General features: G+C 37.3%; 1 protein-coding gene, 1 long non-coding RNA gene and 2 pseudogenes across 5 annotated transcripts; 1 reads left to right on the forward strand and 3 right to left on the reverse strand.

The window, feature by feature from the left end:
* Positions 1 to 60,027: 60,027 nt before the first annotated feature.
* Positions 60,028 to 61,119, reverse strand: LOC100346090 (procathepsin L-like; annotated as a pseudogene).
* Positions 61,120 to 99,967: 38,848 nt separating this feature from the next.
* On the forward strand, positions 99,968 to 908,987 carry LRRTM4 (leucine rich repeat transmembrane neuronal 4). 2 transcript variants are annotated; one of them, XM_008254190.4, is made up of 4 exons: positions 99,968 to 100,269; positions 100,530 to 100,684; positions 102,494 to 104,040; positions 907,740 to 908,987. In XM_008254190.4, the coding sequence occupies exons 2-4, from the start codon at positions 100,681 to 100,683 to the stop codon at positions 907,959 to 907,961; spliced, it is 1,773 nt and encodes a 590-aa protein (XP_008252412.1). In that variant the 5' UTR covers positions 99,968 to 100,269; positions 100,530 to 100,680; the 3' UTR covers positions 907,962 to 908,987. The 2 variants fall into 2 exon arrangements, with proteins under 2 accessions (XP_008252412.1, XP_008252411.1); XM_008254189.4 differs by having other exon boundaries at positions 99,968 to 100,684.
* LOC103347647 (uncharacterized) lies at positions 325,845 to 368,549 on the reverse strand. 3 transcript variants are annotated; one of them, XR_011386911.1, is made up of 5 exons: positions 368,346 to 368,549; positions 362,560 to 362,684; positions 361,865 to 362,033; positions 358,636 to 358,784; positions 325,845 to 326,038 (listed from the first exon to the last, which is right to left on the reverse strand). It is a non-coding gene; the product is annotated as an uncharacterized lncRNA (long non-coding RNA). The 3 variants fall into 3 exon arrangements; XR_007918212.2 differs by lacking the exon at positions 361,865 to 362,033 and having other exon boundaries at positions 368,346 to 368,492; XR_011386910.1 differs by lacking the exons at positions 325,845 to 326,038; positions 361,865 to 362,033 and adding an exon at positions 334,467 to 337,887 and having other exon boundaries at positions 368,346 to 368,492.
* A 104,144-nt stretch (positions 908,988 to 1,013,131) lies between the features above and the next one.
* LOC127490488 (U2 spliceosomal RNA) lies at positions 1,013,132 to 1,013,302 on the reverse strand (annotated as a pseudogene).
* Positions 1,013,303 to 1,153,433: the final 140,131 nt, after the last annotated feature.

The following is a 1,153,433-nucleotide window of genomic DNA, read 5'->3' on the forward strand; positions in this document are numbered from 1 at the left end:
TTCTCTATCCCATATACATCTGTTGTAATGCAATAGGAAGAAATTTTACCCATGGATAATTCTGTGACAAATTGTAGTAACACTATTTATAGGAATGAATTTAAAAGGAGCTATATTATGTATTTATCCTGAAATTATCTGTCTTAAGAGGATAGAAGTTTCTCTTGAGAGATAGTAATTAAAACCTTTTCTTTCCTATTGAAAAAAACCTTATTAAATCTTTCAAAACAAGACTGTGACAGGGTGTAATTCATATGGGTTGCAAAAGAAAAAATAAGTTTCTAAGTGTGATACCAAAGTCTCTTTTACTGTGTAAATTGCAACATTCTGTGGCTAATCTTTTTGAAAAGCAACTTCAGAACACTTCTCAATTGTAACTATGCCTTTATTTTTCTGTACCTTTGCAGAAGCGTAATCTTTGGGTTTTTTTGGTGTTTCATCTTTGCAAGGACTGATCAAACATGACGTAATTCTTAGCTGTCAGTGGAGAATGTGGAGAAGGTTGATGAACAGTACTGTCTAATTGAGAATCAATATTTTCTACCCTGAAAAAAATCAGAGCTTCCTCAGAAATTCACTCCTCAGTTGGCTTACATTATAGGTAACATTAAATGCTGTATTTTCTACACATATAAAATAATAATCTAGGATTAACTCTTTGTGCTCCTGTCGTTGTCTAAATGGAAAATATTAATTCTTAGAACTCAACTTACTGCTGACTTGTGAAGCACATACTTCCTTACGGATACAAAGACAATATTAGTCTAGTTATGCCATGTTCATACACGATTTAGGGTTTCTGGTTAAAATCTGAAGTTCCCAAATTTATCCTAACATCTGAAATGAGGGGTTAGGAGACAGTGACATTAAAAGATTTGTAGTTTAAAAATATGTGATTTTAAAATTTACTGAAGAAGCGATATGCTATCTTTTCAAATGATGAAATTATTTTCATGTCTACATAGTGATGTCAGATTATGAAACATTATCCATTGTTCATTTTAGTTGTTTTTTAAAGGTTACTATTAAAAAATTGATAAAATGATGAGAATCTTGTTGATGGTTGACAGTGACAGAAAAATCATTGTGTGCTGACAAATGATGGCTCTAGTCATGCCTTGGTGAAACTCTTGTTACATACAACCTTCATTTATTATAACTAGAAAGTCAGACCAAATGACTCCTCAGTCATAGCTTTTGACAAAGTTATATTTAAAAACTTATTTATTTGAAAGTTACACAGAGAGAAAAGGAGAAGTAGAGAGAGGGAAAGGTGTTCCATCTGCTGGTTCACTTCCCAATTGGCCACAACGGCCAGAGCTGAGTCAATCTGAAGCCAGGAGCCAGGAGCTTCCTCTGGGTCTCCCATGTGCATACAGGGGCCCAAGGACTTGGGCCATCTTCTAGTACTTTCCCAGGCTATAGCAGAGAGCTGGATAAGAAGTGGAGCAGCTGGAACTCAAATCAGTGCCCATATGGGATGCCAGCACTGGAGGTGATAGCTTTACCTGCTTTGCCACAGCACTGGCCCCAACAAAGTTATCTAACAAGCCCAATGTTGGAATATGGTAGATGTACCTGCTGCATTTGACAATAGAGCACATCATAGAAGAATTAGCCAACGGGAGAGAAATACATTTCTGTAAAGTTTCATTGCATGTATATGTGAGCTATAATCAAACCTGTGTAAAAATCCACTAACTTAACTCTTCATAGTTTTTGAAGAAGCAGTTGATTTTTTAAGAATCTAGGAACAGACTTCTGTATGAATCTCTCATGAAATATTCTTTTTTGAAAAAAGATTTATTTATTTATTTGAAAGTCAGAGTTACACAGAGAGAGAAGGAGAGGCAGAGAGAGAGAGAGAGAGAGGTCTTCCATTCGCTAGTTCACTCCCCAGTTGGTTGCAACCGCCAGAGCTGTGCCGATCCTAAGTCAGGAGCCAGGAGCTTCTTCCAGGTCTCCCACATGGGTGCAGGGTCTCAATGACTTGGGCCATCTTCTACTGCTTTCCCAGGCCATAGCAGAGAGCTGGATCTGAAGTGGAGCAGCTGGGACTCGAACTGGCACCCATATGGGATGCCGGTACTGCAGGCGGCGGCTTTACCTGCTACGTCACAGCGCCAGCACCAATATTCTTGACAATATAGTAGGTGCAAGCAAGAAGCCAAGGATTGGATTATGTATTTGCATATTTTATTTTGTCAAATTTTGCATTGTCTTCTCATCTAAGTGTATACTCTCAGATGGACTCAACTAGAAAGAAAGAAAAGCCTTGTAATCCATAAGCTATACTTTGGAAATTTACATTCATTAAATAAAAGTTCAAAAAAAAAACAGAAAAAAAAGAAAGAAAAGCCAAGAAGCAGAGCCCTTTAAATAGTAAAGATAATTCAATTCAAAATTATGTAATATGTTTTACCTTTACTTCTTTTTTAACATGAAACTTACCTGAAATGAATCAGTGATATGCCTTCTAAGTTTTAACAGAAAATTTACTGCTAACGTATCTTTAATCCTGGCCTTAGAATACTTGTGATTGTTAAACCCATACTCTGAACCCCCAATGCTTGAACCACCAGGAAACAGACTACAAAACCCATGTAAACTTGTTATGTGGAGCTTTTATAGCAGTACCCAACTTCTAATTCACATTTTAAAATAATCAAAAACTGGAATGCTTAGAAAAAATATATTTATAACTATATTCACACATATACACATAACAAGTAAATTTCAGAGAATATGAGAAATGGTTTTGTAACCATGACTATCATATTGGAAAAATATTTAATTTATGTTTTTTCAAACACAAAAATAAATCCCAGGTAAATAAAGAATCTCAATAGACAATTAAAGGGATGTACATTCCGTAAGTTAGGTGTAAGTTAATGGGATGCCTGCATCCCATATCATAATGCCACTTTCAGTCCCAGCTTTGTCACTTCTGATCCAGCTTCCTGTTACTGTGCCAGAAAGGTAGTGTGTCGCTCCCCCTCTTCGTGGAGGAACGACACAGGACCCTGAGCTGTTCTTTTGTCTGCTCGGCCCTCCCCGGGTTTGCTGCTGGTTCTTCCCGGGTTGGCTACCGACCCTTCCACCTCCGTGGAAGGGCGGTTCCCCCTGCCACATTCCCCACTTCCGCAGGGGAGCGGCACACCGCCGGCCGGCTTTCTCGGGGGCTGCACGGGTTCCCTTAGATGTTCCCCATAGATGTTCCTGGTGCATGTTGTCTCTCTCCTCCTTTATAGTCCTCTTCCACCAATCCCAACTCTGCTACCCACATGCTGAGTACGCTGCTCTCCTCCAATCAGGAGCAGATCCTACAGTTTATTGGTTGAACTGGAGGCAGCTGTGTAGAAGCTGTTTACTCCTCTCCCAGCGCCATATTGTGGGAGAGCAGATGTATAGAATAAGTCTTAATTCCAGTAACAGTCTAGTCCGAGTTGCTCCCCACAATTACCCCTTTTTTTATTTTTTGGCATTGATATGCGCCTGTCTTCGGTGCCCCGCGGCACACACTCTGCTCTGCTTGCTGGAGTTGCCCACAGGTGCTTACAAGCCCTACCAATCAGGCAAACCGAATCCGGGTCCTCTCTTCGCCATGTTGTGAGGAGGTTTTTAGGCGCTGATGCGTGCCTGTGTTCGGTGCCCTGCAGCGCATGCTCTGCTCTGCTAGAACTGCCTGCAGGTGCTTACAAGCCCTACCAATCAGGCAAACCGAATCCAAGCCCTCTCATTGCCGTATTGTGGGGAGACTTATTGGTGTTGATAACGTGCCTGTCTTCGGTGACCTGCAGCGGGTAAGCTGCTAGCCGCCAGTAGGTGCTTATCGTCTTACTAATCAGGCAGACCGAATCCAAGCTCTCTCATTGCTGTGTTGTGGGGAGGCCTTATTTTTCTCTATTTCTCTACCTCCGGACATTCCTATCTCTCCTATTTTATTTCTATCTGCCAGCATTCCTATTTCTCTCATTTTACTTCTAAACTTCTGTTTCTCTTATCCCCACCGCTTCCCGGCGCCTGCCCCGAGGCTGCTTCTCGGCGCCTCACCCCGCGGCGGCTTCCCGGCTCTGCGCGGCTTCCCGGCTTCACGCGCTCCGCGGTCTCCGCGCCCTTTGCACCCGCACCACGGCCTTTGCGCCAGCCCCGCACTTCCTATCTATTCGTGCCCCGTGTGCTCTCTCTGTGTGCAGCGGCTTCCGCGAATCACACAGCCTAGCTCACGTTTCCGCCACCGGTTTTCAGTCTAAGTTCCCCGGGCTAACCTGGCGAATTCAACCTAGCTCACGCCTCTGCTTCCGTTTGGCTTCCCGTCTTTTGCTCCCCGGGCTAATCTGACGGATTCCAACCTAGCTTACGCGTCTCCGCCTCTGGTTTTAGCTTTTCACCTTTTGTTCTCCAGGCTGACTTGATGAATCCCAAGCTAGCTTACGTCTCCGCCTCAGCCTGCCCCCGCAGCTTCATTTTCCCTAACATTTTCTCTACCCGGTATGTTTCCTAACTTTTCTTCCAACAATATTCCCCTCTCATTTCTCCTGGCTTCTCCCCACAGTCCGTATCCGAGTCTAAGTTTCTTCTAGGTTTCACTTTCGCTTTCAATCTCCTAGCTTCCCTGCCATAGTCCGCATCCGAGTCTATGTTTCCTCCAGCTTTCACTTTCGCTTTCAATTCTAACTTCTTCCGGCACTTCTTCCGTCCGGCTTTTCCCTAGGCTCTTCCCTAGTCTCTCTCTCCGGTATTTTCCCACTTCTTCCCGCTTCTTCCCTCCTAGGTTTCCTATCCGAGTCACGGCACCATTATGTCGCTCCCCCTCTTCACGGAGGAATGACACAGGACCCTGCGCTGTTCTTTTGTCTGCTCGGCCCTCCCCGGGTTTGCTGCTGGTTCTTCCCGGGTTGGCTACCGACCCTTCCACCTCCGTGGAAGGGCGGTTCCCCCTGCCACTTTCCCCACTTCCACGGGGGAGCGGCACACCGCCGGCCGGCTCTCTCGGGGGCTGCTCAGATGTTATTCGGATAGATGTTGCTGGTGCATGTTGTCTCTCTCTTCCTTTATAGTCCTCTTCCACCAATCCCAACTCTGCTACCCACACGCCGAGTACGCTGCTCTCCTCCAATCAGGAGCAGGATCAGCTCCTGCAGGTCATCACTCAAGTTGGTGAGAGGCAGCTGCATAGAAGTTGTTACTCCCTTCTCAGCGCCATATTGTGGGAGAGCAGATGCATAGAATAAGTCTTAATTCCAGTAACAGTCTAGTCCGAGTTGCTCCCCACAGTAGTGAATGATGGCACAAGAACAACCTGGATGAGTTCCCTGTTCTTGGACTGGCCTGTCCCAACTTGGCTATTGTGGGCATTTGGGGAATGAACCAACAGTTGGAAGATATTCTCTCTCCCTCTTGCTCTCTCTTTCTCATTCTAGCTTTCAAATAAATAAAACATAATTTTAAACATATAAAAGTAAACAACACAGATATTAATGCATATTACATGTCTATAGACAAATACATTTGAAGATAAGGGTATAAATAAAGAACAATATTTTGTCCTTGATAAGCAAGAAGACACACTGTCAATAATCCATTAAAAATGACTGATGGATTTGATTGTATGAATAGTAAATCAATTTTCATATGACAGGGGCAATAGGGATATTCTGAAAACATGAAAACGATTGGAAGGATTTATTTTCAGTAGTTTAGGACACAATTATATAAATTTATAGAAGCAATTAAGGGAATCTGGTGTACTAAAAATAACTAAATAAAAGTAACAAGAGCCACAAAGTGTCATTAACCATGGACATGAGAGACTTAATATAAGAAGAAATTCAAATGGCTCACAACCAAATAAACACATTAAAATGTGTTCAGTATCTCATATTATCTCTGAAATTCAAGATAAAACGCTTGTGAAATATTATTTAGATAAACCAAATTACAAAAACGTGATCCTTGGCAAGGTTTTGGGGAAATGCTCATTGTACATATTCGTACTCGTCTGAAGTTGAAACTGGCAAGCTTTTTTGGATGCATTGACTATCAAATAAAAAATGCATAAAACTTGACCCACCAGTTACATTTCCTCTATTTATCAGAAATACTGGCACCAGAATACAAAATTATATGTTCAATTACATCCACTGCAACATTTTATGTATTTGGAACAGAGAAATGTCAATTATTAGAAAAAAGTGAGGGAAGTATCCTGTACTTAAAAGAAAAATGAGAGGTCAATTTTTCATACAGGAAAAGATTCCCAACACATAATTGTATTTATGTAAAATCAAAATCCAGAAAAAATAAGTGTTTAGTGTACAGAGAAATATCCGGAAAAATAATGGGATCTGAGGAGTGCTTGAAGAGCTTGTGGGGCAGTTGTGTTTTGGAATGTATAAATGTTGGTACTATTTAATAATAACTATAATAGTAACATTTGAAATTATTAAAACACTCTTCCTTTAGTGGGTTGTGCTACTCTCGTTGAGTATGATAATTTATTTTAAGGCTTAATTTGCTCTGACAGGGGTAATAACATATATTTATTTAATAGATCTCTATAAATAACTATAAAACAATAATGCCAAATATAATCTATTTAGCTACTTGAACCAAAGTCTAAAACTCTTCATGTTCATAACAATAAGACAGCTTGGTATGTATGTATATTGTTGTACTGGAATTTTTTAAGCTAGCATTTCTTAAATTGGCAGAAATTACAGATTCTTTTCCATGAGTAGCAGTCCATCTTAAGAATCACACAGATAAGTTCTACAGAATAACATGGAACACAAAATCTGTGTTGAAGAGAAAAGTTCATTATTGGAATAAGGCAACAGTATGTAACATTCTGCTCCTATCTCAACATGAATTATAAATATGCTTATCAGTAAATATTTAGCCTCTTTAGCTATCAAATTTGAGGATAGACTCTGCAATACCTGTATTGTATTCAAGCTGTTCATATTTGTTCAGTTTAAAATTTCATTTATGTGATCAAATAAAGGCAGGAAGACAGAGAGCAAGAGACATATAGAGATCTCTCGTCTACTGGTTCACTTCCCAAGTGTCTCCAAGAGCTGAAGCTGAGCCAACTCGAAGCCAGGAGTCTGGAGCTCAATCCAGGTGTCCCATTTGGGTGGCAATGTTGCAAGTCCCTGGGCTGTCACCTGTGCCTCTCAGGTTGCACATTAGCAAGAAGCTGGACTGGGAAATGGAATGGGCTCTCAAATGTAGGCACTTGAATTTGCGATGCAGACATCCCAAGGGGTGACTTAATCGCTATACCAAAGGCCTGCCTCTGTTCAATTTTATTTTTCCAAGCCCAATTACAAAATCTAAGAGCCTCCTCAAAGTCATAGTCCCATATATTTTTGTGTAATAAAAACAGAAAAGAAAAAATCAAAGAATATTAATAAGATTGGAAAGACTGAGTCAAGGACTAGTCATATTTATTTATTCTTTACCTTTGATTCTTTCTCTTTGTTAATTATGTTGTAAAACCATGTTTTTGTCGTGTTGTTTGAATAAGCTGAACCCATTTACATTTCATTATTTAGTATATTCTCTGCCAATTTTTGATAGATGTCCATAATCTGTGGATTATTTTCTTTCACTTCTATGATAAGATTTTATGTATTTTTTATTTAAACTGTCATTGCATACTGAATTACTAAGCATCTTATTGTACTATGAAGGATACATAACTTTTTATCATTTAATCTGATTATATGGTAATCACATTAATAGGTTTTTTAAAAATACTAAAACTGTTTCTGAACTAATCAAATTTGTTTCTGATGCATTCTGTTTTTTGTACTTTGCTAAATTCAGAACGCTAACATATTATTTATGATTTCTACAGCTTTACTTAAAATTTGCTCTTTTGACTTCATTGCAGTGAGTTGGGAAGTTTCCTTTTTTATTATCAGAAATGCTAAATAAGCTTAGAGCTATCTGTTCTTGTGTGTTTGCTCCAAATCTTGTATACAGACTTTAATTTTGTGAACTTTCTACATTTTGCAAGCTTAACTCAGTGATATTTTAGCCTTTCTTTTCTACCATATACATTGAAGACTATTAAATTCCCTATAATATTTTGTAGGCAAATTATTTTTATCATCAGTACTTTCTTTTGATCTACATTCCATCTTGTAAATTACTTCATAATCTGCCTAGTAGTAGCAATATAAGACACATGTATTAAATTCTTAATATTGATCATCGTATGTTAAATTCTAGATTTATCTTGTTTTTTTTTTATCTTAATTGACACATTCACTTTACATATTCATGTGTTACAATGGGATATTTCCAGACATGTATACAACACAGAAGAATCATGTCAGGGTAATTGTCATATATTTGACCTCAAACATTTGTTTTTCCTTTGTGGTAAGAACATTCAAAATCCTCCCTTTCAGGTATTTTGAAATATTGTATAAATTATTGTTAACTCTTGTCACCCTGTTGTGCTACAGAACACTTGAATTTTTTACAAAGATGTTTCCCTAAGTAACTGTAATCCGTTTTCTAATAACTGACCACTGTAGCTTCCCTTCCTTCAATCCTTCTCATCTTCTGGTAAACCCTGTTCTACTATCTGCTTCAAAGAAATAAACTTCTTTGTCTTCCCTATCTGAGTAAGAACATGTAGCATGTTTCATTCTGTGCCTGGATTACTTCATTTAACACAGGGGCTTCCAGGTTCATACCACAATTTCAGGACTTCATTTTTAGTGGTTGAAAGTATTCCACCATGTATATGACAGAATATACTATATTTTCTTTTTTTTTTTTTTTTTTATGTGTGTGTGTGTGTGTGTGTGTATTTAAAAGAGAGGAGGATAGGACCAATGCTGTGGTATTGTAAGTTAAGGCTCTGCCTTGGGCTCAGGCATCCCATATGGACAATGGTTCTAGACGTGGCTGTTCCATTTAGCATTCAGCTTCACTTGGAAGGCAATGGAAAATAGCCCAAGTGCTTGGAACCCTGCATCCAAACTGGAAGAAGCTCCTGGCTTCTGGCTCCTGGCTCCTAGCTTTGGTCTGGCTCAGCTGCAGCCGTTGCAGCCATCTGGGGAGTGAACCAGCAGATGGAAGACCTCCCTCTCTCTTTCTCCTTCTCTCTGTCTATAACTCTGCCTCTCAAATAAATAAATATAAACCTTCCAAAAGAAAAGTAAAAAAGGGTAAATCCCATCTACTAGTTAACTCCCCAAAATGCCTGCAATTATAAAACTGGGCCATGCTGAAACTAGGAACTGCGAACTCAATCCAAGTCTCCAAATTAGGGAGCAGGGAGCCGGCTAAACAAGCTCCTGCTGCCTCCCTAGGTAAATATTAGCAAGAAATTGGAATTGGGAGCAGAGATGGAACCTCCCAGACACTCCAGTATGGGATATGGTATATGGGCATTTTAACCACTAAACTGAGTACTTGCCCCAACACATTTTCTTAATCCATTCATCCATTCATGGACACATGTTTTTAATCAGCTAGACCTATTTTCTGGTTTACTTTTTTTAATTTTTTTTTCATTTTTTTGTATTTTTTTAAACTTTTATTTAATGAATATAAATTTCAAAAGTACAGCTTATGGATTACAATGGCTTCCCCCCCATAACTTCCCTCCCACCCACATCCCTCCCCTTTCCCGATAGCTCTCCCCTTCCATTCACATCAAGATTCATTTTCAATTTTCTTTATATACAGAAGATCAGTTTAGTATATATTAAGTAAAGATTTCAACAGTTTGCACCCACATAGAAACACAAATGGAAAAATACTGTTTGAGTACTAGTTATAGCATGAAATCACAATGTATAGCACATTAAAGACAGAGATCCTATATGAGGAGTAAGTGCACAGTGACTCCTGTTGTTGACTTAACAAATTGACACTCTTGCTTATGGCATCAGTAATCACCCTAGGCTCCTATCATGAGTTGCCAAGGCTATGGAAGCCTTTTGAGTTCACTGACTCTGATCATATTTAGACAAGGTCATAGTCAAAGTGGAAGTTCTCTCCTGCCTTCAGAGAAAGGTGCCTCCTTCTTTGAAGACCTGTTCTTTCCACTGGGATCTCACTCGCAGAGATCTTTCATTTAGGTCATTTTTTTTTTCCAGAGTGTCTTGGCTTCCTTCCCATGCCTGAAATACTCTCATGGGCTTTCAGCCGGATCCGAATGCCTTAGGGGCTGATTCTGAGGCCAGAGTGCTGTTTAGGACATTTGCACTTCTATGAGTCTGCTGTGTATCCAGCTTCCCATGTTGGATCGTTCTCTCCCTTTTTGATTCTATAGGTTAGTGTTTTCAGGCACTAGTCTCGTTTATGTGATCCCTTTGACTCTTAGTCCTATCAGTGTGATCAGTTGTGAACAGAAATTGATCACTTGGACTAGTGAGATGGTATTGGTACATGCCACCTTGATGGGATTGAATTGGAATCCCCTGCTGTGTTTCTAACTCTACCGTTTGGGGCAAGTCAGCTTGAGCATTTCCCAAATTGTACATCTCTTCCCTCTCTTATTCCCACTCTTATATTTAACAGGGCTCATTTTTCCAGTTAAGTATCAACACTTAAGAATAACTGTGTATTAATTACAGAATTCAACCAGTAGTATTAAGTAGAACAAACAAACAAAAAATACTAGGAGGGATAAAGTATTAAGTTGTTCATCAACAGTCAGGGCAAGGGCTGATCAAGTCACCGTATCTCATAGTGTCCATTTCACTTCAACAGGTTTCCTTTTTGGTGTTCAGTCAGTTGTCACCGATCAGGGAGAACATATGATATTGGTCCCTTTGGGACTGGCTATTTCACTCAGCATGATGTTTTCCAGATTTCTCCATTTTTTGCAAATGACTGGATTTCATTGTTTCTTACTGCTGTATAGTATTCTGTAGAGTACATATCTCATAATTTCTTTATCCAGTCTACTGTTGATGGGCATTTAGGTTGATTCCAGGTCTTAGCTATTGTGTATTGAGATGCAATAAACATTAAGGTGCAGACAGCTTTTGTGTTTGCCAATTTAGTTTCCTTTGGGTAAATTCCAAGGAGTGGGATGGCTGGGTTGAATGGTAGGGTTATATTCAGGTTTCTAAGAAATCTCCAGACTGACTTCCATAGTGGCTTGACCACTTTGCATTCCCACCAACAGTGGATTAATGTCCCTTTTTCCCCACATCCTCGCCAGCATCTGTTGTTAGTAAATTTCTGAATGTGAGACATTCTAACCGGGGTGTGGTGAAACCTCATTGTGGTTTTGATTTGCATTTGCCTGATTGCTAGTGAACTTGAACGTTTTTTCATGTCTCTGTTGGCCATTTGGATTTCCTCTTTTGAAAAATGTCCATTGAGGTCCTTGGCCCATCTCTGAAGTGGGTTGTTTGTTTTGTTTTTGTGGAGTTTCTTGATCTCTTTGTAGATTCTGGTTATTAATCCTTTATCTGTAGCATAGTTTGCAAATATTTTTTCCCATTCTGTTGGTTGTCTCTTCACTTTCCTAACTGTTTCTTTTGCAGTACAGAAACTTCTCAGTTTGATGCAATCCCAATAGTTAATTTTGGCTTTGACTGCCTGCACCTCCAGGGTCTTTTCCAGGAAGTCTTTGCCGGTCCCAATATCTTGCAGGGTTTCTCCAATATTCTCTAATAATTTGATGGTGTTGGGTCATAGATTTAGGTCTTTAATCCACGTTGAGTGGAGTTTTGTGTAAGGTGTAAGGTAGGGGTCTTGCTTCTTGCTACTGCACATGGAAATCCAGTTTTCCCAGCACCATTTATTGAATAGACTGTCCTTACTCCAGTAATTGGTTTTAGATCCTTGATCAAATATAAGTTGGCTGTAGATGTTTGGGTTGATTTCTGGTGTTTCAATTCTGTTCCATTGGTCTATCCATCTGTTTCTGTACCAGTACCATGCTGTTTTGATTACAACTGCGCTGTAGTATGTCCTGAAACCTGGTATTGTGATGCCTCCAGCTTTGTTTTTGTTGTACAAATTGCTTTAGCTATTCGAGGTCTCCTGTGTCTCCATATGAATTTCAGCATCATTTTTTCTAGATCCGAGAGGAATGTCTTTGGTATCTTGATTGGAATTGCATTGAATCTATAAATTGCTTTTGGAAGAATGGACATTTTGATGTTATTGATTCTTCCAATACATAAGCATGGAGGATTTTTCCATTTTTTGATATCTTCTTCTATTTCTTTCTTTAAGATTTTGTAATTCTCATAGTAGAGATCTTTAACATCCTTGGTTAAGTTTATTCCAAGGTATTTGATTGTTTTTGTAGCTATTGTGAATGGGATTGATCTTAGCAGTTCTTTCTCAGCCGTGGCACTGCCTGTGTATACAAAGGCTGTTGATTTTTGTGCATTGATTTTATATCATGCCGCTTTGCCAAACTCTTCTATGAGTTCCAATAGTCTCTTAGTAGAGTTCTTTGGGTCCCCTAAATAAAGAATCATATCATCTGCAAAGAGGGATAATTTGACTTCCCTTCCCAATTTGTATCCCTTTAATTTCTTTTTCTTGCCTGATGGCTCTGGCTAAGACTTCCAGAACTATGTTGAACAGCAGTGGTGAGAGTGGGCATCCCTGTGTGGTATTCTGGTTTACTTTTTATGAGACTTCATTGGAAGTTCTTGAATATGAAAGCAATATTATCTGGCTTTATATTTTAAAGGAATTTCCCTGGCTGTTATGTAAATTGAAATAAAAAACTAACATTTACTTGGTTTTTACCAAGGGATAAAGTCAAAACTTCAAAGCGCCAAATGAATTATTGAATTTTCACAGTAACTTGAAGTGATAGATATTGTTGGCCCCATGTTACGTAGGCAAAAATAGGTATGCAACAGTTGAGTGATTGCCCAAGATAAACACTGAAGAAGTCATATTTTGGTAATAGAAAAGCATGGAAGTGTGACATCAGTCAGGAGGCTGAGATCAGCTTCCAGGTTATCAGATGACTGTGGGTTGCACAAAAGTAGTTAAAATTATATGTGATCAGTTTTTGAATATAATCTGAATATACAGCAAATGTAATGAAAAATTATATGTTGAGTATAATAGAAGTATATAATGTTTTTGTTAAAGATTTATTTATTTGAAAGAGAGGGAGAGACAGAGAGAGACAGACACACATACACACAGAGAGAGAGAGAGAGAGAGAGAGAGAGAGGGAAAGAGAGAATCTTCCATCCCAAATGGCTTCACTCCCCAAATGGCTGCAATGGCCAGAGCTGTGCTGCTCTGAAGCCAGGAGCCAGGAGCTTCTTTTGGGTCTCCCATAAGGCTGCAGGGGCCCAAGCACTTGGGCTATCCTCTACCCTCTACTGCATTCCCATGTGTATTAGCAGAGAGTTGGATCAGAAGTGGAGCTGCCAGTGCTTGAATCAGCACATACATGGGGTACTGACACTGCAGGCAGTGGTTTAGCCCACTATGCCACAATGCCTGCCACTATAATATTTTTTAAAAGATTTATTTATTTGAGAGTCAGAGACAGAGATAGAGACATACAGAGAAAGGTGTCTTCCTTCTGCTGATTCATTGTCCAAATAGCTGCAGTGGCCAGGGCTGTGCCAATCTGAAGCTAGGAGCCAGGAACTTCAACCGGTCTCCCACATGGGTGGCAGGAGTTCAAGCACTTGGACCATCTTCTGCTGCTTTTCCCAGGTCACTAGCAGAGAACTGGATCAGAATTGAAGCAGCTGCCCATATGAAATTAATAGCATCACAAGTAGCAGTTGTACCCACTATGCCACAATCCCAGCCTCGTAAAATATTTTAAATGATGATTCCATGTCTCTGCAAATTGACAACTTAATGGATTCTAGTACCAGTTTCAAAAATAGAAGCCTCAGGAAGGAAAAGTTTTTTGCTGAAGTGAAGGATGTGGGAATCAAAAATTATGTTTTGAACCTGTTAAATTTACAAATCATGCATCTAAATAGGAATCATTAAGCTGTAATGAGCATTTAGGCTAGCAGTTAGATGCCTGAATTTCACAGCATGTGGGTTTATTACCTGGCTCCAGCTTCTGATTCCAGCTCCTGCTAAGGCAGACTTTGGGAAGCAGTGGTAATGACACAAGTAATTGGGTTCTTGGTACCCAAGTAGGAGATCTGGACTGGGTTCCCAGCTCCTGACTTTTCACCTGGCCTGGCTTTGGCAACTGTGGGAATCTGAGGAATGAACCAGCAGATGGAAGCTCTCTGTCTCTTACTGCTCTCAAATAAATATATTAATATTAAAAGTTTAAAAAAATTATTAAAAAGAATCATGAAGTAGGCAGTTTGAGTAGATAAACTGAATATAGAGAAAAGACTCTCATACCATTGTAAAGGCCTCTGAAAGTCTGACTCAATGCTAATGTTAAAATCATTGTAATTTACGTTTTTTCGAAGTAATAGCATATCTTTTTGTTTGTTTGCTTCCAAACAAAGAACAAAATTTGAGGAATTTTTGTGTATTCTATGTCATGCAGTAGAAGTCACATAACAAGAAATCCTGAGATAGAATGTGGAATGCAGTTTCTCTGGTAAAGTATGTACAGTTCAACATTTTGAGCTTCATGGAAAAAGAAATTAGTATATGCTTTACTAAACCCCTTCTTTTTCAATTCTTATAAATAATTCCCCAAAACGTTTAATAAATTTTCCCTTATCTTATATGAATAGTATATTTGAGGCATTGTACATCCCTTGATTATTCTTTATATTTTACCACTACTGTGTGTTGAGATAAAATCATTTTAAGTGCATTTATACATTTATTCGTTAGAAAACACATTTCAGTGTGAAAGTAGCTCAACTCCATTATGCTAGCTTAAGAGAAATATTTATAAAAATAATTTATGAAATTAACAAGGGACACTATATTTCAGAGAGGGTGTAGAATTAGATATTACTGCACAGGATGTAATGCACATCAGGAATGGCAATAAGCAAGATGACCTCCAAGGACCTTTGCTGTAACTGGATGTTCAGTGAATGGAGACTGTTTCTTGGGTATCTCACTTTCTGTCACCTTGTTGAAAGCTCTTCCTCTCTGCACTCATTACCTGAGAGGACAGCTTTGGATTTCTGTTTAGAAACTGCTGGGGTTTGGATGTCAACAGCTAGGTGTCAGCAGTGATAGTTATTTTCTGAGGCTTCAGAAGCCAGATGCTGTAACCTGGAGATGGCGACGATTTCTTAGTTGATGGGGTTCTCTAGCTAACCTTGTGCCCACTCCAGCTCTCTGGTATGACAGGCCTGAAGCTTCTGTCCTGCACTCAGGTTTAGTCCCATATTGCAGCTTCCCTACAACCGACAAAAAGACACTGAAGATGTACTCATCTAACGGGTTATAATTAACACAGTTGAAACCTTCCATTATCTCTCAAAGGCCTTGTTTTGTGAGGGGCATCTATAGCCCAGTTGGTCAAGTCTTGTCCATGTCGCTCAGATACATGATGCTAACTGAATTCCTCTAGTGTGTCTTGGTTAGATTTTCCTTGATGATTTTGGAGAAGGCCAGTTTCATGATGATACGCAAAGGCTCTTCCTCCACCCCATGTCCAGGGTTTTATAAGTGGTTGATGATACCTGGAAGGGCATTATATATTTATTTGCCCTTGTGAAAAGCTCATTGAAGAAAATGTTAGCCAGGGCCACAATCGGAAGCTCAGTGTCAGTCAGCAGATGCCATTTTGGCGATCTGCTAACCTGCACCCTCATGTTTGCCATGTGCTTTGGAGTCAGCTGGGTCATCAATAGACCTGCCTTTTCCCACCTCCTCAGCTGAGTTCTGGAGGCCAGCCTGTAGATGATATGTCTAAGCATCTGTCAGCTTGGGAAGATAGATGGTCAGGCATCTATCAGTTTGGGAAAACAGATAGCCAGTTTCCTGGGGACAACCATATCAAATCATTTTGAATAAAGTGAAAAAAAAAAAATGAGTGGCTGGCACTGTGATGCAGTGTAAGCCCTGCCTCAGTTACCTCTCAGAGCCTGAGGTTCCAGTTACTCTACACCCAATTCAGCCCACTGCTAATGTGCCTGGGAAAACAGCAGTGGATACTCCAATTATCTATGCTTCTGCCACCACATAGGAGACATAGGTGGAGTTCTGGGCTCCTGGCTTTGACCTGGATATTCCCCAGCTGTTGAAGCCATTTGGGGAGTGAACCAGCAGATGAAAGATCTATTCTCCTCTCTCCTCTCCTCTCTTCTCCTCTCCCTCCCCTCACCTTCCATCCCCTCCTTTCCCCTCCCCTTCCCCCCCCCCCATTCGGCCTTACAGACACTAATTTTGTAAAAAATGAGCAAGTGAAAGAAATATCATTTGACATTTTTTATATGTTGGTAGCTTTTCAAATGTAAATTTTACTCTGGCAAGGGAAATTTAGTTTCTCATTTTTTTTTTAATTTTGAAGGATTAAGATAACTCAAGATCTCTGAGTTCCCAAAGATATCATCACTGTTCCTTTTGTTAAAGGTCTGTGATTTCTCTGATAATATCCCAACTTTCACAAGAAAAACACATAGTAAGAATGTGTATTGAACTATTGTATATCCCTGATTCCGTGAAACCAGTTGCTGACTTTAATAATTAGTAAAATTCTCGATGCAGGTTTCAGCACTAAGACTTTTTTTTTTCTGCTCACAGTGTTTGCATTTTATTTCATGCCTTGCAGCAAGAATTCATTTGTGCTTGTCATCCTCTCACTTTGAGTGTTGCTATGAGCGATCTCCACTGGTGTAATAGGAAGGATAATGATCAAGTTTCCTAGCAAAGGCCAAAATAGCAATGGCTGAACAAGATAGGATTTTAATATTCTCTCACAGTGAAGTCCAAATATAAGTAGCCCCGGGCTGTTATAAATGTTTCTCTGCATTGCTCTGACTTCCTAAATTCTTGGATTCATTTTGAGACCTAAAATTTTTGCTTTTGGGCCAACATTATGACATAGTGGGTAAAGCCACTGCCTGCAACGCCCGCTGAAATTCGAGTCCCAACTGTTCTGCTTCTGGTCCAGCTTTCTGCTAAAGTGCCTGGGAAAGGAGCAGAGTAGTGCTCCAGTCTTTGGCCTCTGCCCCAATGTGGGAACCCTCGAAGAAGCTCCTGATTCTTGGCTTGTCCAGGCAGTGGAAAAGTTAGAAGAGGAAGTGAAGACCATGCCTCATTGCTTAATAACCCAGAATATTGACAGATACTTTTGCAGACATCCCATTGGCTAGACTTCAGGTACATTGCCATAAGTAGTTTCAGATAGGCGGGCATAGCTAGTCTTTGGCTGGTGACCATGTAACCAGAAAAGTCATGTGGCTCTCTATCTAAAAGAACAAAAGAAAAATAGATAAAGGAGAATAAAAAGTAGTCTTTAATACAATTGGGGCTGGCTCCGTGGCTCACTAGGCTAATCCTCTGCCTGTGGCGCCGGCATACCGGATTCTAGTCCTGGTCGGGGCGCCGGATTCTGTCCCGGTTGCCCCTCTTCCAGGCCAGCTCTCTGCTGTGGCCCGGGAGTGCAGTGGAGGATGGCCCAAGTGCTTGGGCCCTGCACCCCATGGGAGACCAGGAGAAGCACCTGGCTCCTGGCTTCGGAGCAGCGCCCCAGCTGTGGCGGCCATTGGAGGGTGAACCAACGGCAAAGGAAGACCTTTCTCTCTCTCTCTCTCTCTCTCTCTCTCTCACTGTCCACTCTGCCTGTCAAAAAAAAAAAAAAAATTGGGTATTGTTTATCTTTAATTGATGAAACACTCTATTGACCCATTATTCCTATGATTCATTCTCGGTGAGTATAACAGTAATTATCTAAATATCTGGTTCCCCAAAACATCTTATATAGTGCTATCCACCCTGAATATATGTGAGGTCACTTTAAAAGGATACTTCATTTTGGTGAAAAATTTTTGAAATCTCTGCCTAGTTTTTTTTTTTTTTTTTTTCTCACAATATGTGTTCCCTTTAACTTTTTAAAGACACCTAATATAAATGATTTAAATTTTTTTACAACATAAGCTCATATTTTTTAAAAACTATATATTCTGTTTGTTTGAAAGAGTTGGAGAGGGTGGGAGAGACAGAGAGAGCAGTCTTCCCTCCACTGGTTCACTCCGCAAATGGATGGAGTGGAAGGGATGGGCCAGGCCAGAGTCAGGAGCTCCGTCCCAGTTTCTCACATGGTTTCAGAGGCCTAAGAGTTGGGCTGTCTACCTCTTTTGTCCCACAGGCATTAGCAGTGAGCTGGATCAGGAGTGGAGCAGTCAAGACACAAAGTGGTATCCATATGGGATGCCGATGGTGCAGGCAGTGGCTTTACTCACTGTGCCACAACATACTTTAATTCAATTTTTCAAGAAATCATTGAAATACCCTCATATATACAAATCTTGCTGTGTTTCATCTTATAAATATTTTTAAAAACAAAATTTGAAAAGTAGAGAGTGATGGAGAGGGAGGGATGGAGAGAGAGAGGGAGAAACAGAGAGAGACCAAAAGATCTATCTGCTGATTCAGTCCCCAAATGGTTGCTACAGTTGAGACTTGGCCAGGTCGAAGCTAGGAACAAGGAAATCTATCTTGGTCTACCACATAGGAAGCAAGTGCCTAAGCATTTAGGCCATCTTCTGCTGTCTTCCCAGGCATTTTAGCAGGGAGCAGATTGGAAATGATACAACAAGCACTGGAACTGGCACTCTAATATTGGATGCTGATGTCACATAACATGCTACAACATAACACTGGCCCCTAATCTCATTACTTTGTAATAATTAATTACAGATTATCTCACATTTTCACCTGGAATCTTTTGCTTACATCTTTGTTTCTTTATCAAATAGATGTCTTTATTACTAACAAAAACTAATTTATTAGCTGGAGGAAAATAAATGATACTATTGAAGATATTCAGTGTTTCACAGTATAAAAAGAATAATAAGTAACAATTACAAGAGATGTCTTCTCTCTAGCTATGATGATGTCAGTCATTCTTCTCTTTCTGTTTATTCAAATACTTGGATTGACCAGAGGGCATGAGTCACAGATTGTCCAATCATTATTTTATCTGCTAAACTCTTGACTAAGTATTTTATTCTCCTTGAACTTTAGTTTTGTGTATTTAGTATTAGAATTTGGCTTTCTTTTAAGTTCCTGTATATGCTTACATTGAATAATTCCTATGATGTCAGTTATATTTTTAGGACCTAAAAATACTGGTTTCCACATCTAATAAATTAGTAAGTATTATAGAAGTATTCACTTAGTTTCTGATTATTACATTTGTTTCTTTTATATCCTTTGTAGTTTATGTACAAAATTCTAAATTTATTGAGATCAATTAGTAAGTTTTTTACCTTCTAAGAAGCTTATATCAGTTAATCATTTATTTAGCATTCCATAAGTACTCCTCCACTGATAGTCGCATCAAAGTATTTCAATTGCCACAGTTTTACAAATCCCTCTGATTTAAAGGATAAGATAAATAAACATCCACAAAGCTATAGCACTTCATATATCAACCATGGTTGGTTTGTCAAAGCTATGTGAAGTTTGACAGTGAGAAATTTTCTAAGTCTTTATTGAATGAAAAAAAAGTTGTCTCTAATAATTAAGGGACAAGTGAGGGATGGCACTTAACAAAAGACTGGGCATCTTTTACAGTCACTTGAAATATGAAGTGTGCAGGCCACTTGATTAAGTGCAGATTCTGTTTCTTAAGGTCAGTAGTGGTACCTAGATTGTGCATTGTTAACAAATGTCAAGTGAGGTGGATTTTGTTGGTCCACAAACTGCAATTTGAGTCTGAATGTGATAAATGCTTCCTGATCAGTTAGACCATTTCTCATTGTGGACTTGTCCTGGGAAGCCCACACTGTTGGGATGGTGGGGTGATGGCATTCTTTGATAAGAAACACTGGAGACAGTTTCAGTGAACATGTTCGTTCATTAGAAGTTAGGCACAAGCTTTTATAGGGCAGGAAAAGGGGTGTAGCTAGCTCAGAGTAGCAAAACTAATTCTATAGGCTAAGGCTGATATTGGTGCCACTATGCTTCCCCAATCAGCTTGAAGGTCATGTAGCCCACATAGCCTTCTAGCTGATCTTATGGGCCTGGGCCACACCTGGGAGCTGTTTACCTAGTTGACAATTACAAGGCCCCTCAACAAGAAGCAGGGTGGGAGAAATGTGCCTTGAGCCCCTGCTGCCTGCCAGCAGTCAGGTCATGGGGGGAGGAGGGCTCAGTGTGCTGAGTCCCCAACCAGGATTTTTTCCCCCAGGGGACATGGTGTGCCGTGTCCTCCTGACCTCCTGCATAGGCTAGGCAGGCAGCCTTCCAGCCAGGCACAGGATCACCCCACATCTCATGAAGAAATATTTTTGACTTGTATAAATGAAGACTCATGCTTGCATGTATGCATCGATGCAACAAATATTTATAGACTCTTCACTTTATACCAATTTCCTAAGTGTAGAAATAGAACCATTAATTATATTTCAAGTCTCTATTCTCATGAGTCATGTGTTCGAATAGAATGTTTTACATTGTGCGTGCAAACACACACACTTTTAGATAAGCAGTAGGAAGAACGTAAAGTGGGAAAGGAGTAAAATAGCAGAAGTAAAAAAAAAATAAGCAAATAAATAAATATCTAAATCAAAAGTACCTTTCACTGGGAATATTTATTGTAATTCCTCCTATCACATTACAAACTAAGATAGCCAGTTGTTCTTAAGCAAAAAAAATAAAATAAAATAAAAACAAGCTTACTTTTTTTGCCTTAGCAAATACATGGGATTCATTGAATAGAGATAATAATAAGTTCCATGAGTTTTTCAGACCATTTAGGGCTAATCGTGCTGTCTGACATAGGTCATACCAAGACAGCATGGATTCCAGAACTTTGCATGTATAGTCAAGTGGGTAAGCTACCTTAAAAAAGTTAGTTGTCTGATGTGTTGCCTAGACCTCAGCACAACAGAGAAAACCTTAAATAGGTGGGTCATATCTCTTCCCAACCATTACAATGAAAACACAGTAAGACTCTCACTTGCATAGCTAAATATCCCAAATGAGAGAACTTCTGGAAAAATCAAAAAGCTAAGAAGAAAGAATCTAATGTTGTGTCCCGGACTGCCCAGATAGAAAGAACCAGCAAGACTCACCAAAATGCAAAGAACAAAGGGACTTTATTTATAGGTCCAGCATGCTGGGGCCTGGTTCCCTGTGCAACACAGTGCTGGGAGACCAAGACCCCCTTCTCTTTGTTCCCGGGGTTTTTATAGTTCTGGGGGCAAACAAGTATTACATCTGCATTCCTTCTTTTCATATATGGCCATACATCGAGTCTGCCCACCTCATTGGTTGCTCTCACCTGACCCTGCTGGGCCAACGACTTCCCAGTGTCAGGTTTCATCTTCTCCCAACAGGTCTGTCTTGGGCCTAGCTTGTTCCTTTGTCTTGTGAGAAGCCTGTTACGGGGTGGCTCTGGCCTCTCACAAAAAGACACCTGGAACTTTAGGTATTTCCCTGCTATCTGCTAATTGGCTGTTACTAGGAAGCTTATTGCAAGGGGAGTCTATTTATTTACTTATTTATTTTTTAGGAGCTTTTAGCTCAGGGTTCCGGACCCGGTCAGGCCTGAGTTACAAGATGGAGGCCTAGTCTAAAATAGCTGCACCTTGATCCAGGCTCAGGTTCTTCAGTAAATCAGAAAAACTTCAAGACTGACGTCAACTAAGGGGACTAATACACCAGTCCTGAACAAAAAGAACTCCTGATAGGATTCATATAGGAGCTGAAATAAAACTGATTAAACTAGAAATATATTTTTAGATTAATCTAAGGGAGTTTGTTGCCGAATAGGCTCGGATTCTAATAAGAATGATGGAGAATGACAAAAAAGATGATTATGTTTGGCATCTTTGTAGTGTGGATAAATTAATGGTCACAATACAAGCAGCAGATTGGTTCCTTTGACCTTTACCTTCCAGGGCTCCTTTGGTCAGATTTTGGACAGAACTTTTGTGACATTTCACCCCATTAGACACTGGTGCTGCGCAAGGGTGACCATACAAACACATCATATTTTGCTTTTAGAAAAGGCAAAATCTTACTGATTTCATTGCATAAAAAGAAATTAATTCCAGAGACTAAGAGACTCACAATTATTGCAAATGATTTCTCTAAGAGACAGCAGTCCCTTCTGTGATCAACACCTGCACTGATTTAGAAAACCTCACATCTTACATGGCGACTGACAGCAACATAAACAATATTTTTTACCCATTTGGCAGCCTTAGAAATAAAAGTAGCATTTTAGCCTGATATCTCTCTCTCTACATTTCCTCCCTATTCACAGTTGCAACAAGAACAATTATGGCTGAGTCTTGTCATAAATAATCTTGATTTAAAAGGACTACTCATATTGTCTTTTGTCCCAGAACAAAGTGAGAATACTTCCCTACAATGACTCTAGTGTTCAAACTAGGAACTAAAAATTTTTTTTAAAACTAAAGAAGTCAATTGTCCAACTGATAATAATGGTTCAGTTTTATTTGCACTGCATACTCCTTCAACTCAAGGTCTAATTTCCCCTCCCACTTTCCCTCACAATCTGCCCTCCCTCCCTCCTTCTCCCTCCCCCTTCTGTTCCTCTCCCTCCCCCTTCCCCCCTCCTTCCCCCCTCCTTCCTCCCTCCTCCTTCTTTCCTTCCTTCCTTCCTTCCTTCCTTCCTTCCTTCCTTCCTTCCTTATTTCCTTCCATCTACTATGCACTGCTTGTTTGGAAAAGCAATAATTATTTTAAACTATGGGTACAAATGAATTAATGAATATATTAGTATATTTTAGAGAACTATATAAATAAACACTTTTGGGAAAAAGGACCCCCCCCAACACACACAGTCTCTCTCTCTCTCTCTCTCTTCTCTTATTTCTGTATTTTTTCTTTTTCTGAAAAACAAAACAAAATAAAACAAAAACAAAAATCTTTAAAAGCTCTATATTCTCTGCATTATTTATTTGGCTGAGTGGAATGACATATAAAAGTCTGCTTGGCATAGACGGTTAAGTAAGGTTGGTCAAGGCTAATCGCTACTCATAATAAAGTAGAATTATTTAAAGGTTAAAAAATATCAAGATATGCATTCTCTTATTGATATGAAATAGCTTATTTTCTTTACTTGAAGGAAAAAGCATCAGTCCTTAGGGATTAAAGAAAATGTTAAACTCACAAAATTCAGATACATGTTTTTTCTGAAGTTTAAATAATATAATTATCAATTATAATAGCAATCATAAAATTATCTACATTTTATATACTGTTGTACTTTATAAAAACTTTCCCTATGTTTTGGTATAATTTTGTTCTCATAAATATCCTTGTGAAGGAGGGTGGGAAGTTATTAATTTTCTCTCTTATTCTCAGAGGCAGCCCCAAATCCTGGCTGAGTAGATTAAATATGCATAACTTCATTTTTCATTCCCTGACTGATTCCAGAGTCAATATCTTAATATTGCTAAAAGAAGTTGCCTTCCTTAAACTTAGAATTCTGCAATACAGAGAGAATATTTATAAGATAATAAGTAAAGCATTTTTATGAAGAAGAGTCTAGGTATTATGAAAACCATGTATTTCATAGTTATTATATAACTTTAATTATTGGAGAAGAAATGTTTCACCCAGGTATTCAAGAATTTTTTTCTGTAATATAGTGATATACACTTTTATTAAAATATGTTTCTTTGAAAATAAATTTTTTTGTATTCTAAAATTTACTCCTGCCCATGAGATAAGATTCTGAGTTTCTTGGAGACTCAGGAAGACTTTGGCTTACAAATGAGAAATCTGTAAAGAGCACACCAAGGCAAGGCATCACAGATTGTGATTTCTTGTGCAACAAGACCCAGGAGGAAGTCAGAGCAACTAGGAGGGATCATATATTTTACAAACATACTTAAGTTCACAATACAGAGAATTGATTACTTCCCTAAAAGTCTAGTTAAATAATGTCAAATTAAACCAAGGAAAATGAAGATGATGATCTTATAAGAATCAACAAATGTGGATCTTCTTTCAAGGAATGAGTTTCTAAAGAAAAAGAAAATGCCAAGTAGAGATCTCCATACATCAGTAACTGTGCATACATCTTACCATCTAGGACTATCATTAAATAATTCTGTCAGCTCAGAAAAAGCCATTTTGGGGGAGGTGAATCTTTTAGTTTTGTTCTATGAAAATGCCATAAATTTATATTAGGTATATCTATACATATATCCACAACTAAACCTATATCATTTCATCTATATATTTAGTAAAGTGATATTGAATGGAAATACTATGTGAGCCACAAATGCATGGCATATGCACAATTTAGGCCAGTGCTGCAGCTCACTTGGCTAATCCTCTGCCTGTGGCGCTGGCACCCCAGGTTCTAGTCCCGGTTAGGGTGCCGGATTCTGTCCCTGTTGCTCTCTTCCAGGCCAGCTCTCTGCTGTGGCCCAGGAGTGCAGTGGAGGATGGCCCAGGTGTTTGGGCCCTGCACCTGCATGGGAGACCAGGAGGAAGCACCTGGCTCCTGGCTTCGGATTGGCACAGCGCGCTGACCGCAGTGCTCTGACCGTAGCGGTCATTTGAGGGGTGATCCAACAGAAAAAGGAAGACCTTTCTCTCTGTCTCTCTCTCACTAACTCTGCCTGTCAAAAAAAAAAAAAAAAAGGCATATGCACAATTTAAATTTTTGAATAATCACATTAATCTTCTGAAATGAAATGTTTAGGAAAACTATTTAATGTATTTCATTTTCCTACAAATGTCTACTAATTTCTCAATAGGTAATAAACTCAAGTTGTTAACAAAGAAAATATTGTGTTAGTCATTCTTCAAAATCAACTAACAGATTTTAAAATAACTACTTATTTTTCTTCCCATAATAGTAGTGAAGTCACTCTTATGGACAGAGATAAGTCAATTTAAGTGCAAAACTCTATGGGCAGTTGCTTGTCCAGGTTTATTTTATTTAATTCAAATGCGTAAAGTAGAAGGTGATATATTCAAATATCATAAAAATTCGATGAGGGGATAGGAAAAGATAAGTATCATAATGACTAAATTATTTAAAATGATCTATTTCACTTTCCAGAGGAAGATATTCAAATAATTTATAGGAGCTTTAGGTGCAAAGTGAGATCAACTCATAAAAGAGGTTCAGAAATTCATCAGGGAGAAAGAATGAAATAGAAAAAAGACCACCAAGACAAAAAAAGCATGCTAATGAAGGATGATGAGACAGGGAAGATTTTCTGTAAACTAAAATGTTCAATGTTTTTGTTGTTATAGTGATTTTTCAATTTTTTGTTGTTACAGTGATTTTTCAAAATTTACTTTTGCTTGTATATATTTTTCAAAGACTGTGCTCTGTATACAATAGTTGTATCAAACAGAAAATTTTAAAATGAAATAAAATAAAAAGAAAAATTAAATAAACGTGGAAGGAGTTGGAAACAGTTACAAAAATATTACCAAATAATGAGGCTCTGTAGTTAATGATTTAACTTACTGCTTTATGCAAACTTTAAGAAAATATATTATTCCAAAACTGGACAAACTCTACAACCTAATGCATGTTTTTAATCAAAATTATGCTAATCAAAAAGGATAACTAGAATAAAAATATAATAAAAATACATATTATAAATCAATGTGTAAGATAGTACTAGTAAAAAGAATTGAACGAGTGTTTCAAAAATATTACTTAAATAGACTAAGTTAAATCTTACGAATGGAATAAAAGATTGTCTTAATATGGAAAAACCTAGGGGCTGGCATTGTGGGGTAGAAGATTAAGCTGCCGCCTGTTGGATTGGTAACCCTTATAGATTCTGACTTGAGTCCTGGCTGCTCCACTTCTGATCCAGTTCCCTGCTAATGTGCTTGAAGAAAAAAAGGATGCAGAGAAGGATGGCCCAAGTGCTTGGCATCCTACACCCAGCTGGAAGAACTGGAAGAAGCTCCTGGTTCTTGGTGTTGACCTGGCCCAATCAGTAACTCTGCCTTTCAAATAAATAAAACAAATCTTTAAAAAATATGAAAAAAATCTAGGTTGGTTACTATAGATTCACAAAACATCATAAAACAAACAAAAATAAATAGCATTATTTTGTTTCATAAAAATTTCTAACTTGTTATTATGATTTTTTTCATGTTATGTATATGCATCTATTCAAGGGAACTTCAAAAAGGTAGTGTAAAATGGAATTTAAGGATAAGTTTATTCTGGCATAAAAATTTTAAAAACCGTGTATGCCTTTTTTCAGTATGCATTTGTGCAAACTTTTTGAAGACCCTGCTGTGTGTGTGTACCATATAAATATCCTAGAAAGCTTGATTTTGTAATTTTCAGTATTAATTATATTTTTCTGTTATTACATGGATTAGACATTTTGGAATAGATTCTGCAGTAACATACAGTATTTGTAACAGAAGTATAATTTATAATACTTTATTGCTATTTTCATTTCTATCATTTAGAATTATTTATTTGTTTGAGAGACAGAGGTGGGAGGCACAGAGCACTCTCTGATATTTACTCTCCAAATGACAGATGGTCAGAGTTAGGCCAGGCCTGAAGCTGGGAGTTTGGAATGCATTCCATATTGCATGGGTGGCAGAAACAAAATTTCCTACATCTGTGCTTCCTCCCAGGGTCTACATTGTCAGGAAGGTAGAGTCAGAAACTGCAGCTGGGAAGCAAATCCAGGCACTCCTTAGGGGACACAGATGTCTTTTTTTTTTTTTTTTTTTTTTTTTAACCAGGCAGAGTTAAACAGTAAGAGAGACAGAGAGAAAGGTCTTCCTTCCGTTGGTTCAACCCCAAATGGCTGCTACAGCCTGTCGTTCCCCCTCTTCATGGAGGAACGACACAGGACCCTACGCTGTTCTTTCGTCTGCTCGGCCCTCCCCGGGTTTGCTGCTGGTTCCCCGGGTTGGCTGCCGATCCCTTCCACCTCCGTGGAAGGGCTGCTCCCCCTGCCACATTCCCCACTTCCGCAGGGGAGCGGCACACCGCCGGCCGGCTCTCTCGGGGCTGCTCAGATGTTATCCGGATATTCCCTTTAGATGTTCCCGGTGCATGTTGTCTCTCTCCTCCTTTATAGTTCTCTTCCACCAATCCCAACTCTGCTACCCACACGCCAAGTACGCTGCTCTCCTCCAATCAGGAGCAGGATCAGCTCCTGCAGGTCATCACTCAAGTTGGTGAGAGGCAGCTGTGTAGAAGTTGTTTACTCCCTTCTCAGCGCCATATTGTGGGAGAGCAGATGCATAGAATAAGTCTTAATTCCAGTAACTTAGTCTAGTCTGAGTTGCTCCCCACAACAGCCGGCGCGCTGCACCGATCCGAAGCCAGGAGGTAGGTGCTTCCTCCTGGTCTCACGTGCAGGTGCAGGGCCCAAGCACCTGGGCCATCCTCCACTGCCCTCCCGGGCCACAGCAGAAGGCAGGCCTGGAAGAGGAGCAACAGGGACAGAATCTGGGGCCCCAACCGGGACTAGAACCTGGGGTGCCAGTGCCGCAGGCGGAGGATTAGCCTAGTAAGCCGTGGCGCCAGCCCACAGATGTCTTATCCAGAATCTTAACTGCAAGGCTAAATATCAACCCCTTTCACTATTTTTTAAATAGATGTCATAATAAAGAAATATTTATATGTCACTTTTTCATAAAAATATTTGTAGGTATGTGTTTATTTCATCAATAATTATTTTGTGATTTGAGTTTTTTTAATTTTTTCTTGTTTTTTTTACATTGATTTAATGACTTGTATTTATAGATTTCTCAACAATTACAGGAGCATCTACAAAGATAGTATTTTAAAAATCCACTATTTCTTAGCTATATTCTTCTTACATGAACTGTATTATTCTCAGTCTACAGGCTGCTACTTTCATTAAGTATTGTTAATTTTATTATAACATTTAGTGTCTTTGCTATGATACCGTTATAGTCTGATGGATTTTACTTTTGAAACTTTGAATTTTGTCTTTATGTCTTGGCTCATGGGGACATCCTGTGCTTACTTAACTCCGCCTCTCTGAATCCTTAACTGCCCATCCTTTCTACCTGAGGAACTGGAGCCCTGGCCTTCTCTGGAGGTTAAAACACATGGAGTCAACCCAAGGACATATTTATCACTCCAACAATGCCATTACTAGATGTTTCCTTTCTGTAGACAAATCTTTATAGTACTATAACTGTAGCTGTTATCTTTTAGCTATGTTCACATTTTTTTTACTAAAAACTCACAGATAATACTGTACCTATGTAACACTACTAATATATGTTTATGTTTATGGGCCAACCTTTATCCTGTCTGAATTTTTTTTACTTTCCTTATTCTGTGGGCAATACATTTCAAGACCCCAAGTGGATGCCTGAAACCATGGACTGTATGGAATCCCATATACTCGTATACTGCATTTTTTTTCTTATATCTGCATCCCTATGATAAAGTTTAATTTGAAAATTAGATACAGTGGGGGCTGGCATTGTGGTGCAGCAGCTTAGGCTGCCACCTGCAATGCTAGCATCCCATACGAGCGCACATTTGGGATTTGGCGGCTCCATTGCCAATCCTGCTCCCTGCTAATGTGCCTGGGAGGCAGTAGGTGATGGCTCAAGTGCTTAGACCCATGCCACACATAGGGAGTTCCAGTTTCCTGCTTTCAGCCTGGCCTAGCCCTGACCTTTGCAGGCATTTGGGGAGTGAACCAGAGGACAGAAGATTCTCTCACTCTCCTCCCACCCGCATAACTCTGCTTTCAAATACATAAAATTATCTTTAAAAAAATTAGACACATTAAGAGGTTAATAACTTAATAACAAAATAGGAACAGTTATAAAGTATACTATACTAAGCTATATGAATGCAGTGTCTTAAAATATTTTATTTAATTATGTTGACAGTGCCTTTATAAGATGAGGAAATGAGGTGAATGATGCAGGCATTTGTAGTAGTGTTAGTTGAGCACAAGTAGTGTCATACCAGAACTGTTGATCTGATAAACAAGAAGGTTATTAAAGGATTAATGAGCAGCAAAGATATGTCCAGCAAGGAAATGCTGGACAAAACTATGATTCAGGTCTGAAGTGGAATGTGGCTGGGTAGGGAGAGATGTTAACCCACTCAGAATGGCATGTTACTTACAACTTATGAATTATTTATTTCTGGAATTTTCCATTTAATATTATCAGATTGTGGCTGACCATGCATAACTGAAACTGTTGAAAGTCCTCCCACTGCAGATGTGGGAGGACTACTGCCATACTAATTGTGAAAGTGAAAATGCCTTCCAAATAGCTTGATGTATTCACTAGTTTAATAACCGTAAAAGCACATGTTAGCTAATTATAGAACAAACAAACACTAAATGTGTGCCTTTGACAAAGGTCAGAAATTATTAGAGGAAAACTCTGAAGCTACAATAGAATGAAAGAAATGAGAAAAATTTCCAACAAGTCCATCTGTTTTACCCTATTGTCCTCAATTTATAACACACACACACACACACACACACACACATATACTCATATATGTAGTGATATGTATGTGCCACAATCACACAGGTTTTCTCACTATAAATGATTTAATCCTCTGTTGCTGAAATGATTGGGGGAAGCCCACAGACACAATGATTAAATTCAATTTTATTTTATGATGGGAACCACAATTTCACCTTTAATGATTCAAAGTAGCCACATTTTGAGTCCTTGGTAACCTCATACTTTCATTGTTTATTCATCTCTTACCACTGGTTACCCTTTTTCTTTTTCTTTTTATTTATTTATTTATTTTTTTGACAGGCAGAGTGGACAGTGAGAGAGAGACAGAGAGAAAGGTCTTCCTTTGCCGTTGGTTCACCCTTCAATGGCCGCCGCGGCAGGCGCACTGCGTTGATCCGATGGCAGGAGCCAGGTACTTCTCCTGGTCTCCCATGGGGTGCAGGGCCCAAGCACTTGGGCCATCCTCCACTGCACTCCCGGGCCACAGCAGAGAGCTGGCCTGGAAGAGGGGCAACCGGGACAGAATCCGGCACCCCGACCGGGACTAGAACCCAGTGTGCCGACGCCTCAAGGCGGAGGATTAACCTAGTGAGCCACAGCGCCGGCCCACCCTTTTTCTTTATTCTTCAAACACAGTTCCTTTTTTTATTCATTATCATTCTTTGTCATTGAATGCCTGTTTGCTTCATTTGTTTTTTTTTTGTTTGTTTGTTTGTTTGTTTTTTTGTTTGTTTTTGACAGGCAGAGTGGACAGTGAGAGAGAGAGACAGAGAGAAAGGTCTTCCTTTGCCGGTGGTTCACCCTCCAATGGCAGCCACGCTGCGCCTATCCAAAGGCAGGAGCCAGGTGCTTATCCTGGTCTCCCATGGGGTGCAGGGCCCAAGCACTTGGGCCATCCTCCACTGCACTCCCTGGCCACAGCAGAGAGCTGGCCTGGAAGAGGGGCAACTGGGGCAGAATCCAGCGCCCCGACTGGGACTAGAACCCGGTATGCCGGCTCAGCAAGGTGGAGGATTAGCCTAGTGAGCCACAGCGCCAGCCCTGTTTGCTTCATTTGTAACATTATTGAAGCCAGAGGAAGGGTCCCCCATTAGCTCATCTTGCCATATGGTCCAAGCCCCTATTATCTGTACCATGGATTCATACAAAGGTCTTCCTTACTGTCAACTGCTCTGACTTGTCCTCTATAGTTGATGAACAGATTACTGGTGAGACATAATTGACTTTAAGTATATCTACTTGTGTATTAGGGAACTAAGCTAGTTACTGTATCAAAGCACATTTAATAGGAAGTATAGCTTACCAGGCGGTTCAGCTCTACAGTTTGCAGCTACTGGATTTGACAGAAGGATCCAAGAAGGGTTGTAGTCAATACAAACAGAAAAAAAAAATAGATGTCCCTAGGGTAAGATGTAAGAAACAAGCATGCACACAGACTGTCCCTTTAAGACTTTTGTCCTTGGGAGTGAGTCTCATTTGGACTTCATCGTCTCAGTGAGGTTTTGGCAGTTTATAATCAATGGTCCTAGAACTGTAAAAGTTCCAGATGTGTCCAGGCTCCTAATATTTTGACACTTGAGTGTGTGCCAAACTTGTATCTCTTTTCCAAAGCTATCCAGCATCCATAAATCAAAACCCTAAATTAAATACATGCTGTGCAGCAGATATAGAAAATGTGATCCCTAGTTTTATGTACCCAAATTACCAAGCAGACTGGAAAACACAGGTATTCTTCTGGAATAAGAAATTGGCTACATTGTAGAAGAAAATGTACTTTATTATAATTGACTTTAAGAAAACAGACTGTTGTTCCTTAAGCTAGTAGCTCATCCTAATTATATATACACATATAATTATATATATTTTTATATAAAATATTTTATATATATTATTATTTTTCCTACAAAAGCTTTTGAGCTAACTGGTACTAATTTTTTGGCTTTAAATTATACGAAAGTAGTATACAGACTGCCATGAATTCCAAACATGATTAATATTGCCTTCAAAAAATTACATCAGTGTAATTCAACACGTGGTATATTTAAATAAACTCTCAAGATCCAAATAACTTTTTTATTTGAGCAACCAGCTATGGCATTATAAAGGTAAGGCAGGCTTAAAAAAATAATAACAATTCTTTTTTAGCCACTGTTCATGACAGAACAGCAAGGAAATAGAGGCATTGATCATGCTTTAATTGGTTGGCACATTTCCTCTTTGATCACCATTTCTCAAGGTGATGAAAATGCCCTTTCATTTCTGCTGATCTGTCAATATACTTTTTGAATGTTGCAAATTGCTCAAAGGAATTTGACATCTAAGAAGATGATGAAAAATTGTCTTTCATCTAGCTGTAATGTTCTTACAGTTCTGAAGTATTGAGCATTAAGATGTGTATTTAATACCTAAGCCTGGAGCCTGACTCACAGTCACCTCTGACTCTTGAGTACTCTGAGCAGGAAGACCATGAAAATACTTGTCATCACTTGTTTCTCTTGTTTTGGTTGTTTTGCTTCCTTACTCGCCTTCTCCCCAATCTCTCTCTCTGCCCCTCCCTCCCTCCCTCTCCCTCTCCCTCTCCCTCTCCCTCTCCCTCTCCCTCTCCCTCTCTCTCTCTCTCTTTCACACACACACACACACACACATCTCTCCACATATAAAAATACTTATGTATATAAATACATTTTTTTTTCACTTACCACCACTACTCAAGGTTTAAGTGACCCTCACACTTTAGAAATTTCCCCACATACACTCTATCGGGAAGAACCCTGTGAAATCTACCTTTGCTGTCTGATTGCTAAGGGAGCTCCTCTTGACTCTTTATTCTGTGTCTTTTGTACCTCTTTCTAGGGCTGATCCTGAAGTCTGAGACTTGCCTCTTTATATTTATGTGGTGGTTGCATGCTCCATCCAAATATAATTTTCCTGTTCATCTTAATTTTGGAAATAGCTTCTTTTTTATATTAGCATAGAAAGGAAAATAGAGACCAGATTGTGGAAGACCTTGACTGGCATTGCAATGTCATTAGCAGAGTTCACTGAAGCTTTTGTGATTAGGGCAGAAAAATTTTGAAAGTGATATTCCCTAAAATTGGATTTGATAGAACTATACAAGGGATTAAAGATAGTGCCAAAATGACAGAGCATGGTTAGGAGGTAGTAAGATGTGTAAGTGTGCTTCATAGGCAAGTGGTACTAGGAAAGTATTAGGAATTTCTCTCCTTCTTTTTGAAAAAAATAGGATGCGTACTGAATATCCCAAAACTAGTGTGCATCAGAAAACAAAACTGCATTCTTGATTTCCAGGTAGTTATTGGATTTCCCTCTAGTTTGATTTGTCTTGACATATAACTCTATATTTGTATGCATTTAAAGACTTTTTGAGAAATGTTTCCAAAAATTCAATTTGTATATAGTACCTGAATTTTCTGTCTTTTCAGTCTTATGAGCATGAATATATATTTTGATAAACACTATATGTAAATATTTTCTGTCTACCCCTTTGAAATATTTTATGAAGCTCAAATAATTATAAAATGATTTCTGTGGAAGACTTTTTACCTATGCTGCTTACTTTGCTATGAAATATGTATCTGCTGCACCTTTGGAATGTTTAAAAATGACTACAGATCAAAGGAAGCAATAAATTTGGTGTCAGAGTGTGCATATGAAACATGACCAATTCTCTGTTCTGCATCCTTGCTTGAAATGGTAAGAAGGGAAAAAAATGAAAATGGAGAGAAAGGCCAATATTTTATTTTCTCTACAGCAAATAAATTCTTATAATTCAGAAATTTTAAATTCCTGAAGAAGTGTAAATGTACTTGTTTTATATATTATCATTATATATTTAGAATCATAATAACAATACAGATCAGTTATATATTTTTGCAAAACATTAGAGTTGTATGATTGTGGCTTTCTATGTTGGAGAACTATTTGTAATGAAATGTAATATTCCAAAATAGGGATGGGATGAGAAAGAAGCTGAGAAGTCATTCATAGAAACACCTAATTTTGTAAAAGAAAAAATAATAATAAAATGCGTTACTTATCTCATGTTGCTCGGGCTTGTCAAAACTGAGACAGGATAATAACTGTCTCCCAACTCAGTATATCCAAATATTATTCATGTATCTAAGCTCTCTATTTAAGTTATTTTATTACATGACAACTATATTTATATAAAAAGATTTCACATATTTCATATTTACAGTTTTAAGCACATAATGATTATTTCCTTCCCTCATCCTTCCTTTTTTCTTTTAATTAATGCAATAACATACTTGCAATTTATAATCATAGCTTAACCCTACAAAAAGTAAGGAATTTAACCAGTAGAAATTAGAAACAGCACCACTCTGCAGGAGTATAGATAAGGGTTATAAATAATAGTAAAATATCAAGATATCAATTTTACTTGCATGCATTACATTTTTGTACTCTATATTTGCTACCAAAAATCAGAAAAAAAAAAACAAAAAACATGTATTTTGGGTCTGGCTTATTTCATTAAGCATAATGGTCTCCAGTTAAATCCACTTTGTTGCAAAAGACAGGATTTCATTCTCTTTTAAGGACTGAGTAGTGTTCCATCCCATATGAATACCACGCATTTTGTTTATCCAGTCATCAATTTGTGGACATCTAGGTTGATTCCATACCTTAGTTATTGTGAATTGTTTATTGTAATTAACATGGTGGTACTGATACTTCTTTGATAGGCTGATTTCATTTCCTTTGGGTAAATTTCCAGGAGTGGAATGGCAGGGCCATATAGTATATCTATTTTCAGATTCCTGAGGAATTTCCATACTCTCTTCTTCTTAAAAAAAGTTAAAAAGATTTATTTATTTATTTGAAAGGCAGAGTTACAGAGAGGCAGAGACAGAGAGAGAAAGAGGTCTTCCATCCACTGGTTCACTCCTTTGATTGCTACAACAGCTGGAGCTGTGCTGATCTGAAGCGAGGAGCCAGGAACCTCTTCCAGGTCTCCTATGTGGGTTCAGGGGCCCAGTAACTTTGGCCATCTTCTGCTGCTTTCCTAGGCCCTAGTAGAGAGCTGTATCAGAAGTGGAGCAGCAGGGAATCGAATCAGCACCCACATGAGATGCTGGCACCTCAGGTGGCAGCTTTAGCCAATATGCCACAGTGGCAGCCCCCATACTGTCTTCTATAATGGTTGTACTAGTATGCATTCCTATCAACAGTGAATTAGGGTGCCTTTTCCTGCACATCTTTACGAGCATTTGTTATTTCTTTTGTTTTTGTATAATAACCATTCTAACTGGGGTGAGGTAAAGCTTTATTGTGGTTTTTATTTGCACTTTTCTGATAGCTAGTGATCCTGAAAATGTTTTCATTTGTCAGTCATTGTATTTCCTCCTTTGAAAAATGCCTGTTCATGTTCTTTGCACATTTCTTGACTTTTTGTTGTTGTTGGGTTTCTTGAGCTCATTGTATAATTTGGATATTAATCATTTATCAGATGTATAGTTTGCAAATAGTTTCTCCCATTCTGTTGGTTGCTTCTTCACTTTGTTGAGTATTTTCTTTGCTATACAGAAGTTTCATAGCTTGATGTAATTCCATTAGTGTATTTTTTTCTTTTATTTGTTTCTAGGAATTTTTTTATTTCTCTTTTGATTTCTCCTATGATCATTTTTCATTCAGGAACATGTTATTCAGTCTTCATGTATTTGCATATTTTCTAGAGTTTCTTATGTTGTTAATTTCCAGTTTTATTCCATTGAGGTCAGAAAAAGTACATAGTAGGATTTCAAGATTTTTGAATTTGTGAACACTTGTTTTATGACCTATCCTAATACCAAAATAAATGAAACATTTTAAAATATGTTAGATGTGCTTTTTTTCACATGTCTTTGATTATGTTGAGATATGTTGCTTCTATACCTGGTTTAATCATGAAAGCAGATTGAATTCTGTCAAATGTTTTCTTCGCATATTCAGATGAGCATGTTTCTCTCTCATTGTTTTAATGTGGCATATATCATTAATTGATTTGCACATATTGAGTGATCCTTGCATTCCAAGGATAAATCACAGTTGATCATGGAGTATAATTTATTTAATGTTCTGTTGAATTCAGTTTTCTAGTGCTCTATTAAGAGTTCTACATTTGTGTTCAATAGGGGATATTGGTCTGTAGTGTTTTTTTTTTTATATTTGGTTTTATATCAGGGTGACACTGGTCTCAAAAATCAATTTGTAAAGTGTGCCTTCTTAGTTTATATTTTGGGGAAGCTTATAAAATTTATTTAGTTCTCCTTTGAAGATTTCATAGAATTAACCTCTGTGGTCATCTGATTTGGGGATTTTCTTTGGAGATTTTTGATTATGGCTTGAAACTTCTTATTTGTTACTGGTGTGTTCAGGCTATTCGTTTCTTCTTGATTTGCTTTTGCTCAGTTGTATATTTCTAGGAATTTATCCTTTGCTCCTGTATTTTCATTTTTTTGGAATTTAGCTCTTTATGGTAATACCTTATTAGTCACTGAAATAATAAATTCATTAAAATCACAGAATACAAAATCCACAAAAATTGTTGGCATTTCTGTTCACTACCAATGAATTTTCTAAAATTTGAATGAAAAAACTCCAATTTACAATAGCACAAAAAGAATGAAATACTTAGGAATGAACTTATCCAAGGAATATAAGCATTTGTGCACTCAAAACTAAAAAATGTAGAAAATTAAATTAGAAATTAAAGAAGATACACATATATGGAAAAGCATTCAGTGTTCATGAATTGAAAGAATTATTACTGTTAAAGCATTGCTGCTCTTCAAAGTGATCTACAGATTCAACATAATATTCATTAAAATCCCTAAGACAGTATTTACAGAAGTAGAAAAAGACAGTTCTGAAATTCATATGGAAAAACAAAATATCCTGAGGAGCCAAAGGAATATTAAGCCAGAAGCACAAAGTTGCACATCATTCTCTCTTAAATCAAAATATCTTAGAAAGGAATAAAAGCAATATGGTACCGGTATAAAAACATATGTTTAAACCAATGGGCAAGAATGGGGAGCCCTGAAATACATACATCTGACCTTCTGAAGGGATTAAAAACCCACATATGTGACCCTGGAACAAGGATTACACAAATCCATGAACATACTATGGGGAAAGGATAGTGTGTTCAATATTGTGCTAACATTGACATGCAGAAGAATGAAATATGATCCTTATAGTGTACCATATGCAAAAAAATCATTTGAAAGTGGATTTAAAACTTAAATGTGAGACTCAATACTGTGAATCTATTAGAAGGAAACCTAGAAAGAAACCTTGACATCGATTTTGGCAGCAATGGTTGGTGGGATTTCATCAAACTAAAAAACCACTACACAGCAAAGGAAAGAAGCAGACCAAGAAAGCAATCTATAGAGTAATAGAAAATATTTGAAAAACTTATTTCTAATATGCAATAATAACCACAAATTATCTGTAATAAAAATATTGCAAGTAATCCTATCAAAAGTTTATGGCTAGACATTACTCAAAAAGATGACATAAAAATGTTCAACAGGCACCTGAAAAAGTGCTTAATATTACCCATCAAGAGCAGACATTGTACTACAGGGTTAACAATTGGCTTAGGACACCCACATCTCAGGTCATAGAGACTGGGTTTGGGTTCTAGCTCTGCTTCCAACCCAGCTTCCTGCTAATATGTCCTGGGATAATAGATAATGGCTCAAATCCTCAGGTCCCTGCCACCCACATTAAAGACCCAAATGCAGTTTTAGACTCTTGGCTTTGGCTTAGCTGAGTCCTAGCTGTAGCAGGTTTTTGGGCCATTTAGGGAGTGAAGCCTCTCTCTTGCTCTCACTCTCTCTTTTTTTTACCATAAAAATAAATAAATAGGGGGCTGACACTATGGCATAGCTGGTAAAGTCACCACCTGTGGTACCAGCATCCTTATTGGGCTTCTGTACTCATGTGAGAGAACCAGAAGAAGCTCCTGGCTCCTGGCTTTGGACTGGCCCAGCTCCAGCCATTGTGACCAGTTGTGAGTGAACCAGCAGATGAAAGATCTCTCTTTCCCTCTCTCCCTCCCTCCCTCTCCCTCTCTCTCTCTCTCTGTAACTCTGCCTTTCAAATAAATAAAATAATCTAAAACATTTTAATAAAAATAAACTTTACCAATGTCATTTTCTGTCTCAGACCATCAGGGAAATGCAAATCATAATGATATGATATCACCTCACTCCTGTTAGAATGGTTGTTATCAAAATGACAAAACCAACAGCAAAAACCCACAAGAATTAACAGGGGTGTAGAGAAAAAGGGATCGTGTTATACTGCTGGTGGAAATGTAAACTGCCTTACCAATTATAGACAGCAGTATTTATGAGAGCACTTTATGTTTATAGAAATGCATATTATGAAAAAACTCTTCTGGATTTCAAAAATTTTTGCACCAAAATTAAACTTATCTTTTAACTACATTTTCATAAATTTTCTTAGTACTTTCACATATATACGAATGTACTCATTATGGATATGTATGTCTGTCTACCTTCTTTCTATAACCTTAATCTACTTTTAAATTGTGCCTCACGAAAAGCGGAAAAAAACTTGAAAGTGTTCACATCACTCTTAAAATCCATCTTCCTGGTCAGGGCAGGTGTTTGACCTAGCAGTTAAGATGCCCATTCCTCCTATCAGAGTTCCTAGATTTGGTACCCAGCTTGGGCTCCTGGCTGCAGCTTTCTGCCATTGTAGCCCACAGGTAGCAGTAGGTGATGGTTCTAGTAGTTGGGCAATGGTTCAAGTAGTTAAGTCTCTGCCACTCATGTGGGTGAAATGGATTGGGTTTCCAGCTCCCAACATTGGCATAGTTGCATGCTGGCTATTATTGGCATTAGGGAGTGAACCAGAGAATGGGATGTTTTTTCTCTACTTCTCAAATAACTTTTTTAAAAAAATCCACCATCCTTGTCATACCATACAAGTTCATGTGTAATGTGGATTTATCCCTCTGTCGATATGATATTTACTAATTAGTGTGAAGATCAATTCATTTAATGGATATTGACAAATTTTTTGAAATATCCATTTATGTAACTTTTTATTTGTCCATTAATGAAAGGCTTGTCTTGCTCTGGATTTCTGCTGAGGACAAAGTGTTAGTATATGCACACATAAGTAAATCATCTAAAATCTTATCTGGGAAGTGGAAAACCCATAGAAACATGGAATAATGATGGCCAATCTATATTTTCTAAGAGAGGAAGCACTTGAAAATGACATGTTTATTAACAATTTAATGATGTGGTCTAAGTGAATTCCATTAACACCTAAAAATCTCTGATAGGGAACATCTGATTATCAACAGCACTATTTTATCATTTTAAATCTTGATTCTACTTTAGTCCCAGAGACAATGTGACTACGTGGGGTTCATCCACTCATTTTCACAGAGAAGGGAGAGTGTAATGGAATTACTTCAATATACAATATATTTTATGGAATTGAACTGTTTAAAAGTAATAATTAGTGGTATTTTTCATAAGGTTAGCCTGTATATGAAAACTTAAGTACAACTTTAGCATCAACGTGCATAAATATAAGGAATACACAGTGAATTCTATGTGAATTTTATGTCACTCAAAAATACTATAAAGACAAAAACTTGGAATATTTAATTAGTTTAATTTTTAAAACAGTCATCCCAAATTTCAGTCTAAGGTAATTTCTTATACTTTCTTAATTTATATATCTTTGGTAAACTGAAATTTTCTGTGTGTCAGTAAAAATGCTTGAAATGCCAATTAGCAACAAATCTATTCATAGGCAATCTATGCACTGAAAATAGTACATTGCCTTTGGTCAATTTTTTTCTAAATTTGAAGTTGTATGGAACTATTTCATTATGAGTTAATCTTAATAAGCCAAAATGTGTTTTCAAAGTTTAACATATGATTGGGCTTTGAAAATGAAAGCAGTTTTTATAATGTTACTCTATAAAATATAATTATGTTGTACTATGGACTGCTCTCATATCCCCTGGAAAGCTAAGTAACAGAAAATAGTTATGTTCACTCAAATATCTTTATGGTATCATAAAAAGAAAATTCACTTGAGTTCATCAATGACTATATTATCAAAATAGCATTGCTTTGGAGTTCTACTCTTGTATGCACATAGTCAGTTAACCCTATAGTCCTACTTACTCTTAATGACCAACTTTATTATTAGTGATTCTTTCCTTGATGGCATTTTGCATGTTTAATTATTACTCACAAATTTGTAAATAACAAGAATAAGACACAAAGTATGTGATAAGAAATATGATACCTGGAAACTAAGTAGATTAAAAGGTCAAATAATGATGATGATGACAACAAAGATGAGTCAATGTAAATAGAATAGTAATACCGATGTGCAAGTTTACTAAAGAGATTTTGTTTAAAATTCAGGCATGGTGGAAGTTAATACTATCATACTTACATGCTTATCCCACTCAGAAGGAAAAAAATAAAAGAAGCTTGAATGAAATTTGGCTCTGCAAACCATTATTGGCATGGTTACCAATTATTTTAAAGATGAAGTCACCCTGTGGTGAGATTTAGAAAATTTCAGTGAAGTTAGCAATTTTAAAAGATAAACATTTTCTAAAATAGGCACCTATCATTAGAATTCAACACTATCCCATACCTATAATATATCTTTTTTTTTTTTTTTTGACACGTAGAGTTAGTGAGAGAGGGAGAGACAGACAGAAAGATCTTCCTTTTTCCGTTGGTTCACCCCCCAAGTGGCCGCTATGGCCGATGCGCTGCACTGATCCAAAGCCAGGAGCCAGGTGCTTCCTCCTGGTCTCCCATGTGGGTGCAGGGCCCAAGGACCTGGGCCATCCTCCACTGCCCTCCCGGGCCAGAGTAGACTGGAAGAGGAAGCAACCAGAACAGAACCAGTGCCCCAACCGGAACTAGAACCCAGGGTGCCAGCGCTGCAACCGGAGGATTAGCCTAGTGAGCCACGGTGCCAGCCAGTCTATAATATATCTTTGATGTGTTTCTATTATCTGACAGTTTAAAATGTATCAATTCCTTTTACAGAATAGGAATTATGGCTTAGAAAAGAAGCTTGAAACAAATCACTCTGGCTTTAAGAATGGAACCTTATAGTGTAATCTAGCACTTGTGATTCTAATACACTACAGTTTACACTACATTTACACTACACAGTTTAATTCTGTAAATTCATTCTACTTAAAATATTTGATCACTCTTTTGTGGTGAGTTCTGATTTTATTCAGTTTTGAGTATTGCTGTCTCCCAGTATTTGTCTTCTTTTATTAGTGATAATGGTAATCTCCATCCCATGGCTTATTTTAGTAAATCATCTAAAATTTATCATGTATATTTCTATGACTTATTAAATTTGTGTTTGTTAGAAAGACACTGAAAACATACAAGATGAATTTTGGATTTTGGTTCTATATCTAAAGAACTTGTAAGTTGCTACTCTCCTACTTCCTATGTGAAAAAAAAAATGTTCAAAGTAAAAATCAACCTCACAGTATAGATTAATCAGAGAATTGAGGTCACAAGGAAAAATGCCATACTGAAATTCATGGATATGTGAATGAAGAGAATCAGAGTTGACAGGGAACAGAAGTTACAGGTGCAGCCTGTTAGGAATATTTAATGTGCAGTTTTGGGTGGGTGTTGAGGTATTCTGTGTTGGGTTGCCTGCCTCTGCTTCTGATCTGTCTTCCTGCTAATATGCACCCTGGAAAGCAGCAGATTATGGCAGAAGTACCTGAGTCACTGCTGTGCACATGAGAGACCCAATAGAATTCCTGCATCCTGCCTTTGGCCTGGCCCAGCCACAGCTCTCACAAGAATTTGGAAAGTGAACCATAAAATGAAAGATCTGTTTTTGTGTCTCTGTCTGTGTATTGGGGAGATGCAAGTGGAATTCCTGGCTCCTGGTTTTATATTGGCTCAGCCCCAGTTGGTAAAGGCATTTGAAGAGTGAACCAGTGGATAAAAGTTTGCTCTGCTTAAAATTCCAGATTGGTGGAGTAGTCTTCTCCCTAGTCCAGGAGAAGATAGTTTAAAAAAAGTAGAGAGAGTACAGTCTCAGAGAAGAGTTAGGGAGAAAACAGCAGAGGAAACTCCATACAAATTAGAAGGCCACGATGAACATATGTGGAGGGCGTGGAAGTACACAACTCAGGACTCTAGCATCTGAGAGCCTGTGAATCAGTGTTGTAAAGTGAGACCGGACCGCAGCAGCCCAGGTCATTTGCACTAATGATGCAGGAAGAGCCTAAAGCAAACCCGGCTTGGAGCCACATAGGGAATAGTGTACCAGTCAAAGTAGAAGAGGGGAAAAAAAAGGAGGGACACATTTCTCTCTCTCCTATCACTTTACAATGGCATCCAGTAACAAACTGATAGGGCAGGCACCATTTGGTCATATATAACAGCTGTACCAGCTCTTGTCTGTGCCTGGCAACCAGCTGAGTAGAGGAGACTCCTGATTCTGGTGGGGAGAACCAACAGGGGCTGGGAGCTTATGACTGTGACAGGTTTGTGCGCTGGGACTGCAAATAAAACTGAGGGTATGTAGGAGGACTCATGGTGTGGCTGGGGCTTTGGGCAGCACTGTGGGAGACTCCACACACTCAAGGCTTCCTGGTTTCCTGGTGAGGGACATTGCTGGGGATCCTGAACTTACACTGAGGATTGCACAGATCCTTCGTGCGTACCTTGGGGCAGAATGGATGAATACCCGCTGGGGCTAGTGCTCAGGCATTGGTCTCCTTTGAGGAGAGGAGCTCAACTGAGCAGAGTAAACTTCCCTTCTTATTAAAAAAAAAAATTTACTACGCCAACTCTGGGTGTGTCGCCTTAGACACCCCCTTCACCCTGGAGAACAGAACAGAGCTCCCTGACCACACCCACTGGAAGCTTCTAGATATTCACTGAAAGCAGACACTCCATTTATTTATAGAGGCATAGTACAAAGGAACAAAGGCAATTCAGTCAAGAAAGTCAAGCATTTTCATTGGGCAACTGAATATGTACAAGGAAAGCATAAAATACATGTAGAAATACCTATAACAAAAATTAAATGTATGAGATCTAAATGTGAAACAAAAAAAACTAAATTCTCTGAAAATAGTAATAGAAAATCTAGATGACATTGTTTTGCAACACATTTTAGAAACAATAAGATCTGACTCAATGAATGAATAACCTGTTATGTAGAAATTAATTGAAATTAAAAATTTCTATTCTGTGAAAGACCATTTAGAGAATGAAAATATCTGTCACATACTAGTAGAAAATGTTTGCAGAAGAGGCGACTGGGGCAGTGAGTGAAGTGATGACTTGAGACGATCACATCCCACATCAGAGTATTTGAGTTCAAGGCCCAGCTCCACTGTCCAATCCAGCTTCCTGCTGATACACACCATGAGAGCAGAAGATGATGATTCAGGTAACTGGGTCATGCCACCCATGTTGGAGACCCATATTGAGCTCCAGGCTCCTGATGCAGACTGGCCTAACCCTGACTGTTGTGGGCATTTGGAGGTTGAACCAGTAGATGAGATCTCTCTCTCTCTCCCCTTTTCTTTCTCTCTCCCTCCCTCCATCTATACCCTCTCTCTTTCTTTCTTTCCTCCTCTTGCTGACTTTCAAATATGTAAAATAATTTTATAAAATTTCTTTATTTATTTAAAGCCAGAGTTAAAGAGTAGGGGGGTGGGAGAGCTTCCATCTGCTTATTGCAGGGACTGTGCAAGGCCTAAGCCAGGAGCCAGGAACTGCATCTGGGTCTCTACATGGGTGCATTGGACTAAGGACTTGAGCCATCCTACACTGCCATCCTTGGAACATTAGCAGTGAGCTAGACTGGAAGTGGAGAAGCTATGACTTGAACTTGTACCTGTATGTGATGCCAGCATCACAGACAGAATGCAAATTTGTGTAGTAATTTACAAGACAGTTTGGCAGTTTCTTGGAAAGCTAAACATATATTTACTCACAAAGCCAGCAGTCACGTTCCAATGATATTTAACACTGATAAGTTAAAACTTACACAAAACCTATACAAAGATTATTATATCAGCTTTATTTGTAATAGCCAAAAGTCGGAAGCAAATAATATATCTTTGAATAGATGCATAAGGAAATCTAGACACCCAGGTAATCAAATATTAAGCAATGGTAAAAATAAATGTGCTATGAAGCCACTAAGAGACAGAAAAATCTGAAATTCAATTGATAAATTAAAAATCACATCTGAAAAAGACTACATACCATTTAATTACAACAATATGACATTCCACAAAAGGAAAAATTCTATGTATATCCAAATTATCAATGGTTGTCAGATCTTTGAAGTGATGGAGGAAGGGACGAATATATGGACCGTTTGATATTGTTGGGGTGATGTAATCACTGTTATAAAAATGTGGATTCATGATATTGTCAAACCTTATAAAAACATACAACACAAGAGTGAAATTTGAATTTCAGACATCAGATAAAAATTATATAACAATATTGGTTCAATAACTATAAAAACATGCTGCACTAACACAAGATGTTAATACGGGGAAATGTGTGTTGGGATATGTGGTAGAGGAGAAATATATGAACTCTTAGTACTTTCTACACATTTTTTTCTGTAAGTATACAACTATTCTAAAAATATATTTAATAAAATTAAAAAGATGTATATTAGAAGCAAATCCAAGGGGTTTAAAATGAAACAGGACTCTCAAAAACACATAAGGTTCTAAGGAAAAGTCCCTCTGCCTTTGGTGTTGTGTTTTCTTTCTGTTTTACTTCTTAACTTACTTCATCTTTGTGTTGAAGCTGTTTAGAAGATACTAGTAGGTATAATTATAAGTATACATAAAGATAAGAGCACAGTACATTTTCCAATATTAAAGACGTCTTTGGCTTTCTTGCCATTCTCTATGAGGTCACTACTATTGAGCTAATTCTAACAGAAATATTGTTTATAACAAGAGATCTTCAAAATTTTCATGGAAAATACATACTGTGAAAAAATATACCTGGATTTCAAAACTTCTTAGCAACAAAATGAACTCATGCTGAATTGTTCCTACATATTTGACTAGGATCTAGTTTTAGGCACTGAGAACTATAAGACACCAATTTGAAAGGAGCCCCTTTAAAGGCAACATCAATTTGTTAAAATTTGAAGAAGTAATATTAAATTAAATGAATTAAATGATGAATTTTGATTGGAAGAATGGTAAAATCTTTATGCTTTATTAAAAATTTATGGAAACAGTGCTCAAAGAAATTAGTAGCCTGCAAGTACGTAACTTGCTTTAAGAAAATGAAGTGCTTTATGACAAACTGTCTACATCAGTTTGTGAGAAAAATATGTTTATGCCCTTGAGAACTGACAACAGCAGAAAGAACAGCAACACCATGGACATCTCAATTGGTTTAGCTTACACGATTCTGACCATAAAATTAAAGTTGAACGAACTTTCTGTTGAGTGGATGCCAGAAGCTTTGCACCCAAATCACCTGCAGAGAAAAGAGGTGCTTCAAGTGGAAATTTTAAAGAAGTGGGATCAAAATCTGAAAGCATCTGTTTAAAGGATTAGAACAAAGATGAAACTTGCTTTTTCAGTACAATCCTGAAGACACAGCACAGTCAAAGTAATGGCTACCAAGAGGTGAAAGTTGTGCAGTTAATGCAAAAGCAAACCCATCAGATTAAAAGCACTTGGCAGCAGCTTTGGAGTACTCAAGAGGTGAAGCTTGCTGACTTTCAGGAGGGCCACAGGACAACAACATATGCTCATTATGAGAATGTTTGTTGAAAGGTAGCCAAAGCTTTAGCAGAAATATGCCTGGAGAAACTTCCCTAGAAAGGTCTCCCCTGTGAAAATGTTCATGCTGATTCCTCACTTCAAAAAAGGGAAATCTTGTGAGCGTTTTGGTGGGAAATCATTAGTCATTCACTTGAAAGTTCTGAATTGGCTCCTTCTGGCTAATTTTTTTTCTAATCTTAAAGACTTTTTGTTTTGTTTTGTTTTGTTTTTGTTTTTGTTTTTTTCTTTTTTTTTTTTTTTTTTTTTTGACAGGCAGAGTGGACAGTGAGAGAGAGAGACAGAGAGAAAGGTCTTCCTTTGCCGTTGGTTCACCCTCCAATGGCCGCCACTGCCGGCACGCTGCGGCCGGCGCACCGCGCTGATCCGATGGCAGGAGCCAGGAGCCAGGTGCTTTTCCTGGTCTCCCATGGGGTGCAGGGCCCAAGCACTTGGGCCATCCTCCACTGCACTCCCTGGCCACAGCAGAGGGCTGGCCTGGAAGAGGGGCATCCGGGACAGAATCTGGCGCCCCGACCGGGACTAGAACCCGGTGTGCCGGCACCACTATGCGGAGGATTAGCCTAGTGAGCCACGGCGCCGGCCACTTAAAGACTCTTAAGATACATTTTTCTTAAGTTAATAATGTGCCCCCCCCAAAAAAAAAAACCCTGAATTGCTGCTGTTAAATTCCCAAGATCCTCATTTATGTAGGGATTGATTAAGTGGCTGAATCATTTGCTTACACAAGTGTCTTAGATTTTATAAAGCTTATTTTGAGAAAGAGTTTTATTTTTGTTTTTGTATTTTAATTTCTTTTTTTATGAAATTTATTAAATCTCTATTACTTTGCCATTTTAGTCAGTAGAGGTAGGTATTTTAAAAAGAAAAATGTTTCAGATGACCATTTTTCTACACTTTCTTTATAACAACCACATTTTTGAAAATAACTTGTAGAGGTACACACTAGAAAATATTTACATTCTTTTAGATAATGTTTGCTGGCAAAATAATGTACTGCATCTTAATATGAAAATTTTCAATAAGCCTGTTATGTTATCATGTAAACCAAGCCGTAGTGTAAGCTTTCCTTTTGTGGATTCTAAATATGCAAAATATAACACTATATATTTTCTCCTTAGTATCTAATAATCTGTCAGTTAAGGGTATGAACATTTCATTCAAATCAATAGTTCTCAGGAAATTTGCATATATTGTGGACAATTTTATTTCCCTTGCAGAGGAAGCACTATTAAATACATTTATTCTCTTTGTAAAAGACACAATATAATAATATTTTGTAACATAGGAGTTAAAATACACCACACAGTAAGCAATGATTCCATCTAGATGTACTTATTGAAATAATGAAAACTGCTAAGTTGGTACCTATTACTTGGAAAAAATGTTGGGATGTATTTTCCCCTCCCTCCTTAATTTGGCTGATGATATTGGAAATGAATGCTACCAACCAAACACCCTGCCGTCCTCAGAATGACATACTAATTGTTATGTGCCTCTTTATGTTTCCTGCTATTATAAGTATTAATTCTTCTACTGGTAAATGGCCTTTTCATTCCTATTGGATTTTGGACCCTGATTAGTAACTATACCCTTTTGCTAAACTCTGTTTTTTTGTAAAGTCCACATATGCTTTCCTGAATATATAATTTATCACTATGATATATTATTAATTTTTAGTCCCACACTAACCATCCAATTCCTCTGTTATGTTCGTAACTTAAATTATCATAGGGAAAGTGTGGCTAGCCATAACTGGGAGGAAGCATTATTGGCAAAATTATGCTGGAAATGGTATGCTTCATGGGAGCATGTTTGAATGCATCTTATAGTCACTGTAATTGAATTTTACTGCCTGCAGTTTACTGCCTATATTTAAATTATGTAGGTCCATTACCCCCAAAAGTATTTCCAACTTTAGCTGTAGCATATCCTTATTAAAACTCATAATTGTGTGCTCATTACACTATGTTCGTGAATGTTTATTATTGTAGTCAGTGTAATGTCTGGGTCTGTTTCATGTGACATCCTATTTGCTGTTGGCAAGACCACATATCACTCAGTTTAAAGTATTTATTTCCTGTTGCACATTTCCTGCTATGGTAATGTTTTAATCTTGCATGTGAATACTTTAATTACATACTGATTTTGGATGTCTTCTTATGTAAATTTTCTATGCAAATTCTTGGTTTTGAAATGGGGAAAATCAACCTATATGGATTAATTTTGATGTCTCTTAAAAATCACTCAAATAAAGAAACAAAAAGAGAACTATATCTTGAGACTATAAATCATACTTTCAAAGAAACAAACCTGCAGGTTGAAAGAAATTCAAAATTCAAAATTATGTTAGAAATTAGTGTTTCAAAGTAAGTTGACTTTTAAGACAAATAATGCCCTATTACCCTACAAGAAAACTTTGCTGAGTTTCTTAACATCTCTAATGTTAGTGGTTGCTTTTGATGCTTCAGGATATATATGAATTTGTAAATGATTACCAGGCAGATTTGGAAAAGTCTCTATACGTATGCTGCTAATTGGAAAACCTGGGTCATTTAAATATATGAAGGTGTGACTTCTGTCTCTACAGCTAAAATGAAAAGAGTTGCAGCCAAACTGTACTGTTCCTACCTACGTGCTCTAGGTCAATCACACAATTATCCTAGACCTCATTGTCTCTGAGATCTAAAATGAAGAAAATAATAGACTTATGCTGTCAGATGCTGGTGATGCTCTATTCAGAATTGTTTGAGTGCATTTACCAGTCTTGGTCTGCGCCCATTCACTGCAGCTGGAGTGCTTGGATACTTCCCCAAAGGAGAAGCGGTGACCGTTTGAGGCTATGCAACACTGAGGCTATGCAACTATGGGCTTCATACTTGGTCTCCCCTTTCAAACTGCCTGCTTTGGGCCACAATTATGAGACAGAAACTAAACCCTATTCCTTCGACCCAAAGCAGAATTACCTTTGAAGCAGTTTGACTCCAAGAATTCCCTTTGTGATAAGGTTCAGCTAGGCCAGACCTCTCCTGAGCTCACATTATTTTCATAAGTACAACCCCTTTCATCATCTATCCTGCTTTTCTTGTGCTTCTGCTGGTTACTCAGACGGAACTGTTTCAATGAGGAACATACCTGTAAGTCTTCTTCTCGCACCTCATCTGGCGAAGTCAATTTAACTTAGTTGTATATTGTTTAGTTATTATGAAAATTGAGATAATTTAGGTAAAACACTGAAAATCACATTGTAAACACAAAATAAATGATAATATTTCAATTATTGATACTGTTTAAAGAAAAATAAATCACATATGATTACAAGGTTAGTTTAATCTGACCTATAGACAGTTGAGTAACTCAATGAATTATTAATGATCATTTATATTAAATAGACAATTTCAAATATTTGTTACTTTTCTTTTTTCAAAGATTTGTTACTTTTTTTGAGGTTAGAGTAAACTGGTGCAAGTAACAACAATGACAAGGATGACTGCAATAGCAACAAAAAGTAGATAATTAAAAACAGTGTTTAAGAAACCTAGGAAATAATTTTTGTTAAGAATGCATAGTGAGGCCTGCGCCGCGGCTCAATAGGCTAATCCTCCGCCTGCGGAGCTGGCACACTAGGTTCTAGTCCCGGTCGGAGCGCCAGATTCTGTTCCAGTCGCTCCTCTTCCAGTCCAGCTCTCCGCTGTGGCCCGGGATTGCAGTGGAGAATGGCCCAAATGCTTGGGCCCTGCACCCGCATGGGGGACCAGGAGAAGCACCAGGCTCCTGCCTTCAGATCAGCGTCATGCGCTGGCTGCAGCGTGCCAGCTGCAGCGGCCATTGGAGGGTGAACCAACGGCAAAGGAAGACCTTTCTCTCTGTCTCTCTCTCTCTCTCACTGTCCACTCTGCCTGTCAAAAAAAAATATTAAAAAAAAAAAAAGAATGCATAGTGAGTGGATGCTTGCATGGATTAGCATATAACACATGCTGTCCCACATTAGTTCTACCACCATAAAAAGTCTGGAAAAAATTAAAGTTATCTCTTCATATCTTTTAATATACGATGGAGAAAAAAAATGACTTGAAAGTACAAGTTGACAGTTATCTATGTCTATGTTTTTACACTATGATGAACTAAATAGGGAGAAGTGGGAGATGACTAGTTAGTAACCTAATGCATTGAGACAAACTCATCTAGAGAAGTTTCAAGCATTATTAATAGAATGTTATCCTTCAGAATATCTTTAACATTTTATCGACATGCAGTAAGATTTAATGCCAAAACCGAATCAATGTGTTCCATGGTTTGTGAAAGCCTGAAATTAGTTTGCTTTTGCACTGCCAAATTTCCTAATTTAAAAAAGGATTTTATTTTGCTCATTTAAATAGCAAAGTCATACTCTCAGTGTGAAAATAATTAACTATTATTAAATCAATATTTATTCACGCAAGTAATTTCATGTTGTGCTATTTTATTTTTAAAGGTAAAACTTGAGGAAATTAAGTTGATTTTTTATTTCATAAAAACAATAATTGATGAAATACAAGTTTTTAAATTATGCTTTCATAACTAGTCATTTTCTAAAAGCAGTCATTACATACAAAATAGAGTGGATAATCATCACATATTTCATGACAGTGATAAAAATAACAAGTGTTTTTTTTCTTTGTTTTTTTTTTGTTGTTGTTGTTTTGTTTTTTTGACAGGCAGAGTGGACAGTGAGAGAGAGAGAGACAGAGAGAAAGGTCTTCCTTTGCCGTTGGTTCACCCTCCAATGGCCGCCGCGGACAGCGCACCGCGCTGATTCGATGGCAGGAGCCAGGGACTTATCCTGGTCTCCCATGGGGTGCAGGGCCCAAGGACTTGGGCCATCTTCCACTACTACACTCCCTGGCCACAGCAGAGAGCTGGCCTGGAAGAGGGGCAACCGGGACAGAATCCAGCGCCCCAACCGGGACTAGAACCCAGTGTGCCAGTGCTGCAAGGCTAAGGATTAGCCCTGTGAGCCATGGCGCCAGCCACAAGTGTCTTTTATGTTGGATTTTCTTCTAGCAGTTTCATATGCATAGAGAAGTTATGTATCAGTTTATTGCAAATACAGGATTTCATCAAACTTTGTTTTAAATTTTTGTCAAATATATTGGTAAGGATTATATACTACTATAATTTTAATGATTTGTGACTATTTTCAAATGTATTATATGTGAATGAAGTTGAATGTATTTTCATTTGATTAGTGTTGATAGCCATTGCTTATATTCTTGCTTAATTATAGTGTTTTTCCTTTTATTTGTTGAGCGTTTTATTCAGTGGAGCCTTAAATATTTGACTATGATATAAATATGAATAACATAAACATCCTTCTAAATCATTACGTATGTGATTATTACCTATGATATTAATCAAATGTTTAACCTGTATTACATTGTATAAATTCCTGGATTTTTAAAATATTTCATAAATTGTAGGGAATCTAATTTCTTGTAATTATAAACACCCTGGAAAGCAGATAGTCATATAAACATCTTTTTACTTATTCAAAATTACTTCCTTAGCATAAATTACTCGACAGTTTTCAACACTATGTATTATTCCAGTTATTTTTAATTAATTCAATAATTAATTTGAAATGCAAAATGGTATAAAGATAAGTAGAGACAAAGACAGAAAGGGAGAGAGAGAGAGAGGGAGAGAGAGAGAGAGAGAGATCTTCCATCTACTGATTCACTTCCCAAATGACTGCAAAAGCCATGTCTGGCAGACGAAAGCCAGGAGACAACTCGATCCTGGTCTTCCAGATGGGTGACAAGAGCCCAAGTACTGGACTATGTTGGAAGTGGCACAGCCAGGACTTGAACTGGCACTCTGATAAGAGATGCTAGAATTGCAAATGGTACATTAACCCTCTGTGCCACAACACTAGTACCCCTTTTAGCTGTTTTTTATTATTATTTTGTTTAAGGAAATGACTGGGAATATGATGATTGTTCCCCCCAACTCCCTCCATACTCCCACCTTTCTACCTACTCCCTCTTCCTTTCCCATTCTTATTTTCCACAGACACCAATTTTGAGTGAATTTTTATATTCATCAGATTAACCCTACACTAAGTAGAGAGTTCACTGATTAGTATGAAAAAAAAAAAAAAGAACAAAAGAACAAAACCAAACAAACAAACAAGAAAAACATTGTTCCTTGACAGTCAAGGCAAGGGCTGCTCAAAATCTTTGCATCTCAAAATGTCAGTTTCATTCTTAGAGACTACATTTTAAGTACTCTGTTAGTTACCATAGATCAGAGACCACATGGTATTTGTCTTTTTGTGACTGGCTTATTTCAAAGTATAATGGTTTCCAGTTACATCCATTCTACTGCAAATGACAGGATTCCTTTTTTTTTACTGCTGTGTAGTATTCCATTGTGTATTTATAACATAATTTATTTATCCAGTTTTTAGTTCATGGACATCTGGATTGATTCCATATCTCAGCTATTGTAAATTGACCCTTGTAAACTGTTTTGACCAAGTCTATTTTACTTCTCACTCTTGTTTATTCTTTAGCCATCAGAAAATTTGCAGGCAAATTTCTGATTTTGGGTAAACATAAATATGTTTTGGTTTATTAACATATTCATTTATCATGTTCACATTTTACACTTCTTTTTTTTTCAAAGATTTTATTTATTTATTTGAGAGGTAGAGTTACAGACAGTGAGAGGAAGAGACAGAGAGAAAGGTCTTCCTTCCGTTGATTCACTCCCCAAATGGCTGCAACAGCCGGAGCTGTGCCAATCCAAAGCCAGGAGCCAGGTGCTTCTTCCTGGTCTCCCATGTGGTGCAGGGACCCAAGCACTTGGGCCATCTTCTACTGCTTTCCCAGGCCACAGCAAACAGCTGGATTGGAAGAGGAGCAGCTGGGACTAGAACCGGCGCCCATATGGTTTGCTGGTGCCGCAGACAGATGATTAACCTACTGCACTATGGCACCAGCCCCCACATTTACACTTCTATAGAAAATTTCTTAATTTTATTATTAATGAATAAGATCTTTTTATTTTTATATAAGCTCCAGCTTTGTTTTTTTGATTTTGTTTCAGTTTGATGGTATTCCTAGCCCTTTTAAAAGTATTAAACATTCAAGCCCAACATTCAATATTTTATTACATTTTTTCTATGATATCTCGTTTTTTAAAAAAATTATTTATTGGGGCTGGCGCTGTGGCATAGTAGGTTAATCGTCCATCTGCAGTGGCAGTATCTCACATGGGTGCTCGTTCTAGTCCCAGCTACTCCCTTTCCAATCCAGCTCTCTGTTATGGCCTGGGAAAGCAGTAGAAGATGGCCCAACTGCTTGGGTCCCTGCACCCACATGGGAGACCTGGAAGAAGCTCCTGGCTCCTGGCTTCAAATTGGCCTAGCTCCAGCAGTTGCAGTCATTTGGGGGGTGAACCAGCGGATGAAAGACCTTTCTCTCTGTCTCTCCCTCTCACGGTCGGTCTGTAACTCCACCTCTCAAATAAATCTTTAAAAAAATTTATTTATTTGAAAGGCAGTTATGGACCAAGAGAGGGAGAGTCAGAGAGAGAGAGATATCTTCCATCTGCTGATTCACTTCCCAAATAACCTCAATGGCCAGAGCTGGGGCAATCCAAAGCCAGGAGCATCTTCTGGGTCTCCCATGTGAATACAGGGCCCCAAGCACTTGGACTATTATTCACTGCTTTCCCAGGCCATTAGCGGAGAGCTGGATCGGAAATAGCTGGGACTTGAACCAGCACCCGTATGGGATGCCAGTTCAGCAGGCAGAGGCTTAACCTACTACACCACAGTGTCAGCCCCTTTTTATTGACATTTCTATGAAATGTTTACAAGACTTACTGTCTGCCAATGGCTTTAAGTCAGATTTGACAAGGACGAGAACTAGCCATGTTGGAGCAGAGGCTGCCTTTGGACTGACCAAGTTCTCAATGCTCAGACTTGTATTGTAGCTAGAGGGGATGGGGACTTACTCATCAAAAATCACCTTTACTCATGTTAGTAATATTTTTTCTGGTACTTTTTTTTTTTTTAATTTTTTGACAGGCAGAGTTAGTGAGAGAGAGAGACAGAAAGAGAGAAAGGTCTTCCTTTTTCCATTGGCTCACCCCCCAAATGGCCACTATGGCCAGCACACTGCGGTGTGCCGATCCAAAGCCAGGAACCAGGTGCTTCTCCTGGTCTCCCATGCGGGTGCAGGGCCCAAGCACTTGGGCCATCCTCCACTGTCTTCCTGGGCCACAGCAGAGAGCTGGCCTGGAAGAGGAGCAACCGGGACAGAATCCAGTGCCCCAACTGGGACTAGAACCCGGGGTGCCGGTGAGCCACTGCGCCGGACTCTGATACTTTCTTCATGTTAATGTATTAGTACAAAGACAACAGATTCAATGTAGTTCACAATTCTAAGAAAAATTGTAGATACAACTCTAAGAATATAATGATATTCCTTTCCCTTCTCTCCCTCCCTCCCCCTTTCTGTTATAGTTTTTGAAATAACATATTTTAAGTAACATTTTAGTAGTATTTTTAAGTTTCAATAAAATACCCAGATTCATTATTTAGTAGAATGAAAGTTGAGACCAGAGCAATTGGAAATAGCAGCTGTGGGATACCTGCAGGGAGTATTCTGGGTAAGACAGCCATGAGGCATTTCTTGTGCTCTCTCTGTGACATTTTTCAGGGATGTCATTTCCCAGTGTTATAGATAACACTGAACCGTATTTAGGTCCCCTTATGGCACTGTAACTTTTGTATGCAGACCATCATTTGTCTGTGATTAACTGCTATTTGTGTAATACATTATTTTTTTAAAAATATTTTTGAGTTGTAACCTTTTAAAGTTGGATGACAAAAGCTTAGAGTCCTGTGTTTTCATTTTGACATACTTGTATTTGTAGTCACAGTGTTTGGCCTGATTATGCTACCTAGTCTTTCCTTTTTATTCTTCTTCTTCTTGTTTTTTTTTTTTTTTTTTTTTTTTGAATGTCAAAACTATTTTCATAGAAAGAATCCAGGTGAACTACCACATATAGTTAAAAGAATATTTGAAGTAAACTTCAATTTCGGGAATTATTATATTTATGGAGATGTTTAATAATAATAATACCAAGAGATTCCACATCTAATTTTACCCATTATTAACATTATACATTAATGGTTTACTTTTTAATATAGGACCAGTATTGTTATGTGATAAGTAACTAAAGTCCATAAATTTTCAGATTCCATTGTTTTTCACCTGTTCTTTTTCTGTTCCAGGATCTCATCCAGGTCACATTACAATCAGCAGTTGTGTCTCCTAAAGACCATTTAACTTAAGTTTCTCAGACTCTTCTTGTTTTTATGAACCTGACAGTTTTGAGGAGTACTGGCCAGGCATTTGGTAGAATGTCCCTTAATTTAGATTTACCTGATGCTTTTCTCATGATTAGAGGGGTTATGTGTTCTGGGACAGAAAGCAACAGAGGTAAAGTAGCATTATCATTACATATAACCAAAGGTATATACTATAAATCTGCGTAACTACTGCTACCCTAACCTTTTTCATCTGATTGTAATTAGTGTTTATGAGAAATTTTTCTTGTAAAACGTTTTCCCCCTTTCCATCCCGTATTTTGATAAATAAGTAAGACCACCTTTGAGGATGGGATATCTATAAAAAGTATTTGGAATTTTCTGCATGGAAAATAGGTTTGCTTCTAACACATTTATTTGCTTATGCAATTATTTGGTCTATCAGTGTAAGTTCATAGATGTTTATCTTGTGCTTTGGGTTATAACCCGATAGTTATTTTGCTCAAGTTGGTTCAGCTTTGGTTGTTAGGAACTCTTTTAGTTGATTCCTGAATCACTTATTCACATATCCTCATCATGTTTTTGTTGCAGTTGTTTGTATTTTGGTTGTTTCCTGAATTTCTAGCACTACAAGACACTCAGAATTCACCAGTATATTCTTCATTGCAACCCTTAGAATTAGGTATTTTTCCTAGGAGTTTGTGTTCTATTTTATTGAAGAATAATATCAAAAACCAAATCTGTATTTCAGATTTCCTGTTACTTTTAGGGTGTTATTATATGTCCACCTGGATGACAAAGCATTGAAAAATATGTGTGTATAGTAATTTTATAAAAATGCTTATTTACTTTATCCATAATATGGGCATTCCAAAATATTTATGGGGAAATGGTATTAAAAGATCGATTTATTTTTGTGAAAAAATCTTTGAAGTCCATACAAATGAGGCATCTTAAAAATGTTCATGGAAATGCATACTATGAAAACTCTATGCATTGTGTTAAAAAATTTTGCAACAACAAATTCCATATACATGTACAGTTATTTCAAAACTGTTAACCTGTAGCTCTGTGGAATCAGTAAAAAACTTTCAGTAACTAACTTACAGTGCTTCTGGACAGTTCTTTTGCCCCCTCGTCTTTTTTTTTTTTTTTTTTTTCTTTTTTGCCAGGCAGTTAGACAGTGAGAGAAAGACAGAGTTATAGACAGTGAGAGAGAGACAGAGAGAAAGGTCTTCCTTCCATTAGTTCACTCCCCTAATGGCCGCTACAGCCAGAGCTGTGCTGATCTAAAGCCAGGAGCCAGGTGCTTCCTCCTGGTCTCCCATGCGGGTGCAGGGGCCCAAGGACTTGGGCCATCCTCCACTGCACTCCCGGGGCCACAGCAGAGAGCTGGACTGGAAGAGGAGCAACTGGGACTAGAACCCCCGGGGTGCAGCGCCACAGGCAAAGGATTAGCCAAGTGAACCACAGCGTTGGCCTGCCCCCCAATCTTATAGTCTCTTCTTTTCAAAGTTACTTAAGGTTAATGCCTTTTCTTCTACTGCCTTCAATGAGAAGGTTTCATACAATTATAATAGTATGACAGACTTTTGTTCTGAATTCCATCCTGGCATCCCATGACATCACGCATGATTTTTTTTACAAATTTACTGTTTCTGATATTAAGTTCTATGTGTTTTTAACATTGAAAATATATCAAACCATTATAGTATTATATAGAATAGTTTCATGATCACTCATTTTATTGAAGATATCTATAAAAGATAGAATTTCATTTATTTTATAGCTGAATAATATTTCATTGTATATATGTGCCACATTTTCTTTATTCATTCAACTGGTGATGGATGTCTTGGTTGAGTCCATATTTTGGCTAATTTGAGCAGTGCTGCTATGAACATGATGGTTTCCTTTGACTATTATCTGTAGCCTTTGCATGTTTTCCTGCTGGACTATGGTCTTTTTACTTTCTATTTGTTGAACTCTATTTAAAGAAGCCAATAAACCTTTCACTATAATGTAAATAAAAATGTGTTATCATAAAAAAGTAGTAAATGAAGTATTTTAAAAGGATACTTAGAGAAAATAAAAGAAAAAATAAATAAGAGAACAGAATATCAAAGCTGTTTCAGACAGACTTCCTAATAAAATGAGATGTTTTGAGAGAATACATGACTGCATGACCATAAACATCCCATGTGGTTAACCTATCCAGGCTTTTCTCCAAATCCTTGGCAACTTCTGACTTGCTTCTCATCTCTATAGTTTTGCCTTTTTCAGAATGTTGTTTAAATTCATCATAAATTGCATAGCCTTTACAGACCACTATCTACTTTTCATTCTTCCTTAAATCATTTTATCTTCACTTATGACTTGCAATGTTTATGTTTTGCTTTTGGTCTAAATTACACTATTTGAGAAAAATTGCCCTATTTAGCTGTTAGTTACCTTTATATTTTTCAAAAACTCATTTTAATCTCATATATACAAATAATTTTTAAAATTAATTAAGAATTTTTAGTAAAATGTATTTTAAGGCAACATAAAATAAAATGAAATGAAATTTACCCATCAGAAAATATAAAACAAAGCCGGCGCCGTGGCTCAATAGGCTAATCCTCCACCTTGCAGCGCCGGCACACCGGGTTCTAGTCCCGGTTGGGGTGCCGGATTCTGTCCCGGTTGCCCCTCTTCCAGGCCAGCTCTCTGCTATGGCCAGGGAGTGCAGTGGAGGATGGCCCAGGTGCTTGGGCCCTGCACCCCATGGGAGACCAGGAAAAGCACCTGGCTCCTGGCTCCTGCCATCGGATCAGCGCGGTGCGCCGGCTGCAGCGGCGGCCATTGGAGGGTGAACCAACAGCAAAGGAAGACCTTTCTCTCTATGTCTCTCTCTCACTGTCCACTCTGCCTGTCAAAAAAAAAAAAAAAGAAAAAAAAAGAAAATATAAAACAATTAGCCCTTTTTACCTTAAATATTTTATCTTCTTCATTTTCCTGTCTCTGCTGGTAAATATTTAACTGTATTTATAATTTTATAAATATTTTACAGATGACATTAGTAATACTAATTATTAATTTCTAGTATGTTAATTATATATGCACATTCACTTTTTACAGTATGCATACACTCTCATTTAAATCTTTTAACAACCACATAAAAATTGTAAATATTTATGAGATCAGATGTTTCAGTGCATATATACATCATGTAAAGTCCCATCAAGGGACTGGCGTTGTGGTGTGGAGAGTAAAGCCATCACCTGTGATGCCGGGGTCCCATGTAGGTGCTGGTTTAAGTCCCGGCTACTCTACTTCCAACCCAGCTCCCTGTTAATATGCCTGGGAAAGCAATGTAAGATAGTCCAAGTGTTTAGGCCCCTTCTCCCGCATGGGAGAACTGGAAGAAGCTCCTCTCTCCTAGTTTCAGTCTGGCCCAGCATTGGCCATTGCAATCATTTGGGAAGTAAACCAGTGGATGAAAGATCTCTGCCTCTCTCTCTCTCTCTGTTAATTCTGTCTTTCAGATAAATAAAGTAAATCTTTAAATAATAATAATAGTTTTTCTATACTTGCTTAATTTAAGATAATAACCTCCAGTCCCATTTCTGTTGCTGCAAATGTCCAAATTTCATCCTTTCTATGAATGAGTAGTATTCCATTATGTTTTATCCATTCATCAAAGGATTAACATTGAGGTTGTTTCCATTTCTTGGATATTATGTGTGAATAGTGCTAAAATGGGTGTGCAGATATCTTTTTTTTTAAGGCATTATTTATTTATTTAAAAGAGTTACACAGAGAGAAGAAGAGGCAGAAAGAGAGAGAGGTCTTCCATCCTCTGGTTCACTCCCCAAGTGGCTGCAATGGCCAGAGCTTTGCCGATCTGAAGCCAGGAGCCAAGAGCTTCTTCCAGGTCTCCCATGTGGCTACAGGGGCCCAAGGATCTGGGTCGTCTTCTACTGCTTTCCCAGGCCATAGCAGAGAGCTGGATTGGAAAGGGAGCAGCCAGGTCTTGAATCAGCACCCATACGGGATGCCAGCACTGCAGGCAGTGGCTTTACCCACTACACCATGGCACGAGTCCCTGTAGTTATCTTTTAAACACATGGATTTCATTTCCTATTTCCAGTAGTGAGATTCATGGATCATAATATAATTCTATTTTTAGTTTTTGAGGAACCCCTATGCTGTTTTCCACAAAGGTTATACTAATTTTCATTCCCACCAACAGTATGCAAAAATATCCTTTTCCCCACACCCTCAGCAATGTTTGTTATCTTTAGAGGTGACATCAGATTGTGGTTTTGATTTGCACTTAGTGATAATGAGTATTTTTCATGTACCTTAGCATTTTGTATATCTCCTTTTGAGAAATGGCTGCTCAGATCTACTTTATATTTTATAATAAGATTATTTGAGTAGTTTGAATTCCTTGTATATACTTGTTATTAATCTCCTGTCAGGTTTATAGGTTGCAGATATTTTCTCCTGTTCTGTAGAGTGTCCCTTCATTCTTCTGATTGTTTTGCTTTGCAGAAAACTTTTAATTTGATGAAATCCCATTTGTCTGTTATGCTTTTGTTTATTATATTTTAAGTGCTTGATTTGTTATCTATAATATTCTGTAAATTCCAATGCCCTGATGCATTTTCCCTCTGTTTTGTTCTAGTAGTTTCAAAGTGTCAAGCATTACATTTATATCTTTAATCCATTTTCAGTTAATTTGAACATAGGGTCTAGCTTCATTCTTATCCATTTAGATACGTAATTTTTCACAGCAGCATTTATTGAAAAGACTTTTGTTAACTAATGCATGTTCTGGACATCTTGGTCAAATATAATTTGGCTCTGAGTGCCTACATTTACTTCTAGTATCTCAAGTTTGTTTCATTACTCTATAAATTGGTTTTTATGCAAAACCATGCTGATTTAATAACTATAGTTTTGTGATATGTTTTAAAAATCAAGCAGCGTAAAGCCTCTTATTTTGTTCTTTTTGTTCAAGATTGCTTTGGCAAATTGGGGTCTTTTTAATTACATACATATCTTGGTTGTTTTTATTTTTATTATCATAAAGCTGTTTATAACAGTAATCAAAGTAGTGATAACATTTTGCCCTTGTAAAAATGTCACGGAATTCAAATCACAACTTGGATCCTCAGCGATTCAAGTGTTTTACCTTGCAGAGTAAGGCCTTGTCAGTTTTAACATAAAAATCCCCTCCCCCCCGATATATGTCCTCAAGTCTTCCATATTGCCATCTGTCAGCTTATACCGTGGGATAGCTGGCTGCTGTGGTAATCGCACAGTGGCTGTCCTTGACTCTGATGATCTTTATGTAGCCATCGTTTCCCCATTCTGGACCTCAGCTGTTCTTAGCAAAGCATTATTAGTGATGTGGGGAGTAGCCACAGAAGTGATGTTGGCCATAGCCTGGATCATAATAAATGCCTAACTTAGAGAACTGGATGAACGCATGGCCTGCATCAGTAGCAGCGAAGATAGGCCCCACAGTGGGCACAGCCTTCACGAGGGCTTTCTCCTGCCCAGGGATGTCAACAAAGCCAGTGTCGTTAGCTGCAGAACGCTCAGGCTTGTACTTACAGGTCTCATCCATTGCTTCCTCTGAGTCTGGGCCTCCATTGTCCTTAACATAATAAAAAACATCATCCTTGAGGCCGCCATTGCAGCCCTGACTGCCTTGAGGCCCAGAGCAGTCTACAGGTTCTACTCACTCAGTGAGTCGCGTTTGCCAGTTTTTTTGGAACATTTGTCCTTCATGGGAACCAGTTGCACTAAAACCCCAAAAAGAACCACACTGGGGGCCGGCGCTGTGGCGTAGTGTGCTAAGCTTCCGCCTGCAGTGCCAGCAGTCCTGGCTGTTCCACTTCTGATCTAGCTCTCTCCTGTGGCCTGGGAAAGCGGTAGAAGATGGCCCAGGTCCTTGGGGCCCCACACCCGTGTGGGAGACCTGCACACTGACCCTGATTCTTCACAGAAGCCACATAGCCTTTCTCTCTCTGTTCCACAGATTATGGGACCTGATAAAACAGGGGTTCATGAAATATTTTCCCCTGTTTGTGTTTCTGGTTATGAAAGCCATTCATCTCTCCCTGAATTCTCCATTGTTCATGTCGCCATGAGCACTCATCCCCAGTGGGAAGCAGTGTTTCCTCTGCTCCTTTCCCGATGGTGCAGATCAGCCATTTTCATCTTCTTCTCCCACACGGCTCTCCTCTGTCCTTCTTCAATGAAGCCACTTAGTCTCCTGGTACCACTGGGCATCTAAGTGTTGACTGAATTTTGGGATAGCTGAAGCTTTTCCCCAGCAGAAGGCAGCCAGGAGAAATGAAGGATTCATGCTTCACAAACTCAGCAAGGCTGCCATCGCACAGGCTTACTCCTCGCACCCTCAGCTTTTTGGAGGCTGCTGAGGTCCACAGTTCTTAGTTGTGATTTTTCTAGTTTTGTGAAAAATGCCATTGGTGTATTGATAGAGAATTATACAATACGTTAACATTCTCCTGTGCAGTAGAAACTCAGAACTTCTTAGACTAATTTACTATCAGTTACTCTAATGACCTATGAATTCTTACTCTAACTCACCTATAATAGGAAACAGACTTTCCCACATTTTCATGCCCCTTTCCCTCTCCAACCTCTAATAATCACAATTATACTCTTACCTTCTATGAGCTTACCTTTTTAAATGTTCCATATATGAATAAGATCATGCAATATTTGTCTTTCTATGCTTGGCTCATTTCAGTTAACATAATGACCTCCAGCTCTACCCATGTTATTGCAAACGACAACATTTTATCCTTTGTATGGCTAGGTAGTATAAAACAACTAGAATAACTATTCTGACATTTTCACTGAATATTTTAAAATTTGCAATTTTATACAGTTGGCTTCTGACACCCTACTTTGTATGATAGGTGAGCTTCTGGTTTCCTGGAAGTGTTGATGATTGTCTTGAAAGTTTAGAACTTATGTACAACATTGTGTATGCATTGAAATATTAGTTATATAATCTGACTTCATTATGGTTTTCATTCCAAAAATTCTGAGTGGTCTATTCATTTTCTGCTTGTTGTTCCAGACATCCTAAGCATTTCTGGCTGTCCTTCTAGACATTCTTTAATTTCTTTTTATTTACTCTGAGGCAATCAGTGATACAAACTGCAACAAGTCTATCCCACCAAAGTACAGGGCTCTACCTGATTCTAGGGAGAGTAGTCAGCAGGCTGTTTGTGGGCCTTACCAGATGCCTTGTCTCACAGCAGGCTTGAATCTGAGCTCCAAGACAAGATTCTAAGTTCCCTCTCCTCTTCTGCTCTTCAGTTGCTAAAGTCTTGCTCGGCAATATTCCAGAAGCTGGTAACTAGAATATCACAGAAGTGTTGCCTGTTCTGGGTCCCAATACTCAATCCATAGTTACAGGCCTGTAGTTACTGACCTGAGGCCAGTCTAACTCTGAATGCATCACAGTGGGCCCGGCACTAAGATTCGTGTCTAAGGGATGAACTTAATTCCCTCTCCCTTCCTGAAACAGGATGTATCAATCTCCATGCTTAGCTACTTGGAACCGAAGCAGAGGTGATACAGGCAACTCTTTCTCTTTCTTTCTTCAATGCCTCTTTTCTTACTACTACATGAATACCAGGCGTTGTGGTCTCTCGCATGGCTTCCATAGCTCTGATGAAGGTTATTTTGTGCATACATTGCTGTTCAAATTGATGTATCAGTGGCAAGATGATCACCAGATGGTCTTACTCAGCCACCATATTGCTCTACCTTATGTGTATACTCTTAAACATGTTAACTTGGTGTTCTTTTGATAGCCATTCAAAACAGTACCTATGAAACATTTTTAAAGTATTTTCCAATCATGTCTGTCTGTTTTCAGTCAAAAGTTTTGCAAAATTATTTTCTGTACCTTTCATTGATTTGTTTTTCATTTGTTGATGATTTCACCATTTGTGATTTTAAAAGACCATGAAATCATTCTCCAGGGAGTATCTGTGAAAAGAAACCAAATATCTAAGATTCATATCTTCCCTCCAGCAACCATTATGCTACCAACATGCAGACCAATTGCTTCTACTTCAGATATCAAATGTTAGAGTTTCCATGTTCAAGTCCCTTTTCATGAGAAACAAGAATGACATTGTCACTGTCCTACAGTAAAATAGATTGGTCAGGCATTCTGTAGTTTCACTTAACAAAAAGAATTCTGAAACTATGTGAGATGTGAAGCATATTTTATCCTTGTTTGTAGCATGGAAACATGGTTTCCTATTATTGAATTCCTTCACTGATGTCTATGAAAATTTAGGAGACTTGGACTATGAACTTACAGTTTCTGAAAACTAAAGAAAATCTTATTTTTGTAAAGATTTATTTTATTTATTTGAAAGGCAGAGTTACAGAGAGAGGTAGTGACAGAGAGAGAGGTCTTCCATCCACTGGCCCACTCCCCAGATGGCTGCAATGGCCGGAGCTGTGCTGATCTGAAGCCAGGAGCCAAGAGCTTCTTCCAGGTCTCCCACATGGGTGCAAGAGCCCAAGAACTTGGGCCATCTTCCACTGCTTTCCCAGGCCAAAGCAGAGAGCTGGACTGGAAGAGGCGCAACCGGGACTAGAACCGACGACCTAAAGGGATGCTGGTGCTTCAGGCCAGGGCTTTAACCCACTGTGCCACAGCGCTGGCCACATCAAATCTTAATTTTCTCTTCCCTAGGAGATTTGCACAAGAATTTATCTCATTTTCAATCAGTTGAAATGATTCTGAAATATTTGTTGAAGAATAGAAGGCTGATGATAAATATTTTTATGATTTACTAGGAGCATCACAAACAAAATATAATTTAAGTATATATCTTCTATTTCCACATCTTCCCATCCACATGAACAAATATGGAATATGTAACAAAGCTTAATATTTTACCTGATATAGTTAGTGCATGATATTTTTAGAATGAATGCTTGTTTGGGGTTATTTTGCCTTTTAAATATAACATTGATCTGAGCATAATATATTTTTTTAATTTGCTTATGACCTAAATAATGGAGTAAATTATGAAATACAGAAGGATTTAAGAGATAAGAATGTAAAGATTAAAACAACTCCTCTGGGAGAAAAAGGATATGACACTGCTATAATGTTTAATAATGTTGCATGATCATTTTTAGCATTGCCACTTGAGGCTAAGAGACATTTGCATCACTAATATTTTACAAATATGTTTCTTTAAGGGGTAATATTCCCCAATCTCAAAACAGATACTAGTGTAAGAATTCACTAAGAAGCACTAATTGGACTCTTGAGTATAAAAATTCCATCTGTTTTTAAAGGACATTTGTGTTAGCAGGAGAATATTTCTACTATAAAAATGTATTAAATCTGAGAGTTATATATAGCAAAGTCCTAAATAACCATTAATTAATTACTGAGAATTCTTTCTGAACTGATATTTCTAAAATTCCTGCCTAATATAGAACTCATGTTTCAAAAATGGTAATCCTGAAATGTACATTTTAATGTACTGTAAAAATAAAATCATTAAAACACTTTAGCAGAATTTTAAATATAATGTGAATATTCAAGCAAAAATATACCAAATTTGTTGGACATTATGCATATCAAAACTATTTTACAAAGAGAATTAATTAATTTTGTTGGATACTTTATAAATTTCTTAATTTTTTTGAATACTTTATAGATAATTTTATTTTTTCAAACACATTCACACATGTTTTATGATTAACGGACTAGTTGTTGAATGCCATTTCTAAACACTGTGTAAAAGCTTCTACTGGCTTCCTTTGTGTTCTCTACTGACTTTGTTTTACTGTGGCAACTTTTGGCAAAAAAGTGACAATGAAGTAAAAATTATATACTGACAAACACACTTTAACATATTTTTATTACCAAATAAATAATCATACCAAAGAAAACACATAACAATTCCACACTGACATTGTATTAACATTTCTCATAAATCTTTCGTTTGCAAGTTCTGCTTGGCTTTCCATATTTTGAAAATTCCAATCAAGTTAGAGATGTTCTAAGAACTTCAATAAGTAAAACATCAATTCCACTTTCATCATCAGCAAAGCTTCAATCAACAGGAAGGCCAGATTGGTTCTCAAAATCCATTTTATTTCTATATCATTTTGCAAATGAAGTACAGCAAATGAAATTTCCAAATGAAACCCACTCTAAGGGCTCACCTCCAACCCCTAATCTCACATTTAACAGCAACGAGCAATAAATAAAGGAAGAAGGATAACTGTAGCAGTACAAAAGAGGTAGAGGAAAGTGCTTATAAAGTTTTAAAAATTGAACCCCTATTCCCTTGGAAGCTCTCCTGGAAATCTGGTCAGGTTCATGAGTACATCAATCTCCATGGATTAGATGATGTTAAGACTCCTAAGGGAGGACAATGAAAGGTAATGTGGTTACACTGTGATTTGGGTGTGGTTTGTTCAACAAAGCTTCATGTACTGGAAGCTTGGTCCCAGTGTGGCAGTGTCGAGGCCCTGGCATCTTTCAGAGGTGGGGCCTAGTGGAAGGTAATTAGGTCATGGAGCCGCCATGCTCATTGATGGAATGACCCTTCTTGCAGGAGTTGATCGAGTCTGGTAAGTGGATTGGTACCCATAAAAGTCAGCTGTTAGAAAAGGCATGAACATTGTCCCTCCATGATCTCTTGCTTGCTGGCTGGCACGTTGACCTCATCTGCATGTGGCCAGCTGTTTGCCTTTCCAATTTGCTGTCATAGTTTGATGCAGTCTTGACCTCTCTCTCAGGGATGCCAGTGGCATGCCATTTGGGGCTTTCCAGTTGCTAGACCCTAAGCCAAATAAAGCCTCTTTACATATAAAGTACCTAGCCTCAGGTATTTTGTTACAGCAACACAACAGACTATATGTTAGAACAGGAGATTAGAACCCTGAGCTACCAAATAAGAAGAGCCAGACTGTCATGCTGAGAGGAAGCTGAACTATGTGGAAAACCACATGTAGCTCTAGTCAGTTGCCATAGCATTTAGCCATCCAGTTCCAAGTGACAGACATGAGAGTGAACAGGCTTTGAGTCATTTCCCTATGGTGAGCTCCCAGCTGAGATCCAGACACTGGAGATCAGAGAAAAGCCACCCCTGTTGACTCCTGTCCCAGAATCAGTGAGACAACACATCTGGTACAGTGAACTGCTACAATTTGGTTAGCATGTTACAAAGCAGTAGTAGCCTTAGCAAATCCCATCTGCCTAAGGAACACACCAAGGAATTTCTTCAAAATATACTGCAGGCTGCTCGAGGGGAGGGCAAGTGATACAAGGAATCCCATGAAACTTCTTCTAGGACAAATTACAGGCACGCCTCAAAAGGAACATTCCTGACAGTGCCTCCACTGGAGAAGGAGACAGAAGTTACAAAGGCAGGCAAGCTGTAGGACAGTGTGCGTAAGATGGTTGGGCTGGAGTGTAAGAAAAGCACATTATAGTCTTCCTAGCTGCTTCTGAATGCGTGTTCAGTGTCAGCACAGAGGAAAACACTATATACAGTTTTTGTTGTTCTGCCCTCCCAGTGACATGCCTACCCCTATGCAAGCCTATAATAAGTAGAAGTATACCTATTTTGGGAAACAAGTATGTATACCAACTCACTGCACAATTCTGAATATCTAGGAAGTAAGAACATATGAGCCTGTTGCTAAGGGGTCATAGTCCTTGTGTGACCCTCTCAACAAAGATCTGCAAAGAGCATTGAGCAGAGGATTGGCATGATTTATTTACATTTTTAAAATATCTTCTTTACTCTTCAGTGTAGGATATATTGGAAAATTACGGAGGTTTCTTTCAATAGTTCCAGTGAATAATGACAGTGCCTTAGATGAGGGAGGTCACAGGGGACAGAGCCTCACTTTATTTTGAAAGCACACTATGGAATCTGATGAATTGGGCCTGTGATGGAGGTAGTTGAGGATTACACTTATATTTTTATTTTTCATTTATTTTACTATTTATCAGGCTGAACTTTACATTTCTCTGTGTGTGTGTGTGTGTGTACTCACCATTCTGTCTGCATTTCTCTTATGGGGCATTTATCTTTTATTATGATGTCTTTAACTTAATTATAACCATTATATATTTTCTCAAGGAAAGTAAGCCTTCTACTATACAATTTGATTAGCATATAGATTTACTATAATATATTTTGAAAATATTTTCACATATTGTCATTCCTTTTTAATTTGGTTTATTGTGTTAGTAGATTACCATTATAGAATTTAACATGTCCATTTGCAAATATTTAGCTTTACAAAGTGCACCACTCTAGGGGCAAGCATTTGGCCTACTAGTTAAGATACTGGATGAGGTGCCTACATCTCATATTGAAGTGCCTGAGTTCCAATTCCAGCTACTCTTTTCAGTCTTTCTGCTAATGCACACGGTGATAGGCAGCAAGGGATGACGTGTTCAAGGATCCCTGACACCCATTTGGGAGAACAGTTGAGTTCCTAGTCCCAGCTTCATGCTATCTCAGCCCTAGCAGTTGAAGCATTTGGGTACTGAATCCGTGGAAGGCAGCCCTCTCTCTGCCACTCCAATGAAATTGTCTTTATAAAAACAAAAAAAAATACAACTCTCTAAAAATATTTCTATGTCTCTGAAGCTGAAAAAAACACTCTCAAATATATATCTATTGAAATAATTATATTCTCCACCTCCCTAAATCTTAGTACATATCTAAGCAGACATTTATGCCCTCAGGGAACAATTAATAACTCAGATCATAGGCTTAACTCAAAGCAAATTTGATTTCTGGTTTCCCAAGAAATGTTTGTGCTATGGAAAGATCATATCAATTTCTCAGAAGCATATACCCCATACATTTTTGTTTTTTGCTTGTTTAACCTCCAAATGACAGGCCTCTTTGATTAACAATTACTTCATTCTCCAGATCTCTAAATGGATAAAGGAAAATGCAATAAGTCTAAATGAACCTTCTACATTTTATCTTGTTTTGAAAGATATGGATAAGAAACAACTTGAGGTTTCAGCAAAGCCTTTACAAACCCCAGAGCAGAAGCCAACAACATTTTTCATCCATACTGAGGGGCAAAACAATTTTCTGCATTCATTTGCTCATGTCTGAATGTTTTCCTGTTTCTTCCTAGAGTGAGTTCTGACTCAGTGACTGGCTCATGACACCGTGAATAATTGAGTCATGTACTGGTACATTTTGAAGTGCGAGTTATATAAATATTTGATTATGCAAAACCATACTAATTAATTATTGGTAAATGTCATTTGGTTATTTCAAAACATATAATTAATTAACAGATCATAAAGATAACAGAAAGTAGCAGCTGTGTGGAATATGATTTATGTCATAGCATAACCGCAAGGAGAAAAACTTGGATAAAGTCATGTTTCAATTTATTTGTGGAGCTAATGTATATGTGTACAGATCTAGAAATATACTTGCTAAAAAACAGAAAGGAGGGGGTGGGCATTGTCGTACAGTGAATTCAGCTACCACTTGAGATGTAGGAGTGCCAGATGAAGTCACAGTTACAGGTGCCCCTGATCCAGCGTCCTGGGAAGCAGAGGATGTTGCCCCAAATATTTGAGCTCCTGTCACCCACATGGGAGACTTGTATGGAGTTAATAGCCTTTGGCTTCAGGCTGACCCAGCCCTGGCTGTTGTGGGCTTCTGGGTAGTAGACCAGCTGTTGTTGGTATTTGAGTAGTATGCCAGCAGAGTGAAGACAGAAGATAGTTCTCCCTTTCTCTTCTGCCTCTGTGTGTGTGTGTGTGTGTGTGTGTATACCCCTCTGTTACTCTGTCTTTTCAAATATATAAATCTTTTAAAAAAAGAAACAAAAATTATAAGTTAACTAGAACTTACTCTTTGAAGAAAAGACAGAGAAGACAATGTTTAGGAAAGTTCAGTTTTTGTATTTTATGATTTCTATATTCTTTAAATCTGTGGGTGTAGAAGATTTTTTACAAAAAAAATTTCCATACAGAAATGGCATATTTGAGTTGCATATTTGTTTGAGTGTGTGTGTGTGACAATGACGGTAGTCAGCTGCTTTATTTGCAGTTCCATTTTCAGTGCAGCATTGTACATAAAGTAACTGCCAATATTTTTCATCACAAATGCCTGCCTAACTCAGGGACCTCATCTGGACATCTAGGTGAACCAAATACACTGTTACTTTGTTCAGACTTTCTATTAATTGTGGTTGTGATTGTGGATGGACTTGTTTTAAGGCAATGAGCCATGGCAGAGCACAGTCCCCTGGACTCCCCTGGACAGGGAGGCTGTCAAATCCACAGCAGCTTTAGCAGAGTCATGTTGATTTCAAGAGCATGAGCTATTATCTGTTCAAGTTAACAGCTTGTTCATTTAGTAGGAAGAAGAAACCGTAGCATACATATTTTTAGTTATTCCATCAAAAAGGAACTAAAGAAAGAACAAAAGTTTACATTCCATTCCTCTGGTAGAAATGCATAGATTCTGTGTCTTTTTTTGTAATAATATTTCTATGCAATTTAAACAGTAATAAATTGAGATAAGAAAATTTCTACTAGGCTCATCTCTCTTGAGACTCTGTTTTCTGTAATCCACCTTAGATATAATTATATATCTTTATTACTACAAAATGGATATGCATATAAAATTGGTGTGATTTTTTTCCTAAAAGCCCCTAATTTCTACAGAGTGCCATTAAATGCTAGATGTAGGTTCTATATTCTATAATATTGGTTGAAACAATATAGTTAACCTTAGAACATACGGGCTAAAAATGCTATAATTTGGATATTTGTTTTGTTGTCTCCCAAAGACCCATTTGTTAGAGGCTTGCTCTTCAAAATCTTTTATTAATGGTGAATGGATTAAATTAAATTTAACATCCTTTCATCATAAAAATCTTAAGAAAAAATTGGGTGAAGAAGGAACATACCTCAACGTAATCAAAGTAATATATGACCAACCTTCAGCCAGCATCATATTGAATGGGGAAAACCTAGAAGCGTTTGGTTCCAAGCTCTGGCACACAACCATGTCCAGTCTCACCATTACTATTTGAATCTTGAAGTTGTGGCCACATTCATCAGGCAAGAAAAAATAAATCAAAAGGATACAAATTAGAAAGGAGGAAGTCAAATTATTCCTGTTTACAGATAGCATGATCCTATATATAGCAACACTAGAAGACTCCACTAAGAGACTATTGGAACTAATAAGAGGGTTTGTCAAAGTTGCAGGATACAATGTCAACATGCAAAAATCCATAGCATTTGTATATACAAAAAATGACATGGCTGAGAATGAACTTATAAGATCAGTCTCATTCAAAGTAGCTACCAAAAACATTTTAACACCTTGAGATAAATTTAACTAAGGACCTAAAAGATCTCTACAATTAAAACTATAAAACATTTAGGAAAGAAATAAAAGAGGCAAAAAATGGAAAAAAATCTTCCATATTTGTGGATTGTTGAATTAATATCATCAAAATGTTCCTAATGCACTAAGCACTTTATAGATCCAATATGATCCCAATCAAAACACCAAGGATATTCTTCTCAGGTCTAGAAAAATAATCCTAAAGTTCATAGGAAAACACATGAGACGCTGAATAGTTAAAGTAATCTTAAACAATAAAAGCAAAGCTAAAAGATCACGATACCAGATTTCAAGACATATTACAGGGTAACTATAATCAAAACAGCCTGGTGCTGGCACAGAAAAAGACATTGGAAAAGAACCATTGGAACCAATACAGACCCCAAAAATTAATCTACACATCTACAACCAACTTATATTTGGCAAGTTGACTAAAACAACTCTCTGGAGAAAGGACAGACTCTTTAACAAATGATGTTGGAGAAAATTATCTCTCTGCATACAGAAGTATGAAACAAGACCCATTCTTTATACCCTATACAAAATTAAACTCACAATGGATCAAGGATCCAAACCTAAGACCAGAAACCACCAAATTATTAGAAGAAAACATTGGGGAAACTCTGCAAGGCATTGGCATTGACAAAGACTTCTTGGAAAAGATCCCAGAAGCACAGGCAGTGAAAGAAAAATTGACAAATGAAGTTACCTCTAGGTAAGAGCTAGTACAACAAAGAAAACACTCAACAAAGTGAAGAGAAAACCTATAGAATGTGAGAAAATATTTTGCAAACTTCACATTTGATAAAGGATTAATATCCAGAATATGTAAGGAACTCAGGAAAACCAACAACAACCAAACAATCCAGTTACGAAAGGATCAAAGGACGTGAACAGGATAAAGGACAAAGCAAAGAATAAAATAAAAATGGCTAACAGACACATTAAAAAATGCTCAGGATCACTAGCCATCAGGGAAATGCAAATAAAAACCATAATGAGGTTTTACCTCAGCCAATTAGAATTCTAATCCGAAAATCAAAAAATAACAATGTAATGTTGAGGGTATGGAGGAAAAGATACCCTAATATACTGTTAGTAGGACCCTAACATACTTGGTGAGAATGCAAACTAGTACAACCATTATGGAAGGCAATGTGGAGATTCCTTAGAAATATGTAAATAGATATGCTATATGACAAGCCATCCCACTTCTAGAATATACCCAAAGGAAATGAAATCAGCATAAGAAAGAATAATCTGTACCCACCTGTTTATAACAGCTAAATTCACAATAGCTAAGATATAGACTCAATCTAGATATCCATCAACTGATGACTGGATAAAAAATGAGATATATATATATTATATAAATAAAATGCTATACATATACACATATATGTATATATATATACACACACCTTAATATGCCATTAAAAGAATGAAATCTTGAGGTCATTTTATACACACTCACACACACACACACACACTCATACTCAGCCATTAAAAGAATGAAAGCTTGAGGCTGACACTGGCATAGTGGGTAAAGCTGCTGCCTGCAGTTCTGGCATCCCATATGGGTGCCAGTTGAAGTCCCAGCTGCTCCACTTCTGATCCAGCTCCCTGCTAATGTGCCTGAGAAAGCAGCAGAGAATGGCCCAAGTACTTGGGTTCCTCCACCCACATGGAAGACCTGGAAAAAGTTCCTGGCTCCTGGCTTCAGCTCGGCTCACCTCCGGCCATTGTGGCCAACTGGGGAGTGAACCAGCAGAAGGAAGATCTCTTTCTCTGCCTCTGCCTCTCTGTAACTCTGACTTTCAAATAAATAAATAAATCTAAAAAAAAAAATGAAATCCTGTGTTTAGCAACAAATGGATGCAACTGGAGACTATTTATACTTAATGAAATAAGCCAGTTAGAGAAAGACAAATATCACATTTTCTCTGATTTGTGATCGCTGACATATAGAGTACAAAAATAAAAAAGAACAAAACCCTGAATATATATGTGTGAAATTGAAATCTTCTGATTTGATTATTGTTTATAGCCTTTGTCTATATTACTGTGTAACAGTGATCTTCCTACTTTTTACTTGTTGAACACTATACTTAATGGAACATTAAGCCAGTGATTATAAAGTAAATTGAAAGTATGTTTTCACAAAAATTACAAGAGAAAAAAGAATGAAAGAAAGGAAGAGAGAAGGGAGGAAAGTCTGATTATGTATCTATTAAGTACATAAAATCTGTTATCTTTATATTGTTACACAATATTAATGTTTGGTGGATATGGATGAAGTTTTATTCCAACTGTTTTCTGGGGTGGCCTTTGAAAACTTATTAGTTTGAATTAAGTTGCTGTTGTGAAAATGATCAAATCATTGTGTCTTTATAAGGGGATACCACGGAGACATTGAACAAATATGCTCATTGTCTCTGCTTCCTGGTTCATCATTGACCCTCCATCTGCTCAAATTATCATCCACTATCTTCATTAGATGCCAGACCAATGGTGTCACCCAATACTGGGCTGTGAACCTCCAAAACTGTAAGCCAAAATAAACCTTCTTCCCTCACAAATGGCTTTTCTCCTGTATTTGTTATAGTGATGAAAATTGGACTAGTGCAAGTATTTAAGCAATTAACTCCTACTTTAGACAGATACTGCTGCTATGAACATCTTCGACTTTTTGAAGCTTATTTCATTAGGGTTTTCACAAGAAAAGCTACTAAATGAAAGAATTCATAGGGTTATTGACAAGTTTTGTGAACTTGATTTTTAAAAACTTATGTTAATTTATGTATCCCAACAGAATTATTCTAAACATTCACTAGCATCTACTGTGTTTTAGTAGTTATTAAATGTACTATTTTCTCTTATTTTACTTATATTTATTTTATCATGTCAGAATTTCTAATTGCATTTCCCACCTGAGAAATACCTCCTCATATCCATTGCTAATATACTTACTGGAATAGTGATATTATATAAACTGAAAGAAAAGCTATGTGCAATTTAATTCTTGGTATCTCCAGGTCAAAAGCTATTCTCATATTTCATCATAATTCTGAGAGTCTAAGCAATATTTGTTTGTGTGCGCACATGTGTGTGCTTTAAAAATATAAACATTTTTAAATTTTTAAAAAAACATGAACATTTGCCTCTATTTTCTAAAGATAATATTAAACATCAGACTGAGTTTGTTGTGTAAATTAAATAATAAAATGTATTAAACTTAGTTAAAGCCAAGTCCTGCACAGAAAAGACATTGAATAAAGTTTAGTTGTCATTGTTGATAATATCATTATTTCAAGAGTTACTTAGAAGGAGATGCACTATCAAAGCACAGTTCTGTCAATTTTAAAAATAAATCAAAATAAATATGTTAGAGAAGTAGGTGATATAAATTCAATAGTAGAGACATATTTTGTCCTATCCAGGTATGAAATTCTGGGAGTTATTATTTAGATTCTTTTTCAAGGAACATTTGGGAAAATAATAAATTATAGATACAGTTAAAACATTGCTCTCAAATCAACATTTAAGATCTAGTTATATCATGAAGTATATGTTATTATACTTGGGAACCAAAGTATTATAAACTATCTATAGTCTTTATCTTCTTCTAAGCTATCATTGGGCAAAGTTTAAAAAGTATAGTTTTTCTGTGTCAGTGGTTTAGATAATATTCTGGACTATACTAGAATGAACTCGATTCCTACATTTTGAAGAACTGTATTGACCATTCCAATGACCTGATCACTTCTCAAAGGCCCTATCTTTTAACAATATAAACACAGGAATTTTGGAGGGACTCATGCATTCCAACCAGAGTCATAATGAGCCAACCTTATTCTGTGTATATAAATATATATTTTTTCTGTATTCTAAAAGATTATTCTATTTCTATGAAATGTTGTTAGCACTCTTGTCAAAAGTCTTTTAGCTACATATGTGGGAATTTTGTCCTGGATTTTTATTTATTTATTTTTTTTAATTTTTTTTTGACAGGCAGAGTGGGCAGTGAGAGAGAGAGACAGAGAGAAAGGTCTTCCTTTTTCTGTTGGTTCACCCTCCAATGGCCGGCATGGCTGGCACACTGCTGCCGGTGCGCTGCAGCCAGGGCACCGCGCTGATCCGAAGGCAGGAGCCAGGTGTTTCTCCTGGTCTCCCATGGGGTACAGGGCCCAAGCACTTGGGCCATCCTCCACTGCACTCCCTGGCCACAGCAGAGAGCTGGACTGGAGAGGGGCAACCGGGACAGAATCCGGCGCCCCGACCGGGACTAGAACCCAGTGTGCCGGCGCCGCAAGGCGGAGGATTAGCCTATTGAGCCACGGTGCTGGCGGATTTTTATTGTATTTAATTGGTCTTTATGTTTACATGGAAAAAAAATTCATAGGTCTGGGTAGCAAAATTTCTTAGCAATTATGAATAAAAATTCCAGAACCAGAGTCTATGTATCTTTCTTGCCCTAGTCCAACTAGTTCTTTGTAATAAAAATAAAATTGCTGGGTCAAATTCATGTTAGTACAATTTTTTTCAGTTATTCTCCAATAATTATACTATTACAATGTAAAAGCTTTTATTTTCTAAATTTTTAGTATCCCTGGATACAAACTATGAAGCTTTTTAATCTGTGTTCTTTACCTTTTGTCTATTAGTGTGTATATATATATATTTACATCAATTTTATTATTTTATAATTTAAACAAACATATTAATATTATTAGGATAATTTAGTATTTTGTAGTTAAAATTATATTAATTTATTTTATAATTAGGGACATAGACTGTATACCTGCCTAATGTGTTCTTTTAAAATATATAAATGAATATTAAAGTCAAGGAAAAAAATCACATAATCATCATTGAATAAAAGTCTTGTCATTGGCCGGCAATGCGTCTCACTAGGCCAATCTTCCACCTGCAGCGCCAGCACACCGGGTTCTAGTCCCAGTCGGGTCGTCAGATTCTGTCCCAATTGCTTCTCTTCCAGTCCAGCTCTCTGCTGTGGCCAGGGAGTGCAGTGGAGGATGGCCCAAGTGCTTGGGCCCTGCACCCCATGGGAGACCAGGAGAAACACCTGGCTCCTGCTTCGGATCAGCACAGCGCACCGGCTGCAACGTGCCAGCCGTAGTGGCCACTTTGGGGAGTGAACCAACGGCAAAAGGAAGACCTTTCTCCCTGTGTCTCTCTCACTGTCTAACTCTGCCTGTCAAAAAAAAATTAGTAAAATCTTATCTATAAAAGACAAAAAGATTGGTTGTGATATGGTGTAACTAGTAAAAGTTTAGGTGAGCTGGAATTCTTATATCCCCTCAGAGTAATGCTGTCTCTTTAACTATTGGTTTGATATGCCCACATTCCCAGGATGCACCTGTCACATCCCAGACCAGGGTGCCTGCCCAGGCCCCACCCTGACTAAATATCCAGTTGTGGTACTTCCCCCTTGTAAGAAGAGGTTGAAGGTGGAAAAGGGCTGTCCTTCCACTGCAGACCACTCTAGTTTTCTCTTTCTGCCTTGGCCCTGTCTCACACTGACCCCTCTCACTTTCAGAGGGACCTCTCCCCCACTCTCTCAGAAATAACATTTTTGAGGTTTTTTTTTTCCCCCTCTCTCATTTATGGGTAACTCTTTGTCTCAGTAATGTGAAGTGGGCCACATTCACCCATGAAGGTGTTTAATCCTTTATTGTTAAATGAATTTTTCATATTTGCACACAATACTAGCCTCTACTAAATGTCTTCACCTCTGTAGGATAAAATAACCTGGATTAGAAATTAAATTATTCATTGCTCACATCAATGGGACTCAAATTTCTCTTCAGGCAGGAAGGCAATAAAAGATGGGTGCAAAATTTGAGCTTTAGAGATTGTGACATTGAAAAAAGGAAAGTCCTTTTGCAAGGGCCGTAGAAAGAGACCCTCTAACATCCAAACACTGTTTAGCATGCCAGCCATAGAGCCTTCTTGAAAATATTACATGAAGCCAGCACCGCTGCTCACTAGGCTAATCCTCCGCCTTGTGGCACCGACACACCGGGTTCTAGTCCCGGTCGGGGTGCCAGATTCTGTCCCCGTTGCCCCTCTTCCAGGCCAGCTCTCTGCTGTGGCCAGGGAGTGCAGTGGAGGATGGCCCAAGTGCTTGCGCCCTGCACCCCATGGGAGACCAGGAGAAGTACTTGGCTCCTGCCATCAGATCAGCGCGGTGCACTGGCTACAGCACGCTGGCCACGGTGGCCATTGGAGGGTGAACCAACGGCAGAGGAAGACCTTTCTCTCTGTCTCTCTCTCTCTCACTGTCCACTCTGCCTGTCCAAAAAAAAAAAAAAAAAAAAGAAAGAAAGGAAGAAAATATTACATGTAACTATGAAGTTAAATAGCATGTAGAATACCTTGGTGATTTAAACAAAGAGGAGCAAAGTGGGCAATGGAGCTAGTAAAGCATGGTGTTATGTAATTGCAAATCGGAGTGCAGAAAAAAATTAAGACTGGACTAAGTGTAGTAATTTGAACATGAAGTAGTTCAGATTATCATTATTAATAGTTAGAAATATATAGAGTTTACATAGGTTACTTCATGCTTTCCACTGGCAGGCTTACAAAAGAATATAGAACTTCTAAATAATTTGAGCCCAAGTGAATAAGCTTTGAAATGTGTATATGAAATATAAAAATGGGTACACATGGAAAACATAAAGGAGATAGTCAAATAGGGACAGTTGTTTCTCTTCTCCATCTCAAATCCTAGGGAATATTGTATAATGTAAGGTCTATATGAAGCCTCTATACAGCGCCTTGAATGCAGATGTTCAATATTATCAGGTCCTAGTCTCCTACTTTCCCTCCCTTAGCATGAAGTTTCTTTTCCTATGCTTTTACTAAAATTACCTCACTGAATTGAGGGAGTGCTGCAAATGACCCAACAAAATCCCTTATCACTGGACTCATGAGGTCATTCATTTCCCCTATAGATAACATTTTAATATTTGGTCTTTTTTTTTTTTTTTTTTTTTTTTTTTTTTTGGACAGGCAGAGTGGACAGTGAGAGAGAGACAGGGAGAAAGGTCTTCCTTTTTCCATTGGTTCACCCCCAAAATGGCTGCTGTGGCCGACGCACCGCGCTGATCCGAAGCCAGGAGCCAGGTGCTTCTCCGGGTCTCCCATGCGGGTGCAGGGCCCAAGGACTTGGGCCATCCTCCACTGCCTTCCCGGGCCACAACAGAGAGCTGGACAGGAAGAGGAGCGACTGGGACAGAATCCGGCGCCCGACCAGAACTAGAACCTGATGTGCTGGCGCTGCAGGCAGATGATTAGCCTATTGAGCCGCAGTGCCGGCCTAATATTTAGTTTTATTGGTGGAGAATTTCTTTTCAATGAATCCCAATTCCTGACCACTGGGGGAGCCTGAGAACTAGAATTGCTATTGGGTCCCTTCCTCCCTCCCTTCCTTTCTCCCTCCTCTCTCCATCCCTCCCTTCCTTCCTTTCAAGATTTATTTATTTGAAAGTCAAAGTTACAAAGAAAGAGTTAAAGACAGAGATCTTCCATCTGCTGGTTCACTCTCCAGATGGCTGTAATAGCCAGAACTTTGCCAGAATGGAGCTGGGAGCTTATTCCAGGTTTCCCACGTGGGTGGCAGAAGCCCAATCACTTGGGTCATCTTTGGCTGCTTTTCCCAGGCCATTAGCAGGAAGCTGGATCAATAGTGGAGCTGCTGAGACATGAACCAGCACCCATATGGGATGCTGGTGATCTGAGGAGTCAGATGGGTTAAGAGGTAGTCAGGGTGGTCCCAATGGAATTTGGGCCACCTTTCCCCCTTAGAATCTCCAGATTTACCATGAGAATAGCAAGGCAGCTCTTCCTGATATCACAGCTTATTGTGAAAACAAGTTACCTATCCCACCCTTCTGGATGGTCTTTTGTTTTATTGTGAGCAGGCCAGACAGGATGGAGAATTGTAAATCAGGTCCTTTGGGTTTTGTCCCTGCCTGGTAACTGAATGCCAATCTGATTGTCAAGGTTTTTTTTTGTAGAAATTGTACTTGAAAACCCAAAGGCTACCGTGCCTGTTGGGTTGTTTCCTCTCTTGGAAGCCCCTTCCATGCCGCTCTGGCCAGAGGTCTTTGACTCTAATAAATTGTTTTAAATCTCTCTGTCTGCTTGGAAATTGTTCTTCTATGTGAGACAAAGAACCGAGGTAACAATAATTTGTCTGCTGCCATTTTCCCGTAACAGCATCACAGGTGAAGGCTTTACCTGCTATGCCACACTGCTGATTTCTTGCTTTGAGCTTTGCAATTAATATGTCTTTCCTCCCACTATGCCAGTGTTATTGCTGGGCATTTAAAATGTCACTGTTTGTCTATGGCCATACCACCCTGAACGCACCTGGTCTCGTCTAAAGTGTCACTGCCATTCTTGACAGCTAGAATAAAGAAAAAATGAACAACTCTGTAGAGAGGCTTGTATATATATATAAGTGTAAAATACTATAAAATGTATAAAGTATTTATGTAGCCTTATGTATTATATATTAAATTTCAAAATTCCTATAGCAACTTTTCTAAAGTTAAAAGTGGACATTTTTATCATAATTTCATAAAGCTATGAAGTGATAATAAAAAAGAATATAATAAATATCTTAGAGCAGAATAAAAGCTCACAAATAATGCTTTCTCAATTAAACTAAATTGAAATTAAAACTAAACCTGTGTTTAATTTTATAAAAATAGAGTATTTTAACACTAAATGTTGTAAATATTTTTACCTTAAATTTTTATTATCCTAAAAATGGAAAAAGTGTTTGCTGCAGAACATAGAAATAAAGCCATTAATAATACTTTACCCAATAAGTCGTTTAATAAATAAAGGCATGTTTATTTGAAAAGGCCAATGAGATCCTTTGCTCTATTATTTTGTTAGTAAAAATCATATTAAAATCATACGGTTTTTGTTCATTCAAATTTTGTATCTGAGGGACTTTCTTTGTTTCTTCTTTCCTCCTTTCTTGATTTTTCCCTTTTTGTTACTTTTTTTTTTTTTAAATTTTAATATGTTAGCTTCCCCAGATACTGAACACCTCAAGTAGTGGCCATATGTTCTAGCAGTGTTCCCAAATTAATTAATCTGTCTTGGCCATATCTTGCCATTCCCTGATTGGCTCTACTTTTTCCAAAACTTGATTATAGACCTTGCCCTAATTTTTAACAGTGACAGCAGAAACTAATCTCTACATTATATAAAATCTATTGATGGTTTATGAACAATAGAAGAGAATTTGAGCCAGACTTCCATGGCCTCTATCTTGTCTGTATTCCCAGGAGATCTTATTATATGGAGACCAGCCCATCGCAGCAATTGAAACTGATTTCCAGCATTACCAGTTGCACATTCTATAATTCCAGCCACCTATTGACTAGAATCCTTTCCTTTCTATCCCAGTATCTGAAGCAGATGTTGATTATGTTGGAATGCTGGCTACCTTTTACCAGGGACCCAACCCTACCAGTTCTTATCCAATTGCTCACTAAATCTGAAGTAATGTAAGAGAGCTACCAGCAAAATGATTTGAGTCCTAGGAAGATAGTTTTTTTTTTTTAATTTTTTTTTATTTTTTGACAGGCAGAGTGCCCCGGCCCGCGGGGTAATCAACTAGGACATGAGGAGGGCAGACCTGAATGGAGAGACAAACCAGACACGAGAAGGGAGACCAAGACAGTACTCTGATCAAGGTCTCAACTTTATTGGAGAAGGAGGTGGCTTATATAGTATAAGGCAAGAATTGTACAGTCGAGGGTAAGCAGGAGTCATCCCACAACATAGATCAAAGGAATAATTTCACAGGAATCAGTATCAATTTGACAAAGGGAGTTACAGCGAGGTCTTACAGCTACCAGATGTGCTTATCAAGGTACAAGAAAGAGCACTGAAGCCAGAAGGCCAAGCGCTAACCATATCAGTGAGTTGTACAAATGGAATTTTCTAGTGAATCCTCCTTACAGGAACACAGCTGAAGGTTAGTCTAAACAAAGTCCAAACAGGGAAACCAGCACAGTGGCTCCCAACAGCAGAGTGGACAGTGAGAGAGAGAGAGACAGAGAGAAATGTCTTCCTTTTTGCCGTTGGTTCACCCTCCAATGGCCGCCGCGGTCGGCGCACCGTGCTGATCCAATGGCAGGAGCCAGGTACTTCTCCTGGTCTCCCATGGGGTGCAGGGCCCAAGCACTTGGGCCATCCTCCACTGCACTCCCTGGCCACAGCAGAGAGCTGGCCTGGAAGAGGGGCAACCGGGACAGAATCCGGCGCCCCGACCGGGACTAGAACCCGGTGTGTCCGCGCCACAAGGCGGAGGATTAGCCTAGTGAGCTGCGGAGGAAGATAGTTTGCCTTGTCTCAGACTCTTTCTCCTGACCATTTCTCTGCTAGTGTGAAACAAAAAAATGTGTTTCTCCCTCTCTGGGCTGTGGCTCAGATCTCCTTTGATTAATCAGGTTTTTTTTTTTTTTGTTTTTGTTTTTTTTTTTTTTTTTTTTTTTTGACAGGCAGAGTGGACATTGAGAGAGAGACAGAGAGAAAGGTCTTCCTTTTTGCTGTTGGTTCACCCTCCAATGGCTGCCGCGGCTGGCGCGCTGCGCTGATCCGAAGGCAGGAGCCAGGTGCTTCTCCTGATCAGTTTGACACAGATCTTCCAGAAGTAAAGAATAATTTTCAAAAGAGGTTTAGGCTAAGTCTCAAAATGGTGAAAAAAAGTACATAACTTAAGAGCCAAAGAATAGCCTTAAATTTAAGAATGAAATGCCTGATAGAGGATGGGTGTTTGACACAGTTGTTGTATCCTATTCAAGTGCCTGCAATTGAGCCCCAGCTCTGCTCTCAACTTCATCATCCTGCTAATGCACACCCTGGAAGGGAGCAAGTGGTGGCTCAAGTACTTCAGTTCCTGCCACTCGTGTGGGAAACCTGGATTGAGTTCACAGCTCCTGGACTCAATGTGACCCACCTCCAGCTGTTACAGGCATTTGGAGAGTAAATTTGTGGATGGAAGATTTCTGTCTGTCATTCTGTCTGCCTCTCTACCTTCAAATAAAATGAAATTAAGTAAGTATTTTGAAAAATAGAATAAAGAAATGCTTGATACAACCACAACAAGAGCCCTTTGTCTAAAACACAGGACACAAACACGAGCTTTCCATTTTTCAAGAGACATCTGGTCTTTAACTGGTTCTTTTACATAAAAGCTAGAACAGAGATTTCCAGTACTTAAAAGCTACTGAGAATTAAAAAAAAAAAAAAAAAAGACAAAAGAAAATTTTAGCAAACAACATTTCTCTCTAGAAATCTAACCCATGTTACATGCTTATTATTTCTGTACCTGCCAATCTCACTTTGAATATGTCTGTCTATAAAGGTAGAATTAGATTTTCTCATAGTGAATGAACGATGCAATAAGGCAGTTATCTGTGTCTCACAGACAGAAAACAAACTGACAGCATGTGGATATTTTGTCTGTGAAACCCCTTGAATGGCTTGCTGTGGTTGTGATACTCTATTGTTTTTCAAAACAGTTTTAATTATAGAAATCTAAGGCATCAACTAAAGAACACCATGAAGCTTGTAAGAGGGCTTGTGATACATTACAGACATGTTTAGTAAATCATGTCTTGATTTACAAATTGACATATCTTGGCTTCCAGGAGTGTCAGAAGTTTCATTTTCTACTCCAAAGCCTACATGAGCACATGTTAATGAAGTAATTGAATATTGCATATCTCATGTGTTTCCTTCTTAATAATATTATGAATAAGGACAAGTGACTTCTGTCTATTGAATTGTACTGAGGCTGACACAAATTACAGAGTTTAAATTTATTAAGAATTGCCAAGTTTGAATTATTTTTATGGCACTCTAGACAGAATTAACTAACTCTAGTCTGATATTTAATATAAATGATAATTTCTACCATTTAAGAAAAGAATGGAGCTTGTGCTGGAGTAGGCAGATCTTCCTATATCATTTTAAGAATAATTTTAATTAAATATTGTATCAATAAAACAATGTTCTTCACTTCTTTTTCATAATTATTGTGTTTTTTGAGTCTCAAGTAATGAATGACTCATTAGACTACATGTTCATTGAGAGAGCCCAATAATGTCTCTTTTATTTAAATACCTTTTCCCTCAATTAGCCTTCAATTTAAAATTATTGGTAATTGGAGAATGCCACTGTTTGTAAGATGATTTGAGAAACAACTCATTCCAAAAATGTCAGTCATTTTCAGAAACAAAATTACACCAGCATTCCATATTAAAAATATTATGTTAGACTTTCAGAGTCTAATAATTTTTAAAGATTTATTTTATTTACTTATTTATTTTTTTATTTGGAGGTCAGGGTTAACAGAGAGAGGAGAGGTAGAGAGAGAGAGGTCTTCCATCCGCTGGTTCACTCCCCAATTGGCTGCAACAGCTGGAGCTGCGCTGATCTGAAGCCAGGAGCCAGGAGCTTCTTCTGGGTCTCCCATGCAGGTGCAGGGGCCCAAGGATTTGGGCCATCATTTACTGCTTTCCCAGGCATAGCAGAGAGCTGGATTGGAAGTAGAGTAGCTGGGACTAGAACTGGTGCCCATATGGGATGCTGGCGCTTCAGGCCAGGGCATTAACTTGCTGCACCACAACGTTCCTCCAGAGTCTAATATTTTAGAACCCAAAGAAATTGTCAGGAATAACAATGTTTTCAAGCATTATAATTTGGAAACTTGGGTGATTTTAATTGTATATAAGTAAATAATTTTCATCTTGAAGTTTGTTGACTTTTAAAAATGTATACCTTGTTAATTCACCTTGGAAGATTTTTATGTACTAAAACACACTGACTCCTAATGCTTCAACTTGGTTTAGGCTGTTGTTCCCTGTGCCTCAAGATTTTTCTGGAAAAAAATTTCTGTGTTTAGATCCTGCCCTTAATTTGTGTTTTCTGAATTTCCTTAGCTGCCTTGTTTCACCTAAGAAAGGGAGAGAAGAGGGTGTATTTAATTCCAGGGGACATTTAGTAACATTTGCTGAATTCTGCCTTTTCATAACTTGGGTTGTGAACTATAAATGGTATCTAATGAGTAGAGACCAGTGATGATCTTTAATATCCCAGAATGCACAGAACAGCTCTTACAAATAGAATTATCCAGTCCAAAACAGAGGCAATGTGGAGAAACTCTGAACTAAAGTGTTAGTTACTACATGAGAACCACAAATGTTGAACCCAACATTTCCTTAGAAAGCATCCCTAGCACCTTTGACATAGTTAGTGATGGCTCTTGAAGAAATATTGTTTCAGTGTTGCATTTAGTTAAGTCACTTAACAGATCAATCAATCACAAGTCCCAAATCAATAATAAAGTAAGCTTCATTACCTCCAACATATTCTATACGGAACGTGCAAGTGAAAATGATGCCTTGTGGTGGTATTAGAGGTAAAAAAGGAGTACTGAAAATAGACAACTTTGTTACATGATGAAAACATTGAACATACTGTTTCTTTATTACTCAAGAATGTTTTTACTCTGGAATTAACCTATGAGGTTTACAGATCTGTTATGCCCACTAAGACCAGCCATACATGGTATTATGATAACAAATGTTGCTGAGTTCAGCAATCTTACAATAAATGCTGTTTCTGAAAATAATAATTAATGATTTGGGTTACTTACATAATATCTGCCTTTTGTAGAGTTCTATAATATGCATCTCTATTTCAAGTAGTATATATATTTATAGTCATATAATCATGGGTCTCAAGGCTCAAAAATTAATAATGGATAAAACTTAAAGCTCAGGTATATCTTCTATATTGTGATTAGTTCAGTGAAAATATGACCTAAAATAATAATGGAAGAACTGAATTGTTATGCAAACCCGGAAGACTTGTATTATGAGAATTCAGCTGACATTTCTGTTGACAGACAAATAGTTTCCAGCCTTATAAATTTGTCCTCTGCCAAAAGTCGCAGGAATCACAAGAGTAATTCACCACATTCATTTTCTACTCTTCTAATATCTAATTTATCTTACCCTGGGTCATGAATTATAAGTTTTAAGTATGATATTAATCTCTTTTAAAATATACTCTTTTTTTACTTTTAGAAAGACAGGTAATTCCTGGAAAATTGGGAAAACAATGTGAGTGTGTGTGTACAAACACACACACACACACATATATATATATATATTGTGTATATACATATATATACACAAACACACACACACATATATGTATATATATATATGTATTCTTGTTTCTAAATCTAATCTAATACCATGCTAAGCAAATAGTAGATATTCAGTAAATCTTTGTTCATGGAGTAACTTATGCTTCCCTTTCCTGTACAACTTATCATCATTGATTTAATTTGTGAAACAGTGTGACTGGAGAATTGTAGAACTTGAAGCCCAAAAGAGAAGTTCCTCTTAAGTCTTCTAATTTTACATTTAGGTCAATTGCTTGGATAAAAACCCATCAATCTTCCTTCAGTCTGTCTTCCATCCTTCAGTTAAGTGTATGAATGACACAATCCTTCCTGCTACATAGAAATAAGGTCAGCCTTTGGAATAAGTTCAGCATTTTCTATTGTCTCTCTGCAAAAGAACAAACTGGTAGCCTGCACAAACTCATTGTCCATTGATGGGGTACCAGATGTGACCATTCCCACACTTGCTTCATAGTAAGTTCACTGCCTAACTTAGCTCAGCAGACTGTTATTGTTTGTTCAACTTTAATATGAAAGTCAAACCTGGGCAACTGTTCACCTTCCAACACTAGTGGAGTCTTACATCTCAGCTAGTGTTCTCCCACACTGTCAGGAGCAACTGGTCTACAGCAGCCTGCATTACTCCAGCTTAGAGGCTAAGGGTATGGGTTTTTGAGTCCAACTGTCTGGCTTATAATACTAGCATCATCCCATATTATCTGCATAATCTTGAGAAATTTCCATGAAACCATCCTCAGTTTCCTCATCCATACAATGAAAATTGTACCTATCTTACATGTTTGGGAAAGGGGGAAAAGACTTTTTAGTTTAGTAACTGCCATAAATAGGGATTAAATAGAAGCTGGTTGTTTTTCTTATGCTGAGTGCTATCAATTCTGATTCCATAGCCTATCATAGGCAGATAAAAGGCTGTTCTACAGCTTTCCTTTGCAGCTGAACTTCTGCTGAGTCTTAGGAGTAGCATACCAAATTGAATCCAACAAAACATCTTTGGAGTTGTAGCTTCTGTGTTGAGATATGGAGCATACAACTCCCCAGCCAATTGTTCTCTGAAACAAGCTGTCATCTCTCTATTGCTTACAAATGTTTTGCTTTCCCTCCAGTTGGGGAACATCATCTCCTGAGATAAAGTATCTCTGTTTTATTTAGCTTATAGAATGTTCCAGGTCCACATTCTATACATTTTTAATTATTTGAGGGCAGAGACAAAGAGCCACATCTGCTGGTTCACTCCCCAAATGTCCGTATCCACTGGGATTGGTCAAGGATGAAACCTAGAACCAGGAACCAAAGTACTAGAACCATTACTACTGCCTCCCAGAGTCTATATGAACAGGAAGCAAAAATGAGGAGTTAGAATGAGTAATCAAACCCTGTGATGTCGGTCTCTTAACCACTAGGCCAAATGTCTGCCCCAAATCAGCAGATCTAAATCCTTTAATCCCCTATGGAAACCTATTCACTTTGTTAAAACATATTATATTTTATAAGACTTTGGATATAATACAGATGTGAAAAGTGAGGCCTTGAATTGTTAAATAACTGCATAGATGTCATCCCTGTAACTAGTAGCTAGAGAGCTTTAAGATCCTTAGACTCATCGTGGCCGACCCTTTCAGTTTCTTCTATTAATTCTTAGTGATATCAAGGTTCTTTGGAGGTTTCTAATCATAACAATGGCTATTTGAAAAGTTAGATTTAAAAATATTTTGAATGCCATGAAGATATATTTTCATGGGCAAGAATTTATAGTAAGTAAAAAGTTGCGAAAGATCATAAGATGTGGGGCCGGCACTGTGGTGCAGTGGGTTAACGCCCTGGCCTGAAGCGCCAGCATTCCATATGGGCGCTGGTTCTAGTCCTGCTCCTCTTCCAATCCAGCTCTCTGCTATGGTCTGGGAAAGCAGTGGAAGATGGCCCAAGTCCTTGGGCCCCTGCACCCATGTGGGAGACCTGTAAGAAGCTCCTGGCTCCTGGCTTCGGATTGGCGCAGCTCTGGCTGTTGAGGCCATCTGGGGAGTGAACCAGCAGATGGAAGACCTCTCTCTTTATCTCTACCTCTCTCTGTAACTGTCTTTCAAATAAATAAAATACATCTTAAAAAAAGAACATAAGGTGTATTTCACAAGTGTATTGTGTGTTTATGTATGCATGTGCACATTTGTATATGAGAAATCATTGTTTTGAATGCAGATGTATTTTCTGGTGTGGTGTATTTCAGGGTAATGTCTAGATAGCTTTCATTTGCTTTCTAATTATGTGTTAATCTTTAAGCACAGAAGGTATAGGAATTGCAGAGATAAGCATTCATGTTCATGTTGCCACGTTATTTATACATCTGCACAATGGAATAAAATCTACTCGGTGATGCGGAAGCATGTTCATTTTGCTCATTTGCTGTTGTTCGGATAACCTTCATGCTGTGTGCTTTAAATGACAGTGATTCAGGGTCATTTGGGGACCTCATAGCCTAAGTGTACATACATCTCACTTCCTTGAATAAAGGTAATGCAATACCAGTTCCAAAGTGGCTGCAAACGTACAAAATCAACTTTTAAGTCGTTTACTTTTTATTTTGTTTTGTTTTTCCAGTTGCTCTCTCTATAATTACAAATAGAGTTTACATTTGGGATATAAAGTTGTTTTTTTCTAACTAAAAGGTTTTCTTTCTAAAAAATGAAAAACAAATTTGTGGAGTAAAACATTGACATAAAATGCTCTATGGTTTGGGCAATGGGCAGTTTGATGTCCTATTTAATTTACAAAAATGAAATTTTCTGAACCCCTTTTGATATTTTATGTCATGCATGAGACGGATGGGGAGATTTTTAGTGGATGGCGGGTTGAATTTTATCAAGGTTTATAAGGATGAGAACAAGTAGTGGAATTATCAAGTAGTCCCTTGAATTTTCTTCATATTTATATTACATAGTATTTGTGTGCCATACTATATGATTAGAGACTATTAGCATCTGAAGCAACCTGATGCCCTTCTCTAGAGACAAGGAGGAAACTAGTTAGTAAAACTTTGATGGGATTAAGGCCATTTTGCTGGTTATGGATGCTGGATCATCTCAACTCACTCTTGGAGATAATGCCAATGCAATAAGACATGTTTGACTTCAGGACTTAGTAGATTTAGTAATGTCCCAACATTGAGCCAACTAAAGAAATATATACAGCCTACTTTTCTCTTGCAACTAAAATCAGTAGCAAACAATAAACAAACAGATAGTCTCCGTTGAATAATACATCTACCAGGTGGGGAAAAACTGAATATGCATTAAGTAAATAATTCAGTAAATAAATACATGAATAAATCTATCAACCTGGATATTGATATGAAGATGCATTTATGTATATATGTATATGTGTATATTTGTACATATATATATTTGTGTGCATATACATATCAAAAAGTTTGTGGAAAGTGCCTTTTATCTTTCTGTTTCATTTTCCTACTTTTTTTGTAATACTCTCATATATGTAATAGTTCATAATCTTAGAAATTATATATTAGCCAATTTTTACAAATAAGTAACTTATTTGTAAAGAGGAAAGCTTACCTTACTTTTTTTTTACTATCAGTCTTCATAGGGATAGATATCTTTGATTGATAGCTAACTGTACATTCTCAGCAATTTTTTGTGAGATGGAAAAGTAATGGTTAATCAGGCATTAGAATGCAAACCTATTTAGTGTTTGCCACAATGTTCATTTTTTTGGGGGGTGGGGTATCATGCTGTTTTGCTTTTGTTTGCAAAAAATGTACCATTGTGGCAGAGAGGAAAATAATAATGAGGGGCAGATGTTGTGCACAGCAGATAAAACTGCCACTAGGGATATCCGCATTCCACATTGGAATATCTGGGGTTGAGTCCCACATCTTCCCATGCAGCTTCTTTCTAATGTACTCTGGACGGACAACAGATGATGACTCAAGTACTTGGGTTCCCGCCACCTATCTGAGAGACTGGGATGGAGTTCCTGGGTCCTGGCTTCAGGCTATTGTGGGCATTTGAATAGTGAACTAGGAAATGGGAGTACTCGTTCTCTCTGTTTCTTCCTCTCTCTCAGTCTGTCACTTTGCCTTTGTAATAAGCAAACTTTAAAAATATTAATAGTTGTGTTATTTGAGGCTTCATTGGCTGGTTGATGAAGAATATGTGACTGGACTATTTCATAAAATAAAACTGTTTTCACAGAGAACATGCACAAATAGACACTGTCGTGTGATGGCAATGTATTTAGTGATTAATTATAAAGCTTTTGTTTATGGAAGATATTATAAAACAAACTATGCAGAAAGTCAGAACCTATCAACAACAGCAATTCAACTATCACCAGTATATACTTTCTAGATCTATAGGATAATATACATAAAATAATAAACTCTTGTACTAGCTTCTGTAATGTATTTTTTGCTAGATATATAAGCGTGAATCTTACTGGCAATACTATAGTAGCACAAGCATTCTTACAGATCTTTACATATTGTCTGTCATTGTTTCATTAGCCCTCAAATATCTCTGCTATATAATTTGTGAAACCATCCTTACCTAATAGAAGATAAACATGCAAAATAAAGTGCAAGATTTATCACCCTGGTTCAAGCACAAAAATGAAATTAAAACATAAAGTACCTGTTCTAAGTAATCACATTCCTTTCATGGACATCTAATTGGATACATATATGTAATAAGAGAAGATATTTAACCTCATTTCTAGATCATTTTAAACATTTATTTATTTATTTGAAATGCAGAGTTACAGAGAAGGAGACACACACACACACACACACACACACACAGAGGAAGCGAGAGGGAGAGAGAATCTTCCACCTACTGGTTCACTCCCCAGATGGCCATAATCGGCCAGGGCTGGGCCACACTGAAGTCAGGTCCAGGAGCCTCCTCCAGGTATCTCATGTGGGTGGCAGGGGCCCAAGCAGTTAGGCCATCTTCAGCTGCTCTCCCAGGCCATTAACAGGGAGCTGGATTGGAAGTGGAGCAGCTGGGACTTGAACCAGAACCCATATGTATTGCTGACATTGCAAGCAGTGGGTTAATCCACTGTACCACAATGCTGGCCTCTCAGATCTTTCTGTAATTAAGTCAGAACCTGGATTTATCATGATACTTGAAATTAATTTGTCATAATTTAGGGTGAAAGACACATTATTCTGTGTACCACTTTCAGTCCTTCTGTGTTTTATGTGTTGTGGGAAGACAGTTATATGTAGAAAAATTATCAAGTTATAGATTCTTGATGAATAATATTCTTCATACTCTATTAGTATTAGTATTAATATTTACATGGGTGTATCCTTAAATTAATACTATTTTGCTTTCCATTTTTTGCCTTTGCCCTAAAAATTATTTTTGTGTTTTATTGGGTAAATTATTTCATGGATTCAAATATTATATTCAAATAGAATAGTCTTCCATTTTTTTGAAAGTTAATTTTGTGTCATTTCTTTCTATACTGGTAAAATCATGTGTTTGAATATTATATTCTTTTAAAACAACACAGAATATAATAGCTATATATTGCTGTGTGTGTGATGACATGATTATTCCAATTTGTATTTTCATGATAAATATAGGTATAATGAACATAAAAGCACGTGCAATATCATTTAAAGTACAATAGCTAATGCAGTTAGTGCTAATGTTTGGATGTGGCTTGTATTCCCAATGTTCATGTGTTGGAAACTTGGTCCTCAGTGTGGAGATGCAGAGAAGTGGCGGGCCCTTTAGCAGGTGAGACCTTTAAAAATGGGAACTTTAAAAGGCTGGGTCTTTAAAGTGGGGGGTTCCAAAATTGACCTTTCCCCCTACTCTTGCTTCCTCTCCCTCTCCCATGTACTGCCACCACTATGATGCCCTCTGCCATGAGCTAAGCTGACACCAGTGCCATACTTTTGAACCCCTAAAACTATGAGCTAAATAAATGCCTTCACTTTATTAAATTGCTCATAGTTACAATATAAAATTGTTACAGTAACCAAAAATGGACCAAGACAGGGAAGGTTTCAATTTTTATTTATTTTCTTAGTCATTGATTATTTCCACATATGTTACATGCATATTTTGGTTTATCTTTCCGATTTTTTAAAATTTAATTAATTTATTTGAAAGGAGGAATGAGAGAGGGAGATTCCATCTACTTTTTCGTTCACCAAATGTCCACAGAATCTGAGGTTAGGCCAAGTAAATGCCAGGAGCCAGGAGCTCCCTGCAGGCTGCTACATCGGTGGCAGGAACCCAAGTATTTGGGTTATCAGTCTTTGCTCCCATGAATGTTAGTAGACATCTGGATCAGCGGCAGAGGGATCACTCAGTCCTAGGCGCCTTGATATGGAATTCAGAGGACCCAAGTTTCAAGTTAACCTGCTACACCACGTTGCCCGCCTCCCTGTCTAAACCTTTTAAAGGATGAATTTGTTATCTATTTATTTATTTGGAAAGCAGAGTGACACACAGAGAGACGTTTTCCATCTGATGGTTCTAATCCCAAGTGCCAGGCTAGGCAGAAATCAAGAGCCAAGAATTCCCTCCAGGATTTCCATGTGGGTGTTACGGAGTCAAGGAGTTGAGCTGCTATCTGCTGCCTCCCAGGTACATTATCAGAAACCTGGATAGGAAATGCTAAGTAGCTGGAAATCAAACCGGGATGTGGGCATCCCAAAGCAGCAATATGACTGCCTACACACCAAAACTCACACTCTTTCTGAATTATTAGTAGTTTATTATACCTTTCTCTATTGAGACTGGACTTATCAATTTATAAACATTCTTAAATAACAAATAGAAGCAAGGACTTGATCTACTTATTTCGTTTTCTAAGGAGCCTAGGATGATTACTGATGTCATAAACAAGAGTGTCAATTTGTTAAGTCAACAACAGGAGTCACTGTGCACTTACTCCCCATGTAGGATCTCTGTCCTTAATGTGCTGTACAATGTGAATTAATGCTATAACTAATACTCAAACAGTACTTTACACTTTGTGTTTCTGTGTGGGTGCAAACTGTTGAAATCTTTACTTAATATATACTAAATTGATCTTCTGTATATAAAGATAATTGAAAATGAATCCTGATGTGAATGGAATGGGAGAGGGAGCGGGAGATGGGAGGGTTGCAGGTGGGAGGGAAGTTATGGGGGGAAAAGCCACTGTAATCTATAAGCTGTACTTTGGAAATTTATATTTATATAAAAAAGTTAAAAAATGAAAAAATAAAAAAAAATTTTCACAGAACCAAAATTGTACATTTTTATGTATAATTTGTCAGCCCTGTTTTATGAATTTTATATCATTTTTATATCAACAACAGACACTAAAGACAAACAAATAATTATAAATGCCTGAACTGAAGGTTCTCTTTTGGTAATGGAATTTCCAATGGATATTGCCAGTGTTGTCTAAAATAGACACAGTTACTCTTGTAGTACAATCAAAATGATGCCATTATACACACATTTAATTCTTTTCACAACTCTGATATGCTTGGTGAGATTTTGAAAAACAACTAAGTTTACCTTAACTTCAGCTTTGATGTCTGTGTATTTATGCCAATATTTATAGAATATAACCTGAGAAGTCAAAAAATACACTAATAATAGTCACTATATTATTTAACTAAGTTGAATGAAGTATAAAAACATCGATGTGAATGTTGCTTCATGGAGAGTATTTTCAGTTCAGTAAAATGTATTACTTTCTTGCATCATGGTGAAAAGAGCAGGAGAGGCAGAGAGAGAGAGGTCTTCCATCCGATGGTTCACTCCCCAATGGGCCGCAATGCCTGGAGCTGCACCAATCCGAAGCCAGGAGCCAGGGGCTTCTTCCAGGTCTCCCAAGTGGGTGCAGGGGCCCAAGGACCTGGGCCATCTTCTACTGCTTTCCCAGGCCATAGCAAAGAGCTGGATCAGAAGTGGAGCAGCTGGGACTCAAACCGGCACCCATAGGGGATGCTGGCACCGCAGGCGCAGCTTTACCTGCTACGACACAGTGCTGACCCCTGCAAATTATATATTAATTTTTGGTTTTGTTCATTTATTTTCCAATTTCCACCCACCATTGAAAATTGTAGAAATATTTTTCTGAAATTGTAGAATATTTTTATATATACCTTATCGTTAACTACTCAGTAATACCTTAGCATAGATAATCACTATTATTATTTTAGTGGTTAAGAAAATGAGAAACAATCTCCCTTTTGATGCATATATTTCAATATAATTGTGATATGATTATGTTAATAATATTAACATTATCTTAATATACACACTGAGATATTTTTTTTTTATTTGTTTGAAAAGTAGAGGGGCTGGTGCTGTGGCATAGCTGGTAGAGCCACTGCCTGCAGTGCCAGCATACCATATGGACGCTGGTTTGGGTCCCCACTGTTCCACTTCTGATCCATCTCTCTGCTATGGCTTGGGAAAGCAATGGAGGATGGCCTAGGTCCTTGGGCCCCAGCACCCACATGGGCCCAACACCCACAGAACATGGGAGCTGCAGGAAGCTCCTGGCTCCTGGCTTCAGATCGGCGCAGCGCAGCTCTGGCCGTTGTGGCCAGTTTGGGGGTGAACCAGTGGTTGGAAGAACTCTCTCTCTCTCTGCCTCTCCTTCTCTCTATGTATAACTCTTGACTTTCAAAGGAAGGAAGGAAGGAAGGGAGGGAGGGGGACAGAGATAGAGGAAGGGAAAGAAAAGAAAGAAGAGAGGCGAGGTGAGAGGGAGGTAGAGAGCTTTCGTCTGTTGGTTCACTCTCCAAAAGGCCAGAACAGCCACATGTGGGCCAGATAAAATCCAGGAGCCAGGAGCTCCATCCTGTTCTCCCATAGGGGTGGCAGAAGTCCAAGTGCGTGGACTATCTTTTGCTGCTCTCTCAAGTATATTAGCAGGAAACTGAGTCCTACGCAGAGCAACCATGTTTCAAACAGCACACTGATACAGGTTGCAGACATAGTGGGCTACAGCTTAATAAGCCTCTGCTCCACAGTACTGACTCCCTGGAACAAAGTTCTAATAATGGGTATTAAGATTCCTAAATAAAGCTGAACACATAGAATAATATTTTAGTTTTCTATAATTTTTTTAAAAAAGTGTTTGACAGGTAGAGTTATAGACAGTGAGAGAGAAAGACAGAGAGAAAGGTCTTCCTTCCGTTGGTTCACTCTCAAAATGGCCACTATGGCCGGTGCTGCACTGATCTGAAGCCAGGAGCCAGGTGCTTCCTCCTGGTCTCCCATGCGGGTGCAGGGCCCAAGCACCTGAGCCATCCTCCACTGCACTCCTGGACCACAGCAGAGAGCTGGACTGGAAGAGGAGCAACCGGGACTAGAACCCTGTGCTCATATGGGATGCCGGTGCCGCAGGCGGAGGATTAACCAAGTGAGCCATGGTGCAGGCCCCGGTTTTCTAAAAATTTAAAAAAAATATTGATGCAATTAAAATGTGTCTTGAAAGTAAATTATCTTTAGGTGTGTATGGGATGAGTTTCAGTGTGCATATGTATGGATGTGTGTGTGTGGCAGGGATGGCGACCGCATGTACCACCCATTAGTACTTTGATTGTTTAAATAGTCAGGGGTTTGGGGAGTATTTGGTCATTCAGGATGGGAGATTTTTAAATATTGAAACTAGAGAAAGCATGCATAACATGAAGAACTTATGCCAGAGAAGTGCAGGAACAAAAGAAGCACACTGGGAGATTGTTGTGTTGGTTTTTACTCTGGTTATTTCTATTTGTATAAACACTTGGTTGGTGTACATAAATTTTTGCCTCCAACATCCACCTTTAAACCTTATCCAATTTGTACTGCTAACACAAGTAATCCCTGCAATCTCACAGCAGAGTAGGCCTCTCAAGTCCTGTGTTCTAGCCAGAGGAAGAGGACAGAGACTGTCATCAGAGCCATGGTGGCCTGGACATAAAACACATCCATTCTGCCCTGTTAGTGAGACTGCGTTCCATGGTCCTCACTGGGACACAAGGCAGCCAGTTTTATACTTCAGAATGGGTGCACACATTATGTTGTAGCAGTTGTACCCATTCCACTCCAAGGAAAGAATCTGTGATCTGTATATAAAGCTCTCAAAGAGTTTCATGCCTTAGAACACAGAAAATTATTCAGCGAAGAGAACAAAAAGGAGCTCCATTAGAACCACTACCACAATGAGATGTTCCAGATATCAGTGTACAAAACAGAAAAATCTCCCACAGTACTATGGAAATGGCTTTATAACTTTAAATAAGAAATATAGCTATGTCTCAGTGGCCTGGATATCAAAAGATTGTTTTATAAAGAAGGAATCCTGAGCATGAAAGTAGCAGAACTGGACAGTAGTCTTATGTTGCTCATATGTGATAAATATTTTAGTTATTTTTCCCCCTAAATTCCACTGAGTCTATGGTAGAAATGAAATGGATTCCTCAAACCAGGCCATCACTGGAAATTATTTGTTAAGACTAGTTTACTCTTGGAACAATGAATTCCTAGACCTTAGATATGATGCTGTGCTCATAAATGCTCTACAATTGCCTCTCCTAGTGTAATCCCAGCATGCCTGTTACTTGATTTTTTTTTTCTTTTATGTTAGTAAGGCAAGAATGAAAGAACATAAATGGATGCTGAAACTTTGTCAATGCCATGAGTGACTTCTTTGCCAAAACAAAAGATACTTTTCTAATACTAGAATACTTATCAGTTTTTTTGCTATTTGCATTTAAATGGCTATAGACAGCACTCATTTAAGTTAATTTGTGTTATTGATATTTTCTCCATCACTTCCTAAAGTCTAGACACACAGCAAAACAATAAATGACACCTCAGTTTTTAAACTTTGCAAGTATGCAGGATGTAAATACCATCATTGGCAATTTCAAGTTCCAAGGTGAGATCACGGAATGCTCTTTGAGGTAACAAAGATCCTGTTATCTCCTTAGCTCATGAAGTCTCAGTTCACCATATTAGCCGACACCTCAAATTTTATGTTAGCAAGTTTTCCCCAGTCCTCAGGCAGGACCAGTTGTAGGTGTGCTATATGCTACCTGGTTAAATAGAGCAGTTCAAGTCCTGGCTACAGGGCTTCCAATCCAGCTTCCTGCTAACACTTGAGAAGCCAGCAGAATATGTCCCAAGCACTTGGGGCCTTTCCATCATGTGGGAGACCAAGTTGGAGTATGTGGTTCCTGGTTTCAGCCTGACCCAGATCTGGCTGGGCCATTTGTGCAGTGAACCAGAGGATGAAAGATTTCTCTGTCTCTCCCTCTCCCTCTCCATCTTCCTTTCTCTCTCCCCCCTCCCTTCCTCCCTCTCTTCCTCTCTCCTTCCCTCCCTCCCTCCCTCTCTCCTTCCCTCCCTCCCTCCTTCTCTCCCTCCCTCCTTTCCTTCCTCCCTCTCTCCCTTTCTGCCCTCTGCCTTTGAAATAAATAAATAAAATAAATATTTTTAAAAAAAAAATAGAGCTTATTTCAACCTTGCTTACCTCCTTCCACACTTTCTTTTTTTAAAGGCTTCATTTATTCATTTGAAAGGTAGAGTTACAGAAAGGCAGAATGGGAGAGAGAGGTCTTCTATCTGCTGGTTCACTCTCCAAATGGCTGCAATGGCCGGAGCTGTGCTGATCTGAAGCCAGGAACTTCCGGATCTCCCATGTGGGTGCAGGGGCCCAAGGACTTGGGCCATCTTTTACTTCTGCGTTCCCAGGCCATAGCAGAGAGCGGGATTGGAAGTGGAGCAGCTGGGACTTGAACCAGCACACATATGGGATGCCAGCATTGTAGGTGGCAGCTTTACCTGCTGCGCCACAGTGCTGGCCCCCTTTCACACTTTCTAACTGGTATTTCTCACCTATCCATGAAATGTCCTGGTTGATGTTTCTACTGTAAAAGGGATTGGTGATTTCTGAGCCTATGAAATATTGAAAGATAGTTCTCTTTCTCATGGATGTGTTGTTACATCCTCAGAATCCCTACAATCAATAATGGACAAAGATGGCACTTTTTCCCCAGTGTTTATTTGGTGCCTTTCCCAGTTGATTGGTTTCTCTTTGTTTTTTGTTTATTTGCTTGTTTTGGTGATGGTCTCACACAGATCCTTCTGTTGCGGATCTCATCAGGATTTAAAGTGGCTCCAAGCTACTCCCTCCCACTTAGTCCTGCTCCCTCCCCTGAAAGCATATGTGCATATTTTTTTCCAGACACACTCTGAAAGTGAAAGCCAATTCCAGTGCAACCATAGCTCTCCATTACTCTGAAAATCCAAAATCTTTTCCTCAGGATTTTCCCAATAGGAATCAGACACCAATTCTAGTGCTGGGCTCACTGGTGGAAATGTACACCAAGCTCTTTAAAAAAAATATAGAAGTCCTTTACCTAGCAGTTAAGCTGAGGGACAGACATACTCACTACTTTGGCTTGTGTATTTGAAGGTCAGGACAGTTTTTCCAAACAAATCTTCCATACAGCATCCTCTCAGATCTCTTGACTCTGTACCTCCACAGTATGTTCAAGGGATCTGTAACTGACTTTTAGTCATATTCTTTGTAAATACTACATGTAATTCACTAGCTACTTTGAAGTGCAGCTACTTTAATAAAAGCTAGAATTTTTGCCAGTTATCATACTATAAATACGGGTAACATCCTGAGATTCTTTTTTCCCAATCTATGTCATAAACTGGCCTTGGTTTCAAACAAAAGGAAAACTTACATACAGGCACATATGCAGATAGATAGATATAATTTGTATTGATGTACAACTCCAAAGCCTAAGTTTACTCACACAGAGCCAAGTTAGTCAATCACTGACATTGGAGTAGCCAAAGAAAAGTCGGCATTTATTTTGTAAAGCTTGGAACTAGAAGTGTGGGTATCTATCCTTTAGTTCCCAGACTCCGTGAGGGGTTAATGATAAGGAATTCTACATCCTGAAGTGGGGTTTGAGAAGCACATGAGCAGCTCTTGTATGGATCTCTGGTTTGCAGTACTTGGGGTCCTCCTTTGGCCAGCAATAGGATAGCTATTGTGCTATTTTAGGAGTCTTGGTGATGGTATAATGGACTCCCACCAGTTTGGGGGCTAAGTGGCTGTTATTTTATTTGCTCAGAGTTCCAATAAAGAGAAAACCTTAGGACAGGGTCTTATGTCGACATGTTAACATAGATAGAGGAAATAAAATAACTCATGGATCTTGTAATCTGATACCCTGTGAGGCTGGCTGGATCCAATGAACCACTCTTTGGTTCACTGAGTCTTCAATAGAGAGCTGATCTGCGATCACCAAAGAAGGGTAAAGAAGCTTTAAGCTGAGAGAGGGAAATTGAGAGCCTGTGGGAGACCTGACCTGACAGCATCTAGGATCCACATCAAAGGCAGTGTGTAGGGGCTCAGCTTTTGTGAGACATATTCATTATATTTAAAAATTAGATGGGGCTGGTGCTGTGGCTCAGTGGGTTAACAGCCTGGCCTGAAGCGCCGGCATCCCATATGGGACCTGGTTTGAGGCCCGGCTGCTCCACTTCCTAACCAGCTCTCTGCTCTGGCCTGGGAAAGCAGTAGAAGATGGCCCAAGTCCTTGGGCCCCTGTACTCACGTGGAAGACCTGGGAGAAACTCTTGGCTCCTGGCTTTGGATCGGCACAGCTCTGGCTGTTCTGGCCAGCTGGGGAGTGAATCATTGGATGGAAGACCTCTCTCTCTCTCTCTCTCTCTCTCTCTCCCTGGCTCTCTCTCTCTGTAACTCTGACTTTCAAATAAATAAATAAATCTTTAAAAAAATAAAAATTAGAAAACACAAATAGACAAAAGTCCTAACAATGAAATCAAATGCATCCCAAGCCCATCTTCCAGGAAAATTTGTTCTAAGTATTTTTACCACTACACAAATAAAACTATGCACAGGGAGAGAGTCTTTCCTCATCTTCTAGTAGCTGCCGAGTTCTCTGTCCCCACCCTCCTTACTGTACACAAGGTGGTCACATTGTCCTGTCAGCAAAAAAAATATTATTTTCTTTTTAATGATAGCATATGTAGTATTTCATGCATGTAGTGATTTTTCCTTAACCACGTCTCGTTGAATATTTAGGTGGGGTTTATGTTTCCATGTAAACTATACTACTATTAACACATTATATGTGTAACATTAATATTGATTTATTTCCTTTCAGTAACCGTAATAATATTGCCTCTGAGTATACATTTGCATTTTAACAGGTATTAAGCCTTAAGCCAAAGGAACACATTTCTAAAATAGAAATTCAGGTATCAGTTAATGGGAAGGAATATATTTGGGAAAGATTTTATCCCTTTCTGTTTCTCAAGAAATCTTAGTAATTAGACTACGCCTGCGACTGCCTACTCATAAATCTGAGTCAACTTATATGTGTTATTCATATGATAAGCCCCCTTTAATTATTAATATTTTGGCAAACACTCTAAAACCAAGGAATATTTCTAAAATATTCATTTGTAATGATCCACAGCAATTCTAGTTACTTATGTAAAATTCATTTAAACTTCCTGTATCTGCTAAATTAGGTTAGGATTCTTACCTAGTAGTCTCTCTCTGCAGTACATTAGTTCATTCTCCTGGATCATTCCCAAAATTCTTATCTACCCAACTGTTATGAAATAAGCTAGTGAAAATGAGGAACAAAATAAAAATGATGCATTATATTATTTTTCCAATGATCTTTACAAGTTTAAGGAAATTGTATAGATTTTTCTCAAACTTATTCATCTCAGGTGTTTCATTTCTTCATCCCTCCTGATTTTGAAGATATTCTACGAATTTTAAAGAAACACCAGGATGATGTAGAATATGAGTGCTTTGGTTTTTTCAGGTGATTTGCATAGGAAAGAATGTGCAATATCCATGCAGATGAGTTAAGGAAAGTGACTGCACTAAGGATGTCCAGCTGGAAGTCTAATACAGTATAGATGATAACCACTTTCAGACCAAAACCAAAAACTTTCAGAAAGTAATGTTCCAGGCTGTTAAGCAAAATGCACAAAACTTCAGAATATATTTTATTGTGGAAGGTTGAAAATGTAAAGGTTAAAGTTAAAAACTTTAAATGTAATTACCTAGCAATAAAACAGATCTAATTGCATTTTTCACTTGATAAGAATGCTTCCTTGTATGCTTAGTTTTAAAATATCAATGAATGAAACAAGCAGTATCAAAAATAAATACAACTCAAATTTTTTGTCATCGGAAAAAAAAAAAAAGATGATAAATCCCCTGAGACATGGACAGCAAAAATACTAAATAAAAATGAAAGAATAACTTGTAAAAACTATTAATTTCAGAACATATGGAGGAGAAGTGTTTTACTTAATATTTGCAACCACTAAAAGGAACCCTTGGGCATAAACCTTTCATAATTTCTATTAGTGAAGAGAAAAAAAAGTGATCCTGTGCCTTTAATTTCCCTTTCTGAGCAAGGGAAGGCTGCACACCACTGACAAGCTCACTTGTTCCCGTCTTTAATGTGCAATCTGTTTTCTCCAGCGGAGGGCACTCAGTGTATCACAAACTCAAGCATTAGCACCAACAAGCTCTGAGCATCATCAGTCTCTGGAAAGCCTTCTGAATTAGACAAGGGCTGCCTCTCAGCACAGCTACAAAACACTTTAAACCTGACCAGCTAAATGGATAAACCTAGCCTGCATAGCTTTTAAACTGGGGTCTCACACAGCACAGGAGGCCTACTTGCTTCAAGAACTGAAAATCCAGAGGATGAATTGCTTTATCTGGGAATGGCAAAAGCCAGCACAATAAGGAATGCCAGGTATTCTGAAGATTTTCTTTTTTTCCTCTCTTTTTACAGAGAAGTTGGTTACCTCCGAGATGGGCTGTAGCTCTTTCGCACAGATTGCCAATTACTGCTGATGGGTCTCTGGTGAATTACACAATGGTCCTCAGAGCCTAGAGGCCCTCCCCCCTCCCCCAACAGCTTCCTTTTTCCTGCCCTCCTCATCCCACCCCGTGCTGAATTTTTTTTTTTAATCTATATGTATGTATATTTTTTGCCTGTCCTCTCCGGGGAAGTTTGTATGGGGCTGCTAGCTCACATGCGGGATCAGAATGGTGTGAATGACAGCCAGCCGCACTGTGTCATGAAGGTGGTGGTGGTGTCGGCACGAGAGACCAAATAAGAAGAAAGCGGAGAGAGGGGGGAGACGTTTTTGGATGACAAAGGATGGGTAAGTGAACTTTTGTTGTTTTCTTCTTAGCAAAGCCGATCCTCTTACCTTCCTATGCTCAGTTTGGCATTCGCTGATGAAAGACGGGGAAACAGGCAAAAAGCAGCAGCCTTCTGAGTTTGCCAGTTGACTCACTATAGTTGCTATTATATTTTTAGATCATTTTCCTTTTCGCAGTGTTTTTTTTTTTTTTTGAATGCATAAATGCATAACGTGGACTTAAACAGACTCTAGAGAAATAGCTTCAAGACTGTCTCTACCGTCTGCGCATCCACAGCTTGGAAATCGAACACGAGATAAATACTGTGTTTGCTTCTATTTCTTGATAATATTAGCCACGCTTGTATTTCTGGTTGCTGTCAGGAAGATTGTTAACACTTTACTGCGTGTATGTAGGGGTGGGGTCCCTACTTTATCAGAGGTTGCACCAGGGCTTGTTTTATCTTTGAAGCTGTATCCTGAACACAGCTTCCAAATTTCCAGCAGTCATTTGCCAGTCTTATTTTTTCAAGTGTGACTGGCTCCCCCCCCCCCCCCCTTCTCCTGTCTGGGAGAGCAGGAATGTATTTCAATGAGTCTGTAGCTGGCAAGAGGACAGAGAGCAAAATCAGGTTTTAAATTAATTTTTTTATATAAAAACCTTCACTGAGAAGAAGGAAGGTTTTTAGATTAAGGGTTTGGCTGATTGCCTCTTTGGTTAAAAATATGAATGTTTAAGAAACAAGGAACTGCAGTACACCAGAGGATTTTTTTTTCTTCACTGTTAAGAAATAATAAATCTACTGTTGACAGAGAAAAGAAGTCCCTTACCATGCAATGACTTGGAAATGCAGCATAAGTGCCAATAGATTGCAACTTTGCAGGCTTTCTGAAGTTAATGGAGGGAGGGGAGAAGAAAAAAGTCGGGGAGAGATTTGAGCATGTTGGGATGGTGAGGAGGAGGAGAGTCGTCTGCTGTGGGTTTCCTTGTTTATCCTTCACATTTGAAAATGTGATTAAATGAAAACATAAGTGCAGTTTAATGCTACATAAGATTTTTTTGTATTTTATGCAAATATGTAATAAGAATTTGTCAGTCTTCACTTTGGAGTGTTCTGTTTTGAGTATTTAGGTCCCCCAGCCCATGTATCACCGGGCAGGGAGCCACAGTACACAGTAATATATGCTTATTAACAAACTGAGAGTACTTGCTGTTAACCGTCATTATCCTGTGCTTCATTGGCTTCCCATACTAGTCCCAATGCTTTTTTTTTTTTTTTCCAAAGCTCATATTCTGCTACCCCATTATGTAATAAGTCTACAGTTTCAGGCAGGGCAAACTTGGGTTACCTTGACAGCTTCCTGAAGCTCCTTTGCCAAATCGCAGCCTGTTTGCTCAACTAGGAAAGATGGACAAGTACTGGGTTCATTAAGCCATATTTCTGCCCTTACCAGAAGATACCCTCTCTTGGTATGGTTGTTGCCATTCAGTGACTAGCCAAATATTATTGTTATTAACATGTCAGCATTCAGTGACAAGACAAGCTCTGTGCTTTTCAATATTGAAGTACATGGGAACTCCTGAAACTCAGAAACGCTGTTCTTAGTTCTCTGGCACTGTGATGATTTGCCGATCAAGGAAGAAAGACTGAGACATTAACAGCTAATATGCAACATAGAAGAAAATAATGTCTTCAATGTTAAATACCTTGTCCTTAAATCAACTCTCCCATTACTGTCCCAGATGAAATGCCTCAGATATTGGTAAGCTAGTGGTGATTTATTTTAATAGCTTCACAATGTGCATCTGTCTTTTCTTTAATATTGTAGGTTTCCATTTAATTACGCAGCTGAAAGGCATGAGTGTGGTGCTGGTGCTACTTTCCACGCTGCTGCTTGTTATGCTCACAGGGGCTCAGAGAGCTTGCCCAAAGAACTGCAGATGTGATGGCAAAATTGTGTACTGTGAGTCTCATGCTTTCGCAGATATCCCTGAGAACATTTCTGGAGGGTCCCAAGGCTTATCACTAAGGTTCAACAGCATTCAAAAGCTCAAATCCAATCAGTTTGCTGGCCTTAACCAGCTTATATGGCTTTATCTTGACCATAATTACATTAGCTCTGTGGACGAAGATGCATTTCAAGGGATCCGTAGACTAAAAGAATTAATTCTAAGCTCCAACAAAATTACCTATCTGCACAATAAAACATTTCACCCAGTTCCCAATCTCCGCAATCTGGACCTCTCCTACAATAAGCTTCAGACATTGCAATCTGAACAGTTTAAAGGCCTTCGGAAACTCATCATTTTGCACTTGAGATCTAACTCTCTAAAGACTGTGCCGATAAGAGTTTTTCAGGACTGTCGGAATCTTGATTTTCTGGATTTGGGTTACAACCGTCTTCGAAGCTTGTCCCGAAATGCATTTGCTGGCCTCTTGAAGTTGAAGGAGCTCCACTTGGAACACAACCAGTTTTCCAAGATCAACTTTGCTCATTTTCCACGTCTCTTCAACCTCCGCTCAATTTACTTACAGTGGAACAGGATTCGCTCCATTAGCCAAGGCTTGACATGGACATGGAGTTCCTTACACAACCTGGATTTATCAGGGAATGATATCCAAGGGATTGAGCCAGGCACATTTAAATGCCTCCCCAATTTGCAAAAATTGAATTTGGATTCCAACAAGCTCACCAACATCTCACAGGAAACTGTCAATGCATGGATATCATTAATATCTATTACCCTGTCTGGAAATATGTGGGAATGCAGTCGGAGCATTTGTCCTCTGTTTTATTGGCTTAAGAATTTCAAAGGAAATAAGGAAAGCACCATGATATGTGCAGGACCTAAGCACATCCAAGGCGAAAAGGTTAGCGATGCAGTGGAAACATACAATATCTGTTCTGAAGTCCAGGTGGTTAACACAGAAAGATCACACCTGCTCCCCCAAACTCCCCAGAAACCTCTGATTATCCCTAAACCTACAATCTTCAGACCTGATGCCACCCAACCTGCCCTTGAAACACCAAGCCCTTCCCCAGGGTTCCAGCTTCCTGGCACAGAGCAAGAGTATGAGCATGTTTCATTTCACAAAATTATTGCAGGGAGCGTGGCTCTCTTTCTCTCGGTGGCCATGATCCTCTTGGTAATCTATGTGTCTTGGAAACGCTACCCAGCCAGCATGAAACAACTCCAGCAACACTCTCTTATGAAGAGGCGGCGGAAAAAGGCCAGAGAGTCTGAAAGACAAATGAATTCCCCTTTACAGGAGTATTATGTGGACTACAAGCCTACAAACTCTGAGACCATGGATATATCGGTTAATGGATCTGGGCCCTGCACATATACCATCTCTGGCTCCAGGGAGTGTGAGGTATGAACCATGATCCTCCTAAAAGCATTTCTACTTCGGGGAAGGAGAGGTAAATGTTTGAAGCTCTAGAGGTGTCTCTAATCACTAGAAAGATTAATGACCCTTTTGCTTTTGGGTGTTGCTCAGTGTGAAAGGTTACTTAATTAAATTACAACCACCAGGAAATTGACTGCATTTTTTTTTTAATGGTTGAAACTTGAAGGAAGTTCATTCAAGGATGAGATTAAATTGGAATAAAGCACTATGTTAAAACACCTGTTTTTTTTTTTTTTTTTAACGGTTTGTATACAGGGGTTGGACTTAAGAACACACATCTACACAAACAAAACTCTTTTCATTCTGAAATTTATGTATGGTTCTTGGTGTTTGAGCGTTGTAATGGAGTGAAAAAGGAGGGGCCAGCTTAATTTAAAAAAGCAAAGTGAGTTTACCAAAATTCCAGGAGGTAATGAAGATTTAAACCAAAGAGCAATTTACCCAAGGTTGATTTTGCTGTAAATTTTGAGTTTTAATTAAAGCATGCAACCGGGATCTGACAGCCATGTTACTTGCCATTTAGTTATCTTACCAGCATAGAGAATGTCAGAGGCCAACTGTGTAATTGTATCAGGATTTTAAGGCTTACTTCCTTCTTTGTTTTTTCTCTTTCCTTCTTTATCTACCACCCCCGAGCATCACAACCATTTTTTTTTAAATTACTGGGCTATAGGTCACTTTTCAAAGGTTTTTTTTGTTGTTGTTGTTGTTTTTTTTTTTTTTTTTTTTTTAAAGTACTGGTTATTTGTGTGTAATCAGAATGAAACAAATTCCATGTTTTGATTTTGTCCATAGTAACCAATATCAGGTCTTGATGCTGTGGATGATTTAGCAGTAACAAAATGACAGGGGCAACAGTGAGTGTTTGTTAGTGTTGCTGTCATCTCCAAAAGAAATGATATGTATTCTTGTTATACTGATCCAAAATTAAGTGATACAAATATTTATAAATAAAAGAAGGAGCAAGGTTTGAGTCCTGGGTATTCTCCCTTTCTGTAATAGCCTCAAATGAAGCTATGGATTTTATGTCATACTATTTTTGCTTACATAAAAAGTAGTTTGGATACTGTTTCTGATTATTTAATTTTAAAGATCAGTTTTAGGAACGGGTTCATGTGTGGAAAAATAGACACTAATTTTCCCAACTTGTTGATTAGTAGTACTGAATGTAAATTTACTGTTTTCTTGGTAAAGGTTATCAGAGTGTACAAAGTCTTTGACTGCCAAGGCCTTGTTACTGGAATAAAGTAGTGAAGAGAGGCTGAGTTCCGCCATATGCTGTTTTAGCGTCTGATTTTAGGTGACTTCTTTGTCAAAAGAATGTTTTAATGATTATTTAAAGACTTTGCCCTTTTGATTCTAGTTATAACAGTTGGAAAATATAATTTGCTCTTTGATAAAATATACTCTATTTTTCCCATAGTCCTAAATGTACATGCTAATTAAAATGTTTTCGGACAATGCACTAAATTTGAAATAATATCCAACTCAGTAAAGTTTGGACTATGGAACTGTTCTTCATGAAGTTAATTTTCTCATTTTTGTGTATCACTGAATTAGGAGAGTAATCCCAGTTAACAAAGTCCTAAAAGAAATTTGTATAAGCAATTGCCCTTAAAAATCAAAGAGAATAAAATATTTTCTATGTAAGTCTAACAAGGCTTGATGTTTTTCTTGCAGGCCCACAACTACATGATATTCATGAATATTAGTAACAAGTTCATCCTACTTTATTCTGGGTTCTCCTTGTATTTTGTGATCCTTTTAAAGGCTGGTAATGTAAAAACACAAGGAAAATCCACTTCCATTTTATAATTTTCTCTTGCCTCGTGTAATAGGATGGTGATTTTATATGTAAGAGTCACCAAGAAGAGTGATTTTAAATAATGAGGACTTGAGAAAAGGGGATACATATGTTTTCTAGAGACCTTAAATTCCACGAATTATTTCCTTGAAAACCTGAGGATTTATGAAAAAATAAATTTTGTTTTATTTGATAAAACATGCTTTTTTAAAAACACATTCTAATACTGTGTTATATCAAGTGGTGTTTAAGGTCATGAAGTTGCAGTAGTATTATTGTGGAGGAATATGTTGTTAGCGCATTACACAAGGGAAAAGTCAATGAATACTCTAATGATGCTGTTTAGTCAAAATGACAACCCTGCTGAAGATCAAACTCTCCATGCCCTAACAAGATAAAATTGGTAGGCTGTATATTTAAGACTATTACCTCAGTTTGGGACGGTAAGCAATGCAAAAACAGCTATATTAAATGAATATTAGCTTATTCTGAAACAAAACAAACATTGCAACTAGCCTCAACCTTTCTGATAGAATATTGGTGTGTAAAAGTTTTACATGGACATAAAACATGGGGAAAAACAAATTCTTAAAAATTGCTATTAGGGAAAACTTAATTTCCCCTTTTTTCTCACCTACAGTAAAATGCCTCCTGTTGAGAAATCATCTCTTATAGAAACTTCTCTATAAAATGAATACAAGAGAGGGCAATATTTGCCTAAGTTGATGATTTTATAAGTATGTTGCAAGTAAAAGTGTGCTGAATTTTCACCTGTTCTTGTGTCGTAAATCTCGTGTATTGATAGAGAACCATTTATATGATAAAGTTTTGTGAAGCACTTTTTAATAAACACCAAATTCTATCCAATAAAGCCATGTATATTTAAGTAAAATACTTAGCATTGAATGCTAATTTTCTGATAGTGCCTTGATGGGGAAAAATTGCTTTAAATTAAGTCTACTTTCTACCTATATTAAAATTCAGTTAGCATGAACTAAATATAGTAAAAATATATTCACCTTGTTTATTTTCTGAGGAAAATAAAAATATTGATTCCTCATTAAAATGGTATCTATGAGCAACCTTAAAAGTATAGCATGCAATTTTCTATTTATATAATTTTGGTTCTATACTTTGCAAGTTTTAATTTTGAAAAGTCCATGTGCACATAACCATACTAATAAAGTGAAGGAGAATATTATAATAACTTAGGCAGTAAAATTTCTCATATCTATAAAAGAAGAATAGATTAGATAGTTATGAATAATTAATATGTATGGCACAAGAGATACATACATCTCAATCATCACACGTGGCAAGTAGATAAGTGTGCTTCATTGAACTAAATCATTTAGTTTGTCCTCAAAATGTACTCAGAGAAGAGAACTTTGCCTAAAAGTTGGTGGTGTATTATTGAAAGTAGAGAAAATGGCAAATATTTTTTAAATGATGTGAAATTATGCATAATTTTATCTCATTGAAGATATTACAGAAATTATTAAATTATTTTGTATACCAGATTTTTCCTTAGAGATGGTAAAAACACATTTTGATAGCTGATTCTACTAGGATTGTTTCATTAACTGAAAATAACAATACCCTTTATATAATTAGCAAATGTAAATATAGGAAAAGAAGAACTTTCTAGATTATCTTTTACATGAAAAAGAATGAAAGAAACTGGTGAAACTTTAAAGTGAATGAAAGCATTCTCTCAAGAGATTCTCTATCCAAAATGTTTTTAAAAGTTAAATAATTGGAATATAAAGTTTAATGATCCCATAAGGCTAACATTGCTGCCATAAGGAAAATGGTAGTGTGGATGGTAATATAGGTATGTATTTTCTAATTATTTGATATTTTGGTTACACTGTTAAAATCAAATTTCAAACAACATATTGGTTGTCAGTTTGGGCTTAAGTTATTTCTTTCACTGCTATGCAGTGGGTGATATAGACCATTTCAAACAATTTCTGTTCGTAATTATTAAAGAAATTAAGTTGAAAAACTATTTAAAATATACCAGTAACTTCTTTTGATACTTTACAAAGTGACAGTTTGCAGTGTACTAAATGGATTTCCAAGGATTGGAATAATATATGTTCAAAGATAATGCTATGTAAAATAGGCTTAGTGTCATTGAGTTTAATGAACTTTTTACCAGCATAGAGCTATAGAAAAATAAAACTCATTGAGGTGATCTTTACTGTGTCAAGGCAAAATGTGGTAATTGAGACTATATTTTGTATATTCAAAAAGTTTGTATTTGTGCTTTTTTATCTAAGTTTCTATGTAAATGTGTTTATATATGCATATACATGGCTGGTGAGAGAAGAATATAATATCTTCCCATCACAATTAATGTCCATTTTGAGCATTTGAAGTATTAATTGAAAAAAGCTTATGTTAAATTGCCAAGATTTGCTAGTCAGGAATATACTTTTTAAAGTGAATATTTTATCATCTTTAAAAATTGTGTCTCTCATCTATCTAGTCTCAAGTTCTATTGTTAAAAAACAATTTGAAGTAGTCAACTCAGTATGTAATCTACATACTGCCATTTGGGGTATGACATTTGGCTACTCACTTCATTTCTCTGTGATCCCTCAAATAAGTGTATTCAAATAAGTACTCAACTAGCACAAGCCAATAGCAATCCAGACTAGTAAACTTTGCAAAATCTCTATATTCATTCTCAGGCGTGAAAAAGCAAGATGAGATCATAAGAAAAAACTGAGCTATGTATTCATGTGTCAATGAGTAAAAAACTTCTTGAGTTATTAAAATTGAGATGCCCATGTGAACAGCCATGCAACTTCTCTGTCTTTTAGGGGAAAATGCATAGCAAGCCCACACAAATGTGTCTGCACACACACACATACCTTTTACATTCTGCCAAATAACTTATTATTTTGAAAGCAATTGAAAGTGTAACTGCTTTTTAAAAAATCAATGGCCTGAATTTGATCCAATTAAAATCTATTTGAGAATAGCATTTTTATTTGAGTTTGCAAATGCTAGTGATAAAGAGTGACAGCTGCCAAAAAAGATCTGAAATGGCTAATTTGGGAACAATTTTTAAACTGACTATATATGGTTCAATTCTTTTTCTAGAATTAGGATATTAGCATCTCATGGATGAGGTTTGAAAACTGTTGCTTGCTAATACCTCAAGCTGTAGAGTTTGCCTATAGTCTTAGAAATGTATAGTTTTTTCACACATCTCAATAATCTTCATGTGCCAGAATTTTTCTTCTTGATGCTTTTCTGTGTTCAATAAAATCTGGTCATCTCTAGTTTTCAGAAATTGCATTTATAGACAGTTCTATGCTTTAGAAGTTGCTAAGTAATATTATCATTGGGGACCTGGTGACTCATCTGAATTTCATGTCTCTAGAGTTTGAAGATTCAGTAAATCAAAATGAAACAGTGGCAACCTGTATATCACTAGACACTGGGACTTTTGAAAAATTAGTATGTCTTTTGATCACTGGAAAGCATGAAGTGATGTTGAATATATTTTAAAAATTAAAATTGCTTTTTATAGTACCAGAAGAACCATTATTCATTGAGTCAGTTTAATAAAATCTCAATATTCTTAAAAGGAAAGAGAAGTTATGGGGCTATTTTTCTTATGCACTCCATAAGCCATTAAAATTTTAGCTGTAAGTTAAGAATGGTGAGAAGAAGCACAGGGTTTCCTACGTATCCAAATCATTGCCTTTGTATAAACATCTGCTTGAAACTGCTAGAGATGTGCAAAGGCTATATATTAAAATTCTTGCTACATATTTTAAAAATAATGTTTTCACTGTCAAGAGAAATTAAGGCTTAAACAAATAAAATCCTGGGAAATTAATGCTTTAAAAGTTAGATGTTTGACCTCAAGTCAAATCTATGTTATGGTATTTGTAAAATAATTATTGGGATGTACATTAAGAAAATGTTGAATAAAGAAAAATCTCATTCAAAAATAATGAAGAAGCATAAATGAAGTAAAACATTGAACACAAACTGATGCCTAAATATCAAATAAATACATAACTACAAAAGAATAGGTTTTGTAGTATTACTCTTTGTATATGTTAATGAAATATCTTGATATTTGAACTTTAAGTGACATTTTTAAACATAATACTTTTTAAAACACTGAAAGAATGCATTTAAGGAGTGATATATATATGATAAATATTTTTAAAATATTAAAAAATGTATACTGAATACAGATAGCCATCTATCTTAGTTTTAAAAAAACTCATTTCTGTACTACCTTGTCCACTTTATCTGTATCATCTGAAAAGTAAAATTTTGGGGAATATGCTCAAAAGAGTTTAAAGTCATAAGAATAATAAGAATAATTTTTGTTTCCTTTTATTGCCTCAATTGGGGAGGATTCTTTTCATGGTCTTGGGATTTTCATACAAGCATGTCTCATAAGGTTGCCTCTCTCTCTCTCTCTCTCTCTGTACCTGTCTCTGTCTCTGTCTCTGTCTCTTCTCTCCTACTTAATTTTCAAACCTCAGAGATGGGGGAGAGATATGATTTTTAAGTCTAGCAAGAAGGGTCATCATTTCGCTTTTTAGTCTCTTTTTAAAAACACGATTCTTCAAGTAGAACAAAGTTAAGTGTGATAAATATTTTAATCACAAGTTTTAAGAGGAAATTCTAAAGAAAGCATAGCTATAACTTCAAAATTTCTGATACAAATTTTTAATGCTCATTTCTTTTCCTAATACTTCAGTGGTTGGTATCTTCTGAATTTGAAAACTGAAATGTTTGTTATTTAAAGGTATACTTAAGTATAAAAGTATAAGTCAGATAAACTAATATGAGTATAGATAGGGTACTTAAGAGAATTCTTTTTTTTTTTTTTTTTTTTTTTTTTTTTTTTTGACAGGCAGAGTGGACAGTGAGAGAGAGACAGAGAGAAAGGTCTTCCTTTTGCCATTGGTTCACCCTCCAATGGCTGCCGTGGCAGGTGCTGATCCAAAGGCAGGAGCCAGGTGCTTCTCCTGGTCTCCCATGGGGTGCAGGGCCCAAGCGCTTGGGCCATCCTCCACTGCACTCCCTGGCCACAGCAGAGAGCTGGCCTGGAAGAGGGGCAACTGGGATAGAATCTGGCGCCCCGACTGGGACTAGAACCCGGTGTGCTGGCGCCGCAAGGCGGAGGATTAGCCTAGTGAGCCGCGGTGCCGGCCTGAGAATTCATTTTTTTAGGGACATAAATGAGCAAACTGAATACTTCAAAATAGGAACATAGAGAACCATGAATTAGTTCTATTTGGGGAAATTTTTAAGCTTAAAATTATAAGAAACTAATTTTGAAAAAGCAAATGATACTAAACGAAAAATGCCTGAGAATGTTTAATTTTTAAAAGGCTACCTATTGCATATTCACTGTGTATTTTCACTTTAGACGTGTAACGGTTATTGTTTAGCTGCCACCTTTTAAAATGTCATCAGATGATTCACTGAATTTACACTGATGTTAGAAAGCCAAGCAGGACCAGTCTCTGTGTAAAAATTCTATACTTTGTTTTGCAATTTCAAGTACTTCTTTCTTGTTACAGTTACTGAAACATGGCTTCCTTCATTTGCTCCTGCAAGTATACTTATTAGAGGTATTGAGATCTACTAAACATTGGTTTCTCCTTTCTGTTAACTGACTTGTAATAAATATTACACCTTCGTTTCATTACAAATATCATGATGCATTTCATTAAGTACCTTAATAGTCAAAGTTTTAAGTTAACACTTGACTGTTGATCATTTTTAACAACACTTGAAAAAGAAACAAAGGGGAGTATAGATTAATTATGCTTGAGTCATTTTTAGTATGGTCACTATAGAGGAAAATTTGATATTTACTTCTGTGTTTATAGCTCTGTAAAAGTAATAGCAGAAAGGTCAGCCATGAAGTACTTTAGGTTGATGATCAAACCACAGCATGGACCAATATTGCATTGGTCCAGTGGTTAGATCAAGAGGTGAAAAAGAGGTCTCAGATTTGATATTGACTCACTTTACTTTTCTAATACTGGACAAGTAAATATATATATGACCTTTCTGTGATGTAATTTTTCTATCTATTGAACTGCGATAACAACCTTTGAAGTAACTGTGGGAATGATTAATGAGCTACTCGTCAAAAATCACTATGAACTCCTCTATGAAACACTTCAGTATAAAAATAAATGATTATTAATTATAAGCCCTAAAATGCCCACTAAAATGTAAAATGCAATGTGTTTGTATTATTTTCATTGTTGTTATTAGTTTTGATGATGCTTATAATACCCCATGATGCACAAACAAGTACTGTGGTTTTATTTTTACTAATGTAAATAATAAACCCGACCTTTCAGTACCTTGTCTTAGCTGTAATTAGATTGGGTACCAGCCTTGGTAGTAGATAATAATACCCCACGAGTTGCCAACTGTTTCTTTGGTTGAACATCTTACTCATTGTTCAAAGAAGGTAGAATTCATAATGCTTTTGTTGTTACTAATTCTAAAGAATAAATTCAATTTAGAAGCAATTTATAAATTTCTGTTCTAATTAAGTATTGCCTTTCAGTTTGTTTTCTCAACAAGTGGAAGCTGTGCTAAGTCCCCAAATATCTATGCATTATAAAAAGGAACTTCAAAAAATAAAATAAAAAGAGGAACTTCAACATTAATTAGAGTATTCCTTATGAATTAAGAAGTCAATAACTAACTTGAAGAATTAGTATTTCTCTAGCATACACACACACACACACACACACACACTCCTGCAGCTCTTAACAACAGGGATATTTTCTCAGAAATGCATCATTAGGTGATTCTAACTTTGTATAAACATCACGGGTGTACTTACACAAACTAGAAAGCCCTGACGTCAGCACATGATCAAATCATACAGGACCACCGTCATATGTGCTGTCCATTGTGGACTGACATGTTCTGAGGGCCTGGCTAGCTCACATTTCGTGATTTGGTCATGTAAGTATTTATATTGGTTGAATATGCTCTCAGTTCTTATATTTACAGAAGCATGTGTTGCAGCATTCTTATTTTTGTCTCCTTCACTGTAATTTATTTTTAAACAGAGAGATATTTCTTTTTAGTTTCTGCATGAAATGTTTGTATGGTACCATTGTGTGCTATGAAATTAAGAAGGTACCACCAATACAAGACCTTAACAAACAATCCTACAGACCAAAAACAAAGACACAAGAACAGTGTTATCCTTACGAGAGAAAGCCAGTGATTTTCTTTGTGATTAGAAAAGCAGAATTATCCTACTATGGGAAATTCTGCTAGTCACTGAGTATGTCTATAACAATTTTGTATTCTGGCACTGGGGGAACAACTACAGAATGTGTGCAGAGATACATTGGACCTACTGTGAGCTAAAGCTCCATTCATCACCTGACCTTCATGAACCCTTACTCTGGAGATCACAGTGATGTTTTGGACCTGTAGGAATTCGTGCTCCTTTAGAGTTAATGGCCAGGATTCCCCCCAGTGGATCTTGCTACCTCATATCCTGCACCTCATGGTCACCTTAGCAAATAACTGTAGATCCCTTTGCAGAAGCTTGGAGAGAGATTAATGGCATAATTTTTTTTTTTTTTTTTTTTTTTTTTTTTTTTTTTTTTTTTTTTTGGTAAAGAAATGGGATTCCTTCATTAAGGGAATCTGGTTTCCCTTTCATTCACTAGGTCTGTAAACTGGCTTAAATGTGAGAATTAATTGTACAGCTATGACTCTTACTTTCAGTGATTTAAGGTAGACTTCTGTTAGCTTGACCTAGAACTCTTCTGACGCGAACATGTAAGAATTTAGTAGACTGCCTTGGACTTCTTTTCTAGGGATGCTGGTCAACTAGTTTTTATGGGTCAGGCTATGATTATTGTTTGATTTTGCTGTCATTATGGTGAATATCCCAGCCTGTCTTTGGTGATTAAGAGCTGACAGTAGGCCCATGCCACTCTGTAATTTTTGCCCGCACATGTAGAGGTCCCATTCCAGTCGTATCTGTTCCCACTATGACTCCTGAAGCACAACTAAGAGTGACCACAGCATTGCTGTTAGCCCTCACATTACTTATTTCTACCACTTTCCCTTCTCTATATTGGGACTTGGCCTGTAGTACTCTACCAAGAAATTCTTTTCCTTTTTTTATTTTTTTTTAAATTACTTAGCTCACAATCTTGAAACTTGAAACATAAGGGAATGTAAAGGTTAAATATAATTTTAACCTTTTGCAATTCACAATCTTTTTTGACATTCTGTCAATTCATAATTTGTCTTGTCTTAAATGACTGAAGGACAAGAGGTTTTTTTTTTTAATAAATATTCCAACATGTTGCCTTTCAATTTGGGTCTAACAAATTCCTTGACAATGTTTATGTGATTTATCACCAGAATATGAAAACTGAAAAAGATCTTTGAGCTAGAAAGAAGATAGCATCCATTCTCTTTCTCATCGCAAGTTTTTAATGAAAATTTATTGAATATTAATTACAAAAGCAAATATACTATTTTACTATGCAATATTGTCTGGCCATTTCTATTCTACTTATACTAAATAATTAGATGCAGACCATTCTGAAATATAAGTATAATTTTATATATTAACTTGATAGACTTATTTTCCATTATTTTCTAATTATAAAATAAATGAATGTCTTTTAAAAATGTTGAAAACCATAAATTATTTATAGAAATAAATAAAAGTAATCAAAAAAATCCCAATATGCAGTGATAATACTTTAGAAATCCATGTATATCTACTTCTATAATATGCACAGATATGGGGTTACCACTGTGGGTATTATACAAAATTACTTTGGTTTTATAAACTGTATACTGTTAATTTAAAGGTCACATATTCTGATAAATATGACCACTTTTAAAATATATATTTTTGCAGTTACATATTTAAGATGTGTCATATTTTATATTTCTTCCTTTTTGGTTGGAATTTATGATACCCAATTTCCCTGTCATAAATACTTTCTAATGACTTCCTCATGTAGATACCGTGGGAAAGAATATGTCCAAATAGAATGAAACATTAATATTAATTCATAAGATCAAATCTTTTGAAGATACATGCATTTTTAAATTGCTTTTTGCATTGTATAAGAGTTCCCAGTTTTCCACAGAAACACCAACATTATTTATTAAATTTTCTTCAACAATTTGACAGATATATTTTAGTTTAATTGTGATATCTTAGGCTTTAGGATACCTTTTTAAAAATATTTTGTGTACCTAAGTTCTTGTGTTTTTTTTTTTTGTTTTTTTTTTTTTTTTTTTTTTTAATTTTTGACAGGCAGAGTGGACAGTGAGAGAGAGAGACAGAGAGAGAAAGGTCTTCCTTTGCCGTTGGTTCACCCTCCAATGGCTGCTGCTGCAGCCGGCGCACCGCGCTGATCCGATGGCAGGAGCCAGGATCCAGGTGCTTTTCCTGGTCTCCCATGGGGTGCAGGGCCCAAGCACCTGGGCCATCCTCCACTGCACTCCCTGGCCATAGCAGAGAGCTGGCCTGGAAGAGGGGCAACCGGTACAGAATCCGGCGCCCCGACCGGGACTAGAACCCGGTGTGCCGGCGCCGCAAGGTGGAGGATTAGCCTATTGAGCCACGGCGCCGGCTCCTAAGTTCTTGTTTTGAAATATGGAGCATTGAAGTCAACAATAACAGTTTTCATTATGTTTGCTTTTTGTTTTAAGAAGACTTCTGCATAGAGCAAATGATGATTATTTGCTCTATGCTTTTATTTTTGAATTTAATTCTTTAAAATCTATAACATATTTCAGTATATCATACAAAATAGAAAATTAACTTGCCTTTCCTTACTAATTAACATTTTCCAACACGGTTTGCCTAATAAAAGTGTAAACTTTTCCTATAGACAGATGATATTTATACTATGTTCTGCCTTATGATTCATTCTCTCTTCTTGTCTCAGAATTATATTCTAAAATACAGTTATAGTTTTATGTTGTATTATAATTTTTGTAAATAAGTGTTCTTATTCCAACCACTAAATTCCACATGTAGTTTTGAAAATTCTCTTGGTTTTTTATCACTTTCTATTTAAAAAAAAAGATTGACTCTCTCTTTCTCCTTGGACAGATTCTTACGATATTTTGACTAGGATTCTGTGAATCTATTAATCAACTTGGAAATAACTTAAATCTCTACCATTATCAAATTGAACTATTACAGTGTCATAAGAAGACATGCTACAGCATTTGTTTCTCCTTTCTTATGTCCTTAATAATGATAAGTTGATTTGCTTTAACTTCAAATGCTAATATATATTGTATATGCAAATATAGTTACCAATAATCTGATTATACTTGTTAATTATAGTAGATTAATTCCTTTGAAATTTGTAGATAATAGAACACAAAAACTTGCATCTTTTTGGTAATAGTGACATTTTATTTGCTTATATTTTCATCTTATAATGACTAACCTAGAATAATACTAAGTAATTATGATTTGGAGCAGCTATTTTTTCTAACTTTAATGAGACTACAAACTGTATTTTTGTTGATATTATCTTTGTATTAGTTCATTTATTCAACAAAAATATATTATGAACCTGTGTTATGATATGGTGACACTGGACTCAGTGCTATTTTTATCACAGTGGTTAAATGACTTTGTTTCAGCAAAATATTATTTATCACAGTTATAAAAAGAGTCTCAGGATGTTATGAAAATGTATACTAAATTTTACTTAGTGAAAAAATTTCCGGCAGTTCTCTCTTTGTTTTTTTAAATATTTATTTTCTGTATTTGAAAGGCAGAGTTACAGAAAGGCAGAGAGAGAGAGAGAGGGAGAGAGAGAGAGAAAAAGGCTTTCCATGCACTGGTTCACTCCTCAAATGGCCCCAATGGCTGGATCTGGGCTCATCCAAAGCAGGAGCCAGGAGCTTCTTCTGGGTCTCCCATGTGGGTGCGGGGCCCAAGGACTTGAACAATCTTCTGCTGCTTTCCCAGGCCATAGCAGAGAGCTGGATCAGGAGTGGAGCAGGATGCCTGCTTGCAGGTGGCAGCTTTACCTGCTACGCCCCAGCGCCGGCCCCAAGCAGTTTTCTTTTTATGAAGCATATCTCTTCTCCCTATTCTTAGATTTTTGATTTTATGAATTATATATTTTTACTTCCTAACATTAAATATAAATTGCAATTTTAGAGTTCAGTAATTCTTCAACAGTATTTCACAAATCAGTTCTCATTTAGTTTGTTTTTATTTCATTCAGAATTTAAAGTCTCTTAAAAGGCCTAAATATTATACTCTATCTATTGAGTTAAATTTAATAACTATATTTATTGATCTGAAATAAATAGTGTGGAAATTATTTTTACTTGAAATGGGTAAAATATCTATCAAAATTGCATTTATAGAGAGAGGTAGAAACAGAGAAATAGGGGTCTTCCTTCTGCTGCTTCACTCCTCAACTGGCCGCAGCGGCCAGAGCTGAACTGATCGGAAGCCAGGAGCCAGGAGCTTCCTCTGGGTCTCCTTTGTGGGTGCAGGGGCCCAAGGACCTGGGCCATCCTCCACTGATTTTCCAGGCCATTAGCAGGGAGCAGTGTAGCAGCAGGGCCTTGAACCAGCACCCCTATGGGATACTGGTGCTGCAGGTCATGGCTTTAACCCACTGAGCCATAGTGCCAGCCCCTGATCATTTGTTCTTGTTTGTAATTGCTAATTACTTTCAGATTTATATTTTAAAATGATTTGGACAGAACTTCCTAAAAATTAAACTGAATTATATCAATAACTATTTCCCAACGCCTAGCACTAACCACACTTCAAAGAATCCTTCTACCAATACTTTCTTCCATTTACATAGTTTATCTGATTATCTATTACTTTTCTCTATCTCGTATAGTCAGATTATTTCTTTGATATGGATCAGGGGTCAGCAATCTATTCCTAGAAAGAACCAGAGAATAAATTTACTAGATGTGGGTAATATTGATGCCTCTCAATACTTGGCCAGTGTTACACAAAAGCAGTCACAGAAAATACATACAGAACAGATATACCTGTGTCCCAATAAAACATTATTCCCCAAAACAGGCAATAGGATGGATTTTCTTCATGTCTTGGTTTGTTTACCCTAGTCTATACCATGTTAATTGGGTTTTAGACATAATTGAGTCTTACCCCTCAAAGAAATTTTTCCTAACTTGGAGTCCTTCTCTACTACTGCTCTGTGACATTCTTTCCAAAAGATTCTACCCCAATCTAATTTTGCCCCACAGTCATTCAGTTTATCAACCCGCTATGTCGTCAGAGGCTATCAAGCCTTCAAAACAGCTCTTGGTATGCTTGCCACTATTGTCATTATCACTTAATTTGATAACTGATTTTTGTATTCTTTGTTTTACTTTGATATACCAATAAATTTCAACACTTGACCTTGTCTTTCTCTTCCTTCAAATGTTCTTCTACCTGGGCTTTTATGCTTTTATAAATGGGACCATTTCAGCATAGTGCTTTTGTATTCTTCTGCCTAAGTATTGTTTTCCTTATGACTTCATCTCTACCCTCTTATATCACTCTCTCTCTCTTTCTCCCTCTCCCTCTCTCCCTTTCTCATTAACATATAAAATAACTACCTTTTATTTGCTAAAGATAAACGAATTGTTTCTCTATTGCTTGACTTCTCTGAGTTCTTCACATGTCTAACAATTTCTTGTTTGCATTGAATTTTGGATATCTAAGAGGACTCTTAAGCCCATTTCCAGAGACAGACCTTGATCTTTCTTTTCAAACATGTTTTCCTTCCCATGCACCATGGCTTGTGAATGAAGCAATCGTTTTGACAAGTCAGATTTATGGGAATTATCCCTGATCCCATGTTTGCCCCTGCACTCCATCATGAAATCCTGTTGATTTTGCCTCCTGAGTATCTCTCACATCCATCCATTTCTCTCCATCTTAACTAGTGCCGCCTCTGTGTCCTATTAATTTCAGTGACTCAGCTCTTCCATTGAATGTACTCTGTATAATACAGACAAGGTGTGTCTTTTATGACAAATGCTAATTATGTTACCCTTTTTCCTTAATTTAAAGTAATTTAATGGAGTTCTATTATGGAATAAGAGGCAGAAACTATAACATAACTTCTGGATACCCTAAATAACCTGGTTAGGCCTTCACAAATCCTTATCTCACACTATCCTTTCCCTCAGATCTCTATCCAAGGTGGACTCTTCACCCTACTCTTGCCTCCTTTTTGGTCCTGTTTTATTTTTAATCTCTGGAAAACATCTTTGTAGAAGCCCATTCTAAGATGTTCCTCAGCTCCACAGTGCTCAGAATCCATAACTGATCACTATCAAATATCCTATATGCAATACACACAGGTTGAGATTATTCCTTCTTTTTAGTAATGATTTAATTACTACTTGCATTCAAGCTATCCAAGGGAAGACAACATGACTGTTTCTACTGGGCTTCTACCTTAATATGTATATAATATGACCTTAATATTTACTATAAGAATAAACGATTACATTTCCAAATTTTGTCTCCTCTCTTTAGTTTCTGCCTTTGCAAAATAATTTGTTTCTTCTTTGAAAATTTCTTCGTAAAATGTATCTCAACGTTGATAAATTTATTTCTTTGTCAAATGTTCAAAGCTATAGATTAAATTTAGGGTATAGATTTTGGTGTGGTCATTTTTAAATATAATTAAAATTCATGGACTGTTAATATAATTAAAATCCATGGACTTTTAAAATGAATAAACCATTTTATTATGCAAGTTTATGTTCAAAGTGAGAAAAATACAAATAAGCATAAATAAGATAAATACATTTATATAACTTTTATTACCATTTCCTATATATGTATATATATATGTATTTTTACTTACTATGATTTTAGCACATTTATATACAATACACATTCATTTACACATAATTTTAGTTAGTAGACAACATTACTGTACATGAATTTCATTTTTGGGTGCTTGTTTTAACATTAGTGGAATAAACAACAAAAAACCTGTTGCATTTATATCTTCCCCAATATTCTTAATTATTTGTAATTTATAGTGATATATAAATTTGTCTTCTCATTTCAGTGTTTCAGTGAAAACTTTTATATTGGCAATAATCTGTTTCAATTAAGGAAATATGGTATTTTGTTGTTCATTTAATATTTGCCACTTTTGTTACTAATAGTACATACAATTTCTTATGTTTGTTTAGCATTTGTACATTTTAATTCCCATATCTTCTATTATTTCTTTGCTTATAATTCTTTGCCTGTTTATGATTTTATTAACTATTATAGTTTTAAAGTAGTTTATTAACCCTTCAACTTCTGCAAACATTACAGACTTTTTCTTCAAGCATCTACTTAGCTGTTTTTTTTATTTTAGGTGGGTTTTTGATTGTATAGTTGGAAAATAATTTCTGTGTATTTAAATTGTTCAAACTTTATTTTATTGTTTCTGCCTTTATTGTATGATGCTCAGTTCTTTCTAGAAAATAACAAATAAATATTCACTTTTATTTTCTTCTAATAGTTTCATGGTTTCTTTGTTTTGGTGGTTATTTTGCATGCAAATCATTAATTCAGCTTAACAATGTTTTGTCAAACATTATACTTAATTCCACAAATTCATTTGTCATTTAATCACAGCTATGAAATTTTGTATTTTTTAACTTATAAAATATTATTGATTACTTATATATACATACATATATACATACTAATAGCTTATGCATATCTATGTGTTATGTATGGATTATGTCTTCATATGTATGTTTCCACATATATAAAAATATACTTGTATATGAAAACACAAGCTCTTCTGTTAAACTTTTTATTTTGCTGTTTCTTTTACCACACAATTTAATAGGTTAAATGATGTTTCACTATTCTTACTTAAAAATGCTTTAGGAATTACTTTCTTCAAGGTTCTATATTTAATTATGAAATTATGTAAATCATTCTATGTAGCTTGTTTACATACAATTATATGTGTGTATGTGTGTGTGTTTTCCCATTATCTTCTCTCTATTGCTCTTTACCCTCTCCAGAAACACATTCTAGAAATAAATCATTATGAACACTTTGGTCTGTATTCTTACGTATATTTTCTGTGCATATGTAAATAAATAAATTTTTTCATTATATATAATATACTAGCTATACTGATCTAAATCTTGTTTGTGTACTTTTGGATTTGTTTGTATAACATATCTTGGACATTTTCCCATGACAGTAAATAAAGACCTACCACTTTGTTTTACTTATTAAATGATTCTCGCCTGGTGGATAAGGGAGATGCTTGAGGATAATGAGATGAACATTAGAATTGTGTTAGTACTCTATTATAATAATTTTAATATTTTTATTGCAATTTTCTTATTTTAAAAAAATCTGGAGTGAATATCTTTTAAATTCACATCTTTCATGTTGAGAAGTGATAAACTCCATATTGATTTTTATATATGAATAAAGTATACAGTAAAATAGCACATGTTATATATAAGAGAAAATTTGCTTTTAATTGTCTTACAAATGAGTTTGTGGTTTTCATTCCTAATATGAATATAATGAGTTTTTGCAGTATTTTGTTTTTTGCTATTGCCTAGAGCAGATATTTTTGTGTTTGTATGGTTATATTTCTCATGTAACTATTACAATCAGAAAAAATGGTATACAAATATTAACACCAATTGTGCTTTTTTTCTGGTTTATTTTTCTTGATTTAATAAACAATACATTATTTTATGTATTTTCTTCTGATACTCCCATTGTTAAAGTTATCACTCTTCATTTTATTTTATTGATTAGACTTCTGAAATAATACTGATTTAATGAGGAATCATTGAGGGTACTCAGCAACTTTCCCCTCTCACTCCCATGATTGTTGTGAGGATGAAAAGCATTACTCTGGATGATTTTAACCAAGATCATTGAATAATCACAGCGATGGGGGATGCTGTATGATTGATAACAAGATTGTTCTACAGGAAACAGTTGCAGTATGGTGACAGAGCAACAATATCCACATGAGAGATTTCCTACCCTGTGGATATAGATTTAATAAGCTGCTCTGTACTATAAGGATAGATTTTTTTTCCCCATCTTTAGTATCTTTTATTGGATCTTCCCTAGCTGTCATATCCTGGAAAGGCAAGAACATGAAAGCCAAAATAAGCATGTGGATTTGAGACAAAAATTTAGGAAAGTGCCCAGTCTAAATTTGACAATGAATTTCTTTTAATCAAGCCTAGTCAAACTCAGGCTTTCAAAGAGAAGAGAGGTAAGTAGCATAGCTGGTACATGAAGCAGCAGGTACATATGGAATATTAATTAGTGGGAACTCTGTGAATCTATATTTTGCATATTGTCTACAAACGCATTCAAAATTTTAACTTTGCATTTGAAAAATAAGTTTGGTTGAAAGCTTTTTTAGGTTCATGTAGTTAGAGCAACAGACTCTTGACTATGAAGTATTGAATGCATTCTTTGTGATTCCAAGTGATGAATAAACTAGGATTAGGAAACACAAACTTGGCAGTACTAGGAAGCTAATGAAGCTAACTTTGAATACATTTGTCTCTTAGCATTCCAAAGACAAGATTAACATTGATGTACATGAACAGGCTCAGGTAAGTGTGTAGAGACCTGGGATGAAAAACAACTTTCCCACTGGAACTTATAAATGTTCAGTCTGTAAGTCTTAAAATGCTATGCTCTACTTTCCTTGACACATTGCCCTATAAAAATTAAAACTCTGGAGCTAAGCCGTTGTCTAGTAAAGCAGTTCTCAACTTCTACCCTATTGTTATGTATGAAAGGATATCCTTACTGAGTGGTGTAGGAAATATGCCTGCTTTCTATCAACAGAGTCCAGCATCAATCTCAGCCTTTCAATAGGGACAAGAAGTAATGTCTCCAAATACTGCCAAATGGCCCCTGTAGGGAAGTGATGGGTATAGAAGCATTAATGTAGTACATGGAATCTGGCCTTGGTGAAACCAAGAGTACATTTTTGTAGCCATGGAAAATTTCCCTACACATCCTCAAACTTCGAGAGTTGGATATCAAATGAGGAAGAAAAGTGTGAGCTATGCAGAGCTTGGTAGGTATCACCAAAGGAAACTCAGGATCACTGCAAATTGAGAGGATTTCTGTGTGCAGGCATTTAACAAAATGATACCAGGATTTTGTTACTGACTTGGATGATATGCTGTGCTGATCAAGGATGAAGAACTGACAAAGTCTTACAATAAAGAAATAATAGTACTGTTTCAGGAAAGAATTAGAAGAAAAAATGAGTAGTTTTATTGCCACCATGGCAGTATCGTTGGCCTGGAGAAAATTGATTGAGTAGAGACAGTGTTGATGGAAATAAATACATGGCAGGGCAAACACATCTGCCTGCAGAGTTTCTGAGCTACTGGTTTGGGAAACACTAATAGTACCAACCTGGGCTAAGAATATTTAATGCTGATTTAGCCATCAGTGAGTTTGGGCTATGACTTCACTTATTTTCCTATGATATGCATAGAAAAGGGGAGAGTGCCCACATTCAGTTTAGCGTTGGAAAGCCTGAAAAGGGAAAGGCAAAAGGGAAACTCAAAAGCAAATAAATGATTTTGAACACACCAAGTGAGAATGTACAGGAGGAAAGTAGCCTCAGGAAAAAATTTGGAATCCAGCAGAGACACTTCTGTAATTTTCTCCTCTCTCTAAGAAGACAGTTTTTCAGATGACATGCTCTATTGGAGGAAGCAATTTTCACGGATGGTGAATTTTCCCCTATTATATGGGAGAGATATGGTTAAACTCTTGATGAAAGATTTCTTCCAATTGAGTTTGAGGCTCACAGGTAATGAAATCCGAACAAATCTGAACAAATGCCATAGACTGAAATGGAGAGGCTAAAATTAAAAAGAAAATAATATTTTTTCTTCTCTATCTAGAAGTACTTTGAAGGACCTGAGCTCAAACGCGAGCCAAGCCATATTTAGCTCTGAGATCATGGACAGACAGTGTAACCTGTGTCAACCTGTTTTCTTACTTATAAAATATTCTTTGTACCTATAATAGAGTTGTATGTAAACATCATATAGTAAAGGACATAACATAGCCTCTGACTGCTATTATTGTCATTATTATTCCTGTAAAACCCTATCCCAGATATCACAAATACTTGATGATGCCTATTATTGTTAACACAATTTTGTCCTAGAATAAGATATGTGGCATAATGTTAGAATATGTATTTAAATGAGATAAATAACATAAAAATGCAAGTATATCATGAAAAATATGCTTTGTATATGTTTGTACAAGTGTATATAAATGTTTATACACATTTATGTATACAGTATAAGGTATGTGTATGTGTGAATGTAGATGTAGGACTGAGCTAAAGATAACTGGCTTCTGGAATTCTTGAAGGTAGAGAAAAATGCAACATGAGGGAGATGTGAAAAAAAATCTAACTTAAAGCTCAGAAAAAAATCAAAACCACAACCAGTATTTATAGGGACATTCATAGCAGTATGTGTCTATATAAGAAAAGAACAGAAGTCCCAAATCAAAACCAAGATAAGCAGAACATAATTGATGGAGATCAAATTTGAAATCATTCAAAGAAAAAGCTGAACAACAGAGAAAATTAATAAAACTAAAAGCTGATTCTTCAAGAAAGCAATACAATTAATAAAACTATTCAGATTGATTTGCAGAAGTTAAGGTGACTACTCAACTGACCAAACTCAAGAATGAAACGTAAGATCACTACAGATTCTAAGTGCATAATATCACCATAGGGGAATGTTATAAACATCTTTTTGCTATTAATTTTTTTAAAAGATTTTTTTTTATTTGAAAGTCAGTTATACAGAGAGAGGAGAGGCAGTGAGAGATCTTCCATCCAATGGTTCACTCTCCAACTGGCTACAATGGCCAGAACTGTGCCGATCCGAAGCCAGGAGCCAGGAGCTTCTTCTGTGTCTCCCACGTGGGTGCAGGGGCCCAAGGGCTTGGACCATCTCCTGCTGCTTTCCCAGGCCATAGCAGAGAGCTGGATTGGAAGTGGAGCTGCCAAGTCTCGAACTGGCGTCCATATGGGGCGTTAACCCACTGTGCCACAGCGCAGACCCCACCAATTAATTTTTTGAAAGACACAAATTACCCAACTTAAGAAGAAATATGTAAAAGAAGTACTTTTCAACTCATTAAATAAGACCCTCACTATAGCGAAAAAAAAAAAAAAGCCTATTAAATCACAAAAAAAAACCAGAAAAATCACCTAAAAATGTGCAAAATTTCTGTATACATCTTTGGAAATTATTCTTCAAAAAGTAGAATCATAAAGACATAGGATTTATTTCAAGAAGGTAAGGTTTATATCACATTCAAAAATCATTCACTGTAACGTATATAATTATGTTAGTAAATGCATATAATCCATTTGAAAGTCTTTTACATACATTTATTTTTTTTTTATTTTATTTTTTTGACAGGCAGAGTGGACAGTGAGAGGGAGAGACAGAGAAAAAGGTCTTCCTTTTCCGTTGGTTCACCCCCCAATGGCCGGTCTGGTGGTGCACTGCGGCTAGCGCACCATACTGATCTGAAGCCAGGAGCCAGGTGCTTCTCCTGGTCTCCCATGAGGGTGCAGGGCCCAAGGACCTGGGCCATCCTCCACTGCCCTCCCGGGCCACAGCAGAGAGCTGGACTGGAAGAGGGGCAACTGGGACAGAATCCGGCGCCCTGACCGGGACTAGAACCTGAGCTGCCGGTGCCACAGGTGGAGGATTAGCCTTTTGAGCTGCAGCGACAGCCTATTACATACATTTCTAACAAAAGCTCAGGAAACCAGGAATTGAAGGAAACTTCTTCAACCTGATTAAAAATATCTGTGAGAAAATTACTAACATCTTACATAATTTGGGCAAATGAATAGTTTCACCCTAAATTCAAGGATAAGACAAAAATGTTTGTTCCATCCACTCTATTTAACATTACAGAGAAGTCTTAGCCAGTGGAGTAAGCCAAATAAAAGAAAAAAAATACATGGGAGAGAGAGATGTAAAACTCCTTTTATTTGCATATATGAACACCAAGTGTAGAAAATGCAATCTCTTCAGATGGCTACAACACTTTCAATCAAAACTCCCTAGTAATGTGCCTGGGAAAGCAGCAGAAGCTGCCCCACGTACTTGACCCCCTTCACCCATGCGGGAGGCCTGGATGGAATTCCAAGCCCTTGGACTGACCCAGTACTGGCCATTATAGTGTTTTGGGGAGTGAACCAGCAATACATCTCTCTGTTTCTCCTTCTCTCTGTGTAACTCTGCGTTTCAAATAAATAAGTAAATCTTGTAACAGAGAGAAACAGGGAGGGAGGAAAGGAAGGAAAGAGCTAGCACCTGGTTTTGTGGCATAGCAGGTAAAGTCAAACCTGCGATGCCTGCATCGCATATGGATGCGGGTTTGAGTCCTGGTTGTTCCACTTCTAATCCAGCTCCTTGCTAATGGCCTGGGAAAAGCAATTCAAAAAAGCCCAAGTGCTTGGATACCTGAAGTCACCTACGAACTCCTTGCTCATGGCTTCAGCCTGGCTAGCCCTAGCCTTTGTGGACATTTGGAGAGTGAACTAGTAGATGAAAGATCTCTATCTGTCTTCCTTTTTCATCCTCACTCTGTGTAACTCTGGTTTCAAATAAATAAATAAATAAATCTTTAAAACATAAAAATTATTGAAATGTAGTCTCTAAAACAATTGAAATGTAGTCTCTGAAGCAAATTAGCACATTTTTAGGGTAAAAGATTATTACACAAAGTCGATTATGTTTATATATTAACCATAAAAATAGGTAAAACAGTCATTTATAACATCAAAATATGAAATACTTAGGGATGAATGGGATAAAATTACCTGATACCTGTTCTCTAAAAATAGCAAAATATTTTTGAGCTAAGTAGACATAAATAATGGGTAAGGTGGATTGGATGACTTAGCGTTTTTAAGATGTCAGTTCTCCCCAGGTTGATTTATATTTCAACATAATCACAAACAAAATCCCAGTAAGCTTTATATGGGTGGAAATTGATACATTTTAAATATTAAAAATTATACTGAAATGCAAAAAACCTAGAATAAGCCAAATAAATTTTTTAAAGAAAGCATAAAGTAGATTATCCAATACTACCTTTCTTTTTAAGACTCACAATCACCACTTAATACAAAATAAAATTGGCATTAAAATAAATAAATACATCAATGAAGCCAACCAGAGAGTCCAGAAATAAACCCACACATAAATAGACAATTGGGCTTTGACAAAGATGCGAAGGCAATTCAGCAATAAATGATGATTGATATCCTTATACTCTTCATACCTTACAACAAAGTGATTCCATAAATAACAGATGTACCTGTAAAACACCCTTAATGGCATAATTAAGGAAATGAAGATATAAGCAACAAACTGACAGAAAAAGGTAAAATGTAAATTGTGGCTCCTACCAAGATTTGGCAGTGCTCTACAAAATCTAAAACTTTCATACATTGCTAATAGGAATGCCAAATGTAAAATAATTTTAAAAAGCCATTTGGCAGTTGCTTAAAAAGTTAAGAATGGGGATCAGTGCCATGGCTCACTTGGTTAATCCTCTGCCTGCAGCGCCAGCATCTCATATGGGTGCCAAATTCTAGTCCTGGTTGCTCCTCTTACAGTCTAGTTCTCTGCTGTGGCCCGGGAAGGCAGTGGAGGATGGCCCAAGTGCTTGGGCCCCTGCACCCGCAGGGGAGACCAGGAGAAGTACCTGGCTCCTGGCTTTGGACTGATGCAGCACGTCAGCCATAGTGGCCATTTGGGGAGTGAACCAATGGAAGGAAGACCTTTCTCTCTCTCTCTCACTGTCTAACTCTGTCAAAAAAAAAAAAAAAAAAAAAAAAAAAAAAAAAAAAAGAATGAACCAAGAATGAAACCTAGCCATTTTGTGTCTAGGTATTTAACCAAGAGATATGAATGCATATATCCATTCAAAGACTTGTACATGGAAGAACATAAAAACTTTGTAATGCTCACCAAACAGAAACAAACCAAATGTCCACCAGCAGATTAATGGATAAACAAATCAATGTTGCTTAGTAATAAAAAGGAACCCACTATAGATACCATAAGATACATGAATCTCATAATATTTATGCTGAGTGAAAGGAGCCGAATTAAAAATGCATTCTATATGATTCTATACTTTTTTTGTATAAAATACCAAATACAGCCAGATCTGCAGTGATTGACCAGTTGTTTCCTGGGGAAGGTGGAGACCGGTGATAGGAGGACTGAAAAGAACCCAAGGAAAGACAGAAGGTGGAGAATGCATTCATGCTCCTCATTGTGCTGATGTTTCAATATCCATCTCAGAGCCTATCATACCATACACTTTAAATATGTACAGCATATCTTGTGTCAATTATGCCTGCATGAAGCTGTTAAAAAAATGCAGTGATTCTGAAAGTAGAATCTCCGTTGGCTGAACCATGGCAAATAAACAAAGTGGAAAAACTAGTGCACTGACCTGTGGATTTTTCTGGGTAAGACCATAGAGTGGTAAGTAGAGCAGTGTTTGGAGAGGCAGCCTCACTTTTAATCTGGTGCTGCAGTTTTTTTTTTTTTTTTCCTGTGTGTCTTCCTGATGCTCCATAAGTCACAGCCTGTGGAATGCCTAGAAGTGTCAGGAGGCTGGGACACTGTGAACCCAGGAGCCACGAACATAGTTCATCACCCACCATCGACATCTGTGGAAAATAACCAGTGACAGCCATGAGCAAGTCCAAGAATGATTTGGCAGCAGAAAGCTAGAATTTATATGACTTCGGGGGAGGGAGGAAATGGTAAAAACAAGTATGAAGCTTTGATAGGCATTTCTGCCTCTGCATTTGTTAACTTATTTTTCCTGTTTTAGATTTCTATCTTTATACTCAAAAGCTTGGCAAGTCTACTGAAACCTATCATGTACAGTATCAGCAGTTGATTTTAGCTATAAATTATTTAACATAATAAGGAATTACTCTATTTTCCAAAGTTTATGATTAGCTTATAAAACTACTAATAAAAGCCTATCAAATAGATATGTCATACTTATGGAGATGATTTATTTTAGGTCATTAATAAAGTAGAGTTATTTTATGAGCTTTCTTAAATTTTAACAATTATTACTTTACTACAAAAATTCTAGTTTATAGATTTTAGAATTTCTATTTCATGGAATATCATGGTAATATATAGCTGAAGTAAATTGGCTATAAAATATTAAGTATGTTCTATCAATATCTGTAAAGAAAGTTAATGCTTTTTTCTTTGCCTTTTCATCACCTGATTTAAACAATTTTTAATATGTTGTGTTTTCCTTAATTTTCTGTGTTTTGCTATAGTTTAAAATATATAAAAATAAAAATGTACGTTAATGGTGTCATTCTATAATTTTTAGTTTTTATAAATTTTAGTGTAAGATATGTTTCTTTACTCATTTTCGTTTAACATCTATGATATTGGATTTGTCTAAATAGTTCTTTTCTTCATTAAATAAAGCTGGAAATTTTTATCTTTTACCAATCAATTTTAAGAATCTCAACTTTGCAACATGATATAAAGAGAAATTTTAAATTTTAAAGTAAAATAAAGAGAAGGTCTTCCTATTTACAGGTTTATAAATAAATTTTTTCTGTGGTGTTAATTTCTTAAAAGCTTAATATCACAATATGTATATATCCTCTTCTTTCTTGATTTTGCTCTCCAGATGTTTGCATATATTTATCAATGTTCAGAAATTGCTCTAAGAAATATTTTTATTACCATATTTCTATTTTTCATTTTTAAAAGTTTATTTATAGAGAAGGAATAGATTTTACATATTTCATATGTACAGTTTTAAGAACATAATAATAGTTCCCAGGCTTCCCGACTCACACTCTACCCTCCCTCTTCCTTCCTTTCTTATTTTAATTTTTATAATGACATGCTTTCAATTTATTTTATAATCATAAATTTATTTTATAGTCATAAAATCATAAAAATTCAACAATACTAAGTAGAAAAACCACTATTTTACAGGAGTATAAAGTGCTGTAAACAATTACTTTGTTTCCTGATTTCTTATTATTGATTCTTTTATTGCTAGATCTTTCAATTTATATCTTTCCATAAGTTTATTTTATAGCATTATAAAGCTAAGGATGAATTTCGGTTTTTAAAATTTCATTTCATGATGCAAAAAGAAGGTATTTAAGGCCATGACATTATTTCAGAGTATAGTTTTGGCTATATTCCATGAATTCTCAGTAGGACCTTTCTGATCATTCATAATTTCTAAATAGATTTCATTTGCTGATTTGTTTTCCATTTTGGCCTTAGTTTTTTTTAAGCAGAACATGATGAGTTTCTGTGTATGTATGTATTTATTTGTACAACTTTTTAAAACAATTTTAATTTATCATCTAATTACATTAATTAAATTTTACTTTGTGAGATGAGATTTTCCTGTGTTGACCATAGCATAAATGTTTTTAAGTCATATGGGATTTGATTATGAATATGTGTTGTTCATTTCTATGGTACAACTTTCAATAGATTAACCTTCATAATAATATGATTTACACTATGTAACACCTTGCTTGCTGACTTTGGCCTACTGATCATTCAGAACTGAGAGCAGTGTGTTGATTTCATTAATCCCTTATATCTTGAATTTTTTAAAAAAGATTTATTTACTATTTGAGAGGCAGAATTACAGACAGAGAAAGAGAGAGATCTTCCATCAGCTGGTTCAATCCCGAAATGGCAGCAATGGCTGGAGCTGTGCAGATCCAAAGCTAGGAGCCAGGGGCCTCTTCTGGGTCTCCCACGTAAGTGCAGGGCTCAAGGACTTGGGCCATCTTCTGCTTTCCCAGGCCATAGCACAGAGGTGGATTGGAAGAGGAGCAGCTGGACACAAACTGACACCCTTAGGGGATACCAGTGTTGTAGGCGGGATCTGAATCTATGCCACAGCCAGTCCCTTATACCTTGATCATTATGTTGTAGTGATTCCTTATCTTGATCATTTTTAGTGTGAATGGGTTTGTCTATGTGCATTGTTACTATGTTAGCTCATACAGAGCATTTCAGGAATTTTCCTAATGCCTAAGAACGTATGTTGCTAGAAGAATATATTGATTTTGTAGAGAAAAATGCTATTTGCCAAACTCAATAAAATTTTAATTTTGTGAACCTCACATTTAAAAAGTATCAAAATATTTTCCTAACATACTTTCTAATATTATGAATATTATTTAAATGTGAATTTTCTTTTGCAGTTTGAGAGGTTTCTTAAAAAATAGATTTCTCTGTAAACAGATTTTTATTTTAAGAACTATTAGAAATTGTTCTTACATAGAACCAATTTATTTTCATGTTGTATAATTTAATTGCATACTTTCTATCTTTATTATTTCTTTTGATCTCCTTCATTTTATATGTTTGCACATCAGCTGTGTAACCTTTGTCTCATCTTAATCTTTCAGAAGGTACATGCCTGGCTTTATCTTCTTCAAAAAGCTGTCTTTGTCAATTTTCCCTTTGTTCCTCTATTTCTATGAGTGAAAAGTGCAAACAATTTTATTCCTGCTACCTGAGCAAGGATTTTTAACATTACTTTATTCCTCCTCTTGTCTACTAAAATATTTTGTAGCTAACTAAAATATTATATTTGCACATAAGTTTCATATTCTTTTAAAGGGTAGTTTTCTTTTCTCTATTATTTATGGATTAATGAACAGTGTTTTTTTTTTTTTTTAATCCAGAAACCTTTTATTTAAGATATAGAAACTTCATGTATTTCATAAATACAACTTTAGCAACATGGTGGTTCTGTAAGACTTTTAGGTTACCCCATCATATCATTACATCATAGCATTCTTGTTTTGCTGGGTGATGTGCAATTTTCTGTGACATTGTTCTTGTAGTTAGCCAGAACGTGCCAAACTGTGGGGAATGGTTTTGTTTGGAATGTGATGTGCCACATGTTTTAATCTCAGGGTCATTTCTGACTTCCATCTGATTATTTCTCTGTTTTACTTCCTTTTTTGTCCACTTAATTATCATCTTTGTCAATATTTGGCTCTTTCTTCATGTTGCTCTTTATCTATTAGGTATCTTTCAGTCTTTCCTTCCTTTTTATCTTTGCTACTTCCTTATTCAGGCAGTTATTTTCCAGTTGTTCTTGTCAGTCACTTAAGTTTCCAACATTATGCGTTTCTCCTTAATGAAGTTTGTGTTTCAATTTGGACATTTTAAAATTATTGCTTTTTATAGTTAAGACGTAAAAATTATGTGTTTTATGTTGTATATATAACCTCATAACTTAACATCTGCAATTTTAGCGATTTCCTTTCCTTCTTTTTGTTTAGACAGAGATAAGAGAGAAAGAGAGATAGAGGCCAAGAGAGAGCTTCCATCTGCTGCTTCACACCCGCAGCTCCACTCCACTAAATGCCCATAGACTGGGACTGAGCTGGGCCAAAGCTGGGAGCCAGGAATTAAATCCATGTCCCTGGGTGTTTGGCCTAGTGGTTCAGATGCCATTTGGGACCCCCTGCTCCTGTATCAGAGTCCTGGCCCTGCTCCAGGTTGAGTACTGTGTGATTCTTACACAGCTATACAATGTCTTCCTGAATCCCTTCTTTATTTTCTCTATATGTCTCCGTCTCTGTTTCTCCCTGTCTCTTTGTCTTTCTCTGATTCTGTTGTATTTTCTTATCCTGTCGATTTTATAGGCCAATTTACTTTCCCAGTTTTGATATTCTGTCCTTTTTGATAAGTATCAGATTCAGTTTTACCTTATCCTTTTAAAGAAAAATGAGTCTATTTGTGAACTCTTACACTTATCCTTTTCAACATGTTTAATAAGTTTGCTTTTCTTTCCTTTCTTCTATAATAGTTGCTTATCAGACTTAAATTTAGTTCTCCCTCAAACTGAGGAAAATTGGCTCATATACGGTGCTTGCAAAGACACAGGGCTGCACTGACTATTTTATCTGGAAGTGAGGTTCTGGAATTACCTTCTCAGATCTGCAGCACCTCTAAGAAGTTGATTGAGATGATCACAGGCTCGGTTCAGACTTCTAACAGGTTGTTAACCATTGGTCCTTTACTCTAATGAGAAAATCAGCTTCCTCGATCTAGACTGCCTGGTTTTCTTTATCTTTGCAGCAAAATTGAATAGGAAAAGGACAATTTCTAGCATATACTGCTATCCCCATTCTTGTAGTGACAAGAATGTTTCCTGAACTGCTACCCACACTCTTGTGACAAAAATGTTCCCTAAGAATTTCTCTTCTGGAGAATATACCTCCCAAAATACACTGTTAATCTCCTTGTGCGTGTGTGTGTATGTGTGTATATATATATATATATATATATTCCCTTATTGGAGGAGTTTGACTATAAGACATTGTATTTCTTTTCTTTTCTCTATTTTTTTTACATTTTGCATTTCTTTTATTCCACATTTTTGAAAAAAAAAAACTTACTCAAATATTTGTTGTAATGCCAGTGTCCCCTTTCTTTCATAACTGTATTTTGTTTTTGTTTTTCAACTTTCAATTTTCTTCAAATCTTACTGGCTAGACTCAGTCCTTACATAATTATTTAAAGGACAATACAGGCATAAGTGATGTAACTTGCCAATGTTCCACATATAGTATGTCTATCCCCTTCATATTTGTAAATTAGAAAGGCTGAGCCCAATGTTATTTTTAGACACATATTGCTCTAGTTCTGATATTTTATGTTACAGATAGGCAACACGTTTGTGAATCATTAGTGACAGAGCGTGCTGGTTAATTTCTGTTTTGTGCAATCCCAGAGTCTCTCAGAACAACAATGGCGAGTAAAGGAGGGATTAAATTTCGCTTGGCAATTATCAGCCTGTGTAAGTCTATCTAAGTCTGGATCTATTGTCTGATGTTTTGGAAGAGTCTTCCAATATCTGTACAAAGATGATGTCCCTGTCCTAGTTTTCAATCCTATTTTAAATTTTATCATTTTTATCTGTCTGTGTTTTGAAAATGGGTTGGGAGAATATATATCAGAGTCTTCTAGCCATATGTTACTTTATATTTACCCCAAAAAGCCCATGCATATAATTTTATAGCTACAAATGTTGTAGTCAATTGTCAGTAGCTTCCTTGACCAAACCTGCACATTTTTTGAAGTAAATTGAACAGATCCAATATAATACCTATGACATCTTTTACAATGTAGTGTCTTTATATAGTAACTGAATAATTTCAACCACATTTTGCAATACATTAATATATCTTCAATTCAAGCTAGACAACATTTTCTCTAGGAAGAGCCTGATTACCTCCAATGTACAAATTATATCTCCTGTCACACACTAAATCTTCTTTAAATATCAAGGATGCGAAGAGTACATGAAGTAGTTAGAACTTACAAATCTGGGAATATACTTATTTGGACCACCTACCTACAATTCTGGCAGGTTGTGAGAGGATACTATTGATTTCTTTGAACTACTAAGTTATTTAGGCATGTTCAAATACTGACTGGGATAATTATTTCTCAGACACTATGGTCCATGTTTTTGAAATAAAGAAAATTTTTAAAGAGATATGTTATTTTAAATGCTGAATATGTTTTCTTCAGCATTATATTAAAAATGAACTAGTCTACTTATGTGAATAAGCTACTCTTGGTTATTTGCCCTGCTTCTTTGTGCAACCAAAAGTAAGCGTATGCATCAGAAATAATTGCTCATATATTTTAAATATCAGAAGACAATTCTATAGATCTCAGTAAAAGCAGACTTCTAAGATAGACCAATAAATGGTAGGTAAATTGCAGTTCTTTGTAAATGAAAACCTGAAGGACTACCTGTGGATATAACTTGGGTACTATCTGCTATGAAAGGGCTATTTTTTCACAGGTTCAGACAGATTATAGTCATCTGGACGAGAGGCAATTGGAAGATATCAGAAGTAAACGTCGTAGAGTAGTATCAAAAAATCAAAACGTAAAGAGAAACAGTTTGTCCATCAATGTATGTATTACCAATCCAAATATCTGGAAGATGAAATAATAGATTTGAGTCATGGTTATTTTACTTTGTAAGGTCACACATTGAAAGAGATTATTAAAATCTCTTGTGTGATAACAAATAATTCACTGACTCAGCTCAAGAACCTTTCTGATACTGGATTCAAACTTTGCAAAGATTTTTAAATGAGTCACAAGATGAGAAGATGTAAATTACTTTTATTAATTTCTTCAAATGATTTGACTACAGTATTAGAAATTAGTTCATATTTGTACTTACTATTAAAGAATTGGTTGTTATACTGCTTGATAGATCTGAAGCATATCACTTTAAAATTCTATTTCAGTTTCACTGTGGGGCTGTTTCCATTTAATTTTTTAACTTTTTGTGGTTAACTGGTATGTAATGGAGTAAAATGTGACCCTTCTTGTGTGCTATAAATTGTCAGTACAATTAGAAATGTTTACCTCTTTAATTTTGCATTCTTTCTATATGTTGTGTTATCTCATAAAATCCTTTTTCCACTGAGATGAGAGGAGAGGATTTCTAATAAAGATCTGTATTTTTAGATCCTTATCATTAAAATAAAAAATGGGTAACCATCATTCAGATGAAAGAACTAATGACATCTCTGTACATCAGTTCATTTATTCATTTCAGTGCACGTCCTTAAAACTAAACATAGTCACAACCCATATGTAAGAATTGCTGAACACAATATTTCTTACACTCTTTAATGTATTTATTAAATTTATTATAATCATTGAATTTGTTATATGTATAATCATAAGTGGTGTGTCTTGTGTCTAAGAAATTTTTAAAAACTCTTAATTAATGACATAGTAATTCCTTCTTCATAAGAAACATGCCATTGTACTACATCCATTCCTGTAATACATAATTCATGATTCTGCCATCTCTTTTCTTAACATGGATGTAAAATAACTGCATTACAATTCTTATATAAAGTCTTACATGAAAGAATGAGTGAAGGCAGGAAGGCAGTTACTTCACTAATCCATATCCCCACCACCGCCACCTTTTTATGAGAAGGGAGAGAAAGGAGATCATACTCAAGTTTTAAATTTATTTCTAAATCCATTAGTTAATACATTGCTGAATTCCATTACAGCAGCTGTCATCTCTACTTACTTCTGATGAAACTACTTTATTGTGTTGGATGGAAATGGATATTGCAATCAATGTGAAGCAGTAGCTAATTAAAATATTCCTGATGGATTAATTATAGAAGATCCCTGAGTATTTATTAAGTGCATCCTTGCAAGACATGATAGAGATTAATTTAAAAAAATACATTCCTTCTTTAAGGGAGTATCTGGCAGAAGCTGGCAGTCTTCCTTTTTCTTTAAGTGTTTTCTGTCTGTTATCTTCAAGAACAAATCTTACGTCACACCCTGACTAGAAAAACCCATTGGCTCCTTTGCTTTTCCTGTAACATCAAAACTGTTAAACTCTTTAGAATCTGATTTCTAGGTTAAAATCTCAATGATTCTTTTTATATATTTTTTTCAAGAACTCATTGGTTCATAACTATGCAGTTATATATTTTATTTACTCACTGGGTCTTTGTTAATAGTTTTCTCTCTATGTAGATTGCACTGTGTCCTATTTTATCTATTGGAAAATCACCAGTATGTAAGATCCAGTTTAAATTGTATCCTCAGTTCTCTAAGTGACTTGGTGCCCTTGTATGCTTTCCCAGGGTTTGCTTACTGTCTCTCCCTCAGTCATATTATTTGTGTATTATCCACTTAAAATATATTTGTTTTTATAGAATAGTCTCCATTTGTGGACTAAAGCTACTTAGAATAAAAACCTATACTGTACTTATCTATTAAATGTAGGGATCTAATAAATATCTGACACATAGAGCACTGTCAAAAATAAATTTTAGAACTAGAATTTGAAGAACACATTAAATGTTGCAGAGCGCTCCATAAAAAGAAGCTATTATGAAACTTCTTATAATTCTACATGAGATCCTGATGAGTTGAGCATTTTTTTAACCTTAAATTTTAGTCTTTCTGCAACGATTCAACACCTAGATATTCCTTGGTACTATTTATTGGCAACCATGCTATTATCTTCTATTTGAGCACGGGTAAACTTGGGTTACAGTAATTAAATTCAGTGATTAAAAGATTGCTCTTTCTTAGCTGCTAAAAACAAAAGGAATGTGAGTTTATCAGCACAAAAGGAAAAAACAAAGCCTGGGGTGGCAGAACAACTTGTTTTAACTTTTAATCATTTGTACTTAACCAAATAAAATAATTTTAAAATTAGATTTGTATTTTCTAGTATCAAAAATCATTTTGTGGATGTTTAAAATATATGCTTCTATTTAACACACTAGCAAATATAAATGTAAACAGATCTTACTATGACTGCTTCTGCTTTGGCTTTGGGCCATGCCCTTCATCTTAACAAAAAGATCCTTGAAAGATAAATTATAAAAAGTGTAGCCATTCTTTCAAATACAAACAACTTACCTTGGAAAATAATGAGAATAAGCCCATGATCCAATAGAGTACAATCCACCATAAAAGAAGTGTAGTGGAAGACTGTATAATATGTCACGCATACACATTTTCATTGTCCATTCATCTGTCAATGGACTGTATCTACACAATAGAATATTATTTAGCCACAAAACAAATTAATTCCTATCACTTGGAACACAGTGGATGGAACTGGAAGACATACTTAGTGGAATAAACCCGTCACAGAAAGACAAATAGCACATGCTTTCTTTCATATGTGTAAGCTAAAGAAAAAGTTGATCTGAAGGTAGAATAGTGGTTCTTTGAGCCTGGGATGGATGAGGAGGGTATTTAAGAGAGAGGCTGAATAGTGAGTAACAAATCAGTGGTAGAAGGAGTGAGTTTTGGGTTTCACAGCAGTGAAGTGACTGTTGTTCACAATAACTAACACATTACATATTTTATGAATGAAAGGAGAGTGGAGCTTAGAAACTCCAAACAAAGAAAAGATAAGGAAATGGAAATGCTAATTATACTGCTTTGGTCAGTTCCCAGTATATATGTACTCTACAAAATTATGCAATTATTAAATTTTAATTAAAATTTTCATTTTTTATTATAAAAGGAATAAATTTCATGTATTTCATATATACAGTTTTAAGAGCATAACAATGCTTTTCACCCTGCCCTCCCTCCTTCACTCTCTTCCACCCCTCATCCTTATTTTTCTTTTAATTTTACAATGACATACTTTAAATGTTCTCTTTACCACAAATTTTCAAAAGCAAAAAAAAAAAAATGGAGGGAGGTATTAGAACAACCAAATAACAACTCTCTGAACAGAAACATGCATATTGGGCTATAAAATAATGTACAAGTTAAGTACCCAAGAAATAACCTGTTTCTGCTTTAAGTTTCTGGTTGCTCAATGGCCAAAAATCCTGACTTGGTGTCTTCAGCATCCCACACTGCCTGCCTATGGACGACACTATGAATTTCTTAGCCTGTGTTGTCTAGACTTCGTTTTGGTTAGAGTCACACTAGTTAAATAAATGCAACTCAACTACTCTGTGCTATGCTGTGGTCTGATGGCCATATATCAACACATGTGGATTCTGATCTGACACAACCTCTCTGACTGAGATAACAGTGACTAAAAGCAAAACACTTATTTAGAAGTGCTGAAATAGTTTCCATATAAGATTGTTAGAATCTCTGACATAGAATAGGTGATCAATAAATTTGTTGTTATTATTATTATTATTATTATTATAGGTACCATCTTCACCACCCTCAGAATGAGGGTTAGTAACTTTATTAGGTAGTAGGAGTTTATTTTTTCACATAAATCCCTCAACATGTTCTCAATCCACACACACTAGCATTTCAATTCACACTGAGTCATTTTGTTCTGCATCTGCCTAGGACTTCCTCTGAAATGGGAAAATCTATTCAAACACCTCTCTCCAGAACTTTCACACCTTTTTTCTAAACTTACCTGTCTTCCTAATAAATAATAATTTTTAAAAATCCTATGCAGTCTTCTAGGTTTTCTAAAGTGAAGAACTCAATTAACATGCATAAATTGTTAGAAGATACATATGCACTCTTGCAAAACGTCATGACATTTAATGCAATAACATGAGATAATAGACTACATAGAAAATATTTTGGGGATATAATCAAATTTTATATTTGAGTTAATGCTAATTACTTTGCATATAAAATGATACATGTTATAAATAAAATGAATTAGTAAATGTTTAAAATAGATCATTATAAAAAATTTTTTTTAACTTTTATTTAATGAATATCAATTTCCAAAGTACGATTTATGGATTACAATGGCTTCCCCCCCATACCGTCCCTCCCACCCACAACCCTCCCCTTTCCCACTCCCTCTCCCCTTCCATTCACATCAAGATTCATTTTCGGTTATCTTAATATACAGAAGATCAGCTTAGTATACATTAAGTAAGGATTTCAACAGTTTGCTCCCACACAGAAACATAAAGTGAAAAATAATAGATGATTTTTTTAGATCATTATAAAAATTAAGAGTAGGAATGTGAGAGGGAGGAGTAAAAATGTTTGAAGCGTGGGTGGGAGGGATGGTAGGGTTGGAATTATCACTATGTTCCTAAATGTGTGTATATGTAATACATAAACCTTGTGTAACTTAATAAAAAAGAAAAAACAAAAACCAGCTTTTGGTAATAATTACCAAATATATTTTTACAAAAATTTTCGGCAGAGACAATAATTTTCCATGTTGTCATATATATAAAACAGTACCAGTTTTTAAATTATGTAATGATTTTTAACTTCTTCTAAATTTATTCCGTAATTTTTCTCTTCTTGTTTGAATTAAGACTTTTCTGGCATTTGTGAAAAGTTTTGTTTCTAATGCATCCCGTTGAATAGAAAGTTAACCACAGTTCCTAATGTGTGTGTGTGCAAAATATTTATCTGTATTTCAGTTTTAAAATGTATTTATGGTAATGTATCTATTTTTTTTTCTTTCCCTGCCTTCTCTTTCATTTCCTGAAGTCTCAAAAATATCAGAGAGGGAATTCAAATTAGAAGCCAATGCCTTGAAGGAAATCAAATGATATGTTAAAGTTCCTCTTATTCTCTAACAATTGGAATAATGATTAGTCAAATCGTATTGTAAAAAAGCACTGGCAACTTCAAATTGATGATAATCATCTGTGATCGTCCATAAAATGCTTCTGCCACTCATTTTCTTGCTCTTTAAAATGTCACCAAGTCAAGCTCAAGAAAAGTTTAACCATCCATTGACCTAAAACATAGCATTTGGTTTCAAATTTTAAGACACCTTTTATTATCATCCTACAGCTGATTAGAAACCAGAGTTGGACATGAGTTTTAGTTTGCTAAAATGCAATAGAACTTTAAAGCCGTCTGTGCCTGCTGAGAGAAATCCGTGCATCTCATGCTTAGCATCAAAATAACTAGAAAGAAACAAGAAAAGCAGTAAAACAACATCTACCCTCTTATATTAGTTGGTAGTCATATGAAATAGTTAATCCAACTAAATTTCGTTCATCATGGGGACCATCACACTTTTTTGGAAAAGAGATTTCCTCTTTTATGTATCCATAGGAAGAAGCTAACAACAGATGCCTGAGACCACATGTGTCCAAAACGCATCTTATAGTCTTTTTTTCTCAAAGTTTTATTTATTTGTTTTAAAGAATTACAGAGAGAGAAGGGGAGACAGAGAGAGTGAGATCTCTTCCATACACTGGTTCACTCCCCAAATGGCAGCAGCCAGGACTGTACCAGGCTGATGCCAGAAGCCAGGAGTTCTTCTGAATCTCCCACATGGGTGCAAGAGCCCAGGGATTTTGAGCTATCTTTCTGCTGCTTTCCCAAGCACATTAGCAGGGAGCTGGATCAGAAGTGGAGCAGCCTGAACTCTAACCAGCACTCATATGGGATGCTGGTGCTGCAGTCTGAAGCTTAACCCACTGCACCAGCCCCAAGAATCTTACAGTCTAAAATAAGCAGCAAACATAGAAAGAGAATCAAGAAGAGGCTCCTATCCAAGAAAAGACCAGAGATGATGGCTTCCTTGCTCTTGATGTGTTTTTCCAGCTTTGTCTAGAACCTAGAGAACTTCATTTCACATTATTCTGATTTTATGAAGCCTTTATATTGGGGTTCCTAGGTGAAGGCAGAATCTACCTGCCCTAATGTACTCTCAACCATGTGCAAAAGGAGGTGGGAACTAACGGAGGAGTGCCTTGCTAGGAGGCTGCAGAATGTTCATGTTTAAGAAAGTTTTTAGTTCCAGATTGCTGCATTTAAAATCTCAGCTCCACTGTATCCCAGATATATGAGTCGAGGCATGCTATTTTTCTTCTCTGGACCTGAATTTTCTCCCCTGTAAAATGGAGATAATAATAGACCCTGCCTCACAGAGTTGTAGTGAGACTTCAAAAATCTAACACATATTACAGTTCAGAACAGGACTAGCAAAGTGTTCAGTAAGGTTAGGTAGTACTCATGTTGCTTTTTTTCTTTCTGATGGGGAATGGATGAATACTCATAGAGGAAGTGTTGAGAAGCTCTAAGTGGAGTTGGAAGAGGGATAGAAAATGCTGTTTCCATCTGTCAAATCAGAAGTCTTGTGTCAATGCATGGGTCTCATGCATATAGATATAGGGTCCAACTGTGAAGAAAAAGGGGAAAAAATCTGTACAAGAACTACTACAACCTCTCTCTCTCTCTCTCTCTCTCTCTCTCTCTCTCTCTCTCTCTCTCTCACACACACACACACACACACACACACAGAAATCAGCCACATATAGCAAGTTTGCTTTATGTGCCAGAGTGTTGAACAGAGATGCTGAATGACTCACAAGGGTTATGGGTTATTCTTTTTGTAAATTGTAAGCTTTTATGCCTGTACTTTCTTTTTACCCCCTGCTGTGGGCAGTGCTTAATTTGCCTGCTTTATTATTAGAGGCAATATAGAGTAGGCAGAAAGGGATCTATCTAGGAACTGAAATGATACATTAATTGATCTGCTTGAGCCTGCTTGCTTTTACAATGGTGACTTGAACAAGTGTCTGGTGAGCGGCTCAGCATTATACCTGGCTGAGGTGGTTGCTAATGCCCATGGCTGGCTCTCTGCTGCATTACTAACCTATTAAAATAGAAGGAATACACTATTCTGTTGGGAAAATGGGACATGAATTAGCACAGAGCATCTCGTGGCAAGAGTGAACACCTCTGAATCAGCCTAAAATAATCTCCTGCCAGGCAATAGTATTAGAGATACTTGCCAGGGTTCTGCCTCTCTTCTTTTATGTGGTTTCCTACAATTGATAATCTTTTTAAGGTAGCAATCTGCTAACATCAACTTTACTGATTAGACAGCATTTGCTGAGGTTGGTATTTGGAGGCAATGAAGTTTAACAAGAAGAACCTGGGCTCAGTCAGGTGCCTTCTCTCCCTTACTCCAAGTCTCAATGCTGCCATTGCTGGGTGAGCACTGTCTGTAGCTCTGTGGAGCCCACTCTCTCCCCAGGGAGGGCGATGGGATTACCATGACATGCCAAGGGCTGGGGGTAAGGGTAAAATAAGATCCTCATTGGGAAAACCTAGAATCCTACATAAACCGTTATTTGAAATATACTTGTTTTTCCCCCTAGACATTTAGCCTCTTCCTATTTCTGAGCTACTCTAATATCAGTGGTTTGCAGCCTTTGTGAGAAGATGAAGTGTGCAGCCATTCTGAAGAGGTCTGAGGAGCCATGCACATGAGAGAGAATGAGGGCAGTAAATGACATGAAGGATTGGCAGGATTCCTCCCCTAACCCTGAGACCCACTGTGACTCAGGATGACTCGCAGGGCAGTAATGCCCTGTGTACTTCCACAGGTCACATTGCTTTCCCACTCAAAGTCACCTGTCTGCTAGTTATCTTTGTTTAGGAGTCTGGAGAGATTAGCATCCTGCTAAGTTGCACACTGTCTAGCAAACCCAGAGGACTTGCTTTTTGAAACCTCCGGAGTTTTTACAAAGTGGACTGCATATTTGATCTTTTTTTTTTTTTTGGTCAGATATACTTTGTTAACAGAAAAATATTCATTTCTGGAAGATCTGTTTTCCTATACAGTTTCATGATGGGTGTTACAGAGCTCATTAAGAGACTTTCACATTTACTTACAAAAAATCACATACTGACATTCATGAAAAGGTCAACAAAGAAACTAAATTATTTAAGAGTTCGAAAGGTTCTTATGTAGGAATAAATTCTGAATTACATGAAGATCCTTCACCACAGAGGTTGGGTGGACGTAGTATGTTTTATTTTTTAAAAATTAACATGGTAAACTTATATGTGGCAGTTGTAGCAGACACCACCTGTCTTCACATTTGAGACCACTTACTTACAGGTCAGTACAAGCAAGTTCCTCTGAAATGACACGAGCAAATAGAAGTTTATTTTACCTGGTTGAATATCCTGAGAGTCCCAGTTGTTTTTCCAGAAAGTTCTTAGTGTTTGTGTTTGGGAGAATACCTCTTCATCAACAGGCACTGTTAGAAACTGGGGCCATTTCTCAGTACTGAACTATATGTTTGCAAAAGCTAAGTTTCTCTCCTACAGGAATCTAGGAAGAAAAAAAAGAATGAAATATTTAAAGCACTAAGTTTTTGTAGGACTATGTAACTTATATATATATATATATATATATATAGTTTTTGTAGGACTATGTAACTTTATATATATATATACATATATATATATAGTTTTCTAAAAATCTCTGAAAACTAACAATTCAAAGAAGAGATTGTGGAGTAAGGAGCAGCTGTGATTTATGACATTCCACCCTGAAAATTATGAAACAGGGTCTGGGTCTTAAATATAATTTATTTAGACACAAATTTGCAGCTTAAAATAACATTGTATATTAAATACATTTTTTATTACCAGTAAAATGAGTTTCCTTGAGTAGAGTTTGAAATGATGTGTTCCCATTACCTCCATATGAATCCTTATCAATTTTTTAAATTAACTATTTGGTCTTATTTATTTGAAAGGCAGATCAATAGAGACAGAGAGACAGAGATAGAGAGAAACCGAATGTTCCACTCATTGGTTCATTCCCCAAATGCTAGTAACAGCTGGGCCTAGGCTGAACATAGCAGCCAGGAAATAAATCCAGGTCTCCCATGTGGGTTGGAAGGACCCAAGTACGGAGCCATCACCTACCCACTCCCAGACTGTGCATTAGCAGGAAGCTGGACTCAGCACGGAGCCAGTGCTCAAGCCCAGGCACTTCAGTAAAGCTTGTAGGATGTGAGTGTCCTGTGTGGTGACTTAACTTTTGTACCAAATTCCTCCCTTTCCTCATAAATTTTAAGATTATGCAAGTTAGAAAAGAATATTGAGAAGAGGAAAAATTCTGAGGAAGCAGCGAGTGGGTTTTGAGTATACAAATCTAGTTATGATTTGATTAATCTTACAATTTACAGTCTATGCAAATTGAAGAAGATATTGAACATCCTTGAGCCTGACTCCCTCATTCATAAATATAATTAACAAAACCTGCACCATGCGGTTGTTGAATGGGAACAAAATGTTAAATATATTTCAAGTATTATATGGAAATGATAGATACGTACCTAAAATAACTTGATTTTTAAAAAAGATAAGGGAATACAAATAGAATAAGTCCATTTTTATATATGGAAAAATTTAAAACAAAAGTTCCACTTTATAGAATGGAGCCATTACCTTGATAAATCTGGTTTTAGAAGTTCCTTCAGTAAGAATGCAAGTACTTCTTATTCAGAAATCCATTGCTTTTGCCATGGAAGTGCAGCCATTAGATCCCTCAGATTTCCAGTGCATCTCACAGAGTATTTTTATTTTCCATGACAGTTCTTGATTTTTTCGAAATGATTTCTTTGAGCCCTCAGTAGGTCTTCAACCTGAAGTGTCCACGGTGCTAGTGATGGGTGTCCTGTGGTCCTCACTCAATCTTTCTTTCTACCATTCTTACCCTCTCGCTCCTGCTGACGCCCCCCTTTTTCTCCAGAGGAGGACATCAGAAGGCCCAGGGAGCTGCCCTACCCCTGCAAAGCTTAGCCTTATTCTCTTTTTTCACATTTATGGGACAAAACCTACTCACTCTACAAACACATACCTCTTCACAGTTCATTCTTCTACATATCCTTGTAGATATTTCTGCCTGTTTTGAAAATAGCATTTTTGTAGTGGAATCAATAATGTACTCCCGAGGAAAACAAAAGCAAATCATCCATAACTTCATTTCTTAAGGAAAACTATCATTCACTTATTTTTCTCCTAAGATATCCTTCAGTAAATTATTAATTTAGAATATTAATTTGCAAATAAATATTCAGCTACTGTAAATAATGTCACTGACTCTATCATGACAATCATTATATGTCTTGAAATTTACTATTGCAACATTATTTGCATTATATACCATTGTAAAGATTTCCAAAATAAAGATGGCTTTGATTATAGCTTTAACCATAACTCCTGCTTTCTACTCTCCTCATTGTGTTCTAAGAATTTATTAGTGATGATTTTATATTTTCTTTCTGATGTAAGAGTTAGTAAAGAGAATACTTATTTTGAAATTTCTAGTATTTTTTACTAAAATTAACTTACAGTTTTTGTCGCATTATAATTAGGTAATACTGGTTTGAACTTCTTCTATGTTGTTCATTTAAATATTACTGATGTTTATAAATGTACTATGAGTACATAAGAAAAGTAAAAGTGTGCTCTTTATAGTATGTATGTCAATACATAGCTCTAAAATGAAGCCTGCCCATTATATCACTCAGTTTCTTAATCATCTTATCTATGGATTTTTCGAGTTTGGTATGTCAACAGCTGAGGAAAGATTTATTCAGATTTTCCCTCCACTGGATGAAAAATCATTGAGAAATTAAAAACTTAGATGAGAGATGATAAATTTATGAGTCTCACACATTTTCATCAAGGATTACTTCTCAGTGAGAAATGGAATATTAGCTCAATGGAACTAATTATCTGTTTAAGAAAACAAGGTAATGTATTCACATGATAAAACAATAATCGTTTCCTGAATAAATGGACATGTGGATATAAGTGAGATGATTAAGGAAGTGGAAAAAATAAATGTAAATGTTTGTAGAGTATAATTGGGAGAAGGGTATGAGGATGACACTAAAGGTCCAACAGCCAAGAAGGGGATCTTTTTTTTTTTTTTTTTGCATTTAGTGTCCATTAATGAGTTTAGATGCTTCATAAGTTTTTTTTACATCTATAACTAAAATTTTCCAAGTACCTTTATCCCCTAATAAAAGGCTCTGTTCCTTGTGTTAGATTTTCCAATGTGTATGTGTTAGAAAAGGTCAGTTTGATCAATAGAAGAGTATAAAACTTTTTTTATTTATATTTTTAATTATTTGGAAAGCATAGAGACAGAGAGGGGACACAGAAAGTCACAGAGAGATCTTCCACCCACTGATTCACTCCTAAATGTCCACAAAAAATGGAATTCAGCCAGATTTAGGCCAGGAACAGAGCCCAGAACTTAATTCAGATGCCCCATGTAGGTGGCAGGGGCCCAGGTGTTCAGGCCATCGTCTGCTGACTCCCAGGGTGTGCATTATCAGGAACCTAGGGTCAGAAGCCAGGCTGAGACTTGAACGCTGGCCTCTGACATGGGGTGTTGGCCTCCTAAGCTGTCTCAAGAACTGTGCGAGACTCCCACTCCAAAAGCTAATTTTTCTTTGCATAATGAAACCATAAGCAAAATTATATGGAAGGAGATGTGATTTAGAATACTATGTAGTAAAACAATGTTATTTTATTTAATATTAAATGTTGGCCTACCCACAAATCAACCAATGATAAAACCTCATATACTTAAATAAAAATGGGCAATGAATATGAAGAAGTAACTTCAAAAAAAGAAGTATAAATTGGTAATGTATTAGGCATGCCAAAATTCACAAAATATGAAAGGCACACAAATTATGCACTAAAATACACTAAAATTAATTATCTTATATTTCTGCCAAATTAGAAGACAATTTAAAGTATATTAAATTCTGTTGCTAAGAACATGGGAAAATTGCTATGTTCATAATATATTAATGAGAGAACAGGTCATCCTTTTTAAGAGATAATTTAGAAATATAACACACTTTAAAATATGCATATTAATTAATCTGTTTGGCTCTATACATATATCTGTAAAACTGGCCTAAAGGAATATTTGATATTCATTTTACCTAATCTGTAGAAAATTTTGAAGATTGGGAAAATTATATGAAATTAATGTATGTTCTTTAAATCAGATATATCCAGTTAAAATAAATGATATATGTGTAACATGTAACTTAGCCATTGTTTGTAAAACATAGTAATGCAATATCCAGCAATACTATAAAGGTAATGGAGGCTATACAAATTTGAAGCTTCCTTTTTCCCAAATAGAAAAAAAATGTGAAAATGTGCACCCAAATTTAAGCTAAATTGATTGCTTATGATTAAATTGAGTTGTAAAACCAACACCATCTGTACTTCTTTGTACGTTGAATTGGATCAGCTTCCTCTGTAGAACACATGTGGTATAGTCATATCAAGAAAGAAAAATTTACACACCTTTTACATACTTTTCCCTCTTGATCACAAACTTTCCTTGATATCTATCTGTGTGTTTTCCAAAGATTCAATTATCTCTAATATATTGACTTCACTGCTACCTCTGTTTATCTTGCCTTGCAAAGTGAGATCTGGATTTCGGATATCATTTGATGAGCACAGGTCTGTTTAAGCATACTGTGATGCTGCCTGACAGCCAACAACCAAGTTGTGAACACTTTAAATACATGGAGCATCTTCAAAAAAATCATGGAAAATTCACATGATGAAAAAACTGTACATGAATTTCAATTGTCTTGCCCCCAAATAACCTTATGTTTTATTTTTACTTTTTCACTATTTGAAGTCTCATAATACTTATATTACAAAGATAGGGTTGATTATTTGAAGTTTTCATATGTCATTAATTTATAAGGAGTGCAAGGTGAAGGAATTTTTTATTTCACATAAAAACAATTGAATCAAAATAACTATTGTATATTTGCTGAAAGCAGCTAATTTTGATTCTTATTCATAAACGTATTGGATTTAAAGCAGTCAAATATGTATTGATTATAACAAAAAGAAGAAAACTGTCGCTCCCCCTCTTCGTGGAGGAATGACACAGGACCCTGCGCTGTTCTTTTATCTGCTTGGCCCTCCCCGGGTTTGCTGCTGGTTCTTCCCGGGTTGGCTGCCATCCTTCCACCTCCGTGGAAGGGCGGTGCCCCCGGCCACTTTCCCCAATTCCGCGGGGGAGCGGCACATCGCCGGCCGGCTCTCTCGGGGGCTGCTCAGATGTTATTCGGATGTTCCCCTTAGATGTTCCTGGTGCATGTTGTCTCTCTCCTCCTTTATAGTCCTCTTCCACCAATCCCAACTCTGCTACCCACACGCCGAGTACGCTGCTCTCCTCCAATCAGGAGCAGGATCAGCTCCTGCAGGTTATTGGTTGAACTGGAGGCACCTGTGTAGAAGTTGTTTACTCCTCTCCCAGCTCCATATTGTGGGAGAGCAGATGCATAGAATAAGTCTTAATTCCAGTAACTTAATCTAGTCTGAGTTGCTCCCCACAAAAACTAACTGGTAATGAGAGATTTATTATTTTCTTTGAAACCAGAATTCTTTTTTTAAAAGATTTATTTATTCATTTATTTTTGAAAGGACAATTGCAGACAGAGAGGCAGCAACAGAGAGATCGTCCATCCCATGGTTCAGCTCTCTAAATGGCTACAACATTTGTGGCTGGGTCTGGCTGAAGCCAGGATCCAGGAGTTTCATTCTGCTCTCCCACTTGGGTGCAGCGACCCAAGTACTTGGACCATCCTCCACTGCTTTCCCAGGGGCATTATCAGGGAGTTGGATCTCAAATGAGGTGGCGGCTTTACCTGTTAAGCTACAATGCCAGCCCCAAAACCAGAATTCTTGTAATATTTATTTAATTTTGATCATTTTGTAAATATTTACCTAGTTTTGACATTTTTTTCCTAAACCAAATCAAACTAAAATATTAACTCTATTCCAGCCTTCCTCTTGACATTGCTGTACCCACCTTTATTGACAAGATTCCACTGAAATAGGATTCTATGGTTCTTTTATGAAAAATAAATCATTTAAGACTAGACAGCTTGGCTCAGTCAGAAAGCCATATGAATGTTCAAGTCAATAAAGCCAAGAATTGGTCTGACAATTAAAAAAAAATTGCTAACATGAGTATGAATAGCTAAAACCACAAATACCTCCAATATATTTAATATCTCATTTCTCTCCACTTCTGCAGTGCCCCTGGTCTTCTGCTTGCTCTGTTGTGTTCTCTCCCTTTCCCTTTGCATCCCCTGGTGTCTCCTTTCCTTTGTGTTAGACTATTCCTCTACACATGTTAATTTTTAGAGTGATTTTATTTTTACTTTTTTCTCTGAAAAAGGAAAAAGAATACATGGGCACTTGGAATCCCGTGGTTTATTTTTTTGTGTGCCACTTACCCAGACGTAAAAGCAGCGAAAGAAACCTATTTTTGTTTCAGTGCAATAACCAATAAAGAATGATAACAAGGATGAACAAAGCTTACGTTCACTCGACACATTCTGAGCAAGGGAAGTGACAAAGAACACTTTCTAAATTTCCAGAGCTAATTGAGTAAAGGATTATTTGTAAGAAAGACATACATGCAGACTTGGCTTGGCTGTGGCAGAACTTACAATTCCACCTGCAAAGAAAGTAGAGAAACTGCACAATACAAGGAATTCCTGCTTTCATTTCTTTATTAGTGTCACATACACTGGTGCCAATAAAGCTGTCAGGCAGATGTTTTGGCTTAAATACCCCTGGCAGTAACTTTATTGAAAATCAACACAAATCATGGTCAACTATCAGTTCTTACTCCCCAAAGAAACAATTAAGTCAAAGTGACAGCTCAGAAGGCCTCAGGAGGCGAAAACCACAGCTCAGGGTTTGTGAGTGGAAGGTGTTCTGTGTCACAGTTGTCAAGCTGCAGTCAGGTCAATGGTCCTTTATTTGATTGTACTTGTACCTCAGTCCCACTCATTTCTAGAAAAAAAAAAGGGGCTAATAGAGCTATCAGGTGAGCACTGTGCATAAAATCAATTCCATTAGCCTCAAGGAAAAGCAAAACTCTGATGTCTGAGCGATGTTTATTTGTGTGTTTGTCTTTGATTTTTCCATAATGTCTTATTATAATAATAAGCTTATTTATCCTAAAATCACATTTATCAATTCCTTCATAAATATTTGTCTCATATATAAAATGAATGATTAATGTTGCATAATGATTATTATTGCACTATTTTTGTTTTTTTAAATTTTTGTTTGAGAGGCAGATGGACAGAAAGAATGAGAAAGAAAGACAGAGCTCAATTCCCTAGGGCCACACTCCCAAGAGCACAAAAGGAGCTGTGAACTTAGCCCAGGTCTCCTATATGGGCAGTAGAAATTTAATTACTTGGCCATCACCACTGTATTCCAGGATCTGCTTTAGTAGGAAGCCGGGAACAGGAGCCAGAGCCAAGAATCAAAGCAGGTATTATGATGTGGGATATGGGCATCCTAATTGGCATCTTAACTACTAAGCTAAATACTGACCCCGGAGTTAGTCACTATTTCAATATGTTTTAACATTTAGCCATTTGCTTTTATATTCATTATCTTCTTTTGTTCCTTTGACAATCCAGGAAAGTAGGTAGGGAGGATATACAAAGGGGCTTCAAAAAGTTTGTGAGTAATGGATTAAAATATAAGCTTATTTTGATGCAAAAATATTTTGATATAAAATTATCTGAAATTCTTGCATAGGTTTTCATAATACATATTTTCCATCAATTTTTAAATATTCCTCATTCTTATAATAATGTCCTACAAAATGGAGAAAAAGGTATTCTGGTATAGGAATAAATTTTTGACTCTATATCTTTAATTTGCCACCTACTCTAGTCTAATTTCAGGTTTTGATTTATCTCTACATTTATCTATTTGCATATTAACAGAAATAATAACTTTTCAAATCACAAATAGTTGAATAACAAGTTATATGGGCTTATCTTTAACCAAAAGATGATAAATGCAGCTTGGAATTAAATATTCTGAAAATGACTTAATTCATCCATTCTTTCTTTATTTCATTCCCCAGCCATAGAATCTACCTGTTTCACCTTGAGCAGCACTGAAGTGGCTTGATACACAAACACACTGCTTGCATTCACGTCTTAGCACTGACAGTTATCATTCTATGACCTTAGGGAAGTGTTATCTCTCTGTTATGTTTCTTTATTTGTAGAATGTATACAATTCCCCTATAACAGTCAACTCTAGAGAATATTAAATGCTGTTAGAATGTATTATCAATACTGAGCATCTACAAACTTCCAGGCTCAAGTTTAAGCATAGTGAAGAAAATGGACAGAGGTCTGATTTTGCAGAATCTTTTACATTCTGGCAAAAACTATAACAAATAAAAAATATGAGCAGACGTGGGGGTTTCGTAGAGTTGTTAACACACCACGTGGTATCTGGCAGCCTGTATTCGAGTACCTGGAGCTGAGTCCTGATTCTGCTTCAAATTCTAGCTTCTTCCTGATGATCACACTGGAAAGCAGCAGGTGACTTGATGGCTCAAGTGCTTGGATCCTTGACACTTGTGTGAGATCTGTATCCAGTTCCTGGTCCCTGGACTTTGACTTAGACCATGCATGGTTGTTGTGGGCGTTTAGAAAGTGAACCAGCAAATGGAAATTTCTCTCTCTTCCCTCCCTGTCTCTGTCTCTCTGTCTCTCTGTCTCTCTGTCTCTCTCTCTCTCTCTCGCTCACCACACACACACACACACACACACTCCCCTGCCCTTCAGATAAAAATTTAAAAATTAGTAATTTTTAAAAATACAGTTGAATCACAGTATTTGCATAGCTATGTTGTATAAAGTCACTGTAATCATTGAATTAGCACATACTGAACCACTGTCACAACATTTTTATCAATCTATCAGTATGTAAGTGTACTTTGTTTTATGTGTGTTTCTGTTTTAAAACATCTTATTTAATATGTTCTGTTGATTCACTAACACTGAACTTACAGCCAATAACAGTAGAACAAATGCCTTAATGAAACTCCTCTATCACACATTTTCTATGTAAGGCACAGCACAGCTTTCATGCGTCATGTTTGAGGGCCATTTTACACTGAAAAGTTGCCAACAAAAAACACACAAGAAACAAATGTGGTTCAAGCTATACCTTGAAACAGAAATTTGTTTATAACTAGAATAATAGAAATATAAAGGCAGAGAGTCACGTTCCCAAGCTCATCTGGGAATGTGCCCTCTGCACAACACATTTTTCTCGGCTTTATGTATGCCCATGAATGATTTTGAAAGCACCATGAGTATTATTTTGGGGATACGATCACATTTTAGTGAGTAGGTAAATTTGTGAATATAGAAGTTACAAATAATCAGGACAGATTTTATATGTGTGTGTCTCTAAAACATACCAAGTAGTAAAAAGCATTGTTAAGAAATATAAATTACAGTAAATGAGCTAGAAATCGCTGTTGCTGGTGAAGATGAGTGTGTGGTATGTATTTAAAATATTCAGCAGAGATCTCCATGATAAACTGGTATTTGAACAAAGACCTCAAGGAAGTTAGGGAGGGTGCCAAGTGGATATCTCTAAGAAATGACTTCCAGGCAAAGAACAGCAAGGACAAATGACTTGAGGCAGTATCATGATGGACTTGTTTGAGGATCAGTAAAGAGGGCAGCAGGCTAAAGAGGAGTGAAGAAAAGGATGTGTATGAGATGAAAGGAGACATGGAGACATGTCATGCGAGGCATTAGAGAGGGTAATGGCAAATCAGTGAAGGTGGTGGGGCTTGAGAAGATGATGGCATAATCTGTCACACTGAAGGTGGAAAAGAGATGGGAAGATACTCAGAACTGAAGTATCCATTTTTTTTTAAAGATTTATTTTATTTATTTGAAAGACAGAGTTACAGAGAGAGGAAGAGACACAGAGAGAGGTCTTCCATCCGGTGGTTCACTCCCCAGATAGCTGCAATGGCCAGAGCTGTGCTGATCTGAAGCCAGGAGCCAGGAGCTTCCTCCAGGTCTCCCATGCAGGTGCAGTGGCCCAGGTCCTTGGGCCATCTTCCATTGCTATCCCAAGCCATAACAGAGAGCTGGATCTATAGAGAAGCAGTGGGGACTAGAACCGGCGCCCATATGGGATGCTGGTGCTTCAAGCCAGGGCTTTAACCCATTTCGCCACAGCACCAGCCCCCCAAAGTATCCATTTTGGATGTTACTACAATTCCAGAACATATTAAATACATTAGCTGAAAGGTGATGTTGGTTTAGTCTGGATTGTCAAGGCTTGTTAGAATTTGGATATATTTGTGTTACAATTTGGATATATTTGAAAAATAGAGTTGACATGTAGGGATTGTTTTTATTTTATTTATTTATTTATTTTTGACAGGCAGAGTGGACAGTGAGAGAGAGACATAGAGAAAGGTCTTCCTTTTGCCGTTGGTTCACCCTCCAATGGCAGGAGCCAGGTACTTATCCTGGTCTCCCATGAGGTGCAGGGCCCAAGGACTTGGGCCATCCTCCACTGCACTCCCGGGCCACAGCAGAGAGCTGGCTTGGAAGAGGGGCAACCGGGACAGAATCCAGCACCCCGACCGGGACTAGAACCCGGTGTGCCGGCGCCACAAGGCGGAGGATTAGCCTATTGAGCCACGGCGCCAGCAAAACACTATGTTGAGTGAAATAAGCCAATCCCAAAGGGACAAATACCACTTGTTCTCCTTGATAGGTGACAACTAACTGAGCACCAAAAAGGAAACCTGTTAAAGTGAAATGAACACTATGAGAAACGGTGACTTGATCAGCCCTCACCCTGACTGTTGATGAGCAGCTTAATATGTTATCCCTCTTAGTATTTTTTTTTTGTTTGTTCTACTTAATACTTTTGGTTGAATACTGTAATCAATACACAATTCCTCTTAAGTGCTGAAACTTAATTGAAAAGTGATCGCTGTTAAATATAAGAGTGGGAATAAGAGAGGGAAGAGATGTGCAATTCGGGACATGCTCAAGCTGACTTGCCCCAAACAGTAGAGTTAGAAACATACCAGGGGATTCTAATTCAATCCCATCGAGGTGGCATGTACCAATGCCATCTCACTAGTCCAAGTGATCAATTTCTGTTCACAATTGATCATAATGATAGGACTAAGAACCAAAGGGATCACATAAACAAGAATAGTGTCTGCAAATACTAGCTGATAGAATCAAAAAGGGAGAGAATGATCCAACATGGGAAGTGAGATACACAGCAGACCCATAGAATGGCAGATGTCCTAAACAGCACTCTGGCCTCATAATCAGCCCTTAAGGCATGTGGATCCAGCTGAAATGCCCATGAGAGCATTTCAGGCATGGAAAGCCAAGACACTCTGGGGAAAAAAAAAAAAAAAAAAAAAAAAAAAAAAAAAAAAAAAAAAAAAAAAAAAAAAAAAAACTAAATGAAAGATCTCCGCGAGTGAGATCCCAGTGGAAAGAATGGGTCATCAAAGAAGGAGGTACCTTTCTCTGAAGGGAGGAGAGAACTTCCACTTTGACCATGGCCTTGTCTAAAAATGATCAGAGTCAGTGAACTCAGGGGGCTTCCATAGCCTTGGCAGCTCATGACAAGAGCCTAGGGTGATTACTGAGGCCATAAACAAGAGTGTCAATTTGTTAAGTCAACAACAGGAGTCACTGTGCACTTACTCCTCATGTAGGATCTTTGTCCTTAGTATGCTGTACATTGAGATTTAATGCTATAACTAGTACTCAAACAATATTTTTCACTTTATGTTTCTGTGTGGGAGCAAACTGTTGAAATCTTTACTTAATGTATGCTAAACTGATCTTCTGTATATAAAGAGAATCGAAAATGAATCTTGATATGAATGGAAGGGGAGAGGGAGTGGAAAAGGGGAGGGTTGCGGGTTGGAGGGACGTTATGGGGGGAAAGCCATTGTAATCAATATTCTGTACTTTGGAAATTGATATTCATTAAATAAAAGTTAAAAAAAAACAACAAAAAAAAAAACAAAACAAAAAAGAATCTTCACAATATTCAAGGCCATCTAGGTTTTCTCCTGCATAATTGTTTTTAATAAAAAGAATACTTAAATATTAAAAAAAAAAGAAAAATAGAGTTGATAGGATTTGCCAGTGGTGCATAATGTGTATGTTTATAGGAGACTATGGTAACTCCATGATGACTCTGAGCAAGTGGAGAATGGAAATGCTTTCAACAAGGCAGTGTCAGAGTGTGTGCTGCGAGGGGACTGTACTGTTTGAAGAATAATGTGGAAAATAGGAACAATCATGACTCTTGTTTTGTGTATGCTAGCTTTATCTGAATATGTGAAATACAGGTGGAAATGTCACTTCCCTAGCAGTCACGTGTATTTGGAGTTCAGGAGAAAGGTCTGGGCTAGACAAATATACCAGGAGTCAACAGTACGGGGCAAGGGGAGAACTCAAGGGGACTGTCAAGCAGAGAACAACAAGAGACTAAAGAGATTCTAAGAATGAACCTGGCATGCTAAATCACTAGATTTTTGTGGCTTTAATAAGTGTTTATATCTACTTTCTTGGTACTAATCGACTCACACAAAATTTTCTAAGGTCTTTGAAACAATTGGCATGGTTCTCTTGAATGCTAGAACATATAATCAAATGGAGGGATGAAGTTGCCCATTGAAAAAAGTATCAGGTTCTATTTTAAAGATAGTAGAATATAATTTTGTGTTCTGTAGCTTCCAAAGCAAAATAGTAAGACAAAGGTATCATTAAAACATCAGATGAAATGTTAATGCTGATCAGAGTCCACTCTACAGTGCTGGGCTACCAGTAAGCGCAGGACATACTTATGCCCTAAACCTACTTACACCACCTGATGCAGCAGCCCTTGAGTCTATGGAATGCGTACTAAACTGCTTCACCCTTCCGCTCAGTGTAGTCTCACTGGGTAGCAAACCAAATGCCTTTTTGTAAGTTAGTATTTTAGTTTTTCTAAAAATACATTCTTATGTCTTCCTTTTCAAAAGTATTTCAGGCTTTCAAACACTTGCTTTGTGTTATTTGGTCTCTGTTTTATGTAATTTTCAACATATTTGGCATCAACTTGGTGTGCCTTCCAAAATTCTCACGTCCATCCATCTGCTTGTCCATATGCCAACAACCAGGATATATGGTTCTTAATCCTTAGTTCTTGTGGGGAAAATTGGATTACTTGCAATGAAATATTCTACCTTGTTCTATGAAATGTGGTCATCAACATCATACACAGCTTACTTGCCTAATAATGTGCATTTTTAGAATATTTTTGCCTATAGCCTAACCATGTGCCTCTACTTTTCTGTAGGAGTTCTAGATCAGTCCTAAGAAACTATGTTTTATAGAACTAATACAAATCCTGAGAGGTGTTCCCTTCCTACCCTATGCAACCTAGGCATGATTTTCAAGGCAGTTTATGATCTTAAGTTTCCAGTAACATAGACTTATTGTTATTAACTTCTGTTTTATAAATAAAGAAACCTTTGTTTCAATCAAGTATAACATTAACTTAATCAATACCTAAAAATGGAGATACTCGTACCTGTCTTACCAACCCTAAGTACTTGAGTAAAAATGCTGTGAAGAATGTAATGTGCTATAGAAGAGAAGGTTCCTCTTGAATATGTATGAATTATAATAGTGAATATATTTATAGCAATATATATTCATATATATGTCTTAAATATCTGTGCTCCACATGTATAAAAATGTTAATCATCTTCCTTTTCCAGAGTGAGATTGATATCTTTAGTTTGCCACAAATCATCATCTCAGTTTCTTAAAATCTTTTTTATATATTCATCAAAATTAGGGCCTTTATTGTGGAATCAGATGGAAATGAAATAAAGTCTTTGGCTTACTCATTTGCATAATTGCAAAATTTTGATTTATGTGTTAACCTGGCACTAATTCCCATCTACTTCTTGGCAGTGTCTTTACTGTTAGCAGCAAGCTTATTTTTTCAGTACATTAGCTCTCTATTACTAAATTTCAGTTTGAATTCTTTGTAGGATTTTTTTTCCTGCCCCCTGACACATTCCCTCTTTCTCCATCAAATAGGCTTCTGTTTTAGTAGTTTATTAGTGGCCTTCTGTGAAATAAAGACGCTTCTGTGTGGGCTGCGGTTTGCCTACTACCCCTGCTTTCAGAGGCAAACCCTTGTTGATTTCTTTGCCTAGGCATATTCTGCAGGTTTTAGAGATCTTCATTTTAGCATAACTACTTTCCCCAAATGTAGGTGCTTAGGTAGTGCTCAAGGTAACCTCTTTCTCTCCTGTGTTGCCATACTCACTCTCCTTTGCCCTTCCTTAATAAAGCATCTTTCCTTAAAAAAAAACAGCTGAAGTTGGGCGTTAAGGTACAAGTCTCCATACTCCCTAACTGAGGCACCATCTGCATCAATTGGGCATGATTTGGCCATTTCTGAAGAAAATGCTCCATTAGGTTTCATGTTAAGCCGAATATGGCAAAAACAGGTGACACATATAGGTATTTCTATGGCACCACCATCTCAGGATGGGCCCTTGTGTGGATATTTCCTTTTTTGGAGTGACAGAATAGAGCTCTTTTTGCTGCTTACATAAGACAAATGAAAAAGGCTCCATTGGGAACTTAGGGGTACAGCCTATGTGGAGGTATGTATCATAGTATTAGAATTCTGGAAGAGAAGAGGAAGAGAGACAGGATAGCATGACGAAGCCTTCTTGACTCCTCCAACCACGGTTAATCTTCCTAGGTTTCCATAATGGTACCTAGGATTGCCCCTGAGGCCTCCACACCAAGGCCTGTACTGTACTCATTCTGCATGGCAGTTGCTCTTGGACTTGTCGGTCTCTCCATTAGACTCTGAACACAGTGAGAACTCAGTTCCCGGATATTTCAGCATTTGAAGATTTTCAGTATTTGAAGAATAAATAAATGCTGCTTCAAAAACACCTCAAACCTACCTCAATTTTATAGCACATGGTACCACCATGATCAGTTTGTCCAGCTGTGGATTTCTTGTGCACAATAAGTGCATTCATCTTTGTGTTCTTAATAAATGTTGATTCCAGAGTGGATGTTTGGCTCAGCACTTAGAATGTGCTTGAGATGCCTGTATCCCATGTCACAGTTCTTTTTTTTTTTTTTTTTTTTTTTGACAGGCAGAGTGGACAGTGAGAGAGAGAGACAGAGAGAAAGGTCTTCCTTTTGCCGTTGGTTCACCCTCCAATGGCTGCCGTGGCCGGCGCGCCGCACTGCGCCGATCCAAAGGCAGGAGCCAGGTGCCTCTCCTGGTCTCCCATGGGGTGCAGGGCCCAAGCACTTGGGCCATCCTCCACTGCACTCCCTGGCCACAGCAGAGAGCTGGCCTGGAAGAGGGGCAACCAGGACAGAATCCAGCACCCTGACCAGGACTAGAACCTGGTGTGCCAGTGCTGCAAGGCAGAGGATTAGCCTATTAAGCCACGGCGCCGGCCCATAGTTCTTGATTTAAGTCCCAGCTACTCAACTTCCAAACCAGTCTCCTGCTAATGTACACCCTGGAAGGCAGCAGGTGATACATCAAATGCTTGGGTCCTGTCACCCCACATGGGGGCCCTGGAATGAGTTCTGGGTTATTGACTTCAGCCTTATACAACCTTGACTGTTACAGGCATTTGGGGCGTAAACCAAGAAATGCAAGATCACTTTATCTCTGTCTCTATCATCTCATTCTCTGTCTCTGTCTATGTCTCTCTCATCTCTATCTCTGTGTGCCTTTGAAAAAAAAAAGAAAAATTTAAAATAATAATGATTGTTAGTTTATACACTTCCTGAGAACATGCCCTTGTGTTGCACTCACAGTGGAAATTAAATATTTGTCACATGGAGACACAAATGGATGAATGAAAAACAATTTCAGTGGTAGTAAATTAGGAGGCAACTTCAAAAAAATTTGTGAGAAAGTAGAATTAAAAGATAGGATCATTTTAATGTGAAAAGTTTGAAACCTATGCATAATACATATTTTACATGAACTTACTGAAGAATCCTTCAAATGGATAATTACTGTAATTTTGATGAGCAAGTGGTTCCCTGCTTTTCTCTAATCCTTTGTCCTTCATTCTTGGAAAAAGAATCCAAAGAAAAGTATAAAACAAATACTGTATTCCTGTAACTGAAAGGCTATTCCATGATGATTGTTCATACTATCATAGACATTTTGAAGAAAGAAAAAGAAAAATCTACTGCAATAAAAGAAAGCACAACAATAAATAAACTGAAATCCATGTGGCACGATTTTTTACATTCCTTGGTTGACATAGAGAACTGTATGAGTATAAAAGTGCCTCTGATTACAGCTCAAGAGTAAATAGTTGTGGGGTGGGGGAGAAGACAAATCAATAAATAACCTCTGACATTTATTCAAAATATTTTTCAGGTTGACATCCATTGATTTTGTAGCACAAAAAATGTGTTTCTTTTCTAAAGGTCTTGTCATTTTCCCTACCATCTAAACTTAAGGTCACTTTGTCACTTTTTTTTTCTTAAAAATGTATGATTTTCAGAATATAATGTCATTTTAAATTGTGTATAAAACCACAGTTACATTATTTATACACTGCAGGTCTACCGACTGCTCAGCCTAACCGACAGATTACTGTGCTGGTCCTAATTTCTTTGAAATGTAACATTCTTAGAACATGTTGAAAAGTTTCACCTCTCTATCTTGGTGATTAAGAATGCAGGTATAGGGGCCGGCGTTGTGACACCATGGGTTAAGGACTCTTCTTGGCATGCCTGTATCCTGTATCAAGGAGTGCTGGATTCAGGTACTGACACCTCCGCTTCCAATCCAGCTTCCTGCTAATGCACCTGAGATGCAGTGGATGGTGACTCAGTTACTTGATTCCTGGCCACCCACATTAATGACCCAGATGGAGCTCTTGGCTCCTGGCTTCAGCCTAGCCCAGCCTCTGCTGTGACAGGCATTTGAGAATTTGAGAGATAAATCAGCATATGAAAGATCCCCACCCCCCTTCTCTCAAGTAGATGAAAATAGATAAACTTTAAATAAAGAATGCAAATGTAAAAGACTACACTGGCAAATGTGTAAATGGCCATCTGAAGTACAGTTTCGTCCAAGCATCCAGACAGGGATGGGACAAAGACTGCATAGCTGGACTCATTCTGATAGTCTCTGGTGGCTAAGAATCCAGAGCGTGGGCAGCACGCCTTTTGTCCTAGCCGATTCTCACTAGAGAGCCTTGTCATGGCTGAAGCAATCCATGGAGAGGGCCGAGTATTTTTGCCACACGTCGGAGTGTTAATTCCAAACTGAGGATACATGAGTAAAGAAAGAAGCTTAACATACCGATCACCATGATTGGTGAAAAATTTAGGACTTAGAACTGTCAATGAGATACATATTTTCAACCACATAAGCTTGAATCATCCCTAAACAAAAAACCAGAGCACCAGCAACACAAAAGAAAAACAGCTCTGTATTACAGAAAAATCTCAGCTGTAAAAACTGATGTTTAATTTCAGTACCAATAATAAATTAGCAAAAGAAAGCAATGGTTGTGATAGTTTGGAAGCTTTTATCATAGCACCAGATATTTTATTGGGCACAAATTCTACCAGATACAAAGGATTCGAAAAGGAACTTTGTTGTGATACTGTGTTATATACCTAAATTGTTGATTTTTGACAAAGAAAAGCAGTGATTATGAGGCATAGCATTATCATTTAAATATTAATACAAATCATAAAATGAAGAGATGTTTCAAAAATGAACTAGTAGGTGGACGCAGTTGTTTATTAAGTAACTCAAGAGACTTGCATTGGCAACCTTCACTTCCTTGCATAATGCATCTCTCCCAGACCATTAACCTCACCTTTGAGGTTATAAAATTTGAAATACTTAAACTTACTGACAGATATTCTCATTATTTTATTTTTCTTGCTCAGTGGTAACCAAGACCAATTTATCTCAGGCTCCCGTTAAGTAATTAATTTGAGGTCTTTTAAAAAAATCAGAATTCTGCAGAAGCAGGTTCTTTTCACTTCCATCCAATTAAATTCACAAGCTTTTCCTGTCCCCATATTCCCCTTTTTGATAAGCTTTGTTCAGAATTGAAACTCTGGAGAGCTGATCTGAATTTAATTCTATTGTTTCTAAGAAATGTATCCCATAGTTAAAGCCTTGTTGTTTTTCTCTAAAACAAAGATATTCTCCTTATAATAAAAAAGTCATGGTTGCTTAGGGCCAGAGTTAGACAAGTTTTATATTGTATGAATGGATTATCATCGCTAAGCACAGTAGAAGTGCAAAGGAAAAACAGTCCACATTGCATTTGAGAAGCCTGCTGTTTTTATCATTACCTTAGTTGCCAGCTGCCTGCATGTATTGCTCTATAATACTGGTCTAATCAGTGCAGAGACCAGGAACACAATATCCGTAAAAAGCAGAGAAATTTTGCTTAACACAATAAATTCAAACAGAAACCATAATTCTAGAACTGTTGTATTCTGAAAAAAATTTCTTCATCAAAGCGCTGGTGGGCAAAATCTGTGGTAGCAACACATGTGTTTCACATTTGCAATTATTGGGCTGAGCCAGGTTTGAGGAGATGGGAGAATTTTAAATGTCTCTCTATATAAAATTTAAGGAATTCCCCCATGTGATAGTTTGAATATATTTTCATTCCCCAACTCATCTAGATATGTAAACCTCAATGTCATGAGTTTGTGGTGCTAGGAGGGTGGAGGCATGATCTAATTTGGTGTCTAAGAAGTAGGCCTAGTTGGAGGTCTTTAGGTAGTGAGGGGTGTTCCCTCGGATGGTAGTTCTCCTGAGAGGGCATGCTCCATGTGTCCTTGCTTGCTGGCTCACTAGGTGATCCCCCCTTGGCATGCATTGTGCCATCCACCATCCATCACCTCATCAGATGGCAGAACAAGGGCTCGCCTGATCTTCAAATGTGAACCTCCAAAACTATGAGAAAAATTACCTTTTTTCTATGGAAAATCAAATCACCTATGTCAGGTATTTAATTGTAGTGAGGAAAACCTGAATCATGCACCATGGCCCTCACCAGTATTGCCAGTCGCTCTCACACTGCTGACCAGTATCTCTTAGGGATTGAAGAATGTCTCCAGATATTTGCTTTGAAAATGCAGATGATCTTGGGAAATGAATACAATAGCTTACCTTCTACTGTGATTGCATTCACTTTGCTTCTTCACAGGAAAAGTAAACTATCAGTGGGGAAAAATGGTGTTACCTGAAGTTCCAACATATAATTGATTCTAATTTCACATTATCTTTGAAGAAATATATTATGTTCGATTTATGAAAGAATGAACTTTTAGTTCACACAGTTAAGCAAACAGCTAAAGTAAAGATTTCCTTCATGCATAAATCAAATGTTGTTGAATACCTACTATTTCTCTAGACACTATTTTAAAAGACACTCATATATACTATATATTATATGGACACTATGCATCAGTCCCAAACCATATGAAGATTATATGTTACTGGTGGCAAACTATATGACTGATAGTGCAGATGCTGTGAAAAATTAAATATTTTAACTTCTGAGGCTAAAACAATGGTGGATTCTATAATTTTTATTTCTCATGTTTCTTGTCAACTATAGGGTGATTCGAATTGATTTGACCCTAAAATAATGTCTTCATATATTGTCTCTATATGCCATTTGTTTATTTGGATAGCATATACTTAAAGAGCTATTTTTCAAATATTAGACAAAATTATTATTGCCTAACAAGCTACACATGGTTAACTTATTAAGCAATGGTGATTTTTATTGCCAACTCACAGATTCTGGTTGAGGATAATATAAATTTTAGTAAGTGTTTGAGATGATTCTGATGTGAGTGGTCCCCTGGCCACACTTTGATAAGCAATCCTCCTAGGGAGTGGAAGATTAACACCAATTATGCACCTTGATATCAGATTCCCACGGGGTGGGGGGTGGGGCAGACTGGGACTGAAGAACAAAGGGACTAAGACCAATCCTATCTGAGAGCTGTTTGCTCAATACTTGTTATTCTAGAATCCTTGAAATATATATAGCCCACAATGAGGTGATCTGAACATGCAGAAAATACAGTGAATATTGAAGAAGACTTAGTTTAAAATATGTTGGATATAATGACTTAAATCATGCATATTGAATTAACTATTTTTTATATACTTTAATATGGCTGCAAAAAACAGTATTATATATGTCTCATATTATCTTTCTACTGGACTGAACTGTCTTAAACCTAATATGAGCCCTTATTTATTTAAAAATTTATAGAAAATTATTTCACTGCTATCCTGAACTAGTTTCCCAGGGTCATGTTACTGTGGCACAAATGGTGTTTTTGATATGTCATAGGTCTTACTCCATGTGTTAGCTACACTGGACCATGTGCTTTCTTTACTTGCTAGATTCTATCCCAGCCTACATCCAGGTCATTTGGATTGTCTATCTTTCCAAACTAGAATTCATCTCAATTATTCAATAATCCAACTATACTATCAAACTTAGTTCCAATCCTATAATCTCTAAGCAGCATTTCTTATTTATGTTTGACATTTATTGTGCAATTGTTGATTCATCTCTATTGATTTAATCAAAAAATATTGGCCACTATATATTCATAACTATGAAGCTGTTGTAGAATGAATGGTGCCATGGTAATATTTATCGTTGTGTACTGTACTGGGAACAGCCATGTAGTACCCAAAGGAAGTGCACAATCACTAGCTATGTTAATATAATAAAACAGATCATTAGAGATGGTGCTTCAGGGCAACTATGATAAAATATGTACATTCACTTCATTACTCATTATTCCACTTGTGAATAAAAACTGGAGGTTTAACTCAGATGAGTGTAATTAGGTCTGTGGATGAGAAAAGCACAATCTTAGCATCATTTTCAAAACTGCAAAATGTATAATGATCTACTATTTATATAAAACATGGTCATTATTCTCTGGTAGGTTTTCCTAGAGAATAATTACAATTGTACATATGCACTAAGAAACTGTAGACATTTTCCATACTGCTATGCTGCCATATGAATATCTGTAAGCTATTGTACATTTAGTAATTATGAACATGTGGGATATTTTGATTTATTAAAGAGAATATTCATACTCAAGCATAATATTTGATATTTACAGTGTACAAGTTATTCATGAAAATTCCTTGACATAGACCAGGAGTTTGCTTTATTTATTTACTAGGATACAATCAAGCAATTATTAATCCAATGATAATCAAAAGAATTTTCTCCAGCCCTTAGTCATCTCTTTTTTTTTTAAAGATGTATTTATTTATTTGAAAGTCAGAGTTACACAGAGAGAGAAGAAGAAGCAGACAGAGAGAGAGGTTTTCCATCCACTGGTTCACTCCCCAACTGGCCACATTGGCCAGAGCTGCATTAATCTGAAGCCAGGAACCCAGTGCTTCTTCCAGGTCTCCCACACAGGTGAAGGTGCAGGGGCCCAAGGACTTGGGCCATCTTCTTATGCTTTCCCAGGCCATAGCAGAGAGCTGCATGGGAAGTGGAGCAGCCAGGACTCCAACCAGTGCCCACATGGGATGGTGGTACTGCAGGCGACAACTTTACCCACTACATCACAGCGCCGGCTCCTAGTCATCTCTTTGAGACTTTCATAATCTGCCCAGATTCTTCTCTATCATTATAGGTTGCCATTGCCCCCTAACCCTAAAACACACACACACACACACACTCACACACACACACACACACTAAACCTTCTACAATAATCTCTTAAAACAAGGAGAGTAATCCTGGTCTCAAAATCTTAAATACCATGTGTGCATTGATTTCTGCACAGGTAAGCGATTTGTGTTGTTAGTTTTCCTTATGCTGATTGCTAATTAGGGCGGATGTAAGACCTATTTTGTTTCCACTTAAAAGACTTCACTTGTGAGTATTTCATCATCTGTGAATCCAGCAACAGCATGAATATCAAAGAGAGAGAGCTGTTGGTATATCTTCCTGCCACCTGTTTTTATATTTAATTTTTTCCTGGTGAGCCAGTCATGAATTTCCATATGCTAGAACATTTCATTGTAAGGTTTCCTTATTGTAAGACAGGTTTGTTAACTCCTTGATGGTGGTGATGAATCAGGATTGGATCAGAAAGTGTAAGGAAGAGGTGAGCTCTAAATAATCTGTTCCACTGAGTTTATTCAAATCTCTATCAGCACGTAAAGCTAATTGTCAATAATTCCTACATGAAGGAAGACGTTCCAAATGTCTGGGCTGCTTGTCTTTTGTTTACACAATAATTCCTTTCGCAGATGGGGTTTTATTGTGATGATGACCTCCCTGTAAGGTATTTGCTGTAATGCTGGGGATACAATAGTGAGTGCTTCAGAGCCCACATTATGGCTGTCGTAATATTGTGAGGAAGATAGCAAACAAGCTGACTTCAGGGCAGTGAAGGCTTTGGTCAGATTTTTTTCAAGGGGAGATTATGAGAACAGAGCATATAGAGCATTTAAAGTAGACTTTGCAATGAAAGTGTCCATTGTGTTGCTGGGTTAAATGAGTAGATAACTAAGGGAAAACACACTGTATTCTCCAGTTTTCTCTCAAGGGAGAGTAAATTCAAGGTGCTATTTTATTTAAAAGCTTAAAAATTATGTTCTGACTAATGTTAATTACTATGTTTGGAAAGATGAAAATAGCCAACAAGTTACTGCTTAAAGAAAGCAGGCAAAAAACATAACAAAACAAAACAAAAAAACACTGGGGAAAAGACCAGCAGTTCAAGCAGACATTGAAGACAACTGATGGAAAACTCAGTTTGTTGTTCAGTATAACTCACTACTCCCAGGGTGGGAGACCAAGTCATCCACAGAGCAGGCTATGCCAATGAGAGTTTGTAGTGTTCTCAGGCCTTCTGAAGGAATTGGATGAACTGTGAGGACATTGCTGGGTCTGCAGCAGCAGAATCGTATACATGCGATTCTTTTTCCAAACTCTGATATTTGGTGGTGAGTATGTGACCTAGCTTTAAGAAGCAACTATCCTATATTAGAGTGCCTGGATTTGAGTCCTGGCTCCACTCCCAGTTCTAGCTTCTTGTTAACGCAGCCTCTGAGATGTGGTAGATCATGGCTAACATACTTTGGTGCCTGCCACTCACATGGTAGACCTGAATTTAGTTCCTAGTTCCTGGCTTAGTGTGGCCAGTCCCAGCCGTTTTAGGCATTTGAGGAGTGAAGCAGTGGATGGGAGCTCTCTCTGTTTCTCTGTCTCTCAAGTAAAATAAATTTAATTTTTAAAAATAAAGTTCTCTATCTTTATTTCAAAAAAATCTTAAAAATATTCCTCATTAGATAAGTGGCATTTCTGGGGATTATGGTACCTTTTTGTACTGTACTTATTTTTTCAGTCCACATGGTAATCTATGGTAATGGATAGAGTGTTTTGATACTAGCTTCAGAAGCTGCTAATCCCTGCTGTGGCAGGAAGGTGTGTGCATCCACTTACAGGTCTGAGGAGATATTTAGCTCACACTAAGTGAGCAAAATTAGAGAAATCCAAATACTGGGGCTCCTGGCTAGTACTAAGTCTGAATAAATTTCTTAGTGTTTAAGGATATGTAAATTATCAAAAAATGAAATCCAGGGTGGTACTGGATATTTCTAGGTGATTTATAATCTGTTCTAGTATGTATTCATGTTTTGTGAAATTTTAAATATATATATATATATATATATATATAGACAGAGAGAGAGAAACAGAGAGGTCAGAGATATCAAAAGACTTCAAAACCAATGTATTCTACTCTGTTAGACATATAAATGAATTTACATAGATTCATGTTAAAATTTTTTGAAGCACACCAAAAAGTTAAGTAAACATTGTTCCATCTAAGTGAAAAATTTTTTTCTCTAGTACTTCATTTTAACTTTCAGTTTCCCTAAAAAATTTAATACAAAGATAACAGATTTCATGTATTTCATAGATACAATTCTAAGATAACCATGCTTTCCTTCCCCCAATCCCTTTCATTTCTTTCTTTTTTTTTCTTTAACTTTTGCAGTAACAGTTTTACTTTACTTTATCATCACAGGTTTATTGTACCACTAAAAAAAATGCTCAACAAGTGAAAACGTAGAAAAACCTCTGTTCCACAGGAATATACAAAGGCAGTGAACAATAATGAAATCATAAGACATCAATTTCATTCTTACTTTTTTTTGTATTCTATATTAACTACCACATATCAGAGAAAACATATTTCTCTTTTTTGGAACTGGCTTATTTCACCAAGCATAATGGTTTAAAATGTAATCTACATTCCATTTGTAATCATCATAAAAATTTACATTTAAAAAATGTCAGGCTTGGGGCAAGGGGCAGGGGTTGGTGTTCCCAATGCCATACCAGGTGACTAAAATTCAACTGCTTTATTGAAAGCTATTGCCCTGACAAGGCTAACGTCAAGGGTCTGCATTCTTGGAGACACTTACAGGCATCCTTGACTTTTGCTTTATAACTTGGGCAGAGATCCAGTTATTGTGAAAAATGCTAAGTATATTCTCTGACTGCCAGATCAAATATTTAAAATATTTTTATCTTTCCAAGCAGCACATAGCTAAAACAGTGACTGCATCATTTCACAAAGAAAATTCTTTCATGATCAATTAACTTATTACATGTGAATAATTATTTTAGTCAATTAACCTTATAAATCAGTATTTTAAATTCATTCTTTATGGTTGTCAGGACTTATTAAAATGACCTCAAGAAATAAACTCCTGAGGAGACATTTTGTCTAGCCTGGACCAAATAGACATGTAAAAGAGATTTGTCATCATCACCTTAAGTAATACAACGACTTCTCTCTTGTTGGTAACAGAAAGCTTAGAGTAGTTAAGTAACTTCGCTAATGTTCTACACCAAATAAGTTCGCAAATTTAACTTTGTCTTAGTCTAGTAGTCTATGCTACTTCCACTACTCATAACTAAATATGATTAAAAATACACATTAAAACAAAGAAGAAATTGCCTGTACTTAAGGGCAGCAACTTAGGTTAATTTGAATATGTGGGAGATATTCATGCATCAGTATGTTATGTATACTAAGTGTATACAAAATGTGTGTTTGTCAGCAGTGATCCAGATGAGGTATTCAATTCCCCATATGTTTTCTTATATTCCTCTGGGTATCCATAGAGAATACAGATGTACAATTCCTTCAATTAGTTCACTGAAGTGGAAAGAGAAATGTAGCAATTTGAAGATTATCATTTTTCATCATGATCTTAAGATAGATTGGGACTTGATGAAATGGTCATTGTAATGAGACGAATTATGTGTCTAAGCATAATGCAAGGCAGAAGCCCATTGCTAACAGGCAAGATTAACTCATAACCATTCAGGTTTCCATCAGTATAAATGATTATTCAAAAGCCTCATGAGTTTTTTTTTTCTTTCTGCTAAAACCAATTTATACACTAAAAATACGAAGTTTGGGGGACAGGCATTTGGCTTAGTGGTTAAGATACTCACTGGACACTCACATCTCATATTGAAGTACTTCACTGAAGTCCTGACAATGGCTCCCAATTCCAGCTTCCTGCTAATGAAGGCCCCAGGAGAAGCAGGTGTTAGCCCAGGTACTTCAGTTTCTGTCACCATATGGGAGACCTTGGTTGATTCCCAGCTCCTGGTTTCAACCTGCCCCAATGGCACACATTTCAGTTACTTGGGAGTGAACTGGTGGTTGGGAACTCTTTCTCTCTCTCTCTTTAAAATAATGGGGAAAAAAAGACATGAAGTTTTCAAAGTGAGTTTTGGAAAAAAGAATTCACTCATTTGTCCTCTGTTTTACAGATATGTGTTTCACAGGAGTGTAATTTGAGCTTGACATTAAATATTTAATATGAACTGTTGATGTAAGTGTCCTGGATTCCACTACATGGTGATCAAGAAGGGGACAATATTTTATATTACTCTGTGGTGGGAACTCTGCAGGTGGATAATCCCAAAGGCCATTCTTTAATTAAAAAATATAAATTTGTATTTTACCAAGAAGGGCTTTTAAAATGAGTTTTATGTGAGGACACACATTCTTATCTGCTGAATATGCATATGTGTGTATAATCTTCACATTAGTAAGTTGAGTTATATACATAATAATCCTCAAATTAATATGTTGGTCATCTTATCTTTGTAATCCAAAGGGCCTGAAAGTATATTTCACTTACGTAATGTCAGAAGTGATCTAAAATTTAGTAGCAGAGGAACAAAGTTTAACCAAAATGTTTGAATACCTCTCCCAGGAATAAGGGGAAGACGAAGTCAATTTTTTGAAGAAATTAATAATGGCCCCACATGGTATTTTAAGGAATGGATTTTTATTATTTTATTGTTATTTATTGTTATTTTACACAAGAAGTGAATATCTGAACTTTTTGGACAAATGTAAATAATAGATTTTTAATTTATTCTAGAATTCCTAATGTAAGAATGTCTACCATAATTTCTTTATCCAGTCTTCAGTTGCTGTCATCTGGACATCTGGGTTGATTGCACATCTTAGCTGTTGTGAATTGAACTGCAATAAACATGGGGTACAGATAACTCTTTCATATGCTGATTTCTTTTTGATTGGATAAATTCCCAGGAGTGGGATGCCTGGGTAAGAATTTCTATATAGTGTTCTGAGGTTTTAGAAAGCTCACATAGAACACAACATAGTATCAAAGGCAGCAGTCCTGGCAGTTGTAGGTATCTGGAGTGAATCATCTGATTGAAGATCTGTATCTCTCCTGTTCTCTCTCACCCTCTCTTTCTATCCCTCTATCCCTCTGTCACTGTATCTTTCAAATAAACACAGAGATAAAACTTTTTTCAAAAGCAAAGCAGGCAAACAACCAAGGAGCTGGCATTCTGAATGCATGGCTTTGCAACCTTTAATAATCAATCCAATGCTTATTGAAGATAGCAATCAGAGCTTTCATATTTAAACTTTTTGCCCCATTTGAAAATTTCCACTTAAATGATGAAAATAATATGCAAAAAGTGAAAATATCTGATACTATTGAAGTTCAGGATGCCACTCAATATAGAAAATATTGAAAGATTTCTGGGGCCCTTGCTGTGGCGCAGCGGGTTAACGCCCTGGCTGAAGCGCCGGCATCCCGTATGGGCTCCAGTTCTGGTCCTGGCTGCCCCTCTTCCAATCCAGCTCTCTGCTGTGGCCTGGGAAAGCAGTAGAAGATGGTCCAAGGCCTTGGGCCCCTGCACCCACATGGGAGACCTGGAGGAAGCTCCTGGCTCCTGGCTTTGGATTGGCACAGTTCCGGCCATTGCAGCCAAATGGGGAGTGAACCAGCGGATGGAAGACCTCTTTCTCTCCCTCTCTCTCTCTCTCTCTCTCTCTCTCTTTCTCTGTCTCTCCTTCTCTCTCTGTGTAATTCTGCCTTTCAAATAAATAAATAAATCGATAGAAATGAACAATATAAACGTACAGTCAACCACCCAGTGAGCCTCTGCCTTGAAGGGAAAACCTCCCCTATATAAGGGAGAGGGGCTTCTTTATAGATTCCCACTGACTTTCTTTGATCTACAGCAGCAGAAACCAAAGCAAAAGACAGACTTTGGGCAATTGTTCAGAAGCACAAATTGATCTCATTATTCCCACCAGGTTTTTTTTTTTTTAAGATTTATTTATTTATTTGAAAGTCAGAATTACACAGAGGGAGAAGGAGAGACAGAGAGAGAGAGAGAGAGAGAGAGTTCTTCCAACCGACGGTTCACTCTCCAGTTGGCTGCAATGTGCCAATCTGAAGCCAGGAGCCAGGAGCTGCTTCCAGGTCTCCCACATGGGTGCAGGGGCCCAAGCACTTGGGCCATCTTCCACTGCTTTCCCAGGCCACAGCAGAGAGCTGGATGGGAAGTGGAGCAGCCACGACTCCAGCTGGCACCCGTATGGTATGCCGGCACTTCAGGTGGCTGCTCCACCGGCTACGCCACAGCACGGGCCCCTTCCCACCAGTTTTATACCAAACACTATAATCATTTCCATGGGACAGCCCTGCCTTGGTGCTGCCTCCCAGGTTACAGCGGCATGTGTGGCACTTTAAATGAAGCTGGGCCGTGCTACAGCTGGCTCTCACAGGAGGAACTGATGCCAGCTTTAAAGGGTGCCACTGACCCAGCTAATGCCTGCTGCTCTGAGAAAAACAAAAAGGAGCAGCTTGGCAGAAAGGTGAAGCACTCTATCTCTGCTCTTTCTGGCTGTGGCTCCTTTGCTGCTCCACCCTGGCAAGTGAAATAGAGCAACTCTAAAACATGTCCTTTGTTCTTTTGTCTGGTCCTGAATTATGTGAACAGAGATCAGCATAATCTCTGTTAGATGTCATCTAAAATCCAAAAGCTGGAAAAGAATTACTGACCGCCGCTCCTTAGTAAGGGTAGAAAAGTATTGGACATATGCAAGAACTGAATTTTAAAAAGAGTTAATCTAAGGATTCAAACCAGTGTTGCCTGTGAGACAATTTGGCATTTCTCTCACCTGGTTAATTTTCTCTGTCATCCAACCCAGTTGAGTGCTCTGCTTCTAGCCTGAAGCAGGCTGAAGCATTTTTTTCATGCTGGAGCCCCAGTTAGCTTTCTGAAGTAGAACTGTGGCAGGAAACAGGGGGATCCAAGAAGGCACTTATGAGTTGAGGCACGATGATTAGAAAGTGCTGGTAATACTTGGGAAGATTTTTCTAGACAGAGAAACCAAAAAACTCAAGGCTTTCATTTAGGATTAAAGAGGCATGATGGAGAGACAAGAATAGATAGATTGGCTTTACTGTACTGACGGAAAAGGAGAAAATGCAGGATGAGACTAAGGAATTAAAAAGTGGACATTAGGAAGAACACATTAGATCTTGTAGTACATAATATAGCATCAGGAACTTTTTAAGGTTTTGGAGTGCTTTTAAGTAGAAGAGATATATTATGTGGCTTACATTTTAAAGCATTATTCTTCCTTCTATATGGAAAATGAACAAAGCGGGGAGAGTTAGTGTAGAAGCTGTTGCTATAATCCAGCTGAGAAGTGATTGATTGTATTAGTTTTAGCTAGAGAGATGGATTATGTGCTGCTACATCACAGAATTTGGGGGAATTTCTCAATGTGTGAGTCCAGAGATGAAAGTGGTAAGAGAAAGATAGAAATCAAAAATGGTTTTTAGCCTAGCCAATTCACATTTTTTGAGATATGGAAATCTGAGGGAGAAATAGATTTTATGGTGAGAGTTGGAAATAATATGTACTAATAGGGCCTTTTTAAAGTTTAAGATATCATTAAAATTTCAGGAGACTGATCATGATTGGAGGTGTAGTTTAAAAATAATTAATATGTAAATAATAGTTAATGAATATACTGGGACAAAATAAATCACTAAGGGAAGATGACTGAAGAATGCTTCTCAAAGAACACCAAGAAGGGAAATAAAGAAGAAAATAAAGAGCAGGGTTGGGAGATGAGAAAAACTTAGAGATGGTACTATACATGGTTAGAGAGGCAAATATATCAACAGGAGGCTGTGCAGAGTGCAGAATAAGATACTGGCTCTGAAAATGAAGGTCATTAGTAGCCTTATAAGAACTCCTGAAAGAGTGAATGGAAGGAAGTTTTACTAAAGATGGCTGAAAGGAGGCGGAGGGCATAGGTAGGATTGAGGAGAGAGATTGAGATAAACAAGATTAAATTTGAAATAAAGTACATTAAATCATGTTTGTAGGTAGATGGGAATAATCCAAGAGAAAGAGATTACCAATGTTGGAGAAAAAGGGCTTAATTTGGGGGGTAAAGTAAATGGACAGACTAGATTGCAAAGGCACAGGCTGACTTGATGTATGAACATAGTTTGAGAATGCATATTACTCATGGGAAGAAACGGATATGCATATTTGTTAACAGGAAAAGTAAAGATTCTTATTTTAGTCATTTTTGTGTGAAGTCTGAGGAAACAGTAGTAGTTCAGAATATGATTCGGGGGAAAAGTATTAAAGTTTTCAGAGAAGTTTCAGGTTGACATATTAAAAGTAAATAGAATATGGTAAAATTTTCTGGATTAACAGAGTGCCTGTTTGACATTTATAACAACCATCTAAATGAATTCATTCAGTAGAGATTTGTGATTTTTCTGTAATAATTTTCACCTGAGATAGAGGTAAGAGAAATGGGTTAAAAGAAGGGAAGCGCAGAGACAGATTTGGAAAGAGGAGGGAGAAAAGGGATATGAAGCTGAAAGGGAGAGTGAGACGAGTACTCACGTTAAGCTACAGATGTGTGGTATACGGGAACAAGTCTCTTAAAGAAGGCTGCTATGAAAACAACATCACTCTGGGCCAGTCAGATTTCAGATACAGGAAGCAAGTGAACGTGGATGAAAGGGGTTGAATATACAAGAAAAGACACTGATGGCTGACATTGGGTCCTATCCACTCTTATTTTAATTTAGAAATAGCATTACATTTTCTTTTAAAAATTAATGTAAAAATCACAGACATATGTACACTCATGGTATCCTTTTGAAGATATAATACCATAGTTGCTATGGTCTCTCTAACCAAGATTGCACAGAATTTCAGATCATTTGTGAGAAAGAACATGGGAGAGATAATTAAAAAATCGTTCATTCAACAAATGTTTATGTGTCCAGTAGTAATCTATATACTGGCAATATATTACTGAGCAAGACAAACTTTCTTCCTGACTTTATCAGTAAATAATCTAGCTGTCCTAAACACCCTCAATTTAAATGCCTAGAAAGATGTAAAAGCCAAAACAAAACCTTTCCTCTCTGTGTCATTTACTGAATGGGATTCACAGTACTCTGAACAGTTAACAGTTAGCTGCTCATCATTAAACAAAAATTTAGTGTGAATTTCTGCTGTAACAAGCAGGATTTTATGCTTAACCAGGGCCTATTGAGTATGTTTCAGTGTTTCTAGTTTGTGCTAATGTTCTAATGGTGCAATTAATTAACTATTAGGAGAAGACATTTGACCTAGCTGTTAAATGCCAGTTGGGACGTTCAGTCCCGTATTGGAGTGTCTGGATTTCAGCCCCGGCTCTGCTCCCAATTTCAGCTTCCTGCTAATGCATACCATGTGTAGCAGCACATGATGGCTCAAGTGGTTGGGTTCCTGACACCCACACTGGAAATCTGGGTTGAGATCCTGGCTCCTAGGTTAAGCCTGGTCCACCCCTAGGAAATAGGTGCATTTAGTCAACCAGCACATGGGAGGTCTGTCTGTCTGCCCTTTTCTCTCTCACTCTTATTCTCAAATAAATAAAGAACACTAAACAACTCTCAAAATGTATCTTATTTTTATTCTATAAAAACTGATTAGAATACTCTAAGAATTGTGGTAGGGGCTGGTATTGTAGCTTAGTGGTTTATGCCACCACTGGTGATGCTGGTATCCAATATGGGCACCAGTTTGGGTCCTGGCCACTCTGCCTTGGATCCAGCTCCCTGCTAGTTTACCTAGGAAAGCAGTTGGGAGATGACTCACCCCTGTCTCTCCCTCACTGACTCAAATAAATAAATAAACTTTTTTTCTTTTAAAGAAGATTGTGGTAAAACAACATCACAGGAAACTGTTGCTGTTCAGAATAAGGCTTGAAGTGTGACAGCTCTAAATCACTGGGTGAAAGCAGCAGAAAAGCCGACTCCGCTCGTGGATTCTCTGAGCAGTGTGTACTGCATCCTGTTCCTTTTAAAGAAGTAAAACATGGACCTCCACCAAACATACATGAAACTACATTTATATGCTTTATTTTATGAGTTCTTTTTTAATATACTGTATAGAATAATTAACCAATTATTTGTAAATAAATAGCCACAGTCTCCTATTATAATCACATATATATTTACAAATATAATAGAGGGTTTTGGAAAAGTGTTAGGTGTTATGAGAGGAGATAACAGAGAATCTGTTGGGTGAGATAGTCAACTGAGTGCAAATCAGAAAGGTAAGCAGATGTTAACTAGGAGAATCAGAGAGAAGATTGATCTGGAGGACAGAAGTACTGAGAAAATGCTCATCAGCAGTCAGGGTGAGGGCTGATCAAGTCACCGTTTCTCATAGTGTTCATTTCACTTTAACAGGTTTCCTTTTTGGTGCTCAGTTAGTTGTCACCTATCAAGAAGAACAAGTGAGAAAATGTCATCAATATGACAAAAGGGAATAAAAAACAGCAGGAAACTAAAGGAATACAAAAAGCAAACAATATTATGCAAGTTTAATGAAAGGCTATTAAAATAAATGAGTTGGGGTGGGCCTTGTAATTTATTAGGTAGAGCCACTGCAAGGAATGCCTTCATCAAATGCCTGAGAGCCAGTTTGAGCCTTGGCTGCTATGCTTCTGATAACAACTCTGCTAATACACTGAGAAGCATCAGATTATAACTCAAATACTTGAGTTCCTGACACCCATGTGGGAGGCTTAGGCAGAATTTCTGGATCTTGGCTTCAGCTTGGCCTACTACTCTTGTCTGTTCAGCCATTTGAAGAGGGAACCAGCAAATAGAAGAGATCTCTCTCTCTCTCTCTCTGTTTTTCTCTCTGTCACTTCCTCTCTGTCACTCTGCCTTTTCAAATTAATAAATTTTTAAAAGATAAATATGAATTTGAATGGATTAAATAATATATGGGGAAGTAATTCAACAATAGAGATTTTACAAAAGATACATCTAAAATAAAATACCTCAGAAATATCAAAATAAAGGGATAATATAATTGATAAGCTAAATAAATTCAAAAGATAGTACAACTTTCAATGGGCATATTAATACCAAGTAAAGTAAAAATCAAGGTTAAAAGCAATTATTAAATAGTCTTGATCATTATTTTGTAAGGATAAAATGTGTAATTTACAACTGACAGGCGACAACTTTTTAAGGTATTGCCTTAGATTTGTGTTTGGCAGGCTGGCATTGTGACACAAAAGATTGAATTGCCACTTGTGACACTGGTATCACATAATGGAACACCAGTTTGTGTCTCAGCTACTCTGCTTCTGATCCAGCTCCCTACTAATGCACCTGGGAAGGCAAAAAATGGCCCAGGCACTTGGGCTCCTACTGCTCATGTGGGAAATGTGTATGGAGTTTATGGATCTCTGCTTCAGTTTGGCCCAGCCCCAGCCATTGCAACCTTTTGGGGACTGAACCAGTGATGGGAAATAGTTCACTCTCTCACTCTCTCTCCCTCTCTTCTCTACTCCCCCCCATAACTACCTTTCAAATAAATAAAAATGAATATTTTAAAAAATCAAATTTGGCAAAGAAAATAAAAATTGAAGAAGAAATTGATAAAACCAAATTATAGTGGGATGTAGTAATTAATACGTTGTTTACCTTTGGCATATAAAAGGTCATGAAAGCACAAACAGGAATAAAACAACGTAACTTTGGATTAGTGTTTCTATTTAAAACCTCTTACTTTACAGTAGGAAGTTTTTTACAACTATACTTGGAATATATGAATAAAAGATCATATATGAAATCACATGGAAATTATCAACAGAGTCAGTTGAGGCATTAAGAAACAGTTGGTCTTTTGAAGACCTACTGAATAAAGACTTAGAAAGTGAAAATGTAAGGCTTAGCATTTCCAGTGACTGATGGTATACTGAATATGACTTACCTGAAATGTAAAGCTGCCATTGTATATAGTGTTAACTCATGCCCACCGTGTATTTTCTGCTTTGGAGTATAACTCTCTAGTAAGAGCAGTTATATAATTTACAGGACCCTCTGCAAAATGACAGTGTCGGTCTATTGGTAAAAGAAAAAGACTAAGAATTTCAAGACATGACAGTAGAACATTAAACCAAGTGTGGGATAATTCTAAGGTTGGGGTACATTGCACATCTGTTCTCTCTTTATAGCAAGCTCCTCTTCCTTCTAACGTGGTCCATTAAAATTATTTTACTGTATGACATTTTACATATATGTATGTGTAGAAATTGTCATTATAGTGAGCCCATGACACACACATTTGCAAAACCTTCTATCTTTTCTTATATCTCTTAGAATAAATTCCAAAGTCCTTATGCAGTAATGAGACCTCCTTTTTCCTGGATTTCAGTCTTTACCTTTAATCCTCAAACCCAAAATGTAGACAAATCCTGTTGGTTTCACCACCAAAAAATCCTGAATTATTTGTCAACATTTTCATAACTCCACTGCTGTTATTTTATTCTGTGCTACATAGAATATGTACATGTGACCTATTAAGTAGTCTCATGTTATCTGTTTCCATCACTATAAGCCATTCTCCATGTAATGGTAAAGGTAACTTTTAAAATGGTAAATCAGAGCATAAGTTTCCTTTGATTCAAACCTTTTGTGAATTTTTGCTACATCTAATGTGAAATCAGATCTCTAGTGGTTTACAAAAGGAACCCATGGGTCTCCTCAATCCTCCAGCATTGAGGCTCCTACATCCTCTTTCTTCCTATAGTAATCGATGAAGTTTATCAGAAACATCTTAAATTTTACCTGTAAACACCCCCAAAATCTTTGATGACTCTAGGTTTCTGAACTTTCACAAAATGCTTCGCCTGAAGGGATTTTTTATAGCTCGTGGATTAACTCCTTCCTATCGTATCCGTCTCAGTTCTCCTATCACATACACGGACTTCCTAGTGGAACTAGTCTCTGCCCTCTTGCCTTCTGTGTCATTACCCCAGTGTTATATTCTAAGTAATTATCACCAGCTGGATACCTTGTGTTTTTTTATTTAGGTGGTTATTTGTCCTGTTTCCACCTATTACAAAGCAATATCTAGAGAGAAGAGTATCTTATTGTAACATCTATGCTTGGTATAGTACATGGGATTTAGAATTCTGAGTAGAAGGTGTGGAGATTCATTCTCCACCTCCTGTCAAAACATTAGGAACTAACAATAAAAGCGTGAGCAAGCACACAAGCGTTTTCTTCACATCCCAAATGAAAGACAAGAATACATCTGATTTTGTATTCCAATCCTCATCTCTAATCAAGTTCACTGAACCTCCATGTTTCATCTTCCAGCTCATCAGGAAGAATAGCACTGATGCTCAGATTGCATCTAAAAGTCAATCAACAGATACTTATTGATTGCCTCTTATAGGCATTGAACAGAATTAGTTGATTTAGGAAATTAAAAATATACCTAACATGCAAAATATCAATCACTTAATAGAGGAGACTGGATGCTATCTAAGAGTGCAGTGCATGGGATACATTCAAGCAGCTAAAAAAACTGGTAAGAGAAATCGGGATTGGAGTAGCCAGGAATAATTCCAGGAGAAACTAATCCTCAGATAAGGCATTAAAAGATGAACACAGTAGACTGAGTTTGAAAGGTAAGAATTGCAAATGTGGATATGATCATCTCCAAAAGAATTTTATGGGAGAGTGTGCAAATTGTTTTGGTTATTGTAGAAGTTTGGTTATAGAAACAATGCAAAAGCCTGTAGACAATTATGTTTAGTTTGGTTGTGGGGAATCTTGAATGCTAAGTACATTTAAAAATTACAGTGCAGGCAGTGAAGATTCAGTCATTTTGTCAGGGGAATAATATTGGGGAAAATGATATGCTAGGATTTAATCTGCGGAAATTTATAGAACAGATTGGACTGATAGAAACTTGGAGCTGGGACTAAAAATTAGAATATTATAATTGTCTTGATGTAAGGTGCTAAGTGCTACAGAAAGTAAGTGTATGATAAAATTTGAACTGGGGAGATAAAAATAGCACAAGTCTGATGAATATTTTTAAATATTTCTAGATATTAATGTTTTTCCTTACTTTCTTCATTTAGTAGTCATTTTGTCCCCTAATGTCTTAGCCATTTTCAGTTAATTTTGTTTGTTGACATCTCTTTTGCAATAAAATGGAATTTAAAGTACTGAAAATAAAAAATATAACGAACAGAAAATAGCAAGCCTCAAGTAGGTAAACAGATACAGCTTCCTTTGGAAGAATAAGATTCTTGGGAATTGTTTCAACTTTCTGCAATCTTAAGATGAGGCTGGACGAGAATAATGGATGAAGACTCCTATTAAGACTGGATTTCTGCTTCCATAGATAGATAGGTTGCATTTTCCTTTGAGTTTCTAACAGTCTGTTCCAATGACAGTGCTGATTATGGGCACGTAGGTGAAGAACAAATACACTTATCAATCATCTTTATTCAGCTTTATTACCAGCCACTAGTTAGTTAAAAACAAAATCAAAACTAAAACTGTTTCTTTCCTATGTTGTTGGTCTAAACTGAAAATTAGACTTATAATTGAGACTAATAGACTTAAATTGGGAAAAGTAATTAATGGTTAATAACAATATCACATGATCGTTTTCGATATGTGCACTGTAACTTTGTGCCTAACAGGATATGTATATGGTTTTACATTATTAAACTCTGAAACTATTGATTAATATCTCTCTAAAACAAGTATGAAGCCACTAAGTTGTCTCAGGTGTCATTAAAAAATATCAAAAAATGTAATAATGTTTTCAATACATAAAGAATAGATTTTTCATGAAAAAATATGAGATAATAATAGCAAGCATTTATCCAGTAAATATGTATTCAGTACCCACTATATGCTAGGTAGAACTATGAGCTGGAAATATAACACTGCACAAGTCAGATACAATTCCTAATCTCTGCAAATTATATGGCATTATTAGAATAGACCTAATAGTGCTTCAGCACTGAACATACTGTATCAGTCAAAGCTTATTGCCAAAAGCTGGAGGAATAGACTCTGGCTGGTTTAAGGAAGAGTGAAATGCATTAACAGTAGAGCTGGAGAGACAGGATCTGAGGTGACGTTGCCAGTAGTCATATCCAAATTCATGCCAAAAGAGTTGATCCAATGAAGCAACATTGTGGTCACACTGGGCACCTGAAGCTTCCATTGGCAGTGCTGGCCCCACCTCAGAGCACGCTGGACCATAAGATAACTGCTTCTGGGAACTGGGTGTAGTTGCTGCCAGTAGCTCCCTCTTTCCACAATGAATTCTCTATAGTTCCTGCTGTTTTATATCACTGGCTTCTGGTTCAAGGTCTGTGGAGAGTGCATCTAATTGGCAGAGACTAGGTTAAAAGATTGTACTGTAGTAATACGAAAGTCTGGGAAATGAGCCTAGAATCTGGGGATTCTCTAAATAGAGGAAGATGTTTCATAATTCTGAATTATAAGAAAAAAATGGTAAATGTCCACTCCCCATAAATTTTTAAGAAGACTTTTTATTATTCTGATATAATTATTAAAAATATGAAAGAAATGACATACAATTTTGAATTAATCAGCCAAACAGTTTTGAAATCAATCCTATCATTCTAAAGCTAGTGCCAATGACCCTATTCTACAAAACTTTTCTTGATTCTTTATTGTAAAATATAAGATTAAAAATTATATTAGGGGCCGGTGCTGTGGCGCAGCAGGTTAAAGCCCTGGCCTGAAACGATGGCATCACATATGGGCACCGATTCTAGTCCCGGCTGCTCCTCTTCCAATCCGGCTCTCTGCTATGGCCTGGGAAAACAGTAGAAGATGTCCCAAGTCCTTGGGACCATGCACCCACGTGGGAGACCTGGAAGAAGCTCCTGGCTCCTGGCTTTCGATAGGAGCAGCTCCGGCTGTTGCAGCCATCTGGATAGTGAACCATCGGATGGAAGACCTCTCTCTCTGTCTCTACCTCTCTCTGTAACTCTGTCTTTCAAATAAATAAATAAATCTTAAAAATTATATTAAACACTAATTAATGTAGGTTGAAATAAATAATCAGATTATATAAGGTTTTAGAACCTGCATTAACCTAAAATGTATAGCCAATGACAGAAAAGGGATATATAGATGTGGATAATACTTTAAGCATTTAGACTCAGCTTACTGCTATTTCTTATCTCAGAACTCATGAGGACTATCACACAGACACATAAGAAATTATAAAAAAAATTAACACATTGTAAAATTATTTCTAGTTTACCTGTTTAAGATCACAAAATTTCAATCTAATATCATTTGAAAATCTATTAAATTAAATCTTAAAATCTATTAAATTAGCTTACACCTCTCACTTTCTGTAGATATCATGTAAGGATCATTGTTTATTGATAACAATAAAATTTGAAAAAAAAATGCACCTAAGAAGATATTACAGTAGAGATCAAGAGATTAATGATCATACAAATATTTATAGTAGTATTGTTCACAATAGCCAAAATTGAAAATGGTGCAAATATCCATTTATAAGAGTAAAATATAGATTTTTGTGTTATACATTAGACCACTATACAACAGTGAAAACAGATTAAACTAGATCTACATACAATGACATAAAAGTATCTCCAGAATTTAATATTAATTGAAAGGATCAAGTCACAAAAATGTATCTACAGCATGATTAAACTTATATTCACTTTAAAATCCAGAAAAACCTGATCATCTGTTGTTTTGTGATATATTCATAATGGTGATATTAAAAGCTAAAATAAAGGGAAATATTTATAGAAAATTAAAAGCAGTGTAGATGTTGGAAGCAGTGGTATGATTAACAGAGAGCTAGATCAGAAGTGGAGCAGCTGGGACTCAAACCAGCACCCACATGGGATGTAGGCACTGCAGGCTGTGGCTTTACCCATTGCACCATAGCACCAGCCCCTTGCTTCATAATTTTAAACATTTTGCTTTGTCACTTGATCAGTTTTTCCTTCAATTGATCAGAGGGTCTATACTTAAAAATACGAGCTCTATATGCTCAATAGACATGTTTTATTTGTTCAGTTACAGTCTTTTAATATACTTTGAGTTAGTTGTTAATCTTTGGAAATTGGAAGGAGCTAGCATTGTGGTACAGCAGGTTAAATTGCCACTTGCAATGTCAGCATCCCACATAGGCACCTGTTCACATCCCAGCTGCTTTACTTCTGATCCAGCTCCTTGCTAATGTGCCTGGGAAAGCAGCAGAGGATGGCTCAAGTCCTTGGCTCCCTGAACCCAGGTGGGAGACCTGGAAGAAGCTCATGGTTCCTGGCTTTAGCCTGGCCCTGCTCCAGCTGTTTTGGCCACTTTGGGAATGAACCAGCAGATGGAAGATCCTTTCTCTCTCTCTCTCTCTCTCTCTCTCTCTCTCCCTCTTTCTCAACTCTGCCTTTCAAATTGATAAATAAATCTTTAAAAAAAAGAAAAAAGGAAAAGGAAGGAAAGAGAAATTGGAGGGTTTCACTATCAGGATATCCAGTACCTGATGTACCTGGTGTGTTCTTTCAACCTGATATACGTACTTCCCAAGCCTGAAGTCACCAGGCACACGTGTTCCCATGCAGCCTTCATATTCGTCATATCACCCATTCACCAAAATATTCTCAACTCTAAATTTAGACTACTTACGGTTATATTTCCTATCCCCAACCCAAAGCACTATTTTTGCTTTGTGTCTTGCCATCATTATTGCACATAGCTATACATCCTTATTCCCTGTCATATTTTCTTTTTTAGTGTCTCATTCTAATCATAGAGGCTTTTGTTAAAAAAGTCACTCTTCAGGGCTGACATTGTGGTGTAGTGGCTTAAGTAACCACCTGCCATTCCAGCATCCCATATGGGCATCAGTTTAAGTCCCAGCTGCTCCATCTGATCCAGCTCCCTGCTAATGATCTGGGAAAGCAGCAGAGGATGGCCTAAGTCCTTGGGCCCCTACAACCGTGTGGGAAACCGAGATGGAGTTCCAGGTTCCTGGTTTTGGCCTGTCCCAGCCTTGACCATTCAGCCATTTGGGAAGTGAACCAATGGAGAAGGTTCTCTCTCTCTCTCTCTCTCTCTCTCTGCCTCCTCACCTCTCTTACATGCAATTTTTGTCCTGGCTCATAAGACAGGGTGAGAGAGAGAGTTCTTTCTGTCTGTCTGAATCACATTGACCTTTGCCTTTTCTTAGTTAATTCTCACTGAATTTCCACCATGCAGTCCTTCTGTCTGTGTGAAGATTTCCCTGATTTCAACTACAGACTTAATGTCCCCCTACTTTCTGCTGCTTTAGTTTTGGGTGCAGCCTTCTGCACCATTTTTTAAAAATTTGTATTTGTTTATTTTATTTGAAAGGAAGAGAGAGAAAGAGAGAGAGAGAGAGAATCACCAATCTACTGGTTCACTCCCAAATGCCTGCAATAGTAAGGGCCAGGCGGGAGCCATCAAACTGATGTTGGTTTCAGGGACCTGACTATTTGAGTCATCGCCTGATACCTCCCAGGGTGTGGATTATCAGGAAGCTAGAATGAGGAATGGAGCTGAGACTCAAACCAAAAATCTCTGAGATAACACTTCTATATAGTACATTACCCACAGTACCAAATGTTCACCCCTTCTGCACTGTTCTAATTACATAGATTATTGTCGTGTTTGTTTATTAATCTAACTACTTAAGCATATTGTTCCCGTTACTGAAATATTCATTTGCAGAAACTATTTTCTCACCATCTCCCCAGTCTTTAGCTAAATTAGAGACAACTGTTTCTTTTCTTTTCTTTTCTTTCTTTCTTTTTTTTTTTTTTTTTTTACAAGTAGAGTTATAGACAGTGAGAGAGAGAGACAGAGAGAAAGATCTTCCTTCCATTGGTTCACTCCCCAAATGGCTGCTATGACCTGAGCTACACCGATCTGCAGCCAGGAGTCAGGAGCCAGGTGCTTCCTCCTGGTCTCCCATGTGGGTGCACTTGGGCCATCCTCCACTGCCTTCCTGGGCCACAGCAGAGAGCTGGACTGGAAGAGGAGCAACTGGGACTAGAACCGGCACCCATATGGGATGCCAGCACCACAGGCAGAGGATTAACCAAGTGAGCCATGGCACCAGCCCTGAGACAACTGTTTCTTAAATTATTACCCTACCAAGAGGAATTTGTAAGCCAAATACATTGAAATCACTAGACATTTAGCCTCAGTGCCAAACCTAGTTGACAAAAATCTCTGGAAGAAGGACTCTTAATTCCTCAGATTTTATACAAGTGTATCAGGTAACAATTATACCTATTGAAGTTGAAGAGTCACTATCCTGAATGAGTATGTGTTGAATGAATGTGTCTGTTACCACTTACTTAGACATATAATTTGAATTACTTAATTCTACGTTAAATTTAGTTTTTTGTTATATATTTTCCATTTGCTTTGTCACACACCTGTTTTCTTAAAAATCACAATTCTTGTCAACACAAATATTGTCCTTAAAGATGAACAATTCAGGGGGCCAACCTTGTGGTGTAGCAGGCTAAGCCACTGCCTGCAGGGCCGGCATCCCATGTGAGTGCTGATTCAAGTCCTAGCTGCTCTACTTCCAATCCAGTTCCCTGCTAATGACCTCAGAAACAGCAGAGTATGACTGAAGTGCTTTGAGCCTTGCACCCATGTCTGTGACATGGAAGATACTCCTGACTCCTGGCTTCCATCTGACCTAGTCCTGGCTGTTGTGACCATATGAAGAGTGAACCTGGAGATAGGTGATTCTCTCTCTCTCCCTCCTTTCCCCTCCCTCCCTCCCTCCCTCCATCTCTCTCTCTCTCTCTCTCTCTCTCTTAACTCTGCTTTTCAAATAAATAAATAAATAAATAAATAAATAAATTTTTTTTTATAAATCTACAATTTTCAGAATTCAGTAAAGTAGAGGGACAGATCCCTTCTGGAGAGGAAGACTGTAATTGAAAACCTAATGTTGACAGATTAAAGAATTTTAATCTTTGCTTCATGCAAAGCACTAAAGAATGAATCTAACTAGTTATAAGACTTCCTTGACTAAGGCTCCTTCAGTTGATTCTAAGTTATTGATTGCTAAGAAAGTATTGCATGTATGATTAATATTGTACAGGGCCTCATTAAAACTGTTTTGAATCATCGTGAGTATTTTAGCTGCAAAGGCATGTGACCTTGTGTTAATAAACCCCTTGGTATCACCCTATCAGATTTATTTCCTTGAAATTCCTAAGAAAATTATAAGTGAAATGAAGCTAATTTTTATCAATGGACACATTTCAACTTTCTTCTACTCATTCTTCTATCTCCCCAAAAGTGTATCAAATAATTTTTATGATGTCATGTTATAATTTTATAATTGAAACACAAGGTATCTTGTAATGGAAAAAAAGGGGGGGGGAGTGGAATTTGACATAATAAGGATTTATTTACTTCTAATAAGTAAGGTTGTGATTTTAATCCCGATAGTGCTGATTGCATCCAGGCACAAAGCAATGAATGATCTGTGTCCCTGTTTCCATCCTTGGGGCTAGTAATGGAGCTATTACACAATAAAGAAAGAAAAAATGAATGACAAAAGCTCTTGGCAAGCCTTTGTTAAGATGAAGAGTTCTGGAAAAGGCCAAGTCAAAACAGTCTATATAAGCAGTCTACATAGACTTTTGAGCTTTGCGTAGATACTCTTAATGCAGTCCTTCTTGTCTAAATTTAAGGATTCCTGTGGTCAGTTATACTGGAGATTTGAGGATGGCCATGACTCAAGGTCCTCTTTTTAGCAACATGCAATTGGGAAGAGGAAGAAGTAACCATTTCCTGAGGGGATGACTTGGTCTTGTCAAGTTAACATCTACATTTGTCTATCATGCAGATCTGGGGAAGTCATCCCATTTTGAAGAAAGGAGGTGGGAGGAAGCAGAATGAGGGCAACACAGGAAACAGGCATTGTTCTCTTGTGTCTTGTATTTTAAGGGACTGATAGTAATCATGTTCCAATCAGTATCTAATTTTAGATTGTCTGATCAGCATTTTATCCCTTATGGAGGAGTGCAGAAAGGGGTACGCCGAAGCACGCATAGGATAGAAAACAGCGCATGTGACAGGTGCCACAGCTCACTAGGCTAATCCTCTGCCTGCGGCCCCAGCACCACGGGTTCTAGTCCCGGTTGGGGCACCGGATTCTGTCCTGGTTGCTCCTCTTCCAGTCCAGCTCTCTGCTGTGGCCCAGGAGTGCAGTGGAGGATGGCCCAAGTGCTTGGGCCCTGCACCCACATGGGAGACCAGGAGAAGCACCTGGCTCCTGGCTTCGGATTGGCGCAGTACGTCAGCTGTGGCAGCCATTTGGGGGGGGGTGAGCCAATGGAAAAAGGAACACCTTTCTCTCTGTCTCTTTCTCTGTCACTGTCTAACTCTGCCCTCTGCCTGTCAAAAAAAAAAAAAAGAAAGAAAGAAAAAGAAAAAGAAAAAAAAAGAAAGAAAGAAAGAAAAGAAAAGAAAAAGAAAACAGCGCATGTAACTTTGCCTAATCCTGTGTGCTCTGCTGCTGCTTTTTTTTTTTTTTTTTTTTTTTTTTTTTTTTTTGACAGGCAGAGTTAGACAGTGCCGCTATGGCCGGCACACTGCGCCAATCCGAAGCCAGGAGCCAGGTGCCTCCTCCTGGTCTCCTATGCGGGTGCAGGGCCCAAGCACTTGGGCCATCCTCCACTGCTCCACTGCCCTCCCAGGTCACAGCAGAGAGCTGGACTGGAAGAGGAGCAACTGGGACAGAATCCAGCACCCTGACCAGGACTAGAACCCGGGGTGCTGGCACCGCAGGCGGAGGATCAGCCAAGTGAGACGTGGCGCCAGCCCTCTGCTTCTTCTTAATCTTCTCATTTTCTTTTTCTCTGTACCTTTTGTACTTAGTGGTTAGGGCCACAGAGAAAAGAAATGAGGCTCCTTCTTCATTTTTTATGAAAGAGATTAAAAGCTATAAGGGGAGTTTGGCTTTCTTCTATGTGGGACCATTATTTAAATAGTTAACAGTTTCTTTATGATCTGCTGAAACCTCTGAGAAATTAAGACCTATTTCTCCAAATCCTCTGCATCAAAAATTGCATTTTTTATCTCAGATCATGCACAGTTACAACTCTCTTGTACTTCTCTCCAAAGCTGATACAGTGAACCCAAGTGGTAATATGATTTAAATGACAATCAAGGGACCAAAGCTGTGGCATGGAAGGTGAAGCTTCCACCTGCAGTGCTGGTGTCCCATGTGGGTGCCGGTTCAAGTCCCAGCTGCTCCACTTCCTATCCAGCTCTCTGCTATGGCGTGGGAGGGCAATGGAGAATGACCCAAATCCTAGGGCCCGTGCACCTGCATGGGGGACCCAGGGGAAGCTCCTGGCTCCTGGCTTTGGATCAGCACAGCTCCAGACTTTGCCAGCCATTTCTCTCTCTCTCCCCTTCTCTCCTTCTCTCTCTCTCTCTCTCTCTCTCTCTCTCTCTCTGCCTCTCTGTGATTCTGCCTTTCAAATAAACGCATAAATCTTTACAAAAAAAAAAAAAAAAAAAGAAAATCAACCATGCCTTGCATTTGAGCAATATGGAGTCCTACAACATGCAGTAATCAAATGAGGATGTTGAAATCCACATGAGAACATTCGTTTTCCTCTGTCTTATATAGTATTCCTAAGAAATAAAAACCCTCTGTTGTGATCATGAAACTTTCAGCATTACTCCACATTAATATATCTCAGAATGGCAGTTTAGCAAATGGTAAGGTCTTCTTTACTTCTACTCTTTTCTCTTGTAAAATAATAATACTTTACTGAGGATAGAGTGACTTAATACATGTAAGATGTTCAAATAGTACCAGGAATACACTATGTGATGGTCTGTTGCCCCTTACTCTACACCGTCACATTAGCAAATAGTACACTTCTTCCACTCTTTATGAGACTAAAAAGAGAAAAAGAATAAAAGGGGAATGGGTCCAGTATTGGAAGAGAGAGGAAGCTGTCCACCCTCCACAGCTGTGATATCATTGATTGTGAGCCCCATGATTTTCTATTGTTAATACAAAGGGAGTACAATTAGTAATAACACATCCAGCTGGTCACATTTACTTTGTTATGTGTGGAGATATATATATATGCAAAATTTTTTTTTCTAATTTTAGGATGGGAACAATGGACCTTAAGAAAGAAGGCAATGAGAATAAGAATCACACATGTGGAATCTTCAAAAAGTTCATAGAAAATGCATATTATACAAAAAGCTACACATAAATTCAAAATAGTTTACACCAATGTCCCGTCCCGTGGGACGTCAACTAGGGCCGAGCACCTAGAAGGAGAAATGAAAGGGACAGGAGACACAAAGGTGGCAGCAAGACAAAGGTCCTGATCAAGCTGCAATTTTTATTTTTCAACCACACACTTATATATAATAAAGGCAGGGTGTCGGGTGGGGGAAGGAGGGTTGTTTAGGAGGGCAGGACGTTGGGTGGGGGAAGGAGGGGGAGCTTATCTTGTAGCTCCAATGCTTGTGGGTAGTAGGGGAAAGGTTACAAGGTCTTAAGGCACAAGTTCACACAAGGTTGCGTTATCAGTACTATCTGGCCTGGGCTGTCTAGTCCTGCCTCAGTAGTTTTCCACTAAGAGGCCACATGCTGCGTGGTCCCCGACACACCAAAATAGATTTCTTATTTTAAAAGCTTTTAAAATATTTTTTTAAAATTTGATCAACATGTAATATTTGAACTTTTTTTTGGGGGGGTATAGTGCATATTTCAACACATGAATATAGTATAAACTGATCAAACAAGGCAATTAGTATTTCCATTTCCTTATCTTTGCTTTATGCTTCTTTCTATCATCTCCTTACTTGCAGTTCTTTACACGGTATTGTTATTGTGAAATACAGTCACCCTGCTGTGGGGTGGAATACTAGAACCTGCTACTACTGTCTAGGTGATTTGATACCTGTTGTTATCCAATTTCCCTCTACTCTTCCTACCTTTCCAGCCTGTAAGAATCAACTAATTAGTAACCTACCTCTGATTTAAGAGCAACTTAATTATTTTTTAGCTTTCATATATGAGAGAAAACATGTGCTATTTGTCTTTCTGAACCTGGCTTATTTCACGTAACATGATGACCTCCAGTTCCATCCATTTGGCTGCAAATGACAGATGACTTAGTAATATCCCATTATGTGATAGATGAATGGATAAAGAAAATGTGAGATCTATCTATATCTATATGAATATTATTCAGCCACAAACACCTTTTAATTCCATTTTTCCACAGACTTTCTGAAGTTTTCTTACCTGTGGACTTCTCAGCTCTTTTCCCATTGGATATCACTGAATAGTGCTACTTCTCAAAATTCAGCCTCTAAAGATGAACAGAAATACTTGAACAAGTATTTCAAGTATTTTGTTTCTTGGTAACACAATTTGAATGATACAGATTCAGAACTGTAAATTATTTATCCCTCAGATTTTAATTACTTTTGCTAGAGGCAAAATAATTGCTGAATGTTGAGGCTAGGGAAGGTTCTATGTGCATTAGGTGTAACAGTTTCATCACTTCTGTAAAGTGCTGACCTCTTCTAGAAGCCAGATATGCCATGGCCTTGCCAATCATCTCATGCTCTGTGGTTGAACCATAGCAGTGGACAGGATATCGGAACTTGCTGAGCAGTAAATATCAGATCAGCTGATTCATAGGCAAAACCTTACGGACAGTGACAAAGGAACTAATGCTACCTTTTGTGAAGTATGACACCTGTCCTGTTTCCCATCTCCTTAGCAGTGGACAAGAAATCAATTATGGAATGATTAGAGAAAAGGAACATTTTCAAATTTTTTTCTCTCTTTTACACCTTTCCCCTGCTTTCCTTTATGGTTCATTCACCCAACTACTCTGGGCTTTAAGGAAATAGCACTTTCTGTGCTTCTTACATAAAAATGGAATGTTTAAGAAACAAGTTGTACTAACACAATGCTAAAAATCCCTTTTCAATATTCATTACTAAGACCTTTGTGTGGAAACAGTGTCAATCCAATAGCACTAGCATGTTTGCCAACATCATTAAACTACTGTTGAGGTCTGTTATAACGTGGCATATGTGTTCCTAAAATCCATTGCACTGCGCATAATTGTGCAATAAAATACACATGGCTTGTGGGGAAAGAGAGTTAAAGGCATAACGCTCAAAAATTGTGTGAATGATAGAATAGAAAAAAAAAAGGAATTTAATAAAAAATGTAGCGTAGTGTTATGTAAGCTAAATGGCTGAGAAATATAGAAATAATTCAATAATTATGGCACTTAACCTTGTGGAAGTGGACACTGAAATGGTTGGAACTTATAAGTTATTATAAAAACACAGAAGAAGGATTGCTGGAATTGCACACAAGGTTTGGATGGTTGTGGCTAATGGCATATGGTGAATTCAAATAACTATTAGACATTTGAGGTGTGAATGCTTCTCACCAGGCTCCATTCAACTGGTGCAGTTATTGCACTCCTCTAGAGTTCTTGTAGGTGCGACTGTGTACAAGCAAGTGTATTTACATGCATAAATACGGATTTAAATATATTATGTCCCTATATATGTATTTATTTGCCATATATATAAATTTGATATGAACTAATTAGTATTTTCAAAAAAATTGTTATGGTAGAACTGACTATATTTTGAGTTTTTGAAGTATTAGAGAATCTCTTGAAAGACGTGAAGCTTTTTCCATAGCATCCACATATCCATGCATACATTCATGTCTATCGTATATACAATAGAGTCCCTTATGATTTCCCTCTGGGCGACGTGCGTACAAGCTTCTGCATCAGTAGATTTTGTACTCCGTGCACTTATATTTCATACAAGTAAGATTCATATTTTGGAAACTATCAGTAACTTATTTGATTCATCAAAGAGGCTTCAAGGTCATTCTTAAATATATTTGCATAATTTGGAGAACCTTTATGAAATCTCAAAGCTCGAGTTATTGATTACATTACTTTCACATATTAGTAGAGAGGAATAGTACAGCTCACCTAATGTTAAAGAGACTTCCAGTATTCTTCAGGAAGAACAACTGTGGTTTTGTGGTCGTGATAGGGGATGGAGAACAGGCATAAATATTACAGTATCAGTATTTAAAATACCGTCTTCTTATGGTTAAAGTCCAAACTCTGACTCTTGTTGGCATCAGTAAAATCAAAGGGGAAAAACAGTGTGACTCGTGTTAAAACTTAATGAACCAAAAAAACAAAACAAAACAAAAAAATTATGAATGTACGTTGGAACTAGACCAAATTATTTCCACAAAAGGCTAATTATCATGAACCAGAAATGGTATTTTTAGTCCTAATAAAAAACTAGCTTTTTAAAATTTTACTCCTGTGTTTATTTGTTTTAAAATTAGAGTGGTAGACCCGCACTGGGAAGAGGCTAGGGCGGGGGAGAGAAAGAGAGAGAAAATACGTTCTTCCATCTACCGGTCTACTCCTATAATATCCACAACAGGCAGGGCCAGGAGCCAGGAACTCCATCTGAGTCTCCTGCTTGCATGGTAAGAACCCAAGTACTTGGGCCAGCATCTGCTACTTCCCAGGTATATTTCCAGGGAGTAGGATCACAGGTAGAGGTGGGACTTAATTCTAGTCTTTCCAGTATGGGATGCAGGGGTCCCAATGTTGGATTTAGCTCATGGTACCACAATGCCCTCCCACCTAATTTTTTAAATATATTTTAAATATTCAGTATCAGATTGAATATAAGTCACATCTTATTGTTCACCATGATCACCTAATACAGTCATCACTCTAGATAAACATGAGGCAGTGTTTCTCAAACCAGAGATGACCCTAGGGGATATTTGGCAATTTATGGAGGCACTGAGGGCAGGAATGTGCAGATGAAATCTGATGGAAGAGACCAGGACTACTGCTTAACAGCCTGCAATGCGCAGGATAGTTCCCTTCTGTAAATGGATGACCTGTATGACCCAGAATATCAGCAATGTCAAGGTTGAGAAAACCTGCTATAGAGGAAACATAGCATTTTATTTCTTTAGATAATCAGATTGACCATCACATGTTGAGCAAAACCTTTGGTAAAGCATTAGTCTACCCTGCCCATGACCAATATATGAAAGCACTTACATTATTTGACGGGTCTTCAATAAATCCAAGGAAAATATATATTTGGAAAAACTATGCATCAATATAAAAGTTTCTTTACACCAAAATAAACTTACCTTTTGATTCCATTTTCCATGCATTGTTTGAAATATCCACATACAGGAGTCCATAAACTTGTTCTGAAGTAACTTAGGCTGTGCTCTGGCTTTTTTGGCTTTCTGATTACATCTCATTTGTCAATGTATTAATAGCACCACTAATATCAGCAAGTAGCCTTCTCTGACTGTTTACCAGGTGCCAGACAGGATTTGAGTATTTTGAAGGTGTGCCTCATTTAATTCTTACAACAAATCCTTGCGATAGATGCTATTTTTTTTATCATTGATTTGCTAATGAAGAAACTGAAGGTCAAAGACTGATGTTACATAGCTTGGCATCTTTGAACTGGAAAGTGGAGAGTAGAGATGATTTACTTATGACATTTTTGTAAATCTTGACATTAAGGGACCCCACATTTACTGTAACTGTACCAAATGGCATTTTGTTGGAGGATGTGGAATTACGCATTGACAGCCCAGGCGTGTTCGAGTTCCTGCTGTGCTTCACTGATGCTAAGGAAAACGTTAAATTCTGCTCTGCTGCACTTCCATCCCCATGTTACATAGACAGTGAGAAACTATTTGAAGAGTAAACATAAAACAGAGTTAAAAGGGTGAAGAAATTAAATGACTGGGAAAAGGAATAAAGCAATAATGAAATATATTGGACAGTTGATGTATAAGTGATAGAACAGAGTCATGCCAGATTTGAGAATTAAAAAGGAAAATCCCAGAGGCAGAGCAAATGATGAAAAAAAGATACCTACTAGATATGAAACCTTCTTCTAAGTGGGTTACAAATATTAACTCACATAATCTCCACAATAATCCTGTGAGGTAACTGTATTTAATACCCCCATTTTAAAAAATGAGGAACCAGAAACAAAGAGGTTAAATAGCTTGTTCAGTTCATACAGACAGCAAGAAACCCAGATAACAGTGGAACCTGGACAGAGATGTTGGTATGAATGTCTTAGCCATACTCAATTGCCTTATAGAAGATGCTTAAGATCCCAAATGAGGGGAAAAAAATCCAGACAAGGCAAGTTAGTACCTGGAATGGCTGGACAATGTTTCTCAGCATAAATCAGTAAGAAATGGATCTTTCCTTATTTGCCAGTCAGTCATCTATGGTGTATGTGTCTGTAAGAGACAGAAACTGGGCAGGATATATGTACTATATTTCAATGACTAAAAAACTCATTTAAAATAAGGTAATAGAGGGAAATGGCATGAAGATATTTGATACTAATATTCTTATATTTTCCAGCATTGAAAGCTTAAGGTTGAAATGACACATTAAAGAATTTTGTTTCATTATCTGTGAATTTAACAAACACTACTACTTTGAATTTCATTACTAACTTTAGGTGAAATTCATTACTAACTTTAGGTGAAATCCATATTAAAAGTCTTTTACATTTAACAATTTTACTTTTATAAATTGAGGTTTCCCGGATTGCAACAATGTTTGATTATTGTGTGAAGTGAAATAATAGATACAAAAAGACCCATGTGCAAAAAGAACCACATGACACAACCCTATCATATCTCATTCTGTCTGCTCTCATCACATTAATACTCAATTTTTTCAATGTGGAGTGTGTCCTTCCACATCATTCTTAATTAAAAATAAAGTCATAAAGGAAGTATCTATGGTCTGAGTGATTATATCACTAATATAAAAGGTTAAACTTCAGAACCCATGAGTTTTTATAGGAAATGTAAGTGTTTGTTATATAAAATATAAATATTTACTTATTTAGTTGAAAGTGAGAGTTATAGCGAGAGAGGGAGAGACAGAGCAAGAGAGAGAGAGGAGAGAGAGAGATCTTTTATCTGCTGGTTCACGCCGCAAATGACCACAACAACCATGGCTGGGCCAGGCCAAAGCCAGGAGTTTCGTGGGGGCTCTCTTTCATGGGGGCAGGGACCTAAGCACTTGGGCCATCCTCCACTGCTTTTCCAGGTGATTAGTAGGGAGCTGTATTGGAAGTGGCGCAGCTGGGACCCAAACCGGTGCCCATATGGGCTGCTGACATTGTAAGCAGATGCTTAACCCGCTAGGCCACAACACTGGCCCCAGGGTTACTTTTTTAGGTAAATGGTATGAAAATGTTGGGATGATGTGACTTGCTATATGTATACCCACATGATACATATCTCTTATAGATGGATGATATATTAATTATCTATCCATGAGAACCTTGCTATGACATAAATATCAGTGCAGTTCTATGTATATCAATAAGAAATAATTCTTTTTTTATTTTTATTTTTTAACTTTTATTTAATGAATATAAATTTCCAAAGTACAGCTTATGGATTACAATGGCTCCCCCCCCCATAACTTCCCTCCCACCCGCAACCCTCCCCTTTCCCGCTCCCTCTCCCCTTCCATTCACATCAAGATTCATTTTCAATTCTCTTTATATACAGAAGATCAGTTTAGCATATATTAAGTAAAGATTTCAACAGTTTGCACCCACATAGAAACACAAAGTGAAAAATACTGTTTGAGTACTAGTTATAGCATTAAATCACAATGTACAGCACATTAAGGACAGAGATCCTACATGAGGAGTAAGTGCACAGTGACTCCTGTTGTTGACTTAACAAATTGACACTCTTGTTTATGGCATCAGTAATTATGATATTCCTAAACATTCCTAAATTTTGCTATGCAAACTTCCTTTCAAAGTTTTGCAATTAGCTCTTATTTACTTGTATGAATGCCCTCCTCAGGCATTTATCTCCTCAGTTAGTTATAATTCCTGTAAGCAAAGTCATATGGGGTGACAAAGATATTAGTATGTTGTTTTCCCTGTGTTTTTCTTCATGCTTCTCTGTTTCCATGTACTTGTTACTGTTTTTATTTTTTCTTAGGATTCAACCTAAGAGTTTTCTTCTGGTTGTGTAGCTGCCTGTCATGGTTATAGCTATGAATCAGCTTGATAAAAACATTTAATTTAGAAATAAATCCATCAAAAATTTCATATCAAATGTCTATATTAGAAAAACTATTATATTTTTCAAAAGTACTATGATACCCTGCTGTAGTTGTGAAAAATGTGTACATTATATAACATTTTTTCCATGTAATTCAGAATGTTTCAGATGTTGTAGGTTTTGTCATTCCAGAATGTCATTTACCTGATGATAGTAGTAATTATAATAGCAATAAATACTATATACTGAGTTTCAGACATCTGACAAAGGCAGTAAAGCTTAGTAAAGATTAAATCAAGTATATGTTGCCTCTGGGATTAGAATTTCATTTATAATATCCATTATTATAAAAAATGTGTGCTATCTACCTACCCATCTGTACTTTCACAGTATCCTGAAATAAGATGTTTGTGTACTAACACATAGTGTTATAGTCTCTGTGGTACCATTGATTTTTGCCTGAACAACTACTAAAAAGACATAAGTGATGAATCTGCATCCAGTCTGACCTCCTTCAATCCCTGTTACCCACGGCAGCAAAAGATATCTCTTATAAGCTCAAATTTGATCAGCTCATTTTCCTGCTTCCCTGTTGAAATCTTTTCTAGAATTAAAAAAAAAAATCAGAAAAGCCTACAAACCTTGGCAGATTCAGCTCCTACCTACTTTTCCAGTCCTGTGTTACACAATTTTCCATTTTTCTTGCCCTACATGAACCACACACCTTTCTTTGAGGCCTTTTTATTAGCCATACTCTCTCATAACACAGGGTTTTGAGCATGCTATTTTTGTTCATAATTAATATTAACAAAACTACGTAACATACACTAAGTGAGCTCTTGTTATGTTTGAGGCATCTGTCAAAGTACTATCATTTAATCCTCACAGTGGCCACAAGAATAACCCATAAATGTTTAGAATGATCTCCATATGCTTCTCGGTTATGGCTCTGGTCATTGTCATCGCTTCAGGAATGTCTCCCAGCAAATGCAGATCTCATAGCAGTGTTTGTTCCCACATCGCACTGATTGCCAAGCACCCTGAGCTAGGAAACTGCCTTTTGATGCTCACCATTGAATTCTTAGTTTCTAATAGAATCTAGAGCATAGATAGCATTTATAAATATTTGCTTTATTAATAATATACATTAGATATGTGGGATTTGAAGAAGTTTAACATATGTTAAAACTTCTTCAGGCCGGCACCGTGGCTCACTAGGCTAATCCTCCGCCTTGCGGCGCTGGCATACCGGGTTCTAGTCCCGGTCGGGGTGCCGGATTCTGTCCCGGTTGCCCCTCTTCCAGTCCAGCTCTCTGCTGTGGCCCAGGAAGGCAGTGGAGGATGGCCCAAGTGCTTGAGCCCTGCACCCACATGGGAGACCAGGAGAAGCACCTGGCTCCTGGCTTCGGATCAGCGTGATGTGCCGGCCACGGTGGCCATTGGAGGGTGAACCAACGGCAAAAGGAAAACCTTTCTCTCTGTCTATCTCTCTCTCACTGTCCACTCTGCCTGTCAAAAATTTTAAAAAATATATAAATAAATAAATAAAGCTTCTTCATGTCTTCAGTCAATGATGGTAAGAGAAGGACTTGAAGCACACACCACTTTGAGGGAAATCATCTAAGTACCCAGGATACAATCACCACACTTCTTGGTCATACTTGTTTACATCAGTCATAATTCTCATTTTTGAAAGGAAGAGCATTCTGATTTGTGGTATATGGAATTTCTTCTGACTTTCATACAAATACATTGAAAATCCTACTACATTTTAGGAAATAGGAATTGTCATCAATTGTGGCTCACCGTGATTTATACAATCATTAGGAAGAAAATGCCGGGGCTGGAACTGTGGTATAGCAATTAAAGCCGCCGCCTCCAGTGCCAGCAACCCATATGGGTGCTGGTTCTAGTACTGATCCAGCTCTCTGCTGTGGCCTGGGAGGGCACTGCAAGATGGCCCAAGTGCTTGGGCTCCTGCACCCACGTTGGGGACCCAGAAGAAGATCCTGGCACCTGGCTTCAGATTGGCTCAGCTCCAGCCGTTGCAGCCATTTGGAGAGTGAACCATCAGATGGAAGACCTCTCTCTCTCTGTCTCTCTGTCTCTCTGTCTGTCTCTCTGCCTCTGCTTCTCTGTAACTTTGCCTTTCAAATAATAAATAAATAAATCTTTAAAAAAGAATGAAAAAGCCTGCCAATGATAATTTGTTATGATTTCTTGTCAGGGACAGTATTGTAGATTTCACTAATGAAATAATATTTTGACATCTTTATTCAATGATATGCACTGACAAAAAGAAAACTTAAGTGAAATAAATTGGCCAAGGTGCTTTTTTTTTTAAAAGATTTATTTTATTTATTTGAAAGACAGAGCTACAGAGAGGTAGAGACAGAGAGAGAGGTCTTCCGTCCACTGGTTCACTCCCTACATGGCCGCAATGGCCGGAGCTGCACCAATCCCAAGCCAGGAGCTTCTTCTGGGTCTCCCATGTGGGTGCAGAGGCCCAAGGACTTGGGCCATCTTCCACTGCTTTCCCAGGCCATAGCAGAGAGCTGGATCAGAAGTGGAGCAGCCAGGACTAGAACCGTCTCCCATATGGGATGCCGGCGCTTCAGGCCAGGACTTTAACTTGCTGCGCCACAGCGCTGTCCCCCAAGGTGCTTCTAAGACCTATGCTTATTTAGCACGCTACTAAAAGTATATGAATTCAACCCAGAGCTCTAGCCATGACCAGGTCTTTCTGAATTGTATTGTTCTTCATTTCATTGTGAACACTTGCGCAGAATTTCCGAAGAGCATATCCACTTTGTTAGCAGACACAGCATTGACTTGGAATGTAGCTAAATAATCAGTCTCCAAAGGGAGATGCTTAAAAGAAAGCTTTATTTACATATGACAAGTATAGGGGGAGATGTAATTCCCTCAAGAGACTGCTCCCTGAGAAACAGTTTGCTAGGACTTTGACAGCAAGATTTAGGAGAGTGTCCAGGATGTAGAAAAGGAAGTGTGGGATGACCCTTTCTATTTGTGATACACATCTCTATACATTGTGTACTCAAGCTTCTCACTCTGGTTTCTTGATGTTTTCCTGATTTGTGGTAATCTGGTTTTCTGAGTAGAGTAAGATACGCTTTCTTGAAACATCTTCTGAAATACTGGCTTTCTCCTGGTTTTCCAGTGCCCGGATTTTACCTAAATCATAAACTCTCGGTTACACCTTCACAGCTGTCTCAGGTTTGTTTGCTTATATTTTTGTATTGCCTTGTTTTGTTTTTCCAAGCCGATGACTTCCATTCTTCAAGTTTTCGTGCTGACACTGCTTTTAACAGAAAATCCAGCAGATTTCTAACAAAACTCAAGGCTCATGCTCCTATCTTATATGGTTATTAAATGGCTTACTGAGTTAAACAATGTGAAATTAATATTATGGAGGTATGCCACCAGAAGTAACAAATTTATACTTGATAAATAAGACTTATCTATTAAGGTTCATGACAACTACAAGATATGGAAAAATGTGCCTTTGAAGTTTGTGGAAATTAAGTATTTAGTGATTCTACATATGAACCATGTGTCTAGTACTATGAAAAACACTTCAAATACTGGGGTGGGTATTTGGCTTGTGGTTAAGACCCTGGTTAGAATGCCTGCATCACATGTCGGAGTGTCTGGGTTCTAGCCCCAGCTCTGCTTCCAGCAGCTCCCTGATAATACACACCTTAGTAGGCAGCAGGTGAAGGGTTGAATACTTGGGCTGTTTCCACCTGGCTGGGAAATCTAGATTGAGTTTCTGGTTCCAGACTTAAGCCTACCCCACCCTCAGCCATTATGGACATTTGGGAAGTGAATGAATGGATGGAAACTGTCTTTCTCTTCCTGTCTCTTGATTATCTAAATAAATAAATAAATGTTAAAACATATATTCAAATATTTGTTCTTCTAGTCATTGTCACAACTCAGGTCAGGTAAACAGATGTGGTGCCAGAAGCATGGAGAGAGTGACTTGCTGTAAATGCGGTGACAAATAAGTCCTCTTCCATAATCGTAAACAGCGCAAGTACGAACTAGATGATTATACACGATAAATGATGTAATAACTAAAAGGGCTTACCACATACTCAGAAAACAGTAAATGCCCAATAAGTATTAACAATTTTATATCATTCATTTGTTCAGAATGTATTTTTCAGCATCTGCATGAGACCAGTTATTAGGCTTTGGGTACAAACCATTAAAGATGTAAATTTTTTCAATAAAGAGTTCTTGCTTTCCTGAGCATTCATTCATTATAGTGAATTGTTAGGAGTTGTAATTTTTTAAAAAAAATATTTATTTATTTGAAAGAGTTATGCAGAGAAACAGTGGCAGAGAGAGAGAGAAAGAGAGTCTTCTATTCGCCTGTTCACTTCCCAATTGGCCACAATGGATGGAGTTGAGCTAATCTGAAACAAGGAGCCAGGAGCTTCTTTCAGGTCTCCCACATGGGTGCAGGGGCCCAAGGACTTGAACCATCTTCCACTGCTTTCCCAGGCCACAGCAGAGAGTTGGATTGGAAGTGGAGCAGCCAGGACTCAAACCGGCTCCCATATGGGATGCCGGCACTGCAAGCTACGCCACAGTGCTGGCCCCAAGAGTTCTACTATTTAAACTTAAGTATTTTTTTTCAGCTATTGCACAAGATCTTTTTCAATTCCAGGTGAAATAGAGATGTTTAGACATTAAACTGAGTTTTCACAAATTTATTAATGTATATAAATTTATTAAAAAGGTAAGTTATTTACAAAGATTATTTGGCTGCCTTAGTTTGTGAAAATGATTTTTATAAGAGTAAACAAAGCAGTTCCAACATGTATAACTGCATTATAACAAGATTTTTTTCATTGAACTTGGGTGAGCATCACTTAATTTATATGTATGAATGGAATAATCTAGACTGTTGCATTAAATTATTACTCTCATTTTTGCAAAATCAGATGTATATTGCTGAACAGTTAGGACATCTAAATTTTCCTAGGGTATATTTATCTGAAGATAATCTAGGAGCATAGATAAATATTTTGCAAATAATATTATAATAAGCAGTAATATAATGATATCTAATATAAGACATTATAGCAATTAAAATAAGTTGTATTGGCATTTCCTGTGTAAGAATAATATTAGTATCAGGTAATTATAACACTGAATTGGTACTGATTTACAGCTTAAAGACGAAGTTGCTAAAAATTCATTTATTTAACATTAAACATTCTGGGAGGGTAATATCCAAAAGTAATTATTTATACTGCAAACATTTAGGTTTTTACTAGACACTGCTTTAGAAATTTTTTTCTGGTTTTTGTCCCCAGTGGATTATACTTTCATGTGGTGTTACCTCTCCCACATGATTTTTAATACACTCGACTATTTGTAGAATATCCAATTGTATTTATCTTTTCTTCGTCAATGCTCCTTTGGTTTAATTATTCTACTGTGAAATAACATTTTATTATTCAATAGGGAATATCACCCTTAATATTTTTATGTACAGTATAATCCTTAAAGCCATTGTCTCTGGGCTGTGCCAGTTTGGTCTGTTTTGTTCCGGCTATGACATTTAAAAGAATACTCTACTTTTTCCTATTTCACTTGCTTCATCTGTAAAATAACAATAGTGATACTATCTTATATTGTTTTGTTCTGAGTATTAAGTGAAATTGTAAATGTAAAATAATACTCACTGGCTTTTAGATAGTGTACACGATAGTATTATCATCTATAATTATGATTATTTTGGATGTTTTGAAAAAGTCAGTATCTTTGTTAACATAGCAACACTGTGAGGTTCCTATTGTAATCTTGACTGGACTCTGCTATTGCTTTGCGTTTAGAGATTAATTTAGGAAAAAGAGAAGTCTTGTTTTCTCATTCAATAAGTTTATTTTATAGATTCTTCCTCAAAGATGGTTATTTTCTCTTAGCTTCTGAATTGAGTGAATATTACAATTTTCTTTGTTGTAAAAGAGAAGAGTATTTCAAAGACATGAATATGTACACATTTAACTTTATTTAGCCAAATATGGGTTTATTTCATAACATGAAAATATGATAGAAGAAAGAAAAGTGGAGGAAAGGAAAAAGAGAGGACGAAAAAGACAAACATGAGGGTTTAACCTTATAAATTATTTGAAATGGGACTTCTAGGAATGTTATGTGGGTAATTTTCTCATTTAGTTTTACAATACCCAGAGTATGCTCCTGATATTACTTCCCTCTCATAGGTGCATAATCTTAAGCTTAAAAGGGATAATTTCTGGCCCGCTAATCCTCCGCCTGCGGCGCTGACACCTCGGGTTCTAGTCCCGGTTGGGGCGCCGGATTCTGTCCCGGTTGCCCATCTTCCAGGCCAGCTCTCTGCTGTGGCCAGGGAGTGCAGTGGAGGATGGCCCAAGTGCTTGGGCCCTGCACCCCGTGGGAGACCAGGAGGAAGTACCGGGCTCCTGGATTTGGACTGGCGCAGCACCGGCCGTAGTGGCTATGAGGGGAGTGAACCAACGGAAGGAAGACCTTTCTCTCTGTCTCTCTCTCACTGTCTATAACTCTCTTTCTCACTGTCTAACTCTCACTGTCTCTCTCTCACTGTCTAACTCTGCCTGGCAAAAAAAAAAAAAAAAAAAAAAAAAAAAAAAAAAAAAAAAAAAAAAAAAAGGATAATTTCCTCAACCTCTCACCACTTCAGCCTGAATCTGACTGTGAATTTAACACTGCTCTGTCTTGGCTCCTTACTTTTCAAAGAGCCTACAACTGCAATATTGAGTTATTTTTCTCTTAAGTACCTTATAGGAATATTTTATTGTCTAATTGACATCCTAGCTTGGCATACGTTTGGTGTTAAGTTCTGGTTTTGCTGAGGCGTCCCCATACAGCAGGGTTTACCGTTTTATATTTTTCACAAGGTTTTGAGGTTGCATCCAGGAGACTTTCTTTGGTAAGGTGTTCCATGCTTCCTCTAATAAAGTAGTGGTATCTGCTTACCACATTCAGTTTGTTATACATTTGCTTACTCCTATGCTATTAACTATCTTATTTTCTGAAAATATTTTTTTAATTTGTTTTTCTATCATTATCAAAGGTGAAAAAGTAACTTTTAAGTACCAATTTGAGACACCTTGTTATTTCCACCCACCCTACAACATAAGCATTTTTTTAACTTTTATTTAATGAATATAAATTTCCAAAGTACGATTTATGGATTACAATGGCTTCCCCCACATACCGTCCCTCCCACCTACTACCCTCCCCTTTCCCACTCCCTCTCCCCTTCCATTCACATCAAGATTCATTTTCGATTATCTGAATATACAGAAGATCAGCTTAGTATACATTAAGTAAGGATTTCAACAGTTTGCTCTCACACAGAAACATAAAGTGAAAAATAATAGATGATTTTTTTTAAATGATGATGAAATCAGATCAGACCTATTGTCATGTTTAATCCCAGTGAGAGTCAAGTTGGGAGTTGATAATTTCTTTTTTTTTTTTTCTTTTTTTTTTTTTTTTTTTTACAGAGGATCAGTTTAGTATACATTAAGTAAAGTTATTCTTAAGTGTTAAAAATTAACTGAAATGTGATCCCTGTTAAACATAAGAGTGGGAATAAGAGAGGGAAGAGATGTATAATTTGGGACATGCTCAAGCTGATTTGCCCCAAATGGTAGAGTTAAAAACATACCAGGGGATTCCAATTCAATCCCATCAAGGTGGCATGTAACATAAGCATTTTTAAAACATAAAAATAAATTTACCACTTTATTAATTTTTATATTCAGTCTATGTCAAGATTACTTTTGACATTTTTATTCAGTGCTGTAATCTGATTTATCACTCTAGTGAAATACACAGTATTCACTTCCTAGCTTGACAAGAGTTTTTAGATACATTATGTGTGTGTGTGTATGTGTGTGTGTACTTTGCTGTTGAGAGACAGATCCAGAGAGCCTCCAAACCCTTGTTCACTTCTCAAATGCCTGCAATGCCAGACTGGGACTGGGACAGGTGGAACCCACAAGCCAGGAATACAATCCATCTCTTTGTGTGTGGCAGATACCAAATTACTTTAGCCATCTCCACTCCCTTAATGGCTAGGCCAAAGATTGTGTGTGTGTGTGTGTTTTATACAGATATAAAAATATATGTTTTTGTGTGTGTTTTATATATATATGTATATATAAAATATATTTATTTAAACTTTGTAAATAACATTTCATGGGTCCTGAAACAAGACATAATCAATACAATTCTGTGTGAAAACTGTCTTTCTAATTTTAGAAGATTTAATACAGAAGCTATTATATAATAATGATGATATCACTTATAAGAGTTTACATCTTTGGGTTCAGTGCTGTGGTGCAGTAGGCTGAGCCTCCGCCTGCAACTGAGCACCCTATATGGGTGCCAGTTCAAGTTCTGGCTGCTCTCTGCTATGGCCTGGGAAAGCAATAGAAGATGGCCCCGTGCTTGGGCACCTACACCCACGTGGGAAACCTGGAAGAAACTTCTGGCTCCTGGCTTCAGATTGGCACAGTTCTGGCCATTATGGACATTTGGTGGGAACCAGTGGATTGAAGACCTTTCTATCTCTTACTCTATCTGTAACTCTACCTCTCAAATAAATAAATAAATAATTTTTTTTAAAAAAAGAGTTTAAATCTCCAGATAAACTTGGCAATAAGCTTGCTGTACCATAAATAAAAAAATTGTGTGTGCTTACAGTGTATGATGTTAATTGTTTAAAACTATTTAATATATTTATCCATTTGTCTTTCTTTCCCTTATGGATGAAATTAAGGAAAATGGTATACTGCATGCTCAGTAAATATGTGCTTGTGTATTTTATTACTTTTTCAGGGTATTAATATATCCAAAAGTTGACTGATATAATATTACATTGCCCATAATAACAAAATTGTAAATAGATTTCATTAAATATTCTGACCTCCTGTTTTCTATCAAACATAACTCAATTAATTTTGAGGAGGTACTGTTCATGTTCTTTCAATCACTTTGATAACTTTTACAAGAGAAATGTTGGTGTTTTACATTTATCTAGTGAGTTAAATGTCCCTGCTAGAAGTATACTTTTTCTGATTCAATGGGTTTTCATTCTTTAAATGTAAAGGTTATGCCCCAATTTCCTCAAAGCAACTTGGCTGTTTTTTAATATATCTCATTTCAGTTATATGGTGTAATAGCTCTAACACCATGGCTTAAAAAGTCAGTGGGGTTGAGATAATGCAATTACCTTGCTTTCCTGCATGAGTCAACAAATAGAGTTCATTAGAGGCTTGAATCTTCTCTAATATGAAGTTGTTGTGAAATGCAAAGCCCATTTAAAAGTTTTCATGCTTGCCTGCTCAATATGGAATATTTTATAAGCTCAACTTTTCATGTTTAAAAATGCCATTGATATTTCTAATTTCTTTAAACTAAACATCTTGTTTGATCAAAAATTCCTAAAAATCATCATTTTTAGCCAACTGAAAATGTAACAGGCCATTATTATTAAAAGGTCATGTTAATTAAAAGGGATACTTCTAGTAAACTTCTTATAACCTGTGTCCTTTCTAATCAGATTACTGTCAAAACAGATGCCATAATTTTATTTCTCATCCTGCAAACCAGACACATAAGTAGTTGCTACAGATCAATTACTAATGTTAATATCTAAGTCTACATATGTTGTGTGGATGCTTATCTCATGAAAAAAATAGTCTTTGGATATGTAGCTAGAATAGAGTGTAAATTACAATAAACCTATACACTTTATTACTTTAAAAAGTATGGTGAAGAATTGACAGAATGATTTAACTGTACAAATAATATACTAGCTTCATTGTTAAATATGTTACACGCAGAAAACAGTTAAGCTTTACTTACTTAGAATTTTGGGATTAATAGAAAATGAAGTTTTTGGTAATATTGAGAGCATAATATCTTTACTTCCTTTTCTCTTTTTTTCTGTATTTCATCATCTACACCTTCATCCATTTGAACCATCTAAAGATTTCAACAATTTTAATTTCTTTTTATTGGCTGATTTTTTTGTTTTCATATCATTTTTGGAAGTCATGGGTTCTATAATGAATTTATATCTCTTCTGTTGGTTCTAAATTTATGTTCTCCAAACGTCAAGCTATGACTTGTAATTTGTCCTCATTTCTCTGACATAAAATCAATTATATTATGTATACAACAGCAAAAGAAATAGTACATATGTAATTGAACCTGAGTGATTATCTAACTAATTTGGCATTGATCTTCAAAGTCATAGAATTTCCCCTTTTTACAATCCTAGCCATCATTTGATTGTCATTACTAATGATGTCAGGGTAAATGTCAGTGTCAGTATTGTAACACCAGCTCTTTGCAACACATTAAGCTTTATTCAATAGCAGATAGTCTATAATTTTAGTTTCTACTATAGTCATTTTTTCTCAAGATAGTTATAAAAATACATAGCATATTTTCATAGCAAGATAGTTCAATAATTTTAGTACCATTTTAATATATTTTCTTATAACTTTTTTTGTTTTAAATTATTGTCTCTCCTCATCATATATATTTCCACATAAATAGAAAATCAAAACTATCTGGACATAGATGCTCATATGGAAGATTTTCTGTGTATGAGGAAAATAGACATCTCTTTGTTTGATTATTCCTTAAACCCTTTGTCTATATTACTGCTGAACTATGGTCTTTTTACTTGTTTATTTGTTGAACTTTTTATTCAGTGGAGCATTAAAGCTTTGACTATAATATAAATAAAAAAACACATTATCTCAGAAATTAGAAAAGGACAAAGAAAAACACTGAGTTAAGGCACTGTAATCTCTCTGATTGTATCATTGATCCTTGATTTCTCTATCTGTGGTTATGATCTAGGTGGTTTTCATCTCCTGGATTGTTGTGTTTATTGTTTGACTCTGTCATCACAATGATATAAAGTGGCTATTATGATCTTTATTTGATACATGATAGATTACACACAGATAGGGTAATTCATCTAAGAAGTTTAAGCTGAGCAATAAAGCAGTTCAGTTAAGGTATATCAAAGAAAAACAAGCATATATCCAATCAGAAACACATCTCTCTTTTTAGAATTTTATTTATTCATTTGAGGCAGAGTTACAGACAGAGAGAGGTAGAGACAGAGAGAAGGTCTTCCATCCACTGGTTCACTCCCCAAATGCTCACAACAGCCAGAGCTGGCCCATCCGAAGCCAGGAGCCAGGAACTTCTTCGCGGTCTCCCACATGGGTTCAGGGGCCCAAGCATTCAGGCCATCTTCCATTGCTTTACCAGGCCTTAAGCAGAGAGCTGGAAAGGAAAAGGAGCAACCAGGACTCGAACCAGCATCCATATGGGATGCCAGTGCTAGAGGTGGAGACCCAGCCTACCATGCCACAGTGCTGGACCACCCCCTCTTTTTTGTTTAGATTTTTATTTATTCATTTGATGCAGAGTTACAAATATAGGGAAAGACAAAAAGAGGAAACACATCTTAACATACATTTGCTTTCCATAAACTGTATGTATACCTTTAGTACTTGCAGTCACTTGGATTCAAGTCGTCCATATCAAGATCATAAGAAATCTCTAAGCTACACTTAGGAAAGCTGGTGAAAAGAAAGTCATTTGATTGGTCGCTTAACCACATTCAATGTTATCTAGTGGGGCATTTGGCACTGTCTTGAGACATGTTTGTTGTCACATGTGGGAGTATGGACACTAGTGGCATCTAGTGGGCAGAGCCCAGGGCTGCTGCTATACCTCCCGGAATTCGCAGGTCATTCTATCAGAACAAAAAAAATTGTTCGACTCAGATTTTCAATAGTAACAAGACTGAGAACCCCTCAAAATGAAAGGCTAGGTCAGCAAGGATAGTAGGTGGACACCAAACCTTCAATATAGCTTCAATTCTTATACTCACCTACCATATCCCTGTTACCCTTCTGATCATCAATATATGATATAGTGTTTTGGGGTAGCAGTATTGATCCTAGTTCTACCACCTCACGGCTTCTAACTTTGGCCAAGTCACTATGTTTCTTACTTTTAGAATAAGATTGGTATAATAACAATTGCTTAATTATTATGGTTTTTTAAGGTAAAAAATGTAAACAAGTTACTGAATACCCAACTTGGAAAGTAAGCGCTCAGTAAATTATAGCAATTCTGTTAATTCCATGTGTCAATATTGATGAAAATGTATCAATTTTAAATTTTTTGTTTTACCAATTAATTTATGTTACCATTCCTTTTTAGCATCGTGGTGAAACAAAATTAGCTATTTTTTGGTAAATCAATCAGTTCATTAATTTTTAATATAACAAGAGTTGTTATGTTCTTTTCTGTCTAAAGATGAATGTAAGTTTCTGGCTGAAATAAAACTCTATAACGTAGCTGGGTTCTTGGTCATAATTTTGCCATTTTGGTTTCTTTAATAGCTTATTTCTCTGCTTCCCATTTAAGATAGCTATAGAAAACTGGCATTGGAAAAGCATTATTTTCTCGACTTGTTTTCTAATAAAGTCTGTACACACCTCTTTCTGTCTTTGACATTCTGACCCTGACATCTCTCTGTACCTCTCTGTTGTCCAGAAGGATTTTTTTTTTATGTTATTCTATACCACTTTGTGTCTGTTGCAAACTCAGGAGGGCCATCTCACATCTCAACACACAGACACTTATGTCTACTTCATTGCTGCAGCAACATATTCAAAAACATGGTAGGTCCAGCATCCTGATGGCCATACAGGACTGGAAAACCAGGCTCAAACATCCTGTCCTCTTGGTTTTGAGACTAACCTAGGGTTTCTGTTCTTTTTCTTCTCACAAATCTCAGATGGGGTGCAAATGCAGAGTACAAAGTCATTCCTCAGGGATCTGTTCCAAAGTTGACGCATTTCTTTTGCTCTTCTCTCTCATGATCCCATTTCTTAGTTCAGAAGTGGTAGAGAGTTTGTCTACTAACTCTGTAGCATCCCAGTGCCTGCAGAGTTTCATTCCTCCCCTGTTGTTTGTGTTATGATTTCAGCTTTTGAAAACTCAAAAATCCCCCTTTTTGTTGTGTAATATCTGGTGTGGCTTCCTTTAATTGATATCAATATGCCTGAAGGTCTCATGGGAATAAAGAATTAAAAATTTATAGGTTAAACCTATCAAAAATATTATATAGCAAGTATATAGTCTCCATTTACTCTACACTATACTTCATAATAAACATGCTTTATAGGTACAGTGTCTGATTTTTAGAAATATAGGCATTCTTGGATTTGTTAACATATTGTGCAAGATTGAGAAGGCAGATAGGCTTCCTTTTAACTCAGCAATCTATTTTGATTGTAGTGATGTTACTGATTCCTTTTATCTTTACCGGTTTTATGTCTTTAAAATTTAATACTATAGCATCCCAGAAAATCCTGTCTTCCTCATACTGAACGCAGAACTTTCTGTTCATCTATTCTTTCCTATTCTCCTAAGTGGGCAGTTCTACTGAGTACTTCTGCAGTGAAGCAGTTTTCAAATAATTGAATGCCTTTCTAGGTATTACAGGAAGAAGACTCAGGGGTTACAAGATCATGGGTAGATTTAAGAAATTTAATTTCAAGATCCACATGCACTAAAAGTAATTTTTCTAGAACTGACCTGAGAACTGTCTAAAGGAAGCAGATTTTCTTTGCCCATCTTATCTTTCATAATTTCCCATCTCCAATTTTATGGAAGACACAATTCTCGCTCAGCTACTGTCTTTTTCATGGCAAGAAATGTAAAAGCCTCCAGGGAGCAAAGCCTAGAGACAATAGGATGAAGCTTTGCTTTTGAAGAATATTTCCAAGAGCAAAGCAAAGAAAATGTCAGTAGAAATTGTTGACGGGGGGAACTGAAGCCTTTTACATACCTCTCTTCTGTAGCTAGATTGAAATTGATTTCTATCTCTTCTAAAACTTCTTATTCACAATTATCTTAGGGTATGTGTGTATGCAAGTCTGTGTGTCTGTCTATACACAAACATACCTATATATGCATTTATCTCTTTGTACATATATCTTAATCTCTCTATCTCTGTCCCAATGATGTATGTTATGTGTTGATTTTCATTTGAAAAAAATCTTTGTTTTCTGAGAGAAAGAAGTGTCATTTGGATGAATGAATTGACAATGAGGGCTGGCTTTTGTCAATGCTGATATTTTCAAACTTCAGTGAGAGAGAACTAGTCCTCTAAAGTTTAACAAAACATTTAAAATACACAGTTACCTCAAAATTGCATTTCCACAATTATTTGAAATAATTGTATATGATATTATGCTATCACTGTTTGTATCCTCCGTAATTCATATATTAAAATCTAATAATTTGATAGTGTTAAGAGTTGGGAAAATCTGGGGAAACCGAGTTTACCTGACGCTACCTATGACATCTGCTGCATTAGCTGTGCCCAGCAAAGACATAGGGATGAAGTTTTCTGGAGCTATTGGGACCCAAACCTCTCTCTTCCAATAGGTAGGGTATAGACTCCAACAAGATTATTTTCAAGCCTTAAGATTTAATTTTGTTTTTGCTGTTATGTTTCTGACTTATCTGGGAGCAGTCAACACATTCTTCCTTCTTAAAGCTCCCATTAGAAATAGGAATATCTATTCTATGCCTGTCCTGTTACTGTATTCTGGAATCCCATAGGGTGTTTGCTTTTATAGTTTCCCAGCTGGACAGCAATGCTCCTTAGAATGAATTATGCCTTGAGTTTTCTCCATATCTGATGTAGATGCCATTTAAATAAAACCTTGAATTTTAAACCTTTGAGTTGATGTTGGAACTAGTTAAGACTTTGAGAAGTATTATTTGGGATGATTGTATTTTATATAATAAAAGAGTCAATTTTGAGTGTCAAGGACAGAATTCTATGGTTTGAATATTTGTGTTATTCCAAATTTATATTTTGGATTAGTTCATTTATATAAAAGACCGTAGGCAGTTTATTTGCCGCTTCTGCCATGTACAGTCTCATAGAAGGTGTGATCTTTTTTTTTTTTTTTTTATTTTTTTGACAGGCAGAGTGGACAGTGAGAGAGAGAGACAGAGAGAAAGGTCTTCCTTTGCCGTTGGTTCACCCTCCAATGGCCGCCGCGGCTGGTGCGCTGCGGCTGGTGCACCGCGCTGATCTGATGGCAGGAGCCAGGTGCTTCTCCTGATCTCCCATGGGGTGCAGGGCCCAAGGACTTGGGCCATCCTCCACTGCACTCTCTGGTCACAGCAGAGAGCTGGCCTGGAAGAGGGGCAACCGGGACAGAATCCGGCGCCCCGACCGGGACTAGAACCTGGTGTGCCAGCGCCGCTAGGCGGAGGATTAGTCTAGTGAGCCGTGGCGCCGGCTGAAGGTGTGATCTTTAAAGCAGAACGGGAACCCTCAGCAGGCATGGACTCTTCTGGCACTTGATTTTGAACTTCCTAGATTTCAGAATGATGAGTAAAATTAAATTGCCCAGTGTATTAGTGTTCTCCAGGAAGATAGAATTAAGAGAATGGATGTATAGATAGATAGATAGATAGATAGATAGATAGATAGATAATAGATCGATAGAGAGGAAGGCATTTTTAGAGGAATTAGTTCACACAATTATGAGAACTCTGATGTCACACAATAGGCTTTCTGCATGCAAGAGAACCAAGGAAACTGATGGTGTAACTCTAAGCCTAAGGCCAAAAGCCTGACAGCCAAGATCAGAGAACTGGGAAAAGTCCTGGAGTTCAGCGCATGAGAGGAACGGTGTTCCAGATCCAGAAGATAAATAGTAAAATCACTTTTCCTCTGCCTTTTTTTTTTTTTTTCCTATCTGGGCTCTCTGCCATTTGGAAGGTGCGTTGCAGGGAAGGAGGGTGGGAGAAGGAACTAACACACTGTTGCTCCCCCTCTTCATGGAGGAACGACACTGAACCCTGCCTAGGCTTCATATCCGAGTCACGGCACCATGATGTCGCTCCCCCTCTTCATGGAGGAACGACACAGGACCCTGCGCTGTTCTTTCTTCTGCTCGGCCCTCCCCGGGTTTGCTGCTGGTTCTTCCCGGGTTGGCTGCTGTCCCATCCACCTCCGTGGGAGGGCGGTTCCCCCTGCCACTTTTCCCCAGTTCCGGGGGGGAGCGGCACACCACCGGCCAGCTCTCTCGGGGGCTGCACAGGTGTTCCTTCAGATAGATGTTCCCCTTAGATGTTCCTCGTGCATGCCGTCTCTCTCCTCTTTTATAGTCCTCCTCTGCCAATCCCAACTCGGCTGCCCACACGCCGAGTACACTGCTCTCCTCCAATCAGGAGCAGGATCAGCTCCTGGAGGTCATCACTCAAGTTGGCAAGAGGCAGCTGCGTAGAAGCTGTTTTCTCCTCTCCCAGCGCCATATTGTGGGAGAGCAGATGCATAGAATAAGTCTTAATTCCAGTAACTTAGTCCAGTCCGGGTTGCTCCCCACAGCCAGTGCCACAGGCGGAGGATTAACCTACTGTGCCACCACGCTGGCCCCAGGTCATATACTCTTTTTTTTTTATTTTTAAAGATTTATTTATTTATTTGAAAGTCAGAGTTACACAGAGAGAGGAGAAGCAGAGAGAGAGAGAGAGGTCTTCCATACGATGGTTCACTCCCCAACTGGCTACAACGGCTGGAATTGCACCAATCCGAAGCCAGGAGCTTCTTCCGGGTCTCCCATGTGGGTGCAGGGACCCAAGGACTTGGGCCATCCCCTTATTGCTTTCCCAGGCCACAGCAGAGAGCTGGATCAGAAGTGAAGCAGCCAGGTCTCGAAACAGCGCCCATATGGGATGCCGGCACCCCAGGCTAGGGCGTTAATCTGCTGCGCTACAGTGCCGGCCCCGTCATATACACTTACGGGACTACCAATATATATGTAGTCCATCATGGACTGAAATGTCATAGAGCACATGATATATATTGTAATATACAATAGTCGCTATAGTAATATAGTATAGTCACCTTGTTATATAAGTTTTTTTTTTTTTTAACTTACTTCAGCAATCTAACTGAAATTTTGTATTCCATGACCAATGTCACCCTACACTATTCCTATTATCTCAGTTTCTGGTAAGCATCTCATTCCACTCTCTGCTTCTGTGAATTCAACTTTTAGTGAAATCGTGTGATATTTGTCGTTTTGTGCCTGGATTATTGCCCTTAACACATGTTTTCCATATTCAACTATGTTGTCTAAAGTTACAGGAGTTCCTTCTTGTTTAGGACTAACTAGAATTATTTTGTGTATTCACACAATATTTCCTTTATCTCTCCATCACTGGACACTCGCCTTGATTCTGTGTCTTGGCTAAAGTGAATGATGCCGTTAGGAACACGGAAGTATCTCTTCCACATACTGATTTAATTTCCTTTGGATATGCAGTAGTGGGATTGCTCTTTGAATGAAAGAGCATATTGTATTTCTTAGATCATTATACTGGAGCATAAATAGTACCTCAGAATCCATCATTCCATATCTAGAGATGTTCTTTAAATGTGTTACTTCACACTTGCCCACATGGGATCTCAGTTGCCATTTGTCTTAACCCACACGGCTTCATGAGTCCTTCCAGCACTTTACTCCCACTGACTCAGCATCCCTTCGCTTAGAAAAGCTTGGGTAATTTACTGTGTGCTCCCACTTTTAGGTTATTTATAAAAATCTTTAAATAAAATTACTGTCAAACCTAGGGAATGACATTGTTACAGTTTCCCACCCAGGAGAGAATTAATTTAGCTCTGTTCTTTTTCTCCTAATTTGTTAAGCAACATACTATGTGCTTAAAGAATACCAGAGAGTTGGGGCATATTGATAAATTCTAAGACATTGAAGGGATTTTACTTAATTGTAAGGCAATTAAACTTTACTTGCTTTTTTTTTTTAAACAGTCTTAATAATGAAACTTTGCTTAAGAGCATGCATTAGTTATATCTACCATTTACTATTCTGATTGCCCTTACCTGTGTGTTCCAATAACAATACTTGGGCAAAATTTTCTTCTCAGTTTTAAACATTTTTCCAATCAATATTGAAATTATTTGGAAACTATACCTGAAATTTCTTAGAATTATTCCTAAGAACATGAAAAGGCAATATTTTATTGTGGGCTGAGTCTTCTTATAGCAATTATGCCATCACAAAGTGAAATGATAAAAATAAGGACATTCACTATAGTTTAACAAAAATTTGCACTTAATTGAAAGACCTATACTTATGTCCTACTTTGTACATATGTTAGTATATTCTTCCTTTGCTGATTGACATGGTTATTGAATGATGAGCACAGGATTTGTAACTATATTATAGTAAATAGATGAGAAAGTTGTCAAATTTATTCCAGTATTGCCCATTGTTTAAAGTGCTATAGAATGTATCAACAGGGAAAGACATTCATCTACTCAGTTGAACCTTGATTAAGATATAAGTCTCCAAAAAATATGATGTTCTTCCATATTTTATTTCCATGACAATCTGACAGCCAAATCATACATTTTAAAATGAAAATATATGTTAAAATAATGAGATCACTATTTAACTACATTTCATGGAATATTCATCTTCAGAATAAAGATTAACCATCTCATACTACTCTAAGAAATTTAGCTCTGAACAGTGAGTGAAGAATTGTCTGTTTCAGATCATTGTTGCAGGGATGCAAATGTCAACTTCTTTACACATATCGTAAAGAAACAAATTTAAAACTCTTTTCACATTAGCAAGGATGTTCCCAACGGGAAAGTACTTTCTTTAACTTGCTAAATACATTGGTTAAAAAATATCTATGTGCATGGAGATAGAAATAATGTAGGGAAACATGACTTGAAAAAAAAATACCCAGCAAATTTCTCCCAGGTACTAAAGTTATTCCAAGTATGTTATTGGTTGCCAGGAATAAGTAAAACTAGACAAGATCCATGATCATATGGAACTTAATAATATGGAGCATAGGTATTCATAAATACGCTTTTAAGGAAATAGGCATTATTTATCACTTTAAAATGAAAAAAGGAGAGAGATAAGTGGATAAATGACTAACCATGAAGGAACTTAACCATCTAGAATGGAGATAAATTTACTTTGATGTAAAATTTTGGTGCAAAATTATTGAAATTTTTACATAGTGTTTGCATGGTATGCATTTTCCATGAACTTTTAAAAAAAAATATTTGTTTGAGGTACTGGCGTTGTGGGGTAGCATGTTGGGCTTTTGCCTGTTATGCCGGCATCCCATATGGTTGTCAATTCATATCCCAACAGCTCCATTTCCTATGCAGCTCTGCCAATGGACCTGGGAAAACAGCAGAGGATGGCCCAAGGCCTTCGGTCCCTGCGCCCGTGGAGGAACCCTGGAGGAAGCTTCTTGCTCTTGGCTTTGGCTCAGCCCAGCACCTGCTGTTGTGCTGTTGTGGCTGTTTGGAGAGTGAACCAGGGGGTGGAAGATTTCTACGTGTATGTCTCTCCCTCTCTCCCTCTGTCACCTGTTTTTGAAATAAAAAGGATTTATTTCAAAGGCAGGTGTCAGAATGAAGGGCAAACACAGAGGGTCAGAGGGTGTAGGGGATGGGGAGGGCAGAACAAGAGAGAGAAAAAAATAGAAATAAATATATATATATGTGTGTGTGTATGTGTATATATATATATAGAGAGAGAGAGAGAGAGAGAGAGAGAGAGAGAGTTCTTTCATCTGTTGTTCACTCCCCAGATGCCTGCAGCCACCAGATCTGGGCTAGGCTGAAACAGGAGTCAGGAACATATTTGTGGCAGATAAACAAGTCTGCAGGCCATCCTCTGCCTCCCAAGTGAATAAGAAGGAATGCTGGGTCAGAAGCAGAGGCAGAACCAAATCCCAGGCCCTCTGATTTAGGATGTGGGCATCCTAACTGGAGGCTTAACTCACAACATCACAATGCCTGCCCCTCTACAAACTCTCACAAATATGAAACTTTTTTAAAAAATCAAAATAAACTTCTTTTTAATTCCATTTTCCGTGGAAATTTGTGTGTGTTCTTGTACATACAAGTAGGTATATTTCTGTATATGTATATACAGAGAAAAGATCTGAGAATTAGCCAAAAGTAATAAAAAGAGAATTCAAAGGAAGGCCCTGAGGTTATAGGGAATCTGATTAACAGAAAGAACTAATTGAATATAGAAATGAAAGATAGATCGGGGTAATTCAAGGTTGCTGGAAGAAAATCCATGAGCGTTTTACTCAAGAAATACTGTTGTCAGATCAATGTGATAGAAATATAGCTCCAGCTGAATGTGGAGAATGGACTGTATGTAAACCAGTGGAATGCATGTGGTTAGAAGATTTAGGACTTAACTCTCCTGCATATTTAAGTCTCTACTATAGATGTTAAGGTGTTTCCATTACAAGATGTATAGTGTTTCTATTACAAGAGAAGATAAGATTTGAGAGTAGATATGGATGTAGACAATGCAGGCATCTTACACATCCAAGAGAAATTGTCAAGAAGTCAGTGGGTATGAATGTATCTAGTTAAGAATAAATTTGTTGTATATCTACTTATAGATACCAAATGGTCTGTATGTTATTACCTAGGGAAATAGCATAGACATAAGACAGACTTTTGGACTGACCTTTGAGGAATTACAATCTTTAGAGAAGTAAGATCAAAAGAGGCAGAGAATGGATAGTTTCAAGTAAGAGGAGAAACACAAAAAAGAAATGACAAAGAATTCAAGAGAAAATATAAATCTAGGTCAACAGAATTAAATACTGCCTAGATCAGATAATGGAATAACTGGAAAATACCTGATGAATTTAGAAAAATGACATCAATCAGTGACTATGATGAAAAATATGAAAGGAGAGTGACAGAGTGGTATGTTGTACTGTGTTAAGCCACCAGTAGGGACATTCTTATCCCATAATGTATTGCCTGGTTTGGGTCCAGGCTTCTCTACTTCTGATCTAGCTTCCCACTAATGAGTCTGGGAAGTAGCAGGTTATAGCCCAAGTATTTAGTTTAATGCTACCCACATGGGAGACCTTGAGTTTGCTCCTGAGTTTGGCCTGATTCAGCCCTGGCTGTTGCTGGCATTTGTGGAGGTAATCAAAAGATGGAAGATCTCTCTGTTGCCCTGCTATTCAAGTAAAGATATCAGAAAGAGAGAGATAGAAGGAGGAAGAGTGATGGACTAAGCCAAGGACTAGACTGAGAATTGTATAGTCAAAAAATGAAAAGGTGAATATAGAGTTCTTACAGTAAGTTTGTCTACGAACTTGTAGAATCTCTAACTCAGTTCCTGTTTTTTACATATTGTGTTACTTTGAACAAACATAAGAAAAAGTCAGGAAATAGAAATAAAAATCTTTGAATATTATTAAATACTGAATTTCTCACTGTGTGAGTACAGTTTTATTTAGCACAGGTTTTTTTGTAATTGGAATAGGTTTTTAATAGATACCATGCTTAATCATCCTCAAGAATCTGCCACTGTGATTCAAATATGCCTCATATTCCACTTAAAATACCAAGCATCTAAAATAAAAAGAATATGTTAGTCCACCTCCTGGAGCTTTCAGATGTTTTCATAAAAACAAGTAACATTATTAATGGACTCATCGACACTTGCCACTGCTGTCTATAGGCATCCCCGAGTCTTTGCCAAATATACGGTGACATCTACCAGGAGTGTAGACTGAAATTTCCTCATGCTTAAAGCATATATGCATGATACTTATATATATTGTGATATAACTTTGGCTGAATAATCTTTAGAAATTCATATCAATAAGGATAGAAATATAACAATCATCATGGAGGTGTTACTTGATGGAGTTGGTGCTAAATAATTATTTCAGCCATCAGAAAGTTGCTTGTGAAGACATCGTATTGTGAAATATGTATTCTTTTGGGATAAGAAATTGGTGTGTCTAAAATTAAAATATCCCGTAAGAGAATGATGAATTATCTCATGACTATTTTTTCTTCTTTAGTGCTAAAATGTTCATCTGATCTGTTCCAAAGCTGATGTCAGCTCACTGTGGAATAAAACCTATTATGAAGACTTTGAAGGCCAGCAAGTAGGAGAAAAATGTCCAAATCTAAAGGAATCTGAATGGAGAACTCTTGGGGGATAACATTATTTCCAAGATTTCTTTTTTCTCAAATTAATTTTCCACTGATTGTTTATGAACGCCCACAAAAATAAACTGATGAATTCTTGCTATGTCTCAGCCATCTTCCAAGTTGGTGTGATTGCTAAGGGTTCAAATATTATGTAAAACCAGGCTCCTTAGCTTCAGATTTTAGGTTCTCAAACCATTCAATCACTGCAATATCTGCTACCTCCAAAATTATTGATATAAATGGCTTAAAAATACACTGATAGCTATTCAGTAAATGAAAAAATGCATGAATAGATATCTAGACAAACTATGGTCAAATTAATAGAGATACAAAGCAGATTTAACTGTATTCACATCAGAATAAATGTAAATTGAAAACAAAATAGCATCATATTTGTAATTTTTATACAGATTCTTAGTATTTTTGCCAGAGATTGGTTATCATTTGTCACTTTGATATTCTTTTTTTATTTTAAATTCTATTTGTTTATTTAGGAGACAGAGAATGGTGAGAAGGGGAGAGGGAGGGAGAGACCTAGAGTCCCAGAAAGCACCTGTCTGTTGTCACACCCCGAATAACCAAGGTTGGGCAAGGCTGAGAGCTGGGAACTCATTTCAGTCCTCCATGTGAATAATGGGAATAATTACTTAAACATCACTGTTGCCTCCCAGGATTTGCATTAGCAGGAAGTTGGAATCAGGAATTGGAGTTTAGAATCAAACCCAAGCACTCCAATGTGGGACACAAGCATCCCAAGTGTTGTCTTAACTGCTGAGTTAAGCATTCACTACATCACTTTGGCATTGTTGAAACAAGGCCCAGGTACTGTGAGCTGACTCATTCAACATCCATTCCCAACTACCGTATCTCTTTTATGGAAGTTAGAAAAGGAAACTCCACGTTTCCCCCACATAATTTCTTTATAGACGTGACCTTGCTATACATATCCAACCAATGAGAATTCAATAAAAGTCTCAAAAGAGTTACTTACCTCTCTACATAAAAAGAAATAGCTTTGAAAAAACATTTTTCCCTTGTACCCTAGTACAGTCTGGTCCCTGGAGATGGTGCTTCAGCAATCAATTGTGACCATAATAAAGCATTAATGATGGCAGAATTTCAAAATAGAAGAGATCTGTAATTGATGATATCATGATGCCACTGAACTATTCCTGAACTTTTTATTATGTGAGACAAATGAAACACTTCTTGTTGAGATAATTGTTATAGGATAAATATGCAATTATTTGTAGTCAAATGTCTTCTTAATCTCTGCAAAGGTCGATTTTTCTTTATATCTCAATAATCCATAGAATGATGAAATCTTCTATTCAATTATTTAAATTCTGGAAATTATTCCAAAGAAATTGATGTATACAAGACCTATGGATGCTAAAATGAATGAAATTAGATTAGAAATTATAAGTAAAAAGTATTTATTTCAACTCTTTATAATGTTGAAAAGTATAAAAAATTTAAAAAGTACATAGAGAATGAAAAGTAAATTAAACAACTATTTATTTAATGGACCATTATCTAACAATAAAATGACTTGAAAATGAGTAATGCTAAAAGAAAACTTATTATAATATCAAACAAGAGCCAAAATTAACATTTAATATCATATATAGTATGATTAGAATGCTATAATCAAAGCAACTATAATGCTGAAGTTTGTGTCAGATGATATTCATTATGGAATATTTTGCTGCTATATCATCATCTGTTTTTTTCTTAATATGACAGTAGTAATGAATAACCCACATAGTAACCCTCTAAAATGTATTACACAAAATTTCTAAAACATTCAAAAGTACAGAGAATGGTAGGAAAGGAGCCAGCATTGTGGCACAGCAGGTTAAGTTGCTGCCTGTGATGCCAATAGCCCATATATGTGCTGGATGGAATCCCAGCTGCTGTTACCCAGCTCCTTGTTAATGTGCCTGGAAAAACAGCACACAATGGCCCAAGTACTTGGGTCCCTTCTACCCATGTGGAAGACCCAGATGGAGTTCCTAGATCCCAGCTTTGGCCTGGCCCAGCCTCAGAAATTATGGCAATTTGGGGAGTGAACCAGTAGATAGAAGTTTCTCTCTATCTCTCTCTCTCCTTCTTTCCCCTATTCCTCTCCTTCTCCCACTCCCCAAAACGCTTTGCCTTTCAAATAAATAAATAAACCAAACAGGAAAGAATACTATAATGAATTAATATATCCACATTGTTTCATCTGTATTCTTAGACATTATTCTTTTTCCATTGTATATTATTTTCAGGCAACCACCAATTTTATATCATTTTCTGTAACTATTTCAGTTGCATCTTATAAAGACACATATGTAAAAATGTATGTATCCTTGTAAATTAATGATTGTAAATGTAATTTATATAACAGTATTTCTGTTGATGCTCATGTTTCCTTATTTTTGTTTTATGGAAGCCTCCAGTTGGTCCCTGAATTCATTGGCTACATCTAGGGCCTCTTTTTTCAGCCAAACAAATTCTTTTAAGGTAGTTTTGTATATTTTTTACCTAGACCTGAAATCCACTCTTTCTCCAAGGAGCCCTGTTTCTTTGTGTAGGAATTAGAATTCAGGAGTACAATCTGGGTGCTTGAGGTGCTCCTTAGTTTTTATACCTTCTCAGTGAACAAAGCTAGGAATTATGCGTGTATATTTATAGGTTCATACTTTCAATTCAACTTCAAGACTACAGGAATTTTACTTAATCACTTACTACGCAGTGGAGTAGATCTTTGCAGTTATCACTGCCAACTTTAATGTCTAGTGATAGCCACGTAGTAACTCATTTGCTTTATACCTGCATAGGCAGTATTTAAAGTTGCTGGTAAATATCTACCTCCTGGTATCGCTCCCCCTCTTCGCGGAGGAACGACACAGGACCCTGCGCTGTTCTTTTGTCTGCTCGGCCCTTCCCGGGTTTGCTGCTGGTTCTTCCCGGGTTGGCTACCGACCCTTCCACCTCCGTGGAAGGGCGGTTCTCCCTGCCACTTTCCCCACTTCCGCGGGGGAGCGGCACACTGCCGGCCGGCTCTCTCGGGGGCTGCACAGGTGTTCCTTCAGATAGATGTTCCTGGTGCATGTTGTCTCTCTCCTCCTTTATAGTCCTCTTCACCAATCCCAACTCTGCTACCCACACGCCGAGTACGCTGCTCTCCTCCAATCAGGAGCAGGTCCTACAGTTTATTGGTTGAACTGGAGGCAGCTGTGTAGAAGCTGTTTCCTCCTCTCCCAGCGCCATATTGTGGGAGAGCAGATGCATAGAATAAGTCTTAATTCCAGTAACTTAGTCTAGTCCGAGTTGCTCCCAGTTGCTCCCCACACCTGGTACTCAAGTCCTGCTATAATCCCATCTTCTTGAGTGTGGACCTGGACCCAGTGACTTATTTCTAATGAATAGAACTTAGTAAAAATTAGAGTACCTCAATTCATCTTTAAGAAATGAGTGTGACTCATGTCTTGTTGGCTTTATCTAGTTCTTCCTTGGGTTTTCTGTGAGTGGATCCAGGTGCTATGTTACAAGTTGCTTTATGGGGAGACCCACATGGTTGGGAACTGGGGAAGATCTCTAACCAATTGCCAGAGAGAGAGAGACACATGCCCTCAGACCAACAGCTATAAAAAATTTCATCTTCTCAATGACCGTGTGAGCGAGCTAGGGTGCAGACCCATTCACTAGTGGTCCTTGAGTTCATTCTAGTGATTGAAACCCCAGCTGACACCTTCATTGCAGCCTTTTGGGAAACCTGAAGTACAGGCACCTAATTAGGCTGCACCTCATCTTTAAAAACTGTTAAGAACAGAAATGCTTTTTATCCACCAACAATATACATATTCAGATATATTTAAAATCGGTAAGTGTTTCTGCTCATTTATTTTTGTCCATAATGTATAAATTACCATAGATGGATGGATATATTTTTGTGTTTTAAATTCAATTTAATTTCTATCTCTGTGATTATGCCACTAGCTCAATACTGAACCAAATTGTTTTCTTCCCATTTTTAGTAAGTTTTGCTTTAATAAATAACATTAAATTGACAGTATTTACATATTTCTAACATCAAGTATACAAACAAGAAATAATCACAAAATTCTATTTTTCCAGCTCTGTTCCCTCCATATTATTGTTTATCTTTCCTCTGTGGGTAATATAATCAAATTTTAATTAAAAATGTAATCTAATTTATGTAATTTTGGCCCTATTAACAATGTAACATAAAATGTAATATACCTGGCTCTTCTCCTTGCTTTTACTCGCATAGATTAGAATTTTCCAATTTTGACACTGATGACATGTTAATGCTAATACTTTGTTTTGAGGGGCTGTCCCATGTTCATGGTATTTAGCAGCATCACTCATCTTTACCCAGTAGATACCACTACTTGCCAAATAGTTGTGACTTCTTCTGTGTGCATTATCTGGTCTCCAAACATTGACAGAGGTCTTCTGGGGAGTAATACTAACCCATTCCAGAACAACTGTCTTAGATATGAAATATTTTTTTTCTGATTCCTTGGTCAGTCACCTGTGATGGTCATTTTAATCTTTTCCATGGTTTTCCTATTATACATAGTGCTGCATTGAGTATTCTTGTGCCTTTTCATATTTCTGCCCGTGTATAATTTGGATTGCCTCCTAATAGAAGTATTGTTACATCAAAAATGCACCTATAATTTTGTAAGATATTAACATATTCTACCATCATCTAATTAGGGTTGAACCATTTTGCTTTGCTAATAGCAATATATGAAAATAGTTCCTCATAGCTTCACCCACAAAGTATTTTGTCAAAACTTAGGATTATTGCCATTCTGATAGGTGAGAAAGGTATTTCTGTGTCATTCTACTTGTTCTCTTCAAATTATGAACAAGGTTCGACAAAATTTTCATATACTTAATACTCATTTTCATTTTTTTTCCTGTGAACTATCTCATCCTATCTACCCCCCAGTTATTGCCAGTTGGTTTATTCTCTTTTCTTGTAGATCTTTATGTATTAGTTTACTGTTCATCTTTGGTACAAGTTGAAAATATTTTACAATTATCCATTTATCCTTTTACTTGTTTTCCATGTAAACATTTTTACACTCTTCCATTTTAGAAGTGAATCAAGAATTTCCTTGGAGTCAGCATCCTGGCATAGCTGGTTAAGCTGCCGGCTGCAGCTCTGACATCCCATGTGGGCATTGGTTCCAGTCCCAGTTGCTCCACTTACAATCAGCTAATGTCAGTTCATGTGGGAAAGCAGAGGAAGATGGCCCAAGTGCTTGGGCTCCTGCCAGTCATAACGGAGACATGGATGAAGCTCCTGGCTCCTGACTTTGTTCTGATCCAGCCCAGGCTATTGCAGCCATTTTGGGAGTGAACCATTAGATGGAAGATCTCTCTGTGAATCTCCCTCTCTCTCTAACTTTACCTTTCAAGTAAAATGAATAAATCTTAAAAAAAAAAAATAAGAACATCCTCTATTGTATCTGGATTCTGAAGCATGGTTAGTAAAATCTCCTATACACAAAATAGGAGGAATTCAGCTGTGGTTTTCAATAGTAGTTTCTGGATCATTTTGAATTTATTCTAATATACAATAGGAGGCTCAATTTTAATTTTATCTTTGAAAAATATTTTTAATTTTATGTGAAAAGCAGAGTTATACTGAGAGAAAGAGTGACAGAGAGTGAAAGAGAAATCTTCCGTGAACTGGTTCACTCCCCAAATGGTCAAAATGGCCAGAATGGCCTGTGCCAGGCTGAAGCCAGGAGCCTGAAATTCCATCCAGGTCTCTCTTGTCAATGTCAGAGGCCCAAGGACTTGGGCCATCTCTGCTGCTTTCCCAGATGCATTTGCAGAGAACTGGATCAGAAGCAGAGCAGCTGGGACTTGAACGCAGTGCAGATATGGGATGCTAGTGTCAACCCACTGCACCATGACTCCATTCCCAGTTTTTTTTTTTTTTTTTTTTTTTCCAGTCTAACTATCTGGGTATCCTAATAGTACTATTGTAAGAGTTTATCTCTGCATCACTCATTTAAGAAATTACCTAAATCGTGTAGTGTGTTTCCAAATGTATTGGGTCTATCTGGAATTTTAATTTATTAATCAACTTTATTGAGTTATAATTCAAATGCTACAAAATTTTCGTGTTAGGAGTATAATTAAACATTGGCAAATTTACAGAATGTGTAACCTTCACCAAAATTCAACTTTAAAACACTTCCATCATCCTTAAAATCTCTTGTTCCCATTTGTCAGTAGTCTTCATTCCCATCTCCATGGAATCTACCTTCTCTCTTTCCGAATTTTCCCCTTTTGAAAATTTTATATAAGCAGACTCATATAGCATTTGGTGATTTGTGTTTGGATTCTTTAACTTAAACGCAGTGGGTTTTTTAGGTTCATATATTTTGATGCTTGTACCAATATTTCATTCATTTTTATTGCCAGATAACATTCCATACAAATATGCCACAATTTCTATCTATTTATATGTTTGTGGATATTTGAGTTAGTTCCAGTTTTTTATTACAGTGAGTAGTGTTGCTATTAATATTCACAAACTGGTCTTGGTGAGGACAAATGCTATATATATATATATATATATTTTATATATATATATATCCAGGAGTGGAATTACTGAATGGTACAATTTATGTTTAAATTTTTAGGAAATTCCAACTGTTTTCCATTTTCAAATTGATTTGTATGTGTGACCACACTAACTGAATTATAGGCAAAACATCTTTTATTGTCTGCAAGTCTAGGCCTCAATTATATAAGGAAATTGTTAATTATTTTTGCTCCTTTTCTTTCAATTTTTAATCTGAGAAATGGTTAATTTGTTTAAGTTTGTACTGAATCTATGATATTGGAAGGCAGACATTGTTTTGGTATTGTTTTTGCTTTCAAGCATGAGGTATATCTTTCCATTTGTTTTAATTTACTAACATGTTTTTCAAGAGCACGGCTTCTTTTGTAAAACCTGTCTGATGTCTTTTACTTTGTTAACTATTGTGAATGTAAATTTCTCTTCATTATATCTTGTAACAGGTTTTCGTTTTTTTGTGAAGACTATTGACTTTTTGGTGTTGATTTTGTAATATCCTATTCTCAATTATCTTCTTGTTTATAGCAGATTTTCAGATTTTAATATCATCCAAAATATATGAATTTTTATCTTTCTCTCCAATTCTTAATCCCATTATTTTCTTTTCCAACTGGTTTGAATAGGACTTCCAATAAAATATTTCCCCTCATAGTGAAAATAGTGGGCATCTTTGTTTTATTTGCAAGGTTGTCATAAAAGCATCCATAATTATCTGTTGACAAAGACGTAGTTTTGGACTGAAGCATTCATAAATGTTTACTTTATGGATAAAATTCTACAGAACCAGGTGGACCTAGATACTGGTTTGGCTTGGTACTTTGTTAACATATTTTTTTCTTTTATAGTAAGTGGTCTTTTTGAATTTTTGTATTTATTGAAGATAATGTTAAGTTCTATTTTTCTAGCAATTTGTCTCTGGAGATTATGCTACTTATCTAAATTTTCGAAGAATTTCTTTTCTAAAAATTCTAGTTGATTTAGTAGTTGTACTATGCTGGTCATTGCCCTACTCATTTGTCCATCTGATCTCTTTTCCCCTGATCAACACTTCACCATTTTCCTTCCTTGGTTAGCATGGCAATTGTTTGTGAGTATTGTTATTATTTCAAATGCACTATTCTTTATCAGTTTTCCTTTTTTGCCTTATTTTCTCATTTCACTGCAATGTATTTACAAATAAGACACTGAATGTACAAAATAGGCAAAACTGAATAATTATAGTAATGATGAATCTGTAAGAGAAACCAGTAGGATCATTTAGTTGGGAATTCAAATTAAAAGAGCTTCAGGTTTTGGCTGTGCTCAGAGCAGATTTTTGTAAGGAAACAGGATGATACTTAGTCATATGTGTTGCTTATAACTAAAATTAATCAGCTTTCATTTTCTTTAAATATCAGTTTCATAGGATAAATTCAAGTGTGAAGATCTTAAAAGTCTTTTGAACCTCATTAATTGTACTTAAATTTATATGTCCTTTAGAAAAACAAACAAGCAAACAAAAAGCACAAGGAACACCAAGAGTTCTGTTATTTTCTTTTAATCTGCTAAAAATTGAAAGTGAATGTACTATTGCATGGTTTAGAAATCTTTAAATCCTAGAGATTATCTTTAGAGAGCCCAAGCACCAAGTCCACGTTAAGAGCCAAGCTCCTGGTTCTGGCTATTGACAATGAGTAGGAGGGAACTTGTGAGCAATTTCATTGAAAATCTCACTGTGAAACCCATCATGCATAACTTAGCCAGGAAGAGGAAGCTGCTGAGTGACGCCACCTTTTTAAATTTTTTTTAAATTTTATTTAAGGTTTACAAGTTTCATGTCTTTAATATAATCAGATGTAGAAACATGGTGATACTTCCCACCATACCCTTCCACCCATGCTCCAACCCTTCTTCCTCCTCCCTCTCCTATTTCCCCTCCTAATTTTTACAAAGATCTATTTTCACTTTACTTTATATTCATATAAATACACTAAGTAATAAATTCAACAAATAGTGTGAAGAAAAAACACTGTTCCTCAACAATAGAGATAAGGACTGTAAACAAACAATGAATCTTAAACTGTTTCATTCCAATACATTACATCTTATGTACTCTATTAGTTACCCCAGATCAAGGAAAACATGATACCTGTCTTTTTGACACTGGTTTATTTCATTAAGTATAATGAAACCATTTTGTTGCAAACCACAAGATTTCATTTTTTTTTTAATTTTACAGCTGAGTAGTACTCCATAGTGTATATATACCATAATGTCTTTATCCAGTCATCAGTTGATGGACATTTTAGGTTGATTTCATATCTTAGCTATTGTGAATTGAGCTGCTATAAATATGTGGGTAGAGATAACTCTTTCATATGCTGATTTCTTTTCATTTGAGTAAATTCCCAGGAGTGGGATGGAAGGATCATATGGTAGGTCTATATTCAGATTTCTGAGGTATCTCCATACTGTCTTCCACAGTGGCTGCACCAGTTTACATTCCCACTAACAGCAGATAGGGATACCATTTTCCCCACATCCTTGCCAGCATTTGTTGTTTGTTGATTTCTGTATGAAAGCCATCCTAATTGGGGTAAGATGAAAACTCACGTGGTTTTGATTTGCATTTACCTGATGGCTAGTGATCCTGAGCATTTTTTCATGTGTCTGTTGCCCATTTGAATTTCCTCTTTTGAAAAATGCCTGTTCAAGTCCTTTGTTGATTTCTTCACTGGGTTGTTTGCTTTGTTGTTGTTGGGTTTCTTGATCTCTTTATATATTTTGTGTATTAATCCTTTATCAGTTGCATAGTTGACAAATATTTTCTCCCATTCTGTAGGTTGCCTCTTCACTTTGCTGTGTTTCTTTTGCAGTGCAGAGCTTCTCAGCTTGAACTAATTCCATTTGTCAAGTTTGGCTTCGGTTGCCTGTGCCATCTTGTTTTACCATTGTTGAATTAGGTCTTTACTAAAGGCAACAGGGAATCCTCATCTTCACACTCAGGTATCTAAATATATGAAGTAACAATTTAAAGTAATGATTTTAAAGATAAAGCAAAATGATTTTAAAGACTAAGCAAACTCACTGCTGGTAAACACTTCTGGAAACCATGAGATAGGAGGCAGAAACGCCAGGAATACAAACATGAGCAGAGCGAACCAGGAGAGGGAAATTTTCCACATGAACAGCCACCAACTTCCCTCAAACCACCCTGTGTCCTTCTTCCACCGTTCAGTTATGTTGAAGGTTATGTTGTGAATGTTGTCCTGCACCAAATTTGCTGGCTTGAGTCCGTTGTAAAATTCCTGTGTACTATGGTCCCATAATTTGATACCACCGTCATTCAACTAAACCAGGGTTTTTCAGTCTCAGTACGACTGCCATTTTGTTCCAGATAATTCTTTGTTGTGGGTCTTGTGTAATGTATGATGCTTCGTGGCATCCCTAGCCCCTACCCACTATGTGCTGGTGACGCTTTCTTCCCATTGAGGTAATGTCTAAGACATTAGCAAATGTAGCAATGTGGGTACCGTATAAGCCTTCAGCATTACAGGTTTCTTGACTGCATTCCTTCTGCTTACTTCTCATTCTTTTTCTTTGTGTTCCTGAAACATATGGAAGGAAGATACTTAAGCAAGTGTGATTCATCCCAGTTTTGTTTTTTTTCAAATTCCCTTTGAAAGTCTTCTCTAGTTTTCATTTTGAAGTCCAGCAAAACTTTATTTTTTTAATGACTCTACCACATATTTGGGGAAAATAAAGATTCATAAATTGATATCAAATTTTCAATGAAATATAACACATGCTAAAATAAGGGGTTTTCTGTTGATTGGGCATTAAGAGTTCTTAGCCATTAATTCCCTTAACCAGGTCCAAGAGTTCTGGGATTAACTTTAAGCTCAACTGTTTGTGATCAGAGCGTAGACAGTAACACAAAGCAAATAAGCAAGGCCACAGATAGGGAAGTCAAGAAAAAATTATTCATGTATTTATGCACAAACAAATATTTTTTATTTACCACATACTGGTGCTCCTCATCTTATGATGGAGTTATATCTAATAAATCCACCCAAAACTGAAAATAATCAGCCAGCTCATTTCACAGATTTTAAAAATATTAGGAATACTATGTCTAATAGTGCTGCTGTTCCTATTCCAAAGAATCACTTTGGAAAACTCCACAAGTCCACATGACTTATGTCCTAAGAAATATACTAAAAATTTAGTTGAGTCTTTGGGTGTCTGACACACAGAAGCTGTTATTGGATCTGGGTACATCTTAATGCCTAAAGGTTTTCATACTGAAAGTCCACACCGTTTCCTCCAGATGTCATCAAATTAACTTGACTGTCTTCTCCATTTTATTTGAAACTTCTATAATTTGAACAGTAAAGTAGTATATTGTCCTTGCTTCTTAAGCTTTCATTCTTCTTTTATTATGTTAAAAATCATTTAGTGCTTATTTTAGGTCTCTCTACCATAACAAAATACTGCAGATTGGGTGGCTTAAATGACAGATTTATTCAAGACCAGAATGACAGCACAGTCAGGTTCCAACTGGGTTTGTTTTCTGTTGGCAGATCTCCCTCTAACTTGCTGATAATCACCCTACAGCTATGTCTTCATGGTGGAAAGCAAGGAGAGAAGAAAGCAAGAGGAGGGAAAGAGAAAGGGAGAGAGAGGGAGAGAGAGAAAGAGAGAGAGTGAGAAAAAGAGCATTCACGTGTACTCTGGGAGGCAGCACAGATGGCTTTAGTAGTTCTACCCTTGTCACCCACATGGGAGACCTGGATTGAGTCCTGGGCTCTGGGCTTCTGCCAGCCTACTTTGACTGTTGCAGGCTTTGGAGAGAAAACCAGCTAATGAAAGATCTCTCTCTCTCTATCTCTCAAATAAATATGAATAATCAATTAAAATAGATTAAAATTAGAACCCATTATCCGTCAAGTCAAACCAACAGGACATAGCAGAATACACAAAAAATCCTCCTGTACGTGTTTTGCTCTACAAAAGCCAGGACCTCCAATCCCTGTTTGTTTTAGTCTTTTCTTCTCTTCCTCTGTTCCAGGGATTGGTGTTCATCTCAATTTTTCTTTAATATATCTTATGTTCTTGTTTATTCTCTTAACATAGGAAAGGTTAACAATTTAATAAATGTTCATTTAGCAATAATCTTCTATCTTGGTGTTTATGAAATTGTGTACTAGGTATAATTGAATAAATAATGGAATTGAAAGAGAGTTCTTGACCTTTATGAATTTAATATATAGTTAGAAGTTCAGGAATGATTAAATAAACAGAGATAATTAAAGTAAGCCTGGGATAACCTCCTTGCTGACTTTGATAAAAAGTTCTGTGGAAATACAAAGCACTGGTGCCTAGAATGAATTTAAACTTTATGAAGAGATTTATTGGAGATATTTTGAAATAGTTTTATAAGAAATCTTGGATGTGAGTAGGTGGAAATTGTTTCCTAGCTTATGTCAAAAATAAGGAAATCTGAGAATAAATGGAGATGCACGGATGATTAAAGAACTTTTATGTAAGCTATGTGTAGAGATAGCTTAGTAGGTATGCTTTTAAAAAAAACTAGATTTGCTTTAGCATATATGTGTATAAAATATGTTATTCTAATTAATAGGCAGTTTGCCCTGGCTTAGATATTTCAAACTGGTAAGCTGGTTTCATAAGTGCTAAACAATCTGGTTTTCATGATAATTATTAGACTTATACAATATGATTAGCTGTGTTATGGAAAAATAGTGTGTCAATGTGTTTTATTTTGTCAATTGTCAGATCAAATGGTTCAAGACTCCTTTTTTTAAAAGAAATCCAGTTTCCTTTGCATTATTTATTGAAGAGATTGGCTTTTCTCAAGGGAATTGTTATGGCAACTTTTTTTTTAAGATTTATTTTATTTTTATTTGAAAGTCAGAGTTACAGAGAGAGAGGAGAGGCAGAGAGAGAGAGGTCTTCCATCCGATGGTTCACTCTCCAATTAGCTGCAAGGGCCAGAGCTGCGCTAATCGGAAGTCAGGAGCCTGTAGCTTCTTCTGGGTCTCCCATGCGGGTGTAGGGGTCCAAGGGCTCAGACCATCTTCTGCTTTCCCAGGCCATAGCAGAGAGCTGGATTCTAAATGGAGCAGCCAGGTCTCGAATCGGTGGCCATATGGGATGCCAGCATTCAGGCCAGGGCATTAACCTGCTGCACCACAGTGCCAGCCCCGGTTCAAGGCTCCTAATAAGAACTCCATACCTCATTCTTTGCTGCAGCCTCAGGTAACATCAGAATCAGTTTTGGGGAAAAAGGATTACCCTGACAATGTAATGTTGTATCTTTCTAGGAAATATTCTAAAACAAAGAAAGGATGCAAAGGACATGGTTTGGAGAGCATCGGCTAAGACATTTAGTTACTTTCTGATGGGACCTATTTTGGTCAAATATACATGGATGGCTGGTGCCTTCCTCTGATGAACCATGAATAGGAAAGTACAAATTGAAGCCAAAGATTGCTTTCTCACGAGCCCACTTGCTTCTGACAGAAAATCTTAAGAGTTCCCAAAATTTCCAGTCCCAATAAAATGATGAGATCATATTACAGTGGGTAAACCACAGAAATGCAATTTCCAAAACAGGTTCTGGAAGTGTTTCTGTCTGAGGTATGGACTACTTACTTGATGATTTCACCTAACGTTAAATGATATGGATTTGCACAGCGTGTTTGTGGAATGATGAGTAAAGGGGCTCTGAACATAAATACCCAAATTTCCAATTACATGATTTTAAAGAGTTTTATAATTTGCTTCACCTTAAAATATAAATTGAAAGATAAAATAGTATGAATCTATCATATACAATACATTTTACTTGCTCAACATAGCTAATTAACTTCCACACATAGTTATTATTTTTGTGGTTAGAGCACTTAACATCCACTCTTTTTTTTAGAAAACTTTTATTTAATAAATATAAATTTCGAAAGTACAACTTTTGGATTATAGTGGTTTTCCCCCCCAGAACCTCCCTCCCACCCACAACCATCCCATCTCCTACTCCCTTTCCCATCCCATTCTTTATTAAGATTCATTTGTAATTATATTTATTTATTTATTTATTTTTAAATTTATTTGACAGGTAGAGTTATAGACAGTGAGAGAGAGAGAGAGAGAGAGAGAGAGAGACAGAGAGAGAGAATGGTCTTTCTTCCATTGGTTCACTCCCCAAATGACTGCTATGGCCGGTGCTGCGCCAATCCAAAGCAGGAGCCAGGTGCTTCCTCCTGGTCTCCCATGTGGGTGCAGGGCCCAAGCACTTGGGCCATCCTGCACTGCCCTCCCGGGCCACAGCAGAGAGCTGGACTGGAAGAGGAGCAACGGGGACTAGAACCAGCGTTCATATGGGATGCCGGTGCTGCAGGCGGAGGATTAACCAAGTGAGCCACAGCACTGGCCCCATGTAATTATCTTTATATACAGAAGATCAACTTAGTATATACTAAGTAAAGATTTCAACAGATTGCACCCACACAGACACTCAAGTATAAAGTACTGTTTGAGTACTAATTTTACCGTTAATTCACATAGTACAACACATTAAGGGCAGAGGTCCTACATGGGGAGTAAGTGCACAGTGACTCCTGTTGTTGATTTAACAATTGATACTCTTATTTATGACGTCAGTAACCACCCGAGGCTCTTGTCATGCACTGCCAAGGCTATGGAAGCCTCTTGAATTCACAAACACCGACTTTATTTAGACAAGGCCATAATCAAAGTGGTAGTTCTCTCCTCCCTTTGGAGAAAGATACCACCTTCTTTGAAGGCCCATTCTTTCCACTGGGATCTCACTCACAGAGATCTTTCATTTAGGTGTTGTTTTTTTTTTTTTTTTTTTTTTTTGCCACAGTGTCTTGGCTTTCCATGCCTGAGAAACTCTCATGGGCTTTTTAGCAAGATCCAAATGCCTTAAGGGCTATTCTGAGGCCAGAGTGCTGTTTAGGACATCTGCCATTCTATGAGTCTGCTGTGTATCCTGCTCCCCACGTTGGGTCATTCTCTCCTTTTTAATTCTATCAGTGAGTATTAGCAGACACTGGCCTTATTTATGTGATCCCTTTGACACTTAATCCTATCTTTATGATCAATTATGAACTTAAACTGATCACTTTAACTAGTAAGATGGCATTGGTACCTGCCAACCTAATGGAATTTGGAGTCCCATGGCACATTTCTAGCTCTACCATTAGGGGTAAGTCTGAGTGAGCGTGTGCTGAACTGTACATCTCCTCCCTCTTTTTTTCTCACTATTATTTTTAACACGGATCAGTTTTCAATTGGATTTAAACACCTAAGAATAATTCTGTGTTAAGTAAAGAGTTCAACCAATGGTATTAAGTAGAAAAAGAAAATACTAAAAAGAATAAAATAGCTGTTCCTCAACAATCAGGACAAGGGCTGATTAAATCATTGCTTCTAGTGTCTGTTTCACTTTTACAGATTTCCCTTTAGATGCTCAGTTAGTTGTCACAGATCAGGGAGAACATATGGTATTTGTCCCTTTGGGACTAGCTTATTTCACTCATTATGATGTTTTCCAGATTCTTCCATTTTGTTGCAAATGACCAGATTTCATTATTTCTTACCACCGTGTAGTATTCTATAGAGCACATAACCCATAATTTCTCTATCCAGTCTTCTGTTGATGGGCATTTAGGTTGATTCTATGTCTTGGCTATTGTAAATTGAGCTGCAATAAACATTGAGGTGCAGATAACTCTTTTATTTGCCAATTTAATTTCTCTTGGATAAATTCCAAGGAGTGGGGTGGCTGGGTTGTGTAGTCAGGCTATATTCATGTTTCTGAGGAATCTCAAAACTGTCTTCCATGGTGGCTTTATCAATTTGCATTCCCACCAACAGTGGATTATTGTGCTTTTTCCCACATCCTTGCCAGCATCTGTTGTTAGTTGATTTACAAAACGTTAAAGAAAGAAATAGATGAGGATACCAAAAAACGGAAAAATCTTCCATGTTCATGGATTGCAATAATCAAAACATCACTCTTTCAGCATTTTCAAAGAATATAATATATTACTATATAACTCCAAAGGAAATTAAACCAGTATGTTGAAGAAAGATCTGCTCTTCCATGTTTGTTGCAGCATTATTCACAATAACCATGATATGGAATCAACCTAAATATCCATCAACAAAAGACTGGATAAAGACAATATAATATAAATATACAATGGAATAGTATTAACCATAAAATGACAATTGAAGAAATTGTTTTGCAAAGTTTATTTTACAGTTAAACAACAGAGTATAGTTCATGCATTCTTATGTCTAAGGTAAAAAATTTACTAAGTTAAAATGATTCTTAGAAAATCAAGATAGTATAAAATCTATTAGAAAATATTTTTGAGTCTATCTTTGAAGTGACATAAACTGTTTAGGTTGTTTGTGGAGTTTTATTTTGTACATTTAATGTAATTTATTCAAACGTGAGAAAATGTATCTAATGTGATTGCCCTGCTTTCTTTTCTTTTTGTAAAGATTTATTTATTTATTTGAAAGGTGGGATGGCAGGAAGTCAGAGAAACAATGAGAGAGACAGAAAGAGATCTCCTATTGCTGATTTACTCCCCGAATGGCCATGTCAGCTGGGGCTGAGCCATGCTGAAGCCAGGAGCCAGGAACTGTGCCCATGACTCCCACATGGAAGCTAGAAACTCAAGTACTTGAGCCATCCTTTGCTGCTTCCCACACACATTAGCAGGTAGCTGGATTGGAAGTGGAATAGCCAGGACTTGAACTGGCACTCTGGACATCCTAAGCAGTGGTCTAACCCACTGTGCCACAGTTCCCACCTCTGACCTGATTTCTTGAAAGTTCAATGTCCTATGACAAAGATAATATAAACATAATAGTATAGTGTGTACTGCCTCAGTTAAATATGCAAGATATTAACATAGTGTTTAAATAAATACATATTTCTTGATTTTTAAAAGTTATAAAAAATTCTTATACAAATAGTATAATTCAATTGATGTATTAGGTATGTAAAGGGAAGAAATAGATGTGGCAGTAGACAGTTTTGTCATTTTTTGATCTACCTTAGCACCTACAGCTATATTTAGCACAGTGGAGGTACTCAAAAATATTAGTTTAATCAATGAATGAATGGTTGAAAGAACAACTGCCTTATATATGTGTTTGTGTTATTTAATAATTAAGGCAGGAGATAAGATAGCCAATGAACTCATATTTGAAAAAGCCTTTGAGGTACTTTGGGTCACAAAAAATGAAATCTTAATGGTTTAACAGACACATTAAAATATATCAATGAACAAATCCAAAGTATTAAATAAAAACCTTTACAAAAGCCGGCGCGGTGGCTCACTAGGCTAATCCTCCGCCTTGCGGCGCCTGCACACCGGGTTCTAGTCCCTGTCGGGGGGCTGGATTCTGTCCTGGTTGCCCCTCTTCCAGGCCAGCTCTCTGCTGTGGCCAGGGAGTGCAGTGGAGGATGGCCCAAATGCTTGGGCCCTGCACCCCATGGGAGACCAGGATAAGTACCTTGCTCCTGCATTGGATCAGCGCGGTGCTCGGGCCACAGCGCACCGGCTGCGGCGGCCATTGGAGGGTGAACAAATGGCAAAAAAAAAAAAAAAAGGAAGACCTTTCTCTCTGTCTCTCTCTCACACTGTCCACTCTGCCTGTTTAAAAAAAAAAAAAAAAAAAAAAAAAAAACCTTTACAAATAGATGTTTCATATATATGATATATAATTATATGATTTCTGTAAAAAATTCAAATAGATTTAATGATTTATGTGTCTATAAGTAACCAAAGATTATTCATGAGTAAACACCGAAAAATGTGGTAACATCAGATTTTGCTCATTTATAGGCCTCTCATGAGCCTACAAAAATGCCTCATGGAATAGATTATTTTTTAGTTCACAGCTATCATTAGTTTTTAGTCCTGATTTGAAAGTCCACATTATTTGGATAAAATAATAAAGGAAATATTATTCTGTACTGTAATAAAATAGGTTGATAAGCTCTACAACCAAACAAAAGGAAAAGTAGAATGGTTTTATTTTTAAAAAAGAGAGATATGACATGGACTTAGAAAATAATCATATATGTGCAATTTGGGACATGCTCAAGCTGACTTACCTCAAATGGTAGAGTTAGAAACATACCAGGGGATTCCAATTCAATCCCATCAAGGCGACATGTACCAATGTCATCTCACTAGTCCCAGTGATCAATTTCTGTTCACAGTTGATCAAAATGATAGGACTAAGAGTCAAACGGAGCACATAAACAAGACTAGTGTCTTCAAATACTAACTGTTAGAATAAAAAAGGGAGAGAACGATCCAACAGGGGAAGCGAGATACACAGCAAACTCATAGAATGGCAGATGTCCTAAACAGCACTCTGGCCTCAGAATCTGCCCTTAAGGCATTCAGCTCTATCTAGCTGAGAAGCCCATGAGAGTATTTCAGGCATGGAAAGCCAAGACACTCTGGCAAAAAAAAAAAAAAAAAAAAAAAAAAAAAAAAAAAAAAAGACTTAAATGAAAGATCTCTGTGAGTGAGATCCCAGTGGAAAGAACAGGTCATCAAAGAAGGAGGTACCTTTCTCTGAAGGGAGGAGAGAACTTCCACTCTGACTATGACCTTGTCTAAATATGATCAGAGTTGGTGAACTGAAAAGGCTTCCATAGCCTTGGCAACTCATGACAAGAGCCTAGGGTGATTACTGATGCCATAAACAAGAGTGTCAATTTGTTAAGTCAACAACAGGAGTCACTGTGCACTTACTCCTCATGTAAGATCTCTGTCCTTAATGTGCTGTACATTGTGATTTAATGCTATAACTAGTACTCAAACAGTATTGTTCACTTTGTGTTTCTATGTGGGTGCAAACTGTTGAAATCTTTACTTAATATATGCTAAACTGATCTTCTGTATAAAAAAAAGAAAATAATCATATAGTCTCATATTACTTCTTGATTATAAACTACACTTTTGGGAAACATTTACCAATTATATGGGTTTCCTACAGAAATTTAAATCATAATTAACTAATTAAAAGAAATCAGTCATGTTTGTATCTGATTAGTTAACTACAGGCTACAAACATCTAGGGAGTCTGTATTAGGTACCAAGTACTGTGCTAAGGTTTGTGATTCAGAACATCTTTTTGCTCTCATACAGGCAAGGTCATTAGGGAGCACACAAATAAATAGATGATCACAACACAAAACATGAGGATAAGCAAGGTGCTATGAAAAAGTTTAAGTAGTAACCCTAAAAAGGATTCCACATTAAACTTCTGAAAAAAGAGGTAGTAACAATGAAACTATATATATATATATATATGATTTTATTTATTTATTCAAAAGTCAGAGAGATGCACAGAGAGAAGAGAGGCAGAGAGAGAGAGGTCTTCCATCTGATGGTTCACTCTCCAATTGGCTGCAACAGCTGGAGCTGTGCCCATCCAAATCCAGGAGCCAAGAGCTTCTTCCTGTTCTCCCATTTGGGTGCAGGGGCCCAAGGACTTGAGCTATCATCTACTGCTTTCCCAGGCCATATCAGAGAGCTGGATTGGAAGAGGAGCAGCCGGGACTAGAACTGGTGCCCATATAGGATGCTGGCGCTTCAGGCCAGGGCGTTAACTCGCTGCGCCACAGCGCCAGCCCCAAAGTTTTATGTTTAAAAGGAATTAAACAAGCAAATAGCTGGGGAGATGGACTGTTCCATGGAGACAGAACAGTATGTGGGAAAGTTCCTTAGGGAGTCACAGAAACATGGTATTTTATAGAAAGACTAATTATAGTTCAAAAGTGCTGACACATAGAACTTAAGAAGGCCATATAGATACATTTCAAATTAAAAAATCTTCATGGCAGCAAAACTGAGAAAGAATGAATTTAGAGAATTAATATGCTCTTATACCTTGAAGAGCATGAAACAACTTTTAACTGGCAGATAAAGAGTGTAGACTTTAACATCATAAAGGTGAATGAGTGTTACCATGAAGAAATAAATTTCCCTACATAATGTCTATTCCTTGTATTTAATTCATTCTTCGATTATTAAAAGTGCACGCAGCAGTCTGGTTTTCCTATAACCATTCCCTCAGAAAGGAAATGTAGCAGTCCATTTTCCTTTGCTATAATAAAATACCTAAGGCTGAATAATGTATAAAGAAATGACGTTTACTTAGTTCATGATTTTGGAGGATGAATGTCCAAAATTGGGCAATGCTATTTGTTTGGTCTCTGATGAGATCCTCAGCAGATGACATGTGTAACATGAAAGAGTATGTGTGAGAGGGAGCTTTCATGTGGTGAAAAGGGAAGCAGGAGATTCAAGGAGTCAGGCTTGCTGTTTCATAAAAACTCATGCTCAAATTCCCATGAGAACTACCTTAATCCCTTCCAAGGGCAGCACCATGATGACCTAATCAACAGCTACTAAGGGACTACCTCTTAAAAATTCTATACTACCTCTTAATATTGGCAATCTGAGAATCAAGCTTCCAACATAAGAATTTTTAGGGAACACACTCAAACCATATCCAAACCCTGGCAGGAAATGTACATTGAATATTTGAGTGCATTGGATAAAACTGTCCTTTTTAGAGATTTTTCAGTGAACTTGATTTGCAATGCACTAGAGTACAGAGTAGTGCAATTTAAAATCATAATCAATATTAACTCCTTGCTAAATCACTAGCATAAAATCTTTCTAAAGCCTGTTTGGGAATAATTGAATTTCATGAGGGTATTAAAGACTATCTTGTGTATCTTGTATATGTGAAAACGCAAAAGCAAACAAACAAAATCTTCTGGAAATTGTCGAAGTCCATGTTTGATTTTATTCTGATACTTGATTTTCCAACCAGGTAGCTTGGGTATCAGAAAGGGATACTTGTTGCTATATGTGAGTGAAGAGGAAAAGGATTTAGAGGGTACACAGGGAGAACAGGAATGTTTGCTCATAGATCAGATAGACACAATAAGCAAAAGATTCTTGTATAAACTTCTCACTACAACCTTGGTGCTCCTCAATAGTCTTTGTTTAACTGAGAAGTATGGCTCAGAACAATCCCTTATCACCACGAGCAGTTGTGGCAATTGTACTGGTACCTGATTATACTCAAAACCTTGTCTTTCTAGAACTCAAATCTCTAAGTCCTATTGCTGATGGGGACTATGGTTGCCAAAGAATTAGAAAGACAATTAAAACAAGAGGCAAGAATATGGTTTTTGCATCCTTGTTTTCTCAGCCCTTAATATAGTGCCTAGAATTTAGGAAGCTTTCAACGTTTGTTTGTTGAGGGACTTTGTAGTTCAGCAGGTTAAGCCACAGCCTGTGATGCCAACATCTCCTATGAGCACCGGTTCAAGTCTTGGGTGCTCCACTTCTGATCCAGATCCCTGCTAATGTGCCTCCTGGGGAATAAACTGCTCTCTTATCCTCTCTCTCCCTGTGAACCTCTGCCTTTCAAATAAATAAATTGTGAATTTTTAAAAAATGCTTTTCGAATGGAAGGAAGATAGGAAAGGAGAAAAAAAAATATATGAAAAAGAGAAAGAAACCTGACACAGCATGTGAATTTAAGGGCATTTTACTTCCAAGTAGCAGCATAATCTCCTAACCCTCAAGCAATATGTCAGTTAGAAGCATTGCAAATATTTCTCCAATTTCATGGTATAATGAAACAGATTTGCAGTAAACTCTGGTTAAAGGAAAGTTCCATTGATGTTTGTTGAGCAAATTGCTTACTGAGTTAAGGTTAAGGACCCCAGCTATCCACATAGTCCTGGATGCCTCTGAAGTGATTAACTTAATCCTGCATGCAACTACACAGAAAAAGTATCAGTGTTTGCCTGGTGCTTTCTACTTGTAAAACTTGTGTCCATGTGTATACACACAGTTTTATTACATGAGATGATGGTGTGCATTTTTGTTGCTGTGGGGAGAGGCTAGAGGAAACCTGTAGTGGTCGTTTGTGTTTTGCTTCTCAAAATCAGTTCTCTTATCTGCTAGAGACAGTTTCCTATATTTTCTTAGAGAAATCACTGTTCTGATTCTCATATTTAGGTAGAGTCTTCTCCAGCACCTACTGTGTTGACTTAAGTCAGTTGGAAAATCTATCTCACAAGTAATAGTGACCATTTCAGAACAGGGCAGACAGTGCCTTGAAAACAAAGAGCATCAAAGGTAGCATCTTTGGGGGCTTCTGAAAAGGAAAACTGTTCATTGTCTTTGAAATTCTTAGTGTGAATTTAAGAGGCTTGAGTTGCCATAGCCAGTTGGCTCAATGAATGGGGAATGTGATGACAAAATCAACACTCAGAGGAAAAGCTGTGAGACATGGATCTCAGTGACCTAGTTTAAGCCTTAGATGCTTTTCAGCCTTCTTCAACATTTTATTTAGAGTCTCAATAGAACAGAATAGATGTATGTGGGGCCATCACTAGGTAAAGTTGCCACCTGCAGTGCCGGCATCACATTTGGGCGCCGATTCGAGTCCCAACTGCTACGCTTTCGATCCAGCTCTCTGCTGTGGGCTGGGAAAGCAGTAGAAGATGGCCCAAGTCCTTGGGCCCTTGCAGCCATCTGGGAACCCCAGAAGAAGGTCCAGGCTCCTGGCTTCGGATCTGCACAGCTCCGGCCCTTGTGGGCAGTTTGGGAGTGAACCTGTGGATGGAAGACCTTTCTCTCTCTCTCTCTCTCTGCTTCTCCTTCTCTCTCTGTATAACTCTTTCAAATAAATAAATAAATCTTAAAAAAAAAAGAAATGATGTATGTTAAAACACTTACTAAGTAGTAAATTGGTCACCAACCATAAGGGAGTATTATTATAAATACCTTAGGGATATAAGATAAGGATTAGCCTTTCCTTCTCATTAATGATGAATATGAGGTATAAAAACAGTAGAAAGTTAAAGATTCTATATAAATCTATGTCAGTCACTCAATCCTCATTATTCTTTATATATGTCAAATGAACATGTATCACTCTTAAAATAGAATAATTTTTAAAATTGTATTCCACTAGTGATAGTAATTTCTGATGAACTTGTACACACTTCTCTTAATACTCTTGTGACTAAAATTATACTTAAGGGTTTTGATTGCACTGACATGACCTTGTGTTTCAGTGTTGACATATCTTTAGTTACAGAAAGACATGATTTGAAGCAGCCAATTTCCTTTTTTACAACAAGTAATTCACATTTAGGCTGTGTGAAACACACTTGGGATTAGCACATCAAGAAGGCATTATCCCAAGATTAAACACTAGTAGCTGCTTGCAAAATGCTTGCTAACATGGAATATTTGCTAGGTGGCTGAACAGATGCAATTGAGGTATGCTTTAGAATTTTAGGGAACCCTTAGGAGTGGAACACGTTAAGAGAGGATACTTTTTTTCCCCTGTCTGCCAGTCTTTGTTCAGAGATAAATTTATTTTGTTCAAGTGACATCTTGATAGAATATTGACTATACTGCAAACTAAAATGGCGTCTTCATATTCTCTACCTATTAATAGTATCCTTGTCCATTCCACTCACCTGTCTCTCATTCTTTAGCCTGAGGAGGCATTTATGTTGGAGGTACACAGAAATCTGTATAAATAATACCAAGCCGAACTAAGTCTCTGGAATATGGAGACAAGTGGTTAGTCAGACAACTCAAGTAAAGACCAGAGTTGTGCTTACGGGAGGACTAGGGCCAAGACAAGGAAGCTCAATCCAAAAATAAAATGAGAAATGTAGGAGGACAGCATGGCCTCAGAACCTAACGCTCAGTTTCTGTTATCACTAGTTCATAGGTTCTTTAAGGATAAGAACTGGGTTTAATTAACCTGGGCTTTCAAAGTGAAGAAAACTACATAGTAACAATACTTCTGAATGTTAGTCACAGGAACACCCTGATGTGGTGGTGTAGAGTAAGAGTTACAGCGGAAACCCAAGGTTTTGAGATCAACTGCTTTGACAGCCTGTCTTGAAGCAAGGTAAAATAAAAAGTGACTTCAATCTATCCCTCTTTCCCCATGTCTCACTGATATGCTGTCCTAAGCCTAGCACAGTTTAGGAAAACAAAGAAGGCTCATGCTATACAATAGGCTACTAGGGGGCTCCTAAAATGAGGTAGGGGCCTGAACACTCCATGCAACACTTCCTGAATGTTCCATTCATAGGTAATCTACTTCTCTACATGCTATTTGCAATCTTTTATAATATTTAGCATTTTGGGGGCCAGCACTGTGGCATAGTGGGTTAAACCACCACTTGCAGTACTGGCATCCCTTATGGGAGCTGGTTCAAGACCTGGCTGTTCCACTTTCAATCCAGCTCCCTGCTGTGGCCTGGGAAAGCAGTGGAAGATGGCCCAAGTCCTTGGGGCCCTGCACCCATGTGGGAGACCCGGAAGAAGCTCCTGGCTCCTGGCTTCAGATCAGCGCAGCTCTGGCCGTTGCGGCCAACTGGGGAGTGGACAGCGGATGGAAGACCTCTCTCTCTCTCTCTGCCTCTCCTTCTCTTTCTGTGTAACTCTGACTTTCAAATAAATAAATATTAATCTTTAAAAAAATAATATTTGGCATTTCATACCCTATATTCTTAATGCTCAAGAGTTATTGTTGCTCCTATAATCTCCTTGAAAATAAGATTCATATCTAGTCTGTCTGCTATATTTATATTACCTGAACATGTGTAAATTCTGTGTAGTAAGTTTCCAAGAAAAGTTTATGAACAGGATGAGCCCAAGGTAATTAACATGCTTGTGTTTTATGGCAATGGCATAACAGCACAATCACCTGGAGAAATGTTGAGAACTACACAGACCTGTCCTGTCCATCAGAGATTCTGGTGTATTTGGTCCATGCTAGAGCTTAAGACATGATTTTAACACCCTCTCCTCCAGATGATTCTGATTTACAATCCTGGTTAAGAATCACTACTTCAGTAAGTAGAAAAGAAAATAATGTTGATTTCCAATACACATATCCCTAGGATAAACTTCAGTCCGAACAGCTTTCTTTAGCATCCTGGCTCCTCAGTCGGTCTTCCTCTCCTCTTTAAAAGCACCCCATCCTCCATGTACTTTCCCATAGGACCCATCTCACTTAATTAGCTGTCTGCCAGATTGGAAAGCGATCCCTGATCAGTGTTAGCTGATGTTTCCTATGGTGTTACATCCTGTAAAGCGGTTTCAATTTAATAGGGAAATGTGAAGGCCAAAATCTTTGGGGCTTAAGATATCTAATAGGGATTTCAAGCACCAGCGTGGAAGCTCTCTCAGGGAAGGGGGGGGGGGGGAGGTCTTTAAAGTAGGACTTAGAAATCGCATTAGAACTGACTCTCTATTAATGTGCCTGGCCCAATTTTCCAAAATATCAAACCCCAATTATATCCGACATGCACAACTTTCTGCTGATTATACTGCTGTTGAATTGTAGAATCTTGAAAGTTGAAAATGGTTATTTGTGGATTTAAAAATATTTATTTAAAATATAAAATATATTTGCTTATGGTTTTCTTCGAGATAGGTATAGATATGGATATAGATGCTAATATAGGTGTATATAAAGAAAATTTATTCTTCCAGAATCTTAAGAAATCATAACCTCTGTAATAAGCATGCTTTGTTTAGGAACCATGACAAGCTTTGCTAGTTGGGGGATGTTTTCTCCTTTTCCGCTCATGAAAGTAACTGGGAAAAGAAGGGCCAGAGATGCTACCAGTGAGGAGCTGCAACCACAGATTACAAAGCCCTCCTTTCCTCTACTCTGGGCTGCATTTGCATTGAGCCTTAAGCTTTTTCAGTCAACTGCAATATCAAATCAGAGAAAATTAACTAAAATTAGGACTGTTCTGCTTAAAAAACATTTTGGTGGGTGAATGTCATGGTGTCTTTTCTAAAACGATAAAGACTGAAGAAATCATATTTTTATCAAAAGGAACTTTGACTTTTTTTAAGATTTTATTTATTTATTTGAGAGGTTAAAAAAAAAAAAACCTAAATCACTAAAATAGGTAAATTTTAGTAGCAGGTATAAGAATAAAATGCAGTTCTGTGGGGTTAGGAAGCCTCATGAAGGGATATCACAGGCATGGTGGGTCCATACCATTAAACATTAAATACAAACCGAAAAAATACCTACCAGGAGTATAGGATTTGGGGAAATTAGTAGAAATATCAGTTGTGAAAATTACAAGGGAGAAAAGATTTGAGACAGCAATTGCAGTTCCTTATAATGGTTAATATATTTTTGAATGGTTGTCAAGAGATTACTATAAGTATGACTAGAGTTTTTTTGTAGTAAATTTTGTTGTATGGGATACCTATGGACAGTGAAGGGTTATGTTAGTGATAAAGATGGATGAATGTGCATCTCAGTTTTTGGGACAAGAGCAACTACAATCTCCTTGTTTTAGAAAAGTCTCTAAGGAAGTCTTACTGTAGTCCTCCTGTTGTCTGTTAGATCTCTGTAGTTGTCCATTCTATATTATCTACTTTTAAATCCTTTGGTCTACACTTAATCATTTCCTCCCCTCCCTCACCCATGGTAGTAACCACTGTTTTATTCTCTGTATTTTATCTTTTTAATTTTTAAAAATTTAATACCTAAGTATAATCATGCAGTGTTTTTCTTTGTGCCTAGCTTATTTAACTGAACACGTTCTCACATTATGTCAAATGGCAGAATCTCCCTTCTTAAGGTGGAATAATATTTTGCTATAAGTACATCACATTTTCTTCATTGATACATTCCTGGATGAGCACTTAGATTGTAAGCAAATCATGTCTGTATACAGTCTTTGATTTGTGAAGTTCCTTCTGAAACTTAAGGGCAAGGGGTTAGGAGTATAGACTCAATTAAGAAATGACTAGGCATGTGTGACTTATTTTTCTCTGTTGCCTGTGTGTTTGATAATTCATCTGAGGTCCACCCAAGTGAAGAAGTTGTTGCACAGTGCTTGGGATGCCTGTATCCCATATAGGAGAGCTTGAAGTCAAGACCTTCCTCCACCTCCGCTTCTGACCTAGCTCGCTACTAAGGCACCTGGGAGGAAGCAGACACTGGCACAAGCACTTGAGTACATGCTATTCACATGAGAAACTGGCTCCTGGTTTGCCTATTTCATTTGGGTTAAATATCTCACTCCATCTCTCTACTCTTTCAAATAAACTTAAAAATAAATAAAATTTAAACATAAATTCAGACTAAAGAAAATAATGTTTGACCACATAAAAAAAAAAAAAAAGGGCTGTGGCAAGAAAGTTACTAACTTTTTAAAGATTTATTTATTTGAAGGGCAGAATTAGAGATAGGGAGATGGAAGGGGCGGGAGGGGAGAGAGACAGAGACAGCTAATCTTCCATTTGCCAATTGACTGCCCAAACAGCTGCAACAGCCAGGGCTTGGCTAGGCAGAAGCCAGGTCTCCCCCGTGAGTGGCAGGAGCTCAAGTACTTGTGGCATCTTACCCTGCTTCCCCAGTAACGTTAACAGAGAGCTTGATCAGAAGTAGAGCTGCGGGCACTCAATCGGCGCTCACAGGGGATGCTAATGCTTCAGGTGTCTTAACCTGCAATTTAAAGGAAGATGGAGATACCACAATAGCCTTGAGAGTGGTGGGTGGAACTACTGGTAGTCCTCAAATGCATGTATTTGATATTTGCCATGAGTCCTGCTGTCTAGGTTTATCAGTGATCTAAACTGCTCAAACAGAAACCTAATAAACCCCAAATGAAATGAAACATGCACTTAAAAGGTGATACCCTTTTGTCTAAAGCTTCATCCTCTGAAGTATTTGTCCGTCTGAAATGAACACTAAGTCATCTAAAGATTTTCATGCAGTAATTTCCTCTCATGTACATGTGAATGTTTCAGGATACATTCTGAACATAATATGAAAGTCAATTTACTTGGTCTGTGTAAGTGTTGTTTGCTCCCAGCCAAGTATCCTTGCCTCTGTCTCAAGTTGTTCTCGAGCAAGGCCACAGAGGATCAGCATATATGCATAAATCCCTCTGTCCTGCAGAATACCACGAAGCAAACAGATCAATTCTCTGTGAGGTTTTCTTCATGGGATTTACTTTTAATTATGAGTGAGCTCAATAATCTAAGCCTAACGAATAAATCCTTCCTCCACAATTAGAAATTATCTATTTAAGAGATTGGCGTTATCGACCAACTTTACAGTATTTAACTTTGTGGGACATGCATCAGCAGTGTGCTGCAAGAGAATTTATTTCTCCTTGGACACTGGGCATATATTTCCCAAGTATTTTCCACTAGAATGGAAAGATAGTTTTTGGTAGTCTTATACTCTTAAGACACAAAATTACTGTGGTCTACTTTTTCCTTGTTTGTGAATTTAGAATCATTTTCTATTGAATTTTATAGAAACAGAAAAAGACTCACATTGATGGATCATGTACAAACTCTGCATACACTGTGCAAAGCAGTCAGATGACCATCAGTGATCATGGTAATATGTTATTTTAATATAATTTATACTAACCTGAATTATACTACAGAGATAATTTATGTCAATCTGTTACAGACCTATTGCGTAGAACTAGTTGCTTAGTTTCTTAGTTGAGTAGTAGTCTCATTTTGATTTCTTAGTTAAACTCTAGTCTCTAGTTTCCAGATATATATTTTTTTCTTACCTTCCTGGTTTATTCTCTGCCCCTTTAATCCCTACTGGAACAAGAAGTGCCCTATGGCAAATATCATCCTGTTAAGGCATGAGGGATGTTATTGGTTTCCACAGACTTCTTATTAGTTATTTCTTTACCCAAGATCTACTGGTGATGTACCTAGTGCTAGGCTTTGTTAAAGGGACAAAAAGGACACAGATCTCCTTGAGGGAAGCAGATGTGAATACATAACCATGTTAGAATTGTTATGAAAATTATGAAAACCAAAGCCTTAGTAGACTGAAAAGAGTATAAGGAAACTGCCTCTGTCCTGAGTACAGTAGCACAGGGATGATCCAAGGGATGTGTTACAAAAAGACTTGAGGGTAGATAAGGATGCTGGACAGGAAGCACTGATCTTTGATTCAAGGCCACTTCCTAATTATAGCTGCCAACACCTGCTTTGTATCACCAGTAGCTTTGTTGCTAGAATAATTACAGATAATTGGAAAAGCTTTTCTGGAAAGACACATCTTTGGACCAACCTACAAGCAAAAATAGTTATTAACCAGGTGAAGTGTGAAAACTGGGGATAGAAGGATGTGGCATTTAGAAAGAGAAATGGTATAAAAGAAGAAAGCTGCATGTCTGTGTTCTAAGCTCAATTAAACCTATGTTCAAAGTCCAAGATAACACATTCAGGGAGGTGCATGGTGTTCCATGGGACAGAAAACAGATTTTAAATGTTAGGATGGTAAGAGACAGTCCAGAAGTTCATGGATATCGATAGTCCGTCACGTTCAGTGATTACCTCCATCCTCACTGAAGTTTTGGTTGGTGAGAAAATAATAGTCATGCAGAGCTTTGTGTAATTCCCAAAAGGACAGCCAAGTCAAAATTAGCATTTTGCCCATAAATCAAAGTAAATAGTATTAATTTGGATGCAATTAGAGTGAGACTGATAAGTGGAAGCTTTCAACTCAAACATCTGTGGAAGCTGAGTTTTTAACATTAGACTTTTTAAATTACATTATAAGAGTAATTTAAATCATGGCTTACGCCTGCTATTTTGTAAAGCTGATTGCAGTGTTTAATAAGTTTATAAATTTACCTTAAAAAGTGACATCACATTTACCAATAATGTAAAATCCAATGATGTCTTTTGAGGGTGGAGTGGCTCATAAAAAAACATTAGAAACATTGTATGTAAGATGCCTAATAATTCCTATTGCTTAGCTAAACATCATTCTTTTTAACTTTGACTCCATGCAGTTACCTATTTAGAAGTTCCCTGTGGCCATTTTAATTGCTTTCCCACCAGTCCTGTGAGATAGGCGGGATAACACAATGTGTTGAGTTAACTGAATCTATTTATGGCTTAACTGTGTTCTTCATAGAAATTGGGGTTTATGCTGGTATTTAAAGAAAAACTTGGATCCCGTCAATCCACTTGGCATTACACTAAGCTGAGGTTATCGAAGGCCAAATGCTAACTGTGATGTTACCATGTACATAACCAGCATCTCTTCTAAGGCCTGCTTCTGCTACTTTGTTGGCTTAAAGGGAAATAATTTTCTTGCTCTTAAAACATTTAAATGAGTCATTTTCTGAAATGTAGTGCCTAATACAGAAAAGCCCGATGTTAAAAAAATAAAAGATGACAATATTACTGCAGTAAAATGCTGAGACATGAAATTCAATAAAATCTTTGCCTCTATTAAGTTGCAGCCAATTGAAGAGAGATGATGGAGGAATGAGAGACGGTGACAACTGAAGGGTGTGCATTTTCCCTAGCACATAATTAGAACAATTTCAAATTTGATTTTCATTTCTATAAATTAGTTGTGTGACCATATTGTAAAGTGGAGTGATGTGCTAAATCAGAACAGAATACTACTGTGCATCCTTTATAAAATAGATACTGATAGAAGGACTATTCTCAAATATTAAACATTAAGCCAGTATAGAAATAGTATTATCTTATCTGGGCAAGGAAACCTAGGACTGCAGTATAGCTGTGTTGTGTGTCAAATGGATCCTTAAAGATTGTAATAATCAACTGCATTGTGCTATATTTAACTATAAGACAATATAGAAACTGAAAGATTACCACATTTTTGTTCATCTAAGTAAAAAAAAATTATCTAAATTTTCTTTACTGTTTGTCACTTAGAGAAAAAAATAGTTGTATTTAGTATTGACCATTACAGAATTATGTCAAGGTTAAGATTAAACAGTTTTGATATGATAGTAGCAAAATGTGACACATACATCTGAAAGCAGCTAGAGAACAAAGTTTGAAAGGAGGAAGTATCCTAATCTACCCTCATTATCTGAGACCTGTCAAGTCACAGCCCCACTACTAAGAAGCTACAAATCATAATGCTTATTTATTGAAGCAGAGGGTGATGAAATGATGAATTGTTGAATATATTTTTAAAGAGTGCTGTATTTGAAAGGCAGAGGTGGGGGAGAGAGGGTGAGGAGGAGATCTGCCTCCACTCCCCAAATGGCCAAAACAACAAAGTCTTAGCCAGGCTGAAGCCAGGGACCAGGCACGCAATCCAGGTCCCTTATGTGGGTGGCAAGGGTCCAAGTACTTAGATCATCTTCCACTGCTTTCCCAGGCATGTTAGTCGGGAGCTGGACTGGAAGTGGAGCAGCCAATACTTGAATAAGTGTTCGTATGTGGTGCCAGCGTTAACAGGCAAGCAGTTTAATCCTCTGTGCCACAATGCTGGTCCTATGATGAACTCTTTAAAATATATACATATTTTATTTTCTATAAAATTCTCTATAAAGTATTATCTAGAAATATAAAAGTATTCTCAATTTCCATTATTTCTCATTTCTCATTAATTATTCAGTCCGTCATTACATAACCACTAAGAACCTACTATACTACAAGTATCTCACTATACTAAGTCCTGAAAATATAACTGGAACAACACATAGATCCTAACCTCAGGAAAGCTGTAGTCCTATGGAAAAGACAGTAGATAGCCATTATTATAAAGTCTGAGATGATACTTAAAGAGCTGAAATCAGTTCAGTAGTAGTAGCGGGATGAAGCCAAAACTACAGACCAAGATTGCTTTTTTTTTTTTTTTTTAAGAGGTGGCAAATCAAGGAGGGCTGGTATTACAACATCAGGATAGAAAGGCAGACTGATGATTGAGGTTTTAACCTAATTATTAGGGACTTTGAACCTTGCCTGAGGTGAACAAGAAGTCATTGTTAGGTTTTCAACACAAAAATGGCATGATCAACGTTGTACTTCAGAAGGATCTCCGTGGTTCAGTGTGGGGAATGGCTTAAAGGGATGAAGCATGAAAAGACCTAGAGGAATCTAAGAAAATGTTGGTCACAATTAAAGTAATATCCAATGGGAAATAGAGAAGTATGCATACATTTTAAGACTTCTTTTTCTTATCACCATAATCCAGAGCCCTCAAATGGCATATATTCAGTAAACACACACACACACACACACAAAGAGTAAAAGAATTTTTGAGAGTTTTAGCTTGGGGGTCTAAATTGAAAATTAAAAGTTGCCTAAGGGTGAAAAAAAATTGCATCCTAATTAAGGAACTGGGGCTGGGGAAACCACATGAGATGAGATAGTCCTTTTCCTGATGGAAATATGGCTTTAGAATAAGATTAAAGCAAGTGTAAGGAACGAATCGACACAGATGGCCAAGAGAACAGTAACCAGACCATTGTCCAGAATGGATTAATGAAGAAACTCAGAACACTCTGAGCACAGAAGTATCTGTGAGTAAGTATATTTACTAGATTCTCATGTGCAACCCCAGGGTATCCAGGTCAAGTTAGAGCAGTAATTAGTTGGACGGCGGGTTTAGATAAGGAAATAACTTATCAGTACTGTCTGGCAGAGGCTTTTACTGAGATGCTCAATATTTTTATTTGAATATTGACATTAAAATAGTACTTCAAAAATGTGTACTATAATTCCATGTTTAAAACCAATGTTAAAACAATATATGCAATGCTGAAGCTGTGGTTAAGGATTATAAAGAAAAAAATGAGTTTTTCAAACGTGACAAAAGAATGGAATCCACTAGAGGTTGTCAGCCTGTGAGCATTTGGTTATGTCCTAGTAATAACCCAAATTGCTGAATTCCCAGTTAAGTCTTAAGAGATGCAAGAGTTAGAGTTTTGTAACTAGAGAGAGCAGTCACTTCGGGCTACAAAAACGTAATTTAATGACAAAGTCACAAACCAGAAAGATGATTGTGTTGGAGCACAGAAATGACATGATCTGATGCACTTTTTTTAGGGGGGGGGATATATTCTTGGCTAAGCTATAGTATTTTGAAACTATAGAGAAACAGGGCAAGAAAAGAAGCAGAGATTATTAGAGGTGAATGTTTTGGGATTGAACAGAAGCAATGGTATAAAGAAGGTAGGAGGTTTCTTGAGCTATAAACCAACTGTACACACTGATAGATGAGCTGTGGAATGAAAGAAAAACGTCAGTGACAATTCTGAGTGAATTGTGGGGCCAATTACTCATTTGTAGTCATTACAGCAAATTATAGAGGCATTTACTTAGCTGCAGATGATAGAACAAAAAACCAAAAAGTTAGAAAAAGGAGGAGTAGCATTTGGATGGAGTAGCCACAAAAGATTATGGTGTCATGTCACCAAGTAAGTATTTCAAGTGGGCACGCACTTTCCTTCAAGCGATGCCGCTGTGTGCATAATAAACCATATGGCATTGTCAAATATTTTGAGCAGGATGGGATCTATATGGTCAGATACTGCGAGCTGAGGAAAAGATGAAGATTTGGGCACAGGTACATGATTGGCAATTTCTTAAGAACCTAACTATGAAACTGTGATGTGAACTGGATTCAAGAGAATAGGAGACAAGAGGCAGTGCTTACAAGTTGTTCTAGAACAATTTGCTAACAAAAGGAATGGAGCATGGGAAAGTTGATGTAAAGTTGCAGAGAAAGCATGCCTCTCACCCCCTGCTACACATTTTAGTAAGGTTTCAATATTGTAGCACACTCTGTTCTGTGAACTATTGAATAGTGAAGAAAATGGTGAAAGGAAAAGATTAAAAAAATGGCTGACTTCATTTCTTGAGTTGTGTTTTTTTTTTTCCCCAAGAGATAGCTTTCTGTTCTAGCTTGGGGTTATTATCAGAGGGGCAGTTCCTATACTGAAAAAGAAATGAGTCATTCATGAAGAAGTGGATTTATACAAGATGTCAGGAGAGAAGATTACCTACTCTTTTTGGATTGATTGTATTTATTGTTACACAAAAGTGACAAAAATACTTTAACCCCAGATCACATAAAAATGAGAGTGAGAGAAGATAAGCAGATGAAAGAGAACTGCTGCTTGAAAGGATTTCTCAGGAATGAGTTTATTTAAGGGCAACCTGATTTCAAGAAGCTGTTCAGAGAAGGACATTTGGGAAGTCTGTTATTGAGAACAGGTATGGCAATCCAGCAGGTCTGGGAGAAGCGTCCAAAACAAAGCTGTGTTGGATTAGTGCCTTAGTGCAAACCATAGTATTCCCATGGGACCGGGTGGTGTCATAGGTGGTGATATAGGGATATTAAGGAACAGTGACAGTCCGACCAGCAAGACGAAGTTCTGTTGTCTTCGTCCAATCTCTTGATAAGATCTGGGCATGCGATCAGGCATGATGTAAGACTCATGACCTTTTTATATCCTCCCTTGGGTAGAACCCAGTATCGGAGGGCCACTTATGAACATAGGCTATATCAAGCTACATAACTTTTCATTTAATTGTGTAACTAGGATTTAATAGATCTAAAAGCATGTGATTGGCATCGGTATATTTGGGTATTGATAAGGATATAGAAGAATTAGAAGTTTAAAAATAGGTCATAATGAAATGGAAGGTGCTGGCCGGTGCCATGGCTCAGTATGTTAATCCTCCGCCTGTGGCACTGGCACACTGGGTTCTAGTCCTGGCCGGGGCACCGGATTCTGTCCCAGTTGCCCCTCTTCCAGGCCAGCTCTCTGCTGTGGCCAGGGAGTGCAGTGGAGGAGGGCCCAAGTGCTTGGGCCCTGCACCCATGGAAGACCAGGAGAAGCACTTGGCTCCTGGCTTCGTATTAGCACGATGCGCCGGCCACGGCGGCCACTTGGGGGTGAACCAACGGCAAAAGGAAGACCTTTCTCTCTGTCTCTCTCTCTCACTGTCCACTCTGCCTGTCAAAAAAATAATAAAGATAAATAAAAATTTAAAAAAATGGAAGGTGCTTCTGTGTGATGCCAACAGCATTTAGGCTCCCTTGAAGGCTGGATGGGTAATATGACACACAAAATTTGATGCATTCATGATTTTGGCCTTAAACCTCATAACTTTTGATATCTGTAAGTACCTCCTTAAGTCTGTGTGTATCATATGGAGTTTAATGAAATTCATGACGCTGAGGTATAAACTATAATGCTAGCTTGGTGATTCCCAGTAGGAGCCATCACCACTAAGCAGATCTCCTTGATAGTCTCCCTCCAGACAAGGGTGTAAAAAGCCAATTTATACTGAAGGTGTCAGTGTAAAAAACTTACTGATAAGACTAAATAATTGTATATTTGGTGCAGCATGTAGGAAGATGACAGGTGTGCCTCAAATTAAAAAATCATAGAATCAGGATATAAGAATGGGGATAATAGCTATGAGCTTAAATATGTAGTGGCATAAGCATGAGATCAGCTGTCATTAAAAAGAAGAGATAGAGGTGACAAATGAGATTCTTAGGCCGGGGTACCTCCCAGCTCTGCACAGCTCCACAGAGGTTCTTGCACATGTGTCATTTGTATTCTTAACTCTGCAAACTACTGTACCCCTCTAATCTAAGGGGTTAACTTGACATTTTTAATGATAAATAACTTGATCAGGTTATAATCACATCCTGCTGGCCTATGAGGCATGAAGTCTCTTTAAAGTGCCTCATACCTTTCATGATTCGTCTCCTGCTGTCTATTTAATTAGCAGAAATCGGTTGTAGAGGTCTTTCTGTGACTCCCACTTCAACTTAGGTTTAGCACATCACAATAAGGAGTGACTGAAAATAGAACTAATGGCCAGGAAATACAAAAATGGAAGACTTGAGTTCTAGTCTTATTTTATAACTTAACCTAAGATAGGAGTTATTACAGCATTTGGTGCTTAATAACTATGGAAATAAAATTTACTGACAGCCTGACATACTTGGGGATTTGTTTGTATACAAGGCCTTGTTGATTAATACGAACCAAGAAGACCATTAATACAAAAAATTAAGGAATATACAATCCTGTTTAAATTGCATTTATCATTTTAAGCTTTGTGTATATACTACACACTTGACACTTAGTAAATATTTATCATAAAGAGAACAGATTCCATGTATCTCATAGGTACAATTCTAAGAAGATAACCAGAAGTAGATGAATTTGTCAGTCCCTCTGTCAATCTTAATATCTTGATATATTTTAAGCCAAAGGTCAGAGGTTTCAAACTTGGGTGAAGTAAAGTAACCCAATAAGAAGACAGTAAGAAGCAATATACTGTCTTCAATGTATAAATAGGTTTGTCTCAAGAAACATATATTCAGACATTGATTTCAATTGACCTTGCTGTTCAACACTCCAGCAGTAACAATGCTGCTTAATCACTTTACAGTGTTGTTGAGGAAAACAACTGTAGAGCAGGTTGCCTGGTCTCACTAATAAACAGCCTTCTTCCTGTCAATTATGTTGCTGAAACATAAACCTTTGACCCTGTTCCTCAGATCATCATGATCTAGTATGCACTGTTTGTCTTTCTCAGGGGAAAAAAAACCCCTGTAATCAATTTTGAGCTTGAAGGAGTTTTGAGATTGTTTGTCATCACCTAGGAAAGGTTGTATCCACATATCACACAAACACACACACATGCACACACACACAGACACACAAATAGATGTATCCTGTGTACTAGATGCATACGTACTACATATAGATATATCCTGTGTACTAGATCCAGAAAGAAAGTCAGAACACATAGGTTTATCTACAGCCTATCAACTCTATTTTTCCTGTCATGAATCTTTGTTTTTGACCCTATGTCCCTTCTTCACTCGCTTCCTGCCTCCATCTCTCTCTCTTCTCTTTGTCTCCCTTCCAGTTCTTCTCCCTTTTTTGTCTTTGCCTCTTCATTCATTTTTCTCCAGCCTCTTGAAAGATTTTGGATACATTTTCTTTTGTATGTATTGGAAAGATATGTTCAGAATTTCATACATGATACTATAGGCTTATTATCCTTGCAATCTCTCCTAAGTACTTCATCCACTACCAACTGGAAATGAGGATAGAGAGCAACAACTATGGTCATTTGCATCCTACAAATAACACTAGAGACCCGTGCACTGAAGCTGAGAACCAATGGCATGGGGCCTTGGTATGCTGCTGTATCTAGAATATTTCAAGAAGTCACTATAGTTGAAGAAGATCTCTCGATTTAGTCTAATGACTGAGTAGTTTAGGGATCTTTGAATACTAGCAATCTGTTACGTAGTAGGTTGAGAGGAATGCTGATAGAATAGAATATTCAAGGACAGAAAAACGGTATTTCATAGACTAAATATAAAGCAACCATCTGAAAATGAAATGATATATCTAAATACCTTAGTATATAGTAGTGACTGTTTTCTTACTTACATTGACTTAAAAATACTTAAAACTTAACATATCTATATAAATGATGTAGTTTATGTGCATATATATTTGTACTCAGAAAAGAATTAATGTATTTAACATTTGTGTCCACATGCAGAAAAAGGAATATATTATATGATAATAAAACCCCAGGAATTGGTTTTAACTTATGATTTAATACTCAAAATCAACCTATCAAGTAAAAATAAGCCTATTTGACAGAAGAGAATGTTGAGATACGTTTAAATAATTTGTTCCAGATTTTGGTCAATCAGTGACAAGATTCAAATTGGTCAGTTTGAAGTACAGAAAGTTGTTAATCAGCCCAAAAATAGACACAGGTGCATTACAGGGTATTTCTATTGTTCAAAATACATTCTACAGACACTTCTGTCGTTATTTGTCATAAAACCACTATAATTCACTGCTAAATTTCCCCTGAAACCTCCAATGTTTTCCCATCTTTGTTTTACAGAAAAGTAAGAGGTTAAAATATCTACACAGGATTTAGTTCAGATTACCATATCTATTGTAGTTATAGCCAAGAAGAATGGAATTTTACTACTTCAAAGTACTGTATGCTGTGATCATGCCAATTGCCTTCTTCTTTTTTTTTTTTTTTTTAAAGATTTACTTATTTATGTGAAAGTCAGAGTTAAACAGAGAGGAGAGGCAGAGAGAAAGAAAAAAAAAGACAGAGACAGAGGTCTTCCATCTGCTGGTTCACTCCCCAATGGCCGGAGCTGTGCCTATCTGAAGCCAGGAGCCAGGAGCTTCTTCTGGGTCTCCCAAGTGGGTGCAGGGGCCCAAGGACTTGGGCCATCTTCCACTGCCTTCCCAGGCCACAGCAGAGAGCTGGATAGGAAGTGGAGCAGCCAGGTCTGGAACCAACGCCCATATGGGATGCCAGGACAATAACTCACTGTGTCACAACGCCAGCCCCCACCAAGTGCCTTTTGGTAGATATTACAAACTATGCTTTTATTTTCCCATGTATCTACTGGGCTTTAAAAAATGCTTGATTCTGGAAATGAAAGTAACTGCTTGTTGGGCAACAACTATTTTGGCAGTTATTGCTATGTATTGCATCTTTTTAAGAAACAGTATTTTAAAAATTGAATTTAAACAACATAATCTATTGTCTTTGTAACTTCATCCAAAATTGTGTTTACCACAACAGTAATCCAATGAAGGACATTTCTTTGCCTGTTAGTATATCAGTGATATTCAAAGGACATCTGAAAATAGGACATTGATATTCTTTTTTTTGACAGGCAGAGTTAGACAGTGAGAGAGACAGAAAGGTCTTCTTTTTTCCGTTAGTTCACCCCGCAAGTGGCCGCTGCAGCTGGTGCATTGCAGCCAGCATGCTGCACCAATCCAAAGCCAGGAGCCAGGTGCTTCCTCCTGGTCTCCCACGCCGGTGCAGGGCCCAAACACCTGGGCCATCTTCCACTGCACTCCCGGGTCACAGCAGAGAGCTGGACTAGAAGAGGGGCAACCGGGACAGAATCCGGCGCTCCAACTGGGACTAAAACCCAGTGTGCCGGCGCCACAGGCAGAGGATTAGCCCGAGCTGCGGTGCCAGCCCAAGGACATTGATATTCTTACCATTAACAAATAGGCCTTAATATTTCATGTTTACCTTTTAAGGAGCAATGTTTTTAAATCTCTATCCAATGACATCTCTGCCCCACCAAGTGGTATTCTACCTTGCATCGAGTTCACACTGTACCCTCAGAATTGTGAGCACATAGTTATTAAAAGGCTAGTTTTACTGAGTTTGGTCCCAACCTTCTAGTCATTTGACCATAATTCTTAAGACTTTGAGCAATATTTGGCTTTTATTCAAAGAAGTTACCATCATGTGGTTTCTGTTTGAAAATCCCGACACAGGAATAATTTCATCTAAATCGCAAGCAAAAGGGAAGAGGACCAATTTTTTTTTTAAATCTGTACTTTTTCCTCATAACTTCATTACAACTGTGTTTTCACTATTGTATGCCATGATTGTTTTACCAAAACTTCACTTGTACGCACACAGAATCTGTTTTCCAACAGTCCTATGGGAACTCAAATTTTTTGTTTGGTTAAGTCAGTGATCTCGCAATCTGCGTAAGGATTGCCATGGGCAATTCCTGTAGGAGTAATTTGAGGTTGACTGTTTCTTCGTTATTCAGATCTGTCCATGTGAGTTCTGCCATGTGAAGGGGCTTTGTCCATCCTCCGTGATTGTGATGACAGGGAGAGTGTTGTCACCACAGTGGGGGACACCCTGACGAAGCACAAAACGGAAGGCAGCTTAGTGTGGACACATTACTCTCTCGTTTTTGAACCAACTAGTTCAGCACGGAGGAAAGTTTGCTAATTTAATATGGCCAAGGGGATTCTTGGAAGAAAAGTTGAGTCCTTGTTCTTCAGTTCCTGCCTTGGTAAATCCAGCAATGTTGGTGGAGCTCTTTGATATTTTAATTAGTAGCACCTTTTGTCTTTGAGGAAGTATATGGTTGGTGTTGAACATGGTTCCATTTCATCGCATTTAAACTCTGTTAAACCCTTTAAAGTTTGAAAATGTGGATGTCTCCCCTGTTTGCAGTAATAAAGCAAATCTTGTCAACCTCTGTGTTCTGTTCATTTTGGTCAGTGTTGAGTGTGTAGAGAAGAGTTTGGTTAGTATTCAAAACAATTACCATTCTCTAAATGCCCTCCATGTAACAAGCTTTTGATCTTTGTCATTCTTAGATGAGCCAGTTATATCACTATATTAGGAATTGATAAATTATGCTTCACTGGACAGCATAGGGTTGTATAATCAGAAGGCAGGATAATAAATTTCAACTATATTCTATCTTCATCTTAAATCACTTATTCTTCACATCTGTGGTTGAAGATGGTGGTGGTTGATTTTAAAAAAATGGTGTGTTGGGAAATATGTCAGTAAAAGATGAAGGGTCTGGGGGAAAGTTTCTTAAATGACTGGATTTAGTGTGTTTCAATGGCGAAACTTCCCAGACTGAAGAGTCAAATAAGTGAAATTTACTTTTTTGTTATTCATTTAACAGTGTTTAACAAGTATTCACAGTATGCAAAGCCATGTGTAAGCTCTGTGGGAGATATAAAGATGAATTAAATAGTTTCTACCTATAAAAACCTAAGGGGAGAGAAAAATATGCATAAACATCTAGACTACAGCTGGAAAAATGATGAATGCCTTCAGGGGAGCACAAACAAAGTCTATTGAATTCTGCTGTAGATAACTTTCTTGCTGAGAGTAAATGTAGAATACATATGGCATAGATGAATGTATGTGAATATACACATACGTGTTTGGCATGTTCTGTTGTATATGTTAATCTTTAAAATCATTTTGACTTAGTAAAGAAAACAGACTTAATCATGTTGTATGGATACTATTTAAGTGATTCAAAACATCTTTTAATGTTCAAAGATAGGTTTCAGTAAAGATTATCAATTGTGAGACAGTCAGATGAAATAAAAATGATCAAAACTATCATATCATAGCACCATGTCCATTTATATCTAATTATGTAGAGTGGCAAAAAGTTGTGAGGAAAATAGAACCATTTAAACAAAATGATCTAGGAACAGCTGATGTAATACTGAACAAATATTAGTAAATGCTAAAGCTTCAAAATGCTTTGAGTGTGTTCAGTATCTGAAAACAAGGACTTTATACAATGATTTAAAGCATGAAAACTTCAGAAATAATACTAACCAGCTAGTCTGGTCTTTGAGCATTCAGAATAAGTAAAATTTTATTATGGCAAGGGAAACAAACTAAATATGAAGTAACAGAGCAACTTAAAATTAGCAACCTATAAAATTGGGCAAATTGACAAAAGGAACTTGAAGTTTTACATGAAGTGATGTTTTCAAAGAGATGGGTATGATTGCTTAGCAAAAATGATGAGTTCAAGTGCTGACTGGTTTGGAGTCACGTAATGTGTTTTTAGGTGAATACTTGACCCTTTTTAAGTCACCCTTACTAAGTGATATCTTAGGGCACAGATAGTATCAATAACTATTTTGCTAATTGCTTTAAAATTAGATTAAAAATTTAAAAAAATTTTAATTTTCAATACAAAATTTTAATTTTCAATACAAAATTCAAAAATTAAGTTCAAGAATAACATCGGGGGTTGGTGCTGTGTGTGGCACAGAGGGTTAAGCCTTTGTTGGCAGTTGTGGCCTCCCATATGAGTGCTAGTTCAAGTCCCGGCTGCCCCACTTCAAATCCAGCTCCCTGCTAATGCATCTGGGAAGGCAACATAGCATGTTTCAAGATCTTGCACCCCTGTACCCATAAGGGACATCTGGAATAAGCTTCTGGCTTTGGCCTGTCCCACCCTGGGCCATTGGGGCCATCTGGGGAGTGAACCAGTGGATGGAAGATGTCTCTCCTCCTTCTCCACCTTCTGTTCTTCCTCGGTCTATAACTCAGCCTTTGAAATAAAGTAAAATTTTTTTTGTTTTTTTGACAGGCAGAGTTGGACAGTGAGAGAGACAGAGAAAGGTCTTCCTTTTGCCATTGGTTCACCCCCCCTAGTGGCCACTAGGGCTGGTGCTGCACTGATGCGAGGCAGGAGCCAGATGCTTCTCCTGGTCTCCCATGCGGTGCAGGGCCCAAGCACCTGGGCCATCCTCCACTGCACTCCCTGGCCACAGCAGAGAGCTGGCCTGGAAGAGGGGCAACAAGGACAGAATCCAGTGCCCCGACTGGAACTAGAACGTGGGGTGCCAGCGCCGCAGGCGGAGGATTAGCCTAGTGAGCCGTGACGCCGACCCAAATAAAGTAAAATCTTAAACAACATTATTTATCTTAGACATTAGTTATCAGTAGTTGCTTTTCGTCATAGTCCCACAACAAGGGAGGACGGGAGAAATTCTGATATAGGAAATGGATGCTTCCTGATTTCCGTGCTTGAAATCTGAATAGAGGTCAGGAGTGTTATAATCTAGAATAACAGAATAAGTAACTTGGATTTGTAATTTGAATTTCTTTTTACAGTAATTTATTTTCCTATAGATTTTCTAGTCCTAAATCAACTTCTCCTTGTTGTTGAATTAAGACTGTGAATTGACCGGGTTCTAGTCCCGGTCGGGGCGCCGGATTCTGTCCTGGTTGCCCCTCTTCCAGGCCAGCTCTCTGCTGTGGCCAGGGAGTGCAGTGGAGGATGGCCCAGGTGCTTGGGCCCTGCACCCCATGGGAGACCAGGAGAAGCATCTGGCTCCTGCCTTCGGATCAATGCGGTGCGCCAGCCACGGCAGCCATTGGAGGGTGAACCAATGGCAAAAGGAAGACTTTTCTCTCTCTCTCTCACTGTCCACTCTGCCTGTCAAAAAAAAAAAAAAAAAAAAAAAAAAAAAAAGACTGTGAATTGTACTGAATGAAACATGAGCATATATCTGCATTAAAAGATAAATGGATTCTAGAATGTTGGAAAAATGAAGGTATTATATCCAGTCCTTGTTAGAATTATGATTACCTAAGAAACAGTTATATTAAAATTTCAGGGGCCGGTGCTGTGGTACAGTGGGTTAATGCCCAAGTCCTTGGGACCCTACACCCGCACAGGAGACCTGGAAGAAGATCCTGGCTCCTGGCTCCTGGCTCCGGATCAGTGCAGTTCCAGCAGTTGCGGCCAGTTGGGGGTTGAACCATCAGATGGAAGATCTCTCTCTCGCTCTGCCTCTTCTCTCTCTGTGTAACTCTGTCTTGCAAATAAATAAATAAATCTTTAAAAATAAAATTTCAAATAAAGAAGGAAAAATTTTAAGTGTAATTATGTTCTAAATTTTGTATAGGACATGTTTGTATTAACAAATCCCTGCTTTTATAAATCTTAAATTTGGGCATTTTGCATTTTTATTTGGTAAGTCTAGCAATTCTGACAAGTAAGAAGTTCACTAATCTCTAGTGTGCCAAAGCAAAAAAGAAACAACAACAGGTTCTGTCCATCTAACTCTCAACTCCCTGCTGCCTCCTAATCCTTTAGATCTTAATTCTGACCCTAATACAGTCTTTGCAACAGATGACTGCCTCTGGCCTTACTCTCTCCCTCTTGCAATCTGTTCTCTAGGCTGAAGTAAAGAGATGATTCTAGAACTCAAGTTTGATCACACTGACTTGACTACTAAAAAATGCTCAAAGGTCCCCAGAGCCTGCTGGGTAGCACAGAAGTTCCTGGGTAAATAATGTAAAGTCCTAGGTGGTTTAGGTCTGCCTTCCTTTCCACTTTATCTGTTTTTAAATTACATTCCTTCTATAACGAGCCCTATCCTGAGCTGATTCCTATGCCTGGAAAGATCTCAAACTTTGCCAACATCCTCCCTTGGCAAATTCCTGCTCATCAATTTGACCTTGGTGACTTTTGTGTTACCTTCAGGATATGAATTTTAGTGCTTTATAGCAATTACCAAATAGTACTGTGACTGCATTTTTTTTTTTATTAACTAGTTTGGTTCTCCTCTTCAAACACTTTATGCCCTGGCAGGGAAGAGACTACCTTGTTTAACGTTCATACACATTGTTTGACATATCTTTTGAAAGTGTTGAATGAGGGAGTAGATCTTTAGTTTAATAATAAATTAGGCAGAAAGTAACAAAATCAGACCCGTTTTCATAAGCTAGAACAAATACTTTAAGTTCATGATTTTGTTTTTTATCCTTATATAATCTTCCTGGCTTATTTTGATCATAAATTGTAAGTATTGTGATCTGTATCAATGTTAACATATTATTTTAATAGAGTAGCTCTGTATACCATTTACACATATATCGATTGTTTGGACATCCCTGATGAGTGACACAATTATTAATGGAAAAGTGATAAATTGTATGTAATTACAGTGTAAAATATGATATTTTGATACACTCATATGTTGTGAAGTAGCCAAATCAAATTATTTAACACATGAACAACCTCATTTACTTATTTTGTGGTAAGAACATTTAGAGATTACTCTGAGCAATTTTCAAATACACTGTGTCTTGTTACTAGAGTCACTATGATATACAATAGCTCTCTTGAACTTACTACTTTTTTAAATTAGACACCTTTTGAGTTTTACTAACTTGATGGATTTGATATATACAGATTCAGGAACATAGTGATTCTTCCCACCTTACCCTCCATCCCACCCTCACTCCCATCCATCATCTTCCTCCTTCTCCTATTCGCAGTCTTAGTTTTCACTAATATCTCTTTGCAAATAACTTTATACATGTAAGACTAACCCTACATTAAGTAAAGATGAACTTGTATCTGAAGTTTTATATCCTTTTATATTTTCCTGAATCCTCCATCCCCAGCCTTTGGTAACCACCATTTTGTTCTCTTTGAAGGTATTCTACTTTTTTTTCATTTCATTTATGAATGAAAATACTTTTCTGTAACTGGCTTAATTCACTTAACCTAATATCCTGGAGATTGTTCCAAGATGTCCAAAATGACAGGGTTTCTTTTGTAAAGATGGTATTTTGTTGTTGGTGCTAATTATGTGTGTGTCTGCATAGTCACATTCATTTGTTGAGCACTAAGGTTGATTCCATGTCTTGGCTGTAGTGAATAGTGCTACAATGTCTATGGGTTTCAAGTAACATAGTTCTTTACGTTTAGGTAAATGACTCCAGTCATTGATACAAAATGCTGTATAGAATAATAAAGTCTAAAAATCTCAGTTTTAGCATCAGTGAACAAACTCATATGAAATGTGAGGAATTTTACTTCTATACAAAGTCTTTTAAATTTGATAGGACAATTTTTTAATTAGTAATTGTGGGGAGCAATCCGGACTAGACTGAGTTACTGGAATTAAGACTTATTCTATGCATCTGCTCTCCCACAATATGGCGCTGGGAGAGAAGTAAACAGCTTCTGCACAGCTGCCTCCAGTTCAACCAATAAACTGTAGGACTTGCTCCTGATTGGAGGAGAGCAGCGTACTCGGCGTGTGGGCAGCCGAGTTGGGATTGGCAGAGGAGGACTATAAAGGAGTAGAGAGACAACATGCACCAGGAACATCTAAGGGGAACATCTAAGGGGAACACCTGTGCAGCCCCCGAGAGAGCCGGCCGGCGGTGTGCCGCTCCCCTGCGGAAGTGGGGAATGTGGCCAGGGGGAACTGCCCTTCCACGGAGGTGGAAGGGATAGTAGCCAACCCGGGAAGAACCAGCAGCAAACCCGGGGAGGGCCAAGCAGACGAAAGAACAGCGCAGGGTCCTGTGTCGTTCCTCCACGAAGAGGGGGAGCGACATAATGGTGCCGTGACTCGGATATGAAGCCTAGGCAGGGTCCTGTGTCGTTCCTCCACGAAGAGGGGGAGCGACAGTAATGTTTAAACAATGTTCAAAAAGTAAAGAAAGCATCCTTCCCTGTTTACCTGTTCCATAGATAAGGTTCAGAATTCCCACATGTCCTTCCAAAGCAAATATAAGTGAAAATATGCAAGTACGGTATACATTTTCATTATTTCTATGGGTTATTCTTCAGATAATATAGGATATAAAATTATAAGGTTGTTACCTGACCTACTCAAGCAGATTTCATAGGAATACTTATTTTTCTTAGTTTCACTGTTTCCATCAGTAATCAAGTAATTAAATATTCATTAATAAAATGATAATGTCCTAATTACAAATTTTAAGTGGGTCATGTTCCACGCAGATAATGCTCTTTTCCATTGCCTCAAGTTTTTAAAAAACTAGGTAGCTCAATGAAGATTGTGCATTTTCTTTCTTCAGATGTTCTTCTCTGTTGTAATATTGAACTTTTTAATTGTCAGTCACTGTATTCATTCTCAGTGCTCAAAAGGATTAAAGAGGTCAGTTATTTGGTGCAGGGGTTAAGCTTCCACTTGGAATCACCATCATTCCATATTGATTTCCCTAGGTCTGAGTCTTGGTTCTTAGAACTACTTGGTAGTGCACACTCTGGTTGGCAGCAAATCCTAGCTGAGGTTCTGGGTTCCTGCCATCCTCATGATAATCCTATATTGAGGTCCTGGCTCCTGGAATCCGGGTTAGCTCAGCCCTGGCTTGCTACAGGTATTACAGTGGATAAGTGATAGGGCTCTTACTGTTTGTCTCTTCCTTTCAAAAATATTTTTAAATTAATATAATTGTTCAGAGGGTATATGAAATTTTACATACATCAAAAAATCTAGGCCAGCGCCGCGGCTCACTAGGCTAATCCTCTGCTTTGCAGCGCCGGCACACCGGGTTCTAGTCCCGGTCGGGGCGCCGGATTCTGTCCCAGTTGCCCCTCTTCCAGGCCAGCTCTTTGCTGTGGCCTGGGAGTGCAGTGGAGGATGGCCCAAGTGCTTGGGCCCTGCACCCCATGGGAGACCAGGAGAAGCACCTGGCTCCTGCCTTCAGATCGGTGCAGTGCGCCAGCCGCAGTGCGCTGGCCGCGGTGGCCATTGGAGGGTGAACCAAAGGAAAAATGAAGACCTTTTTCTCTGTCTCTCTCTCTCACTGTCCACTCTGCCTGTCCAAAAAAAAAAAAAATCTAATAGCTTCTGGAAGTAGGTGTTGTGGTACAGTGAGTTAGGCTGCTACTAGGGACACCCACATCCCATAATAATGCCAGTTCATGTCCTGGTCACTGTGTTTCCAGTCCAGCTTGCTGCTAACCCTGGGAAGCAGTGGATAACATTCAAGTGTTTGGGCTTCATCACCCATATCAGAGACCTGGATGGAGCTCTGGGTTTTTGGCTTCAGTTCGGCTATTGTGGGCATTTGGGAAGGAAAACAATGGATGGAAGATTTTCTCTATTTCAAGTAAATGAAAACACATAATTTATTTTTAACTTTTGAAAACATTTTTCTCCTAAAATATTCAATATTATAATTCTTAATTATATTGAATTAAAATCAAGTCATTTACATAAAATGTAGCTGTGAATATTTTAATTTATAGCATATTTTGATAATAAAACTATTAACTTTAGCTTTCTCAAATATAAAGAACATTCTGGCTGGTAATGAGAAGCCAGATCAAGTCTCATACATTTTGCCTATATCTCCATTAGACACATTTACCAATGATAGGAATTATTTTGTAGCATAAATGCTTTTTACCTGCTATGTGCAGCTTTTAGAAATTAAGTTTTACTATTTATGGATTTGCCTAAGTCTATCCAGTGCCCAATTCCCTAGTGCCTGAAGCATTGCCCATCTTCTAATGGGCTACAGTACAGTTTTTTTTGTTTTTCAATTTTCAGATAGAGTTGCATCTATTTTTTAAAACTAATGGAGAGGAGTGAGTCTTGGGTCTAGCAGCTGAGATGTAGGTAGTTAGGGTCTCCCCTATCCTGTATCTGAGTGCTTAGGTTTGAGTATTGGCCCCATTCCTGATTCCAGCTTCTTGGAAAAGTATACCCTGGGATGTGGCAGGTGATAACTCTGGTAGTTGGTCCCTGACACCATGTAGGAGACCCCGATTGAGATTTTGTTTTCTGGCTTTGGACTAGCTCCATCTTGGCTGTTGCTTGTCCTTGGGAATTAAACCAATGCATGGGAGCTTGCTAGCATGCATCCTCCTCTTTCTCTGCTTCTCAAATACATAATTTAGTTTTTTTTTTTAATTCTTTGAAAAACAGAAGATTGAGAAATGTATCCTTGGAATCTGAATAGTCTTAATAAAAATTAGATATTTAGGATTAAACATTATCATAGGTTGAATCAGAATGCTAGATTCTGAGTGACCTGTGGTAATGTGCCCTTTCATACTTATTGTGCATGTGTTTTTGATTTGACAAGGATCTCTCTGAAGCCATGGTCTCAGGATAGGGACCTATGTTGCCCGGGCTGAAGGTAGCACTGACATTAATCAGATTTTCTGCCTACCCTGCAGCCGATTCTTATAAATTTTCCCTGTTGGATAAAGAAAATGTAGCATAGTGTCTGGTACGTATTAGCAGCTTGAGAAATGAAAAGAAAGAAAAGGAATCATGTATGAGAACATACATATACAGATAAAGGTACAGATAAATTTTAGTAAAAACATTTAAAAGCACATTCACTCAAATGAATGGCTTGGAAAATACTAGAGGACTTAGAGAAAATAAGTTCAAAATTTCAGATGTTATGAACTACAAACATGTACTATTTCATAAATAGAACTGTTTCACATTTGCTGTGAGTAACTTCATCTATAATTCAAACTTGATCTTTTATATCCTAGGTGAGGAATAATATTTGTAAATAAAAATGCTTACAGTATAGCTAACAGAAGATGAGAAGAAAAAAATTTCATGAACCCACTAAAGGGAAGGAAAGAGACCATGAACGAAATGAGAAACTCGGATTTATTTTTCCCAAATCAATGGATCTGTGACTGCAGACTCTTTGGTATTGCTGTCACAGTTCTGAATGTCTGATGCAGGAAAATAATATGCTGGCCTTGTAGTTATGAGATCTATGTTGCACCAACTTCATTGTGTGACCTTGGAGGATGACCGATCTCTCGGGAGTGGGAGTAGATGATATTTATGGTCCAATCCAGCTTTGACATTCTGTATCTAATCCTTTGTGTGAAGAATAATTCTGTTCATTTCTTTATATACAGGACTTAAATAACCTACGCTTTCAGGAATCTTTGCCTTTTGTTTTTGTTCTTGTTTTTAAGATTGAAGTTAGTAATCTGACAGTTCCTTTCTTGAAGATAGTCCTGTCCCTCATTCTTCCATTTCACTGTCAGGTAAATCAATTTTCCAAGCAGCAACAACAAAGATCTCCACCTAGTCAGTAGCGTAAAGTTTTCCCTGAAAGAGTAATTTGAGCAGAAAGAAAACAGGAAACTGTTCTAATCCCTGGTCATGTGAAAATATAAAATACAGAACAAGTGTGAATATCCTATGCTATACTCTTTTTTATTAAAAACGAAGTGAAATCTAATAGTTTGAGGATATGTTAATAGGATGATCTCTTCAAAGAACATGATGATGTAACCTGCTTAAATATCAGTCATAATTTCCAACTGATTACAATTTTCCTCATTTTTTTTTCTGTGGTTCTTACAAGATAGATGATTTCTCTTCAGGTAAGGTGGTCCTTGGCAACAACTGTGAGTGGGCAAAGATGGAAGCCAGCTGGCAAGCTTACAAATTACCCTGCCTAACATTTGGAGGCCCAGGAACACTCTGCACACCAGGGAGCTTGAATTTGCACGTTAACTTAGGCTCTCTTTGCCCACTCCCAAGCCCAAAGGTGATGCAGAGTAGGCCAGTTTGATGTGCAAGTAGTGTGCTTGTGTGATGAGTGAGACTCCTTGAGCTTAGGAACCCCGGTATTTTAAAAAGGATGCCTAGCAACCATATTTAACCTTTGCCCCACAGAGAGAGAGAGAGAGAGAGAGAGAGAGAGATCTTGGGCGGCAAACAAGCCTGCTCTTTGGTAAGAAGACAGACAAGAATAGAGATCTACAAAAGATTGTCCCCTACAGTCCTCAAACACAGGCATAAAACAAAAAATTTAGGAAATTCGCCTTGATAGAAAACCAGCACAGTTATAAATCGAAGTGTTCTTTCTTGGAGAAAAGGCAGAGAGTCAACAGAATGGAACCATACCCAACTTAGAGAAATGGCGATCATTTCCCAGGCGTTGTTATGTACTTTAATTCTTGAAGCATCTCCAGGAGGAATATTACACTATGGTGAATTGGATAGGTAAATAGAGATGTTTATGTAAGGGTTATTACCTACCTCTTGGTAGTAAGACTATTGCATAGTAGCACTGGAATTTAAATCAAGTATAACACACTGAAAAATTTGTACAAGTTCTTAAAATTGAAGGAATGTAATGTGCAACTTGTGAACACAACATCTATTTTATTCACTTAGTAGATAGACTGGATTTTGGTAATGAATTTAAGAAGTAATGTTTGTTATATAAATCAGCTAGTATAAGATCAAATGAAATGAAGAATGTATGAAATCAGTGACTTTTCCAATACTACTTTGGTCTTTTTTTAAAAGACTTAAAAACAGTTACCTTGGGGGCAATTTTATAAATTATGCTCATTACCATTTCTTTTTTTTTTAAGAATTATTTTATTTATTTGAAAGACAGAGAGGCCTTCCATTCCACTGGTTCACTCACCAAATGACTGCAATAGCCGGAGCTGTGCCGATCCAAAGCCAGGAGCCAGAAGCTTCTTCTGGGTCTCCCACATGAGTGCAGGGGCCCAAGCACTTGGGCCATCTTTCACTGCTTTCCCAGGCCATTAGCAGAGAGCTGGATCAGAAGAGGAGCAGCCGGGACTACAACTGGTGCCCATATGGGATGCTGATGCTGCAGGCTGGGGCTTTAACCCACAGTGCTATAGCGCCGGCCTCTACCATATCTTAAAATACTTTTTTAGGAGTAATCTGTTAATCCTACATATCAGATCTCTTAAAATTATACCATGTGATATAAGTGAATTTCAGATCTTTAGTTAGTAAAGGAAAAAAAAAAGGAAAGCAAAACATTAAGAGATGAATATAATCAAGGGGTGGGCATTGTGATGCAGCAGTTGAAGCCACTGCTTGGGGTACTTGCATCCCACATTGGAGTACCCGGGTTCAAGTCCTCACTCTGCTCCCAAGTTCAGCTTCTTGCTAATACAATTCCTGGGAGGCAGCAAATGAAGACTCCCTACCACCCAGGTGGGAGACCTGGATGGAGTTCCTTACCCCTGCTTTCAGCCTGCTCAGCCTTGGCCCCTGGGGACATTTGGAAAGTACAACAGTAAATGAAAGATAAATCTTGCTTTTCTCACCCTCCTTTCAAAATAAAAATTAATTTTGAAAAAGTAGTATAGTTGATTTATTAACTTCATGTATCAGTATTACTAATGGAATGAAAAAGTTTAAGCTTCATCTATTTCCAAAGGATGTTTAAAAGTAACTTTTTACTATTTTGAGAATATCAGAAATCTTGCTTCTTCAAAGTGTTTTGTTAGAAAACAACTTAATTATTTATTTGAAGGTCAATGTAAAAGAGAAGAGGGGGAGGTAGAAATCTCCCATCTACTGGTTCACTCCCCAGATGGCTGCAACAGCAGGGCCTGAGTCACGCCAAAGCCAGGACCCTGGAGCTTCTACCAGGCCTGCCACTTGGGCCCTCTTCTGTTCTCCCAAGTACAATAGCAGGGAGATGGATTTGAAATGGAACACTCAGATCTCAAACCTGCAACTTTATGTGTTGCCAGCGTCACAGGCAGTGGCTTAACATAAGTCGCCACAATGCCAGTCACAGAAAACTCCTACTTAAAAATCTCATCAGAGCCATGGCGCAATTTCCCAAGCAGTAAGTGAGCAGGTTAATGGAGGAGCAGAGAGTGAGACTACACAAACATTTTCAAAGTTGACAGTCTGTAAGAGGATTTGTTCTTGAGAGTGAATCGGCTGGAGAAATCTCTTTGGAACCACAGTAAACACAATTCTATTCTCTTGCCTATTGTTAATGTAGTTGTTAGTTGACTTAATTTTGGCTAAGCCCAAAGGATACAACTTGAGAAATGTACAGTTAGAATTATTAATGAATTTTTAAAAAATAAAATGGATCATTAGAGTACAATTGACTACATATCCTTTTTGAAACCTTCTATTTTCCATTATCTTTTGATCTGTTTCTCAGGCTCAAGTTTTAGTCCACAGAGGTCCTGCTGTGACTGTTACTTCTCAGTGCAATACCCAACAATGCTAATTTTCTGCCCAACAGTATTGTATTCTTCCCTTCATGTTTGTTTCCTTTTTATATTCTTTTTTTACTTGCTACAGTACTTAAAGAATTAAAAGAAATCCTGTTCAATGGGGGAGATTATTGGTTCTTGGCAAATGCCAACTACATGTGTATTATCATTTGCATAGTTCTATATGGCATATTTGCATAACATGAGAAATTTATATTTAGCAGGGAAGAATTTTAGTTTATAGCAAGATAAGTCCACTATATTAACTAAAAAATTGAGCTTGATCCATCTTAATTTACTTTTTTTACAAATTGTGGCATCAGCACTGGTCTGTGCAGTTTCTTAGAAACATTTTTGCAAATTCCTATGTTCACTAACTCCTTTGGCCCTTTTATTTTTAATCACAAGGAGATAAAGACAGATACTATTGAACTCGGGTCCCATCTTTCTTCATACCTTTCCTTAAACACTTCAGTCTTGAATGGTCTTCTGGGTTTCACCTTCTAAATTCTTTTTCTTGGCTATTTATTGGAATCTTAGAATATATTGTCTCCTAGTAAAATAAAATACCAAGAGAGTAGTCAAAAGTGGTTAGCATTTTGGAGGAAATTTGTATGTGTTAGAACTAGTCCATTGCCGGCACCGTGGCTCACTAGGCTAATCCTCCGCTTGCGAGGCCGGCACCCTGGGTTCTAGTCCCGGTTGGGGCACTGGATTCTGTCCTGGTTGCTTCTCTTCCAGTCCAGCTCTCTGCTGTGTCCCGGGAGTGCAGTGGAGGATGGCCCAGGTCCCTGGGCCCTGCACCCACATGGGAGACCAGGAGAAAGCACCTGGCTCCTGGCTTCAGATCAGCGCAGCGCGCTGGCTGTAGTGGCCATTTGGGGAGTGAACCAACGGCAAAGGAAGACCTTTCTCTCTGTCTCTCTCACTGACTAATTCTGCCTATCAAAAAAAAAAAAAAAGTCCAAAAGATACATTTTCTTATTTTTGTGTTCTAAATGATTTAAATTCTCTAAGGAAGAAGTTAGGCTGAGGATTTGAATAGTGAAATAATTTGGATAATAATACATAACTAATCAGAGTTGGAATTGAGATTCGAAGCTAGTTTCTCCAAATCAAGATTTCACGTTCTAATCTAAAACAGGAAAGCATATGTTGTATTTCTAGTGATCTTTTCCTTTAAATCTTCCTTAACTCCCAAAAAATAGTACAAGTTCTCTGAGTGAAAGGTTTCTGCCTCCCTTATAGAATCAAATTTCTTATGCACTCTGTTTTTAATGAGCATAAAGACATTAATTTAGTGAATTGACACACTGGTTGTTTGATATAATACTACTATTAACACTTGCATTTAAGCAACATTTACCCTCACTTACTCCAGTGTGTCTCTGTCATTTGTATCTGGCTCTGTGTAAACTAAGCGCTGAAATAGTAGAGCTTAGTGTAGTGCCTCTCACACTGAAGCTTGCATCAGAACTCTCTGGAGGTCTGACCAAAACAAAGGATGCTCAGGCTCGGCTCCTAGGTTTTCTGATTAAGTTGATCTGAGGGCTCTGAGAAGCATTTGGTAATGGTAGTAGAATCAGAACTATTGAGCTGAACTCTGAACTCTGATCACTTGTAGGTTGTGTGACCTTGAAATTAGCGTCCCTGGGTCTCAGTTTTTTCATCCATATAAAGGAGGCATCAGAAATTCTGGGTATACAACATAATATATCACATATAATTCCTTAGAAAAGTGCCTGATGCATATTCAATAAGAACTCAATTATTGACCATATATAGTTTATTAACTATAAATAGTAAAATTGTCTTTTGTGAGACAGCACATAAAACAAAGAATTGAAAAAAGAGACTCAGCTGTGATTTTTCAGAATACTAGGTTAGAAATGCATCAAGGATAAATAAAAGGTACGAGAAAGAACTTGAACAAAAATCATTAGGATATTCAGATCTAAAAGAACTAAACAAGGACAGAGATCCCTACAGGGAAAAGTATCTTTAAGAAGGAGAAAACAGGATAATTTAATAGGACAGCAGAATCTAAGAAATTTTTCGTAAATACAGTTTGTCATCTGAAATGTATAAAAATCAAGGTGAATCTTTGTAATAATTTATAACTACTATGTGAATGATGACATACATATTTTTCTCAACCACTTCATTTAAAAAACATGAATTTTGTTTTATTCTCAAGCCTTAATTTGAAGTGCAAAAACATCAAATATTCTCATTCTGTGTCTGGATGCCAATTAAAGTTAGATATTGGAGGAAGTTTGAAATTTACTTCTTGGATGGAGAATGCCAGCATATTTTCTGAGCAATAGGGTTTAACTAGTCAATCTGTTAAACCACAAAGGTAATCAAATAATAGGATAATAAAGATCTGAAAAATACAGTTTTTCTATGCTTAGTACTTGAACAGTTGGCCCATTTTCAGAATAGAACCCTTGTATTCTTACATTTTAGATAATTAAAAACCAAAAATATGTACATATTTCTATGAGTTTTAACAAGGTCAGTTTAATCTAAAATCTGAACAGAAACACAGCAGTGGCAGGATTTCTGTCCTAATAGAGATAAAAGGTCACTCAGTGGCCACTGCTAGGAGAACAGCTTCATGGTAGTTGTCACTTAGCTCATAAAACAGACAACAGGAAAATAAGAACAGGTTAATATTTCAAATGTTAGATGAAGGGTGAATAATTTTACTATGGTAGTCTTTGGGTATCCATTCAGAATCGTGCTATAGATTTGTGACCACTTTAAGGTTCTGGGCATCTCTGAGTGCCGCTTCCACACAATTGCTACAGGTGCACTGATGAGTCAGTGTCAGGTACCTTTCCCTTTTCCTCCAGTCTGGCTATTTTATGTGGAAAAGTACAGGCTTCTGTGGAGACACTGCACAGTTAAAGTCTAATTACGGAGGTAAGTTCCAAGCCACTGCTTGGGACTCCCACATCCGATTTCAGAGTGCCAGTTTGAGTTCCATAAACTCTACTTGGCAAAAGTGGCCCAAATATGTCATCATGCCTTCTCACAGACATATTGTATTCACTTCTTTTATTGTGTTTTAGCCATCTATTGGTTTTAGTCAATTAACTTTGACTATTTGATGTTAACATATCATTTTGTAAGCAATTATTTCATTTGACATATCGCATTTCACCTGAAGTTTCTAGAAAACTACTGCAATAGCTATATAGAAATTTAATCATCTGAATCTAAAATAACTTTTGAGCATGCTATTTTCTTTTTTTAAAAAAATGATATTTATTTATTTGACAGAGTTACAGAGACAGAGAAAGTTCTTCCTTCCGTTGGTTCACTCCCTAAATGGCCACAACGGCCGGAGCTGTTCCGATCTGAAGCCAGGAGTTTCTTCCTGGTCTCCCATGCGGGTGCAGGGGCCCAAGCACTTGGGCCATCTTCTACTGCTTTCCCAGGCTACAGCAGAGAGCTGGATTGGAAGAAGAGCAACCGGGAATAGAACCGGCGCCCTTATGGGATGCTGGCCCCTCAGGTGGAGGATTAACCTAGTGTGCCACGGCACCGGCCCCGAGCATACTATTTTCTTAAATTTTATTTGAGAGGTAGTTACAGACAGAAGGTGAGACAGACAGAAAGGTCTTCAATCCAACAATTTTCTCCCCAATTGGCTGCAATGTTGGGAGATGGGCCAATCCAAAGCCAGAAGCTTCTTCCAGGTCTCTCAGGCGGGTGCAGTGGCCTAAGCACTTAGGCCATTTTCTACTGCTTTCCTAGGGCATAAGCAGAGAACCACATTAGAAGGAGAATAGCCAGGACACAAACTGGCATCCATAAAGGATGCTGGCACTACAGATGGAGGCTTAACCTACTACACCACCCTGCTGGCCCTGAGCATTGCTATTTAAAGTTGAAGTTTCTTCTTTAATAAAATTTTGAATATTATTTTACACAGTCTTCTGAACAGAATGATCATCATGAAAAATCCTTAGAAGTTGAATTCTGGGATCAAGTAATAAGCATATTTTGGGCTTTCACCATATGTTGCCAAATTGTCCTCGAGATGTACTGTATTTCATGAACTGTGTGCATTAAATTTTTAAAATTAACCTTAGCAACATTTGCTAGTTTTTAATGCCAAACATATAATAAGAATCTTTGAAAATTTAATATGGATGAGGCAGGCACCATGGTGTAGCAGGTAAAGCCGCCACCTGCGTTGCCGGCCTCCAATGTGGGCACCAGTTTGAATCCCAGCTATGCAATTTCCAATCCAACTTACTTTATAGTCACACGCTTAACCCTCCACTAAAATAATTCAAGTAGAAAGAAGACTACTGTTCCTCAAGCTTACAGACAAGGGCTGTAAACAATAATCAGATTTCAAAGGCAAACTTAGAGACAAAGACAGGACAAAGAGATCTTCCATCCTCTGGTTGACTCTCTTAAAGGGCCTCAACAGCCAGGGCTGGGCCAGGTTGAAGCCAGGAACTTGGAATTCCATCTGAGTGTTTGACATGGTGCAGGGTCCAAGTTTTGGGCTGGGCTCCTCTGCTTTCTCTAGTGCATTAGCAGGAAGTTAGACTTAAGTGGAGCAGTAGGATTCAACCTGCTCCTCATAGGGGTGCCAGAGTTGCAAGCAGCGGTTTAACCAACTTCTCAATAATCCCAGCCCCATTATATATACTTAAGTACTGAAAATAATATCTATAGAATGAATTTAAAGTATAATTTAAAGTTTACAGCTTTAAATAGAAGATAGAAAATCAGTTAATTTAACAGACACAGTGGGGAATACACTGAAGTCGAGAAAGAAAATGATGAAAGTAAATTGGAAAATTACTTGGAATATAGAGAAAAGCAAATTCCTTAAAATCCATTGAAGAATAACCTAGGAATATTAAGATCACAAAGTGGGGAAAAGATTGAAAGTTCAAAACTTAATACTTAATGGAAAAATGTAATATAATTACAGGTATATGTTTTAAAGGGATTTTTGTGAAGCTATAAACCAATGCTTGAAAGCTTGGATAACTCTTCGAGAAAAGACTAAATTACCAACGTATTTTTAAAAGTCAAATTTCTTAAAGATTTTTTTATTTAAAAGACAGAGTTACAGAGAGGCAGAGAGATCTTCCATCCGCTGGTTCACTCCCCAAATGTCACCAAGGCTGGAGCTGAGCCGATCCAAAGCCAGGAGCCTGGAGCTGCTTCCGGGTCTCCCATGTGGGTGCAGGGGCCCAAGGACTTGGGCCATCTTCCACTGCTTTTTCAGACTATAGCAGAGAGCTAGATCTGAAGTGGAGCTACCGGGACTTGAACTAGCACCCATTTGGGATGCAGGCGGCAGCTTAACCAACTACACTACAGCGCAAGCCCCAGAAACATTTTTAAGACTTCAGATTATTTTTAATTGACAAATATTAAAACCAAGTAATTATGGAATACCAAGTAGTATTCCGAAAGGTGTAGAATGTGTCAGCGGGGGGGCCTTGCTATGATGTAGCAGGTAAAACTGCCACCTGCAGTGCTGGCATCCCATTTAGGCATCAGTTCGAGTCCCGCTTGCTTCACTTCCAATCTGGCTCTCTGCTATGGCCTGGGAAAGTACTAGAAGATGACCCAAGTTCTTGGGCCCCTGCACCTGCGTGGGAGACCCGGAAGAAGCTCCTGGTTTCAGAGCAGCACTGCTTTCCCCTTGCGGCTGTCTGGGTAGTGAACCAGCAGATGGAAGACCTCTCTGTCCATCTGCTTCTCACTCTGTCTCTATGAAACTGAGACTTTCAAATAAGCCTTAGAAAAAAAGTGTCATGATATGATCAGATAAATTAACTTATCAGTCTCTTCAAATGTTTAGCATTTATTTGTGTTAGTGATATTCAGAATCTTTTTTATACAGTTTATGTAGAAAAAAATTAACTATAGTCAATCTACTATGGTGTGGAAAACAAGAACATCTTTATCTTATCTAACTATATTTTTTACTGATAAGCAATTTTTTTACCTTTGTAATTTATTTCTGTAATGGGAACAGAATTCATGTATTTCATACATACAGTTTTAAGGACATAATGATACTTGCCAACCACACTCCTCCTTCCTTTCTTATTTTTCTCTTAATTTTTGTAATGACATACTTACTTCTTAGTTGATTTCCCAGGGTTGGGCTGTTTTTTAATTTATTTGAGTGCCAGAGTTAGAGTGAGAGGCAGAGAAGTCTTCAATCCGCTGGTTCACTCCTCAAATGGCCACAATGGCCAGGGCTGGGCCAGGCTAGTCAGGAGCTTCATCTGGGTCTCCCATGTGGGTGCAGAGGCCCAAATACTAGGGCCATATTCTTCTGCTTTCCCAGGCACATTAGCAGAGAGCTGGATCAGAAGTGGAGCAGCTGGTACTCCAACCACCAATACGGGATGCAAGCCTTGCAGATGACGGCTTAACCTGATAAACTGCTGCATTGGCCTCAGTACTGTACTTGATAACCATAGGCTTAATCATTCACTAAATAAAGAATTCAATAAGTAATAAATAGGCTACTATTCCTTAGTATATAGATAAGGGTGAGAAACAATCAAATTTCAAGATGCCAATTTCATTCATAGATTGCGTTTTTTTACACTATAAAATAACACAAATAAAAGATAACATTTGTCTTTTTTGGGCTTCCCTATTTCACTAAGCATAGTGGTCTCCAATTATATTCTTTTTTATGGTGAGTAGTATTCCTTCGTGTGTGTGTGTGTGTGTGTGATCATTTTCTTGATATGGTCATCAGTTGATGGACATCTGAGTTTACTCCATTTCTTAGCTATTACGAATTTAGCAGCTATAAATGTGAGGGTACAGATACCTCTTCTGTTTGCTGATTTCATTTCCTTTGTGTAAATTCTGAGTGGGATGGCTGGGCGATACAGTAGGTTAATTTTGATTTCTGAGGTATCTTCGTACTGTCTTGAATAGTAGTTGCACTAGTTTACATTCCCACCAACAGTGGATTAGGATAACCTATGTCTTCCTGTGCCATCCTCCCCCATACCCTTCCCAGCCTTTGATAACTGTTTCACTCTCCACTTCTCAAAATTGATTTTACTACCTTCCACTTATGAATGAGAATACACCCTATTGTCTTTCTGTATCTGACTTCCTTCATATAACACAATGCCTTCCAGCTACATTGTTGAAAACAAGATTTCATTAAAAGTTGTACATTTTTTTTTTCAAATTCCCTCTCTTTTATTTTCTCTTTTTTTTTAACTTTTATTTAATGCATATAATTTTCCAAAGTACGACTTATGGATTACAATGGCTTCCCCCCCATACCGTCCCTCCCACCCACTACCCTCCCCTTTCCCACTCCCTCTCCCCTTCCATTCACATCATGATTCATTTTCGATTATCTTAATATACAGAAGATCAGCTTAGTATACATTAAGTATGGATTTCAACAGTTTGCTCCCACACAGAAACATAAAGTGAAAAATAATAGATGATTTTTTTAAATGATGATGAAATCAGAGCAGACCTATTGTCATGTTTAATCCCAGTGAGAGTCAAGTTGGGAATTGATAATTTCTTTTTTTTTTTTTTCTTTTTTTTTTTTTTTTTACAGAGGATCAGTTTAGTATGCATTAAGTAAGGATTTCAACAGTTTGCACCCCCATAGAAACACAAAGTGAAATATATTGTTTGAGTACTCGTTATAGCATTAAATCTCAATGCACAGCACATTAAGGACAGAGATCCTACATGAGGAGTAAGTGCTGTACATTTTTGATGATATAAATTAGTTTTTTAAAAGGTTGATTTTCCACTATGAAAATAGGACATCAAATGGAAAAAGGAATTAAAATGTTTATTTTGATGCAAAAACATTTTAAATTCTTAGTTTATTCATTGTACATGTTTTCCATAAGAATTTGAAAACCTTTTGTAAATGTGAAAAGACAAATAACAATATTAGCACATTCTGTAGAGGAATGGAAAAGTAATACCATCTTGCCAAGCAGATAAGGATGTGTTAGTATTAGAAAATCTATACATATAGTATAGCAGATAAACTAAAGAGATTTTAAAACCAGTGATATCCAGAGGAAAACATTTGATGATAATCAGTACCCCACTTGATTCATTTCCTAGCAGTTTGTAAATAGATCATTTATACTTTAACCTGACAGGAAGTATTGTGAAATGATTGTGGAAAATGTCACATGTAACAAAAAGCATTAGAATATTCATTTGAAGTTTCAGGCAGAAAAAGCCACATTTTACCAGTGTCCTAGAGATCCTCTCCAAAACAATAAGAGTAAAAGTAAAATAAGAAATTAAAAGAAATAAAAATGTGAAATACAATGATATCCATATACCCCATTTAATATTACTTTCAGAATAATACTTCATGTTATATTTTAGAATTAAGGCTGATAGCCTTAAGACCAATACACAGAAGTCAATAGTGATCTTGGGTACTACAAATAAAAAGTAAGAAAATATGTGGCAGGAGTTTGGTATAGCTGCTGCGATTCTGCTCCAAATGCTCACGTCCACCCTTGGAGAGCCTGGGTTCTGTTCCCAGCTTTTCTCCCTATTCCAGCCTCCTGTAAATGTGCATCATAGGAAGCAGTTATGGCTAAATTAATTGGGTTTCTGTCACGTAAGAGAAAACTGAACTGTATTGAGTTTCTGTCTCTTTGGTCTGATGCAGCCATGGTCATTGTTGGCATTTGGGGAGGAATTCAGATTAGAGATCCTTCTGTCTGCCTCTTGAATAATAATATAATAATAATATAACAAATTAGAAAATGCCACCTTAAAAAATGGCTGCCCATTCCTAGACCTTAATTTTTTAAGAAAGCTTTTATTTAATGAATACAGATTTCATAGGTACAGCTTTAGGAATATGGTTCTTTCCCCCATTCCCACCCTGCCACCACCAGTCTCATCCGACTTCCTACTCCCTCTCCCATCCCGTTCTTAAGATTCATTAACTTTATATATAGAAGACCTTGATTTTTTTTAAAGCTATGCTTCAAGAAACAATCGAAGTTGCTTGAAGAAATGATTGATTCTAGGTCTAAATGAAGAAATGAATAAGATTAATTTGGAATATCCTCTTAGTCCAGGATGTAAGACAGTGCTCAAAACAAAAAAACCATGCAGACACCTCATTGGTACATAGGAACCCACAAAAAGCACTTTCTGTGTCCAAAAATAGAGTAATTTCAACAATCTCAAATAATATATTACATCACAATTCTATGACAGGTAAAATAACTGTGTACTTGGTTATTCAGTAATTGATTACATATGTAATTATATGGAGGAAGAAACAAATTTCTCATGGAAGAATTATAAATATTTATTGTGGCTATTCCCTCCAAGTAAACAGAGCTTGCTATCTGGTGCCTTGATTATGGAAGTGTTGAGTGGCTTGCTTTGGAACACAAGTGAAGTGAAGAGATAGCTTTACCATGTGGAGACTTCACAAACATCACCTCAACAGTGTGACTGAGGTTCATAGCATCAGAGACAGACTTGATGAACAAGGTGATTGACAGTTAACTCATGATGTCAGCCCTTTATCTTATAGCCTTCTCCCCGTAAAATCCAAACCTCACTCTAAACATGAGAAAAGTGTAAGATGGAGGGACATCCCAAAAAAATCACTGGCCAATTCTCAATTGTCATGAAAATTTCAGAAAATGTCACAGACAAAAGGAGATAGGACTAAATGTGGTAGATGAGTTGGGTAATGGCAATCGGAACAACACAAGGGCCTTAATGGGAAACGAGTGAAATCAGAGTTGAGTTAATAGCAGTGTAGTAACAGTTGACTTTTTATTTGTAGCAGATATAACAGTTACTTGTTAAATTTATTTGGTGAAGCTTTAAGACTTTTTACTGTAATGTAAATATATAAGATGTTTTCTCAAAAACTAAAGAAAGGGAGAGGGAAGGACTGTGGGAGGAGGGAGGGAGGGAGGAAGGGAATATCATATTAGAATTAGGTTAGAATCAAACTTTCGAGTCTGTAAAAAAATTAAAAACTAAGTTTAAAAAATTGTTACTGGTAGTAGAAACTTGGTGAGAGTTAAACCAGAAACCTGTACTATCTTTGCAAATTTTTAGAAATGTAACATTATTTTGATACAACAACCATTATTAAGTAATTTGGTGACCGGCAAATTTCTTAGGGACAAGAGAACCTCAAGATATTTAAGAATAAATCTAAAGATAGCTTTAATACAGGAAATTCTTGAAGTACATAAAAACCTTAAGTAATAGGGGCATTGTGTTTTTGTTTTTGTTTTTAGATTTTATTTATTTGAGAGGTAGAGTTGCAGAGGGAGAGACAGAGAGAAAGGTCTTCCGTCTGCTGGCTCACTACCCAAATGGCCATAAGGGCCAGAGCTGCACAAATCCAAAACCAGGAGCCTCTTCCAGATCTCCCACATGGGTGCAGGGGACCAATCGCTTTGGCCATCTTCTGCTTTCCCGAGCACACCAGAGAGCTGGATCAGAAGAGCAGTTGAGATTAGAACCAGTGCCCATACAGAATGCCAGCACCACAGGCAGGGGGTTAACCTACTGTGCCACAATGCTGGCCCTGGCATTGATTGCTTTGATAGATGAAACTTTTATGATATTAATTCTTTTCAACTTCCAATATTATAAAACTTTCAAATTAATCTGAGAAGGGTAAGAAAGCCATAATCCCCGGGACAAAATCAGCCCATGACCTGTTTTGTACCGTCCGATGAGCTAACAAATTTTCTGTCATCATTTGTTAATTTGGTTTTATTTTGGATTTTTAAAGGATGGGGAGGATAGAATGGAAGAGAAGGTAGGAGGAAGAAGAGTAAAGGGAGTAGGGGAGCCATGAGAGAAGGGGGAAATGAGGGAGTGAAAGAAGAGTATAAAAGAGGGTTCACAGTGTTAAATACTATCCGACCTTTTACAAAAATTTCTGTAGTAAATGTCCAATTTGTGTAGAGCACACATTGTCAGTTTTTCTCGGGAATTGCTTTAAATTTTTGTTCCATTCACAAATGATCCTGAAAGTAATGGTCCTATTTCCCCAATTTACAGAGAAAGAAACCCAAGTACAGGGTCACATAGCTCCTTGCCGGAGGTCACAGAAGTAGTATAGTGGAGCATACATTCCAATTCAGACTGTCTTCCTCTGTGTTCATCCCACTACAACTCTGATGGGAACGATCACATGAACTGGAGCATAGTGATCCTATCTGAGGCTGGCGGAAGGACGAAGGCTTGGAGACTGGAGATGAGGCTATAACTGTGACATACTTTTGTTTCCTGATCTATTGTGTCCATTCTTTCAGAGAAAGATGAAAGCAACTGTAGTAAAAGTATTAAGTTCTGTTTGCTAAGACCAACAACAACGATTGATGAAAACATACCTACTACCATGATTTCATTCATATGAGTCATCTAACATAGTTTAGTACATTGGAGGAGAGTAGAATGGTGATAATTAGAGGTATGGAGAATGGAAAGTGGGGATTTAGTACTTAATGAATATAAATAACTTCTGGATATCTGTCATGCTGTGTTGGGCTTATTGTTAACAGGACTGTATTGGGTACATAAAATCGTAAGATAAATCTATGGAAAAGAGATTACTCTAAAACTTAAATAGAGCTGCTATATAATCCAGCAACAACACTTCTACATCCGAAGGAATTGAAATTGGGATCTCAAGGATAGGTCTGCATGCCCATGCTGGTTGTAGCACTATTCATAATAGTGAAGATGAAGAAATAACTTAAATGCCCATAGATGGCTTAATTGATGGAGAAAATCCATGTATAGATGCAATAGAATATTAGTCAACCTTGAAAAGGAAGAAATGATGCCATTTGCAATATGTGTCAACCTGGAAGATACTATGCTCTGTGAAATAAGCCAGTCAGAAGGACAAGTACCAAAGTTCCCCTTACATGAATTATCTAAAATAGCCAAACATAGACACAGATTAAAACCTTGGTCATCAGAAGCTAGGGAGACAGGTAAATGGGAAATTGCTATTCAGTGGGTATAAAGCTTCAGTCATGCAACATGATTCAGTTCCACTATATGTGCCCTTAAAATGTTTGTCAGGTAGGTGTATATCTCATGTTAAGTGTTTGTATTACAAAGCATATAAAATGAGTGCAAAGAAACTTTTGGAGGTGATGTTTGTTATTCTAGTAATGGTTTCATGGTACATGCAAATATTTAAACTTAGCAAGTTGTGTAAGTATTTTAGTAGATCAAAAGTACTTTAATGAAAATGTTAATCAAAAGAGATTTCAGGTTGTTTACTTACCACAATTTAAAAAATAGATTTAATTTAATACAGTCCTGAAGTTGGAAAAAAACAGTGTGTGTTTGTACCGCTTGCAGGCTCTTTGAGGGTGAAGGAATGAGTAGAGTATAGGATGGATGACTCCTGAACACATGGTATCTACTTGGGAGGCAGACGTTGTGGTAGAGTGGGTTAAGTCACTGCTTAGGACACCCCCCGTCCCGTAGTGAAGTGTTAGATTTAATACCCGGCCAACTCACTTCCAATTGAGCTTCCTGTAAATGCAGTCCTGGGAGGGAACAGGTGATGTTCCAAGTAATTGAGACCCAGCCCGCACAGAGGAGATTTGGTTGAAGTTCTGGACTGCTGCTTAACCTTGGCTGGCTCTCTGCTTCTTTCTCTGTCTCACCAACTGCCTTTCAAGCAAATAAAAATTAATAAAACTGGAAAACACTCATGAACTGAGATTCAGAAGAAAGCTAGGAGTCTTAGATTGGATTAGACAAATTTAGGAAACTGGAAGATTAGTATTTTCTGATAATCTCTTTAAGATATTCATACAGAAATGTAAATTAATAGTAGAAACAAAGAAAATTATTCCCTCTAGCTGACAAAAAGACTCCAAAGTTGGTTTTTTGTTTGGTTGGTTGGTTGGTTGGTTTTGGGTTTTTTGTGTCATTGTTGTTCTTGTTTTTACTTGAAAATGATTTTTGGATCTTAGAAGTTAACAGCAAGATGATCAAGTAGGGTTACAACCACAGAGTGTTTGAGTACCACACTAGCAAAGTAGTTGTGAAAGCCAGATGGTCTTTAGGAAAAATTTTGAAGGCAGTTAAAACTGACATTAAGGTTTCATTGTTAACTTAAACAGCCATTGATAAAGTTACTGTGTTGTGATCATTCTAGCCTGGGTTGTGGTTTGACTTATATACAAATAAAAGGTCTTACTGTAAACTCTAGAATTATATTCTTATAGTTAACCTCACATCCATTTCTGAAATGACAGTACAGTCTATGCAAAGATACTGATCTCAAATTTCAACAAATGTTTCTGAGAAGAAAATGGGTGCTTGTGAAAACTCTATCTAATATGGAAATAATGGGGAAATGTTGGCACAGTATCGTATTGCAATATCCTTATTTAACATCTTTCTAAACCACAGATGGGAAGTCCACTGCCTAATTATATTGCATTCTCTGCAAGCCAGTTTCTACCTTCGATATATTTCCATTTCCTTTGAAATTCTTTTTTAGCATCTTGCTCTCACATTTCATTTTAGCTCATTCACTTTTAATTTGTTTCTTCTTTCCTGCAGCTATTTCCTCTTGCCTTCACTCTTGGTTATGCCACCCTTCATGAAATTTTATATTTTCACTCACTGTTGGAAACTGAATATGCACATTGTGGACATAAGTTTGCCCTCTAGCTTCAGATTGGAGCTGGTAGAAAAGTAAATATCAAAACCTGCCTATCCAGTTTCTCAGTTCTATTAAAGCTTAAACTCGAACTCATTTGATTCCATAACTGAGCACATTGATCTCCATTTTCCACTAAATGGTCATATGATAGATAATGTCAACTAAAAGGCATAGAAAAAACCAAGTGTAACCTTTTCATGGTGCAGTCATCTGGGAAGGTTTCACTCTTGCCCTTAGATTTTCCTGGTTCTATGTTAACAGGCGTATACCTTGGTAAGAGGTACCCCAACTTCTGCTGCTCCTCTATTCCCATTTGACTTCCTGGTTAAGTGGTTTGTATGAGTTGTATATTTCAAAATAATTTTAAAATGAATGTAATGTGGGAAAATCTAAGATCAATTATTTGTATATAGAAGTAATATCAAATTCCTCTTTCATTCTCTTTATTAATATAAAGAATTTTCACTGGGGGCAAATAAGTACAGGATCCTAGAAACTCTGTAGTAGTTTTACAACCTCTTTTGAATCTGATTTTTCTAAAAAGTAAAATAAAACAAGAGAGAGGAAGTGTGAGGAAGTATGCCATATATCTCAAAATGCTGTGCCAGTTTTGTAGGACAGCTGCCTCATCTTAAATTTTGTTCTGCCCTTGGACTTGTAATTCAACATGCAGACAGCAATTTTAAATTCTTTTCTAGTATTTTCCTTACTGAGTTTTATTTCAGGATAATTCAGTTTTCTATCAAGTAATAACCAATTTTTTTTACTTCTGTTACTATCTTTTTGTGTAGTTATTATCAAAGGTAGTGGAATTTCTTTGAAGATTCTCTTTATTTGACTGTTCATTTTTAAATTTTTATTTTTGTATTTTTTGATTAGGGTTTTAATTGTTATTGGATATTATTTGTTTATCTTTTAGGACTGGGAAAGTTTGCCTTAGAGTTTATTAGCAGATGTCCTTTTAAACCAAAAGTGTCCTAAATCTGGTTGATATTCCATTTGACCCTTTTTAGTAAGCCTTTTTTCCCCCAGAAATCATTAAGTTTGTTTCTGTGTGCAAGTAAATTGTGTTTGACCAGCTGTTCTATTGCACTCATTTCCAGAAGAATTGAATTTGCTTCTGAACTCTGAACTTGGAATAGCTAAACCTGGCAAAACGTCTTTTCTCATCTCTACCCCGAAAGACCAAGCATACATAGTTATTTAATATAATGTGAGTTTTGAATGTTAGCTCGTAATGAGCTGGAGGCTTGCAGCATCTATAGTAGTATATTTTCCATTTTCCATGAACTTCTATTTGTGTGTCTGATAGAGTAAGGAAGTCACTGTTAATGCTGAAATATTATTTGCAGTTTATTCTTCTTTGTTGGATCAATATAAATGTATGTGGAGATTTGTACCAGTCCTCAATGCCTGGTAACCTTTCAGAAGTTTATAATGAAACGACAATGTATGATTTATGATTTAAAATTAAGGGCTTTTAAAAATCACAATTATCCTTGAAATGTGCTGTGAGAATATAATGTGGGAAAATCTAAGATCAATTACTTGTATATAGAAGTAATATCAAATTCCTCTTTCATTCTCTTTATTAATATAAAGAATTTTCATTGGGGGCAAATAAATACAGGATCTTGGAAACTCTGTAGTAGTTTTACAACCTCTTTTGAATCTGATTTTTCTAAAAAGTAAAAGGAAACAAGAGAGGAAGTGTGAGGAAGTATGCCATTGTTAAGAATGCAATATGATTATTTTAGTCTGATAATATGCTCTCTACCTAGCACAACGTCTGACATATGGGGAATATTCATCAGCTTTTTGAGAAACTAGTAAAAACATACATAATGAGAGGCAACCTATTGCAAGGGCATTTGGACATACCTGTGTGTCTTGCAGTTCAGTCTCACATTATCTGTTCTAGGACGTTTATACAACAAAGTGCTTTGGTAGATCCAGAGAAACTCTTTGAGGATGCACTTGTTTTTAGCAGAATACCAATGGCTTCCTTATACACAATATTGGGCAGTTTTCTAAGCAGGCTATTAATTTTCTAAACTTGACTGGATCCTTGGCTGTAACATAAGCCCACTGTGTTCAGGGTATCTGTCTGGGCCATTTGTATCACCTATTTGAGACCTGAAGGACGTGGGGAATCAGTGCAAACTTTGGAGATAGTACTTCTCTTGTGCCATGAGTAATAGTCTTTTGTCTCCTCCCACAAGTTGTGTCTCCTATACTATAAAAACTGTGGCAGCCTAGGTTGTTTGCCTTCAAGTAGGGTGAATTCTCATTGTCTTTAAGATTCTTGACACTGCCACTCAGCGTGAAGCACTTTATGACTTTGCGAATGGTGAGGGAGAACACAGAAGGTCATGAGAATTTGAGAAGTAGGAGGAGTAAAGGAAAAGCTGTAGATTTATAAGAGAGAAGTGTGATGCACTCAGGTCCTGGAGCAGAGTTGAGATGAGGGACTCTAAGACCTAAGAGGAAAATGTGGCTTAGAGAAAAGTAAAGGCACTTCATCCAGTGTTAGGGAAGAAGGAGAAAGGAAGGCTGTACCAGCAAAGATTTCCATATAAAGAGATTGAAATTTGAGGGAAATCAAGCCTGGTGGCCATAATTTCCTGGGCAGCTGTGCTATCTGCTGAGAGAGGATGGGGTGGGAATTGAGTACAGAGAAAAGCTGAGAAAGAGGGACGGTTCTGAAGTTACCAGAAAGGAAATGTGAGAACTAGCTGATATAAACAGATAATGGAATTGGAAGTTGCTGCTAAGATATTTCAACTGGAAAAATAAAAATCTGTAGAGGGGCCAGGACTGTGGTGCGGTGGGTTAAAGCCCTGGCCTGAAGCACCAGCATCCCATATGAGTGCCTGTTCTAGTCCTGGCTGCTTCTCTTTCAATCCCACTCTCTGCTATGGCCTGGAAAAGCAGTAGAGGATGGCCCAGATCCCTGGGACCCTGCACCCACGTGGGAGACCCAGAAGAAGCTCCTGTCTCCTGGCTTCGCATTGGCCCAGCTCCGGCCATTGTGACCATTTGGAGAGTGAACCAGCAGGTGGAAGACCTCTCTCTCTCTCTCTGTCTCTACCTCTCTGGAATTCTGTCTTGCAAATAAAAATAATAAAATCTGTATAGTTTTTCATATACATGGGGTTACATGCAGGTCTCTGGTAGAATTTAAGTTTCTCTGAAGTAGGACAGAAAGGTAAGTCTAGAAATTTATTTTACTGATAAGATTAATATTTATTACTGAATATCTTGGGATGGAACTCTAATAAGTTATCAGCCTATCCTTCTTCATAGCTAATTGTATATTCACATGTGTAGTTTAATATTGAAATTTTGGATAAGTGGTAACATCCTCTTAATGGAGGACTCACCCTTTGATTCTCAAGTAGAAGTTGAGATCGACACACACGTTTTAACACTTTTCTTCTGTTTGATGTGGTCCTCCCTCATCCAACTAACCATATGACAGAGGAAATGCACTGTTTGGGATCACGTTTTAACGAGGGGCTTTGGGCATGAAAATAGTGCTAATTTGTATGGATGCTTCCGTTCCATTGATTGTTGAAGTCTAGCCAGACCATGTCACCTAGGAGCTATGAGTGATGGAAAACTTCAATGAAGTACTTAGCAAATGCATGTCAGAGAAATTCTTAATAATAATAAATCCTCTGAAAAGACAAGAGCACTTAGGTCTGATGGTGACAGTTTAAGTTTACAGAAATAAAGCCAGTGTTCTCTGCTCCATTTTCAGGGTCTGAATAGTTTTAATCATACTGTGTGGCAGATAGCTACATCAATCCATCTTGTCATATCTAAATTCTGCCATCTTCAGTTAGTCAACCACAGATGTATTTCTAAACTTCAGAAACAAATTTTAACTTCTTTTTCATTTTTGTCAACAACAATAGAAACATTCTTATTTAAAGTTGAGAAATAAATTAAAAACTGATAAATGCAACAAGGCTTTTTCCCCTAAATAAGAAGCATAAAGAGTACTGTCAAATGAATCTTGTGCAAAGTTGATGTTTTCGGATAGTGCTGTTGGGGGCAATTGTTACTATGCTTACTCTGAAAGTTAGCTGGTTATATTCATATATTCTTGCGTTAGGATTTATCCTCATTTTCTGACCCTCTCTGCTTTTCTTCAAGTCAAAGTCAGTGTTTTTCTGAGTTAGGATTAGCTTTAGTGGAGTACATCTCTCTGGAAATGCCATATTGTAAGTAACTGAGTATAATTTCACCCATCATCTCTTTCTTTGGGTTCCTGAGCTCCGTTCTCACTGTGGTGGCCAGAAAAGTTGGAGCTTGCCTGCTTACCTAGACTTGCCTGGTATTCCTCTAAATTAGGCATGTAACTCTACCACACTTTACTTAAAGCTACAGGAAAAGAATATAGATTATCAACAGTGGATTATGATTATAGTTAAACAAGAGCCATGCCTTAGTCCTTTACCTTCCTCTACTAGCTGAAGGTTGCCCTATCAATAGTGTAGAAAAATGGAATTATTATATTTTCAAGTCACAACATCTTTTTCAATTTGAGCCTGTGCTGTACCACTTTTATTGAACTCATTAACCTACCATTTCCTCATCTGTCAGTAAGAAAATTAAAATATGCCACATGGTTTATGATTAGGAGTAAATAAAAGTGACTGAATATAGCTTTGTATTTGAAGATTTAGGGGTAACTGAAAGTACATCTAGTACTAGGGAAGAGAAAGGACTCAGAACAAAACTGGATGTGAGTGCTACCATGGGTTTTATTCCACCATTCATTACTGAGTTACGGTACTGAGCTTTCTTCATCTCTTCAATCAGTTTGTCTGGCTCCCCAGATCACATTGCAGAAGTTGTAGTTGAGTCCTCTGAAAAGTAAATGACCTTCCTTTCTTCCAGTCTGAATTTCTTCTGGGTAAAATGGGATTCTAGAGCCTGGGTGCCTGCACACATCTGTTCCTGGGTGAGGGAGGATGGATAGTCCTGAAGTGCCATAAAACAGAAAGCTAGTTCTTCTAAACAACTGAAAACATGTGGTTAGAGACAAATCTAAGATTGAGGCAAAAAGAAACTTTCTTCACCATACAATTTATGTATTAAAACACAAATTAAGAATAGCACCTTCCAACAAACCATTATATGATGATGGAAAAGACTACCTAAAATGCAGCTACTGCAAACAAAATTAACATTTTATTTACACTTAAATAGTTGTATGTGGCTATTGAGTAGGATGGTGCAACTGTAGCATCTTGGAGTCAATGAATCAAAGTTGTTTGTGTGAGGTAATCCAGGATGGTTTAATTGGTGTGGAAATGAATGAATGGCTCTCTACCAAACCATACCTTGAAAGTCACAGAACATAGTGACCTGTCATCTGTTATCATTCAGAAATGGAAATAATTCACCTGAAAGGTGGTGGGTTTTTTTTTTTTTTTTTTTTTTTTTACAATTTTCCTTGTTCTTTAGATAACTTAAACAGTGCCCGCGCCGCGACTCACTAGGCTAATCCTCCGCCTTGCGGCGCTGGCACACCAGGTTCTAGTCCCGGTCGTGGTGCCGGATTCTGTCCCGGTTGCCCCTCTTCCAGGCCAGCTCTCTGCTGTGGCCAGGGAGTGCAGTGGAGGATGGCCCAAGTACTTGGGCCCTGCACCCCATGGGAGACCAGGATAAGTACCTGGCTCCTGCCTTCGCTAGGCGCACCGGCCGCGGTGGCCATTGGAGGGTGAACCAACAAAGGAAGACCTTTCTCTCTGTCTCTCACACTGTCCACTCTGCCTGTCAAAAAAAAAAAAAAAAAAAAAAAGAAAGAAAGAAAACAGAAGTACCTGGGGGTGGTATAGCATTGCTCAGGAAGAACAGTCTTAGTTGAGGGCTCTACTAAAAGATGCAAGAAGAATTGAGAGAACTGAAGTAAAACATTAAAGAGAAAATTGTTATCAATCATCTTACTTCACAGTCTCACCTGATGCCCTATACAGAAGTCGAGTAAATGAGTTACTCAGTTCCAAATGGAATACTATTTTAGGTGGCAAATGAGATGGTTTCTCAAAATAATTCTCTTATATTCTTCCTTGTTCTAGTAGCTAGGGTTGCAATCATGAGCAAAAATAAATACCCTTCTTTATTTTTGCATTTATTTTCCTGTAGGTGATAGGAAAAAGATCAAATAATAATTCTTTCCCTATTGGGAGCAGGGACTAATATTGATTTAGTTAGGAGGACAGGAGGGGATCTTAAGGATGTAACTCTTTACATGAGAATTAAAATGGGTACACTATATAAATGAGAAAGGGAAGCAATATATTCACAGTCCAGTGGTGATGGTGAACACAGATCATGTTAGATACTGACAACTGTCTGGTGTACATAGAATAAAGAGTACCGTGGCAAATATGAGGAGAGGTAGTACAACGCTAAGAAGTTGATCTTTATGTAAGTGACTAGGAATTGCAAAGAAAAGGAGAAATAAGGGGGACAGTTAGTGATGAACTAGATTTGAGATTGCTTAATAGTTTGAGGACAGAAGGACAAGGGTGGGACTGGGACCATTTAAGTGATTAATACAGTATCTGAGACAGAGAAAATGGTATTTTCTTCTAGGATATAGATGGAAATTGACACATGGAATGATAATTGGTAACTGAAATTCTTGGTAATAGAGATAGTACTGGATGCTGTAGATGAGTGTGAGATAAAGAACATTGATGGCTTTTCTGTCTTGCTATCCTTCTGTATAAGGGACACTAGAAATAGGATTTGGGAGACAAGGGGATTATGGCTTTTTTTTTTATTAGCATGGTCTTTGAGACATTCAAGTAAATTGTCAGGTAGTTAATATAATTGTGTGAAATTTGAGGAGTGGTAACTCAACATAAATTTATGATCCTTTTAATTTTATAAAAACAAACAAAGCTTAAGGTAGTAAGGAGAAAACCAGAAAAGAATACAAAGAAAAGGAGATCACCTAGGAACAAACCTTGACATATTTGAATAGTTAATGATTGAGTAGAGGGAATTTGGCTGTGAAGACAGAGCAGGAATAACTACAGAAATACACAAGGACAGAGAGGTGTCTTTAGAGCCAAGGAAGAGAAAATAGTCAACTGGGATGAATCCAGCTGGAAAACTGAGCACCGTGAAATGATCATTAGACTTCAGAATCCTGGTGGAAGTCTCTGTGGAGGGTAGTAGAAGCAGCCAGACTGGATTAAATGACTATGAGGGTGAGGTATAGCAACAGAGGCAGAAATTACCATTGATGGATTTTTTTTTTCCTTTTTTTGGAGGTGGGGACCCAAACACTTGGGTTTTCCCAGGCCATTAACAGAGATATCAGAAGTGGGGCAGCCGGGACACAAACTTGGCACGTACATGGGATGCCAGCATTTCAGGCAGTGGCCATACTTGCTAACACAACACTGACAGAATAAATAAATCTTTTTAAAAAAATCACTGCTTTGGACATTGATATCCCAGAATTTATGGTACTTTTAACAAAGTTGACTGTAAAGAGGAGATTCTTTATGTTTGTTCTTGTTTGTACACTGAACTGAACTTTTATGGAAATGCATCAATCAAGGTGGCACATTTAATTTATATATCACAGTTCCATAATCATTGTTCTATCAACAAGTAAGGGTTTATTAGGTTTTTTAAAAAGTGCATTACATAGAGAAAAAAGTTAAAAAAATTCAAAATCTCAATGCTCTAATATTTTTACTTTCTGCTTTTATAAGTATAGAATTACTTCAAATTTATAATTAAACTACTCTAAAAATGCAATTCTGCTTTAAACTTTAACTATTTTTTAAGATTTTATTTATTTGAGAGGTAGAGTTACAGACAGTGAGAGGGAGAGACAAAAAGGTCTTCCTTCCATCGGTTCAGTCCCCAAATGCGTCAATGGCTGGAGCTGCACAGATCCAAAGCTAAGAGCCAGGAGCTTCTTCACAGTCTCCCACTCGGGTGCATGGACCCAAGCACTTGGGCCATCTTCCACTGCTTTCCCAGGCCACAGCAGAGAGCTGGCTAGGAAGAGGAGCAGCGGGGACTAGAACCGATGTCCATATGGGATGCTGTCACCACAGGGGGAGGATTAAACTACAGTGCCATGGTGCTGGTCCCTAAACTTTAATTTTTTATGCCAAAAATTTTACCTTACCATAATAAAAATCTCTTAAATAGTTTGGCAGCATAGCATTCCATAAAATTAATTACACCGTAATATAAAAAAAGTTATGAAATCACAAACTGCATGTGTAAAACACAAGTATTTTCATGTATTTGTAGCAATATTTGTATTAATATGGAATAATGAACAAACTTAAGCAAAATCTTATCTTCCCTACCGTTTATATGGAGGTCTTACAAGTTATTTTAGAGATATACTAAAATTTAATTAGCTTTTTTTTTAAACAAAAGCAAACTCTGTGCCAAGACAAACACAGGTTTGTCTTGCTATACAGGTTGCTAGATTACTGAATGACTCTAGTTTATTAATAATTTTTCATGTAATAAGAGATGTGAGTGTTTTACAGAACTGGAAACAGGCTTGGTGTAATGTAATTAAGCTTTATATTCTGGAGAAGGGGCTGAATGCTGTTTGCTGTTTTAGGAATGTAACTAAGGCATTCCTTATTGACTAGCATTTTTCTGAGGACATCAGTTTGTGGTAAATATGTTCTGGATAAATTTTATTCTTAAAGCTTTTTGATAATGTGTGAGTTGAGCGTGTGGAAAGAGAAGATGATATCTTCATGTGTTTAGTTCTCACATCTATCTCATTCATGTTTAACTTGCACCTTGAAAGTAGAAAATTATAGTAAAGAGAGGTTTGGGCCCTGAAACAGTAGTCGGAATCCATGAAAGTGAAATCCTTCTCAAAGCAAGGATCAATGTTGGTTTTAAAAGTTTGATTTAAATAAATGTTGTTTGTTTATCTGCTAAGAGGTAGGATTATGTGATTATTGGGGATTTGTTCTACTCTGGTTGAATCTAAAAGCAGTATTTTTCTTAGAGAAATTTCTACAACAATGATAATAATGGAAGCAATAGTGGTGGTTTTGGTTATGATAATAATTCTGTGATCTTTAGGCTCATTTTACATGCCTGCCTTCATGTTAAGACAGGTATTTATTGGAATGGATTTAGTTGACTGCTGTCTTCCTTTGGAGCTTACAGGCTGCTTAGAGACTATTGACTCATGGTGAGGCAAATTGCCAGGAGATAGAGGATAGAGCAAAAGGAGGGAGTGGAAGGGCAGGTTGGGAATTATAGGAGAGACAACAGGTATTCAGCTGATGGTATAAATTCGGGGAGAGCTGTATCTGATTTTCATTATGGTTGCTAGGCTGTTAGAGAGTTGTCATTTTAAAATATGTCCAAGGAAAGGTTTAGCTTGTGAGTGTGAAGTCCTCTGCTGGTAACACATTTTTTCTTGTTTGGACTTGAATCCACAATTTCCTATAATTCTCTAAGTCTTTAAAATTGATTCAATTCTGTAGCCTTCTTCAAAACAGCTCCTCTAAACAGCAGTTAGTCTGAAGACACGATTTATAGAGGAATTTTAAACAAATGTGCGCCCAGAAGCAGAAGGTAAACACTCTGATGCTCAGACGCTACCCATCTTGGTATGCCGTGGCAAGTGTGCTGATGTTGAGTGTAAGTGTTCATACAAACACAGAGGGATAAACAAGATTTTTTTTTGGCTAGCCATTCCTAGCATTTTCTGCTTCTAAATATATGCTTGAAGAAAGAGCTTTACCAACTAAATATTCCCTTTTGGGAACCATATTTATGTGTGCTGAGAAGGAACACACGCATTTCATTTGTCTTGAGTAATTTTGTAGCCGTGGTAAATGTGTCAGTCATATGTGGAATTAGGTATCACTTGTAACTGAAGCTTTCCATTTAGGAAAAGTTATTTCAGTTTGTAATGTTAAAGAGTGTTTACAGTTTTCATTCAAAGAATTATATGTTGGCCTAAAATTCCAAAACCTTCTCAACAAAGGAGACCAATACATATATGCATATATAAATCAATGTTCAGTAAGAGCTATGATCTACATATAAAGAATGGAATTATTTATAGTAAATGCATCTTCTTTTCAAGGAACTGATGTTAATGAGACAGCGTTTTGAAGAGCACATTCATTAGTAATTTACTATTTATGTCACAATTGTGAGTCAGAATAGAATTTTGCTTTGGATGCAAAGCTCAGGAAACCATATCAGATGGCAGGCAGGACACAGAATATGTGGAATTATGCCCGGCCCTGTTTCTTAAGGACTTGGGGGAAATTACCACCCTTAGTCCTGTTCTAAGAGGTGACAGTAATAATACTTTGCTCTGAGAGATGCCTTCTCATTGCTGTCATCAAGGACAAGGCTGGAGTTGGTCAGTTCAGGGCTATACACTCTGTTCTTAGGAGCACCTGTTTTTTCCTTCTGCTTTCTTAACTTTACAGTTTCATTATTCGTCGTCTTGCATCCTGCTTTTTGTTTTAAACATTCGGTTCCTAGGCAGTAAATGTTTGCATAGCCAATGACAACTAAGTAATATTAAACATGGGAACATGGTAAGGTTTTTTGCTGTGAGTCATGTGAAAATTTACTATAGGTTGTAATTATGGAAGTAGTATCAATTCTTAATATTGATTAGGAACATGATTCTAATAATTTACTGTTAGACTTCACTTATTACTGACATCAGACAAACTATTGAACTTCTTAGTTTCTGAACTTTGTTGTTTGTAAGTGCCTATGAAGATTCTAAAAATAAAATCTAGCAAATTTTGTAATCATTTAAACCTTTTTTGTTTTTAAATTAAGAAATGGGCTAATCCTGTCTCTGAGACTGCTTCAGTTATTTACAGAGTGATTATTCTAGTTCTCGTAATCTTGTTGGCTGGTTTTGTCCTAAGAAATCTGTACGTATTCAAGGGAAGAATCATTTATTTGGTATTTTGAGCAAATATTAAACAAAGGAGCAGTCACAGTCTTCTGTCCTATGGCCTTGAGTGGAGAACAGAGCCAGTGAGATCATGCTGATCCCCTGTCATATTTCACTGGCCCATCTCATGGGCTTATCAGAGAAAATGGGTGAGTTGAGGAATTGAGCCATTTGCCATTATTATAGCTCATGGGGCAGGAGGAGGAATAGGGTCAGTTTTGAGGTGACATCTGAATAGATGTGACTAATACAACCACAACATCAAGCTGTTATTAAAGCTCTTGTCTTTCAGACAAGCTAGTTTTTACCTCAAAGATTACAACTTTTGGACTGATCTGATTAGCTTATGATTTCCCAGTCAGAAATATGTGGATCTAAGATCTATTTGTGACCATCTGAGGCATACAGACCACTCTAAGATATACGAGGCTCTTCTTTGGTCCAGAAAATACTGAGTGCATGTGAAGAACAGAGACAGCAGACTCTGGAGCCAATCTTCCCAGCTAGGCCCCTCTGAGCAAGTTAGCTCACCTTTCTCATCAGTTATGTCACCTAGAAAATGTCAAGGCCCGGAGAATGGAAAAGGGATGGAAAATAGTAAAAAACTGAAACATTGCATGTGTGAGTGTAACAATCCTAAAAGGACACCTAGACTTGGATATGTCACCAATCTTGAGTTCACAAAACTGTTGCCAGTTAGTGTTTGTCTTTTGTATTTAGCCTAGGAACAGTTTGAGGGTATGTTGACATAGTCTACTGAGAAGTTAAATGGCATGTATTCTAGACAGTTCTTTCAAGTAGCTTAGCTGTGAAGAGTATGTATAATTAGCAAAGGATATAGAAGTGAGGAAACATTTTCTTTAAGGATGAGATGACAGTGAGCTTGATTTGCCTAAGGGTATAAGCCAGAAGTGAAAAAGAATGACAATGGAGAGAATGAAGATGATAGAAATAGCACAGTGTTTGAGAAAGCAATAGGAAAGGGAATCTGGAGCAAGGGGTAGATTGTAGTTTGGAGAAGAAATTCCTGAAATTCCTTCCACTAAAATGGGAGAGAAGGAAGAGAACACAGAATTTGATTGGCTGATGGTCAAGGGGGCAGTTTAAGTAGTTCTATCCAACTGCCTTTTTTTGTTTTTCAATGAAGGAGGAAATATATTTGCTAAGAGGAGTAGTGGATGAGCCATAGGGGATTTGAGCAAAGAAACCAATATTTAGAAGACTACCTGAAGGAGCTGATAAAGAACTAACTGGGGACATGTTGATGAGGATCTGAAAAATTGAGGATTCAGGTTTTCTATAAAGCCTATAACAAGATGCTAAGATTTTTCTTATATATTCAGTTAGCCATTCAAGACCAGAAACAAAGAAGCTAAAATGGATTAATTCATTCAAGCTTGAGACAAAAGATGAGTAAATAATCAATAAAATTAAACGGTGTAGTGGGGAACTATGAAAATGGTAGCACATGTGATGGATTCTGAGGGAAATATTAGAGGGAAATGAAGATTAGGGAAAATATTAGTGTATGGAAACTTGAGTGTAATTTAAAAATGAAAGCAGGAAATGAAAGATTATCCTGGAGGAGTCAATGGCTCCTGATGATACAAATGAACCTTCTCTATTTAGAAATCAATTTCAACAAATAATCAGTTAGGTTCCAGTGCTTTGGAATATTGAAATAAGTCTAGAACTAGGACCTGCAGTTCTTCTCTGCTACTCTCTCATCAGGGAACATTAAAAAGTTACATAATTTTTCTGGGTAATTTTATTTTTTCAGTTAGAAGTAAAAATTCAGCTCAAATCAGGTGAATAATTGAGAATCAGAGTTTACAGAGAAAGTTAATATATGTTACGATGAATGCAGGCAGTGGTTTCACCCACTAATCCACAGTGCTGGCCCCAGCAAGGTTTTTTATTTAACAGATAAGAGGTTTAATAAAGTAAATCATGGCTTTTTGACCACAAATTTATGCGATTTTTTATTAAGCTTCCAAGTTTGCTATGATGACCCCTTATCTCTTATATGCCTTTGTCTTAACACTTAAAACAGCTCCAGGCATAGAGTGAACAATCATACTTGGTTTGGCAAATTAGTAAAATTCCTATTTGTATGCATAAGTCTTGGGATGATTTGAAGCAGATATTTAGCCTAACTAGATGTTTCCATTTAATTAGCATTCAGGAGAACCAGAAATATTGAAGGATTTTCCTAAGCAATGATTAAAATACAAAGTAGAGTTGAATATGTGGCCATGAGCCTCCATTTTTTATAGAATATTCCAGCTGTGCTAATTTACAGTGTGTTGTGGGAAATAGGAAAAGGTCACTATCATCTTTACTTGTTTTGCAACACTATAATGGCACTTTCTTGTAAAATGTTCTTCTTATTTTAGCTTTGATTTTGTTTTTTCTTCTTCAAAGACTTTCAAAATTAGCCTTCACTTTCATTATCTAGGCAAAATAAAATCAATTTAAATGTTTTGAAGTTAGAAAAAAGAATGTGAATGTCATGCCTACACGGAATAAAATATCCCAGGCAAGACATAATTTTATCTGATTATAGTTCATAACCACGAAACAAGAGAATATAAACTACAGCATCTAGATGGTTTGTTTTAAGTTACTCTCAAGATGCTGTTGTAAACCTCTTCAAATTGGAAAGAGGAAGCGCATAGTGAATCACTTAGTGTTTCATAATTATGATGGCTGAATGACATTGTATGCTTTCAAAAAATTCAAATGCATTAATTTGACCTTCACAGCAATGATAATACTTAGAATATTTCACCTTTTTATTTTGCAAGTAGAGAAACTTAAGCACAAAAGTTGAATGACCGATAAATCTGAAATCCCATAATCAGCCCTGGTTTTGGCCTGGATTTCAGGTTTTTGGCTTCATAATTACTTCAAGTGGGCATTTGCACTGAGCCTTGTCTGTTGTTTGTGATCACTATACACGTTTATGTGGCTCTGTGTGCTAACATGACTTCTCAAGTACAAACCACACGCAAATTGTCTTACTGATTCCTCTGATAGGCATTTCTCAAAACAAATTGTCCCTTGTCCTAGTTCTAACCAACTAACTTGAAGCCTGCTTTTGACATTTACATGATTTTGACAATGCTGCGGTTGATAGAAATGAATTTCTTCCATTGTCTGAGATTTGCATTGTCAGAGTGACCCAATACTCTTCATAAATTCTTCCATCTTTGTATTTTGTTATTATTTTCCTGAGTTCTCCATGACTTTTACTGAAATTTCACTATCAAACCATCACAGTGATAGGGACTTGAAAACACAAACCTGAAACATTTCTGGAATCTCCAAAGGTCTAATTCTCTTAATAGTTTTGTTACATTTCTTGTTGATTTGTTCTGTTTTTTGTTTGGACTATCATGAAAACTAGTATCAACTCTTTTTAAAATGTTGCTATATCATGTTACTCGTTTGGATAAAGTCTTTAATACTTCAACTAATCCATGATCTAACTCAAGATACTTTATTCTGATATCAAAGATAATTTATAATTTATTTTCAATACAAATTGCAAGAAAAATAAACACAAATGAATTGCACTGCACCAGAACCAATTACGCTACCTTTTCCTCCATAGGCATTTGTCTTCCAGACTGTCTTCTCCTTTCTTGGTGGGTATGATGCATTTATAAAAAAGTGTATCCCTTTTGGTTGAGAACTTTGATATGCTAAAGTAGAACTCCCTCCCTTTTTTTGTCCTTTTTCTCACTATGTGTGACAGGATTATTACAGCAATTCCCTAGAAGTGATCAGCAATACTGATATTTGGCAAGAATGAATCATTTTTTGATAGGGAATTACTTAATCAACATGGATGCTGTACTCTGAGGATCCGGTACCAAGAGACTCTCTGTTACTGTATATGGTGTAGGGTAGGGGGATAATTGCATATATATATATATATATATATTTTTTTTCAGGCAGAGTGGACAGTGAGAGAGAGAGACAGAGAGAAAGGTCTTCCTTTTCTGTTGGTTCACCCCCCACTGGCCGCTGCGGCCGGCGTGCTATGGCCAGTGCACCATGCTGATCCGAAGCCAGGAGCCAGGTGCTTCTCCTGGTCTCCCATGTGGGTGCAGGGTCCAAGGACTTGGGCCATCCTCCACTGCACTCCCGGGCCACAGCAGAGAGCTGGCCTGGAAGAGGAGCAACCGGGACAGAATCCGGTGCCCCGACAGAGACTAGAACCCCGGGGTGCCAGCGCCGCAGGCAGAGGATTAGCCTATTGAGCCACGGCACCGGCCTGCATATTTTTCTAGTTAGCTAAAATAGATTTATCAAGAACATTAATGATGCTAAACTGATCTTCTGTATATAAAGAGAATCGAAAATGAATCTTGATGTGAATGGAAGGGGAGAGGGAGTGAGAAAGGGTAGGGTTGCGGGTGGGAGGGACGTTATGGGGGGGAAGCCATTGTAATCTATAAGCTGTACTTTGGAAATTTATATTCATTAAATAAAAGTTAAAAAAACATTAATGAACATATATTCTATTACTTATAGACTGAATTATACATAACTATTTGCATACCATTCTCAACATTTCTCATTGTCAATGATTTCATAATATGAGAAACTTTTATGGTATTCTTATTCTAGTCCATTCATGTATTATATTTTTACAAGCCATTCAATGATTTGATGGCAACAATTTAATGTTTTCCAATGCATGCTACAGCATGTATACTTTTTACACATGTATTCTTAACAACTTGAAAGGTTTATCTTAGCCCCTCACAACAATGGAAAACATTAAAAACATCAAGAAAACTCTTAAGATTTTATATTAACTTTATAGTAAATTTTGTAAAAGATAGCCTTCTTATCAGGAGCCTAGGGTCACCCTGCATTTCTTTGAATTTTATTTATGCTCTTCAAAAACATGTAGACAAATCTATCGTCATTTCTTCTGGACTATTCTTAGAAAATGGCTTATGAATGAGTTTTCTAAGTTTCTTGTGTAGTTTGGTGCAAGATAAATTTTTAACTTCCATCTACTTTTCCTTATAAGTATCATATGAACACAGATGAGCTAGGGTTATATTTTTTTTTATATTTTTACCTTCTATGCAGCCATCATGCAAAAATCAATCATTAACTTTAATGACTTTTCACTAATCTCTAATATCATCACTGGGAACATTATTATCTCTACTTTCCTGATGTTATTTCATTTGCTTATTGCATTCACTAGATCCTCCAAAACATTGTTGATTTAAAGAGTAGAGCTACCCATCATCTGTGTCTACCTCGTATTTTACTAGAAATGCTTTTAATGGTTTGACATTTATAATCATATTTGCTGTGAGCTTTAATAGTCTGTTTTTTTCTATAACCTTTTTATTATAAGGGACTGTTAAACTTTTTCAAATGCTTTTCATTTAATTTTTTCATTAATTTATAGATGTAAGATTGTATTTGCAGGTTTTTAATATCTAACCACCTCTACATTCACTTAATAAATTCTATGTGGATATATCTATTTTTTGTATTAGTATCTTCTATTTATATATTTTTATATCTATAAATATGTAGTTTTATCTGTTTGTTTTAAAAAAGGTCCATTAAAAACATTTTTATATTATACATAAGGAAAGCAAAGAATATAAATTGTTATAACCATATGAGCAAATGCAACTTCCAATGTAAATTTTAAGTCCTTCCAGATATTTTTTATAATATATACACATGTATAAATATTTATATACATACATGCTTCCACTGTTTTTAGAACTCATATTCCTGTGTACACTGTATAGTGCTGCATTATGAAAACATTTGAAACACTCCCTTTTTTGTTATCTTATGATAGTATTGTTAAGCTTAATTATCAAGTCAGATATACACTTATATTAAAACTTTAAGTAGACTGTGCCTGTTTTTCATTACATAGGTAGTAAAAGAGATCACCTATTTGAATATCTTTAGAAGTAATAGACACTTATGTGTGTGTATGTATTTTTATTTGTTTGAATTTTTTGAAGTTCGATCACTCCTACATTGCACAAATATTTATTGAAAACCTAATAGGTAATAAGATGTATTTAACCATCACCAACCATCTTAATGTGTTGAAATGAGTATATATGTAGATGCAGCTAATAAATACAATTTAATATATGTAGATATAGGCAGATATACAGATTTTATTTGATCATTTAATTTTTTAATACTATAGACAAGTTATACTCAGAATAAAGTCTGCAAACAAATGCAGATTCATGAACACCACAGAAACTGAAGTTGACATAAAATTTTTGAATGTTTAATTTATCAGTATAATTTTGTGGCTGCTTGATTTATATATTAAAACTGAAGTTTAATTTCAATGTTGCTGCTTTTACTATTTAATAGAATACCTATTATGTATTATATATTTACATTTCATTAAGTTAATATTAGTAACTCAGAAATTAAAAACTTCATTTCTGCATGTTGGTCTGTACTTAGGATTATTTCCTGTTTTTTCTTTTTTTTAAATTTTATTTGAGAGGTATAGTTATAGATAGAGGAAGAGACCCAGAGAGGTCTTCCACCCACTAGTTCACTTCCCAAATGGCCAAAATGGTCAGAGCTGACACAATCTGAAGCCAGGAGCTTCTTCAGTTTCCCACATGGATGCAAGGGCCCATGCACTTGGGACATCTACTGCTCTCCCAGGCCTTTAGCAAAGTTGAATCTGAAGAGGAATAGCTGGGACATGAATCGGCACCCATATGGGATGCCAGTGCCACAGGCGGAGGCATAGCCTACCACACCAGTCCTGATACCTTTTTTAAGAAACAAAGCTCTTCAAAGCTTTCGAAAAGCTCTAGCACTGCAGATTTCTGATGAAAGCATATGTGAATGTCTGATTTTCCATGTCCTTGTTAACCCTGTGAGCACATAGAAATACCCCCTCAGCACACATATGTTTATATGCACTTGTACATGTGTACTGATGTAATTTTTTGGACCGACGAACATTTTATTATTCAACTTGTTTATTTAACTGTGAGATGAAACACTTCTCGTATCAAGATTTTGTAATTCAGTTCACCTTAACGTGGATTTATAGCTTTTGTAACGTGGACATTGTTTTTAAAAAGCTCAATAGGCAGGAGACCTTCACAAGTTATAGTATAGATAAGCACTGTAAAATGTCCTCCCAAATATAATCTGCCTTGCGTTTGTCTGTTTTCTGATAAATCCAAGAAAAGATTTCACCTGTTCTTTGTTACCATTTCCAGAAAGTCATATAAAGGAAAATTACATTATGGAAATATCTGACAATAGCTTATTTTACTCACCATAATAACTTTCAGATTTATAATGTTATGTACACCTATGGTATATCCTGTCTCTTTTGGGAGGGTGTATAATGAATAGTATTCCATTGTTAGAAGTGCCATCATTCATTCAGTTGATAAAAGGACATTTGGATTAATTTTTCTAATTATAATGCAACTGCTATAGACATCAGGTAAATATTTTGTGTGAATACAAAATTTTTTCAAAGAGAATGAGTAATAACACAAATCTATATGGTAAATGTACATTTTTAACTTTAATAGAGATTGCCAAGCTGTTTCCAGAAAAGCTCTTATCATTTTTCATTTGTATCAACAATGCATGGAAATTACAAATGCTGCACATTTTTGCCAGCAATTGATATTATAAGGATATTGCTGTAGCTTTAAACTGGTAGTTCTATGGTGGTAACTTAATAGGCTTTTTATTTTCATTATGGCAAAAGGGATCAGATATATTTTAATGTGCTTATTGGCCATCCGTATGCCTTTTTGAGCTATCTGTTCAAATCTTATACCCTGTGTTTTTCTATTGAGTTATTTCTTACTGTTGATTGTTCAGAGTTCTTTAATAAACTGAAAATATTTTTTTCAAAGTATATGGTTTATGATTTCAAATATTTCCCAGACTTTGACTTGTCTCTTTTTTTCTTTACCCACTGCATACTTCAGAGCATACATTTTTAACTTTGAGAAGACCAACTTACAACTTAACATACGTATGTTTAACCTCCATTTTTCTTAATTGTAATTGCATAATTTTTATTTAATAGTCTTCATATATTTGCATTAGCTTTGCCATTTTATTTTTCATTTCTTGGTCCTTTTTGTTCCCTTATTTCTACATGTTTATATTAATTTAATTTTGATTGTGTTACATATCAATTTGAATAACTGTATTAGTTTCTTGACTTCATACTTCAGTGATATTAGGATATATCTTGTCAAGGACTTCTGTGGGTTAACCTATTTTGATTTCTTCTCTGTTTCTTTGTAAATTTATTTGTTTCACTAACTTTTGAAATTTTTCAGCACTTATTCATTTACCTGTAGTTTCATGTACCATACTCTTGTTTGATTACTACCATAACAGAAGTATTAACCTTTTGTTAGTATATCCTAAGTCCCTAATGTTTGATGGTCATTTTTTTCCAATCTTTTTTCTCTCTACTGCTGAGATTGGATAATATCTACTGATAACATCTTCTCACAAGTTAACTAAATTTTTCTTGTGTAATGCTTACTCTTTTATGAAGTCCATTAAATTATTTCCAGTTCTAAAATGCCATTTAGTTATCTTTGTATCTTTTGTCTATTGAAAATTGCTGTGTCTCTGAATTTCGAGAGTATTCGTTCTTACTTGGCAGATTATGGTTATAATGACTGTTTATAATCTTCATAAGGAAAATGCAACATCTGTGACATCTCAGAATTCATTAACATCTATTGTCTTTCTTATGACATATGTTTTGTCTTTTTTGTATGTAACTTTATCACTGGGTATTTTGGATATTAAGAGTAACGCGTTATGGGACCCTAGGTCTTATGTACATTTTATGGAAAATAGTCTTGTCTTTTCTTGTTTTAGAAAGCTTGGGTGATTACCACTCAGTGGAGTGGCCAGACTGGTATAGATTTTTAAATGGACTTTTATTCTTTATCCATAAGCCATTTTATCTTTCTATTTTTTCACTGCAATAACGAAATACTCTGAAGACCTTTTATATCAACAGTTCTCACTTCTTGGAATGCTATTCTAGCAATCCTGATTACCTAGTTGCTTCACTAGTTTTGGATAGTTGCTTAAATATTCTCCTGTATAGTCACATCACAATCTTTTTTATATATTTACTTAGCACAAAATACAAAATTTATATCTTGTCTATTATTTGTCTTGATGAAGACAAACATTTATTTTTTACAGTAATTGGCACATAGTAGGTTCTCATTAAACACTATTTTTTATTTTTTTAGATGTATTTATTTGAAAGAGTTACACAGAGAAAGGAGAGGCAGAGAGAGAGAGAGAGGATTTCCATCCGCTGGTTCACTCCCCAGTTGGCCACAACAGCCAGAGCTGCGCTGATCCGAAGCCAGGAGCCAGGAGCTTCTTCTGGGTCTCCCATGCAGGTGAAGGGGCCCAAGGATTTGGGCCATCTTCTACTGCTTTTCCAGGCCACAGCAGAGAGCTGGATTGGAAGTGGAGCAGCTGGGTCTTGAACCGGCAACCGTATGGGATGCTGGTGCTTTAGGCCAGGGCATTAACCCACTGTGCCACAGCGCCGGCCCCATCTCATTAAACAATATTAACAGAGTTAACAGATCTACTAAATATAACTAAGGAGTCTTTAATGTTTGCACATTGGACTATATGACAGTCATATTTTCAACTTTATTTGTGGACTTATTTTTGTCCCTTTATAAATTTTATTTAGATTTCAGTATAGGATACACAAGTACTATTAACCAAATATGACAAAAACTAGGAAATTTAAAAAAAATGTGGAATAAAATTTATTTTGTGACTAGTTTGAAAGCAACAAATCTGTATGAGTTGACATACATTAGAGATTGAGGGTTTGGGAAACTCTAACTTTTTAATTCAGAAATACAATATTAAAAAATTACCTACGAAAATCCTGCTACAATGTATATTAGACAACTTGAGAGTTCTTTATTTCCTACAGAAAAGGTAATAATTGTATGTGTGGATTTGAAGATATATTTGTTTGAAAATCAACGTGACAGGGCTGGCGCCACGGCTCAATAGGCTAATCCTCCACCTTGTGGCGCCAGCACACCGGGTTCTAGTCCCGGTCGGGGCGCCAGATTCTGTCCCGGTTGCTCCTCTTCCAGTCCAGCTTTCCGCTGTGGCCCGGGAGTGCAGTGGAGGATGGCCCAAGTACTTGGGCCCTGCACCCGCATGGGAGACCAGGAGAGGCACCTGGCTCCTGGCTTCGGATCAGCACGATGCGCCGGCCGCAGCGTGCCAGCCACGGCGGCCATTGGAGGGTGAACCAACGGCAAAAGGAAGACCTTTCTCTCTGTCTCTCTCTCTCTCTCACTGTCCACTCTGCCTGTCCAAAAAAAAAAAAAAAAAAAAAAGAAAGAAAATCAACGTGACAGAAGGAGAAATGGATAACTTCCATCCATTAGCTCATATCCCAACTGTAGTGCAATAGCTGGCACTGGGCCAGGCCAAAGCCAAGATCCAGAAACTACATGTGGGTCTCCAGTGTAAACAGCAGGGACCCAATAACTGAAGCCTTCATTAACTGCTTTCTTATGAGCAATAGCAGGAAAATAGACTGAAAGCAAAATGAAGACAATGTTTGTACCCCACTGTACGCATTACCTATCCCTATATTTTTTTATACTCCATTGAATGCAAGTGGCAGAAACTCAATGAGCTTGCTGAGAAAAGAGGATATATTGACTCTAGTTACTTCAAGTGACAGGGACAACTCATTGCAGAGATGGTCAGACACAGGGCTTAAATTTAGCCCTCCTATCTTCAACTCTTGTATTTGCTTGTCTCTTAATGTCACCTTCAAACTTTATAAATGAGCTTTTGTCTTTTCCAGGGCCATTTTATCACAATCCTCATTTAGGAACTAATGATTTTTTTTCCCTATAAAGTTTGGAGTCCTGAGAAAGGTGCTAATAGTTAAGTTTGCATCATTTCTCTCTTGTCAGGATTCTAATTATAGCTAGTGGTATAAGCTCCATGTTTGAATCTGCCTAGGAAAAAGCCTGCTCCCCAATATCCATGGACACCTTTGTAGTAGACAACTGCTTTTTTACTATTAGCAGAGAGAATAGGGCTTCGGGGGTTGGGAAAAATCAAAAAAGAAAGAGGACTAACACCACTTAGCACCAGTTTTTATTGACTATGTGATTTTTTGTAAATGTTTCAATATTTAATTTTGTATAAATCATATTTGTTAAAACAGCTTACACAGCAAAGTAAAGAATTTTATTTCTGTATTTCCAGTGAAGAGTCTGAGGCCTAGATTTAAGTAATGTGTTTAATATTCAAGTCAGTAAAGAACAAATAGAAAGTTCAAGTTCCGTCAGATCCACAGCTGCTGCTCTTTACGCTGTATTAGTGTGTCTCAACTTTGACACTGTTAATATTAGGAATGGCGTAATACTTTGTGAGGGCTGTGTTGTACACTGGAGGATTTTCAGCAGTATTCCTGGCATCTACCCAACCATAATGAATATAACAACCCCAGACCTGCACAGTTGTGACAACAGAAAATATCTGCATACATTGCCAAATGTTCTCTATGGGAAAATCACCCTGGTTAAATTCCACCACATCACACTATTTGTTCCCAACATCTGTTATTTGAATAGCCATCCTTTGTGAAGTTTTTATGAAAGGAATATTCTATCGACAAACAGGTTTACAAGGCTCTCTTTTTATAATACTACAATGTCATATAAACTGTGCGGATATAGTACTGAGGTATTACAAAATTGTTAATAGATCAATCAGTTAAATAAAATTGGGATACATTTCACTACTTAATTTAAATGTTTTATTAGTTATGAGCCATTCATTAACTAGTACAGAACTTTTTTATTTTTTTTTATTTTATTTTATTTTTTTATTTTTTGACAGGCAGAGTGGACAGTGAGAGAGAGAGACAGAGAGAAAGGTCTTCCTTTGCCGTTGGTTCACCCTCCAATGGCCGCCGCGGCCAGCGCGCTGATCCGATGGCAGGTGCCAGGAGCCAGGTGCTTTTCCTGGTCTCCCATGGGGTGCAGGGCCCAAGCACCTGGGCCATCCTCCACTGCACTCCCTGGCCACAGCAGAGAGCTGGCCTGGAAGAGGGGCAGCTGGGACAGAATCCGGTGCCCCGACCGGGACTAGAACCCGGTGTGTCGGCGCCGCTAGGCGGAGGATTAGCCTAGTGAGCCGCGGCGCCGGCCAGAACTTTTTTATATTATGATGCTTTATCCATCTCAATCCCAATGTCTATGCATATTCTGTTAAACTTTTTACAGTCTTTTACAGATCATAATTCTCTATAAAGACATGTTAAAACTAAAATCCATTGTATCCTTTTGTCTTTTCAAATACTTTCTATCTACCCATTAATATGCTTCCTCTTTACTCTGATGTTTTCCTATGAAACGATCACTGTCCAGTGTAAATTCATTAGACTTCCCCCAAATGAGTCATTTTTCTTGGGAGAAATTAGCACTTATCCCAAATTGTCAGATGACATTCATTTTTCATTTCTCCTGCTGATACTTGTGGAATTGTGCTTGTCCTTGTGAGGCACATATTCCAATGGGGGAAAGTTAGTACATAGATATCAATGAAAAGTGATAATGTTCTAGAGGAAATACAGACTGCCCTATAGCAGTTGAAATAATTTAGAGCACAGCAAAATTAGGCTTGTATAAGGCAGTGATATTTAAGCCTAAACCTCAGAGTTAGCAGAATCTACCAGGAAAATAAAAACTTGAGATAGAGAGGTAGGGCATCTGTGGCAGAAGGGGAATTAACAAAGTCCCAATGGTCAAAGAGAGCATGGGTCATTCATGTAAATGGGACAACAAAACCCTGGAGAGGATTCAATCATAGACTGGTACCGGAGAACTACCAAGTAGAGATGGGGATATATTTTCTCCACCTGGGTTTGTTCAGCTAGACATTAGGGAATCATCCCAGTCTTGTCTGTTCCTGTGGCTAGCAGAGTGCTTGATTCTTGGTAGTTATTAAAGAAGTATTTTTGAGTAAATGGACCTTTACATTCTAGATACTGCGTGGAATAATGAAATACATCCACTATACATCACTGTGTCCATGGAGGATTTCATTTCACTGGTAGACTATCTGAAATTGGAATTGCAAAATGCTTTATATCAGGGTTTCACACTACTTGAATTTTCTGACTCAGAGGTATTTTATGAGGTTGTGTGATATGCACTGTTAAATTTCTCTCTGTACTCTCAGCAACCTTTTTTTTTTTTTAAATCTTTTACTTTGAAATGTAGATCACGCTCCCTGAGCAGGTCCATATTTTTATGCTATTAAGTAACCTGTAGTGTTAAATACCTGAAAGGAATATTGGAATCATGAGTTAGGCCCAATGAAAATCAGTTTTGATGTGCAAAAAAATGATAAATCACAACAATACCAACACAATGGCAACATAGATTATTTTATTTCCAGATTTGTTTGGACCCCTGCCTCATAATTCCATCCCTACCAGTTCTTCCTCAGTCTTCCTTCTCTGCCTGTGACAACAAAACTTTTAAAAAGACCAAGGATCCATGTGCTTGTATGAGCTTGATTGTGGTTAGTTTTCTGTTATTTTGGCTTCTGAATATTTGATTATGAATACCCAACCTTTTTTAAAATGTGTAAGGTAGCATATTAAATCCATTAGATGGACTAAGTCAGGTGCTGTTAATAGAAGTCTAACAGTAGATTGTGTTACCACAATTTTTTCGTTAGACATACCAACTTCGGAAAGTTGTTTTCCTCAAGATCTGTGCAGTCATACTGGGGATTTTTGCCCATCACTCCTAAGCCATGTTTGCAGCCATTCCTCTATGCTACCACTTTCAGTGATGCATTTTTTAAAGCTGTGTATTTGAAATGCAGATTTCAATAAAGCCAAATAGATGCATATATTATTTAACAAAAATCAACTTGGATCCATGCGATTTTATTTTGAAAACTACACTAATAACATTCTACCAATTTCTTTTTAATTTTTTTTTTTAATTTGAAAGCCAGAAACAGAGGTATATATCCCATCTGCTAGTTTATTTCCTGAAACCCTGCAATAGCCAGAGCAGGGTGAAGTCCAAGCCAGCACTGGAAATTCAATCCATGTCTCCAGTGTGTGGCTGGGGCCCCACTACTTGAGTCATCACTTGCTGCCACTTACAGAGCACTGTATTAGGAAGCTGGAATCCAGAGCAGAGTTAATACTTGAACCTGGACACATAATGTGGGATATAGGCATCCAAACTGGCAATTTAACTGCTGCAGCAAACATCTGCTCCAATTATTCTTTTCTTGGAAATCTTCGAGGGACTGGAGTTGTGGTGTAGTGGGAGGGACTGCCACCTGTGGTGCCAGCATTCCATACCAAAGTACCTGTTCCAGAACCTGCTGCTCCCTTTCTGATCTGGCTTCGTGATAATGTTCCTGTGGAAGGCAGCCGACGATGGCCCAAGCAGCTGGGGCTCCTGCACCCATGTGGCAAGCCTGAAAGAAGTTCTTGTCTCCTGGTTTCAGCCTGGGCCATTGTGGCCATTTTTGGGAGTGAAACAGAGAATGGAACATCTCTCTCCCTTTCTATCTCTCCCCCCACCCCACTTCTTTGCTCTCTAACTCTACCTTTTAAATAAATCTTTTTTTTTTTAAAAAAAGTCTTTGAAAATATAGTATATAGCAACTGTTTTTGTGTGTGGCATCTGTTTCATATTAGCATTTTTTCAAATCTACGTACACTGTTGCATGTTAAGATAGCCCGTATCTAAGTGTTTGCCCACCTCTTTTGTCACAATCCTGTTGTGCAGTGTGGTACTTAGGAAAGGGAGTGATGTGAATTGGAGAGTTAAGCCAGGCTTTCCATAATACCTTCTCTGCCTAGGAGAGTGAGCCTCCTCTGCTTTTGTTACATTCTCCAGATCTCTGATACCGTGGAGATAATGATATTCTTCTCTTGATTTCTTATTCATCTTACATCAGAGAGGGATGTCCATGTGATCCAGTAGGAGGTCTTAAGGACCAAGAATCTAAAAGTCAGTAATCAGCTACTTTGTGCTTCAAGAGCCTTGTCTTCTTCATCTCTAATTGAGGGCACTAAAACATACACAATGTATAATGTTTAGTTACTCAATTAACATATACTTAGTAAAACCAGGTATATTCCAAATACTAATTTGAACCCTATAGGAAAACTTGTTTTGACCAGGTTACTCTTACAGAATTCTATGGGGAAGACAGATACTAAACATTTATATAAGTATATAACAAACTTATCAAGTAACCATATTTCTGATAAAGCAGAAAAAAATACAGTGATAGGGAGGCAGGAAAGAATTTTCTTAGTTAATTTAGTTTCTTTGTTAATTTAAGTCTCTTCAAATTTATTCAGAGTGTGAGTCTGGGAAGAGGGAAATTGACCAATTTCTTGGAATGATGAGATAGGTGTGGCAGAGAACGATGGGGTGAGCACTGGCTGTGAGGAAGCTCCAGTTCATGCAGGCATATGCACAGGGCTCCCTGATGCTTGTAAATCATTGTGGTTCTTAGAAAATGTCTACCTAGACATGTGATTGATTGGGTTCTTGTACACTGGGGGCATAATAAACATTTGGAATGCTAAATTATTTTACAGAGCCATTTCAAGGTATTATCTTAATAGTTAAATGTTAACTACTCCTTAAGTGGCTACACCTTAAAGGAAATGGATGTGTAAAACCTTGAAGTTAAATATGATTCCATACTTTGCATTAAGGGAATGAGTGCCTCCAAATATTAGAGATTTCAGTTATGACTACATAGATAAATACGTCGAATCCTACTGTGACCTGGGTGTGAAAGTAACATACCAGTAAGCGAAAACTTAGCCCAGTAAAGTAAGTTTAACTTAACATAGAGTTGGTAGACGTGCTAGGCTTGGGTCTAGTTATAAGCAGACATACATCAGTACAGATCTTGGTTGCATCACTATACAAGAATTAGTACCTTAAGTGGCCAAAATGCTGATGGATGAGAAAAAGGGAAAAAAGTTATGTCCTAAGTTTTCCTTAAAATCATTAAATTTTTGAGAAAATAATTATTTTACTTCTGATATACTTTTCAGAAAATCTGAATAAATTATTAAATATTAAATACTTCAAAGAAATTGCAGGAAAGACTATAGTTTTGATTTAAAAAATTCAAATATAGTATAAGTATGATTGTCTTCATAGAATATGGTGAAAGAATCTTTAATTTGCTTCCCTTCTCTTTTTCTCTCCTTCCACTTGTCCCTCTCTTTATTCTTTAGTTTGTGTTTGTTTTTTTGTTTTTTATCTTTCAAGACCATTTCATGGAAGGCTCAGTGAGCCTAGATCAGGAGTTAGCAGGCCCAGACCTCACTGCCTGCTTCTTTAAGTGGAACTTGGTTAGAACCTGGCCACTCCCACTCATTTATCCACTGGGTCCAGCTTCCATTGTGCTGCAGCAACAGTGCTGAGTGGCAGTGACAGAGCCCATGGTCCACAAAGTCTACAGGATTTGTTATCTGCCCCTTTACAGAAGAAGTTTGCTGACCTCTGTCCTAGACTGCAACTTGTCAAGTGCAAGGACTAATAGACATGACAGAGTAACAAAGGTACTTTGCAAATAGCTCCAAAATAACTTTGCTCTGAAAAATCCTGACTGAGTTAGAGATGACAAATTCAATTTTTAAGATATGCCAAGGGGAGCAATATGGATCAGTTCACTGTATCTTTTTATTCTAAGTCGGAGCCTCTTTGTGGCAGTGGAATGTAAAGGGCATTACTGTACAGGGAACATTATGCTAAGGGTTTATTTGTAGCACCTTGTTCAACCTCAAAAAAATCACACAAGGAATGTATTATTTTATTCCTATTGGAGGGTAAGAAAACTGAAACTTACAGCATTTGAGAACAAATAACCAGTAATTTTCAAAATTTGTACAATTTTCCAATCCTGCCACAGACCTCAAAGTCCAGAGCTTGGCCAGGAGCTTGGAACTCAATCTAGGTCTTCCACATACATGGGAGGGATCGAAGTACTTGAGCCATCATCACCTGCTTCCTCCGAGAGTATTCACTAAGAGGAAACTGGAGGGGAAAGAGAGTGGCTGGGACTCAAACCAGACACTTAGATGTGGGGTTCAGGTATCTCCAGCAGCAACATAACCACTGTGCCAATTGATCCCACAACAATGTGCAGTTTTAAATAGTACAATGTATGTGACTCTCCTGAGCTGGTGCATTCTAAGCAAATGCTCAAAGATGAGTATATGCTGTAGGAACATGTGAAGTGTGTGTCCTTCAGGCAGTGTGAAAAGCCAGTGCAAAGTTGCTGAGGCAACAATGTATGTGAGAAGATGAGCCATGAAGCACCCCTACCTCACTGAAGCTAACTGAACAATGGGCAGGGTAGGTAGAGTAGAGATTACAGAACCAGTATAGGACACAGATTGTTCAGTGTGACTTTTATGCTGTAGTACGAAATGATTTGGGTGTTTTAATGAAATATTTTGAGTAGTTAGAACCTTGAGAAATATAAACAAAAGTCCTAGTTCCATGCTGGATAAACTGTTAGCTTATTATTTTTTAAGTTTTTTTTTTTTTTTTTTTTATTTGAAAGGCAGAATTTCAGAGAGGCAGAGAGAGAATCCTCTATCTGCTGGTTCACTCCCCAGTTGGCCAGAACAGCCAGAGCTGGGCTGATCTGAAGCCAGGAGCCAAGAGCTTCCTCCTGGTCTCCCATGTGGGTGCAGGGGCCCAAAGACTTGGGTCATCTTCCACTGCTTTCCTAGGCCATAGCAGAGAGCTGGATTGTATGTGGAGCAGCCAGGACTCAACCAGTGCCCATATGGGATGCAAGCCTTGCAGGTAGAGGCTTCATCCACTATGCCTCAGCATCAGCCCCAAACTGTTAGATGATACCTTGCATTGTTATAGAAGCTAACAGTCAAATTAATGTCAACCATTAGCAAAAGGTAATTTAGTACCAGAACCTTTTAAAATGTAGATTCATTAAAATGGGAAACCAAAAGAAATAAGTGGGGGGAATAAAAAGACCTACTTAGACCATATGAAAGGAGAATAAGATTATTCAAACAAATATTTACTGGTGTGGGTGGTGCCGTGCAGTGTGTTAAATGGCATCTTGGTACACCCAAGTCCTACATGAGTGCCTGAGAATGGAGTCCTTCTGCTTCCTCTGTTTCTGATCCAGCATTTTATGTGCACAGTGGAAGGCAGCAGATGTTGATTCAAGTACGTGCATCACTGCTTCCCATATGGAAGCCCAGATGGAGTTCCTGGTTCCTGTCTTTGGCCTGGTACAGTCCCAGATGTTGGCATTTGGGGAGTGAACCAGAAAACGGGAGGTTCTCTCTCTCTCTCTCTCTCTCTCTCTCTCTCTTTTTCCCTCTTTTTCTCCTTAAAATAAAAATCAACAGATAAACTTTTATAAAAGAAACATTGAGTAAATATTACATCCTAGGCATACTACTGAAAATATTAAAGCATACAGTTTTTGTTTCTATGTTGAAGATGAGGCAACTGGACAATACATTCTTAGTCCACAAATCAAACAAACAAAAACTAGCCTGTACATTGATACCTATGGTAGGAATCGGGGAACTAAAAGATGAAGACTGTTAAGTTTCTCTAAAACAAAGTTCATCTCTAAGTAGAGTAACATAATACAAGAAAGATGGAAAGAAATCAGGTAGAATAAAGATAAATATACAAAAGGAAAATATAACTCTAATATATCCAACCAAATCTTGGGACTCCCAAAAGTTAGTGTGAAAAGCTATATTTGTTAAAAGCTAAAACAAGACAATTGTATCATATAGGTGTGAGATACAATATTATATAATTACTAGTAACTATTATACTATGGAAATGAGTAAATTCTGTGTTAAAAATACATTACGAATCTAGGAGTGAAGGGGCTAAGATCAAGTGTAAAATTACTAAAGAAAGGTATCTGGAGCTATAATCTGATCTACCTGAGTTTGACCTCTAAGGAAAAATGTGATTAGCAAAGTTTGCTTGAAGGCTATTTAAAGGTAGTGGCCGGCGCCGCGGCTCACTAGGCTAATCCTCCGCATCGCGGCGCCAGCACACCGGGTTCTAGTCCCGGTTGGGGCGCCGGATTCTGTCCCGGTTGCCCCTCTTCCAGGCCAGCTCTCTGCTGTGGCCAGGGAGTGCAGTGGAGGATGGCCCAGGTGCTTGGGCCCTGCACCCCATGGGAGACCAGGAAAAGCACCTGCCTCCTGGCTCCTGCCATCAGATCAGCGCGGTGCGCCGGCCGCAGCGCGCTGGCCACGGCGGCCATTGGAGGGTGAACCAACGGCAAAGGAAGACCTTTCTCTCTGTCTCTCTCTCTCTCACTGTCCACTCTGCCTGTCAAAAAATAAAAAAAAAAAAAAAGTTTGTTTGAAGGCTATTTAAAGGTAGAAGTCCAGTGGCATTTGATAGATGGCTTGACTAAGAAAAATGAATGCTTATGACCAATTCTTATGCCTCACTATCTACACATACACTGGTTTGCTAGATCACTTTTACACTACAGAAAAACAGAAAAATCTAATTGATAATTATGAATTGAGGCATTCTACAGTGTTGACGAATAGTTGGAGGCTACAGTGTGTACCAGTTATACCATTCCTGGCTCCTCTCTTCCCCTGACTCATCAGAAGTTCTGAACCATCAAACCAACTGCCCTTTGTGAAATGGCATATTTATTTAGTTTACTTATGAGTCAAAACTCCACCTGTCAAGTCCTAATGGAAGAACTAATGCAAAAAAAATGATTTGTTTGTTTTGTTTCTTACCAGATTGCATTTTGAAGAAATTTACCTTGTGCTTTGCAAGAACTCAATCCAGGAATTTAGACACTTGGCAGTATAAAGCAGAATTTACTAGAAACTATGAAAGTTCTTCCTAACAAACACAATCACATTTGTATTATTCATGACAATATCTGTCACAACATCACTTTGTTTTGATACTTAAATTAATCATAATTAAAATATAAAATTTTCTTTCTGGTAGATAAGTTTGCCAATATGAATCTGGTGTTCAGTTGAGTTTTCGTAAAAACAATTGTGTGTATATCCACTTGTTTATTAAGGGAATGATTCTACCTCTTTATGTTTTTGGCAGGATGAACAAGAATTAGATTATTAAATAATAGTTCGAAAAATGAAAGATTTTCCCAGTGATGATTGCTATCAAGATATCTGAGAACACAAATAACTGTAAAATAAAATCAAAGGGTTTCAGATACCATTTCCCAAATCTTTTCTCAAACATCAGGACTTTGTTCAGGTACAGGTTAACATAGTAGATTTTTCAACATTGTATGTAATCAAATAATTTACAGAGGAGACACTGATTTGATTGTGTAGCCTCTCTATTTTCAATTAGATATGTACAGAACCTAGGTATCCTGTATCTCCCAAGTACAGCCTCCAAGAGAATGGATGGCAGGACTGCTACCGAAGCATTTACTACAATTTTCTTTTTTTTTTTTTTTTTTTTTTTCTGACAGGCAGAGTTAGACAGAGATACAGAGTGAAAGGTCTTCCTTTTCCATTGGTTCACCCCCAAAATGGCCACCACAGCCGGCCCGCTGCGCTGATCCAAAGCCAGGAGCCAGCTGTTTCTTCCTGGTCTCCCATGGGGTGCAAGGCTCAAGCACTTGGGCCATCCTCCACTGCACTCCCGGGCCACAGCAGAGAGCTGGCCTGAAAGAGGAGCAACTGGGACAGAATCCGGTGCCCCAGCTGGGACTAGAACCCGGAGTGCCAGCGCCGCAGGTGGAGGATTAGCCTAGTGAGCCATGGTGCCGGCCTGCAATTTTCAATTAAAGTGTCTTTGCCTCTCCAAATCAGAGTATGCCTGAAACATCATTGTTCCTCATTTCATTCCCTTAATAATAGTTCTTGCCACAAAGGGCAAGTAAACTAAATGAGCATGCCTGGGATTGATAAGTAATCCTGTAAGATTGTTTCATTTCTGTCTTATTTTTCCTGGACAATAATTGATAAACCTATATCGTGGAAAGAATACATGTTTGAACCAAGAGAGAATAACCCTAAAATGATGAAAAAAAAATCAGAAAGAGAAATAGGGACAAAAAAAAGTAAAAAGAAGCAAGTTAAGGCTTGATTGACACTTGAGTTCGAATCTTGAAGTTTTATTTTCTTTGCATCCCTAGATCCATTCATGAGTTTTACATTTTCTTTCAAATTATTAAAAAATGTATTTTTAAAAACATTATTAACACTTATACAGTGAAGGTCTTAATGAGTACATATATAGAAATTTTAAATTCAGTTACATTATATAATTTCTATGCAAAAATTGCCATCTTGATACTTTGACAACTTAATCATTCCCTTTTCCCATAACATAAAAAAAAATTGGAAATTCTGGGGTCTGAAATTACTTCCACCATTGAGAAGATTGAAATACATGCAACCTTCTACATCTTGTTTATGCAAAAACAGTGGTAGAAAGTGGAAAACAAAGCATAGAAGACCTCATGCACCATTCAATTACATAAAGGTAGCAAGTGTTAAATGCTGACATCTTTCCACGTATGATCATACACAGGTACACATGCATGTAAAATAGAAATAAGATTATAAATGCAACCTTAAATATTATGTCACATGGCTGTAACTTCCTTAAATCACTAAGATTATTTGTAAACATAGTTTTGATGGTAGCTTATCAGCTTATTTTCTTTTTTTTTTTTTTTTTTTTTTGACAAGCAGAGTGGACAGTGAAAGAGAGACAGAGAGTCTCCCATGGGGTGCAGGGCCCAAGTACTTGGGCCATCCTCCACTGCACTCCCTGGCCACAGCAGAGAGCTGGCCTGGAAGAGGGGCAACCGGGACAGAATCCGGCGCCCCGACCGGGACTAGAACCTGGTGTGCTGGCGCCGCAAGGCGGAGGATTAGCCTAGTGAGCCGCGGCGCCGGCCAGCTTTCTTAAAATTATTCATGTTATTTATTGGAAAGTAGAGACAAAGAGATCAAGAGAGATTTCATATCTGCTGATTTATTATCCAAATACTGAAATGCTAAAGAGTGGCAAACCAAAGCGTGGATCCCAGAACTCCATCCAAATCTCCCAGGTGGGTGGCAGGGACTCAAATACTTGACCATCATCTGCTGCCTCCTAGCATCTGCATTAGCAGGAAACTGGAGTGGAGAGCAGAGCCAGGTCTCAAACCCAAACTCTGACAAGGGATGTAGGCATTTCAAGTGATGCAAAATGCCTGCCCCCCCTTTTTTTTTCATTTAGGGTAGGATAAAAATCACAGAAGGGTCTTTTCTCTGCTTACTCTATAAACTATAACAAGTGACATTTTAAATATCACTATTTTGAGGATAATCACTATTGAATAAAGCATTATTAATTGGATACAAGTCAGCTCCTTCTGTGGGTAGTTAGCGAGTCATTTAAACCATGTAGGCACATTACAAGTAACCAAGAGTAGTGAAGCAAACAAATAACATGACTCCCTAACTCGAGCTGAATGCCTAGAATGTACTGAATAAGTGGTCTCCCCACCTACAGTCCTGCCCCTCCACATCACCCCCTCCGAGTGACATTTATCTACTAAGTGGCATTTCTAAAATAAAATTCTGAGCCAGTCCTTTCATCACCCACAGTCCCAACCAAATCAAGTTTACTGTTGGAAAGGAAAGAGCTGGTATGAAGTCAGCATGCCTGCCTTCTCCTCCAGTCTCCCCATCCAGTCAAGGCCAAGTCTGCTCCTTTCTTCTGCTTTCTGCCTGTTCTTTGCTAAGATTCAAAAAGATTAAAAAGGATTATTCAGCTCATTTTATAAGCAGAGAATTTCTATGTTTACTGGCCCTGTAACACCTTCACCTTGGCCAGTTTCACCTTGGGAAAGTTGTACATATCACTCAAGTGCCACACCCTCTAGGAATTTTTCCTTCATGTGGTTTTCTACTTGTCACACATAGTCCCATCAGAGGTAAATACCCCCTCTCTTTCCTTCCCTGTACTGCTGTGCACCCTGCTATCAGTGCCTTCATAGCTCATGTGCCATGAGCTCACTAACTTGAACTTCTTCAGGTGAGGGGGCAAAAGTATTCCTACTAAAAGTCTCAGTGCAAACAGAACTCGGGGAGACACGCTGGCTTTTTTTGTCCTTAGCATTTCAGTGTTAAACATACTTTAGCTTTTGTATCCATTTATTTATTGCCTGTCACTGCTTTTGGAATGTTCCCAGTGTGTTCATTACCACCTTTCCTCCTCTATAAGAATTGTTAGCTTAGTACAGATGAAACACTAAATACGAAGGGACTTCAAAAAAGTTCATGGAAACATGGAATTAGACAATGTTTACTGTGATTCAATAATTGTTGAAAATCCATGCATGTCTGTTTAAAAGTTTGTACTTTCCATGATCTTTCTGAGGAATCCTCTTAACTGCTGAGTAAAAATCAGCGTTTGCTTAAAAAGTCAGAGGAGAGGAGGTGGCATTGTAATGTAACAGGTAAAGCCACTGCCGGTGATACCTGCATACCATATGGGCACATTTGTGTCCTGGCTGCTCCACTTCCAATCTAATTCTCTTCTGATGGCCTGGGAAGAGCAGCAAAAGATGGCTAGAATGCTTGGGGACCTGCCACCCTTGTAAGAGACCCAGATAAAGCTCTTAGCTCCTGGCTTCAGCCTGACCCAGCCCTGGCAGTGGTGGCCATCTGAGGAGTGAACCAGCAGATTGAACGTTGTCTGTCTGTCCCTCTAATCTAACCCTGACTTAAAAGATAAAGGTAAAATTTTACACGAACAGTTTCTAGGTGACGTGAATGACATCAATAAGTTATACATAGCTGACTGCATTTAACTTGTCACTGGAAGAACTACCATGGATTTTTCTGTGATGATGTGGTTAGTCTTACCTTGGGATGAGCTATCCCCAGCAGAAGACTGATGATACTATCAGTCGACAGCCAGAATTCATGAAGTCCTGAGTATTTCTGACATTGTACAAGTGAGACGCTCTGTTCAGAAACACGACAAAGGAGGAAACTGTCAGCGGACAAGTCGAGCTGCCCACGCCCCACCTCCTGGTCCCTGGGGTCAATCCCCAGCTATTTCCTTTGACATTACCTTCCTGTTGATCTTTGTCGCCAGAGGCAGCAAGTAATAGCTCAAATAATTGGGTCCCTACCAGCCATCTGGACAATCTGGAAAAGATTCTGGTTCCTGGCTTTGACTCAGGGAGAGCCCCAGCCATTGCAGGCATTTGGGAAGTGAACCAGTAGATGAGAACATTCTCTCTCTCTCTGTTTGTGTGTCCATCTATAATCTTCTTAAAAATCAGCCTAAAAATTAAAGCAGCCCAGATTGCAGATGAAGGTTCTCAGGTAGCTGTTGGGTTTTTCAGCTTGTCAGTCAACTCACTTAGCTCTCCGAGATCTCTGTTCCAGGGTGCTCTATACCCAGAGCTTGTATAGTACCTTTCTGGATATCAGGGCTGAGGTGTAGAAGCCACTCGTCAGCCTGTTTCAATTTATGTGCCTACAGTGCAGCCCGAAATCCCTAAACAGGAATAAATCACCTACCGAATTATGTGAAGAGTCCTGTGTAACTTCTCCCAACGACAGCACTTGTAAACCATAGATCATGGCTCACTGCACTCTCCCCGAGGGCTCCACATTTTGCTCATGAATGTATAATATATTTGGGAAGTTAGAGTTTTAGTAACTGTCATTGTGAAGCTCCAATCCTCATATTGAAACTGGCCTGAAAATGCTCTAATGAAATGGTTGTGATCAATGAGAGAGAGGGAATGAGAAGAGTAATGAAAATGAAGGAAAGAGAGGAGAAATGAAAGAAGACATCTGCCCCTCTTCTACAGCAAATTTTCCTTTTTCATTCACACAGTTGTAAAAAAAAAAAAAAAAAAAAAAAAGTGACCCCAAGCAGCAAGCATCAAGATACTCCATGGAAAACTCAGCAGACTCCCTGTCAGCAGTCACATCCAAAGTGGCCAGGTTGCTATGACTGCCAGCACAGGGATTTTATGGGGCTGGGATTTGCAGAGGGCTATTATTCAGTTAGACCTAATAGCAACAACCTTCACCTATACCTTTGAGCTCACTTGGACTTTAAATTTAACTTAATCTCAGGTTATATCAAGCAGGCTACAGAGTTAATGGGTAAAACCTATTTGCTAGAATTATAACTTTTATTACCAAAAATAAGAGGTCGCCCAGGGTTTAGCACAGTATGTAATAAGAAATGCAATGCCATGTCTCTCAACACATGTATTTTGATAAAAGGCAGATTCCAGTTAAAACCTGTGAAATGGTAAATCTACCAAGTAGCTTTTTTTACTTATATGTTTTTCCCTCTTATCCTTTTTTCTCTTCTCTCTGACATGCTGACCCTCATTTTTTAAACCTGCCTCTTTTCCTGTCCTTTTCTTCTCTTTATTCTTTGCCTCCTTTCTCAGATTTTTGTTTCTTTCATTCTGTTTTTACTAATTTACATTTATTTTTTCCTTACAGTTTTCCTTGCACACACAAGCCCTTGCTGTCAATTTTGAGGGGCATAAGCCTGTGAATATTACAGGGCTCCCTGTCTCCCCCCAGAAACTCTACCTAGAGATGGTGGTCTGCTTATAATCAAGTAGGGGAAAAAGAGAAGACAAATAATGAATCTCAGGCTCAAATGCTGAAATCGTAAACAAGGGTAATGAAATCAGACATGAGCCCCTAAAATCTACACTGAAATGTGGCCCCTTAAATTTCCCAGAAGTGCTACCTGGAGTGCCACATATGCTACCAGAATTTGGGGTGCCATACGATTTCACCACAAGCTTATTAATAAGTCCCCAATATTAATAAGCCCGAGAGGGTTCTTGCCTAATATTTAGAGAAAAATTCTAAATACTGGCACAGATAAACGAGGCAGCCTGGTACGTTTTAGGCTTTTATTTCATGCGAGAGGGATCTAGGAAAGTGAAAGCTTTAGTTCAGGTTGGAGAGAAGGAAAAGTCTGGAAACTGGAGTAGCGTCCATACCGCTAGAGAGCAGGCCAGAGCCACGTGCAGCAAGCACCTTGAGCTGCTATCCACCGCTTATCACCGGCAGCAAAACAGAGGCAGAGTGCGTTCTGCGCCCCTCCCTGCCTTTTTATATATTTCCCACAGGGGAGTGGCTTGTGGCCAGGCGGGCGCTCAGGTAAGGTCAGGTAGAGCCTGACGTCACATGGGGGCTTGGTGGAGGTATCAGGTGGGGCATGAAGTCACACTGGGGCGTGGTCTTCCAGCTCACAAATCTAATCAATTTTAGCCTGTATGCTTGCCTACTTCAGTAAGGCGTCTCTCAACTCCTCTTCCTTTTGTCCCTATTTGCTCAACTTAAAACCTTTTGTTGTATTCTTCCTTTTGCCTATAGAGAATTTAAATTACTTCTTGAAATAAAAAATGTACTGTGACCAAGAAGCAATTTTACATAACAGTTTTTGCAATACATAGCCAAATAGCTCTTTATTGTTATTGGTATGTTACTAATTACCTTAGGAAAAAAAGAACTTTCCGACTACCTAAGTGGTGAGGAATATTGGGAGGCTGTAAGAGCTGAGTCTCAAAATTAGTATAAACAGGATTTGTAATACATTTCAATTTACTGAATATTTTTTCTTTTTAATCATTTTATAGCTTTCTATATATTATACAGTATGGTTAGGCCCACAAAGTGTTGGAATTTGTGCAGTGTTATCCTTTATTTCCATAGTAGTATACCTAAAGAACTTAATATAAATACCATTGAAGTAGGCAAGAACCCTCTCGGGCTTATTACACACATAGGCTCAATTTCTGACTTCCTACCTAACAATAATACAAAGAATTAAAAGCAATTGGCATCACTTCAGAAAGACTGTCCTTACCCACACAAAATGGTTAAGTTTCCCAAACCTCAACATATAAGGGTCTATAGAGAGAATTCTGTTAACAAAATGCTTGCTAGCCATTTCAAATACCTGATTAGGGTCTTAACTCTTTCTTCAATTTTTATGTTGAATTTATTTTTTGTTTTAAATATTTTTCTTGAAAGGTACAGTTACTGATGGGGGTGGGAAGTGGGGAGGTGAGTGGGAGGAAGAGAGATCTTTAATCTGCTGGTCTCCCTAGATGACCCTAACAGATTGGAACTACACCAGAAGGAAGCCAGGAGCTTCATCCAAGTCCCTCTTGAGGGTGGCAGGGGCTCAAGTACTTGGGCCACCTTCTGTTACTTTCCCAGGAACCTCAGTAGGGAGCTGAAGTAGAGCAGCCAGGGCTCAAACTGCACCCATATGGGATGCCAGTGTTGCAGGCGGTAGCTCAACCTGCTACCCAACTCCAGCCCTGCTGTATTTACTTTATAATAGCTATACAATCTAATTTTACTTCCATTTCTTAAGTCCAAAACCTTTTATAGCCAAGTAATAACTTGACATCTCTATTGGGTTTGTTCTTAGCAGTCTTAAACCCAGTATGTCCCAAGCGAACTCAAATCTATTGCTATACTTCTAGTGCAAGCAAAAGCTGTTATGGCAAACAAAATTGAGAATCATTCTGAAAATGTACAGTGCCAACTCTATTTTTTTTTCTATTTTGGGTTCCTTGGAAGCAGAGACTGATAAAGGGATTATGATATACAAGAAATTCCATGTAAATAGAGAGAGTCCTTGGGAGCTTGTCAGCTCTTGATGAGTTGGGATTGTGGCTGTGAGGAATGAAGAGGGGTGTGTTACCTCCAAGAAGCATGTCCTATTTCTCTTCAGAAGGGATAAGTTGTGACCCTAGCAGCCAACCTAAAAACTGGTGAGTTTAGAAAAAAGTGTGCAGATAGGAGATCATGGCATTTATTCTACCAACTATATTTAGTTTATCACCAGGTTTTCTGAATTCATATTCTCAAATAGATACTGATTCAGCGACTTGATCATTATACCATCATCTTTGTTCAAGGATATATTTTTGTTTTACAAGATAAATGGAATATCCTAATTGTAGTTCACAAAATCATTTGCCTATGCAATTTATTCTCTTCAAAAGTCTGAGACTTAAAAAAAAAAAAAAAACCATATCATTGCCATACTTAAGACTCTTGTACTGAATCCCCAAATCTATAAAATGTCCTACAAAATGCAAGATGAGCTGGTTTGTGTCAACCTCTCCATCCGCTTTGCTAATTAAACATCCCAATCATCACTCTATTTTAGCTACAAGGGAGGTAGAAGTCCCTGAGAGCTGAAAGTTGCTTCATGCCTCAAGGCTGATGTCTCTCTCCTAAATACTTTTCTTCGAATAAAGCTGGGCATCTTCAGAGGCTCCTCCCTTGTGGGACCTGAGTCTCCATTTATGTGTTCTCACTGTATTCTAAGCATTTGTTCCACTTTTGTAAAAAATATATTTGTGTGTTTATGAGCTTAACTTTTTAATAGACTATTTCCTCCAAAAGCCCACAAGCCTGTTAAGCCTCAAGAAGGTAAAAGCCTTATCTGCTTTATATTTGCTACTCTCTCCCTTCTCAAACTCCTTATCCACTTGCTAAGCTCTCAATAAATATTGGTTGAGGAAAAAAATCAATAACATCAAATACATTTGGGATTAGGAGAGAAAACGAGAAATACTGCAGCCATTCTAATCTGAGCTCTGTGAAAACCCCATGTTTCCATGTTTGTTCAGGCCTGTTTATAGGATTTTTCAGGAATACCATCACTGCCTATTCTGCTTGTTAGAAAACCCAATATAAAACTTAATAAATGAAGCCTAAGTAATTATAAAAAGACATAATAATCACTGTGTGATCACTATTAAATAGGAAATTTTCTAAGATGTATTTTCTTATTATTAGCTCCCATAGTTAACATATAACCTAGGGATTATTTTCTCAAATCTAAGATTTAGAAAATTGAGATCCAATGAATTTAAGTATTTGCCCACGACCACACAACCAATAATGGTGATGCCAGTATTGAAGTCCGCGTTCTCATCAAGGATGTCCATAGTGGAAGGTGAAAGAGTAAGGTCTTATAATCAACTCTAATATCTTTGGATGTGTACTTTTGAGTATATCACATAACCTCTTCAAACTGTTGTCTTCTCAGTGAAATGGAGGTATTGAAGGCATCCACTACCCGGAGCAGCATTTAGCACAATGTTTTTCAATTAGGAAATACCCAAGTAACTACAACTTCTGCCATTGTGATTATGTATGCAATTCCAAGCAGCCAAAAGCGAACTTAAACTAGAATGAGAAATTAGAAGTGGCTTACTCTTGAAAATAACAAGTCCAAATGTCAGATAGACATTGGGTAAGGGTTAGAACCTTGGCAATGTTCCCTAGTATTGAAGGTTTTTCCAGCTCTGTTATTCAGTAGTAATACCTTAATTAAAGGTTACATCAAATCATGAACTCATGATGAAAGCAAACCATGAAGTGTTGCTACCCTTCTCATAGCAGAATTTTTGTGCCTCAAGAACTGAAAATATCCTGGGGAAAGAACATTCTGGAATTGAAAGTGTTTGGAATAACTTTGAGAACCAATCACAAAGGGCTCAAGATTGCCATGAGACAATCAGAAAGGTCAATTAATTGGGCTAGAATAAATAGAGGCACAGAGCTTGGTGTGTGATGATTAGACCTCTCCCACAAATCCAGTGCTACCAACTTTCACATCTATGGCATAGAGGATATATGATACCTTCTACCCACTCAAACTTCTGGATACTATCTTGAGACAATGGATGTTGGATGAACAATAATGAATTTTGACTTAAAGTTATTATAGTGATTTGGATAATATAGATATTCATGTAACAGAGATATCAGAAGCTGACATTTCTATTTACACAACTGGTTTTATATAACTATAAGGGAGGGACCAAAAAGAGGGAATTGGACAGTCCCAATATTTTAAATCTCTGTTCCAGATATTTTCTGGTAATGTACACTAAAATCATATGGATTTCAAAAATTATGTGTGAACTCTAGATATTTCACTTTTAAAAATGAACTTTGGCATGTGTTTAATGAAGACTGTGTGCTGATGTTGGGATTTATGAAGGCAAGTGTCTGACAGAGCTGTTTGCCCATGAAGCCATGCAAGTACTTAGGTTTATCATCGCCTACAGAGTTTGTATGTGTTTCTCCTTCTACTGGATTCAGAAATGTTCCCACATTTGGGACAGGATTGAATGAATTGTTAAATTGCTTAATCACTTAGTGACAGCAGAATTGTTTATAGTTTAGATATGATATGAAATCACATTCTAATTTACTGAGAGTTTATCCTCAAAGAGGAACCACATGTAGAATAAATATTTAATGTCAATTATTATCCTTAAAGAATGGTAATGTAGCATAGTAATGTGTAGGAGAGATTATCTTCATAGAGAAAATTATAATCATCTATCTGTACAACACTGCAACCTTTTGAAAAACATACTGATAGAATTGAGAGACTTATTCATAAAGTTGAAAATCAATGCTTTTGGAAACAAATGGATTGATTCCAAGTGCCATCTTTACTGTTTCCACCTGTGAGACTTGACTTTACCTTGATTACCCTTGAAATTCAATTTCTCCATTGTAACGGGGGATAAATTAATTTTTAAAAAGAAAGAAGCCTTTTACCCTCCTACCGCGTGGAATTTCATATCTTAAATTTCAATTTGAAATAATCTACATCAATCCCCTCAAGAGGATGTAGAAAATGAGTTCTACCGAATTTACAACAAAGCTATATAATGACAGAGGATTTCTTCTTTGTTTATAATCTATTAGGTCAAATACTTAAACTAAATGTTTTTTAGACATTCTAGAATTAATACCTTGCCATATTTTTGGGGTCCTAAAAAAAAACTTCTAAATTTATTCATTGCATGATTTTGTCTTAAAAATAAAAAGCATCACTTCTCCCTTGCTAATGTTAAATTCACACATCAAATTTTGGCATGGATAAAAATATCTATCTAATGAATATTAAATGAGGACATTTTCCCCCGGTTCAGTATTATCTTTCCTTAAATCATAGTGATTATTTTATTTTTGCTTTCTTCATTCAACCAACACTTATTTAGGACCTACTGTGTGCTGCATTCTAGCAACAAAGCAAATTGAGCAGCTCTTCATTTTGGATGTTGTAAAATCCTCTGGTGGGGCTGCTGTATACTTCCTGAACTAACAGTTGCCTTCTGGCTATAGAAGAGGGATTTGGATCAGAAAATACCCTCATTCATATACCTATGGTTTCCACTAAAAGGCAAACTGAAATAATTGATTTTCATTATACGCACATACTGATAGTCTAAAACATTTTACCAATAAAGTCCCTCTCCTGTTTCTCTGGACTTGTAACTTCAATATGCAGAGAGGAATCTGTGCAGACATACAAGAAAGAAATGTCTTTCTATTCTTTTATCAGAGTCTGAAGACAGAAGACTGAAATGCATCCATTTCTGGTAACCAGCAGGTGGTGCTTTTAGTAATAGTTATAAGAGTTTACTGGGATATTTTTCTATTGAGCTTTTTTTTTAATAAAACAGCCAAAAATTAGGGTAATATCTTGCCATGACGTGAAGGAAGATCTGTATTTTTTCTTGTTACTAAACATGTATTTACAAAGTGCAGTACAGCTTTTCTAATATCCCTATCAGGTTTCAGTCAAAGGGTGAGAGAGATGAAATACCAAAGAAGCTGAAGTCTATCTAAGTAGTAAAGCCTGATAATTTGTTGAAATGGCACTTGCTTATTCAGTTAGACCAATTTAATTGCTGGATGAAACTATTATAGACTATTATAGATGTATTTGTATTATTTTAACTCATACTGGTTTAACACAATTTCTTTGTTTATATAATTTAAATTTATAAACTAGACATTTTAAACAGTTCATAGAGGAAAATTATAAAATTAAGATTTCTGATCTCTTAAAACAACAAATATGCTAGCAATTACTTTTTTTAAAAAAGGTACATATATTTATTTGAAGGTCAGAGTTAGAGAGAGAAGGAGAGGCAGAGAGAGGGAGAGGTCTTCCGTATGCTGGTTCACTCCCCATTTGGCCGCAAGGCTCGGAGCTGCACCAATCCGAAGCCAGGTCTCCAGGTCTCCCACGCAGGTGTAGGGGCCCAAGGACTTGGGCCATCTTCCACTGTTTTCTCAGGCCATAGCAAGGAGCTGGATAGGAAGCAGAGCAGTCAGGACTCCAACAGTACCCACATGGAATGCTGGCATTGCAGGCAGCGGCTTAACCCAGTATGCCACAGCGCTGGCCCCAGCAATTACTCTTACCTTATTTTACTCTTTTTGGGAGGTCTAGCCTTCATTTTGTCTTATGTCAAAATTAATTGTATTGTGATCTTCTGGTTGGCCACCTAAATTCTTTTTAGAAACTGATTTTAAATAAATAGGTAAATAGTACTACAATAAGTGTAGTTTCAAATATGTTCAAAGAGATCAGAGAGGGGAATTGTTTTATTTTGCAGGAAAAACTGTTGAGGTCACATTTAAGATTACCACAATATGTTTGTTAAAAGTTTTAAACTTTGGCTGAAAATTTGCATTCATGCCAAATGTCTACCAGGTATGACTTCCCTTGTGGGAAATTAAGAGTATTGGTGAGACAACTCTTCAATTCGCTTTTAGCAGATAAAACATAAGGAACTGCAGTTACTTAGTCATTTTTTGGTTTATCTATTAGTCCCTTGTTAAAGTGCCATCAAGCCTTTCTTTCATTTTTGATTTAACTATGTATATATTTGGTAGATCTGATACCAACAAGGGAAAGACAGAGAAAAGGCAAGCAGGTGAACAATGTCGGGGATATTCAGAACATAGTAAAGCAGGACAAGGGACAATGCATGGAAAGCCTGCAGCTACTAGGACAATTTCTGCTCAAAGAACAAAACACGTGGGAAATTTCATGATTACCTTTTTCTTTTCACTCTTCATTGAAAAGCTAATGAGAAAGGAATTTGTTTCTAATCAGCTAATGCTGAAGAAAATATCCTATGATGGTTTTCATAAAAAAATGAAGTATCTAAAACTAGAGTTTGAATGCTGGATTTATTTGTCTTTTAGCTAGCATTGTGAAAGATTACATTGTTTTTCCACTGAAGAGGCAGAGGGAAAGAAAAAAAATAGCAACACAAACAAACAAAAAAATCTTCCGTCTACTGGTGAACTTGCTCAGTGCCTGCAATAGCCAGATCCAGGCCTGGCTAAAGACAGGAGCCCAGCACCCTGAGTCTGAGCCTGCTTTGTGAGTGGCAGGGATAACACTCTTCAACTCTAATCTGCTCCCTTCCAAAATTAACATTAACAGGAAGTTGGATGGGAAGCGAAGGAGCCAGGCTGGAAACCAGGCAATCTGATCAGAGCCGCAGGCAGCCCAAGCTGCAATGTAACTGCTGTGCCAAACAGCCACTTCTGTATCCCAGCTTTAACACTGCACTTGAAATTGCAACTCTGGGGGCAGATGACACATGTTTACGGACAAACAGATCATTAGTGTAACCAAAATCTGAGTAGTATAATTCATTCAGAAGGTGGGTGTTCTTAGTGTTAAAAGTGAATTGTGGATTGTGTTAAAAAGTGCTGTACTTGTGTGGCTTAAACTCACCCATGAAGGCTTTTAGAACTCTGCACCAGAAAATCTGTTGTGTTTATGAAAATGTCAAATTGCCTAATTAAGCAAGTATAGGAGAAGGGAACAGACAAATTGAAAGGGCTCAAATTGTCTGGTCTGTGAACCACTCAGTCATAATCTCAATCCAAGGATTCACTCAGCTTGAAAGGGTAGGGCAAGGAATACCTGAGTAGAATCAAGCAGCAGGGTTTAGCTAAGTGATTAATTTTTACTGGCACTTGGGTCTAGCCTATAGCAACTCATGTGAGTATCCCAATCTAGCTATTATAATTAACTGTGATCCCTGTGTCACTTCTTAAAGATATAAGTTCTACAGGTGGAGAAAATATTTTTTACAATAATCCCTGGCCATTCCACCTAAGTGAAATGAAATGTACCCTACGCTTAATCAGACTTTCAATAGTGAAAGTGAAAATAAAATTTCCGATATTAACAGCATTTAATCTAACAGCTATTTTTCATACAGGGATCTTCAAAAACTTCATGGAAAAATAAACTTATTTTTACAAGCTTTTTGAAGTACCGTCATATTTCATTTGAGACTTGGAGAAATGGTTTTGAAAATAAATTCTTTAATTCCTTATGGAACCATGCAAGACATCTCTACAAAAAAAGCTGACTGTTAAAATACAAAATTATGAATTGAATTCTTAAAATTTCTATATACTAACACTAAAACACCACTCATTAATGTCCCCATTACTTGAAATTCGCAAGGTTTTTACCAAACTGAACTGTATTATGTCGTATTAGTGTTGTTCTTCCCCCAAAGTCTCAAATACCAGCATGGAGATTTTTCTTAAGTTGCAATTCTGGTTGTTTGGCTTTTATCTATTTGTATATATACAAGTATCCTCACCTTCAGCCCAATAGGAAAGTGCTGGAAACAGCTGGACATTTGAAATTTGAAGAGTTAACTTCCCAAAACAGGCCTGCTGTTTTGTAGTAATCATCTTTGATCAGGTATTAGAGACATTAATAGGAGCTCTTTAGTGCTAATATTTTGGGATAGTCATTTGCTAATATTCTCCTCTTTGAGACTCCCAAAGAAATAATCTACTCTAAACATCAAGAACATAATAAACTGGAAAAACATCATGTAAATCCACAGTGGGAGATAATCAGTGATTCAATATCACTTTTAGATTGTTCTCACAAAAACCCCTTAACTTCAATATAGTCTTGGGGAAATATCAGATAAACACAAATTGAAGGATATTGTTCAAAACTGACGAATATTCATTAAATATATCAAAATCAAAGAAAAGCTGAGAAATTTTGATAGAGAGGCCAAGGAGTTATGACAACTAGCTGAAAATACAGGATGCTGGGCTGGATTTATGGAGACTAAAAAGTTTATTAATTGTAAAACTGGCAAAAATATCTAAGTTAGCTAATGTATCAATATAATTTATTAGTCCTATCATTGTTGTAAGATTTTTAAGCTGTTAATTAATGTGTGAGGGAACTGTACTAATTTTAAAGTTTTAAGTCTAGAATTATTTCAAATTTAAAACTTGAAAGGTGTTTTTAAAAATGCAAGACATTGGCCGGCGCCGCGGCTCACTAGGTTAATCCTCCGCCTAGCGGCGCCGGCACACCAGGTTCTAGTCCCGGTCAGGGCGCCGGATTCTGTCCCGGTTGCCCCTCTTCCAGGCCAGCTCTCTGCTGTGGCCAGGGAGTGCAGTGGAGGATGGCCCAAGTGCTTGGGCCCTGCACCCCATGGGAGACCAGGATAAGTACCTGGCTCCTGCCATCAGATTGGTGCGGTGCGCCAGCCGCAGCACACCAGTCATGGTGGCCATTGGAGGGTGAACCAATGGCAAAGGAAGACCTTTCTCTCTGTCTCTCTCTCTCACTGTCCACTCTGCCTGTCAAAAAATAAAAATTAAAAAAATTTAAAAATGCAAGACATTCAGATGTTTATGAAAGTCAACTGATTTTTACCTTAGCTTTCAAGTGTTTATTCTTACAAATTGTATATTATCTAGCTTCAAATGAGAGTTTATTTGTGAAAACAGAAATGTTACCTTGTAAGAAATTAGCCGCTCCAGAATTAAAATTATCACTTTTGAATGAAAAAAAAAAACCATACTTGGCACACAAATGAATTACTATTGCCATTTCCTTTGCCAAAATTAGATAAACTATTCTATTTCAAGTCACAGTGATATTAGGTAGGGAGATTATTAGATTTGCGCTCTGTCTCTTGAAAAACTGGTTATATTTTCCAGGTGTCATCTTAATTGTCAGCCAGCACCTAATGTGGTCTGCAGCAGTTGTGTGGAAGCTTTCAGCCTGAACTAGCCTCTCATGCTGCTTTTAAGTCCATAAATGCTTCTTTGGAGCTTCCTGTGTGTCTCCACATGAGTCAAATCTAACAATTTAAAAATAGGCCACTTATGTCACCGGATTTACCATACAAGCATGTTTTAAATAAAATAAGTGTTAGGGATTTAAAGGAAAATGTTGGCCTAAAGAGTAAATAATAATAGAATAGTTTGTTTTCTCAGCACATGAAATTTTCTATGTGAGTCTTTGTTAAAATCAACAGTCTATGGTGAGCTCATGTTATTTTGATAGTGCTTAGATGTGTGGCACTTTGGTTTTTTATCATTAGGCAATATGCAGTCCAAGGTAGATGACATCTTTGTGGGGAAGAGAATTGCTAACTTTTTTTAAATAAATATTTATTATTTGAAAGGCAGAGTCACAGAGAGGTTGAGACAGAAAGAGGTCTTCCATCTGCTGGAACACTTGCCAAATGGCTGCAACATCCAGGGCTGGGCCAGGCTGAAGCCAGGAGCTTCTTCCAGCTTTCCCATGTGTGCACAGGGGCCCAAGCACTGGGCCATCCTCTGCTGCTTTCCCAGGTGCCATTAGCAGGGAGCTGGATCAGAAGTGGAGCTGCCCAGATTCGAACAGGCACCCATATGGGATGCCAGTGCTGCAGGCTGGAGCTTTAATCTGGTGCACCACAATGCCAGTCCCAAGAATTGCATATTAAAAGCCAAACAGATCCAGACTCCAACCAGCCCCCATCTCAGCAGTGTACATACTGTAATTTACCTATTCAGTAAGAATAACATCAAATAGTATCATATGATTTAAGGAATGCTGCTTGACATCAAATGAAGCCATGCATAGGGTAAAATAACATCTGTTTAGGATGTAAGATATTTTCAATATATTTTATTTTTGGAAGACTATTAAGTTGATTATGAGATAACAAAGTACTACACACTTATAAGAGCTTTAGTGAAAGTTGATAGGAATAGAGTCAGAAAAGTGAAAAGAAAGCCATTAAAAGTGCCTAGACAAAGCACAGAAAATATAGAAATGCTTAGTTCTTGTTAGAGAAATAACAGCCTACAAGAAAATCAAACCTTGTTTTTTAACTAGAGATGGGATACCAAAGATGATTACATTGATCATTTTCACATTTTGTTTTTTATTAGTTAACAAGTGACAGGAAACTGCAAAGATAACACCATTACAACTTTTTAATATTCTTCACAGACCCCTAACTGGCTACCTTTCTAAAGTACATATGGATGATATCACAAATTATTTTTACTTTTTTACTCATTAAGTTTATATAATTGTCGTCAACCATAAACAACGTCATTCTAAATGTTTATGTAATGTATTCTTTTGTATAGTTCTACAGTGATTTGTTATGTTACATGATTTGGTTTCGTAATTGTTCTGTGTAAGTAATAAAGCTGAGAAAAACATCAGTGTTGATTAATATTTACAATGTTGAAATATTTTTTTGCTCTAAAAGTGGAATTACTAGGAAGGTATAATTCAAAGATTTTTATATTTTCTAACAATATGCCCTCTGGAAAGGCAGTAGCAATTTATTGTTCTACCCATGGTAAATGAGAATATTTGCTTTGTTAAATATTCAACAACTCTGAAGAAACTTAGAAAAAAAACTTTGCGCTTTTATTATTGGAAACATACTTCATGGTTGTTTCAACTTGAAAAATAACTGTGGGGTGAGCATTTGATCTAGCAGCTAAAACACTGGTTAGAATACCTGTGTCCAACATCAATATGGAGTTTCATCCCAGGCCTGAGCACCTGACTCCTGCTTCCTGTTACTGGAGACCCTGGGCAGTGACTGATGACTCAGTTGAGTCCTTGCCAATGTAGGCATTTGAGGAGTGAACCAGTAGATGGGAGTGTGCTCTTGCTCTGCTTCTCAAGTACATTCAATTTTTTTTTTTTAAATTGCAATTGACATAGGATAGTTTTTTATATCTTACTGGGCAGTTTTTTTCTTGTAACTGCCCTCTGTGATGACAAAATTAGGAAATGATCTTGCAGAATAACTTGTAACTAGTAAACCTGTCAAGTGTAGCTCATATAATAATTGTAAAAGAGATTAAAAAGTGGTAAAGTTTAGAAAAATAGCACAAATAGGTGTATAAAACATATAAAAGCCTGTACTCTAAGCTCTGAACCTTGCTGATCTCTTTTGATGGGATCAATACTCTAATCCTAAGTGTTTCATACTTAAATAAGATTATATGATTTTCATGTAATAAATTTTATACAAATATTTAGTGTGGAAAAATTGTTCAGCCTGTGTTCATTGAACATTATGGGGCAGAGTAAAATTATACAAAATAAATGTTTCTAGAGTATGAGGGCTGTAACAATCGATACTCTATTACAACTTATATTTGAAGATACAATAAAACTAATTTAAAACTTAGATGTTTTGAATATCACACAGGAGCTTGATATAACTTAGATAGGAAAATTTGTCTCCCTAGGGCTGGCAATACAATGTGGTGGGTTAACAGCCGCTCAGAATGCCTGTATCCCAGATTGGAATGCAGACCCAAGTCCTAGCTACTCCACTTCCAATATAGTTTCTTGCTAATGCTTCCTGGGAGAAGGCAGGTCAGTCAAAGGATGAAAGATTTCTCTCCCCCTCTCCTTATTTAGTAGATGAAAATAAACATAAAATAAAATCATCTGAAATCCGGAAACTTTCTGAAAATAATCTCTGTAGCCAAAGAGCCGATTATAATGTGTACTACAAACATTTTGATAACAGGAAGGCAACTTTGGCTCAAAATAAGGCATAGCAATTGCATTACAGTGTTTGTCTTTTTGCTCTAAACTTCTTTTTTTCAAATGAAAATTTGTCTACTTTAAACTTTTATAGTAATAAAATGACAACATTTTGTTCGAAGGAGACAGTAATAATGCTTCTAAATGCTTTGATTCTTGGGTGGAGGCTGGTTTTCTAAGGAACTTGAATGACACTGGATAGCCTTTACAGAATCATTGACATTCAGAGGTATTTTCACATCTGAAGAAATGTCTGGCAGCTTTAGAGTCATGTATTTGTTGGTACTGGGGTAGGAGTGAGGAAGTAGTTGGGAGTGAGAATGCTTCACAGATGACCAATGGGGAAACGAGGTATATAACAAGAATTCAAAGAAAATCAGTGAGTTTGGGGCAGAAGAGCATCAGGGAGGATGCTCCAGGATGCCAGAAGGAAGGAAATTGGTAGGGAGCTGCATCGTGGCACCAGTTCTAAAGAGACGATTCTGTCACTTGAGGTTAGATTTGCTTCAAACATTCTTGAAGTATGCCACTATGAACCAAATTTTCTAGTGATGGGTGGAAATAGCCTAAAGAGGGAATGTCAACTTTTTTGGCATTTATTTACTCTGTTTATTAGCACACACTGTTCTCAGAGTTTCATTTCATTCCTAGAACTCTGATCAAAGAAATATTGGTACTAATATCTCACTTGACCTTATTTGTATGACTCCAAATTCTTCTAAATATCATCTCAACATTGATGATTCTGAAAAGGCCATATCAAATATCTATCTTGGCTAGAGTTACTTTAGTTTGTATTTGGTTGTTTTAATTTTTTTTCAAGTTAGGTTAGGCTTAATAGATGCTGGGTTTCCATTTAATTAGATATAATTTTAGGGAAGACATAATGTTTAATCCACAATTTGAAAATGGAAGTGTTTATGTTTTTAAATACCACATAGCAATTATGCATAGATCAATTAATTGAAGTATAAGTTTTAAAAAGCAGTAAGAAATAAAGGATATTTACACATTAAACAACACAAAATGAGGAATATTTTGGTCTTCCAATTTTAGATTTTAAGTTGGGGTTTGAATTAGATAATTGAAGCTGTGCCTAGTTATCTAAAATTATCTGGTAATGTCAGTAAAATAAAATTGCATTTGCATAATTATGTTGACACCTTGTTGTTATAACTGTAAGAATGAATAACAGCATTTTTCATTGATTGGAAACAATCAGAATCCAGAGAAGGTTGAAATAAATCATGAATAAGCAGGTCAGTGGTGCATAATTAGGAAGATTTAAGTGATGCCTAATTAATACTGAAGAATTACATATTTTACAGGATAGAAAATACTGTTAGATGAGAGAGATTGACATAAATGACAGGGATTGAAGGCGAGTTGCTTTTAAAGAATCGCCACATGTTGCCTTTCTTTGTGTCCCAGGTTGGGTTGTCGAGTGTGGGTGGAGTTTGTTGGAACTCATTTACTCTCCAAAATTGAATGATGAAAAAAAGAAGTAATACACTTTGCCTTTTCATCATTATTGCAATAATAAAAGAAAAGACGACAGAGTCCTGCATGTATTATCTCATATTCATTCTGAATAGCCTTCGTAAAAGTAAAATTTACCCATATTTGTCAGTATTTTGTTAGATTTTGATGTCATTTCATTTATTTTTTATTTATTTTATTTATTTATTTTTTTTGACAGGCAGAGTTAGACAGTGAGAGAGAGAGAGAGAGAGACAGAGAGAAAGGTCTTCCTTTTTCCATTGGTTCACTCCCCAAATGGCCGGTACAGCCAGAGCTGTGCCAATCCGAAGCCAGGAGCCAGGTGCTTCCTCCTGGTCTCCCATGTGGGTGCAGGGCCCAAGCACTTGGGCCATCCTCCACTGCACTCCTGGTCCACAGCAGAGAGCTGGATTGGAAGAGGAACAACCAGGACAGAATCTGGCGCCCCAACTGGGACTAGAACCCCGGGGTGCTGGCACCGCAGGCAGAGGATTAGCCTAGTGAGCTGAGGTGCCGGCCTCGATGTTGTTTTCTAACAAAACTGGAGTTCTCAATGGTCTTGAGACTTTTGGATTTTCTTTTCTCTTTTTCTTTTTTTAATCTGTGTTAGAACTGTGCCTTAAGCTTGAAAACATTTTTTTCTTCCCTTCTTGAGTTCACCTTTATTGTTGCTCATTCTCTCTGGTAACTTTACATTAGTGTCCACTTACGGCTTTTCAAATCAGATGGTCCTAGCACTGTTTATTTAAACAATGCATATATCCTTTTGTATAGGCAATCTACTATGCTAAACACTTTACAACTATTAACCCATTTGATTGCCAATACAACCTTATGAGGAAGAAAGGCAGCTGTCTAATCATCCACACTTTACTGATGTACAAACAGTACTTCAAACTTGCCTAATTTCTCAGAGCCAGCAAACAGGATTCAGTTTCAAGTGTCCAGGCTTGAAGAATCAAGCTGGGGCCGGCTCTGTGGTTCATTTGGTTAATCATCCGCCTGTGGTGCCGGCATCCCATATGGGCACCAGGTTCTATTCTCAGTTGCTCCTCTTCAGTCCAGCTCTCTGCTGTGGACCAGGAGTGCAGTCAGGATGGCCCAAGTGCTTGGGCCCTGCACCCACATGGGAGACCAGGAGGAAGCACCTGGCTCCTGGCTTCAGATTGGCACAGCTCTGGCTGTACCGGCCATTTGGGGAGTGAACCAATAGAAGGAAGAATGGAAGGAAGACCTCTTTCTCACTCTCTCTCACTGTCTATAACTCTACCTGTCACATAAAAAAAGAATTAAGCCCTTCTCCCAGATACTGTTGGTGCCCTTTGTTAAGCAATTCCTCTTGAGCCATAGATTTCACCCAAATGCTTCTTGGAAACGGGATACACAACAGACTCATAGAATGGCAGATGTGCTAAACAGCACTCTGGCCTCAGAATCAGCCCCTAAGGCATTCGGATATGGCTGAAGAGCCCAGGAAAGTATTTCAGGCATGGAAAGCCAAGACATTCTGGCAAAAAAAAAAAAAAAAAAAAGATGACAACCTAAATGATGAAAGATCTCTGCGAGTGAGATCCCATTGGACAGAACGGGCCATCAAAGAAGGAGGTACCTTTCTCTGAAGGGAGGAGAGAACTTCCACTTTGACTATGACCTTGTCTAAATAAGATCGAAGTTGGTGAACTCAAAAGGCTTCCATAGCCTTGGCAACTCATGACTAGAGCCTAGGGAGATTACCGACACCATAAACAAGAGTGTCAAATTGTTAAGTCAGCAACAGGAGTCACTGTGTACTTACTCCTCATGTAGGATCTCTGTCCTTAATGTGTTGTTCAATGTGAATTAATGCTGTAACTAGTACTGAAACAGTATTTTACACTTTATGTTCTGTGTGGGTGCAAACTGATGAAATCTTTACTTAGTATATATTAAATCGATCTTCTGGGCACTCTGTTTGGAATGCCAGCATCCCATTCCAGAATGTTAACAGCTGTGACAAATGCCCGCCCTTCTCAGACTTGTACATTAATCAAATTCCTAATTTGTACCCTAATCCAATGTAAGAATGTTTTAAAGGTAATTTTGAGCTCACCAGTTCAGTTGACTTTTTTTATGCAAGAAAATCTGGTACTCTCATTTTGAGGCTATTCCGTAGTAATACTTGCTGATTTACACTTGCCAACTAAAAGCAAACTTCCCAGTCCAAGGCTTAACTTCATACTAAATTACAACGTAGGAATTATGAGATTTAAATCTTTCAAATGCATTTTCACATCCCTATTCTGAGTTTATTTTAGATCAAATGAAAGTTTAAGAGCAATACAGACTATATACAGAGGCACACACATTCTCTATATATATAAATACAATTTTTTTCTGTTTTGTCATAATTATTTCACTGTTGCCATGAACATTATTATTAGAAAGGAACTAATCCAGGTGGTATTGTATAGTTATGCAATTTGGTTTTTCTTGTCTGATTTCCTTTCCTAAAGCAGCTGCTGGCTTTCAGATTGAGAGCCCTGTGCTGCCACATCAGACAATAGTTTGGTGACAGATGTTCCATGTTCGATTGAGGGAGCACAGATGAAAATAACAGTCTATCCATGCTTGTGAGACCATGGTTGAAAATGAGCAGTTGTCTGCTTCCCAGACAACTGCTATCAAGCTTAGGGAACCTTGAAATAATTTGCAACCTGCCCCGCACTAGAGTGAGGCCCACAGAGTCCTTGAGGCTGGTCAATGCCGCTGATAACACTAGAAGGGTCCATTCTGCTCTTCTGAAAACTTTTCACACAGAACCAGTGATAAAAACTCCCTCAATGATTTTGCTCTAAAATTTTCTATTTTTAAGTTTCTTATTACATATTTCTTTTACCAATAAAGATATAATAAAATGAAGTTGCTCCTTATCCTAATGTAGCTTGCCATTGTTAACATCATGGTGTTTATCCTTCCTAACATCCATACACGTAAACACATGAACACACTTAGTTGTAAACATAAGAACTTAGCATACCCGCATAGTGTTGTGATTTCCTTTTTCATTTTGAACTGTCTATATTTTGTGAAATAGTTGTCTATCTTACCTGAGGTTAGAAAACTTTATTGTAAAGAACAAGATAGCAAATATTTTAGCAATTTCTGTTTAGTGTTCTCTGTCGTGACTAGTTCACTTTGCCATTCTATCATAAAAGTGGCCATAGACAACAGTTAAATAAATGAGTGTAACTGTGTTCCAATAAAACTTTATTTACAAAAGCATAAAGTGTGCCAGGATTGGCCTGAGGGTTATGGTTGACCATCCTGACCCACACTGTTATTTTAATAGTCACATAAGCGTCCATGCTATGGATATAGCCTGGTGTATTTAAGACTTTGGCTCCCCTGAGATATTCCTTGTGCGTTCAGCCTTTTGTTAATTTAAAAATTGCTGGCCTGCCAAGGATTCCACTGCAGGCATTTTGCTCAGTGCAGTGGCCTTGCATCCCCTGGGGGCTGGCTTTCCTCCTGTTAACAACTCTTCCAGCCTGACAGGATTTGCAGGCATTTCCCTTCCCTGCCAGAAGGCCCCAATGGGGCTTAGATTACCTCCAGTAATTGTCTCAAATGCACACCATTGTATCAGAGAGGTTAATTACCAGACATCCTTTGAAATGTGTGCTATTTTATTGTGGCCGTATCTGTACCTCATTTTGCAGACATTCTGTAAAATTTTCAGCATTTGGATAGTTCTTCTACATAGCTTGGTAGATGATGTTTATTTCTCGTGTTCCGGCATTTTCTGAATCTTGAGAATGGAAGAGTGAGACATTTGTCACTCTGTCCTTCCTGGAAGAATTGTCCATTTGATTTCTTCAGTGCATGTTATTAATTTAATGTTACTTAAGAGTGCATTATTTAAACTATGCCCCAGCTTCTGTCATTCTACATTGGAAATGGTTGGGAGAGAATTATCATAAAGCAGTTTTATTTCTGCTTTCTCATTTCTAACAAATTATTCTTGTTTTGGATGAGGTTAATGGATAGGATTTTTTGGGCTCCATTAGCCTTTCTTTTATTTACATTTCTGTTTGCTTTTCAATTAATGTTACCTTTGCCAGAGATTGTGGATTTAAAAATTATATTCTCTTCCATGCCTGAAATACTCCCATGAGCTTTTCAGCCAGCTCTGAATGCCTTTAGGGCTGATTCTGAGGCCAGAGTGCTATTTAGGACATCTGCCATTCTATGAGTCTGCTGAGTATCTCACTTCCCATGTTGGATCACTCTCCCCTTTATTTACTCCATCAGTTAGCGTTAGCAGGTACTAGACTTGTCTATGTGCTCCCTTTGACTCCCAGTCCCTTCACCATGACCAACTGTGAACTGAAACTGATCACCTGGAACAGTGAGATGGCATTGGTATATGCCACCTCGATGGGATTGAATTGGAATCCCCTGGTATGCTTCCAACTCCACCACTTGGGGCAAGTCAGCCTGAGCATGTCCCAAATTATACATCTCTTCCCTCTCCCATTCCCACCACCATGTTCAACAGGGATCACATTTCAGTTAATTTTCAACACTTAAGAATAACTGTGCATCAATTACAGATCTAAACCAGGCATGGAAAGCCAAGACACTCTGGCAAAAGATCTCTGCGAGTGAGATCCCAGTGGAAAGAACAGGCCATCAAAGAAGGAGGTACCTTTCTCTGAAGGGAGGAGAGAACCTCCACTTTGACTATGACCTTGTCTAAACAAGATAAGAGTTGGAGAACTCAGAGGGCTTCCATAGCCTTGGAAACTCATGACTGGAGCATAGGGAGATTACTGATGCTATAGACAGGAGTGTCAATTGGTAAAGTCAACAACAGGAGTCACTGTGCACTTACTCCTCATGTAGGATCTCTGTCCTTAATGTGCTGTACATTGAGATTTAATGCTATAACGAGTACTCAAACAATATATTTCACTTTGTGTTTCTATGGGGGTGCAAACTGTTGAAATCCTTACTTAATGCATACTAAACTGATCCTCTGTAAAAAAAAAAAAAAAAAAAGAAAGAAATTATCAATTCCCAACTTGACTCTCACTGGGATTAAACATGACAATAGGTCTGCTCTGATTTCATCATCATTTAAAAAAATCATCTATTATTTTTCACTTTATGTTTCTGTGTGGGAGTAAACTGTTGAAATCCATACTTAATGTATACTAAGCTGATCTTCTGTATATTAAGATAATCGAAAATGAATCTTGATGTGAATGGAAGGGGAGAGGGAGTGGGAAAGGGGAGGGTTGTGGGTGGGAGGGACGGTATGGGGGGAAAGCCATTGTAATCCATAAGTCGTACTTTGGAAATTTATATGCATTAAATAAAAGTTTAAAAAAAAAAAAAAAGAGTGTCTTATAAAAAAAAAATTATATTCTCTTGTGATTTTGAGTTTATGGTTAGTATTTTTGTTCCTGTTTTCAGTTGTATTGTAAAAGCCATGGTTTCTGTATTCTACAGAGATCTGTGGATTACTTAACCACCCCCATTCCCCACCCTGTACTCAGAGAAAGAATAATTTGATACAGACTGCTATAGATACACACACGTAAATGAGTAGTTTGGCCTAAAAAAAAGAATAGATTTCTCTTTTTATCAAAGTACGTCAATACAAATGCATTGCTACCATGATGACTGCCAGGAAGTTGGGTGATGAGAAAGATGGGGAAATGTAATGACATTAAATTCCTCACTTACACGGTATGGAGTAAGAAACATCATCTCAAGATGACAGACCAGTAGGTAGATATTTATGTATGTTATTTAAAATGATAAAGGAAAAAAATTACATGCCCATGAGACTCATAAGAAGAAAGGAAATAAGAACTAAAGCTAGCAAATTAAAAGGCTAGTCCTTTGATACAATTTGAGGTTACAAATCAAGAAGTTGAGATGTTGATCTATTTATGCTTATAATGTTCCCAATGTTATTTTCAAGATGGATTTGGAATACTTTTCTGAATATTGGCACTTAAAAAGTGAGATACTAGTATGATTCACTTTTTATGTTAATCTTGAGTATTTACATGTTTTAACATGAATTTGAATTGTATTTTATTAATCTACGCCAAATATTGCATTATCATGACTCAACTTTTTAATTCTTATGCAGATGAAAGTAAAATGCCAAAATGGTGTGTGTATGTATATATATGTGATAGAAATAACATGTAAAAGTGTGTATATGCTCATGAATACATATATTAAACATTGAAATACTAAATTTAAAAAGTAAGCATAAGATATCACATGTCACATAGAGAAAAAAATCTAATGTTAATGAGTATATGAACTCTGGAAGTCTGCAATATTGGAATGAAAATTATAAGACAACTAACTGAGGAGCAAAATAGTTATTCATATTTTAGAGAATATTTCAAATTTTTCTCTAATCCATTTATATTTTATTCAAGCACATTTTAGTTCCCACACATGGACAACAAACATAGAAAAGCAAAGTGTAGTTATTTTGGAAAAATATAAAAACATTTAGTATTTAATGTTTTAAATAGATTGAAAACATTAGAGATTTCATCTTAGCAATTTCAATTTATTGTTTAAATTTATTTTTTTCTACCTTGTTACTCTATGACCTGGATGAAGAAAAGAAAAAAAATCTTTATTTCAAAACCAGTGTCCCTATATTGAACCATGCTCAAAATATAATTGTTTCTCATATTCTAACTTAGAAAGGTATCAGCATCTCGGAAAATTGCATTGACTTTATCACTAATTGGTCTCAGGTTAACTGCTGAGGGGAACAGAGATGCTAAGGATTTATCAGCTGCAAAAGCTGAATATCCATTTGAATACTAGTGTGACTCATTTGCATAACATTTTGGTATATGTCAGCTCCCAATGCCTCAGGTGTGGTTTAATGGAAACTATCAAGTTTAAGGTTTTACAGTACAGGGCTGATCAGCAATATCCCAAATCCATGGTAAACTGCAGTAGAGCTGTTGCAAGGAGCTTTCATACCAAGCTGATATGAGCCATCACCCCTTTACCCTGTCAGGTTGCATTGTTCAATGACTTGTCAGACACTGTAGGATGTAAAGGGCACAGAATCTGATTTCTGTTGTTCATACATTAAAAAGCAATACATAGTAAATTTCTTTAAAAAAATCACACCTTTGTCTTGAAATCCTACTTGAAATAGTTTACAGTTTATGTAATCAGTAAATTGCAGAATTGATTATAATGTTAAAAAATGAAATATGTAGAATCGATACACAAATTGTAGTACATCAATATGTTGATGAATAAGTAGTCATTAACAAAAGGCATAAATACAATCACAGCACATGGTTAAATTTTACTAAAATATACATTTTGAATAATGTGGTGAAGCATAATGTTAAATTGCTGCTTCTCTGGTTTTTAAAAACAGTATGTAGAATTGGTAATAGTGAATTCATAAGTAAGATTTTAGAAGTTTAAGATGTATAATTGTTTTATTATAAAAGCATGAAATAGATAATTCTGGTTATGCTATTTTTATAGGTATCACTTTGTACATTTCTTCAAAACAGGCAACATCCTCCTTTTTTGTTTAAAGTTTCATATCAAAAATATATCATGCCAACTTTCAGTAGCATAACAAAGCAATGATTTTAAAGGCTCAGCAGTAACACATGGATATGCAATGAAAATTTTAAAGCATGCATTGACTTTTAGGGCTATGCCTGTTGCATGCTAAACACTTGAAATTGCTAGTGTCTAAAGCATTTTATTCAGCATATCATGTACAAATTTTGGAACTATTTTCAGGTACCAGTTTTAATAAATGAAAAGTAAGATTGAGAAGCAAGTTTACTACAAAAATACTTTGTTGTATAATCAATTATTTTAGCTAGGATTTCTGGTGAAGCTTTACCACTGAAATGTGCAAAATTAGAAAATGGCTGTGTGATTGGTATGTGAACATTTTGAAAATTTAAGTAATTCAAGAATACTTGATAAAATACTCAAGAATCTCAAAATAGCTTGCACTTTAGTTTTTATGTAGTATATAAGATCTCCATTGGTATCTATGAAAATGTAAGCAATTTGACAATTCTTGTATAGGTCAACAAACTAGGCAATTAATGTTAGGATATTCAATTAACTTTAGATCTAGAAAACTATAATTAAATAATCTCAAGTAATTAAGTTTTATGTGTATTTTTTTTTAACCTTTTAGCTTGTATAGACCAACATTCTCAAAGATTGATAGCCATTGAACAGGTTTCCTTTTCATATCTACAACATGATATTCTTTGAAGAATTAATCTATAGTCAATGAATGAAAGGATTGGCTATTCTGGAATCATTACTAGAGATTTTTCATTTTTAGTATATTATCAAGAGATCTTGAATGACATAGTTGTTACACATTGATAATTTTGTTAAAACAATCTTGGAAAAATTATCACTGTAAGACTAAGTTTACTTACACAAAGATATTTCCAAAAGTTGGTCAAAATTGAAATTGAAAGGTAAGTTGAGATGTGGATGTTGAGCTAGATGATTGAGGACAGTTGAGATTCCTGTGTCTCATGCCTGAGTATTTGTGGTCAATACCCAGTTCTGCCTCTTTGCTTCGGCTTCCTAATAATGCAGACCATGGGAGACAGCAAGTGGTGGCTCTAGTATGTAGTTTACTGCTGTCTATGTCAAGACCAGCACTGGATTTCCAATTTCACCTGGCCCAGCCAGCCATTGTAATTGGAAGGGAACCAGTATATGGGAGCACTGTCTCTTGTTTTTGCTTTTTCTCTGCCCAACTCCCCTCTGCTTTTCAAAAAAAATAATTTTTTAAAAAGTTTATTATGTACAAAAATTTTAAAAATTATGCATAATTTTTTCCATATCTGTATTTCCAATACTTTTCTAAAGACCCAGCCTATGTGAAATAGATACAATGCCATTTTCACATGATTATTTTAGAGAGTAAATAAGATAATGTAGAGAAAGCAAAGCACTGAGCCTAATGTCTACTAATGGCACAGCACAACTCAATTATTAGTTATCATGTTATTCTGGCATTAGTTCTGATAGCATTTGGAATAAACAAGAAAGGCAAGACCTAATCCCTTCTAGATTTTCTTTTTGTCTTTACTTAACGCTAAAGTTTTTTTTTTTTTTTTTTTTTTTTTTTGCAGGTAAACCATTTGACATTTTTTTCCATTGGTTTTTATTCATTGCCTGTATAAAAATAGTTCCATTAAGGTAGCCTAAATGAAGGATGAATTTCCACTAAACTCTCTATATCTTCCTTATGGATTCTGAAACCTCACATTTACTTCTCATAAGAGCTCTCCCACTGACTCATTCAGTACAGCTTTGTTGAGTATATGCCCCATGTTCACCCCTGTCAGGAAGTGTTGAGGATAGAGTGGTGTGATTCTTGAGATACTAACCTGTGTTTGGTAAAATATGGCCTAACAATTAGACACTACTACGGTCCTACCACTCACAGTATCACTTTTGCTCTAATTAATCACTTTTACTTCTTAACTATCAAAATATAGAATACTTCTTGTTGAAATATGAATTGTAACCATCTTCTCTGCTAAAATCTGCTGGCTCAGTCAAATCTACTTTCAAATACATAGAAATGAATCTGACAATTACATTTTATTCTGGAGAAGAAGAGACAGGATTTTTAAGCAGATGACTGAAATTTGAATTTTTATATTTTAGAATTTCTCTGGGAACATTACACTTGCAGAGGGAGTGAGACAGATATAATCAAAAGCATTGCAGTCATGGGGCCTGGGGACCTAGGATAATTATGGTACCCTACTCTAAACCTGGAGGATTCAGTGTAGTTTGCCAAGTCATTTCCCTTTTTCACCTCCCACCCTAGTGCCATGCAAAAAAAGATTTTCATCCAAAGGCTAGTTTCAATTACCCTGGTAAGATCTTTGCAAAAGGGGTCTTGGCCCCTCCCATCACTAGCATCTCTGGGATAGTGTTTCACCCAGTCTCATTCTAGAATCTCAGGAAACGTTATCTTGATGTAGATATTTGACTCAAAATCTCTGCAGAATGCATCCTAAGCATGTTTGGTTGAGTGAGTAGCTCCCCCTACTTTTGGTAATACAAATGCCCTCGGCTTATGGAAGGAATTCCCATGGCATATTGCAAATGAGAGTAAAATTAAGTCACTATTTGTTGAAAACACCTCCCCTCTCCAGTAAAATAAGAAATCTCATTGATTTGTTTTACTTGATCTCACAGCAGTGCTGCTGGGCATATTCTGACATCAGATCCTATGATTTTTTTTTCATTTTATCTGCTAACCTAGAGGAACTCTTGGGTCCTGGTATTAATATTTGTGAAAGGTGTGTTAAAAAATAGCATCTGAAATATCAGGTTCAATGATTAAGAAGAAACATTTAGCATAACAAAACTGTTAATATTTAAAAATAATAGATTTCCCTACTATTTCTGAAATAAAAAGAGTTTGAAATAATGGCATGGATGCCACATTGAATCAAGATTGAACAGTGTCATCACTGAATTCTTTACTTTGTATTAGTGGTCTATCTTGTTACTTTAAATTTGGAACTCATTCTGGGGTACTTTAGATAGAAAGTTTACTGCCCTCATGTGAGTTTGCAGCAATGACTAGAAAAGTATGTCTTCATTTGTATCTATACCTCTATGGCTTCTCTCATACATGGAAAATGAGCCCATTTTTGCTTAGCTCTTATTTTTACCTATATGACATGAAAACTATGTCTCAAATAGTTTTTGAGTGATTTTACTTTTCTCATTCTTTGAGAGACTTTCATGACTTTCAAATTTTAAGGTGTTGCTAGGCAATATCTTAGTTTTATATCTTAAAATTTTTATCTTCATAGTATTGTTAAGTTGTGGTTAAAGATTATAGAGATATGATATATGACATATATCATGTGTTTGAAATCTTTCTATGGCCCAAGAATAACAAAGTTTAATATGAAAAGAGTGGAATACTATTCATTTGCAGTTCTATTAGCAAAAATTCTGCCTAATAATTCAAGCATAGGGAGAAACATAATTACATGAGTGGATTGCCAGCTGCCTTCTGCATTCCTCTTGTGTCTCATGGGGCAGAATAAAAGTGATTGCAATTATAGCTCAAATCTCAGAGGAATATTAATGTGATAGTTTCGGCAATAGCTTTTTTTATTTTTTATCAAGTTGTGTTAATGAAAAAGAATGACGATAGTAATTTGTGCAATATTAAATTTTGTTAGTAGTAATTACTACTTACTATAGTCTTTGTGACATAGTGACATAAAATAAAAACTTTCTAGGACACATACAATACCAAGCAAAAATCTTATGAAATGCAATTCTTTATTAAATATTTTCTGATAATATCTTATGTTGGTAGTGCCCACTCCTATTCTTTTTGGCAATAATTTACTTGATTATCTCTATTGTTAAATTTTTCACATTTAATTACTTTATTATACAAACCAAAACTTAGAAATTTTCAGGATTCATGTCTATAAAATTTGAAAGCATAAAAATGATTCATTTTCTTGTAAACATTTTTAAATATGTAAAGTTGAACAGAAAAGCAAACAAAATCTTCAGGAAGCATCTGTTTCAGAGTATGTTGAGAATGTATAATATATATTTTTCTGTGATACAATTATGTTAGTGCCATTAGTCCTAGGAAACAAGTCCAAGTAGCTTTAAATCATATATGTTAAAGCTTTGATCAATTTTAAAAAATTAAAAGTGTGTCTACTTATTTAAAGTGATTTGTCCATTATAATTTACATTTCATTATAATTTACAGAATCTTTAGCTTAGTATATATTGTTATTAGTAACTGTGGAAGGAATAGAAAATATAGGATACCATATGAGGCAAGTCGCTTTTTTAATCAAATAGATGAAGATAATTGACCAGCAGGAAGTTAACAAATGAACATGCATATTTAATGTGTGCTTCCAATCTTTTTCTAAGTAGGAAGTAATCAATACATAATATGCATGAGCGTTGCGTATATCTGATTTACTACAGTAGTAATTATTTATTGAGAACTTTCTATTTAATAAGCATTTTATAATTTATTCTTCTCCACAAACCTATGTGCTACTTACTGTAAATTCTATATTACAAATGAAGAATTGAGTTGCTTATTAAGCAGTTAGCACCAAATTGTCCATCTAGTTTTCAGTAGAATTCAATCACTATCACAGATAATGCTGAATCCTCTTATTTGTCTTCTATTTTTTAGAATTCTGACAAAAGTTTAAAATATTTTACTTTTACCTAAATGCTAACATCAAAAAATTAGTACAAGTTTTCCATCTGTAATAACAGTTCTGATTAAAGATAGTGACCTATGAATAGTCAGTCACTTCTGCAAATTAGATAGAAACTAACCCCACGTTTTCTGGAAGGTGTCACTTTCATGTACTCAGACTATATGGGCTTCAAATAAACTTTTAAAAATCATCATTATCTCACATCATGTCCTCACACCCAGTGACAGTGTGCTGTTAGGTTTCCATATATCTGTCAACATGTTTTCTTTGTAAGATTAAAAGTATTTCTTTTCAATAAGTTGTAATGGGTAAACTCCTCTAGATTTCTTTCCTGCTTTTTAGCATCTCAGTGTTGTTCCAGTGGATAATGCAATGATTTTACTTGACAGGCTTTTATTTTTCCTGTATTCCATTTTGGAGATAGTTGGCTGAAAGGAACAAATAGGCTGTCACCATGGAGAGGTGAAACAATCCTCCCAGTTCTTAGAGTAGAAGCTGAATTTTGAAGTGCATTGTTTAGTTCAGGAATCTTCTCTGAATTGCTTTAAAGTTAATTTCCCTTCACCACTCATGTGGTAATAAAGAAAATGTAAATAAGACCTGTTAAGATTTCTATGTATTTACAGTCAAGTATCACTTAACGATGGGGACACATTCTGAGAAATATGCTGTTGGGAGGATTTGACAGTGAACAGACATCATAAAGTTTGCTTCCATAGTCTCAAATGGTGGCTGTCAATCACTCAACATGTCCTCTTGATAGAATCTAGAGATGTGGCAACACCAGATGTAGGAAGCACTGCTGATATAACATGACATCCTGTTTTGTGCTATTTTTTTAATGCGTATCTTCTAAAATAATTATAAAAAGTATAGATAGTAAATAAATAAAGCAATTAACATAGTCATTATTTATAGTATGAAGCATTCTTTGCACTATACTACAAAGTTGGATGTGCAACAAACTTTTATAACGCTACCAGCACAATAGTTTTCACCAGTATCATTACAAACATGTGAGTAACAAATGTGCTATGATCTTTGGAAGACTATAATGTAATAGGAATTTTTCACTCTGTTATTTTCTTCTGGGAACGTGGTGCTACATAGAAACTGTCATTGACCAAAATGTCATCATGTGGCCCATGGCTGTATATCTTGACAGGTGGGGAGAACGGTTGTACATTCATATTTAGATTTAGGAACATAGTGATACTTTGCACCTTACCCGCCCTCCAGCCCATGCTCCCGCCCTGCCTCCTCTTCCTTCCTCCTCTATCTCCTATTCCCACTCTTAATTTTTACAAAGATCTATTTTTATTTTACTTTACACTCATAAGATTAACCCTGCACTAAGTACAGAGTTGAGCAAATAGTATGAAGAAAAAATAGTGTTCAGTAACAGTAGAGACAAGGGCTGTAAAAAATTGAGTCTTAAAATGTCCATTTGACTCCAATGCATTATATTTTAAGTACTCTATTAGTTACCTCAGAGCAGCGAAAATATATGGTATTTTTTTTTTTTTGGTACTGGCTTATTTCACTAAGTATAATGGTTTCCAGTTGCATCCATTTTGTTCAATCATTCAGTGGTATTCCATAGTGTATATATATCCTAATTTCTTTATCCAGTCTTCAGTTGACAGACATCTGGGTTGATTCCATATCTTAGCTGTTGTGAATTGTGGTGCAATGATCTTGGTGGTATAGATAACTCTTTCAGATGATGATTTCTTTTCGTTGGGTAAATTTCCAGGAGGGGTGGCTGGGTCATATGGTAGGTCTATTTTCAGCTTTCTGTGGTATCTCTGTATTGTCTGTAAGGATGGCTCCATCAGTTTACCTTCACACCGCATTGGACTGGGCTACCTTTCTCCCCACATCCTCACCAGCATTTATTGTTGGTTGATATGTGTACAAGAGCCATTCTAACTGGGGTGAGGTGAAACCTCATGGTGGTTTTGATTGGCATTTCCCTGATAGCTAGTGATCCTGAGCATTTTTCCATGTGTCTGTTGGCCATTTGCATTTCTTCTTTTGAAAAATGCCTGTTTAAGTCCTTCACCCATTTCTTAACTGGATTGCTTATTGTTGTTGAGTTTCTTGAGCTCCTTATAGATTCTGGATATTAATCTTTTATCGGTTTCATAGGTTGCATAATATTTTTCTTAACAAAAGAAATCTATTGCAAACAATGACCGTGAAGCCTGTCATATTTAAAATATATTTGTTGTATTTATGCTTTTAGTTTACACCTTGGCCAGATGGAAAAGTAAAATGACTTTATAGAGTATTCTATGTTTTATATATATGAACAATTGTATACTTCATCTCTATTCATCTTATCAATCACTGCAGGTGTTTTCTACAGCCTTTCCTTTTTCTTTTTTGTTTACTCAAATGTTTTGTTTTACTTACTTGAAAGGCAGATTGACAGAAGGAGAGACAGAACAAGATTCTTCCATCCCCTGGTTCACTCCCCAAATGGCTATGACAGCCAGGCCAAAGCCAAATGCTCCACATCTGGGTCTCATATATGGGTGGCAGGGGCCCAAGTACTTGGGCCAGTTTCCACTACTTTTCCAGGTGTTTTATCAGGGAGCTGGTTAGAGGTGGAACAGCCAGAACTCAGACCACCATGGCAATATGGGATATTGAAGGTATAAGTAGCAGCTTAACCCAGTGTAACTCATGTACCACAATGCCAGTCCCTCTTACAGATCTTAATAAATAATGTTTATTAGATTAGAGTTATGTTAGTAGTAAGGCATGATCATAATTTAAGGTGTCAGCAAAATTCAGATCTGTATTAAAATACGGATTGCAAAAGTATTGTTTCTATTCAAGTTATTTGTCACTTATAAAGACAAAAGCAGGATGTTTCTTGAAGTAAGCAAACTTTATTGTTCAGTTAGAAATTTCATGAGATTAAATTGAGGATAGGATTGGAAAATTGTATTTCAGTTATAATTTAGGTTTTTCAGATATTGCAGTAGTTTTCAACTTTTGTGTCATAATGCCTCAAGAATTTTCAGACAACCTGTCTCCTTGAGTTCCATCACAGAAGAGAGTTCTGGAAATTAAAGTATTTTTTTAAGATGTCACATTAATACATTTTTTTTAAATTTTTTGACAGGCAGAGTGGACAGTGAGAGAGAGAGACAGAGAGAAAGGTCTTCTTTTGCCGTTGGTTCACCCTCCAATGGCCACCGCGGCCAGCGCACCACGCTGATCCGATGGCAGGAGCCAGGTACTTATCCTGGTCTCCCATGGGGTGCAGGGCCCAAGGACTTGGGTCATCCTCCACTGCACTCCCGGGCCACAGCAGAGAGCTGGCCTGGAAGAGGGGCAACCGGGACAGAATCCGGCACCCCAACCGGGACTAGAACCCCGTGTGCCGGCGCCGCAAGGCAGAGGATTAGCCTAGTGAGCCGCAGCGCCGGCCACATTAATACATTTTTATAGAACTACTTTTTGTTTATCTTAGATTGTACTGATAATGGATCCACACAGAACAGTAGGTGATACCGCTCTCACTGACTGATTAATCTGCTTGTCTTGATCTTGAGTTAATGAAAGGCAGAATTTATTTTTTTGTGTGTTTCTTAGAGACCACTTGTGCGCACATATTTAATTCTCAAAAGTATTATGTGTAATAAGAAATGTGAACCATTCAGATGCTCTTAGGAGTGATGCATGATTTTTAGAGATTTATTTATTTGAAAAGGTAGAGTTACAGAGGGATAGGGAGAGAGACAGAGATCTGGTATCCTCTGGTTCACTCCCCAGATGACTGCAATATCTAGAGGTGAATGTTCTGTTGCTAGGAGCATCTTCCTAGTCTCCCACATGGGTGCAGGGGCCCAAACACTTGGGCCATGCTCTGCTGCTTTCCCAGGCACATTAGCAGGGAGCTAGATTGGAAGTGGAGCAGCTGGGATTCAAACTGGCACCCACATGGGATGCCAGGGCTTTAATCTACAATGCCACAGCACAGCCCCAAAGATTTTATTTATCTAAAAGGCAGAGTTACAGAGAGGCAGACAGAGAGAGAGAAAGAGTTCTTCCATCCACTGGTTTACTCCCCAAATGGCTACAATGACTAGAGCTGAGCCGATCCAAAGCTGGGGGCCAGGAGCTTCTTTCAGGTCTCCCACATGAGTGCAGGGGCCCAAGGCCATAGCAGGGAGCTGGACTCAAACCAGTCCCTATCTATCTGGGATGCCAATGTATCCCAGATAAAGCCGCCTCCTAATGCACAACACTCACCTTGATGAAAGATTTTTAAAGCAAATTTATTTTATTTTATTTTAAAGATTTATTTTATTTATTTGAAAGACGGAGTTACAGAGAGAGGTAGAGACAGAGAGGTCTTCCATCCACTGGTTCACTCCCTAGATGGCTGCGACGGCTGGAGCTGAGCTGATCCGAAGCCAGGAGCCAGGAGCTTCTTCCAGGTCTCCCAAGTGGGTGCAGGGGCCCAAGGACTTGGGCCATCTTTTACTGCTTTCCCAGGCCATGGCAGAGAGCTGGGTCAGAAGAGGAGCAGCCAGGACTAGAACCGGCACCCATATGGGATGCCGGCGCTTCAGGCCTGGGCTTTAACCTGCTGTGCCACCGTGCCAGCCCCACAAATTCATTTTAAATAAACCTTGACAGTGTTACCTTGTGTCAGTCCTTAGGTAACATAATAACAGGAAATCACCAGTATAGATCACTTAGAACCTCAATTGATGAAATAAGGGCAGAAGGAATGCCTAAGTGGAAAACTCCTTTCATTACAGAATTAATGATGAATTTTAAAGTTTTACTAGCTTAGCTCATTGATGAAAGCAAAAATTCAAGAATCTCTAGTACAATTGCCTTTAGGGATAGCCAGCAAGACTGGCAAGCAGGCTGGGTAGTAGTAGAACTCCAAGGTATAAAATAGACCAAAGAACAACCCAGATTTGACTCAGTCTCTGGACCCCAAGGTTTAGAAAGGAGAAAGAAAATGGTGCCTTATTCATGCATGAGGAGCATCCCTTCTAAAATCCATCTGTAATTTTCTGTTTGTCCTCATTCTCATTTTATAAATAATATTTCTAAATAGGAGGCAACAGTCTCAGGTGCAAAGTAAAATTGATCATTTTTGAATAATTAGGATGGACTCTGTAAGTCAAATAATGTCTCATTAAATTTCAGTGAACCTTTTACACACCTACATAGGTCAAACAGCCTTTGCTTTTATTGTAATGTTAATCTCAGAAAACAGGGAAGTTTTTAGATTGGGAAAGGTAGAAAAGGGGCTTCTACAGCCCCCTTGTGGCACCTAAAATGGCAGAAGAAAACTTCCCAATCTATGCAAAAGAAAAGACATAGATTTTTAAAACCACACAAAATCAAAAGAAATAAAAATCAATAGTGGGATTTGGTAATTCCAGGAACCTGGAGGACTCTCCAAGCATTTCCTAAGGGAACAGTGATGAGGGCAGATCCTGGGAGTCCACTCCTGTGCTCAGCCCTTGACTCAATTTGTGAAGCAGAATCAGAATGAGGGTAACAGAGGCTTAGTCTTCCTCACTCTTTGCATCTTGACTTAGAGCTTAAAACAGTCAGGGAGGGGTCTGCACTGGGGCGTAGTGGTTAAAGCCACAAAGCAGTAGAAGACAGCCTAGTCCTTGGGCCTCTGCAACCCAGAAGAAGCTCCTGGCTCCTAACTTTGGATCTGCTCAGCTCTGGCTATCTCTACCCTCTGTGGGGTGAATCAGTGGATGGAAGACCTCTGTCTCTCTGTCTGTCTCTCTATAACTCTGCCTTTTAAATGAATAAACAAATCTGAAAAAAAGAAGCATATAGGTGACTTTGACTCTTGCTTAGTATATAGTCATTGATTGATAGTTGATAAAGAAATATCATAAATACCAGGGGAAATGCTCTAACATATTTCATAACAACAAAAGTGATGATGTTGTTAATGAATAGATATGGAAAAAGAAAAACTTGAATGTTATCCCTCCCTAAAATAGAAATCAATTACATAAAAATCATTTCAGTTCATGCATATTTGAGAAATGCAAGTTGAAAATGATGTACTATGTTGCTTTCCCCTAAAAAGATATAATGTATGAAAAAAAATTCTAATCATCACTACTGCAGAAAATATCAGGGCAATTTCTCTTTTTAAATGATTGGTTTATTTATTTCAAAGGCAAAGTTACAGAGAGAGAGAGAGAGAGAGAGAGAGAGAGGTCTTGATTCCTCTGGTTCACTCCCCAAGTGACCACAATGGCTAGAGTTGAGCCAGGCCAAAGCCAGGAACCACGGGCTTCTTCTAGGTCTCCCACATGGGTACAGAGGTACAAGCAGCTGGGCTGTCTTCTGCACCTTCCCAGGTGCATTAGTGGGAAGGTTGGCAGGAAGTAGAGCAGCCCAGCACCCCTATGGGATGCCAGCACTGCCAGCAGCAGCTTAACCACAACTTTGGCCCTGGGAAAATTCTCTTAAATTTTCACGTTATTTCCAAAAATTTCTATGTACTTTGAGGTTGGAATTTCTTCAAGTATAAAGTGTAAGAAATAGTCATACTCCACGATATAATATACCCACATTGAACAATATAATTTAAGAAATGATTAAGCATCCAAACCAAGATTTAACTACAAAGAAATTTGCTGCAGAATTCGTAAAAAAAGAAGAGCATTGGGAATAAATGCTTTCAAAAAGTTAAATGGTGAAATAAAATGATTATAATGGGCTTAATTTTGCCCCCTCCAAAATTTCATGTGTTCTACTCTTAACTACCAATAAACTCAGAATGTGGCTATCTGGGGAAAGGGTCTTGAAAGGAACAATTAAGTGAAAGTTGAGGTACTTAGAATGGGCCCTGGTACAATATGTCGGATGCTCTTACAAGAAGGGGCCATTTAGGTGGAAGTAACAGATACAAAGGGAAGACCCTGTGAGTGTTGATGTGTAAAGGAGAGGCCATTCATACACAAGCCAAGGAGAGATACCTGGACCACTTCCTCACTTCTCAGCCTTGAGAAGGAAGCAATCCTGATGACAAATGAATTTTGTGTTTCTTGTTCACCAGAACTGTGAGAAGTGCATTTGTGTTGTTTAAACCACTAGTTTACGATACTGCTAGCAATTTAATACTCAAAGTATACACTCAGATCTCATAATTCGTCATTATTCTTGGAGGAGGAATTTGCCTGGATCTCCTACTGTGGGTCTAACTGTGCTGATCCATAGTTATGAACTCTTAACTCTTCAACTAATGTGGGGTTTTGATTTTTGAGAAGAAAAAGTATTAAAAGGAGAAACTTTTCTGGTTTAAAAAAAAGTCAATATACCGCAGAATAATTAGTAAGAAGAAAACTACTTCTGTATGTAATGTATGACAGAAGAGAACAGTACATATGTTCCCAAAGCAATATGCTTATTTTAAATACTTAAAAATTATCAAATTTTAATTTCCAGGAAGTTTATTGCATTTATAACAGATGACAGCAGTATATTCACTCTAGATAGAAATACTATTATTTTTTTTCAATAAAGATGTATTTATTTGAGTGGCAGAGTTACAGAGAGGGAGAGACAGAAGAAAGGTCTTCCATCTACTGATTCATTCCCCAGATGGCTACAATGGCTTGAACTGGGCCATTCCAAAGCCGGGAGCCAGGAGCTTTTTCCTAAGAGATCTCCCTGGTGGATGCAGAGGTCCAAGCACTTGGCCATCTTCCATTGCTTTCCTAGGCCATTAGCTGGGAGCTGGAGAAAAAGTGGAGTAGTTGGAACTCAAACCAGCATACATATGGGATGCCAATGCCACAGGCAGAGGCTTAACCTACTATGCCACAGTGCTGGCCCCATAAACTAAGTTATTTATTTTTTAATTTTTTTTAATTTTTTTAAACTTTTATTTAATGAATATAAATTTCCAAAGTACGGCTTATGGATTACAATGGCTTCCCCCCCATATCGTCTCTCCCACCCGCATCCCTCCCCTTTAAGAGAATTTTCCCAGGGCCAAAGTTGTGGTTAAGCTGCTGCTGGCAGTGCTGGCATCCCATAGGGGTGCTGGGCTGCTCTACTTCCTACCAACCTTCCAGTAGTCTCTTAGTGGAGTCTTTTGGACCCCCTGAATATAGATTCATGTCATCTGTAAATAGTGATAGTTCAGTTTTCTCTTTACCAATATGTATCCTTTTGATTTCTTTTTCTTGCCTGGTGGCTCTAGCTAAAGCTTCCAGGACTTTATTGAACAGCAATGGTGAGAGTGGGCATCCTTGTCTGGTTCTGGATCTTAGTGGGAATGCTTCCAACTTTTCCCCATTCAATAAGATGCTTTCTGTGTGTGGGTTTGTCATGGATTGCTTTGTCTTGAGTAATGTTCCTTCTATACTCAATTTGCTTAAGATTTTCATAATGGAAATATGTTGTATTTTATCAAATGCTTTCTCTGCATCTATTGAGATAATCATATGATTTTGTTCAATTTGTTGATGTGATAATTTTGGTGATAACATTGATTTTGTGAATGTTGAACCATCCCTGCATAACAGGGATAAATCCCCTTGGTATGGGTGAATGATTTTTCTGATGTGTTGTTGGATTCTATTAGCTAGTATTTTGTGGAAGATTTTTGCATCTGTGTTCATCAGGGATATTGGTCCATAGTTCTCTTTCTCTGTTGCATCTTTTTCAGGTATAGGTATTAAGGTGATGCAGGCTTCATAAAAGGAGTTAGGCAGGGTTCCTTCCCTTTGAATTGCTTTGAATAGCCTGAAAAGAATTGGAATTAGTTCTTCTTTAAATGTCTGGTAGAAATCAGCAGTGAAGTGGTCTGATCATGGACTTTTTTTGAGAGGAGAGTTTTTATTACTGATTCAAACTTCTGTCTTGGTTATTGGTCTGTTGAGGTTTTCTGTATCTTCCTGACTCAATTTTGGTAGATGCATGTTTCTAGAAATCTATCCCTTTTTTCTAGGTTTCCTAATTTGTTGGTGTACCACTCTTTGTATTAATTTCTGATTTTTTTTATTTCTGTGGTGTCATTACATTTCCTTTTTCATCTCTGGTTTTATTGATTTGGGTCTTTTCCTTCTTTTTTGTTAGTTTTGCCAATGTTTTGTCAATTTTGTTTATTTTTAAAAAAACAGCTCTTCAATTCACTGATCTATTTTTTGTATTTATTTTTTGTATTTTTTGGGGTGGGGGAGGTTTCAATTTTGCCTATTCTCTTAATTATTTCTTTCCTCTTACTAATTTTGGGTTTGGTTTGTTGTCTTACTAGTTTCTTGAGATGCATTGATAGCTCACTTATTTGGTACCTTTGCAGCTACTTCATGAAGGTACTGATTGCCATAAACTTGCCTCTTAGCACTGCTTTTGCTATATCCCATAAGTTTTGATGTGATGTGTTGTCATTTTCATTTGCTTCTAGAAAATATTTATTTCTCTTTTGGTTTCTTCTATGACTCACTGTTCATTAAAGAGCATGTTGTTCAGTCTCCATGTGTTTACATATGTTCTAGAGATTCTTTAGTTGCTGATTTCCAGCTTCATTCCATTGTGGTCAAAGAAGATACATGGCATGATTTCAATATTTTTTTTTTGAATTTGTGAAGAATTGCTTTGTGGCCTACCATATAGTCTATCTTAGAGAAAGTTCCATACACTGGTGAGGAGAATATGCATTCTTCCACCATGGGGTGAAGGGTTCTGTAGATATCCATTAGGTCCATTTGGTCTATAATTAGTGTCGATTAATTCTGCTTTTTCCTTGCTGATTGTGTGGTTGATCTGTCCATTGTTAATAATGGGATATTAAAGTCCCCTGTTACTATTGTATTGGAGTCTACATAACCCTTTAGGTCTGTTAACAGTTCTTCTAAATAGCCAGGAGCCCTGTGGTTGGGTGCATATACATTTATTACAGTCACATCTTCCTGTTGAATTGATCCTTTGATCATTACATAGTGCCTTTCTTTGTCTCTTTTAACAGTTCTTGTGTTAGTCTATTTTGTCTGATATTAGGATAGCTGCACCAGCTCTTTTTTGGTTTCTGATAACATGGAATATCTTTTTCTATCCTTTTGCTTTCAGTCTACGTTTATCTTTGTTGGTGAGATATGTATCTTGTAAGCAGCAGATAGATGGGTCTTATTCCTTAATCTGTTCTGGCAGTCTGTATCTTTTAACTGGAAAGTTGAAGCTATTTACCTTCAAGGTGACTATTGGTAAGTAACGACTTGGCCCTGTCATTTCCCCCTCGATACTCCTATTCACTTTGGATTTCTTTTGTGCTTCTATTGGGGGGTTTTCTGCCATCTCATGGTGGTGGCTTCTTTCTGCGTTTCTGTGTATGGCACACCACTAACCTTCTTATGTAAGACTGGACAAGTGGTGACAAATTTTTTCAATTTCTGTTGTTACCAAAGGTCTTTATTTCACCTTCATTCATGAATGTGAGCTTTGTGGGGTACAGTATTGTGGGTTGACAATATTTTTCTTTTAAGACTTGGGCTACATCTCATCATTCCCTTCTAGCCTGTGGGGTTTCTGATAAGAAGTCAGCTGTGAGTCTAATTGGAAATCCTCTGAAAGAAATCTGGGATTTCTCTTATGCACAATTTAGAATATTTTCTTTGTTTTACTGTGGAAAGTTTGACTACAATGTGGCATGGTGAAGATCTTTTCTGGTCATGTCTGTTAGAGGTTCTGTGGGCTTCCTCTACTTGGATGGCCCTTTATTTCTCCATGCTAGGGAAATTTTCTGTAATTATTTCACTGAATAGGTTTTCTAGTTCATTCTCTGTTTCTGCACCCTCAGGAACTCCACAGACCCTTACGTTGGGTCATTTGATAGTATCCCATAGATCTCCAAAACTGTTTTTAAGTTTCTATTTTCTTTTGTTTTTCTGATTGTAAGATTTCCAAAGATTTGTCTTCTAGTTCAGATATTCTTTCTTTTTCCTCACCAAGTCCGCTATTAAGACTTTCCACTGCATTTTTATATTGAATTCTTCATTTCTAATATTTCATTTTGACTTCTCTTTAAAATGTCAATTTAATGAGAAATAGTTTCATGTCATGTATGGTTTTCATTGGTTCATAAACTTGGTTCTCATTCGTTTTGAGTAATCCTATGAATAATTTTTTGAATTCCCTTTCTGGCATTTCAATATTGATATTAGAATATCAATATCCATCTTCATGTTCTAATATTTAAATGCTCTTGTCCTTTGTATGGGTCATCATGTCTTCCTTATTCTTGTTTCTTAATTTTCTGGTTTTATTTTTAGGCGTCTTTGGAGTTGTTCTTGTCTTTATCTTTCTTCTGATGGCTTTTATCTTAAGGCATTTATGCTGTCCTGTAGTAGAATGTCTGCTTTTTCAGTGAGTACCAAGAGGTGTGGTGGGTGTGGCCTGGGAGTTCTAGTCGGTGGTCTAGGGTGAGACGAGTTTCCAGGGTAACACCCAGGTTGGATGTAGTAGAGCTCACAACACAGCTACACGCTACCCTTTCTCATGTAACTTCAGTATCTCAGGTCTGAGTATTGACTCTCAGAGTCACTGGGTCCAGAGGTGTCTTTCTACCTTGCCAGTCTGTCGGTCAAGAGAGAGACAGAGCTGCCTCAGTGTTTTGACATTAGGAGACTGAGCCACCTCCCAGCCTGGCTCAAAGACTCTGGGGACCATGGACTTGTTCCCTCCGCAAGAATCTCTGGTTCACAAATGCACCCTAGAGCCACTGGCTGAACATTGCTGCCTGTTCACCACTGCCACCAGCACTGTAAAACAGGTGTTCCTTCTCAGTCAACGGCCATGCGTGGACCAAGAGGCTTCTGGAGCAGCTGCTGCTCTATTCCAAATGGAGCCTGCCCTAAATGCTGGTATTACTGCAAATAAACAAAGTTGTCTATGGAAAGAAGATGATTTTGATTCACCTGGAATCATTTTATGTTTATAAATTTTACGTAACTTGTAAATGCATTTTTTAATGTATTTCATATTATAATTTTAAACATTACAGAATTGCTATACACATGGATTAAATCAAATCATCATACATGCTGCATGTTGGAATTTTTTGTTTTAAAATAGACATTGGAAGCACATAAATCCTATGTGCTTTACCCATTGCAACTGAGCTCAATTCTTTTCCAGTGTCATTTCCAGTTCCCTGTTGCCATAGTTGCTGCTAAGAAAGTGCATTTTTCTAAAAGATTTATAAATAATGATTGCAATGTTTTTACCTCTTTGTGGTGAAATACAATATCCAATGCCTCTGAGAGGAATATAAATCCACGCACCAGGCAGCCATTCAGGTCACACTTGAGTCTTGTTACAAGTAGGGCAAGAAAAGTGTCTCAGTGGTATCCATTAATGTGTACTCTCCTGCCCACTGAAAAGATAAATCCCATGTAGTTAGGTTCTGAAGACATATACAAGACTGTATTTAAGCTTTGTATCTGCTTTTTTTTTTTTTTTTTGACAGGCAGAGTGGACAGTGAGAGAGAGACAGACAGAGAAAGGTCTTCCTTTTGCCGTTGGTTCACCCTCCAATGGCCGCCACGGCTGGCACGCTGCGGCCGGTGCATTGCGCTGATCCGAAGCCAGGAGCCAGGTGCTTCTCCTGGTCTCCCATGTGGGTGCAGGGCCCAAGCACTTGGGCCATCCTCCACTGCACTCCCTGGCCACAGCAGAGAGCTGGCCTGGAAGAGGGGCAACAGGACAGAATCCGGCGCCCCGACCGGGACTAGAACCCGGTGTGCCGGCGCCGCAAGGTGGAGGATTAGCCTATTGAGCCACGGCGCCGGCCTGTATCTGCTTTTGTTACTCAAGTATCTTGTCAAACATGAAGAGGTTATTACTTACTAACTTTTTTTTTCTGATAGTGCTTACTTTGATAATTCTAAATATTAAATTAAAATGTTTATATGGACATGTCTTACCACATGCATGCATCCTTACTAACTTTGAAAATTAGGTAAATTCTGATTGACTAGGAAACAAATCAAGTACATATAGTCAATATACTGTCTGATGCAATATTAAAAATTTTCTCTTGACAATACAATATACTTAAAATAGTGCTGAACCAAAAGTCGTCTTCTCTTCTGGATTATATTTCTAATGCTGCTGATGTGTTTTAGAAAAGTAGTCTAATGAACTGGAATTTATATTTTACTATTATAAGTGAAAAGATAACAGATTTCAACTGAAATTTATTGAATAGAAAATTAAGGTTCACAAGGCTAAAATAAAATGCCCACACAGTATAGGCTTGTTTATTTTTCCTTTCATGATTTTTAGATATTTTGATATATTTTTTCTCATTTCAAATTCTGAAGCAAACACAAGCTCTAATTTTTGTATCAGAATGCTGTCATATTACCTTTAAATGTCTGATCCTTAACTGGCAGTGTTTAAGTTAATACCATTGACAGTAAATAAGACACACCCATGTGAATACAAAAAATGTTCTAATTCTATGACTAAACTTTAAGCTGTGCTTTTGAATTATAAATGTATAAAGATGTGCAGAATTTTAGAAATAAGCTGTTTAATACTAAGATCTTTGTTGACTTTCTAGTTCTTTTCACAGTGTTTCTTTGGCAATACTTTCTTTTGCTTATTTCTCAGAAAAGTCGACCAAACACAATTAAATTTTATCACAGTTTTTCTTAACTCAGATACACTTACTGGAGAGGTACAATAAAATTTATTTTCATTAACACTATAGTTTATTCTAATCTCTCACTTGGGTAGTAAAGTCACCATTTTCCTGGTATTAAGGAGAGCTGTGACACCTGTTAACTATCACCCGCCCACTGGAGAACAGGATATTGAATGGGAACTGCCCCTACCTTGCTCTAGAATCGAGAGTTGTATGTGGGGTTGAGAGTAGACACATGGCCCAATTAGTAAGATCCTCATGCCTGAAGTGTTTCTACAGTGAGATTGAAAATTATCTGAGCTAGAAGATCACAGGGAACTCAAGGGACACAAACTTGCCAGGGAGCAGATACTGCACGGAAGAACATTACTTCCGAGAATTCCAAGTGATTTAGTGTGGCTGAAGCATTAAAGAAAACACATGAAACTCTAGGGAAAAACATAGGCCAGAATTATCCAAAGCGCCATACTGTTAAAGGACTTAGTGCTGATCATGGAGCTTGAACTACAAAATCAATGAGGCATCATTGAATTCAGCCATCTGAGGACAGCTCTTGGGTGGATGTTCCCTCTCTTGAATAAATAGAATATGATGACCTTAGAAGGCTGTCACCTAAAACTTGCATCTGCTACGTGATATTAGGGTCTATATTAGTGTGAACTGAGCTTTTAAAACTCCTCTGGTGTGGCCAATCACATAGTTTAAGGATCCACATTCTCTATGTCCAGTGTTGTGGCACAACACTATATTAATACAATGTGTTAAGCTGCCACCTGTGATGCTGGCTTCCCCTATGGGCACGGGTTTGTGTTTGGCTGTTCCACTTCTGATCCAGCTCCCTGTTCATGCACCTGGGAAAGCAATGGAGGGTGGCCCAGGTGCTTAGGCCTCTGTACCCACGTGGGAGATCCAGAAGAAGCTCCTGGCTTCAGCCTGGCCTAGCCTGGATGTTGTGGCATTTGGAGGGTGAACCAGGAGATGGAAGGTTCTCTCTTCTCTTCTTCTCCGCTCCTCTCCTCTCCTCTCCTCTCCTCTCCTCTCCTCTCCTCTCCTCTCCTCTCCTCTCTGTGCTCCTCTTCTCCCCTCCCTCCCTCCCTCTCTCTGTGTCTACCCCCTCCCCCTCCATAGACCTGCCTTTCAAATAAACTAATATACTTTAAAAAAGACACTTTCTAGTCTTGTATATTTTCATATTCATGTTTTTGTCCACAAAATATTTGATCATAATATGTGATAAAGAAAACCAACAGTTAAAGTAAAATCCTATGTAATATTACAATGAGACAATATTTTCTCCCAAATATTTTCTATAATTAAGAGATAAGTTAACCTGCAAAGAGGGGCCAAGAGAAAGAACAAATACTATTTTGAGAAATAATGGGTGGTCTTCAGAGATTTTAAAACAAAACTCATATAAACTTTAAATAGAAAATTCTGCCATCTCACATACCTTGGAGTCAGAGATAGAACTGTTTGGGAATAAGCCTAGAATTCAAATTATCAAGTACCTCAGCAACTTGCGCTCCAAGCAACAATTCTTGAAAACACAAACACATCTTCTTATGTTGTTATTGGCATGAGATAAAAGAACAGATTTCCTTTGTCAGCTGTGCACGGTGAAGCCCGTGGTTAATATTAATGTTAATCAGGGTTATGATAGCTCCTGGGATTATAGTAATTGTGTAGCATATAGGGAACCCATGGATGCTTCCATTCAAGTGTAAACATGTAGTTAAAGAAGGGTACAATCACTTAACAAACTGTTTCCTCTATTCAAAGATTTAGAAATATTAGTAATTCATTACCTTTCAAATTTTAAATTGTTTTGTAATAGTGCCTAAATTACAACATGCTATTATGCTGTCAGTACTGTAGAACAGCAAGTAAAGCCACTTCGTGCAATGCTGACATCCCATATGGGCAATGGTTCACGTCCCAGTTGTTCCTCTTCTGATCTAGCTCCCTGTTAATGGCCTGGGAAAAGCAGAGGAAGTTACTGCAAGTACTTGGAACCCTGTTCACATGTGGGAGAAACCTAATAAGATTCTGGCTTTACCCTGACTCAGCCCTAGTCATTGTGGCCATCTGTGGTGTGAACCAGCAGATAGAAGATGTCTCTCTCTCTCTCTCTCCTGTAACTCTGATTTTCAAATAAGCAAACACATCTTAAAAAACAATACCTGCTATTGTGGTAAGGAAAAAGTGATAAAGGACTGAATTAAGACAGGAAGGAAAAAAATATATATATATCCAGGACAATACCTATCTCTAAATCGATAGATCATACATATCTCTATATATAGCTATCTAACTGAGCTATCACTCTGCAAACTGCATTTATATATTGATGATTTCAAGGAAGGTCCAGCTTATGTGTATAGTATTTTTAATACAAAGATAGAACTATATAGTTTTAATCTGCTTTAAAAATACACTGTTTTATAATGTTTGTTAGCAAATAACTTCATTTTCCAAATATTTTAAATGCGACATTACTTACCATTATGTAGACGAACAGCATATTAATCATCCCATTCGCTTTGCTTGCTCTGTGTATAAAATAAAAGTAATGAGGTAATAGCCTTGTGTGACTATTTTCATGCGTCCATTACCAGGAGACTTCCCCTGAGGAAACATTGAGGGTTAAACATGACACAAGAGCACTTCTAGCTGTAAAGAAATCTGGGAAATCGAGACACACAATAATTGTGATTAAATCTGTTCTTTTATTTATATGTTGAAATTTGCCTTTTTTTCTACTTCACACTCTGCTTCTGATTCACAGTAAACAGGCTCTGTATCATCTATTTGATACATCGTTTGTGTGTGTGTGTGTGTGTGTGTGTGTGTGTTTTCCTTTAAAATCAACCTGTAGGGTCATAATTGCTTTTTTTTTTTTTTGATTTTTTTTTTTATTTGAAAGTCATAGTTACACAGATGGGGACAGGGAGATGGAGACAGAGAGGTCTTCCATCTGCTAGTTCACTCCCCAATTGGCCGCAATAGCCAGAGCTGCACCCATCTGGAGCCAGGAGCCTCCTCTGGGTCTCCCATGCAGGTGCAAGGGCCCAAGGACTTGGGCCATCTTCTGCTTTCCCAGGCCCTAGCAGAGAGCTGGATCAGAAGTGGCGCAGACGGGTCTTGAACCAGCACCCATATGGGATGCCAGCACTGCAGGCAGCAGCTTTAACTGCTATACCACAGCACCGGCCCCTGGTGATGGCTTCTTTAATGATTTCCCAAATAGGGGAGGCTACTGACTTATTTGAAAGGCAGAGTTACAGAGACAGTTTCTGCTGGTTCACTTCCCAAATGGAAGCAATGGCTGGCACTGGGCCAGGCTGAAGCCAGGAGCTGCTTCCAGGTCTCCCACATAGGTGCAGGGTCCCAAGAACTTGGGCTATCCTCTGCTTTTTTCCCAGGCACATGAGCAGGAAGTTGGATCAGAAGCGGAGCAGATGGGACTTAAACCTGTGCCCATATGGGATGCTGGCATCCCAGGCAGCATTTAACTCACTGTATCACAACACTGGTCCCAGGTCAGATTATTTTGATTGCTGTCTGTGTCTAATTGTAAGGCCAATGTTCTTGTAGCTTGCTTTTTGTTATTCTGTGAAGAATAGTCAGGCAACAGATTTATCTAATGTTTGGATGTTTCTCCTTTTTAGGTCTACTTGATTTTAGTTACACATAAACAAATACATATAGATATGTATATATTTTATATATGTATATGTCTATAATATATATCTATGGGTACTAAAAAAGATTGTGAAAATGGAATTAAAAGATAAGTTGATTTTAGTTTAAAAATTTGAAACCTATACGCTTTGCACAGTGCATATTTTCGTGGACTTTTTGAAGGTAACTTGTATGTATAGTTTGCATTTGTTTGCACCAAAATAAATTTCTTTTAACTCCATTTTCCACAAACTTTTTAAAGTACCCTTGTGTATTTTTAATAATACAATACATATTTAAAATTTCATTAAAGTAGTTGACTTAGATAAGAGATTCCAATTTGTAGCAGATTTTCACTGTAATTTCCTATAGTTCTAGAATAGCATCACTGTCTTCCATACACTGCTTGGTTCTCTATATTCTGAAACAACATAATGTGATTCAAGCAAAAAAAAAAGGAGCTATAGTTCCCTTCTTGAATTTTCATCATATTTTGTCTTCTTATCTACCCAGTGATTTTTACAGAGTTACCTATACAGGAACTCTGAACCCCATAACCCACGTTTACTCAGTAAATGGACCAGTGGAGACTTGCAGGATTATAACCTCAAACACAGTGTAATCCTTAATTTTCTCTGTTTACTCTCCTTATTTGTACAATGACGAAAAATAAGGAAGGAAGGAAGGAAGGAAGGAAGGAAGGAAGGAAGGAAGGAAGGAAGGAAGGAAAGGATGAATGAATGTTGCAGAAGAAAGATAGTTACTTGGGAATATTTCCTTTTGCTACTTAATGTCTAAGAAATCTCAACTAAGTTGAAGACTTCTGTTAAGATGCCAGTTTCAAATAAAATATGCTCCTCTCTTAACTTCTGTGGCTTGTCTTAAATATCATTGTGTAGTTTATACAATGAATTTCTTCTTTGTAGGACTTTTGTTTTAAGAATTATTATTATTATTATTGTTATTGTTATTATCTGGAGGCAGAGTTGCAGACAGAGGGAGAGGTCTTCCATCTGCTCGTTCATTCCCTAAATGTCTGCAATGGCAGGAACTGGGCCAGGCTGAAGTAAGGAGCTTCCTTTGGGTCTCCCATGTGGATACAGGGGCCCAAGCACCTAAGCCATCCTCCTTCGCTTTCCCAGGACATTAGCAAGGTGCTGGGTAGGAAGTGGAGCTTCTGGGACTCTAACCAGCACCCATAGATGTCAGTGTTGAAAGCAGAGGTTAACTTGCTAAGCCACAGCACCGGCCCCTGTAAAACTTCTTACTCTCTTTGTTGTTGATAGTTACTTAACTGAAGGAAAAACTCTAAACTGAGAAAGAAAAATCCTTTGCATTGATAATACTAAAATAGCGCTTCCTTGGGTCAAATGTTAGCATTTATTATGTTTTATTTAACTAGATTAATTTTATGATATTGTTAAGATTTAAATATTTTAATTAGAAAGCATGATTATTACCAATTATAAATTTTAATCATCTATTTTAAAAATCAAAACCATAGAAATGACTTAGAGTAATTTATTAGTGTAAGCTTTGACTATCTTGTGTTTTTGTTTGACAACATGTTTTCATCTTTAATAAATTATTCACTGAAGTAAGTAAAAAGAATAAAATCTTAACTCCTCCAAAATGGGAGATTTTTAATCTAAATACTACATTTTAGCTTAAATATCTATGAAAGTTAAATTGGACCATTAGCATTTTTTTCAATTCTGAAAATAACAGGAATTGCACAAGTTTGCCATAAACAAAATTATAATTCTCCCCAAGTTTACAAGATTATAATTGTTGCTCCCCCTCTTCGCAGAGGAACAACACAGGACCCTGCGCTGTTCTTTCGTCTGCTCGGCCCTCCCCGGGTTTGCTGCTGGTCCTTCCCCGGGTTGGCTGCCGATCCTTCCACCTCCGTGGAAGGGCGGTTCCCCCTGCCACTTTCCCCACTTCCGCGGGGGAGCGGCACACCGCCGGCTGGCTCTCTCGGGGGCTGCTCGGATGTTATCCGGATGTTCCCTTTAGATGTTCCTGGTGCATGTTGTCTCTCTCCTACTTTATAGTCCTCTTCCGCCAATCCCAACTCTGCTACCCACATGCCAAGTACGCTGCTCTCCTCTAATCGGGAGCAGGATCAGCTCCTGCAGGTTACTGGTCGAACTGGAGGCAGCTGTGTAAAAGTTGTTTACTCCTCTCCCAGCTCCATATTGTGGGAGAGCAGATGCATAGAATAAGTCTTAATTCCAGTAACTTAGTCTAGTCCGAGTTGCTCCCCACAATAATCTTTCTGTGGGCCATCTTTTCATGTGTTTTATAGTGCCATGAAATATGAAGTTAGTTATTAGTTATTTGTGTTTATTATTTATGGTTAAGAAAATATCGGTCTGCTAGTGTAAGCATTTTTTATTAATTTCTAAAAAAAAAAAAGATTTATTTCTTTTGAAAATCAGAATTAGAGCAACTGAGAGAGAGGTCTTCTACTGGTTTACTCTCCTGATGGACACAATGGCCAGGGTTGGGTCAAGCCGAAATGAGGAGCCAGGTGCTTTATCCATGCATCCCGTGTGAGTGGCAGGGTCCCAAATATTTGGGCCATCCTCTGCTACTTTTTCCAGGCCATTAATAGGAAGCTGGATTGGAAGTGGAATAGCCAGGGCACAAACTGGCTCCAGTATGGGATGCCAGAGTTAGAGGTCATGGCTTAACCCACTGTGCCACAATGCCTGACCCTTTATATTAATTTTTAAGCCTAGCACCTTATTAATCTTAACAAATATGATCTGTCCTGTTATACATTGTGGAGATACTGGGAGAATTAATTGGCACAATTTAGAAGGCATAGAATCTCTGAAAATATGTGTTAATTGTTCTGTTTTATAATGTCAGTATCTATTTTAGTATTTATATTTCTTATAGATTTCGTGAGTATTTGCTTACAATGCCTCATACTACAATGATTTTCATTATTTCTATTGGCTGCATAGAATTTTTCTTTCTTATTAGGGGTTGGATTCAATGTACATAGATTTAATTATACTCAGCGATTATTTAAAGTTAACACTAAGACATTTTGCTGCAAGTTGCAGATATTCCTGTTGCTTTTGAAAAAGAATGGGATTCATATTTCTTTGTACTACAAGAAAATGCAGAAAAGTATACGCCACCAAACACAATAGAAAAAAGTTTCCCAGCCCAGTTTTGCAAATTTCAGAGGTTGTTATCATTTGACCTTTAGTTAAATACTCTGAACCTCCAGGAATAAAGGCTCTGTGGTAGCATTAAGTATTATTGTTATTATCTTCATCATCTAAATGGAATCTTTAAACTACTTAAGATTCACCTCTCGCTGTTGGACACCTTCTTTAATACCTTGGTAATTGTAAAGAGAGCTTTGATGAGTGTATTAAGGTTTCCCCAGCTTCTGAGTGAATAGCCTGTATAGCAGCAGATAAGCAGACTTCAAGACTGTTGAGATTATCAACATCGTTTACTTTGATTTCTTCATTTTCGAATTAGTGATTCACCTCTTCCTCACTATTGTGAAAGCATGCATGTATGCACAGTGGTAAGGCAAGAGACACACAAAAGGGCACAGGAAATATAAATTGCATTCTTAATTCCATTCTTAACTTCTACTAAGATCTTCAGAAAATTATTTAATCACCTGCAGAATAGAGAGACAGCATCATAGACATCTGCTTTAGAAATACTGGAATTCATGGATGTATTCATTGCTTAGTATGTATTTTCTTTGTATGAGAGACATTTAATAAGAGTAAATGTGTTATATGCTGAATTGAGTTTTAAATTTGTATTTTTTAAAACCTCTTTCAGTGTTTAAGGGGCAACATTAGACATTTTACATAAAAATGTCATTACTCCTAAGTTTAAACAAAACTTTGACCTCTAGCTTTAACCAGTATTAACAGAATACTACTTACTCATTGTCAGAGAAAATATACTATAAGAATTATGACTGATGTTCAATGATACAGTACAACCATGATCATAGTTGTACTTCATTCCAGTTTTGTCCCAAGGAAAGGCTAGAGCTGAAAGGGTTGTCTTTAACTCGCTAATGAGAATAAGCTACACTTGTTGGACCAAGAAAGGAAAAACATAACAAAAGCGAAAGAACTGACACAGCCTATGTGGTCAAGATTTCCCTTCACTCACTGTCTGGAGTTGACCCGTTTTGTGACTTTTGTATGCTTCTCTTAATATATTTACCTAAATTAGTACTTCTAATTTCACTATTTTCAAATACCTGCAAACACTTGAAAAGCTAAATGTATTTGAATGTAATAGAGGGGAACTTGAAAAAATTCATGCAAGAATGGAATTAAAAGTTTTTTTGGGAGAAAAAAAATCTTGAAATCCATGCATAGTTTCTTCATAATATACTTTTTCCAAGAAATTTTTGAAGGCTGCTTGTATATTTCATTTCTGCTATGCTCATCTTTTTCTACTAAAAATTTACAGTTGGGGACAGTTGCAAAGTGACAGTCCCATTAACTAAAGCACAAATCAGATCAGACCTTTAATATACCATCAGAGCTGAAACATACAAGAAGTTGATATATGAAAGTTGCTGTTAATTTTTAAACCTACCTTCATCATTTATTTAAGAACTAAGACGTGTAGGCTCACTGTTCTTTGGCATGTTTTAGAGATAATGAGCAAGAGAGGACAGTGGTCTAGTGTTTCCTGAATGGTTGTTGAGGGAATTTCCAGTTAAGAAAAAATTGGGGAAATTATAAATGCTGAAAATTCCATTAGAAACATCACAATGCAGTTATGATGTGGAATTCTGGAACCCAAAGAGTACCTTTCGTTAGACTGTGGACTTCTGGGAGATATCCACAGTATACCTTATGAAGCACTGAGCGTAGGATTCAGTTATGAAGTAACACAGATAATGGAGAGGCATTGGGCAAACATTAGCCACATGAGATTGACATTGATTTCAGACTGGATTCTTGGACCAATTTTGAATGAGCTAATTAGTGAATATCTAAAAGAAGGAACAAAAACCATCAAGCTTCCATATGGGTTCTCAAAGACTAAGTCATGTCAGACCGACTCAATTTTCTTTTTAATGAGGTTAGTAGTTTAGTGGATCAAGGAATTTTAGAGACACTGCAGACAGAGTCTGGATTTCAGCCAGGCATTTGACAAGTCTTCTGATGTTTGCATCATTGACAAGATAATTAAAGTCAACTAGATTTAGGAGCAATTTTGACTTGAGGAAAACTTTATGGTAATGTGAAAATAATTTTAAGATATTAATTTTTTTAAACTTTTATTTAGTAAATATAAATTTCCAAAGTACAGCTTATGGATTACAATGGCTCCCCCCCCCTTAACTTCCCTCCCACCCCCAACCCTCCCATCTCCTGCTCCCTCTTCCATTCCATTCACATCAAGATTCGTTTTCAATTATCTTTATATACAGAAGATCAATTTAGTATATATTAAGTAAAGATTTCATCAGTTTGCACCCACACAGAACATAAAGTGTAAAATACTGTTTCAGTAGTAGTTATAGCATTAATTCACATTGGACAGCACATTAAGGACAGAGATCCTACATGAGGACTAAGTACACAGTGACTCCTGTTGTTGACTTAACAATTTGACACTCTTGTTTATAGCATCAGTAATCTCCCTAGGCTCTAGTCATGAGTTGCCAAGGCTATGGAAGCCTTTTGAGTTCAACGACTTTGATCTTATTTAGACAAGGTCATAGTCAAAAGTGGACATTCTCTCCTCTCTTCAGAGAAGGGTACCTTCTTTGATGGCCCATTCTTTCTACTGGGATCTCACTTGCAGAGATCTTTCATTTAGGTGTTTTTTTTTTTGTTGTTGTTTTGTTTTTTGTTTTTTTTTTTTTTTTCCAGAGTGGCTTTCGTTGCCTAAAATACTCTCCTGGGCTCTTCAGCCAGATCCACATGCCTTAAGGGCTGATTCTGAGGCCAGAGTGCTGTTTAGGACATCTGCCATTCTATGGGTCTGCTGTGTATCTCACTTCACATGTTGGATTGTTCTCTCCCTTTTTTAGTCTATCAGTTAGTATTAGCAGACACTAGTCTTGTTTATGTGATCCTTTTGACTCTTAGACCCATCAGTATGATCAATTGTGAACAGAAATTCATCACTTTGACTATTGCAATGGCATTGGTACATGCAACCTTGATGGGATTGTATTGGAATCCTCTGGCACATTTCTAAGTCCACCATTTGGGGCAAGTCAGCTTGAGCAAGTCCCAAATTATACACCTCCTCCCTCTCTTATCCCCCCTCTTATATTTAACAGAGATCACTTTTCACTTAAATTTAAACACCTAAGAATAATTGAGTGTTAAATTTTAATAACTCCTATTGTGTAAGCCAGTGCTATGTGCTTTACATGTACATTCTAACATTTAAACTTTACAGATTATGATCTGTAAAATAGACACATTATTCAAATCAGAAAACCAAGGCAAAGAGAGGTTGAGTACCATATATAAGGTCATGCATATGGTAACTGTCAAAACTATAATTTTTTTTTTTTGACAGGCAGAGTTAGAGAGAAAGAGAGAAAGGTCTTCCTTTTTCTGTTGGTTCACCCCCCAAATGGCTGCTATGGCTGGCGCTGCACCAATCCGAAGCCAGGAGCCAGGTGCTTCCTCCTGGTCTCCCATGCGGATGCAGGGGCCCAAGCACTTAGGCCATCCTCCACTGCCTTCCCAGGCCACAGCAGAGAGCTGTACTGGAAGAGGAGCAACCGGGACAGAACCGGCACCCTGACCGGGACTAGAACCCGGGGTGCCGGCGCCACAGGTGGAGGATTAGCCTAGTGAGCCTCAGCACCGGCCCAAAACCATAATTTGAAGCTAGTAAGCTTGACTCTGAAATCACACCCTAAACCACTGTGTGACATACCACTTGACTTTATCTGGACATTCAGGAATTTTAACTAATTATAGCAATGAAGATATAAAGGACACATTAATGCTGGCATAAACAGTAACATTATGATTAGTCTTCTTAATTACTTTTTTATAACTACTATAATAAAGGACCACAAATGTACTGGCTTAACACAACACAAATTTACTATCATACAGTTCTGTAGGCTTGAAGTCCGACACAGATCTCTCAGGGCTAAACTCAAGATGTGAGGAAGTCAAAATTCCTTTTGAAGGCTCCAGGAGAAAATTGTATTGCTTTGCCAAACTCTAGAGCCTGCCCCACCCCTTGGCTGATGGCCCCATTCCATCACCAAAGCCAGTAACACTGTATTCCTCTGTGTCTGTCTTTCATAATCACGTATTCCCCTGGCTGCTTCTGTTCTCATTTTCCACATTGGTGATTACTGTGTTGAGTTCATCCGAGTAATCTAGGATAGTCTCTCTGTTTGAAGTAATCTGATTAACAACACAATTCCATGTGCAAACTTCATTCTCCTGTACTTTGCAACCCAGCATACTTACTGGTTCTGGGGATTAGGATGTGGAAATACTTGAGTGTGGAACATTTTTCTGTCTACTGTAATCGTAATTCATTATCTGTAACAGCAAGGGTGAAATTCTAAAGTATGTAGTATTTTATCCTCCAATAACCTCTGTAAACTGTGAAGTAGGATATTGTAAGAGAAGTAACTATATCTTCCACACATTCATGGTGCTTTCTTTTCAGTTATATTAGGATAAATGTTCCTTCCGCCCCCTCTTGTTGTATCCTAGTATTTAAAGTTTTGGCTATTAATTTTTCTGGACAATTTTTCTGGACAATGAAAATCGTATGTCCAATGTGTTAAACATGTGGAGAACTGTTGAAATTTTAAACTCCTTCCAGCTGCCACATACAATATTACATGTAAAAACATGTTTTTAACATATAATTGGGTTTAAAGTCATTTGTATGGAAATTTAATATTTTTTCTAAGTATTTTTAACACATTTAAGGTCTTTTGGCCATTACATGAACTGTGAAAAAAGGAAGGAATCACGGACAAACTGAAACTGTCTACTTTGACTACAGTCACTTTGATTAAAGGTGAACAGAGCTGAAGAGGTGCTAGATAGGAAGAGAACCTGGCTTTGAACCTTGGGCTTGTAATTACACGGTTGGTGCTCTTTTCACTATGCCATGTGACCTTTCCAACCAAAATGCCAAATCTTTCCAACATGGTAATTAGCTTTCAGTGTGACTTGGAGGAGGTCTTGTAGAAGAGAGCTAGAGAAATGAATCCCAAGTGAAATACTCCAGTTAACCCTAACAGTAAATTTGAATTATTTTTCTTATGCATTTAATCAGGGTTGGAATGAATTTGAAAAGAATAGCTATAGTTTTCTCATCTTTGGTGTATAAGACAGAGCTACTTTAAAAGTACTCAGTGACATTTTAGAGTAAATATGACAAGGAAATGTAAATGTAATTACACAAGTCATATATGGTGTGAGTCATTTGTAAAGTTCACTACGAATGAGCTAGACTGCACAAAATCCATTTGTCACTTAAGAAAATGAGATCATCTGCTTTTACATATGAGGGGAGAAATTTAGCAGTGCAGTAAGCTTCGTTGGAGTCAGAAAATGTCCCAATTACCATTCTCCAGTGGCTTAGACTCAAATAATGTAACAGTGAGGATATTAGCCAGTCACTTCTTTTCCGGTGATTGCTGGTCGAGAAAGAAAATGGAAAATCTAAAGGATATAAATATAATCTTAATATTTGGGGTGTTTAAGTTGTAATTGATGGATATCTTTGCTATTTAACTGTGTTGTTAATTTATGTCCATGTAGTATATATATTTACAATGTGTAAGTTCTTTTCTATGAGATAATATATATTTAACAAGTAATTATTATCAATGTGATGAAATTGGCGGGTTCAGAAAAAGTTTAAACTGAAACTGCATTAAAAGTATTCTTCATTGCTATTCAGAGGTACTCAGCACTGGAAATAGTAAAATTTTATTAACTCTTTTCCATTGCTGATAACTATCTGTAATTGGTTTTGAATATACTATTTTCAAAAAGTCAAAATATAGAGCAAGGAGGCATGTTCCATATTATAGAAAATTGTTTCACAAAGCACACACTGGATTGTTCTTTCTGCTCTGACATGTACTCTTTAGTTGTAAGTCACTGGCCTTGCCTAGTACTTTTTAAAAATGAAAATACAAGAGAAAATACTGATATAGGAAATAAAACCATTATCTTAAGGACAAAGTAAAATAAAGCAAACTCAGATACTCACCAAGACCGTGCCCTCTTTTCCTACACTGTAATTTTGGCCTCTTCCTGCCCTGCTTATTCTTGTTTGGGGTTGTTAATTTCCCCTTGGTTCCCCCCACAGCCATCTTACCCTTTATCAGAGAGAACTCTTCTATCTCCTGAATGCTGGAAGACAAGGGTCCTTTCAGTTCCTATGTCTGCTCTTGTTTCTAGGGTTTTTTTCCCCTCCATAAATCACTTCAGCAGCTAGGATTAGAGATAAACGTGTCTCCAGGGGAAAACAAATGTAAAATTTGCAGTTCTATGTTATAGCCACAGGTATTTCCTATGCCTAGATTCCTTCCTTCTTTCCTTCCATTCTTCTTCCTCCTCCTCTTGCTCGTGCTTTCCTTCCTTGCCTTCAGGAATCTATTTATTTCTAGCATATCCCCTTGAGACAGCCAAAACAATAGCTGCTGATTTTTAATGGTTAGAATTCTAGTGTAATGATAGCGATAGAGAAGAATATGATTCTCTTTAGTTTAACGGACAATCCTGAGAGTGGTAGTTGAAGACAGATTGAGTACAGTTGTTTCCTCTTTGTTTTCCCCTGTTCAATGACTTAACGTGTTTTCGATTTAACCCTCCATTTTTGAAAATCAGGTCTTTCCTGAAGCCTTAACTGAAATGGAAATGCCATTTAAGTGTGACAAACTCAAGTGAAACCTCATTATAAAAGGGAAACACATACATATTTCCCCCCTCCTCAGGGAAAATCACTAAGAACATTTCTTTAACACTATATCTTTATATTATTTATCTCTGATTTGATAACACATTTACCTGTAGGGTCCTGGAACTTTCTAATGCCTGCATTTAAGAGCAGTGTACAAACCAGTCCAGTACTTTACCAAGACTGAACACAGGCCAGTATCGATGAGGTGCATTATAGGAAGGAATGCATTAAAAATGTCAGAGGCCTATCTCCTCCTACAGACCTGTGGCAACTAGGCAAGAAATATAGTAGCTTTATTTATGTATTTGAGAGGCAGAGTTACAGACCAAGGGGGAGACGCAGAGGTCTTCCATCTACTAGTTAACTTCCCAGATGGCCACAGTGGCAGGAGCTTGGCTGATCTGAACCCAGGAGCTTTGTCTTGGTCTCACAAGTGGATGTGTTACCGGAGAAGGCAGGGTTCTTGTCTTCACGCAGAAAGAATTCAGGCATGAGATAGAGAGTAAGTGGAAAGCAAAATAGCAAGGTTTATTAGGGTAGGGACATCCCTAAGAACAGATGGGCACTTCTCCAAACCTGAGAGAAAGTGCCTGGTTTACATTTAGGCCAGAGTTTTTAAGGTGATGGTCTTGTTTTCCCGCCTCTTCTCCTGGAACAAAAGACTTTTTGAATGTAAATACTAAAAATTCCTTTCTGAGTTTTCCCCCAGAAGTTATCAGACAGGAGGAAGCCTTGCTGGCATTGCCCTGGTTAGAGGAAGGGTAGGCAGGACCCCCTAGAAGATCAGGATGGGAGGGGCAGGAAGTTTGAAGTTCAGATACTGGGCTGCACCTGGAAGGTTATCAGGGTGACTTTGAGATGCAGATGCTGGACCTAATGTCAGTTCCTTAGGCCTTTGTCTCACACACACATAAGCTCATTTCTGACTTCCTACCCAACAGTGCCCAAGCACTTGAGCCATCTTCCACTGCCTTCCCAGGCCAGCAGCAGAGAGCTGGATCAGAAATGGAGCAGCCAGGACACAAACCACCACCCATTTGGGATATCAGCACCTAGTTTCTATTTATATAGCTAGGTCTTTTCAGTTGATTTGCATGCTCCTAATTTTATTTTGGGGGTCTTTTGGCACAATAAAATAGCATACAGAATAATTGTCTGAGTATCAGTTAAATGTTTAAATTACATTTAATAATGAGAATATATTGATTGTTTCAGGTAATGTGTTCTATTAAATGTAATTCAACACATTTATTTTACACCAGTTATACAAGAAGCTGATCAAACCTTCAGAGGTTGGGAAGAGTCCAATCATTATTCAGTACCAACCCTTTCTTAGAAGATTTTATGATCTAGCTTAGAAAACTATACAGAAATCCCCACAGGAACAAATAAGGAAGTGAATTAATGTAGGCAGGTATTAAATGTGTGACACAGGAATACTGTGTAAGTTTAAATGAAAGATGATATTCATTCAGACCTGCCAATGCACAAGTCACGGATTTCAGTAGTCCATGGCACACATTCTAATATTTTCCCTTCCTTTAAAAACAAATTTTGACACTTGGATGGCATGTGGTTTCTATCAGCTAGGATTCTAAGGTTTTGCACGATAATGGTCAACCTTGTGGGCTTAGTGACCTACAGAGTATCTGACACATTCAGTAACACTCACGGGTAAGAGTGCAGAACCTGAGGACATGAGGGATCGCAAATCCTTGTTAATCTGTTTCTCTTTCCAGTTAGACACTCTGTAAAGCTATCTGGATTTTCATTTTAGGAAAAAAGTACCTAATGAAGGTCATTATTCCCTTTTCTATTGTTTCTTTATCTCCATTTTAACAATTAGACTTGAGGGCCTTAGTAGATGCTGTGACTATGCCATGGTATTGAAAGCCCAGAACTATTATATTAGAGTAGTATAACCCCCAAATCGGAGTCAATTAATGAAATAAAACAGCACAATATCAATTTTTTTAAAAGTCAAAACCTTTAGAGACATCCTAATTTGACTTTATTAATAGCACTTCAAAATTACTGAGTACACAATTTTAATATTTTAATACACTGGGGAAAAAGGCATAGCATATAAAATATCCCCAACACCAAACTGGAAAACTTTTTGTTTATTCTTAAAAAAAATTACCCATAACAAATAATGTATTGTGGAGCCAGCACTGTGGCCTAGCAGGTTAAGCTGCCGCCTGCAGTGCTATCATCCCATATGGGCACCCATTCAAGTCCCGGCTGCTCCACTTCTGATCCAGCTCCCTGCTAATGTGCCTGGGAAAGCAGTGAAAGATGGCCCAAGTGCTTGGACCCCTGTACCCACTTGGGAGACCTGGAAGAAGCTCCTGGCTTCTGGCTTTGGCCTGGCTCAGCCCCAGTCGTTGCAGCCTTTTGAGGAGTGAAGCAGTGGATGGAAAATAACTGTCTCTGTCTCTCCCTCTCTAACTCTGCCTTTCAAATAAATAGATCTTTAAACGTGAGCGCATTTATCATCTAAACAGCACAACCTTTATTGCACCTGTGGTCTCACTGTGTTCTCTGCAGTTTGAGATATTTTTCTACAGGATTAAAAGGCTGCATTTGACATACGAAGTGAACATTGAAGCCTTGGGTTCCATCTCATTTAAATGATAGTTAACTGTTTTAGATTAAGTTTCGTGTCTTAATAAATTAAATAAAAATAAATAAAATAGAAAACTCTACTGCATGGTTGCTGAGAAGCTGTGATTGTGTGTTGTGTGTGTGTGTGTGTGTGTTCACATGTGAGACGGAGGAACAGAAGGAGCCAAAGATAAAAAGAGAAGCAGGGCTTTGAAAATAAAAATTTGACATTATTTCCCCAGCGTGAACATAAATGCGTGCAGAGTAATCAAATCAACAAATCTCAAGCATTGTTAGCTTCTATTTTTAGAAGAGATTCCAAAATCATTTTGTGACGTCCATTTCCAGAGAAGTTTATTGTTACTCAAGTAAGCAAGAAAGACACATTGCATTGACCAGTAAGAAAAAAGAATGCTGATTACAGAACACGAGGATACATAACTACTGCACACTTTATAAAATTAATCAATACATGCTAAGTACATGACTAAGAATCTCATAAATTGTCTCTAAATGCTTTCAGATGCGAGAGGCAAAACGAAAATTACGAATACTTTTAAAATTTCTACTCCTGCTTTAATACATTTGTGTGCAAAGAGGAAGTATCAAATGTTAAGAGAACATTGTGCATTTATGTTTATCCCCTTTAAAGATTGAAAAACCTGAAATCTGATTCTCAAAAATGAGTCCCTGGTTTTTTAGAGAACTTTTCATTACAAAAACAAAAATGCCTGAGGCATCTTATTTCACAAGGACAAAAGGTTCATTTGCTTGACGTTTGTGGAGGTTCGAGCCTAGGGTCAGAGAGTCCCATTGCTTGGACATCTGTTGATGACTGTGAATGGCCATGATGGAGCCTTCAGTTAGAAGGATCATATAGTCAGCCAGGAAAGAGAGCAGAGATCTCCAGCCCACCAGAGAGTTTGATATCCAATGCTTTTGCAAAAAATTTCTCTTGAATTATGTCCCCCTGATGACCTAAGGACCTCCAACTAGATTCACCTCCTAAATAATATAATTGGATTAAATTTCTACCCTCTTAGTATAATTAATGTATGACCTTGCGGTTTAAATTTCTGAGTGTGTTTGGGAGCCAAATTATATTCAAACGATAGCACCTGGGTTATTTTTCCAGAAGTATTGCTTTTTTGGCTTTTACCGTTAGCTTATATTCTTCCTTGCGCTAATTCTGTATCAAAATAAGAATAGCGTTTTAGTGATTAAAGTTTTTGCCATAGTGATTATAAAATTATACTAATGATAATACCAGGGAAAGGTCTGTTTTTCTCAGAATGCTTACTCTGTGAAAGAATCTAAACTATTGAAAATAAAACAGATGCTCTGAAAATTACTGAGCTTGCATTTAATTTATGCAGTTTTTCCATTAATAGCATTATCTATTTAACACATCCATTACGTATCTTCAGTGTTAATTTAGACAGAAAAAAATGTAGCAACTTCAAAAGGAAATCTTCCATTAAATTAAGGATATTGACTTTAATGGATGTCCCAAATAGACATGGAAATTAACAGGATGTAAAAACAAGTTGATTAAAAGTGGTCCCATTATAATTTGTTATGCCACATAGAATGAAAATATTAAGACAGAATTCACTAAAAATGTCCTGCCATCGAAAGCTCCTTGTACTGTAAAATACTTGACTTTAAAAACCGTCAAATCATAAAGTCATATGTAAAAATGACTTTCCACAGTTCTGAATGATTTTATGTTGTGAAAAGGAAACTACCTTAATGTTTAGAAATCTCCTTTGTTTTGATGTTAGGAGTTAGAAATGGTGATCAATACCCTTGTTTAAAGATCCCATTTCATGAAATTTCTGTACCTTCTCCAGCATGGTTAATTGTTCCCTCTTCCTTTGCCCCTTTTCTCCTCCTCTCGTGTCCCAACCCTACCCCCACACCTTCATAAATAATTGCTTTTATGTTAATTATGTTACTTACAATTTATTTTTCATGATTCAATCTATAACATCTATTTTCTAAGACATCCCTATGAAAGTGCCAATATGCCTGAGTCATCACTAACAGGTCAATGAAAATCACAGGTGGCCAATATTACCCATCATAACCCACAAAATTATCATCTGATCTTTATACTATGTCATGCACTGATAAATGCATGGAGAAAATAAGAAATTCCTAGAGGAAATGAAAACTACACATATTGAGAAGAGGGGAGGATGGATGGGTGGTTTCAAAAAGGACTTGGAACTTGAGGCATGCTGAAGGTAAACTAAGAGTTAATCAGGCAGAAAACCAAAAAAGGGGATTGGATATTTGGACAATGAACACAGCAGGTATAATGATTTGATGGTGTTACATAACATGATATATTCAAAGAAATTTAAATAATATTTTTATGTTTGAATTATTCTGTGGTGTAAGTATGAATGGGCATGGAGGGTAGAGGCATATTTTGGTGGGGCAACAGGGATGAACCAATAGTCAGTTGCTGAATCACAGAATACCCTCAATCCTATTCTAAGAGATTGGGCCATTAACCAGCAGTGAATGGTAGCTGAAAATAGACAGATGGATAAATGGCATCATCAGATTGATGTTTTAGAAACTTCAGTCTGAGTGGCAGTCTGGCACATGATGTAGAGTTGGCACAGCTTAAGTCAGGAAGGCCTAGACTCTTGGTGGTTAATGAGCATGAACTAAGAAAGGGTGAATGGAGATAGCATTGAGAGGTAAATGGTCAAATGACAAGGAGAAAGAACAGTGATAGAGGTCAGGAAATGAAGACTCACGAGCGGCAGGTTTATGAAAGAGACGTTTTCCTTTAGAAAATGTCCTAATAGATAATAATTCCAGAGTTTCTTTTATAACCTACATTTATTATGGCACCAAATTACAATTATCTTTTTCACAGAAAAAAGCATTTGGAGAAGAACCAAGCAAGGGTGATCTTATTTTGACACCAGTCATCATGCAGAGACCTTGATCTAAATAATCTCCTTTTAGTGGGTGTAAAGAGAGGGCCAAAAGATGTGAATTCACAACCTCCCTTGGCAAACTAGGAGCAAGACCTATCACCTTTTCACCATTTGTTCTCTCAATTAAGCCCTAACTTTTCCATTTTCTAGGTCACTTTTCTAAGCTGGCCCTTCCTTTGTTAAAACGAGTGACCCAAATATAGAACTTAAGTAGAAGTTTCTCCTTCTCCCAGAGCCCATGCAGAGGGATGCAGATGTAAAAGCACTGTCTTAGCAGTCAATCCAGACATTTTTTTTTGCCACAGTTTAGGTCTTAAGTCAGCATCTTTTTTTTTTTTAATTTTTTTTGACAGTCAGAGTGGACAGTGAGAGAGAGAGACAGAGAGAAAGGTCTTCCTTTGCCATTGGTTCACCCTCCAATGGCCGCCGCGGCCGGCGCGCTGTGGCCGGCGCACCGCACTTATCCGATGGCAGGAGCCAGGAGCCAGGTGCTTCTCCTGGTCTCCCATGGGGTGCAGGGCCCAAGCACCTGGGCCATCCTCCACTGCACTCCCTGGCCACAGCAGAGAGCTGGCCTGGAAGAGGGGCAACCGGGACAGAATCCGGCGCCCCGACCGGGACTAGAACCCGGTGTGCCGGCACCGCTAGGCGGAGGATTAGCCTAGTGAGCCGCAGCGCCGGCCCAGTCAGCATCTTCCTACTTTAGCGTGTGCCAATGGCCAGATGACCTCAACTTAGGTGTCCCAGCAATGACATGAAAGAAATATATAGCTACGTCTGTGCTGAAAGTATGATCTTTCATAAAGCACTCTTGCTGCCTAGTTACCAGGCAACATACTTCAGAGGTCCTGGAGTTTTTAGTTCAAGCTCTTCCAGTCAATCAGAGATCCCCAAGGATAAAATATTTACCTGTTCATTCTTTTTATTTGATTTTTATTGAACATTATAAGGTATTTAAATAAAAATGTGCATCACAATAATAGATTAAACCTTGCTGTGCACTGAAAAAAGTTAAAGACAAAAGTCCTTACTTACAAGTGAGCTCTTTGTAATCGTTTTCTGAATATCTAAGATGTCCTTTTCTTTGACAAAATTTATTAGTGATTATCATTAATTGATGTATTTGAATTTCCTCTTTGTTTGTAGGTGGCACTGGCTTAGAATATTTAGCATACTTTAATTCTGTAAGTTTTATATAGCAACACATAATCTGCTATCTTAAATACGTGAATGCTGTCATTAGTATTACAGTGTACTAATTGCCTTCCTTTATCATGCTACCATTTTACCTCTATGTTTAACAGTCACAGTGACCTAGTAATATTTAATAAGTATCTTTCATATGCCAGCTTTACGGATAAATGGAGTTAATCTAACCTGGCAGGACCCTCCTATTTTGTGATGTCTTGTTAAACACATAGGCATTTGATCAAATAATCACACAAATAGGTAATCATTTATTGTAGTAGTTTGTTTGAAAGAAAATGCAAAAAATGACAATTGGTGACAAGAAAATTTAAATTAGGCTGAGGAGAAGACAGAGGAGCAAGAAGAATTGTCTGAAAGAAATAAAATTTGAGCTGAGGTTTAGAAAATAATTTAAAATAAAAAGCACAGAAAGAGACACTGTGTACAAAGGTTGACTGGATCTCAAGCTCTTGAGCGTCTCAGATAACAATCATCTGGAAAAACACTGTAGTCCTCATCCCAGAGGTTATGGTTCAGAAGGCACGGGTGGATACAAGAATTTGCATCAGTTACACTTAACACAAGTCCCTGTGTGATTGCTGCTGTTGCTGGTACAGGGTACGCACTTTGAGAACCCCAGGATTAGTGCAATTGAAGAAAGATCCTGTGGCTAGACTATTGTAACCATGAGAACAAGAAATACAGGAGACAGAAATGTAGGGAGGAGATGGATTACTTAAACCTTCATGTGATTTTTTTTTTCCATCATAGTTTTAGGAGCAATTGGCATGACTTGGGTATATTTTAAGAATTGTGATGTTACCACATTTGCCTTGAGAAAGATCACTTGGTGTTTATATTGTGCAGAATGGATTGGAGAAGAAGCAAAGGCACAAAAAGGAAGAGCCATTATGAAACTTCCAGGGGGAGTAATAGTGGCAATACCAATACAGAGAAAAATGGAATACTCAGAAAAAAGTATCAGTTTTATTGATAATTTATATGCAAGTAGATGGAGACAGAAGGGACAGAATGAGTGAGAATTGTACCTTCTGCAACCTACTATACCATCGAGGGAAGAAGCTCCTTGGAAAGGGACCAGGCTATAGAGGGAGATAATAAAAAGGGAACTTTGATGTGAATTCAGAATATTAAAATAACTTTTATTTAATGGAAATATCATGTGGGCATTTGGATATATTTGGAGCTGGAATTTAGTTGAGAAGTATGTGCCCCAAATACAAATTTAAAAGTCATTGACCTATTGATGTTTGAAGTTACAATCATAGGTGTGGATAAAACCATCTAAGGATGAAGTACAGAATGAGAACATGAAAGGACTTGGTACTGAGTTGATGGAAGAAAAACTAGACATCAAAGTGAACTGCTAAAGGAAGCTCAGGTGTTAGAAATAAAAATTCTGTTAAGAGGACTAGCAGTTTTCATATAGGCCATTTTTTAGCATTGTGTTCCTCTCCTGAAAATGCTGAAGATTCTTTATTTAACCTCAGTGCTCTGTTTTACCAGTACATATGCAAACTGAAATAACTTCTTTGTATTTTTGTGAATTCTCATTTTTCTAATGGTGTGATCAAACTAGAACATTTCTGAGCTTTTAAGGAGAATTATTCATAAAAATTTTGGATAAGACTAACTAAGACAAACTGGAATACAATGGTACTATGGTTTCAATGTTTTCGTCCTCTCCAAAATTCATGTTGAGACTTAATTTCAGATGCAGTAACGTTGGGAATTAGGGCCTACTGGGAGATGTTTAGGTCATTAATATTGTAAGTTGGCCTTGGGTAGTGAGTTTCCTCTCTCTGCTGTTCCTCTGTCTTGTGAGGAAAAGCTTTCCTCCCCTTTGGCACCATCTTGGAAGGGGAAACCGAGCCCTTTCCAGACACTAATTATGTTCATGCCTGCATCTTCCCAGCCCAAAGAACCATGAACAATAAACTTCTATCGCTCATAAGTTACCCAATTTGTGGCATCCCATTACAGCGTACAAAACAGGCTGAAACCAATGGCTACTCGAAATTAGTCATACATAGGATTTCTGTATTAATCTTTAAAATATTCTAAGGCATTTTTTTTCCTTTTTTATTTTTTTGACAGGCAGAGTGGACAGTGAGAGAGAGAGACAGAGAGAAAGGTCTTCCTTTGCCGTTGGTTCACCCTCCAATGGCCGCCGCGGCCGGCGCGCTGCGGCCGGCGCACCGCGCTGATCCGATGGCAGGAGCCAGGAGCCAGGTGCTTTTCCTGGTCTCCCATGGGGTGCAGGGCCCAAGCACCTGGGCCATCCTCCACTGCACTCCCTGGCCACAGCAGAGGGCTGGCCTGGAAGAGGGGCAACCGGGACAGAATCCGGCGCCCCGACCGGGACTAGAACCCGGTGTGCCGGCGCCGCTAGGCGGAGGATTAGCCTAGTGAGCCGCGGCGCCGGCTTCTAAGGCATTTTAATATTTGTTGATTGCCTTTCTGCTTTCGGAGAGATTTCTGCAGTTGACTGAAGCATAGAGAAGTGTACCGGAGGATTTGTATCGGAAGCATTGGTTTTTGTATTGGAAGCATTGGGAGCATTGGTTTCCTGGTGACTGCACTCTACAGAGGACAAGAAGAAAGGAGGCCTCGTGGACCAGTTGTCCATACTTAAGTGTGTTTGCTTGTCTGCTTGCTTGTTCTGAATCCTATAGGTTATATTTAGCACTTGTCCAGTTGGTACCCAAGTTTCAGGAAGCAAATTGGGGTAAGAGGAAAGGTCTCTGAATTTAGCGTGTCTTACCACATGTCAGCCTGAAACTTGATCTTTGTACACTGCTGTGCCTGAAATCCTTAATGTCTGGAGCCCCAGAGTGTCTCTTTATCTGCAGAATTGTCCAACTGACTCCTGCAGAAAGAAGAATAAATATTTCTGTGGTATTTTAATATCTACCTTCTATTATCAATCCTGCTCTACTCTGTCAGGAGACTGGTGGAACAAACTATTTTCTCATCAGAATCTGCTCTGTAGACCCTTAGAGGGCAATTCCTTCCTTCACTATTGTTAGATCATTAATAACTCCTTTATAGTCTTTCTTTAAAAAATGGTTAAAATAGTTTCATTCTGATTACTGCTCTTTTTTTTCTTCTTAAAATCATTGTGGCTTAATACTTCTCATTTACTTTATCATTTTTGCTGTTTTAGAAATGAGAGGATATACACCCATGTGCTTCTTCCCACTATCTGATTATCTCACTTTATCTTTGCCTTTCAATTTTGCATAAGTAGATTTTTTTTTAAGATTTACTTATTTGAAAGGCAGAGTTAGCGAGAGGGAGAGTGCGAGACAGAGAGGAAGAGGGAGAGAGAGAAACAGAGAGAGGTCTCCCACTCACTGCTTTACTTCCCAAATGGCTGTACCGGCCTGGTTCTGGGCCAGGCTAAAGACAGGAGACAGGAGTTTCTTCCACGACTCCCACCTGGGTGCAAGTGACCAAGTACTTAGGCCATTCTCTGCTGCTTTCCCAGGCATTTTGGCAGGGAACTGGATCAGAAGTGGAGCAGCTGGGGCTTGAACTGGCACCTACATGGGATGCTGGCCCCACAGGCGGCAGCTTTACTCTGCCACAGCACCAGCCTCATGTGGATGAGGTTTTATATGCAGAAATTATATCTATTTCAGAAACCAAGACATCTCAGTATTCCCTTCAGGTGTCCATATTTACTGTCATAATTTAAATGGTCTTCCCTTAGTTCTAGATCAAAGATTTAGATCAAATTATTTGTGTGAAGACTTACAGTAATTTTAGGGATTTCAGGACATAGAACCTCTGTCATAACTCCTTAACTCTGCGATTATAGTACAGAAGTATCCACAGACAGTATAAATGAGCGGACATGGCTGTGTTCCAAATAAATTGCCATTTACAATATCAGGTGGTTGGGGCCGGTGCCGTGGCACAGTAGGTTAATCCTCCACCCATGGCGCTAGCATTCCATATGGGCGCCAGTTCTAGTCCTGGCTGTGCCTCTACCAATCCAGCTCTCTGCTATGGCCTGGGAAAGCAGTAGAAGATTAACCAAGTGCTTGGCTCCCTGCACCAGCATGGGAGACCAGGAAAAAGCACCTGGCTTCTGGCTTCAGATCGGCACAGCTCTGGTAGCTGTGGCCATTTGGGGAGTGAACCAGCAGACAGAAGACCTTTCTCTCTGTCTCTCCCTCTTACTGTCTGTAACTCTAGCTCTGAAATAAATAAATAAAATCCTAAAAAAAAAAAACCCAATATAGGTTGTTGACTGGATTCGGCCTGTAGGTCAATGTTTCCCACCTTCTGTTTTAGACAATAAAAATATTAACTTAGATTTTACACAAGTAACATTGTTTTCATTTTTACATAATCTTATTCCACCTGAGATTTAGCTTAAAATTTATAAATAAGTACAGATATTACTGTCATTTTTGTTCTTAAAGTATTTAGCCTGCTGTTCTAATAAAATATATTTTTCATCCATTACTTTACTTTTTTATAATTAGCATTTTTTTAAAGGTTTACTTATTTTATTTGAGAGGTAGAGTTACAAACAGAGAGAGGGAGAGACAGAGAGAGGTCTTCCATCCTCTGGTTCACTCCTCAAATGGCCACAATGGCTGGAGCTGATCAGTTCCAAAGCCAAGAGCCAGGAGCTTCTTCTGGGTCTCCCATTAGGGTGCAGGGGCCCAAGCACTTAGGCCATCTTCCACTGCTCTCCCAGGATAACAGAGAGCTGGATGGGAAGAGGAGCAGCCAGGGCAGGAACCGGCACCTGTATAGGATGCCAGTGCAGCATGTGGCAGCTTAGCCTGCTGTACCACAGTGCTGAATCCCCTATAATTAACTTTTTTTTAAAAAGATTGATTTATCTATTTGCAAGACAGGGTAATAGAGAGTGAGAGACAGAAAGAGATCTTTGATCTTCTGGTTTACTGCCCTAATGCTTGTAATGGCCAGGGCTGGGACAGGCCAAAATCAGCGATGAAGAGCTTCTTCCTGGTGGCAGGGGACCAAGCACTTGGGCTACTTTCCATGGCTGTCCCATGGATAGTAGCAGGAAGCTGGATTGAAAGTGGAGCAGCTGGAACACAAACCAGCACCCATGTGGGATGCCAGTGTTGGACTTGGGGGCCTTATCTGCTATGTCACAATGTCAGCCTCTATCCATTACTTTCTAGTTAACACGTGATTTTAATCTTATTCTATATGTAGGACTTTGAATCCTGAGTTTGAAAGGTCATTTCTCCAAGTTTCACAGGTATTGAATCAAATGAAATTACCTATAAAACTAAGTAGCATATTTGTTTGAACTCATCACTACTACTACAGTTAACTGTACTATTTCCTTATCAAACATGAAGGTAATTTAATTATACATAAATATACTGAAAGTAGAGGGAAAATCTGCTTTTATATCGTTGTTTTTTATCCTTTATTAGGGTGGCCTCCCCTTTTGTAAGGATATTATAGTGAAGTGACTTTCCTTTGGGTTTTAAGCTTGTTGCAACTTGTAAAAGCCTTTCACTGTGACTTCTTTTGGTGAATGGCTTGTTATAATTTTGAAGATCCTGTTGTTTTACCATCTTTGAAAGCAAATAAAAATGACACTTCTAAACACTTGCTAAAACAAACGATTTATTCTGAAGAGTTCAGTGAACAGCATTTTAAATGAGAATCATAATGGGCTTTTTAATTAAATGAATATAGTCATTTCATAGAGGCAATTCTCATTAGTAGAGCAGTATCAAGATGACCGTTTCATTCTAATTGTGCTGTGTGTTTATGTAAGGAACCTCATTTTAGGGTTGGTTTGCACAGATTGATTTCTAATCATGTCATGACATCTAATTCATATTTGAAAGGTAAATATTAGTGAGTTCCCAGAGACAGATAGTCTTAATAAAAACTAAACCTTTTTTTTGTAGTAATTTGTTGTTGATTTTGACAGTGTGAAATATTTCTATTAATTTTTGAGTTGTCTTGGATTTCTCTGTTTCTTCCCTAAGATTTATTTATTTATTTATTTGAAAAAGATAGAAGAGGGTGAGGCAGAGGGAGGAAGAGGGAAGGAGAAGAGGAAGGGGCAGTAAAAGCCGGGGGAGAGAGAAATCTTCATCCACTGGTTCACTCTCCCAACGGCTACAACAGCTGGGGCTGGGCTGTGCCAAAGCCAGGTCTCCCAGAAAGGTACAGCATTCCAAGGATTTGGGCCATCCTCTGCTGCTTTCACAGGCATATTAGGCAGGAGCTGGATCAGAAGTGGAGCAGCTGGGGCTCTAACCAGTGCCCATATAGGATGCCTGTACCACAGGCAGCAATTTTAAAGACTACACTACAGCAATGGACCCATCTCCCCCGCCGCCCCCTTTTTTAAAAAAAATTATTTATTTGAGAGGTATAGTTACAACAATGAGAGGAAGAGACAGAGAGAAAGGTCTTTGGTCCATTGGTTCACTCTCCAAATGGCCACAATGATTGGAGCAAGGTGCTTCTTCCAGGTCTTCTATGCAGGTGCTGGGGCCCAAGCATTTGGGCCATCTTCTTCTGCTTTCCCAGGTCATGGCAGAGAGCTGGATTGGAAGAGGAGCAGCCAGGACTAGAGCTGGTGCCCGTATGGGATGCCAGCGTTACAGGTGGAGCATTAACCTACTGTGCCACGATGCCGGCCTCCCCACCCCACATCTCTCCCTTCTTTTATGGACTGAGTGTGTCTTTCTAAAATTGCTGTGTTGAAGCCCAACCCCTATGGTTGCTGTTTTTAGAGCTGGGGTTTCAAGGAGTTAGTTAAGGTTAACTGCAGTTACAAAGGTAGGGCCTTTATGCAGTAAGATTAGTATCTGTATAAGAAGAGACATCAGAGAGCCCCTATCCTGCCGCACACGTCCCTCTCTGTGTATACACACACAGCCGAGGAAAGGTTACGTGAGGATACAGGGAGAAAATAACTCTTTGAGAGAGAAAAGATAGTCTATACTCAAACAGATCCTCATCTTGGACTTCCAGTGTGTAGAACTGAGATAAAATTAATTTCTGTTGTTTAAGCTACTCACTTTGGTATCTTATTATGGAAGCTTGAGCTGAGAAATAAACTTTCCTGTGTACAATTCCAAAATAGCAATATTCTAAGTAACTGTGAGAAATACATAATTGTTGAATAAAATTTCATGAGGCAAACTTAAAAAACTGAGTCTTAACTGAGTTTTCTTTAGCAAGTCAGAACCTTTGGTAACCCTCAAGTATTGGAGCATTGTACAAGTAAAGAATGTGACTCCATTTTGAATTGTTGGACTCTGAGTCCAGTTATGACAGAATGTGTGGAAGTAGCTTCCTTCTCTAGGGCATGCTATGCAAAGGGGTAAAGAGTAGCTTTACCTAGGGGGAAACTTAAGCACTACCTCAGCCAAGGATTGGATGCATTGTTAAATCATTTAAATAGTATGTAGCTTTAGACCAGGAGAAATCCACACAGAACAAAAGCAAAACTCTGTTTTCTCCTAGTGAAGTCTCAATACTTAATTAATATTTCATTTCTGACCTGGAGGTGTGGATTTTCCCCCCCCACACTAACCAATTATCTGACATGAGCTGGTGGTCTTATAATTCAAGTCAATTCTGAAATTGTATATCTGGAGAGAGTGTCAGATCCCACAGGTTAAGCCTTGATTCTGCAAGATTGCCACCCACTACAGATGTGAATTGAAATTACCAGGCCTCCAGGTCAGCCACAGCTTCTGTTGGCTATGGCTACAATTCAGAGGTTCCTGTGTGTTCCTTCTTTCCTTCTTGAGTTTCATCATTTGTTGGACTGGCTCAAACTCAAGGACACAGTGTTACTTATTCAATTGCTGGTTTATCGCAAATGATGTAACTTAGGAACAGCAGACTGAAGAGGTGCCGAGGACAGGGTGGCAAGAAGGAATGTGGAGCGTCCATGGTGTCTCCACATGTGCCACCCTCCACGTGTTCAGCACCCAGAAGCTCTCCAAATCCTGTGTGTCCTGGCTTCTGTGGAAGCTTCATTACCTAGGCATGATGGATCAGACCATTGGCATTTAGAGATTAACTCAAATTTTAGCCCCTCCCCCTTTCCTGCATATTTAGGGATGGGACCAAAAATTCCAGCCCTCAATTTACCTATCATGTATGGTTGCTTCCTCTGGCAACCAACTCCTAATCTTTGGGGGCTTTCTGAATGTTATCATGTTAACAAAAAGTCATGTGTACTAGGCTAATCCTCCGCCTTGCGGTGCCGGCACACCGGGTTCTAGTCCTGGTCGGGGCGCCAGATTCTGTCCCGGTTGCCCCTCTTCCAGGCCAGCTCTCTGCTGTGGCCAGGGAGTGCAGTGGAGGATGGCCCAAGTACCTGGGCCCTGCACCCCATGGGAGACCAGGAGAAGCACCTGGCTCCTGCCGTCGGATCCGCGCGGTGCACCGGCCGCGGCAGCCATTGGAGGGTGAACCAACGGCAAAAGGAAGACCTTTCTCTCTGTCTCTCTCTCTCACTGTCCACTCTGCCTGTCGAAAAAAAAAAAAAAAAAGTCACGTGTGGCCAAAAAATGCTTGATAATAATGACAAAATAGTCTGCTTTGATTGATATGACAATTATCACCTAGCAAATTCTTAGAGCTTTACGGAATAGGAAACACACACACACACACACACACACACACACTATTATAAATCACAGTATTGCAGTACATTTGATATGAAATATTATTCCTGAACTAAACTTGTAGCTGCAATCTAACTGTGAGATTAACACCAAACAAATCCAAACTGAAAGACAATTTATGAAGCCATGACCAGTACTGCTCAGAACTGTAAAAGTCAATAAAAACAAGGAAAGGAAAGGGGGCTGGTGTTGTGGCTCAGCAGGTTAAGCCACTGCCTAGAATGGCTGCATCCCTTATCTGAGCATTTGTTGGAGTCCTGACTGCTCTGCTTCCCGTCCAACTCCCTGCCCATGTATCTGGGAATGCACCAAAAATGGTCCAAGTGCTGGGGCCCCTGCCTAGCCTGTGGGGACCAAGATGAAGTTGATGGCTCCTGGCTTTGGCCTGGCCCAGCCTAGTCATTGTGTCCATTTGGGGAGGGAACCAGTGGATGACAAATTTCTCTCTGCCTTTCAAATAAGAAAATCTTAGAAAACAAAAACAAGGAAAGTCTAAAAAACTGTCCCTAATAGTCTAAGGAGACTCAAAAATGATATATTCTGGTTGGATCCTGGAACACAAAAAAAGACATGAGGTAAAAAATGAATAAAAATGTAAATAGAATCTGGACTTTAATTAATGGTAATATATAGTCATTTATTAGTTAAAACAAATGTAATACACTAATATAAGGTGTTAATCATAAGAGGAACTTGAATAAAGATCATATAGGGACGCTACTGTAGTTTATTTAAAAAATGTATATATAAGGAATATCATTAGATTGGTACTATGATTGTTTTTCCACAGAGTCAATAAAACCCAAAGAACAAATTAGAAAACCCCCTCTCTCCATGATCAGCATTCTAATGCTGTAAGGTATCTTCATTTTCAGTGTCATAAATTCACATAACATTCCCAATTGCATTTTGATTACATTTGGTAAATCTCTGCTTTCATAAGGAAATTGTCCTCTTGCCTTCAAAATAGGATAATTATGATTCTAACAATCTATTCCAAGATGTAAATTCCCAGTTGCTTTTGAAAGTACTGTTTTGACATGAATTTATTGCATGTGTCTATGAGAAGAGTTGAATTAGTTTGTGCACTCTGTTGCTTTTTTGCCTTAACATCAAAAACTAAATGATGCCAAGTCATCTGTTTCATGATATTGTGGTAGTTAATGACTATTAGAAAAACATATTGGTAAATTGTGGCAGGAATAATTTGTAAACTAAATAATGTCACCCACTTGTGTAGTTGCTGTTATAAATTAGAACCAATAATTGATAACAATACACACACACACACACACACACACACAGTTTGTTGGTTTTGTAATTTCTTTATAGGTGAAGGTGAAGTAGCAGGAAGCCTGGAAGCAACTTCCTTAGATATGTTCGTTCAGTTTGTGTTTTCTATCTCTTCAACCTATTCTAAGAAATGTTGGATGTGTTTATTCTTTACCTATATAACCTGTGCCCTGAACCACACTTGTAAAGTGAAATATCATGTAATTTCAAGAAATACTACCTTTTTAAAAAATCTACAACTTTCCATAATCTCCTTGAATAGAATTATTTCTATTAATGCCCAAAGGAACTCTATGATCTATAGGTTTCTTCTTTTATTTCACATCTTAGACCTCCTGACACTAACCTTTTTTGCTTCAAAACTCCATCTAGACTGCCCTCTCGTTTCTTCTGTGTCTCTCACCATTCACAGTAATCAATGGAAGAAGTAGGACTTTTTTTTGATCTCTGAGGCTCTTGACATGACTGTTTTATTGAACCTCTTTGTTCATCAAATATGTAGGTGTTACACTTGGAAGCAGTGAAAAAGAAGCTGATTATATCATTGTTATAAAAATTGTTTCCTCTCAGCCTGAACAATGGCACGTCCTTGGGATTGAATCAGATTTACTGTCCTAACTCACTGCTCTCCATTCCTGGGCCTTCACCCTGGCCACTCTTACGTATGTATGTCCTTAGGAATGACCTCCTTCAGAAAGGATACTTTCACTTTGAACCCTGTCTTCTTACCAATTGCCTATAATCCCCTTATTTCCTCAATGGCAATATCTTACTCTATTAAGCTAGATCCTCATACGTCTACTTCCTTGTTGGATTTCCATGGCAATAAATGTATGCTGATTATTAATGCTTCACCAATGGGATAGTACATAGTTCTGGAAACACAAGCAGCCTTTAAAAAGTTGCTGTTCATATATTCATAATTCAACAATCATGATTATGACAGCTAATGTGTATAGAGAATATGCTACATGTCAGGCACTCAGTATATTATTGTATGCCTTTTAACACCACTCATAATTCATATAAGGGTTGTATTATCGTCTCTGCTTTATAAGTATTAGAGAGATGTTTTTGAAAAGTTAAAAAATTATCTCAATGTCACACAACCAATAAATAGAAGTAGGATTCATATTTAAGTTTTTTGATTCCTAAGTCGATATCCTTGACACTTAGCATATTCTGTCCATTGTATTAGTACTTCAGATTACCCTAAAGTATTGGAATTTTTTGTTTTTGGACTTTCTGATTAGTGCTAAATATATGCTAATTTCTGGACAGTAATGTATAGATTAAGTTATAGTAATTTTATTATATGTTTTGATCTTGCAAAAGCTCAGATTCCTTGCTGCTCCAAAGTGACCCCAAACATGCTCTTGTATGCTTTGACAATTGTTTCATTTTGTTTTTGTTATAAATTATGCCTTGTAGTTTTTGAAAATATTACTGATCCTATACTAGGTTCACCTTATCAGAATTTAATCTGATTGCAATAAAAGTCCCGTTAACATTTTTTTCATGTTATATACATTATATAAAATGAGGACATGTGGTCATTTATTTGCCTTATTTTCAAGTTTTTGATAATTTTCCTTATACAATGTAAAACTTTAACAATAACACAACAGGTTTGAATTTACTATCTCCACACCTTGTTACTAATTTTTTAAATTATTTGTTTTTTTAATTTTAAACAATTATATTTAGTAAATATAATTTTCAAAAGATCAATTTAGTATATATTAAGTAAAGATTTCATCAGTTTGCACCCACACAAAAACACAAAGTGTAAAATACTGTTTCTGTACTAGTTATAGCATTATTTCACATTGGACAACACATTAAGGACAGAGAGCCCACATGAGGACTAAGTACACAGTGACTCCTGTTGTTAACTTAACAATTTGACACTCTTGTTTATGGCATCAGTAATCTCCCTAGGCTCTAGTCATGAGTTTCCAAGGCTATGGAAGCCTTTGGAGTTTGCTGACTTCAATCTTATTCCGACAGGGTCATAGTCAAAGTGGAAGTGCTCTCCTCCCTTCAGAGAAAGGTACCTCCTTCTTTGATGGCCCCATTCTTTCCACTGGGATCTCACTCGCAGAGATCTTTCATTTAGGTCTTCTTCTTTTTTTTTTTTTTTTTTTTTTTTTTTTTTTTTTTTTTTTTTTTTTTTTTTTTTTTGCCAGAGTGTCTTGACTTTCCATGCCTAAAATACTCTCATGGGCTCTTCAGCTATATCTGAATGCTTTAAGGGCTGATTCTGAGGCCAGAGTGCTATTTAGGACATCTGCCATTTTATGAGTCTGCTGTGTATCCTGCTTCCCATGATGGATCGTTCTCTCCCTTTTTGATTCTATCGCTTAGTATTAGCAGACATTAGTCTTGTTTATGTGATCCCTTTGACTCTTAGACCTATCAGTGTGATCAATTGTGAACTGAAATTGATCACTTGGACTAGTAAGATGGCATTAGTACATGCAACCTTGATGGGATTGTATTGGAATCCCCTGGCACGGTTGTTTGTTGTTAACCCTTTGAGATAATAAATTCACAGGAAATTCTCAAGAAAATTTAGAGAATTTCCAAGTAAAATTTTCCAATTTCCCCTGAATTGAATATTAAATAATGATAGAGGCCAGTGTTGTGGCATAATGGATTAAACTTCTACCTGTAATGCCAGCATCCCATAAGGGCGCTGGTTTGAATCACAGCTACTCCACTCCTTTTGATCTGGCTCACTGCTGATGTTCATGGAAAGCAGAAGGAGATGCCCCAAGTCCTTGGTCCCCTGCACCCATGTGGGAGACCAAGATGAGCTCCTGGCTTTGGCCTGGTCCAGCCTTAGATGTTAAAGCAATTTGGGGAGTGAACCAGCAGTTGGAAGCACTTTCGCGTGCGTGCTCTCTCTCTCTCTCTCCCCCCCTTCTCTTTTTCTTTCTCTGTAACTCTGCATTTCAAATAAATAAATATTTAAAGAAATTAAATTGCTATAACAAAAATACTAATATTAATATAAAATATAGTAATAATTTTGTCATTTTTCTGCATGAATATATTGATACAAATCACCATTGCAACACCCAGTTGATACATGGAACTACATCACCACAAATATCCTCATTGTACTATTGACTTGTTCTCTGGTAATGCATTTTAGCTTTTAAAAAACATTAGCAAGCTATTTTCTATAGTGACTTTTCCATATTACATTTCCATCAGCAGTGTATGAGAAGATGAAATTCTTCACATCCTCTCCAGTATTTGGTAATAATCACTGTTTTTATTTTTAGTCATTCTAATAGATGTTTAGAAATACCTCAATATAGCTTTAATTTCATTCCCCTAATGAGTACTGATACTGAACATCTTTTCACATTTATTTACCATTCATGTATCCTGTTCAGTAAAATTCTCTTCATGATCTTGTCCATTTTGTAATTGTATTTTTCTCCTGTTTTTATGAAATAGTTGCAAATTTTTAACTCCTTTATGATCCAATGCTTTGCAAATATTTTCTCCCACTCTAACTTTGTACTCTCTTGACAAGGATCTTCACAGTGCAAAAACTTAAAATACTGATGCAGTCCAACCTACTATTTCCCCCCTTACATATCGCCTTATTTGTGTCATGGCTAAGAACACCTTCCCAAGGCCAAGATCTCAAAATTTCTCTATATTTTGCAAATCTTTTTGTGATTTTAAATTTTATATTTAAATGTATGGCTCATTTCGAGTTAAGTCTCACATATGTTGTAAGGCTTAGTTTGAGATTCATCCCTCCCCCCCCCCCCCTTACTGGTCTCAAATTTCTGCAGCACAGTTTATGGAAAAAACTATTTTTTTCTCTGCTAAATTAGTTTTTTTTTTTTTTTTTTTTTTGACAGGCAGAGTGGACAGTGAGAGAGAGAGACAGAGAGAGAAAGGTCTTCCTTTGCCGTTGGTTCACCCTCCAATGGCCGCCGCTGCAGCCGGCGCACCGCGCTGATCCTGGCAGGAGCCAGGAGCCAGGTGCTTTTCCTGGTCTCCCATGGGGTGCAGGGCCCAAGCACCTGGGCCATCCTCCACTGCACTCCCTGGCCATAGCAGAGAGCTGGCCTGGAAGAGGGGCAACCGGGACAGAATCCGGCGCCCCAACCGGGACTAGAACCCGGTGTGCCGGCGCCGCAAGGTGGAGGATTAGCCTATTGAGCCACGGCGCCGGCTTCTGCTAAATTAGTTTTTACTATTTTTTTTTAAAGTCTGTTTGCTGTGTTCTTTGGGTCTATTTCTGCATTTTTCTTTATTTTCTATTGATATATGTGTACTGATTACTCTAGGTTTATGATAAGACTTAAGATCAGGTAGGCTGACAATTCTTCCCATGTTACTGTATTTTAAGAAATTTTTCAGATTTCTACTTCCTTAGCTTTTTCATAAATATTTATTTTATGGAAATCTTCCATATGTCTTTTAGAATATTCTTATCTATACTTATATAATATCTTGCTAGGGTTTTAACAGAAATCACATTAAAGTGTATATTGACAGGGAGAATTTGTTGCATCTTCTCATCCATGAACATATTTTATCTTTACATTTACTTGATACTTATTTCATCAGCATTTTATACTTTTCAGGATACAAGTGTTCTTCATATTTTATTATACATATGATGAAGTATTTCCTTTTATTGAGTAGTTGTAATTGATATTGTATTTTTAATTTTTTTTTGACAGGTAGAGTGGACAGTGAGAGAGAGAGAGACAGAGAGAAAGGTCTTCCTTTGCCGTTGGTTCGCCCTCCAATGGCCGCCGCGGCCAGCGCGCTGCAGTCGGCACACCGCGCTGATCCGATGGCAGGAGCCAGGTACTTCTCCTGGTCTCCCATGGGGTGCAGGGCCCAAGCACTTGGGCCATCCTCCACTGCACTCCCGGGCCACAGCAGAGAGCTGTCCTGGAAGAGGGGCAACCAGGGCAGAATCCGGTGCCCCGACTGGGACTAGAACCCAGTGTGCCGGTGCCACAGGTGGAGGATTAGCCTAGTGAGTTGCGGCACCGGCCTAATTTGGTTTTTACATGTCCATTGCCAGCATATTGAAATGCAATTAAGTATATCTTAGGATTTGTGACAAAATGAACTCACTAATTCTAAGAAGTTTGTGATGGATTTTTCTACATAAATATTCAGTGCATCTGCAAACAGGATTTCTTCCTTTCTGATCTGTTTGCTTTTTTGTCTTTAATTCCTATTGCCATTTTGCATTGGCTACAACTTCCAATTCTTTGTTGAATTGCAATAGTGAGAGTGAATAGCTTTGCCTTATTTCCAATCTTAGGGAAAAGCATATTTTTCTTCATTGTCATGTTAGCTCTAGAATTTTTGTAAATTTTAAAAATTATTATCAGATTGAAAAATTTGCCATGTTATCCTCATTTTATAAATTTTTTCCTTTTTTTTTTTTTAAAGATTTGTTTGTTTATTTCTAAGTAGAGTTTCAGAGAGGGGAACAGAGAGATTTTCCATCTAGTGGTTCACTCCCCAGATGGCAGAAACAGCTAGGGCAGGGTCAGGGTAAGGCCAGGTGCTTCTTCCAGTTCTCCCATGTATGTGTCAGGGACCCAAACACCTGGGCCATCTTCTGCTTTTTCCAGGCCGTTAGTAGGGATCTGTATCAAAAGTGGAGCAGCAGGGATATGAACCAGCTGTGCCTCTATGTACTTTTTCTTTCATGAATGGTTATTGAAATTTGCCAAAGATTTCTGCATCAATTGATGTTATGAAAATTTTCTTCCTTAGTGTATTACTATGGTAAGTTCTTTCCTTCCTCTCCCCTCTCCCGTCTCCCTTCTCTCCTCTTTTCTCTCTTCTATCTCCCCCACTCTCTCCCACTCTTTATCTCTTTCCCTTTCTCTTTTTTGAACATTGGAGGGAGAGGGAAACAGAGTGCTCCCTTCTGCTGATGCACTTCTCCAAACATTCACAATGGCCCAGGCTGGACTGAGGTGGAGACAGAAGATCAGAACACAATCCTGGTCTCCCGCATGGGTGGTAGGAAATTATGTACTTGAGCTGTTATCTACTACCTTCCAGGGTCTGCCATAGCAGGAGTGGAATCAGAAGTTGGAGCCAGATTTTGAACCTGGGCACTCCAATATGGGACTTGAGAGTCTTAAGTGGCATAATAATCCCTGGGCCAAATAATCACCATTAAGTTATATTTCTTGATTTTGAAATACTGATGTAAAAAAAAATACTGATATAATCTCACATCACTGGCATACATCTCAGTCAGATTCTATCCATATTTTTAAATATCACTGAATTGTATTTGCTAATATTTTTAAGGGATTTTTGAATCAGTTTTTTTTTATAGTGTTCAGTTTTCTTTACTTCATTTCTGTCCCTGTCTCCCTCCTTCCCCTCTCCTCTGTTCTTTTTCCCTGCTTCCCTTGTTTGTCTATTTTTTATTCATACAATCTTTGACCACTGAATTTCATAACATATTATCTATAAAAAAAGTTAGGAGTCTTCCTTTTCTGTTGAGCTGTTTACCATAGCTATTTCTTATTGACTGGTTAGTATCAACATGTCAACATGTGCTTTCAAGAACTGGTCTACCTGGTCTGGTGCTGTTCCCTCAGCCAGTGGCATGGGCATCCTACATGGGTGCCCATTTGAGTCCCCTCTGCTCCTCTTCTGATCCAGCTCTCTGCTTATAGCCTTGAAAAATGGTCCAAGTGCTTGGGCCCCTGCACCAGCATGGGAGACCCGGAAGAAGCTCCTGTCTTCGGATCGGTCCATCTCTGGCCATTGCTGCCATTGGGGGAGGGAGTGAACATGTGGATGGAAGATTCTTTCTCTCTGTCTCTTCCTCTTTATTATTTTTCCTCCCAAATGAATAAAATATTTTGATGAATTAAAAAGAAATAATCTATTTCACTTATGTTTTCTAATTTTCTTGACTTCTTTGTTTCATTCTTTTGTCACTTGGATATCTGCAGAGATTATAGACTTCCAGCTTTATTTATGACATTGCTATCTACTTTTTCTTTGCTGATAAGCTACAGTTTCATCAATTTTATTGAATTATCAAAGATCTAAATTTTGTTAAATTGAATTCTGTTTACCTTTTCATTTTAGGGATTTTTGCTTATTTAAAAACTATTTTTTTCTTTTTGTCTGCATGCTGTGGGTTTATTTTTCCATTCTTGAGTTTCTTAATAAGAGAGTTTAGATTACTGTTGTGGGGATTTTTTGATAGCCTTTTAGTGCTATAAATTTCAGTCTCATCACTGTTATTTACTATCTATATATCTTGATATTTGGAAATTTGACCTTCATGAAATTTAATGTTTTATTTCTCTGTTTCCATTGATATTCTTCTGAAGCCATGGATTACTTAGAAATGTAGTATTCAGTTTCCAAGTATTTGAAGATTTTCCATTTTGTACTGTATTATTGATTTCTTCTCTGGTGCTGTTATGGTTATAGAATACCCTCTGTGTTCAATTTGTTTCAGTATTTTGAAGTTTGTTTCCTTTGTCTAGAATTTTGTCAATTTTTCTATATATTGTTGAACACATAAAGTAATCTTTAATTGCTATTGTTGGGTGGAGTTTCCTGTAAGTGTAAATAGATCGCATTGTTTGAAGATGGCATTCAATATTTTATACACTTGTTGATTCTGTGTCTTATAGTTTCTCATTATTTAAGAGACAAACATGGACATGTTGATTATAATTGTTAATTAGCCTTTTTCTCTTTATACTCTATCAGTTTTTGTTTCACATAATCTGTAGCGCTCTTGTTTGTTGAATACATATTTAGGATTACTGTCATCTTTGTGGATTAATCCATTTATTTTGATGTAGAGAACTTCTCTGTCCCTGGAAATTTTCTTTGCCAAGAAATTTACTTTGTCTGACATATTAATAGAGATACCCCCCTGCTTACAATAAAATTAACACCAAATAAACCCAAATAAATAAAGAATATCATAAAAACAAAATACATTGAGTGGCCGCTGCTGTGGCATTGTAGGATAAACCTCCGACTGCAGCCCTGGCATCCCATATGGATGTCAGTTTGTGTCCTGGTTTTCCACTTCTGATCCAGCTCTCTGCAATGGCCTGAGAAAGCAGTAGAAGAAGGTCCAGGTGCTTGGACCCCTGTACCCATGTGGGAGACCTGGAAGAAGCCACTGGCTTCAGGTAGGCGTAGCTCCAGCTGTTGCGGCCATTTGAGGAGTGAACCATAGGCTAGAAGACCTTTCTCTCCGTCTCCCCTCTCTGTAACTCTACCTATCAAATAAATAAATAAATAAATAAATAAATCTTAGATTAGATGTGTTAAATTCTTTTTTAAGTAGCTTACCTTAGCAACAGCAAACTGAATATTGTTGGTCATTTATGCTTACTGTTGCATGGCTGATGGTGAGCTGGGGCTGGTTGCAGGTTCTGAGCACCATCAGAGCATTGTATCATGCATGTATTGCTAGCTCAGGAAGAGATAAAGGCTCAGAATTTGATATGCAGTTCTTATAAATTATATCATATTTGCACTGTCATGACCATATGTTGAACCATGCTAAGTCAGAGGCCATTTATATATTCACTGCTACCTTCTATTGGTTATTTGCACATTCTTTATATATATATCTTCTATTTTTGACCTATATATATATAAAATCATATTTAAGGTGAGTTTCTTAGACATTGTATAATTACATCATGTCTATTAATTCTCCTTCTTTACTATTTTAACTGTTGTAGTTAGATAATTTACATTTACTATACTTATTAACATATCAGGACTTAATGACTCTTTTATCCTTTCTGGTTTTCATATATCTGTTTTCTTTTACTTTTCTTTCTGTAGTTTATTTAAACATTTTTTATAATTTAATTTTACTTATACTATTTTAAGGTAGATTTCTTTTTATGAAATAAAGTATTTGCTCAAAGTACAACTGCGTTAAGTAGACTGAATTCATCAAGAGCCTACTGGTGTAAAAATTCAAGAGAGCAGTGGAAATTTTTTCTCCGTATATCCCTTTATCCCCTCATTATAGTATAGTTGTTTTATTTATTTTAGTGACATATTTATTTGAAAGAGAAAGAGAGAAAGATCTTTTAACTGCTGGTTCACTCTCCAGATGGCTCCAGTGGGCAGGCCTGGGCCAGGCTAAAGTAAGGAGCCAGGAACTCCGCCAGGTCTCCCACGTGGGTGTCAAGGGCCCAAGTACTTTCACAAGCACTTTAGCAGGGAGCTGGATTGGAAGTGGGGCAGCCAGGACTCAGCCAGCACCTGTATGGGATGGCAGCATCACAGGTGGTGGCTTAATGCATTCTGCTATGATGTTGGCCCATTAGAATTGTTTTAAATACATTCTATATGTTCACTGAGAACCACCTCAGATATTGGTATTTTTTTTTGCTTCACCCATCAGGCATAATACTGAAAACACAAAAGAAGAAAAGTCTATTATCTTTACTCATATTTTTGCTTCTATTGTTCTTTCTCCCTAAAGTTCCAAGATTCCTTTTTTAAAAATATTTCTTTTGTGAGAAATTTCCAAAGCCAATTTTTTTCCAAGATAAATTCTGGTAACATTTGTCTTTCCTTTGGTTTATGTTTTTCTTTGGTTTTATTTCCATATATCTGAATATGGCTTGATGTCCTTGTTATTCCTGGAGGAGATTTTTGCTGAATAAAATTCTAGGATGACAGTGCTTTCATTTTAGCATTTAAAAAATGTTATGCAAATTTTCTTTTTGCCTTCATGGCTTCTGATGAGAAATCCACTGTCATTATAATTTTTTCCCTCTATGGGTAAGATAACATTCTCTGCCTACACTCAAGGTTTTGCTTTTCCTCAGTTTTCAGAAGTTTATTATTGTATGCCTAGGTAAGATTTTGTTGTTGTTGTATCTTGTGGATTTTCTTTTCTTGAATGTGTAAGTTTTTGCCTTGCCAATTTGGGGAAATTTTCAAGCTTTATTTATTTTAATTTTTCATCCCTGCCTTTTTTTAATTTTCATAGAACTCTGATGTCATGAATGATTGGTCATTTATAATGTCACAGAAGTCTCTGAAATTGCTTTCTTTTTTTTAAGCTGTTTTCTTTTTGGTGTTCAGAGTGCATAATTCTGTTTACTCTTTTCATGGCTGTTTTTATGTATTCTATGTTTTTTACTGAACTTTTCTGTTAATTTGTATTAAGTGTGTTCATAATTGTGCATAGAAGCAATTTTATTATGAAAGAAAGAGATCTCTCATCTCCCCATATGCCTGCAATAGCCATGGTTGGGCCAGGCTAAAGGAAGGAGCCAGGAATTCAATCCAGGTCTCCTATGTACGTGAGGGGACCCAGCCACTTGAACTAGAGCCTGGTGGCTCTCAGGGTGTCCATAGTAGGAAGCCGTAATCAGGAGCAGAGCCAGCACTTGTACTCAGGTACTCCAAAATGGGATGCAGTCTTCCCAAGCAGTGTCTTCATTGCTAGGCCAAATGTCCATTCTGACCATATAAAATTCCTTTTAGATAATTGTAATATATGTATTATCTCAATGTTGGCGTCTATTGCCTTGTCTCATTCAAGTTGAAATTTCTTTGGTCTTAGTATGTCAAAATATTGTGCAAATTAACTCCTGGATAACATGAGCACTGAGTATGGTATTTATTTAGGTAATGTTTTAGTTGGCCTTTTCTAGTACTGCTACAGCAGGGATAGTTCTTACTGCCATGTTATAGTTGAAGTCTAGATTCCCTACTTGAGACTCTAGTTATGCTCTATTGAGAGCTGGGGTTAGGGGAGGTAGTTCTCCTTACTTCTGGGTGGTGTTACAGTCTTGACTCTCTATTCCATACCTTATGGTACCACCTCGGCTGAGTATAGAGAGGTGATGAGATATCTCTCATTATTCTCTAGGGATAGGAGTACAGGATTCTCCTTCTTTGCTGTAGCTGAGAGAGAAACCTAGTCACCCTCGTTAAGGATGAAAGCCCTGGTTGACAGTTCAGGCTCCTCTGACCCAGTCATAGGGTAGGGCTTGGGAAGCTCTGTACAGCCGATAGAGCATAGAAGTCTTTGTTACATAATGGACATTTGCTGACAATGGTATGTATGGAGCCTACAGCTGTTCTGTGGTGTTTGGATGGAGTCAAAAGGTTATTTTCTTTAAGTTTCCTATCTTGGGAGGCTGATTTCTTTCTGGTTATTTTACTGGAGAGGAGCAGGCTTTTGTTAAGGTTCGGGTTTTTTTTTTTTTTTTTTTTTTTTTTTATTGTTGTTTGTTTTGTTTGTGTCCCCTGGTGTTTCGAGGCTGCTGATTTTTCCAGCACTAACTCTGGAACATAGGAAACAAGAGGAGAATCCAGAGAGCTCGCCACTGTGCCATTCCTTGAATGCTAACATCCCTTGCCAATCTTCCTTCTTCCCTTCAGCAGTTTAAATTATAATTAGCAAGAAGAATAAATTACTTAAATTGAATTTTTCTAGAAATAGAGGTCTTTGTTTTTAATGCTATTTGTTGCCAGTGCTGATTGGGTTAATCTTAGTTATCTGGAGCACTTTCTTGAGATTTTTTAAAAAGGTTAAACAGAATTTTGAGATTCTTGGATTTCTGCCAATATGCTTCTGGTGTTAATATTCACATATGCACTTTGAAAGATTAAAACAAACAAATGTATCCATTTACATACATACACATACATATACAGAAATGTTTATACATTTTTATGTATTCATACACTCCTTACCTCCATTTGCCTTGAAGCACTTGTCCTATAGTTCACTTAATTTACTGAAAAAAAAAATACCATTAACAAAAAATTTTTTCATTGTGTATTGAGTACCTAATCTTTTCTCTATCAATACCTAGAAATTTTACTTCATCCTTAAAAATTAAGACTTCCTATAGATACAAACTCAGTGTTGAAGCTTTGTCTACATTTATATTGCTTGGGGTGGGGATTAAGTAATTTTGCACTCCATACTCAAGTGTTCTTCAGCTCAGAAAAAGTCTTCTTACTACTTCTCGTTAATTTTATCTTGTACTCTATTCTGATCTAGAGCACTAGCTGTGTTTCAGGATACTATTCGTGACATAATTCATACTCTCTTTGCCTTTTTCTTAAGTATTCTGTGAGAGATTTCTTAAGGCTGACATCTAATTTACTCATGTGGGTCACTACAACATCCAATATTCTGTACACTCCTTCCTTTGCAGTTTTTATATCAGCTACCGTATTTTTCATCTGTGATGACAAACTTGTTCACCGAATAGCTGACACAAGAATTCCTCTCAGAGAGAAAACACCATTTTTCTGTAAAACAATATTTTGCTTGTGGATGAGAAGTTAAGAGAATGCTCAGAAAACAGGATGTCGGCTGAGGGGCAACTTGTGAGAGGAGGAAGAGGTGAGGAGAATTGGGGACGTCGTGGAAGGCTCTGAGACTCTCATCATGAGTCCACATGCCCTAAGTGGACTTCCTGTATATTTTCATTACAAGCATATTTGGCTAATCAGCTTCATTAATTTTGTTTCTTGGCATCTTTGAAAATGGGAGTACCATCATATTTTATGTTAACAATATACTAAGGCCAGGAAATAATGTCAAAGGAGGAGGAGTGGGGCAGGGAGAATGCCATCACCATGGCATTAGCACAGCTATTTGGGAAACCTTGTACAGAGCTGTGACTTCAGTGGGAATACAACTGGGCACAAAAAGGCTTCAGGGGAAGTTTACATAAATTGAAAAGTGAGAAAAGAAACATCAGAGAGGGAAGACCATGTGAACACTTACTGGCAAGGAGAGCACCTACAAACCAACAGAAACTTTAGAAGAGACGTCCTGCTAATATCTTGATCTTGGAGTTCTCACATCCATAAATATGAGAAAATGAATGTCTTTTGTCTAAGCTGCATCCTCCCTCTCCCTTCAAAAGCCAAGGATTCCCCATCTAAGATGTACACAACCTTTTTTTATTGGCCATGCACTGCCCTCCCCATGGTTGTCTGTCTTTCAGGTTTATCCTTTCTCTCTCAGTGTGCTGATGCTTCGCCGGAATTTTTTGAAAGATACTTGCAGAGTGAGTTTGTTTTGGTTTTAATCATTTAGACTCAAATAAGGTAGGAGGGAAAACATTTCTATTGACTCTGATTTACTTTTCTAGTTCAGAGATCCTAGAATCAGAGGGGATTTAGGATTGTGTCTGACAATTATGGAGTCAAAGTAATAAGCATGGTGTGGGTCATTTGCCTCCACAATGGTTGTTTTGGTTAGGGCACTGCATCCATTCTGCCAGAGACCCAGTTAATCTTGTTAGAAAAACAAAACATCAAGTTCTGTGCTGAGCAGATCCATCTGAACCAAGTATAGGTAGGGCACTATAGGAATGCCAATGTGTATTCTTACACTGTGTCATTTCAGGTATTAGGTATCCTTTTTGAAGGTTTTGATTGGACTGACATTTACGCTCCTCCCCAAAGAACTTCACTATGATTGTTCTCAGATATTAGGGAACAAAATGTACAAGAATCTGCTATCCTTATTTCAAACTATGCTGTTTTCTTAAGTTTGAGTGAGTTTGTTGACTTTTCTTCAAATCCAGCTTTTGGCCAAATCCTCAACATCCTTTCATACTGTTACATATCTGCAAGTTTGCAGTAATCTTTAAAATTTTATAGTACAGTAACATAATCATGCCTCTGAACCCCCATTCCACTAGGCTGGGGCAGAAAATTCAATCTAAGGAATCGTCAACCTCAATGATTGCCCACCCAAATATCATCACTTTTAGAGACAAGTACCTCAAGTCTTATTGAAGACATGACAGTGAGAAATATGACAATAAATAACATGTAGATGAAGTCCACAATCACATGCAAGTGTTAGTAGGGAAATACAAGGACATTGCTGCTAGATAGTTCTGAGTCAAAGACTGTCTACATTAGATATATGGGCTTGAACATAAAATAACCTCGCCTTGCCACTTTAGTATTTTCTTTCCCTCTGTATGATGTAAAATTCAAATACTTGATCTCAAAAAAATGTTGTGAGAATTAAATGAATAAAAAAACCCTGAGGTTTGTTAGAGGGGTGCCTTTCCCACACTTGGTTGGTATTACTCCCCTACTAAGGTCTTGCTTCCTTCCTAGGCTGTGTTCTGAGGACATAGGTTATGTAGCCTCTTTTTAGACTCAGCCACTCTCCCATCCAGTGACTTAATACTCAGTCTTCCTCCATCTCCTTGGAACTCTTACGAATCCTCTTTGCTAAGCTTAAAATTTCACAAAAGACAGGAAATACAAATAGTTCTATTTTTTTTCTGCTTATTCAAAAGCTGTGCCAAGGAAACCGAAAACCAAGCTACTTTGTGGAAACAAGAAAGAGTAAATATATAAGGACAATATGCAAATATTACCATGTTTTATACAGTTTATGCTTTTGATCATTTCACTAGGAATATTGGATAGGAAGAAAAATTAAATCAATGTGTTTAAGCCTTTAGATTTCTGAAAACCTTTGACTTTAAAAATTTATTGTAACTGTAGTGCTATAGGACTTAGGACTTCTTCAGAATTAAAGACAAACTATTTTTATTAGGTATAGATTAAGGTAATATTAAAATCATAATATAGAGCTGAAAAGGGAGCTTGTTCCTTTTGATTGCCACCTCCATGAAAATAGAGAAACATGCAACCCACTCACATGAAACAAAACTCTAATCAAGCTTTGACCTTGGCTCTACTAAGTCACTATTAAAGATATATTATTAAACTATTTGAGTTTTGATTAATGTTCACAAGATTAGGGTTACATAAAGTACCACCTTTTATCTTCAGGTTTTCAATATTATATGGTATCATTCATAGATTTTTTTTATAAAATATGACTGGTGACATAGAAATGAATGATTTTTATTACAGTTGGATAGGGCTCTATAATAATAATTATTTGGTTTTGTAATTTTACTTTGCAACTATATAAATATTTAGTGATTTTGTGTCTGTAGTTTAATTTCCAAATAAATATATATTAATGTACATACAATTATTTTTTGTACCTACTTACCTACTTAAATGTCATATATATATATGAAAACACTTAACAAAATGAATTTGTGGATATATACGTTCCTTTATATATGTTTATATAATATATAATATGTAAAAGTTTCCATAATTTTTGTTTTAAGGCTTTTTAAAAATTTAATTGAGAGTCAGAGCTCCCATTCACTGCTTCACTTTGAAAATGGCCATGATGGAGGACTCAGAATGGGCAAGGCTGAAGCCAGGAGCTGGGAACTCAATTCAGACCTTGCACACAGATGGTAGGAACCCGATTACTTGAGCCATCCCCACAGTCTCCTAGGGTCTGCATCAGCTGATAGCTAACCAGAAGCTGGAGCTCAGAATTGGACCCAGGCACTCAAAAGTGGCACATGGGCATTTTTACCAGTGTTGTAACTGTTAGGCCAAATATTCACACTGTATTTTAAAAAAGATTTTGTTTTTCTTCTAAGTTGAGTAGAAGATACAGAAATTTCCCATATACTCTCTGCCCCCATATATTCATTGCCACCTTCATCTTTAACATCTCTCATCTTATTGGCGTATTTATTACAGTTCATGAACCTACAATAACATATCATTACCATTCAAAAGGTCAGTTCTGTTAGAGTTCACTCCTGGTTTTGTATATTCTATGGATTTGGACAAATTTATGAGAGCATGCATCCACCATCGTAGTATCATAAATGTTGGTTTCACTGCACTAAACATCCTCTGTATTCTACTTGTTTATCCCTAACCCTCCCCCAGCTCTGGTATCTGCTGATCATTTCATTGTCTATATAGCTTTGCCTATCCCAGAATGTCTCACAGTTGGAATCATATTGAATGTAACTTTTTCAAACTGGCTTCTTCAACTTAGCAATATACATTTAAGCTTCTTCCAGTCTTTTCATGACTTGATATTTCTTTTGTTTAAAGATTTATTTATTTATTTGAAAGTCAGAGAAGGAGAGGCAGAGAGAGAGAGGGCGCTTCCATCTGCTGGTTCACTCCCCAACTGGCTGCAACAGCTGCAGCTGTGCTGACCCCAAGTCAGGAGCCAGGAGCCTCTTCTGGGTCTCCCACGTGGGGCCAGGGGCCCAAGCACTTGGGCCATCTCCTACTGCTTTCCCAGGTCATAGCAGAAAGCTGTAGCGGAAGTGGAGTAGCCGGGACTTGAACTGGCACCAATATGGGATGCTGGCACCTCAGGCGGCGGCTTTTACCCACTGTGCCACAGCGCCAGCTCCCTCTTTTCTGTCTTGAATAATATTCCATTTTATGGAGGTACCATAATTTATTTATCTGTTCACCTACTGAAGGATGTTTTAATTGCTTCCAAGTTTTGTCAGTTATGAATAAACTTACTACAATTAGAATTGTTTAGGCTTCTCTGGGGACACCAGTTTTCAACTATTTGGATAAATACTGATGAGCACAATTGCTTGGTTATAAGGTAAGAATATACTTACTTTTATAGGAAATAAACAGTCTTCCCAAGTGGCTGTACTATTGAGCATTCCAAGCAGCAATAAATGAGAGTTTTTCTTGCCCTCATTCCTCACCAGTATCTAGTCTTACCAGTTTTCTGCATTTTGGTCATTATAACAGGTATTCCGTGATATCTCACTGAATTTTTAAATTTACATTTCTCTGATAACAGAAGATGTGGCCCTATTTTTCACTTTTAATTTTATATCTGCATATACATTTTGGTGATGTGTCTATCAAGATGTTTGGCTTATTATTTTTCTTATTGTTTAGATCTGAGAATTCTTTATGTATTTTGGATGACAGCCCATTATCGGATAAGCCTTTTGAAAATATTTTCTTCTACTACTTGGTTCTCTTGTCATTCTGTTGACACTGTCTTTGGCATAGTAAAAACTGAACAAACTTCAGCTTTTTTTTTTTTTTTTTTTTTTTTTTTTTTTTTTTTTTGATGGGCAGAGTGGATAGTGAGAGAGAGAGACAGAGAGAAAGGTCTTCCTTTGCCATTGGTTCACCCTCCAATGGCCGCCGCGGCCGGTGTACTGCGGCCAGCGCACCGCGCTGATCTGATGGCAGGAGCCAGGTGCTTCTCCTGGTCTCCCATGGGGTGCAGGGCCCAAGCACTTGGGCTATCCTCCACTGCCTTCCCTGGCCACAGCAGAGAGCTGTCCTGGAAGAGGGGCAACCGGGACAGAATCCGGCGCCCTGACCGGGACTAGAACCTGGTGTGCCGGCGCCGCAAGGCGGAGGATTAGCCTAGTGAGCCGCGGTGCTGGCCCAAACTTCAGCTTAATAATAATGTCTATCATGGATCATGACTGTGGTATTGTTTCTAAAAAGTCATTGCCAAACTTGAGGTCATCTAAATGCTCTCCTATACAGTCATTAAAAGGTTTGTAGTTTGTATTAGGAGTTACATGGATGATAAATTTTTAGCCCTTACTTGTAAAGTTTTAAGGTCTGTCCTTTTTTCTCTGTCTTTATCTCTCTTTCTTTCCTTCCCTTCCTCCTTCCTTCCTTCCCTCCTTCTTTTCTCTTTTGAATATGGATATCTGTAGTCCTAACACCATTTGTTGAAAATATTTGCTGTCCATTGTATTATCTCTGCTCCTTTGTAAGCGTTGATGTATGTGCACATACTTGGGGGCTGTCTGCTCTGTTCTTTTGCAGGCACCCTGTTCTTAGGACTGCAGCTTTAGAGTAAGACTTGAAATCGGGGAGTGTCAGTCTTGCAGCTTGGTTTTCCTTCAGTGCCTGTTGGCTCACCCAGGTCTCGCTGCTCCAAATAAACTTGAGCATCTATTTATGGGTATTCAAAACTAGCTCTTAGAGGTTTTGACTGGGATTCTTGAATCTATAGATCCACTAAGGAAGAATGGGCATCTTGACAATAGGCTTCTATCCATAAACAAAGAATATATTTAGGTAGCACTCATTTCTTTCATCAGCATTTTATAATTTTTCTCATATCCTTACATATATTGTTATATTTATATCTAAGTATCTCATTATTTTGGGATATACTGACTGTATTCACGTATTTTTCAAACACACACACACATATATATACATAATTATCTGTGCCCATATTATATTTTGAAAAGTATGTATATATGTAGATTTGTGTATATTGTTTCTAGTGTCCTAGAAATACCAATTTCAAAAGAAAATCTCTCTAAACTTAATATACCAACAGTATATTAATATATTTATAAACAGCATATAGTGAATATAAACATGACCATATTATTACAATGACCAGTAGGTTTTCTTAAAGACTACATGTAAAGGTATAATTAAATATACTAACATTAATTTTTATATGCAAAAAATTTTTATCACACATGTGAGCCAAATGCTTTCTTCTTTAATATTCTCCACATACACATCTGATTTTGACATTATTGTATTACTCAAATCTTCTATCCAACTATTTAGTCACAAAATGTTGGCAGAGTAAGAAAAGCACTGAGAAATACGTGAACAACTAAGTTATTAAAAATAGCAATCCATTTAGAGTTTCGTAGTGGTTGATAACTTTTAGGCACAATATCTTCCAAAGAGCAATGAATTTGGCAAAGTAATTCTGTCTTGAGTGCTATGTGTGAAGAACAAGTAAATCTATTATTCCCAAAGTATCTAACAGACAACATCACTACAAAGCAAAAAACAGAAGGGAAGCATTTTCATTTGTCTAAAAAAAAATTAGAAATGTTCCAATAATTTATATGCTGGTGTTGTATTTTGATCTTTAAATCCACCTACATCAAATTTTAAGTGAATAGAATTGCAGATAGATAATGTGCAAAAATATTGAATATTTTTATAACTTCTTAAGAAGTTATATTTTATTTTTATTTCAGTTACTATTTCATTGGTTTAAAATAGTGTGTTGTCAAATGTCATTATATTTTTACAATAAAACGTAACTTACTTTTGTACTTCTGTTAAACAGAATGCTATGTAACACCAATCAATTTAATTGAAAGAAAGCCACAGCCTTAAAGAAGATGCATATTTATTTAGAAGCTAAAGTAAAAATTGCCATGATCACAGTAATGCAATAGAAGTTTAAAATTCTAAAAAAACAGTAATTTATGAAAATAGGTATAAAAACCATAATTTGCAAATACCTTTACATAAACTGTCATATTTGCCTCTGAGAATAGTTCTATAAATTTATCCAGAGGTTCTGTATTTTGATTGGTAAAAGTAAAACAATGGAAACTATCAGTGATGATAATGGTTTATCCATACATATTTAAAAAAGAGCTTTTAGATTTATTGCCACATTTAGTCATCATATCTATATGCAAGGAAGGCAGGAAATTTAAACTTTATTTTCAAGGCAAGAATGTCAGAAGATAAAAGAAACTTTATACATAGAACTGTTCATGAGGTTGGAAATGCTATATATTTATGGTGTCTAGTTCAGTGGTTACTAAATAACATCACTATCAGTCGCTTAAAATAAGCTTAAAGGAACTAAATATTTAAATTTAATTTAAATGTTAACATTTACATGTGCCAGTTTTGAACAGTACAGGTTGACAATGTTAATCATTTATACAATAATGCATTTATTTACTTTTGTGTTTATTTTGGAAAAACACTGCCAGAATTATACCCATGCCTTCTGAGTCCCTCCGTTTTATCCATCACACTGGGGGATGGCCAGTAAATTCTCAGGGGGAAGCAGAAATTAGAATGCACATTCAGGAGATGTCCTCTAATTGCTTAGCAATTAGGTTGTAGTACGTAAACTGTTGATCAGCCAGTGAATCAAGTGAAATAAATCATTCTGGCATTTGTAGATGCTTACATCTTGATTGACAGACACTTCAAACCAAAGGAAGTTTTATCTACTTATCAGTGAGGCTGGCTTGTCAAACTGTGATTGAGGAAAAAGAAAAAGGAGAAGATAAATAATTCAGATCGGGATTTGTAGAGCATTTAGTGGCATTTAAGATGAATGAAACTGACTGATCAGGTTATGTGGTTGACCAATGTGGTTCCAGGCGATTAGGAAGGACTGGATATTCCAGGAATGTTATTCATGCAAGTTGAAATGTTGTCTTGAAGTCCTAGTGTTCATGGAGAAAGAATATCCATCTGAAATTTTGTCTCATGTAATGATTAATAAAGCTGCTTACGTTTTTGCCATTCTTTCTCTTTCCACAGCTTCAAAACTTCCCCCAAAAAGTAATCTCCATTTTCATAAGCTAAATTAACTCATTATCTCTTAAAAAAATAGAGTACTTCATGTTGCAAGTAAGAGCTATCGCAGACGTGTTTAAAATAAATCCTCCCTTTTGGTTTTCCTCAGGAAAATTATTCTGAATTTCAGTAAATGCTAACTTCAGGAACACATGGAATTGTTCTTGTAAGGAATCTTTTCTGTCTTTGTCTTCCTTGTGTTGGGAGATTATTGTGTAACTCTGAACTCTCATAATCCTTTAATACCTTTTTTTTTTCTATCTCAGTAGCATTTGTCATGTATTATCTGTGTTCCTATAACAGAACATCTCAAAATTAGTGTTGTGTAAGACCATAATCTCAAATTTAGGTGGGTTTGACTATGTTCTCTGGATATCAGGGTCTCTCATAAGACTTCAGTCAGGATGTTGGACCGTCATGATATCAGGGCTATTCTGAGCAAGGATCCACTTTGATAGATACTGAGGTTGATCTTAGCAGGATATTTTCTTCACAGGTTTTGGAAAGAAGGCCTTAATTCTTGGTTGACTGCTGGTCAGAGACTTCTCTCAATCTTTTGGCCTGTAAATAATTAAAAACTTGTAAGCTAACTGCTCCACAAGCAAAAGGTATATAGACCACTGTTTTGTGGAGGTATACATAAGGATCACAGACAGCAATCAAATCACAGGATGTCAATTTAGCTTTGTATATGTTAAGTTTTTTTTTCTCCTTGTACTCTATATATCAGCTACAGCCAATTAGAGGAAATGTCTGATACTTGTCATTTTGGGTCTAGCTTATTTCAGTAACCATAATGGTCTCCAATTGCATCCATTTTGTTGCAAAAGACAGAATTTTGTTCTTTCTATGACTGGGTAATACTCCATCATATATGTGTACCACATTTTCTTTACTCATCAGTTGGACATCTGGATTAATTCTATCCATATCTTAACTATTATGAATTGAGCTACTATAGATATGGGACAACTCTTTCATATGCTGGTCTCTCTTTAGGTTTATTCCCAGGAGTGAGATGGCTGGATCTTACTGTAGATCTATTTACAGATTTCTGAGGAATCCTCAGACTATCTTCCACAATTGCTATATTGGTTTATGGTGTATTAGGGTGCCTTTTCCCCCATATCCTTGGCAGCATTTATTGTTTTTGAAATTTTGGATGATATCCATTCTAACCAGGGCACAGTGAAACCTCATTGTGGTTTTTATTTGCATTTCCCTGATGGCTACTGATCCTGAGCATTTTTTCATGTGTCTGTTTAATAAATAAAATTATTATTTGGTAAAATAGACATAAAATTTGCCCTTTAGCCATTGATAAGTGTAGAGTACATTACATTCAACCTTCAGAAAGTCATTAAAGTTTTGGTGAATTATTACTTGTTGGTGTACTGTGTCTTTTCCCTCTCAGGCTCTGCAATAAGTTAGCCAGTACTTGAGAGCCACCTCCATTGAGCGGGATGGGAAAGTTCTTAGATTTTAGGCCATGTTCTAGCCCTGTGTCTTTAGCAATCTGGACTGGAAAAGGTATAATTTTTATAATTTGTTTGATTTTTTGTTTGGTTATGAGTTTATAATTTTTTATGGAGTTCTGTTACTTTGTGGAAGCAGAATTCTATCATGTGCACTAGACAACACAACCATCACAGTTACAGTTTTTGGATGTATTTAATGCATAATTAAAACTGGGAACCTCAGCATGACCCCTAATGCTGTAGTTTTCAACCATGAGTACTAAAAAAATGACTAGGGATCATTTTTTTTTTTTAATTTGAAACATCAAAATAACTAGTATGTTTGTTAACATCTTGTTTTGCATGCAATAACATATTTATTCCTTTGTTGCATTTTTTGAAATGTTGGCGTGTGATTCTGACATTTTACAAATTACATTTGAAATGTAACTCAACATCATTATATTAAAAATGTACTGAGTTTGGAAAAAAAATGATATCAAAATCAAAACCTCTGGAGATCCTTGACTGGCCTGAGTAGAGCCTGAGGCATGGGAATTAAAAAAAAAAATCTACACAAGTGATTTTCATTTGCAGTTAAGGTTGAGAGTCATTGCTCTAATCATCCTAAATGGTCCTATAAATTTGGACAAGTGTGCAAAGTAACATACTTCCGTGTATGAACCATATTTTTAAATATGTCATATTTGCAAATGTTATTTTAACATATTACTTCTTACAATGAAACAAACCAAGGCCATATTCTTTACACTTATAGATACGCATTCTACCAGAGGCCACATTTGTACTGTAGTCACAGATTATTTGAAATCATTACAGTGATCTGGTTTTGTGAGCTGAAGAGAGATGTATCTTTTCCAAGAAGTTAAATCAATCCCCTGCGGCTTTCTTATTTTCATGGGTTTGCAAGCTATCAATTGAGGCTCCTTTGAATGGTCCGTACAGAATATTAGAAATAAAGGGAATGACTGAAACAAGAACATATATTTCCTTTGTGTGGTCTGGTTTTACATGAGCTAATTTGAAAGATATAATCCTTACCTTGTCACATACACCATATAAACCTGACTCATACTTGCTACTTAGAAACACAGTCTGAAGTAATACAAATAGTTGCTAGCCAGGTTTCATGAAAAATAACTATTTTGTAAAATTTTGATTGTTAAAATATACTTCAAAAATTTTCATTCATTCGTTCATTTTTCTAAATACAGAGTGACCGAGAAAGAGTGAGACAGATATTTCATTTGCTGGCTTACTCTCCAAGTTCCTGTACTATATGGGGTTGGCCCAGACCAAAGCCAGGAGCCAGAAACTCCACCTGGGTCTTCAACATGGGTGGCAGAGAACCAAGTACTTGGGACATCTTCTGCTACTTTGGGATCAGAAGCAGAGCAGCCAGGATTCCAACTGGCACCTGATATGGGAAGCCTGCATTGCTAGTAATAGCTTAACCAGAGTACCGCACCATTGACCCCCAAATACACTTTAAATGGGATGCTTTTAAGTATTAAACAATTGAATCACATATGAATTAATCAGCAGAATAATTGATATTTTGCGATTTGAGATATGGAAAACTTGAAATGCAGAATTTCAAGTGTAGAAAATCAAAGAACCAAACAAAAGATAACAAGGTAAACAAAAGAAAATAATAAATAACCATAGTTAGAAGTGTAATTCAATTATTTCCTGGAATTTGTATTTTTAAAGTATAATCAAGAGAGATCATATCTGGATTTTAAAGAGTTAATTATAATGTTAGGACTTTTATATCCCAGATGGGTACAGGGAAGCTCTTTGAGGCCTGGCTCTGGATTGTTTCAATAAGCAGCTATTTCAAAAACCAGTCTCCCAGTTGATACTATGCCAAGGAAGATTAAAGAAGGGGCCAAATGTAGAGCAAATTGATATATTTTAACCTTTTAAAAACATGTTTAGCAAGTCCCAAGCTTTCAAATACTTCAAAAACAATATGATTTTTCCACAAAAGACTCAGCTTTAAGATACGAGTTTGTCAGGGCTGGCCTTGCGTTGTAGCATGTTAAGCCACTTCCTGTAACACTGGCGTCCCATGACGATGCGGGTTCGTGTTCTGGCTGCTCCATTTCTGATCCAACTCCCTGCTAATGGCCTAGAAAAAACAGCAGGAGATGTTCAGTGTTTGGGGCCCTGCCACTCATGTGGAATATCTGGTTGGAGCTCCTGGAGCCTGGCTCAGTTTTGGCCCTTGCTGCAATTTGGAAAGTAAACCAGCAGATGGGAGCTCGCTCGCTCTCTCTGACTTTGTCTCTCTCTCTCTCTTCATGTATATATGTTGCCCTCTATTTGTGTAACTCTTTCAAGGAAAAAAAATAATCTTAAAAATATGTAAATTTGGCCGGCACCGCGGCTCAGTAGGCTAATCCTCTGCCTTTGGTGCTGGCACCCCGGGTTCTAGTCCCGGTTGCTCCTTTTCCTGTCCAGCTCTCTGCTGTGGCTCGGGAGTGCAGTGGAGGATGGCCCAAGTGCTTGGGTCCCTGCACCCATGTGGGAGACCAGGAGGAAGCACCTGGCTCCTGGCTTCGGATCGCTGCAGCACGCTGGCTGTAGCGGCCATTTTGGGGGTGAACCAACAGCAAAAGGAAGACCTTTCTCTCTGTCTCTCTCTCTCACTAACTCTGCCTGTCAAAAAGAAAATACACACACACACACACACACACACACATATATATATATATTCAAACTAATGCTCTGATGGCAGGCAGCAGCTTAACCTGCTGTGCTACAGTGCCAGCCTATTATTTCATTATTTTACACATGGATATCCAGTTTTGCCAGAATCATTTATTTAAAAGACTGTGCCTTCTCTGATGATGTTCTTAGTACCTTTGTCAAAAATTAGTTGTTGGTAGGTAAGTAGATTAATTTCTGGACTCTATTGTGTTTATCTATTGGTTTTTTATAGCAATGCCATACTGTTTTAATTACTCTATCTTTATGGTATGCTTTGAAATCAAGTATGGTGATACCTCCAGGATGACTTTATTGTTTAAAATTACTTTGTCAGTTCTGGATCTTTTGTAATTCCATATGAATTTCAGAATTTTTTTCTAATTCTGTAAATAATATCATTGGTATTTTGATAGAGACTACATTGGATCTGCATATTGCTTTAGGTAGTTTGGGCATTGTTCTAATCCATGAACAAGGAATAGATTTCCATTTTTGTGTCCTCAAAGATTATTTCATCAGTGCTTTTTAATTTTCATTGTTGATGTATTTTATTCGTTGGTTTAGTTTATTCTGAAACATTCAATTTATTGTAGCTTGTGCGAATTGGATGTTTTTCTTGATATCCTTTTCAGCAAGGTAATGATTGGTATATAGAATTGCAACCTTTTTTCTATATTGATTTTTGTAAACTGCAGCTTTACTGAATTGGTTTATCAATTGTAAGAGCTTTTTGATGGAATATTTAGGTTTTCCCATGTGCTAAAAAATCATGTCATTTTATTATTTTTTTTTTAGATTTTTTATTTATTTATTTGACAGGTAGAGTTACAGACACAGAGAGAGAGAAAGGTCTTCCTTCCATGGGTTCACTTCCCAGATGGCCACTATAGCTGGCACTGCACTGATCTGAAGCCACGAGCCAGGCACTTCCTCCTGGTCTCCCATGCTGGTGCTAGGGCCCAAGCACTTGGGCCATCCTCCACTACCCTCCCAGGCCACAGCAGAGAGCTGGACTGGAAGAGGAGCAACCGGGACTAGAACCCGGTGCCCATATGGGATGCCAGCGCTGCAGGCTGAGGATTAGCCAAGTGAGCCATGGCGCTGCGCCCAAATCATGTCATTTTATTTTATTTTTTTTAATCTTTTATTTAATGAATATAAATTTCCAAAGTACGACTCATGGGTTACAATGGCTTCCCCCCCAATACCGTCCCTCCCACCCACAACCCTCCCCTTTCCCACTCCCTCTCCCCTTCCATTCACATCAAGATTCATTTTCGATTATCTTAATATACAGAAGATCAGCTTAGTATACCTTAAGTAAGGATTTCAACAGTTTGCTCCCACACAGAAACATAAAGTGAAAAATAATAGATGATTTTTTTTAAATGATGATGAAATCAGATCAGACCTATTGTCATGTTTAATCCCAGTGAGAGTCAAGTTGGGAATTGATAATTTCTTTTTTTTTTTTTTTTTTTTTACAGATCAGTTTAGTGTACATTAAGTAAAGATTTCAATCGTTTGCACCCCCATAGAAACACGAAGTGAAATATACTGTTTGAGTACTCGTTATAGCATTAAGCCTCAGTGTACAGCACATTAAGGACAACAACTCCTGTTGTTGACTTTACAAATTGACACTCCTGTTTATGGCATCAATAATCTCCCTATGCTCCAGTCATGAGTTTCCAAGGCTATGGAAGCCCCTTGAGTTCTCCGACTCTTATCTTGTTTAGACAAGGTCATAGTCAAAGTGGAGGTTCTCTCCTCCCTTCAGAGAAAGGTACCTCCTTCTTTGAAGACCTGTGCTTTCCACTGGGATCTCACTCACAGAGATCTTTTTGCCAGAGTGTCTTGGCTTTCCATGCCTGAAATACTCTCATGGGCTTTTCAGCCAGATCCGAGTGCCTTTAGGGCTGATTCTGAGGCCAGAGTGCTATTTAGGACATCCGCCATTCTATGAGTCTGCTGAGTATCTCACTTCCCATGTTGTATCACTCTCCCCTTTATTTATTCTATCGGTTAGTGTTAGCAGATACTAGACTTGTTTATGTGCTCCCTTTGACTCTTAGTCCTTTCATTATGCAAATCATGTCATTTTAAACATGAATATTATGAATCCCTCCTTTCCAATTTCATTGCCTTTACTTTCTTTCTCTTTCCTAATTGTTCTTGTTAATACTTTGGATTTGGTATGATATTGGCTGTATATTTGTCATATATAGCATTTACAATTTGTAGCAATGCAGATATTGACTTCTCCAGGCTCCAGGGGAAATTCAGGTTGTTCTGAGACTAATAGAATGATCATAGTCCCAGATCTGCAGGATGTATTGGCTATTTTAGCTAAGTCACACAGAGCAAATACAGGTTATTTTGGGGATGTTGTACTGGCAGCCACCAGCCTGATACAGAGGAATGTAGCTAGATCTCTCTAGGTCCCACTGATGAGTAGGAGTTACCCTAAGAATTGTAGCCCCAACAACCACAGTCTCAGAGCTGTAGGACACAGAGGGGACTGTCCCCAGTCCCACAGTGTATGAAAGGGTGATGCCAGGACTTGTGCTCCGGCCATCCAGCACTATGTGCTAAGAGATACAGAAGGAGGCTGGCACTGTGGCTCACTAGGCTAATCCTCTGCCTGTGGCACCGGCACCCCGGGTTCTAGTCCTGGTCGGGGCGCCAGTTCTGTCCCAGTTACTCCTCTTCCAGTCTAGCTCTCTGCTCTGGCCCCGGAGTGCAGTGGAGGATGGCCCAAGTGCTTGGGCCCTGCACCCGCATGGGAGACCAGGAGGAAGCACCTGGCTCCTGGCTTCAGATTGGTGCAGTGCACCAGCCGTGCTGGCCATTTAGGGGGTGAACCAACGGAAGAAAGACCTTTCTCTCTGTCTCTCTCTTTCTCACTGTCTAACTCTGCCTGTCAAAAAAAAAAAAAAAAAAGATATACAGAAGGAGGCTGCCTCAGGTCTGGTCATCTGGTCCTGCGTATTAGCTGCTGCTGCCACTTCAGGGCCCCAAGAAGTAGAGGAGGGACTTTCCTGGAATGCACAGAGTGAATAAGCATGGCTCCAGGGCTTGAGCCCAGCAATCCCTCAGCTTAAAGGTGCAGAGGGGCCTAGTGTCTGCCCTGTGATGCTCCCTAGCCCTGGGAGGGGGTGGGTAGCTGGAGCTTCCTGTTGGCCACAGGGCTGCCTGCTGTCCCCTGATACGGAATGCAGGTTAAATGTAGCTGTACTGGAGCAACTTGGGTTTGCATTTTTGAGAGTGGGGTGGAGGAAAGCAGTTGCTCTGATCAAAATCAGCCTTTTAGACTAAATTTAAAATCCAATAAGGACTGTGCAGTTCTGCTGTAGTTGGGGCTGTGGGTTGCAGGTTTTTTTTTTTTTTTTTTTTTTTTTTGACAGGCAGAGTGGACAGTGAGAGAGAGAGACAGAGAGAAAGGTCTTCCTTTTGCCGTTGGTTCACCCTCCAATGGCCGCCGCGGCCGGCGCGCTGCAGCCGGCGCACCGCGCTGATCCGATGGCAGGAGCCAGGAGCCAGGTGCTTTTCCTGGTCTCCCATGGGGTGCAGGGCCCAAGCACCTGGGCCATCCTCCACCGCACTCCCTGGCCACAGCAGAGGGCTGGCCTGGAAGAGGGGCAACCGGGACAGAATCCGGCGCCCTCACCGGGACTAGAACCCGGTGTGCCGGCGCCGCAAGGCGGAGGATTAGCCTAGTGAGCCGTGGCGCCGGCCGGTTGCAGGGTTTTCTGTTCACTTTTTCCCGTTGTGATGGGGTCCCCAGGGCTAGGGTGTTAGGAGAGGAGCTGCGATCTTTGTTGCCAACTCCCCGAGTCTGCGTGCTGCTTGGAGTTGCATCACTGCTTTGCGGACGTTTTCACTTTGTGTCCTGGAAATTTATCCTTCCTTTGTTGTGTGTGCTTCTCTGTGGAAGTGATGAGGATAGGACCTCTCTATTCAGCCATCATGGATCCTCTTCATTTGGACCTATATTTTTGATACCAATGTTAACTTGAAAGACAAAGAGTTTGTATTCTTAAAATATAATATATGAATGTATTGGAAAGGGGGAGAAAGAGAGAGAGATCTTTATCCACCTGTTCACTCCCAAATGCCTGCAGTAGCCTGGGCTTGGCCAGATTGAAGCCAGGAATTCCATCCAGGTCTCCCTGTGAGTGGAAAAAAGTACACAGGCCACCATTCCTGCTTCTCAGGTCCACTAGAAACATCAGAAAGAGTGCCCAGGACTCAAACCAGCACTCATATGGTATGTGGCCTACCAAGTGTGGTTTAGTTACCTGTACCACAATGCCAGTTTCCATTCTCTGGTTAACAGGCATACACAACAATGCATTGCTAGAACTTTCTTGAAAATTACATGAAAAGGAATAATTTGATTAAAAGAAAAAGTAAACTCGTGAAAGCAGTTTCAATCCTACGAAAATCAGTTGAATTAAATATTTAGAATGATAGCTTTGTAAACATAAAAGAATCAGAAAATTGATCACTACACCAAACAAGTTTTCATTATTAGCTTACTATAGAAAAAAAAAACTCCAGCATATCTGACATTGAGTCATGTGCTTGTGTAATGATGCAAATTATCAACGTATTATTTGAGTGTTCATAGGTTTATTTCAATGCCTTCAATTTAATGTCTTCCTGTCTTTCACACTTGAGTGTAAGTGCCAGAGGTGCACCTAGAATGGTTCCAGCAACACAGTATTGTCAGTATTCATTCACTATTCACTAATGAGTTTCTCCTCAGTAAAATAAGTTGGAAAACTTTTTTTCCTAAAAACTGCTAAATAATGAATGTTTTAAGCTTTATGAGCCATCTGAGATCTCTAAATATTCTTATAAAAGCATTCTTAATTTAAATCGGGCCATGATCCAGAATTAGCATGCAGTGTAGAGTTTTCAGAACCATGCTGTTTACCATAGATGGGTCTTAATTTGATTTCTGAGACTCCTTTACTTTTCTGAGTTCTATTTCAGGAATACATCAGAATTGCCCTTAGCAGATTAATAGATCAGATTGACACACTGCGTATCAGACATGTATCAGGTGTGTGTGTGTGTGTGTCTGTGTTCTCATGAGCCCATTTATATGCATTCAACTGCTTAAGTTAAAAAGCAATGGCCCTACTTGGGGTTGCAAAATGCAATTTTAATATTAGGTTAAGAAAAACCCAGCAATTTAAGTATAAGCATATTCTATTCATTCTATTCAATATTTGGAACTATTCTAAATATTTACTGTTTACTAAAATTCCACATTTAACTGGAAACATCATAATTTATTGCTAAATCTGACAGCTATGTCTGCACTAAGGAGAACTCTTAAGGTGATAGCTATATTTTTTTTAAAATTAAAGCATAAAGCAACTAAGCCTTGCCCTTCTGTGACTACATCGTTCTTGCTGTTCATTGTCTGTGTTGTCCTAATTATAACAATAATCAAAGATTGATTATGTACCAAGAAGTAGGTTATGTGCTTTGTCTCCATTTTCTGCACTTAATATTCATAATACTCTCAGTTATGTAGAGGAAGAAACTAAGAAGGAAACAGGTAAAAATAAAACATTAATAGAAGTTTAGGGAACATGTCAAATGTCTTATAATTGTCAAGTGATGGGATTTTTCTTCTGTCTTTTTTTCTATTCCAATTAGATCAACATTCAATCCAATCGCCAGTGACAGACTACAGCTTTATTTTACAGCCCTTTGCCTTTCTAGGAATAATTTCTCCCTTTGGAACATTCCTACGTTGTTATCTCTTTTTCTCTGTTATCTCTTTTTCTCTAATTTACATGGTATTTTTTTAGCACAATGGTGCCATATTTAAATGTGTATGGTAAATGCCCAGCTGTATTTAGCACAGTCTCAAATGGATTGAAAAGTATATTTGGTGAATAATTGATTAGTGTTGAATAATTAATAATAGATTAATAAATAACGATGTTGTTTAGCATATGTCTTGAATGAATGCAAAGGGTGTGATTCTTTTATATTAAAATCTTCTGTTTTGAAACTAAAATTCACAGCAAGGTACTGAAAAACTCCAAAGGGAGTACCTTTTATGTTCTGACAAATGGAGGCCTAGGTACTGAAAAATCAGAGGAATGACAGGAGTAAGAGAGCCCCGCTCCCCTGTAATGTATATATTTTTGGAAAGACAAACAATAAACAATGACAGGTGTAACATTTCCAGCGGTGATAAATGTACTGAAGAAATGTAAAGTGAAATAAGTAGATAAAAAGTTATTGTGGGGACTGTGATGTTTTATATGAGAAATTTTTAAAATGGCAACTCAGATGAAGTGACTTGTGAGCAGAGATTTTAAGATAATAAAAAAGCGAGTCTTGCACGAAGAAACCAGCATTTCAGGCAGAAAGAACATCAAGTGCAAAAACACTGAACAGCATGTACTTGGGGTATTCCAGGGAGAGAGATTACACTAATGGCACATAGGCAGCAAGCCGGCATCAATCCTGTAGTCAAAACTTAGTCTGCAGCTGATGTTTTGCAGACTGTCACTGAGAAGGGTGAAAGTGAAAGCACAGATGACAGCTAGAAAACTAGGTCCAGGCAGAGGATCATGCAGTAGACTAGGGAGAAGACGCAGGTGGGAGAAGGGGCTGGGTTCTCGATATTTTTCAGAAGAATCATCAACATTATTTGTTGATGGCTTGAATGTGGATTATTAGAGAAACAGAGATGTGAAGAATGATGTTAAGGGACAGGTGTTTAGCTTAGCGGTGGAGACAGAGTAAGACATCAACATCCTCTCTTTATTAAAGATTTATTTATTTATTTGAAAGGTGGAGTTAGAGGCAGAGGCAAAGAGAGGCACAGAGAGAGAGGGGTCTTCCATCCACTGGTTTACTCCTCAAATGGCTGCAATGGGTGGAGCTGGGGTTATCTTAAGCCAGAAGCCAGGAGCTTCTTCCAGATCTCCCAAGTAGGTGCAAGGGCCCAAGGACTTGGGCCATCTTCCAGTGCTTTCCCAGGCCACAGCAGAGAGTTGGATTAGAAGTGGAGCAGCCAGAACTCAACTGGTGCCCATATGGGATGCCAGTACTGCAGGTGGCGGCTATACCCACTATGCCACAGTGCCAGCCCCCAACATCCTGTTATGGAGTACCTGGATTTGACACCATTCTCTGATTCTGATTTCAGCTTCCTGCTTATGCAGAGCCCAGGAAACAAGAATGGTGGCTCCAGTAATCTGGTTCCTACCAATCAGGTGGGAGGCCCGGATTTAATTCCCAGTTCCCAGCTTGGTCCCTTCCCATCCAGGACATTGTGAGCCTTTGGGGAGTAAACTGTTAGAAGTATTCTCATTCAGCCTCTCTCTTCTCTGCCTCCCTCCCCACCTCTCTCACTCTCCCTCTCTGCCTCCCTCTCAAATAAATGAAATAAAAACTAAGGAAAAAAAAAAAAGAATGAAAGGTACATGTTGTGGCACAGTGGCCAAACCCACTGCTTAGAACATCTACATCCCCTCTCAGAGTGCCTAGGATCAAGTCCTGCCTTTGCTTCCAATCCAGTTTCTGCTGATGTATACCAGGCAAGGCAGCATAGGATAGCTCAAGTGATTGAGTCCCTGTCACCCACATGGGAGACCTGGATGGAGTTCAGGGCTCTTGGTTTAGGCCTTGCATATGTCTGCTTTTGTGGACATTTGGCAAGTAAACCAGCAGATGTGGACTCATTCTCATTCTCTCTCTCTCTCTCTTTGTCTTAGAAATACATAAGTAGGCAAACATTAAAGAAGAAAATATAGTCATGATAACATGATAATTTGATCTATCTACACACACACACACACAAAAGATTGATGTTCAGCAAAATGTGGTTGCCGTTTAATGATGTTGGAAAGAATGAGGAGAAAGCAAGGTTAACGCTGAACAAATTTGGACTAATTAAACTTGAAGCACTAATTAGTGATCTAAGTAAAGATTTTATTATAGATCAAGGAAGATTAGAACTCATTTGCTTAAGACTCTCACAGCATTGAAAAGTTGTTGGCATAAAGTGTGATTTAGAGAAGCGATTGAGGCAAGAAATACAAAGTTGTTACTCATTGATTACAGGTGGTATTTCAAGTCATGAAAAGGGCGAGGTTATTTGTGGAGTAATTACAAAGAAAACCAAACACTAGGACATCCTAATTTTGAATAATTTATGAAAGCAAGTACAATTGAACACAGGAGAACAAGAAGGAATGTCTAGTAACATTGAAGAAGCAACAAGATTGTGGTATTCCTGAAAAGCATTCAGAAACAAATTCAGAGGATGGAGAAGGCATGATCAGTGCTACCAGATGCTGCATCTAAGATGAATACAATACATTAGAAAAATGATCACTAGATTTGGAAAGAGAGATAGCTCCTCAGTTTAGCCAGATAATTGGTCATTTTCATTATAAAGATGAAGGGGTCGTATAATCAAAGAGCATGTCTATTTAGTTCATTGGGACATGAGAGAAATAACATAGGTAGACCACTTACTGTACACTTAATGTACAATGACCAGGAATGTAGTAGCGGTGTATACACAGTCTGACTCCTGGCTTTGGGGACTTGATTCTGCTTTAAGGAAGTATTAGCACTTCTCCTGATGTGAAAAAGGACAGGACAGAAACAGGAATACATTTTGACTGAATCTTGGCTGCAGCTCAGTCCTGCTAACTCAGCATTAATGGTTGGGAGCAGCACAGCCTTTTCCCTGGGGTGGTCAGTGGGCTGGAGTCCAAGCCTGGAGCTTGTTGCTGTGTAATGTAGAAAGCTGGCAGCGAGATCCAGCGTGTGCATTAGGATATATGGTTGAGAAAGCATCAGACCCTCATCTGGCATGATCAGGTGGGTCAAATGTCATCTTTGGCGAGGTTTTGAATCAAATCCTCTCTTCACTGGGCTTTACTCAGATTCCATGGAGCTTTGCAGAAGGCTTACTCCTTTAGTGAGTAAACAGAGTTAGCTTTTCTCTCTCAAGATGGGGGAAAAACAGAAGGGCGGGAAGTGGAATTAAAGAGTATATATCACATTCATCAATGTAGATATGAAATTATGTGCAAATAAAGTTTTCTGCAAAGATCATGGGTTTGCATAGCACATGCTGTTATTGGAATCTTAGATCTGTGATGGAATGTGAACAGAAAATTGCATCTCTTTGATGTTCAATTTGTTCAGATTTTCTTTGTCCAAGCTTGTATTGTACTCTAGGAATTTATAATTGTTTATTTCAAAAGTAAGTTTATATAACATTTTAAAATGTCTTTATGCCTTCTATATTTCATTTTTTACTGAAAAGTCCTGGGTGATGCATTTTTGATAAATTAATTACTATTAAGATATTAAGACAAAACTAGCCTTATGATAATTTCATTTGGTTAGAAAGTAATAATGTAGTCATACACATAGGACAAATACTGTAAAGTACAACCATGTTTTAAAGAGTAGAAATATTATTTTTAAAGCAAACTTTATAAAATAATACTTTCAAAAAAGCAATAGCTATTGGGTTACATAAATCTCAAATCTGTGAAAATTAGATACCAGACCACACTAGATGATCTCTATTTAAAATATTGTAAAACAAGAGGAAATCAGATTAGAAAGAAACCAACTTGAATAAACCATGCTGTTTACCAGGCCATGTTAGATTAATTTAATTAACTAATCTGGGTCATATTCATAATTAAATTGATCTAGCCTTTTATTGTGTAGTTCTGCCTTTGTGATATTGAAATGAAACAAGAATTCCTTCATTATTTACTAAAACCATAATTACTTTCCCCTATTCTTTTGTATTCCTTTGCATCCTCATGATTTCCCTCATGTTCAGTGATACTTTGGCCTCTTAGAGTCATTTTTATAAAGATTACATTGACTAATTTATTAAATCATGTTTTGAAACTTTGAAACTATGCTCATTAGTTATAAATTTATTTCATTCTGCAAAATCTATTGGCAGTAGTATTAAATATTGAGTGTGAATGTGGCAACTTAGAAATTCATAAAAGTGTACTTTTCTTTCCCTCTGTTTCTTGGAGACTGTACATTAAATTCTTAAGTCAGAATGTTGCTGAAACTGAAAGAATTTTGTTTATGGGTAGCCAAAGCAATGGAGGCATTGCTTTCTTGTAATGGAATGATGGATGATTTTGAGGACTGGAAAACTAGAAGGCTGTGCTATTAATCCAGTCTCAGGTTATGCCTACATAAGGCTGGGAATAACAGTTAATGGAGAACAAATTTTACTAACTTTCTACCCAATAGAGTGCAGACAACAATTGAAAATACACCCTAGAGTACAGGAGAAAGGTAATGAGTGTTGAGTAGGAGGATATAGTTTAGATCTTATGGGCATAGAGTTTGTACCCTGTCTAAAACCTATCATCTTAGCCGAGGCTTGTGCTGATACTCGTTATCTATAGAGAATGTCTACTAAAATGGTGTTCCTATTTACACATTCAAAGTATGTCAAAACAGAGGTTTATAGAGTTTATGTTTCACTTGAGAAGGAGAACTTACACCTAAAAGTAAGGATTTCACTTAAGTTTAACAAATAATTTTAATTTAACTTTTAGGCAAGATTATATCATTTTTACAGAGAACTATTAAGTACAAAAATATTTTAGGTACAGTATATTATTTCTTCTGTAATAGATACATCAGTAGAAAATATTAGCAGGAAAACAAACACTAAAGATAACTTTATTCCTTTAAATTGGATATATGAAACATAAATTATACATTTCTACACTTTGATAGCAAAGACACTGAATTATGATTAAAATGATTTTAAAAGGGGGAAGGTGTTTGGCCTAACAATTAGGATGCCCACTTCCCAAAACAGAGTGCATGGGCTGGGTACACCCTTGGACTCCTGGTGCCAGCTTCCTGCTAATTCAGACCCTGGGAGGCAGCGATGTTGGCTCCAGTCACTGGGTTTCTACCATCTGCATGTAAGACCTACATTGAGTTCCTGGTGCCTAGCCTTGGCCCTAGCTGAGGGCCGTTGTAACATATTGGCAATGAACCAGCAGATGAGAGGTTGATTCTCTTTCCTCTCTCCTTTCTCCCTGCTTCTCAAATAATAAATAAAAAAATTTAAAAAGAATATAAACTTTGACCATTTTAGACTTTTTTTTTTTTTTTGCTTTTGCTTTTTGGCTTTGCTTTTGCTTTGTGTTCTTATCTCTCATCTGGGCTGCTCATTTCACTCGGGAAGGAAGTGGATGGAAAGATATTTCTCTCACAGACACAAGTTAAAGGGTTTGAGTTATTTTAGATAAAGTGTTAAATAGAATAACTGCAGTTTAAAAATTTTGTGATTTTGAGGTTTATCTAAAATATCTGGAATAAGCATTTTTCATTAGAAAATATTAAAGAAAATTATAAAAGTTTTACTTTATAAATTGTGTAATTTTTTCCAAAACATGTATACAATTTTTACATTTTAATGTTTACTCCCATACAGTAGGAATGGATTATTTACAGCTATAAATGCTACTTACTATTTATTTCCAAACATACTTATCTGATGTCATCTCCATAGAAAATAAGAATATCTTGTTTTTCTCTTTATGGTGTTATATTTGAATGTGCTAATTTAAACCAGAAGCAAAGACAAAATAGCTAGGCAACCAACATTGCTTTTTATGTACATTTTAATTTTTTTCTGGAGATAAATTTAAGTTATTCAACAGCATGGATATATTATATGTTCCATCTGTATTCACTATAGCATATATAGGCCTGGGCAAACAGTAATTACTTATTTACACGCACCATATAATTAAAATGTGTACAAGTATTATTAACTCAGTAAATATTAATGGAGAATTGTGAGACTAACACAATATATTTACTGTAGATGGATTCCAGTATTTACCACAGAAGTACTCAGTACATATTTTTAAAAGAGAACTACAGAGAGGAGAAAGGCAGATAGAGAGAGAGAGAGAGAGAGAGAGAGAGAGAGAGAGAAAATGAGAGACATCTTCCATCTGCTAGTTCACTCTTCAGATGGCTACAACAGCTGGGAATGGGCCAGGCTGAAGCCAGGAGTCGAACTCCATCCAAGTCTCCCATGTGCAAGGCAGGGTCCCAAGTACTTGGGCCATCATTCTCTGCTTTCCCAGGTGCATTAACAGAGAGCTGGATAGGAAGAAGAGCAGCAAGGACTCAAATCAGCACTCCTATTGGATGCTGGTATCTCCAGTAGCAGCTTAACCCACTGCACCATAATGCCAGTCCTTCAGTAAATATTTTTTGAGGAACCGAAATAAGGAGAAATGAGTTAATATGTGTATACACTGGTGCTGGCTACACTGTGGGCACTTTAGTAGCGTTAGTTATTACTGTCATCAATGAGACTTTCCTAAAGTTGCACCCCTACCAAATGGCGAAAGTGCAGCTTGAATCCTGAAATTATTTTCTGCCAAACTTCATTTTCCATCAAGCCCTGACTTTGAGAAAAATTAATGGCAAGGAGGTATTTACAGTGTTAAAGATCTTCTCAATACTTTTATTATATTTAGTCTTAGTGTAGCGAGGAGAAATAACAATAGTCTCTTCTCAGAAATTCTAAGTGTTGCGCACCAGGGCCCTGGATATGTGTTTGCTGCATGTACCCACTTGATAATCCTGTTCCTATTTTTCTTCTATGTGCTTCCTGACTATTAAGGGTAAGTTCCAGGAATTCAGACTTCTAGAGAACTAATGTATTTTGTTCGAGTGACTTAGGAGGCTCTGTTCTTTGGTCAGTATCCCAGATGGTGACCATTACAACACACTTTGATAGCAAAGTAGACACAAAAAGAACCGGATGTGCGAAGTCTGCTCCCCATGGTTCTCCAGTTGCTCTTTCCATGGTATCAGGTCTCCCAAACCAGATAAATTTAAGAATTAAGTGATGAAATGCTTCTCCATTCAAAGAATCCAGCGAAGTGGCAAGTCAAAGGAATTAGCAATAAAAGGGTAAATTTAATCTAAAAGAAATACTCTAAAGGATGTCTCTCTCCTGTCTTGTGATATCTCAGTAGGGAGGAATCAATTGTCACCACACTTACTTATTTTTCAAGAAGGAATTCAGTAGTAAAAATCTGACTTTTAATGTTACTCATGGGAATCTTAATTCTCTGCTATTTTGTGGTATTCTGGAAATGCCTAGATGTACCGTGATGGTACATTTTGTTTACATTTTCATCTTCATCACTGTATTTGGAGCCCCTGAAATATGGTACCCACTGTTTTTTTAAGAAAACTTTTATTTAATACATATAAATTTTGAAAGTACAACTTTTGGATTATAGCAGTTTTTTTCCCCATAACCACCCTCCCACCCACAAACCATCCCATCTCCTACTCCCTCTCCCATCCCATTCTTCATTGAGATTCATTTGTAATTATCTTTATATACAGAAGACCAACTTAGTATATACTAAGTAAAGATTTCAACAGACTGCAGCCACACAGACACACAAAGTATAAGTTTGAAGACTACTTTTACTGTTAATTCACATAGTACAACATATTAAGGACAGAGATCCCACATGGGGAGTAAGTGCACAGTGACACCTGTTGTTGATTTAACAATTGACACTCTTATTTATTACTTCAGTAATCACCTGAGGCTCTTGTCATGCACTGCCAAAGCTATGGAAGCCTCTTGAGTTCACAAACTTGACCTTATTTAGACAAGGTCCTAATCAAAGTGGAAGTTCTCTCCTCCCTTCACAGGAAGGTACCTCCTCCTTTAATGACCCGTTCTTTCCACTGGGATCTCACTCACAGAGATCTTGGATTTAGGTCATTTTTCTTGCCACAGTGTCTTGGCTTTCCATGCCTGGGAAACTCTTATGAGCTTCTTAGCCAGATCTGAATGCTTTAAGGGCTGATTATGAGGCCAGAGTGCTGTTTAGGGTGTTTGTTATTCTATGAGGTCGTTGTCTCCTTTTTAATTCTATCAATTATTATTAGCAGACACTGGTCTTATTTATGTGATCCCTTTGACAATTAATCATATCTTTATTATCAATCATGAAAAATTCATCACTTTAGTGAGATGGCATTGGTACCCACTGTTTTTTAATTTCAGTATTAGCAGTGATGTGCTAATAAGCACTTACTCAATGAAAGCATCAGATTTTTTTTTTTTTTTTTTTTTTTTTGACAGGCAGAGTGGACAGTGAGAGAGAGAGACAGAGAGAGAAAGGTCTTCCTTTGCCACTGGTTCACCCTCCAATGGCCGCCGCTGCAGCCGGCGCACCGCGCTGATCCTGGCAGGAGCCAGGAGCCAGGTGCTTTTCCTGGTCTCCCATGGGGTGCAGGGCCCAAGCACCTGGGCCATCCTCCACTGCACTCCCTGGCCATAGCAGAGAGCTGGCCTGGAAGAGGGGCAACCGGGACAGAATCCGGCGCCCCAACCGGGACTAGAACCCGGTGTGCCGGCGCCGCAAGGTGGAGGATTAGCCTATTGAGCCACGGCGCCGGCTAGCATCAGATTTTTTTAGACAAACAACTGAAAGCTTCATCTTATCCAGGCTTACTGTAATTTTGATCATGTGTAGCTTGACATGCAACATTAAATACATAAGAGGCTGTAACTAAGGGAAATATTTGATATTCCCAAAAAGAAAGGATCATAGATCTCATAGTTTCAAGTATTTTGGGAATAGTGTCCAAGTCATTTTGAATTTGGAAACAGTTTACCCTTCATTAAATATTGGATAGGCCTTAAAACCATTTTCAATACAGGGCCAATAAAACATAAATAAAGTGAAAATTATAACACACAGTCAAGATAAAAGGCATTAAAAGAGGTTTCAGTTGTTTTTAAAAAAAGTTTTTATTTGAAATTCACATGTGCAGGTTGGGTGGGGAGACAGAGATCTTAAATCGGTTCATTCCCTGGCTGAAGCCAGCAGCTTCTTATGGGTCTCCCACATAGATAATGGGAGCCCAAACACTTGGGCCATCTTCCACTGCTTTTTCCAGGCCATTACCAGGGAACCAGATCAGAAGCGGGGCAGCTGAGACACAAACTGGCACTCAGGTCGGATGCCAGCTTTGCAGTTGGTAAATTTACCCACTACACCATGATGCTGGGCCCAGGAAATGTGATTTCTGAGAATAGCAATAGCCAGCTATTTTTTCTCCATGCTTGTTGTTTTTTCTTTGTAGAAATCTCACTTGGAAGATAAAAGATCTAAAATATAAAATATCTAAAATAACTTGGAACAATTTTTTTTTAGGAAAAATAGTGCTCAGTTTTATTGAATGATTATTGGAACCTTTTCATTGCTAGGTGATGTACAATGAGTATAGTACTCAACAAAGAAGACAAAATATTTTAATAAAATGGCACTTGGGAATCAACATTTATAAGAGACGTTCGTTTCATGCTCTCAGTAGCTATCAATGGTAAAGCAGATTTTTATACCAAAATAAGATTGGTGAAGAATATGCTAAAAGATGTAATTTTTAGTTACTGCAGATGAAAAACAAGATTTTTCTTTAAATTAGTATACATATACTCAAATCATCTCAATTCAGAGCTGGTGGAACATGAAATACAGTAGCAGAGAAGCAAATGGATTGGAACCCAACATGCCCTTTGAACCAACTTCTAGCTATAGCTTAAGTATAAAGTAATCTGAGCTCAATTCTAGAAAAGAAATTTATATTATTTATGTTTTCTTCTAATTAGATGCTTAATATATGAATATGAAGTCCATTTCATGGTATAGCCCAATTATTTTCCAATTAATACAGTTATATTGATTTCTTAGATGCACAATAGGTAGGCATCATCAAATGTTCATATAAATCTTCAAAAGGTTCACTTCAACATTCTGGTGCCAGGATTAAGTTGGGTAGGAAAACAAGTCTCTTGGAAGAGTAAAATGATTGGAAACAATAATTGTATATCAAAGTCACCTGAAGCATTTTTAAGAAGCAGGAGAAATCAATTCTTGGGCACCAGTCCAAGCAATCTTTGAAATTCCAATTCATTAGCATTGGATATGATGTCATATTTTTTTCAGAAGCCTGTCCAAGTGATCCAGATGCACATCTAAATTTGAAAACCTCTAAAATATGCATTCTTTTGCTCATGTCACATGATACCCTTTCAAATGGAAAATACAAATTTAGCGGACTCAGTTTAAGGATGCTGAAGTGAACAAGCTATTTTCAAGGGAGAAATTTTAAGTAAATACCATGGTATACAAATAAATCATATTTCTTGAAAGTAATTGCATTATTAGTTTTTCTAAGAAATATTTTATTTCTTGCCCTTGAGTTAATCTGTGTACAAAAATTATAAGCTCTTATTTATTTTAGAATATCTGGAATTCCTTGCAACCAGGTTGATTTGTGTTTTCTATTTTGTATTCTGTCAATGTTGCCAAGTTTGTTTGTTTATTTATGAAGATTTATTCATTTGAGAGGGTAAAAGAGAAGTAGTGACAAAGTGAGAGAGAGAGGAAGAGGGAGAGAGAGAGAGAGAGAAAATCTTCAATCCTCTTGTTTCATGCCCAAATGGCCGAAACAGCCAGAACCGAGCCAGGCAGAAGCCAGGAGCTTCTTCTGCATCTCTGACATGGATGCAGGGGTTCAAGCACTTGGGCCATTCTCTGCTTTGTCCCCATGCACGTTATCAGGGATCTGGGTCTGAAGTGGGACAGCCGGGACTAAAACTGGCACCTCTATGGGACATTGGCTCTGCAGGCTGTTGCTTTAACCCACTGTGCCACAAGACCAGCCCCGTATCAAGCATATTTAAAATCATTGTTTGTCCAGGAAGATTTCCAGTACCCTTTTGATATCCAAGAGATGCTTTAAAAATCATGATTTCTAGTTTATCCAAATCCTAGTTGTAACATTATGGGAGAGATTTTCAAAACATCATAGTCGTCAGCTTTTTACATGGAAGAGTTTCTCTTCTGTATTCATACGTTGGCCCTAACAATCAATACACAGCACAGAAAGGAATAGGAACAGGGGTCAGATGATGTAATGGGGAAGAACTCTTAAAGCTGACACAGAATTTTTCATGGCTTCCATTAGCAATAATAATTCTAAAGAACAATAATATTTATAAATGTATACCCAATATTTTAAGCTGTTCCCTAATGAAGATTATAAATCTTAAAATTTCTGCGGCTTTCCTATAACTGACGTTGTTCAACAGTATTAATTGAAATCAATCATTCCAAAGAAATCAGATGGACTATGCTTCAATTAAGCTTTAAAACAGAGGTAAGTGTGGATGTTTAGCTAGTTCTGAAGGAGTAAACGGTAAAACGAAGAAAATGGTAAAAGGAAGACCTTTCTCTCTGTCTCTCTCTCACTGTCCACTCTGCCTGTCAAAAAATAATAAAAAATTAGAGTAAAGCTTTGGATCATTTTTGCCGCAAGTTTGATAAAATCAATTTGTGTTTAATAAAAGATACCAAGAATAAAGGGAAAAATAGGTCTTCCCATATTAGGGGAAATGTATTAGGCTACCTGCTAATTACTTCATAATATATTCTTAAAGGCAAGTGATGTGACTGGGCATGTGAGTGTTTGGTTGTACCCCATAACTTTGAAATGTATTTTGAACAGGCTCTTATTGTCATTAATGAAGCATCTAAAAGACCTTTCTACTCTGTTAAGGCCATAGGGTTTTTTTTATTTACCTCTCAGATTTTACTTTTTAAACATTTTTATTTATGTAAAAGGAACAAAGTTAATGTGTTTCATATATATAGTTTAAAGAGCATAATAATACTTCCCACCCTACTCTCTCTCTCTCATTCTCTCTCATCTTCCCTCCTCCTTATTTTTCTTTGTTTTTACAATGACATACTTTAATTGACTTTATTTTTTTTAAAAATTATTTATTTGAAAGAGCTACAGAGAGTCAGAGGCAGAGAGAGAGAGAGAGAGAGAGAGAGAGAGAAAGAAAGAGAGACAGAGAGAGAGGTCTTGTGTTCTGGTTCACTCCCCAAATGGCTGCAATGGCAGGAGCTGGGCTGATCTGAAGTCAGGAGCTAGGAGTTTCTTCCCGGTCTCCCAGAAGGATTCAGGGACCCAAATTCTTGGGCCGTCCTCTACTGCTTTCCCAGGCCATAGCAGAGAGTTGGATAGGAAGTAGAGCAATTGGGACTTTAATTGGTGCCCTTGTGGGATGCGGGCACTGCAGGCAGCCACTTTAAGGCCAGGCCACAGTGCCAGCCCCTCAGTTAAATTTATAATCTCAGGTTTAACCCACCACTCAATAAAGAATTCAACAAGTAGTAAGTAGAAAAACCACTGTTTGTCAAGAGTGTATACAGGAACTCTAAGCAATTATCTATGGGTTTTAAGAGTGACTTGCCTTTCCCTGCCCTCATTTCCTTCAAACCTTCTACTACCACTTTTCCTTTCTTTCTTATGAAGTTTTCATGCTTAAAATGTGTTTTTGGTCATCATATAACTAACTGTAGTTGAAACTTGGAGATTCTTAAATTGCTAAATGAAAGAAGTGTATTCTTAATGGCTTATGTTAATAAATCACTAGCCATCCAAGATTACTAAATATGCCACATCAGGAAAATATGGGTAGTTTTTATCACCTTAATAAAAGCAGACATTTGTAAAGTTACATTCAGCATAATATAGTCAACAACATTATATTGGAACACTGATTTTATTTAATCCAAAGAAAGCACCTCTAGCTTATTAAAGAAAAGATAATTATGATACTTCCTAGAAAACTATATCACTTTAAAATAAAGATGAGAGATTGTCTCCTTGGAATCCCAAACACTAGAGCATCTGTTTAATTCAAGGAAGGATTATACTGATAAGAATTATGAATAAATCTTTTTTTCAGAAAGAAGAGTTAACAGATGGCTAGAGGTGATTGTCCCTATTAGCAATCCAGTGATGGTAAAATGAATTCAATTAAAGTTAATAACTTTACCACTCCTTTTTCATATTATACTTAGACAATTGCAGGGTGGGCATTTGATGCAGCAGTTAAATTCCTGCTTGCGATCCCCAACTCCCCTGTTAGAGTACCCAGTTTGAGTTCTCCTTACTCTCTAGCCAGTCAAGTTCCCTGCTAATGGGTACTCTCAGAATCAGCATATGATGGGTCAAGTTCTTGGGTTCTTGCCAATCGTGTAGGAGATCCAGATGGAGTTCTAGCCTCTTGGCTTTGGCCTGTTCCAGCTCTGTGTGGGCATTAGGGGAGTGATCTAGTTCTCTATCTCTTAATCCTCTCCCTCCCTCTCTGTCTCTATCACTTTCTGCCCTTCAAATGAAATGGATATCAATAAAAAGAAGTTAAAGTATAAGCATTACATGTAATGTAAATAACTATGAACTCAATATGTTAAATTTTGTTAGTAAAATTGAAAATGTCAAGATAATTTACCATATTGGAGCTGATTTAAGGAGGCCTCAGTTAAGTTCTGCCACTATACAGCTCAATTGTCATTGAGCTGAAAACACAAATGGATAAAGTAGCAATGGCCTCATTTATTTGGAACCTGTTGTGCATCTAGTGTGGACTGATGCACATGTCTGGACATTACATACAGTGTATTATTTAACAACACTAACAATTCAATAAAATACTGATTATTTCCATTGTAAAAATGAATAAAATGTATGACCTAACCAAAAACTAATAATAAGTAATAGACATACCAAGGATGTGAAGATATGTTTCCTTTGTTCTCAAACTACAGGTTCATCCTACACAAAAGTCTCAGGTAAATGCAAAAGTTAATTTCTTCTTCTTTTTTTTTTTAACAAAAAGGTTTATATTTGTTGAAGAGCATACTGAAAGAGTGAGGAGGGGATAGTCTATTGCTGGTTCACTCCCCGAATGCTCTCAACAGCCAGGACTAGGCCAGGTCAAAGCTGGGAGACAGGAATTCCATGCAGTCTCCCATGACATACAGCATCATCCATGGCCTTCCAGACCAGGTGGGAGGAAGCTGGATGGGAAGAAGAGTAGCCAAGACTCAAACTGGCACTTGATAGGGGATGCAGGTGTCCTAACTGGAAGTTGAACCTTCTGTGTCCCAACACCCATACTTACTCTTCATTGCTGGAATAAAGTCATTTTTGCTTAGATCCATATGTAAACTCAATAGGCACTTGATCACCCCATAGGAGTCTGGGTTCCTACCCTTCAGTCTCCTCTAGGACTCGGGATGCAGTCTTTTACTGCAGGAGCTGAATGGCTGGTTGGCATTTAGGTCACACATGTATTCGCTATCTCTTCCTCATCTGCCCTTCTACTGGGATAGGAGCAGTGAAGCCCTCTTCTTTCTGCACAAACTCAATTACACCTTCCTCAGGACTCCAAGTCTCTATAGCATTTCTGAATTGAAGGAAGCTGGCAGGAAAGATAGCTCAACTTAATCCTTTAGTTCCACATAAGTTTCTCAGTCCTGAGGCTGGACTCACTTAGAAAGGATGATTCATGAGGTATGCATGGGTCTTTCTTGTCTTTTGCTATTAGACCCGCTTTCAGATTCTTACACAATATACTGATAGCAGTTAATGTTACTGAAAGTGTACTGCCAGATACATATTGATGTGATATACAAATATATATATATATATATATATATATAAATTTGTTCTTAATGACAACTCTATAATGGGACATGGTCACCATGCCATTTTATATATGAAGCAGCCAGGACAAATAGAGGTGTCATGATATGTGGATGAGTTTCTTGGGATCAAAATTACCTACTTGTGTCTTTTATTTTTTTGGTAACATTTTCAGGTGTTAACTGATGTCTGTGAAATTGCTTTGCCACTAATTGAGAGCAATTAATTTTGATTAGAAGGTCAATTTGTGACCTTGACACAAAATTTTGACAGATAAAAATCTTCAGAGTATATATTCTGTATTAATTAAATTCAGTAAAGCTCATTATGTGATGAGTAGATACAAAGAGATAAAACTTTATACAGAGTGACAGCTCCTTATTAAAATACCTATTTTCTCTTTAGAGAGACTAAATTTACGGTACAAACATACTTTTTGACTGAGAAAGAAATTGTATAAACAGGTGTAGTGGAAGGAAAATATACCTGATACAATACGATCTCAGAGATTTTGTATTAAAACATGCTGTATAGTGATGAGCAAATAATTTCAAATAAAATAATAGATTGGAGCACTCAAACAAATGTGTAATTTGGCCAGTTATTTGATATAAAGAAGTTTGCTTAACTATCTATACCTGTGTTTTTCTTGTCTGTAAAAGAAGAGTAAACATATTACATGACTCAACTATGAAGATGACATAAAGATAATGTAAATTATTAAATAGTTATTTAATAATAGTTCCAAAATTCCATAGTGGATTATAATTCACAGAAATTCTGTCTAAATATGTTGCTGTCATCACAATAACTATTAGTATTTTTAAGGAGTATTTTCTTTCTAAAGATTCTAAACCTACAAATGTTATTTTGTCATCTCAATGATTTATAGTGTATATTTTCATGTACACATAAGTCATCTCTTATCTACCTATACATTTTATCTCTATGTGTGATAAGAAAACATAAGGTGTATTTCATGAACTCTGATAACCATGATATGTATATATATACATATATATGTGTTTATGCATGTGTATATATAATATATATCATAGCTCAAATGCAGTTAGGACTAACATATTACGCATTTTTTCCATGCACAAAGAGCATATAGGTAACTTGTAGAAAAATTATTCATGTAGAATTAATGAACATGACAGTACACACCAAAATTTTAATTGCATGACTATACTGAGAAATTCAGCTATTTACAAAAACCAAAGTTTATACATGATACATGTACTATAAGATAAAGGTTGATAAAGGAATTTGACATATTTTGAGAACAGTTCCTTAGCAAGTTTTAGTGTGTGGCTAGGTGGATGGAGTTCTTCTGATGGTTTCATTGGCATTATATTGAACATGGTTAATCAATGCATTTATATAGCCATATTTTACCAATAATGGTAGTAATAACATTAGAATGATCATGGTGGTGATAATAATTGAAACTATGAGGAACTAAACACCTTCATATATTACCTAATGTTGATAAAGTCAACATTACATTACATTTTTGTTAAAATGTATTGTTTTCAGTATCAAGTTGTGAGTCGGTTGGAGATTGGGTCAGTTATTTGCTCATTTGATCTCTGTTCATTTCTCTTGCTCCATTTCCTCACCCAGTGGCTTCCTGTTAATATCAACTCATTAAAATGTTATCCCTCTTAGTATTTTTTTGATTGTTCTACTTAATACTTTTGGTTGAATACTGTAATCGATACACAATTATTCTTAAGTGCTGAAACTTAACTGAAAAGTGATCACTGTTAAATATAAGAGTGGGAATAAGAGAGGGAAGAGATGTGCAATTCAGGACATGCTAAAGATGACTTACCTCAAACGGTAGAGTTAGAAACATACCAGGGGATTCCAATTCAATCCCATCAAGGTGGCAAGTACCAATGCCATCTCACTAGTCCAGGTGATCAATTTCTGTTCACAATTGATCATAATGATAGGACTAAGAACCAAAGGGATCACATAAACAAGAATAGTGTCTGCAAATACTAGTTGATAGAATAAAAAAGGGAGAGAACGATCCAACATGGGAAGTGAGATACACAGCAGACCCATAGAATGGCAGATGTCCTAATAGCACTCTGGCCTCAGAATCAGCCCTTAAGGCATGCGGATCTGGCTGAAATGCCCATGAGAGTATTTCAGGCATGGAAAGCCAAGACACTCTGGGGGGAAAAAAAAAAAAAAAAAAAAAAAAACCTAAATGAAAGATCTCTGTGAGTGAGATCCCAGTGGAAAGAACGGGTCATCAAAGAAGGAGGTACCTTTCTCTGAAGGGAGGAGAGAACTTCCACTTTGACCATGGCCTTGTCTAAAAATGATCAGAGTCAGTGAACTCAGGGGGCTTCCATAGCCTTGGCAGCTCACGACAAGAGCCTAGGGTGATTACTGATGCCATAAACAAGAGTGTCAATTTGTTAAGTCAACAACAGGAGTCACTGTGCACTTACTCCTCATGTAGGATCTTTGTCCTTAGTGTGCTGTACATTGAGATCTAATGCTATAACTAGTACTCAAACAGTATTTTTCACTTTGTGTTTCTGTGTGGGAGCAAACTGTTGAAATCTTTACTTAATGTATGCAAAACTGATCTTCTGTATATAAAGAGAATCAAAAATGAATCTTGATGTGAATGGAAGGGGAGAGGGAGTGGGAAAAGGGAGCGTTGCGGGTGGAAGGGACGTTATGGGGGGGAAGCCATCGTAATCTATAAGCTGTGCTTTGGAAATTTATATTCATTAAATAAAAGTTAAAAAATAAATAAATAAATAAATATGATCAGAGTCAGTGAACTCAAAAGGCTTCCATAGCCTTGGCAACTCATGACAAGAGCCCAGGGTGATTACTGATGCCATAAACAAGAGTGTCCACTTGTTAAGTCAACAACAGGAGTCACTGTGCACTTACTCCTCATGTAGGATCTTTGTCCTTAGTGTGCTGTACTTCAAAGACATTGATAAGCACAACAATAAAGGGGGGAAATGGCATATAGGATTAAGACTCAATTTGATGAGTTTTTTTTTTTTTTTTTTTTTTACCGTAAACCAGCTTTGTGATCTTGGATACAGTAAAAGACAAGTAAATATTATAGGGGAAAGAAAGTGTTTCACTTGACTCGATATATGTGATTACGACACGGAAACACACAAGGGACACAAAATGATAATGTGTGCTTTACCAGAGGGGGGAATTTACATAAAACTTTCCCTTGTGTTTCTTAAACTATTTTTAATGTTGCTTTATGACTTTTTCTCAGAACGTTAATTTATTTTAAAATATTCCGTTCCTCCCATATGTTAGCTCCTAAAGGAAAGCTTTATGAGGGGAAGGGAATGGAAATATAGGGAGAGGAAAAACTGGAAGCACAAGTTACAAAAGCTGCAGAAAGGGTTTTGTGTTACTGTGAGATAAGAAGCAGAGATGCTATTTCCAACTATATATTTTTTTCTTTTTTTAAAAAAGGCCACACGAGGCCCAGAAGTGATAAGAGACAAGCAAGCTATTTTGCTCTTGGTTTCTCCTTCAAATGTCCAGTCCATTCATTAGCATGCCAGAAATCAGCAGAAACTTTAGTGATTCTTTTGTAAGGAAAATAGATCTCCGTATATTTACAATACGTTTCCATAGTGTCTGACACATCCCCGTGAAGTGTATCATGCTCAGAGAAACAAGGCAGGTTTCTGTATGCTTGTATTCTGGACTGAGAACAGACATTTTTGAACCCAGGAGTCAAAGAGTTACTCTCTCCAGAAGCAAAAACTGCAGAATGTGAAGTAGATTTAATAGGGCTTTCCTTTTGTGGTCCTGCTGAGTTACTATTATCCAAAACACACAAAAGCTGTTCTCACCTTGTTCACAGCTTCTCCTAATGGCTTTTGCCCATAAAAGTATTTTCAATGTGTGATTATTGAGGTCAGAGCATTGTTTCAATGTAATTGTTTTTTTGTTGCCTTTTACTTTTTTTTTCTTTTCTTTCTTTTTTTTTTTTTTTAAGAAAATCGCTTAAGAAAATTACAGTTTGGTAGAACCCTTACTTTCTTCTGGCTAAATTACTGTATCCAAGTAAGTAGTCAGATTGACAACATATTTGAGTGTTCCAACAAGTGAACTTTAATTAAATTACATTATGGTTGGTAATACCTAGCTCTGCAACACCATCTATGAATTAAAGGACATTGACCCCACCATTGCAGGAGGAGAACAATTGCTGTTCTGGTGCTTTGGCAGCTGCCCAGTATTAAACTGGTTCTTTTCTGTTGTTGTTCGATGCAAACACGTGCCTTTTCTCTGAGTGTCAGCCAGGTGTTAACTGAATGTATGTATATTAAAATCACCTCAGAAGCTTCTTCCAAACACTCATGCTCAGCCTTCACTTCCTGGGACTTCTGATTTAGTTTTTAAGCATACGACCCCCTGACAGTTGTATACATTAACGTAGAGCTTGGTCGACATTTCTGCTGTATAGAACACACAGACACATCAAAATAAGGAAAAGGCCGGCGCCGCGGCTCACTAGGCTAATCCTCCGCCTTGCGGCGCCGGCACACCGGGTTCTAGTCCCGGTTGGGGCGCCGGATTCTGTCCCGGTTGCCCCTCTTCCAGGCCAGCCCTCTGCTGTGGCCAGGGAGTGCAGTGGAGGATGGCCCAGGTGCTTGGGCCCTGCACCCCATGGGAGACCAGGAAAAGCACCTGGCTTCTGACTCCTGCCATCAGATCAGCGTGGTGCGCCAGCCGCAGCGCGCCGGCCACAGCGGCCATTGGAGGGTGAACCAACGGCAAAGGAAGACCTTTCTCTCTGCCTCTCTCTCTCACTGTCCACTCTGCCTGTCAAAAAAATAAAAAAATAAAAATAAGGAAAATGTTCTCTCCTGAAAAAGTGTATAATTTTGGTAATCAGAAAGGCACTTGAACTTTTTTTTTTTTTTTTTTTTTTTTTTTGACAGGCAGAGTGGACAGTGAGAGACAGAGAGACAGAGAGACAGGTCTTCCTTTTTGCCGTTGGTTCACCCTCCAATGGCTGCCGCGGCCGACGCACTGCGGCTGGCGCACCGAGCTGATCCGATGGCAGGAGCCAGGTGCTTCTCCTGGTCTCCCATGGGGTGCAGGGACCAAGCACCTGGGCCATCCTCCACTGCACTCCCTGGCCACAGCAGAGGGCTGGCCTGGAAGAGGGGCAACCGGGACAGAATCCGGCGCCCCAACCGGGACTAGAACCCGGTGTGCCGGCGCCGCAAGGCGGAGGATTAGCCTAGTGAGCCGCAGCGCCGGCGCCACTTGAACTTTTAAGTGTTTGGAATGGAGGGAGCCATGTGAGCAGAAAGAGCTGCTGATAGGGAAGTTTGGGTGTTACAGACGGGAGAGAAGGTGGGAAAAGCTGAGTAGAGGTTACATACGGTGTGCAATTTCACCCAGAGAAATCAATGTTTGTAAGTAATACTGAGTCACGGAATCACTGACATGTGTAAAACATGTTGTTTTTTATGATTCTATTTTATTGAATGGTGTGGTGCAATTAGCTAACTTGGTTAATTTATCTCTCCAAATAGAATCATTTTGGTAAATAATATAAATGTAACTACTTTCTCATCTCACATCAAAACTTCTAGGCCATTGATCTTAGTGTTTGGTTTTTTTTTTTTTTTTTTTTTTTTGTAACAAGCTGTTAACCTGTTTACAGCTGTACTTTATATTCTCAAACTGTCTCCCACTTGCATCATGGCAAATCCCAAGAAGTCAGCCTGCCCAAATCTAACTCAGGTCCCTCTTACTTCCATATTGGCAGTCACAAGCAGGCAGCCTCCCCAGATCTCCTAATTAAGGTTCCAGTCCTTCACAGAAAACCTAACCTCTACCTTCTGAGATTATCAGGGCCCCTTTGACTCCTTCGTATGCAGCTGACCAACATTCGCATCTATAATCTTTTATCTTTTTTTATTCATTTTTTTCCTTTTTTTTTTTTTTTTAAGACAGAGATGTAGAGACTGAGAGAGGTCTTCAATCCACTGGTTCATCCCCAAATGGCCACAATGGCAGGAGCTTGGCTGCTCCTAAGCCAGAAACCAGAAGTTTCTTTGGGGTCTCCCACATGGGTATAGTGGCCCAAGGACTTGAGCCATTTCCACTGTTTTCTCAGGCACATTAGCGGGGATCTGGTTTGGAATTGGAGCAGCTGAGACTCGAACTGGTGCCCATATGGGATACTGGCTCTGTAGGCTGGGGCTTTAGCCCACTGTGCCACAGTGCCAGCCCCATCCATTTATAATCTTTCCTTCTTTCTGGCTCAGTGGAAGTACATTCCTACTACAGCCTTCCCATGTGTTCGCCATCCCCATCCCTGCCTGCCCCTCAGGTATGAAAGAATGCCTTCTTCATATAATTGTCTATTCAAAGCCCTGATGAATCTTCATTTTATGAGGAGAGGCTTCCCGTGTGTTACGTTCCGTACTTTATTTCGGAGAGCAGGAGGAGTATGGGGCTAAAGTCTTCACAGCACTTATTTCCTTTATATAAGGCATAGTGGTGATTTGCTTGCTTGTTTTCTCATGACGTTCTATATCCCTTAAAAGAAATTGTCTCCTTATTCAGCTTTCACTCTCCAGTACCAGTAAACAGAGCATACAAAAGCACTTCTAACCAAAAAATATGATTTATTTTGAAGCAAGTGATAGAACATATAAAATAAAGCTTATTATAAATTGAAAATAGTAAGGAAAATCTAGAGACATGCAAAAAACTTCACATCCTCCAGAATTGTCAATGATTGTTATAGGCATTTAAAGGTAATAGCATAATGAGACATCAAGGAGACCTATTTGTGAAGCTGTGAATGAATTTAGAACAAATGGCCAAATGCTGTGAGCTCAACACTGCAGTGGACAATAAGTCATAGCCAGGTTGAGACTCGGCATCAATTATAACCTCACTCTGATGACATGCTACAAGGAGAACGGAAGGTAATGGATTAAGTGTGTCCCAGTCGTTTTCTGGTGAGAAAACAAAAAATGAAATCAGGAAAACATATATTTTTAAAATTTCTTCAATCTGAATGTCAATTAATTGCAAACAAAGAGACAAATGACACATTGTGTGTGGAGTATTTCAGTCTCTGAAGGGACACCACGGGGAATTATCCATGGATAACCTTGCTGCGGCTGTGAAATGATTTGAGTGGTGGTGCTACTTAAGCTGGCATTATTACAGGAGACTTTTCAATAGTTTGGTCATTTTGGGTCCCAGTTTAAATTAGCTGTCTTTGGTATGAAATGTGACCCACACTGCCTTAATTAAGGTTGTTTTTATTGATCTGTCAACAAAATCATTTGGGAGACATTGGCGAATAGAGAACAATTAGACTTAAATGCTCGGCCAGAAGGATTTTGAAGTCATTATGTAGTATTGAAAAAAGAGACAAAAGTCTCTAGCAACATCATTATTAATGATGTCTGAAATTTTTATATAATGTACTCACTCAGCATTCATAAAAGAATGGGTACAATCTCCACATAATAGCTCTGATGGTTTTAATAACCTAAATCTGCTAGGAAAAAAAAAAAAAAAAAAACATGTGTTTCCCCTGGAATCTGAATAATACTTAGATTGCCATTGTTCTCTCAACCTAAAAGATTTGGAGCCTTGTTGTCTCTGACCTTACCTCACTCCACTGTGGATCTTTCTGTTGATGATCTAACCTCCTGTGCTCCCCTGGTCCTTTGCGCAGGCCACACGCAGTCCGTTTTGGAAGCCTGTGTTTAGAGTCCTTTTGCATGGAAATTGTATACCCCCAAGATCTTTATAGTGCTGACTTCTCAAAGTTAATATTTGAAATACAAACTCAATTCCTCTGGGAAGCCATCCATGATAATCTAATGTAAAGGGGCCCTATTCCTTACCTCCTAGTCCTTTTTATCCCATTACTCGATATTTTCTTCCATGCCACTTTTCAATATTTGATATTATAATTTTCTGGTTTCATGTTGGTTGTCCTACTTTGTCTATAATCACATGAAAACAAAGAACTATACTTCTTCACTATAGCAACTTCTAAATCTAGGATAAGATATACTCAAACAGCTTCTTGGTTAACTAACTAAGTGTTGTTATGAATTACATGCATGTGTTGTCTTATTCCAGGATTAGAAAATGTGTATAACCTTCAATTGATAAGTATTCAATCTTTTTTTTAACTTTTATTTAATGAATATAAATTTCCAAAGTACAGAATATGGATTACAATGGCTTCCCCCCCCATAACGTCCCTTCCACCCACAACCCTCCCCTTTCAAACTCCATTTCCCCTTCCATTCACATCATGATTCATTTTCGATTCTCTTTATATACAGAAGATCAGTTTAGCATACATTAAGTCAAGATTTCAACAGTTTGCTCCCACACAGAAACATAAAGTGAAAAATACTGTTTGAGTACTAGTTATAGCATTAGATCTCAACGTACAGCACACTAAGGACAAAGATCCTACATGAGGAGTAAGTGCACAGTGACTCCTGTTGTTGACTTAACAAATTGACACTCTTGTTTATGGCCTCAGTAATCACCCTAGGCTCTTGTCATGAGCTGCCAAGGCTATGGAAGCCCCCTGAGTTCACTGTATCTGATAATTTTTAGACAAGGCCATGGTCAAAGTGGAAGTTGAGAGAACTTTCTCCCTTCAGAGAAAGGTACCTCCTTCTTTGATGACCTGTTCTTTCCACTGGGATCTCACTCGCGGAGATCTTTCATTTAGGTTTTTTTTTTTTTTTTCCCAGAGTGTCTTGGCTTTCCATGCCTGAGAGTATTCAATCTTTTGATTTAAAAATATGAGGAGTTAAAAATCTCTCAAATTCTTTTTGGAGAGGCCAGCACTGTGGCACAGCAGGTTAAGCCACCTGCATGCCATATCAGAGTGCCATTTCCAGTCCTGGCTACCGCACTTGCATTCCAGCTCCCTGCTAATGTGCCTGGGAAGGGAGCGGAATATGCCCCCAAGTTCCCAGGCACCCGAAGTGGGAGACTCAGATGGGGTTCCGGGTTCCTAGTTTCAGCCTGGCTAGGCCTGCCCATTGCTGCCATTTGGGGAATGAACCAGCAGATGGAAGTTTGATTCATTCATATTCTGTGTGTGTGTGTGTGTGTGTGTGTGTGTGTCTGTCTGTCTGTCTGTCTGTCTTACTCTCATCACTCTGCTTTACAAATAAACAAAACCTCAAAAAAATAGAAAAATTCTTCTGGAATTCTGTAATGTCAACTGACTAATTCCTTTACTTCAGAATACTTCCACATTAAACCATAGTTGAAAAATCATCACACCAGTTCTAGATGCTGCTGCTTTTTAATATGATGAGTGTGCTTAGAGTCCTGATATCCAGGTTAAAGTTGGTAGATAGTAAACCAAAATAATTGATGCTAGGCCAACTTACTCAGCAAGTATTTACTGAACACAGCCTCTTTTCTTAGTGCTGTGCTTGGAGTAGGGCATGAATTGAAGTGGTCCAAACCTTCATTGAGTTTTACAGTTTATTGAGATATAGAACAAACAATAAAACAGCTACTCAAAATGGGTTATAAAAATTGCTGTGACAAGACTATCAGAATATCATATGAGCACACAGAAGTGGAGCACTTGACCGAATTTAGCAAATTATGGAAGACTTGCCAGAGACTGTGGCACCAAACCTGACATGAGACAGACAAATAGCAGTTTGTCAGGAGAAGCTACACAGCCACATGACCCACTCCCCCAGCTAGAACCATTTCTAGAACCCAGTCCTCAAAATACTTCATTCTATTTTAGGTAGTGTTGAAACATTGGTTTCCTTCCAAACAAAGTCCATCATGTTACTGCCATCGCCATCATCAACATCATCATCATGCTTGTCGCCCTGGTCTTCATCGTCATCAGCATCATTCAGTAAAGAATTATTCCTGAACACTTTACGTCGTTTAAGTAATTTCCATAGCAACCATAGCTGTAGGTAGTAAAGTTACATTTGGGCATGAGGAACTGAAGCTCACAACTCATCTAGATTTTAAGCACCATGTGTTTCTGTAATCTGATATCTGCGTTAAACTCACTTTGTTAAGGAATTGATTCCTTTGGATTATAACATAGGTCAAATCTCAGTGTAGACAAAAGATGACCCATGCTGCATGGTTTAGTGCCCAGGTCTCCAGGCCTGACCTTGACCTTGTGATTTCCTGGTCACTTCAGATAATGGTACCAGACACTTAGGTTATAACTTTAGTGTATATCTAGGGTTGCTATAGCGACTTATTCTGTGACCTAGAAAGAGAGAAAATGTATTCCTACCTCAGGCTTCTAGACTAAAGATCAGAACTGACTTGAGTTTTAAGTCTCTTATAGATATCTGGGTAGAACAGCATGTTTCTTTAAGTTAATCTTATAATCGAACCGTTGAGCATAAATTTTCTGGTCAGAGGTGTGTTCACTTGACTTGGCTATACCAAAATATGCATCAAATATGAGGAATATCCACTGCTTCTTCACCTACCTTCTGTGCTTGGCTGTCTTCTGTACATTACCCACAGCTTAAAGGCTTTGTCATTAGGTAAAACCAGCAGTTGTGCTTTTTGAGCCCACACACTGTAGCAACATCGTTTGTGTAGCACACGATTATTACACCTGTCTGGTTTAGCTTAGTTTTTAGTCTCTACAAGCTCTTCATCTTCACAGCCACAAGGGTTCTTGGAGCCCTATATGTGAGCAAGATTCACTACCAGATAGCCACCCCAATTTTGAGGTAATGGATGGTAAACAAGCCTGCTGTTTACTAGGGCTGTTTCAACATATATGCGCTGCCTTTCCAATCATGACCATGTGACCTAGTTCTTGAGGCCCTTTCCTTTGATTCCTTGCTGTTGCTTGTCCACCTCCAGGAGCACTGAGTTGTGTAACTTAGACTTGTTCTGACCCCTGGTTGTTGCTGATAAGTATCCTGTCCATTACACTTCTGGCAATAAAAGTCAGATTTTGTCTTGTCAGTCTATGGGAAACTGATTTGCAATTTCATAAAACAATACTGAAAGTTTTTACTCCGTATTGTCAGATCACTTCTAAATCAGGGAAAACTAAATATTTTGCTATTAACGGTTAGGAGAAGCCTGTTGCTTTTTCTCCTCACCTGTAAGAACATGTCCTTACTTGAATCCCCTTATTGAATTTTGCTGAAGTTCTCAAACTGAGATTATTATAGAGACCAGGTAAGTAATTAAATGTGTGAAGCCAGTCAGGTAAGGGATGTGTGATTTGAGGATACCTCCAAGAGGCCACAACAATTCCTTTAGAGCTCACTCTGGTCATGTTCTCATATATTTTACTTCTGATCTGTAAGTTGACTTTTGGGGCCAGCATTGTGGTATAAAGGATTAAGCCACCACTTGAGATGCTGGTATCAAAGTGCTTGTTTGAGTCCTAGCTGCTCTGCTTCCGGTTTAGCTCTCTGCTAATGCTTGGGGAAGACAGTGGAAGATGGCCCAAAGACTTGGTTCCTTGTCACTCACATGGGTGACCTTATGAAGTTCCAGGCTCCTGGCTTTGGCCTGACTCAACCTTGGTCACTGAGGCCATTTGGCAAGTTAATTAGCAGTTGGAAGATCTTAATCCTTGCCTGACTCTCCCTCTGTATCACTCTGCCTTTCAAATAAATAAATAAATAAGTAAATCACTTTTTTTAAAAAGTTGAAAATTTGCTTTTCATGTGAACTCCAAATTTGACAAATAGGCAAATTAAAAAATTTTAAAATAAATACAGAGAAAACAGAATAGAAGATGATACAAATGAAATAAAATGGGATTTCACTCAGCTTTCTGAGAGTGTCCTGAGACAATCAGCTTACATCAAAGGCTGGCATAATTCCAGTAATTTCTGTCTGGGATGCCACAGTAAACTACAAGGTCTCAGCTAATTTCTCTTTTGTTAACATCACCTTGATATGTAGATCTAATGCCAGCATTTGTCATCCCTTCTTAGGCTCTGTCTTCTAGATAAAATAATGATCTGAATTCCACTGTACAATGATAATCTATTTTGGCTGACCGTTTCTGGAGAAATCATTGAAAGTTGTAGACATTTATGGATATATACGTTGAAGTATGTAATATTAGACTTGTAGTGGTATTTGTACTACAACTACTAATAATAGTAATTGGTGGTAATATCACCTATCAGTTTTCAGACTTGGAAATGTCAGGGCCAAATAATCCAGATTGACGTGTCTGGGTTTTTTTTTTCCGATTTCAGCTAATCTGATTAAGTTCTTCACTTCACTTTCCATGTAAAGAAAGTGTAACATCAGCAGAAGTGGTGATTTTAAAGCACACCTGGGGGAAAATGAAACATTCAGGATTCCCAGAGAGAATTGGTAAGTTTACATAAGTCACTCTCTCCAATATCTGGGGCCACTTCTATTTCCAGCACCCTTTTAATATTACTGACAACAATCCCAGTTGAACTGAATAATTTACCCTCTTACCTGACAGCAGCTGTCATTATAAAAATTGCCAAGCCAATTCAGAAAGCTTCTACACAATGGGGGGACTTAAACTTTTAACAACCTTCAAGAAATCCTAGACTCATCACCACCTCTTGTCAGCTTATACATGAGCTCATCTTTTGGTTGCAAAAAGTTGGCAGATTACTAGATTATATGTGACAGATCTGAAATAGCATCGATGACAGCCTTCCCTCCTAGGATCTTTGAAAAGACGCATAATGAAAAATCATATGTAGAAATTTGATATGTACTTTACAAATCGAAGGAGATTAGGTTCATGGCTGAGTATTTATTATCTGTTTCATTTGTCTGTAATAAGAGTCCTAACTAGCTCTGATTTTATGCTATTATAAGGATATTTTTCAGGAATGCTATGGAGAGTTGCTACCTCTGGTGCACATTGAATTTTGCTCTTTTGCCCCATTACGTTTATTTCACCAGGGAAATTAAAAGGACACTAACCTTATCTTCTGAGAATATTGCTTTCTGCTTGAAAAACTGCCTTGTTCTCTGCTTTCTGTTTTTGGAGTTTGATTATTTTAGTATATGGTTTATATAAATACATTAATGATGGATAATACATTTCTCTGTCACACATGAAAAATTTTTGTCAACCCAACTATTGTTTACAAGTGATATTGACTCATTTTCCCAAAAATTACCTCAATTAATCACAAACAGAATATTTAATTTCCATAGCTCAACATCAGAAACCAGAGCTAACATATGGACTTCAACTAATTCTCGAGAAAAACAAGGAAATTTAACAGTTGGTTCCTCTTGGGCAGTGCTATGACAGATGACTCCCATTTTGGTTTCTGAGGTTGTAAAATATACTTTGCAGATCCCGCTTAGTATCTGTATAGTTAACTCCTAAAATCTATGTTATCATCTACCCTGTTACAATTCTGTCTGAAGAATCTAGTTCTCTCTCTCTCTCTCTCTCTCTCTTTGGTAAGATCTATTTTATTCATTTTGAAAGGCAGAGATGAAGAGAAACAGAAGTCACAAACAGCGCCTTAACCCTCTGTGCCGCAAGCCAGATCCACCCTCTCTTTGTTTTCATTATCTATTTGTTGTTCATATTTTGAATGCTTCCTCCTTTTTTCTTTTACAATGCCTTGATGCAAAGCTATGACAGTATGGAGGATTATCCTCCTGATATCATTGTTTTGATGAAAGACAAAGTGTTGCATATTTACATCTTGATGTAGTTATTTACACGTGCCTTGGCTGACTTAGAAGGGGTTTTGCTTTAAGTTTTACATTGTTTGCACACAGAAAATTTTGGCCAGTTGTGGGGGGGAGCAGTTCTGGTAAGTGGAGTTTTTAAAACCCCAAACTCATATTTTATAAGAGATAAGTCATAAATAACTTAGGATTCTATCTAGTTCTCCTTTACCAATTTAATGAGGTAAAGGAGAACAGTCATCGTTTTAAATTATGACAGTTTTTCTGGGAACAGGTGACAGAACAAATCATTTCAAACTCTCGTTCTAAGAATCCACTGAGGACTATAACTTCTGACCTTTGTAGCAGTGAGCAGCAGCTTAAAAAAAAAGTGAGGATTATAGTTGACTGAACATTTTTACCCTAACCATGAAGATTCTTACTAACACTTACTCTATGAAGTATTCTTTTGAGAACACGGATGTATCCATCACAGAGAGTTTTGAGTATGAATATTTGTATCTTTTGTGAACAGTTTAGAATTACTTTATCCAGATCTCAGTTGTGGAAAGATTGGTATTTCAAAAATGTATGCAGGTGTCTGGGTTCTCCTGAAAGTTTGTGGGAAAAATCAAATTAACAGACAAGTTTATTTTGGTGTAAAACATTTTTGAAATCTGTGTATATTTTATCATAACACAATTTTCTCTAAACTTTTTGAAGATTGCTCATATGCTTGGATTTTAAAAATTTTGCACCACAATAAACTCATTTTTAATTTCATTTTCATTGAATTTTTTGAGGACACCTTATGTATATGCATAAGAATTGTGCATTTGGCCAGCATCCTTGCTCACTGGCTAATCCTCGGCCTGCGCGCCAGCATCCTGGATTCTAGTCCCGACTAGGGCACTGGATACTAGTCCTGGTTGCTCCTTTTCCAGTACAGCTCTCTGCTGTGGCCTGGGAGGGCAGTGGAGGATGGCTCAAGTTTAGGTCCCTGCATCCGCATGAGAGACTGGGAGGAAGTACCCGGCTTCTGGCTTCAGATCGGCCAAATAGCTGCAAAGCCCAGAGCTGGGCCAGGCCAAAGCCAGGAGCCAGGAGCTTTGTCCAGGCCTCCCACATGAGTGCAAGAGCCCAAGAACTTGGGCCATCCTCCACTGCTTTTGCAAGCACCTAAGCAGGGAGACAGATTGGAAGTCGAGGCCTGGAACCTGCATCCATGTGGGATGCCGGTGTCTCGGGTGGCGGCTTTACCAGCCACGCCACAAAACCAGTTCTAGAAACACTGTTCTTAGAAGTATTCATATGATGCTATCATTATTAGAAAAGGTTTTAGAAATTTGCTCAGGGGCTGGCTTTGTGGCACAGTGGATTAAGCCACCACCAGAAACAACAGCATTCCATATTGGAGCGCTGATTTGAGCCCAGCTGCTTTACTTCCAGTCCAGCTCTCTGCTTATGTGCTTGGGAAGGTAGTAGAAGATGGCTCAAGCACTTGACCTCTGCCACCCCACATTGGAGACCACGATGGAGTTCTTGGCTTCTGACCTCAGCCAGCCAAATCCTGAACATTGTTGAACCAGTAGAAGGAAGCTCTTGTCTCTGTTTCTCCCTCTCTCTTTCACTGTGCCTCTGAAGTGAATAAATATTTTTAAATAAATTTGGTTAAATTTGTTTTATCTAGTGTTTCTCACATGTGTTTGATCTTGAAAGTATTCTTCTGTATATAACTGCTTCTTAAAGATACTGAAGTGCTGGTAAAAAAAAAAAGCAATTTTTTTTTACCTTTTATTTAACGAATATAAATTTCCAAAGTACGACTTATGGATTACAATGGCTTCCCCCCATACCGTCCCTCCCACCCACAACCCTCCCCTTTCCCACTCCCTCTCCCCTTCCATTCACATCAAGATTCATTTTCGATTATCTTAATATACAGAAGATCAGCTTAGTATACATTAAGTAAGGATTTCAACAGTTTGCTCCCACACAGAAACATAAAGTGAAAAATAATAGATGATTTTTTTTTAAATGATGATGAAATCAGATCAGACCTATTGTCATGTTTAATCCCAGTGAGAGTCAAGTTGGGAGTTGATAATTTTTTTTTTTTTTTTTTTTTTTACAGAAGATCAGTTTAGTATGCATTAAGTAAAGATTTCAACAGTTTGCACCCCCATAGAAACACAAAGTGATATATATTGCTTGAGTATTCGTTATAGCATTAAATCTCAATGCACAGCACATTAAGGACAGAGATCCTACATGAGGAGTAAGTGCACAGTGACTCCTGTTGTTGACTTTACAAATTGACACTCCTGTCTATGGCATCAGTAATCTCCCTATGCTCCAGTCATGAGTTTCCAAGGCTATGGAAGCCCTCTGAGTTCTCCGATTCTTATCTTGTTTAGACAAGGTCATAGTCAAAGTGGAGGTTCTCTCCTCCCTTCAGAGAAAGGTACCTCCTTCTTTGAAGACCTGTTCTTTCCACTGGGATTTCACTCACAGAGATCTATTGCCAGAGTGTCTTGGCTTTCCATGCCTGAAATACTCTCATGGGCTTTTCAGCCAGATCCGAATGCCTTTATGGCTGATTCTGAGGCCAGAGTGCTATTTAGGACATCTGCCATTCTATGAGTCTGCTGAGTATCTCACTTCCCATGTTGGATCACTCTCCCCTTTATTTATTCTATCGGTTAGTGTTAACAGGTACTAGACTTGTTTATGTGCTCCCTTTGACTCTTAGTCCTTTCATTATGATCAATAGTGAACTGAAATTGATCACTTGGAATAGTGAGATGGCATTGGTACATGCCACCTTGATGGGATTGAATTGGAATCCCCTGCTATGTTTCTAACTCTACCATTTGGGGCAAGTCAGCTTGAGCATGTCCCAAATTATACATCTCTTCCCTCTCTTATTCCCACTCATGTTTAACAGGGATCACCTTTCAGTTAATTTTCAACACTTAAGAATAACTGTGTATTAATTACAGAATTAAACCAGTCATATTAAGTACAGACAAAAAAACTACTAAGAGGGATAATGTATTAAGTTGTTCATTAACAGTCAGGGCTATGCTGATCAAGTCACCATTTCTCATAGTGTCCATTTCACTTCAACAGGTTTCCTTTTTGGTGTTCAGTCAGTTGTCACCGATCAGGGAGAACATATGGTATTTGTCCCTTTGGGACTGGCTTATTTCACTCAGCATGATGTGTTCCAGATTCCTCCATTTTGTTGCAAATGACTGGATTTCGTTGTTTCTTACTGCGGTATAGTATTCTAAAGAGTACATATTCCATAATTTCTTTATCCAGTCTACCGTTGATGGGCATTTAGGTTGGTTCCAGATCTTGGCTATTGTGAATTGAGCTGCAATAAACATTAGGGTGCAGACCTCTTTTTTGTTTGCCAATTTAAATTCCTTTGGGTAAATTCCAAGGAGTGGGATGGCTGGGTCGAACGGTAGGGTTATCTTCAGGTTTCTGAGGAATCTCCAGACTGACTTCCATAGTGGCTTGACCAGTTTGCATTCCCACCAACAGTGGGTTAGTGTCCCTTTTTCCCCACATCCTCGCCAGCATCTGTTGTTGGTAGATTTCTGCATGTGAGCCATTCTAACCGGGGTGAGGTGAAACCTCATTGTGGTTTTGATTTGCATTTCCCTGATTGCTAATGACCTTGAACATTTTTTCATGTGTCTGTTAGCCATTTGGATTTCCTCTTTTGAAAAATGTCTATTGAGGTCCTTGGCCCATCTCTTAAGTGGGTTGTTGGTTTTGTTTTTGTGGAGTTTCTTGATCTCTTTGTAGATTCTGGTTATTAACCCTTTATCTGTTGCATAGTTTGCAAATATTTTTTCCCATTCTGTCGGTTGCCCCTTCACTGTCCTGACTGTTTCTTTTGCAGTACAGAAACTTCTCAATTTGATGCAATCCCAATAGTTGATTTTGGCTTTGACTGCCTGTGCCTCCTGGGTCTTTTCCAGAAATTCTTTGCCTGTGCCAATATCTTGAACGGTTTCTCCAATGTTCTCTAGTAACTTGATGGTGTCAGGTCGTAGATTTAGGTCTTTAATCCATGTTGAGTGGATTTTTGTGTAAGGTGTAAGGTAGGGGTCTTGCTTCATGCTTCTGCACGTGGAAATCCAGTTTTCCCAGCACCATTTATTGAATAGACTGTCCTTGTTCCAGGAATTAGTTTTAGATCCTTGATTAAATATAAGTTGGCTGTAGATGTTTGGGTTGATTTCTGGTGTTTCAATTCTGTTCCATTGGTCTATCCATCTGTTTCTGTACCAGTACCATGCTGTTTTGATTACAACTGCCCTGTAGTATGTCCTGAAATCTGGCATTGTGATGCCTCCGGCTTTGTTTTTGTTGTACAAGATTGCTTTAGCTATTCGAGGTCTCTTGTGCCTCCATATAAATTTCAGCACCATTTTTCCCAGATCTGAGAAGAAGGTCTTCGGTATCTTGATTGGTATTGTATTGAATTTATAAATTGCTTTTGGGAGAATGGACATTTTGATGATGTTGATTCTTCCAATCCATGAGCATGGAAGATTTTTCCATTTTTTGGTATCCTCTTCTATTTCTTTCTTTAAGGTTTTGTAATTTTCATCGTAGAGATCTTGAACGTCCTTGGTTAAGTTTATTCCAAGGTATTTGATGGTTTTTGTAGCTATTGTGAATGGGATTGATCTTAGAAGTTCTTCCTCAGCCATAGCATTGTCTGTGTATACAAAGGCTGTTGATTTTTGTGCATTGATTTTATACCCTGCTACTTTGCCAAACTCTTCTATGAGTTCCAATAGTCTCTTAGTAGAGTTCTTTGGGTCCCCTAAATATAGAATCATGTCATCTGCAAAGAGGGATAGTTTGAGTTCTTCCTTCCAATTTGTATCCCTTTAATTTCTTTTTCTTGCCTAATAGCTCTGGCTAGAACCTCCAGAACTATATTGAATAGCAGTGGTGAGAGTGGGCATCCCTGTCTGGCACCAGATCTCAGTGGAAATGCTTCCAACTTTTCCCCATTCAATAGGATGTTGGCTGTGGGTTTTTCATAGATTGCTTTGATTGTATTGAGGAATGTTCCTTCCAAACCCAGTTTGCTTAGAGTTTTCATCATGAACGGGTGTTGTATTTTATCAAATGCTTTCTCGGCATCTATTGAGATAATCATATGGTTTTTCTTCTGCAGTCTGTTAATGTGGTGTATCACATTGATTGTCTTTTTTTAAAAGTTTTAAAAACTTTTTAGGAAATTGAGTATTTGATTGGCTCTTTTAGAAATACTTTTGATTTCTAACTTTGCCTTGGTTATAATATGTGACACTTCCACTTATTTTGGACATGGCATTCCTAAAACTAACTTACGTTTATTAATAATTAATTGTTGGGGTTAACATTCTTTATTGAACTTTATTCTATAATTGTTGGTCATCTTTGAAGTATAGTAATATTACAGCACTTTGAAAGGTGTAAGTGAAATTTTTATTACCTTTCAGTTATTATATATGAGTAGCAAATATGAACATTCTTATATCTAAAAATTTTCAATTTGTAACACATTTTTAAAGTTTTATTTCCACTTTATTCAAAAGGCAAAGAGCACAAGTTAGAGTGACAGTTAAAGAGAAAAAGAGAGAGAGAGAACTTCTATTTGCTGGTTTACTCCCCAAATGCCCATGAGAGCCAGAGTTGGACCAGTCTGAAGCCAAGAGCTTGAAATTCTGTCCAGTTCTCCCCCAAGTACTTGAGCCATCTGCTGCCTTCCAGGATGCATATTAGCAGGAAAGCTGGGTCAGAAGTAGAGGAGCCAGGACTGAACCAGCCTCTCTGACAGCCTCTTAACCATTGTGCCAAAGGCACATCCATACAAATTGGTAACTTGAAACCATTCCCCTAACCTGATTCATAAACTCCTGAAATGGAAATGCAATCTGGGATTATTTGACCTGAATGTTTCTTCTTCTTCTTTCTCCTTCTCTTCCACTTCCTCCTTTTTTATGGGAGAGCAGTACAAAGCAAAATACAAAAAATGGCTAATGCAAAATGACAACTTTAGTAAAGGCAAAGTCCACCAATCAGGAGTCATCGCAGCATAGTAGTTAAGAATGCAGGCTCTGGAGCCAGACTGTCTGGGGTCAAGTCCTGATTCTTCTACTTATTAGCCATTCACTCTTAGGCAAATTCCTTACTCTTGGATTTTTAATTTGCTCATGTGTATGATGAGCATAAAAAACAGAACCAGCTTTGAAGGGTGGCTGTTTGGGGTCAAGTGAGTTAAAATATGTTAACTTTATTAACTGGTGCATAGCAAGAGATAGGAACATTTTTTGCTATCATTATTGTTGTCACTAAATATTGAAACCTGGGGCTGGTGCTGTGGTACAGCTGGTTAGGCTGCCTTCCTAAATCCTATATGGGCACTGGTTCAAATCCCAGCTGCTGCTCTTCCAGTCCAGCTTCCTGCTAATGTACCTGGAAAAGCAGCAGAGGATGATCCCAGTACTTGAGTCCCTGTTACCCATGTGGGAGACCCAGATGGCGTTCCAGGCTTCAGACGTCAGTCTGGCCTAGGCTAGGCCATTGCAGCCTTTTGGGGAATGACCTAGTGGATGGAAAAACCTCTCCCAGTCTCTGTCTTTTCCATCCCCAACCCCAATTCAGCTTTTCAAATAATAAAATAAATCTTATAAAGAAGATTCAACCCACTCCAATTCTGCTTTTCAAGTAATAAAATAAATCTTATAAAGAAGATTCAACCTTCTGATTTCTAACTTAGTGTTGTCAGAAGATTATTTAAAATTTCTATAGGAAATATTTAATAATACTTAATAAGTTCTATCAGAAGAACACAAAGATTTGTGATTGAGACTTCAAATTGCCAAAGCAGAGCTATGGATATCAAGAGCACAAAGCTGAAAAGATCAGTAACCATGTGGCAGCTTGTTAAGAACAAAAGGACTAACAGGGTATCTGGGGTCCTTGAGATACAGCATTTACAGTCTGGGGAAGGTAGTGACTACAGATAAATCAAAATGATGTTTGTAGGAAATGTAATGAGCTTTAAAAATATAGTAGTCAAGATGGTTAGAGATTATTCTGTGTCTATGAGTAGGCAAGGAAGACACTGATTTTTCCCTGGAGTTGAAGAGTGAAGGCCCTGCAGCAGCTTAGGAAGTGCCAATGATTGGAAGGAAGTAAACTCTTTTTTATACCTATACAATTCTGTAAGACAGAGTCTTGTTTATAAATTCTATGCCAGATACATCCAAGTTTTCTTTTTAATGCTCTCTAAACTTTCATCCTCCAATCCCTAAATATAAATTGTACACAGTTTCCTTGCATCACACAAAGTCTTAATTTTAACAATCTTTCTGCTGATAATTAAAGGACTAGAATCACTCAGCCTGCTTGACCATGGTACATGAGAAATGACAGAGGAAAATATATTTATGATTTCTGAACCAACAGCATTGCCTAATGTGAGTTTTTAGAGCTACTTTCTGTACCAGGTCTTTCTTCCTCTGAACTCAGTTAGAAAAGATGAAACTTCTAATCTGTCTGGGTGACGGGGGGCTTGTGAGGTGGGGGAGATCTGTTCTGGCCAGAGACTGGAGACGGGAATGGCCAATGTGACGTGTCATGCCCAGGCCAGAGCATTGCATAGTTTCTGCAGAATCTTCCAGAGGCCTCTGCTACTGGGAGAGTGAACAGGAGGTTGCCAAGATGAAACCTCATTTTCCCTGCATCTCCAGGAACACACAGTGAGCAAAACTACCCTCAATGTACTTACCATGTTAGGAAGAAAGAAAAGTTTATTGTTTGAACTACTGAAGTTTTGAGAATTTTAAACTATCTATAGCATGACCTGGCATGCCCTGATACCCATATCTGTCAAGTATAAACATGTTTCTGTGTAGGTAGATTTCATTTTTTTAGTAACATTGAAAAAGCTTAATATAGAATTTGAAAAAGATGTTTTTTGGTGGATATGATGCATGACAAAATGAAATCTGTGCATTTAGAAAGCATCAATTTTTTAATAAATGAATGAAAAATAATTAACCTAATGTAATTCTGTCATTCTCTATCATGATTTATTAGGTACTGGGTGAGTAGTGTAGGGTATGGCACAATGGGATAACTGAAGTTCACTTAAAATGAGTTAATTTTCCAGAGTCTCATAGACAGTTGCAAAATCATTAAAAAAAAATAAAAAGCCTCATTGAAATTTAGACCTGAGTGCTGCCTCCAACTCATCTATATTTTCAGTATGTAATTTTTGTGTAAAGATGAGCAGAATATATTTTAGGAATATAATAGATTGGCTTCAATTATTTCAATTTTCAACTTCTAAAAATTTTCACCTTTTTAAAAAATATTTTATTTATTTGAGTGATAGAGTTACAGACAGTGAGAAGGAAAGACAGAGAGAAATGTCTTCCTTCTGCTGGTTTACTCTATAATGCCTGCAACGGCCAGAGCTATGCTGACCTGAAGCCAGAAACCAAGAGCTTTTTCCGGATCTCCTATGCAGGTGCAGGGGCCCCAGTACTTGGGCCATCTTCTATTGCTTTTCCATCACATAGCAGAGAGCTGGATTTGAAGATGAGCAGCTGGGATTCGAAGCAGCACCCACATGGGATGCCTGCACCACAGGCGGAGGATTAACCTGCGACGCCACAGTGCCAGACCCCAGATAATAACTTAAAATAATAATATTCATGTATTTGAGGTTCTGGCCCTGTGGCATTGAGGGTTAAAGTGCTGGCCTGCAGCTCCAGCATCCCGTATGGTGCCAGTTCAAGTCCCAGCTGCTGCACTTCCCATCCAGCTCTCTGCTATGGCCTGGGAAAGCAGTAGAGGGTGACCCAAGTCCTTGGTCCCCAGAACTGTGTGGGAGACCTGGAAGAGGTTCCTGGCTTCGGATCATGTAATCTCTGGCCATTGCGATCATTTGGGGAATGAACCAGAGGAATGGAAGACCTCTCTCTGGCTCTTCCTCGCTCTGGAACTCTGTCTTTGAAATAAATAAAATAAATCTTTAAAATAAATCATGTATTTGATAGAAAGTCATAAGACAGGTATTTTTTTCTTTCAACAAGTAATTGGTAAAATCAGTACTCTGAAATACTGGTGGATGCTGTTCCTGTTTCAAACTATATTTACGTATTATATATGAAAAAAACAATAACTCTATTTTTTACTGTATGCTACAGATTACAAAGTTTAATTAAATTTATTAATACAGTTAATATGAGGTTCACGTTCTGTTTCCCTCCTGTCCTCAATATTTTCAAAAGCAATTTCCTAGAAGCCACTTATTTCAAGATGCTATAATTTGTTCCCATTAATAGGGAAGTAATATAGGGGTTTTCATTCAAATTAAGTTAAAGGCAAAAATGTCTACTAGTTCTATTACTAGTCAGCATTGTAAAAGAGATGTAAATTTAGGATCTTCCAATTTAAAATAGAAAAGTATTGAAATCAAGAGTGGAAAAAATGTCAAATTTCTAAAAGATTGACTTTCTGGCACTCATAAAAGCAATAAGAATAGACCAAGAAAGAGTAGGATGAAAACAAAATTCTAGTAGATACTTAAAGTATAAAAAAGAAACCCACAGGGCAGGAGATTTTCCTTACATCATCCTAGCATTTCAACCATCTATTTCTAAAATATTTTTATCACACTGTTAATTGTTCTTCATATTAAAAGCCATATGCATATTTTTACTTTTATGTTTAGTTTCATTGATCTTAGGTTCAATTTATTTAAAGTTGTTAAATATTAGTTTGTCTTTTATTTACATCTGTGTCCTGGTTGGTACACTGTGGCATTCAGTGTTTTTATAGTGTCTTTTAACTTTATAAGAGTTCCATTTACAAAATTTAACTAATCCAGCTAGCTATTTGAGAAAGGGAGAGAGGGACAGAGAGGCAGAGAGCAGTGTCTCACCCGGTGGTTCATCCCCCAAGTGCCACAGCCTGGGCAAAACCCGAGAGCCAGGAATGCAATCCAGGTTTCTCACTATGGACAGCAGGAACCCATTAGTTCAGCTAACACTGCTGCCTCCTAGAGGTAGCCTTAGCAGAAATCGGCATCAGAAGGTGGATTTGAGAATCAGACACTCCGTACTGGAAACTATGCATCTCCACCACTAGCCTAAAAACCCACTCCATTCGGATTTCCATTTAGTTCCAACCAAATTTATCTTCTAAACAAATAAGCGACTTATACTATGTCAGTAAATAGTGCGCATCTTCATCCTCTGAGTAGTGCATCTGGGCTTTCAGAGGAGCAGGGCTGCATCTGCCTGTAAAGGCACGTGTTCTCAGCCAGGGGGGCTCTGTGCTGATGACCTCATCTAGGACAAGTCAGACCCCACCTCCATGTCCTACCTCTGGATTAAGTTTCTGCCCACCTAATGTTCACTAAGGGGATTAAATATCAACACATAGACACCAAGTGAACACATTCAACACACATCCTAACCAAAGCATGGTACTAAATTATTTTTTTGAAGTTTTATTTATTTCAAGTGCAGTGTAACAGGGAAGGGGGAGAGAGACAGAAGTTGATAGAGGGAGGAAGCAAGATGGATGAGAGAGAATCTTCTATTTGCTGCTTCGCTCTCCAAATACATGCAAGAGTCAAGACTGGGCCAATCTGAAGCAAAGAGCCAGGAGCTACAAATGGGTCTGGTGTCTAGGTGGCAGGAACCCAATTAGTGAGTCACCATTTGCTCCCTTCCAGGTATGTTAGCAGGAAGCTGGATCAGAAGTAGAGATGGGACTGGGTCCCAGGAACTTTGGGCTTCCCACGCAGCAGCACAATCTGCTTGCCACAACACCTGCCCCACATTAGATTATTAACATCTGTATTTCAGGATTTATTTACAGTAGTCCTCTCTTACTTTTGGTTTTGCTTTCTATGGTTTCAGTTAGCCAAGGTCAACTATGGTACAAAATATTAAATGAAAATTCCAGAAATAAACAATTCATGTTTTAAATTGTATACAGTTATGTATATGTATGTATACAGTGTGATGACATCTTATGCCATCCTGCCCCTTCCATCCAAGGTGTGAATTACCCTTTGTTTAGTGTATTCAAGCCATATATACTTACCCTTCTGAGTCATTTGATAGCCACCTTAATTATCTGATTGTTTGCCATGATATCACAGTGCTCGTGTTCAAGTAGCTGTTATGTGGTAGCTTAATGCGACATCTGAACATTTATATCATTCACCTCGATTCATTCATCACATAGGAATTGTATCATATCACCATAAGAAATGTGAGTATACTGTATTTTGAGAGAGAAAAGGTACATTCATATAATTTTATAGTGTATTATTTGATTCATTTTTGTTAATGTCATACCATCCCTAATAACTAAATTCAAAATTTGCTGATATATATATATATATATATATATTATATATGGAGTTACTATTTGTTGTTTAAGGCATCTACTGAGGGCCTTGGAACTTATCCCATGAGGATAAGTGGTGACTACTATAATTAGGAATTTGACTTCACTGGTTTCATGACTGTATATATACCCACAGATAAATAGCACCTTAGTTTACAGACAAATATTTAGCATTCTGTATATTTATAGTTTCACTGCATACAGATATAGTTAAGTAAAATACAGTTAGCAGATATATACATTTTGAATAAATGAATAATTTTAGTTTTAGATGTAGTTCTCTATAGTAGGTAATAAGTTTTCCTACTTGTTGTTAAAGTTCATTAAATATATTCATAGTGGCCCTATTTATTCAAGATATAAATGCTTAGCTTTTTAAATTCTTTATAAATCATTTCTCCAGAAACAAACCTGTTGTATATTTCAGTGGAACAGTGCCAAATAAAATATCTATGAATATTAATAATGTTAATTTATTAAGTATTTTCAAGTTGTAAATCAGTTCTAATATATTTCAAAGACATGCTATTATAGCAAAAACAAATAAAAAAATTTAATTCTTCCCACCCAATAAACTACTTAAATAATTCAAAAATATAGATTAGTACACAGAATATATATGAAAGCAAAATATTATTGGATTTACTATTCTGAAGCCTGTTTTATAATTCATGATATATTAGGGAATCTTTTGCATCGAAGACCATCTAGTATTTTAATAGCTTCAGCCTATCTTATGTAACGAAAATACTAAGAGTCTTGCAATATTTTGACTTTACAGCTCCATTGGAATCTGCATTCTCATCTTTGCCTTTACTGAATGTGGATCCAGCTCGTACTCTGAGGGAGGTTCTTTAGCCTGTAACTGAAAGAGCTCTCAAACAGGAGTGCTTTGGGTTGCCTGTAGTCAAGCGTCATCACAACCTTCCTACGCTCCCTCTTCTGCAGGTGTGGAAGGCAGCATTCATGCATGTGTACACGCGACCCAGCAGTCCAGTCCCAGAGGAGTAAGGGTGACAGTTTGCTCAAGAGAAGTCATTGTGTAAGCTTCATAAAGCTGAAGAGAAATATAAGTTTTTTTTTTTTTTTTTTTTTTTTTTTCCCTAGAGGCAGTTGTAGACAGGAGACAGGAGATTATCAGTCACTGATTTTCTGCTGATGTTGGAGTACTTGGTGGAAGCTTCCATGTGAACACTAAGCACATGGCACTTCTGCTTGCTGGGGAGGGGGGTTTACTGCTGGCTTCCCTGACTCTATGGCCTGACTTGTTCAGACGTGTTCTTAATTCCTACCTTAAGTTCTTCACACCTGTAACACAATGAACAATTTGTTTTCTCAAATCCTGGCTGATGTGCCAACTAAAAGTGGGCTAGATCAAACGATCTTGGCTTTTGCACCTGAGATTTCTGCAGATGGGTGTGTTCCAGAGGTAATTATGTCAGGTGCCCAGGAGTTTCATTAAAGACCCAGTTTTCAGTATTTCTTTCCCAGCCATACTCACTAAACAGTCAGTCCTTCTTAGTTACATGTTCTACATCCTCAGATTCAATAATTGCAGGTTGAAAATATGTTCCCTACATAATAAAATATAACAACTGTTTACATAACATTTGCATTTGAACCTAAAGAAGGTTTAATGTGTACTGTGCCGTTTTTCATAAGGGACTTGAGAACCAATCTCCCTTGCACACGGAGGGGTGACTGTGCTGGCATATCTTCTTACTGAGTCTCTATTCCTCCAACTATTCTAAGACCTTGGCCAAAAAGTCTCTGTCACACAATCATCACTAAGCCCAGGGAAATAGTTCTCTATGTTTGTCAATTGCATTGTCAAAACAAAAGTCACCATAGCTAAAAGATGTACCCATGGTGCCACTGTCCATCTCAGACTTGTGAACCTGCAAACACATTTAAGAGAGAAAAGAAAAATGGATTAACCAATTAAATCCTCTCTTTTAGCATGAGCTGCACAGATTCAGGCATACTCATCTTGCACAAGGGCCAAGTTTCCATGTTCTTGTTTCTCTGAATGTTCCTGATACACATCCGGGTCTGGTGTTGGAATACTCACGGCAACAGTCGCACTTGGTGACTGAAAGCTGTTCTGTGATACTAAACAAAAACAAAAACAAACCATAAATCTGTATTTGTGTTAGTAGAAATAAGACAAGTAAAGCATGATGCTAATTTTTATATTGAAAATTGTGGATCATTAAATACAAGGATTGTGAACTACTTTCACAAAAATGCTTAACATTTTAATTATTTACAAAAATAAATTTTTGTAAAGATTTATTTATTTATTTGAAAGGCAGAGTTACAGAGAGACAGAGGGAGATAGAGAGAGGTCTTCTATCTGCTGGTTCACTCCCCAGATGGCAATGGCTGGAGCTGTGCCGATCCGAAACCAGGAGCCTGGAGCTGCTTCTGGGTCTCCCACGCGGGTGCAGGGGCCCAAGGACTTGGGCCATCTTCCACTGCTTTTTCAGGCCATAGCGGAGAGCTGGATTGGAAGAGGAGCACTCAGGACTCGAACGGCGCCCACATGGGATGCTTGCACTGCAGATGGCAGCTTTACCTGCCACGCCACAGAAGCAACTCCTGCAAAAATAAATTTAATGTTAGCTTTATTTAACTATTTGAATAGGGTCAGAGACAAGGAAAAATGCACAAGCCAGAATTTTGAATGAAAAATAGGTGCTTTTTTTTTTTCTTAAAAAAAATGGTAGGTTGTTGTTTACGCTAGTGTTCTTGTGTTAATCAGTGATCTTTGGGAAAAAATCTATTATAAATGATGCTTTCTAAATCTTCCCAAAGATGAAATATCTTTTAAGCACACATTAAATTTGACCTTAAAACCACACTTGGACACAATGAGAACACCATCTAAATTCTGTAAAAACAATTTGATTTAATATAGATAAGATACAAGATGTACTAGAAGCAAGTTGTAGTTTTTGGCAGAAAATCAAATTAATTTTGAGCCTGTGCTATCTGCAGTTATTTGGAGTGGGTTACAAAAAAAAATCTTAACAGATTTTGTTTGGCTATTTTACTTCAGAAAATGTCAAAATTATTTTTAAATTTTTTTGCAGAAAAAATGATTGTTCTAAAATTGAAAAGAAGAGTGATTTAGTCAACTGGATAACAAGTTGCTATTTTCAAGTTTCTCCCAGCCTCTTACTCTCCCTCCCTTCCTTCTGTAATATACCTCACTGAAATATATTCTTTAAAAGTGAATTAAAAAGTACATTGGTATTGTTTCATGAGAAAGTGTAAATTAGCAATTATGGCAATATTTGATGAAAGTCAAAAATAACCCAGAACAAAATTTGTCTAACTCAACATTGTGGCACATAAAATACATTCATGGCAAAATCTTGATTTGAACAGAGGTAGTGATTTTGCTGAGATGTGTACAAAAATCTTAAACACATGAAAAAAGAAACAACATTTTAATGTGCTTTTATATTACTAGTTTTGTACACATCTTATCCCATGAACATCCAGAATGTATAGTGTTAATGAAATTGAATGGTCAATGATATTTTGCCAGTTTTCAGTTATATGAAATTAGAGATACACCATATCTTAGCACCCATTAGACGTCATTTAAGCTCCCAAAATTGTGGTTGTGCTTTGAGGTGGTAGGGATTTAGAAAAAGTTGATTACTGATACTAATAAAAAAAGTCCTTTCTCAGAATTTTCTCACCAGATTGTTCACATTACAATTTATTCATGCTTTTTGTTTCTTCCGGTGTCAACTAAAACAACTTGAATTTTATCAAGAAAACTTCACATTTCATACATGTTTTCATATCTAGCATATCCAAATATTTCTTCCTATGATTTCCTTAATATTTAATTTTTAATATTCATTGAAACTGGTGATTCTTGTCCTAGTAAAGATAGTGAAAAAATCATATTTCAGTAGTATACTATGCTTATTTTTAATTGTCTCATTTTTGTTTTACACCTTCTGCCATAGATTGTTTTTAAAGCATTTGAGAGGTGAATGATCATTTTATTTTTAATTATAATAAATAATAAACTTATCATACAACTGTTCTTCAGATTATAGCTTTAATAGCATTTTGTAATATTCTGTATGTTCTATTCTATTTGCTCTTGCTTTATTATTAGCCTGATTTTAGATTTCCCTATTGAATGAAAAGTTATTTTGGAGAGTTTTTAAAAAAATAATTCTGAGACTCAATTAATTTTAATCATGAGTTTAAATTGGTATTGTTCATTTCTATTTTAGTTAATGATTTTCAAAGAATATGTACTATGTGCACATTTCAAAAATAATCTTGTCTAAACGCATTTTGAAGGAAATGCCATAGTTTCCACTTGCCAATAGAAAGTATGTTATAATTCCATTAACTAAACTTTATTAAATTAAATACCACACATAGCGTAAACAGAATTCGGCCTAGAAAGCATTCAATGAGTAGTACCTGTTCACAAGCTAGATTAGGTATGTATACCTACTATATGCTGCTATAGTACCTTACAGTTCCTCTGCATAGCATTTATTAGACCAAATGGAGATTTTATACATGTATATATGTAATATATATTCTGTATATATAATTATATATTATATAATTTCCCATAACATCAGTGAATTTAGAGAACATATTTATTGTGCATATGTTTATAAATTTTGTACTTTGATTATGTGTTGTGGGTGCATGTGTGGTATATGTTTATAGCACTTATCACAGTGTCTAGCACATGTCAGGCAACCGTGTTTTAAGGAAGGAATGAATATAAATCTGTAAACATTTTGGATTGACAGATAGATGAATTGCTGTAATTCTTATTTGATGAGGCACGACCCTGTTCAGAGAAATAAGAATATTAGAAGTGGTCTTCATCTCTTTTAGACATAAGTTGATAAGTAAAGATTCTAAGTAAGATTCTAAGAATATAATTTTTTTTTTATTTGACAGACAGAGTTAGACAGTGAGAGAGAGAGAGAGAGAGAGAGAGAGAGAGAGAGAGAAAGGTCTTCCTTCCGTTGGTTCACTCCCCAAATGGCCGCTACGGCTGGAGCTACGCCAATCCGAAGCCAGGAGCCAGGTGCTTCCTCCTGGTCTCCCATGGGGAAAAGGGCCCAAGCACTTGGGCCATCCTCCAGTGCCTTCCCAGGCCACAGCAGAGAGCTGGACTGGAAGAGGAGCAGCTGGGACTAGAACCTGGCGCCCATCTGGGATGCCGGCACTGCAAGCAGAGGATTAACCAAGTGAGCCGTGGCGCCGGCCCCTAACAATATAATCTTATTAAATAATTGACACAAGCTAGACTTCAGAGAGAGAAAATAGAACTATTGCTAGCAAGAGTTAGTTAAGGGTCCAAGGAGCAGGCAGAGATTTAAATGATGTTTCAGGTGTGATTAGCATTCAGTAGACAGAAATGAAGTGAATCATAGTTCTAATTTCATATAAAGGGTCTCATTTATCTGTTTCTGTGAAGCTAAGTTTAGTTGCTTCCATTGTTACAAATATATACGCTTAATTTAAAAAAAAGTCTGGACTATTGCCTTTTGTGTTGCTGTAACAAATTCTAGGCTTATAGGTGAGTGGTGTAAACAACATGTATTTGGCACAATTCCGGAGGCTAGAAGTCAGAGCACGTCAGCAGCATGATCGGGTTGTGGTCGAGTCCTCTTCTGGATTGCTGACCACCAGCTTGTGTCCTCGTGAGGCAGAAAGCCCACTAGAGAGCTCTCTCGGGGGGGTCCCTTTTATGAAGACACCAGTCCCGTTCATGAGGACTCTGACATGATTTTATTCACCCTCAAAGGCCCTATTCCTGCACCATCACACTGAAGGTCGGGATTGCACAAATTTTCAGGAGACAGAGTTAGTCTATTGCAAGGCTTTTAAGAAAATCTGAATTCAAAAGACTCAAAAGTGGTTTCATTTAGAACTGATGGAGATACAATTCTGTTTACTTTTTTTAAAACAGCCTTTTACAAACATCGTCTGTTATTCACAGCCTTTTGGTTTGAATATTTAGAGGGAGATATCCAAAAGTCATTTATTGAAATTGTTTAGCTCATTACAATATCGAAATAGTTTGGTAGATTTTACTCGTGATCACTGGAAATGCTTTAGTCCATCTACGTAAAAAAATAGTTTTATTTAAAATACATTCAGTATGTAGGCAGATTTTAACTGTCAGAACAGCTTCAAATTGATCTGGGTTTGAATTTGTCATCTTCCGCTTTGTTAGCTGTCTAAAGTTTGATTCCTTGTCCATAAAATGAAGTTACTAAGATAGAGCAATGAAATAGGCGGGGAGATTGACGTACAGAAGATAGTAGAGCTGATAGGAAAAGTAGGTGAATTCATGACATGATTTATTTTCAATGAAAAAAAAATTCTCCTTTTAAAATGTGTTTTTTAACTATTTATTTAAGACAAATAGACGAAGAAATGGCTTCCATCAATGCCCAGATGTGGCTACTTCAATGCCCAGATACCTGCGAAGGCCCTGGGCCAGGCCTGGAATTCAAACCAGGTCTCCTATGTGGGTGACAGGGACCCAATTACTTGATGCATCAGTACCACCTTCCAGGGTCTGCAGTAGCAGAAAGCAACAATCAGGAGAGTAACTGGGTATCCAACCTAGGATACAGTATGGGATACAAGTGTGTTAAGTATCGAGCTAAAGTTTGACCCCTTAAGACATATTCGAGCGATGAACGTGACAGAATTAGCTGATGGGTTGCAGTGGGAGATGGTAGACAGTACTGTGCTTTAGGCTTTCACGGTTAAATAGAAGTTTCAAAATCATAGCCAAGGGGAGACCTGGGGTACATTTATTGCCAAGTGATTAGCAACAACATAATTTATCATTGTTTCCCTCCTGCTAGGTATAGGCAGTCCCAGAGACAGGAATGACAGGTGGATGAAATTCCAGAGTCTTTTGATCATGTTTAGGATGTGAGTGAAGCATTGAAAGGGAGAAGCCAAATACTGAAATATTCAGATCTAGTGCCCAGAATAATAGACTGCACCTGGAATATACATTTAAAAAGTATAATGTAGAAGGAAAAAATAAAGGAATCTTTAAAAAAGTGATCAAATATGTAGGGGGAAACCCAGAGACAGATTGTGGTAATGAAACTGAAAGTAGGACTTCCTGGGTCATTTGAAATGAGTGCAGAGATAGGGAAGTAGCCAGAGGAACCTTTGAACAGCGGGGGAGTTGGATGGTCATGGTTTGTTATGTATTCTATTTCACATAGCTGGGAAATGCCATTGAAACAGTCCTTAGAGACTGAAGGTGTGAGAGGAAGAACGAGAGTGAGAGAGTGAGTTTGTGTGTTTGAGTGAGTGAGTGAGTTCCTATCCTCTGGTTCACTCCCCAAATACTTCAGCCAGGGTTAGAATAGACCAAAGCCAGAAACATGGAACTGAATCCAGGTCTCCAATGTGGGTGGCAGGGATCCAACCTTTTGACTCATCAGCTGCTGCCTCCCAAGGTGTGAGAAGCAGGAATCTAGAGCAGATCAGGAATTCAACCTGGGTATTTGTGTATGGGATACAGACATCTCAAGCAGTGTCTTAGTGCTGCAGAGACTTGGACTTCTGATAGATGAAAACATGCTCCTTCTTTTATAATTAAAAGGAAATCAACACTGTTGCTGCAAATGGGATTAGATATTTAGAGAATAAACAATGTATTCCAAGTCATCGAGCTAAAAGTTACTTTTTCTTTAAGATTTAATTTAAACAAAAACAACGAATTATCTAAAAGAAATAGCCAACATATCTTAGTAGAGCTTTTACATAGGGGGCTCTGAAAAGTTGATTCCAATGGAAATGATTTGCAGAAGGATTGTCCTCATGAGAAGAACCTAGGATTCACAGAGAAGAAAGGAGAAGCCAGGCAAAGATGGGGTCTAACTGAAGCTGGAAGTTCATTTTGTGCTCACAAGGAACCCTGGGGCATCAGTAGCTCCAGAGTGGTACCCCCTGAAGGAAAGGGACTGGGCTCTTAGAATCTGTGAATAATTCAGTTATTGGCTACAGCCACCCTTTCTCTCATGTCTGAGTATTTAGGTCTGTAGTTTAGGAAAAGGTATACATCTGAGTATTTCAGCCACCATGTATGACTGTATCTACAATAAATGGGACCTAGGGAAATAAATGCACTCTACTTCAGTGGGTAATGAAAGGACCTTGTCCTGTGCCGTTGGAAGAATTAACATGCAGCCCTGGTTCTGCTCTTAACCAAGGCAGCAGTGATTTTTTTACATCAAAAGCAATGCTTTTTTTTTTTAAGATCATATCCTATGTTATGATGTTGTGTTGTGGCTTTTCTGGTTTTGATATCAGAGTTAACAATAATATGGGAAAACCAAGCTTCTTTCAATTCATAGTGTAATAGTACTAATTGCTCAATATAAATCTGTCTCTAAAACTTGGAGAAATCATATAACTGACACCCAAATACAATAAAAGCACCACTTGGATGGTAAATTAGTTACTTCATACCGACTCATTATCATGCAAGAGAATTACTTCTTTGCTATATGAGTACTATGGCATTTTAATCAGATTTAACTTTGTCATTGCATCTACAATCTTATATTTTTAATGCAGTGGTTTCTTTGTGAATATTGGCAGGTTCATTAATTTTCTTTAATTTGGCAAACACTGGTTAAATACTGTTCTTTTTTTAAGTGCTTATATATTTATTTGAAAGGAAGCAAGGAAAAGGCAGTAGGAGAGAAAGAGAGTGATCCCATCTGGTGGTTCACTCTTCAAATTCCTCCTATGACCAGGGCTGAACCAGGCCCACCAGGAGTTGGATACTCAATCCAGGTGTGTGCTAACTGGATATCAGGGTCCCAGCTACTTGAATTGTTATCTGCTGCCTCCCATGGTTTACATTAGAAAAATTTGGAATAAAGTGGAGCCAGGACCCCAACTCAGGTGCCTCATTTAGGATGCAGGCATCTCAAGCAGAGTTAATTGTTGAAACATGCATTCACCCCTAAGTGCTTATTCTGTTTATGGTAATGAACTAAACAAAGTAGTAAGGCTTGAATCATACTACCCAGGAACACAGAGTTGTGCACGTGGCTTAGATATTTAATAACGGATTTCAATCCATGGGAATCCCTGATGAGTAGCACATAAGAGGTACTCACTGTATTTGGTAATGAAAAACTAAGCAACTCCTGAGGAAGTTGAAGAGCCTCATGGAGAAGGAAACCTCTTGTAACATTAGAACTGATAAATAACATGGAAGAACAGAGTGGATGTAGATATCTCAGGGCCACAGAACTGAATGCTCAAAGAGCAAGTCAGGGAATCTTACATTCCAGGGAATTAATTTGACTAGTGTTCAAGGGAATGAAAATGAGTGTGGTATAGAAGATTATAAATTGTGTATTAGCTTCATTCTGCCACTTTTTATCCTTATGGAATGAAACACTTTACATGTTTTTTTTTCTAATAGATTTTCATTTACAAAACTGATAATCATAATTTATTGATCTATTATATAATATATCTACATAATATATCTATTTATGTGATACCTGTTATCTATTGATGATTTTGCACCAACACTGCACGGAATGTTTCACAAATATAATCTCATGTAATTCTCATGTCTGGCTCAGAGAGTCAAGCCTCTTTTTCCAGAGTGGTCAGCTGAACTTAGATTCAGTCACTTGCCTATGACTGTTAAATAACTGAACATGAGTTGAAACTAGGTATATTTGACTTTAGTTTCTATGGACCTAATCATGTCATTACATATGGACCTAATTATGGCATGTGACTTGCTGACATCTACCTAATCTTGACAGAGAAACAATCTCATTATGTCATGCAAAGCGAGTTTCTTAAGTTTGACTTCTCTACCTCTACAATTTCGACCCCCATAGTTACTCCAAATATCTGCACACACCGTTCTCGCTTTCTCATCTTGGTCACTTTACTTCCTTAGTTCTTGGCTGTGAAGGTAAAAGCAAAATGTAAATTGTACTCTTGAGTGTGTGTGTGTGTGTGTGTGAGAGAGAGAGAGATAAATAACAGCCCGTGTAGCCAATCATTACCACATCCAGTAGGGTGAAAAATGCTTGAACTTGATGGTTAGAAATGAAAATATGACCTTTATCACTGTTGCACCTGTTTTGAAAATGACTTAAGATGCCTTGTCCAGTAGGCATGCTAATGTTAGATCCCTTGGGTAGTATTAGAGAACTACTGATTTTCCTCCCAGGAGCAGGCCCTTTACCAGAAGACAGACAACAGACCGGAACATGTAGCTTCTTGAGGATGCTGTAGCTGAGATGAGCATGTTTAACGCCTACTCTAAAGATCATTAGATAAGCACATACTTTCTCTTCACATTGGAAAGAGTGAGTTGCAGGGGGCATAGCTGTCGGTAAGGGCAAGAGTATTATTTTGGTCCATAGTTTGTATCCCTAGCTGTAGGATGCATTATGGAACCCCACAAGGAAGAGTTTCTTTAAATATGCTGGTTTGTGATATAGGCATTAGCAGTTACTTCACATGAAAAAGAATAGGAAGAATAAAATTTCTCCCAAATCAATGCTATTTTATTTCCCGAAGATAATGACCTATAAGATGTAAAAATTCAGAATGTCTAATTTTCAACTTTGTCAGTATGGAAGTGAATATTTTAATACTTCTGCTGATGGAAAGAACAATTTCCACTTTTATGCAGTTGGTACAAATTGAACATTTATGGAGAAATCCGTATCTCCTTATTGTGGTTTTGTTTACGGCAGGGAGGTGGAAAGATGGCCCAGAACCACTCCAAAGATAAACTGCTCAGTGAAACTCCCGTGGGAAATGTTTTATTCTTATTGTTGACATTCCCTAGAATACCAGTGACATTTGGGGAGCAAGACAAGAGCAATAATTTCACTTGGGTTTCATTTTTAAAATCAAGCGTTCAAAGATATTCTCATCAGTCTATCATTTTTGTATGGAAAAACTCATCAGTTTTCAATTATCTGTCTCTGTGGGTGTTTTGTGAGAGGTAAGGAAATGGTTTCAATCTCCATGCTGCATGGAGAGACCCAGGGCAGGCAGGATTAGCTTCTCTCTGGCTGCATTTTTTTCATTTTACCAAAGGAGATAATAATTCATGTTTTGGAAAAGCATTTTGAATATTAAATAATGTACATGAAGCTTCTTAAGATTGTGTATGAGACAGAAACAGATATGGGGGGAGAGGAAAAGAGGTGTGAGTAAGATGAATTTGAACCAGGTGAATGTCTAAAGAACTCAGAGTTCTGCATCCTACCTGGTTTTCTAGCTCTGAGGGAAATCAGAGTACTTTTTTCAACCAAGTGAAGAATGAGGTACAATATATTAAAATCCAAGGAAAATAATGAACTATTTTAGCATTAATGTAGTTTTAATATTTCATTAGACTGCAGTTATGGAAATGAGTAATTGATTATTTTGGTATGTTATTCATTTTAATATATTTTCATCAAAATTTTTAATAAAATATTTTGTAATGGATGAAAAATTTTAAAATAGATGAACAAAATGGAGAAATGGAAAATAACAGTGATTACACTATACTTGGAATGATTCAAAATTTTTTTCCATTGTATCTTCTGTGACTTCAAAATATACTATTATTGGTATATTAATTTTGCCTTCCAATATTTTTTTTAACCTTGTTTGAAAATACTTTTATTTGGTTAGTCAGGTGTCTGTCTGCCTTTTCTTGATTGAATAATAGCTCAGTTATATAGGATCTTAGGTGTTACAGTGTTTCTGTCTCTCTCTCTCTCTCTCTCCCTCCCTATTCCTCTCTCCCCTCCTCTCTCTTTGTGATAGTCAACTTTTATTATGTTGTTAATTTACCCTTAAATTTCTATTTAATAAGAATATTTCATTAAAAATGACCATATGTTGAATTTTATCAGATTTTTTTGGCAGCACATTATTCCAGATGACATGTTCTGTCACATAAATCTTTTAAAGAGATGGATTTTTATTACCACATTTCCTAATATTGAATCACTTTCAGAATTTTGAAGTTAAAGTTTTTTTTTCTTTTTTCTTTTGCATCTCCTCTGGTGATTTCTAATTTATACATTATAAAATTATTTAATTAATTGTTATGTTTTAGTAAAAAAAAAAGCCAAATCAATTTATTCTACTGAAATCATGAGTAAAATTAGATAATTGGCTCTTCCTATATAAAATTAAAACTTGCATCATTTATGTTGCCCGTTAAGCTTTCTCCCTTTTGAATATCACATAATTTAGACTTTACTAGTGAGAAACCATGCATGATCATGGGTGTTAAACAGAATGTCTGTTGTCCAGGGCATTTCTATGGACTTTAGACATTAAATATGCATGTAACTGGAATTGTTATTCAGAGGCCTTACATACATACCACATGTTGCCACAATTTGATATAAAACTGAAGAAATTATAAGATGTGTGATTCTTCTTGTTTGCTTGAGTGAATTGATGGTTGTTGTCTCTTTAAGTACTGGTACTACACGTTCATTGCTGAGATTTTACATTGTGTGATGCAATAAAGTGCATCCATGCTGTTGTTTTCCAGAACTTTATCAGATATGTTTTTTCTTTTTCTATGTGTACTTTGAAATAGTCTTGTTAAATCTTCCCCACCCAACAAGTCTAGTTCATCTCGTTTGATGCCATTAAACTTACTATTTGACATAAGGAGAAAGAACATAGTACTTTTTTTTTTTTTTTTTTAAACTGGCGCTCAATTTTTAAAAATACAGCCTGGAAGTGCATCTTTCTTATTGTTTTTTTTTTTTTTTTTTTATAGAAAGCTTCACTTTTGTACCTGCAAACATCTATTCCTTTTGCATTGTATCGCCAGTTAGTTGTTTTCTGACTGGCACTACAGCCTTTCCTCTGAATTCATTTCCAGCCATGATCACCTCTCCCGCCAGCCATTCGGGGGAGTGCAAGTCCTTGGCACTGGAATGAGAATGTTTTGTGCAGCTTCTGATAACTGGGCTACTTCTTGATATAAGATTTGTACAACTCTTCTCCAGTCCCCCTTTTCCGTGCGTTTCCTCATCAGACATCAGATTGGTATTCTAAACTAGGATCCTCAGTGGGTCTATGGGACAGCCTTCCCATTAGACTCATGCGTGCTTTTAAGAATTTAATATGCAATGTAGTTTATGGATAATCCTCAAACATCTGTCTGGTTTACATTATCCTTTCTAGAATCAATTTTCTCTCATTACTATATTTCTTTGGTAAAGTCATTAGATCCATAGGCTAAAACTTGTTTCCAGTCCTTATTCCTGTTCATTTATTCTAAATGTTTTAAACAAATTAGAGATCTTTGCTATAGTCAAACAGGGTAGAGTTTATACCATATATTTTTAGTATACTAAAATGTTGCATAATTCATAATTCAGTGTTTGTGACTCATACCTGATTCTGAGAGTATACACACAATGTCTGAAGAGATGAGAACAGGCTGTTCCATAACCTTCTGGGTTCACTTTTCTTTTGCAAATGGTTTTATAATATTCATTTGATAGAGAATTTTTGATAAATAGATATATCATCAATTCATAGCATTATGTCATAGATGAAACACTCAAGATTGTCTTCCACATAAAAGAGGAAGTGAAATTGGCATGCTTTTTTTATATTTTAACGTCATGATATTAAAAATAATTTTTGTGACTTTTCAGAAACTGGAGAAGGAAGTCATAATGAAAGTTATAGTTTATTAAAGTATTTTATCATGAATTTCTCAAGTCTGAGACAGCAATAACTAAGTCTTCATTTTATTATTGGGGACTGAAATAAAGAGAAACTTTATACACTACATAAATAGGTCTCAGAAGTAATTAGTGGGAGAATACCTATTTAACCCTTGGTCATTAGACTCCAGAACTATATTGCTATATTCTTTACATTATTAACAACTTTAATGTAACCATTGCTTCTGTATATACAATATAATGATAGGAGAGAGGGAGGGAGAGAGATGGAGGTAGGTAGAGTTGAGTAGAGGTAGGGATAGGAGGAGGAGGAAGGGAGAGGGATATTTAGACTGGCTTATGGTTTCTTCTGCCAGGTAATAGTCTACTTTGTTGCCATGACTGGGGCTCAGAGTCTAGCAGGCCTGTTTTTGCTCTTTGGTGCAGTCAAAACTGGTAGTCCTGTTGTTTGCAAGAGACAGCCCTGCAAATTTGTAGCCCTGCAAATTTCTTAGCATATTCTCCTTTACGTATTTATTGCCTCTGATGGGTTTTCTGGGGGCAACTTAATTTTAATATCCAAGACAAGAGCTAATTTTTATAATAAATAAGTTGTATTGTCTTTTTCCATGTATTTTTTAATATTGTTAATTCAACTCTTGAATAAACTCTTTTAAAAGCTATTTAATTATGTTATAACTTATATGCAACACATTTAGATATCTCTCATCAGCTATTCTGTTTGTTGGTGAATATTTACTTTTGTTCTCCTAAAGATCAGAGAAACCAGTGGCTTAAAAGAATTAGTTGTCTTTGTCTATAGTCAGAATGTTTTTCAATTTCAACTGCATTGAGAACTGCATCCTGGATGTAAGGTGATGCTGCTGATAAGAAATCAGTCTTGTCTTAGTAATAAAATGAGTTGGCTCTTATTCTCATTTTTTTCTCCTCCAGCTGAAGCCCGAATCATCCTCATTAGGACAGTTTTATGGTCTAATTTTTTAATAGAGTAAAACCTGACATAAATCAATGGAAAATCGAACATTCAACCCCTAAACCTTAAGTGACTTTACTCTCAACTTAACCACATAGTCTTCTTGAAATACTGATGAATGACAAGTAATTACTTACTCACTGTAATACTTGTCAATCAACTCAACAAACAATTACTAAACCTTGCATAATATTATTCAGCAAAACCCCAAGCAACACACAAGGGGGGATAGTTAAATATTGCAAAGACCACTGACTCGGGACATCTGCAAGTGCATTTATTTATTCTGACTTTGTCCATTGACTTCTTAAACTTACTTTAGGTACAATGCCAAATTAGATTTTCTAAAATAGAGTGATCCTAGCTGCTACTGCTGTATTTCAGGACAGCAGCTTACTGATGTGTTAATTCTGCTTGAGTTCTGGGTTTGGCATTCAAAGATTGAGGTTTTTCTTCTTTCCCACTTGCTCACAGCATCATCTGTACCTTTGCCATGGCACTTTTGTGCCTTCATTATTATATGTACTATTTTCATCACTGAATTGTAAAGATATTTCGAATTATGGAAAGATGCTCTTAAAATAATTTTAAGATTTATTTATTTGTTTGAAAGGCAGAGTTACAGGCTGGCGCCGTGGATCACTTGGCTAATCCTCCGCCTGTGGCGCCGGCACCCCGGGTTCTAGTCCTGGTTGGGGTGCGGGATTCTGTCCCGGTTGCTCCTCTTCCAGTCCAGCTCTCTGCTGTGGCCTGGGAAGGCAGTGGAGGATGACCCAAGTGCTTGGGCCCTGCACCCACGTGGGAGACCAGGAGGAAGCACCTGGCTTCTGGCTTCGGATTGGTACAGTGCGTCAGCTGTAGCAGCAATTTGGGGGGTGAACGAACAGAAGGAAAACCTTTCTCTCTGTCTCTTTTCCTCACTAACTCTGCCTGTCAAAAAAAAAAAAAAGTTACAGAGAGGCAGAGGTAGAGAAGCAGAGGTAGAAAGAGGGGTCTTCCATTCACTCATTGACTCCCCAAATGTCCACAATGGCCAGAGCTGAGCTGAACCAAAGCCAGGAGCCAGGAGTTTCCTGCAGGTCTCCCACAGGGGTGCAGCGGCCAAGCACTTGGGCCATCGTCCACTATTTTCGCAGGCCATAGCAGAGAGCTGGTTAGGAAGTGGAGCAGCCAGGTTTCTAACTGCTGTCCACGTGGGAGGTCGGAACTGCGGTTGATGGCCCCTCTTAAAAATAATTTTTAAAATATATATTGTGGGTCAGTGCCGTGGCTCACTTGGTTAATCCTCTGCCTGAACTGCCGGCATCCCATATAGGTGCCAGGTTCTAGTCCCAGTTGCTCCTCTTCCAGTCCAGCTCTCTGCTGTAGCCTCGGAGGGCAGTGAAGTATGGCCCAGGTACTTGGGCCCCTGCACCCACATGGGAGACCAGGAGGAAGCATCTGGCTCCTGGCTTCGGACTGGCTTAGCTCCGGCTGTAGCAGCCATTTGGGGTGTGGACCAGCAGAAGGAAGACCTTTCTCTCTCTCACTAACTGTCAAATAAAAAAATAAGATAAAACAATAAAATAAAAATTAATATAAAATATATGTTGTAAGAACTGAAATGTACTTGTTTGAAAAAATAAATCAATAAGTATAAACATGTATATGATATGGACATTGACATTAATAAACTATTTAAAGAGATGGGAAAATTTATACTATGATGAATTGTTTTAGGAAAAATTTTATAATATTAATTATATGTTTTAAAAATTGTAACTTTTGGTCCAAAATTTCTTCTATATTTTGATATTAATGAAATAATACTTCACTGAAAGTTTAGGTGAAAGGCTTCTAATGCCAAAATTTGTTCCAAATAATAAAACTAGGAGCAATTGATGTTCATTATTAAGATTCATTAATAATACCATTTTATAGCTACATGAGGAAAGACAGTGTAGTCATTAAATGAATATATGAAATAGTGAAGCCAGAAAAATGGAACTCTAGGATATATGCACAGCACAATTTCAAATATACACATATCATTCACCAAAATGATGCAAATGGTTATCTGAGCGGAATGATTTTATATAATTTTATTTTCTCCTACTTGAAATTTCTATATTTTATAACATGATTGACCTCTTTCTATAAGAAAATGTTCATTTATTATAAATAACGTTAAGATATAATAGTGAATAGCTGACATCTTTTGTGAGCTTTTGGCATGTATTAGATGCTCTTCTAAGTATTAACTTTGCGGCATTATCTATTCATATGTAATAACCTATCAGGATGAATGAAGTTGTCATTTACATAGCTATATACCAGCATATATGAACATATGAAGAATGAATCATTCTCCTTTGGGCCCTTCACTGTATGAAAAGTTTCTCAAAAGCAATTTTGTTGTTTATAATGGACAATAAATCTCGTGAGTTTAGAGAAGTCTGACTGGAAGGGAACAGAAAAGAAGATGCCAGGGAAAGACCTGGAAAGAGCACTGGAACCAATCATCTTCAAACATGGGGAGGAGGTGAAGCTATGAGGTAGGAGCTTTAGTATCAACTGAAAAGAATAAAAATATTTTAGAAATTGCTCAATCTTAATGTCACCAGAGGCCCAGAGGCTAATTTGAAAATGTAACCCCTAATCATGAAAGTACTACAGTCATTCATAGTGATAAGAATTCATTCTGGCTTATTTCAGTAAGCAAGTGATTTCCAGTTGGCCATCATTTTGTTGTGAAAGACAGGAATTCATTCTTTTTTATGAATGAGTAGTATCCCACAGTCTGAATGTGTGTACATGTATATGTACACATACATACTACATTTTCTTTATCCAGTCATCAGTCATGAAATAAGCCAGTCCTCAAAAGACAAGTATCATATTTTGTTTGATACATAGTAGTTCATACAGAATAAAAAAAAAATGTACAGCAATGAAACATATCTTGAGATTGCGTTGTTGTTTTTAGCACTTGTTTATACTCCTGTGGAACTGTGACCTACTTTTTTTTACCTTGTTGAACATTATGCCTAGTGGTGCACAAAGCCTGTATTACAGAGTGGTCTGAAATTAGGTTTTTGCAAAAATGAACAAAAGGAAAGCAGGAAGTAGGGAGATTGAGGGAGGGACAAAAGAGAGGGATGTGTGGGTACCTTCTTAGAATTTTATCTATGGAATCTATTTATTAATAAAAATTTAAAAACAGAAAGTATTCTGAATTGGCAGGTTTGAGATCCCCACTTCCTGGGAAATAAGTGGAGCGCAGAACCCAAATATTTTTGTTATGAGAACTTCTGTACCTTAAGAAATTTTAAAAGATTGGAGAAAACTTTGAAAATAGAAGGCACTTAGGGACAGAACATGGTGGGAAGATGAAAAAACAGTTGGCTCAACAAATCCATGGAGTCACTTCTCACATTTTGCATAAAGAGAGTGCTTTTGCTTTTCTGGTATGGCTCTAAGAAACAGTTCTTAGAACGTGAATTAAATTATTTGTTACTGGCTATGCGTCATTAATCTAATGCTGATGACCATGGCTAAAGGATGGTTGGTGTAGTGGAATGCCTGAAATATCATAAAACCAATGGATGAAATCGTTCTCCAAAATCCCTCGATGCATAGCATAGCACAGCATAGTATATAAAGGATTCTTACTGTTATCACTTTAATCCTGACAGTTCAACTACAGGTGATCTAAACTGTTCGCCATTCCATCAATATTCTGCTTTCGGAATATTGATTTGATCACTGACATCCTTTCCAGAGAAATTTTCAGGAAGAGAAAGATTGAAACCACACCTAGACGAATTTGTTTTCCTGTGGTTATTGACAACAATAAGAATCATTTTTATCTTGTTAAGTCACTAATTTGTACCAATTTGCACAGGATTATTTGAGTTTTAGTACTGATAGTCATGTACCATTCTCAGGCAAAGGGAAACACTGGTTACTCAAATTGTATGACCTATATAAGAATGTTATCCTTAGTGGTAGAGGACGAATGCGAGGAAACATTGATAAACTGAATAGTGGTCTCCCAACTATGGAAATGTTAACCTAATAGTTGACTTTAACATCTGGGAAAATTTTAAAAATTTTAAAAGAGGAAGAAAGCAGTATGTAACCACAACAGAGTACTCAGTGGAAGAACAATGAAGTAGATTTTTGGTTTTGTGTAATAAAAACCATTGAAATCACCCATCCAATCACTACGTCTAAGCTTCAGGGGTAGGGTAGATAAATTTCTACTACTAAAGTAAAATTCCCAAGCAGAATGAAATATATGTCGAGAGATTTATAGAAGATCTGAAATTGTAAGTCACATTCTAAGTTTCTCCTCTTATACTGTATGTTGCTATGAGAATGTCAAGAAGAGGAAAGAAAAAGGTAGCCTCTCTCCCTTCAAATATGAACTGACTATAATCTTGAGATGACATTTTGCTCATCTTTTAATTCATTCAGCAGTATTAATTTGGAATCTTTCTGATCCAGCAAAAGGAAATGAAATTAAACAAAAATTCAATTTTATATTCTGCAAGATTGAGATTCTATTGATGCTTGAGTTTATTATTATTTATTTCCATGGCAAACTATTCATTTTGGCTGATGAAGATTGAATCTTCCTTAATACAGTGTCATTCTTTATTGAGTAACATGCCCATCATTGGCAGCAGTAGGCATCATAGGCATCATGCAATGCCTTTATTTATGGAAATATTTAGGACATCTAACAGGAAACACCATATTTGTTCTTTTTAACTCAATATATTGGTATTTTCAGACTTTCTTCCTATTTTTTGGAAATAAAGTGATTGGCCTCTTTTAAGCTGTCTTTCCTTGCTGTCATTCCTTCCAAGTACTTGAGAAACTTTGACCAAAATTTGTAATGACATTTCTGCATTTAAAGCCTTTGTGCCTTTAGAATACTACCTTCTTTTTTAAATAGGTTCAACTAGAATAAAGCATGTTCTCTTACACCTTACCATCCCCTGTACTTTATTCTGCCTTCTATTCCTTTAACTAAAAGTGTGTTGAAAGATAAGTAAAAAGAAAGGAAAAGTAAAAAAAAATGTGTTGTGTGTTTGGATTCCTCCTTTTTTTCAAAGCCTACAGTCTTTGTTTCTATTCTGTTATTCTTTCAGTAAATAACATACCTGGTATTCTCATGATAAATTGTGTTCAAGATTCTTCATTCCCAAATATATGAAATCATGGTAATATTCCTCCTCCTTTTCATACATGTTGTATGCTGGAAAGGGAGGCAGATAAATAGCAGGGAGATCTAAATAGATGAAATAGTGGAAAACATGACTCATGAATGATGGAAGGGTGTCAGAAGATATCTCCATACTTCCATACACTTAAGAATATTATTTTATTAAAACCAACAGCATCACTGTTTTTTTTTAAAGAAACATTCTCATGACTTGTCAAACCTTTATATGTTGCATAAAGAAAAAGTGTGCAGAACCAGTTGGTGGAATATATTCTTGAGAGCTTATTTGGAGGTTCTAGCAGCTACCCATAGACCCTTGACCAAAGACTGGTCCCCCTCTAGTGGGGAAGGTCGTCCTCTTCCACTGAGGGTGCAGCTTTGGGAGGGACGCACCTGGAGTGGTGACAGAGAAAGGGGACACCTGCCTAGCCAGCCAGATCAGCCCAATCAACCCTGGCGATCAATGAGCAGACAGATGTCACAGCCAGGTCACCCTCACATCCTGTGAAATATATTCTAACTATACATCAAGTATACCCATACTTCCTCTTGACTCTTCGCAACTAACTTTTATTCATTTGCTGTTGGCTATTTTTAATTCCTTTACTATGTTAAGTGGTTTAATCTTTGTTAAACTGTTCAAATTTGTCCTTGAGGTTTTAAGATATTTGTAACAAAAGTCTTTCATATTCAGAGCTTTTAGAAGAGACTAATAAAAAGTTGAATGATGCTCAGTTCATGTTTATAGGATTTGTATTGAAGCAAAAATATTTTAACACATAACTTCAGCTCCACCTATTTTAATGAAATACAATGGTAATGACTCTGGTTCTATTTAGTAATTATGAGGAGAGGAAAATTAGGGAAAACATGGAAAGTGAAGAGCTGGGGAGAAGAAAAAACTAACCATTTTATAACCCTTCATGATGCAAAACAATAGCTTAAAATTAAAGAAATGTACTAAAATGCAAATAAGATTGTTATAAAGTGTGTTGGGAGGACACATTTGATGTACTTCATATTTTACCTTTATTATCATCACCTATAACATTGTAATCCCTGTCACTGGTTGCAGTAGTGAAAATAAGTAGTATTCACTAGGCCTGCGCTGCGGCTCATTAGGCTAATCCTCCGCCTTGCGGCGCCGGCACACCAGGTTCTAGTCCCGGTTGGGGCGCCGGATTCTGTCCCGGTCGCCCCTCTTCCAGGCCAGCTCTCTGCTGTGGTCAGGGAGTGCAGTGGAGGATGGCCCAAGTGCTTGGTCCCTGCACCCCATGGGAGACCAGGAGAAGCACCTGGCTCCTGCCATCGGATCAGCTCGGTGCACCAGCCGCAGTGTGTCGGCCGCGGCAGCCATTGGAGGGTGAACCAACGGCAAAAAGGAAGACCTTTCTCTCTGTCTCTCTGTCTCTCACTGTCCACTCTGCCTGTCAAAAAAAAAAAAAAAAAAAAAAGTGGTATTCACTGATAGTGATTGCCTTCTACAGTTGGGAATGTGGAAAGATTTGACTCCCCATCCCTTAGAGTTAGGCACGGCCAGGAAACTTGATCTGACCAATGAACTATGAAAAAAGTGCCTTGCTATAATATTTATAAACCATTGCTCAATTGTCCATTTTCTCTTCTCTTTCCTATCTTTACTCTCAAGATTGTAGATAAGATAGCTTCCCCTAGCCTGGTTATGAAAGTAAGGAAAACAGGGCAGAAAATCATTGACTTATGTGTAAACACATCATTTTGAAGTTGGCTATGGAACCATAATCCTTCCTATTCTCACTGATTCTTCACATGGTGATCCTGATTGAACTAGAATAGAAATGATATCACAAATATTATTTTCACAGAAATCTCATCTTACAGTTAGGACCAGGTGTTTTTTTTTTTGTTTTGTTTTTTGTTTTTTTTTTTTTTTTTTTTTTTTTTTGGAGACAGTGAGCTTCTTTTGGTTGTGTGGTACATGATTACATGTAATTAGATAAAAGTAATATTACTTGTATGTTTTAATTTAGGCATTTAACTAACAGGATGTATACTGGTATCAAGTAAGTGTAGTAATACAATGTGCTATATTATCTATTTCCAGTATTTCATTAGTACTACACCATCCTGTAATCACTTTTGGAAAACCTAGAACTGATTTTTTTTAATACTACCCTTATATGTGTGAATCCATCATAGTGAAGCATGTACCCATAAAATTTGGAAAATTTAAGAAAAGGAAATTCTCTAGAAGCATTCGTAGTAATCTCCCTGGAGAGACATCAAGATTTTGGTAACTTGGCAGTTGATATTGATACTGTGGCACTTTGCGAGACCCCTAAATTTCATTTGCTACCAAAGAACATTGAAAATTCCCTCATTTATAGGCAGGGGTTTTATACCCTCCCCTTAGAGTGTTTGTGCAGATCAGTGATTCACTGTTTTTAAAGTTTGCTGCCTGGGATATCTAGTGTAGCACTTGTTTTCCTTATGTAGCCCTAATTATAAAAAGACCAATGCCTTTTCCTTTTTCTTCTTAAGATATTCTTAAGAATTTGTAAAAAAAAAAATACAGCTAAATAGAAATGTTAACAATTTCCTCCAAGGCCGGCGCCGCGGCTCACTAGGCTAATCCTCCACCTTGCAGCGCTGGCACACAGGGTTCTAGTCCCGGTCAGGGCGCCGGATTCTGTCCCGGTTGCCCCTCTTCCAGGCCAGCTCTCTGCTGTGGCCAGGGAGTGCAGTGGAGATGGCCCAAGTGCTTGGTCCCTGCACCCCATGGGAGACCAGGAGAAGTACCTGGCTCCTGGCATCGGATCAGCGTGGTGCGCCGGCTGCAGCACGCCAGCTACAGCGGCCATTGGAGGGTGAACCAACGGCAAAGGAAGACCTTTCTCTCTGTCTCTCTCTCACTGTCCACTCTGCCTGTCATAAAAAAAAAAAATTTCCTCCAGCAAAATTTAAGAAATGTTTGCTTATTCTTCTCTCTCTCTCTCTCTCTCTATATATATATATAAATAAAAATAGATAGAAAAATATATTTTGAAAATTGACTAAAGTGGGAAATGAATGATTACACTAAACATTCCTGTTTGAAAATATTTTAAAAACCTGTATACAATGACACATTAATAAGAGGTCTTCAAAAGGTCCATGGAAAATGTGTATTAAAAAAAGACTGTATGAATCTCAACAAATTTTGCATGAAAATGAATTTATCTTTTGCATAAATTTTAGAAGTACCTTGCATATACATATACATGCCTATATAAAATCTATTTCATATTTGAAAAATTCTTAAAAATACAAAGGAAATGCTCAGACTTATAAACATGATTTCAAGGAGGAAACTAACTTGTTATATTTATTGGCTTTTCAAAGGAGATCAAACCTTGGCTTGTGCAATCTGGAAGGTAATCTTTTGTCTTGTGTGAGCCACAATGGAAAGCAACTGGATTTATTAAGTTAACTTTATTTGTCCTAGAATTATGTGTATGAATATGACCATAGCATATATATTAGGTCTTAAAAACATTCCTTAAAATAGTATTAAAATATTAAAACACTATCACCAGAAACTCAGTGACGTTTAATATAATTTTATAAGACGTAAAATAAGCCATTTTGTACATCCATACAGTTCTGGGAATTTAATCATGTCAATACAATGGTATTTAATTTATTAGCTGAAGAAAAATGGGTGGGCGCCCATTTAAAAATATTAACATTAGGAAAGAAAAAATCGGAGGGAGCCAAATCAAGTCTGTAAGTTGGATGTTTATTTCCCATGGAAACTCACAAAGTTTCCTGTTTTCGATGATAGGAATGAGAATTATTGTGATAAATGACTCTGATTAAGCTTTCCTGGGTATTTTTTCTGCAAAAGCTTTGAGTAGCTTTCTTTCTTTGTAAACTTATTTATGTGTTAGAATTATATAGAGAGACAGATACAGAGTGAGACAGAGAAAGAGAGGAACGCAAGAGAGAAGTGTGGTCCATCTGATAGTCCTCAAATAACCATTCTACCAGCTGAGGTTGTGCCAGGCTGAAGCCAGGAGCCTGGACCTCCATCCAGGTCTTCAATGTGGGTGGCAGTGTTCCAAGTACTTGGACTATTTTCTGCCAATTTCCCAGTCATTTTATCAAGAGCTAGGACCAGAACTCATCTGGAATGTACCACTGTGCCACAGTACTGGCCCCAAAGTTTAGGCTAACTTTCTCAAATCACTGTTGTAGTAAACAGATGTTACTATTTTTGGCCCCTAAGGAAAATCAACTGCAAAATATTGTTGCCATGTTGTTTTCTCATGACTGATTTCCTTTTGCTTTGAATGGATCACTTTTGCCTCTTGGTAGCCATTGCTTTGATAGTGTTTTATTTTCCAGATAATACCGGTAAAGCCATATTTCATCTTTTGTTACAGTTTTTTCAAAGAAATGTTTCAGTATCTCAATACTATTGTTTAAAAATATCCATGGAAATTTCTGCTCTTGCCTTGAGTTGAACTAGGCACAACAATTTTGAATCTATCAAACAAAAGATGTGTTCCACTTTGATTTTTCAGTCATAATTGTTTAAAATGGATGGATTGAGATCTGTGGTATTGAATGCTGTGTCTATCATTAATCATCAGTTCCCTTCAGTTACTGTATGAGCAATATTAACTACTTCCTCACAAATTGGTGTGGATGCTGTGCTGTTGTGGACTTCATCTTCAACATCATCTCACTCTATGTTAAAATAAGTTAATCATTTGCAAACTGCTGATTTCTTTGTGGCTTTGTCCTGATAAACTTTCTGTAAAGCATCGATGATTATACCATTCTTCCAAGCTTCACCATCAATTTAATATTTGTTTGTGCATCTATTTAACAGAATTTATGCTACTCTGATAAGGATCCTTTCATATCTTTCTTCATGCCTCAAAATAGGTCCTATTCAAACATGATGCAACAAGTTAGAAAGAGCTTATTTTGGTGCAAAGTGCTTTTGAAATCCATGCATACCTTTTCATAATAGACATTTTTCATGAAGTTTTTGAAGATATCCCTCTCCTCTGTGTGTGTGTGAGCGTATCTTAGTTACGACTTTGGATGGCAGAGAAAAGCAAACAAGGAGGATTTTGTCATCACTTCTGAATATAGACTGATAAGACTTAGTTTAGAAACTGAATTCACGCTACCTGCTTGGTTCAAAAACCACTTATAAAGACTAACGTTTAAAGTTGCCAGATACCTGCCAAAGAAAACTAAAATCCTCTTTGGAGGAATGCTTCTGTATTAGTTTTCTCTCACTGCAGAAGACAAATTACTATAAACTTAGGCTTAAAAGAATTTAAATTTCTTATCTTGGGTCTGTGTAGGTGAAAATTCTGACACGTCTCACTGAACTATAATGGAGGCATCACCAGTGTCATGCTACTTTCTGGGCACCCTAGGAGAGGATTTGTTTCCTGTTGGTTTTGATTGTTGGCAGAATCCAGTTTCTTGTGGTTGTAGGACCTAGATCTGCATTTCCTTGCAGACATTAAGATGCAGTTTGTTCCCAGTTTCTAGAGGTGACTGCATTCTGTCACTGATAGCCACTTTCCTACATCTTTGAAGCGAGCAATGGCAGGTGGTTCTACACTCAGCCCTCTGATCACTTCTTCCATTTTTAAGGACTCATATGATTAGATTAGCCTCATCCAATTTATCCAGATAATTCTTAAATCTAGGCCCTTACCGTTAAGCACAACAATGAGTCCCCTTTGTCATATAAGGAAAGGGTGGACATAGCAGTTTCCAAGAATTAAGGCATTTGTATATTTAGAGTGCAATAATTCAACTGACCACAGCTCCAATGTATAGTGCAAACCTCCAGGAATTCTCACAGATGAGGTTAGTAAGTAATTCAAGCTTGAAAACCAAGTAACAAATAAGCCTCTTTGAGTAACAGTAGTAACACAAACAACAAAATAAGACTACAAAAAGGTAAAACAAAATGAAAAATCTTTAAGTTGTTGAAAGAAATAGGTTTAAGAGGACATGGACACTAATACAGAGGAATTAATGTTATAAAATGCTATAAAAGTAATCCACTGAATTGTCATATGAACAAAATAGACTTTCTAAAAATTAAAAAAACAAAATAGAAATGTGAAAAAAAAGATATGTAGAACAAAAGATATATTTGAAAAGAAAATTAGCAAATAGAAAAATATAGATAAGGAATTACCAATAATACAGCTAAATAAAAATGTTTTTAAAAATATGAGATATCAAGATATGTGGAAAACAGACAGGAAATGATGTAAAATACACATATTTTGAGGTCCAGAGGAAAATTAACCTTAATGAAGAATGGGGTGGGAGAGGGAGTAGGATGTGGGATTGGAGTACGGGTGAGAGGGCGGGTATGGGGGAAAGAACCACTATATACTTAAAGTTGTACCTATGAAATTTGTATTCATTAAATAAAAGCTTTAAAAAAAGATCAGCCAGAGGAAAAATGAAATTACCTAAAAAGAGACAAAATTTTCATGGTAGCTGAATTCTAGATAGCTCATCAAAGTTTGTAGATAGGAATTAACCTTAAAATACTGAGAATTTTAACCATTAGGATTGGATATTTGGTGAGATAACAGTTAACTAAATAAAAAATAAGGGAAAAAAGCCTCGTAATTTTATGCCTATAGATCCCCTGTATGTTACTGCTCAACTTTCTACTGCAGAAGAAATCTGCTAATACAAGAAAATTTGTGTTGCAAAAATGAATACATAGTTCATACATAAAAATAATGTTACCTTTAACATGTTAATGAAAAATTATATAAAGTATTTAGTGGTTAAAATATAAACTATGTTGTGGGGAAGTAGATAAACTTGTTACAGATCAAAAGCATTTTGAGATACTCAAATTTTGCAGATGGCAGGTGATAATTTATCTTGTATATATTTAGTTAATTATAAAATTAAATATGCATGTTAAGGTTATAGCTGTTATAAAATAGAAACATCGTGTATAATTTCATGCTTAATAGGGGTGAAAGCTATGGTATGAGTAAAAACATAACTTCATTCAAGCCAAAAGAAGAGGAACAATAAAAGTCACAAAATAAGAAAGAAATTTACCCAAATGTAATTAAAATTTCAATGATACTTGCCTTGAAAGGAAACATTATCTGACTGTGAAAGATATATTCCAGCTATTTTTGATTTCCAATGCATATATATGGCATAAGTCAACACAAAGTTTATAAGAAAGAACAAAGTAAGCTATGCTGTGAAATACATAAAATGATCTGTGGTCATTATTAAGTATAATATAAAACAATGCTTCAAGTTTAACTAGATATATTCAAAATATAAAGATAAAATTTTCATTTCACCAAAAATGTCATTTCAAATAATTGTGCACCTTACAACACAGTTTATAAATGTATGACAAAATTTTATACATCAGTGAGAAACTGAGAAATCCACTCTCCTGGTGTGAACTAGATACATAAATCAATTTTTTTATTTTTATTTTAAATTGATATGTAAACATTATGCATTTTATGGAATACGATGTGACTTTTAAATTTTTTTTTATTTTTTTAATTTATTTTTTATTTAGTAAATATAAATTTCCAAAGTACAGTTAATGGATTACAGTGGCTCCCTCCCCCCATAATTTCCCTCCCACTCACACCCCTCCCATCTCCTGCTCCCTATCCCATTCCATTCACATCAAGATTCATTTTCAATTATCTTTATATACAGAAGATCGAAACGATGTGACGTTTTGATAGAGCTATGCATTGTGCAGTTTTCAGATCTAGTCAGGTGTTAATTTCTTTGTAGTGAAAACTTTAGCCTTTTTTTAAATTTTTTAACATAGATGTTGAGAACAATGGGGTTATTAGATTTGGGGAAGACTAAGTGGGAGGAGAGATGTGGAAAGGTTGCTGTAGTTACCTAGGAGAAATAAATTCTGGTGGTGTATTGCACAGTAGGACAGCTATAAATAATGCACAGTATATTTCTGTTTTTAACCTTTTTTTTTTTTTGAGAGCCAGCAAAAAGGGAGGCGGGCGAGATTGAGATTGAAGTCTCCCTTCCACAGGCTCACTTCCCAAATACCTGCTACAGCTTGGGCTGGGTCAGGCTGAAGCAGTGAGCCCAAACCTCCATCCATGTCTCCCATGTGTGTGATAGGGACACAACGAGTTAAGCTGTCATTTGCTGCCTCCTAGGCTGCTTATCAGCAAGAGGTTGTGAACAGGAATGGGGCTTGGACTCCAACACAGGATTCAGATATGGGATGTGGACATCGTGACTTCATGTCCTATGCCCCTTCCCCAACACCAGTAAAAATTTAACAGTTTTTAAGTCCTTTTAATTTATAAGTTGTGCTTTTATCTTTTTCTTCCCCTAGTCATTTATTTGTTGAAGAACAGATTTCCAGTCTGGATCTGTTCCTTGTTCCTGTGTGTCTCACAAATAGCCTGCTGGACCTAGAGCCTTGATCTGATTCAGAATCAGTTATTTTGTGAAGGCCCTAAATGGTGGGATATTTTCATTAAGAACATAAGCATAAAGAAATCTCTTAATGAAGGGAATAGAGTAAGTAGATAAAAATGCAATGGTAAGATGAAGAATTTTGTATTATAGACTTAGATTTGTCAGATATACAATATTTCTACATAAATATATCAAATTAAGTATCAGTATCCAAAAGATAACTACACACGGGGCTGTTCTGTGGCATACTGTATAAGGTTGCTGCCTGCAGCTACACCCATGTGGCAGGCCTGAATGGAGCTGTTGGGTTCTGTCTGGCCTAGTCCTGGCCATTGTTGACATTTGGGGAGCAGACCAACGGATGACCTCTCTCTCTCTCTCTCTGTCTCTCTCTAATTCTCTCTAACTCTGCCTTTCAAATAAGTAAGGTAAACCTTTAAAAAAAAAAGGTAACTACACTCATACATTTAAGAAAGTTTATCTTTTAAAAATTTTTCAAATGTCATATGCAGTGATAAAACTGAAGCATTAATTTTAAAGTCAAGAACAAGAAAAGCCACTCCTTGGAATTTACCCAAAGGAAATTAAATTGGTAAACAAAAAAGTGGTCTGCACCTTAATGTTTATTGCAGCTCAATTCACAATAGCTAAGACCTGGAATTAACCTAAATGCCCATCAACAGTAGACTGGATAAAGAAATTATGGGATATGTACTCTATAGAATACTATACAGCAGTAAAAAAATTATGAAATCTGGTCATTTGCAACAAAATGGAGGAATCTGGAAAACAGAATGCTGAGTGAAATAAGCCAGTCCCAAAGGGACAAATATTATATGTTCTCCCTGATCAGTGACAACTAACTGAGCACCAAAAAGGAAACCTGTTGAAGTGAAATGGACACTATGAGAAACAGTGACTTGATCCGCCCTTGCCCTGACTATTCATGAACAACTTAATATTTTATCCCTTTTAGTATTTTTTTTTGTTTTTTTTCTACTTAATACTATTGGTTGAATTCTGTAATTAATTCACAATTATTCTTAAGTGTTGAAGCTTAACTGAAAAGTGATCCCTGTTAAATATAAGAGTGGGCATAAGAGAGGGAAGAGATCTACAATTTGGGACATGCTCAAGCTGACTTGCCCCAAACGGTAGAGTTAGAAACATACAAGGGGATTCCAATTCAATCCCATTAGATGGCATGTACCAATGCCATCTCACTAGTCCAAGTAGTCCAAGTGATCAATTTCTGTTCACAATTGATCATACTGATGGGTCTAAGAGTCAAAGGGATCACATAAACAAGACTAGTGTCTGCTAATACTAACTGATAGAATCAAAAAGGGAGAGAACGATCCATCATGGGAGGCGGGATACACAGCAGACTCAGAATGGCAGATGTCCTAAACAGCACTCTGCCCTCAGAATCAGCCCTTAAGGCATGCGGATCCAGCTGAAAAGCCCATGAGAGTATTTCAGGCATGGAAAGCCAAGACACTCTGCCAAAAAAACAAAAAAACAAACAAAAAAACAAGCCCTAAATGAAAGATCTCTGTGAGTGAGATCCCAGTGGAAAGAACAGGCCATCCAAGAAGGAGGTACCTTTCTCTGAAGGGAGGAGAGAACTTCCACTTTGACTATGACCTTGTCTAAATATGATCAGAGTCAGCGAACTCAGAAGGCTTCCATAGCCTAGGCAACTCATGACAAGAGCCTAGGGTGATTACTGATGCCATAAACAAAAGTGTCAATTTGTTAAGTCAACAACAGGAGTACTGTGTACTTACTCCTCATGTAGGATCTCTATCCTTAATGTGTTCTACGTTGTGATTTAATTCTATAACTAGTACTCAAACAGTATTTTTCACTTTGTGTTTCTATGTGGGTGCAAACTGTTGAAATCTTTACTTACTATATATTAAATTGATCTGTATATAAAAAGAATTGAAAATGAATTTTGATGTGAATGGAAGGGGAGAGGGAGTGAGAGAAGGGAGGGTTGCAGGTGGTAGGGAAGTTATTGGGGGGAAAAATCATTGTAATTCATAAGCTGTATTTTGGAAATTTATATTCATTACATAAAGGTTAAAAAAAAGAAAAGCACACAGTCATGATTTGTGTATAGTATCAGATGTTTGTTTTTAGTTTTAAGAATTATACTATTTGCATTTTTATGGCATTTTTTTCTATTGATTTTAAACTAGTATTACCTTTTCACAGTCCTCAACATCTTATTGATATGACTTCTCCCATAATTATTGTCTGCCTTCTCTTTATATCTTCCTCAAATATTTCCAGACAACATATTCCCAACCCCATATGTAATACTGAATAAGACAAAACCTTGGCTGTTTGAGGTGTATGGTCATTTTTCTTTTAATCATTAAACATAGTGTTGTATATATGTTACTAGGTATTCTAATGTTAAGTAATCTCTTTGTATCATTTTAGATAATTGGTTATCTTTCTAAAATGTTTAATTTTGTTTAAAACTACAAAATAACTGAACAAAGGGTATGATAAAATATTTGAAAAATTAAAAAAAAGAAACATTAAAGATTCCTATGCCCTCTAGTCACTTTGAGAGAAGAAAATTGTGTATAATAAGTTGAAACCCTCATCGTATACCTCTCCAATTCCTAGCATAAAACTTCACCATGAAAATGATGTTGAAATGCATTTGTTGGCATTGATAATCCATATGCACTTCTAAACTATGTATGACATCACTTAGGATATGTATAGTCATATATTATTTGCATCGTTCTGGATCTCTTCTCTATTTGTTTTTTAATTCAGTGCCCTTTTAACACTTAAAATACTGATTAATTTTTTCTTTTGTGCAAATTATATTGTTTGCATATGCTATAATTCATTAAAACTGTTCTTGGGATGAATTTTAGTTTAAAAGATTATATTTTTTCATCTTATTTCTAGAAATTTTCTTTTTCAAATCTGTCGACTTTTTTTCTTTTTACTCCAGTGCTGCTATCCTTCTTTGTTACTCCATTCAGTATCTCATACATCATAAAGACCATCATAGTCTTTGTTCTATTATTTCATAATGATGTTCCTCCTTGCTAACCCTGCTGTTTGACAATTTTTTGCATTATTCATAAATCATAATTCTTTTGACCTAGTGTTCATTGCTAATAAATAGACTTGTGGGAGTTCTTTATGCACTAAGAAGGAACTTTGGTATTCTCTTTGTTTAGTAATTAAGCTTCCAGTACCTATTTTTTTTCTAGTTCTCTCTCCAAACATAGTTAACCCTCCAAAACTTCATGTTTCACTCAAGGGGCTGAGTTCCAAATGTATAAACACCTACCATGATGACAGTATCTATAAAGCTTATGCCCCACTTCAGTATTCCCTTTGAGTGCTTTCTAAATTTCTGGCATGTAGGAGAGTCTTTGTTTTTAATCCCCAGATTTTATATGTATATTTGAATATATAAATATCAAAATATATGTGTGTATTGATACATGTTTTATGTGTAAATTTAAATCTATATTATCCACATGTTTTATATACATATATTTTATTTGCATACTTAAATTATTCAAATGTGAACATTTGAATTTATACAGTTGTAATGTTCATATATAGTCGCAATTTCTATTTGTTCATAGCAGAATTTGGAATACTTTCAATCATTTTGATTTTTCACAATCTCTGTGTTATCTAAGACTTTTAAAAATAGCTTATCATTTGTTTAATTCTCTCCCTAATGATTTTTCACATTACATTGAAAAAAATGAAAAAGGGAATATTTGCATTATTTTTAGTCATTTCAGTATAATTAGGTAAAATAAAATTTATTTAAACCTAGTGAATATTGTAGACAATATCCAGTGAGGTATTGTACTATCGAAACTAACAATTTTCTATGGCCGGCATGCTGTGCCTATCCGAAGCCAGGAGCCAGGTGATTCTTCCTGGTCTCCCACGTGGGTGCAGGGCCCAAGCACCTGGGCCATCCTCCACTGCCTTCCCAGCCCACAGCAGAGAGCTGGACTGGAAGAGGAGCAACTGGGACAGAATCCAGTGCCCCAACCAGGACTAGAACCTGGAGTGCCAGCGCCACCGGCAGAGGATTAGCCTGGTGAACCATGGCGCCGGTCCATTTTTTCAATATATTAAGCAATATGACTATTTCATAAAAGGTATAATATAGCATTTTAAAAGGAACTTATATGGAATAGTTTTATTGCCTTTAACCCTTACTATTTAAAATAGGATTGCACTATCCATAGTATTCTACAGTCATGAAACCTTTTATCTTTTTAAACTTAGCAAGTAATTAAGAATTGCCTTCCATGTTATTTGATATGACATTACATGATCATTGTTAGCAGATGTCTGGGAGTATCCATTATGTGGATTATTACTAAAATAGGAGTGAATACTGTGATATCCAATACAAATCCTATATTCTTTCATTCTCAAAGCAGCCCTCTGATGAAGAAACCATCATTATTTCTCCTTTAAATGGACAGAGGCCAGCTATTAGAGTGGTTAAGTTATTTGCACAAGAAACCATTACTAGAAAGTCTCAGATACATAAAATGAAGCAAGCTATGTGACAGCACATCCTGACTGTTGTTCCCCTGTGTGGAGTCCCATCAACATTCAAAGAGCTTATCTCCTATTCTTTAATATTTTTATTTTCATAATTTGTATTTTATTTTTATTACAAACAATTGTGTGCTAAATGTCCTTAAATACAAATCATCTTTGGAAATGTAGCTGCCATCTCAGTATAAAGTGTAGGAGTGGGCATGTTGGATTAAATAACTAATTTATTGCAATCGTTCATTTTAGCACATTATCATCCATAAGGATTTTTGTATATAAACATTCATGTCAGTATGTAAAGCCATCACCAGTTATGATTAGCCATTTTCTTCATTGCCAGTCTTTAATTCTGATGTCAAAACCCACAAACCATTAGACAAAACATTTTGATTTTAATTACTTGATTATTGGTGATATTTATCAGTTTTTAGTTACATTTTATAAAAATGTAATTTTTATTGAGAAATCAAGCACACAGAAAGTTGGCTAGGGAAATAAAACTCTTTAATAATTTGCCTCTAAATGAACTACAAAGAATATTTAGTGGACGCCTATAGTTACTAGACATAAAAGCTAGAAAAAGAGGAAACTACATGATTTTGCCAATGCTAGAATTTTCAGTGTGCCAGGACTAAAGCCTGAGTCTGCAAAGTAAATCTAGGCCCCTTTGCACCGTTCCATGTCTTTTCTTCCTTGAGTCACTGAAAATCCTTCTCAGATTTCTAGTCCCTACAATTTGTAATTGAAAAATATTGGAACAATAATAATTTATCCTGTCTTCCTGTGAAATAATTTTGAAAGTTCTAAGATATATCTTAAACATGATGTCTTATAACATATTTGGTGTAATGAAATAAATTAGATGTCAACTATGGACCACTATAAGCTTTTAATAATTAAATGTTTTCTTTGTCACCCGGGACGAAAAATGTACTCTTTAAATCAAGAGGATAATTATTTTTCCTGACAAGACTTCACAGTACTTGATTGAGATTTTTCAGATGCATATATATGAGTTGACAGTTTGCATTTATTATGTTTTCCTAAAGGAAAAAAATCTAAAAGTGTTCCTCAGTTTTAGTATTAATCAGAACAGAGAGCATTAACCCTAAAAATGCACTTTTGCTTAAAGAAATGTTCTACCTGGAGAATGATACAATAAAAATATGAAATTAAAACCTAGTTTTTTTTTTTTTTTTTTTTTTTTTTTTTTGGACAGGCAGAGTTAGAGAGAGAGAGAGAAAGGTCTTCCTTTTCCATTGGTTCACCCCTCAGTGGCTGCTGCAGCTGGCGCGCTGCAGCCAGCGCACTGCACTGATCCGAAGGCAGGAGCCAGGTGCTTCTCCTGGTCTCCCATGCAGGTGCAGGGCCCAAGCACTTGGGCCATCCTCCACTGCACTCCCGGGCCACAGCAGAGAGCTGGACAGGAAGAGGAGCAACCGGCACAGAATCCGGTGCCCCAACCGGGACTAGAACCTGGGGTGCCGGCGCCGCAGGCGGAGGATTAGCCTAGTGAGCCGCGGCACCGACCAAAACCTAGTTTTTAAAATAAGACCTGGGAGTCTTTGAGACATAATAAAGGAATTCTGCATCCCTTTTCAGTTATAGTAATAACTGAATTATATGGTTTTATAAAAGAAAATTACTCACTTTATCCTCACATTAAATTTACATGTGTTAGTATTTCTTAGATTTTTATACTTGGGAGCTGTGCAAAGTACTTAGGGAGCTAACATCAGTAAACATTCTCTATATCTAGGATTCCCAGGATGCAAGACAAACTGTCCCAGAAGTGCTAGGCAGGGAGGCACGCTCCCATAGGACTTCAGACGTCACAATAGCCACACATTGAGCTTGTGACCGGCACAGCACTAGCCTGGGTCCACTTCAGTACCTCTTTGCCCAGAAGGCTCAGCTTAAATCCTAACATGGAAGCTTTTCTGTAAGCATGAAAGTGCCTCATGAATCCCCTTGGTACAGATGGGAATGCTGAAAAACTCCTACAGTAAACATCAATAACTAAGAGTGCAAGTTGGATAGAACAAAACATAACAATTCAGTGATTACTCAACTCTTGTATCTGCGTCCCATGTTTTAGCTCTTTAAATTTACACAGAAGTTTCTTGAAGTAAGGGTACTTCAGAAAATGCATGGTCAAATGGAACTCTAAGATAGGCTTATTTTGGTATAAAATCATTTGGAGTCCCATGCAGGTTTTTTTTTCATAATACGCATTTTCATGAGCTTTTTTGAAGACTCTTCAAGTGCACGGATTTCATTTTTTCCTCATAATTACTATATTGACTTTGTGCGTGGATATGCTAAGACAAACTTGAAGAAAGGTGTCAAGCTTCCAGGTCCACCATTTGGTACCTGGTGGCGCTATAACTCCAGAGCAAGAGCCCTTAATGCCCTGGTCACTGCCTCTGGTGGCTAACTGGTCCCACACACAGGAGGAAACCAGTTAGACTCCCTTCTAGGCCCAAATTAGACACCTTTTGTGAATTCCTTTTGCAATTCCCAGAAGAGATAGGGAGGAAAAGGATGGCATAAAGCCAAACTGTAAAATAGGAAATTTAACTTGAGCTATATCTTCTTTATACTTTTGTTGTTGGTTAAAATTTCCATCTGTTTTGCCTATGTGCTTATCCCCTTGAGATACTCAATTTAGGAAAATCACATTAAAATAAGTGTATTACTGCTATAAGTTTCTTATACTTTTAAAAATTAAGGTGTGTGTATGCACTAATGAAAATGAACATAAGAAAGTTGGGAGTAATAGAGAAGACTTTAAAATGGTATTTGATGAATATTCATCAACAAAGAGAATGGCTTTCCTGTTCCCTAAATTTACAATGTTTAAGTATATACAGATTTGATTTTCCTTAAGGAAATCTTTTAAAAAGATACCATTTATTTACTTGAAAGGTAGATTCACAGAGGGAAAGGGAAAGACACACACACACACACACACACACACACAGAGTGAGGGAGTGTTAGTTCTTCTATCCAGTGGTTCACTCCCTAAGTGGCCATAACAGCCAGGGCTGGGCTATTTGAAATTCATTAGCCTGGAACTCCATCAGTGTCTCCCACATGGACAGCAGGGGCCACAACACTGGAACCATATTCTTCTGCTTTCCCAGGTGCGTTAGCAGGGAGCTGAATCAGAAGAGGAGCAGTTGGGACCTGAACTGGCACTCATATGGGATGCCAGTGTTACAGGTGGCAGCCTAACCCACTGCACCACAACGCTGGTGCCTTTTAAGTGAAATTTTTATAAGTACATGAATTCGACAGTTGTCCACGTATAAGTGACTTATTAGATTTAGCATAATGTCTTCAGGGTTCATTTTTTTTTTTTATTTGACAGAGTTAGACATTGAGAGAGAGAGACAGAGAGAAAGGTCTTCCTTCTGTTGGTTCACCCCCCAAATGGCTGCTATAGCTGGTGCTGTGCCTATCAAAGCCAGGAGCCAGGTGCTTCCTCCTGGTCTCCCATGCGGGTGCAGGGCCCAAGCACTTGGGCCATCCTCCACTGCCTTTCTGGGCCACAGCAGAGAGCTGGACTGGAAGAGGAGCAACTGGGACTAGAACCCAGCGCCCATATGGGATGCCGGCACTGCAAGCAGAGGATTAACCAAGTGAGCCACGGCACCGGCCCCCAGGGTTCATTCTTGCTGTCACAAATAAAAGAATTTGTCTCTTTTAAGGCTGAAAAATATTCCAAAAATAACATGTTTACCACATTTCCTTTGTATATATATCTACTGATGGACACTTGGGTTGTTTCCATGTCTTGACCACTGTGAATAGTGCTGTTTTGAACAGGGGAAGGCAGATGTCTCTTTGAGATACTAATTTCAATTCTTTTGGATATATAGTCAGAAATGAGATTGCTGGATAATACTACATAATACCATTTCCATTATAGTCAAATTCATAACAATAGAAAACATAATCATGGTTGTCAGGGACTGTGAGGGTGGGATTAATAAGCAGCTATTGCTCAATGGGTATAGTATATGAAGTTTCAATAATTCTAGATGAATAAATTCTTGATCTGTGTATTATAGTCTTAAAAATATACAGTATTGTGAACATCAAAATTTAAGAGAGTAGATCTTTTAAGTAGCCTTATACACACACTCACATACACACACAAAGGATGCACAAGGACACTCCGAGAGGTATTGGGTAGGCCTATTATGTAAATTAAAATAGTATCATGGGTATTTGTTATGTCCAAACTCATCAACTATGAGTCTGTACAGTTCTTTGTACTTAAATTAATTTCAACAAAGTTGTTTTTGAAAAGAACGTGGATGTGTTCAATTTGCTGAATAACTGCCAGGTGAGACAGGGAGACCCCTAACGTAAATGATAGAGGAAAACTCCAACAACTGAGATTATGACAATGGGCAGGAGATAGCAATGACTATCTGTGGTGGTGCTAGGGAAAAATACAATACTGTGTTTTAATGTTAAGATACTGTTTTGGGGCTGGCGCCACGGCTCACTAGGCTAATCCTCCACCTTGCGGCGCCGGCACACCGGGTTCTAGTTCCGGTTGGGGCGCCGGATTCTGTCCCGGTTGCTCCTCTTCCAGGCCAGCTCTCTGCTGTGGCCAGGGAGTGCAGTGGAGGATGGCCCAAGTCCTTGGGCCCTGCACCCCATAGGAGACCAGGACAATTACCTGGCTCCTGCCATCGGATCAGCGTGGTGCGCTGGCCGCAGTGCGCCGGCCGCGGCGGCCATTGGAGGGTGAACCAACGGCAAAGGAAGACCTTTCTCTCTGTCTCTCTCTCTCACTGTCCACTCTGCCTGTCAAAAAAAAAAAAAAAAGATGCTGTTTTGGGGCCAACACTGTGGCATAGTGGGTGAGGCTGCTACCTACAGTACAAGCATCCCATATGGGCTCTGGTTGGAGACCCAGCTGCTCTACTTCCGATAGCTCTCTACTATGGCCTGGGGAAGCAGTATGGGCCCCTGCACCCATGTGGGAGACTCAGAAGCTCCTGGCTTCAGATCAGCCAAGCCCCAGACGTTGTGACCATTTGGGTGGAAAACCAATGGATGGAAGACCTCTCTCTCTCCCTTTCTCTCTCTTTATCTCTGTCTCTGCCCCTCTGTAACTCCACCTTTAAAATAAATACTTGAATCCACAAAATACTGTTATAATTTATTTAATAATACAAATATGTGATATACGATGTGAAGAGGAAAACATTACCTAAACATCTGCATCCCTGCACCACTGAGGTTGCTCTGGTAGTAGGCTGCCATTATGGTTCGTTTCTTGCATTTGCTTCCTCAATTATATATGGAAATACATATGTATATATGTTTATATTAAATATATTTACACATGTAACCCATGTGCATTTTATAAATGTATGTGTGGTGGTTATGTAAGTACAAAGAATGCTACTTGGATGACAAGCATAAGTCACTAACAATGAGATATGGAAGGAGTGGGGTGGGGAGGGGCTTCTGGATCATTTGTACAAAATCTGCCAGTCAGTTTTTGCTTTTTTGTGGTTGAACTCTCACTTTGAAGCAGGCCCCAGGATTGCAGATGCAGTATTTCCTTAGGAGGATTTTGAAATCTTCATTTTGTCTGAAAATGATTCTATTTTATAAAAGAGGAAAAAAGAAAGAAAAGTGGATAAAAGAGAAAAAGACTAAAACAGTAGAATTCAAGGTTGCCTGGTGACACAGTGATAGCCTGGGATTTTTGTGGCCTATTTTGAAGGATAGAGAAAAATACTAAAATGAAAGGAGAATTCCATCTGTTTCTAATTCTAAGCCCATGTCCCTGTTTCCTAGCCTCAGGAACTCCTATCAGATAATTTTCTCCCAGTTTTTCACAAGGTTTCTCTAACAACTGTCCACTCCATTGTTTCAGGGACATATTTTGCATCAAAGTTGCTCTCTTTTGTTTTTTACAAATAGATGACATGTAAGAGGCAACTTGGGAAATTATTAATATACAAATTAATGAAATAAATACAAATTTTCAGGTTTGCTTAGAGGAATATTCCCAGAGGACCGTATTTATTGTCTGCGTAAAGTCAATAACGTGTGTCAGTGAGGCTATGTGGACTCCTGGGCATATGTGAGGAAAGAACTCCATCAATACAGGAAGAAGAGTGAGGCAGAAAATGATTGGGGTGGCCGCCCGGGAGTCCAAGTTCAGTGAGCTGTGAGATGCTGGCAGGTACGCATTCAGTGCTCACCAATGAGGCATGCAGCCCCTAATGAATGTGTGTCTCCACCAAGGCACATTCAGAGGTTCTCACACGCATCTCCTGCACACGGAGAATTTTCCCTCAGCAGTGGAAAGTCTCCTAGACAAGCCTCAGCTGTCAGAAACCAGTCTCCTTAATGAAAACTCACACAGGTTTCTTAGGCACGCTGACAACATGATTTCCACATTTTACACAGATCTGATACATTTAGTGCGTACTTCTTCAGTATCCACAATAGGGGAGAACTATTTCTTGACTTGAAGAGACCTTGTAAGCTTCTGGCTCCTCCTCTTTAACAGACTACGGAGCCTGTGAAATCAATGAAAGCTCTAGATGAATGACGTCCAATGGAAATACAACAGGACAACCAAATGTGAAGCAGGTAGAAAATTGTAACATTTATAAGAGCCACAATGGACACATTTTTTAAAAAGTAAAATAAAATTTAAGATTGTATTTAGCTGAATAGATCTGAACTACTATATTTATGCATGGATTCAGAAAAAGGTTATTAATGATATATTTTCTTTTTAAATAAATGATAGGATTTTTTACCATCCTCAGAATGACAATATTATAGGGATAGAGAACAAGTTAGTGGTTGCCAGCAATGAGAGATGGTCAGAGACAAAGGGACAGAGAGGACTACAAACCGGTAGTAATGAGTGAGGACTTAGTGGTGTAGATATTATTCATACTAAATATTCAGAGCCCACGTGTGTTTTATTTGCTTACAGGCCATCTCATGTTAGAAGGTGTAGAGTTCACACATGCTCACTAGCCATGCATAGCTCATGGCCGCAGTGTTGAGTGAAAGCTGCTCTTCCTTCCTGCTTTAAAGAAACAGAAGTACAAACATGGATCTGCATAAAATTCCAGGAGTCCTTGGACCAAATGAAGCTTTCCTATTTACATAGTTCATTGTCCTTTTTAAAATATATTTATGCCAATAATTGAAGAACTATCTTTAAGGGGTATAGAATAAAAATCTTGGCAAGTATAGGAGCCCATATAAAAACTACAGGCAGACAATATTAGAATTTCCTACTATTCTATACTTCCTAACTTTTATTTCCTTATTGGATCAAGAATACAGGCAACCTTTGATAGGCATTCATTAGAAGCTTATAAATTGCTAAAGCTACTAAAGAAAAACTTCCTACACTACCAACTATAGGTGTTCTTTGATCACTATTATCGTTTTCTGATTCCAAACCAATCCTTCCCTTCTTTTTTTTTATTTCTATCTTCCTGTGTTTACTTAACTCCTGTTACAGTAGATGTAACAAATTAAGATTTGATTTCATTTACACATTTCAAATGCAACATAATTAATTGATAAAAACAAATAATGGCAGTGGGAGGAATTGTGTTTTGTGCTATGCCAACTAGCTATGTCTTTAATCCTTAGGAGAAAAAAAAAAGGATGGTGAGACGAAAGAGGTTAAATTCTTCATGTTATTATAATAGCAGGGTAAACAAAAGTCCCTAACTTGATTGAATTCTCACATTAGTTATCTCATTTATTTCTTCATTCATTTCCCACCAGCATTCAAGATGTGCCAAACGATTTTAATTTTGTAAGACATCCAAGCCAACCTAGATTGCATTTTTCAGACTGATACCAACAGCAACCCTAGGAACAGGTGATGCCACACGTGCATAAGGAGCAAGGTAGAGGTAAAGATGGATGCTATAAGGTAGTTGCTTATCAAGGGAGGAGGGTCAAGAGTTGGATGTTGTAATGTGTGAGCCGTGTTGTAGAAGTGGACCACAGAAATCACTGAATGCAAAGGGTGTCAGCCTATATAAATTTGAGGAAGTTCCTCCACTCTAAGAAGATTTGCAACTCAAATTTGGTTCCATTATTAATAATAAATTGGGCAATTTTTACATCTCTCAGAGATACATGAAATAGGCTTTATTTGAATATTTGTGAGCCTTCAATATTTAAAAAATTTAAAAGTTTAAAACTTACTGTTCACGTTAAGAAGATTAGTCTTTCCATTTTATTTACGTATTTGGCATAATCTTTAGTGTTTGAATCCTTACAAATCACCCCAATTAAAATCAATGTTTTTTTTTTGAAAATTTATAGTTTTGGGTTTCTCAGCTTATAATTCTGATGTTTTAAATTAAATGCAAGAGAGAGAGAGTTTTAACAGAAGCTGTCAATACTGTGCACTAACTTTTTTTAAATAACGTTGGCAGCAGTGTGACAGACAACATAGATAGAATTTGAAAGGAAAAAAAAAACCATAATAAAAAGAACTTCAGCACCCAGTTGGAAACTACAGAAGCCAGAAGAGAAAACTTTGTGCGACTGAGAATGCAAACCTGTTACCAGTATCTTGGTAACAGGATGGAAATATTATGGCATAATGGACGTGACAGGTCTTTTCTAATCACATGAAAACCAACCCCTTGGAGCCCACAAAGAAACACTGAGCCATTAATTCTGCTCTGCTCCCTTGCACACTAACAGTTCCTGTCCTAATTAAATGTGCTCTTGGAACATATGTTTTATTGTCTGAGCTGTGTCATTAGATTTGATATACTCAAGACTCCCGTCACCTAGGGATGGGAAATCCCTCTTGGAGACATGGAGCTGCTTCAGTGTCTGTCTGCAGCAAAGCGTACTTGGAATAAACAGCAGGTCTAAATAGAGCAGCCAGCAACATGAAAACCTCTTCTGAACTTTGTGTGGATACAGTTAATGGACAAAAAAATTTGTTTAGGAAAAAATTTATCTTAAATCCACTCATGATGACATTTGTCAGTATTTTTACTTTTATTCTGGGGAAGTTGTATAGTTTTAAAACTGAAAATGTTACTAATTTTTATGAAATCTGAAATTGCCAGTTACCATGATGACCACTTTCATTATTTATTTATTTTTGACAGGCAGAGTGGACAGTGAGAGAGAGAGACAGAGAGAAAGGTCTTCCTTTTTTTGCTGTTGGTTCACCCTCCAACGGCCGCCGCAGCCGGCGGTGAGCTACAGCTGGCGCATTGCGCTGATCCGAAGCCAGGAGCCAGGTTCTTCTCCTGGTCTCCCATACGGGGTGCAGGGCCCAAGGACTTGGGCCATCCCCCACTGCACTCCCGGGGCCATAGCAGAGAGCTGGACTGGAAGAGGGGCAACTGGGACAGAATCCGGAGCCCCGACCGGGACTAGAATCTGGTGTGTCAGCGCCGCAAGGCGGAGGATTAGCCTAGTGAGCCGCGGCGCCGGCCCCACTTTCATTATTAAATTAATTTGAACTGGTTTGTGAGAGAAATTGGCTGTACGTTCTTTTTCTGTGTCAGTAAGCTATTGCTCAAGTAGTTTTGGATAAGAAGGGAAAGAATGGAGGAAAGAGAAGAGATCCTTAATTCTTTATACTTCTGAATACGTTGTTTAACAGGGTAAGTGAAATTACTTAAGGACGGTTTTACTATTTAGAGCTCTGAATGCTTTCAAAACTTTCTAAAATAGAATATGTCCATTTTAGGGTAAAATAGCAAAATATTAGTGAAATAAATGTTTTATTTTATGCAGTCTCTAGGTTTTACCTTTTAGAAAAGTCCCACTTTTAAAGAAAAAATGAAATATGGCAACATTGGAAAATATATTTTAGTAGTTAGCTGTGTTACAACATTGTAGAGTGTTTTCTTGTTAATTTTCAAACAGCCTCAGTTGAAACAAGGCTGTTTGTTGCACATAGTTCCTTATACTGAAATTCAGTTCAGTTTAACTTCTCAGCTCTATACATAAAACACGATAAAGCCAGAAACATATTTTTTTTCTTTAGAGATTTATTCATTTATTTGAAAGTCAGAATTAGAGAAAGAGGGACCCAGAGACAGAGACAGAAAATGAATGAATGAATGAATGAATGAGAGAGAGAGAGAGAGAGAGAGAGAGAGGTCTTCCATCCGCTGGCTCACTCCCCAGTTGGCTGCATAGACTGGAGCTGTACTGATCTGCAGCCAGGAGCCAGGAGCTTCTTTTGGGTCTCCCACTTGGGTGCAGGGGCCCAAGGACGTGGTTCCTCTACTGTTTTCCCAGGCCATAGCAGAGAGCTTGATCAGAAGTGGAGCAGCCGGGATTTGAACCCGTGCCCATATGTTTGCTGGCACTGAAGACAACAGCTTATGCCACTCTGCCAAAAAGCCAGCCCCTAAATTTTTAATAGTTACACATTTTCAAACAGCTGGAAAATGGTAGATTGAAGGTAACAACTTGAATGAACTGTAGCAGTGATGGAGTTTGAGAAACTTTAATTTTTTAACTTTTATTTAGTAATTATAAATTTCCAAAGTACAGTTTATAGATTACAATGGCTCCCCCCCATAATTTCCCTCCCACTAGCACCCCTCCCATCTCCCACTCCCTCTCCCATTCCATTCACATCAAGGTTCATTTTCAAATATCTTTATATACAGAAGATCGATTTAGTATATCTAAAGTAAAGATTTAATCAGTTTGCACCCACACAGAAACAAAGTGTAAAATACTGTTTCAGTACTAGTTATAGCATTATTTCACATTGAACAACACACTAATGACAGATCCCACATGAGAAATAGGTACACAGTGACTCCTGTTGTTGACTTAACAAATTGACACTCTTGTTTATGGCGTCAGTAATCTCCCTAGGCTCTAGTCATGAGCTGCCAAGGCTATGGAAGCCTTTCGAGTTTGCCGACTTCGATCTTATTCCAACAGGGTCAGAGTCAAAGTGGAAGTTCTCTCCTCCCTTCAGAGAAAGGTACCTCCTTCTTTGATGGCCCTGTTTTTTCCACTGGGATCTTACTTGCAAAGATCTTTCATTTAGGTCTTTTTTGTTTTTTTCCAGAGTGTCTTGGCTTTAATTTTTAATTTTCTTGACAGAAGATATATATCTGAAACTCAATACTAAGAATGTATAAAAAGATGTTCTTGGGCTATTATTACTTCCTCTCACCCAAGTACACATGCAAATTTTATGAAAAAACTGCAATGACATCTAAAATTTCAATGCCTTCAAATGTTCTTTTTATCTCTCACTGTTTTTGTCACAAAATTAACACATATATACAGGAGAAAACTTATAAAATATAGATGAGAGGAAGAATAAAAGACAGGTTTTTGTGTGCTCTAAGATTATTTTCTGACTTCTTACCATGACTATTACTCAAGTAGCTCTACTCTTTACATTTGAGTTTTCCATTACGTGATATGGCATCTCTTCTAGATTTGACTCTCTAGTCCGTTAGCTTCATCCCTTCCTGGATATGTTGGTTTTTTTCCATGCTGAATTTAATACATTTGAATTTCCTTTTCAATTCCATAAATTGGCTGTCTATGTGTTCTATTTACTTGCCTGTTATATGCATTATTTTACCAGATATGTCCAACTGTATTTACATATATAAGTATATTTCCTTTTATTTTTTTAAGATTAACTTATTTATTTGAAAGTCAGAGTTACATAAACAGAGGAGAAGCAGAGAGAGAGAGGGAGAGGGGGAGAGAGAGAGAGAGAGAGAGAGGTCTTCCATCGAATGGTTCACTCCCCAGTTGGCCACAATGGACGGAACTTCAGCGATCTGCAGCCAGGAGCCAGGAGCCAGGAGCCAGGAGCTTCTTCCAGGCCTCCCATGGAGGTGCAAGGGCCCAAGGAGTTGGGCCATTTTCTACTGTTATCCCAGGCCATACCAGAGAGCTGGATTGGAAGTGGAGCAGCTGGGACTCGAACAGGCATCCATATGGGATGCTGGTGCTTCAGGCCAGGGTGGGGCCCAAAGTACGTTTCTAACATCATCACCCTTTCACTTTTGTAAATCCAATGACTTCTTTTTTTAATTTTTATTATTATTTATTTATTTGACAGGTAGATTTACAGACAGTGTGAGAGAGAGACAGACAGAAAGGTCTTTCTTCCGTTGGTTCACTCCCCAAATGGCTGCCACAGCCGGCGATGTGCCGATCTGAAGCCAGGAGCCAGGTGCCTCTTCCTGGTCTCCAACACGTGTGCAGGGGCCCAAGCACTTGGGCCATCCTTCACTGCTTTCCCAGGTCACAGCAGAGAGCTGGACTGGAAGAAGAGCAACCTGGACTAGAACTTGGCACCCATGTGGGCTGTGGGTGCTGCAGGTGGAGGATTAATCTAGTGCGCCATGGTGCCGGCCCCTCCAATGACTTCTTAAATGTCCTTAAAAGCCACAATTGTCTGCTAATCCAGCAATTCCTTTGTATTATAATATATTTGTTTTATTTTCCAGATATATCCCCTTCTTTACAGTTTCTGATCAAAGAGAAAAGATAGTACGTCTTTGATCATCTTTGTGTATGATAATCTGTAGACTATCGTACAGTTGGGACTCAGAGGAATTCTTATTTGGGAGTCTCTTTTCATATTTCATATTTGGATAGAAATGGAAAGAAAGATTTAGCTCTTCTGAAGTCTTATTTTTCTAGTGCTGAAATCCTTGGCCACTCTCTAAAGAGTTGATTAGAAGTAGATGGAGACAACTGTGACAGATATCTTAATCTGTGGATTGGTACATTTTTCTTCCATGTAATTCATAGTTGATTCTGTTTCTTACTGTGAACAATATGTTCTCATAAGACATTTCAGTTCTGTCCACATTTACTATGGTGACTTTGTCACGCCCTGAGTTGATGTGGGGAACCCTGTGGTGTGCTGTTCAAGTTTCCCATCAAGGATGGATATGCATCCCTTTGTTGTGGGGAGTATGGTCAGCAAGCAGGCTTCAGGTGTCAGCTCCTTCAAGAACTCCCTGACTCTATAACAAAGTGATTGTGTCCCAGGTCACAGCTTGCCAAAGATTTGCATTTGGTGACAGATGTGGAGTCACGGATGCCCGGTCATCTTAGCTTTCCTAGGGACTACTCCTAGCTCGAGAGCTTCCCTCTGAGATGCCAAATCCATAACCAGGCCCTCTCTCTGTTCAATCAGCTGTCTTTTCCATTATTTCTGCAGATGTTTTCCTTATGAGGCATTTCCCAATAAATATTCTAAGAATCAAATTCTGTGTCTGAATGTGCTTCCAGGCAACTCTGCCCTGTGATAAGAAGTAAGGTGGAATGACCACAGGGGTTATCATGAGTGTGTACTCATTATTGTAGTAAATGTACAGAAATTACAAGAAATATCTAGATCTGGCCCCAGATGATTGCCCCAAGTCCCCCTTTCAATTCCACCCCTTGCCTCCATGCTACTAGCTAGCATTGGATGTTCCTTATGATTTTGCTCCTTTGTTTTATTTGTGGGCATTTAGTGCATATAATGTGAATTATGAATTAAATGGCTTTAACCTAAATCCTGTTTGTTGTTAGGTATATCTCGGAGAAATTTTGAAATTCTTCTGACTTGGGATTATAGAGTGTTCCTACACGCTCATATTTTATTGCTTTCCTTCTGTTTTTTTTTTTTTTTTCCTTTTGTGCCATTGATTAGTTTTTGCTGAAAATTTGGAGAGAGGGAAATCAATAAACTAGAACACAGACCATGCTCTTGAGGGTATTTTCTTTATATTAAAATAGTGTCTCTCACTGTGACAAATAAAATGAAAAGGAGCACTGAAATTCATTAAAACAAAAATAATGAACCACAGTGTTTTGTTTTTACATACACTAATGATATTTAGAAGTCAAAATTTAATTTTTATCTTAGCAATCACCTTAATTATAAAGGTTTACTAGTTCAAATAAGAGAACTGGTACCATTTTTTTTTCTTTGTGGGATAACTTTTTTTTTAACTTTTATTTAATGAATATAAATTTCCAAAGTACAGCTTATGGATTACAATGGCTTTCTCCCCCATAACATCCCTCCCACCCACAACCCTCCCCTTTCCCACTCCCTCTCCCTTTCCATTCACATCAAGATTCATTTTCGATTCTCTTTATATACAGAAGATCAGTTTAGCATACATTAAGTAAAGATTTCAACAGTTTGCTCCCACACAGAAACATAAAGTGAAAAATACTGTTTGAGTACTAGTTATAGCATTAAATCACAATGTACAGCACACTAAGGACAAAGATACTACATGAGGAGTAAGTGCACAGTGACTCCTGTTGTTGACTTAACAAATTGACACTCTTGTTTATGGCATCAGTAATCAACCTAGGCTCTTGTCGTGAGCTGCCAAGGCTATGGAAGCCTTTTGAGTTCACCAACTCTTACCTTATTTAGACAAGGCCATGGTCAAAGTGGAAGTTCTCTCCTCCCTTCAGAGAAAGGTACCTCCTTCTTTGATGACCCATTCTTTCCACTGGGATCTCACCCGCGGAGATCTTTCATTTGGGTCATTTTTTTTTTTCTTCCCCAGAGTGTCTTGGCTTTCCATGCCTGAAATACTCTCATGGGCTTTTCAGCTGGATCTGCATGCCTTAAGGGCTGATTCTGAGGCCAGAGTGCTGTTTAGGACATCTGCCATTCTATGGGTCTGCTGTGTATCTCACTTCCCATGTTGGATTGTTCTCTCCCTTTTTGATTCTATCAGCTAGTATTTGCAGACACTATTCTTGTTTATGTGATCCCTTTGGTTCTTAGTCCTATCATTATGATCAATTGTGAACAGAAATTGATCACTGGGACTAGTGAGATGGCGTTGGTAGATAACTTATTTTCAACCTACATTATAATCAAAGATTTAATGTTTCACTGAATAAACAGTTCAGCAAAAAGCAAAATGACCATAGTTCAGTAGGAACAGGCAAGGGCCATATTACAACAATTTAATGAAGAGATGTCAACTTTTCTAATTGATACTTCTTTACTCAAAATAGTTGCGATTGTTAGTCAAAGCCAATATTTGAAAATCACCCAATCTGGATTTGCATCCTGAATCTTTCACATCCCTGCCTCAATATTTTCATTTCTACATTGGAAGTAAATGTAGTCTCCTAGAATTATTATGTACTATGATATCATTTGTACAGAGCTTTTAACTCAAACTGTTACATATAAGCATTTCATGATACCATGTGTTGCTCTTCTGTTTTTGGGGGAGGTATCAATAGTGATGTTGATTTTGTGTGACCACAAGGAACTCAAATACAGAGAGAATGCAGTGCTTTGATGTCGCATGATTTTCTGAACTGACGACTTAGGTTCATACATGGATTGTCATATAAACAGTGACCTTGGGGTATGTTTTAAATATCACTGTTTCAGTTTTATTTTCAGTAAGTGCAAGCCAGAAAACAAACAACTGCGTATATTACAGTGTTCAGAGACCACCCAATATGAGATTTAGATTAAAGGATATATGAGGGTGCTACCAGAGAAAATTGTGAAAGTACGGAGTTGAAAGATAAGTGTATTTGAGTATGAAAATGTTTTTAAGTCCATGAATACTTTTTTTACAATAGGCACTTCCTATGAATGTTTTGAAGACTCCTCATATATGAAGCTGTCTTGAAAAAAATGTTAGTTTTACAAATGTACAAGACAGCATCACTATCATTCTCTTTCCAGTATCTTTTCCAGAAATTTGTAAAAAATTCTCCCATGTAATTCAGGGGTGAAAGCTGGAATTGTTACTATACTAATACTGATTTTTCTGGTTTATCTCTTGAGGATAAACATGTAAACTGTCATAATAACTAACCTTCATATTCAATTATTAATCTGCTTAGAATGCTAAATTTAAAATACACTTTATATACATCTAATAGCACTATCAATTTGTTATTTTTTAAGATGTATTATTTTATTTGAAAGGCAGATTTACAGTGATAGAGGAGAGACAGAGAGATCTTCGATCTACTGGTTCACTCCCCAAATAGCTACAAAGACCTGGCTGGGCCAAGCTGAAGCCAGGAGCTTCTTCCTGGCCTCCCATGTGGGTGCAGAGGCCTAAGGACTTGAGCCATCCTCTGCTGCTTTCCAATACACATTAGCAGGGAGCTGGATCAGAAGTGGAGCATCCATAACACCAACCAATGTCCACATGGGATGCCTGCACTTCAGGCCATGGCTTAACCCTCTGTGCCACAGCACTGACCCCTATAAAATTGTTCTTAATTAATGAAAGAGAGTGAGAAGGAAATACGGTGTGTGTGTGCATAACAAAAGGGGAATGGCTGACTAGCTTTCAATCTAGTATAGTCCTTGTACTAAACATTCCAGGAAACCATGGACACAAGAATTCAGTCACAGGGTGCAATGTAAAGGATTTTCAGCCTGAGACAATAATCTGCTAAAAAAAAATTGTGGGAAACAAAGTACAAAACAATTTGAGGTTGTTAATGTTCTGAAACATTTTTTAAGGGTATTAACTTCAGATGCCTGGGTCACTGAGGAAGGCATCTAGAAACTATTTCCCAGAAATGTCAAGCCTGTGGCTAAACTATAAAACCTATAGTCCTTAGGCTAAGGAACACTTATTACGTCTGCTCTGTCTACACCTCAGTCTGTGGGAAATTGAAGATTTTTCAGTCCTTTCCAACATTGGCTGCAGCACAGCTAATGGACATGAATTCTAGAGATGAATATAATAATATAATGATTGCAAAAGGACAGTAGGAATTAAGATAAGAAGCTCAAGTGCCGAAGCCCTGGGCTTGTATTCTCTCCATGTACATGCTTGCTATGTCATTTCTGTGAGTTTCAAGTTTCCTCAACTGTTGTTTGGTCATGCTTGTGTCCTTAGAGCTGTTGTGCAGTGAAATAAATTGTTAGGGAAATTACGTGTGTGTATCTCTGTATGTATGGGCATCAAAATAAAAATTTGAAAGCTTTCTTCTTAGACCTAACGTATAGCTTATAGCTTGAGATAACAAAGTTAAAGCTTTCGGGTGGATGTGTAGCATCCCACATCTGAGTGCTGGGCTTTGTGTCCCACCTCCACTTCCCATCCAGTTTCCTGCTAATGTGCACCCTTGGAGGCAGCAGGTGATGACACAAGAACTTGGGTTCCGGCCACCAACACGGGAGACTTGGATGAGTTACAGGCTCTTGGCTTCCTTGCATTGATCTTGGCCCAGCTATGGTGGATGTATGGGAGTGAAGCAACAGATGGAAAATCTCTGTCACTCTACCTTTCAAAGAAACAACTAAAAATTAGTATTTAAAATTTTAAAAATATTTTCTCTGGATACTTTTTCTGGGTATCAACATTTAGTAATAGTTTGACAATGGCTTATAAATTGATGTACTGAACATGACAAATTATTTGTAAGTCTATATAAGGAGAAGAAAAAAAATTATTTACCTTTTATCATGTTATTTCATTTTACATTAAATTGCTATACTTCTCCTTATCATTCTTAACTTTGGTTACTTTCAAAGGACTAGCTTCCTAATGATTTTAAATAAATATTTAAAAAGAAATTCAAGAATATTCACAACAGTAGACTTTCACATAATCACTAGCTTATTGATAATTTTCAGAAGTTGTCAATAGGTTTCTGTTTCATGCCACATTTATCAGAGGTTTATGAAATAAAATGATGAGTATTTTGAATGAGTCATTGTAATAAGCAAACACACTGTTTATTTTCTGGATCAAGTTCTGTGACACATATTTGTGTGTGTATGTGTGTGTGTGAGTGAGATCAGCATTGCCACTGAACATATTGATGTCTAATGTAAACCATGCCAGGGATTTTGTGATCCCAGAAGACCTTAAGTAACTCTCATTAGAATGTAAAGAGTATTTGTCCTCATTAGGCTGTAAAACTTCACTGATGTCTGCGTACACGGGCTATAATGAGAACAGAAGTGAGCGGCATGTGCCATTAAACACAATGAAAGCCCCTCAAAGGAGGAAGGCCCCATCTCTCTGAGAAGAGACACATGGGCCTAGCTCACACAGCGAAAGCTCTGGGCTTATTTAACATCATTAGGCTATGGGGAGTGATGTAAGTCCTCATGGGGGCCAGTGCCTTCTGGGTAATTGATTTTTTGGAGTTGTGGGACTTCTGATCCACTCTTCAGTTTTCAGAATTTGGGTGTTTTTAGCAGTCTGTTTGTAATGAAGAAAGAGATGCATCAAGGCTGTCACGTAGAATGAGTGTTCTCAATATTTACCTGAGTTACTGCTGAGCTGGCCTGTCTCTGTTGTAGATTTTTGATTAGCTGCCAACACTAGCTTAGCTCCATTTCTAAACACAAAACATTCTACAAAGACATAACTTAAACTCAAGTGCTTAATATGACTATTGGCTATGCTCAATAATTTGAAGTAGATTTTCTGTGAAGCCACTACATTGACTTCAGGACCGTTTGAGTTCTGACAGATGTTTCCAAGGCAGTAGATGATTTGAGACAAATAAATGTCAGGTAGTAAGTTGTGACTTAACGTCTCTTCAATACTGCATTTTTTATCCTTCTTTCTCCTCCTCTTCCTTATCAACTTTTTCCACCTTTATCCTTCCCTTTCTCCTTTTTCTTAGAATTCTGCTTCTGGATCTGTTCTGATCTGAGTATGCTCCAAAATTCAAGTGATAAAACTTAATCCTAGGGATAGGCATTGGGCCTGGTGGTTAAGATGCCTCCTCCAGATGTGCTCATCCTGTATTAGATGACTTGAGTTCAAGGCCTGGCTTTTTTCCTGACTCCATCTTCCTGCTAATGTGCAGCACAGAGGTAGCAGTGACAGTTCAAGTGGTTGGCTCCCTGTAACTGGCCTGGAATACTTGGACTGGTTTTCTATCCCCTGGCTTTGGCTTGATTCAGTTCCAGCCATTGCAGGCATTTGGAGAGTGAAACAATAGATAGGAGATATCTCACTGTCACTCTCACTCTTGCTCTCTGTCTCTCACTCTTTTTCTCTGTACCTTTCAAACATAAATGAAAAAAAATAAATAAAACATTAAAGCGGCTCTTTAAAAAGAAAATCAAAATGCTTGATGCAATAGTACTCATTCAATAGGTCCTTTAGGAGGTCCCTGTCGTGAATGTAGTGTCCACATGAAAGGAACTGAAGCGTTAATATAATAGGCTGTGTGCAGTATACCAGCCCCTTTGCTCTTCTGCGTTTCCACTCTTTCAGATTCAGCATTTGTTTAGTCCCAAGGATGCAGCATTGAAATTACCATCTTGGAAGCAGAGACACTGAACCTGACATGCCTTGATCCCAGACTTCCCAACCTCTAAAACTCTAACATTCGCATTTATGTTCTTCATAAAATGCATAGTCTGTCATGTGTTGTTAAAGAAACACCAACAGATTCAGAAAATGTCCTTCAGGAATGTTTCCTCACAAGTAATTATCAATCGGGTACATTTGCAGAGAATCATTAAATCATTCATATATATAAATATATGTATATGGAGAATGTTATAGGTGTTTTGATAAGAATACATTGGATCTGTAGATCACTTTGGATAGGACAAAATTAGCTATGGTAAATAAAATGATACTGGAATAAAAACAGACATACAGGACAGGGAAGACAGAATGAAGTACATAGAAATAAATCCACGTAGTTATAGCCAACTGATTTTTGACAAGGGCACTAAGAATATACATAGTGAAAAGGAGAGTCTTTTCAATAAATGGTGCCGAATTTTCTTGCAGAAAATGAAACCTGAACTCTATCTCTCACCATGTACAAAATCAATTCAAAGTTTATCTAAGACTTAGGTGTGAGACCCCAAATTATGAAAACGATTAAAAAACTTTGGGGAAGCATGTCAGAGCGTTGATAATGGCAATAATAAAAAAAAGTCAAAGACAAATTTTATCAAAAATCTTTTGGATAGCAAAGAAAGAAGCAGGATGCAGGCAAATATTTTCAAACTCTTCATCTGACAAGGGATTAATAACCAGAGTAGTTGACGAAGTCAACAGAAAACCAAATGACACAAAGCAAAAGAAAAAAAATGAAAACAATCCAATTAAAATGGGCAAATGATCGGAACAGAAATTTCATATAAGAATGAAGAACTGGTCATACAAAAGGACAATAGATATATAGAAAATGTTCAACATCACTAATCATCAGGGAAATGAAAATTAAAACCACAATGAGCTACTGTCTCACCCTAATAAGAATAGCTGCTGTAGAATAGGCCAAAAGTAACATGGTGGTGATGAGGCGGGGAAAGGGGAACCCTCAGAGTATTGGTTGGAATGTCAGGTATCCCAGCCATTATGGAAAACAGTATAGAATTTCCTGTAAACAGAAGAACTGCCGAAAATAAAACTGTTCTATAATTCAGACAGCTTGTTACTAGGAAATCAATACACTGAAGAGATATCATTGTCCCTTGTTTACTATAGCATAATTCACAATAGTGAAGATATGAAACATCCCAAGTGTCCATTAATGGATAAAGGAAATGTGGTTTATATACACCATAGATTATTATGCAGCCACAAAAAAGGGAATAAAATCCTGTCCTATTTGGCAACATAGATGAACCTGGAATACATTATGTTAACTGACATAAGAGAGGCACAGAAAGATGTATGACATCTGTCCTTGCTCAAACATATGTGGAAGATTTAAAAACTTGTTCTCACAGCAGCAGAGAGAAGAATTGGGCTTACCATAGGCTGAGGAGAGTAAAGGAGAGTAGAGAAATGTTGGTTATTAAATAGCAGAAATAAGATATAGTGTCCCGTAGCACAGGTGGGTGACTATAGTTAATAGTACCTTATTGTTTACTGCAAAATAGCTAGAAGAAAAGATCTTGGATCTTCTCAACACTAAAAAAAACCTGACACATATTTGAGCTGATGGTTATGTGTATTACCCTGATATGATGATTACTTCAAGTATATATGTTTCAAAATATCACACTGTACCCCACAAATATATTCAAGTATTTGTGTGAAATAAATTAAAATTAAAATTAAATTAATTGTATGGGGGGACTTTTTAAACTTTTATTTAGTAAATATAAATTTCCAAAGTACAGTTTATGGATTACAATGGCTTTTTCCCCCCATAACTTCCCTCTCACATGCAACCCTCCCATCTCCCACTCCCTCTCGCATTCCATTTACATCAAGATTCATTTTCAATTATCTTTATATACAGAAGATCAATTTAGTATATATTAAGTAAAGATTTCATCAGTTTGTACCCACACAGAACATAAAGTGTAAAATACTGTTTGAGTACTAGTTATAGTATTAATTCAAATTGAACAACACATTAAGGACAGAGATCTTACATGGGGAGTAAGTGCACAGTGACTCCTGTTGTTGATTTAACAAACTGACACTCTTGTTTAAGGCATCAGTAATCTCCTTAGGCTCTAGTCATGAGTTGCCAAGACTTCGATTTTATTTCAACAAGGTCATAGTCAAAGTGGAAGTTCTCTCCTCCCTTCAGAGAAAGGTATCTCCTTCTTGGATGACCTGTTCTTTCTACTGGGATCTCACTCACAGAGATCTTTCATTTAGGTTTTTTTTTTTTTTTTTTTTTCTTTTTTGGCCAGAGTGTCTTGGCTTTCCATGCCTAAAATACTCTCCTGGGCTCTTCAGCCAGATCCGAATGCCTTAAGGGCTGATTCTGAGGCCAGAGTGCTGTTTAGGACATCTGCCATTCTATGACTCTGCTGTGTATCCTGCTACCCATGTTGGATTGTTCTCTCCCTTTTTTATTCTATCAGTTAGTATTAGCAGACACTAGTCTTGTTTATGTGATCCCTTTGACTCTTAGACCTATCATTATGATCAATTGTGAACTGAAATTGATCACTTGGACTAGTGAGACCATTTGGGGTAAGGCAGCCATTGGGGGACTTTTAAATTCTACCTTTGAAATATTGATTATATATTCTTATCCAGCATCCTGAACCATCAACATTCCCTCTCGAGTGTGAAGGCAGACTAGACTGATCTTAGACAAAATTAACTAATAGAAATAATGGTACAATTTGTGTTCAGCTCTTCCTGAGTCTCCTATACAACATTGCATTCATTTAAAACCGATTATGTTCTGGGAATGTGTAACTTATTATGGACCACAATTTCAGTTCAGTGAAGATCCCAAACACATATATTTCTATTCCTGAGAAAAAAGACCAGCTAACTCCAACAATACTGGTTTATGCACTTCAACATATCAGATTACAATAGCCATTTAATCAGTGATGGAAACCCTAGGTGGTTAGGAGCTTGAGCATTTTGAAAAGCAACCTTCATAGTCGCAGCTTTCTGAATCAGAGTCTTCATTAGTGCGTTGGGAGTAACACGACGATCCACCCTGTAGGTTGCTGTGATGAATGAATGCCTATGAATCATTTCCTTGGAACTTTGCTGAGCAAATATTCATGTTCAGGAATCCCTGTTTTCATGGTAGATATGAAGATAAAAATAATAAAAAGGATAAACAAATATCAATACTTATGTATATTATAGCATGTATATAGTGCTTGGTATCCAAAATAACTATGACTATTTATACTCAGTATATTTCCTTAACATTTTCTTCATTGTACAAATAATGATCAAAGAGAAAATAAAATTCTCTGTCATTGTGTTAAGCAATTCACATAATGATAGGGAAGACTGATAATGTGTTACTATCCTTGAGGAAACAACATTGAAGTCTGGAAAATCTGAACACTACAATAATGTCCATGAGTTAACACGGCTGAATTTACATGAAGGAATATATTCAATTATACTTATGGTGTGTGTGTGTGTGTGTGTGTGTGTGAAACTCAACAAGTGTTTCCTTCTAACTTCCCTAGCAATAAATCCATTACAAATCAAAGAGACACATTAAAAACAGTTATGACAAATAACTCAAGTTCTTGGCCCAAAACCACCCTTCAGACATCTGTTTTTTTCTACAGTCTTTGGATAATAAGATAGATTAAGTCTAGAATGCCACAAAACTGAAGGCTGCAATGGGAAATATTTTCAGACATAGTGTAAAAGTTACTCAAAAGAAAAATCTCTTCGATGTGGCACTTTTCGTTATATCCCACACACACAAGCCCCCCTCACCCGGCCTCCAAATAGGAAGAAGAAAATGTCCCTCTTCCTCACCTTCCTCACAATCCCAATCCTTTCTGTATTCCTAAGGTTATCTCATTACTGGTAGAGGGGCGGATTGATAATGAGCAAGACATGGACAGAGAAGCAGATACTGTTTTAAACAATTTTATAGCGAACATACAAGCTGATTCTGCAACAGAGAAAGTGGAAAGGTTTCTGAACTTGTTTCTGGAAGAAACACAAGTGAAGACTTGTGAAGCAAGGCATCTGAGCCCTGCTTCTAATTTCTGTCATTCTCGTTTGTTAGCTGAAGGCAGATATTTTAGCCAAATTACCACATATTTGCTTAAATCTGCACATTTACTTATGCAGATAATATACGGCACTGGTGAAAAAATGAGGCATGTTTGTGGAGATTTTGGTCAACTCCTTTTTCTGCAGACAAGGTGAAAAGTAGTCAAAGAACTTGGAAAAAGAATGTAAAGCAAGACATGCAATAATGAACAAGCATCTCCAAAATGTTGTTTTATTAATGCCGTTTCAGAGGAAGACTATAGGATCGGGCTATCTGTCATACCTGTGACTGCTTAGATTGTTGCAGTTTGAAATCTAACCTTAACATTTTAGAAAGTTTGAAATCACTGGTGATCATTCTGTGTTGCTAATATTTGCATCCTTAGACAATGTCGTATCCCAGAGGAGAAACCTAGGTGTCTCACCTAATAGCAGACAGTGGGAATATGTGGAAGACTTTGACAGTTTGCACTTCCCTTTACTTAACACTGTGTTTGAGAAAAATTGCTTTCTCACTACCAAGGCACAACTGTAGGACTTTATTGAAGCAACACAATTGAAGAAGCAATTCAGTTAGGCTAAGTAGGTTTTGAGAACAACACCCTCCCCTCACACTATTTTTTTTTTTTTTACTTGGAAAACAGACAGAGATCTTCCATCTCTTAGTTCACTCCTCAAATGCCTGTCACAACTAGTTCTGGGTTAGGCCTAAGCCAGGAGACTGGAATTCACTCTATGTCTCTCACATCTGTGACAGAATACCAATTACTTGAAACTAACACCTGCTGTCACCAAGGATGCACATTAGTAGGAAACTGGAATTGGAAGTGGGGCCAGGACTCAAAACCAGGGATTCTGCTATGAGCCGTGGATGTGCCAAGCAGTGTATTAAACACTGTACCAACCACCTACCCCAAGTCTGATGCTTTTAACCAAAGGTAGTGAAAGCTGAAGAGAACAACAACAGAAAGGAATAAATTTTATCTTAAGGAGAGCAACAGAGGGCTCATTCACTCCTTGAGAGTGGCTTTGTTTTCCATATTTTTGTACATATTCACTGTCCCACGCATGATTGATTGACCTCTCCCTAGCATTGGCTGGTTAATCCTTTAAGACCCAGCCTTCTGTAAGTACTGTTTGTGAGGGGATATTGAAGTATCCACCTCGCAGAAGTGCTTCACGTCAGGACTCAGTATTATGTCTTATTTATCATGTGAGGCCCCTGGAAAATCAAGATTGGTCAGTTCTGTGGACTTTGGGAAGGCAGGCACTGCTTTTTCAGATTGAAATATCACTGTTAGGGCACAGCTATGGAGCTAGGGCTCTGGAAACATGGTTTTGGAAAGAGAAGGCCAGGAAAACAAGGAGACTCAGAGACAGAAATGGATACATACACAGATGAGTACTAGAGAGGGCACCTTTAAACAAGGATTCAGGTGAAAATCAAACAAGAGTGAGCATATATATAAGAGAGGGAAGAGATGTACAATTCGGGACATGCTCAAGATGACTTAACTCAAACAGTAGATTTAGAAACATACCAGGGGATTCGAATTCAATTCCATCGAGGTGGCATTTACCAATGCCATCTCACTAGTCCCAGTGATCAATTTCTGTTCACAATTGATCGTAATGATAGGACTAAAAACCAAAGGGATCACATAAACAGGAATAGTGTCTGCAAATACTAGCTGATAGAATCAAAAAGGGAGAGAATGATCCAACATGGGAAGTGAGATACACAGCAGACCCATAGAATGGCAGATGTCCTAAACAGCATTCTGGCCTCAGAATCAGCCCTTAAGGCATGCGGATCCAGCTGAAATGCCCATGAGAGTATTTCAGGCATGGAAAGCCAAGACACTCTGGGGAAGAAAAAAAAAATGACCTAAATGAAAGATCTCCGCGGGTGAGATTCCAGTGGAAAGAACGGGTCATCAAAGAAGGAGGTACCTTTCTCTGAAGGGAGGAGAGAACTTCCACTTTGACCATGGCCTTGTCTAAATATGATCAGAATCGGTGAACTCAGGGGGCTTCCATAGCCTTGGCAGCTCATGACAAGAGCCTAGGGTGATTACTAATGCCATAAACAAGAGTGTCAATTTGTTAAGTCAACAACAGGAGTCACTGTGCACTTACTCCTTATGTAGGATCTCTGTCCTTAGTGTGCTGTACATTGTGAGTTAATGCTATAACTAGTACTCAAACAGTATTTTTCACTTTATGTTTCTGTGTGGGAGCAAACTGTTGAAATCTTTACTTAATGTATGCTAAACTGATCTTCTGTATATAAAGAGAATCGAAAATGAATCTTGATGTGAATGGAAGGGGAGAGGGAGTGGATAAGGGGAGGGTTGTGGGTTGGAGGGACGTTATGGGGCGGAAGCCATTGTAATCAATATTCTGTACTTTGGAAATTTATATTCATTAAATAAAAGTTAAAAAAATCTGCATTCTAGGAGAGGAAAAGGATATGTAAGATATGAATAAAAAGGTATAGGGGTTATGCTAGACTTTTTTTTTTAGCAGGAGCAAGATACAAATGAGGAAATGATTGACCAGTGATGCTTGATTAGTTGAATCTTGATTCATCAATAGTTAGGTGTTGCTTAGTAATGATAGAATGGAGAAAGAATTATATTTTGAAAGACCTAAAAAAAAAAAAGAAAATGAATCTTGATGCAAACGGAATGGGAGAGGGAGCAGGAGTTGGGAGGGTTGCAGATGGGAGGGAAGTTATGGGAGGGAAAAAGCCATTGTAATCCATAAGCTGTACTTTGGAAATTTATATTTAGTAAATAAAAGTTAAAAAAAGAGTATAAAAATTTAGTACAATATACAAGAATAGAAATTCCAGCAGAATTTTTCTTATTAAAATGAACACTGAAATCTTTCTTATGACTCCAGTGGGGGACTACCGGGTGGGGAAGATTAAATATGATTTTACCAGATGGAGCTTCTTGGAGTGCTTACTCTATGGAGGTAGCCTTGCTTATTGTGTCTAAGTCTGTCACAAATAAAGAGCCCAGGTACCAAAATGAAAGATATTTAATATTAAATTTGAAGGCACAATTCTTTTTTTTGTTTAAGATTTATTTATTGTGAAAGTCAACTATAGAAATAGAAGTACAGAGAGAGAGAGCGATTTTCCATCCACTGGTTTACTCCCTAAAAGGCCCCAATGACCAGGACTGGGCCAGGCCAAAGCCAGGAGCTTCATGTGGTTCCAAACACTTGGATCATTCTCAGCTGCTTTTCAGGCCATTAGCAGGTAGCTGGATTAGAAATGGAGCATTGTATGCTATGTGCAAGAGAATCTGTAACACAGCCTTATAATTAGGTATTACAAAGTAAAAAAGTGGAAAAAAACTGTAGCTGGATTGAGATCAGCCTTCTACAACATTGCCGGAGATTGAGCAGCCAGGGAAGACCAATGTCTGTGTCCTGAAAAAGAGGGAAATAAAATGAAAATTTCTGGGATATGACTAAGAAACTGTGGCAGTAAGTTTTTCAGTATATTTATAAGCTAATAAAAGGCTAAAGATGGGAAAGGGTGATAAATGTATTTATAGATAATGATCAAAAACAAATTCCAAGACCTTTTGAAAATCCTTGGCTTTGCATAATAGAGTTCTCAGCTTCCCTGAGAGAAGAAAAAAGGATGGGTAAATATCCTTGAACCCAAAGGACGGGCGGTAAAAAGCAGTGATGCAAACAACTTACAGGGATTAAGTGCCTGATTTCCTTTCACATCCTGACACCTTCAACTGCTTTGTTCTTCCATTTCTAGGTGTTACTCACTCAGCTCCCTCAGGACGCCATTAAAGGCTCCAAACCTTTCCAGGAATGACCTGACAAAACCTCTGTGTCATTTCACATTTCTCTCTAAATTCCACATTTCACTTGTAGGATGAGAGAAATCTATATAAAGTGAGTTTAGAGAATTGATTTCCCATGAAAAAAATCTATCCATCTTACTTAAAAAGCCTCTCTTGTAATGGAATCACCATTTTACTTACCTTTGGGATACTGGATGCAGAGCGTTTTTCCTATCGTTGACCAGGGAGAAATATACTACACTTTAGGCAAGGAAAAGATACAATAAATATTATAGAAACCCCAGAAACCTCCCAACCTTTCCATGACTCTCTATTTTATACTTCCCCATCCAAAGATGTATTCCCTGTTCAACTTGTCAAAATTAATGATCTTTAATTATGATATTTGTATCTTTATCCAGTTTTTAGTTTATCTCTAAGAATAATGGTAATGGACTCTTTATTAGCGTTGCCAGATTAGCAATAACAATAATCATCATAAGTTTTCAGCAGAAAAGCATAGCATTCTTTAGAGGGGAAACAGTTGAGATGGATAAACAACTAAGAATTTTACAGATTTATTTAGGACTATTGCTTAGTTATCTTAGTATTTTACCACAGAGAAATTATTCATTTCATTTTTACCCAATATAAACACAATGCATATAGGAATATGACCCTTGAACATACATGTAACACAAATTTACAAATGTGCAAACATGTGCAGAAACAAAGTTGTGCAATATAGAATGCCTTGAGTCACTGGGATTGGAGTACTGCAATGCAAGTGAAATTTCTATTATGCCCAATAATCTTTCAGATTATATAAACAAGCATTGATGACTTACATTTTCTAATGTGGAAGTTAAAATTTTTCATGTCTTTACATGCATGTCACAAACACACAAATCAGGTGCATACAAGAGTGTATTTTTATTGGTTGTGTAGTCAAATAATTCTATATCAAAGAATTAGCATTCTGGGAAGCATGTTAAAAATGGTAAACGTATTAGCACACAGCAGAGCAGCCCTGGCTTATGTCTGAATAACTCTACCCTAATGACAAAGAATGTTTCAGTTGAGTTGGGTCTTTGAATGGGAATTAAAATCCTAAAAGCCATTGCCTGCACAGACATAGGCCCTGGTGGGGACTTCATCTGATGAACATTTTTCTAAAATAGCTTTTTCACCATGTATGATTCAAAATTACAGAAATTAGAGAAGAGCATTTACAGAGTCATTAAACATGATCTTAAGAACAAAGACAGATGTTTCACAGAGGACATCCAAAATGTGCTTCCTCTTGTGAAGACACAGCATGTGATACACTAAAACAGCCAGAACCCCAACAGATAAGCGTGGCTAAACATTTCTCAGGAACATTTTACTAGGGTCTCTCCATGATGGCAGTGTCAGTCATTTTGGACTCCCTTAGAACGGCAATTTATTTTTATGAGTTTTATGGAACTCTGGTTAGAAAATTAGAAAAACGAACAGCTGACATGCTGTTGCTGCTTATTCAAAACATGTCCTGTTCAACTAGGGCAGAATGCTGTGGAAAGCTACACATTTGTTTGCTACTTCCTCTTCCATGAGGACACATCTACAAACATGTGGGACAATTGACATGCTTTTGAAAACTCAGCAGAATGTTTTGTATTGACCTGAAAGAGATGGATGTTATGAACTACACCACAGCAAGAAACACTACAGTCAGCAAAATGTCTTGCTGCCATGTTCTATTGTCTGGAAACCATGCTACATAAATCTGGGATGATGGCTTAGAAGTGTGTAAAACTGAATAAAAAATATTAGCATTCCCTTTAGGGAATTGGAAACATGGGAAATGACTGTAGTATGGCCAATTTAATCAAAAGTTGACAAGGAGTTACAGAGGTTAAATGGATCATCCTGTTTTATGACTTCAATATAAAAGAGACGTCCACCCTACCGTGTTCAAAGTTTTAATCTAGCACAAAAATTTACTCATTGATAGTATTTTTTAAATCTTCTGAACAAATGCTGAATAGTGACAAAATGAGTGATCAATTTTATCTTGAGGTAGGAAGATTTAAAGTACTACTCTTTTAATGTCACAGCCTGGAGAGAATCAAGCCATTCTCATTCTGGATTGACATTGAACTAAATGCATTCAGTTTGATTTCTATTCTTGTTGCTGTGTATAGGCCTCAGGCCAATTATACATCCCTTCATTTGTTCCTATGTTTGTCCTTGTCTTGATGTTTTGACTTTTTTCATCTTGGTAAAAAAAAAAAAAAAAGATTTATTTATTTACCTGAAAGGCAGAGTTACTGGGGGTACAGGGAGAGAGAGAGAGAGATATCAATCATGTAAATCGTGTATCCACTGGTTTACTCCCCAAATGCTTACAATGGCTGGGCCTGGATCAGGCCAAATCCAGAAGCAAGAAGCTTCATCCTGATCTCCTGAGCATGTGTCAAGAATCAGGCACTTGGACCATCTTCTGTTGCTTTCCCAGGCACGTTAGCAGGGAGCTGAATCAAAAGTAGAGCAGCTGGAACAGACACTAGCACTAGCACTAGCACTAGCACTAGCACTAGCACTAGCACTTACTTGGGATGCCAGCATCACAGGTGGTAACTTAACCTGCTGCACCACGATGCTGGCCACCAGGCTCTTTTCATGTTTTGCTCTAGTTACTCCGTATATCAGAATGTGATGTACACTCGCCCTTAAATTCTCTCTCTCTCTTTTTTAAAGATTTATTTTATTTATTTGAAAGAGCTACAGAGAGAGGTAAAAACAGAGAGAGAGAGGTCTTCCATAGGCTGATTCACTCCCCCGATGGCCGCCACAGCCGGAGCTGTGCTGATCCAAAGCCAGGAGCCAGGAACTCCTTCCAGGTCTCCCATGTGGGTGCAGGGGTCCAAGGACTTGAGCCATCCTCTACTGCTTTCCTAGGCCATAGCAGAGAGCTGGATCAGAAGAGGAGCAGCCGGGTCTTGAACCGGAGTCCATATGGGATGCCAGCGCTTCAGCCCATGGCTTTAACCACTGCACCACCGCACCGGCCCCTGAGCTCTGACTCTTAAGGCTTCATTTTCTTCCATGTGAGAAATCTCTGAAGCTGTATCCAGAAGATTGAGTCAGTCTCCACTTCATAAGAAAATAGGCACCCCTGATCCTCAGCCTCTAACACTCTGCATGAGTTTGTGGTGGAAACATTTCCTTCCCTCATCAACTTCTGGGTATCCCTTTTCTTCACTGTTATACTGCTTGCAATGCAATATGAAGTATAGTATTTTCCTATTTCCTCTCTAACTCCTGGAAGACTTCTTTAGTTAAGTACTACTTAATGTAAGAGCGGAGGGGGTAGTGGATTGGAGGCTCATGTTAATGAAATTATGACTTTTGGGATTAATTGGAATACTGGTGTGCTTGCCATGCAGATTACCTTTAGTGCCACGCAACATGCATTAGTATAACAAACACTAACCCCTATGTGAAGACAACATAAAAGACCCTATTTTTTTGTTAAGAAGGCAATGATTTCTAAAACTATTCCCTTAGATGCAAAAAAAGATTAAATTGGAAATTTCTACAGTAGAAAAGAACAAAATTTCTTATCCAAACGTGACATCAAACATTTTTTCCCTTTATTCATCTTTGTTGAATATGATATTTAAGGCCATGGATGATTTATGGGAATCATGAACCTATATTATGGTGAATACTTAACTGTGCACACATGTTTCTTAATGTCACTCTTATTTGCAAAGGCATAGTCCCACAAAAATGCACAAAAATTAATGAACATGAGGAAAGTATTGCAGCACTGCCATTAAGTTCCCTATGTAGTTCTGTTGGGGTTTCTTTATATTTATTTGAGGGGTTAAGCCAGAAACCAGGAAACCCTATTTAGTTAGATGTAGTTCAGCAGGGAAGTTAATTTACTTTAGTGTGAAGATACTAAAACATGCTGAACAACAAGTTAAAAGACTGAATCATTAATTACATGTTTCCCTACTTTGACCCATTTGCTCTCAAGATTCATTCATACTGTGCAATTTAATTTGGATATCAGTATTATTAAAGAACATTTAATACTTGAATTGATTCTAATCCATTTTTCATTGAATAGATAGGGAAGAATTGCAGTTAGTTCTTCTTTAAATGTCTGGTAGAATTCAGCAGTCCTGGGATTTTCTTTGTTAGGAGGGTTTTCTGTGTCTTCATGACTCCATTTTAGTAGTTTGTATGTGTCTAGGAATCTATCCATTTCTGCTAGTGTTCCCAATTTGTTGGCATACAGCTATTTGTAGTAATTCCTGATGATTCTTTTTATTTCTGTAGTATCTGTTGTTGCAGTTCCTTTTTAATGTCTTTATTGATTTCAATCTTCTCTATTTATTTATGTTTTGGATAGTTGGGCCAATAGTGTATCAGTTTTGTTTAGTTTTTTCAAAAAAAGCTCTTCATTTTATTTAGCTTTTATATTGCTTATTAATTTCAATTTTGTTTATTTCCTCTCTGATTTTAAGTATTTCTTTAATTCTAATAATTGGTGTTTGGTTTGCTGTTTTTCTAAGTCTGAGATGGATTGATAGCTCATTTATATAGTGCCTTTCCAATTTCTTCATGTAGGCACCAATTGTTCTAAGCTTCCTTCTTAATACTGCTTTGCTGTATCCCATGAAGGTTGATGTGATGTACTGTCATCTTTATTCATTTCCAGAAATTGTTTTGATTTCTGCCAAGACCCATTGTTGATTCAGGAACATGTTGTTCAGTCTCCATATGTTTGCATATGATCTATAGGTTGTAGAGTTGTTGATTTCCAGCTTCATCCTGTTGTGATCATAGAAGATACATGGTATGATTTCAGTTTTTTTTTTTTTTTTAATTTGTTGAGACTTGCTTTATGGCCTAGCATGGTCTAGCCTAGAGAAAGTTCCATGCACTGATAACAACAATGTGTATTCTACAACTGTGGGGTAAAAAGTTATGTATGTGTTAAGATCCATTTGTTCCATAGTGTTGATTAGCTCTGTTGTTTCTTTGTTGATTTTCTGTGCCATTGATCTGTCCATTGATGCAAGTGGAGTATTGAAGTCCCTCATTACTGTATTGAATTTTATGTATTGTATTGAAATCTATGTCTCTCTTTACCCATTAACATTTCTTTTAAATATCCAGGTGCTCTGTAATTGGTTGCATATATGTTTATTATAGTCATATCTTCCTGTTGAATTGATTTCCTGAGAATTTCATAGTGCCTTTCTTCATCTCTTTTAACAGTTTTTGTGTTAAAGTCTACTTTGTCTGATATTAGGATGGCAATGTCTGCCCTTTTTTGCTTTCTGTTAGCATAGAATACCTTTTTCTATCCTTTCAATTTTAGTCTGAACCTATCTTTGTTGGTGAAATGTGTTTATTGTAGATGGTGGATAGGTCTTACTTTTAAATCCATTCAGGGGCCAGTGCCGTGGCTCAATAGGCTAATCCTCAGCCTGTGGAGCCAGGTTCTAGTCCCAGTCGAGGCATCATATTCTGTCCCAGTTGCTCCTCTTCCAGTCCAGCTCTCTGCTGTGGCCCGGGAGTGCTGTGGAGGATGGCCCAAGTCCTTGGGCCCTGCACCCACATGGGAGACCAGGAGAAGTACCTGGCTCCTAGCTTCAGATCAGCGCAGTGCACTGGCCACAGCGGCCATTGGTGGGTGAACCAACGGAAAAGGAAGCCCTTTCTCTCTGTCACTCTCTCTCACTGTCCACTCTGCCTGTCAAAAAAAAAAAAAAAATTCATTCAGCCACTCTGTATCTTTTAACTGAAGAATGAGGCCATTTACAGTCTAGGTGACTATTGATAAGTAAATGCTTGGCCCTGCCTTTTCCCGTAAATATTCGTATTGTTTGATTTGAATTTCCTTTGTACCTTCACTGGTAAATGTTCTGCCCTCACCTTCTTTCATAGTGATGACCATGTTTTTGTGTTTCTGTGTATAGCATATCCTTAAGCATCTTTAGTAAGGCTGGACTAGTGGTGACAAATTCTTTCAATTTCTGTTTTTTATGAAAGGTCCTTTTTCATCATCATTCATAAATGAGAGCTTTGCAGGGTATAGAATTCTGGGTTGACAGATTTGTTTTCTCTTTTTTTTATTTTTATTTAACAGGTAGAGTTATAGACAGTGAGAGAGAAAGAGACAGAGAGAAAGGTCTTTCTTCCATTGGTTCACTCCACAAATGGCTGATACGGCCAGCACTGTGCCGATCCAAAGCCAGGAGCCAGGTGTTTCTTTTTGGTCTCTTATTCGGGTGCAGGGGCCCAAGTACCTAGGCCATCCTCCACTCTCCTCCCAGGCCACAGCAAAGAGCTGGACTGGAAGAGGAGCAGCCAGGACTAGAACCTGGTGCACATATAGGATGCTAGCACTGCTGGCAGAAGATTAACCAAGTGAGCCACAGCTCTGGCCCCCTTTTTTTTTCTCTGAAGACTTATAATATGTCTCACCATTTTTTTCTAGTCTGTAGGGCTTCTAATGAGAAGTCAGCTGTGAATCTAATTGGAGACTCTCTGAAGCTAATCTGGCATTTCTCTTGTGCACATTTTACAATCTTTTCATTATGTTTTACTGTGGAGAGTTTGACTACAATGTGTTGTGGCGAAGATCTTCTCCAATCATGTCTATTAGGAGTTGTGTGTGCTTCTTGTATTTGGGTGTCTCTCTTCAAATTAGGAAAGCTTTCTCTAGTTAATTCATTAAAAAAGGGCTTCTAATCCATTCTCTCTTTCCATACCTCTGGAACTTTTTTTTTTTTTTTTAACAGGCAGAGTTAGACAGTGAGAGAGAAAGACAGAGAGAAAGGTCTTCCTTCTGTTGGTTCACCTCCAAAATGGCCGCGATGGCTGGCACGCTGTGCCAATCCGAAGCCAGGAGCCAGGTGCTTCCTCCTGGTCTCCCATGCAGGTGCAGGGCCCAAGGACTTGGGCCATCCTCCATTGCCTTTCCAGGCCACAGCAGAGAGCTGGACTGGAAGAGGAGCAACTGGGACAGAATCTGGTAACCCAACTGGGACTAGAACCCCGGGTGCCAGCTCCACAGGCGGATTAGCCAATTGAACCGCAGCACCGGCCCACACCTTCTGGAACTCTTAAGACCTGTATATTGGGTTATTTGATAGTATACTTAATTTTCTACACTGTTTTTAAATTTTCCAAATTCTCCTTCTCCTTCTTCTCTCTTTTTTCTTCTTTCTTCTTTTTGTCTGACTGAAAAATTTCCCGTGATTTATCTTCTAGCTCGGGTATTCTTTCTTCTTCCTCACAAAGATTGCTGTTATGCTTTTCACCACATTTTTTATTTGATCTGTTGAATACTTTATTTCTAATATTCCTTTTTGAGTTCTCTTTAAAATCTCAGTTTCATTGGAAAAATTTTCATGCATGTCATGTATGATTTTCATTAGTTCATGGATTTGCTTTTGATTGCTTTAATGATTAATTTTTTTTGAATTCCATTTCCAGCATTTCCTCAATGTCTTCATCTTCATATTCTAATGATGAAATTTTATTATGTTCCTTTGGGGGGTGTTTTGATTATTTTTTGTTGAATTTTTGCTTTTATATTTAGGCATGTGTGAAGTTAATTGTTTTTTTCTTCTGATGGCTTTTTTTTGACCTATGCCTTTGTGGCTTAGTGGAATGTCTACACTCACTGAATACCAAGAGGTGTGCGGTGGGTTTGGCCAGGGAGCTCTGTTCAGTGCTCCAGGGAGGCCAGTGTCTAGGTTAACATCCAAGTTGGGCATGGTAGATCACTGATCGTTTGTTCACAGAGTGGGGAATGGTCAACTCTGTTGGTGTAATCACCCCCTCACCTCCTCTCCTCCAAGCTGAGCAATGCCTAAGTGTTATCCCCCACTGTGTTCAACACTCATCCACACCACTGTAAGAACTGCACAAATGATCTGAGCAGTCCTCACTATGAGCATTGTTCCAACTGCAATGACCCATCCAAGGCATCCAAGAGCTCCAAACTCTACCCAGTGAGTGCCCAGAGACCCAGCTACTCCCTGCTCTCTCTCCTGTGTAACCACTGAGTCCCTACAGTCTGAGCACACAGGCTCCCACAGTCGCTGGGTGCAGAGGTTTTGTTCTGCCCTGCCAGCCTATCTAGTCAATAGAGAGGCAGATGCTCCCTGAGCCAGCTCTGCTAAGCATCTTGATCTGGGAGCCTGTAAGCACCTCATCATCCTTCATGGTTGCCCAGCCACCTCCCAGCCAGGCTCAAAGTCAATGGGGACTGTGGATTTTTCCCTCTGCTAGAACCTCTGGATCACATGAATACACAAGAGACACTGGCTGAATTTTGCTCTCGCTCTCCTCTGCCACTGCCAAGAGTACTGCTGTGGTTTTTTTTTTTTTTTTTTTTTTTTTTTTTTTTTTTTTTTTGACAGGCAGAGTGGACAGTGAGAGAGAGAGACAGAGAGAAAGGTCTTCCTTTGCCATTGGTTCACCCTCCAATGGCCGCCGCGGCCAGCGCACCGTGCTGATCCCATGGCAGGAGCCAGGTATTTATCCTGGTCTCCCATGGGGTGCAGGGCCCAAGTACTTGGGCCATCCTCCACTGCCTTCCCGGGCCACAGCAGAGAGCTGGCCTGGAAGAGGGGCAACTGGGACAGAATCCGGCGCCCCGACCGGGACTAGAACCCTGTGTGCCGGCGCTGCAAGGCGGAGGATTAACCTAGTGAGCCGCGGCGCAGGCAAGAGTACTGCTGAGAAGATGATGTCCTGTCGGCCAGTTGCTGTGTGCACGCACAAAGGTTTCTGCAGCTTCTTCACAAACCCAAAATGGCACCCGCCCTTTCTCTGCCAGGCAGTAGATGCTGTTGTGGGGAAGTTGGGGCAAGATAAACATACCCACTGTAGTTCCACTGGGTCCACGGGTAACTGCTAGCAACCACTAGCTTCCAGGGCCCCAGTTTGGACTCAAGCCACGCTTTCCGCCTCTGGCTGTATCACCTTGGGTGGCTGCAGTACCATCTCACCTCCATCTCTAAGCCACAGCCCACTCCAGTTCTCGGCTACTGCAGATGTTTATTGTGTCTGTGTTTGTGCTGCACGTCTGCAGCCTCCACACATGTCCATGATGTTAGTCTTCCTCTTGTAGGATTTCTAGTGCAGTTGTCTCTCCAATTCTCCCTTCAGACTGCACTTCCTATTTTTTTTTTTAACTATTTACCTAGCCTAGTGCAGTATGTCATTTGCTAATCTGCCATCTTGGACTCTTCATTTTTCTTTGTTCTTAAAACATTGAGCCGTGCCAGTAATTTTTTTTATACAGTTCTCATCATTTTCAGACTATAGGAGTAGATTATGTAAAACACAACATGCCTTAAATAATAACCTTGAAAAATTAGAGGTACTTGGCACAATAAAGTTGTTAATTTCCAGCTTCATTCCGTTGTTGTCAGAAAATATACATGGTATCATTTCAACTTTTTTAAATGTGTTGAGACTTCTATTATGGCCTAGCGTATGGTCTAACCTAGAGAAAGTTTCATACACTGATGGAAAGAATGTGTATTCTTCAACTGTAGGATGAATGTTCTGTAGATATCAGTCAGGTCCATTTGGTCCATAGTATAGATAAGCTCTGTTTGTTGATTTCCTGTCTCGTTGAGCTGTCCACTGATGCAGGTGAGGTGTTCAAGTCCCACATTATTCACATTATTGTGTTAGAGTCTGTGTCTCCATTTAGATCCATTAACATTTGTTTTAAAAAGCCAGGCACCCTGTCATTGGTTGCATATTTATTTTAATCCCTTAGTCATCACATAGTGGCCTTCTTTATCTCTTTTTCACAGTTTTTGTGTTAAAGTCCATTTTATCTGATATTAGTGTGGGTGCATCTACTCATTTTTTCTTTCCATTAGTATGGAGTATGTTTTTCTATCCTTTCACTTTCACTTCGCATGTGTGTGTTAGTGATGTGTGTTTCTTGTAGGCAAAAAATAGACAGGTCTTGTTTTTTTAATCCATGCAGCCAGTATGCATCGTTTAATTGAAGAATTTAGACCATTACATTCAGGGTTATTATTGGTAGCTAGTGATTTGGTCCTACTATTTTCCCATAAATATTCCTATTGTTTTCTTTGGATTTCCATTTTAGTTTCACTAGTAGATTTTCTACCATTACATTCTTTCACGATTACTTTCTTTCTCTGTTTCACTGTATTTCACAGCCGTAAGAATCATCTGTAAGGTTGGACAAGTGGTGACAAATTCTTTGAATTTGTTGTTTTGGAAAGTCTTTATTTCACCTCCATTTATAACTGAGAGCTTTAATTATATTGATGGTAAGTGTTTACATCTGAAGATTGCACTTTGTGTTGGAAGTTCCTAACAGTGATCTGAAGTACTGGCACCTTGTCATCTTCTCCAAAAGACTGAAATCTTAAGTATAACTACACTTCATTTTAGAAAACAATAGAAAAGTGGCTGGCTGATATTGTCTACCAGGGGAAATTGCACTAAAATTAATTTTTAAATTAAATAAAATGTAGTTATACTGCATCCCTTTTTGTACAACAACATTTTTGCTGTTTTCTGTGGAAGGCTGTTTGCACCAAAACTTCATATCGTCTTCTGAAATATTTCCGTTTTATGCCATAAAATCCGTCTATACTTGTAAATAATTTTTGTCCACAGTATAAATTCAAACTTCCCAGAGTTTTGCAGACCAGACATCTTAATTTAAAAACTTAGATATGTATTTTAAAATGTGAATCATAAATAATGTGGAGTGGGTAGCTGTCTTACCTAGTGGTTACAACTCAAATTACGATGCAGCAACTAACACTGGAATAACTGAGTGATATCAGGGTCTAGTGTCTGACTCCCACTTAAAGCTGTTGCAGAACCTGAGAAACAGCTGTCATGGCTCAAGTGATTGGACTCTTTTTCACTAACATGTGAGACATGAATTGTGTTCCTGGCCCCATGCAGGTTTAGCTGTTGCAACAAGAGTTGGGAGTGCCCTTTGTGTTTGTCTTTCTGTATTCATCTGCTCTCTACCTCTCAAATAAAATATAATAAAAGTGTATTTTTCCTTAACATTTTGCTTTTGCCTTCAATTGAGGAGCCACAGCACCATTTATCCTTAGTCTGGGAAGACCTAATTTAGCATGCAGTATTCTTGTCTAAGTGCAGCTTAGTTTCATTTAAAAACATGTTCCTATTCCTGCTATTTTTACAATGATGAAGAGATAGTGATAAAATCATTAGATAGTTTAGTCTTTAAAATTCATTTATTTATTTTCATGTAAAACAATCTATATAGCTGTCAGAAACTTTAAATAAAATAGTGAGTTCCTGATTTGCTTTTCACATTTGTCCTTTTTTAAAGAAAGGTATTTTTTATATAGACATGAAAGTTTGACACTAAAACTGTCTCTTGTCTCTCTTGTCATTATCTTCTAAACAGTACATCTGCATATGTGTGTGTGCACGCGCACATGCACACATCTTGTGCTGCTTTTTGTGAGATTTGCTTTAAAACCCTTCTAAATACTTGAGATGCTTTGCCGAAAAACTGTAGACTGCTGTCAGAAAGCCAAATTAAATTATATGTTCTCAGATTGTCAGAGAACAAGAAATGTTGATAGAATAAAATTTTCCTTCACTGACACAAATACCATGCATCAGTGAAGTGAATTCAATATTTGGCTCTATTAGAGATGCCAAAGATATTCTTTGAATGTGTGGATTTTATTTTCCTACCAAGATAAATATTGTCCCTTATTCAAGAGCATATATTTAAGGTGCTCTCAAGGCATTTCTTAGTGGACTTTAAGCAAGTGAGCTTACAAAAGAGGTACTTCAATTTTGTTTTGAAAATAAAGCACCAAAAGCAAGAAATTACTGACCTAGAAAATTAGTGAAGTATTTGAAAACCTTATGTACCTCCTTTCTGTATCCTTTCAAATGACCCATTTTCATATACCCCTTTATATTATTGTACTAATATTGAGAAAAGGTTGTGTCTTAAGTAGTTTCAAGACTTTGTTAGAAATTTCTTTCTTTATACTTTGAAAATGATAGCTTTTGAAATTGTCACCACTATTCCTCATCTCAAGTCCTAGATTAAATTTAATTATACTATGTTACCTGCTAGCCGATAGTCCATGGGACAGTTTCCCAAATATCTTGTTGCATCATTTGAGAAACGTGTAGAATAATGTGGATGAACTATTTTCTTCTGATTGTGTATCTACATGGTACCCTCACATATTCCAACCCTCTTGCAACTATCCAAAACCATAAGCAGAAGTTGTATAAAATTGTCCAGACTGAAACATTCAAAAACCATGATTCAGTCTTCTAACACCTCTCTTTGTTTTAGCAGATGATTGTGGAGGTGTGTGATGGTGTGTTCATAAAATGGCAATTAAGTGGATCAGTGCATTATCATATGAAAGCTATTCTACAGAACTACCCAACTAATAAAAAAATTTCCACAAGGAAAAAGTAGACGTTTATTAAAGCATTGAGATTTGGGGGATGGAATGGGTTATATGCTATCTTAGCATAAATATAGGTTATCCTTACTAATTTTAAGTAGATACTATATCTTCAGATACAGTAAGACTTTCTTAGACCAATTAACTAAGAGATCCAAAGAGTAGAAAAGAAGATAAGTTACTCAGAGCAATGATATTTAAAATTCTAAAATATTAAAGTCAAGCTTCAAAAGAAAATTCTGGTATAGAAATAGACTTTAATCATTGGCTACCTCCTTTTGTTTTTCTTTTTTTAGAAGGCTTTTATTTAATGAATACAAATTTCATATGTACAGCTTTTAGGAATATAGTGGTTCTTCTGCACATTCCCACCCTCCCACCTCCTACTCCTATCCCACATCCTACTCCCTCTCCCATCCTATTCTTCATGAAAGTCATTTTTAATTGACTTTATATACAGAAGACCAACTCTATACAAAGTAAAGATTTCAATAATTGACACAGACACACAAAGTATAAAGTACAGTTTGAAGACAAGTTTTACCATTCATTTAATTTTTAAAATTTTTTTAAAAATTTTTTTATTTTTATTTTTTTTGACAGGCAGAGTGGACAGTGAGAGAGAGAGACAGAGAGAAAGGTCTTCCTTTGCCGTTGGTTCACCCTCCAATGGCTGCTGCGGCCGGCGTGCTGCAGCCAGCGCACTGCGCTGATCCGATGGCAGGAGCCAGGTATTTATCCTGGTCTCCTATGGGGTGCAGGGCCCAAGCACTTGGGCCATCCTCCACTGCACTCCCTGGCCACAGCAGAGAGCTGGCTTGGAAGAGGGGAAACTGGGACAGAATCCAGCGCCCCGACCAGGACTAGAACCCTGTGTGCCAGCGCCACAAGGCAGAGGATTAGCATAGTGAGCCGCGGCGCCGGCCCCATTAATTTTCATAATACAACTCATTAAGGGTAGAGGTCCTACATGGGGAGCAGGTGCACAGTGACTCCTGTTGTTGATTTAACAATTATTTTTAAAGAATTATTTTATTTATTTGAAAGAGTTACAGAGAGAGGTAGAGACAGAGAGAGAGGTCTTCCATCTGTTGGTTCACTTCCCAGATGGCTGCCATGGCTGGAGCTGTGCCAATCCAAAGCCAGGAGCCAGGAGCTTCTTCTGGGTCTCCCACGTGGGTACAGGGACCCCAGGACTTGAGCCATCTTCTACTGCTTTCCCAGGCCATGGCAGAAAGCTGGATCAGAAGAGGAGTAGCTGAGACTGGAACTGGCACCCATATGGGATGCCAGCACTTCAGGCCAGGGCTTTTTTTTTTTTTTTTTTTTTTTTTGACAGGCAGAGTGGACAGTGAGAGAGACAGAGAGAAAGGTCTTCCTTTTCCCTTGGTTCACCCCACAATGGCTGCTGTGGCCGGCATACTGCGCTGATCTGAATCCAGGAGGCAGGTGCTTCTCCTGGTCTCCCATGTGGGTGCAGGGCCCAAGGACCTGGACCATCCTTCACTGCCCTCCTGGTCCACAGCAGAGAGCTGGACAGGAAGAGGAGCAACCCAATTGGGCACCCCAATTGGGACTAGAACCTGGGGTGCCAAGGCTGCAGACAAAGAATTAGCCTAGTAGGCCGTGGAGCTAACCAACACTCCTATTTTTGACGTCAGTTGACCACCTGAGGCTCTTGACATGAGCTGCCAAGGCTATCGAAGCCTTTGAGTCCACAAACTCCATAATTATTTAGACATGGCCATATGCAAAGGGAAATTCTTTCCTCCCTTCAGAGAAAAATACACCCTTCTTTGATAGCCCCTTGTTTCCATTAGGGTCTCACTCACAGAGATCCTTCATGCAGAACATTTTTTGCCACTGTGTCTTGGCTTTTTGTGCCTGAAATGCTCTCATAGGTTTTTCAGTCAGATCTGAATGCCTTAAGGACTGATTCTGAGGTCAGAGTGCTGTTTAGGGGGTTTGTCATTCTATGAGTCTGCTGTGTGGACTGCTTCCCATGTTGGAACTTTCTTTCCTTTTTAATTCTATCTATTGTTATTACCAGACATTTGGTCTTATTTATGTGATCCCTTTGACACTGAATCCTATCTATATGGTCAAGTCCACACTTAATATGATCACGTTATCACATAAAATGAGATTATTAGAAGCACTGATGGGATTAGTAGTCCCATGGCAAGTTTTTAGCTTTACTCTTAGGGGTAATTCCATGGGAATATGTACTGAATTGTACAGCTCCTCCCTCTCTCATTCCCACTATTATTTTTAACTGGGATCTATTTTCAATTGATTTAATTCACCTATGAGTGTATGTATCCTATGTTAAGTAAAGGGCTAAACCAATGGTATTAAGTAGAAAAAAAATGAATGAATGAAATGCTAAACTGTTCCTCAACAGTCAAGACAAGAGGTGTTTAAATAATTGCGTCTCATAGTGTCAGTTTCATTTCTACAGGTTACTATATAGATGTTCTGTTAATTATCACAGATCATGGAGAACATATGGTATTTGTCCCTTTAGGACTGGCTTATTTCACTAAGTATGATGTCTTCCAGATTCATTTTTGTTGCAAATGACCAGATTTCATTTTTTTTTCTTTAACCATTGTGTAGTATTCCATAGTAGTACATATCCCATAGTTTGTTTATCCAGTCTTCCGTTGACAGACATTTATTGATTGCATTTCTTAGCTACTGTGAGTTGAGCTGCAATAAACATGAAAGTGCAGATGACTCTTTTATTTCACTATTTCATTTCCTTTGGGTAAATTCCAAGGAGTAGGATGGCTGGGTCATATGATAGGATTATATTCAACTTTCTGAAGTATCTCCAGACTTTCTTCATAGTGGTTTTACCAGTTTGCATTTCTACCAACAGTGTATTAGGGGACCTTTTTCTCCACATCCTCACCAGCATTTGTTGTTTCTTGATTTCTGTATGAAAGCCATTCTAACTAGGGTGAGGTGAAACCTGATACTGGTTTTGATTTGCATCTCCCTAATGGCTAATGATCCTGAACATCTTTTCATGTGTCTGTAGGCCATTTGGATTTTATCTTTCTTTTTAAAGAATTTTTTTGAGATTTATTTATTTGAAAGTCAGAGTTACACAGAGAGAGGAGAGGCAGAGAGAGAGGTCTTCCATCTGATGGTTCACTCCCCAAATGGCCGCAGTGGCTGGAGCTGCGCCAATCCGAAGCCAGGAACCAGGAGATTCGTCCGGGTCTCCCATGTGGATACAGGGGCCCAAGGACTTGGGCCATCTTCTGCTGCTTTCCCAGGCCATAGCAGAGAGCTGGATTGGAAGTGGAACAGCTGGGACTAGAATGGGCACCCATATGGGATGCCGGCACTTGAGGCCAGGGCATTAACCCACTGCACCACAGCACCAGCCCCTGGATTTTATCTTTTGAGAAATGTCTATTAAAATCCTTTACCTACTTCTTGACTAGGTAGTTTGCTTTGTTGTTCTTGAGTTTTTTGATTACTTTACATATTCTGGTTATTAATCCTTTATCACTTGCATGGCTTGCAAATAATTTCTCCCATTCTGTCGGTTGCCTCTTTACTTTCCTGTTTGTTTTGCTCTACAGAAGCTTCTCAATTTGATGTAATTGCACTTTTTATTCTTGGTTTTTATTGCCTTTGCCTCTTTTCCAGGAAGTCTTAGCCTATGCTGATGTCTTGTGGGGTTTCCCCAATGCTCTCTAGTAATTTGATGGTGTTGTACATAGATTTAGGTCTTTAATCCATTTTGAATGAATTTTTCTGTGAGGTAGGGGTCCTGCTTCATACTTCTGCATGTAGAAAGTTTTCCTAGCAGCATTTGTTGAAGAGACTCTCCTTGCTCTAGGGAATGCTTTTAGCTCCTTGGTCGAATATAAGTTGGTTGTAGATGCTTGGATTGATTTCTGGTGTTTTTATTCTGTTCCATTGGTCTAGCTATTTTTGTACCAGTACTAGCCTGTTTTGATTATAACTGCCTTGTAGTATGTCTTTAAATCTGGTATTGTGATGCCTCTGGCTTTGTTTTTGTTGTATAAGATTGCTTTAGCTATCTGAGGTCTCTTGTGTTTCTAAATGAATTTCAGCATCACTTTTTTCTAGATCTGAGAAGAATGTCTTTGGTTTTGATTGGTATTAAATTTAATCTGTAAATTATTTTTTGGAAGAATGGACACTTTGATATTTATTCTTCCGATCCATTAACATGGAAATTTTTTTCCATTTTTTTGTGTCTTCTTCTATTCCTTTCTTTAAGTTTTGTAATTCTCATCGTAGAGATCTTTGACCTCCTTGGTTAAATTTATTCCAAGGTATTTAAATGTTTTTGTAGCTATTGTGAATTGATTGATTTTAGAAGTCCTTTCTCAGCCATGGCATTGTCTGTATATATAATGGCTGTTTTTTTGGTGTGTGTTGATTTTATATCCTGCTGTTTTACCAAACTCTTATATGAGTTCCAGTAGTCTCTTAATGACGTCTTTTGTGTCCCCCATATCATCTGCAAATAAGGATAGTTTGACTTCATCCTTACTGATTTGAATCCCTTTGATTTATTTTTCTTGCCTGATGGCTCTGGCTAAAACTTCAAGGACTATATTGAACAGTAGTGGCTACCTCCTTTTCTAATACTCCCTAAAATATAACCTTGTCAGTAAGTACATTTTTATGATATAAGCTCCAAGCAGCAGACTATCTATTAGTTGTTTATCTACAGCATCTGTTTCAGTGCTTGGGATAGAGTAGACATAATAGTTATTTAATATCTATGCCTATGAGGAAGTCCTGGGACAGTGGTTGTGTTGAATTTTTATTTTAATTGCTGTTAGATACCCACACTCAACCAAGATCACTCATATCTGAAGAAGAAATTTCTGTTTCCACAATGTTTTGTCAGGAGACTTACACACTGGGAGAACACTGCATTTTCTTAGAGAAACATTAATACACTTTTCAATTTCATGACCCCCAAAACTTCCTCAAGCAGTGTTTATGGATGACAGTGTTTGAAGAAGTATAAAAGAGAAAGAAGAAAAGTTGCACTTAAACAGGGATTAGAAATAAGAGTGGTATTTAGAGTAGAGGTGCAATGGTTGATGATGGTGGCAAACAGACAAGTTATTTCAAAAAATACAGTATATGTATAACTGGATTAGTGGGAATTAGAAAGAGAGAATTCCTCATATATTTTAAAAGACAATTTGATCCTTAAAAATCAGTTGGAATGGTGTGTTCGGCACTATATCTAAGATGCCATTTGGGCTGCCTGCGTCCTGTATTTGGAGTGCCTGGGTTCAAGTCCAGCTGTCTGCTAATATATATACTGAGAGTCAGCAGACACTGGCTCAGGTAGTTGGGTCACTGTCACTCTTCCACATAGAAGAATGAGTTCTGGGCTCTTGGCTTTGGCCTGGCTCAGCCCAGCCCGAGCCATTTTGTGTGTTTTAGGAATGAACCAGAGCCTGGAAGATCTCTCTCTGCTTTTGTCTATTTGTCTCTCTCCTTATCTATTTGCCTTTTAAGTAAAATGAAAATAAACACATAAAATAGAATCCAGCATAAAAAATTTTAAATACAGGTTGAGTCCCTCTAATCTGTAATGTCTGGGAAAGGAGTGTTTCAGATTTTAGCATATTTGCCTATCAATAATGCGTCATTATGCGAATGAGACTTTTGTATAAATACAAATATCATTTATGTTCCATATATGCTTTGTACATGGATGGAAGCTGATTGTAATTTTGAACAATATTTTAAATTTTGGGTATGAAACAAAGTTTCATGATGTGCAACTTTCTGCTTGTGCTTTTAGTTGATGCTCAGAACATTTCACATCCTGGAAGAGTAGAGATTTGCAGATTAGGGATGCTCAACCTGTAATATTAATCATGTTAGATAGCACTAACTAGGTGACAAGTACCATGCTAAGTGAGCTTTACAGAGAGCAATCATAAGCCTTACTTTCTTAGGGCTTTTTAATGTGTCTATCCAGCATACTCATTAATAGCTCCTTTTTTTAAAATGTCCTAATTGGGAGAAACACATAGAAGACCTACTGGATTTATAAGATTTTCTCATTTGACCTTCAAAGTCCTCCAATCCATTATTATTTCTTGTTTGTAATGTGCAAAACTAAGACTTATAAAAATTATGTCAAAAATTTGTTAAACATCAAGGAGATAGAAATGCTAGTCGTTTGACTTAATCATCACTATGTAGTACATGTATTGAATTATCACATTGTACCCCATAAATATATACAATTAAAATGTTAATAAATTTTTAACAAAGGAAATGAAAAATAGGGCAGCTTGCTTCTCTCTCTCAAATGATTAATAAATAAAAAATCAGGTAATATAACTCCATAATGCATGTTCTTAACTAATGTTACTTATTTCTGTTTTCCAGGGATAAATCTCTTGCATTTAGAGATTAACATTCATTTATCTTGATGGACTAAATTGTCCTAGATTTCTAAATCATATTTATCAAAAACTGAAGAGCCTTGGAAATAGTTTTATATAACCTCAGTGATGTTGCATGCTTTATCTATCATTGGAAGATCTTGAGCAGTAATAATAAGCAAGTGTGACTGAAAGAGACTGTGTGTCTGTGCCAACTCCCAACACACAGGAAATAATTAAAAGGAGTAGATTGGTGGCTGATCAGCTGCAGTGATGTTACTAATGAGTATGTAATTTTTCTTCATGAAGAAAGTTTGAGGGGTTTTAGTCTTGTCTAGATATTACATCAATATTCACACTCAGTGTTCCTAAGTCAAAACTGTAATGATTTGAAGTAAAGCACTCACTTTACTTTTTTAAGAGAATTGCTTGTGTGTGTGTATTTATTTGAGCAGTAGTGTGACAATGAGATAGAGAGAGACAGAGGAAGAAATCCTCCATACTCGGATTCTCTTCCCAACTGCCCTCAACAGCTCCAGATAGGTCAGGCCAGAGTGAGGAACTGGGTTGCCTGGGTGAGTGGCAGAGACTCAAGCAGCCAAGCCATCATTGCTGCCTCCCAGGCACATCAGGAGGAAGCTGGACTGAAAGCAGGGGTGCTACTCAATCCCAGATGTTCTAACATGGGATGCAAGGGTCCAAAACCATGACCTAACCTACTGAGCCACAGTGCCCACCTCGGTACTTTATTCTTAAGGAATATTTCATCAGGATTTTTGTTTCAATCAAGGTAATATGAAAGGTGCCCTATTCCCAGTGGCGATACCTTTTTAATGTCTACCAACTTCTAGCAGTGACATTTCATAAAAACTCTGAAGCATAGTTGACTGTTTTTCCCATGGTAAGAAAATAAATGGGTAGCAACAGTAAATTTAATAGTTGGCTAAAAATAACCTTCAAGCTTTTATGAGTAGCCCTCTTTGAACTGCAATAATTATATAATACAATAATTACACATTTAGTAAATCTTAGGGTTTTTTTATATTTCTCTACATGAGTGTTTCAATACTAAATTTAAATTCTTTGTATTTCTGTTATTAGAGATATGAAATGATAAATTCAGTGTTCTAGTTTGACTATATTATATTAGATTTTTTGATCTTTATATACTCTGTCCTGCATTATTTAAGGAATGACATCTTCTACGCTGTGTAAGAAGTCATAGCTTCTGAGTCTCACTGTTATTCTTTGGACTTTGATTTGCCTTTTTGCAAGGTGCTTTGGTAGGATTATTTGGGTCATTTGAGTCCTCAAACCCATGCCCTTTTCATTTCTATGCATTTGAAGCTACCTTAGGAAAAGCTTATTTTATCCCTTATCTTTAAGAATCTCTGTGTTCAAACCTTTCATACATGATTCTTGAGTACTGCACTTAGAAATCAATAAAATGTTTTGTGTAACATTGAACACCTATTTCAGAATGAATAACAGCAGCACAATAAAAAGGGAAAATACTTTTATCTTCAAGAATGACTTTTCAGTTTAATGTCCATGCCTAGAATTGTATTAATATAGAGTCATTTTACATAAATGAAGTAATTAGATACAATTTAGTTTTGGACACTTTATATTCCACTTGCAGTCTCAGTAGAAACTGTTACCTTAATTTCTTTGCTAGTTATTCAAGAAAATAAATAGCCACTTATAAGTTCTGCTTGAAAGAAGGGCCAGCTCCATGGCTCACTTGGCTAATCTTCTGCCTGTGGCACCGACATCCCATCTGGGCACTGGGTTCTAGTCCTGGTTGCTCCTCTTCCAGGCCAGCTCTCTGCTGTGGACCAGGAGGGCAGTGGAGGATGGCCCAAGTGCTTGGGCCCTGCACCCACATGGGAGACCAGGAGGAAGCACCTGGCTCCTGGCTTCAGCTCAGGAAGATAGGATTTTAGATATTTTCACTATAAATAAATGTTAAATTCTTCAAACAGTAAATATGTGTAATCTGACTGGATATTACACAGTGTATACATGTAATGAAACATCACATAGTATACAATAAATATGCACTATTTTTAACTGATAAATTTTTAAATAATTCACGAGATAATTTTCTTTTGGGAAAACTATATATCCATAGAAAAATTATTTTAAAAACATGATCAAGAATTGCTAACCCAAGAAACATGCATATTTTTAAAACTTTAATATGTAATAACCAATTTTATTTTTACCAATTTAAACTTCCATTAAAAATCCTTAGTAATGGATTCAGTTTTTTTAAAGATTTATTTTATTTATTTGAAAGACAGAGTTACAGAGAGATGTAGAGACAGAGAGAGAGGTATTCCATCCATTGGTTCACTCCACAGATGGCTGCAACGGCTGGAACTGCGCCGATCTGGAGCCAGGAGCCTCCTCCAGGTCTCCCACGTGGGTGCAGGGGCCCAAGAATTTGGGCCATCTTCTACTGCTTTCCCAGGCCATAGCAGAGAGCTGGACTGGAAGAAGAGCAGCCAGGACTAGAACCGGTGTCCATATGGGATGCTGGAGTTTCAGGCCAGGGCTTTAACCTGCTGCACCACAGCGCCAGCCCCAGTGGATTCAGTTTGGGTCTCCCTAAATCATATAGAAGTTAATTGAGCCAAATTCTGTTAAAGATTATATTTTTATCTGTTGGAATTTTTAAAAATTTATTTTTATTGTTTTTATACAATAGTGTATATGGGCATAAATCTTAGATTACTGGCAATTTTTTCACCTTTCTTTGAAGAATTAGTCCATTTGTCTTTTCTTTATAGTTGAATAGTTTTCCTCACTGGTCATTGTCTAGATGTTGTAGTGATTCTCTCCATTGTGATTAATTATGATGTTTATCTTCTTTTTCCTGCTTATGTCTTATGATATCTGGATCTAAGGATTCATGCCTTTCATTGATGATTAACAATGTGAAGTTGTGTCTGTTCACATGTGTCTTTTTTTCTCCTTGAAATATAAGTAGGTATGCATTTAATTCCCCCCATTAAAAAAAATCTGATTAGATGTTTGTGCTATGAATAATGGCTTCATACTTATTTCTTATTCAATAATTCTGCATTTCTTTAAGGTATATATATTTAATTCGCTATTTTTCATTTCTAAGGTTATACATTTTCCAGATTGTCCTAGTTGTTTTTTGTCTCCCATATTTTGAGTCTTCTTTCCTGTCTTTAAAAATTATATTGTTTTAGTTAATGCTATATTCCTGATAATCTACCTGAAGTTTTCTTTGCTGAAATTCTACTCTGCTGTTTATTGACCCTACTGAGAAATACATATTATATAATTATATACTATATATTAATATATTATCATTATCCATATTATATACACAATTAGAAGGCATTGAACCTTCTGGTAAATGTTTGAACTGCTTTCTAAGTTTTCATTTGATATTGCTATTGTTAGTAAGTGATCTGGGACTGGCACCCCCATTTCTCTATTCTAAGTCCAACTTGTTCTCTCATTTCTCTATTCTCTTCAAGGTAGGAAACTAATTCTATTCTGAAGGACTCTCCAAGGCGCACAATTTGATTTTTAGATCTTATAAAAGGATGGCTAACATTTCCTGTAATAGCATGGCCAAAATGAAAGCTTAAATTGTAATTTCACAGCTGGATCTACTTTGTCATCAGCGAAATAAACAGTAAATAGGGAAAACCTCCCTTTCAGACCAAACAAAGGGAAATAAAGTTTTAAAGTAAGGACATAGCTTTCCTGACAGGCATTATCTGCCTCAACATAAACCACTATTAGAACATGCCTGTACACCAGCGCCACAGCTCACTAGGTTAATCCTCCACCTGCGGCGCCAGCACACCGGGTTCTAGTCCCAGTCGGGGTGCCAGATTCTGTCCCGGTTGCCCCTCTTCCAGGCCAGCCCTCTGCTGTGGCCCGGGAGTGCAGTGGAGGATGGCCCAAGTGCTTGGGCCCTGCACCCGCATGGGAGAACAGGAGAAGCACCTGGCTCCTGGCTTCAGATCAGCGCGATGCACCGGCCGCAGCGTGCTGGGCACGGCGGCCATTGGAGGGTGAACCAACGGCAAAGGAAGACTTTTCTCTCTGTCTCTCTCTCACTGTCCACTCTGCCTGTGGAAAAAAAAAAAAATGCCTGTGACTATAGACTTCTAGTTTAGACCACCAAAGATTAAAGATGGGACTTGAACACCCCCTTGACTTGCATCCTCTGGTCTGCTTTAACAAAACCCAGGAGGAAAAGAAAGCTAGGCATCAGGAGAAACGTAAAGATAGGTGGCAGGCCTATTAAATGTAGCTCTGTACAGTGATCTGCCATCAAGGAGACCCACCAGGCCAGTCTACTACAATGGCTTTCAATGTGGTAAGCCTGGGCTTCAGCAGAAGTCAGCTGTGAAGAGCCCTGGCAGCTCTGCCACCCAAGAGTTGGATCACTGGAAATGGACCTGCCCTGGAGTTGAAGGACTTCAGGTCAGAGCCACGGATCTTATTGGCTCTAAGCTGAAAAGCCCCTCACTCAGCCCAGCTTCCAAAGTGACCACCGCAGCTGGGGGGACGGCCAAGCCGGGTCAGCAACATTGCAGGCAGAACTGCAAATTTCCTGTTAGAGATGTCACCTGCCTTTACCTAGCCAGCTCTCCTCCCTGGCCAGCTAGGTAATGGAAGTCAACAGGGTGTCTTCCCCAAGGAGGTTCACACCTCCCTTGGGATGTACCCCATGTGAAGAGATAGATAGGTCTGGGCCTAAGAGGCCTAAAGGCCTAAAGCCCACCAGATTATTTTCAAGCCCCTTCTGTCAGTTTCTATTTGTCTCTCAATCAGAGAACTTATTCATGGCTTAGCACCTTTCTTGGGTCCTCTAATAATGACACTGTCTTTTGTTCTAGATCCTGCCTGGCCCATTTGGGTCTCATTCCTTTGTAATCATAACCTCTACTCTAATATCAATGGCTCTACTCCCAACCTGTGTACTGATGGTCCTCTCCCCTACTTAATGTTATATGATTGTTCAGAATTTCTCTACAGACAAACCCCACTAACTGCAAAAGTTGAATGGCCTTACTTCTGGTCTTGGCTGGGATCAGCTTTAAACCACATCCATGAAACAATCCTCACAAGGGTCCAGAGCCCCCCCCCCCCCATTTCCTCTCCTGTATGAAATCCTCTCATTACCTGGTTAATGACACTCTTAGGATCATTGATTGCTATTCTCACCCTGACTTGTATACTACAGTGTCTAAGTGCTTACAGCAGGTGATAATGGAATGAACCAAGGCCCTCAGCAACCAGGTGGTCAACCAAATTCTGCTACAGGTATATATTAGGCTCCCCAACCAGGAGACAGCTGCTTGAGACATCACCCCATGCCCGCGAAGAGTACCTCATTGTCCCCAGTCAGCAGGAAGTATCCGGAGAGACTCATTGTCGCCCCCTTTCCTATCATCAAATGGTTGGGATGGTAGCTTTGGCATCCGCAAGGAGGTAAGGCCTATACTTCCAGGAATGGAGAGTCCCTACCTGTACTTCCGGGGACGAAAAGTCCTTGTCAAGGTCCCCACGGGTGCCTAAAGGTCAACCAATGAGGATCAGACCTGCCTCAACCTTTAACCCCCATGCCCTGTATCTATAAAAGGAGCCCTCCCAATCTCTGATGCATGACTTCCCTAGCCCCCACTCTGTTGGGACCAGGGAACTGGCATGGGAGCAGAATCCCAATAAAAACTTGTGAATTAAATTGATTTGTCTGCCTGGGAAGATTTATTACATGCTAGACACCTTGCAGAGCCAGACACCTTGCAACAATGTATTATGTATCTTTAGAAACATTTCTTTTTACTTATGACTATTTAAATATTCATAAAACACAGTCCTTGTCAATATTCTAATACAACCATGAGTTGTAGGATCGTTTCTTATAAAATTGTGTATTTTTATAATAATCCAAACTTAAGTAGCTTCTTTGGCTTCTCTTTATCCTTTTCCTTCTTTCCTTCTCCTCCTCCTCCATCTCCTGCTTCTTGCTCTCTTTCTCTCCCCTCTTCCTCTTCCTCTGTTGCTCCACCTCATCTGTCTCTTCCTCTTCCTCTACCTCCTCCCCCTACTTCTCCTTCTCCTTCACTAATCTACATACATATGGATTATCTATTGGTTCTTCAGACTACCAGAAATAACCTATTTTGCTGATCATTATAATGAGCCATTGCTTCAATTTTGCAACTCCTGTTCTTTTCCTTTACTTATGATTTAATAAGGATTGCTTTGGATATTTTCATTCATCTAATTTATTTAGATGTGATTACTGGTTATTTTTTGCTGAGTTTACTATGCAATAAATTCAGTTCTCTCTTATTTTTGAAATGTAAGTACTTTTATAGTCTTGAACATTTTTCTGAGAAAAACATATGTAATATTTAATATGTCATTTCACCCTATTATTTCCTATATAATTTGTAACTGAAGATTATTTTGATTCTTGAGCCAGGAGCTATTAAGAATAGCCTTAAATCTCTAGGTACTTTTTCATGTCTTTTTTATGTCCAGCATGGTTCTGGAATATAGGCTATTGCTTTTATAAACTTGTGAGCATATTGAGGTTTTATTTTAACCAAGAATAGAAAAAAAAAAGTGTGTATGAATACTTGAAAAATATATTTGCCTTTCTTAAGTAGATAAAAGACTATCTCACATAGTGAATATATTTATATATAAAGATATATATTTAGCACCTACATATAGTTGAACCAAGCAAATTACTGTAATATGTAAAAGCACTGTAGTTTTATTGTTTTTTTTTTCTTCTTGTGCCAAGACAGAGGGAGAGTTATTAAATGTGGTTATCTTTATAAAGATGTTACCTATTTCTCCTCATATTTCTAAAAGCCTTTTTAATTTGGATTCTACACAGTTACACATGCTATAATTCATCACAGACATATTATCCTTGTGGGATTCTTTTAATTAACTTAAAGCTATTTTTCATTTGTGTAAAATCTTGCTGTGAATGCTACATTGTCTTCTACAAATATTGCCATTTCATCTTTATTTCTTTGGCATTTCTATGATACAGCTTTGGCCATGATTTTATTTTTACGTTCTGTAGTTAATTTTCTTTGGGATGTGTTTATTGTAAAATTCATATAGATGGATATCTATGATTCATCTAGAGGGCTTTTCCCTTTAAAAATGGCTAGAATATTTGAATAGAAATATACAGTTAGAGTAAAAACACAGGATAGGTCTTTTGTGTGGCATCGGTGAACAGATTGATGGGGAGCAGGAAGCCTACACATAGTTCTGGGGGGAGAGAATGTTCACCTGGACCAGTGAGGAGGATGGGGGGAGATGGAAAGTAGATGCAGGCAAGGGGAGTTGCTGAGTTCTGGGTAGGCTACTTGAGTCATCACCTCCTGCCTCCCATGGTGGACACTGTCAGGAGCTGGAACCAGAAGTGCAGCGGAGACCGGAACATGGGCACTTTGATGTGGGACATGGGCATCACAAACCACTCCACAGAAGATCCACCCTGTGTTTTTAAACTGGACAGCCTTTCCTTTTGAACCTTTTCTTCCAGCGTTAAAGTAGTGCCTTTGGATAACTGCAAATATGAACACATGAAGGTACTTCAAAAACTTCATAGAAATAGGAAATAAAACATGAAATATGATAAAATAAATAAAGATAAAATATTAAATTTAAAGATAAATTTTGTGTAAAAATTAAAATCCACTTATAGTTTTCTTCATAATACTCACTTTTCATGACCTTTTGAAGTATTACTGGGTGCGCACATGTATGTATAAAACCTTCCTGAATCATGGTGAGAGTGCTAATTAAAAACACTTTATAATTTTAGCTTTTCACGTTGTAAATCCGTTTAAGAGGATATTGGCTGAGTGCAAATGGGTTTCCTTTTTCTGACTGCTAAGTCTGTTCACATGCCCAGTGAACAAGTGTGTTCTTCATGCGGATGGACTGCTGTTTTTACACTGTGAGGGATTCTCTTGGAGCTTGGGTTGAGTTGTTTAAATCTTTTATGACGAAAGAAATGGAAAAGGTTTAGATCCACTTTGTCAATTTGAATCTTCAATTGCCTGTGCAATCTCTGTCATATCAGTTATATCTCTGGGGGCCAAAATGTTTCCTTTCTTTTCTTTGGTAACTGAAAACACACATACACGTTCTCCTTCTCCAAATGCCCTAGTGTCTCTTGTTGTCAGCTTCCTATGGCTGTGCCCTCCACTTCTGATATACATAAAGCCTGCAATTAAATGATGCTTCTTTTTCTTTGTGTGAGTCCTTATACCTGACTTAACATTTGAAATTACTTTCAGGGTTAAACTTTGTTGAATTGAAAAGGCACCGTATCTGCACTTGGAGCTAGTGTCTACCATTCTGGCTATTTCTTTCTAATAGAGGTTCACACATTAAATATTCTTGGCTTTTCTGTCAGTTAATCTCCCTCATGTTTATTTGATAAAAAGTCAGCTACAGGTGACACATAAATGAGTAAGTCCAAGAGTGTTTTCTCAGAAAATGTTATTGACAAAACAGTCACCAAAATGATTTGTCCCACCAGTTCCCTCTTAGAGACCTCAATTTGAGATACTACTGGAATTCCATGGGAACATATTTCCTATGCATGCAGAATTTCCCAAGTCTGCCTAAGAACCCCAGAGTTTCTTATTCTTGTTCATTCTTCCATGAGGCTATTTTGTGCATTAAAATCTTGCAGAAAACTTTGTTTGTTCAAGGCTAACAGTATTTGACATGTATCCCCATACAAGGATTATATTCCATTGATCATTTGAAAAAATAATTTCATTAATAAGAGTTAAATATATGCTAATGTCCTCATCTTAGAATAAGTCTCACTCAAGTCTAGCCAGAGAAAAGATTAAATATTTCTAACAAAGGAAACCCAACCAATCCCAACTTGGATGTTGGAAGTTAGAAAAGGCAAAAATCAAAAACAAAACAAAAAAACAAAACTTATGTAGTCCCTTAGAGATTCATTGCTGTAAGAAATAGCACTTATCCCTAGGACTGGTAAAAGTCGGAATAGATGGAATTAGGTAAATTTAGGAGCTGAAAGGTGGATGTCCATTGGTATAATGTTTTGATGTGGTGGTAGGGTACAGGGGATCAATAAATAAGAGACTTTGGGCTTCTGAGCAAAGAGAAAGTTGTAACTGGTACCTGAAACCACAAGGAGTGCATAAACCAGTGGTTTGAAGCCTGCAGTGCAACTGGTACTCGAACTTCCTAGAACGCATAACAAACCTGGATACGGAAGGAAGCTGCAGGCTGGAGCTGGTTTTTATCTGCTGTTGTAATAATAGAGAGCAACTGGAAAGCAGAAGGAGATGCTCTGCTTGTGTGACGATCTTCACTTGGTTCCTGCTGTTAGAATAATGAAACAGAAGGCTATGATAAATGCAGTTTGCAGAGTCACTTGAAAAGAAAGCTGAAAAATAAAAGCAGCCTTTGGACTGTAAGACAATAGGAAAATAATGAGAAAAATCTGAATTTAGATATCTCTATCTTAAAATTTTAATATGCTATGGTGTTCAAGGGTGTAGTGTAGGCATAGGAAAAGCATCATGGTGAGAAATACTGCTTATCAGAGTTTGTAAAAATCTATAAAGTTAACCATCACACTAACATCATTATTCAGTTTTGAATGTACTTGCTTAATCTACACACTTCCTTTGTCTGTGTCTTGTTTTAGATAACCTGAAGTTTCATAAAAAGAGAGCATTTGAATTGAAAAGATGACATTGTTGGAATCTGTATCTATACATACGTATACACACGTTTGTATGTATGTACACGTGTGTGTGTATATATATATCTGTTTAGAATGCTTTATTTGCCATTTAGATTGTCTTCCACTTATTCATTTAAATATTGTCTAATCTTTTCTGTAACATTAACCTCAATATGAAAAGAATCCAAAATGCTATTTTTAACTTGGAATGACATAATAAATGTTTCTAAATTATAAGATTAAACAAAAGAATCAGGATTAATTTAGTAGGCGCTTAAAGCAATTCTCAAATTTCCCAAAAAAATTCAGTGATAGTATTTTTGAAAACTAAATGATATTATTTCATTGAACAAAATCAAAAAAAAACCTTATATCTCCAAATTTAAAATCCAAATTTTCCTTTCCCTGATTACTAGCCACAGTTCATCAATGGTGCTATTTTCCATTATGCTTTGTGAAATGTTTGCAATATTAGTTGCTGGGACTTGGGAGATGTCCAACATATAGTCTAGTTTTTGGAGAAGTGTATCAAGGTATTATGAATGCTTTCATATGAAGTGCTTAAGGTTATAAAATCAATTTTCAGCCCAAATTGACTTAAATATTGAAAAAGTGATGAACACTCTTTCTGTGATCACAGTCAACACTATTAATGCTAATGTGTCAAAATAGTGGGATGGCACTGACAAGAAGGTTAAGGTGTAAATGATGCAGAAAATTGACAACATTTTAGTCAAAGCACCAAGAGGACACAGAAAGATTAGAAAATCAATCAATAGCTTAGGTAAAGAAAATAATAATTTGTAGAACATAATAATTCAGTTATTAAAATTATGTTATTTATAAACTAGCATGTTATGGACTGCAGGGAGTTATACCTTGCACAGTTGTGGTCTACATTCATAAGAACACATAAGTGACTGAATAATGTCTTATTTAATTTAAAAATTATGTTCAAATTGGTTTTAAAGTTATATTTATTATATTCATTTCATTTGAAAGGCAGAAAGCATGCGCACACACACACAGAGACCTTTCATCTACTGGTTCACTACCCAAATGCCTGCATGAGCTGCTGCTGGGCCAGGCTAAAGCCAGGAGCCTGGTACTCAGTCCAGGTCTCCCAGGCAAGTGGCAGGAACCCAAAAATTTAAACCATCACTACTGACTCCTAATTGCACATTAGTAGAAAGCTAATAAGAAGTGGAGGCAGGGCTGGATTCCAGGCACTCTGATATGGGATTCAGTCATCCCAAGCTGCAGCTTAACTCACTGTGCCCGACCCCAGCCCTTACTGTTAAATCTAAGTTGATTTTATTATACTGAAATACTTTGAACATTGGCATCCAGATTCAGTGGCCCTCAGTACTCATCATAGTCAACTCTAACAACTTTATCTCTGTGTCGACTTCTTGAGTTATCATTTATATGTTAGTCTAATTATCCTCCCTGTTGCATACGACTTATTATGCAGTATTTCTCAGATAGAAAAATGGAGAAGTAAGAACATTAATGTGCCCAATATCTGTCTAATAAAATAAGCCATTATAAACTCTTTTGGGAGTCTAATGGGTACACCTCCCAAGTGCATCCCATTCTCTCTTCTTGGGATAACAAATTAATGTTAATTTTGGAATTTAATTTTAATTCTTACTTTGCTTTTCATATATTAATCATAAGGATATACATTTCTTAAATATATCAATATTTTATATGCATGTATAAATAAAGATATATATAAATAAATAGAATATATATAATTTATATTACAATATATCTGAGGTTCATTCACTTTAACATGCATAATTAATTTATAATATTATATAATATGGAATCATCAAAACATATTACAATTTATTTTTCTATTCTATAGAGGTCCAGTAGTTTATATATGAGAAATAATTCTATTATGAATTTATTTTGCTAAGAAAACTAATAAGCTATATACATCCTTCTATCAGTCTATTTGAATGAAAGTTTCCCTAGATTACACCTAGGAGTTTACATGTTTACTAGAAAATGACAAATTGTTCCCTAATGTGTTTTTAATCAAATTAAGTTACCACCAGAATGTGTATGTTTGCTTTGTTCCACCTACCTGCCATTTTTTGACATGCTGTGTATTTACCAATGTGAAACATCGTCTCTGTAGGTTTTAAAGTTTATTTCCCTGTTTATTCATAAATTTTAATAATTTTCCTTTTTGGAAGACCTTTCTCTTTGTCTCTCTCTCTCTCTCTCACTGTCCACTCTGCCTGTCAAAAAAAGAATAATTTTCCTTTTTAAAATAGACTTATAATTTTGATTTTCTCTTTATACATTCCCCTTTTATACTCCTGGATCATATCCTATTGATTTGTCTTTATTTTATAATTTGTAAGTACTCTTGGCATATTCTTTTTTTTTTTTTTAAGATTGTTTTATTGTTTTAAGAGGCACAGTTACAGACAGAGATGGACAGATAGAGAGAAAGGTCTTCTTCCATCTGATAGTTCACTCCCTAACTGGCTGTAACAGCCAGAGTTGGAGTGATCCAAAGCTAGAAACCAGGAGCTTCTTGAGGGTCTCCCTTGTGGATACCAGGGCCCAAGTGCTTGGGCCATCTTCTGCTTTCCCAGGCCATTAGCAGAGAGCTCAGTTGGAAGAGGAGCAGCCAGGTCGCAAACCAGCGTCCACGTGGGATGCCAGCCCCACAGGTGGAGGCTTAGTCTATTGCACCACAGCACCAGCCCTACTCTTGGCATATTTGGAAAACTAATCTTTTCTGGGTAATATGAAGGTCTGTTAAAAAGTCATGGAAAATGCATTAGGGAAAACTAACACCTGAATATTAGAATGTTTTCAAGTAAAATAAGCATATACTTTAATTCTGTTTCTAGGAAATTTATGAAATTCCTTCCTATATGTTACATCTATTGTATTTTAAAAATAATTTGCATTATAAATTATTAAAATTATTTGAGTCAAATAAATGTATAACCTTAACATGATCATTTTACCAATAATTTTTTATTTATAGCTTCATTATTAATGTCTTAAGTTTTCTCACCAACAAGAGGTATGAATATGATCTTATGTTTAGTTACAGTCATATTAAAGTTTGACTTTTTACATGTAAATATTGAAACTGCAAATAAAAATTTCATCTCTAGCAGCAAGCAAAAATCTGTTATATTTTCCCATGTAATAGGCTTTTCTCAGGCATCTGTTCTCAGTGGTCCATCTTGTCCCAAGAGATCTTTAGTGTTATCTGTGTTACATGTTAACTGCTGTAACTCTGTATTATTCATTTTTTTCTGAACCCTTGATTGTCTTCTTTGGTCTGTTAATGTATCCCTGTATCAAGACGACATCTATGTTGTCCATGCTGACATAATGGTATCTGTTAGGGTAAATTCTTCCAAGCTGTTTTTTAAATTTCAATGAGTTAATTGTGGCCCTTTATTCCACATATTTTTAAGGATAATTTATTTATTTGAAAGACCAAGTTACAGGGAGAGAGGGAGTGATCGAGAGAGGAACATCTTCCATTCACTGGTTTACTCCAAGTGGCCACCATGGCCAGGGCTGGGCCAGGCCCAAGCCAGGTGCCAGAGTCTGCATCTCTGTCTCCCACATGAGTGCAGGGTCTCAATCACTTGGGCCATCTTCTGCTGCTTTCCCAGGCCATCAGCATGGAGCTGAATTCAAAGTAGGGCAGGGGGTCGGCGTTGTGGCATAGTGGGTAAAGCTGCCGCCTTTAGCGCCAACATCCCAAAGGGGCACCAGTTGGAGTCCTGGTTGCTCCACTTCCAATCCAGCTCTCTGCTGCAGGGAAAGCAGAAGATGGCCAAAGTCCTCAGGCTCCTGCACCTCCATGGGAGACCTGGAATAATCTTCTGGTTCCTGGCTTCAGATCAGTGCAGCTCCAGCCATTGTGGCCATTTTGGGAGTGAACCAGAGGATGGAAGACTTCTCTCTCTCTTTTGCTGCCTCTTCCTCTTTGTAGCTCTGCCTTTCAAATAAATAAATGAAATATTAAAAAAAGAAAGAAAGAAAGTGGGAAGCCAGGGCTGAACCCAGCACCAGTATGGGATGCCAGCAATGTCAATGTCTTAGGAGATGACTTTACCCACTGTGCCACAATGATGGTGCCTATTCCATATACATTTTATAATCAAGTTCTAAGTCTTGAATTAAGTTTATATCTGGGATTTAACATTGGAATTCCTATGCATATTTGAGTGAGACTAATAAGGTTTCTTTTTATGTGAAAGTGTTTGTATTCTAAGAATCTTCAATTTTATTGTCAAAATGTAATTCATAAGTTTCCCCAATTAAGTTTTGAAATCTCTATTGGGTCTGTAATTTTACAATCTTTTATTCTTACATTTTTATTTGTTTCTTATTTTTGAATCATGTGTACTATCTCTAGGGCTTGTAGATTTTAATAATCTTTTCAAACAATAACTTTTGTCTTTAATGATTCTCTCTAGTGTGTCTTGTTTTCTACTGCTTTTATTACTGTTCCTATTTTTATTATTTTCTTTTACATTTTTTGTGTCTCACCATTCTTTTTAATTGCTTAACATAAATAATGGGGTAATTACTTTTCACACATTGTCTTTCCCCCAAAGAATGAACATCAGAATTTGAACATTTAATCACAGTACAACATTAACGTAATGAATTTTTGTTTTGTTTGTATTATATTTTAATTTATTTTCTTATTTCCAGTATAAGTTCTCCTTTTGTAAATTTAACAAGTGCATTGTTACTATTCTAATGGTTTTATATATCCCTTTGTTATTGAGTTACACTTATTACAGCAACTCTCGAGATCTTTTACTGAAAACTGTTACTGGCAAATGCTTTCTGTTTAAGTCGTTATTTTCTCCTACTAACCATATGATAGATGGACATACTTAAATTCTAGGTTGAGGTCTGGGGATTTCACCTAGCAGTTAAGACACCAGTTAGGATGCTCGTGTCCTGTATTGGAGTATCCGGGTAATATGCCCTGGTCTGGTCCAGCTCCTACTCCAGCTCTCCACTGGTGCAGACCAGAAGGGATATCTCAAGTGTTTAGGTTTCTGACACTGGTGCAGGAGACCTGGCTTTTATTCTGCCTTGGCAGATATTTAAGAGAGAACCAATAGGTGTAAGCACTTGCTCTCTACCTCCAATAAATGAATAGATTTTTTAAAATTGTGGGTTAAATTTTTTTCAACAGCTGAAATGAGTTTTTCCATAACTTTGTCATTCTACTATGAGTGTTGCTAAATTTAGAAATATGTCACCAGGCTAATTAATATATCCTGTACCTCATAAACTTATGTGTGTGATGAGAACATGAACACACTATTTTCTCAACTATGGAATACATTAGTAGTAACTATGGTCATAATGTAGTCCGACAGGTCATTAAAACATGTTTGTTTCTCCAGTCTGAGACTTTGTATCCTTTGATCAACATCTTTTTTTCCCTTGCCATTCTTCCCTCTCTCTCTGACCCTGGTAACCACCCTTCTTCTGTCTGTCTCTGTAAGATGAACAGAAGTCTGTTCTCAAACACTGAATTGTGATAGTAACTCACTGTACTGGGTCTTAACAGTTTAGTACTATGTGGAATTTAAATTGTTATATTTTACCTCGATCGTAATATCTTAGAAACAAACAAACCTGAAAATGCTATCAGCAATAGAAGAGCAACATTGAAGAGGCAAGAAAGCGTGTTGCTGCAAAGCACAGACTTGGAGGCAGACAGGCTGAGTGGTCTCCTGGCTCCATCACTTCTATGATGTCAGGGTGATTTACCATCTTCCTTGACTTGATTTGCTCATCAATGAAATGGACATTTAAACAGCAGTGTCTGCTTATTGGATCTGTGCTGTGATTAATGAATTAGTAGAGAAATTTATAGAACAGAGGATAGAACATGAAAATGCTGTGTAAATATTTCTAATTATTATTGGTGCTTTTTCCATCCTACCTTCAGTGCAGTTCTGAAACACAGAACCAATATGAGCAAGGCAGTGCTTCACTTTTTTTTCTTTTGATTTACTGATTGATTGATTGATTGATTTGCAAGGCAGAGTTACAGAAAGACAGATTTTCCACCCATTGGTTCACTCTCCAAATGTCCACAATGGCCAGGACTAGGCAAAGCCGGAGCCAGGAGCCAGGAGCTTCTGGGTCTCCCACGTGGGTGCAGGGTGCAGTGGCCCAAGCATTTGGGCCATCCTCTGCTGCTTTCCCAGGCACATTAGTTGAAAGCTGGGTTGGAAATGGAACTGTCAGAACTTGAATTGGGAACCATAGGGGATACCAGCATTGCAGGTGGTGGTTTAAGCAGCTACACCACAATGCCTCCCCTGTCCCTGTTTTTTTCTTTAATTTTATTAAAGTTATGCAAGTATCATATATTTTATATGTTTATAGACTTAGGAACATAGTGATAGTTCCCACCCTGCGCGCCCTCTTACTCACACTCCAATTCTTTTTTTTTTTTTTTAAACAAAGACTTATTTTATTTATTTGAAAGGCAGAGTTACAGAGAGAGGTAGAGACAGAGAGAGAGAAAGAGGTCTTCTGTCTTCTGGTTCACTCCCCAGATGGCTACAATGGCTAGAACTGCACTGATCCGAAGCCAGGAGCCAGGAGCTTCCTCCAGGTCTCCCACGTGGGTACAGGGGCCCAAGCACTTGGGACATCTTCTACTGCTTTCCCAGGCCATAGCAGAGAGCTGGATTGGAAGAGGAGCAGCTGGGACTAGAACCGGTGCCCATATGGGATGCTGGCACTTCAGGCCAGGGAGTTAACCCACTGTGCCACAGCGCTGGTCCCCCAATTCTTCATTTAACCTAAATTTAACTAACATACTTTCTCCCCTTCTCAAAATTTGACATTTTATAACAATAGTATAAAGTTGTCTATGCCTTTGGCTCCTCATTATCTTTGTAAGTCTGGTAATGATAGAAATATTCATACAAACAGGACATCCTTAAAAGACTTAGGAACTGAGAACATTTAGAAACATTTAGTCCCATATATTTTACATGAGCTAATCAGTTTATGATAAGAAGCCATATTCAAGTCAGTATAAAAGTACAGGGTATCACTCTAGAAGCAGAAAATAACTTGATCTGCTTAGTTGAACCTATTTTTCTTTGCTAAAAATTGAAGGAATTTGTCAGGCAGAAAATTGTGTTTCATGTAGCATTTGCTGAAAGTGAGCAAATGACATATTGACAATGTTTCTATCTACAGTACAAAACCATACCACTATCCCTTTTTAAGACATAAATCTTTCACAGACAATAAAATAGTACCTAATTCTTTTAAATAATTTTAAATTAAGTTAACCTATATTTTCCTTGAGGAAACAGTGTTAGACTGAAAAGCAACCAAAATAAATAAATAATATCCTGAAAACAAACAAAAAAGATCCTAAGGGTTTCTTAATCTATTAGGACACACACCTGTAGGGATGTGTACTATGAAAGCATTTTCATATGTCCCTAGGAAAGTTTTATGTGATTGTCTAAATACATAAGCACATGTTTATATACTGTGCATTTTAAAGAAAAATAGTCCTATGAAATATTTTTCCTTCATAAGTTAAAGTACATGTAAAATTCTCAAACGTGGTCCTTACAACACATAACACATTTTTTCCCAGTCATAGGAAAAAAGTTTGCACTGAAATTATCCTACTAAAATCGGACCAACTTTATTTGCTATGTCAGTATTCGTTGTTACATTGCAAGCATTATAAAATTTTTTATAGGAAAGATAAGTTTGAATCATACAATAGATAATTTTAGATTTAAAATTAATTATGTATATGTATAAAATTATAACTATTATTAAATATTAAACTCTACCCTGCATTAATTATCCAGCATTTGTGATAGCACTCATACTTAGGAGAGTATACAGCTACAATTTTACGTATACATCTTGTGATGTATATTATGTTTTTATTACTTAATATATGTCCTCAATTATGCTCATCTCTTATGCATAGTTCTGACATTATTTTTCATGACAATACAATGATCAAGTCGGCTGATGCTTACAAAATTTAAATAATTTGAAAATGCAGCATATCTAAGAAATGGCAGACCAAAGTCAAACCTCAGAGGCCATGTTGTTAGCTAGTTTAGATAAGGATTTGTCAATTTGATATTTTCAAAGAATCTGTTTTTTGCTTCATTGAGTTTTTTGGTAGTTTTTATTTTCTGTTTCATTAATTTTTGCTCTGAATTTCATTATTTCTTTCCTTGAACTAACTTTGAGTTTGATTTGTCCTTATTGGTGGTATGACAGGTTTTATACTTGAAACCTCTCTGGTTTTCTGATGTAAACACTGACTGCCATAAACTCACCACAAAGATATACAATATACAATAAAATATAAACAATACAATAAAGGATAGTAGTCCGATGGATAAAACACCCATGAAGTTAAAAAATAAGCTAGATGACTAAATAGAAATAATCAAAAGGTAAATATGGAAATACTATGATATGATTGCTTCTAGCTATAAGAGAAAAAACAGATATTAAATACCTTAAATAACACAGTGATTCTTTTCCCTCATTAAATTCTGTTGGCTGTTATAAGAACTCTGTTCACAAACTCTTCAGGATCTGGGATGATTTCAGTTCACCATGTCTCAATCTTGGGTATAGCCTTCATCTCCACAGTTCAGAATGGTTACTAGCAGAATAGTCGTCTCCTCCCATTGCAAGGTTTAGAATGCAGTACTGGTTAAAAGTGGGCAAAAGAAAAAGGCAATTTTCATTTAAGCAGTGTTCATTGGAAGTTTCTCTACATACTCTTATGATAGTATGTTATTGATGAGAATCACATGGCATTTTTTAAAAAAATATTTTCAGTTAAAAATTGAGGAATTCTATTAGTGTTTTAAAAAGAGTAGGTAAAATTGTTTATCAGGGTAGGTAAAATGGGTATTAGTCTTTTTTTTTTTTTTTACTAAATGTTCATGAGAAAGTAGAAAAAGACAGGAATACATGTTATTTTACTGTTTAAAATCTGACAGGTCTAGCCTTCCCATGACATGCAGCTAGTTTTGTCTTGTTTCTGGCCAGGGTATTGGATTACACTGTTGAAACTCATAGTGAAATGTGCCAGCAAGCGTTTCAAACCCCGTGGGATCTGGATTTCAAGAAGTGAAACTCTAACAGACTGCCTGGAGCCCACCTCAAAACCTCTGCTTGATGAGATTCTTGGTCTCATATGTTGGCTAATCAGTATCAGAGGAGCTGAACCATATCTCTGTTACGTTTTGTGAACTTTTGTGTTCCAATGGATTTCCCACTAGGCTGGCTTTCATTCTGTGTAAAATCAGAGGACTTGGAATTTTCCAAGTTTTGTTATAGAGAAGAAAATGAACAAATGTGGATATATCCAAAAGATATGTCTACAAGTATAGTATTTTTAAAGTAATCAGAGAGTCTATTGACATACTTAAAATGATAAATTTAAACAAATAATACTCTAAACTATCAGCATATTACTAAGATTTTTGTTCTCCTTCTTAGGACATATAAGCAGCTTGGAGTTACTCAAAATATAAAATGCATAACAAATTACTCACCTAAAACAACGGTTCACTACCCAAATGCCTGCAACAGTCAGGATTAGGTCAGACCATAGCCCAGAGCTCCATTAGAGTCTCCCTCATGGGTGACAGGAACCCAGAAATTCGGGTCATCATCCTCTGTCTCTCAGGCACATTAGCAGTAAGTGTGGAGTAGCCAGGACTGGAACCATGCACTATGTTATGGATTACGATTGCACCATATGATGTCTTAACGCACTAGACCGCAACACCCTCTGCTGTGTTTCTCCTTGAAGAGCAAATTCACGATATATCATAAGAAGTAATAGAGTTCTTATAAGGAAAGGAAAACATGTTCAAAACAGAAATGTATTTTTGTCTCTGACTTTAACGTCAGAACCACAGAAGTAGGTGTAATTTAATTTATCTATTTCATATTGATTTATTTTGAAACAAGGAGAGACTTGCAAGTATGTGCAAACATACATATTCACACCCTGATTTATTTTTCCTAGTTCTTAGTTTATGAAGCAAACAACAATGTTCTTCACTGACCTATATATTAACACAAATGCACTCTTCTGAATAGAATACTTAAGTAAAATTGTTATGAAGCAAAGCTAAATTATATAGTTATCTTCAACAGTAGAAGCTGCAGTTCACTGTAAACCCTGAGGTTTAAATGTATTAGAAATTAATAATTGTTTCTGAGATGTAACCCATGAAAAGGAGGGGAAAAAAGTAAGATAACTTCCTCAAATTTGGGCTCTCTGGATCCCTCTTAGCTGGCAGCACAACATTAATCACACCATATATGTCTACAAAATTATAGTAGAAAGAGATTTTAAATCAATGTAAGCAGCTGGGAAAAACAGAATGGCTACAGTTCTGTATAAGAATCAAAAAGGGCATGTCAATACTGATGGATAAAGATAGGAGGAAATTTGGAAAGAAATACAGATGGAGAAAGACTTTCAAGAGAATTGGTATTGTTCTGAGTTAGACTCATCTTCTTGAAAGTTGGAAAGGAGTAAGTAAGCCTAAGAAAATATAAAACAAAGATAAAATGTTGTAACTGAGCTGGTTACCTTTAAATCTTTCAGATAGTATGCTTGGTCTGTGATACTCTAATCTGATATTATGATAGAATTTCTGTAAAAGTTTTCATTTATTTCATTAGTTATTAACATGGACTAAATGTCTTTGTAAATTCTCAAGTGCATTATGTGGCCTTCCCTATTGGAGTATTGCTTCAGGTATGAGTATATGTGACTGGAGTGGTAAGGTATTTAGCTGACTCAGGAATTGCCCTTGGGAAGAAGTTTCAACAGTTTTTCAGTGTATAGCACTATCAGAAAATTAAGTCTAGAAAAATTTTTAAAACCTACCCAGATTGTATTTCCAAACCGATCAACTGCTACTGAAATGTTGATTTGAGAAAAATTGTGCAGAATCCCAAACTTGAAAATATATCTGCCATTTATGGGGAAGAAATTCACTTCTCTATCATAAACTTTTGAAAATGATGAAAGCCTGAATTCTTGTACTGTGAGTGACAGGTGGACATATTTAATTCCATGTGAACACATACACACACAGACACACACGTTAATTTCTTGCATACTCATTTACATACATTAACTGCTGTTAGATACCAATGTAATGCTAGTGACACAACAGGTAACACATCAAAAACTTCATGGGACTTGTCTTTAATGGAAGGCACAGATAGAAAGTAAATAATCAAAAGACAAATTACAGACTATGACCAAGATAACAAATGCAGTGAAAATAGAAGGGGTAGAGTAGGATGAGGAAGGTCAGTTATAAAAGCAAGGTGGGAGTAATTGAAAAGTTTCATTTAAAGCAACAAAGGACTTGGGGGACTAACAAACCTAAATGGGATGTGAGCAATTATTAAAAAGTAGAAATTCGAATAGGGAGAAAGGCAAACACAAACGCTCTGAGGCTAGAAAATACTCCCTGTAAAAGCCAAGACACTCTGGCAAAAGATCTCTGCGAGTGAGATCCCAGTGGAAAGAACAGGTCTTCAAAGAAGGAGGTACCTTTCTCTGAAGGGAGGAGAGAACCTCCACTTTGACTATGACCTTGTCTAAACAAGATAAGAATCGGAGAACTCAGAGGGCTTCCATAGCCTTGGAAACTCATGACTGGAGCATAGGGAGACTACTGATGCCATAGACAGGAGTGTCAATTGGTAAAATTAACAACAGGAGTCACTGTGCACTTACTCCTCATGTAGGATCTCTGTCCTTAATGTGCTGTGTATTGAGATTTAATGCTATAACGAGTACTCAAACAGTATATTTCACTTTGTGTTTCTATGGGGGTGCAAACTGTTGAAATCTTTACTTAATGTATACTAAACTGATCCTCTGTAAAAAAAAAAAAAAAAAGAAAGAAAGAAAAAAAGAAATTATCAACTCCCAACTTGACTCTCACTGGGATTAAACATGACAATAGGTCTGATCTGATTTCATCATCATTTAAAAAAATCATCTATTATTTTTCACTTTATGTTTCTGTGTGGGAGCAAACTGTTGAAATCCTTACTTAATGTATACTAAGCTGATCTTCTGTATATTAAGATAATTGAAAATGAATCTTGATGTGAATGGAAGGGGAGAGGGAGTGGGAAAGGGGAGGGTAGTGGGTGGGAGGGCCGGTATGTGGGGGAAGCCATTGTAATCCATAAATCGTACTTTGGAAATTTATATTCATTAAATAAAAGTTAAAAAAAAAAAAACTTCACTGGAAAATAGAAAAAAAAAAAAGAAAGATAATATCCCCTGTAGTTCAAGAACCTGGCAGAGGCAGTGTGGTTGAAAAGAGACAGAAGGAAAGGACTACTAGAGTTAACAGTGGATTGATCACACAGAGCTTTTCTGGCATTATAAGGGCATTGAGGACAAGAGTAGGGCTCAAGCAACCCAGGACATTAGCCGTGTTGGTAGTAAAATGTTTGAGTCTTAAGTTCTGTAACATAAAACGAGGATAGACCTAACATGATTTTTGAACTGGGTGTGAGAGAAAGAAGTCAAAGATGACCTCAAATTTTTAGTTAAACTGTGGGCAAACAAGGTTTCCATCCACTGACATGGAGTAGATGCTGGAAGAGTCAGGTTGTTGGTAGAGCAGTCGTCAGGAGTTTAACTTTGCAAGTTCAAATTTCAGAGGTCTGGTACACTTCTAAGTGATCAGGAACTAAGTGCATCAGGAACACAGTAAGTATATTTCTGGTGTTCCATACTGACCTGAGGACATGCACGATGGAGTTGTGACCTTAAAGAAGAGGCATAAGCCAGAGACGGCACGTGCACATTTGAGTGCAGATAGAAAGGTGATCACGGGCAGAACCTGAATACAATACACAACTAACAGGAGGCTGGGGCAAAGGGGAAAACTGGACAAAGGGGATTGAAAATAATTCACCAGTTATGGTTGGTGAGCAGCCAGATGTAGAAAGAATTCTAGAAGCCAAAGGCAAGCAGAATTTCAATGAGAAGGGAGTGTACAACATTTTCCGAGGCTGCTAATCAGTCAAGTAAGAAAAGTGCAAAGTGAATACTGAAGGCAGCAATATAGGCTCATTAAAGACCTTGATGAGAGCAATTTTTAAGTCCTTAAGGGGGACCGATTTTGATGGGAGTAAGTGTAGAAAGAATGAGAATGAAAGAACAAGAAGCAATGAATATAAATCTCTTTTGACGAACTTTATTGGAAAAGAAAACAAAGAAACATAATTATTTAAAAAGATTTACTTATTTATGTGCCAGCACTTTGGTGTAGCAGGTAAAGCCACCACCTCCAGTGCCAGCATCCCATATGGGTGCCAGTGTGAATCCCAGCTGCTCCACTTCTGATCCAACTCTCCGTTATGGCCTAGGATAGCAGTAGAAGATGGCCTAAGTCCTTGGGCCCCTGCACCCGTATGGCAGACTGGGAAGAAGCACCGGACTCCTGGCTTCAGATCCGCATTCCATTATGTGAAATGTTTGTGACTGTACCAAAAAATTAAAAACACATAAAAATCAGGAAGAAGAAAGTTTAAGAATGGGAATTAAAATCGTTATTAATCTACTATTCAGTAAATCGTACTTCAATAGCTTTTCTTTTTAATTACTGCTTTGTTAATCTAGAAAGGACAGATTTCACTTCATAGGTATGATTCCAAGAATTCAATGATCCTTCCCTTCTTTCATTCTCCTTACATTATTTCCTGTTTTTCCTTCTAATTTTCTGTGATAACATACATTTACTTGGTAATTACAGGCTCAATGGACTTCTAAACAAAGAGATCTACAAGTAAAAAGAAGAAAGATCACTGTTCCACAGAAATGTAGACAAGGATTATAAAAAATCATATCACAAGATGTCAGTTTCACTGATATACAATAACGTTTTTTTTTGTATTCTATATATTAGCTACTACAAATCAGAGAAAACATTTGTTTTTAGGGAAGGCTTATTTCACTAAACATAATGGTCTCTAATTACATCAATTTGTTGCAAAAGATAGAATTTCATTCTTTTTAATGGGTAAGTAATATTCCATCATGTGTATATATCACATTTTCTTTATCCAGTCATCAGTAGATGGGCATCTCGGTTGATTCCATGTATTAGCTATTGTGAATTTTGCTGCTATGAACTTGGGGGAACAGATACTCTTTCAAATGCTGATTTCACTTCCTTTGGGCGTATTCCCAGGGGTGAGAATGCTGGATCATACGGTAGATCTATTTTCAGATTTCTGAGGAATCTCTACTCTGTGTTCCATAATGATTCTACTCGTTTACATTCCCATCAGCAGTGAATTAGGATACTTTCCCCCCACATTCTTGCCAGTGTTTGTTGTTATTTGATATTTGGATGGTATTCATTCTAACTAGAACATAACCTTATTCTGTTTTTGATTTGCATTTCCCTGATGGCTTGTGATCCTGAGCATTTTTCCATGTGTCTGTTGGCCATTTATTTCATACCTTGATGAAATACGTTTATCTGTTTATGTCCTTTGCCCAATTCTTAACTGAAATTTTTGTTTCATTGATGTTGAATTTCTTGTGTTCCTTATATAATTCTTTATGAGATGCATAGTTTGCAAAAATTTTATCTTATTCTGTTGGTTGCCTCGTTGAGTATTTGCTTTGCTGGGCAGAAGCTTCTTAGCTTTCATAATTTCATTTGTATATTTTTGCATTTATTGCCCTGTGATTCTGGGATTTTACCCAGGGAAGCTTTGTCTATGCCAATGTCTTGCAGCATTCCCCCTATGTTTTCTTCTATTGATTTGATGGTTTTGGGTCTTAGGTTTAGATCCTTTATCCATTGTGAATTGATTTTTGTATAGGGTACAAAGTAGCAGTCTTTATACTTCTGCATGTGGAGGTTCATTTTTCTCAACACCGTTTGTTGAAGAGATTATCTTTTCTGCAGGGAATTTTTAGCTTTTTGTCAATGACTAGTTGGTTGTAGATGTGTTGATTAACTTTTGGGGTACCTATTCTGTTCTGTTGGTCCATGTGTCTATTTTTATACCAGTACAAGGCTGTTTGGATTATACCAGCTCTGTAATAATAAGCAAGTTTCATGAAACAGCAAAACAGGAATTAGAATACATTTTCTATAAAGGTACACAAAGTAAATATTCTAGGCTTGCGGGTCCTATGGTGCACATCCTATCAGCTAACTTTGCAGTTCTATAGTGAAAGCAGACACAGACCATTTGAAGATCAACAGGCAAAGCTCTATTTCAATAACAGTGTCTTTACAAAAAATAAGCATTGGTTTCTGTGTGGGTCAAAGGCCACAGTTAGCCAGTCCTTCTGCCAGATTGTCATGACATTTGCATTTCACCCTTTAGTTTTAGTCTCATAAAATGTTGAAATGTTTGACATTAATAAAGTCCAAATATACTACAGAAGACACGTGTTTTCTCTGTTAATCTGTTCTCTGTATTACAATATGCTTGCTATGGTCTACATATTTAAGCTCCCTGCCCCCATTGCCCATGTTGAAATCCTAACCCCTATTAGGAAGGTGTTAGAGATGGGGACTTCGAGAAGGTTGTCCCCAGGAATGGTGTTGGTGCTCTTATCAAATAGGCCAGTGTGAACTCTTTGACCCTTCACCATGTGAGGATACAATCAGAAGGCACTGTCTGTGATCCAGGAAGATGACTCCCAGCAGACACTGAGACACCGTATTGATCTTCAACATCCCAAATTCTAGAACTGTGAGAAATTTCTGTTGTTTATATGCTAGTCATTCTTTTTTTTTTCTGACATGCAGAGTTAGAGAGAGAGAGAAAGAGAGAGAGAACAGTCTTCCTTCCATTGGTTCAACCCCCAAATGGCTGCTACAGCCGGCACACTGAACTGATCCGAAGCCAGGAGCCAGGTGCTTCCTCCTGGTCTCCCATGCGGGTGCAGGGCCCAAGCACTTGGGCCATCCTCCACTGCCTTCCTGGGCCACAGCAGAGAGCTGGACCAGAAGAGGAGCAACTGGGACAAAATCTGGTGCCCCGACTGGGACTAGAACCCGTGGCGCCGGTGCTGCAGGTGGAGGATTAACCTAGTGGGCCGCAGTGCCAGCCTATCTGCTAGTGATTCTATGGCGTGTTAGACTATGAATTTAAAAGTATCTCTTTAATGAGAAGACAGTGGTAATAGAATTCTGTATTTCTTTGTCACAGTATTTTGCTAATTTGTCACTATACTGTATAAGATAATCAGATTTTTGTATATATCCCTGAAGATAAGAATTTTCCCAAAAATAATGGTAGCTGTTTTACCCTGGATCATGATACCTCATCCATACAAAACATTTCTGGATTTCTAGGTTAATAAAGTATTGATTAGAAAAATGTATAGTTTACAAGAAAGGAAGAACAAGAGAAGCTCAGGCAGCTTTGGGGGTGTGTGTGTGTGTGTGTGTGTGTGTGTGGTGGTTGTTTTGCTTTGTTCTTTGTTTTGCTGCTAGTTTGTCTGTCATTTACAGGACTACAATGTAGGACACCAGAATGAATATATGCACCCAGCAGCTCAAATGATTATGGAAAAAAATGAAATTAAAAAAAAAAACTTGTGTATTCTGTGAACTTGATAAAGCCACTCATGTTTGAACATGTGTGTGTGTGTGTGTGTGTGTGTGCATTCCAGGAAAATTCAAAATGTTCATAGAAAATGGAATTAAAGCATAGGTTTATTTGGGTATAAATTTCTTTTTGGAATTCATGCAGTTTTTTTAATATAAGGTGAACAAATTTCATGTATTTCATATATGCAGCTTTAAGAATAGAATGATACTTCCACCCTACCCTGCCTTCATCCCTTACTCCCACCCTTTTCTTATATCTATTAGTTGTTAGAATGATATACTTTCAATTTACTTTAGAATATGCACTTCCCATGAATTTTTTATATTTGAAAGGCAGAGTTAGAGACATACGGAGAGACAGAGACAAAAGATTTTCCATCAGCTGGTTCACTCCCCAGATGTCCACAATGACCAGAGCTGGGCCAGTGTTCATTCAGGTCACCAGCATGGGTGCAGGGGTACAAGCAGATGGGCTGTCCTCTGCTGCTTTCCCAGGTGCATTAACAGGGAGCTGGATCCGAAGTGGAACAGCCGTAACTTGAACATGTGCCCATAAGGGATGCAGGTTCAGCAAGTGACAGCTTTACCAATTACGCCACAGTGCTGGCCCCTCCCATGAACTTTTCAAAGACATACATTATACATGATTTTCAAAATGTTGGCACCAAAATAAGCCTATCTTGTTTATTCTATTTTCCATGAACTGTTTGAAGTATACTTCAATTTCAATAAGAAATGTCTCTATTATTAATTTGAAGAAACTGTATATGAAAAGAAAATGATAATGGCGGATAGTAATGTACGAACAGTTCAACATTGCCATTCTAATTGGATTACTTTGTGGCAGAGAGAGAGATGACAGGTATTTTTTTTAAGATTTATTTTTTTCGCCAGATTCTGTCCTGGTTGCTCCTCTTCCAGTCCGGCTCTTTGCTGTGGCCTGGTAGTGCAGTGGAGGATGGCCCAGGTCCTTGAGCCCTGCACCCACATGGGAGACCAGGAGAAAGCACCTGGCTTCTGGCTTCAGATCAGCGCAGGGCACTGGCTGCAACGTGCTAGCCATAGCGGCCACTTTGTCGGGGGGAACCAACGGTAAAAGGAAGACCTTTCTCTCTGTCTCTCTGTCTTTCTCTCTCTCTCACTATCTAATTCTGCCTGTCAAAAAATATTTATTTTTTTGAAAGAGTTACAGAAAGACAAGGAGGGACACACACACACACACACACACACAGAGAGAGAGAGAATCTTCCATCTGCTGGTTCACCCCTTAGTTGGCTACATGGCTGGAGCTGGGCCGGGCTGAAGCCAGGAGCCAGGAGCCAGGAGCTTCTTCCAGGTCTCCCACATGAGTAGCAGGGGCCTAAGCACCAGGCCTATCTTCTACTGCTTTCCTCAGCGCATTAGCAGGGAGTTGAATCATAAGTGGAACACTCAGGACACAAAACAGCACCCATATGAGATATCAGCATTGTAGGCATTTTTCCCACTACACTTTTAAAACTTTTAATGTCACATACAACATACTGTAACATAAAATACATATGCATAAGTTAAAAACTGACATGTTACCACATCCAATTTCTTCATTCCTGCGAAAACACAAAACTTCTGGTTTCAAAGGAAAACCTACCACCTTTAGCTAAACCCTAATATCCTTCTTAGGTGAAGAGGAGTCTGGCTCTGTGTCAGACTCACCTGTCTACCTGCTAAGGTCATGACTTTTGGGGTACAACTTAAAAAAATTACCTGAATTATGACTACACAGAAATTAAAATTTTCTATTTAGTGATAGCCCAACTGTCACTAAAAACCCTGAATTTCAGGAAATAAGTATGGCTCAAATTTCAAACAGATAATCGTAATGATCATGTAGGTCAACCACCACTGCAGAACCATCGCTGCTCAAGTTGATTTAGTCGTCCACCAGTTCTGTCCAAGGTGACAGAATTTTAAAAGAAATCTCCATTGGGTTATGACAATTTTGCTTATTGCCTCAAAAAATTAACAATATTACGAAGAAATCACTGCTTGTAGACAGTCAAAACAATAGCTCAGCTATTTCAGAGAAGAAATGAGGCGAGGGGGAAAATGCTGTCTTAAGGAAGGAGAATTGGATACCAGTATTTATATTTATGAATCTGGGCTAGTTTTCCTAATATAGAAGCCCATGCAGCTTTTGTTTTCTCAAAGGCTACCTTTCAAATAAACTGGCATTCATTAATAATTTGGACAATGAGACAATTATCTCAATATCACAGATCACCTTAAGACAAAAGAATATGGGGGACATAAAAATCATGTTCATTTGTGTGACTTTTATAATTTCTGCTAACATAACGTTTTAGGATCATTTAGATACACATTCAATGCCATCACCCATGGTTCATATTCAATGTAGCAAAAAGAATTAATCTTATTCCCCAAAACATCACAAAAAGATATCCATGCTCTTATGTTAAGTAAATAAGCAACAATGTGCAGTGTATCTGTATTATTATCATGGCATTTTTTACTGTAATACAGTTTTTATGCACTGCTTGTTTTATTCTTCAGCTGTATTTCAAGCATTAGGAGAGTGACAGGGACTGAAACTGTTAGCCCATTTTTCAACTTGTGAACTGAATTACATTGCATTAGGATTCATTTGGTGAAATACTTTTTAAAGTATTTAAAATATGCAAATTCATTGCAGCCTGTGCATAGTATGTATCACTACAAATTGGAGTAGTTAACTCCTCAGGTTAAACCACAGCATTGAAAGAATTTTCTATCTTCCAAGCACAGTGCAAGTTCTGCTAAGTATTGTAACTCAGTGACAAGCCATTTATGTTAGATGTGCTTCTAATTAATGTTTTCCCTAGCTACAGCATCTTTCTCTTGGAAGGATGGCTCTGAGAGAATGAAAATGCCTTTTTGCTTTATGTAAATGTCACAAGCCTCACCGATCAACTTAGTAGTAGAAAAAAACTACTGAAATAAATGGCAACAGTTTTAGCAATGAGTCTGCGTTATACTTTAGAATGGCCCTACAAGAAGCTAGCTTATCTCCTTAACCCACTCCATTTAAAAGAAAATTAAATATGATTTAAATTTCAGTTCTTAGTAGCATATTGAGTTACTATTTCCATGTATGATAGAATAATGTAGAATTTATGTTTATGATATTGATATGATATGTTTATGATATCTTAGGTTGTATTTGGTGTTGTTGTCAACCTGGCTATGGTCTCTTAATTGCTGTGAAGTGTTTCACATACTTCTGTGAGATGTAAACCCAAGGATCTATTTAATGTGATGACATTTAAAACAATTTAATTCCTCATTTCCTTACTAAGACAAATATACTGGCAAAGGATCCCAGCTTATTTATCATTAACAGTAGCTTAAACTATTTTTTAAAGACTTATTTTATTTATTTGAAAAAGAGAGAAAGATCTTCTGTCTGTTGGTTCACTCCCACATGGCCACAATGGCCGAGGCTAGGCCAGGCCAAAGCCAGGAGCCAGGAGCTTCTTCCAGATTTCCCACATGGGTGCAAGGGCCCAAGTCCTTGGGTCATCTTCCACGACTATCCTAGGCACATCAGCAGGGAGCTAGATAGGAAGTAGAGGAGCTGCAACACAAACCGGTGCTCATACAGGATGCTAACACTGCAGGCAGAGGCTTAGCCTTTAAGCCACAGCGCCAGCCCCAACTTAAACAATTTAAGGAAATAACAATAAAATATTTTGCCCCATTTAAAATCAAAACTATTCCTTTTCATTCAGTTTCTGGATAATTTTGGAAGAATAATTGTCTATACTCTGTTAATCTGTTTCAGCTTCAAAATACCATGTATTAGCAAAGGCATCTCATTTACTATCTACTTTCCACATGTAGAAAAATATATATAAATATTAATAAAGTAGAATTTAAAAAAATCTTATTTTAGTATTGTGATGCAGATCTTCTTCCCATGACAGCTTCCTGTTTAATTTGGCAACTTACTAGGTGTCAGTATCTGATATAGACAACATTGTCACTGAAATACTTACTAAAATATAGGAAACAAATTCTCAAAAATAAAAATTTAAATCAGACTTTGTATTTGGTTTTACTTTAAATTATATCTTAGTGGAACTTACTTGATTAACCCAGGTTCTGGCCCACCTTTGCATTGCCAATGAGCATTATAGAAAAATCTATTCTAAGTTTTGTTCACTGCTTAGTTTAGAAAGCCCAAATCTGCAACAATTGATCTGCTGTCATTTTGAGGTTTAGAGCCAATCTCTAAAATAGCTCTCTTCCCCTCTGTTCCAAATCAGTACTTTTCTTTCTACTTTCCAGTTGATGACTGTAATTCATAGTGATAAAATATATTCAGCTAGGTATGTATGCTTGTATGTGTATAAAACTGGGTAGAACAAATTCAGAAATGTGAAAACTTGAAATTCAGTCACCAGAAATAGAATACCACAGGCCTAATAACAGAAACCATCTAGGAGTGCTGAATATTTAGCCTCGAGTTTCTACAATCCCAAGTACCAGGGGAAATAGAAGATGCCATCTCATTACTACTAATGTTCAAATGATATAGGAACTTCAACTCTGGGAAGTGTTTGGGGAATTAAAAACAAAAATGCACGCTGCACCTGCAAATTTGAAGATGCTGATCAGCCAAGTCCAAGGAGACAGATTGTATGAGCACATGCAACCTCATGCCCACACTGTTAGCAAAGGTGAGTAGGATTAGATCATCTATGTTTGAGGACAAGAATAAAGGTTGAGATAAGACAACAGAATAAAATTAAAGGGGGAATAGATGAAGAGGAACTAGGGGGCAGTTAAAAATGTCTATTAAACATTTCAAATTGTACAGAAGAATGTGAAAAAATAACACTGTGCAAAACTGAATCACTAATATGAAGACCCTCGTAAAGGTTTTCACAACACAGAAGGAAAATGCAGATGTGCATTGTTCACTTCATTGTTAACAATGTTAAGATAATCATAAGAAAAATAACATGTTGCTAAATTAGAATACACTTGTTAAAATATGAATAGTAAAATCATACATACTGGGTAAAGTGTCCTCACCTGAAACAAGAGTATACAAGTCAAAATCATTCCCCAAATTTCTAAACAAACACAAATCTTTCCCTGAGGTTACATATTTAGCCGTCATAAATTAAATTTTGTTATTACTTACTTGAAAGGTAGAGAGAGAGACAGATTTCCCATCAGCTATTCACTCCTCTAAATGCCTACAACAGCTGGGCTGGGCCAATCTGAAGTCAGGAGCCAAGAACTCAATCTGGGTCATCCATGGGGGTGGCAGGGACTCAAGTACTTGAGCCATCATCTGCTGCCTTGCACAGTATTCATTATCAAGAATCGAATTGTAATGAGGGCCAGGACTGAAACATAGACCTATACGACGGGTTTGTGCATCCTAAGCAACATTGACATCCTTAGTGATACACTAGACATCCACTCAGGCCATGGTGCATTTCTAATTATTGTAAAAGTATTTACATACTGATACTCAAATACAGAAAGGCACCATGTTTTTTAAAAAGGATTTATTTCACTTAGTTGAAAAGCAGAGTTAGAGAGAGAGAGGTCTTCTGTTTGCGGGCTCAGTCCCCCAGTGGTGGTAATGGCTGAAGCTAGGCAATTCCGAATCCAGGAGCCCGGGGTCTCCCAAGCAGGTGCAGGGGGCCAACCATTTGTTTTTGACCAGTCTACTTTTGCTTTCAATGGACCAGTTCCATGTCTTGGTAGCATTACATTTAGTGTGCTTGACTTCATACTGGTACTTTTTTTTTTTTTTGAAGCTTTATGAAGTGAATTGATGCTTCATATCCTTTTAACAATTATTCAAATAACTGCTTTAGGGTCTTGATTCTGGTTATTTAAAATTCCCAGTGAAAACTCAGCCCTCTGCAGCTTTTCTGAGGACAACAGTTGTGCTTCCATTGGTAGAAAGTTTGCTCCATTTTAATGTTCTTAGATTTGTGTAAACTGGGTCACTTGAGATGTCTATAGTGATGACTACTATTCTAATAATTTTCAGTTCCTCTCGATTAAGGCTTGAGCAAATCAATGTTTTCCTCACAAACTAATGTGGATGATCTGCCACTATGGGTTTTTCAGTATCCTCTCATCCTTTCTTAAAACACTTTCTCTCTCCCACCAACCACTCACTTCTTTGTGGCGCTGTATCCATAAGCACTTCATGTACTAGCAATCATCTCACCTTTCGTCTGTCCAGACCTGACTCTCAGTTTGATGTTTGTTCCTGCTTCAATTTTAGCAGAATTCGTGTTACTCTGTTAGGTGTCTCTTCTCTGAGATCTTATCCTTCTTAGTGCTTCAAACTCAGTTCTGTTCAGTCATGTTAAACAAGGTAATCAGTTTATTTTGATGTCTACAATTTTTGAAATTCATGTATAGTTTCTTTTCATAATAAATATTTCTATAAATTTTTGAAAATCTTTTGTATGACATACATTGATAGACAAATTTTCAAGGAAAGGGCCATTAAAATGATGTTGTAACACTTTACACACTAAATGAGTATAATTCCCTATTTCAAGTAAAATGATCAATAATAAATCTATATCATTGAATAATATGGAGCAAAATTTTATACTGGCTTTACGAATTGGATGGTTTTAATTTCTGGCCTGTTTTCCCTAGTTATTTTTACAATAACTCTGTATGCCACATGCAATAATTGAATTAGAAAATAATAGTTCCTAATCACATAAAATATGGATAATATTCTGTTAAAGTTGTGTGAATATATAAGCCTTAGTGTAATGGAAACTCCTCTTAAGAGCCATCAAAATTTCACTGTTTGAGTGCTGTTCAAACAATAGCATGCAAATAAACCATTTAGAGATCTTTTTCAAATACATATTCTGCTTCTACTGATTTGGGATGTAGGTTGATATTCTTCATGTCTAATAAGCTCCGTGACATCAAAGATGCTACTCATGAGCATCACACTTCAGAAAGTCAGGACTTGGTATACTTATGGATAGCTGTTCTGTTTTTCTGTTTCTTCATGCTTTTTTGCATTATCAAAATTTTCAGCAATAGTAAATTATATTTACTATATTTTATACAGTAAGTCCATATTTAACTTTACTATAAATTTATTAGAAATTATAAAAGAAACAAATGGAATGTATGTAGCTTACTTTCTGGCTATCTCCTCTGTGATCTTAGGCTAATCAGCCAAACTGTTTCTGTCTTAACAAATCATCATCTTCCAAAACCCTGTATGGTGATCAGACACTGTAAGTGGATAACTGATAAAATAATACAAGCATTGGAGAGTGTGGAAGGAGTTGTTAAGTTGGGCTTGGGATTCCAGTGGTGATATTTTAGAATCTTCATTTATCATATGTTCTCAATCTTTGGATTCATCTATTTTGAAATAAATTTATTGGTTTAGGCCATCAAGTTTTTTCTCCCATAATAAAAATGCTTGTTTTAAGAACTCGTGGAGTAGTTTCTAACTATGCAACATGAGTTATGTATTCAGTTAAAGACCACACAGAACAGAATAACCTATAATTTTAAAATGTAGTCAGCATGGTAATTTGTCGATATTTTTCTCCATCTTTATGCTGTTGACAGGAGCCATTAGTTCTCAAATTGGTGTTTTAAAATTGGAGACATGGAATGCAAAAGTTTGAATATTTAATAACATCCTTACAACCCTGAGTTTTCCAGAGAGATTTTGTTTTAATGTATATATAAATATGTTTTAATAATGCATATTTCCCTGTTAGTCAAAAACAAGTGAGATTTTTTGAGGACTAAGGAGAGCAGAAAAATAATAACATAGTTTAGTGATAGAAACTAAAGTAAGAGAGCCCTAGAAAATAAAACAAACAAAAAAATCTATAATTCCCATACTTTGTAGCCCCAATTTTTATCCTAACGCTACCTGGGCTATAGTGTAGGTAGCACAAAGATTGGACACTGATGTCCTTAACTATTTTACAAATATAGGATTTTGAGCTGTGTTTAAAAACTTACATTTAGGCTGGTGCCGCGGCTCAATAGGCTAATCCTCCACCTAGTGGCGCCAACACACCGGGTTCTAGTCCCGGTCGCAGCGCCGGATTCTGTCCCAGTTGCCCCCCTTCCAGGCCAGCTCTCTGCTATGGCCCGGGAGTGCAGTGGAGGATGGCCCAAGTGCTTGAGCCCTGCACCCCATGGGAGACCAGGAGAAGCACCTGGCTCCTGGCTTCGGATCAGCGCGGTGCACCGGCCGGCCGCAGCACGCCGGCCGTGGCGGCCATTGGAGGGTAAACCAACGGCAAAAAGGAAGACCTTTCTTTCTGTCTCTCTCTCACTGTCCACTTTGCCTGTCAAAAAAATAAATAAATAAAATTAAAAAAAACCCTTACATTTAGCAAGTACTGCATGATATTCTTGAACTTTGCTATTTGTAAATTCTATAGCATGTCTCATCATGGATGAGAAAGCCTTCTTTAGTTTATTGTAATTAAACCCAGTAAAATAGTCTGGATTTGCTTTTACATGTGGATACTTTTCGTATTGCTAGTATCTCAGAATATTAACAGAGTCCTTTTCAGGCTTACCTCATGTTAGAGGAATGAAATTCTGCTTCTCTTGCCACTGCAGGTTACAGTTAAATTGATTATATAGTGTTAGTGTTCCCTGTTGAGGGGAGAATTCATGAGATACATTCTAGATTTACAACTATAATATTGAAGGTTTGGGCATAATAGTTAAATGAGCATTTGAAACACCAGATAGGTGCCATTAAGTATTCATGAATTTCCAATTTTCATTTAATTTTATTTGAATAATGCATATTAGATCTCTAGGAAAGTATGTTACATAAATAAATGACAATTTAAGTTTGGATGATTTTTGTGATTGGAACATTCTCTGCACCCACACAAAAATCAAAATTGTGAAGTAATAATTGTGAAGATCCTTAAGTTGACAGAATTTTATATATCATTGTTAGCTTATTTTTTCCCTTTGCAGTATGGATCTCAAAGCTTTTTGTGAAATAATCTTCATGTTCTTATGTTTGCTTATGTGCACTACTGACTCTGGGGTAAAAAAGAGTCACAAGATATTAGGAATATACGAAAAAATCTTAGTTTCTAAAGGAATATAACCACTGAATTTTAATTTTTTCTCAAATAATCTTCTTTCAACTGATATCTGTATTTTTTATTATGTACAAAAATTAGAAATATAATATTCCTATTTTAGTGATAAATAATAGTATTCATTTTGCTTTGCTGCATATTAGAAAGATTGAATATTTTAGTATGTAAGCTAGACATTAATATTTTGATATTAAAGTATTCTATATGGAGTAGCATCAGCGAACATAAAAGAATAAGGACCCCTGAAAATTTGTTCCTCCATAAAGTCAACTCAAAAACTTGTAAAAGTTGTCAGAAGCAACTTTTTAAATAACTGTGGAAACTAACTCAAGGCTAATAGCAAACAGTTTCTGTTTAAGAGAACTAAGTCTTGGTATGAAACATGAGTTTTGTGGCAATTTATTTTATCTTGTCCTACTCCCATTCCCTGTTCTCAAGATTACTATCATTGATAAAATTAAAATAGCCTCTTCCAGGTAAGGAAGGAGTAGACAACAGTGGAAAGTATTTCAAAGCCTTATTCCAAAGACTGGTCATTACCTGTTTACCAGTTTAGGGATAACCTGAAGTCTGCTCAAAACTCTTTTTATTTGACCCAAAAGGAACTTGCCAGGCCTAAAAGCTTCTTGCAGGGTGGTAACTTCTGATAAACACTACAGGAAAGTGTTTTATACTTCATAGCTGCCCGAGGCAGTAGACAGAACAGACAAGCCAGAAGTCACTCAACAGACAGCTAGAATAAGTAGTAACAAAAATAAGTTATGTTGTATTAATAATAAGAATACAGACACATAGCCAAAGTCTCCAAATGCCTTAAGCAAAATCTTAGAATTGATGTAAAAAGCAAACAACTAAACAATAATTGTTGAAGACTTCATTATCTTGCTTTCCACCACTAAAAGAACGTCTTGATTGACAAGAAATAGACAATTTGACAATCACTGTAAGCCTAATAGAACTAACAAATGTCTCTAAATCACTCAGCTCCAACAGCAAGAGAATATACATTGTTCTCCAGTGGAAATAACATTCTCTCTGACACGCCTTATTTTAGGCCATGAGACAAGTTTCAATAAATTTGAAAAGACTGAAACTATATGAAGTATGTTCCCTGACTACAATGGCATGACTTACAAATCAATAACATAAGGGACTTTGGAAATTCATGGAATACTAAGTAACAAATGGATTAAAGAAGAAATTAGAAGGAAAATTAGAAAATACTCTGAAGTGAATGAAAATTTAAAAAACACAAGATGCAATAAAAGTATCTTTCCTGTCAAGTTTATAAATAATAAGTGCCTAGTTTTCAAAAGAAGGAAAATGTAATCAGTATCATAACCTTCTACCTAACGAAACTGGAAAAAAGAATAACACATGAAACCCAAATAAATAGGAAATAAATATTACTGAAACACACACAGGCACAAATAGAAAGAGAATATGAATTCAACAAAACCCCAAAATTGGGGTCTTGAAAAATGCAACAGAAACGTATATACCTTTACCTACACCACTGACTGATAAGCTAGAGATGAGATATTGGGATGGATTACTCACTAATATGATTAATTAGAACAGGCAAATACCAAGTTAAAAAAATAAAATAAGGAATGCAATGACGTCTTGAATATCAACATTTTAGGGAACCTAGTGGAAACAGACATTTCTTTTGATAGATACGAACTGCCAAAACTACCCCATAAGTAAGACAAAATCTGAATAGATCTGTAACATGTAAGGAGATTAAGTTTCTAATTAGAAGACTTCACACAATTGGAAGTCCAGAGCCAGATGGCTTCACTGGAGAATTCTACCAACTATTTAGATAAGAATATCACTTTACCTCTCAAACCCTTCCAAATTAAAAAGAAAAAGAAAAAAAAACTAGAGTAGGAAGTACATTCTAACTCATCTTATGAGGGTAGTGTAGCCCAATAAAGACTTGATTCCTCAAAAAAAATAAAAAAATAAAAAATACAAGCAAATATCCTTAGTGACTAAAATGCTATCAGAAAAATATAAGCAAACTAATACTGCAGCATATAAAAAGAATCATAAACCATATTCAAGCAGAATTTATCCTAAGTATGTTCAATATATAAATCAGTATAATATCCTTTGTTAAAATAATACGGAAAAGGGATGGATGTTTGGTGTGCGGGTTAACATGCTGCTTGGGAGGCCTACATCCCTTATCAGCGTGCTTGAATTTAAATCTTGGTTCCATTCCTGATCCCAGCTGTATGCTAACGTGCACCATAGGAGGAAGCAGGTGATACCTCAAGTATCTGGGTCTCTGCCACCCAAGTGGGAGACCTGGAATGAGTTCCCGGCTCTAGGTTTTGGTTTGGTCCTGCCCTGCTGTTCTCTGTGTCTCTCTGTCTTCACCTCTTCGTTCTCTCCCTCTCCCCCTCCCCCTCCCTCTCCCCTTCCTTCCCTCTATTACTCAGTCTTTACAATAAATACATTTTTCCTTTTTTAAAATTGCATTTAAGGATTATAACTTCATGCAATTAATATATGCAGATTTGGGAACATGATGATTCTTCCTCTTCACTTCCCTCTCAACCTATACTCCCATCCTTCTTCCTCCTCCCTCTTCTTTTCCCATTCTTATTTTTTACAGATAGTAATTTTTTAAAAAAAAATAATAGTAGATGCTTTAAAACTCCAGTTGGTTGTATCAAGATTTGAGCCCATTTCTCCCACCCCTGCACCCTGCCCATTGTTTGCATTGGGGCTCTTCATTTTGGTTCAAGACCAGTGGTTCTAAATAGAAGTTGTTCTTGGTTTTCTTAACATCATGTTTGTATTCTCTAAGAATAACTTCCTCTATTTGCAATACCCAATGAGGCCCTCAGCCAGTTTGAGCATCCCCTGACTCTCTTGAATTTCATCTTTGGGAAATTATTCTTGTTTCAGAATTTGTTTCTTCTAAATTTTAAAAGCGATTTATATATCCTCTCTTGTTTATTTCTTTCAGCCATTTCACTAGGAATTAGGAAAAAAATGATGTTAAGTTGAGGTTTTCTCCTGGCAGACATTCTCTTTGCTTATTTTGTAATATTGTACTGTAGTAGTCAGTGTAAAGCAACCAGAGTGAGACATATTTCCAGTGCTCTCAACTGAGAATATTCAAAGTTCCAATTACAAAGGGATATCAGACCCAACCACCACCACCAACTGCTGCCAACATGTTGTATGTGAATAAATTTGGAGTTTGCTACTCTCCTTGGGAGAGCTCAGGCAAGGCTAATAGGTTTGTGATAAGACTGTGCTGAAATTCACTCATTCTCACCCTGTCAGCCAAGCATTTGAACTGGACACAACATGCAGAGTATTATCAGGGAGCATTCCATGAATATATGCATAGTAATTCTTTGAGATTTAATACAGGTACCACATATGTTTGAATTCATTTCTCATAAAGACAATCTTCCATAGTTTCATCTCTTTAATATTTCACATATTACCTTAATAGATAGAAATGTGCATTTATATGTGTATATTCTGTGTGTATTCTGCATAGCCAGCATTTCTATAACAGGGAAGGTTTTCAATCTCTTCAAGTTGGCATTTGGTCTTAGATGCTCCAATAAAAGGAAACTGTTGTCTTAATATCCCTTCTATTAATATACTTCCACTGGGCCTCAATGACTCTTGGCCACAGTTTGAACTTCCACAATTAATCAGGTGAGTGAACTTGAACTTCATAGCACGATTCTATGACCAGAGGTGACTGTACTCACAAAGAGGATGCCCATTGGTCTTCTGAATTTATGGGGTTAACTGTGTGTCAGTGCTATTCTAAATCATTTTCCTGCTTTATAAATTTACTACAACAGACCTAGAAGGTCTAGGACTACCATTAAGTCAGTTTTATAGATTGGTAAACTGAGACATAAAAACTTATTTAACATAATGAAGGTCATAAAGCAGTAATTGGTAAAAACAGAAATTGGAAAAAACAACCTGGCTCAGCATCTGAGCTCTTAACCCGAATGCTGTTCCATGTCTCACCCGGGAAAGTTCTTGCTGTTTACACTATTAATACAAGAGAGAAAGCTACAGTATACAAGTTTTCTTCTGCTTTAATGCTTTAAGAAGCTGTATTTTTCTTTTCAGAAATTTTGGGGTAAAGCTTGTAGAGTTCATTAGACTATATAGGAAGGATCTAATAGAAATTTATTTTATACTAAACATGCAACTGTTAAACACTAACCATGTGCTTATGGCTGCTGCATTTCACATTAACACCTTATTTAATGTGCAATACATAGGACAGACAGCCACATTCTCCTCTTTCCCAAAATAAAAATAGAGGCTCGAAATTTAAGTCAATCATGAAACTGATTGACAAGTAAATTGCAAATAAATTCCATTCTGTTACCTAATGGGAGGAAAATCAAATGTTAAGATTAAAGAGCTTTTGTCTTGGACCAGACATTCACTGAGTTTTGGCTCAATGTTTTGTTTCTATGTTGCATCTCCCTAATACTGAATAAGTTTTGCTGAATCACAGCTGCAGGCTTCTCCCAACATTATGTGAAACTTCATTTCATATAATCCAGAACGTTATCCTCTCATATTGTGTTGTTACAAATGTGATTTAGAGTAGCATATGTTACTATTTAGTCATTCATTAAACAAAAGATCATGTATCTAATATAATCTGTGAGGAAGTTTAGTTGCTGAAAATAGTATGATCCAATAAAAGGGTCAACAAAGAACATATATTAATTTTGCATTGTATTTTAAATATATTTGTATAATGAAATATTACGAGTTCTCTGAAGGCAAGGGCTATTTCTTTTATCTCTGCAACTTCTGGATCTATCAAAGAGAGTTATTATAAAGATGGTGGGAGAGTGCATGATGTAAGTTTCTGGCAGATCTGGGTGGAAGGCCACTTCTGCCCTGTAAACAGATGTAGGCATTTAGCTAAACTCCTTATCTGAGAACAGTAGTAAAAAAAAAAAAAAAAAAAAAAAAAAAAAAAAAAAAAAAAAACAGTAGTAGTACTTGAAAAGATATTGATGAGAATTAAATGATATAATGCTTTTGAAATACCCACTGTTAATTTTTAACACATGATAATTGTTCAGTAAAACATTAACGATATTAATTTTTTATAAGTGCTAAATTGACATATAATGAATGAATCACAGTAAAGTGTAGTATGTACTCTGGGGGGATTTAAAACATTTTTAGAGAATTAAAGGATAAGATTATTTAGTACAAAAATAACTTTAAAATCCATGCGTTGTTTTAACATAGTATGTTTTCCATGAACTTTTTAAGTCCTCTCACATGAACAACCAACATCAACTACAAAGTTTTATCAGATCACTGATTTGTTTAGTTAGTTAGTAAGACTCAAGTCGGTGGACTCCTGAACATGGATGACAACTTAGGTCAGTTTCCCCAATGGAGATTAAATTTCTCATTCAGAAAAGAGCAGGGAGAGCGGAAAGTCAAAAATGCAGACAAAACCAGACAATATTCAAAAGAGCCCCCTCTGTATGACAAGAACTTTTCCCCAAAAGTTCTGGATAATTTTACAGGCCTAAGTTCCTTAGAGAGTTTAAAGAAAGTATTAAGCAAATCTAAGTTGTTCTTCATGTTGTGAGAGAAAGATTCTGATTGGTAGACTTCTGAAATGAACAGGGTAGTGAAAGCTTGCCTGAAGATAAGTTGGGTCCCTGTAAGATATGCCCATACCTCGCTGGCCTGAGGAACGTAGCTGATAACTGTGCAGTAGAATTATTTTTGACAGGCACCTTTCAAAGCAGTCGTTTTTTTGTCTTCTAAATTTGCCAGAAACTCTGATTGAGTAAGAAAATGTCAAATTTAAAATCTACTTTTAAAGTAAGTCATTGAGATACCATATCTTAGCTTCCTCTGCAGCTCTCAGAGGTTTATCTCTACTCTATAGACTTCCATAAATGAGGTAATTATCAGGTTGCCTACTGAAGACCTATTTAAATGATACATAATCATGCTGTTACAATACATCATTTTATGTTATCACTTTCTTAGCTTATGCAATATTACCTAGGGTTGGAATACTTACTGGTTAAAATTAGAATGCCCCAAACTGAGTCAGTTTTGAGTTGAAAACATTAACTTTTTCCACTAACATACTTTTGAACTACCTTGGCATGGATACATGGCAGAAAAAAAAGAATAATTAATAAAATTGATCTTGCTTTTTAAAAGTCATGATGAAAGTGTTCTGCGTGCAAGTGTACACACACACACACACACACACACACACAAATTAATGTTTCCTTCTGTTTTCACTTTGGGATCTATTTTGCCAAGAAGATTTTGTCTCTCCCTGAAAAAATGTAATTTAGGCCATTGGGAATCTTTATTTTAGTGACATGTGCGAAGTTTCCAAGAACAGGAAATTGGGGGATAGCACAGAGAGAAGGGATTAAACTTTGTTTTTGGAAATTCAGAATTTTTTGTTCATTATAATAAGTCATTTGACAGTATGGATAAAGTTTTTAATAAAGTATTTCAGAACATTTTTCAGTTTTGAAGAAAGTGAAACTTTCTATTTGATTATTTAATTAATGATGTCCACTTTGAAATTACTGAAATCTGAGATTTATAAAATGCATTTATTTTGTTTTGAGCTTCAAGGGCATTTGCCTTTTATGTATAATAGCATATTTTAAAGATAACTGGAAAAGAATAATTTAGAAAATATAACATGCCTATATTCTATTGCTACTGCAGAAGAATGATCTGTTTTCCTGTCTCACATATTTTCTTCTCGGGAAAGTAATTGTGTATATCACTTGTAGACTTAGAGACACATGATCTGATAGGCCTATGGTTAGCAATTACTAAATACTAAGGAGACAGCGCTTAACTATTCTAAAGAGAGTTATCAGAATGGATGTAAAACTAATCTTCAGAGATCTTACGACACAAAATCTGAACACGATGACCAGTAGGTTACACTACCATAAAAAGGTAAAGGGAGTTAAATATGGAAGAAAAATATCATAAGCCGCTGTGAGTTCTACAATTTACCCTTATACTAAGGCCCACCTCTGCTTTTCTGTATGTGCTCCTCAGAATGTCGTATCCTATGCCAACATCACAGAATGCTGAATAATGATTAAGCTTCAGAAATTCAAAAGCCACCTGCTCCAGCTGCATTGAGTGGAGGCAAGAATTAGACACACTGAAGGATCTGAGAATAGGTTGTAGAGTGTGTGTTTATCTGTGGGTGTGGGTGTAAGAGAGAGAGAGAGAGAGAATGAATATGAATGAATATACCTAAGTTAACCATCTGAGTCCTGCCTCTTGTCTTGGGTTTCAAAGTATCAGCATAATGACTTTGCATATTGGGTAGGCAGAAGTAGTAGGTCACTTTCCAAATAAAAGGTTGTTGAGTTGGAAAACTTGCAATAATTACCAGATCAGATTATGCATCAGCTTAAACACTGATTAAATTTGCCATTAACTTTAAAGTGATTGCATTAAATTGCAAGTGTTAGTTACTCTCCTGAAATCTTGTTCTACCATTTTTCTGCAGAGGCAGAAATTCTACAGGTATGTAGAGTTCTGTGATTTTAAATGGATTGCTTGCTTATCTGCTTTTCTTCCAGCCATATGCTCTTTGGTTAATTTAGTTTAGAAATGAAAAGAAACTGTAAATACTGATATTTCCATTTTGTTTAGTTCTTGATGTTATTGTCCATTGGTAGAGGGAATTATCAGTTTGGAGGTATGCCCAATAATGTAAGTGTCCAGAAATTCATGCAGGGAAAGAAAAAAATGAGTCTTTCCCAAGGATTAAGTAAGCCAAATCTGGCAAATGAGTCAGATGTGTTGCTCATCCCTCTCACCTCTGCATGCCCCCTCATACACTTGTCACTGGCATAATCTGGAACACCAGTTATTTTCATAGTAATATGTTTTGTGAGATCACTTGTGCTTTATACATTTTTAAAGAGCCTGCATAAAATATTTTGTTTAATTGGCCTGCTGACAGTGATGATCTAGTAGGTACTGTGTTGATAATTTTGAGATTCAACTCAGGTTCAATTTATTCATCAGGCAATGCTGACAATACAGTAACTAGTTTATGTCTTTCTCAACAAGAGAGAGAGAGTTCAGTTAACTCATGATTGTTCACATTAATGAATCATAGTTTATAGAAGTTAATGGGGATGAGTTGTGTGGTAGATAATTCAATACAGTAGATAATGAAAAAATATACATGACAGTTGGTTTGATTTCTATTAATTTGAAAATTATCAGTGCTGAAAACAAAGTAATGTTACTCATGCCCTTTTGGCCTCTGTACTGAACTCTGTGCCTGGAGAGATTTGAATGCTTGTTGTAAGCCATCAGATGGATGTGATAGACCCATCCAAAGCAGAATTGAACTGTTTCAAGCTCTTCCATCACCACATTGAGAAGCAACTAATGCATTGGCTATCATTACCTCAGCAGGTTTATTATTTTGATTTGTGAAAAAAGAATGTTTGTTTAACCTGACAGAGAGAGAGAGATATTGATTACGCATCACTGGTTCACTCCTCAAAGGCATTCAGAAGCCAGTTCGGGGCCAGGCTAAAGCAAGGATCAAAGAACTCAGTCCAGGACTTCCGATGGGAACAGGGACTCTACTACCTGAGTACTTACCTGTTGCCTCCTAGAGTATGTATTAGCAGGATGCTGGAATCGGGATTAGAGCCAAGACTTAAACCCAGCACTATGTTTGGAATACTGGTGACTTAACTGCTGGGCCATGTGTCCCTCCTTCACTTTGATTTTGAGTGCAATTTCTTTCTGATTCTCATGGTCTAGGGTAAATGAATGTACTGTTGATGGCAATCTTTTTTTTAAAGATTTATTTATTTATTTGAAAGTCAAAGTTACACAGAGAGAAGAGAGGCAGAGGGGGGAGAGAGAAGGAGAGAGAGGGAGAGAGGGAGAAAGGGAGAGTAGGAGAGAGAGGTCTTCCATCCGCTGGTTCACTCCCCGATTGGCTGCATTGGCTGGAGCTGTGCCGATCCAAAGCCAGGAGCCCGGAGCTGCTATCGAGTCTCCATGTGGGTGCAGGGGCCCAAGGACTTGGGCCATCTTCTGCTGCTTTCCCAGGCCATAACAGAGAGCTGAATTAGAAGAGGAGCAGCAGGGTCTCAAACTGGCACCCATGTGGGATGCTGGCGCTTCAGGCCAGGGTGTTAACCTGCTGCACCACAGTGTCAGCCCCTATGGCAATCTTAAAAGTTAAAATTTGTTATTAACATTAATAGTATTAATAATTATTAACTTTTAATTTGGTAAAGCATAATTATGATAATTAAAATTGCTACCACAATTTATAATCTAAAGGGTGTTCGATTATCTAATTTGATCTTCTCTGTGACATTGTGAAACAAGAAATACAACTAATATGTACTTGTATTATAAATTTAAAGAAATCAGTGTTGAAAAATATCTAATGGCTTGTCCAAAGTAATTTACAACACAATTTGAGCAAATATTTTTTACTTCAAGTGACATGCATTTTAAAATACATTGCTAAAGTATTATATGTTATATTAATTTATAAATTATGGTATTTTTATTTAATAGTTTAATTTAAAATTACAGTTGCACACATAGAATAAATGTATATGAAATGTGATTGAATCATAATCAAACAATTATGGGCCAGGCATTGTACTAAATATATTTCTACCACCTATCATACCAGCCCTAAAAACATCTATATTAAGCAAATATTATGTTATTGTCATTTTCAAAACAAAAACACTTAATGTTAAAATAAATTGTACTTATCCATGGTAAGAGCTCTTAAGTTAGTCATTTTAAAACATAAACACATTCCTAATCTGTAGCTATTTAGTATAACACTGTGTTTAACATATATAGATATCTCTTGTCTTGATATTTTATTGGCTTAATACTCAAAAATATTTGAATCATCTTTAATACAAATGAGGAAATATGGAGCTAAATTTTCTTAGGTTAATTTTTTAAAGGTTTATTTTTATTTGAAAGGCTACAGAGAAAGTGGGAGAGACAGAGAGAGAGAGAGATCTTAAATCTACTGGTTCATTCCTCAGAAGGTTGCAACAGTCAAGACTGAGCCAGGAAAAAGCCAGGAGCCAGGAGCTTCTTCACGGTCTCCCACATGGGTTCAGGGGCCGAAGCACTTGGGCCATTTTCTGCTGCTTTCCCAGACCATTAGTATGTAGCTAGATCAGAAGTATTTGATCAGCAGCTTGGACAAGAACCAGCACTATATGGTGTGCTGGTGTCACAGACACTAGCTTTACCTGCTGTACCACAACATTGGTCACAGTTAATATATTTTTTTTTAAAATTTCAAAACATATGAGTGCTTTTTCCATGGAAAAATGGGATTAAAAGTATGAATTTATTTTTTGCAAAATAAATTTGGAAGCAAAAATGCTTTTATAGTGGAAAATACACATGACATAAAATTTATGCATGGATTTTAGAAACCTTTTGAATTGAAACAAATTTGTACTTTTAACTTCATTTTTCCTCAAACTTTCAAACCTTTATTTTTAAAAAGATTTTTTTTTTTTATTTAAGAGGTACAATTACAAAGAGTAGAGAGGGAGAGGCAGAAAGGTTGTCCATCTGCTGGTTTAATCCCCAGTGGCCACAATGGCCACAGCCCGGTTGATCTGAAGTCAGGATACTGGAGTTTCTTCCAGGTCTCCAACATGGGTACAGGGGCCCAAGATCTTGGGCCATCTTCTACCACTTTCCCAGGCCATAGCAGAGAGCTGGATTGGAAGCGGAGCATCTGGGAGAGGAATTGTTGCCTTTATGGGATGCCTGCGCCTATGCCTACTATGCCTACTATGCCACAGTACCAGCTCCTCCACAAACTTTTTAAAGTACCCTTATGTTTTCCTTAATCATTGTTCCCAAAGATGTCAATCCATTTTCCCCAGACCATTTCATCTTAGAGCTTCCCACTTCATATTTAATTCTAAGAACATCTCTATCTTATAGAATGATTGGGTATTTATAAAAATATGATAATACTGTCTCTCCTTTCAAAATAATATGGGAAAATAAAATGTCTTCAGTAATTTTCCAGAAAGAACTATTATTTGTATTTAGTCATATACCTCTATAGGCTTTTTAAATAAGCACATATATTGTGAAAAAATTAAGGAATAAAAAATTGTATAATTGGTCCAACAGAACTGGAATCCAGGCAAAATGACTCCATGTATTCCCTATGAGTAAATAGATTGCAATTGTCCATCTGAGAAAAATACTCAGCTCTATGAGACACACCAACAGATGGCCATAGTGTGCCTCTGCTACTAACTGCTACTCTACCCTTCCTGTAAAAGCAAAACAAAAAACATTTAATTCTAAAGATGCCTGTTTGGCAACCAATTTGCCGTATCAAGTCTGGGTTCTTGGAAGGAATTAAAGATAGGATTCAGGATATATTAGACTGCAATAGAACAGAAAAAATACCCTTATTATAAATAGTGGTTTTAAAGTGTGGGTAGAATACCTATTGTTTTGTCTTTCACTGTTCCCCAAAATGGTTATGTAAAGATTATTGAGCAAACATTAGCTGTCCTTTATGATAGCCTGAATATTGCCACTGTACATGGGTTAATTACTTGATAATTAGTATGCCCATAAAATTAGAGTGTTCTCCAGGTTTAAGGAATCCCATGTAACACATTTGAAAAGGAAACAAGATTATTGAGTCCCTTGCCAATGAGTTGATTCTAAACAAATTATGCTGGTTGGGCATTTAAAATGTTTTCCAAATGATGTTCGAGGAGGAACTGGCACCTCCATTGCAGACTGTGCTGATTTCAGGCCAAAACATAAGTCATTATGTTTAGTTTCTTGCCATTTCCTTGTAATATCTAAGTACTGAGGCTACCCAAGTGGAAAAAAGTAGGAGAAAAAAAGATTTCAGAATATTTAGGCAACTATATTAAGGAATTATCTACTGTGACAAGGAAGTAGTTTATTACTCAGAAACAAATAGTTTTTCAAATCTGAAGACATAAGTCAAGAAACTAAAAAATAGAGACAAACATGATATATTTATTTTAAAGTACATTTCTTTAGGATGATACTCTGATTTCCTTGATTCACATATGCTAAATAGCAATGTACAAAAGACTAGACTTAGCTGCAGATTCTGAAAACCATTGCCAAGTTTATCAGATGAAGGAGGCAGACTGTAACAAAGTAGAGTGGGAGAAGAATTTTTTTTGAAATTACAACTTTTTCATTGACCAAAGGAATGAAAAAATTTATAAAAGCTGCTTATAAAATATTGTTTCAAACACAACATCAAAATAGTCTCACATTTAAATGTATTATAGGTATGTGCATATATATATATGCATCAAGCATATAAATCAAGTAATATAAGTCAAATAATAAAAGCTATAACTTACTGTGTTAAGATTTCAAAGGAACTATTTGATATTACTAGCAATAAACTGGTACCAGATACTTAAATTGATAATTATCTAAATAAATATGATTATTTTGGTCATATATCTATACAAAATTCTAAATTTGATATTTTACAGTAATTATTATCAGAGTGTTTTAATTACTTAAAGTTTATTTCTATATGTTCTGGTTTTGATCAAGAAAACTAAGTATACTAATTCCTCTTGAGAGAACAAAAGAATACATAGAATAGATGAAAGCAGGGCATAGAAACTACTAAGGGAGGAGGGAAGTAGGATAGAAAGAAGGAAAAACAAATGAGAGAAAGAAAAAGAGAGGAGACAGACTTGGGTCTACAGTGGATGGACACTAAGAGTCACATGATGTTGGCATGTTGCTCCTTGTCTTCCTCTGTGAAGAGCTGACCCATACAGACTTTGCATTATGGGCAATGGCTGTTAAGGACAGTAAGTGACCACACTTCAGACCTAGCATGTTTTTTTTTTCCTGTCTCATCTGACCACTTCACCCAAAAGCACTGTGCATATGATCAAATACAGGCAATGGAAAAAAAAATGTCCACTAACAAATGACTTCTGATTTGTGACCTGCAAAATGCCATCAAATATGAACAGGTTCTAGCAGATTATTTTCCTTTGAGAATTTCTGTTCCATCAAAAAAATCTGATGGAGCTGAAGAATTAAAAGATGAGAAATTATAAAAAAAATCATATAGTAACTAATATACAGAGTACAAAAAATGTGATGAATGTGAGCAAAATTGACATTTTCAGATTTGATGGGTTTATATTCCTGTCTATACACTTGAGTATTAGTGGCTTTTCTGCTTACTGCTTTTTGAATCCTTTATTTGGTTGAAAGTTAAGCTTGTTTTTCTAAAAAAAAAATTGAAAGCATGTCATTGTAAAAATTAAAAGAAAAATAAGGAGGAGGGTGGCTGGGAGGGCAAGGTGGGAAGTATCATTATGCTCTTAAAACTATATATGAAATACCAAAATTGTTTCCTTTAATATAAATTTTTAAAAAGTAAAATATTTCAGTAAGTCGATTTTGGCATCAGAGTTCTGTAAAAGCATCTAAACTATCCACAAAAATGGATGGAGGATCAGAAACCTGCAGAAACCACCTGGTGGCAGGAGAATGGGAGCCGCCACAAAAAAAAATAGGTTTAAGTCACATTCATGTGTAAGAATTCTTGTGAAACCTGTCATTTCCCCTGGCTAGATTCCACGAATCCCAGGGCTGTTTTCAGAAAAGTCACCTCTTCACTACTGTTTTTAACAGTAGTTTTTAAAAACTACTGTTTTTAATGTAGGTTCTAGTTATTTATTTGTTTGCTTAGTTTTTCTTGTGCTGTTGCACAATAGAAGCTTACCGGGGGCCTTTTAAAAATGATTTATTTTATTATTTGAAAAGCAGAGAGGCAGATAGCAAGATACAGCTTCCATCTTCTGGTTCACTCCCCAATTCCTGCAGCAGCTGATGCTGGACCAGGTCAACCCAGAAGTCTAGAAGTAATTCTGGGCCTCCTATTTGTGTGACAGGTACTCAAGTCTTTAATCCTTCACCCTGCCTCTCAGGGTGTGGTTAGGAGGAACCTGGAATCAGAATCTGGAGGATGACTCAAAACAAGGCACTCTGCTGTGGATGCAGGTGCCCAGGAACTTCTTAATTGCCATGTCAAATGCCTGCCTGTCCTCCGGGAGGAGTTTTAACAAATTTCCGAGAGATTCATATTGAACATATCTGGTGTGTGCAAATGACACTGTTATTATGTTTCAAAGCTCCCCCTTTGTTTGTCAAGATTAGTCATGACTTAGAACCACTGGACTAGATCGGTTGGTTCTCAATTTCTAGAAATCAGAGCCAGACTAAAATTCCAGTTATAAATAGTAAGGAAAGGTAGAATTAACCTGTGCTGCACTATGATTTAACAACTAAATTGTATGTTGCTATACTGTGAGCTAGTTATTCCTCTAATTAATGGTCTTCTTGTGGCTAATGAGAATTCAATTAATTTGTTTAGCTTTTTTGCTGTTTCAAGACATTTCCACACACATCGTCACAATTGCTTTCCAAGACATGTATTTATTATACTGTTAGCTTAGTCTTTTCCACAGATTTTTACATATTCATGTATTTCATAATAACTTATCACTGTTAGATTTTACAGGATTTTCAAAACTTTATTTTATCGTATATCTTTATGGAAAGCATAAATGAGTGGTAATCTTTCTGAAACGGCCTTTCTGAATACAATGTTTTGGGGGTGTATCCTTTTTGAATCGAATCTTTCTGCATACAGCCTTCTAATTAGGGTTCAGCAAATTTTGCATCAGCAGTTAGTAAGTTTTTTCTATGAAAAGCTAGACAGTACATATTTTAGGCTTAGTAGATCATACAGTCTCTCTTGTAATTACTCTGTCTTTGCAGTATGGAAGTAGTCACATACAACATACAAAAATGTGGACTTGAGTATGAGTATGCAGCCAAAACTTGTTTACTTACCAGACGAGGTGGCACTTCTGATTTGGTACATGGGCTATAATTTAAAACTATATGAACTACAGTTTGGCTATATAAGCAATGCTTATGTTACAATCAGCATTTTTCAAAAGCTTGCAAGTGTTGTACCTTTTCTTTACCTATTTAATGTATTTAGGGAAATTTGTAACACACAGTTTTTTCCCCCAAATAATCTGCTTTATTTTTTTGTTTGCTTTTGCTGGAAGGAGAGAATATGGTAGTTTTATTTATTTTCGTCTCTTTATCATTAGGATTCAAAAGCTTAGGGATATATGTAGATATATATTTCTTTACTCACTATACAACATATGTGAAATCTTAAATATTTCTCCACTGAGTGACTTTTAAAAATCTTTTTACTGCATTCTTATTTATCTATAATTTTTATGATAGTCTTTTCATATTTTTAATCCCTGCTTTTAATCTGTTTCGTCACTTTATCCTTCTCTATTGATTCTGAGTTCGGTTTAAGTGATTTGTTCTGTTTCTTGTGATAGTGAAGCTACTCCCCTGTAGCCTTGTTGATATTTTCAATTTATATTAGACTTATTCTTATAGTTGCCCTTGATCTCAGATTCTGATCATTTCATTTTCAGTTCTCTGGTTCTTGTATGGAGGTATTATAGTTTTGAATCCAGTGCCAAAGTTTATTTCACAGAAGGGCATCTCCTCAAATCACTGATTATCTTCTCTTTAAACTACCTTATCTTTTCATATACCACATGGTTATTCTCAGGTTGGTTTTGTGTGTAACACGGAATTGAATGTGTGCGGTGAGAAAAGGGAGCCAGGATAATTTCCATGAGCAGTCAGGCAGGTTCTTTAAGTGTAAAAGACCCAGTCACAAGAAGAGCAAGTCCGATGCAGTGTCTCTGAGTTCGTGCAGCCAGCAGTCCTGGGGAAAGGAGAGGGAGAAAGCAGAACAGGAGGCAGCTGTGGCAGGGGAAGCTTCTCTGTGCTGGGCAGTGCCTTTTCCACGTTTGTAGCCGAGTCAGGGTCCTCATCGTGTGCTAGCCCTCTTCCTTTGCTGGGAGCCAGCTCTCACAGCATGCCTGCTCCTGGCCTGGCCTTGGCAACAGACCAAGATCAATGCAGCTGTTCAGTCCCTGTTCTGTGGGAAGCAGGCGATCTGGTTGCAAATAAATTGTTTGTGGAAAAAAAAGTTGCAAATGAATAAGTCAAAAACAAACTTGTTGAAATGATAAATTGGTCAAAAATGAATTTTTCCAGTCAGCGGTTTTGCAATTTTTCCAGCCACTGATGCCTGCTTTACTTTTAAAAACAGCAATTACTCAAACTAAAGAAATAGCAGTAGTATCATCTCTACTTTTAAAAACAGTGGTCAGCCAGTGGCAACCTCTACTTGTACAAGCCATGAGTACCCATACAAAGCATATAGCTCTCTAGGTATAAATGGGTACACTAAGACAAAGGTTTCAATAATGCCATAAAAATGGGACTCCAACATTACTGAGAGATAATCTACCTTAGGGATATTTTCTTGAATAATAGCTACTTTAGCTATTTAACTATTTAACTATGTTTACTCCATTTATCCTACATCGGTTTTTAATTCTTTAATTAACCAAAAAGCCTTGATAAAGTCTGTCTAATAAAATGTCAAGTGAAGCAGTAGATGCCTACTGTTTTTCTTTGTAAATATTTGTTTTCATTTATTGGGGAAACAGAGTTACAGAGGGAGAGAGAGAGACAGATATTCTATCTCCTGATACACTCCCCAAATGGCCTTAACATCTGGGGCTGGGCTAGGCCGAACCCAGGAGCCTGGAACTCCATCGAGACCATCGAGACCATCCAGACCATCCATGTTGTTCAGCTCTCCTGAGCACATTAGCATGTATGTAACTGGATTTGAAATGAAGCAGTCTGGACTCAAACAAGTGCTCACCTGGGGTGTCAGCATTGCCGGTGGCAGGTTAATATGCCACAACAATGCCAGCCCCTCTACTATTTTTTAGTTATAAGAAATACTCACCCAGTTTCTCCCTCATTGATCATACTACCCGAAACTTTCTACCACTGCTACTAGCAAAGCAGGAGTAGATGCCTCTAGAAAGCATTTTAAAATCATCAGCTGACATATTCACATCCTGTTCCTTTGTAATTTTGAACAATGCACAATATTTTTTTCAATAAGTTTGATTTTGAAGAGTTCACTTGGTACCATTCCTTGTGGATTTTAAGCACTTGTCCATTTAGGTGGGAACTTGGATGGTCGATACAGGCATCGCTCTCAAAGCCTACCATGCCCATGGGCTGCCCTCCATTCGACATATGGAAACATCTTCCTGAGTAGGTAATGTCCAATCTAAATGCTAGGCAAATTCGTATTCCATTTTTGGCATACTAACTCAGTGTGGAACTCTGAACATTCACGTGCAGTACCTGCCACTGAAGAATTTTCTAAAAATTCTCCAAGTACATTTCTAACTCACATCAATACAGGCTGATTGAACTTCTCCAGTTGGTTTATTTGATTTTCATTGGCTATTGTTTTAGTATCCTACCTATATTTAGCAAACAGCTTAAATGGAAAAGTCAAATATAAATTTATTTTAGCCCACAATTTTAAATTAGTTTTCCTTTATGCTTTTTTTTTCCATTTCATATTGTGACCTAATTGTGTACCCAATGTTCCCCTTACATTTGGCAATGGTGCTCATTAATTCTATTACCTTAGCAGGATAAAAGGGAAATTTTGAAATGGCTAGCAGCTACAGATCAATACCCTAACTCAATAGAGATAATTATTGAAATCACTGGAAGACCAGCAAGCTGTCAGCTGTAAACAATCATTTTATGCCTGGAATAAATCTGCAGAAGACACGCAGCAAATTGTAGACGTGTTATTTCACAATAGAGCATCTTATTCCGATGGTCGTCTTTGTGTTATTCATTTCCACAGATCTGTTATTATTGTTTCCTGATGATATATATATTGATTTTTAGATACTTGTGCTCACTAAGCTTCTTATTGAACCTCTGTATTTTTTCTCTACCCAGCAGTGTTGCTTTGTTGTCTATGAAACTATTACATTGTTTATTTACTTCATTTTTAAAAAAATCTGAGCATCTTATTTGTGCATACTGCATTTGCAGCAGTCAAAAAATGTAAGCAAAATCATTGGCATACATTTAAGAATGTAAATAAATACCCCTGTAAATAGCAAATTTGCTGTATCTGAATTCTGCCTTTGTGAGAAATTTACATTTTGTCTGCTAGTTATGATTTCTTTGAAACCAGTAAGGTGTGGTTATCGTCAAGGACTTAGTTCTTCATCTCTCAAATCCCACACAGCTTTCTATTTCTTTTTAAATTATGTTAGTAAGATACCCTTTCTGTTGATAGTTTTTTGTTTGTTTAGTTTTTTTGTTTGTTTGTCTTTAACCTTCTATCCTGGGATTCTTAGCTTCTTTTCAAAAATTATTGAATTGGGCCCAAAATCTTATTATATTCGTGAACTCAGATGGAAAGCTATTCCATTGTATATGCCCTGAAGAAAATCAATGAGGTTAAGCTTTACATCAAGCACATTTTTCACTTGTGTTTTGAATTTCTATGTCAGCATCCTTGGTATTATAAGAAAATAATTGAATGGAAAATTAATAGGAGCTTTCACAAGGGTATTCACACATACACACACATACACAATTCTCTGTTATGGAGAAGTAAAAGTAATGTTTATAAAATGTTAGGATCTACACAATAGATTTTATTCTAATATAGCATTATAATAAAACATGATGTGATAAGGCTTCTTTCTTCAGATCAGTACAAATGCATGAGACAAAAGACAGGAGAAATCTCTGTTACCTATTAAAAGGGTAATATGCTCATATTTGGAAATATGAGTATCTCTTTTGTGAAAAGAGAAGTATAACCTTATTTCTACTTACATTTTTTCCCAGTTTGTGGATTATGGTTATTTTTTTCTGATGTTTTTACAGTCAAAAGATTTAAAAAAAAAACTCCAAACACAACCTACCTCCCACTTAGAAATAAAATACATTTCATAGTGTGAATATAGGAAAGAGCATTATGGCTCACTCTGTTTAGCCACAGCTTTAGATACCTTCATCTGCTATTCCATTTCCAATCCAGCTTCCTGTAATGCACCTGGGAAGGCAGCAGATGCTAGCTTAAGTCCTTTGGTCCCTGCCAACCCTAGGGGAGAATCCTGGGATCCTGTCTTTTTCCTGCCTACGTCCTGACTTCTGTGGGGCGTGTGAGGAGTGACCCATTAAATGGAAGACCTCTCTGCCTTTCAAATAAATCATTTTTAAAAACAAAGATAAATCACTGCAACATAATTACAGGATAAACGGCAATGAAATCATTTAAGACCTAAGAAGCAAATGCTTTTCTTAAAGTGATAGTGTGCTAGAGGAACAAGGATGGTTAATTTCCATGTCTGTGTCCACTGTCTAGGAAACCATTTAATGCTTTAGTGTGCTATTTCACAAGGTGAGATGAAGAGTGAAAAAAAAAAAAAGAAAAATTCTTTATCCAGGTGCTCAGATGGTAAATTTTATAATCAATTTAGTCTTTATGTAAATAGTTTTTGCTAACAGATGACAGCCTTATACAAAAACTGGTTTTATAGATATCTAGGGACCTTTAAAAGTTTGGTGCATTATCTATTCCAGAAAAAAAGTGTGAAAAGTAATATCAAGGCATGGCATTACATGTATCAATTTTAGGAGCAGACTCGCACACATGGCTAGTGATCCACTGGGGGAACTCATTTATTTTAGTTTCAACCACTTATTCCTAGGCATTAAGATGATGGATTTATTCTGGTGCTAGAAGCTTTGTTTTGAAAGTCAAACTTCTGTGGTCCAGAGAAGAGCCTTTAATTCATTTAAACAAGAGAACTTCTGCTTTCAGAAGAATATCATGCAAACAAGAAGAGTTCCTTGCTCTTATGCAACCTTTTATTTAGACATCCTCTCTCTCTGATTATATTTTTCTCATTTCATAGCAGTAGTTTTTCAATTTATAATAACAAATATTCCTAGCCCAGTGTTTCCCAAATCCCACATCACTGATGTTTTGTAACAGATACATCTTTGTTGTAAAGAGCTGTCTTACGGGGCTGGTGCTGTGTGGTAGCTGGTTAAGCTGCCGCCCACAGCACTGGCATCCCACATGGCACCAGTTGCATCCCCAGCTGTTCCACTTCAGACCCAGCTCCATGCTAATGTGCCTGGGAAAGCAGCGGAAGATGGTCAGATACTTCAGCCTTTTGGGATACTGGAAGAAGCTCCTGGCTTCGGCTAGCCCAGCTCCAGCCATTGCAGCCATTTGGGGACATGTGGGGAGTCAATCAGTGAAGATCTTTCTCTCTCTCTCTGTCTCCCCCCTCTTTCTCTGTAATTTTGCCTATCAAATAAAATAAATAAATCTTAACAACAACAACAAAAGGCTGACTTGTGTACTATAGGATGTTTGGCAGGACCCCTGAGTTTTACCAAGTAGATGATGATATCATCCACCCCCAGTGCTGAAAGTCAGAACTGTCCATAGCTGAGGACCATGGCTCTTGGGTTTAGTTTTTTTTTTCTTTTTTCTTTTCTTTTTCTTTTTTTTTTTTTTTTGCAAGGCAGGCATTAGAGTGGGGCTAGGGGACAGGGGTCTGATTGTCCTGTACCTACTGTAATAAAGTTAACTACCCATTAGTTTGACTCATTTGAAAATATAAGACATTAAAATGATTATTTAGAGGTGGGTGATTGTTATCAATATGTTTAGAATAAGAATGATAATTGTTACTTAGTGGGTCCTTACTCTAGTAAACATGTCTCTAAGCAGTTAAATAGCATTTACTTATCTAATATACTCAAGAAACCTATGAAAGAAGGGGAAATGTTCAGTCTAACAAAACACATCCACAGACGAGCACAGTTATTTGATCTTAATTTTGAACTCTGCTTCAGATGGTGTCAGGGGCAGGTGTTGGAGTAAAGTGGGTTAAGTTACCTCCTGTGATGCCAGCATCCCATACGGGCACTGGCTCAAGTCCTGGCTACTTCACTTCCAATCCAGCTTCCTGCTGATGCACCTGGGATAGCAGTGGAAAATGGCCCAAGTACTTGTGTCCCTGCCACCAATGTGGCGGATCTTGATAAAGCTCCTGGTTCCTGTCTTCTGCCTGGCTCATACTTGGCCACTGTAGCCATTTGAGGAGTAATCCCGCAGGTGGAAGATCTTTGTAGGTTTCTTCCTCTCCCTGTAAGTCTGCCTTTAAGAAAAATAAATGAATCTTTGAAAAATATATAAACATAAAACAAATGATAAATGTCTAAGTCAAGACATATTGTAGTGTACATTCTTTATCATGGACAAATATGAAGAATTCTTACACTTATTCAATTACTAAACTTTTGGTTTTTTAAGAGATTTATTGGTCATCTTGAGAAGCAGCTGTCTGCTTAGTAGTTATTCTCTATTAACATTTCAAGAATAATTGTGCTTAGTTGGAGAATATTCCTTCTATTTTAGAGGAAAGAATTTGAGAGTTAAAAAGAGTTGCTGGAGGAGGCATGTACCAATGCCATTTCACTTGTTAAAGTGATAAGTTTAAGTACCTAATTGATCCAAAAGATAGGGTAAGTGTTGAAGAGATTTCACAAATAAGACCAGTGTTTGCAAATAATGAAGAATATAATTAAAAGGGAGAGAATGACCCTGCGGGGGGAAGTGAGGCACGCAGCAGTCTCATAGAATGGCAAAGGCCCTAAACAGCACTCCGGCTTGGGGCATTCAGATCTGGCTAAAAGGCCCATGAGAATCTCACAGGCATGGAAAGCCAAGACACTGTGGCAAAAACAACCTGAATGAAAGATCTCGGTGAACAGACCCCAGCAGAAAGAACAGGCCGTCAAAGAAGGAGGCACCTTTCTCTGAAGGGAGGAAGGAACCTCCACTGTGATATGGCCTTGACTAAACAAATTCAGAGTTGGTGAACTCAAGGGGCTTCCATAGCCTCATGACAAGAGCCTCAGGTGATTACTGATGTCATAAATAAGAGTGTCAATTGTTAAATCAACAACGGGAGTCACTGTGCACATGCTCCCCATGTAGGATCTCTGTCCTTAATGTGTTTTACTATGAGAGTTAACGATAACACTACTAGTTGAACAGTACTCTATATCTTGTGTGGGTGCAGTCTGTTGAAATCTTTGCTTAGTATATACTAAGTTGATCTTCTGTATATAAAGTTAATTGAAAATGAAACCTTATGAAGAATGGGATAGGAGAGGGAGTGGGAAATGGGAGGGCTACGGGAGGGAGGGAGGTTGAGGGGGGAAGCCACAACAATGCAAAAGTTGCACTTTATAAATTCACATTTATTAAATAAAAAAAGAGTTGCTGGGCTTACTAAGTGTATTATATTGCTCATCAGAAAATCTCTTGAGAAACATATTGAGACTTTAGATAACCAATATCTACATGTATTTTTTTGCATCATTTTAACACAAGCAAACAATGTTACACTTATGTCATGAAAATTTATTAAGAGATGTCCTTAAAAAAGATCTTCAAATGAAAATGTAAAGAAAAGGGTTTTTCTTTTTTTGACAGGCAGAGTGGACAGCGAGAGAGAGAGAGAGACAGAGAGAAAGGTCTTCCTTTTCTGTTGGTTCTTTTTATTTTTTTTTATTTTTTTTTTATTTTGTTTTTTTTTGACAGGCAGAGTGGACAGTGTGAGAGAGAGACAGAGAGAGAAAGGTCTTCCTTTTGCCGTTGGTTCACCCTCCAATGGCCGCCGCTGCAGCCGGCGCACCGCGCTGATCCGATGGCAGGAGCCAGGATCCAGGTGCTTTTCCTGGTCTCCCATGGGGTGCAGGGCCCAAGCACCTGGGCCATCCTCCACTGCACTCCCTGGCCATAGCAGAGAGCTGGCCTGGAAGAGGGGCAACCGGGACAGAATCCGGCGCCCCAACCGGGACTAGAACCCGGTGTGCCGGCGCCGCAAGGTGGAGGATTAGCCTATTGAGCCACGGCGCCGGCCACTGTTGGTTCTTTTTAAATCAATATAATTTATTAGACATATCCTTCAGAGTGTGATTTTAATCATATACATATGTGTATATTTATATGTACACATATATAGAGAGGGAAATAATTTAGTTGAACTTTCAGTGTTTAGAAGAATGTATTAGAAAATTTTAACACAAATCTACCTGTTGTGTTTTTTTAAATTCAACCTTATTTCCTATTTATAAAAATTAATGTGTGATGGCTGCCATGTTTTCTTTCATATAAAATAGCTCATGGTAAAACATTATTACAACACCCGAATTCATGTATGGTGTTTACTCTCTAGACTTAACAAGTCTATCTGAATGTCAATATACAGACCCATATGTGAACACATATCTACAGTATTGTGCATAAGAGGAATACAGGTTGCTTTATTTTCCCCATTAGCACAATATTTTCCATTGCCAATGCATGGTATTGTTTTCAATTTATTTTTATGACAGATCAGAATACAGATACAGAATGAGAGAATCAAGAGATGTATTTTCTATGAAAATATCTTTGCATCTAGCTATAAAAATAATCACATTATTTAATAAAAACATAAATAGATCACTTTGAAAAAGTTAACTCTTAACATAACTGCTATTGCTTAGGGAAACAACAAGGATTATTGTGTATTTTACTGTCCCTGTGCATATATGGAAGTAACTTCAAGGCTATCTAATCATTCAGTGGTTCTCAATTTGTGATATTTTGCCCCCTAAGAAACATTTAGCAAAATCTGAAATGGTTATTTGATGTCATGGCTATAGAAGGGGTGCAATTGGCATCTAGTCGGTAGAAGCAAGAGATGCTAATAAACACACTATCATGTGCAGTGTAGAGAATCCAAGTCCAAAATGTCAATAACGTCAAGACCAATAAAACCAAATAGGTCATCACTTGAATATGATTGTTCTGTTGTGTACTATAAGTTGAAATGTGTCCTTCCAAATTCATACATAGAAGTACTGATCCCCAGTACCTGAAAATATGAATTAACTTGGAAATAGCATTATTGCAGATATAATTAATTAAGATAAGGGTGAATGACAGAGAGAGAAAGGTTCCCTTGTCCAGTATGACTGGTGTCCTTAGGAAAAGGACAGATTTGGACACAAACACATGAGGACATCATGTAAAGATGAAGTCAGGAATCTGAATGATGCATCTACAATCCAAGGACACTGAAGACTACCAGTAAACTACAAGAAGTAAGGGAAGTGGTGGGTCAGATTGTCCCTCTCAGTTCTTAGAAGGAACCAACCATGCTGACACCTGGCTCTCAGACTTGTATCCTCCCAGTCTGTAGGGCAGGGAGCAGCTCTTGGTACAGCCGTTCAATTTGTTATAGTAATCCTAGAAAACTAATAGTGTTTGTAACATTTTTGCTGATGCTTACATTACTTAAGGATTCTGCTCAGGAACAGCTTTTGGAAAATACTAAAACAATAAGCCTTGCCTTGAAATGGCTGACAAAGGTTCATGTCACCTACCAATTGACTCACCTAACTTAAATCAATGTTACGTTTGAAGCTGAAGCAGAGACAACTGATGATTTTGCTCAAGGTGTGCCGAAATGCAGCAGGGGTGCCAAGAAACAAGACTTTCTTCCTGTAAAGTTTTATCACTGACTGAAATGTAACACGTTTCTGAACCACTAAATAGATTTTAACTCCCAAACTGTGACAAAATGTTTCTTAATCTTGGTTGTTTACTCCCCTATAAGAGCAATATATCCTGGGGCCGGCGCCGTGGCTCACTTGGTTAATCATCCGCCTGCGGCACCAGCATCCCATATGGGCACTGGATTCTAGTCCCGGTTGTTCCTCTTCCAGTCCAGCTCTCTGCTGTGGCCCACGAGGGCAGTGGACAATGGCCCAAGTGCTTGGTCCCTGCACCCACATGGGAGACCGGGAAGAAGCACCTGGCTCCGGGCTTTGGATAGGTGCAGCACTGGCTGGCCATAGTGGCCATTTGAGGAGTGAACCAATGGAAGGAAGATATTTCTCTCTCTCTCTCTCTCTCTCTCTCTCTCTCTCTAACACTACCTGTTAAATAAAAAAAAAAAAAGAACAATATATCCTACTGCAGATCAAGTTAGCAATCAAAACAGTTCCATTTCTAAATATCGGGCTTCTGTTTCCCTTTCATGCATCCTGTCATGGTAACCTAATTTGATTTGATAACAACTACATTTTCAATACTTCTAACTTTTTTAAGTCACCCTTTTTTTTCCTGCATGATGTAAATCTGAGTATATATGTATGTGTGTGTGTGTGTGTGTGTGTGTGTACAGAGATAAAATATATGTATGACTGTACTGTGAGGTAGACTTTCTTCTTCTTCCTTTATACACTGCTTTGCCGCCCCCAAAAGTATTTTATTTGAGGGGAGGGAAAGAGAGAGACCAAGGGATCTCCCATTCACTGGTTCACTCATCAAATGCCCCAATACTCAGGGCTAGAGCAGGCTGAAATGGGGAACCAGGTCTCCCATGTGGATGGTGGTGACACAAGTACTACCATCACCACTACCTTCAGAGTGCACTTGGACAGGAAGCTAGACTCACGAGTAGAGGCAGATACTGAAGCCATCCACCCTGATGTGGGGTATAGGCATCCCAAGTGGCATCATTGCATCTGCGCAAAAGGCTCCCCCTCCACCTACCCCCTTTTCTTCAATCTTACTCCTTCAACTATTTTTCAAACAGGGAATGAGGCAACTACTTGTGGGAATAAAATGGCTTACTTGACAATGCAACATCAAGAGTGCATGTGTCTGAACATGATTATCTCCCTGCTGAGCCATATCTACTCCAGTTATTTGCATAAGGCTCCTCCAGGGATATGATCAGTGAGGCTTCCAAGGCACCGTGGCAGTTGAGTATCAAATTACTTTTGAGAGTTCTGTTCAGTGGAGTGATGGAACATATTGACTGGCACAAAAGTTCCACTTACCCTAAGATTTCTGACTATTTTCCCAAGCTATAAAAAAACTATCTTCCCATTGCATATCTTATACATTGGTTGCCCCTGTTTTTTGAGAATTGCTCCCACAGATGCAGTGAGACTCTTAGAACAGACTAGTGAAAAGGAAGTTAATCTTACTGGAAGGAAAAAGCATACCTTTTGGAATGACGTATCCTTTCTTCAGATGGCTTCTAGGCCCGACTCTATTGCCATGCACAGCTAGTTGGACCATCTATGAGATGCTTGTGCCTAAACAGTTGAACTACAGTCAAGTCAAGATGCTAAACTTAGATTTTGTTACAGGTAATATGAAAGAGCGGAGGAACAAGTTAACTGATACCAAAAGCAAACCCAGAATGTGGGACATTCTAGAAGAAACTAATTTGTCTCCTATGAAAGTCAATAGCATGAGAGGAAATAGAAAAAGACCATTATATATATTATGACTTAAGATATATATCCACAATGGCAGGATTAGATCTTTCTGTGAAACAAGTGTAAAAATTATTTCTGAAGCTACCAGAGAAACTTGATTATGAACTGGATACTAGAAGATAGCAAAAATACTGCTATTTTTAAAAAGATTTATTTATTTTTTGAAAGTCAGAGTTACACAGAGAGAAGGAGAGGCAGAGAGAGAGAGTGAGGTCATCCATCCGCTGGTTCACTCTCCAGATGGCCACAACGGCCAGAGCTGTGCCGATCGGGAGCCAGGAGCCAGGAGCTTCCTCCAGGTCTCCCATGTGAATGCAGGTCCTTGGGCCATCTTGTACTGCTATCCCAGGCCACAGCAGAGAGCTGGGTCAGAAGTAGAGCATCTGGGACTCAAACCAGCGCCCATATGGGATGTCAGCACTGCAGGCAGTGGCTTTACCTGCTAAGCCACAGCACCAGCCCCGCTAATTTTGTTTAAGATCTAAAACATGACAATGTTTTTTAAGAGGGCGAATGTAAATGTAACTCATAGGTGAAATGACATCACACCTGGAATTAGTTTTATAATATTTCAGAAAAGAAAAGTGACAGATTAACTCAATGTGGCAGAGATCCTGATAATTGTTTTAACTGAGTGATGACCATATGGATGTTCATTGTGAGATTTTTCTCTACGTTTTGATGAAGTTTCAAAACTTTTGTAACATACATTTTAAAAAGTGAGAATACCAAAATAACATTCATATATTTCTGGACTCAATTCTATATATATGTATACATTATATATATATATATATGTGTATATATATATATATATACACATACATACACTAGCTATCTTCTAAGTTAATATTTCTGACCACTTTTCATAGTATTTTAAAGAATATTAGCTTTTTGTAAATAACAATTATTTTAACAGATTATGGTAATCATACTATTTTCATTACCCAGATAAATCACTTCCCTCACCTGCACAGAAGTTATAAAGTTAATTGAGAAAATTGAATGAAATTAAAATATAAGTTTATTTTGCTGCTAAAATATTTTGAAATCCATACATAGTTTCCATAAAACATGTCTTCAATGAACATTTTGAATGCACAGATTCATGTATATTTGTGTGTAGATACGTATATATGTGTGTGATATCTGCATGTGTATAGCCAAAAAATTCATCATGAAATGCACATCAAATAAATTCAGTTTCACTCCACACAAATCCTCCTACACACACACCTTTGACTATGATCTGTATTTGTTTAGAAAAATGTGTTACTATATGAAACATTTTGAATGTAAACTGTAAGAGCTGTATGAATTTCTTCTTTTAAGATAGCTCCCTTTTCAAAGAGAATAGGATCAAGGTTAGTATTCTTGAGCTTTCAGTACAAAGTGCTGTTTGGAATGTTTGATGAAATTGGCAGAGTTCTGAGTAAACATTCTAAGTATCATATTTTATGAATAATCTTCAGTTGAATTTTTTTATTTAAGCATTGTATGTTTCTTTCAATAAGTTAATATATCCTTTATACATTTTATGTACTTTAAATTCAAATGGATTATGTCCTTTAAAATGTATTCCCATAGTGAGAAGACTGAACAAGAATATCCTAATGCCTATAGCGGTCATTGAAATACCTACAGGATCATCTTTAGAAGATCTAATGCACTTGGGATTTTTGACTTAATCTTTTATCTGTGAATAAGTTGAGGAAGTCAACAAATGGAAATAAAGGAGAAGCAGAGGAAATCTTTGCTGTGGAAGCATCGTGCATCTTTAAATAATCTACAGGCCTTCCCTTGTTGGGATGCATGTGAATCTCCTTCACAGGACATAGGCAGAAAGCTGCTTCTTCCTGTTGATTAGCTGCAGAAAATTGACTGTTTTGCTATTTTAATAGCAAATAAATTTTAATTGACTTCTTTTTTATCTGACTTATAGAGCTTAACATCCATTTGTCATTATTCCAGTAGAAATCTTTCATCAGTTTAAGAAGAAGAATGTTTGCAAGAGGAATTCTGCCAGATTATAGGATCATTAGGCTGATGCTAATTCATCATTTTTCATAACATTGGGCTGTAATCTGTGCATTAAGTGATAATATTCTAGTTATGAATAAATGTTCTCATGCTATACCTTTGGATAAGACAGAACTTGCTTAAATCTTTGTCTTCTCCCATGCAATGTCACTACTGTTGATTATGATTTGAATTTGATATCTATAGACTACATCAATTGAACATAGTGACATTCATTTAAGCGTTATAAAAATCCTTGTGCAATCATTACAGGAAGATCCTTTGGAGAATTAGATATTTTCAAAAGTATTGCTGCTTTATTTATATTTATTTACTTATTTATTTGAAAGGCAGAGTGAGAGAGAGAGAGAGAGAGAGAGAGAGACAGCGAGACTGTCCATCTACTGGTTCACTCCCCAGATGCCCACAGCAGCAAGAGTAGACGGGGCTTAAGTCAGGAGCCAAGAACTCCATATGCATCTCCCAAGAGAGTGACAGGAAACCAACTATTTGGACCATCATCTGTTGCATCCCTCACACATTAATGGTATACTGAAATGGAAGTGCAAATTAGCCAAACTGAACTGGCACTCCAATATGGAATGCAGGAATCCCCAAATGGCAGCTTAATCCCCTGTGCTACAACACCTACCTGTTATGCTGTAAGCTGTTTTACAATTGGCAAATAACACGTGATGAGATGCTGATTCCTGAATCCTCAATTTCTGTCCTCCTATAGCCAACGTTTCTTACAGGTGGTGGGGCAAATTGAAACCCCTGGAAGAAAAGTTGTAACTTGGAACATTTACCCCAAACCTGAATGCTTAGACTAACCTGTGATCTATAATCAAAATTGACTAGGTGGCCTCATTTTCTCTCAGAGCCGTATCTACTCACAGGACAGTAACAGTAAAAGATAAGTACAAATGACAAAGCAGCAGGGAATGGAAAGAGTTGGCCAAATAAAACCACAGAGCAGTGTGTTTAGACCGGTATTAAGTCTCAAGAGACCCCATGTTTTAAGAGGAGAAATGCAGCCCAAAGGAGACAGCTTTCACCTGCTACTCCCCATCCAGTGCATCCCAATAAAACCCTTAGCTTGACACAGGAAAAGCCTCATTCTTGACCACCATGGCTCCTCCTTGGTAATTGTAAGTTTATTAATACCTTGTGAGTAATTTAAATTGTACCATGTTCACATAGTTTACACATCATTAAGGGGTCTATCAAATCAGATTTGATTTTGTAAAAATATTTCAATTAATGAAGAGGCCTTGAATTTGTTCCTGTAAAATAAAAAAAGACTTTATGTTTTATTTTAGAGTAATATACACATAAATTCAAGTTTTTTAATTGTTATTTTATTTATTTATTTTTTTTTGACAGGCAGAGTTAGACAGTGAGAGAGACAGAGACAGAGAGAAAGGTATTCCTTCCATTGGTTCACCCCCCAGGTGGCTGCTATGGCCAGCGCACTGCGCCGATCCAAAGCCAGGAGCCAGGTGCTTCCTTCTGGTCTCCCATGGGGGTGCAGGGCCCAAGCACTTGGGCCATCCTCCACTGCCCTCCCGGGTCACAGCAGAGAGCTGGCCTGGAAGAGGAGCAACCGGGACAGAATCCGGCGCCCCAACTGGGACTAGAACCTGGGGTGCTGGTGCCGCAGGCAGAGGATTAGTCAAGTGATCTGTGGCGCCAGCCAAATAAAATCAAGTTTTGTTATAATTTGGTTGAGTACTTAATGTTAGTTATTAATTAATTATAATTTTTATATACAAAGTTAAATTTCATGATAGCATATTTTCATTTATTGTTATTGTGATGCAATTAGACATGCATAAAAAGGTAAAAAATAAAATTTCTGTATATACTTTATCTTTATTCTTAGAATATTAACATGTTGTCATAAACATTGTTTTTTCTGTTTTCCAAATTACTTGTAAGTTAGATACATAATGTGCTCTTACACCTAAATATGTTAGTGAGTATTTCCAAAAAAGAGGGTAATTCTTGTATATCCATAGTATAACTATCAAAATTTAACAATTAAGAATAGTAGAATAAATACTATTATCTGAACTACTGACACTCAAAATTTGCCCATTGTCTTATTAATGTTCCAATAGCAAATAAGAAAAATTCAAACCAACTTAGATCACAGATTATATTCAGTTGTTTTTTCTCTTGAGTCTTTTGTTTTAAAAAATTTAGAAAAATATCTTGAGTCACATTATATGTGTAGATAAATAAGGTAAACTCATATAGTTATCTTCTCTGGGACTACAACAATAGTAAAACACAGGATTGGTTCCCAGATTTCTGTTATTTAGATTTCCTAATTCAATCTCAGTCCAAAATACTGTATCGCCTCTTGTGCTAATATGTTGGAAAATATATATGATTTTGTATTTAATTTCTTAAATTGTTATGTGGGACTCCATGGTATTTCACTCTAGTGAGAAACCATTTACTAGCACTTCTAAGCATGAGTATTAAATCACAAGCTTGATGGTTTTTTTTTTTTTTTTCCTCCTCCCTTTATGAATTTACTGAAGCTTAGTTGAAATGTATCAATTTGACAATCTGTTTCAGCTTCCTAGGATGCAACCTTATTCAAGCTTCATTTAGAGTTTCAGTAGATTAAACAAGACCTGTTTATTTTTAGTTATTACATGTGTAGCATTTGTCAAGATCTCTGCAAGCACTTAGCAAATGAAGAACTGTAATCTGTAAACATCACAATTGCATGTGAGGTGCAGAACATAAGGGAGGTTCAGCACATCTCTCTTGAAATATATTTATGTATATATAACTAACGTTTTATTTATTTGAATGGGGGAGAGAAAGAGAGAAAGGGAGAGAAAGAGAAAATGAATATGGATGAGAATGAGAATCTTCCATCTGCTGGTTCACTCCACAAATGGCTGCAACTGCCAGGGCTGCTCCAGGCTAAAGCTAGAATAGACAAGCTCCACTCAGATCTCCCACATGGGCGGCAGGGGCCCAGGTACTTGGGCCATCCTCTGATGCCTTCCTAGGCACATTAGCAGGGAGCTGTATTAGAAGTAGAACAATTAGAACTTGAACTTTTGCTTGGATTTTGGATGCTGATATGATATGCAGCAAACTCTGGCCCTGAGAAATAATAGTGTGATTAATATTTTACTAAATAAAAAAAGAAAAGCCTCTATGATTTATATGATTTTATGAATTTGGAAGACATTAAAACCTAAGTTGGTTAGAATCATGATTTTTCTTTACTCATACCCACAAAAATCAAGATATGTATCAATCTAACATGATTTATTCAAGAAGACACAACAAAAGGCCATATATACTTTGTAACAAAGATAATTTATTGTAATTTGAAGTAGCTAACAGCTAAAAATATTCTGAAATTTTGATTTATGTGATTTGTTAAGCAAATTACTAAATTGACTTTTATTCTGTGTGCAATATCATTTTATTAAAATAATTTAAAGATAATCTTTGCTTTAGGGAGTTAAATGTATTTTCTAATTATTTTTTATTTTTTAATATTTAGGAAAAATGAATCAAAAATATTTTTTAGAATTTACTAATATGAAAAATGGAATAGTCTAATATAAGAATCTAATCTATATATGTAAATAAACACAAAATTGGGTGATTAAATATTAAATTATTAGCATTTGAAGTGGTATCAAAAGTGGACTTTTCAATTTGGTTTGAAATGTTTTATTTAAAATTTTATTGTTAGCTGACTTTAAAATAGTATGTCTTTAAGGAGTATCCTATGACGGTATTTTATCTGTACACTTTGTATGATATCTAATCAGGCTAAATTTATCTAGATCCTCAAACTTATGCATTTCTCCATGGTGAAAACATTCAAAATTCTTTTTACTTATTTGTAGGCAATATATACTACATTATCATTATCTGTTGTCCCCCTACTAATAGAACCCAAGTACTTCTTAAACCTATCTATCTATAACTTAAAACCCATTAATTAAACTTTTCTCATCTTTCACTCCTCTCTGTATACTCCAGCCTCTGATAACCTCCGTTATACTATTAACTTTTGTGCTATCTGCTGTTTTTACTTTACAGATAAAATTGAGCTCATACAGTACATCTCTTTTGTGCTTGGATTATTTCACTTAGCATAATGACCTCCAGTTCCATCCGTATGGTTGTAAATGATCCACATTTCATCACTTTTGATGGTTGAATAGTATTCTCTAATATACAGTATTATATTTTCCTTATCCTTTCATCCATGGATGGGTTGTTTCCATTTTGTGGCTATTGCAAATACTGTTTCAAAGAATATGGGGGTACAGATGTCTTCAACAGTTTGCAAGAAAAATCAAATATATCCACAATAGTGAATTTGCTGAATCATGTGGTAGTTCAAATATTAACGTGTGAGATACTTCCGTAATATTTTCCACAGTGGCTGTACTAATGTAAATTTTTATCAAATGTGTGCAGTCGTTCCCCATTCTTTGCATCCTTGCTAGTACTTGATACCTTTTGACTTTTTGATAATAGACAATCTAACTGAAGTGAGGTGTTAGCTCATTGTAGTTTTGATTTGCATTTCCCTGATGATTACTGGAGCTGTGCACCTTTACATGTACCTGTTAACCATTTATATGCCTTCCTTTTTAAAAAAAAGTCTATGTAAATATACTGCTCGTTTTTAATCTATTTTGATTTTTGTTGTTGCTATTGAATTGCATCAGTTTCTCATATATTCTGGTTATTAACCCCTTGTCAGATGTACAGCTTTCAAAAATTTTCTTGCATTCAGCACATTGTCTCTTCATCCCATTCATCGTTTACTTTTTCATGTAGAAGTTCTCAAAATTTGATGAAATTTTATTTGTCTGTTTGCTTTGGCTTTCTTTTTGAAGTCTGATTCAGAAAATTTTTGCACTTTCCAATTTCCCAGTCCACTCCTCTGTTTTCTTCTAGTGGTCGAAAGTTTCAAGTCTTACACTTCATTCTTTAATCAGTCCATTTTGAGTTGATTTTTGGACATGATGAGAGATAGTGGAGAGGTGCAACATATTTCCAGATATCCAGTTCTCCAATACGATTTATTGAAACGCTGCCCTTTTACCAGTGAGTACTCTTGGTGTCTTTGTCAAAGATCAGTTAGCTATAGATGACAGGGATTATATTTCAATCTTTAGTCCATTCAGTTTGCCTAGGTGTCCACTTTGTCCCCAGTGCCATGCTGTATTAATTTCAACAGCTCTGGGATAAATTATAAATTTGATAAGGTGAAGACTTCTGCTTTGTTCTTTTTGCTTAAGAGTGTTTTAGGTATTCAGAATCTTTAAGGTTTCATAAAAATTTTTGTAGTTTTTTTTCTAGCTTTATGAAAATTGTCATAGATATTTTGATAGAGGCTGTAGTATCTCTCTGTATTGCTTTAGGTTATATGAAGAGTTTAATTATATATATTCATCCAATCCATAAACAATCCATAAACATGGGATGCCTTTCCATTTCTTTATGTTCATAATTTTAAACTAGAATGACTTTCTGACAGTAGAAATAGATAGAAGAGTGGGATTATTTTTTAGGGAGCTAAACATACTTTGACCTCAAAATTATTTATGACTGTTAGTTCTAATTTTAGTCTTCAAAAATTGAAATGTTTCTAGAATAGAAGTATTATGACAACAGAATACAAATTTATATGTGCATCACTAATAATGATATATCTGACACTTAAGTTAAAAAAAATACAAAAAACTGAGTTTGATTGAAGAAAGTATCCCTGAGCATAAGTTGTATTATCATTTGACTTTTCTTCATTCAAAATAAATGTAACAAAAAAGAGTTCGAACAATATTTTGGATACATTTCACTGTATATTCCCTGGCTCAAATTTCAAGCATGTATAAAAGAAAAAACATAGCCACCCTTAGTTCCCACCCTCAGAAGCCACTGTGCAATCCTCTTATTTTATGATGACAGTTCTGTGAAATACTAATTGTGTCATATGTTGTCTTTACCATCTTATAAATTAATTACTTCTTTTGTTCTGAGCAAGGAAAGATGTTGATTATTTTTCATTGATTGCAGTCACTGTTATATTAAAAATAGAAAGCTTTGTTTTTTTCTATGACTTGATTTTTAGGAGTCTGTTGACCTCCAACAGACTTCTAGCATTACAAATGTTTTCTTGCTTATTTTACAGATATTTAAAATTTCAACTATATATTAGGAGGAATACACATGTCTAAGATAGTCCTAACTTAATTATTCTGATTTGAGAATCAGATGCACAAAGGAATAAAATACATTGTGAAGTGGTTTTATGTATATATACATGTATATATATGTATATGTATATATATTATATGTTATATAAAGCCCATAGAGATTTTACTGTGAGTAATAAACAGAGAAACTCCAAATATTCCCCTATTACCACTGTTTTTGCATAATAACATCAGTCAGCAAGAGAATTCTTAATTAATCTTATTTTGAGGATCATTTCTGGCTTTGTAAAAGATAGGAGGAATCAAAAACTTGGGAAACTGTTATGCTAACAGCTCAGTTCTATCGGTGGCATAAATCTTATAAACATCACACAGGTGCTGGTAGGTGTATTGTAAAAAATTAAATGGAAGGCAGCTCAGAATTTGCATCTATTCAGATTTTAGTTTAGCATGTGTGACATATATATATTTTAATAAGAATTCATAATCTAAACAATGCTTTATAATTTTTCTCAAATGAAAATTTAGTCATTAAACTATACATGGTAACTTAGGATAAAAGGCAAAACAAGAGCAGGTGCAATTTTAAAACTGCAGTTCACTTAACATGCCTAAGGTCAAGTGAATTCTAATAGAGAAGCTATGCCTGGCTGTGCATAACAAATAATAATCTATTAGGCAAATTTCAACTGCAAAATTTTTAATGCAATATGGTGATTAAACCATGGTCTTCATTTACATCTTTTAAAACATTTGTGAAAAAAAATAACTGAAAACCACAGTAATGATGTTGAATGGGACCTTTCGTTTCTTCTGCTTCAAAGCCGTTAAAGAGTTTCCATGGACTATAATAGATGTTAATCAGTAAATGTTTAAGAAGAAAACATAAGTAGTCCAGAAAAGAAATAGATAGGTACTTCATTGGGAGGAAATCCTGTTTATTGTAATTATGTGGATACATTGATGACAATGAGGCTCTGTTGAACTTCAATGAATAATAGAAGCCTATGTATCTTCAGAATTTTGCTAGCCACTGGCTTCCTCCAGGCATATATTATTTTTGGGTCCTCCATAGAGTGGGCTTTATGAATGTGTACTTCCTACAAAATGAATTCATATAAAGCCAGTTGTGAAATTAATATTGAGAGAGCACTTGTAATTTATAATAACTCTATTAAATACTAAAATAAAATTCAATGGTAGATGGTCCAAACTGAAAGCAAATAGAATATGTCTATTGGGGGAGGATATAAGAAATACCCAAAGTGAATGTTTAAAACACATTGAAAATATTCCTTCTTATGATTTGAGTCTTTGTTTTTTAAGTGGATATGTGTACATGCTGTTTCTTGAGGTACAATGTGCTAAACAGTTGTGAGTTTTTTCTTTATCTATCAATAAAAGAGCAACAAGGTAATTGCATGGACATTGACTTTTCTTCATATTTTCAAGTATTGCTTCAAGTACTGAGACATAACATGATCTTTGTAATGCTTGAGATTGTATGAAGACAGGATTAAAATGGTTGAAGGGGAAAATTGTGGTTTGAAGATATTTTGGAGGACAAACGGCTTGCAAACGCAATACTCATGAAAAGTTAGGAGGCCACATTGTTTGGTGCAATAAGAGCTTTATGATTTGTTGAAGTAGGAGTAACAGTTATTGAATTTGATGAAAATGTTGTTGGAAAATCAGCTTCTAAGCAGCCCATACCCCGATTTCTTTTTAAGTGAAGAAAATATGAAATTTCTTAAAAAAAGTTCATGGGAAAATAGAATTAAGAGATAATGTTCATATTCCAGGAACCTTTGTGAAGATACTTCTCATGTGCATTTTTTAATACCATTGCTTTCCTATTAGATTACAGCTTAGCATTAGAATCTCTTACCTTTCTTAGGGACAATATTTTTTGTGAGAACGAAATGGTGAAATTCATTTGCACAGTTCCCTATCATTTTGGAGTCTCATAGGACAATGCCACCCAATTGCTAAGAGGATTGCTACAGTACTAATCATTTGAGTAGCCTCTAATATCTTCAGGATTAAAGAAGGCCCAGCCACTTCTAGAAATGAGTGCATACATGCCCACCACACACACACACACACACACACACACACACTTAGGTTAATAAGGAACTTCTGTGTCTTTCTTAACAGAATATTCATTTAAGAAATCATTGGTTTGGCATGAAAAGGATGTAGATAAAACACTATGACCTCAACCTTCTCTCCTTCTTTTGGCATTACTGAGTCAATGGAAAAAGACACTTCTTTCCCCCATATCCAACAATATCAAGGTTATTCACTAAGAATCAAATTTACCAAATCCTAAAGACCTATTCTTGAAAAGTCTGAGGGCTTAGACTACAAAGATGTCACATCAGTTTTTCATAAAACATACAATATTTTTAAGAAGTAAGACATTTTCTTTGAAAAAGCAATGCAAATTAGGGTAATCCCAAGAAATAAATAAATCATAAGTACTTTAGGAACCTATGATTTGAAAGGAATCCACATTAGCTGGATTGGTCTGAAATGGATCTGCTGAGAATGAGATGTATGATCAGGATACATAAAGTAGGGTATCTAAGAGACTTGCTTTTATTTTCTGGAAAAATTAATATTCCAAAGATAGAAAAACAACCTGAAAAATGGAACATATACTTTAGTAGTTGATATTGTGAAATCTCTATTTAGATAAGTGAATAAAGCCAGAAATCCTACATCCATTGAAATGAAGTTTATTTTCCAATTATTTTACTTGTCTATCTTCTCCTATATCCCCAATGTTCTCTTCAATATTTTATTTCTTGTTTTTCATGCCAATATAAATGCTTTCCTCTAATATTTCTACTCTGTCATCTATATTCTTTCTTTAGCTGGTGATCCTTTGCTACTAGTACATATAAATAAGCTATTAATTTGTATTCTTTGCCTCTTATATGGTAACATCTATATCACTATGGGACTAGTATGTCTTAATTAATTAAAGGTCCAAATTTATTCTTGGAGAAGTTAAGACACCAGTTTAACACTCTAGAGGGATACAGTTGAAGTCTGGAATCTGAAAGCCATTAGGATGTTCCTCAGAGTTTAATCAAAACTAATTCTAAGGGGACAGAGTTTGAGCAGTAACATGTCATTATTGATTGAATTTGCTTTACTGCTAACAGTAGCTTACATAATCTTACAGATAAAATGTATTTCACAGGAAAGAACACTGGGTCATCAATAAAGAAAGCCCGAATTTAACCTTTTTTTTTTTTTCTGCTACACTAGATAGTAACTATCTCTCTTATGAAAAGAAATTACTATCTGAACAATTTAATTAAGAAAAAAATTCCCAAGAATTAAATAAATTTACAAGTATTTGAACCTCCCTAGAAATATTACTTTTAAAAAATCTTATATTTGCAATCTTTAATCATTCAAATTTAGCTTCCAAGAATAGAGACCACTCTGTCTAAAGACAAAAATTGCTTTTAGCATAAGCAAACTATGTTGATAATAATGCTCTCCCTGTTTCACAGAACTTGGTCTTCCAAAGCCATCAATAATCTCTAAGTAGCTAAAACCAATTGACATTTTTCTGTCCTCATAATTCCCTAAGTAGACTTCAACATAGCTGACATCTCTCTCCTTCTTAAAACACTCTGCTCTCATTGATTTCAGGAAACCACAATATCCTTTATTTCCTATTCTGCCCTGGAAATCGAATTTTTTTCTTTTGCTGCTACTTCTATTATTAATGGACCTCTATAGTTTCAGGAAAGATGTATTCTCTTGATTTTAATTTGGTTTTTATATTTCCTGCTATAATTCTTTGCTCAATCTAATTTTGAAATTTCAGATAATATATTAACATCAGTTATACCTTGATAATATGCTTTGTCACTAAATGACTAGAAATCACATATTGATTCACATAATTCATATTTTCAAAAAACTGTGTACCAAGTATAGGGTATCATTTTTGGAATCAAATGGTAGGGGAAACATATCATATTTTGGCTTGAATGTGACATAAAATAGATACATTAGATCTCTTTCCAAGAGTGTGAATCTCCATTGATTGATGCAGTGCAGGTGTAAACCTGATAAGTGTTTGCCATCTAAATGAAACCTGAATGTCCTAACAGCTTTAATGTTCTATGAAAAGACTCCATCAATGTTTTATATGTTATCCCAACTTTTGATTAACTACATTTTAAAAAGTAGGCACTTTCCATCAAATGGAGTTGCATTTGTTTCTAAATGGTACTTCAAAAAATAGTTAAATCATAATACATATAAAAATACTCTGATAAAATATTAATGCTATTCTTGTTTTATCAAAATGTAAACATACCTTATATTGCACATACATATTAACTTATTCATCATGGTTACTGTTATTGATATACATATATATACATTTATCCATATATAATGCAAAAGACACAAGGGATGAATTAAAATTTAGAAAATTTCACTAAATATATACATATAACCTGAATATTTTTCTATAATGATCACATTTATCTTTTGCTCTAAAATATTTGAGCTATATTTTATACATTTTCATAAAGAACTTTTATTACCTAAAGATGAATCAAGACATTGCTTCAAATCAGTCAGCTTTTTTATAAAAATTATTGTTATTTTAGTTTTTATACTTTTATTTAGGCAGAGAGACAAAGAAAGAAAGGCAGACAGAAGGAAACCTTCCATTCAGTAATTCACTCTCCAAAGCCAATAACAGCTAGAGCCAGATAAGACCAAAGTCTGGATCCCAGGATTTCATCTGGATCTTTTACCTGAGCAGTGTGTACTCAAGCCATAGGCCATAATCAGCTGCTTCCTAGGATCCATATTAGCAGGGTGTTGGATCAGAGCTGGGTCCCAAACCAGGTCCTCTCAAATGGGAGGTGGGAACTCTAAGCAGTGACTTTAACCAGGATGTCAAAAAACTGCCCCCTAAATGATATTTTCTACCCTAAATACCCTAAATGGTATTTTCTATGCCATATTGAGGTATATAATTTAAATTTGTTCTATTTAGTTTCTGTGGGCATTATTTTTCATTTTTCTTATAATTTAGAATGCATAATTATAGTGTTTAATAAACTATTACATTTATTTTTAAATTTTTAATTAAAAATTAAACATGTTTCTTTCATTAATAACAAAGTGATCCAGTTTGTGTTTGTGTTACCTCCATGAATATTAGAGATCATTTTAAACAATCCTACATTTTCAGTAAAAAGTGAAATTGTCTAATATTTATATTGCCTCTTATAGACTCAATATTCTTTTGGATGTTTTAGTATGTTTCTGGGACTTAAGAGATCATCAGAGACTGGTGTCATGGTATAGCATGGAAAACCACCGCCTGTGTTGCTGGCATCCAATATGGGTACCAGTTGGTGTTCAAGCTGGTCGGCTGCAGATCCAGCTTCCTGCTGATGGCCTGGGAAAATCAGCAGAAGATGTCCCAAGTCAATGGGACACTGCTACCCACATGGGTGACCTGATGAAATTCCTGGATCCTGGCTCCGACTTGGCCCAGCCCTGGCCATTGTGGCCATCTGGAGAATGAACAAACAAATGAAAGATTCTCTCTCTCTTTCTCTCTCTCTCTCTCAGTCTCTCTCCCTTACTCTCCCTTCTCCTTCTTCCCTCCTCTCTGTAGCTATTTCAAATAAATAAATAAATCTTAACAGAAAAAAAGAGGGCATCAAATGGGATGGAGTTAGCTGAACACTAAGATAATACGATATATGTGTGTTTATATACACATTCACGTGTGAGAGTACTTCAACAAATTAATAGAAATGGAATTAAAAAAATTTGGTTTGGGGCAAGCAATTTTAAATCTATGCATATGAAGGGATTTCAAAAAGTTCATGAAAGAATGTGTTATGAAAAACTTCATATGGACTTTGCAAAGTATTTTGCACTAAAATATATTAATTCCATTTTTCATAAACACTTTAAATGACATTGTGGCCGGCGCCACGGCTCACTAGGCTAATCCTCCACCTTGCGGCGCTGGCACACCAGGTTCTAGTCCCAGTTGGGGCTCCGGATTCTGTCCCTGTTGCCCCTCTTCCAGGCCAGCTCTCTGCTGTGGCCCGGGAGTGCAGTGGAGGATGGCCCAAGTGCTTGGGCCCTGCACCCCATGGAAGACCAGGATAAGTACCTGGCTCCTGCCATCGGATCGGCGCGATGCGCTGGTTGCAGCGCGCCGGCCACGACGGCCATTGGAGGGTGAACCAACAGCAAAGGAAGACCTTTCTCTCTGTCTCTCTCTCTCACTGTCCACTCTGCCTGTCAAAAATAAATACATAAATAAATAAATAAATAAATAAATAAATAACATTGTATATGTAGAAATATTTGTAGAAATTTCTCAAATAGAGATTTTTTCCCCTGGCTTCTTATTCCTTGCTTCTTTACTACGACTATATTGTTTGGGCCTTATAAATGTTTGATATGCCTGGCATATTTCATGGTTCATTTTACCAAATCAAAGAACTTGAATACTCTCAAACATAATTATGAGAAACTCTTAGGTAATTTTGAACACTTGATTGGACCACTTCCATACCAAGCAAATAATTAAAAAGGAAAATGACAGCTACCAGAACCATAAAAAACTTACCTCTCCTTCATGATAACTTACAGAATATGACATGAAATCTTAGTGATCATCACTTTTGTAAGCAGTATGGATAATCTGTTCTTTCTACATATAGAACAAGTTGATGTAAGATTATATCAAGAAGTAGATGGCAAAGCAAGTGAGAGACAGAATAAAAATGCAGCTGTCACAAACAAGATGATACATATTTTCTAGTGACATAGAAAAGGACCAGCACATACGGAATCACCATGTCATAAAGCAGATAATCATTGCACGTAAAATCAAAATACCAATTCAGTTAACAGATCTCTTCTATAATATGTTGACAATACTCTTTTGAATAAAGATTTTTGCTAGAGCTAAATACTTGGTATTTCTGGAATTTATACTTTTTCATCCCATGGTTCACTGTTTGTTATTTAAATCATGTATTTATTGCCAAGTTTCTACCATCTAACCCACTTTCAAATTTTTTAAAAAGAATTTTTTTAATTCCTTCAGAACATTATGTGGCTATCCCTATTTGAATTCATGAAACATTAGTGTGTTGGCTTACAGTTTCTTCATATGTTAAGCAATACTTTGATTTTTAGTTTGTTGCTTTCATTATTTTGATATTCTTTTCTTTTTTAGAAAATTTTTCTTAATAGAAAGAGCAAATCTCATGTATATCCTAGTTACAATTCTAATAAGGTAACATTATTCTCTCCCTTCCTCACTCCCTCAACTCCTCTTCCTTCTTTCCTTTCTTTTTCTTCCCTTTAATGTTTGCAATAACATAATTTGTATTTAATTTATAACCACTGGCTTCTTGCATCACTAACCACAATGTCCAACAAGTAAAAAGTATAAAGAACACTGTTCCACAGGAATATAGACGAGAGATTAAAGCAATAATCAAGTTATAAGATGTCAGTTTCATTCTTACATTCAGTGTGTGTGTGTGTTTGTGGGTTATTATTTTTTGTTGTATTTTTAACTACCACATATCAGAGAAAGCATATTTGTCTTTTTGGAACTGACTTATTTCATTAAACATAATGGTTTCCAGTTGGGTCAATTTGGTTACAAAAGACAGAATTTCATTTTTTTTTATTGCTGAGTAGTATTCCATTGACTAGATACATTTTCTTCATGCAATCATCAGTTGATGGACATCTAGGTTGATTCCATATCTTAGCTACTGTGAGTTGAGCTGCAATAAACATGGGAGTGTGAATAACTCTTTTATAGGATGATTTAATTTCTTTTTAGTAAATTCCTAGGAAAGGAATTCCTAGGTTGGGTCATGTGGTATATCTATCTTCAAATTTCTGAGGAATCTCCATACAATCTTCCATATTGGTTGTACTAGTTTACATACTCACCAACAGTGGAGCAGGGTACCTTTTAATCCATATCTTACCAGCATTTACTTATTTATTTATTTTGGTTTTTGGATTATAGCCACTCCATCTGGGTGATATGAAACCTCATTATAGTTTTTAATTGCATTTGATGCAATTTAAATGCATTTAATTGCATTGATGGCTAGTGACTCTGAGCATCCTTATTTTGATATTGCGGCCAATTTTCAATCCTGGAAAACACATAGGGAAAATGTGAGTGAATATTTCTGCCCATCCTGTGCCTTTGTCAGTTACAGCCAATATTTACTATGAAGTGTCCCATGTTCCTTTTGTATCTTACTCTTAAATGAAACATACTGTTTTTGCATTAGTTTTAAATAATCTTTAACTGCATGTAATTTGTGAAATCCTTTAAGTGCATATGATTTATATAACCCTTAAAGTAATTTATATAATGTCTTTCACTCTTCCAGTGAAGTCTTTTCTTTGTTTTATAAAATGTCATAATTGATTGAATTATATTTGATAGAATCCAGTAATTGTGTATGTATACTTCTGGAAATTCAAAGTGCTCTTTTTGCACAATGACTTATTTAAACACAGTCCTAACAGTCTTTTCTAGGGTTCATGCTATGGGGTATGGTCATTGAAGGGTCTTCAAAAAGTTCATAGACATCTGTATTATTAAAAAATACTGTGCATGGATTTAGGAAGGTTATTTTTTTTGTTCCAAATAAACCTCTATTTTAATTCAATTTGTCTATGTACTTTTTTGGAAGTTCTCTCATACTCTCTCCATCATTTAATCTTAAGCTTGCATGTAACTTTATTCCATGCCCATCTCTATGTCAATTTCTCTTGAGTAATTTTGGTTCTCTGATGTTTGTTGTGTAGTGGATTTTTGAGAAAAGTTTCAGGGAAATATTTTCTGAGTTCTTGCATATTGGTAACAACTTGACTGTACTGTTTATGCTTGAATGTTAAAGTGGGTAAATACAAAACACTTGGCTCAGCTTCATATGAAGCCCATGTGAATTCTTTTTCATGTCCTTATTCACATTGTTGAAGCGAGCTGGGCAAATCACACGATGGTGTCTGTATTATTTGTTACAACTGTGTATAAATCTACAAGGATCTCAGAATGAGGAAAACAACTTCAAGTAATCATAACATACTGCTGTTCTTCACCATAGACTTATGACTTTCAAAACCTAGTATCCGATATTTGGTGCAGTTTTGATGCAGCTAATCACGGTTTGGAATGCCCAGGTGCCTTATCAGATGGTCTGGTTTCAGTTCTGAGTTATTGGCTGCTGTTGAAGCTTCTTGCTATGGTGCTTCTTGGCAGGCAAAAGATGATGGCTCAGGGATACGGGGCCCTGCCCTTGCCCCCAAGGAGGGAGATTCAAATTGAATTCCAGGATCCTGGTTATGGCTTGGCTGCTGCAGGCATTTGGGGAATGAACCATGGGATGGAAAAATCTCTGTGTCTGTGTCTGTATCTCTCTGTCTCTCAAATGAATTTCTGAAATGCTGTGAAAAATAAATTTAAAAATGCACTTTGAAAAATGTTGTAAGACTAACAGATTTTAGTAGTTGGGGAACATTTTTTTTTTTCAAAACAACAGCTTCATTTATAATAGCTAAACAGTGAAATCAGCTCAGATGTCCTTCGACTGGTGAATTATTAAACAAACTGAGATATGTACACAACGTTAAATTTTACTTAGGAACAGTACGGAATGTTGATACACACCAGAATCAAGATGTTGAGAATTATACTGAATGAATGTAAAAAGTCAATTCCAAAAAGTAGCTTATTGTATAATTCCATGGAAACTTGAAGTAACAAAAGTATAGAAATAGTTAACAATTTAATGTTGCCTGAGGTTATGAAGGAGCTGGCATTATAAAAAGGAAACAGGAAGGACCGTTAGCATGATGGAAATGTTCCGTGTCTTGACGGAACGTTCATAGCCAGGTTATATTATCATCTATAGTTTTTTATAAGTCTTTTTTTTATTTGACAGGTAGAGTTTTAGACAGTGAGAGAGAGAGAGAGAGACAGAGAGAAAGGTTTTACTTCTGTTGGTTCACTCCCCAAATGGCTGCTATGGCCAGCAATGCACCAATCCAAAGCCAGGAGCCAGGTGCTTCTTCCTGATCTCCCACGCGGGTGCAGGACCTGGGCCACCCTCCACTGCCTTCCCGGGCTACAGCAGAGAGCTGGACTGGAAGAGGAGCATCTGGGACTAGAACCTGGCACCCATACGAGATGCTGGCACCGTAGGCGGAGGATCAACCAAGTGAGCCACAGCACTGGCCCCTATCGTGTATTGTTTTGTTAGACATTACCATTAGAGAAATCTGGATAAGGAACACAGGATTTCTCTGATACTATTTTTATGACTTTGCATATCTATGACTCTATAATTATCTATAAAAGGGTTTTAAAAAAATACCTAGTTAAGCATCTTTGAAGAATGACAGGGAGCAAATGTATATTCTTGAAAAGTGTACAGATTGGGAAAATCACCTTTATTCTGTGCTGCTTATATGAACTGTAAAAACTGAGAAACTAAGAGATGAATCAAAGTTTCTCTTTATATAATTACTCCTACTAATAAATTAAAAAGAATGTTAGAATTAGCAGCACCATTTGCAAACCTCAGTAAATTAATGAGTCTAGGCACTGAATTTCAGTGGTTGCTAATATCACCAAAAGAAAATTGAGCAGACACAGCATGCTTCCTGAGGAAAGAGCGCTCATGGTCCTGACAAGTTCATCAGACCTGAAACTAATCAAGCCTCGGATTTTCAGGAAATTGAGGAGACAAGGGAACATGTGGAACTGTAAAGATTGGGGTATCAAGGCCGGCGCCGCGGCTCACTAGGCTAATCCTCCGCCTAGCGGCGCCGGCACACCGGGTTCTAGTCCCGGTCGGGGCGCCGGATTCTGTCCCGGTTGCCCCTCTTCCAGGCCAGCTCTCTGCTGTGGCCAGGGAGTGCAGTGGAGGATGGCCCAGGTGCTTGGGCCCTGCCCCCCATGGGAGACCAGGAAAAGCACCTGGCTCCTGGCTCCTGCCATCGGATCAGCGCGGTGCGCCGGCCGCAGCGCGCCGGCCGCGGCGGCCATTGTAGGGTGAACCAACGGCAAAGGAAGACCTTTCTCTCTGTCTCTCTCTCTCACTGTCCACTCTGCCTGTCAAAATAAAAAAAAAAAAAAAAAAAAAAAAAAAAAAAAGATTGGGGTATCAAGAAAATCCTCGTGGTGACAAACGCAAAATGCTGCGAGTCTGTTACACATAAACAGTAGGAGAACAATGTAAGATGGAGAGAGACTCTGAAGACTGAGCCAAAACTTAAAAGATAGCAGATTTAAAAAATGGAGCCACTTAAATTCTTAGGTCTAGGGATGTATTCTTTGATGTTAAAGCTGGAAAAGCTCACAAGACAGCTATTGCTGCGAAGGTCAGGATAGCAACTTCACTTCACAGGGAGAGAGGGAGCTGTGATTGAATTGAGACATTGGGACAAAACTTACTGGGCAAAGGCAAGGGCTTTTTCTTGACTTTGGTTTTGTCTGCATTTTAAGATGTTTCATTAAGCTTCATATATATTTCCTCTATATTTTTAATTAAGAAAGAATTCAATAGTGAAATTTCCCTAAATTTTAAAATGTTTTGAAATCCTTTTTTTTTTTTTTAAAGTTTTATTGTGTATCATTTTGGGGCATAGGGTATTTGTATGTTATGACTGTCCATAGTGGAATCTTTGTGGTCTTTTTAGCTTTTAACTATCACTGCTAAAGATATATTGAAAAAATATTGGAATATTATGTTCATGTTAGTTTTAGCTTCAGGTAGTCTGTCCTGTTTGCCTTCCCCAAAGTAAGAATATAAACTGTGATGACCTGGATGCCTGCAATCTAGATCTTCATTAATGTCTAAGTTATACATCTCTTCCTTTGTGGATTGGTTGTTTTTTGTATTAGTTCACTTAGTAAAACATAATTAAATTTTGAAAGATAAGCAGGAAGACTGATTTATAGTATAAAACTAAACGGCCCTGTTATTAGAAATGAACAGAAGAGCAAATGAGGCGAGTGAGTCCTGGATCTAATGTGGACTTTCGCATCGCCTAGATTATTATCATCACCCACTTTCAATATGAGGAACTATAATTTAATAGTTCTCTCAGGGGAAGATTTTGTGAATTTGTGATGAAAGAATGAAATTGATATTCTGTACACAGGGAAATGGTGATTTAATTTGTCAATATTATTTACAGCCCAATGGTCAATATTGTATACAATATTAATACGTTAGAAATAAAAAACTAATTATGCATATATTGCTTATATAATTATGAGCTAATTATATTACTAATGGAAAGTGTCTTTCGTTGCTGTTAGACTTCAATAAAGATTTTTTTATAATCTTTGGTATTTAGTGTGCAGTAAATTCTGTCATAAATATAAATTCAATGCTTTCTGGAGAGAACCTATTTAAAATAATAAATGCATGTGACAATGATCTTGTTTAGGAAATAGAAGTTTTAAGTACTGAATAGATTGCAATCTTTGTTGCTTTCTTGGAATTGTTCTTTTTTGTACCTGAAGTTCAAAGCCATTCTCCCAAAGAAATGTTATTTATGTGCAATTTTTCAGTTTCTTTTAAGCTTAACTATGCCAAGTAACCATGGTCTGTGATTGTCTCAAAAGATCTTTCTTTCTTTTCATCTGCGTACTCTTATATTGGGAGTTTTTCAGTATAATTATAAAGTATCAAAGGTGCCATAGGTGGATCATTCTTATTAGAACCATGTTCCATATTATAATAAATAATTGAAATCCAAGAAATAAACCTTGTACAATATAAACTCTTGCAAAATCAGTATGACAAAACCGTTAGTAAAATAAATGAGTATTTCCAAATGTCACTATTGAAACATAATTACTGTAAATAAATAGTTAATTCTGAAAAAAAAACTAAAAAGAATTAAGCAGGTGAGACTGGTTTCTAATAGAATGCTTTAACATATAGAAAACAGTAACACTTGGGTATATGACTATAAAATATATTAGAGATCAAGTTTCTACAAAACTGAGTACTTCGTAGAAAAAAATCAGTTATGTAAGAATCAGAGTTTAATGAATGGGAGAAGTTAATAATCAATAAATAAATATGTAATAGTCCAATGGTAATGATATAGGACAAAAAAACTAAAGAAAATTAACAGAAATGGAATAGGGGATGCTGTTTTTTTATACCATTATTAGACTATTGTCTCTGATATGGTGAAAACTGAGCAGGTACTTGAAGTCAGTGGTGTTTCTATTTACAGCAATCTGAGGAAATATTTTCTAAAAGAGGAAGTAGTTACTACTAGGGCCTGTAATATATGAGGGGTAGTGGGAAGGTCAAGTACAGATGGAATATTGGCTAATCAGTCTGAAGAAAGTCAGATCACGCAGACCATGGCAGAACAGGGCCTGGAAGTTGGGCTTTACTCAATAAGATGGGAAAACATTAGAAATTTTGGAAGAGAAGGTATAATATCCAGCAAAGTTTTGTGTTAAAAATTTTGGCCAGCGGCATGGCTCACTAGGCTAATACTCCACCTGCAGCGCCGGCACCCCAGGTTCTAGTCCCGGTTGGGACGCTGGATTCTGTCCTGGTTGCTCTTCTTCCTGTCCAGCTCTCTGCTGTGGCCTGGGAGTGCAGTGGAGGATGGCCCAAGTCCTTGGGCCCTGCACCCGCATGGGAGACCAGGAGAAGACCCTGGCTCCTGGCTTCGGATCAGTGCAGTGTGCCGGCTGCAACGCACTGGCCGTAGCAGCCACTCCGGGGGTGAACCAACAGAAAAAGGAAGGCATTTCTCTCCCTCTCTCTCTCTCTCTTCTCTCTAACTCTGCCTGTCCAAAAAAAAAAAAAAAATCACTCTCATTGTGGAATGGAACAGTTCCTTCAGCTCAGCTAGTAATCAGTCTCTCTGCTTACACACTTGTTTCTTTTCTCCTCCAGAATACATATCTTACCTGCCTTGTCTATAGTAGTATGGCACCAGTAGTCCTCTAGTTGCTCAAACCTCACCATGACGATCAACCCTTCTTTTTTCTACATCCTATGTTTTATACCCTAGCAATCCAAAATGTTTTTAAAGGTATCATAATAATGTGAATGGTTAGTGTCTGGGCTTTATTAGGAAGGGAGTAAAAGTTTATTCAAAACATTTCTAAGAAAAATGTATGTTGGTACCAATTTTCTGAAAGATCATTTGGCATTACTCATAAAAACTTTAAATGTAGCCAAAAATTTTTCACCTGGAAATCATCTCTGGGAAAGATTTCCCCTAGAAATTATCACAGTGAAAATGAATCTTCTCTTTTTCAATTGTGGCATTTGGGTTTTGAGTTTTCTTTTCATAAGATATTAAAATGATCATTTATACTGTAATTTGTTGATTTTCTTAATCTGTATATACATTTGAAAGGCAGAATGACAGCGTGAGAGATACATAGAGAGGGACGAACTTCCATCCAGAGGTTCTTTATCCAAATGCACACAACAGCCTGGGCTAGAGTAGGCTGAAGCCAGGAGCCAGAAAATCCATTTGGGTCTCCCCTATGGATAAGAGGGACTCAAGTACTTGAACCATCATCCACCTTTTTCTTGGGGAATTAGCAGGGAGATGAATTGAAACTGTAGTAGCTGAGACTTGAACTGGCACTCTGACAGGGTGCTGGCATCACAAGCAGTAGCTTTAGTCACAGCACCACCATGTCAGCCCCAATCTGATGACACTTGGTTCATTTTAATCCTCTCATTTTGCTTGATGTCTTTTTCACTCCCCCATCACAGGTCTTAAGGATTCTTAGTCACCACAGAAACCCATCTTATAGTTTTCACCTGACTAATCTTGGTCTGCTTTTCTGATGTTTCAAGATAGATAATGATTCCTTTTATTTAGAAATAAATCTTTATTCTGCTCAAGAATGCCTCAACTTGTTATATCTTTGGTTATTGTTTACTTACATTGTATTTACTCTTTTCTTCATGCATTCTAATCACTACAAACTATATTTCTGTTTTCTGTCCTTCACAAATAATATCTTCATCATTGACCTTCACCTCTAAATACTGGGGCTATCAAATGTGTCTAGTAAGGGACAAATTCTGACCTCTACATGGATGACTCTAGTTCCACTGATGATGAATATTTTATTTCTCTTGTTTTCTTCATATTTTTAAATTGTCCTGTGCTTCACCATCCTCTCACTGTCGCACTTGTTTCCCATTCAGCTTTCTGTTAATCAATGTCAGAGTCAAAGTTTTGTTCCATCTTTGTTGTTTTCATAATTTTTATTTTGTTAAATTTCATCCAAATTACAGGGAAAAATTGACAGCATGATTTCTACTTTCCATTTTGTCCAGTAGATTTAGTATCCAAGTGAAATTTTTAAATATATATTCACATGGATGATTCCCTGTTTTATATTTTACTTCCTGGGGCTTTTATAGAAGTGTTTTAATAGAGTGGGGAAGCTAGAAAGTTGATCTCAACTCAACATGTTTTCCTGGAAATCCTCTGATTAATGTTTTTAAGTGGTTTCTGACACTTGATTTCCATTCATGGTTTTGGCTCCTAATGTGCTACTTCTATATCATTGAACAGCTGCCAACTTTTTAAATCTTCATGCCTTCATTTCTCACAATCTGATACTACATTCTGATGGTTCTTCCTTCTTTAAAATTATGTTATGCCTGATATTTGAATAAGTTTACTTTTCCTTTTCACAGCTGAATGTTAAGATCTTTAAGCTGACACTACTATTATTCATGTGTATCTAATAAAGTAGCACTATTAATATTGCTTATATGTTTATAATTCAAATAAAATTTTATCAAAGATGATTTAGGTCAGGTTAGTATTTTACATTTTTATATCCTTACAATTTTGTGTGTGTGCATGCATGTTTTAATCTGGACACATTTACTGAAAAACAAAAGCTGTATCAAACAGTGAAAATATATATCATTAATTTTATTGATATTTCATTCTACTTTTGAGCAGCATTGATGTTTCTCAAATAGGGTGATAGTAAATAAATCCTTTTGGATACCTAAAATAGCATACATTAAAATCAAAGTGACATAAATTGTGCAAGCATGCTGAAATTAATGCAAAGCACATTGTGATTCAGATGTCTTGATATTTTTATCACTTCCTTAACGTTATTTTAAAAGATAGTCAACAAAATATTAAACTAGATGAAATGTTTTTTTAGACAACACAGTACTAACTATAATTATTTAGATTGCTCTTGGTGATTTAGAAGACACATTATATACTCAGAGCTGATATTTGAATGATAGGATTGATATAGTCATTCCATTTGTTAAAACATCAAATGCTTCTAAACTACTTGGTAACTGCTTTTGCTCTGAGTCCTCCTGAATGGCTACCCACCCATTCTGTCCCAGCCACCTGGCTATTGAGATTAGGAGCTCTTCAAATCTCTTAAAACCGTTGAATCACTGATGCATGCATGTACTGCAAATTAATTTTGGCATGCTGTGACTATTCAGTCTAATACTTAGACTATTTTAAAATGCATTTATTATTCCCTTTTTATGTTTGATTCATCTCCTCTAATTTTATAACCTTCTAAAAAAGAGCATTTCTCAGATTACAGAACTATTTCCCCATTAAAATTAAACCTTCCTGTTAGATGGCACTTTGTTTGATCGGAGGAGATATGGGAATAAAAAGATATAACTTTATGTTGTTTGTGTCAGAATAGCTAACACAGCTAGTGGTAGGGACAATCCATTAATAATTTGGGGAGGAAACCAAGGAAATAATGGAATGTGGGATCTGCAGGATGTTGGTGCTATTGGCCTATTGTATTCTCACTGGTCTTCCATTGTTTGGTCACTATCAGAAGTCCACAGGGGTGGATGGAGCAACCCAAATGTGTTCCAGAGTTGAAAATAATGGAGACATGTTTTTCTCTGTTTATCTTTATTCTCTTGTATATCTAATTACATATATATTAAGCTAAATTAAGCTACACTATATGTTTAATAACATTATGCTATGTAGATATGTAATAACGTTTCTTGGAACATTTTGTTAAATATTTATAAGCACTAACACTTACTATGTTTATATATTCTGATGTCTTCTTTAAATACTTGTATATTCCTGCAGTACAATATTGCAGATTGCTTCAAAAATGCAATTTTATTTCAGCAAAAAAAAAAAAAAAAATAAAGAGGTGGATATTTGGGTCCATCCATTAAAATACATTAAAATCCATCCCCCACAACAGAGTGCCTGAGTTCTATTTTTCTGAGCCTTATTTCCTTTATCTGTAAATATCTATTTCCAAGGGTTTCAGTGAGGATTTACTGAGATGATGCATGAAAAATGCTTAAAACAGTCCCTAGAACATAAATGTTAGCTATTATTATTCCTGTTCTAGTAAATCAAAAAATAATTTTTCATACAGCACTGTTTACTAGATAATGTTTCAAAACTATGCTCTAGTGTTATTTGATCACTAGTGAAATTACCTATCCAAGGAAAAATAATAAAATAAAAATTTATTCTAATTTTAGCCAATGTTTATAATCCATGGCTTTATTTTGGAGCTAAGAATTTGTGTTCTCCATTGCATATACTACTTTTTGATTTAAGTAAGCAGTATATGTAATCACACCCATGGCTTGTTTTCCTAGCAAGGTTTATCGTTATTTGACATGAGTAGCCAATGACCCCAGTCTCTTTGGAATACTGGCTAAACTAGAATCTCCTTCTGAATATTTGTGGAAACTATTGTTGTTACTGTGGCATCAGAAATAAGAAAATCAATGAAGAAAATTATGACCCATATTCACCCAGAGGCATAGGGTATGGATTTAAGTTTTCATAATATTATGTATATTAACAGAGCAATAGTCTTCAAAGGCTCCACATCTATTTTATCTACTTGACTTATCCCCACCTCTACCCTGACCCTTTCTTTTTAGTCACTCAATAAGCTGCTACTCAACACAAAGGAGGAAGAGACTCCTGTCTTTTTGCACCCAGTACTGCTCAATATTTGAAAAATATGATCTGTTGGAATATTGATGCAATTTGTTTATAATCTGTTTGTTGAGGAAAAAGAAACAAAGATTCAGAATACTCATAACAGCCAGAAGGAGGTGGAGGAAGACAAAAAGAATCTTTGCCATTTCTAAGAATTGTATTTCAGGAAACCCACATTGGAATAGGGGAAAACAAATATTCACCCATATCTCAGCGTACACAAGAGCCCCTCCCACATTTTTCCCTGTGCTCATTCAGGATTCAAAGACCTAGTGAAATTCAAGAAAAAAAGGTTAGATATCATGATAAACAGAGAAAGGAGAATGGAATTTTGTCAACCTACTTAGAAGAAAGTATCTTAAAGGATTATTGATAACATTGATTTGTAAGAATTCACAGCATTTTTCCATAAAAATTCTATAATCCAGTCAGAGTCATGAGTTTAGCCAAGGAAATAAAACACTGCAGATCTCATTGTTAGTTGAAATTTTAAACTTTCTATTAATGATACAAATTTCTGCTAATTAAAGAGAAGCTAATTTTTTTAGCAGAATGTAAAATGTGACAATACAACCATTTTGAGATGCTGAAAGACTTAGGATTTCCAAAGTATTGATCTTGAATCTTTCTCAATGTATTTCAAACAGAAATGTAATAATTTATCACATTGATGACTGCTGGCAAAAGTTCAAAAACATTATCCATTTGCATTATCAAAGTGCGCATTACATTTAAAGCAAGATATAATTCTAATTAGACTTCTAAGCCATGTGCTTGATTCAGTGCTCCAAGCATATTTCCAAAAATGGAATTTTTAGTATTTTCTTTTAGAAACATCTTAAATTGGAGTGTTTTCCATTTAATAGAAAAGTTCACATATATTATTTAATTCTCAGATACGAAAAATGTGAGTCAAACAAGTTTTATTACTCCTTAGAGAAAATATATCATGAAAGACAAAACGAGAATTGGTCATACAGCTTACTTGAAGGCATCTAGCTAATTGGAAATAAAGAAATATGTTTCCCCTCTCCTTTTTTGCTTTCTTTTTTTTTTTTTTTTTAATTTACAAACAGTGGCATGTGTTTGTGAGTTAGGGCACTGGAATATAATCAGTCATTAAAAAAATAAGGAAATCTTGCAACTTGTATCAGCACAGATGAAACTAGGTATTGTGTTACGTGAAGTTAGACAAACTAGTAAATACTACCTATCACTTGTATGTAAAATATAAAGGAATTCATAGAAATAGAGAATAGAATATTGGTTGCCATTAACTTAGGGATAACGGATATGGGCAATTGTTGGTCAGAGCTTACAAACTTCTAGCTATAAGATGAATGAGCTCTGGAAATCAAATGAACAGCATAGATATGTTAATTAACTTGATTAGGATAGTCACTACAAAATGTATACATATGTATCAAATACTCACATTGTGTATTGCATATACATTTAAAATTTTGCAGCATTAGTAACTGCATTAGTTACCTGTTGCTGTATAATCATTTCCAAACTTGAGGCCTCAACAAAAAAAAAAATTATGTATTTCTTGATTTTGTTTGCTGAAAGTTTCTACTGCTGATCTCACCTGAGTTAGCAAAAGAAGCCATGTGACTGCTTTCAGCTGGCAACTTCCTTAAAGGCTGGGTTTAGTTGGGATGACTAGGCTACCTGGAGATACTTTGTGATTTTTCACTCATAGTGCAAACCGTGTCTTTTCTTTATATAGTGACAACTAACAAGTCCAGGTGTGTAATCATTCACTCATAGCTTGTGTTGGATGTGTTGATGTTTCTTCGGCCAAGATAAGTCATATGAGCAAGCTCAGAGTCGATGTGAAAAACCATCATTACCTTAATGCGTAAATACCAAGTAAGTCACTGAAAAGAAACCATGAATACAACACTTTATTCTAGTCTATACCCTGGTTCCAATAATTAATGTCTCTCCATCTATAAAATACACTCATAACCTCTCACTGCTTGCAATATATTAGCTGACATTAGTCGTTAAGTTCGTGATCTTGTTACCTAATCAAATCAGTTCTGCGGAAAGATAAAGCTTCTTGCTTGTGGTTGCTTTAGTCTATTACTTTTTTCTAAGGAGTCACAAACTAAAGTCAAGTTATACACCTTCATACTGTCAATATACAATGGTAAGATAAGAACAGGAAAACTATAATAAAACCTGCTTTTCAAAAAGGCAGGAAATGAGAATCAATCTCTGATTATATGTCTGCCAATAACTAGATGTATGTTCTCAATACTTCCTACTCCAAGGACAGGGCATGCTTCCAGAATATATAATTTTCAAATCTCTTATTGTCAATTGTCATTCTACTTTGTGGGCTATCCAAACATTTCTATAAGAAATTACCAGTGTTGAAGATAAGTATTTTCTTTATATTCTTAGGATGCTTCAAGGTCATATAAAATTGTGTGGACAGAGACATCTTTTCATTTTGATCTGCCTCTACCCAGTTTTAGTTCAACTGGTTAGTTTATCCCATAACCTGAAAGCCATATCTACAGTAATTTTTCTGAAATAGACTTCTTTGTATTTTAAGTAGAGGATTGGGGGAAAATCACCTTTAAGATTCTTAGAAATCACTTGTGGGCCGGCGCTGCAGCTCAATAGGCTAATCCTCCGCCTTGCGGCGCCGGCACACCGGGTTCTAGTCCCAGTCGGGGCACCGGATTCTTTCCCGGTTGCCCCTCTTCCAGGCCAGCTCTCTGCTGTGGCCCGGGAGTGCAGTGGAGGATGGCCCAAGTCCTTGGGCCCTGCACCCAATGGGAGACCAGGAGAAGTACCTGGCTCCTGCCTTTAGATCGGCACTGTGCGCTGGCCACAGCGCGCCAGCCACGGCAGTCATTGGAGGGTGAACCAATGGCAAAGGAAGACCTTTCTCTCTGTCTCTCTCTCTCACTGTCCATTCTGCCTGTCAAAAAATAAAAATAAATAAAAAAAATAAAGAAATCACTTGTCTAGCCAGTGGGGCAAACTAGGTATCTCCACAAATTTTTGAAATACTGACGGGATCTTAGAACTACACTAAGTTGAAGCCTTATGGTGAGGCCATTGTTTACTTTGAGAATCTTTTGCTCACTGAAGAGCCTGGAGAAAATGGAGTTTTCTTCTCAGACCAAGTAAGTTCTGTGTTGTATATATTTTCTATTAATGTTATCAATGGAAAATTGCCAACTTGGTTCATTTTTCTCTTCCTGTACCTTGTCACATATAATGAAACAAATCTACAATATTGAGCCTAGAGATCTCCTTAGATTGTTAAGTTCTTTGAACACATTACATATTTTCCAAGTAAATGGGAGGTGGATTGGCTAATTGTTTCACTACTGAAACACACAGATCAGAGTTTTGTTCCACCCCCGCAGTGATGTTTTGTTACTTCCTTTCTAGACCACTAACATTTCGTCTGCAGTTCTTTCAACCTTAAACAGCCTGTTGTCACTTTGCCAGCCTTTGCCCACCACCTAGTACAAAGCTAATACAACATATATTTACGTTTTTATTTCATTAGAGCCCTCCTGCTTTTAAGATTTTCTGGTTCAGTTATCTATTGTTACATAACGAATGTCATTAATGTAGTAATCTGTTGTTACAACAAAATTTGCCTGTCTTAATATAGATTTTGATGTATCAGAAACAAAAAAGTTATCTACAATCTGTTAATATAATTCATTTATTTAATTATTATACTTAGTTTGCTAGATGAATACATGCTAACCTTTATAAGCAGGTGTGATGTTGAAAGGCTAATGCCTCAGGATTTAAATTCATTTTCTCCTACCTTTGCCACAGTTGTTGGAATGAGATTTCTGATAGTATCAAGTAAGACTTATGAAAGATTTGTGATTTTCACAAGGTCATATAGGAGGTGACAAATTTGGGATTCAAACTTTACTATTCTGACTGGACAGATGGTAGTCTTAGAGACTTATAATACATAGGTCACCTTTAATGTCCCATACCTGGGAGTAAGGCCTTTCCTGGACTTAACAATGACAGGGGATATCAATAAACTGGGTCAATACATTCGGTCTTGGTAGAAAATGGACAAGCTTAGTATCCAATAGTATGTTCTTGAATAAATCCCTTCTTGCAACACTCAGTGCTATCTATTTGTTAGGGGAGCTATTTTCTGACTCTGCAAGCAGTCTAAAAATTGAGTTTCCATATTTCATTCATTAAGTTTTTCACATAGCACTATAAAATGAACAGCAGATTGGGGCCTCCCAAGGTGTGAGATTTGAGATAGAAGTTGTAAATACACTGTATTTCTATAACAAGATATTCCTCCTTTCCTTTTTTTAAAGAGATTGAGATGGTAAATATAATGAAAAATCATCAGAATTTAAGTACTTAAACTGTGCATAACTCATGCAAGCACAAACCAATTTCAAAATTAGACTAAAATATTGTCACACCTTGGAAATCTTTCAGAATTTGCTTTCATTAAAGAAAACTAATTCTAATTGGCACTTCAATTGTTTATATGCAAATCACACTTTTTGAAGTTCATCAGCGAGCTTAAATCTCTTGAAAAGCTTTAAATTTGTTCTAGAAATTTAATTTTCCCATTTAGTTGGGAAGCTCCCTGAGTTAACATAAAGCTTGACCAAACATGTTATGAACTATTAGAGATTTGGAACTTAACTCAAAGAAAAATGTATTTCTTATAGTCAAAATCCAGTGATCTTAGAAATTGACCTTGATACTATTGTTATCATAAGGGGAGCAGGAGGGGCTAGTTTCTGTTTTCTGCTCAGAGGATGCTGACAGGAATGCTGTAAGAAGTCCAAGTCAATAGCCTTCATGACTTAATCCCTACACAGCAATCTAATACAAAAGCTTATCCAGACACAGACATGATACGGCAGCTACCTGGTTAGTTCTCCGAAAGCATGTAAATAAGAAAATCTGAGCCATCAGAGAATTCAAGAAGTCCTAGGACTCCTTTTGGTGTCCGTGAGGGATTTATGCCCTTCCTGATCTCTCATCACCTGCTTACAGCTAGAAAAAATAGCAAAAAAAGACACTTTCAAACAAGGAAAACAAAAGTGTCTTTTCTTCAGAAAACCTGTTTTTCATCACCTAAGAGAACATAATGGTTAGAAAGGGAAACCCCAGATTTCAAACACCTCTAAATGTAAACTAGTCCAATTGTTTATTACAGTAAACAATTGGTGTATCATTTCTATAAATAAGTCAAGCACATATTAATCTAAACATAAAGAAGATCCAGAGAACCATTTTTACATTATTTATAAAACACATCAAATGTCATTCAATTACTATTCCTATCTTACATGTTTTGAAAAAAACACTTCTTTAAAAAAAGACATTTTCCAATATACACACTTTGATAACCTTGAAAATTTTCTAAAAATAGATAGGGTTCTCAAGTTCAAAAAATTCATAAAAACATAATCAAATAATAAGATAATGACTACCCACTTAGTTATTCCTATCTTTTATTATTTCCTTTTCCTTGTTTTTTTTTTTTTTCAATTTTAGATATATTAATGTCTACCCTGGGTAGTGGAGGGAGGTGCAGCAGAAGAGGACTTGCTTATATGGATAATGTCTGCATTGAGTAGTCCATTGCCATGTCTAGGTCTGAACACCTAGACACACCTCCCTTGTAGGAAATGTTTTCTCTGTAAGTGATCAATAACCTTGTGATAGACTTGGACACTACTTTGATTTAGCTTCAACAATGTTCTCTCTACCTGTATTTACTAATTTTAAGAGGTACAAAAATTGAGGGAGTAAGAGGACAATTCACAAAGATCATGGAGGAGCAGGTGCATCTGATGCATACGTCCCATTCCAGAAGCATGGGTTTGAGTCCCAGCCCTGGCTTTTGACTCTAGCCACGCTGAGGCTGAGAGACAGCCATGATGGAACAAGTAGTGGGGTTCCTGCCACCCAAATTCCAGGCTTCTGACTCAGACTCCAGCCCAGCCCCTGCCGTCATAGATAGAAGCTGCATCTGTCTCCATTTTCCCCCTTCTTTCTTTCTCTCTGCTTCTCAAATAAATGATAAATTAAAACATTATTAAAGTTCGTGGAAAATGAAAGTAAAAGATAAATTTATGTTGGTACAAAAATTTGTGACATCTCTGTATACAAAGCATCTTTAGAAAGTTCATGGGAGGCCGGCGCCGCGGCTCACTAGGCTAATCCTCCGCCTGCGGCGCCGACACCCCGGGTTCTAGTCCCGGTCGGGGCGCCGGATTCTGTCCCGGTTGCCCCTCTTCCAGGCCAGCTCTCTGCTGTGGACAGGGAGTGCAGTGGAGGATGGCCCAAGTGCTTGGGCCCTGCCCCCTTGGGAGACCAGGAGAAGCACCTGGCTCCTGCCATCAGATCAGCGCGGTGCGCCGGCCGCAGCGTGCCGGCTGCGGCGGATATTGGAGGGTGAACCAACGGCAAAGGAAGACCTTTCTCTCTGTCTCTCTCTCTGTCCACTCTGCCTGGAAAAAAAAAAAAGTTCATGGGAATGCATACTATTTTACAGCAAAATAAAAGTCGCCTTTTAATTCTACTTTCCCATGATTTTATGAAGTACATGCATATGATAGGAAGAAAAGGATCACTTATCTCTTTCTCAAATTTAAAAAGAAAGGATAAATGGAAAAGGGGATGGGTAACACTGGTAAGGATGGCGCTTGTTCTATAAAAGAAGTTTCTGGTGTAGAATTATTTATAGTAGAATCATAGTTATGTTTAGTAAAACATGATTTAATTTGAATGGAAATTTCAGAGAATTCATCCATTTCCTAAAGTGGCATCAAGACAGTAAAAGCATAGCAATTCTTAGTTAAAATTTCATATTTGCCTTGAATGAGGCACTTAATTTCTGTGGCCTCAGTGTCCTCATCTCTCATGGAACTTGTCCTGGAGAATTCTTTTTGATGACACTTAAGGGATATCCAAAAAGGGCAAAGTGAATACAATTTAGTGTTGTTCCTCTTCCCTCAGGCCTTTAAAATGAGTAACATCCAATATATTTTATCTGCGTGTAATTGAAAAGGAAGCAAGGTGTATTCTTGGTTTGTTTCTACGAAACAAAGAAAACAAGGTATGACCCTAACTACATTCAAGTAGAGAGTGCTACTACACATTTCTCTGCTGGCTATGTCTCCTTCATAAAAAAAAAAAAAAAGTCAATAAAGTATTATTTCAAATCTCCAATTGGCCTAGCTTCCTAATCAGTTTCTGCAGCCAGAGGCAGCGAATGTTGAACAAGGCAGTAGGTGAGAATGTGGAGTTCCCAGAAATAGAAAGTGTAATTCTAAGATGTAATTCACCAGAGAAAACACTTCAAGGCTTCCATTTATCATTGGTGAGCAGGGGGGCTCTGTTGAGGGAGGTTTATTTGCATTTTCAGGGGCAAAGTGTTCTGCCTTTCTTCAGAACTAGGTACCTCGCATGCGAAGAGAGAGGCAATCCATGTGCACACCTATCCTGCTGCTACAGCATTTCAGCATGCAGGGGACTACACTGGCTTTACGGTGCCCTGCAGAGACTCTCAGCTCTTAGCCCAGCCTCGAATTTGAAGAATTTCTTTCTTTTTGTCAATCAGCATCTGTTTCTTTTTCCTTTATCTTCCCCAGTCTTTCCTCATTGCCTCCAAAGCAAAGCTTGGTTAGGATGGGTCATAGTCAACATAATATTTCTGTTTCTCTGGAATTTTATTTTTAGTACTTACAGATGTTTTCTGTGACTTTTCATATTTCCAGTTTTTTAAAAAATTATTTTCTTATGCACTTAATGCATTCACCAGGTGGATGAGCTTCCCATATTTGTTCATCTTGTACTTTAAAATACCTTTGTCTGACAGTGTTACATCTAAAAGCAAGATTCTATCTCTCCATCAGGAAAGCAAAATAAGTAGGAGATACAATTGTTCTCTGTTTGCAGGGGTTTTCTGGGGGTGAAAATCTGCATGTGTAGTCAACATGTGAAGGCTTTTTTCTTGTCATTATTGCCTAGATGGTACATTATAAAAACTATCAATATAAGATTTGCATTGCTTTAGATATTGTAAGTAATCTATAAATGATTTTAAGCAGATAGGGAATCATAACATGTAAATGATGGTATAATGTTGTTACACATGTTAAAAAAATGAAGAGGGGAGAATAGTTAGGACTCCTGGGGTAATAGCAATGCTTTGTTCTTAATTCAGGTGTTGATGAGGGTAATTATATGATAAAAAAGTGATCTATACACTAAAGTGCATTTCATTATATCTATACTGTATTTAATAAAATGTTAAAAAATAATGCATAGAGGGAAACATGCATAGGTTATATACATAAAATATGTCATTTTTTTATATCACAGATTTTAGAGAGTGCTGGAATGAATGCCTTCCCAAGGAAGTAGGCAGTCAGGAGGACAAACTGGAACTCTGGGTGTAGGCCAAGCTGTGGTCTACGGGGACATTGTTTTCTCCTCAAGGAAACTTCAGCTCTGTTGTATTTGTGTGTGTGTGTGTTTTATATTCATTTGTGAGAGCAAGAGAGAGAGAGTCCTCATATACTGGTGTCCTCCCTAAGTGGCCTCATTTTCTGGGCCAAAGCCAGAAATCAGGATCTCAATGTGTCTCTCATCACCACTGTGTCCCATAGTCTGCAGAACTGGAGCCAGGAGCTGGAGCCAAGTATTGAACACACAAACTCCTACATGAGAGGCAGGTATTTTAACCAGCATCAACCATTAGGCCTCAAGCCTGCTCCTCAGCTCTGTTTTAAGGCCTTTCAAGTGATCAAATAAAACCTATTTGAATATCCAAGATACTGTCTCTGTCAACTGATTATGGATGTTAATTACGTAAATGAAATAGCTTCACATCAACATCTATGTTGGTGTTTATTGAATCAGTGGAGATGGTAGGCAAGCCAAGTACACACATTAAAAACAAAACAAAAAACAGCTATTACCCTGCCAAGACTGGATGTTTGTGAAATAAATAAAAAGTCAATCTGTGCAATTGTTTGATCAGATACTATATAGTCATTATTATATATTCACTAAAAGTTCCTTATAAAATGTTTTTGATGAAATGGCACAGATGTTTCTACTATGGTGTAACTGGGGCAAGGGACTGTCAATCATGCAAACAGTATTTATAAATTATGTGAAAGATCTTAGCTGCAAGGGGTACAGAATCTGATTCACATTTTTCTTTGAAATTATCTTACTAGTGTTCTGTACATTTGGAAAGTATCAGTGGGAAGTTACTCTTTTAAAAATAAAAATTTAACTTAAAACTACAATATGCACCCATATACTGCTATATTTGCAATATACATAGTCTCACACTCAGTCAATCATTTGGCCATCTGTCTAGGCTTAGTTCTGTTTGTTTCTTCTGAATTTGGCCTTCTCAGTCTTATTTGCCTTCATATACATATACTTCTCAATTCATTCACTGCATCTACTCTGTTAATCTATGACCTATAGAGAGAATAATAAAAAAGATCTATTACTCTTCATATTCTTTATGTAAAGTTGATCACATGACTCAGACTCCCTCATCATTTTCAACACAGAGTGGGGTATTTACTCACTTTAATTTCTGCATGGGAGAAAGAAAAAATAATAAGTGTTTTTCTATAATCTAATCTTAGCTTCAAATTCCCTTCAAAATGGGTACAATTTTTTTAAGATTTATTTATTTATTTGGAAGTCAGAGATAGAAAAAAAGAGGGGGTAGTGAAAGAAAGAGAGAGAGAGAGAGAGAGATCTCTTTCATCTGCTGGTTCATTTCCTGAATGGCCAAAACAGCCAGACCTGGACCAGGCTGAAGCCAGAGCCAGGAGCTGCTTCGAAGTTTTCTAGGGGCAGTTTCTGCTGCTTCCCCAGGCTCATTAGCAGGAAGCTGGATCAGAAGTGCAGCAGCTGGAACTTGAACTAGCCCCGGGTACAATTATCCTTAGGAAGCTGAGGTACAGAAAAGTTAAGTAACCTGCCCAATTAAAGGAACAGACCCACAACCCAGTTCCAGCTTAAAACAGTTTCTTTATTGTTATAATAAACATAGTTTCCCTATGAGGTAAATATATTTTAAGTTTCAATTTTTTAATTCTTAGTTGTTTTTAAATCTTAGTTGTTTCTCTCTTTATATAGATTGTCTTTTCTGATTCTTCTTCCAAAGGAGTATACAGATTGATAGGGAAAGATCATTGCCACTATTGGCTTTCGGGGTGAACATTGACTTTCTCATATGGCCACCAGTGAATATAAACTACTGTAGAGCTACTGTAGACTGGTATTCTGTTCTCTTATCACAGACTGTCAGAGCCATTGTGTTAGAAGATCTGGGATTGTTCTCTGTTGATACTGATATTCCTACTGCAAATTTGTTTAACTCTTAAAATTTATTTTCATTTTATTTGAAAGGCAGAAAGATAGAGGGACACAGACAGACAGATGGAGAGATGAGAGATTTTTCCATCCATTGTTGACTCCCCAAATGCCCAAACAGGCAGGCTTGGACCAGGCTGAAATGAGGGGTGAGGAGCTTGGCCTGGGTTTCCGTCACAGGTGGCAGGGACCCAAGCTGTTGACCCACTCATTGCTTCTGTCTCAGGGTACACAGTAGCAGGAAGCAGAAGTGGAGGCGGGACTAGAGCTCAGTGCCCTAATATGGGATGCAGACATCCCTGGCAGCATTTTCACTGGTGTATCAAAGACCCACACTTCACTTCAATTTTAAACAATGCTTAGAATACTCTTAGACCATATGACATCCAGTTTGCAGTGCTTTGCTCATTATAGTGTCATTCTTCATTCACAGTGATGATCTCACAAGAAAGCTTGCTTGACAAGAATATTCCTTCTCTATGGCTGGGAATGGTGAGAACATGGCAACTGGTTTTTTATGGCATTGCTCTTTTTCAAAACAAGTGCCAGCACCACATTGCCCTATGCAACCTACTGATTTGATGAGAGCAGACAGAACAAACTGGAATAGGCACATACCTTCTCCTGCTCTCTGTTTTTACCACAAGTATTTTGGATGGTTCTACCTCCTCCTCTTGTTATTCAACCCAAAGCTGAGTGAGCGAAGACCTTTATGTAATGATCTCTTTCCATGGGAAACCTTAGAGAGAGAAAAAAAAGAATGAAATGACATTAATAACAAGTAGGGAGGAGCTTATTCATTCATACATGCTCTCATTTGTTCATTTATCCTGTAATACTATCTTAGATATAATTCTGTTATAGTTAAAAGGATACCTCTAGAACATTTATCATTACCTTGGTGGCATGTGCCATAAATCTTCTAGGGACTTAGTGTATCATAGGCACATTATGCAATTCTGATATTTTAGTATTATAAGTAGTAATTGCAAATAATTATTATGTATCTGTGGTGGGTTGGTAGTCTTTGAGTTAGTAAACTGTTTTCTAAAGTTTTACTTCTGTGTTATTATATTGGTCTCTGAAAAATAGAGTCATAATTTTTGCTGAATTGATTCATAATCATGATTTTGGGGTCATTTCATTCATATTTCTGGTTCTTGGTTCTTTATGTGGAAGTTTTACCTTATAATATGAAAATTATTTTTTACAGATTGTATTTATTTCTTTTAGAGTCAGAGTTATAGACAGAGAGGGAGATACAGAAATGTCTTCCATCTAATGGTTCACTCCCTGAATGGTCGCAGTGGCTGGAATTAGACTTATCTGAAGCCAGGTCTCCCATGCAGGTTCAGTGGCCTAAGCACTTGGGCTATCTTGTACTGCTTTCCTAGGCCACAAGCAAAGAACTGGATCAGAAGAGGAGCAGCCAGGAGACAAACCATCGGCCATGTGGGATTCTGGTGCTCAAGTGGAGCCTTAGCCTGCTATGCCACAGCACCTGCTGAAAAATCTATTTCCAGTTCCACATGCTTATGATACTTTCACTATAAAATGACAGTAAAACCTTGACTTCAAGTGCAGTTACCACTCATCAGACCTGCCTAGACTGTACAAGAAATTCCCTGTATTCCTCAATATCTCCGAAGTGAAAGGATTTGGGGTTAGTGCTGTAGTTTTTGGTCCAAGTAAAAAGCGAAGCAGTAGCATAAGAGAAAAGGAGTAATATATATAAAAACAAACCATAGGCATTAAATTTCTTTGTGTAAAAACTGGTTACTCTTTACATGAGCTTTCATCGGAATGTTGGATTTCATTGGAATATTCAATGGAATATTATTCCCATGGTATTTCCAAAGAATAATTCCAGTCCTGAAAGGACTTGACAATACCCAAGTCACGTTCCATAGTGTCTATGATTCACTTATATGGTTATCACTTTAGTTAGGGTGAAACTATATTTCCCTGAATTCATGCATGGTTTGGGATTTGTATTGGTCACAAACAATATTTTGCATGACATTTGGAAGACAGAAGGAAAGTAACAGTCATGTCTTTGTATTTTGAAGTTTGATTCTGAGCTTGAAGCTCTGTAGCAGTTGACAAAATATGTGATCTATGAGCTCATCTTAAGGATGTGGGTTAACATCTAAACTGTCTTCCTTTGGCACCTCTAAGTTCTGTGACCACATGGGTGGCTAGGTTCATGGTGAAGGAGGCCTGTCTCTCTTGCAAATCATGGCATATGGATTGGGAATGGTTAGCAACATAGATATGTTGCAATTTGTCCTCAGGTGTTCCAAGTTTTCCTCATTCATGTCCACAAAATAGCATTACTGCACACATGGTAGCTTGGCTGATCTGCATAGACATCAACCTCAACACTAAATGTAGAGCTTATATCTTGGATAATCTCTCCCATAAATCCCCAATATCATGCAAGATCTAATCCCCAGAATATATTCTTTATTCTAGCTCTATTTTGTCCATTGTCATAGCTACTAGAACATGTGGCTATTTAGTACTTCAATGTAACTAGTCTGAACTGAGAGATGTTAAGATATAAAATATTTCACAGGCGCCACAGCACACTAGGCTAATCCTCCGCCTGCGGCGCCGACACCCCGGGTTCTAGTCCCAGTTGGGGCACCAGATTCTGTCCCGGTTGCTCCTCTTCCAGTCCAGCTCTTTGCTGTGGCCGGGAAGGCAGTGGAAGATGGCCCAAGTGCTTGGGCCCTGCACCCTCATGGGAGACCAGGGGTAAGCACCTGGCTCCTGGCTTCGAATCGGCACAACGCAATGGCTGCAACTTAGGGAGTGAACCAATGGAAAAAGAAGACCTTTCTCTGTCTCTCTCACTAACTCTGCCTGTCAAAAAAAAGAGATATAAAATATTTCCTTTATTTCCTTTATTTCAAAAATTTAATGTGAAAGAAGAGTGTATATTATCTCTCAGATAAATTTTATATCTTTTCACTTTTCTTTTTTAATATGGCTACTGGATTTAAATTCTATTTGTGGCTCATGTTACGTTCCTATTGGGGAGTGCTGCTCGGTACTCATAGTAGTTCTGGCTCTCCTATCAAAGACTGACTAATCGTTATCTTTAATATCCCTTGTCCTCTATATGGATGAGTAATGTTGGGTAAAATCTCTAAAATGACACTTGATGTCCAACTTATGAATTCTTTTTAGTGCTGATTTTCATATGATCATAAAATGTGAGAATAGTGAAGAAACATTCCCTTTCCTGGCCCCAAAGCACAATCAATCTCTGCTTAAAATCTTGCCTATGGATAAGATTTTTATTGACTAAAGTCATTCTGAACAGTGGATTTATTCATTTATTTATTCATTCTAGAAATATTCTGCAAATACAACCTTAAAGATTACTCTTTTAGGTCTTTAATAGGTGGGGGAATAGATATAACTGAATATAATACAAATGAATGCTGTGATATATATGAATTATGTATGCCAAGGAGATATCTTCTCTCCCATGTTTATGGTAATAGTATTCATAGTGGCCAGGATATGGAATCAACCAAACACCCATGGAATTCTATTCAGCCTTAAAAGAAAATCCTGTCATGGTTCAACGTGGAGGATGTTATATTCCATGAAATAAGCCAGGCCTTGAAAGATGAATACAGCATATTTCACTTCCAAGTAGAATATAAAAACCAAACTCAGAAATGGTGTTTATTAGCGTGAAATGGGGATATGTGTGTCAAAGGACACAAAATTTCTGTTAGATGGGAAGAATAGAATTGAGAGCTTTCAGTATTACATATAAAGGTCACTATGGTTATTAATAATATATCATGTACTTGAGAGATAAGAACATCGCAGATTATAAGTATTCTTATGACAATGAAATGATGAGTAGGGGTAGTAAACAATACCTTAAAAAAAAAAAAACCCTAGGTTTTGGGGCCAACATTGTGGCATATTAAGTAAAGCCACCACCTGCAATGCTAGCATCCCATATTGGTGCAGATTTGAGTCCCAGCTACTGCACTTCTGACCCAGATTCCTGCTAATGCACCTGGGAAAGCAGCAGAGGATGGCCCATATGCTTGCACCTGTGTACCTACAGGGGAAATCTAGAAGCAGCTCCTGGCTCCAGGCTTTGGATCAGCCCATTTCCAGCCAGTGCATCCACTTGAGGAGTGAACCAGTAGATGAAGGCTCTCTGTCTCTCCCACTATTTTTCTGTAACTCTGACTTTCAAATAAATAAATATTAAGGAAACCCTAGATTTAAGCATTCTCTAAGACATGCATAGTTCAAAATATGACACTGTACAGTTTAAGTATATGCAATCTTAAATTGTGAATTTAAAAAAAATGTAATTTTAAAGGGATCCTGTCATTATGGAAATCTGTGTGTAATGAGAAGAAATAGATGATAAAGTGTTCTGGGCACAATTAACAAGAGTAATATGAGAGTTCCTGGAAGAGATCATTACAAGATTTAGAAAGTTACTATTTCTTTCTCTAATATCAAGAGATGAAAACATACATTGTGATGAAAGTCATGAATTTATTGATGAAAAAGCTTACTTAGTAAAGAATTCCAATTCCCTTGATTTGAAGCAACAAAGGGGGAAGTTATAGCAAACCATGAATATGGAGGAGAAGTTGACTGCTGTTGATAATCAATATGTAGTTAATGGGATATTGGAATTGTTGTGTTCAAGTTTAATGTTAAAAGTGCAAGACTTACCAGATTCTTATCTTTGTTTTGAATTATAGGGAGAAAGCAGAGGATCAATTACACTTTTGTCAGTGAATGTGAAAGAATAATATCTCTTGGTGCTTTTAAATGTGTTTATTAATATTTAATGTGTCTGTAGGATGCTTTGAAGGATGTAGTTTATACAATTGGAACATTTAGGAGGAATGAGTCATAGTGTATGAATCATGTTTGTAATCGCTTTGGAAATTCAAAAGTACTAGCAGGATTCTACAATGCAGGCCCAAGTTCTAAGGAAAAAGTGAGAGAACAAGCCATTCACGATAAAGAAAAATAATACCATGAACACTTCAGAGAAAAATAGTATTTTTATGGAGTTCAATTTGGAAATAAAATAGTAATTGCAAAAAAATTCACTCATCTGTCATTTTCTCTTTGGATTGGCCCATGAGTTGTCTATGAATGGTGTCAGCTTTCTGCTTATTCTGAAAACATCCAGTGGTTCAGTGCCAAAGCAGTTTTGACAAACTTTTTCACTGGTGCCAATTCTCATGATGGTGTGCTCTCAGCATTTGCCTTTAAATTTCAAACAGTTGTAAAACTCCAGGAGTTCACACTCTGTGAATGAAACAAGAGGAAAAGATGTCAACAAAAACTGTTGAGTTGCCTTTTATAGGTTTTTTTTTTTTTTTTTTTTTTTTTTTTTTTGGTTATCTTGGTTGCAACATGGCTTGAGACCTGACATAGTGTATAACACCATAAAGTGTTACACAGAAAGTGTTAACCCAGTCAGAAACAGTAATTCCTGTGAGGAGAAAGCAATAAGCTACTAGGAAGGCATTGCTGATGCCTTGTCATGCCTTCAGGCCTAGAAAACAATTATAAAAATGGTACATTTGGAAATCACTCTGTCCCAGGCAGAAGCAATAAATTGACTGGGTTAATGCGTGTGATTTGACTATTGATATAAGCATGTGCTATATGGCAAACACACCTCAACCAGAAAGACAAGAATTTAGTCAGGTATCCAGATGTTATACAAATACACAGATGTTAGGCGTGGCATTGCCAACTTTTAGGGAATTTAATTTTTTCAACCCCTACATCACTTGTTCATGGTGAAAACAGCATCAACCTTAATCCAAAAAGCTTAACCCATATCACATCAGAGGTGGAATTGAACTGCTCATAGTAATGCTAAACTTTGGGCAAAGCTGTATTAATTTTGAACATGTTGAAAAAATTTGACTTATATTTAAAAGTATATCTATGATTCTGCTTTTCAGAATGAGTTTTAGAAAAAAAAATGCAATATGGATTATATGGAACAGTTACAAAAGAAATTAACATTACAGGCTCTACACGTAGCTTTCATTTCGGATGCTGTGACAGATATAAATGTGTGATGATCAATTTAAATAGCTTTTACTTTAGTCACTCAAACTTAAATTTAAATGTAATTTGAGATAAAATTAATTTACATTAATACCACATCCCATTTAGGTGTTTATTTTCTTTTTCATTGTCTCTCTCATTAATGGCTTTTGCCAAACATAAGTGGTTGCTCACGCAATGGGATTCTACAATTGTTCACATTGTATGTGGTTTACATTTTACATTGTACTTCAGTTTAGTGCAGTAGACATGAGTACTTTAGATAATGTATCTTGAGCACAGCAAAAGTGTGCATTTCCAGTGAATGAGTCAATTCACTGAAGGAACAATGAAGCTATATGAAAGCTGTCTTGGATGTAGGACAAAATTGCTCCACCTCTTCTGTGTCTTTTGTAGGATGGTGTAGGTCATGCTGTTGTACTAGGTAGCTGATTCCAGTAGAGTAATTTGGAAAAGAGCCACTTTTCTGTTCATGGAATTCTCTTTGAAGCAGAATAAGGGATGTGCTGTCTGTCTTTTCCACTGACCCGTTGCAGTAGCACTGTAAATATTTGCTTTATTTTATCACCTTAAGAGAGACTTAATGAAGATATTTAATTGCAGTAATATTCACTAATATGACAACCAAATGTTCCATTATGAGCATAGCTATGTTGCTATTTTAGTAGACAGGGAAAGTGCTATGGCAGATCAGCACTTTCTCAGACATCTGAATCAATTTTTTCCTTTGTATTCCTGTAGATGGAAGTGTCTGTTCTATTTATAGACCTTCATTGTTTTCCAAATTTATTCTTTTACATGGTAATGGAATTTGATCATATAGCTAACATATCTCAGCAGATTTTCCATGCATGGCTGCTGTCTTCATATTGATCTTTTTAAATTGCTGTAATATTTTGCATTGTACCTAAAGGCATTGTTTTTTCTTCTTCTCATGTAATACACAGGGGAGCCTTGATGTTTTCATTCACAGTACTCCATGTTTCTTGCTCTGATTTCTCCTAGACAGCACAATTGCAAATATTATACACATTCTATTTTGTATTTAAAAAAATTGCTAGATTTCTCTTTATTTCTTACAAAAAAGCTCTAAGTTTCTTGCATCTCAATATTTCTCAGCTCTCCATAGTTAGATCTTTCTGTTTAACTCCATAATTGAAAGGTTAACAATATCCTTATTTATTTTTTTTTTTTGACAGGCAGAGTTAGACAGTGAGAGAGAGAGAACCAACTTTCCGTTGGTTCACCCCCAAAATGGCCGCTACAGCCGACGCACTGCGCCAATCCGAAGTGAGGAGCCAGGTGCTTCCTCCTGGTCTCCCATGAGGGTGCAGGGCCTAAGCACTTGGGGCATCCTCCACTGCCTTCCCAGGCCACAGCAGAGAGCTGGACTGGAAGAGGAGCAACCAGGACAGAATCCGATGCCCCAAACGGGACTAGAATCTGGGGTTCTGGCACTGCAGGCAGAGGATTATCCTAGTGAGCCTTGGCGCCAGCCAACAATATCCTCATTTACAACGGCATTTAGGTATCACTCTGTCCTGTCAACCTCACCCTTTGTCCTTCTTGAATCCTCTTTGAGAGGAAGTTTGCACAGGTATAGCTAAAGTCACAATTATCGCAACTGCTATTCTGTGGATCTTTATTCTTCTCCACAGGTTTCAGGTCTCCCCTGGCCTCTTCTTTTTATGTCAGGGTTGGTATCTACTGAAGGTTGACTGGTCCTGACTTCTTCTAAGTGGTGTTTTGCCACCTGCCATAACTTGAAAATTTATTGTATGTAGGTGAAATGGTCATCTTTATGTTTGATTATTATTTATAGCCCTTCCTTATATTCCTGCTAAACTAGGACCTTTTTCCTTTTTACTTGTGTGACTGCTAGTTTGGTGAAAGATCAGACCTTTGATTGTAATGTAAATTAAAAATATATGTTATCTCAAAAAAGGAAGGAAGAAAAGAAAGAAGGGGAGAGGAGAGGTTGAATAGGTGGTTAAGGGGACAATGAGGGAAAGAGAAGAGAGAGGTGAAAGGAGGAAAGGGAGAAGGGAATATCATTATATATTTATAATTTTATCTATGAACTACATTGAATGTGTTAAAAATAAAAATAAAATAATAGAGTGTTCTGACGTTGTAATCCCTTTCTTGTTTCCATATATTTCTAGGCTGTTAGTTAAATTCAGGTAGCCCACAACCCCCAAAGGTTTAGTATTTCTCAGCTTACATTACTACATTATGTTGGTGCTTGCAGGCTATGCAACAACATGGTAGACATCTTTCTTATCTTCAACCTTTATGTACTTTACAATGCCTTGTGCATCGTAAAATATAGGACCTTGCTAAGGGCAATTGTCATTTGTCTTAATGTTCTCATTTTCTTCTCTATTCTATACACCAAAATACAGAACATAATCTCTCTCCCTGGAATAATGGATGCCCTTTGTCTAAGAAGTAGGAATTCTTAGAAGGGCATTATTGAAAATAACATATGAGATAGTACTTTTTTTTTTCTTTTTGACAGGCAGAGTTAGACAGTGAGAAAGAGACACAGAGAGAAAGGTCTTGCTTCCGTTGGTTCACCCCCCCCCCCAAAATGGCTGCCACGGCCAGTGCACTGCGCATTCTAAGCCAGGAGCCAGATGCTTCTTCCTGGTCTCTCATGAGGGTTCAGGGCCCAAGTACTTTGGCCATCCTCCACTGCCTTCCCAGGCCACAGCTGAGAGCTGGACTGGAAGAGGAGCAACCGGGACAGAATCCGGTGCCCCAATCGGGACTAGAACCCAGGGTGTCGCGCCACAGGCGGAGGATTAGCCTAGTGAGTCGTAGCGCCAGCCAAGAGATAGTACTTTAAATACATATAATCATTGGATTTTGAGCTACTTGTTCATTGAAGAGCTTGGGTTCTAGATTCCATATTGTGTAGCTTTGAGTTTAAATCCTAACTGTTCTACTTTCTTCTCAGGTGATTATAAGCCTTAGTTATCTTCATTGTGCTTCTGTTTCTTTGTGTTTAAATAAGAATGATAATAATGCCTGTGTAATCACACACAAGTATGTTAGTAAATGAGCTAATAATTGTAAGGTGCTTAGAATACTTCCTAGAATATTATAAGCTCTTTGTAAGTAGTTAATAATAATGATAATGTCAGTGATATTAAGCAAATAGAAACAAACTAGAACTGACAATATAGGAAAATAAAATGTCTAATTATTAACACATACAAAACTGACATTGCAGCTGAAAGGACTCTCAGGGAAGAGAAATTGGACATATTCTTATTGTAAAAATTTTAAAACAAACTGACTAGCCACTAGCTGTCAGGCTTATTATAGGCATGTGAATTATCATTGTAAACAAAACAAACACTTCTTGCCCTATGTAGCATACATTTTTGGTGTGATTAACAAAGCTGTCTAACAAGTAAAACTGAATAGAACAAATTGAAAATACCGATAAATACTCCAGAAAATAAGTAAATAGAGTGTGTTACTGAGATGAAGAGTACTAAAGAGAGAGAGAGAATGAGAGATAGTTTAGATTAAGTGTCCTATAGGACCAGAGACCAAAAAAAAAAAAAAAAAAAGGTAAAAAGACAATTTTGTGAAGATGTGATATAAATGGCACAAAATGATCACCAAGGGCAGAGAAGGAAGGAGCTCTCGTTCTAGGAAACATATGGGGAACTGTTGAGTAAAGTCTTTGGAGTTCAAATAAAAGAATGGCTCATTCTGCTTTATGTTTTTAAGACCAAGCTCTGGCTGATATGAAAAGTAACAGATTGCATGGGACATGTAGAAGCATGGATGCCACCAAATGGTAAATGGTTATAGTTCAAATTAGGGATTGTTTTCACTTGGACAAAGTCAGCAATGGTGGTGATATGGTATGAGCTTTGAACTGTAGATTTGGGTCTGCACCAGAGATCTGCATGCAGCAGAAAAAGTGAGTCCTTCCTGCCAAAACTGAGTATGTACTGAATGCTTCTGAATCACACATTGCTCTCTTGTTTTTTAAATACTTGATGGCACTGCAACTTTCACTTTCCTGGAGACTTTTTTCTTGGGGGGGGGGGGGCTCCAACATTGTGGAGGGCCTTGTACTGACCAACAAATACATTTGAAAGGCTGTCAGAAATGGAAACTAACATATACATGTCAAAAGAGGATAGGATGGCCAGCACCATGGCTCAATAGGCCAATCCTCGGCCAACCTATGGAGGATTAGGGTTAGGGTTAGGGTTCTTGTCCCAGGTGGGGCGCCGGATTCTGTCCCGGTTGCTCCTCTTCCAGTCCAGCTCTCTGCTGTGGCCTGGGAAGGCAGTGGAGGATGGCCCAAGTGCCTAAGCCCTGTACCCTCATGGGAGACCAGGAGAAGCACCTGGCTCCTCGCTTTGGATCAGCGCGGTGCGCCAGCCGCAGTGGCCACTGGGGGGTGAACCAACGGAAAAGGAAGACCTTTCTCTCTGTCTCTCTCTCTCACTGTCCACTCTGCCTGTCAAAAAAAAAAAAAAAAAAGATTATAGGAATACATTTGAAAATAAGGGGAAACATAGTATTGTTTGAGAGAAACACAGAGTGTGACATTTGGAGACCTTCAAAGACATTGCACTGTTGATTCTGAGTAAAATGTTAAGCATGTATTGTATATATTGTATGAAAGAAAATCAAATACCACTAGCATGAAATTATGGAAAATGCCACGTATGAGAAGGCTTTTCATGACGTGAAAAAAACATGGCGTGAAAAGAAGGGCAGAATGTTTTAAAGCTTTAATAGGGGAGGTGAGCTGAAGTTCACATACTTTCAGGAATATTTGATGAAGGATGGTTCTCAAAAGGAGGAATGATTTGTACAGACTACCAGCCTTTGTATAGGCAATATGGATTTTGTCAATAGGAGTTAGAATCAAGAAGTTAGGAGCTGAGGTCATGTGCAAGATGTGGTGGTGAAAACAGTTGCTGGGACAAAGGCATGGAAGCACCATGGAAAGTTATTTGTCCTTTAGTGTCTCTCACAAATGAGTTTTAATTAAAAAGGGAAAACTTTTTTTTGAAAGGCTGAGAGAAAGCTCATGTTGGTTGATTCACTCTACAAATGCCCATAATAACTGGGACTTGCCCAGAGTGGGAGCTGGGAGCCAGGGATTCAATCTGTCTCACATGTGGATGGCAGGAATCCAATTACTTGAACCATCACCACTACCATCCAGAGTCTGCAGCAAACTGGAATCGAGAGAGCAGCTGCTGGGAATAGAACCCAAGTACTCCTATGTGCAATGCAGATCTATTAACCACTTGACTAAACACCCACCCCATGAGTTTTATTTTTAACAATATTTTCATGACTGCTAAATTGATAGGGAGGGGTTGATTTTGTTGTCAGTGTACCTGTAGATAAGTGGCTGTACGGGTATAGGAAGAGAGGGCTTAAGAATAATACCTTGACTTTAAACTATTCTTCTCTTCTTTTTTTAACCCATTACCAAAAAACTATTAATGAAAAATATACTCATGAAGAAAAGGAGAATGATTGATTGACTAAACATCCTACCATATTCACACTTTGGCTTTGGAATGTGTTGCATTCCAGTAAGTTTGCCTTGTTGCAGCAGCAGTATATAATAAAATCCTGAAACCGGTAACCAAATTCTCTATTGAATATATTAATCATTGCAGATCTCTTGTCAATTATTCAAGGAAGACTTAAAAAAAAAATAACAGCCTGCAGAACAGACAAACTACCTTTGTACCTCACTGCTTTGAGCAGAGATGTCCAGGAAGGTAGATGCACATTTTTCACATGCAGCAGTGCAAGTGACACCTGCCATAGCCCAGGAAGGTAGCACTTTGATGGGGCTGTACCTGTAGCTTCAGAGAATAGTAGTTAGTGAAATATGCTTGTATATCTTCATTGGTTATTCCTGGGACTTAGAATATTTTGTTTTGTGGCTTAATTTTTATTGTTTATCTATCTCAAAGCTTTCTCTAAGCTGTAAGGTGGCTTCATTTGGAATAAAGTATCAAGGAGGCAAAATACTTGTTCAAGGGTAAACTGATTCTCAGTGAACAGGGATTAAAGTGCTCCAGGTGAAACTTCCTTCCACTGCCATCTTGAAGGAGTATTGATCAATTTCAGGAAGAAAAAGAATTGCAAAAGCCAGACTCCCAAGATAGGGTACAGGACCTACTTAAGGATTGTAGAGAAAGGTAAAAAGATGTGAGAATAGCTAGACCAGTTTTATATTTTCTATTATTCTTTGGATCTTCAAGTTTCCAGGACAGCCCTTTTGCCTCTCTGTTACACAAATTACAGAATGACAGTACACTAAAATGTGTCCTCCTACCTCTATCCATTTCCACAAACAGCAAATACTTCATCTTTGTACTTTGCTGTCCCCAAGGGCACATAATCATGTCAATAGTTACAGATCCCTTCAGTAATTCCTCCAACTCCTTACCTATCACAGAGTCAACCACCAAGACCAAGAGCGCAACCATGCCCAGCCTTTCTATTAAGTCAGTTAGCATCCTAAACTTGTCTCTTTCAAGCTACTATTTATTGTGACCCTTTGCATTTGAAATGCCAGCATCTGTGTGATGGACAATGAAGCACACATACAATCAGTAACACTTTATTTCTCCTGGAAATCCTTTTAAGCTGAGAAGGAGGCTATATGTTCCATCTTGAGAGAAAATTGTTCCCTAATGAGGGCAGTGCATGCCTGTGTGTTTCAATTGCCCCTGCAGGTCCATCCATAGTTTTGATTCAGGGTCATGGTTGTCCACCTATGGGCAGCCTTTCACAGCCTTTCCCCATCCCTGCCATTGTCTGATGCTTTTTTTTTTCCAATTCATCAAGTTAAATGACGCTAAGAAACTTAGAAAAAAATCATGTAGGTTCTATTTTTTAGTCTACCTTTAGTAAAGTGTAAAGAATGATGATCTATTGTGCAGTTTCCTAGCCTAGAGAAGCTATTATCATTGTCCATTTAGTTCTATCCATAGTATACAGGCTGTCACACTGCCCTTGCACACATTTCAACTGTAACAACTTAGTTTTAAGGTACAATAGAAACCATCTAAAAATAGCATGCTGAAGCAGTTTTATAATAGTTCAGAATCTGTATTACATAATTGTTCATAAAAATTTCTTATGTGAGATTCTGAATCAAATGGAAAGTAGGTACTGGTATGGAAATTCTAAATAATGTGCTGTGGAAGAGCAAAGTGATTTCAGCATTAGCTAGGACAAGAACATCCAGTCCGTCAGGCATATGTACATTGTTTCTACCACACTCTCAGCTTAAGTGATTCGACTTTTAAAATCTGAAAGGCAGAAAAGTTGGAGAAACTTCAAATACCCTTCTGTTCACATGGCTCAAAACAAGGTAGCTTTATTGCAGTCTGTCTGGGCTAAATATATGTTGGTTTTATAAAATGGAGAGAAATTGCTTATGCACTTCACATCATCATTTGCAGACTTTTCACCAGCCCTCTTGTGTTTCCTCTTGTGTTTCCTCTTGTGTTCTGTTTCTTGGATTTAGGCATTTTTTACAACCCTATGATTGGCCCCCAGAGAGCCTCAAGTCAGAGTCATCATTACAGTACCAGTTGCTCAAGTACATCTTGAGATTCTATCAAGCTATTTTCTGAAAGTGTTCACTTGAGTGTGTTATATCTACTCCCTGGATGGGGAAGGAAAGAAACACACGTTAGGGCCAGTAGTTACAGTTCTTATACCATTGAGTAATATTTTTATGATAGTGATTTAATTACATTGATTTATTGATTTCGCTGCAGTTCACTTTGAAAGTGTTTGGGATGAGTCATAACCACAAAGGGACTATAAGTCAAAACTGACTAACAGAAACTTTCACTGAATGCCTGCTGGCAGGGAAAAAACAAAGGAGAAAAACTGAAGAAAGCATAATGAGATATAGTGGTAGTGGCTTCATTTTCACATTGGATTTCTTTTTTCAAAGGGATACACAGAGCTTTTGTAACAGAGGATGTCAGACTTCAGTGTATATAAAAGAGGCCTGAGATTTTTGTTAATTATGCAGATCCCAAAGCCCTAGACTTTATACCTGGTTATTGTTACAGTTGCTTTCAGTGCATTTCATAGATCTGTATGTTTGATTGATGCTCAAGATGATCCCGATGTCAGTGACAGAACCCACCTGTAGGAGCCCTGGGAAAATACAGTTTGCCAGCTGTGGGGACTATACAGAGTCTGTTGTTCTGTAGTTCTATGGATAATGTAAACTTTAAACTTATATCGGAAATAGTAAGCATTGAATAGAAAAATGTGCATAAGATACCAGGCTCAGTTTATTGCATGGATTTTATTTACCATAAGATGGCAGTTCAGTTTGCTCCCACTCTGCCATATCTACCTTTTATTGAATTGGACTCCATGGGTTGCTCTTTTGTAAGACAGGAAGTGTAAAAATTGGTAGAATGAGTCAGCAAGTACAAGTACTGTGCTCTCAAGGAGGCCTGGTTTCAGCTCTACTGGATTGAATTCCTTTTGGTCACATCATTTTAATATTTTATATTTGTAGCTTATCAGTATTCATGAGTGTTAAAACCTGACTTGGAGAAAGAATCATGTTAAATAAAATAAATAAACTACCCACCAGGGGGCCAGCATTCTGGAATAGCAGATTAAGTGGCCACCTGCGACTTCACCATCCCATATGGGCGCCAGTTTATGTCCTGGCTGCTCCGCTTATGATCCAGAATCCTGTTATGTTCCTGGGAAAGCTGCAGAAGATAGCACAAGTAGTTGGGCCCTTGGGGAATGATCTAGCAGATGGAAGATAGATCTCTCTCTCTCTCTCTCTCTCTCTCTCTCTCTATTTCGCTCTCTCTCCCCCTGCTGCCCCCTCCCTATTCTTCCCCCTCTCCTCCACTCTCTTCCCTCTTCCTCCCTCCCTCCCTCTCTCCCCCATTCCCCTCTTTCTCCCTTACCTTTTCTCCCTCTTTCTCTGTAACTCAGCCTTTCGTGTGTGTGTGTGTGTGTGTGTGTGTGTGTGTGTATACAGAGAATATAAAAGTGGTTTGGAAGTCCTAATGTTTTGTATTTGGATAGTCATAAATATTTTCACTGACTGATACTATATATGACAATATAACCTTAGTTCCTCATTATTTGATTTTTGTCATGGATGCCACATCTTGTGATACCAGTAACCCTGTCTTAAAGTAAAAATATATGTGTGTGCATATAGTAGCTACAAATGAAATGAATATGGCAAAATGTTAGATATTGCTAAATCTTAAAAATCAAAATTAATTAAAATAAAAATGGAACTCAGGAGAAAAAAGAAATTAAGTAAGGATACAGAGACTTTTTCTCTGCTTTCACAGGCCCATTGGCAGAGAGCTGCATCAGAGGTGGAGCAGCTGGGACTAGCACCAGTGCTCATGTTGGATGCTGGTGTTGCAGGCAGCAGTACATCTGTCTGCTGCACCACAATCCCAGCCCCCTAAAGTATCACCTTTTGTTTTGAGAGTTTTATATTTTAATTACTCTGGGCTGGCTTATTGTGCTAGTAAAATTCTCTGTATCCTTTCTTTATTTTTTCTCCTAATATGTGTTTTTGACTGTCTTGTGAACATACTGAAAGAATGATAAGTTGCAACAAAGGATGTGCATATGTGAGCCTAAGAAAAATATTAAGTGTGACTTTTAAGGCCAGTAACTCAATTATATTGAAAATACAATTTTGTCTTCTGTAAATAGACTTAATTTTATTTATGTACATAATCTCAGCAGTTCCTGAGCAAACTTTGCATCAGTCATTAGCATCACTGTAACTTATTCCTAAAGAACATGATCAGAGGCATTTTCTTACAAACCCCCCACTGTGGTCATGATTACTTAGGAAGTTTTTTGCATTTTTAACTTTAAAAAAAATTAACTCCCAAGTACAAATTGTATGCATTTATAGAAGCCATATTATGTTTCAACACAAGCATATATCACCTCCAACACTCAACATTTTCTTATGGTGAAAACATTCAAAATCCTTTCTTTTAGTGTTTATCTTTTTCTAAGGAAAAGTATGCACTGCACTATCAGTGTCTATAGTGACCCTACTGTGCAATACGACACATGATATCCTACCTCTTTATGACTTAATACCCGTTAATCAACCTGTCCCCATTCTTCCCTTCTCCCCATACTCTGAAACACCATTGTACTTTTAATTTTGAAGAGATCATTTGCACTAGGATTATACTTAGGAATTAATTTAGCTTTAGTCACCCCTCATTTTTTTGTTATTTTTTAGCAAAATGTTAGTAACGTTTTTCTATATCTCATGCAATCATTAAGAACTGGCTTCTCTTTATAATTCTTCAAAAATTAGCTCCATTTCACTTTTTTCCTTCTGAAATTAATTTTTCTGTTTCAGGAAGCTGCAGAAAGGAACATTTCTTTTTATAAATAATATTCATTTTGAAGTCACAATACACAGATTGGAGGGGAGAGAGGGAGAGAGTGAGTGAGAGAGCACACTTCCACTGCCAAGATGGCTGCAATGGCAGAGGCTGGGCCAGGCTGAAGCCAGGAGCCAAGAGCTTCTTCCAGGTCTCCCACAAGGACTGCAGAGGCTCAAGTATGTGGGCCATCTTCTGCTGGATCCAACGTGGAGGAGTGGGGACATGAACCAGTGCCATGTGGGTTGCTAGCATTATGGGCAGTGACTTTACCAGCTCTGCTACAACACTGGTGCCTGCAGAGTGGCACATTCTACAGGATGTTTCCAGCCTGCTTGTCTCACGGCTTTTCTCTAGTGGAGACAAAGCATCACCGTGGTCTTCTTCCTATGTACATTGCACCGCTGTTCTTTCAGAACCTATCAGTATAGACTACTCCAAAAATCCATATAGAAATGCCTATATTAGAGCCAGCTAACAGTCTCTATGTACAACACAGTCTTCAACAAGAGATCACATATCAAACACTACCATTTTTTTCCTCCAGAGGAAGCAGAATTCTCTCCTGGAACCTTCGGACACTGTTACTTCAGCTCCATGAGCCTTGACAATTGGAGGGATACCAGTCTTTTTTCCTCTTCAAAGCTTTGCAGAGCTTTGCAAATGATTCTTTAGGAGCCCCTCTCATTGTGTTTCATGAGGAATGGAATAATATTCCCCATGGTCACTGCATACCTAAAATTCCTCCAGTGTCTTCATTGATTTTTCTGTTGACTTGCAGGTAAAAGTTGAGTGCAGGGGTCAAAATTGGGACTGAAACTATGCTGGGTGCTGCTGTTCCTCCACTGATGTTGATTACCAAATTGTTGGAACCAGAGGACATGATGTTGAGTGAAATAGCCAGGCCCAGAAAGACAAATACCATATGTTCTCTCATGTGTGGAAGCTAAAATGGGAAAAAAATAAATAAAAAACAAAACTCAGAAAAAAAATAGCATTTAGTAAAAAAAAAAAAGAGTTCAGGGGAAAAATCATAAAGTACTAATCATGATTACAGAAAAATCATAGTGTAAAGAATCAGAAAAATGTTTTGTTGTTTTCCAAGGACTTTAATTATTCCAAAATGTGTGTATAAATTATACTTGTGTATTTACATGTGTTAAAAAGATAAACTGGGCTGGCACTGCGGCTCATTAGGCTAATCCTCTGCCTGCGGCACCAGCACACCAGGTTCTAGTCCCAGTTGGGGCGCCAGATTCTGTCCCGGTTGCTCCTCTTCCAGTCCAGCTCTCTGCTGTGGCCCAGGAAGGCGGTGGAGGATGGCCCAAGTGCTTGGGTCCTGCACCTGCATGGGAGACCAGGAGGAAGCACCTGGCTCCTGGCTTCTGATCTGTGCAGCGCACCAGCTGCAGCAGCCATTTGGGGGGTGAACCAACGAAAGGAGACGTTTCTCTCCCTCTCTCTCTCTCTCACTGTCTAACTCTTCTTGTCAAATAAAAAAAAAAGATAAACTGAGCTGCATTATAAATATTTGTTAAATAAAACAACAGAAACAAAAGTTGGCACTTCACACTTTCCTTGGTGCAAGTTGCTCTGCCTGGCAGATATTAAGCACTAATTACTTACGTGTTGAGTAAATGAATACGCCCCACTCACTGCCTTTTTAGGCATGCTGACGCTTAGAGTTTTTTGTCAAAGTCTAAGTTTATTTACCATATTGATCCTCTTCCTCAGCAAGGCAATTGTTTTTTGCTACATTCCTCTCTTTCCTCTCTCACAGGCCATGTTATTGCTTTGTAGAATTTCGAACCTGTATTTTTAAAATACAAATTTGCTGTCAATGTTTTAAGTAACCTTGGCTTTCAACACCACATGTTTGACAGTTAGGTTATATGTTTAACTGCATTTATAGTATTATTTGTCCTGATGAATATTCATTGGCTTTACATCTGTTGGCTCATCTCATGTCTTCTGTATATTCACAAAATGGCCATTCTTGCTTTTAATAATAACTCTCTCCATTTTTCCTTTTCTTCTGAAAACTCTCCTGCCTACAAGTTAGAGAACATCAAACTATCTTCTAATTCCTTTACTATTTTTCTGTGTTCCATTTTGTCCATTTCCTCATTATAACCCTATACAAATTATTGAATTTTCCCCATTCTTGTGTCACAACTGTAATTTATCATATCTATTGCTTATTTATGATAACATTTTTAATTTCCAGGGTTTATAATTGGTACTTTCATATCTCAACTCTTTCCTGATTCATATCGAATGGTATTTTGTTGCATAATTTCCTGTTAGCGATTTATGAATGTTATTTCTTCTTTTATCTCTCTGAGTATGTTCAGGAGATTTAATTTATAGTCCTTTTCAGAAAATTGCTATATTATCTACATAGCATAAGTTAATTCTCTGTTTTCCTGAGGTTTTGGATGCTTCCAAGTTACCAGTTTTCCGTTGTGTTTTAGACTTTGATACCCCAGTTTATCCTGAATAGGCATTCGTGTGTGCATAGGTACATATTTATTTTCTGATTACCATGCTCACTCATCTCTGTCTTGTGGTTTCTCTTCTGCAAAGTAGTATCACATGTCTGTATCAGGGATTCAGATCTCTCAGATGGAGATGTCATAATTTTAGGATCTGAAACTAAATGGCTTACCTTGGTACCAAGTGAATAGGCATCTCTGTTCTTTCTAGCATTCCTGGACAGCAAACCTAGGCAGTGATGTTAGCTTTTTACATTTACTTCACTGAGGGTTTTAAGATTTCAGCATGGTTCTTGCTGGTTCTGATCCCTCTTAGTTTGAGAGAGTTAATTGTTCAATTGCATCTACCAACTTTTGATTTAGGAACTTTACAGAGCTGTCACTCAGGATTCATTTACTGTTGCTGACTTGAGTTCCATTTTGGCTCCATTGAGATATTTATGTGGGATAAAGATACTTTATCATTCTAAATTTTTAGAATCAAGGTAGTGGTAGGGATTCCATATAAATTCACAGCAATATCACATTTCATAATTCACATATATAAACATTTCACATTCAGAGTTCTTTGGAAAGCACATTCACAGACAAAAGGAAAAAGGAAATACTACTTTTGACCATGTTTCCTTTCAAATATATGTCAACTCTCCCATCCAAGTACTAACCAGGCCCGACCCTGCTTAGCTTCCGAGATCAGACGAGGTCGGGCGCGTTCAGGGTGGTATGGCCATAGACTATATGTCAACTCTCAAAAAACTTTAATATAAGGAATCATCTAAATAGTTCTCTCTTTTAAGATTTATTTTATTTATTTGAAAAGCAGAGTGACAGAGAGGGGGAGCCACACCCCAACCCCAACCCCCCCCCCACACACACAGAGATAGAGTAAAAGAGAGAGGAAAGATACATCATTCTTCCATTGGCTTCTTTACTCCCCAAGTGACTGGATGGAATTCCACCCAGGTGCCCCTTGTGGGTGACTGAGGCCCCAGTACCTGGGACATTTTCTGATGCTTTTCCTGGTGTACTAGCAGGAAGTGGAAGCAAAAGTGGAGCAACTGGGACTTAAACTGGTGCTCATATGCTATGCAGGTGTCACAGGCGGCTTAACCTATTGCACTACAATACAAGCCTTTGAATAGCTCTTTCAATTCAAAATGATTTGTTACTTTTCACCTCTTTCACACAGCTTCTGAACTTTATTTCCTTATAGCAAACTCAAAAATTTGAAAGTTTGGTTTTTCAGATCATATTTTTCTGTCTTATAATAAGACAGACCTGTCAGTTATCACATTGAACCATGAGCTCTACCCTTGGAACTTTCCTCTTGATTTAGATTACATTGTCAAGTGGAATTTTGAGCAAAGATTTCATTCTCCTAGTTGGGAATTATAATTATTTAACTTGAGTTGAATGCCATAAAAGAATTTTCTAACTTTTTCTGGATAGAATTTTTTGTGCATTTTGTTGATAGTAGGGGGAAATCTGTTTTACACGTTCATCAGCATAGCAGATAGTACAATTTGATGTACTACTTTGTCAGTTTTTGTTAACTGTGAGTGCCATGTTTATAAAGTAATGGATTAAATCTTCAAGGTATCAATTACATGGGTTAACAATTTCTTTAATTTAGATATATCTTGAAAAACGAATGTTTCATTATATATTTTGGAGTTATTTATATCAAGAACTGTGCAGCGTCTGAAATTTCACTATCCTACATGTTACTACATTGTCCTGCCACAATTTCAAGAGTGCCTGCAGACATCATGAGGCTTGTGAGTGAAAGACAAAAGATTTTATTATTCATGGCAACAGCAGTAGATGGAGCTTCATGGAGTCTGCATCAAGTCTCTATTTTTCTCAAAGCCTAAGGGGAAATCCAGAGGGCCCATCTTAGATGTTTACACATGAAATTGGTTATGTTAGAGGATAAGAACACTGCTTGGGAGATTCCCTCACCTTTTCAGAAAGCAGAAGAAAACCTGCTTTATATCTGGGTGGAGGCAAGTGAGGACAGTGAGGATGAAAGGGAGAAAGGATGTTACCTGTTTTTTTAAGGTGTCCTACAAATACAACTCGAGAAGTGTCCCTGAAGAAGAGTGATTTGTTGCCTTCTAGGTTCACCCAGTAGAAACTTTCAGGGATATTCAAGTTCAAAGGGGATTGCATTTCCCCAAACCAAGGAAGAAAGAACATTTATTATGTAGTTAAAGAATAATGTTATTAATAATAAAAATAGCAAGCATCTACTAACCACCGGGCTAGGTTCTTTGCCTACTTAATCCCAATGAGCTTCTATCATTCCCCATTTGTTACTTTTTTTTAAGATTTACTTTATTTGAAAGGCAGAGTTAGAGAGAGGGAGAGATAGGAAGTTACATAGAGAGGGAGAGAGCGAGCGATTTTTCATCTGCTGGTTAACTCCCCAAATGGCTGCAATGGCCTGGGTGGGCCAGACCAAATTGAAGAGCCAGGAATCTCATCCATGCTCAAACATGGATGCGGGTACCCCCTAACTTGGACCATGTTCTGTTGCTTTCCCATTTCCCAGGTGCATTAGCACAGAGTTGGATTGGAAGTGCATGTCGGCACTACAGGTGACAACTTAACCTGCCATGCCACCATGTCGCCAGCACCCACCTGTTAGTTTTAATTACTCCTTTCTTTAAGATAAGGAAACCAAATCTCAGAGATCTAAAGTCACTTGTCCAAGATCAGAACAGACAGGAAAAAAAAAGAAGAAGATTAGAGACATCATAGAAAAGATTTTTTTTTGGTAATAAAATTATCCTTTTATTGTGATTTCAATGTGCAATTTCTCTATGCTTTTCAATCTTATACATGTACACATTTTAATCATCTATTTCTTATTTTTCTCATTTTTTTACCTTTTATTAAATGAATATAAATTTCCAAAGTACAGAATATTGATTACAATGACTTCCCCCCCATAACGTCCCTCCAACCCGCAACCCTCCCCTTATCCACGCCCTCTCCCCTTCCATTCACATCAAGATTCATTTTTGATTCTCTTTATATACAGAAGATCAGTTTAGCATACATTAAGTCAAGATTTCAACAGTTTGCTCCCACACAGAAACATAAAGTGAAAAATACTGTTTGAGTACTAGTTATAGCATTAAATCTCAATGTATAGCACACTAAGGACAAAGATCCTACATGAGGAGTAAGTGCACAGTGATGCCTGTTGTTGACTTAACAAATTGACACTCTTGTTTATGGCCTCAGTAATCACCCTAGGCTCTTGTCATGAGCTGCCAAGGCTATGGAAGCCCCCTGAGTTCACTGACTCTGATCATTTTTAGACAAGGCCATGGTCAAAGTGGAAGTTCTCTCCTCCCTTCAGAGAAGGTACCTCCTTCTTTGATGACCCATTCTTTCCACTGGGATCTCACTCGTGGAGATCTTTCATTTAGGTTTTTTTTTTCCCCCAGAGTGTCTTGGCTTTCCATGCCTGAAATAGTCTCATGGGCATTTCAGCTGGATCCGCATGCCTTAAGGGCTGATTATGAGGTCAGAGTGCTGTTAGGACATTTGCCATTCTATGGGTCTGCTGTGATTTTTATAAAATAATGATAGAGACAACTATAACCTTATGTAATAATAATACTATTTTACATGACGAGCATACATTTTTATTTTTTCTAGGATTTATTTATTTGAAAGATAGGGTGACAGAGAGAGGGAGAGACCATGACTTCAAAAACCAGGTCTGGGGCAGACTGGAGCTCGAAACTCCATCCTGGGCTCCCAAATGGGTGGCAACAGCAAAAGCACTTGGGTCATCTTCTGATGTCTTCCCAGTCACATTAATTGGGAGCTGGATTGGAAGCACACATTCCAAGACTTGAGTATGCACTCTGTTATGGGAGGCTGGTGTTGTAAGCAGTGGTTTACCCTGCTATGCCACAACACCAGCCCCAGGCATAGATTTCTAAAAATGTAAACCTCACCATGTCACACTGAGTCATTATTGCCAATATCTAGCTCAGAATACTACTAATAAAAGAAGTTAAGTATCTTGCCTAAACAAAGCAGTAATTGCAAGGCCAGGAAAGATAGATTTAAAAGGTGTTCATAATTCATTTATTGTACTATCTCTTGAAAATGATTATAACTTCATGTTAACTAAACTATCCTTAATTCCTCCTACATGCAAGACAAAGAATTATTTGTGATATTTTTATACAGTTGCAAATCCAAAACTTTCATTGATTCAAATTTCCATTGAAGTGGAGGAAAAATTAAATATGATTCAGTTCCTGAGATCCTTAATAATAAAATCTTTATTTTGTGGACCAACAGAGACCACCAGTGCCTGTTTTTGTGGAAAACTAGTAGCAATGTGGGAAATGAGCAAGCCTAAACAGATCATAGACTGACACTTCAATGATAGTCTTAAGCTCTGTTGTCCCATCTGACGATAACTGAAGTATCCAAAAATAAAAGGAGGAACCAGAATAAAAGGTGATGATATGTAGAAGTTGCATTGCCTAGAGGATCTACTGGGGAAGCAGCAAAGTTGTTCAAAAAAAGATTGTTGGATAAGATGTCTGAGGTAGGACGGAAACAAAGACACATTTTTGCATTCATGATCATTGATGATGCTTAAAGTATTTTCTAATTCATATTCCTCAAAGGTCATTTGTTTCACAAAATGTTGTGATAATATTTATTGTACTATTTTGAGGCGAAAAGGTGTACTGTCCTCACTCCCTTTCTGAAAGGAATTAGAAATTTTCTTAGGGCAAATGTGGTGGGAACGTGATATAAACTGAGGAGTTCAGCAACTACCTTGGGAGGATGATAAGGGGAGCAGAAAGGGAATATCTCAAGGATGTTACAGTTATTTCATTATGCTACATACAGTGTAGCAACTACATTTACATTTCTTCAAAATATATAATATATATTATATAATATATAATATGGGATGCTGGTGCCGCAGGCAGAGGATGAATCAAGTGAGCCATGGCGCAAGCCCCTGCCATGTACTTTAGACATCACTTTCTGCCAAAAAGAATGTGCATTAACAGGAAGAAGGAATGAGGAGGGCACTCTGATATGGGATGCTGGCAACCCAAATGGTGTCAATTGCTGTGCCAAGTGCCTGCCCCCTTTGAGAAGGTATTGGTTCCCTTTAAAGAAATTTGTAGTATTGGCGATTGAAACAGCTGACTTATTAGTAGTCACAGGATAAAACTGGTTGATGTCTGTGGTAGCACAACAGCAGAAACTGCTATGTAACCTGAAGCGTTCCTTCAACATGGTTAGCTTCATGGCAGACAAATTGCTTTGAATTTGCAGTTATATTCATGGTACTATTATCTACAATCAGTGTGAAGTGACATGATCTAGATTTGAATGGAGCCTATACCAAGTTTTGATGGATTACTGACAGAGGACGGAAGTGGGGGACACTCCTTTTATTCTGTTCTTGCCTTGTGCTTAAGAAATTATTAGGTTGAGTCAATCCATGTTCAAGCAGTCGATAGCAATGACAGCAGCTAAGAAGAAGTGGAATTAGGAGAAAGTAGGTTGGCTGGAGATTAGCAAACACAGAAGAACCACAAGTTAGCAGAAGGAATAAGAACCCAAAGCTGGAGATCTAACAAAGAATGGTCTCCAAATATGTTTTTTTTTAAACCAAATACACAATAACTATAGGATTTGAAAGCATTTAAATTGTGTATTTGCTATTTAAAAAGTTTACTTATATAATATTCTATAACTGTGTAACAAGTATAGTCAATAGCAAGGCTCACTGGTGTTCAGCTCTCCTTTCTTTTTGGAGCATATGAGTGAGTGTACAGTTTGGGCCTTTTATAATTAGTCATAGGATCAATGAGAAGAAGAAACTTTTATTAGCAATATCTTTTCTGCCCCAAAGAAGAGCAATCCATGATTTTGTATTGGTCAATCTGTGGAGATTCTGTCATCTTGGGTCTCTGAGACCAGTCAATATAGAGTATTGAAAGAGAAGTGCATTTGAGAATGTTAAGAAATTGAGGGCCACGCTGTGGCATAGTGGGTTAAGCTGCTGCCTGCAGTGCTGGCATCCCATATGAGCTCTGGTTCGAGTCCTGGCTGCTCCACTTCCAATCCAGCTCTCTGCTGTGCCTGGGAAAGCAGTAGATGATGGCCCAAGTCCTTGGGCCCCTGCACCTGCATGGGAGACATGGAGGGGGCTCCTGGTTCCTGGCTTTGGATTGGCTCAGCTCTGGCTGTTGCGGCCAACTGGGGAGTGAACCAGCGGATGGATGACCTCTCTCTCTCTCTCTCTCTCTGCCTCTCCTTCTCTCTCTGTGTAACTCTTTCAAATAAATAAATAAATCTTTATAAAAAAAGAAATTGAGATTTTGAAATTGTTACCATGTTATAACTTAGATGATTTTATATAATACACAGATCCCTAGCTATGCAAAACTTAAAAATTATGCATATGAAAATAAGTACAAAAACTTGACTATCTTCATATTTTTACCCAATTGTGTAATTCTGAACATTCTCTCAGAAGCATTTGTCCCTTTGGAAATTACTGCTCTAAAGATCACCTAATATTAGCAATAGAATAAATCAGAATGTAAGGTCAATCATGAGACTGCTTCCATAGTGCTTAAATTTTTATTGTTTTAAAGATTTATCTATTTATTATTTGAGAGATAGAGTTAGAGAAGGAGATAGGGAGAGGTCTTCCATTTCCTGGTTTAATCCCCAGATGGCTGCAATGGCCTGAGGTGGGCCAGTCCGAAACAAGGAGCCAGGAGATTCTTCCGGGTCTGGGTGCAGGGGCCCCAGCATTTGGTTCATCCTCCACTGCTTTCCTAGGCACATTACCAGGGAGCTGGATCTGAAGTGGAGCAGCCGGGACTCAAACCAGTGTCTCTGTGGGATGCCAGTGCTACAGGCAGACTTAACCTACTACACCACAGTGCTGGTCCCAGTGTTTTAATTTTTAAAGAATTCATGCTACATTACTTAACCCTGAAATATTTGTCCATTATCACCAAGAGAAGTATGGGTACTTGTCTTGTTTGTTCTGACTATGATCAGATCAGTTTTGCCTCCCATGGTTATAAAAAGAAACTCTTAATTGAAGGAAGATACAACAATTAGTGAATACTAGGTTCAAGAAAGTTCTTACATGAAATTTACAAGGAAGTAAGAAGCATATAAACAAAATGGATTGTTACTAACCTGTTGCATTACCCGCATCACTTTCCCAAAGTAATCTGAATTTAATGATTTTTCTGTTACTTTTTTATAGAATAAATAAAAGAACACTGCATGGAAATCAGTTTCTCCACCACCACCCCCCACTGGCTATTGACTTTCAGACCATCTTGATATCAAAATAGTTACTGTTACCTAGTTGTTTATAACATTTTCTATTGTTCAGTGACCATGCAAATTGAAGAAGAGGCAATATATTTGTCATATTTATTTTGGGTGTATATCATAGAAAATAAAACCAAATATTTATATTTGGGTGTATATCATAGAAAATAAAACCAAATTATATAAAGCAAGAAAAAAATTATATAAAGCAAAAAAAAATATTGGCCCATAAATCTGCACAGTCCAAGGAGTAAAATGTGCCTCAGTTTTGGCTGGATGCAGGAGTGGAGCATCATTAGATATGCATCACTTCACTCAGGTTTTCTCTCTCTGGACTTTATACACAAGCAAAGTTACTCTGTGTGCAGGAATGGCTGGGCTACTTAGCTCTAGATTTCCATTATCCCTGAGATTTCTGTAGAAAGATATAGTTTTCATTATACCACCCTCCAAAATCATATAGATTGGGCACACTGGATTTGCGTGTGTGTGTGTGTGTGTGTGTGTGTTCTGCTGAAGTAGAAACACCAATAAATGATTTGCTTCTTTGGATAAGGGAAAAACTCCCAAAAGAAAAAGATAAAATTAACCTAGAAATGGAAGAATCTGCTGTAGGTAGGGATGGACTCTGATCTAGGTTTTGTAGTACATTTGACCATCACATCTTCAAAAAAAAAAAAAAAAACTATCAATTATGTTTCTAGTTAAATTCAATGAAATAGAATTTAGCCTACACTGCTAAATCACCTGCCATGAAATTTGCTTGTTAATTGATAGCAGAGAAATGATACTAATGCTTATATACTTAGCTTTATAAGCTAAGAACAAAATTTTAAATGCATACTCTGAAAAGAATTCAAGTCAAACAATAGAAACTTAATTAGAAATGCAGAATGAACATCTCCAAATAATAGCACTTTTAAAATGCTAAGGACCAGAATTCTATGAAAATCTACAGTTAGTATCACTTAAAATATAACTGGATTCATCAGTCATGTCTCTGGCTGGTAAAAGCACACACTAGCATTCAAAGTTACATTGTGAAAAGAAGGTCAAGGTTTTCACCCCTATATACAACCAGTCAAGTGAAAGTTTATGAATTGAGAGTTTAGAGGCCAAAATGGGCAAATTATTTGTTTTTAGTTCTTTGTGTGAACAGGATGAAGTGGGAGAGAGTTTTTTCCCTGCTCATTCGCTAAGGATTTATATTCTTACAACATTCTCTTATATCATTAAAAATTATGTGAATGTGATATAATAATAGAGTTACCATAATACACTAAAATAATGCCCTTAAAAGGAGCCAGTGTTTGGCTAAAGATCAGAATGGCATTATATGTTTTTTTTTTCTTTTTCATTGTCTCTCACATGATACTCAGAAGTTGCTAACTTCCTGGACTCCCTAATGAAAACTTCAAATCATGCAGCAAGACTTGGGGTATAGTAGAGTTTTCACAAACATCCTTTCAACAGCTGGCAGCTTTTGACTTGGGAGGGGATCTCTCACCCTGCTTTGGGTTAGTAAAGTGATGACCTTGTTTGCCTTAGTGTCAAGGTCTATGGAAGGGCCATCTCATTTCCTCCTGTTCTCTGATGCTCTCTGTGGTGCTGTCAGAAGATAGGAAGTGTCATCCCACTCGTTCACTTCACAAATGACCACGCAGTCAGGACTGTGGCAGAAAGAAGCCCAAAGCCAAGAATTGAATCCGTGTCTCCCACACAGGTGGCCAAAACCCAGGTACTTGGGTCTTCATCCACTACCTCCCAGGCACATTAGCGGGAAGCTGGATAGGAAGTGGAGCATCCAGGACTCAAACTGATACTGTCAGTTGTGGGGGTCCCAGGTGGTGGCTTAACCTGCTGGGCTACAACACTGCCCCTGCATCACTGTATCGTTTTGATTGGTTATCTTGGGGAGCAGTACACTGAGGAATGCTTTGGACTGCAGCCACAGAAAAGCTAGTCTGTACCTGGCTTCAGGTCATCAGAAGCAGCACATTCCAGGTTAGAGAAGGAAGAAGAGTGACATACAAAGGGCCTGCTAGCTTAATGTATGCCACCCAGATTTTCAGTTAAATTTAATAGGACAAAGTGATGTCACATGGCCAGATATTTTTATATATCAGATCAGAAAAAGAGGGTAATGGTTGTAGAACAACTACACCATACAGCAGTGTCTACTGCAAGTGTTTGTTGCATGTTTTCCTTGAGAGAAACATTTAATAGCTGCCAGGCACTGCAGTATTGGTTACTTCTGCAAGGAAGTAGTTTACAAGTTTCTGCATTAGCACATTTCTATCAATTCATACTAATATTTAGCACATTTTCTACTCTAACAGCAGTAATTAAATCAATAATGCATCTCAGACGTGAAACAGTGTCTCCTATAATTCATTTGTTAATTCTTAGAAGATCCTTTTCTATTGTGGATGTCTTTTTTTTAATGAGATGACTAAAATTTTAACATACAAGTTTAATTAAAGTTGTAAATAAGTCATAGTTATTTAGGCAACTACGTGAAGAGTATCAGTTCAGATGATGGTCACAAACAGCAGTCATTCTCATGGGCATCACTCTGGACACATGGATGTTTATGTTTTGATATTTCTCACCTTAGTATACAAAGAAAGGTATATGCCATTTGGGAATACCGTTTCATTGTGGCCTCTGATATAACTGATTTGATTGAAATTTTGTCCATAAATCTGGTATTATGAAGACTAATTTGGACCCTTCTGCCTCATTTTATGATGGTATCTTTCATGTATATTTGTTAAAACATTGCTGAATTGCATAGTAACTTTATATGGGCAGAAATGATTGTTGCTTTATTATTTCACAACATGATGGTGGGGGGAATATCATGCAACTGCCAGAGCCGGATTCCCTTATCTGCAATGGGACCTTTTGGTGCAGCAGTTACGACACTACTTGGGACACACACATCCCATATAAGAGTGTCTTGTTCAAGTCATGGCTGCCTCCAATTCCAGCTTCCTGTGAATGTGTACCCTGGAAGGCGGCAGGTGATGGCTCAGGAACTTGGGTTCCTGCTGTCCACGTGGGAGAACCAAACTGAATTCTAGGATCCTGACTGCAGCCAGGTGTAGCCCTGGCTAAGGCAAGCATTTGGGGAGTGAGCTGATGAGAGATCCATTCTCTCTTTCTCATCTTGGCCCCCTAACCCCGCTCAGGTAAAATAAGAATAAATACTTTTCACTAAAAGCAAATAAACATTATATTTATAACAGAAAAGATGAAAAATTTTTAAAGAAATGCTTTTCTTTTTGCAACGAAAGAGTCTAGCTGTAGGAAGAAGATTTTTTTTTTAAATCTCATTTCACTTAGTTTGCAAATGTGACCTATTTTTTTTAATCTATTTAAATGCTGGCTTTCATTATTTACCCTCGTGTTCTGGTGTTTGGTTTATCATTATTCTCTTTCATTCCTCTAACTTGTATATTCCTGTGCAGCTCTGCATTTGATCCTGGTTTCCCTGGTGCTTCCAGATCTGTTCTTGGTCCCCACACAAAGCAGCACTGGGAATAGATCCCGTGCAGCCTGGTCCTCTGACACTTGTCACAAGCTTCTTCATGCCCAGTGCCACCCCGTCTCACCCACAGACAGCCATGTGCTTGGAAAATTGTAAAGAGTTATGCATTACCATTTTACTATCATCTTTAAAATGAAAATAATATAGCTCAAATGCTTCTCTCCTTTCTATTTAACTTATGCCCGATGAAAGAGCCTGCTTATTTGAACTTTCCTTTTTTTTATTAGACAGAGTAGAGTTACAGACAGTGAGAGAGAGAGACAGAGAGAAAGGTCTTCCTTCCGTTGGATCACCCCCCAAATGGCCGCCATGGCCAGTGCTGCGCCGATCCAAAGTGAAAGTTAAATACTTATTTGGTGAAACAATTTTCTTCATTCACGTCCCTGGGTCAGAGTGAAATTAAATAATCATTTTGTTTATTTTGGTATGACTTAGATTCATTGAGGTGACATGTTATTTTGAAGATTTTCATTCCTAGGTTCCTTACTGTCTTGGTATCTTAAAGTAAGAAAACCCTGAGCAGGCTTTGCATTCAGGTGAAGTAGAGGAAATATGTCAAATGGTAGAGCATAACTATTTCCATGGACATAGAGTGGAGTAGCAGTCAGGATTGATGATATGATATAAGAAAATATCAACCCATTGAGCAGAATCCTTTTCTTAGCAAATATACTTCTAAGTTTTGTAGGAACTATTCTTTTAGGATAGGAGAGTTCTAGGATAGTTCCTTTGGAGGACAAGTAAGCCTACCCTGTGGTCATTTAATTTTTTTAGTTCTTCAAAGATTGATCATGTCATGGAAATGTCAGACTCCTCAAACAACTAATTATACACACACACACACACACACAGAGTCATGTTTCCAACAAAACTCAAATTAGGTGTCCCATTTCTCTACATAGAAACATAGACATTTTCCTAGTGAATTAAAAATTAGCAGTTAGATTATACTTTCAAATAGTCTGATATTAAACTTCTGTTACCAAAACAGTTTTGGATGACAATATTCCCATTAAACCAGGGTCATTTTGCTTTTTACTTGTTAAACTTCTTATTTGGTGAAGCATTAAGTCTCTTTATGTAATGTAAATTTAGAGCCTTATCTCAAAAACTAAGGAAAGAAAGGGATAGGGAAGGAGGGTAGAAGGGAGTGGTAGAGAGGGACTGAGAAAGGGAATATCATCGTATTCTTTGATTTGTATCTATGGACTAGGTTGAATCTGTTAAAAACCACTAATTTTTTAAATTAAAAAAATTAAAAAAAAAAAGGAGCACTGTTGCTCTGCCATACTGAAGGTGTGTGGTTGGGGTAGATGCTGTAAGAGGCATGGGAATTTCTATTGATGGTGCCTAATTGCTGTTTCCAGCAATAACATTCTTTGTATGCTTTACTACCTGCTAAGTATCTCCTTTAGGAGAAAGATTTTGAATTTCATAAGCACATCCCCATATTTCCAACATGTGGCTATGTGTTGTATAAAACAAGGCCAGTGTGTGAATGCACACTGCCATTTCTAAAGTAACAGAATAAATAGTGAATATGTTTATCCACTGAATATGAATCTTTTTATTACATATAATATGGTGGCCAACACTTGTATTGCGACTAAAGAACAGTATAACAGTATCAATCCTATCATTACAATTTTTTTTTTAATTTTTTTTTTATTTTATTTTTGACCTATCATTACAATTTTTACTCAAGGAAACTGAAGGCCAGTGTTGAAGAACAAGGCAACTATGATAATAAGGTCAATAAGAACACTTATATATCAGTCTGTAACCATAGGAAACTTATTTCTTTAATTTCCAATAACAGTTCCAAAATTTACAAGAAATAAATATAATAGAGAAATATAAATTGAAAGTAAATTTTTTTGATCCCTTAATGATGCTGTATGCATAATCATTTCTTTTGTTGTTTGTTGAGATCTACATTGTAAACACTGGGTATCTCTCCTCATGGCTAATCATATATTGGCTGTACTCACTTCAGGGGGATCTACTCTGGAACTTGAAGTCTCTACAACACTTCAACCAGTTGCTGATTCGAAAGTACCTCCTCCTTTTCATTAGCTTGCCAAAACACTAGGCTGGAATTTATTTGTTTGAATCATGCTTGATGCTAAGAATGTGTCTTCTTCAAGAGTAGCTTCTTTCCATAATGATCTGTCCTCTCTTTTCTTGAATCTTTCTTCAAATGACACCTAGATTAGTTGAAATATGGGTATTCCATCTGTTTTCCTTGCTGTCTTTAAGGGACTTTTAAAAATTCATATACTGAAAAATATTTAAACAAAAATTTTTGTTCAGAATCATTTTTTAAATTTTGAAAATTTAAGATGCTAAACTCAAGTTATATTGAGCAAAAATATGACATGCTAAATGCTCCCGAGTGTTTTCAGCTACAGTTCCACCCTGGGGTTCCTGTCATCAGGATATTTTCTCCATTTGTCATTGCAGTTAGTCTTTGGGTACATATGGCCCTCTGTTTTAATGAAGACTGGCTTTATTCTCAGCACAAGTGGTAATAAAGGAAAGAGAGTTACCATAATATGTAGAATGATGGGTGAGCAATCAGATAGCAATGTGCACTGTGCTCCATGAATCCATTATTTTCCTATATTGTCATGTTGGTGAGGGCTGACATGTTTCCATAGAGTAATTTCTTCAAAAGCTTCCTATCTGTTGTGTATTGCTTGTTTCCTAATTGGAACATGTGTGTGATACACAACCAACTGCTTGCGAGACAGTGAATGGACTGCAGAATGTCCAGCTTATTCCCCTTGCTGTATTGACTCTTAGGCTTCCTCTAGTTCTTATTTTCTGTATGTCTTTCAGAACTGAGTACTTCAAAATGCACATGAAAATTTAAAATGAGGAGATAAGTGCATTCTGATACAAAATTTTTTTTGAAAATCTAACATCTGTTATGAAAACTGTACCTATGGATTTTAACTTTTTTGCACAAAAACAAGCCTATCTTTTGATTCCATTTTCCAGGAACATTTTTAGCCACATCCTCTGTGCTTTGATATTAGGCATTTCTCTGAATTATCACAGCATTTTAACCTATAGTGAACTGACTTTTTACTTATGTAGCATTTGAGCATGCTAGTCTTCGGCAATGCAGGCACCTCCTTTCTACACTCCATGCCTGAAATATACGTTGTCCACTGGAAATGAGACCTGTTGTTCCTAGGTTTCAAAAAGCTGCAGGTAGAAGGGAGGTGAAATTAACAGTGATAACAGAAACTTGCCTGTTTCCTGTACCTATTCATGCAGAGTCTTGATGACCTGAAAACAGCCTCTAAGTACCTCTTGAAGTTCCCAAAGGATACTCTCTTTGTGGCCATTGGTATATCTCATAAGAGTGGAATTTAATATTATTCAGTTAGCAACTGCTAAGCCCTAAATGCAGGTTGGATACCTATCCATACTGACCACTTAGCACCATGAGCTGTCTGGCTTTTTTCTAATATATAAAGGGAGCACAAAACCCCTGTTAGAAAAAGAAGCGCAGATTGGTGCCTCCTCACATGGGGCACCAATACTGTTAGGAAAAGAGGTGTGCAGAATAGAGAGGAGGCAGTGTATGAATCTATAGCCACAAGGAATTTATTCAGAGAAAAAGAATTGGTAGAGGTGGGTGACCAACTGCTCCCGTGCACACTGATGGAACACGTGGTAGAGGGCCCACCCCCAGGAGCCAGGCCTTTTTATATTTTAGGAGGGCTAGGGGTGGGGGTGTGGTTGGGGGTAGCAGGCAGAGGAGAATTCCTGGAACTGGTCTTACAGATGGCCCTGTGAGGCCTTGGGAACCTGGGGAAGAATGTGAGGTTAGGGTATGAAGGTAATAGGGTGTGAGACTCAATTGAGATTCAAGGGCGAGGAATACATTCCAATGTGTATCTCTATTTTGGGCAATGAGCAAGAATGGCTGAGGTTTCTGTCTGTCTTCCATTCAGCTCCATTCTTCACTCTGCCATTTTTACAAACATGCTCATTTTCATTTTATTTGAAGAGCGAAGAGACAGACCTCCCAGTCTCTGATTCACTCTCCAAATGCTTAAAACATCTGGGGCTGGTGTACGCCAGAGCAGAGTCAGGCACCCAGAACTCAATCAGGGTCTCCAACTTGGGTCGCAGGGACCCAAGTATTTGAGCCATCACAGCTCTCTCACACAGTGCACGTTAGCAGCAACCTAGAACTGCTGACAGAGCTAGGACTTGAATGCACAAATTGCTATGAGGGAATCGGGCATACCAAGTGACCACTGTGTCAGGCAGGTACTCATTGTGTCATCTGTAGATAGAGAGATTTGCATTCTAAATATAAAAGATTTCAGGATGTCTTGGGCTGACAGGCTACAATAATATATCAAGCTAAAAGAAAATAGCTGTATCTGGCTCCAACAAAATAGCTTCTGCAGTTTCCCAGTATTTCTGTCACCTCAGACTCAAGTCCCCCTGCACGGTTAAGGGAGGACACTGTATTGTCCTCCACCACTCTCCTCTCAGCCTCAATCCCCAGATGCCAGCACCTAGAAATATCTCTTTTCATCTTCTGCTAAAATAAAGTAGTTTTCATGCAATTCATCTACTTGGGAATCTGTTTCCTGGTTCACCAGGCCCACCTCGGCAACTTTGAATATCAATTTCTGTTGAAAGTTTATTGTATAGGTAGAACCTCTATAAATATGTGTTGATTGAATAAATGACAGAATGATTAAAGAGATGATTCATACATTGTGGTATCTCACCAGTTTAATTTTTCTACTATATCTATGTCATCCATTGCTTAGAATATAAGAGCTTTAAGCTAGCGGCTGTATAGAGAGTGAGCATTTTGATTGCAGAAAATAAATGTGAAAGCAGAACATTGGAAAATATATTTTTGTGTTATAAGAAAAAATTGCTACAACCATTACCATTCATCATCACCAACATAACTGAGCAATAAAATCCTCTAACTTAAGCCAAGCATGTGCCTTGATTCTTTCCCCACGTCTAAATATCAAACAGCTAAGTGATTCTGAAGGAAATGCCTTAGCAAAGCATTACTTTTTGGTAGTAGAAGGAAAAGAAACTTGCCTTTGGAGTCAATCATGCTGAACTTGCTTGGTGGAGGAGGGAATATGTTTGTAGGCCAAGGGGGAGACAAGTTTGGGAAAGCTCATAAAAGAAAGAAAACTATGAGAGGGCTAATGGTTGCCATCAGAATATAATTTGTGTGAGAAGAGCCAGATAACTTATTAACCTTCCCCACAGACTCATAAGCCATGGGTTTGACCATATGGAAGCTCACATTCACACTGAGTGAATGTAAATAAAGGTTTTCAACTCCAGTGCTATCAAAGCCATTTATGTTTCTGGCTCAGCAAGCCTTTCAGTTCTTTTTCTAGACATAGTTAGAATAAAAGGGCATCCCACTGTTTTCACTGCATTTGGATACAAAAAAAAGTTTATGTCCTTATCCTTATTTGTTTTCTTCTAATAGGTTTTTGAAAGAGAAACCACATTGCCTATGCTTTAGATTGTTCGTTCTTGACTAAAATATAATAAAGATTCACCAATTGACAACTATTTTGCAAGGATAAGTAAATGTCATGTTTCCCTAGTCTAAACATTATCGATATACCAAAAGAAATAAAACTTTACAGTGAATGTTGTCTGTGAGGACCTAGGAATCCAATAACGCTTGTTTTGGTTATTGCATTTATGCTCTGGGCATTGGGAGACAGCCTTGGATATTATAGAAATCAACAGGCTGCTGGTTCGAGTGCGAATGGTTTATGTGGTTTATGTATAGCCCACCTTCTGAAATTTTTGTTTCAAGTTGACAATTGAATTCTTTTAGAGTTAGCTTCTAATAAAACGTCTTCATGCTGTGATTACACGATGCAAGAATTTTGACTGCCACCAGGAGGGTAAGTTTCTGTGTGTCTGAACGAAAATTGGTCAAAAATTAAGGGTCACATAGTATTTCCAATACAAAAACTTAGTGAAAAAATTTCAAATACGAAGCAACAAAGCTGAGGTGAGGGAAATAGAAAATCGGTATAATATCTAGTTGTTTTATAAGGAAAAGACAGTTGCTGGTGTCATTAAGATTGCCAGCAGACATGGATTCAAGAGTTCCACTTTGAACTTATTGGTGTTGATACAGAATTCAGAATATCTCAAAGGAAGGAACTAATTTGCCAGCTTAAAAAAAGAGGTATTACCACTTAGATTCAGAAAAAGCCTTACATACATGCACATACACTGACACATGTACACATACATGAACACAAAAAAACAATATATTAATGCATTTTTAATACTCCAGAAATAGCTGAAATGGGCTAAGTGGTTTGAGTGAATAGAGTTTGAGCTTGGGGACCACATGAAGATTTAGAAGATGAGTAGGGTAGGAAGAGACCATAGGAGACCTCAAAAGAGACTAGTGAGATACACAGGAACCAAGGAAGTGGATGATTTCTGCCAATCAATTTAGCTATTGGTCTCACAATGAGTATCTTGACCATCTCTATTATTCTTGGGTTTTGGGTTGATTTTGACTTTTTCCTACCTAAAAGTTAACACTACATGATGGAATCATCATTTAAACATTGTTTTTTTGATATGAAACCAGTACATTTTGATTTCCACAGATATATTCTGGATATGATATATTTTTATTATATACACTATACCTTTGATAGTATTATTTTAAATGTATTTTGGTACAAATATATGTTATTATTGAAGGATTCTGAATAGTTAATGGTATAATAAGCAAGCAAAGAGTTATGCTGCAACATTGTTTATGCATTTAAACCCAAAGGATTATAGAACATGCCTCTAAGTAGATTGGAGTTTGTATAAAATGTGAAACTATTCAACATAAAATGCACAAAAAAAGTGTTCAGTAGAAGGATTGTAATTATATAATGAAAATAATAATTCAGTGGAAACGGAATTTAATATAATGGAAAATATTTTCCAAAAGAATTATAAGAAAAGAATTACATATATATATATATATATATATATATATAGGAAATTCTATATATTATATATATAGAAGAAAAGAATATATACATATATATATATATTGCATGACTAACAAAATACAATCTATTTTGTTAGGGAAAAAAAGTTACCACTTATCCAATGTTCTCATGAGTTGCTTATTTATTTGTTTCTAAATTACTTAATAATTGAATTATTTATCTATAAAGTAAACAACGAAGAGAGAGTAAGATACTGATTTGACTTAATGTTTAGAGCAAGCTAGGCCAGTGTGGTATCACAAAGACACTGGCATGCTTTTCTAAGGGAGTCTGCCAAAATTGATCAGTGATAAATCTTCACACATTTATTCTCGTAGCTGAATACTTCTGCCACTGACTTCTCATCTGCCTCCTGAGCATCTTTTGATTCTTAGTGGAGGTGTGATTGTCTTTTATTTTTATTATGTGAAAACTGAAATGCACTGATGTTGACCAAAATGCCCAGCAGTATAAAAAATATTAGCTGTGGTACACATATGGCAGGGATATCGTATCTCCTACACTACTGCACGGACTTTCTATAAAGAGCTTCCCTCCCAGATTTTCCTTAGAAAAATGACATATAGGATTAAGGTAGAAAAATGGACTTTCTTTATTCCTGTTAGATTTTGTCCTCAGATCTCCGGTGAGCAAGAAATGAGGTCGAATTCTTCCTGCATAAACTATGTGTCCAAGAGCAAAATGGCTTGTTTCTTACCACACGCGTGGCAAAGAAGGGCTCTACTTAGGAAATGACTGTGATGAAGAAGAGAGACTTGATTAGCAGAAACAAATGATGAGCCGGCGAGCCTGTGATGTGCCACCTTCTATAAATGGACCCAGTGCTAATCAGCCAGTGCTACCAATCAGGGCTCTTTGTTTGGTTTTTTGTTTTTGTTAAACATTTATCAGCATTCCCTGTACATGGCTCATGTGATATTTATAAATAGCTACTTTCCAAAGTGCTGCATAATTTATCAATTTTGAAAGCCAGGATATGTGGAAAACATAGAAATGGCTGAAAAAACAGAGAAAGAAAATAACTTTTAAAAAACACATGCCAAGGTGATTATAACTATTCCTTCATGCTCCTCTCAATTTCTTTAGATTAAAAAGGAAGAAAAGATACAATGGATTGAAGAAAATAAAAAACATGTGAATTTTCAAACCTTGTTGATTACACTCCAGAAATATTTTTAACAGGTTAAATTTATAATGTTAGTATTATCAGAACATTCATTTGATTTTATTTTCCCAAATTGAACCACCTTTCTCCCAAATCCTATCACAATTTACAGAGAAATATATTCTTTGTTCTATTTAAAATTCTGTTTTTTTAGAGACTAACTTGGTCTTATATACTTGAATGATGCACCAAGCTTTCTCTCCATTTCCATTTTTTGTGTATGTATGTATATAACAATAGTGATTCTGTACTGTTTTGTTCATTATAAGTTTATATACATCATGAGGGCTTAACTAATATTATATACCATATACTCTAAAAATAATATCATTTGGCATTTCAAATTTTCCATTGTTTTTAAGATAAATAGTTCAGAAACCTTTTTAATTCAATTCCAATAGCAATAAAATGTTTCAAAGTGATTAGATCATCGTTGTTGATGAAGAATCTAAAATTCGTACATTAGAGCTTATGTATTGATAATTATAGTATTCAATATTAGAAATTGTACATTGATCTGAACAGATGATAAAATCTTTCTTTAAAGAACTAGAAATTATTTTGCTTAAGTACCACATTCCTATCAGGGCTCCTTTTTCCAAAAAGAGATGGAAAGTACATTTTCCTCCATCTTGAAAATGTGAAAATGACAAGAAATACCAGCTACATTTTTTCTGAATGTCTGTTTCATTGATCCTTTATTTAAGAAAAGGTGAAAAGTAACTTTCTATTACATTTATCCTGTGACACATAATTTCAGCTATGAGAATTAGTAACAGAGGGAATGACAAATGATGGGAAAGGATTGACAGATGCTAGTAATTGTGTGTGTTACCTTGGTTATTCAGTTTTGCCCAGACTTCTATATTTCATTTTGTCATTTTTTATACATTAAGCTTGCTCATCCATCTTGTAGAAAGATGGAAAATTGCATAAATGGGCTATTCGGTTGTATTAGCACTGATAGAATAGAAATGAGCATCACCGTCAAAACTATGTATTAGGGCTCATCAGAAGTGATATGGTCTGCAGTACCCCTTGTCTCACAGGAAAGATAGTATTTTCCGGGAAGAGTGTTCCAAGTGTTCCAAGGGAGAGTTATTTCTATGTGAAAACTTCAGACAATGGAAGAGGTAAACAGTGTGTATACTTTTAGGACATCATTCTGTATTCTGAAGAATCAAAAAAACACACAAAGATTCAGCAATTTAATTAGAAACCAGTACTTGCATACTTTATAAACATAGTAAAATAATAGAAAATTGCTTACTATATCACATAAGAAACTGTGCAATTATTTCTTTTAAAATGCTTAGAGATCAGAGAAATCACATTCAAATTCAATGCAACCAATCTCCCAATACTTTCTTTATTTAATAAAGATTTATTTGTTATTTGATTATTTGAAAGACAAGATGATACACACACACACACAGAGAGAGAGAGAGAGAGAGAGAGAGAGAGAGATCTTGAGCTATCTTCCATTCACTGATTCACTTTCAAAATTGCTGCAATGGCTTGGACTGGGGCAGGCTGAAGCCAGCAGCCAGGAGCTCGATTCAGGTCTGCCACATGGTTGGCAGGATCTGAAGTACTCCACCCGTCATCTGATCAGCATCTGATCCTTTCACAGACACATTAGCAAGTAGTTGGATCAGAAGTGGAGTAGCTAGGACTTGATCCGGCACTCCAATGTGGGATGTGAGTGTCAAAAGTGGCAGCTTAAACTACTGGACCGTAATGCCCACCCTTCCCAATACTTTGTTAGCAATCTATCAGAGTATCCTTGCAATTATAAAATATACTGATTTTTACGATAAAATTTATATCCCACCAAAGTATATTTCTAATAAACTTTAAGTAGTGAAAACTCAATGTCATTGTTTTAGTGTCATAGAAAGCATTAGCATTTTGATTTTGGTGAAAACAAGTATATTCTTTTAAACACTGATATAAAAAAGTCTTCACATAGTTTCTAGTCTCCCTTTTTAGAAGAATGCAGGAAAAGGAAACAGAATTAACTCTAGCAAATCTTTTTCATTATAGTTATTTCATGAGTTTATTTGGCAAATATTCATCACAGGAGAAGATGTGATAAATGAGACATAAAGTCTGTTACTAATAACTCCAGACACCATGAGTTTAGGGCCAAGATCAACACACAACACACAGAAGGAAGTTACAAAAATGTTCCATGAATTGAATGAATTGCTCATGATAAAGGCAGAGTGACAGAAGATTTACTATGAAATAGGTGATTGCATATATTAGGGGTAGGAAGAGATTTTGTTCTCTACGGAGAAGCTCACAGAGAGTGTTCACCATATTAATATGCCCAGTTTCTTCCTCTCATCTCATCTTCCTCAGTTCTTTCTCATCTCGTGGATGAGCAGATTTAACCAGGGCTTCTCATAGAAGTATCATGGGGTTTCCAAGGCAAACTCTTCCAAGGAGCCAACAAAAATGACTGAGCTGTTATAAGAGTGGCTGACTCCTGGAAAATGCTAGAATAGAAAGTAGGTTCCAGTGCTGCCGTAAAAAACTATATTTGAGAGGGAGGGAGGGAACCCCCCATCCACTAGTTTACACCTCAAATGCCTGCTAGGGGCCCAAGCTGGGGCCTGTGAACCCAATTCTGTTCTCCCATGTGGGTAGCTGTGGTTTGAGCCATCACTTCTGCCTCCAGGGTTTGCATGAGCAAGAAGCTGGCGTCAGGAATTGGGGCCAGAAATCAAACGCAGACATTCCTATGTTGGATGCAGCATCTTTACTGCTAAGGCCAAACACCTTCACCCTAGTGTTGCATTTTAAAGAGTTCGTGAAGAAGAATTATGTCAACCCCACAGTAAAGGCTTCTGTTGCCCTGCAAGTTAATGAAAAAGCATGATGTGTGGGATGAAACCTGACACTACCACTGTGATCCCCAGTCCTCAATTTAGACAAAAGTAAATAACCACTGAGATAGCTCCATTCTAATTTAAATCTTAATGATCTTTTTTGTTCCTTGTTTTGTCCACTTATTTTGGAGAGGGGTTGTTGTTTTGTTTTATTTTCTTCCATTATGTATCAATGGAACCATGCAAAAAGTCCACCAATGAATGACTGATTGTAGATATATTTTATACTATTTAATTATGTGCTTTTGTTCCAAGTTGACTCTATACTCCCTTTTAACTATCCAGGATTTCTCCAGTGTTGCTCCAACAAGGGAGTGCTTCCATCCCTATTTATTTCTTTGTATTAGAATTTTGCTTAAATATGAGGTGGCGCCCTGCCACTATTCTGACACATCTGATGCCAGTTTCTTGTCTGGTTGTCTCCTGGTATCCCTATTGCAATGATTGACCTTCCCAGTGGAATTCAGTGGTGGATTTAGCACCTGTTAATAATCTACTTGACTCTCACCAAATGATTATCACCAACTGAAGAGACAAATGGTGGTCAAACTTCAGGGTACGTTGAGAATTACAGGGGCAAGCAAGCATCATGTGCAGCAAGTTGGGCCACCACCTTGCACACTGGCATCCCTTATTGGACAGCTGTTTCATGTCCTGATGGGTCTTTTCCCAATCCAACTCTCTACTAACGCACTTGGGAAAGCAGGGAAGATGGCCCAAGAATTTAGGCCCTGTCATTCATGTATGAGACCCTGATGGAGTTCCAGGCTCCTGACTGTGTTGGCCCAGCCCTAGCCTTTGTGATCATCTGAGGAGTGAACCAGTGTGTAGAAGATTTTCTCTCTCTGCTTCTCTACTTCTCTCTACTTCTCCCTCTCTCCCTGTCTGTTTCTGTAACTCTGCCTTTCAAATAAATATAATAAATAACTTAAAAAATTACCCAGGGGGCTTATCAGAGGTACATATTCCAGGTCTCTACTGAGCATATTCTGATTTGGGTAGGTTGGACTAAAGAATGATCATTTTAAACAAATATACAGGCCAATGTAGATACACATGATTCTCAGAACATACTTAAAGAAATCTCCAGTTAGGTGTTTGTTTTATCATTTTGGGAAGAATTTGCTCATCCAGTGCAACCATGCCCTCCTCCAACACTGACCCCACTGCAAAGAGTATCATTCAAATCTCCATCTCAGAAATCTGGCAACGTTTGCACTACCAAATTACCTACCCACTTCACATACTGATGTGTACTGTCATCATGTATTCTGTCCTGTAAGTTCAGGAGATCCTTTAGAATAGAAAGACAAGATCAAAAGAAAAATAAAACATGATCCTGTAACTTAAGGGGGCCTCATTTACAACTCCACACTGCTCTTATCCCGAAGTCCTTCCCTGAAGCTATAATTAATTATAACTCAACTTCTCCAGACTCTATCCGTGACATTTAGGCATAACAACAAAATATATCACAAAACCCTTTCCAATGAAGTCAGCATATTCATTTGTAAAACAGAAATCTAATTACATTGTTACAGCTCTAGGCTGTGAGGTGCAGCTTTATATAACTTTTGGCAGAACATATATGAAGATGGTGTTAAATTGCTTCAGGATATTTTCCTTTAGTGAAAAATTACTAGTTTCATAATAAAAACCAATTATTTTTCAATGTTTATTAAGCTAACTGTAATAGTTTTCTATTATATTTATAATAGTCATACAGTATGCCATGAGTATTACTGTTTATATAACTTCTCATGTATCAAGAGTGTATTTGAGGGCCGGCACCGCGGCTCACTAGGCTAATCCTCCGCCTGCAGTGCCGGCACCTGGGGATCTAGTCCTGGTCGGGGTGCCGGATTCTGTCCCGGTCGCTCCTCTTCCTGTCCAGCTCTCTGCTGTGGCCCGGGAGTGCAGTGGAGGATGGCCTAAGTCCTTGGGCCCTGTACCCGCATGGGAGACCAGGAGACACACCTGGCTCCTGGCTTCAGATCAGCGCGGTGCGCAGGCCGCAGTGCGCTGCCGGAGCAGCCACTGAGGGGTGAACCAATGGTAAAAAGAAGACCTTTCTCTCTCTCACTGTCCACTCTGCCTGTCAAAAAAAAAAAAAAAAAAAAGTGTATTTGTAGAGTAAGAAACCAAAGCAATATATTTATCATTTTTAAAAACCTTTTTATCATAATTTTTTTTTAATTTGACAGAGTTATAGACAGTAACAGATAGAGAGAGAAAAGTCTTCCTTCCGTTGGTTCACTCCCCAAATGGCTGCCATGGAAGGCGCTGCACCCATCTGAAGCCAGGAGCCAGGTGCTTCCTCCTGGTCTCTCACATGGGCGCAGGGGCCCAAGCACTTGGGCCATCCTCCAGTGCTCTCCCGGGCTGCAGCAGAGAGCTGGACTGGAAGAGGGGCAACAAGGACTAAAACTCGGCACCCAATGGGATGCCGGCGGCACAGGCGGAGGATTAACCAAGTGAGCCACGCACCGGCCCCAATCATTTTAAATTTACAAAACAAAAATTGTAGAGTTGTACAAAGAGTTCCCAAGTATCTCACACCCAGTTTCCTGTTAGTCACAGTTTATATTAGTAATTTGTCATAATCCATAAACCATATCCAACTGCCCATATCTTTAAATCTAAACTCTATCCCTCCCACTCCTCCAGACTCTCATAGTAAATATTCTGTATCCATAGTGATATTTACTTTTTAGCCTGGACATGTGAGTGAGAACATGTAGACTTTTTCTTTCTGTGTATGACTTGATTTAATACAGGCCATTTAGTTTTATCCACATTGCTGCAAAGGACAGAATCTCATTTTTTTGGCTGAATAGTATTCCATTATGTTAATATACAGTTTCTTTATCCATTCATCTGATGATTTTGGATACCTGGAATAATTCTAAATCTTAGCTATTATGAATGGTGATATAATGAATATAGTGGAACACGTAAATCTTTGATACATTAATTTCATGTCTTTTAGATATATACCTAGCAGCAGGATTGTTGGATCATATGACAGTTCTATTTCTAGTTTTTAAACAAACAACCATACTGTTTTCCACAGTGGCTGTACTAATTTACATTCCTGCCAACAGTGTATCAGAATTTGCTTACCATTTTAATAGAAAAGGAACAAGGAGGATTATGAAAATTTACAATGGAGATGTTTTTCTTGCTGTTCACAATACTACTGTTGATTGTTTCAGAATTCAAAGCTATGAGACATAACTTTTCTCTATGATCAAAATAGTCACCATGATGTACTTTTTTGAATGTATATATTAGACTCTGAAAGAGTTAAAACTTTCTACCCATTTCACCTTGTGCACTCATTCACATTTGTGAAATTATGGAATCTCTTGGGGAGTCCACTTTAGATATTATGGAAGGAAGTCTGTGTTGTGTGTCTTGGGGTGAATTTGAAGGCCTCAGTTGAGATCTACCTGTTAAGTGACACTGGACCCATCACTTGACTCAGTGGCTTTGAAGTTTCTCCCCATAAAATGGACAACAGGACTGTTTGGTCTTTAAGATTGCTTCTAATTTGATGTGACAAGAGAGTTGTCAGATCCCAGAAGAACTGAGTCATTCTAAAGAAGACATAGGCCAAAAGGAATAAAATTGAAACAGAGTTTCAATTACTAATTGTCTCCATCTCTGTTTTTTCATTTTTTCCTTTGAAAATAGAAATAGAAATTCCAAATCCTCTAATTGTTGAGAATTTCAAATGAAGATAACATAGCAATGACCAGTGGCAAATAATTCGTAATATATTTGAGAATGCAGTAATTGCTGAAATAGTGGTACCAATATAATAATTGTCATCGTCATCATTGCCATTATTACCGGTATTATTTTTATTATTTTGTTAGGACATTTGGTTAATGTTAGAAAGTCACTATGGAAAAAGGAAAGCATGGTTCAGAATGCAGTCAGTTTTTGGCTGTCTATACACGTACATCTATGGCCCAAAATTTCTGTGTCCTGACACCCGCTCTCACAAATTTTCTAGATTTGTGTTTCTCTGATGATGTCTAGGATATCTACTTCTAAAAGGAAATAAGAAAATCACAGTTAATCCATTTTTGTGTTATATATAAAACACATGTTTAATATATATGTTTTGACAAACCTATATATGCAGTTGAGTAGAAAGGTATTCCATGGTACATGTTTTATAAATTTAGCCAGTTTGATGAATTAAAATTACTTTTGTGTGGAAGAACATAGAATAGCTGATTGGGAGGCTATTTGAAAAGAGAAAGCTATGCAATAGGTAAACAGAGGTCCATGCCCACATTCCAACAATGCTGTATGGGACCTCAACTAGAAATAGGAAGGGCAGACAATGAATGGAATTGAAGAAAAAGTTAGCTATATTTCTGAAAGATAAAGTTTCAATTTGCAAAATGAGTGGCTAAGAGGCAAAGTCTATGCTAGCACTGCTTCAGCAATCTATGCAGTAAATTGCTAACATGAACAAGGGTATGTTAAAGAAGGAGCAAAATCAGTTTTCTGAAATAAGTGACTAAGTTCTAAATATTGAGTCCTTCAACTTTAAAAAGTATAATAGACATCAATAAAAACTTTTATGTACTATACAGATGAGGGGAGGTCCCTTTGGGAGGGCAATAAGGGCAGTGGTCTCTATTTTGCAATTAGCAAAGGCTAATTGACTGCAAAGAATCGACAGCTCCTTAGGCACTGACAGAAGGAGGTAGGTTTTGATTTAATACATTGACAGCAGAGCTCTGGGATTGCAAAGTCTTTAAAAGAAGTCACAAATTGATGACAAGAGGGATCCCTTTTAAATGCTTTGCTGAGCACAAGCCTTTGAACTCTGAAGGGCTGGAAAGGAGCCAGGACTGAGAACTGTAATTCCATAGAGTGAGGGACCTTAATAGGTGATGTGCATTTAGCAGAGATCATGCGTTCATCTCCCATCTCTGCCTACTTGTCTGTTCCCCTTTTCCTCCAAAATACAAACACACCCATCTTCTCTTCTGGCCAACCCCAAACAGAAGTGATAGCTAAAGGCAAAACGTGCTAAGGATTAAATGAAAACTACTGAAGAAAACTAGACTTACTGTGGAAATGGTTTCTGAAATTTTAACCTGGGGGTGTACCATTCTCTTTCTCATTCTCTCCCTCTCTCTCCCTCCCTCCCTCCCTCCCTCTCTCTCTCTCTTTCTCTCTCCCCTACCAGTAAGAGTGCAAATATAGGTAGATGGATAGATGTAAGGTAAAGGGAATACAAAAATAAAAGATTCATTAATGTGGTTTTATGTATTTATGTATTTTTATATTTACATTTTACCATTGTACATATCAAGACATTTTACATTCATTGCCACATTTGTTTTTCCTTTTAAAAAGAGTTCCCAATGTTGTTTTAATTTGCACTAATTTGATTATCATTACTGAATTAAGCAGTTTTTACATATGCTTTTTGAGGTACTTTTTTTCCTGGTATAGCTTTGCATAAATGAGTGCTTAAATATGTACCAAAATGTTAATTACAGATAGATCAGAGTGGTGTAATTGAAGCTTCAGTTTCTTTATATTACTCATGTACATCTTTATTCTTTTAATCATCCATTTTTCCTTTTTAATCAAATATATAGATGAATAACAATGTGATATTCAATTGATATTAATTTGTCTTCGTATTTGTTTTGTAAAGATTTATTTGAAAGGCAGAGTTAAAGAGACAGAAGGAAAATAGAAGAGAGAGACAGAGAACTGATCTTCTACCTGCATGGTCACTCCCTATATGGCCACAATGGCTAGGTCTGGACCAAGTCAAAGTGAGGAGTTTGATCCCAGTACCCTTTGTGGATGCAGGTATCCAAGCCTTTTGGCCATCTCCCACTGCTTAATGGGTGTATTAGCATGTAACTGGATCATAAGTGGAGCAACTAGAACTTGAACCAGTATCCATATGGAATGCCAGTGTCTCAGGTGGTGGCTTAACCTTCTCCACTACGACACAAGTCCCCTTGTTTTAATATTTGTTAAAAAACTATAATACATCAGGTACTGAGCAAATTTCTTAGATGTACAAGTAGATATAATGTCTATCCACCTGGAGTCTACAAGCCTAGGGGAAGAATGTAATAAGGATTATAACATCAGTATTTTGGGGTATTATTCAAAATAAAGGCTAATGCAGCCAAATCAGAAAATAAAACCTCAATAGGAAAAACTGCTTCTCAAAGGAAATGGAATGAAATATGAGCCTTGAGGAGTTAGTAAGGTTTAGACAAACCTATATATGCAGCTGAGTAGAAAGGTATTCTACGATACATGTTTTATAAATTTGATTAATTAAAGTTACTTTTGTGTGGCAGAACATAGAATAACTGGTTGGGAGGCTATTTGAAAAGATTTTGGGAAAGAAATGATATGCAACAGGTAAACATAGGTCCATGCCCACATTCCAACAATGCTGAGATTACAATTTCTTGTGTAGGTGTTGGCAGGAAGGGACACTGAATGTATATTCAAAGTGACATGATCAAAATTGTAACATACAAAGATCAAACTAATCAATATAAGTAGAGTAGGTTTGTAGGTAGATCTATATATTGTATAATTAGAATTTGAATTGAAAATTTCCAGAGAGAAATAGATTAGAGACATATTTCTATGATAAATCTGGAGCACTTTCTGACTAAAAGAATTTGGTTCTCCCACATGGGCTCAGGGGTCCAAGGACTTGGGCCATCCTCTGCTGATTGCCCAGGCACATTAGCAGGGAGCTGGATGGGAAATGGAGCAGCCGGGACTTGAACAGGTGCCCATATGGGATGCCAGCACTGCAGGCAGCAGCTTTACCTATTACACCATGGGGCCGGTCCCATATGTTTGTTTTTTTTTTTTTTTAAACTTTTATTTAATGTATATAATTTTCCAAAGTACGACTTATGGATTACAATGGCTTCCCCCCCATACCGTCCCTCCCACCCACAACCCTCCCCTTTCCCACTCCCTCTCCCCTTCCATTCACATCAAGATTCATTTTCGATTATCTTAATATACAGAAGATCAGCTTAGTATACATTAAGTATGGATTTCAACAGTTTGCTCCCACACAGAAACATAAAGTGAAAAATAATAGATGATTTTTTTTAAATGATGATGAAATCAGAGCAGACCTATTGTCATGTTTAATCCCAGTGAGAGTCAAGTTGGGAATTGATAATTTCTTTTTTTTTTTTTTTTTTTAAAGGTAGAAGATGCTTATGCAGGTTTGAAAGCTTCTAAAAATACCCAAGGACTTCTTTCCCCCTGTGTTATGCAATAAACTATGAGGGCAGCATTTGGAACAAAGGGAAAAGAGAAAGATCCATGCAGCTTCTCCTAACCTTATCCCTTCCTTCCATCTCCCTTCTCTGCCTTCTGCTAGAGCTCCTCCTCCCCAGCCTACTCCTCCACTTCTTTCTTCTTCTACTTCACCAACTGTTGCTACTCCTTCTTTCTCCTCCCCATCTTTCTTCTCTCCTTCTTCCTTTTTAATTTTGTTTGCAATCAATTTTATGTTGCAGAGTTGAAATTACTGATGGTCTTTGACTATAAAACCTGTTGAAGAGAACTTGATTTTGGAAATATCACTAGTTCTTTAGAATCATATTTCTACCCTAGTGTGCATTTGACTTTTTTTAAAGATTCATTTATTTACTTGAAAGAGAGTTATAAAGAGAGAGAGGAGAGGCAGAGAGAGAGACAGAGAGAGACAGAGATGTTCTACCCACTGGTTCACTTCCCACATGACCACAATGGCTGTTCATGAGGACCAGACTGAAGCCAGGAGCCAGGAGCTTCTTCCAGGTCTCTCATGTGGGTAGTAGGTATCCAAGGACATGGGCCACCTTCACTGCTTTCCCAGGCACATGAGCAGAGAGCTAAATGGGAAGTGGACTAGCTGGGACTGAAACAGGCACCCGTATGGGATATTGGCACTGCAGGTGGCAGCTTAACCAGCTGTGCTGTAGTGCTGGCCCTTGCATTTTACTTTTATAAAACGGCTGCCTTAGGCGTAAGCTACTTGGCATCAACTCTTGGCATTGGAGTAGCTGTTGAGAAACTTCTTTGCTGTTTGATTTTCCAGATGGGCCGTGAATGTCCGTCCTCAGCCGTCCCCCGAAACCATAGCATGGTAGGCATGTGCAAAGGCAGCTTTAGATACTTTATTTCTACTTCTTGCTTATTATTATGCTAAGTGAAAAAGAATAATTGATGTAATGATGACATTTCCTCCAATATTTTCACTTATACAAATCTTTTTCAAGTACTATAAAATTTATAGTTTTAATGTTACAGTATTTGAAATACTTACTAAGAGATTAAGTAGCAGAACCACACATTACTCAAATGTAAATTCAACTGAAAGAGACCTAATTCTGTTTTAAATGTATAAGGGGAATATTTAGAAAACTAGTGATATTTTCATTCATACTGTATATCAATTAATACACTCATATGATTTTTCTTCCTACCCTGTTGATGTGGTCAATAATATTAATTACTTTTCAAATACTGAACTAGCCTTAGATAGCTGAAATAAATCCACTTGACCATGGGATCTATTTTCCTATTAAGTATTGAATTGATTTCCTAATATATTGTTGAGGATTTCTGTACTTGTGTTCATGAGAGATTAATCTGTAGCTTTCTTTTTTTTTAAAGATTTATTTTATATATTTGAAAGAATTACAGAGAGGGGTAGACAGAGAGAGAGGACTTCCATCTGCTTGTTCACTCCCCAAATGGCCACAACTGCCGGAGCTCTGCCGATCCGAAGCCAGGAGCCAGGGTCTCCCACGTGGGTGCAGGGTCCCAAGGACTTGGGCCATCTTCTACTGCTTTCCCAGGCCATAGCAGAGAGCTGGATCGGAAGAGGAGCAGCCGGGACTAGAACCTGCGCCCATATGGGATACCAGCACTTCAGGCCAGGGCATTAACCCACTGTGCCACAGCGCCGGCCCCTGTAGCTTTCTTTTCATTACTTTTTCTTTTGTAATAGGTTGGGTTTGTTTGTTTATTTATTTATGGATGTTGAGGTAATGGTGGCCTTGAAGAGTGAATTAGAAAATATTCCTTCTAGGGGCTGGTGTTGTGGCATAGTGGGTAAAGCTGCCACCTGCAATGCTAATATTCCATTTAGGTGCCAGTTTGAGTCCTGGCTTCTCTATTTCTAATACAGCTCCCTGCTAATGCTCCTTGGAAAGTAATGGAAAATAGCCCAAGTGCTTGGGCCGCTATACCCACGTGGGAGACTCCAAAGAAGCTCTTGACTTCAGGGTGGCCCAGCTCCAGCAGTTGCGACCATTAGGGGAGTGAAACATGAAAGATCTCTCTCTCTCTCTCTCTCTAATTCTGCAATTCATACAAAAAATCTTTCAAAAATTTGAAAAATGTTCCTTCTGATTTTGTTTTCTGGATTAAAGAGAATTATAAAAATCCCTATGTGAAAATTTGACATAATTCACCAATAAAGCTATCTAGGCCTGATACTTGATTTTTTTTTTTAGGAAACATTACATATTCAGTTTCAATAATGTATGGACCTATTCAGATCAACTTTTCTTTATTCAAAATTTTAATAACTCATAAAAATCAAATAATTAACTAATTTCACCTAGGTTATCAACTCTGTAGGTAAAGAGTTGTTTATAAATTCCTTTAGTATGATTTTAACATCATGGGATATATAAGACTAAGAATAATTTTTTCATTTCTGGTATTGATAATTTCTATCTTCTATCTTTTTTCTTGGTAAGCTCAGAAAGAGGTTTATTTTATATTCTCAAAGACCTAGATTTTTGTTTTATTTTTCTCTACTATTTCCTATTTTCAATTTCATTAACTTCTGTTCTAGTTTTATTTCTTTTCTTCTGGTTTATTAGTGTCTAATTTATTCTTTTTTTTTCTGTTTTCCTGGACTGAAAACTGGATTACTAAATTTGGATCTTTTATTTTTTTTCTAATAGATGCTCAGATGATTTACTTCCATTTCAATATAAAAATTATTTAAATACAAGTGACAAGAAGGCACAGATGCAAGTAGAATCAATTAGTTTGATTTAGTCAAAGGGAAAGATATTAAATTTCTACAGACTTTTTGGAGGGTGACACAGCTGATCAGAGGGGCATCAGATGCTTTGACTTTGGATAATTAGAAATACCCTGCATAGAGGAGCTGGAACTTATCTAAAAAGTTATTCCATTGAAGTTTCTAATGATACACTCATGGAGACAGACAGGAGACAGAGGAGCTAACAAAATTTTAAAATCTGGGGTCGCCATTGTGGCACAGTGGTTTAAGTTGCTGCCGAATCACTTATAAGCACTGGTTTCAGTTTCAGATGCTCCACTTTCAATCCAGCTCACTGTTAATGTACCTAGAAAAGCAGTGGAAGATGGCCTGAGTGTTTGGGCTCAGTCCACTAATATAGGTTCCAGGCTCCTGGCTTTGGCCTGGCCCAACCATGGCTGTTGAGGCAATTTGGGGAGTAAATCAGGGCTTTTTAGATCTCTCTGTCTGTCTTTCCCTATCTTTTCCCCCTCTCTTTGTAAATCTGCTTTTCAGATCAATAAGAAAAATCTTCAAAAATTTTCTTCGAAGTTTTTTTAGATTTATATAGTTTTAGAAGCCAGAAGGGCCGGCGCCGCAGCTCACTAGGCTAATCCTCCGCCTTGCGGCGCTGGCACACCGGGTTCTAGTCCCGGTCGGGGTGCCGGATTCTGTCCCGGTTGCCCCTCTTCCAGGCCAGCTCTCTGCTGTGGCCAGGGAGTGCAGTGGAGGATGGCCCAAGTACTTGGGCCCTGCACCCCATGGGAGACCAGGAGAAGCACCTGGCTCTTGCCATCAGATCAGCACAGTGCGCCAGCCACGGCGGCCATTGGAGAGTGAACCAACGGCAAAAGGAAGACCTTTCTCTCTGTCTCTCTCTCTCACTGTCCACTCTGCCTGTCAAAAAATAAAAAAATAAAAATAAATAAATAAATAAAAATAAAAAAGAAGACAGAAGGATAATTCTTTTGATTTTTTGTCTTTCATCAGTCTTTTTTCTACTTTTATTAATATAAATAGATCTCATGCATTTTATAGGTACAACTCTAAAAAGACAATCAGAGTGTAATGACAAAAATTACTGGTTGGGGATCTAACATTTCATGTTTTGCAGGCCTCTCTAATCAGGTGCTTGCTTTACCAAGGATTCTTTCTTCCAAACTATTTTGGCTAATGGTACAATGAAGAATGCGTATAAGATTCTAGAAGGTCATTTAAGGTAGCCATTGCTGATAAAGTATTGCTTACATTGGCAGCGACAAAGGTCTGGAACGACTATGATAGTTCTTTTTTGCTGAGTATAAAAATGTTGGCAGGCTAACAGACTTGTGAATTTCCACTTCAACTAAGCCATATTCTAGCAGTTCAGAGTTTCAACACTGTTGAAATTATGATGCATACAAATCTTTTATGTTTGGGCAGAAATTTTTAACAAAGATTTCTGATTATATTAAATAAATATTTATTCACATGTGACATGTAACAAAGCTACAATGTTCGTTGATCAGAAAAGGCAGTATAGTACAACATACAACAAGCAAAAATGTTTTTACCCTACTGTTGTAATAAATAAAAATGAAAATATATAATGAGTTAATAGATTTGCACCATGGATCTTGGCAGGCAAACTGAAAATAGGGTTTCATTTTCTCTAATCTTTCACAAGTATTGAATAGAAAGTCACATTGGAAAAACAAATCATCTTTAGGATTACTTTCGTTTCCACAACAATCCTAGCATAATATATTATACATAGTCATTACTCAATAAAAATGGTGAACATTTATTGTTTTAACATGTCAAACATTTCATTAAGCACTTTAAATATATTCCTCATGTGAAACCTCCTAAGAATGGTATGATATAAACTTACATATTTTAGAGACTAAAGTAAATAGGCTTACAGTTTTCATTTAAGAAAGAGAAAACTTGGTTGTGGTCTTAAGGAAATAATACTCAGTTCTAAAACAGATCTTGTGATTCTTGATTTTGCTTTACCTTTATCATCTTGACTTTTGCAACTATTGTTGGGTTACTGTGACACTGAATGAGATATCTGATATATGATATTCATGTGTGTGTGCATGTGTATGCATGATAATGTGGGCATCTATGATGAAAACACAGGCTAAAGTGTCACAGTGGTTGATTTGTTACAACATTTAGAATGGAAATCATCAATGATGCAAGTCCACATTGCTGTCGTGTCCCTTTAGATTGAAAAACACTTTCTAAGTTTCAACTCTCATGTTCTTTTGATCATGACAATGTCTGTTTTTGTAAAGTTCAAAAAATGGAATAAATGAAATACAAAAGCCAGAAGTACAGTAATTCCATTGCTCATGTTTCATGTTTTCTATGTAAATATATGCATATATATTCTAATCTGTCCATTATTGTGTTATTTAAACAATATATTTGAAGCTTATAATATGGATATTCTATAAAATTGTTTTTCTCAATCTTAATTAATCTCTCTTTGAATATGTTAGATATTTACTAATTCCATACTGTTTGGTAAGTAGGAGGGTGGCGAGTACTAGTGGGAGACCTTAAGTCTTTTCAGTTTGTGTTGTCTTTTCAGTTTGTGTTGTCTTTTCAGTTTGGTGAAGTCACTGTGGTGTTAGTTCATTTCCAACACTTAGTTTGCTGTGGTGGCCAGCTTTTCATTTTCAGTGTAGTAGCTGTGAAGGCAGTGGTAGTACAAGTAGTCTATCACAAGCTCAAGCAATAACAATATGTGTTAACGGAAAAGATTTTAACGTACTAATAAACAAAATGAGTCGTTTTATATTATCATCATACATTGGTGTATTAACCAAGGCAATGATACAATTATTTGCCTTGATGGTTTGTCGCCTGCTCACCCCTACCCTTGAATATGCTATCGCATATTAACATAATCACATCTCATAGTCTTCCAAGATAACACAAGAGCTGCATCGCAACTTATTTAAATTCTCTGTAGTCATTTCTTCTTGGTCTTTTTGGCTAAGATCAAGTGTAAATTCTATGTAGCCAACATCATGTACTTAAGATAGCTTATTTTTCTTTCTGCTGAGAATTACATTTTGCATCAAAGTTTTCCAATAGAAGTATTCCTTATGTGTTATAGTTATCACCCTCTCCTATATCTTTTCACTATTCAAATTAAGGAAAAATGTTTGTTCTTCCTAGCTCTCTTGAATGTATTTCTAATGCAAGTAAACAGAGTTTTAAAGGTGGATACTTTGTTTTCTTTCTATAATACTTTTACTAGAAATGTTTTTCTTTATAATTTCTATTTATTTTAAAGAAAGAAAGACATAGATCTTTTCATCTGCCCACAACAGCCATGGCTGGGCCAGGTCAAAGCTAGGAGTCTTAAACTCAGTTCAGGTCTCCCATGTGGGTAGCAGGAACCCAAGTACTTGAGCCATCACTGCTGTCTCCCAGGATGTGCATTAGCAGGAAGCTGCAACTAGAAGTGGAACAGCACTCAAACCCAGATAGTCAAATATGGGATACAAGCATTCCAACTGCATATTAAGCAGTGTGCCAAATGCCCACACCTTCTACAAATGTTTTGATGTTTAATGTATTAATATTAGACAGCAGCTGTATCCCTTATCTTCAATACTGTTGTAATATTTTCCTAATATTTGTGTGACTTCCTTCATTTCAGTCTTTTTCAAGGAAGGACCATTAGATTTCTATATTCAAATTACACTCCTCTTAAACATGCTGTTTATTTTTAAAATCTTATTACCATCAACATATTGCATAATTTTAAATTGGAGAACTTTCTAAGACTTTCCTAGATATTTTAAAAGAAAACTTGAAGTAAACTTTGGAGAAAGATTTGATATTTCAGATTTAAGCATCAAGTAACAAAAATCGTGACTAGCCACTGAGACACTCTAGGCTTAGAGGACAGATTATGCTTGCTGTACTGTATGTGATGAACAAGTTTTGAGCCCACTGGATGTGTGTATATACATATGTAGTGAAGAAAACAATAACCATGTAGTTACTAGCTGTTAGTTTCCCTTTGAACATCAAGGGCACACTCCTTTAGGTTCTTCACCCTCTATCAAATATTTTCTTTTTTTCATCATTTTCAAATATCTTTATATACAGAAGATCAATTTAGTATATATTAAGTAAAGATTTCAACAGTTTGTACCCACACAGAAACACAAAGAGTAAAGTACTGTTTGAGTACTAGTTATAGCATTAATTCACATTGTACAACACATTAAGGACAGAGATCCTACATGGAGAGTAAGTGCACAGTGACTCCTGTTGTTGACTTAACAAATTGACACTCTTGTTTATGGCGTCAGTAATCACCCCTAGGCTCTTATCATGAGTTGCCAAGGCTATGGAAGCCTTTTGAGTTTACCAACTCTGATCTTATTTAGACAAGGTTGTAGTCAAAATGGAAGTTCTTTCCTCCCTTCAGAGAAAAGTACCTCCTTTCCACTGGGATCTCACTCACAGAGATCTTTCATTTGGTTGTGGGTTTTTTTTTTTTTTTTTTTTTCCAGAGTGTCTTGGCTTTTCACGTCTAAAATACTCTCATGGGTTCTTCAGCCATATCCGAATGCCTTAAGGGCTGATTCTGAGGCCAGAGTGCTGTTTAGGACATCTGCCATTCTATGAGTCTGCTGTGTATCCCACTTCCCATGTTGGATCGTTCTCTCCTTTTTAATTCTATCAGCTAGTATTAGCAGACACTAGTCTTGTTTATGTGATCCTTTTGACTCTTAGTCCTATCATGATCAATTGTGAACAGAAATTGATCACTTTGACTAGTGAGATGGCATTGGTACATGCCACCTTGATAAGATTGGATTGGAATCCACTGTACATTTCTAACTGTACAATTGGGGCAAGTCCGATTGAGCATGTCCCAAATTGTACATCTCCTCCCTCTCTTATTCCCACTCTTATATTTAACAGGGATCACTTTTCAGTTAAATTTAAACACCTAAGAATAATTGTGTGTTAATTACAGAGTTCAACGAATAGTATTAAGTAGAACCAAAAAAATACTAAAAGGAATTCAAATATTTTCTAAGCAGAAAGGCTGGAAAGCTAGTGTAGCACATGAGTACTTGGACCCTGGCAGGGTGATAAGGAGCTTCCAAGATTGAAACCATGAGAAATACTGCTTTCTCCCATCAACTCATGAAATTATTCTTACATTTAACTTCTGTTAATATTCTTTGGTTTAGTTTTTCACAGAGCATCATTTCAGATTCAGTTTACAAACTATAAGGCATGGATGTTTGTTACGCTCTGTATCAGGCTGTATTCAGGTTTGCTAGGATACTGATCCTCCTACAAATTTGAGAGCAGAAAGTAGAAAGAAAGAGATTGTTTAGGGCACACCCTTCAGGTCATTTGCTAGCCATTATTTTCTGGGCCATTTGTTGTCTCTGAATTTCTTCTCTGAAATTTGGCCACCCTTTCAGTAGTCTACTCCTCAAAGTCAGTAGCTCTCAGAGTCTTTATGTATGAGCTAAGTGGGAGTTCTGGGATTTAACTCTGCTCAAATGCTACAGCAGTTGTGACAACTACCTGCTTACTTTGTTCTCCAGGATATTGTTGGAAGTGTCCAACTTCTTCACTAGCTTGTATTTCCTCTAGAATTATTCTGCCATTAAAACAAATATAAAGAATATAGGATATTTACATGGTCCCAAAGCATATGACATGACTTCTGGAAGAGTTTCAATTTATTTAGTCAGGTTTGGTAGTGGTGTCAACAGTTCCCAAGTGTGATTTGTTGGTCATTCACATTCAGATTATTGAGGGGCAGATAAAAATCAAGGTTCTTTTATATACCAAATTGCAGTATTCAGGGGAATGGGAACAGGGCAATGGGAACAGCATCTTGGGTAATTACTGCTGTTACTATGCTTTGAGAACCACTTGCCTAAATTACCAAAATGGGATGTTTCAAGCGATTCCTCAGATTTCTGTCAAGGTTCTCTCCCCCTGAAGGGAGTCTTCTCATACTGCCTTCCTCTGATTTATTAGATCAGCTGTCAGATCAAGAAACTTAGGTGAAGCTGAAAAGTTGACAGTTACATTGTCTTGGCAACAAAGAGTTTCTGAGAACCACTGGAGGGTGAGATATTCTCACATCAGCTGACCAAGGAGATAGCATGAGACTTTCAAGGTTCTAGTTCATGTCTTGGTCAGAAACTATATTCTGTAGGCAAGAACACAACCATGTCTTTTCACTTATGTATTCTGTATAATAATTTCTATGATAGAATGTCATAATGTAACTAGTTTTGACAGAAACCACCTGGGCAGCAAAGCCTGAAATATTTACTCCATGACCCTTCACAACAAGTTTGCCAACCTAGGGGAAGGCATTGTGGACCAGTGGGTAAAGCCACTGCTCGGGAAGCTCCCATCCCATATCAGAGTACAATAGTGAGTCCCAGCTACTCAAATTATGATCCAACTTCGATATGTTGAAATCATGGGAAGTAGCAGATAATGTCTCAAGTATGTGGATACCCATGTGAGAGACTGAAAAGGAGTTCTGGGTTTCTGGCTTGGACCAGGTCCAGCCCTGGATGTTGTAGACATTTGGGGAGTGAACTGGTGAATGGAAGATTGATTTTGCCTGTCTGTCTGTCTGTCTGTCTCTCCCTCCCTCCCTCCCTCCCTCCTTCTGCTTCTCCCTCTCCCCCTCCCCCATTTGCTCGCCTTTCAGGTAGATGAAAATAAAATCATACTTTTAAAAAGTTAGCCAATCTTGATTTAGGGTAACCTTGTTTTATACAAAGAATCAATTTAGTGAGATAGTTTGATCCTATATTAATCGAAACATAAACATTATCCTAAATCTATTTGCTTGGCTCAAATAAAACAAAAAAGTAAGTGAAATCCGAGAATTCTAGACAATGAGCATAGAGGGTAAAATAAAACTTCAGGGCCTCCTTGTAAACAGAGATGAACTTGCACTGAAGCAAATGCTAAGTTACTTTTTTTTGGGGGGGTAACTAGTATTTAAACAACTATGAAACAAGAGCTAAACCAACATGTTATAAGGGTTCAACTAGAAACATCCAATTATGTCATGGTAGGTTTCTTTCTCAGGGTAGGGATGAGTGTATTACAATCGTGTCCTTTCAGATGTTTATGAGGTTCAGTTGTCCACATTTGGGTCAGGGAATTTTTTAAATTAATTTACTTTTTAAGTAATATAAATTTCATATGGACAATTTTAGGTATATAGTTATTCTTATCATACCTTCCCACCCATACTCCCACCCCTCCTCCTCCTCCTCCTCCCCTTCCCAATACCATTCTCCATTAAGATTCATTTTCAATTAACTTTGTACTCAGAAGACCAACTGTATACTAAGAAAAGATTTCAACAATTTGCACACACACACACACACACACAAAACTGTTTGAGAACAAGTATTATGGCTAACTCTCATAATACAATTCATTGAGGACATAGGTCCTACATGGGGAGTTAGTGTACAGTGACTCCTATTGTTAATTTAACAATTAACAATTTTATGTATGATGTCAGTGACTACCTGAGGCTCTTGACGTGAGCTGCTGAGGCTATGGAAGCCTTTTGAATCCATAAACTCTGTCAGTATATAGACAAGGCCATAAGCAAAGTGAAAGTTCTCTCCTCCCTTTAGAGTAAAGTACATCCTTCTTTGATGGCTGCTTCTTCCCATTGGGATATCACTCACAGAGATCCTTCATGTAGAATATTTTTTCCACAGTGTCTTGGCTTTCCATGCCTGAAATGCTTTCACGGGCTTTTTAGCCAGACCAGGGAGCCTTAAGCTCCGATTCTGAGGTCAGAGTGTTACTTAAATCAATTGTCATTCTATGGGTCAGCTATGTGGACTGCTTCCCATGTTGGAACATTCTCTCCCTTTTAATTCTGTCTATTATAATTACCCAGCATTTGATCCTATTTATATGGTCATTTTAGCACTTAGTCCTATTTATATGTTCACTTTAACACTTAATATAATCACTTTAACACATAAGATGATATTTTTATCATCTGGTTTAATGGGATTTGGGGTCCCATGACAAGTTTTTAAATTGTACACTAAAAGTTAGTGCTTAGGAATGTATGCAGAAATATATAGCTTTACAGTTGTGAACTTCCTTCTCCCTCTCTTATTCTCATTCTTATGTCTTACTGAGATCCATCCTAAATTGACTTTATACACCTCTGATTAACTGTAGTTAAGTTATTAGTTAAACAAAGAGTATGAAGAGAAAAAAAATGAAAAAAAGCTGTCCTAATCAAGACAAGGGCAGCTCAGGTCATCCATTCTCAAAGTGTCAATTTCACTCTTCAGATTTTGTTTTAGGTGCTCTATTCTTTATTACCAGATCAGGGAGATCAAATATTATTTGTCCCTTTGGGACTGGCTTATTTCACTATGTGTGATATATTCCAGATTCATCAATTTTGCTGCAATTGATAAGATCTCATTTTTTTTACTGCTGTGTAGTATTCCATAGTGTACTATCCCATGATTTCTTTATCCAGTCTTTAGTTGATGGGCATTTAGGTTGGTTCCATTTATTAGCTATTGTGAATTGAGCTGCAATAAACATGCTGATGTAGATAACTCTTTTATTTACTGATTTCATTTCCATTGAGTAAATTCCCAGGAATGTGATGTCTGGGTCAAATGGTAGGTCTTTATTCAGATTTCTGAGATATCTCAATACTGTCCACCAAAGTGGCTTTACCAGTATGTAATCCCACCAACAATGGATTAGGGTACCTTTTCCCCCACATTCTCACCAGTATTTGTTGTTTGTTGATTTCTGTATGAAAACTATTCTAATTGGTGTGGTTTTTATTTGTATTTCCCTGATGACTAGTGATCCTAAACATTTTTTCATGTCTGTTGGCCATTTGGATTTCCTCTTTTAAGAAATGTCTTTTTAAGTTCTTAGCCCATCTCTTAACTGGGTTGTTTGCTTTGTTGTTGTGGAGTTTCTTGATCTTGTTGTACATTCTGATTATTAATCCTTTATCAGTTGCGTAGTTTGCAAATAATTTCTCCCATTCTGTTGATTTCTCCCATTCTGTCCCTCTTCAATTTCCTGAGTGTTTGCTTTGCAATGCAGAAACTTCTCAATTTTATTTACTCCCAGTTAATTTTGGCTTAGACTGCCTGTGTCTCTGGTGTCTTTTCCCATAACTTTTTGCTTATGCCAATGTCTTGCAGGGTTTCCACAATATTCTCAAATAATTTGAATGTGCCATGTGATAGATTTAGTTCTTTAATCCATTTTGAGTGGGTTTTTGTTTAAGGTTTAGGTAGGGGTCTTGGACCAGCGCCGTGGCTCACTTGGTTAATCCTCCACCTGCGGCGCCGGCATCCCATATGGGCACCAGGTTCTAGTCCCGGTTGCTCTTCTTCCAGTCCAGCTCTCTGCTGTGGGCCGGGAGGGCAGTGGAGGATGGCAGAAGTGCTAGTGCCCCTGTACCCACATGGGAGACCAGGAAGAAGCACCTGGCTTCTGGCTTCAGATTGGCGCAGCGCTGGCCATGGTGGCCATTTGAGGAGTGAACTAATGAAAGGAAGACCTTTCTCTCTGTCTCTCTCTCACTGTCTATAACTCTACCTCTCAAATAAAAAAATTAAGTTAGGGGTCTTGTTTCATATTTCTTGTTGTGGAGTTCTTGTTATCTCAGCACCATTTGTTGAATAGACTGTCCTTGCTCCAAGAATTTGTTTTAGCTCCTTGATCAAATATAAGTTGGTTGTAGATGTTTGGATTGCTTTCTGGCATTTCTATTCTGTTCCATTGGTCTATCCATCTATTTTTGTACCAGTAACAGGCTGGTGTAATTATAAATGCTTGTAGTATGTCTTGAAATCTGGCATCTGTGGCTTTGTTTTTGTTGAGTAAGATTGTTTTAGCTATCCGAGGTCTCCTGTGTTTACATAGGAACTTAGCATCATTTTTTTCTAGATATGAGAAGAATGTCTATGACATTTTTAGTGGTATTGCATTGATCTATAAATTGCTTTTGGAAGAATGGACATTTTGATGATATTGATCCTTCCAACCCATAAACATGGAAGATTTTTCCTTTTTTTTTGGTATCTTGTTCTATTTCTTTCTTTAGTGTTTCGTAATTCTCATCATAGAAATTGTTGATATCCTTGGTTAAATTTATTCCAAGGTATTTGATTTTTTTTTTGTAGCTGTTGTGAATGGGATTGATCTTAGAAGTTCAGTTCCAGACTTGGCATTATCTGTATATACAAAGGCTGTTGATTTTTGTGTACTGATTTTACAACCTGCTAGTTACCAAACTCTTCTATGAGTTCCAATATTCTCTTGGTGGAGTATTTTGGATCTCCTATATGTAGAATCATGTCATCTGCAAATAGGGATAGCTTGACTTCTTCCTTTCCAGTTTGTAACCCTTTCATTTCTCATTGCCTAATGACTCTGTCTAATACTTCCAGGACTATATTGAATACCAATGGTGAGAGTGGACATGCTCGTCTGGATCTGGATCTCAGTGGGAATGCTCCCAACTGTTCCCCATTCATTAGGACCCTGGCCATAGGTTTGTCATAAATTGCCTTGATTGTGTTGAGGAATGTTCCTTTTATACCCAATTTGCTTAAAGTTTTCTTCATGAAAGGGAATTGTATTTTGTCAAATGCTTTTTCTGCATCTATTGTGATAATCATATGGTTTTTGCCCTGCAGTTTGTTAATGTGATGTATCACACTGATTGATTCGAGAATGTTGAACCATCCCAGCATGACAGGGATAAATTCCACTTGGTCTGGGTGGATGATCTTTCTGATGTGTTGTTGTATTGGATTGACTAGAATTTTGTTGAGGATTTTTGCATCTATGTTCATCAGAGAAATTGTTCTGTAATGCTATAGCCTGTTGCATCTTTTTCAGGTTTAGGAATTAGGGTGATGCTGGCTTAATAGAAAGAATTTGGGAAGATTCTTTCCAATTATTTTAAATATCTTGAGAAGAATTGAAGTTAGTTCTTTAAATTTATGCTAGAATTCACCAGTGAAGCCATCCGGTCCTGGGCTATTCTTTGTTGGGAGGGTCTTTATTACTGATTCAATTTCTATCATGGTTATTGGTCTGTTTAGGTTCTTTGTCTTTATGGCTCAGTTTAGGTGGTTGTATGTGTCTAGGAATCTGTCCATTTCTTCTGGTTTTTCCAGTTTGTTGGCATACAGCTCTTTGTAATAATTTCTGATGATTCTTTTTATTTCTGTGGTGTCTGTTGTTAAATTTCCTTTTTCATCTCTAATTATAGGTTTGTGTCTTCTCTATCCTTTTTTTTTGTTAATTGGACCAATAGTGTATCAGTTTTGTTCATTTTTTTCCAAAAAAACCAGCTCTTTGTTTTGCTGATCTTTTGTATTTTTTATTCAATTTTGTTGATTTCTTCTCTAATTTTAATTATTTCTTTTCTCCTACAAGTTTCAGATTTGGTTTGCTGTTGTTTTTCTAGATTCTTGATATGCATTAATAGCTCAGTTATTTGGTGCCTTTCCAATTTCTTGTTGTAGCAAGAATTGCTATAAGCCTTCTTCCTAAAACTGCGTTTGCTATATCCCATAGCTTTTTAGAGGTTGTATTGTCATCTTCATTTGTTTCTAGAGATTTTTTGATTTCTCTTTTGACTTCTTCTATGACCCACTGTTCATTCAAGTCCATGTTGTTGAGTCTCCATTTGTTTGCATATGTTCTAGAGATTCCTGAGTTGTTGATTTCCATTTTCATTCCATTGTGGACCAAGAAGGTGGGTTGTATGATGTCAATTTTTTTGAATTTGCTGAGACTTGTTTTATGGCCTAGCATTTGGTGAATCCTAGATAAAGCTCTATGTACTGCTGAGAAGAATGTGTATGCTGCAACTGTAGGATGAAAAGTTCTGTAGATATCTGTTAGGTCCATTTGGACTATAGTGTTGATTAAATCTACTGTTTCCTTGCTGATTTTCTGTCTGATTGATCTGTCAATAGCTAAAAGTGTGGTATTAAAGTTCTCCATTACTATTGTATTGGAGTCTATATCTCCCTTTAGATCCCTTAACATTTCGTTTAAATAGCCAGGTGCCCTGTAATTTGATGCATATACTTTATAACAGTTACATCTTCCTGTTGAATGGATCCCTCAATCATTATATAGTTCCCTTCTTTGTCTCTTTTAAAAGTGTCTGTATTAAAGCTTATTTTGTCTGATATTAAGTGGCTATGCCAGCTCTTTTTTGGTTTCTTTTGACTTGAAATATCTTTTTCCAACCTTTCACTTTCAGTTTGCATGCATCTTTGTTGGTGAAATGTGTTTCTTATAGGCAGCAAATAGATGGGTTTTGTTTTTTAATATACTCAGCCATTCTGTATCTTTTAATTACAGAGTTTAGGCCATTTACATTCTAGGTGAGTATTGATAAGTAATATCTTTTCCCTGCCATTTTCCCAAATATCTTCCTATTTTTTATTTTGAATTTCCTTTGAACTTTTACTGGGAGATTTCCTTCCTTTACCTTCTCTTGTCGTGATGACCATGTTTCTGTGTTTCTGTATGCAACACCTCCTTAAGCATCTTCTGTAGAGCTGAATGGGAGGTGACAAATTCTTTGAATTTCTCTTTGTTATGAAAGGTCTTTATTTCACCTTCATTCACAAATGAGAGCTTTGCAGGGTATAGTATTCTGGGTTGACAGTTCTTTTCTCTTAAGACTTGGAATATATCTTGCCATTCTCTCCAGGCCTGTAGAGTTTGTGATAATAAGTTCGCTATGAGTCTAGCTGGAGATCCTCTGAAAGGAATTGGGCGTTTCTCTTGTGCACATTTTAGAATGTTTTCTTCATGTTTTACTGTGGAGAGTTTGATTACAATGTGTCGTGGCGAAGATCTTTGCTGGTTGTTTCTGTTAGGAGTTCTATGTGCTTCCTGTACTTGGATGTCCCTTTCTTTCTCCAAATTAGGGAAATTTTCCATTATTATTTCACTAAAAAGGCCTTCTAATCCTTTCTCTCTTTCCATGCCTTCAGGAACTCCTAGAACCCGTATGTTGGGTCGTTTAATAGTATCCTGAAGATTCCCAACCGTGTTTTTTATTTTTCTAATTTCCTCTTCTTGTTCTTGGTTTGATTGTGTAATTTCCCATGCTTTATCTTCTAGGTTGGATATTCTTCTTTCTGCTTCACCGATTCTGTTGTTGAGGCTGTCCACTGCATTTTTTGTTTGTTCTATTCAATTCTTGATTTCACTTTGATTTCTCAAAGATCTCAGTTTTGTGACAGAATTTTCTTTCATATCATGTACAGGATTCAGTAGCTCATGCCTTTGCTTCTGATTATTTCTGTGTAATCTTATGACCAATGTTTTTACTTCCATTTCTAGCATTTATTCAATCTCATCATCTTCATCATCTAGTTTGAAGTGTTGTGTTCTTCGGGGGCTTCATCTTATCTTCCTTATTCTTTATTCTTGGATTGGTGCATTTTTTATTTAGCATTTGTGGAGATACTTGCTGGTTGCTTCTTTGTTTTTTTCCACTGTGGTGGCCTTTATCTTTGTACTGCTCCTCTGTAGAGGTGTGGAGTGTCTGCTTTCAGTGAATATCTACAGGTGTGTGGTGGGTGTGGCCAGGGAACTCTGTTCAGTTCTCCATGGTGAAGAGTGTTTCTGAGGTGAAATACCCAGGTTTGGCTTGGTAAATCTCCTGTTTTTTCTCTTTCCTTTCTTCTTTTTTATAATCAGGAGGGAGATTTATTCTGCTCAGCTGAGCTCCTCTCCCCAAAGTAGACCAGTGTCTGAGCACTAGACTCAGTGGGTGTAATATTCATCTGCTCTGTCCCAAGGACCACATAAAGGATCTGTGCAGTCTTCAGTGTAAGCTCAAATTCCCTGGCAATGCCCCTTACCAGATAACCAGGAAGCCCTGAGCATGTGGATTCTCCCACAGTGACTGCCCAAAGTCTCAGCCACACTGTGAATCCTCCCGCCCAGCCTCAGTTTTTTGTTTTTTGTTTTTTTTTTTTTTTTTTTTTTTTTCCAGTTCTGGCACACAAGCCTCCCACAGTCATGAGCACCCAGCCCAGTTTATTTTCCCCACCAGAGTCAGGAATTTCCACTTGGATGATTGCTGAGTGCAGACACAAGGTGATGTAGCTGTTTTGTATGTCCAAAAAGGCGCCTGCTCTACTGGCTTGTTAGAGGACACCGTTGTAAAGTGATTGGGGAGAGAGAAATCTCTCTCTCTCTCTCTTTTTTTTTTTCCTCTAGCTTGGTAGGTACATTATTCCCCACGGATCTCCAAGCCTGGTTCCCTCTAGGCTCTTCCTGCAACTTTATTGCCAGTGCTTTGGGCTACTGCACTCTGGTCACCTCACTCTCCCATGCTGATGTGGAAGCTGTCAGCTGCTGTAGTCCTGAGCTATGGGTGTCCATGCCCTCCACATAGGTCCACTGTGTCTCTCTAATTTGCATATAATTTCATTTGCCGTTTTCTCTCTAACTTTTCCCTGAGCCTGCACACTCTCCACTTTTTTAAAGCTATCCTCTCCTAGGCCAGTGCATTAAGCTCCTTCCCTACTCTGCCATCTTGGAACCTCACCTCGAGCTAGGGAATTAATCAGCACACAGTACCTTAGAGCCAGAGTCAACCTCAGCAATCTGGAGACTCTGTCAAAATCATTCCTGGTTTGCATCCTAGATTCGTGGGAACAGATTGTGATGAGAAATTTGGCATTATGGTGATGACATGGCCCTCTGCCTAGGCACTGGTGGCAGCTGGTAAGTTTCTGTATAAATATTTGATGTCATACTAGCAAAAATTGTGGAGAAATGTTTCATCACACAAAATTTTGTAGTAAATAATACCTCTTGCTGCCTTGTGAGTCTCACTAAGTGTTAAAACTGATCTTAATGTCTCAATTATGCCTAAGACATGAAGCTGAGATTAGCTGGAAACTAACCAATGACCATAGAAGACTTGAGTCTAGTCTGTCCTATCTCTTTCTTTTTTTTTTTACTTTGGCAGAAAGAGAGTGAGACACAGATATTGTCAGTCTCTAGCTTACTCCTCAATTGACCACAACAGCCAGTTCTGGATCAGGTGAAAGCCTGTAGCCAGGAACTTCATCCAGGTCTTCCATGTGGGTGTCAGGGACTTAAGTAATTGGACCATCATCCACTGCTTTTCCAGGTACCTTAGCGGGAAGCTGAACTGAAGTCAACAGGATTAGAAACAGCACTCTAATAAGTGGTCCTAGCATTTCAGCACCACAGCACTGACCCACAGATATGTATGTCTCTGTCTCTCTGTCTCTGTATGTGTGTCTCAGGAAAGCTGGTTATATGGGAGAAATATAAAAGTAATGTCATACAGGCTTCTATGTTTTGAGAGATGATCATACCAAAACCATATGAATTTTATTATTACTTATATTTGAGATTTTTCACCCACTTATTAGAAAATTGGGTATTTATAACTCCACCTTTCAAATAAATAAATCTTTTTTAAATAAAAGGCTAGTAGAAAATAGACTTCTTTTGAAATTACTGACATAATCTTTTAAATTTGAATAGAATTCACAGCAAATTTAATATTTATTCTTGTTATTCTTGAAAGTAAATCAGAGTACGGCAGTATTTCTTACTTGAAATACTTTTTTTTTTTAAAGTGAAAATTTGACTTGTCTTTATTATTGGGGCAAAAACTTATTATTATGTGAAATCTACCCTTTTAAAAAATTTTAAATGTACAGTACAATATTGTTAACTAGGTGTACACTGATGTATAGAATATCTCTGGAATTTTTGTTTTGCCTGACTGAAATTTTATACCTGTTCTTACCTCCATATATTCCGGCAACTATTCTAATTTCTGTTCAACTGAGATATTATCTATAAGTGGAATTATGCAGTGTTTGTCCTTTTGTGACTGGCATATTTTGTTTAGTGTAGTAACTTCAAGTTTCCTTCACATGATTTTATACATGATTTTCTTTTTCTTTTTTGACATTTGCTTTAATTTTATATGAAAATCAGAGATAGAGAGAGTGAAAGGGAGAGAGGCTGCATTTGCTGGTTTTCTCCCCTAATGCCCACAATAGTCAGGATTGAGCCAGGACTAGCACAGTGCAAGGGATGGAGCCTGGAACTCAACCTGGGTCTCTCAAGTGGGTATTATGGTTGCACCTAATTGATCCATCATCTATTTCCCTCTCAAGGTGTGCATTAGCAGTGCCTGTATTTCAATCAGGCACTCTGATATGGAATTTGTATTTCCCAGGCAGAATCTTAACTGCTGCCCCAAATTATTGCCCTTTATTTTCATTTTATGATCAAATAATATCCTACTTTTTGTATATGTCACATTTTTCTGTAACCATACATGGTTGATAGGTTATTTCTACTTCTTGTCTTTGTGAGTAATTCTACATGGTCTTGGATTTGTTAGGATTGAATACTTATTGAATTTCTTATTAGTTGTAAATCTACTCATTTTTTTATTTATGATTCAGTCTTGGTAGTTAGGAAGTTTCTAGGAATTTATCCATTTCTTCTAGGTTTCCTAATTTATTGGCCTACATCTCTTCATACTAATCCTGTATATGGCTTTCTATCTCTTTGACATCAGTTGCAGTGTCTTGATTTCTGGTTTTGTTGGATGTTCTCTTCTTTTTTTTTCCCTGTCATTCTACAAAACGTTTATAAATTTCATTGATTTTTTTAAACAACTCTTTGTTTTACTGTTTTCTTCATATTGTTCTCTCTATTTTTGATTTTTATTGTTTTCTTTTTTCTGCTAACTTTGACTTTAGTTCTACTTTTTCTAGTTCTTGAGATATAAAGTTGTTTATTTGAACTCTTCCTTCTTTTCTAATGGAGGTATTAAATGCCATCAATTCCTCTCTTCGTATTCCTTTGGTTTCATCCCATAGACTTTGAGATGCTGTGTTTCCTTAGCTGCTTCCTAAGTGATTTCAGAAATTCTCATATGGCTTTTTGGACCATATAATGGGGTTAAATCAGTGGAGGACAATGTCTAGAGTTTCCTCATGCAGCATCCACTTGACATCACTGTCTTCGTTTTACCTTGAAATTCTTAAGATCCATATCCTCTGTTGCAAAAGCATAGGCATAGAAAATATTATTTTGAAAAACAGAAGAAAATTCCCCAGCAACCTCTTTTGTATAATTGACAGGAGAAAAATGTTCTCATTATGGAGAGTAGAGCTGAAACTATAAGTAACTAGTTCGTGTCCTTTGAAAGAAAGAAGCTGTATTTGTTGGTAGACTAGGATACTGAAAACATGAGAGAGAAAAGGTCACCCTTAGTTGTAACACAGCACACTCTACTAATCATTATACTGCCAATACATTTGCCACTAAATTGTATGCATATCAATCAGCAGAATCTCAGGACAGACATTTCTAGTCTGCTAATCAGTTCATGGTTTTTTCCCCACTTTTATTGTTATTCAATGCTTGTAAGATTACTTTTAACACTAAGAACAAGTAGAATGAGTTTATGTGCATTTTCAATTAGTAATTTTTTCCAACTACTTTTCAAAGTGCACCTGATCTATACTTAAATTTAGCATAAATCCTCTGTGCGTGAAATCATCATTAAATTACATGTTTTACATTTATTATATTTATTTCTTCCTTAATAAAGAAAAATGTTAATATGCAATTCTATTCTTAAATCACATTGATGTATTCCTCCTCTAACTGTTGAAATGAAGTAGAACAAGCTGCATATGAATGCATTTGTCTGATCTATTTGTAGTCACATTGTCAGGAAAACCTCAAGTTCATTTTAGCTTCATTAATGATGTACATTTAGATATTGGGTAAAACAGCTCCTGCATAACTCAATTACACTATGTATTAATGGTGATAACAAAGCTCTTTCCAGGAAGGCAAGATACTATTCCACTATTACCCTAGTAATAGCTTGAGTTTGAATAGTTTCCATTCAAACAGACTAATGTAATTCCAGATAACATTTCATTAATTGCTAGTCAATAAACTACTAACAATGCAGAGGACATTATTATTAAATAATCCAAACCTATATTTTCAGGAGACTTTTATTGCTTGTCCTTCTGCTAGCTTTGCAATTATCCAGAAATAGAAAAGCTAAACTTTATCCTGAGTATATCAGTAAAGATTCAAATATGTGACTCAACCAGTTCAATAACATTTGTCATTTTCCATTCAAACATAAACATAAATTCCGGAAACATTAAGTTCTCTAGCTTTCATCGGTATGAAAACATCATTTTTAAAATGAGGGACTGTATCATTAGCAGACTTTACATAGTCAATTGATCTTACATTTGCTTCAGTAAGAAAACTGACTCTTAGATGAAAATTATGGTGAAATTTAGGAATAGAAAGATTTTTCTCAGCATTATGAAAGAGAAAATAATGTTAAGAAATTAGTCGGAGTACAATAGTTGTATACTTATTCTAAAGGTTATTTTTATGTGTGACTATTCTCAAAAGTTTTGTCTTCTGTTTATTCATCTAAGACGCATTTATTGGCAATGAGCAAATGGGAAGTGAAATACCAAACCTGATTTCATGTGATTTAAGATGTAGTCTTAATACATCAGAACCCTTTCTGGAAAGCACATTCAACTGCACACTGCTTTTAGGCATCTTTTATTTTTCTAAGAATTGGATAAGATTTCAGTATTTACCCCCTTTTCACACACAAAAAATTTATAAGGGCTCTAATTAACCATATATGCCATGAGTGCTTGTTTACTAGCATTTACCTGATCTGTTATCTGAAGGTTTGAATAGCACTGTGTTCTGGTCAAGTACATATTACATTAAGCAGATAAGTCATATTGCCTTAGTCCACCAAAGACAACTTTTACAATTCAGCTACAATTTCTTTTTTGTGTTTTGAGGATTAATAGAAATATCTTAACTAGCTCACTTTCACGGCATTTGAGTTTGCAAAGTTCAGGCAGAAATGATTTTCTCCTACAGTCTTGGTTAAGTTAAGCTGCATAGATGTGATATTATATCATTTGTGACCAACTGTATCCCAAAACGTGAAATACGTAAATGGGTATGCCTTTGGGGATACATGAAATGAAAATCAGAGAAAACTTGGAGACTTTTGAGGTGATATTTTGAGATCTGTTTCCAGATTATTCTCAAGAATTAAGGATTGCTTTTATTTTCTCTTGGCAAAAATGTTTAAGGAATTCTGTGTTACTGTGTATACATGAGAAATATGTTTTTGTGGGGTGGCCTAACTTTTTCCTCCCATGGATCACCACTGCCTCTACCATTTTTATCATTCGTAAATCCACTTCTTTTTGCTTTCATTATAGATTCTCACTTATTGTGTCCAAGCTTATCCCTCTTACTCTCAACTTCCTATTCTTTCACAAAATTTACATGTTTCTTCTTTTTCCTACATTTTTTTCTCATGGATTTTAATTTTGGATATTATAAGACAATCTGTGGTTTGACTCATCATTGATAACTCATTTCTTTTTTACTAAAATAAAATCATTTCTATGTTTTCCTAATATTATTAAAAGTATATTATTATAAAGTGTATAATTATGTACTTCGAAAGGTACAAGGAAGTTTAAACTATGTTGATGTTTTTGATGGTAGCGATCCTGTTAGATATGAGAAACTTAATGTAATTTATAGGGAGTTAACACATTTTATGGGAATGCCAACTGAAATAGGTAGAAATTAATTACATATGAGAGAAGACTCTTGGATCTTTAAACTGTATTCTGTGGTCAGTAAACATCACCATTTCTCTTAGTATTTTTTGGCACATTTTCCATGCCACCCTGAACAACTGAAATTTTTCTCATCCATCAAGTCTAGCTGAAAATGTTATATCTTCTATGAAGTGTTCTGTGAACTATTCAGGCAGAAAGAATTGTTCTCTCCATGGGATACTTCATACCATTCCCTAGTAGAGCAAGCTGTACATTATATTATACTGAATTGTATATGACTCTGCATCTGTTTTATTAGGAATTCACATGGCAGTGAGCAGACTGACTTCAAAGTTGCATGCTTGGCATTTAAGACAGACTCAGAAAATTAATAACCACTTACTTGAGAAAATATTTTGAATTGTACCCAAATTCAAAGCTGAGAATACTTCCAATAATGGGAATGTTTAAGTAACATAAAATTGAATGTTAAAATATTTTTATTAGCTAAAGTGTTGCTTATCCCTCCCTCCACCAAAAAAATAGGGATTCTGTTTTGTTTAATTGAATGATGTGATTGGATTTGGGTGCAAATATGGATGTTTACTATGTGAAACTAAATCTTTCAATCACTTAAATACAGTTTACACATTTGGCTTAAACAAATTAGTAAAATATTTTAAACAAATCCACCAAATATCATTTATTCATTACCATAAAATGAACAGAAATCTACCCATGATTAATGATAGTTTTATGCATTCCAAATCTCACTATCAAGTATTGCTGAATTTATTTGCAATTCAGTGTTTAAATGTGGTAGGATTAAAACTATGCAGTGGGTCCTGATAACTTTTGGCAAATCATTATTACATCTTCCAATTGCTATCGTAATATTATTAATCATAATGAATCCCTTTTAAATTCATTGAAGCAGCAATATATTATTCCATATGCATTTCCCCTCTAAATTAGCTCTAGTGACTTAACTGTCTAAGAACTATTATTATGTTACCATAAAGCATCTGCAAACTCATAATCGTACCAAGGAATTTATTTCAAATGAAATGATGCCAACCAGTTCTACTGGAAATGGTAATTAGATAAATGAAAAAAAAAAGTGAGATACCATAAAGTAAGCATTTCTAAATAGTGTAAGATTATTAAATTTCATTTACAAATGGGTCCAATACATTTCAATGAGAAAAAAGCACAAAGCCATGTGTCTGCACTTGGTAAAACTCAAGTGAACTCAGTCATGTAGATTACATATTATTTTTTTCAGTCTAACTAAATGGTGAACAGGATTTAGGGAGACAATAAGACTATGACCTCAATGTATAATTGCTACTACCTCTCTCTGAAAAGTTTCCTTCCCACAATAACAACAGTAATAAGGGAAGAAAGGAACAGCACAGCTGTGCCCCCCTTGTCATTGAACAAATTTTCCACTTTGTGTTGTAGATTCCTCGTGGTTGACATGCCTTGCAGCTCTAACAGAATTTGGGATACCCTATCTTCAATCAGTGTTTCCTTTTTCTCTATCTGGCTGTCAATAACAGTAATGGGTTGAGGATCTTCAAAAAGAAAATATGATAAAAGTCCAATTCACCACATGCAGTTTAAAATATGTTGCAGTCTAGTATTTTAGTCAGGAAAATCAGGGTTATTTTGACAGCTTGTAGTTCAACTTGTTATTTCTTTTTTTATTGGTCTCTGCCAACTATTTGGTGTGCATGTGCCTATTCCCTCAAGTCTAAAAATGAAAAACACATTTTCCATGGTGAAGTATAAATGACTGCTACTCCTTTATCATGAGCAACTGTCCTCCACAGTAGCTTCTGTAAAGTAGAATGCTGTTTATATTGTGTATATGTGTGTCCATACTTTCATGCTTGCTTATATAGAAATGTCTACCCATTTATCTATGTGTCTACGTCAAGAGGTCTCCTTTCTCATTTTAATCTACAAATTTATCCATTAAACATACAAAAACAAGTTAGATAAAATAGGATTATGCATATATGTAGGTGGTAAATCTCAAGAATGTTTCTAATGAAATTAGTAAATTAGAGGTTCAAAAAATTCACAGTGTTGTATTTAATTTAAAATGACAACTCCTTAGACAAATGAAGCTCCAAATCCATGAATATTCATTCTATTTGCTATTTTAGGCAAGTTACATAGCCTGTCTAGTCTAATTCTGAACTTTCTCATCTCTACAATGAAGAGCTGGCATTATGAGACTTAAATAAGAAGGAGCATGTTACAATTCAGGGTCGTATAACATCATTGAATGCATTCAAATAAATACTAGTTGTATTTTCACTGCCACTTATTAATATCAATTTATTTTTATTATTCCTTCTGTTGATTTTCATTTGATAGCTTATAGTTCTGAGTTTCATTTCTTTAATCTCAAATCCATATTAATTCTTTAAATTCCAAGATCAGTAACTAAATGTTTGAAATCTATTCCCCTACATACAAAACTGGTAATTCTATTACATTTATGAGTTTAGTTTTATTTATTATTCTATAAATAACCCCTTTCAGGTCTTTCTGGTTATACTGCAATCCTTTCAAAGAAAGGAACTTGGTCTTTTGTCCTTACCTCCAATGGTGAATAACAAGCAAACATTTTTTGGCAGAGAAAACCTATTTTTGAATAATGATGCATAAATAAATTCTGGTATATTGAATAATACTTCAAATGATGATTTAAATGTTCAAAAATAAAACTTTATGTCAATATTTTTTTCCTTTTCATGTCTAATTTTGAAAATTATAGCCCAAATTCTTGTCCTAAGTATGTCTTGGTAAAGCATTTAAATTTTGTTACAATTTTGCTGAAATTGGCCAGACTTTTTATATTCTATTTTATTTATTCCTCCATTGAAGTTAGCAATGTAGAAATTTATTATCATAGTTTTCAGGATGAAAGAATTGAGGGACATAAATAACAGCTTTCTAAGTTCATTTTGTATTGGGAGGTGAGAAGAAGGAGAAAGATGGAGGCTAAGACAAACAAACATATCCCCACAGAGACAGAATCTGAGCAGCTAATCACTCACCAAAGTGTTTCATAGGCACCAAGGAAGCCAGATGAGAGACCACAGTGCCTAGTTTGAATATAATTATAAGAAAAGATGAGTTGAGGAAGATAGGAAGGGAAGAATTGGAGAGTCACTTCTTCCTGGTTAGGGCACAGTGGACAGAGAGAGAGATGCCTCTACTTGGTGCAGGGAGAGGGAATAAAGTACAGAATCCAAAACCCAATAGCAAGCAAGGCACTTGTTTTCCCCAGAGCTTCTATCTACAGAGTAGATGTCCTGACTTTCTTACCCAGACAGCCAAGGGACTGCTTCCATCACTACTTCTGCAACCTAGGACAGAGGGTGGCGCAAGACTCCACTCACTGGGGAACAGGGCAGGGAAGTGATCATAAGGCTATGTCTTGGATTTCAATGCCTGACTGGTATAAGCTAATGCTGGGTGGATCCTAAGAATGCTGTCCCTGGGCCAATGCCTATGAACAGAACCTCTGAACCCTCTCCATTGCCAGGTATAGAGAACCATAGCTCCAAGTGCTAAAACCTTTATCCGAACCTGTATCATCTATGGCTGACGGTATCAGTCTCAGGCTGAGTCTATATCAGCTCAAACAGCCTATAGCAGTGTGGGCCTTGATCTTATCCCCCATGCAGCATTGGTCTAACCAGACTATGTGCTATAGCATTGTGGTGTTGGTGGCCATGAGACCACTAACGCCATTCCTTTCTCTGGCCTATATAGCACAGCATGGAGAAAACAATGATCCACTAAGAGGAAAAAAAAAAGGAGGTGTGTACCAAGTATCAGTATTTTTTATATCTTTATTTTCCTAATTTTATGATCAATGTTAAGTTTCTATCATTTCAGAATAGTTTGTAATAAAGAAGATATTGTTGTAAGCCTCGTGGAAACTGAAAGGAAATATCTATTATAAATACATGAAAAATAACAAGCAAGAAATAAAAAAAAACACACTAAGAGAAAATGAGTTACCTATAGATATAGAGCAAGATAGTAAGAGAGAAAGAAAGAAAGGAACTATAACAAAACTAGAAAACAAGTATCAAAAATGCAGAATAAGACCTTATAAGTCAGTAATTAGTTTAAATGTAAATAGATTTGCTTCTCCAATTAAAAGACAAAGAGTAACAGCATGGATTAAAAAAAAAAAAGACTCAACTATATTGCATAAGGGAAACTCACTCTACCTCTAACCACACATATTTCCTGAAAGGGAAGACATACCATGCAAATGCAATCTAAAAGAAAGCAAGGATAGCTATACTTATATCATATAAAATAGATATTATATCGAAAGCAGTAAAAAGAGACAAGGAAGGTAATTGTATAATGATAAAATGATCAATTCAGCAAAAGGAAGTAACACATAAATATATGCATCCAATATTGGAGAATATTAATATATAAAGTAAGTATTAAAATACTTAAAGGGAGAGACAAAAATAAAATATAGTAAATGACTTTAACACTGCACAATCAGCAATGGACAGATTCTCTAGACAGAAAAATAACAAAGAAATAGCAACATTAAACTGAACCATAGACCAATTAGCTTTAGCATTTACAGAGCCTTCCATCTAACAGCTGTTGAATAATCTTCACAACAGCACAATCGTACGATAAAAACCATAAAATATTGATGAAAAAATTTGAATAGGACACAAAAATATGGAAAGACATCTTGTGTTCATGAATTAGAATAATCAATATTGTTAAAATATCTACACTAACTAAAGCAATTTACAGATTCACAGAAATCTCTATCAAAAAGCAAATGACATTGTTCTTAAGACTATAAAAAACAATCTTCCTACAACTCTTATGGAAACACACACACATACACATGCACACATAAGCACACAAAACCCAAAGAGCAAAAAGAACGAAGCAGGAGGTACCGCATTAGTTGACTTCAAAATATATTACAAATCTACAGTAATGAAAACAGCATTGGGCAGGCTTTTGTCCTAGCAGTTAAGACTCTTGCATTCCATCTTGGAGTGCCTGTTGCTGGTTCTGGTTCCCAATCCCATATTTCTTCCAGTGTGAAACCTGAGAACCAGAAAGTGATGACTCAAGTGATTAAGTTCATGCGATGCACATAGGAGACGTGGAGTGAGATCCAGGCTCCCAGCATCCGCCTGGCTCAGTCTTGGTTGATATAACCATTTAGTGAGTGAACCAGTAGATGGAAGCTCTCTAATTCTGTCTGTCTGCCTCTTGAATAATAATAATAACAATAATAATAAAACATGTTATTGGCATAAAAATACACAGACCAAAGAAACAGAACAGAGAACCTATCCATGCATGTACTTAGGGATTTTCAAAAAATATGGTAACAGCAGGCATTGGAAAAAGGACAATCTTTTCAGTAAATGCTACTTGGAAAATTCACCATAAATATACAGAAGAGAAGAACTAGACCCCTATCTCTTACCACTTAGAAAAGCCAACTCAAAATAGAATACAGATTTAAGTATAATACCTGGAACTATCACATCACTGAAAGGAAACAGGGGAAACGTTTCACAACACTGGAGGCAAGGAGTTTTTGATTAGGCTCCAAAAGCAGAGGCAGCAACACAAAAATAGATAAAAAGGTTCTCATCAAACTCAAAATCTTCTACACAGCAAATTAAATAATTAACTGAGTGAAGAAACAACCTGCAGACTGGGGAAAAAAGTTCTGCAAGCAGTACATCTGAAAAGGAGTGAAAAAGAATATGAGAAACCCAGTAGCACAGGAACAAGTAATCTAATCTGGAGAAATGGGCAATAGATCTAAATACGGCTCACAACGAAGTTATACAAATGGCCAACAAGTGCATGAAAACATGCTTATTATTACTAATCATTTGAAAATACAAATCAAACCCACAATGAAATGTCACCTTACTCCAGTTAGAATGGTTATTACCAAAAAGACAAATACTGAGGTGGGCATTTTGGCACAGTGGGTTAAGTCACCACTTAGGAAACCCACTCCTGTATCTGAATACCTAGCTCGAGTCCCAGCTACTCTACTTCCAAACCAGCTTCCGCCAATACACCCCTGGGAGGCAGCGGAAGATGGCTCTGGTGTTTGAGTCCCTACTATCCACATAGAAACCCCAGTAGAGTTCCAGGCTCAAGACTTTGGTGCATGGCCAGCGCCGCGGCTCACTAGGGTTCTAGTCCCAGTCGGGGCGCCGGATTCTGTCCCGGTTGCTTCTCTTCCAGTCCAGCTCTCTGCTGTGGCCTGGGAAGGCAGTGGAGGATGGCCCAAGTGCTTGGGCCCTGCACCCGCATGGGAGACCAGGAAGAAGTACCTGGCTCCTGGCTTCAGATCGGTGCGGTGCACCAGCCGCAGCGGCCATTGTGGGGTGAACCAATGGAAAAGGAAGACCTTTCTCTCTGTCTCTCTCTGTCTCTCACTGTCCACTCTGCCTGTCAAGAAAAAAAAAAAAAAAAAAAAAAGACTCTGGTCCAGCCCTGCCCTGGCTGCTGCAGGTGTTTTGGGGGCAGGATAGCTAATGCAAGATCTCTAGCTCTCTGGTGAGTCTTTCTTTGTTTTATTTGTTTGTTTGTGTGATTGTGTTATTGTGCCTTTCAAGTAAATAAAATAATGAATAAACATTAAAAAAAAAAACCACTAAAGGTAACTAGTACTGGAGAAAGGTGTGGAGAAAAGGGAACTCTTCCACATTATTTGTGGAAATGTAAATTAGCACAGTCATTGTAGATAACAATATTGAGGTTCTTCAAGAAAATTTTAAAAAGAACTACCATACGAGCAAGCAATACTACTACTGGGTAGTAGGAAAGCGAAATCACTGTTGAAGACACCTCTGTTCTCCCATGTTGATTGCAGTACTAGTCACAATAATCAGAAAACAAGCCAAGTGTCAATCAACAGATGACTATGTAAAGAAATTGTGGTACATGTACATAATGGAATACTAAGCCACAAAAAGGATATATGATTTTCTTTTTAAAAATTTTACTTAATGATTTTATTTATTTGAAAAGCAGAGAGACAGAAATACACAGAGAGAAAGAGGGACTGAGAGATCAAGGGACAGAAGGTGCTCCCATTCACTATTTTATTCACCAAATACCCACAATAGGCAGGGTTAGTCCTGGCTCAAGCCAACAGCTGGTGACTTAATCTGCATCTTCCACATAGATTCAAGGATCCACTTCCTGAGCAATCACGTGCTGTCTCCCAGGAGTTTGCATTAGCAGAACTGGAACAGACCCAGGACTAGCAGCTAGGCACTCTGATATTAGATATAGATGTCCCCAGCACAGTATTTGATATTCCAAATGCTCACCTTAAATTCCTCACTTTAATTTATCAATTGTGAATATTATAATTGTTGCACACTTGAAATAATTCAGTGATAAACAAGTTTTGCTGTTATGATTATAAAATATCCATTTTACTGTTATACATTTTGAAAAAATAAGTACAATTCATTCAAAATATTGCTTGGCATTTTTTTTCTTTTTTTTAACTTTATTTAATGAATATAAATTTCCAAAGTACAGCTTATGGATTACAATGGCTTCCCCCCCATAACGTCCCTCCCACCCGCATCCCTCTCCTTTCCCATTCCCTCTCCCCTTCCATTCACATCAAGATTCATTTTCGATTCTCTTTATATACAGATCAGTTTAGCATACATTAAGTAAAGATTTCAACAGTTTGCTCCCACACAGAAGCATAAAGTGAAAAATAATAGATGATTTTTTAAATGATGATGAAATCAGATCAGACCTATTGTCATGTTTAATCCCAGTGAGAGTCAAGTTGGGAATTGATAATTTCTTCTTCTTTTTTTTTTTTTTTTTTTTTTTTTTTACAGAAGATCAGTTTAGTATGCATTAAGTAAAGATTTCAACAGTTTGCACCCCCATAGAAACACAAAGTGAAATATACTTTGAAATATAACTTTGAAATTGTTTTCCATTTATTCTTGTTTTAGAGTTTCATTACAAAATTCATTTTTCAAAGATTTGTTTATTTTACTTTAAAATCAGATTATAGAGAAGGAGAGGCAGAGGCAGAGAGAGAGAGAGAGAGAGAGAGAGAGAGGTCTTCTGTGCACTTGTTCACTCCCCAGATGGCCATAACAGCCAGGACTGGGCCAGGCACAAGCCAGCAGCTTTATCCAGGTTTCTCTTAAGAGTGTAGGAGCCCAAGGATATGAGTCATCTTTTGCTGCTTTCCCCAGCTACATTAGCAGGGACCTGGATTGGAAGTAGAGTAGGTGAGATTTGAAATGGCACCCAAATGGCATGCCAGTGCTGCAGGCAGTGGCTTCACTCATTACTCCATAGCATAGGCCCCATCGTTACAAAAGTCTTCAATGAGAGTTGCGTAATAAATATGCAGGTATTCATTTCAGGGCTAATAGATAGCTGATTAAAATTTCATTGTAAACAAAAATTTTGCTTTTTATTCTATTGAAAGCTAAAAGCTATTTAATGTTCTTTATTATACCACAAATCCTCCTTCTGCCCCCAACTGAAATACACATTTACCACTGTCATTTAATCTTCATTTCCACCAATATTGTCCCATGCCTTATATGCCATTTTCAATTTGCTAAAATAAAACATGATGCATTTTACGCTGGTGGCATTTTCATAACAGATATTTCTACATTGGAAAAATTGTTACTCTGAGACCAATAAATATACATTAAAGTGAAACTTACCATCCTCAGGAAAATAAAAAAAAATGCCATTTAGTTGATTTACTTTTTGAAAAATTTCCATGGAGTTGAAATTCTCTGTTCTTTTATACAAAAATAGATGAAAACTATTAAGTGATTACACTTGATAAGGTTCTCATATGGTATGTGTATTTTGTTTGTAATAATCAATTTGTCATGGTATACTGATTTTTACTATATCTATGACCTTTCCCCAAACACACACCTGCCTTAAACCTAGATTAAGGTTTTCAAATTGTTTTATCTGTGCCACAACTCTCCAGGATGATTTCCACATTCTATAAAGTATGTAGCTGCTATATCAACCTTGGGCCCCTGTAATAACTTCAGGAAGCTCTGTACAAATCTCACCATTTGTCATCTCCATTCTTACACCTGACTGCTGAACTCTTATAAATATTCCAAAGTTAACACAGATCCAACCTTTACCAATGGTTGATTTTGATTGTTTCTTAATTTGCAATGAAGATCTTTTTTACTTGCCTTTTGTAAACTTCCTGCCTATTCTAAACCTCTGGGAACACTTGTAAGGGTTCTTTCAGTTTCCCAGTTGAGTTCTCTACAGTTCTAATGTTCAGTGGATAACTGTAATTGTGTTGTTTTTTTGTTGTTGTTTTTTTGTGTTTTGTTTTGTTTTGTTTTGTTTTGACAGGCAGAGTGGACAGTGAGAGAGAGAGAGAGAGACAGAGAGAAAGGTCTTCCTTTGCCGTTGGTTCACCCTCCAATGGCCACCGCAGCTGGCATGCTGCTGCCGGCGCCCCGCGCTGATCCGATGGCAGGAGCCAGGTACTTCTCCTGGTCTCCCATGGGGTGCAGGGCCCGAGTACTTGGGCCATCCTCCACTGCACTCCCTGGCCACAGCAGAGAGCTGGCCTGGAAGAGGGGCAACCGGGACAGAATCCGGCGCCCCGACCGGGCTAGAACCTGGTGTGCCGGCGCCGAAGGTAGAGGATTAGCCTAGTGAGCTGCAGCGCCGACCTGTAATTGTGTTTTTAGGATAAAATTGAAGACAATAGTATTGAGATTCTTTTATCTTCTTTTGCCTGCTGCTCCTCCCCACTAATAAAAATGTGTAGATCAAACTACCCATACCTACTTCATGAGAAAATGATTCTTTCATGCTCATAAACAATACACTCACCTCTGCCTCTTCATTCCAGAAATACTTGTCAGATGATGAGTAATTCTCAAGCACTGAAGAAATCATTGGAAACTTTGCTGGGAACAAAACCATGTGTCCCATCAGAGAGTTTTTGCTGTTTTTGAGTGAATAAAAGTTTAGGAGTTAGATATGACGTTTTAAGTGCTCAATGAGAGAAGTACAGAGACCCTACAAGGACGTTTCATCCATGTTTGAGAGTCAGGGAAGGCTGCCTGAAGCAGACAGCGTAAGAAGATGAGCAGGGGCCAGCTGGGAGGGATCTCAGGAGCCATGTTAACATTTTAGGTTGTAGAGTGGTGTGATCAAACATAGGTTCTTTTCTGGACCAATGTAGACACTGGATTGATACTGGGTATGACTGAAATCTGGCAAACAAATGAGCAAGCTGTTTCATTATGCTCTTAAAATTGTGTGTGTGTGTGTGTATGTATACACATACATTTCCTTTATACAAATAAATGTAAACAAGTGAAAAAAAAAGGCAAGATAGGATGACAGCACTAAGGTAATGACCCTGAGTATGAAAAGACAGGAACAAATACAGAAGATATATGCAAGAATCTATGGAGATTTTATTGTGTGGGATTGAGTGTGAAGCAAGAAAACAAAATATTAAGGTTGATATTCCTGTTTCTGGCTTAAACAAATGAATGGATTACAGTGCCTTTCACTGAAATAAATAACAAGGGAGAAGAAGTAGATTTGAGACAAAGATGATAAATTTAGTTTGTGGTGATCTAAGGGTTGGATTCCTACAAGATATGTAACTGGAACCACCCAGAAGATGGTAGGACATAGGAGTCTGGAACTCACAAAGTGTCAGAGTCCAGTTATCATGGTCTGAAGACAAACTGTACTGACAAAGTATAGAACATAAATGTAGATATCTCTTTATGGCACAATTAGCGTTTCTGGTGAATCTTTTGATTAAGTGATGTTCAAACCTGTTTTCATATTAACCAGCAAAGGAGCTTTTAAAAGATATTGATTTTCTGGCCGGTGCCACAGCTCAGTGGGCTAATCCTCCACCTTGCGGCGCCAGCACACCAGGTTCTAGTCCCGGTTGGGGCACCGGATTCTATCCCGGTTGCCCCTCTTCCAGGCCAGCTCTCTGCTGTGGCCAGGGAGTGCGGTGGAGGATGGCCCAAGTGCTTGGGCCCTGCACCCCATGGGAGACCAGGAGAAGTACCTGGCTCCTGCCATCGGATCAGCGCAGTGCACCGGCCGCAGCGCGCTGGCCACGGTGGCCATTGGAGGGTGAACCAACGGCAAAGGAAGACCTTTCTGTCTCTCTCTCACTGTCCACTTTGCCTCTCAAAAAATAAAATAAAATAAAATAAAATAAAATAAAATAAAATAAAATAAATTGATTTTCTGGCTCCATCACAGAAAGATCAAATCAGAATTTGAATCTTGGGGTAATTCAGACTCCAGGGACTGGTGTTTTGTAACAGCTTCTCAGGTGTGTGAAGGCTGGGATAAAATCCTTGATGTAGAGTTGATTTACACATCACCTTTTTATGACATCCCATAATGTGTCTGTATTTATGATTCTCAAAATCTTATTGCTCATCTCTTTTGTAATGAAAGGCAAAGGACAAGGAAAAATAGAGTTTATGACCAAATAATGTGTGATTCAGAATTACTTCATGGAACACACAAGTCTTAATCATTGGAAGTATAAATCACCTACCTTTACAAAAGGTCATGTTATTTCATGGACCCATTTGTCTTGGTTTTAGAAACCATAAGATAGAAATTAAAATATATTTTGTAACTTGTATTCCCAACACTCTTAAAATTTTATATAATTTATATCACACACTATAAAATTAAAAACCTTTGTCTGCTCTATCCAGATAGGGAATGAATAACTCTGGATCCTAGATATTGGTTACTTGCTCAAGTTCCCATTCTAACAGATAGACCCAGTATTCACAAAAGTAGTAGTTGAATCTTTTGGATATCATTGTAATAAAATTTATGCATTTTTTATCTGCCTGAAACTCTCTGAGAATGATTTTACTGCAAGTAAAAGCTTGCACGGAGATTGAAGCATTAGGAATATGTATTCTGATATTAGAGATCAGGCCCACTCAGGATGGTATGGGTGTAAACAGGAAAATGTATTCTTTTATATGTTCTCTTCAGGAAGCAAAATACCAATTAGCACCTGACTTACTTCAATGCATTTAGAATATGTTTAATATAAATGGTTACTAGTTTAGGCCTGGAAATTAATCAAATATGACTCGAGATATAAAAATATTATAATCTATGTGTATGTTGATGGTGAATGTTGATGACACAGCTTTTCTTCTTTTCCATGGTTCCTCCTTTTTTGATGTCTATCTCTGAAATATTTTCTGTTGACTTTACTTCAGTATGTCCTTCATTATATTGCTCAGTGTGTTCTTTTCTTTCTAGTGTTCCATTGAAAGACAAATCAAGTTCTAGTCACAAACTAAAACACAACATACAAATGTACAGCCACTTAAGAGATTTCTGCTCTAAATACTAACCTCAGTTCTGGGGGAAAAAGCTGGAAGAAGTCAATAGATAATGAAATTCTATATTAAGATGGACCTGCTAGTATAGCAGGAAAATAGAAAGGAAAAGGACTTTTATTTTTTTTTCCAGATTCTGGGAATAAGAAGGGAGTTCAAGTGGTTACAGTGTCATGAAGGTGAGTGGCGGTATAATTTGTACACTCACTTTCAGAGCTTTTCCTGAGGCCTTCCTAGCAAATAGGATCTAGGATCTGCACATCTGAAAACAAACAAGTAAACAGACAAAGAATGTTTGAACAACTTACTTGTTTGGGGCTTGAAATAATGAATAGTTATCACTAAGATACTCATTTGCGCACAGCAGTAAGTGATATCAATCAAGGATATTCAAAGCAAATTCTCTTTTTTTAGAATCCCCTGAGAAATGGAAGGACTTAGGGGTCGTGGATTATCAATTATCAATTATCTATCAATTATCAGTTATCTATCAATTAGAAGCATACAAATCAGATTTCTTAAGATTATCTGAAAATCCCTCCAAGAGCTTTTGATAAAATTATTTCTTCTAATTTGAGGTCCGAGGAAAATGTGTTATTTAGCCTAGTAAAGAAAAGCACTGTCATTTGCCATAGTGGTGCAGTATTAGTATTATTTCAATACCAAGTCTGGGCCACTAGAGGGCTACAAAATGTGTTTTACTTTCCAAAAACATGTGTCAGTAGGAAGGAGCCACGCAACTGGACTGCCTTTCAATTCTGGCGGGACTATGTGAGTATTTTCTTCCATGGAATGTGAGCAGAAGGATGCACAACTGGTCCCTTTCCAGTTTTTTTTTTTTTATGGAGCAGACAGGTCCTGAATACTACCCCTCATTCAATGTTGAATGTGGTGTATTCCAAGGTATTAGGCAGTAGTTGAACTGTAAGATGAAATAAATCTGGTCCCACAAATCATCATACATAAGAAAGACTATTAGAAAACCTGCACTGAAATGTTATCTGAGAACTAAGTTATATTTTGTTAAGCCACCTAACTTTAATGTTTATTTATTATATCTGCAAACATTACCCTAAAACTACAGTCAACCAAAGGTTTCCAATAACAGTACAGCAGCTAAAAAATTTATAAGTGATATTACCCCTTCTTCTAGTAAGTATAGACATTTTTGCAGTTTGTAATTTTAGCTAGAAAATGGGGTATATGGAGAGTTTTCTAGATTTTCCTAAGCTGCTATCACAAATCTGATGATGCATTTTCATAGATCAAATATCTCATTCTGATTTAGATTTTCTGACTTTTGATGGTGATCTATCACTCTGCTGTTGTCAATCATCTAATATTTATGAGATTATTTTTTATTTTAATTTTTTTTTCTCTAGCCTACTTCTGATTAGCAACTAAACCGCCTTCTCCTCAATGGATTGAAATAGCTAAAAGGTTATAAATTTTCTGAGTTTTTATAATCCATGAACATAATATAAAGGTTATCAGAGAAGACCTGAAACCCACAATCCCTGAAACGTATGTTAGCAAAACTATTATAGTACATATTTCCTTAGGAAAAACTAAATACAGAAGACCCAAGAAAGAAATGTTTTGTTCCTTGTTTTCATGCAGGGCTAACCCTCAGGGCATTTTGAACTATACACATATGTGCAATCTCTTTTGTGCTGAAAAGATAGAATAAGAACTATGATAGGTCTTGTGTTCCTTAGGTCTCTTTTCCTCAATATTTTTATCTCTAAAACTGTCTTAATGTTTTGATTGAAAGAAAAAGACTTACGAAAAAAGACTAAAAAAGAACATAGTTTTTCTAGTATTTAGTAGAGAATTGGTCTAAATAATCTGTCCTAGTCCTTAAGAGGTTTACTGCAGAAAACAGATAGTTCCACACACCCTTTAATTACTCCATATTCCAACTAGGAGAAGAAAAATGTTGTGAAGGAAAGAGCTTTAATGTACTAGAGCTATATAAGTGCTTACAACTAAGGGCTCTTCAAGTAAGAATTGGAATGTGTTCACTGCCTTGATCATGATCCAGGGTTATCATGACTCTACTTTAGGGTGGAAGAGGATCAGGGAATGAAATGACCAGAATTGAAGATCCTAAGTGCTTCATAAAAGTCAGTAGGTATCAGACAATAATGATAAAATGGGTAAGAAAACAATTATTATTTCTATTACTATTTGGATGATGATAAATATTGGATATAATTTTTATGTTCTTTTTATGTAGCAGACACAATGCTTAATAAGGTAAAATGCATAATTTTCAAGGAATCTGTTATGCAAAATGAGGTAAATGTGGTCTGCTCTAAATACCTTGAACATATATACTAACACATATATTTTAAACACTGTTATTTAGAAGGTTTTCTACATTTTTCATATCCTCTTTGTCCATGTCTATTTGAATAGTGTTCAGAAGTCTTGACACAAAATAAGAAAGAATATTAAGCATAGAATAGTATTTACCTTTCTATGTATAAACATGGGTATACACACTTGTACTTGTGTAAATAAAATCTAAGTGTATTTTAATATTCTATAAAATTTACATAAAATAGAAATTGATTAAACAATGATTTACCTTAAATCATTGTTAATAACACAAAATAAAGGCTTAAATAAACTTCTAGGGGCTTTAACAAGGCATGGAATTCATATCTGGAAATGCACAGCCTATGACTCATAGATAAACAAACTGAGGACAAGAAGCTTAATGAATACAGAAAGACATAAACACAGGAAACAATACCAGATCTACAAATTCACAGTCACGTGATTTATTGACAAATATATACACATTAGGTAACCCATCTATTCCATGAAAACAAGGAGGGAGTTACCCCTTTATGTAGTTTAGTGATTTATTACAGTCAATTTAATTTTTATAATATCAAGAATATAGAATTAGGCATTCCTGTCTTTGTAAAATGAAACATATCTCCATGCAGATTGGATTAAGCAAATTTAATTTGTAGTAGTTTTCTAATTTTTTCACTTTTAACTTCGAAAAGCCTGGGATATCACTTGACTTAAGAACTTATGTTAGTTTTATAGTGACATAGGGCAACTATACGGGTTTCCTTGAAATACATAAAAAGATCAGATGACATAGTCTTCATTAGAAACTCTAATACTGCTAGATGACTAGTTATAATTTTGGAGTCCAAAAGGACATACAAAGACTTCTTGACTGCTCTTTTGTAGATGTATTTTAGTCTTAGCAGAATTAGGTTAATTTGGGCATTTATGTTTACTTTGATCTTATCTTTGGTCAGAAGATTTTACATAGTCTTGACTTTATCCCTGCTTCTCATTCATCTCATTCTATTTCATACTGTCATTGCTTGAATGAACTTGTTCTGCCTCAAACTCTTACTTCTTCCAAACCACAATTCCCATTTCACCCTAATTCTGTATTCGTTAACTTAAATGTATATTTAGGTCAAATAGATATTTTTTTGATAACATGAATTACATGGCTAAATTTTAATGGGCTATTTTTCTCAAAGACTCCATTTCCACTAGGAGTGAGCTGGGAAAGAGGTGATGAGAATGGTGAGCAGTCAAGCCCATTTGATGTCTCTTTCTGTGTTTAAAGACATTTAGGTTGACTTTTAGTTTTCCTTATGATTCTGTGTTCTCTCTACTACTAGCATAAGAGAATATTTTATCCTCATAGTGCTAATGGCATTTTTTATTTTACAGCAAGTGTTCTAACAATGTTTTTAAATAACAGCTTGATGCAAGTATAATTCCCATTCATAATCGGTAAATAGGGAATGATCTACAGGAAATAAGTTTGCTACAAATAATAATAATATAATAATAATAATAAAAACAATGCAACTGCATATTAAATCCACTGCTGCTCCTTCTCTTTCCCCAAGAATTCCTTGCCTGGGATTCTCAATGACAGAGGCTGGATTCATAGTATTGTAAGTCTAGATTAGGGCTGCATATATGGAATTTAAATTTAAACAGAACACATGATAAAAAAATAGATTTTATATAAAATAAATAATTTAAAACATTTGCTGTTTACTTTCCTAGTTAAATTGATTTTTCAGGGGTATTACAAAACAGAATTTTTCCAAAACAATCTTCCATAATAATGTGCCTGCTTGCATATAATTATGATCAGGCTATTACTGAACATTCTAAGCCATCTTTCTGAAAAACTGTTGCTTATATTTAAATCTAAATGTTTTCAAACAGTTTGTTAAAAATGTGGGAACATAGGTCATTGAAAATGTTGTATATCATTTTGTTCAGTGAAGCTCATTATAATCCAGATCATCAATTCCCATATGCACACATACCAAGTGTCAACTCATGTCTCCCAAACCCTAACTATAAACAATCAGGAACAGTTATGAAGAAGGCTCATCCAGTGAAATTCTGTCATTCATCATCAATAAAATTGTTCTAAAAGAATCATAATAATTTAAATAAAATTTTATAATAATTTGTATTCTTTTGTCTTTGAAATGAAGACATGTCATAATAGTTTTATCACAATTTCAAAAATATGATCACTGTAATACTCTTTGCCAGATGCTTAATGTTGCCAGGCAGTTAGAGCCAAATGAAGCATTTTTGATTAATCTGAAACATCAGAACTAATCTTTGTATTCTTTCTGTACTTGCCAATTACATGGACTTAGAAGTTAGGAATGTAAGGTGAAAATAAAATCTGTTGCAAATAACTGATTATGTGCATAACAGTCAGTAGGAATTTTCTTTAACAAAAGTTATTTTATAAATGATACTACTAGGAAGGAAAAGCTCATTATTGGTAATTTTAAACTAGTGAGAAGGGAAAATGACTTAGAAGAACCGTGATGAAGTGAAGCCAATAAGTGTCCCCAAATTAAAAAAAAAAAACACACACACTTCTTTATGCTTCCTTTTGCTCATACATTATTATTATTCTTTATTATTATTATCTTTAATCCAAGGATTTATTAGACAAGTGCTACTAAGGTTGTGTATTTTTTAAAAGTATGTAGAAATTTAGGCTAATCCTCCGCCTAGCGGCGCCGGCACACCGGGTTCTAGTCCCGGTTGGGGCGCCGGATTCTGTCCCGGTTGCCCCTCTTCCAGGCCAGCTCTCTGCTGTGGCCAGGGAGTGCAGTGGAGGATGACCCAGGTGCTTGGGCCCTGCACCCCATGGGAGACCAGGAAAAGCACCTGGCTCCTGGCTCCTGCCATCGGATCAGTGTGGTGCGCCGGCCGCAGCGCGCCGGCCGCGGCGGCCGTTGGAGGGTGAACCAACGGCAAAGGAAGACCTTTCTCTCTGTCTCTCTCTCTCACTGTCCACTCTGCCTGTCAAAAAAAAAAAAAAAAATATTTAGAAATTTGATAAAGCACAGTAAGCTCAACCTGTTGTCTTGTATAAGGCCATAAGTAAACTAGAATTATTTAATGTATAAGCAAAAATCAGGTTTAAGGTGAAAGAGTTCTATTCAAAGATCAGAAAGGAATAACCACTATATTCTGATGCCTCAGTTTTCAACATTATGGAAAAGAGTTGTGAAAGTGTTATACTGACTTTCAGTAGAACTTCCTAAAACCCCAATTTTCCTCTTATAAAGACAGATCTGTTGGGCATCAGTTGATAATTGTAATGAGAATTTTTGTCTTAGGTATTATAATATGGCTCAGGGTTTTTTGTTTGAATTTCACTTCATGGCAGCAAGGAATCTCATTCACTTTGTGTAGTATGTAAAATGTTTCCTTTTAAGAGTTAGGTGATGAAATGATCATTTCAGCAAACACCATGAGTTTTGAAAACCTGTGCTTAACTCACCCTTGGATTATGCTCATTAAGTCCCTTCTGTGGCCTCCTCTTCTTCTTAATTTCTAAAAATTTACATGAGGAGTAAATACTGTGGCATGGGGGTAAATGTGCCAACTATACCGCCACCATCCCATTTGGGGTCCATTTCAAGACCTGGCTGTTCCACTTCCAATCCAGCTCCCTGCTAACGCGCCTGAGAAAGCAGGGGAGGATGCTTGGACACTTGGCATTCACGTGGAAGACCTGGATGAAGCTCTGGGTTCCTGGCATTTGTCTGGCCCAGCCCTGACTGTTAAAATCATCTGGGGAGAAAACAGCAGAAGGAAGATCTCTCTGTGTCTCTTCCTCTCCCTCTGTAACTCTGGCTTTCAAATAAATAATAATTTTTTAAAAATTTACTTGAAAGAGAGATGGACAGAGCTTCTGTCTACTGAATCATATCCCAGATGTCCTCAATGGCCTGGGTTGAGACAGGCTAAAGCCTGGAACATGGATGCAAACCAGGTCTCCCACTTGGAACCCATTTACTTGATCCATCACCTGCTCTGTGACTTCCTTTTGTCATTGGCACCATGAATCCTTTGACTAGATGGTATGTTTTGATATGTACTTAATTGCATCCTTTAATGAAAAATTTACTAGTAAAAGAGTGAGTGTGACTCCATAGATCACTCATATACAATGTGCAACTTTACCTGAAAGAAAGCTTCTGATATTTAGGATTGGGATGCTAGTTACTCAGTGTCATTTTTATTTATTCTTTGTATTTCTTGCTCTTAAATACCGTGAGTCCTGAGGCCATCAGATTGCTAATAATTTATTTACTTTCACATACTATTTTTTGTGAAATGATGTTGAGTTCAGAAAGTTTGACAACCAGCTTACTTAAATTAAACTCCTATCTAAATCAACTCCTCTTTCATCCTCAGAATATGTAATTAAGAATCAAAAATCTCTATTTTCTAGAATCTTATTTTGCTTATAGATTAAAAGAATTGTTAGATTAATTGATAAGCTACTTAACACATTTTTATTTTTTTCTATCTGAGTAAATGTTCATAGGATTCTGTCATGCACATACTTATTCAACATAAATTGAATAAGCATCTGCTTGTTGTCACCTGTGTTTTGCAATGGGAACGTCAGTGTGCCTGAAGAAGCTCATGCCAATTCCCAACTCCACAATCGGTGCCATCAGGTTGATATCTTGAAGTTGCTTTAAGTGAGAATAATCACTCACTGTAAACTGGCAGCTTCTACGGATTGGGGTTTGGGGTTTTTTGTTTGTTTGTTTGTCTCCTAGAGAAGTTCTTATTATACATTTACCAGTACAGCATTATATAGGAGTCCTGAAAAAATTATATGGAAAAGTTACAGTAATCTGAATTTTACAGATGAGGAATCTAAGATTCCAAAATTCTAATGGCCATGCTCTGGTCACATGATTATGAAATATAAATTGTAATTAAATGCGGGTCTTCAAAGTAACTCCATTACTTTCTCTATCTTCAAAACAGTTACTCCATTTCTTTAAAAATGATCTTCCAATATTGCTCATTTCTGATAAAGTTACACGTATGTGGTTACATATATATATATATTCTAAATTATTATAGTAATCATTGTAATTAAATAAAATGTTATGTCTGAAGAAATCCTGTGAGTGACAAGGACAGAGACACACGTTGATTTAAACCCTCATAAGATTTTTCTGCAGAGTAGAGTGCTCCGTTTCCATTTTCTGCAGAATCTTGCTTTGAGAACTGGAGTCCTGATGCAAAGTGAACACTGGTAAATCAATGTGAATGTTATTGACATCTTACCTGCTGACTTTACAATGTTATTTCTCAACATGAGAGTATCTGGATAATAGGACAGTCTGTTACCAATATCTTTTAAGAGTCTATCTTCAGTATTTGACTAACACAGGGAAAAGAAGCATGTAAATTTGGGATGAAGAGTTAAATTTTTCATTAACTTTACCAGAAATGTCATGGTTGTCTCCAAAGCTAGTATTTCTAGGTGCTAATAAATACCCAGCAGGGATAATTCATTGATTCTGACACTAATGCTGTGCTCAGAAATTTCTCCTCTTTATTTATTTAAATCATCAGTCTCTGATCCAGTCAACAGCCTGAAACTGAGGAGAGATTTATCTAGCAGTTTTCAATCAATATAATGGATACTGCTAGTACACCAATGGATCAAAATCTTGCACATTATTATTTCAGAACATGATATCCTAGAAGGAATGCAGTTATTAATTCCTGAGGCTAATTTTGGTAATAAATTTTTAAAAATTAATAAACACTTCTCTCTTTTTACATACCTCATTTCTATTTATCTTCCTTTAATTATTCCACATAGTTAAATATGTGAAATTTGATTGTTACATCGCTGCTAAGAAAAATGATCAACCTCTGTGCTCAATTAGCTATTTGTGCAACAGGTGAGGATAAAAGGGATGTCTATTTTTGGACCCAGGAAACAGTTTTAATATGTAGTAATTGACAGGCTATACAATAAAATATGGTAATATATATATATAACTATATTACTTAACAAATTGTATTTCTTTCATTTATTTCTCATCTTTTTTAAAATGACATTTCATCCAAAAGGATTTGGTGGCATTTCATGGATTTTAAAAATGTGATATGAAGTGTATTTCTTCACTAAAAAGTGACTTACTATGGCATTCAATATCATTTACCTTAATGACTAAGGCTGTATAAAAATGTAAGATTTGAGGAATTGAAAAATATGAATATATGTCAAATACTCTTATTTATGCCCTTAAATTGAATGTGTGTATTCCTTTCATTTGAAATTAATTTCTATAAAGTCAGCATCTTCCATTCTTTATATATGTGTGTTTATATTTATGTATATAAGAATATGGATATGTGTATATGAATATATAAAATGTGTGTATATAATGTAAAATGTATATACACACACCTCAAAAAGGAAATATGCCAGCAAACTAACAAAAGGAATCATGGAGTTGTTAATATGAGTTAGTTTATTCCCACCTGCAGGAATAATTTCTTTCTGAGAGGGGACGTGACACATCACAAAAAGATTAGAACCAGAAGAGGAAAGTTGTTGGAGTAAAAACAAGCTTTCTTCAATTTAAATTTGCTCTATTCATACATGTCTAATGTAGATTTAGAGGGTAAACAGGAAGTGTTAGGCTTTGCTCACCTGGTAGTGAAGTTCTAAATTTTGGTAATTATTTAGAAAATGCCTTCCTATTCACAAGTTCCCAGCTGTCAGAGAGATCAAAGACTAGAATGAAAAATAAGGACAATTTAAGAATATCCCATAAAACCCATTAATTTTATTCATATATTTTGTCTGTATTTTAGGCCAATGACCAACCTAGCTGTGATGAAGATAAACAGATATCTTTATTATCGGTGGTCATGTGCCTGGATATAGTTTGAAGATTACTACTAAAGGCAAAAAGGAGATATGGATTATTAGTGTAGGACAATATATATCTCTCAACAGTTGGGGCTTTGAATACCCAAATAATAGTAGAAACCCTTCCTCTCATTAATAAATTTGCCCACTCTGTAATAGATTTCGATCAACTCAGTGTTTTAGTGCAACAGCCACCCACTTGAAAGGAATGTGGTCCCATTTGGCTGAAATGCTCCATGACTTATGATATGTGTCTGCTTCAGCCTGCATACAATATGAAAAAGGAACAGATAAACAGTAAAATTCACTTTGAACAGGGGAGAATGGGGACAACACAGGAATGGTCATTGTGACTATAGTGGTCATTTTTTAAGTTACAGTATCCTAGGACAAATACCTTATTGAGGCATTTTTCAAGCCTTAAAACATTATTTTTATTTATAAACTGCCCATACCATTTCACTAACTTGATGAAAACTACATTGATGCTGAAGTCATTAGTTGGAATTTTGAGAGTGCTGACTAATCATTATTCTCCTGTTTCAAGATGCTGAATCATTTGAAAAGAAAAAGAAGAGTAAGATAGGGTATCAAAATATCAGTTTTATGGCTGTAAACCTGGGCAGAAGAAAATGCACCGGACCTTAGAATTAAGTGGGTTTTATGATTTTCTCCAGTAACTCAAGGCCTACCGTTCAACCCACCAAGAAGTTCAATCCTTAGGCAACATGTGCATCTAGTCAGACAATTGGATTTTCTCCACCAACCTCTGAGAGTGGAGGAGAAGCTTTCTCCTCAATAGAAGGACCACTGGGAAGCAGCAGGTGACAGCAGGGGCAGAGAAAGAGAAAGCTGATATGCAGGACAGGTTGGGACACACCAGGGACTCTTGTCACACACTCCCAGATCAGAGAAGGCATTGTGAGAATGACCAAGGAGGACAGAACAATAAAAGGCCAAGGCAAGGAATTAGAGAAGAAAAGGGAAATGGTTTCCTTTTCTCTATTTTCTACATTTTATTGAAAGATGTGATTTTAATATAACGTCAATGGCCATATCATTGCTCATATTTACTAATTTACTGCTTTTTATTCAAATTTTATTTCTAAATGGCTTTTTCTATTAGTTCTCTCTTATTCCTTTTCTCTCATTCTCTCTCCCTTTCCCTCTCTCTCATTCTTTCTCCCTTTCCCTCTCTCTCATTCTTTCTGTGAGAGTGTGTGTCTGTCTCTCTGTTTTTGCCTCTCTCTCCACTTTTTCATGACCCTGCAACCTTTTGCTTGCATAGGTAAGATACTGCTATAAAACAAATTTCAGACAAAAGTGTAAGAACTCAGAGATTACACAGGGTCTGTAAACCCCAAGTATTACTGATGTAGGTGGTAGAAATATCATTAGGTTTGAAGTACAGATTGCTTTGGAGTGCCGGAGATTTATTTGGCCACCATTAATACAATTATAAGAAAAGTATAGTTGTATAACTTATTTTTCCATGGCGTTTCATCATTTCTAAAGTATTTTCAATGTTTTCTCATTGATTCATCCCAAGAGCTTTTAGGCAGCTGCAATGATCACTCGCCCGTACTTTACAGACTAGGAGACTAAGGACAGAGAGGACAATGACTTTGTTTAGTGAGTGAGGAAACCAATCCAGACTTCCAAATCTGGCCCTCTGATTCCACATTCCACATCCTTGCTCTTTCCACTACAGCATGCTGAAGTCACTAGTGAAAAATCACTCCATATGTCACACAACATGCCATAAGATTGTCCAACTCTTTTGAAGAAAATCTCCTAGAGAAATCAATGACCAAGAGAGAATTGCTGAAAGCAGATGGTGTCATCAGCACACTTCTGGTATAGCATCTGCGGTTACTTCTGTGCCTCTAGATTGGATTGTGCTTACAGAAAAACAGCCAATATGTGTAAAAGAAAGAAAATAATAAAATAAGAACAAAACACACAGTACAGACACATTTACTAATTATGGAACTGCTGATGGATATTTTGTTTATTTTGTGTGTATGTGTGTCCTTGCTTACACACACACAAACATTTGAGCATCAGATGAGACTTCGCAAATGCTCAGCGAAGGTATAATGTTGAGAAGCCCAGAGGCCAAAGGGTCCCCGAGAGCTTCACCTAGAAATCACAGTCATGGAGTTGCAGTGGAAACCCCCTACCTAATTACAGATGGTGCCCCAGGCAAAATTCCAAAAATAAAATTTGATGGGTTTGTTTCAGATTGGCTAATAGAAATGATGCCATTAGTACACAGGATCTGAAATCAGAATAGTACTTATCTTTATTCTTTCTTCATAGAGAGAATAATACAAACCAAGCCAAAATCATTGTACGTAGTTCTCCAAGTCAAACTGGATTCCATTCTAAGAAAATTTTCTATCAGGAAACTTGTTAAAAACTCTCTAATTGCAATAAGTTATTTTTATAACAGGAGTATAAAGCATATTCCGCATTTGTTTTTCTTATTTCGTTCTGAAAACATGCTACCAAGGAAGGAAAGGTGAGATTCATTTGTCTTTCTCTTTGAAATAATGGTATTTGTCAGATCACTGTTGCTAGGACATGCAGTCTGCATCGCCACCTTCCAACTAAATTCCATGAGGAACTGAGGGGAGGGAATGCCTGGCAAATATTCATTTTACTTTGTGGTAAGGACTTTGTCTTACTCTCCTTACAGTCTGAGGCCCTGAGGAAGTAGGTTGGATTGCATGTCTGGCTTAAGGACTTACTTCTTTATCTTAAAGGAACATATATACTCTCACCTTTCCTTAAGTCCTTACTAGGGCATTCCCACTTTAATGGGAAAGGAAACCTCAAAGGAAAATTCCAAGTAGAAAAAGCTAGTTGCTACAACAAAGCAGACCAATAATAATCAGTCCCCATGCCTTCCTTAACCTAGCTCTGGTGTGTGGTTAAACATTTTCCCTAGATGTCCAAGTAACATTGTAAGCTATAAGATCACTGTCGAAACTACTGCATTTTGCCATTGCAGTCTGAATACAGAGACACAACGGAGCTAAATGTGCAAAGCTGTATTTGTCATAGAGCATATGACCCAAGGGCCTAAGTTTGTGGAACGTGTAGTTTAATATCAGTCCACAAAGAAACAAAACAAAACCTATTTCTTATTTCTAATCATATCCTTCACTCTTAACTCTATGAACTAATTTTGTTTTCATTTCTCTGAAATATTCCAGGGATCCTCTTAAAAAACTGGGTATGTAAATTTGAATTAGAAATTAAAATATGTAGTCTATAGGGGCTGGCATTTTGATAAGTGAGTAAAGTTAACTGCTTGAGAAACATCCCATATCAGTGTGCCAATTCGAGTCCTGACTGCTCCATGTTGAGTCTAAGTTCTTGACAATATTAATGTGGCTATGGTGGAGAAGGGTGATGGCCAAAGTACTTGGGCCTCTGCCTCCACTCCCACCTTCTCACATAGAAGATGAGAATTGAATTGGCTCCTAGATGCAGCTTGTCCCAGATCTGACTGTTACTGTGATTTGGGGAGTGAATCAGATGATAAAGATGTCTTTCTCTCTCTTTCTCTCTCCCTCTCTTTCACATAAATATACATATTTTAAGTACACCGAAGAAAATAATCCATAGAGTGAACAGATATACTACAGACTAAAATATTTGCAAGGTACGTATCTGATAAAGGATTAAAATCTAGAATATATCAATGACTCAGAAAACTGAACAAAAAAACTAATCAAGAAATGAGTAAGTGACTTGAATAGACAGTTCTCAAAAGAAGTCCAAATGGCCAATAAATATTTGAAAAGATTCTCAGTATCATCAGCCATTCTTACTTTGACAGTCTTTACTTAATTAGTCATGGTGTAAATCAACGAAGAGCTGAAAGAAATCACTAATTATGTAGCAACCTTGACAAGCAGTTTTTATCCCTTGAATTGATTTATAGCCATCAGGTTGAAATGACTGAGAAACCCATGATCTGGGCTACAGTTTTCTTTTCTTCTTCATCAAAAGAGAAAGTGTGCTGGTTTACTTGAAGGCCCATCTTCCCAGGACCAGCAGCCTCATCCTGTGCCCTGAAATTATTTAAGGTACAACTGCTTTTAAAATGCATGAACTCATATTTGCCCTCAATGTTCCAGTCTTTGATCTTTCACTGCTGATTGTTCTACATCATCAAAAATCCTCAAAGTTCCTTCGTGCATAGTGGTCAGGCCCATAGGCACACTGCAGAAGTCGAACTTGAAGCCACAAAACTGAACGTCCTTACATGTCAGCCTCTAGCACCACACATGTTTAAGCATATTCATACCACTTGGGAATGCATTTTGCTGTTATTCAGTAAATTATACATGATATCACTTTTAATGTTTTAAATGAAAGAACTGACAGTCAAAATAGAGAATTCCAACTAACACTGAATTTTTATTTTATCAATATTTTAACGGATTTTATGCATAAGTTATGAGGTGTGATTCTAAAGTGTGACTTTTGTCACCAACCCAAATTTCTACATCCACATGGCTCCTGTCCTTCTTTCCAGTTCAACAAACGTTTATTATGTGACTATTGTGACTGAACTAGAGCCATATGAAAATTGGAAAGGCCCATTTTCTGCCTTTCAGGAGCTTAAAATTCAGAAAGTTCATTGGTACATGTATTCTACAGTTAGTCAGCTTATTTGAATCATTTTAGTGTAATTGCTACTTAGGGATAAGATGTCTTCTGTAATATATCACATATGGATATGAATCATATTACTTCCTAGTTACATGAAAGCTTAACCCTTGACTTGATAACATTTTTACCCCCTATCTGTCTAGTCACATTATTCCCTGTCCCAGCCATTGCAAACCCTACAAATAGATATCAGTGCTCTTAAAAACAAAAAGATTTTTTCAGAGAGACACCGAAATATCAGAGTGAATTTGTAAAGTGAGGAAACATAAGGCATGCACCTAGGAAACTAATTATGTATGTCCATTTATTTGTTAACCGTTGAACAGCTTGTTAATTAGGATTCCATTGATTGCAAGTGACAGAAACCCAAGTAGATTAGTGGAAGAGAAGAGAGAAATATATTATTGGCTCTTGAAATATATGAGTATTGGAAAACCAACCATGTGAAGGGCAGTAGCTACAAGAAATAAACTCCTTTATGAATTGTTTTCCATTCCATCTTTTGCCTCCATTTTTCTCTGGCATTTGCTTCATTATTTCAAATACTGGACATGTAGAAATTAAGGATATCAAGTGTAGCAAAAATTTCATCATGGAATTTTTGTATTGGCAAGGTAAGACCTATGTGGACTTCTTAATCTTGCAAGGGTCCTTTTGCTGTATCATCTTATGATATAAAGGCAAAGATAGGGCAGAACCGGGCAAGATGGGAGTGGTCTGTCATGTCATACATAACCCACTCCAGGGGAAGTGGTTTCCTGAGAGCAAAATGCTCACAGCTCAACCACCTATCATTAGGCCCTCTCTCCCAGTTCTACTCCATTGGGGTTAGGGTTCCAATACATGGTTTCTGAGGAACACATTCAAACCACAATATCCTTTCATGGGCCCCAACATACCCTTCTCACATGCAAAATACGTTTATTCCACAATAACTATAAAAGGGTAACACATTCTAACAGCATCTCAAAAGTCAGGGTCTCATCTAAATCAGATATGGATAAGACTCAAGGAAGAATATTGGAAAGCATATTCCCTTCTAGCTGTGAGCTTGTAAAATTAAAGCAAATTAGTGGTGGGACAGGAATAGAATAGATGCAGGTGATAGGTAATTTCTTTCTTTCTTAGATATATCCTATATTTTATTCATTCCTCTGAATGGAAAATTTTATAATACTAAATAAGGAAGCAATTTGATTCCTCAATTTACGAAATGTAGAACCTAGAACAAATACAATAATTCCTAAATTAAGCATCAGGTTGATCTTATGTTTCTTGTAAACATAAAATAAATATAAAAAAGATAGAAGTTGGAACGAAAAGCCTTTTAACAATCTGGTTTTACCCCGGAAGGCCTTACAAGCTATTGATACTTTACAAAGAAAATATTAGGGCAAATGTGACTACTGTATTGAATACAGTTAGAAAAAGGCTTTACTCTTTATAGGATGCTTGCATTATAAATATGGCTTGCTCACCAAATCTGTTGAGAGTGCAGTTCTAATACTATATATATATATATATATATATCCCTAAAATTGCTTTGCTAGGCAAAATTGCACAGTGAAAACCACAGAGTCTATGGGAAAAATGAGATTGGGTTGCAAATTTCAAAAATTTTGATAGATGTTTAGAATGTAATAAAATCAGTAGTACACTTTTACACACAGTGTAAACAAACGGTCTGAAGTTCATTTGCAGATATGGGCATCATAAAGTCTATTCATTTTCTACTGTTGCTTAAGAAATCACCGCTAACGCATGATTTAAAACAAAGTTCGTTTTCCATCTTGAAATCCGCTGGGCTATATGACCTGGCAGAGTTTAACCAGATCCTCTGCTAAGTATCTCACAGGTTGAAGTGACGGCGTCAGTTTGGGTTGCAATCTCTGGTAAAGCTTTAGGCTGGTTTATTCTAGTTGTGGCAGAATAGACTTCATCTCTCATGTATTGAGTCCCTCAGCTGGTAGAAGCCAACCCTTCCCATGGGCAATTCAAAACAGGCTGGTTCTTCTTCACAAATAGTTGTAAAACATCTTTAACTCTATCCCTTGCTGACCTCTATACACTATTTTAAAGAACTCAGCTGAATAAGTGAAGCTCACCCAGAATGTCTACCTTTTCCCTTTAAATCAACCAATCAGAGGACTTAATTTCATCTTGAAATATCTCTCCATGCAACAGATCATAAATGAGAGAGCGAGCGAGCGAGCACATTATTTCTGTCCCTTTCTCCTTACAAGAGAGTTCCCAGGGTCCCTCAGCTCAAAACTAGCAGATACAACATAAGTCATTGGAGATCATCTTAAAATTCTGCTTAAGACAGAAGAGTTCTAGTCTTGAGTTATGACGAAATGGTGGAAACAGGGCTATATGAAATTGGATGGGAGGTCTTAACAGAAGATGTGGATCAATGAGGATCATAAGACATGTAGTGAATTGAGGTGGGTGGTAGGTAGGAGAGGTGTATATATGTTTATTTTATACATTCCTATGTGGTGGTTCAGTTCAACAGGGTGCAGATTTCTGCATTCTGCTAGTGTTTTTCACAGATGAAATCAGGCATAAGCAAATCTGAAGTCCATATTATGCTCAAATTGTTCAGTAATATATCAGTAGTGTTGGGACTAATGTGCCTTTTTAAAACAAACATTATAGCAGAATGAACTATATTTATCTTTCTCCCACCTTCAATGCTTAAAAGAATGTTGGCATACAGTGAAAATTTAGTAATAACTTTTAAATTGAATACAATGAAAATAGACATTGGGATTCTGGATAGATACATGAATGGGTTTTAGTTAAATTCATCAAGTCCTTGCTGAGTTGTGTTCATGGCTCTAATGAGCCAAAAAGAAAGAGAAATGGGATGAATTTATTGTTTATCTAAATAATCACATAGAGTTCATACAGAACAAAAAGAGGAGAAGAAGAAAGCATTTTAAAGGCAGTGTGGTGATGTTTGGATGCCTGAGTTTTAATTTAAAGACAATATGATCTCTATTAAATGTATGTTGGTTAGGATTTAAGGTATGTGTTTGGGACAAGTAAGTTTTAGAAAGCAGATGAGATTTTCTATAGTAGAACCCATCAGCAAAACACAAATAGCCTTGGCTTTTTTCTCATTTGATCTGTATATACAACGCTTTCCAGGTAACCAATGCCTCATTATGTTTTAAAAAGCTCAGCATCTTCCCAGTAGAACCTCCTCCAGGAAAGAGTGATCAGAAACTTAACACAAACATGCTAGGTGTCAAGCCCTGTACAAACATTTCCATCTGTGTAACAGCAATACTAAGGAAGCCTGCTATGTAGGTTAAAAGACAATAAGGTATTCTCTGAAAGATAATTAATTGAAATTACCACCCAAATAACTAAAGATATGTAAGAGTTTCAAAAAAGTTTTTGTGGAATACAGTAAGGAAAGAACATCAAATGAGGATGAAATTTTGTGTGACACACTAGTGCAGTGAGATTTAACCAAATGAAATACCGAAGTCTAATTTTTTAATTATATAGGAAAAGCACTTTTAGAATCTATGGGGTATGTATAGGATAGAAACATAAAATCGCTAAATACAGAATAGAAAAAAATATATAGTAGCTAAAAAACATTAGATTATTAGATTAAATGTAAAAATAAGGTGATGTTTGTCTTACTATAATAAATGTGAATCTTGTTGAATTTTCTCAGTGAAACTTCGTAAATCCCAAGCTGGATCTCTGTCCTTAATGTGCTGTGTATTGAGATTTAATGCTATAATGAGTACTCAAACAATATATTTCACTTTGTGTTTTCATGGGGGTGCAAACTGTTGAAATCTTTACTTAATGTATACTAAACTGATCCTCTGTAAAAAAAAAAAAAAAAAAAAAAAAAAAGAAATTATCAACTCCCAACTTGACTCTCACTGGGATTAAACATGACAATATGTCTGATCTGATTTCATCATCACTTAGAAAAAATCATCTATTATTTTTCACTTTATGTTTCTGTGTGAGAGCAAACTGTTGAAATCCTTACTTAATGTATACTAAGCTGATCTTCTGTATATTAAGATAATCGAAAATGAATCTTGATGTGAATGGAAGGGGAGAGGGAGTGGGAAAGGGGAGGGTAGTGGGTGGTAGAGACGGTATGTGGGGGAAGCCATTGTAATCCATAAATCGTACTTTGGAAATTTATATTCATTAAATAAAAGTTAAAAAATAAAAATAAAAAAAAATAAAGACAATTTACATTAAAAAAAAAACAAATAACAACTAAGTGCTCTTTGCAAATAAACTTTACCTAAAAGCAAATGCTATGAATTGATAATAAAACAGGGATAGATAAATTCATAATAGTCAAAAAGAAACAAACAAAAAAGAATATCAGTGATAATATTATATATTAGAGAAAGCACACTTCTGGTAAAAAGCATGTTTGATTCATTAAGCAGTATTTTGTTAGCATCTACTAGAACCAGGCACAGAGCTGAGTATCTCATCTATCAGGTCCTAGACAAATCATTTTCTGATTTTACCAAAGCCTCACCCAGGTCTTACCCAGTATTTTTCTGTGTAGATTTTTTATGTCTGTCCCTTCCTAAGTAATCTTACGTCCCCATATTTATCTTCTGTGTTGGTCGTGAGTTATACTATCAATTCTCTAGAAGAAATACGTATAGTTAAGAAGCCAGGTATTAGAGTAATCTAGAAATTATAAGTTTTGTTTGACTATCAATAAAGAGGTGAATTCATGATTGGGTACCTTCAACATCTGACTGGCAGAGTAGAATTTTGAGAGAAGTGGTTATGGGAAGGGCACGTTACTTCTGAGGCTTTCCTACCAAAACCCATGACCACTGTCTGACCATCAGAAAATATTTGACAAACCCAGATTTAGCAATATTCTAAAAATGAAACTGTTATGAGCCTAAAAGAAGAGAGAAGACATGATGACTACATTTAGTATCGTAGCCAGATAGGATCCTAGAACAGATAAAGGATGTTAGGTAAAAACTCATGAAATGTGAATAAAATATGGAGTTGAATTCAAACCAGTGTACCAAGGCAGGCTTCTTAGTTTTTACAAGTGAAATATGCTAATGTAAGATGATAAAATGGAGGAATTGTGTGAGGGGTATATGGAACTCTATATTATCTTTGCAAATTTTCCATAAATATCTTAAATTTTTAACATTTACTTAAACTGAAAAAACCAGAGAGATAGTCTAAAAATATTGTTAATAAATTAATTAAAATATATTACAGGTAGGGTCTAAAATAATGGTGCTTTATTGAATAAAGTGGGAGACAAAGAGCTTTTCTTGACAATCTACAGTGGAATAGAATCTGTGCACATACCACATTTTACATATTACTGATGTGCTATCCTATATTTAGACACACCAGAAAACACCTCTAAACCAACAATCAAGCTTCAAATATCTACCCACAGTCGCAAACTACAAATAAATCAAATTGACAGCTTTTGAATGTCATTAAGGACTACATATCACCTAGAGTGACAGATACGAAAATGAAGAAACTCTAGGTTCTAAAATATCTTACTAAAACCTCAATGTCATTCTCTCAAATAAGTGCTAAACCTTAGAAGTCTATAGAAAATCATACCTTTATTTCTAAAACCACCTTGCGGATTATACAAAAGGACTCACGATATTATGGAAAGAATGTTTGGAAAGCTAAGATATAAATGAGCTTATCTAAAACAAACAGAAGCTTACATCAAAGTTTATCCTTTAAGGAGAAAATATTTTATTTCTATTGAATATGAAAATGAAAAATGTGGAATAGCTACAAATTAGCCATTTCTACCAAAGTTATAAAGTTATGAATGTCTCCTTCAAAGTGGTTTATCAGCTTGCTTTAATTCAGTTTATGTTACTATACCATAGACAAGGGTAATTTGAAAATGCAGATAAATTTATTTAGCTCATAATACTGGAGACTGGTAAATCTAAGATTCGGGAGCTATTCTTGCAAGGAGTTGTTCTTTGTGCTATGTCATCCCATGGTGGAAGAGGAAGGACAGTGGAGCACCTGCAAAAACAGCAAAACACCAGGGGCTGGATTCACAGTACATGCTCAAGGAAGAGGCATTAATCCAATCCATTCACTCTGGTTGAAGCCTCCATGATGTTATTCGCTTCTTCCAGGCCCTACCTCTCCACACTGTTACAATGTCAAGTCCATTTCTGCATATATTTTGGAGAGGATTCTGAAACCACACCACACCTGTAGGTGTCAGGCAAGGATGCTACTTTGTGTTTTGAAAGAATGTTGTGGGAATATCTGATTCTTAAACTAACTGGGATTCAAATTGAATATATGATGGTTATTAAGAGTTATTACTCAAAACACTGGGCTATGTTAAAATAAACAGAATTCCAAGAAAATATTAGTAAGTTAATAATTGTAAAACTTTCTTGGGATTGTTAAAAGTAGCAACGAGGCTATTGCAGCTGCTGCACCTATGCACTGTTGGACAGAATACTTTGGAAAATGACGGGATGAATAAAAGAACCTTTCAGTCATATCTATATCACTATAAGACCATAGCCCCTCCGAATATACATATTCATATGTAAATAATTTATATATATATCGAAATGATTAAGCTTCACTTACAACCCAATAGTGTGCATTAGATACTGTTTCAATCAAACTGTCTTTAACTGAACAAAAGAGAATAGCAAAATAAAATTTCTTTAAGAACAGAGTATTATAGAAGGCCTTTGGTCTGGTGGTTAGGACAGATACTAAGATGCCTGCATCCCATAGCTAAGTGTGTGCATTTGATACGCAGCTCCATCCCCTGACTCCAGCTTCCTACTAATCCAGACCCTGCGAGGTAGCAGTGATGCACAAGTAGTTGGATTCTTGCCACCCACATGGGTGAATGGAGTGTCACAAGATTGAGGCTATGGCTCCGAATACCATGTCCTCATATGTTCCTGTTCAAAGAATATGGGGAAAATTTAATTCAATAGGACTCAGTTTCTCAATTTAACTGTGGCCTCTATTGTGTGGATAGGCTGTTACTAAGGCAGGTGGGACAAGGCAATGGCTGTTAAACTTGGCCACCAAATACAAGGAAATGGGTGATTTCTGATTCCTCTGTATTTTTACTTTCTTTTGTTTATCTCTCCCCCCTTTTTTCTTTGCCTCTCTTATTTATTCTTAATGCTTTTATCCTTGTACATTTTTGCATGGAGATAAATCTCATGTACCACACTTGTATGGCTTCTATGTTATACCAAACACATATCTAGACAAAAGTAAAAATTATTGGACAAACAGGACTTAAAGGTGAGATTCTGAATTATATCAATGAATTTAATTCAAACTGGGACACACTGTACATGAAGGATTTAAACTAAATCTGAATCAACAGGAAGATAATTAGTACTATCATTTGATTGTACTTAAAGTAAAATCCCTTGAGCATTAAATTTAAAAACTGCATATTAAACTCCTTTAATTTTGTTGGTGCTCTGAGGTTTCTAATCCTAATTCTCACTAGAGAATTTCATAAATGGATTGGGAGTGCAGGCATTTTTTGTGAAAATGTTTTTCTTAGGTTGTGCCTTGGTGTGTCATTATAGTTTTTAGGATTCACTGTTTTGCTAATACAGAATGATTGTTTCGTGAGAAGATGAAATGTGAAGTATTATGGCCAGCCTCATGGCTTAGCTGGTAAAGCCACCTCCTGCAATGCCTGCATCCTATATGGGTACTGGTTTGAGTCCCAACTGGTGCAGCTCTCTACTCATGCACCTGCTAAAATAGTGGAGGATGGCCCAGCTGGTTTTGGGTCTTGATCTGTTCCATCCCTGACCAAACCGCCGTTTGGAGAATGAACCAGTGATCATAATATCTCTATCTCTGTCTTTTTGTCTCTCCGCCTGTTTCTCTGTAACTCTTTCAAATAATGAAATCAGTCTTAAGGACAGAAATGTGAAGTATTAATACTAGAAAATGAATATCTTAAGGTATCCATGTGTTCAGCCTTCTTACCTTCCCCAAGAGGCAAACAGTGCTACAGCTTTTTCCTGTTATAATCAAGATTGCAAATAAAATGCCAGTCAGGAGGGATTTGGAAAGACCATTTACTCCTTAGCACACTCTTACTGTGACAAAAATAAGGGGTTTGGAGAAGAGTGAAAACCTTAGTTAGATGAAGAGGTAGAGAAGAGGAAGAAGAGGGAATGAACAGCAGAGTGTAACTTCTTGTTATTTCCAACCCAAGGGACAAAAAGAGAGGATTGCTAGGAACATGACTGAGAATGACATGACCTGGAAAAGCATCAGTGTGGAGCTCAGTTTCATCATCTTGATTTGTAGTAGTCAGCCATTTTGCCTGGATGGACAAATTGGATATGCACAGAAAGAACTGCCAATATTTCTCAGCATCTTCTATGTTGGTAAATAACATGGAACAAGTTCCTACAGTTTTGGGTGATGGTGAGTGAAACAGCCCTTAGGAGAAGAAGTCAATTCATTCCTGGATGTGAACAATGCGTTGCCCTCTGACTGGGAGTACATTGGACTGTTTTCAAGAATGACAGTGATAGGAATCCTTATGTAAAATTAATACAGAGGATTTCTAGGAACTCTGTGCACCCACACGTCAGAAAACTCAGCCAGTGGGCTAAATCAAACCTGCTTCCAGTTTTGTCAATCAAAACGTAACATGATGTAGCCAGATTTATTCTACTCAATATTGTCTATGGCTGCTTTCATGCCACAGTGACAGCATAGGGCCATTGCAGTAAAGACCTACAAAGTCTGAGATATTTACTATCTGACCCTTTTAAGAAAAAGCTGGCCAACCTCTGGCCTGCACCAAAAAGAATACACTAACAAAGGACAACTCTGGATGACACACCTCAATAAAAAAATATGGGCACAATTCTTCACATGCTATAAATGTCTTACTGAGCGTTACAGTCAAGGAAAAGAGCAAAGGAACTTGAATACGGGGCTTTATTTGAAATGTGATGGGTTTATTAATATCTTAGCTGGAATTAACTGGACTTAAATTAGCTGGAAATAACTAGATGAATTTATCTGCTAACAGGAAGGCTGATATTCCAAATGAGATATTAAAGATAGTTCTGGAAATAGAGTTAAATTTTTGCACATCTGTGTTATGAGGATCTGGATTTTAGTTAATATTTTCACTTCAAAATGCTGTGGCTCTGAAATTAGTGAGGGATCAACCACTTTAATATTTTAATTTCCTATTGATTTTTCCCCAGACACAAATGCCTTCCTATATTTTTTTAAATTCAAACTTAAGAAATTATATACTAATATAAAATATGAATTTTATGATACTAGTAGTTTTTCATTAATTTTAAGCAGAACATAATTTAAATTTTAGTATGAAATCATATTGTTTTACCAAGATTTTGCTTAAATTATCCTAGTCCTTCTCCTTGTTATAGTCCCTCCTCTGGAATTCGTATTTTTGAATATGCTCTAGCCTACATCTGTTTGATGTGTGATTTCTATTTCCCCTCTGAACACTTCCATTTTAGTTTTTAGCCTCTGATTGCTGAGAGGATTTCTCCATTGATCTTTAATTGTCTGATGGGCTTTTCTGGTAAATAATCTGTAGTTCACTACCAGATTCTGTTGAAAAAATCAAATATTATCTTTATTTTCTGCAATAAATACTCCTTCAGTAAAGTTTACTAATCAGTATTGATAGTCTACTTTATTTTTTTTATGATTTATTTATTTATTTGAAAGTCAGAGTTACACAGAGAGAGAGAGAAAGAGAGAGAGAAAAAGAGAGAGAGAGAGGCCTTCCATCCGATGGTTCACTCCCCAATTGGCCACAGTGGCTGGAGCTGGGACAATCCGAAGCCAGGAACCAGGAGTTTCTTCTGGGTCTCCCATGCAGGTTCAGAGGCTCAAGGACTTGGGCCATCTTATACTGCTATTCCCAGGCCATAGCAGAGAGCTGGATTGAAAGAGGAGCAGCCGGAACTAGAACCGGCGTCCATATGTGATGCCAGCACCACAGGCAGAGGATTAACCCACTGCACCACAGCGCCGGCCCTGTTAGCCTACTTTCATAGAAACAATATCGTACAGGGTCTTGATGAGGACATAAAATAGATATTTTATAGCTTTCTACATTGCCTTGAACTATTTTTTTTAAATCAAATTTCTTTGCTTTTTTAATTTTTTTAACTTTTATTTAATGAATATAAATTTCCAAAGTACAGCATACGGATTACAATGGCTTTCTCCCCCCCCCCCCCGCCATAACTTTCCTCCTACCCGCAACCCTTCCCTTTCCCGCTCCCTCTCCCCTTCCATTCACATCAAGATTCATTTTCAATTCTCTTTATATACAGAAGATCAATTTAGTATATATTAAGTAAAGATTTCAACAGTTTGCACCCACATAGAAATACAAAGTGAAAAATACTGTTTGAGTACTAGTTATAGCATTAAATCACAATGTACAGCACATTAAGGACAGAGATCCTACATGAGGAATAAGTACACAGTGACTCCTGTTGTTGAATTAACAAATCGACACTCTTGTTTATGGCATCAGTAATCACGCTAGGCTCTTGCCATGAGTTTCCAAGGCTATGGAAGCCTTTTGAGTTCACCGACTCTGATCATATTTAGACAAGGTCATAGTCAAAGTGGAAGTTCTCTCCTTCCTTCAGAGAAAGGTACCTCCTTCTTTGATGACCTGTTCTTTCTACTGGGATCTCACTTGCAGAGATCTTTCATTGAGGTCTTTTTTGTTTGTTTTTTGCCAGAGTGTTTTGGCTTTCCATGCCTGAAATACTCTCGTGGGCTTTTCAGCCAGATCCAAATGCCTTTAGGGCTGATTCTGAGGCCAGAGTGCTGTTTAGGACATCTGCCATTCTATGAGTCTGCTGTGTGTCCCATTTCCCATGTTGGATCATTCTCTCCCTTTTTGATTATATCAGTTAGTATTAGCAGACACTAGCCTTGTTTGTGTGATTCCTTTGGCTCTTAGTCCTATCATTATGATCAATTGTGAACAGAAATTGATCACTTGGACTAGTGAGATGGCATTGGTACATGCCACCTTGATGGGATTGAATTGGAATCCCCTGGTATGTTTCTAACTCTACTATTTGGGGCAAGTCAGCTTGAGCATGTCCAAAATTGTACATCTCTTCCCTCTCTTATGCTCACTCTTATATTTAACAGGGATCACTTTTCAGTTAAGTTTCAACACTTAAGAATAACTGTGTATTAATTACAGAATTCATCTAATAGTATTAAGTAGAAAAAAACAAAAAAAGATACTAAGAGGGAAAACATATTAAGTTGTTCATCAACAGTCAGGGCAAGGGCTGATCAAGTCACCGTTTCTCATACATTCATTTCACTTCAACAGGTTTCCTTTTAGGTGCTCGGTTAGTTGTCGCTAATCAGGGAGAACATATGATATTTGTCCCTTTGGGACTGGCTTATTTCACTCAGCATGATGTTTTCCAGATTCCTCCATTTTGTTGCAAATGACCCTATTTCATTGTTTTTTTACTGCTGTATAGTATTCTATAGAGTACATATCCCATAATTTCTTTATCCAGTCTACTGTTGATGGGAATTTACTTTGATTCCAGGTCTTAGCTGTTGTGAATTGAGTTGCAATAAACATTAAGGTGCTTTTTTTATGGATGCTGTTGTACAGAACACTTCTTATTTACTAAATTGTAGACAAGTTGAAATAGTTGAGAGGATTGTCTGGAATATGTACATGGCATGAGAGGCCTGGATGTCTAATAATGGAATAATGAAAAACAAATGTTCAGATTCACTTGAATGAGACAGGTGGATGTATCCAAGTACATTCCCTTTATCCACTAGACTAATAGGTCTAGTAATAAAATTAGTAATACTAACTTTAGTAATATGTCAGAAGGTTTAGCTTTAGAGGCAAAGAATTGCAGGCGAAGCAAATGAAGGAAAAAAAATCTTTGCTGCTAGCTATAAGTAAATATTGTAAATTTGTCTGAGTCAGTGTGCCCATATTTCCACAAGTCTGCCCTGAGCAATTCTCAAAATATTGGTGTATTGTAATTTGGATGGCTTGTCATTTGTATATCATTTTCTCATGTTGCATGCTGCAAATCATGTATTATTTCTCTTTTGTCTTAAATTTTTGAGTGATTTGTAAAATATTTTGCTGTATGGATGATATGCTTTCCCAGATGTAGCACTGGCTCATATTTCTTGCTATATTTTATCAGAGATTTGGAAGTCATATTTTTCCAGCTTCCACATTGAGATGTCCGGTGTATTATGATATCAATGACAAAGGACACTGTTGAATTTTTATTTCATACACTTATAATAATGGAAATTTCTCTCTATTCTTAGTAATTGCTAGTTACTTTGTCTATAGTCTTTTCTCTTTACTAATGATGTAACTAAAGCTAGAATATAAATGAGGCCAGCGATGTGCTGTAGCAGATTAAACAGCTACCTGTAATGCCAGCATCCCATTTGGGCATCAGTTCCTGTCCTGGCTGCTCCATTTCCCATCTAGCTCCCTGCTAATGCACGTGGAAAGGCAACAGAGGCTGGCCCAAGTGCTTGGGCACCTGCCACCCAACGGAAGTGCAAGATGAAGCTACTGGTTCAGCACAGGCCATTGCAGCCATTTGGGGAATTAAACAGTGGAGAGAAAATCTCTTTCCCTGCCTCTCTCCTTATCTGTAACTCTGCCTTTCCAATAAATAAATAAATCTTTAATAAATAAATAAAGCTAGAATATAATAAAGAAGCAAACATGAAGATACACTGGAAAATACATCTGAATTTTGTGATTAAACAGAAAAAAATAAAGATCTAAGTACATTAGAAAAATTTCAGTATAAAATATGCAAAATGCTGATATAAGTATTCACTTTAAGGTTATTTTTAAACAGATTTTCTGAGAGCAAAGAGAAGGAGAGCAATTAAAACATACATTTCTCTAACTTTCACTAATAAACTGCTCAAGTTTTAAGTTGACACATACGACATATCTTCAATGTTTATTTAAGCATGATTTCATAAACATGATTTTACTACATAAACAAAATAGACAGTTGTTCAAATCATCATTGAAGCTATACCAAAAAATATACCTCACGTTATGAAGCAAAATTGAAAATAACTCCAGATACAAAAGTAAAATACATTACAAGTTCAGTGTATATTCATTATTTAAATGAAAATCAGAAAAAATATAAAATTAAAAATAAATCCCTTTCAAATGAAATAAACTTAACCATGACATAGGTATAGTCACAAAGAAAATTAAAACAGGTAGACAACCATATGGTAAATAATTTTATGCTAGGAGCATAAAACTATTGATGTAATGATGATGATTGAGTCTGGATAATAGTGATTAAATTCAATAACAAAATAGTAATGAAGTTACAAGTGAAATATGTAATACACAGAGAAAACATATTGCAAAATTTTTATGCCTCTAAGGTTAAATATCTTCAAATCTATAAATATAAAAATGTTCCCAAAAGAGAGTGAGATGATTATACACAAGCAAAGCAGGAAAGACATAGGCATGTTCACTATAAGTAGCAGCAATATTGACAAAATAAGATTTTTAATTTACAAAGAGTAAACCATATGAGGATAATTAGCATTTTCTAAAACAAGAAAATGGGGCCTGTGATATCAAAGGCTTTTTAGTTTAATATAATTTAGCATAAGATTTCTGAATGACATTAACTGTTTTAGTAAGTTCAGAATTTGGCATAACCAGTTATCTGTAATTTTGCTTCTAGGAAGTTATACTAGGAAAATAACTGAGTGGATCACATATTTACCCACAGGAGACTCATCATAGCCCTATTTATAATAGCTATCTATTGAGAAGAAGTCTAATTGAAAAAACTACTGAATTAAGACATATCCTAAAATGAAATACTGTATCATTTTTAAATGTATATTCATTGACATTAAATAAGAATTTGATAAAATAAATGAAAGAATTTTTCATGTCATATGTTCATTTTTACTATACTCACAGAGAATAGAAAAGGCATACAACAAACTTTGTAGTTCATAGGATCATGGACAATTTCAAGGTATACATACTTCATCATCACCATTATCATCATCACCATAATTGTCATGTTTTCATCTTCTATTTTTTTCCCTGAGACTGTGTATCACATGAAATCAGAAAAGAGGTTTAGCCTATTCCATTTCAATTGCCATTTCTCTTTTCCTCCTTCTCATTCTCTCTCCTTTTCTCTCTCTCTCTCTCTCTCTCTCTCTCTCTCTCTCACACACACACACACACACCCACACACATCTACTTTCTGCTCTTTGATTGAGCTTATCAGAATTCCATTATGATTCCTTGATTCATTCAAGGACACAGTGATTCACATCCCTTAGCCATTATCTTGAGTAATAGAAAAAAGTATGCTTCTTAAGCACTGAAGTGAAAATGTAAAAATGTAAAAAATGTAAAAAATCTGTCACAGTGTTTGTTCCTGGCTATCAAGTAAACATTGCCATGAAATCCTTAATGAATTTAAAATAGTAATTGTGACAACCCTAAAAATGATCACATTAATAACAGGTGTGATAAAATGGTCCTCTTTTTACTGCCCTGACTTTAAAGCATATCTGTAATAATTCTCATGGAAAATTTTCTTTGCAAAATCAATACCTGTTGACCATTATTTTATGCCTTCAAGAAAAATGATTTTTCTAAATGATTCATTTTTAACTAAAAGATATTTTTTGAACAATTCTTTTGCATTTTATTTCCTTATGGGTCAAAGTGAAATTCCTAAGTGCAGCAAAGTTTTGCTATTTTAGTTTCTTTGCATTGCTATTGGTTGGCCATCCACGTCGTCTTCTATGTGAAAGCAGTCTGTGTTGATGAATTTATCACTCAGTGCATTCCAGATCATCTGTATCCTCTATTGCTTAGTCTAGACTTTATGCAGAATGTATAAGAACCTTCAGAAAAGAATGTATCTAATAGAAGAAGTGACATCTATTCCTCAGAATATTTTTATTATCTTATTACAAAGTCCTCTTCAGAGCCATGATGTTATTGATTAGAATGCTAAGAATTTAACACAAGATCTGTGTTTTGATACAAACATATACTCTTTGTATGGGGGCAGTTCTCTCAGTTCTCATCAAAGACATAATAAGAAACAGAAATATTCACCCCTGATAATAGGGCAGTAGAATGAAGCCTGTTCAAAGCACTTTTGTCAAGTGTGAAGCTCAAGATATTTTTGAACTACATGGTGGGTGGTTTTAGAATTATACCCTTTTCTTTTCTTTTCTTTTTTTTTTTTTTTGTTTTGTTTTTTTGACAGGCAGAGTGGACAGAGTGAGAGAGACAGAAAGGTCTTCCTTTTCAGTTGGTTCACCCTGCAATGGCCGCTGCGGCCAGCATGCTGCAGCTGGCACACTGCGCTGATCAGAAGCCAAGAGCCAGGTGCTTCTCCTGGTCTCCCATGTAGGTGCAGGACCCGAGCACTTGGGCCATCCTCCACTGCCTTCCTGGGCCACAGCAGAGAGCTGGACTGGGAGAGAAGTGACTGGGATGGAATCCAGCACCCTGACTGACCAGGACTAGAACCTGGGGTGCCAGCGCCGCAGGTGGAAGATTAGCCTATTGAGCCACGGCGCTGACCGAATTATACCCTTTTCTTTCTTTCTTTCTTTCTTTCTTTCTTTCTTTCTTTCTTTCTTTCTTTCTTTCTTTCTTTCTTTCTTTCTTTTCTTTCTTTTCTTTCTTTTCTTTCTTTTCTTTCTTTTCTTTTTTTTTTTTTGGCATACCTGATAGTTGATGTTTGCTTGGGTCACAAAACTTACTAATAAATATGGAGTTTCAGTATGAATTTTCTTTTTTAATATTTACTTATTTATTTATTTTGAAAGGTAGACAGGAAGAGAAACAGGCTGACATCTGTCATTTACAAGCTCACTCCCCAAATACTTGGACAGGCCAAACCCAGGAAACTGGGAACTCAAGTCAGATCACCCATGTCAGTCGCAGGGAACCAACCTCTTGAATCATCACCTGCCAACTCCCAGGATGTATGTTAGCAAGAATTTAGAATCAGAATGGAGCCAAGACCTGAATCCAGGATCTGTTTCTTGTTTTTAAAACAATCTATTCCATCTTCTATATGAGCAATTATTTTGTCTTCTCTCATAGGTTTCTCTCTGGTTTCTCTAATAAAAAACATTTTCTGTTCTTAATAAAGTGTTAAAATTCCTTTAGGCAATTAACTGATTCAGCCTAATTGGAATATAAGGAAATCTGTTAAACAAATTCTAATCATTCAGCAGGAGGTACCCTGAGAAGTTAAGTCACATGCTTCTCTACCTCAAACGTAGTTGTGGTAGAGGTGAATGAGCACGAAGCTTGGAGTGTGGTACCTGCGTCTTGGCTCTACCACACTGTGTAAACCTGGGAATGTAACTTCACTCTTTCTCATTTCAGTTCTTGTAAGTAGGTGAAAATCGGATCTATAACCAGCATTGCTGCAAAGATTAAATGAAGTTGAATGTTAGAGTACCTGAATCCTTACATTTTGAGGATAATCAATGTCTTGAAGCAGACACATTGGAAGGATTTCCTTTAAATCTTAAAACGTTTGAGTTATTAGTAATGTACATAATATAGCAACTAAATGTTCCTGTTACATTGAAAAAATACATAAGTGAGATAAGATGCATATTACCTTTTCTGGAGGCACTCTTTCTGTGATGAACTTATTAGTAACTATATCTATAAATATTTAGAATCTAGGAAAAGTTAAAATTTGTATGTAATAAAAATGTTTCATATCTGTTTCTCCTTTTGATTTATCTTGGTTACAAGTATATCATCTCATTGAGTGCTGCTCAAAGTCCTAATTTGTCTAGACAACAGTGTCATCAATAAACATTATCAAGCTTAGAGAGAATAAGCTTTTGTAGTGTTAATGAAATCTGGTTGAAAGATAAGTGAAACAGTTCAACACATATTAATGAGCAGAGTAGCTGTGGAATTTGATTGACAGTTTAAAATTGCATTAACCTTGACCCCCACAATTTATTAGTTTATTATAGAAAAAGTCACTCAGAGTCTTTGGAAATAGAGCTAATTAAGAGACTCCAAGAAATGTTAACTCAAATGAACATAACATTTCAAAAGCTTATTTCAAATCCACCAGGGAAATTCATCAATTTGGGGCTATCTAATGTATACTCAATAGAATACTTTAAAGCTAGGTCAGTTTGATTCTAGATAAGTGGTCAGTGAAAAATAAAATAATGATGCATAACAGAATGTAATTAAGAAAGCAAGTTCAGGTAAGATTTAAAATAGGCTAAGTTTAGTAACTGACCCCAAATCCCACCCAAGGATAGAATCTCCTTGGGTCCTCCTTAGTGTCATTGTTATCCCCCTTTGTCTTATAAGGTTCCCATTCATAACTACACAGTCATTCAAATCCACCTCCCAAATTCCAAACTTTCCAGATTCCCTTTGTTCATCGAATCTACATGCCTTTTTTTTTCCTTTCCAAAAACTTCTGCTTAATGACAAATGAATTGTTACATGAATTCTAGCTAAAACATTAAAGTGGATAATTGCTGAAAGCACATTAAAATGTTTCAAATATGATTGGATTGAGACTGGTTAATGAATTTTCAAAACCTGATTACTTAATTTTTAAGAAAGATTAATTGAGAAGGGAGAAATATAAATGACTTCTGGCATGTTATTTATGTGTCAGGTAGAAATAGGAATACTAGGCCAAATACATGGCCAAAATGCTGCAGAAGATATACAGTACATATTTTAAAAGACTTTGAGAGTCATCATTAATTTTGTCAGTAAGTTAAATACATGCAATTAAGTTGGCTTCCCTTGTGTTATTTTCTGTTAGATAAATTTCACAACTTTTCTATATGCCTTTGCCAGAAGGAGTTAGAAATCTGCAAGTTCCTTGAGTTATGAGGAAATCTGCTGTAAATTTTCCTAATCTCATGGACAGAATAGTGTTCCCTTCCAAAAGAGGCACATGTTCTAGTCTCTGGGACCTGAGAACAGTTTGGCTACATGGCAAAGGAACTGAGACTACATGGAGAACAAATTCCGGTTTCTGATGACCAGACCTTGACTGGGGTAGATGACTCTGGATGCTTCATGTGAGCAAAATGTAGTAAGATTCCTTACAAGTGGACGATAACTACAGTAACTTCTTTGTTCCTCCAACATATCATCTCTGTATCACTGCATATCTCTCTCTCCCTCTACCTCTCTTTCTCTCTCTTTTATAGGCATATAAAAGATACATATGTAAAATATATATAAAAGATATATGTTTATCTTGAGATATGTAAAGATCCATGTATTTTACCTTAATTTGTAGTTTGATCTTTTCACCAATCAATTATTCATTCTAACATAACAAATTAGGTAGGAATCTCATGTGTTGTTCCAGTAATTTAGTCTAGTCTCAGTTGCTCCCCACACTCATGTCTTCAACTTTATAGTTAAAAGATTTTATAATACCATTTACTCATAAATCTCCCACTCTAAATTGCTATGTGAATGCAAGTTATTAAATAAGATGTGTATTTCTTAGTGGACAATGTTTTGAAAAATACATAGAAATACTTACTAATAAATGAAAGGACTGTTTATGAAGCTGTTAAGTTTGTTTTTGCTAAATTTTCTTGTGTTAGGGTTTAACCATTCACTCACATCACTCTTCATCCATTTCTAAGGAGACTCTCTGACAAAGGAGCCAATCTGGCCAATTTTGTTATCTGTTGGAGTCTACATCTAGAAAATTTAAGAGATTAGAGTATTTTTTCTATTGAGTCTCTGTGATTTAAATGGTCTTCTTTTGATGGCTTAATTTGACCAGTATGAAAAGTTTTTGTTGTGCTTCTTCCCTCTGTGAAATCAATGGCACTGCGTTTAGTGATTGGGCCAGCAGAAATGCAGGTGAAGGCAATGAAAAAGGCAAGGAAGCAAATGATTAGCCTGAATCTGTGCCATAGGAATTAATGTATGACCAAGCCCAGATCAAAGAATGTATGATCAAGCCCAGAAGAAAATATCATGTGGGGATCATAACCCAGCTAGGGATAAAAAACAGCCTTTACCTAAATCATTTCCTCCTAGTTGTATTAATGGAAGGTGCAATTTGATGTAGACAGGGAAACAATTATGATCACTGTCTTAAACAAACATCTAAGAATCTGAGACTCTGTGTTATGATTTTTCTCTTTTCATTCATTATACCTAATTTATGTTTATAAACCAGATATTAATGATATGCAAATTCCTCATGTTATATATACTCTGTTGAGCATGCTCTTATGTAAATAACCCATGAGAAAATTCAGAAAATTGAAATTGGTTCATGTTTCCTTCATTTATACCTAATAGAGTTAATAACCAAGATGGCTGTTCATTACCTATATGCTTTTATTTCTATTTTAGATATGCATCTGAAATTTGAGATGTCACATATGTTACATGACCATATCTGTTTCTCATATTCACGCATGAAAGTACATTTCAGAGAGCCAAGTTTTCTGCAAAGGCAGCATGGAGGTGATTGCGTTATCAGGCATTGCCTACTTTGTACAGGCTAAACGACTAAAATTCAGCTCAGAGCTTTCTCTTCATCTCAAGCTCTCAGAGGAAAAGGGCTGCTTTCAGATGCATTTGGGACAATGACAGCAAGGCTGTTAAACAGCCACCCCATTTCTGAAATTTAAATAAGCTTAGAGTGTCCATCTTAGTTAAGGATGCCAAGCATTCTTATCTGAATAGACTCTATCCAAAAATTCAGAACAGTTAAAGATGCAGACTCCAGATTTCTTATTTCCGTGTTTCAAAAATGTCTAACTCACATTTCCCATAGAAGTTTAAATAGTTTGATAGTAGTCATTTTGTATCATTATGTAACTCTTTTTTAGGTATGCATAGTGTCACCAAGTAATATGCTCCTTGTGCAAGGAATACAACATGTAAATCTGTACAACTATCCATTATAGTCCCTGAACTATAGCAAAAAAATGCTAACTTAAAGTATGTTAAAATGAAGATTGACTTGTAATGCTATGATGACATCTTCACTAAGTGAAAACATAAATAGTCATAGTTTTAAGGAAAGTGGTGCTCTTCCGGGGAGACAAGAAACAGCTGGCATGACCAGCAGCAATCTGAATTATGTAAGCTTTTAAAAATTGTAGCATATTTAATTTTTTTGAATCTTTGTCATTTTTTGAAGTTTCCTCTGAGATAAGTCAGGTGGTTTGTTCAAGCTTGATGAGTTTTTTGAATGGAACAGAACAGAGACAGGATTTGGTACAGTGGTTAATATCTCTTTGAAATTCCAGCATTGTATATCAGTCTGGGTTCAGTTTTCACTTCTGCTTCTGATCCAGCTTCATGTTAATGTGAATGTTAATGGCTGGCAGCAAGTGATAGTTCAAGCACCTGGTTTCCTGCCACCTATGTGAGAGATTCAGTTTCAGTTCTGGGTTCTTGGTTTTGACCGGGTAAAATTCTGACCAATAGGGGCATTCCTGGAGTAAACAGTGGAGAAAAGTTCTCTGTCTCTTGTCTCTCTGTTTCTGAATCGCTCCGTCTTTCCTTTTCTCTCTCTGTCCCTCAAAAAATGAAAGTAAAAAAATAAAAATTATAAAAATGAGCAGAACACAATCTGCAGTACAAAGGTCAGGTGGAAATTAAAATAGGTGTCTATCTGATAAAACAGTAGTTGTATTGAAGCCAATGCACTTTTTCACCCTATCTCATTTTATTAAAACATTAACTTGCAGATTATGGTGTTGTCATATAAATTATTTTTAAATGATAATTTGACACACCATGTGAAGAACATTTCCTAAGAGACTAAAACTGTATGTTGAGTGGAGACTCTGATCAGAATAAGACATTTTACATACTTATATTTCTTTTTTGAGATTTTCTGATAAAGAGTATTTGGTGGGGTACAGTTATGTGATAGATAATGATCTTTAGCATCTGTGGGACAGGGAAAGTGCTTTCCCAAGGACATAGACGTCACTTGGCACAGATTCACCACTGTGTTCATGCACACGGTAGCACACAAGCCTGCTGAGCGCTTTTATTCACCCTCTAAACCTGACAGATGTGATCCCAGTGAGGTTCCACCATCTTCCACAGCTGAGCAGAGCCCATATGTGAACAGAAAGCGAAAAAGAAAGGGGGAAGATTAATTCAGTTGTCAGTGTAAGTAATTGGGGTTGTGTTGCCACCCTCCACAGTCTGCATGCAAGTTAGCCATTTCCTTAATTATTTATAAACGTGCACACACACACACACACACACACACAACAGTATTGAGCTCAACACCAGCTATGTATTTTTCACAATGTGTTTACCCCTGTAGCTGTTTCCATTTTATTCAGATGGAATGAGGAAGGCACAGATTGTTGTCTTAATTGTATAACCTGAGAAATCACTGGATTTATGGACAGATAATGGACAGATCTAGAGTTCAAAGTAAACATACAGAAATATTTAAATCTCTTAGAGTTTGTTTGCATCTTTTTGCCAGACACTGTGACAAGGAAGAATGAGCAATTCTGAGGGCTACGTTTTCCATTCTATGCTTGCTAGCTTGGAGAATGCATGATTGTAACTTAATATGTCAGTGAAGCCTGCCTTTGTTCTGAAAATATATACCGAAATTAGATAATATCTGTGAGTTTGATTTATTGTACAGGCTATACAAATGTGTACAAGGAAGTGTTTTTTATGATGAACACACTTTTTCTTTGGATAAATTGTACAGCAGTTTGGGAGTAGACTCACTAGTAAAGAACTTAAGGATAATCCATTTTATGAAGCTTATTTGAAAATGAGATATTTTTATCCATAGTAAATCAGTCTATGTCTTCCATAAGTTTTGTATAAATAGATTTGGCAATTAACACAGACTGTTATAAAAGTAGATAAGTTACAAATAGAAATGTAAATGAAGTGCTAACGTTTTATAGTGGAAAAATATCTACCTGGGGTTGTTCTATTAAGTCTGGCTCTTTTATTTTTTTGAATAACTGTATTGTTTGCCACATAGTTTCCTTTGTTTCATTTTGTAATGAACTGTTATTCCCTAATATTTGGGAAATGAATTTTCTAGAGAGGTAAAAGTTGTAAGGCTGTAGTTTATTGTTGATCTGATATAAAATGCATAAATCAAGTTGTTATTGAATTTTATTAACTGTGTAGTAGAGCTATGTGCAATATATGTACACATATGTTGTGAATAAAGAGTGTATTTGCATATATGTATGCAAATATTATATATGTGTATTATTAGTGTATCATATTTACATGCTGATGTTTTGGAAACAAGTATGTAATCAAGTGATTACAGTTCTGTTGAGTCGCTACTTTATTTAAAATAGTTATTTAAGCTACTTTCAAAGGATTTGTAATTGTATTTTTAGTATCTTCACTAAGTAGAATTCAGATCCTTGCCATTATTTGCTCCTTCTAAATATGGAATATTAACACTGTTTTCTAGAGTAGTGGCATCTGATTAAAACCATCACATGAAAATCAGCTGATCTGCTGTTTTTAGCTATTATAGCAACTCTATCTTCTGAAAGTTTCCGCTGATTACAAATAAGTTAATTAAGAAGATGGATTAAACATACTCTCCTCAACACTAGTCAATTTAGAAACCATGAGTAGACAAAACATACATAATTAGAGTGAGTCATATGACCTAGTATCTTTTGCAAATAAGAATCAGAGAGTACTGGAATATTCACTGTAATGGGACCTAGCATGCCAAACTGCAGTTACCCATCAGCAGTTGTGCTCTTGCTAATGCATTACCATCACAAAATCTCTAGCATGTAGACAAATGCCTTAAATAATGGGTTACTCAATGCCTCTAAGAAAATCTACTTCATCATAAAAAATTTTAGAAAATAGAAGTTTTTAATTTGTCAGTGTGTATCTTCATGTAAATCCCATCCATTGGTCATCTTGTTACATCTTTAACAATGTAAAGTGATAAAGAATATAACAAACTAACATCATTTTCAGTATACTATGCACATGTGAATTTATCTAATTGAGAAAGTTATTTTAATATATTTTTTGTTCCTTACACTGTCAATAAATAAATAAATAAATAATTAGAAAAGACTCTAAAATCCCCAGGCATTCAAAGGAGAAATATTCCAGTGTTTCTCACTGTGTTTCCTTCTAAGTCAATATTTCCCAAATAATTTTCTGAGGAACACTAGTCCTTAGGATGCTCCTTGAAAAGTGACTTAGGAAGTAAATAGGTTTGGAAAACACTGCACACTAATTCTCTACTGGAGGACCATGAAGAACATTATAAAATGCTGTGATGTTCTGAAAATATGCATTATTATTGAAATATACATTATTTACCCAGATTTGTCCAAATGTGTTTTACTTTGAATCCTCTCTTCCTCAGCTGGTTATTTTTTCTTCTAAAATTTAACCTGTTGACCTTCAATGTTACCTTGGAACATGTTTCTGGAATTTGTGGTATACATCGCTGTCTTTAGGTGTGCCAAGAAAATTTAGAATTATGTAAGTTTTCAGAAGGACTGGAATGGGGCACATTTTGCATTATAGACTCATTAGTTCTTCGCAAGATCTTATATAGAAGCAATCAAAACAGTATGAAAATTATAACATTTACATCACGACCTGGCAATCATTTTGGTAGCAGAGTAAGACAGACAGGGCCTGTGGCATGGAACTTTTGTGCTGTCCAATTGTAACTGGAAAATTATCAACTATTGTTCAAGGTCTAAAATACTGAAGAAAGAGTCATCAATGCATGAAATTGGCAAGCAAAATATAAGACAAACTTGTAAGTCTGTATCAGAGAGGGCAAGACTGAGAACGGTAACCAAGGAACAGTTTTCCAGGATAGAGAGGTCTGTGGAGAGTGGAGAGTGGAGAGTGGGGCGAGGCCAGTGAGTAGAGGACTCTGTGCTTCTGCCTAGATCTGTTGCCAGGCTCACCCTTTCTCAATCAAGGGTATCAAATGACGCATCAGAGCCTTCAGATATTCTTGTGGAACCCTGCTTTTCTGTGGATCAGGGTGTCAAGTTCAATGCTTTGAATCGGGGATGACAGCTTCTTTTTTTTTTTTAAGGTTTATTTTTAGTTATTTAAGAGAGACAGAGAGAGATCCTCCAACTGCTGTCTTCACTTCCAAATGTCCGCAACAGCCAGGGCTGGGACAGGACAAAGCCAGGAGCCCTGAGATTCTTACAGGTCTCCATGCAGGTGCAGGAGCCCAAGCACTTGGGCCTTCTTCTGCTGCTTTCCCAGGCACATTAGCACGGAGCTAGATAAGGGTGGAGCAGCCAAGCCAGGAACTCAGAGCCATGTGGGATGCCAGCATCACTGGCAGTGGCTTAACCCTCTATGCCACAATGCCAACCCTAAAAGCTTCTTGAAAGTGAGTTTTAGGATTGGAAATTTATTTGCTTAATTTTTTTTATTATTTTGATAATATACCAACAAATGAAAATGAAGAAATAACAGGAGTCTCCGTTTTAAGTGGTCACAATGATACTTGTAACAATTATACTTTGCTAAGCTTTTAATTATCACCTGCACAGCCTTACATAATTGCTTCTTTGTGGTCTTCTCGCTAGAGCCATGTGCCAAGGAGGGACTTTGCTAATTCTTGGGAAGCGTAATTGGCCAATGGTGATTAGGAGTTGAGATGCTAGGATTACATCTCAACATTCTCACTGCTGTGAGTGCAAATAGGGGAGGTTACTCAAAACCTGTTTTGGTTTCCACAGGTGCAATTGAAGATGATAGCTTCCCAGGTTCTTACTACCGTAGAGGAGCAAATACCAAGATACACATATAAAATAGTGCTAGACACACTTAAGGCTTTCTAAAGTAACAGCAATTTGTTCTGTTTACATCATCAGTTTTATAAGGTACATTAGTTCTTTCTTCAAGTTATATTTATCTCTCCCATATTTTAGTTTTTCATATTACTTAGATCAATTTTTCATTTATTACATATGATGCAAATACTTTCTCCTTATCTTTTGGCTTTTGCCTATATCTATTATGTCTTTCTAGTGGATTTTTTGGTCAAATTAACCAATCTTTCCCTTTTTGCATCTAGGCTTCCTCTCCTAGTAGTTTCTGAATCAATTCATAAATCTTTCCTTTATTACCTAGATAGCTTCATCTGTTATCTTTAGATACCTTATTCATTTGGAGTCTATTTGTATGTGAGATATTGTTCCATTTTTATCTTTTTCACTTGGCTCTCTAATGCCTTTTATTTAAGCACTCTGTATTTTCCCGACTGATTTGAAATGCTACTTTTGTCATATACTAAATCTCCATTTGCACTTGGATTTATTTTTTCTTGTATCAGTTTGAAACCTTTCTTACTATTTCTATTGCTATTAAACATTAGTCTTACTCTTCTAATATTCTAGCTAGATCTTGTTCATAAATAAAATTATAGATTTTGCCTATACATTTCATATTCTGCCACCATAATGAAATGTTATTGTTTATATTAATAGTTTAATAGATTGTTTATGACAATTGTTGGAAAGCTTTTTCTTAAATAGCCAAATAGTAAGACCTTGCTACCAGTACCTTCTCTGTCACAACAAATTGACCTGAGTAGTGCAAAAACAATTGTAGATAATATGTAAATTAATGAACATGAATGTGTTGTAATAAAACTTTATTTTCTAAAACACATGTTCGGGTAGGCATTGTAGTACAGTGGGTTAAGCTGCCACATGGAATATCTGCGTTTTATGAGTTTGAGTTCCCACTTCTACATGCTTCTGGGCCAGTTTCCTGCCAACGTGTTTGGGAGAAAACAGACAGTGGCCCAAGTACTTGGGTTCCTGCCACCCATATGGGAGACTTGGATGAAATGTCTCTCTCCTGACTTCAATCTAGCCTAGCCTCAGCTGTTAAGGGCATTTGGAGAGGGACCCAGCAGATGGAAGATCCCTCCCTGTCTTTCCCTCTCTCTCTGTCACTCTGCTTTTCTTTCTTTTTTTTGTTAAGTGAAAAAGAGATTACTTTGACAACATAGATACCAAATGTATCTAAGCATCCATAAACATAATAATATGGCAAATTACATGAAATAACACATCAAAGAATGTACGTTATATTAGAAATTATTAAGAAAAACAGTAGCCACATAGAAAGCGAATAGCAAATGAACATTATCTTGAGATTTTCTCAATATAATAAATGTATATGATCAAAGCAACTAAGAAAAAGCATCATTTGTTCACCAATAAATAAATGAATCTTGAAAATAAGCAAAAGCAAATATCTAGCCTAAGAGCCAGTTTGCTGGTCTACTCTCCAGAGTTATTCATAAGCATAATCCATCTGGAAAAATGAGCTTTTATTTTTTGTTCAATTACTGTAACTCTAACAATTTTTATTTTGTTGTATTATGTTTTGTTTTCAACTGAGTATGTTGGTTATGTTGCTAATGTCTTGTTAAATATTAGTAGATAAATTGGGAATCTTTGAGTTTTATATATCCGTAGTGCGAAGTGTCTAGTATTTCTCCAATAAGTAAAATGCCAGCTTTTGGGAAGGATGTATAACATTTACTGTATGAAATTGGGATATAAAATTCTTTTTTTTTTTTTTTGACAGGCAGAGTGGACAGTGAGAGAGAGAGACAGAGAGAAAGGTCTTCCTTTGCCGTTGGTTCACCCTCCAATGGCCGCTGCGGCCAGCGCATTGCGGCCGGCGCACCGCGCTGATCCGATGGCAGGAGCCAGGAGCCAGGTGCTTTTCCTGGTCTCCCATGGGATGCAGGGCCCAAGCACCTGGGCCATCCTCCACTGCACTCCCTGGCCACAGCAGAGGACTGGCCTGGAAGAGGGGCAACAGGGACAGAATCCGGCGCCCCGACCGGGACTAGAACCCGGTGTGCCGGCGCCGCTAGGCGGAGGATTAGCCTAGTGAGCCGTGGCGCTGGCCGAGATATAAAATTCTTACCTCATGAAGTGATTTGACCAGAGATAGATGTTGAACTCGATAACATCTACAGATAAGCATCTACAGAAATAATAATGGTTTTCCTATTTAGATCTAGGAATATAAGCTAGATCAAAAATTTTCTAGTATTAGACTATTAAATTCTTAAGACTAATCCCACTTGATCATGATGATTTATTTGTATGTATTCTTCATTGTTTTTGCTAATATTTTATTTAGAAATTGTTTATTTTTTTAGTTTTGAACAGGTTCAATAGAGTTCCTATATACAGTTCTGACAATGTGATATTCCCTTTCTCCTTCCTCTCTCCCTCTCTCTCCCTCCCTCATCCGCCCTCTCCCTTTTCTCTCCCTTTTCTCCCTCCTCACTTTTGAGATAATATATCTTTAATTTACATTGCAATCAAGGGCTTAATGTTGCATTTTGCAATATGGAATAACTGGATTGATTTTATGTATGTGTATTTGTGTGTATGGATATGTTTAGACTTAATTTTGGTTTATCTAAAAAAATCTAGGTCCATTTCTACTGTTTTATGTTTTGGGAAAATGCAACATAATACTGTGATTATACTTTTTTTATATTGAGTCCCTTGGTAAAATCTCCCGGGACTCTAAATTGCAGGAATAATTCTGTGAGAATTTTTCCGGTTCACCATCTGACAGTGAAATATTTTGATTCCTTTGAAAGTAAGTTTATAAAGATGTTGTATACTTCTTTGTTTACTTTGAAATTGGTTTTATTTTTCTAAGGCAGCAACAGTACTTAACTCTTTTTAGACAGGAGAGAGCAGTTGAGCTGGTTTATTACATTCCACCAGGATACTCTCCCCTTGCTGTACTTCAGTACAGATGTTTCACTTTGGGTTTTTCTTTTCTTTCTTTTTTTTTTTTTTTGAGTGTAATTTTTTTTTATTTAGTAAATATAAATTTTCAAAGTACAGTTAATGGATTACAATGGCTCCCCCCCTCCCATAATTTCCCTCCCACTCACATTGGGTTTTTCATTGAGGTTCAGGAAGCTTCTTGGTGGGGAAAGGTATTTGGAAAAGAATTGGCATATCTTCTGACGTCTTGATTCCTTTGGGATTGGTAGACTCTTTAATGCTCTTCTCTTCCTTCACCAAGAAACCTTCAGAGGATACAGTCTCCTGTTACTTCATCCTTCCTCCCTGAATTTGAAACTTAAGGTTGCCATTTTCATTCCTGTGGGATTTCCAGGTCTCTCTTTGTCTTATTGATAATCATTCCTCTGACCCACCACATTTAGATTCGGTCTGATTTCTCACCATCAGAATGCACATTTTTGTTTCTGGGAGTAATTTTTCCTAAATTCTGACATTGTCAGGCCCCCACAGCCCTCTTCTTTTCCAAAGTAGTTTCTGCCTGATCTTCCCTTCTAGCACAAAAGTTAGAATTTCTTCTACTTGTTGAAGGTGTTCCTCTAGTTCTACAAATTCTACTTACAGCACTCTTTCTACCAGTTAAGTTTCAAGTGCAGATTATGATCAGTTATTTAGTGTATCATTTGAGGTGTTTGAATCTTAGAAAGTTTAGTCCACTGTATTGTCTCAAAGAAGCAAGGACATTATCTTTTATTGTTTAAATAGTTCATTATAATGCATATATATGTACGTATAATATATAGAGAAATTTTGTGTTTCCCTACCAGATGTTTATTTTACTAACATAAGAATTTAAACATGAACTGATCCATTAAAAAGTGTTAACTAAGTCAGAAGAAATATAGATCTGAAATATTTTTAAGAAAACATAATCAACATTGACTAGATCCCATATACTCCTCTGGCCTCTAGAGCAACTGGTGATAGTTATATCAATACTGGTAAATGATGTCAGAACAGTGAATATTAAAATTTTCACAACATAAAATCATTTGTTCTCAGCATTGGCTCATCCCCATTTGAAATGTTCCTTTGTGGGACTAGTAACAGGTGAATTGAAAGTGCTCTTGGACCTGCAATCCTGAGACCTGGACTCTAATTATCATTCGCGTCCAGACAGCCAGTTGTGTCACCTTTCACAATCATGAGCTTCAGTTTTCTCAGTATAAATTTACTGGAATGCTGTTGGAGGCATAATGAAACTCAACTGCAAGAATCTAAGATCCTATCTTACTTCCGATAGCATATGTATTACTGTTATTTCTTTCCATTGATCCCGGATGGGACATTCACCGGCAAATGACCTCAGATCTTTTTTCTGTTGACGAAATGACAGAACTTGCTGAATATCCCTACAGTCATCTGTCTAAGAGCAGGTAGAGGAACAGAACGCCATGAGGTGAACAGCAGGCATCCCTGCAGCCAGGGCTTGCACCTGCTTGATTGCCTGCTTTTGCAATCACTCTATCTTGATTTTACTCTCCCATCTGGGTCTCTTTCTCTCTCTCTCCTTCTCTCTCTGTCCTAATTTATTTGTATCTTTTCTTCTTTTACATGAAATAAATTATGGAAGAGAATATAAATTAAGAGAAACAAATTATGGCAGCAAGTGTAATTGTTCTACGACCTTATTTAATTACCCACTGAGAATACGGTGGGGGCCACTTCTCAAGTGAAGCACAGTCCTCTTGTCTGTCTGTGTCCTTACTAATTAGATCACCGGTTATCTCAGTTTTCCATTTGCCTCAATCAGTATCTTGGATCTTTGAAGCCAAACAATTTTTGTTTCTGTTGCCAAGTTTCCATTATCTTGCCATTACCTTCATTTCTTAAATTTGCATAAATCAAATGCTAAGCAGTGATAATCTTTAACAATCACGAAAACTTCAAAGGAAGTGATAACTTTATTTCACTGTAATCCTATTGAAAATGAAATACATACTTGCAGCAAGGGTCCTTTTCATTTATTTTCTGTAAGGTTATGTACACAGAAGGCAACACTTTCAAATCTGTATAAAAGTATTTCTTCCTTGTAATCCATATATAGTTTCTCAATTTAAGTTACCTCTAGCTGGGGAATTTATAGTAAAACATTTTTGAAAACTAAAAATCAAATGCTAGTTTACAAACAAAAGAATTAATGGTGACTAAGATAATGTCTCTCGTTTTGTATCAATTACACAATTCTTATCAAAGCAAAGATCACATTTTCTTACCTCTCTTCCATGAAAAAATAATTTAGTGGATAAATAGTATCTTTTAGTTTATATAAAAGTCTTTCTTCTTTCGTGGACAGTGTTGTCATTCTTGATGAGAGTTAAAATGGTAATATTTCCAGGGGCTAAATAAGTATGTCAGCTTTCCTTAAGAAAAGAAGTATTGTTGAAATACATCAGCTTAATATAGAAATATAAGTTCCTGGTGTACTTTAATTGATGAATAGCGTCTTAACATTCTTGAAAAGGAGAAAGCAGAATGTGTCAAAGAAAGTAAGCACCAAATATTATATACCTTCTAACTTAATCAGTAGTAGATTATCGAAAAGCAAAATTCAGCTTTTGGACTTGGCAACCAGATAGTATATTTGAAAACCTGAACATTATGTCTTCATAGTATTAAGATTTAAAATAACTAAATAAGTTAAAAAAAGAAAAACACAAAAGGATAATAACACAGTAGTCCAAACTGAAATTTAGAAAAAGGAAATTGAATAGCTGAAATAAATTTTGAAAAAAAAAAAAACACATGAAACTGAGGTGATGATTCTGATTGATAAAGATAACTGCAGAGCACTCAGCATCTCAATTAATTTCTTTGCTTTAAGGAAGGTGAGCTGATTTTTAGCTTTAAATGTATTTTATTAATACTGAAAGATATGCAAACATGTTCTATAGCTAAAATGTTTCTTCCTTAAAGTTACTTGTATAGATATATAAACACATACATATATATGCATATAAATGTACATGTTTACATGCATATTTGTGTCCATAAAATAAACAGGCGGCCATTGGAGGGTGAACCAACGGCAAAGGAAGACCTTTCTCTCTGTCTCTCTCTCTCTCCCTGTCCACTCTGCCTGTCAAAAAAAATATGAAAATATAAAAAGTCAGTGGAAAATGTAATTAGAAGTTAAGTTTATTTAAGTGCAAACTATTTTGAGTATCCTGCATGATTAGCTCATAATACACGTTTTTCCTAACCTTTTAAACACTCCCTTCATGCGTAAATTTTGAACTCTTGCCCCTAAATAAACATTTAAACTCCATTTTCTACAAACTTTTTGAAGTACCCTTATATTTACAAATTACGAAAACGTTCATTAGCAAGTTCAACTCTAAAAAACTTGTGTTATTTTGTTTATGCATAAGATTGTTACATCTTCACTTGATAATTTTGGCATTATCTTTTTTTCCTTAATTGCCTTGATAATTTGAAAGCTAGAAAGAAGTAAATAATTATTTTAGATCCTGTTCCTTTGCTTACATGGTTACATAATCAAATTTATTTTTTCATGTTTTCCTCATCACTTGTATCTTAACTTTTAATAGTGTATACCTTTCTAATTTTATCTTTCATTTTATTTTATTTTGAGATATACACACATATACATGGGGATGTACACATATATGTTTATAAATTTTACATATACATGCATGATATAAGTATATATGACTCTAATATAAATTAAATATTTTAAATGACAATTTTTTCCATCTGTTAATGATTTCGAATGATGGTGATAATTGTGATTTGTTTGTATATTATATATATTTAATATTTTGTTTTTAATATTGGCATTGGTGTGGTATTTAGTACAAAATTCCTCTGTAAATTACAGAAAATGTCAAATTAAAGATTACAAGCAGAAGTATTTAGCACAGTGGTTAAGATGCTGCTTGGGGCCCACATCCCTTATCAGAGTGTCTGGTTCAAGTTCTACCTCTTTTGCTTCCAATTTAGCTTCCTGCTAAAGCTTATCCTGGGGGCAGCAGGTAATGACTCAAGTACTTGGTTTGGTGTCATCCATGTGGGATTCCTGGATTAAATACCAGACCCATGGCTTCAGCCAGTACCAGCCCTGGTTGATGAGGGTGTTTGGAGAGTGAACCAGAGGATGGTATACTTCTCTGTCCATCTCTCTTTCTGTTTCAGCTGTCTGCCTTTGAAATACAGTGGAAATATATATAGTTTTAGAAGTGTTGCATTAAAATTTTGAATATGTAATACATTTACTTTCACATTATACTATTCCTGATCTCAGATTTATTTTGGAATATAATATTAGAAAATTATATTCCTTGCTATTTAATTAGTTAAGTTAATTTAAAACCATTTTAAATAATTTATACCTTCCCTATGATAAAATATTTTCTTGTTTGTATCTCTCTTTGTTCTATACTTCACTTTGTAGATTTTTCTATACATTTTGGTGCTAGCATCTGTTTCAAAAATGAATAATAATTGGGCCAGCGCCGTGGCTCACTTGGTTAATCCTCCACCTGGTGCCGGCATCCCATATGGGCGCCAGTCCTAGTTCCTGCTGCTTCTCTTCCAGTCCAGCTCTCTGCTGGGGCCCGGGAAGGCAGTGGAGGATGGCCCAAGTCCTTGAACCCCTGCACCCGCATGGGAGACCAGGAAGAGGCACCTGGCTACTGGCTTCAGATCAGCACAGTGTCGGCCGTGGTGGCCATTTGGGGAGTGAACCAATGGAAGGAAGACCTTTCTTTCTGTCTCTCTCTCTCTCACTGTCTATGGCTCTACCTATCAAATAAAAAAATGAATAATAATTATGTAATGATAATAGTGATGTGTGTTCTTGCTATTCAAGACACTATGAACCACACATTTAAACTAATGTACAAAGGTAAAAACCAACTAAATTAAAAATATTTGGGGCCAGTATTGTGGCACAGCAGGTTAGGCCAGTGTCTACAGTGGCAACATGCAGTGTGGGTACCAGTTTGTGACCTGGCTGCTCCACTTTTGATCCAGCTTCCTGCTGATGCACCTGGGAAGGCATTGGAGGATGACTCACATGCCTGGGCCCTGGCACCCATGTGGGAGACCTTGAGGAGGCTCTCTGCTCCAGATTTGGCTTGGCCCAGCCCCAAGCCACTGCAGCAATTTGGAGAGTAAATAAGCCGATGAAGATCTCTCTCTCTCCTTGTCCCTCTCCCTCTCCTCCCTTTCCCTCTGATTCTGGCTTTATACACACACACACACACACACACACAACGAATCTTTATACAAAATCTTTATATATAAATAATCTTTATACTTAAAAAACTTTATGTATGTACATAAAATCATTATGCTTAAAAATATGATTATATTATGTAGTAACCAGTGGAATAGGACCAAAAATAATAAAATCAGCTACACTCAAAACATTCATTAAACTCACAGAATAATTTTGATGGAACAAACTTCCTTGTATTAAATATTCTATTGAGAGACAGTGTTTCAGAGTACCATAAGAGATTTTCATTTATTTTATTCTTTTAAAACTATCAGGAAGAAGTCTTAGAGTTAACTTAAAGGTCTGCACATACAGTATTAAACATTTTACATGATATCTAATAATTTTCTTTGCCAATAGTTTTAAGCAGTATATTTTGTAAATGGTCATTTATATAATCTAGGAATGATATATTTATATTTTGGTTTTTATAATCTGGCATTTTAATGAATGCTCTTATAATATCTATTGTTATATAATTTCTTCCCCTGAGATTTATAGATAGGAAAATATGTCATTTTTAAAGATTTATTTATTTATTTGAAAGGCAGAGAGAAAGAGAGGGAGAGAGGCCTTCCATCCACTGGTTCACTCCCTAAATGGCTGCAACAGCCAGGGCTGGACGGGGCTGAAGCCAGGAGCCAGGAGCTTCTGGGTCTCTCATGTGGTAAAGTGGCCCAATCACTTGGACCATCTTCCACTGTTTCCTAGGCACATTAGCAGGGAGCTGAATGTGAAGTGGAGCTGCTAGGACATGAACCAGCATCCACTGTGGTCCTACTGCTGCAGGCCATGACTTTAACCTACTGAACCACAATCAGCCCCCAAAATGTCATCTTTTAGTAAAGATGTGAATATACCCCTGTTTTCTTTTCTTTCACTCATATAATTTACTGATTTTATTGCCTTGGATAGTACAGATTATGCAGGTGTTGATCATGAGACTCCTTACTTATTTTTTTAAGATCTGTTTATTTGCTTGAAAGACAGAGTCCGGGAGGAAGATACAAAAAGAAATTTTCTTTATTATTTTGGTCCCATTACATTGGTTCACTCCACAAATGGCTACAATGACTGAAGCTGGGCAAGGCAGAATTTAGGAGCCAGGAACTTCTTCCGAGTCTCCTGTGGGTGCAGGGGTCCAGGTACTCGGGCTATCCTCTGCTGCTTTCCCAGGTACATTAGCAGAGAGCTGTGTTGAAAGTCGGGTAGCCTGCATGTGAACTGGAGCACGTATGGAATGCTGGCATCGCAGGTGGAGGCTTTACCGGTTATGAAACAATGCCAGCTGGTCATTAGTTATTCTTGATGCTAAAAGAAACATCTCTAAGCAGAGGTGCTTCATGTGCTTGATGATCATTTAATAGAATCCATATTTTACAACAAAATGTGTGTATGTATAGGTTTAAAGATATCTAATTAGATTAATGATAAATTCTCAAAAGGGTCAAGAACCGTTCGTTGCTCATAACTAAGGGACAAAATCATGTATATGAGATAATTATCCTTATACTAAGTATAGCTTAAAATTTCTGATACTTTTTATTTCCTCCATTTTCTCAATTTTTGCTCCCCTTTTCAGAATTGTTAATAAAATAAAGAAAACAGCTTTCATGTATTTCATAGATGCAGTTCTAAGAAGATAACCATACTTCCCTCTCGTCTCCCTCCCTCAGTTCCCCCTCCTTCCTTCCTTCCTTTTTTTTTCCTTTAATTTCTACAATAATGTAATTTACATTTACTTTAAAATCACAGGCTTGATGTACCACTAACCATAATGTTCAACAAGTAAAACATAGAAAGATCACAGTTCCACAAGAGTACATGGAAGGGTTAAAAAAAAATCAAGCCATAAAATGTCAGTTTCATTCTTAAAGTTTTTTTTTTGCTTGCATTCTGTATTCACAACTACATACCAGAGAAAACATGATATTTGTCTTTTTGGGACTGATTATTTCACTAAGCATAGTGGTCTCTGGTTTGATTTTGTATTCAGTGTGTGGATGTTTTCAAATGCTTTCAGCTTAATTTTGTTGTGGTAAATTATGTCAAACACAATTTTAAATTTAGAAACGTGTTGTATTTGTTACAGTATACCTGTCTTCTAGTTTTTAAGGAGTGCTTTGTCAGCTTTACTCTTTGGAGCCATTTCTAGCATCTTCAAAAGAATGGAAAATATTGCTGTTTTTTATGATCTGGAAAAGTTATATACAGACATATCATTTATTAGTTTTAAGTTCATATGTATTTCCTGTGAAACTCCCACAGGCTGGTGACAATTTGTAGTTCCATTATTTCTTTTTGTCTGGTATGTTTTTTGCCAAAAGTTCTTTGCTGCTTGTCAGTCAGCTCCAATCCTGCATGCCTTATTGTGGTTGTTATTCAGTTGGAATTTCCTGAGCACACAGTGGTAGGCAATGGGGAATACAAGTATAATTAAGATAGCACCTCTGACCTTTATGGTTTCTAGTGTATTAGGGAAGGTATTCTAGTGTATTAAGGAAGCCTCCATGCAAGTATCTTTCAAAAATGTTATTTATTTATGTGTAAAAGCAATCATGTTCACTAGTGACAATTCGTAAGCAAGAGGGATTTTGTTTTTACTTTTAAATAAAATTAATATATGACAATTGGAAAAACAAGAGAACATGGAAAATGACAGAAAGTCAATCGTATTCCCACTAGCAAGGGGGGTCGCTACTCTTAACATTTGCATGTATTTATTTCAAGCATTTTTATCTATGCATGTATTTTATGATTATACCATTAATACAATGTTGTATAATGCCACTCTGGTTACCTCTGTATTACAAGCATTTTTCCTTGCCATTAAAAGCATTTTGAATGAATGATGACTATAAAATTACATCCTATGCATGTATAATAATTTCTTAAAAGTGCCCAATTGGACATTTAAGTTGCTTACATCCTTTTCACTTTGATGAACATTTTTATTCACAAGTGTTTATCCTTTCTTAGCTTATTTTTAGAAGAAATTATGAGAAATGGAATCACTGGGTTAAAAGTGTCATTATTTTAAAAGCTTTAGATGCATATTACCAAAGAACAGAGAGTGTACTGGTGCTTGTTCCTTTTCCCCTCCAATGCCCACGTTTTTTTTCTTTTACTTTTGTTTAAAATTAGTTATATACATTTACAATGACATTTCACATTTTATCTACAATTTTGCATTCTTCTTAACCTATTTTTTAAAAATGTGTTTACATACTCTGGGTAAGGTTCTTAACAGGTGCATAATAAACTAGGCATGTAATTGTAGTTTGCCTAAAAATTTGTCTTTTTGGATTTAGCCTTTTATTTCAATTTACAGCATTATATACCATTTCCTTTGTGTCTTTTAAAGCAGACTTTATAGTAGTTATGATTTGAAATGTGAATGCTAGCTTTGAATTTCCTGATCATTTCTAATTAGCTCCACAACTTAAGAAAGTCACAGTTCCTTTAGCCTATTTTTTCATCCCCCAAAATGTTAGAGATTTAGAAATATCTGTTTCATAGTGTTGTAATGAAAATTTAATAGGATAATATAGCAAGAACTATATCACACTGCTTGTTAAAATTCCAAGGCATCTAAAAAATATAAAATGAGAACTCCTTAAGGTGGGTTACTTAGGGAAGCTATTCAATTCCTGATTGGGTTAGGGTCAATTTAAAAAACCTGTCTTCCTACCAACTCAAAACCATTGAGAACTGGTCTTGAGTGCCAACTTTGATTCTCACAGATCATTGTAGCTGAGATCATGCTCAGCGAAATTCTCAGTCACTGTCTTTGCTCCTAGTACCCCAGTTCCTGAGTTGAGGATTTGTCTGAAAAGGGTGGAAATGAGAGAAATGGGTTATATTAATAAGCTTTTAACTTTGTTGTTTGCTGCTACGATATCCTCTTGTCTCAATTTTCAAGCCCCAATCATATGCTTCACAATTCAATTTTTTTTTCAATTTTGAATTTTTATTTAATGCATGCATTTTTATGTAAATACAACATTAGGAATATAGTGGTTCTTTCCCCCAAATCCCCCCCAAACACACACACACACACACACACTCCTATCCCACCTCCCATTCCCTCTCCCATCTCTTTCGTCATTATGGATCATTTTTAGTATGACTTTGTATACTAGGTGGTTTAACTTTCTGGTGACGATCAAGTGAATTGTGCTCACAAACCATAGCTTTGGCCACAAAATCATCACGCAGATTTAGCACTGCTATTCATTTCTTTCAAATCGATGTGTAGGATTACTAGGAAAGTGTGGCAACCCAGCCTTCCAAGGCTAGATTTCCCTGGTTTCTTGTAATATAGCGGTCTGATGGAAGCAGCCAGGACAGATTTCTCTGGGGTCTACAGAAGAAGGACATGGAGTTTGGAAAATGCTAAAGGTGAAATATATAACTCAAATCCCCAGTAAAGGTATCCTTCAGTCAAAAATAATCATAGGATACTTATGGATGTGCCAGGTGTATTTTTGCAAGTTAGAGATGAACATACACATAGCACACAGCCATCTCCAGATGTTGTTACTAGCAGAAAACAATGAAGCATACACTGGAAGCAGGCACTCTGGCTTACCTCTAGAGAGCAGGAAGACTGGTGGAAAGCTTCCTAGGGCAGATGATGCTGCGGTTGCAGTGGTCTGACTGAAGACAGACTGCTTTCACAGAGGCACAGCCCTGGACACAGTTATGCCCGCTGGAGATAGGACCTGTGAAAACAGCACTGAAAAATTATCCTCGTTTTGGCAGTTCAAAGACCACAACAAGGAGATAAGACTTTACGTGGCCGTAAGAGGGGAGCCAGCTCAGTCTGGTAGCGGTGTGGATTGGAGGGCTAACATGGTGAGCCTAGAGACTCAGGGGAAGCTGTACAAGCAAGAGGAGAAAAAGGCTAAGCAAGGACAGGAACTTGGAAAAGGACCTGTTTAAGGGACAAGACAGACAGCTCCTGACAGGAAGCTCTGGGATTAATATTTCTCCCTGCTTTCTGGGTGCAGAGAGACCTGATGGATGGTGAAGTCAGTAACTTGCATAGGGAAAGCTCGATCCTGGAGTGTTTCGTTTGGAGCCCTCCATATCCCGCACCTGGGGCTTTCCTGATTGGGAGACCGGTTTCCAAACACTATCTTTCTGAGTCCGGCCTCAGCCTTCCCCAGCTCATTAGCTGGAGAATCAAGATGGTGGCCCCGTAAGCTCTCATAACTCTTTTTTTTTTTTTTAACCTTTAATATATATCACTTTATTTATTTATTTTTTATTTAATGAGCATAAATTTCCAAAGTACAGCTTATGGACCACAATAGCCTCCTCCCCACCGTGTCTTCCCTCCCATCCACAACGCTCCCCTCTTCCCTTCCCCTTCACATCACGATTAATTTTCAATTATCTTTATATACAGAAGATCAATTTAGCGTATGTTAAGTAAAGATTTCCACATTTTGCTCCCACACAGAAACACAAAGTGTAAAATACTATTTGAGCACTAGTTATAGCATTGATTAAACACCTAAGAGTAATTGTGTATTAATTACAGAGTTCAACCAATAGTTTTAAGTAGAATATAAAATGCATCTTTTGTATTGTTGTGGCTTCCCCCCGACCTCCCTCCCTCCCACGGCCCTCCCCTCACCCACTTCCTCTCCCATCCTGCCCTTCATCACGTTTCATTTTCAATTACCTTCATATACCGAAGATCAACTTAATATATACTAAGCAGGGATTTCAACAGGTTGCACTCACACAACCGAACCAGGTATAGGGTATTGTTCGACTAGTAGTGTTGTTTTTGAGTTTCATAGATAAACATATTAAGGACAGAGATGCTGCGTGGGGAGCATGAACCCAGTGACTCCCGTTGTTGATTTAACAATTGGCACTCTTATTTATGACATCAGCAATCACCCAAGACTCTTGCTATGAGCTGTCTAGGCTATGGAAGCCCCTTGAGTTCACCAACTCTGAATTTGTTTAGTCAAGGCCATATCACAGTGGAGGTTCCTTCCTCCCTTCAGAGAAAGGCGCCTCTCTCCTTGATGGCCTGATCCTTCTGCTGGGTGTTGTTCATAACTCTTAAAATCAATCTTGGCAATTTATCTGCTCTGAATAAACTCTTTCCTGTGGAATTTAATGGAATCAGCAAAATACAACTGCAAATCCTTGTTTTTATTTCCTTTTATATTTCCACATTGAAGTAGAAACAAGAGGACGTTTTCATTTAATCTGTGACATTTTGTTATTAAACTGCATGAATTACTCAACAGGGATTTGGTCTCGTAGTTGAGATGCTTGCAATGGAGAACCAGACTTTGTTCCAAGCTCCGGCTGCTGGCTCCTTAGCTTTTTGCTAAGACAGACCCTGAAAAGTAATGGTGACAACTCAAATCATTGGAGTTTTGCCACCCATGTGGGAAGCCTGGACTGTGTGCCTGTATTCCTGGTGTCAGCCCTTGGGCAACCTTGTCTGTTATGCTCATCTGGGGAGTGGATCAGTGGACGGGAGCTTTGTCTCTCTCTCAAATAAATAAATGCAACATATATGTAAATAAATACAAATTAAATTAAAAATTACTTTAGGTATAAGAACCCAGACCATCCCCACCCACATACACACAAAATAACCTTCATACAAAACCCAAACCCAGACAATACAAAACAGAAAATATTGATTTCTTACACAGAAAAATTGTATTCAGTGCAGACTTCTCTATCTCAGATTTGAAGTCAAAGCAATGCATTCTAAATGCTACAGAAAAAGGATTTTGTACTAAGAATTCAATTTTAAACCAAATTGTGGTTTATTGGTAATGTCTATCAAAAATATGTGATAAATGAATATTGATTTAACCGAAGACTGCTAGCACCAACCAGAGATTGATAAAAGGATTCATATTTTTAGAATAAAAATACAGTTGATAAAACTTGGAACCATTTGCAGTTGGAATTCCGTATAAATAGTGTTAGGGCATATAGTTAAAATATTATAGTATTTTAAAGAAAATGTAACAATATGAAAAATGAGTTAACATATGCTGAAAAAATGAGAAAGCAGATAGAAAAAAGTAAATTGTTAATAGAGGAAGAAATATTTGCTACTTTTTTCTCATTACTGATGGTAGCTATTAGAAAAAAAATAAGTAGGCTTAATTGCTTTTCCTAAAAAACACAGTAGAATCTAAAACAGATTGTTAAGGTTACTAAAACAGGAAAATTAACACAAAGCAAAAAAGACACGAAAAACATACTTAAAAGGAAAACATAAAGCAAGTCACTAACCTCAAAAACTTCAAGTACTTATGTAATAGCAGGAATTCCAAGCAAATATTAGAATTATAAAAGTAAGTGAAAAAAATGCCCCACAGGGAAAAGAAAGAGAAGTTTGAGAGACAATGTGTAAACAGTAAACAAATTGCAGAATTGATAAAAATGTTTCACTTTGCATACACTGTTGATCAAGAATCAGACTACAGAATTCGGGATTCACACTGCTGCTTTTGTGGATAATAAAGATGCTCTTCCTGTCTTTAAGGGCACTGATGAAAAATCAAATACCAGCTGAGTTCTCATTTACTCATTAGCAGGCTGCTGTTGCCAGTGTTGTAGTTGTAGTTGTGGCTGCTGCTTCCCTATCTGGAAAATTAATTTAATTGTCTCCCTAATCCCATCCACGGGGTCTCAGGAGTTAGGTCCTTATCAACCTCAAGTGCTTGATTCCTTATGTCCCAAAATATCCTTTGTGTTACTGCCATGTTTCCTTAGCTTTTTTTTTTTTTTTTTTTGGTTGGTTTGTTTTTTGGTTCTGTTAATGAAGTAAGCTAGCTGCCTAATATGTACAAAGATCAGATTTATTTTGCGTGCCCAACCCACATGATGAGAGACCCATAGGTGTGTCCCTGAGGAGGGTCTGGGGAAGGTTTTACCGATTAGGTTAAAACATGGTATTTGGAATTCCTGGCAAATGGCTGAAGCCAGGCCATCAGTGGCCAGATTTAGTGAGAGGGGTGCCAGCACCTGTCTTCCTAAGTCAACAGACCTCTTGCTTCTGAAATAGTTCCCAGGTTCAGGTTCTGGGTGTGGTCTTTCTGGTTTTGAAGGCTAGGGTTTCACTTCTGTGAGTTTCCAGATCGCACGACTAAAAATTTGGGTGCTGTGTTTTCCTCTTTCCTGTACAGCCAAGGCTGGGGAAATTCTCCTAAGAAAACTGTTAGTTCAAAAATAAGATCAGGATAGGTATTTAGCCTAATAGTAAATATGCCAGTTAAAATGCCTTTGTCCCACATCAGAGTACCTGGGTCCAATTTGGCTCTGGTCCTTGACTCCAATTTTCTGCTAATGCAGACCCTGGAAAACAGCAAGTGATGACTTGGGTAATTGTTTTCCTGCCACCCAGGTGGGACTCCTAGGTTGAGTTCCCCACTTGCAGCTGAAGTCTGAGCTCTTGTGTGAATTCAGGGAGTGAACTAGAAGATAGGAGTGTGCTCTCTCTTCCTTCCCCCTTTTTCCTCTCTTCCCTTTCCCCCTTTTCTCTCTATTTCAAATAAATATTTAAATATATAGATATATGTTCAAAACTTATGTAAGGAAATAGAACAGAAAGTTTGTGAGTTTGGAATGTTTTGAAGAAACCCATTAAAAGAAGTCTCTACCAATTATCTTTCTGGAATACTCTTTAAATTTTAGATTTGCTACACTAATTCACCATGTCTTTTGAATGCTTTCTTCTTAACTTTCCCATTGTTAGCCCTTTCCAGTCCATCTTACAGAAAATTGTGCTAACTTCACCTCTCAAACCTCAATGGTTTCCTTTTTATAACTTAGACCTTATACAGAATTTATAGCTAAGTGACTTTGATAAAGTCTTTGTCATGTAGAATACATCATTTTTAAAACCAATAAATAACAATTTTTGATCATTTTAGTTTGATTTAAAATTCTGTTAATCAAAAGCATTATTTTATACTTCACCCTAAGTGTATTAAACAACTTCAAATTATGAAATTCTAATGTATTCGTTGATTAACCATTGTTCAAAACGTAAAATAGTCATTAATTCTTAGAAATGTTGGAAGTGTCAATGGCAGTATAAAGTGACCTAATTGTATTTAAGACATATGAAATATTGTTATCAACCTAAGTTGCACAAAAATATAGATAAATGAACTGATAATCATTTTGTAACCAACCTGTTTTCAGACTGTTCACTTCGAGTTGAAGAAAATAAATGAAATAATTGAATATCCTTGATAAAGATGCATAGCAGGCCGAATCTGCTCAAAAGGAAGTGAAATTTTCTCATAGCACTGGGAAAAAGTTTGAAATGCTAAGCATGTAAGACACTTCTATATTACCAAAAAACCTGATAGATCCTAGATGAGAAATAATCTCCAAATTCATGAAATTGTCTAAATTTAAAGTATGCTGTACAATGTGAAAACAATGAGACAGTAATACTCGAATGTTTGGAAAGCCAGAGATTGATTAACTGTGTAGTAGGCATTGCTCAGTGATTTCCTTTCCATTGCATGGTTTATCAATCATGCTTGTTACTATTTACAGAGTTAGAGTGTTTTTTTAATTTCTAAGCAAAAACAACCCATTCTATTATCCAGAGTTAAGTAAAAGTAAATAAATAAAAATATTATATAAGTCATTAATATATAGAATACAGATCACATATTTTTAAAATTCACTTTATAGTACCAGCCACTTAAAAGATGGGGAATAGTTTAGGAAAAGGAAAACAGGAACAGAATATAAAGAATGAGGTTAAGCTCTGCATATAATAATTTATGAACAAAAAAGATCTGAGACAAATATATAAAGTCATAGACATTATGTGTTAATTTTGAGAATCAGATACGTAGACATTTATTATATTATCCTTTGCATTTTTGTATAATTTTGCCTAAGGAGAAAGAAGATTAAATATTTCATAGTGTAATGCCTTAATAGATATATTTCAACTAAAATAAGTCATTGCAATACATTTTCCAGGCCTTTCAACCAGCAAAAATTAAGTAAAAATTTTCAAATCTTAATGTAAGAATGCAAAATTTGGGGCAATTTTATGCTTCTTTAATTAGGCACAATATCTGGCATTTTGACAGCTTTTTATGAATATCTTTTGAATTAAGAAATGTTGTCAGGGACCCTAGATATGGAGGAAAGGTTAAACTGCAGCCTGCAATTGAAGCATTCCATATGGGTGTTGGCTGGAGTACAACTGCACGACTTTTGAGCCAGCTCCCTGCTAATGCACATGAAAAAGTAGTTGATAATGGCCTTAGTGCTTCAGCCTATGCCACACACATGGGAGACAAGGATGGAGCTCCTAGCTCCTGGCTTTGGCCTGACCTAGCCCTGGCTCTTGCAGCCATCTGGGGAGTGAACCATCAAATGGAAAAATTTTTTGTCTCCCTTGCCCTCTGTAACTCTATCTTTCAAATAAAGAATCTTCAAAAAATTATAAAAATATAATTTAAAAATAAATTATAAATATGCCCATATTTAATAGAAATTAATCTTCATTGTACTAATTTCTCTAAAAATATACTCCCAGTTTTCTCTAAAATGTTTAGGCATACTGTGTTATTTACTGTGTATGTGCGTGTGTGTGTGTGTGTGTGTATGCATGTGTAATTCTAACCTCAAGGGAAAATACCAATTAGACTTGATTAGAGAGTAGATTCCTTGGGGACAAGATGGCAACAGGTTAAAAGATGGTTTCTTCTATAACTGGTATAACTGTGTTCCCGTGTGGGTATTCCTCTAATGAAACACAAATGTTAACCATGCTGTATTACAAAATTTAGAAATCAGAATCTCTCTGTGGCAATGCCCAGTTTCACAATACAGCATCAGAAAATCTAGTGATGCCTTTGGAAGAACAGCCTTAATTGATGATATGAACTGATCAGCAAGATCTGGCAAGTCCTGAGAGGAAATCAAAGTCAATGTGTATAAGCTTATTAAATTTTTCCACATTATGAATGATTAATCACTGATAGGGGATAATCAGGTATTAGGGATAGTTCTAGAGAATGTTGAAAAACAGGCAGAAGTTAGAGTCTGCTTTTTTTCTTGAGGTTTTCCAGTCACCAAAATTTAACTTTCCTGTTTTCTTTCACTTGTTTTTGTTTTGCTTGAAAGGCAGAGAGAGAGAGAGAGAGAGAGAGAATGAGAGATCTTTCATTCATTGGTTCTCTCCACATATGCCTGAAACAAGACAGGATCAGGTAGAAGCCAGGAGCCCAGATCCACATCCAGCTCTCCCATCTGGGTGGCAGGGACCCAGCTACTTGTGCCATCACCACTTTCCTCCCAAGGTGTTCATTGGCAGGAAGCTGGTAAAATAGAGCCAGGACTCAAACCCAGGCACTTAAATATGAGATGTGAACATCATATACAATATCTTAATTGCTGCACTAAATGCCCTCCCCATGTCTCATAGAGTTTGCCACAGGAATAGTTACCTACAGATTCCTTCCTTATGTGTGAGCTACTAAAAACAAAACAAATAGACATACTTTTAAAAACAGACACACATTATCATTTGGTGAACCTGAGGCTCTTTTTATCCATAGGCTAATTTTCATAGTGTAGAAGTTTCAAGTTTCTGTCATTGTGTTGCAGAATATATGTACACAAAAATGTCTTAAAAAACTAATGCCATTCCAATAGTGAAATGGACTAGGGAGATTAGAAGATATTGTGCAGATGGAAATGCAAACCATTGTATCAAATGAACATATGTAAATTATTATAATAGTTAACTGGTAAATATCTGAACAGAAAAACCTTCATCATGAAAACTGAGGCTCTATGTCACCAATAAAGTAAGCAAAATTCTAAAATTAAGAAATGTCCTCTGTTAGCAATACTAATCTCTTGTCTTTCTCAAAAAAGTAATCTGGTAGTAGTATCAAGAACCTTAAAATACTCTGTTCTCGAACATTTTTTTCTGAGAAAACCATCAGAAATAATGGAATTCTATCACAAAGTTGACTAACAAATTGTTACCTGAAATAAAGCATTAGAAATCACATAAGTGATCAAGAACAATACAATTTAATAAGTAAACATTGTTCCTTGGGATATTACACATGTATTCAAAATCATTTTTCAATATTTAATCTGTGTTGAATATACCTAGAATTTAACTACACCCATTGAGGTCAGTCATTCATCCCTGTCATTTGTTTATGAATTGTTTATTGCTCTTTTACTATATATCTAGCTCTATACTTGCGTCAGGGTGCATTGATGAGTCAAACATTACCCTAGCCAGAGAAGTAAACAAAATTCAGGAAAATTAAATGAGGTATTGTGTAAGTTTGTTGAGTGCAAGGTACTGAAGAGGAGAATCTTGTTGAGTCAGCCAACATTTTCTGGAGTGTATTCTAAGATAGAACATGAAACATGAATGGAAGTTAGGTCAACAAAGGCTGTTTAGAAAATTTCCCAGCCAGAAGGAAAATTAGATGCAAATGTCTAGAGTAGGAAACAGATATTGCCCACACAATATAATGTGAATTCTCTTTGAAGTACTCCAACATAAGAATGTTGTTCTGTGGGAAGAAGATTTTGATTGATAGCAGCAACTTTTTTAATAGGTTCTATAGTTTCCATTATATCTTATTTTCAATAAATGTTGCATGCTATTAAACTAAGAAAAATTAACTTTGTATGTTATCAAGAGATTTATAGGATCACTGGAGACTGACCTTCAAAAGAGGTAATCAATACTTAAATTTATTCTGTACACTGTTCATGAGTTCTCTTGTGTTTGAGCACATTAGCATCAGGATTGGGATATTAATCTATCATCCTGCTTCACGTGCTTCACTTATTCAACTTTCTGACTTCAAGCAGAGAACCTGATGATTAAAATTAATATCAGTAATATGGTAAAATATTACCCAGAAACATGTTTATCTCACACATGCAAGGGTCACAGAGCTATCACAGATTTTAAAGATGGGGCCAAGTATTTATCTAATTACCTGGCCTAATGACAAAAGAGAAATCAATAGTTTCTCAGAGAATCTTGTTTTTTTTTTTTTTTTTTTTTTTTTTTTTATCCAGAGCTTGCTTTAAAACTAGGTTATATTTAGGTGACTGACTAGCTAATGGAACATGAAGTCATGCGGAGAAGTGAATTGGGCCCACAATTATTAAGCAAATTAACATGCTAGTTCAGCATTTCAAATAGATTTCATCCTATCTTGATATATGTTGATATTTGAGTTTCTTCTTTATTATATGGAACACAAATGATTTCTATTGAAATATCTGCACTGTCCTCTGAAGATCTGTATACACTTTGTCATAAATTACTGTATGTTGTACTGCATTAGAAAGAGATAAGAGGCATTGTACACACCTTCAGGAAGTTTTCAAGATATGTCTGTGCACTTACCAGAAGTATCAACAAAACATCTTAAGTGCCACAGACAATAGGTTCTTGGGGAGAGCAGAAGACAAACTACATGGTCCATGAAAGTTCGTGTAGGCTTCCTGGAAGATGTCTCCTGTGCACTTCAAGAAAGGGGAGATGGAGGCAAGTAGGGAGTGACACTCAGAGAAGCACTTCATTGTTTGTAAAGGCATTTCGTAATGTCATTGTAATTGATTTTCTTATTCTAATTTCACTGTATTGTTGCTGGTTAATATTGCAACATTAATAGGAATTTTGTTGATTCTCATTTTAATTTGTCCTTAAGATCAGAAAAAATTGCAGTGTTTCTATTGACAGTTACGTTACTTTGATTTACTTCCTTTAGGCTTTATATACTGCTATTTTATTCAGAAGCAAATTGTGTTTGTCATCTATTGGCACAAAATAAATCACAAAATAGCAGCTTAAAACAACACATACTCATTGCTTCCTAAGTGCTGTGGGTCACAAGTCCAAGTACGGTTTGCTGGGTCATTTGCTTCAGGGCCTCCTGTAAGGCTCAAATGAAGGTGCTGACTTGTGCCAGGGTTACATCTGAACAGCTGACTGGAAGAGCTCTCCTTCAAGCTTGCTTGTACAGTTGCTAGGATTCACTTCCTTGCAGGCTGTGTGACTAGGGGCTGAATTCCTTCCTGACTCTCAGAAGTATCACTAGATACCTTGGCAAGTGGACCTCACCATAGAGCAGGTCATAGCATGGCAGCTGGCTTCATCAAAGCCAAACAAGGAGGCCGTGTGTCAGGCACAGGATAGTTACAATGGTGCCCAACAGAAACACAATCCCTGGGGAAGACACCATAGTCTGTCTTCCACGCAGTTTTCCATGTTTTATGTGCTTGGAGTATATAAGTTGTGGCAGCAACACAAAGTTTTTAATTCAGTACATGTGATTATTTAAAACTAGAAAATACGGTAAATCTATCAAGATTGCTGTATGAATCCTAGTTATTAGCTGAAACTAGATTATATTCTAAACTCTATATTCTCTAGTGACTGTTATCCATTGTTGTCAAATCTTTGATTCCACTTACTATCATCTGTTCTATCAGGAAATTTGGAAATCTGCTAATGCCAACTTTTTTATTAATACACACGAAGTAGTCATTGGAAACTTAAAGTTTGGAAAAATAGTTGCCCATTTCTTTTAAATGGAAGTTTTTTCCCTACCTTAGCATCTCTGTATGTATAGAAATTGGTACAATCTGCTGCACAGCACAGATTATGCCATTTTTAAACATGGGTGACCATGCTGATGCTGTATTGATTTTTTTCATAGTTTTCATAATCTGCAACTTACTGTTTTGCAATCTAATTGTGTGGTGCACATGATGCAGAACTCTGTAAGCATAGTCAGGATTTACTCAGAAAAGATGTTCAGTACCAAGGTTGGATGATTTAAATGTGAGTTGTTAGGGATCAGCTGAGGGAAGCAATCCTATATGTGTTTTCTTGACACCTAACCACTTCACAGTCTGCATTCATGTGAGCCTTGTGTTTGGTGATTACATTTATATGATAAACAGGCATACACCACTAGTGTGCAATTTTTATGGCATTACAAATAATATTGATTCACCCTGCTGCCGGTGGATTTTTGTGACTTTCCCTATTGAAAAAAAAATCACTTGGGAAGGGAAAATGTTTACCTTTGTATAAATTTGACATGCACAGGAGTAGAGTAAAAATGAAAGCTCTGGAGAGATTAAGAAAGGAAGAGGTCTGCTGCTCTGTTTAGCAATAGAATAAAAAAACAGATGGAGAGTTAGCTGGACACAGCTCCCCTTCACCTCTTGTGCACTTGCACTTGCCAATAGCTGCATTTCCCAGCAGCTTCTTCTTTCTTGAAATAAGGAAAAGCAAACTTACTCCCTCAAGATTTCATTTCATTCTCTTGGATAACCCTCAAGTTGCCATCAGTTTTCAGAGTGTTATAACAATGCCTGCAATCACTACTTAGTAATACAGGATTTGGGAAGAGAGGCCAGGAGAGTTACAGTGTCTCTTACTGTACATAACATGCAACTCTTGTAAAGGGACCCTGTCAGACTACTCAGCAACTCCACAGACCCAAATGCAAACTATACATTCTTCCTGGAGTAGGCAGTAAAAGGCACTGGTGTGCAAAAAAATGCTGAGAAAGCAGGAAGCACTAGAGGACTCCAGTAGGATAAAAGGCCATATGTCTTTATGGTGAGAAATAAAAGAAGAATCCTGGCTACTAGTGTGCGTGAAAGATCCCAGGATACTCCTCACAGGATGGGACTGCTCATCTATCTATTTTGGCAATATTCCAATTTGAGCCATTGTTTTGGCCTCCCTAAATCTCTCTTTCCATTCACTTCATGTTGAAAATATCTCCTCTTTCTGTCTTAAATTAACACTAGCTTTTACTCAGATGGGCATGTTACAAATAAGCATATATAAAAACATTGTGAAAATCTCAAGTAATATGCAAGTTCATATTAGAGTTGTCATTATCACAACTATTTTCAATTTATATATAGTTACCTCGTAGAGTATTATGTTGTCCATGGGTATTGTTTCCGATTGTGGCTTACTTTCAAATTCTCTTCAAATTTTACAACACCAACTCTCAATCTTATTTCCCACAAATCCATCTTGCCTCTGGTTGCATTGTATTTTGATATTAATAGCATAAGTTAACTTATTACCACATGTAATAACAGCCATGTTTTCAAATATATATTGGGAGTTAGCAGGCATTTTTTCAAGTTTCCCCTAAATGTCTGACCTTTTTTTAAAAAAAATCAATTATCTGCCCTTTCCCACTTTCTATTCATTTTTCAAATCAGCCTCAGAATAAGTTAAATAGTATCCCATGAGATGCATTAGCTTTGTCAGTATGCATTTATAAGATTCGGGCCAGTCTACTGGAATTTATATGTGCAACTAGTGACTATTCCTGTTATACAATCTGAAAGGCAAGGAGCAGAATTCATCTCTTCAACCTGCCACCTGGAGTTGTCTGCCTTAAGATTTTATTAGCTTTTAAAATACAAAGCCTCAGAGAAGTAAAATGAAGTTGTTAAGAATTGGACATGCAATCGGGTGAAGTAAATTCCCTATACTTCCCTGAAAGCAATTTTAATAGGGTGGCCAAGGAAGGTATAATGAGAATATGCGGACTGAGAGGAGAGGAAGGGACAAGGTGTGATTTAATGGGGGTACAAAAAGACTGCCCAGAAAAGTTCTCAAATGATCGGAGACCTACTTCATCCTCTTTCATCCAGGTCTGACTCAGTTTAAGTTTTTTATGCTACTCTTTATTAAGTGACAAGGCTCCCTTTTACATGTCACCTATTACAAATCCACTGGATTTTGTATTATGTTCTTAGCAATATTTCTACATAGAAATAGGCAATATAAAAATAACTTGAACTTTCTTAAGTTGAGAGAAGGCTATGCAAGGTTTTTTTTTTTTTTTTATTCTGCTAAATCCTTTCTTTCATATAATCCTAAAATAGCCCTATGAAATTGCTGATAGATCTGTAGGAGTTTAACACTTGTACTCAAGGGGAAAAATTAACTGTGTGCATTGTGCAAAGAACATTATGATTGAAAGGTGCTATCTAAATGAGAAATATTTTTCTTATTCTGTTCACACTCAAAAAATTGTTGAAAACTGACCCTTACATATGTCTATTGATAGAAGATATTGAAATTTTAATAAATGTGATTCAGACTTGTGTAGGCGTATAGGCTGAGATTTATACTTGACATCTTCCTGAGCTATTAGTTTTACCAACCAAGAAAAGTAATAATGTAAAAATATAGAGCTTATTTTCGAGATTTTCGATGAGAATCTCCTCCTGATATCTCACCAGAGAGTGACTGAGTTTAGTTGAAAACAAATCTTGATTCCATCAGATGATTTTACGTTCTTTTTCTGACTCAGCCTATGATACATTAGCCAGGGTCCTAATATCCTTGTTGAATGGAACATCTGAGTCAACAGGAAATGTCTTTACATCTGAATTGATTGAGTAGGGCTTTCTTAGCTACTTTGGCAATAAGAATCAGTTGTGGTTTTTTTGTAGCTGATGCTATAGAATGCTATAGAAGCCAATAAAATCTAACACCTGTGTATTATAGAACTTAGGTGGACTTTGCATTCCTAATTGAAATGAAAAGGAATATAAGTGTATGTGTACATATGAATATATTACAGGGAGAGGGTATGTCTGATGGAAAATACATTTTATTTTAGAGAACCAATACTTCACAGTGCTGTGAACTGTAAATTGACAAAAACCTATTTCACAAGGTAAAGTCAGTGATTAACCATTGAAATGGTGTCATTTGAGAGGAAAAAAATCTATGCACAGTGATGAGAGTGAGTTTCAGGATCACTATCACACCATAAGCACATTAACAGCAAATATCTCTTCAACTGAAAAGTCCCTGAAGGATTTATTATAGCAGCCAACTTCTAAGGCTTATAAACAAGAAACAAACAAAAAATTAAAACAAACACACAACTTCCATCCCAAATATACCCAGAGGAAAACAACAGAAACAGTCTTTCCAATGTTTTGGCCAAATCCCAGATTTTTTAAAAATATTTTATACTTGGATTTATTTGTGCCCAATTTGATTTGCAAACATGAACTGAAGATTTGCATATTTGTGTTCAGTGGCAGAATTGGTTTCAAAGCCTCAAAGAAACTCATCCAACAAGAATCATACTGCATCCTAACGCTCTTTATTCAGGTCAGCCCATCATTCTCACATGCTTGTTGACTGGTAGAATGCAAGGAGACAAGTTACCTAAAGTGATGTGACAAAATGGGATACATCAATCAAAGTTGTGTGAAAGAAGATACAGTTCAGTGTTTTAATTTTTTTGCCTTTTAGAAGGAAAACATTTTAAATGTGTCATTAAAAAAAAAGCAGAGAGCCAATCTGAAACTGAAAAGGAAGAAATACAGTATTGATCCAAGTGCTGCTTGCTGAGTCATAAGGAAATTAAAATTGCTCTAAGGAAAGAACTGTAACTAGCACAGCTGATGAACGCCCTGGGGGAAATGTTCACAGTGAGATCACTGCACCCCAATCATCCCACGTGGGCGAGCCTCGGCAGGGCTTCGACGAGAAGGCTGGTGGGAACTGAGGTGTTCCTCAGTGGAAAGACATACAGCTAGGTACGAACTAACTCTGAAGTGTTAAGTGGCCCCCAGGCCGATGCACTTGTTCACATAGGATGGATCTGGGAGAGGTAGGTCATTGGTTCTCTTCTACGGCTCAAATATCACCCATCTCTGAAAGGAACAGTGCCAAGTTACTGTTTTGCTTCCTTTCAGAGTTGGAATACAGAATATTACAAAGGCCCATCCCCAGCTGCTCCTTTCACTCTAGCTACTTAGTGAAATCTCCCGTGGAGTTGATCACTCTGATAGTCACACGTATAGGCTTCAAAATTATTTATTTGGAGAAACAGTTATATTCTAGACTCAGTCTTGAGAGGTCTAGATACAAATTTGCTTTAGTTTCTTAGAATAAGCAATGTGACGTATTTAATATGTCTTTATATATTATAAAGGGTCATCAGAAAATATCAGTCCTCTATTTGGTCTAAATATATGAAGGTACTTCAAAAAGTTCATGGAGAATGGAATTAACAGATAAACTTATTTAAGGGGTAGGCATTGAGAAACCCTCACCCCATATGGGAATGTCAGTTCAATTCTGGCCTTACCGCTTCCAATCCAGTTTGCTTTTCATGCATTCTTGGAGGCAGCAGAGAGTGGCTGGATTCTTGGGCCCCTGCCACACACATGGGAAACCTAGCTTTGGTCTAACTCAGCCCTGGTAGTTGTAGGCATTTGGATAATAAACCAGAAGATAAGCTATCCTCCCTTCTCCCCCTTTCCCTCCCTCCCTCCCTCCCATCTCTCCTTCCCTCCCTGCCTTTCCCTCCCTGCCTCTTTCTGTTTCTTTCTCTCTCTGTTTCCCCTCCTCTCTTGAAAATAATCATTAATTTAAAAAAAATACATTGTTGGTCCAAACATTTTTTAAAATATACTTTGTGGGGTCCAGCACTGTGCTATAGCAGGTGAAGCTGCTGCCTGCAGTGCCATTATCCCATATGAGCACCAGTTCTAGTCCTGGCTGCTCCACTTCCAATCCAGCTCTCTGCTATGGCCTGGGAAAGCAGTGGAAGATGGCCCAAATTGTTGGGTCCCTGCACCCTCGTGGGAGACCTGGAGGAGGCTCCTGGCTCCTGGCTTGGAATTGTTGCAGCTCCAGCCATTATGGCCAATTGGGGAGTGAACTGGCAGATGGAGGACCTCTCTCTCTCTGCCTTTCCTTCTCTCTCTGTGTAAATATATATATATAATATATATATGTATATTTGTATATATATACCTTTATATATATAAATATATATACCTTTATATATATATACAAATATACATATATATTGTTTGTATATATATATACACACACACACATTGTTTTCATACTATTCATTTTCCATGAACTTTTTGAAGAATCATTGTATAGTCTTTACCTTTTTTTTTTAGTCAACATTTATGTTCAAAGTAAGTGTATTTCTGCCTGACTTATTCCTTTGAAGTGAGGGAGGTTCTTAGAAATTCCCTTTATTCTGAAATATTTAATCTTGATTTTAGCAATTATGAAAGGAAACTCAAAATCTTGCAAGTCATGATGTTCAATGAGAAGATAGGTGAAATAAGGAAAAATATCTTCAAATAAGGATAAGAATTTTATATAAGGATAATACTTTCTCTGATAAAGTAGGGAGGAATACTTTCTCTGATAAAGTAGCGAGGATAGATAAAATCTGACTCTAAGAGGGGAGGGCATTTGGTCCTGCAGTTAAGCTGCTACTTGGAATGCCTACATCTTACATAGAAATGCCTGTTTGAGTCCCAGCTATGCACTCCATTCTAGCTTCCTGTTAATGTGTACCTTGAGAGGGAGAACATGATAGTGGAAGTACTTGGGTTCCTGCCACTTGCATAGGAGACCTGGATGACATTCTCAGTTCTTGGCTTCAGCTTGGCCCAACTCTGGCTTTTCTGGGCATTTAAAAAGTGGATCAGTAGATAGAAGTTCTCTCTCTAGATATCTGTCTTTTTTTTTCTTTTGAAATAAATTGAAAAACTGAGTCAAAATGTACAATATTGCACTGGAAAGAAACTTCCCTATGTGTATAAACTTAACCAAATGACCATTGGTTGTGAAAAGGCATTACAGGTCCACTGATGTGAACATCACGTTCTGCTGCCCTTTGACTCTTCACTACAGGTAGCTCCTGACCAGGTGAACCCATGTTGTTACTAGTCAGTCAGTATTTCTCAACCTCTTCCTCCAAGATGATGTGTAGACAGTTGATAGCAAGAAGAGCATAGTTCTTGACTGTGGCTCTACAGGGAGCAAAGTGAAAGAAAGGAATCCAACACACAATGTTAAATAATTTCCTCTATGTGTGTGCAAAGTGGTCCACCAATATTCATTGTGCTATGGAAACATACAAAGGAACAAGAACAATGTAACCTAGTCAGGAATAGAGAGATGTTTCAGGGCCCCAAGTAACAAACAAAATACAAGAATATGAATGAGTAAGAAGTAAGATTTGGGTGATATTGTAAGAACCATATCTGGCTGGAATCACTCATTTAAAATCTCCAGCAAACAGTTTTTAAATTTGTGTATAAATAACTGAAGTTTAGAGAAAAATCTACCCCCTGAGTATTTCATTCAATTTCTGGGTAACTGGGTTTCCTATCAAGAGGAAATTTCTCCACTCCACATTCTACATTTTGATGTAAATCCCATTACTTAAAAAATGCAATTAGTTTAATTTTTTTACATAATCATATTAAATACTAGAAAGTTGCTATCATACTTTCTCCTCAATTTTTATCTCTTAGAATATTTCTCTGTTTCCTTTTATGGAATATTTCCAGTTGATTTAGTAACCTTGATTATCAGTCTTTAAAAGACTTATATTTTGTTTGGTTTCTCCCATTCAAACGTAATGAACTACTTAGTCCTAAATCTTTTCAAGTCTTGGAGATTTTCTTAGAACAGAGTTAAGTATTAACATTTATTCTTAATTTTATCCTATTATACACAGCTTAACATGTCAATAGAATATAAAAATACAGAGAGAGAGGGAGAGATGGGGAAAGATTCTCCTTCCATTGATTCCCTCCCCAGATGGCGGCAAACAGCCAGTGCTGGGCCATACTGAAGCCAGGAGCCAGAAGCACCATTCAGGTCCCTGACGTAGGTGGCAGGTGCCCAAACATTTGGGCCTCTTCTGCTGCATTTCTTAGACCATCAACAGGGAGCTGGATTGGAACTGGAGCACCTGGGACATGAACTGGCACCACATGACATGATGACATCACAGTCTGTGGCTTTATCCACCACACCACCATACCCTGATGACAACTTTTAGAATCTCGTATAATCACCAGTGTATTTCAGGTCTCTGAATATTAATATTATAAAATAATATGATTGCTTTTACTTCTAGATTATGAGAAGCATTGTTAAAAATAAATCTGGCAATATATAAGGAGATTTACTTTCTTCTTTTCCTCTCTGCTTTCTATCAATATTGGGGAGAGGGAATTTATTTGTGAATAAAAATCTCCAGTGGAGGTGGGGGCAGGGAGCTTGTTGTGGGACAGCAAATTGAGCTGTAGGTTAAAGCACTCTCATGACATATTAGAGTGCCAGCGCGAGCCCTGGCTCCTCTACTTCTCATCCAGCTTCCTGTAGTGTGCCTCGGAAGGCACTGGACGATGGCCCAACACATGTGAGAGACCTGGACGTAGTTCCCAGCCCTTGGCTTCAGTCTGGTCAGCCCTTGTTGTAGACATTTGAGGAGAGAACCAATAGGTGGAAGTCTGCTCTCTCTCTCTCTCTCTCTCTCTGGTCTCTGTCTCTATCACTCTGCCTTTCAAATGGAATTAAATCATGTTTTTTTTTCCAAATAAAGATATTTGACCTACCAAGTACAATGAAAACAATGTCAAATTGAGTGTCGAGCTCCTCAGGATTCGTATCGAATATCTACTGCCTCTGTGCCTCTGACGACATTCCTCACTGCTGAATCTCGATTTCTCCTATCAAAACAGAGGCACTCCCACAGGCTCAATGATTTCTTCCTTCTCAAGCGTCTAGGGGAGATGGAAAAGTACACAAATAATAGAGTGGGAATGAAAGCTCTGGATATATGGGAGATAGAGGTGTCTGTGTCACATGTGTTTAAGTTGCTAGCGGGATGCTTCTAGTTTTTGAATACCAGTGTGGTGATAAGTGAGTTTAAATTAGTGAAAAGTAGATTCAAAAATCTGCTTTGGATTACAAAAATGAATATGCAGATGGTGCTACTCTAAAGAAAGATTTTCTACAAACATCAGAAAGCGTCATGCCAACTAGGTGTCCTCACTTATTAAATTACATTTCTCTTGTTTATTTATAATTCCCCTTCAAAGTCAACAAATATATGTGAGTAAGTTACTCATTTTCAGTTCTTAGAGTGTTCAAACATGATTCAACAGGATTCGGTTTAACAGAGAAATTGAATTTACAGAGCAATCTCCAATGTTGTTATTACTCTGTAATATAATACTGTAAATATCTATTTCTATATATAATTATAGAAGTATTTCAGAAAATTCATGGAAAATGAAGTAAAAGATTAATTAGCTGCAAGAAAATGTTGAAATCCATGCATAGTTTTCTATGTAACATTACTTATGAAGTTTTTAAAACCCTTAATATGCATGAAGTCAAATATTTTGCACCACAATAAACATGTTTTAATTCCATTTGCCTTGAGTTTTTGAATTATGCTCCGTTAAATAGATAGCATTTTCCCCTACTTCTTTTGAAAGCTCAGCCTCCCTTTCTTTCTTTCCATCAGTAAGGTCATAACTGCTGCTCTCTATTGTTATTGTATCTAGTCCAGAGCGATGACCTTCAGGGTGATCTTCTCAAGACAGCACATTTCTCAGTCATGTTTTTCTCACTGGAGAAGTGGCAGCTGGCTTTATCATTCTTTCTATGCACCATGCTCAATAAAGGACAAGGTTTGCAGCAATTTTAGGCAGAATCAGCAAATAACAAGTGACTGCTAGCTCTTGAAGATAGCATTTTCTGAGTGATGCCACTAATTGCCACTTAATCTAAGCCTCCCGACTTTCTGAGAACTCCACTCTCCTCTGAGGGGGATTGTTTTCTAGAGTACAGACACCCACCACCGCTGGCCTCACCTGCTGTAAAAGTCGAGGCCTCAAATGGTAACAAATGCTGCATGGATTGGAAGGTGGTCGTCCTGTTTTTTATTATCATTATTTTTTATGTAGTTGATTTAATGAAGCAAGCAGGTGTCATTATTTAAAGCTATGTGAAAATGGAAAAGTCTGCTTTTTAACATACCTAAATGAGCAAGTTCCTATAGCTATGGCTTAATAGGAATAGACTTGTACCCAGCATAGAAGCAGCTGGTAATCCTTAAAAATAATATTCCAGCCAATTAATTGGACAAAACATTGCCTTCTCTGGTTGGTATCTAGAAAGACCACAATAAGACCACTGTATTCACTGATGTTCTTCATATTTCATAGGTGAAAATATCTATGCTGAATCAGATACATAGCATTATAGATTTAAAGGTAAAGCAGATGTTTTTATGTTAAAAAATCCTAATACATCTTTACTCAAATTCTCAGCCCTTTGTCTACTTTGCAATTACAAACACCAAAAGTAATTACTATAATTGATTAATCTGGATCATTATATTACATTAAGATTTCTAAAAAGAGGAAAGTGAGGAAAGTTTTTCTTAAATAAATGAATGTCATTCTAACAGCCTGGCTGATTTCAGTGCTATGTCAAGATTAAGGAACATCAAAGACTGACACAAATATCTCTGGAATGGCCAGAGATCCTGACTGTTGAAAAGATTGCACTGATACTTGAGCTGACAAAGCAGAGTACTACACCCAATAGACCATCAGCAAGAAATCGAAACTGTGGATGAATCAGGCCTCTTTGATAGAGAAGTGGAACAATTGAACACCTCTGTAAGTGACATGGAAGTAGATACAGGAAGAAAAAGCAAATCAATTGGTAATGTGCAGAAAGATTCTTGGTAACTCTAAAGTAATAATAATAAATCAACCGAGGCTAGCATTGCAGTACAGTGGGTTAAGTCACCAATTGTGATGCTGGCCTTCATGATGAGCTCAGGTTTGGGTCTCCACTGCACCGCTTAGGTACCAGCTCCCTGCTAATGCACCTGGGAAAGCAGTGGAGAATGGCCCAAGTACTGCCACCCATGTGGGGGACCCAGGTGGACTTCTAGCTTTGCCCTGATCTAGCTCTGGCTGATGCAGCCATTTGGGGAGTGAACCTAGCAGTTGGAAGGTCTCTTTCTTCCTCTCTCTCCCTTTCTGTCTCTATTTCCCTCTCTTTACCTCTGCCTTTCAAGTAAATAAACAAATCTTTAAAATAATAATATCTTATGCTGATGCTTCATGTGATTCATAGTATCTTGCATTGATGAAATTTTAGAATATGAGACAGAAAATACACAAACAGAAATGAATTAAATCAACAATTTCTTAAAGTTAGTACAGCTGAAATAGCTTTACTCTCAGAAGAATACAATTTCTCTGAATTTGGATATAAGAAATTTAAAATCTAAAGAGGAAAAATGATTTTTCAAAAAATTTAAATTCTAAGATCTTCCTCTTTTGAAGCAATTTAATAAATTATTTTTAGAAAAGTTGGATTATTCACTGTCTCCGCCCACTGCAGCAAAGTTTCCCTTTTTATTTATTCTTAGTATTTTCTACATGGTAGGGTATTATGGCCAGGCCTTTTCTATTACACCATGCTTTCTTTTTCAATCATATTAATATTAGACAAATCTTATACTTCCTATACTTAATCAATATTCATTGCCAACTTGATATTTCTTTCCGTATGATCCCTAATTTTTTTAATTTTAAATCTCAATGTTCTAATCTTCGAAAGTGTATATACATTTCTAAAGGCTACAGAAAGATGTGTTATATTTAGGTCACTACTTAGATATCATTTTTATGAATACAGGTGGGTTTTCTTTTACAAAATATGGGGAGGACAGACAAAACAGCCTTAAAAAAACAGAAAAATTGAATATATGTAAGTTGATAACAACTGATTTTTTATTTCAGTTTTCTTTGGTTACTAGAATGACTTTTTATTTTTTCTCTAAATTGCCTGTTTTAATTCCAGAGGTTTCTTTGAATGAGTTGTATTATTACTTCCCTACTTTTCAAGTCACAGCGTTTTCTGTGTTTTCTCTTGACCCTTCCTCTCACCTCCATTCTCGTGATCACGTTCCCACAGTCCTATGCAACTCGGAGAGGAGCCAATGTGAGGGTGATTTTACTTTCTCAAAGTCATTGCCCTCAGACCCACTTCCTACACTCCTCAGCGTTTCATGCTTTTAGAAAAGATTTTTACATTTTTGAATTGTTAATGGCGTTACTTGCTAGTTGTTAGTTTAGTTTTTACTCAAGTTCCCCAGCCTCTTGATATGCTTTGGTGGTTTCTTTAAAGTGTGGAGGGCAATGGAGGAGACAGTGGAAGTGAAATGTATTTTATCCCACTCCAGTCTGTTCCTAGAGTGTGTTTTGTATTTTGGTTTAAAAGAAACTTTATGGGCGCCGGCACACCGGGTTCTAGTCCCGGTTGGGGCGCCGGATTCTGTCCCGGTTGCCCCTCTTCCAGGCCAGCTCTCTGCTATGGCCAGGGAGTGCAGTGGAGGATGGCCCAGGTGCTTGGGCCCTGCACCCCATGGGAGACCAGGAAAAGCACCTGGATCCTGGCTCCTGCCATCGGATCAGCGCGGTGCGCCGGCTGCAGCGGCGGCCATTGGAGGGTGAACCAACGGCAAAAGGAAGACCTTTCTCTCTCTGTCTCTCTCTCTCACTGTCCACTCTGCCTGTCAAAAAAAAAAAAAAGAAACTTTATGGTGTTTGATATGACTCTATTATTTGTGAAATAAGAGAATTTAGAAGATATGTTTTCTTTAGAATAAAGGAAAAGTTTTAGAAAATCTTAATAGATTTGGCTCTATCGTTTAAGAAGTGAAAACTGTTTGTTTTCTTGAAGAGTATTTTAAGCCTGAAGGGGAAATTGATTCTACAAAGCAGGAGTCAGCATTAAAGGATTTTAAGAGCATGAGGCAGGGCATTTATAATTATTAGCTTGTGTCCTAGATAGCGATGTTCTTCAGTTCTATCGGCAGCATTGTTCACTACCAAACAACGGGTGACTGCAGGGCTCTCTGACCCTTTTCTTGTTACCTTTGCCTCCTTTCTCTTGCTCACTTTGCACCTACTGGCTCCTCAGGCCACCAAGGCTGACAGCTTTTGCTTTAGCAATTCTCAGCTCCTTGATTGCTCTTCTCCTAGTTATCTACTGGACTGGATATTTCCTCTCTTTGAAATTTTTGGTTAAATGCCATTAACTGAATGTGTCCTGTCTCGACCTTCTTGCTTAATAGTACGATTTTTCTATTTTGGCCACCAGATTCTCTTTCTCTCCTTATCATACTTATAACACTTATCAGCTTTTAAAATAGTCATATAGCTACAGATTATGTGGTCAGTTGATTGTCTTTCTCATCTAGGATTTTCTTTTTCTGTTTTGCACACATGAATCCCAAACACCTTGAATAGCTAGTGGTATGTGATATGTGCTCTATAAATATTTTTAGGATAATGACTAGAGCCATCTTAGGATAGACAGTCTGCAACAAGCTCATTTTTGTCATCAGGTACACAGACCGTGGTAGTTGTCCAGTGATTGACAGCCTGAATTCAGGTGTAGAGAGAGTATTTATTGATTAAAACTAGCAAGTGTCACAAATCAGGATTGTTTTTATGGCCTTAGCATTTTTCCTGCATATATCTGTACCAGACTTTTTTCACTCCTTTGTTCTACCCTTCTGACTCATTTTGGATTTTGGTTATGTACTATTACTTAAAAGTGAGAGATGACTACGGCTTTAGTGGCTATCATGAGTTAAAGATTTTTGTGTTTGTTGAGGAAAAGTGAAAGCAGATTCTCAACATCATAACACTTTTATCACATAGTCAGAATCGACCCAAAATTCTCTGAAAAACTAACATGTGCATAGACAAGAATATTGTTAACCCAAAAGAAGAAAGATTTTAAAAGTAGTATTTTCAACAGTTTTTCATGTGTATATGAGGTTCAATGCACATACTTATCACATGACCCTCAATTAATTACACAGAAGGCTCAAAGGCAAATGTCTAGCAATGGGAAATGTGCTACCACTGTTACCTTAGAGCAATATCACAGCTCATCTCCCAGGATTGCAGTTGCTTGTCTGAACAAAATGAAGAATTATTTGCTAGGAAAGAAGGAGTATTAGAAGCTTGTAAGAAAGACTACCAGGTGAGAATGGCTGCTACGAAAGGAAGAGGCTATGAGGAAAGTTTTTTAAAAACTTGTATTTTATTTGAAGGACACAGCAACAGACAGGACAAGAGTGACAGCAAGAGCAAAAGAAGAGAGAGCTATAGATCTTCCATCCACTGTGTCACTCCTCAAATGTCTGCAACAGACGGGGGCTGAACCAGGCCAAAATCTGGAGCCCAGAAATTCGATAAAGTCTCCCACGTGAGTGGCAGGGACCCAGGTACTTGCACCATTATCTATTGCCTCCAAAGGTGTGAGTCAGCAGAAAGCTGGATCAAAGGCAGAGGCAAGACTCTATGCTAAACACTATAATATTAGATGCAGGAAACACAGTGACTTAACTCATAGTGCCACAGAGCTCTACCCTAAAATATATTCTTATGTATTAATAACCTTTACAAAATAGAAAAATTAACATCTGAATATTTGAGGAAAGGCACATGCATATGAATTTTAAACAAAATCCATATCTGGAAGGGAGAGACAACAGAATTCTTTATCATTGAGTTAAAAATTCCCTAGGATAGGGGCTGACACTGTGGCATTCGTGGAGTGAACCAGTACAAAGATCTGCCTTGGGGCCAGTTCTGTGGTACAGCAGGTTAAAGCCCTGGCCTGAAGCCCCAGCATCCCATATGGGTGCCGGTTCGAGACCCAGCTGCTCCACTTCTGATCCAGCTCTCTGCTATGGCCTGGGAAAGCAGTACAAGATGGCCCAAGTCCTTGGGCCCCTGCACCTATGTGGGAGCCCTGATGGAAGCTCCTGGCTCCTGGCTTCGGATTGGCGCAGCTCTGGCCGTTGCAGCCATCTGAGGAGTGAACCATCAGATGGAAGACCTCTCTCTCTTTCTCTCTCTTTCTCTGCCTCTCCTCTCTCTGTGTAACTCTGACTTTCAAATAAATAAAAAAATAAATCCCTAGGATACTATATATGATAGGTTAGCATTATGTACGGTTAGATATAGTGCTGTCATTTCATTTATGCTTGTAGAAAGGCAACACAACTTTGTAGTTTTTGCTTATTTATCCTGTGTGGAAAATTATATAATCTGGAATTTATCTTAGCACATTTTGTGATATATGTTATACCTAATATATACTTGAAAAAATTTAAAATATACTACTTTAAAAAATCTTTTTATTTTGTATTAACCACATTTTTTGTCTATACACAAGTGTTTTCTAAGGCAGCAATCTTTCTCTCTTTTTTTATTTAGGAAATATAAATTTTCAAAGTACAGTTAATGGATTACAATGGCTTCCCCCCACCATGATTTCCCTCCCACTCACACCCCTCCCATCTCCCGCTCCCTCTCCCATTCCATTCACATCATGATTCATTTTCAATTATCTTTATATACAGAAGATCAATTCAGTATATATTAAGTAAAGATTTCATCACTTTGCACCCACACAGAAACACAAAGTGAAAAATACTGTTTCAGTACTAGTTATAGCATTAATTCACATTGGACAACACACTAAGGACAGATCCCACATGAGAAGGAAGTACACAGTGACTCCTGTTGTTGACTTAACAATTTGACACTCTAGTTTATGGCGTCAGAAATCTCCCTAGGCTCTAGTCATGAGTTGCCAAGGCTATGGAAGCCTTTTGAGTTCGCCGACTTTGATCTTATTCCGACAGGGTCATAGTCAAAGTGGAAGTTCTCTCCTCCCTTCAGAGAAAGGTACCTCCTTCTTTGATGGCCCCATTCTTTCCACTGGGATCTCACTCGCTGAGATCTTCCATTTAGGTCCTCTTCTTTTTTTTTTTTTTTTTTTCCAGAGCGTCTTGGCTTTCCATGCCTAAAATACCTTTCGTGGGCTCTTCAGCCATATCCGAATGCCTTAACGACTGATTCTGAGGCCAGAGTGCTATTTAGGACATCTGCCATTCTATGAGTCTACTGTGTATCCTGCTTCCCATGTTGGATGGTTCTCTCCCTTTTTGATTCTATCAGTTAGTATTAGCAGACACTAGTCTTGTTTGTTTGATCCCTTTGACTCTTAGACCTATCAGTGTGATCAATTGTGAACTGAAATTGATCACTTGGACTAGTGAGATGGCATTGGTACATGCAATCTTGATGGGATTGTATTGGGATCCCCTGGCATGATTTTAACTCCACCATTTGGGGCAAGTCAGCTTGAGCATGTCCCAAATTGTACATTTCTTCCTGTGGGGAGCAACTTGGACTAGACTAAGTTACTGGAATTAAGACTTATTCTATGCATCTGCTCTCCCACAATATGGCGCTGGGAGAGGAGTAAACAGCTTCTGCACAGCTGCCTCCAGTTCTACCAATAACCTGCAGGAGCTGATCCTGCTCCTGATTGGAGGAGAGCAGCGTACTCGGCGTGTGCGTAGCAGAGTTGGGATTGGTGGAAGAGGACTATAAAGGAGGAGAGAGACAACATGCACCAGGAACATCTAAAGGGACCATCCAGATAACACCTGAGCAGCCCCCGAGAGAGCGGGCCGGCGGTGTGCTGCTCCCGCGCGGAAGTGGGGAAAGTGGCAGGGGGGCCCGCCCCTCCACGGAGGTGGAGGGATGGCAGCCAACCCGGGAAGAACCAGCAGCAAACCGGGGAAGGGCCGAGCAGACAAAAGAACAGCGCAGGGTCCTGTGTCGTTCCTCCGCGAAGAGGGGGAGCGACACTTCCCTCTCTTATTCCCACTCTTATATTTATAGGGATCACTTTTTAGTTAAAATTTAAACACCTAAGAATAATTGTTTGTTAATCACAGAGTTCAACCAATAGTACTAGAACAAAACAAAGAGAAAATACTAAAATGGATAAAGTATTACACACAAGTATTTGACACTTAGCCTATAATAAGTAGTACTATAGAGATGTGACTTTTAAATTCATGCTGTGAGTAGAATTTGCCTGATAAAACATACACAATTTAGTAGTGTCCTCATTCAAAGATAATGTTAACATTTAAAGTGCAAGGACTGGTGTTTGGTTTCTTCAAGGGGGGAAAAAACAGCAAGCAAGAAAGCAATTGAGTTCCATTTTGATGGTGACAGGTGCTTTCAACAATCTGGATGTTGAAATAAAGACAGACTTGTACTACAGAAAAAAAAGAAAGAAAGAAAGAAAAGTAAAAGCAATCTAGACAGACCAAGAGCCTATCTCAATTCAATTCAGTTTTGTTGATTATATTTCTTGAACATCACTTGAATCAATTTTTTACCTCTCTTTCTGTACCACAACAATATTAGTAACAACAGCCTCCTCCCCCATTGATCCTCCATACTGTACCGAGCATTATCTCTCTAATCCCAAATCTGATCGTATCACTCTGCTAACCATGAAAGAAAACTGGCAAATACATAGTGTCTTCCAATATCAAACCCAAACTTTCAGCATAGCTTAAACAGATACCAACTTCTGCATCTCTTATTATTTAATTTGCTGGAATACATGGAATCACATCTTTGTGCTGGGATAACTCACACTTGTATTCCTGCTTTTCAGCTGTTCTTTATTCTAACATCAAAATCTCACTGCTTGCCAAAATCTTTTTCATCAATTTTCAGCTGCCTTATGATACATACTGTAAGCTACCATGTCTTCCAAAAGCTACTTTCCACATCTGTTATTATAACAATGTTTTTAGGGGAAGTTCAGTAATGAAGTAAATTATATGGTATTTAAATTTATCTTATTTGAATGTGTACCCCTCCCCCCAATTTGAATTATGAAAGGGTTAAGAGTACCTAATCATAATGGAATATTTCAGAAGCAAGACTGTTGATATTCTTATAGGATGGATACATTAGTAAATTATTATAAAATACTGCATGATTAGAAAAAAAACTTTTGAATAAACAGCCCTATGGACAAACAATTTAATAAGTGATAATACAATTGCAAAGCAAATTGAATCTAAGAGTGGCATAGACAGAATTTACTAAAAATTTACTGAAAAAGATGAGTAGATGAAATTAGATGTAACTTTTATTTGGGGCTGAGTCTTCATTTGTTTCTTGACAGAGGCATAAATTTTGGCTACACATGAGCTAAGAAGGGTGCTTAGGGAAGAAGGACAACAGACAGTGTCAGATTGCTGAGATGACTTTGGCGATGGACTGAACCTGTGATTTTAGTAGGAACCTAGGTTGAGTGGCACTTCCAGTTTGTGGTGGGTGGTAACGAGAAGCATTGTTTAATAGAAAAGGTATTTTAAAAGGTTGATAGGTTTTGGAAATAGAAGATTGAGGTTGACATGCAAATTCTGCTATTTCAGTGTATGCCCTTCATTAAGGTTGTTGTGAGAATATCATTCACTAACACAGATGAAACCCCTTGCCACATTGAGTAGCAGTGAACAAAATCATGTTATATCTGATCATGATTGGAAGAAATGAAGTTTTCTTGATTTGTAATGTATATGTGATATACTCAGCTTTATGTTGAAGTAAATAATATTACAAATTCAGAATCATAAATAATAATTCTTCTTTATCCTTTGTATAAACATAGATTGTTTCCTGTGTGCTCAAAATTTTAGCATAGTTCTACATTAAAAAACTTACATCTAATTTACCATATCTAAGGAAAATGGTCCCACCTAAAGGGACAGACTCTTATGGGAACATAGAAGAGTCAAAAACAAATTAATTAAAAATCTAAACATACATGCTTCCTTGGGAGAGAACACTTCTGGTCTTTGGAGGAACATGAAGATCACCTCCTCCAGTTCTGTCAAATCATTGATATCAAAACTGAGCCCTAGTGAGATCAAGCAGTTCACCATCTAGAAGATGCCTTCTAGGGGAATAGGCAAGGAATCTCTAAGCTAGGACTTATTGCTCACCGAGCCTAGGTGGGCATCTGTCGCTACAGGAAGGTCAGATTTGTGTTTTCAGTTTTCGACCTTTTAGTTAACTCACTTGTGCTCAGTGCAAACCCAGTTTTAAGGCATGAAGAGATGACCAGACAAAAACACAAATTTCCTTTGCTGCAAAACCCCTGCTATTTCAGTACATTAGCTACAGATTCAATAAAGGTAAAGTGGTTGTTAAGCTTTTCAGCTTGAATGGCATCATTTTTTTATTGCACTTGGAAGAAAAATGTGGTGGCACCCACCCAAAATCATAAAACCAGAGCATCTAACAAAAGATGCTGTGAGCCTTGAGCTCCATTATAATTTCAGATTTGGTGTGCTTCCCACTCTGTAAATCACCTGAAATTTACAGCTGCACCTGCAAACCCTAGTACAAGGCTGAACTCTTAGATAAATAGAATTGCTCACAGTGTTCCCTGAATGTGCTCTGTTAGCAAAACTGGGCCCTCAGCCCAACTGGGTCTCCAAATTTACCCAAACTGGCTGCTCTGTTTAGCCAAAATCAATTGGAGCTTTAGGGATTAAATATATTTAGAAATAATGTCAATCTCTTAGATGTCCTAAAAGTCTACAACAAGACATGTAGGAAAATAAATCAATAAGCAATAAAACTTGGTTGCAATATTTGATCAGTTTCTTTTTTTTTTTTTTCATTTTTTCCTGTCATTATTGAGGATTTGAAAAACTAATGAGAATCAGTCTAATATTAACAGAATATATGTCAGGAACATTTTGTAGGTAATACTGGACCAGGTGCTATGAAGCGTGAGTGCAAATTCAATCCCACACAGCAGCTGACAAGAAGACATTGTTCTCTCAGATGAGCAGATATGGGAAGAGGAGAGTGACTCTTGTTAATTGCCTACTATGTGCCAGAGTACATAACAGATAAATAGAAAGATAAGCATAATAACTTCCACTTCCTAGTCTTCCTTATAAGTCTTCCTTAAGCATATCGTTTTATGCTTCCAGCATTTGTCAATACTTGTTATTATCATCCATAATTTTTAGATAGCAAAATTGAGAATCAAACATTCATATTTTTATATAATCACTGAAATATTAATGGAACCAAATTTGAATCTTCTTTTCTTCATTCTAACCCATAGTCTTTTGTGCTGTCTTATTCTGATATGTCCACCACCCAATTATTTAGTTTTGGGGGGTTTGTAGTACCCATGTCTCATTGTGGAGAATATTGAACTTACATCTCAAAAGATACACAAGATATAAAAAACTGAAAAGGAGGAAAAAGCCATGGCATAAAAATGCAGATGGACAGGAAAGGATTTGGGTAGAATAAAAAAACTTAGTTGTAGAAAGAGTCATGTGTTTACCTTGAAGATAAGTGAAACAGAACAGTAAAAGGAGAATATTCTTACATGCTACAGAAGATTCACCGTTCCGGAAAGATAGCTATCCATTAGTAGGAAAGGACTGCCACTCATGAATAGGAGGGCATGTTTGTCTCCGCTCTTCATCCATGTGCTCCAGGAGCCGCTTCCTGCCACACCTCTGCCCAGCTCCTTCCTTTGCTCATAGAAAAGAGTGGAAAATAGAATCAGTGCTTTGTATAAAAGTGACTCACCATTAGTATTTCCTTTTTTAATTTTTAATTATCTCTAATTTTTTAGTTATTGCTTAGTATTATTTTAAAACTGTGAGACACCATCCCCCTCCCAAAGTAAAATGTAGAGCCCTAAATAGGAAGAGATTATCATCCAGTTGTAAACATTGTTATTGAGGTCTTATGATCTGATATGAAAATTACAGAATTTTTATTTTTAATTTATCTACCAGGAAGAACTTAACAGAATCTATTTATGAACCATGAACTTTTTTTTCTTTCAACAATTTAGATTTTTAAAAGGTGGCTCACTATTTTTTCTTTTTTTAAAAACTTTTATTTAGTAAATATAATTTCCAAAGTACAGTTTATTAATTACAATGGCTCCCCCCCTTAACTTCCTTCCCACCCACACCCCTCCCATCTCCCGCTCCCTCTCCCATTCCATTCACATCATGATTCATTTTCAATTATCTTTATATACAGAAGATCAATTCAGTATATATTAAGTAAAGATTTCATCACTTTGCACCCACACAGAACATAAAGTGTAAAATACTGTTTGAGTACTAGTTACAGCATTAATTCACATTGGACAACACACTAAGGACAGATCCCACATGAGAAGGAAGTACACAGTGACTCCTGTTGTTGACTTAACAATTTGACACTCTTGTTTATGGCGTCAGAAATCTTATGCCGGCGCCGCAGCTCACTAGGCTAATCCTCCACCTTGTGGCGCCGGCACACCGGGTTCTAGTCCTGGTCGGGGCGCCGGATTCTGTCCCGGTTGCCCCTCTTCCAGGCCAACTCTCTGCTGTGGCCAGGGAGTGCAGTGGAGGATGGCCCAAGTACTTGGGCCCTGCACCCCATGGGAGACCAGGAGAAGCACCTGGCTCCTGCCATCGGATCAGCACGGTGCGCTGGTTGCAGCGCGCAGGCCGTGGCGGCCATTGGAGGGTGAACCAACGGCAAAGGAAGACCTTTCTCTCTGTCTCTCTCTCTCACTGTCCACTCTGCCTGTCAAAAAAAAAATTAAAAAAAAAAATTAGAAATCTCCCTATGCTCTAGTTAGGAGTTGCCAAGGCTATGGACGCCTCTTGAGTTTGCTGACTTTGATCTTATTTAGACAAGGTCATAGTCAAAGTGGAAGTTCTCTCCTCCCTTCAGAGAAAGGTACCTCATTCTTTGATGGCCTTTTCTTTCTACTGGGATCTCACTTGCAGAGATCTTTCATTTAGGTCATTTTTTGCCAGAGTGTCTTGGCTTTCCATGCCTAAAATATTCTCATGGGCTCTTCAGCCAGATCCGAATGCCTCAAGGGCTGATTCTGAGGCCAGAGTGCTGTTTAGGACATCTGCCATTCTAGGAGTCTACTGTGTATCCCACTTCCCATGTTGGATGGTTCTCTCCCTTTTTGATTCTATCAGTTAGTATTAGCAGACACTAGTCTTGTTTGTTTGATCCCTTTGACTCTTAGACCTATCAGTGTGATCAATTGTGAACTGAAATTGATCACTTGGACTAGTGAGATGGCATTGGTACACACAATCTTGATGGGATTGCATTGGAATCCCCTGGCATGATTCTAACTCCACCATTTGGTGGTTCACTTTTAAGTATTATTACCAATACATTGCATTGAAGCTGAGGAATTTCCATATTTCTAAGAGAGATGATGTTGTTCCAAAAAAAGGTGGAGGAGGATCTCATTGAAAAAGCTGAAAAGCTTTAGCACAAGAGCAGGAAGCAGGAAGACAGAGTTCTCTGGACCACTGTCTTCCCTGTCTCCATCTGCTTTCTCTTTTCTGCACTACATCATTCTCAAAACACAGCAGCTGTCCTCCTTTTTAAAGACGCTAGGCTGTCATGAAGCGAAAACACAAACTCATCGCCATGCTCTTCCCAGGAACTCTTAATATGAGTGCATGGTTGTGGTTGGGTGGCAGTATCGAGTATGGCAGACTAGATCTGGTGTCTGATCTGCTACCAAAGGATAGTTGGCAATTAAAATTCCTCAAGTGTTTTATATATATAAAGTAGGTACATTGACTCTACTCTCATAAAGTAGAGGGACCTCTCATGAAGTAAGTTTCAGAATCTTATACATTCCCCTATACTAAAAATATTTCTTTATATGGAATTTTCTTTTGCTCTAAATATTCTTGAGGAAATAAATATTAAAGTTGTCTGAAGCACACGCTTCAATAATGCTTATTGATCAGAGGACCTTGTCCTTTTTTCTGTAAATCCTTATTAACATTCACACGTTAGAATACAGTTTAGAAATCTTTATCATAAATTTTGCATATATAATAACCCATGTAATTGAGTTAGAATAAAATAGCAATTATGATATATTTGAAAATAATGACAAGTGGAGATTTTACTAAGAAAATTGCTAACTAAAGCTTGATTTAAGGTGAAATTAAAAATCTAGAAACATAATGAAGTCAGAATTTGAAAATTGTCAAAACAGAGAGTTGGTTTAGAAATTTTAGTGGATGAATGACTTGAAATTTGAGAGGAGTTTAAAATTCTGGAGATTTTAATCAATTCAAATATATTAAAAGTGACCTAAGATGAGCTATTTTCAGGTGGTAGACAAGACTAATATTTCCAGATATTACTTTTTTTTTAATCAAGAAAAACAACTGGGATAAGTGATCAGAGTTTAATATGGTTGTAAAACTAAGATTAAAAAACATTAATAAATATTTTTCTCATACAGCATCAGTACAAGTCTAAGGAGTCAAATAGAGTAAGGAAAAAAGTTAACCCCTACCCACAAAACATAAGAAGAATACAAAGAAAAAAGGAAAAAAAAGGAAAAAAAAAAAACATGAATGAGTTTTCTGAACAATATCAATATCTGAAGATTCAACTCTGCCTTGATTGTTGTTATTTATTTATCACCAGTCAATGCATTTTGCATTGCTTACCAGGGTATTCAATAGGCAGCACTCAAAAAAATCTTTATCCAATGGGTAGGCGAGTGATTGTCTTTATAAGTCCTTTAATGTAAGTTGTACTTTCACGTGAAAATGTGAAGATACAAAATGTCAATTTTATATACATTAACTCTGTTTTTGAAATTCGTTAAACTTTCAAATGGAATCTACTTTGAAGCTTTATGAGCAGTTAATAAACATAATCCATAAGCATTTCTTTTTTTAATTTTTTTTTAATTTTATTTTTGACAGGCAGAGTGGACAGTGAGAGAGAGAGACAGAGAGAAAGGTCTTCTTTTGCCGTTGGTTCACCCTACAATGGCCGCTGCTGATCTGATGGCAGGAGCCAGGTGCTTCTCCTGGTCTCCCATGGGGTGCAGGGCCCAAGTACTTGGGCCATCCTCCACTGCACTCCCTGGCCACAGCAGAGAGTTGGCCTGGAAGAGGGGCAACCGGGACAGAATCTGGCGCCCCGACCGGGACTAGAACCCGGTGTGCTGGCGCCGCAAGGCGGAGGATTAGCCTAGTGAGCCGAGGCGCTGGCCCATAAGCATTTCTTAAAGAAGTTAATAAAGGTGAATGGAAGGGAAGAGGGAGTGGGAAAGGGGAGGGTTGCGGGTGGGAGGGACGTTATGGGGGGGGGAAGCCATTGTAATCCATAAGCTGTACTTTGGAAATTTATATTCATTAAATAAAAGTTAAAAAAAAAAGAAAACAAATGAGAAAATAAATAAATAAATAAATAAATTTCACTTTGCTTAAAGAAAAAAAAAGAAGTTAATAAAGGTGTACAAAAATGGGCAAATGTAGAATATTTACAAATAAACAAAATATCAATACACATGAATATATTCTTTCATAATCAAGCAAATGCCATTTTTATTTTATAAATAGAATGCTTTTATTATAGAAATAATTATAAAATGAGAAAGACTAAAGAAAATGATGAATAGGAAAATCACTGGCCCATGTGAAATGCAGAAAGAATTTATTGCAGAATTTTCAAAACTTGTTTCAAAATCTTCTTTATACATGTTATTTAAAAAAAATAAAAACTTCTTTTAATGGAGAGAATGTTTCAAACAAAACATTAAGCCCAGTAGATTTTTTAACACATCCTTTGTATTCTGGGAGCAGGTGCAAGTATGTTTGGAATGCGAATGACAGGGGAATGCCTGTGCAAACTACTCTAGTTTTTAAAACTTAAAATCCTTTCCCCAACACACCTGTCATGAAATAGTAACTTATTTATATCTCATGAAAAGGCCTGCTTACAATGGTTGCTGATACCTGATCTAACAACAACAAAAAATAAAAACAGTGAACTAAGTAGTTTCCTGTTTTCTAAAATCTACCTCGGATATCACTTTCTTGGTGAAATCTCTCAGCTGGTCAGATCTAATACCTGTTTATTTATTTCTATCATGCGACCTTTTAACTTTCTCATATCATTTATAATTATGCACACTTTGTCTTTCTCCCACCAGATGGTGGCTTACATTTAGAAAAGTTTATTTTCTCTTTTCATATATAGAGTTTATTGAATCTGAACAGCAACACAGACAAAATGCCCATGTACATGAGGGAAGTGGTGCCGCGGGCTGGATCCAAGGCTCCTGGGCTCACAGCCCAGGTTCTGGAGAGAGAACAACCATGGGAGGGAGGGGCAGGTAGCCTCTTTTTGGATCCAGCCAGCTGCAGGCTAAGAAGCTAACATGAAGCATGGCCTGCATCATGGGGTGAGGGGACTTACGTAAGTATCCAAGTTTATCATTTTCCAGCAGTTGAAATACTGACATCAATACTAGTTTTACAAAAAAAAAAAAAAAAAGAAAGAAAGAAAAATACAAAAGACTGGAGGAAGACTCTGGATGACAACAGGGCTGCTCAGTGAATGTTCTCTGAGATGAATTGCTATGACATAATTGGGTATCTTTAGTGATAGGTAAAAGATAGGTAGATACATAGACACATCAATGATAGATAGATATATAGATAACAGATGACAGATACATACATACATATATACATACATACATACATAGACGATAGGGCTGACCAAAAGAGGGACTTTGAAAAAGTTAACAGAAATGTATCATGAAAAAATGAAGCATATTTCAAACATTATTACTAAGTAAATTTGGTGTTTGCTTTCATTCTTCCATGAACATTTTAAATCACCCTCATGTACATTTATGTAAGTATTACATAACAATCTGATAAAATCTGAAATTCATTCTATCTTAAAGTATGTTTCAGAGTGCATAGTATTAATTCTAGCAACCTGTTATCCCAGGTGAGTTTACCATTAAAAAATGGTATTTGGACCAGGAGTCAATGTTGTGGCACAGTACTTGTGGTATAGTTAACTACCAGCTTGAGACACCAGCGACCCATACCGGAGGCAGATTCAAGTCCCAGCTACTCTGCTTCTGATCCATCTTCCGGCCAACGTGCCTGGGAAAGCCGCAGATGATGGCCCAAGTGCTTGGATCTCTGCCATCCATGTAGGAGACCAGTATGGAGTTCCTGGCTCCTGGTTTCCAACTGGCTTAACACCAGCTGTTGAAACCACTTGGAGAGCGAACCAACTGATGGATAATTCTCTGCCTGCCTTTGCCTTTCAAATAAATAAATAAATAACTTTTAAAAAGTGCTTCTTCGACCAGAGCAGCATGAGGAAAGTGAGACGCCTGAGGGTAAAACTTTTGAGTAGTTATCGGTTACAAGAACAAAACAGCCCCTGACATGAACTCCTCTTTAAATTTTACATCCTAGCTGCCTCACATCACCCTAGGTGCTACAAATCTTTATGGAATAATTTGATCAACTTTGCTGCAAATCTCTGGAGCCTCCCCATGACTTCTAGCTTCAGAGATGCCACCTTTCACTGGGGCATTGAACCGTGTCATGTGCTACAGCCCTTCTCTCCTGCCACCTCACAAGAGCTCCCCATTTCTTTACCACACATATGAAGAACAATGACATAGGCACATGGATTAGCAGCCTTTTTCTTGTGGATGTGAAAAAGACTGGTGTGTGTGTGTGTGTGTGTATAAGTTTTCCTGCTGGTACGTGGATTTTGTTAAAAAAAACAATGCCTTAATACAAAGGAGTAATTTTTATGTCCTCCATGCTCCTGTCAGTCGGGAGGTGTCAATACACATGACCAGCTCATGTGTCGTTGTGCAGCTTCTAGTCCAGGCTGCAATGTTAAGTTGATTTTTGGGCATCAAATCAGATTGACATAGGGTGCAGGAAACAAGACTTTTGGAAGAGGGATCTCACTTTCATCATTAAAATGAATTCACATTTGTAACTGTCATACCTATGCCTGAAACAGGCCCTATGAGTATGTTTGCCAGACCTTTTTATTCCTGTCCTGTTATGGGTAACTGATGAATCCTGTTTTTATTTCTCCTAATGATTATAATGTATTCTGTTGACTAATCAACATCCAGCCTGAAATCCAGCCACACAGTTTGTGTGGTTTGATAACATTATACCACCATTCTTCATTAAAAACCTCAATGCATCATTGATCTATCATTAATAAGACATTTAGTGACTTTCGAGGTGGGGATTAAGAGACATAATTGTCAATAGGAACAATGGTCAGCTACTTGGAGCATCAGACTCACTAGGTCTAAACTGTGTTATTGTAAAGGAGACATTGTTTCTTTGCTTAATTGCTTGATTGCCACACTGCAATTAAAAACAAGCTTATATACATATACAGATCAAGATGCAGACATAAATAGATAAAATTATTTCATTTTCCTCTACTCCCATCCAATGCCTTTCTTCCAAATTATTTTTGAAATACCACATTTATCATATTTGTTTTACCTATTTCTATTTTGATGTTTAATTCCAAAATTAGGAACTAATTGTACTAACATACATACACTATTATCAGATGTAAAAAATAAAAATAACATTATTGCTAAAGAAATATTTAGTCAGATTGAAATTTCTATTTGCTCATGTTTAAGAATTGGGATGTAGGCTTTATTTTTCCACTTCTGTGAGGCCTGTAATGAGTTTGAAAAATTCAGAAGAACTATTTGTTAGAACTAAATTAAATGCATGTGTATGTATCTAATATGTACATACTACTTAGAATATAGATTTATAGCTCATTGAATTAAAAATCAGGATATATATTTTAATTTATTTTTATTTATTTGAAAGAGTTATATAGAGAGGTAGAGACAGAGAGAGAGAGAGAGAGAGAGAGGTCTTCCATCCACTGATTCACTCCCCAAATGGCTGCAATGGCCAGAGCTGAGCCAATCTGAAGCCAGGAGTCAAGAGCTTCTTCCTAGTCTCCCACATGGGTGCAGGGACCCAAGAACTTAAACCATCCTCTGCTGCTTTCCCAGGTGCATTAGCAGGGAGCTGGATAGGAAGTGAAGCAGCCAGGACTCGAACTGGCACTGAAGGCAGAGGCTTGAACCTGCTGAGCCCCAGCACCAACACCCCCCCCCCAAAAAAAAACACTTGGGATATCATTAGGATGCAATTTTTAGAATAATAATTTGGATCTGAACAGGAGCATTTGGGGCACAAACTGGCATCCATATGGGATGATGGTGCTAGGTAAAGGCTTAGCCCACTGTGCCACTGCACAGACTCCTAAATTGACTTTTAAACTTCTTTATTCTTGCTGATATTTCGGGTGTTGATACTAAAACTCACTCAAATAAAATGGAATTTTAATGTTGAAAATTTCAAAATATTTCATAGTGGTGAATTTCCAACTGTCCCCAGTGTTACTTTTTAAAGACAGTAAATTGGAAGTGACATTTTCCAGGATGGGTAATCATAGATGACAAAGTTGTAGTTAGAAACAAGAATCTGGATGGCAATACTAATTCCATTCTCATTGTCTTTCTATGATTTTTTTGATTTGCTTTGTTTTCATATTAAATAGAGAAAGTACGTCTATTCACATTTCTGTGTACTCACAGTTTGTTGGTGGTTTTTTGCTCAGTTGGTTTGTTTTATGATCCCACCTTCTATATGTGAGGATCAGCAGATGGAACTTTGATATTCACGGATAATTGCTTCATGCTCTGTCAGATGATGGCTAACTTTCCATCAAGAGTACCTAAACACCTACGGAATCCCAGGAAGTATTTTCTGGGAAATACAAGAGGTGGGAGGCAACAACTTGGTTACTGCCCTTCAATCATTAGGTTTGTATAAGTCAATTTTTGTGAGAAAGGATCTGCCAATACAATTTTGATATTGCTTTTGGAATTCTTAACCAGTCTTCATATCATTGGATTATATTGATTTGACTATGGTTTTGTAAAAAAAAAAAAAAAAAAAAACCATATCTTGATCATTACATATTCCACTAAACTCAATTGGAAAGTATTGGGGCTAGTATCGTGGAACCGCAAGCCACAGTGGGTTAAGCCACCACTTGCCAGCCAGCATCCCTTATCGTAGTACTAGTACAAGACCCAGCAGTTTTGCCTTTTTAAAAAAGTTCTATTTAACTTACCCAGGTTTTATGTTTTTCATACATACAGATTTAGGAACATAGTGATACTTCTGTGCTTTCCTCCCTCCCACCCATGCTCCCACCTTTTCTTCTCCTTCCCTCCTCTCTTATTTGCTCTCTTAATTTTATAATGACATACTTCTAGTTTATGCTGATTTCTTTTCATTTCATTTTTATTTGGCTAAATTCCCAGGAGTGGGCTGGCTGGATCACATGGTAGGTTGATATTCAGATTTCTGAGGTATCGCCATACTATCTTCCACAGTGGCTGCACCAATTTATGTTCCTACCAATAGTGGATTAGGGTACCTTTTTCCCCACTTCCTCGTCAGCATTTGTTGTTTGTTGACTTCTATATGAGAGCCATTCTTACTGGGGTGAGGTGAAACCTTATTGTGGTTTTGATTTGCGTTTCCCTGATGCATAGGGATCCTGAGCATTTTTTGGGGGGGATGTCTATTGGACACTTGAATTCTCTGTCTTGAAAACTTCCTGTTCAAGTCCTTTGCCCATTTCTTAACTAGATTGTTTGTTTCGTTGTTGAAATTTTGAGCTCTTTATAGGTTCTGGATGTTAATCCTTTACCAGTTGAGTAGTCTGCAAATGTTTACTCTCATTTTATTGTTTGCCTCTTCACCTTGATGGGTGTTCCTTTTTTAAGTGCAGAAGCTGCTCAGCTTGATGTAGTCACATTTGTCAATTTTGGCTTTGATTGCTTGTGCTTCTGGGGTTTTTCCAGAAAGTCTTTGCCTATGCCAATTTTGTGCAGAGTTTCCCCAATTTTCTCTAGTAATTTGATGGTATCAAGTGATAGATTTAGGTCTTTGCCATGGCCTTCTCTAAATATGATCAGAGTCGGTGAACTCAGGGGGCTTCCATAGCCTTGGCAGCTCCTGACAAGAGCCTAGGATGATTACTGAGGCCATAAACAAGAGTGTCAATTTGTTAAGTCAACAACAGGAGTCACTGTGCACTTACTCCTCATGTAGGATCTCTGTCCTTAGTGTGCTGTACATTGTGATTTAATGCTATAACTAGTACTCAAACAGTATTTTTCACTTTATGTTTCTGTGTGGGAGCAAACTGTTGAAATCTTTACTTAATGTATGCTAAACTGATCTCCTGTATATAAAGAGAATCAAAAATGAATCTTGATGTGAATGGAAGGGGAGAGGGAGTGGGCAAGGGGAGGGTTGCGGGTGGGAGGGACGTTATGGGGGGGAAGCCATTGTAATCCATAAGCTGTATTTTGGAAATTTAAATTCATTAAATAAAAGTTTAAAAAAAAGATTTAGGTCTTTGATCCATTTTGAGTGGAATTTTGTTTAAAGTGTACAGTAGCAGTTTAGTTTCTTACTTCTACATGTGGAGATCCAGTTTCTCCAGCACCATTTGTTGAAGACTGTCCTTGCTCCAGAGATTTTTTTTTTTTTTTTTTTTTTTGGACAGGCAGAGTTAGACAGTGAGACAGAGAGAGAGAGACAGAGAGAAGGGTCTTAACTTCTGTTGGTTCACCCCCCAAATGGCTGCTACAGCCCGTGCACTGCACCGATCCAAATCCAGGAGCCAGGCACTTCCTCCTGGTCTCCCATGCAGGTGCAGGGCCCAAGCACCTGGGCCATCCTCCACTGCCTTCCCGGGCCACAGCAGAGAGCTGGACTGAAAGAGGAGCAACCAGAACAGACATGGTGCCCCAACCGGGACTAGAACCCAGGGTACTGGCACCGCAGGCAGAGGATTAGCCTAGTGAGCCACAGAGCCAGCCCAGAGATTGGTTTTTGCTCCTTTGTCAAAGATAAGTTGGTTGTAGATATATGCATTGATTTCTGGAGTTTCTGTTCTGTTCTATTGGTTGTTTTGATGATAATCCTGTTTGCTCCTAAAGGATCTGGAAAGGCAGTATGTGACGGCCCAAGTGCCTGGGGCCCTGCCACCCATGTGGGAGACCAGGATGGAATTATTGATTCCTGGATTTGGTCTGGCCCAGTGGTTCAGTTGCTGCCATTTGGAGAATATACAAACAAATGGAAAATCTCTCTTTCTGTGTGTGTTTGTTTGAGTGTGTCTTTTGTCACTTTGACTTTCAAATGAATGAATAAATCTTTAAAAAAGAAATAAGCTCTGGCCCTCATATTTTATAAGGAAATTTATCGTTATCAATCATATTCAAAAGAACACTATGATTGGGACCCAGAAAATAAAGCTAAAGTAGGGTCCCTTCTGGAAGAAAGTAGCATTTAGGCAGTGGATAGGTCTATTTTGTTCATCACTGTGTCCCCAGGCCCAAGCTAGGGAGCCTGACACTTCATAGACATTCAGTGATTTTTATTGAGTAAATGAATTTTAAAAAATCCAGAATATATTGACAAAACAAAAATTTTCTGACATAGAACTGACCTTATTACTCCTACAAAAAAATCTGCCCTGTGCATTTCATGAGAATCAGTGTTTTAAGACATAAAATCATATTTTCATATTACCTGAATCTTTGCAAATATTTATGATCTTAGGTAAAATTTTATGAAGTTAGTTATGGTAAGCAAACATTTTCTCCCAAATATGACAATCTATTTCACTATGTGGTAAAATTATGTTAGAATAATGATGGCTTCATGACAGTTTTCTAGACTAGCCATCTCAGGCAAATGGGCAAGATAAATTGGAAATGACAGGATCAAAATGATTTTTCAAATCGGCTTGACATGCAACTGAAGCTTCATAGGGTACAAAATATAATTAATTACTTAATTATAAAGAAAATTGATATTATTTGCTAACTGCCAAATAATTATAAAGTGATAGTAGTCCACTGATTTCTCATTCCTTTAAACTCACCATTTGAGAATTTAAAGACAGTACAATTTTTAACTATAAAATAATTAAGTGAATATGGTTTCCTCTCTCCTATAAGTCTTGTATCCTCTGACATGTGACTGGAGCTGTTACTGATATCTTGTGTTCGTGCCTTGAGAGCTTCTCTTTCAGAATTTGTTGTCAGTTGAGGATAAAATATCTGTATCTCTCTACCTCATTGACTCTCCATCTGTTGTCAATAATCATCGGAGAGCAGTTCTTATTTTCCTCAAGTCATCCCTAATTTCTTTTTTCTCTTTTTAACTGTCTCATAATTAACACTATAGTGTGGTAAATATCCTTGGGGAAAATTCTACAAAAATATATCAGTGCAGAATATTTGCTTTACAGAGAATTGGAGGGAGTCTGATTTCCATAATGGTATCCAAATACCCTTTCTTTTTATTAAGGATAAATGTATAAATTTCATTGTCAGTAAATACAAAATAACTATGTAAACTTTATAAAATGGGGTGATGATCTTGTATTAACAATAAAAGAAGTGTTCTTAAAGAGCTGATTATTCAATTTAAGTATCTGAAATTTTCTTAGATCAGTTTCAAAAATTATATTAGTTCATCTAGCCCTTGTGTTTACCCATGTGCCCTTAATAAATATCACCCATGTTCATTGTTAAAGTTAAAATATGAATTCATTCAAATAATAGCAATTACTTTGAAATGCATGTTCATTTATTTCTGGACATCATTCAAGGTGTGATTCAGAGAAGAAACTGACTGTAACATTTCAGAACTCAAAGAGTGTTATTAACAGATTCAAGTAGAGAGTGGCATTTTGGTTTCTCTAACGAGAGAATAGATGTCGGGTAGTTGAATGAGGAATGGATTTCAAAACTAATACTCAAAGATACTTGAAGTAGTAAAGTGAGAATAAGTTTCCATAAGTTGAAATTATTTTATAATGTTATTAAGAATAGCAGGATAGGGAATTATACGTTTACATTATTTTTCCCACTCAATAATTTAACATTCTTGATTTAGGGGCATGCCATTAAACTTATTGTCAAAAGCCTTCTTATGTAATCTACTTACTCTTAGGGGTATGAAAATAACTATTGTGCATATTATGCAGAGGAAATGCGTTGATAATGTGTGTTTTTGAATAATTCAGCCAAAGTAATTTTGTACAGTGATGCTAATTGAGTGACAAATATGAGTAGGTGCCTCAGATATTAATTAGTTGGCTTTTATAATACTTTTGAGACTATAGCTATGAATAGTACTAAAATATCTTAGACATTACCCGATTTTTTTTTGCTTCCATTGCCTTTAAGATTTATTTTTTATTTATTTGAAACAGAGTTATAGGGAGGAGAGGGAGGGAGGGAAGGACACACACACACACACACACACACACAGAGAGAGAGCTTTCATCTGCTGGTTCACTCCCAAATGGCCACAACAATCAGGGCTGGGCTAGACACATGCCAGGAGCTTCATCTGGTCCAGGTCTCCCACGTTGGAGGCATGTGTCCAAGTACTTGGGCATCCTTTGCTGCTTTCCCACTTGCATTAGCAGAGAAGTAGATTGTGAGTGGAGTAACTGGGACAGAAACTGGCACCCGTATGGCATGCTAGCACTGCAGATGACAGCTTAACCTGCTTCACCACCACACTGCTTCTGTTCTTAAAAATACCTACATTCTGAGGCGTTGAAAGGTGACAGAATAATCCCAATTTAATTTTGACTTGATTGCATACAACGTGGGGAAACTTCTCTAATTTCATGATATTGTAAATTATTTTGATTTAATGTAGTAATAGTATTTTATTAAAGTTTTCTTGGAACAGTAGGGAAATGATATTTTAACATCAATCCAAATTTAATCATAATGAAATATAACCCTTAGCTTTAGTTAAATTCTTTTCTTTGCCTCCTTAGATGTTGGGAAACATACCTCACACTGATTTGCCAGGTCTTGGGTTGTAAAGATGTGGATTTGAATCCCAACTGAGCAGCTTACTAGCTGTGTAATCAAAAAGTAAAATATTTAACAACTCTCAACCTTTATTCCCACATAGATCTTATCATATGAAATTGTTATCAGAATTAAATAAGATACATAAAGCATTTAGCAGAATTTCTAATACATATTACTTGTTCACTATTAATTATTATCAATATTATCATCATTGTCTGAGCTAAAAATAGAAGATCAAGAGATGAAAAATGATAGTTGCTATAAAGATGTGTGGGGAAAAAAATGAAGATCAGAAACATGATGGGAAGCTATGGAGAATGCCCATTTGTAAATGTTGGCACTGAGCGCATGAAGGAAATGATCACTTGTACAATTTTATAAATATTCCTAGAAGCTATAATTATCTTACATGATTGCAATAATGTGAATTGAAAGACTTAGAAGCCTTGATTAAGTGTTCTCATTCTAGGAACATATACCAAAAAAAAAAAAAAAAAACTAACAAAATTGTATGCATAAAGAGCCTCACCGAAGAATAATTCAGAGTGAAAGATATTTGGAGATAACCTAGAAGCCCAAAAGTAAATGCTTGTTCAACTAAAGCCTGCGTATCTATTTAATAAATTACTATTCATCTTTCTAAAATTACATATATGATGGATATTTAACGGCATTAGGAAAAAGGAAGAATCATCATATAGAAAAATACATAATTGCCTGCATTATTTGTGGTTAAGTAAAACAGCATATATTTAAGATACATACATATAATCCAAATGCTATTTTGCTATTTTTGCCTAAGAAGGAAATTTTTAAGCTATTAATAATTTAAAGTTGTTTGTTTTCAAATATTTTATAATGAGCATGTAAGACATTTTGTAATCACAAGATTTATTTTAGAAAATCATTATGATGAAGTTAAATAACTAAATACAAGACTAATAAATAAACTTTGTTAATGTATATTAGCAATGCATTTTATAATATCGCTTATATTATTAATACCATATCATGTTTATTAATAAGAATTTATAAATGAATATTCAAAATATAGTTAAACTGAGAAAATTAATGATCGGCCTTCTACTAGTTTTTGTAATGATCAGACCATCAAATATTTGAAAGCTGTGTTGACTGTTTGGAGAGCTTATATATTTCTAAGTTTTTAAAATTTATTTACTTTCTCCAGAGCTGAGGTAAAATATGTTGGGTAGAGATAAATTTATGATTCAACTACTCTGACCCACTTGGAGAATCCACACAAAGTTTGAGAACAAATGGCATATTTACAATCGGAGTTTGCTGGATGGATGTGGATGGATAAGTCACAGGGGATTTTTTTAAAGGAAAAGAGAAGCTTTAAAATAAAACTCCTCACCCTTTATGTTCACTCCCTTGCAGAGTTCATTTACTTTTATGGTTTCAACCATTATTTCTATGTTAAACAACTCCCACATCTGTATTTCCAACCATAATCACTCACCCAAGTTCGAGATTCATATTTCACACACAGAGATATCAAGGCATCACTGCAAACTGCAAGCAGTTCACCATTACCCTTTCCACTTTATGTTCTACTTTCCCACTTTCCAAATTTGCTAATATGATCAAAATGTGTCTGGTACACCCTGCCCCTCCTTCATGTCTGACCCTACTTTCCCTTAAGTCTTAGCACACGCAATTTGGTAATGTTTGAATTCCTCTGGGTCTTTAGCTTCAGGGTTCCCTCAGTAACCATGTCCTACTGACTCTTTGCTCATCTCTGTAGCTTCCATTGCAACCTTTGCATGCTAATCTAGCTTTCGTTATTTCTGGTAATTTGCATTTTTCTTTGTCTTGAATGACTTTAAGCATACTAGAGATGTTATGACTGCCTTTATATGCTCATTACCTTAAACCACAAGCTACAAATAAATTAAAATGGCAAGACTTTGTAATTAGAATAATGTTATTTAAATTCAGTCTCTATGTATGGAGATGACCTCGTTCTAACACATCTTTGCTACAATAAACTAGACATGACTTGAAAATTTCAAAACTTAACAAACGTAAAAAAATTCATCTGCTGTTCAATAAATATTTGCCCAGGAACTAACAGTATCTTAGTGGTGTGGAAATACCTATCTTACATATAAGGTTTCATAGTTTTCCATAAATGTAAGCACTTTGATGATGGAAAGAAAATGTGACATACTGTACACTGGTTTGGGGACAATTCTTTCACTGGCATTGCCCTGTGAAAACATAATAGCTCTGATTACCAGATTACTCTTTTGCATCACATGTAAAATGGTGAGTTTTTTTTCTATTCTTGGAGTTTTCTATTATAAAGCAGTCGTGTTGAAACTGCTCAGAGCCCTGTAATACACACTGTCGGTTGTCTAAGGTTAATTGGATGGACAATTAGTCTTTGGTCATCTGTCAAGGATGCTGTGGATTCCTGCCAAAAAAGATGGATTAAACTAAATGACCAGTCATGTTTCTTCATTCTCCATGATTCTATTATTCTAAAAACGAATTTGAGCAAAATATGTGAGTGAGAACTATGTTGTCTACAATCTGGATCAATTAAAAGGCAAGGCAGGCATCCAAAACTTTGGGGAAGCAAAAGCGAGATGCTGCTAAAACACCAGGATGCATTGCTTTTACTTTATGAAGGCACATTAATAATATCAACAACCTAAGGAAAAATCAAAGAGGGAAGCAAATTAACTGAAATACAACATTTATTTAACACAGATGAACCAAGTAATTAATATGTGCACAGTAGTATACTAAGCAGTAAACTATCTCAGTTTACATCTTACTGTGGTGGTGGGGGGCACTGTAATTAAAGGGTAATTAAATGACAATATATGATTATGTATCAGATTGTGGTACAGATTCTAATAGCTCTGAGGTCATAACTGAGCAGCTTCTCCATGGACTGAAATGATCAGTAAAGGTAGTTAATTGTAGGATTAAACTGAATGCTTCAGGCATGAATTCCCACTGTTGGTGTGGCTGTAAGAAAGTATAAATGGACACACCAAGCTTATATCATGTTCACCCTCCCTACCTCCTCTTCTTCCTGCATTCTAGGAGCCTTGAGTGTATGGATGCTCTCAAGCTATGTATTAAGCTCTGCCTCTAAATTATTACTTAGCCAATAGTCCCCCCTGGCTCTACCTTAGGTCTACGTACCCAGTATCCAATGGCAATGGACTTTGAGATCATTTTGAAGTTTTACTTTTTTAAAAATGTATTTGAAAAGTAGTTATAAAGAAGAAGGGAGGCAGAGAGAGAGAGAGAGGTCTTCCATTCACTGGTTTACTCCCCAAAGGGCTGCAACAGCCAGGGCTGCGCCAGGCCAAAGCCAGGAGCCAGGAGCTTCATCCAGGTCTCCCACTTGGGTGTAGACGCACAGCCCTTGAGCCATCTTTTGCTGCTTTCCCAGGCTTCTCAGCAGGGAGTTGGATTAGAAGTGGGGCAGACGGGACTCGAACCAGCGCTGCTATGGAATGCCCGTGCTGTAGGCAGTGGCTTAACCTGCCACACTACAACACAGGCCCAGTCATTTCAGCAGGTAAATCAATATCCTGGTTTCTTTGGCTGTGAACTTTAAGTGTGGCACAGGTTCTGAGCAGAGAGCTTCCCTAGGCTCCAATGACGCCTGGCCACCTGGGGAGGATAACAGCTGCAGTAAAGCCAGAGCTAGCTCTTCCAGACAGAGGGTCTAGGAGAGAATATGATTCATTGTATTTTGCAGTACAAAATTATAGAAGAAGGATCTCAAGGACTAATTACTGACTAGCTATTACAGACTAGGAATTAAAGAAAAATGTGTGGGCAAAATTGAAGATAGGTAGCTAAGGAAGACTGGAAAGGTGACTGGGTAAGTGATGAGTTTGGTGCTAAGCATATTAAGTATACTTCAGTCTTCTAAAGTTAGAGAAGAAAAAGAAGCTAGAAGCTAAGAGATGAATTTTCTTTCAGTTACTACAAGGACACTGCAGACACTGTGCTTGTATGAGCTCAAATTAGTTAAAGTATCTTTTGCAAGGAACAAAGCAAAGTTTAACTGTTTCTGAAAGCAGAGAAAAATCCAGTTGTACTAACATGCATATCACCCACAGCTTACCAGCTATAGCAGGAAATTGTTAGCTGTCTCATGGACCTGTACACTCTTGTATTTCTCTCACTCAAAGGGCAATGTTACACTAACACTTGAGAAGGAATTTTTTAGCATCTACATAAGTGTTATTATTTCATTCTCTGAACACTTCAAAGCAAATGAAGTCAAGAGAACTAGCACCAAATCTCTTTGAAATGTGCATTACAATGATATTGCTTCCACTTCATAGTACTGCTCCATTTTTACACCCTACAGAAACAGAATTTGGGCCCAAATATGATACAATTATGAAAGAATTGAAATGGAGGATGTCTTTGGCTCTTGAAGTTTTAAGAGCTTTTCTACTTCATGGCAATTTTGGAGTGGGGAGCAACTCTTTAGAGAACTCAGTAGCACCCTAAATGACATGCTCTGGCAATCAGGAAGTTACTTACCAACAGATCAGGAAACTCACTGCAGAAAATTATATTTCAAAAATTGGTAGTAATAGAAAATAAAGAAATGGTTCTTCCTTTCATTGAATCAAAAAAATCAGTGTGTAAACACGTGAGCTAAATGAAGACTTTCCAAATACAGTTAACAGATTATTTTTTATTCTCTCCCTATTTCCCAAGAAATATGAAAGAAAATGACATTTCCTCATGTATTCTGAAAATAATATTTTATTTGTTTCATTGTCTTCCCAGTCTAGAAAGTTATTTTTAGAATCAATGACTGTGGGAAATTGAAATTCTCATTCCTACAAAATAGCAGAAACAGTAATACTAATGTGACTGTCTAATTCTCATGTAAAGATAGCTTAAAAGTCAAAAACGATAGGAAAAAAGAAAATGACCGTGTGTACCCAGTGTCTTCATAGTATGATATAGCCTCAAACTAAAGCAATACATTTGCAATTGTATCGATATTCAATATATTGACCTAACATACACAATTTAAGATACGAAACAAATTGAATGCTTTTATGACCCTCAATTACATTTTGTTCTGTGTCAGACTGGAAGTCAGTTTAAGTTGCATGTGTTCAGAATCAAATAAGATCGTGCTCATTGTGATGAGTTAGATCCCAATTCACCAGCATTGGTTTCCAGCATCGTGATGGTCCTTAGATTAAAATGGAGCAGCATTCAGAGTAAAACAGCAGAGTGTCATGATCTTTGTTTTTTTTTTTTTTTTTTTTTTTTTTTTTTTTTTTTTTGGCAGAGTTAGACAGTGAGAGAGAGAGAGAGAAAAAAAGATCTTCCTTTTTCCGTTGGTTCACCCCCAACATGGCCACCACGGCCAGCGCAGTGCGCTGATCTGAAGCCAGGAGCCAGGCACTTCCTCCTGGTCTCCCATGTGGGTGCAGGGTCAAAGGACTTGGGCCATCCTCCACTGCCTTCCTGGGCAGAGAGCCAGACTGGAAGAGGAGCAACCGGGACAGAATCCGGTGCCCCAACCAGGACTAGAACCTGATGTGCTGGCGGCTCAGGCAGATAATTAGCCAAGTGAGCCGTGGTGCCAGCCTACTTTGTTCTTAATGGAGACATAGATTCAGTCAACTTCAAGGCACAGCTACTGAATATCACATTGAACAACTGACCGTGAGGCAGGGTTTCTAGTTTTATCTCATTTAATTCTTTCAACAACTTTACAAGTGTTTTAAGTCATACAGATTACTAAAGTTGAATATGGATAACAGCTAGTAAATTATAAGTAGGCATCACAGGAATGTGACACTTACGTTTGAAGAACCCAAAAACGTTCTCTTCAAGTACTCAGGAATAATTAGGTCTAAGAGACTAAACTTTTCTAACTAAAATGCTCACCTAACTGAACTATACACCAACTTTCTTGTTTATTATTTTACAATGGAAAATGAGGTCATAGGTACAGGAAATGTTTAACATCAGAGTAACCAGCACTTGAATTCACAGACTCTAACCTTATTTGGACAAAGCCATAATCAAAGTGGAAGTTCTCTCTTCCCTTCAGAGAAAGGTACCTCTTTCTTTGATGGCCCATTCTTTCCGCTGGGATCTCACTCACAGAGATCTTTCATGTAGGTTATTTTTTGCCACAGTGTCTTGGCTTTCCATGCCTGAACGCTCTCATGGGCTTTTTAGCCAGATCTGAAAGCCGTCAGGGCTGATTCTGAGGCCAGAGTGCTATTTAGGACGTTTGCCATTCTATGAGTCTGCTGTGTGGCCTGCTTCCCATGTTGGATTATTCTCTCCTTTTTAATTCTATTATTATTCTTTGCTTTATAGTATTTAAAGTCAATGTAATGAACATCTTTCCTGGTAACTTTTTTTTCTTCTTTTTTTTTCTTCTATACTGTCATTTTTGACCAAACTGTTCTTTTAAATGGCAAAAGTTTATTTATATAGTTTAATGATATTGATTTAAAGTACTAATAAATCCCTCTGACTTTGTAGTTATCTTATCTCTTACAGGTGAATTCAATATCCACTATCTATTTTTTTTTTCTGTGAAGTATTTTATGTTTCAAAGACAAACCATTCTCCTACTTTCCAAATTTTTAGAGAATACTTCAGTGCAGTGCTTAATATTGTCAAGCTTATAATTTTTGCTTTAATGTATGATTATATTATGTTTAAAGGGTTTGTTTAACTTATTTAAAATTAAACATCTGTTGTTCAATGATGCCTAGATTCAAAACCATCTGTTTCTCATTCCTAATCCTAAATTCTTTACTACTTTATTAAACTGCTTGTTGGCTTTCCTGTAATCTTTTCCTTTAGTTGTGCTGTTTTTTGTGTCATTAACAATTGCATTTGATAATGATCTGATATATTAAATATTAAGAAAAATGTTTCTTTATAAGTATTTCTCTGGTTATCTTTATAGCAAACCTTACAGACAGCCTCTTGCTTACTTGCAGTCTCATCTTCCTTATTTATCCCTGTCTTCTCAGCTGTTCTAAATGGACTTCAATCTATTCTACTTTGGTGCAACTTTTTTTTTACCAAGGTCACCAACTTCTTCATGTTGGAATATCCAATGTTCACTTTATCTTATTTTATAATAATCATAAAAACTAAATGCTTCTTTTACATATAAAAAAAGACTCTGGTCTTAGAGGCTGCAACTTACTCTGTAACTCATTGGTTTTTCACATTTATTACTGCTTTCCTCTTCTCATCCCCCTTTTGTGACATTTTTCCTTTGACCTTTTAATGTTTTAATGCTGCAGGCTCCATTCCAGATGGCTCAGCCTCTGCACCCTCTCCCTATTGAACCTCATTCAGTCTTATGAATTTTGAATATCACTTACATGCCTGCATTTGTATTTGTGACTCTGCCTTCTCCTCAACATTTCAGACAGTGTATTCAAAAATCTTTTTCACCATTCTGTTTAGATGCCTATCCATCATCTTATCCTTAATACATACCAGATGGAGTTTTTAACATGCTTCCACAGGCATAACCTCAGATACTCTCACTTCTGCATCTCCCTTAGTCATTTTTATTTTGATAAAAGGCACCATCATTTCCACAATTGCTCAAGTCAAAATAACTAGAAATCATCAGTAAGACCATTCTTCTCATTGCTTGCAATCTATCAGTGTGTCAATTCACTCCATGTTAAGAAAAGATCCTAAATCAGACTATTTCTCTCTATCTCTAAAGTATCTGTTCACTTGTCTACATTCTACTACTGTCAGAATGGTTCAACCAGCCATTATCTCTGGTTTAAGCTCTTAGCAATAGCCTCTTAACTACCCTCTCTGCCTGCTTTAACATGTACTCCCTACAATCCAGTTCTCCACTCAGCACGTAGAAAGACATTTTTAAAATGTAAAGTAGGTCATGTCTCTTTCCTCAAGTCTTTCCATTTCTCGGCATTCTCCCTCTGATCATATTTAACACTAACTATGCTTTACCCTTTAACTATTTTACTAGCACTTAACCTCTGACAGCTAGGATCTGCTTCTCTAGTTCCCTTTGTCATATCCAGCACCCAGAAAACTTGCTGAAAATATTGTAAATGCTTAGTAATTCTGTCTAAATAAATCTGCAATTAATAAAAATGACCTTAATTGGAGGAATTGGGCATATTTCAACATTATTTGTTGTGTTTGAAATATCACCTGAATATTTTTGTTCCCATGCCTCCCTGTTTGAAAAGCATTCCATCATCTTTTCCAGCCACTCAAACTCTATTCATTCTTGATGGTCCATCAAGTCTATTCTTAAATCCTGCCCTACCATTGGAAAATCTCTATGGCCAATCATCTTTATTTGCTTGAAATGCTATGAAAACACTGCCTCTTTGGTATCTTTCTAAAAATTAATTTTTTTTTTATTTGAGAAAGATCATTCTCGTCTGCTGGGACACTCACCAAATGCCAGCCACAGCTGGGGCTGGGCCAGGCTGAAGCAAGGAGACTGGAACTCAGTATAGGTCTCTCTTATGGGTGGCAGGAATCCAAGAACCCTTCAATGCTGCCGCCCAGGGAACACAGTAGAAAAAACTAGAATCAGGAGATGAGAAGAGATTCCAGCTCAAGCACTCCAGTGTGGGATTTAGACATCCCAAGAACATGTTAACTGGCCAAAATATGCACCCTACCTTTGCTACATTTTGAATCACTGTCAATGTCACTCATTCAGCAAACTGTTCAGAAAGTGTCAAATATGAACAAATAATAATGTTGAAAAAAAATATTCCCATGGGATTCTACTGTCCCCTTAGGGCAGGAATCATGTCTTGTTTATGCCTCTCCATTTCTGTCATAATATTAAAAATATAAGTGGTACTCAAAGCAGATTGATCAATAATTTAATGAACTAGACATATACAAGTACTACTCAATATAAGAATTTATCAAATGGCTTATAGTTCATTGGTTCGACATGAAGACACCCAGGAAGATCTCAAAATCATGTTTATATGTAATGTATGACAATCATACAGGTAAAATAATACAAATAATGCTAAAAATAGTATTTCTACTCATTAATTTACCCGGGAATCAAGTAGATGCTCTAACAACTCAAAATACAAGGGAAAATGCTGAAAGACTATTCAAGTGGAGGCAAATGTCCTTTTTGTTGAAAGCAGGTGATTATAAATACAGTCATTTGGCTCCTCTTCCACAGACAAAATATGCATATCTATAGACAAGAATTATTTTTTGCATTACTGTGAGTTCTCGTATTTGTAAAAGAGTCATAAAGGAGTTGAAAATCAGATAACCCAGAAGGATGTCCTCTAGGCAATACACATAGTTTTCCACTGGAGCACAAATTTTTCTCTGAATCACTGGCCTTAGGTTTTTCTGTGAAGGTTAAGTGGGCTGAAGTTGAATGCCTTATAATATATGTATCAAAGTGACAAGAAATAGCTCATATATTAAATTATAATTAAATACCGTATGTATTTTCAAATGCTTTTATGTTTCTATGTGCTATTTATATAAATGTAGCACATTTTTGAGCATATATATTGTAATGATTCTCTAGGATTCTCTCTTCCATTTAATTTTATGTGTTTGATAATAAGTAGTTTTGATTTTTATGTAATTACAAAAATTAATTTCCCTCCGTATGGTTTTAGTTTACTTATCAGACTACTTCTGGAATCCTTGTTCCCATTCCCAATGAACATGATATTTACAAATATTTAGTCTGTTATATTTTTTGTTCTATTACATAGAGTACTTTGATTCACCTGGAATTTATTTAGATGTAAGGAAAGATGTAGAAATTTAATTGCATATTTTTCTTTTAGTTAAACATATTCTAACAACTTCTTAGTTTACCCTTGTCATAATATTAAAAAGCAACATTGGTTACCTACTTTTAGGATTAAGTAAGTGTTTTAATGGGTGTCTGTGTGTCTGTTTATATCATGTATGAATGATGAGCAGTGAAATTTTACTTTATTATTTTCATGATTTCTATATGATTATGTATTCATAGCTGTTAACTTTGCATACTAATTCATTTCAATGATTATTTAAAATACTATAGATAAATAGGATAGAAGTTTAATGCCTATGACTTTGTTCATTCTTTGTAATAAGAAATTAACATTAACATTCCATTTTTGTACAAATTATTAGCAGAATTTTCCTACAGACTCAGTTGATATTAATAGTTCCTACATGTTGTCTAAGTTCCAATATTGAATTTTTCTCTGTCCCTTTGTATTGATTGATTAATGAAAGTAGAATACAGCTATTTTGGAATACACATGTATATATTTTACTGTTAGTTATATATTGTTTTATAACAAATTATCCCAAGATTTAGTGGCTTGAAACAGCAAACATTTATTATCTCACACAGTACCTGGGTTATGAATTCAGTAAAAATTGCGCTGGATAATTCTGGCTCAAGGTTTCTTATGAGGTTCCAGTCGGTGTCATTGGGGTGGCAGTCATCTTAGGTGTCACTAGGATTGGAAGAACCACTTTCAAGATGCTCCTGGCTCATGGTTGTTGACAGGAGACCCACATACTTCTCCATATAAAGAAATTCAAGCTTTCTGTCTTGAAAGTTCAAAATTTTTAGCCTGACAAATAAACTAACAATAGATTAAAAGGGAAAAGCATACAAAATATATTAACATGAAGAGATACAAGGCCCATACACAAAGAGTGAGACTCACAAAAGGGCCAGATGGTCGCAGTTTAAGTGCAGCCTTCATGAGAGAGAGGGAGGAGGGTGTGTATTCAGTTTTAATTGAATAGTAAATTCATTTAGGGCAGATGAATGGACCCAGAGAAACAGACAACTGCTGGGGGAAAAGTTGCTCTGGGTTCTAGACAGGATATTTGACTTTCAGCCTTCCTGCATAATGAATTTAGTCTTCTCTGGTTAACAAAATTTGGGTGAGAATATGGGAGGCAATTCTGTTCCTGTTTTTACAGGTCATTTTGGGTAGATAAGGGGACTTTGAAAAACATCTCCCAGTCCTGGAGAGATAGTGTACTGGGAAACAAGGGAAAGTCAAAGGGACGCTGAGTCTGTGGCAGCTTCTAAGGTCTCCTTACATGTCAAAGCACCGGTCTGTGGGCTAGCACTATCTGTGCCTCAGCAACTACGTGGGCATCTCCATGGACTGTTTGAGTATACTCAAGGTAGAGCAATCCGACAGCATATGGGTAGTCGGGAAGTGGCTGTGCCTTGGACAAGCTAGCCTTTGGCATTGCTCATTGCCATTCTCTTCACTCTATTAGAAGTAAACTGTGAAGTACAGTAAGCAGAGTTAGGATTCAGTTCTTGAAGGGAGGACCAACAGAGAATTTGCACATATATCTCAGAATTAACACACATACTGAATTTTCAAATGACTTATTTATTTAGTTATTTATTTGAATAGCAAAGTGATAGAGGAAGAGATAGGGAGAGATCTTCTATCCACTGGGGTCCAGTTTAGTCCAGGCCAAAGCTGGGACCCCAGAACTCCATCCAAGTCTCCCACGTAAGTGGCATGAAAACAAGCACTTGGGCCATCTTCCATTGCTTTACCAGGCACATTAGCAAGGGCATAGATGGGAAGCAGAGTAGTCAAGTTGAACCAGTGCTCCAATATAAGATGCTATGTTGCAAGTAGTAGCTTAACCTGCTGTAGCACAATGCCAGCTCTGAGAGCCTTTTATTTTAATAGGAGTTCAGCCATTTTAGCTATTACAGATGTTTGTACATGTTTTACTTGCTCTTATTTTTTGTCTTAGTTCTTTTTTATGTATTTGTTTCTTTGTTTTCTTCAATGTGGTGGAAGTATTTTTCTTTTTTTTTTTTTTTTTGACAGGCAGAGTGGACAGTGAGAGAGAGAGACAGAGAGAAAGGTCTTCCTTTTGCCGTTGGTTCACCCTCCAATGGCCGCCGTGGCTGGCGCGCTGCGGCCGGCGCACCGCACCGATCCGATGGCAGGAGCCAGGAGCCAGGTGCTTTTCCTGGTCTCCCATGGGGTGCAGGGCCCAAGCACTTGGGCCATCCTCCACTTCACTCCCTGGCCACAGCAGTGGGCTGGCCTGGAAGAGGGGCAACCGGGACAGAATCTGGCGCCCCGACCGGGACTAGAACCTGGTGTGCCGGTGCCGCTAGGCGGAGGATTAGCCTAGTGAGCCATGGCGCCGGCCTCTTTTTTTTTTTTTTTTTAATTTATTTGAAAGACAGAGAGACAAAGAAACAAGCAGAGGGCTCCCATCTGCTGACTTACATCCTGAATGCCTTCTATAAGCAAGGCTGGGCCAAGCCAAAATCATGAGCTGGGAACCTAATCCCAATCTCCCACATGGGTAGTAGGGACCCAACTATTTGAACATCACTATTTCTTCCCAGGATATTCCTTAGCAGGAAGCTAGAACTAGAAGTGGAGCTGGGATTCAAACCCAGACACTCTTATAAGGGATGTGGGTGCCCAATTGGCGTCTTAATTACTAGACCAAATGCCTACCACTGGTGCCACATATATTGGGTATAAGGATAGAGTAGACTTCTTTTTTTTTTTATTTTAGTTTATTTATTTGAAAGACACAGTTACAGATAGAGGTAGACAGAGAGGTCTTCCATCTGCTGGTTTATTCTCCAAATGGCTGCAATGACCAGAGCTGGGATAATCCAAAGCCAGGAGCCAGGAGCTTCTTCAGTGTCTCCCATGTGGGTGCAGAGGACCAAGGACTTGGGCCACCCTCCACTGCTTTCCCAGGAGCATTAACAGGGAGCTGGATTGGGAGTGGAGCAGCCAGGACTCAAACAGGTACGGATAGGGGATGCCGGTGCTGCAGGCTGGGGCTTTAACTTACTGTGCCACAGTGCTGGCCCCTGGGTACAATTCTTTAATTTCCTCTTATGATAGATATTTTTCTGATTTATTTGTAATTTTACTAGTCTAAATTTTTCTTTGTAACTAGACTGTTTTATAATCTAATCATGACATCAAGACTGATATATGATATTTTCTTTCTTTACTATGCAAAATAAGGCAAATAACTATTATTATTTTGTCCCTTTGGCTTCTCTCACTTCTGAGTTCCTAATTGGTTTTACCTGTAGTTGTATGACATAATTTTTTGGAAGTTAGTTTTTAATACTTGTTGTTTTTTAATACTTTGGGAGGTCTTGTGAATATCATTTTTAATGGCCTCACAGATACCTGAAGTCTTTATTGGGGAAAGAGTTCAGTGCTACTGAAAAGTTTGCTTCCCATCTGCTTAGGCCATGGTGCAGTTGTACATTGGTTCAAATCTAACCTCTGAGGCTGGGCTTGGGGATACATCAGCCTTTCACCTCCTAGTTCCTATCGTTTCTCACGTCAGAGTGCTTATTCCTGTTTTCTGGGAAGTATAAACTCTCTCCCTCTGTGTCTTTGACAAGCCAGTTATGGCTGGAGCTATTTCATGGTTTGTACCTTGGAGTGAAATCTGTATCTTTACCTCTTGGTATGACTCACGTGGCCTCTGGAGGTTCTGGATTTTGTCCATCGAGTTCAGTGTGTCTCTTGTTTGTTCCCGATTACTTCTTCTACTATGATTCACTCTGACAGTACTAGTTTTTTTCTATAGTGAACAACATTTGCAACTCCTTTTCCTCTTTTTAGTAGCTAATAAATTCTTACTTGGATTTACTATAAATTATAAATACTACGTTATTTTCTGAATTCACTGCTCTTAAGCCATTTTAAATTCTGTTGTAATATGCTAGTTTATTTTCATTTCTTTATTATAGTATTTAGCTCTTTTTTATTCCTTTTTTCCTCTCTTTTTATTTCCTTTTATTCTATTTTCCTCACCATACCAGATATTTAGCATCTGATACATTCTGCTCTAATTCCATAAAGTCTACATTTTATTGTAAATGTTTTTGTGAACACAAGGCATATGCTGTTTGAAAAAGAAGTACGTTCTCCAGAGTACATATATTCCGAACATGCGATCTTTGCTGGACGCTACAATATCATATATTCTTACTAGGAAAAGTTTGCTAAGTATTTTTCATGGGTCAGATTTGCTTTGTTTTATTTTTCTTCTGTAGTAAGAGTTTATTCAATTCTACATTTTTTCTAAAACCAGGATAGATTTATTTTTTGGGGAACTCTGTGAGTTAAGTCTTCCATCAACTAGATCCCATGCTAGGCTCTGAAGGTGGCCCAGGAGGAATGGGGAGACAGCAGAGACAGGCATTAACTTCAGTGAGTTTCTTCCTGCCCTTTTGTTTTTTTAGACTGCTGAGTTTTCATGATGAACCACATTAATAAAATAGGAACACTGACATTTCTGGGAAAAAAAAAAAAAAAAACACCTTTCCACTCTGCAGGGATGAGGATTTGCTGAATGCATTGATGCATTCCCTCCTACTGTACCTCTTTTTAACCCAGTTAATTTCAAGGAGTCACAGTACTCTGCAGAAATAATCCACACCACACACAGCAAAATGGTGTCAATGCCCATTACTTGTTTTTATTTTACTGATTTCTAATTTCCATTGAAATAGGTTTGGTCTCTAGCATGTTTATTCATTTAGGCTCTGTAAGATTGACTCCTAGAAGAATGTCGACATTTTCAGCAATATTTTAGAAGTGATGAATGCTTTCCTCCTTAAAAAAACCAATAATTATGTTAGAACTCAAGGAGGATGGGAACACAACGTCCATCCTCAATTATGCATAATTCCCAGGGATGCGCTCTTTGTTTTCTTCCTTTTTAACTTAATTACATCTGGAGTGGGGAAGGCCAGATACGTACATTTTCTTATTCACACTTATTATTTTCTCAAGTTTTTGAGAGTAGGTTTGGAGATACATTTTTTTAAAAAAGCACAGGTATCCCTTTTTAAATATATGCTTCAATGCACGTTTTAGCTTTTTTTCTTTTTAAACACAACTCTCAGCCTAGAAAGCAGGTTGAGGCATAGGGAACAGGAATATAAAAAGAATTTGTGATAGCCCCCAGGAAATAAGCATCCCAGTTGCCCATAATAGGTGCTCTGAAATGGCAACTGAGCAGTTGGAATATAAAGACAAAAGGAAAAGGAACAGAGCTAGTTGCTACAGATTGCTTGCTAAAACTGCATTGGTAAACACAAATAGCATAACTTTCTCTTTGGCTATTGCAGGCTTTCAGAGGCAGTGTGAGGGGGGCCTGAGCTTTACTAGAGTTTTCAAAGGGATCCTGGACTTCACCTAAGTCACTCACTGTCCCAGTGGCATCATCCACTTGGCAAGGATTAACCAGTAGTTTAGGGTGCTCCCTGGTACAGCTCCTTTAATCTCATTTTTCCCCAGGACTACTGAATTTTAGTTAGTTTCAGTCATACCTAGTTTTGAATTCTTTTCTCAAAATTATATGCTACATTTTGTTGTAAGAGAATCTTATTTTTTTCTTAGTCTGGCCACAGACTGGTGAACAGCAGTCTCCCACTTATTATTACTTGTTTTTGTATGTATCAGGATCTCCCATTTATTTTTTGTAATTATGGTTTCAGTGGGATGTAAACCCCTACTCAGTATTCTGATGTGACCCATGATTTTACATAAAAACCTACATCTAATCACCTGGTTATTTTTAGTGCAAAATATCAATGTCAGATGCAATAGGTGATATCCTACCAGTTTGCCCTAATTTTCACAGATTCCACAGAAATGATGAAATGCAATGAAGAATTCAGACACAGCTGGTAAGCTCTTTTTTCTGCCTCAATGATTTTCAATTTTGTTAGTGTCTAACAGCACTCACAATTTTCTATAAGATGAAATTATAAATGTATATTATCAGTTTTTTCTACTGTCATAAAACTATTATTTTCAATGGAAATAAAATTTCAGTTTTTTCATTAAGTTTCATGTTAATTGATGATGTTTTATAAGTAATTTTCTAAAATTATATATAAATATATTGTAAATATGTATGTATACATATATTTATATATATTTGAGTAAGGCTATCTACCTAATTCCTTCAAATTGCCTATATCAAAAATTGAATCCATTATTTTTACAACAAATTTCTTCTTAATCCTTCATAGGGATTAAGATTAAAATGAGAACTGTGATTTATCCTAGATTCCTGTTTTGCCTTTGCTTCTACTTCCCTTGTATCCTGGAGCAATTTCTTCTCTTTCCTAATATGATGCACTGGAAAGTTACAGAGTACTGGGTACGAATATAAAATAGGAGTCACTAGAAGGATATTATATATATATATATATATATATATATGTTTTGACAGGCAGAGTGGAGAGTGAGAGAGAGAGAGACAGAGAGCAAGGTCTTCCTTTTGCCGTTGGTTCACCCTCCAATGGCCGCCGCGGCCGGCGCATCGCGCTGATCTGAAGCCAGGAGCCAGGTGCTTCTCCTGGTCTCCCATGGGGTGCAGGGCCCAAGGACTTGGGCCATCCTCCACTGCACTCCCAGGCAGAGAGTTGGCCTGGAAGAGGGGCAACCCGGACAGAATACAACGCCCCAACCAGGACTAGAACCCGGTATGCTGGTGCCGCAGGCGGAGGATTAGCCTATTGAGCTGTGGCGCCGGCAACATATTTTGGATTGACTGACTTTTGAATAATATTATCAGAGAATATATGTGGCCAGTTACATGCATGTATTCATGTTTGCACATGTGTAGAATGTTAGGAAGGTGGACTTTCCTGTGTAATGCTCTCTCCCTATTAACTTAAATGTTAGTTGCACTGGATTATCAGTTGGTCAGTTAACATTGACCTTCAGCAGTAATTAAACATACATCAAGAATTTGCATAATATTCAGGATTTTATTTGAGAAGGTGAGAAGGAAAACCCAGGTACCACATTTCTTTCAGATTTGAATACTTTTAGTCTTGTTGGCTTGCTGCAGCTGAGGAATCTGAAAGACCATTTTAGTTCAGACTTCATGTTTGGAAATGAAATGAATGTGACAGTGAGGGCAGCATAGGTTTCATACATTTTGTAACTTTTTGCTACTTTTACTTCTTTTGAGCAGAAATTTGATAATACAAAAGACTATTTTTTACCCAGCAGCTTCCAAAATGTTACTAATTCACCAAGGAAATAGAGTAAATCAATAGCACACCATGTTTTCAAAATAAGTTTAAAGATAACAGTTAACCAATGTTTATTTACTTTTTGTCTTATTTCTAAAATAAAAATTATCTTTAGGGTAGAAGAAATATGTCACCAGTTTGACCATATATTACAACAGGTAATGCACTGTAGCTTTTTTTTTTTTTTAATTTGCTCAACTAAAAGCTAAAAACCACAACTTCTGCATCTTCATTAGGTTTTTAAAGAACTTGTACTGGTTTTTTATTCATTCAGAGTTTAAAAGAGCATGAAACCCCTTAGTGTCATGTCCAACATGATTATGTTTTATGAATGATGATGTGCGCTATGCTAAATACCACAACTTGTCTTCCCTGGAGAAGAAAACCAATCTTTTCACTTGAAAGCAATAAACCTGGCATATCTGAAGCAAGATGACATTACCCCATAGCCAATATTCATTAACACACATTTGATAAGATCATTAAAAATATATCTTGTTCAAAGAACATTTAAGCATATTTTAAAGCAATTTTCATTTTAATCTGATACTAAAGGAAGATTCCCAAGGAAGCTTCAGAGGACCTGGGTAGTTATTTTATAAGCAGAGCCTCATTTTCTGGCTACACTTCTGATCATTCCCAGAATCTTTGATCCCAATAGTGGACTAACTGAATGCAATCTCACCAACTTCCTAGCTACATGACCTTGGATAAGTTTCATAATCTTTCCAAGGCCATTGTTAGTATTTTTTGAACACTTATTTATTTATTTCAAAGGTAAAGATACTGAGAGAAAGAGAGAGAGAGGCAGAGGGAGATCTTCAGTCTGCTGGTTCACTCGCCAAATGGCCACAATAGCTGGGTCCAGGTCAGGCCAAAGCCAGGAACCAGGAGCTTCATCCAGGTCTTCTAAGTGGGTGCAGAGGCCCAGATACTTGAACCATGCTCTGCTGCTTTCCCAGGTGCATTAGCAGGGACTGGACAGGAAGTGGAGTAGCTGGAACTGGAACTAGTGCACTTAGGGGATGCAGGCACTGCAGGCGGCAGCTTAACCCACTACACCACAGAACTAGCCCCCATTATTAGTATTTAAAAGTAGTAAAGCCCTTGTCTATTCTCTTGTGGATCAGTGGATATTGTACTTATTACCTGTTGAATGCTTTATTTAGTGGGTGATTCAGCTTGTGATTATTGAGTAAATTGAAAGTATGTCACTCTAAAAATTAAAAGAAAAATAAGAAAAGAATGAAGAGGGAGGGTAGAAGTGAGGAAGGGAGGGGAGTAGGATGGGAAGTATTGTGCTCTTAAAACTGTGTATATGAAATACATGAAATTTGTTCCCTTTATATAAATAAAAAAATAAAAGTAGTATTTCTGTGAGGATTAAATGAGGTACTGTTCATTCAGTTGCTAGCCTCACATCTTAAGGCAAACATTAATTAATTATCATATCTCTTATTTCTAGACCCAAATTCCACTTTGTGCAACCTCAGTCCTTTGTTGTTTTACTTCTGTATAACATGCATATAAACTTGAATACTCTGACCCAGCAGCAATCTAAATCAAATTTCTGATTTGATCATATATTACCTGTGATATATCATTACCCAGTATTCATTAGAATGAATTATTATTGTTATTGAGGCTGCTTGCTTCACTGATAGAAGAAACGAACATGTGCACTGCTAGCACCACTGCATTTAGGCTGTTCTTTCCATCTGCAATTCCCTCTCCCCCATTTCTCAAGCTGATTTCTTCTGATCTCTGAAAATACATCTTTTTTTTTTAAGGGAAAAGGGTTTATTGGAGGAATCCCAACAGACTGGAGGGAAGGGGTGAAGAAGGAAAAGAGGGAGAAGGAGAACATAAGAGAGATCCAGAGACAGAGAGAGAGAGGTCAGGAGACGGACAGAAAGAGAGAGAGAGAGTCACATGTTCAGGAACAGGTCCTTTTAAAACTTTGCTGGGGGGCGGGCAGGGAAGTAGGAGTAGCGAATCCCATTAGGATGGGGGTGGGGCTGACACTGGTGCTTGGGCCATGTGGCCACCTGGCTTCCAACAATGGCGGCGGGAGCTAGAGCCTAGGATGATGTCAGGTATAGATCACACAATAGATAAGACTGTGCCATTTTCCTAACATTCCCCCCTTTTGTTTTTTATAAAGCAGGAGTTGTATAGGATTATATTAGTCCCAAAAGTCCAGGACAGGTAGAGGGATGATGATCTGTCTTTAGAACTACTTCCTGCTGACATGGGGCAGCGAGATACTCTTTGCTGACATGGGGTGATGTCTCAAGCCACTCTCTCCTGGGTGGGGAGCCAAGTATATCCCTGTAGCAGCATTGGGTTGACCGCCTGGTTGCTGAAGGCCTTGGATCATTCCATTATCACCTGCTATAAACACTTAAACAGACACTGTAGTATAAAAGACAGCATGAGAAGAGCAACCAATGATCCTAAGAGTGGCATTAACCAGGTAAGGAGAGGATTTCATAGAGGAGAGGAAATGAGGGGGGGTCTCTGGACCCTTGTGAGGACTGTTTGATGGACATGGTTTAAAGCTGATCCCAACTAAGACTGGGAGAAAGCCACTCATCTTTTGCAGGTAGAGGGCTTTGTCTATAGAGAAATTCTGAATAATCATACAACATTAAGTGTGGGAGAGTACCATCAGTACACACAGGTCAGGAGTAGAGTCATTGATGTTAAAGTAGAGGCTATGATTACAAAGGAATGAGGTCCCAAGTGGGCTAGACAGGGTCTAGAACACAGGACAGAGTCATTACTAGCACCTAAGAAAGGTGTTATCTAAGCCACGAATAAGTTTTCTGATTGAGAGGCAAATAGAAACCGACAGAAGGGGCTTGATAATAATCAGATGGGCTTTAAGGCCTTGTCAGTTATGAGGCCCAGACCTATCTATCTCTTCACATGGGGTACAACCTAAGGGAGGTGCAAACCTCCTTGGGGAAGGCACCCTGTTGACTTCCATTACCTACCTGGCCTGGGAGGAGAGCTGGCCAGGTAAAGGCAGGTGGCATCTCTAACAGGAAATTTACAGTTCTGCCTGCAATGTCACTGACCCTATTTGGCCATCCCCTAAGCAGCGATGGTCACTTTGGCAGCTGGGCCAAGTGAAGGGCTTTTCAGCTTGGAGCAAGCAAAATCAGTGGCTATGACCTGACCGTCCTTCGACTCCAGCACAGTTCCATTACTAGCGACCCAACTCTTGGCTGGCAGAGCTGCCAGGCTCTTCATAAGCTGACTTCTGCTGAAGCCCAGGCTTACCACATTGAATTCCACTGCAGTGGATTGGCCTGTTGGGTCTCCTTGAAAATGCATCTATTTCTAATACCACCATTTTGGGGTTTTAATCTTGTTTAGCCTGAATGTATACGGGACATTTATACATCTGTGTCCTTTCTTTTGTGGACTGCAGTTTGCTAAAGGTACACTTCACCCAATCATGCAAACATGCAAAATGATTTCTTACTTGCCATTAATATGGAAGAACATTAATATCCTAAAGCACTAGACAATTCTTTACCTCTAAGGAAAAGCAGTTTCCAAATAAACCTTGGGAAATCTGAGGCAGGTCACAAGGAAAAAGTAGGAACAGGACATTGCAAAGAGGGCAGACTCATAGTTTGCTGACCAGTGTCACTAGCTGAAGTCTCTAAGTCTCCATGGGATTCTTATACCTTATGGTACATGGAGTTAGCTGAAAACTAGCTGTGAAAAACATATACAGTAGTGGTTGGTCATTGAGTTCTTAGAGTTTTTTTTTTTTTAATGCAAATCTCCTGGGCCTGGCATTGTGGCATAGCTGATAAAGTCATCGTCTGCAAAAGACATCCCACATGGGCGCAGGTTGAGTCCCGGCTGCTCCACTTCCTATCCAGCTCCCAGCTAATGGCCTGGGAAAATAGCAGAAGATGCCCCAAGTACTTGGGCCCCTGCACCCACATGGGAGACTTAGAAGAAGCTCCTGGCTCCTAACTGTAGCCTGACGCAGCCCTAGCCATTGCAGCTATCTGGAGAATCCACCAGTGGATAGAATCAATCTGTCTCTCTCTCATTCTCTCTCTCTCTCTCTCTCTCTCTCTCTCACTTTCCCATAAATAAATAAACCTTAAAACTGCAAATCTTGGGTTCCACTCCTACAAATGATGAGTCATCCTAACAGATGCGTGTGAATATCTGCTTTGCATGACAACACTTGGATACTTCTGATGAGTAACCAGCTCAAGAATGTTTTGTTGGACAGGGGTCAATAATTGCCCTACAGATGTCTGTGGAGCCCATAATAAAAGAAAGTAGAAAGTACCAGGTGACCAAAAACTGCTCTTACACAGTGGGTAAGGTCTTCTAATGCTTTATGCTGAAATAGTTTCTGTTAACCAAGTCTTTTTAGCTATAACCTGTTTGCACACACTCTTTTCTGTATTAAACACTGTCACCTTCTCCAGGCCGAGGAATCAATGCACGCTCAGGAACTTCATCAAGTACTTATTTGTTTCTGTCTTCTAGGAGGATTATACAAACACATGGGTGTAGAGCATTTTAAGCTCCTACTTTGAAATTTCTACTGTTTCCTTAAGTAATCAAGAAACAACAGGAGCTGGCACTGTGGCGTAGCAGGTAAAACCCACCACCTACAGTACCGTCATCCTATATGGGTGCTGGTTCAAGTCCCGTTTTCTCCACTTCTAATCCTGCGCTCTGCTATGGCCTGGGAAAGCAGTGCAGGGTGGTCCAAGTCCTTGGGCCCCTGCACCCAGGTGGGAGACCTGGAAGAAACTCCTGGCTCCCAGCTTTGGATCAGCACAGCTCCGGCCATTATGGCCATCCGGGGAGTGAACCAGCAGTAGACACTGAACCAGTGAATGTGGAAGACCCCTCCCTCTCCCTGCCTCTGCCTCTCTGTAACTCTGCCTTTCAAATAAATAAATAAATCTTTAAAAAAAAAACCCATACAATTGAAATATAAATATTTAGATAAAGAGGAGTAACAGGCTGGCACTGTGGCTCAATAGGCTAATCCTCCGCCTGCGGCACACCGGGTTCTAGTCCTGGTCGGGGCACCGGATTCTTCCCTGGTTGCCCCTCTTCCTGTCCAGCTCTCTGCTGTGGCCCGGGAGTGCAGTGGAGGATGGCTCAAGTCCTTGGGCCCTGCACCTGCATGAGAGACCAGGAGAAGCACCTGGCTCCTGGCTTCAGATCAGCGTGGTGCGCCGGCCGCGGCAGCCATTAGAGGGTGAACCAATGGCAAAGGAAGACTTTTTTCTCTGTCTCTCTCTCTCTCTCTCTCTCTCACTGTCCACTCTGTCTGTCAAAAAAAAAAAAAGAGGAATAACAATAATATTATATCAGAAACATGCAGAAAGGCCACAGCAGTTGCTAGTGGAAGCTAAAATATCTAAAATATAGAAATCCATTTCTCTACACTAATAGTCTATTATATTTCATCCCATGTAACTCTACTTCATTCCATGCATCTCTGATACATATCTACTTTATGTACCTGCAAAATTAGTTTTCCCTGCTACCTCTAATGTTAGCATTCAGCAGTCAGTTTATTATTTGCCTCAATTCCAATCTTTTGATGATTCTCAAACTTTTTATCATCTTCAAAGCAATCCACTCATATAAATATGTTAATAATAGATTTTAATTCTTTTATTAATTCTGCTACTACGATTAATTATTAATACCAACTTTTTGGAGCTCTATTTGCCAGATCAAGTTTGAGGCCATTACAGATATTAAACTGATGGATATTAGTTAATTTCATCATCTGATTCAGCTGCATCACCATATTTCCAGTCCTTTAGACTTGCAAACAGCAGCACAGCTAAGATGCAGGTGCAGGACATTCTAATTAAGCTTAATTCCCTTGCTTCTGGCAGGCCTGTGACATAAGCAACACAGTCATCCTTTTAGCTGAGCACTTTGATCCATTTTCTGTCATTGAAAGCAAGAGGTGCCTTCCTAAATAACAGAACTAGTCTGACTTTGGGCTGCAGCTGGGCTTATTAGCTATAATCTTTTTGTATCATGTGTCATTAACACATTAAGGAAGTATTTTTAACTAATTTTATGGATTGCTTTATTTAGTTTAAATAAATAATATTTGCCTGTGTTTCAGAAACCCTAAGTTTAGGGCTAGACATTTGGTCTAGCAATTAGAAGCTGGTTGGGACACCCACATTTCATGATGGAGCCCCTGAGTTCAAATACCAGCACTGCTCCTGATTCCAGCTTCCTGAACGTGTTCACTCTGGGAGGCCGCAGTGTGGCTTGAGTAGTTGGGTCCCTGCTACCCTCACGAGAGATGCACTTTAAATTCCTGGGTCCTGGCTTTGGCCTAGACCAGACCCAGCTACTACAGGCATTTAAAACTTCTTAGAGAGATAAGGGAGCTCACTCTTTCTGTCTCTGCCTCCTTGTGTCTGTCTGTCTCTCTCTTAAATAAATAGAATTTAAAAGTACTAAATAGGGTAGGAAGCTGTGAAGCTCTTGCCTGCTGCCATCCCCTCTCCCCATGTCTCCACGCCTGCACATGTTCTTGCCACTAGGCACCACTGTTAGTCATTTCTTATGCCCCTCCAGAACACAAACAAATGAAAATGCATATGTTCTTATTTTTCCACTCCTCTCATATAAGTAGTAGCTTACTGAATGCGTCCTTTCACACTTTGATTCTAATTTTTTCTTCACTTGACATTGTATCTTGGATATTTTTTATTAGCTCATAGGAAGCTTCATCCTATTTAAAACACCTTTATCTTGATACATTAAAATTCATTTAACCTGATTTGCCATGTGGAAAATTTGACTATTTTGTATCTTTTGCTAATATAAAGGTACAGTGAATAATGTTTTACATTTGTTATTTTGCACATGTGGGAATACTTCTTTGAGGTATACAATTTTTTAAGAGATATTTATTTGAAAGGCAGAGGTACAGAGAGGGAAAGACACTTCTTTCCATCCATTGGTTCACTCCCCAAATGGCCAAAATGGTCAGAGCTGGACCAGGTGAAAGCCAGGAGCCAGGAGCTTCATCTGGCTCTCCCAGTTGGGTGCAAGAGCCCAAGCACTTGAGCCATCCTAGCAGGGAGTGGATCAAAAGTGGAGCTTGAACCAGCACCTGTAAGGGATACCAGCACTGCAAGCGACAGCTTAACCCACTACACCACAGCACTGACCCCTGAGGTATACGAATTTTGAGTGTGGGGCAGGCTCTATATTTGTGAGGGCAGGGGGTATATGGGAAATCTTTCTACCTTCCACTCAATGCTTTTGTGAACCTAAAAATGATTTTAAAGTCTATTCCTTTTTAAGGATAAAATAAGCAATGATAGATGAATAGGAAATATTTGAGCACCTACTGTATATACCATGGTGACAGATTCTTTGCCCAGCACCGAGGTAATAGTGACAAATATGCAGTTATGTGTGAGGGTGTGAAGAAGCAGTGCAATATCAATATTATTGAACTAAAACCATAGTCATAATCAGATTTCTAGATTTCTTTGGTGGGATGAAAAAATGCCTTTTTAATTTCTACGTTAGCAAACCTTATATCTGAGTCCTAAAATTCTACATCAGTGGTTCATTTTGAAGTAGGCATTTTTCTCTCTGTAGCCTTATCTAAAAATAAATAAATGTCCTTGGGGAAATAAAATCCTAAGGAGACTTATTTATTAACATTACTCTAATCACACAATTATTTATGTACCTACCTCCCCTTCTAGACTGTGCTGATTTCCATGGTGCCCATGTTTTGCATAGAATTGCTACTCTATAAATGTCTGCCAAATGGAATTGCATTAAGTAACAAGTCTAAACATTAGATGATTTATTGTGTGCTCTGCTCTTTGGTTTATGAGATGCTTTCCCCTATGACAGGTAGGGTCAAATTGTTGTCCAGAAATCCCTGGGGTGAGGAGATTTCTGCTGAAATGGAATAAAAAAGCAGCAGGGAAAAAGTGCTTTTCAAAGACACACTTGACCTGCTTTACGATTCTACCTGCCACTAATTGATGCCATAGAAACCATTTACCTAGTGATGTCAAGGCCCAAGGTTTCCTACACTAGACACAAATATTGTAATGTAAAGATTGCTTATCCTTTTCCAGTGTTTTTTTATGTGGAAATTGTGCTATTTTATTTCAACCTAAGATTTATTCACAGACACAAGAATCTGTTCATATTCTAAAGATTTGTGAGGGCATGTTCTCCCACAGTGGTGTTCTCATCTGTGGAGAAATGCATATGACATAATTGGGCATTGGGAGGAGATGTTGCCTCTTTCAATCAACAACTGTTGGAAAAGACTTTAACACTGGCAGAGGGCTGTTGAGAGGCGGGAGCAGGAATTGACACTTGCTCGTCATTAGTCGCTACAGTCTCTCCCTGACCTTTGCCTAGAGGGCTTGGAATTACACTGGGAAAGGTGCACAGTCTTTGGATTTTGAAGCCTTTCCATTACTGCTGTGATTGTTAAATTATTTCAATGTGAAAGGGATGCAAAGAGCCATCTAAAATGATCCCCAGTGGCCGCAGATGGAACAATCACTATTACAGTATCATATTACAACCCAAAAGTTACAATGAATTTGAGATCATATTAGAAGTGAAGAAATGGAGTAGAATAGAAACTTTTCCAGGGCAAACTAATTCCAAATATACTGTGTTACTCCTGCTTCAAGGAGATTGAGCATAACACCCTATTCTTTCAGGGCTGTGCATAGTAAGGTCCCTCAAGGAGCAGGGTACAGAAAAGGGGAGAAAAGAGGGAGTTTCAGTGGATAAGCCTCACAAACAGGGGTCATTGCTAACATCAACAGTGATAAGTCATGTAAACTTGATGACATGTCACTTTACCAAACTCCTCATTTGGGTATAATCATAAGAGAAACATCAGAAAAATGAGATGTTAGAGCTTTAGAGCATGCTGCAGAATATCTGACCAGCACTATACTCCTAAACATGATGAAGCTCATCAAAATTAAGGAAAGTCTGAGACATTTGCACAACCCAAAGAAGGCTAAGGAGCCAGAGACTAAGCATAGTATGGGATTCAGGAATATATAAAAGATATCAGGAAAAAAATTAAGGAAATCTGAATTGGTTTTAACTAATGTGCTAATTTGATTCATTAATGTAAACAATGTAATACTAATGCAATATTAATGTAAGATATTATGAAAAATTGGATATGCAATGTGAGGGAACTAATTATTATAGGAACTCTGCATACATCTTCATGTTTTGTATAAATTACAATTATTATTAAAAGGTTTATTGAAAATATTCCATCCTTTAAAAAATTTACTTATTTTTGCATTATAGTGTCATAGAGACTGAAAATGAGACAGAGAAGGAATTCATATCTACTGGTTCATTTCCCAAATGATCACAATGGGCTGAAGCTGAGAGTTGGGAACTTAATTCAGTTATCTGAAATGGGTGACAGGAACTGAATCCCTTGAGCTATCATTATTATCTCCAAGTATTTGCAACAGCAGGAAACTGGAGTCAAGAGTCAGAGCTAGGAATGGAATGTAGGCAGTCTGGTGTAGGACACAGGACACAGGCATCTTAACCGCAAGGCTAAATGTCGACCTCACCCCCCAACCTTCCTGTCTGCCCAATCCTAACCCCCATGAAATAACACACTCTATAGCTTATCAATGAGTCCCCATACAAAACTCAAAGGGGAGACAACTGCCAAAAGTTATCTTGGCCTACTTCATAATTTTGCTGCCTGAAATTCAATTTTTTAAATATTCACATAAATTTGCATCTAAAATATGTAAATTATATTTTTTTAAAAAAGGAAGGAATATGAGACAAAGAATAAAATAGCAATAGGTATTTTTGTACTTTGTGTCTTGGGAACTTTGTGTTATGAAATTGTCCACAGATTCAGGCTATTGTATTTCTCTGACATGTGGCGAAGTTAGGCAAGCCCGTGTCTGTGATAAAAGACGTGATGAAACTGCTGAAAGATGGTCCTTGTCTGACACAAGCAAGATTATACCACTCATGATGACTGAGGCAAAGAAAAATTGTTCTATAAACAGTTCCCCAATGGAGTAATTTCCTGTGTATACCTTTACAGATCAGATATGTGTATATATACACATGTTTATGCATAAATATATATATATATATTCCTTCTTTAGTAGATCTGAGAAAATTTTGCAGAAACATATGTGAACTTTTTTTAAATTTGACCTTAGAAAACCCTGTTTTAATGTGTAAATTTAGGGTAGTCACCCATAGAAATTACATATCTCTTCCTCAGCCTCGGTACAGAAAAGTTGCTACCCAGCAAAGTAGTCTCCTTCATAAGAAAGTGTGGGTGTTGGAGGTGACCCATCCATAACCTAAAGCCAATAATTATACTCAATTAACTGTCTCTTGGTGAAATTGTCTCTTAGCAAGCTCGTCTCGAGCCTATGAAATCTCATTTCAATCTTAACAAGTAGTCCCAGTCAATTTAAATGACAGTTTAGCAAGCTACCAGTCTCAGGCCTCTCCAGCAGTCGCTTCAGCATGGAGAATTTACTGCCAGGGCCCTTACACCTATCAGCATTTGTTAACCACTATCCTTTCGCAGAGTACATTTCATTGGTTAGCAGCCAGAAAAACATTCAATGAAGTCTTCATTCTGTCGGTTCCTCTATAGTCCTGGGCATATACATAATATAATTAAATGTCAAAGAAGTTTATGTGGTGGTTAAGTGACTACAATGGATCCTAGATCTGACAATTGGATTAGATATATGAGATGAGAGGAAGCGAACATTGTTCCAACCCTCCTTCCAGACCTCAAAGGCTTCTGCTAGCTGTGTTTATTATTCAGTTACACTATAAATTTTTTCATAGTACTTTATGAAGTTCAAATAACTCCATTTATCAAAAGGAGTATAAGTTATTTTAATATTTTATTGCTACAAGGAAAAAATAAGCTCAGTGCTTGAAATACAATGCTTCTGAAACATGTTTAGAGTAAGAGAGTAAGGAACATGGGAGATTAACATAAGAAAAGAAAATGAGTAAACTTAGTCCATAATAAAGGAAATGAATGAGATCAAGGAAGAAAGCAAAGTTTCAGGTTTCCCACTCCTGCCTTTCTGCAACTTCCCAGCTTCCAAAGCAGAATGAGAGTGACTTTTTAACTGTTGAGAATTTAGATGCTGATTGGCTGCCTCCTTAGTGTTTAGGACAAATAAAATGAAAATTTAAGAGCTTTTTCAAAAATAATTTAATGGAGCAAGTATGAGTCCTTCTTGTTAGGGGTGCACAGGCAGTCAGTCCTGTTGGCATCCACGGGTACCTTATTTCGACCTTTGTGTTCCATCTAAACACACTCATGTGCTAGACATATGCAAGGCAGAAACAAAGGTGGATAACCTTGATTGAAAGGTGAGCCAAGTGGGTAAAGCTGCGGCCTGCAGTGCTGGCATCCCATATGGGTGCAGGTTCAAGACCTGGCTACTCTACTTCTGATCCTGCTCTGCTATGGCCTGGGAAAGCAGGCTTGGGCTCCTGCACCCAAATGGGAGATCACGAAGAAGCTCCTGGTTCCCGGCTTCAGAACAGCCCAACTCTGGCCATTATAGCCATCTGGGGAATGAACCAGTGGATGGAAGACCTCTCTCTCTCTCTCTCTGAAGAATAACTAGAACTAAAGCTCTTGGATTTTAGCTCCTTAAGGAAACACATTCATACCAAACTAGCCTGTTTTGCATCATATCCATCAATTTGAGAGCATAATTTTCAGTAAAACATCAAAATCCAGCTAAAGCAGGGACTTTAAATTCTAAAAACAAACACAAAAAATGAGAAATCAGGAAGGAAAGTTAAATTGCAATAGGCTATAAACCAAAGTATTTTATATTTGGGATATGATTTCTATATATTTTAAGACTTTCAGTCAAAACACATTTAGATTTAGTTTTTAAAGATCACTAACCTGTATTGATACCTCCCTATGTAGCAGGCTTTTTACATAATTATCTCAATATGATTTTAATCACCATATCTAGAATGTGAACACAAGCACTTGTCCTCACAGGAAATAGAAAAATATAAGAGAAAAATGATAGAAGTCAGTGTTGTTAAGATTATAGGCAAACAGTTTTACCCTTTTGTTGAAACCATCACATAGCAAAACCTGCTATTGAGGATGATCTTGCAAAATGTTGACATATTTTAAATGATCTAATTTATGTCTTAGAATTGGCCTTATAGACATAATCAAGGATGAAAATCATCTTCTGCAGAAAAAAAAGTGAAAACTGTCCAATGAAAGGAGAATGTTTACATCAACTAATCAGTGTGTCTTACTGTTGTGTTTTACTCACTTTAAAGATCCTGGGATTATAGTGATAAAAAAAAAAAAACAAAACTCCCTGTCTTCATTCAGTTTACGTTTGGGGGGTGGGAGGAACAGCAAAATAAGTAAAATGAGTATATCAATATATAACAGAATATCAGCTGGGGCTAAATGCGTTGATGAAATAACAAGCAGAATGAAGAAGAGAGAATCACAGGTGATGACTTTCGTATGTTGGTCAGGGCAGGTGTTCCTGAGGTGACAGTGTTATGGACAAAAGACCAAAGAAACCAAACAGCGCTGGAGGCTTCAGGAGGAAAGGCACAGTTTACTTACACTCATGGGCTTGACTAGACCCAAGAGTCAAGCCCTGATCCTTTGTTTTCCTACTTGTATGCCCTAAATGAGCAAGGCAGTAAGGAGGCAGTGTAGGGTGCAGTTTTGGCAAACACACTGTTATCTTAGGCCCTCAGGAATTAACAAATCACAACTGCAGGGTAAGACAATTTATGTACAGGAATGAGTAAATTATAACTTGAAGGCAATTTCAGGGGGCACACAACTATCTTATCTTAGGAATGCGATTAGGGCTTTACGGCAGGTGGGGAACTGGTTTCTAAAGTCAGTATGAGTTTGCTTAGACACAGCTGGTGCTTTGATAACAAGCAGAAGGGAGTCTGTAGCATTCCCTTGAACTGGCTCCTTTAATGTCCAGCAGAAGAGGGTCCGTAACAACGGGATTAGAATTGGAACTGAGAAGAAGTTAAGAAAGGAGATAAGAGAGTGCCTGGGAAAGATCTGAGAGCCAAAGCAAATGGAAAATGCAAAGACCCTTAGGAGCAAGCTTGTCCTGTTCAAGGATCATTAAGGAAGCAACTGTGGCTAGATCCAAGTGAGAATGCGAAAGAAAGAAAATAGGTCAAAGATGCAGTACAGACCCATCCTCCAAGTTGTTCTAAGAAAAGGCACGTAATTTTGGTTTAATTTTCAGTGATGGGAAGCTATGGTGGAAATAAGCAGAGGAGTACATGGTTTCACATTTAACCAATGATAGAGTGCCTAGAGTAGAAGAAGGGAAGTTTATTTCATAGACAGGAAAAGACATAGTGATTGCCTGGCTCAGAAGGTAGCAGTGGAAGGTTAGGGAGTGTATAGATTATGCGTTTGGTTTTGGTTTCCACAAAATTTCTGATTTTGTTAGGTGATTGGATGTGCATTGTGAAAGAGAAGCCTTCATGGAAGAGTACATGGCTTTAGACTGTTGAAGGATGGAGTTAACTTAGTTGAAAAGGGGGCACTGAGGAAGTAGCATGCGGTGGTAAGGCAGTAGCATTAGACTGCAAACATGAAAGCCCATGTGTTAGAAGAGTATGTAACAAAATAAAAAAAAAATTAAAGCTAATTTGCGTGTAATTTTATAAAACAATATGTATAAAAAGATAGTACTTGTGTGGGTTTATATCTGTGTGTGTTGTGTGTGTGTATAGGAAAATGACCAGTGAAAAAAGATGTTAATGTTATATTTATCACCAGTTGTGATGATAGCTGATTCTTTCTTTCTTCATCACTTCATTCTCTATTTTCCAAATTTTTTACTATAAACATATGTATTGAATCAGGGGGAAAAATCATTTTAAATTGCTTTGAAGATCATGGAGAAAGATAATTGGGGTAAAATATGGTTGAGAAAACCCAGCTGTTTGAAAATCGCTTGAAGCATCTGACAAACACAAAACACAGCTGGCTTGGAGGACAGAGATATTATATAATTTGAATTCTTTACCATTTCTGCTAAAATGAAAAAGAAATGGAGAAAAACATCTTTTTAAAATAAGAAGATTGCTGTCTATTTTCTGAGCTGAACTAAAAATTATTCAAGAAGCAAATTCTCAGGAATTCATATTATTTTTGAATTCCATGACTTAATGTGCAGCAAGAAAGTTCACTGGCCATGCATCATTCAGCACCATGGGCAGGTAATAGCACATTCCAGAAATATTCTGCACTAATTCTAGGAATTTACAAGTGGCCTACAGAATGGGATGTGGGTTTTACTTTTCATAAAAGTAAAAGCATGTCAAATAAAGTCAACAGTACTCGCATATATTTAAAAATAGCACAGAGAGTGGGCATTTAGCCTGGTGATTAAGATGCCTGAATCCCATAGTGCAGTACCTGTAATGGATTCCCAGCTCTGGCTTCTCTTTCTAACTTCCTGCGAAGGTAGACCCCACAAGGCAGTAAGTGATAACTGTGGTAACTGCGTTCCTGCCACTCACACGGAAGCCCTGAATTTGATTCCCAGCCCCCAGGTGCTGCTCCCTAGCCTCACTCACTCTTTCTAAGCACTTGAGGAATAAACAGTGGGTATGAGGTCTTTGTCTTTCTCTGACTGTATCTCTTCCACGCAAATAAATATATTTTTAAAATGAAAAATATAACCCCCTTTGTCTCATATATATGTCCATTAAGAGATAAATGAAAGGTCAACCTCAAAACAGTGATGGTGTTTGTTTCGGGGTGATTGGACTTTGGTTGATTTTTTTCTTTCTTCTTTCTGGGTTTATATGTTATTTAGGATTTTTTTCCAGGACAATGTGCATATATTCTACAATGAAAGCATAACATATTTTTGTTGTTGAAAAACAATAACAGATATTATAATTTAGAAAAATAAACATAGAATAATATACAATAAGGAAGAAACTATGAAAATAAAAATGGGAAACCATGATTATAATACACAGGTAAAAATAAATGGAAAACTACAATTATAATATTCAGAATGTATTCCATGGTTAAGATTTCAGTTTCTAGCCTTGTATACATACCTCATAATAGGCCTGTAAGAAATTTCATAATATGTATTCTGGGGAGGCACTTACACATAATTGCCTGCTCCTTCACTATTAAGTATTTGCACAGCATTAAACAAGTTGCTATAGCACAATTCCTTTACCTTGTCCTTATCATTGAAAATTTAATGTTCATTACATTGCAGTGAATATTCCCATAGCCAAACAGGGCTGATGATTTTCTTTGAGTCTATTTCTCAAAGAACTGATAAATGACAGTTTTTAATCCATATAACAAGTAGGTCTGTATCATTTTACATACTCCTGTAAGTGTGGAATAAGACAGTTTTGCCACCTTTTTTTTGAATTTTAAGTTGTACAAGTTTCATGTATTTCATATATACAGATGTAAGAACATAGTGATACTTCCCACCTTATCCTCCCTCCCTCCCCTTGCACTAGCCTTTACTCCTCCTTCCTTTCCATCTCCCATTCCAATTTTTAATTTTTACAAAGATCTACTTTCAGTTTACTTTATGATCATAAAGTTAACCCTACACTAGGTAAAAGAGTTCAACAAATAGTATTAAGAAAAAAAAAAAAAAACACTGATCCTCAACGGAAGGGACAAGGGCTGTAAACAGTCATCGAATCTCAAAATGTCCATTTCATTCCAATACATTACATTTTAGGTGCTCTATTAGTTACCTCAGACTAGGGAAAATACATGGTATCTATCTTTTGGTGACTGGTTTATTTCACTAAGTATAATGGTTTCTAGTTGTGTACACTTTGAAAGAAGACAGTATTTCATTTTTTTTTTTTACCACTGAGTATTGTGTGTATATAGACCATAATTTTTTTTTCCAGTCAACAGTTTATGGACATCTGGGTTGATTCCATATCTTTGCTATTGTGAATTGAACTGCAATGAATATAGGTGTACAGAAAACTCATCTGCTGATTTGTTTTCCTTTGGGTAAATGCTCATGAGTAGATTGGCTGGGTCATATGGTAGGTCTATAGTCAGATTTCTGAGGTATCTCCAATACTTTCTTTCATAGTAGCTGCACCAGTTTACATCCCCACCAACAGTGTATTAGGGTACATTTTTCACCACATCCTCAACATCATTTGTTGTTTGTTGATTTCTGTATGAGAGCAGTTCTAACTGAGGTGAGGTGAAACTTCACTGTGGTTTTGATTTGCATTTCCCTAATGGCTAGTGATCCTGAGTATTTTTTTCAAGTGTCTGTTGGCCATTTGAATTGCCTTTCTTGAAAAATGCCTGTTCAAACTTTTTGCCCATATCTTAACCAGCCACCCTTTCTTTACCAACTATGCATTTTATAAATATGTTTTGAAAATCTTATCGAATAATTTAAGTCTTATTATTTGTAAGTTTACATTTATCAGTGAAATTTTACATTGTCACGTTTATAAGCCATGTGTCCATTTCTTTTTCTTCATTTATGAAATACATTTTTATGTTCTTTGTTCATATTTCTTTGATATTTCATTTAATAATAATGCAAAGTATATATGCAGGTAGATTTTAACTTTTCACATTTCATTTTCTTTGTAACTTCTTTATTCTAAATTTATACAAATATTCAAATACAATTTCCTTTTTTATACAACAGATTTATTTATTTACTTGAAAGAGTTAGAGAGAAAGATCCTCCATCCACTTGTTCATTCCTCAAGTTGAAATAACAGACAGGGCTCAGGCAGGCTGAAGCCAAGAGCCGGAATTCCAATCCAATCTCCATGTGGTTGGCAAGGGTCCAAGCAATTAAGACATCATCCTCTGCATTCTCAAGTAGGAAACTGAACCAGAAGCTGAGCAAACAGGGTTGGGACCAGAACGTGCAGGGGATCAAGAGTCTCAAGCAGTGAGTTAACCCGCTGTACAACATTGCTACCCCTCCCCTTCCATTTCTGTTGTTTCAAGCCATCAACTCTGTGGTCATTAGTTACAGAAATCACAGGAAATTAATACCAAAACATTATATAATTTGTTTGCTAATATGTTAAGATACATTTTGAATGTTTTGCTACATTTTTATAACCATTCTTTTTTTAGGTTTTTATTTAATGACTACAAATTTCATATATACAGCTTTAGGAATATAGTAATTCTTCACCCCATTCTCTGCCTCCCACCCCCACTCCCATCCCACCTCCTACTTCCTCTTCCATTCCATTTTTCATTAACATTCATTTTAAATGACTTTATACACAGAAGACCAACTCTATACTAAGTAGAGATTTCAACTGTTTATACCCATACAGACACATGAAGTATAAAGTACAGTTTGAAGACCAGTTTTACTGTTAATTTTCATAGTATACCTCATTAAGGACAGAGGTCCAACATGGGGAGTAAGTGCTCAGTGACTCCTGTTGTTGACTTAACATTTAACACACTTATTTTTGATGTCAGTGACCCCTGGATGCTCTTGACATGAACTACCAAGTCTGTTGAAACTTTTTGAGTCCACAAACTCCATCAGTATTTAGACAGGGCCGTATGCAATATGGAAGTTCTCTACTCCTTCAGAGAAAAGTACAGCCTTCTTTTTTTTTTTAATATTTATTTATTTATTTGAAAGAGTTACACAGAGAGAGGAGAGGGAGAGAGAGAGAAAGAGAGAGAGAGACAGACAGACAGAGGAGTCTCCCATCCAATGGTTCACTCCCCAACTGGCCACAATAGCCAGAGCTGTGCCGATCCGAAGCCAGGAGCCAGGAGCTTCTTCCCGGTCTCCCACATGGGTGCAGGGGCCCAAGGATTTGGGCCATCTTCTACTGCTTTCCCGGGCCACAGCAGAGAGCTGGACAGGAAGTGAAGCAGCCAGGTCTCGAACCGGTGCCCATATGGGATGCCAGTGCTTCAAGCCAGGGCGTTAACCCACTGTGCCACTGCGCCACAGTGCTGGCCCCAGTACCTCCTTCTTTGATGACTCCCTTCTTTCCACTGGAGTTTCACTCACAGAGATCTTTCATGTAGAACAGTTTTTGCCATTATATTTTGGCATTCCATGCCTGAAATGCTCTCATGGGATTTTCAGCCAGATCTGAATGTCTTAAGGGCTGATACTGAGGTCAGAGTGCTATTTAGGGCATTTGTCATTCTGTAAGTCTGCTGTGTGGACTGCTTCCCAATTAGAACTTTGTCTCCTTTGTAATTCTGTCTATTGTTATTACCAGACACTTGTTCTTATTTTATGTGATCCCTTTGACTTTTTAAATCCTATCTATATGATCTGTTCTACACTTAAAAATGATCACTTTAACTAGTGAGGTGGCATTAGTACCACCCAAATTAATGGGATTTGTAGTTCCATGACAAGTTTTTAGCTTCACCCTTAGGGGTAAGTCCATGGGAATGTGTGCTGAACTATACAGCTCCTCCCTCTCTCATTCCCATTCTAATTTTTAACTGAGATCTATTTTCAATTGACTTAATACACCTCTGATTAATTCTATGTTAAGTGGTTTTAAGTAGAAAAAAAAGAATAAATAGAAAAAATAAAATGAAATAATAAACTGTTCCTCGACAGTCAAGATATAACCATTCTTATTCTATAACCATTTTTGTAAAACATACTCTGTGGCCAGCACTCATTTTTTTAATGAAAATCTTGATAGTTATATCTCAAGTTCTAAAAAAATGGGTGTTTGTAGTAATTGCCATAAACTGTATTGAGTATTTAAACAGGATTAATGAGGATCATGGAAATATTAAATGTATTTTCAGAATCGGGATCTTCCATTTTCTGCAGCCTTATTTTCTGTTCTTAGTTTAATTTGCATTTTTTCTTATGAATTTGGATGATTTGTTGAATTATTCCAATATTTTGAAATAATTTTTATTGATATTACAAATAGAAATGTGCAAAGCAATCCCTTCTAACCTAACAAGTTAGTCCTGTTTTGTATGAAAAAGTAGTATACAAACCTAAACTTGGAATTATCCAAACAAAAAACCAAAAAGGATAGATGATAAAATCCTAGATAATAATGAAGACTATAGGCTCATCTGTGCAATTAATTTTTTTTCTGGAACCCTGTAAAAAGAATGTATGACATAGCCACATAACAAGTAGTCTGGGTTTCTAGAATTTTGACAATTAACTTTCTGTTTTCCTAAAATTATTTATTTGTAAGCAATAAAATATTTATAGTACACAAATGCAGTTCAACATTACAGATGGCAAGCCACATGTCTGTGAAATCATGATGGAGACAAAGGAGACCTGGGAGTATTCATGTGAGTCTTTGCTGTATCTGAAAAAGGAACTGAAACCAAAAACAGGACCAATATTTAAAATATAATGATATGAAATTTCCTGAATGAGAAAAGACTTCTGTATTGATACTCAAAGAGCCTAAAATTCTTTATGTAAACTTGATGGCATGATCTTCCTTTGAGCATATTTTGGAACAAATATTTGAGTTGCAAAGATAGTAAAAAATACACACAGCCTGTATGGTGAAGAGAGACAAGGGAAGGTATATGTGTTTATGATGGAACCAAAATCATGTTGTCATCAATTTCTCTGCTACAACCAGTGAGATAAGCAAGAGATCATGGAACAAAACTATTAACTTTGAAGAAAAGCTTTTTACCTAAAGCTTTTACTTATGTAAAAGTGGCAAAATATTTTCTAAAATATGCAAGGGCTCACAAAATATAAACTTAAAAATATTGAAGAGTCATTCTACGTGACCAAATGAGTTAGTAAAAATAAGAAATTTAAGGTGTATATCATGTAGCCCAAACTTACTGAAAATTCAGTAAGCTCCTCTTCTACCAACTGAAAACAAAGAGGCATATTTGTAATTGGATATTCATTTTAATTAGTGTTTTTAGGGATTTTACACATTAATGGGGATTTTTCAGGATAATTTCAATCAGTTGATATTCCTGAACACTAAATATCACAAGGAAAATTAGGGCCTTGATTCCTTTCCTCCCATGAGAGTCCTAATCTTGAAAAATTGTGAATTTGGTCAAAGGACACACAATTTCTTTTAATATGAGGAACAAGTTTAAGAGAGCTATTGTGCAACCTGTTGCATACAGTGAATAACGATGTATTACAGTCTTAACAACTGCTAAGATAGTAGATTTTAAGTGTTCTCTCCATACCCCCATAAATGTCAATCGATAGGTAATGTATGTTAATTAGTTTTAATTAGCCATTACACAACATGCACATATTTTAAAATAATGTTGCAAAATGTTAAATATATATACTTTATCTGTCACAAATAAAGTTTAAAAGGCAAACAAAGTGTTTACTAATGCAATTTTTTTGATTATTAATGTATTGGACACTTTTTCATTTGTTTGCTGATCGTTGCCTATTCAATGTTTTTGTGCCTTTTAAATATCATTCTTGAAAGAGTTCTGCATTTTGAGTTTATCAGCACTATATTTTCCAGATATATGGAAGCTGTTTTTACTTTAGCTGGTTATCTTCCATAATGACACTTTTTTTTTTCCAATATCTTCTTCGATGACTTAGTGAAGTTATACCGACTCATACATTATTAAGACATTCCTCTATACATTACTTCTTTTTTTAAGATTTATTTATTTATTTAGGTAGTCAGAGTTACAGAGAGGGAAGGAGAGAGAGAGAGAGAGAGAAAGAGAGAGAGAGATCTTCCATCTGTTGCTTCACTCTTCAGATGTCTGCAATGCCCATTGCTGGACCAGGTCGAAGCTAGGAGCAGCCAGGAGCTTCATCCAGTCTCTCATGTGAGTGGCGGGGACCCAAACACATGAACCATCTTTGACTGTTTTCCCAGGCCACTAGCAGGGAGCTGGATCAGAAGTGGAGCAGCTAGGACACACATTGACTACCATAGGGGATACTGGCATTAGAGGCAGCCACTTGATCTGCTACACTACAACTTTGCCCACCCCACCCTACCCTACCACCCACTCCAGGAGAGCATTTGGTAATTTTTGGAGGCATTTTGGTTGTTACAGATGGGGATGAGTACTATTGGCATATAATTGGTAGAGGCTGTGAGGCTGCAAAACATCCTATGTAGCACAAGGCAGCTTAGGGCAAAGATTAAACCAGTCAAAAATGCTGGTAATGTTAAAGTTGAAGAGCTCTGCTCTTGAATAAGCTAAGAAAAAAATAAAGTTTTAAATACTGTGAAAAGAAATCAAAATTGAATTCTTTTAATATGGTGTAGATGCCCGGGTAATAAAAACAAATGAAAGTCTTCCAGAATTTATAAAACAATTTAGATAAGGCTAGAGAAAGAAAAATAAATCATCAGTAATAAATGATCTAAAAAACAGAAGAACATTTCATTCACTATGACTGAAAAATAAATACGTGCTAAATCAGACCGCTCATAGTTAGTCAGCATTCAGAGACCGTGGGAGCAGTCCCCATCCTCAGTTTTTCCTAAGACTCCCTTTCCTTCCCCTGACACCTGACTTCCTTTCACGCTAATGCAGGTATTACTCATCTCTGATCTAAGGATGCCGCTTCCTCTCTCCTCTGACTGTAAGCAATAAGCAGGTGATGTAACAAGGGCTGACTCAGTGCTCTGGAAGCTTACTTAGTAATCTCTCGTTACTTTGAAGTGAATTCACCTCTGGCCTACATATGAATTTCTCATCAATCATTCTGTAAGACCAGATAGTCCGGCCTCTATGTTGATGTTGCTCTGGAGACAGAAAAAAAAAAAAAAAAAAAAAAAAAAAAAGAAAATAGCTCTTACAATTTTCAGTCCCTGATAGACCTTCCTAGCTCTCAGTATAAATCCAATTTCAGCTCATGCATATACTATTAGAGGTCCAGAGGAAAATCCCCTCCAAAACACAAGCAAGGCAGGTTGCTGAGTATTTGAGGTCTTAGAAACCTTTCCTGTGGCCCATATGAAGAACTATTATCCCTCTAATATTTTACTGTATCATCCAAATTTTATCTGTGACATTCACACTGACTTGTAATAATAAGGCTTTTTTTTTTTTTAGAGAGATCTGAGTTCTGTTTTTCACAATTAACTCCTTACTTCCTTGATCTTTAATCACTGTTTATAAACTTATATTGATTGTCAAAATGTGCCAGACTGTGGTGAAACAGGAGATAACGTTGCAAGAGCTTTCAACCCCTGAGTCACTGACTCTTCGTTTAACAACAGTCTCTCTTCTCTCTCTGTCCCCTGCCTTGCTAGTCCCTCCAAGATCACAATGAAGAGAAGAAAATTCTAAGTTCCTACCAGGGACTTCTTAGGACAAAACAAAATCACTTCTTGATGTCCACATACTGATCAAAACTAAGTCACCAAAATCTAGTTTGTTTTTAGTAGATAAAAATGACAAATTTAGGACAAAGGCAGCCTGAATTTCTTCATGATTCCTTTTCTCGAGTAGCTGGTAAGTGATTTCTGTAAAAGGACAAATAGTAAATACAGTCATTACTTGGTATCTATGGAGACCAGTCTTAGGACCTTCACAGGTACCAAAATCCACATATGCTCAAGTTCCATACAATGGCCTGGTATTTGTATATAAACTATGTATATTTTTTCATATACCTTGGACTTTTTATGTTTGTTTATTTAAAAGGCAGAGCAACAAAGAGGAGAAATCTTCCATCTGCTGGTTCTCTTTTCAAATGCCTGCAGTAGCTGGGACTATGCCAGGTTGAAGCCAGAGTCTAGCACTCCATCTGTATCTCTCATGTGGGTGGCTGGGGCCCAAGTACTTGAGCCATCACCTGCTTCTTCCCAGGGAGTAGGTTACCAGGAGGCTGGATAAGAAGCAAAGACAAGATTGAAACCCCAGCACTTCATTGTGAGATGTAGACGTTGGAAGCCATGCCCTGATGCTAACCTCCCTCTGATACTGTAAAACATCACTGGATCAGTTATAACACCTTTTATAATGTAAATACTGTGTAAACAGCTGCTATAGTGTATTGTTTAAGGCATAGTAACAAGAAAAAAGTCTGTATGTTCAGTACAGATGCACTTGAAAAAAATCCCTTTTAATACATAGTTGCTTAATTTATCAGTTGTTTGTATTTATGGGTTGTACATTTGTATATTCAGAGGGTTGTCTCTGTTTTAGAGTTTGTAGCCTAGACAGTCTCTTAAAATACTCAACTTCATCATTATAATATACAAGCAGGCAGAGGCTATTGTTGGCCAACCAAAGATAGTCCATTGGTATCTAGCCACTCTGATAGTGGGAAGGGTCAAAGAATGATGAACCAATATAAATACCAAAAAGAGACTGTTCTCTGTAAAATTTAGGGTAACAGGCTTGAGAGGTTCACCCTCTTCAAGGAGTCTCAATATCTTATTTACCTAAAGACTTAAGTGCGAATAATAACTCATAGTTCCATTTTCTGGGTAAAATTCTGGAAGCCAGTTGACACTGCTGAAAGCTCTGGTTTTCTGGGGGAGGGAGCAAGCATTGTGGCTAATCAGGTTGAGCCACTGCTTTGATTCCTGCATCCTGTATCTGAGCTGCCCTTGGAGTCTTGGCTCCTTTGTTTCTGGTCCAGTTTCCTCCTAATGCATCCCAAGATCTAGAGAGGCAGCAGATACTGGCTCAAGTGCTTGAATGCTACTGCACCCATGGGAGATCTGGATGGAAGTTCAAGCGTTTGCCTTCTGGCTGGCCCAGTCCTGCCTCTTGTGGGTGTTTGGGGTTTGAACCAGTAGGTGGACAATCTCTTTCTTTCTCTATCTCTCTGTCTTCCCCTGCCACTCTCTCTCTCTTGCTCTGCCTTCAAATAGATACAAATAAATGAATAAATATTTAAAAATATAAAACAATTTTTTTACTGGCAATGAAATAAACTTCTGAGAGTCATAAAAAAACCAGTAATTTCTGCTTCTATCAAGATGGAGTAGCAGAGACAGGATTTACCCTCTCACCCATAACAAAGTTCTAATAAAAATATTGAATAATGGCTTTTGAGACACTGGATATTGAATAATGCAAGATAGTGATTTCTGAGAGATGAAAACAAATAAGGTGAGACCTACAATTGCCCCAGTTTATTGCCTTGTGTGTGGTTCCAAATCACAGGGCAGATGAACCCCACGTAGCGCCCAGCTGACTGAGTTAAGCACACAAGGTGGAGCTGAGAGTCCTCAGAGACTTGCATTTACAGGAAAATGCACTGGAGGAGGTAGGGTTGCACAAAAAGACAATTCCAGATGTCTTAGGCTACAGTACAGAGGGTCTCCATCAGATAATTAACTGAGAATTGATCCTTAGTAGCAGCAACATTATGTACTATTCAGTAGGCAACCTCACATGACTGAAATGCTTTGTTCTCTGATAGTTATTAGAAGCGTTAGCAAAGCTTTCCTTATGCTGTGAATGAATATGATGCATACACACAAATACACAGATGTATAATCTGGGTTACTATAAACTCTTAAAAGATATACATGTGAGGATGTTTCAAAAGTTTGTGGAAAATGGTGTGGCTGTATGGCTATTTTGGTGCGAAATTACTGAAATCCATATATATTAAGAGGCTCCACAAAGTTCATGGAAAATGTACCTTATAAAAACTGTTTATGGATATCAAAAATATTTACACAGGTTATTATCAAAAACACAGAAAGCAAAAATTGCTGATGAGTATGTGAACAAAGGGGAATTCTTTAATTTTTTTATTTATTTGAAAGGCAGAGTTAGAAGAAGAGAATGATGATGATGATGATGAGGAGCAGGAGAGAGAGAAAGAGAGCGAGCTTTCATCCTCTGGTTCACTCCCCAAATGTCTGCAGTGGCCTGTACTGGGCCAAGCTGGATCCAGGAGTTTCCTCCAGGTCTCCTATATGGGTGCAGGGGCCCAGAGGCTTGGGCCATCTTCTGTTGCTTTCCCATGTGCATCAGCAGGGAGCTGGATTGGAAGTGGAGCAGCTGGATCTGGAAGCAGCACCCGAGGTGCAGGCCTCACCTGGTATGCCATAACGTTGGCCCCAAAGGGAATTCTTATACATTGTTGTTGATGATGAATTGGTGAAGCCTCTGTGGAAAACAGTGTGGAGATTTCTTTAAAAACTAGAAATGGAACTGCCGTATGATCCAGCAATCCCACTGCCAGGTCATGAACTCATTGTATCAAAATGATACTTTCTCCACCATGTTTATAGCAGCCCTGTTCACAATAATCAAAATACGGAATTAGCCAAGGTGTCCATCAGTGGCTAAAGAAAATGTGGTATACTGGGAACAACATTGTAGTGCAGCAGATGAAGCTACCGCTTTCTTCCTTTTTAAAAAAAAAAATATTTATTTATTTATTTAAAAGGCAGAGTTAGAGAGACAGAAGCAGAGAGACAGAGACAGAAAGACAGAGAGAGTCTTCCATCCCCAGATGGCTGCCGTTGCTGGAGGTGGGCTGATCCAAAGCCAGGAGCCTGGAGCTTCTTCTGGGTCTCCCACGTGGGTGTGGGGACCCAAGGACTTGGGCCACCCTCTACTGCCCTCCCAGGTCATAGTAGAGAGCTGGATCAGAAGTGGAGCAGCTGGGACTCGAGCCTGTGCCCGTATGGGATGCCGGCATTGCAGGCAGCAGCTTTTACCCACTACACCACAGAGTCAGCCTGAAGCTACTGCTTTCAATGCTTGCATCCCATACAGGAGCATTGGTTCAAGTCCTGGATGCTCTACTTCTGATCCATCTCCCTACTATGGTGCCTGGGAAAAACACAAAAGATGACCCCAGTACTTAGGCACCTGCCACCCATGTGGTAAACCCACATGGACTTCCTGGCACCTTGTTTTAGTTTGGCCCAGTCAGAGACATTGCAATCATTTAGGCAGTGAACTAGTAGACAGAATACTCTCCCTCTTTGTTCTGTCTGTCTGTCTGTCTCTCAATTTCTCTGTCATTTTACCTTTTAAATAAATACATAAATCTTTTACTGAAAAAAAATGTGGTACAAATATACAATGGAATATTACTCAGTTATTTAAAAAGTATGGAATCCTGTCATTTGCAGCTAAATAAATGGAACTGGAGGACATCATATTGAGTGAAATAAGCCAGACACGGAAAAACAAATACTGCCTGTTCTCCCTTATATGTAGGAGCTATTTTCTAATGAACTTGAACACAGAATGTTGAATACTAGGAGGAGTGGGAGGGATAGGAGTTTGGGGGAAAAATAATGTAGGTTGTGTGTGGTTCATCACTTGTAACAAAGATACTAACATGAGATGTTAATAGGGGAAATAGAGTAAGGGTTGGATGGGAACTCATTGTATTACTACCTCACAATTTTTATTCTGTAAATTTAAAACTATTCTGAAATAAAATGTAAAATAGTAAATATATTTCAATCCAATTTTCCTTGAACTTTTCAAAGAACATCCCTCATGTCTTTCTATGGTTCTCAGGAAAGTTTTTCAAAGAATATGTGTCAAATACTTCCTGGAATTGAATAGTAGCATTCTACACGTTTTTGTTCCATTTACATATGTCCCTTATCTCTGGGAATTAGCATTTAATTTGATGATTAAAATGACAGTCTATTACTTCCTTCTTGGATAATGAGAGGTAGTTGTTTTGTGGTTATTTTGTTTATTTGTTTTTAGTGATTTAGTCTACATTTTGAAAATATTGACACATATTTATACTATAGGTGCAGGAATATTTTACCAGTGGCCATATGTTTGATCTCTTTTCAAATTCTTTCTTCATGACTAGGAAAACTCCTTTCCGCTAAATATAGATATTAGTTTTTCAAGTATTCTGCCTGCTTCCAGGTTTGTATGCTTAGGTAAACAAGAGCTGACTTTCTTTCTGGAATAGAACAATGTAATAGAGAAAACTGGAAAGCAATGAAATTTATGACCCAGATCTGATATAGAAACATGAGTAGGTGATAGACTAAGCAAGTTAGTAATTTTTTGTTTGGTTTTTGTTTTTTCTTTTTCTTTAAGAATTCCCTGGGGTTTGAAAGTCTATTTCATATCGGAAACTAGCTTCTTAGAATGTTCTGAGTTGATTTATTTTGACAAATATTGTTGGCAAAACAAATATGTATAGCTCTGAAACCTCCAGTGTCTGTCTGCTGTGTATCCATGGAATATGTGGGTCTATAGGCCTGACTCTGTTGCCAGTTTGCATTATGACATTTTTCCTTATGAGACCATGATAGGCACTGAAACTGTATATTTAGCTGGTCCTCAAGGCTTAACTAAGTTTGGTATACAGTTCAAAAGTAGCCACTGTGTTTTTCTCCTATCCTATTGTGTTCTCCTATATATTTGGCAGGATAAGGTTTATTGCTCTGTGAATATTTATGCTGAAATGGAGACCTACTATTTCTTCCTGAAGTATCCAAACACTTTGTCTTTCTTATGCCAGCCAGTATCCATGTTCTCATTCACTGCTTTCTAAATTCTCTGATTAATCAGCAGCTAATTATTTGTGAGAGTTATACTCCAATTTTATAGTCAAAAGGCCAGCCTTTGAGTTTCAAAACTAATAATTAACCCATCTAGACTTAAGCAAGGAGCTGAGTTTCTGCAAACAGATGTTGCCTCCTCACACTATTGAAATAGTCATAGTATTTTGCAAGAAGATATTCTCTGAAAACGTTTCTACCATTCTTTTGATCATGTTAGCATTTTGTCAAGACACTTTCCCACATCACTTTCTACCCTAATCTCTAATAGCCTGTGGTTCTATCACTTTTGATACTAATTTTGACTTTAAACTAGCCTTGAGTCACATTGGACACTTGGAGCATATAAGAGAATATCCATTCTGGATCCTTGGAAGGCATCGGAGTCAACAGCTAACAAATTTTTTGCCTTGTGAATGAATCCTTTGTCACTGTAACCATCATTCTAGTTTATCAAGTAGTTGGAAGAAAACCTGTGGAATATGTTTTCCATATTTGGACTAAAATACAAAAACATGCTTTGCCTTGTGGCAAAGCATCTCAGTATTCATTGACTGACATGACCTCAAGGATCCAATCAGACATTATTGCCCAAATAATTTTTTCCAAGTAGAGAATTATACCGATCTGCCTTAAGACTCAGAACAATTTTGTCAATGTATGTCAGAGTACACTTATATCAACAGGAAGTTATTGGCATCTTGCTCATTAGATTTCTCTGCAAATGTATCCAATTAATCAACAGTCCAATATATTGTTCCCTAATTAAAAGATCAAATCTTGTTCATAAGAAGTGGTAATGGAATTTATTTTATTAAAAGAGAATGCTTATTCAGTGTTGCTCTGTGTCAGGCACCATTAGGACTTTGCATACTTTACATATATTTTCTTATTTAAACACCACAATATTGTGGGAAATAATTCCCATTTTCCTCATTTTAAATAAGAAATGGAGGCTGGCCCAAGATCGTATAGCTAGCGTGATGTGGAGTAGAGATTTGAACTGGGACAACAGGAGTCTAGAGAATTCGCTCGTAACCATGATCTGTCCTATTGAAGATAAAGAACTCCTAATGTGTATATTTGTTCAGAACCAGTGAACAAGCCTCCAAAAGAAAGGTAATCCTGGAAAGTGCTGCTTCCTGCCCCTACAGAGAGAATACAGGCATCATATCTGACCAGGCAGGGCTTATTATGACTGTAACTCCTAGCCCCAGCACAGAAATTTAGCAAACAATCCCTAAATTTTGATACCTCTGTAAGTGTGAAAACCTGCTTTGATACTTCTAAGACAAAGTATATGATGCTGGGAAAGATCTCATACAAAGCGGAAGATGAAGGGAGTTTTAGAGAATGAATAAATACAAAACCATTCACCCAATGCCACTGCCACTCAGAGCAGATCTATCCCAGGACACTTGCATCATGCTGTCATCCAGGGAAGCAGCTATTGGTCTAGGGCCCTGCAAGAGAGAACCAAGACATCATGCTGAGATGAAGAGATGAGGACTTGAAGTTCATCTAAAGTACGAGTCCATTTTTATCTTCCAACCAAGGAACATGGAATAAAGAGAAGGAATGGGAAGAGATCATACCTTTGTACTCTATGACTTTCATCCCTCAAAACTTTTATCCAGAGGCTTCAGAAGGGAGAATGTGGCTGTTTCAGATCAACACCTTCCCTCAGGATAGAGAGTGCCTTTCTATGCTTGTGTCTCCTACTCCAAGATTAATGGGAGGCGTGAAGAAGGTGTCATAAACCCCTCTTCAAGCGCCATGATCTCACTAACCTAAACTAAAATAGGCACTCAGTCTAGTAGCTAAGACTCTAGTTAAGATGCCTGCCTCCCATTATCAAAGCACACCATCAATTCCTGGCTTGAGTTTCTGAATCCTGCTTCCTACTAATGCAGATCCTGGAAGTAGTGCTAAGGACTCAAGTAACTGGGCCACTGCGAACTGTGTGGGAGATCAGAGTTGTGTTCTCAGCCCCTGGCTTCAGTCTGGTCCAGCCCAACCTATTGTGGGAATCGGGGGAGTGAATCAACAGAAGGAATTTTTCTATCTGCCTCCCAAATAAACAAATAAATACAAATTTAAAAAATAAAAATAATATATCAATGGACCTTAAAAACTGCATTATGAGTTTTTGAAATTTTCCTCTATACAGAGTGAGCTACTGAGGAAGGAAGAAGCCCCCCCAAAAAGGGCTACCACATCACTCCTGCTGTTGAATTAGCCTTTGGAGACGATTGTTCATAAAAAACAATTGACGATTGTTTTAAAGATGAAGTGGTTGGTGAGGAGGAGAGGCTGTGAGCAGAAGTCATACAGACATGAAGTTGGGGCTTCTAAGGGGCAATCTCATCTGCTTAACCACTTTTCCCTGCGTTCTTCCTGACACTAATATTCCATTTCATCACTGCCAGTGTTAACACATTCTGTGTCTTGGTATGAATAGATTGATAGTTGCAGCCCAACTGCAGGTTGCTCACTTTGCAGAACAGAAAGTGCAAGGAATGTGGACAAGATTTGGGCAGTGGTGAAGGGCCCAACCTGACACAGTACGTGGTGGTCCTCTGAGTTACTGACAAATTAGCCAGTACCCTGTGCATTCAGCATATAACAGTATTGGCCCAAACTGAATCCAAGAGCAAATTGGAATTCTGCATCATATTAAAGAAGGTAATCAAGAAAGATCTATGTTTGTAAGATGCTATTTCCTTTTGTTAAGTACTAACCTTAATAAAACAAGTATAGATACATACGGATTGTTAGAAATCTGGATCTATTCATGTTGACTGTGTAATTTGTTAAAAGTTGAAATGCATATCTTTCAGAAGACAAAAAACTAAGATGTGTCAGTGCTAGGATAAATTATAACTTCCATAACTCCTGATAATCTCAACATACCATACATAGGGGTGTGAAAGGCAGGGATAGCTCCCTTTCTTGGAATAATAGGCTTCTCTGTCGTTACCCTCTCCAGAATTATTCTGGTATTTAAAAGCAAATGAGGATTAGTGGTGAAAGTCCAGCACCTGATTCTTATCTCAAGCTAGATCTCTATCCCTAATGTGTTCATAGCTCTGACCTTGGGGATGTTTCCTATCTCTAAAGCAAAGGCCCCCTTTTTTGCTTAGAAGCAATTGTAGTAAAAAAAAAAAAATCATGGAATCCAGAAACAGAAAAGCAGGGTGCCAAATATAGTATTAGCTGTTTCACTTGACAAAAGAACTAGTATTTTCTAAGACTCAACTTTTTTTATCTTTAAAATGTGAAAAATAAAACATCTTTTCAATAATGATTAGATAATTAAGAGAAATAATGTGTAGAGAAATTATTTAGGAAATGCAAACTCTTATGGACATGAAAATATTTATCAATATCATCACCAGTTTTAACATAAAACCCTCTCTGAGTTTGAGTCTTCCACTATAACCCTTCCTCAAACAAACTCACAAGGTCTTCTTCCTGAGCTTACAGTGATAGAATGGGTGAAAAGGACAGTGAGCAGAGGCACACAGTGCTACAAGATTGCATTATTACTTTTCTCTCTTATGTGATTATCTTTTAAAAAGTTGGCATTAAATTTTGATTTAAACTTAACCTTGCTTTATAAGCTCCCTTGCACTTATTTTGAGATTATCTCTTATCTTTCCTTGGTTTTCATTAATTTCAGACACTGCTAAGTCCACACAGGTTAAATAGAGAACATTAAACTTTGTATCTTTGCTGACTCCCTAGTACTAGTAAATGTGACCTTGTGTTCAAGCTCATTTTCGTTCTGATTGAGTAAAAGAGAGCTTATTCACTCATTCCCTTTGTCCTGACTCCATTTAAAATTACAATATCTGATTATAGTTATTCATCAGGGATAGCTAAGGCAAATAATATGATTGGCTAACTGCTTTTCTAATCTAACACACAAACGTGACTCCATCCATCCCCATCAGTTTTCTCTTGACCCTAAGGTGGAGTCAATCACTGTTCTATCCACATTTCCCAAGAGCATGTACTTACCTCAATTGCATTTCTTAACACATGGTATGGGCTTGTTTATTTACTTGATTCCCCCACTCCACTTTGACACCTAGAATCAAGAATGTGGTCTCATAACAACAATAGTAATAACTGCAATGTTATTTGTCTTCTGCTAACCAGGCAGGGCTCTAATTAATTTTGAAGCATATTAACTCTATCAAAGAATAATATTTCTAAAATGATAAAATCTTGACTCTCATACATACACGAATGAATGTGCATGAAAAGTTTTACTTAATTCATAAGGGAAATTCCAGACAGATGCTTCAGTTTGTTTACAGCGGTTGAACTTTAGCCCGTCACTTAAGATGACAGTAAGATGCTTACATCCAGCATCAGAGTTCTTGGGTTCAGTACTCAGCGCTGGCTCCTGAGTCCTGATTCATACTAATGCAGACCGTGGAGATGCAGTGGTGGTGGCTCAAGTAATTGGAATCTTGCCAATCACATGGGACACCTGGATTGCTCTCCTGATTCGTGGCTCCAGTCTCAACCCTCCAGAACCCCAGCTGTTGCAAGCATTTACGAAGTAGACCAGTGGATCTGAGCGTGCTCTCTCTCTCTCTCTCTCTGCTTCTCAAATAAATTAATAAAATTTTTAAACTATATTGGTTCAAAAGGATTGGTAAATTTTAAAATGATTTTTTTTTGACAGGCAGAGTGGATAGTAAGAGAGACAGAGAGAAAGGTCTTCCTTTTTGCCATTGGTTCACCCTCCAATGGCCACCGCAGCCAGCGCGCTGCGGCCACCGCACCACGCTGATCCGATGGCAGGAGCCAGGTGCTTATCCTGGTCTCCCATGGGGTACAGGGCCCAAGCACTTGGGCCATCCTCCACTGCACTCCCTGGCCACAGCAGAGAGCTGGCCTGGAAGAGGGGCAACCGGGACAGAATACGCACCCCGACCTGGACTAGAACCCGCTGTGCTGGCGCCGCAAGGTGGAGGATTAGCCTAGTGAGCCGTGGCGCCCGCCTAAAATGAATTTAAAGATGTTTTTCTCATGGAGGGGAAATGAAATCGGCTGAATCTCCATCTGACATAATATTTTCATTGTTTATGGATGAAAATTGCTTCTTATAGTTGCAAAATAATTTTTATGGGATCAGAATTACAGAACCTAAAGTTGTATGTTCAGAGAATCAAAGTTTTCCAGTGAACCACAAAGTTTTCTTTTTATCTATTTAATCTTCACAAAATAAGCAACATATGTTCAATTTAACCAAAGCTTAAAATTTTCCCCAGTAACCCAGTAGCAGCTTCCTTTTCATCCCTTTCCATGTTTTTACCAACCACTCTTCATTTTCAACTAAGTACCTAATTATTCAATAATTGTATTGACCACAATAGACAATGGTCTTCCAGACTGGTAATCTTGAACTGTATAAAGTGCTGAAACATAATATGCGGGATCATGCAAAGCAGAATGTGTCTATGAATATGGAAGAAAATGAGACAAAAGTAATTACGGGCTGAGTATTGCCAGTAATGACAGAGCATACATTGTTAACGGAAATTCAAATCTCCTTATGTCAGTTGTGCTCTCTGTTTACGTCTGGGATAACCATTGTACACCCAGCTATCATATTTCCAGATCACTATTATTTTCCATGTCCTTTCTCCCTTTTCTATTGGAAATATCTTTCCGGATGACAGATTGCTACTTCCTTTACAGCGTGGATAATGCCCTTCCATTTCCCTTGACACACATCATCTTTTGCCAGCTGTAGGATAGCAAGGTAGGAATTTTCCCTCCAGCACACATCTATACTTGCCATAGACATGCCTTTGGTTCTTCAAGTCACCAGATCATGACTGTAAATTGAAACACAAGAAAAAAAATTATGGTTAACTTTGCTCCCCAACAAGTTTTCACTGTGCTCAGCCAATCCAAGTGTCAGAAACTTGCTGACTGGGGTGGCTTTGACTTTGATGCTATCAGCATGAAGAAAAGAAACAGCAAGGAAAGCAGTATGAAAATCCACTTGCCACTGCATTCTTTAAGCAAACTATTTTTGGTTTGTCAACCAAGAAAATGATGTATTCCTTTGCAGCAATCTTATAGCCTGTTGACACAAGATAGAGAAAATGAAAGCAGGCCGGAGAGCCAGAATCAATGTAGGGGAACTTCTCTCTGAATTCATCTGTACCTCCCCCAGATATTTTTAAAACCAAATTACCTCCCCTCTGTTGGCTCGCTTGTTATTTTTCTCCTCTGTGGGTGCAAATGGAGAAAAGGTAACAGAAAATTGATTCAGACAACTTCTTCTAGGATCAAAAGAGCTACATGACATATCTTCACAATTTCCACTAAACTCAATGATTACTATTTGTGTTTTTATCTGTCGAGTATTAGACTGATAGAACTGAAAACATACAAATATTCCCAAGAAGTATTAGGAATCTTGATGAACCAGATAATCGGTTTACTTATTCATCATTTACCATTTGTGTTTTCTTGACTTTCTTCTCTTTTTGTATATTATTATTATTGTTAGGATCAGAGGAAAGTTTTATTGATGTGTAACAAGTCAGGCAGAGAGCAGGAGGACATGACTCCCAAAAAGAAACCATCTATCTCCTTGACTTTCACCCACATGTATAAATATTATTACCCAATATAATATCTGCCATTTTTAGTTCATAATTTAAGGAAACGTGATCACGTGGGAAGCGTCATTTTTAAGTGTTGATTATTTTTAAGTGTTTCATGGTTCATTTGGGAAGATAGGCTAGACATTTTCTTTATTGCTGTATGAACAGGAAAGAATTTGTTCTTCTTTTCCAATCAATTATGGCAGATTTCCCAGACGAAGTTGAATTTGAGGTGAGGGTTGAAGATGAAGCTTGCCAAGATATTGATGTAGCTTATGTTTTCTGGAGACACAAACTATTAAAAAGATAAGAGCTGCTAGGTATCATTGAACTAAAGTGCATATTGTTTAGAAATCTGTCCAGTACACTGTTGCTGATCAACTTTTGCAGCAGATATTTTTAACTGTGGCTCATTTTGTTCCTCTTTGGTCCACAGGCAAGACTTTTTATTTAGCAGGCAACTCTGTAGAATCTATCGGGATGGACTTTTTCTTTTGATACCCATCGTTATGAATACAATCAACAACAAAATGACTTAAAGCTATGCTATTAGTTTTCTGGTTGTTGTTACTTGCTTTATTATCATAGACCATGCTATCAGTTTTAAGATGGATTCGTTAAGCTTCTTGTTTTTTATTTTCCTCTACACAATTACAATATCTGAATTATGTTAATATGAGAATGGTTAAAATAATTCCCTACTTCAATATACTTACATAAAACATCTAATCATTCACCTGTCTTATAACCTTTTAGAAGGCTATGACGTTTAATTATTGGTAGATAATACAAGCACAAGAAACACATTCTAAATTAAATAGGAGAAGATACTTCCTGGACAGTCATGCAAAAGGTGATTTGTCACTGAATTACTAATAAGATATAGAATATAATCTGGTTTTTTTCCCCAACTAAAATTAACTGCCATGAAATATCTGTTGGAAGTTCTACTAAGCCACATTAATAAATATACATTTGATATTATGAAGTACATCATGATAAGCTGATGTTCTTTTTTACTTAGTGCTCCTCAGTTAATGTTAACGATCATCTGTTCCATATGCTTAACTTAGGAAGGGAAAGTGGAGTTCCACATCTGAGACAAGCTTGCTCTCACTACAGATACTGCAAGTCAGCCCTCTAAAGTTCTTATTCCCAAATTTCATGCAGCCTAGACTAAACGTAGATGATAATATAAATACAAATTCAGAATTTTCAGTTAGTTGCTTATACTCCCTTCCTCAAGAATGTAGGTAGCAAAATATCTTTGGAAGACTGACATCTAAATAGTTGATTTCCTACTGCAGAGTAAATTGAATGTAGATGCAGGCATATGGTATGAGTGACAGCCAGAGAAAGTTGTCGATAGGGAATTTGAACAGGATAAAATAAAACGAAAGTTCTGAATTGCTGTCGTGCATCTTAGAGTGCAATCTGCCACCCAGCTTATTGTGAGTCTCTATTTGAATTGAATTAGTTTGGTGCAAAATAATTGATTCTGCAATCAAAGCATTCATTGCATGCTGGGCTGAGCAAACAGTTTTCTTTAAGGCATATTTACTTAACTGTCTTAGTACAGTATTCCATTTTTGTGAAGATAAGTAAATAAAAAAAGGATTCAGAAACAAATTCAGTCCTGATGAAATTGTCGGCCAGCACACTTACGATGTTTTTAAAAAGCTGTTCGGATGTAGGCTAATGATATTAATAAGTTTATAGGAAGCTATTCATGCATGAAATAAAGAGCACATTAAATTTATCACTTTGTAATCTGTAGTACCCAGTAATAAATGTAATTTAAGTGAATGAGATTATATAGAATACCTAACTTTGAAAATATACCATTCATTCATTTTGTATACTCATAAAACAGCATAAATATCAGCTCACTGCCCAGAAAAAAAATAAAGCATTCATATACCTATGCACATATTTATGTCTAATCCATTGTAATAGCAGCATATTAATTTATTACATATATTTTTCTTTTTCTTTAATCTTTAATTATTTGATAGGCAGAAATACAGAGAGAGAGAAAGAGACGTATCTTCCATCCGCTGCTTTACTCCTCAAATGGCTGAAATGGCCAGAGCTGGGCTAGGCCAAAGCCAGGAGTCAGGAGAATCTTCCAGATCTTCCACATGGGTGCAGGGGCTCAAGCACTTGGGCCATCTTTTACTGCTTCCCCAGGCATATTATCAGGGAGCTAGATTGGAAGTGGAGCAGCCGGGACTCTAACTGGCACCCATATGGGATGCTATCACTGTAGGCAGAAGCTTAACCTTCCTCGCCACAGCAGAGGCCCCAATTTATTACATGTATTTTTCATTTGGCCATGTATATGAAATTTTTTCATGATATCTATGCTTTCTCCTAATATTTTTTGAAATCTGCATAAGATTCCAAAGCATATATCAGCATACTTAAATTATTTGTCTAAATAATGTATTTGAAGGAACTAAATTCTTTTTCGAAAACTTAATCTAGTGGTACCTATGATTCTTTCTTACTCCTAGAGTCAGGACTCAATGTTAGCTCAGATAAATATGAATACATCATGAATTTTGCAGTTGTTTTATCTCTAAATAAAATTTTATTTGCAAATCATTTTCTAAAAATATTTCTCATTTTCCCAATATAATAAAGAAAATTCAAGTAGCAACTCTGTTTAAAATTTAAATATTTTGTTAACTGCATTTCTACAGTTTTTTTTTTAATTTTATTAATTAGAAAGGCAGAATGACAGAGAGAGAGACAGGGGGAGAGAAAGAGATATCTTCCATGTGCTGGTTCACTCCCAAATGCCTGCAACATCAAGGTCTTGCCCAGGATGAAGCCAGGTATCAGGAAATCCCTCCAAGTCTCCCACATGGGTGGCAGGAACTAAGTACTTGGGACATGATCTGCAGTCTCCTAAAGTGTACATTAGCAGGAGCTCAGATTAGAGGCAGAGGTGTGACTTGATCCCAGGCATTCAAATATGGGATGTTGGCTTCTCAGGAGGTGGCTTCACCTACTGTACCACAACGCTTGCCCCTACATTTGACTTTGAAGAATAATTTAGAAATTGCCAAGTATGTTTGTTGTGAGTCCTTGACATCATAAGTTTAAAATCTGATTTTTAATCCTGAATTTGCTGCTAACCAGCAATGTAATTAGTTTCAGTTAAAATATTTTTGAAAATAATGAATGCACCTAGGGAGGCATTGTAAGGGTAGAAGGAAATGAGCCCCAGTGATTCCCTGGAAGGCAGTGTGACACAATGAGAGGGACCTACTGTTAGCAGACCTTATGTTTCCAGAGACACTTCTCATGTTAGTGTTTTCTTCAACAGGTACATTAAACAGATGTGTTCCAGGGGCTGAGAGGACAGGGAAATGAGGAGTTAGTGTACAGAGTTTCAGCTTGGGGAGATAAAGAAGTTCTGGAGATGGATGGATATGATATTACACAGCAATGTGATTGTCATAAACGCTTACACATAGACACAAAATGATGAAAATTGTGGATTTTATGTTATATGCATTTTATGACCAGGTTAATTTTTAAAATTACAGTGAGTAATATAGTAATCTTTTCAGTGATTATTTAACTTACATTTACACATAGTTGAAAATAACGTTGTTTCCTTCATGGAAAACCAGCTTCTCAAGTTTCACCAACAATCTGATGACATTGTTGAGGTTATTGCTTACCACAGGATAGGGGTTTTGTAGTGAGGGCAAATGAGAATCTGGAATCTTATTTAATGTAACTCTTTCAATACAGAGTCTGAATTGGGTTTGTGTCATATAACAGTATAATAGTTTAGAATCAGTAAATAGAATAAGGCAAGAATTTTGGAGCCAAGGCCTCCCAAGAATCTTGATGTAGCAAACTGCCTGGTGATGCTTTCACTTGAGAAGTTGGACAAGTTATTAGACTGAGGCCGAATCTCCTGCAGAAAGAAAGATACAATAAGGAAGGCATCACAGAGACTCAGCTGTGTGAGGCAGAGGAGGGAGACAAGGGGCCACGTGGGCATCTTCAGTCCTCACTGCCTAAGTCCTGTGCTAGTGTGCATGGTTGTTTTTCTCAGTCTGTTTTCTTGATGCTCATATTTTGTATGACCGAAAAAGTAATAATTTAAACAGAAGTCTAAATGCCTGAGTCTTAAGAATCCTTTCTTAATGGACCCAAGTGCCCTCTTTAGATTTCGTTCTTAATATGCCTTTCCCCTACACACACACACACACACACACACACTCACACACACACACGGGCATTATCACTTTGGATTCCTTTCAGTCACTCAAAAGTGTTATTGAGTTTTCTTGCCAGCTAGCTTTGCCAAAAAACCCTCTTTCTGGATTTTACTCCTTTTGTTGGGTTTGTAACATCACATATCGCTGCCTCATTATTCTTCTGCAACCCCCTAGCCTAACTACTAAAGCAGGGCCTTCTGTGTTTTGTCAACTGTGTATCACCCAGGGCCTCATTTAGTAGCAAGGTCTATTAGATATTGTTGAATGAATGAATATATGGTCAGTGCTGAATAATTTAGAACATGTAGATATACAGAAGGAAAACAAAGCTGGCATATTTTCTATATATTTTCAGGGAACCAATTAAATGATATAATCAATTATAACTGATTATATAATTATAAACAGTATGGCTAATTTTTCCTTTTATTTTACTAACTTTTTAATCCATTCTGAGAAATTACTCTGTCAGATTTATTTTATTACGCTTTTTTGGGTTGCTTTAGTTTTTTGAAGCAAATATTTAGTTTGCCTTCTTTCACTCTTTCTAAACTAAAAAAAAAAATTAAGGTCTTATAGACTTCTAAATGAAAAAATGCAGTTCACTTATTCACTCTTAAGTTGGTAGGATATGAATTATTCCCAATAATAATTAACACTGCCTACTTTGAAAATCATGTTTCTCTGAATACCTCTGTACTTACAACTTCCTGCACCTATGCACGTACTTTATGTATGTATGTGCATATATACATATATATCTTATGGATAAAAAAGAATAAAGGCTAAAACAAATTTTTTTTTTTTTTTTTTATTTTTGACAGGCAGAGTGGACAGTGAGAGAGAGACAGAGAGAAAGGTCTTCCTTTGCCGTTGGTTCACCCTCCAATGGCCGCCGCTGCAGCCGGCGCACCGCGCTGATCCGATGGCAGGAGCCAGGATCCAGGTGCTTTTCCTGGTCTCCCATGGGGTGCAGGGCCCAAGCACCTGGGCCATCCTCCACTGCACTCCCTGGCCATAGCAGAGAGCTGGCCTGGAAGAGGGGCAACCGGGACAGAATCCGGCGCCCCAACCGGGACTAGAACCCGGTGTGCCGGCGCCGCAAGGTGGAGGATTAGCCTATTGAGCCACGGCGCCGGCCTAAAACAAATTTTTAAGGAACCTTAATATTTATTTGAATGATGGGTTAAACAATTGCTTTATGCTGTCTTCTCCAGAGACACACTCCTCTTATAGTTTAGATTGTTTCCCTGGTAATAATTTAAAGATTCTGAATTAGTGATTTTGAATCAATATCATATGCTTATACTTATGCTTTTCTTCTGAAAGGCTATAATTATCTTAAATTAAAGATGTATTTGGCATTGATGAAAATAGGAATTCCAGAAATATGTTATGCATAATAAATTAAACATATTGATGTCAGGATAAAACCTCCTATATTCTTATTCATTATATTATGCAAAACTGAGAGGCATTGTTCAGTTTCTGTTTGGATTTCTAGTTGTTTATTTTTTCTAAAATATTTGTTGCTTTACATATTTCTGGTGTGTTTTCTTGTTTCTCATCCTTGAAAATCAAAAATTTCTAAGTTTTATTTATTTCCACTTGCTCCTTTCCTTTGATTCTGCTTTCTCTAAAAGTAACATTTTTTTCTTTCAATTCAACTTGTAGAATGAAATGTCATTTCTGTATGAAACAATGATGTAATATGTGAGATTTTTCACTTGTTCACATACTTTTATATACAGTACAGTATACGAACTCTTATGGAAAAGATGTGTTTGTTCAAAGAAAAATCTCAATGACAAGTTTAAGTAGGCAACAAAGAGTTTAGTTTATTGTAAAAGGGTTAAGACTGTGGCAATCAGAGAAAAAGATTAAATACAACTCTTCTGAATCAAGAGACAGAAGTTTTAAGTCTCCGTGTTAGGTGGTGGAAAGAAGTGAAGGACTCGGGTGGGAGGTTGAACAGTGCGACTAGGCCATCTGTGTCTGCTAACTGCAGTGGATGCGAGGTTCCTGTCATTGCAGAGACTGAGAGATCTCCATTCTCCATGAATACATGTCAAAGGGATAACCTAGGTCCTTGAAAAAACGCATTTGGGGGGTGTCAGTTTGGCAAGAGGCAAGAAAAATACTTAGATCCCTAAGGGGCATAAGCAGAATTTACATTGCATGTTTTCTTAACTGGATGCTCTAGAAAAAGGGAGGCCAGGGGCCCATGGTCAGGAAGAAACCAGTTTAAACTTTAGTCATGCTGAGGGAAACGTTTTGGTAAGTTTTATGACTATTTATGATTTCATAACATATTTATTTCAATAATTCTCCATAATTTAAGTACTATATTCCCAATGTTTATTTAGATATTGCTGGAATTTCTTCTCTTAGCTCATCTCTATTTCTGTCTTATTTGTCATAGTTCAGCTTGTTGTAACAAAAGGCACAGAGTGGGTGACCTTAATAGCAAACGTGAACTACTCATAGTTCTAGAAGCTTGGGAGCACAAGACCAGGGTGCCACCATTGTCTGTCTGGTGTCTGGTCATTATGTCTTCACGTGGTGGAAAAGCAGAGCAGAGGGAGCAAAGTGATAGAGCTCTCGGAAGGGTCTCTTTCTGTAGGCAATAATCCCACTATGAGGACTCCACCCTCACGACTTACATACCTTCCAATGTCTTGCATCCTTTAAATTGGAAGTTAAGATCTTAGCACATGAATTTAGTGTGTGTGGAAGGAGTAAAGAGCATGAACATTGAGTACATAGCACGATCCTTACAGAATTTCTGTAAATTTTTGGATTTGTCTTACATCTGGCCCCTATGTCTTGATGTTTATTTTGTTCATTTTATCTTACTTTGATGGGATGTGGGAAATAATGGACTATAACTTTGCTCAAAATTTCCTGAGCAGGTTTTTCTTGAACCTCTTCATTGCTCAAGTGGAGACAGTGAGAGTGCTTCTAGAAATAAGGTTGAGGAGGTTAGTGATACAGCAGACTCTCAATTTAAGGTCCTAATGCATCACAGGCAAAGAAAGGGAACAGTCCCTGAGGAATGCCACCAGAAGCATCCTTTGTGTGCTGGATTGGGCACACCTCTCTCTGTATTTGGAAACACTGTGGAGCCACTGGAGGCCAGCCTTAAACGGGACTGTCTCTCAATTCAGCTGGCAGTGATAAAAGGACAGCCCACAGCTTTCTTGCTTGTTCAGAGCACTGTTCTAGCCAATGTGATTGGAAGTGACAGCACTGGTCTCTGGTCTCCCAGACAGCTGCTTAAGGCTTCTGTGGAAGCACAGTGGTTAAAGGGATTCTGTGTGGAGCCTCTGGGGCTGCTCCACTTCACCTCCATTTCTCATGCTTACATATAAGGTCATTTTATTGGAATTTTGCCTCAATCTCATCCAAATCAGATGGAGTAATTCTGAGTGTGCCATTGTTTTCTTTTTTCTCTCTGGTTCCTGCTACATTAAATCTCACAGAAATCCTCTAAGGTCATGGCATTAATTGCTACTTTATACTGCTTCCAAATAGCTGACTCAGCAATTCAAACCTTATACCCTGTCCCTCCCCTGATCTTATTCTTCCTCTAATCATTTATTTAAGTCTAAAATGAGGTGAAATGAGGGTGAGGAATCTGATCATATTTTTGTGTTCTCAACAAGTTGTCACCACTAACATTTTCTTCTAGGATTAAACCCTTATTAGAACAAGTTTACCTATAAGAAGGGAAAACATTAGGAAGCCAGGAACAGTATTTACTAGGACTCTAACAGTTGCAAGGGCTTGCATTTGGTGGTCAAATCGTCCCCTTTTTTGTTGGGATCTATTCTAACTATGGTAAAAATTCAGAGCATGTGCTAGTGCTCCATTTTCTGAGAACCACAGAGACAGGACTAATTTGGACTCTGGAACATGTAGCACACTGTGAGTACTTAGTTGACCCAAAAAAGATCTCCAAGGGACCAAGAAAAAATTAGAAATTTAAATGCATGAAAATGGAGACATATTTTATGTTATGTCAAATGTTTCAATCGTACTACTGGGGAGTAAAAGACCTTCTGTGACTTTGCTGGTAGATTTTTTTTAATGCTTAATATATGAAAGGAGACATAATTAATATGGCTTTAAACAAAGGATCTCAATGTATTTTACAGGTGGTTATTCTACTCAAAAATATAGAATGACCTCTAAACTAGGAAATAAAATAGGTCTCTTCATCCCCGAACAAAAACAATAACAGAAATTAGATTATTGTGGTTTTAGAATGTCTTATCAACTGTGTCAGATGTAGTCCACGGTGCAGGGTGGGGTGGTTCTGTAGATAAAAGACATAGATCCTATCCTCCTGAAGCTTTTCATACAAACTAGTTCCCCTAGGAACAACTACTGGAAAGCGAACACCACCATTTGGTCAATGCAGGTAACAAGGATGGGCATTCAAAAGAGCCAAAATTTGCTTTTCTTGGGGAATGGCTTCCTTGAAGGAGCTGGTGGATATTCCATAGAGTTTGGCAGGATATTATTTTGTAAGCTGGAAAAAATGGAAACAGGAGTCTATTCCACTTATGTTATCGACACTGTAAATTTTATTTGTTTGAAATGAGAAACAGAGAGAGTTTGAGAGAGAACTTTCATTCACTGGTTCACTCCCCAAATGCCTCCAACAGTGGAGGCTGGGCCAGGCCAAAGCCAGGAGTGCAGAATTCAATCCAGGTCTCTCACATGGGTGATAGAGACCCAAGTACTTGAACCATCAGGGCATGTCTTAGCAGGAATTTGGGTCAGAAGTGCAGCTGGACTTGAACCCTGGCACAATGATAGAGAATGTGTGTGTCTCGAGTGGCATGTTAATCTCTGTACCAAATTCTCATGTCTGTTAATATTCTAAAGCAGTATTATTCATGAAGAAAAATCGATTTTCTTTCTGTGCTATTTTGTAACTTCCAGTTTCTTATGTGGTAACTTCAGTCAGTTATCATTCATCCTGAATGCCCACATCTAATGTCTCCTTGGCACCCAGAGTCTCACTGCATATCAGAATCACCAGCAAGGCTGTTCAAACACAGCTTCTGGGGTCCCGGGCCCAGAGATCTGATTCAGTCTATTTGTATTGAATTTGTAACGAGATAAAGTTGATGCTGTTGCTGCTAGTGAGGAGGAATCACTTCTCTGGGTTCAAAAAAAAAAAAAGAGAAAGAACCAAAGTATTTTTGTTCTAGTGCATTTTATGATCCATGCATGCTGGAAACAGGACCACTATTCAATGTAAATATTGCTACCATTCGTGTAGATGTTTGTAGATGTTTACTATGAAACAACTGATCTGCAAAGCAATGCCTCAGAAGCCTTACCATAAATGTTAATCTACTGGGCATTACTAAAATGGTGATTCAGATTCAGCAGATTTGAGGTCAGAGTGGAGACTACATTTTCAGTAAACTCATGTAATGGACACCACCTTAAGCTAAGCAACGTGCAAAAGACATGAGGTATATGCAACTGAAAAACCAACCATGCAAGTGTGTGGTTATTGTTGCAAGTCTTTTTAGGAATATATAAAATTCCAAATTCATCTAATTGATTTCAATTTTGTTTATATTGTCACTGTCTACTACTAGCAATAGAAAAAAAAAAAAACCTCCATGTACTTTTTAATAATAAAAACACAGACTAAGACAAAGGTGAACCTTGAAAATCTTCCAAATCAATCCCTTCATAATACTGATTAGGGAATGTCCTGGTCCCAACATCTGAAGATAATTGGAGAACTGTTTTTGGTGGGTTTTCTGAGTATATTTAGTCTAAATACAGAGGACTTCCTTAAGTAGCAGAGGCAATTTATGAAACCAAAAAGCAGAACGATCCTTCCAGGTCTGTGAGATTTTAATGACCTTCACCTGCTTCTTTTTATGGCTAAGAAATGAAACATAGACTTTAGAGCTCCACTGTCCCTGAAACTGGGTGATTATGAGGCGGCTCTCAAAGAAACAATCACCTTGTAAGCAGCACCACGAGATGCTTCATTCGGTGTCTTTGTTCCAGCCCCACCACAATGCTGATTAGAGTTGTGCACACTCCAGAAAGGGCATTTCTGTGTCAGTTTCATGGGAAATTCAATATCATGTATCTCCAGCGCATTCTATGCACTGTAAGGAAGGAGCAGTGCAATTAATGTCTCTCAGCTGTCCAGAAATCTTGAATAGTTTTAGATCAGAGGAATCATATTTTGATTTTAGTAAATTCTACGAAATGCCAGTTGACATTCTGACCCTGAAAGAGCGATATTGACATAGAAAATTATAATGAATAATAAGAATTTTATTAAGAGAGAAGAATAGTACAGTACTTTGAATTTACACACATAAATGTCCAGTTCTAACTCTTTCCATATAGAAGTTTAGGACAAGTACTTGAATACTATGCATACCTCTCAAATTAGTCACAGAAATAATACATAATTTTTCCTTAGGCAAAGATAATTTGTGTCTCCTTAGAAAGAATATTTAAATCTTTTAAAAATAAAAAATCAATTTCTAGGTAGTTCTTTTCTATGTTATAAATTCTGAGTTGTTCTAATGAAAAGCCAGTATTTATTCTAACACAAAATCTTAGATCACTCATTCAAAATGCAACCATTTATCATAGTGTCAGCCAGACTCAGCTTCAGATATTAAGTATTATACATATTTGTTGTGAAATATGGGTGGAAGAAGTAGCAATCTTTAGGATTATTGCATGTAAAGCAATAACTATACTTTTTTCTACTGTCATAATTTCATAGAGAAGAATAAACTATTACTTTCAAATATCAACACTGTATTTTCAAACCAAAGCCCTCATTTATATTGTATCATTTTGTATTTTTAAAAACTTCATATTGTTGTATAATATGCACATAAATTAAAATCTGCTTTTTCTTTATACCTAAGTATAGTCTTTAAGAACAAATTGGTTATATGTCATGATTTTTTTATGAAATTGGCTTATATTGTCATATCAAATCACTGGCACTCAGAGAACTAATATTTAAATGATTTTATGCCTAACATTTTATTAAATCCCAGGAATAGGCTTAATTAATATTTCATACATTATTTCTGTTCCTGATGGTTTGAGTGTCATTCTGAATAAAAGCGGAACCGAATCCATTTTAACATTTCCATCCCAGAGGCAAATCCTCAATTTTTCAAATCTAGGCAAGGCAAGGAGCGGAAAGACAGACTATGAAAAGCTGTTCAGGCATCCAAGAATAAAGAGAAAAGAGAAGCGAAAAGGGAAGAAGGACAGGGAGCAAGAAATGAAGGGCAGAATTGGAAGGGAAAGAGGAAAGAAAAAAAAAGGTGTGCAGAGTGGTTGGGAGCAGGGAAGGCCCTTAAGAGTTGATCTGTGCGCCACTCTGAACATTTTTTAATGATGCACATTTCAGTAATTCATCAGAGCCTGCTATGGCTTTCTGGGATGTGGATAGTATAGAGTGGCTTACCTTTGGAGACAGAGTGCTGGCTGAGGTAGTAGTTGAGTAGGAAATCTCAAGAGCCATTTCAGTATACAAGTTTAGGCAAGTCATTCCACACCATGACTCATTGTTACCAGCTTTTGAATGGGAATCATATAAGCATCCAAGTCATAGAACTCTTCTGAGGACTAAATGAGTTAATTCACATTAAGCTCCTATAAGGATGGGGGCACAGAGACATCACTCAATAGATGTCACCAGTCAGTACTGGTGAAGGAAGTTTGATTTTATATCTTGAAGATATGCACACTGAATATAATGTTAAATGCCCATATTAAGTGCTAACTATAGGCCTAAACTTCACGTCAGTCAGAATCCCAGAAGGATACACTACACACTCAACAGTCTTAACCAAAGAGAGTTTGATGAAAGGAATCTGATAACAAGAGCAATGCTAGAGAAACATCTGCCAATGTTAGGGAAGAATTGGGATGGAAAGAGCAGGGAATTGTTTCCCCAGCCCCTTCTCCTTGGCTTGTAGGGACAAAGTCAAAATACTGTGTTACCACATCTAGGTAGAAGCCATTTCTTATATGGGCACCAACACTGTCAGATCGAGAACCCATCTGTGTGACCTCATTTAACCTTATTTACTTCCTTAGAGGTTCCACTGCTGGACACAGCCACATTTGGAGGTAACTTTAATACAGGAATTTTGGGGGGACACAACATCCTATCTCTAACAGTTCTCCATCATAATAATATCACTAGCCGGGTCAAGAGTATAAGAGTGCAGTTTTTTTTTTTTTTTTTTCAGGAAAAAAAGAAAAAGCATTATGGGCTCCTTGGGTATTGTATGCCACCTTTCATAGTCAGTGTGATAAATTTCTGAACTTCTCAACTCCATTGACCATAGGTGATAGGCAGGAAGGGAATGCCATTCCATTTTCTCTTTTCTCAATCTCCACAGTCCAGCTTACACATCAAGTTCTTCTTCTTCTATCAAGTCACATTATATAATCTCTCTACCTTTCAAAAGGACAGAGGTGGGAAATAATGTTGTTACATACAAAAGTAGCTTCTCTTCTTTAGCTTGTTAAGCACAAATTTCCTATTTCAACCACTGAAATAAACTATTATTTTTCTAAATGCTATGAATTTATAATTCTTGCTGAAGAATCCTCTCCTAGTTTGTCTGAGGCAATTCGATTTTATTTTATGCTTAGTTAAAATGCTTATTTGGCCTTCCTAAGTTTTCAGTAAGTTAAATACAAGTTACCTGCCATCTTAAAAATGTTACTTTGAGGTGCCATATTTAGCATAAAAGTAAATCCAGCCAAGAATGTTGTGGACAGTTTTCCTAACAAAAGCAAATACTACCCTCAGTTCAAAGCATATAGGACTTCCTTGAAAGTCTAATAAAATAATAAAGCAGTGAACTACAATTTAGTTGACAATGTAAAAATTAGCCATTCCAATTGAAAATTCTTAGTAATGTGCAGTCAGCTGCCTTGCTAAAAGGCGATGGTTTCTCTCTTAAAATACAGTTCAGGGCAAGCTTTTGGTGGAGTGTTTAAGATGCCACTTGGAATGCCCGCATCTCACACCAGCCAGTGGGTTCAAGTCCCAGTCCTACTCCTGATCCTAGCTTCCTGCTTAAAATACCCATAAGAGGCATCACCTAGGCAATGGTCCAAATAGTTGTATCCCTGCCACCCACAGGGAAGTTCTAGATTGAGATCCTAGCTCACAGCTGCAGCCTGACTCAGTCCTGGCTGTTGCAGTAAATCAGTGGGTGCAAGCCTCTCTTTTTCTCTCCCTCCCCCTCAATCCCTCTGTCCCAAATAAATAAAACAAATTACATTTTTTTAAAAAGTGGATCAGAATAAGAATTTCCAAATAGAACTATTAACAGCAGTTGAGGGACTGGCCTTGTGGCACAGTGGGTTAAGCTGCCTGTGATGATGGCATCAGATTTTGGAGCACTGGTTGAAGTCCTGGTTGCTCTGCTTCTGATCCAGCTGCCTACAAATGTGCCTGGGCAATCAGTAGAAGATGGCCCAATTACTTGAGTTCCTACCACACATGTGGGAGACCAGAATGGAGCTTCTGGCTTCAGCTTGGCCCCACTCCTGCCTTTACAGCCATTTGAGAAGTAAACCAGAGGATAGAGAATGTCTGTCATCTGTCTCTCTCTCTCTCTCATAAACACACTGCCTTTTTTTTTTTTAAGGTTTATTTATTTGAAAGGCAGAGTTACAGAGAGGCAGAGAGAAAAAGTCTTCTATCTGCTGGTTCACTCCCCAGATGGCTGCAACAGCTGGAGCTGGGCTGATCCGCAGCCAGGAGCCAGGAGCTTCCCCTGGGTCTCCCAAGTGGGTGCAGGGGCCCAAGGACTTGGGCCATCTTCTACTGTTTTCCCAGGCCACAGCAGAGAGCTGGATTGAAAGTGGAGCTGCAGGGACTAGGACCGGCACCTTTATGGGATGCTGGCACTGCAGGCGGTAGCTTTACCCGCTATGCCACAGCGCCGGCCCCACACACTGCCTTTCAATAAATAAATTTATAAAGATTGAGGGAAACTAGAACTCTAGAGTAAGTATACTGCCTAGGCCTCAATCCCAAAGGTAAGGGTCTAAGAAGAAATTGCAGAAATAGAACGCAAAAGTAGATCATGAGTGACCTGCTTACGTAGTAAGAAGATCAGGCCCCTGCATTACAGTCACAGTTGATGAAGCTACCAGTGTTCATGAAACTGGTTTGGAATGTAAAGAAGCTAGTAATGAAACCAGAGTTTAATAGTTCAGTCTGGAATTTTTGTTTAGAAAAGAAGAAAATTTTGAGCAAGGAGGTAGAAATCAAATACAGAGGTGGTTTACTTGTCCAGAAGAGATTATATTTGTGCTGGTCAAGAAAAACCATAATGTAAACCACTACACTGAATGGATTTAAACAACTTCTCTGGAGTATTTCAAACAATCCATTTACTCAATTCATTCTAAAATGGAAACCAGTGAAAGCAGTCTGTAGAGCTAATGGTTTGTAGTGCTGGGATGAATAAGCATGTGAACCCAACGGTACATGGTAGAGCAGGGTAGTAAGAAGCAAGTAAAGAGGCTCTGTGATTTGGGGGAGGGTACAACTGGACTTAGGTGTGGTTCGTGTACACGAGAAAGTATCTCCTTCAAGCTGTTCTTTGTGGTCCTGCACATACGGATCATTTCCTCCTATGATTTATTGCCACAGATGGCTAATTTCATCAGTTAGGTGTTGCCTCTTCTCATTTCCAGTGTTAGAGGACACCCATTTATAGCCCTCTGTATATATGAGCATCAGTTTGCTTTAAAGCAATGATAAATCTAATGATCCTTCCCCAAGTTTCTCCTTGTCATTATTGCTTACTTGCTAACACTTTTGAGTTTTAATTCCTTTTTCTTTTCTTTTAAATTTATTGCTTGATGGAAGTAATTGGAAGGTTTGAATATTTTTCAGCAGTGGGAGTCTTTATTAGCTTTTAAGTAGACAAAAATATCCTCTCTTTCCTATAGTGTAAAGTGGAATGGGCTATTACTGCTATCCCAGTAAATTAAATTACTCTTAAAAAGTAAAAGGAATACACTGTGAAAATGTTTAGCCAAAGGAGTTCTCCAGCTGACTGCACACTTATGGGTACTTCCCCAACAAGAGAAGGTAAATTCACCTACAAGGAGCTATTTAGAAAACACGTGTATAATGATAGTAGTTAAACTACCCAGCTGAATTACACCTAACTTTGGACAAGAGTAGATTATACATATAACCAAACTGATAACTAAAAGGATGGCAGTATAATCTCCCAAAGCATATGAATAGGGCCAAGTGAAAAGCCTCAGTTGGGGATGCAAAATAATTAGTGGGAATGAACTGAAGAAATAGGAACGTGCAACTGGAGATTCAAAAGCACATATGCACCCCATAGTTGGTGGCTGCTGATTTAGAAGTAGTTTGCTTTATTTCAAGTCAGGCACTCTCTTTGGAGTAGGGAACTGTATAAATCATACCGTGTACTCCCTGATGGGTTTACATCTTTAAGCAAAACAACCTAGGTTTAACATTAAGCAAGGCTATGAACCTTGGTTGCACATTTGAATCACCTGAGATTGGTTTAAAAAAAATAGTGTGGCCTAAGCTATACCTCAGAAAGTCTCATTTAATTGCTCTGGGATAGGGACCAGGAATAACTATTTTAAAAACCATACGGATGTGTCAGGGTTGCAGGAAGGGCTAAGAACCATTGATTTAAGGACTGTTTGCGTGGCTGAAGAAAACCCACATGGCAAATGAAAGGAAGGTGGAGTGCGCCATTCCTCTTGGCTTCTGAACCAGGACAGCACAGGTTGAGCGGTGTTTCAGCAGCAGCTGTAGCTGTGCCCTGCCCTTCCACGTTGAGGGCTGTGGTCTATCTACTGCTAAGTGTTACATACAGATCAGATCATTCCTCTGTTTATAGCGATGAAGGAGCTGAGAGATGAGGATAATGTCCAAAAAGATCGAGAATGTGGAATTCATGAGTTAGATAGTGTTAAGATTTGGAAAAAGAAAAAACCAGTAGCTTTTTGCAGTATGGAGTAGGTGCCTATTGCATGTGTGTAGCCATGGAGTGTGGCAGAAATAGCAGAGGCACTGCCTGTACATGGAAGCTCCATTGGACACCACACTTTGGTGACTTAATAGGCATCCATTCTTTGGTCAGAAAGCACCTGATAGTCATCTGCCTCCCACCTCCTTCCTTCCTTGGCACTTTTGACACAACTCCAGGATGGCACAGTAGCATCGCTGATGTGTCAATTTAAAAATTTGCTTCCATTTGCTTCTATATTAGTCCTTAGGATCCTTAAGCTCATGGGCAGCTTTAGTCATTCTGTTATCTTTAACTCTCATCACAATATTTGTAGCTCAAAAATGTTTGCCTCTCATCCTAGATTCTGTTTCCATTGGAAGCTGAGAATGGGTGAAGACAGTAGAGAAAGGAAAAAAAAAAAAAAGGATAGTGCAACTCGCTTCCAAATCAAATCCAGTTCTCTAACAAATGTCTGTTATACACTCATACATTCTGTTAACTTAGTACTTTTGAAGCATTTTAGGCATGCCAGCAGCAAGTCAGCGGGAATGTTCTCTGACATCATGGGAAAACAGACAGTAAATAAGCAAAAATATATATCCTCAAGGATATTTAAGATTTTAATACATGCTGTGAAGAAAATAAACAGGGAACTGAAACAGAGAGTGGCTTACATACATGAATCTGAGTGTGTTTGCATTTTAGTTATCTAAAATATGGTTTAAAAGGCCCCTCGAGAAACATGACCTTTAAGTTGAGCCTCAAGAGGCCAGTATAGCCTGTTGCAATAAAGTGGAAGGATGTCCCAGTCCCAGGCATAGAAAATGGTGAGTATAAAAGCCCAGGTATAGGAGAAGGCATAGTGAGATTGAGAAAAAGAAAGAAGGCTTATTTTTAACTTCTCCATAGGCTGGGAGCGGAGGGAAGAAAGGGGGAGGGAACCCATTCATGATTAGATGACCCATGAACCTAACCTCTTCTACTCAATCACCAAAGTTCTTTTGGACCTTGTGTTATAAGCTATCATATGCCCAGGGCAGTTTGACTGGCTTAAGAGTGTCCTGTAAGATCTTTGCTGAAAGGTCACTGGGCTTTTATCCTGCTAGCGCGTGTTTGATCTCAATGACCTGAATGTTGACTTCAGCACTCCCACCTGGAGGTTCAAGTCTGACTTCCAAGTACCAGGGTTGCCTGAGCCCAGCTCTTTGTTTGGGATCCACTGAGAGCACCAGAATTCTCACACGGGAATCTGCAATGCTTACTTGTTGGGAGCACTTTTCTCTCTCAGCTTTCCTGATTTGGATTATGCAACCTAAAACACAGGAAATACAATCAGGTCTGTCTCCTTTTGTCAGTTCTTAATAAGTGCTTTGGTTAAGAACTCTTATTTTATTCTTTATACTCAACACCCAGTACAACAAGAAGTTCACAGACAGTTGATTCAAAAGCTACATAATTTTTATTTTTAATAACTGAAACAAAAGAAGATTAAGACTTTTGTAACATATGAAAATTACATAAAATTCAAAATTCAGAGTCCATAATAAAGTTTTATTGAAACTGGGCCATGCTCATTCATTTACAATTGATTTATATCTATGCTCACATTGTAGAAACAGAATTGAGTGGCTGTTGTAGAGTTCAGTTGTTAGGATAGGCACTGTATATGTGGCAAGCTCAAAATGTTTGCTACTGGAATATTATAAAAAACACTTTACCAAACCCTGAGATAAATATTTGCTATGTGAAAAAATAGATAAATGCATAATCTGTGATGACAAGTATACTTTTATATATTGAATCATTAATGGTATATATCCCACAGCAGAGATCCAGGTATTAACCTAGACCTTTACTCATTTTACTTAAAATATGAGACCAGTATTATTGATGCACCACTCTGCCATGCAACTCTGCAATATATTCCTACAGAATGAGATTTTTAATTGCATTTTCTAAGTGAGCTTCTCCTATTTTGTAAGTAAACATATACCTTAATACTTCTTTGTGTTAGGAACTATTTGTCCCCCAAGAAGTTCTGTTTAAACTGTATTAGAATCAAGGTAATTATTCCCTTGAATATGCTGACATTTTTTTGACATTTTTCTGGAATATTCTATGTGTGTTCATCAGTTGATTCTGAACTTTTGCCATGGGTTATACAGTTCTGCTTTATAAAAGTTTGTGACTATAAGAAATTTAATCATAATTTAATTTAAATACTTGGAGGCAAATTTATGTAAATTTGTTTAAGTAGTATGTTTGCCTACAAAGCATTATTGGGGAGACCTTACTGTTCTTATTTCAGGGTCCAGAGCTACAAAAGAAAAAGCCTTTGGAAATTAATACCAGCTAATTAATCCAGCTCATTAGCCCAAAACCTCAATGAATGCTGAGAGTGCTGCTAATGTAATAAGCTTCACAGTTAATGGAGTCAAAGCTAACTTCAAAGAACTGATAGTACCTCATTCATTAACTTAATCAACTCTCTGGACACCTCATAGACAACTTGTCCTGCTAGGAGAGCCATAAAGATGCAAGTGGATGTTCTGTTCTGCTATCCCTTGACTGACTTAAAAGTTAAAATTTGGACAAGCGTAAGTGCACAAATAGTACACATTTACACCTTTAAATAAGGACAGAACGAGGAAGAACAAATGGTACAAAGTAACTTTTGTCAGAACTTAAGTTTAAAATGGTCCAAATACTCCAGTCAATATAAGAATCCAGCATCTACTGGGTTTGATATTATATATTTCATATATGACTGTATGTGGGAGGCCTTCAATCAGTTCATAGAGAATATATATTAAAAATGCATGGAATTCAAGGGTTTTGCACCCAAATAAACATTTTAATTCCATTTTTCCATATTTTTAAATACCTATGTACATTGTATCCCCTATACACACATACACACACAGTTATCACACTGCACCATTACAATATCTTTTTGTTTTCCTTTGAAGATTTTCTAAAACCAAGGTCAATAACTTTAATGAATTATTTAACAACTGCTAATAGATTATTTTTTCACACTACTACTTATTCTTTCTTCACAGTAAAAATTCAGGGATACTTAGATTGTTATTGTCCTTTCATTGAAAAACATGTGAACACCTATTATATATCTTAGTGAAATTAAATGACCAAATTTAATGAGAATGCATTTTAAAATTTTTCTATTACTATTGATTTTTAGTATATATTTTCCATTTCCTGTAATCCCTTGGAGTTTGTCATCTTCTCTTGAGTTCTTGAATATTTCTTATTTCTAAGATTGATTCTTCCTTATAATAGCCACTTTCTGGGAGGGAGGTTTAAGTATTTCTAGTATTAGAATGCCATATGTTGCATGGGCCTCTTTTTATTCTTTTATTTAAGGAATACAAGTTTCATGCATTTCATACATACATATTTAGGAACATAGTGATACTTCCCACCCTATCCTCCTTCCTGCCCATGCACCAAACCTTCTTCCTATACCCTCTCCTATTATCTCTGTTAATTTTAATGAATATCTATTTTCAGTTTACTTGATACTTGTAAGGTTAACCCTACACCAAGTAAAGAATTCAGCAAATAGTATGAAGAGAAGAGCACTGTTCCTCAACCATACAGACAAGAACTGTAAACAATCATCACATCTCAAAATATGCTTTTCACTCAAATATATTACATTTCAGGTAACCTATTAATTACCACAGATCAGGGAAAACATAAGACGTCTGTCTTTTGGGGACTGGCTTATTTCACTAAGTATAATGATTTCCAGTTACATCCATTTTGCAACAAAATACAGGATTTCATATTTTTTTTTACTGCTGAATAGTAACTCCTGGTGTAAATATGCCATAATTTATGGACATCTGGGTTGATGGACATCTTAGCTATTGTGAATTGAGCTGCTATAACCATGGGGGTACAGTTAGAATGGCTGTCATATAGAAATCAACAACAAATGCTGGTGAGGAAGTGTGGAAAAAGGTGCCCTTCCCAGTTGGTGGGAATGTAAACCGGTACAGTCATTATGGAAGACAGTATGGAGATACCTTAGAAATCTGAATATAGATCTGCTATATGATCCAGCCATCCCACTTCTGGGAGTTTCCTCTCTTGAAAAAATGCCTGTTCAAGTCCTTTGCCATTTCGTCACTGGATTGTTTGTTTTGTTGTTGTTGACGTTCCTCAGCTTTTTGTAGAAACTGAATATTAACACTTTATCAGTTGTATAGTTTGCAAATATTTTCTGCTGGTTGCCTATTCACTTTGCTTAGTGTTTCTTTTGCAGTGTAGAAGCTTCTCAGCTTGATGTAATATGATTTGTCCATTTTGGCTTTGATTGACTGTGCTGTTGGCTTTTTTCCAAGAAGTTTTTTGCCTATTGAATGAATTTCAGATTCACCAATGTTATCTAGTAATTTGATGGTATTACATCTTAGATAAAAGTCTTTGATCCATTTTGAGTAGATTTTTGTGTAAGGTGTAAGGTAGGGGTCTTGCTTCATAATTCACCATACAGAGATCCAGTTTTAACAGCACCATTTGTTGAAGAGCCTGTTCTTTCTCCAGGGATTGATTTTCCCTCTTTTGTCAAAAAATAAGTTGGTGGCAGATGCGTGGATTGATTTTGCAAGTTTATATTCTGTTCCATATGTCTACACATCTGTTTTTGTGCCAGTACTAGGATGTTTTGATTATAACTGCCCTGTAGTATGTATTGAGATCTGGTATTGTGAAGCCTCCAGCTTTGTTTATGTTTTCTAAGATTGCTTTAGCTCTCCAGACTCTCTTGTGTTTTCCACATGGATTTTAGCATTGTTTGTTCTAGATCTGAGAGGAATGTCATTGGTATTTTCATAGAGATAGCATTGAATCTGTAAATTGCATTTGGTAGCATGGACATTTTGATGATATTGGTTCATCCAATCCATGAACATGGAAGATTTTTCCATTTTTTTGTATGTGTCTTCTATAATTTTCATCATAGACACCCTTTACAGCCTGGGTTAAATTTATTGCAAGGTATTTGATTTTTTGTAGTATTGTGAATGGGACTGATTTTAGTTCTTTTTTAGCCATGGCATTGTCTGTGTATACAAAGGTTATACATTTTGTGTCAATTTTATATCTGCCACTTCATAAAACTCTTTTATGAGTTCCAATAGTCTCTCAGCAGAGCCTTTTGCATACCCTATATATAGAATCACATTTTCTCCAAATAGGGATAGTTTGACTTCCTGTTTTCCAATTTGACTCCTTTGATTCCTTTTTCTTGCCTAATGGCTCTGGTCAAACTTCCAGGATTATATTGAAAAGCAATGGGGAGAACAGGCATCCTTGTCTGTTTCGTCTTTATGGGAATGCTTCCAACTTATCCCAATTCAGTAAGATGATGGCTGTGGGTTTGTCATATATTGCCTTGATTGTGTTGAGGAACATTCCTTCTTTCCCCATTTTGCCTAAGGTTTTTATCATGAAAGGATGTTGTATTTCATCAAATGCTTTTCCTGCATCTATTGAAATGATCATATGGTTTTGTTCTACAGTTTGTTACTGTGCTATATCATAGTTATTGATTTGCAAATGTTGAACCACCCCTCCATACCAGGGATAAATCACACTTGGTCCAGGTGAATAATCTTTCTGATATTTTGTTGGATTCCATTAACTAATGTTTTGTTAAGGATTTTTGCATCTATGTTCATCAGGGATATTGGTGTGTTGTTCTCTTTCTCTGTTGTATCTGTTTCTGGGTTAGCAATGAAAGTGATTCAGGTTCCATAAAAGGAATTTGGGAGGATTCTCTCCCTTTCAGTTGTTTTGAACAGCCTGAGAAAAGTTGGGCTTAGTATTTGTTTAAATGTCTGGTAGAATTCAGCAAAGGATCCATCTAATCATGGGCCTTTCTTTGTTGAGAAGGTCTTTATTACTGATTCAATCTCCATCTTGGTTCTTGGTCTGTTTAGGTTTTCTCTGTCTTCATGACTGAATTTTGGTAGATTTTATGTGTCCAGGAATCTATCCATTTCTTCTAGGTTTCTCAGTTTGTTGGCATACAACTCTTTGTACTAAGTGATAAAGATTCTTTTCAGTTCTATGGTATCTGTTAGATTTACATTTTTATCTCTGACTTTATTGGTTTGGGTCTTCTTCCTCTTTTTTTAAGTTGGTAAAATTGTTAGGAAAAGAGGTGCAGAATATAGAGGAGGCAGTGTACAAACTTGCAGCCAGACCGAATTTATTCAGAGAAAATAAATTTACAGACGTGGGTGACCCACTGCCAGTGTACACATTTTGGAACATGTGGCAGAAGGCCCTGACCCCCAGTGGTTGGACCTTTTTATATTTCAGGAGGGCTAGCAATGGGGGTGGGGGTAGGGGACAGCAGGCAGAGGTGAATACCTGGAACTGGTCTTTCAGGTGGCCCTGGAGGTGGGGATTGAAGGCAATAGGGTGTGGGACCCAATTGAGATTCAAGGGCAAAGAATAAATTCCATTGTTTATCTATACTTTGAGCAATGAACAAGAATGCTAAGGCTTATGTCTTTGTTCCATCAGCAATGATATAGCAACTTTTTTTTTTTTTTTCAAAAAACCAGCTCTTCTTTTCACTGATCTTTTGTATTATTTTTTTGGTTTCAATTTTTTTTTATTGTCTAATTTCAATTATTTTTCCATCCTAATTCTGGGATTGGTTGGTTACTGTTTTTCTAGGTCTTTGAGATGCTTTGATAGCTCATTTATCTGGTGCCTTTCCAATTTCTTGACATAAGATCCAATTGTTACAAAACTTTCCTCTTAACACTGCTCTTGCTGTATCCCAAAAGTTTTGATATATTGTTTGGTTATCTTCATTTGTTTCCAGAATTTTTTTTTTTATTTCTCTTTTGATTTCTTCTATGACCCACTGCTCATTCAGGAGCATGTTGTTCAGTCTCCATGTGTTTGCGTATGTTCTAGAGATTCTTGAGTTGTTGATCCAGCTTCAATCCATTGTGGTCAGAGAAGCTGCATGGTTATGATTTAGATTTTTTTGAATTTGCTGAGACTTGCTTTATGGCGTAACACATGGTCTATCCTAGAGAAATTTCCATGCACTGATTGGTGGAAGAAGGACATAAGCCTCAGCCGTTCTCCCTCATTGCCCAAAAGAGATAAACTTTGGAATGTATTCCTTGCCCTTGAAAATCAACTGGGTTTCAAACCCTATTGCCTTCATACCCCACCCTGCATTATTTTCCAGGTTCCCAAGGCCTTGCCCAGTTCCTGGAATTCCCCTCCCTGCTACCCCTTACCCCAACTGCAAACCTACCCTCCTTAAAAAAGCCCAGCCCCTGGGGGTTGGGGCCTTCTTCCACATGCTCCATCGTGTACACACAGGCAGTTGGTCACCCACTTCTGCAGATTTATTTTCTCTATTTTGTGACTCTTTTCCTACCATTTTGGTGCCCCATATGAGAAGGCACCAATCTGCAACTCTTTTCCTAACACTCATGAGAAGAATGTGTATTTTGCAACTGAGGGATGAAAAGTTCTGTAGGTGTCAGGTCCATTTGGTCCATAGTATCAATTAGCTCTGTTGTTTATTTTCTTTTTAAGTGATCTGTCCTTTGATGAAAATGGGGTGTTGGTCTGACACTGAAAAATGTCCAAAGATCTCTCCTCGAGCTTGGATAATCTTGTGAGTCAGCCGTGAAGGTTTTCCACTGCATTTTTTATTTGATGTGTTGAATTCTTCATTTCTAAAATTCTATTTGATTTCTCTTTAAAATCTCAGTTTCATGGGAAAAATTTTCAGGCATCTCATGTATGGATTTCTTTAATTTGTGTGTATAATTCTGATTGGCTTTAATTAATCCTATGATTAATCTTTTCAATTATGTTTCAGGCATTTCATTAGTCTGTTCATCTTCACATTCTAATATGGAAGTGTTGTTGTGTTCCTTTGGTGGGGGTCATGTTGTCCTTAATCCTGTTTCTTGAATTTCTGCATTTATTTTTAGGCATTTATGGAGAGAGTTGGGTTTTTTCCTTTGATGGCTTCTGTCTTTGTATTATGCTTCTGTGTCTTAATGAATATTTGGAGTTGTGTGCTGGATGTGGCCAGGAAGCTCTTGTCAGGGCTCCAGGGGAAACCCAAGTTTGGTGTGGTTGGTCACCTCTGGTGGCTTAATCAGACCCTTACTCCTCTCTTCCAAGGTTTCTTAGTGTCTGGGTATTTGTCCTTGGAGGGTGTAGTACTCATCCTTGCTTCTACATGAACTACACAAAGGAAATATGAAGTCCTCATTGTGAGTTCAGATCCTGCCGTGGTGACCCACCCCAGACAATAGGGAGCTCTGAGAATGCGGAGCCCAGAGACCAATCACCCTTTGCCCCCTCTAATGCAGTCTCAGAATCCCCAGTCTCAGCACACAATTCTCCCACAGTCACAGGATGCAGAGGATCCCGTCCACACCGCTAGCCTGTCCGGTCCCCAGAGAAGCAGATGTTCCCAGAGCCTGCTGACTGTAGGTGCTCCGCCTAGGCGGTTTGAGCCCCAGAGCTTGTGAGATGTTGGAAGGCTGGCGGCACCTCACAGTTCTAGGTGGGTGCCCATCCCCCTGTCAATCCTCCCAGCCAGACTCGAAGTAGGTGGGGAACATGGATTTTTCCCTCTGCTAGAATTTCTAGATCACGCGTGTACACAGGGCCTCGGGCTGAAGGTTGCCTTCTCCCTGCTGGTTGCCGCAGAACTGCTGCTGCCAGTGCCATGGAGAAGACGGCATCTCGGCTCAGCCCGCAGCTGTGCATGCGCACAATGGCTTGCGCAGCTTCCGCTTCTGCCCAAGATGGCACCCGCCCTCTCAGCCCCTAGCCAGATGCTGTTGTGGGGGGAAGGGGTGAGAGAAGCCCCCTTTTCCCGTGGTACCCTCTCCCCTTTAGGGCTCTAATGTGGACTCATGCCACAGTCTCCCTCTGGTTATATCACCAGTGGCACGGGTTGCTGCAGTCTGATCTCACTCAAGTCTCCGAAGCCGGTGCTTTCTCTGGCTTCCTGCTCTTGTGCTGTGTCTGGCCAGGTTCATGCACCTTGCACACAGATCCATGGCATTCCCCATATGCCATAGAAGTTCTGTGGTTTTCTACCTAACCCTCCCTGAGATTGTAATCTAATCTAACCTAATCTACTCTTCTTTTTTAAATTTTTTTTATCTTTTTATTATTTACCCCTAGCCTAGCACAGTACAGGATTCCCTATTTGGCCAACTTTAGAAATTCAGGCATCTTTTTTTAAAGAGAAATTTTGTCTGGTTAATGAACTAGTTGATGGGACAGTTGGGAGAAGGAGTTGAACAGTTCAACAATGAGCATATTGAATAAGTTGAATAAGGCAGTTCAACAATAAGCAGAGATTTGTTGAAGAAAGTCAGCTGAGCTTACCAGTTAAAAGATATTCCATATGCTGGGACCTGCAATTGTTGGGGACAGCCAAGAACCAGAAAAATGGTGCAGAAATCCCACGTGAGTGGCAGGAATCATTTACTGAGCTATCACCAATGCCTCCCAGCATCTGCATTACTAAGAAGCTGCAGGGGCCAGCACTGTAGTGTAGAGGGTTAAGCCGCTGCCTGCAGGGCTGGCATCCCATATGGGTACCGGTTTGAGTCCTGGCTGCTCCACTTCCAATCCAGCTCTCTGCTATGGCTTGGGAAAGCAGTACAAGATAGCCCAAGTCCTTGGGCCCCTGCACCTGCATGGGAGACCCAGAAGAAGCTCCTGGCTCCTGGCTTCGGATCAGTTCAGCTCCGGCCATTGTGACCAATTAAGGAGTGAACCAGCAGATGGAAGACTACCACCACCACCACCACCCCCGCCTCTCCTTCTCTCTTTGTGTAACTCTGACTTTCATATAAATAAATTAATCTTTTAGAAAAAAAGAAGTTGCAGTCAGGAGCTGCATCTTGGAATCAAATTTAGGTACTCTTATGTGGGAGGAGGGCTTCTTAGCCATTAAGCTAAATGCCTGGCCTTCATCATCTGCTTTAAATAGGAGAGAAAGTTTCTAGTTCAACCATACCTTTACTTTCCTTCGTGTTCCATAAACATGGATCTGGGAGTAACATCTGGGTTCCTCGTCTCTCTCCACCTCTAAGACTCTCCTGAATTTTACTCATGGGCAGGGAATAAATAACTCACAACTTTGCCTTCTAAAAGAGTAGATTTCATGTTTCCAACATCCAAACATGGTAACTATGTGAGTTGAGGGGTCTGTTACTCTGATTTAGTGATTCCACACTGTAAACATACATCCTGGCATCATATTATACTCCCTAAATATATACACTGATCCTTTGTCAAAAAGGAAATTTAAAAAAAGAAGAAAAAAGTCTTGTCTTCTCCCTCTTTTCTTCACTAGTCTTGAACATTCTAAGCTGGTGGTGGATTCATGCTCTATAAACAATCTTTCTCCAGTCCAAATCAGTATTTTCCTAGAACTGCATTGAATTAAAATGGTAGTAAAATTTCTTTTTAAACCATTCTCCTCTCTAACTTGGAGAAATTTGGTGATAGCAAAAACAAACAAAAAACTAAAAACACCCTATGTTTAAAAAAAAAATCTCTTGAGGTTGGTGCTGTGGCATAGAATGTTAAGCCTCTGCCTGCAGTGCCAGCATCCTATATAGGGACCAATTTGAGTCTTAGCTGCTCCACTTCCCATCCAGCTCCTTGCTATGTGCCTAGGAGGGCAGCAGAAGATGGCCTGAATGCTTGGGCCCCTGAACCCAGGAGGGAGACCCAGAGGAGACTCCTTGCTCCTGGCTTTGGCCTAGACCAGCCCTGAGAGCTGCAGCCATTTGGGGAGGAAACCAGCAATTGGAATATTCTCCCCCTCTCTTTCTTCTTTTTCTCTGTATCTCTGCCTTTCAAATAAAATAAATTAATCTTTAAAAAGACCTTTTTAATTTGAATGGTAAATTGGAGAGCTAGTAATCAAAGATTAAGGCTCAAGTATACATAAAGAAGAGTTATTCTTTCTTGAGTCTAAAATATTTTGGTTTGATATTCTAATTGGCAAATAATAATTGTATGTATTTATGGGATAAAATATGATATCTTTAACTACATACTCATTCTAGAAAGGATCAATCCAGTTAATTAGCACACTCATCACCTTACCAAATTTATCACTCTTTTGTGGTGAGCAGGTTAAAAATCTATTTTTGAAGTTTTTCAAAATAATGTTTTATAATATGCTATTTAATAATTTATAAATAAATGCCATATCAGTGAAAATTGTACTTTTTAATTAATAGAAATTAATGCTTATAATATTGGTACTTCCTAAGAAGCAAGTCTGCCTTTTTTTTTTTTTATCTTTTATTTAATGAATATAAATTTCCAAAGTACGACTCATGGGTTACAATGGCTTTCCCCCCCATACCGTCCCTCCCACCCACAACCCTCCCCTTTCCCACTCCCTCTCCCCTTCCATTCACATCAAGATTCATTTTCGATTATCTTAATATACAGAAGATCAGCTTAGTATACCTTAAGTAAGGATTTCAACAGTTTGTTCCCACACAGAAACATAAAGTGAAAAATAATAGATGATTTTTTTTTAAATGATGATGAAATCAGATCAGACCTATTGTCATGTTTAATCCCAGTGAGAGTCAAGTTGGGAATTGATAATTTCTTTTTTTTTTTTTTTTTTTTTACAGAAGATCAGTTTAGTGTACATTAAGTAAAGATTTCAATCGTTTGCACCCCCATAGAAACACAAAGTGAAATATACTGTTTGAGTACTCGTTATAGCATTAAGCCTCAGTGTACAGCACATTAAGGACAGAGATCCTACATGAGGAGTAAGTGCACAGTGACTCCTGTTGTTGACTTTACAAATTGACACTCCTGTTTATGGCATCAATAATCTCCCTATGCACCAGTCATGAGTTTCCAAGGCTATGGAAGCCCCTTGAGTTCTCCGACTCTTATCTTGTTTAGACAAGGTCATAGTCAAAGTGGAGGTTCTCTCCTCCCTTCAGAGAAAGGCACCTCCCTCTTTGAAGACCTGTTCTTTCCACTGGGATCTCACTCACAGAGATCTTTTTGCCAGAGTGTCTTGGCTTTCCATGCCTGAAATACTCTCATGGGCTTTTCAGCCAGATCCGAGTGCCTTTAGGGCTGATTCTGAGGCCAGAGTGCTATTTAGGACATCCGCCATTCTATGAGTCTGCTGAGTATCTCACTTCCCATGTTGGATGACTCTCCCCTTTATTTATTCTATTGGTTAGTGTTAGCAGGTACTAGACTTGTTTATGTGCTCCCTTTGACTCTTAGTCCTTTCATTATGATCAATTGTGAACTGAAATTGATCACTTGGAATAGTGAGATGGCATTGGCACCTGCCACCTTGATGGGATTGAACTGGAATCCCCTGGTATGTTTCCAACTCTACCAATTGGGGCAAGTCAGCCTGAGCATGCCCCAAATTATACATCTCTTCCCTCTCTTATTCCCACTCTTATGTTTAACAGGGATCACATTTCAGTTAATTTTCAACACTTAAGAATAACTGTGTGATAATTACAGAATTAAACCAGTCATATTAAGTAGAACAGACAAAAAAAATACTAAGAGGGATAATGTATTAAGTTGTCCATTAACAGTCAGGGCTATGCTGATCAAGTCACCATTTCTCATAGTGTCCATTTCACTTCAGGAGGTTTCCTTTTTGGTGTTCAGTCAGTTGTCACCGATCAGGGAGAACATATGGTATTTGTCCCTTTGGGACTGGCTTACTTCACTCAGCATGATGTGTTCCAGATTCCTCCATTTTGTTGCAAATGACTGGATTTCGTTGTTTCTTACTGCGGTATAGTATTCTAAAGAATACATATCCTATAATTTCTTTATCCAGTCTACCATTGATGGGCATTTAGGTTGGTTCCAGGTCTTGGCTATTGTGAATTGTGCTGCAATAAACATTAGGGTGCAGACCGCTTTTTTGTTTGTCAATTTAAACTCCTTTGGGTAAATTCCAAGGAGTGGGATGGCTGGGTCGAATGGTAGGGTTATATTCAGGTTTCTGAGGAATCTCCAGACTGATTTCCATAGTGGCTTGACCAGTTTGCATTCCCACCAACAGTGGGTTAGTGTCCCTTTTTCCCCACATCCTCGCCAGCATCTGTTGTTGGTAGATTTCTGTATGTGAGCCATTCTAACCGGGGTGAGGTGAAACCTCATTGTGCTTTTGATTTGCATTTCCCTGATTGCTAGTGACCTTGAACATTTTTTCATGTGCCTGTTGGCCATTTGGATTTCCTCTTTTGAAAAATGTCTATTGAAGTCCTTGGCCCATCTCTTAAGTGGGTTGTTGGTTTTGTTTTTGTGGAGTTTCTTGATCTCTTTGTAGATTCTGGTTATTAACCCTTTATCTGTTGCATAGTTTGCAAATATTTTTTCCCATTCTGTTGGTTGTCTCTTCACTCTCCTGACTGTTTCTTTTGCAGTACAGAAACTTCTCAATTTGATGCAATCCCAATAGTTGATTTTGGCTTTGACTGTCTGTGCCTCCCGGGTCTTTTCCAGAAATTCTTTGCCTGTGCCAATATCTTGAAGGGTTTCTCCAATATTCTCTAATAACTTAATCGTGTCAGGACGTAGATTTAGGTCTTTAATCCATGTTGAGTGGATTTTTGTGTAAGGTGTAAGGTAGGGGTCTTGCTTCATGCTTCTGCACGTGGAAATCCAGTTTTCCCAGCACCATTTATTGAATAGACTGTCCTTGCTCCAGGAATTAGTTTTAGATCCTCGATCAAATATAAGTTGGCTGTAGATGTTTGGATTGATTTCTGGTGTTTCAATTCTGTTCCATTGGTCTATCCATCTGTTTCTGTACCAGTACCATGCTGTTTTGATTACAACTGCCCTGTAGTATGTCCGGAAGTCTGGTATTGTGATGCCTCCGGCTTTGTTTTTGTTGTACAAGATTGCTTTAGCTATTCGAGGTCTCTTGTGCCTCCATATGAATTTCAGCATCATTTTTTCTAGATCTGCGAAGAATGTCTTGGGTATCTTGATTGGGATTGCATTGAATCTATAAATTGCTTTTGGGAGAATGGACATTTTGATGATGTTGATTCTTCCAATCCATGAGCATGGAAGATTTTTCCATTTTTTGGTATCCTCTTCTATTTCTTTCTTTAAGGTTTTGTAATTTTCATCATAGAGATCTTTAACGTCCTTGGTTAAGTTTATTCCAAGGTATTTGATTGTTTTTGTAGCTATTGTGAATGGGGTTGATCTTAGCAGTTCTTTCTCAGTCATGGCATTACTTGTGTATACAAAGGCTGTTGATTTTTGTGCATTGATTTTATATTCTGCCACTTTGCCAAACTCCTCTATGAGTTCCAATAGTCTCTTAGTAGAGTTCTTTGGATCCTCTAAGTACAGAATCATATCGTCTGCAAAGAGGGATAGTTTGACTTCTTCCTTCTTGATTTGTATTCCTTTGATTTCTTTTTCTTGTCTGATGGCTCTGGCTAAAACTTCCAGAACTATGTTAAATAGCAGTGGTGAGAGTGGGCATCCCTGCCTGGTGCCAGATTTCAGTGGAAATGCTTCCAACTTTTCCCCATTCAATAGGATGCTGGCTGTGGGTTTTTTATAAATTGCTTTGATTATATTGAGGAATGTTCCTTCTATACCCAATTTGCTTAGAGTTTTCATCATGAAAGGGTGTTGAATTTTATCAAATGCTTTCTCTGCATCAATTGAGATAATCATATGGTTTTTCTTCTGCAGTCTGTTAATGTGGTGAATCACATTGATTGATTTGCGAATGTTGAACCATCCCTGCATACCAGGGATGAATCCCACTTGGTCTGGGTGGATGATTTTCCTGATGTGTTGTTGTATTCTATTGGCCAGAATTTTATTGAGGATTTTTGCATCTATGTTCATCAGGGATATTGGTCTGTAATTTTCTTTCAGTGCTGCATCTTTCTCTGGCTTAGGGATTAAGGTGATGCTGGCTTCATAGAAAGAATTTGGGAGGATTCCCTCTTCTTCGATTGTTCTGAATAGTTTGAGAAGAAATGGGATTAGTTCTTCTTTAAATGTCTGGTAGAATTCAGCAGTGAATCCATCTGGTCCTGGGCTTTTCTTTGTTGGGAGGGCCTTTATTACTGTTTCAATTTCTGTTTCAGTTATGCAAGTCTGCCTTTAAAGAGAGAATGTTTCTTTGTAAAATGAGATTAAATATTTAAGTCCTAAAACTTTATTTAGATTCCTTACGTACCTTGTACCATTCTTTATGCTATAAATATCTTCAGATATTCAAAATTCAAAAGGCAAAATCAATGGAAGGTGATTGTTAATTTCATCTTCTCACTTGAAAACAGATGAAAGACGAGTTTGTGGAAACTGTCAATTTTGCGGCTCAGTGCAGTGGCTCAGGATTTTTGGCATAAGGACAGGTGGCATAAAATTATTTAATAAAATAATGGCATAATGATATCTTATAGAGAAGGCATACAATTATTTAATACAAATATCACATAATTACATCTTCTATCTTATATTCTACCTGCAAAGAATTCTTGTGTTTTTTTTTTTTTTTAAGATTTATTTATTTATTTGAAAGTCAGAGTTACAGAGAGGAGAGGCAGAGACAGAGAGAAAGAGAGGTCTTCCATCTGCTGGTTCACTCCCCAATTGGCCGCAATGGCAGGAGCTGTATCGATCCGAAGCCAGGAGCCAGGAGCTTCCTTCCTGGTCTCCCACGCGGGTACAGGGGCCCAAGCACTTGGGCCATCCTCTACTGCTTTCTCAGGCCACAGCAGAGAGCTGGACAGGAAAAGGAGCAACCAGGACTAGAACCGGTGCCCATAAGGGATGCTGGTGCTTCAGGCCAGGGTGCTAACCGCACCAGGTTTTTGTTTCTTTGTTTTTGTGGAAGGTTTTGTTGGTTTGGTTTTCTGGTCATTAAAATAGTGAACTGTTTTTTGTCTAGAGTCTTTAAAAAATTATTTATTTTATTCAAAGGCAGTGTGACAGAGATCTCCCACCTGGTGAGTAATTGAATTCACTCTCCAAATGTCTGCTATGCCAAAGCTGTGCTAGGCCACAGTGAGGAACCAGGAACTCAGTGCAGGTGACAGGTAGGCAAGTACTTGAATCATCACCTGCTGCCTCCCAAGGTGCACATTAGCAGGAAGGTCGATTTGGGAGCTAAGCCAGGACTTGAACTGAGGCATTGCAATATGGAATTTGGCCATCCCAGTGGTATCTTAACTGCTGCACCAAAGGTCTGCACCCATTCTCTTTACAATTTCTTCCGGCCAAACTTGGTTCAAATATTAGCCAATCACAGTATTTGAACTCTGTAAGTATAGTAAGTTGTTTTGGTGATAAGCAACGAAGTCCAAATAATTGAGATCTTTTCATGTGTTTCTGGGAGTGATCCCAGAGACCACATAACACAATCCATCTCTGGCAGTAGAAGATACTATATTGGTTTTACTGTATGAATAAAACTACGTGAAAACGTGTAGTTTAACAAAGCAGCCAGGTATGTGAATCTGGGGCAGTACAAGGTGGATAGATAGAATGTCAATGTGATCTAACACCCTATTGTCTTTATATATATATATATATATATATATATATATTTGACAGGCAGAGTGGACAGTGAGAGAGAGAGACAGAGAGAAAGGTCTTCCTTTGCCGTTGGTTCACCCTCCAATGGCCGCCGTGGCCGGTGCACCGCGCTGATCTGAAGGCAGGAACCAGGTGCTTCTCCTGGTCTCCCTTGGGGTGCAGGGCCAAAGCACTTGGGCCATCCTCCACTGCCTTCCCGGGCCACAGCAGAGAGCTGGCCTAGAAGAGGGGCAACCGGGACAGAATCTGGCACCCCGACTGGGACTAGAACCCGGTGTGCCGGCGCCGCAGGCGGAGGATTAGCCAAGTGAGCCAAGGTGCCGGCCACACCCTGGTGTCTTTAGACACCACCCCCACATTCTTCCCCAGGCGTGGAAGCCCAGAAGCCACTTGAAAAACCCTGTCTGGAGGTATTCACCTCTGCCTGCTGTCCCCTACTGCCATCCCCACCCCTAGCCCTCCTAAGATGTAAAAAGGCCCAGCCTGCTGGGGTCTGGGCCCTCTGCCACATGTTAGACTTTGCACACTGGCAACTAGTCACCCATCTCTGCAGATTTATTTTCTCTGAATAAATATAGCCTGGGGATAAATTTGTACCCTGCCTCTTCTGTATTCTGTGCCTCTTCTCCTTACAAGCAGGGTTTGGCTAAGAGTGTCTCCTCATCTGAGGAGTTTTTGCTCCTGGGTTCATGGGCTTGTGATGAGTTCCTGTGGATAGAAATGGAGAATGGCAGTTGAAGATAATTCAGTTACTCTGCATGACCTTCTATCCACTGACAGAATAACCTGACATGTTGCCATGGTGGCTAGCCAGACTAGGTTCCAGGGATGCTAACATGTCACCGTCACCGTGTCCTCTTGGCTAACAGAAGTCATAAGGGCAGCCTGTATTCAAGGCTGGGTAAGTAGAATCCACCTATTGAAGACAGGAACTGGAATAATAATTGCCCTGGTGCATTCTGTCGTGCAGAGAACCTGTAAGAGTTGGGAGCCAAGATAGTCAGTGTTTGATTATGCATGGGTAGCTGTTTGGCAGTCAGAATATGAAGATAAAGAACTAGGATTATCATGCAGGTTTACTTGAGGGAAATCTGTCAACATTCACATTCCCTTTTCAGTTATTTAAAGTCACTGTTGCCTTGTCTTTTCCCTCAGATTAGGCTCTTGCAATACAAAAAGTATTTAAGTTTTCCTTTTATCCAACTAAAATGAGTTGAAGTTTTATCAGCTTTAGTCAAAATTCCTAGAAAAAATAACACCAGCTAAAGTTGCTTCCATGGACTTTTCTCCTGTTCATTCTTGTCACATACTAATGTAATAAATAGAATGAAGTCAAAGTCACATATTCATTTAGGCTCTTGCCCTTCTTTTTTAATCAATTTCACTTCCAATAAACCAAATGTCCACCTTCATTAAGCAATTCAACTGTATTGAATTCTTCATCTGGATTTATATGATGGTACTTTTAAAGGGTCTGAGTAGTCAGCCACTACCCTTTAATTCTGGAAATTAGACACCAAATGCCATTTAGGAAATTGAAAATCAAGTTTTTATGACTTCAATTGAAAGAACTCATACTGAAATGTGAACAATGTTCATGAAAAGTTAATAAATAAGACTAATGATAGTTCAAGATAATTTTAGAATGATCAGTCTCTTAAACTACTTAAGACTAATGCTAATACCTTTGGGAATAGAGGGTTAACAATATTGTAATTTCATGCTCATAACAACACTGAACTTCAAAAGCCTTTCATGATCACATATATCAAGAGTCCATTTCATATTGCTGTCACATTTAGTATATAGACATATTCATTTCTCATTTTAGATATAAATTTTATAGATATAAAAATATAGGAAGTGAATTGCTTTTCAGTTTTTAAAGCTCCCCACATACCTCTGTAATTTTGTCCTTCCTTTGAAGATTTAAAAAATTCTCTTTCCTTGACTTCTCTTTGAGTCTCTAACACTGCTAGCTCCTGTGCTTGAGAGGAATATTTTGTCTTGTACTTCTTTTGGGGTGTTGGAAGAAAATCATAATCTGGAAAAAGGAAAAATGACATTTTTAGAATATGCACTGAGGTTTCTAAACTTCTTAGTGCACCAAGTAGGATTGCAAATTGCGGTTATTGAGCTACCTTGTGACCCACTCATGTCTTTGCATCCCTCTGAGTAGACAAAAGGCAAGGCACATTTTCAGGACAGACACAGTGAGGGATGATTAGAAGTGTAATGTGAATTTGTCCTTTCAGTACCTTCATTCTTTCTTGAGAATCAAGGAACATGTCTAAGGTTATCTGAAATTTATAAAGGTAAATGAGGTGTCACTATTGTCCCTAATTCCAAAGGAGTCACAGGAAACTCAAGAGGATTCGAGTGATTTGTAATTAGTCATAATAATGTTTCTGCTCCTTTGTAACCTGCCTCAGACTTAGTTATAAAATACGCTTCTGTAAAGGACAAATTTAAAGTGATTAAGGTTACAGTGTGCATATCCTTCCGTGAAGCAAGTGGCAGAATTTCAGTATGGTATAATATATCCCCCACTGTCTTACCTTTATTCTATGTGAAACACCCGTTTTCTGTAAATAAAGTGCAGCTGCTGGTGCAGACAATGAGTAGTCAAGCATACTAATAAGAACGTCCTTAAATGGTGTTGTGCTCCAGAGTGGAGTCCATCAGAGAGCTGCTGGAACACTTGGGACCATTTGGGAAAGCTCTGAGAACACATTTACAAAAATACCAAACCCGCATTAAGTGGAACTTAAGGATACTTTGTTTTGACTACTGGAAAAGAAACAATGATACACTCAGGGACCCAGGTGGTTAATGTACTGTACATTATTACTATAAAGTACAAGACCTCAGTCTCTTAGCTGCTCAGAAACCACAAATTCAATTGATTACATAGTACCCTAAAGAATAGATTTTAAGAGTAAATGAACAAACATATCAGATATCCTTTCAAAGCTTGCCAATTTATTTGCTTTTGAATTCTTGCCTTTGGTTGCTTGTGCAGGAGGGAACTTTATGAAGGTTGCCAACGTGGAAGAGATTCTATGCCTGTGTCAAATCTCTCAGCAAAAACAATAAATAAGCTTGTCCAACTCTTAGAGCAAAACAAATGCTCTGAGTTCAGAAATGTTGTTCTATTTAAACCTAAAGTTCTGTGGTTAATGCAGCTTCCGTGACATTTGAGTCAAATTAATTTGCAGACAATTACCATGATTTCCTAGCAATGAAATTGTTCTCTCCCACTATAGTTTAAATTTAAGGGCTTTCAGTACATATTAGGAATCAGTGATATTCACATTTGAGCTATTGCGGATTAACCTGGCTGTGCAGAAGAGTCTGTAAGTCCCCGACGCCTTTACCTGCTCACTGCTTAAATACACTTATGGATCAAAGCATCCGCTATTGCAATGGCTGGAGAAACATGGAGGAAGCATACATGGTGACATAAGACACTGGGCAGCACCACAACTCCTACATAAAGTGGCTTTTGACACCATGGAGTAATTTGGCTATTGTGGAAAAGATAAGTTACTCCTTTAAATGATTTGTGGAACAAATGTTGTGTACCCAGTACGTGTTACTGTCATTTGGAAATCATTTGTTAAAATTCTTAGGATGTTTTCAAGGTATGCTACTCCACCTATTAACAACAAAAACTAAAAGTGAACTACATTACTCTTTGGAAGATCCTCTCCAAAATTTCATCTTGATGAAATGTCATAGTGAAGTGTTGGCTCCATTTCTCTGCTTTTTCAGGGTTGTGTGACCTGTGACACCAATCACACATATCTCTACCTATCTGACACACTGTAAAATATCTTGAAATTCCCTAAAATAGAACTTGCTGACAAACATTTCATGTCTGGATATGTACTGATATATATAGAGAGGTCTAAATTAATAAGACGTGTTTTTTGAAAATCTATAGATTTGGGGTGAGGTAGATTAGACCTAACTTTACATTTAGTAACTAGTAAGTTGGCCCTGTTGCCTTACACTTTCTTCTTGCTCTCAATGTCATCATAGAAATCAATGCCTAATGTCAAAAACATCAATCTAACTTTGATTTAGTATGTGCTTTTTTCAAACCTTTAAGAATAATTCATTCAAGATTTATGATGTTTCTCATCTTGTTTTACAAGAAATTCTTTTTCTTAAAAGAGTTGCTGAAAATAATGTTTGCCTTCCATTAGAAGTCAATGTGTGTCATCAAACAAAGCAAAGCAATATTGGTTTAATTTTCAAATTCATTGTAGGAAACAATGACTTAGCAAAAGTGAACTTGGCATTTATCCATCCCATTGCTAGTCACTTAAAAGAAACTGTAGTCGGGAGTGGGTGTTTGGCCTAGTTATTTAGATTCTGGTTGAGATGCCTGTATCTCATATAATAGGACCTGGATTTGAATCCTGGCTTAGGTTCCTGTTTCCAGCTTTCTGCTAATGTGGTGATGGACTAAGTAATTGACTCCTGCTACCCATATGGGAGATCTGGATTGAATTCCTGGCTCCTGGCTTCAGTCCCACCAGGCCAACCTCTGGCTATTGTGGGCAGTTAGGGAAACAGAAGATGGGAACTCTCTCTCTCCTCAAATAGTTAAACATTAAAAACAGTTTTAAATTAAAAAAAAATCATCCAACCATGATCAAGTATTTTTAAAAATATTTTACTGTGATTCTCAATTACAAAAAATCCACAGTGTGACCCAATACACACACTGATGCATGCACATAAATTTAAAAAGTGCAACTTACCATATACTCTACTACTTTATATTCTAGTTATTTTTAAATGCTTATCTTGATGCACTAAATTGATTTCATAACCTACTAATGAGTTTTGATCTTACATAGAAAACAGTGCTTTAATCTAGATCTTAAAAAATGTAAGGCAATTTTTATTTGTGTCGAAATTCTATTCATTGCATTAATGAGAATACTGGAATGAAAACCATCATGCTAGCCTGAAGAACATTTGAGGGACTTACATTATGTAGAGGGATGACTTCTGAAAACAAGTTTGCTAAATGAGACTTAAAGCTAGTTGACTTCCTACAGATTAATTAGGCCATAAAACCTCTGGTACTTAACTTCTCTACCAAATTATTAAACAGCAGAGCTAAATTCCTGTAATTTAACAGAAAGTCAGACATAATCCAGTTAGGAGGCAGTGAATCAGTTATTTTCACAAAAAGATTCTATAAAGAATTGCCAACTGGATATAGTGTTATTAGCTGTTAAGGCAAAGGCTAAAATAGTGCCACAGTATCACAAAAACTGCAGCTGCAGGAAGTGGCTATGAACCCGACCACATCTGAGACTGAGGAAACAAAAGAAGGTATTGGAATCCTGAAAATATAGATGCCAGGAAAAGAGCGTGGGGGAAATTAAACCTCCCCCTTCTCTGATGTCAGTCCTGGTGCCTCAGAGAGGAGTCTGGTGAGATCAGATGTTGGCGAAGCTGCAGGTGCCCAGAGACGACCAAGAGATACCATCTGCTGTGCAAGGCAGGAACTGATACAGCCAAAGTAGAGTGGTGGTTGGGAGCAACAATAAACAGAGGAAGCCTATACTGGGAGTAATTCCCTCTCTCCTCTACATCTTGCTCTCACTCTCCACTGGCAAAGTCCTACAAGATGTAGAAACCAAAAATGCAATTTGGAAAGCCCCAGCCCCAGGATCCTAAAACCCAACAAATGGAATTGGAACTGGGGCGGGAGTTTAAAAGCTACCCCAGCCTCCAACTTTACAGTGCAGCGAAGCAGGTGTGCCTTCACATCTGCCAGTGTGACAGCAAGAATTCAGAAATCACCTTTCTTCTTCTACGTTTGGGATACATTTTCCTTGATCAGAAATTTGTGGTTTAATAAAACCCTGCCCAGAGAATCAAAATTCATATAACATTATCTACTTTTCCATAGATGACCATCCAGGTCTATTATAATAACATTAGATACATATTTGACTTGTTAACATAGAAACAAATAGTAACATATTAATGAATATTAATGAACACAAAGATGTTCCTTCCCCCATGATTCTAGAGTTATTTGGACCAATATTTGCAAGCCAAATAATCTATGGGATTTAATAATTAAACAAAAGTTATAAATTCCAACAATAAAGATTTGAATTGTATGAAATGAAAAATGAGAAATGAATCATGCAATTGTATACAAAATACATATTTTTATATATATATATATTTACATGTGATAGTATACTCTCTCTTGCATCTTAACTTTTTTCTACATAATAATATATCATGCCATATTACAATAGGTATCTCTTCCCTGTCTTGTAACGTCTGCATTCAAGCGTGTAGATGTACATAATATATTTTAAAATCCTATATTGATGAACATTTATTTTGTCAATATGGAAATGTCTTGCAAGACAGAAGATAGAAATGTTGAAAGATCTTGGAAAATGAAATCAAAAGATGTTTACTCTGTGCAAAAAGTATGTATATTTAGAGAGAGATATATGCTGTACAAAATGAGTTAAATAGTAATAAAAATGTTCATCATTAGTTTATTAGAGGTTGCATTGTAGTCAATGACTTGAAACAGCACATACAGAACAAAAATAAACTCTGGGGAGTTTGTCTTTTCTTTCCAAAGCATTTTAGTAACCAGACAATTCATCTTTCTGTTTCCCATATGCAGATGCCTCACCACGTGAAGCCCTTGCCATATTACAGCTATGACCAGCCCGTGATCGGGTACTGCCAGGCTCACCAGCCACTCCACGTCAACAAGGGCTATGAGACAGTATCTCCCGAGCAGGACGAAAGCCCCAGCCTGGAGCTAGGTCGAGACCACAGCTTTATTGCCACCATCACCAGGTCGGCAGCACCGGCAATTTATCTGGAGAGAATAACAAACTAACGCTGAAACCTGCTCTTCTTCATTGGGGAAGTTGCCTGGGGGAAGGGCGGGCTTTCATCTTAAAGGAGAGTGGGTGTCGCACATGCTCAGTCCAGCAAGCTCATCATTCCTGACAAAACGTTTGTGGCAGAGAGAAAAGCAGAAACCCTTCAAGACGGCAGCAAATGCGCTAGCAGCATGACCGGGAGAACTACAGAACATTCTTTGCATTAAAATATGAGACTGAAATGCTCTCGGATGTAAATAGTAAAAGAGTGTCAAGTTCTTATAAAAATAGATTTCACCCTAGCCATCAATAGATTTGTTTGTATATTTGGTTTTTCTACACTGCATGGTTCCAGGGCTGGAGAACCACACGGGGCAAATCAACGGGGTGGAGGGTGGGAAGTGGGGGAGACAGTACAGTTTTTCTTGTTAGGTGTGTGCAACTCACAGACTTTATTTCAATCTCTTGTTTTATTTTTCCTTTAAAATGCTGTCTGTTCTTTTTTGGTTTCTTTTTATTTTTATTTTCCTGGTCGAGTGATTCTGTCTCCAATTCTAAACATGGGCAATTAATGTGTACGTTTTTCCAAAAGCAAATTTGCTATACTACAGACCACAAAAGGAAAGAGTTGACTGCTAACTTTTATAGAACTACTGAAATGAAAATGAAAACTCAGTAAGTCTGTGTGAATGCTTTTTGAAGACACATGTTGTACACAATATAAAGAGTCCAGGTGTTTTTGTTTTTCCCCCATTGGCAGCCCTCACTGTGTAGAATTCTGAAAGACACACCTGTGAAGATCTCCAATCGAGAAAGACCAACAGAATTATTCCCAAGTGGACTAGAAGTCTATGGAACAGTGGCCATGTGGTCAATGAACGAAACTGCCAAGCTGACAAATTTCTAAGCATAAGATAATGTGTAACATTGCTTTTTAAATTAATTATCAATTAGCTTTTGTGTAGTTTTTATCAATAAAAGAAAAAAATTGGTGACAATAAATATATTATTTTGTGGTTGGTATACCACAGCCCACCTAATGTTGAGTGCTTTATCTCTATAGTGTAGAATGCTTCTAAAATGTATCAAGGCAATTCAGTAAGATTCAGTTGGAATCTATCAAGTGCCTTTTGTGTATTCTACAGTAAGATAGGGAAATCCCAGAGATGTAGAAAAGAAGTATGAGATGTGGCTTATGACCAATACAGTTCATAATTATTTTAGAGAATTATATAACAATTTAAGAAAATTTATCCATGGAAAGGTTAGAAGTTCGTACGATCTTATCAGAGAGAAAGAACTGAATGGCAGCTGACCACTGTCTAGGAGACACAGTGATCACCTGTTCCTTAGCAAATACGGTAACCATGCATGTATGATTTACGAGGCATTTCCTATTGACTTCCTTAATACTGTGGAGCTATAGCTAGCAATCCCCAGACTCCCCTATGGACATTCCCCTGATGCAGCTATTGGTTTGAATTGCCTCATTTTATTTTGAAAACAAAAAGACATGATGAAATTTCTGTCATCCTTTATTAGGACAGCTTTTACATTCAAAAGTGTGCTAACGTATGAGTATAGTGATACTACTGGTTTTAAACTAAGTGGAGAGCTGCCAATCATTTAATTCCAGATTCTACTAAAACAATTCACAAAAGCCTTGTAAATACCTTCATATCAAAGTAAACCAATAATAATAAACTAGACTCAAAGTAAACTTATAATGAAAACCTTGTAAATGCCTTCATATCAAAGCATGCTAGCATAGAGTACAGAGCATGCTTTTTCTTTTCTCAAAGCCATTCTGTTTTACTACAATGTTAAATTAGACTTATTGTTGAATTCTATCTTGATGGTAAAAAGATTATGTATTACTAAGGGAACATTCACTCAATGGAATTTTTTTCACATCAGATCACAGGGCCATTGCTATCAAATTCTGGTAACTTATTTTGCTAATATTTATAATCTTGATTATATATGATTTCTTAACTATGCAAATACAAAGAATTGACTACGATTTTAAAAATTAAAGATAATCCTTGGGCATTGTGATTCTTCTTCTAGGATTCATTTTCAAGATCTTCCTAAATTATAAGGAATTCGGGGAGGATATCTATCTAAATTACAAGGCTTCTCTTAGCCCCCCTCCCCGCCTTCTCCATCTATCCAACACCACCCATACGCCTCAACTTTTACACAATCCCCTGCAGGACTGATTTATCAGAGGACACATTTGAAAAATCTTGATCAGAGGCAGGATTTGGGCTTCACAGTGTCTAGGTTCAATGGCTGGCTTTTGTTCCTGATGCCAGCTTCCTATTATGCCAACCTGAGGGCCATGAGGGATAGCTCAAAAATGGTGGTATTTCAACAGAGAAATCATGAACTACATATTGGATTACTGATCCTTTAAGCCAACAAATCAATCATCTCTGTGTTGCAAGCCTGATACAACCAAGGAGGATGCAGAAGCTTCTGTTAGTCATGATTCAGACTAAGTTACCATCTGGTTCATAATTGATTGGGAGTAAATTTGTCACATAGGTCACTTTCATACTGGTTCTGTTCCACTCACATGGTGGCTATGTAATCTGATTGCCCCAGAGTGCTCCTTCTCTTTCAACATGGAAGAAGGTTTGCGATTCTGAATTGTAGCCTTAATATAAATACTTTTCCTTGTCTTCTAGAAGTCAGCAGTTAACACTGATCCTACTTATTTTTCATGTTGAAATGTTAAAGAGCCCTCTTCAAGTGATGCTTTATTTCAAGACTCTCCTAATTACTAATTTGATTTTATACTATAATGTTTATTGAAACTCTGGAAGCTATACAGGTACTAATTTCAATGTTGAAGAGTTTCACGGAGTATTTATAGAGCAAGAGCATTAAAACATGTCTAAAAGCGATTATTAATGTGACACAGTACAGATTGGAACAATTAATTGCCTAAACACTCTGATGAATGTTTTCATAAGTATTCTTAGTAATGCTGAGCCTATTCTTATTTATTGAAACATACAATTAGGAAATATCTAAGATCAGGGATTTTCTTGATGTTTGTATACATATAACTGTGGTTTAAATTTTCACCCTCCTAAAACTCTATTAACAATATTTCATGTGTGAACTTTTAAAAATGAATATGTAAAAAGAACCCTCACTTGCAGGATGCCAAAAACTCAAATTTTCTCTAAAAGTAAAGTGAGAGAATGTCAAATAGTCTCAATAATAAAGCAATGTGATTGTAAAGAAAGCTCTGAGAGGGTGTATCCAGCACCTCATAGAAGCCTTCATATACCATACTTTTATCAGCAGTTTGAGTGTAGATAAAGTAGATCTATACTGCAAAGTGACTGAGGTCATGAAACTGGAAAAAGGGGAAAAACTGCACTATCCCAATCTGTAAACCTCTGCATTTTATGAATAATAGATACAATTTAATTAAATTTGGAATTTTTGGTTGACAACTTTACATGACTCAGTAGTGTAACAAAACCACTAAAAAAAAGCATAGACATGTACAAAAGTAATGTTCATATCTAAGCTTTGCTGGTCAAACAATAGCTGGAATTTAATATTGGTGTCACACATCCAAGGGGAAAGATACAAGCATAGCAACCAAAATAATGAGAGTTATGCAATCCATAACAAATGTCCCTGTTTCATGAAGAACTGAAAACACGACCACTAATTGGGTGAAGCTAATAAAGCAGTACAGATAATTAAGTAGTATAAAAAAGCAAAGAGAAGCAGATACACTCCACTGTACAGGCCCAGGAGAGCCAAGAACTGGTGGAAACTGATTGTTTGAGGAACCCAAAGGTCTTGTGACAAGGACCTAGAATCTCCACCTCTGTACCTCTCTTATTTTTGAAGCCAAAAGATCTTACATAAAGGCTTATTTGCCACGGCCATGTTACATAACCTTTAGTTTCCTTTCATTGAGAATAATATAAAATGCCCAAGTTCAGAAATGAGTTATCTTTAATTGAAACTAAGGTTTAATTTTGCTCAGAACAAGTACCCACCTGTAGTGACATGGTCTCAGCATTGTTCCTATAATAAAATTCTCTCACTACCTCCTCCTTTGTTTCCTAGAGTTCTGAGTTCCTTCTATCTTGATTCATCTCTGGGCCTATGGTTCCTTGAAGACTGAATACTGTCCTTTTCTTGTCATATTACCATGCACCTATTTTCTGCCTGTGAATCCTGATCATTTGGTTCCCAATTTGCTCTTATAATCTCTGGCCTGTTCTTCAAACACCCAATGTATTCTTCTGAGACAGCCTTTGATTTCACTTCTATAATTTCTAGAACAGGTGCTCTATTATCTTGATATGTTTCCTGCCAGGTAGCCAATCTTTTTCTATGTCCTCTGTCCTTAACCTATAGTACTCCAGGGCTAAACTGCTACTTTACTTGATTGAGGTATTCTTACTCTAATAAGAAAGATCAGTGGTTCTTAAATATTACCATTATACCACCAAGGACTTTTAAAAACAGATGGGGAGAAGAGCATTGTGGAACACAGTGGTTTAAGACTCCACTTGCCTTTGAAATAAATAAAATAAATAAAAAAGCTTGTTTGACTCCATGCCAGCATGTCTGACTCAGCAGATTTGGGCTGGGGTCTGAAATGTCCCTTTCTAGTAAGGAGCCAAATGATGCTGAGACTGCTGGTCGATGGAAAATTTTATCCCTTTAGGTTAATTATTCTATGGGAACTCAAATTTTGTATTTGATATTTATTTAAGATTTAATGTGAAATAACTTTTTAAAATAAAAATCAATTAAAAACAAATAGTAGAATTATGTGATCATGTAATATAAAAGGTCCATGCATTTTTTGTAGAGAGCAGCATCTAAAATATGCTATGGAATACTAATAGATAACGCTGTCTGTAAAGGCAACAAAAAAAAGCAGCAACAATAATAAATTCAATTCAGAAAAGGTCGAATATATGATATGCCCCCTTTGGAAATTCTTAAGGCAATTTAACAATTAAAGGGTGTCAAAATGTTCCTATCAAAAATCATTTAACTTTGTCTAACCCTGAATCTTTTAAGCATATTCCACCATAATAACCTTCCTTAATGTATTACCGAACAACAATCACTCTCACACACACACACACACACACAAACAACTATGTTTTTATAGAACTCATTTGGGAAATGTTGATTTAGAGAATTCTCCTCGGTTGACCAAGAAAAACATGTACATTGTTGCTGAAAACCATGTCTACATTACAAATGACATAGTACACCCCTATTTATGATGTGTTGAAGTTTTTTCTTAAATTCAGCAATACAATAAATTTTAATCTATTAATAAACCAAATATCAAATCTATCTGATTCATAAAAATAACTAATTAAAATGATGAGAATATGGTATTTTGAGTGGGAAATAGTTCTCTTTATAGACTACATTTTTCTGCCTTTGGAGGAGATCAGGTCTATTTTTCTGCTGTAAAAGCAGTTCAAGATCACCAAAAAGCACAGAGAAATGTGAAACGTCTTCATTATTTGAGTTAACAAGTTCCTAATCAGTCACTGGACTTGGGTGATGTCATTCATTCACTTTTCTGTGTCAGAGGTTCGCCTTTTACAGGGTACGGAAGCATTGGTAGGAAGAAAGTTGGGGAAACAGAACTGGACCTATAGTATCTCCTTATAAGAACCAGGGGATACAGGATAGTGTTAAAATGAAAATTTGACTTCCAGTACTCGTTGTTTGTCCAAATGACATGAGAATAAAAATATATGAAAGCAAAGTTTGACATGTGCTCAGATTTTGTATTGGAAAAGAAAGCTATTCTACTGAAAATAATGGAAAGGCTACCTATACAATGGCTATTCCTTGGAATCACAAATATTCAGATTATCCAAATGCTTAAGTTTGGCTGAACTCCTTTAGGAGAATCATTTCTTGATTTTAGATGGCACAGGGAATGTGACTGAGGAGTAAAGAGATGAGGATTAATCAGGTAAGTGAATTAAACTAGTCTAACTGCCATAACAAAATACCATCATCTTAGACAACAGAAATACATTTTTCTCACACTCTGGAGACTGGAAAATCCAAGATGAAGCTTTCAATAGAAGTTGGCATTCGGCCTGCACAGCCAGTTTCAAGCACCTGCCAGAGGCCTGCACAACATACTGTTATCAGCAGGTTCATTGCAGGTATGGTAAAGCTGCACTACAAAGTGACTGAAGTCATGAAACTGAAAAAAGGGGAAAATTGTGCTAACCCAATCTGTAAACTTTTGTGTTTTACAATTTAATTAAATTTGGAATTTTTGGTTGACAACTTTACATGACTCAGTAGTGTAACAAAACCACTAAAAAAATCATAGTATGTTCAAAATAATTAATGTTTTCCATATCTAAGCTTTGTTGGTCAAATCATAGCTGGAATGTCCAGGGAGAAAGCTACAAGCATAGCAACCGAAATAATGAAAGTTATGCAACCCATAACAAATGTCCCTGTTTCATGAAGAACTGAAAACACAACCACTAATTGGGTGAAGCTATTAAAGCAGTACAGAAAATTAAGTAGTGGAAAGAAGCAAAGAGAAGCAGATACACTCCACTGTGCAGGCCCAGGAGAGCCAAGAACTGGTGGAAACTGATTGCTTGAGGAACCCAAAGGTCTTGTGACAAGGACCTAGAACCTCCACCTCTGTACCTCTCTAATTTTTGAAGTCACAGGACATCACATAGACTTATTTGCTACACCCATATTACATAATCTTTAGTATTCTTTAATTGAGAAGTGTATAAGAAACACAAGTTCAGAATCTCAGGTTATCCTTCATTGAACCTGTCTAATTTTGCTCAGAACAAGTACCCACTTATAGTGACATGGTCTTATCATGTTTCCTATAATAAATTCTCTAACTACCTCCTTCTTTGTTCCCTGGAATACTGAGTTCTTTGTTGTGTCCTCACAAGGTGGGAGGAAGGAGAGAGCAAGAAATAGCTTAAACTCTGTTGTCTCCTTTTGTAAGGATACTAATCCCATCAACCCAGGTCCTCACCTTTAGAGACCTCATTTAACCTTAATTACATCCTTAAAAACCCTCTCTGTAAATAATTACCCAGTTAGGGCATTACTGTATGAATTTTAAGAGGGATACTATTCCATAGTTGGCAGGAAACCAACAATAAATAGAGAAATAGCTATAAGTATACTACTACAATGATCTGTTTTCAGGGAGGAAGAATACACATAATGAAATAAACCAATTTATTCTATCATTGGAATGCTTGAAGGAGAGAGAGATCAGTTGGTGTTTGAGTGGGTGTGAACTCCAAAGGTATTTATAAGGAGAAACTTTACTGTTTGTTTTCTATTCTGGTCACATAGAATATTAAAATTTCTTAAGATCATTGGAGAAATTAATTGAAAGTTTTATAAAGTGTTTTAATGTTTTTAAAGATATCTATTCCTTAGAACATTTCCCAATTCAATTTTGCTCTCATCCCATGATGTACTTCTCACAAAAAGGAATCCAAGGTCAGGTAACTTAAGGAAAAGCTGTTTACTCTACTCACCCTCTAGACAGTTTCTGTGCTTATTAACATATTAAAAGCTTTAACAATTCCCATAGTAAAGGAAACATTTTATTCACGGGTTCCCAGTTTAATCAGATTATGAAATATTCTCCCTTCTAATCAAAGGTAAGGACCTGTTGAGTTAGTTCTCACAAATTACATTTAGAAGCCACTTATGTATCTGAAGAAGGGCTTAACTAGGAGAGAAATGTGGGCATTAGTGTGGATCTAGAAAGCTAATACCCACCAATGTAACATTTTGGAAGAATATTCCACTCTTAAAAAATAGGCATTTAATTTCCATCAAAGGTATGTGTTTACAACATTTGAGCAGTCTATTATGTATACAATGCACAGAAAACCAATTTCTAGGTGCTGGCACTAAGGAATAGCAGGTAAACCTACCTCTTGTGACTCCAGCATCGCAGATGGGCACCAGTTCAAGTTCTGGCTGCTCTACTTCCCATCTACCTCCTTGCTAGTGCACATGGGAAAGCAGCAGCACATGGCCAAGGACTTGGGCCGCTATACCAATGTGGGAGACCCAGAAGCAGCTCCTGGTTCCTGGCTTTGGATCAACTCAGCTCCAGCCATTGTGGCCATTTGGGAAGTGAACCAGCAGATGGAGGATCTTATTCTTTCTCTGTAACTCAGCCTTTCAATAAATAATTTTCTTTCTTTAAAGAACCAATTCCTACATAAGTAGAATCTGTATTATAAATATTTTTTTCATGGCTTGACTAAGACTGGCAGATAATGTTCATGCACATTTTGAAATTCACCTAGAGTATGGTCAGTAGTCTATTTAGATGCTAACTATCATAAGGGAATTGTCAAATAATCTTGGAAATCTTACATTAAAAAAGAGATTCAGGTAGGGAAAACATTCCTGTTTTCAATTTATTATCCTTTTCGTTATTATTACTTGAAAGGCAGTGAGAGAAAGAGACAGAGAGAAAGAGACAGAGACAGAGAGATCCCATCCATTGGTTTACTCTATAAAAGGCCTAAATCGTCAAGAATGGGCCAGGCCAAAGCCAGAAGCCTGGAACTCAATCTGGGTCTCCCACATGGGTGGCAGATGCACAAGCACTTAATCCATCTTTTTATGCATTCCCGGGTACATTAGCAGGGGGCTGCATCAGAAGTGGAGCAGCTAGGACTTCAACCCATGGCAATTTGGGATGCTGGTGTCACAGGCTATAGTTTAATGCATTGTGCCACAATGCCGGTCCAAAACATTCCTGTTTTTAAAGATTGAGGTGGTTATAACATAAAAAGTAGGAGTAAACCTCTTCCTTTTTCTAGATGTAAAAAAAAGGTCATGATAGTAAAAAGTGACAGCTCTTATTAAATATATTCATTGAGCATTTAATAAGCATTATTAAATGTATTCATTGAGTACTTAATAAGCATTTTTATGTCCCAGCCACTCATTTTTGTCCTATTAGAAATTATAGCCTGCCCAGAAATATTTTATAGACAGTAACATTAGCCATCGTGTCCCATGCCAAAGGTGTTACAATAAAGAAGGACTGGGTAGATATGAAACCCATCTTAGAATAATATAATTGGCCACAGCGTAAATGCTGCATCAAGAGTTGGCAAGGGGAAATAAGTATTCTAAGCAGGGCAACAATCAACCCAGAGACAAGAAAGAACAAGGAATGATTCAACAAACCCAAATACAGTAGACAAGGGACGAGGTTGTACAAGGTAAAGTCAGAGGGGTAATCAGAGGACAGATCATGCAAGGTAGCAGTAAAAATGCTAAGGAATTTGGACTTGAACTCAAGGAGTTTAGAATTTATACTACCAGCAACTAGAGGGTCATTAGATGGATGTTAATAATGCAATGATTTTTACTTTATATCAAAACTGGTTGGGAAAGAGTCAGAACATAACACTTTAGACCAGTTAGAGGTTATGGTGAAACTCATATAGCACTTGAGGAATGATGAAGGAGTAACTAGAAAAATGCCAATGAGAATAGTAGTGAAAAAAATAATGAATAGTTAAGATTCATCAAGTGCTCACTAATTATTATACACTATTCCAACAATTTTGTATTTATGAGCCACAACCACCCTTGGAAGTAAGTATTTAATTATTTAGTAAATATTTAATTATTCTTAGCACTATTTTTGATGAAGAGATAGCCAGCAGGAAGGATAAGCTAGTAAATAATAGGACTATGATTTCAAGCCTGAGGAGAAAGGAGCTGTTGGCACCTGTGCACATCTTAAGGCTTAGGAAGAAGAATCAGCAGGAGTATACCATTAGAAATGGACAAGGATTGAGGACATGGCTGAGAGAGCCTGAGGATTGTACTAAATTTGTTTTGAGCAACTGAGACTATGTTGATGTTATTCTATAACGGCTAAAGGAGGGGTGATTTAGTTTGTGGTATAAACTGATAAATTCTCTTTTGACCATGTTGGATTTTAAGGCTTTAATAACTTTAAGATGTGCCATTTAGGGCTCAAGTAAACATTTAGTTATGAAACTCAGAGTGATTATTCTGCTTATATTAGAATTAGAAGCTTAAACCATAGGAATCAAAGAAATGAATTACAGACAGATCTAGAAGGCGAGGGAGATCTTACACCCTGGATGAACACAAAAGGAGAATCTAAAAGATTTCCAGGAAGATATTAGGATAACAAAAATGATAAATTTCAGTGAAGCTAAAGGAAGACAAAATTTTCCCAACCGTGACAAGTAAGAAAAGGGCCTATCTTGGCAAATAGTGAAACCCCTGGTGCTTGAACAATGATCACGAATATCTGATCTCCAACTGCAGGAGTAAAAAGTGCAGGAGTACAAAGTGATTTCTGTTAGCTGGGAATTAGAACTAGATGACCCCTTGATTCCTTCTAACTAGAAGATACGATTCTGAACAGTTGTTCACTACTTGTGAGATAATACATATCTTCAGAGTCCCAAACTGTATTATGATACTTAGGAACTGAGATGAAAAACATAACCTGGAGTTCGTTTTCTCATTCACAATTTCTGCCAATTTTCACTTGGTTACACAGATATGGTTGACTGGATCGTTATAATCAAATATAAACCTTTTGTCAAATTTTCCAATTCCTAAATGAAATATTGGACTACTAGGGAGCTTCTACTGGATTTTTTAATAGCCTATGAGCTACTCAAAGGTTTTCAGATTTGCTAGGATTCTGGATGCTGACATATAGTAGGTTCTCAATAAAAGGAATAAAATTGTGGTTGTCAGGGGTTGCTAATTAAAGGGTATACAATTTCAGTTCTGTATTATGAATATGTTTTAAAGATTTGCTGCACTGAATTGTGACTATATATAGCGATGTTATACTATATACTTAAAAAATCTCATTGTGTTCTTATCACAGTGAAGTTTAAAGCAAAAGAAAATGAATGAGTAAAACAAGTCTATGGCATAATTTTCATGTTTGAAATTACTGCAAGAAAATTGTATTTGGATGTAGATTTTAATTTTCTTGCTTCAGATTATATTCTAAGTTCTATTCCATGGAAGAATGTTGCCCCAAGGACAATCAAAGATTTTGCCTGATATAAAGAGAATGACTGTTTGAATAGTCCTTTAATTTTTACTTAAATATCTGTGTGTGGTTTAAGTTCCAAAGCTTGTGTAAAAAAATGCCCCGGGGAGCTGGTATTGTGGTAATGGGTTAAGCCGCAGCCTGCAACACAGCATTCCATATGAATGCCAGTTCAAGTCCCAGCTGCTCCACTCCTGATCTGGCTCCCTGATAATGCACCTGGGAGAGCAGTGGAAGATGGCCCAAGCATTTAGACCCCTACCACCTAAGAGGTGTCCCAGGTTAAGCTCCTGGTCCCTGGCTTCAGCTTGGCCTAGCCCTAGGCATTGGGCCCATTTTGAGAGTGAATCATCAAATGGAAGATCTCTGTTTCTCCTTCTCTCTATGTAACTCTGTCTTTGAAATAAATAAAATAAATATTTTTTTAAAAAGAATACTTCTAAATTTAATCTTGAAAATAAAATTGTTCAGTTTTTTATCAATATCCATAGTCTTAGTATATCTGCTATCGTTTATGTAATGAAATGAAAACTAGATTAGGTCTAGAGAGACTACTAAAGAGTCTGACCCTACTTTGATGGTCACTTTCTGCCCACACCTGAGTAAGATGATTAAGAAAGCATGAGTATCCTTCCTTTGGTGCCATTGGTAAGTTCAAACAGTTGTGCATGGTTACCCACTGCCCAGCTTGTAACTACCATAAATCCTGAGCCAATCCCCTTCTCTGCTATCTCAAGATCAATTTCTGGACAAGGATACCCTATCTGCCTCCAAGGAAGTCTCACTATGTAGTAATAAACTTTCATATCCTGTTGGTACATGTGAGTACATGTGAAATGTCTTCAACGTTAACATTCCAAACAACAACAACAAAGAAATAAAGCAACCCAAAATGATCAGTGTCCATAGGTTACTAACAATTCTAGTACCTTCTTTAAGCCCATCAATTATCTGACTGATATTTGCACTAATTTCTATGACAGCAGTATTTTGTAATGGCCAAGTTTTTATTACATAGTATATTACATAATCAATATTTTTCTTCTTTCACCTACCTTTTCACATGATTTTCACCTACCTCCTTCATCGATTCTTTTTGTCTTCATTGGTAAACATATCTGTCTGAACTTATAATTCGGGTCTTCTTTCTTTTGGTAAGTAAAACAAATGAATGGACATATCCATGGTCTAGGAAAACCCATCTTCAAAGCTTTATCAACTAAATACACACATACAGACACACACACACAAACGCACACAGCACTATCCTACTCTGTGGAAATCTGGGGGTTACTGACAGTTGCTGCATGCATAAATTAATGCTTCTTTTCATATATGTATGTATATATATATGCCTTATTTAGATGATTATTTATTTGAGAAACAAAGAGAAAGAGATAGACAGAACTCCTATCTGCTGGTTCATTCCTCAAATGCCTGCAACAGTTGGGGTCTGGGCCAAGTCAATGCTGGGATCCAGAAACACAATTGAGTTCTCCCACGGGAGAAAAGGGTCTCTCAGGATGTGCACTAGCAGGAGGCTAGATCAGAAGTGGAGGAGCCAGGCTTAGAACCAAGCATTGTATATGGAAAGTGGGCATCCCAAGAGCTGTGCCAAATGCCCATCCCCACATGTGGTAATTTTAAATACCACTTTCTACAACAATCCTTTTTTATTTTCTGTTCTTAAAATTCTTTCCTTGGTTTTGCTCATTTTTCTCAATTTTATTGTCAAGTTCTTCTTAATCCTTTTGTATTATCTACATTCAATGTTAGCTTTTTCAGAGAACACCTTAGTCTCTAGGAATCAACTTCTTAAAATGAGCATGTGAAGAGAGGCAGGGCACAGGCTCTAGAAATTGTCCCCAAGGCAATCAAAGAAGTTGGTTAACAATGTATGATCAAAATTAAGATAAATTCCTTTGCCTAGGGTATGTCTTTAATTTGTATATGTCTGTTCTCAAGGTCTTATTTATTACTTCAGTGAACGAGGTAAATTGCCTCCATGTATGCTAATAAAGTAGCTGTTCAAAATCATTACTTCTTCATGCTCAGTGCTGTTGGATCCCTGAGGATCCAACTCTTCCTGGCTAAATGTAGCTTTATCTTACTCTTGTGTAGAAATTTGAGAAATGTTGACTAGCTATCACATGGATGAAATAATCTTCCTCTTCAAGTATACTTCTATTTCCTTTGTGACAATATATTGTGAGGTTTTCATAATGCTTCAGTTTCAATCTCTTTTTTAAGAGAGGACAAATACATAAAAAATTGAAATATCAACCTAAATATTAATGTGATTCCTTCAATTTTGGACAAGAAAATAAGGAAATCTAATGCTTGGCTAAGTTTATATGTGGCAGATGTGTAAATCAACTTTTAATTTGGTTGTAAACAGTTACCTTTTGAAAGCAGAATTATGGAGAGTTTGTAAATGTATTTTGCAGGAAATTGTGTTTGTTGAAAAACAAAGATACATTTCAGTATTGCAGATCTGTAAATAATTCCTAAAGATAGGATTCTACAGCTTTTTAGATTGAATCACAAATTGGTGATAGTCTTTTCTGTCATTTTATTTAAATTGATATTTTGAGGGTGAAAACAGATTCGCATTGAATGATCTTTTCTTTCTCTGAACTCCTATTTGTGCTGTTTATCTGCAATTTCATCAGATACCAATTTACAGACACCTTTGTTATTCTTACATTTTTGTTAATTCTATGTTATTATTTAGTATCATTTGTTTCTAATTCTTGTTTCCTCACCTAAATAGTAAAGCTCTTACAACCTTTACAATACTAACACTTTTTGCATAGTAAAATCTCCTAAAATTTCCTCCTTTGATATATATAAAATAACTTTACAGCTTCATATATTTCTATAAACTTATAAGGAGAACTCAAAATGTGTGCAACAGTCTATTCTTTTCTAAGGCTTTGCTTTCTGTGTTACTTATGGGCCACTGCAGTTGCAAAATTTTAAGTGGAAAATTTCAGAAACAATTTGTGATTCTTAAATTGTATCTCCTCCTTTCAATTCTGTTTCACATGATGAAATCCCACAGTCCTACTCAGTCCTGTCTAGGCTGTGAATCATCCTTTTTTTTTCCAGCATATTCAAGCTGTGTAAACTACCCACCCACTGTCACTGGGAGACTTCTTGATCGTCATATTAATCAGCAGGTATCACAGTTTCTGTTCAGGTAACTATTATTTTATTTGATAATGGCCCCAAAGCAGAAATTTAATGAAGTTGGTGATCCAGATGCACCAAAAAGATGCTATAAAGTGCTTCCTTTAAGTAAAAGGTGAAAGTTATGAACCAAAGGAAAGAGAAAAAAATAGGCAGAGGTTACTAAGACCTAAGGTAAGGACAAATCGGAACATACAATGTATACAAAGGTCCAGCAATATTGTTGGTTTCTGGCATCCACTGTGGATCTTGAAATATATTCCCTGAGGATAATGGAAGAGACATCCATATACCCACATGCCCATGTCCACAGTTTTCACAATTAGGCTGTGATGCTAAGAGTATTATCTATAGTCTTAGAGTCTGTTGAGCCAATACAGTCAATGAAAACAACAGAACTACTATCTCTTATTATCATGCAGAATATCTACCTACTTCTGTTTTAGTGAATGGGTTTCAAGAATTTTTCTAGATGAAAAAGGTCAAAAAGCTAAGATACAAGAATTATTCAGAAAGACCTGACCACAGCAGGAAGTCAGCTATTTCATGTGACTATTTGGTTTAGAGGGCTAGGAAGAAGGATTTAATAACTGTTGGAACTCCTGAAGATCCATCAGCTATCAGATGAGTCAGGGAATGGGGAATGTCTTATGAAAGAAAGATTATTTTTTTCATGGTAAACAAGACAAAGTTGTGCTTTCTGTGTTACAGAGTTCATGGTGATAGACTGGTAGATAAATATTTAGGAAGGTGTGAGCTTTACAAATCTTTACATTTCAGATTTTATATTAGGTTGAAATAAAATTGTGTTGACTGACACAGGAATTTTAAAATCTTATTTTTTTCTTACTACCATCATTCTTGTTTTTTCTCTAAAATTGACTAGAAATTTATATTTCACCAAATACTTAACAAATTTTAACTGTGGATATGGCATAATAAAAATGCACATATGTATATCTCACGGGAAAGTCCCTAGATACCTTCAGGATGTTGGCTAATTTCCAGAAAAACCAATCACTATCAGCCCCACTCCCTGATGAATTGTGAGTGTATAAAGGATCTAGAGATCAAGTTTAATCACCAAAAACCAATGGTCTCATCAATTAAACCCTCCACAAAACCCCTGAGCAATGAGTCTGGGGAGCTTCCCAGATGAGAAACCTGGTAACACACGAATGATTTGGGAGGATGGACCCAAAAAAGGTAGCTCTGAACATCATTCTCCCTCCCTCATCAAAACCTTCCAGAATTGAATGCTTGACAATAAAACCCTAAGAAGAAGTATAGTGTGTTCTTGAGTTTTCTGAATTACTTCAGTGAATTAATGAACCTAAAGAGGGGTTTTGGGTGACCCAAAATTTGTAGACAAGTCTAGCTAAAATATGGGAGCCTGTATATACCCCATTTACAACTAGAGTCTGAAGTAGATAAAGACTTACGGGACTTAAACATTAACCTTTGTAGTCTGTACTAACTCTGGGTAGATATTGTCAGAACTGAGTTGAAATGTAGGACATCTGGAGAATTGGTGTTGGAAAAACAGTGGCACAGTAAATAAGTACACCTTTCACACAGCTGTTCTTCTACTTGCGTTCTAATAGCCATTTCACCATTGTTAGCTCCTAAGATCCACCAAAGTTAAAAAGATAATGTGAAATAATAGAATTTGTTAAAATTTTGCACCCACTTATAAGCTTATTATTGATATACACAACACTTGCATAAAAAGAGGAAAATATAAGCAAAAGTATGTATATTCACCTCAGTCAAAAAACTACCTTTAATATTTGCATGCATATGAAATATGCAATTTTTAAAATTTCATAATTGTATACTAAATTTGGCCTACTTTAGAATATTAATATTTCCCTTGTCAAAAATGGTCTTTAATAATGTTCTTTTACATTGTAAATCATCACAGGTAGATTCTATGCCTCCCCATTCTTATCACTATTTCAAAGACCACATATTTAGAGTTATTTATTTCATAATGCCATAAATACTCATAGAAAATCTGGAATCAAACAAGGTTTTTACGTGTTCGTGTGCATTTTTTTTCATTCTGTTTTCAAAATCAACCATATATAGGCCAAAGCAGAAATGCAGGAGTATTTTTGTCTTTGATATTTAATTTTTATGGATAAATTTGATTCAGTTTTATATTATATAGGCACTTGATCATAGTTACATATAACTGTATATGCTTATTAGGGTTGCATTTCATATGTTTAAAATTTGTCCAGTATTCACTTTGCCTTGTAAACATGTGGTTAAGAACTCTGGCTCTACAGTCAGAACCCAGAAGTTCAATACCTTCTTAATGTCTACAAACCTCATTGTCACTTTTGTGAAGTGGAAATGATTATATGAGTTACCTCTTAATATCTCTATGAGAAATAAAAATATACTGAAGGTGTGAGATTTATCACTGAATCTAGTACACATCAATAAGGGTAAGTTACCCTCAAAATATATTTTTCAAAGTCTTAGTGAATGATTCCAGGACAAGCTATAAAATAATATTAACAAAAATATCTTGCTTACCATGCAAAGTACAATTATGTGACATGATGGTCTGAAGATCCATTCTTTCCCTGACAGCTTACAATATATGCTAGACTTGGACCATCTTCTACTGTAGCAGAGAGCTCTATAGGAAGTGGAGCAGCCAGGACTCGAACTGGCGCCCATATGGGATGCTGGCGCTGCAAGCAGTGGCTTTACCCACCACGCCACAGCGCCGGCCCCTCTGGAAAACATTATGCTGAGTGAATTAAGCCAGTCCCAAAGGGACAAATATCATATGTTCTCCCTGATCGGCGACAACTAACTGAGCACCAAAGGGGAAACCTGTTGAAGTGAAATGGACACTATGAGAAACAGTGACTTGATCAGCCCTTGTCCTGACTGTTGATGTACAATGTAATACTTTATCCCTTTTAGTACTTTTTTTGTTCTAGTAATATTGGTTGAACTCTGTAATTAACACACAATTATTCTTAGGTGTTTAAATTTTAACTAAAAAGTGATCCCTGTCAAATATAAAAGTGGGAATAAGAGATGGAGGAGATGTACAATTTGGGACATGCTCAATCAGACTTGCCTCAAATGGTGGAGTTAGAAATGTGCCAGGGGATTCCAATACAATCCCATCAAGGTGGCATGTACCAATGCCATCTCACTAGCCCAAGTGATCAATTTCAGTTCACAATTGATCACACTGATAGGTCTAACAGTCAAAGGGATCACACAAACAAGGCTAGTGTCTGCTAATACTAACTGATAGAATCCAAAAGGGAGAGAATGATCCAACATGGGAAGCAGGATACACAGCAGACTTATAGAATGGCAGATGTCCTAAATAGCACTCTGGCCTCAGAATCAGCCCTTAAGGCATTCAGATATAGCTGAAGAGCCCATGAGAGTATTTTAGGCATGGAAAGCCAAGACACTCTGGCAAAACAAACAAACAAACAAACAAACAAAAAAAAAAACAAGACCTAAATGGAAGATCTCTGTGAGTGAGATCCCAGTGGAAAGAATGGGGCCATCAAAGAAGGAGGTACCTTTCTCTGAAGGGAGGAGAGAACTTCCACTGTGACTATGACCCTGTCAGAATAAGATTGAAGTCGGTGAACTCAAAAGGCTTCCATAGCCTTGGCAACTCATGACTAGAGCCTAGGGAGATTACTGACGCCATAAACAAGAGTGTCAAATTGTTAAGTCAACAACAGGAGTCACTATGTACTTCCTTCTCATGTGGGATCTGTCCTTAATGTGTTGTCCAATGTGAAGCAATGCTATAACTAGTACTGAAACAGTATTTTACACTTTGTGTTTCTGTGTGTGTGCAAACTGATGAAATCTTTACTTAATATATACCAAATTGATCTTCTGTATATAAAGATAATTGAAAATGAAAAAAAAATATATGCTAGGGATCAACCTGGAGTAAGTTAGCCCTTTGAGAGAAAGATTGTCAAATTCTCCAAGTTCAAAATGTGTCTGCTTCTGGGCAGATGATTCTCAATATACCATAGGCAAAAAATAGGGAACTTAGGGAAAACTGAAAGGAGACATTGGGAAAGAAGGGCAGAACTAGGAAGAACATCCAATGAGCCCAACTTTTTTATTGAGTGTTGCTTTTTGATCCTCCATAGCACCTCAACCCTCATTGCCGTGTTGAGTGAATAACATTTATGTTAATGTATGCCCACTGAATACTGTCCATGCTTTACACATGGAAGTTAGTACTCTTTCTCCAACTATTCTGAGGCATGCAGTTCCATGCAGTGTCTCCCTAGAGTAGTACACCAACCAGGACGAGACAGCTGATTTTTGCTACATTACAGTCATATCTGCATATCCAGAGGATCTGTATCTGTGAATTCAAACGATCATGGGCAAAAATGTTCCTCCCAAAATTACATATACTTTTAAGATGTCTACTTTTCTTCTTTCACAATTTCCTAAACAATACAACATATATTTATGTAGAATTTATATTGAATAAGATATTATAATTTAGAGATCATTCAAAGTGTACATGAAAATAGGTATAGATTATGTGCAAACATTATATCACTTTATATGAAGGCCTTGAGCATCTGTGGTTTTTGATATTTGCAGAGGGTCCTGGAACTAATTTCCCCCAGGGACATTGAGGGATGACTGTATTTTGTAAGATTCCATTCAAAATTTAAGAAAATAATCCCCTGTTCACTGGAATCCATGGGCCAGTGTTGTGGTGTAGTCCTTGCCCGTGACATGAGCATCCCAATATGGGCACAGATTTCTTTCCCAGTTGCTCTACTTCCAATCCGGATCCCTGCTAATGGCCTGAGAAAAGCAGCTGAGGAAGGCCCACGTGTTTGGGCTCTTGCCACCCTTGTAGGAGACCCAGATAAATCTCCTGGTTCCTGGCTTCAGCCTGGCCCACTCCTGGCTTTTGGGGTCATTTGGGGAGTGAGCCAGAAGATGGAAGATTCTCTCTCTCTCTCTCTCTCTCTCTCTCTCCTCCTCCTCCTCTTTCCTCTCTTCCTATAACTTTGAATCTCAAAATAAATAAATAAATATTTTTAAAAAACCCACAAACCTAAAAACATCAAAGAGAACTCCCAAAATTACCCTGGTACCTGATTCAAAAGCGCAGAGCCATGGCAACTCTCCCTGCCGGCTTGGTGGGCACCAACACACAGTGATCCCATGGAAAGCATGGTTCAAAAGAGTGAATAGAGAAGTCTGAGGATGCCCTGAGTCTTGCAAGGGGTCACACAGGCCAACAAAGTAGCTTGGAATTAAATTTCCTTTGAGAAATCACCCCTGTTGGGGCCTCAAGACATGATGCTTTACCATAAAAAAAATTATCTGCATCAATAACCTTGCCAATACAGATATGCCATTTTCCTCACAACAATTACAGGCAAATGGGAAAGGCCATTTAAAACTCCAGGCAGTCACATAAAGAAACACTCCATATCCTACTCTCTCTCTTTAAAAGCAGAGACTGGAAAGCCAGTTGCTGATAGGGAATGAAAGATGATCCTGTTAGCCTCCCCTCCACAATGTAGTTTGAAGTTAGCAATGAGAGAGTTGTAGCGGTCAGGGAAAACTTCAAGTTATAAATGCAATTGATTTTTAAGTCACCTGAACTTCTAACAATAACAATAGTAGGTAAATTATCAGATTAGAGCATGCTTTCATTAAAAAAGCTAGTGTGATACCAAACAAGTTTTTAATTGCTAGCAGTTTTGAGAAAATTAGAATCATGCCATGTTTGAATCACAATAGTAAATACTTAGATATATTATATCTGGGCATGGACCTTCTAGTCCACTTCACTGAACAGTACCTTCAAAGATAACAGAAAGCTAGCTATTTGAAGCACTGTAGCTTAATTGTGTGATAGAATATATACGTTCTCACTATCATTAATATGTTTTTTATTAAAGACATTTATTTTATGCGAAAGTCAGCGTTACACAGACAGAGAAGGAGAGACAGAGAAAGAAAAAGGTCTTCCATCCACTGGTTCAATCCCCAGATGGCCACAATGGCCTGAGGTGTGCCAATCCAAAGCCAGGAGCCAGGAGCCTCTTCTGGGTCTCCCATGAGGGTGCAGGAGCCCAAGGACTTTGACCATCTTCCACTGCTTTCCCAGGCCATAACAGAGAGCTGGATTGGAAGTTGTGCAACCGGGACTTGAACCGGCACCCATATGGGATGCCGGCACTGCAGGCAGCGGCTTTGCCCGCTACACCACAGCATGGGCCCCATTAACATGGTTTTGAAATGTATTTCAGGACAGTGGTCTCCAAGTATAATTCTCAACTCATGAGCAGCAATATTACCTGGGGATGTGCTTGAAAATCAAAATCTTGAGTCTCACCCCAATTTACTGAATCAGAAATTCTGGGATCAGGGCCCTGCAGTCTGTAAGTATTCTGACAACTATTCCAGATGATTCTGACACATATTTGGGAATCAGAATGACGATTGTAGGCTACTCTCTTTTTGGTTTTTGCTATTTTCTATTTATTCCTTCACCAAATTTCAGTCTAAAGTTCAACAATTTTCTATTAGTTTAGGAGAGACTAGGTTCGATTCAGTACTAAAAGCTCCCAAATCTCAGGGGTTTAAAACAACACAGGGGCCAGCACTGTTGCAAAGTGGGCTAAGCCCCCGCCTGTGGCACCGGCATCCGATATGGGTGCTGGTTCATGTCCCAGTTGCTCCTTTTCGGACCCAGCTCTCTGCTCTGGCCTGGGAAAGCAGTAGAAGATGCACCAAGTGCGTAGGCCACTGGACCTATGTGGGAGACCTGGAAGAAGCTCCTGGCACCTGGCTTCGGATCGGCGCAGCTCTGGCTGTTGCGGTCTTTTAGGGAGTAAACTAGCGCATGCAAGTCCTTTCTCTCTGTCTCTCTCTCTGCAACTCTACATATCAAATAAATAAATATTTTTAAAAATAGCACAGATTTGTTTCTTGTTAATGCGCATGCTCACTGTGTGTGGGCAGGGTGCTCTGCTGATCATCAGGTACTAAGGGACCCATCATGAGGATGTGTCACTATCGGGCATTACCGGTTGTTATGTCATATGTAAAAACCAAAAGCTTAAATGAAAGGCGATCAAGAGAGACACATAGGCGAAGGAGCAGTTCTACATGTTGGTACAGTTCTCAGAAAAAATAATATGCTTGCCTTTCTATCTAGACTCCAACTGAAAATTACCTTCTGTTCAACATATATGAGTGTCTACAGAAACCCAACATAGAATTGTGCTTCCAACTCATATTTATCACAGATTCATCACTGTGGCATCATGACTCTCAAAAAGAAGTATTATAGCCGATTCACTGCTTTGGGCACTGAAAATCATATATAACCATATTTTCAATTTGTACTATATATATTTATAGACTCATTACCATAGAAGAATTACTTAACAGTGGGCATTAGATCATCTCTGCCAAAATAGATAAAATAGCCCAGACCTGGCCATCCACGGACTCTTAGGCAACCTCACATCCATTTGGCATCAGTTTGCAATATGACGTAAAATACTGGGACCTCCTCTAAAGAGATATGATGAGAATTACATGTAACATTCTGAACTCTATTTTACCAGTGAATATATGTGCCAAACATGCACATGCATACATACACAATTTCACCTACACTTCAAATATTCCAGTGTTGTATCTGACCCAATTTCACCAAATATCACAGATTTTTCCACTGTTATCTTTTGGGTCCCCTGTATTGATGAAAAACATTAAACAATGGTATTTCAGAGACAACGCTGAAAGTGGAAAAATAACAACCAGGCAGGTAGTGTGCAGAAAGGAAAAACATGGTTAAGGGAAGGTACACACTTACAGAAAAGATACATACATCGAGACTGATGGGACAGTTAGAGAAAGGGAATGGAAGGAACTATAATCTGTGCTTTGACTCTGTATCTTGAACTTGGATCTTGAATATTTTGTACTTTATTTCCAAAGATTTCTAATTCTCATAGGAAATTTCATAATACATAATTATAGTTACCTCAAATTTATTCAAAAATTTGAAATAAAGCAAAAAAAGGTGGGCAATGCATTCTTTCGATGTTGTATAGGACAAAAGGCCACCAAGGTTTTACTGGGGGAAACACAGTTACTTCATTTAATTTATTATTGATTAAAGTTCTCAAGCTTCACACAGTTACCTAAGAACTTTCAGGTTTTATCTGTTAGAGGTACAAGTAATTGTTGCCATGTAGAAGGGTAACCCTAAGAACACATGACCTGCTGTGTATTCAAGAGTTTTCTACCTGACTCAGCGATCTTACTCTAATGGTTCTTTATCAGATTTGACCACAATTGATGTGTTCTTTTATTATTATTTTAACTGGCCATGTATCTCTATAGATTTTCTATTAATCAGTGAATATGTCCCTTATGGTCATAATTTACCTTTCTGAAAAATATATATGAAGATGTTTTGAAAAATTTGAATTGAAAGTGTTTATTTTGGCACAAAAATTTGAAATTAATGCACATTTTTTCTTATTTACAAAAAATTAATTTATTTGAAAGAGTTACAAAGAGAGAGGGAGAGACGCAGAGAGAGGTGTACCATTTGCAGGTTCACTCCCCAGATGGCTGTAATGGCCAGGGCTGGGCTAGGCCAAAGCCAGGAAATTGGAATGCCTTCAGGTTTTCCAGGTGAATGGGAGGGGCCCATGCACTTGGGCTATCTTCTGCAGCCCTTCCTGGTGCATTAGAAGGGAGTTGGATCAGAAGCAGAGCAGCTAGGACTTAAACCAGTGCTCATATTGGATGCCAGCATCACAGAGGTGGCTTAACCCCACCGACCCCCATAATTTTTCATAATATATATTTACCAGGAACATTCTGAAGACTCCTTTTATGTGCAATTTCAAATATTTCTGCACTAAAATAAACATCTTTTAATTTCATTTTTAAGATATTTGAAAATTACTTACATATTTTTATTTCTTTGAAAGGCAGAGAGACAGAGGCAAAGTAATAGAGTGAGATTGTCCATCCCCTGCTTAATACTCCAAATACTGGCAGTAAGCAGAGCTAGGCCAACCTGAAGTCGGAAGCCAAGAACTCAGTCTAGATCTTCTTAGGTGGGTAGTACAGATTGTGGATACTTGTGTTGTGCCAACACCTGCTGCCTCCAATGGTGTGCATTAGCAGGAAGTTGGAATCGGAAGCAAGGCCAGGACTGACACCCAGGCATTCTGATACAGAGGGTGAATTCACTAAAAGGCATCTTGGCACCAAACACTCTCTGCCCTACAGTCACCATTTCCATTTTCCATGAACTTTTTGAAGTACCTTTCTTGTTTAACAAGAGGTCTGAATCAAAAACAAGCACAATTGTAAATGTTGGGAGTAGTTGTGTTATTTGCAAGGCTTGTAAATCAGATGACTCTAAAAACAGAGTTGCATTCTCCTTAAACTCAGAAGAGGAAAAGATGTTCAGTTTTAGTAGACAAGAGGCATGCCTGTAGGGGTAAAGGCAATTTTAACCTGGCCTAAGGTAAGGAAATCAACTGAGGACAGAGAGGCACAAACATGTTTCTTGCCTTTTAGCCAAACTATCACTAGATCTTTCTCAAAGTTGACAAAAATTAGCTTTGTCTTCAGAGACTGGATCCAAACTTAATTCAGGTGGAACAAAAGAAAAATATGGAGTGGTGATGATGAGATGGAGCTAATTCACAATTTCCCACTGTTCTAGAGCACCAGACCCACTGAGGATGCAAAGTCTCAAATACTTATTTGAGTAGAGTGCGCAGAATTAATTGTTACTCAAGGCTGTGGCTAAGGACTGTATATTGCCTGTAAAGCTAGATGATAGTGGAAGAATCATGTCATTATTGTACAGGAATGCTCTTCTTCAGAGATTGGTGCTTTGAGAACACAGATGTCTGTAAATGAAACTTAAAAATCAAGTTTCAGGTGCTATGGGGGCCAGTGCTGTGGTCAGCAGATGAAGCCACCACCTGTAACACTACCTCCCCATACTGTGAAGAGTCAGCCAGGTTAACAGGCAATCAAGTTGGTCCCCAAGGAAATTTAGGGTGCAAAATACTTGCTCCCCCAAAAAGTTATCTTTAGCAAATATTGACCCCATACCTTAACAGACTTCTGTGACTCTAGCAGGATGGTTGAGTACCCACTGCCTCACCAAGTCATGGAGTTATCATCTAAAGCAATTAGAACAGCTGTTACATAACACCTGAATATTTTTTAACATTATTATTCTCTTGTACACCAAAATCAGGATGTCAAAGTTGAACAGTTTTTGGATATATGGTGGATCCTGGCCCTTGGAATTGCTCTGTCTTCAAATAGTTGTAAGAATCAACAAGAACTGGAAAATACTGACCTGCTGAAGAAGCCCTGCCAGTACTTCCCATTGGATCTGCCCTTTTGCTGTGTAACCTGATAGTAGGATGCCTTCTACTGTGAAACAATCATTAGGACTGGGCAGTGCTGCAGCATGAGCTAAGAGGAGTTGACTGGGGAGTAACAAGGCTTCTGAGCCTCCCGTTGCCCTGTTTTTCTTAAGGTTCTGAGAGCAGGGATACTAATAAAATATTCATAGGGTAGGAAGAGCCTTAACCTGACCTCTGCTAAACTACTGGAATCCCAAGAGGAAGGTTATTGTGGAACTCCCGCAGCTGTCAAGGTGCACAGACTAGCGGGTGAGTCCGTCTGCATCTGGAAACTTGCTACTGCCCCTTCAAGTAAGAACAACCTATGTGCTGGTGCTTCCGGGGCACTCCCAGTGTACATTTATATCCAGGTGCCCTACCTGGCTTAATGCTGATTCAGATAAAGTGGCCACATTTGGATGATAAAACATACTTTCATGTTCTGGCTTCCTCAACCATGAACCTAAAAAAGTAACCCCCTGCAGTTATGTTTGAGTTATACGTACTATGAAAAATCGCTAACTTGATTCACAGGCATCTGATGTCATCAGTTTGAAGAGGATCATTGTGGTGGTCCCCCCAAGAGAGCCTCTAAAATCCTTCTCAGTAAGGCATTAAATGAAAGTGGAGAAGGGAAATTTCCCCAGGGTTCAGGCCTGGTTTGACAAGAACTTCATCCTGAGTAGCCAATTCAATTGCTAAGAAAATAAGTCAAGCTGATGCTTTTGATGTCCTTTGGTTTAATCATTTATTTTTGCCATCCTTAAGTGCTGGACCTTTCAGTATCACATGGGCGCACACATCACAGGAACTGCAAACTATGCTTCAGCAGAAACAGAGCTAAGTAGGTGGAGGGATCTTGGAGGTTTCATATTATTTCTTTCTTTCAGCTATTGCACTTTGGGACTATTTGTTAGTGTTTTAAAAGTATCATTTCACCACAAAATCAGTGTCTTTCTGGGGCTAGTGTTTGGCACAACAACTAAGAGCCCAGTTGGGAATCCCACATCCCATCAAATGCCTGGTTAAATCACTCTGACTCTTTCTGCTAGTATGCATCCTGGGGGACCGCAGGGGATGGCCCAAATACTTGGGCTCCTGCCACCCACATGGAAGACCTACATTGAATTCATTTCTCCCGGCTTTGGGGTGGCCTGGGCCTGGCTATTGTGGGTATTTGGGACGTAAATCAGTGGATAAATCTCTCTTTTTCTGTCTCTGTGTTTCTCTGTCTCTCTGTCTTTCAAATTTAAAGAGGTGAAAATAAATACAAATTCTAAAAATAAAATTGATACATTTTAATTAATAATGATGAGTAAATAAAACTAAGGAAAGGACTGTTACTACTGGTAAGCAGAGAGGGGGAACTAGAGAGAATGATGTGAATACAGTCAAGGGGCCGAGATGAAAATTCCTATGGAAAAAGAGAGTGAGTGAGATGACAGTGAGGAGGGCGGGGGTAGGCAGAAGGGGGGATGGGAAGGACATTCAAGTCGACAAAAATCTCAGTTCTGATTTATTTTAATGAGTATTTATACCTAGAATGAAATAAGTATAAAATGCTCTATTTTTATCTTGACTTAGCCTAATGAGAGTCTGCTTTTAAAAAATAAAGATACTTGATTAGATATTTTTCTGCTATTTCTATTGAAAAATGTCTTTATTCAATAGAATCATCTTGTTTTGAAGTGTGACTGTACATGGAAACCACACATGTAATACTGGATACTTATCAGAGGTATGTGTCATAGCTTTACCCCAATCATATTTGCATGGTTGTAGAAGAAGGTTTATGAAGATTTTTCTTTTAAAAATTTTGTTTCAGATTATCTTATGATCCAAGGAAAGGAGATATAATAAATGATATGCCATTGCTATGAAAATTATTTTTGTGGAATATTTAAACATACTTGTGTATAATTGCTTGCACTGAAAAATAAATTTCTTAGTATGAATTACACTTAAAAATTCCCTTTCCCAAGAACCCTCTATTTGTTACTTGGCAGTTTCCTTTGAAACATTCATAATTTATGAATCAACATTTGTCCTCAGTCAAGGATTTATTCTTCATAGCTTACAAGTAAAAATAAAAAATTGAGTGCCATCTTAACATTTAAGAATATATACATACAATAAAAAAGTCTACAGAAATGGAATGTATCCACCCAAATGATTGTGATAAATGTTTCTGATGGTAGCACTTGTGTATTTTATTTTTAGTCCTATTCAAGAGTACTGCAGTGAAGCGATGCTATTCTCTAATCAGAGTATATAAACACACATATGGAGGAAAACTTGCTATCCTTTGAGGAAGCTGTTTCTGATGGGCAGTCCACGTTAGTGCATTCAGGAGAGAGTGAGGTAAGAATGTAAGTTATTTGCCAGTGAAGGTAACAGCATACGAACGGGAAACTGGAGTGATTTTTGTTTATGTTTTAAAATAAACTTTGTAGAACTATGGGCTAAATATCAAAAAAGCTTGCATTTATGAAGAAGATAACTCCAAAGGAGGGAATCTGAAGTTATTTTTGAAAATAGGAACAGTTCTGGGTAATGTGCATAGAATTCCAAAAACATTATTTTGAAAACTGACATCCATTCACTCATATAAATTGCTTATTCAATATTATCACTTGTTCAATATTATGGCTTGTTCAATATTATCACTTTCTATTAATAATTACATCATCTAGGGGGCCGGTGCTGTGGCACAGCAGGTTAACACCCTGGCTTGAAGTGCCGGCATCCCATATGGGCGCCGGTTTGAGACCCGGCAGCTCCACTTCCAATCTAGCTCTCTGCTGTGGCCTGGGAAAGCAGAAGATGGTCCGAGTTATTGGGCCCCTGCACCTGCGTGGGAGACCTGGAAGAAGCTCCTGGCTCCTGGCTTCGGATCAGAGCAGCTCCAGCCGTTGCAGCCAACTGGGGAGTGAACCAGCGGATGGAAGACCTCTCTCTCTCTCTCTCTCTCTCTTTCTCTCTCTCTGCCTCTCCTCTCTCTGTGTAACTGCCTTTCAAATAAATAAAAAATCTTTAAAAAATAATTACATCATCTAAATAACTAGCAGTAAAAATATATGAAGGGTTGCTAAAATGAAAACAAACAAAATCCCACAAGGCCTGTGGCTTCTCCTAGTCACAGAAAACTACAAAAGATAACTGTAGAGTTCAGTAGCATCAGATGGAGTTCCAGGAATTCAAATATTTATAGAAAACAGATGACCATAAGTATATGTAATGTATAAATCACAAATTATTTATGGGCTATTATATGAGATAAGTTATTTGCAAATATTTATAAACTATTCACAAAGCACACTAACCTTTTGAAATGAGTTGTCATGTAACAGAAATCAAAGTTATAATGGATAACAAATAAATCTCTTGTAAAATATTTACAATGTATTGTTGTACTAATATTAATTAGTTTAGTCATTATTTCAAGTAATTGGTAAGTGATTTATAAGTTGTCAGCAAGGCAGATGAGGTTTTATAATTTCATACAAATGTTTCCTAAGAAATGTTAGGGGATCCACTTTGTTTTTGTGATTTTGAAAGGAGAGAGAGAAAGATTGATCTCATCTGCTGTTTCATTCTCCAAATGCCTAGAATGTCTGGGGCTTGGCAGGAGCTAAATTGGGAACTAGGAACTCAGTGGGAATCTCCCATGTGGGTGGCAGGAATCCAGTTTCTTGAGTCATCACTGCTGCCTCTCAGGGTTTGCATTAGCAATAAACTGGAAGAGGAAGCAGAGCTGGGTATGGAACCTGGGTTCTCCGATACAGGACAAGAACTTCTTAAACAATGTATTAACTGCCCACAATCTATTCACTATAGATCTTTCTTCATTTGGAACACTGAGTGTAGCTGTTATAAATTTGGGCAGCAGAAGAGTTATTAATTCGTGGGAATCAGTTGTAGACATTTTAGTAGCTGGATAAAGATTCCAGTCATAAGATTTCCAGTCAAGGTAGGGAACATCCCAATTCATAACACAGGTTAATTTCTAGTTTCTGCCGTTGGTTCACTGTAGCTCTGCTTGGGTTCTGCTTCTTTTGGGAGACAATTCTGTACGAATCTCACACATTTATATACCTTGTGTGAGCAGAAGTGATGCTGTGCTTCGCCTTGGACTGACTTTTCAGAAATGTTAGCATGGTGAGCATCTATGTAGAATAGAGATAGTGTCTCCTTCTAAAGACAAGAGCAGGCTGCTTTACTGCTCAGCATAATAATAATAATTTCTTCTTCCCAGAAAAAGATCATGAAGGTTGGTTTCAAACCATCAGAAAACATTTGAGTTCCTTAACTCAGGGTTCCCACACAAGTGCTCCCAAACCTGAATGCTCTGTATCACTACCATGAGAACTGGGTTGGGGGTGGGAGACAAGTTGAAATACTATGAACTGTGACACCCATGATTTTACCTATGTTGTAGTTTTTTTTTTTTTCATCATATTCAGGGTCTCATCCTTATTCTATAGAACGGTCAAAAGCTATACTCTTTTTTTTTTTAAAGATTTATTTGTTTATCTGAAAGTCAGAGTTTCACAGAGAGAGGAGAGGCAGAGAGAGAAAGAGAGGGAGAGAGAGAGATCTTCCATCTGCTGGTTCACTCCCCAGTTGGCTGCAACAGCCAGAGCTGTGCCGATCCGAAGCCAGGAGCCAGGAGCTTCTTTCGGGTCTCCCAAGTGGGTACAGGGGCCCAAGGACTTGGGCCATCTTCTACTGCTTCCCCAGGCCACAGCAGAGAGCTGGATCAGAAGTGGAGCATCCGGGTCCTGAACAGGTGCCCATATGGGATGCTGGCGCTTCAGGCCAGGGTGTTAACCTGCTGCGCCTCAGCGCTGGCCCCCAAATCTAAACTCTTAGTTCAAGTGTAGAATAAAACTAAGATCCTTCACAGTTCATGATAGTTTCACGTTGTTTTACTGTAGTAACTAGACTGGAAAAGCAGCCTTTCTCTGGAACTTATCAGAGAACTAAATGACTAATGAAATTATCCTCAAATTCTCTTTCTAGAAGGGAAATCATTGATTCTTTTCACATTTTGTTGCCTAAAGCAAGGGTTTCTCAACTTTGACCCTATTGGCCTTTGGGGCCATAAAGTTCTTTGTTATAAGGTATTGCCTTGTGTATCATAGAACTTGAACTTTGAGGTGTATCCTTGACCTTTATTCACTCAGAGCAAGTGACTGCTTTTCCCTCTATTTACGACCAATGAAAATGCCTCCTGATATTGAGAAAAGGCTCTTTTCTGGCAAAATTGCCGGAGCTGAGAATTACTAGCCTTCAGCAGTCCTTGAGGGCAGGTCTGATTTCTACAGGGTGAGAATATATAATTCACCTGGTAGGAAAGGCATTGCATAGAGAGGAAGCTATTATGGAAGAACAGGTTAACTATAAGGGGCCACTTGCATTGCAAATTGTCTATGTTTGGCCCTGTCTAGCTTTGGCTAATGCAACAAATATGTAAAAGCTTTTATTCAATGGAAAAAGTATACTCTTGGCTGGCCAGCCTACACCTGAAGGAGTATGCACATAGCTGATTTTCTCATGGGTGGAGTTGCAAAAATTCTGCCCCACACTTTTTTCCTTATTTTGGATTAAGAGTACAGAACTTAAGTAATACATTTTTGGTTCACCTCAACCTCAAACTTGCAACAGTCATGAATGTTCTCTAGGGAAACTGATCAAACAGAAAATGCCATCATTATCAATGGAATGTAAGAGTGTGAGGAATTAGAGCCATTATCCCACTAGGAATGAAGAAAATATGGCATTAAAAGTTTAGAATCATGGAAAAAATGGTTTCTAAATCGAATATAAACATAATAGACAAGTTGATTTATCATGAAGGTAAAAATGAATCTACCAAGAAACTAAATGGACCATAAATTCACGGTTTCACATTTTAACAGAATCCTTGTAGAAATCACTTAAAAGTGAACACACACACAACAACCTTGATTTCTGTAAATGTCATAAAAATAATTGGTTGAGGTCACTACAACAATTTTTACCACTGCCTCTTCATTATTTTCCTCCTCAATTAGTGGTTTGTAGTGGCCATTGGCAGTTTGGATTCTTAACATATTTGTTAAGTATTTTATTCCATTTATTCCGTTTAGTTCTACTTAATACCATTGGTTGAATTCTTTAATTCACACAAAGTTATTCTTAGGCATTTAAATTTAACTGAAAAGTGATTCCTGTTAAATATAAGAGTGGGAATAAGAGAGGGAGGAGAGGTACAGTCCAGCACAGGCTACTCGGACTTACCCCTAAATAGAGTTAAAAACATACCAGGGGATTCCAATTCAATCCCATCAAGGTGGCATGTACCAATGCCATCTCACTAGTCAAAGTGATCAGTTTCAGTTCATAATTGATCATAATGATAGGATTAAGTGTCAGGGATCACATAAACAAGACTAGTGTCTCCTAATACTAACTGATAGAATTAAAAAGGAGAGAACAATCCAACATGGGAAGCGGGATACACAGCAGACTCATAGAATGGTATATGTCCTAAACAGCACTCTGGCCTCAGAATCAGCCCTTTAGGCATTCGGATCTGGCTGAAGAGCCCATAAGAGTATTTTAGGCATGGAAAGCCAAGACACTCTGGCAAAAAAAAAAAAAAAAAAAAAAAAAACCCAAAACCTAAATGAAAGATCTCTGCAAGTGACATCCCAGTGGAAAGAATGGGCCATCAAAGAAGGAGGTACCTTTCTCTGAAAGGAGGAGAGAACTTCCACTTCGACTAAGGCCTTGTTTACATTAGATCGGATTTGGTGAACTCAAAGAGGCTTCCATAGCCTTGGCAGCTCATGACAAGAACCTCGGGTGATTACTGACACCATAAATAAGGGTGTCAATTGTTAAATCAACAACAGGAATCAGTGTGCACTTATTCCACATGTAGGATCTCTGTCATCAATGTGTTATACTATGTGAATTAATGGTAAAACTACTACTAAAACAGTACTCTATACTTTGTGTGTCTGTGTGGGTGCAAACTGTTGAAATCTTTACTTAGTAAATACTAAGTAGATCTGTATATAAAGATAATTGAAAATTAATCTTGATGGAGAATGGGATGGGGGAAGGAGTGGTTGCGGGTAGGAAGGAGGTTATGGGGGGAAAAAGCCTCTATAATCCAAAATTTGTACTTTGGAAATTTATATTTATTAAATAAAAGTTAAAAAATATATGCCAATGGAGAGAAATAAGAGTATAAACATAAATTTGGCAGAAAATGGTACAGCTCTATGACAAACAATTTAGAAATTCTTTAATGTATAGAGAGAATAAACTTACTTAAATTAGAAATATGTGATTATTTTGCCCTAGTAGATATAGTATACATTTTATTTCATCACAGAGTAGCAGTAGCTATCTTATAACATCAACTGCTTATCACTACTATGAAATGATAGGAATTAGATTTTATTACTTAATGTAGGGATGAAGATACATTTTAATACATCAATGTACTTCAAAAAGTATAGAAATTCAAATTAGCATACATATTTATTTTGGTGCAAAAATGTTGAGGTCCATGACTCTTTGTATTATAACTTTATTACTTTTATAACTGAAATTATATATAGTTGATATATTTTATTATTTTGTGAAATTATTATTCTGAGAAGAGCACAGGCTTCAGAGAACCAAAAAGATTCATGGCATAAAAATCGGTAAGAATCTTGAGGCAAACAAAAAAATTTCTAGAGAATATACTTAGTTTGATTTAGAAGGAAATATTTATGTGTGTCACAGTCACTTCTGTGCATAATTAAGTTAAAGTTTCCTGCCCCAGAGTAGAAATGGCTGCCAGGAATAATCCTACCATCCACTCTGCTGACTGACTCAGAGCTGCACCTGTAGGGCCAGGGGTCAAATCATGAAGTGAAAACGTCCTATGGCAGAACCTGGCATTTGAAACAGGGAAAAGAAGAACTAAGTTTTGGAAGTTAGAGAGCCAGATGGCAATCTGCAAAATTCAGATTTGCTAAACTATGTAGAGGACTCCGGTCTCATGGAACCTAATTCAAACAGTCATTTGTTTCTATTAGAATATATTTTAAAATGTGGTACCTACAAATATAGATGCTCCCTTTCTTTTGTATAAGAGTTAACCCAGATAAAATGGGTTGTAGTTATGATCTGTACAACACAATTCTGTAGCAGCAACACAAATAGCATGTCTGACTGTGGAGATGCATGTGTTTGTACGGAAGAGTTGCTAGATTACAGCTCTCACATATCTTGACCTGATCAATGCTGGGGTTCTATTGTGCAGGAAAGAGCCTGAAGAAACAAGTGTTCCTGTGATAAATTTCTGTGCACATTAATCAATAAGTCTATGCAATCAATGTATGTAGTAGAGGAGTCATCTGTTTACACAATTATGTAGCTCAATACAACAGAGTTCCAATTTTTAAACAATTTGATTGGCTCTGTGGATGTTAGTTTTAGACTAATTTTAATTATTACCTTCAGGGGCATAATCATACCAAAATTAATACACTGTATGAAAGAAGAATCTTAATGGAAGCTGAACATGTGAACTACAAGAAAGGACACAGACAGAATTTATGACACAGAAAAATAATGACATATTTGTGTCTGCTGAAGAGAACAACATAGATTTATATGAATCAAGAGGAATTATGTATCATTATTTAGCCAAGTAAAATAGATAAGGTAAAAATACCGTATGATAATGCTACAGTTTGCAAAAAATACACATGTACACAAACATGTGTAAATACTTGGGCCATCACACATATGACACATGATTCATGAAATAATAGTATGGCCCCTAAGAACAATAAATGGGTATCTTGGAGAAAGGAAAGGGAGACAGGTTTTTTTTTTTTTTTTGACATACACTACTGTTAATGATTTGAAACTTGCAACATTCTAAATGCGTTGACTAATAGATACATAAATTAGTAAAATCTTGATGAAATAGTCTCAAAGAAAGGGTCACAACAAAAATCACTTTAAGGGTGAATCGATAAAATCATCAAATATAACCACAAGGAATTTAGAAAAGCTGTACCATAAAATCCATATTACCAGCCCTATGTGATTGGGCAATTTGATTATCTAGGTGAAGAAAGTAGATAAAAAGAAATTATATCACAATGATTAAAATTTTACTCTAGAGTTAAGATTACTTTATCATAGCATTCAAGCAATTAGACATATAACATCTAAATATAAAGAAATGCCCAAATCCAAATTTTTTTCCAAAAACTTTGAGTTAGCTTGTCAGGCTCAGCAAATTACAAATGAAAAAGATAAATATGATAAACCAAAGATAGAATATTACTATTCATAATAATGACATTCTAATACTTCCATATGAAATTCTGTTCCCTATGAATAATATATATTATTTTCATTTTAAAAATATTTTATTTATTTAAAAGAGTGACAGAGAGAGGGAGAGACAGAGGAAAAGATCTTCCAACTGCTCATTCACTCCCAAAATGATCGCAACAGCCAGCACTGTATTAGATGGAAGCCAGAAACTCCATTTGGGTCTCCCACAGGATGGAAGGGGCCCAGGTATTGGGGCCATCATTCTCTGCTTTGCCAGGCGTATTAGCAGGGAGCTGGATAGGAAGCAGAGCAGCTGAGATTTAAACAGACACCCAGTGTGTCACCATGCCAGTATCTATGCCATTTTTAAATGTTTGCTGAAGTTTTAAATATTGAGGTAATAAAGAATAGCTTATGGAGATCACATTATCTTTTACTAGATAACTTTAGAAATTAATAATGAAATAAATCAAAATAATCAAACTTCTTATAAATGAAAAGCACTATCCTTAATAACTTTTGTGTCAAAGAGGACTCAATACTGTAATTACATATTTTATAGAAAAAAATTAAGATGACAAGACTGAATATCGAAACATATGAGATACAACTAATGATAAAATCAATGAAAAATAACAGCAAGAAATACTTTTCCCATCAAGGTGGCATGTACCAATGCCATCTCACTATTCCAAGTGATCAATTTCAGTTCACAATTGATCATAATGAAAGGACTAAGAGTCAAAGGGAGCACATAAACAAGTCTAGTACCTGCTAACACTAACCGATAGAATAAATAAAGGGGAGAGTGATCCAACATGGGAAGTGAGATACTCAGCAGACTCATAGAATGGTGGATGTCCTAAATAGCACTCTGGCCTCAGAATCAGCCCTAAAGCGATTCGGATCTGGCTGAAAAGCCCATGAGAGTATTTCAGGCATGGAAAGCCAAGACACTCTGGCAAAAGATCTCTGTGAGTGAGATCCCAGTGGAAAGAACAGGTCTTCAAAGAAGGAGGTACCTTTCTCTGAAGGGAGGAGAGAACCTCCACTTTGACTATGACCTTGTCTAAACAAGATAAGAGTCGGAGAACTCAGAGGGCTTCCATAGCCTTGGAAACTCATAACTGGTGCATAGGGAGATTACTGATGCCATAAACAGGAGTGTCAATTGGTAAAGTCAACAACAGGAGTCACTGTGCACTTACTCCTCATGTAGGATCTCTGTCCTTAATGTGCTGTGCATTGAGATTTAATGCTATAACGAGTACTCAAACAATATATTTCACTTTGTGTTTCTATGGGGGTGAAAACTGTTGAAATCTTTACTTAATGCATACTAAACTGATCTTCTGTAAAAAAAAAAGAAAAAAAAAAGAAATTATCAACTCCCAACTTGACTCTCACTGGGATTAAACATGACAATAGGTCTGATCTGATTTCATCATCATTTAAAAAAAATCATCTATTATTTTTCACTTTATGTTTCTGTGTGGGAGCAAACTGTTGAAATCCTTACTTAATGTATACTAAGCTGATCTTCTGTATATTAAGATAATCGAAAATGAATCTTGATGTGAATGGAAGGGGAGAGGGAGTGGGAAAGGGGAGGGTTGTGGGTGGGAGGGACGTTATGGGGGGAAGCCATTGTAATCCATAAGTCGTACTTTGGAAATTTATATTCATTAAATAAAAGTTAAAAAAAAACACAAATAAATAAATAAATACTTCTTTTAAAAGAAATACTTTTATTATGAAATAAGGAATAATAACAAATGAAGTCAGCATTTAGTTAAATAAATAGGAAGAAATAACAAGATCTGTTTTCCAACTGTAGCTAAAAATATAGGAAGAAAGGATTTACAGTAGGAGGAAGAGGTACAGATATTGAGCCTAGAGGTTAACATGCTCCTGTTCTAATGAGAGTGCCTGGGTCGAAGTTCAGGCTCTAGCTTCTTGCTAATGTGCATTCTCAGAGACTTAGTGCTGATGGCTCAAGAAGTTTGGTACTTGCCATGCACTGGGAACTAGGATTGAACTGTCAGCTCCTGGATTATCCCCAGTCCAGCTGTTGAGAGCATTTGAGAAGTGAACCAGCAGATGGGGTATCTCTTAGAAAAATAAAATAGAAGGATGAATAAACAAAAAATGGATGAGTTAGGAAAAATAAAAAATTTCAGAGTTGATAAAAAAGAAATTTTGACAACAGTTATTTGAAAAGATTTATATAATAGCCAACCTGCTAACATGGCTATTCAGAAAATACTAACTCAACGGATGGATACTCAGGAATGTGACCTGACTACAGAGAACTGTAATATAAGTGGTATATGAAAATGGATTTTTTTTAAGAGGAGAGGATTGAGTACTGCTACATTTGGTGGTACAGGGCCAGTAGATGCAAATTTATTGAAGAAACATAAGATGTACATTAACAGGGCAAGGTCTCCAATATAGCAGGAGCACAGACTGAAAAGTAAGTTATAAAAAACAAATACAATTATTCTACTAGACAGGGAGGAAAAAGTGGGTAGGTCCAGACCCAGGTAATTTGCTAGGTGATATGTTGGGAAATTGGGGGAGGGGTTAAGACTGTAATAGAATCACTTTGTCACTATGAAGTAGGCCACAAGTCATCTACAAAAATGGGGAGAGTGGCAGGAGCTGAAATATGAAAACAGAAGAAGAGATTGTGAATAGCTATTGTACAGAGTTTGGACAGAGAACACCACATAATGGATGGGCAGACATGTGACAATCACCCGTTTCTGTGTACCAACTAGACTTCCCCAGAGCCATGGTCCTTGCCAGGTTGCCACTGAGGGACAGAAGCTGTGCAAGGGCAGAGGACAGTCAGGCTTGCTGAGTTCCACCAATGCCTGCTGCATCGGGAAGACTGTCCAAATCCCACAAGAAATGACCGGGAAACCTTCCTTCCTGTAGATTTGATTTGGTGCATGTGATAGTGAAGAGGGGGTCTGAGAGCTTGTGATGGATAGAATACTTAGGAATTTACCTAACAATAAATTTAAATTTTCAAGTCTTATAGGACAACTGGGCAACACAGTTCTTTCAGAACAAATATTTGAGTAGAAGTGGAAGATTTGGAGGTTACCAAATGATAAAAATACTGTATTTACGTTGTTTTTCTCTAAACTGAGTTCTAAATCTAACATTATTATAGTTACAATCCCAATGGGATTTTAAATTTTGAAAATCACATATAGGTTAAGAAATGTGTGAGAATAGGAATCATATACCAAAAAGAAGCATAATTCTATCTTCAGAAACTAAAAACACATTAAAGCTACAATAGTCAAAAGAATGTCACACTGTTGCCAGAATAGAAAGTAGTTCCCATAAAGCCTTAAAAAATGCAAAACAGACACAACAGCATATTGCAGTGTATAAAAATGTATGTGTATATATTTTCATTTGTATACAACAATTTTTAATAAAGTTGGGTTTTGAAAATTAGAGATGTCATTCAACTACTTATATTGGGAAGACTGCTTCAACAAAACAGAATAAAGAGTTTGTGTGATTTTATTTTGGTACAGCAACATTTTTCATAATATCAGGAAAATATTGTGGAAAAGATGTGCATCAAAATAAAATCATGCTTCAATCCCATGTTTCCATGGGCTTTCTGAAATACCCTTGTCATTAAAATTATCATTGTGCTCTAAAAAAAAAAATATAGCAACATAATTTTTCTGGTGCATTAGAGTCAGCTAAATCTGTATGATTAATATTAGGTCAAGGTCCAGAATCTTGCAGGCCATCCTTAATTTTTCTTTTAGCCTGACAATAGTCACAGGTAAAATGTAAATTAATGAACATCACTGTATACTAATAAACCTTATTCACAAAACAACAAAAAAAGAGTTTGTGTTTGCAGCATGCATCAAAATAAAAGTGAAGTGTAAATATTTAAATGTAAAATTTTACATAATTTAATGTTTAAAAATTACACATGTTAAATGCACAAGAACAGTATAAATTTGGTCAATAATATTAACAGGGATGAAGAAAATGCTAATGACAGGAAATATGTGTTTTAATAAATAAAGTAGAAAACTATAAAAGCAAGATCTCAAACAAAACTGGAAGTCAAGTGGTCCCTTAAAATATTTGCAACAAGATACAGGAATTGTGGTACAGTAGGTTAAATACAGTTTGGCACACCCACATCACATATTATAGTGCCCCAAATTCTTGCTCTGCTTCCCATCTAACTCCCTGCTAATGCTCAGCTTGAAATGCAGTAGGTGATGGCCCAAGTACTTGTGTCCTTGACACTCATGTGAAAGACCTGGATGGAGTTCTGGGCTCTTGACCAACCCACACTGTTGTCGGTATTTGGGGACTGAACCACTGAATGGAAGATATGTCTCTTTCTCTCTTTCACACCCACACACACACACACATACATTCTCTCTCTCTCTCTCTCTCTCTCTCTCTCTCTCTCTCTCCTTCTTTCCCTCTCTCCCTCTCCCTCTGGCTCAGCCTTTCATTTAAATAAAATGTGTGTATTTGATTTTTTCTGTGATAATAATTTGTATTCATTATAGCAGTTTTTATCTTGCATCTAGACTTTCTTGGCATATAGATAGATAGATAGATAGATAGATAGATAGATAGATAGATGTTTCTCTGTTTAACCAACCAATGTAACTTAACTTCATGTATATAAACATACAATATTATTAGTAATTTTATATTGACTAATGCGTCAATGTGACATTGGAAATAAGTGTGCTTTAATCTTTAATATCTGCTTCAAAGATTGTCTTTTTAATCTCATAATATATCTGAACTGTTGTGCCTTTCTTGGAACAAAGTATAACCTTTCTTTCTCCTATTCTTGTCTGAAACAACATCGTTAATCTAGTTAACAGTGAATAAGAATATTAGAGGCATGTGTGACACTTGATGTGGAAAAATTAGGTTTCTGCTGGCAATTACCCATCAAGAGAAGATTGACTGATTGCCAGAGTTAAAACACATGCAAACTGTCAGCAATCGTAATAGGGCAAACATCGCAGAACCTAGGTGCAGCGTCAGGTAGGAATGCAGTTTCACTGCTGGGAACCTGCCCTCGATGCCACACATTCATAATCTTCTCCCATCAAGCCAGGTCTACATGTTCAGAGATGTCCATCATTCCAGCAGTCAAATATATGTCCTGTCAAATACATTCAATGGCTCTCATGATAAGTTGGACAAGAAGTGACATGCTACACATGATTGAGTAGAAGGGCATATCATATACAATTCCTGCTGTCATACTTTGTCATTCTATTTCTATATCTAGGTGAGGGACTTAACCTTGACATTCCTGAGTTCAGATGTTATAACCAATTAATAACAAAAAGACAAATGTAAAAAAATGTTTTAATACGTTGAATATAAACCTGATTAGATAAATCAAGTAATAAGATTAATTCATTGTCTTTTCTGATGTATACGTTTGCTGATTTTGAATGATGAAAACAGTGTACCACGGTTCAGTGATAAAAAAATCAAAACAGGAAGTAGGGCAAATTCAACCTTAAATTTTGCCTGACTGGTAGAAAGGATCCTAAGGATTAAACCTTTTGTTGATGTGTTTTTGGTATTATCTCCTTTACTATGGGGATATGTTTCTCATTATATGAATGAAATACTGATAAATCAATGTTGTATTCAAGATGCAGTCATTGAAATCTGACTTTGAGCCACATCCTGGGCTAGACAAAACAAACTGAGTCGATGGAAGATAATACATTCTAAGTTCAACCAAGCATTGACAATGAGAAGCACGTAGGAAAACATTTTCTTTACCTCAGAGTTTTCAAGATGTTTCTTTTCTTTCTTTCTTTTTTTTTTTTTTTTTTGACAGGCAGTTAGACAGTGAGAGAGAGAGAGACATAGAGAAAGGTCTTACTTTTTCCGTTGGTTCACCCCTCAAATGGCCATTACAGCCGGTGCTGCGCCGATCCGAAGCCAGGAGCCAGGTGCTCCCTCCTGATCTTCCATGTGGGTGCAGGGCCCAAGCACCTGGGCCATCCTCTACTGCCCTCCTGGGCCACAGCAGAGAGCTGGACTGGAAGAGGAGCAGCCAGGACTAGAACCTGACACCCATATGGGATGCTGGCGCCACAGGTGGAGGATTAACCAGGTGAGCCATGGCGCTGGACCCCAAGATGTTTCTATCAACACAAGTAGGTTGGAATGGTTCCTCTGACTTCTCCAGCTGAAATTTCTTCCCCCATCCAGTTTAAGGACACAAGAAAGGAGAAAATATACTCCTGGCCTGCCTCTAAGTTTCTCTTTATTTACTATACAAGTTTCCATCTACAAACAGTGGGAGCCATCAAGAAAGAAGGAAGGGGGAGTGGGCAGTGCCATGGCTCACTTGGTTAATCCTCCGCGTGCAGCACTGGCATCCCATATGGGTGCCGGGTTCTAGTCCAGGTTGCTTCTCTTCCAGTCCAGCTCTCTGCTATGGCCCAGGAAGGCAGTGGAGGATGGCCCAAGTGCTTGGGCCCTGCGCCTGTGTGGGAGACCAGGAGGGAGCACCTGGCTCCTGGCTTTGGATCAGCGCAGCACTGGCTGTAATGGCCATTTGGGGGGTGAACCACCGGAAAAAGGAAGACCTTTCTCTCTGTCTCTTCCTCTCACTGTCTATAACTCTACCTGTGAAATAAAAAAAAAAAGAAGGAGGAAGGGGAGGGAGAAGGGCAGAGTAGGGGAAGGAAGGGTGAAAGAGGAAAACAACTCCTCTTCTCTTTTTGGATATTGGATGTGCCCCTTCTGCTCTTTAAGTGTTGAAACGTCATGGCTAAGTGATGGCATTATAAGGTAGGGGTCTTAAGAAGTGATCTGGTCATGAGAGTTCCTCCCACTGAGAATGTGATCAGCCCCTTACAAAAGAGGCTTCCTTCCTGACCCCTTCAGGTAGCTCATCCTGCTGCCCCGCCATGTGAGAATGCTGGCTTCATCGAATCACTGGACCTGTCAGCACCTTGATCTTGGACTTCCCAGCCTCCAGGGCTATGAGGAAATCAATTAGTATTCTATAAATACATTACACAGTTTCAGGAATGTTCTAGCAGCACAAAGCAGACTAAAACAGGCACCATTCGCTTATCATCTTATTAGCTGTTAGGTGCAAAATTACAGGCGAGATTATAATTGTGATCTCAACCTACATGTTAGTGACCCATCCAATACACTGGGTTTGTGGATCCTTGCCTCTCCAACCAAATATCTATAAGCTCCTCACTGTAGCACCAACACCCATGGCAAAACCATAACTTTCATCATCTTTGGTATTCTTTCCTTTTCAGAAATCTTTGAACAAATAATTCATTTCTAACTCTGTTACTCCTAACAGAACCTTAGCATTGAGATTTATAAAGAATGCTTTGGTCCATCTTTTTTTCTTTCATTTAACTGCTTTTATAAAAACTTGAATCATTCCAGCTACATGTTCCATTTTTCCCATTTCTTCATATTTGACCTTATATATCTTTATGTTATATAAAGAAAAGTTAATGTGCTTTTCTTTAAATAAACTTCTTGTAAGAAACTGCGGAAGAGGCAAACAGATACATAAAGATAGAAAACCCAAGGTGCTTGATATAAAAATCTGAACCCAGATTTAAAATGTAGTGCTGGAAAATGCTTAGTAAATATCAAACTAGTGGTCTAGATTCCAAAGAAGTGTGCAAAAATGAAAACAATTCAAGGCAGCCAGACTTTTAAAAAATTAACTCTAACTTTCTCTTATTCCTTCGGCCATTCAGTAAGTGCTTATTGAATTCCTGCTACAATGCAGGCTAGATCTAGATCGTTGATGTATCAGTGAATGAACTGAAAACTCTGTCCTAATGACACTCTGGCAGGCCGATAGAAAGCAGTAGAGATAAATAAGCCAATTTATAGTAAGTTAAGGGGTCAAAATTGTATGTAAGAAATGCAGAGTAGAGGAAGGGACTAGAGAGAAATGATCAAATTCATTTTGGAATGCCTGGACATCAGAGGCAGCTTGGATTCCTCGTCTCCCTGTATGAGGCACTGGGTCTAAATCCAACTTCACTAGAATCATACCTTAGTAATAGAGGCGACGTATTCTCAAATCCCAGAGTTTCCATTGCTGGGAAGCTAATTAATTCCTAAGGAGCAGATTTCTAGACATGTCTGCCAAGCATTCCAGTAATACATTACTTTTCCAACTCAATTATTTGTATTCTCATGCTAAAAAAAAAAAAAAATGAATACATAGGGGTGTGGTGTGGAGATCTACCCTGGATGGGAAATACATAGTGCAAAGCTCACAAAATAGCCTGGCATGCTTCTCTCAACAGACAATGGAGGCTTTGTGAAACTTGCCATATCTTCCTATAGACCTGTTGTTCACAAGATTTCTTAACAACCGTACTTTCAACTCAAGCAATATGATGTGAAGTTTGTTCCAAGTTCTGGTGCATGAAAGACGGCAACTGCAAACTTCTCTTGCTTAAGAATCCTTCACTCTTCCCCTTATATAATGTTGAAATTTAAAGGAAACAATCCGTAATCATTTATAATATAAAATTATAAAGTGTTTTCTAAAGATATGTAAAATTGTGTGCATCAGAAAAATAAAACTCATCAGGTATCTTTAAAAAACATAATGTGTTGGCAAAGCAGAAACTGAAGAGTTAAACAAATAAGATACAGGGGATTGAGGATTAAGTGATGGCAATTGCTGGAAGTAGCTTCAGAATCCGGAGTCATCAGATCCTAGATGTTTAAAGACAGGTGTTCCATAGGCTTTGGATTCTGACAGATTCAGGGCTGGCATCTCAGCATCTCGGAGGAGAGACCAGCAAGTCACTGAGGCCTCTGTGTGAACAGCTCTTCCCTTTCCTAGGCCTTTAAAGGTTTTATCTGCTCACTCATGGTACATTTTCTTTGTGGTTTCTTTTGCTGTTAGGATTTACATAATCTATCTCATTCAAAACTTAAACAGTCATATACTTTTCTACTAACATTTTTAACTTCATTTTCGTTTTTCTACATTTGACTCATATATGTTTAGAATTTTTGTAAGGCTGATAAATATGTAACTTTGAACAACTGGAGAGTGTATTTTGTCAATACTTTGTAATTTCTACTGACTCAAACTGCCATCTTGATTGCACACTATTTTGTCTATATTGTCATTTTTAAAGTTATTTGAGAGGCATATGGAGGAAGACATAGTTCCAATCTGCTGATTTACTCCCATTCCCTGCTTGAAGCTGGGAGTGGGAAATAAAATCCAGGTCTCACACAAAAATAATGTTGGCCCAATTATTTGAGCTGTAACCTGTTGCCTCCAGGGGTCTGTGTTAGCAGGTAGCTGGAATCGAGTGGAGCTGGACTCAAACACAGACACTCCGACACGGAGAGCAGTGTCTTAACTGTTAAGTCAAATGCCTACTCATATATTGTTTGTTAAATTGTTAAAACATACATAATATAACATTTTCCAGTTTAATCATTTTAACTCTATATTTCAGTGGCATTGGTACATTCACATTCTGGTGCTGTCATCATCCCCAACCATCCGTGGAATTCTTCTCATTTTATAAAACCAAAAGTCAGTACCTGTCAAATAGTCATTCTCCATTTCCCTCTCCAGGCCCCTGTCAGCCACCATTGTACTCTCTTTATGAATCTGAGTACTCCAGGAACTTCATGTAAGTCAAATTATACACTATTTTTCCTTTTGAGACTGGCTTAGTTTACTTCATGTTCCCAAAGTTCATCCGTGTTATTATATCATGTGTCAGAATTTCCTTATTTTTAAGGCTGAATAATAATATTTCACATGTGTATATCACATTTTGCTTGTTCATTATTCCATTGATGAACATGCAGGTTTCTTTCACATTTTAGTTATTTGCGCATGACCTGCACTAAACCTGGGCATACAAATATTTGAGCTCTTGTTTTCAGTTCATTTACACATATACCCAACACAGGGAGTACAAGGTCACATTGTAATCGTATTTTCTTCAAAAAGATTTATTTATTTTAAAGGCTGAGTAATGGTGAGAGAGAGAGAGAAAGAGAGAGAGAGAGAGAGAGAGAGAGAGATCTTCCATCTACTGGTTCACTCCCCAGATGGCCACAATGGCCAGGGCTGGGCCAGGCTGAAGCCATGAGCCACGAGATTCACCTGGGTCTCCCACATGGGTACAGGGGCCCAAGTACTTGGAATATCTTCTTCTGCTTTCCCAGGCACATTAGCAGGAAGTTGAATCAGAAGTGGAGCAGCCAGGACACAAACTGGTGCTCATATGGGATGCCAGTGTTGCAAATGGTAGCTTAACCTGTTCTGCCACAAGGCCAACTCCTATAATTCTATTTCTAGTTTTCTGAAAAGCTACCTTATTGTTTTCCAGAGTGGCTGCACTAATTTACGTCGGCACCACTAGAACATAAGAGTCCTTCACATGCTTGCCAACAGTTGTTGTTATATCATATAGTATATGTGAATATACAAATTATATATTATTTTATAATAATTATCCTAATAAGTGTGAAGCAATATTTCACCTATGGAGTTCCTAATGATTTGTGATGAAGTGTATCTTTTCTTGCATTTAATGGCAAAGTTTGTAGTCTTTGGAGAAATATTTATTCAAACCATTTAGCCATTTTTACATTGGACTTTCTTGTTTTTATGTTGTTGAGTCTTAGAATTTATTTCCTGTATCCTATTTAATAGCCCCTTAACAGGTTTCTGTTGGTTCTTTGATGCAGAGAAATTTTTATAATTATGTAGTGTTTTTTATGTTGTTGCCTGTGCTTTTGGTGTTAAATCTAAGAAATCATTATCAAATCCAGAGTTAGGAAATTTTCTCCCTATATTTCCTTCAAGAGTTTTATAGGTTGAGATCTTCATCTAAGTTTTGATCCATTTTTAGTTATAGGTATTCTTGAGTATGGTGTTAAAGATCCAACTTCATTTTGTCTACAATCTTGACTCTTTCCTGGACTTTATCTCCCTACTTAAAAATTTGTATCTATTGCAGTACCCTTTCTATGTTGTAATTAGTGTAACTGATCACACACACACACACATGCAAACATATACACCCAACCGTATAGGGACAGGCAATGCCTCTGACATTGTATTTCTTTACTTTTAATGTATTAGAATCATCTATATTATACTAAATACATACCAGAATAAATTGAATATGTATAAGAATGTCCTGAAAGGGAGGGGGGGATTTGTAATAAAGTGGAGGTTGGGCCTCAAAGCCTGAGTTTCTGATTCAAGAATTCAATTATGATGCCTGAGAACCTAGGTTCTTAACAAGTTCCCACATATGCAAACAGTGCTGGTCTGCAGATACCTCTTGAGAACCACTGGCCAAAGGCATCTATTCTTCAAAAAACTTGGTAATCTTCATTGCCATCATTTTTTTAATAGTTAGTCATGTTTGTTTATTTGAATGGATTACTCTTAAATTCTCCTGAAGACACTGCTGTCTTGCTTTCCCGGACTTTTATTATGATCTTATCTTATAGATAACATATGCGAGAGTTGTGTGCACTGGATCTTATGAAACAAGGTAACAGGTGTTTGTCACCTTCCCCACAGTCTGCTGTCACTCTCAGCCATACAGAGTTGTGTCATACAAACAGATCATGCAGATAAGACCAACATGTGGTTCTTTTTCTCACTGTCTGGATTTGTAACAATGAAGCTCAAGTTGGCACACACAGCTGTATGTTAAGTCCTGATTTCTAACACACTTACAGTTCACTATATAGTCACTGGTCACAGATTAATTGTGCCTTCTACGTGATACCTAATTGTCTGATATCCAAGGAACATTAGCATATTAACAACTATAATAGCAATATACCTTTCTAAGAGAGACTTTCTATTTTTATCTAGCCTGTAGTATTGTAATCTTATAAACATTGATTTTTTTTTATCCCTCCACACTGCTACTCCTGCTTCCATCCTAGTTATATGCTTCTCAATGTTTTCTGGAATTCTATATTCCTACTGACTTGCAGGTATGTAAGGGAAAGGTGGGTTAATTCCTTTGATGTGTAAGAATAGTAGTCTGAGCCTTTCACTCTAGGACATAAAGAGAAAAAAATAGAAACAAAACAGAGAGACAGCAATTTGATGTTTTTAGATGATTCAAACACTGTGTCTTTGAGACTGACAGCAGATGGTGGGGACAGTGACAAATGCCTGCTACCTTGTTTCATGAAAATATACAGCACATGTCATTCTGGTTAGTGCATTACCCATACAAATTCATCAGTTTTATAATCCCTGCTACTTCACTCTCAGAAAATGAAACCGGGATGCCTGTCACTCTTAGCTCTTGATGTCACTGTAGCTCCTTCTCTCACTTCCATGAGCAATTAAAGAGAAGTTAAGGACAGGGCAGTAGTTCAGGTTAGATGCCATTTTCAACCAGAATGCTCATTACAAGTCTGGTCCTTTTGTAATAAAAGCTGACTTACTTTCAATCTTCTAAACAGTTATTAAGACAACCAACGACTGAACAAATAAAACTTTGTTAACCAGAATCTAATTAATTGATTCAAATGTATAACCCATTTATAGAAATAATTTGTTCTCACTGTACTATTTTATATTTATATAACATTTTTCAATATTATTCTTTTCCAACAGTTCTTAAAAAACAAGAAACCATAGTATCTTCAATAGAGGAAGAAATCTAAAATTAAGAAAATTGAGATTATACATGGGCACTTCAAAAGGTTTGGGGGAAAATGGAAGTAAAAAATTTTTATGCAAAAATACTTTTAAATAGTGGGTTCAACTCTGTGTTCTAGCAGGTTAAGCTGACAAAACTTCGGCATTCTGTGTCAGAATGCCCATTGGAGTTCAGGATATTTGGCATCCAGATTCCTAGGATGGCAAATGAAGATGACCCAAGTGTGTGGGTCTCTGCCACCATGTAGGAAACCTGGTTGGAGCTCCTGGCTCCTGGTTTCAGCCTGGCCCAACCCTAGCTCTTGTGGGTATTTAGGGAGTGAACCAGCACTCTGTCTCTCTCCCTTTATCTCTCTACTTTCAAATAAATAAATATATATTTAAAATATTTTTAAGTTATATATGGTTTGACCATAATACAAACTTGCTATGGCATTGCTGAAGACCCCCTCATATATTTCATCCATTTAAACATCAGGACATTAGTTTTCAAAACAAGCTAGTTAATAATCAGCCCCCAGGTTTAGTGGTAATCATATAATCCTTATAATCATTTAGAGAAAATACCATTTGATATAAAAATATTGTGTGTAAAACTTTTTTTTTTTGACAGGCAGAGTGGACAGTGAGAGAGACAGAGAGAAAGGTCTTCCTTTGCTGTTGGTTCACCCTCCAATGGCCACCGCGGCTGGCGTGCTGCAGCTGGCGCACCACGCTGATCCGATGGCAGGATACTTCTCCTGGTCTCCCATGGGGTGCAGGGCCCAAGCATTTGGGCCATCCTCCACTGCACTCCCTGGCCACAGCAGAGAGCTGGCCTGGAAGAGGGGCAACCGGGACAGAATCCGGCGCCCCGACCGGGACTAGAACCCTGTGTGCTGGCGCCCCAAGGCGGAGGATTAGCCTATTGAGCCGCGGCACCGGCCAAAACTGTTTTCTCTTATTGTAACCAAGAAATGCAAAACGGAGGAAGAGTAGCTTCTTATAGACTTGACATTTTAGCCCAAACATAGCACATTACTGAGAATTTTGTATGCTTTTCTAGTAAATGAATCATGACCTCATGAGTGGTGACAGAAATAACATTACCAGAAGTTTACTTATGAAATAAGAATACTTGGTTTGCTTTTCCTTTTTAAGTGAAAATATTTTAATAAGAGCAACTACTTCACTATGACTCACTTATTCCAGCAGAAATTGTCATGAGGTTTTCTTGCAATTTTTTGGTACAGCTGGATCAGACAGAAAGCTGAGAAATCAAAGAATTTTTTTGACACTCAGAAGCATTTTTCAATCGCTGCACAGTTGGAATTTTTCTTCTGTTATCAAAGTATACACGAAATCCCATAGGAAGCAGAACTGGGATCTGCTAGTCACTTCAGGAGGTAACAGTGGCAGTGAAGCCATTTTCTATAGAAAGTAGTTCCTCCTTTAATGATCTGCTTGCTGTATGAAGTTTATTATTTTAAAACTTTGTATAGTTTTAAGTTTCCTTCCTATAAACTAGAGATTTAGGCTTTGTTTTTGACCCAATCTGACTTTGTTTGAGAAACAATCAAGCATTTATTAACTAAAGTGAAAGCTGCTACCATCCAATATCAAGAATAAACTAAATGTCCTTTCTCAACATTCCTATTCAACATGACCTGGGAGTCCCAGATAACACAGTAAGACAAGGAAAGGAAATGAATGATATATAGATAAGAAAGAAAGAACTAGAACTATTTTTACTCAAAGATGATATAATTAATGTATGGAAAATCCCAAGGAGGCCAGCGCTGCGGCTCACTAGGCTAATCCTCAGCCTGTGGCGTCGGCACCCCGGGTTCTAGTCCCGGTCGGGGCACTGGATTCTGTCCCGGTTGCTCTTCTTCCAGTCCAGCTCTCTGCTGTGGCCTGGGAGTGCAGTGGAGGATGGCCCAGATCCTTGGGCCCTGCACCCACATGGGAGACCAGGAGGAAGCACCTGGCTCCTGGCTTCGGATCGGCACAGTGCACTGGCCGCAATGTGCCAGCCATAGCGGCCACTTGGAGGGTGAACCAATGGAAAAAGGAAGACCTTTCTCTCTGTCTCTCTCTCTCTCACTGTCTAACTCTGCCTGTCCAAAAAAAAAAAAATCCCAAGGAAACAACCAAAACAAAAAAAATATTGTTCTAGAATTATTAAATGAATAGAGCGACACTGTAGGATACAAGGCTAAGATTTTAAAGATCAATTTAATGTGCCAGAAACAAACAATTGGAATTTGACATTGAAAATAGTACTATTTATATTAACAAAGAAAAAAGTAACATGTTAAAGTATATATTTAGCAGAGTATGTACAGAATCTATATATGGAAACAACAAAACACTGGCAAATCAAATACAAAAGGAACTAAATGAAAGGAGAAATGTTGATAACTTGGCAATTCTATCCAACTTGATCTACAGATTTAATGGAATTCCTTCAAAATCTCAATAAACCATTCTGTAGATCTTGACACCTTGATTCTTAAATTTATTTAGAAAGTCAAATAACCTAGGACAGCCAACACAATATTTAAGAGGCACAAAGTTGGAGAATTCACACTGCTCACTTTCAAATTCAATCAGAAAGTGCCAACAATTAATAAAGGGTAGTACTGGAAAATAATAGGCACATAGATCAGAATCATCGGGCAAAAGAGAAAGCTCAAAAATAGATCTAAACAAATAGAGTCAACTGATCTTTGATAAAGGGGTAAAGGCACATCACTAAAGAAAGGATAAATTTTTCAGCAAACAGCACTGGAAAAATTTGTTATCCATAAGCAGGAGGGAAAAAATGAGGAGATCCTAAAAGCCTTTTTTATACCTTTTACAAAATTAACTGAAAATAGATAGTACACCTAATGTCAAATTCAAAACTATAAAACTTCTAGAAGACAATCTAGTCGAATTTGGATCTAGTGATGAATTGTAAACACCAAATATGACTTGTAAAAGTGATTAATTGAATTTCATCAAAATTAAATTCTGATCTGTAAAAATAATTGACAAGAGAGTTAAAAGATAAGCTACTCACTATTATACAGTGCTGCTGAAATAGTTATCTGATGAAAAACTCAAACAAAATATTCAATGAACACTTAAAACGTAAATTTAAAAAGGTCAAACTAATCCAGAAGCAGACAAGGATGCCCACTTTCACCATTACTGTTCAATATAGTCATGGAAGTTTTCACCAGAGACATGAAGCAAGAAAAAGAAATCAAAGAGATACAAATTAGAAAGGAGGAAGTCAAATTATCCCTGTTTGGAGATGACGTGATTCTATACATAGGGAAAGCAAAAGACTTCACTAAGAGACTATTGGAGCTAATAAACGAGTTTGGTAAAATGGCAGGATATTAAATGAACACACAAAAATCAATAGCCTTTGTGTACACAGACAATGCCATGGCTGATAAAGAACTTCTAAGATCAATCCCATTCACAATAGCTACAAAAAATTAAATACCTTGGAATACATTGAACCAAGGAGGTCAAAGATCTCTATGATGAAAATTATAAAACATTAAAGGAAACATAAAGAAAGAAAAGACACAAAAAATGGAAATATCTTCCATGTTCGTGGACTGGAAGAATTGATACTATCAAATGTCCATATTACCCAAAGCAGTTCACAGATTCAATATGATCTTGATCAAAATACTAATGATATTCTTCTCAGATCTAGAAAAAATGATACTAAAATTTATATGGAAACACAAGAGACCCTGAACAACTAAAGAAATCTTATACAACAAAAACAAAGTTAGCGACATCACAATACCAGATTTCCAGACATATTGCAGGGCAGTTATGATCAAAACAGCCTGGTACCGGCACAAAAATAGATATGAACAGACATGTAGAGCAATGGAGAATAGAAAATCTAGAAATCAATCAGTGCATCTACAACCAACTAATCTTCAATAAAGGAGCTAATATCAATCCCAGATAAAGGGCAGTCTATTCAACAAATGGTGCTGGAAAAATTGGAAATCCACATGTAAAAGCATGAAAGAAGACCCCTACCTTACATCTTATACAAAAATCAACTCAAAATAAATCAAGGATCTGAATCTGCGACCTGATACCATCAAATTACTAGAGAAGAACATTGGGGAAACTTTTCAAGACATTGGCATGGTCAAAGACTTCTTGGAAAAGACTGTAGGAACCAAAGGCAAATAAAGCCAAAATAGGCAAATGGGATTACACCAAGCTGAGAAGCTTCTGCACTGCAAAAGAAGCACTCAGCACAATGAAGAAGGAACTGTCAGAATGGGAAAAATACTCGCAAACTATGAAACTGATACATAATTAATATCCAGCATCTATAAAGAGCTCAAGCAACTCAACAACAACATAACAAACAAACCAGTAAAGAAATGGGCAAATGACTTTAACAAGCGTTTTTCAAAAGAGAAAATTCCACTGGTCAGCAGACACATGAAAAAATGCTCAGGATCACTAACCATCAGGGAAATGCAAATTAAAACTGCAGTGAGGCTTCAGCTCACCCCAGTTAGAATGGCTCTCATACAGAAATCAACAACAATAAATGCTAGTGAGGATATGGGGATAAAGTACCCTAATTCACTGTTGGGAAGAATGGAAACTAGTACAGCCATTGTGTAAGACAGCATGGAGATACATCAGAAAACTGAAAATAGATCTACCTATAATACCCAGCCATCCCACTCCTGGAAATTAACCCAAATGAAAAGAAATCAGTATATAAAAGAATTATTTGTACTTCCATGTTGATAGCAATTCATTTCACAATAGCTAACATCTGCAGTCAACCCAGAAGTCCATCAACTACTGACTGGATAAAAAAAAATGGTATATATACACTATAGAATACAACTCAGCCATGAAAAAGAATGAAATCCTGTCTTTTACAACAAAAAGGATGCAACTGGAAACCATTATACTCAATGAAATAAGTCATTCTCAAGAAAACAAATACCATGTTTTCCCTGATCTGTGGTAACTAACAGAGTACCAAAATGTAACATTTGGACCGTAATGGAGATGTGAGATTTGAAGATTGTTACAGCCCTTGTCTCTACTATTGAGGAACAGTGTTTTTTTCCTTCATACTATTTGTTGAGCTCATTACTTAGTGTAGGGTTAATTTTATTGGTATAAAGTAAATTGAAGGTAAATTACTGTAAAAGTCAACAAAAGGAATAGGAAAAGAATTAGGAGGAAAGGTGGTAGTTTGGGTGGGGGGGAGGGTAAGGTGGGGAGTATCACTACATTCCTAAAACTGTATTCATGAAATACATGAAATTTGTATACCTAAAATAAAATTTAAAAAAATAAAAAATAAGACCCAACTAAAAATTAGGCAAAATAGCTACACAGACACCCCACCAAATAACATTTTAAAAAACAAAGAAGACTATGAAAAGAGACTTAATGTCATGATTTAGGATATTGAAAACCAGAAAAATGAGATGCTATTACATACTTATTAGAATGATTAAAATTCAAAAACCTGACGATTTCAATTGGTGGTGAAGGTATAGATGAATTCCCATTCATTGCTGCTGGAATACAAAAGAGTACTCTGTATTTTTTGGAAATTAGTTTCTTGGAAACCTATATATAGTCTTATGGAATCCAGCTATAGGCTCCAAATAATTATGCAGCTGTTTTGAAATTTTCCTCATTATGCAACTATGATATGGATATTTATAGCAACTTTACTCATAATCACCAAAAATAAAATATCTTTTATGAATGAATGGGTAAACAAATTGTATAAATGTATACAATGGGATATTATCCAGTATTAAAATAAATGAGTGGTTTGCCATAGAAAATCATGAGCCTTACATGCATACTGCTAAGTGAAGGAATCCATTTAAAGTTACACTGTGTGACACTCATATACACTATTACTTTAAAAATTCTGAAAAAGGAAAAAGCATAGAAATAGTGAAACAAGTTGTGGTTTCACAGGAGGCACTGTGGCATTGAGGCTCAGTGGGTTAAGCCACTGATTGAGACACCTGCATCGCATATCAGCGTGTCAGGTGCTCCATTTCCAATCCAACTCCTGGCTGATGCACCTGGCAAAACAGCAGTTGATGGCCCAAGTTACAGAGTTGCAGGCTCCTGGCCTTTGCTGCCTAGCCCTGGCAGGCTGTGGCTGTTTGAGGAATGAACCAGCTGATGAAGAATCTCTCTTCCCTCTTTCTCTATCTCTCCCTGTTATTCTGCCTTTTAAATAAATCTTTTTTTTTTTTTTAAAGAAAGTTTTGTGCTTTTCAAGTGGTTGGGGATGGACATTAGGACCGTTTTTAAGCCAGTGAATTTCTTAGACTCTCATGTATGATATTGTAATGGTAGCTAAACAACCTAGTGCACTTAGTAGGTGTTAGGAGATGGCAATTGTCTTAACGAGATTAGATGCTTCATGTTCCAGAACCTTGAAAAGTGGGTACCTTACAGATACCTTGCCTCAAAATTTCTGGAGGGCAAATCTATTCAGTACCAGTGGCATAGACCTCACATAAGGGGTGCATATAGTTTTGTTTAAACTACCAGTTGTAAATTATCATTATAATGATAATGACCAGTAGTTATTTCTTATATTTTATAGTTTATTTGATGTTTTACAGTGTATGTAATAAGGCCAGTTTATTTTATATAATAGGTTATATGAATGTTACATTTATATATATAATACATTTTATAGTTTATATAATAAGCTAACAGTAGTGAATTATGCTTCATAGAGCAAATGAACAAAATGTCACTTTATAATAAATCTCTGAAATATTTTTATAATGTAATTTTGTTCTTAAACCTACCATTTAATTAGTCAAGTGTTTCGTTAATTGAGACTAACCACTGAATTACCACTTTCTGCCTACTTCTAGTAGAAAGGAAAGTTATAAAGGCTCTTCTATTCATGTGTATTTGCATACTGCTTTTGTTAGTGTTCCTGTGTATTTCAAAGGTTAAAGACAAAACAAATCCACACTATTACTCAAAACAGAGAAATATGAAAATAAGATTAACAAAATAATAAATTTGGAAAACAAAGAAAATTCATGAAAAGAAGAAAGCTAGGTCAAAGGCGCCGTGGCTCACTTGGTTAAATTCTCCATCTGTGACGCCGGCATCCCATATGGGTGCCGGGTTCTGTCCTGGTTGCCCCTCTTCCAGGACAGCTCTCTGCTGTGGCCCGGGAGTGCAGTGGAGGATGGCCCAAGTGCTTGGGCCCCTGCACCCGCATGGGAGACCAGGAGGAAGCACCTGGCTCCTGGCTTTGGATGGGCGCAGCACTGGCCGTAGCGGCCACTGGAGGGGGTAAACCAACAGAAGGAAGACCTTTCTCTCTTTCTCTCTCTCTCTCTCTCACTGTCTAACTCTGCCTGTCAAATAAGTTTTTTAAAAGTGGGAAATCAGTCAAAATAAGGACAGAATTAGTTAAAAGTGGGCAGGGAGGAAATAAATGGAGGATAGTATAAATCAACAGAAATAAAATTAGGATAACGTGTTTCAACTATTTGTAGTAAATGTTCCAAAGCAGATGACAGGTATATAAAGGGAAGGAAGTTATCTTCAAGCCTCTGTGGTATTAGATAACCCCAGAGACACGTGTAGCCAGTACTCTGATGAGAATGTGTTTTCAAGACTGTCTGTAATATGCACAATAGAATCGGAATGATATCAGAACACTGAGGTGGACTGCCTTAAGGCAGTGCCTTAATAGGTGAGAAATAATTAGAAACAGAAACTTGAAGGGGATATTTTAAATTTCAGTGACTTACAGAGTAACTCTTAGAAGCTATTCAGAAATAGGATGTAAAGATTATACCAAAGTATGCTTAACGGCCTCAAGTTTTTGATTTTTCTGACTATTACTACACTGACTTCTATTCATTTAGATATAGGTTGTCATCAAATAGTAATCAAATAGACTCTTCAAACAGCAAGATCAAAATACTGTAATATTCAGGTTGTCTGACTTTGCTAAAGCAGTCATCCCAAAAGCTGCTTAAAAAAAAAAAAAAAAGAAAGAAAAGAAAGGCTGGCATTCTGCATGCAGGCTGCCTAAATGCTGTGTTGAAATACTGCTGAAAACAGTATTATTTTAATTAAAAGGTAAGTACTGGCCTGTAATATACTACTCTCTCTACTCTTATGGTGTTAGCAAATAAGGTCTAACTGTCGCTGTCTCAGCCCATTAGCTTCTCCATCTGGTTATCTTATTACAGTGGCTCAGTAAATTAGTCAATGTTCTTATAACCTCCAGGAAACCCAGAACAGGTCATGTCTTTTGCTAGATTGACTGGAAATTGCTATCATTAGGTGACGTGTCTGTATTCTCTCCAAGAGTTAATGGGCACGACTGGAGCATGCGTCCGGGCCTGCGGGCTGGTTGTTTTGCTCTTTCTCTATGTAGACCCTGGAGCAACACAAAGACGGATGGCCAAGGCTTTTGCAGGTTTATTCCTGAAAACACTCCATTAGCCTCAATAGTTCTAACTTTATTTTACACAGACTGTCCATTAATATAAAGCCTTCAGTGCCCTGGTCCTGGGATGTTGCGTGACATGCAAATGCCAAGCAGAGATCTTTTAAGAGTCTTTATTGTTAGAGGCCACCATGTGGGTGATGTCATTTGGGACATCTTCTTTTCTGAATGAGCACCCATTATATTAGAATGGTTACCAATAACTATGATTTACTGTAAGGAATTTTCTTTTAATATTCTTATCCTATGTACTAACCACACAAAAATGGAAATTTTTGAAGTTGCCAGGATCCCTTATCAATTCTGAGTAATAAGAGAACTGTTGACAAACCCGAAATAAAATTAAAATAACCTATCTTGTAAAAGCCTTGTATTATACTAATCTATGCAAAATATCTACTTCAGGGGCCAGCATTATGGTGTAGCAGGTTAAGGGGCTGCCTGCAATACTGACATTCCATGTGGTTGCAGGCTCAAGGCCTGGCTGCTCCACTAATGGCACCTGAGAAAACACTGGAGGATGGTCCAAGTGCTTGGTCCCCTGCGTCCACACAGAAGACCTGGTGAACTTCCTGGCTCCTGGCTTCAACCTGGCCCTGCTCTGGTTATTGCAGTCATCTGGGGAGTGACCCAGTAGATTGAAGATCTCTCTTTCTGTCTCTCCCCCTCCCTCTGTAACTTTGCCTTTCAAATAAGTAAATCTTTTAAAAAAATGCATACTTCAATGGTCAAAATATAAAGAGGTAAGATAAGATAAAAATAATGCATAGGGAGGGAGGGAAGAAGGACGGACATGCTGGATCTGGATAAGGATTTTGGAACCACTACTTTAATTTTAGCAGTTAACAGGATCAAAAGAGTGCATTGGGGAAAATGAATGGGTGATCTAAAAGGAATAAAACTTAATTTTTTCTTTTTTGGAACTCAAGAATATAGTATTATGGCCAGCGCTGTGGCTCACTAGGCTAATCCTCTGATTGCGGCACCGGCACCCCGGTTCTAGTCCTGTTCGGGGCGCTGGATTCTGTCCCGGTTGCTCTTCTTCAAGTCCAGCTCTCTGCTGTGGCCCGGGAGTGCAGTGGAGGATGGCCCTGGTCCTTGGGCCCTGCATCCCATGGGAGACCAGGAGGAAGCACTTGGCTCCTGGCTTCGGATCAGCGCAACGCGCTGGCCTCAGTGCGCCAGCCGTAGCGGCCATTTGGGGGGTGAACCAACAGAAGGAATACCTTTATCTCTGTCTCTCTCTCTCTCTCACTGTCTAACTCTGCCTGTCAAAAAAAGAAAAAGTGAAAAAAAGAATATAGTATTACATTTACTGCACGGCACAATGGAAGACAGAATTGTGTTAGTGTAAACTATAATTCACCTTGCAAACAAATTCTGAGTATTGAGGATGGTGCCCTTAGAAAAGTATCAATCTCCTTTGAAATTACAGTGTAATTATTATTTCTTAAATTGCAGTGTATTTACAGAATAAGGAGCCCTTAGATGGAAAAAAGAATGTAGTGTCTAAATTTCTTCTAATATACCATTTTCATCCACATTATTTCTACCTTTGCCTGAAGGAATGAAAATCTTACCATTTAACAAAAGAGCAAATCCTAGTGTGGACACATTTGTTTGGGGAGGAAAAAACCTCTCTTTTGAAATGTTAAACATCCACCTCCTAATCCTATTTCTTTGCAATAGAACTTGCTCCTATTTTTGAACAGTATTCTGTACTAGGGATGCTTTCCTGTGTTTACATGAATATCAATGTATATTTTTATTGATATAATTTTTAAAGTAAATGTTCATGAGCAATGTATACATCTATCTTCTACAACAGGGACAGAGTAAGAAAGGGACCACAGAATGAACCAGCTTGTGTTAAAATCTGCCTGGGTTCATGTCCTGAAACATTGAGAAAGGAAACCGTTTGCTTTGTTTCATCAAATTGTGTCAAGTACTTTTACTTCTCAAAGGCTCCTACCTCTGGTGTGCAGGAGATGGTAGCAGCAGGCTAATGCACCAAAACAGCATGGAATAAGAGCAGGGTCAGACAAACCAGATAACAGTGCCAGCAGGGAAAAAAATCACCTAACTCTCGCTCAAGGAGAATTCATTTAGCTGTAGCGCTAGCTGTCTTTAGGGTGTGATGTCTGAATCTGATGCATTGGGACACTTCGTTTGAGTTGTAGTTTCTATCTGCATATTTTTGTTTTGATCCTCAATATTGATCAGATCCCTTGTACTTCATCCATACCATCTCACTCAGTTTATGTCTGTGCTGCAGAGCACCCTAGCAAGCTATGCTGAAGCAGAGGATTCCAGTGAGTAGCTGAGTAGCAGGTGAACACACACTTGTGCAAGTCTGGGAGGTCCTGAATAGGAGTGTCGGGTGGAAACAGAGCCCCTGAGCACGAACCAAGGTCCCGGCTGGGAGACAAAGTCTTGGTGGAGCTTGTGCTTTATTTCAAGGAACAGGAAAGAATTACCGTAGAAATTCGGCGGCAAGATCTCACTTGTAATGTGCTATGGTCTGAATGTTTCCATTTTCCCAAAAATCATATGTCAAAATCCCGATTTTTAGGATGAAGGTATTAGGAGGTGAGGTCTTTTAGCAGGTGATTCGGTCACAAAATTGGTGTCTTGTGAAAGAGATCCCTTACCCCTCTAACCACTTGAAGTTAGAACAAGAGGGCTGTGAATGGGGAAGCAGGCCCTCAATGGACACTGCATCTGCTGGCCCCTGGATCATGGGTTTTGCAATCTCCAGAAAAATAAAATGACAATTTGAAAACTTAAAAAGTGAGAAATCCCTGCTGTCTATTTGCCACCTAGTCTGCCATGATACTTTGTTAGAGCAGCCCAAATAAAGCAAGGCAGAGGGTCCAGGCACCAGTGAGTAATCCTGTGTCTGGAATTCAGAATTCTCTTTTTTTTTTGGAATGAATTACAAACATGTTAACTCAAAAGAAAAAAAAATAAAGGAATAGTCTACAATAGGAAAATAAGATTGAAATAATACTGCTGAACTGTCTTAGGGCTGACAATAATCCCCAAAGTCAAGGATAGGCATACTTTTTAGAAGAACATTTTATTGAAGGTGACAGTTTGAAACAGAAACAACAAAAAGAGCACTGAGATCCAAAAGCACTGGGGACTTTCCAAGCAAGGCTACTGGGCACAGACTCTACCTATACAAATTAGGGGGCATCTCGGATATTAAAAGAATTAAGAATGCATCCTTCAGAGGCTATACTCTACCCAGCCTGAAATGCCAGAAAGATAGGAGTCACAAGGGAAAATTAGAGATTTTAAATAGAAGAGATGAACAGAAGAATGACTGATCTATTCTCAAGAGAGCAGTTAGGAAAATAACTCTAGGAGTTCATCCCATTTTAGAATGTCTGTTAATATGGAGTTGATACTCTGATGTTTTCCTATGATCTGTGTCTTGGTGATTCTCTAGAACTTCAGAAAGGTTGTAGATAAGTGACTTGGTATTAGAGCAATACTTACAATGCGAAGAATAACAATAGCTCCATTGGCCACAGGTCAAACAAGACTGAACAAACGAGAATAAAACGTTAACGTGGACATATTTTATGAAATTCATCTGTGGAAGACAAATATTTTCTTGATATAGCACAGGCCAATTTGTAGCATTTTCTAGTGTATTTATGAGAATATTTGGACATCTTGCCATTTGTTTAATATTGGCTGAGATATGAAAATTTGGCATGCATTTTTGAGATGAGAGAAAAGTGATTACTTATATTTGAATACAACTTTTATACAGAGTTAAAATAATTGAAGATAATAGCAGAGTGGTTATAAGTACTTATATCAATTGGTAAAAGATCTGCCTGAATCCCAGCTCTGGGGAATTCAAGTCATTTAAAATATCCCTGCCTCAATTTTCTAACATAAAAAGTGAGAATAACAATTTTATTTATCACATGGGGTTTTGTGAAAGTTAATAGAAACAATATACTTAAAATACCAACTCTTTTTTTCACGTTCTATCTAGTTTGCTCAAGTTTGAGTGCATCAGAACTTACGAATTTTCTTTTTAACACTTGCCAAGGAATCAAATAGCATTTATTAGGTGTTTGAAAGGCCATATTGGTCCAGATCCTTGTTTTCTGCCATTGAACATGGTTTGAAAGGGAATTTACTAGTGTTTTTATAACAGTAAGAAGCAAATAGCCTCGGGAGAATTCCTGTCATCCTAGACTTGTCAGATTTAGCAAAAAACAAAAAGGAAGAAAGGAAGGAAGGAAAGAAGAAAAAGCCCAGTTAAGTTGGAATTTCAGATAAATAATAAGAAAGCATGTTTTGTGCAGCATGTGGGATAAATCTGGGGGTACTAAACCATTAATTACTGTTTAGCTGGTTGGTCAGGAACATTTGAAGACAGTTTGATGTATCCTGTTGAGCAAATGAACCATTTCTACCCTTAAGGTAAAAGCTGTTAAGGTTTTCTCTTCTTGATAACCTGCAAGTCTAATTGATGCATGGCTGGATTCTTGCATCAGTGTGTGCCCTGACTCTAAGTTCAGAAAGTCAGCCACAGCTGCAGAGATTTCTGCCACCCATGTCAGTAAGGGCAAGGTCGCATTGTATGCAATTTTGCTGTGAGAGTAAAATCTTGGGTCACTGGCTGGATTTCTCTTGGCGTCCTAACACACGTTGGCCTAACTTTAAATGAACAATACTTGACATGAACATTACATGCTCAGCCCGCTTTGACTCTTCAATTTAAGCATGTCATCCACTCTTTGGAAGGAAACATTTCTCTTTGACTTTTCTGAATTTTCATATTGCTTGGGAAGCATGTGTAACCGGTCCTTCTTGTGCTACGGCACTCTGCCTCCCCTGGCCCTCAGCACTTTTGTCTCACAACTGCCATGAGAATGAACAAGATCAACAACCTGATAGCTAAAAGATAACGCCACAAACACGCTATGATGGGCCTGGAAACAAGGGTTGCACAAATATTGTCCCATTTGATCTTCCAAAAAGGAAGAGGAGGAGGAGGAGGAGGAGGAAGAAAAAGTTGAATGGTGGGAATGTTGACTAGCATCTGCCATGGGCCTGCAGGCAATGGCAATGTCTGAATGTCATCTCAGAGTCTGGAACGTACAGTCATTATGTCCACTGTCCGAGAATATTGTCCTTCAAGGTCAAGATCCAGCTATTTTATTTAGTTGCTGTTTGAGTCCCCTAACAATATTCCACAATATTTAATGACTATTTTCCATATGCCAGGTTAAATGTTAGGCTCCATGAGTAAGACGTAGTGGCGTCTGGCCCCAGAGACTAGCACAAAGCTCACACGTATTCACTGGTCATGAAATACTGATATAATGAACAAGTGAATGCATTTTAATAACAGTATTTAATGGATTTGATATTATTAAAATAGTGTACTGGGCTTATAAAATGTGTGCATATGATAATTTAAACTGTAATTATGGCAGATGTTACTTTAATATACTTTATAGGAATACTCACTTAATGAAATGAGTGTTTCTTTTATGACACTATCTGACCTTGTAATATCATTGTAAAAAGCTGGGCGCTAAGCTTCTAAGACCCAGAATCTTAGAGGGAAGAAAAGCGTAAGTGTGACAAAGCTGTTCTGTTCACCTTGCTGCTGGGCTAGCAGAAGCACAGAAGTCTGAAATTAGGAAAACAACAACAACAACAAAAAAAAACAAACCTATGCAGTAATCAGCCTACATGGAAAGGCACCTGCAAGTGGAGGAGTAGGGCAAGATGATGAAAAAACTCTCCTAATTAGTTCTATCTGTGCTTGGTGGTGGTGGTGGTGGGGGGTGAGCAGGAGGGACACGTGGGGGTGTTCGTTTCCACTGAGGTAGAAAGGGGGCTGTGAAGAATTTTCCTTTTGAAAGTCTGAAGGGCAATGTGGCACATATACAGCGCCTATTCTGTAGCAGAATTATAAACGGACGAAAGAGAAAACACTTACTGGAACATCTGCTGTGCCAACCACTTCAAGAAAAATAAGCAGGCGGCAGAATGAGCGCATCTGCCCGATGCTCAGCACGTGTGGTGAGGCTGTGGGAAGCGCGCAGCAAAGACGCAGCGTAATGAGGGAAGGCTTGGAGCGCATGTGTGTCCTTCAGATTTCCCCAGAGCTCGGAGGCAGGAACTGAAGAAGGGTTAATCACCCAGAGGGTGCTTTAAGATGGGGAGACACTCCTCTCAATCTGGCTACCCCATAGAAAGCTGCCCGGGCAGGAAATGTAACGTCAGCAGCTGAAATAGAAGAGCAGGCTGCAAGTGGGTTAAGGCTCTATGTGTGGAAACCATCGTATCAAACAGCCGAGCTGGCGAGGATCCTGTTTTTGTTTTTGTTTTTTGTTTTATTGATGTCTTTATGGCTAAGATAACGTCCATCTAAACAACCATGACCTCTTCAACCCCATCCTGATCATTTCAACATGATTGAGGTTTTATGTTACATGGAACAATAAATACCAAAATGGAACTCTAAATTCCAGTGTTTCTCAAACTGAACATCAGGTCACCTTAAATATCAGAAAAATCTTGGGGAGCCTGGCAAGGAGGAAGATTAACTACAAAATGACCCTGGAATATTCCTGAGTTCCTTGGGTTACATGTTATTGGTGACCTCAGGTTCCATTCCCCCCACGGTACGAATGGAAATTAAGATTATATATATTTTTTTTCTTTTCAGGCAGAGTGGACAGTGAGAGAGAGAGACAGAGAGAAAGGTCTTCCTTTCGCCGTTGGTTCACCCTCCAATGGCCGCTGCGGCCTGCGCACCGTGCTGATCCGAAGGCAGGAGCCAGGTGCTTCTCCTGGTCTCCCATGGGGTGCAGGGCCCAAGCACTTGGGCCATCCTCCACTGCACTCCCTGGCCACAGCAGAGAGCTGGCCTGGAAGAGGGACAACCGGGACAGAATCCAGCGCCCCGACCGGGACTAGAACCCGGTGTGCCGGCGCTGCTAGGTGGAGGGTTAGCCTATTGAGCTATAAGCGGCGCCGGCTTATAAGTGGTTTTTATATGTTGTAATATTTCTTCAAATAAATCTCTCCTATTTAAAAAGTCTCAGAAAATGACATGAAGTTCATTTATACTAAAGGTCTAAGTGACATATTGATCAAGAGGCTTCTGAATTTTTTTCCTCCAAAGTTAGCTGTAGAATTTCATGCTTGTCAGCATCCTAATGTCTGGAAATTGTGACTATGCTACCTTACAAGACAGAAGGTACTTCGCAGTTTAGTTAAAGGCCAAATAGTTAAGGACAAAATTGTACTAATTCTCTAGAGTATCTTCCCAGAGAAAGAAGGAAAGGGAATATATCCTCATTCCCTAATATCAAAAACATGTGAAAAAGACTAAAGATCCATATCTCTCATGAAAGTAGATGCTAAGAATCCTAAACACAATTGGCGAAGCAAGTCCATTGCATATGGAAATAATGGTGTAAGTCAGAGTTCTCTCAGACATCCAAGCCTAGTACCACATTCAAAATCGATTGATTGAATCATATCTTCAGGCTAAACACAAAAATCGTAAAATGATGACAAGTATAGATAAAGCATTTGCCAAAATTCCAATACTCAATGATAAAGCACTCAGTGAACTAAACAGAAAGAGAGAGCAAATAATCTTAACCTGACAAAGAATATCTGCAAGAACTGTGCAGCTAATATCACAATGGTGACTTAAGTGAAGCTTTCTAACATCAGAAAGAATGAAAAGATATCCATTCTCACCACTGATTTTCCATATTGTACTGGCAGGCTTAGCTAATACAGTAAGACAAGAGAGGAAAATAACAGTTATCAGGTTGGGAAGAAATGAAGCTGTCTTCCCTCATAGGTGACATAATCAATTCTGTAAAATGATCCAAAAGAATCAATAAAACATACTCCTGAAACTAATACGTGATGGGGCAAGGTTGCCCAATACCAGCTTAATACACAAAAATCAATTGCTTTTTTATAGACCAGCAGCGAATGAAGAATTTGAAGTTAAAATCGTAATGCCATTTATATTAGCAGCCCCCAATAAAAAATTAGAAATTAACCAAGGAGAGTATGATCAGATATATAATATGAATATCAGAAAACCTGATAAAATGAATCACAGAAGTAAATAAATGGAGACAGAGTATGTGCTCACAGATAGGAAGATGCCATAGGTATCAGTTCTTCCCATCTTGATCTACAGACCCATTGCCACCCCAATACAAATCCTGGGAAGTAATTTTGTTGATAGCACTAAGTTAATTCTTAAGTTTATATGATCATGCAAAACACCAACAATTATCAACAAAATTTGTAAAAGAAAAAAGTTGGAGTTCTGATCCTACCTGACATTCAGATTTTCTATAAAGCTATAGTGATCAAGAAAATATGGTTTTGATGAAAAATGAATAATTTCTTCATCCAGCCAACAGCTGGGTGTCACCTTGGCGATTCCCTATCTTAGCTATTATGAATTGGGCTGCAATGAGCATGGGGGTATAGATAACTCTTTCATTTGGTATATATACACTATGGAGTACTACTCAGCTTTAAAAAAAATAAAATCCTGTCTTTTGCAACTAAATGAACGCAACTATAAACCATTATATTTAGTGACATAAGCCAGTCCCAAAAAGACAGATACCATGTGTTTTTCCTAATCTGAGGTAACTAATAGAGTACCTAAAATGTAATGTATCAGAGTGAAATGGACATTTTGAGATTTGATGATTACAAGCCCTTGTCTCTTTTCCATTGAGGAATGGTGTTTTTTATTCCTTCATACTATTTGGTGAACTCTTTTAATTAGTGTAGGGTTAACTTTAGGATCATTAAGTAAACTGGAAGTAGATCTTTGTAGAAATCAAGAATGGGAATGGGAGAGGGAGGAGGGAGGAGGGAGGAGAGTTGGAATATGGGCGGGAGGGTGGGAAGTATCACTATGTTCCTAAATCTGTACATACGAAGCTTATATAATATAAAACTTATCTAAAAATAAAATTTTAAAAAGAAAAATGAACAAATAGATCAATGGAATGGAGTAGCAAGCTCAGAAACACTATCCCCCATAAATATAATCTATTATTATTTGACAACATAACAAATATTTCTTTATATTCTTTTCAATAATGGGTGCTGGAACAATGGGACATCGACACAAATGATGAATTTGGGAGCCAGCATTGTGGCATAGCAGGGAAAGACCACCGGTGATCCCAGCATCCCATATGAGCACCAGTTCATGTCCAGCAGCTCCACTCTGATCGAGCTCTCCACTAATGGCCTGGGAAAGCAGCAAAATATGGCCAGAGTGTTTAGGCCTCTCTGCTGGAGACCTGGATAAAGCTACTGGATCCTTGTAGCCATCTGGAGAGTAAACCAGCAGATGGAAGATCTTTCTCTCTTATTCTTTCTCTCTGTCTCTGGAACTCTTTCAATTAAATAGATTTTAAAAAATGAATTTGGACACAGACTTTACAACATGACAAAATGAATTCAAAGTGCATCACAGACCTAAATGTAAAACGCAAAACTAAAACTCCTAAAGATAGTATAGGAAAAAAAGTCTATGATTTTCAGTTTGATGATTGTTAAAGATACAATAGCGAAGGCATGATCCATGAAAGAAAGAAATGATGAATTGCCCTTTTAGGATTATAAATTTCTGCTCTATAAAAGACATTATTGGGGCTGATGCTGTGGAGTAGCCAGTAACGCTGCTGCCTGTAATGCCGGCATCCCATACCGGTGCTGGTTCAAGTCCCAGCTGCTCCACTTCCAATCCAGCTCTCTGCTATGGCCTAGGAAAGCAATAGGAGATGGCCCAAGTCCTTGGGCCCCTTCACCTGCGTGGGAGACCTGAAAAAGCTGCTGGCTCTTGGCTTCGGATTGGAGCAGCTCCATCAATTGCTGCCACTTGGGGAGTGAACAAGTAGATGGAAGATCTCTTTCTCTCTCCCTCTCTCCCTCTCCCTCTGCCTCTCTGGAACTCTGCCTTTCAAATAAATAAATAAATATATCTTAAGAAAAAAAGGACACTATCAGGAGAATGATCGTTATGTTTTGTTCTATCACACTGCCTAGAAGTGAGGTTTCAATGAGGCTTTTTTTTTTTTTTTTTTTTTTTTTTGAGTGACTCATTGATGGGATGCTCTTGGAAAAAGGAGGATGAGGGCCTAATGGTGTGTCACAGTGGACTAAGCTTCTGCCTGTGGTGCCGGCACCCTATGTGGGTGTCAATTCCTGTTTTGGCTGCTCCACTTCCTATCCAGCTCTCTGTTTACAGTCTGAGAAAGTAGTGGAAGATGGCCCAAATGCTTGGGCCCCTACACATAGAATAGTATCTACTTCTATTATGAATGTTCAGAATCCAGTCTATTTTACTAGGTCTTATGAAAATTTTATAAGCATCCAGTACCCCATTTATTACATATATAATATGTATATATTCAAATACAAACATGGTAAAACTGACTGGTTTCTGAACATTCATAGTATAAGTAAACACTGTTGTGGACATGCCCCATTCCCAGCTGCTGTTTTACCTCACACCTGCTTACTTCTTAATTAAGACACATGTACTTTATGTGTGTGTGTTTGTATCCTATTGATTGAAAACACTTTAGTGGATTATATTATGTATGTATAACTAAATCCTAAAAAATTCACAAGCAAATATTTATGATCCAATAAACAGAAATCTCCAACAAAGTAATTAATATTATTCAGCCTCACTAGTATATAGTGCGAATTAGAAGAAAACTCAAGAATGATATGCTCCCTATAGAAGTTTAATAAAGGTTAAACAACATAAAGTTCCAATTTAGAAAGATTTAGAGAATTTGGCATTCTAATAACTGCTGATATCTTCCAATGGCATAGCTTCTCTGGAAGAAAACTTGGTACTATACATCAAACTGTTTAAAAATGTGTCTGTGAATGGTCACTGACTAAGCAGTTCTAATCTCGAGAATTCTAAGGAAACAATTTTTAACTGTTCAGAAGGACTAAGTTGTATGTACCAGAAAATTCATCACAACATCTGTAGTATAAACACTAGCAATATACCAAGTTAGATATCTAATACTGTGTTGACTGTAATAGGAACTATATAGAGACAAAGGATATAGTAGAATCCACCTGTCTCTCATTATGTATGAAGGATCTTCAAAACTTTCATTGTTAACACATATTATGAAAACACCATGCATTTCTTACAAAAGAGTTTTGCACCAAAATATTTTCATTGATTTTTAAAAAAAATTCTCTTTTTTGCCTAAACTCTTTGAAGTACTCTGACCTCATTAATCTACATTGTCATGTATTTTGGAAAACTATAATATACTATGACTGTGTGTATATGTAAAATACATATATATATATATTCACCACATTATACATATGCTTATAAGTGATGCACAGCCATCCATCATAAAAATCTAATGACACTGACAGTTGTCAGGAAATACACATGGAAAAACGGCTTACAGAATAAAATAGTAAATTAAAAAATCGTCCTATTGGGGCAGTTGTTCAGCAAATCAGTTTAGTCTGTGTTTGGGATGTTTGCCTCCCATATTGGAGCAACTAGATTGAATCCCAGCTACTCTGTTTCAGATCCAGCTTCCTGTCAAAGTACATCCTTGGAAGCAGCAGATGATAGCCCAAACAGCTGGGTCCCTGACAACCATGGGGGAGGCCCAGATTGAATTCCAACCTCCTGACTTCAGTTTAGCAGAGCCCTAGCTATTGAGGGCATTAGTGTAGTAAACCAGTAGAAAGAAGATCTGCCTTGTGGCCAGCGCTGTGGTGCAACAGGTTAAAGCCCTGGCCTGAAGCGCCAGCATCACTTATGGGTGCCGGTTCTAGTTCCAGCTGCTCCTCTTCTGATCCAGCTCTCTGCTGTGGCCTGGGAAAGCAGTAAAAGACGGCCCAAATCCTTGGGCCCCTGCACCCACGTGGGAAACCTGGAGGAAGCTCCTGGCTCCTTGCTTTGGATCGGTGCAACTTCAGCCATTGCGGCCACCTTGGGAGGCAATTAGCAGATGGAAGACCTCTCTGTCTCTACCTCTCTCTGTAACTGTGTTTCAAATAAATAAAATAAATCTTAAAAAAAGAGAGAGGAAGAAGATCTGCCTGTATCTGTTGCTCCATCTGTCTCCACTTCCCTGCCTTCCAATTCATTGGTTCAAGGGCCAGGATGAAGTCCTGGAGCCAGGAAACTCATCTGGATCTCTCACGTGGGTACAGGGGACCAAGCACTTGGGCCATCTGCTGCTGCTTTCCTGAGCACATTTGTAGGAAGCTGGATAAGAAGCGGAGCAGCTGGGACTCAAATAGGTGCCCATATGGGATGCCAGCACTGCAGGCTGCAGCTTAACCTTGTGTGCCACAGTGCCAGCCCCTAGAATCATCTTACTATTGCAGGTACACTTGTATACATAGAAAATTACCAGGAAGATAGTGTATCACAATGTTTACAATCTTGACCTCTAGAGAGTTGAATAATAGTTTTTAAATTTAAAAAAAATATTTTTCTATTTCTTCTACAATAAACCTGTATTTTCACTGCAGTTAAAATGTATTATGCTTAAATATCAGGGACAACCTGTTTGGTTAGCAATCTTGGTAGTGACAGATATCAGGTGGCTATGCTACTAAATCAACCACAATTTGATGTGAGCTTTGAAATCTGTTTTTTCATTTTGCTCTTCCTTAGTTTCCTGAATCTGACATAAGAGACAGAAGGAACAAATGACTTGTCAATACTCTTTTTCATGCTTTTCCAGATACACTGTTCACACCTAAAGCCGCAGTATTTAACTACCCACTGGACCCAAGGAAACGCTGTCAGGAAAATACAGTGTTGTGAAAGGGTGTGATGATTCAGAGAATGAAAATCTTTATCATCTATCAATAGACCAGCAGTTCAGAGAGCAGGGAGCCTTCAGGGTGTGACAGGAATTTGAGCTGAGAGCTTCATCCCTGTGTTCTGTTTTATTTGCTCTTTTTGAATAAGTGGAACAAAAGTTGAGAATTAACCACCATACTCCAACCACCGCCTGGCATTGTAATTTTAACCTCGTTCACTGCGTCAGCTATTTCCTGTGCTTGATTCAAAGCAGGAGCAAACTGTGGATTCATACTACATAAATTCATCGTCTGCAAACTTATGTAGCTATTCTGGAACATTCTGCAGGGTTGTCTTTTGTTATGACCTGCTGTAAAACCTGATGGTGTGTGTACTGTAAACATAGAAAGGTCTAGCTAACAAATGGGTCTCTAGTCATTTTTAAAAACCCAATCCTACTTTAAGATATTCTACTTGTGTGTTGGAGTGTACACTTTATTTAGAAGTTCCTTTTATTATTATTTTTAGGGTTTTAAAATTATTTTCTTCTCAAATGTCACAGAATGTCTTAACGCCCATCTGCGCAAGAGGCATAATTATGAAACTGACAGTCTCTTTTGACACCTCCCTGGAGTGGGAGGAATGAACACATTTTCATTCAGTTTGGGAACTCAAATTTTTGGCTTGCTTCTTTTCTAGGATTGAGCCTTTAGCACAGGGCCTGCATTACATAAGTGTTTGCAAGATGTGTAAGGAAACAAGGACTCTTGGAAGACAATAGCCTACTTGACATGCTTAATCATTCAAGCCATTAGTGGAAAGGCTAAGTAATTGATTCGGCCAAAAACTGGCTAAAACGTTTGGGCAAAGTTTCACACATCAGAGTTGTTACCTATGTGCCTTTTCAGAACAAAGTAATACTACATGATGCTATAATAGTTGCTAAATTCTAATAATAAATAATATTTATAAATAGCCCTATAAGGTAATAAGCAATAAATTATTGTAATCCATATTTGCTTAAAAAGGCTTAACCTTCATAAGTTCTTACAGGTTTTAAACAACACAATTTTTTATCTGGTACTGTGTTTCTATGGATCTTTGTCTCATTTATTTTCAAAATAATCTTTATTAGGACACTTGACATATATATCACATAGAGACAGTCTGCTATATACTCATGAGAAGCTTATTCTACTCAGTATAGTCTTTGGTCACCTTTCACAAGGTGATAATTTCCGAGAGTGACTTTTCAGCACAAGTAAATCAGAATTTTTGTGACTAAGCATCATTTCAGAAATAGTTATTTTTGTAACACTGGACTGACTTCAATTTTGGTAGCAAAAGCTCTGAGTAACAAGTTATGTATTTCTAAAAAATGCTCATATTTTAAAGAGTCTACATAAATCTATTACAGTTATTCAAGAAAGTAGCTATTCTAACACAGAAGATGTCAGATTTTAGATCAATCACAACTTTTTAAAAGATCCTATGGCATGATGCACAATAAGGGATAGAGTATAATCCTTGGCACTGTGGTATGAACCCCAGCCTCAGCTTATAATGTAACTAGAAAATTTAAATATGTGGAAAATGTAGGAATTATGTAGCAATTAAAGATTACAAATGCTTGGAAGTCAATAGTTTGCCTCATCAGTAAAAGCTTAAAGCTGTCTTGATGGCATCATAGGAGGAGTTTATGCAGAGTAATTAACATTACATGTGTTCCCAGGAAACACTTAACTCTTCTCATCTCAAACCCTCTTGGATGGTATTCTAAGCATCTTCTTCTCTTTCCGGAAGCATGAGCAGGCCATTACAACACATGGATATGAAGTCACAAGAGCCAAAATGTGAATGGCAGGAAACAAAAAGCAGCCATTTGTTGAGCACCTACTATGGCAGTTACCATTGAGCAAATAAGTGTGCTTATTTGTTTCTCACCTTATGGAGCAGGAATTAGTGTGTCCATTGTTTAGACGACAAAATTAAGGATATTGTGATGATGTCATTCACAGAGAGCTAGGAAGTAGCAGGGTAGGGTCTCTTTGGCCTAATTGCATCATGCTTCCCTTGATGAAATAGGGCTGTGATAAAAGAATAACACATAGAGAATATTATATATTCGGGATGACTTTAAATGTCAAAACAACATATGATCACAAGGAACATAACATAGAATTAGATTTTCAGTGTCAGTTTTGACTTTTAGCAACTCTTCTCATTTAGATTAAGGGGAGGGGATTGGTTCACAGAGGATCCTCCAAACAGATATAGGCACTTAGTAGTTAAAATGCATGTGTATGTGTGTGTGTGTGTGTGTAGGTATGTGGTGCATGCCTTTAATATAGTTCTTTACATGGATAGGAAACAAATAGCTTTAGGTTGATGTACTCTGATATCAGAGAGTTATAGAATAAACCATCTTTTTCAACTACTATGATATTTTTAATACTAATTTATATTCTCAAATCAGTATGGAAGTATACAAGATAAAAAGAGAATAAGTGGCATAGTTTAAAACATTTTAGAAAAATATTTCGGTATCAAGGACATAGTAATTCTATTGAAATATGTGTCAAAAATCAGTTTCAGATGAAAACTAATTCTTGTAAATATTAAGATATTTAATCCTGAGAATTGGAGGTACAAACAAATCACTAGAGGTGATGGATCTCACCTAGAACACCCATGGAAGTGGCTCACCACAAAAGGAGACCGTTCTGCTGCAATCCCCAAATCTTGGAAATGGGGTGGCTGCTGACCCAGCTGCTCGAGTCCTGATTCGGGGAGAGGGAGCCACTGACAGAACTGTTGGCCCCGGAGCTGTGTTTCAGCTACTTGATATGCAGCAGCAAAATGGATGTTTCAAGGGCTATTGCCCATCTTCCCACTTTACTTAATTACAGATTGAACGCTCAGGCAAGTGTATCTAAATGGTGGGTCCTAAATTACAGCTGGAACTCCAGGTGCAAGGGAGTCTGGGAAACACAATGCTTCACTGCCAGCCTCTGCAGTGGAAGAAGGCACCCTGAGAGGAGTTTGGGACAGATGGTGGACAAGGCACTATGGCATACCCACCACAACTGACAAGCATAATACACCAGGGGATTTCTCTCATGCATGGTACTGAACCAGAAGGGAGAAACTGGTGGACAACTGGCAAAAGTTTGAGTTTTATAATCAATGAGGAAAACAATGATTATTGAGCCCTGAGCAGCCTTGGATACCATCAGCATAATGAAAACACAGGAACTGGGGAATTTCATAAAACCTGTAGTATACGCTTGGAGCCTTCATCCCTATCCTTTCCAAGACTCGTTTAGTGAGTTGGTAGAATGCCAGCAATAAGACCATCTCAGACCAAGGCAAGGGCTTTTCTGAGCCATGTTCCTTCTATTGCGCATGTAAAGAAGGTGAAGAACTCCATTAAGGAGATTGAGTGGATTGATCCTAGAGCCACGATGATGAAGTTTATTTTAACTGATCTTTCTAAATCCAATTGTGCTGTATGTTCTCAATGCACTTGGAAAATGATCATTCCATATGATAAATTCATACTGCAAATCCTTGTAATGTGCCAAATGAGCTTTTATGTGACACAGTAACTTTTAAAGCTTGCCAAAACTTTGAAATGTTGAAAAAGGTGTTGCTAGCTTTCAACATGTGCTAATTGGGTTTGCCTACCCAGATGGCACAGAAGAAGGAAAAAAAAAAGGTTACAGTTTCTAAACTGTTCTATCAGGAAAAAGAATAGGGGTAAACCATACGAAAATAGATCATTTATCTTTTTACTTACATTGGTGGATATAATTGGGAAATTTTAATTTTATTTAATATATTTTAAGTTACTATTTAGGGAAATGATAGAACCACCACCAGATAAAATAAATAAAGAATTCCTGTGAGATTTTGAACACAGTTCTTAAAATCTGTAACTTAAAGTGAACCATCCAAATTTTACAATTATATAAATGGATCTGTGTAGCTGATAACACAGAGTCGCGTCTATGTGAGAAATAAGATTTCTGTACTGAGTTTTATACCAATATTCACATTTTCCTTTTTTTTTCCTTTTTGGGTTTTAAGTTATACTGTGCATGAAATCTATCAAACTGAGATACAGCTAACTTGCCAGGTGTAAGTGAACGACAATCAGACATGTAAAGGAAGCAAGCCATTTCCTGTTTTAAAGATCGTCCTTCATGATGTTCTATTTGAGCCAGAATCTGGTGTGACTCACTACTTTGTGTGAATAACTTACAAATGGTCAGATACTCTAAAATTTATAGCACTCAGACTTTCAACAATAACTTCCTACCAAATAAGTCACCAAGCCAGTTAAGCTATCTCACATTTCACTTACCCTTCCAGCTGATATTATCTGATATTGGATTCTGTCAGATGGCCTAGCAGTTTAAGAACTTAACAACCAAGAGATCTGACATTCTTAGAAACTAGTGAATAATTGATATGGAAAACAAACAGGATAGATTATTGAAGTCAATGATATCTATGATAAAACATTAAGTGAATATTATGTGAAGTTATGAGAAATCAGAAGTATATTAGATCCACAACAACAAAACAAATAACTCAGTTAAGAGATGGGCCAAGGACTTAAAAAGGACATTTTTCAAAAGAGGAAATCCAAATGACCAACACATACATGCATGAAAAAATGCTCAGGATCATTAGCTGTCAGGGAAATGCAAATCAAAACCACAAAGAGGTTTCATTTCACCCCCGTTAGAATGGCCTTCATATAGAAATCAACAAACAACAAATGCTGGCAAGGATGTAGGGAAAAAGGTACCCTAATCCACTGTTGGTGGGAACATAAATTGGTAAAGCCACTATGGAAGACAGTATGGAGATACCTCAGAAATCTGCATATAGACCTACCATATGACCCAGCCATCCCACTCCTGGGAATTTACTCAAGGAAAATGAAATCAGTAAACAAAGAGTTATCTGCACCTCCATGTTTATTGCAGCTCAATTCACAATAGCTAAGAAATGCACAGTAATGGAAGACTTGATAGAAATTAGGGCATATGTACACTATGGAATACTAGAGAGGTAAAAAAAAAAAAAAAAAGGCCCTGGCCCACTCAGCCCTATTGCTGGCATTTGGGGAGTAAACTAGTACAGGGAAGATTTCTCTCTTTCTCTTTTAAATTATTAATATGCACATTAAATTAAGACTATTTTACAGATAGATGCAAGAGATGCATGTAATATAAATTTTAACAAAATAACACGACAGAAATGTTATTATAAGACTCAATTTTAAAAAGACATCATTTATTTTAGTCACTGATAGTGAACTATTTTTTTCTAATCCTATAAGTTATGGAAGAGTATATAAAATAAAATTATAGATATGTAGGTATATAGATAAATAAAATGCACATCAATAGGTAGAAATCTATTAGTATCTCTTTGTTAAACATTCCCCAAAACTAAAATATAATGAAATACATATTGGAAAAAGATCCATTTAACCTGTTTAAGAAAAAGAACACTTAAATCCAATAAAAATATTTCTAATTATAACTTCAAAAGAATTGTTTAGACTTTCTAAGCTCTCATTTTCTTATTTTAAAGGTGGATTAATGAAGTGATATTTCCTGAACAAGGTATATAATTTAGGGTATATGAAACTTATTTCCTTATTGCTTGGCATGTGGAAAGCATTCAATACTAGTTATTTAGGCCACTGGTAAAAGTTTTTTTTTTTTTAATTCTTACTAATAATAATCTTTTTCCTATGGTCTACAATGTCCTATATGGTCCAAGCCCTGCCTATCTCATAGCATGCTACCTTTTGGGTCCTCTAAACCAGGTTATTTTTGTTGCTTAGAGCCCTCCTTTCCTGGCTTTGTTTGGCTGGTTCCTGCTCATCAATGCAGATCTTAGCTCAGAGATAAACCCCCAGGCTGCATCACCTTGAGAAGACTTCCCTGGCCAGTGCATCTGAAGTTGACTTCACAACCATTCCAGGTCACTCCATCATGGAAGTAGAAATTCAGACTTTCAGCCAGTCTGCAACAGTGGCAGTGCAGTAGCTGAGGGGGCTGGAGTGGCACCACTAGGCGGTCTACCTGTTCCAGCGCTATGAGAGCAAGGTGGAGGGCAGGCTCCAGGGCCATGAACCTCTAAGAGGAGAATCAAACTTTTTGGAAGTCCAGAAGAAACTGTTCCTTCAAGCAGATCCAACAGAATGGCATCTAAAATATTGGGGCCAACTGAAGGAGCTCAGAACATGCCTAAGATGACAAACTCTGCAGTGGGGAATGAAGTGGAATCCTTGAGGAATCATTTCCTGTGCTGACTCCAGTGTCTGCACTCATCTGGTGGGAGGAGCAGTGGCAGTTTTGAGTCTCCAGCCACTACAACTTCACCCTTAGCGCACCCAAGCAAATCCAGCCGGGATTCCTAAGCAGAATAAGACATCTGTTTGAAAGGAGCCCCTAACAGAGCCACATTAACTCTAAAACAGAAGCAAGAACCAGCATCACACATAAGGTGGAACTTTAATGGAGGAATGATGAAACCATTGAAATATTTTTAAAGATTATTTTTATTTATGTGAAAGAATTACAGAGAGTAAGATGGACAGAGAGACAGAGACAGAGAGATGGAAGAGAGATCTTCCATCCACTGGTTCACTTTCCAAATGGCTGCAAAGGCCCAGGCTGGGCCAGGCCAAAGCCAGGAGCTTCTTCCAGGTTTCCCACGTGGGTGGCAGTGGCCTAAACACTTGAACCATCTTCCAGTGTTTTTTTCTAGACCACTAGTGGGGGGCTGCATCAGACGTGGAGCAGCCAGGACAAGAACAAACACCCATATGGGATGCTGGCACCACAATGCCAGCCCCCACAAATCATTGATCTTTATTAAGAGTTCATGTAGGCAGTGGCAGAAAGAAATCAAGTTTATAAAAGTCTAACTCATTTCAAGAAGAGATGAGATGCAGAAGAATAAGCCCACTGAAGTACCCTATATACATTAATTTGCAAGGAACACATTCATGTTAATTGTTTAATTGAAGAGGACTGACAATTAACAGAAGACAGAAGTTAGTTAACATCATAGACATCCTATCTGAGTTCAGCTTATACAATTCTGAATGAAAAGCTGCAATAAATTTTCTGGTTGATGGGCGCCAAAACTATTGTGCCCAGGTTAGCTTCAGACAAGTGCAGCACTTTCAATGAAAACTTTGAAAATGTAGGATTAAGATCCTGAAGCTTTTACTTCAAGATTCATAACAGGAATGAAATATGGCTTTACTAATATGATCCTGAAGGCAGCAATGGCTACCAAGAGGTGGAAGTGGTCCTGTCAAAGCAAGAGTGGACTGGCCAGCCTAAGAGCTAAGGCCATCAGAGCAGTTTTGGGGATGTTTAATACATTTGACTTGCTGGCTGCCTGGAGGGCCAAAGAATGACAACATCTGCTTATTAGGAGAGTGATTTGAGAAAATCAGCCAAATCTTCAGCAGAAAAATACCCAGGAAGCTTCCCCGGAGTCCGCCTTTTCCATGACAGTGCTCCTGCTCACTCTCTCATCAGGGTCAGTTTTGCCAGGGTCTTGAGCAAACACCAGATGTCAACCTTCCAGTTCTGCTTAGGATTCTCTGAGTTACTGTGGCTCTCCAGCCTTGAATACCTTTAAAAGTCACCCATTTTTCCAAAGTGAATACTATAAAAAGACTATATTGACATTGCTTGAATCCCCAAGCCCCTCTATTCTTAAAGGATGGAATGAATGGTCTAAAAAGTGTTTTGAAGTTAATGGAACTTATCCTGAGAATTAAAGTGAATTCAAACTTTTTTAGTAGTTGTCCCTAGGTAGTGAACTGCATGATACACACCACCTACCCTTCCAAAAAATACGTTCAAATCCTCGGGCCCAGGACTTTTGAAAGTAACTTTATTTGGAAATAGGGTCTTTGCAGATGCAATCAATTTAGAGTGAGTTAATACTGAGTTACAGAGGTTTTTGTTTTTTTGTTTTGTTTTGTTTTTTGACAGACAGAGTGGACAGTGAGTGAGTGAGAAAGAGAGAGACAGAGAGACAGAGAGAAAGGTCTTCCTTTACCGTTGGTTCACCCTCCAATGGCCACTGCTGCCGGCGCACCATGCTGATCTGCAGCCAGGAGCCCGGTGCCTCTCCTGGTCTCCCATACAGGTGCAGGGCCCAAGCACTTGGGCCATCCTCCACTACCTTCCCGGGCCACAGCAAAGAGCTGGACTGGAAGAGGGGCAACCGGGACAGAATCCGGCGCCCCAACCGGGACTAGAACCTGGTATGCCAGCACCACAGGTGTAGGATTAGCCTAGTGAGCAGCAGTGCTCGCCCAGAGGTTCTTACATACAATGACTGGTGCCTTTAAAAGAAAAAGAGAGAGAGAGAGAGAAATTTGGACACATAGAAGGCAAAAGAGAAGATGAAGGCAGAGATTATAGTGAAGAGGCCACAAGCTAAGCAGAATATGGGGCCACTAGTAGCTAAGAGGTGAGCAAGGATTATTCTGAGAGTCTTCAGAGACCATGCCATCTTGCAGACACCTTGATTTTGGATCTCTGTATTTTAAAAATGAAACATAATACATTTGTGTTGTTAAGCTACCCAGTTTGTGACAATTTTTACCAATAGCTCAAGGAAACCAACACACATGGTTTTAAGCTAAATTGTTTATTTCTAATGTTGTTTTTTTATTTTTTATTTTATTTGACAGAGTTATAGACAGTGAGAGAGAGAGACATAGAGAAAGGTCTTCCTTCTGTTGGTTCACCCCGCAAATGGCCGCCAAGGTCTGCGCTGTGCCGATCCAAAGCCAGGAGCCAGGTGCCTCCTACTGGTCTCCCATCCGGGTGCAGGGACACAAGCACTTGGGCCATCCTCCACTGCCTTCCTGGGCCACAGCAAAGAGCTGGACTGGAAGAGGAGCAACCGGGACTAGAATCTGGTGCCCATATGGGATGCCGGCGCCGCAGGTGGTGGATTAGCCAAGTGAGCCATGGCACTGGCCCCTATTTCTAATGTTCTTTACATCTGTCTCCCTTTTGGAGCATTTTTATATCATAAGAGTTAAAGTTGGTGGTCTTTGTCAGTACTCATATTTCCAGAAACTGGAATGATGCCATAGAGCATAATAGATAGGTATTGAATAAATAAAGTGAATGAATGAAATGAACTCTGTAAAAAAGCAAAAGATATTTCATTATAGATGACCATGACTACAATGGACAATTTTCCACTTAATAATCAAAGGCCTGTATTTATATAAAATGAGATAAAGACTTTAATCTGTTAATTAATCTTGATAGTAGCCAGTCTCAACAATTATAGGTATATAAATGATTTTATTTCACTGCCAATGCGTATTAAATTGTTAGGACGTTTTAGTCTATGTTCTTTGATTCTTTAAATTAATTTATACTTAGGGAACCATCATAAAAATTTTTCTGTAAATGTATTTTTCATAAAGTTTTTAATGATTTAAAACTTGCAACAAATTAATAAAATTTACTAAATAAATGTTGATGGGGCTAGTGTTGTGATGCACTAGAGTAAGCTGCCACCTGCTGCTCTAGCATCCAATAGAAGCACTGGTTCGGTTCCTGGCTGCTCCACTTCTGAGCCAGCTTCCTGCTAATGTGCCTGGGAAAGCAGCAGAAGATGGCCCAGATAATTGGGCCCCTGCCACCCATGTGGAAAACATGAATGAAGCTCCCAGCTCCTGGCCTTGGCCAGACCCAGTCTTAGCTGTTGTGACTATTTGAGTCATGAAGCTGCAGACTAATGATCTTTCTCTCTGTCGCTCCTCCTCACTTTATCCATAATATCCATAAATAAAAATGCATATAAAATAGTTTAACAACATAGAAACTTACTCCTAGTTGTTGTTATCCACATTTTTTGAACATAGAAATATACTTGCGCAGATATTTTTAAAGACCTCATAGCTTATTAGTAGCTACCCTGGGTACTGAGATTCAAGTTGTTTTTATTTTATTCTTTGTGGTTTTCTACATCTTCCTGCATATTCTACAATGCACACTATTACATTTCTAATCAGAAAATATTTATCAAATGAGAAAAATGAAAAGTTATTTTATGGCTCAGCTATAATGCATCCTTGAACATTGTTGATGTGTCTTTTATAAAGGATAGACTTGCAGTTTTCTGTCAATAAGATATTTAATTTTAAAGATTGTCTATAGCTAATGATGTAGCACAAAAAATAATTAGCCAATTTACAAGTCAGAGTTCATTTACACTTCTCTTGGGCAGACTAATAATGTGTTGCTTTAGCCTGTACCTTGATTATACCTCAGTATGATAAAGTGTGGAGTAGGAGACAATCCATCTGTAAACAGAGCAGTAAGAAGTTCAAACATAGTTTTTCATTCTATAGAATGGTAATGGCTTTAATCAAAGCTAAAGAGTTGATTTAAAATTAATCCTGGTGGGGGTGGGGGTAGAACATACCTTAATGAAGTAATTTGTTAAAGTTTCTTTTCCCATGGACATTACTTTTGAAAATTGTGGGAGAAGGAGGAAAAAAAAAACTTGTTGAAATCTATTACTTCTGATCCTATATAAAGGCACTTTGGGTGCTTCGTGGAGATTGCAAATGAAGAATGTAGTTAGCAAAGTCTGTGCTCTGAAGTAACTGGGAAAATGAAGCCTTGGTCATTCAGCCTTAGTGGTAAAAAGGGAAGCCCAGACCCACCCAGGGGGAGTCCAGCAAAGGAAGCAGTGGACTATGGGAAAGACAAGGCTGTGTGCCACCGCTCCTGCTGCCAGATGCTAGCTAGCTCTGTGTCCTTGGTTTGTTTACTTAGCTTCTAAGAATCCTTTCTTCAGTCTTAGACTAGCATAACAATAGTCACATGACTTGATCATTCTATGTGCTTTGGAAATTGTAGTGACTTTCTTTTCCCAGAGGAAAAGTGAGTGTATTTCTATTTGATATCACAAAGGTTCTTCATTGTTCTTACTTAGAAGCATACTCATTACTCCTGCCTTTCAACCCAAATTAATGTAGCAGGTAGTTTATTCCTGTTACCCTATCAAAGCTGAAGGACAGTTTGATTTCTCTGCTGATACCTCAGTCTTCAGAAAGATAACCCTGCACTTTCTTCACGTATTTTGGCTTTGCTTACCACCCAAGAAATGTAAGCTTCCCAAGTCACAACATACTGAGTCAAAGAAAGGCTGAAGAACCAAATCCTTGTCTGCCACTTGAGCTCTAGTGTCATTCCTAGTGATTCTACCGAGCCAGATTTCTAGCTTTGCTATGTTTTTGCTGTCTCTTAGGCTTGAGTCCTTGACCTGTTGGGACCAGCTCAGTGATCCTCACACTCTTTGGCTAATATCATTGGCACTTGGTGAGGTAGTTCTGCCTTAATATAAGATTGAAAAACAAAGTGTTGACTAGTCAATATGTTGTTTTGTCCTTGTGACACATTCCTACATCTTATCTGCACTAAATTACACTATATATATGTTTAGTAGAGTCATGTGACATATTGGTTTTCAAATGAAACTACAGTTTCACATAGTTCATGGGAGAAGTTTGGAAAACTTTGAGAATTTCCAATTTAATAGGCTTATAAATCTTAGGTTTCCATTCCTCTTCTGTGGCACTTCTTATGGTAAGGCAAAAATTAATTCTGACAAGACTTTAATTTAAAGAACATTAATGGAATGATGTTTAGGCTTTTGAACCATGTAAGAATCATACAAAGCCAAACATTATATCTAAGCACCTCGTATATATTTGTTACTTCATTTTTATTTATTGATTAAATAAATGAGATATTGAGAGTCTGTGACAATTGTGTCTTAAACTTTGTATTTGTTATGGTGAGATAATTATGAAATTATTAGAATGATTATGAAAGCACAGTTCGAGTTTTATCTAGTTCAGAATGCCTGCACACCTGTTAATGAAAAAGAAAAAAAATAGCTTCAAGGCTCTTTTCAGGCTTTGGAGAAAGGAGTCTAGTGAAGTAGGAGCTGATTTAGAACTGGAGCCACGGTATATCCATCAATACAGTGTTCCAGTCCCAAAGGGCACTCAGAAAGTATTCTTACTGATTGTTTTTAACCTTTACTTTCCTTTCTATCTCATAGGCCTACCAAAATGAACAATAAAGAAATAAGCTTCACATATATAACCTTTGTTTACTAGTAAGATTTTTTAGCTCTGCATTTCACCTAGAAATTTTTTCCCACTTATTTTACCCATTAATCTGCAAGTATATTCAAGGTTACTCAACTTAGCTGCCAGTTTGAGGATAATGCTTTTATAAGGATTATGACATACCAATTGAAAACTTTGAACTGAATTGTTATAATAAGACCACAGAGGTATTGTAAAGCAGGCAAAAGATGAACTGGCAACATTTTTGTTTGTTTTTATTGAATAGTAACCATTTTAAAAAAAAATTTGTTTTAGCTTAAGCTGAAAAGGCCAGCTTTTTCCTTGTTAATATTTTATATAAACCAGACAAATGCAGTGACTTCTATGATCTTAATTGGGGAAACCTCTCAGCTGAATTAGTACTTAGTGAATTAACCCAGAGTGAGCTAAGGTGTGGAAATATTAGAAAAGTGGGATGTGGTATTGTTCATTTTAGTTGCATCAGAGTAGTATTAGAAAAGTATTTTACATATATGCATTGTGCAAAGAACTATTTTAGGAAAATACAATGATGCATCATCCCCTGTGAAGAATATACGGCTACTTTCTGTTCTATACCTTGAACTTTAATCACCTTTTAAAGGCCAGAGCTTCCTCTCTTGAGATATTTCAAGTCAGTTAAGCTGCTGAATTAGACTGTGATCAGAATAAAAGCATGCAAGAATCCAATTGCCTTTTGAACTGTGCGGAGCTATTGTTCTTTCCATTCTTAATATTACCAGGTACATGCTTTGGCCCATTTACAAATTGAAGTGAAATTTTAAAATAATTATAAATCATTGGATGAGATGGACAAGCGAGAAGTACTGCCACAAATACTCTTGTGTGCATGTATATGAGACACATTACATGATTGCATTATTCTTTCCGGTAGAAAATATTTCATGTGTACTCCATGTACATAAAAATACTTAAGAAAATGGCAAAGTGCAAATATGAAGGCCATTAAAAGATCAGTTCAATGTCTTCTTGCTGAAAACTCACTGCTGTGTTGGCCTTGACATGACCTATAGAATTTTATGTTGGCAGCAAATCAACTTTGAAATTTGTTCTATAGCAAATCATCATGGCAATATACTTCCAGGAATTAAATCCTTTACATCGTGTGGCAGTGTTGCCAGAGAGCATGTAGGGCCTCTTCTGATAGGAGCCATGAAGGAGTCTTTGGCCAGAAATCCAAAGCCATATGTTAGTCCTGTCAAAAATGATATGGATCTGCTTACAAAAACCTTGCTTGGTGGCTCTGCCAGGAACCCTGTGGCTGTGTCCTGCCGGAAAGCTATTGCATGTGTTATCACTGCCAGAAATTGATGCTGCCCTGGGATAATATAACAGCACTAAAAACTCAACCTCTGGGTTTCTGCTGCCAGACTTTAACTATTAACAGAGCCTGTGAGTGTATTACAGGGAAATAAGCCCTATTTGCCCTCTCTAGGGTAAGGTGGGGGGGCAAGGCTGTTGGCTTCCAGTACTTGGAGCTAATTGGCTCTTTGGAAAAGATTCTGGCTGAGATTCTATTAGTTATTTGTTTTCTAATGTACATGAACTCTGGCTAACATTCTCCCAAGAATAGACTTGAATCACGGTTTGTCTATAGAGGGAGAACAGGCAGATAAAAGTAAAAGTTAGGATATTTTCTCCATAGCAAGAGTAGTTAGCCTCATATTACAAAGTGTGTTAAATATCAACTGAGAATGTTGTATGTAAAAGCTGGAGTAACTACAAATTTCCCAGCTTTGATTTGTGGCACAAAAATTGGTGATGACAACTCTCATAATCTTCAGTGCAGTCATTATTACATGTGGCAATTACACTGTGATAAATATACACTCCAAGTAAATGTTTCTGTATATCTGGCATACTTGAGCTTAGAATTTTTTAAAACAGCATTTAAACTTGAAGTAATGAAACTGCTTATCAAGGTTGTGTACGACTGTCCACAAAGGTGGTATACAGGTTAGTGCTAGTTTATGAACGACAGGTTTACCAGCCCTAACCCCAAATATTCAAAGCCAGAAATATTGCAGATTTGAACTTCTTCTGATTTTGAAATACTTGCTTATTTAAAAAGAGGTAAGTGGGGGATGGGACCCAAATCTAAACAAGAAATTCATATGTATGTCATCTATAATTGCTACACATAATTTTACACAATATTTTTTCACATTCCCACATTTTGACTGGAACCCATCACATGAGTTCAGGTGTGGAATTTTCCACCTGTGGTATGAGACTGGCTCAAAAGTTTTTCAGATTTTAGAGCATGTTGGATTTTGGATTAGGAATTCATTTGCATTTGTCTGTCCACAACAGAAAAGTACAGAAAAAACATAGTGAAGAACTTAGGAAATCCACAGCAACCTGATATTGCTAAAACATTTGTTATATAATATCAATAATAATTAATTGCAATTGCTGGCTCTGGAAATGGCAATCTTGTCTCCATTTCCTAGCAGACATTGCTAATCAATGAGAGTCTGATTTAACCATTCTTTCACCACTCTTTATCAAAGCCTGATTATTCCTTTTTCTATTATAAGTAACTGTTATAAAATCTTCACAGTTATGATTGGATACCTTTTAATTTCTATGCAGAAAGGTTGATGGGTCAGTCAGTAGCTTCAGTGGGAGCTCCTTCTACTTTCCTCGTTTTGTTCTGGGAAACTGAAAAAGGGAGATTTACCCAAGAATGCAGAGTTCTTGTGTATAATTTCCTTCCCTGAATAACGGACCCACCTGATGAACTATTTCCTTTCTGTTAGATACAGATATAAATCAGTCCACAAAACTTGCATTAGTCTTCAGTTTCATTAGGAGTATAATTATGTCAGGTTCATGGTCATGTGATTTAATAATAATTAGATCCCATAATTTCTTTATAACTTTTTATCTTTATCAATTGAAATTTGATTTCCAGATTTTGTGACTGGCCTCCACAGGTTATGTACAGTCTAGAATTTGTTTTCAAAATTAGGTATCCTAAACTGTCTAGTTTACCTCAGTCTTTAAACCAGCAATTGTTTAGACATCCCAGAATGAACTGGGCTCTGAAGTCACAGAAGGAAATCTAGTGGACGCCATCCCTGATGTCAGGGCCCTCACAAACCAGTAGGGGAAAATATTAACAAATAATATGCACAGAACTGGGGCCGGCGCTGTGGCGTAGCTGGTTAAGCTACTGCCTGCAGTGCCACCATCCCAAAGGGGTGCAGGTTCAAGACCCAGCAGCTCCACTTCCAATCCAGCTCTCAGCTATGGCCTGGGAAAGCAGTAGAAGATGGCCCAAGTCCTTGGGTCCCTGCACCTGCATGGGAGAACCGGAAGAAGCTCCTGGCTCCTGGCTTTGGATTAGCGCAGCTCCAGCTGTTGTGGCCATTGGGAGAGTGAACCAGCAGATGGAAGACCTTTCTCTCTCTCTCTCTCTCTGCCTTTCCTTCTCTCAATATGTAACTGACTTTCAAGTAAAATATTTTTAAAAAATTCTCACAGAACTGTCAAAAAACTAATAGAGGAAACAGGATGGTAATTTTTGGTTGTCACAAATGGGATAATACAATCATTTAATATGGTGATATAAACCCTCATATTTTTTAAAATTTTATTTCAGGATAGTTTTAAATTTACAAAACAAAAACTGTAAGGTAGGAATACAAAGAACTTCCATATATCTCACCACATTACCCTTATTAACATCTTATATTGGTATCTTTGTCATAATTAATTATTTTTGTGGTGGAAACATTCCCATAATATATTGTTGCATAATATTAGGTTAAAATAATATATATGTAATATGTATATATAATATGTATATATAATTTACATATTATGCTTATGATATTTTGTAATTGCATGTGATCAATGTATAGAATATAATATTTGGAAAGAAATTCATTAAAATATAGCTATGTTATCTGTGTGGAAGAGCTTGGGAATCAATATTTTTTATTCTCTTTACATTTCTGAATTATTTTAATATTTATAATAAGACTTCTATGAAAAAGAATAAAAGTTAATTTTAAATGGAATATGTTTTATTCTAATTGGCTTTCATTTTATGCATTTTTATAATATGACATTTTAATTCATCAACAAGTTATTTTACGATTTCCAACTTTAGTATCATATACTCATGTATAGAAAGGCCTCTCCAGACTGAACACTATGTATTTATACTCTTGTTGTATTTTTGGTTCTTTAATTTACTATTATTGCTTAATCATTATGGAAATTATTTATTTTGGAATTTTTATCAATTTGGGATTTTCCCCTCTGACTTCCCAATGAGTTGATCAATTTTTCTGGCACCATTATAGAAAAATTTACTTTCTTGCTGCTAACTTAAAATACCATTTTATGCATATAATATGTATATTCTATTTTTAATTTCTGGGTATTCTGTTTACTTACCTCATTAATTGGCTCATATCATGTTTCGTATTATTTGAATTGTGTTGATTTATTTAAGTAACTTTGATGTTTAATAATGGATTCTATATATTATCTTTTATATTGCTCTACCATTTATTCAAACATGAACTCTTCCCTAGAATAAATTATGTTACCTAAAAATTAGGTGTGGTGCAAATTGCTATACAATTTTATACCAAATTTGGAGGAATTTTAGAATAATTTTGTGAAATTTTATCCAAAAATAGGATTTTGCCTTGAATTGAAATAAATATCAAATAATTTAGTAGTCATTTTATTTATGCATAGTTCAGTTTTTCTATTTCACCGTATGATGAAATAATGACTTTAGATTTATTGATAACAATAAACTATTATTTTTATTTCAAACAACAAATATTTATATTGTTGTTTTCATATGTAGTCTTTTAAAACTATCTGTCATCATTGGATCATACTGTTGCGTTGGCCAAATATTAAACTTGTTGAACTTTTCATATTTTTCTATGCTCTAGAAAAGTTTCTATAGCAAAATCCTTTCTCTTCTTTGTCTTTCTTTCATCTTTCTTCAATGTGAATGTATCTTCCCTTAAAAGTTGGTATCTGGCTATCTCTTTTTCTGCTAGATCCCTCCAGCTTTAGATGTGTGGTTTCACATTTGATCTATTGTTCTTTCATCCCTAGAGCCATTTTATTTCTCCACAAGGAGCCAGAAGGGAGAAAAAATCTTGTTTCCTCTTTGAGCACTGGCTTTAAAAATTAGATAAACCATTATTAATACAACCTCACAGCATGGGACTAGGTAGGGTGGTGCCATTTGAGTGCAATTAGTTCAAGGCCTTAGGAACATTTCTCCAGAATGTTAAAAATTTCAAAAATATAATTGAGGCTTGAGTTTCCTTGTGTTAATAAAAGCCCATCTACTACTGACATTAGTAATCCAGCCAATGAACTCACTTGGAAGAGGATGATATACTGTCTCAAGAACAGCTTTTTGTTTGTTTCCTAAAGTAGGTGATGTACATCATGGCACTTACCCTTTTATAAACACAGTGAAACATCCTAAAAATTCACAGACCTGGATAGATGGAAATTAACCGATTTAGTTTTATTTCCCTTTTAAAAAATCCAAGTGATTTCATCTTGCTTTGTGTTACTGCTTCTATTAAATAGATATTTTTTGATATTTCAATATGTGCTCAGAACTGTTCATACATGCATTCATATATGATGACCAAACCAAAATATTGTCTTAATACAGTTTATATTTGGAGGATAGATGATAAGCATATAAGCAATGGATATTTGAGGATAACAAGTCTCCCTAAAATGATAAAAGAAAGTTATCAGTTGCAGAGTGGCATACTGGACATTGTTGCTACTTACAGTTAAGAATAGTATATGAGGTCTATGTGAGAAGTTTGCCATAAAGGGATAAATATTAAAAAGAAGAAGAAATATAAGTCCTACAAATACTTAGGAAGTGGATGGAATACCTGCAAAGATGGGAAGTAGGATCTAGGGTTGGCCTCCAGGACATGGGAAAAGAGATTTGTCTTTCTGAGAGGGATTGACAAGCAAAAGCTACACATGGCCTTGTTGGTCATACAGGATTGCACTGAGGTTAAATGTCAGTCTCCCTCACAGATATCATCCTGCTAATTATTTTATCCTGCTGTCTCCCTCTCAGCACTTCAGACATGCTCCATAACTGCAACTTGAAATAAATACAAGGGATCTACAAAAAGTTCCTGGAAAATGTGCGTTATTTAAAAACCATGCATGGATTTCAAAATTGTTCTGCACTGAAACAAACTTATCTTTTAATTCTATTTTCCAAAAACTTTTTGAAATACCCCCATACACTGTTTTCAAAAGAGAATACATATTTAATTATAGTTATTATTTTAGAATATAAATATATGAAAGCTGAAAGCTGATTATGAGTATTACTTTCCTTTGTGTAGGAAAACATACGGCTCAAAAGATGACTTTTTGCTTTTCTTTGCTCACAAATTCTGGAAAATGAAATATAATTAACTCTCGATAAGAGTTTTCCATTTGGCTAGAGGTAAACACTGACAAACGAAATTAAATTTCCTTTGAAAACTAATTGTTTCATAAAGGAAAATCCAAACAATATGGAGTGTTCTTATTTCCAAGAATAATGAGTCACTTTTTTATTCTGTTAAAAGGTATTGAATAACTATAGTGCTTTGAAATTTCAAGGACATCATTTGCACTCAACGTATGGCTTTCTTGTTTTTTACCCTACTTTCATTATGAATGGAGGATTTGTTTTCTTAACTCCTCTTCACATGGATATTTTAACGTTTTGGATGTTTTTTCTGTTTTTGCTCTCCTTCCTAAGGGATTATGTTATGATCAAAAACCCTATCACCACCCTCTTCAACTACTTGTTTCTAAGATGGGCTGATAATTATCTATTCTAGTCCATCTGTCCCAGTTGTTAGAATATTGAATACCCCAACATAGTTTGGTAAGAAAAGGCTTTCCTGGAGCCCCATTCATGGTCCCAGCTGCCTCTGACCATTTGCTGGACATCTTCAGTATCTACCATCCCAAGGGCATATTCCAGGTGCCTAAGATACTGCTCTACTGTTAGGACGTGAATCTGTTCAGATTGATTGGGGACTATGATATGCATGTTGTAAAAATTTTTAAATATTATCCCTGCTTCAGTCAATCAAGCACCCATGTCAGTTGGTAATATGCTAAGCACTCTACCAGGCTCGCCTTATTACTTGATTATCTGTTGTTATCTCCATATTAACAGGTGTGCAAACTGAAGCTTGCATTTACTACTTTCCCAAGATCATATTGTCAGCACTGTCTCTTGGTACTGGAAATCGAGTGTGTGCTTTTTTGATCAATATGTATATCCTTTTTAAATATTTCAACCTTAGATAAAAGCAAAGACAAACTATTTTTAATCAGTTTTTAAATCTAGTAGATTCGGGAGGGATTTTCCTGAGAAAACTCAAATTCATAGAGTAGAGCATTTCAACTTTCTGAAGTAGCACCTGATGCTTTCTTGTTCAGCCCACAAGATCTATTGGCATAAATATTTTCTTCCTGTTCTTAACTCTAACTAGAGATTTTAATACTTAAAGGGCCACGATTATATTCATGGCTGGGTAAGACTGTTACCAGGCAGTTTTGTGTTTGTGATACCCACAGATTAGGGGTGAGAAACCTTATTTCTGCCCAGGCCTCTTTGTGTATTTATATCATGATTCATGGGCCATACAAAATTATCATCTTAAAAATCATCCTGATAAGATTTACTGAATTTCACATCCTGGCTGAGGATGCCTTGGCAGGGACAGACCAAATGGTTTTGTCAGGGTCCAGCGACGTGGCTTAGCGGGTAAAGCTGCCGCCTGCAGTGCTGGCATCCCAAATCTGCACCAGTTCGAATGAGTCCTGGCTGCTCCACTTCAGATCCAGCTCTCTTCCCTGGCCTGGGAAAGGACTAGAAGATGGACCAAGTCCTTGGGCCCCTGCACCTACATTGGAGACCAGGAAGAAACTCTTGGCTCCTGGCTTTCAGAATGGCTCAGCTCTGGCTGTTGCAGCCATCTGGATGGAAGACCTCTCTCACTCTCTCTGCTTCTACCTCTCTGTAACTCTGTCTTTCAAATAAATAAATCTTTTTAAAAATCAATTAATATATCACTTCAGCAAGCTAAAGAAGAGAATCATGTAATCATACCAATAGGTAAAGAAAAACATTTGACAGTAAGATTCCACGGTGTGATGGTGAGCCCTCTGGACTCTAAAAAGCATTTGACAAAAGCCAATAAATAAGCTAGAAAGAGTGGAACTTGCTCAACTTGATAATCTACCAAAAAATCTACAAAATTTTATGTTGTAAGTACCTTTCACCTTCCATCATATGACTGCTTTGTGTACCTCTCCTGTATTTAAGACTTAATAGCAACCAAGAGCCTGCTGCTTTCTACAGAAACCGAGAAACCAACCTCCCTTGCAGCAAAAGGGCAGGAAAAGGAATATGAGCCTTAACCTTTAAACAAACACAGTGGTTTTGAATTGGAGTTAGCGATGGTGGTGACAGCAGTAAAAGCAACAGTGCACACAGTGACATCTCGTATCCGACACAGCAGCAGCAGAGGGCTAAGCCAGTACATTCAACACACATTCATCCCAATAGTAGCGAGACCTCAAGTTTATAAATGTTCTTGATTATTCCCGTTTTCCAAGACTGATTTCCAGGATGCCTGATGAATCTGCCACCAAATTAATATCCTTTTAATAAACTCAAGCTTTTTTAACACCAGCAACTAGAAACTCTTGATGATAAACCCTTCTATTTTCCTACTGTATTTTTTTATCTCAGTGCAGATGAAGCAAGACGATGTCATATTAAACACATAGATGCTGCTTCTCACCGTGGACAGGGAGCTCCTGTTATTTTCGACCTTAGGTTTTTAATTGCACTCCAAGTGCACCACTAATGAAAGCTCAGGAGAAGTTGGAGAGCCCCCAGCTAAAGTTGAAAGTCAGTTCTGATAAAATTAAAACAGTTGCTTCATTCTACTCTTTCCCAGTGACCATAAATGATCAAGGCTCTTTCCCCCTTAATTTAAGTTCTCTAGTTTAGTTACAAATGTTATCTTGGTAAAAATAATTTTTATCAGTATATAACTGAGGCCTGCAGTTATAACGAAGCTGCTTTTGAGTGCATTTTTGTGTGAGCCATGGAATTTTCCAGTTAATGAAATGAAAGAATCTGGGCTTGTACCTCTTTCTCTTAACCTTTAAAAGTTAATGTGAGATACAGTTACCTCAGCGGGGCTTCAGAGCTCTGTGTTTTGTATCTATTGTGTTCTCATTCTTGAAGTAGATTTCAGTATATGCAGACTCATTATGAGTTCCAAAGTATTATGCTATCTTCAACTTCTTCTCTTACATGTAGGGTGCTATAATTATTCATTAAATCGTCACTTCTGAAAGGTTTGCACTTCATGAATTAGCACATTAATCTACTTGGAGCCCTTGAAAATGGTATGCTCTCTTTAAATTGACCTTACTTTTTCTTTGTATATTTTCATCAATTTGCACCCACAATGACTGTCATATAGTTCTACATCGCTTTTTTGAGATCTAAGATCTCTTTATAATAAAATATTTATACATGTCACTAATAATTTCTATTTTATAAAAAGAAATGCTTGGACTTCTGATTTCAGTCTGAACAACAAATAAAAGCTAAATAAACTTAAAAAGTCAACAAATCTTCTTAGAGACATAAAATCACAAGACACAGAGCTAAGCATTCCTCCCACAATTACATAGAAAGAGATAGAGACACGGAGAATCACCATTTACCAGAGCTGAAACTGCTCAGTTGAAACTTCCATACATTGGTGGGTATTTGCTGCAGTCGTTAAGATGCCACTTGGGATACCTACATCCCGAATCAGATTGCCTGGTTTCAGGTCCTGGCTCTGCTCTGTTCCAGCTTCCTGTTAATGAATACCCATGGATTCAGCAGGTACATGACTCAGCTGGGTCTTTGCCACACTCCTGGAAGACCTGGATTCAGCTCCAGGCTCCTGGTTTCAGTCTGGCCCTGCCCTCGATGTTTCAGGCATTTAGGAAGTAAACCAATGGATGGAAAGCTCAGCCTCTCTCTCTCTCTCTCTCTCTCTCTCTCTCTCTCTTCCTCTACACTTTAAACAAAAAGTAAAATCAAACAATAATTTAAAAAAGCGACCTCTGTGATAGGAAGACTTATACTTTATTTGGCAAATTACTGAAGCAGAGTGCACTCTAGTTTGAGAGTCAAAAACGCAGGGGTTACAGTTACGGGAGAAAAAAGTTGCGGCAGTTTTGTGAGTTTAACCTTCAGGAGCTTAACCAGTTTTCCTAGATAACACTGAAGAAAAAGCTCCTCCTGGTCCTTCAGAGGAAAAGAGGAGAAGGAAACAATTTGAAACAACCCAGAGCATTATTTTCTGATTAACAAGGTCTGCTCTCAGGAAAACTACTTAATCAGAGACCAGCCAAGATTTTAATAGAACATAACTGACCTAGCAGGAAAGAAAGGCTAACCAGCTGTAGCCTTCCAGGTGTGGGGAGGGAAATTCCCAACTCCAGCTCACATTAGCCATACAGTCACCCAGCACTGCCTCAGTGTGACAGACTGGACGGAGAAACATCTGTGATGTCGGAGGCCTGAGACGGACTCACTGAAAGACTGAGATATAATATAGGAATATGGAATGCACCTGCACTCTAAAAACTTATCAACACATTACTAAAGATGTGTTGAGAGCCGGCTCTTTTATTTGGTGCATTACATCTATCCATGTTTTTAAAGCATAAATCCAAAACACAGTTTAAAAAGACAGAATATTGGAACCAGATTATAGTATGTCAGAGACATATCAGGCATTATCAGGACATAAAGTTAAAACAACTATGATCAATATATTAAAAGTGTGCTCTGGTTTGAATGTGCTCCCCAAAGTTCATGTGTTGAAAACTTTATTCCTTACACAGCAGTGTTGAGAGGTGAGATCCTTTGTGGACGTGTGGGTCATAAAGATTCCACTCTCAAGAATGAATCCATGGCCGGCACCGTGGCTCACTAGGCTAATCCTCCGCCTTGTGGCGCCGGCACACCGGGTTCTAGTCCCGGTCGGGGCGCTGGATTCTGTCCCGGTTGCCCCTCTTCCAGGCCAGCTCTCTGCTGTGGCCAGCGAGTGCAGTGGAGGATGGCCCAAGTCCTTGGGCCCTGCACCCCATGGGAGACCAGGAGAAGCACCTGGCTCCTGCCTTCAGATTAGTGCAGTGCGCGGGCTGCAGCGCGCCAGCCGCAGCAGCCATTGGAGGGTGAACCAACAGCAAAGTAAGACCTTTCTCTCTGTCTCTCTCTCTCCCACTGTCCACTCTGCCAGTAAAAAAAAAAAAAATGAATCCATGTCCTTATTACACAAATATGTCCATATGAAAGGGCCTATTATAAAAGCAAGTTCAGCCCTCTCCCATGTGTGCTCATGCAGTTTCTCACAACGCGATGCCTCCTCCACATTATGACATGCAGAACACCTCCACCAGAGGCATCCCCTCAACTTCCAACTAAGCAGTCCCTAGAACTCTGAGTCAAATAAATTGATTTTCTTTGTAAATGACCCAGACTGTGATATTCTGTTAAAGGAGCATTGCTTAATGATAAAGAGGCATCTTCTCCAAGAAGACATGATAATCCTTAACATATACATACCTAAATCAGAGGAACAGAATACAGGAGGCAAAACTTAGAAGTACAAGGAGTAAATACAGAAGTCTACTTCTCTAGTTTGGAGAATTCAACTGTGTCAAAAATTGACAGGATCATCAGGTAAAAAGCAGTAAGGACATAGCTGACCTCAACAAATCTAATCAACCAAATATTCCCAGACTTCAGTTAACATAGCAGGACATACATTCTTTTCAAGCTGATGTAATCCAAAGTAGAGTACATTCCCAGTCATAAAACATCCCACTGAATTAAAAAATTATACAATATCTGCTGAGAGACCACAGTAGTTTGAAAATTCTCAAATGCCTAGAAATACACAACATGCTTCCAAGTGACACATGAGTCAAGATATCTCAAGGGTGAGTTTTAACAATACTTTGAATCAGGGGCCAGCATTGTGGTGCAGCAGATGAAACTGTTGCCCACAATTCCAGGATCCCATATTAGTACCAGTTCAAGTCCCAATCCAGCTTCCTGCTAAGGCACCTGGGAAAGCTATGGAGACCCAGATGAAGCTCCTGGCTCTGGGTTCTGGCTTAGCCCAGCCCTAGCCATTATGGCCATTTAGGAATTGGACTAGTGGATGGATTGGAGATCTGTCTGTGTGTGACTCTGCCTATCAAATGAATAAATAAATCTTTTTTTTTTTTTTTTTTTGGACAGGACAGGCAGAGTTAGACAGTGAGAGAGAACAGAGAGAAAGGTGTTCCTTCTGTTGGTTCACCCCCTAAATGGCCGCTCCAGCTGACGCGCTGCACCAATCCAAAGCTAGGACCAGGTGCTTCCTCCTGGTCTCCCATGCAGGTACAGGTACACTAACCCACTGTTGGTGGAAATGCAAACTGGTAAAGCCACTATGGAAGGCAGTCTGGAGATTCCTCAGAAACCTGAATATAACCCTACCATTCAACCCAGCCATAGCACCCCTTGGAATTTACCCAAAGAAAATTAAATTGGCAAACAAAAAAGCTGTCTGCACCTTTATGTTTATTGCAGCTCAATTCACAATAGCTAAGACCTGGAACCAACCCAAATGCCCATCAACAGTAGGCTGGATAAAGAAAATATGGGACATGTACTCTATAGAATATTATACAGCAGTCAAAAACAATGAAACCCGGTCATTTGCAACAAGATGGAGGAATTTGGAAAACATCATGCTGAGTGAATTAAGCCAGTCCCAAAGGGACAAATATCATATGTTCTCCCTGATCGGTGACAACTAACTGAGCACCAAAAGGGAAACCTGTTAAAGTGAAATGAACACTATGAGAAACGGTGACTTGATCAGCCCTTGCCCTGACTGTTGATGGACAACTTAATACATTATCCCTCTTGGTATTTTTTTGTTTGTTCTACTTAATACTTTTGGAAAGCCAAAACACTCTGGAAAAAAAAAAACCTAAATGAAAGATCTCCACGAGTGAGATCCCAGTGAAAAGAACAGGTCTTCAAAGAAGGAGGTACCTTTCTCTAAAGGGAGGAGAGAACTTCCACTTTGACTACGACCTTGTGTAAATATGATCAGAGTCAGTGAATTCAAAAGGCTTCCATAGCCTTGGTAACTCACGACAAGAGCCTAGGGTGATTACTGATGCCATAAACAAGAGTGTCAATTTGTTAAGTCAACAACAGGAGTCACTGTGCACTTACTCTTCATGTAGGATCTCCGTCCTTATTGTGCTGTACATGGTGATTTAATGCTATAACTAGTACTCAAGCAGTATTTTTCACTTTGTGTTTCTATGTGGGTGCAAACTGTTGAAATCTTTACTTAATATATGCTAAATTGATCTTCTGTATATAAAGATAATTGAAAATGAACCTTGATGTGAATAGAAGGGGGAGGGAGAGGGAAAGGGGAGGGTTGCGGTTGGGAGGGAAGTTATGGGGGAGGGAAGCCGTTGTAATCCATAAGCTGTACTTTGTAAATTTATATTCATTAAATAAAAGTTAAAAAAAAAAACTAAATCAGTTGTACCCATGCAGGTACAACTTATCAAAGTTTGTGGGATCCAGCAAAAGCAGTGTATAGAAGGAAATTCACATCTGTGAATGTATTAGAGAAGAGGAAACATCTAAAATCAATAATGTATGTTTTCATCTTATGATGCTTGAAAAAGATCAAATTAAATCCAAAATAAGCAGAACTTAAAGAAATCATTAAAAAATTGAAAGCTGGGTTTTTGTAGAACTCAACAAAACTAGGAAGCCAGGATTACCAAGAAAAACAAAACTTCCAAATTCCTGTATCATACGACATAAGGGAATATCACTGTGGATCCCATAGACATCAAAAGCACAATAAAGAAACATTATGAACAAGTCAGTGTCCTTATATTGGTAGCCTAAATGAAATGGACCAAGGTTTTGAAAAACACAATCTTCTTAAACTAACACAAGAAGACATAGACAGTTTGGAAAGCCATATCACATAAAAAAGACTAGTGTCTGCAAATACTAGCTGATAGAATAAAAAAGGGAGAGAACGATCCAACATGGGAAGCGAGATACACATCAGACCCATAGAATGGCAGATGTCCTAAACAGCACTCTGGCCTCAGAATCAGCCCTTAAGGCATGCGGATCCAGCTGAAAAGCCCATGAGAGTATTTCAGGCATGGAAAGCCAAGATACTCTTGGGAAAAAAAAAAAAACACAACAACAAAAAAAAACAAAACCTAAATGAAAGATCTCCACAAGTGAGATCCCAGTGGAAAGAACAGGTCATCAAAGAAGGAGGTACCTTTCTCTGAAGGGAGGAGAGAACTTCCACTTTGACTACGACCTTATCTAAATACGATTAGAGTTGGTGAACTCAAAAGGCTTCCATAGCCTTGGCAACTCACGACAAGAGCCTAGGGTGATTACTGATGCCATAAACAAGAGTGTCAATTTGTTAAGTCAACAACAGGAGTCACTGTGCACTTACTCCTCATGTAGGATCTCTGTCCTTAAGGTGCTGTACATTGTGATTTAATGCTATAACTAGTACTCAAACAGTATTTTTCACTTTATGTTTCTGTGTGGGAGCAAACTGTTGAAATCTTTACTTAATGTATGCTAAACTGATCTTCTGTATATAAAGAGAATCGAAAATGAATCTTGATGTGAATGGAAGGGGAGAGGGAGCAGGAAAGTGGAGGGTGGCAGGTGGGAGGGAAGTTATGGGGGGGAAGCCATTGTAATCCATAAGCTGTACTTTGGAAATTTATATTCATTAAATAAAAGTTAAAAAAATAAAACTGAATAAATAATTAATGAACTTTCAACACAGAAAGCAAAATAGGTTCAATTATAAGTTCTACCAAATATTTAATGAAGAAGTTACAGATTATATATAATCTCGTTTTTGAATAGAAGCAGAGAGAAAATCCCTAAATCCTTCTATGAGGTCTATATTAGACTTGTATCAAAGCAAGATAAATACATTATATGAATACTACACATAAATATCCCTCATAAACATATATGCAAAAATGTCAACAAGATATCTATGTCTTAGCATACTCTGTGTTTCTGAAACAGAATAACTGAGATGAGCAATTTTTGTGGAAGTTCCTTTGTCTTGCTTCTACAGCATGACACCAGTAGTTGGTGAAGATCTTTGGGCTGCATCATTCAGTGGAAGAAGTAAGAAGTGATAGAGAGTGACACAGCAATAAAGGACTGAACTGGCTTTTATTATAAGTCCAGTCTGGTGATAACTAATGCAAGCCCTGTGATAATGGCATTGATCCATTCCTGAGAGTTAAGCTCTCATGACTTAATCACTCATTAGTAGGCCTCACCTCAGAAATGATGGCATTGGCAGTAACTTTTTTAAGGTAAGCTTTGAAAAATTTTCTCTTTTTTCAGATTTTATTAATTTATTTGAGAGGTAGATTAGAGAGGAGAGAAAGAGAAAGGTCTTCTATCTACTGATTCACTCCCCAAAAGGCTGCAAAGCTCAGGCTGGGCCAATCTAAAGCCAGGAGCCAGAAGCTTTTTCTTTGTCTCCCACATGGAAGACATAGGCCATAAGCAGAAAGCTGGGTTGGTAGAGGAGCCAAACCAGCCTAAATAGAATGCCGGTGCCATAGATGGAGAGGCTGAGCCCACTACACTACAGTGTTGACCATGGGGAATATATTTAAATCACAGTAATTAACAAATTGAGCCTAACAGTATATAATAAGAATAAATATCACATCAAGTGAGATTATCTCACACAAGGCTGGTTCAACATGCAAAAATCACTTACGGGGCAGGTGCTGTGGCATAGCAGGTAAAGCTGCCACCTGCAGTGCTGGCATCCCATAAGGGCACCGGTTCAAGTCCCAGCTGCTCCACTACCATTCCAGCTCTCTGCCATGGTCTGGGAAAACAGTAGAAGATGGCCCAAGACCTTGGGCATCTGTACCCATATGGGAGATCTGGAAGAAACTCTTAGCTCCTGGCTTCGGATTGGCTCAGCTCCGGCTGTTGAGGCCATCTGGGGAGTGAACCAGTGGATGGAGGATCTCTTTCGCTCTCTCTGCTTCTGCCTCTCTGTAACTCTGTCTTTCAAATAAATAAATAAATCTTTTTAAAAATCAATTAATATATCACTTCAGCAATCTAAAGAAGAGAATCATATAATCACACCAATAGGTAAAGAAAAGCATTTGACAAAAGCCAATAAATAAGCTAGAAAAAGTGTAACTTGCTCAACTTGATAACCTATAAAAAACCTACAGCTAATATATTAAATGATGAATACCATGAAACTTGCCCTAAAATCAGAAGCAATACAATGGTGCTCCCTTCACCACATATTTTGAACATCATACTGAAATTCAAAGGTATCAGACTTGGAAGAAATAAAACTATCCTTTTGTATATGACTTGATGGCTATGTTGAAATTCCTAAAGTGTCATCAACAACCACCACTACCACCACTACAACAAAAACTCATGGACCTAATAAGCAATTATACCAAGGCTGAACAATACAAGCTAGTATCTATAAACTATATTGAATCTATTTTATTTTTATTAATACCACATTAATATGAGAATTGAGGAGAATTTGTTGTAATAATTATTTGTGGTGACTCTGTGGTGACTCTGAGAATCTAATGTATTCATAAAGTCCTTAAAAAATTAAAAAGGGGCCAAGCATTGTGGTGTAGAGAGTGAAGCTCCCACCTACAATTCTGGCATTCCATGTAGGTGCTGGTTTAAGTCCTGGCTTATCCATTTTTGATCCAGCTACCTGTTGATGGCCTGGGAAGGGCAGCAGAAGATGGCCCAGGTGTTTACACACCTGCCATCCAAGTGGCTCCTGGCTCTTGGCTCCTGGCTTTGGTCAGAACCAGCCCAGGCTATTGCAGCCTGGAAGTGAACCAGTGGATGGAAGATCTCTCTCTATCCCAGTATTTCCCTTTCTCTTTGTAATTCTGATATTCAAGCGAATAAATGAATCTTAAAACAATTTTAAAGGGTGGGGCCAGCATTGTAGTATAGTGGATTACACTGGCATCCCTTACATGTGCACCAGTTTGTATCCTGGCTGCACTACTTCCAATCCAGCTCTCGGCACATGGAGCTTAGAAAGCAGCAGAAGATGACCCAAGTCCTAGGGTTCTTGTACCCATGTAGAAGAATTGCAAGAAACTCCTGAATTCTGGATTCCACCTGGCCCAGCCCCAGCCATTGCAACCATTTGGGGAGTGAACCATTAGATGCAAGATTCCCCCTCTGTCTCTTTTTCTTTGCTTCTCTCTGTCACTTCAATTCTGCCTTTCACATAAATAAATCTTTAAAAAATAAAAAGATTAATAAACCAAATTCAATTGTTTTATGTGTCAGCAATGAAAACTGAATTTCAAATTAAAATTACTATATTACTTACATTAACATGCTCCAAAATTCAGTACTTAGTTATAAATATATCATATATGCACAAGAATTATACTGAGGAATATTTCAAACTTCTTAAGAAAGACAGAAGAATTAATAGGAAAGACATTCTACGTTTATGGATAAAAAGACTCAATATTGCTCAGATGTCAGTTCTTCCCAAATTGATGTATAGTATTAGCCCAATATTAAATTAAAATAACAAACTATTTCATAAATAATGACCTACTTATTCTAAAGGTTATATGGAGAGACAAAATATGAATAATCAACATAATATTAAAGGAGAAGAACAGAGTTGAGGAATGACATTGCATGGCTTTAGGATTTAACATAGAGCTACAGTAGAAATGATGGTGCTAATAGGTGAAAGGATAAGCAAGGAGATTCATGAAACAGAATAGAGACCTGGATTTTGTGTCTAGATGTGTGTGTGTGTGTGTGTGTGTGTGTGTTTGATGATACTTGAGAAAGTAATAAAGCAATACAATGGATAAAATATCACCTCAACAATGGGACATCTTCATGCATAAAAAAAGAATATAGATACAGATCTTACTCCCTTTAAAAAAATTAACTCATAGTTGATCATAGACCTAAATATAAAACAGAAAATTATAAAATTCCTAAAAGATAACATGTAGAAAAATCAATGATCTTGAGTTTGGTATTGACTTTTTTAGGATATGACACAAAAGGCATGATGGATGAAAGAAAGAATTGATAACGTGTTTTTCATTAGAATTAGAAGTACCATGCAAATGACACTATTACAAGAATTAAAATGAAGCCACAAACTCAGAAAAAATCTTTGCAAAGATGTATGTGATAAAGGACAGTTGTCCAAAATATACAAAGAATGCTCAAAATTCCACAATAAAAAAAGGAAAAAATCTGAATACAAAATGAAACAAATATCTCAGTGGATAACCCAAAAAGAAATAAACATCTGACAAACAGGCATATGAAAAGATGTTACATATCATATGTTACCTGGGAAATACAGATTAAAACATCAATGTGATGGTATGGTCAGCCTATTAAAATGACCAAAATTCAGTACATTTATAAATAATCAAATGCTGATGAGGATGTAGAGCAACAGTAACTTTCATTTTGGTAAAGCAAACTGATAGAGCCTCTGTGAACGAATTTGGTTGTTTCTTGCAAAACTACACATTTTCTCACCTTATGATCTAGAGATCCTTCTCTTTGATATTTACCCAATGGAGTTAAAAACTTATTTCCACACACACACACAAAAACCTGCACAAAGATGTTTATAGAAACTTTAATCATAATTGCCAAACTTGGAAGTAGCCAAGATGTTCTTCAATAGTTTATTGGATGAACTGTCATATATCTAGACTATGGAAAATTATTCAGTGCTAAAAAGAAATGAGCCAGCAAGTCATAAACTGATATGGAAGTTAGAATGGCTCTCATGAATACATAAATAAACAATAAATGTTGGCGAGGATGTATGTGGAGATAGTACCCTAATCCATTGTTGTGGAAATGTAAACTGGTGCAACCATTGTGGAATACTGTATGGAGATATATCAAAATCTAAAAGTAGTTCTAACATATGACCCAGCGATCCCAATCCTGGGAACTTACCTAAGGCAAATGAAATCAGCATATAAAAGAGTTACCTGTACCCCCATGTTCATTGCAGTTCAAATCACAGCAGCTAAGATACAAATCACTCCAGATGTCCATCAACTGATGACTGGACTAAGAAATGATGGTGTATATAAACTATAGAGTACTACTCAGCTGTAATAAAATGAAATCCTGGAATACTACTTAGCAGTAAGAAAAAATGAAATCCTTTGTTTTGTAATAAAAGGGATGCACCTGGAAACCATTATACTTAGTGAAGTAAGGCAGTCCCAAAAGACAAATAGTGTATGTTTTCCCTGATCTGTGGTAGGTAATAGAGTACCAAAACTGTAATTGATATTTTGAGATTTGATGATTATTTACAGTTATTATCTCCACTGTTGAGGAACAGTGGGTTTTTTTTGTTGTTGTTGTTGTTGTTGCTTTTTCTTCCCTCACACTATCTGTTGATCTCTTTACTTACTCTAGGGTTGACTATAAAGTAACCTGAAAGTAGATCTTTGTAAATTTTAAGAGTGGGAATAAGAGAGGCAGGAGGAATAAAAGTTGGAGTGCAGATCAAGAGGTTAGGTAGGGTGGGAAGACTCACTATGTTCTTAAATCTGTATACATGAAATGCATGAAATTTATATACCTTAAATAAAATTAAAAAAATAAAGCACTACCCAAATATTTTATAGCTTTAAATTCTATTCCATGTGTTTACCCTGTTTAATTCATTTATTCAACAACTGATAGAAATTTGGGTTGTTTCTGTAGTTTCGCTCATTGTGAGTAATGCTACTATGAATATTCATGAGCAAGCTATTTAGTGCTTATTGTCAATATTTGAGTGTCGCTCCCCCATTCGCGGAGGAACGACACTAGACCCTGCGCTGTTGTTTTTGCCCGGCTCTTCCCGGGTTAGCTGCCGTTCCCTCATTCATGGAGGAACGACACCGTCCCGGGTTAGCTGCCAGGCCCCCCGCCTCCACGGAGGGGCGGCACCCCCGCCACTTTCCCCGCTTCTGTGGAGGAGCGGCACACCGCCGGCCGGCTCTCTCGGGGGCTGCTCAGATGTTCCTCAGGTGTTCCCCTCAGATGTTCCTGGTACATGTTGTCTCTCTCCTCCTTTATAGTCCTCTTCCACCAATCCATGCTCTGCTACCCACACGCCGAGCACGCCGCTCTCCTCCAATCAGGAGCAGGATCAGCTCCTGCAGTTTATCATTCAAATTGGCGAGGCAGCTGTGTAGAAGTTGTTTACTCCCCAGCGCCATATTGTGGGAGATCAGATGCATAGAATTAGTCCTAGTTCCAGTAATATAGTCTAGTCTCAGTTGCTCCCCACATTTGAGTATCTAAAACTAGGAATGGAATTGTTGTGTCACACAATGGAACTTCAAATGTTCATGCAAAATTTACAGTATCTTTTGATTTCTCCATTAATTTTTTTGAGACCCTTTAGTATATTTAAGTTTTTGAGTAACTATAAAAGTGCTTTGTCTGTGGCTACATCATTTTATATTACCATCAGTAATGTGCAAAGGTACTGATTTGTCTATTATTATATTATTATTTTAGTTTAGCTGTCCTCGTGGCTGTGAAGTGCTATTACATAAGGTATTGATTTATCTTCACCGAATAACTGACAATGCTTAGTATTTTTCAATGTCTTTAATGGACATTTACATCTTTTTTTGAGAAATATTTATTTAAGACTATTGCCCATTATAAAAATTAAATTGTATTTTTTAATTTGAGTTTAACAATTCCATGCATATTCTGGGTATTAGATCCTTATCAGATAAATATTTTGAAAAGATTTTCTCCCAATCTTGTCACTTTCTTGATAACATATTATTGTACCTAAGTTTTTAATTTTGATGAAGTCATAATTATCTATATTTTATTGCTCATGCTTCTGGTATTATATCTAAGACATCAATGCTCTATCCAAGGAGATGAATATTTACCCCTATGTTTTCTTCTATGAATTGTATAGTTTTAGGTCTTAAATTCAGGTATTTGATGCATTTTGAGCTAATTTTTAACAAATATATGTTAGAACTTCAACTTCTTTCTTCTTTATCTTGGAAAAATCTTAATATCCCTTTACTTTTGAGGACAGTAATGCTAATATAGAAATTTTCATTGTACATTTTTTCATCAATCCAAAAATATTAACCCACTCTATTCTTGCCTCCATGTTTTATGATAAGCAATCAGCTGTTAATCTTATCAAAGATACACAGCAGACTCATAGAATGGCAGATGTCCTAAACAACACTCTGGCCTCAGAATCAGCCCTTAAGGCATTCGGATCTGGATGAAGAGCCCATGAGAGTATTTTCGGCATGGAAAGCCAAGACACTCTGGGGAAAAAAAAAAAAAAAAAAAAAAAAAAAAAAAAAAAAAAAAAAAAAAAAACAACCACACACCTAAATGAAAGGTCTCTGCAAGTGAGATCCCAGTAGAAAGAATTGTCCATCAAAGAAGGAGGTACCTTTCTCTGAAGGGAGGAGAGAACTTCCACTTTGACTATGACCTTGTCTAAATAAGATCAAAGTCAGCGAATTCAAGAGGCTTCCATAGCCTTGGAAACTCATGACTGGAGCCTAGGGAGATTTCTGACTCCATAAACAAGAGTGTCAAATTGTTAAGTCAACAACAGGAGTCACTGTGTACCTACTCCTTATGTGGGATCTTTGTCCTTAATGTGTTGTCCAATGTGAATTAATGCTATAACTAGTACTCAAACAGTATTTTACACTTTATGTTCTGTGTGGGTGCAAACTGATGAAATCTTTACTTAATATATACTCAATCGATCTCCCATATATAAAGATAATTGAAAATGAATCTTGATGTGAATGGAATGAGAGAGGAAGCGGAAGATGGGAGGGGTGCGGGTGGAAGAGAAGTTATGGGGGGAAAAAGCCATTGTAATCCATAAACTGTACTTTGGAAAATTAAATTTACCAAATAAAAGTTTAAAAAAAATCTTATCAAAGATCCTTTCTAAAAAATAATCACTTTTGTCTTGGCACTTCTAAGATTGCTTGTCTTCAGCTCTTGGCTGTTTTATTTTAATAGATATTAATGTGAATTGTTTTGTGTTTATCATTCTTGGAGTTTGTTGAGTTTTTTAGATGACTTAGATTCACAAATTTTATCAGACATTTGATATTTTTTCTTTATTGTCTTATTTAGTAGAGCTACTAGGCCTTTGACTAAAATATACATGAAAAATGTTTTGTCAAGAAATAAACCATTTTTCATGTACATTATAGTCAAAGGCCTAATAACTCTACTAAATAAAAAATCCAACAAATAAATGAATACCATAGTCCAGCAGGAAAATAGATAAGGCAATAAACAATCAACAAGGAAAAAATGTTCAACTTCAACTATGGAAATTTTAAATTAGTCACAAAATTATAAAGACTTTCATAGTATATAATCCCTGGAACTTTGTTTGACAAATATAAAAAGCAAAAGCACCATATCTTCCGCAAAACTGATACAAAGAGATTTTTTTAAAAATTATTTCTTAAAGTATTTTTCTGCCTCTTTCTTTACTATCCCTATTTTTGATACTCTCATTATTTGTAGGTGATACAATTGATGATGTCCCTCAGCTCACTTACTATGCTCATTTTTTTAAATTATTATTTTTTTTTGTCCTTCTATACTTCATATGGAAAATTTCATTTGAATTGTTTCAAGGTAACTGATTTTTCTGTCAGTAAAACCTTCTGAATTTTTATTTTCAGTTATAATTTTCAGCTTTAGAATTTTATTCGGCTCCTATTTTCATCTCTTTGTTGATATTTTTCATTTGTTCATACTTCTACAGGTTTCCTTTAGCACTTTGTGATTCTTTTCAGTTACCGAGTATTAAGATAGTTAATTTAAGTCATTCCCTTTAAATACAATGTATGTGCTTTCCAAAAGACAGCTTTTATAAATTTCTTTCGTAAATGGTGAATAATTTCATGATGGTATGATTCAAAATTTTTATCTGGCCGGCGCCGCGGCTCACTAGGCTAATCCTCCGCCTAGCGGCGCCGGCACACCGGGTTCTAGTCCCGGTCGGGGGGCCGGATTCTGTCCCGGTTGCCCCTCTTCCAGGCCAGCCCTCTGATGTGGCCCGGGAGTGCAGTGGAGGATGGCCCAGGTGCTTGGGCCCTGCACCCCATGGGAGACCAGGAAAAGCACCTGGCTCCTGGCTCCTGCCATCGGATCAGCGCGGTGCGCCGGCCGCAGCGCGCCGACCGCGGCGGCCATTGGAGGGTGAACCAATGGCAAAGGAAGACCTTTCTCTCTGTCTCTCTCTCTCACTGTCCACTCTGCCTGTCAAAAAAAAAAAAAAAAATTTTATCTAAAGTTGGATATTTGAGTGATATTATATGGAAATAGTAGTTCTCCCTTCTTCATGATTCCCTTTAATTGTTTTCTGTCAGCTGTAGCTGTTTGTTTACTTTGTAACATTTCTGCCCTATTTTTGTAAAGTCCTCTTTCCTACTCTCTCATTTCAGATCTGTGATAAATGGGGAAGCTTAGGATCTGCTCAGGCATTTTCTGATCATGTAGTTTGCCCATGGCACGGACCTGTTTTTCTAAATTCCTTAGCACTTTAGAGTGTCTCAAAGAAACTCTCTCCTCTTATTTTTACTTCACAGAATTTAGGTACTTTACTGTTTGCTACAACTGGACTCTTTATTCCCAGGTCAAAGTGAATTGTTCATTTGAATGCAACCATCTTTCAGGGAGTGGAAAGGGATATGAAATGATCATTCATAGCCAAGAACAAAATGGTAACTCTTCCTTTAAAATAGAAGGAAAACAGTCATAGAAAACAATTATACCACCACTACCATTAGAATAGGCACAATGTAGCATGACAGAAGATACTTTTCAAATTGGATAGCCAAATTCAATTAAAAATTGATCAGGTGATGCTATTGAGACTCATGAATGGCAGCTATTTTCAGATTAGATGGACAAATAATTAACCTCAGTGTTATCACAAAATCACTATATTTTCCATATACTTTACTTAAAATTAACTTTTGACATACTTATAATGAATTATATTTTCTTATGTCTCCCCTCTCTTGCCCTTATTTATTTTATTTGTGAGTCATAAAAATAGCAGCTAGCATTTATTTTAAAATGAAGTGATGAGTTACTATGTTACAGAATTATTAAAATTCTTAAACTTTTATGTAAAAGGGATGAAAATATATTGTTAATGATGACCATGAGTGAATATTATCACGTTTTGTAGGTCAAACTATCAGACGTAGTGTCATCACTGATGAATATTGATAGTGTTGGCATCTTCAAAGATCTAGTTGGATTAATGGTAAAATTTGTGTTAACACTGTTATTAAAAAGAGGACCATAGACTTTATTAGAGCAAACATTACGAACAATGCTGCTATTCTTTGTCTCTAAGCTAAATGTAAAGATTCTCTCTAGCATCCCTTCTTATAATGTTGCCCTGAACACATGAGAAGTGCATATTTCCTTGTGTCACTCAAGTCTTCAAGAAGGGGAGACCAGCTAGGAAATCTGCATTTTTACCAAGCTCCACAGGTGACTTTTCTGTATACTATAGTTTAAAAGGCACTTGCCAGAGGCAATGAAACAGAAAGTATTTATTAAACTGCTAAGAATAGATATAACACTTGATCTTAGCCAAAAGGCCGAGAAGCGATACTGAATTTATTTATAAACTCAGTATAAGAGAGAGGAAGCCAGAGAGACTGAGAACGAGAGAGAGAGAGAGAGAGAGAGAGAGAGAGAGAGAGAGCTGAATGGATAATGACATGACAGGTCATATTTCACAACCTTAAATGTTAGTGGAGAAAGAAGGGCACGAATTATGATAGGAGCAGGCACAAAGCCAAGCTCATTAAAATTCTGACTGGCACTTTGCCTGATTTCCCAGTGACCTGGTCATAGTTTAAGCAATTCATCAATCAAAAATAAATATTTAGTGAGAATGTGTGGCATACTCAAGGTGTGGTGTGGTTTCTCCAGGTCCCTGGGCATATGGACATATGTTATATTCGCATGATTGATTGTGCATGATCTCTCAGTATTTCTCTACTCTGTTGGCAGAATGAAACCAGTACTACACTCAAATTGCCCTCCACAGGCGACTTATGAAGGGGAAAAAACACAACTAAGTAAGTGCATCAGGTTTAAATATTAGGCAAATCCAATAGGATCATGTTGAATGCACCTGAGGCTTCAAAACAATTTTGGAATAGATATAGAATCTAAGCCCTCAAAGAATTCTCTGAGTATTTTTATCACATCAGCTAAACTATCTATTTGCAACTCTATTCATTTGTAAAATATTTTCCATATAGACCAAGTCAAATTAAAATCAAGGAATTTGGATTGGAATGGTATGGGTTTAAGTTGGGCTGAGCTTCTCTGAAACATGTGCCCTCATAGGAATACTGGCAAAATAAGAATCAAATGAATTACTGTTTCAAATGATGAAACATTTTGACACTGTAAAATGTTAAAGAAATATTATTTTAAACCCAATTATTGGGTTTGGCTAAACCCATGACAAGACTAAAGCTTAGAGAATGTCAGATAGACTAGGGTGTTAATAACACATCCTGTAAAAACTGTGGGGAGTCTGAAGTTGGCAGACTTCTTGGCTCAAGGTGTAGGGATTTTCTGAGGGGAAATACAGGGAAAGGATCCAATTAGGGCAAAAATAAACAAACACCCACAAACAGGCAAATGGTTACTGAAAACATCTGGAGAAGTTTTAACAGCTTTGGTTAAACATCTCCATGAGCACTCAATATAGTTATTTCATCAATCATTATTGGCAAGTTCTATTGTTTTGTCTATCTATTATTCTCTACTAGGTACTTCAGTTAACATTTACCTATAATAGCCTAAATAATATTACAGCACTAATCTAAGAAACATACCATCCTGGCCCTATTTTGACTTATAAAGAAAATGAACTCTAGCAAAAATGAAGTAGCTTGTCTTTGGTAATACAGAAACCAAAATGAAAACTGAATTGAAAATGAGGTATAACTCCAGGAATCATACTGCAAAGTACTCATTATAATTCCTCCTAGGGATTTTAATTATTTTGGATGATATATTAAATGATCAGTGTTGATTATAATCTTTGTTTATATTTTCATAAGATTCATGGATTTTAATTATTTTCCATAGAAATATTTTTAACAATTTAAACTAAATCCCTGACATACTAGATTTTAAGCTGTGGAACTGATTCTCAGAGATAATTCTTTCAGAATTAATAATAAATGGATGGAATATTTTACATTTTATAATATTGATACTTTTAAGATTTTTTTTAAATCCTCAATAATATGTCTGTGTCTATTTCCAGGGTTAAAGGCCTCAGTGGTTAACCTTCCCTGTTCTGCCTTATTGAAGCCCCAAACTAGAGAAGTAGAAAAGATAGTTTTGAGCAGTTTCCTTGACTAATTAGTCAAAGGACATTCATGATACAAGATAAGAATAATAGAAAGGGGCAATGAAACAACTGGTTGAGATCAGCCAGCCACACAAAGTTGGGTAGGATCCAGCTAGTGTGTCAGACGTGGTCCCATCCGCTCAGATGTCAACAGGCATACTCAGCCTGAAGAGTCACAGTCACTCCCTCTTACCAGTGCATGGGAAGATTAAATATGTTCCGCTGTGCTAGGTGTGTGTGTGTGTGTGTGTGTGTGTCTGAGAGACAGAGAGAGTACATGGGAAGATTAAATATGTTCCACTGTGCTGGGGTGTGTATGTGCACGCGCACATGCATGTGTGTGTGTGTGTGTGTGTGTGTGCATGTGTGTGTGTGTCTGAGAGAGAGAGAGAGCGAGCGAACATGGGAAGATTAAATATGTTCCACTGTGCTAGGGGTGTGTGTGTGTGTATGAGAGAGAGGGAGAGAGAGACCATCTACATTAACCACTGGGTGCATTCTAAGAATCATTTCACAATGTAGCTGACTCTAGTCTTGGTTTGGGCCTTAGTTCTGACATTTATTTATTGAATGATCCTGAGAAAGATGTCTCAATTTTCTCTACCTACAACTCCTTGTGAGTGAAGTGAGGACTCATAATGATGACCACTTCCTTTGAGAAAAGCAAAGGAGGTAATGCATGGAAAATGCATAAACGACCAGCTGTCCGGTCCACGGTAAGTGTTCAGTATCATGAGCTACACCTTGTTATCTATTTGCCTATTCGTGTCCCAGCCGTTACATACTGCAAGATGAGCCTGGAATATCTGCTAGCACAGAGATGATGCCTTGCAAATGTTTATGGGGTTAAGTGATATATTTATATTTTCCCTTAAAATTTATCTAAAAATGTATAAAATATTAAATTATCTGTATCACAAGAAATTCATGCAGTTAGAATTTATCTATAATCCTGTCCTCATTAGATACTGTTAAAAATGTTTCTTTTGTTAAAGTCAAAGCAAAAACTGGCTTTTATATATTTTCAAGAAAATACCACATCTGATGGCCTCCAAGATATATGAATCTTAAGATTTCCAATAAAAGAACTCTGATGGGAAGGAGAGATTTGGCTCTGCACTGCTGTCTTCTAAAACAATTCTGAGCTACTTTCCTGACAAGTCATTACCAACAGAAGTGCTTGGCTAAGACATGATTTGTTGTCAGTAATAGGACTGTCTTTCAAAACAGATTATTATAGATTTTAAACCATTAAATCAAGTTTCAGAAAAGTTTTTGTTTAATTGGACTCTATTTTCCTTTTTTCACTTTCTCTGCTTCAGTATTTTGTACTTTGTATCTTACATTTTTGAGAGGGTTGCAAACTAAAATCTTTAAGAACTAAGAGAACATGCAAGCATAGGCTTATAATATTTACTCCAGCTTTCCAGAAGTTTAGCCCAAAGTGCTATGCTTGGAGTGGTCCCTACCTCCTATATCAAACCCTGGGAAATGCACATAGCACTTGTCTTTGTTATATAAATATCCTCCCCCTCTACCTGAAAGAGACAGCTTGAGTTTACTTGGCTCCACCAGCTCTCCTCGAAGTGATAAGGAACAGTGCAAGGCTTGCATATGCTCAGCACAATTCGCTGGAGCTGTGAACACTGACAGGCTTCCCAACCCCCTCCTCTTTCAGTTGCCAGTGGAGTTGCTATTGCCAGTGTCTGTTGCTATTTCACAAGTCTTTCTTACACTTGTTCTTTTTCCAAGAAGGCATAATATTTCATGAAAGAAGCCTGGTCTGGCACCTACGGACAAGAAATTTGAGGGAGAAAATGTCATGGTTCTAGCTTTCTTAGATGCAAACTAATAGGAAACAAAGATGTACAGCAATGAGACTTCCTTTGTTATCACATTTATAATCTCTTGGACCAAAGCCTGATCTCCTCTCTCAAATTAGAACATTAGTTTAGGTGACCCATTGAGTCTTTTACCATTCAAAAAAAAAAAAAAGCACTAAGAAAGTAAACCAAAAAGAGGAGTTTTCAAGGAAAAAATAGTTCTGTGTAGGTAAAATCCTGCATGGAAATGAATAGACTAGCATGTGGAAAAGTTACTCAAAGAACTTCATTCTATAAGAAATAAAAGTTCAAATGCCAAAATATTAAATGGAACAGACCTAGGATTAAAATTTAAATGATTTGGGGCCTGTGTTGTGGAAACAGATGAAACTACCACCTGGGACACCAGCATCACATATGGGAGTGGTTTCCATTCCTGTGTGTTCCAATCCAGCTCCCCGCTAATGGCCTGGGAAAGCACAGGAAGATGGCAGAGTCTTTGGGTCCCTGTACCCAGGTGAGAGACCTGGATGAAACTCCTGGCTCCTGTCTTCAGTCTGGCCCAGCTCTAGCCACTATGGCCATTTGGGGACTGAACCAGCAGATATAAGATTTCTCTGTCTTTCAATCACTCTCTGTAACTGTGCCTTTCAAACAATTAAATATAAATCTTTAAAAAAAAGTTAGATGATTGCAGTTCCGATCAAGCTTTTTTTTTTTTTTCATAAAGCCTCATTAAAATTTCCAATTATCAATAGTGTTTCCAGGAATCATCCCATATCTTGTGGAGAGTAATTTAATATGAACAAAATTCAGAAGTCATTGACAGTCAGTTTGCATTAACTTTCATTTAGTTTGTGGAATTCATCCAATATTTGAGTACGAAAATACCCAAATCAACTGATATAGGCTTCTGTAAGGTAGTTAACATAAAAAACTTTACAAAATGCCTATGTGATGGTTGATAAAGATGTCCAACCTCACAGGTTGCATGCATAACACATGCCTCTTAAAATAAAGTTGGAAGTGTCAGTGTTGTAGCATTAATAGGTAAAGCCTCTGCTTATAACACAGGCATCCCATATGGGCGCTGGTTCAAGTCCCTGTTGCTTCTCTTTCCATCCAGCTCTCTGCTATGGCCTGGGAAAGCAGCAATAAAATAGCCAAAGTCCTTGGACCCTTGCACCCATATGGGAGACCTAGAAGGAACTCCTGGCTCCTGGCTTCAGTTCAGACCAGCTCTGGCTGTTTTGGCCATCTGGGGAGTCAACCAGCGGATGCAAGGTCTCTCCCTGTCACTCTCTTTCTCTCTGTAACTCGGCCTTTCAAATAAATAAATCTTTAAAAAGAAAATAAACTTGGACAATACTTAGCTCTGGAGAGAATCTTACATAATGATAAATAGATAAGGATTATATTTTGAAACAGATTTTCTGTAATTTTGCATCCAAACAAAAAATATTCTATTCAATATATTTATTTACATGATTTTATACCATAATATAGTCACTTCCATAATTCAAACTCAGAGGTTTTTCTTTAGCTCCTCAAATTTAGGATAAAAGTTTCTTTCTCAACTCCGATCCTGGTTTTTAGGCTGACCTTAGTTCCCTGACATGAATGGAATCACTGGAGATAATTTTTGCAGTCTCTCAAGCAAGTCAAGATATGCTTGTCCAAGTTGTCCCATGTGTAGATCATGAAATCGGGACAGGAAGCCAGTTATGATAAACTGTACTTTGTTTAGAGTTTTCATGAATAGGCAGGGCATTTTTCCCTAGCTCTGCATGTGTTAAGAGTGAAAATGGGAGATATATATATATATATATATATACACACACATATATATAGATAGATAGATAATAGATGTAGTAAATCTAATAAAAAGTAATGAGGTATTAGAAGACAAGGCAAAAATCTGTTTTAAAATTATCAAGGAATAATACTTAAACCTGTTTTTCATTGTAGCATTGGATAAGCCATTCCCTGAATAGACTGACTATATTTATCACTTCAGGCTATTATAATTCAAGAAGAAATAGTGCCAAAATGTCAGTAACTCATAACAACACAGGTATTGTATCACTATCACTGACTTGCCTTTGACTTAGCTTCACGTTTTTCTTTTTCTGGCATTGAGGATTACAGAGGGTTCCTTATCAAGGACGTTAACCTCTCATATAAAGAATCTAAATCAGAGCTAATACAGGAAGAATTTTTGGAAAATCGAAGTTAGAATTTACATTCAGGTTCTTAAATACCACTAGTGATTAATTTTTAAATGTTTCTTTATTTGAGAGGCAGAGAACGCTCCTATCTGGTAGCTCACTCCCAATACTGTTGCATCAGTCAAGGATGGGCCGGGCCAAGAACTCGACCCAGGTCTCCAACAAGGATGACAGGGGCCCAACTACTTGGCCCAACACCTGCTATCTATCAAGGAGTGCACAACAATAAGCTTCAATCAGACACAAAGCTGGAACTAGAACCTAGGCACTGTTTCTTCCCTCTCTCACTCTAACGCTGCCAATCAAATAAAAAAACAAATCTTTTAAAAAAAGTATGTCCCACATTAATAGTAAAACATAAGGCCATAGAACTGGCGCTGTGGTGTAGTGAGTAAAGCCGCCGCCTGCCCTGCCGGTATTCCACATGGGTGCCAGTTTGAGCCCCAGCTGCTCTACTTCTGATCCAGCTCTCTGCTAGGATCTGGGAAAGCAGTAGAAGATGACCCAAGTCCTTGGGCCCCTGCACCCACATGGGGGACCTGGAAGAAGCTCCTGGCTTTGGATCAATCCAGCTCTGGCCATTGTGGCCATTTGGGAGTGAACCAGTGGATGGAAGGCCTCTGTCTCTCTCTGCCTTTGCCTCTACGTAACTCTGCCTTTCAAATAAATAAATCTTTAAAAAATATAAGGCCACCTTGAAAATACATACTGCACCTCCTACACGCTTATATCTGAGAAATACAGGTCCTAAGGCAAACGGAATTGGGGATTCAATGCCTCACCTAGGGTGATATCTTCGAGATTCTTAAAGGGCTCTTTCCCAATATCCATTGCTCTATTTCTATGACTTGGGTAGAAGCAACTAAACAAAACTGAACTGTAATTGTTAATTTAAGCAGCTGTAGTGGTGAAGCATTATAAAATGATATTGTAAGTCTAAGTTACTACAGAAAAATATATGGAAACTGTCATTGTTTTATGATCTCCTAAAAGTAAAAATGTGCCCTACACACAAAGCAGTTAGCTTATGATCGAAAACAGAATGGGGGTGCGGAGCCAAGATGGCGGAATAGTGAGGGCGCGCACCAATAATCCAGGAAAATTTAGTTTAATAAAAGGGGAGTTACGGTAGCCGCAGAAAAAAGAACCAGGAAAATATTGCAAGGGAAACCCTTCTGGACGGAGTGGCCGTGAATCGGAGGACCTACTGGGAGAACAAGGTCGCCTACCGCGCGGAAGCCAAGTCGCGGGATCGAGCCGCGGAAGACCCAGGGTCTGCCCGCCAGTGCTCGAAGGGGAGTGCATGCCACACAGACAACAGCGGGGAGACTTGGGACGCTCAGGGCTCCGAGTCCACACATCGGCGCTGGAAGGGGAGGTGAGCTCAATAACCCGAGACATTGGTGGGGAAACGGGGGTCAGAATCTAGAGGGGGGCCGGAAAGTGCAGCAAACTCACTACCGGAAAGAAGGAAAAAAAAAGCTTCGGGGTTTCTCTTCCCCCTAACCTTGCAAAGGTTACAAGGCTGCAAGGCTTGAAGAATTCCCAAGAGACAAAGAGCAGGCCTCCTCTCTGGATTTACATATCAATGGGGGAGAGCTAAGGAACTGAGTCACTACAATTCAGTAGCCTAGGCAAACCAGTGGGAGTCCAGAGGAGCCAAAGACTGGAAGCAAAATACCATCAATTCTGCACAGCCGGTGTTACTTACCCCCTGAATAAATAAAATACATAAAAAAATAAAAAGAGAGAGATTTACCACGCATAACCTGAGGGTGTCACCTTTGCACACCCTTAACCAGGAAGAACCAGGCAGAGCTCTCAGGCCGCACTCATCTCAAGCCTCCAAGGCTCCTCCAACAGCAGGCAGTCCACTTAACACGGACACAGAAAAAAAAAAAACGCACAGTGACGCAAGAAGAATTAACTATGCCAAGTAACAAACACAGAAATCGAGGGAACAAGATCAACGATGACACTATGATGCCTCCAAATAAGCAAAACACCCCAAGCCAAGAGTATGAAGATGATGAGATAGAAGAAATGCAAGATACGGATTTCAAAAAATTTATGATAAGAACATTTAGAAGTTTTCAAAAGCAAATCCTTGAACTACAGAAATCCTTAATGGACAAGATTGAAAATCTCTCTCGTGAAAATGAAATTTTAAGGAAGAGTCAAAATGAAACTCAGAAACTAGTAGAACAGGAAAGTGTTATAGTGAAGAGAAATCAAAATGAAATGAAGAGCTCAATAGATCAAATGACAAACACATTAGAAAGCCTTAAAAACAGAATGGGTGAAGCAGAAGAGAGAATATCGGACTTAGAAGATAGAGCACAGGAAAACATACAGTCAAACCAAAGAAAAGAAGAGGAAATTAGAAATCTAAAAAATATTGTTGGGAATCTACAGGATACTATTAAAAAAACCAACATTCGAGTTCTAGGAATTCCTGAAGGCATGGAGAGAGAGAAAGGATTGGAAGGCCTTTTTAGTGAGATACTAGCAGAGAACTTGCCAGGCTTGGAGAAGGACAGAGATATCCTAGTACAGGAAGCTCATAGAACCCCCAATAAACATGACCAAAAGAGATCCTCACCACGACACATGGTAATTAAACTTACCACAGTGAAACATAAAGAAAAGATCCTAAAATGTGCAAGAGAGAAACGTCAGATTACTCTCAGAGGATCTCCAATCAGACTCACAGCAGACTTCTCATCAGAAACACTACAGGCTAGGAGGGAATGGCGAGACATAGCACAGGTGCTAAGAGAGAAAAATTGCCGGCCCAGAATATTATATCCTGCCAAGCTCTCATTTGTGAATGAAGGTGAAATAAAGACCTTTCATAGCAAACAGAAATTGAAAGACTTTGTGGCCACTCGTCCGGCCCTGCAAAAGATACTTAAAGATGTGCTACACTCAGAAACACAGAAACACGGCCATCAATATGAAAGAAGGGAAAGGAAGAACACCTGCCAGTAAAAGAGCATGGGAAGCTCAAAGCATATACTAGAAAATATTTCCGGGAAAATGGCAGGGCAAAGTCACTACGTATCAATAGTCACATTAAACATTAATGGTCTGAATTCTTCAGTTAAAAGACACCGTTTGGCTGACTGGCTCAAAGAGCACAACCCAACTATTTGTTGCCTACAAGAAACACATCTCTCTAACAAAGAGGCATGCAGACTGAAAGTGAAAGGTTGGAAAAAGATATTCCATGCCAACAGAAACCAAAAAAAAGCAGGTGTAGCCATATTAATATCAGACAAAATAAACTTTAATACAAAAACTGTTAAGAGAGACAAAGAGGGACACTATATAATGATTAAGGGTTCAATTCAACAGGAAGATGTAACTATTATAAATGTATATGCACCTAATTACAGGGCACCGGTCTATTTAAAAGATATGTTAAGGGACTTAAAGGGAGATTTAGATTCCAATACAATAGTACTGGGGGACTTCAATACTCCACTCTCAGAAATAGACAGATCATCTGGACAGAAGATCAACAAGGAAACAGCAGATTTAATTGACACTATTGCCCAAATGGATCTAACAGATATCTACAGAACTTTCAACCCTACATCCACAGACTTCACATTCTTCTCAGCAGTGCATGGAACCTTCTCTAGGATTGACCACATACTAGGCCATAAAGCAAGTCTCAGCAAATTTAAAAGAATTAGAATCATACCATGCAGCTTCTCAGACCACAGCGGAATGAAGCTGGAAATTAGCAACTCAGGAAACCCCAGAAAGTATGCAAACACATGGAGACTGAACAACATGCTCCTGAATGAACACTGGGTCATTCAAGAAATCAAAAGAGAAATCAAAAACTTTCTGGAAGTAAATGAAGACAACAATACAACATATCAAAACTTATGGGATACAGCAAAAGCAGTACTGAGAGGCAAATTTATAGCAATAGGTGCCTATATCAAGAAATTGGAAAGGTACCAAATAAATGAGCTTTCAGTGCACCTCAAGGACCTAGAAAAACTGCAGCAAACCAAACCCAAATCTAGTAGGAGAAGAGAAATAATTAAAATCAGAGAAGAAATTAACAGGATTGAATCCAAAAAAACATTACAAAAAATCAGCCAAGCGAGAAGCTGGTTTTTTGAAAAAAATAAACAAAATTGACACCCCATTGGCCCAACTAACTAAAAAAAGAAGAGAAAAGACCCAAATCAATAAAATCAGAGATGAAAAAAGGAAACGTAACAACAGACACCACAGAAATAAAAAGAATCATCAGAAATTACTACAAGTACCTGTATGCCAGCAAACAGGAAAACCTATCAGAAATGGATAGATTCCTGGACACATGCAACCTGCCTAAATTGAACCATGAAGACATAGAAAACCTAAATAGACCCATAACTGAAACAGAAATTGAAACAGTAATAAAGGCCCTCCCAACAAAGAAAAGCCCAGGACCAGATGGATTCACTGCTGAATTCTGCCAGACATTTAAAGAAGAACTAATCCCATTTCTTCTCAAACTATTCAGAACAATCAAAAAAGAGGGAATCCACCCAAATTCTTTCTATGAAGCCAGCATCACCTTAATCCCTAAGCCAGAGAAAGATGCAGCACTGAAAGAAAATTACAGAACAATATCCCTGATGAACATAGACGCAAAAATCCTCAATAAAATTCTGGCCAATAGAGTACAACAACACATCAGGAAAATCATCCACCCAGACCAAGTGGGATTCATCCCTGGTATGCAGGGATGGTTCAACATTCGCAAATCAATCAATGTGATTCACCACATTAACAGACTGCAGAAGAAAAACCATATGATTATCTCAATTGATGCAGAGAAAGCATTTGATAAAATTCAACACCCTTTCATGATGAAAACTCTAAGCAAATTGGGTATAGAAGGAACATTCCTCAATATAATCAAAGCAATTTATAAAAAACCCACAGCCAGCATCCTATTGAATGGGGAAAAGTTGGAAGCATTTCCACTGAAATCTGGCACCAGGCAGGGATGCCCACTCTCACCACTGCTATTTAACATAGTTCTGGAAGTTTTAGCCAGAGCCATCATACAAGAAAAAGAAATCAAAGAATACAAATCAAGAAGGAAGAAGTCAAACTATCCCTCTTTGCAGACGATATGATTCTGTACTTAGAGGATCCAAAGAACTCTACTAAGAGACTATTGGAACTCATAGAGGAGTTTGGCAAAGTGGCAGGATATAAAATCAATGCACAAAAATCAACAGCCTTTGTATACACAAGCAATGCCATGACTGAGAAAGAACTGCTAAGATCAATCCCATTCACAATAGCTACAAAAACAATCAAATACCTTGGAATAAACTTAACCAAGGACGTTAAAGATCTCTACGATGAGAATTACAAAACCTTAAAGAAAGAAATAGAAGAGGATACCAAAAAATGGAAAAATCTTCCATGCTCATGGATTGGAAGAATCAACATCATCAAAATGTCCATTCTCCCAAAAGCAATTTATAGATTCAATGCAATCCCAATCAAGATACCAAAGACATTCTTCGCAGATCTAGAAAAAATGATGCTGAAATTCATATGGAGGCACAAGAGACCTCGAATAGCTAAAGCAATCTTGTACAACAAAAACAAAGCCGGAGGCATCACAATACCAGATTTCAGGACATACTACAGGGCAGTTATAATCAAAACAGCATGGTACTGGTACAGAAACAGATGGATAGACCAATGGAACAGAATTGAAACACCAGAAATCAATCCAAACATCTACAGCCAACTTATATTTGATCAAGGATCTAAAACTAATTCCTGGAGCAAGGACAGTCTATTCAATAAATGGTGCTGTGAAAACTGGATTTCCACGTGCAGAATCATGAAGCAAGACCCCTACCTTACACCTTACACAAAAATCCACTCAACGTGGATTAAAGACCTAAATCTACGTCCTGACACCATTAAGTTATTAGAGAACATTGGAGAAACCCTTCAAGATATTGGCACAGGCAAAGAATTTCTGGAAAAGACCCGGGAGGCACAGGCAGTCAAAGCCAAAATCAACTATTGGGATTGCATCAAATTGAGAAGTTTCTGTACTGCAAAAGAAACAGTCAGGAGAGTGAAGAGACAACCGACAGAATGGGAAAAAATATTTGCAAACTATGCAACAGATAAAGGGTTAATAACCAGAATCTACAAAGAGATCAAGAAACTCCACAAAAACAAAACCAACAACCCACTTAAGAGATGGGTCAAGGACTTCAATAGACATTTTTCAAAAGAGGAAATCCAAATGGCCAACAGGCACATGAAAAAATGTTCAAGGTCACTAGCAATCAGGGAAATGCAAATCAAAACCTCAATGAGGTTTCACCTCACCCCGGTTAGAATGGCTCACATACAGAAATCTACCAACAACAGATGCTGGCGAAAAAGGGACACTAACCCACTGTTGGTGGGAATGCAAACTGGTCAAGCCACTATGGAAATCAGTCTGGAGATTCCTCAGAAACCTGAATATAACCCTACCGTTCGACCCAGCCATCCCACTCCTTGGAATTTACCCAAAGGAGTTAAAATTGACAAACAAAAAAGCGGTCTGCACCCTAATGTTTATTGCAGCACAATTCACAATAGCCAAGACCTGGAACCAACCTAAATGCCCATCAACGGTAGACTGGATAAAGAAATTATGGGATATGTATTCTTTAGAATACTATACCGCAGTAAGAAACAACGAAATCCAGTCATTTGCAACAAAATGGAGGAATCTGGAACACATCATGAAGAGTGAAGTAAGCCAGTCCCAAAGGGACAAATACCATATGTTCTCCCTGATCGGTGACAACTGACTGAACACCAAAAAGGAAACCTCCTGAAGTGAAATGGACACTATGAGAAATGGTGACTGGATCAGCATAGCCCTGTTAATGGACAACTTAATACATTATCCCTCTTAGTATTTTTTTTGTCTGTTCTACTTAATATGACTGGTTTAATTCTGTAATTATCACACAGTTATTCTTAAGTGTTGAAAATTAACTGAAATGTGATCCCTGTTAAACATAAGAGTGGGAATAAGAGAGGGAAGTGATGTATAATTTGGGGCATGCTCGGGCTGACTTGCCCCAATTGGTAGAGTTGGAAACATACCAGGGGATTCCAGTTCAATCCCATCAAGGTGGCAGGTGCCAATGCCATCTCACTATTCCAAGTGATCAATTTCAGTTCACAATTGATCATAATGAAAGGATTAAGAGTCAAAGGGAGCACATAAACAAGTCTAGTACCTGCTAACACTAACCGATAGAATAAATAAAGGGGAGAGTGATCCAACATGGGAAGTGAGATACTCAGCAGACTCATAGAATGGCGGATGTCCTAAATAGCACTCTGGCTTCAGAATCAGCCCTAAAGGCATTCGGATCTGCCTGAAAAGCCCATGAGAGTATTTCAGGCATGGAAAGCCAAGACACTCTGGCAAAAATTTCTCTGTGAGTGAGATCCCAGGGGAAAGAACAGGTCTTCAAAGAGGGAGGTGCCTTTCTCTAAAGGGAGGAGAGAACCTCCACTTTGACTATGACCGTGTCTAAACAAGATAAGAGTCGGAGAACTCAAGGGGCTTCCATAGCCTTGGAAACTCATGACTGGTGCATAGGGAGATTACTGATGCCATAAACAGGAGTGTCAATTTGTAAAGTCAACAACAGGAGTCACTGTGCACTTACTCCTCATGTAGGATCTCTGTCCTTAATGTGCTGTACATTGAGGCTTAATGCTATAACGAGTACTCAAACAGTATATTTCACTTTGTGTTTCTATGGGGGTGCAAACGATTGAAATCTTTACATAATGTACACTAAACTGATCTTCTGTAAAAAAAAAAAAAAAAAAGAAAGAAATTATCAATTCCCAACTTGACTCTCACTGGGATTAAACATGACAATAGGTCTGATCTGATTTCATCATCATTTAAAAAAATCATCTATTATTTTTCACTTTATGTTTCTGTGTGGGAGCAAACTGTTGAAATCCTTACTTAAGGTATACTAAGCTGATCTTCTGTATATTAAGATAATCGAAAATGAATCTTGATGTGAATGGAAGGGTGAGGGAGTGGGAAAGGGGAGGGTTGTGGGTGGGAGGGACGGTATGGGGGGTGGGAAGCCATTGTAATCCATGAGTCATACTTTGGAAATTTATATTCATTAAATAAAAGATAATAAAAAAAGAAAACAGAATGAGATCTTTTTTATAAAAGTAAGTATAGTGGCAAAACCCCTTTCAAAGGAAAATTTATCAAAATTAATTTAAATCCTAAATAATAAATATACCATTTATTTTAATAATTTTCTTCTAAAGATCCATGCACAAGAATAATCTCAGCTGCTATTGAGGTTATTTGCCATTTTTAGAGCACTTACAATGTGCCAAGTAAAATATTTATGATGTACCAAGCACAGAACCAATAATTGTCCATTCATTTTTAAATTAAATTTTTTATTGTTTGAGAAATGAAAAACAAAGACAGATGAACAATCAGAAAAAGGAGGCGTTCACAATCACTGGTTCACTCCCGATATGCCCCCAAAAGCTGAGGCTTGGCCAAAGCTGAGTTGGGAACTTGGTATAGGTCTTTCACATGAATGGCAGGGAACCAAACAGCTGAGCCGTCACCTATTGTCTCCAAGAGTGTGCATTATCAGGAATCTAGAGTCAGGAGTCAGATACAGGAATCAAGCCCAAGCATTCCAATTTAGAATGTAGGCTTCCCAGCCAGCATCTTAAATACTAGGCTAAACACATACCCATACTTTGGCAGTTAAAATGTCTTAACTTTCCCTGATTTTCCATAACTTTGTTCATACTTTAGGTTTGATGTATGTTCTTGGTTACCAGTTTTGCCCTGCATAGTTTATTCCAACTTCATTCTAGGTTGAATTCTTATTCTCTGGCAAACCATGTGGCTCAGGAAACCTGATGCAAACAAATATCCTGCTGAGCATCAAAGATGCACATTTATGACTTGGAAAAGATTTGTAAGAGGGGTTCTTAATATCAATTATGGATTAAAATACTTTTGGAATTAAAGAAAGCAATAGAAAATAAAGGAAAACAAACAGCAAACACAACATATGCATGAATGTGTTAATTCCTGGATGGATATTCTGGTCAAGTTGGTCTGGAAAGACTCCAGGTCTCCTTAATTTTGTTCAAAAATTCACCAAATGTTTTTGATGGACTGCCAAGTTTAAGAATTTTTTTTTAGTGAAGAGATTTCACAGCATTACTTTCAATTAGGAAAAGAAACCCAACCAAGGAGAGTCTTCTAGTCAAAGACAGTGGTAGAGCCCAGAATTTGTCTCAAATGGGCTTTCTCTCTTTAAATCTTTGTCTTAATTCTTATTTCAAATAATTTATTAACAATTAGTATGAATCTCCGTGTAAACCTAACCCATAAGTTCTTTCATTCTGGTGGGTCAGTAAACATTGGAACCATATGCTACCACCTATTGCTCAGCCAAACCCGGTGACTATAATGTTTAATAAAGCCTTATAAACATCAAAGCTGGTTATAGTCAGTATAACAGCAACTATTTATATAATCAGCCAAATGTGCACAGCTAAAGCTTTCTGGAGCAGCCCAATAAATATCACAACATGGACTCAAGTGTGCAACTGCCAGTTTCGCCCATAATCCCCCCCCCCCTTTTTTTTCAGTGTTTAGGAGTTTGGGCTGCTAACAAATGTCTGTTAGGCCTTACACCAACCTGTTTGAAAAGATGTTATACTATTCATGATTATGAAACTCTTTCACACCAGATGACAGGAATCTGTTTGCAACCTGTTATGTTAGTTTTGAGCCTCTTGGGAGATTAAGATAATAAAGTAAATGCATCTTGCTTCCAGAGTCTATGAGACTCTTCCCTTCTTCTTGTACTTGGCCATGATGACCAGTACCATGTCCTCCCCAGCAAACTTTTCTTCCTTTGTATGAAAAGTTATTATTTAAGCCCACTTGCCTCTGTGCAGTATCTCCTCCTGCTGGTGAGAAAGCTTAGCTCACCCAACAAACGTCTTCTCCATGGCACCAGTTACCACAATAATCTATATAACGCATGTGTACCATATTGTGTTGTGGACAAGTACCCTTAAATGACTCAGTGAATAGAGCTGCCTGACAATCCCATTTGTTCTATATGTTGACAGAGATGTCATTGTTAAAACTGTGCTTTACTCTGATGATTTGCTGTATTTAAGACATGGTCCAACTGAACTAGGCTACCTGTCTAGTAAATCTTTGTGAAACCTGGAGTTCCTGTTCTATGTCAACTTAATCACAGTATTCTTGGAACTTCCTGTTTGCTGTTGCTTAACTGAAAAATCCTTGAAGACACCACTAACTTGAGCACAGCTATTTATCTTTCCCCAACACCAACTTTCTATTACGTAAGTGAAATTCATAGAAATATGGGTATGTTGTATATATGCATGAATATTTATATATGGATACAGCCACATAGATATGTGTATCCAGATAGTCAGTGTACATTCAATGTACATATACACAAGGGCGCTTCATAAACTTCATGGAAAAATGAAATGAAAAAACTTGGTACAAAAATTCAATTCTGAAATCCATGCATAATTTATTCACAACAGATATTTTTATAAAATTTTTGAAGATTCCTCATATGTATAAGTTTCAATATTCTGCACCAAAATAAACTCATGTTTTCATTTTATTTTCCATGAACTTAAATAACCTCAAGAGTCTGTGTATTTATATGTATATATATGTGTTTATAATCTGTATTGACAGGATGTTTCTTGAAAATGAAAACTTAGAAAAGGTGCTAACTGAATGGCATGAAATTGAATAATTTTGATGACTTTTTATGTACTGACAGTGAAGAAATATGAAGGCTAACTTAGAATCTCTAACCAAAAAAACTATACAGAGTTACAGCAAATAATCAGAGAAAATCCTGAGAGAGTACCCCTCATACACTATAATTTGAAGTGTGGTCTAAGAAGATACAAAATGGACCATCTGGCTTCTCATCAAATTGACTGAGATTAAACATTATTCATAAGTAGCAGGCTTGGGATATCAGACACGCAAAATAACACCAAAAACTAAAAAATGACCCCAATAACAGGGTTGTCCCTGGCATAGCTTTGAAAATACTGGGATGAATCTGGATAAATTACCCTGTGCATCTTGAGAGAATTTTCACTAAACCCAAAGCAGTGGACATATATTATTGAGGTTACTTTGCTAAGACTGTCTTTGCCCAATTTCTCTATTTGACATAGTAATTTGTATCAACCACCTCCTTACTTACGAATTCTGTTACTACATGTAAGCAAATTGCAAGTTGCCACTCCATCCATACAATTAAAAACAAAACAAACAAAAGGCTCAACAAACTGCAAATCAACAACTCTTTTAAATTCATCAGATAATTAAGGTTGCAGAGCAAATAGCTGCCCACCAAATATTAGAGAAAGACAGATTAGATCCAGAGTCACATCAGCAAAGCAAAAACCCATAAGCAGAAACCTCCATGGGAACCCATAAGCAGAAAACCTCCACTATAATTCGTAAATTGCTAGAGGCTGAGCGTGTACAAGTTTGAATAACCATGGCGGTACAGCCTTAGGAGGGCACCAGCGCTTCTGTGAGTTGGACTTCCAGAAAAAAATACTGAATTCTTACAGTGTGCATTTGAGAAAAATCTCTTCTTATTGGTGGCAGGGACAGGGAAAAATTGGTGATTTTAATAATGCACTAGAGGAGCCACTGTTGTGGTGCAGCATGCTAAGTAGTCACTTGTGACAATGACATGCAATGCTAGAGCACAGGCTCAAGTCCCAGATCACCCAATTCCAACCCAGCTCTTTGCTAATACTTTTGGGAAGGCAGCAGAAGATGGTCTCTGCTACCCAAATGAGTGACTTGGATGGAGATCTGGACTCATGGCTTTAGCCTAGCCCAAACCTGGCCATTTAGGGTGTGAGTCAGCAGATGGAAAGGTTCTCTCTCCTGCTTTCTCTGTGACTCTGTCTCTCAAGTTAAATAAATAAATAAGTAAATAAATAAAATAACTTTAAAAATAGAACATTCAACCTTATCTTCTTTCCTCCCTCCCTCCCTTCATTTATTCCTTCCTTCCAATCTGCCTCTCTCCCATTCCTTTTTTCTTTCCTTCTTTCCCTCCTTCCCCCCTGCCTGCTACCTCTCTCCCTCTCTCCTTTGTTTTCTTTTTTCCCTTCCTTTCTTTTCCTTCCTTCCTTCCTCCCTCCCTTCCTTCCTTCCTCCCTCCCTTCCTTCCTTACCTCTTTCTTTACTTGCTTTCTTCCTTCTTATTTCTTTCATTGGGAGAGAGAGAGAGAGAGACAGAGAGAGAGACAGAGACAGAAAGAGGGACAGAGAAAGCTCCCATGAGCTGGTTAAATTCCCAAATACCCTCAATGCCTTGGGCTGTGCCAGGTCAAAGCTAGGTGCTAGGGAATCAACCCACATCTTCATGCTCCATATGGCTCACAGGAACCTAACTGCTTGAGCCATCACTGCTCTTCCCAGGATTTGTATCAGCAGGAAGATGGAGTCAAAAGTACAAGGTGGGAAACAAACTCTGGTACTCCCATGTAGGACGTGGGCATTTAACTGGTGACTTCACTGCTAGACTAAATGCCCACCCCTACTATATTTTTCTTAACAAGGCCTACCCACAGGGAAACTGTTTCACCGAAGTCTAACTGACTAGTGGGAAGGGAAACAACGAATTTAGCCAACTCTTTCCTTCCTGATTGAACTAAGAGGGATTCAGGGAACTGAGAAACATTTGAAAAGATAATGGCCTAGAAGCATATCATCACTAAAAGTTTGAAACCTGGTCATAGGGCTGTACAGTGCTTTCTCATCTCCCATATTTTACTACATCAATAGAGCCATGTATAATCATAGGAGAATGCAGAAGAAAGAACTGCCTATGTCAGGCTTCATCTACAAAATCTCAAGGAGATGCCAAATACAATAGAGAAAACAAAAACAAGGACACCAGAGGAAATTTTAGTTTCTGATGCATACAATTACAGGAAACAGTAAATACGGCCTAACCCCTCAAACCTAGACATAAAACCTCATGGTAATGGTATATATACCTCTGCACCTTTTACTCAACATGTCATCTCCAGCTTTCCATTATATTACTTAACTATAAAGTATGCAGTAGGTATTGGGACCCTGCTTGGCTTGTCGTAATCCTGTATTGCAGTGCATGGGTTCAAGTACAAGCTCTGTTCTTGATTCTAGCTTCCTGATAATGTGCTTCTTGGGAAGGAGTGGGTGATGGCTCAAGGGGTTGCGTCTCTGCCACCCATGAGACCCAGGTTTTGTCCCCAGCTTCTGGCTTCAACCTGGCCCATGGTGTTTTTGGACACCTGGGGCATGGGTCAGTATATAAAAGCTCTGTTTATTTTGGTCTTTGTCTCACTCTGCATCTCTCTCTCACTCTTGCTCTCACTCTCTCTCTGGGGCCAGCACTGTGACGTAGCAGGTGTAGCCACCACATGTAGTGCCGGTATCCCATATGGGCACCAGTTCGATTCTGGCTGCTCCACTTCCGATCCAGCTCTCTGCTATGGTCTGGAAGAGCAGTGAAGGATGGCCCAAGTCTTTGGGCCACTGCATCCATGTGGGAGAGCTGGAAAAAGCTCCTGGCTCCTGGCTTCGGATCAGCCCAGCTCCAGCTGTTGAAGCCATTTTGGGAATGAACCAGTGAATGAGGGAACTGTCTGCCCCTCCCTCCCCCCGCCTCTGCCTCTCTGTAATTCTATCTTTCAAATAAATAAATAAATATTTTAAAAAATATTTATAAAAAAAAGATTGGTGTTTTTCATGGGTTCATCAATAGACTGTGCACAGTCAAGGGGGGAAATCAGTGAGCTCAAAGAAATGTCAATTAAAAAAAAAAATCCAGATACCCAAAAGTCTATACCTAGGTATGCCATATTCGAACTGCAGGGAAAAATACAGATACTCTTGAAAAAACCCATGGGGAGGGGTGGAGATTACATTACCTGCAAGGGAGCAACATAAGATGTTTATTTATCTACTTTTCAGATATCACATCACTGAGAAAGAATGGAGTGGAATATTAAAAAAAAAAAAAAAACTGTAGCAACCTCCAATGTAGAATAATTTGTTCAGAGAAATCATCTTTCAAATGTGAACAAGATATCAAGTATTCCTCCTATGAGCAGAAGTTGGAAAACAGTGGGTGGCTATAAACAGTGGGTGGCCCTGTGATGGGCCCCACCTGGCGTGCCACATTGTCCTCCACAGAAGACCACAGCTGCAAGCTCTTGTGGCACACCCAGTCCAGTCGTAGCAAAGGTGGTCCAAAGAATGCTGTGAATCAAAGGGGCCCACACATTATGCTTAGTTCCCCCAGCCTCTCCTTGCCCTTACAAAACTTCATTTACTATGGAGTCCTAGGGGCCCATGTTGCAGCATAGCAGGTTAAGCTACCCTCTGCAATGCCAGTATCTCATATGGGCACAGGTTCATTTCCAGCTGCTCATCCTCCCATCCAGCCTCTGCTATGGTCTGGGAAAGCAGCAGAGAATGGCCAACGTGCTTGGGACTCTGAACCCACAGGAGACCTGAAAGAAGTTCCTGGCTCCTGGCTTTGGCCTGGCTTAGCCCCAGCCATTATGGTCATTTGGGGACTGAATCAATCTCTGTCTCTCCTTGTCTCTCTGCAAATCTGTCTTTCCAATAAATAAATAAATCCTTAAGAGGGGAAAAGCAGCCTTGCAACTAATGTTAGAAGAAGTTATTCAGAAAGAAGAACAATCATATTGATTAGACCCTCAAACCTATATAAGGAAAAGAAGATCATTAGAGATGGGATAAAGATAAAACATGTTATTTTTCTTATTCTTAATTGATTTATCAAGCATCTCTCTGGTTTAAAATATGTATAAGAAGAATAACATCATTATCTAATGAAATAAAGGGCAATATTTTCCACAGAACTGTTGCACAAGGAAAATAAAATAACATAGTAGACCTCCCTGAAACCAATAAACCAATAAAGTCTTGGAATCTAAAAACAAAACTCCAAGTCTACAAAATATTTTTGCAACTGAAGGAAAGTAATAAATAGAATATTTGAGGGGGGAAATATAGCTAAACTTTTATTCATAATGATGTTTAATAAAACCTGAAATCAATCAAACAATAGATACAATTTGAAGTAAAGCATAGGAAGACAAATTTTGATAAGAGAGCAGAAAGAGAAATATATAAAACAACTACATAGAATGAAAAAAACTTTTAAGTGAACTGAATCTACATTAAGAGGATGAAATATTTTATTAGAAGCAGGAACAGGGAGGACAAATCATATATTCTCAACCTGAAGATTGAGCAATGGGAGAAAAATAATAAATGAGGGCCACCGTAATACAATGAATAAAGAGGACAAACAATGGATACAAAATGGGCTGAGTGTGTAGAATCTTTAGAAGAAGCTAGGCAAAACAGAAACACATGTAAACGATTACACATATACTCAAATAAGGATGCCCAACAAAGGACAAATCAGGAAAAAGAAATTACACATTCATGGAGCACAATGATTTAAAAACATATGCAGTAAATCCTCAAACACAACATAGGCCTCATAACTTCTAAATATGAACAAAGAGGAATGGGTAAACAATTCCTGAGTGACAACATACTTTATGTGAAAAATGAACAATAAGTTAGGGCAACGATCATAGATAATTAAATTTAAAAAGCTTCCAGGTGGGAGATTAAGGTATGGTAATAGGATAAAAAATTATTCATTTCTCAGAGGAGTGATTTTCTAAATCCTATTTCATCTTCAATTCTAAAGTTAGGTAAATATAAGCCTTGTAATATTGTGATACTTTTTAATTTAATTTCTGGTAGAATTTATAAGTATATGTCAGGAGTATAAACGTTCTTCCAGAGGACAAAGTGCTATTGTAAAATAATGGAGTCTGGTGGGGACTTGACTAACTGAAGAGAGAATGCTATAATGGGATTAAATTCAATTTCTAAAAATATCAATGGCCAAAGAAATCACAAATATCACCTGATTATTCCTTGGAATACCCTAATGAAACTACCACATAGCAAAGTAAATAAAATCTGAATAGTGAATGACAGAAAACAAAAGGGGAAAAATGCATGTATTGAAAATGTATGTGTGTGCATTTGTGTAATCCAACAAAATATATAAAATTCAATGCTATTTATTTTTATTTACATTAATTAAATCTGTATTAAATAATGACACCTAGGGTGAGTGTCTGGCATTCCATGTTGGAGTGCAAGGGATTGACTCCTGAACTGGAGTCTTGACTTGGCTGTTGATTCTAGCTCCTTCTTAATGCATAGCCTGGCAAACAGTAGGAGACAGCTCAGATCATTGGGTCTCTATGATCCTCATGGAAGATTGACTTTCTAGCTCTTGATTTTGGCCTGGCACAGTCTTGGCTATTGTGGGCATTTGGTGAATGAACCAATAGATGGAAGCTCTCTGTCTCTGTCTCTCAAATTAAAAAAAAAATACCTTTGCAACATGGCAAACACTAACATTGAGTAGGGGTTTCTCTTAGCTGAGTAGATAGTAGAGTATATTGCAATAAAATATAAAAACAATACAGGGAAGGATTACTTAGAGAAAAAATAGCAGAGGAAACTACATCAACAGGAGGAACATAGTGAACCTATGTGGAGGACAAAGACACGCACAACTTAGGACCCCAGCAGCCAAGAGCCTCCACTCCAGCATTGGAGAGCAAGGTGAGACCAGACTGCAGCATACCATCCCACTAGCAGACAAGCTGAAGGATATCTGGAAGGAATTTGGATTGGAGCCCCATGGGGAAGTAGTGTACCCCCCAAACTAGAGGAAAAAAAACAAAGCCAAGGGGCATGATTTTTCTTTCCCTGATCAGCCTACAAAGGTGTCCTGTAACAAACTGACAGAGAGCAGGTGTCATTTTGGACATACCTAAGAGCTGCACCAGCTCATGTCCCCTCCCAGCAACCAGCCATGTGGAGACTCCTGAGTCTGGTCGGGAGAATAGAAAGGGTACTGGGTGCTCATGACTGTGGGAGGCTTGGGTGTCAGGACTGTGAAACACTGAGGCTGTGGGAGAGGACTCTGGAATGGCTGGAACATTGGACAGTCACTTTGGGAGGTTCCATATGATTAGGGCTCCCTGGTTACCTGGCAAGAGACATGGCTAGGGAATCTGAGCCCATACTGTGGAATGCACAGATCCTTTGTGTGGTCCTTGGGGCAGAGAGGATGAATAATATACTCACTGGGCCTAACGCCCAGATACCAGTCTCCCTCAAGGAGAGGAGCTCAGATGAGTCTATGCCAACAGACAAGAAGAAACCTCCTATTTGATAAAAAAAAAAAATTAAAAAGGAGATTTAACATGCCAAACCTGGGTATGTCACCTCAGACACGCTCTTCACCCTGGAGCACTGAACAGAGCTCCCTGGCCACTCCCACTATATGCCTCTGTGCATTCTCTGAAAGCAGACACTCCAATAATCCAATCAGATATAGTCAAAGATAAAATCCATTACAGGGAAAAAAATCAAAGAAACCAACGAGTATTTCCACAAATGCTGAATAACAAAAGTACCAATCCAAGAAATAAGAACAAGGAAAACAACGTGATACCCCCAAAAGAATACAACACCTCAATACTAGACTGTGAAGATGATGAGATTGAAGAAATGCCAGAAATGGAATTCAAAAAATTGATCATAGGATTACTTAAAAGTAATCAGAAGCAAATGCAAGAACTAATGAAATCCATAAATGACATGAAAGAAGATTTCTACCATGAAATTGAGATCTTAAAGAGAAATCAAAATGAAATCTTAGAAATGAAGAACTCAATAGAATAAAGAATGAAGTGGGAATCTAAAGGATACTATTAAATGACCCAACATACAAGTTCTAGAAGCTCATGAAAGCATGGAAAGAGAGAAAGGATTATAAGGACTTTTTAGTGAAATAACAACAGAAAATTTCCCCAATTGGGAGAAAGAAAGGGGCATCCAAGTACAGGAAGCACACAGAACTCCTAATAGACATGACCAGAAAAGATCTTCACCACAAAACATTATAATCAAACTCTCCACAGTAAACCATAAAGAGAAGATTCTAAAATGTGCATTAGAGAAAAGCCAGATTACTTTCAGAGAATCCAATTAGTCTCACAGTGGAATTCTCATTAGAAACCCTACAAGCTAGGAGAGAAGAGAGAATGGTGAGATACAGTCCAAGTCTTAAGAGAAAAAAAAGTCAACCCTGAATACTATATGCTGCAAAACTCTCATTCATGAACAAAGGTAAAATAAAGACCTCCCATGATAAACAAAAACTGAAATAATTTGTCACCATCCATTGAGCCCTGCAGAAGATGCTTAAGGATGTGCTGCACACAGAAATACAGAAACATGGTCATCACTATGAAAGAAGGTAAAGGAAGGAAAGCTCCCAGTACAAGTACAATGAAATCCAAAGTAAAAAATAGGAATATTTATTGAAAATGGCAGGGAAAAATCATTACTTAGCAATAGTCACCTCGAATGTAAATGGCCTTAACTCTCCAGTTAAAAGGCACAGACTGGCTGAATGGAATTAAAAAAAAAAACATCTATTTGCTGCCTACAAGAAAAACAACTCACCAACAAAGATGCACACAGACTGAAAGTTAACAGATGGAAAGAAATATGATAGTCCATGCCAACAGAAAACAAAAAAGAGATGGTGTAGCCATTCTAATACCAGACAAAATAGACTTTAACATAAAAACTATTAAAAGAGACAAGGAAGGACATTATGTAATGAAAAGGAATCAATTCAACAGGAAGATGTGACTATTATAAATGCATATACACCTAAATTCAGGCCACCTGGCTATTTAAAAGAAATGTTAAGAGATCTAAAGGGAGACATAGATTCAAATACAATAGTAATGGGGATTTCAATAACCCACTTTTAGAAATTGGCTGATCAATCAGACAGAAAATCAGCAAGGAAACATCAGAATTAATCAACACTATAGTACAAAAGGACCAAACAGATATCAGAACATTTCATCCCACAGTTGCAGAATACAAACTTTTCTCACTTGTGCATGGAACTTTCTTTAGGATTGAATATATGCTAGGCCATAAAACAAGTCTCAGCAAATTCAAAAAATTGAAATAATACATGCTTCTTCTCGAACCACAGTGTAATGAATCTGGAAATCAGCAACTCAAGAATCTCTAGAACATGCAAACACATGGAGACTGAACAACATGCTCCTGAATGAACAGTGGGTAATAGAAGAAATCAAGACAGAAATTAAAAACTTTCTGGAAATAAATAAAGATGACAACACAACATATCAAAACTCCTGGGATACAGCAAAAGCAGTGTTAAGAGGCAAGTTTATAGTAATAGGTGCTTACATCAAGAAGTTGGAAAGGTACCAAATAAATGAATTCTCAAATGCATCTCAAGGATCTGGAAAAACAATGGCAAATCAATCCCAAAACTAATAGGAGAAAAGAAATAATTAAAACTGGAGAAGAAATCAATGAAATTGAAACAAAAAAACCACAAAAGATCAGCAAAATGAAGAGTTGGTTTTTTGAAAAAATAAACAAAACTGATACACCATTGGCCCAAGTACCAAAAAAGGGAAAGAGAAGATGCAAATCAATAAAATTAGAGATGAGAAAGGGATGGTAACGAGACATCACAGAAATTGAAAGAATCATCAGACTACTACTACAAAGAGCTGTAGGCCAACAAACTGGGAAACACAGCGGAAATAGATTCCTGGACACATACAATGTATCTAAATCGAGCTATGAAGACAAAGAAAACATAAAAGAAACCCATTACTAAGACAGAAATTGAATAAGTAATAAACACCTTCCCAACAAAGAATGCCCAGGACCGGATGGATTCGCTGCTGGATTTTACCAGACATTTAAACAAGAACTAACTCCACCTCTTCTCAAGTTATCCAAAACAACTGAAAGAGGGGGATTCTCCCAAATTCTTTCTTTGAAGCCAGGATTGCCTTATTCCTAAACCTGAAAAAGATACAACAGAAATAGACCCACAGACCAATTTTCCTGATGAACATAGATGCAAAAATCCTCAACAAAATTCTGGCCAATTGAATCCTACTACAGCACATCATAGAGGTCATTCAACTGGACAAAGTGGAATTTATCTCTGGTATGCAGGGAAGTTTCAACATTCACAAATCAAACAATGTGATACATTACATTAATAAACTGAACAAAAAATATGATTATCTCACCTTTTCATAATGAACACCTTAAGCAAATTGGTTTAGAAAGAACATTCGTCAGTGCAATCAAGGCAATTTATGACAAACCCATGGCCAGAGTCCTGTTGAATGGGGAAAAATTCAAGCATTCCCAATGAGATCTGGAACCATAAAAGGATGTCCACTCTCACCATTGCTATTTAATATAGTTCTGGAAGTTTTAGCAAGAGCCATTATACAAGAAAAAGAAATCAAAGGGATTCACTAGGAAGGAGGAAGTCAAACTATCCCTATTTTCAGATGACACTATTCTATATATAGGGGATCCAAAATAATCTACCAAGAGACTTTTGGAACTCACAGAAGAGTTTGGTAAAGTACCATATATAAAATCAATACACAAAAACCAATAGCCATTGTATACACAGACAATGCCACTGCTGAAAAAGAACTTCTAAGATTGATCCCATTTACAATAGCTACAAAAAATCAAATACCTTGGAATAAATTTAACCAATGATATCAAAGATCTCAACAATGAGAATTACAAATAATAAGAAATATAAGATAAAAAAGATGGAAAAATCTTCCATGTTCATGTATTGGAAGAATCAATATCACCAAATGTTCATTGTTCAAAAATCAATTTACAGATTCCATGTAATACCAATCAAAATACCAAAGATATTCTTCTCAGATCTAGAAAAAATGATGCTGAAATTCAAATGGAAACACAGAAGACCTTGAGTAGCTAAAGCAAGCTTACACAACAAACAAAAAGTCAGAGGCATCACAAAACCAGATTTCAAGACACACTACAAGGCAGCTATAATTAAAACAGCCTGGTACTGGTACTAAAACAGATGGATAGACCAATGGTACAGAATGCAAACATCAGAAATCAATCCAAGCATCTTCAACTAACTTACATTTGACCACAGAGCTAAAATCAATCCCTAGTGCAAGAACAGTCTCTTCAACAAATGGTGCTGGGGAAACTGGATTTCCACATGCAGATGTATGAAGCAGGACCCCTACCTTACACCTTACACAAAAATCCATTCAAAATTGATTAAAGACCTAAATCTACAAACTGATAGCATTAAATTATTAGAGACATTGGGGATACCCTGCAAGGCATTGGCACTGGCAAAGAGTTCTTGGAAAAGACCCTAGAAACACAGGTAATCAAAACCAAAACTAACAAATGGGATTACACCAAATTGAGAAGCTTCTGTACTGCAAAAGAAACACTTAGGGAAGTGAAGAGGCAACCGACAGAATGGGAGAAATTATTTGCAAACAATGCAACTGATATAGTATCAATAACCAGGATATATAAAGAAATCAAGAAACTCCACAACAACCAACCAAACAACCCAGTTAATAAATTGGCCAAGGACTTGAACAGACATTTTCAAAACAGGAAACCAAATGGCCAACAGACACATGAAAAAATGCTCAGGATCACCAGGCATCAGGGAAATGCAAATCGAAACACAATGAGGTTTCACCTCACCCCAGTTAGAATGGCTTTCATACAGAAATCAACAAACAACAAATGCTGGTGAGGATGTGGGGAAAGTGTACCCTTATTCACTGTTGGTGGGAATGTAAACTGATAAATCCACTATGGAAGACAGTTTGGAAATACCTCCAAAATCTGAATATAGTCCTACCATATGACCCAGCCTCTCATTTCCTGGAATTAACCCAAGGGAAATGAAATAGCAAATAAAAGAGTTATCTGCAACTCCCATGTTTCTCGAAGCTCAATTCACAATAGATAAGACACAGAATCAACCTAAGTGTCTGTCAACTGAAGATTGCACAAATAAATTTTGGGATATGTACTCTGTGGATACTACACAGTGGTAAAAAATGAAATCTGGGCTGGCGCCGTGGCTCACTAGGTTAATCCTCCGCCTTGTGGCACCGGCACACCGGGTTCTAGTCCCAATCGGGGCGCTGGATTCTGTCCCGGTTGCCCCTCTTCCAAGCCAGCTCTCTACTGTGGCCAGGGAGTGCAGTGGAGGATGACCCAGTCCTTGGGCCCTGCACCCCATGGGAGACCAGGATAAGTACCTGTCTCCTGCCATCAGATCAGCGCGGTGCACCGGCTGCGATGCGCTGGCCGTGACAGCCATTGGAGGGTGAACCAACGGCAAAAGGAAGACCTTTCTCTCTGTCTCTCTCACTGTCCACTCTGCCTGTCAAAAATAAATAAAAGATTTATTTAAAAAATGAAATCTGGTCATTTGCAAGAAAATGGATGAATCTGGAAAATATCATACTTGGTGAAAAAAGCCAGTCTCAAAGGGACAAATATCCTAAGTTCTCCCTGATCTGTGATAACTAATAGAGCACCTAAAAGGAAATCTGCAGAAGTGAAATTGATATTTTGAGAAGCAATGACTTGAACAGCACTTGTCTTGATGGTTGAGGAACAGGTTTTTTGTTTTGCTTTTTCTAAATGGAGACTGGGACTGGGAATGGGAGAAGTACGAGGAGGTGGGGTGGGAGTGGGGTTGGGAGAAGTGGGAATGATGGGAAGAACCACTATATTCCTAAATTTGTACTTATGTACTTATGAAATTTGTACTAATTAAATAAATGGTTTCTTTGGGAAAAAAAGAAACAGTATAGGAACAACTTGAGAGGTGCTCAGAGGTTGTTTGATTTCTGGACTTTGGGAATGTGAACCTCCCACTGTGCTATTAATTATTGAGCTGTCCTTTATTTTGGACTACATGACATCCCTTAATTTATACTTTTTAAAAAATTTTCACTTTATTTTTTACGTCTCTGCAATCTTCCATTCTTCCACATCATTCAGTCACTAGCTCTTATTGTTTATCAATTATTCGAGAGTTGATTTTTATTCTCTGATTAGATTTTCACTCCCTGAGGACAAGGACCATCTTCTCTGGATCATCAACAATTTGGGGTGACAATGTAGTGCAAATGTAGCCTGCATCTTCCCAAGCACAGCTTGATGAATGAAGAAAGACTGGGAAGTTGGCTAATAAAATCCCCATACTTTTAAAAGAGTAGCTGACATGAGAGGCAAGCAGCGAAGGCAATAACTGTGTGAAATATTTTTTTCTGGCTCTGTTTTAGATGCTGTAGCTTACTATTAAAGTAAAAATCTCTTTCTGAAGACTGCTTCACAAAAAAAAGGAAACCTGTGTTAAGGGAAATAGTATTAGGACCCTTGGGTTGCTTTTTGCTGGCAATTTATATCTACATGTCTTAAAAAAAGAAAACAGTTCATATCATACTGCTTTAAAGGGTAGAATAGCATGTTTAGTGGCATTCAGAGTTCTCTGTAGGTCACTGATACTATCCTGGTATTTAAATGTCAAAGCTTAGAAATGCTATTGGGCTGGGGGCTAGTAATGATCAAATTTAAGAGATTCTTACATATGTAGAGTATAATCAACATATATGTATAATTTGGATTTAGTGACAATTGCATGAATCACAAACAGAAACATACTACATATGCTAATACTAATATACAGTACCATATAAGAGAAAGCAGCAGAGGAATAATTTTTGGAAACTTCATTTAGACCTACAAGTTCTTAATTATCTAAGTCACTAAGAGAATTCTAATTGAAATTGATATGCACTTTTGTTTTGTTCTAGTACTATTGGTTGAACTCTGTAATTAACACACAATTATTCTTAGGTGTTTAAATTTTAACTGAAAAGTGATCCCTGTTAAATATAACAGTGGGAATAAGAGAGGGAGGAGATGTACAATTTGGGACATGCTCAATCGGACTTGCCCCAAATGGTGGAGTTAGAAACGTGCCAGGGGATTCCAATACAATCCCAGCAATGTGGCATGTACCAATGCCATCTCACTAGTCCAAGTGATCAACTTCAGTTCACAATTGATCACACTGATAGGTCTAAGAGTCAAAGAGATCACACAAACAAGACTAGTGTCTGCTAATACTAACTGATAGAATCAAAAAGGGAGAGAATGATCCATCATGGGAAGCGGGATACACAGCAGACTCATAGAATGGCAGATGTCCTAAATAGCACTCTGGCCTCAGAATCAGTCCTTAAGGAATTTTGATCTGGCTGAAGAGCCCATGAGAGTATTTCAGGCATGGAAAGCCAAGACACTCTGGGGAAAAAAAAAAAAAAACCTAAATGAAAGATCTCTGTGAGTGAGATCCCAGTGGAAAGAACGGGGCCATCCAAGAAGGAGGTACCTTTCTCTGAAGGGAGGAGAGAACTTCCACTTTGACTATGACCTTGTCTAAAAAAGATCGAAGTCGGTGAACTCACAAGGCTTCCATAGCCTTTGCAACTCATGACTAGAGCCTAGGGAGATTACTGACACCATAAACAAGAGTGTCAATTTGTTAAGTCAACAAAAGGAGTCACTGTGTAATTACTTCTCATGTGGGATCTGTCCTTAATGTGTTGTCCAATGTGAATTAATGCTATAACTAGTACTGAAACAGTATTTTACACTTTGTGTTTCTGTGTGGGTGCAAACTGATGAAATCGTTACTTAATATATACTAAATCAATCTTCTGTATATAAAGATAATTGAAAATGAGCCTTGATGTGAATGGAAAGGGAGACGGAGCGGGAGATGAGAGGGGTGCGAGTGGGAGGGAAGTTATGGGAGGGGAAGCCATTGTAATCCCCAAGCTGTACTTTGGAAATTTATATTTACTAAATAAAAAAGAAATTGTTATGCACTTTTATATACAAACTACACTAAAACTAAATTAAATAAGCTCAAAACCTAAAAAACTACTTTTTAGTGTAAGTTTGGGTTTTTTTCCCACTGACTTTTCTAATATCTATGTAATTTCAAGAGCAGCATTGGGCCGTTTGGTTTGTAATAAGTTAAGATTGAGAGAGATGATCTATAAAATGTCTATTCTTTTACAATGGAAAATTATGTCTGCCACTAATAAAATAATCTACTTAGGATTTCTTTTACAGCATTTTTTGACAGCAAGCTGGTTTTAATTTGAAATTGAGTCAGAAGGCTGGGAATAAAAATTGAAATAGAGCAGCTAATGGTCAGGATCAGACAACAATAAGGAGATGATGGGCTCAGTTTGTCATACTGAAAGTAGAGTTTTGAATTGTCCCCAAGTTGATTACCCAAAAGTTAATAGGAGATGCCATAAATTTGATGCAGAAGGAAGCTGAGAATGGGGAACTGGGAGCTATGATTCTGGGGAATCAGCCAAGCCAGCCACATGTGAGAAAAGTGAAGCTGATCTTATTGATCTGACTGGACAGCCTTTTTCCTCTCTAAATAGACTGGCATATCCATCATTCATATTTTAACAGACATTTACCTGCACTTATATCTCAGAAGCTTACATCAGAAGGCAAGAAATATAACTTTTGGACACAAAGTTCATGTGTATTGATATTTATTTAATGAGTGTGGACTTGAAGATTTTTCTGGATATGCAGTATCCCAGGTTTAACTAGAAAACAAGAGGGCTCTTGGGAGAAATGAATAAGTCTGACATTCATGCTAGAAAACCTAAATCCCCATATGGTTGAAAGAGCCTGTTTGTAAGCTTTCGTGCATAAGCTCTCCTGGTTTTGCGCTGAGTCAAGATTTACTTAAAAACCAAGAAGGTAAAAAGCTAAGATAAAAAACATGCATGGACTCAGCTGTGTAAATATAGAGGGAGGGGCTAACAAGCATTCTCCCTCTGCTGTCAACCTCAATACATCACAAAGCTCACTGGGGTTTGTTACCTTTAGGAAGATTTTAGCTAATTTTCTGTATTTGGGTTACAAGTGAGGACAATCAGGAAAAAATTATGGGGTTGAAGTAAGATAGATGGGAGTTAAGAATAAAACCTTGTGGGTACGGTTGCTAATGAGAAATATGTGTAGACCTGGAGGGAATGCCCACCTATATAAATGAGATATTTAACATAGATTAGAGTCAGGAAGCACAGCAGTGATGTTCATAAAAGGAAAATAAATGGGGCTGGTGTTGTTTTGTAGCAGGTAAAAGCCATGTGCAACACCAACGTCCCCTGTGGGTGATGGCTCACGTCCCAGCTGTTCTGTTTCAGATCCAGCTCCCTGCTATTGGCCTGAGAAAAGCATCACAAAATGACCCACGTGTTTGGGCCTCTGCCATTAACCCACCAATATGAGAAACTCAGATGAAGCTCCTGGCTCCTGTCTGTAGCCTGGCCTCTCCTTGGACATGGTCACCATCTGGAGAGTGAACCAGCCAACGGCAGATCTCTCTCTATCTCTCCCTCTCTCTGAGTCTCAACACAATTGAGACAAGCTATTAGAAACACACAACATCTTATTGAATAAAGAAAAATTGGAGGCATTCTCACTAAAATCCGGAACCAGAAAAGGATGCCCATTCTCACCACTGTCATTCAATATAGTCCTGGAAGTTTTAGCCAGAACCATCAAGCAAGAAAAAAGAAATCAAAGGGATAAAAATTGAGAAGTAAGATGTCAAACTATCCTTGTTTGCAGAAGACATGATTCTTTATACAGAGGATCCAAAAGACTCCATTAAGAGACTATTGGAACTCATAGAAGAGTTTGGTAAAGTACAAGGATATAAAAATCAACACACAAAAATCAATAGCTTTTTCATACATGGGCAATGCCATAGCTGGGAAAGAACTTCTAAGATCAATCTCATTAACAATAGCTTCAAAATAAAGCAATATATTATTTGATAAAAAGAACATACAGGGGGAAAACATTGGAAATGAGATCATGGAGGTGTTAGTAAAATGGTGCCCTCTTATCTGTGGTACCATCTCAGGCTCTGGTCCCCATCACCAGCCTGGCTCACTAGATGTCAGGTGACCAAATGGCCCAACTGCAAGTGTCAGCTCCACCTCCCATCCCAATGGGATTAGCTGCTCCCACTTCCCTACTCCCTCCAAGAGTATAACAGGACCTGCTTCCCACCATGTGCTCTCTCCCCCATGATCTCTCTATATAGACCCCCAGGTATCTCTTGCTTTCTCTCTCTCTCCCTCCGGCCTGTTGATTTCCCCACCAATAAACCCTTTCCTTTACTCCGGTGTTTGGTGTTTTGTGGTGGCCTTATAGGATGAATTTGCATATTTGTACTAAATCACACAGAATGAATTTTATAAATAACATATTATGTAGGGACCGGCGCCGTGGCTCACTTGGTTAATCCTCTGCCTGCGGTGCTGGCATCTCATGTGGGTGCCAGGTTCTAGTCCCGACTGCTCCTCTTCCAGTCCAGCTCTCTGCTGTGGTCAGGGAGGGCAGTGGAGGATGGCCCAAGTGCTTGGGCCCTGCACCCACATGGGAGACCAGAAAGAAGCACCTGGCTCCTGGTTTCGGATCGGCGCAGCGCACCAGCCATAGCAGCCTTCTAGGGGGTGAACCAATGGAAGGAAGACCTTTCTCTATGTCTCTCTTTCTGTATATAACTCTACCTGTCAAATAAATAAAAAAAGAAGTTTAAAAAAATAACATTATGTACATATGAGCATATAATTGTTTGTGTAGCTAAGTCATATGATTATATTTGAATTGGTTACAAGGAGGGATTAAACCTTGAGCCCAATTAGGCATTGATTATAAAATTCAGATGGTAAATAAGGATTGGAGCTAAACTATTGATAATTAAGCCTAATCTTATTGACCAATTAGTAAATAAATACAAAATGAATGATGATGACTTTAAAATAAGGATGATAGAAATTCAGAGGAAAAAAAATAATGAACCGGACAATGTAACCCATCAGATGGTACCAAGGAAGTTTTCTAAGATTTATAGACTTAAATGGCTTGGGTAAATATTGGTGCAAATAACCAGGTTCTGGAGTATATAAAGTACGAAAGTTGATTTTTTTTTCATAAATGAGTTTGGATTTTAAAAAGGTAGTTCTTACTAGGAAATACATACTTGAAGCTCAATAACATAGTTTATGTAAGAATACATACAAAGCATAAATTTATTTTGAAATTTTCTATAATCTTTTTCAGCTGTATTATATATACACATGTATGTGTATATAATTTATTATATATATATAAAATCAGTGCTTATCTAGGATCTATTGAGGTTGAAGAAAGAATTGGGTCAAATAAAAGAGGTTTGCTGGTAATATTTGTCTTAGTTTGAGTGAGAAACACTTTTTAAAATTTTTTCAAACCCTTTTTATTACCAGAGATCATTGTAAAATTCCAAGGTAGAGATGAGATTCTGAAAATCAAATACCCCACTTTCGATTTGCATTAATTTCCACGTGGTAATCTCCGCAAGCCTTACAACAGGGTCGGCGCTCAGAAGCATGTCAGGGACCTGCAACAACCTTCAGGAACCTACACAGTGGGAGCCCTTCACCAGGTACTCACAGGCATCCCTCTGCTACGCCGTAAATCAGATCTCTACCACCTCCTCCAGAGAGCATTCCTCTGACTTGAAGTAAACCAGGACTTCTTCAACCTCCTCTGCTGCAGTATTTAATATTCTCCTGACAGTGATTACCTCATTGGGATGCAACTGTGTAATTGTGCATCTGATCTGTAGCCTCTGGCTCAGAGTTCTTTTCTAGTGGGGTCACAGTTTCAATGACTTTAGCATCTCTAGTTTCTAGCAGTGCCTAGAAAATATATTGAACTGTGTTCAATCAGTGAACAGGGGGTAAATTCTGCACCAAATGAATAGTCAGAATTGCACCTGATTTGGTGAGTGCATAGTGCCCATGGATTTAGACTGACCTGGAAGCACCCATCCCAACCTCCAAACTTCATTTTTCTCACCCATAAAGGTGAAATAACACATTTTTCTCAAAGAATGATTGTTAGGATTAGTTGAAAACACATTCTAAACATGTGGCAACTAGTAATAGTACAATGGAATGCATTTCCCTTTTTTTTTCCTATTCTTTTAAATTCTTAACTTCAATTCTGTACATAAACTCGTGGTCCCAAAGTCATGAGTGTTTCTAGGTGCAGTGATAATACGGCACTTAGAAATTCACTTTTACTTTTTTATGCTCTCTCCTTTGTTCTTTGCCACAATCTCTAATGAGGATAAGAGTTGTATGATCTCCAAAATGATAATCTGCCTTGTTATCTTGTGTGAGAATGCTTACAACACTATAGATGAACTGATAAATTATATGAAGTAAAAATCACAGGGAAACTGCAGTAAATGCAATATTCAGATATTGACTATAGAATGTCCAAAATGTTTCAAAACCTTCCATAAGAAAAGTCAACAATATCAGACTGCTACATGAAACTTGCAGAAACCCATATTAATGCTTTGATCACTGAATTTTTGTTTGTCTTGATTTCCTTATCAACTGTTAATTTAAATCTCGTGCACTAGGGAGTGACTCAAATGTGCAGCCTCCGAGTATTCCCTTACTACCAAGTGGCCTCTGAAGAAAATGACTCAGTTCTTGTATAAGCCTTCTACTTCAAGAGTGGCAGTCGTTGGATGCTTGAGCACGCTTCCGTTTTCCCAGGCATTATGGGGGTAAAAGAATTGTCTGTGGAATCCTGTTACAAGTAAGTGAGGTAATACGTGTGCATGTTAAGAGTGTCTGGCATATATGTGGGGCTTAATAATAAACACATTTCTATCATCAAAATTATGCTGAAGTTGCATTCACTTCAGTACCTCACTTCTTCATAAATCAATATGCTATGAATATTTCTGTATGTTATAATTCTTCTACAATGTAGTCCTAAATTCTGCATGCTATTTAATGCTATATATCATAATTTACCTAACTGATTAACCTCTTTTAGCGAGCATTTAGACTTTCCCATTTTATCATATTACTTATCTATATAAAACAATTTTATGAACATCTTTTTACAGACATCTTTACACATCTCACAATTTTTAAGAAAAATTTATAGAGTATGAATTAGTAGGGAACAAAGTATAAATATGAAAGTTCTGAATTTGCTCTCCCACCACATTTCTCATTCCCCATTTTTTAAAAAATTTATTTCACAGGTAGAGTTATAGACAGTGAGAGAGACAGAGAGAACGGTCTTCCCTCGATTGGTTCATCCCCCAGATGACTGCCACGGATGGAATCACACCAATCCGAAGCCAGGAGCCAGGTGTTCCTTCCCATCTCCCATGTGGGTACAGGGGCCCAAGCACTTGGGCCATCCTCCACTGCCTTCCTGGGCCACAGCAGAGAGCTGGACTGGAAGAGGAGCAGCTGGGACTAGAACTGGCGCCCATATGGGATGCCAGCACTGCAGGCAGAGGATTAACCAAGTGAGCCACGGTGCCAGCTCCTCTCCTTCCCCATCTTTTATCTGTGAAACACTAGATATTGTGGGGCATATGTTTGCTATATTTGGAAGAAGTTTTTAGCTGATTATTGCTGCATATTGAATATCTGTTGGATTCATGTTGTTTCCCTACACCTTATTTACCCCTGTTAAGACCTGCTAATGTGACAGACATCAAGATGTAGCACTTAGAAAAAGACTGAAAAATGTCAAGGCACAGAAGAACTTGAAAAGGACAAAGAAAAATTCTCATGTGTCAGAAATAAAGAATTTAAGATTATTTAAATTTCATAGAATTGGAGATACTGTGTTTTGCAACAATCTGAGGGCTATTCAGGTAAAGGCAATCATGCCTCCCAGCAATGAGTTGTGGAGCTGGAATTAAGGGCCTGATAACTGGTTTCAATTATCCAATTTCTGTGTGCACTCTAGATGAAAAGATGATATCAAAAAATAGTTTATCCATACTGGGTAATTCTGGGACTGTAGAGAAACTACTGAGATATTCCTGTGTGGTTAGGGCTTTTTGAATGAAGAAAACTAACACCTGGACTAAATGACAGGCCTTGGAAGTGAGAAGACAGCTAAGAATTCTCTGGAAAAGAGATTCTTCTTTTCTAAAGGTTGTTATTTATATTTCAAAAAGGGATTATTACTGGAACTATAATTTCAATCTGAAAATAATATTTACACTAGAAAGCAGAGGATTCTTTCTCTCTTGGAGGGCAGGAGGAATGCTGTGCAAGCTGTAATATATAAACTCCCCAAATCCTAGCTCAATGCTCCTCTCCCACAGTTCCTAACTCTACAGAGGGGAAGCGTTTCTACCACGACTGAGAAGTGAACTGGGCTCCAGTAGGCAGGGCTCCGTGCTTCTACTTGCAGCACACAGACAGAAAGCAGCTCGTAACAGGGGGAAACCTCACCATAAGAAAATATCTAGAGGTGAACACACCAGGCATCCCACAGTTGTGAGGAAAAGGGCAGGTGAACAATCTGCTCTAACCAAAAAACCAGAGGAGATATACAAAGCCCCACGGGGGCCTTACACTGGAAAGCTCTTCCACCCCAGAATACTGAACAGAGCACTTAGGGCACATCTAGCACACATCTCTTGGAATTCACTAAAAGTGCAGATATCCGCTAAATCAGAAAGGTACAAATTAAAGAGAAAAGCAACCAGACCAAAAAAAGAAAAAAAATACACAAATGCCAAAAAACAAAGGAAAAACCTTAAATAAGAATAAGGAAGACACTCTGAGACACCCAAAGGAACACTACAAATCTTCAGTAATAGAAGGTGAAGATGAAGAGATTGAGGATATGCCAGAAACGGAATTCAGAAAATTCATCATATTACTTAGAAGCAATCAGAAGCAAACTCATTATCTAAATGAAAAGTTCTCCCAAGAAACTGAGATATTAAAGAGAAGTTAGAATGTAATCCTAGAAATGAAGAATCAATAGATCAAATAAAAATGCAGAGGAAAGCCTTAACAACAGAATAGGCAAGACAGAAGACAGAAGAAAGAATATCAGAAGTAGAAAACAAATTTCTCGAAATACTACTGTCTGACAAAAAAAAAAAAAAAAAGAAGAAGAAGAAGAAGAAGAAATTAGAAACCTAAAAAACATGGTTGGAGATGTACAAGATAATGTTAAACAACCCAACATATGGATCCTAGGTGTTCCAGAAGGCATGGAAAGGGAGAAAGGATTAGAAGGCCTTTGGTAAATAGATATGTTAATGCTACTGAGTCTGCCAATCCATAAAAATGGGATTCCTTTTCATTTATTAAAACGCTCTTCAAATACTTCCATCAGTGTCTTAAGGTTGTCAATGTAGAAATATTTCCATTCCTGGGCTAAAATTATTCTTAAGAATCTTATTCTTTTCATAAATGGGGTTGTTTAATGAACAAATTTTTAAATAGCTCATGTATATGCATATAAAAACAACGAATTTTTGCATATGTATTTTGTCTCCTGCAATTTTGTTGAATTCCTGTATTCATTGTTGCAGATAATTTTGTGCAATCTTTAATTTTTTTTTCTATATATGATACCATCTGCAATAGAGATAAGTCTTCCTTTCTGATTTGTATGCCTTTTATTTTTTTTCTTGTCTAATTGCTATGGCTGCATCTTCTAGTCCTCTGTATGTAGAATAAAAGTGATGCGAGTGGCTATTTGCTCCTCCTCCCAATTTTAGAGCAAAAGCTCAGTTTTCATCAAGTGTGATGTTAGCTGTGTGCTTTCCATAATAGGTTCTGTTATGAAGTATTATTTCTTATATTCCTAAACTTTAGAGTTTTTGTTTTATCATGAAAGCATGTTAAATTTAGTCAAATTACTTTTCTGAATCTATTAAGATGAGCATATGGTTTTTGTTCTTCATTCTGTTGGTATGCTCTATCATGCTTGGAGATGGTTATGTTTAACCATCCTTGCATCTCAGGGGTAAATCCCACATGAACACAATGGTGTGCTTTAATGTGGTTTTGAATTTGTACAGCTAGTATATTATCAAAGATTGTGCATCTATCCTCATCAGGGATATTAGCCTATAATTTTATTTTCTTGTAGTTCAGTGTTTGACTTACTAGCCTTTTTTTGAAAAAAAAAAAAAGATTAATTTATTTTATTTGAAAGTCAGAGTTATGCAGAGAGGAGGAGAGGCAGAGGGAGAGACAGGTCTTCCATCCACTGTTTCACTCACCAATTGGCTGCATGGGTCAGAGTTGTGCAGATCCGAAGCCAGGAGCTGGGAGTTTCTTCCTGGTCTCCCACAGGGATGCAGGGGCCCAAGGATTTGGGCCACCTTCTACTGCTTTCCCAGTTCACAGCAGAGACCTGGGTTGGAAGTGGAGCAGCTGCAACTAGAATCGGTGCCCATATGGGATGCTGGCACTGCAGGTGGCAGCTTTACCCACTACACCACAGTGCTGGCCCTGGGCTTACTAGCCTTTAAAATGAGTTTGAAATTCTTCCCTTCCCAGCCTCCTTTTTAATTTTTTGAAGTATTTGAGAATTATTGACATTAATTCTTTAAATGTTTCCTGAGATTCACTTGTGGAACCTTCTGGTTTTAAACTTTTATTTGTTAGAAGGTTTTTGGTTACTTTTTTCAATATACTTCTTAGTGATTTACTGAAAATTTCTGTTTCTCCATAATTCATTCTTGGTTGCTTATATATTTCCAGAAATCTATCCATTTTTCTAGGTTATCTAATTTATGAAATATAATATTTCTTAGTAGTCTCATGATCCTTTGTATATCCATAGTATCAGTAGTAATGTATATTTTTTCATTTATGATTTGTAAATTTGATTTCTATCTCTTTTTTTCTTGGCAAGTCAGCTAAAACCTTGCCAAGTGCTTAAAATATTTTTAAAGTATATTTAAATTAAATTTTCAACTGCTCTACCTCATTGGAATGGTTAAGAATCACTTCAGGTCTTCAAATCTTCACAACCATGTAATTTTTAAATTTTTATTTTCTTATTTTAATTATTAGCATATAAATACATTTTATGGTATACAGATATATGTAGCCTCAATTGATCAAATCAAATAATTAGCATTTCCACAACCTTATTTTTTCTTTAGTGTGAAGCCTATGAATTCCTTTTTTCTTGTTCCTCAGAGAGCATATAATAAATTATTAGTTATCAGTCCATTGTGCCCTTGAGCACTAGAAATTGTTACTTTTCTCTTTGTTTTCATACATGTTCTCTAACCTCTCCCTATCCTCCCTCCTCAATCCATGCCTGCCTGTAATAATGACTTTTCTTTTTTTTAATATTTATTTATTTATTTGAGAGAAAAAGTTACAAAGAGAGGGAGAGACACAGAGGTCTTCCATCTGCTGATTCACTCCCCAAATAGTTGCAATAGCCCAGCTGTGCCAGTCCAAAGTCAGGAGCCAGAAGCTTCTTCCATGTGCAGAAGCCCAAGCAATTGGGCCCTCCCTGCTCTCCCAGGTCAATAGCAAGGAGCTGGATTGGAAGAGGAGCAGCTGGGACTTGAACTAACATCCATATGGGATGCTGTTGCCACATAAACTACTATGCCACAGTGCCGACCCCTTTTTCTAAGCTTAGATTTTCTAAGCTTAAATTTTCTCTAAACAGTTTCCACCTATGAGACAGGACATATGATATTTGTCTTTCTGTGTTTGATTTATTTCATTCTATATTGTGACCTCCAGTTCTATCCATTTTGCTGCAAATACCAGGATTTTGATCCTTTTGTGGCTGAATAATAGTTCATTATGTGTATATACCACATGTTCTTTATCCATTCATTCATTGATAGATGTTAAGGTTGAGCTCATATCTTGGCTGTTGTGAATAGTGCTTTAATGACACAGGAGTACAGATATCTCTTTAATGCGCTGATTGCATTTCCTGCAGATATATATACCCAGAAGCAAGACAGTGGTTTCATATGGTAAATCTACTTTTAGCTTGAGGAAACCATACTATTGTCCATAATGGTGCTAATTTACATTCCCACCATTGGTTCTTCAGTGTTCTCTTCTCCACACCATCACTAGTATTTGTCAGCTTTCATCAGAAAATTTATCAACTCTATTATTTCAAAAATTGTCTTTTGACTCTGTTTCATTTCTTTCTGCTTAATCTTTATTATTTATTTGCTTCTAATAACTTTGGCATTTGTTATTTCTTCTTGTCCTAATTCCTCAAGTAGAAAGCTAGGTTGTTTACTTTCAGATATTTGTTTTGCTTGTTGCAGGCATTTATGGCCAAAAAACATCCCTTTTAGAACTGCTTATACTAATCCTGTAGCTTTCTCTGTGTTGTGTTTCTATTTTTATTTCCTTAAGTTATTTTTTATTTCTCTTGTCTTTTCCCTTGATTAGTTTTCTGTTTTTGAATATGTTATTTAATCTCCACAGATTTGTGAGTTTTCCAGTTCCTCTCCTGTAACTGATTTTCACCTTCATACCATTGAAGTAGAATACACTTACTATAATTATAATGTTGAGTTTCCCAACACTTGTTTTGTGGCATAATTTTTGTCCATTGTATCTTTAGCCCACTATTTCATATTACCCACAAGTGTCTCTAATTTATTACTTCCTATTTATTATTTCCTTGTCTGCTCTCAACTCTAACCCTGATCAGTAAGAATATACAGTGCTTGGTTCAAACTCTGTATGGTCCACTAATTTTTTTGTTCTGACAGGTTGTTATCCTATTGTTTTCTTTCCTAGTTGTCAAGTTCTCATTTGTCTTAGTAATTATTCTTGTGATTCTTTATTCCTTCATGGTATCAGTTATCTTACTGTGTCTGTAAAGGTGAGTTTAAAGAGTATTTATGGCAAGATGTCATAGCCAAAAACTTTTGGTGCTACATGGTTCAAACTTCACTCCTGTCAGGTGACCTTGTCTAACAGGAAATAGTAGTACCCATATTCTGAGAAGCCCCATTTTGCATGTATGCTTTGATCATGATGAGATTATGTGGCCACTAGATTGGGTTATGCAGGAGAAGGACCATTCAAAGCAATCTGTCTTATTCTTCCATCTCAGCTGGACAGTGCTAGGTTGCATTGCCACCCCCTCTTCTGTTCAGTTAGCATATGTGTCTCTCTGCCAGATAGACCACAAGTAAGCAGGACAAGTCAGTTTGTTTGGAAAAGAGAGATGAATGTAGCAAAAACCTTGTCTGTGACCTAATCTTTTTATTGGCTCTTGGCTTTACTTCATTTTGGATCCCCATTTTCCTTCTTGTAAGGATGCCTCCAATGTCCAGTTTGGTCCAGTCTGAAGGTCTGTCAAAGTTTTGTCTTAAGTTCTGGGTTCTTTCAATTTCCTTTTAACATTTATGGTATAGCAATGGTTAGATTCATTCTCAGTGTAAGTGAGATTATGATCTTGTTTCCTATTTTGTTTAAAAATGCAGAAATCGTTTCCATGACATGCATAGATAACATTTGGTAACATGCCATATTCATTCCCTAGCAACGTAGGCATATACTTATATGAGCACAGAGCAGGGCTCTGTAGTTAAAGGGACAGCTGTTTTGTTTTTATTTGATGTCTACTTTTATATCTAAGTTGAGTGAAGCTGTGGTATTGTTCAGTGTTTTTGTTTTCTGCATTTTTGGATTCTGTGTACTTAATGATTTGGGAACTATTCAGAGCTGTATCGAACTGTTGGCAATTTATTGATAATAGTTCAGTGATTGTGCCTGGTAGCAAAGTGGAGATATTCTGGCATGCTAAAAATAACTAATGTTTGTTTATCATGTTTAAAAAAAGCATTATCTTAAGTTACTGATAAAACTATAAGACATTCTTTATTAAAATTCTCATTTTATGGATAAGCAAACCAGGGTTTTGGTAGTCCCTTCAGCTTTTTCAAAATCACTCAGCCAAGAATGAAAGTCAGATGTAAAGAAAATCAAAGAACCTGATAGGCCTGAAACCCAGGAGTAAGAAGAAGATACAAATACAGAGTGCACTCACAGTAAGCCAAGACAGCAAAATGGAGCCAGGGTGAGGAGCAATCTACTGCTTATGAAAACAAGCCCAGTAGAGCACCAGTATATTCTTTTGACCTGAAACAACTATGGTTGTGGTATTGCCAGATTTTAGCTCCATCTGCACTGAAGTAACTAGAAAATTTAAGACAACACACACTTAGTTTAAAATTATAAGTGGAGAAGACTGGGATGGGATGGGGTTATAACTGCTTTCCTCAAAACTTTCAATTATATATAATACATAACATAATATATGTACATGTATATATATATATATATATATATTTAAGCTATGCCAATATGGTGATTGCTTGCTTCTCTGCACACTATCCAATCTCTATTTCTCTCTTGACTTGACTGCTTCTTTTCTGCATTTTCCTCCATTCTGTTTCCTGCAAATTTCGATGTGTAGATTACCTTACATCATTTTAAGCAGTGATATATATATAAATGAACATCTCCTGTGTGCCTCCACCCTGTCTATCATCATCCTTTTCTGTCACTTTCTAATCAAGCATCTATCTGAATGTTGAAGATCATGCAAGAATACGACAGGACGATCAACACAACAATTTTGAGTGTTCTGCTTCAAAGAAAGAAAAGCTTCATCAAGTTTGGATCTTTGAGTTCATTTTAAACTTTTGCCTTTTTCTTTCTGGGTATCTTTTTTTCTGAGTTTAGGAAAAGTAGTTTCAGTCTTATAAATACCTCCCAGATTTGGTGACTGTCCTTCTTAACTTACTAAATTTTATCTTTTTAAAAATTTATTTCCAACTGACAGATGCAAATTGTACATATTTATGAGGTACTATGTAATGTTTTGCTACATGTCCATGTTGTGTAATGTTCAAACCAGGTAAGCATCTCCGATGATCAGTGTTGTATCACGTAGGAAAGTAATCATGGCTTTAAAAAGCTAATCATGGCCATCATGATTTGTGATAAACTTTCATTTCATCTTGAAAATAGTCTGCTTGATATTATAAGTAAATGTCAAGTCTGCAAATGTTTCTACGTACTCATAAATTAAACTGACCTATGGATTTTTCTCTGTACTATTTGTTTAGATTTGAATTTTAATTTATTTTACACTAGAGAAATGAGTGGAGTAGTTTTTTGATTCTTCCATTTCCGTCTTTCTTAATGTTATTTCCAACACAGGTACTGTTTCTTCTTTGAAATTTTGGAAAACTTCACCAGCAAACTATCTAGAAATGATATTGGGTTTATAGGTGTACTCCTGTACTTTTTTTTAGATTCCAAGGTTTATCAGTTTATCTTGGTATTTAAATTCTGCTTGAATTAATTTTTAATATATTTACTAAAATTTTCAATATTATTTAAATTTAAACTTTACTTTCAAAGTTTTCTGTAGTAATTTGTTATGCTTTATTTTGCAACTAACTCTGTAGTTGCTCATGTGAGGTTCTCATTTCCAATTTACTTGTTTGCTTAAATTTTCTTCCATTATTCTTGAGTTATTTCCTGAAGGATTATATATTTTATTGGCCCCATAATTTTACTTTATTAACCAAGTCTATATATTTTGTTATATTGTTTCATACTTTTGTGGTTATTAAGTTCTTTCTAGTTTTAGATTTATTTTGTTTTTTATAACTTAAATTGAGATGCTGGTTGATATGTTTTCAATATTTCTTATTTCCTGGTGCATGCACTGAAGGCTGTACATTTGATTTGAGTGACATTATGGAGTCTGCCAGATTTAAATAAGCAGTGATCTCATTGCCATTCATTTTAGCTACTTTCTAATTCTCATTTCATTTCACCTTCAACCTAAGAAATATTTAGTAACATTTTCCTTTCTTTCCATATACATTAGACTTGGGGTTAGGAAATGGGAGGTGCTATTCTTTTGTTGGAAATTTACAGTTTTTTTCCTGTAGCTGTCAGAATAATAACCCACATGTTTTTAGCACTGAGAAAACTCTTTAGAGTTTCTTTAATGCATGATATTTGTGGGGAGCAACTCGGACTAGACTAAGTTACTGGAATTAAGACTTATTCTATGCATCTGCTTTCCCACAATATGGCACTGAGAAGGGAAACAGCTTCTACACAGCTGCCTCCAGTTCAACCAATAAACTGTAGGACTTGCTCCTGATTGGAGGAGAGCAGCGTACTCGGCGTGTGGGTAGCAGGGTTGGGATTGGCGGAAGAGGACTATAAAGGAAGAGAGAGACAACATGCACCAGGAACATCTAAGGGGAACATCTAAGAGGAACACCTGTGCAGCCCCCGAGAGAGCCGGCCGGCGGTGTGCCGCTCCCCTGCGGAAGTGGGGAAAGTGGCCAGGGGGAACCACCCTTCCACGGAGGTGGAAGGGACAGTAGCCAACCCGGGAAGGACCAGCAGCAAACCCGGGGAGGGCCGAGCAGACGAAAAGAACAGCGCAGGGTCCTGTGTCGTTCCTCCACGAAGACGGGGAGCGACAATATGCTATCTAGTTTATAGAATGGTTTGAATATAAATTTATTTCCAGTGTTCTTGATACACAAATAGATTTATCTATCTATAAAAACAAGTTGATTAATTGCTATATTCAAATCTCTTTTATAATATTTTAAATCAATATGTTTTCGCTCAGTTTCAGATGGAGGTACATTTTTAAAATTCCATTATAATGGTAGACTGCTCAATTCTTGTGTAACTATCAAGATTTTTATGTTTTTTTTTTTTTTAAATAGTGTACTGTAACAATATTTTGTTAGGCCCAGAAACACTTATTATAATGTGTGTTGATAAATGAAACTTTGATGAACACTAAGTAATATATAACACTTTGCGCTTGCTATGTAGCCAATCGTCTTGAAGAACTTTGCCTCTTTATTATGGTAATGGCATTATTTTCTTGGTGTCATTTTTCAGAAGAGACACAGGATGTAAAAAAAAGAATGTGCACAGTTATGCCTTGCTATCAGGAAGAGGCGCTGTCCTGAATCTAAGCCCATCCAACCACTTCCAGAACCATGCTTGTTCACTAACACACTCTGTGCCTCATCAGCAGTACCATTCTTGCCTTTATTTTTCCTTTGAATTCTCTTTTGTACTTTTTTATTTTTACAGTGTTGTCTGACTTACAGGTTCTCATTCCTTGTGTTGAACCACTTATGCCATTTTGTTTGATCAGCACTGCTGGCATTTTGGTGGTCTTTTTTTTTTTTTCCTAATAAAGGAAATACACACATATTTTAGGTATGGATATTTGGCTTAACAATGTTATCTTCATTTCTTATTTATTACTATTGATATTTTCTCCATTTTTTGCTCATTTCCTATTACTCCTAATTTTCCTGAACAGTACACATCCTCTATAACATTTTATTGTTTGGTTCTGTGAAAATCTTAAGAGAACCAGTTTTCATATCATGTTCTAGAACAAGACAAGAAATGAAAAATATCTGTCCCTACTGCAAATAGAGAATCTTAAGCGATAGTTTATATTTTTGAAATTTATTTTCATAAAGTTTGCTTGTGTATTTATTTATATTTGAAAGGCAGACTGAGAGAAGAGAGGGAAGGGGGATAAGAGAGAGAGAAATGGAAACCTTTCATCTGGGGCTGATGCGGGCAGAAGCTAGGAGCCTGAAACACAACCTAGGTCTCCTCCATGGGTGGCAGGAGCCCAAATCCTTAAGCCATTACCTGCTATCTCCCAGTACATTCTGATGTGGGATATGGGTGTCCCAACCCTAGGCCAAATACCTGGGCCCTGATTGTTTGTTTTAACTCGTTGCTGGCCTTATGTGTTGTGATCAAGTGTTATGAATGAAAAACAAAATGTGTGTATTCTATACTTTCACAAAAAGAAATTATCTAAAGTAAATATTGCCAGGTTTTTTAGAAATGCAGAACAACTTTGAATAAAAAGCATTTTATTTAAAAGAAATTATCATACACAAACTCTCCTCATTAAGGGCAACAGATCAACTTATCAAGTGCATGTAGCATATGGTTAGAATATGCTATATAGTTATAGAATTTCAACTAAGCCCAGTTTTTGATTATATAGGCAAATGTGTTTAGTTTAAAGTATTTAACAAAAACAGAAGGATAGATCAAAATATAATTTTAGTAGAAAGTTAGAATGTGGAGTTTTAGACATCAAAAAGTCGGAAAATGGCATTATCAAGTAGGATTGACCCATTTTAACACAGGGAGACTTCCTCTGGCTTATACTTTTTTCTGAGATATTTACTTCTTTGAGATCAAAGGCAATAATTTCCCCAAGAAGAGTTTAGAATAATCCTATTTGTGATGGAATAAAGGAAATATGCCAATTTGATTTCATATGAGTGAAACTTAAGACCATAAGATTTACTGGGGATCCTTGGATGTAGAGTCTTTCCACAGAAAATATGCTTATTCAGCAAGTAGTGTGGACTTGACTTTGAAAAGGAAGCAATAATCTGTCAGTATATGCAAACTTCCAGAAGCACAAAGACTAGGAAAGGATAGGTCTTACATCTATATCCAGAACTATACTGTGAAGTAGAAATTAATAACTAATGTAAGATATATGAAGATGAAATTATCTTAGAAATTCAGAAAACAGAGAAATGGCTCCCTCTTTATGGGAAGCACCAAAAGCATCATGAGAATATGAATGGAGATTAACATATGGGGAGGAGGATTTAGGTAATGTATGAGCATTTTAAGTGGAGATTTTTCATAGATAAGATGTGAGAATTCCAAAGTGTGTGGATCTATTCGTACATGGAGTATGTAAAGGAGAAATAAGTCTGGAGAACTATATGCAGGGTGTGATGAAAGAGACCCTTGTATGCGAGACGAGAGTTGAAACTCTGCTGTCACTGTTGATGTTCTGAAAGGAGATGGGAGTTCTATCTGAGGAGGTGTATTTAACACCACTCTAGTACAATTAGAGAAAGGAAGACTTTGAGGTTGAGAATCCTAAGGGGGCTAATGCACTTGTTATGGTCATGAATGGCTGCAGTAATTGCAGCAGAATGGACAAAATAAAAGTGGGAGTTGCAATGGTGGATCAATATGATCATTGTTGCTAGTTAGTATCACTGTCGCTAGAGTGAGAGAAATATAAATATGTAGAAAAATATAATTATCCATAGTTTGAATACATTATATGCATGGAAAACAAATTTAGGACTAGTTATAAGTTTAATAAGTGTAAATATTTAACACTTTTAGGCAGGGTTTCCTTGGTATTTTTAACAGATTAAAAAAAATAAGATTTTTAGTACAGTGGTTAAACCATATAGAAATGTCTGGGTTCAAGTACAGATTCTACTCTCCATTCCAGCTTCCTAATAATGCATAGACTAGGAAGTAGCTGGTGATGGCCCAAGAATTTGGGTCCCTACCACCCAGGTGGGAAACCTAGATAAGAGTTCCCAGCTTCTGTCTTTAGCCTGGTCTAGCCTTGGCTATTGTAGGCATTTAAGAAGTGATCCAGAGGCTGGGATATCTCTCTGTCTATGTCTCTCTGTTTCTCTGCCTTTCAAATAAAAAATAGATAAATATATAAATAACAAATATTTAAGAATAAATTGTAACACAACTTCCCAAGGATCGAAATGACATAGCAATGGCCAAGTTGTAGCTCTAAGAAAAGTGAAGAATGACATAACTTCCAGTTCCTTTAGCACTTGATAAAGTTCAGACTCAGCATTTCATTGTTGAATTCTGCACTTTAATTTATACTTAAGGAGGGCAAAGGACTCTAATTATGTGAATATTAATGTCTAGGTTGGCTTGCTAACTTGTTTTTTGCCAAATTACCTTTGGCTTTTAACAACTATTGACAGTAGAGACAAAGGTCACGCAGTTTGCAGAGATGTATGTAGAGTTTTCTGTGACCTCCTGAGGAATTAGAATAAAATGTATGGAAGGAAACCGGCATATGTAATGAGATGAACTTTTTGTTTCACAAAAGAAGGAGGTCATATTGTCTACATCAGTTTCCCTGCAAACTTTTCAGCTAAAGTATCCTTAACTCCAGATAGGAGTTAATTGTAGATTGGAAGAACTGAGAAGCAGAAGTCCAAAGGGGCTGCTCACAGATTTAATTGGAACTTTTTCCCTATAAATATAATAACTTCAAAGTAAAATTTTAAAATACAGGGGCTAGCCGGCGCCGTGGCTCACTAGGGTAATCCTCCGCCTTGCACACCGGGTTCTAGTCCCGGTCGGGGCACCAGATTCTGTCCCAGTTGCCCCTCTTCCAGGCCAGCTCTCTGCTGTGGCCCGGGAGTGCAGTGGAGGATGGCCCAAGTGCTTGGGCCCTGCACCCCATGGGAGACCAGGAGAAGCACCTGGCTCCTGCCATCGGATCAGCGCGGTGCCGGCCGCAGCGTCCATTAGAGGGTGAACCAACGGCAAAGGAAGACCTTTCTCTCTGTCTCTCTCTCTCACTGTCCACTCTGCCTGTCCAAAAAAATAAAAAAAAAAAAAAATACGGGGGCTGGAGTTCTGGCACAGCGTGTTAAACTGTGTGGGACAGTAGCATCCCATATGAGATCTGGTTCAAGTCTTGGCTGTTGTTCGACTTCTAGTCCTGCTCCCTACTAATGCACATGGGAAAGCAGCGGATGATAACCCAAGTATCTGTGCTCCTGCTACCTACATGAGAGACCTGGATGGAGTTCCTGGCTTTTGACCCTGGCCATTGCAGCAATTTGTGTAATGAACCAAAGAAGATTCTGTCTCTCTCTCTCTCTTCATTTAAAATAACATAAATAAATCTAAAATTAATGAAAATACAAAAAGCACACCTACAGAATTATCTCCCCTAAAATATTATCTCAATACACATCATTAGAAACTATTTTTCTGTAGGTATATACATATTTACATACACATGTTCAATATACTGACACATATCAGTGACTTTCAACCAGTGACAGTTTTCCCCCAAAGGATGGGGGAAAATGCCAAAAGGCATTTTTGACTGTCATAACTGAGGGACTGAGTGCTGTTGGAACCTAATGATACAGAACATCTTACAAAGCAAAAGACAGCCCAGAGTTCCACAGAATTATCCTGCTCCAAATGTCAGCTGTGCTGAAGTTGATCTAGATCAACTAGGAATCTAGATCCTAGGAATTCAAAAATTTATAGGCCGGCACCGCGGCTCACTAGGCTAATCCTCCTCATTGCGGCGCCAGCACACCGAGTTCTAGTCCCAGTCGGGGTGCCGGATTCTGTCCCATTGCCCCTCTTCCAGGCCAGCTCTCTGCTGTGGCCAGGGAGTGCAGTGGAGGATGGCCTGAGTACTTGGGCCCTGCTCCCCATGGGAGACCAGGAGAAGCACCTGGCTCCTGCCATCGGATCAGCGTGTTGCACGGGCCGCAGCACGCCTGCTGTGCCGGCCATTGGAGGGTGAACCAACGGCAAAGGAAGACCTTTCTCTCTGTCTCTCTCTCACTGTCCACTCTGCCTGTCGAAAAAAAAAAAAATTATAAACCAGTATCTCTGCTTTCATGGAGATTTATCTCTATTGTTGGAATATCCCCTTAAACAAGCAACATTTCAGAAGAATTAGAGAGCGATGGGGTACCATTTTTATAAAGTAGAAATAGAAGATTCCCTAAAATAGGATAACATCTGAGCAAACATCTCTGGCATGACACAAGGAGCTGATTATGTGGTTGTCTGAACAGAGAGTCCACTGGGCAGGTGATTAGTAGCCAAAAATATCCTTGCTCTTTCAAAGAAGAGCAAAGCCATCCTTGTGCCTGGATCATGGTGAGGAGGTAATGGTAGGAAATGAGGTCAGGAGATGTTGCCAAGTCCTGCAGTGCTTTGGTACACATAACAAAGATTTGGGGCTTTTAATCTGGGTGAGAGAGGATGTCATTGGAAATAATTAAAGAGAAGAGAGACATAGTATGATTTGTATTTTTAAAATTCACTGTCTGCCTTCTGGGCAGATTAGAAGAGAGAGAGAGGGGTGTTTACTGAGAAGGCCCAGTTGGAGAAATTATTGTGGTTTTGGCTAAAGTAACCATAATGAAGATAGTGAGAGATTATTGGTTTCTGGAATATTTGGATAGTTGATAGCCAAAGTATTGTGACTTTGGGAACTAAGAAATCCAACTGAGGACACATCAAAGTTGCCAGAATGGGAGGAAGTATTCTGAGCTGATTATTTACTAGATTACTGAATGGAGCCACTTCGGCTTCTACAATCCTGGACTCGGGTAATCTGGCTGTACAAGGGAAAGGACTATATAACAAATGGTGTGTATACTCCACCAGGTATGACAGAAGCCACCCTTTCCAGGATGTCTTCTCTAAGCTTGAACTTTGGTGAGCCTTTCCATTTTTCATTAGCCTAGCTGATTACTGGTACTGGGAGTGTGGTAAACCAGTTAATACCATGGGGAAAATCCCATTGCTACACTTTGTTAGTTGTAAAGTGAATTATCTGATTAAAGCAATACAAAAGGGAATGTTCTGTGAGTCTCTGATGGTAGGGCTGGCAGAAGCATTAGGTGAAAGTGAGAGCATCAGTTCAGAACCAGTGTTTAGTAACCCCTGCGAAGTCTGAGGATATTTCATTTCATATCCTAAAGTCGCTTTTACTTTTTTATCTATCACCATTTTTACATTTTGTCTTTTCATAATATCATAGTAAGTCGACTTTTAGAAGGAAGATTTGGAGGAAGATTTATAGTTGATACTTTGGGCAATTAGTGCCAAGTTCCTTCCTCAAAGGGACCAATGAAGGGTCTGTAAATTAACTTAAGACAGAACTGGATTACCAGCTGGGATTCTTATTCACATCAGAATTTTTATACCAGATCTAGAGGTTTTCCTGTTCTAATGATCAAATAGCACTCCACTGGGATGCTCAACTATTTCATTGCTGTAGACATCATGATCAATTAGCCACTCCAGCGCTGTGGGCTAAGATACTCTGATGACCACAGCTTCCTCTTAGTTGGCATACTCTTTGGTTGTTAGGTGCTGCTGTATAGTCCCTGCTACTCCTGTATCTCATTAGCCCCACTCAAATCATGGAATCTGTCCTAATGGTGGCATCCTGTGATCTTATCTGCCTTGCTCAAAATCCACTTTCAAGGTTCCAGGCAAGCCTCTGGGTGCTACCAGCCTCAGCACAGTAGAAAACATTCAAAATTGGAAAATGGGTTTTTCCTCACGTGCCCTTCTTGTACCTTTTCCTGATAGTTTAATTTGTGATGGCTGGCAAAGAAGAAATATTTTATCACTTCCTATTCCTTTTATCACAGAAAGGTGAAACTAAGGCACAATACAAAAACTAGCATAGTCACTACTCAAAAAATGCAAGCATGAGAATCATCGAGTTAAATGATGCTTCACAGCATTGAAGACCAGAAATTATCTTTGGCCCTCCCTAAAGATGTTTTAAGAATCTAAATACGAGGAATCAAGGAAGGATGGAAAAATACATACTCATTGCTTTTAAAGTGGTGAATTAGAATTAGCACACATCACTTACATGTGCATTTCCATACCCAGAACTTAGTCACAGGAACACAACTTAGAGTTACAAGGGAATCTAGATTATGCACTGTTTAGCCAGACAGTCTGTAACCAGCTAAATTCTGGGGTTCAATCACTATAGGATGGAAGGAGAATGGCTGTTGGAAAGTATCTCCTTCATTATCTCGTAGGCAATGAGTTCAGAATGTTCCTTAGAGAATCAAATATATGAATCATACAACATCCTTGGACTGAAATCACATACTACCTATCTTTAATCTTACTTTTCTACTTAAAATATGTGATAATATTTCCAGAGAAATAAACATCTTACTGCAATCTGTGACCTAATGTTGTTTCAGATTTCATTTTACTGAAACCCTCTAATGCATTTGATCATCCCCTTATTCCTAGACATTTTTGCTATTTTCAAATCTCTGAAGAAAAATAAAGTTCCATGTGGGTAAGAACCTGCCTGCTTCCTTAGGGGTTTTTTGTTTAATATATATATTCTGAAAAAAAAATTGTACTATGCAGTGAATAAATATATGAATTTTTGAATGAATTTTGTTATGTGTTGACAAAATACTCTTCCAAACAAACCAAAATGACATGTGAGAATACCTATTTCATCATATATCGTTTTTGTTTTATTTTAGTACTGCTCATTTGTTTGAGCCATTTGTAATTCTTCTCACCTGTAAGTTACTTACTAAGATATATTATGAAGTACCTTGCTCAGATATATGCATATATGCTTCATTGTCTTTTGAATGGGATGTTTTTAGTAGGTAGGAAATACTGATTTTTATGTATCCACTTTCTTATATGGACAAATTATTTGCCTCCATATGGTTCTCTTTAGTTTTTCTTTTGTATACTCCTATCATCTAAAAGCAACGTGTGGATGCCATAACTAATACTTCAAATTCCTTTTTACTTTTCTTTTTCCTCAGCTAAAATTTCTAAAACTTTGTACAAGAGGAGATGCCAGCTAGTCTAGCTTAGTTTTCAGTATATTGAGAATGCCAGTATTATTTTACATTAATATGACATGAGATCTATTATTACTGTTTATGTTCATCATGAGTAAGGATCCTGTTTCTTTTAACAATCTATCAGGCTGATTATCCACACTTTTATGTAATTTCCCTTAATCTAGGCTCTGGCATTAGTGTTGTTCAAGTTAACTTGAACACTCTTAAATTGATAGGGACATTGATGAGAATGAAAGTTGGCCTGGAATTACAAGAAAGCTAATGTCAACCACATGAATATATCATGAAGTTTGGGCATTCTGTCTTCTATGAGAGTCTTGCATATGGTAGGCACTCAGTACACATTGCTGAATTAATTTGAGGATTATACTTTTAAGGATGTTCTGTAATGTACAGCATAAAACTCATTTATAAAATTTATCACAGGGAGAGCTTTCTAAATATTGTTTGTTTGTTTGTTTGTTTAAATATGGAAGAGAGGGTGAGAGAGATAAAAATCTTCCATCCACTGGTTAACTTACCAAATGTCTGCAATGGCTGGGGCTGGGCCAAGTCAAAGCCTAGAGCCCTGAGCTCCATCCAGATCTCCAACATAAGTGTCAGGGGACCAGGTAGTTGGGTCATCCTCAGCTGCCCTCCCAGGTAAATTAGTAGGGAACTGGATTGAAAGCAGAGCAGCCTGGATTCGACCAGTACTCTGATATGGGATGCTAACATTGCAGGCAACTGCATAGTTCACTGTGCCACACATCAGCCCTTAAAGGGAGAACTGAATCAAAGTTTAGGATGGCTAGAGAAAAAGAAAAAAAAAAGTAATATTTCTGGAAAACAACAGGTAACAGAAGGTAAAACATTCAAAGAAGATGCAAAAGAATACTTTCAAACCCATTTATTTTTCTGTATCCAGACCCAGGCCAACTGTTCCAACTCTTAGTTTTTGACAGTTGAATTCATGGTTGTGTGGTGATTAAATCTTTTGCAGAATACTCATTTGTGCCATAATTTCACTTTTTATTTGTGTTTGAATGTTCTATCTTCAGCAAATGAGAAAAATTTAAGCTCATAACTCTTAATACAGGTCTCTTAACCATTTAAAGCTCTTATCTCTTTTAAAGTTTTAAATGTTAAAGTCTCACAAGCATGCAAGTGACCTGCCCCACTTTGGGGCATTAATTCAGGAAAAAAGTCAAACAAAGATACTGCCCACCTTGAAGCTTTCAACAGTTACCCTGCCTGCCAGAGCAAGGCTTTTTGCAAGAGAGTTTTTTTGAGTATAGATTCAAAAAGCTCAATGCATCACAAGCATTTCACTGTACCCACCATTTGTGACCAGAGAGAAAGTCCATGCCCTTATCCACCAGTAATCTTCTGACACTGATGACTGTAACTAAAGAGAAACAGGCTTCACATGCAGGCCACATCTTAATAGAGCTTAAATTAGCTGAGCCAAGTTTAGAACACTTTAACATGTACCTGATGGTCCCAGTAAGTGATAATAATGGCTTCTGTGGCACTGGGTAGGTAGATAAAGCTTTGTGTCAGAACTGTACTTGTGTAAGCTCCAGACACTGTAAAAGTATAAATGATTTCAGCTGTGATCGTGGTCCAGACCACAGCGTGGGAGCAACCCAGAGGACATTAGCACGGATATAAATATAATATTCAGCAAGAGACCCATTTATGGAAACTCGGTGAGCTATTTTTAATAAAAAAAGAAATAAAAATGTAATTTTACACTGATACTCTTCTCAAATTTAAATAATTTATAATTATGCTTTATCTAAGTAGTACTAGGGTTTGAATAAAAGGAAATAAGAAACTAGGAACATGATTTATATTTTAATAGAAGAGTGTGAATTAATGTTTTTGATATATAAAAAAGAATTTTCAAATCAAAAATGAAAAAACAAGGGACCAGTATTATAGAGAGGATGGTTATATCTCCTGTTTTGAATCCAGGATCCCATATTGGAATGATGATGCGAGTCTCAGTTGGCCACTTCTAATCCAGCTTCCTGCTAATATGCCTGGGAAGCCAGCAAAAGATAAGTGCTTGGGCCTCTGCCACTGAAGTAGTAGACTGGGATAGAGTTTGAGGCTGCTGGCTTTTGTCTGGCCCAGTACTGGTGGCTCTAGAGGCCATTTTTCTCTCTCTGTCTCTTTCTCTCTTTCTGCCTTTCTCCCTTTCTCCTTCTCTCCCTCCCTCCTTGTCACTCTGCCTTTTAAATAAATAAATAAATAAATCTTTAAAACATTTCAAAATAAAAATGAGTGTCTCCATAGAAAAGTGAGGAAAAACCAGCAGTAGTATCTCTCAAAAGAAATATAGATGGTGAATAAGCATTTTGAAAAAAAATAACTTCAATAGAAAAATTGAATTTTTTGGAAGATACCATTTTTTTAAAAGATTTATTTATTTATTTGAAAGGCAGAGTTACATAGAGAAAGAAGGAGAGGCAGAGAGAGAGCGAGGGCTTCCATCCACTGGTTCACTCCCCGATTAGCCGCAGCGGCCAGAGCTGCATCAATCCGAAGCCAGGAACCAGGAGCTTCTTCCAGGTCTCCAATGTGGGGGCATAGGCCCAAGCACTTAGGCCATATTCTACTGCTTTCCCAGGTCATAGCAGAGAGCTGGATTGGGAGTGAAGCAGCCAGGATTTGAACTGGTGCACATATAGGATGCTGGCACTGTAGGCAATGGCTTTACCTGCTACACCACAGCACTGGCCCTGACACCATTTTTTAAACTTACATAATAGGCTAGTTTAAAAGTGTCATCTTCAATAACTAAGAACTGACATGGAATGTAGATGAGAAAATAAACTGAGTTATTAAGATACATGTGCATTGCAATGTAGTAATTTCACTTCCAGAATTACAAATATGGTAATCATTAGTACACACACAACTAGAGGAAGATCAGGGAATTTTTAAATCATCATTAATTTTAAAATAACATAAATGCCCAAAAATCTGGAAATAGATTATTTGTCAATTTAATAGATATCAATAGGCCCAATAGGCCTTCTAAGAAGCATGCTATTTCTATTGATTACTCTATGCCAGATTTGCTAAGTGAGATATATATGCATATTTCTTTCTTCTTCTTTAATTCTCACCCAATCAGACATAGTGGGTACTACTGTCTTAGTTTTATAGATGATAAAACTGAGTTACAAGAGTTAAGAAATTTGACCAAAATTTTGTAGCAAGTACATGGAAGAATTCAGAGAGGAGTCTAAAAGCTCAAGTCCCAACTCCTGAGCAATAACATTTTATCATCATCATCATAATAGCATTAGCTGCTATTTGTCAACACTCAGAAAGCCATACTAGTTAAGATGCCACTTAAGATAGTGTATCGAATATCAGAGTGCCTGGGCTCAGTTATAAGCACTAGCTCTTGACTCCAGCCTTCTGACAATGAAGACCCTGGGAGGCAGCAGATGTTGGCTTAAGCATTTAATTTCCTGCCACATGGGAAAAAAGGAGTAACTTTTAAATTCCCAACTCCTCCCTGTGACGCCAGCACAGCTTTGGTCATTGTGGACATTTGCAGAGTAAATGAGAGAAGTGGAGTGCTTTCTCTCTCTTTCCTTGATCTCTCTCTCCCTTTCAAATAAATAAATATTGTTAGAAAGCTTTCCTTTATAATCAAATGAAAAGAATTAACCAAACCTGATGATTTCAGTTTCAAGTCAATTACAAGTTATGATTAGTAAAAACATTTCTTAAAACTGACAATATATTGGTGAAGTTGTGCTGACAGCTTAAAGGAACTTTCTATTTAAACAAGAAAAATAAAATATCAAGTAAAATAAACTAAACTGAATAAATATAGGGGAAGTCATGATAGTAAAGATAAAAGTAGCATGCAATTTATTGAGTTGCCGAAAAAGAAGATAAAGACCTACTTTTGTAAAATCCATCACTAAAATAGTAAATCTCAGAAATGATCACTTACCGCACAAAAAGAAGTCAAAATTTCAAAGTATTATATAAGGAAAGAAATATATCAGAGTTCTTACGGAAGCGACCTAATCCATGTGCCTGCTAACGCACCTAGGAAAGCAGCTGAGGATGGCCCCAGTTCTGGGACCCCTGCAATCACCATGGAATACCTTGAAGAAGCTCCTAGCTCCTGGCTTCAGCCTGGCCCAGCCCTGGCTGGTGCAGCCATTTGGGGAGTGAACCTGAAGAGAGAGGGCCTCTCTCTTTGTCTGCAACTCTGCCTGTCAAATAAATAAAACAAATCTTGAGGGAAAAAAGACCTCAGCTTAAAAAAAAATGCTAATTTGAAAATAACATTGAAATAGTCTATTTTGAAGGAACTTATAATTTAAGAATATTTTTCAGGAACAGGTAGAATATATTAACTAATAATACTAACTGCATAATAATGTAAGAAACTGAAAGGGTTGTCAAAGTACTAAGTAGAATGAGGTATTTCATGCAAATGTTTTATGAAAATTCATTTCTATTCTAGTTTAACTGCTCAGACATTTGAAAAATCTTGAGTCCCTCACATAATTTTATGGCACTTGAAATCACAACTACACAGTAGAATTTTATAGATATTAGTTTGGCATATAAAATAAAAATCATAGATATAATTATAAAAATTCCTAAAATATTATAAATAGAGATTTATTCTGGGAATGGAAATTAATTCAATATTAAAAATGTCACTAATTGAAGTTATTGTATAAATGACACTATATAGTAGAAGAGAGACTTTACTTTTTTTTGTATATTATTTTATTCCCAGTGATGTTATTTATTAATATAAAACAATATTTTTATTGCTCAATAAATATTATCTCTTAAGCATTAATAAGTATATGAAAAATTTAGAATAGTAGTAGCTAACATTGTATGAATTACTTACTATTTACCAAATACTACTCCAGGTGTTTGGCTAGCTTACTTAACACAATTCCCCATTCCACCAGTGAAGTAGGTGATAAAGAACATAAGCAAACCAAGGGGCATAGAACAAGTAAATTTGCAGGCATGGTAGTGGAGCTGAAATAAGCTCAGTGGAGGAAGTTTGGCTCTGAACTCCTGGAAGCTACACTCTATTGCTTATAAGGCTAATGTGATGATGGATGGAATTCGATATTTATTACGGAAAGAAAAAATTTAACAAATTTCATTTGTCAATATACTGAAGGAAGATTTCTCTTAAAGCCCAGGCAGGGTTAGGGGATACGTACACATAGAGACAGACACAAACACACAAACACACACACACACTCACACACACACACACTATGATGAGCTATCCTATTGACCACGAAACAACAGAAGCACTCTAGATAAATTAAGAAATAGTATTGAAGTATTATAACATTATTCATGACTTTAGGATTGTTTTGGATTTTTCCGTGAAGCAATAATTAAGAACTGTGAACATTGTAAATAGTCAAAAGTCTATAGATCATCTTATTCTTATTTTAAAATTTTATTATATATTCAAAATATTTAAATAGCATGACACCATATCTACCACCAAAACAAAATAGGTGTGATAATTTTCCATATAATTTCATTTCCATAAAAATGAATAGAATATTGCAAATAAAATTCTAATTATACTGAAACTTTTGTTTCCAAATTACCATTACCACCTTAAAATGATTTGAATTTTTCTTACACATGCCTTTAGCATGGCCTACATATTTGTATTTCTGATCAACAATATATAATACAATTTGCATGTTCTATAACTTGCATAGATTGTGTTATTTTTTTCCCACAGAAAACTTTTATTTAAGATATATAAACTTCATGCATTTCATAAGTACAACATTAGGAACAGTGATTCTTCCCACCTTACCCACCCTCCCACCTGCACTCCCACCCTTCTTCCCCCTCCCTCTCTGCAGCCTTGTTTTTTATGATATATTCATGTTGTTATAGGGAATAAATTCATTCATTTGAAATGCCATCACTATTCTGTCATTAACAGTGAATGATTTACTATTCTTCTTTGATGGGACATCAACAATAAACATTGCCACACAGGTTTTCTTGTCCTGATACAGAATAATTTGTCTAGAGATGCCATTTAAAAGGCATAAATGAAAATTGTACAATATGTGCAGCTTCACCATAACTAGACAGTGCTAAAATTTTGCAGTTCTGTTATCTCTACCAATAGTTATTTTCCCATCTTGATGGGTGTAACATGTTATGTCACTGACATTTGCATACATTTCTCTGCTTTAATCTGTAGACAGCAAAATGAAGCCATTAGGAACATACTGTCTGATGGATTTTGATAATCGAGGTTTGGGTATTCTCACTGCCTCATAAAGTTCCTTGTCCCTTTCAGTGTTTGTTTCGCTGCTTCCTAGTTCTGGGATTTGTGTCACCATACATTTTAAATCCAACAATATTTTATTGTTTGTGTTTCCTTTTTATTCCTGTGGTTGCTTTCAAGACACTGTGTGGGTCTGCAGGTCCACTGTTTCACATTGAAATTGGAATTTCTCTGATTATCTTATTTAGGAATTATTTTACTAGAAATAATCACCAATTTTAGAACATTATCAGTCATTATAAATTCTGTTGCTTTCTTTTTCCTATATACTTTGTCTCTTCCTCTAAGTCCTATTATTCACATGTAGCATCTTCTCATTTTATCTGTAAATCTTATACTTTATGGCATTTTTATTGATTGGTTCCTGGTAATTTCATCATATTTCATTGATATAGAAGAGTTTTCTTCCTAAGCATGTCTATTGTGCTTTATAATCCATATACTGTATTTTTTAATTTATTTGCTTAAAATGCTTAAAAGCATGCATATTCTGTTTAGAACTTTTTCATATATAAATAAGTTTTTAATATAGAATTGTGGGGTAGGCATTTCGCACACTGGTTAAGTCAGTACTTGGATGTCCATATCCTGTTTGGCAGTGCCACACTTATGTCCTGGCTAGTGCACTTCCAGTCTAGCTTTGTGTTACTACACAGGGTGATAGGTTGCATATAATGGGCTCAAGTGCTTGAGTTCCTGCAACCTACATGGTAGACCTGGATTAGGTTCAGGGTTCCTGGCTTTGCCCTGGCTTGCCCTGCCTGGCCCAGTGAACTGTCAAAATCATTTGGGCAGTGAACAAGTAGATGGAAGATATCTCTCTGTCTCTTTGTGTATCTTTATCTGTTAAGTAAAATGAAATGAATGAATGAAATCAGATGTAATCTATAATTTATTTCCTTAACTGTTGTAAAAATCAAATCATATTCCCTTTGTTTTCTACAAGGAATGCATTCCCTTTTTTAAATGCATCAAGGTAATTTATTTAAAAGATGGCATGTGATACACCAGCAGGAAATTTCATTCTCTAATTTCATACCTGTATTTTCAATTTCAATTAACTTTATATACAGAAGATGGACATATAGTAAGATTTCAATAATTTGTACACACACACAAATATAAAAAAACTGTTTGATAACAAGTTTTACAGTTGATTCTTATAGTACAACTCATTGAAGACAGAGGTCCTGCATGAGGAGTAAGTGCACAGTGTTCTGGTTAATTTAACAATTAACGCTCTCATGTATGACATCAGTGATCATCCCAGGCACTTGAGCTGCAAAGGCTATGGAAGCCTCTGAGTACAGAATCTCCATCAGTATTTAGAAAAGGCATGGCCAGAGCCATGGCTCACTTGGTTAAACCTCCACCTGTGGTGCCGGCATCCCATATGGGCACCAGGTTCTAGTCCAATTCAATCACATCAAGATGGCATGTACCAATGCCATCTCACTAGTTCAAATGATCAATTTCAGTTCACAATTGATCACACTGATAGGTCTAAGAGTCAAAGGGATCACATAAACAAGACTAGTGTCTGCTACTACTATCTGATACAATTAAGAAGCAGAGAACCATCCAACATGGGAAGCAGGATACACAGCAGACTCATAGAATGGCAGATGTTCTAAACAGCACTCTGGCCTCAGATTCAGCCCTTAAGGTGTTCCGATCTGGTTAAAAAGCCCATGAGAGTATTTTAGGCATGGAAAGCCAAGACACTCTGGCAGGAAAAAAAAAAAAAAAAAAAAAGACCTAAATGAAAGATCTCTGCAAGTGAGATCCCAGTAGAAAGAACGGGCCATCAAAGAAGGAGGTACCTTTCTCTGAAGGGAGGAGAGAACTTCCACTTTGACTATGACCTTGTCCAAATAAGATCAAAGTCGGTGAACTCAAGAGGCTTCCATAGCCTTGGGAACTCATGACTAGAGCCTAGCGTGATTACTGACACCATAAACAAGACTGTCAATTTGTTAAGTCAACAACAGGAGTCACTGTGCACTTACTCCTCATGTAGGATCTCTGTCCTTACTGTGTTGCCCAATGTGGATTAATACTCTAACTAGTACTCAAACAGTACTTTACACTTTGTGTTTCTGTGTGGGTGCAAACTGTTGAAATCTTTACTTAGTATTTACTAAATTGATCCTCTGTATATAAACAGAATTGAAAATGAATCTTGATGCGAATGGAATGGGAGAGGGAGCAGGAGATGGGAGGGTTGCAGGTGGGAGGGAAGTTATGGGGGGGAAAGCCATTGTAACCCATAAACTGTACTTTGGAAATTTATATTTATTAAATAAAAGCTAAAAATAAATAAATAAATAAATAAATATTTAAGTCTGCTTCTGACTGCCAAAAAAACAAAATCAAAAAAAAAAAAAAAAAGATACTGAGTATCAGTCACATCAGGAAAATGCAAACCACTTCTATAGGAAGTATAACCACACATGTATTAATATGTCTATTACAAAAAGACAAGAGAGAGCAAATTTTAGTGAGGATACAGAAAAAAAGAAAAACCTTACAAATCACTGGTAGAAATGTAAACTGTTAAAAGCATTGTGGAAAATAGTATGGGGTTTCTTTTAAAATTTTTTCTGGAAATAATACATGTATTATATTATGTATTCTGGGAATCTCATTACTAGGTATATTATCCAAAGGAAATAAAATCAGTATTTGAGAGCTACTGTCATTTTATGTTAACTTCAACATCATTCATAACACCTAAGACATGGAAACAACGTGAAATCCTTATTAATAGAGAGTTGATAAAGGACTATTTAATCACAAATAAAGTAATATTATTCAGCCCTAGAAAACAAGGAATCCCTGTAGTTGTGACAACATCTTTGAGGACACTGGTAAGTGAAAAAGGTCAGTCACAAAAAAAAAAAAAAAAAAAAAAAAACCACAACAAAAGACCACATAATTTCATTTACATTTGGAGTTCTAAAATGTTCAAGTCACTAAAGAAGAGAGTAGAAGGGTTGAGTGCCAGGAACTGAGGGAGGAAGTAATGGGGATATATTAGTCAGAGGGGTATATTAATACAAATGCTCAGTCATAAGATGAATATGCTCTAAGGGTCAGTCTCGTCATTAAAGTTAACATACTGTATTTTTGTTTGGGGAATAGCTAGTACAGAAAAGAAAAAAAAAACACCAAAGGCAGAAAGAGGTTGTGAAACTGAAGTGAGCGGAAGACAAAACCAAGATTACACAGAGTTTCATTTCTTAGGGGGACTTACAGAATGAAACATTATCTTGGACAACCACAAAACAAATAGATCCCTATACAAAGGATAGTTACACAGAGGTTACATACTAAGACAAAGGTGGCTAGTGTTAGCTAGAAAGTGCCTGACCTTTTAAAATAAACTTTGCATTTTGGAGATCAGTCTAGACATCAGTGCCCAGATTGAAGTGTTTGGCTAGCCAACCCAATTATATAGGCTGAGTCCCAGGGTCACCTACTGGGCAACATGGCAGTATCAACAAAATGACTGGTCATGTTAACCTCAATCCCTACAATTGTTTAATCGGAATTTGCCAAAAGTGCATATTTAAGTAGTCTCATCACACACAAAAAAACTACACAAGGACTTTTTAGAAAGTTCATGGAAGGGGGGCTGGCGCTATATGGCATAGCGGGTAAAGCCACCCTCTGCAATGCCCTCTGCAATGCTGGCATCCCATATGGGCACCAGATCCAGTCCTGGCTGCTCCTCTTCAGATCTAGCTCTCTACTATGGCCTGGGAAAGCAGTAGAAGATGGCCCAAGTGCTAGGGCCCCTGCACCTACATGGGAGACCTTGAAGAAGCTCCTGGGTCCTGGCTTAGGATCGGTGCAGTTCCAGCTGTTGTGGCCATTTGGGGAGTGAATCAGCAGATGGAAAACCTCTCTCCCTCTCTCTGTCTATCTCTGTCTCTCTCTCTCTCCCTCCCTTTTTCCCTTCCCTTTTTTCTCTGTATAACTCTGAATTTCAAATAAATAAATAAATATTTTTTAAAAAAGTTCATGGAAGGGGCTATGGCTGTGCTGTAGTAGGTAAAGCTGCCTGTAGTGCTAGTATCTCACATGGGCACCAGTTCGAGTCCCAGCTGCTCCACTTCCAATTAAGCTCTCTGCTATAGCCTGGGAAAGCAATAGAAGATGGCCCACGTTCTTGGCTCCCTGAACACACATGGGAGACTCGGAAGAAGCTCCTGGCTCCTGGCTTCATATAGGCCCAGCTCCAGCTGCTATGGCTATTTGAGGAATCAATCAGCATATGAAGACCTCTCACTTTTTCTGCCTCTGCCTCTCTGTAACTCCACCTTTCAAATAAATAAATAAACCTATAAAAACAAAGTTCACGGAAATAAGTATTAAAACATTGCTATGCACAGATTTTAAATTTTATTTTTGTACCAAAATAAAATTTTAGTTGAATTTTTCCATTACCTTCTTGAATTCTCCTCATATAAGGTGTTGACTGTTTTAAGTAAGTTGGATGTAATAATTTCATAATGTATACATTTATCAAATCATAAAATTGTATACCTTAAATACATATACTTTTATTTTCCAACTATACTTATAAAAGCTGGCAAAATAGTAATTGAAAATGAGCCTGAGTAATGTTTTATATATGGTCCACAGCAGGACTGAAAAGATGTTAAAATAAGGGATAATCTCTAGATGTGGAGTAGAAAAATAGACACTTCCTTACTTGTGTATACATATACCAGAAGGAGAAAAAAAAATAAACACAAAGAAACCAGGAGAGGAAGAAATAAATATAAATCAAAAATATTTCAAACAGCAATTTAAAACTCTTAAAAGAAAATCAAAATTGTACATAATATTAAACAGAAAGGTAAGAGCCCAGATCATTTCAATACAGAGAACTTCCTGAGTTTCCAGGAAACCATCAATGCAGACAAACTAGGAAGGTACAAATATTGGATTCAAGCTAAGTTTTAGACAGCCACCCTGCTTAGCAGAACCTCATGCTATAATATTTAGGTGTTTTTTTTTTTTTTAAGATTTATTTATTTATTTGAATGGCAGAGTTAGAGAAAGCAAGAAACAGAGGGGCTCCCTAGATGGCTACAATGGACATGACCAAAGCTGGCTGAAGCTAGAAACCAGGAGCCAGGATTTTTATCCAGTCCCCCACAAGGATGACAGGAGCCAAAGCTCTAGGGCCATTTTCAGCTGCTTTTCTCAGGCCATTAGCAGAGAGCTAGATGAGAAAATGAGCAGCGGAAACACTAACCAGTGCCCATAGGGGAAGCCTGCACAGCAATAACTCTGTGACATCATACCAGCCCCTATTTATAGGGTGATAGAAATGAAATTTAAACATATCCTTTTATTCAATAAAACTATAATTTCTTTTTATTTTTTTAATTTTTTGACAGATAGAGTTATACACAGTGAGAGAGAGACAGAGAGAAAGGTCTTCCTTCTGTTGGTTCACTCCCCAAATGGCTGCTATGGCTGGCGCGCTGCGCTGATCCAAAGCCAGGAGCCAGGTGCTTCTTCCTGGTCTCCCACGTGGGTGCAGGGGCCCAAGCACCTGGGCCATCCTCCACTGCCCTCCTGGGACACAGCAGAGAGCTGGACTGGAAGAGGAGCAGCCGGGACTAGAACTCGGCACCCATATGGGATGCTGGCGCTGCAAGAGGAGGATTAGCCAAGTGAGCCACGGTGCTGGCCTCATCAATAAAACTATAATTTCAATGTGAAAACAAATTATTACTCTCAGGCATTTAAGACTTCATAAAATTTACTATGCAAACTTTGCTTTGAAAACATTCTTGGAGAAAGTACTCAAATAGATGTAGAAATTGTTCCAGGAAGAAACAAGATATATAAGATGATACTGAACAAATAAATTGACAAAGGTTTAGAGTGGGTTAACTAAACATTGTTACCAAATTAGTAAAGGAGCAAAAAAGACAGTATTTGGTTGGGGCTGGTTGACTGGTTGACTTCAGCAGATAGAGAATAGGGAAGAGAGAAACTGATAGACAAATTTAAAATATGCATGGGAAGAAATACATATAAATGATACATTAATAGAGACATGTGTGTGAGTCACCAAATGAGTTAAAAATCAAATGAACAAGCTTTCAAATCAGGGAAAGAAAATGTCAGCCACTTAATACACCTAGGAGGAAAAAAGAATATGTACTCACTAGAGAACCTAAAATAAATATGAAATATAGAAAACCCGAAGTACAAAAAGAGAAGCAATCTAACCTGAAAGTAAGTATAATAAATGTAAAATAATAAGATTATATAATAAAAAAGACAATGCCTCTTACAGATTACAAACAGGTCAACCATGTTAACAACTTTAATATTAGAGAAAGAATAATTTAAGAATAGACATCAGAAAGAAAAATGAATGGAGTGTTATACTAGATAAAAGATTAAAAAGTTACCAAAAAACCCGAGTGGACGTAAACTTAACAATAAGTCATCAATAATCAAGACCTGTTACAATCTAAATATCTAATATCTCCTAATCCTTGGAAATTAATTTGTTATAGATGCGCCTTGGCTTTGTGTTGGTTATATCTGGAACAAACCATTGTAAGTTGAAAATGCACTGGGCACACCTCAGTTGCAGAACGTCTTAGCTTAACCATAGTACAACAGCATTGATTGTTTACACTTAAGATCACCTGGTTGACTGGGTGCTGTGGTGTGTAGTTGCTGCTCAGCATTCTGAGGCAATGTCTTATTGCATAGAGCTTGCATAAGCCAATAAAGCCACCTGCTTTGCATCTTTTTGTCATCTTTCTTATTTTCCATCATGTCTCAGTTGTTAACAATGACAGTCTCCACCAACTCAGGGGGCTTGATCTCAGGACCAACAGCCAATTTCTGAAGCTTTCTCTGGGTGTCTCAAGCACTCAGAATTACTAAGTAGGTATTTAAAACTACCTGACGTCCCTGAGGTTCAGGGTCTGAATAAGACTGAGGCACTCTCTCAACCTTTCTAGGAAGAGAGAGGGGTTTTCTTCAGGTTCCTGTTTCAACTCTTAGTTTGTTCTACTTGTGGGATGGGGTTGGTGTGAAATTCTTGCATGCCTTTTGAGAACATATTCCTATAATATACCAATATTTTAAGGCATTTTGGGAAACTGGGGTTTTGGGGTAATCATTAGGACTGGTTCTTCAGTCAGCCTCCACATCTGGCTATAAGGTTGATTGGCAGCTGCTTAGCAGCCTCCTCCCTGGCCATTGCTAGCACAATTGATTGTCCTTTGCTGCCATAAGAGTGGTCACTAAGGTTTGAGTATCTCTCCAGGTACAGATCCAAGTTCAAAACACAGCCCTTATCAAAGGCTGGAATTCCTCAGGGTTGTCTCAGGCTTTTAACAGGTGCCTTCCAATTACACAGTGGTAGGCAGTGAATGGCACATGCACATTAATCAAGTCCCCTTCCCTGTCTAGAACCTCACGGAGAGGGAAGTTACCTTCCCCAGGCTTGTAACTGGCCCCATGCTGAGTGATGCCAGTCAAGTTAATGAGGAGAGGTGGATATGGTGCCAATCAAGCTCCTCCCTTAGATGGAGGCCTAGCCATAGAATCAGGGGAATGGAGGAATCTGGGAGGGAGGGATTTGTATACTCTCTTTCAAACTATTATTTTTCCCATTAAGTGCATTTCAGAAGAGCTAGTGTTTACTCGTCATCCAATTTTTCTTTTCATTCTTGGACATACAAAGAAACAGATGTTAGGAACACAGAAAACCACACATCCTACCGAGATAAGGAAGTTTGTCAAAGCCCAGTAATGGTGTTCCAGAATACCTAATGCAAAATTTTCCCAAGTAGGCAGGCATAGAAAAACTAGCAAAGCTCAGAAGCCATTAAGGAAAGCATGAAGAAGAAAGAATAAGATTGTAGACCTAATACTAGAAAGCAGTGGAGAGGCAAACTAAGACATTGCAAATTTTCTGTTTTAAAAAATGAAATTTCTTTTTTTAAACCTGCTCCCAGTAGATATTTCTAAACCTTAGTAAAATGGTGACGCATCTGTGAAATGGGAAGGAGAAGGTTAAGTAACCCAGAAACTCGACCTGGAGATCTCTCGACCAATCCTTTTGCCATCCTCAACCTCCCCGAATAAAGCCTGACACTTGTATTTTGACATGCCAGAAAAGACTGGCCCTTTCTAATCCCTGATTCTTTTTTGATAGCATGCTTTCTGTCCTGTCTTTCACTTTTAGCAACACTCAGACATTTATGAGAGTGACAACCCCCATTACTTGCTGCTTGATTCCATAAGGCACTAGACAGGAAGGGGTCAAGTTGGACACTTTACCTCTTGGAACTCTGGAACTCAGAACTGCATTGCACCAAGTGAGACTTCCCATGCTGACAGGATGGAGCACCCATACCCCATCAGCAAGTTAGCCCTGGATGAGCAGCCACTGCCAAATGCTTTGGTCCTGCTTCCCAGGCAAACTTGATCCCAGGCTAGAGATAGTCCATCCAGGTTCACCAATTTTGTTACTTGTCACCAAGGTCCACTTGCTTGAGGTGTCACCAAAATCAGCCTCATTCAGGAGTTGCTCAGGGGAAATCTTTATTTACTGGTGACACATAAAGGAAACAGTGGGAAGGTTTGCTTCCATGAAGAAACCATGCCCCTGAGAAGCAGTTTGCTAGGGTTTGAGAGGTGTGTTCAGGATGAAGGAGGGCCCTTTCTGCTTGCAATATACATCCTTATACAGTGAGTATTCACAAATCTGACTCAGACTGGGCTCTTGCAGATTCCCTCATTTGTGGTGGTCTGGTCCCCACTGAGTATAATATCGCAAGATAAGCTTTCCTGGAGCATCCTCTGAGGAACAAGCTCTGGTTCAGACTGGTTTCTTAATGCCTTAACCATTCATGGCTCACACTGGTCTGAACCCTTCTGAGTACGAGGTTGTCAAATAAGTTTTTCTGGCATATACTCTTAAAAATAAGCTCGAATAAACAGTTTCAGGTGATCTGCCCTTGTTCTAGTAACCCTCTTTTGCCCAATCCTATACTCTTTGTTACACTTGAATCTCAAACTCATCCAAATGCTTAATATCTTAGCCCTAGAAACAAATAGATTTAGAAAAAAAACTTCAAGCGAAAGTCTTGTCATCCAAGCCCTTGCCTCTGGCTATCCAAACTAGGAAACAAACTCGAGTAAGAGAAATATGTGAAGAAATATATTTATGCTGTGTCTATCTGAAGTAAGAATGCAACAAACAGGGAGCACTTCAGTTAATCAGCACATGGCTATACATAACATACGTGAGCCCTTAGATCTTTATCTCAAGGATAAGCTTGTTTTAGAATCTAATAAGTTTTAATATTTATCTGTCATATAGAGCACCAGAAAATAAAGAGTGAAGAGGAACAGCCCTATTTTTGATAAAACTATTTATTAAAAGTCTGTCCTATGATAAGTAATACCCAACTTTTAATGCATTACCATAAATTGTTTTCTTCCCTAAGATGGATTATAGGAAGTCAAAGATAACTTAGTCATCTATTACCAGGGGACAGTTATTAGAAATTTTGTTCCATAGGATAGAATACTATAAAGCAATCAGAAGCAGAAAAGTAAAATTCTTATAGCAATAAATTCCATTCTAAAAATTTTAATAAAAACAGTAAGTTAAAAGTGAGCAACTCATATCTATACACAAATTCATTAGCAGGAGTTTAAAAAACATCATAAATTGTGGGGAGCAACTGGGAGCAACTCGGACTAGACTAAGTTACTGGAATTAAGACTTATTCTATGCATCTGCTTTCCCACAATATGGCGCTGAGAAGGGAGAAACAGCTTCTATGCAGCTGCCTCCAGTTCAACCAATAAACTGTAGGACCTGCTCCTGATTGGAGGAGAGCAGCGTACTCGGCGTGTGGGTAGCAGAGTTGGGATTGGTGGAAGAGGACTATAAAGGAGGAGAGAGACAACATGCACCAGGAACATCTAAGGGGAACATCTGAAGGAACACCTGTGCAGCCCCCGAGAGAGCCGGCCTGCGGTGTGCCGCTCCCCTGAGGAAGTGGGGAAAGTGGCCGGGGGAACCGCCCTTCCACGGAGGTGGAAGGGATAGTAGCCAACCCGGGAAGAACCAGCAGCAAACCCGGGAGGGCCGAGCAGACAAAAGAACAGCGCAGGGTCCTGTGTCGTTCCTCCATGAAGAGGGGGAGCGACATAATGGTGCCGTGACTCGGATATGAAGCCTAGGCAGGGCTTAGTGTCGTTCCTCCACGAGGAGGGGGAGCGACATAATGGTGCCGTGACTCGGATAGGAAACCTAGGAGGGAAGAAACGGGAAGAAGTGGAAAATACCGGAGAGAGAGACTAGCGAAGAGCCTAGGGGAAAGCCAGACGAGAAAGGTGCCGGAAGAAGCTATTGAAAGCCTAGGCATAGACTTGGATACGGACTGTGGGAAAGAAGTTAGGATTTAAAGTGAAAGCAAGAAGAAACTTAGACTCGGATGCGGACTATGGCGGGGAAGCTAGGAGGTCGAAAGCGAAAGTGAAAGCTAGAACAAACAGACTTGGATACGGACTGTGGGGAGAAGCCAGGAGAAATGAGGGAGGAATATTGTTGGAAGAAAACTTAGGGAAATATACCGGGTAGAGAAAAATGTTAGGGAAATTGAAGCCGCAGGGGGCAGGCTGAGGCGGAAACGTAAGCCAGCTTGGGATTCTTCAAGTCAGCCCGGGGAACAAAAGGCGAAAAGCTAGACGTGAGCTGGGTTGAATTCGCCAGGTTAGCCCGGGGAACTTAGATTGAATACCGGTGGTGGCGGAAACGTAAGCTACGCTGTGTGACTCGCGGAAGCCTCCGCATGCAGAGAGAGCACGGGGCGTGAATAGATAGGGAACGTGGGGCTAGCGCGAGGCCGTGGTGCGGACGCGAAGGGGTGTGGAGACCGCGGAGTGTGCGCGCAAAGCCGGGAAGCCGCGCAGAGAAGCGCTGGCTGAAGCGGCTCAGAGCCAGGAAGCCGCCGAGAAGCAGCCTCGGGGCGGGCGCCGGGAAGCCACAGGGATAAGAGAAACAGAAATTTAGAAGTAAAATGAGAGAAATAGGAATGCTGGCAGATAGAAGTAAAATGGGAGAGATAGGAATGCCCGGAGATAGAGAAATAGAGGAAAATAAGGCCTCCCCTCAACATGGCAATGAGAGAGCTTGGATTCAGTCTGCCTGATTAGGGAGGTGGTGAGCACCTGTGGGTGGCTAGCAGCTTATGCGCCGAAGGTCACCGAAGCCAGGCACGAATAAAATCAATAAGTCTCCCTACAATACGGCAATGAGAAGGCTTGGATTCGGTTTGCCTGATTGTTAGGGCTTGTAAGTACCTGCAGGCAGTTCTATCAGAGCAGAGCATGCGCTGCAGGGCACTGAACACAGGCACGCATCAGCGCCTAAAAACCTCCTTACAACATGGCGAAGAGAGGACCCGGATTCGGTTTGCCTGATTGGTAGGCTTGTAAGCACCTGTGGGCAACTCTAGCAAGCAGAGCAGAGTGTGTGCCACGGGGCACCGAAGACAGGCGCGTATCATCGCCAAAAATAAAAAGAAAGGGGGATCTGTGGGGAGCAACTGGGAGCAACTCGGACTAGACTAAGTTACTGGAATTAAGACTTATTCTATGCATCTGCTCTCCCACAATATGGCGTTGAGAAGGGAGAAACAGCTTCTACGCAGCTGCCTCCAGTTCAACCAATAAACTGTAGGACCTGCTCCTGATTGGAGGAGAGCAGCGTACTCGGTGTGTGGGTAGCAGAGTTGGGATTGGTGGAAGAGGACTATAAAGGAGGAGAGAGACAACATGCACCAGGAACATCTAAGGGGAACATCTGAAGGAACACCTGTGCAGCCCCCGAGAGAGCCGGCCGGCGGTGTGCCGCTCCCCTGCGGAAGTGGGGAAAGTGGCCAGGGGGAACCGCCCTTCCATGGAGGTGGAAGGGACAGTAGCCAACCCAGGAAGAACCAGCAACAAACCCGGGGAGGGCCGAGCAGACAAAAGAACAGCGCAGGGTCCTGTGTCATTCCTCCATGAAGAGGGGGAGCGACAATAAATACCAGACTATATTTAAAAAATACATGTTTCACTTAAGTACAGTTTAAATATACTAGCTTTGAGGTCTCTAGAAAGTCAGGCTCTAGTCAAGAAAAGCCAAGCCAGGTAGGTTAATATGGTACGCATAGCACAGGGAGATAATAACCGAGTTTCCAGAAGACCTGAAAACTGGAAATGTGGCAACTGTAGAAGAGATTGGCACACCTGGTGCTTCAGAACTTCAGATGCGATCCTATTACAGAACTGAGGGGCCATGCCACACAGGGGAGCAGGAATTCTGAAGGAGATACCACTCATAGTCTTTCTCACGAAGCCTATGCAGCAAGGTGATGGGAATGTAAAGGAAGTTCTTCCAGTGGCTCTGGGGCTCAGGTTGGCTACAAGATTTGCAGGGCTTAGTGCAAAATGAAAATGAGCAATCTTGTTAAATTATTAGGAATTTCCAGATGGTTACAGCAGAATTAATCAAGTGCAGGAGTCTCTGATGACAAGGTTCTGTGCAACAGCAACAACAATAGTGTAGTTTTTTTTTAATTCAAGATTTTTATATATATATATATATATATATATTTGAAAGGCAGAGAATAAGAGAGAGGGAGAGATAGACCTTCCATCTCATTCCATTTGATTTACTTCCCAAATGACTACAATAGCAAGGAATGGTCCAGGGTGAAGCCAGGAGCCTAGAAGTACATTCAGGTTTCCACCTGGGTGGCAGGTACCCAAGCACTTGGACCATCATCCACTACTTTTCCTGGAATGTAAGCAGAAAGCTGGATTTGAAGTGGAGTAGTGGGACTCACGCTGGCTCTCCAGTGTGGGAGAAAGGTATTGCCAAATGGTGGTTTAACTCACCGCACCACAATGTTGGCCTTGCAGTACACAGGTTTTCTGCCTATGAAGTCAACCCTAGCAGAGTAACATGGGGACGGGTGAGTGTGACATCTGGCAGCAGTTAGAACCACGGATGGATGAATACCTAGCAGAAGCTGCGGGTCATGGCCAATAATGCTGAAAGTAAAGAGAGAGAGGAGAACCACTATTTTTTTTCCTTTCCCTCATTTTTCCATCCTCTCTCCAATATCTCCTGTATACCCAACTCTAACTGGATGCCAGAGAGTAAGAGTCTGAAATTTATTGCACAGAGGATCAGTACTCTGTGAAAAAGCAGACCAAGAGAGGGCAGTGGAAGAAAAAGATCTGTTGAATCTTAGACCAACAGGCAAATGACTAACACAGGGTTCCTATGGCAGAGGTGGACAAAGAGGTTAGGAGGTGGAGGTACAAACAGTAAACAATGAAATGAGAAATGAGCTTTTCAAAGACAGCTACTAGTATACTGTGAACTGAATGACTTCCTACATCTGAAATAACTATAACAAAAACATAACATCAAAAATAGACTGGTTGGCATTGTCGCTCTGCAGAATGAGGCACCACTTATGACCCCAGTATTCCATACAAGAGCACCATTTCAAGTCCCAGCTGCTCCACTTCCTACTCAACTCCATGATAATGTATGAAAAGCAGCAGCCAGTGGCCCAAGTGTCCGTGTCCCTGTGTTCAAAATGCATTATGCCCTGTCTTGTATGGGTTGATTCATTTAATTGTCTAAAAAACCCTATGAGGAAAGCATTGATCCGGGTCTTATTTCATAGATCAGAACAATATAATGACAAGAATGGTTAAAAATGGCCCACATGACACTAACAGTAAGTGATGGATCCAGAATTCGAACTCGGCCTGTAGCCAGGACGAAATCAGAAAAACAACAAATGAAACAGTTGATAGGTGGCTCTTTTCTTCTAAATTTCATCTCCAGTAAGTGGGCTTGATCACATACCAGAACGTCTAAGAAATATTCTTTCCTCTTTCCTTAGAGTGGAGTCAACACAGATGAGGAGATACTGGTATCTATTGGTTTCTATTCTGAATCCTGTGTGCCTATCCAAAAGGAATGGATCCCTCAACTACAAGAGAGTTGTTGCAAATACAACCTACTATAGTCTACAGGAAATAATGGAATTCAAGGTAAATCAAAGGTAAACCAAAAAACATATGGTGTTTATGTCATGTCTGGGTATAAATTCTTCATTTCTTTCACTGAAAATATTACACTGCTCCACCTACATCTATATTGCTTGGGAGTCTATTTTCTCATTCATGTCTATGAGATGGACTCCTTATATTACCTTGAAAGCGAGCACCAATATCCACCCTGACAGTGTAAAATTAGGTGTGAAAACAAGACTTTAAAATTTCTACAGCATACACACACACACACACACACACACATATGTGAATGCAAAAATAATGTCTAGGTAGTTAAAGAAGAATTTTTAAAAAGGAATTAAAATATTCAACCTCCTGGCCTTTGTCAATGAGTACATGGTTGTCTATACTCATTACATGTGGAATTTTTAAAAATCATATTCATTTTGATATAAATGTGTTTTCTTGAATAACTTGCTTAGTGATTATAGGCTGAGCTTTCCAGTAAATCTGAAATTTATTTGCTTCTGCTTTGGATTATTGCAGACAGGAAATAAACAGCCCTGTGCAGAAAAAAATCCTTGTGGAGGGAAGCACAAGAATTAATAGCTTTGGTTCTACATCTCTTTTTCAGGGAAAAAAAAAAAAACTACTTAGTCCTCCTCTGTTATTTCAGGTTCTGCTTCTCTTGCTCTGCTAAATGGCAGCAATTAAGCTTTTGAATTTCTTGAGGAAAAGGAAGTTTGACTATCAGGATCAAAACCAGCAATTAAGAACAGGTGAGGCCAGAGAGAAGCATCCCTACTTCTCTAAAACGAAGCTCTATAAAATCTAACAGTAACAAAAGTAACAGAGCGCTGAAAGACTGGTGCTGTTTGGGGAAGTTTGTTGTCAAGGTGACATAGAACAGAAACTGTGCAGTGTTCTCTAACCCCTTTGCCTGCCTGATGCATGCATCCCCAAAGAAATGGCAGAGGTGACAACTGCAGAGAGAACAGTGTGGCCAAGCCTCCAGGGTGTAGTCGGAATGATTTGAAAGCTTCTTCACTCCAACGTTATACACAGAAATCTTTGCCTCCAGTGTGTGGTTATTAGGAAGTGAGGTCTACAGAGGTGCTTACATAACGAGTGCAGGTTCCCTCATGAAGGGATTCTTGTTCTTCTAAGTGGCCAAAAACACCAGAGTTCTCCCCTCCTGTCATAGGCAGACTCAGGGAGGCAGGGCCAACTGCGAACAAGGAAATGAGCTCTCACCAAGCACCGAATCTGCCAGAGCCTTGGTCTTGGACTTTCCAGGCTCTGGAACTGTGAGAAATAAACTTAGGCTGTTTACCCACTACACCGTTAGTGCTATGTTGTTACCGAAGCTGCAATGGACTATGGCCTCAGGCTAAAGAATCAAGCCAGCACCCCGTGCACTGGAAATGAGGAAGGGCTGAAGGGTTCTTCCCGGGCATCAGGATCACATTCTCATCTCAAAAAATGTTGTCTTTCCTGGTCCTACAAACCTGTCATGTGATATCAACCAATTAACAGTAGACTTACTAAGTTATCATCTGTATGTACAATATTTTCAAACAAACAAAAAAGCCAAGCTAAATACCCAAAGATGCAAATTTAATTTTCACACAGTGGCAGTTTCCAGTGAATTTCCGTTTCCACTCCTGGGACCTCCTTTCCTTCCATCTGCACCATCTGTCTGTGCTGAAACTAGTGACAAATGCCCCTGGGCAGGCTCTGACACATCTTTTCCCTTTGCTCAGCCACTGTATCTTTCAAATTATTTCACATCCTTATACAATCAGATCAAAAAGGGGACCAGCAATGTGGCACACAGGTCAAGCTGCTGCTTGCAATTCAGGCATCCCATATTGCAGCGCCAGTTCAAGGCCCATCTGCTCTGCTTCCGATACAGCTCTCTGCTAACGCACCTGGGAAGGCAGCAAAAGATAGCCCACGTGCGAGACAAGGCTGGACTTCCTAGCTCCCAGCTTCAGCGTCTCCCAGACCTGGCTGTTGCAGGCATTTGGAGAGTAGGTGAACCAGCAGATCTAAGTGCCCCTCCCCCCCGTCTCTGTGTATATGTCTGTCTATGTATGTGTGTGTGTGTGTGTCCATCTCTCTGTCACTCTGCATCTCAAATATATAAGATAAAAACATATTCACACATAAAATATATCATGGAAAATGAGGCAGCTATTTGGCACTGAAGTGAAGATGCTACTTGGAATGCTTACATGCTGTATTAAAATGTCCAGCTGGAATCCAGCTCTGCTCTGGTTCCAGCATCCCGCCAGCAAGCATGCAGGGAGGCGGCAGATGATGGCTCAAGTGTCCGGGTACCTGCCACCCACGTGGGAGACCTAGATTCAATTCCAAGCTTCTATCATTGTTTTGGCCCAGACTTGTCTGGTGTAGGCATTTGGGAAGTGATCTAGTGGATTTCTCTCTCTCTCGTGACTTTCCAATCAAATATAAATAAATCAATCGTTCATGGAAAATGAAATTGAAAGATGAGATTAAGTGAGGGTGCTGTGGCACATCGGGCTAAGCCTCTGCTTGGGATGTGCACCTCCCATACTGAAGCGCCTGGTTTGAACCTGGCTGCTCTGGGCTGCAGCTTCATTTTCCTACTCCTGTGTCTGGGAGGCTCGTGCTTGTATTCTTGCCACTCACGTGGGAGACAAAGATGGAGTTTCTGGGTTGGGCCTGGCATAACCCAGGTTGTTGCAGACATTTAGGAGTGGACAGACAGAATATATATATATATATATATTCATATGTATATATGACATATATACATATATATGTCACTGTGTTTCAAATAAATAAATAATTTTTGAAAGATGATTCAGTTCAAGCAAATAAAATACATACTCAGGGATTTTCTAAAAGCTTATGAAAAATACATATTATGAAAAAACTATGCATCCATAAATAAAGCTATCTTTAATTCCATTTTCATAAACTTTTTGAAGTTCCCTCATATTTAGTTATAAAATTATACATTTGTTAATGATAATTTATCAAATCTTATAAAATTACAAAGTTATTTTCATAATTCAATTGTCCATAATAGTCACCTTTAACATTAGATACGCTTTGTTAAAGTTATACACACATGCACATATTCACAAATTGATACCTCACTGTATAAAATGTGGTACTCAATATCCTTGACCTCATGCAATACTGTGAATATTTTCTCATATTGTTCTATATTTTTGAGAACACTGTTTATAGCTTTTACTTCGTATATCATCATATAGCTATGGCACAGTCTATTTGGCTTTGCCCCATGACCAGCCACTTCCCAGGGTCACATATGCTGATGTTGTTATCTAGAACTGCAAGGATCTTTTCTTGGTTACATTATTTTCTCTCTACATCTATTTTCTATCATATTTTCCACTTTTACATTCACAAGAGTAACTGAATTACAAGAGTAATTCAAAAGGTGGTGCAGCTGGGAGCAAGGCTTGAGAGCCACCCATTTCAGTGCTCACTTTAAGAAATACCTGAAGTGTCACCACATCAGATATTTTTTCTGTTACATTATTTTCTATCTAAAATGGGCGATGTGTTTTCCAATTTCACATTCACAAAGGTAACTGAGAAGTCCAGCTCTAGGCAAAAATCCTATGTATGATTCTCAAGGCCTGGCCATGGTCAACTACAGGGCTTTGTGGGGCAGATCTTGGAGGGGAACCTCCCCAGACCACAGTCATTGTGTTGAGGTGTGTGGACCTGTGGATGGAGTTGCAGGAAAGGACCCCAGCTCCTGCTGCTCCACGTTCCTTCTGTGCAGATCTGCATCCCCAGGCCAGGTGCCTTCTGGAAGGAGCCCTTAGCAGGGGCCTTGGCTTTGAGCCACACTCCATACTGTTTCACTCCTAACCCTTTACCATCCATCCTTCCCTACCCCAGCAGCATGGATTTGTTTAGTGCTCCTGAGGAACAAGGCTGCTCCCCATGTTGTGAACTGTGGGGTAGATGTGTGTTGCTGGCTGGGCTTGTAGGATCTTCCCACCACTAATGAAAGAATCCCAAAGTGGAGGCATAAAGAAGTACAGGAGAACAGGATTTATTTGCAGCAACAGTGCAAGTTCAAAAACCAAGACCTGCACAAGAGCCCCAAACAAAGAAAAACCCCTCTTTAAGGAAAATTTACACAGAAAAAGCCCTTCACAAAGGAAAAAAATCTCAAGAGAGGAAAAAAGCCAGACAAAGGAACAAACACTGTCAACAAGTCAAGGCCTAATTATCACACTTTTATCTTTTTTCTCCCAAGGGCCATGAGGATATTTCTAACATCATTCACAGGTCATACAAAATTATTAATTTAGAAATTAGCCTGCTGTGGATTTATAGAACTTTGAGTCTAGCCTGCAAGTGCCTTGGATGCACCAAACTCAATGATTCCACAAGCCTAACACATCCCTGGGGCCGGATGTTACCCTCTCTGCAAGAGGTGAAGGGGGTGGTGTCTGGGGTAGAGACCAGCTAAATGTTCAAAAGATGGTGCAACTGGGGGCAAGGCTTGAGTGCCATCCATTCCTGTGCTCACTTTAAGAAGTATCTGATGTGTCACAGCATCAGATGTATGATGGGAATAGGTGTGCCCTTCAGGCATTTTATTGTAATGATATTATACTCCCCTAAATGACATGGTGGGGAGACATATCATGCAGCCATGTTGGACACTGCCAGCTAGTTTTGGGTGCAAGTTCACAACATTGTGGAACTTGTTCCTACTACTCGCCAAGTATATCAGAGACCTGCTGGAAGTAGGCCTAAACTGTGCATAGAAGGAGAGGCGCTTGGCCTGTGCACAGGAAGGGAGGGGAGCCTGGATGGGGTATAGGAAGGGACTCATACCATGTGGGCCAGGCCAGGCTGTTCTATGGGCAGGTTGCAGCTGTCCCGTGGCAGGACCGCTGTAGCTGTGAAAGTGTGAATCACTTGGAGGCGTCAATCATCAACCCCCAAGGGTTTGCTAAGAGCTGTCAGCAGTGGTTTGACTGGGGCAGTCAAATACCGATCCATGCACTCGTGTGATTTGGCAAGTAGTTGCCTAGTGGCAGTTTGGATGGAGCTGTCAGAAACCAACTTGGCTGGAGCTGTCAGTCATCAGTCCAGGCTGTCACAGAAGGGAGGAAGGAACCCTCAGAACTTAACTCCTCCCGTAGCTACCTACGTTCCCACCACACCCCTACCTAACTGGATGCCTGCCACCTGACCAGCAACCACTGCTGCTCTCTGGGCAAAATGGAACACTAGGAACACAGTGCTTATTTTTGTCTCTGGGGTGCATTATCACACAAAGCGAAAAAAGGCTGAATTGTGGCTCCCAGATTGGCCCATTCTCTTAACTGACCACCTCAACACCTGCGTATGCAATACCAGTAAGATGCTTTGTTTTGCCCATCTTTTCAATTCAGAATTGAGGACTTAGCTCTGTCTCACTCATTTTGTTGGGTCTCCCGAAGGAAGAGAAGAAAAACACGTAAAGATGATAAAGGGGAAGGTAAGGAGATTAATAGTTGTAGGGCAATTTTCCCCTTTGAAAACTTATCCAGGCATTTTACTTCTGCATTTTAATTTTCAATTTAATTATTTTTCTCTTTTTTTGTTTAATAAAATATTTATTTATTTGAAAGGAAAAACAGAGACAGAGACAGGGAATTCATCCATCCACTCTACAAATGCAACAATAGGCCAGGAGTCAGGAACTCCATCTGGGTCTCCCACAAGAGTGACAGGAGCCCATGCACTTGGACCATAATTTGCTGATTTCCAGGCACATTAGAAGGAAGCTGGATCAGAAGCAGTGCAGCCAGGCCTTGAACTGGCACGCCTCTAAGGGATATTGGCATGGAAAAGGCAGTTTAACCCAGTGTGTCACCATGTTGGTCCTTACATTAATTTTTCTCATCCGGAAGTATCATTTACCCATTTTATAGATAGGAAAATTCAGATGCTAAAGGCAAAAATAACAACTTCAAAACATTCAACTAACTCTCTGCAACCATATAATGAATTTCTTCTTGGTGGCCAGTGAAATATTTTAGAATAGAGAGAATCTATAGTTTTCATTAATTTTAAATACAGTATGTGCAAACAAATGCTGACGATCAACATACATCTACTTTGAGTTCATAGCACCAAGTAAAACATCAACTCCTTGATGTTTCTTCAGAAACATGTTTTTGCCCTTGGGGAGACAAGATTTCCAGGGGAAGCAAAAGTAAAATACTGACTTTTATTCTTTCACTGTGTTCTCGCCTCTGGATGGTGGTGATTGTCAGGAGAACTTTATGCCTCACAGGAAATAAAGCATATTTAATTCCTGTCAAGTTGAACTCCAAAGCCTGGGCATATGGAAAGAACACTGCCGAGCAATGTAAGAAATGCACCTGCTTCCTCGTCTCCCATGCTTTGCCATTTTCAATTATTCACTCAGGAGAAAATAAAATGCCAATAATAAGATGTAACTTTATTATGCAAGAGAAAAATGTAAAATAAGACACGATTCCCTACTTTAGAGGATAATCATAAAAGGTAAAACAAAAATTGGAGGCCTGGGTTCTGGAGAGGCCAATGAAATACAATATAAAATGGATGCATTAATTATGAGCTGACATGTTTACTAGTGTGCGGCTCTAACAAATGTTCATCTGTGTGCTGCATCTTTATGCCTGGTCTCCTATTTTTGAGATTTATATTTGATAGAGTCTGAGAAAAATGACATAGAAAATGATTTTTACAACTATTGGGGAAGGGAAATCACTGGTGGGACATAAATAAACTCTGTGCCCCTTCATTCATTCATTAATTATATAAGTATCCTTGTTTGTCAGTGATGGCTTGAACATGCCTTATTTAAGTGTGAGTTAGACTTTTAAGGATCTTAAGTACTTTTTTCTTCAATTACATTTGGGTGACAATATTAGCTGTACATGGAACTAGCATCTAGGATTCATCTAATAATAAATAAGAGATTAAAGTAAAGAACTTAAACAACTTGCTCAATGATGTAAAATCAGGCATGATAGAAAATAGCTAAAGTATAAGAAGTAGAAGTAGGGGTCGGCACTGTGGTACAGCAGGTTAACACTCTGACCTGAAGCGCCAGCATCCCATATGGATGCCGGTTTGAGACCCGGCTGCTCCACTTCCTATCCAGCTCTCTGCTATGGCCTGGGAAAGCAGTAGAAGATGGCCCAAGTCCTTGGGCCCCTGCACCTGCGAGGGAAACCCAGAAGAAGCTCCTGGCTCCTGGCTTCAGATTGGCGCAGCTCCAGCTGTTGTGGCCAATTGGGGAGTGAACCAGTGGATGGAAGACCTCTCTCTTCCTCTCTGCCTCTCCTCTCTCTGTATAACTCTGACTTTCAAATAAATAAATTTTTTTTTTAAAAAGAAGTACAAGTCACAACGTTTTAAAAAATGCAGTGGAGGAGCTTGTGTTGTGGTGCAGTGGGTTAAGCTGCCACATGAGATGCCAGCACCCTTTATCAGCACCCGTTTGAGTCCTGGCTGCTCCCCTTCTCCCTGCAAATGTGTCTGAGAAAGCAACAGAAAATGGCCTAGTTACTTGTACTCCTACCACCCATGTGGGAGACCATTATTGAGTTCAAGGCTCTTGGCCTCAAGCTTGTCCTGACCTTTGCTACTATGGCCATTTTGGAAGCGAACCAATGGATGTAAAGATTTCTCTCTCTGTATCTCCATCTCTCAATATATGACTTTGATTTTCAAATAAGTAAATAAGTATTTAAAAAAATTTTTAAATAGCATGCTCCAGAAACACAGAGGAAAGAGACTGAAATCCTATAAAGCACACCAGGTTTTTTCTACTTTTCAGAGTAACCTGCTGTAGGATAAAATCTGACAAAATCAAGAATGTTTTTACAATAAAAGTCAAATGGTATGAAATACAAATGACTGTCTTCAATATATTTTCCCAATAGGTAAATGTTTAGAAGACATTCATCATAAAGTCTATATTTAACGTTCGATGATAAACATTAGTTTATATTTACAACAAATGACATCAAACTGCTGATAATTATGAAATCAATGTTAATTATGTTGTGTTGATGTTAAATGCATTGGCTAATAAAAGTGTATTTTAATTCTCATGAGTGCATTTCATTTCACATATTTTATGTTTCATAGGAAAGACTGCTGTTCAAAGTAATATATATTGATATTTGTAATTGATAACTGTTGAACATGATCTTAATTCCAGGATGGTTCTAGACAAGCTTAATTTACAAGTGGATTTTCAATCCAAAGCTTGATAATTTGTGTCAGAATGTTAAACATATTTTCATATATTTCTATGGTATGAATTTAACACATATTTCTAATATATATGTTATATATTTTCTTCCATAAATGGACAATAAGTGTTAAGTGATTTATAAAACAAAGAGTGCAATCTATTTATTTTTCTTAAAATGTCAGGCAGTTTAAAGTAAGTTTGAGGGGAAATGAAATAATCTATGAGCCACTTCACTATGTCTTCTAATGCTCATAGAGTCACAAGTTAAGAGTTTCCTAAGCTGAAAGTTCTTTCTCTGTTAGAACCAGCCTAGGCTTTGCTGATCTTCTACAGTTTGTTACTTGGATCCATTTGAGGCAGGAACTAGCAGGGATGCCTTTTGGTTCTTAAACCGTCTCTGACAAAGGCAGATGTGCTCTACAGCATCACCAGCCCTTGACCGAGGAAACAGATCTCAGTTCTCTTGTCCTTCACAGGAGGGCTACTTACTCTGCGCCTTTGACTCAGGGCCATCACATTCAAATTTCCTTTTGTTAACAACTTATTTCACACTAATACCTAGTGAGAGCAGAGAAAGGCTTGGCCCAAAGACTTTGTGGAGGGAAGCTTTTGTAATACTACAAATTCAGATTGTAGTATTTAGATTACGCTAACTGGCATAAAATTATCTTAAGTTGGAATATACTTTATACTAGTTTGACACCATCTGATGTCATTACATTGTTTTATCCTGTTAAAAGGCAGAAAAGTCATATTTATTGAGAAAATATCCAATCTATGATTTTTCAGATTTTCAATCCAAAGTTAGAAAATTACAAATGCACTTGCACAGTATAAATTTAATACCTAGTTATATTTCTAATCTACATGTTACATAATTTATTCCATAAATTCATAATAAGTGTTAAGTGATAAAACAAAGAGTGGCTATAAATGTATGACTAATAAAATAAAAAAAATTCATAAAAGAAATTTGAGAAAAAGATATTCATAAGACTATTAGCAGAAATGTAGAACTGCAAAAATTTTGAAGGTATCAAAAATACCAAAATTTTCAAGGAAGAAGACTTAGGAAGATTTCTAACAGTGATACTACTTTTGTTACATTATTTTATACATTTAAAACTCTTCAATAGTTTAACTATAGGAAATATTTTGTGATTTACTTTATTTGTTTTTCATATCACACTGGGGATTTTTAACATAAGAAATATTAGAAAAATATTTAAATTATATTTCATTACTTATAGGTGACAATTGAAATATCCTAGGATGTTCAAATGTGTACATACATATGTGTGTGAGCACACGTGTATGTATGTGTGTGTGTGTGTGTGTCAGATCTTCCATTTTGGTTTCTACTTTGGTTTCTGCATCTTTATCATAAAGTTAAAATTAAAATGTTAGATTATGTCATAAATAATTCTGAGACGTCCTATTTGACATTCCAACTTCTTAAAAACAATTGTCATTATGATTCTATCTCCTACTGCTCTCTTTTAAAAGATTTATTATTCATTTTGAAAGTCAGAGTTACATACAGAAGGAGAGGCAGAGAGATAGAGAGAGAGAGAGAGGTGTTCTATCAGCTGGTTCACTCTCCAGATGGTCGCAACGGCAGGAGTTGCACCGATCTGAAGCCAGGAGCCAGGAGCCAGGAGCTTCCTCAGGGTCTCCCATACGAGTGCAGGGTTCAAGTACTTGGGAGATCTTCCACTGTTTTCCCAGGAAATAGCAGAGAGCCAGTTTGGAAGTAGAGCAGCTGGGACTTGAACTGGCACCCGTATGGGATGCCAGCACTGCAGGTGGCGGTTTTACCCACAATGCCATAGCGCTGGCCCCTCTCCTACCACTCTTTTGCTTTGTGTGGTTATTGCAAGGATGAATAGCATCACACTTGGTAAAATCACAATCATTATAAGTCTGTACGCTAGTACAAGATAAAAGCAGTAAAAATATATGTTACTAGTCTTTCTTATTATTGATGCTACTAAAATTGGAATAATTATTAAAAGAGGTGCCACTTCTGGGAGGATAAAATTCTTCTTGCAAAAGTATTGCTCCAAGATAGAATTATTCTAAACTATATAAAAATACGTCATCTAGAATCTCCTATATTTCATTACTTTTATTATTTTAATGCATTTCTCAAGTGATGATCAGTGATGTGTTTTATTTTTATGATGCTTTAATTTATCAAGCATAATCTAAATTCCCAATGTTTACTAATAATATTAATATGGACCTTGCAAAGATGAAAATAGTTCAGCTCATATATTTCTGTAAGGCCATCAGTCAGTTTTATGTTACAATGAAATAATCTTCCTGGTATGTTGCCTGGAAAGTGAACTCTCTTTTAAATCATCTCAATTTAGGTTTTCTATCCCCCTCCCTTTAGAATGCATTTTGTATCAGCAACAAATAAATAGTAATGATTTGTGCTTCTGCTGTGCATGCAAATCTTCTATGTGACACAGAGAAGAAAGAATTCTAATGATTCATCACAATATATTCAGAGAGATACAAATGCCCACAAGTTTTTCTAATCCATAGTATTGACTCACAGAGAAATCACTGGAAGAGTAAAGGTTAGCTTAAAAAGACTAGAAAGCGGAATGTATTGGAGAAAATCACTATGAACAACTGGTGGGAAGCAAAAGGAAAAAGAGTATTCATTGAGAGTTTATAGTGTGAGAGACTGAGGAATACCAAAATTAAGCAGTCTATGATGGACCAAAGAAGTCTGGTGAAAAAGATGAATCACCTAAATGACAGTAAAAACTGAAAATGGTTAGATCATGCAGCCCTGCAAGACCACCATCAGTTTTATGCTACAGTGAGAAAAGTATTCCTGGTGTGCTGCCTAGGAAGTGCAGGAGTGTGACTGTGGAAGTTGTCATTATAGAAGCTTCAAGGCACACACACACAAAATAAACATACAAAAGCAGAGTGTTGGAGAATGACAAGGAAGAGTAACAAGACACCAGTATACAGATTTTTCTGTTCTTTCACAGTATAAAATGCTAATCTAGGTTTTAGCTGTCTATCTACCTATTTTCTTTCTGTCTATTGGTAGAAATATCTGGAATGCTGTTTAATAAACCAATAATTTCTATCAGTTGCACATATTTCCCTTCTTCAAATTTTATTGAATACCACACTGAAAAGCACTAAATGGTTAAGATAATGCAGGAACAATGATAATATGAGATTAGTTAGATTCATTGGGGTCCATAATCTCCCCATTTCAAAACAAGTTCAATGATCACAAAGTAATTCAGGAAAATAAAGCACAATATTGGTTAGAGTTTTAATCATTTTAATAATGGAAAAATATAGTTAATAAAAGAGTAAAAATTACAAAAGGTTTAGAAAACACACCTACATGCAAATATTACAGCTGTAAGATTCAAACAAATTAATAACCATTACCTTTATTGTCTCTTATTTATCAAAAAATACATACCAGTGGCACTTTCTGAAGTGCTTCCTGTACTTGATATAAGAAAATAAATTTAATAATTCCAAGCTAATTAATTAAGGACAGTGGCAAGTTGGTACTCAGAAAAAAATTATGTGTTTATATATCTTGCTTTTTTAATCATCAAGATTTCATCCCTCCCAAAGAACATGAAAATGTGTTCATCTATAGTTCATATTATCGGGCTAAAAATGCAGTATGTAGTAATGAAATCACTTTGCGGGTCTGTTTTCAGTGCTGGATGTAATGAGACTTCCTTTGCACATCCCTCCGAAGCTGCTCTAGCACCACAGAAGAAAAGATCCCTAGGAATAGTTAGCTGAATGCATAAAAAGGCTTTGAACACTTGGAGCAGGATTTTTTTGTTAAGATCCTCTCTCTGCTGCTTCAACTTGATGTCATTCTATGCACTGTTCACTGTACTGGAAAGTGAATTTCAGAAGCCTGAATGGAGATATCACAGGAAATAATCCATCGAAGTGTAGTTTAAGTACCACAGGACTATAGGACAATCATAAAAAGCTCTTGATTGTTCGATGAGGAAATATTCCAGCATTCACACCAGGTCAGGAGAGAAAGGTAGGAAGAACTATATGATCAAACAGATTAAAGAATTTTTTCATAAAAATATGAAAAAATAGATACTAGCATACAATCAGAAAAGATAAAGAAAAATGAGGTACTTTTAGCAATAAAGTGAAGAATGTATAGTTTATATTCAACTAATACGGTGCCAAACACTTTAAACTTACATTATTTCACTTTTTAGGTATTGGAAAATTGGAAGAAGTTCAATCAAAGATACTGACCAATGGGATGAAACCATTCTAACAGATAAGGGAGCATGCAGAGACAACTGGGAAGCTGTACCCTACATGTGTGGTTCTGGAATCAAGCATTAAAGGTGTTGGGAACTTCAAGCATCTCTTGGTTCATCCTCATAACCTTGCCCAGCACCTGTATTCTCTACTGTTTCTTAAAATTCAATTGCTCTCTTCTCTGCTTTCTTATTAATCTTGTATGATTATTCTTTACTGTTATCTTAGATCACTTTTTCCTCCTCTTCTCATAAGCAGACAACCTACAAATGTTTGGCATCTTAGGCTGGTTAGTGGACTTCTCCATGGAGTGATATCCAGAAAGCAGCTGCAGGGAAAGAGTGATAAATGCTGTTATGCAGAGGACAAAAATATGATCATGGAATGATTTCAGGCAGCAAATGAGTAGGCAGGCCGTAGATACTGGGGGCCTAAGGAGAAATATTATTTGACCTATTCAGATTTTTTAATGAGCAAGATTTAAAATAATTTTAAGAATTCAACTTGTTTTCTGCCTATCTTTTAAAAAGTAGGTTTCCTTATTCCTGTCTATCAGATAATCAGAACAGGCTGTCAGAGGGAACTTCCTCTGTAATAAATTTCCTTCGCAAGTAATGACATTTTTTAAGTGCTAAAACTAAGCTTTCCATCAGAATTTTCAGACCTATTCTCCTTTGGTGACTTAATGCTCTTTCATTATATATTAATCTATCTTTTGGTTACTGGGTTTATTTTGAATGATAATATTATAAGCTCTCTGCAGGCAAAGATAACACCTAACATGCTTTAATGCCTTATTGTTTCCATTACAATACCTCCAAGGTTAAGAAGGAGGTGGATTCTCAAAGGATAATCCGCAGATGGATGTTTTGCTGAATCATCAAACCTGAAGTCTGTACACATAACGAAAACATTCAAACAGAAAAACTTTTAACAAGCTATTTTGTTTTCAGTTTTATTTTAAAACCCCCATTATATTGAGGCCAGCATTGTGGCACAGTGGCTTAAGTCAGCATCTCATTTGAGTCCCAGCTGTTCCGCTTCCAACAAGCTGCCTGCTAACTTGTCCAGGAAGGCAGCAGAAGATGGCCCCTGTGACAAAACTGGATGGAGTTAGAGGAAACTGTAAAAAAGAAAGCCCCAGTCAATTGTGGACTGGCATGGTGGCATAGTAGGTAAAGCCACCACCTGCAATGCTGGCATCACATATGGAGTTGGGTTCATGTCCCGGCTGCTCTACTTCTGATCCAGCTCCCTGCCAGTGGCCTCAGAAAAGCAGCAGATGATGGCTCAAGCATTTAGACCACTGCCAACCATGTGGCAGACCCAGAAGCAGCCCCTGGCTCCTTGCTTGAGCCTGGCAAGATGCCAGCTCTTACAGCTACCTGGAGAATATTTCAGCAGATGGAAGACCTCACCCTTGTCTCTCCCTCTATCGCTGTAACTCTGACTTTCAAATAAATAAATAAATCTTTTAAAAATGATAAAATATTATAAAGCTCCATCATTAATCTGAAAATAAAAGGAAAAGTAATGTTACATTTGAAACTGAGTGACTATAAAGTTAAATGAGGTAAAATTTGCGATTGAATATTACGTGTTCATATCTGTTGGTCCTTGTGACCAATGACCTCTGATAATAAAGGAATGAATTAAATCAAGATATATATTATACTAAAATTTAAAAGATATAATCAGCAAATTAACTTGGAAGAATTCCTAACAAAGTAACCCAATATACAATTACACATATTTAAATCTTTTCTCTGACCTATAAGTATAGCAAAGTATTGACACATTTTAACTTAATTTTAATGTAAGAAAGAGAAAAACAAAGATAGAGTTTATCATCAAAAATCAATTGGCAACAGCTAAATGAACTCCAGCTACCTCATACTGGGGAGTAATAAACAAGTCTGTATAAAGAATGAATCATGTCAGATTAATCTAATTTCCTTATATGTCAGAGTGACTTAGGAGATCAAGGAGAAGAAATAGATTAAATATATCTTGATGTTAACAAGATTTTCAGTGCTATTTCATTTAACACCATCAATCATTAACAAACAAGTAAAACGTGGCTGCGCCTGTACTTACTAGATGGGTTGGCAAATACCTGGAAAGTGTTGGACGTAATGTTAGCATTGGCAGCAGTGGGTCGTGGAGGTCACACCAATGCTCGTCCCTTTCCATGATGGTCTAACATAAAGCTGCAATCTCTTATGTAAGTCAGTTATTTCTTTCAATAGTTAATATTTACCTTGTACTGATAGACAATTCCAGAATACTTATTTAAGAAAAATGGGACAATTTTGCAATAATTTCTTAAGTAATAAAGATATTAATAGAACCTATACCTAGTATTGCTGAAATCATTAAAAGAGATTTCTATACAATATACTCATTATACTGTTTGGCATGTAGTAATCCTGGAATAAATAGTACTCTTTATAATTCATTTTCCAACAGTGTAGTAACTGTGGGGTTTGAAATGCATTTACAAGAATGCATCATATAAAATGCACACTTCATTCATTGGGTGCCTGATGTGAGGTGGCTTGATGCTCGACTTTAATGTATTACAAATAATAACTCAGATTAACTATAAACTTAAGTTCCAGTGTCATGGTGCAGTGTGTTAAGCTGCTGTCTATGCAGCCAACATTCCACATCAGAGTGCCAGTTCCAGCCCCAACTGCTCTATTTCTGGTCCAGCTTCCTGATAATGCACCTTGGAGGACAACAGAGGAAGGTCTAAGTCCTTAGGTCCTGGCCACTTATGCTGGAGAACTAAATGAAGTTCTAGCTCCTGGCTTCAGTCTGGCCCAGTACCAGCTACTGTGGCTATTTGGGCAGTAAACCAGCAGATGGAAGATCTCTTTCTCTCTTTGTCTTTGTCACTTTGTATTTCAAATAAATAAAATAAAAATAAATCTTAAAAATTTTAAATTCTAAACTTAAAATCAATTATCATGTAAACTTTAGTAAAATTTTAAGATGTACTAAAGAATCCAAGAGAATTATAATTCTACATAAAATTTCTATGAAAAACTTTTATGACTATTAAAGGGTCCTGTTTCTGAGAAAGAGTTCAATTTCTTCCTCTATTCCACAGGTGTATAATTATATATGAAACTTATCAGTATTTAATGTCCTTCAGTAATCGGATTATTTACTATTTAAAAAATCCAAAACTAGGGTAGATCCAGATGGCTGAATGGGGAAAAGATGTATTGGTTCTGACAACAGGGAGATGACAGAAGAAAAGGGGTGGAGGCTGCATTCCCAGGGGACAGTTAAAGAGTTGCCAGTGGAAATTCTACAAAAAGAGACACCATGGAGCAGCTGGGACAGTACAATCACATAGCAGTGAGCAGGATACTACCAAGCCTCCCACAGCCAGTGGCTGGAGGCAATACCATCTTCTTGGAACAAGGTACTCAACAACCAGCAGGGAGGAAACGTCATCTTAACAAGTTGAGACAGTACTGAGGGATTTTATCAGAGGGGTAAAGCCATAGTACCCACAGACTTTGAGTCAGACAAGGAGGATTGAAAAGGGAAGAGAACTGGCTTCTGTCCTAGAAATGCTCTTCTCCCCTCATTCCATCAAGGTTCCTAGACAAAACTTACCTAGGCAGAGCAACAATCAACCTCTATTGATTAGGCAGCTGGTTCTGGGAATGCCACAGCTTTCTGTGGTCAAAGAAGCTTGCAGGACTCAGATTGGATCCTGCGCTCCCTGTGATTGTGGGTGACCTGTGCCCTAGGACTTTCAGAATTCTGTGACTGTGTGCCTGAGTAATTGGGCAATCACTCTGTCATGCTTCAGGTGCTCAGAGTTCTGCACTCACACTGAGAAGCATGCAGATTCTTTGTGTGGTTCATGCATGAGCATGGGTGAGGTGCTTAGGCACTGTAGGCTCACCCTGGGAGGTTGTTTTACCTTGATTGATAGGAGCTGATACTGTGATCATGCTATCCCATACAACCACACTCCTCCCCCTGGTGATAACAGCGATCTTCCACACCTAACATGGATGTCACCCTGGACTCTTGCCTCACCCTCAAGCACTGGCTGGAGTTCTCTGGCTCCACCCAGCATACACCTCTGGATATCCACTGAAAGAGAAGGCACTCCACTAAGCCACAGAGGAATACTTCAAAGATAAAACCCATCAGAGGAGAAAACCAACAAGTGTTTCTACAAGTGCCTAAAAATGAACGTAAAAATACAAGAAACATAAACAAGGAAGATAATATGACTCTCCAAAAGGAACACAACAACACTTCAATATTAGAATATGAACAGCTTGATGAAATGCCTGAAAAGGAATTTTTTTTAAAAATCATAAAATTACTCAGAAAACACAAAGAACCAAATATATGAGTTAAAGAAACACTACAGGACCTGTATAAAATGTTCTGCTGGGAGATGGAAATATTGAAGAGAAATCAAATTAAAACATTGGAAATGCAGAATTCAATATGTCAAATAAAAAAAATACAGTGTAAAGCCTAACAACAGACTTGGTGAGTCAAAAGATGGAATACTTAAGTTAGAAGACAAATCTTTGCAAATATCTGACAAAAAAGAATAAATCAGAAAAATCAAAAAGAGTGCTGAAGATTTATGGGACACTATTAAACACTAACCTGAAAGTGTGCAAAGAAATAATGAATTAGAAGACCTACTCAGCAAAATAACAGCAGAAAACTTCCCTAATTTGGAGAAAGATAGGAACATCCAAGTACAGGAAGCATATAGAACTCCTAATAGACATGATCAGCAAAGATTTTCATGATGACACATTATAGTAAAAATTTCAAAAGTAGAAAGTAAAGATTCTAAAATGTGCAGAACAGAAATTCCAGATTAATTTTAAAGGATCTCCAATTAGACATTAGCCAAATTCTCATCAGAAACTCTACAGGCTGGGAGAATATGGAGAGACATAGTCCAAGTCCTGAAAGAAAAACTGTCAACCCAAAATACTGTATCCAGCAAAGCTCTCATTTTAAATGAAGATAAACTAAAGACCTTTCAAAATAGATTTTGAAAGATTTTTTTCACCACTTTCCAGCATTACACATAATGCTTAAGGACATGATACACACAGAAACGTAGAAGCATAGCCATCACTATAAAACAATGTGAAAGCAGAAAATCATTTAGTAAAAGTACTAAAGGAAATCGAAGCAAGCAATAGGAATATTTATGGAAAACATGGCAAAATCAAGTCTTTACTTATCAATAATAACCTCAAATATAAATGGCCTAATTGCTCCAATTAAATGATACAGACTGTCTGAATGGATTAAAAAACATGAAACATCGAATTGCCGCCTCAAGAAACACAATTCACCAACAAAGATACATGCAGACTGAGAGTCAAAGAATGGAAAAAGATTTCCAATTTTAATGAAAAGCAAAAAGAAGCAACAGTAGTCATACTAATATCAGAGAATATAGACTTAATCATGAAAACTGCTAAAAGAGACAAAGAAGGACCCATTCACAATAGCTACAAAAACAATCAAATACCTTGGAATAAACTTAACCAAAGATGTTAAAGATCTCTACGATGAAAATTACAAAACCTTAAAGAAAGAAATAGAAGAGGATACCAAGAAATGGAAAAATCTTCCATGCTCATGGATTGGAAGAATCAATATCATCAAAATGTCCATTCTCCCAAAAGCAATTTACAGATTCAATGCAATACCAATCAAGATACCGAAGACCTTCTTCTCAGATCTGGAAAAAATGGTGCTGAAATTTATATGGAGGCACAAGAGACCTCGAATAGCTAAAGCAATCTTGTACAACAAAAACAAAGCCGGAGGCATCACAATACCAGATTTCAGGACATACTACAGGGCAGTTGTAATCAAAACAGCATGGTACTGGTACAGAAACAGATGGATAGACCAATGGAACAGAATTGAAACACCAGAAATCAACCCAAACATCTACAGCCAACTTATATTTGATCAAGGATCTAAAACTAATTCCTGGAGCAAGGACAGTCTATTCAATAAATGGTGCTGGGAAAATTGGATTTCCACGTGCAGAATCATGAAGCAAGACCCCTACCTTACACCTTACACAAAAATCCACTCAACATGGATTAAAGACCTAAATCTACGACCTGACACCATCAAGTTACTAGAGAACATTGGAGAAACCCTTCAAGATATTGGCACAGGCAAAGAATTTCTGGAAAAGACCCGGGAGGCACTGGCAGTCAAAGCCAAAATCAACTATTGGGATTGCATCAAATTGAGAAGTTTCTGTACTGCAAAAGAAACAGTCAGGAGAGTGAAAAGACAACCAACAGAATGGGAAAAAATATTTGCAAACTATGCAACAGACAAAGGGTTAATAACCAGAATCTACAAAGAGATCAAGAAACTCCACAAAAACAAAACCAACAACCCACTTAAGAGATGGGCCAAGGACCTCAATAGACATTTTTCAAAAGAGGAAATCCAAATGGCCAACAGGCACATGAAAAAATGTTCAAGGTCATTAGCAATCAGGGAAATGCAAATCAAAACCACAATGAGGTTTCACCTCACCCCGGTTAGAATGGCTCACATGCAGAAATCTACCAACAAAAGATGCTGGCGAGGATGTGGGGAAAAAGGGACACTAACCCACTGTTGGTGGGAATGCAAACTGGTCAAGCCACTATGGAAGTCAGTCTGGAGATTCCTCAGAAACCTGAAGATAACCCTACCGTTCGACCCAGCCATCCCACTCCTTGGAATTTACCCAAAGGAATTTAAATTGGCAAACAAAAAAGAGGTCTGCACCCTAATGTTTATTGCAGCTCAATTCACAATAGCTAAGACCTGGAACCAACCTAAATGCCCATCAACGATAGACTGGATAAAGAAATTATGGGATATGTACTCTTTAGAATACTATACCGCAGTAAGAAACAACGAAATCCAGTCATTTGCAACAAAATGGAGGAATCTGGAACACATCATGCTGAGTGAAATAAGCCAGTCCCAAAGAGACAAATACCATATGTTCTCCCTGATCGGTGACGACTGACTGAACACCAAGAGGGAAACCTGTTGGAGTGAGGTGGACACTATGGGAAATGGTGGCTTGATCAGCATAGCCCTGACTGTTAATGAACAACTAAATACATTATCCCTCTTAGTAGTTTTTTTTATCTGTTCTACTTAATATGACTGGTTTAGATCTGTAATTGATGCACAGTTATTCTTAAGTGTTGAAAATTAACTGAAATGTGATCCCTGTTGAACATGGTGGTGGGAATGGGAGAGGGAAGAGATGTATAATTTGGGACATGCTCAGGCTGACTTGCCCCAAGTGGTGGAGTTGGAAGCATACCAGGGGATTCCAACTCAATCCCATCGAGGTGGCATGTACCAATGCCATCTCACTGTTCCAGGTGATCAGTTTCAGTTCACAGTTGGTCATGGTGAAGGGACTGGGAGTCAAAGGGAGCACATAGACAAGTCTAGTACCTGCTAACGCTAACTGATGGAGTAAATAAAGGGGAGAGTGATCCAACATGGGAAGTGAGATACTCAGCAGACTCATAGAATGGCAGATGTCCTAAATAGCACTCTGGCCTCAGAATCAGCCCTAACGGCATTCGGAGCTGGCTGAAAAGCTCATGAGAGTATTTCAGGCATGGAAAGCCAAGACACTCTGGCAAAAGATCTCTGCGAGTGAGATCCCAGTGGAAAGAACAGGTCATCAAAGAAGGAGGTACCTTTCTCTGAAGGGAGGAGAGAACCTCCACTTTGACTATGACCTTGTCTAAACAAGATAAGAGTCGGAGAACTCAGAGGGCTTCCATAGCCTTGGAAACTCATGACTGGAGCATAGGGAGATTACTGATGCCATAGACAGGAGTGTCAATTGGTAAAGTCAACAACAGGAGTCACTGTGCACTTACTCCTCATGTAGGATCTCTATCCTTAATGTGCTGTACATTGAGATTTAATGCTATAACGAGTACTCAAACAATATATTTCACTTTGTGTTTCTATGGGGGTGCAAACTGTTGAAATCCTTACTTAATGCATACTAAACTGATCCTCTGTAAAAAAAAAAGAAAAGAAAAGAAATTATCAATTCCCAACTTGACTCTCACTGGGATTAAACATGACAATAGGTCTGCTCTGATTTCATCATCATTTCAAAAAATCATCTATTATTTTTCACTTTATGTTTCTGTGTGGGAGCAAACTGTTGAAATTCTTACTTAATGTATACTAAGCTGATCTTCTGTATATTAAGATAATCGAAAATGAATCTTGATGTGAATGGAAGGGGAGAGGGAGTGGGAAAGGGGAGGGTTGTGGGTGGGAGGGACGGTATGGGGGGGAAGCCATTGTAATCCATAAGTCGTACTTTGGAAATTTATATGAATTAAATAAAAGTTTAAAAAAAAAGAGAGACAAAGAAGGACATTATGTAATGAATAATGAATTAATTCAACAGGAGGATGTGACTATATTAAGTGTATATGCACCAGAGGCAGAGCACTTGGCTATTTAAAACAAATGTCTGGGGCCAGTGGTGCGGTATAGTGAGTAAAACCACAGACTACAGTGTCGGTATCCCATATGTGTATCAGTTTGAGTCCCAGCTGATCCATCCACTTCTGATCCAGCTCTCAGCTATGGCATGGGAAAGCATTAGAAGACAACCCAAGACTTTGGGTCCCTGCACCTGCCTGGGAAACTTAGAAGAAGCTCCTGGCTCCTGGCTTAAGATTGGCCCAGCTCCAGCCATTGCAGCCATTTGGGGAGTGAACCAGCGGATGGAAGAGTCTCTCTCTCTCTCTCTCCTTCTCTCTCTGCCTCTGCCTCTTAAAACTCTTTCAAATAAATAAATAAATATTTAAAAAAAAGAACAAATGTGCATGATCTAAAGGAAGAAATACACTCAAATACAATAATAAGGGGAAACCTCAACATTCCCATATCATCAATGGACAGATCAACTTGATAAAAAAAAATTAACAAACAACACAGCTAATATATACAATGGAACAAATGGTCCTGATTGATATCTACAAAAAATTTCATCCCACAGCTGCAAAACACACATTCCTTTCATCAGTGCATGTAGCTTTCTCTAGATAAGCCATATGCTAGGAAATAAAGCAAGTCTCAACAAATTAAAAAAAAAATGAAATCATTCCATGTATCTTTTCCAACCACAATAGAATGAGGCTGGAAATTAATAACCAAAGGAATAATTCCAGAAAATTTGCAAACACATGGAGACTAAACAAAATGCTCCTTATTGAATAATGAATTACAGAAAAATCAAAAAGGAAATAAAAAATTATTGGAAACAAATGAAGATGAGAAATTTTCAAAACTTATGTATATATCAAAAGCAATATTAAGAGCAAAGGTTATAGCAATTAGGATCTACATTAAGAAGTTGAAAGGGCATCAAATAAATGATTGAACAATGCATCTAAAAGACCAGCTGAAAAATGAACAAATGAAATCCAAAATTACTAGGAGAAAAAAATAACTAAAATTAATGAATAAAGAAAATTGAAACAAAAAAAGTATAATTGGTAACCAGGGGATTCCAATTCAATCCCATTAAGGTGGCATGTACCAATGCCATATCACTAGTCAAAAGGAATTAGTTTCAGTTCACAATTGATCATAATGATAGGATTAAGAGTCAAAGGGATCACATAAACAAGACTACTGCCTGCTAATACTAACTGATAGAATTAAAAAGGAGAGAACAATCCAACATGGGAAGCAGGATACACAGCAGACTCATAGAATGGCAGATGTCCTAAACAGCACTCTGGCCTCAGAATCAGCCCTTAAGGCATTCGGATCCAGCTGAAGAGCTCATGAGAGTATTTTAGGCATGGAGAGCCAAAATACTCTGGCAAAAAAAAGACCTAAATGAAAGATCTCTGTGAGTGAGATCCCAGTAGAAAGAACGGTCCATCAAAGAAGGAGGTGCCTTTCTCTGAAGGGGTGAGAGAACTTCCACTTTGACTATGACCTTGTCTAAATAAGATCAAAGTTGGCAAACTCAAAAGGCTTCCATAGCCTTGGCAACTCATGACAAGAGCCTAGGGTGATTATTGACACCACAAAAAAGAGTGTTAATTTGTTAAATCAACAACAGGAGTCACTGTACACTTACTCCCCATGTAGGATCTCAAACAGTACTTTACACTTTATGTTCCTGTGTGGGTGCAAACTTTTGAAATCTTTACTTAATATTTACTAAGTTGATTTTCTGTATATAATGATAATTGAAAATGAATCTTGATGTGAATGAGACAGGAGAGGGAGCAGGAGATGGGAGGGTTACGGGTGGGAGGGAAGTTAATGGGGGGAAAAAGCCACTGTAATCCAAAAGCTGTACCTTGGAAATTTATATTTATTAAATAAAGGTTAAAAAAAGAATCTTTTTTCCTGGAAAAATCAAACAAAATTAATAACAACATTGGCCCAACAAGCCAAAAAAGGGGGGAGGGGATAAGACCCAAATCAACAAGTAAGAGATAAAAAGGAGATGTTACAATGGATATCACAGAATTGAAAAGAAAAGAAAATCGTCATCAGGAATTACTACAAGCAACTATATGCCAACAAATTCAAAAAAGGAGAAGAACTGGAGAGATTCCTGGACACATATAATGTATCAAAAGATGAGTTGAGTCATGAAAATATAGAAAATCTAAACTGATTGATAACCAAGGTGGAGACTGAATCAATAATAAAGACTCTGCCTACAAACAAAACCCCAGGACCACATGGCATCACTGTTGAATTCTACCAAACTTTTAAAGAAGAATTAATTGCAGTTCTTCTCAAAAAATTCAAAACAATTCAAAGTGAACGAATCCTCCCAAACTCCTCTATGAGGATATCATTAACTTAATTCCAACCCCCCCCAGAAAAAGAAACAGTGAAAGAGAACCATAGACCAATAGCCCAATATCCTCAAAGAACACAGATGCAAAAACCATCAACAAAATACCAGCTAATCAAATCCAATAACACATTAGAGTTATCATTCACCCAGAACAAGTGGGATTTATCTAAAGTATCACAGTGACAAACTAAAGAATAAAAAAAGATTATCTCAATTGATGCAGAGAAATTCCTTGATAAAATACAACCTTTTATGATAAAAAAAAAATAAGCAAAGTGTATAGAAGGAACATTCATCATATAACAAAGGGAATGTATGACAAAACTTCAGCCAACATCATACTGAATGGGAGAAAGTTTCAAGCACTTCCATGAAGTTTCAGAACCAGACAAATATGCTCACTTTCACCATTGCTATTCAATATAGTTCTGGAAGTTTTAGCCAAAGCCATTAGGCAAGAGAAAGAAATCAAAGATAAGTAAATTGGAAAGAGAGTTTGGTAAAGTCCCAAGATATAAAATGAACACACAAAAATCAATCGCATTTGTATACACAGAAAATGCAATAGCTGAGACAAAATTGATGAGATCAATCCTATTCATGATAGATACAAAGAAATTTAAATACTATGGAATAACTTTAACCACAGATGTGAAACATTTCTACAATGAAAACTACAGGACACTAAAGAAATAAATAAAAGACACAAAATGGAAGAATCTTCCATGTTCATGGATTGGAAGAATTAATATCACCAAAATGTCCATATTACTAAAAGCAATTTACAGATTCAGTGCTATCCCTATCAAAATACCAAGGGCATTCTTTCAGATCCAGAAAAAATAATGCCAAAATTCATATGGAAACACAACAGGCCCCAAATAGTTAAAGCTATCTTAAACAACAAAAACAAATCTAGAGGCATCAATACCAGATACTAGAGATACAATAGGTCAGTTGTAATCAAAACAGGATGATACTGGCACCAAAATAGACATGTAGACCCATGAAACAGAATAGAAATCCCAGACACTAATCCACAGTGATACACACAACTAATCTCAGGCAAACAAGATAAAATCAATTCCTGGAGAAAGGACAGTCTCTTCAACAACTGGTGCTGGGAAAACTGGATCTCTGCTTGTAGGAGTAAGAAACAAGATCCCTATCTTACACTCTATGCAAAGATCAATGCAGAATCAATCAGGGATTTGAATCTATGCCCTTATATAATAAAATTACTAGAAGAAAACATTAGGGAAACTTTGTAAGACATTGGCATAGGGAAAGACTTCTTGGTAAAAACCCTCAAGGCACAGGCAATAAAAGCAAAAATAGAAAAAAATAGGATTATATTGAGCTAAGAAGCTTCTGAATTGAAAAAGAAACAATGAAGTGTAGAGGCAAGTTACAGGGCGGGAGAAAATATTTGCAAACAGTGCAACTGATAAAGGATTAATATCCAGAATTTATGAAGAGCTCAAGAAACTGAACAACAAAGCAAATAATTCAGTTAAGAAATTGGCAAAAGACACGTACAGGCATTTTTCAAAGGATGAAATACAAATGGCCAACAGACACAGGCAGGACCACAAGCCATTAGGAAAATGTAAATAAAAACCACAATGAGGTAGGATATGAGGAAAATGTTACCGTAATACACCACTGGTGAGAATGTGAATTAGTGCAGCCATTGTTGAACACAATATGAAAATTCCTCAGAAATCTATAAATAAATTTACCCTATGAACCAGCCATCCCACTCCTGGTACTTACCCAAAGGACATGTAGGCTGGAAAGTATCACTGTGTTCCTGAATCTGTATATTTGAAATACATGAAATTTGTATATCTCAAATAAAATTTTAAAAAATTTAACAAGTGTCATCCGCACATGTTTATTGCAGCTCAGTTCACAAAAGTTAAATGAAGAATCAACCCACATGCCCATCAGCTGATGACTGGATAAAGCAAATGTGGTACACATACACTCTGGAATACTACTCAGCCATATAAAAGAATGAAAACCTGTCTTTTGTAACAAAATAGATGAAACTAGCAACTATTATGCTTAGTGTAATAAGCCAGTCCCCATAAGACAAATATCATGTTTTCTCTGATATGTGGCAGTTAATATAGAATACAAAAATACATAGAAATGAAATGGATATCTTTTAATTTGATTGTAGTTTTTAGCCCTTGTTTATACTCCTGTGCAACTGTGGACTTTCTATTCTTTAAAATATTATGGCTAGTGGTGCCTAAATCCTGTGATTATATGGTAGATTGAAATTATGTTTTTTGCAAAAAATAAAGAAAAAAAAAGAAAGGAAGAAAAGAGGATATTGAGGGAGAGAGAGTGGGAAGGAAGGAAGTATTGTTATTAGAATTATACCTATGTAATACATGAAATATATTCTCCTATATTAATAAAATTTTTAAAAACAAAGTATTCTTTGTACATAATATTTTTGTACATAACTTGCTTTAAATTAGCCCACACACAGGGGTTCTCTTCCTGCATAAACAAGACTTCAAGTCTTATACCTCTTTGACAAACTCTGTAATATTATACAATTACTTGTAAAAGTAAACGTATTTAAAAAAAAAACTTTTTCATAGACTGAATTTCCATTTTTGTTTTCTGTATATATTCATGTCAAAAGACCTATGAGTTCAAGTATTTTCATAGACTCAGAAAAACACTTGATCACTTTCTGATTTTCCTGCCATGAATTTGTGTCTCAATCTATTCAGGCTACCATAACAAATTACCATATGCTGAGTGGTTTATAAACATTAGAAATATGTTTCTCACAATCATAGTAGGCTGGAATCCTGAGATTAAGGTGTCAGCAGATTTAGCCTCTACTGAGGGTTTGCTTCATCACTAACAGCACTCTTCTTCCTCTAACCTCACACAGTGGAGGGGCAAGTGAGCTTCCTGAGATCTTTTATGTGAGAGCACTAATCCATTCTAAGGGCTCTACTCCCATGACATATTCACCTCCCAAAGTTCCCATCTCCTGTACTGCTGCCTTGGAGTTTAAACATATGAATTTTGGAGGACACAAACATTCAGACCATTTCCAAGTCAGAACTTTCCACTGAAGTTCTGCAGGTAATTGTTCCCTGTTCCTGGAAATAATGCTCTACCTCAGCCAAAGCATTGTCTCCAGGTAGGGCTCTGTCTATATGGGTTGAGCTACCTTAGAACCTGAAACTCTACATAAATCTGCCTCAAATCCTAAAATGAAAACCTCTTTTTTGCCTATACCAGATTCTATCTTCTAAATTCTTCTACTCCATGTGAGATTATATCAGCAAGAAATTCATTTCATTGCAATAGCAGTTTAATTTTAAGAGAAAGTTTCCAAACCTCTCAGTAAATGTCTTATCCTCATCAAAGCAAAGCCCTTGTAGGGACATGTAGGATATTTCCCAGGAGGAAATGTTGTATCAGCAGATTGAAATGTTATTACTAAAGAAAAAAATTTAGCCCCTAGTTCTCAGTTCATCACATTCATTCTTAATCTGCTGAAGCATGTAAGATCGTATTTGGCGGGGGATATAATCTTATAATAACTGAAATTTAAATACATTAATTGTAATATTATGACATACTTAACAGTATTGATATTCCATTATGGGATTGAAAGATTGTGAAAAACTATTGCAGAGTTATGTGAAATTTTTGACACTTGGTAAAAATGATAGATGATTTCATCATATTCAGTAGCCTTGCAATGACAAAAGCAAGCCACACAGCCAAGCTTACAGTAAATTAGTGTGCAATCTCACCATGAGGGCATAAAAAGGCAATAGGTACATAATTTTCAAATGGGCGAATAAAGAATTGGTTCCTCTTTCCCACAGAAAGTTTGAAGATTCCATGGTCAACTAAAGGCCATACAGAAAAGTACACAAGGGCACTGAAAGACACTCTACCCTTCTAGTCACTTTCTCCTCTTGATAACCATCATGGAATTCTCGAATCCTTTCTTCACTAATGATATCCACTGTGGTTTGTTATCCCTATCTGCTTTCCCATAATAAGACTCTAGCTGTAAATCTCTTACTATATAGCCCACTACAATGTCACATGTTTATGTTTCATCACTTTACAGTCAGATTAGTAAAGCATGAAATTAATTTCAAGTTGAATGTTAATCACCAACTGAAATTTTTAATGCTTTTATCAAGGATATTTGCATTTTGCCATAAATATACATTTGTATATGTTTGATAAATACACATATGCCAAATGAGGTGACCTAAAAATAATTTGGAACTGTTAAATACATTTTTGAAATGTAATAAGTGTAGGAATATTTTTCCAGGTGTTGTCCGCTGAGGATAAATTTGATGAATTTTATTAGTGTGCACAATGTATCACGTATTGCCTTACAATTACTTGTCGGCTACCTATGTCTTCATTCCATTCTTCCCCCGTGATATAAATTTGCTATTGTAACCAGTGACAGTCACTACGAGAGATTTTGTCAGTTTACACATAAGAACAATGTCAAAAAGGGCAGTCACTGAAATATAAGTATACACAGGCTTATTTCTTTTTCCAAAAATATAAAATATGAAGAAAAAAAGCATGTAATTTTTAAACATACCATTATATGACTATAAAGGATATAAAATTATTTCATGCTTTTAGTGCCAGAAATGACTTTAGAAATCCGTATTCTGAATCCCTTCCTTGTAAGGTGACTAAGACTCAGTGAAGTTACTTGCCCACATCTCTTTATTAAAGGCCAAGCTAGGGCCGGCGCCGCGGCTCACTAGGCTAATCCTCCGCCTAGCGGCGCCGGCACACCGGGTTCTAGTCCCGGTCGGGGCGCCGGATTCTGTCCCGGTTGCCCCTCTTCCAGGCCAGCCCTCTGCTGTGGCCAGGGAGTGCAGTGGAGGATGGCCCAGGTGCTTGGGCCCTGCACCCCATGGGAGACCAGGAAAAGCACCTGGCTCCTGGCTCCTGCCATCGGATCAGCGCGGTGCGCCGGCCGCAGCGCGCCGGCCGCGGCGGCCATTGGAGGGTGAACCAACGGCAAAGGAAGACCTTTCTCTCTGTCTCTCTCTCTCACTGTCCACTCTGCCTGTCAAAAAAAAAAAAAAAAAAAAAAAAAAAAAAAAAAAAGGCCAAGCTAGGCTTGACTCCAAATCCTGTCCTCTTTCCATTATATATGCTCCTGACTCATGGTCATGGCAGAAAATCAGTAAAAGGAAACTCATTTATAGATAATAGTATCTTTAAATTCTTACAATTAATTTAAAAAGCACTGTCACAAATAGGCCTGGGATCTTAGTCATTAAAGAAACAAGGTGGGCAACAAACAGAAAGTATTTTCTCAAATATGGAGCTTAGCTAATGAATTGAAAAGTAATGCTTTAACAGTATCTCAACTCAATTCCTGCCATAAACAATTATCCTGGGTGATTTTCAGGCAGATATGTTCTGTACCTGACTCCCTAGTGTAGCACCTAGCAGATGGTTTCCCATTTCACAATTTTCATAGTACTGTTTTCAGGAATAGCTAATGATTGTAAAGCATTTTAGAAAACTATGCCACATAAATATTTTATAACTAATCTTTATTTATCCCAGATCTGTAATGTTTAGACCTAATAAGTACAACTGTTTAACCAGTAATTCCATAGCTACGCCACAGAACATTTATACTGAGATTCAACAGTTTTTTCCAGTCTATAAGCAAAGACAAGCATTTACTGCATATTTATATTATGTTCATTGGCTCCTTGCCGAAATTCTAAGGAAGTCGGTCTTTAGGTTGAATAGTTGCTATTTTTTTGAAAAATGAACACTCACCATTGAATTTTGAAAACATGCAGAATGAACTTTCATAAAAATTGATATTTATTCTAATGCCCAGGTAGCTATTCATAGTCATGGGAAGGAAGTATGATGCTAGGCTTAATGCTCTTGGTATTTTTCAGCCAGCAGAGTTTTAATAAGATGAAATCTTTTTCAAAAATCACAATCTGGTAGCAGAAGAAAACTCTAAGCGATTGGTGTCATCTCTCAACCACTATCCATAGTGGCCTACTCTGGTATTTTGTAAGGCCAAAAGAAGCAGCTGAGAATTATATATATTTTTGCTCACCTTTAACCCCTTTTAGCAGGAGCTGTGCCATGTCTGCTAGCTGAAACATTAGCCAAATGAACCCGCTGGCAGTTTGTCTATTTCTTCTCATTACACTAATATGGAAAATTAACTAGAAAGCATGCCTTCTCTCCCTTTAGACCAGTGGCACATTTATAAGGACATCATCAAGACTGTTGCTTTCATTCCATCCCTGGATTCTCTCTGGGTACTTGCAGCTCTCTACCCACTTGTAATTTCTCTTCATTATACTGCAATAGGAGGCTATGGAGAGTCTTTTGTTGTGAGTGGCTATAGACATAGCTGTCATTTTTGTCCATTATTAGGTCACCAGTATGAGTTTTAAGAACAAAGGCAGCAGGGCAGAGTAGTTGGTATTAGATATTAAAGTCACTAAATTATCACAAAGGATCCAGAGAGAAAAGAGACAATTGCCCTTGTTTTCACAGATCATGAACAGATCGCATATGACTTGGAAGGTCAAGAAAGCCAGCAGGATTTAGACAGAAGATTAAAACAACTTAAGTCCTTACAGAAGCATCTTTTGTAAGGATAAAAGTCCCAAGCCTCATTCTTTTCTCTTTTTCTTTTACAGATCCCCCCAGGTGACTGTGGACTGATTTTTCGACCTCTTTATCATCAAGTTACATTTTTAATATTGACTGCTGTGTTCCTCTTTCAAGTGATGATACATTTTTTAACCAGAAAATATGCTTTTCCTCAAACACATTTCCTTTCTAAAGAAGGTTTTGGAGAAAAACTCTCATCACTGTTTAAAAAGATCTGTTAGGAAAGAAAAAAATCAAGATGATCTAGACTCAGATAATATATTTGACTTTCCATTTGCTGTATTTTGGAAAAATATATTCCACCTATGAAAATACATGAGTTTGATGTTTCCCATGAGTTTACACTACATTAAAGATGCAGATGAGAGGAAAGATGAGAAAGACTTCAAGATCCTACATATCATCTCTGCTTGTGTTTTCCTTGTTTCTGTGGGTACACAATGCACTACACCTCAGTGCTGAAAATAGCGAAGCTTTGAATCAGCAGACTTGACGGCCAGCATGGGTGTAAAGCTGCTCCAAGCAGGGATGGGCAACCTCCAGCCAATGAGCCCGCAAAATCATGTGGTCTGACCCTGCCAAGGCAACTGCAGGAGGGACACGAAATTCAATAAATCTTTAGCAGGGTGCATTCTAAGTTGATAATTCTGTGTGGCCCATGGATGTTTTATACATATTTTTGTATGTGAGGAATTATGACTTTGAAGTATTTTTTCATATGTCATAAAATGGTAGCATTTTGCATACTCAGACGTGAATTTCTTGTTGTTTTGTCTTTTTAGTTTTGTACTTAACATTGCATCTCAGAGATTATTTCTTGTATTGAATATAAAAGAAAATTATGCGCAACATATATAAAGTACAGAGGTTAATAAAATACACACCTAAGTCTTACTACCCAGCATGAAAAATTTGATATTTATAATGAAAATGAAATTGTCTGAATAGCTCTCACTGAATGCAAACTTCATCATGCATTCACCTTCATTTTGGTATAGTTCTACTATTTATGTATTATCCTTAAAACTATATCTATTCTTTTGAAACTTATGTGAGATTATAGTTTATGCTCTTCTGTGATTTGACATTTTTTAAGATTTATTTTATTTTTTTCAAAGAGTTATAGACAGAAGTAGAGGCAGAGCAGGGGAAGGTGGGGGGGGGGAGGCCCTCCATCTGTTGGTTCACTCCCCAAGACTGCAACAGCTGTAGCTGAACTCATCTGAAGCCAGGACCTTCTTTTGAGTCTCCCACGTGAGTGCAGGGGCCCAACCACTTGGGCTATCCTCTGCTGTTTTCCCAGGTGCATTACCAGGGAGCTGTATTGGAAGCAGAGCAGCCAGGACTTGAACTGGCACCCATAAGAGATGCCAGCACTACAGGCTGGGGCTTTAACCCACTGCACCACAACACCTATGTGATTTGCCTTGTAAGAATCATTTTATTTAACTGGGGTAAATGAAAGTTTGGGTGGTGTTATATAATTCATTGGTTTGATTGTGATATTCCATTACATTAAAATGTGTTTATCTTTTTTCCTGGTTAATTAATAAGTTTTAAAAATATTTATTTTTTATTTGAAAGGCAGAGTTACAGAAAAAGGGTGGAAGAGAGGGAAGGACAGAGGGAGGGAGGGAGAGGGAAGAGGGGAAGAGGGAGAGGGAGAGGGAGGGGGAAGACCTCTCTCCGCCACCTTTCCCTGCTCTGTTTCTGTGAGTACACAAGGCAATACACCACAGTGAAGAAAACAGTGCAGCTTTGAAGCAGCAGACTGAACTTCCATCAAAGGTGTGAAGTTACTCCAAACAGGGATGGGCAACCCCCAGCCAATGGTTAAGATGCCAGTCAAGACATGCAGATACCTGTATTTGAGTCCTGGCTTAGACTCCTGATTCCAACTTTCTACTTATACACACCATGGGAGGGAGCAGTGGTTACTGAAATGGCTGGATTCTTGCCACCCATGTGAGAGAACTGGTTGGAGTTCCTAGTTCCTGTGTTTGGCTTGGCCTAGACATAGCAGTTGCAAGTATTTGGAGAGTAAACCAGTAGATAGTAGTGTTGTCTGTCTGTCTCTCTTTCTCTTTGCTTGGGAGATAATACTTTTAATAAATGTCAAAGTTGGTCTAGACTCTAATTTGCAAGGCTTTCCTATATTTTCTAACTTCTTTATTCTTTCTGAAATTATATTTCATGTTAGAAAATATTCTAAATTTTCCCCAGTACACTACCTAGAGTGATCATGCTCTCAAATATATACATTTATATTTTATAGGAATGAACATTTATATAAAATATTGTATTCATCTTCTGCACTCCCGATTTCTTTCTTCCCATCTAAAATGTCAATATTTCCTCCATAAAATTAGATTTAAATTTAAATTTATGAACAAAACTTACAACAACTTGTCAAATTCCATGAAAACTGTTCTTGGAATGTTCATAGAATTGCACTGATTCACTACAAACACATCAGGAGAAACCAGTAAGTTCACAATATAGGTGACATTTTATTATGTCTTTTTTACATTCACTCAAAGTGTGTTTAATAAATATTCTATTTTACCTCTTTAATATTTTTTATGTTGACAGAGTTACAGACAGTGAGAGAGACAGACAGAGAGAAAGGTCTTCCTTCTGTCGTTTCACCCCCAAAATGGCCGCTATGGCCGGTGCTACGCCAATCTGAAGCCAGGAGCCAGGTGCTTCCTCCTGGTCTCCCATGCGGGTGCAGGGCCCAAGCACTTGGGCGATCCTCCACTGCCTCCCCAGGCTACAGCAGAGAGCTGGACTGGAAGAGGAGCAACCGGGACTAGAACCAGCATCCATATGGAATGCCAGTGTAGCAGGTGGAGGATTAACCAAATGAGCCATGGCGCCGGCCGCCCCTTTAATATTTTGATTTCATCAATATTGCTGGTTAAATAGTTTCAAATATCAGTATTACCGGTCAAAAGGTTAGAAATGCTTGTAAGCAATTAACAATCTATTTAAAGCAACATATTTTTTTGGATTCAATTTTGAGAACACAAATATATTTTATTAGTTTTAACTTGTGCACAGTGTATAAATGTGTGTATGTGTGTGTGTTCTGTGTGACTATATAGAAAACTGTGTCATGATACTATGATACCACAAGTAAGGCCCTTACCATTTTTTGTTGTTCTTAGATAATAATTACTAATGGTTATGCTTCAGTAAGCAGCATAGATTTTAAAAATGATGCCACATTTTTATTTTACATGTTATATATATATATATATATATATATATATAACTTGATTCAAACAATTTTCATAAATATTTTTGAGGAAATTACTTGACCTCTTTTTTTTTTAATTTTTTATTTTTTGACAGGCAGAGTGGACAGTGAGAGAGAGAGACAGACAGAAAGGTCTTCCTTTGCCGTTGGTTCACCCTCCAATGGCCGGCGCACTGCGCTGATCCGATGGCAGGAGCCAGGTACTTCTCCTGGTCTCCCATGGGGTGCAGGGCCCAAGCACTTGGGCCATCCTCCACTGCACTCCCTGGCCACAGCAGAGAGCTGGCCTGGAAGAGGGGCAACTGAGACAGAATCCAGCGCCCCGACCGGGACTAGAACCTGGTGTGCCGGCGCCTCTAGGTGGAGGATTAGCCTAGTGAGCCGCGGCGACGGCCACTTGACCTCTTGATAAAAAAATTCCTTCTTTGGTTAAAAGAACTTGGTGATAGTTTTATGATATATTGTGAGGATTAAATGATATATTTGTATCTAATTAATAGTAGCTCATTTTTGTCTTTCCTTAACTTCATCTACATGAGCAATAACTGAGAAATAATTTTAAAATCTTGGCAGTAGTTATGAATTGCATATGCAAATACTCAATTAATATAGACCAGCCCTAAGGAGACATGTCTCAATTTAAAGTAGCTTGACTTCAATTAGTGTGAAATTGAAGAGCTTCTAAATTAATACTTTTAAAAAGCAAACCCTTCATTCATCTCTTACATCAGAATTAATCCTTTTGAAAGTTCACCCAGGTCAAGTTTAATCAGTTGCCATCAGGGATGCTTAATATCACAGAAAGTAACCTTATGGTCTTATCATACATGAAATCGCGCAAGTTGGGTGTCCCAGCTCTTGGATTGTTATTCCTGAACGTTTTCTCCTCTGTGTTTCCCTGGTGCACTGTATACAACCCTAATCGTGGCATGGAGGTTGCATTTTTTTTTTTTTTTGGTGGAGGGAGAGTAAGATACAGAATTTAAATGCTTTTCTCATCAATTCTCATATTCATCTTACATTAATACAAAGTAAACAGATTCAATGTAGATCCTAGACACAATTCTTAGAACATCATGATACTTCCAATTTTCTCTCCCTTCCTCTCATTTTCTTCCATTGTTTTTTAATTTTTGAGATAATATATTTTTAATTTACATTATAGTCAAAGGATTAATACTCCATAAATAGTTCAAAAAGTAAAAAACGAAGAAGACCATAGTCGAAAGGGAATACAGAAAAGGGCTATAAATAATAATCAAGAGAAAAGATGTCCATTTCACTCACATACAGTAAATTTTAAGATAATCACAGATTATCAAAACCATAGTAGTATATCACCCCTGATCATTGGTTTGACAAAAGATACAAAACAGTTTGAAAAAGCTACATTTGCAGCAGCACTGTTACACAGAGACATTTCTCTCTTTCTTCCATACTCCTCCACTCACCTCTCTCCTCCCCTTCCCTCTCCCTCCTTCCCTGTTTCTCTTTCTTTTCTGATTGTTTTCTTTTTTTAATCACACCTACATATAAGGGAGAATATGTAGTATTGTGTTTCTGTGTCTGCCTTATTTCATTCAGTATGAAGTTCTTGAGTTGCACCAATTTTGATACAAATGTATAATTTCATTCTTTTTTTGGAGCTGACTACTATTCCATACTTGTTTATATCCTAGATTTCCTTTCTTATCCATAAAATGCTAAGGTTAAGACCCTGTATTTTATAGAATTCTCAAAGATTATTATATATCATTATTCTTCAGACACTTTCATAATGTTATATAATCATTTTTAAATAAGTATTTAATTATTTAGCAGGTAGAGGCATACACAGAGAGAAAATGAGCACGCACTTCCAATCCCTGGCCCACAGCCTAAATGTCCACATGGGAAGAGCTTGGAAAACAGAAGCCAAGTGTCATAAACTCAGTTCAGGTCCCCCCATGTATGTGCAAAGGGATACAGCCATCACTGCTGCCTCCAGGGTGCCTATTAGCAGGAAGTTAGAATCCTGAGTGGAGTCAGTTGTCCAAACCATCTACTATGATATGGGCCAAAGGCACCTAAACTGCCATGCCAAATGCCCACTCCTATTAATTCATTTTAACATCATAACAACACTATAAGTAGTTATTAGTAGTCTATTTTGAAGATCAATAATAATTGAGTGATCACTGATATTATTTTGTACCTTCCGGAATATAACCAAAGTTTTTCTTTATCTTAACTACAAAGCTTCCCACTCCTGTATCTGCCTTTATTTCTCTGATAAATGCAAGTCATGATGTCTGACTCCCTTATTACAACCTCTGAATAAGTAGCCTCTGTCTTCTTTTAGGTGGACTTCATGTATTCCCACATTTTCATAATGAGCCATTAAGTTGCATGTCTAGAGATAAATTAGCAATATCACTTGCTTCCAACCTAGAGAGAGTCTTGAAAAACTGTGTTTCATTATCTGAAGACTACATAATCTAACTTATGGCTCTGTGCTTACGATTGTTAATACCAACTGCCTTGAAATCCTCATTAGCATTATTCAGACTTTTGAAATGCCCACTGTTGAAATACTGTTAATCTGCTTAATTTTTCCTCTTCATTCAGAGGCGAGGATTATATGAACACCTTCGACTTTTCTGATAATAGATACCTCTGGAAAGGAGAAGGAGCTAAACCCCTTCTTCTGGCATGTGGAGATTTTGGGATGCTCTAACCTTATCTTGGCTGGTCTCACAAGTTCTCTTGTCCTTGGCATATTCCAGTTGAATGTCTTTTGTCCCTGTTATTGTGTCCTCAGGAAGTTCTTATAGTGAGGAGAGAGGCATAGCTGAAAGCTCAGACTGTGGAACCATTACCACCCACATATAAAACCCATTGACATTCAGCAAATACTTCGACAAGTCAGCTACACTTTCTATGCATCTTCATTTTCAAAAATCATGATAATAATATTTTCTAAAGGATAGCACTATTGTGAAAATGCGATGAGTGACTCCATGTGGAGATGCAAAAAGATAGCCTGACAGATTATGTTCTAAGTAAGCAATGATGATAACAAGGATGGTGCTTTTTTCCTGGCAGGGGTCAATTACACCAAACAGAACAAAGTCATCAAGCACCAATGTCAGTATTCAGGTATCACTTTGAAGGGGTTGGCATCCTATCTATCATTGTTTGACTGCCATAATTTTCAAAATTTGAGGCAAAAAAAGTACACTATCTTTGCCAGTGTGACCTTAATATTCATTACATTTGACCTCAAGTGTTTGTGTCATAAGAGAGTTATTGATCTGCAAAACATTTAGGAGAAATGCCAGCACTCTGCTGCATACATGGAAACAGTTGCCTGTGGCTCAGATAAAATCAGCATTTGTTGAAGCCATTGTCCCACTGGGTAGAATTATTTAAGAAGGACCAGTGTCTGATGGTGAATATCACTCTTCTGGTTTTGAGGTAATTGATCCTGATCCTGCAAACAGAACTAACTGCCTCTTTTCTCTATTCTAGTTTAAAGACCAATAAGGTCATGAGATTAGTTAAAAAGGACAATACTTGTCTTTCTGTTTACCTTAACAGATAGATCTGCATTTAATTGGACTAATTGGTTTTAAACAATGTGAGATAATGAGTAAAGAAAGGACACCCTTATAGAACACCAGGCAGAATACTAATTGCAACTATTATATTAACTTTACTATTTTCTGGTCCTGTTTTGATGTGAGCTACAGTTTCAAGATTTGTACTGAATTAGCATTAACGTATACTAAAACTTTATTTGTGGAAATTCTGCAACACAATGATTTTAAAAATTAATATTTTGAAGGACTGTTAATAGGTTAATCTACTAGTTTCTGCATGGTTCCTAATCTTTGCACCATTCTGAGTTTCTTAGCACAGTTCCTTGGAACTACATATGCAAAACCAGTCATTACTCTAAGCTTTAAAGCAAAAAATATGAGAGAGATAGTTGGCACTCCTTTGGCCAACATTTCTTTTGTGACCACCTAAAATCTCATGGTTTAAAAACTCACTTGTAAAAATGACTTTACATAAATTATATATCATTTAGACAAAAAAATGAAAGTCTGTCATTTGCAATGAAACCGATGCAACTAGAATTCATTATACTTAGTGAAGTAAGCCAGTCCCTAAAAGACAAATATATGTTCTCCCTGATCTGTGGTATCAAACAGAGTATATAAAAGGTAATCTAGAAGTGACATTGACACTGAGATGCAATGATTTTGAACAGCCCTTGTCTTGATTGTTGAACAATGTTTTTTTTTCCCCCACACTATTTGTTGAACTCTTTAGTTAGTATAGGGTTAATCTTATGTGTGTAAAGTTAATTGAAAACAATATTTGTAAAAAATAAGAATGGGGGGCGTCGCCGTGGCTCACTTGGCTAATCCTCTACCTGCGCTGCTGGCATCCCATATGGGCACCAGGTTCTAGTCCTGGTTGCTCCTCTTCCAGTCCAGCTCTCCGCTGTGGCCCTGGAGGGCAGTGGAAGATGGCCCAGGTGATTGGGCGTCTGCACCTGCGTGGGAGACCAGGAGGAAGCACCTGTCTCTTGGCTTTGGATCCACGCAGTGACAACTGTAGTGGCCATTTGGGGGGTGAACCAATGGAAGGAAGACCTTTCTCTTTGTTTCTCTTTCTCTCTCTCTCACCGTCTATCTCTATCTGTAAAAATAAATAAATAAATAAGAATGGGGATAGAAGAGGGAGGAGGAAGAAGGGTAGAAGTGTGAGGGATGGTAGGGTGGGAAGAATCATTGTGTTCCTAAATTCGTATATATGAAATGCATAAAGTTTGTATACCTTAAATAAAAGTTTTCTAAGTTTAAAAAAAAAGCCAGTGGATAGAAAATCCCTCTTCCTCTCCCTCTCCCTTCCCTTCTCCCTCTTTCAATCTGTATTTAAAATAAATGAATGCACGACTAAAATCTTTGAAAAAAAAACACAAATGCTTTACAACCACATTTCTTATTCTATATTCAATACAGCTTAGCAAGGGAGGTATTATTTATTATTTTCATCTTAACAAAACAATCAAGGGATAAGAGTCAGAGTGTGGATGGATAACTTTCTTTAGACCATAGGCTGCAAAACTCTAGTCCATACTCCTAATATTCTACAGAACCTATTTTTATACAGAGTGTGACTTTTACATGTTTTAAGGGTTGTAAACATACTTACAAAGAAAATGTGACAGATATCACATGCAGTTCACAAAGCCTAAGTTATTTACTATCTGGTCCTACATAATAAAACATTTTTTTTGACAGGCAGAGTGGACAGTGAGAGAGAGAGACAGAGAGAAAGGTCTTTCTTTTGCCGTTGGTTCACCCTCTAATGGCCGCCGTGGCCAGCGCTTCGCGCTGATCCGAAGCCAGGAGCCAGGTGCTTCTCCTGGTCTCCCATGTGGGTGCAGGGCCCAAGCACTTGGGCCATCCTCCACTGCACTCCTGGGCCATAGCAGAGAGCTGGCCTGGAAGAGGAGCAACGGGGACAGAATCTGGTGCCCCGACCAGGACTAGAACCTGATGTGCCGGCGCCGCAAGGCTGAGGATTAGCCTATTGAGCCACGGCACTGGCCCCTACATAATAAAACTTGGAATCCAACATTAGACCACAAAGCTTGTAAGCAATTACACTGTGCTTTGGGTGCAGGTCATTTTAGCTACTTATGCCCTCGATCACTTTGCAATAGTTATCCTTGCTATTATTAAATCAGCATTAGTTACACGTCTCACCTTTCTCATTGTCCATTAAGTAAATTCCTACAGTCCAACAAATACATTAAATTACTCTGGTTGAACACCCAGTAATTTAGGATCTTTAGTCTTATGGCCCTATAACTAGTGTACCATATTGTGACACATTTCCATATATTATCTTCTGTAAAACCTGAACAATTTATAATCCTTCCACACTTAACGCAATTAGAGATTATTCTGTGGGGAAGGATCATATTTCAAAATAACTTTACTACTCAACAAGGATGCTTATATATAAGGCTGTCCCCGTGTTTCTGAATCCCTGTTGAGATGTTCTTTACTTGATTTTTTAATGTAAATGTAATTAAGGTTTCTTGCATTTGCCCCAAGGCACACTGGAATCTTTTTCCCATGGCCTTGATTGCCTATTAGCTTGGTGTATAAATACCTTCAATGGGACTTAGGCTGCCATTTGCAATGACTTCCAGATCACCTCGATGGCATACCTAGTGTTGATGACATAATAAACTGTAATTTATATTCTAGAACATTAATGTTTATTTGTATTGAGACCAGCCCCTTCCAACTTTTTGATAAGTACTTAAAGTAATTAAATGTGTTGTAAAGCTATTATTATAAGGTAAAGAACTACATATATAGTGTTACGGCTTTGCCAAGGAGCAAAAGGCACCAGAATCTGGTAACATCAGTCATTAGGGAATGGCATCTATGGTGAGCCAGGAGACATTACCTGTATAAACCAGAGCACTCACATCCACTTGTTATTTGTTAGTTTGCTCTTGTCATTAAAGAGTGCACCTTCCTGTGGAGTTTGTCACAAGATTTATTATCTCACACTCCTCTAATCTGCTTAAATTCTCCATTTAAAAGGAATTCTGACACAATAAGAAAGCAAATAGAATAAAAACAAATAGTGCTTAGTGGTAAAGGATCAGTGTCACAAGTGTGGTAGAGGTAAAACACAAACTATAAAACCACATTATAATTTTGGAAAAGTTAATACAGATTCTCCTGTCTCTTTTTTTCCTTATACATCCCCCATCTGCATCTAAGACCTGCTTCTTCTTAGCATGAGACTATTAAGTAGGACAACAAATTTTTTAAGCATACTTAGTTGTTTTAGTCATTACTAATTAGATTATTTTCAAATATTTGGAGGCTAGTCATTACTAAGGTTATACAAAATTTAAGTTAAATCTACAAAATTCTCAAGCCACCAGATAGTTCCACTACAGATTCAAAGGAAGACATGTAAAATATCAATTCATTCATATTTTCCAATCTATTTCTTAATTGCTTCCCTCAAGAAGCCTTTTATTCCTAATGGTATTCCCATTAAATTTATTACCATATATTTTAAGTATGTTTGGTTATCAAATTTTTGAATGAATATAAAATTTATTTATGTTTATTTATTTGAAAAGCAGAGTGACAGAGGAAGACAGAGCTCTTTCATCTGCTGACTCACTCACCAAATTTCCAAAATAGCTAGAGCTGAGGTCAGGGCTGAAGTCAGGCAACCTGGGTTTCCCATGTAGAATGGCCGGGACCCATTCTGTCAGCACCTGCTGCCTCCCAGGATACACATCAGTAGAAAGCAGGAATCAGAAGCAGAGGTAGGGTTTGAAGTTACACACTCCAATATGGAATGCAGGTGCCCCAAGTGCTTAATGGCTGTGCCAAATATCTGCCCCTAAATTGATATTTTAACTCCATTTCCCCATAAACTTTTTAAGTAACTTCACAGACTGTACATCTGTTTGTGCAGTGTATGTGGAACTGTGATTAATGCATAAAACAGAGGCAAATGTTTGCTGCACAAGTTAAGGAACTGTTTGAGATGCCCATGTCCCTTGTTGGAGTGCCTGGGTTCATGTCCTGGCTCCACTTTCAACTCCAGATTCCTGCTGATGAGCACTCTGGGAGTCATCAGGTGATGGCTCAAGTACTTGGGTCCATGTCACACATGTGGGAGAACAGATTGAGTTCCAGGTCTTTGATTTCTTCCTGGCCCACCCCTAGCTTCTGTAGATGTTTGAAGAATTGGGGTGCAGATGGAAGTTAAAAAATGCATTAAACCTACAGTTTTTTAATCCTAAAGAACCCACATTTGTCCCCTTGTGGAAGATACTGCCCTCATTGAAAATACATGCTACATTCTCAAAATAGTTTCCTGGTGATCTAGAAAAGACTACAAAGGCCTACAATAGACATATACTGAGTGGTCTGGCCAATACCTTTCCCAATGCTGAGCTGCAAATGTGTCCCTTTAGGAAATTTTTCTCAAATCTCATAGAGGATAAATTCCCCAACTATAGATCAAAAAACCTAAAGTGGTTTACCAGATTACAACCCCCCCACACGCACACACACTCTGCTTTCTCTCACTTACCATTTACTGCAAGATACATTACATGCACACACACACACACAAACACAATAAATTCTAGTAATAATTCTTTTTTGGGAGGGAGGAGCTAGTTGAAAATATATTTGTTTTTTCATTCTGCATATTTAAGATATGCAACTTGAAGTTGCATCAACATTTTGTAGTTTATAACACAAAAATTCTATAGATATTTTGGTAAACTTATCCTGAAGTGCAAGAATCTGAGTAACTATCTGGTGCCTCTCAGGATGTAGTGGCAGGTAGCTGCATTGGAAGTAGAGATTCTGGGGCTCAAACTGGCACTCTAATATGGATCTGACATCCTAAGCACTGGCTAAACCCATTGTGTCACAATGTCCAGCCCTGTTTGCTCATATCTTGTTAAGGAATTTTATACAGTATTTATGGGGGATATTGGTCTTTATTGTTTTGTACCATTATTGTATAGTTGTGGAATCAAGGTAATAGCTTTGTAAAATGAATTCAACTTTCTAGAGGAATTATATTGTATTGGTGCTATTTTCTCTTTAAATATTTGATAAAATTGTCCAGTGAAATCATTTGAGCTAGAGGATTTCTTTCACGGGAATTTTTAAACTACCTGTTACCTATTCAAATGATCTATCTCATATTGGATGGGTGTGGTAGTTTATGGTTTTTAAGGAACTATATATTTCCTCTAAGTTGTCAAATTTATGTGTACAGAGTTATTTGTAGTTTTCCTTTATTGCATTATTGATGACTTCAGGGACTGTAATGACCATCTTCTGTTTTATTACTGATATTGGTAATTTGTGTTCTTTTATTTCTGTCAGTCTTACTACCAGTTTGTTTATTTTTATGAGTTCTTTTTTTAAGATGAGCTTTTACTTTATGATTTCTTTGTGCCACTGCTTTCACTTTCACCCCAACCAGCAGGGAGGAGAGCAGGGGTAGAAATCTAAAATCTTCACGTGATCTTTACTGACATCAGGTGGTGAAAAGCCTCCTTCGGGTGGCTTGTACAGGTTGTCCACTCAGGCTTTGACGGTTTGTGTGGACAGTTTTTCCTGTGGTGTGTGGCTGGGGTAGATTCATTATTGTCCAACATGAAATCCTATCATTTGCAACAAAATGGATGCAACTGGAACCCATTATACTTAGTGAAATTAACCAGTCCCCCCCCTAAAAAAAAAAAAAAAAAAAAAAACAGATACCATATGTTTTCCCTGATCTGTGGTAATTAATAGAGTATAAACAAAGTAATATATTGGAATGAAATCGACAATTTGAGATTTGATGATTGTTTACAACCTTTTTCTCTACTGTTGAGGAACAGTTTTTTGTTTTTTTTTTTTTTCCTCCCCTCATACTATTTGTTGAATTCTTTACTTAGTGTAGGGTTTCACTCCTCAAATGCCTGCAACAGCCAAGACTATGGAGTTTGGGGCCGGGAGTCCCAACCTACATCCAGGTCACCCACAAGGGTGTCAGGGACACAAGTACTTGAGCCATCAACTGCTCTCTCTCCCAAGGTGTGCGTTAATGAGAAGATGGAATAGGGAGCAGAGCCTGGAGAGGAACACAGGCATTCTACAAGGAGAGGGGAGCATTCCAAGGGGCGCTTCAACTGCTGCACCAAATGCATGCTCCTTGCTCTAGTTTTCTAAAGTTTCTAAATCCTGACAGATAATTTTCCAAACATCCAGCTCTTACATAGCATGACCTTAACTAAAAATACAATCCTATCAAACATAGATGTAGATTATCAAATTTAGATGTATATTATCAAATTAGGCATGGATTAGTGCTATTTGGCACAAAATGGTAGATTGAAAAGCAATGAGAAAAGGAAAAAGTGTGTGCGTTTTTAGGTTGACAAGCAGTAAAAGAATCCATGCAGTTTAGCCTACGATCAATACATGTGAATGTAACATTCTATTAGGAGAAATCTATCAAATGATTAATTTGACACTTTTCTCCTGAAGTCCCACGAGGAAGAAAATACATAAGAAAGTCTCTTCTAATGATATGTCAATCATATCTGCCTTCTACTTTTTTTTTTTTTATAAAATTTAGCAACTAAAATGGCTTTATAGTCCATTCCAAAAGTTTTTATTCAGATCATTTCCTCTCTTTCAGTGTCTGTACCAAAAATTTAAAACCCTCATTTCCATTTAAGACTTTCAATTGACCCACACTTCTGGTACTCAGTGATGAGTAATGAGCCTTGGCCAGACTGACAACGTCCCATCTCTGTGCATAGGGATTCCTCCTGCTCACTGCAGGCAGTTCTCCAGAGGGAATGGTATGATACTGACTATCCCATGGTCCTCGTGTTCTGCCTTATCTTGGTGTTTTTTCCATTCCTGGTAATATCCCAAGCTTTCTGAGCTCTATGCTGTCATGGTATTCCCCCTGGAGGCTGCTCTTTCTGCTTCTCACTCAGGAACTCCTTCAGTCTGGGGACTCTCCTTTTAGAGCAATTTTCTCTTTATTCTCTCAGTTACTCCTTTCAGAAAATTCTTCTCAAAAGAGCCATTTGGGAACCATTGGCACCACTGGAGACTGCATTCTTGAGGAGATAGTAACAAACACTGCTTCATGTGCCATGGGATTCTTGCCCAACTTAACTTATTTTCTAGATTTGAATTCTTTTTTTTATATTTATATTTTATTTTATTTAATGAACATAAATTTCCAAAGTACAGCTTATGGATTACAATAGCTTCCCCCCCCATAACTTCCCTCCCACCCACAACACTCCCCTCTCCCACTCCCTCTCCCCTTCCATTCACATCAAGATTAATTTTCAATTATCTTTATATACAGAAGATCAATTTAGCATATATTAAGTAAAGATTTCAACAGTTTGCACCCACACAGAAGCACAAAGTGTAAAATACTATTTGAGTACTAGTTATAGCATTAATTAAATACCTAAGAGTAATTGTGTATTAATTACAGAGTTCAACCAATAGTTTTAAGTAGAACATAATAAATACTAAAAGGGTAAAGTATTAAGTTTTTTTCTGTTTCTTTTTTTTGTTTGTTATATAGTTTTTTTTTATTTAATAAATGTGAATTTACAAAGTGCAGCTTTTGTATTGTTGTGGCTCCCCCCCCAACCTCCATCCCTCCTGTGGCCCTCCCCTCTCCCACTCCCTCTCTCATCCCACCCTTCATCGAGTTTCATTTTCAATTACCTTCATATACTGAACATCAACTTAGTATATACTAAGCAAGGATTTCAACAGGCTGCACTCACACAACCGCACAAGGTATAGGGTATTGTTCGACTAGTAGTGTTGTTTTTAAGTTTCATAGTAAAACACATTAAGGACAGAGATCCTACGTGGGGAGCATGTACCCAGTGACTCCCATTGTTGATTTAACAATTGGCACTCTTATTTATGACATCAGCAATCACCTGAGACTCTTGCTATGAGCTGTCTAGGCTATGGAAGCCCCTTGAGTTCACCGACTCTGAACTTGTTTAGTCAAGGTGGTATCACAGTGGAGGTTCCTTCCTCCCTTCAGAGAAAGGTGCCTCTCTCCTTGATGGCCTGTTCCTTCTGCTGGGGTCTTGTTCACCAGGATCTTTCATTTAGATTGTTTTTTGCCACCGTGTCCTGGCTTTCCATGCCTGTGAGACTCTCATGGACCTTTTAGCCAGAACCAAATGTCCCAAGGGTTGATTCTGAGGCAGGAGTGCTGCCATTCTATGAGTCTGCTGTGTGTCCTGTTTCCCCCGCAGGATCATTTTCTCCCTTTTAATTCTATCCTTCATTAGTTGCTTACACTGGTATTATTTGTGAAATCTCATCGACACATACCTTATATTTTTGATCAGTTGTGTATTTATAATTATCACTTTACCAAGTGTGCTGGCATTGGTACCTGCCTCCTTGGTAAGATTGAGTTGAAATCCGCTGGCACATTTCTAGTTCCACCATTGGAGGTAAGTCCGAGTGAGCATGTGCTGACCTATATATCTCCTCCCTCTCTTATTCCCACTCCTATGTTTAACAGAGATCACTTTTCTGTTCATTTTAAATGCCTAAGAATGATTGTGCATTGATTACAGAGTTCAACCCGTGGTCTTATGTAGAACAAACAGAGCAATAACAACAACAAAACTACTAAAAGGAATAAAATAGTAAGTTGTTCTCAACAGTCTAGACAAGGGCTGATCATGTCATTGTCTCTCATAGTGTCCATTTCACTTCAATGGGTATCATTTTAGATGCTCATTTAGTTGCCATCGATCAGGGAGAACATATGATATTTGTCCCTTTGGGACTGGCTTATTTCACTCAGCATGATGTTTTCCAGCTTCCTCCATTTTGTTGTAAATGCCCGGATTTCATTGTTTTTTTTACTGCTGGATAGTGTTCCATAGAGTACATATCCCATAGTTTCTTTATCCAGTCATCCTTGATGGACATTTAGGTTGATTCCATGTCTTAGCTATTGTGAATTGAGCTGCAACAAATATTGAGGTGCAAATGGCTCTTTTTTTCTCCCCTTTAATTCCATTTGGGTAAATTCCAAGGAGTGGGATGGATGGTAGTGCTAGATTCAGGTTTCTGAGGACTCTCCAAACTGTCTTCCATAGTGGCTTTACCAGTTTGCATTCCCACCAACAGTGGATTAGTGTCCCTTTTTCCCCACATCCTCGTCAGCATCTGTTGGTTGATTTCTGTATGTAAGCCAATCTAACCGGAGTGAGGTGAAACCTCATTGTGGTTTTGATCTGCATTTCCCTGATGGCTAGGGATCCTGAGCATTTTTTCATGTGTCTGTTGGCCATTTGGATTTCCTCTTTTGAAAAATGTCTGTTAAGGTCCTTGGCCCATTTTTTATTGGGTTGTTCGTTTTGATTTTGTGGTGTTTTTTGATCATTGTGTAGATTCTAGTTGTTAATCCTTTATCTGTTGTGTAGTTTGCGAATAATATCTTCCATTCTGTTGGTTGCCTCTTCACTTTCCTGACTGTTTCCTTTGCTATAAAGAAACTCTTCAGTTTGAGGTAATCCCATTTGTTTATTTTATCTTTGATTACCCGTGCCTCTGGGGTCTTCTCCAGGAATTCTTCGCCTGTTCCAATATCTTGAAGGGTTTCCCCTATGCTCTCAATTAGTTTCATGGTGTCGTGGCGCATCTCTAGTTCTTTGATCCATGTTGAGTGGATTTTTGTATAACGTGTAAGGTAGGGGTCTTGCTTCATACTGTGACATGTGGACATCCAGTTTTCCCAGCACCATTTGTTGAAGAGGCTGTCCTTGTTCCAGGGGTTGGTTTTAGGTCCTTTGTTGAATATGAGTTGGTTATAGATGTTTGGATTGATCTCCGGTGTTTCTATTCTGTTCCATTGGTATATCCATCTGTTTTTGTACCAGTACCAGGCTGTTTTGATTATAACTGCCCTGTAGTATGTCTTGAAGACTGGAATTGTGATGCCTCCAGCCTTGTTTTTATTGTAAAGGATTGCTTTAGCTATTCTCGGTCTCCTGTTTCTCCATATGAATTTCAGCATCGTTTTTTCTAGGTCTTTGAAGAATGACTTTGGTATTTTGATTGGTATTGCATTGATCTTGTAAATTGCTTTTGGGAGAATGGATATTTTGATAATATTGATTCTTCCGATCCATGAGCATGGCAGGTTTTTCCATTTTTTTGTGTCATCTTCTATTTCTTTCTTTAGTGTTTTGTAATTTTCATCATAAAAGTCTTTGACATCCTTGGTTAAATTTATTCCAAGGTACTTTATTGTTTTTGTGGCTATCATGAATGGAATTCATCTTAGAAGTTCTTCCTCGGCCCTGGCATTATCTGTGTATATAAAGGCTGTTGATTTCTGAGCATTGACTTTGTATCCTGCTACTTTACCAAACTCTTCTATGAGTTCCAATAGTCTCTTATAGGAGTTTATTGGGTCCCCTATATATAGTATCATGTCATCTGCAAATAGGGATAGTTTAACTTCCTCCTTTCCCATTTGTATCTCTTTAATTTCTTTTTCTGGCCTGATGGCCCTGGCTAACACTTCTAGGACTATATTGAACAGCAAGGGTGAGAGTGGGCATCAAAGTCTGGTGCCAGTTTTCAATGAAAATGCCTCCAACTTTTCCCCATTCAATATGATGCTGGCCATTGTTTTATCATAGACTGCCTTAATTGTGTTGAGGAATGTTCCTTCTAACCCCAATTTGCTTAGGGTTTTCATCATGAAAGGGTGTTGTATTTTGTCAAATGCTTTCTCTGCATCTATTGAGATAATCATATGATTTTTGTTTCTCAATTTATTAATGTGATGTATTACATTGATTGACTTTTGAATATTGAACCATCCCTGCATACCAGAGATAAATCCCACTTGGTCTGGGTGAATGATCTTTCTGATGTGCAGTTGGATTCGGTTTGCCATTTTGTTGAGTATTTTTGCATCTATGTTCATCAGAGAGATAGGTCTGTAGTTTTCTTTCTCTGTTGTGTCTTTTCCGGGCTTGGGAATTAAGGTGATATTGGCTTCATAGAAAGAATTTGGGAGGATTCCCTCCCTTCCAATTGTTTTGAATAACTTGAGAAGAACGGGGGTTAGTTGTTCTCTAAATGCCTGGTAAAATTCGGCGGTGAAGCCATTTGGTCCTGGGCTCTTCTTTTTCAGTAGTGCATTTATTACTGATTCAATTTCTTCCATGGTTATGGGTCTGTTTAGATTTTCTATATCTTCACGGCTCAGTTTAGGAAAGTTGTATGTGTCCAGGAATCTATCCATTTCTTCCAGGTTCCCCAATTTGTTAGCATACATCTCTTTGTATGTGGTTTCTGATGATTCTTTTTATTTCTGTTGTGTCTCATGTTACATTTCCATTACTATTTTTGATTTTACAGATTTGGGTCTTCCCTCTCCTTTTTTTGGTTAGTTGGGCCAATGGTGTGTTGATTTTGTTTATTTTTTCAAAGAACCAGCTCCTGGTTTTGTTGATCTTTTGTATTTTTTTTTTTGGTTTCAATTCTGTTTATTTCTTCTCTGATCTTTAGAATTTCTTTCCTCCTTCTGGATTTGGGCTTGATTTGCTGCTGTTTTTCTAAATCCTTGAGGTGCATGGAGAGTTCACTTGTTTGGTTCCTTTCCAGCTTCTTGATGTAGGCACCAATTGCTATTAGCTTTCCTCTTAGCACTGCTTTTGCTGTGCCCCACAGGTTTTGATAGGTTGTGTTATCATTTTCATTTGTTTCTAGAAATCTTTTGATTTCTCTTTTAATTTCTTTGATGACCCACTGTTCGTTTAGGATCATGTTGTCCATTCTCCATATATTTGCATATGGTGTAGAGATTCTTGGGTTGTTGATTTCAAGTTTCACTGTGCTATGGTCTGAGAAGCTGCATGGTATAGTTTCAATTTTTTTGAATTTGTTGAGGCTCCCTTTATGGCCTAGCATATGGTCAATCCTAGAGTATGTTCCATGTACTGGGGAGAAATATGTGAACTATTTGGCTGTGGGGTGGAAGGTTCTGAAGATATCTATTAGGTCTATTTGGTCTATAGCGTCAATTAACTCTGTTGTTTCCTTGTTGAATTTCTGACTGGTTTATCTGTCCATTGGTGAGAGTGGGGTGTTGAAGTCCCCTGTTACTATTGTATTTGAATCTATATCTCCCTTTAAATCCTTTAGTGATTCTATCAGGTAGCCAGGTGCCCTGTAATTAGGTGCATATACATTTATAATAGTAATGTCTTCCTGTTGGATAGATTCTTTAATCATTATATAATGCCCTTCTCTGTCTCTTTTAATAGTTTTTATGTTAAAGTCTATTTTGTCTGATATCAGGATGGCCACACCAGCTCTTTTTTGATTTCTGTTAGCTTGGAGTATCTTTTTCCATCCTTTCACTTTCAGTCTGTGTGCATCTTTGCTGATAAGGTGTGCCTCCTGAAGACAACATATAGATGGATTCTCTTTCTTGATCCAATCAGCTAGTCTATATCTTTTGGTAGTAGAATTAAGACCATTCACATTCAGTGTGATTACTGTTAAGTACTGTCTTTTCCCATTCATGTTTCCTAAACGAGCTGTTTATGTATTTTGAACTTTGTTTGTAGGTTACTCTACATTCGCTTTTTTTTGTAGTGAAGTTATTGTTTTTGTATTTCTGTGTGCAGCACACCTTTGAACAAGTGTTGTAGGGCTGGACACGTGGATACAAATTCTTTCAGTTTCTGTTTGTCTTGGAAGATCTTTATTTCCCCTTCATTCATAAATGATAGCTTTGCAGGGTATAGTATTGTAGGTTGGCATTGTTTGTCTTTTAAAACTTGAAATATATCATGCCATTGTCTCCTTGCCTGTAGTGTTTGTGATGAGAAGTCTGGGGTGAGTCTGATTAACTTACCCCTGAATGTGATTTGTCGTTTTTCTCTGGCACATTTTAGGATTTGTTCTTTGTGTGTCACTGAGCTGAGTGTTGCCACAATGTGTCGCAGTGAATTTCTCTTCTGGTCTACCCTGTTTGGAGACCTGGCTATCTGTTGAATTTGCCTGTTGTTATCCAGCTGCCTTTGTTTGAAGTTTTCTGATATTATTTCATTGAAAACACCTTCCAATCCATTCTCTTTCCACCCCCTCAGGGACTCCTATTATCCAAACATTACACCATTTGATTGAATCTTGTAGGTCTCCGACCATATTTTTTAATTTTTTAATTTCTTCTTCCTGCATTTGAACTGACTGTATTATTTCTGGAAGTTTGTCTTCGAATTCTGATATTCGGTCTTCTATTTCATCTGTTTGATTTCCGAGGGATTCCATGGTGTTTTTTATATGGTCAATTGAATTTTTCATTTCCAGTATTTCATTCTGGCTTCTCTTTAGAATCTCTAATCCTTGGGCTTGTTTTTCATTCAGCTCTTGACACTGTTTCTCATTATTTCTAAGTATTCTGATTATTAATTTTCTGAATTCTTTTTCTGGCATAGTTTCAAATTCTTCTTCTTCTTCAGCCTCTGTTGTGGTTGGTTTAGCCTGCTCCATTGGCGAGTTTATATGTTCTTCTATATTCTTATTGTGGGTTTTTGTTTTGTTTTTTGGCATTTTGTCTGGGTGGTTTTTCAGGTTGATTTCCCTCTGCTATGGGCTGCTGTGAGTCTGTACCAATATCCAGTGTAAGCAGCCTGCTCTGCCTTCTAGAGTTTGTTTGTTTATTTTTTACTTACTTACTTATTTATTTATTTATTTTTTGTAACTTGAGTAGGCTGGTGTCAGGGCTTTGAGGTACCAATCTCCGCCCCTTGGGGGCCGGTTTCCTTGTTCCTATGTTTGCCCTTATGTGTCTGTGCCTGGGGTTCGTTGGTCAGCCACTCTCTTTCACTGCACCTCCTTCGTGAGGAGTGTCAAGTAGCACCAGACCACCTTTAGACTCTGCCCCTGCTGCTTCCTCCTTCAGAGCAGAGGCCAGCCTCCTTTAAGCCTGAATGTAAAACAAGATGGCTGCACTCTGCCCGCTGCAGCTCTGATTGTGGGTTTGGCAGTCCTAAGGATCCTGGCATTATTGATCCTTCAGTTCATCCCCCTGGATTCTGCCCTCTTCCCAAGGGCGCTATTCAATTTTTTTTTTCTGGTAACTTGAGTAGACTGGTGTCAGGGCTTTGAGCTGCCTGCCCCTGCGTAAGCAGTGTCCTGTCACTCCACTGCACCTTTGGGCTCTGCCTCCAAAGGTTAGTGCAGAGGCAGAGGCAGTTCTCCTTTAAGCCCGAATGTAAGCAAACAAGATAGCTGCTTCCCTCCCGCTGCAGCTCCGACTTGGGGGAGGGATCCTGGATTGTTCAGTCCCTCAATCAGACCCCCTGAATCACTCACTCTTCCCGCAGGTGCTACTCACTCTGTTCCATTTTCTATTTCTTCCCCTACTCAGTTGTGCGTGTCTCAGTGTCTGTCCCAGGGTGGGTTGGGGGAGGGGCGGCGGTGGCTGCTACAGCGGTGCTGGGCGAGCGCCCTGTCTCACCTCGGCTTCCAGCGCTGGTGTGTACACACTCCTGCTGGTGTCCTGCTCCTCAGGCATCCGCATCCTCCTCGAGGTCCACCCTGTCTCCCCCGTTTCAGAAGAGCTTCCCTTTCCCCAAAACTACAAATTCTCACCCCTCTTTGAACCTTCCCTTCCTGGACCATCGGTGTGCTCTCTCCCTATTCTGCCATCTTGGAACCCTCCATCACTAGATTTGAATTCTTGAAGCCATGAAAATCCCTCTCTTCTCTTCATTTTTCTAGGCTCCATTTCAACTTCTGCTTAATGTCCTCTCTCCCTTTCAAATAAGTTCAAATTCTATTTCTTTTCCATCATATGTATATATTCATTTTTTAAAATTTCATTGATTTTCTCTTTTCCTTCTATTTTTCATAAATCTAGTTTGAATTTCAGCATCAGAACTCAATTTAATCTAATCCCATTTTTGCCTGAGTGTCTGATGTCACAGCCTACAGAATATTGTGATAACGTATGTAATTCTTAAGCCTTTTAAACCTCCTGAAAGTATTTTTATGTCCATTAAGATTTCTTTCCTAAGCAATTTAACAAGAGAATATACTTATCCACTAACCATCAGCACACAGGGAAGAAATGGTCTTATTTAGTTTTTTTTTAACTTTCCATTCATAAATATATTAGGATAGAAAATATTCTAAGTTCTCAGAATTTACAAGTTATAAATATGCAATCCCTTGCCAAACTTTGTCTTATGTATGATACAAGAAGAAAAATGAATTCATGTCAAGAGCGTAACTACCCAGCATGTTGGCACTCTTTCCCCATGAAGGCCCACACAGGCTCCACAACTGAATGCTTGAACTCTCACCCAGGACATTGATCCAGGGGAGCTGTGTCCTCAGCATTTGAATACCAGCCTATGAAAATTACTACCAGACTAGCAGTTTATGATTTCCAATAAGAGTAACCCCTGGCCAAATATATGAATAAGGCTACACTCAAAAGATAATATTGACCTACAGGAAGTGGCCAGCAAAATTTCAGCTAACAAACTGAAGAACTGAAGAGTAAGAAATCTAGTCCTGGGGGCCAGTGCTATGGCATAAAAGGTTAAGCCTCTGCCTGTGGTGCTGGCATCCCATATGGGCACCGATTTGAGTCTAGCTACTCTACTTCTAATCCAGTTCCCTGCTAATGTGCCTGGGAAAGCAGCAAAAGATGGCCCAAGTGTTTGGTTCCTGCACCCATGTGAGAGAGGAAGCTCCTAGCTTTGGCCTGGCCCAGCCCCAGCCATTGTAGCCATCTGGGGAGTGAATCAGTGGATGGAAGATCTCTCTCTCTCTCTCTCTCTCTCTCTCTCTCTCTCTTTATGCCTTTCAGATAAGTAAATAAATTTTAAAAGAAATCTAGTCCTTTGTAAAACGGATAGCAAAGTAAATCAAGTCTTAGTCTGAAATATAAAAAAATAGGTAATTGCTAGGGGATGTCACATAGTGAGTAAGACAGGAAATTCTAGTTCATAATGATACACTAAGTGTGGGCTTGTCTAGAGGCCACAGCTAACTTACAATGTCAGGGCCATTCTTATATAGGCAACCTACAAAATAGGGGGTTTGGAATGAGACAAAATATATATTCAGGTGATTTAGTTGAAAATGTTTCAAGGAAACGTGAATGTGCAATATGTGAAAGTGGAGAAGAATCCAATATGAAGACATTTTAAAAAGCTCATGGAAAATTGAATTAAAGATAATTTTTCTTTAAAAAAAAGTTTTGTAATCTGTGCATAGATTTTCATAGTATGCATTTTGCATGATCATTTTGAACTACCCTCATGTTAGGTAGACCTTATAAGCCAAACAGCAATGGGGACATGGTCTTTGTTGGCACCTTTTGAACATAATGAGCTCTTAGAAATGCTTCTCTGAGAACAGTCTCATGAAGTGTTTTCTACCTGGAATCTATCGCCTGTTGTTTGGGAATTGCTGTCCCACCACTGCCATCCATTTCCCCCACATTCAAAGTTTGCAGGTTTGCTTGACAGCAACTGCAATTTCTGTACACTGAAAAAATGTAGGAATAGAAAATGAGAGCAGAGGGGCCAGTGCTGTGGCGCAGCGGGTTTACGCCCTTGCCTGAAGCACTGGCATCCCATATGGACGCCGGTTTGAGACCTGGCTGCTCCACTTCTGATCCAGTGGGAAGGCAGTGGAAGATGGCCCAGGTTGTTGGGCCCTTGCATTGTGTGAGAGACCCAGAAGCAGCTCCTGGCTCCTAGCTCCTGGCTTCGGATTGGCGCAGCTCTGGCCATTGCAGCCAACGGGGGAGTGAAGACCTCTCTCTTTTTCTGCCTCTGCTCCCTCTGTGTATCTCTGACTTTCTGTGGGGGAGGCTGAATCCGGAGAGACCTAGAGGAACTTTCTGAGCCTGCCTCCAATTTGAAAACCTGTCTTTAAGTTTCAAATCCCTGGTAGCAAACACCCCAGCCCCAGGGCGCTTCTGCCTAAGGATCATTAAGGTGGTATAATAGGAGTGGCTAAGACCCTTTTGCATCACATCACCCCACCCTTTGCCCGCATCCTATCATCTGCTCTGTACCATCTGCTCTGTACCTCAGCTATATATACACCTCCCTTTTACAATAAAGTGAGACCATGCTTCGACTGGGCTCCCCACCACGCCTGATTGTCCCCCGGGTTTGGGGAAGGCTGAGTGGCAGGTGGTGCACTTCCCCTCCTCAGTCAAGGCAAGCTGCGGGCAGCCTGCCTAAATCTCCACCGGTGGCGAGGAACAGTCACCGTAGCTTTCAAATAAATTAAAAAAAAAAAAATCTTTAAAAAAAGAAGAAAATGAGAGCAGAAGATGTCAGCAGGGATGAACACAAGGTGGAAGACCACATGCGAGTGTCTACTCAGCTCTGGCTAACAGAGTTGAGCTGATAGAACATGTGCCTGACACCAGAAGTGTTCTACACTTATCCTGTTATGAAGCTTGGCTTAAAATTAAAAATAAAAATATCTACTGACTTATATCACTACACCGCTTCTACATACAGGACCAGGGACTTGCATGGAGATATGTGTTATACTGAAAGGGTGTAAGAAGGAAGCAGTCATTGTTAGTATTTGGTCATGTTTTAGGGTCTATTTGGATATTTGAAGCTCCAGAACTGTCCCAACTTTATGGAGAACTAATTTTGTATGTCCTTTTTCCATTTCTGTATACATCACCATTGTCCAACACAGCATCAGAGAATGAATGCCATTAAAACCACAGACTTGTCATACAAACTGTCTCTAGAGTTAGAATTTGTCTTAGAGCTAGCTTAAATATTCATATTCATGTACGCCATTCCACTCATATGATAAGCTCACAGACGCAAACAGGAAGAAGTAAATAGATAAGCTTATGGTGTTTCAGAAATTTGATATGAGACTGATATTTAGAGAAGTATGCTGCCCATTTCTTCTGGATTAAGAAATCCTGGAATTTTTAAATCCTAGATTTTTTTTTTTTTTAACTCCCAGTTATTTCCCTGACTCTGCCAAAAGTGCTAGAGGAAAAGCAGTTAGTATTTTGCATTTGTATAGTTCAATCAGCACAGGTTTTGACATCAAAATGCTTGAATGTAAATCTCTGCTCTAACATTCCTGAGTTATGTAACTTTTTAAGATTCAGTTTTTAAACTCTTCAGTGCTTATTTTACACACTTAGAAATGGGGAATCAGACTATCATTTCTATCTCCCTTATCACAATTGCAAAGTCAAATGCTATAACACAATTAGAGGTGTTTTATAAACTCTGTCATGAAAATCATATTGAAAGGCATTTTTGTATTTTATCTCATGTGATGACATGGACTCATATTTGTTATGGTTATTTTTAGATGCATGTTGTATAACTATGTCTCAATTTACTAATAGTTATTGTTAGATATTATTTGTCTAGCAGAGCACAATAGGAGGGAAAGCCAGCAAGACACTTGTTCTCTAAAACATGTTGAAATAACGTCCAATGTCACCAGAAATGTAATCAACAAAAACCCCAACTCCAAAGCCAACACCTTGTAGATAAACATTGTTCATATTTGCCAGGGTAACAACAAGAATATAGAAGGCGGGTGTCCTAACAGTCAAGTATCATTATGAATCTTTGTTTTATTGCTTCTTTTTGTAAGACCATTATGACATTTCAGAAATTTAAATTGTTCAATAATAATATCAAGATAAAATTGTCAGAGCGTGGTCCTGGGACTGTTCCTGAACTGATCCTTTCTCTCCATTGGAGAGAATCAAGGGAGAGACCAGTACTCCAGGGTTCAGAAAGCTCACTAGAGTGCCTCATAAGCCAAAGGTAGAATCTACTGCTGGCCTACTTTGGTGATAAAACTGGGGGAAAAAATCTTTCTGGCAGCATAATTTTGCTTCCCATACTAGTATAACTTTTATCCTCCAATTTTAAATATTAATATACTGCCCTATTATTCTGGTAATAGATGCAAGTAACCACCAAAATATTCTACTATCCCAGTAAATAAGATAAGAATTAAATAATTTTTGCTTACCAAGCACGTAAAATCAGTCTTCAGTAAGGGATTGTACTGCGATATTCACAACTAAAAATTGAGTTCTCCTTCCTTTATATGACTAAGATTTCTTTTCAATTACATTGAAAATGGTTTCATTGTACTAACATAATTTGGTGAGTGATAATAACATAAGGAAGTAAAAAAGGTGTTATGTTTTCCCTTAGTAAGATAATTTGAAGACATATGCAACTTAAAACCAATTAAAATAGGAAATGAGATATAAATGAGTGAGTTAATTGACAACATGTTAATTAAATATCAACTTTGTTTGCAATTTTAATATTTCTGACTTCAAATATGAAATATGTCCAAAAAGGGAGAACAGCTAAAAGAGCACCCACAAATACTTCAGAAAATTTCTTGGTTTGAACAATTAAGAACAAATGCAAAAAGATCTCAGAGTTAATGGGAATTATTTAAATGCTATTTAATTTGGAGGCAGCTCCTAGCCTATTTTCTTTAATTTTTCTTTGCTCATCTTTTATTACTAGGAAGATTTGCATGAAAATAGAATCTTTGCAGCCTGAGGCTTTTGTTTTATTATAATGACCTGTTAAAAATAAAAGTTATAATAGGTACAACATTATCTGATTCACCACATAATGCAATGCCATTTAAAAATAGAACAAGAAGAGATGAAACTATCTTTTTTACTTCAGGTAAGGCAGCTTATTTTACATTACTGGAAACCTACTGGGGTAAATCCCAGTTATATGCACTATATCCTTTAGTTTGTACTGAATAGCCCTGCATCTGTTGCCTCAACAGTGGGATACCTCCAGTTCATTATCTAAAGTAAATTATTGACATTGATCTTGCAGTAGGAAGAAAAGATTAATTGTAAATTAAAGTATTATTTAGTTTAGAATTAAATAAACCAATATGCAAATAAGATCACCCAAACTTGTTTTAAATTTTATTGTCTCCTGATAAGACGTAACTTTGAAATATAAATGGTCTATGTGCATTTATCTCAACATATTGTTCTTTTTATAATTTTTTTCTTTTTTTTATTATTTTTTGACAGGCATAGTGGACAGTGAGAGAGAGACAGAGAGAAAGGTCTTCCTTTTTCCGTTGGTTCACCCCAATAGCCACTACGGCCGGTGTACCGCGCTGATCTGAAGGCAGGAGCCAGGTGTTTCTCCTGGTCTCCCTTGCGGGCACAGGGCCCTAGGACTTGGGCCATCCTCCACTGCACTCCCAGGCCGCAGCAGAGAGCTGGACTGGAAGAGGAGCAACCGGGACAGAAATGCTGCCCCAACCGAGACTAGAACCCGGCGTGCTGGCGCCGCAGGTGGAGGATTAGCCTATTGAGCCGCAGCGCCAGCCTATCATTTTGTTTTTTTTTTTCTGAATTTATTTGGAACATATGCTGGGTACAAGAATGGATCCAGCTAGTTCATGGCCTGTAATTTATTCAATTTGTGTGTGTGTATGTCTAGAAATTATCTCTTTTAAGAAAATATCACAAGTATATTTACACATTATTAAGTATATAAATACATATTTGTTTGGAATGAGGAAGGAATACATATAACAAATTTATAAAAATCTGAAAAAGGAAATAAAGGTCACAGAATCCAGAAAAAAAATAATTTTACCCATATGATATTTTTCCTACACTTTGGGCTGCTTACTCTATGATATTTTGTGCATATATCAATAATAATACATTTTCATAAAGAGAATAAATATGAATTGATCTTTCCTCTAAAATGATTGCTCAAAACTAATAATACAAAATTGTTTATCTCTACTTCAAACTCTTTATGATAATGTTATATCAACTTTTAGGATAGCTATCAAATTCATGCAAACATATCAGAGTGCTCCTACATGTGAACTGCAATATTTCAAGGCATTTCAGCTTTACTTACGTTATGATTTAACTCAGACTCCTTGAACTGATTCCACTCATTGCCAGTTTATTAACACTGTCTTCATGTCACTGCTTGGGGAAGAATTGAATCTGGAGGAAGTAGAAGTATTCTCCAGTGCCATTCATTCCTCTAGCATGACGGTAAGCAATACCTGAAAGGTATAAACACTTTCTGCATACCATACAAATTTGACAGTTCTGCAAAAACATTCATGGAAAATGCATATTAAATTTTTTGTACCGAAATAAATACATATTTAATTCAATTTTCCATGAATTTTTGAAGTACCCTCATTTATCCCAATAAACTCATAGTAAATTTCCCGTTAATCTTGTATCCCCAAATTAATTCTCCTTTAGTCAGACCCCAAAAATGCTCATAGCCATTCCAAAATTATATGACAGGAGAGGGTATGTTTTTGTATATAAAAAGTCAGAGTGAAAAGACATGGTAGTCTTGATAATTTACAGTTAAATTATCTTATTTTGAATTTACCTTGTGAAGAGATTTTAGGTACCCGAGCAGGGACCCTGGAAAACATCAAAGCAAGTAAGGGACTTTAAGGCTAATGGGTTCATTATTTCCTGAATACTTTTTTTTTCCTTCTATTTGTTGCTTTTGGCATGGAGTTTGAGGAAGATAGATATTACAAAGTCAAGACCATATTTGGGCTCAAACTTAGGTCTGATAAGTTGCTTAAAATGCAGCCTTATCCATAAGCAAGCATGTACACAATATGTTGAAAACTATCAGACCATCTATTGTTAAAAAGCTCTGACACCAGTAGTAATGGATAGTAACCACTGTTTAACTTCCACTGTAAATGTGTAAACTGAAAAGAAAAATATCCCCATCTGCATTCCCCTCTTCACTGTGTGTGTTTGGGTGCACATATAGATACGTATGCAGGCTTTTGACTGAGCCCAAGCTGATTGGAACAAGTTGGTGTGCTAGGAGAATAAACTATGATAGATGGCACAGACAGAAGAAAAACTTTTAGTCACAACTCACACTGAAAAGCTTACTTCCTGCTTTATCTTGGGACATGTTTGCAGACAAGAGCTACACAGCTAAAAATCAGGTCAATCACATCAGCCAATTTCAGCTGCTGAAAATATATTATGAGCTTGAAATTGGAGTGGAAGTTACGCACACTGACCTGCCTTCAGTCGCAGGTGGAAGAAGGAGGTCCTTTCGTTGACCTTACTGAATTTCTACTTTGAGTTTTCAAATGGGAATCAAGGACAGCAATGGCCGCAGGTCAGGAAAGGATTCCTTATTAGGACTCAGATTTTAATCACCTCAGTGAAGTCTGCTCAGACTATTCAAGAAGCTGAAAACCAGCCTGTGGAAAAAACTCCTCCACTCACTTATCTCCTAAGCAAGCAAGAGTGGAAAAGGGGTTGGGGGGCTATTGAGAACAGCTCCTTGCAGCTGACTTGAGCTATAAGGACACCCCTGTCCCTTTCCTTACATGAAGTCCTTAGTCCACTGGACCTAGTCCAACAGCTAATGGCTTCAAGGGTCTATTACTCTCATTCTTAGTCTAGACACAACTTTTATGATTGCATAGACACAGCAGGATCAGGTTCCAAACTCAATTGTAATCCAGGTATCAAGTAATCATCAAGTAGCAATCACTTTTTAAAATCACTTAACTACTCGGAGTCTATGTTTTCTCATCTGAGAAAGTGACATAACAATATGTTGTTATGACAACTAACGATTAAATGAAGTCATGATCAGGTTTCTGCCTTTTTTCTCCCCAGAGAAAGGGGTCATCCTTGAAGGGATAATTATATTTGCTAAAAATCAGAAGATACAGTTTCATCTTGCTTTCCTAATTGCATCATGCTACCAATAGAGCAGACCATAAGGGATTCATTAAATTGGCTATGGCAATGGATTACAAAGTCCGTATCTATGTTGATCCATTATCTAAGCTGTTTTTATCATTTTTCTTTCAAAATACAATATTTGAGCTTATAAAAATAAGTAATTTTTAAGAACAGAAGAGACACCCTGTTTTTCATTGTTTTGATAATGCTGAGTTTCGTTTTCTACCAAGTGCTAGTTGGTGATGTTGAGTCAAACTAAGTGTCCTCCACTAATTCCCTAGTTGACTGGCACCAATTCAGTTTCAAACATTCAGATGTGCTTTACAAGCCAGCCAACTTTCCTTCTGGTACCAGTTTACCATGTTACACAGAAGTTACAATTTTACATTGTATGGGCCAGAGCTGATAGGCCTAGGGGTTAGTGTGTGGGTTCAAGCACATTCTCCACCTCTATTTGTTATATAACTTTGGATGACCTTTCTCTGATGTGGTTCTATCACCTGTGAAATAAAGATCATGATGGAATCTGACTAAAACATTGAAGTCAGATTTGAACGTAGCTTACATGAAGACCTTAGAACTGTGACCCCTGAGCACTGAGTGCACATTGGGATCTTAGCCAGGTTTTCTGTGAATATTCGATTGCATATTTCACTTCATTGGCTTACTGTTTATTATGCTTTCCTGTGATTTAATTACAATTAGTAGGACCCATCAAAGACATCATTTTCCTAGTGTCTTGCACTTAAGCTAAAGGATTCAGATCTCTTTGGGGGAACAGTAAATAATATCTTTGTAAAACCTATTGGTGTTTTTTACTGTTTTGTCATTGCTGCTCATTTCCTCCCACTTTTGGTACAATTTATTTTATTTCCTATATCGATTTGACTTACTTAGAATTCTCTTAACCCTTCTTCTTTACTTACACCCACATGAAATGTGTCTATGCATAATTCACAAACATAATGTACAAGAAGAAAACAATTTGGGGCCGGCACTGTGGTGCAGTGGGTTAAAGTCCTGGCCTGAAGCGCTGGCATCCCAAATGGGTGCCAATTCTAGTCTTGGCTGTTCCTCTTCAAATCCAGTTCTCTACTATGGCCTGGGAAAGCAGTAGAAGATGGCCCAAGTGCTTGGGCCCCTGCACCTACATGGGAGACTGCAAGAAGGTCCTGGCTCCTGGCTTCAGATCTGCACAGCTATGGTCACTGAGACCATCTGGGGAGTGAACCAGCAGATGGGAGACCTCTCTCTGTCTCTACCTCTCTCTGTAACTCTTTCAAATAAATAAAATAGATCTTTAAAAAAAGAAGAAAAAAATTTAAAATCTTTAAGTATTGATTGGGAAATATGTACCCAAGATTCTTGGGTTTGGTAGAAGAAATGAAAGTTTATGTAGTGATACTTGAAAATGTTCACTGAAAATGATATGAAAAGATAAGTTTATTTTGGTTCAAAAGTACTTCAAAATCCATGCATAGTTTTTTCTTAATACATACTTTAAGAACTTTTGAAAACACTCTGAAATGCATGCAATGCAACATTTTTACACTAAAATAAAATTTATCTTTTACCTATTATTTTTCACAAGCTTTTTTGAAGTATGCTTATATATGCCCAACCATATTCATGCTGTTCCTGGTTGCTGACATCAATAGTATGTACATGACTTAGCCAGGCATATAAGCACTGAGTGAGAACAGAGAAACTAATACATATGAGAGCACATCCACCAAGACGTGCTGCTCGGGAGAGGCAATCTTTACCCACTGGTTGCTAGACAATTAGAAGCAGACAGGCACATAGATCCTGTCTCTGACACATGTCTACCTGGGGTATGTGACAGGAACAAAACCTTACTTGCTTGGTTCCTGCTAAGTGATGTTCATCTGCATTCTAGTCATCTGTAAAACTTGGCTTGTACTTCTGAGTTAGGAAATGTAGGGATGACCCATGGATTTGGTGAACCATTCAATAACTTCAGTTTTCTTAATTATTATAAATTAAGCTCAGCATTTGAAGAACATTATGAACAAGACAAACATATAAATGGAATCAGTCAAAACCTTTTGATACAGTTTGACACTTCAATTTGTTGATTAAAAATATTTAGAACTTATGAAGAATCCAGATACTAGAAGACAGTGTAAATGCTTACCATTTTTTTCAGTTAGTTGAGCAAGAATCTATACTATTTTGCTCATAATTCTTTGGTTTTAAATTAATGTTAGACAAAGAAATTTGTATTTACCTGAAATGAGTGTGTAAGATAGAGAATCAGATCTTTACTCTATGAATTGAAAACAATTATTGAGATAGAGAGATTTGAAATCCAAAGCTCTTACAATGTGGTGTATGATTAAACTCACTTTAAAATCTCTTTAAAACCTACATAACTCAAAGCCTAATTTGGATTTATTTGGAGGGGCTCCCACTATACAGCTCAGGGAAGGACTTTTCCCTCATAGAGTAAAAATCACAGCTTTTATCTGTAGTACTGTTAGAAACCTAGACTTATTTGTCAAGCATGAAAATCATAAAAAGAATTGAAATGCTGATTCACAAATACACACACACACACACACCCTGAAAAACCATGTTCACTGCACTTCTCATTATCCACTTCACCAGGCTAGAACTATTTGGTAATTGCACTCCTCCTACAAATCCTTTGATAGTGCTAACTGACAAATAGGAGTAGCTGCTACAACAGAACTCCTCTATGAAATGTTCAATAAAGAAAATGATACTGATATAATAAAAAAGGAGGAAAGCTGATTTTGAAGCATATTTAACCACTCCCTCTTTGAAGGTGGTTTAAAAATACATCGACTGTAAAATGTGGCATGTTTTATTTTTCATTTGTTGAGGATAAGGGATTGATGGGATAGTTCCATGGAAGTCATATACTCAAAAGGACTAACCCAAGTATCTTGAAAGTGATGACAATTAAACTTTGTTCAAAATCTCATTTGACAAGCAACCCTTAACAATCTAATTAAACAGTCCACAAATTCAGATGTGCAGGGATTCTTGTGTTTGTTTTGTCTGTTTATTTATCTAAAATTTAACCTATTTTCAAACACTCATTCTTCAGAGATTACAAAGATCTCATTTCAATCAGTTCGATCTCTGCCTCCCTCACTTCCCAAGGGGCTTACACAGCACCTACAAACTGGAGATGTGGGAAAAGGTTAAGCCACATAGGGGTGGAGGAAGAGTAGAATTGATTATTACCCTGACTTGGCATCTCTTGATACAGCCACTGCAACACCTGCTGTTTTGTTGAATCCACACAGGCCAGTCATGGATTTTCCTTTGTCCTGATATACAATTCCCTTCAAATACAGTGACTGTCTATGCTGTGCTACTGTTAGGCACATAAAAATCATTCTGCTACACTTACGCCATAAAATGTTAAAGGAAACTTGCAAAGCTCTCTAATTCCCTCTCTTCCATAAATACTTGAGGCAGCCATTTATTTTTTTGAGGACTTTCTCCATGGCGGTCAACTTGAGGGAGAATTTCAGATGCCTTCTCTGTTTCCTTCTCATAAACTGATGCCTGCTAACTCCACAGAGCTTGATCACTAACACAGCACTTGGGGACCCCTTTGAATGACCTAAACACCCCTCACATCTCTAACGGTTTCTTTCTTCATAACCTTGGGAGTCATTTTCTCTTCCTAGGGTGGCCAAAGGTGATGGGACTGCTATCTTTGCTCTCTGTCCTCACAATTGTTGTCTGTTGTGAGCTCTTCCCACTCTACTCTGTGTTTTGAATTCTAAAACTTAAAAGCACAAGAATATATTTCTTTCTTTTCTATGTTTCCTTACATTTCTATTTCTTTCCTGAGTTCTTTTCCAGTTCCTACAAGATGAGATCAGATAGAGTTAGATAGTTGGAGAGAAAGATAGCTTGTAGCGATATCATACATATACAAGGAGAGTTAAGAAGTCAGTTGAAAACAGGAATTAAAGGTTAAGTGTATTTATGTGCTAAAAATTTTAATCTACTCATTTTTCATAGTGAACATTTTTCAAAAAATTTTGAAGACTCCTTTTGGGAATGGTGTAGATACAGGAGGACAGAACTTTAAATATGTGTACATATGTGTTTTTGCATTTAAGTATGAATATATTTCATGAAAGTAAAAACATTAACCTACAAATGCATATTATCTCAATTTTATTGATGACAAAACTGAGTTTGATTGAAGTAGAACCTCTGTAAAACTGAAGTACAATTGAAATTAAATTGTTAGTCATCAAAATTTACATGTATCTGGTTCTAAACCCTGTGGACCTAACTCTGAACTGTATAGTTCCACAGGTATTTTTCACATAAGGTGTGTGTGTGTATCAATATATATCAATCTATATATGAGAATAACATCAGTGTTATAGTATTTTTTCTATGCAATCAAGTGAATATGCCATATATTAAGTTGTCATCTATGCTTGATCAGGAATCTAATAGGAAGTAATGCAATTCCAAGTAATTCTTTAAATTAACTGGGAAAAAATATCAATAATTTTGAGACAAGACCCAGTGTATCCCCTTGGCTGCCTGGTATGGTATTGTGAAATATAGGTAGATGTACAGAAATTTTGAAATTTTTATAAACTTCCAGGACTGCCTTTGGAAATCAATTGTTCTTTTTTTTAATATTATCTTCATTTTGTTGACTTGATTTTCTTATTTCAATTTCCAAAATATTTGAAACATCTTTCCAGTAGTGAAACTACAAAATATTACCAACTATTCATGGATGCTGTGCCTGCATTTTAGAGGTGGACACTGCTACCTAATCTCAATAGCAATGCTTCAGCCATAGGTAACTGCAATTGGAAATAAACACTTTTTTTTCTACCTGTTGATTATATAATACTTGTAACTTTTTAAAAAATAACACCATTTTTAACAAAATAGATTAGATTTATATCTTATTTTCTTCCTGTGAAGCACATAAATACTTGTTTTAGGTGATGATTTAAGTAGTGCTTTTTAAAGAAATGATAGTGTAGAAATATATTTTGGTGAATTTCCTATTAAATTTTAATTTATTAAAGCAAGTTAAATCTTAGCCTGAAGTTAAATATCCCTGCTGCAAACTTCTGTTCATGGCTTTCTCTTGCTCACCGTCAAAGCAAGTCTACCTTTATGTCACTAGCTAGACATGTTCCACAGTGCTTGGTTCTATACGTAAGTAATAGGATATTTCAATTTAACAATATAACTATATGAAAGAAAATAAATAGAAATGTGGTTATTTTGTGTTTGAAATAAAGACCCTCTGGGCTCTGTTTATTTGCTAATAATTTTCTTTATGAACAGAAAATGTAACCTGGAAAAAACAATTGCAGAAGAAGGATACAACCCAGATGTCAGAAATTTAAAGAAACGATTACAGTTATCTTTGCCAGGCACATGGCTGGTCATTAGCAAAGCAGAATGCTATTATGCAACATGGAAAAGAAACTGCAGAGAGAAGACTACATGTAAATTGGATTGTTTGGGTCTTTCTAGGTGTTTTATTTATCAAGGTGCTTGAGCTTTCTTGGTCCTTGAGCCTGCACTCAATGTGCAGCTCAGGATCCAATTGTCCAAATAACAGAGTGGAAAGTGTGGTTTCACCTAAAAAATGCAACATAAATTATGGAAATGAGGAGATAGAGCTAAGGAGACAATTAATAATTTGAAAAAAGAAAAAAGATAATAAGTAAGATTAATGACATGAAGATAAAAATTTCAAGTCTCAAAGGGTAGAGTAAGAATATATTTTTGAAAACAAATTACTGCAGGAAGCAAATGTATCTTGGACTCCATCTGCTTTAATTCCACATTGTAATTAAAATCAAGAGTAAAATTATTTAAATACTTTTACAAATCAATATATGTGTTTAATATTTAACATTTTGGATGCATAAGATCTTTTTTTCCCAAAGACTTATTTATTTATTTAAAAATCAGAGAGAGAGAGAGAGAGAGAGAGAGAGAGAGAGGAAGGGAGGGAGGGAAGGAGGGAGGAAGGGAGAAAGAGAGAAACTTCATCTGCTGGTTCATTTACCAAATGGCTGCAATAGCCAGGGCTGGGCCAGGCCAAAGCCAGGAGCCAGGAGTTTCTTCCAGGTCTCCCATGTGAGTGCAGGGGCCCAAGGACGTGGGACACCTTATGCTACTTTTCTAAGTGCATTAGCAGGGTGCTGGCTCAAAAGAGAGGTAACTGGGTCTCCAACGGGTGCCCATATGGAATGCCAGCACTCCAGACAGCAGCTTAACCTGCTTAGCTACAGCATGGGCCCCAAGATCTTTAAATTAATAATAGAGAACATGAAAGCTACATCACTAATTATAGCAA

Source organism: Oryctolagus cuniculus, chromosome 2 (genome assembly GCF_964237555.1).
Source record: "Oryctolagus cuniculus chromosome 2, mOryCun1.1, whole genome shotgun sequence".
In the NCBI taxonomy this organism is placed as follows: domain Eukaryota; kingdom Metazoa; phylum Chordata; class Mammalia; order Lagomorpha; family Leporidae; genus Oryctolagus; species Oryctolagus cuniculus.

Coding starts and splice junctions, on each gene's coding strand:
- LRRTM4 (XM_008254189.4), top strand. Junction 104,041..907,739: donor CTGGCTCCAGGGAGTGTGAG/GTATGAACCATG, acceptor TCCCATATGCAG/ATGCCTCACCACGTGAAGCC.